General features: G+C 41.7%; 16 protein-coding genes and 6 long non-coding RNA genes across 89 annotated transcripts in view; 11 read left to right on the top strand and 11 right to left on the bottom strand.

Annotated features, from left to right (window-relative positions):
• PIGR (polymeric immunoglobulin receptor) overlaps window positions 1-11015 on the bottom strand; it is a 23599-nt gene extending 12584 nt beyond the window's left edge. The window contains exon 1 of the mRNA XM_083447189.1: window positions 10805-11015. The gene's annotated coding sequence lies outside the window, so the exon portion shown is untranslated. The remainder of the gene's footprint in view (window positions 1-10804) is intronic.
• A 6007-nt stretch (window positions 11016-17022) lies between these two features.
• LOC310679459 (polymeric immunoglobulin receptor-like) lies at window positions 17023-31543 on the bottom strand. Of its 2 annotated transcripts, none has more exons than XM_083444670.1 (9): window positions 31398-31543; window positions 29040-29163; window positions 26698-27039; window positions 25043-25372; window positions 23135-23287; window positions 21839-21950; window positions 19727-19845; window positions 18217-18351; window positions 17023-17310 (listed from the first exon to the last, which is right to left on the bottom strand). In XM_083444670.1, the coding sequence occupies exons 2-9, from the start codon at window positions 29077-29079 to the stop codon at window positions 17234-17236; spliced, it is 1308 nt and encodes a 435-aa protein (XP_083300796.1). In that variant the 5' UTR covers window positions 29080-29163; window positions 31398-31543; the 3' UTR covers window positions 17023-17233. The 2 variants fall into 2 exon arrangements, with proteins under 2 accessions (XP_083300796.1, XP_083300797.1); XM_083444671.1 differs by lacking the exon at window positions 31398-31543 and adding an exon at window positions 30890-31015.
• Window positions 31544-51082: 19539 nt separating this feature from the next.
• On the bottom strand, window positions 51083-68207 carry LOC310679312 (specifically androgen-regulated gene protein). Of its 4 annotated transcripts, none has more exons than XM_083444431.1 (4): window positions 68142-68207; window positions 56745-56901; window positions 54020-54194; window positions 51083-53352 (listed from the first exon to the last, which is right to left on the bottom strand). In XM_083444431.1, the coding sequence occupies exons 2-4, from the start codon at window positions 56856-56858 to the stop codon at window positions 51938-51940; spliced, it is 1704 nt and encodes a 567-aa protein (XP_083300557.1). In that variant the 5' UTR covers window positions 56859-56901; window positions 68142-68207; the 3' UTR covers window positions 51083-51937. The 4 variants fall into 4 exon arrangements, with proteins under 4 accessions (XP_083300557.1, XP_083300555.1, XP_083300556.1 ...); XM_083444429.1 differs by lacking the exon at window positions 68142-68207 and adding an exon at window positions 68036-68141; XM_083444430.1 differs by lacking the exon at window positions 68142-68207 and adding an exon at window positions 67831-67973.
• Window positions 68208-80497: 12290 nt separating this feature from the next.
• YOD1 (YOD1 deubiquitinase) lies at window positions 80498-87388 on the bottom strand (the record flags this gene model as incomplete). The annotated part of the gene is made up of 2 exons (XM_083444566.1): window positions 80498-84988; window positions 87181-87388. The coding sequence occupies 2 exons, from the start codon at window positions 87386-87388 to the stop codon at window positions 84282-84284; spliced, it is 915 nt and encodes a 304-aa protein (XP_083300692.1). The 3' UTR covers window positions 80498-84281.
• A 259-nt stretch (window positions 87389-87647) lies between these two features.
• Window positions 87648-126713, top strand: PFKFB2 (6-phosphofructo-2-kinase/fructose-2,6-biphosphatase 2). 14 transcript variants are annotated; one of them, XR_014512194.1, is made up of 17 exons: window positions 87648-88201; window positions 88973-89117; window positions 92511-92636; window positions 93312-93408; window positions 94088-94154; window positions 95627-95701; window positions 96313-96369; window positions 98193-98317; window positions 100121-100328; window positions 101790-101936; window positions 102499-102603; window positions 104153-104282; window positions 104965-105027; window positions 105964-106034; window positions 110381-110572; window positions 121329-121597; window positions 121693-126713. XR_014512194.1 is itself a non-coding variant. In XM_083444453.1 (17 exons), exons 2-17 carry the CDS (start codon window positions 89018-89020, stop codon window positions 121342-121344), a joined length of 1602 nt encoding a protein of 533 aa, XP_083300579.1. In that variant the 5' UTR covers window positions 88062-88201; window positions 88973-89017; the 3' UTR covers window positions 121345-126713. The 14 variants fall into 14 exon arrangements, 11 of the variants coding, with proteins under 11 accessions (XP_083300582.1, XP_083300580.1, XP_083300574.1 ...); XM_083444453.1 differs by adding an exon at window positions 112267-112289 and having other exon boundaries at window positions 88062-88201; window positions 121329-126713; XM_083444446.1 differs by lacking the exons at window positions 121329-121597; window positions 121693-126713 and adding exons at window positions 112267-112289; window positions 114375-119588 and having other exon boundaries at window positions 88062-88201.
• Window positions 88544-89873, bottom strand: LOC310679444. The gene is made up of 3 exons (XR_014512267.1): window positions 89808-89873; window positions 89325-89361; window positions 88544-88628 (listed from the first exon to the last, which is right to left on the bottom strand). It is a non-coding gene; the product is annotated as an uncharacterized lncRNA (long non-coding RNA).
• Window positions 126714-128020: 1307 nt separating the features above from the next.
• LOC310679331 (membrane cofactor protein-like) lies at window positions 128021-147106 on the top strand. 10 transcript variants are annotated; one of them, XM_083444497.1, is made up of 12 exons: window positions 128021-128388; window positions 129729-129917; window positions 131642-131738; window positions 133225-133310; window positions 135154-135351; window positions 139300-139482; window positions 140235-140300; window positions 141233-141400; window positions 141799-141837; window positions 143296-143325; window positions 144486-144561; window positions 146046-147106. In XM_083444497.1, exons 1-12 carry the CDS (start codon window positions 128301-128303, stop codon window positions 146152-146154), a joined length of 1329 nt encoding a protein of 442 aa, XP_083300623.1. In that variant the 5' UTR covers window positions 128021-128300; the 3' UTR covers window positions 146155-147106. The 10 variants fall into 10 exon arrangements, 8 of the variants coding, with proteins under 8 accessions (XP_083300623.1, XP_083300619.1, XP_083300621.1 ...); XM_083444493.1 differs by having other exon boundaries at window positions 128301-128405; XR_014512202.1 differs by lacking the exon at window positions 128021-128388 and adding an exon at window positions 128424-128965 and having other exon boundaries at window positions 141805-141850; window positions 146046-146064.
• Window positions 147107-148805: 1699 nt separating this feature from the next.
• Window positions 148806-162161, top strand: LOC310679400 (uncharacterized protein). Of its 3 annotated transcripts, XM_083444639.1 has the most exons (7): window positions 148807-149243; window positions 152874-152939; window positions 153803-153862; window positions 154960-154998; window positions 158525-158551; window positions 159427-159502; window positions 161546-162161. In XM_083444639.1, the coding sequence occupies exons 1-7, from the start codon at window positions 149150-149152 to the stop codon at window positions 161619-161621; spliced, it is 438 nt and encodes a 145-aa protein (XP_083300765.1). In that variant the 5' UTR covers window positions 148807-149149; the 3' UTR covers window positions 161622-162161. The 3 variants fall into 3 exon arrangements, with proteins under 3 accessions (XP_083300767.1, XP_083300765.1, XP_083300766.1); XM_083444641.1 differs by lacking the exon at window positions 159427-159502 and having other exon boundaries at window positions 148806-149243; XM_083444640.1 differs by lacking the exons at window positions 148807-149243; window positions 152874-152939; window positions 153803-153862; window positions 154960-154998 and adding an exon at window positions 157772-158282.
• A 3957-nt stretch (window positions 162162-166118) lies between these two features.
• On the top strand, window positions 166119-179880 carry LOC310679357 (membrane cofactor protein-like). 2 transcript variants are annotated; one of them, XM_083444557.1, is made up of 12 exons: window positions 166124-166445; window positions 167216-167435; window positions 168334-168430; window positions 170078-170163; window positions 170632-170829; window positions 172684-172866; window positions 173343-173387; window positions 175576-175614; window positions 175893-175934; window positions 176624-176653; window positions 177560-177635; window positions 178902-179880. In XM_083444557.1, exons 3-12 carry the CDS (start codon window positions 168390-168392, stop codon window positions 178987-178989), a joined length of 828 nt encoding a protein of 275 aa, XP_083300683.1. In that variant the 5' UTR covers window positions 166124-166445; window positions 167216-167435; window positions 168334-168389; the 3' UTR covers window positions 178990-179880. The 2 variants fall into 2 exon arrangements, with proteins under 2 accessions (XP_083300682.1, XP_083300683.1); XM_083444556.1 differs by lacking the exon at window positions 167216-167435 and having other exon boundaries at window positions 166119-166445.
• An 8721-nt stretch (window positions 179881-188601) lies between these two features.
• LOC310679308 (membrane cofactor protein-like) lies at window positions 188602-245855 on the top strand. Of its 14 annotated transcripts, XM_083444407.1 has the most exons (19): window positions 188659-189089; window positions 195564-195752; window positions 196983-197171; window positions 198330-198429; window positions 199593-199678; window positions 200098-200139; window positions 200335-200379; window positions 216912-217097; window positions 221439-221535; window positions 223214-223299; window positions 225009-225206; window positions 227475-227657; window positions 227757-227813; window positions 235926-235991; window positions 236825-236860; window positions 237280-237324; window positions 240646-240675; window positions 241769-241844; window positions 244956-245855. In XM_083444407.1, the coding sequence occupies exons 1-19, from the start codon at window positions 189023-189025 to the stop codon at window positions 245041-245043; spliced, it is 1866 nt and encodes a 621-aa protein (XP_083300533.1). In that variant the 5' UTR covers window positions 188659-189022; the 3' UTR covers window positions 245044-245855. The 14 variants fall into 14 exon arrangements, 13 of the variants coding, with proteins under 13 accessions (XP_083300538.1, XP_083300535.1, XP_083300540.1 ...); XM_083444412.1 differs by lacking the exon at window positions 236825-236860 and having other exon boundaries at window positions 188602-189089; XM_083444414.1 differs by lacking the exon at window positions 241769-241844 and having other exon boundaries at window positions 188655-189089.
• A 753-nt stretch (window positions 245856-246608) lies between these two features.
• On the top strand, window positions 246609-288462 carry CR2 (complement C3d receptor 2). The gene is made up of 31 exons (XM_083444225.1): window positions 246609-247835; window positions 253570-253752; window positions 253955-254054; window positions 255811-255899; window positions 258240-258431; window positions 258708-258890; window positions 260159-260338; window positions 261725-261904; window positions 263210-263404; window positions 263554-263653; window positions 264556-264641; window positions 267356-267541; window positions 269309-269491; window positions 270506-270688; window positions 271524-271703; window positions 273004-273186; window positions 273646-273825; window positions 274739-274921; window positions 276733-276915; window positions 277083-277268; window positions 277721-277927; window positions 278098-278280; window positions 278739-278921; window positions 279089-279274; window positions 279729-279935; window positions 281654-281836; window positions 282598-282777; window positions 283477-283506; window positions 285604-285685; window positions 286525-286619; window positions 288165-288462. The coding sequence occupies exons 1-30, from the start codon at window positions 247763-247765 to the stop codon at window positions 286580-286582; spliced, it is 4707 nt and encodes a 1568-aa protein (XP_083300351.1). The 5' UTR covers window positions 246609-247762; the 3' UTR covers window positions 286583-286619; window positions 288165-288462.
• Window positions 271668-291029, bottom strand: LOC310679436. Its single transcript, XR_014512260.1, has 3 exons — window positions 290882-291029; window positions 274088-274150; window positions 271668-271753 (listed from the first exon to the last, which is right to left on the bottom strand). It is a non-coding gene; the product is annotated as an uncharacterized lncRNA (long non-coding RNA).
• Window positions 291030-291043: 14 nt separating this feature from the next.
• Window positions 291044-319301, top strand: LOC310679303 (membrane cofactor protein-like). Of its 13 annotated transcripts, none has more exons than XM_083444391.1 (14): window positions 291044-291423; window positions 294025-294204; window positions 297768-297959; window positions 299766-299868; window positions 300625-300710; window positions 303288-303479; window positions 304833-305018; window positions 307125-307347; window positions 310991-311178; window positions 312988-313014; window positions 313790-313853; window positions 315815-316010; window positions 317453-317977; window positions 319151-319301. In XM_083444391.1, the coding sequence occupies exons 1-12, from the start codon at window positions 291336-291338 to the stop codon at window positions 316008-316010; spliced, it is 1725 nt and encodes a 574-aa protein (XP_083300517.1). In that variant the 5' UTR covers window positions 291044-291335; the 3' UTR covers window positions 317453-317977; window positions 319151-319301. The 13 variants fall into 13 exon arrangements, with proteins under 13 accessions (XP_083300517.1, XP_083300514.1, XP_083300516.1 ...); XM_083444385.1 differs by having other exon boundaries at window positions 291141-291639; window positions 317872-317977; XM_083444383.1 differs by having other exon boundaries at window positions 291142-291419.
• A 1845-nt stretch (window positions 319302-321146) lies between these two features.
• On the top strand, window positions 321147-359772 carry LOC310679332 (C4b-binding protein alpha chain-like). 5 transcript variants are annotated; one of them, XM_083444500.1, is made up of 10 exons: window positions 321147-322928; window positions 345049-345231; window positions 346956-347138; window positions 348757-348948; window positions 350468-350659; window positions 352521-352547; window positions 353655-353721; window positions 354926-355166; window positions 355326-355388; window positions 359625-359772. In XM_083444500.1, exons 1-9 carry the CDS (start codon window positions 322697-322699, stop codon window positions 355338-355340), a joined length of 1332 nt encoding a protein of 443 aa, XP_083300626.1. In that variant the 5' UTR covers window positions 321147-322696; the 3' UTR covers window positions 355341-355388; window positions 359625-359772. The 5 variants fall into 5 exon arrangements, 4 of the variants coding, with proteins under 4 accessions (XP_083300626.1, XP_083300627.1, XP_083300629.1 ...); XR_014512204.1 differs by having other exon boundaries at window positions 354926-355388; XM_083444501.1 differs by lacking the exon at window positions 354926-355166.
• On the top strand, window positions 356218-400745 carry LOC310679349 (zona pellucida sperm-binding protein 3 receptor-like). Its single transcript, XM_083444540.1, has 15 exons — window positions 356218-356338; window positions 360127-360227; window positions 364797-364991; window positions 367022-367204; window positions 367597-367788; window positions 369763-369954; window positions 372278-372304; window positions 374567-374633; window positions 377957-379812; window positions 380980-382856; window positions 385477-385566; window positions 387063-390314; window positions 390561-390834; window positions 392838-392922; window positions 396572-400745. Exons 2-8 carry the CDS (start codon window positions 360209-360211, stop codon window positions 374629-374631), a joined length of 873 nt encoding a protein of 290 aa, XP_083300666.1. The 5' UTR covers window positions 356218-356338; window positions 360127-360208; the 3' UTR covers window positions 374632-374633; window positions 377957-379812; window positions 380980-382856; window positions 385477-385566; window positions 387063-390314; window positions 390561-390834; window positions 392838-392922; window positions 396572-400745.
• LOC310679409 lies at window positions 391099-421417 on the bottom strand. Of its 5 annotated transcripts, none has more exons than XR_014512220.1 (8): window positions 419920-421417; window positions 417582-417804; window positions 410743-410883; window positions 407519-407657; window positions 396545-396742; window positions 395255-395378; window positions 393710-394006; window positions 391099-393663 (listed from the first exon to the last, which is right to left on the bottom strand). It is a non-coding gene; the product is annotated as an uncharacterized lncRNA (long non-coding RNA). The 5 variants fall into 5 exon arrangements; XR_014512221.1 differs by having other exon boundaries at window positions 391099-392219; window positions 393901-394006; XR_014512222.1 differs by lacking the exon at window positions 396545-396742 and having other exon boundaries at window positions 391099-394006.
• LOC310679403 (uncharacterized protein) lies at window positions 419293-526437 on the top strand (the record flags this gene model as incomplete). Of its 3 annotated transcripts, XM_083444645.1 has the most annotated exons (5): window positions 419336-419392; window positions 488041-488166; window positions 492640-492706; window positions 517990-518128; window positions 525831-526437. In XM_083444645.1, the coding sequence occupies 4 exons, from the start codon at window positions 488103-488105 to the stop codon at window positions 525921-525923; spliced, it is 363 nt and encodes a 120-aa protein (XP_083300771.1). In that variant the 3' UTR covers window positions 525924-526437. The 3 variants fall into 3 exon arrangements, 2 of the variants coding, with proteins under 2 accessions (XP_083300770.1, XP_083300771.1); XM_083444644.1 differs by lacking the exon at window positions 488041-488166 and having other exon boundaries at window positions 419293-419392; XR_014512216.1 differs by lacking the exons at window positions 488041-488166; window positions 492640-492706; window positions 517990-518128; window positions 525831-526437 and adding an exon at window positions 421414-421850 and having other exon boundaries at window positions 419324-419392.
• On the bottom strand, window positions 458469-497771 carry CD34 (CD34 molecule). The gene is made up of 8 exons (XM_083444539.1): window positions 497585-497771; window positions 479628-479774; window positions 478141-478385; window positions 477354-477434; window positions 466784-466919; window positions 464776-464828; window positions 461515-461679; window positions 458469-460609 (listed from the first exon to the last, which is right to left on the bottom strand). Exons 1-8 carry the CDS (start codon window positions 497658-497660, stop codon window positions 460418-460420), a joined length of 1095 nt encoding a protein of 364 aa, XP_083300665.1. The 5' UTR covers window positions 497661-497771; the 3' UTR covers window positions 458469-460417.
• Window positions 526438-529157: 2720 nt separating the features above from the next.
• LOC310679416 lies at window positions 529158-582717 on the bottom strand. Of its 2 annotated transcripts, none has more exons than XR_014512232.1 (3): window positions 582173-582717; window positions 573243-573402; window positions 529158-529967 (listed from the first exon to the last, which is right to left on the bottom strand). It is a non-coding gene; the product is annotated as an uncharacterized lncRNA (long non-coding RNA). The 2 variants fall into 2 exon arrangements; XR_014512233.1 differs by lacking the exon at window positions 529158-529967 and adding an exon at window positions 570866-570918.
• A 7743-nt stretch (window positions 582718-590460) lies between these two features.
• Window positions 590461-977382, bottom strand: PLXNA2 (plexin A2). 2 transcript variants are annotated; one of them, XM_083444223.1, is made up of 32 exons: window positions 976789-977382; window positions 934471-935747; window positions 931155-931337; window positions 822788-822922; window positions 755252-755352; window positions 742635-742758; window positions 741189-741342; window positions 739441-739537; window positions 735890-736004; window positions 717868-718068; window positions 713578-713674; window positions 708124-708323; window positions 690766-690917; window positions 683277-683394; window positions 676418-676554; window positions 671247-671414; window positions 666998-667091; window positions 656784-657023; window positions 655995-656138; window positions 652995-653229; window positions 646523-646665; window positions 643609-643877; window positions 628523-628589; window positions 626013-626159; window positions 624311-624470; window positions 624011-624114; window positions 611017-611116; window positions 607620-607831; window positions 606403-606572; window positions 598494-598706; window positions 597756-597906; window positions 590461-594813 (listed from the first exon to the last, which is right to left on the bottom strand). In XM_083444223.1, the coding sequence occupies exons 2-32, from the start codon at window positions 935656-935658 to the stop codon at window positions 594718-594720; spliced, it is 5715 nt and encodes a 1904-aa protein (XP_083300349.1). In that variant the 5' UTR covers window positions 935659-935747; window positions 976789-977382; the 3' UTR covers window positions 590461-594717. The 2 variants fall into 2 exon arrangements, with proteins under 2 accessions (XP_083300349.1, XP_083300350.1); XM_083444224.1 differs by having other exon boundaries at window positions 607620-607810.
• LOC310679438 lies at window positions 863112-867147 on the top strand. Its single transcript, XR_014512262.1, has 3 exons — window positions 863112-863208; window positions 865543-865627; window positions 867013-867147. It is a non-coding gene; the product is annotated as an uncharacterized lncRNA (long non-coding RNA).
• A 10196-nt stretch (window positions 977383-987578) lies between the features above and the next one.
• On the bottom strand, window positions 987579-1079892 carry LOC310679424. Of its 2 annotated transcripts, none has more exons than XR_014512245.1 (4): window positions 1079823-1079892; window positions 1078724-1078837; window positions 1075166-1075246; window positions 987579-987661 (listed from the first exon to the last, which is right to left on the bottom strand). It is a non-coding gene; the product is annotated as an uncharacterized lncRNA (long non-coding RNA). The 2 variants fall into 2 exon arrangements; XR_014512246.1 differs by lacking the exon at window positions 987579-987661 and adding an exon at window positions 997777-997946.
• Window positions 1079893-1153433: the final 73541 nt, after the last annotated feature.

The raw sequence follows: 1153433 nt of genomic DNA, 5'->3' as shown, positions 1-1153433 counted from the left end.
CCTCCCTCCATAAGTCTTTTAACAAACCAAGAAAACCCACTAATTTCTGCCTGCCCCTCCTTTCCCTGAGAGCAGACATGTAGAGGTTTCCACTGCCAGTGTTTCGCACTGAATTTGAGGCATGGCCTGAGGCAGCCTGAAGCTTCGCTCTGATCTACTGTATTTCCTCAAGGCTTGAAAACAATCGCATGGGAAGAGGCATAGGTTGTGTCTGTGTGAGTGCAATTGTGCAGGGGCGCGCGTGTAGTCATGGCAGCCAAGTCATCTTACCAGCCAGGAAGGGGTGTTTTGCAGCATTCATGCAGGCAGAGACTATAGCGAATGCCAAGTAAGCAGTGTGCAAATAGCCTGAAGAATGTATTCTCTGGGCATCAGGTGATGGACTTTGTTATAAGGGGTAATTCCCAGCAGTGAAAATATTTTATTTCCTCCTTTGCATAAAAGATGCCTTGTTGTTCTTTCTTCCTCTTGCTGTGGTGTTGCTCAATGGCTACTTGTCTTAGGCTATTTATTAACTCCTGGACAATGAAAAAAATGCCCTTTCAGATTCTGAGCCTCCGTTTTCTATAACACTTCCCAGCTAGAGGCTGGTATAAAACCAACAAGATAGCCTTGGCTTTAGAATATTTTAAACCAAGGTCCTCACATTCTCTGGAAGCTTGAAATATTTTCTCAGTTGATTAAATAGGTTTTCTCACAAAAGCCCTCTTACGTGAACATATCATTCTCCAGCTCCTGCATAATATGCAAAGGTAAGCAGGGTCTGGTATGGTTTCTAATTGGATTGGGGATTCCCTCATTGTCCCTCAATGGATTGAGATTCCCACATTGCAGGGAATTGGACTAAGGGGCACTTCCAACTCTACAATTTTATGATTCTATGATGCTATATCCAATTACTTCTTGGCCCTCATTGCTACAGAGGGATTTCTTCAGATACACCATTCTCATTAGTCCATCTTGCCTCAAGGTCCTCTCCCCTCTGCCCTTGTCCTCAAGCCTCATCCTCCCGCACCTACCATTCCCTTGGTTTCCAATTTCCATCATCAGTGTTGGCTCCAGATTGGGGCATGTGTGGGCTTGTGCAAGATGCTTCAATGGCACCTCAAATCTGAGTGGGCCTGCCTCCTTGTCACCACTGCCTTTTGCTCATCCTCCCATTCGGCACCAGAAGCAGAGGCAAGTGGAGACTGTTGCTCATTCTTCTTAATCTTCTTGCTGTCTGCATGGTTGGAGAGGACAAGCGAGAGGACAGGCAACAAAAGAGGAAAAGGAAGAGCAAGACCAGGGAGCTCTGGGAATCAGCAGTGAGGGCCCTAATGTAGGCAGACATTGCCAACCCCTGATGCTGGCCCCAACCTAGAGGTTATGTCAGGTTTTAGTCCTGATCAAACCAACAATGTTCCTTTTCCTCACAAAAATTGAATTGGTTCTCTGACTAGCTGTACTGTTCAGAATTATCTGCACTGTCACACTAGCCTAGACAATCAGTACCGAGGGACAAGCAAAACGCAGTCTAAATCACTGGAATGTGAATAAAATTTGGTTATTTACTGAAGGGAAATGAAGTCGTTTTCTTTAATGTACAAAAATGTTTGTGTCACAATGCTTATGCAGAACACTGTCCAGCATAGCATGGTAAACTGAAAAGGCAACGAAATTTAGTAAAAGTCATTTGCTTGGCCTTGAGGTTTACCAGTAAATGCAAGAATTCTCAGAGATTTTTCATTGTTATCCTAAATTTTAAGACCTATCAGTAAAAGTAAACTTCCATTGATTTAAATTTTGGCGTATCTCATACCAAACATTTTATTAAAGGTACTTATCTCAACAAACATTTGTTTCTGCAAGGGAATAAGAAATATATACGAAAAATCAACATAAATGTGTTGAGTCATTATCACACACATGTAGGCAGTGCTTTTTTTCTTAATAAAAAAAGTTTACGGGTACTCTCATTTTCCTACTCATATGGAAATACTGCGCCTCAATGAGGCCAAACGTAGATTCACAAAATGTTTAGGGGTATGCGTACCCCCAGAAAGAAAAAGCACTGCATGTAGGAATAAAAATAGCAGAATATGGTGCATTTTGTAATTCTGCTTTAAATTTCTAGAACTTGGGATTGCAAAGAATGGTGTATTGTGACAGGACTTCAAACATCAAAAGGAAAATATAAATCAAAGTAACACAAGATCCATCATCATTTCTGGCAGCAGGAAAAAATGAGGCTGCCAGTACAAACAAAATTTGACTAGCAGATTTAAATCACTGGTGCATATCAGGAAGTGGGACGTTGTGGTACAAGCTTAATCCTGAACAGACAGACAGCTATATTTGCATTTCTCTTCTCTCACAGATTGACTGCATAGTGGTTTAGAGTATTTTTAAAACACTTATTACTGTCACTTCATTAGTGACTCATTTCCTTCAAAGGGGGAGTCTAAGTCATAGTAAACTTATCAACAATTATTAATTTTATATAAAATTCTGTATTTTATACTATCTAATCTATCTATCTATTTCTGTGAAGGTGCTGTGAACTATGATTTGCTGGAGATCTTAGAACAGAGCTTTCCAAACCTTTAATGTTGGTGACACACTTTTTAGATATGCACCATTTCGCGACACAGAAATTCAGTTTGACTAGCAAACCAAAGTTAAACTAACCCCTTTCCAGCCCCGGGAGGAGTGCAGGGAGTGTTTGCACAACACACCTACACACTGCAGCTGACACACTAACGTGCCATGACACACAGTTTGGAAAGCTCTGTCTTAGAGTAATCCCACACCACAATGTGTGCTTTATTATAGAAGATAGCATCATCTTATCCAGGGGTCGGCAACCTGCAGCCCATGGGCCACAAGCGGCCCAGAGGGGTCATTTAAATGGCCCATGAGCCACCCCTGAACCGAGCTGCCTGCTTGGTGAGTCCCCATGCGCTGCGCTAAATTGGCGCCGGAAATCACGTCTGCACAGATGCCGGAAATCGCATCTGCTCAGATGCTGGAAATCGCATCTGCGAAGACGCAATCTGGCTCACGGAGCAATCTCCACAGGAGTTAAACAGCCCAGGCGAGGTAAACCTTGCCGACCCCTGATCTTATCAGTCCCAACTATATATGAAGAATAGAGTCTAGTCTTGCCCTCCTCGTTTGCTGTGGAAATCTAGTGTGTGGGTCAAAGAAATAGCATCACTCCTGGGACAAACATTCTAGAACATTCTTGTTTAATGCCCATAAGAGTGGTTATGATCAGTCACAATATGTCCTTTTATGCTTTGTTTGCCTTGGGCAAGATTGAAGTTGATTCCCCGTCCCCTGTTCCCTTTGCCAGGGACTCTGTAATCGAAACAGCTGACTGCCACTTCCTGGTAGTATGTGTGTTTTATTGAAAAGGTTTCTATGCTGCCTTGTAAAGAAAAGCCCTCTTCAGGCAGCTTGTGCAAAAGGGATAAAACAGATGCAACGTAAGTTCAGTAAAATATCATCAAAGTTTAAAAGATTAGTTCCATTTTTTAAAAAAACAACAACAACATCCCTTTCTCATCATTTAAACAGCTAATATGATTGTATTTGCAGGTGGATAGCTCAGTTGGTTAGAATATGGTGCTGATAACACCAAAGTTGCAGGTTTGATCCCCGTACAGGACAGCCGCACATTCCTGCATTGCAGGGAATTCGATTCTATGATCTCAACATGGTCTGTGAAGTACATCTTAAGGCATGGACCAGTTGATACAGGGGCAGCCAGTCCCTAAGATAACCTGGAGTTATCTAGTGTCACAACTGTATATTGCATTTTACAACACATTCAAAATGTTTTATTTGCAGCCGTATAGTTGAGTCTGAGATTCACTAATGCTTGGATAACTGTGGTAAGGTCTGATTGCTCTAGATAGGGCCATGGCTGGTAGAAAGCATTCCTGACTGTCACTTCTACCTGAAATTCCCAAGAATCCAGGAACACACCCAAGCCACAGTCTCAGGAACATTGGTGTGTAGGTGGGTGTGTAACTTTTATAATTTGCACCTTGAAAGTCAGCCAAAATTTGCCTCTCGTAATTTACATTCACATATGCAATGTTTTGAGAAAATCACTTATAGGCCTGTGTCCTAAATTGTTTAAAGACCTAGTGAGGCTCCTGGATTAGATTCTCAGACTTATGTTTGATTCTAAGACTCTATGTAAACTGTCCTTCTCCTGGTATGTAGCTCTGCTAAAGCCACATTAGGGAATGCAATCTCCATGTTTGCTGTGGTGACAAAGGTTGCAGTCGTATTCACACTTCTGATGTGTCATGTGTATATATGTCTCTCTCTATATATATTATTCATACATACATTCCCCAGCCACTCTGGGCAGCTCACATTGAAACAGACTAAAACATCAAACATTAAAAACTTTCTGATACAGGGCTGCCTTCAGATGTCTTTTAAAAGTCAGATAGTTGTTTATTTCCTTGATATCTGAAAGGAGGATGTTCCACAGGGAGGCCGCCACAACCAAGAAGGCCCTCTGCCTGGTTCCCTGTAACTTCATTTCTTGCAGTGAGGGAACCAGCAGAAGACCCCCAGAAGAGGACCTCAGGGCTGACCAATGGGGGTGGAGATGCTCCTTCAGATATGTATGTATATTATAGACAGAGGGATCCCTTAAACCCTAGAAATTATTAAATGCTAGGATTTTGATTATTTCAGATGTGAAGGGAGAAATATAAGCTGCAGAGGGATTCCTGGGCAACCTGGCTAAGCTAGGGCCATTAAGGAACAATAGAGGGTCATTGGCATGCAAGAGAACTATCCTTCCCCCATTCCCTGAGGTGCAAGCAAATGGGGTATGGAAGGTTGCCTGGGTAACTGTGTGTTTGAGGTGACAGGAAAAGAGAAGTTTTGAGCAAGGGTTGCTGGGAGGAGGAAGGAGGAAGAAGGATCCATCTTTAGCAGGCTGCAGAGCTGGCTGGGAGAGATGCCTTGGACAAGCCCCTCTTGAAAGGACCATGTTGTAAGATCTGGACTCCCTCCATGCAGACTGAAGGTGTAAATAGGTGAATAAATCATATTTCTCAAGGCTATGACAGTCTCCGTGGTGTCTCAATTCTCCAAATGACCACAGACCCTGGGAACCCCATAGGCTCTTGCCACTGCTCAGCGGGGAAAGGGGGAAACACCCAATTTGTAACAATATATATGTTTGTACTAGAAGCCAGGAAAGAGATAAGGTAACATTCTTTACCACAACCACCTTATGGCTATTTCCTGTCTTTTCCACTGTGGGTTGCAAAATAATAATAATCATAATCAACCTGATAACAGAACTATAACAGCTTGTTGATTATTGAAACCCAGCTGCAAAGATTAAAACCCAGCACTAAACCCAGACTTGTATTATATGGTGATTCACCCATTATGGCCACCACATGGAAGGGCTTCCATCAGCCTTTCCATGACAGTTCTTAATCACTGCCTCCACTAGACCCTAACCATTCACAGTCAGAGCTAAGCAGTTTCTATAATCTCTTATTTCCCAGCACACAATTAGTTAATATTCACCAGGCAGTTTAGGGGGAAATGAAATACAAATATCATCTGGCTATTATTTTATTGATTTATTGATTTAATATGCTGTAAACCACTTTGAGATTTTTATTAAAAATATAAAGCAGTATAGAAATTTTTTAAAAATACAAAGTCTCAAAAGACCCACAAAAAGTCTTGACTATAAAAAAAAGAAGCCGTGAACTAGCAAGAGACACCCTCAAACCACAATTCACAAAAGCATAGGAGAAAATAATTGTTTTGACCGGGCAACCACCTTCACTCTGAACAATATGACCTCACAATGGGGAATTGCTTGGAAAATGGCCCTGATTTCTGTTATTGAAACTGACTGTGAAAATGGATGATTTCAAAAGGCTTGGCTGTTGCAAAATTAAACCCCTGTAAGATACGCTTTAGAACAAAGGTGGACCAAAGGCCATTGCTAATTCATTACTGAAAGTATCACAGACTAATAAAGTAGTTACAAAGTACTTCTCATTTACAGTCGTGACCCTGAAAATCTGGGCTGATCATAAAGCCTTCTAAAAACAGAATCAGATTTTTTTAGACACCTTTTCTTTAAAAAATGAAACAACTACAGTATTTTCTCGAGTCTAATGCACCATCGAGTCTAATGCACACCTCAATTTTCAGAACCTTGAAACCAAAAAAAGGATTTGCGGGTGAAATGTACCATTCAATCTAATGTGCACCTTAATTTTCGGCACGTAGTTTGGCCCAAAAAAAGTAAGCATTAGAATTGAGTAAATACGGTACATAAGTTATTCCACAAATTTGAAGATTAATTCATCAATTAATTATGGTTCCATTGCCAATCTTACAATCAAACTAAATATCTCAAGAGTTCATCAAGCACAAACCCAATACGTTCCTACAATTTAAAATCCATGTTCCATCCCTTATGAAACTACAGTTCATTTGATCTCTGTCAAAATTGTCCTGGCTGTTAAGGATATCCATTCTACCCCAGATGAGTTATTCTGATAATGTGTTTGATCAAGGGAAAATACAGAGAAAACCTGAATTTCACAGGGGTGAAGCAATACAGCTAACTATCCTTTTCAAAGTTGTTTTAGGTACACTGTACAAGCTGACAAAATTACAATTCTAAGTTTATGGGAAGCTTCGTGAATTATGCAAGCAGCAAGCATTACTGAATATGCTTAAACTCTCCACACTTCTCCCTTGTGAAAGGGAAACTCACGTCTCTCCTCTGCATGCTTGGGGTTTGCATAACGTCCTGTTCACATGTTCTTCACGTGTTATCCACAAGCACACATTTCCAGTTTCAGTACTTCTGCAAAGTCACCCAGTTTTCTACCTCTTATCTGCACTATTATCTACCTCTGTATATACATATAAGATTAATAGTGTCAAGTTGAAGTAATGTGAAAGATATTGTTAACATATAACCAAGTGCCAATTACATGTACACCTGAACGTGCTTCACTGTATATATATAACTAGCACATTGAGCTATAACTGTTAAATCTTCATTTGATAACAGTAGCTTTAATCATTTTATGAAATGGTTATTCTGCAAAATTCTGATGCATACAAAGTGTTTAAAAGAAATCAAGTGGGCCCATACCATTGTGAGCCTTTTTTATATGCACATGTGCTGGTAAGAGACTAACTGTTCAAATGGTGGTTTGCTGGGTGCACTATTCTGTATTACCACCTCTTCCTCCCTCCCTCCCCTCCCCTCCCCCTCAGTTGCTGTTGTTAGAAAGTTAAAATTGGAGGGTGGAGCTGGGATGAGAAAACTTGCCATTTCCCTAACCCTCCCTTCTTTTTCTTCAGAATTTGAGCATTGTGGGGAATGAAGTGGCCCACAGCCAGTCCTGAGATTGGAAAACCAATGTTAGGCAATGTACCACAATATACCACTTTAAAACAGTCACGGCTTCCACAAAAGAATTCTGGGAGCTGTAGCTTCTTAAGTGTGCTGAGTGCTGTTAGAAGACCCCTATTCCCCTTCCAGAGCTATACTTTACAGAGTGGTTTGACAGTCAAGCCTTCTTTTCAGGGATTGTAGCTCTAGGAGGGGAGAAATGGAATTTCTGTATGCTGTCCTCACTGCTGAATTCTACACATTCAACAGTTATGTCTGCATATAATTTATACACATACACTTTCAAATAAAAATGCCTGGGGCAGGAGCTGCTGCTCATATTCTGCCCCTCCTCATGTGTGCCCAATAAACACAGATTAAAGGTCTGAAAGGGGCTAAGGTAAATGCTGCCGCTCCATTTGCTTGCATCACTGCTACTTACCAGGAGGCAGATGGGAAGGGTTGAGGAGGTGGGGAGGTTGGCATGGAATGAATCCCATGATCTTGAGATTAAGAGTCTCATGCTCTAACAACTGAGCTATCGCCATTCAGGAAGTATATTGCATTTATTGAATGCAAGTGTCATAAAGCTTTGCAAAAATGAACTAAAAATCTCAAGTCGCAAACCAGACTCATTACCACTTTTTAGAATAATCATAAGGTGCCCTCTGCTCATCATTTGCATACAGTCATGGTTTTTGCTTCTGAATCATGATAGGAGTCAAAAGTGAGCGTAGAATTGCTTAAGAGTTATTTAAAAAATAATACAGTGACCATCATACAGTGGGCTTTGTTCTTGAGTTAATAATACAACTGCAATGACCTACTTATGGGCACGTTATCTGATTTAAGAACTAATCTAGAAGAATTGGAAGTGTGCTTGAAAGTTCTTAAGGTAGAAGTGAAGTTAATTTCACAAGAAAAGTAATAAAGATGATTCAGAGAACTGCACACCTGCATCTTAACTTCACTTCTATCTCGAGACCTTTCTTAGGCCTTAAAAAGAAACATTTATGAAATATGAAATATGGTTTATAAAGGGGGATAGACCTTATGAACGCTCCTTTATAATAGTCTCATTTATTTATATCTAATTTGATATATATGTTAGGTATGATTTAAGCTGGGTGGTGAATGTACGCAGTTGTGGCCTGGTGAATGTGCACAATGGCTGGTTATTATGCACATTAACCACTCAACTTACATTTTTAAAAACCTGGAGCACAAACATTAAAACACTGATTGCCTGCTGTCACACCACAAGATGTAAAAGGAAGTAATTCAAACTTTAGAAGAGAGGAGAAAACTAGGAATGGTTCCACAGGAAAACATAGCTTCTCTCCTTGCTCTGAGATGTAACACCCTGCCTTCCACAAGGACCTGCCAACCCCTCATTCCAAACTTCTGTAAAAGTACGGTAAATCTGGAGGCAGATTAATTTGATATCCCACTTTTTAAATAAATAAATATGTGGTTTGGGGGCAAAAAGAACTGCAGCAGACCTAGTCTATTTAAAGGTTAACAAAGTTAGTAATACACTATACCTTCCAGATATTGTCCCCAAAGCACTAAAACTCAACTTGTCAGGACAGCTCTCTGAATGAAATTTGTGGACCTCAATTGCAATCCAGTGATAGGAACGTTTCCCCCTTCTTCTGTCAGGACATCAGTCCTGCCATACATTACTACAGCATGTTGGGGAAATTGTGTCTAACAAAAACTCCTTTATGATGACTTGGTGGGTAGGTCTACCTTATGCTAAGGGATTAAATGATTCACTTGTTTTGGGTCCAGTTGATTCCCCCCCCCCTCCAAGTTACATTGGCTGTCAGTAAAGCATGAGACACTTAATCCCAGGGTCATGGGTTCAAGCCCCAAGTAGGGCAAAATATTCCTGCATTGCGGGGGTTGGATTCTATGATTCTATGACTGTGGTCCTGATCTATGTTTTGATTTGACTTACTGAATGGTGCACCAACCTAGCAGTTTGAAAGCACGTCAAAGTTCAAGTAGATAAATAGGTACTGCTCCGGCGGGAAGTTAAACGGCGTTTCCGTGCGCTGCTCTGGTTCGCCAGAAGCGGCTTAGTCATGCTGGCCACATGACCCGGAAGCTGTACGCTGGCTCCCTCGGCCAATAAAGCGAGATGAGCGCCACAACCCTAGAGTCGGTCACGACTGGACCTAATAGTCAGGGGTCCCTTTACCCTTTACCTTTACTGAATGGTGCACCTTTAGCCAAGCACCTTTCTGCAACACATTTATGTTCAGATTAGATGGAGATGATCTTGCTTCACAATAAAGAGGAGAACCAGATGCTCCTTTGGTTGTTTTTCTCACCCAGAGTTGTTACTGAATTTCAATTTGAGCATTTTTAGGTGAATTTGAAGATTCCTGAATTGGCAAAGTATATCAGAAATTTCAAGGGTAGCAAAAATAATGTTGATGACTAGTGCAAGTCCTCAGGCGAATTTCACACATCCTTAGACTGTCGTTGAACTCCATCTATGGCAGAATTTGAGGTGAATTTGGAGGTTTCTACTGAGCAGGGGAATGAATTTCTGATGGATTCCAAAGACACTGTAGTGCTCAGCTGGGCTTTCACCCTAAGACAGCCCATTGCATCAGCCCTGTGTTGGGTGAGATGGTAAATAGGGACTTTGTGTAAGTGGGCAGCTCCTATGAGCAGCACAGACCTGAGTGGTTTGATGTGTGGGTGCTTTTGTGCCTTGTGCCTCATCCTGGTAGCTCTACCAGCTACTCTTTAGGAACAATGTCTGCATAATGCAGCCTCATGCATTGCCTGCTCCCTTCCTGCCACAATCACCAACTGATGTTCTAAGCGGTAGACTTTGGGGCAACAGCAGAGCTCTCTTCAAGTGTCACTCAGTGGCAGCTTCTGAGTGGTGTTTTCAGCCCCTTCACACACACACAATGCCAAAATAATTAACAAAAAATGGATCCATATGGTTTCCATAAATATCTCTATCCAGCAAACAAGGCCTCCATTCTTTAGTACCCATTTAAGAATATACAGCTAGCCTGAATTCATAAGCAGGCTATCAAGGGGACTTACCCCAGGTAAACATGGTTCAGACTCATCAAAGTGTTTATATAAAATGTGTCTGCTGCCTAGTGATTAAAACAGCCTCCACATAAATTGATAAATTTCATGAATTGGAATGACTCCTGAACAAAATGTCCAAAGTAACTGTAGTAAGCATCTCTGGAGCAGTCCTAAATTTCCTTGGTACCTCTATAGATTGACCCTCTAAATATGAAGGCTAATGTCTCAGAGCCTGGAAATCAACATTTTCATTTTTAAAATTTGTTGTTGCTGTTCTGTTGTTGTATAAATGCAGCATTATAATTTCACACTTCTAGAGAATAGTAAAGAATCATTACTCACATTCTGGATTAGTTGTGCAGAGCAGACCACTGGTGCAAAAAGCGCCTTTTCTCTTCTGTTCTATCCTCCTACTATGTCAAAAATCTGACCCTTGAGTCACTTCACTCTTTATGGTTGTTTGTCCCTGGGCTTCCTAAGTACAGCTGGCACAACACACTGGATTTGACAAAAGTGAAAGTGTCATAAGACCTCCTCTTAACTCCAGCCCTGTACATCCATCCACCTGTTGAAACTTCTTAAAGGAATACCATCCCACAAATGTACCATGCCAGTGATTCCCAATTGATGGTCTGTGGACCCCCTTTAGGTCCACAAAACCTACCCAGGGGGTCCATGACACCATTCATGTAACAAAAACTAGCACAGAGATATAAAAAAAATCAAAAATAGGGAGTCTGTGACTTGGCCTTTGAAAAATGGGGGGTCCGCCATATGTAGCTAATTGAGAACCAGTGTACTGTTCAATCATTGTTTATGACACTCTTTGTGTTTTGGAGGCTGCACAATTTTAATGTTCAAAGAGTATACTAATGATTACATTTATTGAGGCACACAAGTGCACTAGTAAATACACTTCATCAGTATACAGATGATACTCAGCTCTACCTCTTGTTTAAACCAGAACCAGTGAGGGCGGTGAATGTCCTGTATCTGGGAGAGGTTGGAGGTTAATGGATTGAAATTGAATTCTGACAAGACAGAAGTACTTTTTCTAGGAGACAGGCAAATGTGGGGGACTCCCTGGTCCTGAATGGGATAATTTTGCTCCTAAAGGATCAGGTGCACAGCCTGGGGGTCAATTACAATACCAAATGCTATGTGGAATGTGATTACCGGTATAAAGCTCAGTCAGTAGAGGATGGAACTCTTAATCTCAGGGTTGTGGCCCTTGTGGTCCCTCCCAACTCTTCAATGCTGTGATTCTATGATACAACTGTCATGGGCAAATATTGGACAGTGGCACCATAAATAAGGACTTCTCATGACATTCGGCACATTTTTAACAGACTGATTGTTTGGTTTAGCAAATTATTTGAGAATCCAAATGCTCTTTCCTTGATTTAAAAAGAAGTTAAACACAAGCAATGTTTCGCCTTTCTCCTACAAGCATCAATTCCTTTGCATTGAGATGGGCAGGTGGAGGTGGCCAGGCGAAGTATAACTTTTCCAAGTTCTGGTAAGGATCATTATAAAATGATATTTCCCATGTTTGCTCATTTGGTAATGCTCTGACCCAGTTTAGATAAATAACACGCAGTTCAGAGCGTACCCTTCCGTGGCTGCATTACGGAACTTCTCCTTTCTCTTTTCTCAAGAAGGCAATAAGGAAACATCCAGAGGGTTCGTCTGAAGTGTTTCAACTATGGCAATACACACTAGTAAAAGGACCCCTCCCTTAATATGTGTGTATGCAATGGTGCACAGGAATGCAAAATTAAGAACAGGGAAAGCTATCTGTGGTGACACAGAGAGTGAGCGGGGGGGGGGGGGGGCACAACACAAATTGCTGAAATTTCAGAGTTTCCAAAAGGAACAGTAAGGAGCAGCAGCAACAAAACTAAAGGCAATTCCAGATGACCCTAAATATTATCCAGGTTGAAGAACGAAGTGGTTAGAGATGTGTAAATATGTCAATTTCAGTTTCTTCTTTTTCCAGTCTGAAGATTAGGGACCCCTGACCGTTAGGTCCAGTAGCGGACGACTCTGGGGATGCGGCGCTCATCTCGCTTTACTGGCCGAGGGAGCCGCCGTACAGTTTCCAGGTCATGTGGCCAGGATGACTAAGCCGCTTCTGGCAAACCAGAGCAACGCATGGAAATGCCATTTACCTTCCCACTGGAGCAGTACCTATTTATCTACTTTGACGTGCTTTCAAACTGCTAGGTTGGCAGGAGCAGGAACTGAACAACAGGAGCTCACCCCGTCGCGGGGATTCGAACCACCAACCTTCTGATTGGCAAGCCCTAGGCTCTGTGATTTAGTCCACAGTGCTACCCACATCCCAGTCTGAAGGTTAGTTCTCCATATCCCAAATTGGTTTGTGGTTGTTATTTTTTAAAGAAAATTCATGGGAAGGACTCACTCTGAAGTTGATGGATCCTCCTTAAGTAGATGTTGGATGGCAATCTGCCATGGATGCTTCACTTGAGCTTCCTGCATTGCAGGGGGTTGGACTAGATGACCCTCAGGGTCCCTTCCAACTCTAGAATTCTATAATTCTATGATTCTTGAAAATACATGAAAATGTCATGAAAATTAATCAGCATTTTAGTACACATTTCTCTTAATATACACACGTTTATGCAATTTTGCCTAAAGTATGTAAATTTGAAAAGCTAAATTTCCCCTACTATAATGCATTTTATAGATTTTTTCCTCTAATATATGCATTTAAATGCACAGTTTACAAAAGTATGTGTATTTTTGTACATATTCCATGGCTGGAGAACTGGACTGAAAAATTTGGGACGGTGTGAAGGATGGTTGTATTTCAAGTCACATTTTGTTTTAGAAAGTGTGAATTAGGTAAATTCATATTTAAATGTGAAATAATTCAACTTTGTTCCCCTACACTAGAAGTGGTGGACCTATTCTTCAGGGTCATGCATTACAATGGGTGGATTCAAAATTTAAAAAATTGTCATTTACAGCAGGACTGGGCAGAAGGCAGAATTTAGCAGTAGATCTTAGTGTTATTAAGTAGATTAGAAAGAATTTTTTGATCCCAGTTGAAGGAAGGAGGGATAGGGGGGACCAGAACTGTGAGTAGGGGGAGTGCTAGTTTGGAAGAATTGTGAGCTCAAAAGAAATTCCTGGGCTCAGAATCCTTAACTTCGAAGATTATGTCATTTGCACCAGGCTCTGCTTGATGTTTGTTGGAGTTCTAGCAAAAGTGAAGCAGATCCTAGAAGCCTGAAATATCCCTACTGCCAGATTTACAGCCATCTGACTAAGGTGGCTCTGGAAACTTGAAGCCTGAACTTCAGCCTCTCTCATTGTTTGATTTTACATACAAAAGCACAAAACCTGATGGACAAGGATTTTCAGTTTGTACTCATCCCCAGAATAAATAAAACAATGTTTCAGCTTACAATAAACACAATCTTCTCTTTTCTGAAGATGGAAGAGGTGCCAACACAGGGAATATGTAGGCTCCTTTTTGATTGTAAAGAGTCACTTCCTATTAATTAGATCTTGTCATTATTAAGGTTTCAAAATATTTGCATCATACATCCAGTGTTGAATGAAAAACACTGTGGTACCTCAGGTTAAAAACTTAATTTGTTCTGGAGGTCTGTTCTTAACCTGAAATAGTTCTTAACCTGAAGCGCCACTTTAGCTAATGGGACCTCCCGCTGCCACTGCACGATTTCTGTTCTCATCCTGAAGCAAAGTTCTTAACCCGAGGTACTATTTCTGGGTTAGCGGAGTCTGTAACCTGAAGCGTCTGTAACCTGAGGCGTCTGTAACCCGAGGTACCACGGTATACAGTGTCAGGTCCAAAGTTGCCGTACTTTATTCTCCCTTGTTTGCATACAGCTTATCTAACTATTGCTTCTCATCTGCGGTTCCATCATGGTTATTGCTGTACAAAACTTCAACATCACAGAAACAAGGAAATGCACTCAAAGGCACCGGCTATTATCTATGTAATGAGTTTGAACCATTACAATGATTTATACATGGTGCTAATTGCTTAATCATCATGAATGAAGCTCAATTGCTGACTGCATTTATTGACAATCATAGCCAAAGTTTTGTAAATAACTCAGATTTTATTATTTGTACAGAAAGGGGTGGCAAACAAATATCTGAAAAATATATGTGCATTGAATATTATTTTTCTCCCCAGCACACTCTGATTACAATGAAATTAATACAACATGGGTTTGATCTAAATGTTCCCTTCATCCAACAGAAGGAGTGACTCCAATCCAATACTGGTTATTTATTTACATTATTACTTACCCCCTCACACATAAGCTGGCGAACAACAATTTTTGTATTTTAAACACTGGAAGATTTTTTTAAAGCAAAAATTTAATCATTTCTTTAAAAGAAAAAAAAAAGCACGTAGCATCAAAAAAACCAGTAGCATCAAAATCCAGCACAAGTTTTTTAAAACAAAAACAAATCCACATTATAACAACAGGAACAGTGTAAAAACAGTTTTCCACGATATTATTCTGGGTCACTGCCTTATTTATTATAGAGTAGGAATAAGTACATGTGAAATTGTTGCAACCTATCAAACAATAGCAATATTTTTAGCAATTTCAGAGAGCACTTGCTGGAAGGGAGGGGATGCTGGCCTATTTGTGGTCTGTTTAATTCTGAAATATGCACTTTAGATGGTCAAATGTTTTAAAATCAGCAAACTTTGGAAAATTGTGACATTCTAGAAAAACACGCTGGTCCATTCCACTTAAGGCCCTAGTCATATCTTACTTTTAGATATATTGAAGTTGTCAGAAGGTGATTTCACCACATTCCTTTCATATGCTGCCTGCTAGTATTTAGTTGCCATCCTGGAGCTAATCCAGCTCCATTGCTTTTATCCATATAAGAACATAGGAAGCTGCCTTATCCTCTGGAACATGGGTAGAGAAACTAAGGCCTGGGAGCTGGAGCGGGCCCAATCGCCTTCTAAATCTGGCCCATGGGCAGTCCGGAAATCAGTGTGTTTTTACATGAGTAGAATGTGTCCTTTTATTTAACATGCATCTCTGGGTTATTTGTGGGGCATAGGGATTCGTTCATTCCCCCTCCCCCAAAAAAATATAGTCCAGCCCCCCACAAGGTCTGAGGGACGGTGGACCGGCCCTCTGCTGAAAAAGTTTGCTGACCCCTGCTGGAGTAAGATCACTGGATTAAAATCATCTACCGGTAACTCATTATTGTCCACTGGAAAGCACTGGCTCCCGGGAGTTTTATTTATTTATTTCATAAAAATTATATACTTATATATAAAAGGATATTTTATATTATTATAAAAACAAAACCTCAAAGCGGTTTTAGACAGGGAGTCTCTCCCAATCATATCTGGAAATGCCAGGGAAATGGCTTGAAATCTGTTTCATGCAAAGCATGCGCTCTGCCACTGAACCACAGCTCTTCTACATCAGCTCTCACTATTTGCATTTGAGCAACAAAGCCACCACATGAAACTCAGTTAACCAAATAATTTTGTGGTCACTTGTGATGGACTGACTGGATGCAAAGGGGGGGGGGGCACCAGCTGGGGGAAAGCCAAAGGAAACGCTCAGGGGAAGAAGGCTCAGAGCTAGGGGAGTGGGGGTGGGATGACAATGGGTGGCTGGAGGCAGAAGAAAGAGCAGAATCGGAGGAGGAGGAAGTATCAGAAGCAGAAGAGGTAACTGGGTTTAATGAGCAGGAAGAAGCTGTGGCAGAGAGCGGTTCAGACTCCAAGGCTGAAGCAGAAGCTGGAGAGGAGGTTGGCCAAAGAGGCAGAGTTGAGACAGGCTGCTGAAGAATCCAGGGAGTCTCCCTTTCCTGCTGCAACCAGCTTTCCTCTGCCCTGGTCTCCTAGAACACAGAGAGAAATGAAAAGAGCAGAGATTGGTTGTGTGCAGGTGTCATTTGTGACTGCTTGGGAAACACCCTGGAAAGGAGGTGTCTTTGAGAGCAGTGGGAAGGTGGGGACCTTCAATTCTCGCAACTGCCTCATCGGAGCAAGACCTGCTGGGAAGAGTTGCTGGGGTCACTAGGCCTGCACTGTTTTGGTTTCTTTGAACAAAGAAACACTGACACCATGTTTTTTATTGCTGACCTATGTTTGACTCTGGCTCCTGACATCACCTCTCTCAATACAAAATTCATACAGTGGTACCTCGGGTTAAGTACAGTGGTACCTCGGGTTACATATGCTTCAGGTTACAGACGCTTCAGGTTACAGACTCCACTAACCCAGAAATAGTACCTCGAGTTAAGAACTTTGCTTCAGGATGAGAACAGAAATTGTGTGGCCTCGGAGCGACGGCAGCGGAAGGCCCCATTAGCTAAAGTGGTGCTTCAGGTTAAGAATAGACCTCCGGAACGAATTAACCCGAGGTACCACTGTGCTTAATTCGTTCCAGAAATCCGTTCTTAACCTGAAACTGTTCTTAACCTGAAGCACCACTTTAGCTAATGGGGCCTCCCATTGCCGCCGTGCCGCCAGACCATGATTTCTGCAAAGACTCATTCTAATTCACAGAATTAGAAGCCTTATAGGTGTCTAGGTCCTGGTGATTACTTTAAAACTAATAAGAGGTGTACCTCACATTGTATTTCTGATATAATTTTATGTCAATATCAGAAGGGGACAATATAATGCAGAATGACTGCTGCTTAGACATAGAATAGATTACATAATGAAAGCTTTCAAAATTCTCTGTTAACTATATGCAACCTCATTTGAAAAGGCAGTCAATCAGTTTCTCTCAAGTCTTCGGGATTTGCCCCATGGCTGAGCAAGGAATATTCATTTTCAACTGGGACCTCAACTAAAAAAGAGAGAGAGAGAGAGAGGAATATTAGGTTATATCATAGAAGCTAAATTATTTGGAACCACTTTTATGTCCTTGTCTCTAAAGTACTTGAACATGGTCCAAAACAGGATGGCTTGACAACCACCAACTCTGCAAAGATTTTTTTAAAAAAAAAACCCACCTCAGCCTCATTTTTGCTATTTTATTCAGTAGTTTCCATGTGATCAATATACCCTGACTCCAGATTTCAACATTCTACAGCCACGAGAAACTTTAATACCATTTGAGCATTAATAGTATCCTATCATAACAACCCCATGCAAAGCAGTAGCTTTAAATTAATGTAAGACACCAAAGAACTGTACTATATTAATCGGTTCAACATAATAAAGCTTGCTGTTCATAGCTTCTTCTTTTTAAAAAAATTTAGTCATCCAGTAATTACATCAGAACCTCCTTATTACAAAAGATATTGAAAATGAGGGCAAAAGGGTTTAAACAGATGGGAGCCATGCACCAGAACTATTAAACTGTGATTTTGCAAGGTTCTAAATCCCACAGGGAATCTCCATGCATAGAGGAGGGAAGACTCTCTGCTTCAAACCGTCACCCTCAGACTCAATAAATAAAACACAATAAAAGGGGGTGTTCCATCACTGCCCCTCACATATTTCTTTGCATGCAGAAACAATGAGAAAGAAAGAAAGAAAGAAAGAAAGAAAGAAAGAAAGAAAGAAAGAAAGAAAGAAAGAAAGAAGGAAGGAAGGAAGGAAGGAAGGAAGGAAGGAAGGAAGGAAGGAAGAAGCCCATTGCACACAATTGTGAAATGGATTGTGGCCAACATTTTGAGAAGGAGGTTAATATTATTGATATTCATCTAAGAAAGGAAATTTAAGTCACAGAAGCAGAAAGAACACATACCTTTGTCAGGGTCTAGGGCAGATTCTTGTTCATCCGCTGAGCCTATTTGCTCTTCCATGGATCGTTCTCCTGAACAATGTTGGCCAGCCAGTGCTATTGCTCCTTCGGGGTTTCTTGCAGGAATGTCATTTGAAGCTTTTGGTAAAAACCCAACAGATAATTACATTTTCATCCATTGACTACTGGGGTAACTTCTGTGGCTAAGAAGACATACCACTAGTCTCAAAATAAATTGATGTTTCAATATGTTATGCAGGTTTACTAGATTTGGCAGTGAGAGTTGTCCCAGAGAAGCCAGTGGGCAAAATAATATTCATGTGCAAATAGCTTGTGCTTTGAACATCTTCAAAGCAATGCTTTGCCCCCACCCATCCTGTCCTGGCAAATGTCACACCACCACCACTGATGGTGCTCTGGGTCCATCACATACCACTATTGCTTCTGACAAAAATCATGGACAACTTGGGCCCTCACCAGATAGGTCGCACTACTTCCTGAAAATAGGAGACCTAAGAAACCAGGAGTGGTGGGTGCACTGCCTTTTCTGAATAGGATCACATTCCCTGTAAGAACCAGGTACACAAGATTTGGGGCAGAGGAGCATTCTTGAAGCCAGTACTGCTCCTTGATAACTAGATAATTCCTCCCCCCCCCCCCAGTTTCTATTGATTTGCCAGCTGCACCCTCTTCTGGAAAAGGGAGAGTTTGCACCTATCATAGATGCCATGGTGGTAACTTCTAGATTAGACTACTGCATAGCAGGTTTGGAAAATTCAGCAGGTCCAATAATATACAACTGCACAATCACTATTTGGGGGTAGTTTTACAGGCCATATTGTGCCAGTACTGAGAGAACTGCCTGCCCATTTGTTTCAGAGCTAAAGTCAAGGTACTGTTGTTAAAGCTCCACATGGCTTGGGACCAGGATACCTTAGAGAATGAATTCTGCTGCGCTAGTGTCCTCAGGAACTGAGGACATTTTGCTGAGAGCTTCCTCCAGGTGCTTGTCCTGGCTGAGAGAAGACCTTTTTGGTAGTGGCTTTAAAACCCAGCTTTAAAACACTGTCACTTATAAGGCCCATGTTGCTACTTTCGCCTCATTTTTCTAAGGTTAAAGTCTTATGCTGCCAGGCCTTCAAGAAACATGTTCTTGCCCTTCTGCTGTTTCCTTATATACCTTGTAGAAATTATGTTTTTAGCACTTAGGTTGCAATCTTATACCTGCTTACCTGGGATTAAGCCTCATTGAGCTCAGTAGGGCTTACTTCTAAGGAAAGAATAGGCTCTTACAGTACTGTTGGTGATTCAAGTGCATTGATATAATGGGTACATGGACAAATGCTCCAGCTTAAATCAGACGCACTTTGGACCAGCAAGATCTAGCCAACCTGCATCCATTGTGAATGAAAACTGAACATGATGCCAGCAAGGGCTGTCTTGTGCCATATTCTGCTGCCCCAACAAGAACCAAATGCACAAAAGCACCAAGAGAATAGACGGCTTTGCTTACCATCCTTCTTTCGCTTCCTTATCTTAAGAAATACAATGATAACAGCTGCAGCCAGAACAAGAAATCCAAGCAAAATTGGTATCACAATTGGAAGTAGATTTAGTTCAGTTTCAGACAATCTAAAAATAGACATAGTACAAAAAAGACCTTTTTGTTTTGGTTTTGGTTTTTGGTTTTTTTGCTTGTCATCATGTGTAAACTTTTACTTCCCCAGTGGCTGGTGAATGTCTGTTACACATCTGTCTCTTTTGGTGCCAGTGCAGGGATCAGGAGCAGCTCATACAAGTTAGCAGCCCAAACATTAGACCACGAAGTTGCCATCATGGGTCAGAGGGAAGACAGGAGCCAAAATCTCAAGTAACAGACCAAGAGGATGTCAACAGGGAAACAGGAATGGCTCAGGAAGCAATTGTGAGAGAGAAGTAGAAGGCCTAAATAGCAATGGCATTCATCTTTTGTACAGGGTGGGGTGGATATTTATTTTACTTTTTCTCCTTATGGTCCAAGCAAAATTATCTTATTGCAAGCATCACAATGAAAAAGATATCAATATCATTTATAAAAAGTGCAGAGTTGATTGGGGTGAAACCTTGGTGCTGGGAGTGCCAGTTTCTTCATCACTCCAATGGTTCTGCTGCCTGCCTGGAAGGTAAGTCAGGCAGACTGTAAAGGACAGGGTGGGGCAACACTCCGGTGAAGATGGAAACCCCCCAAGCCAGATGATAAATTGGTAAATGGTAGCATATCAATAGCAGGTCCCAAGGTAAGGGAAATTGTGAAGAAAAAGCAGGAAATAGTAAGGACAAGAGGCAGAGGAGGAGAAGTTGAGCAGCCCAGGATAAAAGGGAGACAAGAAGATAGGGGAGATTGAATAAGTAGAGGAGAGAGGAAGTAAAGGCAGATCAGAAGGTGGTAGAAGCTGGCAAGCAATGCCTCAAAGGAGCATCACCCAGGGGGATCAAAAGGAGTTCAGGAGTTCACCTTGGTGAGAGAAAGGTGGTGGGGTCCACAGACAGGGCCCTTACCCTACAGATGCCTTAAGCATTACTAGCTAGTTAAAATACTTGGTTAAAAGCATTCTGAGGGCATCTCATGATAACAAGAGTCCCAAACATAGCTCACCAGGTTATTTCTGGAGAGAAGGAGTGCTTTTTTACTTAAAAAAAATACTTAGGGGTTATCTCATTTTCCTACTCATATTGAAATACTGCCCCTCAATGAGACCAAATTTAGATTCACAAAATGTTTAGGGGTATGCATACCCCTGCGTACCCCCAGGAAAAAAGCACTGGAGATAAGAGATAGTCTGGTGTGCTAAAGATCCTTGTTACCTTTAGGACTTGGGGCAAAAGAGTTCAAAGTTACCCTTGTGTTGTGGTGGGAATTGGCATGTTTTGCCCTTTACAATAGAGCCACAGTCACCCTTGGTCTTCAGAGACTTCAATCTAACAGAAGGTGTGGCAAAAAGTCGGTGTAACCACCAATCACACACAGTGAGAGAGAGAGAGAGAGAGAGAGAGAGAGAGAGAGAGAGAGAGAGAGAGAGACGCACAGGACACACAAACATTTACCACTCCCTCCCCACCCTTTTGATGATTGCTCTGATTTCTGCCCAGTCTACAAAATCGCACCCTCCCCACCCATCAGTTCATCAATTGTCTCTACTTTTTCTATAGACTTGCATTTTGTTTGTTTTTTGTTTGAAGTAACATTTGTAGCAGTGTAATAAGTCTTAACACCAGTGAAAGGAGTGCCATCTACTGGCTCATTCTTATTTCTTGCAACGCATAATTCTTTTTCAACGTTTCCTTTCTAAGCATTCGACTGGCTATTCTGGGAAACTGCAGTTCATATATTAAGTGTGCAGAACACTAGCAGCTCTCCCCCATTTACACATGCTAGTATTTTAACTGGAAGATTCAGCACGTTAGTTTGGATCAGTTTCTCATTCTTTCCTTGGCATCAGCTGCTAAACTACCCTCTGGAAGTGCTGGCGCCTATTTTTCAGACTGGTTGGATGACATTTTTTTAAACTTAAATTTTAGGGAAATGGCTGGATGCCACTGAGCATGAGAATGTGCTTAAACTAGACAAGACATTTTCTAACTTTACCTTTCCTTGTAAACTTCATTTGTAGCTGTCACATAACTTTGGGGGTATGTCCAGATTGTTTGTGGCTCATATGTGGTTGCCGTATCATTTACGATATTGAAGAAAACCAATTCTGTTAGGAGGAAAAAGATTCTGTAATTGAGGATCATTGAAAATCAAGATGCTCTTGAATGTTCCTACACCAGGGGTGGCCAGCTTGTAGCCCCACAGATGTTGCTGAACCACAACTCCCATCCGCTGGCCCCGATCATTGATCATGTTGAGTGGGGATTATGGGAACTGTATTTCAGTGCTATTAACTGGAATTCAGAAGGAGTTGTCAGAAGAACAATGGCCAAGGCTTTGCTGGATGAAGCTGAAAGAGGCTGCAGCATGGCAATGTAGGAACTGGGTCCTTCTCACCTTTACCTTTTGACTCCAGGAGGCAGTCGAGTAAGTGGAGGCTCTGCAGCCAGTACCATGGAAGATGCTGCACAGTTGGTACATGGAGAGTTGGCCCTTCTGATGCCAGCAGCATCAGTTCCAGAGATGCTATCAACTCAGAAACTGTACAGTTGTATGAGGCAGCAGCACTGTCCTGTTCCACCTAGCATTGACCAGAAAGAGGGATATCCACCACCTTTATCATGATGCAACAGCTGCCAGTGGTTTCACTTCATCAGGGCCAGCTTTATTAGGCAGAGTGAGACAGCTGCCTCAGGCAGCAGGTGCTAGGAGGCGGCAGCAACCCACTAGCTGTTTCTCTTAAACCCTATTGGCTGTACCCTTCTGGTTGTGTGTGTCCTATCCTGCACCCCCATGATCAACCTAATCCTCTCAGAAGCACTGAGTGATGTTCTGCAGTTGACAGAATTGAAATAACATCCAACTGCAGGCCAAGTTGCCTTCTGTGCATCAAAAGGTGAAGGAACCATCCTGTCTTTTGTCCCATGTAGCAAAATGTATTGGGCCAGACCTTCACATAGCAACCTATCTCACCACCTGGAATCCACTTAGAATTGAGCTTTATGCTATAGTGGGACCCCAGATTGGATGTCTGCATGTGATTCACTGTGCAGGCATAAAGGGCAATGCTACAAAAAGTACCCCTAGGGTGAAGTAATGGTGCCTTATTAAGATAGTAATATATGTTTGAGCTATACCACTTCAGACTACAGGGAATGTGGGGAATCTCACCTGATCACACATTGTGTATCGATCTGCCTATCTATCTATAATCTCCTTTCCCATTTTGCCACCCCATCCCGCCACTGCCCTGCCACCAAAGGCGCCTGCAACCACCAAATCCTCTCTTACCTGGGTTGCGTGGCAGCGCCTGTGAAGTGGCGGTGGCAGCGGGTTCCAGAAAGATCTCATGAGGTGGCAGGGTGGACGTGGGGGTGCCGCCACTTAGAGTTCCACCACCCAAGACAGTTTCCTCAGTCTGCCACATGGGTGGGACAGCCCAGCCTTCCACATTAAAAAGGGAGGTCATGGAGAAAGTTATAGCCTTCCTTCCTTCCTAAAATCTAGTCGCCCATGCACAGGGAATCATTTATACATTCATTTTTAAAATGCACCACCTCCCCAACACACATGCACCCTACCTAAGAGCCAACTCTTCGCCTGACACTTTCATTATACACCTTTAGGCGCCAGGCAAATATGTTCCTTTTTAACTTGGCTGATTTGATTGACATCCTATGCCCTTTTAAAATGTGGGGGTTTGGGGGAGGGGTGTTATTGGGCTATTGTTTTTATTTCAATTATGTATTTTGTGGTTTAATATTTTGATTTTATTCTGTGAACCGCTCTGAGACCTCCGGATATAGGGCGGTATATAAATTCAATAAATAATAATAACTCCTAGGGGCCAAGTTCCCTTCGCCCCTCCTCCCCAATAAAATATTCACCATTCAAAGTAGAGCAGCCAAGGATAAAAGGTGATAAAGTGGTGTGCAAGCACTGCATCTTGTGATCTATTATATGGGGTGGGGCTTACTTGCCCTCCCCTCCCCCCATATCATATTCAAGTGCACCTCTGCACACCTGCCAGGAACCACGTGCTATCATACATGCCTCATGTTCCCATAGAACCCTGATTGAGAAAGCAGAGCACAGGTATCATGGCAACAGCTCACCGGAGGGACAACTTCTCTTAGAAAGGGCCCTTCCTGTTCTAACAGATTTAGCCACACACAGAAAGGCAAGGGATTTTATTCAGTAGCAGCCTCTTTCAACTGAGAGCCCCGTGTGGTGGGTTTACATGAAAAGAGTATATGCTCAGGCAAGGTCTGTGACTCCTCAACTTCCTCTGGGTATATCCACACTGCTCAGGGCAGGAACATTACCAACAGTCAGACACATGGAAGTGGTTTCAAGCCTATAGGATTAGAGCAGTCTTAAACAGTAGGTCTTGGACCACTTTTAGTGCTGCAACCTGCTCAGTGCCTCCTTGCTTGCCTGCCCCAGCCCCTAGCTTTTCGGTTGCACAGATACTGTGGGACTTCTTACCATGAGAGAAGCTTGTGAAAAAGAATTTAGCAATTTCCAAAAATGTATTGGGTACCAGCAGAAAGGGATGTCTCCATATAAGGTCATGTAGAATACGTCAATTGAAGCTAGACTTCACTTAATAAGCTGTGATTAATATGTGATTCCCTATACAGTGGAAGTGTCTAGACTTGACGAGTTTATCAGATGAGCTGCTAAGATAAGGAAAAGCTAAATGTTTTGGCAAGGAATGTTCTTTTGCATTTTACAACCCCTTTAGGCAGGTGGTTTCCAGAAGCATTGTGATTTTGTAATTGCTTTAAAAGAAATGCTTTTAGAAATAATAATACTTGAGGAAACATTTTTGCAAAACTGTGTGTCTAGTTCTGCCAGCACACTCTTTCGTGGGCAGCTTGGTTTTATAGAAGACTTTTAGTGTCACTAATTGGACCAGAAAAGTGACAGCAGAAACAAGCCCTCAGTCAGCCTGGCTTAGAAGTGGAGGTAGAAGGAAAGAAAATTTGAAAAATGAACTTCCTACTGCTTTGGGTTGGGGCTAGCAAGGAGAGGAGCAAGGCATTCTGCATCCCCCAAAACCAATCCCATGCCCAAGGATCACTGAAGCTCTGAAGAGGATTATCTCCCATATTTGCAGAGGGAGTATATGCATACCCACCAGCTCATAGGGCCATTATGACATTTGTGATTTTGTCATTTTACTTCTCTGCTTACCTTCTGTGACCTCCAGTTGTATGATGCTTGAGCTTGCATTGTCATCAGACGTTCCTGTTCCACATTTATACATTCCTGAATCTTCTTTTCTCAGTTTGTTTATGAAGACTTTGAAAGTTTCTGAGCTATTTCCAGCAGTAAAAACAATCCTTCCTTCTTGCTGTTTTCCCTTATTCATGCTAGTATCTGCTATGAGAGAACAGCCAGATCTCCTCATCTTACAAAAGGATCTCCTCATGCTTGACTTGGCAGTTTCCACTGGGCATTGGATCATCACTGACCCTCTCACTTTACCCCAAAGTATTTCAGGTGATTTTGGCATATTTGGACCTGTTTGGAGAAAATAAATCAAAGCATTTATTACTATCTCCCCCCCCCCCCGCCAGTCTTAAACAATTTTTCAAAGAATCATTACTACCTACTACAGCCAATAGTGCATGTATATGAAAATATAAAAAGGTGATTTACTAGAGAAAGAGAAGAAATCAAGGGCACCTCTACCAATATCAATGATATTGGCACATCATTGGTACAATCAGCAGGAGAGGACCGGTTGGTGGTGTTTCTGTTGGATGATGTACAGTTCACACCGACCCATGATAGGGTCTCCTCAGAGGCTGAGTCCCATTTGCTGAATGCCCTCCCTGGTCAAGCATATCTGTCTCTTTCATTATTAACATTGAGGAAGAATTTAAAAATGTTGCAGTTCACCTTGGCATTTGGTGACTGAAAGACGCTGTTCCTTAAGATCATTAGCTGTGAGGATATGTGCCTGTTTTAAAATGTTTAAATTTTTTTAATGTAATTGTATTGTTTTGCTAGTTTGCTGTTTGCCACCCTGGACTCCTTTGTAAGAAAGGACAGGGCAGGAATTAAATTATTAATTATAAAACAACAATCAAGCAGGCGCAAAATGTAAACAGACTTTCTCATTTAAAACATCTAAGCAACCCAAATACATGCAATAGCTGGGCTTGTCCTCATCCACCTAGCAATTTATTGAAAGCCTTGTTTGCCTCTACATTTTTCAGGTGGGTTATTAGCCCTTTGAACAACTGTAAATGGAAAACTGTATCTATAGATAATGGCTCCACATTAGAGTACAGATATGAGAGAGCTTAAAGAGCCATGATTATTGAAGGTTAATAGAGAAAAGTGAGGCAAAAGCAGAACTGGAAAGTGATTGATCTGAATCTCTGATTTCTGCCAAGAAGTCTTTTGAACTAACTTCTTAGCATAGAATTTTACCCAAATATATATTTGTTTTGCTTTTTCTAAACCAGGATATCCCTAATAGCACTTTTGGATTTGGTTTGTTTAGAGAATAGGTGGCAAAGCAACTGCCTTCCAAAGAGTTTTGGAAAAACCTGTTGTGGATACACAAAATACCCATTTAAAAGAAAAACAAAGAAGCAATCCTCAGATCCTTCTCCTCCCTCTACCCCCAAAAACCCCATGCACAGCACCAATACACACAGACTAAAACACAGACCAACAGAGACAAAACACACACCCTACACAGCCAAAAAACGAAAAAGCAGGCAAAATTATCCCATCAAGGCAACTGAAAAAGCAGACCCCAGAAACAAAACAAATTGTTAAAATAGCCCTTCAGTTTTTGAAAAAAGTTGTTTGGATTCCAACAGCTTGCTTACCTTCCCAAATGGTTAGATTCACTCCAGCATAAAAACCATAAGCATTTTTGTTGCCAATGCCACATCTGTAATTACTGGAGTCTGTCTTCACCAGCTGTGTCATTGTCACTTGCAAAATCCCACTTTGAGGGCTATCATGCATTGACACTCTTCCTTCATAGTCTTTGTGAATGAAATTGTTAGTTGAAATGATAGTCTGGCAAGAGTGACGGTTGGTTGACTCCTTGCACCAGTATTTTCTGCCGTGTCTATTGGCTGATGTGGTTTCATAGTAGCACTTGATTGTCACTGATCTTCCAGCATGGCTTATCAGCAGCCTTGGGGCATATAATGTTCCTGAAACTGTTTTAAATAAGGGTACAAAAGCTATCAACACATTATTCAAGCAATAAGACAATTTATATAGGGTCATGGAGCGATTCAAGCCCCCTTTGAACCAGGCTGGGAGTGATTTGAATGGATTGGGAAGAGATGTCGCTCCATGTGAGAAGCTGTTCCCATTGATCCTGCTGACCCTATTAAGGATCGATGGGAATTGTATCTCGCATGTATCATTGCAAGCGGTATGCTGCTACAGTCCTGAGGGTCAAATTTGCCACTGCTACCAGGTATATTTTTAGAATGGGTGGGACACAATGGGGAAGAGCTCAGGACTGCAATGAATGGTATGATTGCTTATTAAAGTGTAATTTAATTCACACTTCATTCACTATCTGAACAAGGAATTAGTATCCCAACAAAGCTTTGGTAATGTTTATATTTTGCTAATTGGTTAATCATTTGAAGCATTGATGGTTCCCAGTAAGGAACATACTCTTACACAATCCTCTGAACAGTGATAACTCCAAGGGTATAGCATGTATCCAAGTTGCAGTTGGGTTACTGGAGACTTACTATGCTTTGTGACACATGATTTATTTACACGTATATACAGGTTGCGCATGGGTGGAGATTCACAGCTTTCACACACTAATAGATACTAGTTCCGTATTTGGTTTTGAGGAAACCCAGGTACTGCACAGCTCCCAAGACATCCTCCAACTCCAACCTTTTCCTCAGACAGTCTTAGTATGACCCCAACTTCAGGTTCAGGCCACACAGACACAGTTGGACGACACCATCGCCAGAGAAGGGGTGGGGGAGAAAGCTAAGCCCTGTTTACCAAATGGCCCCTGACCCTTGCAGTGCACAACAGAGGACACCAATAAGGATGAGATTTGGGTGGATAACTGTTGGTAGTATATTAGGGAACCTCCCAGTCAGGGGATACAGCCCGGGAACCATGCTTGGACTCACCCTTGGAGGTTTCCCCAGCATGTAGGAGTCAAATACTGTAAAATCAGGTCAAAGTCCATCAAAAACTTAGCCAGATCCTCCAGGAAAGTAGAACCAACCACCCTACAAACTTTTCCATTCTACATAAAGCTTCAGCAGGGTTTTGTAGCATCAATTCATTTGGAGCTATCCAAGGTCCTGTTTTTCCTCTGCTCTCTGTATAGAATAACCTTAATCTGATTTGCCAGCTGTAATTTGACTTTCTCTACCCTGGCTAGCCTTGATTTGACTGTACTAGACACTACCTGTGTCCTGTTACCTTCAAGTGGCTATGGAACAAAATATTATTTTTTCAGAAGGGTCTCAAACTATGAGTTCTTATCTGAAGAAGTGTGCATGCACATGAGAGTTTCTACCAAGAACAAACTTAGTTGGTCTCTAAGGTGCTACTCGACTATATATATATATATATATATATTCCTATGTTGACAAATTGCTTATACTTAACCAACTACTGAACAAAGCTAGACCTGTTTGGCAGCCTTGAGCTCTGAAGCAGTCCTTCTACAGACCAGACCTGAACTGTATTACTGTATTAATGTTTTTATTATGTTTTTAGATATGTTGTAAGCCCCCAGAGTGGCTGGGGAAACCTCCTATATAAATCAGGTGCACCTGCAGCAAATTTATTTAATCCTTTCCTCAGACTATGGAAAAGAGACTTAAATATGAACTTTAATATTATTAAGTGTACAGAAAGTTTCCAAGTTACCAATAGAGTAACTCTGGTTGTTGTTATTTTTGTTGTTGTGTTTGCATTTTTTGATTTTATAAATTTAAAGCCAAAGTATATCTTAAGCATATATGAAACTGGCTGCAAAGAGAGTGAAAGAGTGGAGAAATGACAATTTACTAGCTATATTGGACTAAAGATTTGTTCTTGAAGGAGCAAGCAGAAAACACAGAAGTGCCAAAGATAGACCAGAAGGAGGATAGTTGTTATGAACCCCAACCCTGACACAAACTTATCAAACTTATTGAAGATGACACAACTTTTGTCTACTCACCGTGAATGAGAACGAGGAAAAAAATAAAGGTATTCATCATTGTGCTTGATTTCAGATTTATTCAAAATTAAACATCTAAACTGGATGCAAGGAGTAGGACAGGCTCTTAATACCCCTACAAAACCTGGCAGAAATATGAAGGGTTTTTTAAAAAATCATTACATTTATTAAAGATATTGAAGTGTAAAAGAGAAATATATATATATATATATATATATATATATATATATATTCACACACACAATTACATACGTAGTTCAAGAAGGCCGGTCATCTGTGAAATATATCTAGCATTCATATTTGCTGTTACAGGTGAAAAAAATGAAATGTTTTCTGCAGAATAAAGCAGCCCCCCTAAAGTGTTTTCTCCCCCCAAGCCTGCTGACAACTCCCTTTCCCTTTCCCTATTTTGCTTCTTTCTGGAATTTCTGGGTAAATTTGTCAGCAGCAGTGACTCTGAATAAAGATAATGTTCATGTGTGTGGCTGCAAGCTCTGGACAGTTGGAGAACTTCCTCATGCATGTTAAAATCCCCTTTTTAGTTTGTTTGTGTGTTTCATTTTAAGAAGTTGCTGCTTCAAGTGTCTTCACTTGAAGACAGTAGAATTTGTACATTTCACAAGCACACACATCCATGCCCATGATGAAGAAGATAGATGGGGTTGTCAGCTTTCTTGCTTCTGCAAAGGACGTGGGGGATAAAATAGGACCAAAAATGAAATAAGCATTTAGTTCTAACAGTGCATTGTGTCCCCCAAGCTAGGGTCAGAGAATTTAACCAGATCAGCACTGTGTTACCCCAAAATTCAATGGTTAAGTATGACTTCAAAACCAAATGGAGTCACACAGCTCCTTTCGCAGCTTCCTTTCTGGGGCCCAAACTAAACTTGTTTGTTCACATTTTTGCCCCACGAATGTATACATGGATGCATAACATATGGTACCACAAAATAAGTTTTGTGGTATTTTAAAGACTATCAATTTCATCATGGCATTAGCTTTTATGGACTACAAAAAATATTCAGAGCCTATGGGGTCTTATAACACTCAGCAAAACACAAATAAAAAAAAAACATTTTATCAGCTTTGATAGATTAAAAAGAAAATACTCTTGAACATTTGCTTAGTTCTTGCCTTGGCTAGTCACCAACTCTCAGCTCAGTCTCCCTCACGTAACTGTTGTGAAGATACAGAAGGAAGACTAAACTGACTGACAGGCACCATTTTTTTCTTCCTTTAACTAGAGTGATGCATCATTGTACTATAAAGAACCATGGGTGGGGTTTGGGGGGGCTGCAAATTAGTATAGCTCCAAACCTCCAACGAATCTTACTCAGGCCTGATTGTTGTGTATTTTAGATGCATAAATCACAATCCCACTTTTCAGTTCAGCTTACTCCCAGGTTAGTGTGCACAGGTGATGGCAGCAGGGCAGGGCACTCCTATCTGCAGGAACTGCTTTTCCAACACAAATGTGTTATTTCCTTTCAGAAACTCTGGAATTTGTGGTGGAGCTTCAGTTCCTGCCATTTGCTACCCTCTTCCTTTTCCCCAAGTAAGGCTCCCCACTCCCTTGAAATGGGAGAGGAACAGTTGTGCACAATTGTGTGCATGGTTCCTAATCCAACACTGAGAACTTCATGTTCAGTCCCAATTCTTGACTGCCAGCTTCCAGCCAAGACAAACTTCTGACCGCACAGATCTGAGCACTTTAATGCAACAAGTGCACAGAACCCTGCTTGTGCCCAAAGCTCTGTCTTGCTGGATCAGAGTAAAGCTGGGGCCATATATCCACCCATACTTTCATGGGACCTTTCGTTGCCCACAAAAGTTGGAGGAGAAATACTCACAGGAAGATGTGCCCGTTTACTCAGAAATCAGTCTCACCATTCAACAGGCTGACAACACGGTAAGTGTGCCTAGGAATGCAGTTTTGGAAAAAGCTGTTATCATTATTTTAAAGTGATATGCATTCTCAGCAGGTTTTTAGCATATTCCAAATAGTAGCAATTCAAAGTCCTACTTATTCTCAAAAAGATCCTTATATAGTATCCTCCATTCATTCATTAAATGTCACTTTTCCTATTTTTACCATTTGCAAGAATTTATTCAACCAGCCTGTAACCTTCAGTGGAGACAAAAATATCCTGGCAATTAAAACTTCTCATTGTACAGTATGCTATATTGGAAGAACTGGTCAAACCTAGCAAGTTATAAAAGCTGTAATCGCAAAGTCAGCATTTAGCATTAGAGAACAAAACACATTGGATCCAATATAAGCAATGGCTACCTTGACAGGTTTGAAAAAATGTCTTTTTACATTGCTAATTTATCATTCGCAAAATGACTTATCCTTACCTTATGATGAATATTAAGAGCACATTGGTTTTCCAAACTGCAGGTTTGATAATAGCATCACCTACCTGAAAATTTTGGGGTTTTTGAATGAATATTTAAATACGACACATGAAGCTGCAAGTTGATTTCAGTCCTACCTTTTAAAAATTTCTGTTTCACACTCTGCTGTCTTCAATAAGTAGAGTATAAATGAAACAAGCTGTGTGTTAAAAAGAGGAAGCCTCAAGTCTAGTCTAATGCATCTCAGGTCACCGCAGTCAGTAATATAATGAAGTTCTTGATTTAAAAGAAGAGGAAGGATCTATGGTCAGAGTACGAAACAAAAAATTTCCCCTGCTTTCTGGGCACTTAGAATACCAGAGAACAGAACTGTGGCTGATTCACGTAAGCCAGTCCAGGGAGAGTTTCATTCAGTAAATTAGAAACGGTTCATTACCTTGAACTTGAAGTGAACCCCTAAACTGCAAAAAGGAGGCAGTTCAAAATAGGTGGCATAATAATTTGAAGTTCATGTAATTACTTTGTGGGTGATAAGAAAAGGCCTCTCTTTGCTCAAACCCTATAGGAGTCAAGAGAGTGCTTAGACATTCACCTGAACATGGGATGTTTGAATGGGAGGAGAGACAAGACATGCATACAGGCCTCACCTTCAATGTCCCCTGTATGCTTTGGCATGATCCGCTCAGTACCCAACCTTCCCATGTTGAGTGGAGAAGATCTGCAGAGGGCTTTTACTCATGTTCTCTTAAAAACAATTAGAACCTTCTGCACCTACAGGAGCCCTGATAAAACAATGTTCCTAATGCATCTCTCCAGACTTCTCTTTCTGGCCCTCAGGACCCCTTTCCCCTTGCCACACATCTTATCAACCCTGCTCCATAATAATCTTTAACACTTTGACCTGGCAGGAATGTGCATGTCCTTGGACTGTGACCATGCCACTTGCTTGCTTGCTTGCTTGCTTGCTTGCATGGATGGAGGATGGGGAGATAGTGGGGGGGGTGGTATGGAACTATCAGGGTTTTGCGCGGCTGCTGTAAAAAGGTAAAAGTCCTGTCTCTTGCTAACCCACTTTTGCTCCTCGCCCTGCTCACTTTCATAGAATTGTACAGCTGGAAGGGACCCTGAGGATTATTTGCCTGCTTCCAGTCCACAGGGACCTTACCTGTTCTCCAGAAAATCTCAAAGATTGTAGACAGAGGCTCTGAGATTACATGCACAAGTTCCTTCAGTACCCCTAGGCCTCAGGAGAATGTATTTGTGTCAGGAGCTAACTGCACCGAACACATGCTCATAGGTTCTGTCCTGCAGTCAAATAGTCATGCATGTGACACTAGATAGCCCATACAGTGGTACCTCAGGTTAAGAACTTAATTAGTTCTGGAGGTCCGTTCTTAACCTGAAACTGTTCTTAACCTGAGGTACCGCTTTAGCTAATGGGGCCTCCCTCTGCCACCGTGCCACCGCTGCACTATTTCTGTTCTCATCCTGAAGCAAAATTCTTAGCCCAAGGTACTATTTCTGGGTTAGTGGAGTCTGTAACCTGAAGCGTCTGTAACCCAAGGTACCACAGTACATCCGTTTTCTACCTTCAAAACCATCTTTCTTTCTTTTGTCCTTTTGTTCTTTCTTTCGTTTTGGTCATTGTTGTTTATTGGGCTTCATATGTTAACATCTACATATTTCTTTTCATTTCTTAACATCCACATATCAAATTGATAATAAGTATCTATAAAAAGCAACTGTGGTTTGTTAGTTTTAAATGATTTACTGGTAATCAGTTGTACTAGTTGCTAAATTTATACAACTGGCCTATATGCTTAACTGTTTGCCTTGATGCTTTATCAGTGGGGCTGAATCACTTAATCCCTTTAGACTCCTCTTGTGGTTTGGTTTTGTTTTTCTTCATTTTGTCCGACTTTGGAAAGTGTGTTTGCTAGCTCAAAGGTTGGTAGATAAATAATAACCATATTGTGCGATTTGATAGGACCAAGCCTAATTGTTTCTCTGGTAATGTTAATGATTGGTTGATATAAGGCTGCCAAGAAAAATAATAGCGATCTCACTCAGTCTTTGTACCTCCCCTTCCATCACCATGCAAGAACTTCCTGTGTCAGAAGGCGGTGCGAACAAGGTCTTCATCTTATTCTTTATCTTATTTTGCTGCTTCCATCTTGGCAATATTGGTAACTATAAAACTAATGTGATATGTAGACCCATTTTTATCAAGTGTGCCTTTATGGATATTGTACCTGTAATGTACCAGCTCCCAGAAGAAGGGCATTCTAAACTACTAGTAGGTACTAGTAGTAGTAGTAGTACTAGGTACTACTACTACTACCCAGCCTTCTCAACCCAATCCTGGTGTTTTCCCCACACACAATGTGCTTTAATCAGATTGGTATCAGACAACACCTTGCAGCAAGACACTTCAGCACCTCGTAATTTGTGGTAATTGTCTACTATTTTGCTTCTCTTATTACACAGCAAGTGCAGAACAATGCTGCCATCAAGTGGCTCTGGAAAAGCACTGCCATGAATAACAGAGCCCATTTGAAGAGATGCACCCATAGCTTTTTTGTCTTGTTTTTACGGGGAGTGTATGTAAATTTAACACTGCAAGGTAAACATTATTCCAAATACACATAGCCTTAGGTCCAATTCATATGCTACCACTACATTATGGGATTTGTTTCCCTGTGATCTGCATTTTTTAAATCATATTTTGATATTTATTGTCTGTTTTACATATTACATAAAGCTATAAAGCTATTCTTCAGTGTATATCGCCAGCTTGCCCAACTGAACAAATTTAATATCCTTAGAAGCAAACTATTTAGAAGGGTATAAAGCTCTGACAGAACGGATCTGGGTTACAAGCCTAACTAAGTTCTCAGTCTCCATCAATCACCGTCTTGAAACTGAACCTACAGCATTCAAAGTAGAATAATAATGATGAAATGTTATAAGCATATAATGAAATGATATAAGCAAAAATTTATTATCACACTTGCAGGTAATATTCTTTTTTCTTCCTCACTGAGCATAAGACAAAGGCATTGACACCAAACATTATTTTACATTGATATATTGATTGCCTGGCCTTTCTATGGTCTTCCTTAAGGGTATTATGATGGCCTGTGCTCCAATCAATGGTTTTGTTGTGGGCTTTTATGTGAAAAGCATGAAGGAGGTTTTGTGTGTAACTTTCATCTGATTTTTTTATTTAAAAAGTCTGGTTTGTTTGCATGTACACTTCTTTCCCTAGTTTTTCCTATTGGCACAGAGCAGAGTTTCAAGATTTTGTAGCATTCCCAAGTGATTAAATAGCTCTTGCTGTTGTTTAAAGTAAATGTATTATCATCATCATTAATATGAGTGACATGAATTTACACCATGATGTGATTTCAGCTCTTGATTAGTTTAACCATGTGTCCTGGTTCAGACAACATGCTATGCCAAACCTTTGCTTAGCTCAGCACAGCAGTATAAAGGAGCAAAGAGGGGCAAAATGATTAGGTCTTTTCCGGGAGCCCACATACTCACAAGGTCTTGGCTAAGCTGAGCAGGGAGGGGGACTCCAGCCCATGGTCCAGATTTGGCCCACCAGTGCAGATATCACTGGTGAGATTATTTCAGAAATTAAAAAACCATCAGTGAGCATTAACTAAAAGCACATCCAGGCAACCTATTTATAGAGCATTCATTCTTATTCATTTGCAATGACAGTTGGTTTGCTGTTCAACAGTGGAAGGCACACCCTTTGGAGGTTATTGCAGATGGTTGGACTAGATGGCCCTTGAGGTCCCTTCCAACTCTGTAATTCTATGAGGTTATGTAACATTGCAGGAGGCAGTAGAAGACAGGAGTGCCTGGCGTGCTGTGGTCCATGGCGTCACGAAGAGTCGGACACAACTAAACAACTAAACAACAACAACAACATTGTGTCAAGCAATTGTTACTCCATGTTTCCCTGTCACTTTCCTTACCAGAAATAGCCTAATTTTTATTTCTGTTTTGTGGAAGCAGGTTTATTGCACAAGAGCACCAAATCCACTGAAATTCCGTAAGCTAAATTTGCTAGTATATGATCTAATCCCACTCACAGAAAAGCAACAGTTTGGAGGCAGAACTGAAACATTTAATTACTCTTCTAAACAGTTTAACAAAATATCTCCCCAGCAGCAATGGATGTGAGTGAAAGTTTTTTCTAGAATTCTGCACCTGTCTTCTCCTGTCCATTTACACTGTTGCTCTTCAGAATTCCACAGAGTTACTTTAGCAAAATCCTGACTCAAGGATTTTACTTTACCTGTTTCTAAAATATCTCCACTAGATGGACCTCTGACTGTGCTGCTTACTTTCTCCCAGCCAAACAGTAGCTGCTTATCCACATGGTCTGAGCCTGATTGCATGTATCTTACTCCTGACCTGCCACCATTGTGAGTGAGTGCTGATTCTGAAGAAAAGACCCATGCAATTGGCCACTGAGTGCACAACTGTGTTGATTAGCTGATCTCCCAGGTGTCCAAGAGCTGGTCATAGATAAATTGCTTCCATAAGTCTGATAAACATAAGTGCCCCTTATTTTCCAGGGACAATCCCAGATTTACAGAGGCTGTCCCAGTTTCTGATTTGATCCCATAATGTCCCACTTTTCCCTAGGGAAAATATTAACTCTAATATCTCCCAAATCTCTGTCTCCTGAATCTGGACTGCGATGTACCCAAAGAAAAATGCATATGCAATGAAGTGACAAAGATCACTTGGGCAGGGCCAGATTTTCCTTGATGCAGTAACTGTCAGAAGACATTTTGCAATCAAATGACATCAGAAGGAACATAAAGGGACTTTCTGACTGTGGTATCTACCTGGAAGGCAGCACAGATGAAGGCAAGCTAAAATCAAGGAATTGTGAGACTGGCCTGAATAGGCACTTTAATAGGCATCAGGTATAATGACCTGACAGAAGCCAGTTTAAAATGCCTCCACTTAAAGTCTTGTGGTGCTTTTTATCTTCATAAACTAAAGACGAGTCAGCTGTGTCCTACAGCTACAGAAAAGGGGAATGCCACTTTAGACTGCATTAATAGGAGCATAGTTTCTCAGTCACAAGAAGTAATAGTTCCATTTCATTCTGTGCTAGTCAGACCTCATCTGAAGTACTGTGTCTTAAGACAAATTGCAATAGATTCTGAGAAGAGCAACAAAGATTATCGGCATCACAGGAAAAGAATCCCAGTTTGCCTGGGAAAGAGAACCTTGACAGGGAAAGGTGATACCACATACCTGTAGAAGACGACAAAGACTTGTTTTCTGCTACCACAGACAACAGGATCTAATGGGCTTAAGATACAGGACTGTGGTGATCACACAAGGCCCCCGGACGTTTGATGGTCTATTGACCCTGTGCCACCACTGTGATTGCTTTCTTCGCTGCCACCATCCCGTTTCTCACGGGGACACACGGAGTCCAGACAGTTGTTAACATAAACAAATTATCAAGTTTATTTTTACACGCAGGAACAAGCTTATGGTTTCAGTTAGTTTTTCTTGACAGTTTCTTAATCTTAGTTCCTAACAAGTTCAAACTGATTATCCCCAACTATCTGACTCCACCTAACAATTCCTCTCACTCACTCACAATACAACTTGACCAACCCACTGCCTATTCCTCCCTCTTCCTTCTCCAATTCCCAAACCTCAACTAACTTTCAAAACCTCCCACTCTAACTTTTACTCCACCCCTTGCATTCCCAGTGACCAATCACATCACACTCATTTAACCCTTTCCTATGACTCATCCTTGGAGGCAAACACCAAAAGGACTCTAATTGAACATTAAGAAAAATGCTTACTAATAGAACTAATTACCTAGTGACGTGGCTGGGCTCTTCCTCATGATAACTTTTTCGGGAAGAAATGAGACCGTTTTCTGCTGGGGATGCTGTGATCCTGAATTTTTTGCCCTGAGCAGGAGATGATCAACAACAGCAGCCTTCACCAACCTGACGCCAGATGTTGTTGGACTACAACTCCGCTGGTGGGAACTGTAGTCCAGCAGCATCTGGAGGGTGTCAGTTTTGTAAAAGTTAGTCTACAAGCTCCCCTTCAATGTTAGTGTGGGTTTAGTGGGTAAGAGTGGTGGACTCGTAATCTGGGGAACCTGGTTCGCATCCCCGCTCCTCCACATGCAGCTGCTGGGTGACCTTGGGCTAGTCACGCTTCTCTGAAGTGTCTCAGCCTCACTCACTTAACAGAGTGTTTGTTGTGCGGGAGGAAGGGAAAGGAGAATGTTAGCCACTTTGAGACTCCTTAGGGTAGTGATAAAGCGGGATATCAAATCCAAACTCCTCCTCCTCCTCCTCTTCTTCTTCTTCTTCTTCTTCTTCGATTCTGTAATTTCCATTGCTATACCTCTTGTCATCTCTTTCCCTAACAATTCTTCACTGTCATGCTGTTTGAAGTCCTAAAATGCATTGACTTCTCTGCAGTAACACTTAGTTGTTGGCATCTGTCTGTCTTGAAAGACAATGTAGTGTGCCTCTGGGGGTAAAGTCAAGCCGCTGTGTTAGCAGTACCAGGTGAGCTCCCAAGGGTGTATATGGAGGTGAACAGTAACACTGCAGAGAGTGATATAGCTTTATGAAACTTCTGTTAATTGCTGCTCAGCTAAGCAACAACATGTGGAAATTCTTTCTGGCATGTTGTCTCAGAATTGCAGTGAAGTAGCCAAAGTGCCATGGTGTTTTCCATAAGGGCTGTTGCTACTTGAATTTTTCTGCACCATTGTACGAAGTGCCAACTTTGCCAGAAGCATCCTGTAAACGATGATGCAAAATGTATTCATTAGACACAAAGTTGTTTCCTTGGAAATCACCATTACCTAACAGTTAGTTACATAACTACGTTGATGGGATTTTTTAAAAAAACACAGAGCCTGGAAACTAGTAAACAGTCCCTGTGGATAGGGATACAGTGCCCCAAAATATGTAAGGCATTGTAGGCTCCTGGTCAGAGTAACCAACAGAGTCACAGGTGATGAAACTGCATTCTAGTTCTTTTAGATAATTCAAGGCTACATCACAATGTTCTTCTTCACAGAATTTAGGAGTTAGAAGGGACATTGGAGGTAAGCCACTCCAACCCCCTGTTTGATGCAGGAATCTTACAAATTACAACATCATTGAATGGCCATCAATCCTCTGCCGACATAATGCCCACCGAGGAAGAGTCCACCACTTCCCAAGGCAAATTCCCAATTGTCCCACAATTTCTCCTAATGACAACTTCTTCTTTGCCATTTCCACCCATTAGTTCTTGTCCTGCTACCTGGGGGGAAAGAAAACAAGCCTGCTCCATCTTTTGCATGAGACCCCTTCAGATATTTGAAAATAGCTATCATGTCTCCTCTTGACCTTCCATTCTCCAGGCTAAACAGAACAAACCCTTCCCCATTAAGGTTTCTTCCAGACATCTTATAATGCTGGTTGCTCCCCTTTCAACACACACTGTAGTTTGTAAATCCCCTCCTTAAAACCTGGTGGCACCCAGAATGGGGTGCAGCACTCCATTCATGGTCCAGAAGACAAAGACAAGGGTCATGATCCAACCATCATTAGGAACATTTAAGTCCCGTGTAACTCAACAGAATTGCTGAGGATGCACATGCACTTAGCACTCTCAAATAATAATTAGTGGGGCCCCAATGCTTCACTTTGGATGGTGCCCAGCAGGTTATCAGATTACATGCAAAGCCTGATAGTTTGTTTTTTTTAAACTTGAAGGCTGTAGCTAAGGTGTTTCCCATCACACCTGTAAACAGTACATTGCAAGGCAGATGTGGTAACTGGAGGCAGAGCTGTGTTGTTCTCTGCCTTGTGTTTTCTATCAACAAAGCTGCTGCTAAAATTCTGACCTTGATTGCCACTGGTGGTAGAATGAGCTGGCAGGTAGTTATCTGGATCATCAGACGATTTAACAGGGAGTCCTGAAGCGCAACTGGGGAAGAAACAATCATTTGGCTAAAATTCAGAAACTAGAGACATGGGAGGGAATGTGGAACTGAGCTGAGAATGAAGGCAAAGGAATGAGAGTGCATCTGGATAGTTCTGATTTACAGCTGATATGAATTCATATGTAAGATTAGCACACATTCACCAGGTCTTTGACGTCTCATTTATATTACTTCCCCTTACACTGACTACAGTGTTTGCTCATTTCATTTGCAGCTTGAAGAGTTTGTGGCTGGGTGAGTACCTTTCCTGCAGCTGCTCATTCCTCACACTAGTTTTAACTTGCCAACTCAACAGACCAATCAAAGCCCCAAAGCAGAGTCTGCTGGAGGAAAGGGAATGCAAAGTCAGACACGATATGCAGTCATCAGTGTCATTGTTCCCTAACTCTGTTTAGCCCTGTTCACAGAGGTAGGCTCTAGGCAGGGTTTTGTTTTTTAATTTTATTCAAACACTTCTCTTGTGTAACTCAGAATCCTTAGGTGGAAGATAATGGAGCTTATGTCAGCAATGCCCTTTAAGGATTGAGCTGTTGCAATCCAACTGGTTGCTTACGTCTGTGTCCGCCTTTGCTTATTTTATTTTTTTAAAAGTTTGACATGCATTGTTTGGAACTCAGGTAAAGGCACCTTGACAAACAAAATGGTGATCAAAATCCGCAGATTGGTTATTAAAAGAAACAATAGCCAAAATCAGGAACTTCCTATATCTTTATTGATTGAAAACATTTTAAAGCTCCCTTTCAAGATAACATACATGGTTGAAATAAACAGAAACATTTAACAGATACAAGAACAGTATTTTCCAGCAGCAGCAAGGAGTCAAATAAATCTCTATAGTCTCTCCAAATTAAAATCATTTAATGTGGCATTTGACAGCCATCAAATTTGACCCCAGGCAAATTTATGTGAACATTGCTAAATTCAAAATATGAGTAGAGATCAGGGATCTGTGGCATTATTTTTGACTTCCCATGTCGACACTGTACTAGTTAGGGCTCAGTCCCTGGCATCTGTAGGCAACACTGAGGAAAAGGCAGCACTATTCAAAATGCTGGAGAGCCACTGTCACTCAAAGTCAACAAATATTGAGCTAAATGGGCCAGGTGATCTTGGTCTACTGTTCTTAGCAGAAACCCTATGATCCTATGATCTACTCACTTCTTAGCAACCAGGCAGTTCTCCTTTTACCTTCCTCAATGTGTAGAAACCGATCCAAAGGAAACCAAGATGCTGATATCAATGTAACAAGGGAGTGCATTGTAAATAAAGTATAATCAGAACATCTTCAGTACCTGTTTTATATGTTGTGCATAGAAACAAGAAAAGTAATCCTGAAATCTCAGGTTGATGTTTTTGGGAATAAAGTATGACTGTGAACAGTCAGTTTGATCTCTGTGCCCTGTGGGGAGTAACTGCTGCACCATCAGGAATAAACTGGTTCAGACTTGTGATTTCTATATATGGGTGACTTTGGTAAGATTTATCACCCTGCTAAATACACACACAACATTCCATTGCCGATGGCAGATCCAGGATTACTGAAATGCAGTGACATGAAAGATAAGAGCAAATACAGGGCTGTCTTCAAGTTTGCAAACACACACCTCTTACCGTGCAAAGCGTGACAGGTGACACCAGATCTCTGTCTTATTTCTCTGCTCCTCCACACTCTAAAAGTGGGCAAATGGGAGGAACCACCCTGCAAAGAGCAAGGAGAGTGAGGAGCATGGTGTAACACCATGGACAGAGGAATCAGAAATGGTACCACGGATGAAGGATGAAGGTCAGCAGTAGCAGCAAAGGCATGGCAGAGGATTTTTGATTGCTGACCATGCTGAATGGTACCACCAGGCCTGGGTTGTTGATCTGCTTGATCTGGAGATATAGTTGAAACTTCAAATTGTATTTGACCCATGAACACCGATACAGACTATGGAACAATCTTACTGAGCCAGTTCTTAGGGCATTTTCAGACCATTACTATTGTCAGGGGGGATCCAGTCGCATCGCAGCAAATTCAGGTTCTGCAATTAGGAGAAGCAGAAGAAAAAGAAGAAGAAGAGGAGGAGGAAGAAGAGAGTTTGGATTTGATATCCCACTTTATCACTACCCTAAGGAATCTCAAAGCAGCTAACATTCTCCTTTCCCTTCCTCCGCCACAACAAACACTCTGTGAGGTGAGTGGGCCTAAGAGACTTCAAAGAAGTGTGACTAGCCCAAGGTCACTTAGCAGCTGCATGCAGAGGAGTGGGGACGTGAACCCGGTTCCCCAGATTACGAGACTACCACTCTTAACCTCTACACCACACTGGCTTTCTTAGAGTGGATTTGGTGCTACCCTGCCCCTCAAAAGCAAAGTTTTTTTGCAATAAGGAAAGTGATAAGAAAATGCTCTCTCCAGGAACCTCCACACAAACAAATCAGAATGAATGTTCAATAAATAACCAATATTGTCTAACCACCCTGCAAAATTTGCACCAACAAATCAGGATGAGTACTCAATATATAGATGTCATCTGAAAGCAACCCTGGTATGAGGGGCACCGGTGCCTAAGAATATCACCCTCCACTTTGCTCCATATTTATTCTTATGCAAGTGCAGAAGACCTAGTTAATACAAGCAAAAGCACCTGGAACAACTGTGCAATCTCTGTAGTTCTTTCTCTTATAAAGAAGCACTCCACCCTTCTAACAAATACTTCCTTTCTAGGTAGTAAGAGAATTAAGTTGTAAATGTACATGTCACCTTAGGACAGCTTTTAAAACTTGTAATACTCAAGAATATTCCAAAGCAAAGGAAAACACTTATTCAGAGAAAATGAAGGGACAAACTGAAGCAGTGATGTTTAACATTCAACGAAGCTCACATGGTTTCCGAGAGCATTGACAGGTCCCACAAAAGAACAATTAGTGGAAACTATTTCTGATCCTGAGAAGGAAAAGAAAGGGAACAATTTTTAACAATCCTTACACATGAAGTTTTGAAACTAGTTTATGTAATTCAAACAGTATGGAAAATCCTATATGTGATGGTTAAGGTGATTTTTTTATATGGGGGTGAGAATTTTCTCCATTCACTCTTTTTATTCTTTTACATATTTTAAAACTAGTAAAGTCTGTTTTTTTAAAAAATGGGTAGGATACATTCCTGATTTTGCTTTCCCTTAAAAGCTTCATGCAAGTATGATTCAACGGTTTCACTATGTTTCACCATATAGCCTGCTCCACTGTCCAACTTCACAGATGAGTCCTTCATTTGAAGGGCTATCACATGGCAGCCCTCTATTGGAAGGCATTCTCTGTCTGAAGAACAGTCCAAGGGCTCATTCACTACTTGTCCCTTGCTTAGGAAGCACAGGTCTGAGTGACCTTGGTTTTATCGTAGTTAATTTTTAGATGCTCTTTTTAACACAGCTGTCCAAATTTGACCAGCATTCTTCTAAGTCCTTTTTTATTCTGAGATAACAAAACTAAATCATCGGCATAGAACAGAATTGGCACTTTATTCTTCCCAAGGGTGGGGGCGAGAAGGGGTGGGGATGCCATATCAAGGATGAGATTATTTATATAGCAATTAAATAGGAAGGGTGCCAGTATACATCCTTGTTTTACACCTCTGTTAACTGGAATTACCTGTGAGAGGGTGCCTTGAAGGCCCAGTCTCACTTGCATGAGGTTCCCTTGGTGTAGTTGATGGATGAGCCAGAAAAGTCTTTTATTTATATTTGAACGGACCAGTTTGTTTGTTTTTCAACTGTCCCATACTTTCCAGGCACAAGTCTGAACAGTTTTCTGTTTGTCCAGCATTTCCCCCAGGAAAGTCCACTGAAACATCACTCCTCTGAAACCCTAATTGATGATTGCTCCAATTAAGTGGTAAAGAGCAGGTTTCTTCAGGGAAATGTGCAGGACAAGTAGAGGTCTGAAGACAAAGAACCATAAAAAGGGAGACAGGGGCCTTGGGGTTGCCCAAAAATAATTGACATTTCTAGTTCACAGTTCCTGTCATATTTGTTCTGTATACTAAACATAGTCAATCTTCCAAAAAAGGAGTATGTATTAGCTAACTCCGCCATCAACACTTCTTTTCAGACTGATTACAAATAATAAATATTTGGACTTTAAACCAAGGTGTGTATATGTTTCTAGTTCCATGCATTCATGCATACATCGTTACACTTTTTCTTTATGGGGTTCCTTGAAGACTGAATTTTATTATTCCAGGAAATGGACATATAGATGTGTGTGATGTATAAATAGCTATGTAAACCAGCAGAAAATCTAGCCATCACCTCCAATCTTGAAATAAAGGGAGAGGCTAGTCATGACATGTCTTCTCTCATCTCTCCCCCACATATACCTTAGGGTTGCTATTTCCCCCCTGGCAATAGTTCCTGTGCCTTTGACAGCTGTTCAAGTATGGAGGTGAAGTGAAGGAAAAAACATATTTTGCCATGCACTGTGAAAGACATAGAAGCTTGACAGACAAAGAAGTGGCAGTGCTACTTTGTACAAGTCTAAGACTATGTACACATTATGTAGCAGCTTATTTGCATGGTGTTGTCAGAGCTGGCCCACCCAGCCCAGGTGAGGCGACTGCCTCAGGCAGCAGAATCCCCTTGAGCATGTTTTGAACTATGGAAAGGCAGCATAGAAATAAAAGTGTGTGTGTGTGCGTGCGTGCGTGCGTGCGCGCGCGCACACACACACACACACACAGTTTCATTTTAAAATGAACTTTCCAAGCAATAGGAAAATTCGCATTCAAATACCTGTGCATCCATTAAGTCACATTCTCTTAGCCTGGCCCTCATAAAGCTGTTGTGAGACTAAAACACAGTCTGAGTTCCACAAAAGAAAGGTGGAATTTAAATAAATGCCACATTCCTTTACATACTTTTGTAATTTGAAAAGCGGGAAGAAGTGGGAGTAACAATATGCAAACTTACTGAGATAATAAACCCTCACTATTAATTATAGCTGCCTAGAACCAACTATGATGCTGGCTTTTGTCACAACAATGCAAGTTCCAAAACACAAAGAGGTGTCTAAACAAGTTTGTGTGTGGGCAAAGGTGTGTTTGTTTTCGGTATCTGCAGTCCAGCCTAACAACCTGACAGCACCTATGTGAACAATTTCAAGGGTTCAGACTGAAGAATCAGTAGGTACATGAATGTTCAGGAATTCTGTCCACCCACATGACAAGGTTGTGCAGGCCAGTGTTGTGAGGTAAAATAAGACATGTGCACCAGGTTAAAGCTGAGCTCAGCCTAGCCCAGCCCTGCCCATAAAGTGTGTTGGTGGATGAATTCCTCTTTACAAGGGAGGAGACTTCAAATTGTAAATCAAGCCAGCTCATTTCAAAAATATTACTCCAGCAAATGGGAGTAACTTCCCCCAGAGCCAACCTGCCTACACACCTTATTCCCAATATAAATATGTTCTTACAAGGCCTAACCCTTTGATGTATGGTGGTGTTCTCAAATTTTATTCAAACAAACCCCTTTAAAATCTAAGTACGGAAGCTATTTTGGGGGGAGAAAAAGAACTTTGAAAAATGCACCCCCAGATGTAGCTTACATCCAGAACCTAAATGCGCATAATCAAAGGGGGAACAAAACAGAGATTGCAAAGCATTTTACAAATTGTGCATATACCAGCTGAAATTGATTGTTTAGGAGCATCCCTGAAGAAGAATTCTAACATGCATTGGGTTCAAAAAATACTCATTCCTTTCTCTTATTATTGGTGGCTTCCTGATTTTGTTCTCCAGCCATCTTCCCAAAATAATGATCACCTCTGCTCCCTCTGGCAAGCAAATTAAGGGTGTCCAATTATATGAGCTCTATGCAGCTGCAGCGCTCTGTGAAGCACAAGGCATCCATTGTGTTCAGCTGAGCTGTGATATGAACTAGAGAATGCATCCTTAAAATAAAGAAAGTATTTAATCCTTGCTAGCTTCCTTGAGCATCCACTGGAAAGGCAGAACATAGATAGTGAATATCTTCCAAACAGATTTGATATGTTGGAGAGAAATACAGAACAAACAAAAGGAAAACCCCAGGAATGATATCCTGAGGATGTCAGATAAATGTGCTGGCATAAATCTGTTTGTGAAAACAAAGTAAAATATATTAAGCAAAAAAGTTTATGGTAAGCTTTAAGGATAACACACACACACACACACACACACACACACACAGACACCACAATTCACAGAAAATCTGTTACACCAGAGCTGATCCAAGATATTTTGCTGCCTGAAGCAAATGACGAAATCCCTTGCCATTCCCCACTCCATGTACAGCTTCTCACTGGTTCGGTGGCTGAATCTTACTTCAACACTGGCAGTGGAATAGCACCCTCCACTACACGGGTTGCCCCTGCTAGTTTAAGGTGTGCATGACAGGCTGTGTGACACACACAGCTGTGATTCCCAACAGAAAGGGGGAATCTAAAGAGCTCAGGAGGAAAGGCCTGGGAGGCTGCTGCCCCCTCCCCAGTACCTGTAACCTGAGGAGATTGCCTCACTCTGCCTAATAATAAGGATGGCCCCGAGGTGCACCTAAATCTATTTGAAACTAGGAATAACAATGCAAAGCTCTGTGGGACCCCTTGTTTTCAAAATATGCTGTTGAATATCGCACAATTCCCAAAAGCAACTTCAACAGAGAGTATATAAAATACAATATTTTATTTTATTTTATTCCTAACTGTATATACACATGGTCAGAAAATGGTACAGAATTGCTTTTGATAAGGTGGATAGGTTTGTGTGTCTTCACTACATCTTGGGGTGGGGGGAGGAATAAGTATAGTTTGGTAAGAACTCCACACAGGAACTGTATTTTCCAACTAATTCCAGTTGGAAACTTGCTTTTGTCAGTTTTTCTGTCGAAGTTCCAACTCCAAATACTGGCTATTTCTCACACCTGCCACCTGCAGAGCACCTGTCTGAGATCAAATCCCTGCAGGCAAATTGTCCATTCATGAAACAAAGTAACAACAAATCCAGATATTAATACACTAGACATAAATATTCTTTTGTAATCTTACTGACTACTTGTTCACAATTATCAGGCTGAACCCCTCACATCAGTATCAACAAATAAACTAAATGGGTGAAGAATTGCATTTCCCCATTTTCTCAGAAGTCAAAATATTTTGTAATATTCTTCCAAGAGAATTATAGACCTGAAGGAAGATCTGCAAACTGGGCAAGTGTGCATACTACATGGGAACAAAAGTGCACATATAAACAGTTTTTCTCCCTTTTCATTTTGTCATTGTTACTTGCTGCTTAAGTTAAAAAACGTTTATTCCCCACAGTCCTAACAATCCCCCATCTCCTCATAGACTGAAGATTTGTGGGTGGCGGTAGGAGGGTGATGATTAAAATACACTCTAAGGATGGCTGCAGCGCTGGCTCATCCAATAGGCAGACTAAGAACATGCTTAGTGCCACAAAAAAGGTGGAGGAATTCTAAAGAATTTGACATTTGATATCCCCCCCCCCCCAAAAAAAGCACATCATGGGAATGGGCAGAATTTTGTTTGACTTCCCTACTGTTTTATTTTAGAGTTTAGTATTGTTTTATTTTTAATAACATATGAGTGGCACCATAATCTTTGCAGCGCACAGGGCCTCTAAAAGCTTAGTCCAACCCAGGGTGGTTGGAATAAGTTATTTATTTACAAAAAATATTTATATACCGCTGTATCGTAAAAATATGCCACGGTGGTTTGCAATATAAAACCATAAAGGTTAAAGACCAAAAAAACATGAAAAACATATTGCACATCCTACGTTGTTGCAATTTGTGAACTTGAACTTTGAACCAGTACTGACTGCATTGTGTGAAATGGCAATGTCGGAATGGGTTTATCATAAACAAACATTTAAAGCATTACAGTAATCAAAGCAAATAAGGTCAATCAACATACTAAAATGCAAAACTGCATAAAACCTAAAGAACCTGCTTTTAAAATCTCACCAGTTCCAGGCTTGTTGAAATTTTGATTTGACTTGCATACAGTTTTTAAAATGAATGAGACTCAAGCCTCTACGGACTGTTAAATATTGGGTTCAGAACTTTTCGGCACAGCCTGAACCCTGAGCATGGTACATACTTTCCAGTGGCCTTGTACTAGGCATGCGTTGCATAACATCACAGCTGTGCCAAGAACAAAGCCTGCCACATTAAATAGATCCCTTGTAGTAGAAGGCCACATGCATGGGCCTGTCAGGATACAAACTCCAGGATTAAGGAGCTGTCGCTGCTTGCAAAGCTGATCCATCATTCTCCATCTGCCTTTTCCACCACTAAATACGAAAGTATGGCATTCATGTGGAAGAGAAAGAAACTACACACAAATAACTTTCCCAAACTTCATCACCAGATTCATTTTAGAGATTTGCATGTCTGTGAATAGAATCAGCCATCTACCCACACATTACTTGTCTCATCTCCCCTGCAATCTCTTAAACTAAGGGCAGCACCGCTCACAGCTTAAGAGGCTACTATAGCAGGGAAATATGTGTGTGGAGCAGGCATAACTGATTCATTTTAGAGACACTTCCACTTTGGCAGGGACCAGTGCACATTTCCTTTTAGGGCTATGAAAGATCCCCACCCGAAAACCTGGGGAATTCCTGTAGGCCATACTGAGCCAAAAGGCCCTAAGGGTTGACTGCAAACAAGGCAGTCCTATGGTCCAGTTGCAGACGTGTCTGTATGCCACTGATTAATCGTCTGATTACGATTAACATTCATTTACCTTTGCAAGTTCACCTGCTATTTATTTTCAACTATGACATTTCCAATATGATTATTAAAGATGTTCTGCAATTTCTAATCAGCTCTAGTGTCGTAGTACTTTTAAAGTTACTTAAGGCAGTTTAATGGCAGAACGACATGCATATGAAAGAGCTTGAATATACTTTACTGGAAGCACAAGAATAATTGGTTTAAATTAGCATTGTAAACACCAGCAAGCCACTACCAGTCTTTGTACAAAGGATATGTGGCAACTTGCATACATGATTTTGAATTAGGCCATTGTAAACATAGTTCTTTTATTAGCACACAAATGTGATGAACAAACTTCCAAAGTCAGGGCACAATCAAAAACTTCACCCACTGCTGGCATGGCTGTGGGGAGCCACTGCCACATCTTTAACCCAGCTGCTCAAATTGGTCATTGCAGGAGCTGGGGAAGGGGAGAGGGCAATTGGATCTGATCCCTGTGCCAGCTGCCGGGTGGTGCAGAGATCAGGTCTGGAGCAGGCCCAATGCCACTGGGTGATGGCAGTGAGACTACTCAGGATTGTAAGAGATACAAAGGTGTCTTGGTCCTGCCTCTCCCTGCCCTCAGACCCCCTTTTTGGGGCTTTCTGCTTGTGAGCCTCCCACCCACTTGCACATTCAGTTGACCTAAGGGGGAGGTGGATGGATGCTGGAGTGCTTTCTGGACCACTCCATCTATAGCAGATGGCAAGAGGCCAGCTCAGCTGAGCAGAGGGATACATCTATTCAATTCAAAAACCCTTCCAGCCTGTCGTAAAGTGGGGTGGGGGGCAGGTTGGGAATGTTTGAATGGTTTTGCCAATATAATAGTAAATATCAGTTCTGGTTAAGAATAATAGTCAACTGCAAAATTTATAGGAAGCCAAGTGAAACAAAAGTTCCAGCTTACCCTCCAAGCCAAAAAAAAAAAATGTTATGTAAGCAGGAATTAGTTGCATTTTCAAAATCAACAAGACTTCTTTCTACATGTTTAGTTAAGGATTTTGGTGTCAGTTATTTAACAAGAGCCACACCCAAAGTTCCACTCTAAAATGGATTTTTACTTCCTTTAATGTCAGAAACAAATTGGCATGAGAAAGTTTGCACTTTAAAAACAACAACAGGAAGGCATCAAAGTCCAATACAAAAGTTCACCCAACCATTAAAATTGACATAAGTTAAATTAGTATCCTGGGAACACAAGCAATTTTGAGTTGACATTTGGGATACTATTAGGACTGAGTGCTAAAATGTAGATTTGAAGCATATTTAGGGAAGATAGGAGAATGCCCCTGGCAAGTTCCTGTCAGGAATTGCCTCTAACGCCATCCCCCATGAGTCAGTTATAAAACCATTTCACCCATATTTTTGAAGTGATTTTAACAAGTTGACTTTGTCATATGTTCAGACTAGTCATTTTACTTTCTTCACATGTCTTTGTATTTATTCACAGTTGGTTGAGTGAGGTCCTGCCAACTTGCAGTTCAGAGATATATTGAGCTGGACATAAATTTGGCTCCCTGCTGCAAAGTGATGCGAATTGGCTTTGAGGAGACTGCTAATGCCTATAGTCTTGTAGCATCACCAATTTAACAAATGTAGGAGAGTAGAAATCTGTTCATGCAGTCTCTGGTTCTACAGTTCAAAATCCTGGGGCTGGTAGCAGTTGGCAGAGAGAGAACAACTAGTAAAATAAAGCCAAGCTACAGGTCAGACTTTAAATCAGTTAGCCACAGAATAACTTTTAGAGTACAAGTATGCTGTTAGTCTCTTCATGCAACTTCATCTAGAACAGGGATAGTAAACCTTTTTATACCTACTGCCCACTAATGCATCTTTCTTGATGGTAAAATTTCCTTACCGCCCAACATTGATCGATGGAAGGAGGATTGAGCTTGTGCCGTAGAACCCCCTACCGCCCACCTAGAAACCTGAATTGCTCACTAGTGGGTGGTAAGGACCAGGTTGACAACCCCTGATCTAGAACAACAACATACCAACAAAATGAATGGGTTAGGTGTTTTGTGTGCACCTAGTAATATCTGGAGAGTTTCTAATAATTAAAAAAGAATTGTGTTACAATGTTTAGCGTTGAACTAAGATACAGTACATTTTCATTTTCTCTCTAATTTCTTATGGTATTCAACTCCTGAGATGGGAAAGCGTGAGAGAGGGAAAGAAAATGTAAACAGAATTGTTGCACAAGAGCACTTGGATTTTACAAAAGAACACTTTTTTAATCATAGTGGATGATCGGCTCCCAAGCTCTTTCGATGTGTTCCCCACCACCACATAAATACTACAGTTCAGCTAGTTCAAAGCCAAAAATCCATCCTTCCCTTATAGATTGGAGACCTGCCGAGCTGCCAAATACAGTGGTACCTTGGTTTACGAACTTAATCTGTTCCGGAAGTCCGTTCTTAAACCAAAACCATTCTTAAACCAAGGCGCGCTTTCCCTAATGAGGCCTCCCACCACCAGTGCCCTTCCACCATTCAGATTCCGTTCTTAGACTGAGGTAAAGTTTGCAAACCAGGACACAACTTCCGGTTTTGGGGAGTTCATAAACCGAATAGTTCGTAAACAGGGCTGTTCTTAAACTGAGGTACCACTGTACGCTGGGGTTCCTCAACAGATGAGTTGGTGGGAAAGGGTCACTTGCTCTAATACTGTGGTGCTAAATACAGTAGGTTTAACTTCAGCTCATTATTATTAAAGAACCTGTAATGTTTGAGCCACAAACCTTTCCAGAGGTAGCAGTGATTTTATGCAACTATGCTTACTTTCAAGGTTATGGTTAAATTTTGTGTTTCCCACAGACCAGTTCTCCCTACTCCACTTTACTATTTTAACATGTTTTACTAACCAAATAAAATCCAAAGTTTCCTCCATATAAAATAGTTTATTTTTCAATTTTTAATGCAATTTTCCTTCTAGAATACTGCATGATTTTCAATGAGCATACAATTGTAATTTGTTCACATAAGCAGGTACAACAAACTACCATCAACCAGATCAATTCTAGTTCTAGTATTCATTTGCTTTTAATCAAATTCTAGCCAGCCATTTTGAAGACATGTTGGAGGTGAATTGGCAAGTACTTCTTATCATTCATGAACTTGACACTTAAGATTCATATCCGATGCATTCTTGCCAGTTTATTAAATATCTAGCGCATGCGTCATCTCAGTGGATATAAACAGGCCTCCTGATTCCACCAGCTACACTGTGTGCAGCAGATTATCAGGCCCAGAGTTTTAAAAAGGAACCAAAAAACATTATTGCAACTCAATCTTAACTAAAGATTTCTAGCCATATGGCTGTCGTCATGTTACAAGACCTATGAGTTCATAGTTTGGCATAGTAATTACAATTTAGATCTTTGAGAGTTCCCCCTTCCAGTTGACCACATACTTATTACATAGTCATACATTCATACATACATACATACATACATAATCATACTTTTATACACTATATACAACACCCTAATATCCTATAAAGGTGGTGGCAGATGTAAATGGCAGAATTAATCCTCCTCTACAGAAGTGCTAGTTCTCGTGCAGACAGCTGAAGCCAGTGCTGGTTAATCCATCAAGAATGTCTACAGACTAGACAAAACCTTCATCCTATGCTGCAATTCCTCCCATTTTAGCTGAAGAAGCGGAGGGAGCAAGCAAGTATACTCATTATCCACAACTGAACACACAGTTTTTGTACTAATCAAATGATTTGGCTTACTCCTTCAATAGACCAAGTTTTTTCAAAGCCTCCTTTCTATGCTCCTCTGTGGCCCCCTTAGGGGTGATCTTTACACTGACACATGGTGGCCTGGGCAGCTTAGAGGGGGGCTGAAGTGGGTAAGATCGCCGTTTGTCGCTTTTTTCCAACTCAGCATTATGCATTTTGTTTTCCTTCAGATCAACAAAGTCTTTCCCCGTGCCAAGGGAAGCTGGGCGTGGCCGGCTACTGCGAAGAAAGTTTGGAGTGATCTTGTCAAAAAATGACATTTTGCCATGTGAACCACTGTTCTTAATATTCTGGTCCTCGCTCCCAGAAGAGATGCAACTGCTCAAACCGACACCTGAACGCTCCAGTGTTTTGGATTTGACATTGACTTGTTTGACAGCTGCAAGGTTGATATCTATTGGGTAGATTTCTTTCCCACCAACCTGGTTGTGCTGTTCATCAGATTTCTTATCAGAGGTGACATTATCCATATTTACATTCTCCCTGCTGCTTGTCCTGGGAGTTTCTCTTGGAATTGAGTAAGGTGTGGTTTTGATCACATGATCATCGGGATCTTTTTCTTGATCTAGTGGGAGACCCAGTTTCTTAAGAGCTTCTCTCCTGGCTCTCCCCTGTTCATTTTGGATTGAATGAACTTTTTCCATGGAAAAATCACCAGTTGCAGCTCTGGGCCTGCCGTTTGATGGAGCCAGAACCTTTATCTTGTGACTGGGATCCACATTGAGTGACACAGCATTACCTTTGCTGGTTTTAAGGATAATATTGGGAGGCAGTTTCCTGGGTTTGGGGGCAGTGGGAGGACCTTGCTTGAAGTTGGGATCTAGGGCAGGTTCTTCCAGTGTAGGTTTTTGATAATTTTCTTGAGCAACAGTAATTTGTTCAGAAATCTTCTTGCTACTTTTAGGAGAGAGAGGTTTCAGAATGGCTTCTTTCCCAATTGCTACCCCCATCTTATCTAGTGAAAGTTCCGTCTGGGTAGCTGCAGCCCCATATCCCTCCACTACATCAACATTCCTCTTATTTTCATAGTGAGGTGTCCCACTTGGCTCTTGCCCACTTCTAGGATGACTCCTCCGCTGGTCCTGGAAAGGTTCAGGGGGTGGGATGACTATAGACTCCAAGTTAGATGGCCTTAACTGGGAGCTCATTTTAGGCTTGTCATTTGGTATGTCCACTGGCTCGTGCTTAGGAGACCCCCATGAAGTCTGGCATTTCAGAGAATCAGCAACATTAGACCCTGTTGCTTCAGCAAGGGAAACCTTGGGAGCACTTTTTACACTGATGTTCCTTGGAAAGATATGGTGACCTGGATTTGGGGTGACAACAGGAACAGAGCCAGAAAGACATTTTTTGCTCTTTGGTTCAATTTTGTTGCGCTTTCCTAGATTTTCATGATCCAGCTCTACAATATTGGGGGTGGGGATAGAAAGAAACAAAAGAAGGAGAAGTTAGTATTGTTCTTACAATCTTACTATCACAAAACCTCAACAAAGAGAAAGAGGAGAAGAGCAAACCCAAGTCCTTAAATTATTTGCCTTACCACAAAAGGATGAATTAAAAACAAAATACTAACTGTATCAAAGTGATATTTTAACAAATCCCACACATGGTATTTATTAGATTAAAAGCTCAAGGAGTAACAGAGAATATGTCTGTCTGTCTGTCTGTTTGTTTGTTTCTATGGTGGGGATGTGTGCTTGTAACCAAACTGGAACTGGATTTAGAGATTAGGAAATGTCTTTGCTTTTTCCACAGCATAAGTGCATTGCCTTGAACCATAATACTTTAAGTTACCAACCTAAAGCGATAACTCAAGCTCATTATGGCTACTTTTAGTTGTTCAAAGGAGCTAAAATGAATGTGTGCTTTTTAGCATCCAAGCTACTAGATCTACCCCTAAATTTTGTGCTCTTAATAGAACATGCATGTGAAACACTTTTTCCACACGGAATGCTACAGTTCTGAAACTAGTTCTGTGCTTTGTTTCCTCACCACCACGTAGACTGAGCCAGGAATGATGCTTCAGCTGAAACATTCCTGTTAAAGAATCACAAGAGAACTCAGCTTACCTTTAGGAACATCTCTCATAGGCCACGTCCGTGGATGCTTAGAAGACTCAGCTGTCTCTGCCTCATCAGTAGAAACTCCGCTGTCTCCTTCAGTATCCAGAGAATCTAGTGTTTCTTCAAGGAACATAAGACATTCTTTCTCCGCCACTGATAGATAGTCATAGCCACTGTCACTCTTCAAGACAAAAAAAACCAAAAAAAACCCTGAGCAACATGAACAAGGAGACATAAAAGCTCAAAAAGAATTATCCTCATCTCAAATTTATTACCTTCCATAAAGACTTAATTACTGCAGTGAATTTGCAAGAATTTGGTCTGTCAGTAAGCCTACAAAAGAGCACTACCTAATCTTTATAACCAAGGTCAACACCACCATTATTGTTCTCCCTTTTTTGTTCTCCCACTGAGACCACATAACACCGGTCTTGAAAGACCCACATTGGTTCCCAGTATGTTTCTAGGCACAATTGAAAGTGTTGGTGCTGACCTTTAAAACCCTAAATGGCCTCAGTCCAGTATACCTGAAGGAGCGTCCCCACTCCCATCGTTCAGCCCGGACACTGAGATCCAGCGCTGAGGGCCATCTGGCAGTTCCCTCAGTGCGATAAGTGAGGTTACAAGGAACCAGGCAGAGGGTCTTCTCGGTAGTGGCACCCGCCCTGTGGAACACCCACCCACCAGACGTCAAAGGAAAAAACAACTACAAGACTTTTAGGAGACATCTGAAGGCAGCCCTGTTTAAGGTAAAGGTAAAGGGAACCCTGACCATTAGGTCCAGTCGCGGACGACTCTGGGGTTGCGGCGCTCATCTCGCTTTACTGGCCGAGGGAGCCAGCGTACAGCTTCCGGGTCATGTGGCCAGCATGACTAAGCCGCTTCTGGCAAACCAGAGCAGCGCACGGAAACGCCGTTTACCTTCCCACCACAGTGGTACCTATTTATCTACTTGCACTTTGACGTGCTTTCGAACTGCTAGGTGGGCAGGAGCAGGGACTGAACAACGGGAGCTCACCCCATCGCGGGGATTCGAACCACCAACCTTCTGATCAAAATAGACCATGAATTTTCTGCAACCACCACTCCCATTCTCAAAGACTTCAGACAGAAAGACTGAATGTGGCCACAAGATATTTGGGTCAATGGTCCAATGGCCAAAATGAATACATAAATTGCATCTGCAAGATTCCAAGATTCACAGGATTTGTCTGCTTTCAGTAATTTTCAAGCATAGATATTACAAGTTGAGTTCCAATTGTCAATTATTTAATGTCAATGTCCCAGCTGATATACCCAAATGGTAATAAGATAAAAATCTGACGTAGGAAGAGTTGGATTCCCTTGCTTTTTCTAGGATGAGGCCATGTGGGAGTTTTTGCAAGGTACAGGTTTATTACGATGACAAGGTAGAGGCCCCACAATAATTGAACTACCCTGCTCATCGTTATTAATTAAATGCACAAGTTCACTTCTAGTGTGCAACAGAAGGAATGGAAGTTCAATTCAGAACTGTAATTTGCATAGCTGTCAACTTTTCCCTTTTCTTGCAAGGAATCCTATTCGGAATAAGGGAATTTCCCTTTTAAAAAAAAAGGAAATGTTGACAGCTATGGTAATTTGTGGTTAGTAAATCTCTACAAATTACAGTTAGCAAATATCTAGTAAGCTTCAAGTCAGACAGGAAATAGTTTACCTGGTCTCATCACTCACTGGACAGAAATCCACTCCACCCCACAGGTTACAGAATGACAGTGCTAAACTTGGAGTGAAGCTGTGTTAAACTTTAGTGAAACATATCACAGAAGTTTGCATTTACACAAACTTGGCTAAGGCTCACCACAGTGCACTCTCCATCACCATCTCTTCAATATGGCATTATTATTATTCTTCAATGGACTAGGCATTGGGAAACTGCAACTACAGCAGCTCCAAAACATTTCTAGTGGAAGTACCGCCATTCAGTTGTCATTCGAATTTTAATATTCTCAGCAGCTTGACTGAGGGAAACTCCTTCACATAGGTGCTTGGAGAAGCCTCACATCCTAAGGGCAAGTTCATACATTCATGACCATCTCTCAAATATGTAATTTAACACCAAGGGCTCATCCACACAGTGTTTTCTAGGTACATGTTCATGCTTGCAAGCTCTGTGTCTGAGCACTTTAATTTCCGCCCCCCCTCCCGTTGCTTTCTCAAGGAAAACCTGCTATTTATGCTGCATTGAAACAAGTGGCAATTTGGGTTTTCTGTGGATTTCCGTTTGCTTCAATTCAGCGGTAAAGAACAGGTTTTCACAGAGAAAGTGCTGGGGGAAATAGAAAAGGACTCGGTCACTGAGCATGAAAGCACAGACCCCTGCCTAGAAACAGCACACAAGGAAGTGACCTAAGTGACAATCAAGTCAAACACTTGCCTCAAAAATTAGTTGCCCCAAACAATATGCTTATCCCTGTGTATCCCATCAGCCTAATTCACCGTATCAGAGATTATGGTAGTTGTACTGCAACTACAGGTTCCCCATCCCTACAATACAAAGCCCTAGCTTGCACGTAATTCTGATTTTTTAAAATTTTTAGTTTAAAACTTTAGCCCAAGGTTAAGATGGTGCTTTATCTTTTATATTTCTTAAATGTTTTAGCAGTTGGATATTTTATTTAGGGCTATAGACCTGTCTGAACATTCTGAAATTATGTGGAACAGAAAAATAAATTGAATTAAATTAATATACCTTTCCGGACAAGCTGGAGTCGTTGCTGATCATACTGTCACAACTGCCTGCACTGTGAACAGTTGCTCTGGGTTCTGGGTCAGCTGTCCTTATCCACAAATCCTTTTTAGGCATATCACTAGTCAGGCAAGGGAGCAGCAAGTATGACTGAGGAACTCTGGAGAGGAAACATAAGAAGAAGCCATAAACATATATCACAACTTCAGAACATACTCAAAAAACAGATTACTGCTGCAGAAATCCTGCCGGTTGCTGCATATGAATATCATTTTTCAAGGATTTCAACTCATTTATACTTTGCTGCTTTTACACACATGGCAACTTACAACAAGATATAAAGTAATGCCCAAATTCACAAGCCTTGGGATCCAATAAAGTCAGTACACTTGACTTAGTAGTACTTTCCCTTCACCAGGATACATTGCTATAATCAATCAATTCTTGGAAGCAGTGTCCTCAGGGCCACCAACAAACAGGTAGAAGGGGTAGGAGTTTGTGGGTGGCCAACCCCCCCCACCCCAGCTTTCATCCTTTTTTAGTAGCATAAGTATGTCAATCAGACATTTATGAAGAAAATTAGAGCAGAATATGTGACTCAGCAGGCAGCACTGTTGCTAAGGACACTTCATCACTGTTGCTAAGCAACTGGAGGAAGAAATATTGATGCCCAAGCCTGACACTCAAGAGGGGCCCCTCCTAGAGTAGCAGGAAAAATCAGAAGCTAAGAAGAAGAGGATACTGGGGTGTGTTTGTTAAAGCACTTTCCTCATGCCCACATTATTTCATTCATTTCGTGTGCTGCCTTTATAGAATAAAACAAAATGGGCTTGGTTCAGTATATGTTACTTAGAAGTAACTCCCTTGAAATAAATGAGGCTTCCTTCCTACTGAGGAAAAATATATGTGATATTGCAGTTGTTACCCTGCTCTGCTTTTCCACACCCCACAATCACTACTGGTCTGCTTGTCGTCGCTGGGCTGTTCTTTATTAATATACAGTAATAATCTTTGCCTTGGCTTTTGACATCTGAGGTGTGTTTTTAAGACCTACCCTATCGCTGTGACAGTGATCTATGTTAACTTTTAAATTGTTGTAACCTGTTCTGGGACCTGTTGCTGAAGGGCAGCCAATCAAAATAAACAATACTAATACAAAAATACAAAAAGAATCAGCAAATAAAGCAAACAAACAAAATTAAACACCTTACAACTGCAGCGAGTTAAAATTCCTATACACTGTACTTTTAACATAATAGTTTTTTAAAAAAATCAAGGCAAAATGTTTTGCGCACAACTGATAAAAGTTGCAGCCATTTTAAACCCACTTCTGTCTATGCATAGCTCTCACTCACACACCCTACCTTTCAGGAATAAATAAAAATTATTATTTATTACTAGCAACCTTGTGCCCAGCATTGCTTGGGAATTCTAAGGATTGGTTCACATCAGTGTTTAATGTGTATTTGCAGCTCATTTTGTCTCTAATTATTATTATTTTTGCATTATCTATATGATGCCTCCTTATCCAAATGGCAGCCCACACCTTTTCCCACTAAATTTGAATTTTCCTAATCAATGGATAATCCAGTAAAGAAGAAAATACAAGTTAAAATAGTATGTGACCAGACTGTGGATCCAATGAAGTGCATTGTGTGGGCAGGTTGTTTTACATGACTGGTGACATTTCACTGGGTGCTGCCTGCCACACTTCCTACTTCCATTTTGTTTCCATCTGCCCAAAGAAAAGCTGCTGAAGGCACATTCACATTTTAACAGTATTTTTTAAAAAAAACCCCAGTTATTTTGGCCAGAAGTGCTTTTGCTTGAAACAGCTGTATTAAAAATAAAAATAAAACTTGTCCTTTCAGGTACAAGAGGTGGGAAAGGAAATAAAGGCAAGGAAGTGACCGTCTTTCATGCCACTGTCTCCAAATCCTTGCTTGACTTGGAGCCACACACATTACTGAAGGGGCGGCGGCGGCATTCACTGTTTTGTGCACATCTGGTACATCAGAAAACCTGTATACAAAAAATTAAAACGTGCACATGTACAGGTAACAAATATCTGTGCAAATATCCACAACAGACTTCAGGTTTCCTGGACTGGAGCAACACATACATTTAAAAAATAGTGCCTTTTGTACAAATTTGGCACACTGGAAAACCTGTATTTCAGAAATTTATGAAGTGCGTGCATGGGTAAGTAAATACCTGCATACATGCCCACAATGGACCTCAGGTTTCCAGAACCTATGATGAGTTAGGAAGTACTAACTGAGAGGAAGGAACACCAACACAATATTGTGAATACATCCAATCAAACACCACCTACTAGTGCAGACAGAAAATAGTAAGAGGTTTTGAAAGCACTCGTGTGGATGACAACAAACAAGCATGCACATGCAGAAGTTGGCCCATGTCCACATTAACCCCTAAAGTGATCACCAATATAAAACTAGCATATCAGAAAGGTTTTGAAATCAGTGGTTAAAAAATCAGTTCAGTCCACCATCTTGATTCAAAATGCTATCTAAATGTACTTGAACACAGACGAAAACCTGCTCTTTGATCTCAGGAATCATTACGCAAAATGTGGTTACAATATCTTAAGGAGGTGTCCAAATACACAGTGAACAAACATTTTTCCAAACTACATAGTAAGTATTTTTAAGTCATGTCACATATTTCACAAAAAGTGACTCACAATGTTAAAAAACTAGCAGGTAAACAAAGTATAAAAACAAGACTAGCTGGAACTAAACAAGAGTCATACTGCAAGAATAGCTATTAAAAGCAATTTGCTCTTTCGTAAGGTTTTTCTTATAGCACTTCTTGCACATCCATTGCTGTCACAAATCCCAACATCATTTGGAAATGCCATGTTGACAAAATCAGTTTCTCTTTCTGCTTTTTAGCAGATTTTTATACATTGCTGTTTCAGTTCAGAATTGGATCAATCCCTAGCCTTTTTAATGGGTTCTCTTTCTTTATGTAATAAGAAGAGGGGGGGGCGGAGAGACTAGCAAGTCCTGCCCCTTCCAGCACATCCCCCTCCTGTTCTCTGCTGGTTAAGGCTTGCTGCACGTTCTCAAACCCCAACAAGCACTGCAGAAATGGCCCATGCCCACATATATATCTGGCTATAGAGATGGAATCTTACTCTGGATTGTTGAAGACCCTGCTGAAGTCCCCACAGTAGCTACCTCTGAAATGAGTTCTCATCTTGGAGTTTAAGACCACTTCCTCCTGTACACAATTTCTAGCTTGTGTGCCTTAAATGGCAGAAGAGACCATTTCGAGTTACCTCTCTCAGTCAAGAGAGAAGGCATTAGCCGAGACCAGTGCTTCACCAAACTGTAGACATTTTGCTTGCCAGACAGAATAAACTCCTCCTATCTTCATCCATCACCGCATGCTGTTCTAGGTGTTCTCCCAATGCCACGCCCCCACCCCATCCCCAGGCTGACTGGGTTGGGGGTGCGAGTGGAGGGAGGAGAGGAAGAAATCCCTGTTGCACCAGTGCATCTCATTGCTCCCACTAGCGCAGCTATTTCGTTGAATCTATCCCTATGACCGGATGTAATCCTTGTAATGAAAGAAAGGCTCTATGTTTCTCCAAGCCTATAGAAGTTCAGCCTCAGGACAACAGAAGACCTGCATGCATGAAATGCACTACATTAAAGCACCAGCTTTCTTTGCACAGGAGCACATTCCTTCGGAATGACAAGGAGAGCAAAGGATGACATTTCACAATATCATATCCCTTTATTATTACTACTAATGCTGACTCTGCCTATGAACCAGCAAGGCTGCAAAGTCACAGATTAACTTTAAATAATGCAAGGTTGTCACAGGCTCTATGGGCAACCTGCCTATTTACTTAGGGCAGAGGCCAGGGTGTGCATTTCCCTACCTGGCACATACCTCACATTCCTTATGTGAAGGAGAATGCCTTAAAGGGACAGGCCACACACATATGGTAGGACAGGGGTCTTTTAGAAAAGGCCAGTCCAGACAGCCCCTTCCCACGTTCCCGCTTTAAAGCTATAGTGCACAATGAGTGGTGTGGGATGAGTTGGAGGAAATCTAAGCAAGTGTCTTTCACCCCTACTAGGGATGGAGAAATCTGCCAGTTTAAGATTTGCATTTTTCCAGTGTTAAGTTCAGTCCATCATATTTTCACACCTGACTGTGATATTTTTAAAAAATAAAAATCTTAGAAGTATTCATTAGCGTTTTATTCCACATTTTGCCCAATGTGCACACTTTTGTAAGCAATTTTACCTAACGGAATGTATTTTTGTATGTTATTTTCACTATTGTGAGCGTTTTCATGTACATTTCCCCATAATATATGCAAAATTCTGAATCTTTTGAAAGAAAGTTGACTTTTGGTTCACATTTTGTTTTGGTGAAATATAAATTAGGTACAATTATGGAACTGTAGAGTTGGAAGGGACCCCAAGGATCATCTAGTCCAACCCCCTGCAATGCAGGAACATGCAGCTTGTCCCATATGGGGATCAAAGCTGAAACCTTGATGTAATCAGCATCACACTCTAACCAACTAGATTCACATTTAAGCGTACACTGAAATGACTTTCTTCCCCATCCCTCATCCCTACACACATATACGAGAGGTCACTGAAAGAGGCCAGCTGCTCTGGTGCCACTGATATAAAATTAACAGCAACAACATATGTCTGATTCCTTACCCACCTGTCACCATAAGGTTCCAGGGAGGATTACAGCAATTTAAAAATACAATATTAAAAACAATTAAAAACAAATTATAGTCACAATAATAGGGTGGATCCTAATAATATATATCTCATATATATCTCAGGTCACGTACCAGAGGCCAAGGTACAATGGAGACTACACAAGGAATGTGTCAGATACACCTCTGTGGGAAGGGAATTCTAAAACTTTGTGGTGGCACCAAAAGTGCCCTCTCCCAGGCCACCACGCACAAATTTCTGAGGGTGGTGGAACTACCAATGTGAGGCCCAGATGAAAACTGCAGCTGTTTTAAAACAGAGGTTGATACATAGGGGACTAGGTAAAGGTAAAGGTACCCCTCCCGTACGGGCCAGTCTTGCCAGACTCTAGGGTTGTGCGCTCATCTCACTCTAAAGGCCGGGAGCCAGCGCTGTCCGCAGACACTTCCGAGTCACGTGGCCAGCGTGACAAGCTGCATCTGGTGAGCCAGCGCAGCACACGGAACGCCATTTACCTTCCCGCTGGTAAGCGGTCCCTATTTATCTACTTGCACCCAAGGGTGCTTTCAAACTGCTAGGTTGGCAGGCGCTGGGACCGAACGACGGGAGCGCACCCCGCCGCGGGGATCCGAACCGCCGACCTTTCGATCGGCAAGTCCTAGGTGCTGAGGCTTTAACCCACAGTGCCACCCGCATCCCCTTACATAGGGGACTAGTGGGAGATTAAGCTGACTGCAGTGTGTGGAATTAAGGGCATGTCCGGAAATTCTACACCGGTTACAAAAGGCAGTATTGACTACACCCCAGCTAAGCTTCAAAATCGCATTAAAGCTTCAAAATCATATTAAAGGGCAACTGAGGGGGTAGGGGTATGATAGACAGGTGGCATTTACAAATCAGAACATTCATCGGTTCATGTGAAATTTGTGCAAAGTTTGCCTCAAGGTGATACAACATCCGCTGTTTATTGAGCCTTCATTCCAATTTGTTTGCGCAGTTCATAAAACTTCACTTTGAGTTATTGTTGTCCCACACTTCCGAGTGCACGTCCTCATCTTTTTAAATGGCCTTTTTCTTTTATGGTGTGTATAAACACTTCCTTATATACTGCTTTTCCTCCAGGGAGCTTGAGTATGTGGTTTGGCTATACTTTATCCTCACAACAACCCTGTGACGGTAGCCTGTGATAAGATCACCCACCAAGTGTGCTTCATAGCTAAGTGAATGCCTTTCCAGTCCTAGTCATTTAGCTTAACTTATACTAACAAAGACCTGATTGGACAGGAAATAATACAACCATAGAAATACAATGGCTATATTCACATCAACCTCAATACAGCCTCATGGTATCATCCTCTATGTCACATACTGTCTTATTTTTCCCACAGTCTTGAGACTCGAATTCACCACGTGCTGGTATGCTCCCTCTTCTCATATATTGTCTCCTCCTTCACAGTTTGCTGCGACAGAGCCAACTGTGATTATACCTAATCAAAATTGCTTCAAAGCTATGATTTACAAACCTTCACCAAACACATTTAAAGCCTTTTAATCCTAGTTTGGTCCTAATGCAAATCCTACAGAAAAGGAGAAGCACACCTCTGGTTAACCTTGAAGCGCTCTGCCCCATATTGTTTTATGTCAAACAGCCCTGGCCACAGCCCTCATGTTCCACAGCTTCCCCCTCAAAAAGTTTAGAGTTACATACTAAGGCAACTCTACACACTGAAGCCATTCATGTTTCACCCTGATGCTTGACTCGCACCCAATCCCCTCTGCCTTCTGTCCTTCCAAAATAAATAGACATAAGCCCTAGTCCATAGATACTGAGTCTCTTTGTGTGTGAACCTCCAGGCTGATCCGCAAGGTCAGATTTGAATCTTCAAGCTACAGATCCAAGCCATGATCCAACAGCCAAGCTATGTGAGAGGCACCCTACATCTTCTGTTGAAGCAGCTACTGGACTTGCCTAAGACTATGCAACAAAATCAGTGGCAGAAGCCAAGAGTGTCACCCATCTTTTCCCACCACTCCCTCCCCATGCTTCATTCAGTACATGAAGCCATTCTGCCTTGTGAGGATGTGGTCACAAGCTTTCTAACCAGAAAGACATGTTTCCAGCTCCACCCCTCTGCCTGTCACATTCTGTAAAGTCATCCAGCAAGAGATGGGAAGACTACTCCCTCTTAACATGGATAACTAGTATTTAAAGCTCTGCAGCACTGAAAAGCTTCTTTTCAAAATGTAGGCATGTCAGTTCCATTCGTAAGAAGGCGCTAGAGCATCACAGGGTGTGTTCATTCAAATTGCAAAAATCAGCGTGATCAAGGGTGCTATCACGTCAGCGAATCATCTTATATAATAAAAAGGAAACTCTCAAAGATTGCGGTGCACGTGTGCCAATCATAATATTTACAGTTTTCACATGGGAGACTGAATGCCTTCCATTATTCCTCAGCCTTGGCCATGCCCTTGATGCCACATACATAAGCAACGATCTAGAAGGCAGCAGTCCCTGCCTCACTTCCCATCTCATCTTCCTTAGGTTAGGAAGGACCTTTAGGAACTCTGCTTGGGGGAAATAAGCTATCTTGTGTTGTACAAAATCCAGCAACAGGGTTCATTCACATCACGGCACTGTACACAGAGATTAAATCAAGACAAAATCCCACGGCCTCCTATCAAAGACAGCAATTTCTCCACTCGAGTTGCCGTATTTTTCTGTGTATAAGACTAGATTTCCCCCCCTTTAAAATGTGACTCAGCAGGCAGCACTGTTGCTAAAATAATGTCAAAAATTAGGGGGCATCTTATACATGGATACATCTGCCCCCCCATCTGAGTCCCCCAAAATAGGGGGTGTCTTATACATGGGGGAATCTTATAGATGGAAAAATACGGTACTCTTGTGTTCCAGTACACAGTATTTGTGATGAAGTTGGATAAGAGAGTGACTAACAGGTATTTAGCAACACCACCATCATCAGTGCAGAATGTTCAGTATGGACAAAAGGAAAGTTGCTCAGACACAGATACACATACATCTTACCTTTGCTTTAACAGGATGAACACTGTTGTTTTGTGAAACAGTTTTTCTTAGCCATCAATTATACCATTTACTTTCAAGTGTATAAGGAGGCAACCATGACAAGAGAGTTACAGGGCTGGCCCAATACATTTTAGCACCTGAGTGAACTACAAAATGGCGGCACCACCACGCCTTCCCCCAGGGAAGAATGGGTGAGTGAAAGTCTACATCAGGAACAAGGGGGGAAATAAACATCTACATCTGGATCTGCTGCCCCTGTGGATCCTGTCGCCTAAGACAATTGCCTCACCTTGCCTCCTGAGTGGGCCAGTCCTGCAGAGTTATTTCATTAGGAGGATGCCTCGTAGTAAGAAAATGTAAGGGGGGGGGGGGAGAGAGAGACTCTCATCACATTGGATCAACAATGATCACAAAAGAAGATGTGTAAAAAGCAGTCTTCTGACTTCTGTTACTAAGAGGAACAAACATGCGTCCAATATGATATTAAAGGGTTTGGTGCACTGAATAAGCAGCCAAGAAAATGACAACCTAACTTGCCAAAGACTGTATATTACTACTTAAAATTTTGATCCCTAGCATCACAATTAAGCAGCTGAACCTGGAAGGACAGTTGAGTAATCCAGAGCCTAGATATTCAAAAGGCTTTAGAAGCTAACAAAGGTGTAGTTAAAGCTCTAAAATCTGAGATATTAAATATTAACTCACAACCTGAAGCCACAGTTCACTGATAGCGATTATGAACATAGGACACAGCAGTAAAATATTTTCTTGCTGCATTGCCACTTATTCTTAAGGAAATGAAACCAGGGTGTGCCCAATACCTGATATTGTTATGAGTTTGAGGGAGAGGAAATAGGCTGTAGGTGAGATCCTTGTAACCCCTTGTAACCCCTTGATCCAGCAAGTGTTAAAAGATAAGCCAGGCCAGCTAGATGACGTGATAGCCTGGGTGATGGGCCATTAAGGGGAAAACAAAGGAAAGGGGCAATTGAGTTTAGAGTTGAGTTGCAGTGATGTGGGCCAGATTTCAAGCAGCAAGCTGGGAGAAGAGAGAGAGAGAGCGCGCAATGTTTGATGTCTGTTTGAATCCAAGGCTGTGGATATGGGAGAAACAAGATCCTTTTGGGTGTTGATGCTATGATAGGCTCAGGTTGTATACATGTGCAAATAAACCATATATCATAAAGGCACCACAGTCTCCGCTATGCCTCATTCCCAAAAGGAAACATAACCCCTGGGTAAGCACCTAGAATCCCTGTAATCTTGCCCCACTCGGAGATTAGGGTGGTGTGAAACAATATCAACAGCGCATATCATATATGAGCCAACTGAAGGAGGCAGGCATTTTCGATTCTTTACCTTCAGCTACAGTGGAGTCCCTGTAGGCTCTGGGCCCACAAAACATATGTTTACCATCATGTAGTGAAACGGGTACCAACACTGTGGAGGGAGCAGAGGGAATGGGCAACAGCCAGCTCTCAGAAGGGAAGCAATGAGTGAGGCAGCTGTACCCACTACCACCTCAATTTAAAGGGGGTAGGAATATGGATTTGAATCCAAATTGCTTTTTGCAAACTGAGAAGACAAGCCCCATTGGAGTTCCCAATGAGGAACTACCTGCTGGATCCGATCCTAGCTGGACTCCCTGTCAGCATCTATCCCTTCAAGTTCTCAATTGTGCCTTTGTAGCTGCAGCTGTATCTATCCCGCACTGACATCACCTATGACATGGTTTGTGGGGAAGGTCCTCACTGGCCAAACTGGGACTCTCGTGGGCCAAATTATGTCACGGAGCAGACGTTCCCCACTGCTATTTTATATCATAGGTATTAGAAACAAACAGCCCTCGGTACATGTAGTACTGCTGATTACTTTTTAGACAGAGGCAAAATACTTGGGTCTACAAGATCAGATGGTCTCCTCTATAACTAGTTGCTTTTTAAACTATAAGAAGATTAAGTACTAGGTCCTACAATCTGGAAGGTAAAGTCGTTCCACCAAGGGGCATTATAATTATGGTTTATTGTCACAAGTGACGTTAAACGCCAGCTCAGGTCCTTCATTTGATGCTTAGCTGCAAGTGGATTTTAATAGTGTAAAATGAAAGTCTCATCCAAATCCCTCCTCCTTTCTACAATCTTTCTACAACCAACCTATTTATTATATGTGCACTGTTACATTTTGTTTAATGTATATTTTAATTAATGTTATTGTGTATTTTAAGTATAGTAGTAAGCTGCTTAGATTTTGGCATATAAGTGGATACAACAATCAATCAATCAGTCAGATGAAGCAGTGCACATTGTTGGAATTTAGCATGCATCGGGACAAATACCAAGAGTCAATTACTATCTCTTTTCCCTGTTAGATCATTTCATGGTCCCCTCAAGTAGAGGTTACTTTAATTTCTTTTATAGTATTTTCTTGGGGGGTATAGGCTTGCTCCAGTTTTTAATCTAGCACACAGAGCTTAGCTGACCGACTGATACATTGCCCAAGAATACCCTGCAAATGAAACTCAGTGACTCCACTGAAGAAATTAGATTTTGTTTTTAAATAAGCTTTGGTGACATGTATTCTTATGTATTAAAAACCAACAGAATTAAAGAGAGTTGCCAGTTCACTAAAAAAAAAAAAAAATGCTACTTTGAATGCATCTGCATGGACTAATGCTATTCTGCATCCCATTGGCCAAACCACATCAGAATAAGAGACAGAACGTGTCAAACATACATGCACAAGCACCTTGACCCTGGAGACCCATCCACTTCTACCTACACAAAAGACTCTTTAATCATTACCCTTACAGTACCAGAGCTGCACAATCCTAGTTTTCCAGTTTCATATTACAAGCAGGCATAGTTCTGCATGTTTACCTACATTTAACTGATAAGGAGCACATTTCCACCCCCATCTCATGTTAAAAACAATTTCCATCCAAGTCTCTGAAGATTTATTAAAATAATTTAAATGATTGCAAAACTTAAAGTAAGCTTATTTTCCCATAAGTGTGATAATATATATATATATATAGAGAGAGAGAGTATAATGTATAAAATATATAATATATAATATATATAATATATTATAGAGAGAGCGCATTTATGCTTGGTTGCATCTTCCAGATTTTTTGAAAGGAAGCTGCTTTTCTTACTATATATTTTCATTGTTAATAAGCCTGAACAGAAGCCATGAAAGAGACAAACATTTGTCATTCACAGATTTACAGATTAAAAGTCATTTTAAAAGCAACTAAGCTACCAACAGAATTCCCCCTAAAATCTATCAGGAAAGTTTTGCAACATGCATGGATTACCTTCACTAGGAAACTCGAGACTTTCCATAATCCTTCACGAGCCCAAAGATTTCAGTAGGAACAACGGCAAGAAAGATAGCACGAAACAGGGGAAGCGTATAAGCAAGACTGGACAAGCCAGCTATCTGGTCGGCTATTTGTATCTAAATCCAGGAACACTCCTTTTCCGCCTAAGCAAACATAGTTTAGTTAGAGTTTAACTCACCTTTACTAGGAAATAAAAACAATTCCAGCTACTCTGCTATGAAATGACACGACCAAACAGGCTATACCACCTTCTCTGTTCTCTTCTTGACCTCCTACTGACTTACCTAGACAGGTAAATTCCTCCTCTGTCTTCCTCACTCCACCCTTCTTCTGACTCTCAACCAATCATGCATCCTCCTTCAAACTCCTCATTCCAGCTGTTACCAAAAGGAGGGGAAGGCGGGATTACAGAGCTCTCGGCCAACCACTTTTTCTAAACTTTGGCAGCCAGGAATGAAGCAAAACAGGTAAATGTTTATTTTTAATCTGCATTTTCTGAAGATGAATCGTTTTGCAGCTAAAATGTCACAGGTTATATTTCCCATTCAGGGGGAACTGTAGGATATGAGTTTTCTCTTCCTCTGAAAAAGGGGGGTGGCAAAAAAAAAAAATCAGAAGCCCACGCATGGCGTGGGATGCATTGCTTCATTCTTTGAAGCCCCTTGGCTTTCCCGTCTTTGTTAAGGCTGTATTCCTACTGCTTTTCTTCCCCTACCAATTGCTCAAAAATGCAGGCAGAGGACAGTCAATAACTCTGGAGAATGGAGTTGTAGACGTGGGTCACCTTCCATCAGCTATCTGGCTTAGATCCAGCAGTGTGTGTTATTCATTTTTTCTCTTCTACTGTTCTCAGTGTAGCCAAGCTTCCCCTATCTCATTGTTGGCATCCGTCTGTCTCGGGAGACAATGGAGGAGTGTGCCTTTGGGGGTGAATTCAAACCGTTGGGAGAGTTACAGCACCTGCTGCGGCTGTAGAGACCAATGCAGGCGAGACATGTTTTGTTGCAGCTGGGGCAGATGAAGACATCCGGTTGTGCTGCTGCAGATGCACCATGCCATTTCTTCTCTCTGTACTCATTTCTCCTCTGGTGTGTGCTACACACTCACAACCTATCAGTCTCCAAGCGCTATGGTTGTCTGTAAGGAATTCCAACACAGTGGAGTTGTTGTCAGCCTTCATGTCTCACAGACATTTTTATAATGCAGAGTTAATGTGCCAATGGGCCAAGTGCCTGAAGCCAGCTTTCCATAGAGCACGACCTTTACACCTATATGTTAGCATCATCGCTACCCCTTTACAACCATGAAAACTAATGAAAAGAGAAATGGACCTCCCTCTGTGAACAGACTGCAGATGTGGGAACTGAATCTGTGATCCACAGGTACCAGCTGCTAGAATGAGGCAGGGAAAAACGAAGGATACAGAAGTGCATCTGCAGGCCTTAGAGTGGATAGTCATTGCCCAAAACAGACTCAGGCTTATCACCATGTAAATATGCATGGATATGAAGTCTTATTTTCATTTCTGATCCATCAGAAGTTTCTTGGCTGATGCTAGAACTTGTTCAGATAAATGGGTTGCTATTATATGCAGCGACACCTGGCTGTTCCTACACCTAACCCATGAAAGGCTGGCATCGTATAAATGGGAAATACCGTATTTTTCACCCTATAGGACGCACCGTCCCATAAGGCGCACCTAGTTTTTTTTGGGGGGGAAGCCCGAGCTTCCCCCGACCCCCGACCCCAAACAGGCAGCTCTCTGCAAGCCGTGGGAGCCCAGTGCTGGCTTCCGCTGCTTGCTGAGAGGTCCGCGAAGCCTGGACGCGCTGAGCTCAGCGAGCGCAGGCTTCAGCATGCAGGCAACTCTCCGCAAGCAGCGGGAGTCTCCGCTGCTTGCGGAGAGGTGTGCGAAGCCTGCATTCGCCCCATAGGACGCACACACATTTCCCCTTCATTTTTGGAGGGGGAAAAGTGTATCCTATAGGGCGACAAATACAGTAATTGGGAAATTGTAGGCTTGCTCTAGATTAGTTGAATTTAAACTTCCTACCCTCAGGAAACACTTTCTACATCAATCCATCTCCAGAATACCCCTTGTATAGTACAGAAAATTCAAGGACATACCAGTAGTTCCAGTATGCATTCTAAAATACATAGCCATCACTGGAGTCTTACTCCCAAGGAAGAAAGTGTTCATAGGCTCCTAGCATGGGAATAAGTACACCCTATGTACACTTATCCTATGTACACCCTATGTACACTTAAGGACGTGGATGGCGCTGTGGGTTAAACCACAGAGCCTAGGGCTTGCTGATCAGAAGGTTGGCAGGTTCAAATCCCCACGATGGGTGAACTCCCGTTGCTTGGTCCCTGCTCCTGCCAACCTAGCAGTTCAAAAGCACAAAGTGCAAGTAGATAAATAGGTACCGCTCCAGCGGGAAGGTAAACAGTGTTTCCATGCGCTGCTCTGGTTTGCCAGAAGCGGCTTAGTCATGCTGGCCACATGACCCGGAAGCTGTACGCCGGCTCCCTCAGCCAATAAAGCAAGATAAGCGCCACAACCCCAGAGTTGTCCGCGACTGGACCTAATAGTCAGGAGTCCCTTTACCTTTATGTCCACTTGCATGCATATCCTAAGTGAGCAAAAGTGCCTGCTGCTATGCCCTTGGCTGGTGAACCAGTCTCTAGTGATGAGATAGCCGTTTATACATATGAATATGTGGAGCAGAAGCAGGAAACCCAATTGCAGCAACAGTGGCAGAATTCTTGTGGCTTAAGAAAATAGTGGCACCAGTGGGCCTTCAGAATTGGAGTAAAGTGACCAGACTTGCATTCCTATATGCACTTTGCTGAGAGCAAACCCAGTAACCCACTGAACTATGTGGGATTTACCTCTGCATAAACAGTCCTGGTATTGCAAATATTAGGAAACCAAGTATTTCCAACCCAAAATACAAACCAAATGAAGTCTCAATGAAGTCCAGTTTAGCAGTCCTATGATTACGGTAGTTCATAGAGAGACAGAGAGAGAGAGAGAGAGAGAGAGAGAGAGAGAGAGAGAGAGAGAGTTTACAGGTTATTTCTGTTTCTCTTTCTGTCGTTTGCTGTCCCTCCCACACCCCACCCACTTCAGAACACATCAAAGAGAGTAAGAATGGTGGCAATATCAACTTTGCAACCTCCCATCCCACCAACCAATTAATGAATGGAACACAACCTTTCTTTGTCGTGCTCTCAAAGCTGCTGGGCTACTTCAGAGATGGCAGTAAGCTGCCTATATTTTCAGATGCAAAAGTGCCTTTCTTTTGCCTCATACATTTCACTGGGAGGCACCACCTTCATTTGGCATGTCGCTCTTCTGCATAGTTTGTTAGTGACACCTTCAAAAGAGAAACTCATAGCTTTGACTCTAATATGTTCCTACCTATTAATTAGTTCCTTCTAGGATGTGGCTTAAAATATATTAGTTCATCAGATTTATTGTCCTGGGTGATTTAACATGGCGTGCTTTACAAATCGGCAACAGGAAAAGCTGAAGAGGCTGGTTCTTTCACAAATTGCTCATGAATCAAGCTTGCGCTGTGCTTTACAAACATTTCCCCAGCACCAGGCATATACAAGAATTCAACCTGAGCATGAGAGATTTACAATCCAAAAATTATTGTCATCCTTCCATTGGCTGTTTATAAAGATTTATGGACTGCTTAAACACAGAACTCTCTCAGTGGTGTACATAATAAAAATTGTAGATAAAACACAGCTAAAATGTAGCAAATGACCACTATACAAATACTGGGAGCCTACTGTAGTCCAATAATGAGAACAAATTGCCCAGCAGCTATAATTTATTTAATTTTACAGATTAACAAAGATATGAATAGTAGAGTGAAGAAAAGATAAGCTACTTATCAATTCCACATTTACTCTTCTCAATTCCACATTTTTTAGAAAAGGGCAAGAAACTTTAAAACATAAAACAGAGCAAAGGGGAATGGATATTTGAACAAAGAAATGTTGGCAAGATCCCAATAGAAGATTAAGGTCTAATTTTGAAAAATTCTAGGAAAAAGGCAACCAAGTCTCATTGAATTATATATAACTCATTATTTAACAGACAGGTATAAAATATAGTCTACACTAGGGATGCCGTATTTCAAAAAGTAAAGTTTGCTGAGCTTTTAGAAAACCCACCAAAATTGTTGAGCTTTTTAGTAAAAGCTACAAGAATTTTAATCCAGGACGCCATTTTAACCCAGAACATATAGCAGCCCTTGTATATACCAATTTTCAACTATGGGTATAGAATGTATTTTCCAAATTTGTTAAATGAAGCCTAAAAGCAAGAAACTACATAGCAAATAACTCTCGTAACAGCAGTTTCTCAGACCCTCTCATGACAGAGACAGATTTAGGAAAGCTCAGTCGGTTCTACTGCACTGGACATGGGCGTTGCATGCAACACTGCAGGGGTGTTGCAACTACAACATGGTCAATTGAGCAGAATGGAAGGCGAGGGGCAGCGGGCGCTGAATTTTGGCCTTGCACAGCACAATGCTGAAATTCGAAATACCAGACTCCACCCCTGCTCACAAGCATCTTCATGGTTACACAGCTACGCAGCTTCACTCCTCAAGTGGGGCTTCAACTTCTAAGATTTGTTCTCAGCATAGAATTTAATGTGCTGTCTATTAAGTGCTGAACTTTATAGTCTCTTCTTTGTTGAATTCCGGGTGCGTTCACATTAGTGCTTTACAGCACAATGGGCTTTTTAGTGAGTTCCATGGCACTTTGCCACCTAGCTGTTCACATCACACCAGCTTCATTCAGAATTAGGAACAGCTAAAGGACACCATAGGGATGCAGGTGGCGCTGTGGTCTAAACCACTGAGCGTCTTGGGCTTGCCAATCAGAAGGACAGTGGTTCGAATCCCTGCGACTGGGTGAGCTCCCGTTAGTCGGTCCCAGCTCCTGCCAACCTAGCAGTTCGAAAGCACGCCAAAAAGTGCAAGTAAATAGATACCGCTCCGGTGGGAAGGTACCGTAAATGGTGTTTCCGTGCGCTCTGCAACTCGTCGGTGTCCTGTTGTGTCAGAAGCGGTTTAGTCATGCTGGCCACATGACCCAGAAAAACTGTATGCAGACAAACGCCGGCTCCCTTGGCATGTAAAGTGAGATGAGCGCCGCAACCCCAGAGTCGTCTGCAACTGGACTTAACTGTCAGGGGTCCCTTACCTTTTTAAAGGACACCATGCTGGATGTTAGGTATTCAAATTTTTGAAAAAGTAATGGAAACTAGTCCAAATGCAAATGCTGGAGAGAGGAGAGGAGGAGCTGTATTATTAATTTTAAAGATGAACACAAATTTTAATAAATGTTACCATGTGGAAGTTAGGACAAACAGGGGGCCCCTCCTCTGCCCAACACTGTCTACTCTTTCTTTCCACATCACTGAAGTATTATTCTAAGTTGGCACACAAATGTCACCTCTGCATATGCCTAGCATTCCATTTTCTTAATTATTAACTAAAAAGTACTTGATGGAAGGGGAGAGGAAAAACTCAACATTTATTCCAACCCAACCAGTACAACACTCCCTGAAGTAGGTTGTGAAAGTGAATAAAAATCAAACAGCAATTTGCTTCCCGTTAGTCCAGCAAGATAACGTTTGAATGTACCCACATTGCAATACAGTGGTGCCTCGGAAGACGAAATTAATTCATTGTGCGAGTTTTTTCATCTTGTGAATTTTTCGTCTTGCGAAGCACAGTTTCCCATAGGAAATGCATTGACGGTTTCCCATAGAAAGGCATTGACGGTTTTAAGAAAAAGGCACAAGACGTTTTCGTCTTGTGAAGCAAGCCCATAGGGAAATTCGTCTTGCGAAGCAACTCAAAAAACGAAAAACTCTTTCGTCTTGCGAGGCATTCGTCTTGCGAGGCATTCGTCTTGCAAGGTACCACTGTAGTATGGAACAGACTTCCTGACGAGATGGTCCCTAGAGGGCTGTGACCAGCGGGGTTTACTGCACTGCAAAATGAACTACTTTAAGCCACCACTTAACAGGCAATATTTGTCCTGAAGAAGCTCAGAATTTGAGAGATACCAATTTTGGCATCAACAGTTTGATGAGGTAGAAGGACTAGATAACTTTCAGGATGCTCCAAAGGCTGTCATTCATGAGTCACTGTGTTGTGATTAATGGCCAGTGCATGGGCCACTGGACTGGCCTGCTGTTTTTTGTATAAGTTCTGCCTACAGCTGTCTTGCTCGTCCTTTGGAAATATGGAGCTCATAGTGGTAGGTCTTACAGATTGGTTAAAAAAAATTAAAAACATAATGTGTCTAAGGAAAGGATTATGAAATTAAGCTTAACACTAACAATAAGTATTTCCATGTGTCTGGAGATATATCTGTGTGTCACTTGGTTCCTTTCCTTCTATAAAACAGACTATGGTGAACTCCTCAAGACAACAGAAAAGAAGCGGTATGTTTGATCTGAAATGCTGCAGCACAGCTCCAATGGCACAGGACACTTTCTAAAGTGTGTTCTTATTTTGTATTGCCATATTTTTTGCTCTATAAGACTCACTTTTCCCCTCCTAAAAAGTAAGGGGAAATGTGTGTACGTCTTATGGAGCGAATGCAGGCTGCGCAGCTATCCCAGAAGCCAGAACAGCAAGAGGGATTGTTGCTTTTGCTGCACAACGATCTCTCTTGATGTTCTGGCTTCTGGGATTCAGAATATTTTTTTTCTTGTTTTCCTCCTCCAAAAACTAGGTGCGTCTTATGGTCTGGTGCGTCTTATGGAGCGAAAAATACGGCAGTTGATTCAAAATACTTGGTCCTTATATTCTCAGCAATGCAACTCACAATTCCACTCTACCTCTAAAATTATCATTCCGCCTTTCTCTTCAAAATAAATGCCAAGAAAACTAACAAAAGCCATAAAATATAAAAAACTGCAACAGAAAACATCACATGCCACAAATGCCGTTTTGCCCAAAGGTTTCTGAACGAGAAAGAAGAGATTTGGCAGGTCATCTCAGGAAAATTCTGTAAGTCGAGTGCCACAATCACAAAGTGCCTTAACAAATTTACTTGTTATGTAAATTGTACTACTAATACTACTACTAATTTATTTATACCTCACCCATCTGGCTCGCTTTCCCCAGCCACTCTGGGCGGCTCCCGAAAGAATATTAAAAACACAAAACATCAAACAATAAAAACTTCCCTAAACAGGCCTGCCTTTAGATGTCTTCTAAAAGTCATAGTTGTTTATTTCTTGGAACAGGGCTTTTAACTAGAATTCCTGTGGTCAAATGATGGTTTATGAAACAAGACTGCATATGCAGGATCTCCTAAGAGTTTTATCTGAGTTAAGTGATTCTCCAGGTATGGAGCCTTGTTTAACAACATATGAAGTACCTTGCTGGATCTGACTAAGGCCCCCCTGCTCAGCATTGTTAGCAAGAACCCCCACAACCAGAATTCCCATAGTCCACTGGAAAGAGACCAGTAGCCCAGTGTCTGCTTTTCACAGGGTGCTGTCATAATGGATGAGTCATCTTAATATAATTAGCATGTACAGTACAGTGGTAGCTCTAGTTACAAACTTAATTTGTTCCGGAGATCCGTACTTAACCTGAAACTGTTCTTAACTAGAGGCGTGCTTTCACTTATGGGGCCTCTTGCTGCCGCTGTGCCACTGGCACACAATTTCCGTTCTCATCCTGGGGCAAAGTTCTCAACTCGAGGTAACTCTTCCAGGTTAGCGGAGTTTGTAACCTGACGTGTTTGTAACCTGAGGCATTTGTAACTCGAGGTACCACTGTATATTATTAAATACCATATGCATCTAGAGATTTGAAACAGAGAAAATAAACAGACATACAAGAAAAAGAATACAGTTTTAGGACTCAGTCCTGCAATGATACATAATGGTTAAGATTTATCGCCTTAGCTGCTTGTCAAACCAGTATGCAGGTAAATTTTGTTGTGGCCTTTACTCTGGATTTCATCCATGTTTTAACTTTAATTCCAGCAGCAAATTCATTTAAAGAAGCGAAGCGCAGATTGTGGTTACTGAACAAAAATCCACAACTGATTTTGTACATATATTGGTACTCCATCTCATAATGTATCATTTTTAGTAACATGAAAAGTGGGGGGTGGGGGGGGGGGAGAGGAAAGTTCCATTATTCATGATTCAAAGGTATACAACCCCAGGCTGCTAAAATGTGCTATAGTCTGAAAATAGGACTAACACCATTTGAAGTACGAGCATCAAACATTAACCCACAGGGAGCAGCTAGAGCTTTGAAAACAAGTTACACTGCTTTTGTGGAAAAACATTTTAAATTAAAAGGCTTTGTTAATAATGAGCAGAGTGCTGAATCCCACTAGAATGGCAGCAGTCAGACATTCACTGTTAGCTTCCCACAGATTTTATCCAGCCACCAGCTAAAGCAGGGCTAGCCAGCCTAAGGACCATGGGCCACAAGCGGCCCAGGGGGGTTGTTTAACCGGCCCACGAGCCGCCCCCGAACCAAGCCGCCTGCTCAGTGAGTCCCCACGTGCTGTGCTAAGCCAGCACGGTGCAGGGACTCACTTCCAGAAATTGTCTGTGCATGCCCAGATGCCGAAAATCGCGGACATGTGTGCTCGCACACAATCCGGCCCACAGAGGAATCACCGCTGGAGTGAACCGGCCCAGGCGAGGTAAACCTTGCCGACCCCTGAGCTAAAGCAAAGACCTACAGTAGCAGAAGACCCTTTGCACAAGTGAGCACCTTCTTCCAGCTGAGTTAATATACTTCCATGCACAGGTGAGCATAAGCTGTAGAATGGCCTATGCCCAAAGCCCCTCTAGTCTTAAGGAAACAACCAAGAGCTGTTTGTTCTGCATTCAACCGATCTGCATTTAAGCAATTCATGCAATGAGTTGCTTTGCTCTTTTTTATTGTTTTCAATCAGCTGTCATTTCTGTTTGGAGTGCTGAGAGCTACCCTGATGGCTCTAGTAGTGAGCCACATGGCAGTATACAAGTTTTAGAACAATGCACTTCAAAGAAAACTTGACTTTTATTGCCTTTCTTCTGGTGTCAGAAATACTGTACAGTATGAATATGGAGACGCCCTCTGCTGTTGGAAGTCTCCTGCATGTTTGTTAAGCACCACCAAGCATTTCTTTTGGTCTCTAGAAACAAGACTTAGCATTCAAAAGCTTGTGACTAGCTTTAATCAAGCAGAATAGTAAAATCCCAATTAATCTTGCTTAAAATGTAAACGTTTTCAGTTAACCAAGTGTCTAGTAATCATTAAATTTGTAAAGACCAAGCACCAGTACAGTTAATAACCTGGATAGGCGGCTTGATAACTAGCCAAGTGATTACAAGTTTTACACACCAAATTAATGTTTCGATTGACCTTAAAAATATAGTTTTTCGAAAAGTTAAGGGACATTGCCATATTGTAGATTTACAATTTTGTAATTCTTCTAGGGAAGAAAAAAAATGATCCTGTATTTCTGATGTGCAATTGCAACAAGACCAGCTAAAGGAACATTAGAATAAAACATTATTCATTCTCCCACCAGCCACTCTTAAGGGAATAAATGTGGGGGAGAGAGAAAGAATGGCAAGCCGAAGATTGCACAGGCACACCTTCTTCACACTGTACTCTATGACCCAGAAGGAGTCTGTGCTCCTTGCAGCAACAATACAGAGTATTGCTTATTTTGCACTAGAGATCAGTTCCAATCGATTTTTACAAGCTCTCCTTCCCTCACAGACATGCAATGTGCCATGCAAGTGAGATGTACTGTTTAAAAGATATTGATGTATTTTGTTTTCTGACCCAAATCACGGTCATTTCCAGAGCATGAGATTAAAGAAACTGAACAATTCTGTTGTTTTTCAAATGAAGGGAAAGCATCCCTTTTATAAAGCACCATTAACTCCCATACGTTGCTCATGTTTTATAATATTCTAGGAGTGCTTCATAGTTGCTCATCAATGCCTACCGTACAAGTAAGCCATATGGCATCAAATGCATTGATGGCCAAAGCTCAAATGGAAAGCTATTGCACATAGGAGAGCCAAGTTCAATTAATTTAACTGAAGAAGGAAGGGATGAGGTAGTAGGTGACAGGCATGATGTCCGCTCGACACCCTGGAGAGCTGCTGAAACTACGAACAGACAATATTAGGCTAGATGGTTCAACAGTCAAACTCAATAAAATGCAGCTTTATACATTCATTTAACTGACTTAAGTACTTTGGCAATCTAAACACATTTATAGTTCATCAATTTCGCTACAAGAAATAAACTGACATTTATTGGTTTGGTTTGGTTTTTATTATGTATTCTGTGTTTTTATTTTGTCTTTTTATGCTGTGAACTGCCCGGAGATCTACAGATGAAGGGTGGTATACAAATTTAAATAATAGTATTTTTTGGTAGAAGAGGCAAGAGTCACATTTTCAGTAGAGTTTGCAGCAGTCCTTGTACTCTATGCACATGTTCAAATACCAATGTTTATTCAAGATAAAAAGCAGAAAGAAGTACAAGTGATCACAATGTTGAATATGCATGCATAAATATTACAGTTTATTGCTGCTATAACGACTTTAAACTCAAGGGCACATGTTCAACAGAACATACTTTAATGGTATGAAACAGCAAGATGCAGTGCCATTGGGAAATAGTTACCAGGAGTTTTAAAATGTTGTATATCAGAAAAATAATTAATAATGCACTTTCTGCACCACTTAACTCCTAGGCAAAAACACCAAACTTGTAAACTTTGATTGACAAGCTTTTAAAGTGCTGTTAGTTGAGACAGTCATCTCATATAAGAGTGTGCGAAAGGCCACATGCTTAAGAGTAAGTGAAGTTCCTTCATCCTTATGGAAGTTAGTGCTGGTGATAGCTGCCAGATCTGCAAGTCTCAGAACAGAGCTTCAACATATAATCCAGTCAAGTAACATTACAGGTTTGCGTTTCATTAACATTTAGACATTCAATATTTATACCACACCCAGTTCTCAACATTTACTGAAGTGTTCAAGGTTAATGATAGCACTCAGAACATTAATATGGCAGTTGTATGTAGCAGTACATAGAAGCTGGCACAGAACAGAGACTAGGAATAGATGCATCTGTTCATCATTCCAGACTGAAGACGACAGCAGGAAAAACATTTTTCCCTATTATAAAAGGATATAGTATATTGTAACATTAAATAAGAAAGCTACTGGAAGAGACTTATCTTTCTATTGTCCTATGTCAACATAGTCATTTTTAGAAATTCCTATCATGTATTCTTTTCCACCAGAGATTGAATGTGTTCAGTAATGATGCTTTCAACCAATAATTTTCAGAATAACATTTCATATCAACTCCTTCCACAGGACATGGAAATCCTATGAATTAATTGATATTTCTGTATCTATAAGAGGAACGCAGACAGTAGCTTCTAAAGACAATGCAGGTGAAATTTTTTTAAAAAAAAATAATAATCAAAAAACATCACAAAGGAACAGGGAACACTGACTATTTGATAAATACAGTTTTTATTTTTAAAAATGTGTTCTAGGCTGTGACCTAGGCCTCGGATTTACCAGCATACTTGAGTTTTCTGTGCAAAGTAGTTCTGAAGGCAATGGGACATCCTGACAGAAGAACAGCATTTCCTGCAAGAAGGTTTATGTCCTATTTGATTGGTGCTTGGAGGAATGGGGGTATCATCCCTACAAGGAAAATCTTAAGTGTTTAGGACTAGTCTAGAAGAGGCAAAGGGAAACATGAGCGATTTATGAGATTACAAAGCATGGGGGAAGCTGGGAGGGTATTTCCCCCCACTCATTTCATAATAATAGCACTCAGGGTTACCCATTGGTGATTTGTGATTGATTCAGTACAAAAAACCTTAACAGACAACCACTGGAATTTACTACTAAAGCATACGGTAAGGGCTGCTAGCTTAAATGGCTTGGTCTATCAATGGCTGTTTGGCAAAAGTCAAATGGCGCCTCCATGTTCAGAGGCAGCATGACTCTGATAACCAGATGTTAAAGAGAAACGGGAGATAGCCATCATCTTTGTGCCGAGGTTGATTAAAACAGCCAGCGAGATTTAACAGGCTTTCAGTTTAAAAAGTCTGTTTTGAGGCAGTTTGTATAATTTCAAACATTTTGCTCCTCAAATGCATCAATCTTTCATGGTTCTTTGAAGGTACACTGCTCCTGGTTTCAGCAAAATCAACCTGATCTACATTTGAAAATATTTTATCAAAAAGAATTAAAACGCAATGTGCATACATAATACTGATGGTAAAATCCAGGAAGACAAAGTAACACTTTTGCACTTGTTTTCACTTTTTTAAAGATAGGCTGCAGGGGGGTTAAAGTCTACTAGTTCAATATTAACCATTATCAAGCGTTGCCTCCTAAAAAACCACAGCAAAACCATAAAACTGTAGCTTGAGATATACTTCCAAAATTAACATTTACTAGGAAAAGATATACAAAACTAATGACCTAGGGAATCTTTGTCCATGCAAACAATAGGTCACCTTCACACCACTGTTGTGAACATTACTAATTTCTCAACCAGGCAAACTGAGGACAAAATAATAGTCTACCAACAGTTTGAGATAGTCAAGGCTCACTTCAAGAGGTTCTGCCTTTGTCCGACCCCCCTTTCCCCCAGAAAATCCACTCTTTAGTGCTAAGTTGAAGCAAACGTTAATCCACAGAAAACCTGACTGATGTTTGGTTCGATTCAGCAGTGAACAGCAGGTTTTCCTGGGGCAATCAGAAGTGTGGATGAGCCTTAAGTGAACAAATACGGGAATATAAATTTACTCTGAGCTAAAGGACCACAGGGATTCAAGTGAATTTCACGCAAATCAGTACTTTCAGATCACAGCTTTTGTATCTCATTTCAAATACCGTATTTTTTGCTCTATAAGACTCACTTTTTCCCTCCTAAAAAGTAAGAGGAAATGTGTGTGCATCTTATGGAGCGAATAAAGGCTGCACAGCTATCTCAGAAGCCAGAACAGCAAGAGGGATCGCTGCGCAGCAATCCCTCTTGCTGTTCTGGCTTCTGAGATTCAGAATATTGTTTTCCTCCTCCAAAAACTAGGTGCGTCTTATGGTCTGGTGCGTCTTATAGAGCAAAAAAATACGGTACATTCAATTGGAGGTCCTGATTTTAATGCAAACTTCTTCAAAGTACATGGCTTTAGGCCTGGTGTTAGGCCAGCTCAAGTATTTTGTGTAAAATGTGTCACATATTTATTTCCTCTATTCTTCCACACATTTTAGACCTATATGCACAGGCTTGTAAAAAGTTACTGGAAGAGACTTAAAACAGAACTATTTTAAAAAATTAAATTAGTTTCTCAGTGCAATGCTAGGCATATCTACTCAGAAGTAAAACCCATGAGTTCAATTAGACTCACTCCTAGGTATGTGTGTGCTGCACTCTTAGTCAGTCTGACTTGAAAGTCAACATCAGAACCAATATCACTTATTCAAAATCCATCTGTTTCATTAGCTTCACTCTTCATATGCACTACTTAAGACACAATCAAGCAAAGCCGAAAACACATTAATTGGAATTACAGTTGTACCTCGGCTCCCAAACGCCTTGGGAGTCGAACATTCCGGCTTCTGAACGATCGAAAACCAGAAGTGAGTGTTCCAGTTTTCGAACGTTCTTTTGGAAGCCAAATGTCCGACAGGGCTTCCACGGCTTCCGATTGGCTGCAGGAGCTTCCTATCAGAAGCCGCGCTTTGGAAGTCGAATGTTTCGGAAGTCAAACGGACTTCCAGAATGGATTCTGTTCAAGTTCCGAGGTACGACTGTATTTACACCTTTGCCTCCTTCAGCCAAGGAAAAATTGGAAGTGTCTTCCTGAAGCATAGCCCTACTGTACTTGACTTGTCCAATTAAGGCTTCTGTCAAAATATCACAGGACAATTCTATGTAGCATCTGCACTAGCCTGACCCAGCTAGTTAGTTATGAGCTAGGGTGTAATCCTATGCATTTTTCTGGGAGTAAAGCACCACTAGACACAGTCAGACTTCGTGCTGAGTAGCCATGCACAGAATTGTAGTGCAAGCTTTGTTGAAAGCAATGGAAGTATTACATTCTAACTTTTCCCTTTGCTATAAATGGAACTTAACATCACCTGGCCAGAACAAATCTGTTTTCATCAACCATTCTGAGCACCTATAACTGGATGAACACAAACGTTTCAATGTTTCCAAACGGAAATAACGTAGAAGTATAGCAAAATGGCTAAAAAACATATGTAGTGAATGTAAAGAATCCTTCAAAAGGTAAGAGCATAATGTTAAGGTCTAGCACCCCAAACCAACAGCACAGACAGCTGAAAGCACAAACAGCCATGTCAACATCGTAGTGCAACACGTCAGTAGTGCATGTCGGCTGCAATCTCATTCCAATACCAATCAAATATTAGACTCTGGGCGGGATTGATGCCACTGACTCTGTCATGGAATAAGTCTCAACCTGTTTATGTTGGACAACTTTATGCTGTGCTGAAATTGGCATTTATGGCTGATCCCAGCATAATGTAAACCCATAGTAGGCTGCTAGCACTGGCTCCTTGCAACTCCAAGGCTCATGCTACACTCTTGTCTACTGATTCTATCCACATTCCAACCATTTATTTTCCCACTTAACTATGGATGAGTTGGGGGACTTATATAAATATGCAGGCCTTTAATTATAGGAAAATAAGATTCTTAGTCCTAACAAGTGTACCTACTGGATCTAAAAAAAAAAAAATGCCTTGAAAAAGATCCTTGCCTTAAAAAAAATGTTCTAACTTAAACTGAAATTAAATTAGCCCAGGGGTAAATGTGGGTGTTCTGCAATCTATTAATGACCTGGATTCTACTAAAAATAAAAAATGTACATGTAAACCAAACTATTAATTATTCATAATTAAAGAAGACAGAAGCATTCAAGTGATCAAAGTTATTTAGATACCAGGTACAACCCAAATACTGAAGCAGTTTCAAGACCCAACGCCAAGAGCCCATGTACAAAATAGCTTACACTAACCAGTGATACGTTACCCACTTAAAGGCCTCAGCAGCAAGAAGACTGTGGCACTTAACCATGCGATATAATAAGAGTTGGATCACAGTATAGGAGCACTTGCTGTCATATTAATAATGGCAACCACAAATGTATAACTAGCAAGTCACCAAATTGTGGTACTGGATATAGATCAAGAACTACCACTATTGGTGAGAAGCACCAATCCCAATTGACAGATTATATAAACATGCTAACCCCTCAGTTCACATCATAAAGCAGGTACATGTTTGAGGTTCATCTTTCTTGGACATGTTTCAAGAGGAGACAATCAGCAGTTAGCGAAATCCAGCACTGCCATATTTAGAAACCAGAAAAGAGGCAGACTTACTTGGAATTTGGCCCCAAAAGTTCCACATTAAGCAAATAAACATGTGGCAATTTGGGAGGGGGCATGAAATATCCCCCCCCCAAATGCACCTTGAGTATATGATTTATCTGTTGTTTTAAAAAACTTTTATTTGTATTGCTTGGAATGTTGGAATTTCAGTAATTTTGAAGAACGTGCCATGCACGTAATGCACGTAAGCCTCCAAGCAGGCAACAACAGTTTAAAATGTAATTAATGGGCACCAATATATTAAGTACTAAGGAAATGTGGTCTTATTGGTAGCTTTTCACTATCTAAGACAGCTGAAGACTAAACCTCCAAGCTGAAGCCCTTTATCATGACAGCTTCACTTACGCAAACATGGTATGCTTGTTCAGTGATTTGAAATAAACCAACTTTGGGATTCCTATATTGAAGAGGCAACTGTGTAGCTTATCTGCCTTTAGTTAAACAAATACACACATTTTGCATGAACAAAGCTGAGAGACACAAGTAATCTTACCAAATTTGAATGGAAACCAACTTAAACTCTTCAGTAGACTGTATAATCAAAAGCTCTGTAACCAAGCTGACATTTTTATTCCATCAGTGATTCTAAAATCTTATATGCAAGCCTAGCTAGCTACAGGAGTGAGCGCATAATCAGTTGTGTCACAGAGGAATTCCTGCATCAGCTGTTCAGATTCTTTCAAGAGCAGTTGGTATCAATAGTTGCCTCTAGTTCTCTTAGACATGCAAAAGAACACTCCAAGCCAGTTGGAAAATGGCACACATACACGCTTGTAAACTTCTCAAACTAACCACAGCAAACCTGTGCGCATCAGCCATAATTAAATTTAGGTCTTTCAAGCTTATAATGGATTCATCTGATTACATACAGCTTATTTAAAAACCTGGAGGCTTGTTCTTGTTCCGTGAGGTAGTAGATATAACCAACCCCACAGAAAATTCACACTTCTCCAAAGTTGGTGTGCCCAGTCTCCTTGGCATGTTCTCTGGCTTCCACTTGCCCTGTTAATCCTTTCTGACACACCATACATCTCAATGTAAACCGGTTTACGTCAGTAAACTGTCTTTTTCTTCTGGCTTCATCTGCTAACTCCAAAGCCTGTGCAAGGACAATGTCATCAGATGCTGAAAAAATTGTCTGGGGTGGAATATCTGAGTTGGGAATTTTACGCTCAAGTGGATCATAGTGAATACCATCATAAATTAAAAGAACCCGTTTGGCATAGCCAGCATCTTCCCCAAAACGATCAATTCTAACCGTCTGAGTGTCCACTACACAAATTTCACATTGATAGAATTTAGACAAAATGGAAACCTCAATTGCACCTCCCCATGTATCTTCTCTTCTGATCCATTCACAGTATTCCTGGTTAGTTTTTCCTAGTACTGCCTCACTATAGGATTCTGGATCACTTGCTACTATCTGAGCTATAAGATTTCTCATCTCTGGGGCACATCCTGGGTCATAAACCCCACCTTCTACCACATAGTATATACTGGTAAAGAGACATGAGTTATCTGCTGGAACAACCTTCCGAGCAAGCACAGGGAGTGCTTCCCTGACTGAATTAGGAACAGTCCGTTTTGTAACTATGGGTGACTCAGTCTTGGGCTTGGCTGCATCTTCTTCAACTATTAGTGTATCACCTGTCAAGAAAAACAGAACAAAGAAATAAAGGTATAGTTTACTGCAGCAATTAAGAGCATGAACTACAAGTCCCTCCCTACTGAGTCTCAGTCGACCATGAATTAATCTTTCAGATGCCCCCCCCCGACATTATCTAATAGGGTAATAATATTATGTAGGCTGAAATGAGAAAATATATTAAGTACTCTGATACTCAGGTAAAGTATTATAAAAACTGGTCATGAATATGTAGGTAAGATTTAGATTTTACTGCCAGCATGATTTCCTGGTGGCTAAATGCAGAAATCAGAAAACTCAAAATTTCATTGTAGGGCTTCTAGAAATAGCTTTAAAATTTAACAGTCAACAATTTCTGAATGTTTTCTTCAGATGTCAACGGAATTATTGTGCATATAGAACTACAGCTCACTGAGTTTTATGACACATTAAGTGTGTTTTTGGAATTACAACCTATTCCTGAACAAGATTTATACACACAAAAAGAGAAAGAGAGAGAGAGAGCATATTCCCCATTTTAAATAGATGGGAAGCTACACTAATCCTCTTGTGCATCAGGGTAGGCTGAGAATATTCAATACTAATACTAATACTAACAGCAAAAATCTGAAATTTAATTAGTGGGTAGTAACAACCAACACCCAGCCAATTTTAGACAATTATAGGATGTCAAAACATCTGTGTCATTGTTTCAATATTTCCTGTTATGTGATTGAATACATGCTGTGCTTCAGAAATATTTTGCAATGTGTAGTTTCCCTCCAAAGAAATGTTGCACCACTCATCTTTTGATAACTACAATTTGTTAAGAAGACAGCCTAATATTATTGCTGGACAGAACTATTCCTCTTAAGCTGCCAATACTAAAGAGGGCAGGTAAGAGGAGGACATGGAAGACAATTTAACTGCTTTATTCTAAGATATATAGGACGTAAAGCCAGCAGAGGGGAAGAAAGAGCACTCCTGCATTTCTATCCGTTTCCTGTTGTAATCAGAAGCAAAAGTAAAGAAAGGGAAGCAACGTATTTTGGCAATTTTTGGAGTGTGTCTAAACTTCCTCCTCCCTGTACAGTGGTACCTCAGGTTACATACGCTTCAGGTTACAGACTCTGCTAACCCAGAAATAGTGCTTCAGGTTAAGAACTTTGCTTCAGGACAAGAACAGAAATCGTGCTCTGGCGGCGCGGCGGCAGCAGGAGGCCCTATTAGCTAAAGTGGTGCTTCAGGTAAAGAACAGTTTCAGGTTAAGAATGGACCTCCAGAACGAATTAAGTATTTAACCCAAGGTATCACTGTATGTGGACTTGTGGGGGGGCATAGATAGCTTTGGATCCTTGCAGCTTCCTAGAACACCCCCTTTTTGCCCCACCATGTTGGAGCTCCAACACTGTTTGGGCCAAGACACCTAAGGAGGAAGAAACAGAAAAGGAGACTCTGACATCAGGTGTCCTTTCCCAACACTAAAGAGGTAGATCCATTCTATCCTATAGCCTCTGGGACACACTTCCAAGGAACACAGGATTGCATTCTAAAACCATTTGCGAAAACACTCATTCAGCTGCACCAACTGAAATCAGGCTTCTCCCTTCCTTACCAGCTGGCAGAAAAGGAAATGACTGATACCCTCCAGATGTTACTGGACTATGTCTCCATCATCTCTTACCATTGGTCGTGTGGCTGGGGCTGGAGGGAACTGCTTGAAACACCCAAGAGGGCGCCAGGTTGGGGAGGAAGGATAGATACATCCATTCTAACTGGCCAAAAAACTGAACGAAAATCCCAACCTATGTTACTATTACAGGCTGCTTTTAATCAGTGTTGGGCATAATTGGATCCGCTCACCACCTTGGATTTTACCTTTGAAAAGTGTGGTGATGGCAACCAACTTGGAAGCTTTTAAAAAGGGGAACAGACAAATTCGCGGAGCAGAATAAGACCAGTAACACTTGGCTGCGATGCCTACCTACGGTACCCTGTGTTCCCAGTTCCGGTGTAAGATGCCTCTGAATGCCACTTTGCGAGGACGCATATCCCAAGGCTACTCGTGAACTGACCCTTCGTCCAGCTACACAACAGAAGGCTACACTACCACACATCGTACAGGGCCAGGAGGAGTTTCGAGGGACACCCCCCCCCGGCTTCTCAGGAGGAAGCTAAGACACCCCCCCAAAACTTCTCATCTGAAGAGGCCTACCAGAGTGGATGCCGAGCTCCCCGAGGCGCCGCTCCTCGTCGCTGAGGTCGAGGCCGAGCGGGGGGAAACCGAGCAGCAGGCGCTGGGCCTTGACGGGGACCCCGGTGAGGGTAGCGATCGCGGCCTGGAGCTCGCGCAGGCGGGAGTGCGCCGTGAGTCCGGGCAGCGGATAGGAGCCGCTCCGGGCTTTACAGCGCAACCGCAACATCTCGCCGCCTGATGTTCCAGAGTTGTCCCGGCGGCGGCTGCCGGGTTTCAGAGCCCCCCAACAGCAAAATGGCGGCGGCTACCGGCAGCCCTCGCGCCTCCTTCCTCAGACTTCCTATTGGTCCCTTTCCCCCATCGAACCAACGTGCACGGCACCGGGGCAACCAATCAGATTCGGGGGCGAGCTCCCAGCCAAAGATCGCTTGAAAACATCCGGCTTAGGCGACTCCCACGCCATTCCTTCCACGCGCATGCGCGGTAGAGGAGGCTCTGAGCCCGGAGGCTTAAGATGCCTCGTCGCAGCGGCGGCGGCTTTCTGCGCTCCCTTTCCCCCACATTGTTTTGTAACAGGAGCCGCTGCTACGCGGAGCCTCTTTGCACATGCGTTTGCGGCGTGGGTCCCGAACCGTTTGCTGTATTACATTTGGCCCTTTATAAGTGCCACCAGTCCTCTGGATAAGTTTCCTGCCCGCGGTTACGTGTCGGGTTGCTTTTCAAACTCAGTCCGCGAACGTGTGAACGCATTGAGTGCGACGGTAGCACTGCAACACCCAAGAAATAAGATGGATGTACAGGGCTTATGTAATTTCATGCACATCGTTAAATACACCACCACCCTTGAGCAATACCCTTGTGATCATACGCAAGTGTACGATAACCCTCCTTTTGCCACTGTTTTTTTCCGTTTCCCTCTTTCTGCGTTTCTTTGCGTCACTTACTGAATTCGCACCTCGTAGCCGGCGCTGCCGGTTGGCCGTTTTCATTTCCGCATCTTCGCAGAGCCGGCCTCCTTTTCCCTCTCGGCGTCTGGAAGGTAAAATAGGATGCACCTGGATACCTGCTGCTGAGGTTTCGGATGCACTGCAGTGCCCTGGCTTCACTGGCCTTTGGGGGCAGGCAGGAGGGGGGGCGGGCTCTTTCTCAATCTGCATTTCTGCTTTGGAGCTGCCGGACCGGCTCCCGTTCTGTGCTCAAGACGCTGGACTTGCTGTCCCCAGCGACGGCGTGCTAAATTCTGCAGGTGTGTTGGGCCCGGCGGGAGGAAAGGCTCTTTGAGCTTGAGCAAGAGATTTTGAGGCTCCAGCTGCTGAACTGACAGGAGGGCTCTAACTCCAGATATAAATCCTCGTCAACAGTTATTCGCGGCTACATGTCTGGGATCACCGGTGTGTGTTGCTGCTGGCTTTGGGCTGATCACTGTAATGCCCTCTAGCCTAGAAAGGTCTTTAGCAATTGGAATTCTGCAAAAAAGAGAGAAAGAGAAAGATGATGATGTAATTGTCAAATGAAGGATGCTAAGGATTATATACGGTGCAAATACCCATTTCCTGGTAGTAAAGGTCTCTTCAGGGAGAATGAGACCTTTTCCTACTTTCCTTCTTTATGGGGTTTGTGCCATCCTTGAAAATAGTATGATGAGTATCTCTTGACCTTGATTAGCAACTTCAATGTAGCTTCCGCTTTTCCCTGCCCCACTTTAGTCCCTCTTGGAAGGAACATCAGGGACAGATTGCTGTTTGTGCATGTTATTCTTTTACTGCCAGAGAGCTGAGCATTTCATAATACTCCTCCTTTGGTTTTCCAGAAGAAGGCTGGCGATCAAAAGTGACGAAGTGTGTGCCTTGTAGCAATGTCAGGGGATGCAGCTCCAGTACCAGAGCAGGTAAACAGCAACGGTTGCAACCAAGAAAACAAACCTTCAAATCAGCGATTCTCGGAGAAAAAGTGCTGTGAGTATTTGTGATGCTTTGCTTTGCTGGGCAGCACATATATAAATACTGAAACAAAAGTGGTGTGTGGGTGTGGGTGGGTGTGCTCCAACTTTCAAATTTATCACAGTGCTAAATATAGGGATGAATTATTCCCCAGGGCACAACCCTTGATGTTATGAGACCAAGCTAAATTATATATAGCGACAAGCTTTCTTTTAGCCTCACCTGTTTCACAGGGGTTGTTCTGAGGAGAAAAAAAGCTCTGGAAAGAGAAGACGGAGAACCATGTTAATTTGATATGTGAAGTTCTGTGAAAGGCAGAATAAAAATAAAACTGGAATAGAAATACTTTAAAGGAATTGATAATGGGATTAATTTTATATAAATTACTGTCACCCTGACCCACGGCTACTTGTGTCATTTCTGTTAAAGTGACTAAACTACTACCACCTCCCCCACTTTGAATAGCTGTATACTTTTATAATGTCTGCCAAAGGGTTAGTTGTATGCTGTAGGACCCTAGTTTCTAGGAGACTTCCTACAACTGTCACAGAGTCATGAGATAGTTTGCTAATGAAGAATAAACAACCTCAGTACCAGGATCCTTTAACCTATATTCTTAGAACTCTTTATTTGTTTTAGATCCTCTGGGAAGAGGGTGAATAAGTAAATGAATGTGAAGTCCAGTAGGTCAGTAGGGTAACTTACATTCAGTTCCTTCTATGCTGGTAGGGCTTCTTGCAGTCTTGTGATTACAGAAAATATACATGCAACTGCCAGTCTCTCTCTACCACCAGGAAATTGCTTGTCTGCACCCCATTCCAAAATATTTCTCTCTGGCTGTATGACTGTAGTCCCTGCAGTATTCCTGTAATCAGTGCTTTTTTCTGGGGGGACGTATACCCTAAACATTTTGTGAATCTTTGTACTTTTGTTCATTTACTGTTTTTATTTTTCCCTATTTGAACTATAAAATGGTGATTTTCTTGAGTCAAAATTGAGAGTACTCCTAAACATATTTAAAGGGAAAAAAGCACTGCCTGTAATAGCTAGGTTTGTTGCATTGTTCTAGTACAGTAGCCTGCATACAATTTGTTTTTGCTGACATGACAATTTTTTTTAAATTTAAATTTTTGGGCTCTGTCTTGAACCCTATCCCTCAATTTTTTGTAATGGCACTGACTTACTTTATTGGTTGAATCCTATACTACTGTAGTGCACCAGCCTAATCTCTGAGTAGCAAGAGACTGTGGGGCTGCCTGCACTTTACTCAAGGCTTCATTTCCTTGGAATGAAGGTCAGCAGACTGTGGTGCCTTTAGGATACATGGTTTTATTTACACTTATATACAATATGAGTGTAGGATGGAAGGGCTCATATAGCATTAACACCACACCATATCTTGCTTCTCCATTAGGCTTCCAGGGAAGCCGAAAATTCAGCTTCAGATCCAGGACAGAACAGATACGTCTAGCTTCCAGCACCAGCTAAACACACACACACAGCACTCATACCATACTACTGTTCTTCATCCTAAAATGACAGTGGCATCCAGCCAGAGTGGAGAGAATGCCAACCCTCCATCCCTGGACAGCACCATCACTTCGTTGTAGCTATTGCAGTCTAGTTCATTATCTTTGACATGCCAATGAGAGTACTTAAGTGGCCAGCTAAAGCCATTATCTTACATAGAAATTTTGTCTGACCTGTTCAGCAGCCTCTCCTAGATTGTAACCCTCACTGGATACAGGCTCACAGGTCTGGAAGGAATCCAAGGATATAATCCAGACTGACACACAGACACCCAACTCACAACGCTATTCTTTGAAAATTAAGGCCAGACAGACCCATAGTAGGGTTTAGTCATGGTAGACTGACAGTTTGAGCAGACAATCAGTGTAGAGCAGGCTTCCTCAAACTCAGCCCTCCTGGTGTTTTGAGACTACAATTCCCATCATCCCTGACCACTGGTCCTGCTAGCTAGGGATCATGGGAGTTGTAGGCCAAAAAACATCTGGAGGGCCAAGCTTGAGGAAGCCTGGCTGCTTTTTCAGCATAAGTTGCCCAATTCCTTCAACACAAAATTTTGATCTGGAAAATTGTTGTTGTCTGCGGTTTTGTACTTTCAGGACTGTCACACCGAAGCTAAAATGTGATTTAACTCTTGTAGAGATAAGCTATTAAAATTGTTCTTTCTCTCAGACAGACCTAGCTCATCTTTACATGTCTCCTTATTTTTGACACTAGACCCAGTGAACTTCTTTTGCTGATGCCCCACTAAAAACAAAGCAAGTTGCATAAAAATAGAGATTTCTTCATCTGCAACTTCCATCTATTTCAGCCCAGCTTGCAGAATGGGTTGTACCCATTTTTATGTTACAATCTACTTCCTTTAACCTTGGGATAAAAAAGAAATTTTGTTTAGGTTATTGCCAGATTACATTTGAGAGGAGAATTTATCTCATTAGTAAAATTGGTAGGCTTAGGGGTTCCACCTTATTTCAAGAGATCCAGGGAAGCCAGTAATGAAGTAGCTTCAGGTTTCTCTCATATGATATCTGTCAGAGATGGATATGGCCACACACTGGTAAAATGTTCAGTTATGCAATTTAATCCTGGATCCACTACAATAATTGAGAACGTTGGTGTTGACTGAAATGGAGCCAGGATTTCGTGGAGTAGTAGCTACAGCAGCCACCCCCAAACTAGTCCTTCCATAAGCTGGGGCTATAAATGGGGAGAAATTCTATTTAGTTTGCCTTTAAGAATAATGACATCTAGAGAGAATCGTGTTGGGAAGGTTTGTCTGCAGGTTCCACAGACATCTGTTTTGTTAGGCTTTTGATCATTGCGGTACCGAATACAAATCATGTACAGGTATCTGCCATGAACTGCAGACTATTCTTTCACTGAAGAAAAATAATATATTTCTTGATAAGCATCATACGCAGCTCCTGTTCATTTGAGGGCAGCATGAATGTTAGAAAATTCGGCATCTTAGACAAAAAGCAAATAAAAGACTAGTTTAATTTTTTTCAGATCTATATTCATCATGTTCAGAAAGGAAGCTGGCTCCATTGGTGTTCTCAAGAGGGATCGTGACATTTTCTGTTAACCTTGAAAAGCCCACAGCTTAATTGGAAAATATTTTTAACTGAGTGACACGCTCAGTTTGAGGCACATAGTCAGTGGCTATTTTTTGCTTGGTTAGCCTTCTTCGTTAGCAAACACGTGATACAACCATGCCATAGTCCACTGATTGATTATGGGAGCAGAACACGGTGTCCTTGTCTATGGCAGATGTATGGGCAGAAGGAGTTGTGGGAAGCCGTCATTACTTTGGCTTATTGCCAGCATTTTTCTTTTTCAGTCTTGTAGAAGTCACCTATTCTGTCTTTGCTTTCTTTGCAGCATGGGCCTCTTATATGACCAATTCCCCTACTCTGATTGTAATGATTGGCCTCCCTGCAAGAGGCAAGACCTATGTGTCCAAGAAATTAACTCGCTACCTCAACTGGATTGGAGTGCCTACAAAAGGTTTTTTATATTTCTATGCATGAGATGTAATAGTTATTACGCAGTTAAAACAATAAATAGTTTCTGATCAGCTGCGAGTGGCTGGGAAAGCTGGTAGTTAGAAGCTTGCATTAATCCAGTCCTGGTTGATTGATTATGCCTAGATGCGGTTATCTTTTTATTTCTTCCTATAATTGAAAAGTTGTTCTGAACAAGTGCTAAATAACAATGGTATCACAGTATTCTACTTTTTGGCAGTGTCAGTACAAGGAAAAGAAATATGTTTCAGTGGTACTTTAGAAGTCTAATTTCAGCTCTATTTTTTGAAAAAAGTTTCTTATTGCGATCCCCAGAGTCTTTAGGTGATTGAGAATCCCAAACAAGTTGGTGGGCCACTATAAGCATAGTGTTTGTGATTCAGTTTTCCCATTTGGAAAATGGAAATAACCATTTATAGGTATTCATGTAGTACAGCAATATTTGTACTTAGATCACAAACAGATGCATTGATGCCATGTTTTTAATTTCTTAATCTCCTTTTTTAAGTGAGGCCCATGAGGAGGGGAGTGAAGGTAAAATCTGAATGAATAGTGGTATTTCGATGACTGGCATTTAGATACCAGATTTCCATCTGCTATTAGTACTGTAACACTATTTATTATGGAATGTTGACAACTGAATTTCTGTTTTGTGAAGTATTTAACTTAGGAGTCTACCGCCGTGAAGCAGTACAATCGTACAAGTCATATGATTTCTTCAGGCATGATAATGAAGAAGCCATGAGGATTCGAAAGTAAGTTAATGCCAGCATCTCTCAAAATATTGGTGACTGTTAAATAATAACAGATAATCATAATTCAGTATTTATGTTGCTAGTTTTGGAATTCACTAAAATTAACCTCAAACACAGGGAGATGTTATTTTTAAACCTTTGAAGATAGAAAAGCCAAGATATCATTCAACTTTTAGTAAGTTATCCCCATGGGATAGAAATAAATAAAAGGAAGGGCGGAATAGTAGGGTAGAGGGGGGCATGTGAAGAAACTATCCTACTGTACCAGGGGCAGCCCATCCCATTTCGCCACCCCCATATCTGATTCAGTGGGTTGCACTATAAAATAAACAGGGAGAAGCCTATTGCTGTATAACATATTCCACTGACTCACTGCATCCAGTACAGTAGTACCTCGCGTTACAAACACCTCAGGTTACAAACTCCACTAACCTGGAAGAGTTACTTTGAGTTGAGAACTTTGCCCCAGGATGAGAAAGGAAATCATGTGCTGGCAGCACAGCAGCAGCAAGAGGCCCCATTAGTGAAAGCACGCCTGTAGTTAAGAACAGTTTCAGGTTAAGAACGGACCTCCAGAACGAATTAAGTTCGTAACTAGAGGTACCACTGTAGTTTGGTTTGATGTCGTCTTTGGTTTAAACCATCCTACTCGATGATGATGATGTTGATTATCTTGCAGACTATGTGCCTTGGTGGCTCTTGAAGATGTGAAAGTTTATCTCATGGAGGAGTCTGGCCAGATAGCTGTAAGTGCACACAAGATTATTGGCCTTCAGCTGGTGGTTTGGGACCCACTACAGGCGGGACCGAGACACAAGAGCACCACTCCCATCACGTAAATACATACAGGGGAAATTAAGAATTGGCCTCACAATGTATGTCTGGGCTAATGGCGTGTCCAAGATCTCAAGGTGGGCCCTAAATGAATTAGAGTTTATGGCACAAGCCCAGAATACATCTACTCGTATCTAATAACAGGGTGTAATTTCTCATGGCTTTCTCTCCAGGAAAACCCGCTCTTTAGCAGTGAATTGGAACAAACAGCAATTCAGTTTTCCTGTGGAACTGTTTTCAGCAGTAAAGAGTGGGTTTTCATGGGGAAAGTGTTGGGGCAAAAGAAGAAGAAAGAAAAAGCTCTTAGACACATAGAATCATAGAATTGTAGAGTTGGAAGGGATCCCAAAGGTCATTTAGTCTAATCCCCTGCAATGCAGGAATCTCGGCTAGATCATACATGAGAGATTGCCATCCAACCAAATCCAAGGAAAGAAAATCCGCCACGTCTCATGGGAGTCCATTCCACTGTCGAACAGCTCTTACTGTCAGAAAGTTCTTCCTGATGTTCTTGCTTGGACTCCAAGATCATCTGCTAATGGCCTTCTCTGAGTACCTCTCCCATCAGAAACTGATAAATTGAAGTGAAGTTGGTATCAACTACAGAGAGGACTTTTCTTGGCTAGACTGCCCTAGTTATGGAACTTCCCTCTCCATAGGGACTTGTCCAACCCCAACATAATCTTTTAGGTACCAGGCAAAATGTTTTCACTCCCCCAGGCCTTTTAAGCACAGTTTCTGATACTTTATCCGCTGCTTTTATTTGTGGTCAGCGTCAACATGTTCATTGCTTTATTGTTGCATCAAATTTAATGAAGGGCAGTAAACAAATGTTTGAATACATAATTAAGGCTGTCTCCAAATACTGCTTTCTGAAAAGATTGGCATGTGTTGGACTTGTAGGTGTCAAGAGGTGAGAAGTTCCAAAGATTGGAGCCACAGCCGGAAAAAACTTCCTCGTTTGTCCCCGCCAATCTCATTTACTTGGGTAGCAGGGTCCCTACCCCATGTCAATCTATCCTAAGTTTGAGTTTTTATCTCTGTTTATATTTGTTGTGTCACTCTAGGCTCTCAGAGAGGCAGCAGATTAAAATGTAATAAAGATTTTAGTATGTGGTTTGAGTTGTAATTAAGACCTGGAAGTTCTGCTTCATATGTGCAGTGAGATTCTGCCAGCTTATCTATTTAAAAATAATAAGGTGTGGAGTCCAGTAGAGTTCTTTGAGATTTTGTTATGAGACGGACTTGAATTCAATCCATTATTAAATGTTTAGCTGAGATTTAAAGCTGTCTAGGCATGTGTGTATTTGTATGTTATCTGCCTATTCTTCTAATGCTCCGTGGATACCTATGTTTGATGGGCACATTTGTCTATCTCTTTAAGGTCTTTGATGCAACTAACACAACTCGGGAGAGGCGGGACATGATTTTGACCTTTGCTAAAGAAAATTCTTTTAAGGTGATGACTTCATTACAAGCTTGTTCCCAGTTCAAAGTAAAAAATGAGCTTGTCTATCATTGTGTGCTAGAGCAGGGGTGGGTGCGGGTGGGGGGTGTATAATAAGCTCTCAGAGCAGGTTACCTCTCATTTTGGATTCTTTTTAATTGGGAAGGAATTATCTAAATTGCTAAATTAGGACTTACTGATTATTAAATTATTATTACTGAAGTAGAAATTTTAGGGGCCTGATGACAGCTGTAGATACAAAATCTAAATGAAAGTAAAAACCCATTCAGGTGGTGAGCCCATATCAAGCAAAACCAGAGCAAAAGTGGCTGGACCACCCCATTTCTCTTTCTTTCTCTCTTTCATTGTTTATTTCACTTCCTCCCTCTGCCTCTCCTCTTCTGCTACCTTCTTTTCTGCCTCTCTTTGTGACCCTCCCTTTTCTCTCTCCAACCTTCCTCTCTACCCAGTGATCTGACTGCTGGTAGCAGAGAATTCCAGTGGGCGGTGTGAACTAATTGCATACCAAGGCCTTTTGAAATTAGGCTGAGGGGGCTGCAGCCTGTAGAGGACCTGCAATTTAATAAGCATCTTTCCTCCTCCAACCCCCAACCCTTTTGCAGGTGTTTTTTGTGGAGTCTGTCTGTGATGATCCAGAGGTCATTGCTGCCAATATATTGGTGAGTATTTGACATATTCCAGAGGTTGGCCTACTTAGATTTTCTTTGTTACAGAATACTTAACTGGCATTAGTTTGGTGTTGCTAGAGAAAGACCACCATTTTGTGATGTTTTAGACCAGCTCCACATTTCATGCATCATTTGTTCTTCCTGCCGGTTTGCCAGTGTTGTGTGGATATTCATCAAAGAAAAGGCATACTACAGATTGGATGTAGACTTCCTGTGAGAGGAACTCTGTTCAGGGGAATGCTTCTGCCAGGGTAAAGGGTGTAGGCAGCAATTTTCATGGGTTCCTCCTTCCCCCTGCATCTCCCTGGAAATCTGGTCTTGAGGGTTGAATCTGGATTCAGTCCAGTTTGAACACCACTTGAAAAATATCAAACAAAATAATGGCACATACTGAAGAGCTTAGTTCTTAGTTCTCTATGAGAGCTGGGGCTGGCTCATCCATGAGGTAAAGCAAGGCTACCATCTCAGGTGGCAGAATCCATAGGGACAGTAGATCTCGATGTAGATCTTTACATTTTCTCCCTTGTTCTTCCCTGGTGGGGAGGGGGATGCCATTTTGTGGTTCACCTCAGGTGCCAAAATGTCTTGGGCCAGCCCTGATGAGAGCTGTCCAAGGTCATTCAGTGGTTTTGTTTTTTATATTGCAGTATTAGACAGTTCTGTTGCCAACACTGTCTGTTCCAAGACTCTTGTTTCAAGTTCTCAAAGGGCCACTCTATACTGTGGCTGGAGTTCCCTGGTATGTGTCTGCATATGTTTATGGTCACATATTGCCCTTCACATGTTATGTGACCCTGGTCTTAGCCAATTTACATGGTTACTCTGGCAATCAGCACTGCAGTTAGACTTCCTGCTAGCAGCACACCTGCATTTTAGTGTCATGCTTATATGTCAGGTTACACAAGATAATGTGTGTCTTTACAGATTCATCAGTCCAATTTTCAAATGGCATGTGATTTTAATGACAAAAGCTGTCTGCAGTTGTAGAATGTTGAAACCCCTTTCCCTCACCTGGAAAAGGGGGTTCAACACTTGAGGTTATTTCCCCACATGAGGTTATTTTCCCACCAGCCAGGCTGCAATATCTGAAGTAAACCCAGCTGGGAGAAATGGCCCTGCAAATGTAGAGGAGGGATTTTTGGCCTGGCCTTAGAGATCAGTGGAACGGTGGTTTGACCCCATATAAGACACTTTTTTAAGAATTTCCGGGCTTTGTGAGTAAATGAATCCAGAACATCTTAGTGATCATTGGGTTTGCTTATTTCTATTTCAAAAGCAATTTTATCAAGCTTATATGTATCATATACTTCCCCCCTCCATAATTTTACTCCAATGGTGTGGGTGGGTAGGGTGTGTAAGTAATAGCTTTTGGCAATGGCTACTCCCTTATATGCAGAGCTTGAAGAAAATACTGTTGGTTTAGGTATGGTAACTTAAGGCTAATGGATGTATTTACGTAAGTTATGTAAGACTTTGGAAGCTAAAATTAAGTCATCAAATTATTGACCTTGGAACATATTTTTGGCACAAGCTTGCAAACAGCATGCATGGAAAGGTAATAGAAAGGGCAGCCCAGTCTATCTATTCCCAAAGCAAATAATGCACTATTCATTTAGTATTGTCCTTTGTTTCTGTGCCAGGATGAGGCAGACATTTAAACAGTATCTTTTTGTTTGGAAGCTTAGGGATCATGTGTGTTGGAGCTACGCTGCTTCAGGAGCAGCCAGTCAGACACTTGTTTCACTAGTGCTTTTTCTTTTCTTTTTATGTATAAAGTTTGCTTAACTTTTGAAACAACTTTCTTTGTTGATCAGGAAGTGAAGGTTTCCAGCCCTGACTACCCAGAGAGAAACCGAGAGAATGTGATGGATGATTTCCTAAAGCGAATAGAATGCTATAAAGTCACCTATCAGCCTCTTGATCCAGTTAATTATGACAAGTAAGAGGCAGGACTAAGGAGTTGGGAGATTTTCAAGTTGTTGTATGTGTTTGGGGTGGAAATGAAGCCAAGAATAGAACTACATGTGGTGACAATTCAGCATTTCCACAAGGATATTGTATGAGATATCAGAAATTTGTATGTTGCGTGTCGAGGTCCCCAGGTCCACCCCAAATAACTCACACATCACACAGAAATTTTTGTTTAAGATTTTTGGCATAATTTTGGCCACAACTTTATTAAAATACAAATTTGTGAGTGGTTGCGTAGGCATTGGTTGCGACTATCTGCCCCCACCATGGGGAACAGACTGACATTCCGCACGATGCGAAAGTCAGAATGGGGGAATACACTTGGGGGTTACGCGGAGCAGGGAACCTGCCCTCACCCCAAATGCAACCAGGAGCTCATTGCTATGGCCCGAGCCCCCTTGACAGAGTGGACAAGCAATAGCTAGCTCCCAATTCCTTTAATGGAATCCCTTGCAGTAGCAGCATTAGAGGGGCAGGCACAGCCAATCCATGCCCCTCAACCAACCAAACCATAAACCAATGCCTAACCGCGAACCTTACAAGTTGTGACGATTTGCTACGCAGTAGGCAAAAACCAAATGGCCCCAGCCAATCAGCCAGATGGACAAATTCCTACCAGGCCCCCGCTCCAAAGCAGACGACCCCATGACAGACATAGCAAGGTCAAAGCGAACAACCCTAATTCTAGGGAGGGAGGGACGGGCAATCCGATGCACTGGCGAAAAGAGGAAGCCCTAGCCTCGTGCAAGGAGTTTTAGTATTTCTGGCTGTCAATCAATAAATGGCAACATTAACTTCTTCCCAACAACAAGGGAAGCCCCAATCGCATCAGTGGCCAACAATCAATTAGCCCGCCCACAACTTTGGAGTGTCCTGAAGGCCCCCAACGTAACACGTGCTCTCCATGAAGGAGAACACGCTTTCTAAACCAACAAGGGGAGAGGAAGTTCAAATGAGTTGACTTCCTTTTTCCCCACACTTGTTTAGAACATGCGAAAACACTCTTCATAGTAGCAGAAACAGCAATCTCTTATACAAATATCCGTTCTTGCGTCCTGGGAATGTTCTAATATTCCTCTCTGCTTAGAATTTTAAGCACTATCCTTGCATGTTTGAAGTTCTCCATCACTGATAACTGGAAACACTTTGTAAAGAAAAGAAAGGTGGTTTTTTCCTTGTTGTTCTGTACTCTTAAGAGACTAAGCATTCATCACCTTAGCACAAACATGTCTGGTTTGGCTCACAGAGTTGCACTGTCGCTACTGTAAGTGTCAGTGTTGCCAAAGTTCATAACTACCTGGTTTGGAAAATGAATTTATCCAGCTCATAATCGACATCATTTCCTGTAGGTATTTCTCTGCACATATGCAGAAAATCATTTCTGAGCTGAGCAGTGAGTTTTCAACTGCCCTATGCATATTTATGTATTTTTCATCGCCAGCCCTATTTCTTGGTTCAGGCTGGGCTATGTTATACAAAAGCCTCCCAAAAATTATTTTTAAGGCCCTGGCAGATCTCTGATGAAGCTTATAAATTCTGAGCCAATTCCAAATTCAGCTGATGGGAATTCACGCCACACTGTATCCTGTATTTATGCAGCAGTTTGTGATCCCGGTGGATATGCTGTTGTGAATGAGTTCAGTGATCCAACTTTACATGCAGCTCTTAATATGTATACATTCACTTATGGGTTGTGAAACATGTACATATGGAAGAAAATACGTATTGAATTATTATATTGATAATGTTTCTGGTGTTTTCTGAATTCCAGAGACCGTTCTTTCATTAAAGTGATCAACGTAGGGCAGCGCTTCCTTGTCAACAGAGTCCAAGATTACATCCAAAGTAAAATTGTCTATTACCTTATGAATATCCATGTTCAGCCACGCACCATCTATCTCTGTAGACATGGTGAGAGTGAGTGCAACCTGGTTAGCAAGATTGGTGGGGATTCAGGCCTGTCAGCGCGGGGGAAGCAGGTATGGTCTACGCATAAGTTTTGTTGCTCTCTGTATTGGCATTTTAAGAGCTAAGTTGAGCGTCAGATTTTCTGCCAACATTCACCTTCATTTGTGCTAAGCACAGTCACTAGTCACAGTAAGCCACACTTAATGGTTCAATGTGAATGCTCCTTCCTTGCACCAGGAGGAATCAAATAAGGATCCCTTCATTCAATTCATTCAAACCAAGGGTTGTAGTTTGGGAGTGAGACAAATATCAATCCTTCATTTTGGGCATAACTCTTAGCCCAGGGATTTTGATTTGTTTCCTCCTACTGTGAGTGGGGACAAGGTGCAGTTTGCTCGTGCATGTTAAGCCATGGTTTACGGTGCACCATGATGTGCCAATGCAGCCAATAATTGCAAAGAAAAGAATCATAATCCTAAATTTATCACCCTGCTAGGGTTCCTGCTGGTAAAATTGTTCCGTTTATTAAATGGCTTTCTGAGAAAACACCTACAGATGTTTCATTCATTTCTTTGAAACCTCAAAGCAGTTTTCTTCATTATTTAAAAACATGCAGAAGATGGTTAAAATCAACAGTAGCTAAAAAGAGATAAAACACGTATAACTTATACATATCTGAAAGTTACACAACTACAATCGTACCTTGGAAGTTGAATGGAATTCATTCCGGAAGTCCATTTGACTTACAAATCACGGCTTCTGATTGGCTGCAGGAAGCTCCTGCAGCCAATCAGAAGCCTTGGAAGCCCTGTCAGCCGTTCAGGTTCCAAAGAACGTTTGCAAACCAGAACAATAATTTCTGGATTTGCGGCACTTGGGAGCCAAAACGTCCAAGTTCCAGGGCATTCGGGATCCAAGTTACGACTGTATTGCTTGTGTATCAATTTAATCATTTTTTTTGTAAGTCGAAAGCCTTGTTCTTCAATTAATTTTATAGAGTTTTGTGTGATCGTTCATATTGGATAGGTTCCTAAACTTAAGTCAAAAGTATACTTTTTACTTGTCTTCACAGATACATTCTTTCTAGAACAGGAGTGAGGAAATCTTTTCGTATGAAAAGTCAATAGCCCATAGGAAAAGTCAGTTGGTTGTCACAGCCAGTGGTAGACAAAAACCACAACCAAAGCTGGTGGAGTTTGCTGCACTGCAAATCTCTCTTTGTTTTTGTGGAACCCCATTCTTGTGGGCTGCATGAAATTAAGGTTGGCTCTGCTCCTATATAAAAAAATATGGCAAATTCTGTACCAAACTGTGTTTTTACATACTTTTGGGAAAGTGTGCTTTTCCAAGAACTCCCATTATCTGTCTTGATTCTGCATGCCCTTGTAGCTACCTGCCCTAGCATTGTGAGCAGCATCAGACTTCGATTGGTTTTCTCATATTCTTAATAAAAGAAGAGGAATCTTTCCCCAGGACAACAAGCTAAAAACTGCTTAGGCATCTCAATTGTATTGTATTGTATTGTATCCTAGTTTGCACAAGCATTGAAAAAGTTCATCAAGGAGCAGGAGATTGTGGATCTGAAGGTTTGGACTAGCCAATTGAAAAGAACTATCCAGACAGCAGAGGCCCTGGGAGTCCCATATGAGCAGTGGAAGATATTGAACGAGATTGATGCTGTGAGTAAAATTACAGAAAGGCCACACACTGGTGGCGAAGACGGTGGTGGGTGTTGCAAGTGATTTGTTTTGATGTAAGGATAATAATCTAAATAAAACTTTACTTCCTTCCTTCAAGAAATTACAAGTAAGCCAAATTTTTCAAAAAGTATAATTAGTCTAAATTTCAAAAGTTTGAAGCTCAGTCTTGTAAAAGGTTGACACACAAATTCATGAAATGTTCTGCATTTTTGGATGTTACTCATTTTGGCGCATGATGTCCTGAGCTCTGATAGGAGGAAGGGTGCAGTTAAAACGTAACAGACAAACATTTAAATCAAAGGAAGTTCTGGCATACTCAGTAGTGTTTACTCCTAAATTAGTGGGCATGAGATTACAATCTCAATGTCATCGAAATTATGGAACCTCCATGTTTTGAGATAAAACCTTCTATAATCCACTGAAATTATTTTCCCTCTTTTGTAAGTGAATGCAAACTGGTGTCACATATGTTAAAAAGGGGAATTTCTGAATGCAGATAGTTTTTCTTTTTATCTTCTGGAATTAATTCCTATTTTGCTAGGGAGTATGTGAAGAAATGACCTATGAAGGAATTCAGAGGAAGTATCCAGAAGAATTTGCACTTCGGGATCAAGATAAATACCTTTATCGCTACCCTGGAGGAGAGGTATGGAGCTTTTATCATCAATTAATAAAATATTACTGCATTTGACTTTATAGTTTTGAAGGAATAGGCGGTAATCAATGGTAAAACTGCTAATACAACTGCAAAATACAGTAAAACAGGAAACTACAGCAGGGACTCTTACTGAGCTGATTCAGAAGCTAAGACAAACCATTGTATCTCATAATGGGAACAAATCAAAGTGAGCTCCTCTTCACCTCTCTTCCAGAACAGTAGTAAAGAAGAGATCAGAAGCTTGCTTTTGTTTTTGATTAACTGCTTATTGTTGTTTTGTCCACTCTAGCAAAATGTGGGTAATCTTTACTGTACATTCTTTGAACCAAGCCAAATTCAAACCGTGGTTACAGTAGGGATACTACTACTACTACTACTACTAATAATAATAATAATAATAAAATAATTTATATCCTGCTCATCTGGCTGGGTTTCCCCAACCACTCTGGGTGGTTTACAGCATATAAAACACAACAAAACGCCAAACATTAAAAAAACAAGATATCCTATACATTCAACAAACAAACCAATAAATCAAAACCAATAATAATAATAATAATATAGTAATAATAAACAGTTTACAATTATACCCTAATTAAAGTAACAACCAACCCCAACCCAACAAAAATGAAACAGAGGAACCAAATTTAGAACCGTTTAAAACATTTTAGCCAGTTGCCCCAACCCTCCTTGAAGCTGTGCTGATGAAGAGAGAGAGGGGAGCCTGGGAGCCTGATGGTCACTGCAGCTTGTTTCCATAATAGTTTATCATATTGTCTGAACTGGCCCATTATTAGATCTCAATTTTGTAATGTGATTATCTGAATTCATTGTGACTTCCCTAGGTAGCCTCCTTCCACATCATCAAAATTGTGACTTTTTGGGGGGAAATTTAAGTGTTGTTTTTTAAAAAAAAAAATTAAGGCATGCTTTTAAGCTCTACTTAAGTATGGTCGGATAGATTTCAGGCATTATGATTATTCTCATAACTTGGAAGAAAACCTGCTGATCTTTAAAATAGTAATTACTTCTAACTGTGGGTGATTCTGCCATAACTTAGAATTGTCACAAGGGTCCACTTAAGGCATTTGTTGTTTCTAAAGGAAGAGTCAGAAAATAAGTCTTAATTGATTATGGTGATTGATTGATTGATTGATTAACTAACTAACTAACTAACTAACTAACTAATTGTAACAAACTCAGCTAGGGGGCAGATTCAACCACCCAGTTCCCGTAGCGAAAGCCAGAACAAGGACTTCTGCTAGTGTAACAGGGCTTCCTCCCTCTCTCTGTCCCCCCATAGTGCCCCTTCACTTCCCCCAGATCTGCACTGGGGGGTAAGAAGAACCCCAAGAACAGTATATAGGGGAGCAGAGGTGAGATTGTTCCATTAGTGCAAGCATTTCTCCTTAGTACCACATTGAATTCCACTGCTGGTTTTTTTAATATATATATTTCTGATCGCTTTGAAACTTGTGAGATTGTAAAATCAGGTGAGTGCTTTTGTTTCTGGTAAATATTTGTTTTTGTTTCCTAGTCTTACCAAGATTTGGTCCAACGCTTGGAACCTGTGATTATGGAGCTAGAGCGTCAGGGCAATGTTCTAGTTATTTCTCATCAGGCAGTTATGAGATGCTTACTGGCCTATTTCCTTGATAAGAGTGCAGGTAAGGCGCAGAGCTGTTTTTTGTACATCTGCTATTATGAAGCACGTTGTTATCTGGGCGCAAACTGCACATGACCTAAATACATTATTAGGAACCACATCACTATTAAAAACATACTGATGCAAATCACCCAAACGCAATATTTTCTTCAGGGCTTCAGTGAATGGGAACCAGATTTATCATGACATCCGAAGCTCATTCCCCTCACTGCAGTTCCAACATTAACAACTCCTCTGTGCCTATTATCCTATTTCATTGTTCTTAATTTTCATTCTCATTATGACTGTACGCTTTTATTTTAAAAAATGCTTTGGCTCCAGTTCCATACACACACTTCACCTAGGAGTTATTCAGATGGGACTTATTGTAGACAAGTGTAGGATCTTACTTCTTGTAAACCACTTTGTGAGTGATTTATACTGGATATAATTGCACAGACTGGTAGAAATTATCTCTTGCTAATTGGCTTTTGCAAATCTACATCCTCCAAGCATTATAGTCAAGGTACATTCACACGTTTACCACAAAGATCCTTCTGAGTTGAGGCAACAAGGAGAGTTGCATAAAGTACATTTTGGACCATGCTTGGTAGTTTTTAATTCTTATTTTAGTTGAGATTCCTGCATTGAAGGGGGTTTGACTAGAGGATCCCAACTCTATGATTCCACTTCTATTCTTATAGATGAGCTGCCCTACCTGAGGTGCCCTCTTCATACCATCCTTAAACTCACACCAGTTGCTTATGGTAAGTATTTGTTGGTTTATTAATGTGGGCAGGGAGAGAGGAAGCAATGATTCTAGTGCTTACTAGTGCTTACAATGTTAACTTGAGACAAGGTTCAGATTGCACCTGTTTCACAGAGCTAGCAGAAAGTCATTTTACCACCCTGAATCATCTTTTCTCCCACCTCCTATAAATTGAGGGACTGATAGGGTTGTGTTCAGTTGGTGCTCTTTTATCTGCAGAAGTGCCTTTGCCATAGCAGACACACATACAGTCGTACCTTGGATCCCGAACGCCTTATGAATCAAACGTTTTGGCTCCCGAACGTTGTAAACCCGGAAGTGAGTGTTCCAGTTTGCGAACATTCTTTTGGAACCCAAACATCCAACATGGCTTCCGTGGCTTCCGATTGAGTGCAGGAAGCGCCTGCGGCCAATCGGAAGCCATGCCTTGGTTGTTGAACATTTTCGGAAATTGAACGGACTTCCGGAACAGATTCCGTTCGACAACCAAGGTGTGACTGTACTAACAGAAGAGGATGTTCCCCTCCTACAGCTCCCAGCAGCCCCCAAAACCAGCTCCAGAGTGTTGGAGGACCATCTGGAGCAGGTGGAAGGTAGCATGGAAGGAGCTGCAGAGAGAAAGAAGCAAGAATGGTCAAAAACCGCCCCTTCTTCTAGCAAAAAAACAAGAAGCACTAATTGGATTGCACCTATAACCTGTCCTGTGTTGTTGAATTCTTTGGCCAAATAAGAAACAATCCAGACCGAATGTTGAGAAAACTTGGATGCATACAGTGGAGCCCCCGTCTCTTCCTCAGAAGCATCTTTGCATTTCAGTTTTGGAGTTAAAATTAACACTTCAAGATTTCCCCCCTCTGTTTTTATTGCCCCCCCCCCCGTCTAATAATGTAGTAATGCATGATTTTAAGTGTATTCCATTTTCACATTTATGAAGGCTGTAAATTGGAAATGATTTCCCTGAATGTGGAAGCTGTGGACACACACCGGGACAAGCCACCCACAACAGTATGTAAAATATATACCAGCCCTTTCCTGTGTATTCTGTTTTGTTTGTTTCTGAACTGAAAGTTTGACCCACAACTGTTAACTTGACGTACCTAGATTTGAGCTGTCAAATCTCATTAACTTTTTACAACTTAGGCCCAAGTATTTTGGTTTCATTGGGCTATGGGTACAAAACACTTGGAAATCAATGGGAAGCTCCTATTCCACTTCAGATGGGGCCCATTGTGCTTTACTCATGAGGAGGGTAATCTTTTTCTGGCACACTCAGCTCCCCCCACCCTCAGTTCTGAGAAAATACTATCCCCTTCATGTAGTTTTTTTTCAAAATAAGTCATGGACTATATTATCAGATTAGAGCTGAGGGATCAAATTTACAGTGGGAGAATTCTCATATATGTGTGCACGTGTGCCTATTCTCATTTTTTTGAATGCTTTGAAAATACTGTTTAGGGATGAATAAGGTATTTCTTTAGGCTATTATTTTTAAAATGCACAAAGAGCTATCACGATAGTATTTCTTTAAAAACCTCAGATATAAATGTCTGATCTTCAGTTTGAATGCTTTAGAGCTTTAAAGTATATCGTTAATGGTTTTGGGGGTAAAGAAAAACACTGCTGCATTCCAGATATGGTCCATTTTGTTGAGTTGTAAAATATAAAGATGCGGCCTTAGACTTAGTAGCTCAGGCTGCAACCCTGTACTCACTTACCTGGGAGTAAGTTCCACTGAACTCGCTGGTGTTTCCGTCTGAGTAGGCACATCTAGGCTTTGTATTGTTGCTCTTGGCATGCAAGATACGTGAACTGCAAGATACGTGAATCCAGATACGTGAACTGTAAGATGAATCCAGGCAAGTATTTACCAGGTCACAATGTACTCCCTGTGGACATAATCACTTGAAAACCTTTACCTCCCCTGTCTGTCTAACCTGATTGGAAATCTGAGGAAGCAGAAAAAGAAGTAAAATCTCACCTCACCCATGCACCACTCATTATGTAACAGGTGATCTATTGCCTTTTTAAGAGGTTGCCAAAATACAGGATGAGTCCAAATTCTTGCACACACATTGTATGTTCTTGTACTGTATTAAAAGGCTGAAATGTGACCTTTGCATATCAGTTTGTCATAAGTGGAGGGAAATCTTGTAGTGCTTAAGAGCAGTAGACTCGTAATCTGGTGAACTGGGTTCACGTCTCCGCTCCTCCACATGCAGCTGCTGGGTGACCTTGGGCCAGTCAGACTTCTCTGAGGTCTCTCAGCCCCACTCACCTCACAGAGTGTTTGTTGGGGGGGGGAGGGAGGGAAAGGAGAATGTTAGCCGCTTTGAGACTCCTTCAGGTAGTGATAAAGTGGGATATCAAATCCAAACTCCTCTTCTTCTTGAAGTGCCAAAATAGCAGCCAGTATATTTGATATAGTTATTTGGGGAAATAAGGTTACATTATTACAGCTTGAAACACAACCTTGCCTTTTTTTTATTTTGGTTGCTTGATTTACTGTAAGAATGAGATTGCTGCGAGCTTAGTGCCGTTGTACCAACAGATCTAATTCAGGTTGCTAAAAATGGTTTACTCACAATTCAAGATTTATTTATTTTTAAGCATTCAGTTAGGCCTTCTGCTTTCACCTCTGTAATAGCTAGTATGCAATAGATACTGCTTAGCAATCTTATAGCAATGGTTCATTCAGTTCAAAAGCATTAAGTGCTTTGAATATGCAAAATCTGCATGCACCTGGTACTACATTACAGCATGACATATCTATCCTATGAATTTGCTGGTTTGAAGTTTTTATTTTACAAGGAAAATAAGTCCCAGGGCATCGTTAAGACCAAAAAATACTAGGTGGTTTCAATATACTGTGAACCACTGCACTTTTGGGATGTTTTAACTTAGCTTCCCTCAGTTTATACTATGAATAAAATAAATGACCGGAATGTTCTTTTGAATTACAAAGGTATTTTTTCTTCTGTTTCTCTGAAACAAGATGCCCTCTGCTCTGCAGGAAGGCCTTCTACCCCCTACCCTCCATCCTCACCTCTCTTACTCCATCTAGATTTCAAATGATTAGATTTGCTGTTTTTTCTGGGACTCACAGAAAGCAAAACAATTATGAAAACGCTGAAGGGCAGAAAAATACATTTCAGTGTGTAGCCACAGTAGGCTGAAAGTAAGCATGAACCAAGATTTTTTAGGACTTTGTTTAAATCATCTTCGTTTTGATTTCAGGCTTTTTTTTCTTTTTTTTTTTGTCCCATTCTAAGCCAGGGTCAAAAGCCAGGAAAGTGGTGTGCAATACTGTGTCGCTAGTAGGCACTAAATCCATGGAACAGAAGGCAGTATTTATTTGGTTCCTGGGTGGTTACCCATCCAAGCACTGAACAGACCCAGACTTCCTTTGGTGGCTTCATGGGCCTTCAGGCCATTCCCTGGCCAGTATGTTCAGTATGAACATTCGGAACAAGTATTACTGTATTCACAGGAGTTCTCCCTTGATTTCAGGACTAATCAAGGAAACTTCATGAAAGATAGAAAATAAATGAATGAAACTGAACAGCCTGGCATTGTCACTATGTTGACAGATTCACCCAAAGGCAACAGGTGTTATAGTTCAAGTGCAAGGGACAGTGCTGAACTTTTGCTTCTTGCCAGTTCTTCCGTGACATTGCTGTGCTATAAAAGAGACCACGGGCTTAAAGCAGAGGAAGGGTTCGTGAAGACTTATTTCTGTGACTTCCTGAGAGCTCTTAGACTAGCCCAAGAAGGCTTGTGTTGGCCCAGCTCTGCAACCAGGAATTGCAGGGAGCTCTGAATGAGCTCTATTTCAATTGAGCATCACAGAGTGCTGCTTTAGCTGCAGCAACAAAATATTCACTCGAAATGCTGTAGCCAAAAGTAGACCCTGGAAATCAGGCTGCCCTAGTGTCACACTTCCAAACAGCTTACGTAAGAAAAATAGCTGAAGTCATCTGATTGGTGAGCAAGAATTATATCCTGCATGCGGAGACCTTGAGCACGCAGTATTTAATATTTAACCTGCCTGAGCGGTACTGAAGGATTCCCTACCTGGTAAAACTCTACTCATTCATTTGTATTTCCCTTTTCTTCTCTAAGAAAATACAGCTGGGTAGAAATGAACCTTATTTAGGTTTATTTTGCTAATGTTTTACTTACAATATTTATACTGTTTTCATAGGCAATAACAAGGCAGGGTACAAAAAACTAGATGTATATAAAATAAAACAACAGTTCACAGTAACATGGCAGCCTTCTTCCTGCACTTATGAGAAGCACTTGGAGGAAGAGAGAAATGTGCCCGTACTCCTTCACCGCAGGAGAGCACACCATATGAAGCAGAGATATGACTATCAGTGGCATATATATATGCCACGTCAAAAAAGAAGAAAAAACTTCCTCTCTTTTCCAACACATGAAAGAAACAGGACACGAAATTAATTTTGCAGATTCCAAATTGCTCTTTAACATGGAACATCACCACAAGAGAATAATCATGGAAGCCATCGAGATAGAGAAACACCCTCACAACATGAACAAGCGTGACGACACATCCCGCTTGCCAGACATCTGGAAATTAGCCCTCCCCACAAAATCTGACACCAGATCCAGAGGCACACAGAACGCCATCACCAATCAACCACACCAGACCCAAACCCAGACCCTCTCCACAGATAAATTACAGACACCATCCAGTAGCCAAACCAGGGTGGCACCTCCGGATGCTGCACCCCCCTGCAATCCCTACACAGATCTGGCTGGCACAGGCCACAAAACCACAGCTCGCCCCTATACACGAAGCCAAGCCAGAGCACAACCAAATGCAGTACAGCCATCTTCTCAGAAAAACTCTTCACAAAGTTCAAGAGTTCAAGACACGAAGGCTTTAGCAACTAATCCACACCTAATGACCCACCTAAGTGGGATTCAGGAAATCACTCAAGAAATCACTCAAGATATCCCTCAAGTAATTAAGGAACAAAAGAAGAAAAGGCACACTAGCCTGGGAACCTCCTCTCTGCCCAGAACATTGGAGGCTATACACCACACCTCCTCAACAGTATTTATAGGAACTCAAACACTGAGATCCTGCTCTGTTCCAGTAACAAGAAGCCGAAAGCACCAGCCTGAAGATGACGAGTGAGACCTCGTCGAAACGTCGCCTAGACACCCCAACTTTTACACGGGAAGACACCCGAGGACACCAAAACCTGCATATATATATATATATATATGCCTGGCATCAACAATATTCAGTGGCGTTTTAACTGTGGTTTAAAATTCTGTGATTCGATTTCTCACCCCTTATAATATCCTCCATTTTCAATCAGAACAACCATCCCAAGAGCCAAACCCCTGTAAGGATGAGAAGGAACAGCTTTACACCACTAGCCAGTCCGGACACATTAAAACGTCCTCGCAATTACAGTGTTGGGAGCCAGCCTCTCAATCCGGCAGGGTCTCTTCTGTTCCGGGAGGCTCGAGACGGGGCTGATCAACAAAAGCTGCAAGACAGTGTTCAGGTGGTAATATCTCTATCCTAATCTTCTATTCCAATTTCATGCACAGCAAAAATTGTGCAGTATTATTTCACCTGTCACTCCTTACTTCAGAAATTGTCCTTTTCAAGCCAATTCAAAGCTGGTGACTCTTTACGTGAGATTATTGGACAGAACCTACCATCAAAAGTCAGGATTCAAAGAACCTACTGTGCATGATTAAGATGCTTCTGTTCGTGCATTGCTGGGGGGGGGGTTAAATAATTTCCCTTCCAGCTGCAGCCTTTTGCACCACATTTGTTAACCTTCAGGGTGTGACTTTCACAAAAGTGGAGTAGCTCAGGAGGCCTTGATGCAAAGAACTCTGTGTGGCCTTTTAGATTTTGGCCAGAGGGTTCATGTCAGGCCACTCCAAATAGCTATGTACTTTGAAGTATTCTGGTTTGAAAATTATAGGTGGACACTTAAAAGTAATAATGATTTCTGTTGCTGCAAAACTTTCCTTTTTATGAGGAAAATATGTTTCTAGTGCTAAGCAAAAGCCCCTTGAATAAGGCTGTTATCTAAAGTGAGCATTTTAAGACAGATTTGTCAGATCCATAGTAGTTTGTAGCTGAGTTCATGGGCTCTACACAGTATACCCAACATATACATAATTTCTTACAGTGGACAGTCATATTTGCTATACAGTGGTACCTTGGTTGTCAAACGGCTTTACTCTCGAACAAATCGGCTCCCAAACACCACAAAGCTGGAAGTAAGTGTTCCAATTTGCGAGCGTTTTTTGGAAGCCAAACATCTGACACGGCTTCCGATTGCTCCTGCAGCCAATCGGAAGCCGCACCTTGGTTTTCGAACAGTTCTAGCAGTCAAACGGACTCCCAGAATGAATTAAGTTCGATAACCAAGGTACCACTGTACTATATATGCAGCAATTTGCTGCAGTTTTCTTTGACCCATGTATATCCCTCAGATTGGATAGAGTTTTCAGCAGCATTTCCAATATCACTGCAATTTTGCTTGCTGATTTGCATTTTGCTTTTTTGCTTTTTCATCAGCTGCTTATTTCTCAGGCTACAACATAGTGCTCTGTTGCTTAATAAATCAAAGACCCAGTTTCCAGGCCGTATGTCAGACAGTAGTCTCTGCCAGAGCAAGTTCCTGGAGTGAGGCTGTAGATGAAACAGGATTTCAGACTATTTCCAATCTCTTTATTTGATATGGTAGTCCAGGATCTTTTTAAAAAAACAAAAATACCCAGGTTTGTCACTGTAATATATGAGAAGCAGATTGATGGAAGAACAGGAACAACTGGTGCTGAAATCTTGTTCTTTGCAGAGCCTTTCGGCAATGACTTCAGTATAAAAAACAGTAATTGATAGTAGGCCTCACCTCCAACTAATAAGTAGTTCATGCTAAAACTGAAATGTGTTTCTTGGGCATGGTGATAAAAAAAAAATGCAGATGACAATTTGTTCTTGTAGCTTCTGCTCACTTGCTTTGCTTGCAGAGGGAAAGAGCTATATGTAATTATGCTAGGCCAGTAGCCATTTAACAGTCACTGGCTTGCATTTTGCAATAATTTTGGATGCAAGTTAACATTGGTCTTCTTGCCTCGTGAAGACTGCTTTCTATGTGCTGTTCTGCTTTCTTGCTTTTTATATCTTCATTGAACTGCAGCTTGAGCTTTCCTATACTGTTTTTTTCTTTCTTTGCAGCTTCAAGTGGGAAGTGCTTGCCTGTGAGTATCGTTGTGAACAGCTTGCATGTGTAATTGTACGTTTTTGATAAATAAACATTTACCAAGAGATTATTAGAAGTCTGTTTCAAAGGAATGTACATGGAGAGAAAGTACCAAATAAGTCTCCTACAAATTAGAGCCCCTTTACGTTGGGTGGAATATTTTACATCTCATAGATCAATATCCATTTATAGAAAAGTGACTTTTCTTTCAAAATGAGCAAGATGGATGAAGCACAACAAAGAATCAAGTATAAAACCTATATTTAAGTAAGCTTGCTGAAGCTGTACAAGCCTTATCTTATTAGGACCACTACAATTTATCTTTTTCATACTCTGAAGATGTGCTACATTTTAAGCCAAAAATGAAAAACATGACTGCAGGCGTTTGCAAATGAGTTTAAAATATGGATATAAAAGGTTGCCATGTACTGAGTCAGACCACAGGTTTAGCTAGCTTAGTATTGTCTGCTATGGTGTTCACTGATCTCAGGCTGTGTTCCATCCAAGTCCTGCTACTTATGATCCTATTTCAACTAGAGATGCCAGACACTGAACACAGAATAAAATATTATGAATACAAAGCATGAGCTCTGCCATTGAAGTGTGGTCCCTACAAGACTCCATGCTGTTGCACTCATGGGGAAGCCACACTAGTTTGCAGTTACCTATTGAGTCTACAGTTATTTGTAAGTTTCTCTAATGGGATGAATTCTGGGCTAAATTCACAGCAGTGTATTCTAGGCATGCCTTGCATTGCCATGGAGACAGGATAAAAGCAAATGAATGACAAAGCATTTTGACAAAGGCATCTTCTAATCCCTTGATACGCAATCTCCTCTCGAGGCTCAGTTTACAGGAATTTTGTAAATCATATATTTGCTTCCCAATAGCCCTGTAAAATGACACGTCTGCATCTCACAAAAAGTTGGAGATTACTGTTGAGAGGGTAAGGCTGAGAGCTGCTGGTCACATTCCAGTACCAGGAATAGTGGGAAGAAGTTCAGAATAGTGGAAGCAAGCTACCACATTGCAGAAATTGCCAAGTGTGACTTGGTACCTGTAGGTTCTTAGAACCTGTGCACTATTTTGAAGAGAGAGTATCTGTTAAGTAATATGACACACACATTCTCTGGCCATATGAACTAATATAATCCTACCAGGAGTGAGTACAGGAATGAAATCAGGAACATCAGACCATTGGTCCATCAAGCTGATACACCAGTTTTCCACACTGACTGGCAGCAGCTGTCCAGGTTTCAGATGGGAGACACTCCAAGCCCTACCTGAAAATGCAAGGATTGGACCAGGGACCTTCATCCTGCTGCTCCACCACTGAGTTACAGCCCTTCACGCACAAGTAAATATAATGAGGAGGTGTAGGTTATGACCATGAATTAATGAGAGAATGAGAGATAACAGAAGAGTGAATAAATATAAGTGGGAGAAATAAGAAAGGAAATTAAGAACACAGAAGAAGTTCAGAGATAGGTAGGAAGTCACAGAGGCTCCTATATCCCAGTATCTGACTTATACCCATATATAAGCTCTGTCACACTCAGTGAGACTTATTTGTGAGCAAACATGCATAGGACTGTGTTGTAGTGTGAGTCATAAGCCATATGAGAAGCCATATGTGAGTCATAAGCCATATGAGGAGACAGACTTTCTGTCATAGAATGTTGCATGAAAGAATTCATCTGTTAACAGTTTGTGAACATTCTTTGACATCACATTGCTGCAGCCAATTGCTATTGGACATGCTTAACAAATCATCTAGCAATTGTGAATTGGTTATTGCATATTTGCTCTCTCACACACACACTTTGTAAAAGAATCCTCTGTCTTTTCTTGGTAAGGAAGGTAGTCAGATCAGATCTGATTCTGCTCTTGCAGTGCTTGTGTGCTGCAGTCCTCCTGAAATGTCATGCCTTAACAGTGCCAGCTAGATGTGTCTAGCACACCTAGACATTGTCAGTTGTCCCTGAGAAGCAGAATACAAAGAGTTGGAAAATACTATGCTGTCTCTTTCTCACATTATAATGTGAGAGGATATGTCAATGGCATGTTATTTCCCTCTCTACAGGGAGAAATCAGACGCAATCATCTGTGAGCCCCTGGTCTCGCTACCGCCAAGTGAGATTGTCCCATGAAGGAGGCATTTGCTGCAAACCTGCACAGAATGGCCAGTCTCTTAAATTTCCTTCCCCTTCTATTGCTCTGCAACTATGCTGGTCTGCGTTCACCTTTGCAGCATTACTAAATGTAACTGTGGCAAGTCTATCTTTGATATCTTAGCTTTTTCCATTTTGTGTGTGGACCTCACCTGTATTAATATTTGTAAATCTGTGGTTATTTTTGTAACATTCCCCAATAGCTGTGATTGTCCTTTACAATTGTGTGTGTGGAAGTGAGAGAGGGAGGTGGTGTATTTCTGTGTGTGGTATTTTTGCTTTGTGGAGTTAGGTTTCTGCCCTGCATGTGATGGTGATTGTGACAGCTGCCTTGCAACACATGTGGGAGTCACTTTTCCTTGCCATTTATGGAATGCATTTTTTCCTAGAAACCACAATCCATTTGTAGTCCCTAGCTGCTTTATGGGAGTGATTTAATAATAGAGATAATTATTTTGTTAAATATTTGCTGCATATTAGGAAATAGATGCAGGGATATGTGATTCAGGGTCTGGAATGCACTTTCGATACTTGGCACTGTTCCCGTACTTTGCCTTAATGGGAACACTCCCAAAGAAATCTGAAGATTATTTGCCTGCACAATGTGCTTTATTGTTTGCTGAAAATGTTTCAGTTTTGCCCCTGGCTGTCCTGGAAACCTTTTCATAGGGTTCCCATACCCTAGTGCTTGCATTTTCCCATAATTGCAATCTTGTTGGTGTATGTTTTGTAAAATGATAATAGTAATAATAATCTTGGTAAATGCTACATTTGTGAACTTTCAATAATCCACCCCCTGATAAACTTGATTCACTTTGCTGGAGGGAAGGGGAAGGCAACAGGGTGGGTCTCCTCGGTTCAAGGATTGTGAAATGCAGCCAGGTTTTGGAGAATGACTGATTATTTTAAATTGGAAATTTGTTCCATTATTTTTAAACGGCTTGACTAGTAAAGGAATAAGAGGGTGGGGCAGTGATGAGGAAAAATGAGAGCATGAGACTTCTGCCCAGACCAGCCACATAAAGTAAGGATGGGCAAGCTGTAGTCCATCAGATGTTACTGGATTTCAGCTCCTATAACCCCTGGTCCTGCTGGCTCTGAGACTGATGGGAGTTGTAGTAAAAAAAAACCACAGGTTTTGTTTGCCTCCAGACTGTCAGTATTTTGCAGGAGGGCTTCAAGCTCATACTAAAGTTAGGTTTGCACAATTAAAGTGGATTAAAGTTGCCCTGGTGCAACAAATCCACTTAAAAACAACCAAGCCCACAGACTATCTGTGGTTAGAATAATGACAGTGGATGTATCCTGGTTTCTGCTTCCTGATACACATTCAAGATGCATAGACATGCTTTCATCCACTGTACCTGCTTTTTACAGTTTTAAGCACTTGGAAAAAGACTGAACCACTAGGAGTGATGAAACTCTCCTAGAACAAAAGAATTAGTGGACTGCATACTTGAATGATGGTCACTTTCAGAATAAGCCCTCAGAATAAATTATATTCTCCAAATACACAAGCCTATAATTACATAGTAGACATCTAAAACATACAATTCCTGTTATGGTAGATCTACACAAAGCCCTTTAGAGCCTTGGGACAGCCCTAAGAGGCAAAGGTAGGATTGCCATATTTCAAAAAGTGACACAAAATTGTTGAAATCTCATAACAAAAAAAAAGTTAAAACTTTGTTTAAAAACTAAACTTCCAAAATGTACACAGATTTTCTAAGACATTTCTGCATTTTCTGCCCAGACACAGTTTCAAACGGCTGTGTCAGGGAAATTCCAGACATATGGCAACCACAGGCATAGGTGAGGAGTTTGATACCTTACATTTTGATGTATACTGTTAACTTTTAAACCACCACCCTTTAAGGAATTCCCCAGTAAAGGTACTAGACTGTATCTTGATGGCTTTTGCAGGGAGATCTCCACGAACTGCCACTTTACAGTTTAGCCAGTCACGGATATGTACATGGTTAGTATGGAACCCATTACCATACTTATTATTAGTTGTATTTATTAAATTTGCTAGTCGCTTTATCTTGCCCAAGGCAACCCAAAGCAACTTATAAACAAACAGACAATAAACTCCACATAGATACATTAATACAAAGAGTGATGGGAATACATTAAAAACATTTCTGAAAGGCCAGATTGTAAAAGGCCAATAGCCTAGTTATAGCGAAACGTTTTTGCTTCTCACCAAAAGATAAATAATGATGGCACCAGGCAAGCCTCCCTGGGGAGAGCATTCCACAAATGGGGAGCCACTGCAGAAAAGGCTCGTTCTCATGTTGCCACCCTCTGGGCCACTTGTGGAGGGGATACATGAAGGAAGACCTCAGATGATGAGTGCAGGGTTCGGGTCAGTTCATATGGGGAAAGGTGGTCCTTGAGGTATTGCTGTCCTGAGTCATTTAAGGCTTTATAGGTCCAAGCCAGCACTTCAAATTGGGTAGCTGGATGTAATGCTGTCATCACAGTTTTGCATGCTTAATTCCAAATGAATTAAGCCCTGTATAACATATCTAGGTTTTGCTTTCAGAGGCAAAAATGCATTAGCCTGCTCATCTTAGGCTAATGAACACATAAAGGAAGTAAAAGAGTGTGGGGAGCACATACACTTTGGGAATCTAAGCCAAGACACCCACACTTGCACAATTTTTTTACCCCTAGTGCTATACATTCAATTGCTGTTGTCTGTAGCTTAGTGGCCTTACATTATCCTTTTTACTGGTAGCTCATCATACAAAACCAGTTTTCATGTAGACGTTACAAATGGAAAGGTAACTAGTTGCTAGTACTGAAACACCATGTTCAGAATGGACTGGTAGGGGGTTTGTGAATGGCATTCTATCGTCATGTAAGACAAAGCTGTAGCGAAACCAATATAAGCATGCATTGTGATTTTTTTCTGGTTTTTCCTGAGCAGTTATCTCAACACTAATGCAAGCTGAGCAGGCATAGAAGTAGTTTGTGCACAGACACACAAAAGATACCCAGACTACTGTTTCAACTAACTCCCAACTTTGAGAGATGACCTCAAAAAGTGATAATGTAGTTTAGCATCTTATCTAGGACTTTAACAGAGCAACCCCAACCCTGGGTCATCCAGGCCTGGGGGCATTCAGAGTGTCAGAGCCACTACTGCATTCAAAGCAACATCAGCTCCTACCAGTCAGGAAAGGGGAGAGACCAACTTTTTTTAAAAAGGAGCACCACCAGAACAAGCCAGCACCTTTGGCGGGCACAGTGAGGTCTTATGTGGTGGCGGAGCCTCTGGCATCCTAATCGACTCTAGTTCTATGGATCAGGGGTTAGAATTGCTCCCTTAATCTAGAAATTCATATGCTAGACTTCAGCAGTTTAATCTGCAACATATGACCCAAGATTAATTCTTTTAAAAATCCTATGTGATACTTTGTTGTGGTAGGGACGCATAAATGTGCAGGCAACCGGAGAAACACTCACAGCCACTTTGCTCTTCCCCAGTCTTTTGAATGCGGCTCATGGCTAAAGCACATGGTTAGTGGGATGAGAGCTTAACCACTAGGAAATCAGGGCTGTAGAAGATAGTAGACACAATTTTATGACTAGGCTGGTTAAGCTGGGTTCTCCATCAGTCTGCACACCCAAGCCAAAACACATTAGACTTCAATTAGTTCATTTCAGCAAATTCATTTCCTAGCATGTTTGGACATCTCTTTTTTTCCTGTAGTCTCTTGCTCAGAGATCTCTGATGGTTCTTTAAACCTTTATTGGAAGTATGGAATTAGGAGTAAGTTTGATTGATTTATTCTTCATTTGATAATTTGTGGTCAGCATTTTCAGAGATGAATCACCGTCCTGTGTTTCTTAGAACAAATGAATGTGTTTCAAGTTAGAGGGCAATGTGCCTTGTTTTCCTTGGCTCTCTAACGGTGAACTTGAAATAATAGTGAAATCATAATAAATATTATGTGTTTATTTATATGTACACTGTAAGCAATTTGACTTTTACCAAAGCTGCAATAATGCACAAGCTTAAATAATGATCTCCTGTATGTGTAGATATGAATGTTTTGCATATGGTCAAAGGTAACTTTATAAAGATGGCATCAGAGCACTGTGGAGGTTTCTCTCGGTGCATGCACACATACACACACACACGTGTAATTCATTTTGCCCATCTGTTTCTTTTATAAACCTCAAAATTTTCCAAGTGCCAGAACAAGGATGTTATCATATACAAGATGACTTTTTGCTGCAACAACTTTGTTATACATTCAGTAGAAGTTTTTTTAATTGTATAATTGAAGGCTAATGCATATAGAACTGTTTTGCTGTGCAGTTTATGGTTTTGACACATGTCAATAGGCAGGAGCAACTGGATAATCAAGGATGCATTGCTTATGCTGGCTCGAATGCAGAAGGGCTCCATTATTACTGTATTGCCCCATCATTCCAGATTATCGACTAAGCAGGGACATACAAATGAGACCATTATTACACTCCATGGGAATCCAAGTACTAATGCTGTTAATTGTGGCTTAAATTAAGACCAAGGCCTAGAACCACTATTAAGTTGCATTGCCCAGGAAACAACTCAAATTTAGAGATGCACCATGGCTTTATGTGGTGGTGCATTTGTAACTATAGCCATATTTATGTTCGTGTTGATGTCATGTGAATGAAAGCACTCAGGTAGATAATGATGTTTTTCATCCTATATAATTGTAAGTTAAAATACTGCACAATGTTTCATTTCTCTACATAATAGTTTCATTTAGGCAAAAATTTACCGCCCAATTACCTATGACAGATTTATTGGATCTTATATCTCAATCATGTCTGCTCTGTATGCATATCTTCTTGGTTTATTTCATTTAATTTGCAGGTGTGTATATGTGCAATTATGCTGTGTGAATGTATACTTCTAAAAAGCATCAAACTGCCAGTTGTTAACTTTCTGTGCAGAAATAAGTAGAAGTCTTAAAACCAGCAGGTTTTTTTCCATAAAGGTTGGCAGTTTTAGACTGGAAGCCTGAATATCAATATTGTAATGAGACATCTTAAATAATTGTATTAGCAATTGTGAACTTTCTTGTGGAAGAGGTAAATAAAATTTCACCCACTGCAAACCACCATGCTGCAATGCTTTTCTTTCTCATTACTTTGTGCTGGCACTCCTTTCAAAATCAGTAACAATTTATAAAGCTGGAGGCAAAAAATGCACTTTCTCAATTGTGTGGAGCTCAGGCAGATGTAAAGGGTAAGTGGTTGCTTTGCACATTGCGGCTGGAATCCAAACACTCACATCCATGTGCAGGTGGAAAGCACTTCTATGGGGAAGGACCAGCCAGTGGTGGGGCTCCAGACTTTAGAAGAGCTTCTTGGGAGAGCATTGTAAGGGAGAACTTGAAATCACCATGCTTTACGGAAGGTTGACCTTTGGGTCCCACTCTACATCTTATACATACCTGTATAAATGTGACAGATATGTTTGCAAACATTGCACAATCATCAGAGAGCTATGACTAGCCACAGCCACTTTCAGTTTTCAGACTGAAACCTAGCATCTCTTAACCCTGGACAGGTCTTTGAGCATTTAAAAGAAATGTATGAAAGACAAAAATATATATTCTGATGTGAACCATACCCTAAAGCAGCCTTCCCCTAGCTTAGCGTCTTCCAGATGTTTTGCACCACAATTCCCACTAGTCCCAGCACAGGGTTGGAGAAGGCTGCCCTAGAAATAAAAGTTCTTTTTGGTGTCAAGGCCCGAAATACAAAAGAAGGTTTAAGGAACTCTTGAATCAAGCATTGTTTGTTTTTATTCCTGTGTTCATTTCATCAATGTCCATTAAAAAAAATGTGCCAGTGACAGGTCCCTTAAGCTCAACTTTGTGGGTATTTGCAAGTATTTACATTTAATAATCATATATGACCAACTATGAATGCATGAAATACATGTTATAAAGAACGAATTTGCAGATGAAGTTATTGGACACATCCACAAAAGTTGTCTTTGAGCAAGTTTTACTCAAAAGTAAATCCATCTGAGTTGAGTGGGGATCTCTCATAAATGTGTTGTGGACTGCGGCTTTAATTGGTTTGAATGCACTTCAAAATGCAAAATTAACAAATGTGATGAGCAATGCAAAATTATTTTTTGAGCATGTGTGGAATTCATTGCAGTCAGACTTGTTATACTTATTTGAATTCCATATGAACCCTGATTAAAATTATTATATGGAAAGATAATAACACAGGATATAGCTGTGACAAGGACAGACAGTGGACTTCCCTGATTATGTAATAGTCAAAGAGAGGAAAACTCTGTAGAATTCATTTGCAATATTTCTGCAGATCAGTGTGTTTCAAGCCAGATTGATGATTGCAAATGGATTTGTGTGCCTTTTTTAAAAAAAATCATAGTTTGGAAAATGACAAGTTAAAGTTTTTTTAATGTACAATACCAATTAGCCATTTTGGGGAGGAAATAAAGTCATGTGTTACAAGTTAAAGATGGTCAAGGGCTGAGTTAGGCTAGAGTAGCATAACAAACATGCCTACAGATGCTAAGAGAAGGGGTGGTCCTATGAACTTGGCAGCTAGATGAGTATATTGAATGAGGTTTTGAAGGTGGAGATGCCATGAAGACTTAATCATTCTAGAAGTAGAGCACAATTTTGTACTGTTTGTGAAACATTACTTTAATTCCAGTGATTTTATGTGGTCCAACATTATGCATTTAACATGCATTTAATTAATCTTACAGTTAATTAAAAAGTGAACAGAAATATTGAGAATGGCAATGTGGAATTCCTTTAGGATCTAAATGTTCATAGTTTTGACTTTTGCATTTGGTTTCTCCTTTCCAGAGAACAGCTGGCATAGCACTGTAGAAGCATTCCGCTTGTGTGATGGGAAATCGTCACGGAGGCCTCAGAAAATAAGCCACCTGGGACTGCAACCCCTTGCACTTGATCAACATCCTGAGTGTTAAATGTAGCTGTTGTCTCAGGAAACTAAAGCATGGTGGACTACCTAGTTTTCTGGACCAATGACAAGTTCTCTTAATATCTCTAAAAATGGTAGTGCTGAAAATTTGCTTTGTGAAAAATATCACGCTACTCAACATCTAAATCAGGCATAGGCAAACTTGGCCCTCCAGATGTTTTGGGACTACAGCTCCCATCATTCCTAGCTAACAGGACCAGTGGTCAAGGGTGATGGGAATTGTAGTCCCAAAACATCTGGAGGGCCGAGTTTGGTTGTGCCTGATCTAAATACTAGAGCAGGTGTGGGGAACCTTTGGCTTTCCAGATGTTGTTGAACTCCCATCATCCTGATCATTGGCCATGCTTACCAGGGGCTAAGGGGAGTTGTAGTTCAGGAATGTCTGGAGAGCCAGATATTCACCACACCTGCTCTAGAGCAAACTCATTTTGAACCTCTCAAGCTCTGGTGATGCACTTTTAGATCTTCGAGAAATCATGTATCTTTAAGACATATTTGCCATTCAAATTTAAATCACTTTCAAATCTATTTAAATCACCCAGTTCCTGACAAGGTAGCTCTGGGAAATGTAGTTCATGATGGTCACTATGAGCACAGGATGTTGGACAAGATGGGCCTTTGGCCTGATCCAGGAAGCTGTTCTTATGTGTTATGTTTCTTGTCTGCTATCATCACAACCACAACCTGTGTTTTGTCTGCCCAATCTAAATTGCATTTTTAATACTTAGGAAGATTCTTCCTTGTAGAAGAGATCCTGAGAGGAGTCTTCTGCCTACATATGAAGCATGAAGACATGATGAATTTTCTTAAATATGTGACATTGAAACACTGACAGTACTGCCACAAAGCCCAAGCAAAATCTAGTTGTTTTTCTCATTTGGTTCTGTGGGAACTCTGAAATGTTTCTGGAGCTTTTTTTATAGACATTCAATCATGGGGAGATATGATATCTTAGCTTTTCAGTGCCCATTCCAAAAATAGACACAGCTTAATGAAATTGCTAGCATTAAGGTTTCCAAGAGCAAAGGCAAGATTCATTTGACTATGCAAGATCCATTTTCATGGCTTGGAGTAATAGAAATTAACAGATTCTAGAATGACTCTTTCTTGCTAACCATCCTGAAACACCTGTCTTTCACTGTTGGTAGACATACTACTAAAGATGGGCCATTGGCTTGAGAAAGTCAGGCAATTCTTATTAAATACTAATAATTTATTTTAATGTATAACCATTTGAAAATATGCTATGGGTACACTAATTTCACAGTGTTTCAGGTTTACCTATGGGAAATATTAGTTATATCCAATAGCGTCCATCAATGTTGATGAAATGCTCTTCAATCTAATGGAGGTTTCCATCAAGAGAATGGGGAGGAAGGTGATATTTTTTGCCGATTCTCCTTCTCTCCTGCAATCCCAACACTATTCCAAGGAATCCCCCAACCTTCTGTAGCAGATTTTGAGGGTCAGATCCAAGAAAATACTTAATGCAACTCACTGTTGAACTGGAACTTATTCCCACAGGAGGCAGGGATGCCTACCAACTTGGATGGCTTTAGAAGAGGATTCGGCAAATTCATGGGGAGGAGATCAACGACTACTAGGTACAATGGCATTTTCCATCTGCACTGTCAGATGCAGTATGCCTCTAAATGTCAGCTGCTGGAAATGGCGAGTGAGCAGATTGCTGTTCTGCTTGTGTTCTGCCTGCCTTCAGCCATCTGCTTGGCCACTGTGAGAACAGGACACTGGAGTAGATGGGCTAGTGGCCTGATGCAGCAGGCTTTTCTTAAGTCATGGCATAGCTACAGAATGGCCAGGGAGGAGCAAAGTCAGTGGCCACCATCTCTCTCAGAGCCCACACATTCATACCCAGGCATAGTTTGGCATAGCGTAATTTGCAGGGCAGGGCACTGTAGGTTCAGAAGTTCATTCAGGCATTATTGTGTGTCTTTTTTTCTGAATCCTGAACAGAATGGAGAGAAATCTATATGCAGTGAGTTTGAGCTTTCCAAACTGTGTGTCGCGACACATTAGTGTGCCAGTGTGTCGCGCTTCTCTTGGGGCTGGAAAGGGGTTAGTTTAATCTCCAGTTTGCCAGCAAATTACTGTGTCTCAAAATGATGCTTGTCTAAAAAGTGTGTCACCAACATGAAAAGTTTGGAAAGCTCTGTGTTACATAATGGATTAATAGCATATTTTTTATTTCTGCTGATTGAGCCCACTAAAAAGGGTTTAGTGTAATCATTCCTATTATTAATATTATTAATTTATTTATGCTCTGCCTTTTTTCCTGGCGGGTCTCAAGGTGGCTTACAGATAAAAATAAGAATTGCTTTCCTATTCTTATCCTTGTTTACTCAGAAGTACCCTATTCAATAGGAGTTATTCCCAGGTAGGTATGCATAGGATTGCAGACTTACTGTTACTCTTGATGTTTATAAAGAAAATATATAGGGGACAGTCTCACAAAATTAAGCAATTTCCATAGAATATATTTAAGCATACCATAACCACATTCCAATGTGATGCTACCAAAGTACACAGTCCTGCTTACAATTAGGATAAATATGTTGCCATAGAATTAATATACTACCTATTGCCTCTACGCACAATATACTGCTGTATCTTTTGCACAGTTTTATGAGGGAATGTTTTTGATAATGACTCCCTGCTTGCATCAAGAGGTAAATAATAAATATGTTTTAAATGCCAGGACATATGAATGTGACTGCTTATTAATGAGCAGTTTGATCTTCATTGACTAAAATCACTGCTGTAATATAATAATCTTCTTAATGCTGGGGGTTGTTTCTGCCACAAACAGCCTGTCTTGACCAAGATCCTTTCTGGTCAGGGATGTCTGAAATTTCCTTTTGTATATCTAAAACTAGTGTTGTGAGTAATGTGCTGTTGCCTTAGATTCAGAATGCAAATATGTGTTTTAAAAGCACAGACATTAGTAGGTAATCATTCAAGTGCAACCCTATGCTGATTTTGGTTCATTACAATGGTACCCATGCTCAGTGCCTCAATAATAAAACAAATCATTATGACATCTGATAATCATTCAGTAGATACATACTGCAGACCCTCCAAGTGTCCATATTTTCCAGGGACAGTTCCAGATTTACAGAGGCCGTCCCAGTTTCTGATTTGATCCCAGAATGTCCCGCTTTTCCTTAGAACATCCCTATTTTCATCGGAGAAATGTTGGAGGGTATGGAGTGACCCCCGAGACAAGCAGATAAGTAACTCTGCAAGCTTTAGAAGACATCTGACGGCAGCCCTGTATAGGGAGGTTTGTTAATGTTTTATTATGTTTTTATATGTGTTGGAAGCCACCCAGCATGGCTGGGGCAACCCGGTCAGGTAGGGGGGGTATAAACAATAAAATTATTATCATGGAATAGGGTGTCCCTATTTTCATCGGAGAAATATTGGAGGGTATGATACTGTCACCCCATTGCATGACTTACCAAAGCTGTTGTTGTCTTTGTGCCCTTAACTGTACAACTAGGCTGTAGTCTAGTACACATGCTCACGGAAACATCCCATTTTATCTTAAACAGTAGCTTCTAAAATAGGTTGGATAATGAGCATGGCTCAGTCAGAGAACTTGGCACTACCCCAGGCTTCTTGATTGATTCACTTTTCCAGATAGAGAAGGTTCTTTTCTGTCAGAGGAGACCAGTTGACTGAGCACATGGAAAGCTTAACTCTTCCAATGCAGGAATAGATCCTTCCTTTCAGGGAGGAGCCCGGTTATCATCTAGTAGAGTCTCTGGTTATCTAGCCCCTCTGGCCAGCTTTAAAGTGGGCCTACTATTGCTACTACTACTACTACTACTACTACTATAATACTACTACTATTTATAATAATAATAAATTTAATATTTATACCCCGTCTATCTGGCTGGGTTTCCCCGGCCACTCTGGGCATCTCCCAACAGAATATTTAAAAACCGATAAAACATCAAACATTAAAAACTTCCCTAAACAGAACTGCCTTCAGATGTCTTCTAAATGTCAGATAGTTGTTTATTTCCTTGACATCTGATGGGAGGGCATTCCACAGAACAGGCGCCACTACCAAGAAGGCCCTCTGCCTGGTTCCCTGTAACCAAACTTTTTGCAGTGAGGGAACCGCCAGAAGGCCCTCGGAGCTGGACCTCAGTGTCTGGGCTGAACGATGGGGGTGGAGACGCTCCTTCAGGTATACTGGGCTGAGGCCGTTTAGGACTTTAAAGATCAGCACCACCGCTTTGAATTGTGCTTAGAAACGTACTGGGAGCCAATGTCAGAGCAGTGTGCCCTGACACAGAGCAGGGGTTTTGTTTCACAGCAGCCTATAGCAGATGTAACAATATACTGTAGCTTTATATGTGAGAATTCAATTCAATGGGGCTTATTGCCTTCAGCTTGGACTGTTTTAATGCCACTGAGTAGGCAATGCAATCCAAATTCAGGTTTGTAACTGAAATGTTCAGTTTCATCTTCAGACAGATCACCATTGGCTACAATATAAGGCATTCGGTCACACAAATACACACTGGAATGAATGTCACAGTTTGAGTGTTAGGAGTTTGCCACACAGCATTCCATAGATTGCACACCAAATATTATACAATATACTAGTTCCAAACAGACATGAAAGCACAGATGTTGGAGCTGTAGTATATGGGAATGATAAAAAATAGAAAGTAATTGTCAATGGCCCAAAGTAAGTGAGGAGTTGGTTATACATACCACAGTTTTGTCCATATTAGATTAGTAGCTAAATGTGACTTATCTTCTCTTTTTATTACCCAAAGCTCTGCACATAGCAATAATTTTAAAAATGAAATCTGATTGATCTATATGCTTTATGAAAGAGTAATTATTGCACTGTTATGCACTTTAGTAAGTAAATAGAAGCATGCCTTGTCCTTGCATGTTCCTATTAGTAGAACATAGATATGTTTTGTTTTTTAAATACATCTTCAGTTAAGCAGGTCAGAATTAGTTCAGACCCTGAAAAAAGGACATGCATGAGTGTGTGAAATAGACTAAACTGGTAGGTTTAAGTGAAGAACTGGCAAACAACACATTTGCCTTCAAATTCTATATTTGAGGGGGAAATGCCTAGAATTTCTTTCATGTTGCTGTCCAGGTTATATAGTACAATGCTGGAATCTCAAGTTCCAAGGTATTTGCACAATGTTTTTTGATTTGTGAAGTATAATAAAAGCATTCCACTAATGTAACCTTGTTTCTCCCTGTTACTTTCCTGCAATTGTTCATCAAACTGATTTGTTAGAAGGATTCAAGAGCTGCTGCTTTGTTTGCCTTCCATGCCACGCTTCTCCAAACTTGCTCAAATGGAAACACAGGTAGTGGCAGGAGCTGTGAAGCACTGCTTAAATGCTGACAGCAGCTCCATGAAAAGCAGGATGCTGAAGGGAAAGTAGCAGGGAACTAATAAGTGAAAGGGAACAGAGGATGAATGAATCAAAAGAAGAAAAATTTAACAGGAGGAGGAAAAATGAAAGTGAAGGTAGGAGAAAAACCGGATTAGCTGCAAGTAGAACTAGAGGGAAGAGCAATTCTGGATTGTTAAGCCCTGTGGGTGAGCCAGAAAGAGGCATCATAGGATAGCGTAGGTGGGTGAAAGGAACTACACTACCGGCATTATGGCACTAAGGCATTATGACGGGTCTAAGTAGTACGTAACTACACAGGACAGAAAAGGGGTCTTGTTATGGGGGAAAAAATGTCCAAGCCCCAGGGCCGGATTTAGGTCTGATGAGGCCCTAAGCTACTGAAGGTAATGGGGCCCTTTATATGTCCAGCTGTCTTTTGTCAAGAACAAATTGTCACTTTTTTGTGTGTGTTGAATATATGCTATATGGTAATTTATGGACCTAATCTAAAACCATATTTTATTTGCGCATAACAAATAGGAGCCTACACAACACAAAACACTGTTGCTGTATGTTTTATTTTATTGTTTTTATCTCATATTTTGGGAAATGTACATCCATTCCCTTAAAATTTTTGGTGGGGCCCCAAGAAAATGGGGCCCTAAGCTATAGCTTGCTTAGCTTGTACGTAAATCAGGCACTGCCAAGCCCTAGTATTGTGTATGGAACTAAGCATAGGTCCTGGGTGCCTGAGCATCCACAAAATTCCCCATGAAGGGCCGGGGATCCACGAATTTTGGCTCCAGGGCCATTCACGCTGCATGGCACCCACGGCCCCTGGCACCCAGGTTGCCGGGCCATGTTGGCACTCCTGCAACTAAGGCTGCCATTCCATGTTCGGCTACTGTGGAGCGAATTCAGCAATCCATCGCATTCCCTGAGCACATCCAGGACGCCAGAGCGCAAGGCAAGTTGGTTGTTGCAACTGCTAGGAGAGCTCCTGTGAGCAACTTGCTCTGATGAGGGCTAGAATTTTAAGTGGAGAACCGCCAGTCAGCGCTGCTCCTCCCCACACCACCCGCGGGTGACCGCGTCCCAGCGGGGGCTCGCGATCTCTTCCCCCGCTCGATACCGAGCGCACTACGCCGCTCTTCTCGAACGCGCGCCTTTGCCGCCGCCTCTAACCGGCATGCGCGCGGCTCTAGGGCGGTAAGGCCGGGAACCGATAACGGCGGAGACGGCTTCCTCTCTTCGCCCTCCTCCTGGAGTACCTTACCTGAAACCACGCTAGTGCTCACGCCCCTTGGCTGAAAAAAGCGCCGCCGCTCCCTTCCCCTCGAGTTGCTTCCCGGGCCCGCCACGTCGCCTTGCTTTTCCGTTGGGGTGCTTTCTGTTTTTCTGACTCTGGGTTCTCCTTGCTGTGCTGCTGCAATGGCGCCTCTTACAAGTTACTCCAGCGGGCCTTTGTTGTTGGCGTCGCCGCCGCTGCTGCTGTTTCTCTCGTTTTCCAGAGTTCGAGGTGGGGTGGGGTGTGAGGTAGGGTGAGGGGGTTCAATGCATTTCGGTCGTACCCCGCCCTGCTCAGAGTGTTGGCATATCTGTCCGATGAGCTGCCGGCCTCTTGTGTTGTTTTGGAGAGCTAAGCGCAAGGAGGCCACTTTCTGTGTATGGACTGAGAGGCCAGTTACTTCAAAACATGTAAATTTAGGGCATCAAATTGCACTAAAAGTTAAGGGTGTCCTTTTCTTGTTGCCTTCAAAACTTCATAAAACAGCAAACTGTCAAACGCTGAGGGTAAATGTGGTTGTTGCATATAACCTATCTTCAGATATGAGGATTATGCTTTAATTTTTGAAAAGCTGAAGGCCATGGTATGGTGATAATAAATAGTTGTTGGGACCAACCAAAAGGTTACCGGCAAGATTTCAAAGAGCTAGGATATTGGTTGGGGATGTGCCATGAATGCAACCCAGATTGGAGGAAGACAACATGGACTTTGTATGAATCTGCAAAATTATTTATCAGTTTCATCTACTCAAGATCCCTCAAGAATACAACACATTCACACAGGCTCTGCAGGGATATAATTATAAAAGGTAGTTGCTCTAACTAGATGGCCAGTCTGCTCACACAAAGGAATGGATAGAGCTGGCCAATGATGGAAGATTCACATTGCTCCTTGGCCTTCTGAGCTTTTTGCCCCCAAATGGCCCTACGATTTTTATACTTTAAGAATATTGTCTCTTGGTAACATGCCATATTGGTTCATCTTCCAGCCTTACTTTAAGTAAATAGACATAACTGTCCTAAAATATGGTATTATTCCAAGGAAAGTTCGGCAGTGTCATCTTTCTGGGAATGCTCCTTAATCTGCTATTTTAAGTCCTGTTTATTTAAAATAGCCACCATTAATTGGACCTGTTCCCTCTTTGCATCCCTTTGCACAGAGCTCCCTCTGTCTCCTGTTAGTCATTAGATGGTGGTAGCAGGTGTGCCACCCATATGGTTCTCACAAGTCTGTTTAGATGAAAAGGCAACCACTTGCGGTATTTTCCATGTGAGTAGCAGGTGGTAAATAAGGCTTCCATCTGAACCTCACTTACCTACAAGCAAGCCCCTTAAAATCTGAGAGAGCTTACATCTGAAGAGACATAGTTATGATTATAAGTCTTAATGGTGCCAGTCTTATTCCAGCTGTCCTCTGCACATGAACTCCCAGAATCGATTGGAACATGGTCCTATAGATCCCAGTAGAGGAAAATGTCATAAAGATTTATGAATTATCCAGAGTTCTGCACTATATTGAACCTTGTTTTCTCTCCTATAGCTTCAGAACTTCCTCTTAATTTTTATTTCCAGGTGATTGCGCCTACCTGCATGTAGCCAATGCTAGCCTAAGGAGTGGGGATGCAAAAGACAGCTATCCTACTGGGACTGTTTTGCAATACCGTTGTATCCCAGGTTATGAGCCTATGCCTGGAGAGACTCTTTCTGTTACATGTCTTGACACTTCAAAATGGTCAGTAGAAAATCCTAGGTTTTGTCGAGGTAAGTTTCACTTAATTTTCTGAATATCTAAACAGCCACCTTAGATCAGACGAGTTATGTCAGTAACTTGCCTATGAACTGGAGGAGGTCCAAACATTGCAGAAAGTTAGGAAATAATAAATGAGGCTTTTCTTTTGTAGAACATTGGAGACTTAAATCAGGGAAATGGAATATTCTGAGCATCACTCCTCCTAATGATGAACTCAAGTGGTGAATGCCCTTGGGTCTGTAGATACAAGGTGCTTCTAAGAAACAAGAAAGAGCAATAGCATGTTTGAATGAACCCCAAAGTTTGCAGAAGTACCAGATATTTAAAAGGGAACTAAGGGGCCAAAAACAGCCCAGTGAAGCTTCCCTGCCTTAAACCTTAGGCAGGAACTCCAGCTGGTCTTGCTGCACCCCCACACACAGGCATGACGTGGCAGCTCCCATAACCTCTTGGGCAAGAGTGGCGCATTTAGCCTCTGTGCCTCTGAGCCTTCAGACTTCTTCCTGGCTCCAAGCAGAGTATCGCAGCAGTGGTGTGTGCCTTGTGTAGGTGCAATACATCACAGTACATACGCAAGCTTCTTTCTAATCTTAAGAGGCTTTAATGAACAGCATAACTGGGAGATCCAGCAGCCATCCTCCCAGTTCATCAGCCAAGCCACACCTTAGTAGGCTAGACAATACACAGAACTGTTTAACCCTGTAAGTTCTGATTCTCCTCACAGAACATAGCTGATGGGCTGTCCTTCCTGGGAGGTTTTTAAGCAGAGGTTGGATGGCCATCTGTCATGTATGATATAGTTGAGATTCCTGCATTTTAGGGTGTTGATGATCCTTAAGTCACACTATACACTATAATATTGTGAAGGTGAGAGGTACCAACACTGTCACCTCTTCTCCAAAAGTAGGTGAGGAGGATGTATTGGAGGTTCTCACCTTAAATAATGACTAGAAGCTGCCCCAGCCTAATTTTTCTCCACCATGGCAGATGAATAGTATGCTTACAAAACTACTGTACTTAAAAGTACAACTGTCTTAAAATTATTTGAACAAATATACCTTTGTTTTACCTATTGTCATAAATACAGGGGTGTGGGAGTACTATTACAACTTTACAGTAAACAAAATAGAGTTTTTAATGATCTCAGATGTCAGCTTTTTGATACTGGATAGTGTCAGCAGCAACAGTCCAAAAACTTTGAACATCTATATGCCAGAGGCAACAAAGAAATAAGTGTACATAAAGCAAGAAATGGTCTCTCAACTGCTTTCAACTCATGAAGGAAAAAAGAAAGAACACTTAACGTCTGCATCCATCCCTAAAGATCACATTATTGTGAACCACCAGTAAAATTGGATATTGAATTATCCTTTAATGAATATAGTATTTCCAAGGACACTTTCAGACTGTCTCTATATTGTAGGAGGGATTCAATTAAATACCAACAAATCCAGGTAGCACAGTTGACATGTATTTGGTTCTCTTGTGCACCAAATCTGAGTTTTTTTAAAAAATTGGACATTTTGCAGTAAAGAATGTGACAGGGAATTGCACTGGAGATACTGAGATAATTTTTTTGATACAATGTCGTATAACCTCTCCCCAAACAAATCAGGATGACTGCTCAAACAGATCATCTGGAAGTGGCCTTGGTGTCTGTAGTGTACCCTTTTTATTTTATTTTTAAAGAAATCAAGGCTGCATGTGCTAATGCTTGTTTTGATTTTCCTGTTAGGAAGGCGATGTCCTACTATAAATTTAGAGAATGGCAGAATAGTAAAATCAAGAGACTTGCGGCTAGGTGATGAAATAACTCTAGGCTGTAATGAGGGGTGAGTTGTAGGTTGCCTTTTGTACCTACTTGGCTTTGTTTAGAACTCCTGGGAGGGGCTCGTGACAGACATATATTAATTGTTAAAATATTAGGCTAGATTTTTGACATTAATTCTTATCTACTTGTGTTGTTATTATACTCCAAATAAATTAATAAACACAAATAAGCAGCACCTAAGAACAGGTCTACCATTTCTGGTTGATTTGGTAACTGAGCAACGGCAACCTCTGGCTTCTGAGAAATGTGTATTCAGGTCTTTCATTTGGTTATTTCTCAGTGTGTAGAACTGTCTTTCAATGCTGGCATCTGGATGTGTTTCCACTCACTGATGAAATCCCCAGTTCTTTCCCTGCCTCCTTTTACTCCTTGCAGCCCTTAAAGTGCACTGCTGCTTCAAGCAAGTTCACAGTTCTCTGTTCATTTCTCTAAAAATAAAATAAAATAAATATGCTAGAATAACTATATTAGAGGGTTTTCATATGCCCCTCTAACTTCCCGTTCTCTCCAGCAAAATAGACATAATAGTATTTTGCAGAGTTCATGTGATCCACACTTTCTCAACCACAGCTCTGCCCCCTATGATATGGTGTGATAATCATGGATTTTATCTACAATTGTGTTCTACAATCCCTTCTCTCCAGCAAAGTAGACACAATAATATTTTGTGTAATCCACACTCTCTCAGCCAGACACCCTGCGATGTGGTGTAATAATAGTGGATTTTGTTTATAATCGCTTTGGGAAAGTAATTTTCTTAATGGCAATAAACTCAAGTGGGGTGGGATGGCATTTTTAATGACATAAGGTCTGTTGGAAAGATCATGAATTCCTGCCTTTACTGCTCCCCTTTGTTTTTGAGGTCACACACCCCATCATACCTGAATGTCAATCCTGAATTAGATACTTGAATTGTGTTTCAAGTACTTCACCTTGAATTGAGGAAGTCCACTATGATGAAATTTGAAAGCCTAGGTTGCTGCTTACAAAGGCACTATGTCCAAGCTACTGGCATTTTTATGTTGGTATCGCTTTTTCTGGGCACTCTTTAACAAAGAGATAATTCCTGTATCTGGAATTAAATTAAATTGCTAGCTTGTCTTAACCTCGACTGAGAGCACCCACAGAAAGGGCTTTTTCAGTTGCCTGCCCCACCTTTAGAATCCTCTTCTCAGGAAGTTTCCCCTGGTCTCATTTTCACACTGTTTTAGCAGCAAGTGAAGACCGCTTTACCAGGTCTCATTCAGTGTTGTTTGAACTGGATTCAATCCTACTGTTATTATATTCTTGCTGCTGTGTTGTTTGTAACTGCTTTTGAACTGGTGGTGGTTGATTTTATTTTTTTCTGTTTATGTCAACTAGCACAGTGGTGACTCTGTAGGATGGGATATAGTCTAAATAAAGCAAGTGTACTAGATAAGAATTATGCTCTATCTGCACACTTTATGTCCCGTGCATTAAAATACAAAATTTGTCTTTCTCTTTAGGTACAGAATGGTAGGCCAAAATACTCTTCGATGTAGCCTTATAAACAACAACGTTAATTGGCATAGAGACCTTCCACTTTGCCAACGTAAGATGAGCTAGTTTGAATTTATTAAGTGTGAGCTCAATGTGTTACTGTGTTACTTTGTTTATTGCAAAAGTGTAACCAATATACAGAGTTCAAGATATTTTCTGATCATGTACCATATACACACCGTCATGGTTGTTGCCAACTAGCTGACTTCACCTACAGCTTTCCCCAGAGCAGGAAATTGGTGTTCTGAAATAACCCATTTGTTTGCAAAATCACACATAAATGGGAACTGATGGAATTGGTATTAGATCAAGGAGAAGTCGGGTGCATAAGGAAACTGCTGAAGTCATTCAAACCATTGCCATTCCCTACAAATGGATATATTGTTAATCAGGAACCCTACAGAGCCTGTCCATTAAGCCACTTTTCAACGTTTATTGGAACAGAAACGATTTCTTCCGTTTAATTTAGCATTTAAGTTTTAGTGGAAGCATCTTTGCTTCATTGTTCTTATTCAGACAAGAGAATCTAAGGGAGTAAAGCAGTGCAAATAGAACATGTGCATTGCACTAATCCCACATTGTGCTCACTGAGCCACTGGTGAAAGGGGTTAGTTTGGGGAGCACCAGAAGGTCATCATCTCTGTGGTGTTTCATATGGGAGCAGGGGAGAGAATCATGTATACCACCTTGAACTCATTGGAGGAAAGGTGAGATAAAATGAAATGAATTAAAAAATTAAAAATTAATTTGGCTACAGCAGATTCCATAATGCTTCAACATTTTTTACCTATGTTTTTTGGGCTCACCTTTTGGCCTGAGTGCTTAACACTTAACAATGGCCTCTGAGGAGCCTGAATTTGAATCATCTATTGGTTGCCCTATATAACTTGTGGGGACTTACATACTCTTGGAATTAGAGTTTCACCTGTGGGTGGATTGGGGAGCAATTGGGTCAGATCCCCCTGAATAACTGGAAACCTCCTGGAACATATTTGCCTTTTCATCTAAAGCAGTCTCTTCTGGGCCTCTTTACATACCTTTCAAGTGGTTTTCTGCATGCGGAGGTTCCTTCCCCGCTCCCAGTGGGTTTCAGGGGTTCATCCTGTATTACATCATTTAAAAATACTTTTTAATAATTAAAAAAAACTACGGAATTCAGCAAATGTATTTGACCCACAAGCAAATATGGTTAATAAAGTGACTTAGGGCACTCAAATAATCTCATTGCTTTCCCTTGGTATAATAGGGTCCTTGTTTTTGTAACCTTTCCTTGTCTGACCATTCTGTCTATGGTATATACAGTTTTAGTCACTTCCTTTCATGCATTCACATACCTGTGGTTTATCTATTTTTGTTTTATTTCATGTATGAATTTGTTCGACAGCGATATGTAATTGTATATGGACTATGTATATTGTCATTAAATCCCGTTTGATAACCCTGCATTTTGGGGTCAGCCTTTATTATTTCTCTGTGCACAGCTGTGAAGGCAGCCCTGTCTCCATAGGCATGCGTGAGGGAAAATAAAAGCTAATAGTAAGGAAGCTGAGGACAATGGAATCCCCACAAAGGTCTCTTGAGGCCACAGGGTCATTCCCCCCCCCCCCCAGCATTCCTTGCTCTGAAGGCGGCACTGGGGCTTTGACAGCTCCCTCTGTGAAGCTTCAAGGCTCGCTTGCTTCACAGAAGGTTGTAATACCTACACAGCAGTCCACTTTAGTTCAGTGTTTGGGTGACAGCTAAAATGGATGCTCAGGCCTTGAATTATCAGAAGATTACTTCATAAAGTGGAACATCTTTTCCGTGAAAATAACTTTAGTCCAAATACAATGCTAACAGAGATGCTTTTACAGTTGTAGTCCTACTGAACGGTTAATGTTGCTTTTGATCCCCAGGAATCCCCTGTTTCCCCCCTCCTAAGATTGCCAATGGTCAACACAGTCAGCCAACCGATGGACATTATGACTATGGCGCAACAGTGACGTACACTTGTAATGCTTATTACTCACTTATTGGAAGCCCTACTATTACATGTTTAGTGGCTGCAGATGGTGTAAACGGAGAGTGGCGTCCAGCTGCACCTGAATGTAAAGGTGATGGAAACTAATGTTTGGTACCTTTCCTGTACCATGTTAATGTCCTTTGTGAACAGTGGCAGGAAAAAGTAAATCCTTCTTGGAATTTGCTAACTTTGCAGTCTGCTAAGCACTGTGCTGCTGCTGTTCGGCCTGTGAGGCTTTCAGTGGGATTGCAAGTGATTCAGTGTGGGAGATGCCCACACTGCACTGCCTCCTCAACGAGTTGCTTGTTTTAACCTGAGTCATTTTCAGAGGAGCTTATGGTCTGGTCCAATTAAAATAATCACTATTATGTCCCACTGAGAACAAAGGAACCTAGATTTGGTTGTGAGCTATGTATTTGATTAATTTCATTTGGACTTAATCATTGCCTTTAGGTTGTTTTGCTCAGGGTGCTAGGAAGAATAAAAACAATATAAATATAATGTTTCCTGCAATAAATGGAGGAGTATTAAGTAGTAATTGTTATCCTTTATAGATTTAGATTTGTTTGGCTTTCTACATTCAAAGAGCTATCTGTGCAGGAACTTTGATAATGCCTGTCTCTGAAGTAGACCTGTAGAAATTTAGTTGGATTGAAATTATATATTTTAATCGGCTTAATTAGTTATTTAGTTATTTGAAGTCACCAGAAGTGTGTCCACCTATCCATAAAATAAAATAAAATGAATCCCAAACAGGTGTGCTAAGAATTTACTTCCAAACCACCCCTTAATAATAATAATAATAATATCTTTATTGTCATTGCCCCCTTCGGGGACAACGAAATTACTTGACTGCTCCATAAAAACACCAATTAAACAATACAGTATAATACAGCAAGGGAGATTAGATGACTTTCAAAGTCCGGGCTTCCCATTCAGGGCCGAGATTGCTCTGGAGAAGAAGCTGTTCTTAAGACGGCTCGTTCTTGTCTTCATCGTCCTGTATCTCCGTCCCGACGGCAAGAGCTCGAAGAGACAGTGATCAGGATGCGATGGATCTTTTACTATGTCCAGTGCCTTCCTATGGCACCTTGTGGCATAAATCTGCTCTACGGTGGGGAGTGGGCAGCCAACAATGCTCTCTGCTGCCTTAACAACCCTGCACAACCCCATCCTGTCCTGGGTAGTACAGCTTCCGTACCACACACATAAGCCATAAGTGAACACGCTCTCAATGGCACAGTGATAGAAGGCAAGCAGCAATTTCTGCGGAAGATGGTTTTTCCTTAGTATTCTCAAAAAGTACAGTCTCTGCTGCGCCTTCTTCACAAGCCCCCTTGTGTTGACACTCCAGGACAGATCCTCTTGTAATTCAATGCCCAAAAATCTGAACGTTGTTACCCTCTCCACACAGACCCCATCAATCAAAAGTGGCTGGACGTTGCTCTTCTGTCTCCTGAGGTCCACCACAAGTTCCTTTGTCTTCCTTATATTTATGAGCAAGTTGTTAGCTCTGCACCACTCTGTCAGCCTCTCCACCTCATCTCTATAATCCGTTTCACCCTCCCTTTCAGGGATGAGCCCAATCACGGTTGTGTCATCTGCAAATTTGACAACCCTATTACTAGGGTGAGTAGCGACACAATCGTACGTGTAGAGAATATAAAGGAGCGGACTAAGTACGCATCCCTGTGGTGTTCCTGTGTTAGTCTTAAGCATATTAGAGGTATAAGGGCCCAACCGAACCCTCTGGGGGCGGTCTGACAAAAAGTCCAATATCCTCCCACAAAGTGATAACGGAAGCCCCAGATCTTCCAGTTTAGACATCAGACGTTGTGGTAGAATGGTATTAAATGCCAAGCTGAAATCTTAAAAAAGCAGTCAGGCATACCCCCCCCCCCCCGCTGCTCCAAATGTGCAAGGACGGCATGGAGGGCAATCGCCACAGCGTCCTCTGTCATTTCGTTTTATAAGCAAATTGGAATCTGTCCAGTCCCTCTGGTAGGCAGGCAATGACATAATTTCGTACCAGCTTTTCAAAGCACTTCATGATTATAGGTGTGAGTGCTACTGGATGAAAATCATTTAGATCTTCTGGGTTAGATGCCTAGGTGAAGAAATAACACCTTAAAGCAAAATGCAACCAAGAGAGCTATACAAGCTCAGCATCTGGTAGGGACCCAGTTTATTAGAGGAACCATTGCAGTAGGGAAGCCTCTCTAAACCAGAACCACCAGTTAGGAGAACTGCTTCAAAGGCACATTCTACCAAAGCTTTTACAAGATTTTCCAAACACAATACATTATTAGCCAATAACACTCATATGTAAAGAGAGGTCACAGGTCTTGCTCCTATATATTATCTTCTTTCATTCATTATCTTGAGTACCCCCATACTCTGGAGCCTCAGGAATCATATTTCATCCACTTATCGTCCATCTTCCATGACAACCAGACCATTAAAATGTCCTTAACATACCATTCCTGTAGCTTCCCATGTTTTGGAAGACTCACGGTAAGAGCAGCCTATATTCTAAACATCCTAAACATTTGTGCTGATAAACTATGCAAACAATTTTTGAGAGAGAAATATATAGGAAATTTGTAGTTCAGAGGTTCACATAAGGTATCAAGAATACAGGAATTGAACCATTCATTGATACATAGCTTTTACATAGAGAATAAATGCAAAATAAACATGCAGTGGTACCTTGGTTCTCAAACTTAATCCGTTCTGGAAGTCTGTTCCAAAACCAAGGCACGCTTTCCCATAGAAAGTAATGCAATATGGATTAATCCGTTCCAGACTTTTAAAAACAACCCCTAAAACAGCAATTTAACATGAATTTTACTATCTAACGAAACCATTGATCCATAAAATGAAAGCAATAATCAATGTACTGTACTATAAAATAAATAAGGCAGTACAGTGGTACCTCGGGTTACATACGCTTCAGGTTATATACGCTTCAGGTTACAGACTCCGCTAACCCAGAAATAGTGCTTCAGGTTAAGACCTTTGCTTCAGGATGAGAACAGAAATCGTGCTCCAGCGGAAGCGGGAGGCCCCATTAGCTAAAGTGGTGCTTCAGGTTAAGAACAGTTTCAAGTTAAGTACGGACCTCCGGAACAAATTAAGTACTTAACCTGAGGTACCACTGTATTGTAGATGATAAAAAAAAATGTTTTTTTAAAAAATTCTTACCTGCACTGATGATAGTCATTGTTTGGATGGGGGGGGGGGGGTATCCATTTCCACAGTCACACAATCAATCAGTAGCTAAACTGGGTTCCACGCAATCACAAAAACAAATTAACCGAAAAAGCCACAACAAAAACACACAAAAAAAGCGCTTAATTTAATCCGTTTTGGAAGTCCATTTGACTTCCAAAATGTTCGAAAACCAAGGCACAGCTTCTGATTAGTACAGGGGCCCTGGAAACAATAGCTGACAGCCACATCGGACGTTTGGCTTCCGAAAAACGTTCGACAACCATAACACTTCCAGGTTTTCAGCATTTGAGAACCAAGGCGTTTGAGAACCAAGGCTTTTGAGTGCCAAGGTGTTTGAGAACCAAGGTACCACTGCAATTATAACAAGTGGCTAAAGAAAAAATATCTATCACCGGCATGGCTAATTATATCCCCTTTTTGCCAGAGTTGGGAGGTTTACAAGTTTAAAGTCCCTGCTGCTTCTTTAGTGGAACATTGGTCTGGTTTGCATAGAACACTAGCCCATGAGACAACAAACCACAAGTAAAATTCGAATTTTTCCACAGACAAATAAGCAAACCTTTGTTTTATTTTCCGGGCGCTCTTGCTTCCTATCTTTGCAGTTTGGCGACTGTCTGAGGTGGGATGGCTAAACAAGCCACGGTTAAGAAAAGGGTGCTGGGTGCACCTGTAATGCAAATCCACAATTTAAATTTTATATGCTAACATCAGACTGTAGTTTATTGGCAATAGTTAAGTCCTTGTGCAAGCTTTAGCAAGCCATAGTTTAAACAACAAGTATATTTCTAAATGCTGTTCTTTTCAGTGGTCGTATGCCGTAGACCTGACATAAAAAATGGAAGAATAACAACTGCGTATAAGCCTGCATACACCTATGGAGATCGTATAATATCTGCATGTAATCGTGGATACACTCTGGTGGGGAATGACAGTAGTGTATGTGGGGCTAACAATGCCTGGCAACCTCCTATTCCAACATGTGTTAGGCGTAAGTATCTTCCTACACTTAAATGGGTTCCTTGGGAGGAACCACAGGGTATAAATTCAATAAATAAATGTCCATAGAAAAGGGGAGATACGTAGCCACTCCAGCAACATATCTCTATTTCCTCACATCCAGAAACGCAAGAAGGGCTTTTACTCTTGCTAGAAGCTCAGTCTTTCCCTCACCAGTTCTGGAAGGCTTCTATAGAAGAATCCTGTACGCACAGAGACTTTGCGCCTGCCCATTAGGGGAAATAGGAAGCCCTGAACATATATTTTTTTAGATGTCCTTTTTATGTTGAGATCTGTAGAGACACCATTGATCCATTGCTGAGGAGGCTCGCTGATCTTTCAGACAAGTCTAAACTTAATTCTCTCCTCTTAGGCAAAGATCACAAGACAACCTGGCTGGTAGCCAGATTCTGTGCCCAGATTTGTAGGCACAGATCATCCTCTAGAATAAAATAGCTCACTAGGGAAATGCTGAAGTTGCCCTTTGGGTCAATTTTTTTATGGTAGCCCAAATCTCAGTTGTATGGGTGTATGTATATATCTCAATTTTAACTCATGAGTTATTGCTGCAATCTGCTCCGATTGTATATTTTATCTTTATGAACGCTGTTTTTATTGTGTTATGTTACGGGAGCTGGTCTTTGACTGTAATAAAATCTAATCCAATAAATAAATGTCAGAGCTATTGTGTTGCACTTTAAAGCAGATCATCCTTATTTCTTTGCCCCCTCTCTTTTCTGCTAGAATCCACCACCACTGTTGCCACCGTCCGTCCAAATGGAAGTACCAAAAAAACAACTTCTAGCAGACGTGAGTTAGAAAAATGTGACTTAAATATGAGATATTAAAGTCAGGATTATCTTACTCCATGTATGCTAATAGGATATATAAGATTTCATAATGAAACCTCTTGGTGGCAGCATGGATGGGGCTCTGTTGTTTTCCTGACTTCTTGGGTCACAGCCACTTACCAAGAAGGGGGAGGAGTGAGGAGAGGGGATCACTGCATCTGGTGGACCTCACTCCTCCTCCTCCAGTAGCAACCCATGATATTGGTTAGTGATTTCGCCCTTTCACCACCTGCTCCACCTGCCTGGGCCAGTGACTCACTCGTTGTTCCTGCTGGGGCCGCCTGCTGCCAGGGGGCAGGAAGACCAAGGGGCAGAAGGAGTTTTCTCCTTCATCCCCACCCCCTGCCATATTGACCCACAAAAGAAAGCCCAAGTTTTGAAGTGCAATCTTCCTTCTTTTGGTGGTGGCAGCAATGTGGGCATGGCAGTGACTTCTTCCTGGGCCACTTGCTTGCTTTGCTCACTTCACCAGCCTACTCAGACATTTCTCTCTTTTGTTCTCTCCTGTCTTCCGCATCAGTGGTAGCATCAGTAATGGTAATCCTTGACTGCCCACGTGCACTCTGTTACCTGCCCAATGATGGACAAGTACTAGAGGAAAAATGCAGATAAAATGAGATGTTGAAGAAAAGTTGGCCTATAAAAAATTCAAAATATAAGTAACATCAGATTATTATTATTATTATTATTATTATTATTATTATTATTATTATTATTTTAAAAAACTATTTTAACTTTCTAAAGTTGATTCCAGAGACTGAGACCATAGAGGACCTGGTGTCCTGAGACCATATGGCACCCTATACGGACCTTTCTGACTCCTAATTTTGAAAGAACACATAAATGCAGAGCAATCAGCACTTGAAAGTTGATATAAATCTCTTTACACAGCTCGTCCAACCACTGGAGGTGGTGGTGGTGGAGGAGGAGGAGGAGGAGGAGGAGGAGGAGGAGATGAAGGAGGAGGAGGAGGAGGAGGAGAAGATGAAGGAGGAGGAGATGGAGGAGGAGGATATGATGGAGGAGAAGGAGGAGACGATGACCTAAACCCAGAAAACGGTAAACAATTGCTTTTCACTGTTATGAGTTGATGTATTTCAATAAGTGGAGAGTGACCAAGGAGTAAGCTTATGGATAGAACCAGAATGGAGGAAATGGACCCTTGTCAAGAACTGGAGGGGGCGGGGGCTGGTGCTGTGGTGTTTGTTATTGTAATTATCTGTATTTTTAATAGGTCTCTCTCTCTCTCTCTCTCTCTCTCACACACACACACACACACAGAATTTAATTGTTTTTACATGACTTTTTAAAGCTGTTACCATTTTATCTATAAGCTGCCTTGACTCCCTGTCTGGGAAAAAGGCATGATATAAATAAATATAAAAATAACAACCCCCCCCCCTCTTTTGTATAGGACCTACAAACAAACCACTGACAACTCCCCTCTTTTTTTATAGGACCAGGTCCACAGACAACGCTTCCTCCAGACGATATAGGTACAGCGGAAAGGTGGTAGTGACAGCAAATTTATAAGCTTGTTTTTAGATTCGGTATAACACTTCTAATGAGTGTGGTAGCTTTTTAAAAACAGGAAATGGTTTTAAGCTGAGAATGGGAAGTTGCCTTCCACCCAGACAGCTGGTAGCTTGCTAAGTATTGTCAATTCAGACTGGTAGCAAGTCTCCAGGTTTTCAGACAGGGGACATCCTGGGCGCTACCTGGAGATGCTGGGCAGTGAACCTGGGACCTTCCATATATAAATATTCATTCTTATGTATTTATCTGTCTTATCTACCCTTCCTCTGCATTGGGGAGGACTCATTAATCTGATCCACCCCCCTGAGACTTAATGGAATTTGATGGGTTCTTCTGGGGTATTTTGTAGTAGGCAGCCAACAGTCCTCCTGAGACCTTAATCTCACATTGGAATAGGGAAATACAGCGGGCTTTCAACATAATTGCCCCTGTATGCCTTCTCTGGCACTGTTGAGCCCACTTTGCTGCCTGGCTTTCTGCGGTACTTGCAGCAGTGAAGCAGGCTGGATGACAACTAGAGTGCAGGAGATGTAAGGCTCCATATGAAGTTAACCATTCACATGTTGGAGTGTATGGCAGTGAAAGCTACAAAGGCTTATTTTCCTGTCTTGTTATTGGCATGTACAGCCCTGAACAACTTGAAACCAGGGAACACCTTACCTTGTATACTGCTGCCTGGACACTTTGACCCTCAGGAGATACACTCTCAGTAGTGCCATGTTCTGCTGAGGTTCATCTTATGTCTAATAAGACCAGGGGCTTTAGTGTGGCAGCACCTGCCCTTTGGATTGCGCTTCAAGTGAACATCAGGCAGCCGTCTTGTCATTTAGGCAGCTGCTTAAAGCTTGCCTATTCACTCAGCCTTTCCTTGGAAGGTGATTCAGCTGTGTTGCTATATTAACTTTGTCTACAGATTTGTGATACATTTTGTATTTGTTTTATGGGTGTAAGACACTTAAAAATACATTTGTATGCTCAGACTTTTCTGACTAAATATTATTCTACTTAAATTCTATATATATCTCTGACATTGTTTATTGTTTGCTGCTGATTTTATTTTAGTTTGTTTATATTTTAATACCTACTAAAATGTTTAACATGTTTAACATTTTAGTATTGAATTTTATTCTATAAACTGCTTTGGGATGTTTGGAAGGGAAGAGGCTTAAATAAGTAATTAGAATGTGTGTGAATTATTTAAACGTGGGAAACCCATTTCTTGGTTCCAGCGAAATACCTCTAAATTCAGTCTTCCCTTGTGTACTGGAGTAGATTATTTCCAGTTATTAGTTGTACTATATTTTATTCAGTGTGTGACACACAAAAATGCATACAGGCATAGAGAGAGCACACTACGATCTGCCACAATTACATTGCTTCAAATTTTAGCTCACACTTTTTATTTACTTCTTTTCTAGAATCTGACAACACCGCAACAATTATTATCGGTAAGCAATTACAGAGCAAGTTACTTCGCTGCTATTGCACTTTCATGCCTTGTAGTAATGTGTGTTTCCTTTACCTTTTACTCCAGTTTTGGTTTAAATGTTGAAGACTTCTACTTGGAGAATATGTTGATTCTTTTTCAAATATGCTTAGGGTGCAAACTTTTCTCCAAGATCTGCTGTTTATTTATTTATTTGGTGAGGCCAGCTCTGCTTCCTCCACTATCTTTGCTCCTGTAATGTACATAGCTGTCTCCAAATTCAGCACAGACTTCCCCCATGCTGTGACTTCTAATGTTCTTGCACCTGGGTGTTACTGGTGCTTTAAAAACATCCTCAGGAGAAAGGGTGTCTTGAGCTCAAGCGTGCCAACTCCAGGGGGCCTAGTGTTGAGGTGGCTGTGTGTGTGAGACACATCGCAGGGCTAATGGCCAGCTCCTTCAGAGTGCTTGGTCTCCTCCGCTGCACATGCATGACACGCGATATGTGTGACATCACACGCATGCTGGGCCCCCTCAATCTTGGGGGCAACCTGGTGACTCTGCTTCAGCTTCACACACTGCTTGGGTTGGAGTGTTGCTCTTTGATTGTCATTAGGGCCACCAAGTCTGCAGACATCTGTTAGGGGCAGGAAAAACTTGTTGCTGCAATCAATCTCTGAGGACAACTGCACATCTGCCCCAAAAGGGGGTAACTGCAGATGTACAGTGGACTCGCTGCTCAAGGTATATATGTGCCAAGTAACTCATCCACCCGAGTGGCTTTAATGTCCATTGAGCATTACAAGGTAAGAAGAAGAAGAAGAAGAGTTTGAATTTGATATCCCGCCTTTCACTCCCTTTAAGGAGTCTCAAAGCAGTTAACATTCTCCTTTCCCTTCCTCCCCCACAACAAACTGTGAGGTGAGTGGGGCTGAGAGACTTCAAAGAAGTGTGACTGGCCCAAGGTCACCCAGCAGTTGCATGTGGAGGAGTGGAGACGCGAACCCGGTTCCCCAGATTACGTGTCTATCGCTCTTAACCACTACACCACACTGGCTCTCAACAACCTGTCTTGTGACTTCTATTGATACAATTGCTTTTCCTCAACACAAAAATAATTACTTTGTCTTGTTAATTGGTACTATGGCATATCACTGGATTTATTTCTTTTTTCCTTTCAAGGATTGATCCTGGCTGTTTTAGTTGTGCCTTGTCTAATTGCTGCATTTTGGAAATACAGATCATCCATGAAAACTAGGTGAGCCAGCCCAAGAGCAGCTGCCCCTGATTCTCTGTTGCCTTCTTGGTTGCTGAGTGAGCTACCATATGCTTCTTCACTTCACTTTGCCTTCTACTTTGCTCACACTTTCCGCATACATGTGCTTAGTGTTCAGAAAGGGCTTGCACATTTTTTGTTGAACAGTTGCACTAATCTGCTACCACAGAATAAAAGCACAGTAATTTTTCTAGAATGGGTAGTCAGTATTTTATCCCATTTGGTGTTCTGATGTGACAGAAATGTTCTGTCTCCATTTACATCAGCTGTCCATCCTAATGCTGACTTCACAATGACTATTCTGGCCCTGAAAATCTTGAAATCTGCTATTAAATAAAGTTATAAAACATTCTGTATTCTACTGGGGCCACCAAGGGTACTTGCAGTTTGTGGTTATTACTTTCAGAAATAGTAAGCAGAGGCGGAGCTAGCTGCTCCAGGACCCGGAATGGCCTGCAGGGGTGGGGCTAGCCGCCCGCGGAGGTGCGCCTACAGCAGGGAGCGTCCCAGGGGAGTACGCTGGCAGCAGGGCGCGTCCCATGGGGGCGCCACCCATGGCGATGTCACCCCCCTCAGGGATGACACCAGGGGTGGGCTGTACCCACCTTTCTCTGCTACCGATAGTAAGAAAATGGATTTGTTGAATAGTTCTGTCTAAAGGCAGTAATGTTTTGTTTTGATTTTCCCCCTAGAAGAATCTAGGCCAATGCTATAATCATTCTAAACCAACAATTTGCAGCAATAACTTATTCTGCACGTTTCTCTCGCATGGCTTTTCTTTCTTTATTTCTATCCAGGGCTTTCCATTTTTGTTGTAGCATTGTATGCATGATTTTACTGTTTAGATATGATGCATATATCTTCCCATCGCTTTGTGAGTGCTAATTAAGCTGTTTCCATAGATTAATACAGAAATTATTTACTCATTATGAATATCCAGTGCAATAATTTCTGTCCCAGGTAGGTTACATGTCTTTTAAGTCTTCTGTGGGATTCAGATTTGATACCAAAGGATGCTGCTGATTGTTGTGTCAAAGGCAAGAGTTCTGTTTTATGCAGAGGCAATAACAACCCCAGTAGAGAAAAGGGCAGGCTCATCTAAGAGGAATCTGTTAGTAGTTACTATTTTCTATAGTTAGTGTGTTAGTCTCCCACTCTTATATCTGTTTTGCTTATATAATCCTAATTCATGTCATCTGCTTTACTTCTAATATCCTGCAGTTGCCAACAATCAGTGCATTACTTCTGAAACTTCTGAAATTGATTTTCCTGCCCAAGAAGCAACAGCATGGCTACTGTTTCAGTGTGAAAGTTACTTACAATACTTTTAAAATTTGAATAACATGAAGTGGAATGCAGATGTATTTGTGTGTTGCTTTTTTCCTTCCTGACAGGAAAACAAAACAAAATGATATAATGTTTGGAACATAGGTATTAATTTTAAATATTTTATTTTATTTTTACAGAGTACCCGAAGCTCCTTCTAGTCCTGCTCAATTTGACAACTCGGTATCAAAATCTGGATTGGAAGCCAAAGGTTCTCAAGTGAACAAGGTTTCTTCAGTAAACCTGTAATCCTGCACCCTTCCAGTTGATCATTAATTCCTAACAGTTCTAATTTTTATAACAGGAAATGAGAATTCAGGGAAGGACTATGTGAAAAGTCAAAGCCTTTTTCATTAAGAACTGGCCATCCAGCTACTTGAAGCATGAAGCAGTACTGGGCCCCAACACAACTCTCATCATTTGCTCTTACTTTTGCATAGAACTGGGTTCCAGCTTCCCTCGAAGAATGTCTCTCTAAGTGCCGTAATCAAATACAGAGCCAAGCAGAACTGATTGTGTATCTACCCTGGCAAGGTGTTTTACTATTTCTTCAAACCTTGTAAAGATGTAATGGGTTCTGTGTAGGAAATGTGAAATGTTACCATTTGTTTCCTAGAATCTTGTTCATCTCATGAAACGGAGGGGGCAAGTGTAGTTGTTAAAATTTGCCAAACTTTTGACTTCCTCAAGACTTTCTCATGCAGAATTCTAAAAGCTGCCTTGATTTCCTTACAGGATTTTCAAAAGTGTAAACAACAGTAATATATGCCTAATATGATATGTGCCTCTGTGTGTGTGTGTGTGTGTGTGTGTGTGTGTGTGTGTCTACACACACACACACACACACACACATATATATATATATATATATATATATATATGGTCATAGGCAAACAAAAGCTCTGCATCCTTAACCGAAAAATCCAGGAACACTTTTACAACACCTTAATTTCAGTGGGAACAAGTTAAGTAAAATAACTCTCCCATTAAAATCAATTAGAGTGAAAAGTGCAGTGCTTCAGATAGCTGAATTAAAGCTTGCTATATTCATGAAGGTATTTTGTTTGTTAAACACTGTTTTTAAAAATCTAATTGTGCATCTTTATTTATTTAAATTGATTAAATATGTATAGAGAAGAAAAGTTGTTTATCTTAGAATGCGTGCAAATAAATTGAAATGTTGAATAAAAGACATTAAGTATTATCACTAGCTTTTCTACTCCCAATGTGATTATGCAGTACAGCTTGGGTTGATATAGCTAATGCTACATAGCTGTTTCAAATCGCTTTCTGGCTACGCATAGATACACAATGCAGTGAAGATACAGTGGTACCTCGGGTTAAAGACACTTCAGGTTACAGACTCCGCTAACCCAGAATTCGTACCTCAGGTTCAGAACTTTGCTTCAGGATGAGAACAGAAATTGTGTGGCGGCGGCGCAGCAGCAGCAGGAGGCCCCATTAGCTAAAATGGTAACTCAGGTTAAGAACAGTTTCAGGTTAAAAATGGACCTCCAGAACGAATTAAGTTCTTAACCCGAGGTACCACTGTAGATGTTTGTGGGCGGGTATTTAACTTCTCCTTTACAGCACCTAGCCAAGCATTTTGTGCACTCTTTTTTCTTATGCAAAGCCTCACGAGATGGTGCCTTGAACAGAAGTGAGTGTTCTCAGTATCTCAGGTGGGCCCTAGTATCTCAAGTGTTGCTGCTGATCAATGCTAGGTCGGTGAATGGCAAAACAGCCATTGAGGAGTTGATCTGGGATGAGCATACTGGCCTGTCTTGTGTTACAGAGACCTGGTTGGATGAACTGGCAGGTAAGTAACCTCTCAGCTTTGGCCACTAGAATTATCTGTACAGCAGGAGGCAAAATCAGTGCGGTGGGGAAGCAGAGCTGCAACGGTCTGTCATGATTGTATCTCCCCTGACCAGGTGCCCTTTCTCCCAGTTTGTTGGGTTTAATTATATGCATCTGAAGATGGGTGGCTGGGACAAAATAGGGATTCTGCTGCTGTACCCTGGGGCTCATAGTCTCTCATAGTCTCCCTCAGCTAGCCAAGGAGGTCTTGGGGTTGGTGCTGGAGTCCCCCAAGGTTGTGCTAGGGAACTTTCATTCATGCGTAGATAACTCTGTCAGAAGCCCAACTCTGTCCCAAGTAATTTCTGGCCCTACTCATGCATCTGGGTGCACTCTGGACTTGGTATTCTGTGCAGAATTGGATGATGGTGGTCTTAGAGTGCAGGAACATTCTATAGCTCCATTGTCATGGTTGGATCACTACAGAGTTCAGACTCACTGAAACTGGATACATTTCAATTTGTACAGCCTAGAGACATACACAGGATCCTTGGAAATGTGAGAGCTACCACGTGTACCTGTGGTGGGGAACATGTTGTGCACCTTCTGGGATATTTGTCTACCTTTGGTTCCCACTCTGCCCTCAGCTTTCATCTGTGGTTCCTAGAAGCTATCAGCATGTGACATCTACACACCAGGAAATGGCTTCAGCTAGCTGGCTAAACCAGGTGGTTAGGGACTTACCCTGCACCGGAAGCCAGGCTCTGGCAGATTGAGTGGACAAGACTAATAGTGGTCCAGTGATCAATAAAGCAGTTTCTCCACGTGTTGTAGAAGGAACCTGGGTAGGTAGCCCATCTTAGGATGATTAAATCTGAATCTAACTCTCTCGTTGCCTTGTAAGACTTTGGGAGAAGAAAAGGCCTTTTGTAACCCTACACAAATTCAGAACAGAATCCCAAAGATGGTTGGATGGCTCCTTTCGGCAGCTGCTGCAGCTCAGCTGGAGCCAAACGGATTGCTCTACTTCCCACATCAAAGCGGCCGAAAGGGGTCTTGCCACGCGCAGATCCCACGATCTCTCTCCCCCCCCCCCCCGGCGGTGCAGAGAGCAGACCAGGCACCACGCGGCTCTTCTCCCCACGTTTCCCACCCGCCAATCCTGAGCGCGCGCCCTTGCCGCCACCTCCAACCGGCATGCGCGCGGCTCTGGGACGTTAAGGCCGGGAACCGATAACGGCGGAGACGGCTCCCTCTCTTCACCCTCCTCCTGGAGCTCCTGAGCTCAAACCACTAGTGCTCACGCCCCTTGTCTGAAAAAAGCGCCGACGCTCCCTTCCCCTCGAGTTGCTTCCCGGGCCCGCCACGTCGCCTTGCTTTTCCATTGTGGTGCTTTCTGTTTGTTCTGACTTGCCCCAAAGGGTTCTCCTTTTTTGCTGCTGCGATGGCCCCTCTCACCTGCTCCTTTGGCGGGCCTTTTTTGTCGCCGCCGCCGCTGCTGCTCCTGCTGCTGTTTCTCTCGTCGTCCAGAGTTCGAGGTGAGGCGGGGCGTGAGGTAGAATTCCTTTCGGTCATGCCTTGCCTTGCCTAAAAGACGGAAAATCTAGCACCTTAAATGTTGTCTGAGGGCTAAGCAAGGCTTTCTCAGGGATGGGGAGAAGTCCAACTCCTCCCACCACTCAGTGTAGGGCAGTGATGGCCAAACTTGGGCCTCCAACTCTTTGGGACTACAACTCCCATCAATCCTAGCTAACTGGACCAGGGGTCAGGGATGATGGGAATGGTAGTCCCAAAACAGCTGGCAGGTCAAATTTGGCGGCTGCTAGCATTATCTGTCCGATGAGCTGCGGGCCTCTTGTGTTGTTTTGGAGAGCTTAAGCACAAGAAAGCCACTTTCTTTGTATGGACTGAGAGGCCAGTTACTTCAAAACATGTAAATTTAGGGCATCAAAATTCACTAAAAGTTAAGGGTGTCCTTTTCTTGTTGCCTTCAAAACTTCCTAAAAGAGTAAAGTGTGCAGCACTGAGGGTAAATGTGGTTGTTGTATATACCACCTATCTTCAGATATGAGGATTATACTTTAATTCTTGAAAAGCTGAAGGCCGTAATATGGCAAAATATACATTTGTTAGGGCCAACCAAAAGGTCACCAGCAAGGTTTCAAATAAGCTAGGATATTTGTTGGGGATTTGTCATGAATGCAACCCAGGATTGGAGGAAGAAAACATGGACTTCATATGAATCTGCAAAATTATACATTAGTTTCATCTACTCAAGATCCCTCAAGAATACAACACATTCAAAACAGGCTCTGCGGGGATATAGTTATAAAAAGTAGTTGCTCTAACTAGATGGCCAGTCTGCTTACACAGAGGAATGGATAGAACTGACCAGTGCTCCTTCGTTTTCCAAGGTTTTTGCCCCAAAATTGCCTGTTCCTATGATTTTTGTCCTTTGGGTCTGCCTCTTGATAACATGGGATGTTGGATCACCTTCCAGCCTTACTCTGGTGCATTTAAGCAAATGGGTACAACTGTCCTTAGAAATGGTATTCTTCCAAGGAAAGCTGTTCTGCAATGTCATCTTTCTGGGAATGCTCTCTAACTTACTCTGCTGTTTTAAGTCCCGTTTATTTAAGATAGCCACCATTAATTGGACCTGTTCCCTCCTTGCATCCTTTGCACAGAGCTCACATTTATTCAAAATTTATACAGTTATTCAGACAGTTTTGAACTGGTTATATCACAAATAATAATATTGTGTGATAGTTCCATCCATATGTTCCTTCCTTCCATTTTTGGGCATAGATATTTTGGGCAGCTGTGGTAGCATACATAAATAGGTTTTTTTCTGTTCAGTAGGTACTTCTCCACCAATTATACCTTAAAGAAAAGCTGCTGTTTTGTTTTTGTTTTTTGCAAAGTGTGATTAAAAAAATGATAATCAAGGATAGAGATGCAGTTTTGTTCTTCATCACTTCTGGGTTTCTAACACAGCTCAAAGAAGAGTAATGTAACCATCATGGATGTCCTATGAAGCATAATATTCTCAAACAAAATGACATTATTATTATTTTTTATCTTTTCCGCGCTAATGGTGGAAGGCTAGATCTCCCTTTGTCTTGGATATGACGCACTGAGATTTGCCTTTGTGTGCAGAAATTGAAAGTTGCTTCGTTTAGGATTTTGGATTACAACAGGAAAATAAAGAGAAGAAACTTAAAAATATTTCACACAGAAGCACAATGGACCAACCCACTTGCTAAACTAATTCAGATACTGGGGGTGATGAGCCTCCATTACCTTCTTTTTATATACTTTACATTTGCTGTTTATTCTGCAAATCTCCCCTGAAAGACTGATGTTTGAAATGCAAGCGGGATTGAAATAATATCTTGTTATTGCCATTGTTACGGTTTAACTACAAAATTGACTGTGTGAAATTTTGACTTTGATTCTGGCAACATCCTCAATGGAATGATAAAAAGAATTCTTGATGGGAGTTATGGGGTTTCTCTGATGCATCAGCTTGTTAGCAGCTGGAACAAGATCACAGAAGGGAATTTCGGATATCTGACCGGTGTTAATGGTGGAAGGCTAGACCTCCCTTTGTCTTGGATGTGATGCGCTGAGATTTGCTGTTGTGTGAAGAAACCGAAAGTGAGTAGCTGAGGACTTTGGATTACAACAGGAAAATAAAGAATTCACACAGAACTACAATAGACTAATCCACTTGCTAAACTAATTCGGAGGCTGTTAAAAAAAAAAAGAAGGATCAACATTGGAAATGTTTTATTTGGACTATTTGGACTAATTAAGAAATTCAGTATGAGATTAGATCATCACCCCCTGAACTTCAGAGCATGGGAAGCCACCCAAAAGATATAATTTGGCATTGAATATTTGTTTTTTTTCAATTGTATTATAATTTGGAATGTTTTAATGTGGTTTTTATTGGATTGTTAAAATGGAAAATTTAATAAATATTATTTTTTAAAAATAGAATTACATGTAATGGTAGGCAGCTGTTTCCTATGCACTCTTTTATCTTATAGTTTCCCCCCTTATGTTTTGTACTGCCTTGGCTAAATCTCTCCAAAGTAAATCTTTTTATATATGTATGTAAATTTTATATATTTTACACCAAATATGATTAAAACAAAACAACCTGGACATTTTGCAGTAAAGAATGTGATAGGAAATTATCTTTGATACCTTGTCATATAGCCTCTTCCCAAACAAATCAGGATGAATGCTCAAACAAGGCCGGAAATGGCCTTGGTGTCCGATTCTTTTCCTTTTAAAGTATGAAGGCTGCATGTGCTAATGCTTGTTCTGATTTTCCTGTTAGGAAGGCGATGTCCTACAATAAGTTTAGAGAATGGCAGAATAGTAAAATCAAAAGACTTGCAGCTAGGTGATGAAATAACTGTAGGCTGTAAGAAGGGGTGAGTTGTAGGTCACCTTTTGTACCTACTTGTCTTTGTTTATAAAGGTAAAGGACCCCTGACAGTTAAGTCCAGTTGCAGATGACTCTGGGGTTGCGGCGCTCATCTTGCTTTACAGGCTGAGCAAGCTGGTGTTTGTCCGCAGACAGTTTTTCCGGGTCATGTGGCTAGCATGACTAAGCCGCTTCTGGTGCAACGGAACACCGAAACCTGAGCAGCGCATGGAAACGCCATCTACCTTCCTGCTGGAGCGGTACCTATTTATCTACTTGCACCTTTTGGCGTGCTTTCAAACTGTTAGGTTGGCAGAAGCTAGGACCGAGCAACGGGAGCTCACCCCGTTGCAGGGATTCGAACCGCCAAACTTCTGATCAGCAAGCCCAAGAGGCTCAGTGGTTTAGACCAAAGCGCCACCCGCGTCCCTTGGCTTTGTTTAGAACTGAAATAAAAAATGGAAGAGTGACTGTGGTCCAGCCCGTGAACACATACAGTATAACAGTTGTGTAAAGTTTGTATGTGATCCTGCATACACTCTGGTGGGGAGTAGCAGTAGTAAATGTGGGGCTGACAATGCCTGGCAACCTCCTGTTCCAGAATGTGTAAGTATCTTACTACACTTAAATGGGTTCCTTGGGAGGAAGCACAAGGTATAAATTCATAAATAAATGTCAGAGCTATTGTGTTGCAGAATCCTTATTTCTTTGCTCTCTTTTCTGCCAGCTACCACACCAACTGTCCCACCAACTACCACCACCACCAAACCCGGAAACACAACTCTTACCCCAGGTGAGTTAGAAAATGTGACTTTAATATCTCAGATTTAAGTCACGATTATCTTACTCCATGTATGCTAATAGGATATATAAGATTTCATAATGAAACCTCTTGGTGGCAGCATGGATGGGGCTCTGTTGTTTTCCTGACTTCTTGGGTCACAGCCACTTACCAAGAAGGGGGAGGAGTGAGGAGAGGGGATCACTGCATCTGGTGGACCTCACTCCTCCTCCTCCAGTAGCAACCCATGATATTGGTTAGTGATTTCGCCCTTTCACCACCTGCTCCACCTGCCCGGGCCAGTGACTCACTCATTGTTCCTGCTGGGGCCTCCCGCCATATTGTTTTTCTCCTTCATCCCCACCCCCTGCCATATTGACCCACAAAAGAAAGCCTGCAGTTTTGAAGTGCGGTCTTCCTTCTTTTGGTGGTGGCAGCAATGTGGGCATGGCAGTGATTTCTTCTTTGGGCCACTTGCTGGCTTTGCTCACTCCACCAGCCTACTCAGAGTTTTCTCTCCTTCATTCTGTCCCGTCTCCTGCATCCACACTGCTAGTGGCGGCAGCAGTAATGGTCATCCTTGACTGCCCACATGCACTCAGTCACCAGCTGGTTGATGGACAAATCCAATATAGTATTAGAGAGAAAATACAGATAAAATCAGATGTTGAAATAAAGTTGGACTATCAAAAAATTCAAAATATAAATAACAGCAATTTATTTTTCATTAAAAAAACTATTTTAACTTCCTAAAGCTGAGTCCAAAGACAGTGTCCTGAGACCATGTGGCACCTTATATGGACTTTCCTGGTTCTTAATTTTGAGAGAAGGAGTAAGTGCAGTTGTAGTCAGCACTTCAAAATCTCTTTACACAGGTGGTCCAAAACCACCAACTACTGATGACGGAGGAGAGGGCGCCGTAGACCCCGGACCAGGTAAACAATTGCTTTTCACTGTTATTGGTGGATGCATTTCAAGAAGTGGGGGGGGGGGGCAAGAATTGAGTTTATGGATAGAACCAGTGGAGGAAATGGACTCTTGTCAATATTTATAGAGATACGTCAGCAGAGAGAGGATTGATTTTATTAGAAGAATATCATGAGGATACTTGGGTACATGGTAGTGCTGTAGTAATTTTGAGACACTGGAATTATACACCATAAGAGCAACCTGTAACAGAATGTTGTGGTGTGTGGCCTTCCTTCTGAACTGTGCCTATTCAGAATTTAGCAAGCTATTTCCCCCAGTCAGTGCATTCCATTTCCTTTGCCTGATCCCACATTCTGTTTTTGTTTTCAAACTGTCACGCTGTTCAGCTATTCAGCAAGGCCAAAATTGTCTATTTATTGAAATTTCAAACCCTCATAACTCAAAAATAAGATGAGATTTTAAAAAAGATTTAAACTTAGTTTTGATCATTCAATAAGTGTACAAAATATGAAGCAAATTGGATGACATGAGGTAAAAAAGTTGGATCACTTGATATGAAATGACCCTTAAAATATAATTGTGATAGAGGGTCTGGTCTTTATTCTCTTTTCTTTTTCTTCTTCTTTTTCTTAATTTTCTTCATTTGCTTATTCTTACTACTTTCCTATTTGTGGGGCTTTTTGCTGTTTTAGATGCTAGAGAGTCCTTTAGCTCTGCCTGGCTTTCTGTGAATTGTGTAACTTATGGAATGCTACTCTTTGTACTAAGACATGTCTTTTACTGTATAAGAAATTCAAGCAAGCTTTCCAGTTTTCTTTGCTTTCTTTTAAAATTTTCTAAACTGCTTTTCATAAATTCCAGTGCAATGTTTTATGAACTGGTGGGGCTGGTGCTGTGATTTTTTTATTATTATCTCTATTTCAATAGCGCTCTCTCTCTCTCTCTCTCTCTCTCTCAGAGACAGTTATATTAGTGTTAATTGTTTTTACATAACTTTTTTTAGCTGCTACTATTTTATCTGTAAGTTGCCTAGACTCCCTGTCTGGGGGGAAACGCATGACATAAATAAATATAAAAATAACAACCCCCTCTTTTTTTATAGGACCAGGTCCACAGACAACGCTTCCTCCAGACGATCTAGGTACAGTTGAAAAGTGGACGTTACAGCAAATTTATAAACTTGTTTTTAGATTTGGTATTGCACTTCTAATGAATATGGCAGCTTTCTAAAAACAGGAAATGGTTTTGAGCTGAGAATGGGAAGTTGCCTTCCACCCAGACAGTTGGTAGCTTGCTAAGTATTGTCAACTCAGACTGGTAGCAAGTCTCCAGGTTTTCAGACAGCGGACATCCTGGGCGCTACCTGGAGATGCTGGGCAGTGAACCTGGGACCTTCCATATATAAATATTCATTCTTATGTATTTATCTGTCTTGTGAGTACCCTTCCTCTGCATTGGGGAGGACTCATTAATCTGATCCGCCCCCCTGAGACTTAATGGAATTTGATGGATTCCTCTGGGGGATTTTGTAGTAGGCAGCCAACAGTCCTCCTGAGACCTTAATCTCACATTGGAATAGGGAGATACAGCGGGCTTTTGACATGATTGCCCCTGTATGCCTTCTTTGGCACTGTTGAGCCCACTTTGCTCCCTGGTTTTCTGCAGTACTTGCAGCACTGAAGCAGGCTGGAGTGCAAGAGGTGTAAGGCTCCATATGAATTTAACCAGACACATGTTGGAGTGTTTGGCAGTGAAAGCTACAAAGGCTTTTTTTGCTGTTTCCATGGCATCCTTTAATAATTGTTCAGAGCTTTTTGGAGTGTTGTAGGAATAACTGTCATATATTGCAGTTGGAGAATGGCTGAGACAAATTTGCAAAGCATTTTGAGAAAAAAGCCATCTGTATTTTTGCTGCCTTGAATGCTACTATTACTGAAGTACCAAATGAGGTGATCAGTGCCCAGTCTTAACCCAGTTTTATGGGACCAGTTTTATTTTTGTGGCCTGAGGACATGGACCAGATACTTGTAGCTGTCCAACTCACAACCTGATTTATCAACCCTTGCTCATTATGGTTTATTTGAGCTAGCTGAGGGGTACAATAGAGTATGTTCAGGGCCTGGTGAATCCATCTCTGCATAAGCTGGTAATGCAACCCCATTAAGAAAATCCTGGACCTGGTATCACATCTCAGTCATTCCTGGATTCAACTTCAGGTAGTTTGCTCTCATCCAACCCATCACTGCCTCCAGACAATGAGTACTCCTTTTGGCATTATCATTATCATTAGAAGAAAACCCCTTTGGTTGCTAGCAAGCACCTTTCACTAGTTTTGGCTCTATGCTCTTACATGGACAGGATCTTACCTCTGTGGATCGCACATTGGCAACCTCACACCTGGAGTGCTGTCATATGCTTTGTGTGGGCTTGCCCTTGGGATTGCTCTGGAAGTGGCAACTAGTGCCGAACACAACAGCAAGAGTGAAGTAGCCTGTTGTGCAAACGTTATACCTGTGTGAGCAACTTCTTGGATGGCAAGTGGCAAGGGTCTGTAGACACAATCTCTTCGGAGTGTTCCGAACAATGCTATGGCGCTCCCTGGTACTGTGGGGACTTGTGGACTAGGAAACAGGACCGCAAATAACTAGAGATAAATTTCACTCCAAGTCCTCCTGAACACAGGTAACCACACATAATTGTGCCTACTTTCTGCATGTACTGCAAACTCAAGCCACCAACCAACAGAACTCTTCAGGTAGAGGATACTTTGTGACCAACAGTTGACAACATAAAAGATAGGAGAGTGTGGATAATGAGGTAAAGGAATTTATGTATATGCAGTTAAGCAAGAAGTAAAAAGAACTGTCTTGGAGTCCTGGTAACAGGACTACTGTATAAAAATAGGAAATGATGTAATTGAAATGATGTAACTGAAAACTTAAAAAAAAGGAAAGAAATACGATTGTGTTTGATACCATCAAACTTGATATCCTCCTGGATTGGTTCCATAGGATGGGTATGGGGCACAGTTTTACAGTGGCTCCAATCCTATCTCCCAGGCCTGTTCCAAAGAGTAGCACTGGGGAAGTACCCTTCAGCCCCCTGGCACCTGTGGAGTTTTATGGGGCATGATTTTATCCCCAGTGCCTGGCACAGTGGTGGACTCGATGATGGCTAATAAACTGAGCATGAAACCTGGTAAGATGGCAAGTCTGCAGGTGAACAGATCCTGAGACTGGGAAACAGTTCAGTTGCTTGTTCTGAATGGGGTTGGACTCCCTCTAAAGAAGCAGGTATGGAGCTTAGGGTGCTATAGGGGTGCCATTTGTGTAACCAGGGGGCCAAATGGGTTCAGTGGCTAGGAGTGCCCTTCTCTTGACTTCAGCTGGTGTGATAGATACAGTTCTTGGGTAATTTAGTATGGTAGTACAGGCAACATGCTCTGTATGGTGTTTCCTTTTTTAATATTTTTAATAAAGTTTTCTTGGTTTACAAAGGTATGCACAATGTCTCTTTAATATTGGGTTAGAAGCTGTAGCTAGTAAAGAATGCTGCTATAAAGCTGCTGAAGGAGGTCCCATGGACAGTACCTAACATCTGTGCTGAAAGCTGCACTGACTGCCAATATGCTGCTGAGCCAGGTTTAAAGTCTTGTTATTGGCATGTACAGCCCTGAACAATGTGGAACCAGGAAACCCCTTACCTTGTATACTACTGCCTGGACATTTTGACCCTCAGGAGATGCACTCTCAGTAGTGCCATGTCCTCCTGAGGTTCATCTTACGTCCAATAAGACCAGGGACTTTAGTGTGGCAGCGCCTGCCCTTTGGATTCTGCTTCAAGTGAACATCAGGCAGGCTCCAGCTTTCTTGTCATTTAGGCGCTTGCTTAAAGCTTGCCTATTCACTTGTTGCTATATTAACTTTATCTACTGATTTTGAATATATTTTACAATTGTTTTATGGCTGTAAGACACTTAAAGATACATTTGTATGTGTAGGCTTTCCTGACTAGATATTACTCTATTTCAGATTATGTGTATATCTCTGACACTGTTTATTGTTTGCTGTTGATTTTATAAATGTATATTTTAATACTTACATTACTTGATATGTTTCTAACATTTCCATAAACTGCTTTGGGATGATTTGAATTACTAAAGTAAGTGATTTAGAGGAACAAATTTGGAATGTACAGTTGTACCTTATTTTATGACCAGGATCTGTTCCGGAGTCCCGGATGCTAGACAAAAAGTTTGCACGACAAAGCGCCACTCTGCACACACACACACACGGAGCGTTTGCACTTCTGTACATGCACAATTTAGTACTTCTGTGCATGCGCGAGTGGCAAACCCGGAAGTAACCCGGGTTTGCTGCGGACGTTTGACGAAACGGACACTCGACGAGGCAGACTCAAAACGAGGTACCACTATATGTGAAATTTTTAAAAGTGGGAAACCCATTTACTTCGTTCCAGTGAAATTCAGTCTTTCGTTGTGTTCTGGAGTAGATTAACTCCAGTTATTAGTTGTACTATATTTTATTCAGTGTGTGACACACACAAATGCATACATGCATAGAAAGAGAGAGAGCACGCTACGATCTGTAACAATTACGGTACATCGCTTCAAATTTTAGCTCACTTTTTATTTACTTCTTTTCTAGAATCTGACAACACCGCAATTATTGTTGGTAAGTAATTACAGAGCAAGTTACTTCAGTGTACAATCACTGCTATTGTACCTTTCATGCCTTGTGATGTTGATTCTTTTTCAAATATGCTTAGGGTGCAAACTTTTCTCCAAGATCTGCTGTTTATTTATTTATTTGGTGAGGCCAGCTCTGCTTTCTCCACTATCTTTGCTCCTGTAATGTACATAGCTGTCTCCAAATTCAGCACAGACTTCCCCCATGCTGTGACTTTTAATGTTCTTGCACCTGGGTGTTACTGGTGCTTTAAAAAAATCCGCAGGAGTAAGGGTGTTTTGAGCTCAAGCATGCCAACTCCAGGGGGCCTAGTGTTGAGGTGGCTGTGTGTGAGAGACACACATCGCAGGGCTAATGGCCAGCTCCTTCAGAGTGCTTGGTCTCCTCCGCTGCACATGCATGACACGCGATACGTGTGACATCCACACGCATGATGGGCCCCCTCAGTCTTGGGGGCAACCTGGTGACTCTGCTTCAGCTTCACACACTGCTTGGGTTGGAGAGTTGCTCTTTGACTGTCATTAGGGCCACTCAGTCTGCAGAGTTGACATCTGTTAGGGGCAGGAAGAACTCTTTGCTGCAATCAATCTCTGAGGACAACGGCACATCTGCCCCAAAAGGGGGTGACTACAGATGTACAGTGGATTTGCTGCTTGAGGTACGTATGTGTCTAGAGACTTACAATACCCAGTAGCACATGAACTTATCCACCTGAGTGACTTTAATGTCAATAGAGCATTGCAAGGTAACAACCTGTCTTGTGACTTCTATTGATACTATTGCTTTTCCTCAACAGAAAACTAATTACTTTGTCTTATTAATTAGTACTACGGTATATCATTCTCTTTTTTCCCTTCAAGGATGTATCCTGGCTGTTTTAGTTGTGCTTGCTCTAATTGCTGTATTTTGGAAATACCGATCTTCTGTGAAAACTGGGTGAGTCAGCCCAAGAGAAGCTGTCCCTGATTCTCTGTAGCCTTCTTGGTTGCTGAGTGAGCTTCCATACGCTTCTTGACTTCTACTTTGCTCACACTTTCTGCATACATGTGCTTAGTGTTCAGAAAGGGCTTGCACATTTTTTGTTGAACAGTTGCACTAATCTGCTAGAACAGAATAAAAGCTAACTAAAGCAAAGTAATTATTCTAGAATGGCTAGTCAGTATTTTATCCCATTTCCAGCATTGGTGCTCAGATGTGACAGAAATGGTATTTCTCAGTTTACATCATCTGTCTATGCCAATGCTGACTTCACAATGACTATTCTTTCCCTGAAAATCTTGAAATCTACTATTAAATAAAGTTATAAAACATTATTCTCTCTTTTACAAATGTGTACTTGCGGTCTGTGATTTTTGCTTTCAGACATAGTAAGAAAATTGATTTGTTGAACAGTTCTGTCTAAAGGCAGTAATGTTTTGTTTTGGTTTTTTCCCTAGAAGAATCTAGGCCAGTGCTGTAATCTAAACCAACAATTTGCAACAATAACTTATTCTGCACATTTCTCTTGCATGGCTTTTCTTTCTATTTTTTTATCCAGAGCTGTCCATTTTTGTTGTAGCTTTGTATGCATGATTTTACTGTTTTGATATGACGCATATATTTTCCCATAGTTTGTGAACACTAATTAATCTGTTTCCATGAATTAATTCAGTCATTATTTACTCGTTATCAATATTCAGTGCAATGATTTCTGTCACAGTTTGGTTACATGTCTTTTAACACTTTTGTGGGATTCAGATTGGATACCCAAATCATACTTATTGTTTTGTCAAAGGCAAGAGTTTTGTTTGATTCAGAGGCAATAACAACCCCAGTGGAAAGAAGGGCAGGCTCTCTAAGAGGAATCTGTTAGGAGTCACTATTTTTCTAGAGTTAGGCTGTGTGTCTCCCATAGGCCTGGGTGATATATTGATCTCAGGAGTGAACCATAATATCACCTTCACTCAGCAGTATATAGCTTGTGAGACTGCCACCGCTCTTGAGTCCCTCTGCTAGCAGCGCTCGCTGAGTGAAACCACCACTCTGCCCTCATATGGTACAAAGGGAGAAACAAGCTGCATAGTTCCTCCCTCTGCATCTTTAAACTGCTCGGCTGAGGAGTGTGTGGCTGCCCTTGCCTCAGTTGAGCAGTTTGATGGAGCATCTGATCCCACCATTGGCTCACATTATCCAGTGGGGGTGAGGGCTCCGTGAAACTGCTTGGCTGTGGAGCGCAGTTGACGCTCCCCTCAGCTGAGCAGTTAAAGGATCCCCCAGCCCAGCATTGGCTCTTGCAAGCCAGCGACGTGGTGGGGGATCCTTTAACTGCTCGGCTGTGGGACGCATGGTTGCCTCCCCTTGGCTGAGGGGAGGTGGGAGAGAGGCTTCTTCCATCCCGCAACTGAGCAAAGCCCGATGCTGCTGAGGAATCGGTGGTCGCTCAGTTGGGGGGTGGGAGCCCTTCTGCCCCCAACTAAGCAGGGAGCGGAGGCCAGCTGCATTGACCCCAGCCTGTAAGGCGCTAGGGTGAAAGGGCCTCAGCTCCTGCAGTGAGAACTGCCTCAGTTTCACCATACGTCTTGCCGGCTGTGGCAGTGCAGCTTGTTTCATCATCGCAGTGTATCACCAAACTGTGATGTTTGGCTGGTGAGATAGTGAGATGCTGAAAACTTAACATCAGCCAGCCCTAGTCTCCCACTCTTATATCTGTCGTGTTTATATAATCTGTTTCACTTCTAATATCCTGCAGTTGCTAACAATCAGTGCATTACAGCTTTTTCTGTAGCTTCTGGAATTGATTTTCCTGCTCAAGAAGCAACAGCATTGCTACAGCTTCAGTGTGACAGTTACTTGCATTACTTTTAAAAAATGAATAACATGAAGTGGAATGCAGATGTATTTCTGTGTTGCTTTTCTCCTCCCCGACAGGAAAATTAAACAAAATGATGTAATGGTCAAAATATAGGTGTTAATTTTAAATTTTTTATTTTATTTTTACAGAGAACCTGAAGCTCCTGCTGGCCCTGCTGAATTTGACGCGTCAGAATTGGAACCCAAAGGTTCCCAGGTGGAGTAGCCTTCTGCAGTAAGGCTGTGCTCCAGCACCCTTCCAGCTGATTGTTATTTCCTAACGGTTCTCATTTGGAACTGTTACTCTACAACTGGAAATGAGAATTGAAGGAAGAACTATGTGGAAAGCCAAAGCAATTTTCATTAAAAACTGGCCATCCAGGCTATCCAGCTACTTGAAGCATGAAGCAGTACTGGGCCCCAACAAAACTCTCTCCATTTGCTCTTTTTTTTGCATAGAACTGGGTTCCAACTTCCCTTGAAGAATGTCTCTTAAGTGACGCAATCAAATACAGAGCCAAGCAGAACTGATTGTATATTTACCCTGGCAAGGTGCATTATTCTTCCTTCAAACCATGGAAAGATGTAATGGGTTCTGTGTAGGAAATGTGAAATATTACAATTTGTTTCCTAGAATCTTGTCCATCTCACGAAACGGAGGGAGCACGTGTAGCTGTTAAAATTTACCAACCTTTTGACTTTCTCCTGCTTTTCTAATGCAGAATTCTAAAAGCTGCCTTGATTTACTTACAGGATTTTCAAAAGTGTAAACAACAGTAATATATGCCTAATTATATGTGATTGATATATATATGAGTCAAACGCAAACAAAAGCTCTACATCCTTAACCAAAAAAATCAAGAACACTTTTTCAACACCTTAATTTCAGTGGGAACAAGTTAAGTAAAATAACTCTCCCATTAAAATCAGTTAGAGTGAAAAGTGCAGTGCTTCGTATGGTTTGAATTAAAGCTTGCTATATCCATGAAGGTATTTTGTTTGTTATACACTGTTTTAGAATCTAAATTGTTCATATTTATTTAAATTGATTAAATATTATAGAGAAGAAATGTTGTTTATCTTAGAATGTGTGCAAATAAATTGAAATGTTGAATAAAAGCTACTAAGTATTATCACTAGTTTTTCTACTCCCAAGTGATCAAAGCAGCTGATTATACACTGCAGTTTGGGTTGATACAGCTAATGCCACATAGCTGTTTCCAATTGCTTTCTGGCTATGCATGATACATAGAAGCATGATGCAGTGAAGATAGATGTTTGTAGGCAGGTACTTAACTTCTCCATTAGAGCACCTAGCCAGGCATTCTGGGTACTCTTTTATCTTATGCAAAGCCTCACGAGATGGTGCCTTGAACAGAAGTGTGTGTTCTCAGTATCTCAAATGGGCCCAATAGCTCAAGTATTGCTGCTGATCAATGCCAGGTCCATGAATGGTAAAACAACAGCCATCCCAGACTTGATCTGGGATGAGCATACTGACCTGCGTTGTATTACAGAGACCTGGTTGGATGAACTGGCGGGTGAGTAACCTCTCAGCTTTGGCCACTGGAATTATCTGTACAGCAGGAGGCAAGATCAGTGCGGTGAGGAGGCAGAGCTGCAGTGGTTTATCATGATTGCATCTCCCCTGACCAGGTGCCCTTTCTCCCAGTTGGTTGGGTTTGAATTTGTGTATCTGAAGATGGGTGACTGGGACAAAATAGGGATTCTGTTGCTAAAGCCCCAAGGAGGTCTTGGGGTTTGTGCTGGTCTCCTCCAAGCTTGTACTGGTGGACTTTTAACATTCATGCTGAGGCCCCCCTGGTATACATGAGTCTGTCCCAAATAATTTCTGGCCCTACTCATGCATCTGGGCGCACTCTGGATTTGGTTTTCTGTGAAGGATTGGATGATGGTGATCTTAGAGTGGAGAAATTTTCTATAGCTACATTGTCATGGTCAGATCACTACTTGGTGGAGTTGGAGTTCAGACTTGCTGAAACTGGATACATTTCAATTTGTACAGCCCAAAGATGTGGACAGAATCCTTGGAAATGTGAGAGCCACCACATGTGTACTAGATCCTTGCTCTTTCTGGCTCATCAAAAAGTCCAATGGGCGAACTTGCTGGGTGGGTGAAGGGAATGGTCAGTGCCGCCTTACAACAAAGTTCTAACATGCCTAAGGGAGACAGTTAAAAGACCTCTATTGAAAAGGCCGTCCTTGTATTGGATAATTATTGGCCAGTTTCTAATATCGCAGGTGTGGTGGCATCTTGTCTCCAGGAATTTCTGGAAGAGTTACCCAGATCTATTTCAATCAGGTTACAGGCCTGGTCATAGGAGACGGCTTTGATCGCCTTGGTGTGGATTACTTACACCAGGAAGTGGACTGTGGAGCGTGACCCTCTTCAAGATTAATATTGGGAGGGAGAGGCTGTACTGTAATTACTCTAGGGGCCAAGGCAGGGCGGTAGAGGATTGGGGTAATTTGTACATACTTGAACTTTTGTGGGGTATATGGGGTGTTATGGGAGTGTTGATACCTGTGGTGGGGGACATGTTGTGAACCTTCTGAGGTATTTGTCCACCTTTGGTCCCCACTCTGCATTTAGCTCTCACCTGTGGCTCCTGGAAGGTATCAGCATGTGACAACATCCACAATCTAGGAAATGGATTTAGCTGGATGGCTATACCAAGTGAGGGTAGCTGATGAGTCTCAAACCCTCAGTGTGTTAGGGATTTGTCTTGCATGCAAAGATAGGTTCTGGCAGATTGACTGGACAAGATCAGTAGTGGATCCAGTGATCAATAAGGCAGTTTCTGCACCTGCTGTAGAAGGGAAGGTAGCCCATCTGGGAGAAGGAAGTCTCTGATCCTAAACCTCCCCTGCATTGTAGAATGTCTTTAGGAAGAAAAGGCCATTTGTAACTACACAAATCTGGAGTGTAGTCCCTAAGATAGTTGGATGGCTCCTTTCAGCAGCTGCTGCAGCCCAATTGGTGCCCTGCCTTCCTTTGGGCCACATCAGTGAGGCTGAGAAAGGGGTCTTGCTGTCTAGGCCGTAGAAGCTTGCACCCCAGGGAGGTCACCGGTGCTGCTAACACCGCTGTTTGACTTCACCCCTGGAGGCACATGCCATTGTCTCTCGAGACAGATGGGTGCAGACAACAGCAGAACTTGTGTGTATGGGTTTGCAGAGATAGTGCTGGTGGATGTATGGTGGCAGTCAGCACTGCCCAATCCTCTTCTAAGCTAAACTAATGAAGAGTACAGGAGAACTGCAAAACCTTGGCATACCTGCTGCATTGAAACGGCAGTAATTCTTGGCCTATTTGGTATTAATACCAGATGCCCAATGTTGCGTTGTTCACTTAATTCCTATCTGTACTGTACACTTAAAGCAGTATCCTATCACCTTCATCTACCCCAGCTACAACAAAACATGTCTCTACTGCATCATACTCTACAGTCCAAGCAGGCGCTGCAACCTTCCAACAGTTTGACTTCACCACTAAGGCAGATGGATGCCAACAAATAATACATCAAACAGTCATGGGATATGTAGTTGGTAAGGGTGTTGAGACTTTGGGGGCTCTTATTTCCCTCCCAGTGCTAATTTGCATTGAGAGTGTCTTTAAACTACTTTTGTTGTCCACTGACATTATCTTACCATTCTTAATTTGGGAACAGTAGTTGCTTTGGAAAACGATAAGCATTTCTGAATGACATAATCAGTCCAACGAAGCTGATGTTGAAGAATCATTACTTTGACACTGGTGATCTTTGCTTCTTCCTGTATACTGACATTTGTTCGCCTGTCTTCCCAAGTGATACGTAAAATTTTCTGGAAACACCGTGGATGGAATCTTTCAAGGAGGTGGAGATGCCATTTATAAGTGGTCCATGTTTCACAAGCATGCAGTAAAGTTGGTAGTACAATAGTTTTGTAAGCAAGCATTTTGCTTGCTGTGAATGTCTGAGTCCTTAATCGAGAGAAAGCTGCACTCACAGACCTCAGGCAATGCTGGGTTTCGGTATCACTGTTGGCCGTTGTTGAAAGATAACTGCCTCGGTAGGAAAAATTATTGATATTTGCCAACATCATTAAGTTGGATTTGTGGCGCTGTGGGGGGGGGGGGAGTTGTTTTGTGCTTGCTTGTTGGCACAGCACTTTGTTTTTTTTGGGTGTTGAGCAATAGGCCAGGTTTTCCATAAGCTTCTGTTAAGATATTTAGGATGGTTTGGAGGTCATCTCTACATGCTTTGAGCCTACTTTGCTTTGAGCTTTCCATCTGTTTGATATATGGTTTCTACACCGGTGGGGAGTTTCTCTTTTACAGTGTGTAGGGTCACGGTGATGAAAATAATAGGGTTTATTTATTATCTTAGGAAGTGGGATGGGTTGTTAAACCGTTCTGAGAGCAGAATAAAGGGTCTTTTTCTGTGGGAATGAAGTCGGCGCCCTCGAGGTCCCCTAGTCCCAACACCAGGAGGAGCTGGACACACCCCAGCTTGGGCTGCCATGCGCGGAGCCCGTTATCTCTTCTCCTCAGGGGTCCAGAGGGCAAACCCACACCGCGGCTTTTAACCTAAACGACAGGGCGCCTTTCCCCCTGTTATGGTTTCGCCCACATTTTTCACCCGCCAATCCCGAGCGCGCTCTTGCCCGCAACCTCCAACCAGCACGCGCGCGGCAGCCTTGGGGCGTTAGCTAATATCGGGAACCGATAACGGCGGAGGCGGTTCCTCCTGTGGCTCCCCCCCCCCCCGCCTTCCTCTCGGCGGAGCCTCTGAGGCGACGCCGCTGCTCACGCCCCTTGGACGGAAAAGCGCGCCGCCGCCTCTCCCTTCCCGTCGAGTCGTTTCCTGGGCCCGCTCCGTCGCTTTGCTTTTCAACTGCGGAGGGAGCTGCGGCGGCGCTTTCTCTTTCTCTGAGTCCGAGCTCTCTCTCTCTCGTGCGATGGCGCCTCTTCCTGGCTTCCCTGGCGGGGGGCGGTTTCCGTTAGCGCTGCTGCTGCTGCTGTTTTCCTCGCTGTCCAGAGTTCAAGGTGAGGCGGGGGGGGGGGTCTTCGGGATGCCGTCTCCCTCCAGAGCCGAATCATGTCCGAGGGCGAAGCAAGGCTTTCTTGGGGATGGCGAAGGCAATTCCCGCGTCCAGGGCAGGAGGGAACTAGGAGCCTGTCTATGTTTACCTGAAGTTTGCTCTCTTACTATTCTCACGTGTTCGTTCTTATTCTGCTCCGCCTTCTGCTGTGACAGCACTTCAGATATTTGGAAATAGCCTTAACGTCTCCTCTTCCATCTTCCAAGGCTAAGCATCCTCTTTCCTATTGCGCTTCATAAGACCTTTAGCCATAGTTTCTCCCACACAGATTCTTTCTCAAAGTAATGGCTCCATCATGGGGAAGGAGACAATCCTTCAGTTGCTGGTGTTGTTTGTATCTTTCTCCCTCTGTCTCCTGTTAGTCATTAGATGGTGGTAGCAGGTGTGCCACCCATGTGGTTCTCACATGTTTGATTAGATGAAAAGGCAACCACTTATTTTCCATGTGAGTAGCAGGTGGTAGATAAGGCTCCCATCTGAGCCTCACTTATCTGTGAACAAGCCCCTTAAAATTCAAGAGAGCTTACATCTGAAGAGACATAGTTATGATTACTCTATAAGTCTTACTGCTGCCCATCTTGTTCCAGCTGTGCTCTGCAAATGAACTCCCAGAGTCTATTTGAACATGGTCCTATAGATCCCAGTAGAGGAAATGTCATAGAGATTTATGAATGATCTACTACACTCCAATGAACCTTGCCTTCTCTCCTATAGCTTCAGAACTTCCTCTGAATTTTTATTTCCAAGTGATTGCACCCATCCACATGTAGCCAATGCTACCCTAAGGAGCGGGGATCCGATAGACAGTTATCCTGCTGGACTGTTTTGCCCTACCGTTGCATTGCAGGTTATGAGTCTATTCCTGGAGACACTCTTTTTCTTACATGTCTTGACACTTCAAAATGGTCCATAGAAAATCCTAGGTTTTGTCAAGGTAAGTTTCACTTAATTAGCTGAATATCTAAAACTGTTGAACTTCCATCTTAGATCAGATATCTTGTTTGAGGACTGGAAGAGACCCAGAGACTAATAATAATAAAGGAGGCTTTTCTTTTATAGAACATTGGAGACTTAAGTCAGGGAGATGTAATATTCTGAACATCACTCCTCCTAATGATGAACTCAAGTGGTGAATTCCCTTGGGTCTGTAGACACACGGTGCTTTTAAGAAACAAGAAGAGAGCAATAGCATGTTTGGAGTAAATATTACAACATTGTGGTAAACAAAATAGAGTTTTTCATTATCTCAGCTGTCGTCTTTTTGATACTGGATAGTGTCAGCAGTAGCAGTCCAAAAACTTTGGACATCTAAATGCCAGAGGTAACAAAGAAATAAGTGTACATAAAGCAAGAAATGGTCTCTCAACTGCTTTCAACTCACGAAGGAGAAAAGAAAGAACACTAACTTCTGCATCCATCCCTAAATATGACATTATTGTGAACCACCAGTAAAACTGGATATTAAATTATCCTTTAGTGAATATAGTATTTCCAAGGACACTTTCAGACTGTCTCTATATTGCAGGAGGGATTCAATTAAATACCAACAAATTCAGGTAGCACAGTTGAAATGTATTTGGTTCTCTTGTGCACCAAATCTGATTTAAAAAAAAATAATAATAAAAATCTGGACATTTTGCAGTAAAGAATGTGACAGGGAATTGCACAGGAGATACTAAGATAATTTTTTTTTGACACAATGCCATATAACCTCTCCCCAAACAAACAGGTCACCTGGAAGTGGCCTTGGTGTCTGTAGTGTACCCTTTTTATTTTATTTTTAAAGAAATCAAGGCTACATGTGCTAATGCTTGTTTTGATTTTCCTGTTAGGAAGTCGATGTCCTACTATAAATTTAGAGAATGGCAGAATAGTAAAATCAAGCGATATGCGGCTAGGTGATGAAATAACTCTAGGCTGTAATGAGGGGTGAGTTGTAGGTCACCTTTTGTACCTACTTGGCTTTGTTTAGAACTCCTGGGAGGGGCTCGGGACAGACATATATTAATTGTTAAAATATTGGGCTATATTTTTGACATTAATTCTTGTTTAGTCTGTGTTATAATTATAATCATGATTGTCCAGGGAAAGGGTGAGGTGGGTAGTAAATACTCCAAATAAATTAATAAACAATTAAGCAGCAGAGAACAGGTCTACCATTACTAGTTGGTTTAGTAACTGAACAGTGGCAAGCTCTGGCTTCTGAGAAACTTGTATTCAGGTCTTTCATTTGGTTATTTCTCAGTGGGTGAAACTGCTGTCTTTCTATGACTAGACCTCATATCTGGTATGTTTCCACTCACTGATGGAATCCCCAGTTCTTTCCCTGGCTACTTTTACTCCTTGCAGCCCTTAATTAAGTGTGCTGCTGCTTCAAGCAAGCTCACAGTTCTCTGTGCATTTCTCTAAAAATAAAATAAATTAAATATGACAGAATAACGATATTAGACCACACTTGAGGGTTTTCAGATGCCCTCCTAACTTCCCCTTCACTCCAGCAAAATAAACATAATAAAATTTTGCAGAGTTCATGTGACCCACAGCTCTGCCCCCTATGATATGGTGTGATAATCATGGATTTTTTTCTACAATCACTTTGGCAAAGCAATTTTCTAAATCATTATAAACTCAAGTGGGGTGGGATGACATTTTTAATGAAATAAGGTCTGTTGGGAAGATCATGAATTCCTGCCTTTACTGTTCCCCTTTGTTTTTGAGGTGACACACTACTCCCCATCATATCTAAATGTCAATCCTGGATTAGATACCTGAATTGTATTTCAAGTACTTCATCCTGAATTGAGGAAGTCCACTATGATGAAATTTGAAAGCCTAGGTTGCTGCTTACAAAGGCACTATGTCCAAGCTACTGGCGTTTTTATATTGGTGTGACTTTTTCTGGGCACTCTTTAACAAAGAGATAATTCCTGTACCGTGGTACCTTGGGTTACAAATGCTTCGGGTTACAAACTCTGCTAACCCAGAAGTAGTACCTCGGGTTATAACCTTTGCCTCAGGATGAGAACAAAAATTGTGCTCCGGCGGCAGCAGGAGGCCCCATTAGCAAAAGTGTGCCTCGGGTTAAGAATGGTTTCGGGTTCAGAACGGACCTCCGGAATGAATTAAGTTTGTAACCTGAGGTACACTGTATCTGGAATTAAATTAAATAGGTAGCTTGTCTCAACCTAGACTGACAGCCCCCAGAGAAAGGGCTTTTTCAGTTGCACTGCCCCACCTATAGAATCCTCTCCCCAGGAAGTTTCCCCTGGTCTCATTTTCACATTGTTTTAGCAGCAAGTGAAGGCCGCTTTACCAGGTGTCATTCAGCATTGTTTGAACTGGCTTCAATCCTACAGTTATTATATTCTTGCTGCTGTGTTGTTTGTAACTGCTTTTGAACTGGTGGTGGTTGGTTTTATTATTTTTCTGTTTCTGTCAGCTAGCAGAGTGGTGACTCTGTAGGATGGGATATAAATAATCTAAATAAACCAAGTATACTGTATTTAAAAATATGCTGTATTCACATACTTTTTAATGCCCAATTCCCTAAAATAAAAGATTTCTCTTTCCCTTTAGGTACAGATTGATAGGCGAAAAGACTCTTCGATGTGTCCTTGTAGGCGACAAATTGGAGTGGCATACAGGACCTCCATTTTGCCATCGTAAGATGAATTGTTAATTTGAATTTAATTTAATATAAACTCAATGTGCTATTGTGTGATTCTATTTATTGCAGAAGTGTAAGTGTCCTCAACCAATATTCAGAGTTCAGGATGCTTTCTGATCGTGCTGAATATACTCAACCCCCCCCCCCCCCCGCTGAACATTCCTTGCTCTGAAGGCGGCACTGGGGCTTTGACAGCTCCCTCTGTGAAGTTTCAAGTCCAGCTTGCTTCACAGAAGATCCAGTTTGCTTTTGAGGAGGTTGCAATACCTTCACAGCAGTCCACTTTGGTTCAGTGTTTGGGTGACAGTTAAAATGGATGATCAGGCTTTGAATTATCAAAAGATTACTTCATAAAGTGGAACATCATTTAAGTGAAAATAACTTTAGTCCAAATACACTCCTAACAGAGATGCTTTTGCAATTGTAGTCCTGCTGAACTGTTAATGTTTCTTTTGATTCCCAGCAATCCGATGTTACCCCCCTGAAAACATTCCCTTTGGCTCACACAGTGGTCGACCTTTTGAAGAGTTTCATTATGGCTCATCAGTGACATACACTTGTAGAGATGGTTTCTCCCTTATTGGAAGCCCAATTAGTACATGTTCAACTTCTGCAGATGGTACTCGTGGAGAGTGGCGCCCATCTCCGCCTAAATGTAAAGGTGATGGAGATTATGTTTAGTATCTTTGATGTACTATGTTAATGTAATTTGTGTGCAATGGCTAGTGAATGGAATTCTTGTTAGAAGGAGCTAACTTTGCAGTCAGCAGACTGCAAAGCACTGTATTGCTGCTGTTCAACCTGTGAGATAATCAGTGGGAATGCAAATGATTCAGTGTAGGAGATGCAATAATATTGCCCCCTCAATGAGTTGCTTGTTTTAATCTGAGTCAGTTTGAAAGTTTATCCAGGCATATCCAACTCCCAAGAGACTGTGATCTACTCCCAGTATAAAAAAACTGGCAGTGATCTACCCATTGTCATTGGAGGGAGGAGGAGCGTGCGTGGGGTGGGTGGATTGCCCAGAATTGTTGCGCTTTTTTAGGAGGGAAGTGCCCAGAGTTGCTGAGCTTTTTTGGGGAGGATTGCACATAGTTTTTTGTAGCTTTCCCCCCATAACTTTTTGTACATAAGGATCCCATGATCTACCAGGATCAGCTGGCGATCTACTAGTAAATCACGATCTACTGGTTGGACATCCTTGGCCTCTAATCCAACCAAAATAACCACTATTGTGTCCCACTGAGAACAAAGGAAATTAGATTTAGTTCTGAGCAATTTATTTTATTAATTTCATTTGGACTTGGTTTGGCTTTCTACATTCCAAGGGCTCTCTGTGCAGTATCTATACTAAACAAATCTTGCATTCAGATGAAGTAATCAGTATATAATGACCTAACTTTACCCATAGTATACTGGCATAATACTATATGCCATATATCAGCCTTATTAGGAATAGCCTGCATAGATGTGGTGGTTGTTTAAGAAAAATATTCAGTGGGTCACGAATACTTTAGTGAAATAACTTCAGCAGACGGACTGAGGGCAAATGATGCAGTCATCTTTCAGTAACTAAGCAGATCTAGGAAGGCAGGTTCTGAATGTACTAAGTAGATCTACACCATTTAACATCAAAATCTGAAGCATTGGGAAACCTGATCCAAAAATTGTATAGGGCTTTAAATAGTTCTTAGCAATTTCCAGAAAGCTTTCCCTGAAGTGCGACTCAGCCTATTTTAATTTTATACTTGCTGGAATGATGTTATTGTTTCTAGAGGTTAGTGTTTTGTATCTTATCTGATTTTATCTCCTTGTACATCACTTTGATAGTTCCTATCTCTGAAGTGGTTTACAGACTTGTAAAATAAATAATTCAATTTAACTGAGATTGCATGCTTAAATGGATCAGTTAATTACTTTAAGCCAGCAAGAATTGAATCAGTTTTTGTGTGCCCACTTCCAATTTCTCATTTGAAGCTTATGCCCCGCAAACCCCCAAAATGGTGTGGTAAGAATTCACTTCCAGACCACCTCTTAATGGTTCATGCCCACATATGGGAATAACACCTTAAAGAAAATGCAACCAAGAGACCTATACAAGTACAGCATCTGCTAGAGACCCAGTTTATTAGAGGAACTACTGCAATAATGCAGCCTCTCCAAACCAATGGCAGCTTCTCTAAACAAACCACAAGTAAAGTTTGAATTCTCCCACAGACAAATAAGCAAACCTTTGCTTGTTTTTCTGAAGTTTGCTTAGTTTTTTCTTTCTTGCCTTTGCAACTTGGTGAGTGTCTGAAGTGGGATGGACAAACAAGCCACAGTTAAATAAAAAGGTGCTGGCCGCACCTCTAATGCCAATCTACAATTGCAACAAACTGAAGTTTATATGCTAATAACATCAGACTGTAGTTTATTTGCAGTAGATAAACCATAGTTAAGTCCTTGTGCAGAGTTTAATCAGCCATGGTTTAATTAACAGGTAGATTTCTAAATATTGCTCTTCTCTTTTCAGTGGTCCGTTGCCGTGAGCCTGAAATAGAAAATGGAAGAGTGACAACAAAGCCTCAGCGTTTTTACACATATGGAGATCGTGCAGATTTTGAATGTAATCCAGGATACATTATGGTGGGGAGTAGCACTTGTACATGCGGGCCTGACCATGCATGGATTCCTCTTTTTCCAAAATGCTTTAAGGGTAAGTATCTTACTACACCTAATTGGGTTCCTTGGAAGGAAGCATAGGGTATAAATTCAATAAATAAATGTCAGAGCTATTGTGTTGCACTTGTGTTGGAGAACATATTTACTTCTTTGCCCCCTCTGTTTTCTACCACCAATGTTGCCACCATCCATCCAGATGGAGGTCCCCAAAAAACAACTTCTAGCACAGATGAGTTAATAAAAAGCAGGGTGGATTTGATTTAAATGAATGGATTAATGGAATTCATTTACCAAAAAATTTAAACATTGCATATAAAGCCTCATGCTACATAATTAAAAACAAATCCTTATTTCCTGATGAATAGCCTTTGGACTATAATGTTACTTAAATAGAAAACTATCTTTAGAAAGATTTACCCTCCAAAATAGTTTATTTTTTAAAACCCATTTTTAAATTTTTAAATCCATTTTTAATGGATTTTTTAAAAAATCCATTTTTATCCTCCACAGCGGGAGGAGGAGGTGGAGGAGATGACAACCCAGACCCTGGAAATGGTAAACATTTGCTTTTCACTGTTATTGGTAGATGCATTTTAAGAAGTGGGGAGTGAGCAAGAATTGAGTTTATGGATAGAACCAGAGTGGAGGAAATGGACTCTTGTCAATATTTACAGAGATAAGTTAGCAGAGAGAGGATTAATTTTATTAGAAGAATATCGTGAGGAGACTTGGGTACATGGTAGTGCAGTAGTTTTGAGATACTGGAATTACACGCCATAAGAAGAACCTGCAACAGAATGTTGTGGTGTGTGGCCTTCCTTCTGAACTGTGCCTATTCAGAATTTAGCAAGCTATTTCCCCCAGTCAGTGCATTCCATTTCCCTTGTCCCATCCCATGTTCTGTTTTTCTTTTCCAGCTGTCACTCTGTTCAACTGCTGTTTGGTCTGCTCTTTCTTCATTAGTCTATGTTTTGAAGGGGTTGCCTCTTTAGGTTTTCTTTTCCCAAGCATGCAAATCTCCTCATTGTTTCACAGTTGATATTCTGGCTGCAGTTCAATAGGCACTCAACCATCCAAGTTTGCATTTAGGTTAAGGCAAACTAGGTGGTTAAAGTTCAAAGATAGCATGATCTGCCAGCTGATTAGTACCCAGAGAGCTGGCAGGTTGCTGGGGACCCAAAAAGCACTGGTTAACAGGCTAGAAAATAAATATAAATAAATAAATGCAAGCTAGCTAACTTAAAGGAATTACTTGACTTCGAAAGAATACAACTGATAAGATAAACTCTGAACCTTCAGTTTATACTGCCTGTAAATTTCCATCTTGCACATGTTGTGTCTGCTGCAAAAACAAAACTGAATTCTGTCTGTGTGAGAAAGGAATCGGAATCAAATGAAAGGAATTGGAAGACCATCTTTTTCTTTATTTTTCTTCTTAGCTCACTTCTCTATTATCTTTAATTCTTGTTTTCTCTCTGCTAAGTTTATCTATCTAGCTATATGCTTTTTGAAGTTTCCTATCTTGGATTGATGAAGATACACACGGGAAGGTGATGGATGGAAGATGAAGGGCCCTGCTTACGGGGCAGAGGAGAGGATCTCCCAGGGTGGGAGGCTACGGGAAGAGGAATAAAGTCCCACCCACGTGAGAGCTGGGAGGGTTCACCTCTGTGTGTGGAATAAAGGTTAAGGTATAATTGTGATAGAGGACCTGGTATTTCTTTTCTTCTGCTACTTTTCTTTATTATTCATTATCTTCTTATTTTGGTTATTCTTGCTTCTCTCCTATTTATCTTCTTTAGATTAGTTCAGCTTTTATTGTATTTTATGTTGAAAACTCTTAATAAAAAAGGATAGCAAGGGAAACTGAAATGAGAAAATGTCAGTGGGAAAGCTAATGTACAGAAATTGTGGGAACCTGTCTTGTGGTAAAATGTAAGGGAGAAGTGGAAGCATTTGTTCTGTTGTGTCAATAGATGTAAATTTTATAAATAGGACATATGCTCCTTATTCTTTTGTTTTTGTTTTGGTACAAAGTTTTATTGAGAGAAACTAATCTACAAGAAATAACATAAAAGGAACTAAAAATTATGAAAAGAGCAAGAGAACTACACCATCCTTTCTCACCACTGTATCTTAAATATTATCCTATTATCTAATGCTTCTTGGGTATATCAGATACTTTCTGACTGCTTGGTCAGTTTGGTCAACTCCCAAATCCACTAGTGTCTGAAATACTTTTTTTAATGCTGAATTTTCCCATGGAAAAATCACTCAGAAATTTTGAGGAGTAACTGCTCTGAGGGTTTTTCCCTTTCCACTTTAGTTCTTTGTGGGGTTTTTTAGATGCTAGAGAGTCCTTTAGCTCTGTCTGGCTTTCTGCAAATTGTATAACTTATGGAATATTTTTCTTTGTGCAAAGACATCTCTTTTATTGTATAGAAAATCCAGGCAAAGCTTTCCAGTTTACTTTGCTTTATTTTAAAATTTTCTAAACTGCTTTTCATAAATTCCAAAGCAGAACTGGTTGGGCTGGTGCTGTGATGTTTTTTATTGTAATTATCTGTATTTTTATAAGTCAGTCTCTCTCTCTCTCACTCACCCCCCCCCCCCCAGTGTTTAATTGTTTTTATATGACTTTTTTAGCCATTTCCATTTTATCTGTAAACTGCCTTTACTCCCTGTCTGGGAAAAGGCATGATATAAATAAATATAAAAATAACAACCCCCTCTTTTTTTATAGGAGCAGATCCAGAGACAGTGCCTCCTGGAGACAATACAGGTACAGCTGAAAGGTTGTAGTGACAGCAAATTTATAAGCTTTACAGTTTTCTTTGCTTTAATTTAAAATTTCCTATACTACTTTTATGAACTGGTGAGGCTTTTTATTGTAATTATCCTTATTTTTAATAGGTCACACACACAATATTAGTGTTTAATTGTTTTTACATGATTTTTTAAAGCTGTTTCCATTTTATCTGTAAGCTGTCTTGATTCCCTGTCTGGAAAAAAGGTGGGATATAAATAAATATAAGAATAACAACCCCCTCTTTTGTATAGGACCGACGCACAATCCAGAGACGCCTCCTGGAGATGACACAGGTAAAGCTCTATGCTGGAGATACGGCAAGGACAATGCCTACTTGAAACATAAGTTTGTACAGTGTTGTATACGCACTATGCTTTGGGAGGAAGTGCTGGACTGTATAACTATGACTATGCAGAAAAAGCTAAAGCTTTCAGCAAAGAATATTCTTTTGAACTATATACCTATTCTTTTGAACTATATACCTATATGGAAATTAACAACCGGACAATGAAAATGGATTCTATTTGCCCAAATGGTGGCCAAGAGACTGATGAACTAGAAGAATAAAGATAAGATTCCTTTCAATCAATGGATTGACAATATGACAACGCTCGTGACTTATGAATGGACTGCTTATAGACATAGACTTTGTTTGGAAAAAAATGACAACATTTGATCTGAGTTTATACAGAATGTAGGATTAATATCCGCATATTTATTAGGATTGTAACATATCTTATTTATATAAGTATGCTGGGCATATATTACATTGCAACTTTGTATATTTATTCTTTAGACACATTTTTTTTTTTTATCTCACCTTTCCTTTCTTTTCTTTTTTTGTCTGTATTACTTTATTTCTTTATAACTGGAATTCCTTCAATAAAATATGAATACATACAGCAGAGAGAGAGAGCCACAATCTGTCAGAATTAAATTGCTTCAAATTTTAGCTCACACTTTTAATTTTCTTCTATTCTAGAATCTAAAAACATCACAGCAATTGTTATTGGTAAGTAATTACAGAGCAAGTTACTTCAGTGTACAATTGCTGCTATTGTATTTTAATGCCTTGTGCATTTCACTAACCATTTTCTCAAATTTGTGGTTTAAATGTTAAAGACTCCTACTTGGAGGCAAAAAATGATTCTTTATCAAATATTCTTAGGGTACAGACAGGTATACTTTGTCTATTTGTTTATTTGGTGAGGCCAGCTCTGCTTCCTCCCCTATTTTTGCTCCTGTAATGGACATAGCTGTCTCCAAATTCAGCCCAGACTTCCCCCATGCTGTGACTTTTAATGTTCTTGCACCTGGGTGTGACTGGGGCTTTTAAAAAAATCCTCAGGAGTAAGAGTGTCTTGAGCTCAGGCATGCCAACTCCAGGGGGCCTAGTGTTGAGGTGGCTGTGTGTGAGAGACACATCACAGGGCTAATGGCCAGCTCCTTCAGAGTGCTTGGTCTCCTCCACTGCACATGCATGACACGCGATACGTGTGACATCACTCGCATGCTGGGCCCCCCTCAGTCTTGGGGGCAACCTGGTGACTCTGCTTCAGCTTCACACACTGCTTGGGTTGGAGAGTTGCTCTTTGATTGTTATTAGGGTCTCTCAGTCTGCAGAGCTGACATCTGTTAGGGGCAGAATGACTCGTAGCTGCAATCAATCTCTGAGGACAACTGCACATCTGCCCCAAAAGGGGGTAACTTCAGATGTACAGTGGACTCGCTGCTCAAGGTATTTGTCTAGAGACTTTGCCCAGTAACACCTGAGTGGCCTTAATGTCCATTGAGTATTGCAAGGTAACAACTTGTCTTGTGACTTCTATTGATACTATTGCTTTTCCTCAACAGAAAAACAACTACTTTGTCTTATTAATTGGTACTACGGTATATCTTTCTCTTTTTTCCCTTCAAGGATGTCTCTTGGCTCTTGTAGTTGTGCTTGCTCTAGTTGCTGGACTTTGGAAATACAGATCTTACAAGAAAACTGGGTGAGTCAGCCCAAGAGAAGCTGTCCCTGGTTCTCTGTAGCCTTCTTGGTTGCTGAGTGAGCTTCCATATGCTTCTTGACTTCTACTTTGCTCACACTTTCCGCATACATGTGCTTAGTGTTCAGAAAGGGCTTGCACATTTTTTGTTGAACAGTTGCACTAATCTGCTACCACAGATAAAAGCTAACTAAAGCACAGTAATTATTCTAGAATGGCTAGTCAGTATTTTATCCCATTTCCAGCATTGGTGTTCTGATGTGACAGAAATGGTCCTTCTCAGTTTACATCAGCTGTCTTTGCCAATGCTGACTTCACAATGACTATTCTTTCCCTGAAAATCTTGAAGTCTACTATTAAATAAAGTTATAAAACATTATTCTCTCTTTTACAAATGGGTATCACAGTCTGTGGTTTTTGCTTTCAGACACAGTAAGAAAATGGATTTGTTGAACAGTTCTTTCTAAAGGCAGTGATGTTTTGTTTTGGTTTACCCCTAGAATAATCTAGGCCAGTGCTGTAATCTAAACCAACAATTTGCAACAATAACTTATTCTGCACATTTCTCTTTCATGGCTTTTCTTTCTATTTTTTTATACAGGGCTGTCCATTTTTGTTGTAGCTTTGTATGCATGATTTTACTGTTTTGATACCATACATATGTTTTCCCATAGTTTGTGAGCACTAATTAAGCTGTTTCCATGGATTAATTCAGTAATTATTTGCTCATTATGAATATCCAGTGCAATAATTTCTGTCCCAGGAAGGTTACATGTCTTTTAAGTCTTTTGTGGGATTTAGATTTGATACCAAAGCCTGCTGATTGTTTTGTCAAAGGCAAGAGTTATGTTTGATGAAGAGGCAGTAACAACCCCAGTGGACAGAAGGGCAAGCTCTCTAAGAGGAATTTATTAGGAATCACTATTTTTTCTATACTTAGGCTATGTGTCTCCTACCCTTATATCTATTGTACTTATATAATCCTAATTCACTTTATCTGCTTTACTTCTAATATCCTGCAGTTGCTAACAATCTGTGCTGTACTTCTGCTTCTGCAACTTCTGAAATTGATTTTCCTGCTCAAGAAGCAACAGCATGGCCACTGCTTCAGTGTGAAAGTTACTTACATTACTTTTAAAATTTGAATAACATGAAGTGGAATGCAGATGTATTTGTGTGTTGCTTTTTTCCTTCCTGATAGGAAAACAAAACAAAACTTTGTAATGTTTTTAACATAGGTATTAATTTTTAAATATTTTATTTTTACAGAAAACCTGAATCTCCCTCTAGTTCTGCTCAATTTGACATGTCGGCATCAAAATCTGGATTGCAACCCAAAAGTTCCAAATTGCCGTAGCCTTTTGCAGTAAAGCTGTGCTCCAGCACCCTTTCTGTTGATCATTAATTCCTAACAGTTCTAATTTTTATAACTGGAATTGAGGGAAGGACTATGTGAAAAGTCAAAGCAATTCTCATTAAGAATTGGCCATACAGGTGATTCAGCTACTTGAAGCATGAAGCAGTACTGGGCCCCAACACAACTCTCATCCTTTGCTCTTACCTTTGCATAGAACTGGGTTCCAGCTTCCCTTGAAGAATGTCTCTCTAAGTGCCTTAATCAAATACAGAGCCAAGCAGAACTGATTGTGTATCTACACTGGCAAGTTGTTTTACTATTTCTTCAAACCTTGTAAAGATGTAATGGGTTCTGTGTAGGAAATGTGAAATGTTACCATTTGTTTCCTAGAATCTTGTTCATCTCATGAAATGAAGGGGGCAAGTGTAGTTATTAAAATCTACCAACCTTTTGACTTCCTCAAGCCTTTCTCATGCAGAATTTTAAAAGCTGCCTTTATTTCCCTACAGGATTTTCAAAAGTGTAAACAACAGTAATATGTGCCTAATAGAAAATATTTTTTTAAAAAAATCATCATAGGCAAACAAAAGTTCTGTGTACTTAGTCAAAAAAGCAAGGAACACTTTTGAGACACCTTAATTTCTGTAGGAAAAAGTTAAATAAAATAACTCTCCCATTAAAATCAATTAGAGTGAAAACTGCAGTGCTCCCAATGTACTGAATTAAACTTGTTACATTCATGAAGGTATTTTTTTACAGTGCTTTTAGAATCTAAATTGTGCATCTTTATTTATTTAAATTGATTAAATATATTTAGAGAAGAAAAGTTGTTTATCTTCGAATGTGTGCAAATAAATTGAAATGTTGAATAAAAGGCACTAAGTATTATCACTAGCTTTTCTACTCTCAAACTGATTGTGCAGTGTAGCTTGGGTTGATACAGCTATCACCACATAGCAGTTTCAAACTTCTCCTTTACAGCACCTGGCCAAGCATTCTGTGCACTATTCTATCTTATACAAAGCCTCATGGGATGCTTTTATTGAAATATATTTGGAAGCCGAATGTGGCATTACAGTAACTGTAAAATAGGTTTTTACAGTTTCTCTTCCTCAGCTTGTCATGGTGGTCCTTGGGTTGGTGCTTGTTCTTGGGGACTTTGAAGCTCCCCTGTCAGAAGCATGAGTCTGTTCCCTGTTTCTGGTCCTACTCATGCAGCTGGGCACATTCTGGGCTAGGTTTTCTATGCTGGATTGGATGACGGTGATCTTAGAGTGGATAAACTTTCTGTAGTTCCATTTTAATGGTCAGACCACTTCTTGATGGAGTTTAGAATTACTGAAACCTGGAGCCTCTGCAGAGGTGGGGGACTGACTAAGATGATTCGCCCCAGGTGGCTGATGGCTCTTGGGGAGTTTCCTGTTGCCTTGGAAGGTGATTCTGTTGAAGCAGTGGTGGACTTCTGGGACAGAGAAATAACCAAGGTGGTGGGCATGATCGCTCATGAGTATCTTACTGAATGGAGCAAAACTCGCCCCCTGGTTCTCTAGAAACACGTGACGCTGAAACACATGAGACAGCAACTAATGATGTTGGCAGAAAACACAGAATGAGTCCAACCAAACACAGGCTAGAGCCTATTTGAATAACTATTCTGTAGCAGTGAGCACAGCAACGATCGCTTTTTCTCTCTGCGTTGCATCAACAAGGAGCCATCCAGTGGAGCTGTTTTGAGTGGTCAGATATCTTTTACACTCTGACCCATGGGAGAATTTAGAGTACTCAACAGCCTGCCCAGCACTTCACTGACAAAATCACTCAGATCCGTTCTGACTTGGACACTGTAGTTGATATGTGTCAGGTGGATGTAACTTTGGCCTCTGCTTGTCCAGTGTTAATTAATACTTTTCAATTTGTACAGCCTGAGAATGTGGGCAGGATCCTTGGAAATGTGAGAGCTACCACAGATGTACTAGATCCTTGCTCTTCCTGCCTCATCAAAAAAACCAGTGGGGAACTGCCTGGATGTGTGAAGAGAGTGGTCAGTGCCACCTTACAACATGGCAAGGATCCTGCAAGCCTAAGGAGACAGTTAAAAGACCTCTATTGAAAAGGCCCTCCTTGAATCCCACCGTATTGAATAATTATTGGCCAGTTTCTAATATCCCAGGATATGATGGCATCTCAGCTCCAGGAATTTCTGGAGCGGATGGAGTATTTAGATCCATTTCAATCTGGTTACAGACCTAGTTATGGGACAAAGATGCCTTTGGTAGCTTTGATGAATTCCTTATGTCGGGAACTGGACAGAGGTAGTGTGGCTCTATTGGTTCTGCTGGACTTCTTGGCAGCTTTTGATACCATCAACCATGGTATCCTCCTGGGCTGCCTCACTGAGATGGGACAAGGAGACACTGTTTTTCACTGACTCTGTTCCTTCCTGGAGGGACAAACCCAGAAAGTGGTGGTGGAGAACTCATGTTTGGCCTGCAGGGTTCCTCAGGATTCTGTTCTGTCTCCCATGCGATTTATTGTTTACAGGAAACCACTAGGAGAGCTTGTCTAGAGTTTCAGGGTTCATTGTTACAAGTATGCTGATGACACCCAGCTTTAAATCCTTTCTACCTAAATTGAAAAGGGACGCGGGTGGCACTGTGGGTTAAACCACAGAGCCTAGGACTTGCCGATCAGAAGGTCGGTGGTTTGAATGCCCATGACGGGGTGAGCTCCAGTTGCTCGGTCCCAGCTCCTGCCCACCTAGCAGTTCGAAAGCACATCAAATGCAAGTACGTAGATAAATAGGTACCGCTCCAGCGGGAAGGTAAACGGTGTTTCCATGCACTGCTCTGGTTCGCCAGAAGCGGCTTAGTCATGCTGGCCACATGACCTGGAAGCTGTATGCCAGCTCCCTCGGCCAATAAAGCAAGATGAGCGCCGCAACCCCAGAGTTGGCCACGACTGGACCTAATGGTCAGGGGTCCCTTTACCTTTACCTTACCTAAATTGAAAGAAGATGCCTCAGTTCTAAACTGAGGGTGCATGAGGGTGAAGAAATGGAAACTTAATCCAGACAAGACAGATGTGCTCTTGGTCAGTTGCAAAGCAGAACAGGGAATAGGGATTCAGCCTGTGCTGAATGGAATGTAACACTCTCCCTGACTACACAGGTCCACAATTTGGGTGTTCTCTTGCACCCAGCCCTGATGGGTGCTCATGTTCTTCAGTGGCCAGAAGTGTATTTGCACAGTTAAAGCTAGTGTGCCAGCTGTGCCTGTTCCTTGAGATGTTGATTTGACACACCTTAGTTACATCCTGTTTGGATTACTGTAATGTGCTCTACATGGGTTCTCTTGAGTATACACATAAAGAAATGAATCTGACACTGATGAAGCTGTGCTGATCTGAACAGCTAGAGGGGAAAGAGCTGGGAAACACACGGGGAAGCGGGGGACAGACTGTGTTCTAAGGCAGCAATGTGAACACACCCTGAGTTTACCTAACTCAGCCCAACCCAGGATATTAGGTTGATGTCTTGCAATAAATCAATATCATTATTGTTTTATATATGTCTTCCGGGCTCTGTATGCACGAAATTGGTATCTGAAGAAGTGTGCATGCATACGAAAGCTTATACCAAGAACAAACTTAGTTGGTCTCTAAGGTGCTACTGGACAATTTTTTGCTTTTTAAATTTATTTCGACTGTGTCAGACCAACACGGCTACCGACCTGAATCTAGAATCTTGGAAGGTATCTGAAGAAGTGTGCATGCACACGAAAGCTTATACCAAGAACAAACTTAGTTGTTCTCTAAGGTGCTACTGGACAATTTTTTATTTTTTTATTAATTGCTAAAGAAAAAAATATAGCGTATAAAGTGAATCATACCAGTAAATAATTTCATATTCATATATATATTCAGGTACGGAATAAGCTGTCTGCCACCTCATCCACTATGGCAATGTTACTATGAATATTCAAATGCATGTGCACAAGCATGCAAAAGATAAAAGCTGCAACAACCTATTAAATCAATGGCTGCTTTGATCATGCATGTCCTTTTTAAACACATTTTTGTTCTAGTTGCATTTCCTTTTATTTGCCATCTGTTTGGCATGCTTCTCTTCTGGTAAGCTACCCAATCATGAAGAAGTTCTGTACTTGGCAAGAGAGTTTTAATGTGAGATAAGCCGACTTTGCTACTATCAGATGACTCCAGGCATATTTGAGTCTAGAATATAGATTGCATGCATGTGACTAACTGAGCTAATGGCCCCTCCAGACGTCCTTTTCATTACACATTCCTGATGCTATGTGCTTATTCTGCTTTCAGTACAATAAATATTTATTGCTTGTAGCAAATACAATAAAATACACAATAATAAAGGATACGTAAATATACTCCCCAGTGAAAATAAAACCAGAATCAAAATTAAAATCAATTATAAACTTTTTTTGAAGGTAGTTCTTAATTTTAACTGTCTCAAATTAACGAGTTTCCTTTACAAACCATTGATGCTTGGCTCAAAATTCTTGCTTAGATTTTATTCGCTGCAGTTTCAAACAATGCAATTTGATAGACTCATACAGTGTATGTGCTCACATTTATCCGATAACAATACTGTTTTATCCTGCAAAAGCTTTGAGGTGGTCACACTGCTTCATTCCCAATCAGTGCATCTCTCATAGCTCCCAGCTGAAATCCTGTAAATATTTATACCACAAATGTACTGCTTTTGTTGTGCTGTAGCCCTTCTGGACAGCAACAACGGGATAGCATTGGGATAACATCGCAGAAGAATCTATTGCAGGATAAATACACCACTAATGCACTTTTCCACAAGTCAAGAGCAAAGATACATAGAAGACAATGTGTTAAAGCACTAGTCTGGATGGGCCATAACATCTCATTCTTGATCTATAAACATGCACATTATGCATTTTTAAAAACACAAGGCATGAGATTTCCAGCAGACTGACCACAGTTTTTGCAGTGGCAAGAGTAATGCCTCAGATGGAGGGAGTTTCCGTACAATGGTAAATCAGACTTTCAGACTTACATCAGGTTCAAATTCCACTGGGAAGGGAATAGCTTTATTGGGAAGGCTGAAGTTTTGCAGTGAGTTTTCAAGCCTGATATTCAAGCTAAAACAGAACTGTCAGGGGTTGTTTATTCATATATCTTCACCCCTGCCTTCTTAATTCCTGGCAAGAGTCAAACGTATTTTTCTCCCAGCCTGACTCCAATAGTGAAAGTGAGCTGCTCAGGGAGAAAAGTATCTAAAGCAATGGAATGTAAAGAGGAAGAGCAGAGAAGGAAGAGGATTAATGTTTTTTATGTTGACATTGAACTGCAGCCACCCTCTACTCCACCTTGCTGTACACATGAACAGAGCAGACATTTGAAAAACAGATGCAGAGGCCGCCATCAGGTCCACTTTACCTATTGAAGAAACATAGCAAAAGGACAAAAAATAGTGTGGGGTTCAACAAATTAATCCCATCAGCAGAAGCCCCATGCAAGGACTTTGGTTTGGGCAGTGGTGCTTTCTGCCCTCTCTTCCCCTGTATCCATCAAAATGGGCTTGGGGGTGTCACGAGAGCCTCCAGAATAATGCAGCAGGGAGAGGGGGGGTTTTCTGTCTGGCAATCTAAAATTCTTGCCCAGATACAATGACCATTGTAGAGCAACACTGAATTTCTCACAGTATCTTTTAAGGGCATGTGGCATTGCGTCTTTTGTTTACATCAAAAAACTGATAGCAATATTGTCAACACATAGGACTCGGCTACATTCGTCACAATAATACTTTTTGAATGCATTATAAACATGCAACACCAGATGGCACCAGAGAGCAAAAAGGAATTTATATGGATTTTTACATAGGCCTTTTTATCTTTTGTTGTAACGATTTAATTTCTGACTTATTTATAGCATTTTTAACCTGTGTCTAGATCCACCCATAGATGAAATAGTTTCTGACCCAATCGTTTACAGAAATGGATCCAACAGATCTTTATAGAAGACTGCAGATACACAGTTAATCCAGTTAAGAGCTTTCTAAATGTTAATTCACCATTATGAAGAACAAAAACTATGCTCAGTGTCAGCCTGGCCTTTGGTGATACAGCAAGCTCCTTCTTCAGGTAATTTCTAATTTATTTCTGGGGCATGAAATAATTCATGCCATCAAACTGATTTACCAATTGTCAAAGGCAGCAATAAGAATGAATGGGCATGCCTCTTGATCCATTATAATATACAGAGGAATGGAAGAAGATTGCTCCCCCTTCCCTCTGTTATTTGCTCTAGCTTCGAAGCCACTGGTGGTGGCATTAAGAGCCAACTTTAATAATAAAGTACCATAATACAGTAAAGGGAAAGGAACATTTAATAATTTTATTTGCTGACAATACGGTTGTAATGTTATCTGGTCCCTTGGTGGTTCCCATGTAGTATATAGCGCAAATAGTACAAAAAAAGTGGCTAGGATACAAATAAACTAAGCTATAAAAAGAATAAAAAATACTACAGACCTGACAGAAAATGATAGGATTTATATTGAGAGCGGGGCTTGAATCAGAAAGTGCTATTTCTTAAAGGGAGAGGGTGGAAGGGCCATATACATACTTATTGTGAGGCAAACCAGTGGGAGGCAAATTTGGCCTTTGGGTAATAAAGATGAGGAAAACCCCTGGTTGGTACTGAAAAACAATGGTCTAGATGGAATTCCTGTAACAACCGCTTTTTTTCTCATTAAAAACTTGGGGCATGGAACCTAAACTGAGTTTGTAGCCCCTATTAAAAAAACCAGAATTTTTGGAAATTTAATCAAAGGTCAAATATTTAATCATCCCCCCCCCCATCTCCACTTACTTCTCTACCATCCACATTTTATGGTAAAAATCAATCCCAAAGTATCTTGTGATAAATCGCTATGTAGGCTTTATTATTTTTACAATAAAAATAAGGATGTGAACTTTTAGAAGAACAAGTGCATGACGAGTTAGGTCTTTTATTATAAAAGCTTTCATTAAGCAACAAGCAAGCAGAGAGTTGATTAATGCATCTATGAAGATGGTCTCAGCATGAATCCAAAACCTGCACTAAAAACAATATAGAGATGATGCTATACTCCAGTCCAACTCTCTCTTATATGAACCTCCACTTTTCACCACAGTGATGGTGTTGTAAACAAATTAAATGCTCATACCTGTATTTGTCGCCTTTGGTTTGTGTGCCATCTACTGGCAGATTTTTGGGATATGGTACTTCAGGAAATCAATTCACTCTTTAGATAGGACCTCATGCCAATACCTTCCCTAGCATTGTTAGGTTTCTGGGATGGATTATATGAAAAATGAATAGATAAAAGAGTCGGTTGAGTTTTTCTTGATTGAGGCTCAAATAGTTATTGCTAAAAAAAGTGCAATTTGCTTAAGAGGTTTAGTTTATCAAATATGGCCTGTTGCTGGGCTTTTTTCAGGGGGAACTCACAGGAACTCAGTTCTGGCTCCTCTCAGGTGAGCACTATTGCCATTCTAAGAGAATGAGGGAGGTGTTCATGGTGAGTTCCGACACCTCTTTTTCTAGAAAAATAGCACTGTCTGTCGCAATGGAAGAAAAAATTGAACCAAGATTAAGACTGAGATAAAGACAAATATAAAGGAATAGAGCTTTATCTTTTTTGTAAATAATGATAATAATATTCAAACAGTTCCAGCAAAATATGCTAGTATCCTTTCCCTCCTTTAGAATTTATAAGGAAATTTCCCCTAGGTAAATATTAAAAAGAGGAATAGTAATATGCCTTTTGACATATGACAGAATGTGCCATCATCAAACCCTCTGTGATTGCTCTCCTACGTAAGTTTGTATTACTTTGTTACAACATCTCTTATGTATGCAGAGAGATAGAAAAATAGATATTTATAAAATGTTGGAACACAAATGATAATGTTTTTTCTTTTTTGTGTTATAACTTAATTTTTTATAACACTGTGTTTTTAAAATGAAAAATAATCACTATTTTTATAAGAACTTCTTTTTTATACCTCAGAAAGTTGGCAGTAATATTACACTTCAAAAGCACCTAACATTTTCAAAGCACTGTACAAATATTAAAAGAGTACCTCTGCCCTCCCCCTCCACCACACAACAAAAAGAGCGAAAAAAGGATGGGGAGGGAAGAGGAAACACAAGCAAAGAAGCAGGTGCTTCTTCACTGCCAATGTTAAATTGGATAGGTTGGTCTCCCCTTGTGATTGAAAGCTATGTCAAAGCTATAAAGATTTGAAAACAATGTTCATGGAATTGATAAAGAGTACAGTATTGGTTATTTCAATTTTTTCCTAATCTTGTTTAAAATTTTAATAATGAAAAACGTATTATTAGTGGGCTTGTGTTTTTGAGTTTGTCTGCCCTTCATTGCATGGAATCAAATATTTGTTTTTTGAGAATTTGACTATAAATAAACATTCATGTGTGAATATACTTTGAGGGGGTTGGGGGGGGGGGTTCTATGTGATTTCTGCTGATGCTGTGAAGCCCTAGCCTACCATTTGTGTACTTACACGCAGAAAGGCTTCTGCATGCCATTTGGCAAGGGCACACAAGTATCTGATTAATGTGGTTTTGCTTCTGACTGCTAGACCAGAAGACTCAGTATACACTTGACGTTTAAAAAAAGAGTCTGCTTGGAAATGCCCTTAAGATGCATAAATCCTCAATTTGTTTATTAAAACTAAGCACTGGCATTACGTTGCTACCATAGTTTTGACTTTTCTGTGCAAACTGGAAATGGCCCAGCACTGCTGCTAAATCTGACAGTCAGGGAGTATTTTACTGTGCTAACAGAATCATACTATGTTTGGTACCTTAGTGCTGAGATCCGAAAGTCAGCATATTCCATTCTGTCCTGGCTCCATTCATGGCTGCCAGATTTTAGTTGGTGTGGGGCAGTGGTTATTTTGGAAAACCTAGGCTCAAATCATCACTCAAAATAGCACACAGCCACAAACCTCCATGGGTGACTTAAGTCTCAGCTTACCCTACCACACAGACTTGCTGCATTAATGTTTCTTTTGCAGGTAGCAACAACATTTGCCAGCATGGCAACCAACTGTAACTGCTCACAGCACCCAGGATGTGGCAGAAGAACAGGATGTAACCGGAGAAATTTCTTCTATTTGTGAAAAAGAGGAACTCCACGGTTTAACGTAATTGCAATGTTGAGAACACAATAAGAGCCTGCTGTATCGGGCCAATAACCCAGCGACAATTCTGAGGGCCAGCAGCCAGCCAGGCCTGGAGGGCCACATTTGGCCCCTGGCCCGAGGTTCCCTATGTGTAGTAAGCCTTCTGTACATTCCCCAGGGCCTGACACTAATCTAATCTAATCTGAAATACAATATTGTTCAGGCACGAGTGAATATGAGACTCCTGGACTGCAGGGGGTGGACTAGATGACCCTAGTGTCCCTTCCAATTCTGAAGCGAGTTCTACGAGTCTATGTAGTTTTATCTTTGAAAAAAAGACACATGACGGAATTCTCCCACACACGCCTTGCCAAAAAAATAACATCATCACCACCACACCTTAACATTCCGCTTTGGGGCGTAACTAGAAAACCGAGCGAGGCTATAATTCTGGGCTGAGCCTTAAGAGTCTTTAAACTTTCAAATTCCCCAAACGAGTGACTATTTTCATCCTGTGGTAGCCACATCCTTGGCAAGTCTGACAACGAACCGCTGAACTTCCCAGGCTTCACGTCATAGCGGGGAAAGCAAAAACTGTATGAGAGGAGAGAGGACACAACGATTTCCTTGCGCTTTTGCACTTCCCAGCGCGAAGAGGAGGAGGCGGGTTCCCCCTCGCGCGCCGCCGCAACCCCCTGAACCTCCTGCTCTCTCCGCCTCGACGGATTCCTCCCCTCGAGGCTCCTCCCCGCGGACTCTCGCGGCGGCGTTCTTGGAAGCCTTAATCGCTCCCTGGAAGAGGCTCTTCTTGGAGGGCGCGGAAGCCGCGCGCTGCGATGCTCTCGCCGCCCAGCCTTGGCCCGAGGCTCCTCGTGCTTCCTGCACTACTTGCCGGCGTCCTGAGTGAGTAGCTGGAGGGAAAGCGGGAGCGGCGACTCGACAGAGGGGATCCCACCCCCTGCCCCTCGGAGCCACTGGGAGCCAGCTAGGAGCGCCCACCATCCTGCCCAACTTCAAATATTGGTTCTTTATACTGTAGGGAAGGATTTCCTCTACTTGTGTGAGTGTGAGTGTGTGAGTGTGATGGGCGCTCCTAGCTCCCAGTGGCTCAAAGGGGCAGGGAAACTTGGTACACACACCCATACCCACACCCCATATATAAATATATATATACATAAACACCAGTCCCACGCTTCAGCCTTCAGGTGTTGTAGAGCTACAACTCCCATCATCCCTGACCGCTGGTCCTAGTAGCTAGGGAGGATGGGAGTTGTAGTGTAGGGGATTCGAGTTTGAATCATAGAATCATAGAATCATAGAGTTGGAAGAGACCACAAGGGCCATTGAGTCCAACCCCCTGCCAAGCAGGAAACATATTTGCACACACACACACACACTTTTCTGCACCTGTTTAAAAACATTCCTATTTAGACAGACCTACCCAGCTGCTCAGAAAGTTGAGGTAATGTTAATCTGTTTTAGTATTTTAACTTTTGTACATTTTAAAAGTAGGGTTGTAATTTTTTTCTTGCTTTTACTGTCCTTTGTAAACCACTTTGGGTGTTTTTACAATCAAGCAGTGTATAGATTTTATAAAATAAACACACACACACACACGTAGTATAGTATTTCATCATATAGAATCATAGAATGGTAGAGTTGGGAGGAGTCCTGAGGGTCATCCAGTCCATCCTCCTGCAATGTGGGTCTGGGGGGGGGGGAGGTAGTATTTCATCATATATGCCTGTTGTTTTAACTATATAATTGGTAACTGGATTTGAGTAAATCTTACTCAGCAGCATAAGTAGGAATGCCAAGCAGAAACTAACAAGTATTATTCTGAATGATGTTTGAATGAACAAGCACATTTTTAATCTAGAATGGAATACTTTATAGTTAATCCAGTCACTAATAGTATGAATGGAGGGGTGGGGTAGGGAGAAAGAGACCAAAACAACTTCCCAGCCAAGTGGATGTCAAGCCTGTTTCTACCTTTTAACTCCCCTGATATTTCATTCCTTTGTTTTTATTTGATATAATTTGCCTCACCCAAAGAGCACGAAAGAAAGAAAGAAAGAAAGAAAGAAAGAAAGAAAGAAAATAAATACCAAATTGTTTCATAGAACTTATATACTTATAGAACTTAAAGTCACCCTAACTGGAGTGGTACTTCTTGGTAGTATGCTTCTGAAGGTCAGCTGCTGGAAATTGCAGGAGGGGAGCTTGGCCATTGTGAGAACAGGATTCTGGACTAGGTAGAGAAAAGCCTGGTGCAACAGGCTTTTTCTTAAGTTGTTTTGTATATGGTGCAACTCAGGAATAGGTGAAGTCCCATTGACTGGGCCTTCTTAGAATGTGATATTTGAAGATGATGTATTACATTTTCACCAAGTAATTGGTTCTAATAACACAATATCCAAATAATCAGCTTAATCGAAATAATCTGCTGTTTGTGTTGTAAACTGCTTTGAGAGCCTGTTTGGCAGAAAAGTATGGTGGAAATGAAAAAAAAAACCCTGTCAGTAGTTTGTTGTTTAACTCTTGAAGCACATCTAATTTGATGGGAATAAACTACCTCCCGCCTCCCCCCCAACCCCCCCCCCCCAACCACAACCATAGGTATCAGGGCTGAAATAAGTGCTGGGAATCATGATGACAAATTTGCTCTCCTTTCCTCTTGATTACTAGTGTTAGTGACCAAAAAAGAAAGCACATTCCTAAAGCAATTTCTACAATTTCAACTTGTTGTTGTTGCTGTTGTTGTTGTTGTTCTCATCATCATTAATTGCACACCCTCTACCAACAGGTCCCTGGTTAGGTTACAATTTAAAATTCAAAATTTAAAACAGTTAAAACAGTTAACAATCAAAGGAATAGAGTGGGCCCCAGAAACACACATCTCAAAGGTGGAGAGGTTCATCTTCAGCTTTTGCCGAAAGCTGAATAGTGAAGAAGCCAGACACATATCTGTGAGGAGGGAATTCCACAGAGAATACAATCTTCTGGGCTGATCCCCCCCCCCCCCCCCGGAAGTCCGAGGGCTGTGAAACTGCCAAGAGCTTCCCCTCTGCTGATCTTAACACCTGTGAGGTTCTGCAGGGAAGGTCTTTCAGGCTATGTGGGGCCTAAGTTATTTAGGGCTTAAAACACTAAAGTGAGTACTATACAGTGGTACCTCAGGTTACATACGCTTCAGGTTACATACGCTTCAGGTTAAACACTCCGCTAACCCAGAAATAGTGCTTCAGGTTAAAAACTTTGCTTCAGGATGAGAACAGAAATCGGGCTCCGGCGGCACGGCAGCAGCAGGAGGCCCCATTAGCTAAAGTGGTGCTTCAGGTTAAGAACAGTTTCAGGTTAAGAACGGACCTCCGGAACGAATTAAATACTTAACCTGAGGTACCACTGTAAATTGAACCCAGAAATGAACTGGCAGTCAATGCAGCTCTTTTGGAACAGGGCCTATGTGAGGTGATGTTCAGAGGTTATTTTAATACAATCCAGTTTGAGGGAGTACATGGTTCCGGGGCAGTTAGCTTAGCACAGTATTTAAGTGTGCTCTGTACCATTCTGTTCAAAAAGACAGTGAATTATTATTATTATTTAAAATTATTCATCTTTTTTTACCAAGGTAATTCAAAGCAACTTTCAATATATGTACATACAAACACATACATTGAAACCAGCATAAAAGAAAAGAAAAGAAAAAGACCCTAAAGGAAAATCCTATTTTTTAAAAGGCAGGATTAAAACATTCCACCTACTCAAGGCCAAAGATAATTAAAAGGCAAAAGCCTGGTTAAAAATGATTTTATATAATGTTGGTGCCAGAACATTCCACAAACAGGGAGTCACCACTGAAAAGGTCCATTCTCACATTGCCACCCTCCAGATCTTCCAGGTGACGAAAGCCAGGTCCAGAGTGCTTTACAGGGAGAGGTGGTCTTTGAGGTATTGGGGTCCTGAACTGCATAAGGCTTTATAGGTCAAAAGCAGCACTTTGAATTGGGCTTGGAAACTTAACTGGTAACCAGTGTAGTCAGGCCAGGATTGGTGTTATGTGCTCAAGCCATCTTGCCCTATTGAGCAATCTGACTACTGAATTCTGCACCAACTATGATTTCTGAATCACCTTCCATTGCAGTCCTATGTGCAGTGATCTAACGTAGACAACAGAAGATAGGCTGTCCCTGCCCAAATAAGAGTATAGTTGGGCCTGGGCCGCATCTGAAGCTGATGGAGGGGAGGGCACTCTGCACCACCAGGGCCACGACAGTGATGGATCCAGAAGTACTCCCAAACTACTACCTGCTTGTTTGGAGGGAATGTAATGCCATCAAGAGGAGGCTTCCCCCCATCCATCCAGTCTAGGGAACCACCCACAAACTCCATCTTATCTGGATTGAGCTTTGCTAAGCATGGGCATGAGACTGCTCAGCCGGAAATCAGCTTTTTATCAGAAAGCAGTGATAAGTTAATTGCTGAAAAAGCAGTTGCCTCTACAACAGCTGCCACAAAGAACTTGTAGGGACTTTTCAAGTACCAGTGCTGTGTGAATATAAAATGGAAGAATGGTATATTAATGATAAATTAACATGTGCTATTAAGGTAAGGTGGGGAATATACAGGAGAAATGGTTCTGATGAGATATGGAAGGTATTTGTAGAATTTGCACTGTTAAAAAGGAAAGAGGTCAGACTATCACATTTTTATTTTTATTTGTTTATTATTATTACTTTGTTAAAATTAGAAATAAATAAAATTAAATTTAAAAAACAGTTGCATCTACAACAGCTGCCACAAAGAACTTGCAGGGACTTTTCAAGTACCGCTGCTGTGTGCTGGTGGGAAGTATCCAACAAAATAGTTCCATTAGCCCAAGCATTTCTGTTTGCATGGTGTAGTGGAACATCCTCTCCTTTTCCTCTCCCTGTATGCTCCCTAAATATGCTCCAGAAAGGAAGAACCCTAAACTACTTTAGGAGGTGTGCAGGGAGAGAGAAAGGGGAAGTTATATTGCGGAACCAGAAGTCCTTCTGCTACCTGAGTGACTTCATTGGATACTGCCCGTTGACTTAGAGATATTTTTGTTACTGCTGTATGTTTAGTCACATCCTTCCAATGATTCAGCATTGCAAGCTGAAGAAGAACTTTTATAACTGTTGAGGGGAAAGAGTATATGTAATTATGCATACTCAAGCACAGCCCGCTAGTGACATCATCATGTGATTTATATCCTTAAAGAATACTCCTTCAAAAGCTGTGAGAACAAAGTTCTGATATGCCTAATCTGGTGTATTGAAATTTGGCCAAGATGCCTAATGCTTGGATACTGTGTGTGAGAGAGAGCATGTAGAGTAGGGAAGAAGTGGCACTGAGACAGTGTTCTGGTTGGATACAAATGTTTGGCCAATATGAGTAACCTTGGCAATGGCCTCTTGTGTGTCTGCAAAGCTGACAACACTTGTAAACAGTTGGTGGTTAGGAGTGGCTATTTCCACTGTGATAATAGGATGCTGCACTAGATGTCTCACTGAGCTGATCCAGCAAGACAATTTTTAGATTCTTACAGTTTTTGCCAAATGCTGATCCCTGGCCTTTGGCATGCCCTAGTATGCTCTGGAGGGTCTCCTATCCCTACAGACCTGATTTTGAGGGCATGCAGGGGGCTGGAGGTGACAGGAAAATAGAGTTAATTTTGATGTGCACATGGAAGCCTGTTGTGTAGGCAGAGCAGCACTGTTGGATAAATAAGGTTTGTGGTGAGCCCTGTGATGCTTGGCTGGTAATGCTGCAATCATATATGTTAGTGTAATGCTCTTGTCTCCACGTTTCTCCCAGCTGCAGTAACAAAATTACTTATTAAAAAGCTCCGTGGCTTTTCTGTAAATATTGTGAGCACAGGAAACACGATTTTGCTAACTCTTGTTTTCTTTTCTTCTCCTCCCCCTCCCAGCTTTTTTAAAGTTCAATTTCCAAGCATCTTAAATGTGGGTTAAGTGTGGTATTGTGGCAAGAGCTGGTTCCTGGGCACGCTGGTGGTTTGTCATTCTTGTCTCACCACAAGCTGACATGGCATTTTGCTGTCTGAGGCAAAGATCTGGCTAGCTTCCTACATTATTCCATGCCCAAAAGCTCACTGGACTAGCAGCTGATATTCAACAGGTTCCATCACAGCGCCGAGGGAAGTTGGTAGCCTTAGAGGGGCAGAGGCATACATAGGCAGTTCTTTCCTCCAACACTTTTAAGACTGTAAGCCCATTCCATCCCCAGGGCTGAAAGTGCGCACAGAATGGTCACCTGTATACAACGCAGCAGCAATTTTATTTATTTATCAAAAGTATTTGTAATCCACCCTTCACCTAAAGGCCTCTTCAAAATCAAAAACTTCAAAATCAGACTTCACCATAAATCTAAAAAAGCATAAAACAACCCAATACAAAATCCTAAACAAAGACTGAAAAGCAGCAGCACCAACCAAAATACACAAATCCCTTGCACACTTTCCCCCTCCACAAGGACATAGGCGAAGAGCTGTATTGCCATCAAAATGAAAGCAATGTGGTGGTGAGACACCTCAGAAGAGAGGGTAAAGCAGAGAACGCCCCACCATGGGCCCCTGCACCACAGTGCTTATTAGGCATGGGAACTGCCAGCAAGGTTTCCCTGGCAGATCTGGAAACTATGGTAGGTGGGTATGGCAGCAGAATAACATGCGAACAAATGTAATGCTTGCTAAAGTGCATGTCCTGGGCTGGCTGCCATTCTGCCTGCTCACTCAAACAGAGGACTTTCCCAGCACTACTGCCTATGACATATTGGGGGGTGACCAGATGAGAAAACCGGCTAATCCTGCCCAACTCAGAAACAAGCAAGTTTCATTGCCAGTTTAGGAGATTGGAAAAAGCTAAATAAATATAGGTATTGAGGGTGGGAACTAATAAAAACCAAAGGAAGCAGCTATCTCACTTTGCCTAATAGTAAGGTCAGCTTTGCCTGATCTGTTTGGTTTTTTATTCTTAAAGCTATTGCAGGCTAAAATAGAGAATTAGATTGGCTGAGAGTCTTGGGATAAATGACTCTATATTAGTTCATTTCCCCTCTGCTAAATAGGGACTGTCTCAGGTTTGGGAAGATGGATGGGTGAGATACTGGTTGTTAAAAGGTTTGTGCATTTAAGGTGTTTTATAAGTGCTTGATCATCCTTGCAATATACATCTAAAACGAAATAGAGCATTCTGCATGAAAGCTGAATGAAACTGAACAAGGTAATGATGTGTGTTTCTGCCAGTTCTCAAGATAAATCCATAGTAATATTTTTTGAATACAATACCAGCAATGCATTGATTTAAAAGCAATATTTTCTGCCTGTCATAGGTGATTGTGGCCCTCCACCAGTCATTCGCAATGGAGTCCCTCATAAGAATATTGAGGGCGCATCTTTCCCTCCAGGCTCAACGGTAATTTACAAGTGTCTGGGCAACTTTTTTAATGTCTATGGAAAAGTAGATGTTGTAACATGTCTTCCAGATTCAAAGTGGTCACACATAGAACAGTTTTGTGTGGGTAAGTGTTTATTTTTTTAATGTACCTATCCTTGACATATTGTTATGGGGGGGGGGAGAGGGTTATTTTTGGCTTTTTAAATGACTATTCATTTTAGAATCAAGGGTGACATCTTGTTTAATTCATGTATTGATGGATTTTAAGCAAATGTTTTATATCCCATTGTTCTACAGGTTCTCAGGGTGTCTTACAATTGCATTGCTGCCACCGTTTTCCCTGCCTCTGCCACTGACTGCTGCTGCTGTGGCAAACGCAATAGTGGCTCCCACTTTGGCCGTGCCAGCCTCAGCCATGCCGCAGCCTGGCTGGCAGGAGGCTTGCTTGGTCCACCACCAAGCTTGGTGAGCTGGGCTAGGCACTTGGGCTTCTCCCAGTTGTGCACATGTGCAATGTCACAGGTGTGCATCGCACCCCGTGCAAGTGACGTCACAGGCGTGCCCCACGCTTGTGATGTCACAGGTGCGTGGCACGGCACAGAGCCCCTCCAATATTGGGCCCAAAGTGGCTCCTCTTGTCACCCTCCCTCACTTTCAGAGAGGGAGGAAGTTAGGGTTATTTCCTGGACCTAAGTTAGTTGGATACAACCCCTTATTGTGTATGCCCTCCAAAATATTCTGCATGAGGTTTTGCTGGAGCAGATATGCCTGACGTTATGAAATAATTAAACAGAATGTGACATGCAGACCTGGACTCTTTAAAAAGTAGTTAAGCAGTGTCCAAGCTGATCTCTCCCTCACTCTGCACTCCACCTTCCCGGAGGTTTTCTTTTTCCGATAATGATGGATGAAGGTTTCCTCAGAACGTCTGAGGTTTGTTCTCTGACTTCCTCCTAATCAGAGAGGGGGGTTCGGCTGTTAGATTGCGACCTGACTGCCTTAAATAAATGCTGCTGAATATTATTATATTTTATGTACAAAATAAATCAATAAAAATATATTTTTTAAAAAAATGGCAGGTAAAACCACATTTTCCTAAAATTCAGCTAAAACTCCTGGGAGTGACTCTCAGCTCCTCATTGAAATGGCAGAGTAATACCAGCAGCCCACAAATGGCTCAGCAGTCAGGAAGGTATTTATCTGGCAGCAAAATGCCGACAGTTCCAGTTCCCTGCATTTGTCACGCAATGCAGTATTGCAATCAAAAGGTTCAAAAATCAAAAGGAAAAGTCTCTATCTCTGTCAAATCCTTCCCAGCATATTTCCCCATTCTTTTGTCTGCTTTTGTTGCCAGGCAGTTGCATGAGCCCACCAAGGTCCGCATTTGCTCAAGTAAAGAAAGGGCAAAGGAAGGATTACTATATTGCCAACACCACTGTGGCCTATATCTGCCGCCAAGGTTACGACACTATCCCTGAAATAACTCCTGTTATTACTTGTCTTGAGAATTACACTTGGACACAACTCCCAGCTTTTTGTAAAGGTCAGTATCTTGTTGCAGTTAACTTCAAGATCACACAGTTGAAATCTTGTTTTCATCTATAATATGTTCAGAAAAGTATGTTACTGTACTGTCGTACCTCAGAATTCGAACAGAATCCATTCCAGAAGTCCGTTCAACTTCTGAAATGTTCGACTTCCAAAGTGAAGCTTCTGATTGGCTGCAGGAAACTCCTAGCCCTCAGAGCAGGAGAAAATAACCTTGCTTCATCCTTTGTGTGGCATGACAGCCCTTTAGATATTTGAATCCAGCTATCATATCTCCTCTCAGTCTCTTTTCCAGGCTAAACATACCCAACTCCCTGAACTGTTCCTCATAAGACTTGATTTCCTGACCCTTGATAATCTTGGCGACCCTCCTCTGCAAACATTGCAGCTTGTCAGTGTCTTCCTTAAATGTTGGTGCCCCGAACCAGACACAGTACTCCAGGTGTGGTCAGACTGTTACTTCTGTTGATGTAGCCAAGAATACCATTAGCTTTTTTTGCTGCTGCATCACACTGCTGACTCGTGTTAAGCTTGTGGTATACTAGATCCTAGATCTTTTCACATGTAATTTTCAATTAACCACAATATGCTATGTAACAAGGACTCATAATGTAACCTTGACTATGGTTACTTTCAGCAAGGTAGGATAACCTTTGGTTGGTACAAGACACTGCAAACTGCAGGCCAGCTGTTGTGGCGGTGAAGTGTGTGAGCCTGTTTGCTTCAGCATATTCATGCACCACTAAAGCATTGTTTACTGTCTTAATGTGATGTATGGATATAACCACAGACTTGAAATACATTTAATTTGCTTTTGATTTGGCTGGAACAACAACAGCCTTTTAACAATAGCAATTCCATGATCTGTCAAGCAATTGAGCATGCTTAAAGCCATTAATTTCAATGGACTTTTAATATCTAAAAGCATTGTGTATTTTTTGTCACCCACCTCAAACCCTGCATTAGCGTTCTTGTTAATTTCTTCTCACTTAAAAGGCAACTTTTCTAACACTGTAAGGGGCTGCTTCTTGAAAACATAGGCAGATCATAAGCTATCTTAGTTACCCTTTGAACCTGGGGCAGAATTTTTGATGAATCAAATTGTCAATGAATGCCATATAATCCTAATATGCTAATTCTCACCTTTCTGTAGGAAAATCATGTGGTGATCCAGGAAAACCAGAACATGGTGATGCTGTTATTCTAACCAATCTCCTGTATTTGGCAAAAGTAAATTTCACATGTGAAGATGGGTGCGTGTTGACTTGGCTCTGTTAGCAAGTCTTAATTAATACATAAAATTTAATGGGTGAATTCTGGAGAACAAATCTATAGTTTACCTTTTTTTAAAAAAAACCAACAACCAAAAACCTAAGAGTTGAGGCAATCATGCCAATAGTACTTTCTTAAAATAAACTTCAGAGAAGCTAAGCACAGCTCTCTCCCATAAATGTTATGGTAGTAAGTATGATACGTCCCTATTTATTCTGATAGGACGAAGTTTTTCCTCAGTAAACTGTAATAAGCAAACCAAATGTGGTGCATTGCAAAATAAACCAGCTCTGAACTTCCTTGTCAACTATTTCACAAAGGACCTCGCAGGAAGAATGCAATAAAATACATTCCACAAGTGTTGAATATGCTACATTCTTCAAGTGGAAATTAATGCTCTTCTCCACCCACTTTTTAAAAAGTTGCTATTCTGAAGAATTTAAGCACCTAGAGTTTGAGATAGACCAAAGAGAAACTGTTTGTTAATCTAACAGAGTTAAGGGTTCTTGGCCCTGCCTTATTCTTGTGTTGGGTTTATTTTGCAAATTTATTATCAGATGATTAATGCTAAATTGTATAAGATTTACTGTATGACAGCATCAGGTTTTGGGAGACCTTCAGCCAACTTTAATAGGTCTCGTAACTGTCCAGAAGTGGCAGAGCATTGCCTGATGATACAGAGGGTAGCAGAGGGAAGCAGGATATCAGAAGCACTTGCTCTGTGATAAGGAATTCTATGATGAACCATGCATGGGCCCATTTGCACTGTCCATCTAAAGCAGTGTAAGTCCCGGAAACTATGGTTTGTTAAGGATTCTGAGCATTGTTAGGAGACCCCTTTCAAAGAGCTACAATTCACAGAGTGGTTTAATAATCAATTCCTCTTCCTTAGGGAACTCTGGGAACTGTAGCTCACAATAACGTTTATAAACAAAGATAATAGAACCTTCATTTATGGGGAATAATAGGGAAAAACATTTAAACTGCAGTGCAGAGACAATAAAAATCTCTCTGTTAGGATGCACAGCTAACTTCTAATTTTGCTTGATATTGGTAAAGTGCATGCTTCAAAATTAATAGTTATTAAAGGAACCGCTGAAGAATTATGTATAAAGGTGCACCTTGTACTTTTCCTTTTATTTAGGTACACATTAAATGGATCACCTACTACTCAGTGTCAGTGGAAGAATGATCATGTTGAATGGAGCCAGAAGCCTCCAGAATGTCAACGTAAGATTCTCTTGTGACAGATACCAGATTAATTAGAACTGACCACCTTATAATGTGCCACCTAACAGCAACTAAAGTCTCCAAGGGGAGCCAAGGAAAAGCCATTATTCTTCATAGAAGAAAATGACAATAGACTTTCATATCTGCAGTAAGAATATGAGGATGCCAGGAAGTATTGCAGAGGGAAACCCTTCTAGCTGGCATGCTCATCTTCTCTGGTACAGAGTTGTTGTTTATGTATATGGCGTGCGTCTGTATATGCTTGATAACCACAGAGAGTTTTAATTGCATCACTCATGTCATAGGCCATAGAAACTGACAGCCCTCCGTTAAACTAGATTAAGGAGTAGCAAAAGCTTTAAATTGTAATGTTTTATAAGAGTGAGAACTAAATATGCCTGTATGTGCCTCTTATACAGGGCTAATTGAGAAACCCACAGAAGATGGTACAAACACAACAGGTTAGAAACAAATTATTTAATTGCAATAGCTTGTGTGGTCAACACAGAATTTTTTAATTAGGTTTTATTGGGATTATGTTGTTATTTTTGCTTTTTCTGCAGTTTGTTCTAAAAGCTGTTAATTCATTTGAGAGTTTTGATTATTACCATTTAAAGCAAAAACTTTAAATCCATCTGCATGTGCCTCTTATACAGGGCAAGCTGTGCCAACATCAGGAGGCAGTGCTACAAATAATACAGGTTGGAAAACTTTTTTTTCATTTCAATAGCTAGCATTGTAATCGCTTGTGGTACTAGTGGTTAATTCAGAGCTTTTATTAGGATTTCAGAATGTTCTATTCTTTTTGTCTTGTCCTGCAATGTAATTATTTGAATACCTGTTAACTCCTTGGAGAACTTTGATTTTTACCGTGTCCGTAGTGTTGGCATCTGATCTGTCTGTCTGTCTGTCTATCTATCAGATTTAGCATAGTGCGCCCTGCAAACCAGCTCAATATGTGGCTTGTTGCTCAGAAACAAAAAAGAAGCTGTAATGAGGGTTCAAGCATAGGCTAAGCCTTTATACAGAGGTGTACCTAGGGTCCCTTGCAGCGTTGGCGTCCATCCCCAACAAAAACACTTTACAGCTATAGTCACATTAGAAACTACTACATTTTACACAACCCAAGTACTCAAAGCATCCAGAGTGAGGGGAGAAGGGTGAAAAAAATATCATGCCTTTGTGCCGCAGTGTGAGAAGGATGGGAAGCTTCTTCTGCATTTGATCTTGCTGCAACAGCGGTGTCTACGTTTCTTAGAATTTCTGCGCGATGCTGGGCATGAGGCTGCTAGTTGTTAATAATCATGTGATATTGTTTGATTTATTCTGTTTTCGGTTTTTATTAACCTGTCTATTTAATGTCTACTGCGTGCAGCCCTGGGACCCTTGGGTGAATGGTGGAATATAAATTAAATAAAGTAGAAGGCTGAGTTTTACTTTTGGATTCCTCTTAAGAGCTTGATTATGCAACGAGGGCTTTTCTTTTCCTTTTTTAATTTTTTTAAAAGGAGTGGAAGAGTATTTACACAGCTAGTGAGATTACCTTTTCCCACCGTTGGTGATGAATGTAAAGGTATGTAGGGTGCAAGAGAGATTTCATTTGGGTGCTAATGCATTTACCAGTGGGTGCCATATGGCTTCATGCATGGTGCTTTTTCTCCTCAGGGTTCAGCATTGCAAAATAATAGGGCTTTGGGTGATTTGACTATATTAGGAACCAAGTGGAAAGTAGTGCATGTGCATATTCTCAAGATCCCAGGTTTGCTGAATAAAGTGTGGAGCTACTCTTCCAGCCTAGATTAATGAAGGCCAAGTGTACGCCACAACTTTGTCTTGGTGACTAACCCTCTGCTTAGTATACCTTCTGGAACAAAATGAAGGCTTTGGAGTCAAGGTGCTAGGGAAATAATTTGAAATCATAGTATTTTAGTTGCTTTTGTGACTTGTATCGTATATTATTAGGAGTATTTATTCATGTTTCCCATTTGCTACCCTCTTTGCTAAAATTCTTCCACACATCTTTGAATCTACTAGAGTGAAGTTCTTGAGATGAATTAACTAGACTACTGAACATAGATTAAGGTTTTGATGTGTAGTTCACTGGTGTATTCAATGTGTAGTGCTATGTATAACGATTGGGGAACTGCACCTGGTGTTTGGATGTAGTGTTAGGGAATATCCATGCTCAATGCCTCATAAGTTTTCAAAATCTGAGGTTTTATCTACATGTTATTTGGTTCCAATGTGGTTGGTTGGCTGCCCTTGCACTGTGTTCCAATGACAGAAGCAATAATGTGCATTGATTTTGGGGTTTCTTTTACATTGTTTCCTTTACATTGACATATCAGTGAAAGTGGTTTCAAATACAAGCTTTATACCTGTGATCGTATTGTTCAGAGGCTGTAGCTGCATACTAATTTCATTTCCAGCTTATCGTACTTTGTAGTAAGGCTGTGTTACCAAGCACTTTGATACACTTGTTTTCTGTGTTTGCATTTGTGTGTGAGTGTACGTGTGTGTACTACACCAGAGAACGCAACTGGCACATCATTAAATATATTAAAATGCTTTTGGAAGGACAATCTATTGAGGCGCTACAGAGAGTGGTTTTAAAGAGAGATCAATGGTGATAGATGCTCCTTAGTCTAGAATGGGGATTAAATTGGGCTTCTCCATGTGCAGACACCAGATCCTCTGACAAACTGCTGCAATCCTTGTTCTCCCCAGTATCTCTCTCTCTCTCTCTCTCTCTCTCTCTCTCTGTGTGTGTGTGTGTTTGTGTGTGTATATATTACTATATACATAAAAATGGAACACTGTCATCATGGTGTGGCTTACGCCAAAAGGAGGAGGAGAAGGTTAGACAAACCTCTCTCTGGAGTGCCCTCCCCAATTAAACCCGCCTGCAGTGAGGTTAAATGGAGAAGGGAGCCATGTCAGATACTGGTTTGCCAAATGGTTCTCTGAAGCGCCTCCTTTAAAAGGGGGTGGGGCTTAGAGTGAGGGACGGGCACACTATGAGGGTATAAGCAAGGGGGTTGGTCAGGTGTGGGGGAAGTGGGGTTGGCAAATGGTTTGAGTGAGCAGAGGCGGCAACCGAGAGAGAGAGAGAGAGCTTGTATGTGTGTATATGTATATAAGATCTTGTATATAAGATTTATATTATATGTGTGTGTATTCTCTCTAAAGCAACACTGCCCATGTCTACTGCTTTGAATCAGTAAGTCAGGATCAGCTTATAGCAGATTTGGTCCTATAATGAATGATATCTCCTTAAGTAACATGTCGCTGCATTACCTATGGCCTTTGAAAAACATTTCCTTTTTATTTTATTTTATTTTAAGGATCACAACTTCGAACTCTACTTTTTATTTGTAAGTTATCTTATTATGCATTTGTTTGACTCTAATCAGGCATTTCTTTAACTATGATTGAAATACTTTATAAATAGTACTGTAAGTTATTATGTGTTCCTCTGATTTTCTTTTCCCACTAGTGTGAGAAAGTGAAACATTACTGAATAGCGCAGTATGAACACATAAGAGGAAAATCCATAACAAGGAGTCATATGGTAGCCACCGCCAATAAATTATGTCGATACTCCCTCCCTCTCCCAAATTATGTGGCTATTGCGCCATAGTGAAATGGCATCTGAATGTAGTCACTCAAGAATGTAGAGGCAGCATAGAAGCCAACTGCTAGGGGCCATGGGAGTTTCGGCCCCCACAATAAAATATTTGATGGGGCCAGGCCCCTGCAAAGTTGATGTCAATTCCCATTCAAATGGTGTGTGTGCGCACTGCATCATGTGATTAGTTATGCAGGGCAGGGCTTACCTGGGCCCCCACAATATATTATTCAAGTTGGCACCCCTGCAAGGCCATGGTTCCGTCAAAATGTCGATGAGCTGCAGCTTCAGTCATCCCTTACCATTGGCAATGGTGGCTGGGGTTGATGGAAGCCAGAGTCCAATAAGATCTGGAGGGCATCACCTTGACTATCCCGATATAGAATCTCAGACTTTTCATAATATCACAGTGAATAATTTACATTTGTAGCGAAAATCTGTGAATGCATGCACACAAATGCTTTCATCTCTGTAGGGGCTTGAATTGAAAGCAAAGTGTAAACTTTGCCACTTAGTAATGATAATATTCTGGTTATTTTCCTTTTCAATATTATTGTTTTCTATTTAGATTAGGGACTGGGCATTCTAGGTTTGTCCCCACCTTTTTAACAGAGGATAAGTTTGTATGGGACGTGGGTGGCGCTGTGGGTTAAACCACAGAACCTAGGGCTTGCTGATCAAAAGTTTGGCAGTTCGAATCCCCACGACGGGGTGAGCTCCCGTTGCTTGGTCCCTGCTCCTGCCAACCTAGCAGTTTGAAAGCACATCAAAGTGCAAGTAGATAAATAGGTACTGCTCTGGCGGGAAGGTAAATGGCATTTCCGTGCACTGCTCTGGTTCATGACCCGGAAGCTGTACGCCAGCTTCCTCAGCCAGTAAAGCGAGATGAGCAGTGCAACCCCACAGTCATCTGCGACTGGACCTAATGGTCAGGGGTCCCTTTACCTTTAATTTTGTATGTACTTTTAAACCATGGTTTAGCATTACAAGGACACGCTGCAGTGAGCCCAGGCTTGCATGCTCCTCCTCCCCAATTTGTTGCCTGAGATTAGAGCTGCTAATTAAATTAGTGCTATATAGCACTTGCATTGTGGTAATACTTCATTTATAGTTTCCATCACCTTCTTTTCTCCCCCATCTCTCAGCACTTCTGGTTGTGGCATTTCTTCTTATTGTTGGTATTTTTCTCCTAAAGAAAGTTTTTGAAAAGAGAAGAAGGTAAGCTGGTCATAAATTCTTGTTTAGCACAATATTCATATCCAACCCATTGCCAGTTTCTTCTCTGTAGCACCTTTGTTCAGTCATGTCTTGTGTCAGGGTCACATCTGGGGAGGGATGGTGTGTACAACAAAACAAAACTTGACTCCCCCCTTCTTCTGAGCATCCTTACTGTTTCTAGACCTGATGCAGCAAGTGGTCCAAGCTCTTTGCCTTGCTTACCAGGCTCTGGGATGCTTTGTGAAATCTTGTGGGGTCGTCTGAGTTTTCACAAGAACTCACAAGACTCTCCCGGAGCCCAGTAAGCAAGTCTGAGAGCTTAAAAGCTCTTTCCACACCAGGAAAACTATGCACAAAAGGAACTTTTAAGCTCTGCCTTTCATGCATTTGATTTGTTTTATTTCAACTGGCCGTCCTTCAACCACGTAAAGCTGAAATCACACATGTCAAATGCCTGGGAGTTGCAATCGTACTTTTTTTTTAATCTGTTCTTGTGCATTTGTAGACGCTTTAGGGTTTCTTCTTCTTCTTATAAGCATGTAGAAAGCAGGGGGTGGAGAACAGCTTGTAGCCACTCATTGTAATAGTATTCTTAAATCCAACATACTGTACGGGATACATTGGAATACATTCCCTGACCTAGAGATGAGAATAACTCATCCTCTGCAAAAAATAGTGTTTACACAACACAGCAGAGAGGTACGTATTTGAAACCTGGCAAATAAAAGGTTAGGCTGCAATCTAAACACCTTATTTAGGGAGTAAGGACCACTGCCGATTGTGAAACTTTCTTCTGAGTAAGCATGTATAGCGCTGTGCTCTTAGTCATTCTTCTTCTTTATATGCCTGCCTCTTTCTTTTGCTTGTTCAGCCACTTGAATCAAGGAACTTTAAACCATTCAGTCTTATGAAATATGGTCTGCAGAAATAGGAAACAGCACAGCTGACTTTAGCATCAAAAGGTATTATTTTTAAAGTCATTTTAATGTTGAAAATTAAATTAAGTAGCAGTTGTGACTTTGGGAGGGAGAAGGGATTCTCTTTGTTCTCCTGACTCTGGAATCATTCATGATCCTGCACCTCTACCCTTCCCAAAATAGCTATGGGGATTACAGTACAGTATATCTATGCTGCCTTTATACTGGGCAAGCTGGCTGATTCTCATGCAGATTTTCACAAAGAGATATGATTGCTTAACATATGAGGGACGGGTGGCTGAGCAAAGAAGCTTGAAGAGCATAAATTTTTTACACACATTTTCTTGCATGGCGAGTTTTCGTTTGGTAACATTTCAAGCCTCCTGGAGAAGACATTCATAGAATAAATCAAGTCAAGTTCATTAATAGTTCACATATCTTAAAAGAACAAATATTTGATTTCATTCAGCTGAGTTTATTTCATTTAAAAGAAACTAAAAAATATATAAGAAAGCACAATAAAAGTATATTTTTAAAAGATTGGGACAAAATTGAAACCAGTGCCTCTTAATAGTTATGTAAAAAGTTGTTCCTAGATATTTATAACTTGATATACAGACTTCACAACTGATTTAGGGTGCTTCCAGATAAGGCTTGCCGATTGGAGGTCGGCAGTTCAAATCCCCGCAACGGAATGAGCCCATTGTTCTGTCCCAGCTCCTGCCAACCTAGCAGTTTGAAAGCATGCCAGTGCAAGTAGATAAATAGGTACCACTGTGGCAGGAAGGTAAATGGCGTTTCCATGTACTCTGGTTTCCGTCACGGTGTTCCATTGTGCCAGAAGCAGTTTAGTCATGCTGGTCACATGACCCAGAAAGCTGTCTGTGTACAAAGGCAGCTCCCTCGGCCTGAAAGTGAGATGAGCGCCACAACCCCGTAGTCACCTTTGACTGAACTTAACCATCCAGGGGTCCTTGACCTTTTACATTACCTAATATTGTAAAACTGGTCGTGAGATAGCACAAATGGGTTACTGTACTAAAAAAAGTAATCCTTTTTTTCCTGGAAGGGGTAATCCAGGCTAAATGGAGGGAAATGTGTTCTAGCTAGCATTTTTTTTGCCAACCACTAGAAGCACAGAGTTACCTAAGTGTGTTAGATATGACCATTGTTGAATGAATAAATCCCGGTTTCCTCCTATAGAGGGCACAAGCTATCTTTTATGTTCTCTACTTGTACTGCTTTTTAAATATGAGGAACTTAATGTTTCCGTTGGTTCAGCCTGTTTCAGCGAAAAGAAAAGAAAACTTGTTGCCACATAAATAACAAATTTTTCCCACGAGCCGGTTTACATTAAACCTGTTTCTTTGGCGATATAAAAAATTTCTATAGTTGCAGGTTATACATTTATTTACAGAATGCTTTAAAAGACCAAGGCTGCATACACAATCTCCTGTTTGTAGCAAAAAAAATATGTTTTTTTCAATCCGAAATCATTCATACTTATCCTCATAATGTTTTCACTCTAGATTGATTCTATATCTTGCATCCTGCATCTTGCATCTGTACACCGCTAATAAACTAGCAAGCATAACACTGGAAGTAAAAACTTAAGATTAATCTTCATTTTCCTTTTTCTGCATACAATTTGTGGATCATATTATGTTTTCTCTTCTTAGACTGCACTACAGTAGGGAGCTGTTGAGTTGAGGAGAAATGAGAAAAGCAACAGATTACCCCTGTATCAGCTGGTTTTGCATGCAAACGTAGATATTCCCTAGCTAAAAAACATTTCCCTGAACTTTGAAGGCATGTTTGATAAGGCCTACTTACAGTATTAAATGTTGCATAACTTTGACTTAGATTTGCATACTCAAGTCTTTTATTGTCTTGGACAGAATCTAATTGGATGTACTGTATAAATAAAGAACCCATCCTATTTCTTGGCATCTAAGATTTATTTCTATTTTTTTGCACATCTACCATAAGGAACAGCTAAAACATCACAAATTATGGAATAAGCATTTGGGTTCACTAGAACTCTGTCTTCAGGCTTAAATGTTCATTAAAGACAAGAAAAGGGAAAATGTGTGTCATGGGCATATGTCATGAAACATATTTTTTCTCTTCTCTTCTCAATCTTTGGCTGGTTGACCTTACTGAATATCCACCTTGAAGCAGAGTTCTGAGTAATTCAAAGGCTCACTCATTACGTTATTGCAGTAATTTAAGAACTAACAGTAGGTATCCAACATCCACAACAGTGGATTTTTTGGGAAGAGAAGCAAACCAAGACCACCTAAATATCTATATCTCCTCTGATCATACCCCTGATTACTTAAATGTATTTTAAAATTGTGTTCCTGGAAAAGTGCTTATAACGTTTGGCTCTGTTTTCTGCTGCCTTAAGAAAGGAAACAATTGAACATTATATCTCATTAATAGAGTTTATAAGCAATTTTCTTCCAATGAGAATTCTTATTGGGATAGTCTTTGATATAGGTTGACACTAGTTCTCAACAAATCAAATTATATATACAAGGTGGTGGTTGCTGCCCCGTGGTGCTAGGTTTAAGCAATGAAAATGATTCAGTATAAACTGCATCCTATTTAATGGTGTTGTAATGAAAACCCATTAGGCTGCAATCTTATACCCATTTTACCTGGAAGTAAAGCCCACTGTACTTACTTTTGAGTGCATGTGTATAGTTTTGCACTTTGAATCTATATTTAGCTTATCTATATTTGACTTATATTTAACTTAAACGTTGGATCAATTTTATGGGTATATTAAATGGCTAGAGTTGCTAAGTGTTTGCCCAAGATGAGAAACTTTTTTAATACCCTGGACTTTGGGTAATGCTGAAGCTGCTGTACCTCCACCAGTCTTCTTCCACATACCCCAGCTGTGGTGCAAAATTAGTCGTCCTCGCCAAGGTAGGTTGGAGAAGAACAGGGTGGAGGCACAGAGGTTACAGATTTCCTCTGTGCATCAGAGCATATAAAAGCTCAGCCATTGTCTTAACGCAAGAATTGGCAAACCTGCTGGTCACAGTTTTGTTTACAATGAAGTTGCTAGGCATCTGATCTGGTTCTGGCCAAATAGGCATAGCCAGGGCCTGGGTGTGAGGTACATCTGGAACATGCATCCAGGTATCCCTGTTGCCCTAAGAAGCTTTTAAAGGGATCTAGGCTTAACATATCACTTGTTCTGAATGATTCTTGTTCAATGGGCTTCTTTTGTGGTCCAGTTATCCTATAGTCCACTTCTTTTGCCAGAACCTGGTGGTGTATTAACCTTGGTCGTGTATTAACTTGAATTCCCCTGGTACATTCTTGGGCACCGTAGCTAGGGAGAAACCTGGAGGTCTGGATGAGAGAAGGGGCCCACAATCCAGTTGGCCACTAGCTCCTTGTTTATTTTTGCTGTGGCAATTTTGGGTAGCTCTTGAACCACTTTATGGCTTGACACTTCCAATACCTGCACAATACCTGGTATGTGAAGACCCTTGGTAAAGCCCTCCCAAAGGTAACCCACCACTTGCCTTCTGGGAACAAATACAGAAGCAAGTGCAAGGCAGCAGGGTGTACTGGAGAGAGGTCAAGGGAGAACCTGAGGTTTGGGTGAGTGATTACTCCTTTTCTCCCACACCAGTGGAAGGGGCACGGTGCCAGTATCCTTCCTTGGTCCCCCCAGGACCATAGCCCCAGGGTCCTCAAAAGAAGCTGTGGGGGGCAAGAGTACAGGTGCAAGTGGGTTGAGAGTGGAGAGCGAAGCAAAGTTCACACGCGTGCATGACCTTACATTGAGGTCTTTGGCAGGCCTCCTGATTAGACTTTCAGCAAACATGGTGTAAGGGGTCCCGCTTGGAAGCAGGGCTTGCTTGTTTAAAGGCCCTCTGACCTCTCCCTGATATGGGGTCCACCAGCTTAAGCCAGAAAACAGTGTTACGTAGATTCCACCTGGCATGGCGATTGTTGGATGCCCTCTTATGGAAGGCCTTGTCATAGTGGAATAGCCCGCTTGGTGGAATAACCTGAACTCTCCTCTTTTTTTCATACCTCCAAGATATTTTAGATTTCCTTTTCCCAATTCAGGAGGCAACAACGTAAAAAGGTAAATGTAATAACCATTGGCCTCAGCCCTGACAAATTGCTACATGCCAATGGTGGGTGGGACAAGAGGTAAAGGAGATGGAGCAACTGGTGTATCTCTAACATTTTACAATAGGGTACTTTCCGGCCACGCAAAAGTTAGAGGGCATCTCTCTGCCCTCCATCCAAGCAAACGAGGCGTTATCACAGTTCAAGATCACGTTCCAGCCAGGCAAAAGCACTATCAGATTGCGCAGAGCAGAGCTGGGGAGGAAGCATTAGCCTTGGAGAGGGTATGGCCTGGGCTGATTCTTCAGAATAGAAAAGGCATAAGGGCTTCCCTGCTTCAGGTTGGAGTGGGGCCAGGAGGAACTGCACATCATCAGGGGTGGGGTCAAATGCACAGCACCACAACATGTTTATTTAGTTATTTATTGCCCATTCACGCAAGCAAGATATAAAGGGGTGTTTTATCCTCACTTGAGTGTCTTCTCTCCATTGCTTTGCATTTTTGTAGCAAGTAATAAGGCTTCTAACCAGGAAGTAAAGTCACTGTTATTGTTAGCATGGGGACAGCATTACAGTAAAAAGGAAGTTATTGATTTCCACTGAAAGCCAAACAAATATTATAGAAGTGAAGTACTTTACTGCTGAACTTAATGCAGGAGTAAGCAGTTCGAAAAGGCAGGTGTGAATACATCCATTTGTGTTCTTCAATTGCTAATATATTATTAGCTATAGAGTACTCTGTTCAGCAACCACAGGAAGAAGTCAGAAAGCGGAAAGGGTGTGGGAACTGAGTATTTTCATGACATCAGTACTGTGCCCATCCGTACTGAACATTTCACAAAGATAACATCATTTTTTAAAATAGTCTATCCAATAAAAAGAATCAGACTGTTTGTTTTATAAAAGGAAATCACATCCTCTACAGTGCCACGAGGTAGTCTCTCTGAAGTCAGCACTTAAGTCATAAACTATATTTACTTTAAAAATCATTATGGGCTAGTTTATGTGGAAATAGATTAACCATGGGAGGGTTAAATTACTCATTTGTGCCTATGGGCAGCTGACAATAGTGATTTTCCTTAGGCAAAAATCTCCCTAAGTATTATTCTCCAAAAATAATGTGTGTATCTGGTCTGCCCGCTGCACTATTCAGTAACAATAAAGCAGCCTCCCTTCACCCTAATTTCAGCCTTCCTGTGTTTATGCAGGGTTTGTGTGTGCGTGCGTGTGCTGGAGGAGAAAATATATAGTGAACTGAGTGGGGGGAGCTTTTTACATTTTTATTCCGTTTTTCCTTTAAAAACATTATATACAGGATTTGATTTGGGAGCATGGGGAAACTCCCTGAGTTTATAATGGTGTCAACAAATTACTCATTAATCCCATAAGATGCTAGACTTAATTTCATAATGAACAGAACAATTCCTTTCACCATGAGATTTCAGCATTCTAAAAAAGGTGAAGGATTTAGAAAGATGAAAAGCTGCTCTCACCTTATTTAAAATACTTTTGTAGCAATTACCACAACAACACAATGAAATGGTTCTGCTTTGAGGAACTAAAATGTTACGCTCCAGGAAAGAGCAAAATATCTGAAGAATTCTCTTGATTATCCAAAATCTGGATGTCCCAATAGACCTTCAGGGTGATAATTCATTTATTGCTCATTACTTTATCCCACCCTTTTTATTTTATTTTATTTATTTAATTTCTATACTGCTTTATATTTTTAAGAAAAATCTCAAAGCGGTTTACAGCATATTAAATCAAGATCCTTCTTCCAAGATGCTAATATATGGTTATCTCACATTATCTGTAGGTTAGGTTGCGAAAGAGTGACTTAGGTGGGCAGTGCTATGGCAAGGTCTGCCAGGGAAAGCACCTTAGGATGCTACAGATACCTGGCTCAACCAGCATTGAGGCCCCTATGTTGGTTCAGCAGATGATTCACTGGTGTAACTTGTTCAGCTGGCTGCGCTGAAGCCAGTGTAAGTCCCCCCAAAAGGGGTATTCTGAGGCAGGGCCAGAGAGTGGGGACTTAGGCTGTTTACCTTGTTCAGCTCAGTCATGTGACCTGGCAACTTGGCATAGACACTATTTTAAAAGCTTGTTTTCCATGTACAAGGCTTATTATAGGCAAAGCAGCAGCAGCCCCACTGCTAAATGAGATTTGGACCTGGTGTAATGTTACAATGCCTTACCCAAAGGAACTGAATGAGCTTCATGCCGAATGGAGGTTTGAAGCCTGGTATCCCAGAGGAAGTCTTAACATTGGTCCATTAGGCTACACAACAAAGAGGTATTATTTGCTACTCAAAGTAAACTGATAATAAGTTTTATTTCATTAAGTGCTTTGGATCTCAGGGTTAAAAGATAACTAAGTTTTACTCAGACCCATTTAACTAAGTTAATCATGTTCATCATTTTTGGAGTAGGACTGGTATTAAATACAACCCAATGACAATACTTATATTTACTGTTTCATGTTCACAGAGCGAACAAGAACTGTGCATTGTATATATATAGAGAGAGAGCGCCAATGGTTTGGTATGCAGCTGAAGGTATCAGCCTTAGAAAAATGAATGGGTAGAACAGTTTAAGCAGCACCCATGACATAAAGGTAGACTGGTAATTTTTTTCTAGAGATATTTATACTCTTTATTATTTCCTCATGTTGCTTTATAAAACTTATCCCCCATTTCCTCATATTGTGAAAGGCATGAATATATGCAAAGCAGAGAGTGGGTGAGGCTGTAAGACAATTAAAAAAAAATTCCCTGCTTTCATACCTTGCCTTGCTTTGGATGATGCAACAGTTCTTCGGAAAGGGAGTAACAACAATTATTTTGGCAGCATTGCCAAGAATGTGGTTGTCATGCCAGTCCCTATGTCAAGGAATTGAATTTGACCTCATCAGTTATACTGCTTTCTATCCTAAGTAGGCAAATCCAGCTAATCAGATTACCCCTTATCTGTTAGCTAACATAAATGCATAAGAAAGATAAACGCATGAGAAGAACAATGTTGCATTTGTACTTCCTGCTTTTCTCCCACTGCCATAGCAAAATTCTGACCAGTTTCAGAGACATCACTAATGAGAAGCTATGTACTAGAAAATGAAAGCTTACAACAAAAGGCTAAGAAGGGTACTAAAAGCGGTATACAGAGTGTGGAAAGAGGGAATAAAGAATCTTCTGTTATACATACAGGGATTGGCAAGAAACTTGAGATAGACAAAGAGAAGTACACAGGCTCTGGCAGATTGAGAAGATGACACCAATGGTGGGTCCAACAGTCAAGAAGGTGGTTTCTGCATGTGCTTCAGAGGGAAGTGGGGGGCAGATGAGACACATCAACCTCATCAACCATCTAGAAGGAAAACTCTGTTCCTAAACCTCCACTGCCTTATGGAATATATTTGGGAGAAAAAAAGGTTAATAATAATAATAATAATAATAATAATAATTTTTATTTATACCCCGCCCTCCCCAGCCAAGGCCGGGCTCAGGGCGGCTAACAAGCAATAATAAAAACAAGTTGAATGAATACAACTTAAAAACAAGATTAAAATACAACATTAAAATATTGAAACATTAAAATAGTAAAATGTAGCCTCATCGCAGGAGGAGAAAGGAAAAGAAAAAAGAAAGAGGGGGAGGGAATCAAATTGGCTCCAAGCCAAAGGCCAGACGGAACAACTCTGTCTTACAGGCCCTGCGGAAAGAAATCAAATCCTGCAGGGCCCTGGTCTCATGAGGCAGAGCGTTCCACCAGGCCGGAGCCAGAGTTGAAAAGGCCCTGGCTCTGGTTGAAGCTAATCTAACTTCCTTACGGCCCGGGACCACTATGGTGTTGCTATTTATGGACCTCGAGGCTCTCCGTAGGGCATACCCGGAGAGGCAGCCCCATAGGTACAAGGGTCCTAGGCCGTGAAGGGCTTTAAAAGTCAAAAGCAGCACCTTCAATCTGACCCTGTACTCCACCAGCAGCCAATGCAGCTGGAAAAGCACTGGGTGAATATGCTCCCATGGCAGAGACCCCGTGAGGAGTCTCGCTGCAGCATTCTGCACCCGCTGGAGTTTCTGGGACAGCTTCAAGGGCAGCCCCGCGTAGAGCAAATTACAGTAGTCAAGCCTGGAGGTGACTGTCACATGGATCACTGTGGCCAGGTCGGGGCGAGAAAGGTAAGGGACCAACTGTTTACTCTACAACTGTTAAGGAGTAAACACTACAGAAATATGTAGTACAATCCCTAAGACAGTTGGAGGGTGCCTTGTACGTCGCCTTCTGACAACTCCTGCAGCCAAGTTGATACAAAACACTGCTTTCCTTTAGACCATTATCAGCGTGACCAAGATGGGGTCTTATCGTCTAAGCAGCTCAGGACCTCCATACACACTGCCCAGGCTGCCCTGGGGGGTCACTTTGGTGCTGCTAATGCAGCAGACGGCTTCACGCCTGGAGGCACACACCATTGCCTCTTGAGACAGATGGATGCCAGATTGTGTGCATATGTTTGCAGAGGTCGTGCTTGTGGATGGATAGCGGCAGTCAGAATTGCCCAATCCTCTTCTAAGCCAAACTAATGAAGAGAACAGGAGAATTACAAAAGCTTGACATATTTGCTTCATTGAAACCATAGCAGTAGCCGAGCCATACCAGGCCTGGGTGGGCCCTGTAGGGCGACTCTGTTTGGAAATGATACCAGAGGTGCAATGCTCTGGGGTTCACTTAGGTCCTATCTGCACTATACATTTAAAGTAGTATGCCTTCATCTGCCCCAGATGCAAGAAAACATGTCTCTACTGCATCATACTCTACTCCAGCATAGGCAGGCAGTGCAGCCTTCCAGCACTTTGACTTCACCCCCAAGGGCACACTCCTCCATTGTCACCTGAGGCAGATGGATGCCAACAAATAACACTTTAAACAGTCATGGAATATGTAGTTGGGAAGGGTGTTGAGAGTTAGGAGGCTCTTATTCCCCTCCTAGTGCTAATTTCCAGGGTTTCTTGGGAAGTGGGATTGATTGTTAAACCACTCTGAGAATTACAGCTTATGTGAGAATGAATTCGGGTCCCTCGAGGTCCCCCAGTCCCAACACCAGGAGCAGCTGGACACGCCCCAGCTTGGGCTGCCATGCGCGGAGCCCGTTATCTCTTCTCCTCAGGGGTCAGAGAGCAGACTCATCACGCGGCTGTTATCCGAAAGTTAGTTTCCTCTCAGTTATGGTTTCGCTCACATTTTCCACCCGCCAATCCCGAGCGCGCTCTTGCCCGCAACCTCCAACCAGCACGCGCGCGGCAGCCTTGGGGCGTTAGCTAATACCGGGAACCGATAACGGCGGAGGCGGTTCCTCCTGTGGCTCCGCCCCCCCGCCTTCCTCTCGGCGGAGCCACTGAGGCGCCGCCGCTGCTCACGCCCCTTGGCCGGAAAAGCGCGCCGCCGCCTCTCCCTTCCCGTCGAGTCGTTTCCTGGGCCCGCTCCGTCGCTTTGCTTTTCAGCTGCGGAGGGAGCAGCGGCGGCGCTTTCTCTTTCTCTGACTCCGGGCTCTCTCTCTTGTACGATGGCGCCTCTTCCCGGCTTCCCAGGCAGGGGGCGGTTTCCGTTAGCGCTGCTGCTGCTGTTTTCCTCGCTGTCCAGAGTTCAAGGTGAGGCGGGGGGGGCTTCGGGATGCCGTCTCCTTCCAGAGCCGAATCATGTCCGAGGGCGAAGCAAGGCTTTCTTGGGGATGGCGAAGGCAATTCCCGCGTCCAGCGCAGGAGGGAACTAGGAGCCTGTCTATGTTTACCTGAACTTTGCTCTTTTACTATTCCCACGTGTTTGTTCATATTCTGCCTTCTGGAGCAACAAAGATCTGCTCCGCCTTCTGCTGTGACAGCACTTCAGATATTTGGAAACAGCCACCACGTCTCCCCTTAAATCTTCCGTTTTTCCAGGCCATAAGACCTTTAACTATACTGGATGCGGTACTCTTGACATGCTGCTGGGGCATATGAATAATGTGTTGCAATTTTGGACAAGCCCAGAGCTTCCCTGACCTTGCTGTGGGTCCTTTTTGCTTTCTTCTTCCTTTATCTTGTACTGTTTTCAAGAGTCAAAAGCAAATAACAGGGAGCCTCCTTGACTAATGATGTCAGTACTAAGGCAGGCAGCCAGGCAGTGCTAGACACAGAGCCACATAAGATCACTGCATGCAGGGGAGGGCTCTTAATAAAAAAGCGACAGCCTGCCTACCTGATGCAAGAGCTTGTGTCGTAAATTAGCATCCATGGTATTCACAACACACCTTGATTTGAACATTGCAGCATGCTCTATAAGCAAATTGGACATGTGCTGGACATTTGTCTACTATGTGTTTGTTTCCTTTTGCTGTCTCTTTGAATACAATTTTTATTGCATGGACTTGAAGTAGTTGTGAAACAGTGACCTAACATTCCAAATGGCATTGGCAGTTACTACAAAACATGTAAATTTATTTGGTGCATTATATGTCACTAAAATTTAAGGATGTCATTGTTGCTTCCAAAACTTCCTAAGCAGGAATAGCCAAGTATGAAGCGCTGAGGGTAAATATGTTTTTTGTACATCGCCTCACTTCCAATAAGAGGATTGTGCATTAATTCTTGAAAAGCTGAAGGCCATACTTTGGCAATAATATATGTATTTTAGGGTCAACCAAAAGGTCACAGGCAAGGTTTCAAATGAACTAGGATTTTGTGGGGGATTTGTCATGATTGCATCACAGGATTGGAGGAAGAAAACATAGATGTAAGAATTTGCAAAATTAATTAATGTTTTCATCAACTCAAGATCCTTAAAAAAACCCCAATGCTGCAATAGTTAATTGCTTACAGCTCTAGTAAATTTGTTGTGAAGAAAATAGTTATTAATGTATGATGAAATACGTTTCTTTCTTTCTTAAAGCATTTCAGCTAGCTACTGCCTTTTTGAAAAGCATGTAATTCTTTGGCAACCTGACACTAGACTCACAAGCAGTGTGTGCAATGGGATATAAAACATGCTTCAGTGGATAGTCCCCTTCATCTTTCAGGATTTTGGCCCAGTACAGTAAGGCTGCAGTCCTATCCTCACTTACCTTCAAGCAAGCCCCATTGAAGTCAGTAGGGCTTACTTCCAGGTAGCTATGGTTATGATTGCTCTTTAAGTCTTTCTGTTGCCAGTCTTGTTCCAACAGCGCTCTGTAAATGAAATCCAGGAATCTATTAGGACATGGCTCCCATTAGATCCCATTAGAGGAAAATGTTGTAGACATTTCTTTATGAATCATCCAGTGTTCAATGCTACAATGAACTTTGACTTTGCTCCCATAGCTTCTAAGCTTCCTATCAATTTTTATTTCCAGGTGATTGCACCCATCTAAGTGTACCTAATGCAAGTGTAAGGGGTGATGCAAAAGACAGTTATCCTGTTGGGACTGTTTTGCAGTACCGTTGCATTCCAGGTTATGAGCCTATTCCTGGACAGACTCTTTCTGTTACGTGTCTTGCCACTTCAAAATGGTCAACAGAAAATCCAAAGTTTTGTCAAGGTGAGTTTCACTTATTTTGCAGAATATGTAAAACCATCGAACAGCCACCTTAGATCAGAGCAGTGGATTAGAGGAGATCCAGACACTTCAAAAAGTTAGGAAATAATACAGAAGGGTTTTCTATTGTAGTATGTTGAGGGCTTAAATTGGGAAACTAGAATATTCTAAGTATTACTCCTCCCAGTGGTGGACTTAGGTGGTGGATGCCCTTGGGACAGTAGTCACAGCGGTGCTTCTAAGAAACAAGAACAGAGAAATAGCATCCTGGGAGGAACCCCAAAGTTTGCAGAAGTACCAAATAACAACTTTTAAGAAACCAAAGAGGCAAAAATAGCCTGATGAAGATGGAACATGAACTATAATAATAATAATAATAAATTTTATTTATACCCCGCCCTCCCCAGCCAGAGCCGAGCTCAGGGCAGCTAACACCAATAAAATCACAGTAAAAACATAATAGGGGAAAAAGAGGGGGGGGGGAGAGAAAAGAAAAAAACCCAATTTAAAATACAGGTTAAAATGCAATTTAAAATGCAGCCTCATTTTAAAGTAGCTGATAAGGTGGTTATCAGGTGGTTGGCTAACAGCTGAGGGCGGGAACTGAATGGAGAGGATGAATTTGTTTGGTGGAGAAAGGGCCTGACTGGCTGTCTACAAACCTTCTCTTGGAAGGTGACGGAATATCACAGCATTTTGTTGTAGCTGGTCCCATTTGTTCTTTCTAATGCTGTTTCTTTCTAGTCCTTTGCACTGTTGGCCATTATTTATTTTGATTCCAAAGTTCCATGCACAGAAAAGTATTTCCTTGTGTTTAAACTGAACTTGTGTTACGTTAACCATGATATGTCCTTCCTAGTTCTAGAATTAGATGTAATGGTAGGCTCCTGTTCTCTATTCACTGCCACATTCTGCATTCAAATGCATTTTTCTTGCATATCTCTGAAGTATTCCCTTTTAAATTTAACAATGATTACACATAGATGAGGGTTCTGCTTCAAGCAATCCAAATATATAAAAGATGAGATTGTCCCAAAAAAGGCTTAAAACTGGCCTTGAGATGTCAACATGTTTGATATACTGTTCTGATTGTTAAGCCATATTAAATAACTTTAACTAGCTATAACATCTTATTTTCCAAAGCTTTGTTCATGTGACTAATTCTGTTCAAATTTATAAAGTTGCTCAATTAACATACAATTAACCAGTAGGAATTTATTGCTCCTTGTTATGTTCTGAACAACCTCTTACTCACTAGTACCTCATATCTGTTGCTCATTTCCTTCTCTATCTGATCTTAAGTCCCTATCTTGCCCACCTAACACACCTTAATTGGATTTTTGAGGAGGCTGTGTCATGTATTTATAGTATACGACTGTGACGTAAAGCTCAGAAAGACCAGCGTGGTGATGCAGTGCTGCGAAATTCCACCAGGGTGGTGTAGCTTGTAGGGTGCTGGCTGCAGGTGCAGCTTGCCTGAGGGAGGGGGAGTCAGCACTTTGGGAGGGAAAAGGAAAGGCAGTTGAGAGTTGATGTTCTTTGTGTTTTGCTGGATAGGAGCATAACTCCTGAGCTGTGTGAGAGGGATCTGTTCTGAGGATCATATCTGTAGCCAGAGAAGGAAGTCTCTGAGCTTAGTTTGAAAGATAGTGATAAGTGCCTTTTTTAGGAGTATACAGACAAGAGAAAAGCTGGGAAATTGAATAGGGGACAGGAGAAAGAGTTTTTAGGGAACACTCTACTTGGGTCTCCATTCAGTAAGAAGCCTCAGGAATGTGATTTATAAAAGGTTGGGAAACCTTGTCAAAGAACCCAAGTATTAAGACCTAAGCCTGTAACATCTATACAATTAAGTTTAAGGAACTGAAGTGAAATAACTGAAAAAAGCTGTGTGTTTGCCACCTTGTATGGAAGCCTATAACATCCACTAAATTTAATATAAATATAAATAGTCTGCTTCTTGAAAGATTTACTAGTTTTGTTCTGTAAAATAAAACCTTTTTTCCTATTTAATTTCTCCAAGTACCAGAGTTTTCCTCATAAAAGCAAAAAATTAACCAGTAGTTAATAGTTGGTTCACCTCATTGACACAGCCCAAAGCTGTGAGAGACATCAGCAGCAATTCCAGACCTGTGGGAATGCCTGGCCTATAAGGGACTTATATCTGGCTGCTTTAGCACCCATTTCCAGGCCAGGAGATTCAGCAGCAGAGTAGTTGTCAAAACATCTAAGAATGAGGGTAAAACCGATATACCTCTTGGCCCTGTCCTAGTGAGTCTTCTCTGTTTTATTGTGTTTTTATATTAAATATATAGTAAGCTTCCGTGGACAACAATTAGCTGTAAATAAATAGTGAATAGAAATTGTATTAGGCAGCTGCTACAGCAACCTCTTTCCTAAGACGTTTAAACTGGACCTGAAGGTTGAACTATCTTTTTTAGCTGGATGCTTTAGCTGAGATTCCTGCATTGCAGGAGGTTTGACTAGATGACCCTTGGAGTCCCTTCCAACTCTACAATTCTATGATTCTTACGATATCATGATGGTGAGAGGTGTCAGCAACGACAGCTGTTTTCCTTAAGTGGGTGGGAAGGATCTTGTGTATTTAGCATTTTGGAGGTCCTCAACCTAAAATAATGACTAGATGGTGCCCCAGCCTGATTCCCCCCCCCCACCATGGCTGGAGATGTAAAATTTCTGAAAAGTTGAAGGAAGGGGGGGGGAGGGGACTGACATTCTACGCATGAGGTGGACTGACTGGAAAATATGCACAATATTTTCTTATTGGATCTGACTTCATTATTTTAAGAATATAAGTGCACAGTAGCCTAGCAGGCACACAAAACTACTGTACTTAAAAGTACTGTACTTAACTGCCCTGTCATATTCATATGAAGGCTGGTAGATCAATTTAATTAATTAATTAAAGTATAACTGTTAAATTTATTTGAACAAAATACCTTAGTTTTAACCAGTTGAGATAAACACAAGGGTATGGAAGCAGTATTACAACTTTGTAGTCCAAAAAAGAGAATTTTTAATTATCTCAGCTGTCTTCTTTTTTGATACTAGACAGTGTCAGCATTAACAAAACTTAGAACATCTATTTGCCAGAGGTGACAAAAGGATAAGCGTACACTAAGGGAAGAAATGATCTTTCAGCTGCTTTCAACTCATGACGAAGAAAAGAAACAATCCTAAAGGTCGGATGCAGCCAACAGATGACCTTATTATGAAAAACCAATAAAACTGGATACCTGTTAGAGAAGATAGTATTTTCAAGAGCAATTCCAGACTGTCTCTATTTTGCAGGTGGGATCCAATCTAATACCCACAAATTCAGACAGCACAGTGTATTTGGTGTCTTTGTGCAGCAAACCTGCTGCTTTTAAAAAATAGGCTTCTTGCAGTAAAGTGTGTGACAGGAAAATGTACTGAAGATTGTGATATAACAGTTTTTTGACACAATGTTGTATAACCTCTCTACACACAAAAAAAGCATGAATACTCTTAACAGGTCATCTGGAAATGACCATGGTTCATGTAGTGTTGTTGGCATCCATCTGTCTCAAGAGATGTGAGCAGCACCCAAATTACCTCCTACGGATGCAGGCTTGGGTGGTGTGTAAGGATGTGCTGGGGAGCCCACAAGACTTTTGGCCTCTTTTTATGTAAAAAATTTTTTTTACATTTTCCATCCCCCCCAAATTACATTATAACTGATATAATAATTCACCAATCCCAAATTATCCCTCCCCTCCCCCCAACTTCCCTCAACCTCCTTTTTCTAGTTTATTTTCAATATCAAATCCTGCTTATTTCCTTTCCATTCATTTTTTATATTTAATCTTATAATTTATATAAATTTTGTTATTTGTAAATGTTTACTCAAAACCTGCTAATGAGTCCAATTCAGTTTTTAAGTTTCAATTTTCCTTCTTTCTCCTCTAACAACGCTCTATATGTAGGCCAGACTTTTTCCTCTATTTATTTTTTTGACTATTATTATTTCTATTGGCCCACTTTTGGCCTCATTAATGTGGTCGAAAGGAAAGCGGAGCAATTTGTTTGGCACCAGCTTGGCTTCAAGAGGCTTACAAGGCGCCATCCAACCGTCTTTGGGACTCTATATAGGATTTACTCCTTAGCCTTTTCTTCTCCTGAAGATATCCTGCAATGCAGCGGAGCTTTCCTTCTCCTAGCTTTCCTTCTCCTAGATGGGCTACCTTCCAAGGTTGAGGAGCCCCATCTGTCCCTAATCTGTCTATAGGATACCCTTTTTAAAAAAATGAATGAATGAATCAAGGTTTCATGTGCTAATGCTTGTTCTGATTTTTCTTTTAGGAAGGCTATGTCCTGCTATAACTCTTGAGAATGGCAGAATAGTAAAGGCAAAAGACTTGCGATTAGGTGATGAAATAACTCTAGGCTGTAATGAGGGGTAAGTTTTAAGTCAACGTTTGTAACACCTTGCTTTGTTTAAAACTCCTGGGAGGGGTTGGTGACAGACACATATTAACCGCTACAATATTAAGCATTGCTGTACTCTTAAAAATCTGCTCTATCTTATAATTATAATCATGGGTGTCCACAGAGAGGGTATGGAGGGGAGTAAATGCTCCAAATAAATTAATAAAGAGGGAACAGATCTACTGTTTCTGGTTGATTTTACTACCTAAACAGTGGCAATTTGTATTCAGATTTTTCATTTTGTTTCCAGGCAGCCCTCTGTTTATGCACATTCAATATGGGAGCAACTGTGAATATGCACATTGCGCCAAACCTGGAAGTGACCTGCAAAAACATCATAAAGATGTCACTGAAACATCATGGGGTGGAGCAGGGTGTTTGCAGGTTTTTTCCAATGGGTTTTAATTATACATGATTTAACCAGCATGCACAGTGCTTTGGAACGTAACCCCGGTTAAACAGGGCTGCCCATAATTCTCATTTGGCAGAACCGCTGTCTTTCTATGGTTGGATGGCATCTGAATGTCTTTCCAATCACTACTGAAATCCTCAATTCTTTCCCTGTTTCCATTTGCTCCTTGCAGCCCTTAAGTGATTGCACTGCTGCTACAAGCCACTTCACAGCTCACTTCACAGAAAAACAATACGCCAGAATAGCACCATTACCATTAGACTATAATAATAATAATAATAATAATAATAATAATAATAATTAATTAATAATAATTTATTATTAGACTACACTTCAGGGTTGTCATGTATTACTTTAACTTCTCCCTTTCTCCAGCAAAATAGCAAAATAGATATAAGAATATGTTGCAGGGCTTGTTTAACCCACACTTTCACAGTCACAGCCCTGCCCCTTGCAATATGGTAAAATAATGATGGGTTTTATAGATAGTGGTGTTGGTATTGTGATTTTTTTTTTTTTATGGTGATCAAGGGTGGGGACTCGCATAGTTTTAATGAAATAATACATGTTTAAAAGATAATGAATTCCTGCTTTTACTGCTCCCCTTTGTTTTTAAGGTGACATTCCACTCCCCATCATAGCGCAGTGCAAAACCCTCATTAGATACCTGAATTGTATTTCAAGTAGTTCATATTGACCCGAGGAAGTGCACTATATTGAAATTAGAAAGCCCAGGCTCTCTTATGAAAGCACTACAGCCTGTCATCCAAGCTATCAAGGTTTTTATGTTGATATGACTTTATCTGAGCACTCTTTTTTAAAAAAGAAATTCTGTATTGTGAAGTGAAGTGAATTGCTAGGTTGTTTCAATTTAGACTGACAGCAACCAGAGACAAGACTTTTCAGTTGCAGTACCCCATCTATGGAATCCTCTCTTCAGGAAACGTCTCCTGACCATATTTTTGTAACAGAGACTTTTTAATCAGGTTTCATTGAATATTACTTGAACAGATTTTAATACTACTGCTGTTAATATTCGTGCTGCTGTGTTGTTTCTTTTTGCTTTTGAACTGGTGTTGGTTGGTTCCATTATTTTCTTTTTGTGTCAACTAGCAGAATTGTGACACTGTAGGGGAGAGTATAGTCTAAATAAGGTATATGTACTGGCTAAGATATATCCTCTATCTGCACACCTACACCCTCTGCACTAAAATATAAGGTTTCTCTTTCCCTTTAGGTACAGAATAATAGGCCAAAATACTCTTCGATGTTCCCTTATAGACAGCAAAGTTGTTTGGAATAGAGATCTTCCACTTTGCCAACGTAAGATGATTTGTTAATTCTAGCTTATTAAGGTTAATCTCAATGTGTTATAGTGTGGCTCTATTTATTGCAAGTGTGCAAGTGTCCTCAACCGATATGTAAAACTCAGGATACTTTCTGATCATGTTCCAGATACTCACCATAATTGTTGTTTCCAACCAGCTGGCTGTATTTGTAGCTTTCCCCAGAGCAGGAAATTTGTGCAATGAAATAACATATGTTAGTTGACAAAATCACATGTTACTGGGAATTCATGAAATTGGTATTAGAGGAGAGGAGTTAGATGCATAAGATATTAGAGCAGGGAACCTCTGCCATTCCTTGCAAATGGGTATGTTTCATCAAGAACCCTACACAGCCTGTTCATTAAACAACTTTTCAACGTTCCTAGAAACAGAAAGGATTTGTCCCTCTCAATCTAGTATTTAATTTTTAGTGGAAGTAATGGAAGCAACTTTGCTTCATTATCATTATTCAGAGAGGATCTGAGGGAATAAAGCAGTGTCTATAGAACATCCACACATTGGTGAAAGGGGTTAGTTTGAGGACCTCCAGAAGATTCTCTTCTCTGTGGTGATCTTGTATAGGGAGGTAGAGAACCATCCCTGGAGGAAAAGTGGGATAAAAATATAATAATAAGCAGATTAAAGAGGTAAAAAATTATTAGACTTCAACATATTCCATTTTTTTTACCTATTTGTCTTGGGCTCACCTTTTTGCTTGGGTGTTTAAAACTTAACAATGGCCTGTGAGGAGTCTGAATTTGCGTCATTCACTGGTTGCCCCATATCATTTTTGGGGACCTATCTTCTTCTGGAGTTAGTATTCCACATGTGTGTGGATTGAGGAGGAATTGGCCGGATTATGTACCTTGATTACTGGAAGCCTCCTGAAACATCATTTAACTTTTCAGCTGAAACAGTTCCTTCTTGGCAACTTTGCATAGCTTTCGAGTGGCTTTGCTGGGTAGGAATGTTCCCTCCTCCTTCCAGTGGTTTTCAGGGGTTCAGGCTTGGTTATTTCTCTGTGTTCAGCTGTGAAGGCAGCCTTGTCTCCATTGACATACACAGGGAGAAATAAAGGCTGTACCCCTGGTAATAGTGAGGAAGCTGAGGATAGTGGAATCCCTACAGAAGGGGCCACAAGGACCATCCTGGGGAGCGGGGGTTCCCGCTCAACTGTTTTCAGAGGACAGCTTTTATTCCCTGGTTTTACTGTCTCCATAAATTTCCATGAAGAAAATATAGCCCACTGTAAAAATAAAAACTGGGAGGAAGTTTTCTCCATCAAGGAACCTTGGGGCAACAGAGTTTTTGGTTGTGGGTTGGCTTTTTTTTTTGTGTGTGTGTACTATTTATCCCCCCCCCCCCAACAGCTTTCTTGATAACTCTTTTTTCTATAGCAGTCCCTGCTCTGAAGTTGGCATGAGGGCTTTGGTAGCTTCCCCTGTGTATATTTAGGGGCAACCTGCTTCACAGAAGACCCAGTTTGCTTTGGAGGAGGTGGAAATAGCTTCACAACAGCCCACTGTTTCAATGTTTGGCTGTCATCCAAAATGGATGCATATGCCTATAATAAGTATAAATGATTACTTTATAAAATGATAGATCTTTTCAGTGAAAATAAATTTAGTCCAAATATCCCCCCTAATAGGGATGATCTTGCAATTGTAGTCTAACTGAACTGTTAATGTTGCTTCTGCTTCCCAGGAATCCCCTGTTTCCCCCCTCCTGACATTGCCAATGGCGAACACACTGGCAGAGGTTTCCATGAGTTTGACCATGGCACAGCAATAACGTATACCTGTAAGCCTACTTTCTCCCTTATTGGAAGCCCAACCATTATCTGTTCAACTGCTGCAGATGGTATAAATGGAGAGTGGCGTCCAGCTGCACCTGAATGTAAAGGTGATGGAAATTTACGCTTAGTAGCTTCCTTGTGATACGTTAATGTAAATAAAGTTCTTGCTAGAATGAGCTATATTTGTAAGCTGCTGCTGCTATTCAGCCTCTGAGGTTTTCAGTGGGATTGAGATGCAGTATGAGATGTGCAATAGCATTGCCCCCTCAATGAATAGCTTGTTTTAACCTGAGTCATTTTGAGGGAAGCTTATGGCCTGATCCAGTCAAGGATAGCCACTATTAAGTCACATTGAAAACAAAGAAACTTAGATTTAGTTGTGAGTAATTTATTCCATTGAGGGACGCGGGTGGTGCTGTGGGTTAAACCACAGAGTCTAGGGCTTGCTGATCAGAAGGTCGGCGGTTCGAATCCCCGCGACGGGGTGAGCTCCCGTTGCTCGGTCCCTGCTCCTGCCCACCTAGCAGTTCGAAAGCACGTCAAAGTGCAAGTAGATAAATAGGTACCGCTCTGGCGGGAAGGTAAACGGCATTTCCGTGCACTGCTCTGGTTTGCCAGAAGTGGCTTAGTCATGCTGGCCACATGACCCGGAAGCTGTACGCCGGTTCCCTCGGCCAATAAAGCGAGATGAGCGCCGCAACCCTAGAGTTGGTCATGACTGGACCTAATGGTCAGGGGTCCCTTTACCTAATTTATTCCATTAGTTTCATTTGGACTTAAGCATTACTACATTTAGCAGGAATGGGTTGTTGTGCTCAGAGTACAATGAATAATCAAAATAATATAAATTTCCTGCAATACATGGAGGGAAGAGTATTAAGTAGTAATTGCTATTCTTTGCTGGGTTTTCTTCCTTTCTTTTTTTTTTTTTTTTGGCTGTCCACATTCCATGGGCTTTTTGTGTGTTATCTATACTAAACAAAAATGCTTTGAGAAGAAATCAGTAATCACTAAAATATGTAATAACCTAATGTTACCTCTTAATATAGAGGCATAACACTATATGCTGCATTTCAGCTTTATAGAAAATGACTTGCATATGTGAGTTGCTTTTTTAAGAACAATACTCAGTAGGTAGAAATTGTCAAGTATACCTTGGTGAAATCACTTCAGCAGATGGTCTGTGAGCCAATCAATAATGTAGTCACATTGCTGAAACTAAGCAGATTTGGGTCAGATCTGGGTCATTCAGTGCCCAGATGGAAGGAAGGCAGGTTATAAATGTACTAAACAAATAAACACACCCTTTAACATCCAAATCTGAGGCACTGTGTAACCTGGTCCAAAGTTACAGAGGGCTTTAAATAGTTCTTAGCAATTTCTAGACAGACTATTTTATGGAATTGTAATAGTATAATTGCAGGGACAGTGTTAGTGTTTTTAGAGGTTAGTCTTTTGAGTATAATCTGATTTTATCACTTTAACAGTTTCTGTCTTTGAAGCAGTTTATAGACCTGTCAAATAAATAATGTAATATAATGAAGATTATATATTTTTATTCAATCAGTTACAGTGGAACCTCTACTTACGGGCATAATCCGTTCCGGAGGTCTGTCCACTGGTCGAAACGGTACGCTAGAAGAAGCGTATTGTGCGCATGCGCATTTGGCGGTAGCACGCTTCTGCGCATGCGCAGACGGCAGCAGCCACTTCTGTGCACATGCAGGTGGCAGAAGCCGCTTCCGTGCATGCGCGAATTGCAGCAAATCCGGTGTGTACTTCCGGGTTTGCCGCGGATGCAACTTGGAACGTCTATGAGACGAAAGGTATGTAAGTCAAGGTTCCACTGTAGTTGTTTAAATCCACAATAAGTGGACTCCTCTTTTGTGTCCACTTTCAATTTGGAATATGCAGATTCTGTTAAAAAAAAAAACATTTTGCCAAATTTGGGTGGTTCTTGGTTGTTTGCAAGTACAAAGTCCCAGCTGCTTCTTTGGTGGAGACATTGGCCTGGTTTGCATAGAAGCCACTGTTTAACAAGTCATAAGTAATGTGTGAATTATCTCACAGATAATAATGCAAACAATTGCTTACTTTTCCAGTTTGCTTTCTTTTCCAGTCTCTCTTCCATTGTGTCTTTGCAGTTTGGTGAGTGTCTGAGATGGGGTGGCCAAACAAGCCACGGTTAAGAAAAGGGTGCTGCACCCACATGTAATGCCAATCCACAGTTAAAACAAACTGGAGTTTAAACACAAACAACTTCAGACTGTGGTTTGCTGGCAGTAAATGAACCATAGTTAAATCATTGTGCATGGTTTAATAACCCATAGGTTAATTAACAAGTATCTTTTAAAATGCTGCTCATCTCTTTTCAGTTGTCAGCTGCCGTAGACCCTCTATTACGAATGGAGGATTGACAACTACATTTCGACCTACATATGAATATAATAATATTATAATTTATTTTTGTGAACGTGGACACACTCTGGTGGGCAGCGACAGTAGTAAATGTGGGGCTGACAACGAATGGCATCCTCCTCCTCCAAAATGTCTCGAGGGTAAGTATCACAAGGGCTCCTTGGGTGGAAAAGCGGGGTATTGTGTTGCACTTTAATGCAGAACATCCATATTTCTTTGCCTCCTCTCTTTTCTTGCAGGTATTTTCACCACTGTTGTTCCAGGTCATGTTCCAGGAAATACAACTTCTAACACAGGTGAATTAGAAAAAATGGGACTTCAATCTCTCAATTTTCAGTTTGTTTGTTTTTTATCTTGGGTCAACTGCTTCAGCTGCAAAGTGAAGTAAGCCATCCTGCTTGATCAAATCAGGAGTTCAAAAATTTCCAAAGCCTTTATATTTTATGTTTTAATTGAACAATATTTAATTATTAAAATCTTTGTAAGTGGTTTACCAAAAATAGACATTAACTAGGGGCTGTGCCCTTACTTGTGTTGCTCGCCAGCCCCGTGTGCCTACCTTTCAGACACTACCTATCTCCCGCATGCTCCCAGCTCCTTACATTCTGCAGTAGCATCTGGTGAGGCAGTATGGGTGGGGCTTTGTTGCTTTCCTGACTTCTCAAGTCACAGCCACTTGTCAAGATCAGGTAGAGTGAGGCGCAGGTATTGTGTCTGGTGGACCTCTTTGGAGCTTGTTTCTCCAGTAAGCAGCAACCAGCCCGTGATATTGAGAAGTGGCTTTCCCCTTTCACTACCCACTCCACATGCTTGGGTGACCAACTCATTCACTGTGCTAGCTTGAGCTGCCTGCCACCAATGGGCAGAAGGGCAAAAGCCAGAAGCATTTTCTCTCCTTCACCCTCCCCACCTTAGCCCAGAGAAGAAAGTCTGTAGTTTTGAAATGCAGGTTTCCTTCTCTCCAGAGTGGCAGCAATGTGGACCTAGCAGCGGCAACTTCTGGGCAGCTTGCTTGCTTTGCTCACTCCACCAGCCTGTTCAGACATTTCTTTCCGCCCACTGCTAGTGATGAGGGTAGTAATTAATGGTCACGTGCTCTGCTCACTTGAGGCTTTCCCCATCCTGTTTAAACTTGACTGCTCATGTGCACTTGGACACCAGCCCAATGATGTACAAGTACAAATAAAGTGTTATAGAGAAGGTACAGATAAAATCTGATGTTAAAAACAAATTGGCCTATGGAAAATTCAAAATACAGATAAGATCAGCAGTTTAAAAAATATGCATGTTAACTTTCTAAAGCTTATTCCACAGACAATATCATGAGAAAAACCTGTTTGTGTGAATCTCATTAATGGCACCTCATACAGAATTTTCTGACTATTAATTTTGAAAGAAGGCATAAATGCATTAGTAGTCAGCACCTGAGAGTGAAAGTGAAAACTTGAAACTGGTAAACAATTTCTTTTTACTCTCATGGAATTATATTTATTATAGAAATTATGTACTGCTCCTCAAGAGAAATTTATAGGTCTGTTCGTGTGTTTGGTCATAGTGTCTTGAGCTCAAAGTGCAAAGATGCAGAGGGAGATAGAAATGCCTATACAATTTAAATCATTGCTCCACCTATGTGGTTTGGTGTGCTCTGAGTAGCAACAGCTTTTCAAAGGCTTTTTTGGAGTAAATACTTTTCTCAGTCCTGATACACAGTGTCTTTTAGGAGGCTATGATGGGCCTTAAAAACAGACAAAACTGAAGGTTTTGATGCTGTAGGGTCTCAGTAATATGTAGGCTGCCTAGTAGACATTAAAGTTAAAAGCTTGCAGGCAGAAATTTGATTTTAAAATAATAAAATAGAGAATGGGTATATGGCAGGTCCTCTACAATATCGAGTTGTTAGTCTCCAGATGATTTTGGGCTCATAAGTCATATCTTTTATCATGCTACTGCTGATAGAAGTTGAAGGACCACATTTTCCACATTCTTGCTGTAAACTAGCAGTGTAAAACCTCCAGCCCAGGGGCCTAATTAGGCCTGCTAGGCCTCTCCATTGGGTTACAAGACACTGTTGGCCAAGCCACACTCTCCTGCCCTACACTTGGGGCAAGTAAAGATGCAGCTGGGCCAAAAAAGGGTTTGCAACTTTGGAGGTTAACATGCTTCAGGACAAGCTTCTGCTGTTGGGCACCTGCATAGCATCGCTTGTGGCTTTTTGCAAGCCCTGAGAATCAGTTGATCAGCGGTCCTTGCAGAGAGCAGTGTGCATTGCTTTAAAGCCCCAATGATTAGCAAGTTTGACTACCTTTCACACTTAGCCTTTGAGGGGGATAAGGATCTGGCCCACTGATTGGATCCAGTTTCCCACATCTAATGTAAATGAATCCTTGTGAACTGTGCTGGCTTCATTGGTGGTGGTAGTGTAGCCTTTTTAATCCATGGGTAGGAATAATTGTTGCACCCGAGCAGAGACAAAAGGAGCCAAACGACACCAAGGGGTTAATCCAGAGAAAGAGCGTTTTATTCTGCCATCCGGAGGGGCAGAGGCACCTGTGTGATTCAGTTCACAAAAGACAGGCCGCACCGAAAAACATTTTACAAGCAGGTTTTATCCTTTTTTCAAACCCCTTTTTCCCTGTCCCCCTTCACAGATTCTTACATAGAATGTTGCTTTTTTCGTTCCCTGGTTCTGTTCCCGGAAGTATGTTGCAAATCAATGTACCAGGACAAGGTTGCTTCTATCTGGGAACCAAAAGGTTTTCTGTTCTCAGCTCTGGGTTTGTTACAGCGTTTTTGTTACAAAGAGGACTGCTTAGCTTGTGCTTTTTGTCTTAGAGGAAATTGCAGTTTTTAAAATGCGTACGCCGAGGCCTGGCTGGGGGGGGGATTCACAAACAGTTTTTAGGGCTTTCTGGGGTAACCCTAACTGTACCCCTTCATTCCATACCTCTCAATTTTGGACAGCCTTTTTCTCAAAAAGGCTCGTCCCAGGAAGACACAGGCTGATATTCTCGGGTCAGAGCTATAATCTGGGGGCGAAGCATGCGAGAAATCATATTGCGTGTCATTGTATGCAAGCATTGCAGCAAGCAAGGTACAGAAAAGCAAAAAATTAGCAAAATGAAAAGTGGGCCAAGCAGCAGCAAAAACAGGCCTTTTACCCATCCTAGTTTTGGCAACCAGTCAAGCCATGACATGTCCCATCCCTCCCAGGTTTGGGTAGGAATATGGGCCACTGTTTCAAGTCCTGCTGCCAAATTGCGAATGGCCTCACCATGATCAGAGATGTTAAAGCAACAGGCCCCACCTGTGAGATTTAAGGCTGCACAAAAGCCGCCATGTTGCGCCAGGAGAAAGTCCAACGCTAATCGGACTGAGAGAAACGCATTGCGTGTCTCATCCAATTGCGTGGCAATTAGTCTAAGGGCCGTGGCTGTCGTGTTAGCAACAATCTCTACCACTGCCTGGAGTCTGATTATGCGGTTCAAGTTATAGATTGGCCCCCTTGCCCCAGAGATTTTCTCTCCCGATTCCAGGAGGCTGGCGCATAATGGGCCAGTATCCTTTCCAGAGGCCACTGAATTTGGCCCCAATTCTGGGAGCTGCCACCTGCAAGTGTTGCCAGGTCAGCCGAACGCCTCCTTCTAGGGGGTGCAGAGGGTATTTGGTCAGGAATCCACATGGGGGGTATTAAGTAGGCTGGAAAACAGACCCCATACCATCCTCTTGGGAGGGCATGATAGGCCTGTCTGCCACACACCCAGTAAACGTCCTGACCATGGGCAGATATGGTGCTTGTCAGCAAGCGGGCCAGGCATGCAGTCAATTTGGAACCAGAAAAAGTTCCTGTCTTGGACTCAGGCATGTTAGTTGGGGCTGAGAAGGTACGATCACAGTGGGAAGTGCCCACATAGGTCTGAGCGTCAAGGATTCATTCCAAGGCACAGGGAGGAGTGGCATTCCTCCCAGAGCATCTACAGGGGCCAGAGTGCAAACGGCACAATTGGTCCGATTTGCAGAGAACGCAACCATCTCAGCAACCTGAATCCACTTATTATATGTGTGGTGGGCCCCCCACGATTGCAGCAGTTGTCTGGTCACTGTGAGTGGTATTGGCATATCAAAGTTCAAAGGCAGCAGAAATACCAGCACGGGGACCCACAGTCGTATTTGAGCCATTGTATACACGTGGAGGGGCTTAGGTAAGTGCTAGAGAGTGGGCTGGGGTGTAATTACGCTGAAAGAAAAGACTCACTAGACACCCTCCTCTGCAGGGGTGGCGTAAAGCAAACCAGGCCCAGGTACCTTCAATAAAGTTCAGTTATGCAAAAGGAAAGAAAAGAAAATGTGAAAATGTCCTCTTTCAATCCATGCTGGATTCTTGAGCCGTGCAAAACGTCAGCTTCCGGAGTGAGCAGGGCGGTAGTCTGGTGGGCTTTGGACATCTTGGGTCCCTTCCAACAAGGCTGGAGCGATGTCTGGGCGTCTGGGGTGAGTCGAAGGGGCCAGTGCAGATCAGGTGTCACAGATGCTGGTGACTTTAACAGCTGTAGAGAAACAGGACAGCCTCTGGCCGGTTTACCTGTCAAGAGAAGAGAAAAAGAAACACACGGCAGAACGACTGTACATTGACAGATAGCATTTGCACCTAAAGGTATAGGCGTAGCAAACATTAATTCAAAAGGGTATGCTTGGCAGGAAACTTTGCAAGGGGTAAAAGTTCTGTTCCTTGGGTTTAGTTTTGCCAGCTTTTTTTAAAAAAGTCTCATTCGTGTGCTCTAAGTTTCAGAGCTCTCGTGGCCTGTAAGCCATGTTGCAAATTTCAGTTTTCATCTGCCAAGTTTGCTAGTGTCCAATGTGTTCCCTTGCTTCTGGCAAAATTTCAAATTCCTCAGAGTATCAATTCCTATGTTATGCTGCGGCTCCTTTTTCAGAGTAAAATTGCACCTAAAAAGAAAAACTTGACAAAGTTCACAGAAAGCATTCACTTGCTTTTAAGAAAGTCACTTTCCTCAGGTTAGTGCTTGGGGCAAGGGGGTGGGTAACCCTTGGCCTTCTGGGTTTTTTGTGGCTGAACCATAAATCCAGAGAGTGTGGGGTTCAGGGTAGCTGGTTGGTGAGAATGCAGCATTTTCCTCTTGGGATAGCAGCCAAGAGATAACACTCTGAAGCTACCTCCAAGCGCCTGGCACAAGGGAAAAAAAAGCTGATGTCCTGTTACTTGCTTCTAGCTGCAACAGTCTGTTAGCAAGAACAGAGATGAGAAGAAATCATTTTTGAGAAATCTTATTGTTCCCAGCCTGTGGGGGTGGGGTGTGTCGGGCGTGGGGCCTATGGGCATTCCATTTCCCAATGACCCTCTTGCCTGCAGATGGTGCACTGGTTTCTTCCCTAGGCGTCTTCTTTCCCTCCCGTGGACACCCTCTTGCATTTTTGGCTTTCTGGCTGCTTGAAGACAAACCCCTAATTATTTTGGCTGGGTCCTCTTCAAAAGAAGGATTCTGATTTAAAGTGCTTGGAGGTCTGTGGTCCTGGACATCGGATGACTCCAGAGGGTCGTACAGTCGGTGGGGTGGGGCCATCAAAGTGGAGTTTTAGCTACCCCAATTGCAACATCAGTATTGTCCGCTGACCTGAAGGCATTTATCTTGCGGATTTCCTCAATGGTCAGTATTGTAATCCCAGGGTTTTCAATCCCTTGGGTTTAATTGTCTCTTTTTTTTAAAACAGTTCTGTCCTATGCGGCTCTCAAAGCCTTCTGCTCTGTTTCTTTCTGTCTGCCAATTCACATCCTTGCAATTGTGCTGCTTCTAAAACCAAGAAGCCACATCCAGCTCACTCTTTTAAACGGTTCTACATACTGGAACACTCTGTCAGACTGCTTCCTAGTCCATCTTATCTCTTTATCTAGAGTTTTTCTGAAGTCATCATCATCACAAACATCATCACCTTCCTCTTCACCTTCCTTGCTTGCATCAAAAGGGGGTTGGGTAAGGGGAACCTCATTTAGCCCTCGTGCAGTTGCTGCATAGGGTGGAGGGTGCAAATTATTATTCCTTCCTCCTCTTCTTCTGGGACTGGCAAGACTGCTGTTTTTTCAAACTTGTAATTGTACTGAACACAGTTTGACTTGGGCAGTCACAATTCTATTTTTCCGAAGCCATGTGGGATTTTGATCTACATTGGCTTTCCAGATAGAAATATAGGGAATCTGATCTGTGTGGGCCTTGAAAATGTTACTCCATAAAATGTTGACCAAGTTTGGATCAAAGGATCCTCCAGGAGGCCATTCTGGTAAATACGAAGGCCAGTCAACTTCACATAAATGTTGGAGACTGCTTTTTTTGAGTTTACATCCCCACTCTTCTGCTTTCATGGCACTTTTCCAGTTTTCCAGAAAGCTCTGTAGTGGTGTCTCAAGAATTGTTTTACTGCTTTTATTTCCCATGACTCTGGGATCCTGGGGACACTGGGACACTCAGCCCTCCTAACGTTATTTTCTCTCACTCAGTCACAGGCCGGACGTTGCTTTCAACGTCTCACACACTCAAAACATTCACTGGAGTGTCCCCACACGCACATTCAGAAAAACCCATGCACCTCCCCCAATCCCCTTTCCCCCCCAAAAAATAACCACAACTGGCAGCGTTTAGACTTCGACCGGGGCCCAAGAGCACTCTACTGCTTCTTTTGGACACAAAAAGAACCATAACCGGCAGCGCTTAGACTTCGACCGGGGCCCAAGAGCACTCTACTGCTTCTTTTGGACACAAAAAGAACCATAACCGGCAGCGCTTAGACTTCGACCGGGGCCCAAGAGCACTCTACTGCTTCTTTTGGACACAAAAAGAACCATAACCGGCAGCGCTTAGACTTCGACCGGGGCCCAAGAGCACTCTACTGCTTCTTCTGGGCACAAAAAGAACCCTAACCGGCAGCGCTTAGACTTCGACCGGGGCCCAAGAGCACTCTACTGCTTCTTCTGGACACAAAAAGAACCATAACCGGCAGCGCTTAGACTTCGACCGGGGCCCAAGAGCACTCTACTGCTTCTTTTGGACACAAAAAGAACCATAACCGGCAGCGCTTAGACTTCGACCGGGGCCCAAGAGCACTCTACTGCTTCTTTTGGACACAAAAAGAACCATAACCGGCAGCGCTTAGACTTCGACCGGCGCCCTGCAGCACCCTTTTTGCTGCTTTTCTGGGCAATACCAAAACCAGTGGCACTTCTTCTACCCTGCTGGCGGAGTTGATCAGACTCTCTTTTTGCTCCCACCTATCCCTGTGGAGCTTACCTTGTTCCTCGAGGTACCTTCTTTCTGCACGGCCGTTGCTCTTTCTCTCCGTCACTTGTCGCGTGTCCACTCAGGAACGGGTGGCCAGTCCCTCCCACGAAGATGGCAGGATGCGCGCTGGAACTGTTGACCCAGGATCCTGAGCTGCTCGCCTTGCAGTGACGCCCTGGACCTCTTTGTCCCTCGATCTCGGGGAACGTGCTTATTTCCCGGCCAATGCACCAGAAATATGTAGCCTTTTTAATCCACGGGTAGGAATAATTGTTGCACCCGAGCAGAGACAAAAGGAGCCAAACGACACCAAGGGGTTAATCCAGAGAAAGAGCATTTTATTCTGCCATCCGGAGGGCAGAGGCACCTGTGTGATTCAGTTCACAAAAGACAGGCCGCACCGAAAAACATTTTACAAGCAGGTTTTATCCTTTTTTCAAACCCCTTTTTCCCTGTCCCCCTTCACAGATTCTTACATAGAATGTTGCTTTTTTCGTTCCCTGGTTCTGTTCCCGGAAGTATGTTGCAAATCAATGTACCAGGACAAGGTTGCTTCTATCTGGGAACCAAAAGGTTTTCTGTTCTCAGCTCTGGGTTTGTTACAGCGTTTTTGTTACAAAGAGGACTGCTTAGCTTGTGCTTTTTGTCTTAGAGGAAATTGCAGTTTTTAAAATGCGTACGCCGAGGCCTGGCTGGGGGGGGGATTCACAAACAGTTTTTAGGGCTTTCTGGGGTAACCCTAACTGTACCCCTTCAGTAGCAATCTGGAAATTTCTCCCTTTCATTCCACCCCTCCTTCTGCTTGTCAGTGGCTGCTGCCTGGGATGCTTGCTTGCTCCACTCCTCTTACTCCGCTGGACTGCTCAAATGTTTCTCTACTTCATTCTTTCACCCCCACCCACACACTGCTAGTAGTGGTTGCAACAGCAACAGTTGCTTCCTTTGCTTACTTAAAATCTGATTTTAACTTCCTAAAGCTGATTCCAAAGACTGAGACCATTGAGAAGCTGGTGTCCTGAGACCATATGGCACCCCATATGGATTTTTCTGACTCCTGATTTTGAAAGGGCATAAATGGAGAGCTGTCAGTACTTGAATGTTGATATCGGTCTCTTTACACAGCTGGTCCAGGAACGGGGGGAGGAGGAGGAGCAGGAGGAGGAGGTAGCACCCTGGACCCTGGAATTGGTAAATGTTTGCTTTTCACTGTTATTGGTGGGTACATTTTAAAAAGTGGGGAGAGAGCAAGAATTGAGCTTATGGATAGAACCAGAGTGGAGGAAATGGACTCTTGAAAATATTTACTGCTGATAAGTCAGCAGAGAGAGGATTAATTTTATCAGAAGAATATCATGAGGAGACTTGGGTACATGGTAGTGCAGTAGTCGTTTTGAAACACTGGAATTGCACACCATAAGAAGAACCTGCAACAGAATGTTGTGGTTTGTGGCCTTCCTTCTGAAAAGACTGCATGTTCAGAATTTAGCAAGCTATTTCCCTTAATCAGTGCATTCAATTTCCCTTGTCCTGCCCCATGTTATGTTTTTCTTTTCCAGCAGTCACTCTATTCAACAGCTACTTGGCTCCCTCAGTTCTCATTTGTCTATTTTGAAGGGTTTCCTCTTTAGGTTTTGTTTCTCCAAGCATGCCAATATCTCTGTTGTTTCTCAGTGGATGTTCTGACTGCAGTTACAGTCCACACTCAATAATCTGAGTTTGCTTTTAAGAGTGAATAAGGCAAACAGGGTGGTAGGAGTTCAGTGATAGTGCTAGGCAAAGCTGAAATGAAAAAATGTCATTGGGAAAGCTAATGTACAGGAAATTGTGAGAATATGTCTTGTGGAAGAAGTGGAAACATTTGTTCTATTTTATCATTAAATGTAAATTTTATAAAGAGAACAATTGTTCTTTAGGCTTTTAATGCTTCTTAGGAGCTCAGATGCCTTCTGACTGCTTAGTCAAATGTAATCCAACTCCCAAGTTCACTACTTCTTAAAACTGCTGAATTTTCCTTTGGACAGCTTCAACAGCAGACAATCACTCAGGATTTTTTGGGGGTAAATGCTTTGAGTTTTTTCTTCCGTTTAGTTCTTTGTGGGGCCTTTGCTGGTTTGCATGCTAGAAGGTCTCTTAGAAATGCCTGGCTTTATGTGAATTGTGTAATTTATGGAATGTTTTTTTTTGGTGCATCAAGGCATTTCTTTTATTGTGTAGGAAATTCTGGCAAAGCTTTCCAGTTTCGTTCTTTGTGGGGCCTTTGCTGGTTTGCATGCTAGAAGGTCTCTTAGGAATGCCTGGCTTTATGTGAATTGTGTAATTTATGGAATGTTTTTTTTTGGTGCATCAAGGCATTTCTTTTATTGTGTAGGAAATTCTGGCAAAGCTTTCCAGTTTCCTTTGCTTTTCTTTAAAATTTTCTATACTGCTTTTCATGAATTCCAAAGCCAGTGTCTTATAAACTCCCTCTTTTGCATAGGATCTACACACAGTCCAGAGACAAAGCCGCCCAAAGATGACACAGGTAAAACTGAAAGCTGGTGGTGGTAGTGACAGCAAATTAATCAGCTTGTTTTTAGATTAGCTATTGCGCTTCTATTGCAGGGTGTGGCAGCTTTTCTAACACAAGAAATTCTGAGCTGAGAATGGAAACATTCCATTTGAGAAGGCAACGTGACATAGGGGAGGATTTCTAGTCTTGTGAATTATTCCAGGAATGTTTCCTACTCAGTCCTTACCAATCAGCTTGTTAGGCGGTGGCAGAATGAGGAAGGAAGGATTCTGCGTGTTAGACTCCAGTGACACATCTCTGGGGCCTTGGTGTCTCTTCCTTGTAGTTCTGAAGGTGAGGGGAAAGCTCATATTTGCTGCTTAGTATCTGGAGACACTGTTTGGCAAACAAGTACCCATAAGAACATAGGAAGTTGCCTTCTACACAGACAGTTGGTCCATCTAGCTCAGTAATGTCAACACTGCCTGGTAGTTCTCCAGGTTTTCAGACACAGGACATTCTGAGCTCTGCCTAGAGATGCTGGGCATCGAACCTAGATCCTTCTGCATGCAGGACAGGCGTACTACCATTTAACTGTGGCCCTTGCCCTTTAGATTTCTCTCCTTAGTATAATGTGGAAAGGATTAAGCTGGTAAAAATAGTTTGTTTTCTGAAACTGAGCATTTCTCTTGAGGCTTGCATACCATAAAGTTCAACTTGCATATAATCCTCAACTGAATATATCACCATGGTTGGCTTGTTGTCCCATGAATTCCCAGTGCAGTTCTGGAATTAAGTTTGACTTTGATTAAATCCATTATAATTGTTCTCTTCAGTTCTGTAACTCACTGTAGCTAGGCATGATGATGCCTGCACTCCAAAAGCCCAAGCAATGTGTTTCCTAGGTCTTGTGTGCTGTCCTGGTGCAAGTGATTCATGGTCTGTGCCAGTGGGCTTCTTCTCATTATCAAGAAGAGGATTTCTGAGAAGGCTGTAGCATATTAAAAAAAACCCCTGAAATAAGAGAATGTTGTCTTTTAGACAAATGTTGACAAACAATAACAATGGTGTTTCAACAAGCCCTGTGCTTGTTAAAGCAGAGACAGTCTCAAATGTGGTTTTGGACAAGCCCAGGGACTTAAATACCTACGCTAAGGCCCTCTGACTGGGGATTTATGCCATCCAATATATGCCCAGCCATAAGGCTTTCTAAAATGGTCATTAGGTCAATGGGCAGGGCATATATTCAGTTTAGTTTTTGCCTCAGGGTATGAGGGTGGCCTAGGGACGCGGGTGGCGCTGTGGGTTAAACCACAGAGCCTAGGACTTGCCGATCAGAAGGTCGGCGGTTCAAATCCCCGTGACGGGGTGAGCTCCTGTTGCTCGGTCCCTGCTCCTGCCAACCTAGCAGTTCAAAAGCACGTCAAAGTGCAAGTAGATAAATAGCTACCGCTCCAGCGGAAAGGTAAACGGCGTTTCCGTGTGCTGCTCTGGTTCGCCAGAAGCAGCTTAGTCATGCTGGCCACATGACCCAGAAGCTGTAGGCCAGCTCCCTCGGCTAATAAAGCGAGATAAGTGCCGCAACCCCAGAATCGGTCATGACTGGACCTAATAATCAGGGGTCCCTTTACCTTTACTTTATGAGGGTGGCCTGAATATTTGGGGAGCGGGTTCATATTACCCCATTGTCATGGTCACACCATTTTTATATGAGAGTGATGGAACCTGGAGCTTTTTCCTGAATGCTCTGGGGCATTTTGTAGCTGACAGTTCCACCGAAAGCTGACAGTTCCACCGAAGCCATGGTCTCCCAATAGAATGGTGAGATGAAATGGGTGGTGAACATGCTCACCCCCAAATTTCCTCGTCGTGGAACCACGGTGGCTCCTTGGTAGTCTGGGGAACTTTGGGCTATGGAACAAGGTTGATGAAGACTAGAGCACAAGTGGTGCAATTCTTGCTTCAAAGCTAACCAAACACTGCTTAATGGTTGCAGTCACAGAGTCCAGAGAGAAGCATTGGAAGTGTGTTTTTGGGCTTCCTGGCACGTGCGCTACAGGGTGCCACAGGAACCTATTTCGTCCATAATGCTATTCAGTATCTATATGTAGCTGCTGGGAGTGGTCATTAGGGGTTGGAGCAGGCAAGGTGCCAGCACTATACTCATGACGCTCACCTCTGTTTCTCTATAACATCTGAATCAGTACTTTTATGCAATAGTGGGATGGGTGGGGGATAATAAACATATGTTGAATCCTGTCAAGATTCAGTACTGTGAGTGAGTTGTTCCTTTGTCTGAGAAACTGATCAGTTGCCTGCCCTTGATGGGGTAGCATTCTCCCTGAAGGAGCAGGTATGCAATCAGCAAGCGCTTCTGGATCCAGCTTTGTCACTGGAGGGCCGGGTAGCTTCAGGTGTGCTTTTTATCAGCTGTACTCGGTATGGCAGCTGTGACTATTTGTGGCCCTGGTGAGCTTGACCACAGTAGTTCAGGCAGTGGTGAGTTGAAATTGGATTACTGCAATGCACTCTATATGGGTCTTCCCTTGTGCTTGATATGGGAACTACAGTTAGTTCAGAGTGCTGCAGCATGGTTGCTGACAGAAGTGAGACTCTCATCTCTGCTCAGAAATCCTATTTGCTTCCCTAACTTAACCCTTATATGCCTACTCAAACTCTTTAATCTGCGGAACTGACACTGTTACAGGTGCCACATAATATTCATTCCACACCTATAATAAATCTTTTAACATGACAGCACCTATACTTTGGAACTCCCTGCCTATTAACATCAGTCGCTATACACCCTTTGGGGTCTACTTAAAACACTTTTGTTTAAGCAAGATTAATTTAGCATGTTACCTATTTTTAACTGCCTTTTATTGATAATTTTAATGTTGTTTTTTGGTAAGCCACTTGAAGGTTTTATTACCACCAAAATAGTAAATAATAGTATATATATGTTGTGTATAAATTTATGTATATAACTACATAACTGTCTTGTGGCCTAAACTGCTAGTCTCCTCCCCTGCACTGGGGAGGACCCATTAAGCTGGTCTGCCACCCAGGACTTTTCAGTGAGAACCCCATTTCTTGGTTTTCAGCTGGATCAATAGGATTTCTTATTAATTATAATTATTTATCAGCTAGATAAATGCTTCTAATCAGTAATTAGAACATTCAGTCTTCCATTGTCTACTGGAGCAGATTATCTTCAGTTATTAGTTGAACCTTTAATAATACTTTAATGTACTATATTTTATTCAGAGTGTGTGACAGATGCAAATGCAGTGAGAGAGAGCTAGAATCTGTCACCCTCACATAACATCTAACTTTTTTCTTCTTCCATTTTAGCACCTAACCACTCCTCAGGAGTTATTATTGGTAAGTAATTACAGAATGAGGTACAATCCTTCATTGTACCAAATCCTGGAGTTCAGCAACCATTGTACTTTATTGCCTGGTGGAAATGTGTGTGTTCCTTCCTTTTTTTCTCCAGTTTGTGGTTTAAATGTTGAAGACTCCTACTTGAATAAAAAAATTGATTCTTTTGTGAGAATTCTTAGGGTGCAAACAAATATACTTTCTTCCAGGTTCTAGTGTATTTTTATTTATTTATTTCCTCCACTACCTTTGCTCCTGTAATGAACATAGCTGGCTTAAAATCCAGCACAGATTTCCTCTATGTTGTGGCTTTTAATGTTCCAGCTTCTGGGCGTGCTTTAAAAAATTTTCAAGAGAAAAGGTGTTTTGAGCCGGACACATTGCTTGGGTTGAGGAGTCGCTCTCTGATTGTCATTAGGGCCTTTCAGTTGGCACAGCTAACATCTGCTAGGAACAGGAAGAACTTGTTCCTAAAACCAATCTCTGAGGAAGACTGCATATCTGCCCGAAAAGGGGTGAGTGCAGATGTACAGTGGACTTGCTGCTCAAGGTATGTATGTGTCTAGAGACTTGCTGTGTCCTGTAACACTTGAACTCATCCACATGAGTGTCTTCAATGTCCATTGAGCATTACAAGGTAGCAGCTTGTCTGGTGACTTCTTCATACTATTTCATGGGCTAATTAAAGTTGTTTAAATCTTACGTAGTTTAATAAGCCACATATTTCTAGGATTCCTGGCTTCACTACGAAGTCTGATATTGGATTCAAAGTACAAATAGTGGAAACAAATGGAAGTGGTCAAACACTGAAAGCACAGCTTTTTATGTTAGTTCTTCATGTACAAAACAAACTGACAGGTTTTCCTCATTGATTTTAATAGTTTGTCTATCTTTTGTTAAGTCTGCAGTAGGATTTGGGTCCTGTTTGGGGGTTGTTGTCTCAAACCTATTTTGAAGCTACTGATGTGATTACATTTCAGTCTTTATTTAGGACTGGGGCAGTTTTTTCTTGAACAGAAAAAAATAACCTATTACTTTGCCTTGTTAATCATTACTACAGTATATCACTGGATTTCTTCTTCTTCCCTTTAAGGATCTGTGGTGGCTGTTATTTTGGGGATTTGTCTTATTGCTGCAGGTTGGAAATACAGATCTTGCTTTATAAAGGGGTGAGTCAGCTCAGGAGAAGCCATATCTAATTCTTTGTAGCTTCGTTTGTGGCGGTGTGAGCTAATATACGCTTCTTGGCTTCACTTTGCCTTCTGTTCACTTACACTTTCCGTATAAATGTGCTTGGTGTTTAGAAAGGGCTTTAGTATTTTTATTATTTATTTATTTATTTGGTGAACAGTTGCACTAATATGGCAGCACAGAATAAACAGTAACAACTAAAACACAATAATTTTTCTACAACGGCTAGTCAGTATTTTATCCCATTTCCACCATTGGTGTTCTGAAGTGACAGAAATGCTCTGTCTCAATTTACCGAAGCTGTCCATCCTAATGCAGACTTGACAATGAATATTCCGGCACTAAAAATCCTGCAATCTACTATTAAATTAAGTCATCAAACACTCTGCTCTAATCTACAGATGTTGGAACCGTCAAGGGTACTTGCTGTTTGTGATTTTTACTTTCAGACACAGTAAGAAAATGGATTTGTTGAACAATCCCGCCTGAAGCCAGTAGATTTTTTCTGGAAGAATCTAGGCCGGTCCTGTAATCTAAGCCAACAATTTGCAGCAATAATTTATTCTGAACATTTATCTTGCATGACCTTTCTATTTTTGTGTCCAGGACTGTCCATTTTTGTTGTAGCATTGTATACATGATTTTACTATTTTAATATGATGCATGTACGTATGCAGACAAGTTCGCTTAAATTTGTGAACACTAATTAAGGTATTTCTGTAGATTAATACAATAATTATTTATTAGTTTTGAATATTCATTGCAAAAATTTCTGTAACAGATTGTTCACATGTCTTTTAAGTCTTTAAGATATTCTGAGATTCAGTATTGATACTAGAGAATACTGATTTTTTTGTCAAAGGCAAGAGATCTTTTGGATTCAGAGGCAGTAACAATACCAGTGGAGAGAAGTTCGGTGATTTTATTAAGTGACAGGCTAAATACAAAATACTAATCAGTGAAAAAGACTTTCAGCAGAGTAATATAACATAAGCAAGACCAGATATTTCCCCATTCATTTGTCAGGAGCCCCAGGGAGAGACCCTTTCTGGCTAACATGCAGGACCCAGCTGGTCTGGGCCTATGTCAAATCTCAAAACTTATGTTTGCATCTGGGAGATTTATGTACTCTAAATTCTTCGTAGCTGTGTACTTATTGGCATAATGTCCAAAGCCCTCAAACCTGCTTTGGAAGTTGTTATTTAGAAGGCGTGAGGGATACGATAAGCAAGTGGACAAGGCCAGCATAATTAACCTTGGGGTCCTGCTGTAGCTATAATACTTCTGGCAGGCGCGTGACCTTCAGACAGTGACTCCTGCCCCATTCTGCAGACACCTAACCTTGGAATAGTCAAAGCAATAAAGCAAACAATGCAGGCATGGAGGAATGATTGTACCAACCAACCTACCTCCTCAAAATACATCTTCCAGTGTGGGTTTCCCCAACACTGATATAACCTCATACTCATGATTATGGGAAATAAAAATATAATCTATTGTTGGGACTGCCAACTAATTGCACCTTAATGTGCATACCAGTAGAAGGCCTAGGTGTGTAGTTCTGCACAAATACTTGTTAAGGAATTGGGGGGGGGGGACCCATGGCGTTGTGTTGCAATGGGTCTTAGTTTGATTTTTGAGCAACTCAAAAATCATATTATATTTACTTTGAGAATGTTTAAACCCATTAATGGCATCTTACCTGCTTGAAGCTGTTCATGTTTATAGTTTTCTATTGAATATTGAGCATCTCTGCCTCATTTTAAATGTATTGTAAAGTACAATATTGTCAAGCCTTTCCAGTGCTAAATATAGTCATCCTACTATATGTGCTGAATAAGCTTCTCAGTCTTAGTCAAACAACCTAGAGATTATTCTTTGAATAACATGTTTTGTGTTTGAAGATTCTCTTTTTAGAGCGATCTAGTGAGTTTGTGGGAAAGTGTTTTACATTTCTTTCTCATGATTGTTAAATGTCAAACTGTGAGCAGGCATTAATTAAAGCACAGAAATGGGAAGGACATTGGAATGACCTGTGTGGGTCAGGGACACTATTCCGGCTCCTGGGTTCCCTTTTCCCCGTCACCCTCTTTCTTTTCTGTCTCAACTAATCAACCAGTCTAATATTTTCAGCTGCTAGCATGTTTTGTCCTGAAGTCAAGAATGTTTTTATGTAGACGGTAACCTGTATTTTAAAATAGTTAATCGTGGTGTTATATGACAGCAAAGGACTCTTCTTCCACAGTATGTAGCAAATAGTGCACCCTGCCTGGGCACAGACACTTCTTAAACGTCATTTAGCAATAGCTACTCCAGCCGTGAATTATAACTATAGTCACATTTAAGTACTTGAGTGTTACAGGTATGTGAGAGAACCACCAAATACTCTTCACTAGTGGAAATAAAGTGGTAAGTGAGAAGCTTGGTGCATGTACCTGGCCTCCTGGCGGCCAGGTGTATAGTGCTGTTCCTCATCACCAACCACTCCTAGTGGAAGCATTTCAGTGAGAAATTTTATTTTGTAGGTCACATGACATCCACACAGTTATTCCCATCAACTTGTAATCACTTTATGCAGAGAAGTAGACAAAAGTAAATTCATTCTTGTTGGTAAACAAAAGGCAGTGCTCCTTGCTTACAGAAGCTCCATTGCTGACACTTGTCCAAGTTGCCCACATGGACAGTGGTGCCTGTGGAATGTTGATTCAAGGGCAGATTCTACAAGGAATGTTAGAAGTGACCATTTTTCTATACTGTACTTAGGCTGTCTCTCTCTCTCTCTTATATCTGTTGTGTTTATATAATCCTAATTCTCTTTATCTGTTTTACTTCTAATATCCTGCAGTTGTTAACAGTCTGTGTATTACTTCTGCTTCTATAGCTTCCAAAACTAATTTTCTTTCCTAAGAAGTAACAGTATGGCCGCTTCTTCAATGTAAAAGTTGCTTTCAAAATGTCAATAGCATGCAGTGGAATGCTGATGTATTTGTGTGTTGCTTTTTCCTTCCTGACAGGAAGACTAAACAGAATGATATAATGATTCAAACATATCAAAATCAATCAAAAATATTTGTAACTTTTTTTTACAGAAAATCTGACCCTTCTTCTGGCAATGCTGAGTCTTACCGTGCAGTTGCCACTCACACAGAAATTGGATTGGAACCCAAAGCCTCCTGATTGCAGTAGAGCTGTGCTCCAGTAAGCTTCCAGCTGATAATTAATTCCCAACAGTTCTTATTTTGAGAACTGGAAATGAGAATTGAATGAAGATCTGCATGGAAAAAGCCAAAGCAATTTTCATTAAAAACTGGGCATCCAGGTTATTCAGCTACTTGAAGCATGAAGCAGTATTGGGCCCCAAGAAAACTCTGTTCATTTGCACTTATTGTTTTTGCATAGGACTGGGTTGCAACTTCCTTTGCAGAATGTGTTTTAAAGTGCCTCAATCAAATACAGAACCAAGAAGAACTTATTACAGTTTGTTTCCTAGGATCTTGTTCATCACTTGAAGGGGAGGGACAAGTAAAGCTGTTAATATTTACCAAACATTTGACTTCCACAAGCCTTTCTCAGGAAGAATTGTAAAAGTTGTCTTGATTTCCTTACATGATCTTAAAAAGTGTGAACAAAAGTAACACGTGCCTAATTGAAAATACTCGTTTTCTTTTTGATATATTTTCATAGGCAAACAAAAACTCTATGTACTTAACCAAAAAATCAAGGGTCACGTTTACAACAGCTTAATTTCAGTGGAAACAAGTAAAATGATTCTCCTGTTAAGATCAATGTGAGTGAAAAGTGCAGTGCTTCTGATGGTTTGAACTATAGTTTGTTACAGTCATGAAGGTAACTTGTTATATGCTATTTTAAAATTTTATGTTGAATTGTACACTTCTTTTGTTTAAATTGATTAACTATGTAGTATGTATACAGAGAGAAAAATTGTTTCTCTTAGAATGTGTGCAAATAAACTAAAATATTGAATAAAAGGCACTATCATTGGTAGCTTTCTACTCCCAAGAGATAAGAGGAAACTGGTGATGCAGTGCAGCTTGTGTTGATACGGCTAATAGCACATAGCTGTTTCGAATCTGTTTCTCACCATGCAGAGATGCACAATGCAGTGAAAATAGATGTTTGTGGCAAAAACTTCCTGGTAACTTCCTTTACAGCACCCAGACAAGCATTCTGTGCACACGTTTTAACTTTGCGCAAAGTATCATGAGATGGTGCTTTGACTATAAGTATGTGTTCTTAGCATCTCAAAGTGGGCCATGTGCTGTTCAGTGTTGCTCCTTTAATTTTGAGTGTTGGATGTGATGGACATGTGTTAACTGGCTGAGATAAAAGTACATACCTTTTTTTAAAGGTCATTTGGTTATGGTAGCTACAATGAGCAATACTAAACATGGCCTTCCTTGTTATAGTGAGACTTGCATTGTTTGTAACTAATTTATCTATATTCCCTGCTGTGGAAAATGGCATCTGTATAGCGGCTTTGTTAATATGTGCATTAATTGAAATGTAATTGGCAGCTGACTGTAGAAATTTATTTTAAGTTGGCGACTTTTTTATGTAAAAACCCTTAGAACTCAAAGTAGCTAAAGCTTTCCAGATAATTTTGGACCACAACTCCCATCAGCCTCACAAACATGAATATTTAACTTTGAGCTTGCCTGTGGCCACCCAGTCCTTCATGCATCATGCCTGTGCATCATGCCTGTGGCCACCCAGTCCTTCAATAAAAGCAGGAATAATAGTTCTGTTATCCCCTGCAATCACTAAAGTGTTGTGTACCATACTGGGTCTTCTGCAGTGGGTGATTAGCAGGGGATGCAATTATATGTGTACTCTGCAGTTGCATGTTCATTGGTACTGCAAGTCCCTTTCTGTGTTATGTATTTCATACACTGAGAACACTTCTGTGCAGGAAATGCTGTAAAAGGTTGCAGAAGGGAACTGCTTGCTCACATATGCGAGTGTGTGAACACATGCTGGGAAGCCACAACTGGCTAAAGCTTTCCAAACTGGAATGTGGACACAGGAATGGGATAAAGGAAAGGAAAACTCATGTCTGAATCCACTCTCAATTTTCCTTTAATTATTTAATTGTAAATGGCATGTACCATTATTTAAGAACAGTTTCTGTCTGGTGGTGTACTTCTGTTTTGAGTAAGCTCAGCGCCTTACTTGCCAAGCAAATCCCATGAGTAGAATTTGCAGTGCAAAGCAAACAACTGAATTTATGGTAAGCAGTAAAATGCAGTGCTTACTAATCAGCTTGGAAAGTAGGCAAAAATCCCAGCCCCTGGAATCACATAGCTGTTGGTAAGAGGTGCATTTTAAGGTGCCAAATAGTAAAACTTCATCCTAGCAGAACTCATCCTAATCTTCCAATTTCAGTATTTCCCAGGACAATAGGGGTGCTAATTCTAAAAGCCAGTGACTATGCCAGCTTTTTTGCTGTCCAAAGGCAGCAGCTCAGCCTTAATGTAATACAGTTTTTTGTATCTTCTTGGAAGAAATGGAGGCTGAGCTGAGGACAGTTTTCAGCAGTGGCACTATAGTAACTGTAGATATGTTTGGAGGTAGGATGGCCAGAACCAGTGCATAATTTCTCAAAAGAGAATCTCATCAACTTAACCCTTTCTATTTTCTATGTTCAAACTGAAACCAGACTTTGGGCTAATGTCTGCCTGGAGCTTACATAATGCTTTTAAGTGCTGAGAAAGACTGGGAAGCCTTTTATATAGTTCTCTGTCAAGCTTCCTTTGGGTTTTTTCTGTGAAAGCCCCATTTATTTGCCTGCTGCTGCTGCTTCCTCTTCTGCATTTATTTATATATCCCTATTAGGTTCAGCAACTTCTCATTCATTGCTGTGACCTGAGTGAGAGCTATGATGCTTGCATGCATGCTTCCCTTATTATGGGGCTTCATGGGACTTCTGGCCATTACTTTGGAAGATCAAGGTGAGAAGTTGGGAACTGGGACTCTTTATGTCTAGCTTCTGTACTTCTCCTTTCCCATCCTTTTTTGCGGGGAGAGGCTCCCTTTCCCATGGAATGTGGCAAAAGCTGGTGCTGCATGAGTTGGCAATACATTTTTGTTCCGCTTCTGTTGGGAGAAAGGAGCTTAAGGAAGGGTCATCGGCAGTTAAAAGGGATTTCAAGAGGGTAGCTAATGGGGAGGGGAGGAATGGCTCCTAATCCTTGCTTTATATTGTTTGTTGGTTGGTTGGTTGGTTGGTTGGCATCCAACTGTCTCAGAAGACAATGGAGGAGTGTGCCTTTGGCAGTGAAGTCAAACCATTGGAAGGCTACAGTGCCTGTTGTAGCTGTAGAGGCTGATACAGGAGAGACATGTTGTGTTGCAGCTGGGGCAGATGAAGGTGTCCAGTTGTTGTGCTGCTGCAGCAGCAGCTACACCATGGCATTTCTTCTCTCCTAATTCCTCCCAGTGGTCATTCTTCCACCGGTCACTGCTATGGATGCACAACCTGACTGTGTGTCTCCAGCACTGTGGTCATCTGCAAGGGATTCCCACGAGGGGCTGATGTTGCCTGCCTTCATGTCATATTTGTAACAGAGCTGGTCTGCCAACAGGCCTGGTACCTGAAGTCAGCTCCCTGTAGAGCATGTCCTTCAGGTTTCCTGCCATCTTCCATTCCATGTTCATAACTAAGCCAGCATAGATGTCGCTGAGAGAGCAGTGTGAACATACTGTGTCTGTGGGCTTGGAAAAGCACATATTGAGACTCTGTTGTGCAATGTGATGCTTATGCCTAGTGCAAAAGTTCAGTCTGTTTAGGGGGTAGACAGATTTATTGGGTCATGTCCAGCATCTCCTCTTGGCCTCATTCAAATGAAAACTTCTGATTCACTTTATGCATCTTCCAGCCTTTCTAGTCCATTGTGACTGCAAAGTAAAACCTGGGAAACTCAACCCCAGATTGGTATAATTCTGCTTGTAGGAGCATAGGAAGATGCTTTATACTCTATAGTCAGACCAATGGACCCTCTTGCTCAGTATTGTTTACACTGACTGGTAGTGGCTATGCAGATATCAGGCAGGAGTGTGTCTTATCTAACTTTTCCAGGGGTCTGAGAATGGCAATGGTACAGTATGTTTAAACTATGAGAACTGTGGGGACATGGATTACTATATATCAGTGCTATTTTTCTAGAAAAAGAGGTGCCAGAACTCACACTTGCTTTTTTTCTAATGGCATTGTCACCCACTTGAGAGGTGCCGAAACTGAGTTCTGGCTAACCCCCCCCTCCCCCACTTTATATCCTTTTTAAAGTGTATTTTAAGTGCCTTAAGACCTCAGGTTAGAACAAGGTATAAATCTTTCTAGGCAGACCCAAGCCCACAGTGTTAGAAGGAAAAATGAGGGACACACAAGGGAAACACAGCAAGTGAAAGCAATTTTTAGAAATGAAATCACTACATATTTAAAGTTTACTTTCATGTAAACAGCTGCAATAATATGAATAGTATGCTAAAACCAGTTGGCTCATGGTTGAAGGAAAGGGTTTTGTTTATATAAAAGGGAGTTAGATTAGTCTAGTTAGATTAGTCAGGTTTAAGAGCAAGAGCTGACATTCTATGGCTTTTAAAAATAGTAAGAGAGTCTAATGTTTGGATGATCCCCCTCACATGTTCACCAAGTACATGAGGAGAGTGGGACGATGCCTGCTACTGACACATCCCAAATCTAATGCTGTCTGTGGTCAGACCCTTCTGGTTGTATGTGCATGGTACTGTGTCTGTCCATAGGGTTCTTCTGCACAATCAAGAAACCTAGGACAGTCAAGGTTTCTGGTTACATTGAAGAGACATACATGCTTACATTTAGCATTAATGCCAAACACACAGCCAACACAGCATGTAGCCTATAGTAGCACTGGTATTTTAAGGTGTGGCCAGGTTGGTACAATTATGCTTCTTTTATTCTTCTTTTTACAATTGTGCTTCTTCAGTGAATGAATGAAGAGAGTCAGTTGAATATGCCTATAAATCCATTACATAAAATAGCAAGAGGAAGTTTCTGAAGGAAGAAACTGCAAAATATTAAACTTCCTCAGTGGCTTCTTGTAAATAAACAATTTTAAAAAGTCCCATTTGATTACTAACTTTTGTATTAGAAAGTGGGCAGAGCGGGAGAGCTGTCTAATAAAATAATGCACGTAATATATGGCAATCTTATTTAGGATGTTCCTCATTAATCAATGGATTATGTATAAATATTTCACTATGTGTCCTAGACACTATTATTAGCAGTGCATAAGTGGATTTCTTTATTGTGCTATCTGATGTAAAATTGCAATACATATGCTGTCTGATGTAAAGTCTCAATATTTATCTGTTAAGTTTGTTTATCTCCCTCCCTCCCAAAGATGCAAGGACAACTAACAAACAACATATCCAACAATAACAAAAAGATTTCTAAAGACAGTTTTAAAATCTACAATGCCTAAATGTTTTTGTCAGCTTCCAAAGGCCTGAACAATAAAATGTATTTAAATTCTTCCTGAACATGACCAGGGAAGGGAACTGTCTGATCTTTCCTGGGAGAGAATTCTTGTTATTATACCAAAAGAATGGGGTGTTTTGCAGCTCAACTCCCAATCAAGAGACCCAGTATCCTTTAAGTCTATCATCATCATCATCATCATCATCATCATCAATAACAACAGACACTACAGAAATTGCCCAACCCCTTAGCCAAAGACCACCCAAAATCATCATACATGCTTTACAGAAAAAGGTCTACAATAGAAATTTGAGAGTATGACTTGTCTCCTGTTGGTCAAGGTAACTGACAATACCTAATTGTCTCTCCTGGCCCCAATAGGAATTTTCACCTATTTGTAGGTATATGCTATTTTGACAGGTCTGCTCTGTTTTAACAGATACTTGCCAGACTGGTTTTGTAGAGCAGTGGTCCAATAATACAAATATGTTTATCTATTTACAGCAGTGGTTTTCAGCCAGTGTTCCGTGGCACCCTGGGGTGCCTTGAATGATGTTCAGGGGTGCTGTGGACAACACTGGCCTCTGTCCCTCTTACCTTCCCTTCCTCCTCTGAATGGTGCCTCTGGGGCTGGGCAGGGGGTGCTTCCCAGGCCCCTGTGGGGCAATGTGAGGAGGCACCTCTCTTTGGGGCAGGGTGGACAGCTCAGAAATGGCAGCAGTGGCTGCCCGGAGGACTTGGGGGGAGGAGAGGAGGCTGAGGGAATGCTCCACAAGGGAGGGTGTTCAAAAAGCAGTATGGGGCTGCCAGCTATGCAGGCAAGGGGTGACAAAACTTGGCTCCTGAGCACCACAGGGGTGCCGCAGAAAGAATGTAGTTGGTCAAGGGAGCCATGGACCCAAAAAGGTTGAAAACCTCTGGTTTATAGGATTTGAAGGACTTGCAAGTGAAAACAACTCAGCCAGTCTATTGGGAAAGGTGTTTCCAGCATGCTTCCTTCTGCAGCAAAAAATAATAATATTTGGGGTCATTAAGAGAGTAAAGATGGCTTTGGGATTGCTCAGTGAAGTAAAAAAAAATGTCTATTTTTTCAGGAAATATTCCCTAATTTTTGAAGGGCGAATGATTGGTTTTCTGTGGACCGTGTACCTGCTCTGTGTATGCACCTTAAAATTTGTATAACAGTCTGTTAAATAGTTTGTTGTAGCTGGTTTGTTTTTAAAAAAATCTACAATTAGGGGAAATAATTATTGATCTTTCTATTAGCAGTTGTTTTGATCAACATTTTGCCTCTTTGCTGTCATTCCAACTTTCCACAATGCTTTAGATTCATATGCAAGTTTACTTTACTCAAAAGCAAGCTCCACAGTATTCAATGAAACTTAATCCCAGGTAAGTATGTGTAGTATGATAGCCATTGGCCACTAACACCGAAGATGCAAGCAAGTGATAAGTCTATTAATATAAATAATAATTAGTACAATTTTTGGTATTATACAGATTAGTAAGAACTCTCTTCACCATTTGGTGAAATGAAATTACTGGATTCCGATGCAGTGATTGTCAAAAACTACATTTGCCTTGCAGCGCATCCACACGGGAGTTGAAATTTCCAGAAACGTGTGGTTTTTGACAAACCCTAATTGCCAATTGCAACTTCTAGATACCTATTGTGTGGATCAGTTTAATCGTTTGGAAAGTCCCCATGCTAGGTCCATGGGGCATTTTGGTCTCACACTGAACTGTTGCCACATGCTCTTTGAAACCTCCATATGGATCCAAAACTTTTGAAGCATGAAACAAAGGTAACCATTTCTGATGTGATTATGAAAAGCCCGGAGGCAGAAAGTTCATTTGAAGGACCTTTCTTGATGTAGCATTTGTCCCCATTCCCTTAGCCAACCATGCATATTTTAAAAATGTATTAACATTATCCTTCTCTCTCTCTCTCTCTCTCTCTCTCTCTCTCTCTCTCTGTGTGTGTGTGTGTGTGTGTGTGAATGAATGAATGAATGACATCTGAAGCAGTGTATGAAGATTTCGTTTCTAAAATTCATACACACACACACAGAGAGAGAGAATTCACTTCAGTTGTTGCTCCCATGTCCCATCTTAAGTAGAACATCCAATTAATTTCCTCAGATCATCTCTAAATAAAATTAAAGTGCACACACATGTACATATTTATCCCAATATGTCCCAGGCCCTGACTGCTCTACTTCTTTCTTCCTCTCCCAGCCACAGGCCTGAATCCTCTATTGTCCTTTCCCCCAGCCACATTACATACATTTCTTCCTTGGTGATGGTGTAGTAGACATTGCTGCTAATTTGTTGTCTCCTAGTCTCTCCTCTAAGTCCACATGCCTGCATGCTAGCAGCAATCCGTTTAGAACTTTTCTCTCTACAGGCTTTTTCCAGCTAGAACTATCCCCAGAGAGAAGAGGAGGAAGAGTCCTAATTGGTCTCTCTTTGATCTTTGCTGGCAGCATCCAATTAGAGTAATTCTCTATCTCCTCTCCTCTGAGTTTACTGGAAATGAGCTGCCTACAGGTAAAACAGGCCTGAAAAATAGCCTGGTGGCCCAACCTGCCCAGAAGAGACTGGAATGCAGTGCAAAGTTGTTGACTTTTCAGGGTGTAAGGCCTTTGTCTTTGCCTAGCTGTAATTTGCTGGGTTGTTGTCTTTCCCATCATGTTAGGTAGGCCCACAGGTGTCCTGTGGATAACATCAATGCCAGAGGTTATCCTATTGCTCTCCCTCACAGTTCCTCACCATTGGCCTCTGGTGGGGGGAGGGGGGAGCCCAGCCCAAATGGTGAGAGAGGCAATGAGTGGAGATGGCAGTTCCCTTGCTGTCTGTTGTTTCTAAAAGTTGTCAGCACCACAGCAATACCAATACTGACATGGTCCCACCATGTGTGAGGCCTGGGGCAATTGCCACCTGAAAAAGGCCCATGGCAATTAATTATTCCAGAACAGCTAGAAGATAAATACAGAAAGCCTAATGCATTAACATTCTAATACATTTAACTTGTGGCATATCCCACAAGGAATCAGACTCCCACCATTTCTGTACAGCTACTGCCCCAGTTGTTAACTTTTGATGATAAGGAATGGTCATTTCCATGTTACAGGTGAAGGGAATGATATGGTGGTTCAAAACACAAAATTGCACTGGGCAGTGCTTCACATTTCCTTGATTTTCCCCTCTTCTCTTTTTATCATTAGGTGGCTGTGGCCCTCCACCTAGGTTAAACTTTGCTGAGCTAACCGACAAGTATAAGCAAAAGAATTTATTTCCTGTTGGCTCGATTGTGAAATATATGTGCCGCCCAGGCTATACTGGACTGAGGTACTCTATTAAGTGCCTTCAAAGCCAGGAGTGGTCCAAAGTTCTGGAGCGCTGTAAACGTGAGTGTCATAACATTCTTTGAAATACTTGTGAGAATGTGCCGTGTACCAATCTGAATCATCTCCATGGTTTGAATACAAGAGATGTATTGAGGTGTGCAGTTCTGCCCTTGAGAATTTATTAATTTAAAACAAAAAGCAGATGGAAACTTTAGATCAGCATTGTACTTTAAGGCACACTTTGTCTCTTTCTTCCTGCTAGGACAATCTTGTGGACAACCAGGGGAACCAGATAATGGGAAATTGATTGTGCCCCAAGATATTTTATTCGGTTCCACTGTAAATTACACCTGCAATGAAGGGTAAGCATCAGAAAAGCCAAGAAGGGAGAATTCCTCTGCTCCCTCTGGCCTGACTTCCCACTAGGGCTGCTCTATCTCCCGTAGTTGCATAAGCAGAAAGAATCTGGTAAAGCTTTTCCTCTCACTTTTATCTCCCAGACAGGAAAATCTCATTTGACTTATTTCTGTTGGTTCACTGTGCAGTTTTTAAAGGCACCAAACACGTAGAAAAGGAGAGAGCTTGTAACCCTAGAGACTAACGATTTTCTACGCTTAATCCTAGGCCTGTTTGTTCAGAAAGGAATGACGTGCTTAGCAGTCATTTCCTACTTAGGCATATGGTTGGCCACTGAAATAGGTGAATGATGACTCTTTGGTTTGGTCCAGCAGAGCTCTTATGTACTGAGTGTGGTGATATTTTTGTTTTTAAGAATCTGAGCACACAGGGTGGAATTCAATGCCACCCTATGAGGAACGTTCCTATTGTGAAGCATTTCAGTTTGCCAGGCAGATCAATCCCCCCCATGCTCTTCCCCCACTGTTCTGGGGGCAATTTCAGGAGACACACAGGAAGGGAGAGAAAGTCGCATTGCACAAGCAGAAGTCTTTGCACATGCTTCCATGTGCAAAAAATTACTTAATAATTTTTCACACCGCCCTTCATCAAAAGATCTCAGGGTGATTCACAGACTAAAATACAAGATAAAATAATTAAGCCAAAACAGTAGCCCCCCTTATCAGCCAAAGGCCTTGTTGAAGAGGAACGTTTTCACCTGACACCTAAAAATATATAATGAAGGTGCCAGGCGAACCTCCCTAGGGAGAGCTTTCCACAAACAGGGAGCCACTACTGAAAAGGCCCATTTTCGTGTTGCCATCTTCATGTGAAGGAGTTACACGAAGGAGGGCCTCAGATGATGAATGCAATGTCCAGGACCACCACAAAGCAGTGCCACCTATCCCCAACTCAAACAGCTGCTCCAGAAGGATGCTATGGTCAATGGTATCAAAAGCTGCTGAGACGTCGAGGAGAATTAACAGGGAAACATTTCCCCTGTCTCTCTCCCAACAGAGGTCATCATGCAGGGCAACCAAAACAGTTTCTGTGCCAAAACTAGGCCGAAACCCCAACTGAAATAGATCTAGAAAATCAGTTCCCTCCAAGAGCACCTGGATCTGGTCCACAACCACCAGAACCTTGACAAGAACCTTGCTCATGAAGGGGAGCAAGGCAGCTGGCCGGTAGTCAAAGATTTCCAAGTCCAGGGAGGGTTTCTTAAGGAGTGGTTTTACCACTGCCTCCTCCAGGCAGGAACCACCCCCTCTTGTTATGAGGCATTGATCACCTCTCTGGCCCAGCCCCACTAGCTTTTATCAGTGTTGGCTTGTAACCATTTTCAGTCATTCCTTTCAGTGGACAATGTATCATATTTCTTAACATACAAGTAAAATAAATTAGGTAAGTTGCATTATAAATCCATATTACCCCAGGAAGTGTCCTGGGTTGCTTGCTCAATGGATATTAGCTAACTGGGACACTCGACACCAAGAACAATTGAAAGAGAGGTGAACATATTAATTAAATGAATATTGTAAGATATGTTGAGATATCTGCACAATCCTGGCTGACCAGAAATGTGCTTCCCTGTCCTTCAAAAAGCATTTCATTTGTTTGTGGAAAGTTAGTAAGAAGAACGTTCACATTATAAGCACATCAGTTCTATGCATCTCACGAGGCAGAACGAGACAACCCACAGCTACTTTTTTCTTGATACAGGCACAGGTTAATTGGTAGTACTTCCAGCAGAAAGTGTGTCGTATTTGGCCGAAAAGTAGGGTGGACTAATGATGTTCCTCTTTGTCAGCGTAAGTAAAACATATTTTTTACTGCTATGTTTGTAAATAGTATTCTTACGTGGCACCAGAAACGCCTCAAAATCAATTTAGTATGGATGGTAAAGGGTTAATACATTTGCATGCTCTTGTCTAGCAGTATTAGAGGTAAATCAGTGTCAAAATGTTGTTCTTGTTACAGTGGATGCTCAGTTTACAAACGTGATCCATGCAGGATGCACATTCGCAACCCGTGTCTGCGCACACGCGGGTTGTGATTCGGTGCTTCTGCGCATGCACAAAGTGCAATTTAGCGCTTCTGCACATGCGCGACTGCCAAAACCCGGAAGTAACCTGTTCCGGTACTTCTGGGATTCGGCAATCCACAACCCGAAAAAATGCAACCTGAAGCGGCTGTAACCCGAGGTATGACTGTACTTTAATTTCTTACCTGTACTGCACCTTAAGGTTCCAAGGCAGGAAAATACAACATTGGTGGCGCTGTGGTCTAACCACTGAGCCTAGGGCTTGCCGATTGGAAAGTTGGTGGTTCGAATCCCCGCGATGGGGTGAGCTCCTGTTGCTCAGTCCCAGCTCCTGCCAACCTAGCAGTTTGAAAGCACATCAAAGTGCAAGTAGATAAATAGGTACCGCTCCGGCAGGAAGGTAAACAGTGTTTCTGTGCGCTGCTCTGGTTCGCCGAAAGTGGCTTAGTCATGCTGGCCACATGAACCGGAAGCATGAACCGGCTCCCTTGGCCAATAAAGCGAGATGAGCACCGCAACCCCAGAGCCGTCCGCAACTGGACTTAACAGTCAGGGGTCCTTTTACCTTTACCTAAAACAAATTATGGCATAGAAGCTTTGTTTCACGAAGCGCGGTATAACTCACTCTTTGGGATAACCTCTGAGACACTGCTGAAATAAGCAAATAAACATAGGAATAGACAATGGTTCAATATTGGTCACATTCAGTATAAGAAGAAGTGAAGCGGACTCCTGTATCTTCAAGCTATTTTGCGAACCTACTGATGTGAGGGAGGGCCTTACCTGTAGCCAGGGCTGCCAACTTGAATAAAATAGGGGGGGGGGCAAGTAAGCCCCACCCTGCATAATTGTTCATATGGTGTGGCACACACACACACCATTTGAATGGCAATTCTCATCAACTTTGGGGGGATGAGCAGCCCCCTCAGATATTTTATGGGGGTGGGCAAAGGGTCCTCAGCCCTGAGTTTGCTCCTGTGCCTGTAACTATTGTTACTTACCTGTTAGCCAGAATGGCACAATGCAATTTTGCCCATCTCTTGTCACATGGATGCTGTCCAGATAAATGTTTATTTGTTATAAAATAACTAAAAAAAATGGGTCCTGATTCACTACAACTAACTTCTAAAGAAGAGGTTCCCTGAAGTGAATTAGACTGACATGAGTACAGTTATGCAAATATAATACAGTTAAATTTCTGTAGATGTACTTTTTAGATTTTCATTATAGGGGAAAGGTTAAAATACTGTGAACGAAAGAACTTTGCATGGATGTGTCAGGAAGAAGTAGGCTGCCTTACTTACATGAAATTAATATAATTTTCAAACAAAAGATGAAATTAATGATTGCCAGATGTAACTGGCAGGTATGATGTACTATTTCTGCAGCGTCACACAAGCCTTCTATGCCTGCTTAGTGTCTAGTATCCAGAAAATAATTCCCAATGTGCCACCCTCTGTCTTCTCTGAGTATTCTAGTTAATGAGGTCCATGCCAAATTGTGCAGTAACTTCTCAAAATTATGTGAATGTAAAATGAAAGAGATGATTGCAGTCATAAATTTCTCAGAATAATCTTATTTTTGCTGATATTTTTGTAGCCTTTTGAACATGCTGACATATCTTCCTGCTCTTTTTTAAAACACTATAATATTCTTTTTCAAATATGGTGTTAGACATCTGCTGTTCTTATTCTTTGTTATCCCTGACAATAAGACTATATTTCTTGTCTTTGTGGCTAGTAGGCACTAGCAGACTTAATTTTCACAATATTAACAACCAAAACACATGGTTCACATTTTTATTATTATTCTTACACTGACAAAACCATCAGACATTCTTACAAAAGAAATTCAATATAACAATTCACAAATACAAAAATAAGCATTCAAAAATACAATTGCTGTAGGGCATTAAAAAACTTTCAGATTTCTAATTTACAAAGATAATAACTGAACACCACTCCATTTCCTCAAATTAAATGAAAGCACTAGTGTATCCTTAGGTAGGGAGACGCTTAGATGCAAAATGAACTAAGACACAATAAATATAAAAAAAACCCCACTAAAATATTTGTCTTTGGCATGTATCTTCTGCTTCTGTTTCTAGGTATTCCATGCTTTCCACCACCAAATGTTCCCCATGGCAAGCACAGTGGCAGGTCCATGAATGACTTCTCCTATGGGACAGCTGTAACATACACCTGTGAAAAAGGCCACCCCCTTGTGGGAAATGCCACTATTTACTGTACTACTAAGGATGGATTAAATGGAATTTGGAGTGGCCGTGCATATTGTGGAGGTGTGGTTTTCCAGTGTTACTCTTTGTTCTTCTATTGTTTATATGGAAAGGTCCAATTTGTGTTAATTCCTAAACATGATGATTTGGCAATGTGGCAAACATTTTCTTCTGATAGCTCTAACAGAATAACTATTAGGTATCAATACTTCTAAATTTTCAAAACCAACCCACCTGTCCATGATGCAGCAGATAAAGGCACAGATGCACTGAGTGAGGGTCTATTCTTTTACTTTGTCCTTTGTAGCTCTATGTTTATTAAACACATCTTCTTTTCAGTGGCTCACTGTCCAGCTCCTCAAATTGAAAATGGAAGAATAGTAACTGGTTATTCCGCCACCTACACATATAACCAAAGGGTGACATTAGACTGCAATGCTGGCCACAAAATAGCTGGCTCAAGAGAGATCCATTGCCAAGTGGATGGCACATGGGACCCTCCAGTACCTCACTGTGAACAGGGCAAGTATCACTTTGAAGCTCTTTCGTATGAGACTCCTCACCCGCAAACAGACTTCCCTTTCAGGCAGCTTCTGACTGTGTTTCTAATATGAGGGCTTTGACCTGAGCCGCAATAGAAGGAAATGCCTTTTTGAACTATAATAAGCAGAAATTTCCCATGACTCTTTCTTGTTTCTGTTCCTCCTAAAGTTTATGTTCCTAGTAATCAAAGAAGCAACATACAAATCACTAGAAGCAACCCACAAATCACGTGCTGTAAAATGTTTGACTGTTTCCACTAATAATTGTTTGAGAAAACCATCTAGTGCTTTAGTGTAGTGTTCCATAAATTAATTTTTCAGTCATTAATATGTAGGAAACATAGTTAATACCTTGCAGTGGAATCTTACACATGCTTACTCAGAAGTAAGAGCCATTGAGTTCTGTTAAATTTACTACTACGTAAGTGTGATAAGATTGCAGCCTTCATGTTGAATAGATTGCTTTGTTGGCACCCATCTGTCTTGGGAGACAATGGAACAGTGTGTCTTCGCAAGTAAAGTCAAACATTTGGAGAGTTACAGCACCTGCTGTGGCTGTAGAGACCAATATGGGAGATACATGTTTTGCTGCAGCTGGGGCAGATCATAGAATTGTAGAGTTGGAAGGGAACCTGAGGATCATCTAGTTCAACCCGCTGCAATGCAGGAATATGCAGCTGCTCCATATGGAGACTGAACCTGCAACCTTGGTGTTATCAGTACCATGCTCTAACCAACCGAGCTATCCAGGCCCACATTAAATAACTGGCAGCAGTGGGATAAAGGTGTCCAGTTGTGCTGCTGCAGGTGCACCATGGCAGTGCTGCTCTCTGCACTCCTCCCAGTGGTCATTTTTTCTCTGGTAACTGCTATGGATACATGACCTGACTGCCTGTCTCCAGACACTGTGGTTGGATGCAAGGAATTCCTACACAGCGAGGTTGATATTGCCAGCCTTCATGTCACAGTTGCAGACATCTTTGTAACACAGAGCTGGTCTGTCAATAGGCTTCGTGCTTGAAGCTAGCTCCCCGTAGAGCACGTTCTTGGGGATCTTGCCATCTTCCATTCTATGGACATGTACAAACCAATACACTTCCCAATTGTCAGGAAAGTGTTAAGAGGTTGTCTATGATCCTAGAAAGTTAAAATGTTGAATTTTACATCAAGGTTTTATATTTTTTGCAATACACCTTTCTCTCAGGTCTCACATATTGTAGAATTTAATAATGGCTTTTTCCTTCGCAGTCACTGGTTGTGAAAATCCAGAAATCCAGAATGGAAAAATAACAAGATCTAGAGGGCAAGTTAAACCCAAAGAGACAATTACATTTGAATGTGACCCTGGCTATATCCTGAAAGGCAACCATACAATTCAGTGCCAATTTGACAGCACATGGGATTCTCCTGTGCCCATTTGTGTTAGGGGTAGGTACTAGTATATGTTTCATTTGCTTCTAATCGTCAGGAACACTTTCCTTTTGTTTGGATCTCCTTTGACAGTTTCAGATATGGACCAAAAAGAACGAAAGTCTCATCTGAGCTTGTGCACATTAACGACTCTCTACAAATCAATACCATACAGGGGTGTGTAAGTACTTAAATCATTCCACTGAATAAAGATAGCCAAATTGGTGCCCTTCATGTGTTGCTGGACTACAGTTCTCATCAGCCCCAGTCAGCATGGCCAATAGTAAAAGATTATGGGAGTTATAGTCCACAACAACTGAAGTGCACCAAGTTGGCTATGCCTGAAATAGAGTGTGATTGAGGAAATAAGCCTTTGGGGGTTTATTGATTGGACTGAAACCTGAAATAGGAATCATAACAAATAATGACAGACCATTGCAATTGCATGACCAAAAAGAAGTGCAAGAGATATGTATCATGTTTCATTTGAATTAGCATATGCTTTGTAAAAAGCATAAATATAATAATGATAGGTAAAGGTAAAGGTACCCCTGCCCGTACGGGCCAGTCTTGACAGACTCTAGGGTTGTGCGCCCATCTCACTCAAGAGGCCGGGGGCCAGCGCTGTCCGAAGACACTTCCGGGTCACGTGGCCAGCGTGACAAGCTGCATCTGGCGAGCCAGCACAGCACACGGAACGCCGTTTACCTTCCCGCCAGTAAGCGGTCCCTATTTATCTACTTGCACCCGGGAGTGCTTTCGAACTGCTAGGTTGGCAGGCGCTGGGACTGAACAACGGGAGCGCACCCCGCTGCGGGGATTCGAACCGCCGACCTCTTGATCGGCAAGCCCTAGGCGCTGAGGCTTTAACCCACAGCGCCACCCACGTCCCAATAATAATGATACCAGAGGCAATAAAAGTTAATGGGGGGGGGGGGCTCCTTTCATGTTAAGTTAGGCCAACCTTTACTCATGCCATGATCTACGGTAATAAACCAATGAAAAAGTTCAGATTGACACACACTTATTAACAGTATTTATTATTTTTTCGCTTCATAAAATTTATACACTGCTTGATTGTAAAAAGCAATAATTTCAAAGTAGTTTACAAAAATAAAACCAAGGAAATTTTACAACTTTAAAACAAACAAAAGTTAAAATAGTAAAATAGATTAAAATTATTTCAACTTTCTAAGCATCAGGGTAGGCTTGCCCAAAACAAGAATGCTTTTAGCAGATGCCAAAAAGAATGAAGTGAAGGCACCTGCTTGATATCAATAGGCAGGGAGTTCCCAAGTGTAGGTGCTGCCACACTAAATGACTGAGTTCTTACAAATGTGGAATTTACACTCAAGGATGTTTGTAATGTGTTTTTCCATTGTAACCACCTTTTTTCCCTTTCAGTGATTCAGTGCCAGCCACCCCCACATGTTCAAAATGGGATGTACAACCAGGAAGCAGCAGTGTTTACTAATGGAATGTCTGTGAAATACACATGTGAGCCTGGCTATGGTCTAATTGGAGAGGGGACTATTTACTGCACAGCATCTGGGACATGGTCTTCCCCTGCCCCTCGCTGTGAAGGTACATCTTTTGACCATAAGATTGTCCATATTGGCTCTAGCAGGGCAAGCTACAAAGCAATGTTTACACCATTTCTTCCATTCAGCCTGGAAAATTTGGTTCCAGGCAAATAATTAAAGTAGTGCTGCTTCCTATAACGAATGCACACACTTAGAGAATTGTCACACAGAATTCAGTTCTGTGCAAGTTAATGGAACTTCTGAAGGGTTCCTTAGAAGAGACAAAGAGTGATACCGCAAGGGACCCCTGACCATTAGGTCCAGTCATGACCGACTCTGGGGTTGCGGTGCTCATCTCGCTTTATTGGCCAAGGGAGCCGGTGTACAGCTTCCGGGTCATGTGGCCAGCATGACTAAGCCGCTTCTGGTGAACCAGAGCAGCACACGGAAACGCTGTTTACCTTCCCTCTGGAGCGGTACCTATTTATCTACTTGCACTTTGACGTGCTTTCGATCTGCTAGGTGGGCAGGAGCAGGGACCGAGCAACGGGAGCTCACCCCGTCACGGGGATTCGAACCTCTGACCTTCTTATTGGCAAGCCCTAGGCTCTGTGGTTTAATACTGCAAGGTACTGTAGTTCTATTCGTGCAAGGCCTTTTGGTTGTGCGGTAGAACTGCCCCTTCTCCCCCTCCCTCTGTGCATACCCTAAACCTGTTCTAGGGTTCCCTCATGCCTTCCATAGCAGATTTGGAGAAGGCACAGGGAAAAGAGAGGGGTGGGAAGTTTCGTTGCACAAGCAGAATGCAATTACTTTGCTGGCTGCTGCCCAAAGTCAAACTGGCAACTGCTGAAGGAAGGCCCTTCTTATAATAGTGAAGGCACTACCACCTTCCAAGAAACAGAAGAAATAAAACAGCTTGAATGTTCTTTAATCTGCTTGAGTAAGGAACTGGACATCACATCTTGTTCCCACTGATGAAATTGCTTCTCTCATTTTTGTCTTGTGCATATTATTTCCTGCTTGATACAATTATCTTATTTTATGTTTCACATACATATAAACGCATAAAATAAATAATTTTTAACTTTTTATATGGTTTTATGTATGTATAATTGTTGTAAACTGCATTGATTTCCCCCCCTGAATAGCAATATATGGATATTTTTAAATAAAATTCAAATGAATGAGTAATTACAGTACAGGTGAGAAAAGAGTGGTGAGGACCACTGCTATATTATAGTTGGAGGAACTGGAGATTAGTTTAAAGTTAGAACCACACTATTACACTTTGTAGACCTTCACAATAACTACTGGCCTCATTTCCCCCTCTCTTCCTCCCCACTTCCTCCCTCCATCTCATCAGGAGGTAGCTGTGCACCCCCACCCAGTTTACAATTTGCTGAACTTCTCAATGAGTATAAAGAAAATAATTCCTTTCCCGTTGGCTCAGTTGTGAAATACATGTGCCGTCCAGGCTATGCTAAGCATCCCGGATTGAAGGCCTCTCTTATGTGCATTAGAAATCAGGAATGGTCAGGAGTTCAGGAGTTCTGCAAAAGTGAGTCTCTTACCATCCTTGTATTGATTGTTATATTAATATAAGTGGTTTGATTAAGTTGCGCCATTCTTCCTTTGTGCTTTAATTAAATTTGTTTTAAAACAAATTACAGAGAGAAATTCTGTATGGCTTGCTTTTTTTTCTGACAGGAAAATCATGTGGATATCCAGGAGAACCAGATAATGGGAGGCTGATTGTAACAAAAGATCTTTTATTTGGTTCTACTATAAATTACACCTGCGAGGAAGGGTAAGCATTAGGAAATCAATAAGGTTACTTTTTCTGGTAGGGCTCCTCTTCCTTTAACAATTTAAGAACAAGTCATTGGTGTTAACTTTCCCCCCTCACCTAATCTCCTATGCAGGAAAAGGTTCATAAATCAATTTCTTATTGTAATGCAGCTTTTGAAGAAACAGGACCCCTGCGACAACAGATTTAGCCAGTCCCAGGCACTAACTTGTCTTGCAGCCTAATACTAATCTGCTGAGGGGAGTGCCTGTAGGATTGGAGACAGAACCACAGATAGAGGGAGATATCAGCATGCTTGGAATTGCAGGGTTTGCAGAAGAGAGAATTCAGGTCTGAATAGAATATATTTTACTGTGATAATTGCTCAATATACAGCTTTGGTATCGGTTGTGAATGAGTACACATGTTAGGAATTCACTCTTCAAAGAAACAGAAAAGGGTGCTTGTAGCTTTAAAGAAGTTTTCTTTAATAGTTAGGAGTGACATTCTAGGCTGATTGGTTACAGCTGGGGATGAAAATAAAAAGAGGAAGTTGCAGGTTACAACATCCTGTACGAGAAAAGAGTACCCACAGGCTGTGAGTTTATACCATGGTGAAAAGATGTATGTTAATAGTTTTGTATATAGTTTGAACTAAAATGCCAAGAAATAAAGGTAACTCTTGACTGAGTATTTTGCACAAGTCTTGTAGTCTCTTGTTGTCCGCCGCCAGGAAGAAACTCTGCTACAAGCTGTTTAAAGCGATTTTATTGAGGAACCACTACACTAGCAGCAATCGCAGTAGAAGTGTGTGGGCCGTGACCTCTAATAACACAGTGCATACATTTTGTAATATGCATTTAATTCTGTGCATCCTGGGATAAAGAAGTTGACAATCCGTAATTGCTTCTATCTCAATTCAGGTACAGGCTAGTTGGTCTATCTTCCAGACAGTGTGTGATATCTGGCCTAAAAGCAGTATGGACTGGTGAAACTGCTATTTGTCAGCGTAAGTAGAACACATGTTAACATACAGTGGTACCTCAGGTTACAAACACTTCAGGTTACAGACTCCGCTAACCCAGAAATAGTACCTTGGGTTAAGAACTTTGCTTCAGGATGAGAACAGAAATCGCACGGCAGCAGCAGGAGGCCCCATTAGCTAAAGTGGTACCTCAGGTTAAGAACAGTTTCAGGTTAAGAACGGACCTCCAGAACGAATTAAGTTCTTAACCAGAGGTACCACTGTGTATCATTTTTCCAGAGGGCAACTGAGAAGTTCCACCAGGACTTAATAACTTTTACTCCACTTGAGCCTAAATCAGTCAATGCAAGTTCACTTTCTGGACACTGCTGTGCAATTACATAATGGACATAATGGAAAGCTATTGGCCACTGAACATACTTACATGCTTCCAGCTTCTACCCATATCACTCCACAACTTAAACAGTGGCATCAGACATATATCAGAGTATAAAACCTACCCAATGAAATGGGGGAGAAAACAGATTGACAAGGTAAATAGATTGACAAGGCAAGGCTGGCACCGAGGGAAAATCTACTATAGGATAGACCTAGAAGAGAACATCACTTGTCACATGCAACATCCAGCTAAAGACACTGAAATGTATAATCAATTACCTACAACCCGTCCTGAACAATAACACTTCCCTCTCGTAGGCTTACATATCTCACAGCCTTGGGCTCATATCTGCTTACAGACAGCCCCCAAACCTAAATGACAGGCCACATAACAAAGACACTGACACAGGGACCAGATCTTATGACAGATCCATTTGTCAACTGCATGCCACTGTCATTGCTTGCAGTACCTAATATGGCTATTTGCAATATCACAGATTCATTCACCTGCTGCACCCTGCTGCCAGCGCCATGGCGATGCCCTCAAAGCAGTGGCACCAACATCTGGTGAGATCTTGCCAAAGTCTCATTGGATCTTAGGATCTCTTGAGATTTTGGCAAGATCTTGCCCCAGACCAGTGCCACTGCCAGTGCTGCTTCCCCAGAGACAGCGGGGTGGGTGGCAGAAGTGAGGCAGTTGCAGCATTAGATACAAATCTGTTTGTCCTCATCAGTGGGCCAGGCCTACATTTAAATCTCCACTCCCTCCCTCCTGATAGGATGACACACCACCCAGCTCTGAATGGCTTCTGGGCCCCCATGAGGCTGATTCTAAGCCCGTCCACCACAAGGGTTGACTATTAGCTATGTAAAAATAGCATCATTGACACAAAAATATTGACAATTAGTGAATAACTAGTAGGTGTGGTTCACTTCTACAGCTCTTCCAGTCTTTTGTGCCTTAGGCAGCATCCGATATTTGCAATATTGCAAATAGCCTTTGGATATTTGAGTCAATGCCAGTCAGCCCAACTCTTGAGAACCATTGCAGCAACCCTTCAAAAACCATATGGTTGTTGGAAAATTAAAGAGATTCTTGTAATCAAATAATATAATAATATAATAATATAATAATATATTATATATTATATATATTTCAATCAAATATGTGAAAATAATTTTGTTTGCCCCTATTTTTATAGGATTTTGAGCAGCTTACATATCTTTGTGCTTTTACTATTTCACCAGATTCCAGATAAATTAAATTTTAATTTTTACAAGTAACACTTAATTTAAAAGGACGTAACTATTCGCACTCATATAAATGTGTCCTTTTGACTTTTGTGCTAGTTGGCACTGAAAGACCAGTTGTCCACAATCAATCACATGGTTCAAGAGGCCTGAATTCAGAATAATCTAGTTAAGATAGCATATTCGAATTTTCCTATATCTAACCTAATCGCTGTCAGTCACCTGGCAAAATTACATAGCGCAGGAAGTCTGGCAAGGGATATTTACAGTATCATGTTGAAAGTATAAATGAAGGGGTTGGGGGACTGTAAGATATATTGTTGCCACCTAGTGGCCAAAAGGCAAAAGTATTTCTTGAGAAAAAGTTGGAACTGAACAGGTTCACGGCTTGCGCTCTTGGGAGTGGTTCCAAGATGGATGCCAGACTAACAGAAACTGGTGTAACCTACATACATTATCAGTATCACAATCACATGGCAAAGTTATAAAGCACAGGAATGCTGTGGCAAGAGTATCAGAATATAGTATCAGGTTATCAATGAAATCATGAGAATAATGGAATACCATTATGGAATATCTTACACCTTACACTAGGTAAGGTAAAGGTAAATGACCCCTGGGCAGTTAAGTCCAGTCAAAAACGACTGTGGGGTGTGGCAGTCATTTCGTTTTTCAGGCCGAGGGAGCCAGCATTTGTCCGCAGACAGCTTTCCAGGTCATGTGGCCAGCATGACTAAACCGCTTCTGACACAACAGGACACTGACAAGTGCCAGAGCGCATGGAAACGTCATTTACCTTCCTGCCGGAGCAGTACCTATTTATCTACTTGCACTTTTTGGCATGCTTTCGAACTGCTAGGTTGGCAGAAGCTGGGACAGAGCAACAGGAGCTCACCTCATTGTGGGGATTTGAACTGCCAACCTTCCAATCGGCTTGTATTATTTTCTTCCTTTTAACTATTGGCTGTATTCAAGGGATAATAATAGTTTAGCAGTCATTAATATTACATACGCTGTTAACTTCATCTGTTGGCTCCAGTAGTAGCCATCAGAAATAGAAAACAGAATACATCATTTATGCTATATGTTTGTCTTCTACCTTTCTCTAGCTATTTCGTGTTCTCCACCACCAGATGTTCCCCATGGCAAGCACAGTGGCATAGATGACTACTTCTATGGGACAGCTGTATCATACACCTGTGAAAAAAGCCACCCCCTTGTCGGAAATGCCACTATTTACTGTACTACCAAGGATGGAGTAAGTGGTGTTTGGAGTGGCCGTGCATATTGTGGAGGTGTGTTTTTAAATATTCTCCATGCCATTTTGTTAATTGCAGGAAGTTGTGTGCAGGAATAAGCATGAACATTTGGCAAAATCACAGCAGTCATTACTCTATTACTTCCCAACAAGAAGAATCATTAGCTATATGTATTCCTAAAAAAATGCAAAGGCAAGGGTGGGGGATTCATATTGGGGCAAAGCAAAATGTCCCCAAGTATTGTACAAGCTGCAATGCCTACCTGCAACTATAATTAGGACTGCTGGGATGAAAAGACATACAATGGTTGATTCCAACATAACAACCCCATTTCTGAAAATACAAAATCCAGTTGTTAATCAGATCTGCATTCCTCCTTAGGTGAAACATGCAGTTCTTTGGTAGGATGAATAGGGAAGTGGAGAAGAAACTCCTGCTTAATGTCTGGAAAGAGAAGGCAGGAATCCTAACTCCATCACTGTCTCCATTGACACCACTCACCTTCCACCCACTAGTTCTCCTACTTTTCTCTTGCTTTTTCTAATTGAAAAGTCTTTTATCAGATCCCCAAAACTAATCTTCCACAACACATATGCTTCTATACTTTGTAGAGATAAGGTATCCTGCCCGCCTTGTTGCATAGCTGTTCTGTTAGGATTTTTAATATGTTTCAACTGAGAAAATAAACACTCAGCTGAGCAGTCTGTGATGATTTGTGACCATTAATATTAAAATATACGAAAGCAAATGTCTGCATTTGGAAAGGCAGACTCAACATTGTCTTCTACAATTGTTTTATAAAGTTCAGCATGACTGAAACTTGTTTTTACATTTTTGGTTGCACTGAACTTACGATGCACATATGAGTGAAACTGCTGAAGCTCAGCTGAGAAATTAATAAACTGATGAGTTCATAGTGATGCACATATAATTTCATCGTAAGTTGACACATCAATTGTCTCCCAAATCTATGTGGTTATTATTTTGCCATCCCCAACCCCCCCCCCCCAAGAAAAGCTGTGGAGATAACAACAATTCTCACCAAGGCCTTTAAAAATCTCCAAATGTGAAGGAACACCTTCAAATTACATGAGCCTCAGTGAACCGAGTGGCAGTTTACCAGTTACCAGATTCTAATTTTGTGATTTTCCCAAGAATAATGTTTGTGTGGGCAGGGTGGTCCCTCCCCCTACCTGGCCTGATCACCTTGGCAACGCCTCCCCAGGCAGGATTGGGCAAGTGGCTGAGGTAGGCAGAGACCTCCAGGTATCCCACCTGGGGAAGGCGAAGCCAAGCCTGTGCTAATGGTGCCACATAGGGTCCAGGGGGCTGCACACGACCACGCAAAGGGCGCCCCCCATTTAATGTGGGGAGCAGTCATTACTCTCTATTGTTACTAATTCATTGTTACTAATTTATTGTCATTATTTGTGTGTGTCCGTGTGCATTTATTTTTCACTTATTGTGGGAAACTTTTTTGTGGAACCTGGTTCAGCTGCGCCATATGGTCCATGTTAAATCCGGCAATGGAATTTTTTTGTGGCGCCCCCTTTCCCTTGATGCCCTAAGTACGTGCTTATTTTGCTTAAAGTGTAATCCAGCCCTGAGTGTGGGGAGAGACTTGAGGGTCAAATAGAGGAGCAGGGTGGGCTACATTTGGGCCCTGAGCCTGAGGTTCCTATTCTATCAGCCCATAATCCACATGTCTATAATACTGCCAGCTAAACACACAGATATGCAGAGAACAGGTACATTCCTTTTTACCTTCAGTACTGTATGCTTGTCGAAACTTTGTCTTTTCAGTGACTCGGTGTCCACCCCCTCAAGTAAGGAATGGAAGGATAGTAACTGGTTATTCAGACACCTACACGTATAACCATAGGGTGACTTTAGACTGCAATGCTGGCTACAAAATATCTGGAACAAGAGAGATTCATTGCCAAGTAGATGGTACATGGGACCCTCCTCTACCTCACTGTGAACTGGGCAAGTATAAATAAGAAGCATCCATATATATGCAAGCATGAATATGAGCCGGATACATACATGCTTGTAACTTCAATATTCAGGGAGCATTTGTAATTCTTTAGTTATAGAAGGGAGCAGGAATATCTGCAGTAAATGTTCACACAAGTAGTAATATTGCTATACTTGCAGACAGATTGCCAGATCTCATGCGTATGGCATAGACAGCAGGACATGCACGAAAGACATGGATTCAAATCTTCAATCCTATCAACTTCACTAGTTGTCCTTGGGCCAGTCACTGACTATAATTGGACTTAAGACAAAATCATGGTTTAACAGGGGCTAGTCTCCCCTCAGGCTTATGCACCCCCAAAGCTATGCAAATGAAATTGGAGGTGTCAGTTTTAGAGTAACTGCAGTTTAGCATTCCATCCAAATTCTAAACAGTGGTTAAGGTGAACTATGGTAAATTAAAACAGGGCAGCTCCTTAAACTAAAGCTGGCTTATTTTCACTAACTATGGCTAAGGCAATTTATTGTAGGTTGTGTCCAGTGGTAGTCCTAATCCAAGTAAATGGATAGTACTGTAATACACACAAGTTAGTAGTGTCCATTAATTTCAAAGGGTCTACTCAGAATAGGACTAGCATTGGATACAAATCTGTTTGTCCGTAACATGCCTTGTGTTCCTTGAATGACAGGTCGAATGCTCTCCCCAGGGAGGCTCACCTGGCACCTTTGTTACAGATCCTTAGGTGCCTGGCAAAAACATTGCTGTTCTCCTAGGCCTTTGGCTAATTCAGCAATCTATGTTCTTTAAAACTGTTCATGGCTTTTTTGTTTGTTTTTCTTTGTTATGTATTTTTGATTTTTAATATTGTAAACTGCCCTGTGATCCTCAGATGAAGGGTGGTATAGAAATTTAATAAATAAATGCATAAAAATATTTTAAATTTTTAAAATACATTTTCAGTTAAATGTGACATTAATATGCTATTGTGAATGTTCTCTCCTATTTCATTTTTCTTTTAGTATCACAGTGCCCCTTGCCTCTGGATATACCCAATGGAAATCACAATGGTTTTCCTGGGGAAGTGTTTACTTCTCAGAAGTCTGTAACTTATTCCTGTGATCCTGGTTACTCACTTGTTGGAAAGGCATCTATTTCCTGCACAGCTTCTGGAGAGTGGAGCAGTCCTCTGCCACGTTGTGAAAGTATTTAAGATGACATTTTGTACAATCTCAGCAACAGAGGATATAAGTGCTTTTTATCATCTGTACTGGTGTTAACACTGGTCTTTGTTCCTTACTGTCACCTGCACTTCTGCTAAAATTGGTGATCCTTTTCGTTTTCATTTGAACAAGATTTATACTTTCTGAAGGAAGCCTTCTTGCCTCTAATAGTTTCCTTGACTCTGCTGTTTAACCATGCTGGCATCCTCTTTCCTTGGTGGTACTTTTCCTGATCTGCTGTTTAGATTCTAGTGAGTTTCTATTACTGTAGTTTTTGAATAACTTTCCCCTCCCCAGCATTCTGGGAAGATTGCAACTTTTCCATTCAACTTCCTTTTTTTAATCCCCTCATTTCTTTGGTTGAGTTCCTCATCTGAAGTACAGTAGACTTTAATTGTGTTGGACTTGCTTGGCAATTGCTTGCTTACATAGACAGTATCGCCACTCACAGGGATTGGATCAGAGTTTGCCCTTTTAGGAACTTCTAGCTTGTATTATCTCCAGTACTAATTTACTCTTGGGGCCTGCAGCTTACCACCCACAGCAATTCAGAGAAGAAGTCCACCGCTCTTGGGATTTCTGGTATGTCAGCCTCACTGAAACTTCACATTAGTAGAAAAACAGAACCATCTGCACTGCCCTAAATCTGGCACTGTGTTCAACTTTATGTCCTCTGTGATATACAGAGCAGCATCACCTCCAGCCACTAGTATAAGATAGTCTGCATTTGGAAGATGTAATCTGATACACAATCCCAGATGTTGTGACAGTTTTCATTTTTTAACTCCTTGATATACTTTACCCTCTCTTTTAACAGTGCAGTGCCCCCCACCTCAAGTGGTCGCTCACGGGAAATACAGCAGTCAGGAAGCAAAAGGTTTTACTAATGGGGGGTTTGTAGAATACACTTGCGATCCTGGATACAGCATTATAGGAGATGCCAGAATTTTTTGTACAGCATCTGGGTCTTGGAACTCCTCAGCGCCTAACTGCAAAGGTGAGTCAGCCTTTTTATTTCAAGCAGCATATGCAAATCATACGACGAGTCTGAAAACATTGGTAGGAAAGATATTTCATACATGACGCACTATATGTTTAAAAAAATAGTTCGCAGTGGAAGGAAATAAGAAAGTATAGCTAATTTATGACTTTATATGTCTACAAGTAGTGATTTGCTTTCTATAATAAACATTTGTCTCTTGGGGGAGCAGCTTCAGCAATCAGCTAATTGAATACAAAATTCAATGAAATGTGACAGATTTAGATGTATTTTCCTTGCTCCTACATTTCTTGAGAAGTCTCAGACTGCTCAAAGTTCTCCTAGCATGCTGGGGAAATGAAGTCTACCTCGTAGAAGCCTCTCTTTCCACTGTGTAAGCTACCAGAGAGATCAGAATTTGCATTTATGCTGAGGTGCAGGTCCATGGTGTTTTAGTATATAAAGGTAAACAGCATTGTTTGTAAGTATGGAATATGAACCCCCAAGCATAGACTTCCTCTGTACAGAGAAGCTGGAAGTTGCCTTGATGTTCAGCAGCAGTTCCAGTTGTTCCGACAGGACTGAGAATAATTCAGAAATATGTATGCAGAAATTGGGGGGGGGGCAGCCTTGTTTTCTGTCCACTGTAGCTGCTAATGTTGGTGATTTGCAAATAATGGGTTAGGGTTTTGTGAGCTCTGTGTATTCTTGTTGAATGACTGAAGTGTAGCCACGTCATTAACCCTCTTATCGTGTGTTGCATGCTTTTTCCCATCAGAAAATATCCTTCATATTTCGTATCAAAACTGTATATATTTCTCTCCCCCCCCCCCCCCCCACTGACATGTTTTATTGTTGCTTTGTTGGTATTGGTCCATTAAGTCACTGTTTGTTGGGGTGGGTGCTTTTGTGAGTATGCATTGCTGTTGTCCTTTTGCAAACCCACTATTCTTGTTGTTCTCTTACCATCCCTGTGGCTGTTTGAAGGGCAGTACCTAAAAAATTTCAAATTCTGCACTTCTGATTTCCATAGGGATGGCTGAAGTTTAAGTGGACAGCTATGGATGCATGCAACAACTACTGTTGTATGCACAACAAAGATCAAAAACACAAAGGGAAATAACAAGCACACAGCTAAAGTTGTTTAATACAGTAATGTTTGAAAACTGAAGTGAAGGCATTTTAAACCAAATTTAACCACACTATGCTATGATCTAAAGTAGGAAGCTGACTTCATATGTATGTTATTGTTGGATGTATCGCCTGTCTGTCTTGCTGAGGAACAAGATATTCTTCCCTTGTTGTTGTTGTTTTCCAGAGATACATTGCCCCTCACCTCCCAAGGTCCAGCATGGAAAGTACAGGGCTCTGGGATCAGAACAATATACCAGTGGAAAAATTGTAAAATACAGCTGTGAGCCTGGTTATGTGCTAATAGGAAGGGCAACTATATATTGCACAGCATCCGGTGTGTGGAGTCTCCCTGTCCCACGCTGTGAATGCAAGTATTCTGCTACACTGGATTTTCATTTTGGCTTTGTATAGGCTAACCAGTCAAAACAGATTTAAAATGCAAGTGAATGTTCATACAAGTACCTTATTTCTGCACTGAAAATTATAGCTCCAGTTAAGTCCTTAAGGGAAGGGCACCTCAAATATTGTGTGTGAGCCACATATATACAGCTCTGTTAATGGAACAAGGCCTGACCAATGGAGTGACCACTCTTTTCTTTTTTTGGGTCTCATTTCCTTGCTATTCCTAGGCAGTCCAAGCTGAGACTTTCTAACTCCAAAATGTATGTTGCACTATCTTGCTATTGATCCATAAAGAGCCTTATATAATAATATAAATTTTGAGCTTTACATTAAACGTATTAAGAAAACGGTTCTACAATATACTCCTTATTGCAGCTGACATACAATGTGTAGTCTACTAGCTACTTTATATTTTCCTTTGCAGTCACTGGCTGTGTAAGTCCAAAAATTCAGAATGGAAGAATAACAAGATCTAAAGGGCAAGTTAAGCCCACAGAGACAATTACATTTGAATGTGACCCTGGCTATATCCTGAAAGGCAACCATACAATTCAGTGCCAGTTTGACAGCACATGGGATTCTCCCACACCCATCTGTGTAAGGGGTAGGTACTAAGAACAACTTTGACTGGATTTCATTTTTCTGTGATAAGCAAAAAGCTTAGTTAAATCTGTTGAAGTCCTCCTTGGGAGTTTCCAGATATGAGCCACAAAACATACAAACTTATCTAACAAACTTATCTAACTTGACACACTCCCACAAAAGAAATCCCACTTACTTCCCTCCCAAATTAGGAATATGGGAAGCTGCCTTATATGGAGTCACACATTTGTGTTTCGGGGGGGGGGGGGCATTTCCATCCTTACCTGGAGAAGCCAGGGATCTTCTTCATGAAAGAAATGTTCTACAGTTCAGCTAAGGGCCTTCCCCTAAACACAAGAGGGGAAAACTCAGCAAGTTCTGTTTTTAATTGATTGAACTGAATTTTGAAATAGAAATCCAACCAATAATGATAGGCAATATCACTAGTAAAGGAAGGGAGATGCACTCAACCCTGGTTGGACAGAGACTGTGGGTGAGGGGTTCCTAGATCTGGGAACAACCACTAGTTGCTTCAGATGTCTTGTCTTTGCCCAGGCTTAACCTGACCCACAAGTTCGGAACCAACTTTCTGTGTTTTAATCCCCATATTCCTGTTCGCTGGCACTGGTGGCCTTTTTCACAGGGCACAGTACATGCTGCCTTAAAGGCAATAGTTCACACGAGTTCACACAATGGTGCCCTTTTAAAACAATGTCAGCACCTCTGAACCAGGAATACTCTCTCTGAACCTGGATCTCTGTGGACCTTTAATGGCTGACAGGAAGAGCTTCTGTATCATGGGACTTGGAAGAATCTAGCGTACTAGCTTAGCTCATTCCTATCTGCACATAGGAAGCAGTTATGATTCCTTGAGGTAAATGTTTTATTTATTTATTTTTACTTTTTTCTATCTTCCACTTTTGCTCTCTTGTCAGAAACTCGGTGTCAGCCACCTGCAAAGATTGAAAATGGGAATCACAGCCACCATGAATTATCAGTGTTTACTAGTGGAATGTCTGTGAATTACAGGTGCAAACCTGGCTACTTTCTTACTGGAGGGGCAACTGTTCACTGTACAGCATCTGGTACATGGTCTTCCTCTGCTCCTCACTGCAAAAGTAAGATTCTTGGCCATAGGTTTTATTGGGATGGCTCTAGGGGTGAAGGCTACAAAATTTAGAACTAGTGTTCACTCATGATTCTTCCTTTCTACACTGAAAACCATTGATTCAGACTCATTCTTATAGTAATGCTGCCTCAAACTGGAAGCACATATTTTGGAACTTTATCACACAGAGTTTTGTTTTGCATAGGATAATGGAGAGTGTGAGCTGTCTGTTAGGAAAGTCAAAGTCAGATTGGGAATTGGTGACATAACATGCTACCCAGAGCGTAGCACACAATGGTGCCCTTATAAAGAACCTCTGGAACAGAAATACTCGTTCTGAACCTGGATCTGCATGGCAGACATGGGTTGGAACAATAGTCCATAATAGTAGGAGAAGAGGGCTGGTACTCCTGTGATCTCAAACCATGATTAATGGGAAAATATGTCGCTTATGCTAGCTACAAAAACTAGAATCTACTATAATGAAGGAGTTGAAATACTCGGATCAAGAATTGGAAGGGTTTCTGCTTGCTTTGAGATAAGCTTGATGCTCATATAGTTTTGCTTTAGAATTGCAGTGTCCCCCTCCTCTGCCTATTCCAAATGGTGATCACAATGGCCATGGAGAAGCTCATTTTGCTACAGGAAGATACATCAATTACACCTGTGACCGTGGCTACTTGTTACGTGGCAAGGCTTCTAGTCAGTGTACAGCCTCTAGAGCTTGGTGTCAACCTTTACCCCAGTGTGAAGATTGGTATTTCCCTGCCTGCCCTTGTTGGCTAAAAACACAGAGCAAGTGATACTTGGGAATTCTCAGTTAGCATCATTATATCGACTTCTGGTTTTCTTTTCTTTTTGCAGTTATGCGTTGTCCACCGCCACCAAGCATTGCGCATGGAAAGAATATAGGAGAAGACCTCACCTATGGAAGTTCTGTAATATACATTTGTGATGCTGGTTATTCCCTCGAAGGAGAGCATCTGGTTACCTGTATTTTAGAAGGCTCCAACTCTGTGAACTGGACTAAACTTCCAAAATGCAAAGGTTATTTTCATTCAGTTGTATTTAGCTTTTCCAGATGAATAACAGTGCCACTATTAAAATATAGTAAAATAATAAAATGATTATAAAAAAGAGATAAAGCACTTAAAATGATAAAACACTCTTTTCCTTTCAGAAATTCAATGCCGGCCACCCCCAAGTATCCAAAATGGGATTCACAGCAATGAGGGATCATCAGTGTTCACCAATGGAATGTTTGTGAAATACACCTGTGAGCCTGGCTACTCACTTACTGGAGAGGGAACTATTTCTTGCACAACCTCTGGCACATGGAGTGCTCCTGCCCCGCACTGTGAAGGTATGTGTCTTGCTCATAGGCACTAGTGGCTTTTTTTCAGCAGGGACATAACATGCTACCCAGAGCGTAGCACACAATGGTGCCCTTATAAAGAACCTCTGGACCAGAAATACTTGTTCTGAACCTGGATCTACATGGCAGACATGGGTTGGAACAACAGTCCATAATAGTAGGAGAAGAGGGCTGGTACTCCTGTGATCTCAAACCATGATTAATGGGAGAATATGTCGCTTATGCTAGCTACAAAAACTAGAATCTACTATAGTGAAGGATTTGTAATACTCGGATGAGGAACTGGGAGGGTTTCTACTTGCTTTGAGATAAGCTTGATGCTGATATAGTTTTGCTTTAGAATTGCAGTGTCCCCCTCCTCTGCCTATTCCAAATGGTGATCACAGTGGCCATGGAGAAGCTCATTTTGCTACAGGAGGATACGTTTTCTGGTTTTCTTTTTGCAGTAATGCGTTGTCCACCACCACCAAGCATTGCGCATGGAAAGAATATAGGAGAAGACCTCACCTATGGGAGTTCTGTAATATACATTTGTGATGCCGGTTATTCCCTCGAAGGAGAGTATCTGGTTACCTGTATTTTAGAAGGCTCCAACTCTGTGAACTGGACTAAACTTCCAAAATGCAAAGGTTATTTTCATTCAGTTGTACAACCACTGACCCTGGTCCATAGATGTGCACATGACTCTGTGCAATTTTGTAGCCCTTGTAGTTAATGCACGTCTGCCTAAAGCGCAGTTGTCCTGGCTTAGGTCTTAGCTCTGATGATAGTTCTGCATTGAAACATTTCTCCACAGGGTGCCCTGCACCTCAAGCGATTGCCAATGGGGAACGTGACTCTGAAAGTCTGGAAGATTTTCCTTACGGCTCCTCTGTGACGTATCGTTGTGACCCTGACTACTTTCTTACTGGAGCTGCGACAATACACTGTCTGTCTTCTGGAACATGGGATCAATCTGTTCCTCATTGTAAAAGCAGACAACGTAGGTGGCAATATATTTAGCTTTTCCAGATGAATAACAGTGCTACCATCAAAATATAATAAAATGATTATAAAAAGGGATAAAGCACTTAAAATGATAAACAAGCAAAACCATTTGATATGGAGCAGAACAGTTCTAATTCTGAATAAAAAAGTTATGGGACCCACAAAATACAATATTTTTAAATGTCAAAGGGTAAAGAAGTGCATTTTCAGTATGTGGCGAAAGCTATACATTAAAGATATTAGGCAAACATTTCTGGGGAGTGTTTCTCTCTAGCCATGCTCAAACCCCTCCCCCCAATATTGTCACAATTACTTGCCCCCACATCTATTTGTAATGGAAATGAGAAAACAAGTGCACTGAATTAGGTCAATCGAGATACTATCTGCATATAGGAAACTATTATGATTCCTTGAGTTGAAGAATCTTTCTTATTCATTTTCTGCCAGATTCCACTTCTATTCCTCTGTCAGAGATTCAGTGCCAGCAACCCACAAAAATCGAAAATGGGGATCACAGCCACCAGGAATTGTCAGTGTTTACCAGTGGAATGTCTGTGAATTACACATGTGAGCCTGGCTACTCTCTACATGGAGAGACAACAGTTTATTGCACCCCATCTGGCAAATGGTCTGCCCCTGCTCCTCACTGCAAAAGTAGGTTTCTGGATTGCAGTACACGAGATATAGGGTGGCACAGTATTCTTTACAAGCCGATGGAGAAGAGATCCAAACTGTATACATGTAGAAAACATGAAGTACACTAAGATGATGGGAGAATAACTTTGAATGGTCTTGACATTGTAACTACACTCTTTTCCTTTCAGAAATTCAATGCCGGCCACCCCCAAGTATCCAAAATGGGATTCACAGCAATGAGGGATCATCAGTGTTCACCAATGGAATGTTTGTGAAATACACCTGTGAGCCTGGCTACTCACTTACTGGAGAGGGAACTATTTCTTGCACAACCTCTGGCACATGGAGTGCTCCTGCCCCGCACTGTGAAGGTATGTGTCTTGCTCATAGGCACTAGTGGCTTTTTTTCAGCAGGGACATAACATGCTACCCAGAGCGTAGCACACAATGGTGCCCTTATAAAGAACCTCTGGACCAGAAATACTTGTTCTGAACCTGGATCTACATGGCAGACATGGGTTGGAACAACAGTCCATAATAGTAGGAGAAGAGGGCTGGTACTCCTGTGATCTCAAACCATGATTAATGGGAGAATATGTCGCTTATGCTAGCTACAAAAACTAGAATCTACTATAGTGAAGGATTTGTAATACTCGGATGAGGAACTGGGAGGGTTTCTACTTGCTTTGAGATAAGCTTGATGCTGATATAGTTTTGCTTTAGAATTGCAGTGTCCCCCTCCTCTGCCTATTCCAAATGGTGATCACAGTGGCCATGGAGAAGCTCATTTTGCTACAGGAGGATACGTTTTCTGGTTTTCTTTTTGCAGTAATGCGTTGTCCACCACCACCAAGCATTGCGCATGGAAAGAATATAGGAGAAGACCTCACCTATGGGAGTTCTGTAATATACATTTGTGATGCCGGTTATTCCCTCGAAGGAGAGTATCTGGTTACCTGTATTTTAGAAGGCTCCAACTCTGTGAACTGGACTAAACTTCCAAAATGCAAAGGTTATTTTCATTCAGTTGTACAACCACTGACCCTGGTCCATAGATGTGCACATGATGCTGTACAATTTTGTAGCCCTTGTAGTTAATGCACGTCTGCCTAAAGCGCAGTTGTCCTGGCTTAGGTCTTAGCTCTGATGATAGTTCTGCATTGAAACATTTCTCCACAGGGTGCCCTGCACCTCAAGCGATTGCCAATGGGGAACGTGACTCTGAAAGTCTGGAAGATTTTCCTTACGGCTCCTCTGTGACGTATCGTTGTGACCCTGACTACTTTCTTACTGGAGCTGCGACAATACACTGTCTGTCTTCTGGAACATGGGATCAATCTGTTCCTCATTGTAAAAGCAGACAACGTAGGTGGCAATATATTTAGCTTTTCCAGATGAATAACAGTGCTACCATCAAAATATAATAAAATGATTATAAAAAGGGATAAAGCACTTAAAATGATAAAACAAGCAAAACAATTTGATACGGAGCAGAACAGCTCTAATTCTGAATAAAAAATGTTATGGGACCCACAAAATACAATATTTTTAAATGTCAAAGGGTAAAGAAGTGCATTTTCAGCATGTGGCGAAAGCTATACATTAAAGATATTAAGCAAACATTTGTGGGGAGAGTTTCTCTCTATCCACGCTCAAACCCCTCCCCCCAATATTGTCACAATTACTTGCCCCCACATCTATTTGTAATGGAAATGAGAAAACAAGTGTACTGAATTAGGTCATTTGAGATACTATTTGCATATAGGAAACTATTATGATTCCTTGAGTTGAAGAATCTTTCTTATTTATTTTCTGCTAGATTCCACTTCTATTCCTCTGTCAGAGATTCAGTGCCAGCCTCCCACAAAAATCCAAAATGGGGATCACAGCCACCAGGAATTGTCAGTGTTTACCAGTGGAATGTCTGTGAATTACACATGTGAGCCTGGCTACTCTCTGCATGGAGAGACAACAGTTTATTGCACCCCATCTGGCAAATGGTCTGCCCCTGCTCCTCACTGCAAAAGTAGGTTTCTGGATTTCAGTATCTTTCCGAATGGTTCAAAGAGTGCAAGCATCTAAATTTTGTTTCGCTCTTTACCTGTTCATTGGAAAAATTTTGATTCAGACACATTCTTACGTCAATGCTTCCTGAAACTGGAAGGACATATTTTGGAACTGTATCACACAGAGTTTTGTTTTGCATAGGATAACTGAGGGTGTGAGCTGTCCGTTAGGAAAGAGAAAGCCAGAATGGCAAGTGGTGAAAGCAACTGCTTGCTTTATCAGTGGAAGTCCCGCCAAGACCAGTGTGTTGGACAATGCCTCCACAAGAGTTCAGCCAGATTAACAAAGGTTACATCTTGGGAGGCTGCTGTATGATTTAATGCCCTTCTGAAAATGTTTATGGGTCCTGGAACAATTTATGCAATGCCAGGGGTGCCTGTGACTGAAACCCTAAATTACTAACGTCAATACTCAGAACATATTATTGACTGTACTGCCGTGGGTGCTGGTACTAAATTAAAGCATGTTTAATTTAAGCATAATTTAATTTAATTAAAGCAACAGCTATCCTTCTGATTTTTCAGGCCTATTATGTTAGGCTTCTCCACTTAATTATTTATTAAAAGTATAAAAATAATTACTAGTACAGCTATTGAATACACAAGAAAAGGAAAAATTTTAAAGGCTCACACCGAACTACTGCACAATTTAAAGACTGGACTCCTTACTTAGTTACTATATTCTGAAATTATTTTATTATGTATATTACCAACCAAAGAGTTTATTGTATTAACCAAAGGCCATTGCAATTTGCCAAACAGCAAACCATAACATACAGCATACAACAATTACATAATGCAGGGCATCAAGGATTTCAAGGAAGGTAGTAGGAGTTCATACCTAGCTTAACTTCTGTTAGACCTCTGAATCCCCAGTGCAACTTATTGCAATATTGTCTAGCTCTCGCTCTCTAAATCTTTCTTGAACCCAGAGCGTAAGGTATCACTTTATGTGTCACAAATCTGTTAGCATCACACAAAAGAAAGTGAACCATTTTTGCCATAGGAAACCTGCTTCCAGGAATTCCAGCAAGAGTTTCAGTAATCGGTCTCTTGGATCCCTGTACAAAAAGCAGATTAACAAGTAATGAGTGATGCCTTCCACCTGTGCTTGGCCACAGACTGTCGTCATATGGGAACCCCCCCCCCCAAGACCACCATGGGCATCACCTGGAACTTGAGCTCCATTTTTTAAGGCAGTAGGCATGAGTTTGGGCAAATACCATGCTCCGAAATGTTCCATTCATTTTCCCAAATGAGAACCATGGCAAGAATTTGGTGTTATGTACTGAAGTTATCACCCTGGGCCTGCAGAGGGATACTGTAGATTGTTTTCACTCAGGTCCACATATGCAAATAAGGGATTGAAAGTGACATTCAGTGATTGGATAGTTACAGAAAGCTGTTACGTTGTAGTGGAGCTCTATATAAGCAGGCTGGCTGAACCCTTCAGTTCAGTTCTGTTCTGGCCCGTGAATAAACAAGTGCTGTTTGAAGAATTGCTGTGTCATCTGATATGTTCACCCACAACTTAACTTTTGGAATTCCTGATTAAATGTAAATCCCTTCTGGATTCTGTCCAGAAGGTTATGTATAATAGTGTTGTAGATATTTTCTCCCTCACTGGCTGACTGACTGACTAGTGCAGAGGAACATGATTTTCTATTTCTCTTTTCAGTGATACAGTGCCCCTCGCCTCCAAATGTCCAGCATGGAAATTACAGTGCACCAGAATCAATACAATATACCAATGGAAAATCTGTAAATTACAGCTGTCAACCTGGTTATGTACTAATAGGGGAGGCAACACTGAATTGCACAGCATCTGGTGTGTGGAGTCTTCCTGTCCCACACTGTGAAGGTAAGTGTGTATATAATTCCTCCACAGCCATAAAGGACCCTAGCTGCCACTGCTGGCCAGCAGTATTTATCCAGTTTATCAAACTGTCTTCCTTTTCTGAGGTCCTCTCAGAAAAGCTGCTATTGCAACTCTAATTACAAGAACAAGCCTGATGAGCATTCCAGGTAGCTACTTCTCCAAATCCCAAATTATTTCCAGATTAAGTTCCTACTGCCAAAATAAGGAGGGTTTGAAATTTGCAGGCCCCAATACTGTAAGACGCATGATCAGTGTTTTGTACTCCAATATGCTTTAAAAGAAGATGGCTATAGATGACTTGGACAAGTGAGCCAAGCCATGCACTCTAGAGGAAGAGAAAAAAAGGGTTTTCTACAGTTTTTCTAAACTCACAATATATTACAGTGGTACCTCGGTTTACAAACTTAATCCGTTCCAGAAGTCCGTTATTAAACCGAAACCATTCTTAAACTGAAGCATGCTTTCCCTAATGAGGCCTCCTGCCGCCAGTGCCCTTCCACCGTTCGGCTTCCGTTCTTAGACCGAAGTAAAGTTCTCAAACAGGGACACTATTTCCAGTTTTGTGAAGTTCGTAAACTGAATCGTTCTTAAACCAGACTGTTCTTAAACTGAGGTACCACTGAATTAAGTTTATCAGTCACAGGAGCCAAAGTAAATTATCAAAAAGTATTTGTAAATTTTAGATAATTCCCATCATCACCTCTTTTTCCTGATATGCCATTTTCATTATCTTTGAATTTCAGCAGTAGGCTGTATCCTCCCACAGATTTCTGGTGGCAAGAAGGAAAACTCAGAAATTGTGATTCAGATTGGAGCTAATGTGACTCTGGAATGTGAGGATGGTTATGCCTTGAAAGGCAGTTCTCGTGTTCAGTGTCAGCCTGATTTTACATGGGATCCTCCTGTGCCAGTTTGTAATCAAGGTGAGCAACGGAAAGGAAGGGTTTCTGTAGATGACGAATTTGAATTTCGTTGAAGTTTGTATTGATGGAAAGATTTGTATTGCCATCCAGCAAGTGAATTTAGAAAATACCATCAAAAGCTAATGGCATTATTCCACAATAAAGCCCTGTCTTGATTTCCTCTGGGCACCACAAGTGGCACATACATCAAGAATATACTTCATGTCTGGAGAGAATGGGAGGGCTGGTAGGCCTGAAACACATCTGTTCTCCTTTACTGAGCTACTGCACAGTCCACAGCTAAAAAGGCTAGAGGCAAAATGATACCAAGCTGCCGGGGAGGGGCAGAAGGATAGTATATTTCCTATAGTATTTCTTACTGATTTGGTAGACTTGTTAAACTTGCCAAAGTCTGATCATGCTTGATTTGATCATTAGTGACATAATAATAGTGAATTGGCATATTAAGAGACCATTGATCAATTGACTGGCATATGGACATTTATTAAGTTTCCTAAGGTGAATATATTTCCTCAGTAATAAAAAAACCTATGCATTGCTTGACAATTACTAGTGCCATTGTTACATCCCCCAACATATTTACTTTAAGTTTTATGTGATAGATAAAGCAGTTTCTTAATTATAAAACTATATGCTTAGAAAGCTTTCACTCAATGTTTCTTGATCAGCTCATTCCTTATGTTTAATTTTGCACTTTAGGTTTTTATATCTCCGTAGCCACAGGCATTGGTAAGTAACTTCCAGAGAATTCCATCTGATTCTTTATAAATGTAGGATGCTACAACTCCACAAAACATACATAGAATGGCTTGAGCCTATTAGTGCCAGTGATGGCTGATGGCTCATTGGGACTGGTAGGGTGAAAGGCAGAGAGGCCAACAGTAGGTGGAGTCAGAGCCAATGAGAGGCTGAACCCCGTTTTGTCCTCATCCTCCTCACTACTGAATTCTATGAACATGGAGGAGGAGGAGGCTGATAACTGCTGCCACCTCCTGTAAGAACGCAGGCAGACAGGGGCCAGCTAAGGGTAGACTGAGATTGGTGGGGCAATACCCCATTTTCCTTAATGGTCCAGCCTTTGCTAATTTTCTGTCTCATAGTTTAGCACATATTTTCCAGAATCATCTATACTAATAACAAACTCAGGTGCTGCATTGTGACAGCAATGGAGGCAATGCAGGATTACTGAGAAACGAGAAGAGGTGGTAGCAGCATGCTTGGCTGGCAAAACATCAAGATAGCAGGTAGAAAAGAAACATTTAGGAGAGTACACTAATATGGGGTGCACTATTACTTACATTTGAGAGATATGGGATGGGGGATTTTTGGTTTGTTTTTGTTCTTATTTTCATTATGCAATTTGTGTTTTTAATATTGTAATTTTATGTTGTGAACCACCCTGAGATCTACAGATGAAGGGTGGTATACAATTTTAACAACAGCAGCAGCAATGATGATGGACTGGCATCTGAAGCAGTGTATTTGGAAGGGGACAACTCCACTTCCACTACCACAGGAATGTTGTGTCCCTATTCCCTCTCATTGTTATATATTACTTCAAATACAAATGTATTAAGTATTTTAAATGTATTTTATTCTACTCTAGCAACAGGCTCAGAGAAGTATTTTATCCTCACAATAACTCAGTGAGGTACTGAGAAGTATTTTATCCTCACAATAACTCAGTGAGGTACTTTAACATGACAGAGTAATTTGACTGAAGTTACTCAAACCTGAAGTTCCCTTTCCAAATCCAACCCTCTTAACACCCCATTCCCTACTATGCTGGCTCTCAGATAAGAAATACAGAAGATATGCAAAGATCACCACCACCATGTCTTACACATTTGAGTACAATTATAAGAGCTGTTTTAGGTTTCCATTAAAAACAACCTGGAGGAAGCTTAGATGGCCACTTTTATTATTCAGCTATTTTGTCAGGAACAGAGTCAAAACATGCCATGACTCAAGAGCAGGTATGTTGCATTGGATTGCCTTATCTCCCTTTCAATCTAATCCTAAATGGTTATATTCAGTATTCTAGGTAAACTAGGATTTCAACTTGTTTAAAAATATGTAATTTAATCTAGAATTTAAATGAACATTTCTCAAAACCCAAAAACATTTGTGTAAATATCAAAATTTACGAGAGTGCACTCATTCATATTCATAAATCTCATATATAGCTCAGGATTCAAGAAACTGTAATTAGCTCATAAGGTAAAGGTAAAGGGACCCCTGACCATTAGGTCCAGTTGTGACCGACTCTAGGGTTGCGGTGCTTCATCTTGCTTCTGGGTCATGTGGCCAGTGTGACTAAGCCGCTTCTGGCGAACCAGAGCAGTGCATAGAAACGCCGTTTACCTTCACGCCGGTGCAGTACCTATTTATCTACTAGCACTTTGATGTGCTTTCGAACTGCTAGGTTGGCAGGAGCAGGGACCAAGCAACGGGAGCTCACCCCATCGTGGGGATTCGAACCGCTGACCTTCTGATCGGCAAGTCCTAGGCTCTGTGGTTTAACCCACAGCGCCACCCGCGTCCTTGGAATTAGCTCATAGCTGTCTTCAAATAAAGGTTGCAGAATTATTGACTATGAAATTAGAAAGATGTTTTGTCATGGATATAAAAATGAAAACCATGCCGATTAATGGGTTAATTTTTAGAATGTTTCTTTTGGATTCTGTAGTGTAAATGATTTCTGATGAATTATTGTAGTATTTTTATTAAAGAACTTTTTGTTTGTTTTCCAAAATATTATGGTTTTATAATGTTACTATTAGGAATTACGGGATACAAACATTATTCATTCTTTGGTTTCAACAGGCTCTCTGGTTGGCGCCTTGCTGCTTTTGGTTATTGCTGGTGTTTTCTGTGTAATTGTAATTGTTTTGAAGCGGAACAAAGCGTAAGACACATTATTTTTATGACTTATTTGTATTACTTGGTACTAAGTTACACACATTTGCAGACCAATCCGTCTCCCAAGCCCTGCACAAAAGTACAAGCGGTGTCTTTTAGCTCTACCAAGACAAAAGCCATAGCCTTTTACACAAATGCAAATGCATCATTTGCCTTCTGTTTTGGGAGAATGGCCATGGGGTGATATCAGCCATCCTTTACCGTAGGCATCCCCAACCTTCAGCCCTCCAGATGTTTTGGACTACAATTCCCATCATCCCTGACCACTGGTCCTGTTAGCTAGGGATCATGGGAGTTGTAGGCCAAAACACCTGGAGGGCCACAGGTTGGGGATGCCTGCTGTACCTGGTGCCCTCCATGTGTTTTGGGCAATAACTTGCATCAACCCACCTGCTTCATCAGATTGTTCATTTCTTTTGCACTGTAATGAAAGGAACATTGGCTATCTCTTTAAAATTTTCTTTTTCTGTAAGATATGTTTTTAAATAGAACCCCCATTTACAGGGCATGCCAAGATTGCACACTTCTGTAAATTTACACTGATCTTTCAGTAGTTTGAAGAATTAGTTATCTTGGCAAACAGCCACATCTCCATGTTGGGAAAGATAATGGGGTTAGAAGAATCTGAGGAAAGGATAATCTGTGCGGCAAAAATCACCTCCCTCCCTCCTGCCCCATCTCCAGCTGGATTGTCCTGTGAACAGAGTTCCACTCACAGGAACTCTAGATCCCAGGCATTGTTTTAAAAACCATTTTAGTTTATTTATTTGAATCCTGAACTCTTCTACTTGATTCTTTAATACTGTTTTCTTCCTATTTCCTAAGTAAATATACGCCTGCAAGCAACAGAATATATGAAAGTCCAGACCTTCAAGTAGCATGATCCAACTCTGAAAAAGGCTTCGTTTTTGCAGTAATAGGTAATACTTTGATTTAGATAATTTTGTCCACATTCAAAATGTCCCAGTTGAATGTTAAAAAGGAGACCCTGAGTCCAATGCTAAAAAAAAAGGGTGGGGAAACTATGATCCTCTAGATATTGCTGTATTACACTTCCATCTTCCCTGACCATTGACTAAGACAACTGGGGCTGATGGAATTCAACATCCTCTGGAAGGCCACAGGTTCCTCACAACAGCTGAATCCCTTCTCTCCCCCAGCCCCCGATAAAGGTAAAGGTAAAGGAACCCTGACCATTAGGTCCAGTCGTGACCGACTCTGGGGTTCCGCGCTCATCTCGCTCTATAGGCCGAGGGAGCCGGCGTTTGTCTGCAGACAGCTTCCGGGTCATGTGGCCAGCATGACTAAGCCACTTCTGGTGAAGCAGAGCAGCACACGGAAACGCCGTTTACCTTCCCACCGGAGCGGTACCTATTTATCTACTTGCACTTTGACGTGCTTTCGAACTGCTAGGTTGGCAGGAGCAGAGACCGAACAACAGGAGCTCACCCCGTCACGGGGATTCGAACCGCCGACCTTCTGATCGGCAAGTCCTAGGCTCTGTGGTTTAACCCACAGTGCCACCCGTGTCCCATCCCCCGATAATACGCCTTTATTTCTTATATATGCATGTAATGCATGCAGTAATAGATAACTAGCTATGGATTACAAGATGTACCAATATCTGAATCTTCTGATATTGCCCCCCGTTCTAAAGATAACTGTATGCAGCAAGATAAAATGTATGTATGTATGTATGTATGTATGTATGTATGTATATGTATGTATTTATTTTCTTGCATTCATATCCTTCCTTTTGTCCTTCATGGAATCCTAAGGTGGCATACACATGGTTGCAAGATGGTCACCTGTTGAGGCATTGACAATACTCAGCAGGGCCATCTTAAGTATATCTGGTGCCGTGGTGCAAAAATCCCTCTAGCGCCCCCCCCCCCAGTTTCCCAGAGTTGCCAACCTTTATACGGCGCTGCCGGCAGCTTTGCGGGCAGCGGCTGGAGGGCGGCTCCTCCAGCAGGCAAGAGGCGGAGGCTCTGGTCATGGCGCTGCTTCAGCGAAGCGGGCGAGGGCAGCGAGCTGATGCTGGGAGGCGCTGCACCCATCCTCCGCCTCTTCTCTGGTGCCCGTGCCACTGTGGCCACGGCAGGCGGAGGCTCCAGGTCTGGCGCCCTCCAGAACTTGGCACCCTGTACCACTTGCCTCTATGGGCAAGACGCCTCTGCTACTCAGACCTGCTAAATAGTGGCCCCATGTCCCTTCAGACCTGGGACTCTTTGTTTGGATTACCCATCATCATTCCTTGCTACTGTTCATGTGGCACTTACTCCAGGATTTAGGAGGTCTCTCACTGAGAAGGAATTCTGAACCAACCAGATTTAGCTTCATGAATACATTAGCAGTTAGAATCATCAAGGTGAACATGTGCCTGGATGAAATAGTGCAAATTCACTGTACATAAAAGGAACATTTACTGACTACTGCTACTGTTTTTCTCACCTAAATTACAGGTGAAAGTAACTGGATGAACAGATGCCGACAAATATACCTGCTTCTTTGGACCACTTGACACAATCACTGCTTGGAAAGTGAAAACAAATATTTTGCCACATGCAGAAGAGGAACACATTCATGTTTCAGTTTTTGCACTGCCCCTTTCAGATAGAAATAATCGCTGTGGTTTTGATATGTTAACTTTTTTTGTATTTTCAAAATATATAATATTACTTGTAAGCTACCTTGTAGGATTAATATTCTGAAAGATCAGAAATAAATAATTGTTATAAATAAAATTAAATTTAAAAATTATGTATTTTGTTCTTAATTCACAGCCAACTTGCATTTGACATAATTGACTTATTGCAGCAGGTACTGAAATTCTTTGACAGTTGTGGCTGTTTTCATTAAACAGCTGCATAAATGGAGCCAACGCCTGCAAGAGAAGTTTGGCTTGGAAACGTTTCAGAGATATCACTGGTCTACTCAATGAATTCATTCTACAGATGTGGACAGTACACCATCCTATATGTATACCTTCAAATCATCCACAGCTTTAACCCTGGCATTGAAAACAAGTTTCATGAGTGAAACAAATATTGCAGTCTTATGTTAACTTACTTGATATTGATATGCATTGAACTGAGTGGGTTTTGCTTCTGGGTAAACAGATTTACCCAGAAACTAGTGGAGTAGCATTTCAGTTTCCCAATGCATTCTGTAGCAAACCTGAAAAACTATAATACACCAGCAAAAAAAATGGAGACTCTAAATAAAGCTACCATGCTGAATAATATTAGAAACCTGGTCGTCAGATCCTATAAATTCATAGCTCTTTATAAAAAAGATCCTTTAGTTTTCAACTACTTACTGCCCTCTGCCTATTTGCCATTAGTTGGGGGTAGGTCATACCAATCACACTAGCTCTCACTTATTTGGATGCAATATTCTTGTGTGCTCTATGTGGTGCATTAACTTTGTTTCTGTCAGCTTTTGGCCTAACTGGTTCTCTCCCCACCACTCTCTTCTCTTTGTACTAGTGAGGCATCTGATCAAAGATCTGTATTTTAAAATAAGCTTAAAAATATATTTGTAGATGCTTGCTCCAAATGCTTGCTCCAAATGCTTGCTCCAGGCCAGGCAGAAACCACCTGGCTGAGAGTCTTTTTGTTTATTCTCCTGAACAAGGGCCCCTCATTGATTTGTTGCAGTACCTCAAAGTTGTAAAAAGGAGCAAAAGCTGGGAACAAAGGTCATACAATTTACAGAATACAATCCAAGCTGCAAAAACATTAATTAGAGTTGGTAAATAATGCCTCCCATCAAACATCTTCTCAAGGTTTAAGGTATCCTGAGAAGGTTAAAAGGCAAAGAGCTAAAAGCAACAACAGCTGCTGCCTGGTGAGGAAGAGAAACTGCTCTGAGGTTGTTTTTGGTCATTTTAGAAACTTGATTTTTAATAAGTTCTTCCCTTCTAAAAATCAATCTATATATATGTACTGACTTTAATGTAACTATACAAAAGAATGTAGAAAGTAAGAGATGTTAGATTCTTATGTTAGATTCTTATTTCATTGATGGTGTGTGAGAAGGTGAACCCAAGACCTCTGTTTATATGACAAAATTTGAAACCATGAGCCATCTGTTTTAGCCATTTGCCCCTGTTGCCAAGGGCAGAAGAGCAAAGAGCAGAAGAGCAAAGGGCATAGGGTGATCTGATATTTAAGACGCCTTGTCAAGGCAAATGTAAGATATTGATAGAAGGAAATATAGCTCTTTGTCTCCCATAAAAGGTAATAGGAAATGGGTGTATCATTTATGATTGGTTCTAGCAAACAGCCAATAGGAATTTCAACCAGGCTGATTGGACAGAGGCAGCCAAAGGAGGAGTAAGGAGGCTGGGCTGAGGGAATATAAGTGCTGGCCACCAGGGCTGGGGTGGTGCAGAGCTTTTGGTAAATATACCACTGTGCCAATCATTTATTTGTCTGACAAATAAATTATTATTTTAATTTCTCTATTGCTGCGTTGAATATTTCATTCCAGCTAAGCGTTAACCACAAGCAGGGTGCTACACTAGGGTATGTGTGGCCCACCAAAGCTTATGCCACAAAATATGTGTTAGTCATAAAAATGCCACAGGATTCCTTAGATGTATTTTGTAAATAAACTTGTAACAAAAGATGAACTGCAATACTCATTGATTAAAATAGCCTGATAGGGCCTGTGGCTAGCACATAAAAATTCTTATAAAAAGTTATTATTATTTTTTTTTTAAAAAAAGCCTGCAAACACACCGTTTGCTGCTCCAAGAACATAAAAGTTGTGCCCCAGTCTGTCCACCAGACCATGTTATAGAACTACAACTCCCATGATTCCTGATTAATGGCCATGCTGGTCAGGGCTGATGGGAGGTCTCACCCCACACCATCAGGAAGGCCAAGGCTTCCTTTCAACTGTCACCTTATTTTCCTTGCTGCCGCTACCTGATGCCTTTCGTTTCTCAACCTGTCTAATACTTAGGGTTGCCATATGTCCAGAACCCCCCGGAAATAGCCAGTATTCTGTCCTTGTGAATGGCCTGCGGGCGGAAATCGCTGAAATGTCCATGAAAATCCGGAGATAATGCAGCCCATATCGGTAGTGTAGATCTGGGCGATTTTCACACACACCAAAAAATCGCCCAAAAAAGCTAAACAACTTGGCCAAAAAAAAAAAAAAGCTCAACCACCTTTGTGTCCGGATTTTCTCGCCTTCACTGTAGCCTGGGAAACAGGTGGGCGGAGCAAAGGGGGCACAACCCTTAGCCAAGCCGCCCACCTCTCCTATCCCACCCAATCGTAGCGCGCTCTCGGGCGGGGGCGGCGCCTCCTGCCGCGCCCAACTCCGAGCACGAGCTCAACCGTTTTGCACACGCTGGACCTCGCCTCCCTCCCGCCTGCCCGCATGCGCAGTCCTGATACCCGGCATTCGACGGCCACTTATAAAATATGTAACAAGGGACCCGGAAACCTACTTCCTCTCTAAGGCTGTAAGTGGGAAGGCCGGTAGCGCGAGCTGAGGGCAGCGTTCGGCGCGCGCCTCGCCACTGCCACGCGGCTCCTGTCCAACGTTCTTTCCCGCCTCCTCCTCCTCCCCGCACGCGCAATGAGGGGCTCTCCGCGCCGCCGCCTCAGCTCAGCGTTATGCTGCGGCTGTTGTGGGGGCTGCTACGGACTTGCCGGCTCTTGGCGATGTCGATGCTGCTGTTGCTACTGCCTCAGGAACTGGTGGGTGAGTACGAGGAAGGCAGGCGAGTGACGACGGAGCCTCTAGCGGCCTCTCTCCCTTGGCTTTGCCTCCCCTCACGCCCGCTGGTGCTTCGAGAGGCTTCGCAAAGCGGGGCAGGATGTGGGTTAGAGGCCGCCGGCGAGGAGGCGTCGAGTCCTGGCTCCTCAGCCGCGCGGCAGTTGCGCGCCTCTCCCGCCCAGGATTCGCAGCGGGCGGCAGGTGAGATACGAGGCCGCCGCAGGGACCTCCCTCGCGGCGGCACGAAGGGATAGGCGCTGTTCAGGCACATATAAAATAACTTATTAAATACTACTCCGTGTGATCACTACCGATTTAAAGTTGGAACGAGCCTGCGTCTGCCTTGTTTTATTTTATTCGCTTTTACCCTATTGTACGCATTTGTTTTATGTGCTTCCTATTTTGTTTCGTTGGTGCTGGTCGTTTGATTGCAACCATAAAGATTTGATTTGATTCAGATCGATGTCCTCTGGGGCAGGCATTCCAGCTGAGAGGCAGAACTCGCTCCATGCGCTCTTCTGTGACCAGCCAGCTCCACCAGGCCTCCTCTCTCTCCTCACTGGCATCTGGGGGTCGCTATTCCAGCAAGATAGGAAGCAGGGCTGCTTTGTTGGCAGCCCAGCTCCATCGGGCACCACCTGCCCCAGAACTGTTTTCGCTGGTCAGTTATACGGACCTGCCCACGTGACACTGATACAAAAACCTGCACAAACACTATGCAATAGAACGAAAGATCATTATACCCCTATCTATCTCCCCTGTGTCTCCTCTCTTCCCCGCCCCCCCACCGCATAATGCATGCGACAACAGTGTCTCATACCGAAGGTAAATGAATTGTGAAAAAGATTCTATGAATTGAAAGTGGAGAGGTACAGAAAGAGGTACAGTGGTACCTCGGGTTACATACGCTTCAGGTTACATACGCTTCAGGTTACAGACTGCTAACCCAGAAGTATTACCTCTGGTTAAGAACTTTGCTTCAGAATAAGAACAGAAATTGTGCTCCAGCAGCGCGGTGGCAGCAGAAGGCCCTATTAGCTAAAGTGGTGCTTCAGATTAAGAACAGTTTCAGGTTTAAAACGGACCTCCGGAACGAATTAAGTACTTAACCCGAGGTACCACTGTATGTACTTTTCTTTCTTTCTTTCACAATAAAATCTTTAAGAAAAACTAATTTTAAAAAGATTATAGGAACATCTCTCCCTGAGTTTTGATTTTGATTTTCCTCTTCCTTTCCTGGCCCTTTTTCCTTGTGTGATGTCCTTTTTTAGACCAGTATAGTATGTGAAGAGAAGATGAGTCTTTTCACAAAGACCAATTTTTGCTATACTTGTCAGTTGCTTGAGGCTCAGGTGGTGTTGGTGGCGTGGAGTGCCTTCCATCAGCTTTGGTGGCCCAGCTGTATCCCTATCTCAACAGGGATAGCCTGCTCTGGTAACCTCTAGGTTAGATTATTGCATTGCATTATACAGTACATGGGGTTTAACTCTGAAGACCGTTCAGAAACTTCATTTGGTGCAGAATCAGCTGCCAGTTTGCTCGCCAGGGAAATATGGTTTGAGCATATAACACCAATGCTGGCCATGGCAACTGAAATTTTAACTGATGGCATGTGATTCCCTTTAAATGTGTATAGATGGTTTAAAATGTTTTAGAGATGTTTTTATTTAATTTTTAATCATACTATTGTAGCATTAGATGCTTACTACCCTGGGCTGCTTTGGGAGGAAATACAGTTTTTAAAAAAGCAAATAAATGTGTGAAAAATGCACAAAAATCTGTTTTGATGAGGTGGGATCTAGTAATTAGACCTAGTTTTCTAGCATGCATACAGTGTATGGGTTGAACACTGCCTTCTGTTCTTTATGTTTGTGTTTTCCTGTGTGATTTATTTGATCCTCCTTTTTCTCTTTCCTTTGCTGCCCCTCCACATATACAGTTTGGTGTCAAGTCATATTCTTCATTGATTTACCACAATGTAGATATAGAGATCTTCTCCTTAGTTAACTTGGCAAAAACCTCTGGTCTTCCGTGTAAGGGAAAGCCTGGGCAAAATACATCTTTAAAAGATGTTTGAAGCATCTGATGGTTGCTACTTCTCGTATGACAGGAGGAAGAACATTTCATAGCACAAGGGCAATAGCGGAGAAATCTGATTTTATTGGTATTTGTCACTCCACCCAGTTTTGCCTCTGGCCCTGCCTGCTACTAGAATGTGTTCTTGAAAGGTTTTTCAAAAGGGAATGTGGCCCTAGAGCTAAATACGGTTCCCTACCCCTGCCCTTAAGGGGCATTCAGGCCAGAATTTTGAGCTTGGAAATGTATAAGAATTTATAAGATAGCATCAGTGCTAGTATCACGAGTTTGCACAAGAGAAGATTCAGGAAGGCTGAGTTTTAAATTTCAAAGAGTACATGAGTATTTTCAATTGTTCTTTCATATCTTAGTTATAATAATTTGCTTTTTTTAAAGATACTTTTATTACTTATGTTTTATTACATTAACTATCAGAACAAATATGGTGAAATAGTGAACAATGTTTTTAGTTCAAAAGACTTAACATCTTTAACTATTGTGTTTTTAAAGGGGACCGAAAATGGTGTAAAATCGAGGAGTTACCAGTGTTTTCCTTTTCTGAGATCATCCATGAAGTACCTGGTAATGCTGTATATGAATGCAAAAAAGGTTTTACAAGATTACCTTCAAAACCAAATATGACTTATTGCATTGATGGAAACTGGACGCCATTGGAAGACCCCTGTGGTGGTGTGTTGTTCTTATTGTTGTTCATATAAAGTGGCTGTAATATTATAGACTCAAGAAAAGTTGAGCATCTTCTATTTTGTGGTTGTGATTATAACTATAGTTACCTAGAAGTGAGCTCTACTAAAATGGAGATGACATCAAACTGGGAGAGGTAGCTAATACCACAGAAGATAGAATCACAATTCCATAATAACTTAACAGATTAGAGATCTGGGCCAAAACTAACAAAATGAGTTTCAGTAGAGACATATGTAAGGTTCTACACTTAGCCAGGAATAATGCTCAAATATAAGATGAGGGATACTTGGCTTGCCAGCAGTACATGTGAAAAGGATCTAGGGGTATTAATAGACCATAGGGTTAATGAGTCAACAGTGCGATGCATCAGCAAAAAAGCTAATGCTGATCTTGGCTGCAGAAGTATAGTGTCAAGATCAGGGAAGTCATAGTATCACTCTATTTTGCCTTGGTCAGACCGCACCTGCAGAACTTTGTTCAGTCATGGGCACCACAGCTGAAGAAGGATATTTACAAGCTGGAACATGTGCAGTTGAAGGCAACCAAGATGACCAAGGGTCTGGAATCACAGTCTTATGAGGAATGGTTGAGGGAGTTAGTTAGGCTTAGTATGGAAAAGAGACTGGAAGGTGATAGGACAGACATCTTCAAATATCTAAAGGGCTGTCACATGGAAGATGTTTTAGAATGTTTACTAGAATCCAGTAAGCCTCATGACCCTGCACAGGTACTGTTGGTGGCGACTGATGCATGCAACCAGAAAAAATAGCAAGTTATGGTTTATCTGGGATACAAGGAAGACTAGGTCGAATTTCATGAAATCTGGGTGGACCTTGTAAGTGCTTGGATCTGTTCCAGAATAAAGAAAGGCCCCTGTTTTTTTCTAATAAAATTTTGTTAAGACTTTTTCATAATAAAATACAATGAAAAGCAAATTAATCTAGATAAAGAAGAGAAAAGAAAATACAGAGTCAGCTCTCAAAGTTAGATCTTAACCCTTTTCTCACACAGAAAAAGGTGAGAGCTGGGAGTTTACCTTTCTTCCCCCAGTCTCAGCCTGGGAGACCTTCCCTTCCCTCTCTCTCTCGCAGGGTCCTTCACCAAGCTATGATTTTCCATCCTTTAAAAAAAAACACAACTTCAATTTCCACTTCTTCCATTCTTTCTCCATGAGTTGGTAGCTTTCCCCTGTAAATTCACTACAAATCATATGTAGAATCCTTTCTCTTCAACTCTATCCCTGCCAGCTCAGGATGTCTCTTAGTCTCTCCATCCATGACTTCATTCCACTCCTCCAACATCATAATTCTGCCTTTTGGCTGTTTTATCCCTCTAGACACTTTTGTGAAGGACTTCTCCATTTCATCATCTACTGCCTCCAACTTTCATTTCACTCTCCTGTTCTGGCAACATTTTATTGGTATTGTTCTCCAAAGCTTCTGTGTCTTTAATTCCATTTTCCATTTCATCCTCCTGTGGTCCATTTCCATTCATCATTTCATGTATCTCAACTCTGATCTATTTTAATTGCTCATCCACTAATTACTGTAATATGCCAACAGTCAATGGGGTGTCCAACAATGCATTTGCCATACAGAATGGTCTTAGTTGTATTAACAGCTCAGTCTCTACCTTAAGATCTCCACAGTCTCTACCTTAGGAGCTTCAGTCTCCCGTCTTCACAGGATTCCTTATTGGGCCGTATTCTTTTCCCACAGTGACATAGAAAAAATACTTTTCAGTTTGAAGTCAGCACCATTGATCAAACAGAGAGTTTAAAATAAAAAAGTAAAATAAAATAAAGATTTCTAGCAATTGGGATACCATTTGGCTATCTAACATTTTCTTAGTTGCAAATAATTAAAACATGCTTTTCGTTTTGCTTTCTGTCTTTTGGTAATCATCTCTTCTTCAGCCAGCAGTTAGCTCACAATCCAGATGTAAATTTCAAATGGCAGACTGATAACATCTCAGCCGTAATTTAAGCTGCTTGGTCCCGGCATGGAAAGCTGCTTTTTCAGAGCACCTGAGGTTAATCCCTTGTTCATTCTCTTTTCCCAGAGCGAATTTGACTGCCAAGATTTACAGCTTGGCTATCAACAATTACAACGAGCTGTTGACTGGAGGTGTTCACCATTGACTGAGTTCACCATTTCCTTCCCCAGACATCTGGGAAAGCTTCTGTTATTGATGATCTAGCATAGCAAAAATTGGATCAGACATGTTATGTGGAGTTTCATACTTCATCTCAAACAGCAGGATATGTTCTGCTGATGCCATTTTGTTCTGCATTTGTAGGCTTTGTTAGCACAGTTCAAGTGTTGAATAAGTTTCTTCTGGACCTCTTAAAGGTGTGGCAGGAAGCCTCCAGCAGTAGGCACTGAAGATGAAGCAGGGGTCGCTGAATGTGGTCTGGATCATGGGTTTATTGTTCTTGGCAAATTCCACAAATGGCCAGAGCATTGGATTACTTGACAGAAAGGCAGTATATTCAGACAGTCAAAACCAAAAACAAACAAGATGAGGGCTTTGGGCTTGAGGGGATGGCATGGCAAGGGAGCTAAGTGATGAAGGTATTGGAGCTATCCTATTGCTTGCCACTTGGCTGATGGTCATGCTATTTTTTTCCACAGCAGTCAGATCAACAGCTGCAGCCTATTTCCCCCCCCCCCATTAAGATAAATGGAATATACTTTCCTTATGCCAGTTCTGTCATCTAGATTTTCCCAGTTTCAAGCAGAAAATTGCACATTTAAGCTGTATTCCTGTATGCACTTACCTGGCTGTTTATTTCTGAGTAAATATCAGCACCAGTTGGCAGAGTGACAGCAGTTACCTGACCTTCCATCACCAGCATTGCTGCACTAAATCAGGAGTGGGAGGAGGGTGGTGCACTACAAATGCACCGACAACCAATCTGGTGCTTGTAGTGGTGTTTTCACCATGCTGACCCCACTATTGTGGCTGGTAAACATGCATAGATTGTGGTCTTAATCTTTCAGTTCATTGAACTCCATAGATAATAATAATAATAATAATAATAATAATAATAATAATAATAATAAAGTTTATTTATATCCCGCCCTCCCCAGCCGAAGCCGGGCTCAGGGTGGCTAATAACAATAAGATTGCTGTGTCTGCTTGGTTTTTGTGTGTGTACAGTCATACTTCAGGATAAATATGCTTCAGGATAAGTATTTTCAGGTTGCGCTCCGCGGCAACCCAGAAGTAACGGAGCACGTTACTTCCGGGTTTCGCCACTCGCGCAGGCGCAGACAGTCAAAATGGCGTCACATGCATGCGCAGAAGTGGCAACCCGCACACGCGCAGTCGCGTCTTACGTTCTGTTCAGGATGCAAACGCGGCTCCGGAACGGATCCCGTTCGTATCCCGAGGTACCACTGTATATACATGTGATAAAACAGGAAAGCGGGCAGGATGTAGGCAGTCTGTTAACAGTGGTGAATCTTCTAACATTCTGACGTTTGTATTATTCTAGTTTCTAACATGGTGTCATAAGTTGTTATATTGCTTTTTGTTTGCAGAAGTCTGCCCCTTTCCACCAAAGCAAACTAGAGCTAAACTAAAAGATAAGTTTGGAACTTCAGTATTGTTTCCTGTTGGGATGGTAGTACACTATGTATGTAAGGCAGGATTTGAACAAGTTCCTGGTATCTTGAATACTATTACCTGTGGTAAAAATATGACGTGGTCACCGCTTGCAAAGTTCTGTAGAGGTAAACCTTCTTTTGCTTTTGATTTATTGTAATGATTTGCAGGTATTTATGAACAAAAACCGGACTTTGTTTTTAAAAAGATAAAGTCCCCAGAACATGCAGGTCCTTGGACATTATTAAGATGAAAGGTTTTTTGGTTTTGGCCACAAAGACATATTGGTGGTTTGGTGAACAGGGAAATAAAAAGTAGCCATATGACTCAGTTTGAAACATGTTTGAGCTAGGGAATGTAAATGCTGCAGCTGTTTTACTTGATACATTTACATTTAACCCTTCCTTCAAAGAGCTCAGAATATCATATAGGTATTTTTCTTCAGACATGGTTTTCTTCATCTTCATCTTCTATTTTATCCTACAAATCCTGTAGATTTAGGTTAGGCTGAGAGACAGTGACTGTCCTTAAGTCACCCAGTGAGCTTCATGTCTGAAAGGAGATTTGAACTTTGACCTGCCTACTCCTACCTCAACACTCCAACCCCTACAGCACACTTGCTATACAAATAACTGCTTTTACAGTAACAAGGCAAGTGCTATTTCTGACAAAAAACTAACTACATAACCACCTTAATCTGTGCTGAGTTTTGCATGATGAGGCAGCCAGGCAAGAGAAGAATAAATATCTTGATTTTGAATTTGTCAAGAATAGCAAGTTGCAGTCTTGTAGAGATGAAAGAAGCAAACATCCCAGATTTTATGCAAAGTTTTTAAAATACCTAACGCTAAGTAATTTTGTGGCATCTGTTACAACTATGCTGTAACCCTATGGCAGGATATTTCACACAGAGCATCCTCTTCACAACATGCAGCACCTCCTCCACCCAGGTGATAGTGCAGTACTATCACTTTTTTTATTTGTACTAATCTTCTGTGGAAGATTAAATCAATACAGTGGTGCCCCGCAAGACAAATGCCTCGCAAGATGGAAAACCCGCAAGACGAAAGGGTTTTCCGTTTGCAGAGGCGCTTCGCAAGACGAATTTCCCTATGGGCTTGCTTCGCAAGACGAAAAATGATGAAAAATTTTGATTTTTTTTTCCCGCTCCAAAACCCCTTTTCCTGAAGCGCTAAGCTGCTAAAAGCATTTTAGCAGCAAAACCGCTAATCCCCCAAGCCTTAAAAAGCCGTTTTTAGCCCTGAAATTGTCAATAGCGCTAATAGCGCTAATCTGTCAATGGGCTTGCTTCGCAAGACGAAAAAACCACAAGACGAAAAGACCCGCAGAACGGATTCTTTTCGTCTTGCGAGGCACCACTGTATGAGTGATGCCCACTTCCACTGGAAAGGCATCCAGAAACAAAATTCTTATTCAAGATGTGCAAGAGATTGGTTTGTTTACTCATTGCATTTGCTGATCTATGCTTTCATAAGATTTTAAGATGGTGAACGTCAGCAGTTGAAGTTCAGTTGATGGTTCAAAGAGCAGTGAGGGGCTGTTTGAACAGTTTTGTTAAAATATGTGAACGAAAATGTAAAATAACAAAGTATGGCACTTTGAAGATCTCTCGCATGGTGATCATTGACATTACAGTATTTTTTATGTGTAGTTAATGATCCTGGCAAATATATTCGGAATAATACTTGGTTTTAAAAAGGATATTTGCTAGGATTGTGAACTGCAGACAGAAGAGATCTTGTATGTTACTACGTTGTTTTATGCATTATCTTAGATATAGTTTGCTTTCCTTCATGTTTTTAATGCAATTTGTCAAAACTGTTCTCCTTTTATTAATGGCAGACCTGTCAAAAATATTGTTTCTTTGTTTTTTTCTGGTTTTGTATGTTTAATTCAAGAATGTTTCTTTTCAGGAAAAGCTTGTGAGCCACCAACACCAGTAAAAGATGGAAGTATTTTCTCATTTAATTCAGAATACACCTTTGGAGCAAGAATTTTATATATGTGTATTCAAGGGTAAGGAAACACCATTAAAGGCCACCAATAACATTTCCAATATACTTTTGCTCTTAATTGTTTTTTCAGAAACTAGTAAAATTGGCAGTACTTTTTAACTGAAGATGCAGTTAAGTTTAGGAGGAGAATCTAAATATATTATTATTATTATTATTATTATTATTATTATTATTTATTATCATAATCATTATAAATTTCATTATTATGTATACCATGCCTTTTACCCTGGGAAGGGACAAGGTGGCTTGCAGATAAAAATAAAAACAATTAAAAAAGGGAGAAAATAGAGTTTCATACATACACACAGAATAAAACATTACTGAAAAACATCTAGGATACATTCAAAGCAGCATAATTAACAGGAAACTTAAATATAATCCTAAAAATTTCAAAATAATACATTATGAAAGAGGTTGACTACAGAATGCACATTTAACACAGCAAAGTTAACAATTTTTTATCTTAAACATTTTAGAAGAAAACATTAGTAAAAAGAAGTTCAATATAAAATACACTTTTAAAACAGCATAATTAGCAAGAGATTAAAAAACTACCGTAAGCATAGAAGACATGAAGAATCAGGGCTAGATCGAGCAGTACCTCCCAGCTTCAATCTTGATATTTTAAGGGCAGTATGACCTTGTCTAGATTGGAGTAGACCTGAACAGCACCGCTCTATGAACTGCCTTCCAACTGTACTTCTGATTTGTATGGATTGAGCATCACTTGGTTGGATTTTTTATCTTGTGCATTCAGATACACAATGATTGGGAGACGTTGGAACAGATGTCTGGCAAAGGGAAGTGATGTTCACTGGGATAATCCACCTCCACTTTGTGTGCGTAAGTAGCGTAAATTATTTACAAATTTGGAGTGATACTTTTTGTGATTAACAGCACAGTTGTTTTCTTGGGAATCTGTTTCACTGTGTTCAGTGGAGGTTTGTACCCAGGTAGGATATAGAGGATTGCACCTGAAGGCTGCATTCCTATGAACACTTCCTTAGGAGAAAGCCCTATATTGAAATCAGTGGGACAATTGGGCTATGAATTTGCCTTAAAATTTAGTAAGCATGGTCATTAAAATAAGCAAATTAGTTAGTTCCTATTCTGTGCTTGTTTCACAGCTATTCATAAGTCTGTTCTGTCTCATTTCTATAGTAACCTGCTAATTAAAAATAGCCACATGGAAATACATATTGAAGCATGTATATTCTCACAAAAAGATGCATTACTTTTTCTGTTTTTTTATATTTTTGTTAATTTTAATAAAATTACAACATAGATTATCCATAAAAAGCTCATATTAAACAGATAAGAAAAGAAGAGAAATACAGGGACGAATCATACATTTCAAAACATATTTTATCCTAAAGTTGTGTTTTCATGTGTTTTTTTTAATCAAAAATCACATCTGAAATTTTGGAGTGCAAAATCTGAAGGACAACTTTATTCTGATTCCTTGCATTAGTCTGCAAGTTGTGAATCCAGCAAGTTAGGAACTGGAATTTGCAAAGAATGAATTCCTCAAGCATTTTCAAAATGTAGTACGTTATGCATAAAATACAAATAAAGAAAATAAAAAATGTTAGTTATAGGGTTTACAGTTTTGTTATTTAAAATGCTATTGTAGATGTCTAAATGAGATTTCTAAGTTTAGACTAATCAACCTATATCTAAATTACACGGAACGTTGAGCACCCAGAGGTCATTGAATCCCGCCCTGCTTCTTGTTGATAATTTTCTGGTTTGCACTTTCTTAAGCTATTTTAAACAACACGAACCTTTAGGTAATGTTAATTCAGCCACGAGTAAAGAAATAATGTCTCGTCAATTGTAAATGGCTTTTGTCATTACAAGCGTTTAACTGACAGAGACTATGGTAACGATTTTTTTATTTCATAAAATTTACACAGCTTGATTGTAAAACAAAAAACTCTCAAAGTGGCTATGGCAGATCCCAGTCTAGAAAATTTCACAAAAGAATTTGCTAAAAACGTCTAAGAATAGGTTAAATCAGATAAGAGGGAGAACTTTGTGAGATTATATATACAGATACACCCAAAGGCATACAGAAGGCATTTGAAGAAGGTAAGTGCTGCTGGCTGTACAGACGACTCCCCACCTACACAAGGGTTACGTTCCAGCGCCCCACAAATTACTTTCTTCTTTAGTCCACATTTTTGGGCCTATACAGGCACCCCCCTGTATAGGATTGATTGATTGACAAGACAAAGGGCCCTGCTCCATTATTGTTGCTAGTGTAAGGAAAAAGGACACACTTAACGTTGTTATCTTAAAACTTTGTTGAGAGTATGTACAACATGTCATGTAGCATTCGGTTGAGACGAGAATTAGATTGGGGCCTGGTGGGTAGGGAACACAAAGGAGGTTATGTTCCAGAATGCATCATGGCTTACATCAGCCACCAGTCCATCAAGGTTCTGGTGTCATGAGTTATCGTAGTATCTTCCCTGTGTTTCCATAAGGAATAAGATTCAGATTGCATGTAAAGTTTAGTGTACATTGTTAGTAGGGTCACATATAGAGATCTAAATAGATATTCCTCAACAGTAATAGCATTCTTCATTCATGAAAAAGTATAAAACAGAATGTTTGCATGTGCAGGTATTTGGATATAGAAAACTCAACTGGTCTGGAATCTGCTCAGTGCTTGGACAGTATATGTACTTACCCTATTCGTGCTACCTTGAGTTCCATGATGATAAAAGGCAGATTATCAGTGTAACTTAAAATGTGGTATAATAACAAAGGTTAGGTTTAAATACACTTAAATGTGCACATTTATCTTGAGCTTACTCTTCAAGTGGCTATGCATCGCGTTGTGCAGTAAGGAACATTAGCTGCAGAAAATTAATGGGGCAGTTCTGACCATTATTCTATGAAGCTGGGAAGGAGCGCTGGATCCAAGCATCTTCCCCTCTCCCTCTTCTCCTCCTTCCCTGGCTGTGCATCAATTTCAGTATGAAGATCCTGGCTTTATTAAGGCAGAGTTCTCTGTTAACATAAGAAGCAGGAACTTCTGATTTACTTTCTATTAATCTAACAGGAAAATAAGCCAGGATCTTGAGTGTATTTCAGTACTTCCAATAAGTCTTCCTGTCTGCACAGAACTGCAGATGTGTTCCTGTATGTGCAACTCCCCAGAGAATGACTCAGAGAATCACAACCAATGGTAATTCCCTGCTGCCAAAATGTGAGCCTCTCTTCTTATGATTTTGTTCATTTTTGGTAAAATAAAAAATAAATTAAACTGAGAAATCCAATAGGCATTTAAAATATATCACTTCTAAATAAATATATTTAAAATAGTAGTTGTTACACGGTATGTTTTGGATTTTTCAACAGTATACTGTTGACAGTTCTATCATTTTGCTGAATTATTCAGTTTTCTTTTAGGAGCTGTATGTAAAGACCCTCCAGACATTCCTGGTGGATCCCACAACGGAACTGCATCTCTTTATCCTTATGGAACAGCGCTCAAATACAGCTGCAAGGAGACTCTCTCACTCATTGGAGAACCTATTATATACTGTGATGTTGATAAAACTAATAAACCACTGTGGAGCAGTAAACCCCCGAGATGCCAAGGTTATTTTTTATATATATACCAGTTTTTCCTTCATGATGATTATAAAAAACAAAACCTGTTCACTTGTCAGGAAGTTCTGCTGTATTGTTGCATCCCTTTCCCATCTTACATTTTTTTAAGAATTTGAGATAAAAGTCAAAATGTCCAGACTTCATTTTGTCTACTTTTTAGTGTGTAAAAAGCCTTCTGGCACGACTTATACAGTTTTAACCAATGAATGAAATCATAGCAATTATTGATATTTAGGAAAAGGCTAAAGCATTTAGCCTTCCTGGTTCATTAATTGTTAGAAAAGTGATTGCTGAATCACAGAAAACAAGGATTTTACCCAGGATTTTAGTGTACAGGAGTGTGTCTATTCCACATACCCCTTGCAGTAAAATAAAGTCAGGTGTTTTTTCATACAGAATGGGTGACATCATCCCCATTTGTAAAGCCTACCCAATTATCATTGTACATTCAGTGGCTGGATGCATTCCCACTAGAGAAAAGTAAACTGGTCAAATTAACATGGATTTTTCTTCTCTGGATAGAGGTAGGATGTTATAACACTTTTCATAAAAGGCTGTTTTTTCTCCTCACTTTCTGAGATAGAATCTTTTAGTCAGGTTATAGACTAGTGAGAAGTACAGTAAAGCACTACTTCATATTAAAAACATAACAATGCTTCATTTTTAATTATCTGTTTAATATTGGGTTATGGTTTAGTCCCTGTTAGTCTAAAAGCAGGAAAGATAACTCTTGCCCATTAACAAAGTGAATAATTTCCACCAGTATGTACTTCTATTGGTATGGCACAGAGGAATTTGCTGTGCTTCAGAGAGGGCTTTATTTTCCTTCTTAAAGAAAGTTTGAAAATGTTGTGTGGATTGTGTAATAATGTCTTTCATCTCTCTTGATTCACACACATGCTGCGGTATAGCCACAGCTACATGGCAGTGCTTGTTGGAGAGATAATTTTCCCATAAACTGTTTGATTGCTAGGAATACTGTATGTGTAAGTGCTAATTGGAGGGAATATATTTGGATCCTTCTAAGGATTAGTTCAGCAGATGGGACTAATTTTGGAGACCTTTGATTTGCAGCAACCATTACTAAAATAATGTGTATTCCTCAAACAGAAAACACCTGTTGGAAGGGGCCTTAAGATAGCAGGAGCTTTTTTTCATCATGTGTTCTATGCAGTCTCCCAGAAAAGCATTTATAGTCTCATTTTCAAAGATCTAGATTGATGACGGAATATATTATTTTTTAGTAAAGTTCAGCAGAAAAAATAACTTGTAATAACGTAGAAATGTAAGGATTCTGTTTTCAAAGGGATTTTGATTTTTAATATTACTTTCTGCTTTCAGTGATTATATGTGCGGATCCAGTACTTCAGGATGGAATAAAGAAGATAAGTGAGTTTAAAGATTCCTATAACTTTGGCGGCAATATTACATTTGAATGTAAAATTGGATACTTCATGATCGGAAGTTATTTCATTCGATGTGAGGCGAACAATACTTGGATCCCTAAAGTGCCATACTGCAAAAAGGGTAAGAATTCTTTAAAAAGAAAAATATTAGCATTTATGTTTCTGCATTCAACAAGAAGAAGCCATTTAAAATGGCATTTATGCCTAGGGTGTGCACATTCCCAAATGTAGGCATGCAAAGAAGTACTGTATGTTGAAACAGATAGCTTAAAGAGAGCTTACTTAGCCTCACTAGTCCCACAGATGTATGTTAGTTATTTGTAACAAAAGCCAAAGTCATATGAACTCAAATGAAAGATATCAGAAATAATAATTATTAGAACTTGAACATATGAGAACATGTGTAGATATGTGTACAAAGCATACAAAATTACAAAATACAAATAGATTTTCAAAGCTGTGGCCACTGTTTATAAAACAAAGAAATTCTACAAACAATACAGATTATAAACTGACAAGATTTCCAGGATTAAATCTCATTTCATATTTCATCAAAATCAGAATGGAGAATCAATCATAGATGGTCCTCTGTTTTGTAAGACCTCAGCCAAATTTTGACCAGCAGCAACATACTGGTATACTTACTCCTTGCTCAGGAGTCTAAATTCTTCCCTCTTGGATTGCAGTTTTGAATTTGAATGTTCAGGTTCCATTATCTTAGGAAGTTTTTCAGAATTCATTTTTTTATATTGGAATCCCATTTTTATTACAGTCCTTTGTAATATTCAACTATTTGGTTGAATCCAAATGGTTTAGAGCTTATAGAAGAAACAAAGGAGATGTCATATTATTGTGACTTTATAAATGTAAATATTATAACATTGTTAAACACCACAGCAGTGCCAGAGTCCAGGGAGTACCAGACACTTATCTAGGGTCTGTGTTTCCTTTTGGAAAATGAAGCACAGTGGAGCCTAGGGTGTCTTTATGATATTTGGTTTATTTACACAAATATACAACCTGAGTCTACGATATAAGGGTGCCCCAGGCTAACACCTCAAAAAGAAATTAAATGACTTTATTAGCTCTTGACACGTGTTGATCTCCCAGGCTTTAGAAATGTCTAATATACAATCTAGGAAGTTTGCCTGACATAATTAGCTTTTCATAAATGCTCATTTCAAAGGGTTCTAACATACATCTTAGACTTGTTCTAAGATTACATTCTTGATTACATTCTAACACTAGGGGGTCTGATACACAGTTTTAACATGCAAGCCTTAATTAAATTATAGCACCTAGCAACCTATAACAATATTATTAAACAAATGTTAACATTTTGCACGGTGTTTTTATGAAAGTAAGATAGAAAAAAAGTGAGGTACTAAAGGGGATCTATGGCTGTCATCTATGAAGGTAGTTCCCCATCTGTTACTTTGTCTTTTCTTACATATATTTGGGAACCCTCTCCTTTGATTTTTGTTAGTCATTTATGCCCAAAAAGAAAGAAGCTGCCTGATAAAGTTTCTTAGCCTGGTTGCCTCTGAGCTGTGCTTACCACAACCAGTCAAGTGGCTATTTTACAAGCTTGCCCAATGTGTGACTGCTCAGAAAATGCTCAGAGAACAGAAGTTACTTTTGGTGATATCACAAGAATGGGATTTGCATGACTTGGCCATGAAGCAATTACCGTATTTTTTGCTCCATAGGGCGCACCGGACCATAGGGCACACCTAGTTTTTAAGGGGGGGAAATAAAGGCTCCAATAAAGGGGAAATACTGGGCTCCAAAGGCTTGTAGATAGCTGCCTGAAGCCCGGGTAGCGCAGCGGGAGTTGGCGCTGCGCTCCCTGGGCTTCAGGCTTCAGGCTGCTGTCCGCAAACCTTCGGAGCCTGGCGGGAACTCCCGGATAGCTGCCTGGAGAGCGAGAGGGGTCGGTGCGCACCGACCCCTGTCGCTCTCCAGGCTTCAGCGAAAGCCTGCATTCGCTCCATAGGACGCACACACATTTCCCCTTCATTTTTGGAGGGGAAAAAGTGTGTCCTATAGAGCGAAAAATAGAGTAGTAGTAAACTGCATTTTGTGATTTACTTTCATAGATTACTCAAAATTCAGGTAGGTGATATTATGGTAATACCTTGAATCTTACCACAAACTTATAAAAGCAAGGCTAAAATTTTGTAGACATTATTTTATATATTTTGTGGTTTTATTTTTCTTGTTATAGTTTCTCAAGATATTTGTGGTGCTCCAGTAATTCTAAAAGGAAGTGTGTATCCACCACAACCTTATTATAACCTTGGAAGTATCATTTCTGTGCAGTGTGATAAAAAGTATTCTTTTCCTGATGAAACCATGGAGATGAAAGCACAGTGCAAAGGCTACAATCAGTGGGATCCCCCTGTACAACTTTGTTTCTGTATGTACAAATCCAGCTCTGTGGTATTGACGTCTGTTGATAAAGAAGACAAAAACTTAAAAACCCTACTAGGTAGACAAGTTTACTTACCTTAGATGGTCAGGCAGCATTGCAGCCTGGTCAGCGATCCAGCAGTCGGCTGGGGAGGACTGTGGGCCTGCCTGCAGATTAGCCTTTGGCTGGCAGGCCGAACCCAGGGATTCCCAGGGATGGGGGCAACCAACCAATGGGCTTTGCTTGGGTCTGCCCCCGGGGAATAAATTTAGATAAGCCCAGCAAAGGCCCATCTAGTCCAGCATTCTGTTCACACAATGGCCTACCAAATTCCTATGGGAAGCCCTCACCCAGCACATAGTGCAATTGCACTCTCCTATTCATGACCCCCAGCAATTGGTATTGAGAAGCATATTGCCGCTGATATATAACAATTATGACTATATCATATAGACCTTGATAGCCTTATTCTCCATCAGATTATCCAATCCCTTTTCAAAATTGTCCAATTGTCCAATTGTCCAAAATTGCTTCCATAGCTACATTTTGTAGTAATGAATTACATAGTTTAACTGTGTTGCATGAAGAGCTTTGTTTTGTCAGTCCTGAATCTCCTATTCAGATTGATTTGATGACCTTGGACTCTAGTATACTATGAGAAGGGGAGAAAAATATTCCCCTATCCATTTTTCCTCACACCATGCATCACTTTATATACCTCTATAATGACCCCCCCTTATCTTTTTTTCCTAATCAAAATGCCCTAAATATTATACCCTTTCCACAAAGAGTTGCTCCAGTCCATTCATAAATTTCCTTTTCCTTTTCTGCATCATTTCCAATTCTACAATACTGCTTTTTGCATTGCAGTAAGCAGAGCTGTACACAATATTCAAAGTGTTGTTGCACCATAGGCATGCAATTGGCAGTTTCATTTTTCATCCTTTTTTCTAATCCTCATCACAGAGTTTGCCTTTTCACAGCAACTGTAGGTTAGATGATACTCTGCTTCTAATACCATGCTCAAGACAGATACTATTTCCCAATTGTCTAAATCAGAGATAGGCAACCTGGACCCAAACCTTATCTGAACACCTCCTGAAGCTATTCATTTCTTATACGCCACCATTCTTTCTTTTTTCCTGGGCTTTAAATCCCTTCCCCTTAATATGTAGTTTCAGAACAACTAGAAGGAGTATATTTTATTTGATGAAGAATAAAATCCTTTTCCTGTTTATATTGCTTGAGAAAAAGATGTCCCACATCCAGCTGTCAGAGAACAAATTGGCAGGCTTCTGCTTTGTGTGTGTATAGCATACTAAAGGAAGAAAGGGTTTATTTTCACTGGTTTTATAAAACCATAACTGTATCAATCAGTTGTGCTGAATTTTAAAAAACTTAAATATAAGAACATCCTGCTAGAGCAGGTGAAAGACCCCCCCCAGCATCATATTCTTACAGTGACCAACCAGATGCCTATGGGAAGCATGCAAGCCAGGACACCCGCCCCTTGTGTGCTTTCCAACAACTAGTATTCAGAAGTATACAGTCTGACCATGGAGACAGATCATATCCATCATGGCTAATAGCAGCTGATAATTTTATCTTTCATTAATTTGTCTAAATCTCTTTCAAAGCCATCCAAGCTGATGGTCAGCACTGCCTCTTGGGGGGGGGGGCAGACGAGTTCCATAGTTTATATGTTACATAAATAAGGTTCTGAATACTCCAGCATTCAGCTTCACTGGAACAGCTTCTAAGTGTTATAAGTTCTAGTGTTATCAAAAAGGGAGAAAAACTACTCCTTCTAGGTATACAGTTACATTCTACGTATATATACATGTTTATGCATGCATGCATTTTTTCATAACATTTATATACCACCCAATTTAGCATTCTTTGGGCAGTGAAAATATAATGGGTGGTAGTCAACTAGTTTTTATACTAATGTAAAGAGATTTCACCCATCTCCTCCCATGTATGGCTTGCACCATTCCTATATCTCCAAAGGGATAGTGAAACCCACTGAAGAGATTTTGGAGGAACAGGAGAACTGTCAATTGCACAAGGATAAATCCTTGCACTGATGGAACATTCACCTTAGTGCTGCATTGACTACAACCCATTATAGTGAATGATTTAATAGTTTGCTTTCCCCTGCTAATGTTCTAATATTAAAACATTATCTCCTTAATAAAATGAAATAGTGAATGATATATTTTAATCCACAGGCTTTTTCTCTAATATAGAGTGCATCTCATCTCATTCACTTCTGGGTTTCTTTGCAGGGAAGCTACTACCTGGGCTCCTTTCAGGAGAAAAGGAGGGTTATAAATTTGTTAAATAAATAATAAATGATAGTGCTACTGTACTAATATTAACATAGTGCTGCTTCATTTGACAGTATTGTGCTAAATGTTTATGGAAGAGGCAATGCATTAATGCACTAATTGATGGATTTAAATGTACATTGTTTTACTTTATTTGCAAAGCAAAGACTAGAAACAATGGGAGAAAGTAAAAATAATAGTTATTTCAAGTAACAAAATGCCCAGTGTAGCGTCAACTATAAACTGTAACTGATGAATCCTCTCATTCCTTGTAATGCAGGATTGGGATGAAGCTAAAATGATGGTGTTTAGGCCATGGTTGCAAAGCTGAATGCTGTGTGTCTTACTCAATAGCTAGCTTGTGAATTGTTGGGACAAGTAAAGAGAGGGCGATGCTGGGTCTCTCTCTCTCTCCCCCCCCCCCCCAAACCATTTACCTCTCCTAAGGATCCACAAACTAGTACAGTGGTACCTCTGGTTGCGGATGGGATCCGTTCCGGAACTCCGGTCAGATCCCGAGGTTTCTGCAACCAGAGGGACTGCTTCTGTGCATGCATGCACGCGTGGTGAAACCCGGAAAAATACTTCCAGGTTCATTGCATATGTATCCTGAAGGATACGTAACCCGAGGTGAACATAAGTAGAGGTACCACTGTAATCAATATTTTGATGCATCACACACACACAGCTTTGCAACCATGGCCTAAGAGTCTAGTCACACCACTGGAGGAAGCAGCAACACAGCTAATCTGGTGATGAATCAAAAATCTCAACACCCTGGCTCAGATAGCATCAGGGCTTTTTCCCCCAGCCGGAACTCACCAGAACTCAGTTCCAGCACCTCTCAGGTGGGCACCATTGCCTTTCAAAGAGAACGAAGAAGGTGCTTGTGGTGTGTTCTGGCACCTCTTTTTCTAGAAAAATAGCACTAGATAGCATATTGATGCATAACAAAGGAGTAAAAAAAGCCACCCTTGTAACTTTTGCCTCATGCAGTCGTGAAAGAAAATTTGTAAGATTTATGCAAGGTGTCTATTGTGTTCATTTTTTTCTGGAGTAGCTCCCCTAAGAACTCTGCATGGAATTACCTCTGTTGCCATCCTGGAAACAATTATGCCCCTTCCTGCCCCTTTTCACAGATACTAGTTTTGGGGAAACAGACAGACCTGCTCTTACAGAAGGGAGAAATTGTGGAGGAGAGGGTCAATTTGAGTGGAGCCTGCTTGGCAGCTTTTTATCTAAGCAACAAAAAGGGGTAGGGGGTCAGCTCTCCTACAATTTTATAATCTTATTTCTATGTGGACTTTTGTGTTACTTTATTGTTTATGATCATTATTTGCTTTCAGTTAGATTATCCCCAGACATTGCTAAACTCCATATCCCTAAAGGAATAATAAAACAAGGGAAAAAAGAATACTATTACCCTGGAGATGAAGTTATTATTGAGTGCTATGCTGGCTATTCTTTGAAAGGATCATCTAGGATTAAATACATTGGTGGAAAAAAATGGTTGCCTAATATTCCACGTTGTTATCTGAGTAAGTATTAATCCTTGTGAAAATGTAACATGCCAAGTATTTTTCCATTGATATGAGTCTGCCTTCTTTTAAATATATGCTTTCATAGAGGTACAGAATCTATAGACAGTTTATCTCACAATAGTGCATCAAAATTTAAAGGATTAGCTTGGCCCTCTTTGTGGTCACTTCAGAGTCTCCTCTACTACTTGATATAATGATCTAGGAAGAAGGTTGTTTATTCTGAGAGACTGGAGAATACATTTCTTTCACCATTCCCTCATAGGTGAACCTACCCCATCACGTCCCTGCCCAACTAGCTTTTTTACTTTTTTGTAATACTTTTTTTTATTGAAAAGCAAACAAAACAAAACAAAACAAACAAAATTAGTCATTGGTTTTAATCCTTATGGCCCATTACATACAAGTATATTTTCATCATATAAACATGTATTGAAGAAGATGGCCAATGAACCTCTCCAGAAGGAGCTGTGAGATACCGTAGGTTTGAGCACTTCTGTTTGGGAGCTAGTAAAAGAAATAAACTGAAACCAATCTGTTTCAAGCATGGCGTTTGTAGTTTCCCTTCAAGCTAGCTAACACTTTTGTATGATCTTGTCCATTAGCGCCAGATGCCACACTCTGTCACACCATTTACGAAATGAACAGCCTTCTGTGTCCTTCTACACATGCACAGTAGTCAGAAGATTACAAACAAGTGACTTAGATAACAGATATTTGTTTCACCTTTGAAAAAGAGAAAGCAAAGCTATGCCCGTGAGATAGCTCATTTGGTAGAACATACTGTAAGACTCTTAATCTCAGGATTGCGGATTTGAGCCCCACATTGGGCAAAAAGATTCCTGCATTGCAGAGGGTTGGACTAGATGACCCTTGTGGCCCCTTCCAAGTCTTTAATTCTATGGATCTAAGAGCCGCTTTCATTTCAACCTTCTAGTGTAGCAGTTCAGATATGATCATGAACACAAATCACCAAAAACTTGTACCTTTGAGCGCTCACACCAAAGATGCATTAAGGTCTCCAATATTTGGTTACCTCTCCAATATACAGGTGGAATGGAGTTGTCAGTGTAATGTAGGCATACTGGAGTCCAGTGCCATCTATGAATAAGTTTCAGTGTTGATTCTTTAATTTTAGTGGGAATAGTTTTAAAAAGAGGTGTGTGCCCATTCACCCTCTGTGATACTCACGTTGAGATCTGATTCCTAGAGTGATTTATCTACCATGTTTAAACTGAAAAATCAAGTATTTTATATGTATCTGTTGCTATCCCCTTCACATTTCTAGAACCAATTCCACACAGCTTCTTAAAACAGACTAAGGTATTTTGGTGCATCATGAGTTTAAAACCATTGTTTTATTATTACATTTCTTTCCTACCTTTCCTCTAAGCAGCTTGAGGATGTGAGTATAGCTCTGTTTTCATGAAATGTGAGGATTTGTAAGTACTTATTTTTAAAATCAGACTTGCAGCTTTAGTATTGTAAAAGGAAATTCTAACCCTAGCAAAAAGGGAAAAAAGAAAAAAGAGATTTGGAATTAAAGAGTCAAATAAAGTCAATGATTATTCTTTTAAACCTGTATGGTTTCTAGATTAGTATAGGAGAAAGTTTAAAATGGCCAAGTCATATATGAGAGTACGTGCAGTAAGCGAAGCATATCAACCAGTTGTGATATGAAATCCACCTTGAGCTGCAGTGCTTTCTTATGAGACTGCCAGTCTGAATGAGTAGACTTTCGAGAAATAGTCTTACAATGTTCTTTTCTGAGAAGTTTGCTTATTAGAACCATTTCCCCTTCTTTTCTAGGTATTTTCCTGAGATTACTTATAGCTGGTATGTAATTTATTGAAAATGAATGGGAGAAACAGGAAGATGTATTAAACATATTTGAATACCAGTGCTTTGTACAATTTCAGATGCTTTTTACCAATAGCAAAAAATACTGGGTCAGAGATAAGCATTTTGAAGTTTCACTTTTTGGAGAGAGTTAAGTCCATGCTTAATTCTCCTTATTAAATTAAGTCCCCTGGTTTTCAAAAGGGAAAATTAAGCATGGATTAAAAATCAGCTCATGCCCCTAGAAGTTTCTCCCATATTTTTCTTTGCTAGACAGGATTTACTTTTTGTTGAATTGACTCTGAACATTGTGCACACCATTGGTGCTTTGTAAATTTTCCACATTTTATCAGTTTAGCACTGGTGCTCAAATATTTGCTCATCAATTGATGAATCTCATCCTTGGGTCCAAAATCTACAAGTACATTGTCACACACACACACACACACACACACACACACACAGTATTTACTGGTAATAATTTAAAATGATTTCTGGTACTAAATAGCAGTGTAGGCAGTGAATCACCAACCTTTACTCCATCATACTGATTGGTGTTTTTTTGTCTTGGAGTAACTTATGATCACCTAATGACAAATCATTGCATTTTATTGTTAACATTCAAGAGGTATTATTATGCTTTGAGTAACATTTGAAGGACATTTTCAAAACTGGTTTTGATTTATGCATGAGTTTTCTTGGCCTCTCATGAGCCTTTTTTAATACGATAGTATGGTGTATTTTTCTTGTGTGTGTTTTTTCCCCCTTTTAGGGTGCCTATTACCTGTATTGATTGTTGGAACCAAAATGGTTTATCAGAATTTTTACTTAAAAAGGTAAAACATCTCTTATTACTAAACTCCTCTTTTATTTTCTGTTTTCTGTTTCTAATTTTTTATTGAATTTTCAATTTTACATCTCAAAACAAAATTTTTCATACTATTTTATCTCCAATGACTTCCCTCCTCCTTCCATGGTTCATTTTGCTTGTCTATCATTCCTGCATATTTTACTTTAACCATTTTAATCAGTTCTCCACTCTTAAATCACTCAAATATTCATTACACTGTTGAATTTATCTTAATGTTGCCAGTGTTTTCAGCTGTATACAATTACTTCCATATACTCAATAAATATTTTCCACTCTTCTTTGAATACATGTTCTTCTTGCTCTCTTACTCTATGTGTTAAACCTGCTAGTTCTGTGTATTCTAACATCTTAAGTTGCCAATCCTCCTTGCCTGGGACCTCTGTCGCTTTCTATTTTGGGGCTAACAAAACTTAAGCTGCCATTGTTGCATACATTAATTTTTTCTGGCACTTAGGAATTTCTGTCTGAACTATTCCCAACAGGAAGGACTCCGATCTTTTTGGGGAAAGTTATTTTAAACCTTTTTTCAACTCACTGTAGATCATCTCCCAATATTATTTTACCTTTTTACATGTCCACCACATATGAAAAAATGTTCCCTCCATTTCTTTACATTTCCAGAACATATCTGATTCTGCTCTATACATCTTAATCAAGCTGTTCGGAGTTACAGTGAGGGGGGAAAGTATTTGATCCCCTGCTAAATTTTCCCATTTGCCCTCTGACAAAGAAATGACCAGTCCATAATTTTAATGGTAGGTTTTTTGTAGCTGTGAGAGACAGAATAACAACAGGAAAATCCCAAAAAGGGAAGATAGTTCATCTCTCCTATGCTACCCTTGTGTATCTAAGATGACTGGGGAGCAGTCCAGTGCCTTTAAGGGAAGCCCACCATCCCATACTGTACTGTCTCATGTTGTGGCCTTCCTAGAAGCCCACAACCTTTTCTTATGACACAATACACACAATCAATTCCTTAAAGGACGCAGCTTTCAAGATCTAATAATAGATATTGAACTGGTTCCACCTTCTATACAGGTTTGACATAAAGAGACATCATGCTGGATGCCATACTTGCCTTTTGATTACAATTTCATGTTTTCCAACCCATGTGGTCATGCTCCAGATTTATACTTGTGTACTGCATTATATATTGGACTACGATTAAGCCAATTCAGAAACAGCAATTAGTTCAATCTGGGGCTGCAAAATTGCTAACTGGGATTAAGTGTTGTGGTCACAAACTGCATTACCTCCAGATTCAATTGCTAGTACTTATTTTAAAGCCTTTCATGGCTTCTGTTAAAGCTTGTTGTCTCCAGATACCTGAAACATCATTATGTCTGCCTGTCCATATGCTAACATCTCCAGCAGAGCCCCATCACTGGGTCTTGAGATCTAATAGTGAAAAAACAATCTACTGGCTATTGTGATTAACTGTGCAATCCTGTACATGTCTACTCAGAAGTAAATCCCATTGAGTCCAATGGGACCTGCTCTTAGATAAATGGGCAGGGGGTTACAGTGAAAAGAAGGCCTTGTGCATCCACAAAGCACTTCCATGAGGGAGAAGGAAGCCTATTTTCTGTAACTACTTTTCAAAGATAAATGCAGCATCTTTTAAAATTAAAAATAGTATTCTGTCTGCAACGATATTGTGGTTTTTATATTATGGTGTGGTGGATTGGGTTGGTTTTAGTTCCAATCCATTCCCACCAATTTATATAGAATGATATAGGTTTTGCACCTTGTTTGGTACCTTGCTGCAGTTTTGGTCACCTCACAGTAGTGATATACTTCCATACAGATGACCCTGAGACATGGAACAAGTATATAGGTGGAGATCTCCATTGAGCCTAGAGAGGTGGAGAGGCCTAGACTGGTGAGCTAAAAGAGTGGGTTGACCATACTTCCATTCTCTGACAGGGCAAGAACAGAGAGCAGAGAGATGCAGCAGAGCACAACAGCTACCAAAGAACTTAGTTTGCTGCCAAAGAGTAAAGTAGCAGTGGCCAGTCCTAACCTACTCAGCAATGACCTTTCACGTGAAACATCCAAGAGGATAGCAGTACAAGGAAAATTGGGCCATCCCCGCAGCTTGAGAAGCAAATCAGTGTACTAGGTAGACTCAGCTTATTTCTGCCCTTTCTTTTCCTTCCCTTTCTTTTACCTTTAATACCCCTATCACCCTTTACTTATGTGTTAAATGAGAGAGGCAGTATTCTGTTTAGGGTGGTCAGCAAAGGCCACCGCATCATCAGTATTAGTAGGCTTCCATAGTGCTGCATCCCATAATCCCCTCATCTCTATGAACTCAGCATATGGTCTCTGGAAGATATGTGCTCCTACATATATATTATTAATGAGAAAAAGCAATAAAGGGACATAAGATGCAACAGCACATTCAAAAACTGCAAGATACCGAATTTAGGGCCATATTTATCTTAAAAATCAAATAATAATTGTATCTGTGATCTGATCTACTTCCCATCTTTTAACATGTGTCTGAATTTAAATTGTGTTAAAGCTAAAATTCTTTTTGCTAATCTTTAGCTAATGCTGCATTTCTGCACTCACATTCAGTAAATAAACGTGCAAAGAAATACAGGTACCTCGCCGGTTACATTCCTGAGTACCACATGTTTATATGAAATGACGTATAGTGGGGAACACCATATAAAAAGCCTGTAAACACCCTCTAGACTCCACCACAATCGCTCCTTCCTAACCTCCTTTCTCAAACTACAGCTCTCTACAGGCCTCAAAGGTTGGTGCAAAGGCACCTGGGATTGCTTGCCATCTCCCCACTCTTTCTTGCACCATTTTTGCACTTTTCCCACTCTTTTCTGGCTGTTTCTGCCCTTTTTGTGGTTTAAATCTTTTTATTTAATTATTTCCTGGCATTGCATGTATACGTGGTTGGGCATGAGTGAAATGTGCATAAATGGGGTGATGCTTGTGTGGTATGACAGTTCACACAGTAAACTGCAATGTCCCGCAAACCTGTGCCTATAATATACACAGTTACAGGAAAGTGTCTATTTCAGATTCCACTTTTCAACATTTTAGTAATGAATGTGAAAATTCTATAAACACAACTATAAGTTAAAGAGTAGATATTTGCTTCAAGTAGAAGAATATGGGCCAGACTAAAACCTATATGCAGGTGCTTATTAGCACAGTCCTAATGGCTACTTCAGAAAGGGATTATTGAGAAGCAAGAAGAGTGCTCCTTTGCTCACCGCTGCTCTGATTTAAAATGGCCCCCAAAGTATGCGCTGGGGCCAGAGATACGTTGCAGAGAAGCAGAAGGCTTAAGCAGTCTTCTCTGAAAAGCTGAAATGGGTTGCTAACATGGTGCCCTTCAGATTGTTGGACTACAACTACTGTCATTTATGACCAGGGATGGCCTATCCCATTTCACCACCTGGGACAAAAACAGAATGTGCTTTTCTGTGCCCCTTGCCACCCCCTCCCCACTTCTGCTGCACACTGTAATGCTCCCGCCCCACCCCCGCTTGTGCTGAACTCATTCCACAAGGCTTTGTCGCTTTTCTTTTCCAGGGGTGAGGAAGAAAAGTGAAGCGACACACCAGAATGCCCTCCACTCTCACCAACCTCAGCAAAAGTGGGAGCAAGTTTGCAAGGGCTTGATGCTTGGGGACTGGGGAGAGAAGCTGCAATGCAGCATGCTGGAGTACTCCCGACAAGGGCTGTTCTGCCAGTGTTGGGACGCCACCTCTTGTGCTTCTTCCACCTGACACAGCCACTTCACCCTGCCTCATGGGCAGGCCAGCTCTATTTATGACTACTGCCTGTGCTGCCTGGGACTTATGGAAGCTCTAGTCCAACAACATCAGGAGGGCACTATGTTGGATTCTCCTGATCTAAAACAATAAGATTTCACTGTAAATTATGTTTCAGTTCTCCTATAAATTACTATGAATGACATCATATGTGCTTACTGTATTTATATTTTGAAGTTAAAGTTGCTCCAAAGAACTCACTTCGCCATCTTGGCCTCGCAACAGCCCTGGGAGATAGCTGAAAAATAGATGCTTGCCCAAATCTGCCAAATGATCTTCATTGGTAAGCAAGAAAATATTTCTAGATACTGGAAAATCTACCAATTCCTGGCAAACTTCCAACCTCAATTAAATATTTTTTGATACTTTAATTCACCTGATACTTAAAATGAGGAACAACTCCACAAAAATATTTCATAAAATTGAAAAATTTATGTTCTTTGCTTACAGTCCTAGATAGGGACAGAAGAACTTCATTTGTGGTTCAAACTGAGATCCATTAAGTGTGGCATTTTGTTATTAGAAGCAGCCAGCTCACAACCACAGTTTTAGAATGGTAGGCATCCCTTATTGCTTGTCCTCAGCATCTGTACTTAGAGTTCTTCGTAGTCTCTATACAGTCCATTGTGTGGGTTCTGTGCCCAGAGCGGTATTAAGAACCTTCTAGAGCAGGTGCCTTTTAGATGCTTTGGACTGCAAGTCCCTATTCCATGACCCTTGGTTGTGCTGGCTAGGGCTGATCAGAGTTGGCATCAAAGAGTCAGGAGGAGACCAGTTTGGGGGAAGGTTTGGCTCTTAAAAAGATTTTGGTATGTCTGCCTCCATTCCACATGATGTATTCTCAAGCAGTATGCTCCCATCCCCCTCAGTTCCTTCTTGGCCACTGCAGTGGTTGCATCTTTGAAACTTTATCACCCTTCCCCCATTCCTCTTTATAAAAAACCAAACTTTATTCTGTTTTATTTTCTCTTCTCTCTATACAGTACTTTCCCTTTCAAATTTTGTATTTTATTTCATCTCTAGGATCTCTCTAGACCAGTACTATTTTTCTAGAAAAAACGGTGCTGGAATTCACCACGAACACCTCCCTCGTTCTCTTAGAATGGCAATGGCACCCACGTGAGAGGTTCCAGAACTGAGTTCTGTTGAGTTCTGGCTATAAAAACCCCTGCTCTAAACTATCTGAGACATCTTAGTGCTCCTCCAGAACCTGCCCCCTTTAAATTTTGTAATTTTTTTTTGCCATGCACGTAAAGCTGAATGCACACAAGTTGCTGGCTTACTGTGTATGCCCAGACAGATGTTTTAGTTGTCTGGCTGTTTTAAATGACAGGTAAATCATAATGGGTTTGTTGATGTTCAGCTGCTTCTTTCAAAGACTTTGCATTTTAGAAAGTTACAAACGTCACTGTATAATGATATTTCGTATTTGAGATTGGTTTTCTTTTCTTTTCAGGCACTTGATTAAACGAGCACTTCCTAAAAGCTACAAGGGATAAATTGTAAATTTCTGAAGATAATTATACACTTACATGAATCAAAGACTTTAAAGTTGAATTTGTATTATATATTAATTTACAAGAAATAAAGCATATACATGAATATAAGATCATAAATCTCATTTTTAAAAATAGATTCTGTACCTAGTGGCGACTGGTACTCATGGAACAGTAGGCAGGGAAATCAACACTAGGTGGAGTTGGAGCCAATGATAGGCACAGCCAACTATTTCTAGTCCCGCCCCCCAATCTCACCATTGAATTCTGCATTTGGGCTTGATGGGGCATGTGACCCTCACCTGTCCTAAGAGCTACTCCTGCTGAGGAATCACACACCTCCTCCCAGAGGTAATGCACCCCACCTGGCCAGCTAATGAGCTGAGCTGTGTGCCCTTGTCTGTCTCAGCCTCCTGGAGTGTACCTGCTCCTCTTCCTTACGCCTCAGAGCCCACCATGTTCATGGAGATGGGGGCTGCTTTGGCTCTGCTCCTCTGGTTCCTGTGCTGTGACTCCCATCACATCGCTGACCTCTGTCACCCCGTGAGTACTTTCTATGCCCCCAACCTCTCCTCCACCCCCAGCTTGCCCTGGTGTGTACCAGTCACAACAATACCCCTTGCCAGGATCTTCTTTCTCCTCCCCATTGTCCTGCCAATTCATGACATGTTATTTGAAAAGAATTAGTACCCAAACCTCACATATTCAGACATATTCAGATACAATATATAAACAGCTAAACCTGTGTGTGCTACTTTTAACAAATGAGCAGTCTTAAATAAGCTTTGGGGTTTTTGCATGTGGCCGGTCTATGGCAGCTGTTTCTCAAGAAACCATTGGGGTGGTTGTGTGTGGAGAGATTAGATACAGTGGTACCTCGGTTTATGAACTTAATCTGTTCCGGAAGTCCGTTCTCAAACCGAAACTGTTCTTAAACCGAGGTGCGCTTTCCCTAATGAGGTCTCCCGCCGACGGTGCCCTTCCACCGTTCGGATTCCGTTCTTACACCGAGGTAAAGTTCGCAAACCAGGACACTACTTCTGGTTTTGTGAAGTTTATAAATCGAATTGTTTGTGAATAGGGCTGTTCTTAAACCGAAGTACCACTGTAATAGCATTTTTGCCTTCCTTGTTTGCCTTTTTCGATGTTTCAGAGGGTTTTCCCAGGTTTTTTCATCATTTTGGGATCATATTTCCATGGTTGGGAACACACTAACAATTTCCTCATAGCAATCAATGGAAATCGTCAACTCATGTAAATGCTTGCCTAACAAACAATTCATGAGAAAACATAGTGTTCGGATATCAAGACCTGCATGCAGTTGCTTAGATACACTTCCATGCTACGTGCTTAAAAGTCATGTGTTGCCATCTGGTTGGATAGTAAACGTAATCCTCAAATTGAAACTTTAAAATTATTATTTAAGTAACACCATCAATGTTTATGATACTTTACTGAGTAACAAGTAAAAAAGGACAGGTCCTGGAAGCCTCCAAAATCTGAGCGTGCTGAAGAAAACAAAGGTTCAGATATAGGGAAATTCAGGCAAATTCAGATGTAACTATCCCAGCTAAATAAATCATAGTTTGTTAAATTTAGAATGTGCATAATACCTGCACACTTCCCTACTTCAGCTTTGCTTTGTTGCACACTGACTTTGGTTGTCAAATCATACTTTGTTAAAGCCACAATTTCCTGTTATATCTGGGAGAGGTAGTAATTAAAAGTGGATAGCAACAGTCAGCCAGCCAGCCACTAATTATTCATCATTGCATCAAATATTTATGAAGACAGTAATATGGATTTAGGGACTTTCTTTAAAGAAGCCCACATCTGCTTCTGTTGTTACATAGTCCTGTTTACAGCTGCTCCTAGTACAACTGTATTTCCTGCAAACTCTGTACTTTCTGTTGATTCTACTGTTCTCTAGAGAACAAGCTTTGAGTCAAGTCTGTGTTGCTTCTACTACATAAACATCCCATAGGCTAACAGCACACTGTCTCTTTTTTTATTCCAACTGTGCTTACATTCAAATGAGGAAAGCCTTGGCTGGGAGAGAGGAAAGCAGTTTGTGTTGATTTATCTGAGAAATTATTTCTGCGGGATATGGGAGAAATGCAGCACTTTGACAATCCTGGTTGTTGTATATGGCTATGGTGTAATAGATTTCTGTTGCAATACATAACAATTATGGATTTAAAAAATTAACTAATCTGGTACACAGGCTGAGACCCTATCTGCCCATGGACTGTTGCCAGAGTGGTGCATGCTCTAGTTATCTCTTGTTTGGACTGCTGCAATGCGTTCTATGTGGGGCTACCTTTGAAGATGACCCGGAAACTACAACTAATCCAGAATGCGGCAGCTAGACTGGTGACTGGGAGCAGCTACCGAGACCACATAACACCGGTCTTGAAAGACCTACATTGGCTCCCAGTACGTTTCTGGGCCTTCTTGGTAGTGGCACCCTCCCTGTGGAACACCCTCCCACCAGATGTCAAAGAGAAAAACAACTACTGTACCAGACTTTTAGAAAACATCTGAAGGCAGCCCTGTTTAGGGAAGGTTTTAATGTTTGACAGACTATTGCATTTTAATATTTTGTTGGAAGCTGCCCATAGTAGCTGGGGAAACCCAGACAGATGGGTGGGGTATAAATAATTTATTTTTATTATTTGTATTATTATTATTATTATTATTAATTATTTAACAAATGCTTTAAATTAATAAATCATCACTGGATGGTTCTAAATTATTCCTCCCCAGCCACTCTCTCAAAGCTACACCCTGTCTTTCTATTTATATTCCAAGTGCCTAATAATCTGGTTAAAACATATTTAGTTTGTATTGAAAATCAGTAAAATGTCAACCTTGAAAGACTGATAAAACAAAAGACAATGTCAGGTTCAATATATCAAATAGAAGAGCCGAAGCAGCAATAACCAAAAGACAAATACTTGTTCAAATAGAGATGGCTCTCCAGTAGCCCAAGTGTCTCCCCCTAAACACCCCCAAAAGATGGGTCCTGGCAGATTTCTGCAACAGATATGAAGGGATACAGCTGTCAGTTACATATTTGACTAGTCATAAGCCACAAGCAACACCCCACAATACTGGGATAATAATACCGGACTGCATTATAAAGTTATCATAAACCACATTTTCTCAGCCACGTCTAGACCCTCTCTTCAGCCTGTCACATGACGTAGTAAAACTCTGCATTGCACTATGATTTTTTTTTTAAGAAATTGATTTTTAAAACCTTAAAAAGCAGCAGGAACCATATTTTCCCCACTCAATAATACTTCGATGTGAGAGAGCATGATTTCTACACTTTCTTCAAAGTAACGGAAAAGTCCACCAACATATCACAGATGCGATACAATCCTGGATTTTCCCCGCTGTCTTTCGCAAGCAAGCTGTCATCTTCCACTGAGGTGGGGAGGAATAAAACGTAGCGAAAAAGTACAGTCTGCAAAGGATCCATCCCGCACTCTAGGTGGGAAATGCTAAAGGGGAAAAACAGGGAACGCGAGCTGAACAGCGACCATCGCGCGTCGCTCCCCGCAAGGCGGCTCTTCACCGAACGCTTTGACGCCACTCGCCAGCGCAGTCGTGAGCCTGCCTTCTCTTCGCCGTCGCCGCTCAGCGTTATGCAACGGCCGTCCTGGGGGCTTCTGCTGACCCGCCGGTTCTTGGGGATGTCGATGCTGTTGCTGCTGCCTCAGGGACTGGTGGGTGAGTACGAGGAAGGCAGGCGAGTGATGACGGAGCCTCTAGCGGCCTCTAGCGACCGCTGAGCCTCCCTTTCTCCCCGCCACCTGTCCCTTCCCCTCCCGCCCGCTCGCCTTCCCCCCTCTCTCCTCGAGCTTAGAGAGGCTTCGCAAAACGCGGCGCGCGAGTGGGCGGGTCTTTAGAGGCGCCTGAGGTAAACGCGGATGTCCCCCCGCAGCCCGCCAGGTGGCGCCGAGGTGTCCGTCCTCCTCATCCGCGAGGCGGTTGCTCGCCGCCCGCCGCGTCCCACTCAGCTGCCTCCGTCGGCAGAGCCAATTGGGCTGCCCAACATCGCAAGGGGGCTTTCTCTGCCAGGCGGCCTTTCTTACTCCCGAGGAAGCACGCATGGGGAAGATCTTGGTGCCTCCCAGAGGGGTCTTTTAGGGCGATTGACACAATAATAGTGCATTAGCGGTGGGGTTGTTCTACTTTATTCTGTGGTGCTTCACTAACTCATTATATATAGATATAGATATAGATATATACATATATACATATATATATATATATATATATATACACACACACACATATACTATATATATATATATATATATATATACACGCACACACACACACACACATATACTATATATATATATATATATATACACACACGCACACACACACATATACTATATATATATATATATATATATACACACGCACACACACACACATATACTATATATATATATACACACACACACACACACACACACACACACAACCGAGCTAGCTGCAACGCATAGGTCAGTTAGTTAACTTTTTATTTATTTATTTACTTACTTGATGCGGGGGCAGCTGTAGAATGAAGAACCTAAGATTACTATCAGTACATAAAATCATATGGACAAGACAAAACAAACTGTGCAGGGTCTTTATACCTAGTTGCTAAGCGCTTTGAGAGCACCTGGTGATCCACCAGAATTCAGGATTTCAGGGCTTTCCGGCGGAGGGAATACCACCAGTAGCATTCCACCTGCCAGTACAATTCAGTGGACAAAGGGGGAGATCTTTGCTGGCAGAGTGACACAAGTGGCACACTGTCAGCAAAAGGAGCCACCAGAAATGTCTTCACTCAATCTACACACACACCAACCTGGCATAGGGTGATTGTGGATTGCAGCCCATAAATTGCAAAGCCTATAAATTCTACACGGGATATTTGGCAACATGAGAAATAAAACTACCCCAACAAAAAAATGAGATTCATGTTTCCATTAAATCACATCTAAAATAAGACTTTCTATTCTTGACATGGCACAGATACCAAAGTGCATCTGGCTGCAGCCTTTGTTATTTTGTAAGTGAATCAGATAATCTCAGATTAATGGTGTGTGAGCCTTTCCTGGTCATCTCTAAAAAGGTGCTTTTTTTCTGGTGGTACACAATGGTACGTAGTACCACCACCTTTGGGGGGGGGGGGAGACAGGAGGTCTCTCAGACCCCTGTCAGAGTATCACACCTCATTCACTAATCTGGGTAAATGCAAGGCGCGAGCCTGTGTCCTGGCAGAATGTTGGATTCATTCCTGGCTAATTTATGGGTTCATTCTTTTATGATAGTGTATGTATGTGCTTCATGCCTACCTGTTATTGCATTTTACTATTAGGAGGGCCCAAGATCTGTATGTATGTATTTTACTGCTTGTCAACTGCTACAGAGGTTTTAGCTTGAGAAGTGTTATAGAGAGTAAAGAGACATGTTCTTTATTTTCTGTGGGAAAACTCCAGTTGAAAAGAGTTAGCTGGAGCATTTTTTTAAAGGGATCAGATTAAGATGGTTTTGTCCTAGACCTGCGGCAGATGTAAAAAAAAAAAAAATCTGTGTCAAAGGTGGATTGACGACTCCTTGGGAAGGATGAGGATCCTGGGTTCCTCCATTCCACTGACAAGCTGCCAAAGAGATCTGAAACTGTGCTAGACTGAGAGCTGGTAATTAATTTCTTCTCACTGGAGAAAACCTCCCCACCCCACCTCAGAAAAACTAGTTGCTAAGGACGGCACAAACCAACAAGGCTTAGGACCACCACCACAAACCTTGCAGAGCTTGTCATAGGCTGGGAGGCCTGGGATGTTTGTGACATGACAGTGTAAGTGTGGCAGGCCCCTGGCAGGGCCTTCCAGCCTGATTAGCCCCCGAGGCCTGGGGCAAGTGTGCCCAGTTGCCCCCCTTGCATGGGCCTGGCTTAGGAAACTGTGATAGATCTACCACCATAAGGATTGCTCTGCTCATTTCCTTCAAAAGGCATTCCAGTAGGAACATTTTATTTGAAATTAACAAGAACTGTGTAAGAACATCAGAGCTAGTTTCACTGGAGCTTGCAGAAGAGAAGATTAAGGATATTGAGTCCTCAGTGTGAAAGGTGTCTGCTAATACACACTGTTTAATGAACTCAACTTAAAACACTTTCACTGCATTGTCAGTGTTCTTCTTTTATTATTGTTTGTTATAATTATCCCATATTTAGTTTTTTAGAACAAATATAGTGAAACTGTAAACAGGATTTTTACTTCCAAAGGCTTATGTGTCATATTAATCTTTGTCTTTTTATGTGAACCCAGAGACCTGTGATGTTGGCGATTTACCAATATTTCCCTTTTCTGAGGTCAGTTTATTTATATCTGACCAAATCTCAGTATATGGATGCAAAGAAGGTGCTGTAAGAGTGCATGATAAAACTAACACAACTACATGTATTAACGGTTCCTGGACACCGTTGTCAGACCCCTGTCATGGTATGTGTTGCTCTAAACGTGTTCGTTTATTTTGGTGATTTCTAAAAAGTTACTCTAATGCTTTAAACATAAGAAATATAAAGCTGCTCTTAATTTGTGGTTGTGATCGTACCCACACTTACTTAGAAATAAACTCTAATGAAATAAGAAGTAGATTGCTGGAAGAAATATCAACAACCTCAGATATGCAGATGTCACAACCTTGATGGCAGAAAGTGAGGAGGAATTAAAGAACCCTTTGAGGGTGAAAGAGGAGAGCGCAAAATAATGTCTGAAGCTCAACATCAACAAAACTAAGATCATGGCCACTGGTACCATTACCTCCTGGCAAACAGAAGGGGAAGAAATGGAGGCAGTGAGAGATTTTGCTTTCTTGGGTTCCATGATCACTGCAGATGGTGACAGCAGTCACAAAATTAATAGACGCCTGCTTCTTGGGAGAAAAGAAATGACAAACCTAGATAGCATCTTAAAAAGCAGAGACATCACCTTGCCAACAAAGGTCCGTATAGTTAAAGCTATGGTTTTCCCAGTAGTGATGTATGGAAGTGAGAGCTGGACCATAAAGAAGGCTGATTGCCGAAGAATTGATACTTTTGAATTATGGTGCTCTTGAGAGTCCCATGGACTGCAAGAAGATCAAACCTATCCATTCTTAAGGAAATCAGCCCTGAGTGCTCACTGGAAGGACAGATCGTGAAGCTGAGGCTCCAATACTTTGGCCACCTCATGAGAAGAGAAGACTCCCTGGAAAAGACCCTGATGTTGGGAAAGATTGAGGGCACAAGGAGAAGACAGTGGACGAGATGGTTGGACAGTGTTCTCGAAGCTACCAGCATGAGTTTGACCAAACTGCAGGAGGCAGTGGAAGACAGAAGTGCCTGGCATGCTCTGGTTCATGGGGTCACGAAGAGTCGGACACGACTAAACGACTAAACAACAACAACAACAACAAAGACAGCAGGTGACAGAAATGGTGGCCAACTCATGCCTGGTGCCTGCAGGACCCCTTTTTTGTGGGGAATATTTGTACTCAAGATGGCTTTGTTTGTCATAAGTAATAAACCTTAAGGTTTTCTTGTGCTCTCAACATGCACTCCAGACTATTTCTCTCTGCACATCAGTGCAGCGTATTTACCAGACTCCCAACAGTTCTATCCAAGTTTTGCCTGTTTGCTAAATTGTTCAATAATTTTCTAGGAATTTCTTGTGCAGTTCCTCCAAGTAGTCTTGATGGCTCTCACAATGGGACTGGGACTTATCCTTAAGAAATAGTGATAAAATACCATTGCAATGAGACATTATTGGTCATTGCAGCACCTTCCATTTCTTGTGATATTGTTGCTAATAACAGGAAAGCACAGTGGAGAGGGGAATTCCCTCTACCCACATGTGGAGGTTGATTTTCTTTTCATAACAATTATATCTGCAGTGATGCTATTAAAAAAGCCTACTGACTTGCTAGGAAGCTGTGTGCTGCTATGTCCAGATCAGTGATAGGATTTTATAAGTACATGTGTTGTGTATGTTTCCTACTTCCCTGAGTGCTCCAGTGTTTTGTCAAGTTTGTCTTCCTTTTGAAGGAGAAATCACTGGAGAAAAATGTATATTTGAAAATAAGCCAAACATTAAAAGAACAAATAGAATAATGTTGGAGGAAAACAGAATATGCACTTATAGCAGGCCACTGGAATTGCTGCCCCTGCCATGATATCTGTCAGCACTCCTGATTCATAACGATGCTAGCTAGCTAAGCTAGTTGTCAATGACAATCACATAAGCAGAATTATTTGACTCTTCATGTTTTCCTATTAACTGTTTGATTGCTAGGAATCTGATTTCCCAATAGTGCAAAAGCTAATTTAAGGAAAGATAATGTTGAACCCTCACAGGAGATGGATTTATTTTATCAACCAATAATCTTGCACAACCATTACAAAAGTATTCCTCAAACAGGAAAGCACTCGTCTGAAAAGCTGTTCCTCTTCAGAAATGTGCTTCATGCAGTAAACAATGTATTCAGGGGGCAAAGACAAGCTGCTGGTGGGCCTGGGGAAATGGTGTGGGGTTAAACCTCCACTCTCTCATCCACATTGCAATCCTAATCTGAATTGAAGCTTAGTGAGACTGCTTTTCCTGCAGAAAGTGGCCAGTTCTAAGACCACTTAAAAGAAAAGTGTGCTTGTCATAACATGCATTTGACCCTTAGTGGCTGTTCCTTTAGGTGATTATACTAAAGTTGCACAATTATAAATGGTGAACAAATTATAGTAACCCAATACATAAAGTGAGTCTAAACATTTCTTTTTTAATGATAATATATATTACTCCAGCTATTGGGTTAGCCAATGGTAAACATAGCCCTTGGACCAAAAAGGGGTTGGCCACTCCTGATCTAGATTAATGATTTAGGAGAGAATAATTTTTAATAAGTTTCATCAGAAAATACCCCATTCTCAAGAGAGCAGAAATGTAAATATTCTAGTTTGTAAGGAGTTCTGCTTTTTAATTTTACTTTTCACTTTCAGTTATGTGTGCCAATCCAGTAGTTCCGGATGGAATAAAATTAAGTGGATTTAGAGATTCCTATACCTATGGCAGCAATATTACATTTGAATGTAAAATTGGATACTTCTTAATCGGCAGTTATTTTATTCGCTGTGAGGAGAACGGTTCTTGGGTCCCTGAAGTGCCATCCTGCAAAAAGAGTAAGGCTTTGAAAAAAGCACTGGATTAGAATATAATTTTGTTATTCCACAATAAAAAGCCATTTAAACATAGGGAACTGGCATGTTTAAAAAGGAGTAAAGAATGTTGGCCACCAAGGTGCATTTTTGTGTTATATCTCACAAAGTTCAGAGAACCAATTGAGCTTTAATTGCTTAAACATTAGTATAATAATGGTTCACTAATGCAGAAGAAGGGGCAGCCCAAATTTGAAAACACATTTGTTAGTTTTGCATGTGTCTACTCCAGTGGGGAGGACAGAAAGTAAAATCATAGTAGGAAGTAGTGTCTGGAGTTCACCAGTGCTAGGAGGAGAAAATTAAGGAATCCAAGGCAGAAGGTAATCAAAAGGTGGAATGCATAAAGGCTGCTGTATGGAGCTGCAAGTTCAGCTCAGCCAAGTTACAAGCAGCAAAGGCAAGGTTGGGGCTGTGTGTGCGCAATCGTAGGACTGCTAGAGTGGCAGCGAAAGCCTCATTGGTGCGCCTGTGCAGCTCTGAGTTTGCTGCTGCCCTAGTGCTAGCCAGGTAAGCAAGAATGATGCTGGTGTTCAGCATCCGCCCCATCACATGAACTGTTGCTAGACTTATAGAAGTCAGTTGGCCAATAACCTGATATAGTGGGCCCACCATCCGTTTGTTGATACTATACCAAACTTCAAGCAGTGTGATCAACAGAGTCTGCTGCACGGCTCTAGCAGAGTCATCGAGCAGAATGTCAGGTTCTTCTTGTTTTCCAGTAGTCAGCCTTTTCTGGAGTTCCCAGTTCAGAAAACTCTTTGCCCGGACAGTTCAATTCAAATTATACAAACTGTTCAATGTCTCATGACACAAGACAAAAATAAACACACTAGCTACATAAAATCTAAGAGATGCTGCTGCATCATGAACTAATCTACTATAATTCAGTTCTTGTGGTTTTAGAAATAAATCTTGTAAAGACCCAAGTTTATAGAGATCCCCTAGCACTTTACCATGCTAGCTCACCATGCTATGTTATCGCCATATAGCTGGTTACCTTCAGCTTGGCTGCTGATAACTCACATTCAGCCAATTCTGGTGAATCCAACCTTGGCTTTATACCCACCCCAGCAGGTATAAACATTCCTTAGAGAAATGGAGAGTGGATGATTCCCCACTCCTGGCCTAGGACCTATACCTTCCCAAATGGTCTAGGACCTACATCTTCCCAAGTGCAGTATTTTAAAGAAGTCCATTGAAATCTAGCTTACACAGAGATTTTGTAGCTTCACTCATCACATAGATGTTAGTCATTTGTTTTTGAAAGGGTAACTCTTATCCCGTTTGCCTAATAGCATTTGTTTTACAAGCATGCCCAATGTGTGACTGCACAGAAAACATTTCAAGAACAAAAGTTTAAGAATAATTTAACTTTTCTTCTGTTGTGTTCAAAAGAAAAGGGTTTGCATGACTTGGCCATCACGTAATTGGTGTTAAATTGTTTTGTGCCTTCTTACAGAGCTCAAAAACAGGGCCGTCTTAAGCATATACAGTCCCAGGGTGCAAAGACCCGCCCGGCGCTCCTAGGTTGCCCAGAGTTGTCAACTCTGTTGTTTACCTTTGAACGGTTGCGGGATGCAGGGACTCAAAGTGCCAACCAACAGGGGTGCCAGCACTCCACGCACAGGGGCGTACGAAGTGGGGGGGGGGGTTTCCATGCTGGGGGAAACAAAATGTCAGGTGGCACAGTCACCACGCTGTCTGCCTGCTGCCTCCCCTCCTCTGTTGCATGGCGGCTGTTTTGGCTGCACATGCAGCACCTGGAGCACTGTGTAACGTGGGCGCTGCACGGCGCATCCTATTGCATGCACCAAGCTGTGAATTCCTTTGCTGGCTTTTCCGCTGTCTGCGATTGCTCCCAGCGCTTCCCAACATGGGGGGGGGGCAGTGCAGAACGACAGGGAATGCAAGCGGCAGTGAAGGAAAGATCTCTGGATGGGATCCGCATGCTCCTATTCATCAGGATTTGTTGCTGCCGTCGGTGTAGGGATATTGCGGAGCGGGGAGTGGGGTCCGGAGGGAGCACACTCCCCGCTCCGCGATATCCCTACAGTCGGCGCGGAGCAGATCGCGTCCGGAGATGTTTCCTCTGCTGCCACTTGCATTCCCCATTGTTCTGCACTGGCACCTCATGCTGGGCGGTGCTGGGAGTGTGTGGCAACAGTGGAAAAGCCAGCAAAGGAACCTGCAACTCTGCACATGCAATAGGATGTGTCGTGCAGCGGCCATGTTACATGGCACTCTGGGCGTGGCACTGAAACAGTTAGCTGCCATGCAGCTGGGGCAGGAACTGACAGCTCAGCGGCGCAGAGCCCATCGGAGCGCCGCAGGCTCTTCTGTTGCAGGCAGCTCGGAGTGAGTTCGGGGGCAAGCGTTGGAGTCCAGGGAAGAGTCCGGCTGTCGGCAGCTCTTCCCCGGACTCCAACTCTCAGCCCCAGACTTTTGGCCTGGTGCCCCTGAGAGCCCGGCACCTGGGTGCCATGTACCCCTAGCGCCAACGGTTAAGATGGCCTGCTCAAAAATCCAGGTACCTGACACAATGGCAGCATCTTGAATCTTGTGACAGATTGTATATTATTAGTCTTGCATTTATATCTTCCAGTTTTATTTTTCTCGTTATAGTTTATCCGGAAAATTGTGGTGCTCCAGTAATGCCCAAAGGGAGCGTGTATCCATTGCAATCTGAATACAAAATTGAAGATACCATCACAGTTTACTGCCATCCAAACCACTCTTTTTTGGATGAAACCACAAAGATGACTGTAAAATGCAAAGGCTACAATCAGTGGGATCCTCCTATACAACTATGTTTCTGTATGTATATAAATCAATATATAAATGTTCCTTTTAAAGCCATCTTCAAAACAGATATTTCCCCATTATCTAAATTACAGATGGGCAGACACACCCACACCATTATATGTGGTCTTGACATCTTCTGAAGCTGCTTCATTCTTCCATCAGTTTTTTGTTTACTTTTTTTTGTTCATTATTACATTTATATTCCACCTCTCTTCCGTAGAGATCAGGGTGGTATACATAGGTCTGTGTCTCCCAATTTTATCTGCACATCAGCAGCGGGATGCTGTTCAGGCCGAGAGACAGTAAATGGCCCAAAGTCACCTAGGTAGCTTCATGGCTTACTGTGGATTTGAACCTGGTTCTTGTCCCACCCCCCACCCCGCCCCAAGTACAATTTGACAGACTTCTGTCACGTGTATTTACACGAATGCTTTCACTTGCTTTTCAGAACATTGGCTGCATTGATATATTTTAATCCCAATTACAGTTGATATTTTTATTTTAGTGGTATGCCAACTGCTGTGTGCACCTCATCATATCCTGTCCCTGATTAGAGATTCAGTTCTGGGTCCCTTTGCATGAAAGTTAGTGCTGAATGTGGCTTACATGAATGTGGCTGGCCATGGGATTGCCCAACTTCCATATATGAGCTTTCTTCTTGCCAATACCTATAACTTTAGTCTTTGCAGTAATAATAGGTGCTGTTTCATACAAAACTTAGTTGCTCAGTAACTTCCATATTCCAATTAATGTGGTGGAGATAACTGCAGTAGCATCAGCTTGCAGAAGGCCTGAAATTGAAGTATTCCAAACCACTCAGTTCTTGTACAATGTTTTTAATATAAAAACAAATCATTAGTGAAAAAATCCATTGGAGTGATAGAGCAAAAGCTGCAACTTTGGAATCCTTTAATTTTGCACAATGCAAGAATGGGATGGGGTTAGAACCATGACAAATAGGCCAGGGTTGCAGAGTTGACCAGTGGAAGAAGTAAAAGAGAAGGTACAATACTGTGGCTGTGAACTGGATTGCACCCTCTCTTAACCTTTTCCAGGGATCTACAAACTAGCTATCAATATCTAATAGGATGCATCACACCAAGCTTTGCAAACATGACCTAAAAATCTTCCTTTTAGCCCCATCCCTGGAGAAAGAAGTAACAATGCCACCTGGATTATGAATGAATGTTCACTTAGAACAGAGAGACAGAGCTGGGTGTCATCTGCTTATTGTTGACACTTTACTCCAGATCTCCTAATGGCAGCTCCCAGACACTTCTGACAGATGTAAAATAGCACAATATTATACATAATATCAGGAAGTTTTCTTAACTTTTTTTGTATAGAACATTCTGCATTTTACAAAATCAAGTTGCACAAGTATGATTTTTTCCCCTATTTTGTGTGCAGTTTAGTACTGCTTTATATTATTTTTAATAGTTTTTTTTTGTTTTTAGCTAGAACATCACCAGACACTACTGAACTCTCTATCCGTAATGGAAGAATAATCTATGGGGAGAAAGAATACTACAACATTGGAGATGAAGTTACTATTCAATGTGATATTGGCTATATTTTGATCGGATCACCTAAGATTAATTACATCGGTGGGAAGCAATGGTTGCCTAATATTCCAACTTGTGCTCTGAGTAAGCATGATATTTCTGAAAATACTGTTATAAATGCTAAATCTCTGACCGGTGAGAGATTTGGGGGTGCAAATGCATACCTCTAAGATGGTGGTACCTGCAAAAACATATATGGTTTTATTTACACATGCATGCATACTTGTCATCGGTTAACTGGAACTGTGTTAACATTCTGGTCTCTGCCCATGGGTACAGCATCCATCTCATCTCCAAGCTTAGACATATCAGGGTGCTTCTCAAGAAGGATACCGACCCCCGTCTTGCAGCTTTTGAGCAGGATACAGGAGACAACAATGATATCCATATCTAGCAAGGTATAGAGGGACCTCCACCTTAACTTTAAATGGCCAAAGCCTTTTCACAGGCAGCCAAGCTGAACTGTGGTAGTAGCTGAAGGTACAGTCCATGCCTATCCATGTAGACCTGTAGGAAGACATCAGCTACAGTTTAAAGGTGAATGCCTGAATGGTGAAGTTGAGGGGGCACATGAAAAAATCACTGACAAGCACCACTAGGCAAGGGAAGACTGGACCAGCCTCTGGCTTGTCAGCAAGGGCAGGACATCCGGAAGATATCTATACCATGTTTTCTCCCAACAACACAGACATTGACATCCATAAAGTGGCCCTTGGTGTTCACAACCTCTTGAAGAACCATGCTGTAGAAGTACTTTTGGTTGTAGAACTCTGGACTGCAACCCTCTAGAGCAAAATGTGGATATGGAATGAATCCTGGGCACCACTAGTCCATGGGTAGTCAAGCTTCCAGAAGTCTTTGAGAATTTTTATTCTGCCTCTTACTTTTATAACATCTTTCAGGTAATATTTGTTTAGTACCTAGTCAGTCTCTCTGAAGATCTTGCAAGCTGAATTTACCCACCCCAAAGGTGATATTCAGGGGCAAACAACCTTCTCTGAAGGCTATATTGTAAATTGTCAGCGCTAGGCACTTCTGAACAGGCACTGCTCTTTGCATCCCAATTTCCTGGTGCTGGATCACAAGGTGTTATCTCTTTAGTCAGAATGTAGAATTTTGACGTGGTCATTTGAAACATGACATAGAAACTAGTGTTGTCCCTGTTGTTGGGATACTGCCAGGGAGACAAAGGCCATCATACTCCCACGTCGACTCCGGACGATCCATCAACCTCCCGTAGAAACACAGTATCAGACAATTAGCAACACAAGCCTCTGAAACATCTGTCCACATTCCAAGGACTGGTGCACGCCCTTTCGCAGAGTTCGCACAACGAAAGATGCACTCAGGAGAGCATTATTTACAACTTTATTCAGCGTCGGTCAGAACAAAGAAAAACATGACTAACTGATTGCCTGCGTGTCAAGGCACACAGAGAGAAACAACAGCTATATACAAAACAGAAACTTCCTGTGAACAGGAAATACGCAGGCTGTGACTCACAACAGCCTGTCCCCTTTTAAGGTGGAACGGAAATATCCTAACAGTCCCAACCGTTACCATCCAGCATGGATAGCCAGATCAGGAATGTCTACTGCATTGGGCTAAATTCTGTGTTCAGATGGTTACTCATTAATGATGCAGCAGCCATGGTGACACATTTTGCACTCAGTTAAAACTGATGCTTTTAGGGTATTGACACATGTATATTTGTATGCATGGATATTTAGTTTAAATGACAATTTAATATCCAGTTATATGTGGAATTGGGTCTTGATAGTGGCTGAATTGTCCACTCACAAACCCCAAGACCCAATAAAATTATCAGAAATGGTATTTACAGACTAAAACACATTCAGAGTGGTAACGGTTGAGGTGCAACTATTTACAGATATTTGAAGAAATGCTTTATACTTCACAGCACACCTTCATGAAGGCTCTTTTAAGAAAATGGAACTGGGCATTTGTCTCTTAACCAGGGTCTACCCACAATTAAAATTTAAAAATGATGAGTCAACATACAAATACAAATTAACCAACCTCATTCAACAATCAAAACCTGCTTCCTTGCTTTCTTCAGTTTCAGAGCAAGAAATCCACCTGAGGCCCATGTCAAGCAGCTGCTTCTTACCCCACTTCCACATTTCAATTTTGATATTTATACCCCGCCCATCTGACTGGGTTGCCTCTGCTACTGTGGGCGCCTCCCAACATATATTAAAACATAATAAAACATTAGACGTTAAAAGGCTTCTTTATACAGGCCTGCATTCAGATGTCTTCTAAAAGTTACATAGTTACTCATCTCCTTGACATCTGAAGGGAGGGCATTCCACAGGATGGGTGCCACTACTAAGAAGGCAAAAACCTGCTACTGTGCACACATATTCAAGAAGTCCCTCAAGTAGCTGCCTGCCAACTGCTCCATGTGATTGGCAGACAGCAAAGCAAACAAGAGTTTCTGCACTTCCTCTCCCACCCCAACATACATTCTCAAAAGCTTCTGAAGTAGTTGTCTGATATAGCTGACAGGCAACAAAACAAATTAAGTTTCCGGTTTATGAGAATCTAAATGGTTTGCATAATCCTCAAGTATTTCATTTTAAAAAGATATTTGCAACTTTAGTATTTTAAAAGGAAGTTCTTACCACAGCAAAAAACAATTATGATTTGAGATTGAGTCATGTAAACTCAACATCTATTCTTTTAAACCCATGTGGTTTCTTAATATAGTATTAATTTTTGAAGTGCCCATCGAGTATACCGTATTTTTCGCCCTATACGGTGCACCGGCCCATAGGGCGCACCTAGGTTTTTTGGGGGGGGGGGGAATAAAGAGGGGGGAAAAAAATCCCCCCGAGCTTCCCCCGACCCCAGCCCTCAGAACAAGCTGCTATCCTGAGATGGAGCACACCCCGGGCTTCGGGGAGCTCTCCGCAAGCCTGGGGAGCCCAGCGGGAGTTCCCGCCAGGCTCCCCAGGCTTGCAGATATCTGCCCGAAGCCTGGGGCGTGCTGCTCAGTGCGCCCCAGGCTTCGGGATGCAGGCTGCTATCTGCAAGCCTTGGGAGCCCGCGGGAACTCTCCCCCAGGCTCCCAAGGCTTGCAGATAGCTTCCTGAAGCCTGGAGAGCGAGAGGGGTCGGTGCGCACTGACCCCTCTCACTCTCCAGGCCTAAGCAAAAGCCTGCATTCACCCCATAGGACGCACACACATTTCCCCTTCATTTTTGGAGGGGGAAAAGTGCGTCCTATAGGGCGAAAAATACGGTATATGGTGTGTGTGTATGTGTGTGTGAAAATGATTTAAGTAAACATATCCACCAGCTCTGATACAAAATCCACCTTGAGCTGCAGTACTTCAGTTTATAAGCCATTTCAGATGTGGCTGCCAGTCCGAATGAGCAGCCTTTCTATAATTAGTCTTACAAGGTATTATTTTGAGACGTTTGCTTATTAGAACCATTTCCCCCTCTTTTCTAGGTGTTTTCCTGAGACTACTTATAGCTGGTATGTAATTTCTTGAAAATGAATGGGGGAAACATGGCGATGCATTATAGTTTTTTACATACCGATATTTTATACAATTTAATATGCAAAAAATATGAAATGGTATAAAACATTGCTATGTGAAAAATGGCAATAATATTATGGGGTCATAGAAAGCTAGGCACTATGCAGCCAGAGATAAGTATTTTGAAGTTTCATTGTAGAGATTTAAGAAATTGGGCCTTAAAAGTGCTTAAAGTCAGTTGATGATTCTAGATGTTTTCCCTATTTTTTTTCCTAAATGGGAGTTTCTTTTTGTTGCACTGACTCTGGATTATTCAAGGACTGTTTGTGTGTGTTTACATACAAACACACACACATTTTATTCCAAACATTTACAAAGCACCAGTAGTGTGCACAATTTTTCATATTTCCAAAGCTTGGCATCAATGCTCAAATCTTTGCTCATCATTTGTCTGTGGGTTGAGATACATCTTTAAACTCAGTGGAGTTTACTTCCAAGTACAGTTCATATTTCCCCCCTATGGAAGCAATCCAAATAAATTTGCTGGCAAGTTTTACCTTAACATTCCAAGAGGTAGAATCATTTTCATAATAATCCTGTCTGTGAAACTGTAATTTTAGAATTTTGGCATCATAGTTATTTCAGATAGGTTCCCATAACAAAACAACAAAGACAACAAATCACCCGTCTTTACACCCTAATAATAAGTGGTTTGGTCTTAGAATGACTTGTGACCACCAAAATGACAGTTTAACGTATTTTATTGTTAAGTACATTCAAGTGTGAAATGTTTATTAGTAATATTTGCAGAGCATTTTCTATGCTGTTTTTAATTATGCATCAGTTTTATTGACCTTTTGTGGGGGTTTTTTACTAGAATGGTGGTGTGTGTTTCTTCTTCTTTTTTAGCAAGCATATTACCTGTATTGATCCTGACACTTAAATGGGCTTATAGGAAATGTTCACAATCAAGGTAAAAGTTTTCTTATCACCAAACTCCTATTTTCCTTTCTGTTTTGCATTTCTAAGGTCCCCAACATTTTATCTAAATAAATATACTCTCCTTGTAGATAATAAATTGATATTCTCACAACCTTGCTATGGGGGCTGTTTTGAAATTTTAAAGGAAATGCAATATACTTTTTTTATTAAACCAGAGCTACCAAATATTGTTAACAAAAATGTATTAATTTTCCCTTTTTTGCTGAATATCCAGACAAGGTCAAGTTACAGTATCTGAATGCTTCATCTACCTAGGCATTGGTGTTCACTCTGTTCTGAATGGGGTTGCCCAGCCCACACATGAGGCATGGTGAAGCCAATTGGTGCCAATGCTGGTGCTGTTTTTCCACCGGCAGGAGGTCAGGCAGCACTTCTTATTGCACCTCAAGTGGCGAAATGGGACACATGGCTCCTGGTTGCAGGCTGGGGTTGCCCCTTGTTTCAGCATTGTCACTGGTTGTTCCTTTTGTTAAGTTGTGGGCAAACATATCAGACGACACAGCGATTCTTCCAAAGCAGCTCTTTATTTGTAAGCTGGAACAGAACTGAACTGAGGAGCTCAGTCAGCCTGCTTATATAGAGCTACAGAACAATGTAACTGTTGCCATTTTCTAAAACTATCCAATCACTGAACGTCACTTTCGATCCTTCATTTGCATACAAACTATCCAATCACTGAATGTCACTTTCGATCCTTCATTTGCATAACTATCTACAGTATCCCCCTGCTGGCCCAGGGTGAGAACTTCAGTACATAACACCTTTGGAGTGTGGAAACTTTGGTCCTCCAAATGTTTATAGACTTCAAGTCCTATCAGGCCCAGCTAGAATAGCTAGCAGTTTCTCACCCTACAGTGCTTCAGAAACTGCAATGCCTCCAAGCCCATTTCTACACACAATTCCAAATTGTTTTAAGCTTGTTCACATCTTGGGACCAGGTACAAAAGGATGATCCTGTCTGTACATGGTCCTGTCCATACACAAATTTCTGAAGTGGAGGCGTTTTTCTGAGTTTCATCACTATCTGAGGTCTCATGGATACTGGAGAAAGGATTTTCTCCAGAATGAAGGCTTAGCTGACGTGTTCATTGATATAATTTTGATGCCAGGTGATTTAAAAAATAATAATCCCAAGACTTAATCAAATTTACTCTGCCACTTCTGTTCTCCGACAGGCTACCAAAAGAGAACAACGTGGCATATGAATGAAGTCACAGAAGTCACTAATGTTGTCACTTGGGCAGTAGCAGGAAATAAAGGAGAGGCAGAAACAGAGCAAGAATACCAGATAGAAAGCAGACGTCTGGAGGAAAACCAAACCAGTCTTCTCCAGTGGGTAGTTTTCAGTAACAGAGCCAAGGGACAGTGTATGAGGCAGATTTCACATAATATTCACAACATGAAGAGCCAATCAGTGGAGGCAACTGGGTAGAATCATTTTATTATTCTCTTTCTTTTCCTTCTCCTTCTTTTGACCCATCTTTCCTTCCCCTTTTTTGGCCCTTTACTTACATGTTACAGGACAGTCAGAACTCTGTTGAGGAGCTCAGCAAAAACCACTGTACCAACTGTACAGGTAGGCTCTCATAGTGCTGCATCCCACAGTAAACCTTTGTGTGAACTGCCCCTTTCTCCTGCTGATTGAGCATAATATTCCTGACAGGTATATACTACAACATGTAGTTTTATGAAGAAAGCAACAAAGGCACATACTATGCAATAGTCCCTTCTGAAATTGCAAGATTTTGAATCTAGGGCAATAATCACCTTAAAAATAAAATAACAGTATCAGTGAAACACTGTTCAGTTTGATCTACTTTTCTTCCTTTAAAATGTGTCCACCTATTGTTTCTTTAAAACCTACTTTTTTAATCTTTTGCTAATAGTGCCTTATTCTTGTCATTTAGTAAAAACACACATGCAAGGAAGTATGACAGTTCACAAATTACAGTATCTTTTAAACCTAATTTACTCAGGTAAAGGTAAGTGCCTGGTTCAGATTCTATGGAAACTTAGATGCAGTTGCACATAGTTAAATCCTCACCAACATTATTTAAAAGAAAAAGACTACTTCAGAAGGGGTATTTTAGGAGAAGGAAGGAAAGAAGTGGATTCCCTTGCGCACTAATTCTTTAAAACAGGCCTAAAAAGTGAACACGTGTGAAATAGGAACAGATATGAAGCTGAGAAGCAGCAGGCTTTGGGGAAAGTTAAGCACCCTTTAACTCTTTTTTTATGCAAATCGAAAGCTGAGGTTGCTGACATAGTTCCCTTGGTTTACATATTGTCTACATTTTTTTATATTCACCTCTTTCTTAAATTTAGGAATTCCTTCATGCAAATATATCATAAAGCTGAATAATTTGCATTCTTCACTTACAGTCTCTGATAAGGACATAAAAACTGCATTCCTGAGATCCCTGAACTCCAGCATTTTATCTCTAGGAGCAGCTGGCTCAGAAACATAGTATGATGATCTTATCCATTCCCATTTTTGTCCACAGTATCTGTACTCAAGAATTCTTTGTGATCTCTGTGCAGTCCTTCATATGGGTTCTGTGTCTGCATAGGGTAGCATTTGGAACCTTCTAGGATAGGTTCCCCTAACTTCATGCCCCTCAAATACTTTGGGACTGCAAATCCCATAATCCCTGAGGATTGGTCATGCTCGCTAGATCTGATTGCAGTTGAGATGCAGTTGAGATTTCCCTTCAGCTCACCTTATCAAACAGTATGCCCTGTTTTCCCTCAGCTCCTTCTTAACCACTGTAGTGGCCCCATGTTTGAAACAAGAGGAAAGATACATCTTGGTTGTTAGGAAGAAAGGAAGGGCAAAGGGAGAATCTAGTAGGTATTTTGGAGATTCTAAGGATTATTAGAAAATCTGGCAGAAGCTGAAAAGAGCACTAAAGGGGAGAAAACAGCAGCTCATTATGACCCCAGCCTTGTGTCCAATAACTCACTCAACAATCACATTTCAGACTTGACTTAGCACTCACTGTGATTTTACTCATTGCAGGAAGGCAGGTGCAGACTGGTTTACCTCAAAGAAATGGCTTAGAAGGGTTGCTGCACATTTTGCCTTATAGCTTTCCTCCTGTTAGGGCCAGAGACTTATTCTTTTTAAGCGAAAGCTCAGAGTTTGGGTCCCATTGCAGGCTTGGGCCCTGGTGCAACTGTATGATGATAAATATGGCCATGTGGTTGGCATCTGTCTGTCTAGGGAGAAAATGGAAGAGTGTGCCTTCAGGGGTGAGGTCAAACCATTGGAATTACCATGCCTGCTGTGGCTGTATGTCTCCCTCATTGTTTTTGCTGCGTTAGCAGCACCAAAGTAACCTCTCTGGGGTGCCAGCAAAGGCATACCTAGGGGTTAGTTATGTTGGCTCCCATGAAGGGCGCAGGCCCAGCAGAGTGCAAAAACTGTGCCTCTTCATTCTGAGTCGGAGTGGGTAGGAGCCTCCCCACCCACCCACTTCTGGGGCCACTCCTCTGCTGCTCTGGGCGGCCATCATCTATTTGCCAAGGTGCAAGGGACGAGGGCCAGAGAACCAATATAATTCCTTGCCAAGAGAGTCTGTGAATGTCTTTGGTCACAAGCCAGGGCAATGTGAATGGAGGTCCAGGGCTGCCCAGACATGACCCCCTCTTGGCCATGTATTTTACAACTAATTATCATCATCATCATTTTTTATTTGTATGCCTCCTTTCCACAGTTAAAAATAATGCTCAAGGCGGCTTACAACATGACAAGATTTACATAATTACAAAAGCCATAAACAATAAATAAACCACATCAAAAAAATAACACAACCAAATGGAAAACAATTTCGACATATATCAAAATCTAAAACTAAGAATACAGCATTAGTATCACAGTTTAAAATGACATAGGTAAAAAATAACAGCAATTTAAACAAAACAAAGTGGAGCCCTCTCTGCCCAGCAGCAGCAGCGGCGGCAGCAGCCCTTTATAGAGCTCATCAGTGCCCACCCTAGGCCAGGTGGTGAGTGGCAGGACTGGGGCCCTCAGGCGCTCAGCAAAGAAGTCTGCAACTAATTATCGGCGACTGCATCAAATATGTGTGCAGGCAGCCATAATTCTGCAAATGTTGCTCACAGGATTGTAATAGATTTAGGGGTATGCTGTGAGGTAGCACATAGCTATCTTTATAGTAACTTGCTCCTGTATGGTTGAATCATCTATTGAACTACATTCATCTGCTTCATGTTCTTCTTATTTCTTGTTGCTTCTACTGTTACACAGAAAACAACTGTAATGAACCAAATAATTTCATAGCATACATCCAAGAGTTCACAGCGGAATAGGTATGGGAAATGGCACCACTTTTAACAATCCCTGTTGTACATGTGTGGCTATGGTTGCAAAAACAAATTAGTAAATACATAATAAATAAACCTACACTGGGTGTAAGCGTTATTCTTCCTCAGCCTCTCTCCCACAATATGTATAGCCTGCTTTTCTAGTTACAGTATAGTCAGTCTGCCTAACTAAGACACTCATAAAACAGATATTCCATTATATCTCAAAATTGAGATAGAATTTCAATTTTGAAATGCTCAAGGTTTCTAAGTGTCTCAATACCAAAATGAATGGAGCCTGGCAAATGTGACCAAGGAATATATTTTACTATTCCGGGATAAGAAGACAACACTAGGGAGAAGCAACATTGGAATAACAACCTTGGATTACTTCGGATGTCCTGTCATAACCTGCCGCCTGTCAGCCAGAGAGGTTTGCCTCCTGCCCCACAAACAGCGCGATAAAATTATGCATTGTGTTTGCACTGGTAAGGAATTATTTAAAATGTTTCAAAACTCTGTAAAAAAAACACACCAACAAAACCAAGACAACCACGTTTCCCACACACAACGATGCTTCAATGTGAGAATCTTTGCTTCTATTTTTTTCCAGAGCCACGGCAAAACCCAAGAACTGGAAGCCTGTTTCCTCTCTAACGCCAAGCAGAAATGCCGGTAGCACGAGCGGAGCAGCGTTCGGCGCGCGCCTCCCTGCGGCCACGCAGCTCCCTCCCAACGTCCTTCCCCGCTCCCCACCTCGCATGCGCAGCTGAGGTACTCGGCTTTCGCCGCCGCTTTCTCAGCTCGGCGTTATGCTGCGGCTGTTGGGGCTTCTGCGGACTCGCCGGCTCTTGGGTTTGTCGATGCTGTTGCTGCTGCCTCAGGGACTGGTGGGTGAGTACGAGGAAGGCAGGCGAGTGACGACGGAGCCTCTAGCGGCCTCTAGCGACCGCTGAGTCTCCCTTTCTCCCCGCCACCTGCCCCTTCGCCTCCCGCCCGCTCGCCTTCCCCCCTCTCTCCTCGAGCTTAGAGAGGCTTCGCAAAACGCGGCGCGCGAGTGGGCGGGTCTTTAGAGGCGCCTGAGGTAAACGCGGATGTCCCCCCGCAGCCCGCCAGGTGGCGCCGAGGTGTCCGTCCTCCTCAGCTGCGAGGCGTTGCGCGCCGCCCGCCGCGTCCCACTCAGCTGCCTCCGTCGGCAGAGCCAATTGGCCTGCCCAACATCGCACGGGGGCTTTCTCTGCCAGGCGGCCTTTCTTACTCCCGAGGAAGCACGCATGGGGAAGACCTTGGTGCCTCCCAGAGGGGTCTTTTAGGGCGATTGACACAATAATAGTGCATTAGCGGTGGGGCTGTTCTACTTTATTCTGTGGATCAATCCGAAGAAGTATTTCTTTGATGTTCGCCAATTTGCTAACCATCCCCCAACTATCTAAAGGGCTGTCACATGGAAGATGGAGCAAGCTTGTTTTCTTCTAATCCAGAGGGTAGAACCCGACCCAGTGGGTTCCAGTTACGAGAAAGGAGATTCCGACTAAACATCAGGAATAAGTTTCTGTTCAACAGTGGAACTGGAGGCTTTTAAGCAGAGGTTGGACAACTGTCTGCCATGTATGATCTAGTTGGGTTCCTGCAGTGCAGGGGGTTGGACTAGATGACCCTCACGGTCCTTCCAACTCTACAATCTATGATTCTATGTGGCAGGGGGTTTCAGCAGGAAGTTACAGGTATGCATATTGGTTAGAAGAGAAAGATTATGACTGGCTGAAAACTTTGCAGGCTCAAGCAGTGTTGAAATGTGATGAACATCAATGGTCACGAGTATGCAAGGCACCCCTGTAGCTTTTAACATGGAGTTGACCATTTTTTGCATGATTGCAAAACTTGTGTAAGAAAAGCTTTGCTGAGTTAAGCAACACCACTTTGATTTTTTAAAATAAATATATTGTTGTATATAAAATCATCTGAACAACAACAAGTCCCCTTCCAATTCTGGTTTCTCAGTGGCCATCTAAATAGCTTTGGGAGCTCAGTAGCTTTGGGAGCTCAAAAACAGTGAAGTAACACTCTTTGCTGGTGATATCCAGCAGGTGATTTTGTGAGCCATACGCTTCAGATAGTGGAAATATTATACCCATTACTAGCCTTGTTAAGGTTAAGGTACTTGTTAACCTTGCTCATTTTGTATCCATTCACAGCTACAGTATCCTGTTTATTTATTTTGATGTTGAAATGCCAGTTCGTCAGTGAAGCATTGCTACAATCCACATATAATTATATTCCTAAATAATATTCCATGTCTTCATTATTTATTTAAATCTGAATGGAGTCTGTTTGATTATCAGTGCATTCAAAAAATAAGTTCTGTGGAAATGATATGAATTGCATCTCAATACCAATACTTGCAATAGTAGTCCAGTAATCCAATTTCAGATTGGATGATATATGTAATGTAGCTGGCTTCTAGTTTTCAGTCTAATATTCCATACATTCCCTTGGACTACAATTCTATGCATAGCAACATTAGACTAAGTTTCAGAGAAACAGAGTGAGGCTTATTTTTAAAGTAAACATGGATTGTGTTGTTGGTCACAGAACCCTGTTTTGATATTATAGCCTTGGACCTACATTGTAAATGGTGATGTTTCTACATCAAATGTGTATAGCAACATATGTGAGAAGTGCATGCTCATCTGTTTAGCATTGTTTCATTGAGGCTGGAAATAGTAATTAGTCATGACTTCCCAGCATACATATATGGGTTGAAACAGAAATGTTTTATATTTGTAATAGGTTGGTGGGATACATTTCGGTTCAAAACTTTGTGGAAGTTTTATTGTGTTTGGACTTTGGTTTTATTTTTGCTTTCATATATGATCTATTCATTTACTTTAAATATTTGACCTTCTCTTTTTCTCTCTCTTGTTTGCTGTGCCTCACTTGTCCATGGCCAAATCTTTGCTGTTTGTTTTACCACATTGCAGATATACATACCTGGTAGCACCAGCACATGTCTCCTCCTCCCCGCTATTAGGACTGCTTTGCCCTTCTCCTTTGGGGGACATTCCAGCAGGAACTCTTCATTTGAAATGAAGAAAATGTGTATTGTATAAGGGAGCATCAGTGCTAGTTTTGCTGGAGTTCACACAGGAGGAGGTCCAAGGAGACTGAGGTTTAAACTGAAGGTGTCTGCTAATACACAGTAGTTCATGCACTCATTTTGAAACACTTTCATATGGGTATTATGAAGTGTTACATGTTCATTTCTGTTAGTTATTACCCCCCCAATATTTGTTCTGTTGTTGACATGACAAAATATTAAATATAGCAAAGTGGTGAATAACATTTTCAGTTCCAATGTTTTCTGTAACATTTTTAACTATTGTCTTTTTAAAGTGTGTGGAGAGGCCTGCAACATGGATGACTTACCAAACTTTACATTTTCTGAGGTGTATGAAGAACTTATTGGCTTTGCTGTAATATACCAATGCAAAGATGGTGCTGTAAGATTGCCTGGTAAAAGCACCGTCACTTACTGTCGTGATGGTTCCTGGACAGAGTTGGAAGAGCCATGTAAATGTATGTGCTGCTTAATTATTAATTAAAAAAACCTGGTTATTTCTAAAAGCTAACTCTAATTTTTCAGGCTTCTATGTGACAATCCTGGCTGGTATAAGCCAGAGTTCCCTATTAACATCTGAACCAGGAAATTCATTCTAGGAAAATAAATGAGAAAATGGAGTGAAGTTTACTGCCTCATTCTTGAAGCTCTGTAGTCTGTGTTCCCAAATATTCCCAAATCCATGACTCCACATGTAACCTATTAAAGAATCACAATTTCTGGTCATTACCCAACGCTGCCAATTTTGAGTCTGTTTTATTATGGTTGTTCCCATTTGGTGTGGAACACAAAATTCCACAATTTATTTGTGGAATCTAGTAAGTTGCTCCCATTCCTTGAGATGCCTGTTTTGTCTACAGTGACACATACCTTAGTTATATCCCATTTGGATTACCGAAACATGTTCCACGTGGGGCTGTCTTTGAAAAGTGCTCAGAAACTTCCAACTGGCTCAAAGAGCTGCAGCCAGATTGTTGATCAGGGTTGGTTATAGAGAGCATTCAACTCCCTGTCACAACAGCTGCATGGCTACTGCTCTGTTTCCAGGAAGAATTAATAGTGCTGATTATGACATATAAAGCCCTATACAGCTTAAGTCCAAGCTATCTGAAAGACCTTATTTCCTCATATAAATACGCCTGGTTTTGAAATTTTATGGGGAGGCCCTTTCTCAGTCCTGCCACCCTCACAGGCATGCTTGGTAGGGATGCAGGCGAGGGGCTTCTTGGTGGATGCTCCCAGGCTTCAGAACTGCTTCTGTAGGGAAACTAGACTGGCTCCCTCCTTGTTGTCTTGGCAGGTGAATACTTTTTGGGAACTGACTGCTTTTAATAAAAAGTCTGGGGCTGTGTTGTTTTTTATTGTAATTATTTGTATGGTTTAAAAAGAAATGTTAATGTGTTTAAAGCAACAATAGTTGCTTTAAACAACAATATTTTGGATTTTTCTATGTTGTCTGGTAATAGTTTCATTTATTTGCTAACTTGTTCATTTTTAAAAATAAATTTCCTGTGCAGTCCCTCCAGACATTCTTGGTGGATCTCACAACAGGACTGGAATAGTGATACAATACCATTGCAATGATACTTTCTTGCTTATTGGAACACCTTCCATTTTTTGTGATATTGTTGCTAATGATGGTAAAGCACTGTGGAGAGGGAAACCCCCCAAATGCACAGGTCATTTTTATAGCAGTTTTTCTTTCATTGATGATTTGTTTATTGTCAAATATACAAGTAGACCAGAGGTGGAGGGAAACAGAATGCACATTCTTAATAGGGCATTGGAATTGCTGTTCACCTGCTGCCCACCAATGTATCTCTCTCATTACTCCTGATTCAAAGAGATGCTAGCTAGTTAGGTGTCAACGGCAATCACATAAGCAGAATTAATTGACATTTCTCGTTTTCCCTATAACTGTTTGATTGCTGGGAATATGTATTTTTTCAGCTGTGCAAGTGCTAATTACAGGGGGAAATAATCTGGATCCCTGGCAGGAGATGGACTAATTTTCACAACCACTAATTTTCACTGCACAGACACTACAAAAGTATTATTCAAACAGGAAAACAGGAGAGTATTTTTAAAAATAAGCTTCATCAGAAAATATCCCATCTTTAAGGAAATAGAAATGCACAGATTCAATTTTTTAAGGAGTTTTGCTTTTTAATCTTACTTTCAGTGGTTATGTGTGAAAATCCACGAGTTCAAAATGGAATAGAATTAAGTGGATTAAGAGATTCCTATACTTATGGCAACAGTGTTACACTTGAATGTAAAACTGGATACTTCATGATTGGAAATCATTACATTCTCTGTGAGAAGAACGGTACTTGGGTCCCTAAAGTGCCATCCTGCAAAAAAAGTAAGACTTTGAAAAAAATCACAGGATTTACATTTATGTTTTATGATTCAACAATTAGAAGCTGTTTAAACTTGGAGAAATGCTGTGTTATAAAAGAGTAAATAATGTATCATGTAGAGTTTTAAGCTGAAGTGTGTATATTGACATTCTTCTCTATTATGTCTCATGTAGGGATCTTGGCCAAGTTCAGAGAACACTACAGTGGTGCCCCACAAGACGAAATTAATTCGTTCTACGAGTTTTTTCGTCTTGCAAAGCACCAATGTGTATTGACGGTTTCCCATAGGAATGCATTGGCGGTTTAAAAAAAAAGGTGCAAGACGTTTTGTCTTGTGAAGCAAGCCCATAGGGAAATCCGTCTTGTGAAGCACCTCAGAAAATGGAAAACTCTTTCGTCTTGCGAGTTGTTCGTCTTCCGAGGCATTCGTCTTGCGGGGCACTACTGTATTGTAAAAATGGTGCACTAATGCAGAAGGAGAGGCAGCCCAAAATCAAAAATATTTATTCAACACATTTATTTCTGGTGTCATTCAAGCACTGGGTTGGGTGATAACCCTTGTCCAGGACAAGGCAGGAGTGAAAAGGTTTCAGGGAAGTGGGATGCTCCTAGCACCAGTTTTTCACTCCTGCCTGGTAGTGAAGCAGTCAGCTATCTTCACTCCCACATTACTTCTACTTTCAGCCAGCAGCTCTTATCCTTCTACCTATTTTCCTTACATCTTCTCTGTTGTTAGCCAGTATTTACCTTTAATCTTCATATTTGCATTAGTTTTACTTCATTTCCTTTGAACTCCAGATAAGGTCACTGAACAAAGCTGCAAGTTCAGTCAGTGAGGTTACAGACAGTAGCAGTTCATGTGACTGAGTGGAACTGCCCTCCTGGTGCTGGTGTCACTGCTGATTACCTGGACGGGTTTCAAGCAGGGCAATGTTGGGGCTTTGTGTGCAGTGGTCGGAGTCCTGGACAGGGGGCGACAGGGGTGGGGAGAGGGGAGATAATTTCATCAGGCAAGCAGAAATTATCATTATCAGGCAAGCAGAAATGTGCTGACAGAGTGAACTCCTTAGCACCAGTTTGAATTCCAGCCAATATGGATTAGACAGCCAAGGAGGATGACATGAGAATGTTTCCTTCTTTCAAAGTTCTGGAACCTTCCCATGTGCATGCCTAGTATGAGCACATTCTGAAATCAGCCTTGCACATGAATCTATTAAAATGTCTACCTTAAAAGAGAGTATATGTAGCCTCAGCGGTCACACAGATGTAGGTTATTCATTTGTGTCTGAAAAGATCACGCTTCTTCACCTGATTGCATGTGAGCTTTGCTTACTCATCATCACAACTGATCAAGTGGTTATTTTATAAGTCTGCTCCATATATGACTGCTCAAAAAACACTTAAGAGAATTTTCAGAAAAATTATCTTGCGTACTATGGAACAAGGTTACTTGGTTTGGCCATGAAGGAATCAGTAGTAAACTGTGTTTTGCGCTCAAAAATCCAGATACATAATATTCTGATTACAACTTGACTCTTGCCACAAACTTATATAAAAGCAAGGCTAATATTATACAGACAATAATTTTTATCTTCTGCAGTTTTATTGTTCTTGTTACAGTTACTCCACATATTTGTGGTGCCCCAGTAGTGTCCAAAGGATATGTACATCCATTGCTATCTGAATACAATGTTGGAGATGTCATTGATGTGTACTGCAATCAAAACTACTCTTTCATTGATGAAACCACAAAGATGAGTGTGCAATGCCAAGGCTACAATCAGTGGGATCCTTCTATACTACTGTGTTTGGGTATGTATAGAACCAGTTTGAGAAGCACACAAATATGTTCCTTCCTCAGTTGCTCCATACCCAAGATAGATGTTGCCCATTATTGTAAATCACTGATGGTCAATCTTCACCCCCATCTACAGCCCTGTGAGGCTGTTCTTAAAAAAAAAAAAAGTAGATAAAATGAGCATAATTATTTTAAGTGATGCAGTACCTAGTCTGCTATCAAGTAAACATTTCCTTTGGGATTTGAGCAGTGAGCTACATCCCTTCCCCTTGTATAATCGTATTGGGGCAAATACCTATAGTCTCTGAATCCTCTCATTCCTCATAATGCAGGACTGGAATGGGACTAGAACAATGGCTTTTTAGGTCATGTTGGAAAGCAGAGTGCTGTGTATATTACTAGATAACTACCTTGTTGAGGTTTTTGGGTGAAGTTAAGATAAGGTGCAATCATATTGCTTTAAAGTTGGCTATCCCAAGTTTCTAATAAGACACGTCACACTCAGCTTTTCAAACATGGCCTTCCTCCCAGGAGGAAGAGGCAAGAGGGCCACTCTGATGATGAAACAGATTCAGTCCCTTGCCTCAGACAGCAAATTTGGGATTCACTGAGCCTAGGGCTTGCCGATCAGACGGTCGGCAGATCGAATCCCCATGATGGGGTGAGCTCCCGTTGCTCGGTCCCAACTCCTGCCAACCTAGCAGTTCGAAAGCACATCAAAGTGCAAGTAGATAAATAGTTACCACTCCAGCAGGAAGGTAAACGATATTTCTGTGTACTGCTCTGGTTTTGCCAGAAGCGGTTTAGTTATGCTGGCCACACGAGCGTGAAAAACTGTCTGTGGACAAACGTCTGCTCCCTCAGCCAGTAAAGCGAGATGAGCTCTGCAACCCCAGAGTCGTTCACGACTGGACTTAACTGTCAGGGGTCCTTTACCTTTAATTTAGAGGGGTGAAAATGTTGGGACCTTCCAAAGCTACCCTTGCAACTTTTGCCTCATGCAGTAGTGAGAAAATCTGCAAAATCCATGCATTATGAGCATGTTTTCTGGAGTAGCTGATCCAAAAGCCTACATGCCATTATGGCTGGTGTCATCTTGGAAACAATTAAGCTTCTTCCTTCCCCTGCTAAAAGCTACCATTTTGGGAAAACAGTCTGAATACATCTGTGAGAAGGGAGAGAGCATAGAGGAGGGTGCCTGCTAGAGTGGATCCTGTTTGAATAATTTTACATCATGAACAAGACAGGCTAAGGTCAGCTCTCCTATTAAATTTGAAGATATTTGTATACACTCTTATGCTTAAACCCTTAGTATATTCCAAATCTATATACATCAGAGAGGTTTTTTAACCTTTTGGTGTAGAACATTATGCATCTTGCACAAGTTGCACAAGTATGATTTTTTTTTTTGTTTTGGAACGCTTTGGTTTTGGAACAGACTTCCAGAATGGATGAAGTTTGAGAACCAAGGTACCACTGTACAAAGAAACAAAGCATTGCTTTATCATTTATAACAGTTATTTGTGTTTTCAGCAAAAACATCACCAGACACTTCTGAATTCTATATCTATAATGGAAGAATAACGAAAGGGGTGAAACAATACTATACCCCTGGAGATGAAATTTCTATTCAATGTAATGCTGGGTATACTTTGTTCGGGCCATCTACAATTACTTACATTGGTGGGAGTAAATGGTCACCTTATATTCCAGTTTGTAAACTGAGTAAGTATAATATTTGTGAAAATGCCAAGAGATGTTGGGGGTGCCAGTGCTTACGTCAGGTTTGGTTTCATTGGAATGAAAGTCACTGGAGACTTTTAATTATGCATATATACTAACTGAGCATAAGGAAATAAGGCTCACAACATCAGCACTCTAACCAATACTGGTTATCCATTAGGTTTCTAGAGAGGGAACCATACTGTGAGAGAGGTAAAACGCAGAGTCTCCCAAGGACCAGTATTGTAACCAGTGCTTTTAAACTTCTTCATAAACGGTCTAGCATTACGACGGAGCAGTGAGGTAACCAGGTTTGCTAGTGATACTAATTTTTTCAGGGTTGTTAAAACAAAGAGAGATTGCGAAGAGCTTCAACAGGACCTCTTCAAACTGAGCAACTGGGTGGTAAAATGGCAAATGCAATTCAATGTAAACAAGTATAAAGTCATGCCTGCTGGGACAAAAAAAATCTCACCTATATGCTCTTGGGGTCTGAACTGGAGGTCACTGGAGCAAAACCTTGGGGTCATAGTAAATAGCTCAGTGAAGATGTGGACCCAGTATGTGGCAGCCATAAAAAAGGCTAATTCCATTCTAGGAAGCATTAGGAAAGGAATTGAAAATAAAACTACCAGGATCATAATGGCAACATAGAAATATTTGGTGCAACCACATTTGGCATACTGTGTACAGTTCCAGTCACCTTACTTCAAAAAATATTGTAGAATTGGAAAAGGTTCAGAAGAAGGCAACCAAAATGATCAAGTGGAAGGAGCGACTCCCTTATGAAGTAAGGTTGCAACATTTTGGGACTTTTTAATTTAGAGTGAAGGCAAGTAAGAGACAACATGGTAGAATTTTATAAAAATTGACATGGAGAAATTGGATAGAGAGAAGTTTTTTCTCATTTCTCTCATAACCCTAGAACTCTTAGGCTGAATGCTTGAGGATTCAGGACAGATAATAGAAAATACCTACTTCTTTACACAGTGTTTAGTTAAACTATGAAATTCACTCCCCTAGGCGGTGATGGCCACCAACTTGAATAGTTTTAAAAGTGGATTAGACAAATTTATGGAGGAGAGGTCTACTGGTGGCGAGACTATTATATGCACAAAGATGGAAAGATTAATCATTATCAACAATGGAAGAATGGTTTTTAAAATTTAACTAGGGGTGCCATATATCCAGAATTTCCCAGATTGCCGGGATTTGGCCTTCAGAAACAACTTTTGGGTCACTTTCTGAAATATGGCAACCCTAAATTAATGGACCCAGCTGAGATGGCAAAATTGACATGTTTAATCAGATAAAGGTCATTGTTGACATTTACTAAATACTGGAAAGCTCTCATAGACTTTTTGCATGAAAAATAAAAATAAATAATGGATGGGGGGGTTGAAGATAAGGTTTGTTGATAGAAAGCGGTTTTGTTTGGTGTTGTATTGGAATAGATGAAGTGATTATTGTTTATATATAGCGGACAGATGAAGAATGGGAAGTTCTTTAATCTCTGAACTTTATCTTTTCTATTTCCTATTGAAAACTCTTTTCTATTTATTTTTTCTTATTTCTCTATCTTTTTACTTTTTTATCATGCTTTTATCTTAATGTTGGACAAAAAAGATATTTGAGATCAGGTTTTGTATTTCTCTTTATAAACTCTAATGAAATTTATTTTTAAAAAATGAATATCAGATGCTGGAAACCACAGGAAGGGTGAGTGCTCTTGTGCTCAAATCCACCTCTTGTGATATGAGATCTATATTGAGCTCCAGTACTTCCTTTTATAATTCATTTCTGATGTGGCTAAGTCTAAATAAGTAACCTGTCACTAATTAGTCTTTCCTCTCCTCTTTTCTAGGTATTTTCCTCAGATTGCTTATAGCTGGTATGTAATTTATTGAATATGAATGGGGAAAATAAAAAGATTCATTATAAATGTTTGCATGCCAAGGTTTTATACCAGTTCATAGATTTTTTCACAATAGCAAAATAGAAAGTGTGGCACTCTCCAGCCAGAAATACACATTTTAAAGTTTATTTTATAAGAGAGATATAAGCCTATGCTTAACTATCACCAGCTGTGTTCACAGTCCTCCACATTTCAGAAGTTTTTCACCAGTGCTCAAATCTTTGGTCATCATTATCTAAACACAAACCTGCAAGTAACTTGTAGGTTTTGTTTTGTTTCTTTTTGAGTTACAGTTTTAAACTGCTTAGAGAGAAAATTAGTATTTTGCACACACACACCCCAGGAACAAATAAAGTTGTGTAGAGGGCTTTTCCCCCAGCCAGAACTCACCAGAACTCAGTCCTGGCACCTCTCAGGTGGGTGCCATGGCCATTCTAAGAGAACAAGGGAGGTGCTCATGGTGAGTTCTGGCACTTCTCTTCCTAGAGAAATAGCACTGGTTGTATGCCTTTAGACTCTAGATTTTGCAGAATACTGCAGCTGCACACTGGAACTGTATGTTTGTGCAGTTAACATGGATTAAACGGCTCAACAAATACACTTTAAAAAACAATCAGACTTTTATTTGGAAAGTAACTGGGAAATGCATTGAAAGGTAGGTGTGTGATACATGGATGACTAGTGGGAAGACATTTAAACACCCCGCAAGCAAATCAGGATAAATGATCATTCTTGCAAAACTTCTCCAAAAACAAATCAGAACAATTGCTCAATGAAGACTGGATTTGTAAGTATTCTGCAAGCAAATCTGCTGAGTGATGAATTAATGACCCATTAATTTTTCTTAGAGTTAACATTGGTAGGATGATTCACATAAAAGTCCTGCCTCTCACCAATCTTTGCCACTAATAGTCTAGTGATCACCAAATGTCACATTGTTGTTAACAGTATTCAATAATGAAGTACTGTTCTTTATGCCTCAGGTAACACTGGATAAAATTTCCAAAATGGCTGTTTTTAATTGTACATCAGTTTTCTTGGACTTTCATGAGCCTTTTTTCTTGTGTTCTTTTTCTTTTTTAGCATGCATAATGCCTGTAGTAGTCGTGGCAAGTAAAATGGTTCATAGGAAATGTTGTTCACAAGAAAGGTAATTTTTTTCTTAATATCAAACTCCCCTTTTCCTGTTTCTTTTACATTTCTAAGGTCTACCTTATACATTAACTACACAGAAATTATCTCCATGTAGAGGAAACACGGGACGTGGGTGGCGCTGTGGGTAAAACCTCAGCGCCTAGGACTTGCCGATCGCATGGTCGGCGGTTCAAATCCCTGCGGCGGGGTGCGCTCCCGTCGTTCGGTCCCAGCGCCTGCCAACCTAGCGGTTTGAAAGCACCCCTGGGTGCAAGTAGATAAATAGGGACCGCTTACCAGCGGGAAGGTAAACGGCGTTCTGTGTGCTGCGCTGGCTCGCCAGATGCAGCTTGTCATGCTGGCCACATGACCCGGAAGTGTCTGCGGACAGCGCTGGCTCCTGGCCTCTAGAGTGAGATGAGCGCACAACCCTAGAGTCTGTCAAGACTGGCCCGTACGGGCAGGGGTACCTTTACCTTTTAGAGGAAACACTCCATGCTGTATCATCTGAACTACAGTGCAAATTTTGTTTTTCCTATGAATGACCTGACTGGGTTGCTGATCTGAGATATGGGTATATGGGTGTTCAAATAGTAAAATGCTACTATTTGTTGTACTTGAGGATATATATATTTCTATTATGGTTTGTTTCACTATAATTGAAAATCAAGAAAATGTATTTTTAAAAAATAGTAACACTTAAGGGCCACATATAACACATAGCATCTTACTGATATATCAGCATACACTGTCAAATGTGAAACCATATATTTAGCTTGCTGAGAGCATACCTTTAGGGAAACTGTTGTATAAAGTAGCTTCCCGATATGCAAAATGGTGGCAATTCAGAACCTCAAATAATTTAAAATGTGGCTGCTGGATTGCTAACTGGGATTATGTATTATACCAGTGTTTCAACAACTGCAGTGCCTGTGCCTCCAAGCCTGTTTCTAGGCTTGTTCTTCATGGGACAATGTACCTGAAGGATTATCCTGTCTATATATGTGCCTGTCTATACCTAATATATTATGTACAGGCAGTTTTCTTCATTTCCCAATCAGCTGAAATGTGCATAATGAGGAAAGGGCCTTCTCTGGAATGAGAGCTCAGCTGGCACATGCAGTGATACAATTTCAGTACCATGTGATTTTTTTTTTCAGTACCATGTGAATTTTCCAAAAAAATTTAATCAGATTTACCCTGACACCTCCATTCCCCAGCAGCCTAATGGTAAAGAGAGAGCAAGAGAGATCAGCAACCAAAGAAGGTATTTTGTTGCCAAATACCTTGGAAGAGTCAATGGCAAAATTTGAGCTAGAACACCAGAAAGAAAATGGAAGGCAGCAGGAGAGGCTAGTAAGTTTTAGTGAGCTTCCCATTAATATAACCAAGGAAACAACAGATGAAGCAAACCCAACATCATCTCTGCATGAGGAGGGACCAATCAGTGAAAGCAACTGGGTAGATTCTGCTTATTTTCTCTTTCTTTTTCTTCTTGTTCTTTTGACCCTGAATACCCCTATACATGTTAAAAGACAGAGACAGTCCTCTGCTGAGATGCTCAGCAAAGGCCACTGCACCAAATGAACAAGTAGAATTTCATAGTGCTGTATCCCACAGGAACCCTCTGTGTGAGTCTCCTTTTTCTCTTGTGGACTGCGCGTAAGACCCTTGACACTACAGGTAAGTGTTACTATGTGTATTTTTATGGCGCATATCATGCAGTAGCCCATTTGAAATGGCAAGATTTTGACTCTATAGCCATAATCATTCTAAAAAATAAAACTATAATTGTATCAGTGAAATGTATGACTTGGTTTTTTTAACACCAGAATCGTTTTTGTTAATTTTTTTCTAATGTTATATCTTTTTATTGTCATTCAGTAAATAAGCACATATGGAAGTATGACAATTCACTAATTACAATGTTCCTCAAACCTACACCTGTAATTTACACAGTTACAGGTAGGTATCTCTTTCAGATTCCACTTTTCAATGTTTAAGTAATGAATATGGAAATTCTGTAAGTGTAGTAATATATAAACAAAAGAGTAGGCATTAGCTTGAGTAGAGGTCTGTGGGAAAAATTTAAACTTAGATGCAGATGCATATACTGCAATCCCAACAGCTACTTTTTGGAAGAAAAAAGCCACCTCAGAAGGGGGAAATTTAGAACAAAGATGGTTGCTTTGCCCACCACTGTTTTGCTCTAAATCAGTCTTCAGAGTTGAACACAAGTGGGATGGGAGCAGAGATATGGAGCAGAGAAGCAGCAGGCTTTGGAAGAGGTAAGCTCTTCTCTGCTCTAGATCCCTCACTCTGCAAGCTGCTTTTGCTTTAAAAACAATTGCAAAACTGGAATTACCACTGTAATTTAATTACACACACCTGTATGTGGACACCGTCCCTCTCCCTTTTGTTTTCTCACAAGGTTATAAATACTGTATTGGCTTAGACAATAAATGAAAGCTTATGTTAAGCTTCTCAACACCTGAAAATATAAAACTGGGATGGCAGACACAGTGTCCTCTGGCTGTTCTTTGACTACAATTTTCTGAAGGTGCTCCAAGGAATCCAATGAGGCATTTTGTGAAGTAGGGTGCCTGCTCAAGGGTGCCATGCGATCTTCATTGGTAAGCAAAAAAATATTACTAGATACTGGAAAATCTACTAAGTATTGACAAACCTCTAACCACTATTATTACTATTACTATTATTATTATTATACTCATCTGTTTCTTAAATTGTTGAATTATACAAACATTTCATAAAACTGAATAATTTGCATTCTTTGTTTAGTCTCAGATAAGAACATAAGAACTGCATTCCTAGGTAAAACTGAAATCCTTGAAGTCTGGCCCTTTTCTCTAGGAGCAACTGGCTCATAAGCACAGTATAAGGATGATAGCTTTCCCCTATTGCTTGTCCCAAGCATCTGTACTCAGGAGTCTTCTATGGTCTCTGTACAGTCCTTCATATGGGTTCTGTGCCTGCACAGAGCAGCATCTGCAACTTTCTAGAGCAGGTTTTCCCTTAGTGCCCTCTAGATGCTTTGGACAGCAAGTCCCATAATCCCTGAGCATTGTTCAAGCCGGCTAGGACTGATGTGAGTTGCAGTAGAAAGCATCTAGAGGACACTAATGTGCAGAAGGGTGTTCATGCAGAAGGCACTTAAAACATTTAGGTGGCAGGTCTGCTTCTAGCCCTTAATATATATCCTCAAGTGGTATGCCCCTGTCTTCCTGCTTGGTTCATTATTGACCACTGCATTGGTCCCATCTTTGAAAAGTACCCCCCCCCCCCCCGTTTTATTTTATCTCTATGCAGTTCTTTTCCTTTCAAATGTTGCATTTCATTTTACCTCAGTGTTCTCTCCATGCTTTCTTAGCATACCTCAGTGTTGGTTCTCAAAGTACGTAAGCCGAAGCAGCAAACTTTGTCATTCAGATAGTCATAATTGTTTGCTTCTTGGCTTTGAAAAGGGGCAGGTGTTGGACACTTGCCCCATTGTGTCAATTTTATGAGACCAGCATACCAAAATACATCCACTGCCTTTGGCTTACTTTGCAAGAGCAAACTCACTCTGCTGGAGTCACTCAATCCCCACACCCACAAAAACTGGCTATGCAATTCAGCCCAAACTCTGCGGTTTTTATTGCTGTTGAATCAAGTTCACCTTCACAGGCCTCTCCAATATAATACAGTTGCAAGCACTGTAACAGTCCCCTTGAGCCTTACTATTCACTTTGGGACCCAGGCCATTGACAACTTCTACATCCCTTGAGTCTGGTCTTACTACTTTCATATTAACACTAGTTTCAGTTCCAGACCATGCCAGGGAGGCAGCTCCTTTGACTGCGAGGCAGTGCACCTACTGAGACTAACTGCCATATTTTCAGAATGCAAGCAAGGGGGGGAAAGTATCAGGGAAATAGACCAATGACTTGGGTTCTGTTGGATTTATACATAATAAAAACCTCTGTTCATTATTCTTCTGCTGCCTGGGCTACTGTCCCTCTCAGCCAATATGGCTGTCCCTGCAGCAACTATTTGCACATTGGAGCAACATATGAGAGAGAGCTTGTCAGCTAGTTTCCATGCATGTGGTTTAACTATTGCTCCCCTTGATGTACAATTCCATTTGGCTCAGACAAATGAGAAGGGATGTAAGGTGGATGTAATGGTTTGAAAGTTTTAACCTAATGCCACATTCTTACTCTGCAGTGCATGCCTGTGTATCTCAGCATCAACATTATCTCTGGGAGAAATCCTCTCTCTTCTTCAAGCATCTCCTAGATGACAGAGGAGGGCTCACACAACTAACATGAGGCTAGTTGCCTTGCAAAGCAAGAAATCTACACCTTTAATCATATGATGGACTGTGACTCCAGAGCCATGTAAGGCTCTGTCATTCTCCATTTTCATAGTTGGCTTTAGAGGAGGATTTAAAAGCTCATCTGCAATGGGGCAGTAGAAACAGAGTTCAGGGTACAAAGGCTTGTACCCTTCAAATAATTTTCCCATTGCCAAGAAAGATACCTCTAGCAGATGCATGGCACTTTGGGCTTTCGCTTCCTTCATAAACCCCCAAAAGTTCTAGATTGCTATTTTTTCCAGCACCCTCCCATTTCTCCTTATCAAGTCAGGCTTTATTTCAACAGACCAAAAAGATGTCTGCTTTCATATCTCAATTCAACCAAAGCATTTGTGTTTCCTTCCAGACCATTGCTTTCAGTTGAGAGTTTTGGTGCTTGGCTCTTAGCCACACAGCTCACAGAATTTTCACAAAATGCAACACAATAATTGCTGCACATCTTGGTCAACAAGGCATTTCCAGCATAGCACCAGCCATCAGCATATACTGCATTCCCATGTGAGGTCCTCAGAAATCATGTTCCACAAGCCAGAGCTTCACTTGATGCCAATGTGTCACTTGAAGTTTATAGGTGCTCACTTATGTTTCATAGCTAGTTTCACCTGTTTGCCCTCTGGCGAGCTCAGACCCCATTGCTTTAACTGTCAGTCCCAAATAACTGTTGGGTATGCTTAGGCTCCGCTCTGGTGGGAAGCTAAACGGCGTTTCCGTGCGCTGCTCTGGTTCCCCAGAAGCGGCTTAGTCATGCTGGCCACATGACCCGGAAGCTGTACGCCGGCTCCCTCAGCCTGTAAAGCGAGATGAGCGCCACAACCCCAGAGTCAGCCACGACTGGACCTAATGGTCAGGGGTCCCTTTACCTTAGGGACACGGGTGGTGCTGTGGGTAAAAGCCTCAGTGCCTAGGACTTGCCGATCGAAAGGTCGGCGGTTCGAATCCCCGCGGCGGGGTGTGCTCCCGTTGCTCGGTCCCAGCGCCTGCCAACCTAGCAGTTAGAAAGCACCCCCAGGTGCAAGTAGATAAATAGGGACCGCTTACTAGCGGGAAGGTAAATGGTGTTCCGTGTGCTGCGCTGGCTCGCCAAATGCAGCTTGTCACGCTGGCCACGTGACCTGGAAGTGTCTGCGGACAGCGCTGGCTCCCGGCCTCTAGAGTGAGATGAGCGCACAACCCTAGAGTCTGTCAAGACTGGCCCGTACGGGCAGGGGTACCTTTACCTTTTTACCTATGCTTAGGCTAGAGAAGAGACATGGTAACAGGTGGCATGATAAAACCCTGTTACATAGATGATGCATTATCAACAAGTTCAAGGTTCAAGGAAATTTTGACTAAACATTTGGAAGAATTTCCTGATTTTGCAAATAGCTTTATTCCCATATGCCCATATATTTTAGTAGTTCTGCTGTTATAAACATAAGCACATCAGCACAGCTCATTATTATTTAGCTGTGCTACACTCAGCTGCTTCTTTTAAAGTCACTTTTCATTTTAGAAACTTACCAGTGTTGTTGTATAATATTTATATTGGTTTATTTTCTTTTTAGGCTTACATTGACCACTTCCTTAAAGCTACAAGGGATAAACTGTAAATTCTGAAGAGTATTTTGTACTTATGTGAATCAAATACTTTGATGTTGAATTTGTGTTGTATATATTATTTTGCAAGAAATAAAGCATATACATGAATACAAATCTCAACATTTTAAAATGCTTATTAGACACTGTGCCACTTTGAGCCTTTTTTGCTTACATTCAATGGGTGCAAATATCAATAGGTTTATCAGAATTCTTCAATATGTAAAATATAGTGGGTAAACTAGATAGACTGTAATCTATAGTGAAATGAAATTGTATTCAGTTTCAACCCATTTTATACATAAGAACAAAGTATTTGCCTTGCTGCATTGGCCATCATTGCCTTTTATAGGAGTGAGTTTTATAGTTAAACTCTGCGCTGTGTGGATATGTAATATAGCTGCTAGGCAGAGAACAAGACCAGTAAAAAAAACTGAGCAGGAGAAACTGCAGCTGACTAATCTGCTTCAGGTGTGGACTTTCCTGAATAATATTAGCAGCAGTAGCAACAAATGGCTGGTTCCCTACCCCTGAGAACTTGCAAAATTTGATAATGATGAAGACAACAAAAGGTAAAAATGGATGAGTGTGAGTAATGTGCTGTGTGTTGGCAAGTAGATGAGTGTGAGGTTTATGAGTAATGATTAGTTTGTATTTCAGGATATATTTCAACTCTAACTTAATCATGATAAATTACAGTAAAGTAATAAAAAATGTTTTTATTGTTTTTTAAATACAGTAGTTTTTTAAAGTTAGTTCTGACTTAGGCTTGGGCAAATTTAAATGCAACTATCCCAGCTAAATAAAGTACAAGTTGGCAGTTTTAGAACAAGGATTATACTTGCACACTCCCTACTTACTTCAATTTTCTTTTATTGTATGGTGTTTTTTGTGCTAAGACTATGTTTTGTTAAAGCCCGTTTCCTGTTACATCTAAACTAGGAAACAGAAGCATACTAGATTGAAAGTAGATTGCAACAGACTACAACCAATTAATGGCCATTGCATCAAAGATATGTGCAGGCAGTATTCATTCTACATGAGATGTTCACAATATTGTCATGGATTCTGTAAAGAACCACACATCTCTCTCTATAGGTACTTGCTCCTCTGTAGCAGAATAGTACAACTGTGTATGTTCCCTTCAGACTGTCTTTGTTACTTCTGCTGTTCCTTAGAGAACAGCTGCAATGAAGTAAAGAAGCCACTGTCAAGCCCATTAATCTCTACCCATCCCCTCCTACCTTCTCTTCCTTCCTGGAAAAATACAATTGTCTTCTATGTTGCTTCCTTTACAGTTCTTATGGGATCTTAAAACATCCCATATGCTGGTAGCACATGCTCTCTGCCTTTTGCTTTTATTTGGCACCTCCATTTTACATGTTAGATGAATAAAAGTAATAGTGTTTGCATTCAGTTGAGGAAAGGCTTCAGATGGGGAGGTGACAGAAGCAATTTGTGTTTATTTACTTGTAGAAATTCATACACTAGAAATACCATACGGCCAACAGTTCACAGGCAGTGGAGTGGTGGGACAATCCTAATAGTTGTGCATGGTTGGCTGTGGTGTAGTATGTTCATGTTAGAATATGTAACAACTCTGGATTACAAAATAAACTAGTATAAAAATGCTTTAAATAAAGCTACACTGAAGGATTGTTCTAAATTATTCATAAGCCTCTCACAATATTTCTAGTATCCTTTTCCCTTTATAGACATAGCATTTAATAATTGGTTAAAAATACTTATAAAAGATTCAGTTAAATCTCTGTTTTACTGAAAATCAGTAAAATCTCACTCTTGCAAGCATGGATAGAACTAAAATTAGAATAAATGAAAGTTTCAATGTGTCAGCTGGAAGGTACAAGGTAGCCGATTTCTACAAGGAAGGTGCTCCCTCTATACAGGGACATGAACCGCCGTGAATGATCAGCTACTTTATCCATACTGGCTAGTGCAGCTGTCGCGGGCCTGGAGAGGCAGGAGACGTAATAAGGAAGTACCAGCTCCAAAGGAGCTATTAAATAGGTCGTATGGGAGCCACCTGTTAGTCTATTTCAGGTGATGTTAACGCGCGGGGTGGATGCGACCCGTAGAAACGTAGAGCGCGCGCGCACGCCTCGCCACCGACGCGCAGCTCCTTCCCAACGTTCTCCCCCAACCCTCGCATGCGCAGTTGGCTGGTCGCCAGCTTCTCAGGCCAGCGCTATGCAACGGCCGCCGTGGGGGCTTCTGCGGGCTCTCTGGTTAACGGGGGTATCGATACTACGACTCCCTCTGTGGTCCCTGCCTCAGGATAGCGCGGGTGAGTACGAGGGAGGGAGGCGACGACAGCGCCTCTAGCGGCCGCTGAGCCTCCCTTTGCCCCTTTCGCTCGCCTTCCCGCCGCCTCCCCTCGTGCTGCGAGAGGCTTCACGAAGCGCGGCGCGCGAGTGGGCGGGTCTTTCCAGGCGCCTGAGGTAAACGCGGATGTCTCCCCCCGCCTACCGCCAGGTGGCGCCGAGGTGTCCTTTCTTGCTCAGCTGCGAGGCCCCGCCCCCCTCCGCTGAAAGCAGAACAAATTGGGTTCCACATCCTCAGGCGACTGTCTCTGCCAGGCTGCCATTTTGCCCAGCCAGCTGCGTTTACTTCGGCGCGCGTGGGGAAGATATTGAGGAATAGTTTGGTTGCCTGGGGGCGGGGAGAGTGTTTTGGCATGTAAAAAGACTGCATTGGTGGTTTGTTTGTTTTTTTTAAAGCGGTGTTTGGTAAGCACCAATAGCTGCCAGCTGTGCAATTTACAAAACGTGTAGTTAGACTGTTGTGGAAATATAAAGTATTGTGGACTAGAGGGTAGTTAGTTCATCATATTATTTACTTAAACAGGTTTCTCTGTGTTTTAGCAACTACAACAATCCCCAAAGAACCTAGAATATGCTCTTCGAAATAGATACTTACCCTCGGCTCATTTTGTGTTCATGCTCAATTATTCCATATTTTCATACCAGTTTGTCACTGGCATATTGCCACAAACTATGAATGCAATAAGTTATCAGAGACAATGTCTGGCAAATCACCTAATTCACATGCCTCTCGTCAGTGAGGAAATTGATAAATTTGCTGAACCTTAATTCTTGGCAGAATTTGAGTTTCAACAGATACCAAGACAGTTGAAGTCTCCCATGACTACTGTGTATCTCCTTTTTGAATATTTTGTAATCTGCTCTAGGAAGGCATCATTCCAAGTCTTCAGTCTGGCTTGGCAATTTATAGTAGACACTCACAGTAAGGTCCCTGATTATTATTATTTATCCATATACTCAATCTGCCTTCCATGCACGTGGATATTATTAGGATAGGTTACAAAGGCAGGGATCTTATGGTTCAAATACTTCCTACTCCTTCCTCTCAAGTTTCCTTTTCCAGATTGCAATTCCCTTTCCCTGATACCATGCAAAGTACCTGCACCCATGAGCCTCTTTCCCCAGTTTACGCTGCAGCAGCTGTGGCGTGCAAAGCCAAATGTGCTTGAGCTGCCTGAGCCAAAACAACAAATAAATACCCCCCTCAAAAATGGACATTTCCTTTAAAATATAAAAATCCCTTCAGATGGGCATGTTGCCCCCCCAAAAAGAGAACATGTCCAGGATTTCCCAGACGTATGACAACCCTATGGCATAGGAGCTTGTATGCCTGGCGCACTTTATACCTGCTTCCTGATGAATTAGCTCTTGTCTCCACATGGGAGACTCTGCAAAGGTAGTAAAATCAGGGTACAGTGGTACCTCGGGATGCGAATGGGATCCGTTTCGGAGCCCCATTCACATCCTGAACTCAACGTAAGACGCGTCTGCAAGTGCGCGAGTCACGTTTTGCCGCTTCCGTGCATGCACATGACGTCATTTTGAGTGTCTGCGCATGCGCGAGTGGTGAAACCTGTAAGTAACGCGCTCCGTTACTTCCGGGTTGCCGCAGGGCGCAACTCGAATGTGCTCAACCCGAAGCACATTCAACCCAATGACTGTATTGTGAATTTCCAGAGCTGAGACAAAATGACCATCCAGTTCATAAGTAGCCAGGTCCAGATTTCAGTTATTTATGGGGGGGTTGGGGGGCCCGGTTGGGGTTGGGAACAAAGCGTTTGGGATGAGATGTACTTACCATGGCAGTAGTAGAGGCTTCCTTCTCTCTTTTTTTATCCCTTTTGACTTTAACACTTATGAAATGTTGCCTGTTGTGGCAGCATCTTTTTGTTAACCATTTAAAAATGCTGCCTGTTGTGAGGGAGCAACCAGAACAGAGTTCTGTCTGCTGTATCCCCACTACCCTACCCTCTAAATGCTTCAGCAAGCACCATTTCTTTCTATATAAAAATGAGGTTTAAAAATGGCACTGAAGCTGGGAAAGATTTTTGAAGGGAAATAACTAATGTTCTCTGTAGCTGCACAGGAATTGGAGAGCATTCCTCCAGGCAGTCATTCTCCTCCTAGAAGGCACTGTGACAATGTCACACAGTGCTACAACTTGCATCATCTTGCATCTTTTTTGGAGGAGAATACTGTAATAGCCAGTAGAAAGCCTCTCCAAGAAAGAGTGCCTTTGCAGAGAGGCAAGAGTGCTTTTAAAATGGGATGGGGGCATTAAAAGGTAAAAACTCCCTCCCTGAAACAGGGATAGTTGTTTCCATTTGGGGACTGAACTACTGTTCCCTGAACTAGTTTTGCTCAGCCCTAAAACCAGGGAGTGAGCTCCCTCTCTCATCATTTTAGAGGTTTCCAGAAGATTCTATCTCTGTGGGTAAATTTCCATATGTATGACTCCGCAAATAACTATTTAAAGAGAAATAATTATTGGTTTCCCCCAATTTTGGTCTAATATTACAATTTTGCCTCCATTATACAAAATAAAATAGAAATTTACTTGTCATCTGGGCAGCACAGGACCTGTATACACACTGCCCTGGGGAGGTCACTTCAGTGTTGTTAACACACTAGTTTGACTTTGCCCTTGGAGGCACACTCCATTGCCTCTCAAGATAGATGGATGTCAACCAACAATATGCTTAAATAAATTTTAATATTTTAAAGCATCAAGAATTGAATAACCAAAATATAATACCATTATAGCATTATGAATATGAACTTTTTCTGATATGTTTCTAGGTTTCTTCTGTAGAGCTCCTCCAAACATTTCTAATGGATCTCACAGTGGGACTGGAGCCCCTTTTTATGCTCTTGGAACAGTGATAACATACACTTGCCATGATAATTTCTCTCTTATTGGAGCACACTCTATTTCCTGTGGCATGGATGGTGATACTAAAGGAGTGTGGAAGGGAAAGCCCCCAAAATGCAAAGGTTGCATTTTCTTTTACTCTTCATTCATGATATATTATGATTCATAATATATTAAAAGGGAACTTTATTCTAGATAGCTGTATACTTGTCCTCTTGTCCCTCCCTTTATTTGGCTTTGAATTGATATTAAGCTTCATTGTTCATGTTCAGAATCCCTAAGTTGTTTAATTATATTTTATGTGTGGAATGATTGACAGAGGTGCTTTTGTTATCCTTTTATGTTGGTGCTCTATCTCAGTAAACATTGCATTTCAGTTTTGTGCTATAAAGAAGTGAATGGGGAAGCCCCAATGTTTACAGGCAGTGAGGCTATATACCATGCTCCCAGTTCATGGATGTAGCCAGGATTTTTGTTGGGGGGGGGGAGAGAACATCAGTTTGCTAAGTATTTTCATTGATTGTTATTTATTATGGGGGGCAGCTGCCCCCCTGTGCCCCCTGCTATGCCCGTGCCCGTGCCCCAGTTCTAGGTTTTGTATAAACTGGCTATCTTAGTGGTCCTGATTTTGGTTAATGTGCATTAGCAGATTATTAGCTCTACAGGCCATTCCTTCTCTGCTACTTTTCAGAGAGAATGTGGTTTTGTTTCTAGGTTCCAATTTCAAACCAACCCATCCCTTTCCACTTCCAGCATTACCCCCTCCACCAAGGTGATGCCCTGGACTGGAAAATAAATTTAGCTTCCCTTTTGCACTGTTAAATCCAGTGCCACTTAGCTCAAAATGTTAATCAAAACACTGACTAAACCCCACCACTCAGGAATCTAGAGGGGGTCAGGGCACACAGAAACTTTGTGGAGTCAGGGTACCCACAGTGACAGTTTTACATGTCACCCTAACCTCTGCTGAATGCGTGCAAGATTCTAGGGTTTGGGGCACTTGACCACAGTTTGTGTTCCTTCAGAATGAGGCACAGCAGAGACTTTATTTTACACATATTTACCACCTGGGTTTTGATGGAGAGAGAGTTCACAACATTTAAATCTCAAGAGGGGCTTATCCTTCCCAGCCGCACAGCATTGGATTCAGTGCCATCCCCATGTGTCTCTGTAAAAACCTGGTCCAGCCAGCCTGCATGGCTGCACAAACCAGACCAGTATCAGCCTTTTGTTTCTTCAAGATGCACTCCCAGCAAGCCATTGCCAGGCTGGTCTCATGAGGAAGCTAGCCAGTATTATTTCCTAGCTTTGGCTAAATTAATGAATTTATGAGTTTGCTCAAATCACAACCCTTCACTGACTCACTTATCAGGTTATACACACAAAGGGGGCTGGAGATAGATTGGATGCACAATCATGGCATGGGGAGTGGGGTTCACGCTGTGCTTCCTTATATGACTAAAGCTGTGAATGACTAAAGCTGTGAATAAAGCCATTTCTCTGCAAAATCTAAACATTTGAGAGATCCATTCATCATGCTTTGTGGTCTAATGGTCAGTGGATGGATCGGCCTTCCATAGTATCTGTTTAGCATTTCTGTACTGGATCTGTCACTTGGAGCTAATAAATTGTTAACCTTGGAGAGGTTTCTAGAAGATCCCACCTGTGATCTCCTTAATGGATTATTTCCTATATATATTCAGGTAGGCAGCCATGTTGGTCTCTGACGCAGTCAAAATAATTTTTTTTTTAAATTGTCCATTAGCACCTTAGAGACCAACTAAGTTTGTTCTGGGTATAAGCTTTCGTGCACATGTTCCTATATATATATGTACTGTAATTGTTTGGAATACCAATTTAAACACTAGATACAGATCAGCAATTCTAATACAAGTGACACCACGTTTTAGTTTTATTTATTTTAAACATCCAGGGCAGTTAGTAACAGCTTTTGTAGAGAACGTGTGACATAGAAGATATAGGGCACAGAGTAACATATAGCCAGACAGTGAGTATCAGGTTTTTGGTTTTTTTTTAGAAAACTAACTTTTTAATAAGGCTTCAGCAGAATATACTGACATTTGAGAAAATAAACTATATGCAATGTTCTATTTCTTAGTTTTTGTTTTTTAATATTCCTGTCTGCTTATAGTGGTGAAATGTAAAGATCCAGTAGTTGAACATGGATTAATATTAAGCGGATTTGGACATTCGTATACATATGGCAACACTATTATATTTGAATGCAAAACTGGATATTTTCTGATGGGAAATTATTTGATTAAATGCGGAGCGAACAGTAGCTGGTATCCTGCGCTGCCTTCATGTAAAGAAAGTAAGAATATCAAAGCATTCAAATAGCAATTATGCTTCCTCAGTCAGTGATAAAAGATGGTTTACTAAATGTGGACATGTGCTTTTCACTTTATAAATTCAACATCAGAAGGGACAGCTCCCAAATTCTCTCCTACTTTTATCCTGTTGAATAGCATTAACAAAGTATGTGTGACTGTTGAATGGTTAAAAGAATATTTGACATCCTGGCGGAATGCACTTTGAGGAATGTGTGTTATTTATAAAGGGCCAGTTCTTCTTTCAGTTTCCCTCTTGTAAGTTCTCATCTTTAATTAGCTAAAACAAGTTTGTTTGTTTACATTTATATTTGATCTTCCCTCATGGAACACAATGTTTATTTTTACAATTTTTGTGGGGACTTTTTTGTTGCAGTTGATCCAGGTTTATGCGGTGCCCCATTAATTCCAAGTGGGACTGTGCGTCCATTGCGACATCAGTATAAGATTGGAACAAGTGTTGTTGTAACCTGTAATAAGCAGTATTCTTTTCCTGATGAAACCATGGAGATGAATGTAGCATGCCAAGGCTACAATTCCTGGTATCCTCCTGTGCAAGCATGTTTCTGTAGGTATAAATATAGCTTTGGGGTATTTAGTGATTTCTGTGTTTATTTACCACAAAATTAATACCTCATCATAGGGCTACTACTTTAATATCTACCTATGTTTGTGCTCACATATAATGCAAGAGGAGCTACACTGATTAATTGCTAGCTGGATTCAAAAGGCATTGCTTTGCCTTACGTTCAAAGGATAGTCTAGGGGAAACGTAGAACTAATCAGAACAATTGTTTAAAGTGGTATGGTGTCTGCCTACTGTCAAGGAAATGTATTGCATGGGATTAAAGCAGAGAGTTGCATCCTTTCCTTTTGAATTAACTAATCTGGGAGTATACGCAGCACAACATTGCTCAAAAACAGTCAGTTGGGATTGTTGTTTTGCTCATTATTGTATGTACTACAATTCCAGAAACTGAAAGAATGGGAGAGACATCAAATCAGATCAGTATATAAAAAGAAATAGGACTCAATGAACTTTGTTACTGACAACTTAATGGTAGAGGAAGGATGATGGCTAATTTTGAGCCATAAAACCTTACATTGCTCAGAACCTCAATACCTTGGGGCTTTCGTCACCTCATATGAACTTTCATGGACTCTGTAGTTATAATCAGAGACCTCCTCAGTGTACCCACCTCTGGGGGAGGTGTGGGAGGTGGCAACACAAGAATGGGCATTTTAAGTGGTCACTCCTCCTTTGTGGAATTGTAGCACTAATGTTTATCCAGGCTGTTAGTTAAATGGAATCATGCTGCAGGGATCAAGATCATATTTGGCCTGATTGTAGTTGTAATTTTTAGTTGGCTGTGATAGGTTTTATCATTTTTACATTTTTTTTAATCACTTTTTAGATCAAATCTGGCTTTTTGTATTTTCTTGCTGTATTTGTTTTTAAATGTGAATCTTGAATCTACTTTGAGACATTGTGGAAAGTGCCAAATAATATATATATATATATATATATATATATATATATATATATATATGATTTTTGTATACAAACCAAGAATTAAGAATTTACAACACTATACAGGTGAAACTCGAAAAATTAGAATATCGTGGAAAAGTTCATTTATTTCAGTAATTCAGCTTAATAGGTGAAACTCGAAAAATTAGAATATCGTGGAAAAGTTCATTTATTTCAGTAATTCAGCTTAAAAGGTGAAACTAATATATGAGATAGACTCATGACATGCAAAAAGAAATATGTAAAGCCTTTATTTGTTATAATTGTGATCATTATGGCGTACAGCTGATGAAATAGCTCAGTTGGTTAGAGCATGGTGCTGACAATGCCAAGGTTGCAGGTTCGATCCCCGCAAGGGACAGCTGCCTATTCCTGTATTGCAGGGGGTTGGACTAGATGATCCTCAGGGTCCCTTCCAACTCTATGATTCTACGAGACATAAATTCTACGAGACAAAACCCCAAATTAACAATCTCAGAAAATTAGAATATTAAATGAAATCAGCAAAACAAGGATTGCAAATAGAGCAATATTGGACCACTGAGAAGTAGAAGCATGCATATCTCTCTTTGCATGTCATGAGTCTATCTCATATATTAGTTTCACCTTTTAAGTTGAATTGCTGAAATAAACGAACTTTTAAACGATATTCTAATTTTTTTAGTTTCACCTGTACATTGCAATGTTTTCTTAATGTTTTGGTGACAAACACTTTTCATGTTGCAAATTAAATTGTGCCTTTTTTACGAAGTCAGACTATAGGGCCATTTAAGTCAGTATTACCCATACTGACATGCAGCAGCTCTCCAGTATTTTGGGCAGGGGGCATTCCCAGCCCTAGATAGCATAGATTAAACATGGGATCTTTTGCATACAAAGTAAGTGTGCTACCACTGAGCTACAGCCCTTCCAACCACAACAACACTTTGTTAAGCTAAAATATGAAATATTTGGAAAATAATGTGTGCTTTAGTGTTGCTTTGTTTTGTTTATAATAGTTTGTGTTTTCAGTTAGAACTTCGCCAGACATTTATTACCTGTCTATCCGTAATGCAAGAATAATCCGGGGGAGGAAAACCAGCTATGAGCCTGGAGATACAGTTACTATTCGATGTTCTGCTGGCTATACATTAGCAGGGCCATCTGAGATTCGCTACATTGGTGGGAAGCAATGGTCACCTAAACTTCCATCTTGTTACCTGAGTACGTATGAAGTTGTAGATATATAGCAACACTTATCTGACACTGCTGTCACTTTTCAGGTGTCACTCTTGCTTTTCCTCATACAGGAGATTTTCTTTCTATTACTAGCTTGAGTTTGATGCATATAGGCAGTTCACCTGGCAGTAGGCCACTGGGAGCACTCTCTGTAATAATTAAGAGTCCCTGTGAGTGAGCTAGGAAAGAGGATAGGTGGCTAGGGAAGCTGTTCCTGACACCAGTGGATAATCTAAAGCAGGAATAGGGCTTCCACGTGTTACTGGACTACTACAACTCGTAACAAATCCTAACAAACTTTGAAGGTCCATAGGTTCCCCATTCCTGATCTGAAGTAAAGTAAATTTCCATTCTACCAACTCTTTAAGAAGTGTAATATTTAAAACCAATTAGAAGCAAATAGTATTCTCCTACCTTTCATTTTATAAGCCACATTGAAAAAGAAACTAGACTATTATAAACAGAAACGAATGGCCAGATGGGGAAGGAACTACTACATTCATGAGCTTACACTGTCATAAACCTAGTTTGTGTTTCATTTTGTGGATAAAATTGCTATTGTACTTGGATGTCAGAGTTTGAAAAAAAGGATGGATGGATTTGCAATGATATCTAGTCATGTATTCCAACCTTAAGATGTAGAGAAGCTTCTTGGAGGCTTGAGACTTACCACCTGTTCACTGGATCCTGGGTTCTTTTTGGATATTAAGGACTGAGGTGACCATGTACATCTTTGGAGTAATGAATTGGACCAAGGTGGAGAGCCTTTAGCTTGCTGGCCAAACTTGGTCCACCAGGGTTCCAAATTTGGTCTGCAGCAGCATTACCTCCCCCCCCCCCCGGCAATAAGAAAATATGCCTACCCATCTCACACTTTACATTGTATGTGATGTCAGTTTTGAGGCAGGTACTTAAAGTCAGTTCCCAGTTGTTCCTTTACTTGAGTAAGATGTGGTCTCACCACCCACCTTGCTCAAGGAGGAGGAAGTGTTATTTCAGCAAGCATCAAACAGAGAATAAGACATATATAGCAGCAGCAGCAGCAGCCCCATTGCTAGCCCTGTCTCACTGGAAGGTGCCTTTTCAATTAAAGGCCCCCAGCCTGTTCTGTCAGTCTTCTACTCCAGTGGAGCAGGGGAGACCCTGGTCTCAACTGGGGCCTCTGTGATGGAGTCCTTAGAGTCTGAAGATGGCAACACTGTATCCTCAAATTGGAGTGGCACTGGCACAACAGACGTATCTGATGGAAGTACTTCTAGGATTGGTCCCGCAGGTCTTTCCCCTTCTGCTTCAGAGTTCTTGCCCTCATCCATTGAAGACAAGGAATCCAGCTCCAGCGTTGTGACATAGTTTTGCCTGGTGTACTAGTTACTTACCTTCCTGGAAAAGATAGCTCTGGCCATGGTGACACATACCTTGGTCACTTACAGGTGTAGGGCTGCCCTTGAAAAGTTTTCGGAAACTGCAGCTGCTGCAAAACATAGTTGGCAGGCATGTGCTTTTAGACCATAGTATGCTGGTTTTACATCAGTTGCAATGATTTCAGATTTGTTTCCATACTCAACTTATGGTGCTGGTTTTACCTTTATAGCTCTAAAGTGTTTTGAGACTAAAATATTTGAAAGACAGCCTCCTCCAATACAAACCTGAATATAGGTTGCCTCTTTGGAGTCCTCTTGCCCCACCACTTAGAGTTTCTCTGTGGCAACACCCCGTCTCTGAAATTCCCTCCTGAAATATGAGTGGCATCCCTGATAGATTTCAGGTGCGAATTAAACACATTTAATTCTCCTGGCCTTCAGTGGTAACTAATTAAGATAGTTGTAATCACCTGGTTCTGCTTTTATCCTTTGCTGTTAATTCTATTGAAATGTTCTTATAGTGATTGTACATTGTTTTGACTTACAGAAATATTTTTACAATGCTTTAAAAGGTGGAATAGATACCTTTGAAACCATGTAATTGGTGCCACTTGGTGCTTTCCTCGTGGGGCTAATAACTGAGCTAGTAATTTTCATCAGGACAGTACCAGAGGGGGAAAGGGTTACACCCCACACAAGTGGACAAAAAAATACCCCCATGCCTCCTTTTTAAGAACAAGACCCAATAACGTGACACATTTAGCATCACATCTACTCTGGCCCTGAAATACGTCCACCAGCTGTAGTGTGAAATTAATAGTAATTGGCAGTGCTTCAGCTAAAATTTATTTCTGATGTGACTGCCAGTGCGAATGAGCATTTCTTTTAATTAGTATTAAAGTTTTGTGAGAAGCTCACTTATCAGAATCATTTCCCCTCTCTTCTAGGTTTTGTCTTCGTACTGCTTATAGCTGGTATGTAATTTATTGAAACTGAATAAGAAATACCTGAAAATGTATTTTCAAATTTCTTAAGCAAGGACCAGAGTGTTGCAGAGTCTACACACTTTTACAATAGGAAAGCTGAGCACTATTCAACAGATGTTAAGCATTTTTAACTTTCACATTTCAACTACTGATTACTTTGTCTAGAGGAACAAATGCAAACAGGCACTGGCATTTTTTTGCTGATGAGGGAAAGAGCAAATGGTTGCAAAGGCAGCAATATGGGGTGTAGTAGAAATGAACTTGAGGTGAAGGTTCCATCATTCCAATAAAGTTCTGCCATAAAATTGGTTTAATTTAATCTGTCAATTCAGCATAAAATTCAAACCATGGCCATTAGAATAACGCAATAAAAACATAACCTCTTACTTAAAAAATGGTCTGCATCAGAAATGTTTTCAAAGCCTGCATCTCCCATGGTAGAGAGTTTTGTATCCTTGGGCCCTCTGTCATAAATTCTCTGTGTTCTGCCCACCAACCTACCTGACTCCGCTGGTGAGCATTCAAATAGGGCTTCTGTAACTGTCAATAGATGTTCAAGGTGGAGAAAGCTTGTGGCTCAGTGGGAAAGATCTTCATTTCCTCCCACTCCGTGGGCTAACTTTGACGGTGGCTGCTTCCAATTACCTGTCAAAGTTGACCTGCAGGCTGGTGGGGAGGGGATGAGTATGCATTACTATTTTTTTCCCCACAGGGAAAGAACTTGCAAAATAGTGCCCAGTAGGACTGAATCCTACCTCTGCAACAAACAGTTGATTAACAAGTGGGTGTGGTTTGGGGGAAATGGCCTCACAAACCAAATCAGACCTGATAGACCAAGATTGGTCCACATGCTGGAGGTTTCCCATGCCTGGCATAGGCAGTCCAATAAGTGACTCGACCACAAAACATTTAGTGTTGTAAAAGTCAAAACCCACACTTTATTTGGGCTCAGAAGCAAATAGGTCCAATGGGTTGAGTTCAAATGTTGCTGGCACATCAGTCAAAATTGATGAAACATACTCTTAGGCACTTCTGTTCCCTGCGCTTCCATAAATAACACTAAGTCTAGGAGGACCCCCAAGTTACAAACTTGGACTTTCAGAATGAATTTAAATATCTCCAGATCCAGTTGAATACCTCTTTTCAAAACAATAGACACTCACAGAATCTCAATCCTGTCTTAATCTTCAGTTTATCTGCTGTGCTCCCCCCCAAAACTGCTTTCAGAGACCTGTTCAAATGTTCCACAATCCAGCCATGCAAAAAAACAGTGATTTCTTACAAGTATATCTCACCATCCAGCAAAGACAGAGGTATCATTTCAAGCAGGCAATGGCACTAGAATGTAGGGCTGTGACCTGGCAGATAAGGCCTCAAGGGTCACGCTTGGCCCTGGGGTCTCAAGTTCCAGACTCCACTATAGAAGTGAGGCAATGAATAGGGCACTCTTTTCTAATCCACTGTGACAAGAAAAGGCAATTTGGAAGGCATATGTGAAACACTCACTTGGCCTGATGGATATTTCATGAGCATCCCTTTGAACTGGCCTTCAGAACAGAAATTTAGTAAAACTCTTATTAAGGACCACCCTGGGATTGATTGCCTTTTCTAAAAAATGAAATAGATGTACACTATTGACTAGATTGTATTTGCTGGATTGATGACATTATGTCACTATATATTGGCTGATATTTTCCTATTTTGAATAAATTCTGCCTAATCTGAGTTAACACATGAAACTGTATTATAATAAATTCTTCTTTAAGAAGCAGAACTCGTTTGTAAAACTCAGGGTGTGGGCAATGTTTCCCTGATTCAATTATTAGAATCAACATTGCCTCTTTCCAAAATCTGAATAATAGTCTCAGTTGTATTGCCTCATGGATGGTTTTCCAATCATTTATTGAAGCAAACTACAATATTATTCAACGTTAGTTCAGGAGCTTTATTGTTGTACAGAATATTCATTCTTGTTTTTAATTCCTTTGCTGTATTTTTTCCATCCAGAAGAAACGATACAAGGAAGTTTTATGGTTTTTACCATATGGTTACAAAATTATGGGGAATTCACACAATATTGTCTATGAAGTAGTATCTCTGGAAATCATGGCAAAGCAGCTATTTCAAATGGTTCCGTATATTTGAAAATAAATGTGGTGAAATCACCATGTGCATTCTGTTCTTTACTATCTCAAAGTAAACCAGTGAATGGGTTCTTAAGGTGACTTTTCCCTTTTTTTTTTTTTAAAGCATGTTTGCTTATTTTCTTATGGCTGCCAGCCCAATCGGTTTACGCGGCCTTGTGTTCCGGATAAAGGTAAGACTTTACCAACCTCTTACTCTCCTTTCTTCTTTGCCCCTCTAAGGACCACCACACACATTATGTACACAGAAAAGGGCGCCTGGGGGACCACTTCTCTTATCTGAGAAAGTGTGTATGCATCCAGTGGCTTTTAAGCACTTTCTTTTGGGGATAAAGCCTTATAGCTCCCAGAAAGCCCACACCTAAATGTGGTGCAGGTCCTCCAAAGTAGCATAAGGCACTGCTAATGAAAAAAAGTAAGGCAGCCCACTCCTGTGCATGTAAGAGCTTGGTGATTCAATCACTTCAGTTAGTTGATGACTGAATAATCCTTTAGGTGATTTAACTGATGAAATCTGAGGAGCATACATGCTTACTTTTCCAGGGTCTTTTTACTTTTCCTATACAGTGGTACCTCGGGTTAAGTACTAAATTCGTTCCAGAGGTCCGTTCTTAACCTGAAACTGTTCTTAACCTGAAGCACCACTTTAGCTAATGGGGCCTCCTGCTGCTGCCGCGCCGCCGGAGCACGATCTCTGTTCTTATCCTGAAGCAAAGTTCTTAACCTGAAGCACTATTTCTGGGTTAGTTGAGTCTGTAACCTGAAGCATATGTAACCTGAGGTACCACTCTACAGTGGTTATGAACTTAATTCATTCCGGAGGTCCGTTCTTAACCTGAAACCATTCTTAACCTGAAGTACCACTTTAGCTAATGGGGCCTCCTGCTGCCACCACGCTGCCAGCACATGATTTCTGTTGTCATCCTGGGGCAAAGTTATTAACCCGAGGTACTGCTTCCGGGTTAGTGGAATTTGTAACACGAAGTGTTCGTAACTCGAGGTGTTTGTAACCCAAGGTACCACTGTATTAAGCTTGTGGGCCCTTGATATTTTAGCTCCCACAATATTAAATGCCAGAGAAAGCTACAGATTCAAGAAACAACAAAAAAAATTATAATGCTGAAACAAATGTTGTTAATCTTTAACATTTAACCTATTGTTTGTTAAAACAAGGCTTTATTCTAGTTATTCAGCATAAACACATGCAGGAGATCTAATTGCATGATAAAATTTTTATCAGACAAGCCTTATAGCCTCCCTCCAGCCCACCTAGTTGGGTTACATTTATAATATAGTAAGCATTATTTTGAGAGTTCTGCAAGCCTCTATTTCAGTGTTTATTTGACCTTAAAATGTATGTATAGTTATGAATGTGAAAATCATTATCATACATAAATAAAATTAAATAAATACATTTAAAATTAAATTCCTACAATACTAATACTTAAATGGAAGACTCTGGGCTGAACTAAGTATTTGCATGTGAAGCATGTAATTAAATCTAACAGCTGTTTTAAAATAAAATATTTTGGAATGGGGCAATATAAAGAAAAAAAGGAGACGCTGAACCCTTCCTACTACTTCTCTGCCCTAAATAAAAACTGGAATCTGAACTCTCTATGGGGTAGAGGCAGGGATTTGAGGTAGGAAAGCAGCAGAACTGATAAGAGTTAAGCACCTCTCCCCATGTCTGCTCTAAATTGTTCCATCCCAAACCACTATAACCATGGTTTAATTACATGCACCTGCCAGTAGAACTATCACAGTTTATGTTGTTGGTTAGCTTTATTCATTTATTTATTTCATTTATATTCCACCTTTCATTCAAGTAGTTCATGGTGCAGTACATGGTTTCCCCTCTCTCCATTTTATCCCCTCAACAGCCCTATGAGGTACCGTATTTTTTGCTCTATAAGACTCACTTTTTCCCTCCTGAAAAGTAAGGGGAAATGTGTGTGTGTCTTATGGAGCAAATGCAGGCTGCACAGCTATCCCAGAAGCCAGAACAGCAAGAGGGATCGCTGCTTTCACTGCGCAGCAATCCCTCTTGCTGTTCTGGCTTCTGGGATTCAGAATATTTTTTCCTTGTTTTCCTCCTCCAAAAACTAGGTGCATCTAATGGTCTGGTGCGTCTTACAGAGTGAAAAATATGGCAATTAATGTGGGAATGTTAAGGATAGTGGGAAAGGATATATTGAATAAGTATTATCCTTCTTCACTCACACTAGTGAGTGATGTAGCAGAGCAATTTCCCCTCAATATAGCTGGAAGCTAGTTTGCAGATTTGCTTGAATCCCTTAGTTAAGATTATTTCCTGGTGTCCCCTTTAATCCCTCTTACAAGAATAAAGACACAAGAGTCTTTCTGAGTAAAGTAACAAAAAGTTTACTCACATTTCAGTTCATGATAAGTGCAAAATTACATTAAGATAACAAAATAGCTGCCGGAGAGCAGCATGGCAGCAAAAGATCAGCAAGCAAGAGAGCAAGAAAGGACTGAGGAAATGGCTGCGTGACTCAGCCAGCGCCATGTCCATCTTCCAGGTCACATGCAGGGGGAGGATGCTCCAGATCAGTGGAACAGGAAGTTACACTTACTGGATGTCCCCCTGCCTGTGCCCACTCTAGGGAAATAAGGAATGTTGCACTTAACTGTACCAATGGATTACATCCCACAATTAGATACTGGAATATCTATTCTGCTATTTCTATAGAATCTTTCACAGTACAAAGTTATACAGTGGTACCTCTGGTTACAGACAGGATCCATTCTGGAGGCCTGGCCATATCCCGAAAAGTCCGTAACCAGAGGCGCCCTTCTGTACATGCATGCAGCGCGATTCAGTGCTTGTGTGCATGCTCGTGCAGCGAAACCTGGAAATATACACTTCCGGGTTTGCCGTGTTCACAACCCAAAGTTTACGTATCCGGAGGGATACATAAACAGAGGTACAACTGTATTCTGTGTCTTTACTCGAGTTCTCAGAGTTAGAAGCTTTGAAGTTACTCCAGGAATCTGAGAGAGTGTTAGCCTTGCAACAGTTACCCTGGGTATGTCTTTTGGCTGAAAGGCGGCATATAAATTAACAGTAACATAACATCCCTGAGAAATAGGATACCTAAGAGTCAGGAGCTTGCCCAGTGTCATTATCATAGAACTGTAAGGTTGTAAAGGACCCTGAAGATAATCTAGTTCAGCCCCTTGATCCTACAACCATGGCGTTATCAGCACGATGCTCTAACCAACTGAACTATCCTTGTTCTAGCAGGGCTTGTAGGTTGAATCATGCTCTAAGTTACTAACTCAGTTGCTCTGGAAAAAACCCCAAAGTAGAACTTTTGGCAAAAATAGTACTAATGTGGCAAAATTATTTTACTCGCCCTTAAAAGTGTACTGCTTTGTTGTTACTTTCCTCAAGCTAAAGTATAGGACTTGCAGTTAATTGTAGGAGCAATACGAAGCTTAAAATCTTATTTTCTTTTTTCATTTACTCTAGCTATTCTAAAACAACTGCTAAGACGATACACCAAGTATACTAGAATACCAAAGATGCTTAAGCTCTCCTGAATCTTCATACCTCTTTGGAAAAGTGACTTGTGTAATGACAAATGCTGCTGTGGCAGCACCTTGTGGAATTCTATATGAACAAACTGCTGCAATCCCCAACAGCCTCTAAGGATGGAACTAAATGTTAAAAGAAATCCAGGTTATCTCTGAAAATGCCGCATCTGTTCTGACTTTTATTCTTTCTTCTCCTTAATGTCTAGTCATTGCAACTTACCCCATGCAATCATGTCATTACACGGTGTATATGCTCAACTGCACTGTCACTGTCTTCTGCTGTTAGAGAAATGTATAGCATAAAGATGTTGAACACATCATTAAATTCTGTAGAGCAGAAGAAACCCAAACCAGGGCTGTATCCACTTTGAGACTGCTTCACTGTCAGTCTCCGTTGTCATGAAAAGGGGTTACCTTGAATTAATTAAAAACCTCTTACAATCCAATATATCAAAATACAGTAGTAGTCCTTCTGTTGTAAACAGAATGTCATTACTATTCAAGATGGTTTTCCAGAGCAACACTCGGCTGCTTTTTTCAAAATCTCTTTGGATTTTAGAAGTTCACAAATGCCATTCTGGGGTAAGACTTCATGTTTGAGATGCACTTGGTTTATACTGACCACTGCTTTAAATCTGAATTGTATAAATTGATGAAGATAATTTTGTACTTTTGTGAATCAAAGATTTTATATTGTAGGAAATATCATGCATATGTATCACTGTGATATGTTAAATCTCTGCTTTATAAATGGTGTGTAGATAGTGTGTGTCCCTGTACCTTTTTAGGCAGTTACTAGTCCTTGACTAAAATGATACTGTGTGAGAATCTTGCAAGAGTAGTCTGCACCACAAATGAAATCCTAATATACTAACGTAAGTTTTCAGCCATATACAAAAAACCAACAATACATACCACAGATCACCAGGAAATCCTCAGCTTCAACGATGTAATTTTCAATCTCCTACAGATGAAAGTTAATTCTAATTCCTTTAGAAAAAAATTTCATCGGATTCCACCTAGAACAAAGTGCACTACTCTTCCAGGATAGTTGCCTGCATTAATTCTTCCAACTTAACCCATTTTCCTTTAAAGGAAATTACTCCCTAGTACATAATTCTCTGCTGAATTATGCTGAGGCATATTATATGACATTAAAATTTCAAAACATTTACACACAAAATGTCTGGAATGCTATTATAACCCCACTGGCCCAAAGATATGATACACTTCCCCCAGATCTCATCTGTATATTAACTGGGGCAGCCTTCGCCTGCTCCCTTAAAGGAACAATGCCACATTTGTGCCATATGATTTTTAAATAACATGAATACCTGTATTTTTAAAAATCCTAAGTAGAAACAGACTCTATAAAACTAATCTTCTTGCAGAAATACTGTTATTTAAACCATTAGGAATAACTGTCTGACATATAATATGCTTCTCGTTGAGAAAGTATAAATTGCTAAAAACCTCAAGGGCATATGTTGATTTGCTCCTGTTCCTTTTAAATGTTTTCATTTTTGCTTTCTTTCACCATAACCTAATTGAGCTCTTTACTTTAAGTCACTTGGAGACATTTGGGTGACAAGTGACTAATAAAATTAATAAATAATATATATTTTAAAAATCACATTTTCATATTACAGTACTGTCCTTTGGTCTGTAGTCTTTGCTAGTTACTAGATTTTTCGTTTAATTTTATAGCTGATTTGCAGAGGAGCAAAAGGCCCACCCCCCTGTCCCTGCAAATAAGCTGCAACTTATTCTACAATTCTATGATTCTATAAGGTGTTGTTGTTGTTTAGTCGTTTAGTCGTGTCCGACTCTTCGTGACCCCATGGACCAGAGCACGCCAGGCACTTCTGTCTTCTACTGCCTCCCGCAGTTTGGTCAAATTCATGCTGGTAGCCTCGAGAACACTATCCAACCATCTCGTCCTCTGTCGTCCCCTTCTCCTTGTGCCCTCCATCTTTCCCAACATCAGGGTCTTTTCCAGGGAGTCTTCTCTTCTCATGAGGTGGCCAAAGTACTGGAGCCTCAGCTTCACGATCTGTCCTTCCAGTGAGCGCTCAGGGCTGATTTCCTTAAGAATGGAGAGGTTTGATCTTCTTGCAGTCCATGGGACTCTCAAGAGTCTCCTCCAGCACCATAATTCAAAAGCATCAATTCTTCGGCGATCAGCCTTCTTTATGGTCCAGCTTTCACTTCCATACATTACTACTGGGAAAACCATAGCTTTTACTATACGGACCTTTGTTGGCAAGGTGATGTCTCTACTTTTTAAGATGCTGTCTAGATTTGTCATTGCTTTTCTTCCAAGAAGCAGGCGTCTTTTAATTTCGTGGCTGCTGTCACCATCTGCAGTGATCATGGAGCCCAAGAAAGTAAAATCTCTCACTGCCTCCATTTCTTCCCCTTCTATTTGACAGGAGGTGATGGGACCAGTGGCCATGATCTTCGTTTTTTTGATGTTGAGCTTCAGACCATATTTTGCGCTCTCCTTTTTCACCCTCATTAAAAGGTTCTTTAATTCCTCCTCAATTTCTGCCATCAAGGTTGTGTCATCTGCATATCTGAGGTTGTTGATATTTCCTCCGGCAATCTTAATTCCGGCTAGGGATTCATCGAGCCCAGCCTTTCGCATGATGAATTCTGCATATAAGTTAAATAAGCAGGGAGACAATATACAGCCTTGTTGTACTCCTTTCCCAGTTTTGAACCAATCAGTTGTTCCATATCCAGTTCTAACTGTAGCTTCTTGTCCCACATAGAGATTTCTCAGGAGACAGATGAGGTGATCAGGCACTCCCATTTCTTTAAGAACTTGCCATAGTTTGCTGTGGTTGACACAGTCAAAGGCTTTTGCATAGTCAATGAAGCAGAAGTAGATGTCTTTCTGGAACTCTCTAGCTTTCTCCATAATCCAGCGCATGTTTGCAATTTGGTCTCTCTAAGGTGCAGTCATATAAAAAACTGTCCACCGAAACACTGTCACAAGGCTAAAATCAAAACTTTCTTTACACAACCCTACACATGGCAGGGACCCATTATACCCAGAGATTACCATGTGTAGTCAATTTAAATTTTGGAGAGTAATAGCACATGTACAAACATGTTGGTGGACAAGGATTTGAAGCTATAAGGAAAATAAACTTGTAGATATGTGGGAAGGAAGAATTATTAGATCAGGGAAGCTACTTATCAGAAGGAAGGGTAATTATTGGAATCGGAAGGCAATGAAGGATAAAACCCTGTCTACTGAACACCCAGTAGAGTTGGAAAAATAAACGAAAGAAAGATTGCATTCAAAAAGACTCCCCAGAAGCCAAAATAAAGGCTTCTGGATAATTATTTGCTGCTATCTAGTGGTCAGCTACATGCAGTGAAAGCTACTATCCATAACACATCATTTTAATCTCTAACCCATAGAGATCAAGCTTAGATGAATCATAGAATCTTAGAATTGGAAAGTTGGGTCCTCAAGGGTCATCTAGTCCAACCCCCTGCGATGCAGGAATCTTTTGCCCATTGTGAAGCTCCAACCCAGACCCTGAGATTAAGTCTCATGTTCTACAAATTGATCTATCCCACTTTCATCTATTTATACGAAAGTTGTGCCTTTCCAGCTATATCAATATTTGACTGCAAATTTAATTATTAGTATTAGTAGTAAGCATTTTTACCTACTCTTCAGCTAAAAAGGCTTCCAAAGTGAAACAGCAACATGCATATGGCATGTATAATAGTGAAGCAGGGTCTATTGCTACGATTTGAATTTGAATATGTTGGCTAATTCTAACGATTTACATCTGTCAGTGATGTTTGGGGGATATGGGCAACAGGTGGCCTGCCTTTGTAGGTCCAGTTGGGCTTTGGAGCCTTTCCAGTGAACAGACAGATCTCTATGCATGAATACCCTTTTAATTTTATTTCTGTTTTTTGGTGTACTCTCGTCTTCAATAAGGAACTTTATCAAAAGCATTTTGAAAGCCCGGTCAGTGTGTATTAGATTCTCATCATGAAAATGCATCTCACATCTTTAAACATGGTTTTAGCAGATCGACAACTCTAGTAAGTAGAACCACTGTGGCCTCCATCCCCTACCCCATTGGTGAATTGCTGAAAACATAGAGGAAAAACTATGTGTGCATGTTTCTCGCTTTCAGGTTTTAGGTATTCTTTTATTCTGGGTGGGGTGGGGAGGGGCTCTCTGCTAATCCAAGCCTTGATCACTCTTTCAAAAGTTATTGGAGGAAGAAATTTGGAGGAAAGAACAATAGTAAAAGCAGCAGAAAACACAAAATTGCTTTGTTTGCGGGGGTGCAGTAAGGAGGGTTGGGTCGGGTTAGGAGTTGAACTGTGATTATTTTGATGTCTACCTTATGTTCATATCTGAGCTCATTAGTAAACCAATGCTGATGTGGAAAATCTGTTTATTTTTATGTTTTTTAAATAACACTATTGTTTTTCTATTAAGTGCAGTAAACTCCATCTGGAATGCAAATGGAAGAAAATTAAATCTCTGTCCTGTTCCTCTCCTCTTCTATCTGTTGGGTCTATTTTATTGCCCTGCCACTGTCACAGTAGAATCTTGGATTCTGAAGTTAAAAAATCACGGCTCCGCGTGAACCCGGAAATACCTTCTCAAGGCAGTGAAGTCCACTCTGCTCTTTATTATCTCTGTGGCGGACCGCGCTGACGTTTCCCGTCTCTGCGTCCCTCAGCTGCCGCCAGGAGGAGCGGCGGGGCGTCGTCAGGTTTTTCTCGCCTTTCCTTGGGATGAGAGCTTCGAGTGGCTGGACTGAAGGGTTCCTGCATTCTGCCGTCTACAGGTCTGTTGCAAGCTATTTTCTGTCACCCTCTCCCCGCCCCATGCTGGTTGTGAAACACTGGATTGCATCACGGAACTCCCTACATTGTAAGGACAATAATGCTAGATTGCATTACATGGCTGCCATTATTATTAGTAGTAGTAGTTGTAGATTTATTTATTTAGTTATTTATTTTCCGCCTTTTTCCCTGGTGGGACTCAATGTGCCTTGCAACTAAAATACGAAACAGCTGAAAGCATATATTCCTGCAGTAGGAATTTTAAACAATAAGATTATTGTGGGTCACCTTCTAAATTAATTTGAGTGGGTCTCCCTTTGAGTAGAACTGGTCTCTCTGACCCCCTTTTGCAAGTCAGGAATAACAATACTTGCCACCTACACGGCAGGGTTGTTGTGAAACACACTCAAGACTCATCCACAAAATCTACTGAAGGAAGCATTTGCAGCACAGATTTTTCTCTTTTTCTCACATTAAGACCTTTCAGTATGAACTGTCTTTGCTTGAAGAGAGGGTAGAAAATGCCTCTGCTAAATCACTGCAAGAAAATAGTCCTGGGCTTCTTAGTTTCTGCTTTTCAGCAGCTATCAGTATTCCAACTCTTACCTTCTAATAGCAAGAGTTCTATTAAAACACCTAAGAAACAACAACCCCAAGAAGAAAATCCAAAGTTTCCTCTGCACATCTTAGTATGCCAAGTGGAGTAATATGCAATATCTCATGCATTTTGGTATGTTTTCATCCCACCTCCTTGCAGCTGTTGCTTCCATTTACCATTTTGTGTTAAATAGTGTGAAGCAGAATTGCTGTGCAAATTTAAATCAAGTTGAATTGTGTCAACAGCTGTTGGCTGTACTGTACTAATCTAGGCTCCTCCTTAAAAAAAATATAGCCAGAATGCTCTGAATATGAGATTTGAGAGAACACAGATCACTCTCAAAAGTTCAGGGGTGGTGGCCTGGGAGAGGGCATTCTTTATGGCAGCCTCCAAGTTGTGGAATTTCACACCCCTGGTGGGTCTGGCTTCCTCACTAGATTCCTGGCCTTTAACGACTGACATTGTGTGTTTTCAGGCCCTTCCTATTCTTGTGATTATAATCTGTTTCAGCTGTTTTTAATTTGTTGTAACCTGCTCAGACCTTCTGATGAATGGTGGGTAGTACATCTGGTGGTGGTGGTAGTAGTAGTAGTAGTAATAGTAATAATAATAATAATATCAATAGCAGCCTTGAATTGGGCAAAGAAGGCTTGGATTTCAGGCCTAAAAACAAGTCAGGTGAAGCCATGCAGATACCAACCAAAAGAGCCATTCAGCAGCAAGGAACAGCAGTTCACCATCCATATATTTTTTGGCTTCAAGACCATATCTTGCTCTTCAAATGATAGCTGGGATCCCAGTGTAACACCTGTCAAAGCAACTCCCCATGCCCCCAGCATCCAATTAAATTTAAAAATAAAAGGAAGTTACTAATATACATGTTTTTGTTGTTTATATGAAGGGAGTAAGCTCCTTTTTTAGGGGGGAAATTTACTGGGGGGTTTCTCTGTTGCAAGGGGAGTGTACAGTCATGGGAACAGCTTTATTTCTGTTAAATAAATCATGACATGGTGTAATATGTCAAGTTGTTCATCTGAGGTTGTATTTACCTAATTTTAAGAACCTGCTAAGGAGTTGATTGTTATTATACCATTATGTAAAACCACAGAATCCAAAGAGGGGGCGCTTTCTTTTTCCCAAGACTGTATGTGTTTAGCCTTTTTTTTAAAAAAGGGGGGGCGGATTCTAAGCATCTTATTTTTCTTCTATGAAATGCGGGTTCTTGTGATCATGAGCTTCTTAGATTTTCTTAGACACCCCAAGAGTGTTGAGATCCATAGATCAGAAATAGACAATAGCAGTTTAACACCATTCTGAAATCATGGAAATAATCCACTAACCACACCTTCAAATTTGCCTGACTGGCTTTTGTTAGGTAGAGTAGGAAGAACAGCTTGGACCCTAGACTATCAGGAGTCAAGGAAATGCTGCTCTTTTCCCCCCAGACAGGGCATAGTCAGTGGTAGGAGGGTAGCTTACCTGGCAGGTAAGAATGGATTGAAAATGGACTTGGGTAGGTTTGTCTGTTTCTTCTGTTCTGGAGGCTGTTATGTTGTTCTCTACTTTCCGTGTTTTTTCTGTTGGACACTTTTCTAAGTAAGCTACACAGCAAGGGACCTATACTCTGTAGACCCGTGACCATGTCCCAGCACTGAGGGAGGGTGCTCTCTCCCAGTCAGGGCATGGCAGATACCTGATTTGCGTAAGTCCTGTTTTCTGAAGTGGGAAGAGAAACCCAGACAACCCTTACCACTGTAGAAAAGGAACTCATCACTGGTAAGACCAACCCCCCTTTTTTTGTCTGGTTCCCAACTTCCACCTAGTAGAACACCTGCCATTGCAACTCAAGAGATACCTGCTGAGACTGAGAACCATTTTTTAAAGTACATCATGCCGCATAAATAGAAAAAAAGCTGGAAAAGCTGTTTGCCTGCTGTCATGGCTAGTTAAAAACAAATTTTAGTGAAAATATTGCAGATTCCAACAAAATTCTAGAATTCATTTCCCCAAGGACTACATTTCAGGTTAACAGTTCTGACTGGAGAGGTGCTGTTATCAGGTTTCTGTTTAATAATGAACTGAGGATGATACCAAAGAAGGCTGCAGAACCACAGGTGTGTGCAAAGTTCAATAAATTGTTAACACTTGAATGTGAAAGCTTCTGAAAACACAAATAGCATTTTTGGGAAAGTGGGCCTTGGATTCAGTTCCGATAGCACTAATTTGTTTTTCAGATTAAAATTGTATCCCTCCCCCCAGCAGCTATTGCAAAAAAGAAAAAAAGGAAGTGTATTTTTGTAGTAGAAACTAAGGAAATGTGCACACAGATTGGAATGAAACAACAAATTCAGTTTTGTATTATTTTGCAATAGAATTCATTTGCTTTAATAGGCACCATCATTCTCAATGTGATTTTACATTCCAGAAAAAAATATAAAGAATAATAAAATGGAGTTTGGGGAATGGATGGTGTTGCAAAACTGAATGATTTGTAAACAAGCCCACATTTTTACAAAAGTAAAACAGCAGTGCCATATAGTGTTAGTTTATATCACAGGTTTAAACATTTCTGCTGATTTCATCTTGCCTTTTCTGCACATAGCAGAATTTACAAACTAATTTTTTTATTTGCTTAACAAAATTTATATACTGCTTCATTGTTGTGAAAAGAGAGAGGAAGAAACCTCTTAAGTTTTTTTTCTATTTTAAAACACCTCAAAAATTACCATATTACATCGGACCAAATGTCTTTCTTGTACAAAGGTCTCTCTGGCTCAATCTGCACATTACATTTTAAACCATAGTTAAAAAGAGTATGGTTTAATGTAAAGCTGCAGAGTGCTGGTATATGCTACTCCAAAGTCCCCATGCTCCTGTCGTACAGCAGATGAGCCAGGGTCTGCATTGTGTTTGTTTAGCTCCAAACAATTACCAGGGTTTGTTCTTAGCTTATTGCTCATGATTTGTTTAGAGACAAACCAACCACAAGTCCAGCTCTGGACAGGACAACACAAGCTTATTTTTTTCTATGACGTAGCTGGGGGGGGGGAGTGCTGTGGGAACTTTGAGCAATGGGAACATTGAGGTGACATTAAGCCTCTGTCTGCAGCAGATTAAAGTAAGCAAACAAATACTTTATGTTTGTAAATGTTTTCTATTATAACATAGGGCAATTTTCAGTAAAAACCAACAACTCAACGAAAGTGTAACAAAAAGAAGAGTTAAAAATACAGCAGTAAAGTTAAACAGGAAAAGCCTGGGTAAATAAAAATGTTAACTGACATTCCACAAAGTGGAGGTTTGATGGGCCTCTTTAGGGCATTATAGTTGTTTTATTTTCAATTCTATTCCTTAGAAATATTACCAAATGGAATATAAAAAATGATTTGGCTGAGTGAGCAGCCTTAACTTTGTGTCTGCTGCCTGTCAGCAGTAGTGCATGATTCAAAATACTGGTGCTATTTTGGTTTTACACAGTACATTTCCATACTATTTTTTACTGCTAAGAATTTCGACAACATTCATTCAAAGCTTTTGTATTCCCATGTTGTCTCCCCCCCCCCCAAGTATTTGTTTGTCATGGTTTTTTTAAAAAAGAATTCTCTTGCAGTTGCTGCATAGTTGTTTCTGGTACAAACTGACTACAGTGCTTCTCTCATTTGATGCAGAGGAATGGTCAGTGACATATCTAGTCCACCATCATGTACCGTATTGGCCTGAATATAAGCCACACGTTTTTCCAATTTCAGACCCTGAGCAGTTAAAAGTGTCGCTTAGATTCGCAACTTTTTACCATACGCTGCCTAGTTGCTTGGCGGTGGGGGTGGGGGGAGTGGCACGCCCACCTCCCAGGTAGCTGACAGCGCACACTCCCTAGATGTTTGGCAGTGGGGGGAGCGGCGTGCTCACCTTCCAGGTGGTTGGTGGCACACACTCCCTAGCTGCTTGGGGGGGGGGAGGAGTGGTGTGCCCGCCTCCCAGCTGGGGGGGGGGGGAACGTGTCAGGCCAACCAGCTAGGGAGCGTGCGGCATATATGCGGGCCAATATGGTATTACCTGCCTCAAGCCATTTTCTTCAAAGTCTATCCAATCTGTGAGTGAAACTGGCTTTTCCAGCATTAAATATATATCTATTATGCATATAATAATGGAAATGATATTGAAGGGAGGGGGTGCATGAAACGAGGTAGTCAAAACAAGGTGGAAATAATAATAAGCCTCAAGGAATAATCTAGCCCCAATGTTTGCGTATTAACATTTTTTACAGTTCTAGTAATAGGGCTGGATTAGCAGAACACTTTGAAGTCTACAGCCAGAATAACAGTGCTATCATCTCCAACCACTCCAGCTAGAGGATTTAGACAGTGAAGCCCACAGATATCTATTGCAATGGAACTTACAGATAGTTACTGCAATATCTGCCCACACAAGAGACACAAAACCAATAGTCATATCATTGTTTCAAAGGCATCTCTTCATAGAGCTTTTTCAGCTGAGAGCATCTTTAAACCACACTCTGCATATGCATTGCAGTTGCTTTTCCCCCTACATCATAACCGATTTCAAATGGTGCTAGACAAAAACTAAGACTCTGAACACCAAGAGAAATCGGTCAGCCTGTGTAAGAGATGTTTTTTCCAGTTCCATATTGGCTGTTAAGAGTACTTGCAAGTTGTTCAGATCATAGCCTATCAAACTTTGAACAATGGTCGTATTAGTCAATGCATCTTATTAGTCAATGCAATACTAGGTATTTACTTTGAAAGAGTTTGGAAGAAGCTGGCCTAAAAAAGATAGTTATAGTACTACTGCTCAATAAATGTTATGTTCCTAATTATATGACTTATCACCATCAACATTCAAATAGCCAAAAGTAAAATATAATTTTCCCACATTACTATTGGTACTTAAGCATGCACTAATCTGAAGCAAAAAGAAGGATGTTATATTCAAAATTTCCTCACTTTTATATTTTTATGGAATAACCATTGAAGTTGCATGCAACAGTGTTTTTAGTGTGAAAGCTGATGGAATTCAAATAACTATGGCAGGAAAATGAAAGGTGGTGAAATTAATGCAAATAAAATAATGTAAATTAACAGAATCCTTTCTAGATTAGAAAAGTGGCAGTGGTCCTGAATAGCACGGACCAATGTAGATTGAACAGAGAAATGGCAAAAGTTAGCCATATTTTATGGAGTATAACTGTAATGCTGCAATCTGACAGCTAGCCAGAAGTTGGCTGAGGGTTCTTCAGAGTGTGCAAGAGTCCCCAGTACACCTGTGGAAAGCTCTGCATAGATGTACTGCTTTTGATGGGGTGGGAAAGGGTTGACCAGGTGTCTCTGGATCCCAACCCCCTTCATAGGAGGTTCCACCATAGACTGCTTCCCCCAAGCCCAATTGCTTTGCATGTCTCACTAAGTGCAGTGGGCTCTCCATTTGCAGCTTTCACTGCTGCATGCAAGCAGTAGAATGGCATCCATTCTGTACTACAATGCATCTTCTTGTACTCTAGGTAACGTAAGCTACATCTTTAAACATGATCTCTTACTGAGACACAGAGAAAGACATGTGAATGTTACCAAATTAAATCTGGTGACCACTGTGCTCTTGCTTCCTGTTCTTCTCTGGATCCAGTGCTGTAATTCTTGCTCCTAGAACACTGATTTCAAATGGTGCTAGATACAAAGATGGGAAAATCTAAGCCACCATGTGAAACCAGCTTCCAGAGGAAGACACACTCTTGTGCTGGTACCATCTTCAGAATCCAAGCACTGTAAAGAAAGTTGCTCTTCAAGTTTCCTAGAAGGAAATGCCTATTCATTTTCTTCTTTACCTATTTATATAGTAAGAAAAGGAGATCTGTTATTTTACATAGTTTAATGTTAATGGATGCTATGTTTCTTACTTGCATTAAACCTTATCTTGTGAACTTAACAGTCTGGCCATTTTAGCTAATCATGTACAACCCACTGAAGTCAATGGAGCAAGTAAGCTACATCACAATTAAGTCCTCATTACTACCCCGTTTGAGGAGAGGCAAGGAAAGTCCCAAGTAATTCCCCCGTTTTTGGAACACTTGATTTCCTCCACCCTCTTCCCCTACCGTACCAAATGTCTTGTGATCCTTTCACTGGTTTTACCCTTTGCCATATCTACTGATACTTATTTTTTGCAGTTTTTTTATGAGGGGTGTTCTTCTTACTTTTTATTGCTGGTGATATTTTACCTAATCTTAGTCCCTGCTCAATCTCATTTTCTAATACTATTTCTGTCCAATGATACTCACTGACATATTTTGGCTTTAACTGCCATTCAGCAGTAAATGAAACAATTATTTTACACAGTTTTAATCCCAGTTTCTGTCATTGTTTGCTCTTACTGAGACAGGTAACTCTTCATTTGAGTTACTTCTACCACTCTTTAGTTAATCTGCTTGCCCTTTCCCCACTCATTTCATGTTACAAAGCATGGTCGTGCTTGTAGTTACTCCCCCCCCCCCTTCTTACCAGTTTCATATTCTCTCCCCACTCCCCCCGCCTCTCATTTCTTTGTGCATCTCAAAGTTTGTGGTACTCATATCTTTCCATATTCTATTCTCTGCATTACTCTTGTTCTTTAGCTCATAGCTAATTCCTTCCCTTCTTATTCTTGGACCTTTTAATTCTCATATTGATTATTTTGCTTATTCTTCTCTTCACCATTCTCTGTATCTTCTTGATACAAATGTTCTTAATTACTCCAAAAGTGGCAAATTACTCTGCCGGTCAGGGCGGAAATTCTTACATCTTGCCATGCTACTTCAGGAAGCCAGTTTTGTTGGGTGTGACTGGCCTGCCTCCTCCTCTTATAACATACAGTGGTGCCTCGCAAGACGAAATTAATCCGTTCCGCGAGTCTCTTCGTCTTGCGAAGCACGGCTATTAACGGCTTAGCGGCTTTAAGAAAAAGGAAAAAAACTCGCAAGAACTCGCAAGACGTTTCGTCTTGCGAAGCAAGCCCATAGGGAAATTCGTCTTGCAGAACGACTCAAAAAACGGAAAACTCTTTCGTCTAGCGAGTTTTTCGTCTTGCGAGGCATTCGTCTTGTGGTGTACCACTGTAGTGCTAGCCACTGAAGCCCAAGAGGCAAGAAATTATGCAGCTTCAAGCAGAAAGGGTTGAGGCTTTTCCCCAATTAACTGCCCTATCATATTCTGTTCTCATTTTACAGGGTCAGGAGACTTGAGAGAACCAGGTACAAGACTTGCAGAGATCATCGAGGGCCTGAGAACATGCTGTCCCTTGGGGCTCTCCCTTTATCCTTTGACCCTGGGAAAGAACAGCTTGTGAAGGACAGATAGAAACCAGGGCACACAGAGAAACCAATGAGGGAACAGGTATCCACCCTTTGTCTTTATTTCTTGCTAAACTGCTGTTCTCCCGCAGTTTTTGTAATCTTCATTGTATGCTCCAATTAATACAGATGTTTAGATCCTGAACCTTCCTGGCACCTGCCATAAAGGTTGGTGGACCCCCAATATTTTTGTTTTGCACCAGCGTGTCTGGCAGCAGTCCTGGCCCTCTTGCTCTCTCCTGGAGTGAGCCACCAGCACCCAACCACACACTAGTATATAGTTTGTTGATGAAACTTCAAGGATTCATTGTTCATTACTGTTGTGTTTTGTCACCACTTTATTTCTTCTTTTGTTTCTTCTACTTATTTTCAACCTACTTTGTGTTCTCAGTTCTCCTGAATTCACAACCCATCCTCTTCACCCTCTCCTGCCTTGGTTTCTTTCAACATCATAGATTGTTTTTAACATGTTGGGATGCCTCAAGAGGCAATTCTAAAAGGCAGCCTATAAATACATAAAATAAATATATCTCCTCCTGTTTATTTCTCTTAAACCATCGTTTTAATCTTTTGGATTGGTCCTTAAGCATCTATCATTTCTTCTGTTTTAAAAAATAATGTTTGGATCCCATCTTTCTATTTCTCTTAAATTCCTTTGAAAGCTGCCTGAGGTTGTTCATTCTTATGTAAAATCTAACTTATGATCATTTTTAGTTTGCTTTCTGTCCTCATTTTACAGTAACTGCCCTGCATGTAAATCCACAGCATCTTACACTACCCTCCCCCCCCATTCTTATTCCTGGATCTTGTGGAGTTGATCCTGTAGGTCATGCCTTGCTTTAGTAATCTCTTCACTCATTCACTTTTATCGCTTCTGTTCTTTCTTGACGTCACTATTTTTCCTGTTGCTCCTACTGTTTAATTTTACGTTGTAAGTCCCTGAGCCAGGATCCTTTCTTGTTGTTACTCTTTAAAGTGCTATGTATACTGACTGCACTGCATAATAATAGTAAAAATGAAACAATACTACCTTAACAATATTTACAACTATGCTGAATCCCTAAAAATGTATTTAGTTTATTTATGATTACTGGGATTTTACTTGGTTTCCCAATTTCTTTGGTCCAGCCATTAATGCCTATCTTGAGTTCTTCAGGTTACTACTTCTTTCCTCTCATTTGGACCGTCTTTCTCCTTTGTTTGCACAGTCTCTCTCTCCTTTACAAAATTAAGTTTCCTTTATTTATGTTTATGTGTCTCCATGATCTTAGACACCTCTCATCTCTGTGTATTCCTTCTCAGTCTATTGAAATATTACTTTTCTTCTTGATTTTCATTTCTCATGCACTATTTATTTTATTCTTTTTATCTCTCTGCTGCAAATGCCAGAAATGTTCATTCACCATCCACAATTGGCTTGCTCTGTTCCTGCATTAGAAGTTAGTAAAAAATGATAATAATTATTGAATAACAGAGTTATATTTACAGTTGCTTTTCCTTTGTGCATTGTGTTTTGATTGAAAGCTAGCAAAAATCAATATTGCTGCAATAAAATCTCTTCCAGATAAGGGGATTAAGACATCCAGTGTGGAAGTCCTGTTACCCAGGCTGTGAGTAGCTATTTAGCTGCAATCCAAATCTAAAACGGTTTACCTTCCTGCCAGAGCAATACCTATTTATCTACTTGCACTTTGACGTGCTTTCGAACTGCTAGGTGGGCGTTTCTGTGCGCTGTTCTGGTTCGCCAGAAGCGGCTTAGTCATGCTGGCCACATGACCCGGAAGCTGTCTGAGGACAAACGTCGGCTCCCTCGGCCAATAAAGCAAGATGAGCGCCACAACCCCAGAGTCGGTCACGACTGGACCTCATGGTCAGGGGTCCCTTTACCTTTTAAATCTAAAACCAAAGTGGGTCCCTAGCAACCTCTTTTCTTTTGGAAAACAGACCGGTTCAATACATAACTATAATACTTCCTTATTGGGCTGCAAAGCATCTGTATTTAAAGAGCAAGTCATTGATTTTTATACCGACACTTTTTTCTTGCAGGTGCCATGTCAGCAGATTTATATTGGAGTTTTTGCTGAGGTGCAATCAGCACAGAGGGAAGTGGCCTGACCTTCCTACTCTACAGGTATGGGCTTATTTTGTCCAGCATCTGCATCACCCCATTGGATCCAGCCTCTGTAGTACAGACAGCTGGTTTTACCATGATGGATGCATTAAAATTAGATGTAGCTAGTTCTGGATTTGAGATGAGGCAGGCTTCATCATCAAACATTCACTATGCTTGGCTGCAGGATACTTGGGCTACTTACACACTAGCAGCTTAAAACACAGCAAGGTCATTTCCTCACTGCATTTCAAGTTGTGTTACTTATTTGCTTTGCCACTCCTGCAACTGCCCCATTGGTTGTCTCCAATATACACACCTCACCTTAACTACAAAGCAAACGTGGCATAACTTCTCCTTTTGGGCTGAAGCTGGTTTGAGGCTAAACACATCAAACAGTATTTCTCAGGAAAGTACACCATTAGAAAATGGTGGCGATATTGCCTTCCCTTTGCTAGTCTAACTTCACCTAGCCTTGGCATGGAGTAGTTTGCTTGGCTAAATGCATTTTACTTATAGATAGGACCAGCAACAAAGTGAAAGTGCTGACTATCAAATGGAGAGCTGACATGTGATTTATTTCTCATGCAATCAACTTGGTATGCTTTCCTGTGGCTGAGCAGAAGGATTCAGTGGGGTAGCCAGGGGTGGTTCTGCCTGGCTTGTTAGAAGCAGCAGTGGCATGGCGCAATAAAATTTTGGCTAGCTGAGCTGCCTGGACTGGTGCCACAGCCACTGCATGTAGCTCATCTTTTGTGCTTTCTGCATACAAGTCAGGCATAGCCATTCTTCCATATCTTTTGTGCACACAGACATATTTAGATTTCCCCTTTGAATGTCAGGTTACAGCTTATTCACATGGAGTACTTTAGGTTTTAGGAGAGTATCAGATAAATCACTTAAGTTGCTAACTTCATTCAATCAATGCAGAATTATGAAGGGACCCTTCTGAACCAGCTGTAATGTGGCGATTTGAAAAAGAGGTTTCAGCATTGTTACCAGTGTTAACTTTCTGTTGATCCCATTGTTGTTCTTGATTGTATCAGTTTCTTGATGGTCTCTTATAAATTGACCACAGGCTCATACGTCAATTTTTGTAGGGCACCTAGTGACAGTAATACACACAGTAAAACTTAAAAAGTTGTGAAGAATTTAAATGTTTTGTAACCAGCTCCTCCTACTTTTTCATCTGATGAAGCACCTTCCACTCTCCACATTCTAATGGAGTACCGTATTTTTCGCTCTATAAGACGCACTTTTTCCCTCCTAAAAAGTAAGGGGAAATATGTGTGCGTCTTATGGAGCGAATGCAGGCTGCGCAGCTATCCCAAAGCCAGAATAGCTAGAGGGAGTGCTGCACAGCTGTTCTAGTTTCTGGCTTAGCCGCGTGAAGCCTCCGCAGGGCATGGGGGAGCCTTCATCCCCATGCCCTGCGGAGGCTTCGCAGGGCTATTCCTGGCTTTTGCGGGAGAAGGGACAGGGCGCAAAGCTCTGTCCCTTCCCCTACCTCCCAGAAAAGCCCCCAAGAGCCGTGCCCCCTTTAAAGAGCTGCATAGAGCATGTGTGTGGCTCTTGGGGGGCTTTTCCCTGAAGCGGGAGAAAGGCAGCCCGTCAGTGACAGGCTGCCCTTCTCCCTCCTTGGGGAAAAGCATGCAAGCGCCACACACACGCTCCTCGCGGCTCATGAAAGGGAGAGCTGAGCAGAGCCTGGGAAGCACACAGGCTCTGCTCAGCGCTCCCGTTAAATAATTTTTTTATTCCATTCCCCCTCTAAAAACTAGGTGCATCTTATGGTCAGGTACATCTTATGGAGCGAAAAATACGCTATTTCTGTTATCTACCCTGTCATTTTAGTTAAATTAAATTTATTTAGGCTGCAATCTACAAGCTGCTTATCCTCGCATGGCTGCAAACATACTATTGTTAATTTGGAATTGGGGGAACTGATTTGTCCAACTGATGTTGGACTACAACTCCCATCATACATGACCATTGGCCTTGCAGGCTAGGGATGATGGGAGTTGCAGTGTAGCAATATCAGGAGGCCACAAGTTAGGCTGCAGTCCAACCCTCACTTACTCCAAGCTGGGGGGCGGGGCTGGATTGAGCAGAGGCATTTCTACGCTTGCTTCTATCAGTTGAACCACCTTACTGTCAGCTGCCACAAGTGTACCACTGCCGACCCCCTCCTCCTTCCACCTGCCACATGTAAGCAGAAGGCTCATTAGCGTTATCTCTGCCAGCAGAGTCCTGCAAATTGCCCTAAAATGGGCAATTCCAGGGGTAGGGCTGAGCCATCCTGTTTCAATTGTTTGTGGATGGCATTGTGTGTGAGCTGCAGTTTTATACTTACTAACAATGAAGGTAGCCATCCTTGTATCAGTACAAGCATTCGGTATTTCAGCTAGTTGAAACTTGAGGAGCAAAACTAACTTGACAGCTTTCCACTCAAGCTGCAACAGCAAGGTATAGCCAACCTATGGAGTAAGGAAGAATAATGCCTATTATGATTTTTTGATAACACCATCAGTATAAATTGCACTTTACAGTTCAACATAACCCAAACAGAGAATTCTCTGCCTCAGAGACAAATCTTTAAACAGCTATATGTATGCATTTGAGAACCCTATCCTATCAGATTTCCCAGATCATGTACATGAAAATTTAAGGATGTGTGTACACAAGTGTATGACATCTATATTACTTGTTGCTACTGCAGGAAACGCTAGTGCAACAACATTTTTTCCTGCAGCAGTCATATATGGAATTTAAAAACAGCTAATATTTTAACTACCTAGAGATAATATGGGATATCTCAGACTGAACATTCATGAGAGACAGTATAGAGCAGGCTTCCTCAACCTCGGCCCTCCAGATATTTTGAGACTACAACTCCCACCATCCCTGACCACTGGTCCTGCTAGCCAGGGATCATGGGAGTTGTAGGCCAAAAACATCTGGAGGGCCGAGGCTGAGGAAGCCTGGTATAGAGGTTACTTTAAAATATAAAGAAGCCAAGCCGAGTGAAAAATAATCTGGATGCTCTGGTGATTAGTAAACTCAGACAAAGTAAAAAGAGCCAACTTCTCTTTTAATAGCATGACAAAAGATGAAATACTCTATATGGAAGGTTTTCAAAGTAAAAACAGGAGGAGGAAGGCAAATTATTGGATATTATACAAATCTCAAGACAAGTGCCCTTTTCCTACTAGGGTGTTAAGGACAGTAGAGATTACATGGCTTTAAACTTGTTAGCATGAAACATCTCCCTTTGGCATAGATAAAAGCTTTTATCAAGCTCCTTATCAGCACTGGAGGTTGTATAAAAGGTGCTTGGAGGCTATATTTAAAACCACCAATCTTCAGACAGATGGCATTTTTAAAGAACCAAACAATTTCCATGAAGCAATGTTTTAATTTCACCTTGCAAACTACAGTTATTAGCAAATAGCGTTCGTTCTTTCTTTTTAATACTCATAGCAAGTTGCCAGCTCTTTCACTCTCTCCCCCGCCCTCCACCAAGTCCTTTTAAGGACAAGTAAAATGTCAACATGAACCAGGCGATGGTGCCTTCCTGGACTCCTACCACATATGCAAATTATCATGCTGCCACGTAAGATGTTTTGTAACAGCTATGTAGTACCTCATTTTTCCTCTTTAATTGAAATAGGACCAGCTGGAGAGATTATGAAACACAAGGACTCTGTGCTCTATTCTTGTGTTTGTGGCTGAAATGCCGTAATAAGGCATTGGAAAAAGAAATGAAGTGAAAGCTTATCGTAAGCATCCACATTTTCCTTCTGAGGACTTCCAGTGCAGCACTCCTAGAGGAAACTACTCTCTGGCAAGTGTGGAAAACACAGAATAATAAATGAAGAGGTTGTTTATAATTAACATAGTACTGGTAAGAGCACCCAAACCCATCAAGTGGCTGGTTGGTTCTTAAGTTATCTAGAATGGTTACAGCTTTCCTTTGGCTGCTTTCCATACAGTTCTGGGAAGGCCAGTCACAGGAAAACCACATGGGAGGGGTGAATGATGCAGTTACTTCCTGTGCTCTTCCCTTCACCTCTCCTGAGTCTGGCTGCTGTAGTGTAGGGAGATAAGCATGCCATATGTCCCTCCCCCACAAATGGATATTTTGCTTTTAATTTTATACTCTGTTTCGACAAATTGCACCCTAAGTTGTGTACAAACACCTGACAGAAAGTACAGTTGACTTGCAACCTTGCACATTTAACTTGTGCAATTATAGCTTTACATGTTTGGCAGCTTGGCAGCATGCAATCGCACAAATTAAAGACTCCCATGCAAGGCAGAGAGCTTGAAAGCTCTTTCTACACCACATTTTCCCACTGCAGAAAACTTTAAGCTCTCTGCCTTGCTTCCCAGGCTCTGGAAAAGTCTCACCAGGACTCTGGGCTTAAAAACTCTCTGCCTTGCATGGGGGGCAAGATCCGCTCAGTGCGCCAGCTCCAGAAAGGTAGGAATGGTCACCAGTGCTTTTTTTCTGGGGGTACTCAAGGGTCCACCATACCGGCATCTTTTTTCTAGAAGGAAAACACTGATGGTCACACATGTTCAGTTGTGGGGTTGTTCTGGCTATAAGCAATTTCGCAGAGTCCCTGGAACCTAACCCTCATGCAAGTTGTCTATATTAAAAATGACTACACACTGCTTATAATATAACATCGTTAACCAAAATATTTGTAGACCAACTAGGAAATAGGCACAAATGAATACAATCTAGAGACACTGCTTTTCCTTCTCCAGTGGATCACTTAGCAGCTGCTGAGAGCTGTGATACCAGCCTGTTTCCTGGACCAGGTGCTTCTTAAGCTGATTCAGCAAGACACATTCGTAAGAAAGAATGCCCATTAAAGATCTCTTAATACACATTAGTTGTGCATTGACTGTTAAGGACTACTGAAGATACACTCTTGCTTCATAGATTTAAAATGTGTTGTTGGACCATAGGGATTCTAGGATTAAAAAAAAGAACAAGACTGAAAAAAGCTTATCCTCAGGCATCATTCCACTGAGGAAAAGAAGCAGCCAATAGCTAACAATAAGTGATCTATATAGTTTTTGTCTAATAATTGCATCAGTCAGTTGACCAAGATGGCTCTTAATAACTTCATTTATGGACAGGAGGAGACTTGTTTGCTAGGTCCAAGAGAATAAGCTTATTCAACCCCTTCACTGCTGTTCTTCCACCTATAATGTACTAAACATGCCATAGGACGTTATTCACAGGCTTCTACCTGTAGGTCAGCTCACATTCTTTCCTGTTCACAGCAAGATAATTAACACTGGGCTATTTTACCTTTGCCTAGAGCTAAATAACATTTCATACTCAACAGGTACTCAACAGGTACATAGTTTACTGGTGACTCAACAACTGAAACGCCTTTCCTTTCACAACAAAACGTTTCATAATAATTGGCTAAAATGTGTTAGACATTTCAGAGTTAACCTAGCATTCCTGAAATGGTGGTCCAGGAGCTGATTACAGAGGATTTGCTAATATGACAACAGGGAGCAATGCAGCTTAAGGGCAAAACTGTGCATCTCTGAAGCTCAGGAATCCCACAGTAGGACCCTTTTGATTTTATTGATAGGTGATATTTGCTAGAGAGATACTTCTTGTGTACCATAGTCATAACTATTGTACATATTCAAATCTATGTTTTCAGTTCCATTGAATTCAATGAGAAAACTTGTTTCCTTAGAGATCTTTTTAATACAACATAAATGGAAACTAGCAGAACTAGAATGAAGGTATCACTCACTTGCATTTTCTTAAATTTTAAATCCCACCGTTTTTACATCATGGATCCCAAAGTGGCACACATACAGTTCCCAGGAGCTTTCCCATCCAGGTACCAGATACACCCAGATCTGCTCTGTTTCAGCAAAGTGGTGGCCTCACGTCCCTTCAGACCATACCCTGGGACATATGCATAGTTGGTCTTCCTAAGCTCAGTCTAAATGAAAGGGTAGGAGGTCGGGAGCCACAAAAATCACCTTATTCAAGGCCACAGAAATGAATGAAGGAGTGTGGAGTTATCTTTTATCGTTTTCTTGCTGCAGAGGCTGCACTACTATTGTTCTCATTGCAGAGAACTAAACAACAACAAAGAAGCATGCATGATTTTTTCCTCTTTGCCCTAATATTATTTACCCCCATCTGTTTTCTCTCTTACACTCTCCAACAGTGATTCCAACTAGAGGCAGGCAGCACAAATTGACAATAAAGGGCAAAGAAAATATACAGTCATACCTCGTTTTGTGGCTGGGATCTGTTCCAGAGCCCTGGCCGCTAGCCAAAAAGGACGCAGGGCAAAGCGCCACGTCTGTGTACGTGCGCAGAGTGGTTCGCACTTCTGTGCATAGCACGATTTAGCGCTTCTGCGCATGTGTGAGCAGCAAACCCAGAAGTAACCCGTTCTGGTACTTCCGGGTTTGTCGCAGACATTTGCCGGAATGGATGCTAGACAAGGCGGATGTTTGTGGAGGTATTACTGTACCTATAGAAGGATTGTGGAAGCCTTACAATTAATTGTTCACACTCCACACAGCCGAAATATACCCACCCCGATTGCCCCAAACTTCCACTGCTCCTCCCCACCCCATTGATCCCTTCTTCCCCAGCCAGGCCCTTGACGCATAAGCTCCAGAGACAATGAACTCACCACCACCAGCAGCACCACCATTTCCAGGTCTCTGCCACTTAAGGGACAGCTCTCACCTAGCCCTTCATTTCCTCCTTCCTGGCACTGAGGGGCGGGGGCAGCACTGGATTTAAGGCAGTGTGACTGGTTTGCTTGCACTGGGCATCAAGCTGAAGGACAACCTTTTCAAAGCCCAGTAAGCACTTCCCCAGCTTTGAGGTGGTGACATGAGTGCTCTGACAGGATCTTAGAGCCCTCCCACCTCCTTTCCACAGCTGGGAAAGCACTAACTAGGTTTTGGGAAGGAGACACAAGGACTCAAAGACCCTGTCAGAGCCCTCATACTTCCTCCCTAGAGCTGCTCCTGCCCAAGGAGTCGCTTCCTGTTCCCTGCCTTGCCAGGGGCTGCCAAAAAACGCCTTGCAGGCCAGCAGAGCATTGGACCACTCTTCTATAAAGAGTAAAATATTACTTTGCTCAAATGGCTGCATATGGAGATTCTTTTTTAAAAGTTCACTCAGTTCTGACAAAAAGGACACATCGGCTATTAAGAAGTTAGATGATTCATACATTTTCGGATTGCTAGATGTATTATTGAAAGGAACCTGAATCAACACGAATCCATTTTGTTTCCTTCAGGAAAGCCTGCCAAATTCTGGTCAGCCAGTGCTGAGAAGAGATATTCTACTGTTTCACTAGCTATTCCTCCTAAATCAAACAAGAGGTAGTCAAGCATGCCGGAAAAGCAAGATAATCATTCCACACAAGCCAATGAGCCATCACAGTAAGATTCTACTCTGCTGTGAGAACAAACAAATGGTTCCATGATGCTATTCCACATGCAGCCATTTGAGCAAAGTAACATGTTGCCAATGTATTAATTCTGGTGAGGTCCAGAAAAACATAATCTCAGTTGTGTTGGAGACAATCATGTACACACTGTGTTAAAGAAAAAGAGATATCACCCAGCTGTTTCGATGCACTCTCTCTTTTCAGTTACTCTTGAAGTACAAGGACACAGACCATGATAATATGCGAAATGGGTGTTCCTGGATGTGACATCATTCTGCCTAACAATTCAAGTGGCAAATGCAGATAGAAACATAGCCACTAAAATACAAGATGAAGGTATCCTCATACTTGGGAATACCCTGCGCTTTGCAGAATCCCCCCCCAAAAAAACAACCAACCAACCAACCCCTCCCCCCAAAACCAATACAACCAACCCTGTTGAAAAATGTAATCGGGCAAGCTCCCACCGCCCCTGTCAATAAGGACTGAATATGCTCACTCTAGCCATGGAGTGTAGAGTGAGAGTTAGAAAATATGAAATGGGTGTGGCACCAGATGCGTTAGCTTGCAGAATCCTGGGAGATGGCATGGCTGGTTGGTGAAACCCTCTACAGGGGCAGCTGCACTAGAAAGTGAGGCTACAATCCAATGTTTTCTTGCTGGTACCACTTGTCATCTTTTGAAATTGAGGCTGAACACTCACTGCATTTCTAGTGCTGGGTTTTTAACACATGTTCACACCACATTATCCATAACATATATATCCTGTACTTTGTTCTAGGATGCTAATGTTTGATGCTTTGTTTCTCAAACCAGCTTCACAACCATGCGAGCCCTTAAGCTGATATGAACAGTTGCGCCAGGGGGGCTGGGTGGGAAGAGCTGTGAAACACAGTGAAAAATAACACTTCTGTGCTCTAAGGCAGTAATGTGAACACATCCTAATTCTCTGTTCTGATTCTATTAAGCTCTGTCTGTAATTAAGCACCCAAGCCCAATTTTCTATGGTTCTGACTGGTCATTGTCTAATCCATGCTCTGTTTACCTGAGCTTTATGTCGCAACTTCTACCACACTTCCTACCCTCACTCTCTCCTTTGCTCTTTCATCTTTCCTGTGGCACAGCTGTCAGGCTACATCCCTGTCTTCTAATCATTAGCAAGAATGTACAATAGGAGCTGAAATAAGCAGTCACTCCAACAATGTGCTATAGAAATACAGTATGGGACTGAGGTATCAGCTCTTCCAGCTCCTCCTTCTAGCTTTCAGGCATGCCTGAAATTTCTCACTGAAGAGCTCTAGGATTCTCTTCATACTATCCTGCTATTCAACCCATCATCCATTTGTCTACGATTCAAGATACCCATTCTGCAGCACAGCTACATACATTGTTTGAAATAGATGTACTAATAAACACACATGACAGCCTAACTTCAGAAACCAGATTAGCAAGAAACTCCAGCCAATTCTGGCTACTTTACCACAACATTATTATACTGCCCAAGCAGTCTAAAGGATTGTTTCCCTGTGGTGACTCTTTGGAAAACTGGCTACTATTAGTGCAAGGAAAAACTCAACAATTCCCCAGACATCCTCAGCAAAACATCTGCTGGGTTTCTTCAAAGCTTCTACAATAGATTAGTTCAAGCAACGGCACTAGCTGCCTATATACTACTGGGCTGGGTTCGAGGTGTTGTTTCTAGTTTACAAAACTCTAAACAACTTGGAACCATGTTTCTTAAAATACTACCGCTCTTCTGCTCCGGCCCAGCCACAACATTCCCTGCAAAAGATGACCTGGTAGTCCAAAGAGTTCCTGAAATTAAGATGTCCACCTGCAGTACAGTTTTCAGTGCTGTGGTCCCTTTAATGTGGAATATATACAATTAAAGAGATAAAGAATGCTCCAGCAATCCAGTCTTTCAGATGCATGCTTAAGGCTTGCAGCCAATGTAGTGCTAAGTAACCATCCCATCAACACAAGCATTTCTGCTTGTGCAACAGGACTTGCCCACTCTCCCAGCACGCTCCACAAATCCATTCTGGGGCAAATGTGGGAGGGCGAGGGGTGTATGTGGGAGTGAAGAAGTCTCTTTGTGCAAGTGGAAATCCTGCTGGGGCAGCCATTTAGCACAATATAGAAACAAGCCTTAAGACACTTAGATTTACCTACTCCCTTTCAGAATGAAATTTTAAATTATTTTTCAGTGATACATCCTATAGCATTGAACATTTTAAATATTAGTTTCGATGCATACCTTACATTCTGTTTTTCTGTACACTGATCTGATAATAGTATAATGTGAGGAGACTATATATTTCTATAAATAAACAAACAAATAAATAAAATAAATAAATAAAATAAAAGTATCAACAAGCTTCACCCCCATCTTCCCTTGATCCACAGGCCATGAACAAATGCAAAAAACATTGTCATCCATGTAAGTCCTATTCGCCACCTTGATAGATTACTTGGGCTGATTAAAAAGTTATAGTCTCTTTGCGGGGCAGTGATGTTTGAATTATTCCTATGTAGTATCAATGGCAAGACAAATAATATTTTTGATGATGTGTGTGTCATTCTTAGTACCTCAGTGATATATTTTAGGGACATGATGGCCCAGTGCCAGATTCCCCCACCAGCCTTTATTGCTCAAAGAGAATTGGCAGAGGTGGCATTTTGGTTGCACTATGTATGATGAGAATCCAGGATTATTACGGGAAATGTCACAGGGCATATATAAATAGGCCAAGATTTAGCAACTCCCGATTCAAGTCTTGGCTCCATCAGAAGCTTCCTATGACCTGCTGGGCAAGTAATATGCATCCAGCTATGTAACCATTCTGGCTAAGGTACATTCTATAGGGTTTACTCTCTGCTCCCATCCCATTAATTCCTATAATAGTCAGATATGAAAGTAAGAGGTGACAATTTCTCATTTTACTCTGGGCAGAGAAATCATATTGATGTGACCTGTACACCCCATATAGACAACAGTATCTATAAACATTTCCACCCTGATTACTACAATCTGGCTTTCTAATATAGTTTACGGGATCTGACTCTCCACCCCCAATGTAGCTACTAATTATACTTATTTTTTAAAAAGCTAAGATTTGAACACAAGTTACGAACAACAGGCTAGTGAATGAGTGGATTGTGATTATATTCTTATGGATATGAATCAGGACTACAAATAGATTTAAGATATGGTATTTAACCAAGTGCATTCGGCAGAGCAATCTAAAGTCAGTAATTTTAATATGGACATTCCATATATTTCTAGCCATTTCATTTATAATAAATTTAAAAAATTGAGTAACCCATTAATCAAGCAATTAAACGTTGCAGCTGTAATTATAATACAATTTTCACATTGAACTTACCAACTACTAAGTGATAATTTGCTTTCTGTTTTGATATTTAAAATGCAAATATTATTATGGAAACTTTAACTGGCCAGAGCTTCCATCTTTCAAAGATTAAAAGAGCCCTCTGTCTTTTAGCAGTTTCTCTAGTTTTGCTTCCTCTTTTGTCTGTACACATCTATCATGCAGGGCCGTGCAAGCTGCTGCAAAATCTCGTGCGAGCATCCCAAAACCAGCATACTGAGCAGGCCTGAAGCAAAGCAGATAGCCTAAAAAAACTCTTTTCGTGCTAGATCTGCTATGGTTACCTGGAATGAAAAGAGCTTTTAAGCTCTCTGCCTTGCTTGAGCGGGCAAGGCCTGCTTGATGTGCAGGCTCTGAGAGTATGAAGGAATCTCTCTTTCTCCAAAACACCCACTAGCTGTGGGGTGGCTCCAAGAGCTTCAGTATATGCAATTTTCGTGTATACACAGAACGCTTGGAACTGAACATAAGATGCATTTGTACTGTACTTGTATAATTTATTCATACAGTAGATTTTTGCAGCCTTCTCACTAGTCTTCCAAAAATACCGTATTGGCCTGAATATAAGCCTCACTTTCCCCCCAAATTCTGACCATGAAAAGTTAAAGTGCGGCTCATATTCGCGACCTTACAGTATGCAGCCAGGGGCACGGGGCAAACAGCGCCAGGAGCTCATCAAAGCAGCGCCTGCCCCACGCGTAGTCCCCTTTCCCCCAAGGCCGGGAAGGGAGAGAGCGAGGAAGGAGAAAGGCTGCCAGAAATGCAGCGCGGCTCCCCCCCTCAGTATGCAGCCAGGAAGGGAGCGGCTTATATTCGGGTATTTTTTCTTTTCCCTCCTCCAGTTTTAAAGGTGCGGCTTATATTTCGGCTAATACGGTACTACTTTAATTTTAAGTGTATTTTTATAAGATGAAGCAATGTAAAATAATTAACTGCAATATCCAGAACATAAAGCTCTCAAAGTAAATGGAAGCAAATTAGAACCAATGGAACAAGATTCACAGTGAATGAGAATGGAAGTCTTGACCTGTAACACAATGTACAAGTCTGCTTCCACTTCTGCTCAGAGACAAGCTGCTTGCACCATTTAAAAGGAGGTCACAACTATTTATTCAATAGTTTGCTGGTAAGTAATTTTTACCCAAAATCAATGTCTCTTATGATACTCAGCTCCTAATCAGAGAGCTCTTTATAAACTTCATCCATCTCTGTTTTTGCAACATTTATGGGCTCGAATGAATACTGCACTGTTATTGTTCAAATCAGCTACTGATGCAGACAAAGGCTGTATTCACATGGTAGTTCTATTCTGTTTTCCTGACGTTTCCGTAATTGTTAATTTCCACATTATATTTGAGCTTTCACACAACAGAAAATAAATACCTATGTGAATGCTGTCAAAGAAGCTCACAAAGTAAAGAAACTTTCCCTCAGAGTTGCCGTTGGAGTTGGCATTGAAACGCCTCTCCTGCTTTCCCTTCTTTTACTGTACAATTTCCCACTTACATTTCAACCTTGTAAGGCACAAAGTCTGATATCACTCTAGGAGATGGTAAGATTAGAAATGGGCTCCTGCACTTCTCATAGATGAGCCTGTTTTAGCCCTTTTCAGAATCAAAGCCCAAGAAACCCATTCTGTTCATACGCTTAACCTTCATGCACTAAACAAACTCCCACTATCTATTCCATCTCTGAAACTGTATACAGCAGGCTGACTCAATAACATCTCCACAGAGGTGGATTTTGGTTCTGTTGCACTGAGCACTGAGCCTAGGGGGCACTGTAGGTTGTCACAACTATAATGCAGTGAATTGAGCAGAACGGGAGGTGAGGGGGGGCATGCACTGAATTTTGGCCTTGCACAAGGCGCCACTGAAATCTCAAAGACCCAAGTCCTCTCCTGATCTCCAGGTTCACTGGATCAGTTCAGGGCGCAAGCTAAATAACGCCAAGCTGAAATGTAGGCTGAAAAGAGATGTGACGTGCCAAAAGAAAGAGCAACTGAGACATAAAAGACTTCCCATTGCCCCCATTTTAGTTTGAAATTTAAGCTTGACATTTTTTAAGCTGTAACAATGTTTTTTAGCAGCATAATCATATGCAGAAGTCTCACCAGGTTCTATGGGAATTACATCCCAAATAAGTGTACACTGCATAGTAGCATTAACACACACAACCCTTCAAAGAAGTTTAGTCATCTATCAATTATATTAAATGTCTCTTACATCATAGCAAAATAAGGGTAAGAACTGTTGCATGCAGCACAATCCTAGACAGGTCTACTTAGAAGCAATTTACACCTAATATAGTAAGATTTCTTCCCAGTTAAATATGCTAAAAGACATAAAGATAAGTCAACTCATTTTGTTTAAGAATGAACTGCTAAGTGTAAACTCAGTTGACCTTGTATACCAGGTAGGATAGGTGGTAACTACAGGACACTAAAAAAGAAGAGCGCATTCTAAATGTTCAAATGTGCCCCATCCCCACCCCTGCTCGATGTTTAGAACAACTCAGCAAGCTGTAGAAATTAAATCAAAGCCTATTTGAGAACAAAACATTCTCAACTGACAAACTCATGCCATTGTGAACTATAGTAGCCTGAGCACTAGCCTGCATGCAAGGGATTTCCTATATACAGTGAGGTAAGTTGCACTGTCTCTCTGAGCCTTCACTATCCTTCTGTAAAATGTTGATAAAATGTCCCTTACAGCTAGTGGCTACTTATGTAAGTGTGCGCACTTACACTACATAAAGTTTATCCAGCTAAATACTTCATAAAACTCTACCACAAAAACTTTGCTGAAGTTAAAACTAAATTTGGGCCATTGATGCTATGAGGAGCTCTGTTCCACAAACTCTTGGTTCCAGGAATCTCACTCTTTTAAATAAGAAAGTATTACTTGCCTCCCCCTTACATAAAATGCATATTTATATATTGGCCAGATTCAGATAATCAGCACTAAAAAGGCTATGCAAATAATTAATCTTATGTGATGTATCCAAAGCATACATGTTCTAAGTAAATTGAGGTTTCATACCACATGCCTTGGTTATACTTGGCTTAAACGATTGCTTGTTCTTTCCAAGTGGAAAATTAGTTGCCCAAGTTTGCTTTATGTCAAGATAGGGATAGCAAATGTTAAAATTTATTTTACAGGGCACATGCTACTTTTCCAGGTATGGAAAAAAAGGTATTAAATGTAATATTAAGTCAACTAAAGCAGAAGGTGATAAGACTTTCCCTTTCCATCAGTTGGTTTTACAAAGCTATCTGAAATCCATTCAGCTCTGGAATTAGTTTAATACTCCCTAAGTATATGTGGAAATGTAAGGACAGCTTGACCAGCATCTTTTGTTCTCCCAAGTCACCACTATAAAATACAGCAGAGAAGCCCTACTATCCCAATTTTACTGAGGTTTCATATTTCCAAAAGTACAAAAGGGTTCTGTAGCAAAGCAAGGAACTGAACTTCAGAGTTTCATGTCCTAATAAAGTATTTAACCATGAAGCACTTCCGTTCTTTAAATCAGTGGTATCTATGCCAATGTTCTCTTTTCCCAATGCCTAACGGAGGAACGCTTCAATTGTATCCTGTTGTTGAATGTGCCACAGGAGACCGGCAAATATGTTAGGTAAGGTTACTTGTCTGTAAGACCCAGTTCTTGAGAACTTGACAGCTGTTATATAAGGACCCTGGTTTAAAATTATCAGCCATTAATCACTGCCCCCATTTTCAGTATCTCAGCGCCACAAACCTTGGAGCAATGTTTTTGTTTCCTCCCCTGGAGGCCGACTTGTCACTCTCTGTAATTCAAGTCCGTCTGTAATTCAATACCTTCTTAAGATGAGAAGGGTTGAAAATTGTAGAGGCTCTCCAGAAACAACCAGTACCTCCTTGAAAAGTTAGGCCAATGGTCAGAAACAGCAAAGGGGAAAAAATAGTAAAATAAAAACGGAATCTCACATTTTTGGCTATCACTCTAAATGGAGAGAACCAGGAAACAAAGGAGACAGGGAGCAACTTCCAGTCTGCTGGTGGGTAGGTAAGATGGAAGAACTGTCCCAGCAGGTAATACTGAAGACATCTGCAGCTGGGGGTTTAAAGAGATTTTTGCAGACATCCATAATGAAGGGTCTAGTGCTTCTACAGCTTAAGTTCATAAACCTCACTTCTGTAGCTGGGATTTTTGTAAATACTCTGCTGATCCAATGTAGAAAGGATGACCCTGTGGGGTGGAGATGTACCCTGGGATTCAACAGGCACTGCAGAAGAAACAGGCAACTACACCAAAGCCTGACCAATCCACTGGTTTCAAACTACTTGCCAATCGCTTCTGTTCCCTTCTCTTTTCCGTCTCTGAGGCCTGAGCACACCATTATAGTCATAGCTACATACAGTTCTACTGTACCCAGCAACCATTTTCTCTACATCAACTAGTTAACTATGCTAGGCTGCATATTTCTTTCAGGGCCAATTCTGACTGATGGTTAGCTTTATCACATATGTTTGTATTTTTTAAGTGGCATCCCCTCTTAAAAATTTGCCATGAACCTTTTAAAACATGTACCACCAGACTGATACGGCACAAGCCAGTCTTACCTAAAACACAAGCCAACTCTGTGCTAGAAGCAGCAACATTCTAAAACAGAAACGAGGTAGTAAGCCCGGTGAATTATTCATAAAAACAGCATAATTAAACTGGAGGTGGAGAAAAGGGAGAGGAAAAGAGGTTGTAGCAGTGTAACAAAGAACATTCCAACTTTCCACGGTAACCAGAGAAGGAGAGTCTTCTGCTTCCTTCTGCCCCTTTTCACCATCACACATTTTAAAGACTTGCTGGTGAGACAATTGCTACAACCAAGTTACAGTCCTGTGCACACTTTCATGGGAATAAGCCCTGTTAAGTACAATGGGTCTTCCCTTTGAGTAAGTATGCATAGAGTTGTGCTGTAAATAAGTTCAGACTTTTACTTAGGCAGGTGCACAATCATACAGAAAATAAGAACGTGAAGTTCTTTAGTCATTTATGGGACACAAGTTGAGTTACAGATTCTCCAAGCACAGGGTGTGTGTGTGTGTGAGAGAGAGAGAGAGAGAGAGAGAGAGAGAGAGAGAGAGAGAGAGATTGGCTGTTTGCCGGTTGTTTCAGGCATCAGCATTCAGCACTATCCAAAATATTTCTTATTATTATTAATTAAATTTGTGTATGCTCCAAAATTGTTAAAAACGAGATCCACGCATATAGACTAAAAAGCAAGCCTTGCGTTCACAATTTGTCTTTTACAGATAGCCAGTGCTTAGGGAAAGGGGAGAGAGCTTGACTGGGATCACAATGTGTAGGTAGCTTTAACCATTTCTCCTGCTACCGTTCTGAGCCATGTTGCTTCTCTTGTAGCTATTTACATGGGAGTAAAGGCTCCCAGTGGAGTGAATGGAGCTCCACCCATGCAAACACTAGGCCCAGTTTCTATTGGGACTGTGGGGGGGGGGGTTAACACAATGTGGCACTCAAGAGCAAACCATATGAATAATGTAACACAGGAAAAGCCAACATGGTGCCCTACAGTTATTGCTTGATTCCAACTCCCATGAGTCCCAGTCAGCATGGCCAAGGGTAAGGGATGTTGGGAGTTGATGTCCAACATCATCCGAAGGACACCACACGTAATGTGTCATTTGGCCCAAAGGCAAGTAACTCAAAACGTTCTTTCTCAAAGCACTCCGCAGTCTCTTTACTTTTCTGGAGCCTTAGCCAACACAACAATTTGAAAAACTGCTCTTCATCTGCAAGAGTAAGGATAATTGTTCAATTTGATCTAAAGATTAATCATTTATATACTGAGCCTAAGAAACTCTGGCAACGTGACCAAGATAGAGAGGGTCAATGAAGAATGACTTCACGGGAAAGCTAATTTTATGTGGGGAAGGGCCTAGATCAGTGGCAGAGCACATGCTTTCCATTCAAAAGGTCCTAGGTCCAACTATTGGTATCTCTAGATAGGGATGGGAAAGACTCCTGCCAGAAATTCTGCTCACCTGGATCGTGGGCGGCAGCTGTGGCGTGGCTTGCTGCCACCGCCAGGCTCCTTTCTCTGCTTCCAGCAGCTGACATGACCTCTCCCCGCTGACTGAGGGTGTGGGGTAAAAATTTGAATTTAGCCTGCCTGTGAAACGGACCAATTACGGGCAGGCTCAGGAGGCTGTCACAGTGGGGGGTGGAGCTGGATGAAGACTCCTGCAGGGTTCTGGTCCTATTCCCAGACATAAAGTAGGCCTGCCTCCTTACCCTTTACCGCAGTTGAACTTTTCCAACCAGAAGTGAACCCATCGGTTCCAAAAGTTACGTTCCCAGCTATGTAAAGGCCACTGGATGGGAACTGGAGCTTTTATAGGAATTATTCCAAGTGGATAATAAATTTGGGGAGGAAACTCGAAGGGACCTGCTATACAACCAGGAGCCAAGTATTTTCTTTTCCGCATTATCTGTGGCCTAGTTCAATCCAAGAAGTGGTCCCGAGATTCCTTTCCTTCTGCTCACACGACACCCCAGTGGTGGGCTCCCTGGTCAGCTGCAGTCAGAAAGTGCAGATAGTACTGAGCTAAATAGACCAATGGTCTGTCTTAGTATAACAGAGTGTCCTATGTCCCCATTTTATATTTTTATTTTAAAAATTATATCCCACTTTTTTTAGGGAAAAAATCAAGTATGTTTTCACTGGGTAATGACCATCAAGTATGTGCCCAGAGATGGTAGTTGCAAGGAATAATATGGGTATCAATAAAGAAGGGAGCTAATAACTGTAAACAAATTAAAAGAGTTACAGCCGATAATGCCATCTCATTTGTTCATACTTTCTATGTTGAATTCTTTTCTTCAACGATTCTATTTGGGTCCATAAGAATTTGCATCATACTCTGAAAAAGCAAGATCTTAAAATAGCAGAAAACCAGAAGCTTATGTGCACTCCTGTGCCTTACCACATCAGGTTTTGATGGGACGAAGGAATGGCAAGCGTCATCTACCAGACGAGACAAGAATTCCTGCTATTAGGCATCATTCTCTCCAAACTTTGTGGTCTGTTGTGCATCTGATATAAGACTGTTCATGAGGTAAGAATTCTGGGAAAATAAAGCAAAAGGAAATTGGCATCAACAGAAGAAACAGCACACAAGTAAAAAACCAACTCCCCACGTTTATGTTTCCTTATTTAAAACTGTAGTGTTTATCACATTCTTGAACGTCTGACTCGTGATTTTAAAACTCCCCCTCTCTCATCAAAGGGCCATATTTCCGCGAAGTAATAGAAATTACCGTCAGTTGAAGTCAATGAGAACAATGTTGTCAAACAGCTTCTGATAAGAAAGGGTTGGGCTTTTTACAAAAGTTAAGCCATGTTGCTCAGCTACTTCTAATGATTGGGCGGGGGGAGAAAATGTAGCACATCCTTAAGTGTTTTATTTACTCCCACTGCACCAATTAAGGGACCATAGGGGTGGCAGTCATGAATACCTGCTGCATTGCAGAGAGTGGTGCTGGTAAAAGGGCTCAACTGCAGCCCAGTGCCTCATTTTCAGAAGCAAAAGAAAGGACGTCCTTTGCAAGGCCTCTCCTGCCTTGCAAAAGCCACCATGAACTATGGTAGCATTTGGAAAAAGGTCCTGTACAATAGAATTTATACCCCAATAGACAAGCCAGTTGGAGCAAGCCAAAATGGAAAAGCTAACCCCCCCCCCCAATTAAAATGTGTGGTGACAGACAACATGATTGACAATGTTAAAAAACAAAACATTACTTAGGGAGAAAGAAGTTATGCTTTATCTCATTCTGATAATACTGAACTTGATGGCACTATGTCTTTCAGTTTGGTGGTGAAAAGGGGACTTCCCAGATGTGCAGAAATGCATTTGGAAAATGTTTGAAAAATTACGAACATCACCTCCCCAGGCCAGAAGGCGGCTGAGCATAATCAGTTAGCATCCAGCAGCTGCAGAACATCACAAACGTTAGTTATATTGAGGAGGTGGGTGAGGAGGAACTAGGGAGGTGGGGGATTGGCCTGCTTGATGCTCTAACATCTTATATTGTTCTGAAGGTGAGAATTAGGGTGGCAAGAATGCATGCTGCAAAACAGAATAATAATAATAATAGGTAGGGAAGATTTCAAAAGGTGAGAAAGAAAGATGGCATCCTTTTTCTCCCTCCCCTCCCCTCGCTGTCTTTTGTGGGCTTTGAAACAGTGTCACAAGACTCTTCCCCCCCCCTCCCCGGAACTGCGAGGTGTTGGCAGTGCCCCACCACATTTTGCATTTGGATCCCCACTTGTCTTATTATGATACCAACTAGGAAAATTCTGATGAAAATGGAAATACAGTGGTACCTCAGGATGCGAACGGGATCTGTTCCGGAGCCCCGTTCGCATCCTGAAGCGAACGCAACCCGCGTTTGCGTGTGCCATGTTTCACCGCTTCCACGCATGCGTGCGACATCATTTTGACCGTCTGTGCATGCGCGCGTGGCGAAACCCGGAAGTAACGTGCTCTGTTACTTCTGGGTCGCCTCGGAGCGCAACCCGAAAATATTTAAGTTGAAGCACATTTATCCCAAGGTATGACTGTAGCAGAAATTGCCCATTTATTTATCATGCCTAGAATGGAAATCAATCCAGCAAATAAGATCAGTATTGCTGTTGCTTTCTGGCCACCAATGATATGTTCCGCCCCTCAATCCCATTTGTATTGCGTTTCCTTTGCATTGAAACAAATGGGATGGAAGAACGTAATGACGTGATTTATGTAGATTACGTAGTTAATTACGTACATTAGGCAGATTACGTAACTTCGCCACAGCAAACAGCAAAACAAATAGTGTAGTCTTTGGCAGAAGACAAACAGCAGCACAACGGAAATAGTGACGCATGCGACGAAAACAGGGCAGAACAGAAAGAGGTGCCTTCTTCCATCCCTAACAGGAATTTTAAAAACACAGACTAGGACAATGTTCCAACTGAACCATGTTCTACAACAGATGCAGTTTCCCTCTTCAAAGATCTCATTAAATCACCTATGAAAGTTAACACACAGCTGGCTCTTTACCTCATGCTAGCCAGCTTCTCTCACAACCGAAGCTTGCAAATCCACTTTAAATCCTAGTTTCAAATCCTGGTGAAGATGAACACCCTGGTTAGCATTAATTATGGCTACTGCTGGTGCACAGTGTTGGTTTCAGCTTTTTTGGCAGTGGCGAGGCACTGTGCCTGATCTGCACTGGGTGGAGGCAGCTGCTTCCTCACTTTGCTCTTACCAGGCCTTGCATGCTTGGGAAATGCACAGAAACAGCAAGCAGGAAGAGGAAGAATAGGGAGGCACTGCGAGCCAACAGTGGGCCTTGCTGGGATGTGGCCCTCATCAGATGCCCAATCACCTTGACCTCTGATACTAGCCCTGCTGGTGCACACAGCATGCCACTCCCTACCCTCGCGGTCCAGTGCAAAGAAAACTATCCCTTTTAGAAATTCGTCACAGATTTTGAAACATCCATGGAATACATTTTTGAAATTTTGGCTGCAGGGTGAATGAGGGTGAAGTGGGAGAAGCCCTGGTGATCCAACACTACACGCCACAGCAATCAGATCTGCCTCTGACTGTCGCACTGAAATCCTCACTGTATCAAAGCAGTGGGAGTTAAAAGAAAGTTACTCTTCTTTACCCCATACCACAGGGCACAAGCACAAAAGGAGGTAGAACGACCTAGAGTGGTACAGTCCATTTGGGGAGTTACCATTACCAGTGTAAGGAGGTCAATGATACCATGTGGTTTCCACTCCCCTTCTACTCTGTAGCACAGATGTACTTCCTTACACATCACCCACAATCCTGTTTAAAAATATGTACATGCAACATATGAAGGAAGCCAACTGTGAGAAAAAGGTCAAAACTGGTTAGCCAGGATCTAAAGAGCTACTTTAGGTACACACAAGGACTTGAACATGCCTTGTGAGGTCTTCTTCTTCTTCTTCTTCTTCTTCTTCTTCTAGCAACCCCTTACTCTGTTTCAAGAACTGTCCTCCATGTGGAATACAAGGTCTTCTTTACATGAATCAGAAGGCTGCAGTTATCTCTCACGCACACAGAATTCGTTCTTTGGAGCCCGGCTGTTATTTTTATTTTTAAAAATTATAAAAGAAGTCTGATTTATTTACTTATTAATCAATCGAAAGCTAAACACTTGGGTCACAAAAAAATCCCCTTCGTTGTTTTGTCTCACACTGACACCATGAACAATGAATTATTTCAGCCTCAATCCATGATCTGCAACACCAAGAGGGCCTCTGACTCTGTCAAAAGCATCATCTGCAAGACGGGATAAGGGTATATCTGCCCCAAGTTCAAACACACTTCAACACAAGGGGGGAATGAATGGCTTCATGAACTGAGCCCTGACCACGTAATCCTCGGCTACAGTCATAAATGTCTGGACCAGAGCCACAGCCACATATGGATACGCCCTAACTGAGTTAAGGCAACAGTCTACATCACAGGGCCACCTATGAAGCACATGTAATATTTTTACCTGTTCTTGAGACATGAACAGACTTTCATTCCACCTGTGAATAAATACTAGGAGCGTTTAATCTAACTCCCTAAACAAATAAGGAAGGCATTAAGAGAACAAGCAATATTATTCCAGTTATATTAGTCAAAGGCCACACCAATCAACCTTTACACTTCCTGCTTGCCATTCAATTTAGCAGTAGATCTGAAATTATCTGGAGCCAAATAAGTGGCCATGGGTAGCCTGACAAGATTCCCCAAAACAATGACACTCAGGAGATGTTGTGACGCATTTAGATTAGACATGTTCAACTGCTAGTTCTCTACAGGGTCAGATTTTAACATGCAGACCACAGACTACAGAGGACATCTTACCACCACCAACCATAAAAAGGCAGCAGAAGCAATATATCAGGTCCTTAGATTTGCAAAAACTGTGAAAAATAGTAGCAGCAAGTACATGGGAAGATAAAGTCTGCCAGACCAGAGAGTCCGTCTGCTTCTTTGGAAGGGCAAGGAAAGTACCAAAACAAAAGTGCGGGCTACTGCATTTTCTCTTCCTCTCTCTCTCTCTCTCTCTGTGTGTTATCTGTATACATATATACTGCTGCTACTATGGCAGAAACTACCAATAATGCTATGATAATGGCAGCCACAGAGAAAAGCACAACTTAAGATGCACTGCCGTCTTGACAAGAAAACAGGTATCAATGCAAATACTTCCACACCCGCATACATTTGTGAAAGAGTGAAGAGTTTTTCTACCTGGAGGTAATTGCTCAATATTTTGGGGACCTGACATCAAAACATCCATTTATTCCACAACAATGTTTTCTATATGGTTTTCTAAGTATTATCTTGCTGGTTTTTTTTTAATGAGATTGTTTCCATCCAAATGTAAGCCTAGAAATCCTTCCTTATTTACTATTCTGTGTGCTACATTATTGCTATTCCCTGCGCTATATTATTGTCAGTTCAAACTACAAGCAGGCTAATGAACTACCCAGAGAGTTCCCATTATCCCCTAGTGGGTCTCATCCCACCACCTGGGCTTCATTGTTGTACAAGTCATACCAAGCAGGGTGTTCCAATGTGACTCAAGTAAATAATTTGGGATAGATCATTACATATGAATACACCTGAAGTGGAATTCATGCCCCTTCTAAATTTAGTATCCCATCTCTCAGGCAAGTAAACATACAGTGCTGCAAAAGAAAGTTCAAGAGACTGCAGGATGCAGCTATGCAACACGATGGAGTGAATCATTAGAATACTCCCAATTAACTTAGTTTCAAGCAATTATAGGTGTGTTTTTTTTTTGGTAAAATACGTATCTGATTCTGACCATAATTTAGGGTTTCACATTGCTTTTGAATTCATATTTGAGTTCAGACTGTTGCAGAAGGAATGGCTGGTAACAAAATAAAGATGTTGGTTCTGGGCGTATGTCTCAGAACCACAAGTAAAACATAATCTGGAGATCTGGAATACGCTAGTGGTAGATGGTGATGCAGCAAAATGGCCACCCAAGCAGCTGCGTGGCATTGCCCCTGCTCAGGCAAGCAATTCGGTGAGGGGAAGCAGTCGTGCTAATAGAGATTTCTTTAAAAAAATCAGGCTACTTTTAATTTTTTTAAAAAAAATGGCAACAAACCTAACCTATTCAGAAACACAATTCTCCATTGCCATCTTTAATACAGGGACACTTGTACTTTATATGTGGCCCTCTTAATAAACAGTTTCAAGTTCATTCTTTTCCATTATCATCACAACCACAACAGAAACCCAACCTTCTTTTTCTTACCCTTGACAAGGTTGGGGAGGGAGGTGGAAATAGTCGACAAAGGCCACACCCAAACCACTGCAAAACACTCCCGAGCGCTGGATTAAAAAATTGCAAAGTGGAACTGTGTTGTTTTTTATTTTTGCAAGGGAGGGGCTCAAAGGGTCGGGGAAAAGCAAGTTCTATAATCACAAGGGTAGGGTTGTTGTTTTTTTACGTGCTCTCTTAAGAAACCGAGAGAGAGAAAAGCGATAGAGTAAACGAAATTTTCAAGAAGACTTTATTCTCCTCATAGCATCAGCAAAGCTCCCGACACAAAACCCAATACTGTTTTGATATGACGTGGAAATTAACAGCAGCAGTGCTGCAAGCACTGAATCTACTCTGCCAGCAACAAAATGGCCAGAAGTGCAGTTGCCGCCATCTATATTCTTCTGCTGTTAGCTGCGGTGAAAGCAACACATGCAGACACCACAAACAGTTTTGAGTAATGACGTGTAGTTTTAATACAGAAGTTTTAAAAATGTGTTTCTTCCTCACACCCACTTTTGTTTGCACCTTCTGCCTTCTCAAAGAACAGCAAAATACAGATGCATCACAATGGACCACTACCAAAAATAACACCATTCAGAATCATGTCCAGCTGTTTGCTTACATAGCACCAATTAAAAAATGCATAGGAGTTGTTACACTGCCCTGATATGTTCTATCATGTCTCAGTGTACTTCACAAAAACTGTGGAGTCTTATTGCAATGGAACAATCCCAGGCCTATGAGGGAGAATTATGGTCTCGGTAAAGACTTGGAAGTATTCCTTGTTAAAGAAATACAGTTTGAAACATTGATCAGAATCAGTTCTTGCCATGCCCACTTTGCAGAAAAGAAAACGGAAGCAAGCAGAAAGAAACAAATTAGCCCAAGGTCACAAAGCTCAGCCGAGAACAGCAAATTTTCAGACTTCGAAGTAAACCACATAAGCTTCCAAACTACTTTCAGCCAAGGCTCACCTGCCTCCAGTGTCCCTGTATGAATATCTCCGGACACAAAAGATGGACAGTCTTGCTTTCCTCATCAACCTACAGAAATATTACGCCTCTCTCACTCCTTGTAGCTTTCAGGTCCATAGATTCCCTTGCAGGAGCAGCCACCGATCACTGAAGAAAGTGGTTTAAAAAAACAAGCCCCCTAATCCAGATTCACAAAAAACAACAAACACCAACATATCTGAACGTGGTAAGAAAAATAGCAAATCTATCTCCATGCTCAGTCCTAAACATTCAGAAAAGTGTTTTAGGGAATAAAGAAAAGAGAGGAGTTTGTTCCATTCGTATGCCTCATTTATGAATCCAGTTCACTCCCCAAAATACTAAGGAACGCCATTATGGATATGTAACCCCTAGTGGTCATGTCTAGAAGACACAAGAGGTGTTTGTTTAGATGGCGTCGGTCAAAATGAATTTAACCCAGCACTCTCCCAACCTACCCAGCTGCATTATAGTCTCCAAGTCCTGCCAGGAACAAGCATGATCTCAGCACCAAGTCGGTCCCTTCCCAGGAGCGGCCATCGCAGTTGTGCCTCCTGTTGCCCTCCTCTGCGGAACTAGCACTGCAGGATGCAAGACTGCCTCTGGAGGAGACAGCTCTGCAGAGCAAGGGCTCACACTGGGGGCGAGGGGGAGGGAAAGAGAGAGAGAGAAGTGGTGCACCTACAATGAAAGAATTTCAAATTAGGCATAACACTTGGCAAATCAGAAAGGAAAAATGAAGGTGTGCATGAGGGGATAATATAGGAGGGGTGTATTTGCTGTGTCTCCTTGCCTTCCTCCTTCCACGCATCATGTCTGCCTCCAGAAATGGCTTCCTGATTATCTTTCTCCTTCCCCTCCGCCTCTTGCTCCTTTGAGCTAGCAAATGTGAATAGAAGACTATGCATATTCACCTTTCTTGGGGCTTTTAAAGCCTACTGGTGAGAATACATCTTTTAACAACACTTGAGAAGACAGAGTACTTTAAAAGAAATTAAGATGGAGAATCAAAATGCATCTGATCTGGTTCCAAAGCCAGCAAACTGCTGCCGAACGACTGTCTGTACTTGACTCTCTCTATGCCGGTGAGTCACCAACACAAATCCTTTTACCATCGTAAACCCTTCAATTCATTGGAGCATTTTATGAGAAAACGCCACAAGAAACTCACCCTCTCATGTTATGTGATAATGCTAGTTACTCTGGATTTCATGGCAGGTTCCAAAGAGAAGAGAAGATAGACCCCATCCTCCAGAACAGAATAAATGGTTGACTGGGATTGGCTAGGGGATAGTCCAGAATGGAAAATCTGATTCATGAAATGGTTAAAGCAAGCACTACGTCTACCTATATGCCGGATCCTCACCCCCCCCACTCCGCTCCCCGGCTCGATCTGGTGGTTTGTTCTTCTTGACCGTCCACCTATCGTTCTCCAGCCATCTTAGAACTCTCCATCCCCTCCTTTTAAAACAAAACAAAATGACAGAAAGCAAGCCTCATATATCTTACCACTATGTTCTGTTGCCATTCAATCCCATCACAGCACTGACTTTGAGGTTACACTGACGTAACCTAGGACACATTTCAGTTTTGGTTCAGTCCAGGTTTTTACATATATACCAGTGGCAGGCACTCTCACTGCCCCAAATAGTTTACAATACATGTAAATAGCTCTGCCTAGTTAGAATTTTTCCACTCACAGACAGAGATAGCCACCCACCAAAGTCTCTTTTTTGTTGTCTCTTCTGAAGCCTATAATAATGTCACGTCATCGTGGCTTGTCTCACAGCAGCCGGAAACACGCCTGTTACTGATGCAACTCGAGTCACAGAATATTTGTTTTTCCTTCTGCGTCACTTGAACCAGTAATAAACTAAACTAATCCACAATACTCAAGTTCCTGCTTTTTTGCTTTTCTCTTTAAATGACCAGCCTTGAGAACACAGACACATTCCAAAATGCCTGATTTAAGGAAAAGGAGGGGTGGAGAGAAGCAAACAGCCAACATTTTAAGTCACAAATTGTTCAGACCCCCTTTTAAAGCAAGCGGAATGGAACATTTAGATTTGATATCCTGGCCCCAGCCAATCTGAGGCAGCTTTTCACCTGCCACTGCCTCTCCCTCCAATGGAAATGTGTGTTTAGAATAAGAGCCCTCCCCAGCCAATCATGTGTAGGCTCAGGCACTCAGTTAATGATGCAGCAGTACAGGGAAGACTATCACATGTGAGCTGGAAGACTGCCAACATGGAGACACGGAGAGAGCAAGGTAAACAACTTTCCAACGCCAAAATGATGACATTTAATTCCTAAACGCTATCTTCCCTTCTTAACTCAGTCCCTTTCAGCTGGCCTGGAGATTCACAGGGTACCTGTTCCCCCTGATGCTTTTTAAACCCAGTAACATGCTAGGCAAAGATCACTGCGTCATCATTCGCCACTTTCTGAACTATGCAGATACAGTCCCTCAGATTTAAAAATCCAGAGACTGTCTTTTTAACCCCTCTGCCAACTCCTTGATGTTAACCTCTGAAAAACTACTGTTCTCTCTTCCTTCCCCAAATCTGCATTACAGCTACGCAGTGACATTTTACAACCTGTGCCTTCATTCCATTGGTGTGACGCAGGACACAGCCAACAGTATCTAGCCACAGAAAAATAACATGGGGTGTAAGAGTTCTGGGGGTGGAGAGTTTGGGGACAGAAAGAAACCCCAACAAATACCCACATACACACACAACATAAATGAGACAGTCGGTTCAACTCCCCCACCCCAAATCCCAATCCGATACGTACGTAAGGAAAAAGAGGAACCACGAATTCTGTTCATCTACACCTGTGCAGTCCTCAACCCTCTGTTTGCGCCGCCGCAGGATAGAACATTCCAGAATTTTCCTCCCATTAACCCTTCCTATGTATGCCCCCCCTTGCGGGATTAACTGCGTTGCATCTTTCCGGTATCATCAGTGGACAAAATCTGCTGGTACCAAACAAGCTTCAAAATAGCGGTTCTTTTTTAAAAAAAAATGCTGTATGGGTAAAGGAAGCATGCTTCCCAATGTTGTTATCACTTCTCTTTCATGAGCTCTCTCTCTCTCTTGCTGCAGCAGGGCTGTTGCTAGTAGACCTATCGACAGAGCTTGCTTTCCCTCTCTCTCTCTCTCCCCCTCTGAGCTGTGTGACGCAGCTCAAAATTCTCCAGGCTGCTCCTTGTGTTTTAACGGCAGAACTGCAGCTTTCCCCAGAGAGCCGATGCCAGCAGTACCAGGGCCGGACAAACCAAGAGAAAGTCACTCCCCGGCTCAGCACCCATATCTCTGCGCTCCCTCCTCTTCTTGGTTTCTTTGCTTCATTTCCAAGCTTCCCCTTTCTCATGTTCGCATCGTCAGCTTCATGTGGCTCTCCCACAGTTACACTTGCTAGCTTAACTCTATTTAGGGTTGGCAAGCATCTCCTGAAGAGGCACAGCTTAAAAACAGAGCAAAGTTTCGTGTCATTAACCCCCACCAGCTCATTCCCATTTATAAAGCAACACAAAGCAGATGTTTTTCAATCCTCGAGAAAAGCTAGTGCACATCCCAGTGACACATGCAATATAATTTTTGATTTAACTCAAAGGGCAGCAAAGGCACTGCAGTTTGGAAAAGACAGTTGCTTTTAGGCACACATCCGAGCACATGCTTTTAACTGTTTCATTTCTGGAAATGTCTGAAAACTTCAAGCCTTCCACACTCCACTCAAATACATTTTATAAATTTGTTAATTTGGGGGGGGGGGGGCAGGTAAAAAAGCAACCTGTTTCTCTGGATGCATGAAACTCTGCAGCTCTGCAGGCCTAGGTCACCAGCAGTGTTAGCCTCAGGAGAGGGTTTTTCTTACAGCAGCTAATCACTTCAGCATGGTGAGAGGAGCAAATGGTTTTCCCTCCAAAATGTTCCAGGGGTGTGAGTTCCCCTGGCAGTAAGCTGTGTGTTAACCCTTTCGGCCCCACAGATAAGTTTATTGGAGTTCAAATGGCCTGTCTCAGCTGTGAGAGGAAACCATTAGGAGCACCAAGGCATGACAAAAGGACCATTTGGGGAGCGATTCTTGAAAATCAGAATATGAAAGACGGAATATTTTGCTTTGTTGGGGTAATTCTGAAAGACTAGATAAAAGAAAGGCTCTGGTGAGCACCTCAAAACAGAAACATGCCAGCCTTAAATTTGTACTGGAAGGCTGACTGCACAATTTCGATGTTCTAGCAGAGCTGAAGAATCCAGTGATTCTCCCCCTCCCTCTTCTTTACAGAGTTATTTTAGAGTTATTCACTGCCTGAAAGTGACATCTGTTGTGCACAGATGCATGCAAGAACAATCGCAAAACTTCCAAATGCTAAAACAGTCCACACAGAGATGCAGAGCTCAAAATGTATGCAGAGGCAAGGCAAAGGAGTAGTGCTGGACAACAATAAAGTACAAGGCACTTCCAAGACTCCCAAGAGTTCTGAGTGAACTTCCTGGATGTCTTTGATTCAGCAGCATTTCTTTCAACTCTTTCCCTTCGAAGCTTTTGTCTTGTTGTTTTGATATGCAGAATTATTTGATTCATATTCAGATGAGTTAAATAGGATGCTAAATGGTGACTAAATGGGTTTGGGCAAGGGAGAGGGGGTTTCTGTTTAGGTATTTGGGAGGTATTTGGCTAGGAAACATTACCAAAATAAAAATAAAAATGACTATTTTTAAGTACTAGTAAGGCAGTAAGAGGGACGCGGGTGGCGCTGTGGTCTAAACCACTGAGCCTCTTGGGCTTGCCGATCAGAAGGTCGGCAGTTTGAATCCCTGCGACTGGGTGAGCTCCCGTTGTTCAGTCCCAGCTCCTTCCAACCTAGCAGTTCGAAAGCACACCAGTGCAAGTACATAAATAGGTACTGCTGCAGTGGGAAGGTAAACGGCGTTTCCGTGCGCTGCTCTGGTTTTGCCAGAAGCGGCTTAGTCATGCTGGCCACATGACCCAGAAAAACTGTCTGCGGACAAATGTCAGCTCTCTCGGCCAGTAAAGCGAGATGAGTGCCGCAACCCCAGAGTCATTCGCGACTGGACTTAACTGTCAGGGGTCCTTTACCGTTTTAAGACAGTACAACAGCAGTAAGAATTTGAAAGGCAACATTGTTCCTGCTGTGAAGAGACTGTGCTTAGCTTTCTTTGCTTGGAAAAGCCAGAACTGTACACAAGATGCCTGCAGGGTTTGAATCCCGTAACCTGAAAACTGGTGTGGACCCATTTGAAGCTCATTTCACAGTTAGCAGCTTTCCCCAGGGATTGGAGCAGCAAGAACTTCCTGGACACTCCATTTGAGGAAGGCTACAGCACATCAGAGGATGCTTCACAATACGACTGCCTGCCTTCACATGTGTTACGAGTACAAACTGTTCCCAAAATTGAACCATGCCCACATATTTCTTTATTTATAACTAGAATGCAACCTGTAATGTACAAATTACAGGGTAAAAGGCACTACAGTGTTCCCTTGAGCTGTAACATGGGAGAATGCCAGCAACAGCATTGGTGAACGATATTTACAAAAAAAAGATGTTTAAGCAGACATGCAATGTCTGTCACTCACCCAGATTATTTTGAGCATCCAAGTGAGGGCAGGTTCATGCTGGAAGTATACATCAGTTTACTGCTAAACCTACAACTGGATGTGTCCCTGTGACTAAAGTTCACATTTGACCAGCAGTAGTTTGGTATTAAATTACTGCTCAAAGAGCCAGAAATAGTTTATCGCTGTTTCCGTCGAGAAGCCTCAAAAAAGAGACAGTGCAGACAGTTGTGGGGTATGGCTGCTTTTGTTCTACTGAGCAAAAATAGTAGGGTGGTGTTTTAAAAGGCAATCTCTTCTGTACAACCCTTAAAAGAAAAAGGCCTACTTTTCTTCCCAGCATGGGGGCAAAGCCAAGAGGAACAGCAGTAGTCTAATGCCAACACTGCAAGCATTTAAAAAGTACTTTACTGCTGGAGTTAAATGAGGAAAACAAGCTCCAGCTTTCAAGATGGCAATGGGGGATTGGTCAGGTCCTTGTTAAAGCCATAAAATCTCTTACTGAATATTGGGGGCGGGGGGGGGGAGCACGAAAGTTGTATCCCTCAAATTGTTAAAAACTTTATCTTCAACACTACTAAACAGGGACTAAAATTATGAGTCTTATTTTGTGTGCAGCCACAAGAATTAGTAGCGTTGGAAGGGATAGAGGGCACACGATAGAAAGAACCATTAGTTATGAGGAAAGACAGAATAAATGCATTACGTTTTGACCCTGTACAAATAGTGAAACTAGCATTACTAGCAGAACGACCAAACCACAACAAGGAAACCACATGCTAAAACAGATGCTCTTTGCTGCATGATCCACTTTGAAATCAGGTATGGAACAGGCTTCTTCCTCATTGACTACAAAGCAGAACTGGTTCATATGCAGCTAGCTCACCAAGCAGCAAATCAGGTGAAGAAGGAACTTATGTCACCAAGATCCAGCTGCTGGAATGGGTATTATGTGGCACCTGTAGTAGTGCCAATTCCACTGATTGAAGCAATCAAATGGGCACATGCGGGGTCAGGCAATCTTGTAGGTAAACTGGTCCTAAGTTATTAAGGGCTTTGCATACGAATAACAGCACCTTGAACCTGGCCCAGGGTATGAGCTTACCCTGGCACTGAAATCATCTTCAGAAGCTCTTTTGCACACCATTCCATTCCCAAGTCTGCTGGGACGTGAGACACATTGAACAGAGCTTTTTCTACAGAAGCAATGAATTTTTGGAATTTGGGAGGTCCACTTGACCCTGCCCTGCTAGCTTTCTACAGGCTCAAAGAAATCTAACGGGGGGTTAAGGCTCCCCCATTTTCCTAAAGGTCCTCGGTGAGGAGTCATCTCTCCCACCCACCAGCCATTTCCTCGTGATACTAAATAGGGAGCTGCAAAGCTCTGGTACTTCCAAGACCAGGTTCTGCTTCAGGCTGAAGTGGAGGCGCTCTCCTCTAAAACAGTTAGAGCACTAAAGGGATTTCAGACTGAATGTTGTCTTCAGTCCACACCACTAAAAGTGACACTTTAAGACAGTCAGACAAATGCTGACTTAATGAGATACAAACTCCAAAGTACTTTGATCTACCTTTCACATTAAGCATTTTTCTAAGGCCTGGTCCCTATTATTCAATTATTCCCTATTATTCCCTCAAGTTATCTGGCAGTATTGAATTCATTTTCAGTATGTTGACAGTGAGTTTTACAAAGCATGCATATTGGATTGCTGTAAAAATGCTTGCACACTTATTTTAGCAAGTACAAGTAACTGCACACAGAGGAACAAACAGCGATAAAACTGAGGAGTGGAACTAAACAGCAGGCATTAATATAGGGAACACAAAGTCCTAGCATTGATGAGACAATGCAGCACCCTATGCCTCCATTTTAAAGAGACAATTATGCAATCACACGCAAGGAATTAATTGAGGGTTTCAATCGTGTTCTGTGGCATCATAGGATATTACTGCTCTACATTTCATTTTAACCATAAAACATACACCATCTGAAATCACCTTTAATATTAGTATGATGGGTGTGACAGCATCAGAAACGGAAGCCTCTTTAAAGATACCAGGGTGGGCAGTGATACGATATCTAGTACCGTTACTCTCTGCAGGTGGGGCAAATGACAGGAAGCTGATCGCCTCTGTAAGCAGGAGAGCTGGCGAACCTCTGAAGCCAAGAAGCCAGTAATGCTGAAGAGAATTATTTCCATGATTAGCTGCTAAGAATAGAGACCACAGGGATGCCTTGTAACATGAAGGTACACTTGACAACATAACTGGAAGTTGCAGGGATTGCACTGGTAGCCCATAAATAGCCTTTCTCTTCGCTTGACATTCTGTGCTTCATTAGTCATGGAATAAATACAAGAGAAAAGCACAAGAAAAACAAAAATACAAGATCAAGACACAAGCACATGCTATGAGGCATGTTCCCAGGGAAGCTTGGGAGACACAGGGTAATAGTGTTATGTATAGTAATGTGATAAATCCAAGGGATGCATATAACCTCTTCATGTCCAATTCATGTTTATTCAGATAGAAGTCCCAGTGTGTACAGCGCACAGGATCATGGCCTTAGCATAAGCTACATGTCCAAGAAGTAATAATTCAGAAAAGAAGGTACAATATGCAGTAGGGTTCTTTGGCGCTACTTCACTTACTCCTTGTGTAGGCAGCATGCAATTCCTTATATTGTCCACATAAAGAGGTGGGGGGAAGCAATGCAAATTGGGGGGACGGAGAGACGAGAATTATTTGTACAGTTTTTACCATTGTTTTTACCATATTTCTGAAACCTGCAGAATAAATTATGTTTTGAAATCCATTTTCTAGTACATTAAAATTCTGTTTATTTCCTCTTAAAACCATTGCTTCAAGTAAACAACCCCTCACCCCAATTCTCAACATGCACGCATTCCTTGCAGTTGCATGGCAAGACATATAGCCTCAAAGGGGAATGAATGTTCAGTCAATCTTACCGTGGGATTTAACAACACGGGGTGATCTGACATGGTGGGGTTAGGGGAGAAATTTGACTCAATTTAAAGGTGAATTACCCAATCCACACTTTCCAAAGAGAATATGCAAACCAAATCCTAGCCATCCTTCAAAATTCAGCTACTCTGAATTTTGTAGTATAGTTCTCCGACCAAGTAATGTGCACAGAAATGCATAATGCAAAATGTGCATAACAATAATAGTGGAAATAATGTAACAAAATGTGTTATATTATGGTAAACTGCCTTGCAAAAATGTTTGTATTATGGAAAATTACATCCAATATTGTAAATATGAAAATGCCTATGAATTCATGAGGATTTTTTGTACATTGAAAAAAATGCAATCTAATGTGGAAATGTGAAGAACAGAAAAATTGGAGCAATGAGCAACTGAGAGAAACCCAAACTGACAGATTGGCCCATCCCTAGATGGGGCTAAACTACTGCAAGGACAAAGATGCAATGAGAATATTAAGCACTTTTCGCCCTAGAATGAAAAACACTGGAGTACCTTTATGGTTTGTATTGATCTTAAATAAAAAATTTACTAGCTGATTTTTAGATGGTACCGCATATCACAAAGATTAATCCAAATATTTACAAATAGCTGTTTGAGTAATCACATGAATCTCATAAGTAATCTCATATTTTGGGCATGCCCTAAAATCAAGGTCCAGATAGTAAGTAAACTAAAAATAATGACTGTTTATGAACTGCCTATGGACCATTAATTATGCTTTTGGGTTATGTAAAAGCTGCTATGTCCCCTGGTGGCAAATCAATGATCACTTATTTGCCAACAGCAACCCTGGTAACTATCAGTTATAAGATTAATCCACCCTTTATTGGGGATTGGCTAACTAAGAGTCTGGTACTTGGCTTACATGGTCAAACTAACTTTATAATAAATACTAACTTACTAACTAACTAACTAACTAACTAGAGCTTTATTAAAAGAAGCCAACAATATAATTCATTCATAAATAACTGGTGTTCAATAACAAATAAGTAAATTAAAGAAGTACGAGATGCGGTCGAATCATACATTGTCTTAGGAGCAATCTAAGCACCTGGGGGCAAGGCAAGGGGAGACCTTAACCTCTTATTTCTTTCTTTACCTTTTTTTGCACTTTAGTGGCTATTTTACTTTACTTCATGGAGAATTTAGATAAGTAAGCAAAAGAGGATGTCTTTCCATGCTTAACATTTATATATAGATTATCCTGGAGTATCTTGTTATCGAATTTACTTGATTGAGAACTCTTTTAACATGTACTATATATATTTATGCTGAATACACTGTTACATATAGTTGTAATAAAACAAGAATTGGGTTGTTGTTTTTTTAAAAGAAAAAAAGGAAAGTAACGTGCCTCACAAGGACGCCTAGGAGCCATACATATATAAAAGGAAGATTCTTTTTCTAGATTATCAATTCTTGCAAAAAGTAGGGCCTGTGACTACCTATTGTTGGAAGATTCAGAAAGAAGAAAAGAAAGTACTTATTCATTTAGCACATAGTTAAAACTATGGAATTTTCTCCCACAATGTGATGGCCACTAGTTTGGATGGCTTTTGGAGAGGATTAGACATTTTCGAGGAGGATAAAGCTATCAATAGCTGTTAGCCACAATGGCTATGTTCTACCTCCACTGTCAAAAGGATTTGTGCCTCTGAACACCAGTTCCTGGGAATTGGAGGCAGGCAGAACGCTGTTGCACTCATGTCCAGCTTGCAGACTTCCACAGGCATCTGGTTGGCCTCTGTGAGAACAGGATGTTGGACCAGATGGGCCATTGGCCTGATTCATCAGGTTCATCTTATGTTCTTAGCTCTCCACTCATCTCAAATCAGCTTTGTACATATACAACAAGCCTAGTATAATGAACTAATCTGCCACAATGTATTTAAGTAAAAAAACCAAACAAACCCCCAACCCCCACAGTATACAGTATATACTCAGCCTAAAACGGGCTTGACCTAGACATTATGATGCCTGATGACACTACACATCTTTTCTAAATTTCCCCTATGCTGCTCAGCATCTGTTCCTTACACACCTTGCTTTCCCTTTCTCCTGGTTAATCCAGAGTAGGTTAAAGAGCACATCCTGGGTTTATCTCACCAACCAGATGCACTATCCATTCTTGGAATCTGGAAAATGGCCAGGCTACAAAGGCCATAACTTGAGCACAAGCATCCAGATTCACAGATTAACTAAGCAGGAAACACAATGACACTTAAAAAGAATATCAAAGAACAATCATGATCATGTACTTGTCTGTTATGCTTTCACCCTAAATAAACACAGGTGACAACTCTAGAATTAGCAAATTACAGAAATCTCTTAGTTTGAAAGTACTAGAGTGTCCAACATATTTGAAGTTATTGCTAGATAATCAAGGTTGTGTGAGTTTTGTTTTGTTTCTTAAATCATTTGGTTAATTTCTGTTCAGAACTTCCCAATGCCCTTAAGGAGCTGCTGTAAACGTATTGCTTAATATCCCTGTTAAGTAAAGAGTTTAAAGAATTAAAGGCCTGGTGTTTTGTTTTGTTTTAAAAGCAAAGTTCAAAGGAAAGGGGAAGTTGATGTAGCAGCAGATACAGAGAATTAAGTCAGAGTTATGTAACACCTCTGCTGGGACACGGACAGGACAGCAGACGGCTTGCTTCACGGGCTAAAAATAGAATAATCCCAATTACAGCCACACTTCTACTTTTTCAAGGTTTCCTGTTTCATGAGCCCACAGAAAGCTCATGAATGGACAGGGTAGGAAGATAAAAGTGTTTGTCCCTAGAGCTCACTTGATTTTGTATTTTAACTGAAGGAACACAAGTTTCTGACAGAGCTATACAATGGAATAACATATTGTCTCTTTCCAAAGTCACCTTTCTAGGCTATGAGATTCTGGATCTAAGCAGATCAGATGAAAAACTTTCAAATTCGGTCCTCTCAAACAGCACAATAAGGGCACAAAATGCCGCATACTAGGAAATGAAGGACTCAGATGATGATCTTCTGTTTGGTAGTCAAACAATTGTAAGCAGAAAATAAATATAGTTTTCCAAACAACTCAGAATTACACTTGGCCCTCTACTCCCCCAAACTGTGTGGATAAGCAAAAGTTATGCTTTTGTTCTGGAGAAATGGAACACCAACAGTATGTGTTGGGAGGGAGGGTATGATTTTCTTTATTTATTAATGAAATATAATACTGTGTTTGGCCGTTTGTCTTTAGGAAACTGAGATTATGCAATTATTAATGGATAAAATCCTAACTCACTGGATTATTTTTTTCTGCAAGTGGGTATGGAGGGCCCAGATTATGTGTGTGTTTATGTTGATGACGTGTGTGTGTGTGTGTTGATGACCTGAAAACAGATTGTGGACAATTAATTATGGTTAATAAATTCTGATCATGAAGTTACACATAAAAAAATAATTTAATTATAAGAGGTTAAATGAAATAATTTAATTATATAATGTTAAGCGTCTATATTATCCCAAGTGATGTTATTGTTATCTGGAAGGACTTAACTATTCAGCAACTTAACTAATGAAGAATAGTTATTTAAATTCAGTAACTTTATTGGAAAGGGGCTTTAATGCTTATGTTGGAAGAGCAGAGGAGTAATTAGCATTTCTACTGGGATTTAAAAGATTACAACATATAATTTTCTCCCCCACATTTTGTTTTTACAAATGTTATTGAAAAATTTGAAAATAATTACCAAACATAAAGTGCTGCCTTCCAAGACAAATACATGTACAGTTGTTAAGTCTTGTATGCAGTCATCCACATGGCGGCAAAACAAACTTGGAAAATCTTTTACATCGTAGTTTTAGCTCACATGCACAGGGTATACCCCAATATAAAGCTGCTGTGACTGAGACAGAAGAGATTGCTGCACTATTATTAATAAATGATATAAATAAATACCCTGGAGCCAAACCTATCTTTATTTGTTATTCCTCTTATCACCCTCTGATGGTGAAATAATTTGTAGGGTGGAAAAATAAAATCTGTTGGGATTCACTTAGCGATTGGACCAGCCTTTCTGAAGTTGAGCCCCCAGATGTTGGTGAACTACAATTCCCATCATCCTTAGCTAGCAGGACCAGTGGTCAAGGATGATGGGAGTTGTAGTCCAACAACATCTGGAGACCCAAGGTTGAGAAATGCTGGATCAGACTATGAACAGTTAAATGGGAAGGATAACTTAGCTGCTCAGAGTGGCTGGGGCAACCCAGTCAGATGGGAGGGTATAAATTAAAAAATATTATGAAAAAGTTTTATTTCACACTATGGTGTGTGAGTTCTTGATTAAATATGTGTTTGACTGCACCCATCTGGCAATTCCTTGAATTTTGAACCTTATAAAAGGGATTCTTAAATTTTGTACCCCTAGAGCCCAACTAAGACAGTCAGAAATTAATGAGGCCCACCAATCACAAAATGGTGGTGTAGGAGCAGGTCCTGTCACAAAATCATGCCAGACTGAGGCAGAGTTTGACATGATCAGCTGGAAATTACTGAGCTCTGGGCAGGGGTACTGTGACAGCCTTTCTATTTTAGGCAGAATTTGCAGATCCGGAGGCTCTACATGGAGAAGGCTTTTTCTTTTACACTTTTCCCTTCCCATCCCCCATGTCTTGCAAATCATTAGCTCCCTCTGGTAATTTCTTCTTCCATCTCCCCTTCATACTCATTTTATACTTTATTCTCATACCACACCCCCACCCAAACTGCCAGCTCCCTTTATCTCTCCTCCCTGAGGGACATTCACTTATTTCTCCTCATAACAACTTTCCTCTCTTATACTCTTCTCTTTCCCCCGTTTATGTATTACAATCATTGTCATCTTATTCCAGTTTCCTTCAAAACCTCCTCTAGCACATTTTCCCCTCAAAGGAGGGACACGCTCCTTTCCTCATCCCAACGGCATTTCTCTGTCTCCTAGCCACCTTTGTTGTGCATACAATGAGTTGCTGGTGCTGGCATTGGTTCAGCCAAACGGCTATGGCATGTTAGAGGGTTGGACAAGCAAATAAGGAGATACTGGTCTGGCTGTGGCATTGAGGCCCATCTCAAAATAACCCATGGCCCACTTTTGGGTCCCAGCCAGAGTCAGTGCCTTATAGGTCAAGCAACCATCAGCCAATAAAGTCTAGCTTCCAAGAAGAGCAATGGTTGTAAACAAACACTCTATTACACAAACCTCAGTTAACAGCACTAGATATTTATGATGGATTTATGATTTCCAAGGCTATGCTTCCCCTGTAGTATACCTTTTCCTCTTCAAACATTCCCCCCGTGGTAGCCATGCTATGTAATGCTCTGTCCCCATCACAGCCATTTTGTGTTATACCACGCCTCCATGGCAGCTAGTTTGGGATTGGTGCCCACTGCACTTTTTCAAAATTCAGAATTTGTCCACCGCTTCAAAAAGGTTGGCAACCACTGATCCAGATGATTATGTAATTTCATATAACCTGGATTTCCCCAAGGACAGTTATTCTAAGGTTACCTGATTTTTTCCAATGAATCCGGGGACACTTTTCAACTTCAATGGATTTTGTATAGGGACTGATTTGTAAATCCGGGGACTGTCCCCGGAAAACAGGGACGTCTGGTAACCTTAAGTTATTCCTGTAGTGCTAATAATATTTTCCCCCTTTTGGTTTATTTTCTGCTGCTGTACTTCTGCCTTTGATTTTATGTCTGAATTTGTTTGTAATTTTGTTATGGCCCGTGGCTGAAACAAATAAACATAATTAAACAATGATAAAAATGCAACTGTTAATGTTATATTAATGGTTACTTTAAAATGTCTTCTATTTTACTTTTATTACTGCAAAGCTAAACTCATTTTTGACATACTGATTTTAGATTAACTAATTAATCGGAAAGATGTTGAAATCCAATGAGTAGTTATTAAGAAATGTGTAGCACGTAAATAATCTAATCCTTGCTTGATTTCTCACTGCCTCAATTAGTTTTTATTTATACGTGTTTAAAATTCTATTGTGATCTTGCTTTGTGGTGAATCACATTATCAAGACCACCCATAAGATACCTGAACTCCCTCCAGGGAGAGCTTGTTATACTGGGATACAGATCTCAAAGTCTGAGGGCATGTACATATTAGAAGCTTGAAACACAGTGAGGTTGTTTCTCCCCACTGTTTACATTGCTGTACACACCATTACTGATTACTTGATTTGTTTCCCTACAGCTATAACCCTCTGTCCCAGAACCCCTTTTCAATGAAGTTGTCCTTTGCACATGCACGGTAACCTGTGCTCTTCCAAAAGGCCACAAATAGTTAAAGTTATAGAGGAAAGTTTTTGCCTGGAGAGAGCATTCCACAAATAGGGAGAAACTGTAGAAAAGGTTTGTTCTTGTGTTGCCACCTTCCGGACCTCTCGTGGAGGAGGCACACAAAAATGTACACACCTTAACCAGGGCGTACATTTTCAAATCAGCTGGAAGCTAGTTTGGGAGAAAACATTATCAATCAGCACTACTTCTCAGGAAACTACGGCATACAGATGGATTGTGGCCAATGTCATGTGGCTTCAAAAACTAGCAGTGGAATTGCACGGGAGTAAATGGCAAGGTGTACACAGCTGAACACTAAAGCAGCAGAGGCTTGGCTTTAAGAATTTAAGTACTTCAGTTGGTCAGTCCAGACCCTTTTTGTTTTTGTTTAAAGCTGACCCCAGTTCTGTTCTACTGCAAACTGTTATATGATTAATTCTAAATAGTAATTTTCAGAAAGCTAACCTATAAATGATGTACTGGATATGGAGTCAGATACAGAGGCAATGACACGTTATCTGTGCTGGTGTAGAGGGACGTGAGATACTGAGCTTTGTGCATCGATGTCCTGAGTTAACCCAAAGTCCTAGTTTCTATAGGTAACCGTAGCAACCTGAATTCTCATAGCAAGGGGCCTGTTTAGCTGATTACAACACACACGTCACCTAAAATCATATCCTTAATCATCAGCTGTCGTTCTTACATATATTATATCAGTGTCTTGTGTTCACAAGGACAAACCTAGATGTTTCTGCTTTATAAAATTGATCAATTAAAGCAGAAAATTAAATAGAGGTGGGGTGGGGGGAGAAACAGAAATGAGGATACCATAGCAATATGGATTCCTAGCAATATGACTGGTTACTTGGCAACCAGAAAGAGGTGTGTCAAGAAAATTGGTTACAATTATACAAGAAACAGAAGAAACAGTTCTGGAAGCTCACAGAATAGGCTTGAAAGTAGAGCTTTAAGAAGAGTATTTGATTTAGTCACTAGGAACAGCAGTGACTATCAGCAGTAAAAATACTGCTGAGTAAAAAAAGTGATATAGACTGCCTGCTTGCCATTCCAAATGATGTTATATGACTGCATTATCAGTGTTAAAAAAAGGACCTGCAATTGCTTCTTTTTCCACCACCCAGGTAGCAAAAGCAATAGAACACCCTTCAAGGCCAGACATGTCGGTTTTAATTAGTTTATCACTTTTTATCATTAGTTTTGGTCTTACTAAGTATATTTTCATTCAAAAACTCAGAGGCATCAATACAATATTGCTGTGGTCAGGACAAATAAATATGCTTAACTCGTTAACAGTGCACTTCTATCCATGCATATTAAAAGTAAGCTACATCCAGTTCTATAGGGATCACTCTCGGGCATGCGTACATAGGATTATAGCCTAAGACGTCACATGGTACATTTCTGCGATATATACCCCTATATGATGTAGACCATCAGCATTGTTTGGATTCAGTGTGCCTTTTCAATGTAAGATGCAGATTAAGCACTTGGGGAGGGGAATAAATGTGCTACATATAAACATTCAACTTTTTGTAGTGCTGCAGATGCATTTTGCTAGGATGCTGCTCACCACATAAACAGATGCATCCCTTGAAAAGTTAACTGCACTTATTTTTGGTAATACACACATAATCATGCATGCAGAAAGCAGCTCTATCAATATTTCTGCTAATGTGTGGTACCTTTTGAGTATAGCACGAGAATAAGGCACACAGTTAACCCCTCCAGGGACTTTACAACTCTCCACATGGTGGAAAGTATTGGAAAGAAATAAGCCTAATGTAGCATGGAAACTCTTCCTACCATAAGCCTGGCACTAGATCATACTTCGAATTTACGATTTTACTCCTGAAAGACAGGCGGTTTCAACTGAAGCACAAGCACAGAGACCTAATAATCCTTCAGACACAGGGCACTAAGTTTCCTTCTGAGAAGCACTGTATGTGATGAGGCAAAAGGAATATTCTGCTGAAGTCATAGTAAGGCTACAGATACATGACATATTTCTTTCTCCCCACTCACCACATAAAGACTGGCAATGCAGGTGCACATGCTACACATCCTTCGACATGAGCATCAAGACCAAGTAATTTCCCCCAGAGCTGAGTTTTGGAAGCAACAGAATTAAACACCCCAATTGCAGTGGTTCTGGGCAAGGGAAGGCATGGGGTAGGAATGGGGTTGGGGCAGGCCAGGTAAGGGCACATGGTACAGGCAGTGAGTGACTGTGCCATGCACCAGCCCCTCCTCCAACCTGGGGAATTGCAAATGTCCTATCAACCAGCTCTCAGGTCTGCCGCTGCTGTTGCTGAATGCCAGGTTGGTTCTGAGTAAGGCCTCCATCATCCAGGATCTGACAGTGGATGAGGCTGATTTGGTCTGTATCAGAGAGATCTGGGTGGGCGAACAGGGTGATGTTGGTTTCACCCAACTGTGCTCACCTGGCTGGGTATTTGGTGCAGCAGCAGGGCAGACCTGAGGGTCGGGGAGGGGAAATTGTTGTACAGTGGTACCTTGGATTAAGAACTTAATTCGTTCTGGAGGTCTGTTCTTAACCTGAAACTGTTCTTAACCTGAAGCACCACTTCAGCTAATGGGGTCTCCTGCTGCTGCTGCGCTGCCATTGCACGATTTCTGTTCTCATCCTGAAGCAAAGTTCTTAACCTGAGGTAATATTTCTGGGTTAGCGGAGTCTGTAACCTGAAGCGTATGTAACCCAAGGTACCACTGTAGTCTAGAAAGATTCCATCTCTCTCTCCAGGCTCTCTGTCCAATTGGGAGGCGGGAGCGATCTAGAGTGTGTGTTCCTGGCACTGGGATACTGCATGGGCTGTCAATTAATTTTCAGGCACAATTCAAACTGTTGGTTTTGACCTATAAAGCCTCAAATGGCTCAGGACCACAATACCATAGATTCTGGTGTATAAGACGAGTTTTTAACCCCGGAAAAGAGGTTAAAAAGTTAGGGGTCGTCTTATATGCCAGGTATGGCTGCAGTGGGTGGCGGGCTCTGTTCTGCGCTGGAAGGAAGCTGCCCAGCGATGCCAAGCCAGCTTCACGGAGGCCACTGCTCACTGCTGCGGCGGTGGCAGCTTTGCTGGGCAGCAGCAGTGGGCAGCGGGCTCCGCTCCGCACCAGGAGGAAGCCGCCCAGTGAAGCCGGCTTAGCTTTGTTGGGCAGCTTCCTTCCGGTGCGGAGCCCGCCGTCCAATTGCCTATTACGCCAGAATCTATGGTACTTCAAGGACTGCCTCTCCCCATATGAAATGACCCAGACCCTGCAATCATCATCTGAGGCTCTTTGTCGTGTGCCTCCTCCACAAGAGGTCTGGAGGGTACCAACACAAGAATGGGCATTTTGCGGTGGTTTGTGGAATGTTCTCCCCAGGGAGGCTCACCTGGCACCTTCATTACACACCTTTAGGCATCAAGCGAAAACATTTCTCTATTAACCAGGCCTTTGAATGATTAACCTTATATGGCATTTTAAATATGTTTGTGGGGGGGTTATTGGTTTTTGTTTTATTATGCTATTTGTGTTCTTATTTTTTATTATTCTGTTGTGAACTGCCCTTGGATCCTAGAATGAAAGGTGGTATACAAATTTAGTAAATACAGTGGTGCCTCGCAAGACGAAAAGAATCCGTTCCGTGAGTCTCTTCGTCTAGCGGTTTTTTCGTCTTGCGAAGCAAGCCCATTAGAGGATTAGCGCTATTAGCGGTTTAGCGGCTATTAGCGGCTGTTAAAGGCTTAACGGATTAGCGGATTAGCTGCTAAAAGGCTATTAGCAGCTTAGTGCCTTAGAAAAAGGGGGTGGGGAGCGAAAAAAAACCCCCAGGAATCGCAAGGCATTTTCGTCTTGCGAAGCAAGCCCATAGCAAATTCGTCCTGCGAAACACCTCCAAAACGGAAAACCCTTTCGTCTAGCGGGTTTTCCGTCTTGCAAGGCATTCGTCTTGCGGGGCACCACTGTAAAATAAATAATGATAATAATAATACAGTTAAACACTATTGGGCAGGTGGAGAAAGAAATGAAACTCATTTCAGAACTGAAACTACAACCTTCCAATATCTCATGGGAAAAATAATACTTGACTTTCTTATTGCCATGGTAACATCCTCCCCCCCCCCCAAGTGCTTTTCACATGATTTGTTTTTGATTCCTCTGGCTTTGTTATTTGTCCTGGAACAAAATGGCCAAGGCTGAAGTGCTGGTAGCCGTGGGACCGGAGATAGAAATCAACTAAGCAAGTGTTTGCTTTGTTTTGAGCAGCTGGTTTCACGCAAGACCACTTCTCTCTTTATTAAATGTCAGTGTATCCTACTGCCAACCTGAATGCATATATTTTTATACCGAAAAGTTATGGTGATGGGGGCCTATGGCAAAATTTACTGTTTCTGATTTGAGGAAATGTAATAATCCAAACCTGAGGTAGCCAAGCTATCCACATAATCTTATTTATTTATAATAACAAATATCTAGCTCGTTTCCACAAAAGCAATAAACATACAGTACTATACAACAATAATATTCAATAAAATTTCCTAAAAACTAGATAAAACCAAGCAAAATTATATCAAGGCTTCTGGAACCGCTGTGCACAAAGTTGGAGATTTGGGCAGGTGCCATGCAAGACAACAGTTTAAAGGTGTAGGACCCAAAATATTAAAATCCTGGTCAGCCTTATTGCCAGCCTCTACTTCCGTTAAACACTGAAAAGCTGACCATACTGAAAAGAACTCTTTGATAAATAAAGTACAGTCATACCTTGGTTCTCGAATGCCTTGGTACTCAGGACAATTTGACTCCCGAACACTGTAAACCCGGAATTGTATGTTTCGATTTGCATACGTTTTTCAGAAGCCGAACATCCGACACAGTTTCCGCGGCTTCCGATTGAGTGCAGGAAGTTCCTGCAGCCAATTGGAAGCTGCGCCCTGGTTTTCAAACCGTTTCTGGAGTCAAATGGACTCCTGGAATGGATTAAGTTTGACAACCAAGGTACGACTGTACAGTATAAAGAAAAGTGAACGCTAACTGCACTGACTATCATTTGCTTCTGGTTCTTATAAGTCAGCAGTCACCAACCCAGTGTGCCCACGAGGGCTTCCAATGGTGCCCCAGGCAAGTGCCTCAGACTCTTAGCTTTCATTTTAAAAAAGTAAGCCTCTAGCACTCCTAGAAAGAAAATTACAGGGCAAAATTTGCAAGTACCTTTTAAGCAATTTCTGTGAAATGAGGGTGGTGTAGCTACCTTGTATATTTTTCCTGGTCCTGAGGAACGCTCGCTGTTGTTATTAGACAGCAGCAGCATCCGTTCTGTACATTGGCACAATAGTGATATGGTGATTTTCAGAACCACCTACAGTACTTCAGAAATATAGCTCTTCAATGTGACCAACAGTACTGTTAGGAAATCATTCTGAAAATCTAGCACACACAGTGATATATAGAGGTTTACTAGCTTCATAAATGATTAAAGAGCTCCTGTTTTTAAAATTAGGGTTCCTTGCAGACAACTAGCCTACTCTCTTATTAAAAGTAGTGTGAATAGGAAACAATCACTCTCAAAAATAGCAAGTCAGAAACATTCAGAGAATCAAAACATGTCCCTTAACTAAGTCACTATTACCTTTAGTTTTTTTTTGTTTGCAATGTTTCATACTCTTATAATGTGGCTTAATGTTGTTTTAATTTGGAACTTGCTAACTGGCTTAATGCTGCCTCTCCCAAAATCAGTGAGTTTTATCAGTGATAAAATATGGGTAGATTGTATCCTAAATATCTGCAATATTAAATATTTTATAAGACTTCTACTATTTTATTAGTTTGATGAGGTTTAATTACTAAAAATTATAACAATGAAATTGTATATAATGTATCCTTTCCTATAATCAGGAAACTCAACTATGTGACATAACGGCAAATAGGAATAAACCACTGTCAAAATGACAGAAACTAGATTTAGAATACAAGATAGATTCTGTTTATACAAATAGTAACTCAAAATACGGCTTAGTGATGGAACCATCTATTCAGTTCCCCCACAGAAAAAACCCCCCAAATATTAAGAAAATAAAGCTTTCAGAGGCACCTGAAGTCTGTTGTCTATAAAAACAAGGTGCCTTGTTTAATCGTCATTAAATGAAGCCTTCATACAATAAGAGCTCATATCACAACCAACAACATGGTTTCCTTAGTAGCACTAAAGGTCTTCTGCTCTTAATACTGCTGACTAACATCACCTTTCTTCTAGAATTTGTCTCCATTCCGCAAGACTGACTCTGGCACTTGTCAGCAGCATTTATGGAGATATAAGTGACCCAGATGACTTCGGGTTTCTGTTGAAAACACCCCCACCCTAAAGTCATCAAAATAAACTGAAAGACACGGTAACCAAACTAACTTCCCGTATTAGATTCTGTGCTATAATCAACTGCAGCCACCAGGACCAAATATTTATATTTTCTATATACGTGATACCATGCTGCTACACTGCATTTTCCTAATCTTGTGCAAGTTAAAGAACGTGTTGGGGGGTGGATTCTGAGTGGTCTGCTAGGCACTGAACAAAAAAACACCCCTAATACTTTGCCAAGATGCTTTATAAAAGTATTTATTCCCTGGTATTGCCAACATATCAGCTCTTCTGACGCTAGGGGGGGGTGCATCTTCAGATAAATGCAAGTTTTCGTCTTCTTCAATAATTTCCCTCAAACTCACAATTTCTGTAGCGAGGGGGAAAAGCAACTTTTTGAAAGCAGCTTACTTTTGCCAATGCCGGTTTCAGCTGGCCTACAAGCAGCTCTAGAAAGCTCAAAGCCATGTGGCCTTGGTTAAAAGCTCATGTCCACGGAAAGCACCCTCTAAATCTCTAACAAGAAAGAAGAATGGAAAAAACAAACACACCACAGACTCCTTACACCTCCCAAAGAATTCTGTTTTACTGGAAAGCTTGCTTATGCCTCATGTTATCAACAAGCACACGATAAACCACAGAACAATTGCAGGTTTCTTTGTCTACACTTTGCAGTCCCCCGGAAATTTGATCCTAAAATCTTTAGGGCAGGAAATGTTTTGCCTAGAGGCTGACTTAGGAGTATGCCCCACTGAATTTACTACTCCTACCAAACATGCCCAGGCCATGCAACTCTTAAGATCCTCCGCTGCATAGCTGTCAAAATGCTTTTTAAAGCACTCCCAGAAACTCAGGGTACTAAGGAAAGGGACCATTGCTGTAGAAACAGAACTTTGGAACTGCAGCCGCTGCAGTTGCGCAGCAAGACTGCCCGCCCTTCTTTCTCTCCCCATAGCAATACAGAAGTGCGACTTTTATCCGGCAACCCCGCTCGGCAAGCGTCGAAAGTGCGCCTGAGAGCCCAGCATGGAGGTTCCTGGCGAGGTGGGCGGTGCTTGCGCGCCTCTTGAACCGGTTACACCATTTGCATCATCGTCGGCGCTGTCATTGCCTCGGCAACGGCGGCAGCGGACGGAACAGAATGTTTCCCTCCGAGTTGCAGAGCGCTCTTCATTTTCTCCCGCAACAGGACGGCAGCAGGAGCGGTTCCCTGCTTTTCAGAGCGGCTCCACCACGCGGCCGCCCGTCTTAAGTGGGTCACTTGCCGCTCACGCTAGTTTCGGAAAAACAATAGAACAAAATAGACCCCCCCCCCACTTTCTCGCATCAAAAAAGGCCACAGATATATTCCAAAAGCGAGACCTGGAAACGGCTAAACATAAAAAGGCCTTCGCACAGAATGTCCTTGTGCTGGAACAGCAGCTTGAAACCCTTCAAGTCACATCACGTGGAAGGTTTTCCTCGTCAACCAGGAAGGCTGCAAGCAAAATTAAAGTGAAGATCTTCAAAATCATCACAGGGCGAGTCAAAACTACCAGCAGCTGGTCTTCTAACCTTCTTAAAAGGCTCCTAACAACGCACTGGATCGACGACCTTACCTCCTTGCGTGGCGTTCATTTGTTTTTCATCTTGAACTGTTCAGGGCATATTTCGCAAGGTCAACCACGTCGCCTCTTCCAACATACTGCAGATTCCTGGAGCGTCATTCCAGTAGACCTCTCCTTTCCTCCGCCTACATGCAGTTTTAAGTTACAGGTCCCCCTTGTAATTATCAAATCTACTTCCTTGCGTGCCAGTTCATCGCAAGCCTCCGGTAATGAGATTTTGCACAAACCTTACCCGGCGACTCCATCCAAACGAGGCGCAGGCATATGTTTTGTTTACGCGCCTCTCCTGGCTTCTTCGCTGGCTCCCTCCACTGTTCCGCAATGCAAACTGCGTCAGATGACGATCAAGGTCTCCTTTTTCTATGCCGCCTACTTGCTGTATTCATTTCTGTCTTGTCTTTTTAAAGCATGTCCATGCGTGGAGGCGAAGATGTACCGCTCTTCAGCAAGTACACTCCGACCCCGCTAAGCACAAGAACTTCCTGCCTCCCACCATTCTGAGTGTGCTTGTTTCAGGAATGAAAAAGTGCTGCAAAAGCAACCCAGCTCTGCTATTGGCTCAGCACGGTACACCTCCGTATACTTATTGGCTGAACGGAGAAAGCGATCAGTTCTAAGTGGGCTTAGAAACTGAACAAACTCAGATATTGTAATATTCGCACAGGAATCATAGAATTGTATCAAGTTCTAATCAGATTGCATTATATAGTATTATATTATTATTGTTACATACCACACAGAATTTTCCAAGTGCTTCTCAGATATTAAAATATTAGTCTCTGCCCACAAGAAGACAATTTAATATACACAATACAAAAGTAAAAATGTAGGGGGTGGGAGAGAGGAAAGCAGTTGGAGTTACAAATATTTAAAGAGCAGATGGAAGAAACTAATCCAATGAAATAGCTGGTTTTCCTCACCCAGTTCCAAAGATTATGCATTTCAGAATCATGACTCTGCAACTTTTGTACTGCACAATTCTTTGCAATTCTAACCATGCCAGTGGTAAACCTATTTAATTCAGTGGGGCTTGCTGTCAGGTAAGTGGGGTCGGGATTGCAGCCGCACAGTAATGCCTAGTTCTCACTGAAGGTGAGGGTCATAACTGAATGTGGGAAACGGAATACTCTGCACCAGCCATAAAACAAAAAATGATATATTCCTGCAGAGAGAAAACTAGCAAGATATAGAGCAGGTGGATAAAACTTCTCTCCAGCATTGTGTCTTATGAGGAATTATTATTTTTTAAAATGAAATAGCATTCAGTCCCACCTGGTGGTTCAAATTGGTGCAGCCTTGAGACAGGTTTCCTTCACAGTACATCTGTTTGTATTCAGTGGGGCCTACTCCCAGAAAAATGAATAGGATTTCATTTTTAAGCTTAACCACACTCAAAATAGGAGCTACATATTTCCTGTGTGGAGAGGGGTTTTATTTATTCTTTGAAGAATAAGAAAAAAAAGTTGAAAGAAAAGCATTGATGATAAAGGTAGACTCTACCTCCAGCATTTTGAAGAAGGGGACCTTTAACTTTAAGAGCAGGGTGTTAGTAACAGGATGCCATATTAAAGCAGGTGTAGGGAACCTTTGGGTGTTCAGATGTTCCTGATCTACAACTCCCATCAACCTCAGTAAGCATACAAATCTATTAAATAAATAAATAAATTTTCCCAATCCCCGTGAATAGCTCCTCCTACATATCATGCTGTTCTCAGAATTCTACATAAGGAACATTTTGTGCTTGAGCAGAAATCCTCAGATACAAGCATCAACATGTTATGTTTATTATGCAGGACAGATATATATATATTTATTGTGTATGCCTGATGTTGTCAGATGGATTCATTTTGATATTTTAAATAGTGTGCTTGGTGTTCCTTGTTCCTAGTATTTTCAACTTCATAATAAAATAAACTTTCACAACTAAAAAACAACAAAAGGTAGCAGGATGATCCCCCCCAGCCTCTTTTTTCACAAGTGTTTTTTTCTGTGTTTTCTGTGTTTTTTCCTAAGTACAGTATGTATAAATCTGCCCAGAGATTATGGTACTTTAATGGTGCCCAAATTATGGCATTTATATCCTAAGCAGGTGCGCTTAGCACCTATGTCATATCTGGGTGCCAGACAAAGTCCATTTTGTTCTCAGGCTTTTAATGCTATTTGAATTGGTCTTTTTTAAGATATCTGATTTTTTTCTTTTTTACTGGCTCCATTTTTATGATTTATACACATCTGATTGTATGTAGTTTTTTTTTATTCAGGTTTTTGTTTTCTTTTATTCAGTTTAGTTCATATGTATTGGTTATAACCATAGGTCATTACAATATGAAGGAGGGGGAGATAGACAGGCTATGAGAAATAAATGTGGTATGAAATACAACAAAACCTAATAATTAAAATCTGGTTGCCAATCCAATGAATAAAATATTACTACAGGTTGTCTCTAATGTTGGTTCTACTCAAAGCAGACCTGTTAAAATTAAAAGATCTATGTTAGTCATATTAATTACTTTTATTGTGTCTTCTCTGAGTAGAACTAACATTCAAGACAACCTTAAATTTTAATCAGTTATGTATCTAGATATAAAGTCCCACCATACCACTTTTAGTAAGAAAACTATTAGCCACAATAAAGCTGACAAAAATACAATTAACATGATTGAAATAATTAAGATTCTCCAGTAGTAGCTCATTTTGTTCATTAATTAAAAAATAATAATTTATATGTTTTGATATATTATTCAATTGTGAGCTGTCTTGAAAGAAAAGATGGCACTGGTTTTTTGCCATTTACAGTATTTAGCTCTCGTTGGAGGAAATGGGGATAATGGAAAGGAAATGGGGTGGAGAGAGGCAGAAAAATCTGCAGAACTCTACTGCCCTCATTTCCACTCAACAGGTAATTGGAAAAGCTGGATTAATAGCCTCTGTATCCCCCTCCCGCCCCAAGTTTTAGGACTGCAGCCATAAATACAATAAGAGCACAATATCCATAGACACCATACATAACAATTACAATATTGTTACGTTATAACATATAGGCAGTTCGACAATTACTAGTACATCTAAGCATATAAAACAGGTCAATTAACAATATCCAACAGTGATAATATCACTGTTATATCAACATTAAGCAATTTACTGTGTAGTTCATATACTTCAGTAGTTCTCCATGACTCTGTACGTCAGGCACGTCCAACTCCCAAGAGACTGCGATCTACTCACAGTATAAAAAGACTAGCTATGATCTACCCATTGTCATTGCCAGGAGTTGTTGAGCTTTTTTTAGGAGAGATTTGACAAAAGGAACACTAAGGCAATCACTAACTTGATACCACAATCGACCTGTTGGGACATGCCTGCTATATAACATCACCCCACTGCAAAAACTTCATGTACACAAGATTCTCGGGTTCCATCTCCCATCATGCAAATACCTCTGTATTATAGGTCTCCCATTTTGGTCTCATGCAATAATGAGAAAATACAACTCGCATCAGTCCCAGCCAGCACACCCAGCTATGTTCCCACCATTGCAAAAAAAATTTCTAAAGGTTATTTGCTTGCTAAAATAATTATTCATATGATTAACAGAAACAACAACCACTCTAAATTGGCAACATCCCTTTAGCATGCAGAAGAGCTGATAAACCATGTTATGACCCAGCCATAAATTATATCACACAACAAGGGGAAAATGTCTGAATGATTTTTCCTGTAATAGGCCATTAAGAACATTGTACGACTAATTAATCTATTAATTAGACACCTTATCATCCTTCCACATGATAGCATGTTGCCAAATAAAAAACTGCCTCTGGGCCAAAAAGAGACTAGGAAAGGAAAGAAGATACAAAGAAAAAGGAAATGTTGGAATTTTAAAAGAGAAATGCAAGGAAAGGAAATGGGTGGGGGAGAGGGAGAAGTGAAGTAACACTCTCAATTTTATGATCCCTGTAAACAAATAAAGTATTTATTTATTAACTTTATCCATATGCTGCCTTAAAAACAGAACTAACTATAGCATGGAGAGCATTGATCAGGAAGTCAGAATAAAGCTAGCATCTCCTACGTTTCTTCCCAGTTCTCTCTTATGAGCAGCCTAATCTCCACAACGGAAGGATAGTTTTTCCCTTTAAAGAACCTAGGAAACTTATGCCAGAGCATTTGTCCTGCATTATTTGGTGTTATTCTCTCCAGGGTCCCAGGCAAGAAATTTTACAAATACCTACTCCTGATCCTTTTTAACTGGAGATGCCAGAGACTGAAACTGACACGTTCTGCATGCAAAGCATGTGCTCTACTGTCTCTCCTCAATGTGGCTGCTGCTTTCCAAAGCTCCTCTAAACCCATGTGCCTGATGCAAGTCCAATTCCCACCTTCTCTGCTCATCTCAATAACGGAGGGTTGAAAGACTGGAAATAAGGTATTTGAAGAAGTGTGCATGCACATGAAAGCTCATACCAGTAACTAACTTAGTTGGTCTCTAAGGTGCTACTGGAAGGATTTTTTTTTTATTTTGTTTGGAAATAAGATGCTAGTTCTCAATACTTAAGTCTGCTTCCAGGTGGTTTTTTAGATTATCGTTACAGTGCTATAACACTTTCCATTATCCAATATTTTGCTATTATTTTAATAAAAATGCACACTGTGATGCAATCAATAATCATACCCATGTTGGGGAAAAGATTCCTGCATTGCATGGGGTTGGACTAAGTGACCCTCATTGTCCCTTTCAACTCTACATTCTATGATCTAGGGAAATACCTTCCCTTTGACATTCTCTTTCTGCAAACTTTCTCCTTTCCATATCTCTTAGGCCTGAGGGCCAAATGTGACCTCCAGGTCTAGCCGACTCTAGGGACCAGCCCAGGATGCCGCTCCCCCAAGGCCACTTCCCACAGGCAACACCCCTCCTTGGCCCGGCGCCACATAGCCCTCCAGTTCTTTTGCCTGGTTGCAATGTGTCTTTGAACTGTAACAATGCCTCTTGCTTGCCAGGCTGGAGAGATGCACATGTGGAAACTGCTGGGATTTGCGTGGTTGGGCTGTGGCTTACAATACAAATATAAAAGGGACATCTGTTGGCCCACTTAACACTGGCATGCAGCTCCTATGAAGGAACGCAGTCCTTAGGTTGTTTAAAGAAGATAGCAAAAGGGGGTTCAGTTATACTATCTCAAAATTCCAAAAGGAAATTGTGGTGGGAAACACCAAATTACTGAAGAAAGCATATAACATTTTGTTATATGGAGAGACTTTAGATGAGATGGTAAAATCGGCACAAATAAAATGGGCTCAGGATGTTGGGCATAATATACTGTTGGAGGAATGGGAAAGATTATGGAAAACAAATTTAAAGTTTACAGATTGTATATTATTAAGAGAAAATTAATTGAAAATGATATATACCGTAGATGGTATATCACACCAGAAAAAATTGCAAAAATGTATAAAACAGGATCTTAAGATATGTTGGAGATGCAAAGAGAAAGATGGTACTTTTTTCACGTAAGGTGGAAATGCAAGAATGTTAAAGAATATTGGGAAATGATATATAATGAATTGAAAAAAATGTTGAAAAAAACCTTTGTTAAAAAAACCAGAATCTTTCCTGCTCGGAATTTTAGATCATGATATAAGAGAGGGAAATTGGAGATTGTTTATGTATGCGACAACAGCTGCAAGAATTTTATTAGCACAAGTATGGAAAACAGAGAAAACGCCAATAAAGAAAGAATGGCAAGCCAAGCTTATGGACTATGCGGAACTGGCTAAGCTGACAGAGAGGATACATGAGAGAAACAACATCGATTTCAAAAAGGAGTGGGAGCCATTTATAAACTATATAAAAAGACAGTATAAAGATTTGGACCCATTGGCAGGTTTTGACTAAACTTTCACAACTATACAAGAGGTAAAGCCAGCAGGGTATAGAATTTGTTTAATAAATCAATACGGAAATACGGGGGAAGCCAAAGAGGGGAAAGGGGAGAAATATGGATATATAAATTGTTCAATTAAGATTTGTGGAATATTTGTTGTTATAATTTGAAAATTCAGTAAAAATTATTTTTTTAAAAAGAAAGAATAAGGCAATCCAGCAAGTAAACTGGTCCCAGACAGTTTATGATGTCTTTTGTGTGAAGTTTGACTGTAACACTTTTCAGCAAGAGTGCTACAAATTCCCAGTTCCGGGTATTTTCTCCCACTCTGTGAGGGCTTCTAAATACCTTGGAATGTGACTCTTAAGCAAGAAAATGTGTATGCACATACTAGGAAAAATGCACTATTACTACTACTACAATATATGTATGCTCCCAGAGCAGCATATTAAACAGTATATTAAAACAACAGTACATAGCACAATAAAACACCATGAATGAGTCAGGAAGCAAAACAGCAATATCACTGCTTGTAAACCACTTATAGGTTTTGTTACAATTAAGCTTTATATAATTTTTGTTAAATAAAACGAATAAAGGGGGGGAGTTTAAGAAAAGCCTTCTGAAACTAGTGTGCTCTCACCAACCCCTATTTATTTATTCATACATACATACATACCCCGCCCATCTGGCTGGGCTTCCCCAGCCATTCTGGGTGGCTTCCAACAAAATATTAAAATACAATAGCCCATCAAACATTAAAAGTTCCCTAAAGTATATTCCATATACTTCTGGGTTGAAACCCCAAACAGACAGTGATAAATACTCAGTAAGGTTACCTCTTCTAGAAGAATATGGGTGTTCTTATCAGTCTCCATTCTAACTATTCCAGGTGAGTTAACTGCTAATTCCATGTAGTTAACTGCTAATTGCCAAGGTCAGTAGGATTCAAAGACGGTTTCATAATTAAGAATCTTGCTATCCACTCCTTCAATGGGGTAGGCAACACAAAGCAACTTATAACCAACCAACCAGACAAAAAAAGACTCTCTGACACATTAAAACCAAGGGGAAAAAGAAATACATTACAAACATCCTACCCACTGCTAAATGTAAAGGGACCCCTGACCATTAGGTCCAGTCGCTGACAACTCTGGGGTTGCAGCGCTCATCTTGCTTTATTGGCCAAGGGAGCCGGTGTACAGCTTCCGGGTCATGTGGCCAGCATGACTAAGCCGCTTCTAGCAAACCAGAGCAGAACACGGAAACGTGGTTTACCTTTCCACCAGAGTAGTACCTATTTATCTACTTGCACCGGACGTGCTTTTGAACTGCTAGGCTGGCAGGAGCAGGGACCGAGCAACGGGAGCTCACCCCGTTGCGGGGATTCGAACAGCTGACCTTCTGATTGGCAAGCCCTAGGCTCTGTGGTTTAACCCACAGCACCACCCATGTCCCCTACCCACTGCTCAAAGGTCACATATAGTTAAAGGTCAAGGGACTGGCTATGGAGTAAAGTTTTTGCCTGGTGCCTAAAGATATATAATAATAGTGCCAGGCGAGCCTCCCTAGAGAGAGCATCCCACAAATTTAAGTAACAATTCACTACCATATATAAGTTTTATTGATGATGATGATGAACAAGGTTGACAGAGTCTTGCTGTATGTATGCTATTAGCAGTCAAAAAGGGAAAAGGCTGAGGAAGCACATCATGAGGCAAATTTTTCCAAGCACTTTGTCAGGCGAAATCAACTGTAGCTTATACAGCCAGTCACGTCTAGCACAGCCCATGAAGACTTTCAGTTTAGTTCCTGACACTGATTCGGCATCCAAGTTTTACCAAGTCACAATGGGCTACAACTGAGGGTTCCATAGGTTCACCAACTGGGTGGCCATACAACCCTTTTAACAGCTCATTTGAATGGCATTGAACAGATGCAAGGTTGATTGGGAGGTAAACCTTTTTCACCACCAATACTGTCATGGTATACACCTTCAATTCTAAGACTTGTTGAGATTGGATTTATTTTGACCTGGGCCTAAGAGAGTTCTCAGTTATTTACTTAGATTAATTATGTAATACATTTCTGCCCTGCTTCTTAGCAGCTCACAAAATTAACTTGAGGCTACGCTTACTTACCTAGGACTTGGTGGGGCTTACTTCTGAATAGACATTGTAGGATTGCAATGTAAAACAGTGCAAAACAATTGAAACAAAACACAATGATATTTGGGGGGGGGGAAGAGGTGCTAAAACAACAACAAAAGGAGAAAAACTAAAATAAGTGCTCAAAGCATATGAGCATATACAACCGCGTAATATATGCAACATTAAAAGGCCTGGGTAAAGAATACAGTGGTACCTCGCAAGACGAATGCCTCGGAAGATGAAAAACTCGCAAGACGAAAGAGTTTTTCGTTTTCTGAGTTGCTTCGCAAGATGGATTTCCCTATGGGCTTGCTTCGCAAGACGAAACGTCTTGCGCCTTTTTTTTAAAACCGCCAATGCATTCCTATGGGAAACCGTCAATACACAGTGGTGCTTCGCAAGACGAAAAAACTCGCAGAACGAAAAAACTCGCAGAACCAATTAATTTCATCTTGCGAGGCACCACTGTATTTTTGCACTGAGTGCATGGCCCGGGCGAGGACATACCAGAGTGGGTGTGCCACAACAGGGAAGTCTGGCTCCTCTGTCACAACCTACTTCACTTCAGGAGGAAGGGGTACTTGGAGTAGGGCCTCCCCTGCTTACTGCCTAAATGGTCATGAGATCCTAACAGCCCTACGGGATCATAAACTGGTGATATAATATGTGTATGTAACTTAGCTGATCCTCCAAGCTGTTAGAGTTTGACGCCCTGAGCATAATGTGTTAGCTATCATAGAGACAGCTGGAGAGGGTACACTAATGGAAGCTGATGCATCAGCCAATTTCTTCGTGTTAGTGCACTCTGTGTAGAATTTAAGTTATGGTTTTGCTCCTTCTGAAATTCCTGAGGCCAAAAAACTGAGAGAAGAGTAAACAAAAGAAAACTGCCGCCAAAGGTTTAACTTTGGATAAATGGTGGTCAAAATTATGGTTTGTGGCATCTATGGGATTTAAAATTCGCTATCTAAGAGTACTTAGAGGTAAACCCAGAAAGGATTTTTTAAATCAAAAAACCCACCTAGTGTGATTTCATAGCCTATACAAATAAACCAAACATAGGAAGACAAACATCAAGACAATATAAATTGATCTGGCAAAAGCTTCGAAACAGTCTAAACGATTATTTCAGATTGATACGTTTCTTTTTATTCACTCCTTAGTCAATCACTGTCTAAGTGAAATATTGGATCTCCTTTGTGTGAGGATAACATCTGTAAAATAAAATAAGGTGTAGTTTATAAGGCTAAACTATGTAACGCACTGTTTCCACTCTTGCTCCCAAGGAGCTGCTAACTCTGTTGCTGGCTGCAGTCAGGCTCTAAATTGCCAAACCCTGGAAGTCTGCATTGGGTCCTTCTAGAGACAGATAGTTTGAGAACAAGGCTGACCCACACATAAGGTGGGGTGAAGCAGCCATCTTGGGCAATGGAAGCCCCCAAGGTGGTACCGCCACAGGCACTCTGCCTGCCACAGAGTCTCCACCACTGGTGGAAAAATGGCACTGGCACTGATTTCCAGTGAGATCTCACCAGAACCTGCCACCGCCACTGCCCAACCTAGGCAAGGGTGGTGCGGTGCAGAAGGACAGCACTTTCTGTTTCCCTTCAAGTGGCAAAACAGGTGCATTGCCCCCTATTTGAAAGGGTGTGGGACACTGCCTTGTCTGAGCATTTAACCCACCATAGGAGGGTTCTAAGAGGAGTTAAGAAGCAAGCCTTTTTGATGTTGTTTGATCTCTGTTCATATAACTCATAGTAAAAAATAATAATGTGCTGCATAGGCCCCCAACAACACATCTCTCTATGTGGCAAGGCAATACATATATTGATATGTAACTCTTACAAAATGTTCATTTGAAGAATCTGTTTTATTGTAATGTCTGCAAAAGTTTACTTAACCTTTTGTTTATTTTATTCTCACTGAAATAATATGCTCCACACAATTGTTCTTTGCTTTCTTATTGTTTTTGAAAATTTGATATACACTTAAAAAAACTGTTCCTTCGCTGTCCTTAGTTTTTACAGTTGTATCTTCCATCATAATTCCTTTAAAAACTGATTTAACATAAAAGCAAATGAACATTCATGCAAGTAATTTAGCATATTCCCTCATCTTTCAAATGTTTAAATATCAATGTGTGCAGCAGATGGCAGCATTGTACCACATAGCAGCTTCAAATCCTACTGGTTTTCCTTTACCAGACAATTAACCGCCAAGCATACCTCTAGAAAAAATGATGCTGACTATGAGTGACTAAGTCTGATATTCTACTAAATATCTATTTGTTAGTGAAAACATATCAATCCATTTTCCTTGTTTCCAGCGAACAAGTTATTATGAGGAGGGGGCTTTTCTGTGCCAGTACAGTATGGGAAAAGAAAACCCATGGAGAGAATGTATTAAAGATCAATTGATACCTTAATCTTTAAGCAAATATGACTATTCCAAAATTAGATCAGGGATGAATATTGAGCAATATGGCAATTCTATGGCATTGTGGTCAGACTGCAATTCTGCATTCAAATTTCCTTTCAGCCATTAAACACACTGTGACTTTGGTCCAGTCACCATCTCACAGTCTAACCCACCACACATGGCTGTTATGGGGTAAGATGAGTAAAGAATGATGTATGCCACCTTTTTGCTCCTTGGGGAAAACATGGGCTATATCTAATAACAAAATAAATTTTGCACCAGGGACTCTCGATACATTTTGGACACTAAAGCTATGTTAGATTATTGCTCTTCTAGATGGATGTTTCTTCCAAGGCTGAGAAGATGGCATTATAATAGTAGCATATTTTCAGAGAAAGTGTAAGAATGAGAGGATGTCATGAGCTAAGTAAGGTCAAAGCACTGAATAAGATCACATGAACTGTTCAAGATGGCTAGGGTACTTGTGAACTGGCCAAGAAAAGGTAATGGCTGCTTAGCCTATTCCTGTGCCTCTCGCAAGTAATTTGATCTGCAGAAATAAGCAAGTGAAGCATCCCATGGCATGGAGATAAACACTACCTGTCAATGGCTGCAGATCAAATTGCTCATGAAGTGACAGCAACAAGGGCCTGTTTAGAAGTTGGTAATGCTGCATGTAACACATTTTATGGTAATGTTTCTCAAACCTGTCTAACAACAAGCTGCTTTCTGTCTTTAGGGCAGTGCTTCCTGTTTTTCTCGCTTATTTTTCTAGTCTTAATTTAATTTTCAAAAACAACCTAAATTTTAAAGCAAAAGAAATATTATTTTCCTGACATGCTGCTCTTGATCCTGACTTTTACTCCAAGATCAAAATGAAGTGTGCTCTTCCAATTTTTCAGGCTACAGGCAGAGCAGTTTCTGCTAGAAGAATAAGGAATGCAATTTAATTAAAACTCCTGTGCTAGATTAAATGGGATACTTCTTACAAGGTGTCTAAGGGGCCTTAGATTTACAAAAGTATATTGGAGAGAAGAGAAACAGAAACATTGCTTTGGTTTTTAAAAAAATAGAAAAACAGAGAGATTCTAAATTAGGGTTGCCAAATGATGAGAAAACAATATCCTGGGCTGCTCCAATGCTTTTTAAAGCAGCCTGATCAGTAGAAATCAGAAGCTGACGTTTTCATAGTCCTGGAACTACACATTATCCCCAGATAATATCTGCAAACTGCAGTTAAAAACACAGAAGAAACCTTCCCCCCAAGTGTGCAAAATACATGAGTCAGCTGTGAAATAAAAAGCTGCAATACTGACAGTACAACTACATGTCTACTCAAAATCCCAAGGCAGAGAAACACATTTTGCAAGACACCAAGAAATACTGAAAGCCACAGTGTTCACCCCAAGATCGTTCTTTGTTGTTCTACTGTTAGAGCCTTATGGCTGCAGAGAGATCACAGGATTCACCCACAGCATTACTGTCAGCACAACCTACCCTTTGATATACACAGCTTCTGTGAGGTAGACACAGTGCCTTTGGTCTGTGAACAGAGTGAGCTGTGAGGATTAGATAATTCACTGCCCTGCAGGAGCTAGTTCTTCTGAAGTACCGTACTTGGGTGAAAAGGAAAGTTCAGGGTAGGCCCAAGGCAACTGCCTTTAAGTTCTGTGTTCAGGCTGCAATGCATCACTTCAGCAAGAAAAGGAAGGAACAGACCACCACAATCTTATGAACTTGTTGGTTCAATGTAAAGCAGTAAGAAGACTAATCTACCATGTTCGCCAACTCAGATCCAGAGGTCAAAACCTAGGACTCTGTCGTATCTTCCCCAGGAATCCCAACTGCCTAGGTGACTCTCTCTGCAGTTGGCTGCTTTTGTGAAGTGGTACTCACTTGAATAAAATATGGGGGGGGGCAGGTAAGCCCCACCCCACATAATCTCAAGACATGGCAGGCACATACCATTTGAATGGCAATGCCTATCAACTTTGGGGGGGCCTACCCCCTCAAATATTTTATGGGGGGAGGTTGAAGAGACCTTGGCCTCAAGGAGTTGGCTACTATGCCTGGAAAAATCACAGTGAGCTATTGATATAATTTTGGCCCCCAATAAAAACCTCATTGCTAAGCTAACATGAAGTTGTCAACACATCACAGATACAGAAATTTACAATTTATAAGGTGGTGAGTGGAAGTTTGAAGCTGCCCCCATTTCCTCTTGGTTGTCAGTAACTGAATAAAGTTTGTGAGTCTGCCATTGTCTTAGGATGGAATTCAATGTCATACTATCAGCACAAGCATTTCTGCTTGCCAGGTGGATTGATCTCTTCTCTCTTCTTCCTGTGTGCTGTTTCTAGGATTCTCCTGAACTCCCAAGCCAATGGGGGGGGGGGGGGGCAAGGACACATGGGAGAAGGAGGGGAAACCTCAATGTGCTAGTGGGGCCCCATTGTACTTGCAGGAGCCAGCACAGCTTTCTAGTTGAATCTGCCCCCCAACATTTTTATGTGGATTCCTTGACTTGCAACTTGCACAAATACTTTCAGTTCAACTGATCCAAGTCTAATAATAATTTTCTTGTCTGTATATGTCAGGGAAACATCTTGAATTCAACCATGCACTTTATCATACCACAGATGTGGTTCTAAAGATACAGCTCTTTATAGCAGAGCCAAGCTGTGCAAAGGAAAACAAAATCACATGCGTAAAAAAAAAGGTCCCCCACCCTGTTTAGCTTTCTTTCTTTCAATATGTAAAGAATGGAGGCAGGCAGGCAGCAACTTACTGTACAATCTATACCGTACCTTTAAAGAACATTCAAAACACATTCTTTCCCTCAAAGTATTCTGAGCACTCTAGTTTGTTAAGTGTTGCTGGGAACTGTAACTCTGAGAGTAAGCTACAGTGCCCAGAATTCTTTGAGGGTGTGCTTCAAAGGTATACTTTAAAAGTATACAGTGGTACTTCGGGTTAAGTACTTAATTCGTTCCGGAGGTCCGTTCTTAACCCGAAACTGTTCTTAACCTGAAGCACCACTTTAGCTAATGGGGCCTCCTGCTGCCGCGCTGCCGGAGCACAATTTCTGTTCTCATCCTGAAGCAAAGTTCTTAATCGGAGGTACTATTTCTGGCTTAGCGGAGTTTGTAACCTAAAGCGTATGTAGCCCGAGGTACCACTGTAGTTTGCACACAGCCTTCACCATGTCTACTCAGAAGTCCTATTGAATTCAATATTGTTTAGTGGGATTAGGATTGCAGCTTTAGTACCTCTTTTCCTCAAACTGAACATAAGGCAGGAAAAGGACTTTGGTATTCATCATTTCTGGCTCTAATATTGTAATTAGCCTCCCCCCCCCAATTGTGCACCACACTATAATACATAATATTGACCCTTGAGTATAGACTATGTTTTGTTAACTTTTAGGGCTGCTGTGTCCTCACAACCTCCAGATATGCAGTAAAGTCGCAGTTAAACTAGCAAAAAGGCAGCTATTCAAAGGCAAAGGAGCCTCACCAAAGGGGGGAAAAGAACTTGCAGCCCTGTATAAATCTAATATTGAGGGAAACTGAAAATAAGGCTGCAAACCTAAGCATGCTTACAGTGAAATCCTAACCCCTGATCTATGTTGCTGGGGGGATCAGGTGGAGGTGACTCTCTATTGAGATCTTTGGGTTTGTACTTGGCAAGGAGGGCTCTGACTCTGTGGATACTACTGCTAGGCCAGCTTGGCAGAATGCTGCCACTTACCTGCATTTGTGATCTGCCAGAATACTAGTGAAGAGAATAAAATTCTCACAGCAAATAAGTATGTGTAGGAGAGAAGGACATGGTGAAATTAAAAACTTATATTTTTGCTATCAGTAACCCATACATTTATAAAGTCCTTTAAGGAATTTAAGCTGCATTCGTAGCCACACTTACTAGGGCTAAGTCCCACTGAATTCTAGTGTGGCTTGTGAGTAAACAATAGGATTGGAACGCACTTCTGCTTTCGGGGGGGGGGGGGGAGTAAGATAAAGATAGAATGACATTTGCAGCATAATGAGTTGATCTTATGGAAACACTAGCAACGTGTTTATGCTTTCTTATGAGACTCCCAGTGTGTCTGTTCACACCAGCAGGGTGGAGTGTTTGTGGCCTGCCAGAAACTACAGCTTCTTAATGTTTTACACTGGAAATGGTCCCTTAAACTGTGTTATTAACAAGAACTCACAGACACAGTTATTCAGTTACACCCAGCTGGGAAAATCCTAACAGCCTTCAATCCCACCAAGAGGAAGGATTATTAAGAGTTTCCAAAGAAGTAATAAAAAAAACCATTGGTGTTAAGAGTAGAATTTGAGTTAGACACTTGTAATTGGTTATAAAGTCTAAAGCCCTATGCAGGTGTTGGTAATTTATTTCGAACCTTGGCCCAGTCCAGGGGAGTTGTGAATCTGACCATTCCCGGTTTCTCTTTGAAGTTCTAGAGCAGGTCAATGTGTTCACTGACTCGTGTAGAAATCTAATTGGCTAACTTAAATTCTTCAGACAATTCCAATTGTAATTGAATGAAAATGCTCACTGAACTGCCATGTATCACATTTCCCCGTAAAAACAAAGTCATTATTTAAAGAAAATTATCTTTGAAATAATGGGAGGTTTATCCATTTTCTGCAAGGTGGGTTCATGACCAACCTGTAGCTCACAGCAACTAGATAACAGAGGAGATAGAAACTCAATTTGGAGCTGACTAGCTGGTCCAGAAAATGAGCAAAATCCCATTGATTTTGGAACCATCAGCCTAAGGGAACATGACTGCACACATTTTCACTATGCGTTGTAACAGTCCTTCAAGAAAGCCATTATTAGCCTCACAACATTTCTCACAATGCATCAGACATAAAATGTAAGTTATGAACATTGGCCTATTTAGCTGTGGTTGGCAAGAGATTCATCAGGGACTCTATAGAAATCTTTCTCCCAGCCCATGCTACTTATAATCCTCAAACTGGAGATGGGATGAATCTCACAGAGCAGCCAGATACAAAAGACGACAAGGATTTCTGCATCACCAGTAGTAGTACAGAGGAGGAATTTCAACATGCACAGAGGAGGAATCCCCTGTCCTCTTTTGCATCTGGCAATCATAGAACCTATACCCTGCGTTTTTTACCTCTGCCACTTAAATAATTGCACAGCACAGGATAGTGTAGTTCAATGAAACAATTCTCCCTGCAATAGGTGGCATATTATTCTTTCCACGAGGTACTAGGCTTTAGCAGTTCTAATAGTAAGAAGCCACCTACAGATCCAAATAAGATGAAGTATTAAGATTACTTCCATTACTTTCTTATAGCAGAGAAACTGTTAAGAAATTAGGGAGGGAGAAACTCTTATCACCTTCAGAACTTTCAAAGCAAAAGATTAAGGAGGAATTTCTGCAAGGAAGAAATGCATGTAGATTGATAAGGAAGGAGTAATAGCACCTTCAGCTTTGTTCAAGCCAAGCCTGACTGTGTTTACACACTTGGGGGAAACTTCCTGTAGCTCTGAGCACTGCCTTTCCGGACTGGAATTCTCTCATGTTCTGCACCTCTGCTGGAAAAATGCACTGTATTTCCTTTGGGTTCAGACTGTTTGGGAACAGCATTTGCTTTCTTTTGTCACCACAGATCAGGCTATATTTATTTTTTTCTGAGCTGAGAAATTTGCCTGAGGCAGAGCAGAGGTATGTCAAAAGGTTCACTAAAATGAACAGCAAAATTAAGTTCTAGGAAATGAATTTATTTCCTGATTCTTACTTTAGTTGTAGGCACAGTCTTAATTTATGACATGTGATAGTTTGTTCAATTGCAACTCCTAAAGGCCTCCAAGAAGAATATCATCTTATATAAAACTACCCGCATTAGTAATGTGAGTAGTTAGCAGGCAGATGCTTCCAGCAGCAAAAACTGGTGGAGGAAGAGGGGAGCTACACCAGCAGAAGAATCTCCTCACCTCTACTCCACTTAAAACTACAGAGGGAAAAGGAAAGGGCTGCCCTCATGCTGCCCCCAAAAGTTGAGAGCAGGCACAGGTTCTCAGCTGGGCTGGGAGTTCCCTGTCAGTCACTGCACTGCTCTCCTCAGGATCCTTTAAACCCAGTGTGTGGAACCTACTGAGCGCCAGATGTTGCTGAATTCCAACCCTCCCAAGGCCCAGCAAGCATGGTTGATGGCCAAGGATGATGGGAATTGGAATTCAGTAACATCTGGAAGGTCAAAGGTTCTGAAGAGAAATGCTTCTCGACATTTAAATAATTGTGTGTGTGTGTGTGTGTGTGTGTGTGTGTGTGTAGGTTTATGTGCAGAAAACTTGGGAGAAGGGTGCCCTCCTTTCTTCTTCACCTGGAACCTCAGCTGAAGCTGGGTGCTTCCTGGCTTTAGCAGAGATAGTGGGAGGAGTCGCAGCAAAAAAATACTTTCCATTTGGCTTAGACTGTCTCCTTTTACCTGAATGCCATAGAAAGAAGCTGTACTGCAATAGTTCCTGCACCACTAATGTAATGTGAGAAAGGGAGCCTGACACAACTCAGGGTCCATTCCCATGATTGCCTCAGCCCAGACAGTGCTATACTGATTTTTAGTCACAATGCCATAAATTAAGGCCAAGATCAAGTGACTACCATCTGGCTCTGGCACTCAATCTATCCCTACTAACAGAAAGCTTTCATTGTATCTGTGCGAAATCTCTGAACTATGAATTGGGAAGGCCTGGCCTCAGCAGTCTTATTTGTTTTAATCTGTAAAGTGAGAATGAAAATCCTTCCTTTACAGCACAGGTGGGGAAACCTTTTTCAGCTCAAGGGCCCGTGTTCTCTTCTGGTCTGAGGAGAGTTCTGAGGGCCTTATAGAAAGGCCTAGAAGGCTGCAGTTGGGCCTCAGGCCTGAAGTTCCCCACCCCTACTTTACAGACAATGCATTTGTTTTGAATACTTAAAAGTTATTACACAAATTCAATTTACTCCCGACACCTTCTGTCTCATGATTCAGTATAAAACATAATCAAAGCGGCTAAATGCTAAGTATTTCAAATCCTTTTGTCAGTTGAGAGACTTGGGAGTGTGCTGGTCTGCAGTCACAAAGCTGCCTCAGGCCACATACACAATAAACCCATTTGCAACACAAAAATGTACCTTTTCTCAATCCGGAATTGTTCCTGTTCCTGCTCCTCCTCAACATGCTGCTTTCAATTCAGATTGGTTATAGAAAATGGCTGGCCACAAAAGTGGGTGTGGTTAATTGATACACATCTGAAAACCCTCCCATAGATTAGGTCATTATCCACATGCCCCAGGTGTTTGCAGTCTTAATATACACCCACCCACTGTATCAATGTATGTGGAACTAAGTAAGAGGATGTCAGCAGGAGAAACTTAATAAAACAGAGGGAAGGCACAGGTTAAGGGAACAGCTACCAGGAAGTGATTCAGTATAGAGAGCAGGTGTGTCAGAGAGAGTTAGGAGTCAAAGAAAGCTTGTTTAAATAAAGTTCTTTGTTTTACAGTACACCTGCCTTAATGTAATAAATGTAAAATACCAGTTAATTATGACCTGGGCTGGCTCTACCATTAGGCAGAGCAAGGCAACCACCTCAGGTGACAGATAATGGGGGGTGGCAGTGGCAGTAGCCTACCTGGTTGTTGCTCCTTTAGCTTACTGTAGTGTTCTCCCGAATGAGGGACTGGATGTTAGGCCACTCAGAATCGTAGCTCAGTGTGGGGAATAGAGGTCTTCTAACAACTGTTAATGCCCTTAATAAACTGCAGTTCTTGGCATTCTTTGTGGGAAGCCGTGACTGTTTAAAGTGCTACAGTACTGCTTAAAATGTGTTGTGAAGATGGGGCCTAAGTCACTGGACACATTATCCCTTAACTATTTGGTCCAATATCCAAGCATCATTCATATTAGAATTTCCTGTATTATCCCTATTGATAATCTGTAAGTTTAAATGTAAAATAATAATGATCATACTGACTGGGTTGGGGGAAGAAAAGGTAATTCATTTCAAAGCCTATTCATATTTTGTACTGTATGGTACAACATACAAAAATAATAATACAGAGTCAACAAAACCCAGAATGGCATTTAACATGGGGGATAGGAATAATAAAACACAACATAAGGAAACAGCTTCCTACTATTCTTTTTTTTGGGGGGGGGGGAGGCAAATATATAGAGCAAAACAAATATATAGAAAGAGAGACACCAGATGTGATTAAGGCAAAGATTTACATTTGCAAACATATTCTCATTTGTTTGTTTGGAAACAGGGTTCAAAGGATCCAAACAGTCAGTTTACTTCATTTACAACACAAGTCATATACAAGTTTTCTTAGAATTAAGCCCCATTAAGTTCAATACAGCTTATTTCCACATAAGTCTGCAGGCTTAAGAGAACTGACAGTACAATCAATTTAACTGTAACTGATTTGTCCCATTAATTTCAACAGGACTAGCTTCATTAGGATTGAGGACAATGTTTTTAAGACTTGTTCTGTGCTTTATAGCAGGGGAACCTGTGGCCCTCAAGTGTTGTTGGACTACAATGGTGCAACAATAAAACTGCTAACACATTTGCAAAGCCACACAGGGTCTTCTATGGTTTTAAATTAGATGGGTGACCATGTGTTGAGATTCCTGCATGGCAGGGGGTTAACCCTTGGGATCCCTTACAATTCTATGAAAATCCACAATCCCTGGCTATCAGCCATGCCGACTTGAGCTGATGGTGGCTGGAGCCCAACAGTATCTTGGGGGACACTGATTAGCCACCCGTGATTCCTAGCCAATATCATTTGCTTTATGTCATTGCTTCTGTTTACATGTTATTCTAGGAATAATGGAGACAGAATCTCCTAGCTGAAATATTTCGCTGACATGAGCAACTTTTGTAGTTTTGGGCCAGTTGCCTAGCTGAATATGGAACTGCCCTTCAATATTTTAGAATGTTTTTCACCTGAAAAACCATCTGGTTTTCTGCTGAAAGCAAGTCTATTGAAGTGTTTAATGTTGTTTGGTGATTGCCAAATGGTACTTCAGAAGGCTTGCGGGGTTGGCTGCTGAGTTCCTGTCAGTATGTGTTAAGGGCATTGTATCACATAGTAGAAAGGCTGGAGTGAGATGTCTGAGCTGGGTCTGGATGTGGGAATGACAAATGGTACCTACCAAAGAAGTAAGAATGTTGGCGGGTTTCCTGAGGTTTGATGCACACAATTTGTTTAACTCTCAGGTTGCCTTTTCAGTGATTTAGTATAGTGACTTGGACCAATAAATACAGCTTACATGCATCCAAATGGCATTTTTTTGTATCTTGAAAAAAAGGAAATGTGGGTTGAGGCAAAATACAGCCATGTGTTTGAGCATTCACCGGTTCTCTTGTGTTGAAAAGGGTCATAAGAAAAGGGTCATCATGTGAATCAGTACTCAGAATTGTTGACCTAGGTGGTTAAATGCCTTATTGTTCATTATTTTTTATTATTCTCACTGTGAAGAGATCCTTCCTCCCCCTAATCAGCACTGGAGCTGATAATCAAATTCCTAACTATGATAAATCTACTCTAAATTTCTAGAGAAGCACCCCTATCCTTTCCCCAGATAGATGGTTGTAAGGGACAGTCACATCTCATTTTGGTATGAGAGAGAGCAAAAAAAATATACTATGAACAAGCCAAATCCCATTGAAGCAGCTTGCTAACTTCATGTACAAACGAAAGCTTGTACAAACGAAAGTGTGTACAGACGAAAGCTTGTACACACCACTAAGTCCTGTGGCAGCTCATTAAAAATGTATGCTTTGGAATGGGATTTTTGAATTCTTTGTAAAAATAAAAGGATTATGATTCCATTTATGGCACCCTTGCACTCTAGCTCCTCTATATTTCCACTCTGGTCTTTCAAGCCATGTTAATAAGACTTTTGGCCATATCCTTTTCACAGTTCAGTGTCAGCCACAACATGGGGCTTGGTTGAATGTCCATTTTTTGAAGTTGGTTGACCAGTCCCATTTTCCCGAGCCCCTCCATTGAAGTTTGGTTTATCCTGCAGGTCAGACTGTTCATGAGAGGCCACAGAAACCACAGTGTTGCCATGGCTACCATTTTCTGTGTAATATGGATCTTCACCCTAAATGGAGGAGGCAGTAAATAATAACAAAATGCAGAGTTAGATAATTGAATTAAGTGGACAACAAATTGGTTTAGATTTCACACCGAAAAGAAACATTTGATCTTTAACTCAGGCATTTCCGCTATTGGGAAAAATATTGCTCCCTCTTGCATTGCCTCCTTCTAGAGCTCCTTTGCCTTAAAAAAAAAGGGGGGGGGGGGTTCAGGCTTGTTTATACATGCAAACAAGTATAATACAAATTTCAGCTCTTGGTTTGCTGAGTTTGTGTACCAATATACGAACATCTCAAAATATTAAACTGTAAACACAGCTGTAATTACAATTGAGTATAACTGGTAAGGTTAGAAGTTGGATGTTGGCAGTACAATACAAGCTATAAGAGGGAACCATAAACAGGAAGGCAACCCATGTATCAAAGAATAATATTATTTCTCATGTCCGTTATTGTCATTAAACTTTTTTGGTTCAATGGTAGGAGACAACTTTTTTGAAACAACCACACTTCCCCGCCACCCCCAGTCAGTGGCGTAGCGTGGGGGGTGCAGGGGGGGCTGGCCGCACCGGGCGCAACATCTGGGGATTAGGTTTAGGGGGCGCAAATCCACGGGTTAGGGGGCGCAAATTACTTGCCTTGCCTCGGGTGCTGACAACCCACGCTACGCCACTGTCCCCAGTCTAACAAGATATGTTCATTGATAGAGAATAGCTAACTTGTAGAAAAGTAAGCTCACTGGATCTTTTTCACTATCACTCGCCTCTCTTTAAACTCCTGAAATAGACAGCTAACTACTTGAAATTCTTAGCCAGCAAGCGGTCTCTACAAAGCTTCCACCATTCTTCCTTTCTCACTCCTGCTGAACTTAGAGATCTCTCTACTTGTTTTGCTAGCTGTAAGCACTAACCAGCCTCTCTCCCATGGGGCTCCATCTCTGTCGTTTCATAAGGAAGTATGCAGCCAATCCCAGAAATGCCAGCAGCAAACCAGAGGTGACCAAGGCAATAAGTGTCTTCCGGGAATAGTCCTTGTGACTCGAAATGTCCTCCTGTTTGTGGAGCTTTATCCCTAGCTGAAAAAATACAGAACAGAGCCAAAAATAACATAAACAGGAAGCATATTACATTCAGAGGCTCTCCCATTTACACCCAAAATTCTCAGTTCGGTTTCTTTTTTTCAATTTCAAGTAGGGTTGGGAGGGGAAAGGTGAAACATAAAATTTACAGACACATTTACTATCTCAGTCTCGCTGCAAGGTACTTACAGTAGAACTTACTTTCACATATAAGATTAAACCATAGCCTAGGTACCGTTTTTGAAAATTCTTCCCTGAAAAAATGGAAGTATTGATGCAGCCCCTAGTGAAAACCAGTGGAACACTTCTATGGGGCATCTTAAATTGCTACAACTTTTAATATAATATTATCCACCCTTGGGTTTATTTTCCTCTTGAAGGAAATTTCTTCAACTGACTACACAGGGGCGGCGGGTGCCAGTTCACCACTTGAGGAGAAACAGGAAGTGCCTCCCTGCCCTGTCCACCCTGCTGCCTCCACCACCAGCACATCAGTGGTGCTGGTACTGGTGCCAATTTTGGGTGAGATGATTCCATTGAGCCCTCACCAGAAACCAGTGCTACTTCTCTGCCAATGGTGGAGGCAGTGGGGCAGGTGGGGCACTCATGGGGATGCCCTTTAAGGGGCTTCTACCACCTGCAGTAGCAGCAGCCTCACCCTGCCTAATACGTGGGCCGCCCTGTGAATACACATGCACAGATTTTTCAACATGCTTAAAGCATCAATCGAGCTTTGAAAACGAGTCCTAGCTTGTAGAGATTTCTCCTAAAATACACATTTTTTAATGCAATTTTACCTGATATACAGATGTTTGCATTACATTTTCCCTAACACTATACATTTTTATATGTTGTTTTCACTAATATATGTTTTACATTAGTATGTAGCGCTTTTTTTCTGGGAGTACTCAAGGTTACACAGTACCAGCACATATTTTTCCCCCCCTAGAAGAAAAGCACTGGTTAAATGTGTGGCACTTACTGTAACAACTTCATGGTGAGTACGGGCACCTTTTCTCCAGAAGAAAAGCACAGCTAGTATGTGTATTTTTGTGCACATTACGCGATCAAGAACTGCACTGCTAAACTCAGAGAAGTGTGAATTTTGAAGGATGGTTGTGTTTTGGTTCGCATTTTATTTTGGAAAAGTGCAAATTGGGTAAGTTTGCCTTTAAATGCAGACCAAATAGAATTTCTCTCCTATCAACCAGCATGGAAATCACACTGCCCTGATGCTCCTGTATATTAGCATATGGGAAATGATTCAATTCCCCTTTTCGGTGCTATGAATTGTCCCTACAATCAAGTTTTTATTATTATTAATAGTAGTAATAATATTTATACCCCACCCATCTGGCCCGGCTTCCCCAGCCACTCTGGGTGGGACCCTGAAGTGCATAAGACCCTTATGTCTCACATTTTACTGCTTCCTGCATCACATCTAATTTTCAGCTATCTCCAAAATTAATTTTTCACCTAGTGGTTTTTCCCTGAGATTTACTGCATGACAGCTGTGGCAGCAATGTGCACATTTAGCTTTTCAGTGCTATTTTTATAGGTGCCTAGAGTCCAGCTTTACAAGCAGAGACCGGCCTCACTAGAGAATAGTGAGGATTAATTAATTAATGTATTATTACACTTTGAAGATGTAAAGTGCCAAAATGTGCAATGAATTACTACTGGAGACCTTTATTAAAACTATAATAGGACTGTAGGTCTAGCAATATAATTGGCCAAACCCCTGCAGCATAAAAACTTGACTGGGCTCAGAAGTGATGACTGCACAAAGGTGATGACTTTATAAAGCCTTCTCAGTGGTTGATCCCAAACTTTGGAACTCCCTTCCTAGAGAAGCTAAATAGGCTCCCTCCTTCTTATATTTCTGCCAGCAAAGTGAAGACTGTTTTATTCCAGTGGGCTTTTGGGAACTGACTGTTTTTAAGGAAAAGACTTTTGTTTACTCAATTTTATAGATCTGTTTTCATGTCATGTTAATTCTATTATAGTTTAATTGCTTTTTAACTGTTATCCTATATGCTTTTAGATTTTCATGTTTGTTTTAATTTTTGTGCACTGCCTTAAGGCCTGGTTTTGGGGGAAAGGTTTAATATAAATAATAATAAAGAAGAAGAAACAACTTGTGGCATATCTCTCTCAATATGTTGTTATATGCTCTGTTTAGACAGAACAATGTTGCTCTTCTTCTTTGGCGATCACTCGTAGCTGAGTAAGATTGTTTTCTATAAACACCGTTTGTGAGTCCATAACTGACTATGGAGGCCAATTCTGGATCCACACGTCCTTCCACAGAATTTATATAAGCAAATCATATGCAGACATTTTATATATATGTGTGTGTATGTGTGTTTGTGTGTGTGTGTGTGTACGAGTGAGAAATAGATAGAGTGCTTTTTTCTAAAACAATGTTTAGAGGTACTCTCATTTTGACTCAAGAAAATCACCAATGTATAGTTCAAATCAGGAAAAGTAAATACAGTAAATGGACAAAAGTACAAAGACTCACAAAATGTTTAGGAGTATGCATACCCCCTTGGTCCCCCCCCCCAAAAAAAAGCACTGGAGAAATGGATAGATAGATGGATGTTGGTTAAGATACTTTGAATGCTGAGCCAGTGGCAACATGCTGTGGCTAGACTTGATGGGGGCAGTGCTTACAAAGTGGCAGGAGTGACCCACATGTTACTGGGCCTAGTTCAAAGTTAAAAGGATTTAAAGCAGTATCATAACCACTTTAAACAGTCATTGCTTCCCTCCAAGAATCCTGGGAACTGTAGTTTGTTAAGCATGTTGAAAGTGGCTCGGAGACCCCTATTCCCCTCACTGAGCCACAAATTAGCAGAGTGGTTTAACAGTCATTCCATCTTTTCATGGAAGTCTGGAAATTGTAGGGAAAGGGGCTCTCCTAACATCTTAATGAGACAGTTGGACATTCATATGATTTCTATGACAGAGAGTTACTAGCACTCACATATTTTGTCCAGATTTTAACATATTTTAGATGTTGCGGTTTCTTATTGTACCTAACTCATCTCCCCCACATTCTTAATTTATTACCTACCCCTCATTTATTACCTGTTCCAAAAATGCTGCCTTCTGGTGAAGAACTGTTTCTAATGCACTTGGACCTGTTGATTTCAAAACAAACAAAAGTTAGATCAATCACACAATAAAATTTGTGTCCATTTGTTACCTTTCTTTGGTATTCATTGTTGTAAAACTGGAAGAGACTATGAGGAGAACAAGCATTTTCGCATACATGCACCGGATTGCTCATGCTGAGGAAACGTGTTTGTATTGTAGATGAGCATTCTGGGCAACACTAAATATTTTATATTATAAAATATATTATAAAAACAGGGTCTGGTCCATAGGCTGAACCTCCAGCCTTATCTGCCTGGCTCTCAGGACTTCCCCCAGGCCACACCCCTCATTGGCTTTGCATTATCCACGTGTGCCTTTGCCTGGCCGCAATATATACTTGAATTGTGCTAATGTCTTTTGTTTATCTGGGTGAAGATTGGAGAGAGAGGTGTGTTTGTATAGAATCCTCTGGCTTTTGCATGGCTGGTACAACTGGCCCTGCCTTGGAGAAGAGGGACACAGCCGCCTCAGGTGGAAGACACTAACAGGTATGGAGCTGTTACAGGTAGGTAGCCATGTTGGTCTGCCATAGTCGAAACAAAATAAAGAAATTTTAAAAATTCCTTCCAGTAGTACCTTTGGAAAGCTCTGGGTTCCTGCCACAAATGCAGCCAGGAAAGTGATAGGTCACACTCAAAGGCTGAACGCAAGCAGGGGGAAACATAGTTTTTCTTCTTCTTGGTGTTGTTAGTTAGCTTACATTTTGCAGGTTATGAATTGATTATCATTTACCAATGAAGTTGGGGGTAAGTAGAAATAAGCAAACAAAACACTGAACCTGCCAGAGAAAACTTTACTATAGTTGGACAGTCTGGAATCAGAGGCACGAGAGCAGTGCGATGGCTGGGAAAACCTATTCTCCTTCACCTGAAGAAAGCAGCAAGAGGAGAGGCTTTTAGGGCTTTGGGAAGAAGGCATGAGGGCTCTGCCAGGGTCCAAGAGTCCACCCACCTTCTTGCCAAAGTCTAGTAAGTGCTAAGTAGACTTTGGGAAGGAGCCCTCATGCTTCCTTCCCAATGCTGCAGCTGCCCCAGGAGGTGCTTCTGTGGCCCCTGTCCAGTGGCTGGGGGAACATGGGGTACCCCAGGATCAAGTCAGAAGCTGTGATGGCTTTAGGAATTCTGGGCTCATTCCAGAAAAATCAGGACACTTGGAGGGTATGTATCCTGTTGCTAGTTTTGAAGTAAATTTCAACTGCTACTTTGGTTGACTTTTGTACCTCCATCTTGTCATTTGTCTCAGACAGCAAAATGTCTTGGGCCAGACCTTGTGAGTGGAATGTACCCTACAGTACAGAATGTAGCCTACAGTACAGCCTACAGCTCTGCCGTCTTTTGGCTCTGGCCTTACCCACCACTGTCATGTGCTCCCTTCAAGGTTGCCCATGATGAAATGTGGCCCTTGGGCTGAAAAAGTTTCCCCATTCCTGTATTATAGCAACTGCAGCAAGAACTGCTTTAAATCTCAGGAGTAAAAATGCCCACCATCTTTTTGGGCGTGGGTACAATTCATAACAAAGTTTCAATAAATAACAACTGGAAGGGAAGAAACAACATAAAATTCACAGCCAGATGCCCATCACACACAGCTGTAGATTAGTACTATAGTGTTTGTTTTATGTTTTTCAAGCATGAGATATTGGATGGGATATTCTTGTGACTGTGGAATTCCATACCTTGATTTGGAGGATCTTACGTTTTAAGGAACAGATGATGCATTGAGAACGAATAGTGATTACTGATGAAAGCTGAGATACAATTTTGCTTTCCATACCCCACCACCCTCCCAAGTGTGAAGTAATGAAAACAGACAAAAGAACTCATTGAAACATAAATTATCTAACTACAACAAACCGCTCACTCCCTGACATATATACACAATCTCGGTAAAACCATATCTTGCTCTATACATAAGTTTTACACCAATTTACTCAACTGACCTTTATTTGCTGCCTCAACCAGCAGTATGCAGTTGCGCTTCACTTCTGATTCTGACAGTTTGATATCGCATTGAGGTGGGTTTTCTTCACAAAACACATTTGTTAGGTCCATTCCTTTTTGTTTTTTGAACTGGTGCTGCAAAAAGCCAGAAAAGAAAAGTCAAACAAACAGATGTTAAACAAATGTTCTCTTCAGCATTAGTTTATCCTATACCAATATCAATTAGCCAAGTAGGCTGCCACTGGCTTCTGTAGAACTCAAAAGCTTTCCAAAGAAACAGAATACAATGTCAGTGGCAGTTGCTTGTGGACCTCATGAGCAAAGGACTCCATGGGGTGGGTGGACCAGTCCCACAAAGGTCAAGTTCCTTGCTATAGCCCGCATAGATACAGATTCCCTCTTCTAGTTAATTGGTATAATTTGCCCAAAGTGGCCATTGGAATGTTTTATGATGGTGCATTGGTACTAGGGTGTGGATGTTTCATCATTACATTATTAATGGCAAGTGAGAACAGAGCTACAGGGCTTAGGAAAACTAAGCTCTGGACTAAGCTTCGTTTTAGCTGTGCCAATGAAAGTCGTACTTTGCCCTGTGACAGCTACACGGGATGAACAGAATCAGGAGCACAGTTGTTAAACAATAAAAGATAAACTAACAAAAAGAGGGAACATGAACCAAAATATTTGTCAACAATTTCACATCTGTACGCATTGATGGCAAATAAATAATAATAATTTTCCATAAAAGCAATTTTAAAGTTGATGACTTTTATAATCAATATGTGCCATTATAATCAAAAACATTTTAATATTACATAGTGACCAAGTGGAACCTACTTAGGATTATTTTCTGTAAGGTTTTAAAGGGAAAGAAGCCAAGGCAGCTCTTATTGTTTTGAAATCATAAGCGCTACCTCTTTTTTCATTGTCACCAGGCAGGAGAAGAGGGAAATAACAAAGAAACACTTGGCCTTCCTGTTTTGGAAATGCCGTATTTCAGATGGCTCTTTCACTGCGGGTTTCACAATGGATAAAATCTTCCCACACAGAGATTGAAATAAGGTGATCCCTCTTCCAAACAATTGTGGCGCTTGAGGGGGAGGAGACTGAGGAGAAAGTTAGGGTCTTGCAGCTTTTTCCTCCTTTTGGTCAATCTGTGCGTCAAACAGGATGGAGCTTCTGGAATTCAGTATATACATGTCTTGTGGGTCAGGGTCAGGGCCAGACTCTGGTGAAACAGAGCTAAAAATAAATATTCTGAAGTCACACAAAGTTCTAGAATAGGCAGGTTTGGTGCATCAGAAACCTGAGAGTGAGAGTTAAGTATTTCAGTCAAGTGTTATGTTTTCTATGTTTTATGTAAATTCAGCCAAGGTAAGCAGCAACAAGCCATCAGTGGTCAGAAATCTAGGGCCCCAACCATGGATCCATTTATGAAACTCTGCAATTCTCAGATGATAGCTCCATGTGCAGGCAGAAAGTTAGAGTCAGTAAATGTTCCACCAGAAGCTTTTAATTTATATATGGCTAGAGTACATTAAAAAAGGTACCCCCTGCCCGTACGGGCCAGTCATGTCCGACTCTAGGGTTGTGCGCTCATCTCGCTTAAGAGGCCGGGAGCCAGCGCTGTCCGAAGACAGTTCCGGGTCATGTGGCCAGCATGACGAAGCGGCATCTGGCAAGCCAGCACCAGTGCCGCACACGGAAACGTCGTTTACCTTCCCGCTAGTAAGCAGTACCTATTTATCTACTTGCACTTAGGGGTGCTTTCGAACTGCTAGGTGGGCAGGAGCTGGGACCGAAGACGAGAGCTCACCCCGCCGCGGGGATTCGAACCGCCGACCATACAATCGGCAAGTCCTGGGCACTGAGGTTTTACCCACAGCGCCACCCGCGTCCCCAGAGTACATTACAATGATGCAAAATATGGTGTATATATATATATATATTATGGCATACAGGCAGCAACCATTTTTTGCGTGTTTGTGTGGGGGGTCACTTTTCTGACCCTCATGAGCATTGGCGGAGTGCGCATAAGCATGCACCATTCCACCCTGTTTTCAAGCCACTTTGGGTTGGCAGAGTCGAGCATGTGCGTGATTGCTTGTCAATCAGATGCACATAAAATAGTCACTGCCTGTTATATGTTTGTGTTTCTATAACTGCTGTAAGTCACTTGAAGACAAGTCATTTGGTACCAAGCAGCTAACAAGTCTAACAAATAACAGAATAATAATGAGTGAATGTTGAATGTTATCACTTAGATAACATACACAAAGATGTTATCTAATTGATCTTTATGGTTGTATCAAATGGTAGTCCTATTCAGAGCAGACTTATTCATATTGTTACAAAGGTTATGCGCCACCCTCGATCTTTGTTGAGAGGTACAGTGGTACCTCAGGTTACAAACACTTCGGGTTACAAACGCTTCAGGTTACAGACTCTGCTAACCTGGAAGTAGTACCTCGGGTTAAGAACTTTACTTCAGGATGAGAACATAAATCGTGCAGCGGCGGTGCGGTGGTAGCAGGAGGCCCCATTAGCTAAAGTGGTGCTTCAGGTTAAGAACAGTTTCAGGTTAAGAACGGACCTCCGGAACGAATTAAGTTCTTAACCTGAGGTACCACTGTAGTAAGATTCCAGGGACTCCAGGGTTGTGTTCCCACTGGGAATTAAGATGTGGATGAGACTGTTGGGTCTTTAAGAAATATGGTTTATTAACACATAATCACAACTTGTGCAGAGAGTGCAGAGTTTACAGCATTCACATCTCAGGAGCAGCTGGTCTTTCACAGGAGCTCAGCATTGCATTCAGAGGCTTTCTGAGTGTCACACATCAGCCTCCCACATGGAGTTCTCACCACTTCCTGCTTCTCCTTCCCAGAAGTCCCATGCCAAGTAACTCCTCCCTTTCTCTCTACTTGCCCCCCCCTGCTATTCCAAGCCTTTGAAGGGTCACAATTTTCCTGCAACCGATGTCATCGCTCAGTGTAAACTTGGCAACCTCCATTGGCAGAGACCCAAGGATTTCTCTATGATGGGCCATCAGCACCTTTTGCCATCTATCCCAGGTGATGCCTTGGCATAGAAATGGAGTTTCGCCTGTTATTTTTTCACTGAATTGGCATCTTCCCTTCAATACAGTGGAATCTTGGGTTGTGGACGTAATCCATGACGGAGGCACGTCCACAACTCGTAGCGTTCGCATCCTGAAGCGCCATGTCTGCGTAGGCGCCAGCACGATTTGGCGCTTCTGCACATGTGCGAAGGGCGAAACCCAGAAGTAACCCGTTTCAGTACTTCCAGGTTTCCCGCAGTCCGCAACCCAAAAACACGTAACCTGAAGCGGCCGTAACATGAGGTATGACTGTACTCAAAAAATCAATTAAATCCTACCCCTTTATTACTTTCTAACATTCACTAACTCTAGCAGTTATGGGTGCCCTTGCACCCTCAAACTCTGTAGCCCCAGATCTGTAACAATTTTAATGAGCATTGCTAGCTTAGGTTGATTAATTTCAATAGGTCTACTCCGAGTAAGACTTGGTTGGATAAAACCCTTTGTTGTTGTTGTTACGCCCATATTGCAGGTGGGGAGCTGAAGTTGAGTAAGATTGGCTTGCCGGAGGCCACTGAATGAACTAGTGATAGATGCAAAATTTTAATTCAAGACTTCCTGGCTCAGCTTGCTCAGTCTTTTACCCATTATGATATAATAGCCTTTGTGGTTTTCATTATTCTCCTGTCATTTTTTATATATGTAACTTTATTCCCATCATGCCTTCACAGCATGGTTTGGGGCAAATGATTCCTAAGAGAACAACAAACTTAATGCTCCCAAGTGTACATCAGGGAAAACATCTGTTTTTGAAGGGATTATGTCATTTGGCAAATGCTCTTTGCCCGTTTTCCCGGTTATGTTCAAGATCCAGATTTCAATCTCCAACCAAAACATGAGATTGTTAATATTTGCCCATTATAGAGAGAACTGGAATCCACAACAAAAGATTACAGCATTTTCTTGAGATAAGGTTGGATTCATGGGAAACTTTTATTAGAACTTGGCCTATCAAATTAACTCGACTTGTACACTCTTGCCACTGGCTGTTTTATTCTGTTCTATCAACGGTTTACACTGAGCTGAATAGAATTGGTAGCAGCTGCAATCACAATGCCTAGTGGTATTTTCTGTAGATGCATGGTTCAAACACTATCACTCACATGAATAATATTGCTTTGTTTGCACAAGTAACATAGTTTTTTTGTGTCAAGACCATCTGACTTGGAGTAATCTGTATCACACAAACTTTACCCAAGAGAACCTCGACACATTCCCAACTGGCAGCCAGACAGTCAACTGATTCCTCCCTCAAACAATAGAAATGATACAGCTGAAATAAACAACCTCCCTGGCCTGATAAATCACACTTGATCAGGCTGTGATCATTACAAATTTGATCTTGAATTTTCCAGTCCTATGAAGGTTTAAAGTGCCTGGTTTCTATAGGACGTCATAATCCCCAGGGGTGCACAAGATTTTCTGGGCTTGGTATGCTGTGGATTAGGCTTTCCATCTCACAAGAGATCACACATTGTTTTGTATGATTTGTTTCTTATGCATATTTATGCAAATTTGTATTCTCTTTTGCAGGTGAGGGTGGCGGGTCCTCCAAATAATTTGGAGGCCACATAGAAGTAATAAGATATCTGACCAACTGATCCAATCTGATTGACATATAAAATCTTTTCCACAACTGTATCTCCATTTTAGAATAAGCTTAGCTTGTTGAATGTCTGCCTGCAAATCCACGTGTTGCTGTTATAGCCCCCACCCTCAACTGCATTTCCCTTTAGAAGGGGGAAGACCGGGGGGGGGGGACTTCATTGCTTGAGTGCAAGTCCTTGCATGGGGCTTTCTCTGATAGGGCTTGCTAGGTGAATCCTGCCCCCTTCCCCACTCAGGGTAGCAATCACTCCTCTACCAGGGAATATGAACAACAGCTTCAAAATGAACCAGAAAGCTCCTTCAGAATGACCCAGGCAGTCATTCTTTTGTATGAATTTCAAGAAAAACTAGAGTCACGCACACACTCACCTCAAGGAAAAACTCAAAATTACTTCAAAATGAACTAGGAAGTTCCTTCTCCACTGTCTGGAGAAGATGTTTCCTGATTCATTCCATCTGCCCTGAGGCACTCAGCTCTGAATTGTTCTATAGCATGTGCCAATCAATCATAGCTATGGCTTGCTTAACTCATTGGCTAAAAAAATCCTCCAAACTGGGAGCAAGCTTGTTTCTCAGAAAGCAGTTGGAGAGAATGGTATGTTTGGCTTTGTAACTGTCATTCTATAAGACTATAGACCAGGCACCCCCAAACGCGGCCCTCCAGATGTTTTGGGATTACAACTCTCACCATCCCTAGCTAACAGGACCAGTGGTCAGGGATGATGGGAATTGTAGTCCCAAAACATCTGGAGGGCCGAGCTTGGGAATGCCTGCCATAGACTTTGCTTAAAATTGAAAGGTCAAAGTCTTGCTTGGGCATGGGCCCAGTACAGCAAAATACCCCCACTCCCGCAACACAGTGGTCCTGATCTTTCTCTGGAATCAGACTCCTGCTGATATTCGTTTATAGGACTAGAAGTCAGGGTCACCCAATGGTGCTGACTGGCAAAAGGTTCACCCAACATATAATTTAGTAGTCATCACCTCTTCAGACCAAGGACCCACATTTAACCCCAACCTACTACTTGAGACCCATGTCTCTCTCTCTCTTCACTACATATCTCCATCTTCCCTCTCCACCATGATCTGTCTTCATGCCTCCAGCTTTCTGCTTTACACTCTCTTTCCAACTTCTCCTTAAAATGTAGTTGTGACAAGAGCAAGAGGAGTAAAAATACAAATTATTAGAATCATCGCTGCCACTGTCGTTTGTAACTTGATGTTTTGTTTTTGCAAATTTCATTAAAGAAAACAAATGTAGTTGTGACCTACCTAAATTTTGGTGAAACTGCAAATTATGTAATTAACTTGTGCAACTCAACATCACAAGGCATAGCGATGGCCACTAGTTCAAGCCTGGTCTATATGCAGCTGAATTAAGTGACAGAGTAGCATTTTTCTACTTTAAGTTACAGGGGATTGGTGTATGTGTGTGTCATTTTTTAATGCTTCCCCATGTTACAAAGGAACAAAACAGCAAGCAAACAAACAAACATCCATCTTCTTTAAACAAACAAACACTCCAGCACATCAGGAAGAAAGACTCTAGCCCAGCTGTCTCCCACTTGCTAGATTTCTAATTGAAAGGATCTTTTTAGATAGGCAGGTTCCAAGCCCAAGTATCAGACCTGTTAAAATATATATGCAGCAAACTTCACTATTACTACAAATGGCTTTTTTGGGGGGGGGGACGACGACATTATTTGTCACAGAATACTTTATGCCTGGGAAATTGGAAGTAAAAATAAAACCTAGTCAAACTGTTCCCATAAACATTAGTTTGATAGGTTTGAGGAAAAACACTCCTCTGCAGTGTTTTTCCTTTGCTGTGGAAAGAACTCTTGAAAGAATGTCAGAGTTTCCTCTGTACAGAACAGAGATATAAAGCAGTTTACTGGGAAAGGGCAACAGGAAAACAGAGAAGTACCTCAGCCTATTCTATCTACGCACAACTCAGATGCAGTTATCAGTTTTCTCAGAAATAGCAGCTCAGACTAGCAATGGGCAAATCTGTCACTTTTGGTTTATCTGAGTTCCCATTTTTCCATACTTAAGATCAGTTCTCCACATTACAACATCACTTTGTGAAAAATACTTTTAGAAGTCCTCATGAATCTGTTATAGAATTTTAGGACAATTTCCCCCCTACATACACATTTTTGTATGCAGCTTTGCCTAATATGAACAGTTTTGTGAAACAGTTTCCCATAATATAATATATTTGCTTATGTTATTTCCACTAATGCATGTATTTCACCCTAGTAAATGCATTTTTGCACACATAACTTGGTTGGAAAATTTCATTACAAAATTCAGAAAAGTGGGAATTCAAAGGATGGCTGAGAGCAATGTCAATTTTTATGAATACAATAAATCTGGAACTTTTCCTAATGAGATTGATTCTGCATAATATTTGTTGTTATTGATTAAAAACATTGTTATGCCACAATAACCAGAGATGGCAAGAGCCTGTATTGACTATCGGGGATAACCTAGGGATGTGGAGGTATGTTTCCAGTTGCTGACAAAAGCAACTAGCAGTTGGTGCCTGCCTAATCTCAGGTGCCACCACAGTGAAAGACCTTCTATGCACCACTCTGAAGGTCATAGTATAGTTAACAGGGCCTACTCTACTCTTCACAGTAGCTTCAGAAGTTTGTATTCATGTTTGTGTTGAGTACTTGTTAGGAGCACCCCTAACAGGGCATCCCTCAGGCCAGAGAGCTGTTGCTATTGCATGAATGGTATAGTTTCATATGCCTGTCTCTGACGTTTGAATACAAAGTTTACTCTTAAACTTTTCCATTTCCAGCTGGATAATCCAATAAATTTAGGATGTTAATGGATGTTAATGTTAAAATTACAAGAAAGGAAATTCCAACTAAACATCAGGAAGAACTTTCTGGCAGTAAGAGCTGTTTGACAGTGGAACAGACTCCCACAAGAGACAGTGTATTCTCCCTCCTTGGAGGTTTCTAAGCAGAGGTTCTATGGCCATCTGTCATGTATAATCTAGATAGATTCCTGCATTGCAGGGGGGTTGGACTAGATGACCCTTGGGATTCATTCCAACTCTACAATTCTATGATTTGTTGATCCCCATCTTCACCTTCTTAATTGTGCAAATTATAAAGCTCCTCGTTGACATGTATTTCATTATTAATTATCAATTAACCATCAATTTGACCATTATATGAACTCTGTGTTCTGAAACATTAGCCTGAGCACATTCAGACCTATTAATTATGTTATTAAAAGCACTTAGAAGCCATAACCGGTATCAGTATTGCTAGTGATTTAAAGGTTAAGGGAATGTGCACAACTATATAAAAAGATGAGATAAATCATTTGGGGCAGAATTGGAATCTTTACTCAAAGTGCAACTTCAATACAAAGAATCAAAGCTTAGTAGCCAGATCTAATGGCAGTGCCATTAATTTCAATATATAAATTATGGCAGTATTACAGGGCTGCAATGCTGCCTGACTGGCTAAAAAGGTAACACAGATATTTAGGATAAAGTTTTACATGATAATAATCAGCCCTAAAAATTTACACACCACTGAACACCAAAGCGGTACAGCAAACAGATAAATTAGAGTATAGCTAGCCTGAATTTTGTGATCATGAAACAAAATGTACTGTATTACATCTACACATATGCATGCGATTCGTTTTTCTGCTGATATTTCATCCACTAGGTGGCTCCAGCATTAAACTGTAAAGTCCCTGAGGAGTTTGTTTCAACAGATGTTCAGCATAGTTCTCCTTGAAATGCTTCCAGTATATGTAAACAGGCATAAATTCAAGTTTGTGTGTGTGTGCTTTACAGGACAGAAGCCAATAACACAGTAAGATTAAGAATCCCATCCCAATGCCACTTTCTATTGCTATGGAGCAGCAGGAGTTTATTCCACAGCAGCTGGTTCCTCTAAATAAGGGTGAATAAGCTGTGGCCCTACAGATGTTGTTAAACTCCAAAGCAATTATTTTACTTTGACTGCAACATCAAACTCTAGTTTTGGGGGGCCTGGGATAAGGTGCCCTCACTGATCCACCCTCTTTGAGGACACCCCCCTTGTCCTAGCCAGTCACTCCTCGTTTTCTTGCCCTTTAATTCTGGATCCAGTCAGCATAACTATGCAGAGAAGGACTACGAGTGATCGCCAAAGAAGAAGAAGAAGCAGAGAAGGACTGAAAGGCAAGGGGAGGGTGCTGTTCCATCTCTTCATTCATTACTGCAAGCACACTCAGAGAGCGAAAGTGGTGTCAGGCTTCAAGCGGACACCGAGGAACCTCTGCTTTAGCTCTGTCTTCCCTGATCTTAGAAGCCATCTGAGCCTCCTTGCCCACTAAAATATGTGGGGAAGCCCTTGCTTAGATTTCCCTTAATCTTGAAGGGTCAGAATGCTTGGGAATATAGCAGACCCCTTTTTGTTGCATCCACCGTACTCTCGGATAATTTATCTAGTAAGACTCACCAGCACCTTAACAAATATAAATGAAATTGTTCCTTTTAAGACTCGATTAAGACTGCATTCCTAACACACTGATTTGGAATGGGGAATAAATCCCACTTAACTCAGTGGAATTTAGTTCTGAATACACATGGATAAGAATTAGATGTAGGGCTATTTATTTCAAAAGAAGAAGTTTAGATTATTATCATTATCATTATTATTTAAATGACCCCCCCAATTTATTATTTGTTAGCTCATTTGAGTATAGAATGTGGGGTATAAATTTTAATTAAGAATAACGTTCACCTGTCTGTTTTTCTGCAATTGCTTTTCTGCACTCCTTAATCCTTCTCCAAAACATTCTTTGCTTTATTTCTCCTTCTCTGGACATGTGAACGAAACTTCCATCCTAAGCAGGCTTAGTTGGAGGACATCTCATTTAACATGGTGGTACTTAGTACTGAGTAAATATGCATAGGATTTCACAAGACTGCAATTCTTTGCATTCTTTGCATAGTGGCACGTATTTCAAAGTAAACATGTATAGGATTGTGATGTAAACCAGCCCCTTCTCTGTACATCCCAGCCTCCACCTTGCACCACGCAGCAGTCCCAACTGAGATATATTTTTTTTTGGCAGAAAGTATCCTCTGTCCGACCAAAAGAAAACACTGGCAACAACTTCTAGTTTAATTATATTTTTATATGTGTTGGAAGCCACCCAGAGTAGCTGGGGCAAGCCAGCCAGATAGGTGGGGTCCAAATAATAAAATAATAATAATAATAATTATTATTATTATTATTATTATTATTATTATTATTATTATTATTATTATTATTGCTAAGTAACAGGGGAACACATTTCTCCCACTGTCAAACCCTCATGTTACTTTACCTCATGGTAAAGCAAAATTTAATAAGAAGTAAGTACTTAAAAAAAGAGAGGCTAAATACAGTGGCCTGGGAGATAGAAGATGGATTAAGCCAGGTGAATTAAAGGCAAGAAGATGACATTGGATTGTCTTAAAACACACACAAAAAAACCCTTTAACTGGATTTTATCTGTTTATATTGTATCCTGTTAAGTCACAGTTAAGTCATTTATATTGTATTCTGTTAAGTCACAGATTTAAAGTTAAGTTGCTTTTTCATAAAGTGACTAACAAATAATAAGAATGGTAGTAGTAGAAGGAAGGAAGGTACTCAGAGAAGGAACTCAGATCACCCATGAAAACTAAACTGCACAAATATTCATTCAAAACATAAAACAAAGGAGGATGGGCACCACTTTTTCCTTTTTCCAAGTTGGGACAGGCACCAGGCTCTTCCCAAAAGCCTTTTTCCACCCTGCCAATTCTTTAAGGTCTGGTTGTTACTTACACAAGAGTATTCCTCCTTGATTTCCAAGCATATCACTTCAGTGGTCTTAACGTTCTTGATATTGAGGCAAGTGATGTTAACCTGACAAAAAGAAAGAGAAGAAGCACTGTCATTGTGGCAGGAGGAGTGGGTACATAATCATGCTCAGCGCAGGGGTAGAGAATCTTTTTGGCCCGGAGGGCCAGATCCTTATTCCCCCCCCCCCCCCCATCCTGTGGGGCAACTTTGATAGCTTGGTGGGAGAAGTTGATCTGCAGAGTGGTGGGAGCACCCAGTGGGATTGGACTCTTTGCTCACCAGCTGATGAATGGACAGTTCAGTCCTGCTCTCTCCAGGGGTCTGCTTTGCCAGTGTCTTCCCCACAGGAAATGCACTGATGAAGCAGCACCCCACAGGATTGAATGCTGCTGCCCTACCCACTGGCAGTTGGGTTTTGGGTAAAAGGACTTGTGGGCCAAATATGTACCTTCTGGTGGGCTAACATGAGCTAAGTAGCTGGAAGCTGTCCATCCTTGGGTTTAGTATTAGGCAATGTTTGCATTCCACTAGAGGTGTTCCAGATGGACAAACCATCCAATCAACCTCCTATTTTTGAAACTGTCATCCTAGTGGTTTACTTGGAGTTGATAGAGAAACAGAATATAGAGTTGCAATTTGCAGACGCTTTCCAATAGGACTGAAACAATGAATTGGTGAGTTAATGGGATTAGCTTTGAATATAGAAATCAGATTGTCATACTATTTCATTGCACCCAAAGCAGCAATCTAAATCCTTCATGCTTCTTACCATCGCACTACGGTCACCAGCTTCAGTTGCAGTAGGTGTACCGGTATTTGAAAACGTATGTTTTGGCAGCTCTGTAGAAGTAGATGTCAGAAGTGGTGTTGAAGTTGTGTTTTGAGTTGTCTCATTTCTGGAACTGCCCTGTGTTGTAGATGCTTGCACTGTTGTATTTGAAGTGGGTTTTGCAGCGAGTGTTTCAGGGGTGGTGACATTTGTACCATTTGTTGCCTCAGTTGAAAATATTTGATCTGCAAGGAAGAACACACAGACACACTTGGAATGCCTGAAAAGTTCTAAAACCAAACCATGTCTCTGCATTTACTGGAACCTGTCTTGATAAATGGCATCAGGATTGTGTCATGTCTCCAGAAGCACAGCAGATTTACTTCCGGATGACATAAATATGGGAAATAGCGCAAGGGGAAAGCGTCAAAACACTTCCTATCCTAACTCCTGGGAGCACTTTGCCAATCCAACCCCACCCTGCTGCTTGAAACTAAAAGCAAAAACAATCCCCAAAACAAAACATGGGATATAATGCCATGGCTCTCCCTTTATTTTATCTAGTTTGGTCCTGTTGTCAACTTGGGTACAGTAGGTGAGGAGGGACCAATTTACCCAAGTGCCTGGCTGATCCTTAATAATAATAATAATAATAATAATAATAATAATAATAATTTTATTATTTATATCCCACCCACCCATCTGGCTGGGTTTCCCCAGGCACATCCTTAAAAACAACAACACCCCAGTTAACTTAATTAGTGCTAAAGCACTTCAAGAGTGATGCCCAATTACTGCCAATGAAATGTCACAACCCAAAGTGTTTACTGCTTGTTCTGGATCAGACATACAGATTGGCCAAAATAAAGGTGGCTAGAAAAGCCATTTTTAGTAGTATTATAACAGTATAAAGTTGGCTCATTTATTTAAGCAGAAGTACACTTTTTTATTTTTATTTTTAAATATACAGCCAGAAAAGTGCTTTCGCACTAATTAATATATTGATTATAAAAACAAAAAAGCACAAGGACATAAAATTTAACACTCACTAAAAGATGCACTGAAAGTGTGCTGAATGGCTGATTTGTCAAGGCAAATGTGGAAAGTATGCCTCTTAGATGGAAGAACAGTGCTGAGAATCAGCCATAGTCCTGCCACCATATGCTGCACCACACCTTTCCCGTCCTCTTCTTGGTAAGCAGCCATGACCTGCAGTGTTGGGAAGCTGAGAGAGCCCCACCCACGCTGCCCTACTTGGCCACTTTACTGTCCTGTCCCATCCCACCCCCACCCTCCAATACATCGGACTTTCTCTGGTCTGAGAAAATATGAGAGAAGCAATGGGAAAACACAGGAGGACAATAATTTGATGGTGCAATTGTGTGGACATCCCATAAGAAAGGGAATAAATGATGCAGGGAGATTCCATACTAAATGCCTAGTAAAGAATCATCCTAAGTATCAAGCCAATACCAGTGCCTTTTTACCTGTTGATTTAGTAGTTGAGATGGAGAAGTTCCCAGATGGCAATTCTGTTGTGTTGCTGCTTGTCAATGGCTGTGTTGTATTGCTGGGTATTACTGCAGAACTCTCTGAAGCTGGTGCAATAGTTGATATGGCTTCATCACCAGCAGCTTAATCATATGGAAAAGTAAGGAAAAGGATTTATAGCTCAACAGCACTGTAGGTCATTGAGTCTCTGGTGGGGCTCAGAATAGAAGTGCCGCAAAGAAGGCAGCCTTGTTCCTAGCTGCATGTTCATTATTTAATGCACTACAGGTGTGGAAGAGCCATCACAGTCCAGACACCACAGAAAGAGGTTTCTTGTCACCAAAATGGAGAGAGTTAGCATTGTTCCCAACAAAAATCAAAGTTTCCTGTGCTCCTTTTATAGTTTGGCACCACATGAAACTGAAACAGACTATTGTTATTCTAATTTATTTTATATATAGAATCATAGAATTGTAGAGCTGGAAGGGACCACGAGGGCCATCGAGTCCAACTCTCTGCAATGCAGCAATATTTTGCCCAACATGGGGCACAAACCCACGACCCTGAGATTAAGAATCTCGTGCTCTACAAACTGAGTCACCCTTATGTCCATGCGAATCAAACTTTACCAAGAACGGGATTGATAGGTTCCAACCCTAGGGACTTACAATCTAAAATAAACACAGGCAAAGAACAGGGGTGGGGGTGGGGAGAATGGAGGCACAGGTAAAAACATACTATTGTTTCAATTACTCATACTGTGGCTTAGTTACAATAGGTTATTGACTGTTTCAAAGGCTCCCTGTAAAAAAGTAGGTTTAAAAGTAGAGTTTGAAGGCAGAAAGACAGGTAGTCATTTGGTGGCATTCTGGAAGGCAGTTCCTTTTATAAGGACCAGGAAGAGAGAAAGGGCATAATCACTTCAGGGTGTGAGAGAACTCTGGATAGTTGAAAATGATGAAGCTGGGTGGGCAAAGGTTGCAGGAAGGGATGTGATGGAATATAAGATTGAATAGATAAGAGAGGCAAAGCTATGGGGGGTTATGAAGTTAAGGACAAGCAACTTCTGCAGTATCTGTAAGGAGACAGGAAACCAATGTAGAGATGGAAGGAGAAGTGTCCATGTCATACTGTCCAAGTGATGAGAGAGCTGAATAATTCCGCCAGCCAAGTGGATCAAGGGAAGATGAGAGACAAGAAGTAGTCAAGGCAGGCGAGAGATGACAAGGCCAGGACTTTGCCATAACCTGTCAACATCTTGGTTAAAAAAGGGGCTGCCTTGTTTTTCTTTTAGGCAATTTATTAATAGTGAAACTAATTACAAACACTACTAGCAGAGGCCATTCAAACTTGGCATGTTTGATGGAGACAATGCTGTTTTCTTCCTTAAGTAAGCCTTTTTGAACTACCTTTTCTTTCAACATGAGGACAGGTTTGTCTCAGAGGCAGGGACCCCCAGACCTTGGAACACAGGCAGCAAGAAAATAAGTTTAAAATCTCCTTCCTTCTCCCTCCTTGTATTTTGCAAAAGCTGCATTTTTGTTCCTTTTAAAATATGACAATTCCATGTTCCAACTAGTGAATGGTGATTCTGACTTCTTGTACTATACATTGCTTTTATAAATTCAACAGTAATTATTTTATTATTATTTTTGTTCTATTTGTTAAATTTCTATACTGCCCTTCATCCAAAGATATAAAAATACATACCATAACAACAAGCAAAAAGAATAACCCCACCACCCAAAAGACTATAAGCAAAGGCCTTGGATATTTATTATTTCATTTAATATAGCAGTAGAGAAGAGAAAACAGTTAAATGCATTTTAGTTTGAATATGAGCAGTAGTTTTGAGGGGAATTTTAATTCTGTCCCCCCAAGCCACCCTGTTCTCTCTTCAGGTCAAAAGGTTAGAACAAGAACAATAAATCAATTATTTCCCAGTGTTTCAGTAAGTTGTTTATTTATACCCACCAGCCTTATTAAAAGAACAGTCTGTTGTGCAAGAGGATACACTCTCTCTGCCAAGAATTCTGGATTATCTTAAAACTAATCTAGAACAAATATTCAGAGCCAAGCGCCTGAAACAGCATGATTGATGTATTAGATGACACTACCCAGGATGTGTGTATTTCATATGGTTGCAGGCTCACCATACCTGAGTTGGTCCAAGACCCTTCAGTGCCTTAGTGGGCACATACCCCCCGCCTCACATCAAGGTGCATAGTACCCAAGGGCTGTCAAGTTATTTTGGCATCTAAGGCAGAAAATTCCACAAGCTCCTCTCATTGGACACTAAAAATACAATTATGATAAATTAAATAATTACTGCTTTGCTGCCCTTTTGAGACACCAAAAATAATCTACCTGAGACTTATTTATAGCAGAACAAAGTTGGCACCTCTATGCTGTTTAGTGCTACCATACTTCAGCTATTGAACAAAGGGAATGATACCCTTTGCTGAGCATCCTACACCATTTCAGAGTAGATTCTTTGGGCCAAACTAGATTTGACAGCAGAAGGTCCATGAGCACGTCTTCTGCAGTTGTTAAGGATGTATGTGTATATGTATGTGTATTCTTGATGTTACTTATCAGAGGCTGAAAACAAGACTAAGTGGTTCAGTGTGACCTTTGAGATGCTAGGCAAATAGAAACAAGACAAAAAGGGATGTTGGGATCTGAGGAAGCAGATGTGTGCAAACACTGACACTGACACAGTTGGCCAAACATGACTGTTAAACCCCAGACAGTCCTTCTGAAACCTGTCTTCAAGGCTAGACAACTACACACAGGGCTTTTGGCACTAAAAACAGCCCTATAAGAACCCCACCACCCAAGAAGCAAAGAACTGTGGCAGCACCTGGCAGAGGAGGGCAACGGAGCAATTGTTGAGTGGAAGAAGAACAGCATGCCAAAGAGATTGACCAAGATGTGGCTAGGGCCATGGGGCAGTCACCATTGACTCCAGAACTGTGTAAAGATTGAACATATCTGACAGCAAATCAGAGGTCAACAGGCAAAGCAGTGTGTGCACCGCCAGAATCTCTGGCCTCATTTATATCGGCTATATTAAAGGTTGGCCACCTTTAATCGTGTGCTTGCATAAGTACGGTATCTATCCTGAACCTAAGCCATTTAGGCCTTTAAAGATAATCGTCAACACTTGGGATTGTGCTTGGAAGCACCACCTAGAGGCCTCTCATAAGCAAGCACCCACCTTTATTCTCTCTGCTTCATTCTGGACCAATTGCAATTTCTGAAGACTCTTCAAATGGAGTCTCATGTAGAGTACACTGCAATAATCCAATCCAGATGTTTCACCTTGGCTGAAGGAGAAAGGCTTAAAGTCTCGTCTCCCAGCTATGTAACTCCTAATATGAATCAGGCCCACCTGCAGTTGCATTTTTTCTTTTAAAAAACAGTTGGAGATCCAATCACAAATCTCTTGCCATCTCATCTAACTGCGCCCTGTAAAACAATATTATTATGTGCTACATGTTCAAGGACAAATAGACTTGCACAAAGTAACAGCTATCCTTTCCCTCAGGGCTTTCCTCCAGCAAAAATGATATGCGTAGCTAATAGGAGGATTTTCTCCAAGGACAGCTGCTGTATTTTCTTTGGGCATCAATGACTTGTCTATCATGAGACCATAAGACTCTGAGAATGGGCAATTTGTTTCGGCCTGAGTTTGGTCAAAACTAGCATAGGTATAGCCATAAATCAGCAGAAGTATCCATCGGCAAGCACAATTACGGGACCAGTGTCCTTTATTGCCATCAGGACTTATTTAAACATTGTGTGAGGGATGCGGAAATGATCTATTTTTCATGAAAACTGGCTCCCCCAGCTGCCAAACCAGGAGAGTAGCAGAAGTGGCAGCTGCAGTAATTATTATTATTCTTTATTAAATTTGTATACTACCTTTCAAGTTTCCAGGGCAGTTCACAACATACAAATACAAAATGAGAACACAAAATACAAAATAAAACAAAAACAAGCCAATAACCTCACTCCCACAAACACATTAAAAAAGCAATAGAGTGTTAGTTAGCCAAAGGCCTGATTATAGAGAAACATTTTCAACTGACGCTTAAAGAAATATAATGAAGGTGCCAGGCGAGCCTCCCTGGAGAGAACATTCCACATGGGGAGCCACCACAGAAAAGGCCCATTCTTGTGTTGCCATCCTCCAGATCTATTGTGGAAGAAGAAGTGCCTCAGATGATGATCATAGGGTCCAGGTCGGTTCCTATGGGGAGATGCGGTCCTTAAGGTACTGCAGTCCTGAGCCGTTTAAAACATTATAGGTCAAAACCAGTACTTTGAATTGGGAGCAGAAACTAATTGGCAACCAGTGCAGTTGGGTCAGGATCAAACCATCCTACTTCAGTGAGCAACCTAGCTGCCAAATTCTGCACCAGCTAAAATTTCCTAATCATCTTCAGAGGCAGCCCTATGTATAATGCATTGCAGTAATTGAATCTAGAGATTGTTGTTGTTGTTTAGTCGTTTAGTCGTGTCCGACTCTTCGTGACCCCATGGACCAGAGCACCCCAGACACTCATGTCTTCATCTAGAGATTACCACAGCATAGATGACAGAAGTTAGGCTTTCCCAGCCCAGATGGGGGCACAGCTGCACCACCACCTGAAGTTGATGGAAGGCACTCCATGCTACCAAGGCCACCTGAGCCTCAAGTGACAGCAATGAATTCAGAAGTACCCCCAAACTACAAGTGTAACCCCATCCATCTGCTCTACGGAACCACCCACTGACAGTTCCTCAGTCTTATCTGAATTGAGCTTCAGTTTGTTGGCTCTCATCCAGTCCATTACCAAGACAAGACAATAGTTCAGCACATCTACTGCCACACCTGCAGATGTAAAGGAAAAGTAGAGCCAGGGCTTTTTTCAGATGGAACTCACTGAAACTCAGTTCCAGCACCTCTCAGGTGGGCACCATTGCCATTACAACAGAATAGGGAAAGTGTTCATGTTGAGTTCTGGCACCTTCTTTTCTAGAAAAATAGCACTGAATATAGCTGTCATCAGCACACTGCCGACTACACACTCCAAATTTCAAGTTAACCCCACTCAGCAATTTCATGTAGAAGTAAAACAGCACAGGGGATAAAATTGAACCCTGAGGAACCCCAAATTGAAGGCTCCACAGAGCCAAAGAGCACTCCCCAAACATCACTCTCTGGAAACGTCCATCCAAATAGGACTAGAATCACCACAGATTGGGAGCACTCACACTCAATTCGGACAGCCACTCCAGAAGGATACCATGGTCAATGGTATCAAAAGCTGCTGAGAGGCTGAGGATAATTAACAGGGACACATTTTCCCATTTCTCTCCCAACAGTGATCATCATGCAGGGTGACCAAAGCAGTTTCTGCACCAAAACCAGACCTACACCACATTTGAAATTGATCTAGAAAATCTGTTTCCTTTGAGACCACCTGAATCTGATCCATGTCTACCCGCTCAATAATCTTGTCCAAAAAGGGGAGACTGGCAACTGATCAGTAGTTAGCTAGATTTCCCAAATCCAGAGAGGGTTTCTTAGGAGTGGTTTGAGAGCTGCCTCCTTCAAGCAGGCAGGGACCACTCCTCTTGCAAGGAGGCACTGATCACTTCCCTGGCCCAGCCAGCTGTCCCCTCTCTGCTAGTTTTTATCAGCCACAAGGGGCAAGGGTCCAGAGCAAGTGGTCAGCTTGACTGGTTGAAGCACCTTGTCCACATCCTCAAGCAAGCCTTACCAAATGAAACTCATCCGAAATAGCAAATCTAGAAAGTGCTATGGACTCTCCTTCAGATTCATCTACCGTAACAGTCAAGATTTCCTTAAGAATGGATGCGTTTGATCTTCTTGCAGTCCATGGGACTCTCAAGAGTCTGCTGGTGCTGGAGAAGACTCTTGAGAGTCCCATGGACTGCAAGAAGATCAAACGCATCCATTCTTAAGGAAATCAGCCCTGAGCGCTCACTGGAAGGACAGATCGTGAAGCTGAGGCTCCAATACTTTGGCCATCTCATGAGAAGAGAAGACTCCCTGGAAAAGACCCTGATGTTGGGAAAGATGGAGGGCACAAGGAGAAGGGGACGACAGAGGATGAGATGGTTAGACAGTGTTCTCGAAGCTACGAACATGAACCTGACCAAACTGCGGGTGGCAGTGGAAGACAGGAGTGCCTGGCGTGCTCTGGTCCATGGGGTCACGAAGAGTCGGACACGACTAAACGACTAAACAACAACAACAACAACAGTCAAGATCCTGGTGGATGCAATCAATTTTATCCTCAAAATGCTTTGCAAACAACTTACAGCAAGCTACCATCAGTTTTGTCACCTCCTTCGGGTCAGACTGTAAGAGGCCCCACACAACCTGAAAAAGTTCTGCCAGATGGCACAACGAGGATGCAATGGAGGTAGCAAAGTATGCCACAAGGTGGGCTCGGTGACGAGCCCTCACCAGTATTTGATTGCATTCGAACAGAGTTTTCCTCCACTCACGTTCAAACCGCCTCCTAACTTGTTTTCTTGCCTTAAGTTCTGGAATATACCAGGGAGCCAAGTGGGCTCCAGGAAGCAGGAAAGGGCACTTAGAGGCGCTCGTGTCAATGGCCCAAATCATTTGGATGTTTTAGAGTTCGGCCAGGGCTTCAACAGGAGTGCCCATCATAGATGGAAAATCCCCCAGAGTCATCAGGAAACTCATTGGGTCCATCAGCCTCTGAGAGCAGTAATGGGACTTAGGCCTTCTATAGGAGATGTCGAAGAGAAGAAGGCCATGTTTTGCAGTGTCCTCAAGATGAGAAAAACATGCCAAGCATGTTACAAATGCCATGCTGAAACCTGGCACCCACCTCTGACTATGTTTAGTTTTACGTTTTAAATAGTAGCAAGAGAACTGTATCCTGTCTTAAATAACAGAGTATAAGAAAGCCTCAAACAAAAAAGCATATTGAGGGAAAGGAACTATTTAAAATAGCTCTTGCCGATGGCACAAGTACAGTTTATTTTGTGTGAAGCAGGTCTTTAATCACAAGGGAGGCCTGTGATGTAGTGACTAAAGAAGGATCTGCGCATTCTATTCCTGACTTTGCTAAGAGAGGAGGATGAGCCTTCTATGGATGCTTGCATGCTTCCTTCTCGAAGTGGTGGAAACATGTAGGGGTCAATTAGCTACCTGTCATTCACCATGGATTGAAGATAAAGAATGCAAAGCAAACACAATACAAATGTGTGTGTGTGTGGGGGGGGATAATCAATTACATAGTGTTATGTACCATTTGTGGCCTGAAAACAACAGTGGATATTTATCTTATTAGCTGGGATGCTCTCCTTTCCAAACATGGGATAGATAAGAGAACAATGGCAATTGACCAGTTTCTGTTGGAATTTTCTGACATCCCCACTTGAAGGCGCCCCAGAAGCTGCAGTTAGCACCACACACCACTGTCACACTGGGCAGCATTGGGGGATCTTCTTATCACACAGATCCTTAAAACTTTGGACTGGTTGCCAGTGAACTACCAGGTCCCATTCAAGGCCCTTGTAGTTGTGTATAAAGCTCTGAACAAATTAGAATCCTAGTACCTGAAGGAGTGTTTCCAATACCATCTGCCCTGCTAGTTGTTTCCTCCATGAGAGCCCTGGAGGGTGGCGATATGGGAATGCGCCTTTTCTTTGCTGGCTCCCCACTTGTGGAATGCTCTCCCCAGGAAGCCTTGCCTGGTGCCTTCATTGCATGTCTTTAGGTGCCAGGCAAAAACATTCCTCTTCTTCCAGGCCCTCAGCTAATTAAGCAATCTATGTCCTTTTAAACTGTGGGGTGTTTGTTATTATGTTTATGTTCATTGTTATGGCATGTATTTTTGTGTTTTTATATTGTAAACTGCTCTATGATCTTCAGATGAAGGGCATCACAGAAATTTACTAAATAATAATAATAATCAGCAGAGGTTGATTGCTGGTTGGGGCCATAGGACAGATCCTTCTCAGTGGCGCTGTCCCATTTACGGAACTTCCTCCCCTGTAAGATATAGCTGACCCTCACAGTAAACATGTTTAGGTGCATTTAAAAACTTCATCCAGGCATTTCGAATGTAAATGCCGATTCTGTAGACTCTGCTGCTGTTTCTAATGACTCCCTGATTTTTATGTTAAAGGCTTCTTTTTTTATTACTGTTTCAAAAATATTTAATTGCCTTTATTGTAATTTGCCCTGTGTTTCCTAAGGAAGGAAGAGCAGGATATAAGAATGATGGCATAAATAGATAAACTCCCATTCTCCCTGACCACTGGTCATGCCTGCTGAGGCTGATGGGTTTTGGAGTTCAACACCATCCAGAAAACCACACGTAAACCACCCTGCTTTGGCGTTTCCTATTGTAGAACACTTTAACAGCAACAAGCAAGGAGGATAGTCTTTCTTCCACTCTGAATCCCAAAGGAGGATGACAGCATATAACATTAAGAACAATACTGGAACAGCTGTGCACACAGCAGCCATAACTCCATGTGAGTAAAGGGAGTTCCTCGTTTGTTACTTAACAGAAGCCAAAGCTGATGTAAAAAAAATCAAAAACAACCACTTGGAAAATTACACAGAATCAACTGAATAAATTAATTTAAATTGAATCGAACCCACGACCCTGAGATTAAGAGTCTCATGCTCTACCAACTGATTTTAAGTTAATAGTAGGGTCAACAGCACTAAACGTAGAACTGTCTATTCAGAAAAGAGTCCCATTGAGTTCAGTGGGATGTACCCAAAGATAAATGGACTCAGGGTTGCAGCATAAATCAGATAAATGTCTCTTAATACAGCTAAACTCACGGAGATGAAACCATTCATTCCCAGTCTGCTCAAGGACTGAGATAAACATCAGAAGCCATTCTCTCTTTTCTATTGCTTGGAGGTTAGACGTGAGAGACAGGACCTTTTATGTGGTGGCATCTTTATCGTGCAACATCCTTTCTGGGTAGATCCACCAGGCTTCTTCTTTCCATTCATTCAGATGGGCAGTTAAGACCTACTTGTTCCACTGGGCAGGATATAAATAAATAAATTAAACCCATCCAAATACTCAAGGTTCACAAACTGCTTTCCAACCTGATCATTATCTCTTTCATGCACTTGCCTTATCCACTATTTTGGTTAACATAATAGAAATTTTTAAAAACCCCGGAAGGGGGTCTTTACTGCTAAAAGCTCTGAAATTTTAGCTACAGATATATAGTTATATCTGTACAGTTTGTAAAACCTTTTAGAAATCCTTAAGTTGCTTATCCTGATGGCCCAAGTTCATGAAAAAAGAATTGTTTATCCATTAAAAGCCATCCCTTTAGTAATGAGCATTAAAACCTCAATGAAGAATAAAAAAAGATTACTTAGTTCCATGAGATGAAGGTGCCTGGATGGAAATTGAATTACAGGAAAAGAGATAAGATTTAAATGGGTAGCATTTTAAATAAACTCTAATAGTAATATTTTGTCTCCTTATAAACAGAGCAGGCAGATCTATCTAAATATAAGGGTACAGGGTGAACAGCCAACCAGGCAGTACTTCTCACCCATGTTTCATTGTAAGGAGGGACTGGATTATCTTCATTTGCAAAACATGTTGGCTATCATTAGATGTACATATTCAGATTTCAAGACAATGTTCAACATGCTGCACAGTAAAGATTCGAAAACCTCTGTATTCTACTAGTAACTCCTTAATTATGCACCACACTTTGAGAACAGTAGAAAAGGGATGTTTGAATCAACTTGCAAAGCTGATTAACTGGCAATCCAAATTGCTCCACCAATATAATTCTTTGTTCACGAAAAAGGACTTACAATGCATTCTGCAGCCTGATTACAAAAAAATAAAAAAAATAGTTGCTACATTTTGTTTCCCCAAGAACAAGTTAGATCAAATCAAGAACAGGAGACAAGATTTTTGTGGCAAAGGATAAATAGAGTAATCAGCGTCATATACCGCTTTCATAAGCCTTCATGAGTGTGTGCCATTGTTTACATGGACATTAGCAAAAAGTCTTACTTCATTACAATGGCATAGTTCCTAACACTTGGCCTCCCCAAGTGCCACAACCACCCAAACAAAAACTCCTGAATTTTTCCAGATGTTTTAGAAATCACCTCAACATTTTGGCAAATATTTTCTCCACCTCAAATACTGTAAAACAAGGTCCTAATTATTTCTTATTTATTTATTCCTTCCCTGCCACAACCACCCCCAAATTTTCCAACTTTTACACTTCATGTAGATACTTCATACTAAGAAACTTCAAATTGTTCTGTATCGTTAGAGCCCAAAGGTTCCTTAACAGCGCACATGGGCATGGAACTTGCCTCAATTGTCACAATTTTATGCACAGCTTGTTTTCATTAGTTTTGGAAACTCTGTACGAATTTATTAGTACCGAGAGTTTGCACTGCATTGCTGAAGCCAAGTGGACACAATAAACATAAAACCACTGGTGTTTGAAGCAGCTACATGTTACAGTTTGCATTAAAAAAAAACCCCTTTGTTTATATCAACTAGTTGTTGGAGAGGAATGACATTTTGCCAAGTTTAATATTATTTGCATTCTGCAAACTTTAGCAAAATATCATTTGCTCCAAGTATCGGTCCCCTTAGGCTTTCCAAAGACAATTAATTGAGAACTATTTGTCCCAAATCAAATCAAATAGTCCCCAAGCAACATAAACACATCTTTAAAATGATTTGTCCTCACACAGTCAAACGGAAGTTCTACATCATTACCTACACTACTCAAATATCTGTCTCCACAGAAACAAATGGAAAGACCTTAACCTTTATTGGGTGAAACTGTGTTAGCTGTGAGGCTAACAAAGGGAGTTTGTATATTTAGCTTCCTCTGTATAATCAATCGTGAGCACACTATTTTTCATACTCCCTGAGAGTGTAATGTAACAGGTAATTCTAGACATGCCTGCTCAGAGGTAAGATCCACTGAGTGCTGCAGGTCTTATTCCCAGGTAAGTAGGTGTAGGATTACAGCTTTAATTGATGTTGTAATTTAAATAAAAAGAGCAAACTTTACCAAAAGACTATAATGCACCCATAAATATACTCTTCCATCACAATGTTCACGGCAAGTACACCATGGGACTTCTGAATAATACTGATATACTTTACAACAGCCTTGACAAACCTGCTACCCTCCAGATGTTTTTGGACTACAATTCCCATCAGCTGTTGGCCATGCTGGCTAAGGATGATGGGAGTTGTAGCCCCAAATATCAGGAGGGCACCAAGTTGGCAAAGGCTACCTTACTGGGTTGTTGTTAGGATTGTTGAGATAATTATAACTTTGAACACCAAAAAATAACCCCACTATAGAAATAATAAATTTCATTACTACTGTTGTTAACCATGCTGTTCTTTAAACTATGCACTCTGTTGGTTTTACAAATAAAGAATAATACTGCTTAATGAGCTTTACATAACATCATTCATCCTCTTCATATAGCTACCCCACTGTTCAGACAGGGCCAGTGTATTTTGTATATTGCTCCCCCACTCAGCGCACCAGTGTAAGAAGTACAGGCTGGTTGCTGAATCTCTCTCTCCCTAACACACACACACACACACACACACACACACACAGACACCCTTGTTGGCTTTCCACATGTGTTATTCTGATTCAAGCACAGAAACCTGTTAACAATTGTTAAGTAAATATTGCTTTATTAATTGGCTACCACATCTTAGGTGTTCCCATCACCACTGTTTGTGGTTATAGAAAAATTATAGCCCAGGCACATATATAGGCAACAGCTCTCCTTACATGGCAGCCATTTAGGAAACTGCCCTGTCAGGAAGAAGAGGAAAAGAAGTAGCAAGGGGAACTATCACCACAGATGTCTCCACCTGCTGTGGCTCCAGCAGCTGGAACTGGGTTCCTCATGCACACAGCAGGCAACACACACACTACTCTCTCTCTCTCAATCAGTGAAAGTTGTCTACCTCCTCTCAACCTGACTTTTGTTTCTGCTGTAGATGGCAGGAAGGAGTCTAAGTAAGGTTAAGAGAATTTGAATAACGTACATTTGTCAAAGAGCAGAATTTGAAGGGAAAGGGAGGGACAAGTGCTCATGGAGAGAAATGACATTTTTTTGTTGTCATTTCTCTTTGGTCCGCTCAAAACTTCCATACCCAGTATCTATAATATGAGTCATTTTGGGGTAGTGAGAAATAAGATGGGTGATGAAATTGGTGTAAGCTGCCCAGCAGGGCCAGCTCCCAAGACTGGGTGCCTGTTGCAGAGCAATAAATGGCACCCTTCCCCCCAAATTAAGATACACAGTACCCAAGGCCATTCAAGTTGTTTTAGAATCTGAGGTAAAAAGTACCACAAACACATCTTCTTCCTCCCTGGTAGTAAAAATACAATAACACTAATTTAAATAACTAACAACTTGCTGCCTTTTCATGACATCCAAAAACTGCTGTTCGAGGCAACTGTCATGCTCTGGCTAATGGTAGGGCCATCCCTGCTGCCCAGAGCCCATGAAACAGCATGTGATCTGTGTAAGTGTATTCACCAATAAAGGCATACTGTCATGCTAAATCCACGGTGAAGATATAAGGCATTCATATGAACTTTCAGGTTTCATGCCATAAAGTTCAAAATGTTCACTGTTTTGTAACGACACCAAAAATTGGCAAAGAAGCTGCATGATATACTGCTTTAAATAAATTACATACATGCACAAAAGGGGGAATAAATATGGTTTACTGTCTCACAGTCTCTACTGCATGGATATACTTTTGGGAATTACACTTGTATCTGATGACACATGGGGAAATATGAGTAATATTATAAACATGTATGTCTCTGAGAGAGATTCCATAGACTTTTGAATCAATTTCTGAGACATGCTGAACACAAGTCTTCGCTCAGTAACACTTTGCTCAGTTAAGTCTCACTTAATGATTTTATGTGTCTTCTCAGATCTTCCAGATGGTGAACTTGCAACTTTAAAAAGTAACATGAAAAGCAGCCGCAGCCCTCTTAAATGGTATGTCCACTTGTTTGATTGCCCAATTATAACTGGATATTATAATGATAGATTGAATGAGATTAAAAATGAAAATGGGAGGTAGTGGTAAGCACCTTTATTAGTACTCAGAATGCAAAAGAATATCATATTGATCCCATAGCATGCTAGCAGTGATAATGCTCAGATCCAGAATTTCATATCTTGGATGAAATGGGAAATAACTGAAACCGAGAGGCCAGGATTACAAATTCCATCAGTATTTATATTTTATTCTTCCAGCAGTTATAATGAGCACCACCTTTGGGGACTCTGAGCTACATTACTCATGAATCTCTAGCTTTGCTCCTCTCCTGCCATGTGGCAGGAATTCAAAGGGTGGAGTCCCTTTCCCTCTGGAAATATCCGATAAAAGTCTATGCTTTCCCCCTCCTGAACCCTTTTTCCTATTCCATATGGCCCAGACAGGATTTGGGTGTGGGCTTTTGCAGTCACGAACAATGCCAAAAAAGGGCGAAGAGAATGTGGGAAGGAGAGAGGATGACAGCTTAAGCCATTACATCATTGCAAGCATGCTCACCTAATCAACACTCAGACAAAACTGATAAAAGAGATTTTTGCTTGGCTGCTAGCCTGCTATTTCAATAGCTTATTCTTCAGACAATGGATTAAATTATATGAATATCTGGGTTCTATAATCTTTGTAAACTTTGAAACCTGACTGAAATAATTTGAATGTAATTGCTTGAATATTTCACTTCAGCTCAGGTAATTTGTCTTTTAGTTGTTTATTAACTATTTGAATTTAAATCTGTAATGATTAATCACATTATGAATTTTCTCTTCTAGACTGCACTTAAGTCTAACTGAATGAACACACCATCTCATAGGTACACATTTCAAATAAAATTAATTTGTAAATGTCAAAATGAAATTTAGCATCCAAACTGTATAATTATTAATTTGTAGGGAATGTCAGGTTCAGGCTACTTGAATATTCCATTACTCATGCCAAAGGAAACTTTTCTTGAACCGTTAATTTAATATTTAAGCATTTTTTATAAGGCCAAAAGCAACATCAAAAACATTATCTTGACATGAAAAGCAGAAGCTGGCTTGTATATTGATATAGTTTTCTAAATAACATAATTAACAATCAGCTGTGATTGCAACATTCTTATTTAAAACAGATTGACCACAAACATGGTGGTCATCAGGACTGAAATCTGGAATGTCAGATCCACTTCAAGGGGTAAAGCTTCCTACATAGCATGGACAGACAACATGGCACCCTCCAGATGTTGTTAGATACCCTGCAAGATGGCTAATAGTCAGGGATGATGGGAGTTGGAGTTCAATAATATAAGGAGGGCACTGTGTTACTACTCCTGTATATAAAAATCACATTTGCAAATCATATTTAGACATGGTTGAGATTGCCACATATGGCATGGTAGTAGTCTTCTCGGTAGTGGCGCCCGCCCTGTGGAACGCTATCCAATCAGACGTAAAGGAAATAAACAACTATCTGACTTTTAGAAGGCATCTGAAGGCAGCCCTGTTTAGGGATGTTTTATTTTATTTTTAATATTTTGTTGGAAGCCGCCCAAGAGTGGCTGGGAAAACCCAGGCAGATGAGCAGGATATAAATAATAAATTATTGTTGTTACATGCTTTTTGCAATAGTGAAGTTGTTTCCATGTAGGAGTTTTCTCTTGCTTCAGACATTATGTAGTGGCAAACATATATTTGTTTCTTAGCATACACACATGGAGGGGGGGGGGCTATAGGCAATCCTAGCTCCCTAGTAGCATATAATAGGCATGTCTATAAAAATATGTTTGTTGCATTCATACTTTACATTTTAACATGTGCACATAAAACAGTGTAACTTTGTTAACAGTGTGTGTGAACTATGAAATCACAGTGAAAATCAAGTTAAATAAAGAAACAAATAAAGTTACAATAAGATGCTCTCAGAACATAAGCCATCTTTTTTGGTAATTGGGAAAACTGACCTTATTTTCATATAAATCAGTGGGAGTTGAGAAACTAGCATCTCACAATAGATGTCTTGCAGAACCTTGCAGGATCAGATCAATGTATCACTTGATGCCTCTGAATGTCATCACGTGTACCACTATCTATGCAGAACAAAAAACCTAAAAGCTGCTTCACAATCGTGTAGGCTATGGTTACATTTCTGTTTGCTGTGGTAAACATGTAATGTGTGAAAGGGAGTTGTGTATGACCTAAGAGCTGTGGGCATGCAGAGAACATGTGCTGGAAAAATGTGACTGGCTTAGGTTTACCAGTTCAAGTCTACAGTGCATTTGGATGTGTATAATTCATTTTTGCACTTAATATTTTTACCCACACATACCTCAAGGTAGCCTGGGAAAACACAACTGATGCTGAAAATTAGGAACAGGAAATAGACATAAAAGTGGTTGACCTTTGTGCCAAGAAAATAACATACTATCCACATGCAAACAAAGTGTTGTTTACCTCCTCCCACAGTACTAAATTTCCCAGCACCCTTAACAAACTGCAGCTACCAGGATTCTTGTGGGGGTGGGGTGCTTTAAATGTATGTTGTGTACACAGCCAGTGGACCAAGGGGGGATGGGACATTTCCTCAACTACCAAGTGTCACCTCACAATACTGTCACCGTAGGAGGTCCCATTAGCTAAAGTGGTGCTTCAGGTTAAGAACAGTTTCAGGTTAAGTACGGACCTCCGGAACGAATTAAGTACTTAACCCGAGGTACCACTGTACCACCCTATGTCTGAAGATCTCAGGGCGGTTCACAGCATAAAAATACAAAATAAAAACAATTACATCTCAGAGAAATGCATGGTTTTAGCTGATAGTTTTCTGAAGCATATTCAGTTTGATTAGTATATTTCTGAAAGTTAGTAATAGTGTACTGTACGTTCTAAGGTGATGGAGCTTTTGGCATGGGATTTACTTGCATGCCATGATAGAACACAAATTAAACCCAATTGTTTTTCATGTTTTAGAGAGGGAAATCTAGCACGTTCACAGCCCAAGATATGGTGACTACTAGCTTTACTTACCAAAACAAAAACAAAAACCATGTTTCCCTAATAGAAAATGCAAGCTCACTGATGAGGATATATCTAGGCAGCTAAGCAAGCTTCGTATGCCTGCATTCCACCACTGCTTTAACTATGACATAATGCTTTTCATGCATACATTTCTAGGCAATATGCCCAAGAAGATAAAGTATTATTGCAGAAGATGAAGCCAAGACACACAGGCGTAAAATTACCTTGAAAATATTTGCCAAGTGTAGACAGGAGCCAAAAACAGAACCCTATGTGCATCTTCAAAATGCAAATTCATGTGTTGGAAAGCATCTCTAATTGCGATGGAAATCCAGCTCTAGTTGTACATAACTAATGGACCTGGATGCACCTTCTCATTCACATTAGAAGCCTTTCAATGTAGTATGAATGAGAGTCACAATAGAGAGATGCATGCCGATTCCTATCTTTATTCAACATTGGATAAATGTGCTTACATGATTTTCTCCCTAGCTGGTTCAAGTAATTGTGTGGAGTGAAGCCTACTTTTAAAGGGAATAGAGTATCATATTGCTTTTTCAATTACTAGATAAAATTAGATAAAATTTCAAAAGGGTTTAATAAAGTTCAACACTGAACTTGCAGAGACTGCAGCAGTAGCAATTCCACATGTATTTTTTTAAAAAAACCTATATCTGGATGTTAGAAAGCCAGCTACAAGACAATTTTCACACATGACACTGAAAAAGAAGACCATATTATATTTATTTGTTTACAAAGTTAATTGCAGCCACACAAATTAGGCCTTACTTTGCTTTTTCCTTTCAAAATCTATGATTTTTAAACCTGAATGGTTTAAAACAGGAGTGCAATTAATTGCATAGCCACCAAAGTGATGTCCCTGAAACATGCTGTGACCAGCTGCAGACACACATCTCTCCTGCTCACTTGATGTACACGGGCAGCAAATACAACTGCCATATGAACTGTGACTTGGCCAGTAGATGTAAGAAGGAAAAACAAAACCCCGCAAAATAAATAAACAGGCCGTGCCAGCTTCAGAGCAGGATAAGCACGATCCTTTGGGGAGTACTAAAAAGTGCAATAAACATTAAAAAGACAGGAATACAGCCCAGTGACTTGTCTAAGGAGGGTCTTATGGTCTAGTGGATAAAGAGAAATTAAAGTAGTCTGGCTGCAAAAGTGTGCAAAATACTCAGTTGTGCTATACATACACTATGCAGTACCTTCAACTTAGAAAATAGTAACATAACATTCCCTAATCATTACTTTTTTAAGTTGTACAAATAAAATGCATAAGCATTCAAAAATAGTAACAGTAATTACCAAAAGTAGTCAGTTGTGCCAACCACTATAGGCTAGCAGGCTACAAACAGATGCGCTCAGCTACACAGTCTAGGATTTTATGTTTAATAAAAATAATGTATGTTAGTTTCTGGGATACTGAAGCCTTGCTAACAATCACTGGAGATGTCTGGTATGGAGAATTGCAAAACCATGAATAAAATGTGTGCATCTGATATCCTTCTGTATGCCACTTCTGCACATGGGCAACTATACAACTATAAAACCTGCAAAAATTCTATATGCCACTAATTAGAGTATTTCAGTTGTGTGCACTATTCCTTTACATGCTGTGCATTCTGTTTACCAGTTTGCTTCTAATGTTATTAGCATCTAGCTATCTAACAGATATTACAAGAGATAAACTTCCATCAGTATTCAATAACTATGGCACAGGCAGAACAAGATTCATTCTTCATTTTCTGTCTGCAAGTAACACAGCAGTTGTAAGGTTGGGTCCACCCCCCCATACCGAATACTCACCCAGCAGGCTCAAAGCACAGAACACTGTCCAGAATAAATGCCTTTCCTTCAGTACTTTAAAACTCCACTGTAACATTATTTCCAACGGTGAACTGTTAAGCAGTGCCTATGAGTAAAAGTGAGGTCAGTACTGAGTTCGATAGGATTCCCTTCTAAAAGATGTTTCCAAACCTCTGATCTCATAGCTTTATATAGTTCTCACATTTGTTAAACTTCCGCCCTACAATATTACATCAGTTTAACTCTTTCCTGGAAACTGCTTTCTATCACTGTGGACAGGACATTCCCAGAATTTAAAACTGTGTAAAAATGTCACAGAAAGCTTTTTGAAGGTAATCTAATATGAACACTACATAAGCAGAGAATGTAAATGCACATTTCATGTGTTATAACAGCAACATGGTGCATGTCAGAATTTTAAAAACTGCAAACAGATCACAAATCATTGGAGGGAACTTGGGAAAAACCTTACAAGAATCCAGTTCTGGCTCCTAGTACTACAAAATAAGCAATGGTAGAGTGAAGGGAAAAAAATGAATAACTTAATGTGAATTAACATCAAGTTAACCCAGGAGGGGACATTGCCTGTAACTGGAAACATTCTGAAATGTAAGCAAGCATGATTTTCAAAACCAATGAAATTAGTCCTTGTTTTATTTGGGTGTCACTGCAAGTAACAAGAAGCTTAATTGTCACTGGATTTCTCTAACTTAAATGAGATAAATCACACTAAAAACATTTTGCTTGCCCTTCTTTTAATTACTTCACACATACAAGTGTTAACGTTAACTCATACTTGTTTTAAGTTCCACAGGATTCTACCATACAACAAAGCCACAATTCCACCTAAACTAGAGAGCAGTGGATTTACATATGAAGCTGCCTTATACATTGGCACAATTAACCCAGGAATGCCTCCTATTACTAGCATTAGCTGCCCAAAGTCTGCCTCACAGAGAGGTCTTAGATATCTCCTGCTAAATCTTTATTTTCACCCGAGATGCTAGGAGTTCAACCAGGAACTTTCTGCATGCAGAGTATATGCTGAAGAAGTGTGCATGCACACGAAAGCTCATAGCAATAACAAACGTTGTTGTTGTTTAGTCGTTTAGTCGTGTCCGACTCTTCGTGACCCCATGGACCAGAGCACGCCAGGCACTTCTGCCTTCATAACAAACTTAGTTGGTCTCTAAGGTGCTACTGGAAGGAATTTTTTTATTTGTTTCAACTACGGCAGACCAACAAGGCTACCTACCTGTAACTAGAGTATATGCTGGACCACTAAGCTTTGGCCCTATGCTCTGATCTCTATCAATGCAGCAGAACCTCTGATGTGAAACTACATGCATTCATCTTGCATGTATATGGGCTTGTACACACGACCAGAACCCTGGAAAAAACAGGGTCCTTGACTATGCAGAGAGTCTAGATGCATAAAGCTTATGTGCACATGGGCGCTATGCAGAGGTTCTGCTGAATGCACAGAAGTCAGAGGTAGAACCAGAAGAGCTTATATTGCATATGTCTTTCCTCACACCTCTGTGGTCCATCTTCTGTTCCACACTTTATTCTCCCACGCCATCATTTTATGTTAGCAGGCTTCATAGTTTACATTGAAATTCAGTGTGGCACTCCCCCTACCCAATAAGTATAAGTAGCAGTCAATGTTGGAGAGCAGCATCAGAGCAAACTACAGCATTGTAACCATCTAGGCACAGATGGGTTCTGTTAGACAGGGAAAGGGAGGGGGAATCTAGACAAGCAGCCATTTTTGGTAGCAACCACATGTTAAGTGTAAGACAGGTGGGGAACTTCTGATATTATTGGACTCCCAATTCCCATCAGCCCCAGCTGGCACAGTCAATTATCAGAGATGATGGGAGTTGTAGTCCAGTGACATATGGAAGGCCAAAGTTTCTGACCTGTGTAACTTCTAGTTTGGCTCTTCCAATACAATGCACCCCCATATCCAGGACACTATCTTCCAGATCAACCCTCCTGCACAAATCACAGCAATTTTTTTTCTGGCACAGCACCCAAAAATGAATGTTTTGGGGTGCTACACAAAATCGCTGCTCCCCCAAAATGCTTTTTCAGGGCAGCAATCTTGGGCAGCACCCCAAAATGTGTGCTTTTGGGTGCCATGCCTGGAAAAAGTGCAGCCCAAAATCGTGCCAAATCTTTGACCACTGTCCTTTTGTGGGGGGAAAAAATGAGATGTCCCGTTTTTTCTGGGGCAGTTGACAGGTATGAGGTAGTTCTGATCTTTGCTAAAGATACATCACTGCTGCCCATTGGCGGAGGAATGGGGGCGTGCGCGGGGAGCGCACCGCCCCCAGCACTATCAGGGAGCGGGGTACCATCGTGACTGCCCCCCCGGACACATGCTGTGCGCCCCCCCCACTGCGCTAGGTGCCATGCCCCCGCGGGCGGCGTGCCACACCCCCGGGATGTGCACCAGCCACGCCCCTGCCTGCTCTCCGCCCCTAGTATAATGCCCAGTAAATTGAAAATACACCTATGTTACCACAGAGATTCTGATTTTAGCATTTCTGGCCAAATGCAAAAACAAATATTTTATTGAAAGACCATCTTTCTACTGCTGTTAAGGGTAAAGGACCCCGGCTGGTTAAGTCCAGTCGAATTCAACTATGGGGTGTGGTGCTCAACTCTGCTTTCAGGCTGAGGGAGCCGGCATTTGTCTGCAGATAGCTTTCCAGGTCATGTGGCCAACATGACTAAACCACTTCTGGTGCAACGGGACACCGCAACAGAAACCACAGTGTACGGAAACACTGTTTACCTTCCCACTGCAGTGGTACCTACTGTGGTTATCTACTATTTTCTACTGCTGTAGATTAATGTGAATACTCTTCCCAATCTCTGGGAGGTTTATATTTGAACTTGGGGGTGAGGTGGGGTACACAAGTTTAATTTATGTGATTCAAAATTACTTGGGGGGGCACTGTAAATTTTTTTTTTTTACAATAAACCATAGTAATAATAATTACATGAACCTGAAAAGTATGAGCAGAATTTCCCATACTTAGTAGGCCATCCTATATTTTTCAACCTAGAAATTAATTTTCATAGAGACTCCCCAATGAAAATTAGAATACACTTTCCTGCAACTGAGAAAACATCATTATCATGGATATACGGTTATAACCATGAAGATAAACTCACTTATTTTATGGAAACATGATAAGCAAGGAAATTCCTTAGTAGATTATTTTTTAATTTATATTCATTTACTGGCATAATAGCTTTTATTTTTAGCTTAGGACCGGAAACTATTACTGCAGGGGAAACATCTGTTGTTATAATATTTTGTTTCAGTTTATATATATAGAGAGAGAGAGAGAGAGAAAGAATGATTTATACTCTTTTTTTCTTTTAGCTGGCACAGCTCAGTGACAGGTATAAATATCCCAAATTAAGGAGGACAGAGTGAAAGATAATTAAAAAATAACAAGTGAAGCTAGTGTCTTCAAGATGGGTTTAAGGTGCACACATTTCAAATCCTTGTCAAGTGTGTTTAAAAAATGCCAGGTCTTATCCCAGTTTTTGAAAGAAGAATCATGCTTCATTATTTTATTAAGGTAAGAGAAGAGGCAAAATTGCTACAATTAAACCTCAAGCTCATCAGATATGACAATGATGTCTCTAGGTCACTGTATAATGAAGAAAATTAATGTGGATCAGAAGCAAAATATTCTTGAAATGTTCAGGTTGTTTGATTACTGGGACATTGAGCTGTTCTTCCACTGGGGGCTTGTGCCTAAATAAATAAGCCCCTGTCTCATCCCTAAACATAAGTACTCCACTGCATTACTTCATCTACTTTCCTTACCCCTATTTTAGCCATTCACTAAAAGAGAGTTGCAGGAGGGAGAGATCTAACACAGAGGTCGGCAACCTAAGGCCCATGGGCCAGTTCCAGCCCATGAGCTTCCTGGAACCGGCCCACAGCCGTTCCGTGGATCGGCGTGGGGATTTTGTGCTCCCCCCCTCCGTGGTGCCATTTCTTTTCTCATTGCAGGGACCAACTTCCGGGTCGGAAGAGTGCCAGAGATAGCACGTGTGCATGCACAGGTGCGCACAGGCATGTATGCTCCAGCCCACCAAGAGGTCTACGGGGAGTGGATCGGCCCGGCCTCAAAAAACGTCACCAGGCCCTGATCTAACATATATTTAAGTTGTTCAGTTGTATTCCATGCATAGAAGCAGGGCTTTTTTCAGCTGGAACTAGCTGGAACTCAGTTCCGACACCTCTCAGGTGGGTGCCACTGCCATTATAAGAGAACAGCAAAGATCCCCCGTGTTGCAAACAGAAAAATCTGGCAATCTAAAAGCAACATGACGGGCTAATAATTTGATTACAACACTTTATTATAGCTACTAAATTGTATCTTCATTCAGAGTCAAATGGCATACAACATATACAAGGTAACACCAAAATAAGTATAAATTCCCAACCTCTTATTTCAGCGTGTTCACTGCTAAATATATGAATAAGTTGTGAATATAACCAGGTGCATCCGTGTTGTGGTTGGGACTTTATACCTATTTTGGAAGGCATGTTGCCTCAGGCTTGAATCGTTCTCTGTTTGATACACCATTGAAAAAAATTCCCTACTTTGGGAAATTCTCTGAAGTCACATTAGTTGGTGTTACCTTGTATATATTGTATGCCACTTGACTCTGAATGAAGGTACGATTTAGTAGCTATATAAAGTGTTGTAATCAAATTATTAGCCTGTCGTGTTACTTTTAGGTTGCCACATTATAAGAGAACAATCAGTTCATGGTGAGTTCTGGCACCTCTTTTTCGATAAAAATAGCACTGCGTAGAAGCTATGCATAAAGGATCCCATAGGACTATCTGCACTTGGGTGCAAATGTCCAGGGGTTGGGACTAGTTCCTTGCATAATGTCACAGGCAGAACCCGCACCATGGTCCTATTGTTCTTTTCTTCACACATATTTTGTATGCATGGAGAACAACTGAACAGGGTTTTACCTAACCAGTTAAATTCTCATTACTATTGAGTGTACTTTTCAAGTAGGTGACATAGGATTACAATCACAAAATCACTGGACTGAAATATATGAAAGCCATGTTAGTCAGCTCCTTGTCCTATGACTCACACCTTCCATTTAGGTTAACACCACACTAATTCACTGACTATCTGTGGTGATAGTTAAACCTTCATCCTCAATGCATTTCCTAAAATCATTAGTCCTGGCACTAGTTTGCGGTGACAGTGAAAGTTAGACAGCTGCCACATAATTTGCACTCCTTGTCTCTGACCCAGATGGCTCAATATACTGCAGGCAGGCAGTATATTTCCAATTTTTTTTTTGCATTATTTTGGACAGTTTCTTACTAAGCAATTTTAAAACCCCCTTAACAGTTTTCGTTTTGCTTGTTTGCTTAGAATCATGGAAAGGACCTTAAAACATCATCTACTCCAAATCTCTGCCAATGCAAGAAACCAGATCCCTGCATTGGCTGATATTTGGAAAGCAGAGTTTACTCACAACCTTGCTTTCTGGTTTCTCTATGGCTCAACAAAGTTAGCTTATTTTCAATAACAGCAAATGGATCATTTTTAAATAATTGAATATAGTATACATCAATTATCCATGTGACAAATTGTGGCAACTCTCCCCCCCCCCCACAATTTTTGCCCATATGATGAGAAAATTAGAATGCATTTTTTTCTCTTAGTAAGAATGCTATGATTCTATAACATACAAGTCCATTTCTGAGAGGAATGTTGTGCAGGGTAAACTTCAGGAAGCAGAGCCTGTATGACATTTTTATGCTACTCCCCCCTCCCCACCTGTTTTAATAAATATCCCAGTGTATTATACAAGCAAGAGTTGATTAATGCAAAGGTTCAGAATCAGGTTTTAGTTTCAGTATAAGGGCTGTGTCCTGGAACACACAAAGTAATACTAAAGAAAAAAACAATCTGAGCATGCACAGAGTGCCTTTCTCTGACTGCTGGGTAGTCACAGTCTATCTCCACACATTCAGGATTAAGGAACAGAGTGTTCAGACCAGAAGGGCTTGGGCATCTTACTTTTCAGAAATTCAGCACTTCAAACAAATTATACGTAAGGTCAGAAGTCTGAGATGGGACCACAGTTCTTCTACAAGGAAGTTTTCACACACACAAAACCCAGATTGTGCAAAAACATGAAGTCATGTTGACTTTTAAGTTCATACATACCAGCAAAATAAAAATATGATATCATCATCGCCATAACGTATCTCCTTGACAGCCACATCATTAATCCCATTGATTTGGTAAATGTCAAGTGCAGTTTCCTGCAGCTAACACACCCTCTGCTTTGGTACTCACACCAAACTGCTCCTGGAGCTGCCCCACATATTCATTCATTGATATTTGCATGGAACATGTTGACATTACATAGCCAATATTATAAAAACACCCCATGGTGTATACCACCCACATCATAAATTCAAGGCACTGTTTCTGCCCTAAGAATTTAATAGTCTTCCTGTTTTTGTACTTAAAAGCAGGGAGCGGGGCATGAGTAAGAGCATAAGATCCCTCATTCCCACAGCCTCTTAACTTACACAACTAACATGTTAATGATCTCTGGTACATGCCAATTGTAGGTTTGCCCTCCACAGAATTAATTGTCACCTACTCACATCAGGTTTCCCAAATAAAACACAAAGCCAGCTATGGCCCATTAATTTAAGACTCGTCTAGTAGCAAAACACTATAGTCATAGGGGTCAGCCAAGAGGACCATATCTGTGAATCACTGAAAGCCATTTTGGTGTTAATCCATATGCCCTTCCTGTTTGGCTCTGCAGAGCGCTTAGGACAATAAAAACTTCACCCTGTGATTGGTGGTTTTTAGGTATTTTCAAACATAAATTTTATTATACTCTAATACGGTTTTGAAATATAGCTAAATAAGAAAGATAAGGTTTGTTTATAACTATGAAAGCTTCTAGACTACCTAGGAAAATGTCAGATTGTTAAAAACAACAACAGGGGCAGGTACAATAAGTGGGCATGGCAAGTGTATGGAACTGGTTTTCTACACAGTGCACACACATCTCTTGCCATCTTCTGTCAAGACAAGCACAAGGTATTCTCACCGTTCAAGAACACATTCCATTCAAGGAGGGCAGAGAACAGGAAGAGGTGGGGTCTGTGGAGGGATTATAGCCTAGGGAGAGTCTCAAGGGCCAGATAGAGAGGCATGAAGGGCTTCATTTGGCCCCTATCACCCATTTGGCCCTACCACCCTTGACCCTAAGTCAATGCTGGCTGATGCTGACACCATGTTGGCGGGCGGGCACCACTTTGACTAATCCTGCTTAAATCATTTAGAATTGCATTACCTACCTCTCCCCTTCAATGAAAGGCCATTTATTCCTATGGAAAAATCAGTTAGGCAATGAGCCCAGGTAGATATTTTGTTTCTATGGGATCTTAGGTCAATATCTGCTTGGAAATCTCAGCTCTTGCTAAGATTCTTACCCATACTAGTTTATTTTAAAAGATCCAGCTGTCTGGCTGCTGTTATTAACCCACAGGTAGTGTGGAAAAGCCAGGGAATTATCTTGTAATTGCTGTCGTGTTTGTAGAGTTGCAACTCGGGCTTATTGTAAATTCTCCTTGAGAAATTATTACATGTTTTTGCTGAGGGAAAAATCAATCTGTTTTCAGAAAAACAAGCAGATTTTAGGAAAGGCGTTTGCACAGGCAAGTTTTAGGGAAGGATGATAATTGACCTTTCACATTTAATTGCTACCCACTGTTTACTGAGAAAGGTTTTCAGACTTCATTGATTGGAGAGGAATGTTTGTTCCTCATAAATGCAGGCCGTCTCTGGAAGAAATAAGCTGCCACTGGTATTGATCCCCAGGCTGTTGCTGCCGTCACAAAGTTTTCATGTTCATAATGAGTCTAGCTCTGAGATGGGATAAAGATGAAATAGCCAAATCTGCCAGTAAAAAAGATCAAGAATGTTTGAGAACATTCCCCTGAGTTTCTCCACAGATTTGTAGCATTTCTCCAAACCGTCACATCAGGTGTTTTTCGTCCATAATGAGTGCAGTTCATTGAATTCTGGGCTGTTTCAATGGGCCTTTCCACTTATGACAGTTCTGTCCCCATATTATATAAAAGGAACTGGTGAACTTTGCCTGAGGACATGCTCTCCACAATGGGAAAGTCTTTTTTTAAAAAAAACAAAAGAGACATGAAATTGAGCAAAGAATGAATGCTCAATATATCCTCTCTCTTTTTTAAGGAAAATATTAACAGAAAAATGTTTTCAAGTGACAGGTAAAAATGCTGTCACTACTAGCTAATTACAACACAGAAGAGAACACTGCTGTAAGGTATCATTTAGAGCTACCATGATGCAATGAGTAGAGGTTAGGACTTAGGGCAGAGTTCAAATCCTTACTCAGCCATGAGGTTTACTGGATGATGTTGACCAAGCCACTGTCTCAGCCTAATCCACCTCACCATGGTTGTGAAGACAACATGGAAGAATATATATATGCCTTATGAGCTCTTTGTAGAAAAGATGGGGTGAAAAATTAAATTAAAAAATTGCCTACTTTGTTCACAACTCTGCCTCCCACCCACATCCATTGTCTTTGTTTGTTTATTTCAATTTATAGGCAGCTTTTTAAACCCGGAAGTTTCCAGAGCAGTGTTTAGTGAAAGTTAAAACAATTATATTAACAAAATTATATCAGCCACAATGTGGTAGTAATAGAACAGATAAAACCAACAGGAGACAGCATAAAATAAATGTTATCAGAACTGTACAAAGACTATCATTAACAGTTGTTTGAAAAGGCCTCCTGTTGTCTTTCCGAAGGAATCATTTGGCTTGTTTCTCATGGTGTAGCTCTGACTAGTGGCATTCATTCATTCATTCATTCACTCATTCTCTGCCTTTTTTCCTGATGGGACTCAAGGCGGTAAAAACAAGAATCGCTAAAACACAGAAAAAACTATACTTAAAAACCAATTAAACATTAATAGAATTGAAATTATATGCATATAAAATATGTTTAAAACATACAAATAGCTTTATGATAAAAACATCATTGCACCAGCCCTTTCGTTAAAAGCAGTCCATTTCCTACCTTGTTCTTTACACTAGGAAGGGTGAAGCACATAAACCTGAGGAATCACATCTCTCCTGATATTGTCAAAAGATTTAACATATAAACCCACTGGGAACCACTTTGATGGATAAAAATTTCTCAAACATAAATGTGTAAATAAGCATTACAAATTCAAGAATTAAATAACCTCTTTAGTGTATAGCCAATAATAATATGGACTGAATTCTTTAGCATTTTTTGCTGTGTGTCTGCATCTTCCCAGACCAGACACAGGTGAAGAGGCCACAGAAAGCCTATATGCAAAAGGACAGAGTACAAGCCATTAAACAAGAGCAATGTGGCACATGGTGCTTTTATCAGTTGCCAAACATGCAACTGATAATTTTTGTCTTTCATAGTTTGGTTGTAAATTATTCTTTTACTGAAGGAAAACATTTCAAATAAGTAGGACCTTTCCAGTTATTCTCTAAAACTTCAAAGCTATTCATGTGCTTCACAGTTAGGAAACTGGGATTTTTGTGTAGAACCAAAAACAGTAGCATTTTTGTAGGTTTTATTTAAGAGTTGTTGCATTAAGCGCCTTTCAGCTTGGTCTTTAAAAGCAGTTTAAATTAAAATGAAGCATTGCAATAATACAGCAAAAACAAGTCTCCTAGCTTAGGTTTAGAAGATTTTTCTCATGGTATCAATGCATCACAGGAGTAAATAATGCTAAGCAACACATGCCCTCAGACGAGTCCATGTTGGTTGCTTATGCATATGCACAGCACACAGAGAAAAGTGGCACCAGCATCTTATCCTCACGGGGACAGCAGGAAAGATAGAAAGCTAAACCAGGAACCCACTAGCTTCCTGTCCAAATTCGCTCCACCCCATTTCAAAAGCATTTCTTTCCTGTAATGCTACAAAGCAGCTAAATAAAGGCACCACTAAATGTTAGGAACTCTGGATCTGAGAACATTCATTTTGTTTTAATTTTACTCTATAAATGATCAGTGGTGTGGTTCTTTTTAATTTTAGTTTTTGCCCATTTTTTGATGGACCAATCATTAAAGAAAAGATTATATGAGAACAAGGTTAAAGTATCTGAAGAAGGTATCTGAAAGTATCTGAAGAAGTGTGCATGCACACGAAAGCTTATACCCATAACAAACTTAGTTGGTCTCTAAGGTGCTACTGGACAATTTTTTAAATTTATTTCGACTGCATCAGACCAACACAGCCACCTACCTGAAGGTTAAGGTTTGGTTTTCTTTAAAATTGCATTAGATAGGCAACCAGATGCCCTCTAGATTTTTTGTTGGACTACAATTCCCATCATTCTTGCTCATCAGCTACTATGGCTAGGGCTGATGGGAGCTGAAGTTCAACAATATCTGGTGTTGGAATTGAGCACCACATTGCTACCACTGTTTGAAAGGATAAAAAGATCCATATGTCACCTTGGTATGGATTTGATTATCTCTCTTTGTCAAATAGAATAATTCATTGGAAGAGTTACTTACTTTTAAGTGAAAATTGTTTGTCAGGTGATTATTGTTTTCATTCCTATAGACCTACGCTTTAAATTTAAGTTTTTGCAACACAGTTTTATAAGTTTTTCGTTTTCATCCAAATATGCTAGAGGTCTTTTCCCACATACTGTTTTATATTTTCGGTTGCTGGTTTTTTTACAGCACTGGGCAGGAGGCTAAGAAACCTTTCACAGTACATCAAGCAAAAGCTATAATTCCCAGGCAATACTCTCCATGTGTAGGAGCTCCTGGGATCACTTCAAAACAAAATATGTGAGAGCAAAATATTATGTTGGAATCGGCTTTAGATTCTTTGTATGGTGGGGTGGGTGGAGGAAAGGAACTGTATGGGAACAGAAGATTTTTATAACTGGAAGGATCCAAATTCTGACATTTTCCCTCATCAACCACAAATCACTTGCCAGCTCCCTGCACTCACAACACTCATACACAATTTCTTCCAGCTCTCAGCTTCTCATGATGGCCTCTCAGGTTCCCACGTATCTTCTCCCTGCTGCATTCAGTGGTAGAGCATCTGCTTTGCATGCAGAAGGCCCCAGGTCTAATCCTGGCATCTCCAGGTACGGCTGGGAAAGACTCCTGTCTGAAACATTGGCTAGCCAGGGCTCACCAGAGAAGACCAGGTGTGGGGAACCTTTGGAACTCTGGATGTGCCTGGATTATAACTCCCATGGTCCATGCTCCCATGCTGATGGGAGCTGTAGTTCAGCAACACCTGGAAGTCCACTGGCTCCCCCCACCTGATGTTGACAGCACTGAGAAAGGTGGACCAATTGTCTCAACTCAGTATAAGGCAGCTTCCCATGTTTCACAAGGTTAGAAAACTTGTAAGTTGCTCAGTCACTCCTTTCTGAGGCTATGAAGGAACATTTGAGGAAGATTTTCTTATTGTACAGTCGGGATTCACACCACACATACATCTGTTATACATTATTCACTTACTGCAGTTGCTGTCAGAAAGCTCTTTGTCTTTTGGGCAATCCATGCAATGGGGAATAATGTCTGAATGTCTCTTCTGAGTGTTTTAGTTTAAATGCCCTGAATATTCACTTAGAATATCAGCAGCTAGCATTCATGTTCCATGTGTTTAAATTTGTACACATGTAACAAACATGGATCACCCAGAAAGGAAACCATCTTATGAACGGCCAGAAGTTAACGTCTTAGAGAGCCTGGCTACATGTTACACTCACCACATGCTTGTTGAGAGTATGGAAGGGTTCATCATCAATAAGCAAAGAAAGATGATGGTGATAGAAAGCACACTTACATGCAGTCAAGGAGCTCTCTGTGCACTTTCTAATTTTCTAGCAACTTTCCTACCAGCTCCTAGAGGATATTGGTCAGTGGCTGCTTCTATATAGGTGGCTCGTAGCCACCTATGTAAATATGGATTACAGGTGGGGACAGACTACAGGCTGGTATTTTGAAGACAATGATGTGTGGCCATTGCAAACAACAACAACAACAAAACTTACATGTGCTGATTCCACAATAAATTGCTGTCTGGAAGCACTGGCAGTGAACAAATTATGTCAGTTCTAGAGAAAACGAGTTGTGTGGAAGCAATCTCAGCCAAAGGGTAACTGCTGTTAAATAAACAGCATTAGAACCTTATCTTACTTTCACTTAGCTTCTTTACCCTAGAGGCAGAAAATACCTTTTTTAAGATAAAGAAAGAAAGAAAACCAGAACATTTGCCCTGCATCCCATTCCAGCGATCAAAGTAATACTGATCTTCCTTTAAAAAAAGAAAAAGAGAAGAAAAAAGAAATGTCAAGCCTGTCTCAGCCCAAACAAAGTCTTATTGCCTTCTTTACTCCCCAAGGCCGCAGCAAGAAGGAACTCTCTTTCACAAGGGAGAGCAAACAGGAGTAAACAAATTGGCCCACTATAACCAAGTTGTGTTTGTTTTGCACAGCTGCAGTCAGGGTAAAAGTTTGCTCTATTGCTGCACCTGTTTCCATATGTGTCTGAAACGCTGTGTGTGTGAGAGAGAGATGCAGAGAGAGATGCAATTTGCATCTGTGTTCTCAGCAGCTTCCAGTTTTAAAGAGATGGTAGACCAAAGTTGAAATTCCCCCAAGGACCACAATCTGCCCACCGGATGTATGTTGTTTGAGCCTGTTTGAAACCAACCCTTATCAAATCATGTCACACACTTTCTCTTTCCTTTCCTAAACTGCCTGTTTGAGAGATTGCTGTAGGATCATCAGATATTTTGTCTGGGCCTTTTGTTTTTTTGCGGTCTTTCTCAAATGTTTGTCCACTGATTCACTCAGAGTTAAAGGGAAATGTTTTCACATTGTAAGGACTGGAGCTATTCCACACAACTTTAATGTTACGTCTCTTCTCTGGATTCTCTATCTAACAACTATGTAATATATCTACATCCAGATATCTGAGCATATTGGTTTCCTGAGCACATGTGTTCCATAGCAGTGAAATCTTTCCAGATTGCAGCAACTTTATTATAGACCAATCAGGGGGTTGCCAGTTTGTACAGTAATCTTTCTTTCTTTCTTTCTTTCTTTCTTTCTTTCTTTCTTATTTATTTATTTTCAAACCATGCTAAACCACTTTTCACCCAAATGGATTCCAAGGTAGTATGCAATAAAAAACAACAACAATAAATAAATAGAAAACATAACCACTGCAAAACAATAAAAATTCACAGACAGCAGCTGTAAGCCAAAAAAGCGAACTGAAGACAAAAGTAATCACTCTAAAATGTGTGGGTAAACAAGAAACTCTTAACCTGCTGCCAAAAATATACTCTTATTTATTCTGTTTCAGAATTTATGACCTGCTCTACAGAGAATAGCAGAGAATAGCCAAGTGGTGTACAGAAAATGAATATAAAAACATAATAAAGATCTTCATAATGCATGCTAAAAGCATGTGCTTCAATCACAACAAGCTTTACTATGGGATTGTGTGGTGCCATCAACAAATCTTTAATTCACAGATCTACGTAAGTGTCTGGGTGGGATGTGGGGAGAGGCAACTTCTCATGCCACTGCCTGTCGAGCCAAAGTCACAGTACCACCACAGAAAAGGCTCCTTGTGCTTGTTTAAGACACTTTACCAATGGTAGCACTTGCCTCAGTTGAAGACTGTATTGCACAAGGATCACATTCTTTAGGTAATTTGCTTACAAACTTTAAAGTTAAGCATCACCACCTTGAATTGGGCCCAGAAGCAAATCACCACCTAGTGTAATTCTTTAAGAATTGGTGTAATCTGGACTCTGGATAATTGCCATAGAATTGTAGTGTTGGAAGGGACCCCAGGGATCATCTAGTCTGGCCCCCTGCAAAGCTGTCCCATACGGGGATCAAACCTGCAACGCTGGCATTAGCAGCAGCACACTCTAACCAACTTGTTCTGGAGTATTCAGAAACTGGCCACCCCTGTTTTTATATAACTAGCATTCTTTTCCAGGAAACACCCAACACTCACTGGTTTCATTTACAACAAGCAGCCTAATTTGCTGTCATCTTTGTCGCTGTGCTGCAACGAACAGCTAAAGCAACATCTGCTCCCTGGAAAGTGAGGCACAGTTGTAACAGAAGCGTCAATCAAAGCTAAGGCAAAAGCCATTTAAATGCAAAGGTGAATTCCACAAACCAGATGTCAGTTCCTGTCTGGAGCACCGAGAATAATGACCACGTCACCCACATCTTTTCTCTTCCTGGCTGCCCCTCTCAGTCACTCCTGTTCATGCTGCCCAGTTTCCTGGCATTCTCTCTCATTTCATTGAAGTGTGGGCTTGAACGGAATAAAATAGCAGGCCCATCCGGACTATAGCTACTGACCTTGACTCGCCTTTCCTTTTTTAAAAAAGGCATTAAAAATAGTGCATTCTACCAAAAATAGGATAAGAAAGCAACCTATAGGCCTTTAGGATACAGACACTTGGAAGTTTATTCTTCACTAGTGTGAGTGGAGATACTGTAATTCAAATGTAACTTTCTCGATAACTTTAATTTACTTATTAATAAGTAATAAGTGTTATTTATTAGTAGACATCTGCTTAACATGCTATAGTGAAAGTTTCTTCCACTCAACAAGAAGACAGCCACCCTAGCCAAAGTATGTCCCCTTACTAAGAGGTGAGATGCCTTGGTTTTGTTTAACCCTCCAGGGGCCTCAATGTGTTCACCACTCATCCAACTGGTGCCTCCACTGAATGCCGTAACATGACCGGGGGGGGGGGGGATGGGGACCTATGAGCCAAAACAGCATCACACGAAAGGCATAAGAAGTAGGCAAAAAATTAATAATTGCCTAATAATTGCCACCAAGATCCCAACAAGGTCCCACCAAGAGAATTTCTATATCCAGCCCCCATGAAAAGCAATCGACCATAGCCCCCACTATCAACCAAAGGATGGATGAGTACCTGAAAGTGGGGGTGATAGCATAGGGCTGCTCTGTAAAGGTCAAGACTCTACCCCTATAGTCTCATCCAGGATGTGGACACAGCATGCTTCCTTCTCACATGCTCATTCTACCCCTAATTGGAAGTGGGGGGCAAACTCACCCCCAGTGGCTATATTAAGATATACAACCATGCAGTGGGCAGTTGCATATTGCAGAAACTGCAATACACAACATGGCTCTTCCTTTGTAATTAGCATCTGTTGAAATCAATGGCATTAAAGTAATTGGGTATTTGTATAGTGATCCCATTGTTCCCAGTATGGTGACATGAGCTATCTTGCTTCCAGCAGACAGAGAAATTCCCTCTGAAGCAGAGGATTCAATTCTTAACTATTATGGTCTGATATTGCCCACAACTGAAGGCTGGTGAAGGAGTGGTTGCTCCTCTTGGTGGTATATTCATTCCTGTTTGCCTCTGGTAAATACTTCTTGCAAGGTTCAACAACCTGTTTTACTGGAGGCAGCAGATAGACAAATAACAACAACAACAATAATGACAGGGATGACATTTGCAGTTTTGAGTGAGTGCCATGCATGCCACCGGTTCTGGTCACTTCTATCCTCCTCCTATGAGATCTGCCTCCACTCAAAAGACAGAAGGAGAACAAGCACATGGACACATACTGGACTTTTCCTAGGGATGTGGGAATCTGAGTGGAGTCTTTAAAAGCACATAGAGCTGAAAATGGCAGTGGGAATCTGTTTCACTATTCCAACTTTGTTCTTCAGCTCCATGTACTTTCCAAAGTAACCATCTCATAACTTACAGTACAATCCTATACATGTTTACTCAGAAGATAAGCTGAATTCATTGGGGCTTCAGGCATAGGCAGGGACGTCTTACCCATAGAGGCTAGTGGCATGGGGCACCAGGGCACCAACTTCTGGAGGGCGCCAGGGAAGAGGCAGAGGCTGGACGTGGCGCCTCCCAGCATCAGCTCGCTGCCCTCACCCGCCTCCACCATGCCACACTGAAGTAGCGCCGCGCCGCATCCGAAGCCTCCGTCTGCTGTGGCCACCACGGCACAAAGTGGCCAGCTGAGCCGGGAGGTGCCGCGTCCAGCCTCCGTCTCTTCCCCCACTGGAGGAGCCGCCCTCCAGCTGCTGCCTGCCTCCTCCAGCCCTGCTGGAAGTGCTGTCCTCCCTAAAAAACTCCGGGAAATGGGGGTTGGGGGGTGCGCCAGAGGGAGCTTTGCACCTCGGTGCTGGATATGCTTAAGACGGCCCTGGGCATAGGATTGCATCCTTAGTTGTGCATTTGTTTGTGTAAAAACAGCTTGTTCCGTTTTTCCATAATCTACTGCCAGGCAATTTCAGCACCACTCATAATTTTTTAATAAAAAAAACTAGTATGTTTTATGTTAGACGCTCCAGTGTAGGCCAAATCTATTTTGCTGTTTTCAGTACAAACATGGACTGAAATAATCAAGGCTGAATATTCATGCTACAGTTGCCTGGACCTATACCTGTAAGGGGCCCGGAGTCTGAGCTTTCTTTTTCCTTTTTAAAGTAAATTTCTAGCCTAGCCCCCTTGGAAGGGGGAGGGAAGAAGTGACTTGGTGGGCTCCTTTCCATCTTTCTTGTTCTTGCCTATGTGTTGGTTGTGTTGTGTTGAGAGGCAGATTTCGCTGCTTTGCCAAGAAGCAGAGGAGAAAGGAAAAAGATGCAGCATAGTGATTTTCCGCTTGCTTCATAATCTGCTCCTTGTTTTTCATTTCTTTTCTGTAGTACATGAAAGATTATGTCATTATAAACATGTTAGTCTTCAAGATACCACAAAACGTTTATTGTGGTAACTTATTTCATGTGTTCCCTTTTTTGGAAAGGGGAGTGGTCCTGTTTTGGAAACTGCACCAGGCCCCCAGTCACCTTAATCTGGCCTTGGAGATGCTCAAATCTTTGTACAAAGTAATCTGATTCTATAAACACTAAGCAATGGTTGGTAGGTAATAGGGTGCTAAGAGCTTGCAGGCGGCTTAACTGATTTCCCATGCTTTTGTGTTGAATACTAATTCAAATAGACTAGGATTTTGTCCAAATATTTAAAAGTCTATTTAGTTTCACACTAAATGATGCAATGGACATATGGTTAGGAATTTATCTGCCAGAAAACATGTTTTCTATAAGTTCCTTTGCTAAATACTGCAAGACAGATGGTGCATAATAGTTTTGGCCCAATCTTTTCCCCACACGAAGAAAGGGTCATTTCTTTGGAGACATTCCTTATTATACTCCCAAGGCCTCAAGAGTTAGCAGCTTTCAAATGGATATTGTAAAGAACAGTGAAAAAGAGATTAGAAAGACCATTTTTCAAAATATTTCTCATGTAATTCTTATGTGAATTAGGTAAAAGCAGCTTATTGTACAAAAACGAATAAGAGAAGGTAGGTAAAAGCTTGGTACACTGCTCCTTACATTTCAATGAATATAGTTTTCTAAAGATTTGTTTTAAGACTAAAACTGACTACAGCAAGACTTGAAGGAGAGGGATGACCAGCCAGCAAGAACTGCCTGAAAGAAACTGAGAAAGGAGGTGTGAATTGCTCAACTTTGCAGTAATGTTCTTTCAAACACACAAAATGCTCCCAGCAGTGTGGGAAGAAAAAGGGTTGTAGAAGGAAAGGATTGGTGGTGGCGACTTCCCACTTGCGCTGGAACAAAGGAAGCTGTATCTGAACTCAAGCTAAATCCCTTGCAACATTATCCATAAAAATCTTAGGCAGCAACAACAGTCCTTGCTTCCCACACAAACGTGACACTTCGTTTCGATTCACTCCATAAGAAAGTTAAGTACGTATACATACAAACATAACTATTAGCTATGACATCCGGAACTAAGGAGCAAGAAGGTTACCACCTCTCTCAAATGGTTACAGTACAGTACTTCCACACTGCCTAGAATGCAGAAAGTTGGTATAAATGTAACTCCAAACGCTATAGGCATATATAATACCCAAAGGCAGGGATATAGGTACATATCACTCTGTTGATATGTATGTCTCTATCTCAGTATTGGTTACACTGACTCAGTGATGGACCGTAAGGAAATGCAGCACCCATTCTCCTCTCTCTGCTGGGGCCACTGGGCTGGGTGCGAGGAAGCAGCAGGTCCGTCACACTCTGCAGCATCACTCCACCCACGGGTCAGGCTTGACACAGGGATGGAGCTGCCACAGCCGGCAGCCTTTCTCCGCTGCTGTGGAGCTGCGCACGGTGCAGCCCAGCCAAGGAGAGGGTGGCAGCTCTCTGCCACCAACTCTTCACTCTGCCCCTGGGTCAGAAGCGGAGCTAAAGCAGAGTGGTGCTGAAGCGGAGCTGCGGCTGGATGCGAAAAAGCTGCCTTGACAGCTCCCTTGCATGCCAAAGCCAGGATCTGATGGGAGTCTGTTATGGGGGTGCCTGGTCGTTTCCCCCCTCCAGAAAATGCTCCAAGGACAACGGCAACCCCACACTATACCTCTGCACTGACTGGCAGCCACTCTCCAGGCTGGGATCTACATCAGCCCGACTGACTACTAGAAGGCCCTGAAAACAGGTTCCCAAAGCAGAGGACATGGACATCCCCCAAACAGTTAAGCCGCTCCCGTACTAGCTAGAAAACTGGAATGTTGTGCTCAATTTGCCTGAGATAACCCAATTATCAGGAGTCAGAGAAATCATGTCTGCTTTTCAATTAGCACAGTAGATGTGGACATCTTCCAAATAGTTAAGCAGTTCCTATACTATGCGGGTGGCGCTATGGGTTAAACCACAGAGCCCAGGACTTGCCAATCAGAAGGTTGGCAGTTCGAATCCCCACAACGGGGTGAGCTCCCATTGTTTGGTCCCTGCTCCTGCCAACCTTGCAGTTCGAAAGCATGTCAAAGTGCAAGTAGATAAATAGGAACCGCTCCAGCGGGAACGTAAACGGCATTTCCGTGCGCTGCTCTGGTTTGGCCACATGACCCGGAAGCTGTACGCCGGCTCCCTCGGCCAATAAAGCGAGATGAGCGCCGCAACCCTAGAATTGGTCATGACTGGACCTAATAGTCAGGGGTCCCTTTACCTTTATATTATGCTTCTTGTTCTTTGTAAAGCACCATGTATTTGTTGGGTTCTCTGTGGCTTGTTATTTTGGTATTATTTGATATTCTTGACACCACACACATAGGTTTACGGTATAGAAATGAACAAACAAACAAAACCAAATGAATGGTGCATAAGGAAGCTATTGTATAAATAAATTAATAATATCAATTGTAGGTATTATAGGAGACACAGGACTCACTACTAAATGAATTATGGTTTGTGTTCATTCATCAGAGATGTGCTAACAATCTTATCTTCAGGGAGGTTGATATTGAAACATCGTCAGAATGGGGGTAATTATGAAGGAGATTACTTGTCCCAACAATTCACAAATTACGACCTCAGCTGCTACAGTTCCATCAAAGTGCAAAGTGTAACATTCCTGTTGATATGTTAAAAACTGGGGGTGGGGGTGGGGAGAAGAACCCTAAATATTCCCCATTGCCAAGGGTTTCAAAAGAAGGCTGCTGTATTGGCTTAATCTGAAGCACCTTAAATTTAACCAGAACTTAAATGCTCCATTTAATCAGATGGACTTCAAGGCTATGCAGCACAATTCTAAACATGTTTACTCAGAAGTAGGTTCCCCTGAGATCAACAAAACTTTTTCCTTTGCATGTGTATCTAGGTTTGCATTTTAAAATCATCTTAAATATTTGAGGAAAATAGTTCTAAAGATAGACCCGTTGAGCACTTCTCACATGATGTGGCTGGTGTGTGTGTGTAAGAAACTAATCTGTCTCAGAGTTCTGCTGACTCCGGAAGCCCCAGTTGGTAGCCTGGGAGAAGGAGATAAGCATCTGTTTGGGAGGCAGGGAACCTCTGGTGATTAGCTATTGTTCAGAGGTTCACTTCCTGTTGCTTCTGAGAACTAAAGGCCAGTTTTGGCCATATATAAAGGCATCTTGAAGCAATTGCCTTTGTGTGCAAATGCACAAAGGGAGTGTATCTTATTGTCTGGAGTCTTACCCCTCCGCTACTCCTTGGTTTTAAAAACAATATTGTGAAAGGGAGAAAATATAAGTAAACATTTCAGGGGCATTTACTTAAATAATATGGGAAATTGCAGGCTGTATTTGTGTGTCACCATCCCTGCCCTGTGTTGATTCACTGATTCGATATTTAGTGCATAACCACAAACAAGCATTATATGACTGTCTCACGAGTAGGAAACTGTAATTGAAGGAACAATGGCTGTCCCCTCTTTCACAGGAACTCTAACCCAGCTGCAACTTTGAAGTCATCATTGTTATGGGGTGAGCAGATTTCAGGCATGCAGGATCTTTTTTTAAAAAAACAACAACAACAACCAAGAACACCAAGATCCATCAAGGAGAATCAGGTGCCAAAGGTATGCACATAGAATTAAAGAATTCTGAGCCCAGGAATTTGTTTTGAGTACCAAAACCAAACTACTACCGATTGAACCCTTCTTTCCACTTCCTTTATTTCAGCAGCATAATTTAGTGGGTAGGGGGTCATAATAGATCAGACTGGCAGAGGATTTCTTGCTTTAGGCCTTAAGATTTGTAATTCTAAAATTTATAATATTTGGCAAAAATAAAAGCAAACAAAATAACAGCAAACAAAAACCAAATCTACAAATATGTTTTCTTGCTGTAAGGGAAATGAAAAGTTTTGAAGATTTCCACAATTATTTATTCCCTGCTAGCAAAATTAAGACATGTACTGTAATCTGTTTGCATTGTTCGCATTTAATTTCCACTGGACTGAAAGCTGAAAATTAAAATTTAATAAATGCCTGGATATACAAATGTATGAAAACAAGTATACCCTATTTCACTTGACATAGGACGCTTGCTGAAGCAAATCTCATCACTCAGAGACTGACAGCTGAATGTGTGAAGTACCTCAATTGAAAAATACCGTTTGAGGTCATGACAGGTAAAATGAAAGATCTATTTGTGCCATTTGGCATTTTCGCACATGCAAGTCATCATGATGTTTCAGTCAGTGATGAATGTCTATGTGTGAAGTTACCTTCAGATGCCATACCAGAAATGTTAGGAAACTTGTTCATCCGGTATGTAGCAGGTAGTGTTCATTTAAGTACTTGCAGTCTCCCTCAGAGACATTCTAAATTTCAGGAAACTCAGTGTAAAGATGTGAAGGCCTGGAAACACCCTCCCCCATCTGTCCGTCCCCTTCCTGGGCCTTCACATCTCTAGGTTGATTCCTTCCCCCAGCCCTGCTTGCTTAGGCTTTATACAAGAGGAAGAAGCCTACAGTGATCCTAATCTCGCTTGAGAGACTAGCTATTCCCTGGGGGTAAATACAGCAAGGGGAGTGAAATTCTTTAAGGATACAGCTGAATTGTCTGACAAGACAGACCCCTGAGAATGTGTGAAGGGGGAGAATTAATTGCTTGACTTCCCTGTGAGCATTTCAAACCATCTAACCAGTCCTGACATTTACAGGGTAAGGGATGCCAGCCACCTGTTTTTAGTGGGTGGAAGGAAAGAAGATACAGAAAAAGCTTCAGAGCATCCAGTTATTTTAGATGCCTCTGTTCAAAACCACCTGACTGTGCTGCTTTGTACTTCACCCCATCCCACACACCCTTCCAGCTGATTCATGCAACAAGTAGAGTCAGAAGCAGTATTTGCTTTTAAACTGATGGTGGGTGTGGGGGAGGGAACGCATGAAGACAAACCCATGGAACTATGCACTGTAGTTCACACTGAATATTGCGGTTCGGGCTACAATACTGTCCAGAAGTATTAAGGCTTCTGTTGTAGGCTGGAGCATGGGCTGAAGCTGAGAAGGTACAACAACCTTGTAGAATCATCTGTTGCTTTTAACTCCCCCGTTGCAGGATAGATTGAGAGAGTTGTATCCACCAGCGCTGCAGTATACTGTTGCACTCATGTTGCAGCGTTGGAGAGCTGTGATGAGAGAGAATAGCATACAGAGGTCTTGCCAAGTAATCCATTGCTAACATTGCAGTTCAGAGGTGAAACTCTGGCTAGCTGATCGCAGGCAAAAGTTCCCTATATCTTTCAGGCTGCAGTAAAGGGCAACCTATTAATATTGCCTCCTGCCAGGCAAATCAAGCACTCATTTGCATGCAGAAGCCTTGTGCTCCATTGACTTGCATGGTGACTGGTCTGCATTTTTAAATGTTCTAAACAAGCAAGCAAGCTTTGCACATGGACTCAAGTTAGATCAAGGATTAGCCTTTGATGCTAATTTTTGTTTTTTCCAACCCCAGGCTCACACCCAGGGATACAATGCAACAGTTTGTTGAGGAGCCCCCTTGTTTATATGTCAAATATACTACTTCCTGGGACACTGGCAAATAAAAAAGGACAAGGCAGGAAGAGCAGAGAGGTCAGATTTAGTCAAAGTCTGTCCACAAAGGTCAGTGCTAAAGGAACAAAGAGGTGTGCTCTTTTTTCTGAAGGTACAGTGACAAAAAAGAACAGGAAACAGGAAGACAGAGATTAACTGGTCAGGTTCCCTAATAATTTATCAGTACATTTGGAAGGTGTCAGGGAGTCCCATTAACTTGGCTGGTTTCACTGACTGCTCTCCAATGCCTCACTGTCCAAAGTACTTAACTATAATAAACAGCATCACAACAAAACACCAATAAAAATCATTAAAGCATAAGCTTCATAATTTAGCATACAGTTTAGCCTCTCCATACTTGATGTGCAGATTGCTGATTGCGATTTATTCCACCCATTTATGGATGTCACATGAAGGCGTGCACTAGATTTATTACGGCGATATTTCATCCATCAACAGTTTGACTGGCAAAAATGGGCAGTTATTACCAGAGATAGATGTTGGGTGCTTAATTTAACCTTAATTTTCAATAAATGGCTTGTTTGCCACTCCATATATTTTAAAGATTATTTTAAAAATTGGCAATGTTCATCAAGATTTAAACCACAGCATATTGACAAGTATCTTGCAGTTACAAGCATCAGATTTTGATGCAAATGTTATTGATAACATGCAACTATTAGATAAAGCTCTAAATGCCACAAGCTGCAGCACAGGGAAGGGCAGCTCTGGATTAGAATAAGAGGAAATGATGCCCCAGTCTTGGGTGTGGTGGAGCTATGACGGGTCCAGGACTAGGATAACAAAAAGTGAACCAGAGCATGTGAAGCCTTGGTAAAACCATAAAATAGTAAAAACATGGCCATAAATTAGGACATGCCTTGGGTGATGGTTTGGGAGGGGTGAATGTTAACAGTATCAAGATGGCTTGTGCCTTATTTTCATGATTGTTCAATTCCCATCAGGCAAAAGGATCCATTACATTCAAAAATAAATGATCATTATTTCCACCAGGCATTTTTGTCCCTTGGCTGAACAGACCTATCTGTGTAAACACACAGTTAACAGCTGTCACAATGAACTGTATTAAGTGGTTCAGGTGGTTTGATAGGTAGTTAGATTCCCTTTCCCCTTCTTCATACCACTTTGTCATTATTTTACTCCTTGCTGAAATGCTTTATTCCCTCCCATAATATCTTTTTATCTATTGACTTTTTTTAATGAATGGTGCAGGAACTGGGGATCAATACATATCCCCTAAAGATGTGCTGCTGTAAATACAAACCCACTGCCTTACCTATTTCCCCTTTTATAAGCTCTCCACATATGGTTGTCTGCCCCAGTGCCAAAATCTCCTACCTATTTTTAGTATCCATAAATATACCGGTAATTGTGTGACGCTACTGAAACTGGTGGCTATCATTTATATACCAACAAAACAGAGGCCTATAGAAATGTATTTTGACCAATGAATTTCCATGGGCTGCATTCAGCTAAATCGTCGCATTAGCAGAAGCCAGTGCAATTATTCCTACGAGTGTGGTGGGCTTCTCCTTTCCCTCCCCAAGTCCTCTTGGGAGTGCCAGCTGAACCCTGAAAATAGCGTGGGGAGAGGGGAGGAGGTGGTAGCTTGTTTTGTTGGGCAAACAGAAATGCTTATGCAGACAGAATGATCTTCTTAGTGCTACCAAGAGAATAGTGAACTTGAACTCACTAAATTGAAGAAGGGAACATTTTACTATTCACCCAGGCTTCATTTTCAGAACACAAGTTATTTCAGCCTTTTATACTTAGGGATGGATGAATCTATATATTTCTAATCCACATATTTTCCAGTGAATTTCACTTGTATTCCTTCAAAAGTCCTTTAGGTCCTATTTCTGAATGTATCTGATTAAAAAAAAAAATGGCATGAGAATTCCTAAACATCTATTTAATTATGCATTTTATCACAAATACTATTTTAAATATGTACTTTATCTCACTGAATGCACTTCTAAGTGTATTTTATCATAAAATATGTATTTTAATGCATTTTGGTGTTTTTTTGTTTTTTGTTTTGTTTCTTGCCAAGAACTGTATCATAACATTGGGAATGGTGTGAAATCCAAAGGACAATTATGTTCTGATCCACACATTAGTGCAGGAGGCGAGAATCAAGTTATTTTGCATTATAATTCTGCAAGTGTCTCAATTTATATCCATAGTTTTAGAATATGGATTACATGGCACAATGTTTCCCCCTTGTGGTAGGTGTTGCTATGGCTTTCAGTTTTCACAATAATATAAAAGTGCATCATTTATTAAATTTTACTTCCCTCCTTTCCTATGAAAATTATAGATGCCACTAGAAAACACACTATTGGCATCACCACAATACAAACACAGCAGTAACAACCAGTTCATCGATGAGGTTAATTTTGTGCTAGTCTTCTTCAGTCTTATGCTCTTTCCTTGAAGTCTTTTGTGATTAATGAGATTATCACATAGGCTTTCCTTAATAGATAATGGGGAAATCCTATTTTACATAATGAAGTGAGAGGAAGAAAGGAGAGGAAAATTATTTAGCTCCTGGTTATACTGAGAGTAAAACAGGTACTTTGTCCTTTTCCTGATTTATATCTGGTCAGCAATATTACCCCTATTATTTATTTAGTAGATTTATATCATGCCTTCCTTCCTTCTATCCTGGAGGTCAAGGCAGCATACATGGGGTTCCCAGATAGCTTCCTATCCAAGTACTGACCAGGCAGAAGCCTGTTTACTATCAGCAAGACAGCTGTATCATGTGCCCTCATGCCTGTTGCTACTGTTATTTAGCACTTCTCTTCTGGAGCAGCAGCAATGTGCTGAATTCTGTGCAGAGCTCTTTGAGAGCAGTTGCTGTGACAGCAATACTATGCAGTCTGGGCTACTTTCATTGGGACTGCAGCCATAATGGTGAAAATTGCTGAGAGGAACAGAGCAAAAATTCACAATGGTAAATAAGCTCATTTTAAAGCTTGAATTGATTCAGACTGTTGTGTTTTGATGGTGGTGGTGAGCTTCCTTGATTCCATCCTGGGCTCAAAAAATAGTTTGTTTTGAAGTGATTGTCAGTCAGCCATTTAGATCACAATATAACCCCTTTCAGATCTTCAGATCTTCTGTGGTGAGTGTGCATGGGGAGGGGGACTGTGTACATTACTCCTGGCTGAGTCGTAAGCCCCCAAATTCCCAGCTTTATTTTTAATCAGTGTAAGTTTCCAACACAGGTGGAAACAGAGATTTGAGGCAAAATGTGCAGCCACTATGATCCTCATTTGTTCTCTGAAGAAAAATCGCCTACTCCATACCTGTGCCCTGTTCTTTCCCCATGAGATTGTGGAAGCCATTTTGGATGCCACACTGTCACACTGCACTCTCACTTTGAAAAAAAAATGCTTCTTTTCAGGGTGACATCAAGGTGTGGGTCATGTGATTCTCCCGGGAGTGCATCATGGAAGATGTGCACCACAGTTCTGAGTTTCCATAAGTTTGGACGGTATGCTTTTAGCCAATGAATGAAGTCATGACAAAGGTTGACATTTGGGTAAGCAGACAGACCCAATTAGACAACGAGAAGGCTTGAGTAGGGTGCCCATTGTCTGTGCTCCTTTCCTATAAAAGTTAGTCGTAGATGCCACAGGAAAGCCCAATATTAGCATGGCCACAACTCAAAACACAGCAGGAGTTTTGGACTACAGCTCTCATTATTCTCTTCTAGTTTATCTAATGGACAAAGATGATGGAAATTGTATAGCAGCAACATCTGGGGACTCAAGGTTGAAGAATAGTCTAGGCTAACCATCTGCAACCTGGTGTCCTCCAGATGTTGTGGATTTCGACTCCCATCAGGTCCTGCCAGCATGACCAACAATCAGGGACATGGAAGTATGAACAGCATACAGTGGTACCTCGGGTTACAAACACTTTGGGTTACAAACATTTCGCTTTACAAACTTCGCTAACCCGGAAATAGTACCTCTGGTTGAAAACTCTGCCCCAGGATGAGAACAGAAATTGTGTGCAGGCGGTGCAGTGGCAGCAGGAGGCCCCATTAGTGAAAGCACACCTCAGGTTACGAATTGTTTCGGGATAAGAATGGACCTCCAAAACGAATTAAGTTTGTAACCAGAGGTACCACTGTACTCTTTTGTATATATGTACATATGTATGTATGTACATGCACGCACACATGCACGTATACACACACACACACGCGCGCGCGCGCGCGCACACACACACACACACACAACACATACCAGACTTCTTCCTGGGACCTGAAATTGTGGCTGCTGCACCAGTTCTGTACTGTGTTGGTTCCATAGCTGTCAACTTTCATATTTGAAAATAAGGGATCAGCAGCCTCACCTGTCCCAGGGAGAGTCTATGGGATATCTAACAATCTGGGATAGCAGTGGGAAGCAGCGGGAAACAGCGCTGGAATAAGGGAATTTCCTGCAAAAAAAGGGAAGGTTGGCAGCTATGGTTTGTTCTGGCTAACATGGGTCTGATGGTTGGAGAGCACTTTGGCAACAGAGACAATTTGGACCAATAGGAAATAGAGCAACAAACAGGAAGAGCTAGTCCATCCAGCATGTCATCTCCTTGTCCCACCATCTTTGACCCAGGTCCAATCTGACCCTGCAATGGTGGCAGGTGGCATCATTGTCATTATTCTGCTGGTGCCACTGCAGCTGCCATGAGCAGTGAAGAAGAGAGTACTAAGGCATTCACCAGACTTTGCTCTCACCACCACCACTACTCTGCCATGTGGCCCATGGGAAGCTCCAAGGCAGGGAAGTAATCAGGAGTGGCAAAGGAAGAATTTGCATTTTTCCTCCCACTGTTGGAAACATACAGTGCTATGGGCCAATCCCTGGTGTGCCTGCAAGTGTTCTGTATCCATGCACAGAATAATAAAACAAATATTAATTTTAAACAAATGCATTCACTTAATTAAACAAATGAAATTAATTATTAATTTTAAATACCCAATCTTTCCTTCCTGCCTTCAGGTGCTTTTTGTGAGGGAGAGACTAGAAAACAAAATTTCAGCTACATGCCCTTCTACATGAGCAAACATTAAAGAAGAATAGCCTGTTTTCCAGTTGCAGGCAAATTTAAGATTCTGATAGTCTAGCCAATAAGCGGAACATAGTGAATTCTGTAACTTAAATGTTAATGACCACTAGAATGTGCTTCATCATTGGGCTTCAGGCTTTTTTTTAGCCTGATGCTGCTGGTAAGACAGTTCCTGAAGTCTACTTTGTATAATTCCTAACTTGATTGGCCTTTGCAGCAGGGCTAGTTGGCTTATTAAGAACACACTAATTGAAGAATTCTTGTCATCCATCAACTGACTGTCTCAGAGGGTAGGCCACTGATCAGTGGGTTAACTAGGATCTATTGAACACAGCTTAGCATTGTTAAATCAGTGAACAGTTTATTATTAAACCACAGAATAGCCACAGAACAGTATGGCAGACAGTAGCAGACAAGGGGAAAGAGGGATGATTAAGAAGAGAGTACTAATACATTGAAAAGTAGGAAAGCCACCCACACCACTGAGCAGCCTTCAATGACTGCCAACTTGAGAGCTTTTAAAGAGGTGTTAGAACTCTGGTAAACCTAAAGTCAGAATAAGAAAAGTTGGAAGAAATAAGTCTCACAGTCCTCTGTTATTATAGTGCTGTACTGGTTTGTTCTCTCTTTTCCAGGGTGTAGATTGGTGCTGCAGGCCTGCATGCGACCGGAGAGAGGACAACATCAGCATCATGCATTGTCTGGGGAGAGAGATCTTCAAGATTTAAGGACAAGGGACAGGGATCTGTTAAAAAGGGCAAATGCCTTAAAGGAAATCCGAAGCACATTAAGGCTTCAGAGCCATGTCTATGGAAAAACCTCACAACTTTAACTGAAAAAATACCATGTCTACCCAAAGAAGCTCATCATGGTGTACAGTATCTAAGGAACATCTCTGCAACATTAAAAAAACAACAATTTGCTTCAAACTGTTTTTAATATTGCATTTTAAAATTACCATAACACAAGAGAACAAAAGTGATAAACTGCTAATTAAGGGACAAACTGTAGGGGGTGCTAGAATCCCAGCTAAGATAGCCTAGGCGCATTCCATTGTTAGTGATGTGATGATTATCAAAGCTATTTGTGAAAGCATATGTTAGTCATAGCAATCTCCTTGGTAATAGAGATCTGGAGGATTTAGAGCCTGCTCTGTGCTGAGAAAGTGAAATGGTGCTCTCTTTTCTTAATTTGTCTGCCGCGATTGGCATTGCTGTGTGACAGGTACAAGGAGGGCAAGAATGAATTTCCAGATCATAGGTAGTTGCCTTATACCAGGTTAGACTGTTTGTCTAACTAGCCCAATATAGTTGTTGTTGTTGTTGTTGTTGTTGTTGTTATATAGTTGACTCTGACAGGTGGCAGGAGGTCTCTGAGGTCTTGGGCAGAGGTCTTTTCGTATCAATTCCTATGCTGTTTGATCCTTCCAACTTAGGGTGGGGAATCTGTGGCCTCCAGAGGTTTTGAATTACATATTCCATCATACCTGACCACTGGCCATTAAGAATTCAACAATATCTGGAGATGTCAAGGTGTTTTCCAGGTGCCCAGTCTTAGAATCACAGAATCATAGAATCATAGAATCATAGAGTTGGAAGAGACCACAAGGGCCATCGAGTCCAACCCCCTGCCAAGCAGGAAACACCATCAGAGTCTTGTTGGCACTCTGAGCATGCCTCTTAACCCAGTGACTCTTCTGTTTTCCTCCATAGGTGGCTGTGCAAAGAATAATAGAAATGTAAAGTTGGAAGGGACCCTGAGGGCCATCTAGTTCAACCCCTTGCAATGCGGGAAATCTTAATTAAAGCATCCAAGACAGACGACCATCCAACCTCTGCTTAAAAACCTCCAATGAAGGAAAGTCCACAACCTCCCAAGAGTGTCTGTTCCACTGTTGAACAGCTCTTAGTGTCAGAAAGTTCTTCTTGATGTTTAGTCGGAATCTATTTTCTTGTAACTTGAATTCATTGGTTCGGGTCCTACCCTCCAGAGCAGAAGAAAACAAGATTGCTCCATCTTCCATGTGACAGCCCTTTAGATATTTGAAGGTGGCTATCATGTATTTCCTCTTTTCCAGGTTTTTCCAGGCTCAACATTCCTTTAACAGTTCCTCATAAGGCTTGGTCTCCAAACCATTGATCATCTTGGTTTCCCTCCTCTGCACATGCTCCAGCTTGTCAATATCCTTATTAAATTGTGGTGCCCAGAACTGGTTGCTTAGCATGCCAACCGATTGTTTTGGAAAGCACTTCCTTAGCCAACTATGGTCTCCAAATGGGTCACATTTTGTCCCAGGTAACCCATCAGAAAACACAGTTCTTCTGAGGGGAATCATGTTGTCCAACATGTTCAGTTTGTTCCAGCTGCTCCATGCCGTATTTCAGGACAAGTCTCATAGAATCATAAAACTGTAGCGCTAGAAAGGATCCTAAGGATCATCTATTCCAACCCCCTGCAATGCAGGAATATGCAGCTATCCCATATGGGGCTCAAACCTGCAACCTTGGTGTTACCAGCACCACACTCTAATCAACTGAGCTATCCAGAGGCCCTTTGTTATGTAAGTACTTAGAGCTCCTCCTCATTGGAACTTAAAGTCAATTAACTTCAGCTGGTTTGGGACAAACAGCTTACATTACATTTCCAGCAAGAACAACATAAATATGTAACCAAATAACTCCATATGATATAACAAAACACACACGCACAGTGTTACTCCACACAGATTACATAGTCAAGGGGAGGAATGCTTTAAGATCCAATTTTACCTTGGGGTATTGGTGCTCACTAAGAAGTAGATTGGCATCTGTACAGCATTAGTACAAAATGTTTCCTTCTTCATCTCCTTTATTTACTTCATGGCATGTTTTCAAGAAAAGTCTCACAAATCTTTGGTTATGTTTTCCATCCTATCACTGGCAGGAGACATGAAAAAAGCTGATAGCCCTGCCAAAATGTATAGCCCACTGTGGTCTGTGCTCTGTAGTCTTAAAAGACCACCCAGAGCATTCTGGGACACTATCCAAAAATTTATGTCTAGCTGGAAGTGTTTTTGACAGCAAATTCTCATTTTCAGTTGTACAGAAGCGTTCTGCACATTTGATTTAGCACTGTGGTGGCAAACCAGGGGCGCTGTGGTCTTGTTATAAAAATCCTGTCATTCTTGTTGATGCACTTACCCTATTGTAGAGCAATGAGATGAGGTTCAGCTTGGGAGTGCCCACTTCAACACTATGGAGCTTGTTGTGCTCCTTGGTTTTCCTCAGAGCTACAAACAATGATGTAGGCTGGAGGATGGCTAGACTAGAAGTGGTGCAAGATCAAGTGTGAAATCAATGGAACAGTGTTTAAAACATGCCACCATGCCTAAGATATAGCAACAAGGGCAGCAAAAAAGACCTAAATTGCTGTCTCTGTTGCACCCTCAAATAGTCAGTGAATGGGATGTTGGAACCCCAGGCCTGCTGTGATACGTTCACAGGTTCAGGTGCTGGTAATCATATTTAGGGGACCCGGGTGGCGCTGTGGGTAAAAGCCTCAGCGCCTAGGGCTCGCCGATCGAAAGGTCGGCGGTTCGAATCCCCGTGGCGGGGTGCGCTCCCGTCGTTCGGTCCCAGCACCTGCCAACCTAGCAGTTCGAAAGCACTCCCGGGTGCAAGCAGATAAATAGGGACTGCTTACTAGCGGGAAGGTAAACGGCATTTCCGTGTGCGGCTCTGGCTCGCCAGAGCAGCAATGTCACGCTGGCCACGTGACCCGGAAGTGTCTCTGGACAGCGCTGGCCCCCGGCTTCTTAAGTGAGATGGGCGCACAACCCTAGAGTCTGTCAAGACTGGCCTGTATGGGCAGGGGTACCTTTACCTTTACCTAATCATATTTAGACTACTGTAATGTGCCCTGTATGAGGTTTCTCTTCTGGCTGGTCCTGCAGCTTGTGCAGAATACTTCAGCCGGAGTAGTGAGTGCTAACCCTTACCAAATATATATCATGGCAATGGGGTACAAGCCATAGTAGTAGTAGTAGTAGTAGTAGTAGTAGTAATGTGCATATGGTGCCTACCCTATGGATCATATTTGTGGCATCTCAAGCTGTGGGGCAGGACCACAGTTCAGAGGCAGATCTTTGGGTTTCCTACCCCAGAATAGACCATAAAGGACAATTGGTATAAAGCAGCTTCCTTCCAATTTCATTCTGGATATAGGATTGTATCGAAATCTGTTGCTGCACCCACATCACCCTTTCCAAATCAAGATGCAAGTGCGCAAAAGGGACTCTTCCAAAAAGACAATTCATTTTCCTCCCCTTTCACATTTGCAAAGCTAAAGCTGTGAAGTCCTTCCCTTCCTCTTACTTTCCTGAATGCTTTCCTGAACATGGATTGTTGGGAACACTAGCATCTCTAGTAATGTGAATAGAGGAGCAGTAAATTTGCATCCCAGCTCTCTTAAAAAACACAAAAAACCTGCATGCTGGAGTGCCCTTGTTAAATTCATATAAAAAGGACACATGAACATTAACTGCAACACAAAACAAACTGTGATATAACCACAACCTGAGCAATAACCATGTCAATATTGCATGATTACCTTTGCCACCATTTTATTATGGGGCCAAAAGCACCCCTAAGAATTTATATCACTTGCTCAATAGCTCACCTACTACACTGTCCTTTGCCTGCAAGTCTCTCAGGCCGTCACTGAATAAAAAACATTCTCTTGAATAACCTTGTGAAAGTCAAGGGGCACACGATTCTCTTGCATCTGATGAAGAGCTGCAAAGAAAGAGTACAGTCTCTTCATTTAGCTTGTAAAAGCTGCAGACTGGAAGAGAGTTTAATTTAATATGGTGTGTGCATTAAGAAAGAAAGAGGCTGAAAAACTGAACACTTGAGTGTGCTGGTGCTTGTAACTGATCGTTAGGCCTAATTGGATAGTCTGACATAGTCAGAAAAGTAACATTAACTAGGATTAGGGGGAGAAAAACACCCCTCAGAATCCATCATTCAAAAGGGGAAGATCCCCTCCAGCTGTAGTTTATTTAAAGTAAGCACAGTCTAAAGCAGTGGCAATATCATTCAACAGGAAAGAGAGTGTGGCTCTTCTACAAGAGATTTACTGTTTAGAACAGCTTCGCTGTGAAGTCACTAACATTTAGAGCACAACAAATCGGTGTTTATGTAGCTACACCACAATGAATGACAGTCTTTATGAACCTTGCAAGCAAAACTTAGTAGAGGCTGACAGTACTTGAAAGGAGAGAAATGTAGAGTTACTGGCACCGGCAGCTCAATAGGAGGCCCACCGTATTGCATGTCAGTGCCAGGCTCAGCCCAGAGGCATACAAAATAGGTGGCATCTTTTCCTTCTGTGCATAGATTCTGTTGGCCAATGTTTGTGTTGGCTTGGTGTTTCAAAAGCCTATGAACTCTTACAAATATTATTCAAATAAAACATATAAAATGTACATATTGTGACTTCCTAACCAATATGTCAACAACTGTCGTAAAAAGATACACAGCCATTACAATTACGGGACTATCTTCCATTCTGCAAATCCTTCTCAGTATACATGGCTTTTGCTGTCAAGAGAATAGGGATGACAAGGTATTATATATCTATTTCACTAGACCGATTCCTGCTGGAATAGCAACGTACAAGTTTCAGAGGGGTAGTTGTTGATAGTTTTGTTGCAACAAATGCAAAAGTTCTTATGCAATCTTAAACACTAACTGGTTTATTATGGCATAAGCATTAAAGGACTAGAGTCCACTTCATTGGATGCATGGAAGGTTATGACAAATTGGCAGATATATAAATGGGCATTGATGTAAAAGATATAAAATTTTAATAGTGAGGCCAGAAGTTAGGGATAAAATGCTAAATGTATGAAAATAAATACTGTAGTGATGATTTACAAAGCAGTGTTGATAATAACATAAGCTTCCTGGTACTGGCACTGATAAGACAAATAACCATATTGCTAAGACAATTAAATCCATTATCTCGATTCAGGCCACATGTGATGAATCAAGCTTCTACATAACAACTCATCTACAAGTTTGTTTTTGTAGACTCATAGACAGAAGGCCTCATCAGGTATTTGGATTAGGTGCTAACACACAATGGGGGCTGTGGGAATGAATGAGCATGCTGGCTGTAGCCATCCATCAGCCTACATGAATTGAGAACGCTTTAATTATGCCTGATTTGTGCAACATGGAAGCTTGTATATTTCTTGCAGAGTTTGGAATGACATTACAGTGGTGCCTCGCAAGACAAAATTAATTCGTTCCGCGAGTCTCTTCGTCTAGCGTTTTTTTCGTCTTGCGAAGCAACCCTATTAGCGGCTTAGCGGCTTAGCGCTATTAGCGGTTTAGCGGCTATTAGCGGCTTAAGGGATTAGCGGATTAGCTGCTAAAAGGCTATTAGCGGTTTAGCGGCTTAGAAAAAGGGGGTGGGGAGCGGAAAAAAATCTCAAGACTTGCAAGACATTTTTGTCTTGCAAAGCAAGCCCATAGGGAAATTCGTCCTGCGAAGTGCATTGAAAAACGGAAAACCCTTTCGTCTAGCGGGTTTTCTGTCTTGCGGGGCACCACTGTACTTTCATAACTGACTACTTTATAGCCTGAATCTAATCTGTGACAATGGTAAATGAAGTGTTGTTAGTTGACACCATTTATGAGTGCAGCTACAACTGTCTATTGCTGCAACTTGTATTGCACAAGGGGCATAAACTGCCTAGGTACAGCTACATGGTTTAAGCCCTTGCACAGTATATAAAAGGGTGCACGGCATGACATTTGTAGGTGACAGGATTGGCAATGTTATCTGACATCTTTTCTGGGACACTAGAACCAGAACCTCTCCTTGGCACAACACAAGTACTAAAAATTATGACATTCCCAAAATATTACCTTAAACAGTATTGCTACTCTACTTTTCTGAGCAGTAAGCAGTTGCAGGGGTTCAATGTGTACATGGGTTTAATTTCCTTTGGAAGGAAGTCACTGGAATATTTGAATTTATTTACAAATCTACAGCTAGGCATAGGTGGATGCAAAACCTAGAGCACTCCAACAAACAGCCAAAGTAAACTCACTGTCCCAGCCAGCCCAAATGCTGTTAGTTTAGGGACCAAACTAATCTCTCTGTCTCCAGGTTTTTCTCAATCTCTCTATTTCAAGCCATAAGCCAGCAGCCTCAGGAAGGTATGACCAGAGTTGGCCAGCAGGTTTAATCAGCTTTAATAAATCCTTCTGGCACAGCTAGCTCTCTCGAGTCCAAACCCCAAAATGTATACCATTTATAGTACAGTACAGTCAATGCAATGCATTGGGACGTGGGTGGCGCTGTGGGTTAAACCACAGAGCCTAGGACTTGCCAATCAGAAGGTCAGCATTTCGAATCCCCGCGGCAGGGTGAGCTCCCGTTGCTCAGTCCCTGCTCCTGCCCACCTAGCAGTTCAAAAGCACGTCAAAGTGCAAATAGATAAATAGGTACCGCTCTGGTGGGAAGGTAAACAGCATTTCCGTGTGCTGCTCTGGTTCGCCAGAAGAGGCTTAGTCATGCTGGCCACATGACCTGGAAGCTGTACACTGGCTCCCTTGGCCAATAAAGCAAGATGAGCGCTGCAACCCCAGAGTCGGCCACAACTGGACCTAATGGACAGGGGTCCCTTTACCTTTACAGTCAATGCATAGCCCCATAGCAACACATTACATATGTTAATGCTATGCACCCAAATACCACAACAAACAGCAGCTGTGCAATACACTATGCACAAAGCTTTATATAGACACCACATCATTTGTTCTTCCAACAAATTAGCAGCTTGTATACTGCCCCCCTTCTACCACTTAGACATCCACACAGAATATGTATCACGTAAAGGAAACTGGACTTCCAAACACAAGGGATGGAGAGCAGTCTATAGACAACACAAGAAAACCACTTGAACAGAATAACAGCTGCTCACCCATTGATTATAACATTCTTGACTCACTGGTGTTGTTTATCCCTAGTAATGTCTGTCACCTGAAGTACAGTCAACTCATTTGAACTATCTTTCTTCTCTAGAAGCAGAAGGGGGGAAAATCAATCTGTCCCTTCTACTTCGATTACAGAAGTGAGAAATAAAAGACCTTCCAAACCATCAGATGACCCTATATATTTTACTGATGTGTTTATATATTAGTGGCAGTTGGCAAGGCTGCGGACTGCCAAGCACCTTCTGATGACACATAATAAGCACAGGTGTGGGGGGAGGCTTGAATGAATGAATGAATGAATAAAACTTTATTTGCATAGCCAACAGGCCATAGCATCAAAAGACAAACACCAACAGAAGTACATTACAAATATAGTTAAAATCTTGTGACCTATTAAAACCCTAGGTAAATTAATAATCTCAGTACTTAAAACTTGGCAGAAGTAATAAAATAATAGTAATAAAACATAATGATAATAATCATAAAAACCCAGGCGAAGAATCCGGGTGACCACACTGATATCATTCAGATACCAGCTCTCAATCTCATTGCTCTCTCGATAAATTTGGCAACCTTCTCTGTTGTCGAGCTGTTCTGGTCGGCTAGAAGTGAGCACAATTTGGCTTCGCAAGAGCGGCCGGGGATGGCAGATAGGAGCGGCGTGATGGTCTCGTCCCTGAGATCTTTATATAGGGAGCAAGACAAGAGAACGTATGACGCCGTCTCTACATAGCCAGCTCCACAGGGGCAGAGCCGGTTCTCATATGGAATTTTTTGATATCTACCTTCAAGAACAGCTGACGGTAACATATTTAGTCTGGCCAATGTAAAGGCCCGCCTAAGTTTTGGAATGGTTAAGGTAGACAAATAAGGTGCCCGAAAATCAAAATGGGAGGGGGGCAGATAAGCATACCAAGCACTAAATTTCTTAATATAGGCCAGATTATTCTGCTGCTCAATATCCTTCAAGCGCTGATCGATAATGGTTTTTGCCTTGGGGAGACCCACTTTCAGGAGATGCTGTGCTTGTAGGCCACATGTAAGTAGTTTTTGATGCACTACTTTGGACCACCGACTTCTATGAGCGTCTCGTGCTACTAGAGGTAATAGTCCGGATGGGTTTAAATTTAAACGAAGCCAATAGTTGAATGTTCTTATCCAGGTCCGGGTCTCGACGGAGAGGAGGCCGGTCTCCAGCCGTAGGGCCGCATTTGGTACGCATGATGGAACGGCTAGAATCTGTCTTAGGAATTTAGACTGGACCGTTTCGAGTGTGCGGCAATGATTTCCCGTCCAGATTTGGGCCCCGTAGAGTAGTTGTGCCAAGGGTTTTGCTTGAAAGACCTCCAAAGCTGCTGGAATATGTCTGCCCCCCTTCGTAAAGTAAAAGCGAGACAGTATTTTGACGCTTTGAGATGCTTTTTCCCTAGCATATTTATGGTGGGCCTCCCAGGCCCCTGTTGACTGGAAAACTACTCCGAGGTATTTGAAAATTTTGACCTGTTCTATTGGCTGATTGTCCATCTCCCATCTGTGATGTCTGTGTCTCCTAGCGAAGACCATGACTTTAGTTTTTTGGTGATTAACCACCAATTGATCTCGGGGGGAGGCTTGCATGTGTATGTGCACACACATACTCACAAAGGCCTGTGGTGAATAATAGAACAAAAAGCTCCTAGAAACTCCACAAATCAAAGTGCACAAAAAAATAAACGAAGTAGTTAAATATCTCATTAGAAGGGCAAAAGATAGGAAGGGGGTGTTGCAAGAGGGTTTAAACAAAACTTCAGAGGGAGAGGGAGAGAGAGAGAGAGAGAGAGAGAGAGAAGATTTTAAAGTTTTAATGCATTTAAAAAAAAAATTAATTAATTCAGTTTATAAGCCAGCCAATAACAATAGTTCTCTGGGTATAAGTTGTTGGTTATTGTTCCATTTTTCCTTATTCTGGTTGTGAACTCTCTCATATTCCTCTGTCTCCCTTTGACCAAGGCATGCTCTCTTTCAACCTGTCCCACTTAACATTTCTTTCCTTTGTTATTAGCCCAGTCAGACAAAATTTCCAGACAGTTCCATTGATACTGGTACTCAGTTATTTGCTGCTCTCTTTTCTTCCCTTGCTTCCCAAGCACAAGGTTGTTTAGGTGGTGGCAGCGGCAGCAATGACTATACTCTCCTTCATTCTGTGTTGCACCATGCTCGCACACCAGCCATGTTGTATTATGCCATGTTCCCATGGCAGCCATTTTGTAACTGGTACCAACAACATTTTCTCAGTATTCAAAATGTGCCCACTGCTCTAAAAGGATTGGCAACCCCTGCCTTGGTACAGTGTTCAAAGCACGTAAACCAAGCATTTGTCATTTTTTTCTCTGTCATTTTTTTCTGTGGTATGCAATCCTGATTTTATCACCAGTCTTCCCAACATGCTTGCCTTCCAACTTCACACACTTTGCTTCACTGAACTAGACAAAGTATTTTTCTAACTAACAAGTGCAAATACTTACTAAAAAACTGGTTGTACGATGAGATACACAAAATACACAAAACACCTTTCCCTTGTTTAGACCTCAGGATAAATGAAAACTGCTTAGCTAGAGACAAAATGGACTACAATGAATTGTCATCAGTAAGCAAAGTGCAAAAATCAATGGCAGCTAACTGTTAAAAGGTGGAAAGTGGCAGAATGAATTTAGCCTTTTTTGGTGTAAAAATTATCATGAAACCCCGGTGCAAAAGGACCATGTCAGCTGCATCTTATATAGTCATTTGCGTAGTCATTTTATACATAAAATTTTCTTCCTTGGAATCTTTTGAATCATTCTCCAGGCTACTATCTTCCAGGTTAAGTGAGGCCACCACAGGAGGTCAAATATTTTATTGTAACAGGATATGGAATTCACAAATGCCGGAATAATTTTGCAATAAAACAAAATGTTCAGGGCTTGTGTACTATAATGAGACATATGAAGAACCATTAACTTGTCCCTTTCATCTGACTGCCATCTATCTTGATGTCCCATGGCCTTGAGGTTAACTGTATTTGCAGTGGGTGAGAATAATAGACACATTACGAATACTCGAGGTAGGATAAGACTCCCCAGCATAATGAAGAATTAATGATTCCTAATTTGTCTAGAGATACAGGATGGATGTCAGATCTGATGGATGCTTGCTGGGTGAAACAAGTTTGTCCTTTCTTTGCTCATGGTTGACATCTTTTCAGCAGCTAAACATTAAAGTCATACTTGTGCCAAACACTCGCAGTAATACTGGATATATTTTATTGACATTCTGCCTTCCGTACAGGTTATGACAATTAATAGGTATCGGCAAGGAATAGTTTCCAACAGAGAAAAGGTTAATTGTTTTGCTACATAATCTAACTCCAGGGAATCTTTCACTCTGCTGGAAAAGCCACCTCTCATGATGCAACAGAAGAGAAGCCAGATGCTTCTTATTTGATAGGACTGACCCTTATTCTAGATCCCTGCAGCTCCTTAAACAAATGACCTTCCTGAAAGAACACTGCGGCTCTAGTGGAGTCAGCGTCAAAGATTTCTAAATTCTCTTATTTTTGAAATAGTGTACTCACAATCTTGGTATCCTGGATATGACAATATAGACTGGTTGAGACCATTCCCATTTATCCATTTATTTATTTCCACCCTGATGCTTTGCAAAATGGTGATATGTAAGTACTTTTCTAAATGAACTAAAAATAGCTGCACTGGTTGCCAGATTGTTTCTGGGCCCAATTCAAGGTGCTGATGTTAGCGTTCAAAACCTATAATCACTCAGGCCCCAAATACCCACAAGACTGCCTCCTTCCCTACTGACCCTCTTGAGTGCTGAAAGGGGGCCATCTTGGTAGTTCCTCTGCTCTCAGAGGATCGAGAGATGGCAGCCCAGGAGAGGGCATTCTCTGTGGTGCACCCTAAGCTGTGGGACTCCTTCCCCACAGAGGGGCATCTGGCACCTTCATTATAAAGCTTCAGGAGAATGCTGAAGATGTACTCCTTTACCCTGGCTTTTGACATCTGAGGTGTATGTTTTTAGGACCCACCTTATTTGTATGATTGCAAATTGTTTTAAATTGATTTTAATATTGTTTTAATTTTTTTAATGCTATAATCTACCCTAGGACATTAGAATGAAGGACAGGTAATCAAAAAAGAAAAAACTCAACAACAATCCACTTTTCCTCCCTCTTTAATGCAGATGCACTATTTCCATGTTGTTTTTTCATTTTCTTTTGCAGAAACAGTAAATGTGGGTTAAATGGAAAAATAAGATCGGACAGCATTTCAATGAGGCTAATATTGTGTGGACACTGTAGAAAACTTCCATGCATGAGCGGCACTACATCCACAAAACACTGCTCTGTGGAAGCACCCATTGCAAATTAAAAGTACTGTACTGCAGTCTTATTGTGCCCTTTATTATCAGTGGGTTTTTTTAAGTAGTCAGCATGCTGCGTAAACAGGAACTCTTCTCTTTTCAGCATATATCCCTTCCGTCCTTGAGGGCCATATGACACAACAAGCTCAGTAGCATGTAGCTTATCCCTGGGAAAGTCTTTCCCCCTTGTTCTTTTTGCTTTAAAAATGCAGCTATGGACTCTACAAACCAAAAGAGAAGAACAGCATGGGGTGAAACGTGCTGTTTCCTCAGTCAAAATCAAAACTGCTTTTTGCACTACATAGGTAGAGATACACACCCCAGCAAAAAGCAGCTGGGGAGATTTCAGCAGAAAAATAGCACAAGGGAAAGAAAAATAGCACCTGGGTTTCCACTGCTCTTTGCAGCTTCGACGGCTGCAATTCATAAAACAAAACAAAGAAACCAACTATGAATCAGGTGCCGCTTTATTTAAGTCACTGGCTTAAATGCTTCCTTGCTTTCTGTTTTTATTGTAAAAGGAGGGGGAAAGGTCAAAACATTCTGGTTGTTCACATGAAAAAAATAATACTTTGATTTTCCAGGAAACTGCAAAAGATGAAAATAATAAGAAAAGAAACAAATAAGCTGGGGGGGACGGACGACATCTCTGGCAGCTTCTCCCCTTGCTTGCTCCATTTGCCCCCAAACACCCACCTGACCATGTTAGCCTGTTCATTTTCATGTACGACCTGGTGTTACAATGAGTACAAGCATGGATGTGGTACGCTCTGCTGCACAGAGACCCGGAGCCCATTTCCACTAACCTTGACCTGTTGTAAGCCATCAACCTCCAGTGAGACTTGCCTCTGCTACACGCTGTTGCTACAGAGAGAATGGGGAGGGGGAAACCCACAAAGCATGTTTATTCTTCCAAGGGGACTTACGGATGGCTTGCCCCTATGCCACTCTAAATAGAAAGCACCATCCATTCAATTGCATTGGCTTCCTCCTCCTCTCCCCCCACCATCTTCTTTCAGGTACATTGCTTCTCTTCAGCAACAACTACACATGCCCTGTTAGGGTTGCATGCTGATCAATTAAAATTACTTCTGCTGAAATACTTCTGAAGCCAGTTGTCTCTGTGCAAAGCAGGAAAACAGTGGCTATAGGTGCACAATTTACCAAAGCTTACAGGGCAAACGGAAGCATAGGAAGCTGGAGTAAATTATGCTGGCGTAAGTAAAGCCAGCATAAAGTACACCAGATCCAGAGCTCAGTCAGGAGGCTCAGGAAGGGGGGATGCCAGTTGAACTGGCTGCAGGCACCCATATCAGGTGCGTACAAACTGTGAGGCTGGCTATAGATAACTCATGGGAAGTGGCACAGCAAAGGAATCGAAGCAAACAGGAGATGGAGTATCCCCCATGTCCACAGCGATGCTCACCACAGTGGCAGCCAATCACTATGCATCACAAATCCCAGGCACACCAACCGCACACCCCTGGTGGTGGGAATGGACAGACAAGTGGGAGGCCAGGCAGGCAGGCACTGTTGGAAAATTCCATTCCACCTTTAGTTGCAGACATGGAACTGTTGCATGTCACATGTCTGTTTACATACCAGCACAGTCTGCTGGGAACTTCCGTTGTGCGTATAGCTTTTGCTTCTCTCTGTCTCTCTGAGACAAAGAGAGAGACAACATGTTTCTTTGTCCTGATTTATGATTAATAAATCTGTAGTTGTAGTATGCTTCCACAAGCCTCACGCCTATTCTGTGTACGCAGTTCGTTCGGCTGATATAGTGTGCCCTGGCTTTGAAGCCCGGGTCACTGATTTACGTCAGAGCAGAGGCCGATGGGTCTTTGCAGAGGGGCGGCTGGAAGGAGACGACCCAGCTGGGGATAGCCAGCTGGCCTTGTGACCCTCTGCATACCGACAACAGGCACTACATTGGCATTACTTGTGCTTGCTGTATGCAAGGCCTGCCTGGGAGCTGACAGCCCGGTGCTGAAGGGGAGCCTCTCCGCCATGCAGTCCCACCACCTGCTCCTGCCACAATAAGGTGCTGGCATCATGTTCAACTTTGGCCAGTCTCCGTTGGGCCACTAAGGCTGGGGGCATTCTCTTCCCAGGCTCCTGTGGGACAGTGTGAGCAGGCACCTCTCTTTGGAGCAGGTAGCACAGCTCAGAGGCTGGGGCAGTGGTGGCTGCTGCCCAGAGGATTCCCAAGGGAAAGGGAGGGGGGAGGAAGCTGAGGAACACTCCACAAGGGAGGGTATTCGAAAAAGGGTGATAGGCTGCCAGCTCTGTAGGCAAGGGGTGGCATAACTGGGCCCCTGAGCCCCGCAGGGGTGCTGCAGAAAGAATGTAGTTGGTCAAGGGAGCTGTGGACTCAAAAAGGTCAAAAGCCTCTGCCCTAAGCACATGCTTGTTTTGCTTAATGGTTAATCCACCCCTGCTGCAAGGAATGCAAAGCACATGGGGAAATGTCAAATGGCAGCCCCCTAAAATATTTTATTGGGTACTCCCAAGGGACCTCGGTTGGCTCCTGTGACCCTTAGGGACCCTTCTAACTCTATGATTCTATGATTCGTACACTGAATCAGAAAAAATGATTAATATGCTTTGCTGCTATTAGACTGTTTATTTGTTGCACAAAGATCAGAGTACTATCATTACTGGGGATGAAAACTTAAGATGGAGCAGGGTATGCAGCATATTGACAACTAGGACTGTCCTAGATGTCAGGGGATTTTCTGTTTTGCACATCACAAACTCTTGGAAGCAGAAGGAGAAAAGGGCTCTCTCACCTTCAAAAGATACAGACGAGTGAAATGTCAAAGGGTAGCCTAGAAGGGCAGCAAATTTTAATACCAGAAGAAACAAAGGGTACTAAAGTTATATGCTTCCATATTTAGAGAAAGAAAGAACAGAAGGAAGGAAGGAAGACATCCCTATATCCGGTGTGTGATTCTGGCTTCCAGTAAATTCAATAAGAAATGTTAATAGCAAGCAAGGAATAAGAAGACTGTGGCAGAACTCTCTGCAGCAGCTGCTTGTGCACACACTGCCCCGGCTGCTTCCATTCATCTCCTTACTTCTCTCTTCCCCACTGGCTGAAGCACACAATGGATCAACTACTTTGCAGTTGAATCTGGGGGCAGGGGGGAATGCTGAGATCTCTCCTTAGTAAAAAGTGAAAGCAAATTAAATTAAGACTGCACAGTCTTGCAAACTTGGGAAATAAAATCAAATTTCCCAAATCAGATAAAAACAAAATCAAGAGGGCAATTAAATGTTCTGTTCCAAACTGAAGAAGGTATAATAGGTTTGCTGTTTTAAAGTGAACATGGCATGCCAGGATACAAACTTGGACAACTCCACTCTTGTCAAATAGTTCATTTTAAAACTGGAAGCTACAAGAAACATTTTGAACAGCTTGCAACAACATTGTCAATAGCTTTTGAAATGAATAGATGAATAAGGTGTAAAGAAAATTATCATTGCTGTTATTCAGCCAAATAGCGCACATTAGAATAAAAAAACCCTGGTTCAACTCAGTCCATTAAAAACCATTAATCCAATACATCAAAATATTCCTCTTCTTTCTTGCATAGATGCAAACAAAAAAAATATTTAATGGTTAAAACTAGATCACTTTTACAGTGCAATCCTACTATGCATGCTTACTCAGAAATAATGTCCACAATTTTCAATGGATTTTATTCCCAGGTGAGTATCCATAGGATTATGGCATTCAAATAGAGCATTTTCTCTCTCTTGCCTGAGGAAGGAGCTTGAATGCAAAGCACTATGAATCAAAGCTCCTTCCTCCATCCCCCTTGGCTGCAGGACCAGTTTTGTGACAGGGAGCTATCTAGTGCAGTGGTTTTCAACCAGTGTGTCATGGCACCCTGGGGTTCCTTGAAGGATGGTCAGGGGTCACACGGGCAACACTGACCTCTGTCCCTCTTTCCTTCCCTCCCTCCTCTGATACCCTCTTGCATCTTTGCCTCTCAAAGGCTTGCACACAGCTGTTTGTTGCAGAGGCCCTGGCTACAAGCTCCACAGGCGAATGATGCCCCTGGGGCTGGTCAGGGGGTGCTGGCTGCCAGGAGCTGAGGGGCCTCAGAGTAAGCAAGCAAGGGGATGAGGCAGCCAAGCCAGCTAGTCCACCAGTCCTTGCTGTTGGGAATGGACAGACAAGTTTGAGGGCCCTGTGGGGCAGGGGGGAGGGCACATCACTTTGGGACGGGGGGAGGGGGAGGACACCTCAGAGACCAGGGATTGCAGCAGCAGCTGCCCGGAGGACTCCCAAGGAGAGCAGAGAGGAGAGGAGGCTGAGGGAGCACTCCACAAGGGGGTGGTGTTTGAAAAGGGTAAGAGGCTGCCAGCTCTGCAGGCAAGGGGTGAGATAACAGGGCTCCCGAGTCCCGTAGGGGTGCCACAGAAATAATGTAACTGGTAAAGGGAGCCGTGGACTCAGAAAGGTTGAAAACCTCTGTCCTAGCAAGGGCCCTTTCAGATAGCTGTGCTGCAAAACTGGGTTATATTCAGTGCTCCCCCCAAAAAAAAAATGTTTAGGGGTACTCTCATTTTCCTGCTCATATTGAAATACTGCCCCTCAATGAAGCCAAACTTAGATTCACAAAATGTTTAGGGGTATGTGTACCTCTGCTTCCCCACAGAAAAAAGCACTGTTATATTCAATAATTTTTATGCACATTAAACCCATTGAAACCAATGGACCTAAGTTGGTCATGGCCATTGATGCCAATGGGTTTATTCTGGGTAAAGGTTAGTTGAATACAGCCTTTTATCTTCTGTCCTTTTCTAATAGGCTGATCATATAACAAGAATGCCAAATAAAAGAAAGACTGGTAAACAGAACAATAGACTCAACCCTTTCAAGGTGGAAAATAATTCATTTGACCATGGCTATTGTTACATGTCCTGTGACCTCTGAGCAATGAGGGGTTTCAGAGGTCCCTCCATGTACCTTGGGTTTTGGTTTCCTTGGAACAGAAGTCACTAGAGTTTGGTGACATTTCTCTGTTATAAGGTTTCTTCATATATATATCAAGACAGAAGGCTCACAGCATTAACATTCCAACAGATCCTGCTTCTCCATTAGGTTTCTACAGGGGCATAGCACAGCCATAGCTGTCAGTTTTGCACATAAAGCAATTCTGTCTCTTTCCAGCTCCACTCCGAAGAAGAGGAGTTTGGATTTGATATCCTGCTTTATCACTACCCGAAGGAGTCTCAAAGCAGCTAACATTCTCCTTTCCCTTCCTCCCCCACAACAAACACACTGCGAGGTGAGTGGGGCTGAGAGACTTCAAAGAAATGTGACTAGCCCAAGGTCACCCAGCAGCTGCATGTGGAGACGCAAACCCGGTTCACCACACTGGCTCTACCAATCTATTGACTACCAATCTATTGTACTCTTTCATATGGACACACCTTGATGACGTTACCTACAGCCAGAAAATTTAGAAGATATGTCCCCTTCCATGAGGTTTTCCAACTATTAGTTTCTGTAACAACTAACCACCTGTATTTCACCAAGTCTTCTGTAAGGCAAAGGTTCATTATTTCAATTCAGGTGTATCTATCAGGCCAAGCCTGTCCATCCAGGTTACCTCCTTAGAGTTATTCTTCTGTAGAATGCAATCATATAGGTGTAAAATCACAAGCTTGGAGAGGACCCCCCCAAAAACAATTTAGTCCAACTCAAAAATTAAAACACTATTAGGAGACTTACGTATTCCTTTCTCTCTCTCTCTTTGGCAAAGAAGACTGATATGCATGACAGAGACTGGGAAAAATCAGCTTCAGCAGGAGCCAAAAATTATCTTGGATTTTCAAATACTGGCAGATATATATGCTCTAATGTTTAAAATTTGGTCAGTGGGATCTCTATGGTAAAAACAGAACTGGCAGCAGTTCATTTTTGTGCAGTGTGATAAAGTGCACTTTTAAACTAAAAAGTCTCAAATACATTTGCTGATCTCACCACTGAGCAACCATAGTCAGCCCCTGTAAGGCCACACACTATGAATGATTTACAGTAGTTGTTTAAGCAAAAGCCATAAGAAAGTAACAGAACAAAGGTTGATATTCAACTAATAGTGCAATGCTTACCATGCCTACTGAGGAATAAGTCCTATTGAACTCAAAGGTGTTTACTCCCAGGTAAATGAGATTAGGATTTCAGCCTTAGTCATATGGCCCTCTAATTTTACCATTAATGCTGCTGCAGTCTTTTGGACATTTACCTAGGAGTGAAGCCCATTAAATCCCTTGCGTGATGGGATAAGGATCTGCTGCACCATCTGGATCCAGTTCCTCATTTCTGGGCTAAAGCATTATTTACATTCTTCTAAGTTCCTTAGGAAAGAACAGACTTTTTAAATAATGGTTTTGTGGCGCCTTGTTGAATTACTTTGAAAACTATGAAGATCAGGAAAGGCTGAAGAAACTTGGATGTGTTTCTGGAAAGGGGGAAAGACGGTTGGTTACAAGGCACCCATAATTTCTGCTATTGGGGAATGGTTGCCTTTGCCTGAAGAAGGAGGTTCCACTCCAGTCTTGGGAAAGGCAAAAGTGGAGCCTTTGCTATTGCTGGGATTCAAGAACAGCATGTTCAAGGCAAGGACTCTGTATAACCTTTAAAAATACCCTTCTTGTGAATCTATTGTCTCTGACCTTTTTGTCCCCCTTTCAGGTTATTGCTTGCAAATTACAGAAGACAGCAAGATCTTTTCTTGGGTGCGAAACCTACTGAAATTGCAGGGTTAACATTTAGGAAATCAGAGCTAAAGCATTAATAATTCACTGCCCGCTGTCATGTATATGTATATATATTCATACAATCAGTGTTTAGTTTTAAAATAATAATAATATCTGATCAGTTATGTAGATGAGTGGTATGTGCCAGTGTTAACTGTGATCAGGATTAATCTGCCCACAAAGTCTGTCAGCATTTCAATACAATGGAAACCCTGGAGATTTACAAGGCTGCTAAGATCTTATGTTTTATTGGAACAATGTATAAACCTGACGCTTTCGTTGTTCAGCAGGTTTTTAGGAATTCACTGTTCTCCTGAAAGTTCCAAATATGAATAATGCCAAACGACACCATGGGAAAAGAGTTTCAATACCACAGGGGAATGGGAGGAAAAATATTGAAATCTGCTCATAGCGCAGAAGAATGGACAGGAAATTATTGCAGGAGTTCCACAATAAAGAAATTAGGGGTGACTTCAGAGATTACAGCTAGTCAAAGATGATACCTTCCCAAACCTATTCTTCCCTCGAGGCCTTTGGCTTAACTCCTCACTCCCAACCAAAAAGTAGGGATGGGGGAGGACATGCCAGTGTAGTGAGGAACAGAATCAAGGCATGAACAGAGATATTTCCTTCAATCTATCTTGATGGGATTCCCTATTTAGCAGTCATCAGAGATTTGTAATATGAAAAGACCAGAACCTGTACCTTCATGTGTAACAAAATTAGCCCAGAGATGAAATGGTAATTCATGGCATGTGGTTTGTTTCTAAAACTGATGATTCTACTAGCATTACTAAAAATGAGTTTGTCTGATTGTCTCCTATACCTTGTTTTCTTTTCCCTTCCTCACTTCCCCAGCCCACACACTCTTCTTTCCCCTTCCATCTACCAATTCAATTTTGTGAAACTCTTGTCTCTTCTGACATTCATCATCCCTGTCCATTCTTGATGGAGGGTGCCATGATGTCATGTCTGCAGTCTTTCCTTACTGTAAGAAAACATAAATTATTTTCTCTTTTCAATGTCATGGGCCCTGATGTGGACTTGAGTTTCTCTACCTCAAAATATATATTTTATACCTCAGTCAATTCTTACTCTGATTTACGAGTTATCAGATGGCACGTGTGTTTTTTTAATGAGCTCAGACTAAGCTGTATGCATGTTGATCCCCACCTTAAGTTGTGTCCATTGGACATGAGACATTTTGTGTCTGTCATTAAAGCAGTGAGTGGCCCAAGGCCACCCACTGAGTTTCATGTCTGAGTGGGGATTTGCATCTCGACCTCCCAGGTCCTAGTGCAATACTCTAACCACGACAACATGCTGGAATCGGGCATTTTCCAATTTATCACCCACACTCTTCACCACACTAGTTCTCAGTACAGAGGTGAGAGCTGCAACATGTTACACGAGGACAAATGTAACCCCCCCCTTTAAAGTTAGCAAGAATTCCTTTAAAACAATTAATCAAGTTGCCTGTTTATGAGTTCAGTACTCACTACTTTTGCCTTTGTTTTTGTTTGCATGTTTTAAGCAAGCTCTCCTACTGAATGCCCTCCCCCTTTCCTTTTTCTCTTGTCACCGTCTAAACCTGGCAGCTGTGAAATATTAATTGTCTCGTTTGAGGCCTGTCATAGCTGTCAGAAAACATCAAGCTGGCATTCACTGGGAGCAAAGCCATTTCAAAACACAATGCTGAGATCACCTTTTGCATCAGGGGAGAAATGTGGCTTTGTTTGTTTAGAGAACCTTCAATTCTCCCTTCATGTCCTTCTGCAGCTGAACCTGATCTGGGAAAAACATATGAACGAGAGGGGGCATTCAATCAGGGCTCTCATCAAAAAGCCATATAGTGCCAATTCCGATGCTGTGGTAGGAAGCAGCCCCAGAAGGCTTCCCCTTCCAGGCACCTATCAGGGAGCAAAGGGTCCTATTTATTCTGTTCTGCTCTCTCCAGCCACCTTGCTGCAAGCACAGCCTAGCATTACAATGACGGCTGATGAGCCCTGACTGTTACAGAGATTGTCAAGAACCAGGTACAAGGGATGCCAATGAGATCTTTCTGGGCAAAGTCAAGAGTGATGGGAACAGCTTGCTGATCCAACCTAACCTTGTTGTGATGCCAAATGACATTGGTATGTCAGAGATGTGTCATCTGGGAAAAGCACCAAGGCAGAATAGCATAGCTCATGAAACCCCTATGGACTGCAACTCTCCCTTTGCGCTTTCAGACCTATGTGGGATGTAGTTAAGCCCAAACCTGTTAATATTCACCCTCTTCACACATTACTTGGGCAAACTGATAACAAAGGTGTTGAAGTGCTGCATGTTTCATCCTGTCTCTGTGGTCATGTGGCTTCTCTTAGCCCCTCCTGTGTTGCGGGTTCACTTCTGAATCAGGGAGCATTTTCTATCCATGCAGGCACCCTTCATGATATAGAACTAGGGTGGCCACCTGTCCTATCTTACAGATGACAGTCCTCTATTTTGAAGGGCTGTCAAAAGACAGTTCTCTGTTTGAAAGTGTCTTCCATTTGTGGACTCTTCAATCTAAGTCTGGTTTAAATATAAAGGAGAGCAGGAGCCTTGAATATGTCCATCAACAGCCAGCAGCACCTGTTCAGCAGACTGAACAAGCCAACAAGCCACCCAGTGTCTTCCGCACTATGGCAAAGTGAATGCTGCAGACATGCTGAATATTATACCTCTGGAGATCAAGTGGAAAGGATTTTCTCCCATGGAGTAAGGGAATAATAGCCCTGAATACTTCATTGGACCGTGCAGAATGGAAGATAACTGTGTGCCTTTGCTGGGGGGTTGTCACAACTGGTCCTCAAGTGGCAGGGCTGCAGGAATCTCCAGCTCAGTTGAAGGAAAACAAGTCACCAATGGCTTATTTTAAATATGTTGTGGATGGGGGGATAATTGGGTAGTGGTGGTTGTTTTTGCTATTAATTTTGTATTTTTTATATTGTAAAATTTATGTTGTGAACCACCCTGAGTTCTAGGGGTTTACGGCAGTATGTATGTGTGTGTGTATGTATGCATGTATGTATGTATAAATCCCAATTTTGCCTTCTCTGAATTTTGTATTGAATTATTATTTTAATACTTTTAAAGGATGCAATGGACTTGGTCCCAACTCCTTCCAACCTTTAACTCTTAGCCTATGGTTTCCTTCATCCAACAATGTGTACCAACAGTAAGTTTCATTCAACATCTAGTGAGGTGAAAATCATTGGAAAAGAATTTTATGACAATTTGGGGGGCAGGGTTTCCTTTTTTAGGCTCTGCTTGAACTGGGAAAACCTGGTTCAGTCCCATAGTGTGACCCTCAAAAGTGGTTAATATATGTTTAGGAAAGTAAACAGCATGCCAACCTCTGGCACAGAGCATTAGCTGAATGTGTGTGAGAGGAAAATAAGGAAGCAGTTGATAAGGATTCTGAGAAGGTCAATTGACTGCAAAGTCTGACATAAGTCAGGTCAGAGACAAGATGATTGCTGTTTGATGACTCCTTCTTTCTGCTTCCCAGAGCAGTTATCAGATCTTCCCATCTTCAGTTATCAAATTCACTATGCGAAATTAGAACTTGCCTACCTATTGAGCACTACAACAGCCTCTGGAGCAGGGGAAGAGAACATCTGGCCATTCAGATGTTGTTGGTTCCATCAGCCCCAGCTAACATGGTCAATGGACAATGGAAGTTGTAGACCAGCAACATCTGGAGGGCAACAAGTTAGGCACCCCTGTATTAGAAGCTCAACGACAAAACTGATAATAGCCGTGAATGAACTGGTCATAGTGTAAGAAGTTTCCCAAGCAGAGAGAAACGATGTATGCTTTGGTGTGAGAGCAATTATATTTACCAAAAGTCCCTATTTCTCTTGATTGCACTCATTCTCCCTCTTCCTTCATTTGTAAAAAGCAAACTGGGCACCACCACAACATTGAGGTTATGTGAGTAAAGTAAGTTAAGCATAATGTGATGTTCAGATGTTGCAGCACTGTAGCAATGAGAACTACACAAATACCTAGAGAGAGCCGAATGCCCCAGATATTAGCCAAATACTCTTCCTGTTGCAAATCTTTAGGGTTTTATCCCTCACTGGTAATGAACATTAGAAACGTGCAGTTCTGCAGAAGTGTGTGCATCTGCTATAATCCCTTCTGTTATTTGATCATGAGCCTGGAGCATATTTATGCCACATGAGTCTTCTTAGTCTCACCTGCTTTCAAGGATAATTAAAACCTAAATCTGCATTGATAGAGTTGCTTGATTCTTTTAGGTCTTATTTAGAACCAGATGACAATCAGAGAGCTTGTTTGTTTTTCAGAGCCTTTTCATATGTAACATTTCCCCTATACTAAGATAATCTTCATGCAGAAAAAAGTATTACCTTCTCACATGAAGCACAGCACAAAAGCTCATTTTGTCACAATTTTATAGGGTGGCACTGTTTTCTTGCATGACACTTTCCTTATAATCACATGTAGAGATGATGGACTCCTGCTTTGTCAAGAGCCCAGCCACTTCCTGATATTTTTTTTAATCAAAGGATAGTTTTGGTAACTTTTAAAGCCTCACTACCACAAGGGTGCAACCAGTTGCTCCAATTCCTCCCACAGCATAACTGTCCAGCTTGTGGGTGGCATGGGGGCAACAATCAGGCAATAATGACTTGGTTGATTGCATAGGCCTTTAAACATTATGGTAACATTATGAGATGAACCCACAGAAAACCAGCTCACATGTGTCTCCCAAAAGCTCCAGGCAGAATGGCTAACAAACAGGGTGATAGGAACCATAGCACAGCAACATCTAGAGCATCACAGATTCCCCATCTCTGACCTAAGTGTGTCTCAAAAATGCAGAAATGCCCCTGGGATCAGCAATGCCTGAGAATAAGAAAACTATTCATTTCCCAATGCAAGAGGGGATGCACTAGACCACAAGTTTGGATTAATTCATCCAAAATAATCACTAACCACACTTTCCACATTCACAACCACTGATGCTGATCTGAATCCTCCAGAAACATGCACTGCAATAATAGAAAAATGCAATGTTAGTTGAATATTCCTACTCCTTCTCTTGGAAGGTATTGTGGCAGATTTTTATTGCCCAGGCAAAGGTTTCGATTTTGGGGGGAAATGTTTTTTTTAGCATCATCAACAATAAAGAAAAAACAACACATCTCACATCCAGTTTAGTGAAAACTCACTTCCTGTGAAGAACCCTTACCCAAGAAATTGAACATTTCTGTTACAAAAAAAAATCTGCTAATCAGAAGACTATCAGGATCAGAAATGTTTGGACCCACAAATGTGCTGTTTGGGAAGTATCTTAGGTTGAATGAGGTTATGTTTACACAGACAAACATAGAAATCAGGATCTGCTTATTCTCCGCACCCCTCTACCACAGCTTGAGACCAACTTTCCCATACTTTAACAACCCATTTTACAGAAATAATGATCAGAGAACTGAACACTAATTCAGTAAGATATCTTGTTCCTCCCCTGTCTTGCTCTGTGGCACAAGAAAGACTGAAATTTGGTGTAGGAACTCTATAATGGAACTCTGTAAAACGGGGAACATTAAAAATGCATAAGAAACGAGATTTTTCACAGTTCTATGCTGCTATGAGGAATGAAGAAAATATATCCTGAGGGTGGTTTAATACACACATCTCTGAACATTTTTAGCTTCAGCAAGGAAAAAGAAATGAGCAGATTTCAGTGCAACAAAAATGGTGGAGAGCCTCCAGGAATGGGGAGATTCCCCAACATGAGATGGGTCTCCATGGACATTCTAGCTCTTTTGTGATGCATGCCATCCAGATGTTTTTGTTGGAAGAGAATTTCCTTGTGCTAGGCAACTAGTAACCCCTCCTTCTGGCAGACTTTGTTGCTGGAGAGACCAGTGAAAAGAGTGAGGAGATTGTCTCTCATAGGGTTTTTATTATTTAGAGATGTGAAATATTCAGTATCCCAACATTATCTTGGGGAGTGGGGGAGAGAATGGTTGCCTTGGTAACCACGGGAGTTGTGAAGGAATTGTATTTTTATAAGTCATAAGGCTACACACAGGACACATTTATCCCACTGTGTTTTTGGAACTCAGAGGCTTTATGAGTTATTAGTAGAACTATTGCAATCAGGAATCCTGGCTTTTCCCTCTGTGCTGGGGATACCAACTGATCAGGAAAAACAACGCACATTGAGTTTGTCTAGTTGCTTTTGATTCACTTTTAGGTCAGTTGCCAGAAATGAAAGCGTTTTTTGGGGGGGTATTCCCCATCCCCATACCATGTTTTAAAGCTGCACATTTTAGGAGAAGGGGCAGTGTATGTGCTGGACTTTGCACTTTGTAATCCTGGCTCTCTTTTGTGCCTCCCCCCAAAAACTTTGGGTCAGTGCCATTTGGATCTGGTGATTTGTTGTTTTTGAAATTGTTAATAAAGTTAAATAATCATCTCTTGTCACTGCTATTTGTCTTATTACTTCAGAGGCTTCAGACTCCCTTCTGAGGAAAAAAATCTGTTCAGGCACAGGTATCTCTGTCTTCTGTCTTACATCTTCCACAGTGAAAGCAGGTGCAAATAAGTCATTCAGTTTTTCTGCCATCTTCTCATCCTTATTTAGCACATTTTCAACTCCCTTGTCATTCTGCAGTCCAGCTACCTCTCTAGTTGCTTTCCTGCTTCTATCAAAGTCCTTTGTGAAGTGATTCCTAAGTATCTGAGAGCCAGCTGGTTGTTGAGCACTTGAGAAACACAGCACAAGGGGCTTTGCCAAAACTATGAATGCCAGCACCAAGCATTGAGCTGGCCAATCTGCTTTCTGCAGGGATCGACTTTGTAATCCTGTCCCTGTGGGGAACTTGGTTGCACAGCTGATCTAGCCATATCTCTCCCTGTCCTACAACCGACATCACATATTTAGAGATTACTGTGATTAAGTAGAATACAAATTGTTGAAATAAATACATGTTGGAATAAAGTGGTCTAACCAACCAAATTCGGGCCTGTGCTGTGTCAGCTGTGGTCCATGGATCAGAGGCATCTCCCACCATAGGTGCCAACTCCCTGGGGCCCACACCCACAAAATTCCCCACAAAGGGGCCGGGCACCCACAAATTTTGATGCCAAGGCCATGCATGCTCAAGGGGCCAAGTTGGCACTCTTGCCTCCCCCCCTTGCTCTACAAGGAAGCAATAATGCTTGAATAGTGCTAAGGACATGTGGTATCTGTGAAAATGATAGTATCAAGTTTTCAGAGTGATGCGATGCAGGCACTTGACAGAAAAATAAACATAGCAAATAAACACATTGCCACTTCTGTGTCTAAACTAGCTTAATCCTATTGACTTAACCAGTCCACAAAACGTGTAACATCTCTGATGCATTTGAGCTTAGCACAGTGATAAACATTAAGGTGTAATTCAGTTTCTGCATCAGTAAGATGGAAATATATTGGAAAGTGGTTAAATATAATTCTGGTGATTTTCACATTAGCAAATGCTACCAGAAGGTAAAATGAAACAATTCTAATTATGTAAACTTTACTGCTAAAAGTGGGTTGACATCGATGTAAAATAAATTCACTACATACAGTAGTAAGTAACTAGAGGCAATCTCTAGCTTATTAACAATATCTCATAGTGAAATTTAGAAGTTCCTTAAATTATGTCCACAATATACGTCTGTTGAGCGCGCGTGTGCACACACACACATATATATATACACATACTGTATACACACACACTATCTATTTGTCTAGGTATCTGCATGCTCTGGGCATTATACACAGATTACAGTATAAAGGCATTCACTCTTCCCCTGTTAACTGAGATTCAATACATTTTTCTTGGACCGAAGTCTAGAGAAACCTTGAAGACTTCTCTACAGAGAAATCCAAAAGAAAATGGCATATGCCAAATTAGAAGTGGAAACTGCAAAAAGTCTATATTGTTATGAGTTGGGGTGGCGTGTTGGGAAGTAGGCTGTAGGCGAGATCCTTCAAGCCCCTGGATCCAGCAAGTGTTAAAAGATAAGCCAGGCTAGTTTCCTGTGTTGAAGTGATAGCCTGGCTGTTGGGAAACAAAGGAAATGGGTTCAGTGTGAGATCCCTCCCACAACTCAGAGATACGGTAGTGAGGACAAAGCTTGAGTTTAGAGTTGAAAGTGGCAGTGATGTGACCTAGAGGTAAAGCAGCAAAGGAGACAGACAGAGAGAGACAGAGCAGTGTTTGAGAACAATGTATGGTTTCTGTTTGAGTCCAAGGCTGTGGTTATGGGAAAAACAAGAAACGTGAACCAGAAGTACACAAGATACTTGCGAGGTAATTGTCTGAGGTGCAGACATTGAGTTTGATGGCTGTCTGTGGGACTGCTAACATGGGCCATGTGGGGCCTTCCCCCACTATCGCTCTGCTTGGAATACAAGCTCCCCTATCGCTCGTGCAAATTGCCATTTAATGAGGCTTACAGCACATCCTATATCATGGGGTGATGAAGGATGTGCATGGAGGGGGCTGTCTGGGAAGAAAGTGGTATTTAAATCCCAAAGCACTCAAACAATGCGGTAAAATGAAGCAAGTGACTATGAGGGCTTCAGGATACCGCACACAGTACTTTTTGCTGATCATAAAACCTATCTTCAGAAAGCTTTTCCTTTCATTTCAGAGCTGATGTTCCATCTGATCCTTATAGATGCTCCAGCTCAGAGGCTATTTCCTCCCAAATCGTTATTTCACAGACATTCATTTTTACAAAGCCTCTTCCCACTGTCCAGGCTTCAGTAGCAATGGTATCACCTCACAGTTCGCTGTGTGACAAAAGGCATTTAGTTTTTTGCTACTTCACACTTAAAAAACCTTGGACCCTCACATTTCAACCTTCCCTTTTCAATGCTATTCCCCTCTCTCCTTCTGCCACCGCTCTGCTTAGCAGGTGTGAAATATTAATTGCTACACTGGGGACTGGGCGTTCAGTCTGTGCATCTAACTGAAATATAATTCTCCCTTGCAAATATAATTATTTGAGGGTTGGGGGAGAGAACGGCATTTTTTTGAAAAATAACTTCCCGCCTGCCTCTTAATTAAGAGCCATGCTTTGCTTCATACTGAGATATTTTGGCTAATTATGAGAAGGGGGGGCACAATTTGTCACCTCTTTTGTTTTCGTTCCACCATGTCTCTCAGTGACAGCATCACCAAGATGTGATGTACTGCTCAGCTGACAGTTCCAGATGCTCTCTTGCAAATCAGGAGAAAACCATTACTAAAATAATAAAACTAAAAAAAACAACTTACACATTTCTTTAACACAAAAATTAACATTTGCTTCCTCCATGAAAAACCCATGAATAATGTTAAGCACAGCATCTAAACTTCTTTCAAAATATGCAATTCCTCCTGGGTTTCATTTAGAGAACCTGTGACCATTATTGGGGGAGGAAAATGAAGTCTGTTGCAGAAGTTTGGCAACCTGAGAATCTCAGCGGTCTTAAAAAAACAAATGTTTCTAGCCCTCATCATTCTCTCCTTTGGTTTTTAGTGTGAAAGAAAATAGTCCTACTAATGCAAATTCTACAGCAGCCTGCAATACACTTCTGATTACTATGCTGGCTGGGGCTGATGGTAGTTGGACACCACCACCTGGAAGGCACTAGGATCACCAGCTTACGGGTTTGTGGCTAGCCTGGCCAGTTTTGAACTTCTGGGTTGGTTGCCAGACAAGGGAAGGTTCACTGGATTACCTTCTGCATTGATTTCCCAGTGTGTACAGAATTTAAATTAGTTACCTTATGGCTAGGATTCCATTTCCCAAAAGCAAGGACAGGAAGGAACTTGGCTGATTCATAGGGTTACTTGCTCACTCACAGCCTTTGTCTACAGTGGGGTGGTTAGTAGCAGCAGTAGTATTGGCGGTAAGGAAGCATTAGAATTTCTGGGCCAGATATGAGACTTATGGGAAGTGCCAGGCAATCTTGGAGTGAGGATTGTTCGTGGGACACTAATGGTTTCCATTTATGAGTGATTTTTAAAAAAACCCTGCAGCCATATTCCCAGCATAGAAGCCAACTCCTAGGGGTCAAGGGGTCTTTGGCCCCTCACAATAAAATATTTCAGGGGGCCAGGCCTCCCCAAAGTTGATGGGCATTAACGTTCAAATTGTGTGCATGCACCACACCATGCAGGGTTTAAGTTGGCACCTCGGTTCCCAGGGTTGTCTCACCTATCCTAACTACTTGGTGTCATATTAAGCAAGTATGAACTTTAAAATGTATAGAGCGCTAAGTTTTAATTTATATATTTTTAAACTGTTGCTATATCTGTATTGTCCCTGTTATACCTAATTGCAAATTAAAATGTATCCCTATCGTGTTTTATGACTTCCTTGATATTATATGTGGGCTGGAACTGGTCTGTGACCGAAATAATAAAATTCACATTCACAACGTATAGAACAGAAGAACTGACTGTGAAAGCAGTCACTAAATGTTACTCTGAAGACAGACACCAAATTCCAAGTTAACATCATCAGAACCTGCTGAGTTACTTTCAGACTAGTAGAAGCTTGTATATAATCAACGAGGAGGTTTACACTAGACAAGAAATCTAACCCTTTGGTGGTACATTTTCTCCCAAATAAGTACTGAATCAGTCCTTCCTAGCAGTTTCAGGCTCTGGCAATAAACAAAATGGATAGGCAGAGAACTAGAGGAAGGCTTGATCTGAAGGATCCAATACCTTCCTGGTCCTCCAACATGCCCCCAAACCCAGAAAAAAAGTACATCATCCCAGTTTCTGTCATAAATAAATCCCATTCATTTCCCTCCTAATGTTTTTAATGGGAGGGAAATAGTTTTTGAAAAACAAAAGTAAAAATGGAGAAAGGAGGTCAAGAGAGCTTCTCTGCTCTTACTTCCGGGCAGCAAATGAAATCAGCTCTGGTGGCTCTGGCCCTTCCTGAAGCATTGACCCATGAAGTTTATACTGAGAGAATGGTACTCTGCCCCCATGACCTTTTGCTTATGGGGTACTGCAGGGTTCCATTTTGTCACCCATGCTTTTTGAAATCTACATGAAGCCATTGGTCCGAAGCGCCACCCAATATGCTGAAATCACTCAGCTCCCACCTCCAATACGATCCCAGGGAGGGGTGGAAAGCTTGAACCATTGTCCGAAGACAGTACTGGAATGGGTGGTGAGGGAAAAGAAAGCTGAAGCTTAATCCAGCCACGACGGAAATATGGTTAGTGGGAAATTATGCAATAAAAGATGAGGATATACAAGCCATTCTGGATGGAGATACAGTCACACCGTAAAGGACCAAGTTTGTGGTTTGGGGACTCTGCAGAACCCAGTGATAACTTTATATGCTCAAGGGGCACTGGTGACCAGTAGTGCCTTCTATTCACGTTGGCTGATTTTCTCCCTATCTGGAGAAAGGAGACCTGGCTTCAGTTACACATGTTCTGGTGACATCCAGATTGGAATACAGCAATGATCTCTATTTGAGGCTACTCTTAAAGACAACTCAGAAGATTCAATTGGTTCAAAATGCATCTGCCAGGATGGTAAAAGTTGGTAAGATAAAATAGTTATCCTTTGCCAGTTACAATATCAATTTGATTACAGTTTCAAGTTAGGGTGCTGCTTGGTTCTGAAAGCTTCATTGTTCTCTATGTCTAGGATCCCAAGATAAGGGCATTTACAGAAGGAACATTTCCTGTCATAGGCACCAACTCCCTGGGGCCCTGGGTGCCCAAGCACCCACAAAATTCCCCGTGAAGTGTCCGGGCATCTATAAATTTTTGTGCCAGGGCCATGCATGCTGAATGGCACCCACAATTCTGGAAACCCATGGTTGTGGGGCCAAGTTGGCACTCCTGTTCCTTCCTTCCCACAGCAGTCCACCCCATACATTCCCTCTGACCCCCCCCCAAAGGTTGCAGATAGATATAGAGTAGAGAAATGGATAGCAAACTCTACTTCCTTGAACTTCAGTTACGTGTGCTTAGGATGCAGGCTATGCATTTAAAGCATGCTTTGAAAATCCTTTTATTTAGGATAGTTCTTATTGGTAGTAAATTTGCATGTGCTGAGCCATCTTCACTTATTTTGTTATGTTGTGAGTCTGTTAATATCAATTATATGATGTTTTATTGTTTTACAATATATGGTGTGAAAATATATGGACAAACTACTTGGAGTGGTCAACATTTTATTATAAAATATTTGTACATGGTTTCATATCAAGGCAGCCTTCTAGCCACTCCCTTCTAGCTACTGTAAAGTGTTGTGTAAAAAGGTAAAGGTAAAGGTACCCCTGCCCGTACGGGCCAGTCTTGACAGACTCTAGGGTTGTGCGCCCATCTCACTCAAGAGGCCAAGGGCCAGCGCTGTCCGAAGACACTTCCGGGTCACGTGGCCAGCGTGACATCGCTGCTCTGGCGAGCCAGAGCCGCACACGGAAACGCTGTTTACCTTCCCGCTAGTAAGCGGTCCCTATTTATCTACTTGCACCCAAGAGTGCTTTCGAACTGCTAGGTTGGCAGGCGCTGGGACCGAACAACGGGAGCGCACCCCGCCGCGGGGATTCGAACCGCCGACCTTTCGATCGGCAAGCCCTAGGCGCTGAGGCTTTAACCCACAGCGCCACCCGCGTCCCTTAAAGTGTTGTGTAGTTTCCCCTAAAAATAGCTAGTAAAAGGTCACTATCAATGAGAGTGCACTGGATAATGTCACATATCTGTTGAAGTCAGAGCAGCCATCCATAAAAAACTTGAGAATGGCTTTTTGTTTTGTTTTTTAACTTCTAGAGAAACAGAATCTCAGCTGGATCTCAGTAAAGCTGCAGGCAAACAGTGATATAAAAATCTATGTATTGAAAAACAAGGTGACGGACATTAGTTTAAGGTCTGATGCTTCCTTTCTCCCAGTGGTGAGATTTACATGTAGTAGAAGATGGACTCCAGCCTTGTACTCTTGCCTATTCTCTCTTGTGCCACATACAGCCCTTCTTCATTTCATAAATCTAATTGTTATTTCTGTGTTTGTGAATAAAAAAAAAGGATTAGCAACAATGCTTTGCATTAAGGTGCCATTTCGTAAAAGGCTTTATAATTATTTATGAAATTATCCCACATTTCATAGTTTGCCTGATAACAATTCAAACTGATGTATTAAACAGGCACAGTAATTATTTTAACAATATTAAATGTCTCTCTCTGTCAAATAATCATTTCATAAATATGAAGAAAGCATTTCTAAGTGGCACAATCATTTAAGACGTTACCGGATTAGTGACACAAAAATCCTGTATCCTTTTTCTTCAAGACAGATGGAGCTCCTTATCTGGTGGTGAGCTCCCTATGTCTTGAAAAATGAAAATGAATTTTTAAATTAAAAAAAATTATATATTATAGAGGCAATTTTGGCAGCGAACCGGAAAAATAGAAAGGAAGATAAAAGGAGGTATTTCTTTATCCAGGAATAAATTGTGCAAACCTTGTTCTATTACAGACGGTCCCCCAGGGTCCAAAGAAATAATTCATTTTCTGTCATCTGTTTAAGACTCACAGTTCAGACTGGGTGTATTAGCTTGAGGTGTCTGAGTCAAAAACAAGCCGCCAGCCCCCCCAAACCCATGAATTTAAATAGTCCCATTCTTTGGGTGAAACACAAATGTTAATGCCACTTTTAGCCCGAGGATACTCTAGTGCAGATGTTCACAACCTGGGAAGATATAGACTTTCAGGGTTTCAAAACACTCTTTCCCATGTTCTCTATGCCGTGCAGTAAAAAACAAGAGCGTCCCAATAGCATTCCCTCATCAATACAGTTATTAGAGAAAACATTATTATTTAAAGGCTACTGATGTCTTAACATTTTTTAGCAGTGGAAAAAGAGGTTCAGAACTCATCATGAACACCTCCTTCATTCCATTAGAATGGTAATGGCACCCACCTGAGAGGTGTCGTAACTGAATCCCGGTGACTTCTAGCTGAAAAAAAGCCCTGGATGATTACCAGATGCTTCCAGTGGGGTACTGACCGTTGATGTAGCATAGGAACATAGTATGCTGCCTTATATTCAGGACTGGCTCCAGGTTTGAGGGGGTGCTTGGCATTGTGCCCTCTGGTGGAACCTACTTCTGCTCATGCCTCCCATATTGGGAGTGTTGGGACCATTTGAAGCTACCATTTGCATTTCTTTCAAATGTACCAGAGCACCCCTCCTCCTCTTCCTGCTTGGCGTTTTCTTACTTTCATTTTGTTTTGAAATGCTCAATCAAAATGCTTTGCATACATGATCAAGTTGCAATTTATTCATTAAGAAATGAACTGGGCTTCACCCAAAGGCCATGGGACAGTTTACAACACAAGAACTTAAAAACAATTATCTCAATGCAGCTCATAATACAAGCATCAAAATCAAACTACTCATAAATTGTTATAGTCACAGTCCCTGCCATCACAGTCCCTATCTACCAGAAGCAGTGCATTTTACTTACTTTCTAGATGAAAACAATGGTGTGGCTAGGCACACCTCATTGGGCAAAGCATTCAACAGATGTGGAGTTACCACCAAAAAGGTCCTTCCACCAGTTCTCGTTCTGCATGAGGACCACCAGTCAAGCTTCCTCTGACTTTAAGGTGTGGGCACCTTGTACTTAACAACGAACCTGTAATGTACTTAACTACAAACTCATAAGCTAAGTCAGTATTATTATCCCCCATATTGCAGACTAGGGGACTGAGGCTGAGACAGAGTACCTTACTTAAGGCCCGTGATGTTGGGAAAGACTGATGGCATAAGGAGAAGGGGATGACAGAGGACGAGATGGTTGGACAGTGTTCTCAAAGCTACCAACATGAGTTTGACCAAACTGTGGGAGGCAGTGGAAGACAGGACTGCCTGGCGTGCTCTGGCCCATGGGGTCATGAAGAGTTGGACATGACTAAATGACTAAACAACAATAGCTTTACAGCTGATATCCTGATCTTTAGCTCAGGTTTTAATAACCAGCTCTATAACATTTGGGGAATTTAAACAGTGGCCCCAAAGAGTGACACTATGTTGGGGTACTCTGGGGCATTGTACAGAGATTAAATGGTGGCTGAAAACAACCCCATCACTCACTGGAGTACTGGAAAAGGGGACCATTGGGCAGGTGTCAACAGTGGGTTCTGTGAAGGATCCAGGTACCTAGCATCTGCCCAAGAATGACAGTTACTGAAACTTGAATCATATCATTGGTCTGTCAAGCTCAGTATTATCTGCGCTGATTGGCAGGAGCTCTCCAGAGTTTCAGGCAGGATTGCAAAGCATGGACTAGCACAGGGGTAGGCAACCTAAGGCCCGTGGGCTGGATGCAGCCAATTGCCTTCTCAATCCGGCCTGTGGATGGTCTGGGAATCAGTGTGTTTTTACATGAGTAGAATGTGTCCTTTTATTTAAAATGCATCTCTGGGTTATTTGTGGGGCCTGCCTGGTGTTTTTACATGAATAGAATGTATGCTTTTATTTAAAATGCATCTCTGGGTTATTTGTGGGGCATAGGAATTCGTTCATTCCCCCCCCAAAAAATATAGTCCGGTCCACCACATGGTCTGAGGGATGGTAGACCAGCCCACGTCTGAAAAAGGTTGCTGACACCTGGACTAGCACAACACCCAAGTAGAATTACAACATCACAGCAGCCAATCTGCAACAGAACACATACTGCAGTCCAAATATTGCCTGCCATTTCTGTCTTATGAGACATAAAAATCTTTCTGAAATATTGAAGATGTAGTTCATTATAAAGGGAGAAGTGACCCTTTATTTTCATTAAGTGGCATGAGTGTAGAAAAATGTCAGTGTAATGGTGTTAGGTAGAACAATTATTTTATCTTGATCGGGTACCATAAAGTTAAGCACTTTGATAGCCACCCAGGTTTTTGATGGTTCTTCCCCCTTTGTTTTACAGAGTAATGAATCTTTGTTGCGAGTATGAAGACTTCTTTTTGTTCTTTCCCCAACTGAGACTATTTCCATGCTGTAACAGAAGTTGGGTCTGGCAACACAGTTACCTAACGTTGGTTCCAAATAGTTTCTGGGGGGAATTGCTACAATCTTCCTTTAATATTGATTAAAAACACTTGACTCTGTTGTTGAATATGAAAGCCATCACAGAGAAAATAAAATACTTCCAATGCTCTATAAAAGTAACAAACCCCAACAACATCAAACCTGTGCTGGTTGAACACTCTCCTACCGTTTTACAAGTAAGATGATGTCTTCACAGAAGTACACACTGAAAACATACAATTAACATCCAGCCAACAGACAAAACTCCTTCTGCCAAATGATCCAAATAAACTAGTCTGAGTTACAGACTTTCAACTATTTGCTTCGTGCATATGGCACAATTGGAATCTGGATTGCGTTAATCGGAACTGTGTTGGACTTCTATCATGTACAGATGTGCTGCTTGGTGGCAGGGGTAACCAGGGACTTCCTGTAAGCACATATTGCACAAACCTTTTGTGGGGGGCTATGCCCTTTTAATTCTGGTATTTATCCTAGGTGAAAAACTCTGTGTAATCATTACTACTCAGATAGTTTCTTCCCTCAAACTAATCTCTTGACTGCTGCTCTCTGCCCCTGACTCCACATACTGCCCTTATACCTGAAACATTTGAGCTGCAACTGAACTTGCTTCAGGCTGGGCCATTGGCTCTAACCCTACACTCCCTCTGGCCTGGTCCGCACACCACACCCAAATACTAGCATTCTTTTTGTCCACACTTGACAAAGCTATTTTAAAGTGACTGTCATTATAAGGCATAGTGTATCATAGCTTGCCTTTTGATAAGAAGAAATATTATCTAGCAATTAGATTATCTAATGACCAATCTAATTAATAGTTTTGAGGGGAATCTTTTGTCTAATAGGGACTAAAATTCATCTATCTATGCTGTTTAAACCTTGAAACTTAAATTACTGCAACACATATTATATATTCCTGTGCCTGAAAATTGTTTAGCACATAATGAAGATACAGCATTGATTGTTCATTGTATGAGTGTGTGATCAACATGAATAGAGAACTGGGACATGTAGAAGAAAAGCAGCCTATAAATAAAGATCAATGAAATATTGTTCACATTTTACAGATGGGAAGGGGAGGTGTGATCTGGTGACCATTCCCAGGTCACACATAAATAGAAGCTACAGATGTGCTATCCACTATGGTTCCCAAGCCCTTTCCACGTGTTCATTTTCTGATAGAAGTAAACATCTGAGAGAGGATGTGGGGAAAAGTTTAGTGTCTCCACTTACTGTCACCATTCCAGTTGTCCTCCACAAATGGGAGGGCAAACTTATTGTGCTGGTGGCGCCTCCTGTACTTGTGGAAAAGCCAAGGTTCTGAAATGCATGGGGAGTCTATACAATTATAGGAAGCTCTCCATTTCAGAAGGCCACCCTCCAACTTGTGCAGGGTGCTGGATTGGAGTTAGCATGTTTGCTCTTGGGGGCTCCCTGTGCATTTATTTAACACGAATGAACACTTCAAGAGAGCTTTGGTTGATTTCGTGTGTGTGTGTGTGTGTGTGTGTGTGTGTACACACCCACCCACCCACACCCACACCATTAGTAAACTCCAGTGTTGCAATTTCTTTCTTTACAGTGAACAGGATCCAACTACACCAGATGAGGTTAACAAGAGTCATAAACCTAACTATGCTTTTCACAGGAATATATCATTAATCTAGCTAAGATGATATTATATCAAACTTTAGGAATGATAGCATGAATCACAAATGTTGCACCTTTTTTGCAGGTTTCTTTTTTAATGATGGGAAAGAAGCAAGCCTCTTACAGGACAATAGATTTGCAAGCAGAGTTAGAGTTATCATCCCTTATTATCTTGTGTCAATAGAAAACCTTTTTATGATGCTGTTCCTGCTCTCCTTTGGGTATGTGTGCATGCCACTTTGCCCATATTATATGTCATCATGAGGCACTTTGCAAGAATGACAGAACTTTTGTCTGGGGGAAATTTAAGCTCTAAGTGCTTCATAAATGACTGTGCCACTCATCTCAAATGTTACCACTTTTAAGAGACCTTTTCTTTCCAATTTGTGAAATATTATTGTAAGCCTTTCCCATTGTTCACTTTTTTAAAAGTGATATCCATCCATTAGATACTTTCCCATTCTGTGTGAAATATTATTGCAAGTTCTTCCTAACATCATTGGAATGTTATTCACCTTAATGCTTTTTGCCTTCCTACCTCTGCTTAAGACATACACCTTCTTTCTTGCATACTTCATGCTGCAATATTGCCCTATTATGAGTGCAAGGTTCTTATATTTGGTTCATCCTGTCAACAAATTGCAAAGCCCCTTACACAATGTAATAAATACAGAAACAAACAGTATTACTCTACAACAATTTAGGCCAGGAGAGGGGAACATGGTTTTCCAGATCAGAGGGGCCAGTTTATGAGGGCAATTTGTCTTGGGGAGGGGGGAATGCCATGCGCGTCATGTTGTGACATCCCAATGTCACACGCGTGATGTCAGGACGTTGGGAGTAGCCGGGGTGGAGACAAATGTAGCGGTTGTGTGCCTTCATTGGCTGGTGGCTCCTTCTTCACTTCCTCCTGATGCCCCCTCCAGCAGGAGACTGCTTCAACCCTCCTTCCCCTCCACAGTAGGAAGAGGAGAAGGAACCAGCCACTGGAGCCGTACCACAGTTGGCGCCATGCTTCACCTCTGGAATATGGAGTGAGGGCAGCTCCAACCCCAAAAATATAGGGAGGGCCAAAAGGGCTCAGTCCCTTTGAGCTGGTACACTTGCTGCAATACAGCTCCCATCCTACCTGACCATTGGCCATGCTGGTTGCGGCTGGTGAGAGTTGGAGTCCAACAAGATCTGGATGGCCACAGGTTCCCCACCCTGCCCTAATTCAGGGCCATGGATCAACATCAGATAATCCACTTTTAGGGTATCTACCCAGGCTTGGATTAAGAAAAATAAGCATGTGCTTAGGGTATCAAGGGAAGTGAGGCACCACAGAAATTTTCCATTGCAAGTCCATTTGCAACAAAAAATGTAAAAACATGGTATCTCCATGTAGGGCTGGGAGAGACGCCATCTGAAATTTTGATAAGCTGCTGCTAGCCAGTGTAGATAATACTGAGCTACATGCACTAATGGCCTGACTCAGTATAAAACAGGTTCCCAAGCATAAAATACAGTAGCTGAACAAATAAGGAATGATGAAGACTGATACTCAAAACACGTATCAAGTTTATCACATTTCATTCCTTATTTGTTCAGCTATTTTTTGTTCTGCACCTGTGTGGTTTTCCACAGTTTCTATTTTTTTACCAAAATCAATCCTACATTCATCTCAGGTGATGTTAAAAAGCAAGTCACACAGTTTTTCTCAAACAAACAAACCTGAGTCGTTATCAATCTTTTGTCCAAATTCTGAACTTGGATCAAGCTTGCTTAGCTTGCATTATGAGGAAGGATGGCTACAATCTCCAAGGGAGAGGAGGTCTTGTGGGTTGCCCCAGCACCACAGAAGTAGTTGCTAACTTTGCCAAAATGAGCATTTATCCCTCCTTCTGCTGTCTCAGCAGAGGCTTCTTGTAAAGTCATGGCTAACATCCAGAGAAGCTTTCACTGGGTGCAGGGCTGAGTTTATCTGTCACAATTGTGAAACATTTATGCCTAGAACTGGCCATTTACAAGCAGATCTGCTCAAATATTGATACCACAGCAGAATGACATTTGGTTGTGCCCAGAGTATCTGGGCAAATATAAGGCCAGGCTCCAATGTTTTGAGAGCAGTGTGCCTTCCTAATGGCATTTCAGAGCCTGTCAATAAGTTATGCATGGGATTTGTAAACATGCAGAGTCACAATAAACCAATCTTATTAGTAAAAGGAATAAGCTGTTAGGGTTTCAGAATAAAGACATGTGCCTTACACTATCACTCCCCCTGTGTATTAAAGCTATTATCCCTTTCTCATTAATGGGTGTCTGTTTTTAATGAACCAATTATCACAACGCTTAACACAGGTCCTGTTTAAATGAGGAAACTGACAAAAGAATACGGTGCATCTGAGTATAACTAAACTGTGCATGCTGAGTCAATAATATATTTTTAAATAGGTAAGTTTAGATCCAAACTGTTTATTTAGTTCTCTCCCAAACCTATGACTTACCAGTGAGTAAATACCATTGAACAGCTTAGGCTCACACCTTTATTAACAGCTCAGTCAACTGCATGTTTACTCAAAGGTGAGCCCCACTGTGTCTATAGGGCTTATTCCCATCACAAGTAATTGTGCACAGGATTTCAAACTTAGGTAGGACGACTTACTTCCAACCGAAAATACATAGAATCAGTTTGCACAACAACCACACTTCTAAAGCCGCCCGTAGTGTCTGGGGCAACCCAGTCAGATGGGCAGCATATAAATAATAAACTTATTTATTATTGTTGTTGTTGTTGTTAAAGTCTGAATCCTACACACACACACACACACACGGCAGTAAATCTCACTGAATTCAATGGAATTTACTTCTGACTGAGTATTTGTGGATCAGGTCTGAATCAGGCATGCGATAAGCAACCTGTGCTTTTCCAGGCATCCACCCTATCTTTTCACTAGGCTAATTCTGCCTTGTGAACAACTCTTAAGATATCCTTTTAAAAACAGATCTCCTGTCCAAACACATTTTGAGATCAGATCACATACTTGTGTAGCTCAATCTTATCCATGTGTGCTAAATTCCAACCCCTTCCAGTGGGACTTGTCGAAGCTCTTAAGCCAAAATGAAATTACACACAAACAGATGCCACTATGGATCTTTAACCTACTTTGCTCTTAAATATAAAGCATGGGTACATGGAGGCAAAACAAATAATGATTTTATAAACATGCTGAGAAATATTTTATGCCTGTATATGAGTTGAGAGGCAACAGGTGAATATTTTAAGAGCTTGGCTGACCAGATTTTTGCCTCTTCTTTGACTTGTCTGAAGCCTAGCGTGGCTCAAAGTTCTTGAGAGTTTGAGCTCTATTGCTGTTAATTAACAGTGTTAAAAAGGTTCAAGAACGCTTTTATAAAACAGAATAGCCAATATACTTTTTTTTTTAAAAAAAGTGTAATCTGTTTCAGGCAATGATCATCTATACGGCACTTCTAATGTGGTGTGTGAAATTCAAATATCCGTATTAAGGAGATGAACTCTCTCTCTATATATATATATATTCAAACTGTTTTTAATAGTGCTACTGATTTTAATAGTGCAGAAATAATCATTGGTGGAATGCATAAATTATCTCCATAATCACCATGTGTACAAATTGTAGTGTATTAATCACTACAGTGCGCCAATTAGTTCTCCCCCCCTCCAACCTGCAAAGGAGAATCCCTATTGCCAATCAACCCCATTGCTAGTGAATTAGCAATTCCTGTTCGCTACCCTCTGTTTCTATTCAGGATTTGTTTGGTAGTGGGATTGGGCAGTGCTCTGCAAAATGGCAGTAATTAACTCAGCTGCATTATGCAGCAAGCTGAGAAAATCCCTATCATTTTCTAGAATGGGGGCGTTTGCAGGAGGAGTCTTCTTGTGGCAGCCCTTTTCGTATTGTAATTGTGATAACAGATGCTGAAGGAGAGCTAATTTTCCCTCCAGTCCCGGGTTTCTCTCTGCTTGTTACCACCTGTGAGGACAGCCACTTTCACCCTTCAAAAGCTAGTGTTTAATAAGCCTCTCTCAGTGGCATGTATCAATTATTACTCAAGTACCTTGGCTCAGTCTGGGTAACTGTAAAAGCTATTGAGTTAAAGAAATAATGAGTGGAAAGCCAACCCTCGCCATGGGGCATCCACAACAAACCAGGGGCTCTGTTGTTAAGTGAAATTCGCCTTTTTCACGCTGGGCTTTCAGATCTGAGACCTGTAGATGGTTCCCCCCTCTCAGCCATCTGCAGCATTTCAGATGGTTTCTTTATAAAATGTGTGGTGAGAAGGAAATTAAAAGCCCAACTGTATGTAAATAGGAACCTGAGCAAATGCACTCGGCAGCTCTGGGGAACGAGCAGCTGTGATTTGCCAAGCCAACCAGAAAATTAAAAAGATTGTTTTACAAACAGGGAGAGGAGGTGTGTCGGAACATGAAACTCTGGGAGCACACACAGCTTACTGAAGGCGGCTTTGTGGGGATTTCCTGTGATTTAAACTTGGTTTCTCAGCCTCTTGGCATGAGCCAGACCAAAGCAGGACAAGATTTACCTGGGCTTATCCCCTTGAAGCAGCCCTTGTTTGGCCATGAGTGATGCTTTGCCAACTGCTTTTACTGACATACCTTCATGGTTTTGGGTCTTGGGCAACAATGGTCACCAGGTTGGGGAGATCTCAACTGTTACCTGGCAGGTTCTGCCTGGATTCCTCAATTTCTTAACAGAATAACGTTGTAGCATAATCAACAGGGAGTGGATGGAGACAGTTCCATCGGGGTGCTCCTCCTCACTTATTAAGTGGGTGGTTAATAAGTCTTTAGGACATGAAATCATTTTAGTACAGCTTTCTGTATAGGTAGCTATAAATCTAGTAGTAGATGTACTCACTGCTGTAATATCATTCCTTTATGCTGTTATTCAGTTTTACAGGTAAAAAACTGAGTCACAGAAAGTTGTATGATTTTCCACGATGGGCAGAGCAATACTGACACATACACCCCCAAACTGGTGCTGCTGTGTTTTGGAAGTTTTTCCCATACCTGCTAGTGAGGAGCAAGGCTCAGCTATCACAGAATGCCCCACATTGCCTGCCAACAAAATGGGCTGTTGCCAAACTATTGCCAGCAGTTTTTAGACTGGAAGACTAAGGCCCCTATATGAGGGCAGGGCAGAGCTGGGCCAGCCAAGGATCCACTGGATCCTAGATCTATCCAGCAACTTGGAGCTAGTGCAACTAGTTCAGCGCTGTTTGTACTTGGGATCCATCACCACCCTGCCCAGTAATTATTCAATTCTTCTTCTTCCCTACTTCAGAATTATAGGGCACTTACATCCTGGTGGCTCCTAATGCTATCCAATTCCTTCTCTCCCACTGTAACTTACATGCAGAATTGTAGCTGTACAAACTGAAAAATACTGCATTTTGTGTGGTATACATCCTACTGTATTTCTTATACAGGGCATGGCATGGCTCTATAGACGGGAAAAGAGAATTCACCCGAGCACCCCATTTTAATAATTTTTCTCCCCCCCCCCACATCAAAATTTTTAATCATTAAGAAAAGAAGCACAGCATGATTGATGTGATTACTTCAATAATGTTATAAATTTGGATAAAATGGCACCAATATATTTTCATCTTACATTATTCTGTGAACTTTTTAATAGTTTCTAAATATAAAATTGCCCCCCCCCAAAATAAATTACAAGATTGAATAAAAAAACCTGTATTTTTAACTAACAAGGTAACCAGAAGGTGCATGAAAAAATGGATGCAGGTGATAGGCTCATCCACCTTTTACATCACTGTACAAGTCAAAAGCACATCATCAGGTATTTACACACTTTTAATTAAAAAGTTGGATTTTCTGTGGTTTGACAAAAGATGGAAGAATAGGAGGGCACTGATGACAGTATCACAAAGACCTCTTAAAATTGAGTGAACATAGTGCAACTATGGAAAATGTGTGGTGTGGAAAGATCCTTGCTGGTATTAAGACAAGGAGCAGGAATGAGAAAGGAATGTGGTTTTGGCTCCTTATCCTTAGGAAAGCATTTGGGGAACTAAGTCAAACTAACCAAAGCTGATATCAACACCAACTGGATACAAACAATACTATTTTAGGTAGTACAATATTTCAGCTAATATTCATACGAAAGAGATTATTCATATGAAAGGGAAGACTGCTGAACAAATTCTTTGACAGAATATTTTGTGCACTTTCTTTAGCCTTGAGGAGTGCTGTGTTTCCACATCCCCAACCTAAAGTCTTCTCACATTTCCTTCCTGGGTTTCTCTCTGCTGCTCATTTGCCCTTGCAGATAACAGAGATGATGCTCCTTCTTCTCTGTGTGCAGCAGCCTCTTCCGACTTACACCTGCCTGCCAAAGGCTAAAGTGCCATTTGAGAGTACTTGTAAAATATGCATTGGGATCCCTGACCTAGGCTATAAACTCCTGTACTGCCTGAGGCAATGCCTCTGTGGTGAGCTCAGGCCGACTGTGGGTTCTTGCTGTAAAAATCAAATGACTCTGTCAAAGGGATGTTTAAAAACCTCATTCAGGAGCACTCCCCACTCAGTGCCCCCCTCCCCAAACATCCCTTTGGAGAAGCTGAACATGGCTTAAAAAAGAAAAAAGTGAACCTAAGCATTTTATATGTTCCCTTCAAAGCCAAATCTAATTGAGATCTAAAAAGGGAGAAAATGCTTTCCTCTTTCTTTCAGAAACCAGGAGCTGGACTGGAATTGCAATTTGGAGAGCATTAAGCAACAGCCTCACCTGAAAAAAAGGGAAGGTGGTTTCTCACAGGCAGCTTAAATAGCCTTTGTGGTGTGTGGATTATTTTTTTAAAAATGTGAATGCCTAATAGAGACCTTTGTAATTCTAATACATAGAGCAATTTTGATAAATTTTGAAGTGCAAGGGCTCATAGTGATAGTCCCTGCAGCCACACCCCTAAGGGGATGTCCATAGCCATGCTCTAAGAAGAGTCCAAAAATGCAAATAGCTGTGCATCCAGCCCCACCCCCCAGAGCAGTAGTACATAGTTCAATACTCAATTTATTAGGATCAGCATGACTGAAATGCTCTGCATAGTTTCCTGGAAGTAAGCTGAATTTAACTCAGTGACACTTACTTCTGGTTGCAGAGGTTCAGCTTGTAAAACACATTGAGCTTTAAGGAAATAACATCAACCAGCTGAAATGCAACTCTAGATTTTAATTAAAAAAAAAACAATCTTGCAAAGAAGTGTTATGATGCAAACTGCTAGCATGAGGTAGGAACCCCATCAAAGAAAAGGATAGTTGTATCTAGCCTCTGCTTGAACATTTTCCTTCTTGTTTGATTTTCTGTATGCTAATCTGCCTTAAAAGGTAAAAAAAGAGAAAAGGACCCCTGGTCAGTTAAGCCCAGTCAAAGGCCACTATGGGGTGTGGTGCTCATCTCGCTTTCAGGCCGAGGGAGGCGCTGTTTGTCCACAGACAGCTTTCTGGGTCATGTGGCCAGCATGACTAAACTGCTTCTGGCACAACAGAACACTGTGATGGAAGCCAGAGCACACGGAAACACTGTTTACCTTCCCTCCTCCGCAGTACCTATTTATTTACTTGCATTGGCATGCTTTTGAACTGCTAGGTTGCCAGAAGCTGGGACAGAGCAACAGAGCTCACCGGTTTGAAACAACCACGAAACAACCATGAAAGCCTCATTATCACCTCAATTCACTTGCCAGAGCAGGAAGAGTTTGTCAATTACTCTGGCACTCTGGCAGACTGCTCTGGGGGAAAAAATGTTCCCATATCTACATGTAACCCCTCTACTACAAAACTGGACCAAAATGAGTATTTTCAAAAGTTTTTTAAGTCTTCTATTTTATGGTGCAGCACCCAGTCAGACACTTGTTTCACAAAAAGTTTGAAAAGGCTTCTAGTCCAGCACCCTATTTTCACAGGGGCCAACCAGCTGCCTTGGGAAGCCCACAAGCAGGACATGAGTGAAACAGCATCACCCCCACTTGTAATTCTCAGCAACAAGTATTCGGAGGCAACTGCCTGCGATGGCAGAACAGGGTTTGTTGATCATAGAACTGTAGAGTTGCAAGGGACCCTTTTGAGGATAGTGAAGGGAAGGACTCGTTCCTTATGTAAGATACTGTAAAAATGTAAAGGAAAAGCTCATGGCAATGTTTTCCCCCATAGACTTGAGAATCTGGAATACAGAGTATTTTTATTATAATTAACAGAATAATTAAGATCTTGTGCTATGGAAGTTGATTAGTACAGAGCACAATCCACAACAATTCTCTAGAAGGATGGAGCTTTCTCAGTCATGGCCACCTATCTCCTTGCCTTGTGCCAGCCTTATTAATCTTTCAATGCCCAGTTAAAGGGGATGGTGACTTTTGGTGGCTTTTAAATGATATTGCTGCTCTATATCTCTTGTGCTGTCTTCTGCTATTTATTGTTTTATTTTGTGCATGAATTCTATGTGGTATGAATGATACTGCTGCTTTAGGAATGTTATCAAACTGAGAGGATAAAAGAGCTCTAAGCAAGCAAGCAAGCAAGCAAGCACAGGTCTCATTGACTTCAATGAGAGAAGACAAGAGCAATTAAAACTTTACCCAATTAATCTATGAGTTAAAATCAGCTGACGCAACCATGAAAATACCAAGAAACAGCTGCCATTGATTTTTTTAAAAATCCATGTTTCACATCCAGATAGTGGGACTTACATTTGACTTTATTCCCATTAAAACAGAAATGATATGCTGTAATTCAGGAAACACTGAAATTCAAAACAAACAAAACAAAAGGCCCTGCTTACCATGTGTATATAATTACTTGATTCTGAACAGACTCATTTAATACATATGGTTGACCAAAATAGCAAATGTTGTATAAGAAGCTTACAAAAATAACAATTACGATCTCCCCCAACATTAACCCTCTGAGCTTGCCCATGTAGTTAGGGAAGACAATTTTCAAGAGCAGTAAGGGTGAAATGGTAGCCATAAGACTTCAGTAATCAAATGTAAAAACAATAGCTCAATTCATCAATACAATGACAAACTAAAGGAGATGTCTGTCTTAATTATCAAATGGAGCCATGAATTTAATTCTAATGTAATTGTTTAAGCTTGGGTAGGTGTCCCATCCCTTCTTAGTTACAGATATTTTGCTTCAAATTGACTTGGTGAACAACTGAGACTAGATTCCACCACTGGAAATAAGTATAAGGGCACAGTAAATGTTGATGGACTTTTGTTTTATTAGATAATAATAATTTTCATTACTGTGTGAAAAGGGATAAGGAACATTAAAACAAAAACAAAAAACACATCACATTTGTGAATGTTCCCAATTTTCATATATGCTTGTACAAAGAGAGCACACTTACAGTAACCCATTACATATTTACTTGGAAGGAAGTCCCACTCCCTTCAATGGGACTTACTCCCAGGTATGTGTTTGCTGCTTCACTGTAGGAGAGCTATCCCTTGCCACAATTCAATTACAGTAGGCTGCAGTGCTCTTGAGAAGAGTAGTTGGGGGAAAAGTGGCTCTCCCTAACCTTTCATGGTTCAGGAGTCAAACACGACAACAAATCATGGTAGCTACTCTGGCTTATTCAGCCTACTCTTCCATTCATTAAGGATCTAGCTTCAATTCTTAATGAACAACCTTCAGCTCTGCTTCCCAAAGCGAGAACCCAATGTGCAATTCTCAGCTGCGAAACACTGGGTGCATGACTTCAAATAAGCATTCTGGCCCTAGACTGACCTAGCATTTGTTGACGGAAGAATATTAAGCCCCAGATCCATAGAAGTACATGAAAGAGCCACATGTGGAGTGGTGCATTTTGTCATCAGTTCTACCTAGCCACACTAAAAAATGATGCTTGGCTCTGCTCAGAAGGAGCACCCACAATGCAAATGGGGAGACCTATAGAAATGTGGTTCTGTTGGATAGAGGAGGACTGTTCCAGGGATATAGTCAGCCAGGGGTTGGACAGACCGAAGGATGAAACAGGCAAGAGGTTAAGCTGCTTCAGTAGTAAAAGGCTGCAAGAGCTGCTGCAGAAGCAAGGAACTAGACTAGGGAGCCAGGCGCTAACAAAGGATGTTGCGCTCAACCTCTCCTTAATGCTGTCTGCTGCAGCTCAAATATAAGCTCATATATCTTATCTGAAATGTCATTTCAAGAGAAAGAATGATGGAAAGAAAAGGAAAAGGGAAGAAATTGCTCATTGTAGCCTGTGTATGAGTGATGATGGAGGACTTAGTAGTGTGCGTGGGCTGAATAGAGCTGTGAGGGGGGTTTGGTTTGTGGATCTGGGGAGGAGAATGGCTACGGAGAAGGTATTGCAACTCCCCTTCCGCTGACAACTGTGCCTTTCAACCTGTAAGTGTAAAGTACAGGAATATGCACAAGGGGGAAAAGGAGAGAAATGTGAATGATTTGGCACACAACCTGCACACTGCATCATTTGGAGAAACAAATAAACAAAGCAAGATATTTTAATGGTAGAACTGTTAGGTAATATTTAGGGATGTCAGAGATTTCTGGCAGAATTTGCTGGTTTGCTTATTTGTCCTATGCCAGAAATGGAAATCAATCCAGTGAATACAATTCGTACAACTGACACATAATTGATGATCCCACCCATTTGCATTGTGTTTCCTTTGCACTGAAATGAATGGTGTAGAATAACATAATTACAATGTAATTGATTGCATAGCACAAGCTGATGAATGACATTTTTGTCAGAAGTCAAATTGCAGTGCAACAGAAACAGCACTGCTTGTGCTGAACATGAGTTGAAATAGAAAGCAATGCCTTCTCACAACTCTAGGGACATATTAGGCAGCAATTCCATTGCTGTTCCCAAAGAGACAGGATCAGAATGAGACAGCTGCCTCAGGCAGCAGATGACAAATCCCTGGCTGTTCCTTCTGATCATCCCCAACCATTCCTCTGTATTGGAGGACAGAGCTATGCATGCCACACAACTTGACCTGAGTCACTTAAACAAGTTTGCTGCAGAAATAATCAGTGCATGTGGTGGTGCCACAGAGATACCCTCCTGACACAAGCATCACTGCCACTTACCTGAATGGTGCAGGGTGAAGGCCATGTTGAGGCAGCAAGGGCTCAGGTTCAGTGTAATGCAGTGTCATCAGTGTTGAAGTACGATTTAGCTGCCAGTCTGGTTGGGGAGAAAGTGCCCTCCTGTCTTTAACCTTAGGCAGCAAAATGTATTGAACCAGTCCTGAAAGGAAAGTCAAATAATAGTGGTTTTTTTCAGAGAGCTGGAGGCAATTTGAAAGAGGGATTGCTGCTCGTGGTAAGTACAGTCATCTCCCTTATGCCTCTGATAACAAGTTTGGCAGGTCTTGTATTGCTTAAAAAAAAATCCCAATCTGTTTGATCAGATGTGACAGTGGAACAAAAGAAATGTGTGCATGCACCATGAGATGTGAATCCACTTGCAGGCAGCTCTCTTAAACACACTGTTTCCCGTTTAAGTTTCACATCAATGTACTACACTGAATTCTGCCCAGATTTACAACTCTGCATTTTTTGGGGTGAAACCACTTTATTTGAATACTTTTTCAAACACAAAAGAGCAATACATTAAGCAACATTCTATTAACCACTCATTTCAAACATAGCCACCAATTTTCACTCACACATTTTCTGTTCAGAGTTACCAGAGATCACTGAATGCATTACACACAAGATATTACAAATTTGTAACACCTCCTCTGCAGTTTTAATTCCATGTCTGTAGCATTCGTTTTCAATGTCTGGTTAATGCATCAGGACATCACCCTGACTGACACAGGGGAGTGCTGTAAAGAATAACCCCCCTTCTAGGGCATATTTCTAACCAATAAAATAAAGAGAGAAGCAACCTTCACTTAGAACACAGCTGGAACTTTACTACTCCCAGCAATGGAGAGGAACACCTCTCCATTAAACTAGCCCCGACCATGCAAACACATTATTCAGAAAATAATCATTCTGGTCTTCCTGCTAGGCAGACCTGAATATGCACACTACCTCCCCTTCCCTAACTCCTGGAAAGACTTGCAAGACTGAAAGGGAATTCATGCAGAGTAAGTAGGCTTTTCCTCTTTTATTGCAAAATAATCCCTTCAAATTCTGGGGAAGTATTTCTATTGATATTGTCTTAGAGCACAGTGTTTCCTGGGTGACAGATTTCACATTAAGCAACCAAACACCATAATCTTCTGCCACTAAAGTTCTGTCAATGCAAGGCCCCTTGACGTGCCTAGGAAAGTGGGAACATCCACACCATGCCTGATACATGAGCAGGACCCTGAGAAACAAGATTACAGTGGGTCCTTCTGAGGTCCAAATGAAAACTTTATCAATGAGAAGAATGTGCTGAAATTTCATAGTTTGGCACCTGAAATACATATCAATGGTCACTGAAGAGGAGTTAACTTTTAGAGGTGAATGAAAGTGCTTGTTCCATTTATATGAGTATCATTCATATTTCTGATACCCCACTGAAAGTTTGTGGCACACAAATGTGCAATTCTCAAAGAAGCTCCTGGTATACATGTCCTCAAAGTTGCTTCTGGGTCCTGAAGATTGTGTAGTCTTTAACCCTTTCACCACAGCCATAACATATTTATGTAGTATTTGCTGATTTTAGTGAAATTGATTTGACTTAAGATCATAACCTTAAACTGATGAAGAATAGACCTGTCTGAGAATCTACTCAAAGTGTAGGAGCTGAGTTTAATGAGTGCTATGATCATGGAGTTTGGCAATGATCAGGACACAGAAAAAGAGTGCCATTATCTGATGAGCTGGGCCACATTGCCTCTTCAGCCGGTGATCAGGGTCATGTGAACCTGAGGCTGGCTGGTAGGAGTCCAGTGAATCAGATGTGACAACCCACAGAACCACACCAGGGACTCTCAAGGGCACATTACCCTGGCCTACCATACTACTATGCAAGTCCAATGGCATAGTGGGAGGCCCTGAAGCACAGGAAAAGTCACCACCTTCAAGCTAGAGGGCTGACCCTTTAAGGACTGTCCAACAAAGAGGGTGTAGCATAAGAGGTTGACTGGAGGCAGACGCTCAAAAGGCCTCAGTTCACTTTTATCTCTTGTTGATAAAAATTATTGCTATTATCTCATATAACATTTAGGAAACATCTAAAGGCAGCCCTGTATAGGGAAGCTTTAATGTTTTCTTATGTTTTTATATATGCTGGAAGCTGCCCAGAGTGGCTGGGGCAACCCAGTCAGAGGGATGGGGTACAAATAAATTATTATTAAATTATTATTAGCAGCTCTCTGTTGGTGCTGCAACACTTGCCTCTCTCCATGTGCTCCTCTATGGGACCAGAACAGGACATTTGGTGAGATTCATTGTGGTAGTCCTTATCTAGCAAGAGTAGGTCCAATATAAGCTGAAGTATTCTGGGTTGGTGCTGGTAACTGGACTCTGATTTGACTTTTCAGGGAGAGAATGCCTGATCACCTTACTTGCATTAGCACCTTACTTATCAGCATGCCACACACAAAGTCACACTATTTGTTCATCTTGACCAATATTGTCTGTTCCAACTGAGGCAGATCTCAGGCAAAAAACTTTTCTGCCACCTGATCTTCTTAACTAGAGATTGAACCAGGGAGTTCTGCAGGCAAAGCATCTGCTCTGCTTCTGAGATCTGGCTCTGACTTAAATTTAAGTCTCCCATATTCAAAGCCAGCTTTATGCATTATATGAGAGTTGCTGCCTATGAGATATGTGATCTGAATTTCCCTAAAATTACGTGTGTGATTACAGAGATGGCTAAAGATTATGCAATTGCAAATTCTTTTAAATTAGTTACAGGCAATTAGAATTTCATCAGGGTGATGAGAAGTGGAGTCTCTATCAGTAGGAGCATCCTACAAGGGCAGAATTAAAGGTCAACACATGGGAAAGTCAGCATGCCAGAAATACTTAATGCTCCAAATGGCCCATCCTCCAGTGGGAAATGGGAGGTCATAAAGGCCCAATTTGGAAATGGGGAGCAGCAATTTTTTGCTGACCTTTTTGATACTTAAATTCACCATTGGGTCCTAGTACACCACTGGCAAGATGTGCATAATTAGTGGAATACTGCACTCAGATGAAGACAATAGAGCTGGTTTTTTCCTTTTAGAACCACTGTGGGATAAGCAAAAGCACATTCCCATCACCTTACTCTCTTGCTAATGATGTCCTCGGTGCATCCTAGCTGCAGAATGAGTCTGGAATTTCCCACAAGGGAATGCAAATAATCAGATTCCATAAATAAGCCATTTTGGGTTGGGTTGGGGAGTTCACTCATTAGGCCTCAGGAGGGGCTTATATGCCGGCCCAAAAGCTAAACTCATTATTAGGAGAATAAAATATTCAACTTGTGAATCTTTCTCCAAGCAGAAGAAAGAAAGCTCTGAAGATCTATGTGGTACAGAGTACTATGGACTACATTGATCTGCCTGCCACTAGAAATGCCACTGGTAAATTTAAATTTCAAATGATCCATCTATACGTGTTAACTCAAAGGAATACTTATTGGAATAAAAGGCACTGGGTTTGGGGGGTTTATTATTGTCAATTTAAAACAACCATCTGTGATTAAAACCAATTACGTGACACCCTCCAGCAAAGTGTTGTAGAGATGGAAAGATGTTGGAATTTCAACAACTGCAGGTCAAAATTAATGTAGTGATTATGTTTGATGATTAAAAATGCCACATCTATTAGCTTATCTTGAAAGGCAGGCAGGAAGAAACTGAGAAATGTTCCTGATACGATGCAGCTTAAAAGGACAGAGAAAAGGCTAAACAAAAGCTGTGACTGGCAATGAACAATGGAGATACCTATGGGAAAATTCCAGAAGAGTAGCCATGTGAAACCGAATGTAGCGAAAACAGCAGAGTTGTGTGTCATCTTAAGGAAGAACATGTTTTTGTGGCATGAGCTTTCTTCACTAGATCCTACGATTCTACAATAACATGAAGTAAAAGGGAGAAAAAATAATTTGAGCATCCCTTCTCCTGGCTTTCTGATGGCAGTTCCAGGATATCCTGAGTCTTGGTCTCAGTACTCACCATGCACAACACTGATCATTGCACCAAAACAAACAACTGACTTTCGGTGGAGCTGTCATGTCAACACTGTGCCCAAATGGCCAACCAGACATTTTAATGCTTATAAACACTCATATTTTACCAGGCATGCAAGAACCTATATTTTTGAAAGAGCTCAAAGACATAGGAGAGAAAAATAGTTACATGTAGATTACAAACCTTACAACCACTTTCACTGTAGCCTAAGATTGACACTGGGCAACAATTTTTTACTTTTTGAATGTTGTCTAGATTTCTACAACTGATTTAGGGTATTTTTGCACTGCTGAATCAGAAAATGGCATCCGTTTCTCTCCATCAGGTCAGGTTTTTGAGCTATGTTGATTTGAAAAAAATCAGATCTTGTGACAAAATCGATTACATTTTTGTGGCATTATCAGCTGATTTTTGTCAACACATATCATCCTAAATATGTTTTTAAGAGAAAAAAATGTTTTTCCAACAACATATATTTATTACCTGATAGAAACATTGATTACTGTAAACTGAATGGTGGGCATTGATAAAGGTAAGTATACGTAAATTGCATGTTGCTTCACCATTTTTCAAACTTCAGGGCTTGAACTTCCGTTTCTTGGAACTCCTGGAACGCTCAGTGGCAGGGAGGTATCTCTTCAGAGTCCAACAGTAGTCAGCCATCATGACTGCGTCCCAGCGACCCTGATACCTGGTCTCTATCTCTTTCATGTCCTGATGGAATCTCTCCCCCTGCTCGTCACTCATTAAACCCAGGTTCTCAGGAAACCGGTCCATATGTGAAAATAGGTAGTGCATCTTGACACTCATGTTGCAGCCCAGGTTTCTGAAAGCAGTCAGCATGTTGTTGACAAGCTCTGCGTAGTTTCTGGCCTTATTGTTGCTGAGAAAGTTCTTCACTACCAGAACAAATGCCTTCCACGCTTCCAGTTCCACTTCGTTCATTGAGTTTCTGAACTCTGGATCTCTGATGAGCTGACGGATCTGAGGACCGTCAAAGATGCCAGCTTTCAACTTCTCCATGGTAAATCCTGGAAAAGCCTGGCGCAAGTAAGTGAAGCAGTCACCATCCTTGTCCAGAGCCTTGGTGAACTGCTTGATTAAGCCAAGCTTGATGTGCAGCGGTGGGAAGAGTATTCTGTTTCTGTCCACCAGAGGGTCGTTGATGATGTTCCTTTCTTTGCAAGGCACCAATTCCTCCCGCACAGGCCAGTCCTTCTTCGTGTAATGCTGAGCACGGTCCCTACTATCCCACATGCACAGAAAACATGGGTACTTGGTGAAGCCAGACTGTTGTCCCAACAAAAAGTTCACCATCTTCAGGTCAACACAAATAAACCACTTATGCTGATCATAACCAATTTTCTCCAGCACATACTTCACCGCTTTATAGTTCTCCTTCAGTGTAGTCGAGTGAGCCAGGGGTATAGAGGCAAACTGGTTGCGTAGCAGAACACATTTCAGTGATTGCTTGCTGCTGTCAGTGAACAGTCTCCAATCTTTGGGTTCATACTGTGGCACTCCAAGCTTGAGCAGAAGCTGCGCAATATCTCCACAGTACACCAAGTCCTTCTCTTCCGAGAAAAAACGGAGGTACTCTTGATGCCTGTTGCGGAAGAAGCTGATGCGAGCACTGTCAGAGAGGAGTTTTTCCCCCTTCAATCTGGATGCCAACAGTTCGGCAGAGTCCTTTGACAAGCTGAGGTCGCGAACTAGATCATTCAACTCCTTTTGGGAAAATGGATGTGGAGCATCATCTTCAAGAACCACTTCTTCTTCTTCATGTCCTTCAACACTGGAGGCATATTCGTCACTAATGTCAGGAAGGAAGTTCTCCAAAGATAGGCACTGTAATTTCATCACAATGAGCTACAGGAGAATAAAATGAGCAATTTCTGAGGGAGTTTGGAGAGGGGAACAGAGAAGGGAAAGAGCTGCAGTGAAACAGGGTTTAGTTTGAGAGATAGGGCTTGATTTGAGATGGGAGATGATCATTAGGATAGGGTTTGTCCGAGGGAGAATTTGTTCTGATTTGAGTTGAACTAAGTAAAGCAATGAGAGTGAAGTAACGGAAACCGAGCTGAGCATTTTACCACCTATTCTAGAAACCTGAACATCTTCTTGAAGTGTAACAACTCATTTTTAGCAAGGGAAGTTTATGAAAAGCTGAGCATATACTATTGTGTTTAAGCATGTGACAACTTTATATTTAAAATAATAACTTCTACCTGAAAGAATGCATCTTCTGACCCAACTTTGTTTCATGAACCCCTTTGGTAAATAAAACTTTTCTTGTTTGCTGAACTCCTGATGGAGACTCCCTGAATCAAAGTTTCCCTTGCACAAGAACCCCCCTCCTCCCAAGACAGCCTGTGGTAAATTGTAGAAATTTATTTAATTGGCGTACTGTGTGGTGGGTCTGCTACATATTAATTGGTGGCAGTTAGTCCATGCTTTCTTTATCTAAACAAAATCCAGGAAGGAGACAGACAGCACTGGGGATGAGGGAGCTTGCAAAGGGGTTAGGGAGCAATCAAAGGAGTTGTCCTTTGGATGACTGTTTCTCATGAAAGGTTTACAAAATCAAATTCTGAAATGCCATCCTCACCTAGATTTTCATCTAGGTGGTTCATAAGAAAGAAAGTGAAGGAAGAAGGTGGGAAAGGAAAAGCAAAGCTGACAATTAAAACCATCTTTTCTAAATGCTGGATTCCTCAGAGTTCTTGTGTGAGCTTGTCTTTATAACTATATGATAACTGTGAAACATTAAAGCAAGCATCGTGATCCTGTTCAGGCAGGATTAAACATGCTCCTTAAATATGAGGAAAGGGCTAGTTTCCACAGGTTGCATTTTGAAGTTCCTTCAGAAGCTCTTCTGGATGCAGGTCCTGGGCTCGCCATGTTCGACAGGAGAGGTTGATAGGGTGAGGGCTTTGAGAAGAGCACACTATCTGCATTTTATATTAACTTTCCTAAGCATCATTTGACCTTGTCAGTGCAGATAAAGCCCTGTGAAGTGCACACTAGACAAAATGTAATTTTAATTAAGTATAGTTATATCCGGCCAAGGTGGCATGGAATACAAATGACCCTGCCACCACGGAATCCTCCTTATTCCCATTAAAATTTCTTTTGTAACCCACAAGGCCAAAAGAGACAATGGCCTCCCTGAGGAAGGATTTGGAGAAGGAATTCTTCATCTTCTGGTATCTGATTGCCTGCACTACTGAGATGCCCCTGAAACTCACAGCCGTATCTTAGTTTCTCCAGAGCACTGAATTGCAGGAGCTTCTGTTCTGTTCCCTTCTCATCACTTATTTGGCTCGTTGAGAAAGACACTTCATATCCTGATTTGTTTTGGCCATGGTACAGCGAGCAGCACAGAGTATACCCCTTGTGTAACAATATATTGTACACACCTGCTGTGGTGTTTGTGGAGGCAGGCCAAAAGCATCCTGCATGAATGTAAAATCTGACAAAGTTCTCAGAAAATTAATTTGTCATCACCAGATGACTTTTTGTTCCGCATCTGAAATGTCATTGGAACGACCACACTAAAGAGGTACTAAGAACGGTATATGTTCATAAGAAGAATGAAAAGACTACCTTGATAAAAATATATACTCAGCTTTCCACAGTTCACCATTAACAATATTCAGAAGTAATGAATGGAAGACTAAAAGATACATTAAGTATCACATGAGCATTCTCTGTACGATTGTTCCCCTTGGCAATAACAGAGCCCAGAAATTGCCAAAAACACTGGTGTTTAAATGCAAAGGCTTCTGGTTCCTGAAAACATGGTATGGTTGCAAATTAGAGATTGACAAACCTTCCAGACATGCTTAATGTGAATCATGTTCCTTCTTCATACAGTACAAGGTGCTAATTCAGTACAAGGTGCTAATTCACATCATTTGAATGAACCTTTATGACTAATAATGCTTGTGTTCAATTTTGTGGCTCCTGAATTTTCTCCACTTTGGATTTTAAGCCCATCCCTCCCTCTCCGCCTTATGAACTGCTCAGTTGTGCAGCTTGCTTCAATGACTCTAGCAGGTGTGGTGCAGTTCTGCTCTCCCCAAACCATTTAAGATCGCTCAGTCTCCCCAGTCATTAATTCTCTATCAATGGAGGAGAAACCACCAAGAGCTCAGGAAAGCCTGCTATTTTGTGCCTTCAAGATCCATCTGGATCAACACACTCTTAAAAATTGACTGTTTCCACACAGTCCTTTGTCCCTTAAATGACTGTCAACACGGCTCCTTGTAAGGAGACCAGAAGCCTGTTTGTAAGAAGCTGTAACAGAATATTCAGTATAAACTTAAAATGAAACATGTTTCTTTTTCATGTACCATTCTGTTTTAACCTTTGTTCTCCTGTTTTGTTTTTAAATTCTTAATACACTTATTCCAGTCTCTCATATACTTAGGCAATTGTTTCGTGGTACATATGTATGAGTGGCGCTCGACAGAGAAAAGCAAGCTACTTTGATCTCTGGGGAGGGACACATTACGCTGGAGGCCATCTTGATTCCCCTTGTATTTCCCCTTGTATTCCCCTTGTATCCGCCGCCACAAAAACAAGCAGGTTGCCCCTGCGACCTAGCCAGGGGCCCAGCAGGCCGCCCTTGCGGCCTAGTCAGGGGCTGTGCCACCCACTCGGGCTGGCAGAGGCAGGGGAGCCATGCCCCCCTGCTGCAAAAACAAGCAGGCCACCCCTGCGGCCTAGCTGGGGGCCTAGCAGGCCGCCCCTGCAGCCTAGCCGGCAAAAGCTGAAAAGGCCACTAAAGTGCGGCCTAGTGAAAGAAAGAAGGCCGCAAAACTGCAGCCTACCCTGGTAGAGGGGACAAGGCCCCCCCCATCCAGGCAAAACGCGAAGAGGCCGGTTACTTACCTCAGTCCGGCTGCCTGGACACGCTCCTGATGATCCTGATCTTGGAAGGAAGAACAGCCTTTTTTGGCTTGGGCAACTGAGACAGCCTCTTTTCTTCTCGCCTTGGGCCCACCCCTGGCCAGCCGTCCATTGTCCTCCCTGGCTGAGGGTGGGTCAAAGGCCGGCTCAAGCAGGTGGGCGGCACCTGCCCAGGTGAGCCCCGCTTGGTGCCGCAAACCCCGCCCACATGTGGGGAAGGGAGGGTGGATACTGTCTCGGATCTTTGGGAAGCACTCCCATCCAGGGTTAGAGGAAGCACAATGGGTGTGGTGGCAAGTTGGTACAGACTGACCTACCCAGTCTAGCAATTATGGAAGGAAAGGAATATCAGGTCTCCCACCCTTCTGTTACAGCAGGTAGATCCCCTCTCATCCTCCAGTGGCGGTGTGTTGGAGCATGGACGTTCAAGGGCTGACACACTGCCACTTATTTCATAGCAGCAACAATGATAGCATCTCCAGGGTGCTATTTGCCAGTCACCTGCATGTCAAATCAACAAGTTTTTCTCAGAGAGAATCACACCAAATAAGCTAAGCTAAAGAAGAGGTAAACTGCAGTAGCATACATAGCTAGGGGTGAAGCTACAATTTTCATTTTGAAAAATTTCAAAATCCATCGGAGTGCCTCTTCAGGCTGACTGCTAAGAAAGAGGAGTGAGGAAAAGGCTAGCTTGGTGTTTTTAAGACATGGTGAATCCATTAGTCAAAAAACATTTAGTTTTGCTGAGTGTTAAAAAGGCTGTGGCTAAAGAGTGCTTTAGAATTCATCGCTTCATCACTGTCCCCCCAAACACATTGCAACAATGCTGGAGGTTCTGGGCACCCACCAGCCCTTCTCCTTGTTACACTGGCAGAGGGGGGCAGTTGCCACTGCAGTAGGCCGGGGTAGGTGGGTGTTGAAGGGTTTAACAATTGCAAATTGTAGCAAAAGAAAGAAAGAAAACTTTTTGGTGCACTTTCAGTTGTAAATCACTGCTTCCAATCCAAATCAGTCTGGGAGAATTTACCCATCACTATGCTGGACTGCTGTGAGGCTGTAAGTTTATTTTCTAAATGAAGTCATTTCTACATTCTGAAAATTGGACAGTATCCCCTAATAAAGCAATGTTCTGATCCATTAACTCTCTGCTGTTCGCCACACTGGAACTTGATGAGGAGCTTTTATTGGCAGTCTCTCAAAATATATTAAAAAATCTGAGCTTCATTTTGAGATGAGTGAACAACCCCCCCTTCCACCTTTGTCCTGGATTAGCATATTTCCTTTCTGCCCTCCCCAAAGGGTCTCCATTTCTCTGTCTCTTCTCATCACCCAGAGTAATTTGGGGCTGTTAGAGAAAGCTCATTGCTGTAATTGCAACCAGATTGGTCATTAAAGTTGACAGACAGCTGTTGGGAAAGTCGCTCATTGATTCCTGCCACTCAGAAGCAGCTCCCAGTGCCTGCTCAAAGGACAAGCTGGGAAAGGCAGTGCATTCTTTCTACCTCAAGGAACAATAGTTTCTGGGGGGAGAACGTGCTCAGAACTCATGCCTTCATATGTAAACAAGGTTCACATGCAGCTTTGCTAAATCAAGCCAGACTAGTCAGCAAACGAAAGATTCCCCTGGAGCTCTCTCTTATGGTACAAAGTTGGTAATGCATTTTTGAAAGATTATGCTTTATCCTTGCAGCTGAGAGAACAGCTTACCTCCCAGGATCTTTAGGAAAACAGGAATACCATACACTGTGCATAGGTTCTCAGTTCCTGGTTGAGATTGCTTTTCTGAAGCGGAACTCCCTAGCTCCTTCTGTCCATTTAATAATATGAAAACTGATAGGCTGAGCCCTCCCTTCCATTTGTTTGCAGTGACACAGATTTGAAACCAGTTCACACCACCACAAAAATAGCTCACAATGACTAGACTGAGATGAATGTTTGCTCACCTTTAATCTGAGGCTTTATGTTAGGCGTTGCAACCCCATGCACATTCACCTGGCAGCAATTCCCGCTGAGTAAGTAGGACTTTCTTCTGAACAGGCATGCCTGAGATTGTATAGTTAAATATCCACACTGGAAGCCGGGGTTTTTTTTTTGAAAGGGGTTTCAGCAACCACAGGAAGTTTCCTGATATAAGTATTTGTTCACTGTCTTTAAAAGTTATAAAACTTTCCCCTGGGGAAATCTAACTGAATTGTCACTACAGGATTTGGACCAGGCACCTCTTTCACAGGGGAGCAGAATAATGTTGCTGTACCAGCTCAGTTCCAATTGTATTTTCAAAAGTGTGGCCAGATACAAGAGGGGGGAGGAGGCTCCTATACCTAGAATAGCTGAGTTGAAGGGACTTTCAGCAGGTGTAGCTTGCATCATTAATAAGCAACACCTGCTGCAATTACCTCTTCCAAACAACTATTACAGGTGCAGGAACCCTCTCCTTTTTTGCACTTATTTTCAAGGCACCCCCGAACTCTTATGGTTGACAGTTCCTTCCTCCACCCTTTCAATTTTCATGAGAAAATTGTGTGTGTGTGTGTGTACACATGCGCGTGCGCGCACGCACACACACACACACACACACAGCTTTTCCCCCATGGGGTACTCAAGGGTACAGAGTACCAGCCCCTCTTTTTTTGGTTGTTAAAAAGTGTGACACTTACAGTAACAACTTCATGGTGAGTACCGGGTCCTCTGTGATTCAAGAGCAGGGCTGTAGCCAGCATTTCTTGCTTGGTAGATCAACGACAAAATGAATGAGAAATCAGTTATTTCCTGTGAATTAACACAAAGCTTTATGTGCCCATATTGAGTATTTCTCAATAGTATGACTTTTTTTTAAGAAAACAGTTATTGCTGGGGAAAATGTTTCTTTGTTAAGGAAAAAAAACCAGTACATGTAGCTAGATGGCAGTGTTTAACCTTCTTCTTCTTCTTCTTCAGCCTCTTGAGTTTTAAGTGCTTGGCATGTTGCAAAAATAAATTGGAGATTAAATATTTCGTTTCGCATCTCCCGTTACTGATTTATTACTGGTGCAACACAGCAAGTAAATATCCCTCACTGGTTTAGCAAGTGCAAGCAGTAGTAAATCCTACCTATCCCAAGCCAAGCTCGCTCAGGAACAAGATACAGATATTTTTATCCAGTAAACTTTATTTATATATAACAACAGTACAAAGTGAGTCCTTGGATTGCAAAATAGGAGTGTTTCATATTTACAATAGGTACACAATAATATATTAGAATAACAAAAACCTTTTTTCCCCTTGGAACATTTTTTTAAATACTTCAGCTTTCTTACATTCCCCCCCACAACACTTGTAAAAACAACAAAAACCAGACAACCATCTTAAAAAAAAATATAATACAGAACTCCAGTGTGTCAAGTATAAAGGAGGAGGAAGAGGATGAGAAAATGTTTAGGGTAGTGTAGAGTGGGTACATGTAGGCTATGCAGTCCAACAGCCTTACCAGACTGCTGCAGCAATTCAGTTCCAGGAATGGGACAAATTAAATAGAAGCCCTTTCTCATGCCACCTCAAATCTTCCTTACAGTACTCAACTGGATCATTATTAGAAATCCCACCAGATTAATTCCACAAGATTTGGGTCCTCTCTATTATTATTTTTGATATTAGTGCAGTTACAGAACGAAACATCAAATGAGAATATAGATTCCTTGTAGCACAACACTGGAAAGGAATCCACCGAGCATGGCATCGTCAGGGCCCCCATCCATTTTAACAAGGCTTGGTAGGAGCCGCTTGGTGGATTCGGCCGCCAGTGCTGTCTGAACATACTTGGTTGTAAATAACCCCCATCCTGCTGTCAGGCACAATGAAAGCTTATGGACAAGACCTATATCATGCTCACAATAAATCTAGAAAGTGTTTTGAACATTTCAAAACAAAAGCACCATTTCAGAAACTGTTTGTGCAAAGTACGGTCCCTGTAAACCTTCCAATATCTTGTTCCAAGATCACTGGGACATTATCTAAGCAGAATGTTGACAGCAAATTTTGAAATGCCAACTATTTTTACTTTTCAGAAATGGTACTAAATTTTGGAGAATTAAAACTGACAGGTACCAAAGTTCCCTTTTTACTTATGAACAAGTTGTCAAATGTATTTTGGTATCTCCCCCGCCCCAATTTTATAGTATCCTATTAAAAAAGCGTCAATTTTAGGCCAACAACATGGTTTTAAAAAAACAACCATATGAAAAGTTGGTTTTAAAATGTTACTGACTTCTCTGAAGCACCACATGCCTTGTAACAAGACAAAACAAAAGATATGGAAGGTTTAAAGTGTCCACACTTCTGCTTGTTTATTGGTATAAATGTATTTTTCAGACTCAGACCCTCATCAGGTTTCATCTGTGAAGGGGGGAAATACACAGACAAGAAGGCAAAACACAGACAACATAAAAGAGAAATTCTGGTCAAAAACAATAGACAAACACAGACACCTAAGCATTAACCACATTGAAAACAAACTGTGTTTCAGTTACGTGACCTGATTGATTCCATATGTTGAAAAACAATGGCAGTCTCAAATGACTAGATGAGATGAATTGCGTTATGTTCTTCAAATTTTCCTGATGCTGTGTTTGTTGCTAATAGGAACTGAACACAGCATCTAAGCAGATTCTCTCCCTGCCTGCATCTGAGGTAAGGATACAGATGTACCACAGAGCCTTGAAATGTTATGGGGGGAACTCTCTACATTGATTCCTTATGAAATCCCTTCAAGATGGTCACCAGATCTGAAAATTGTTTACAGCAGGGCTGTGGAAGCTGTGGCCCTCCAGAGGTTGTTGAACTACCTCTCCCGTCATCTCTGACCATCAGCCATGCTGGCTGTGGCTGAAGTTCAACAATTGCTAGGGGGGTCACTTGTTCACCATCCCTGGCTTACAGATGCACAAATGATTACACAGGGTTCTGGAGTTCATTTGTATCCTCAATTTGTCTGGAAACACTGCTTTTGGTTCCCAGGATGGCTTTAGGACAGGGGTTAGAAAACTTTTTTCAGCAGGGGGCCGGTCCACTGTCCATCAGACCTTGTGGGGGGCCAGACTATATTTTTTGGTGGGGGGGGAATGAATGTATTCCTATGCCCCATAAATAACCCAGAGATGCATTTTAAATAAAAACACACATTCTACTCATGTAAAAACACCAGGCAGGCTCCACACATAACTCAGAGATGCATTTTAAATAAAACAACACATTCTACTCATGTAAAAACACGTTGATTCCCAGACCATCTGTGGGCCGGATTTAGAAGGCAATTGGGCCGGATCCAGCCCCTGGGCCTTAGTTTGCCTACCCATGCTTTAGGAGGAAGAATGAGTGCACTTTCTTTTTTGCACTTCTGATGTAATGTATCAAGAGAAAATTTGCAATCTCTTTCTGGTGAGATACCTGATTCCCAGCTCATTCTTCTCACTCTGAGAGAACTGAGGGAAAAGGTCCCCATTTCCAAGTGACATAAGAAGTCCAAAAAGAGAAAGAACGGCTGACTCATGCTTCTTCTCATTTCCTAGCATTGTGAGACACTGCTAGTTATATATACTAAGTGAAGATGGACATTTGGAGGGGGGGGGGGGAGGAAAGTCACAGAAGATCTCAAGAATATTTCAAAACACTACAAAATCCTTCAGAGACATATTTTACTGGAATTCCACAGAACCATTTTTTAAATTCCGATGAAGTCTTTCAAAAGGAAATACATTCAAAAGGTGTTTCAATTTTAAAACATTTTTTTTTAAAAAAAAAAATCTTCTAAAACTGAATGACCTGCATTTAGATTGTGGCCTTTCCTCAGCACATTGGTTTATGGGCTATGATTTCTTTCAGAAACTCCTCTAAGAGTAGGCTAATGTATCGAACTCAAATTAATATCCCTGTCTACAAAGGTAAGGTGCCTTATCTGCATTACACTGGCAAGGTATGAGGTTGATTGGTAGTCATCACACACAGATACAAAATGAGGGAGATCTGTTTATTGTTGATAGTTTTGGAAAATTCAGTTAGTATCTTGAAAAATGAGGCATGTCTCTTGAATATTTTTCACTTAGCTCCCACTGCTGTGCTCACTGGATGGGATCTTGGACAGATGGGTAACAGTTAATGGGAACCAGAACTAACTGGGGGAAGAGAGAGAAGTTATCTCTGGAAACACATTTATTATTTAGAAGATCAGACTGCTGACTAGCAAGTAAACATATACAGTTAGCATCTCTGTGTATTGTTACTGGCTTGTGGTTTATAGTACAAATGGAATGCTGAAATCTGATAAACTCTAGCTCTGCTGGAGTTTAAATGGCTCTTTCATGTTGGGTATTTATTCTTCTCCAACTGCTCCTACTGCTGTGTCCTTTTTCACCAGGGTTGAGTCTCCACTCAGCCTCTCTCTCCTCCCCCAAAGCTTAATCAGGTCAGGCTATTTTTGTTTCATTTTGCCTGTTGAACTGACTCCCATTGACAGGTGACTGTAGATAATACTGGGGCCTAAAAGGAGGGCTGAAGGGGAAGTCACAGCACCTGGCGATGCTAATGGGAACTGCTCTCATTCTTACGCAAGTTGAAATAAGAGTTCTCTCAAACTGGAGCCTTCTGGGGATGTTCTCAATCCTTCATCCAGGTGTAGAGCATGGCAAGCAAGAGCAACAAAACACATGCCACTATGCCTTTCCATTATTGCAACATTTGCACACTGGAGGCATCCTATGACGTTGTCTATCTCTAACTGGAATGGTTGCAGATGAGTTCCATTCATCCACACACTACACAGCTTAGGTGAACAAACAGGGCTACTTGGAGAAGAACTGAAGCACAGTACCAGCAGCTCTTGTGTTTGGATGGGAGGAAAAGTTTAAGAGAAGAGACATTGCACTGAGATGCACAAATGATATATCAAAACTTTGGCCCCTTTGTTGGGCTGATGAAATTTTGGGGCAGTTCATCTAGACTATGATGACAAATGATTTCACTTAAACTGAAGTAAACTCAAATGAGTAAGTGGGACCATTCTAGCAAAGTATCTGCTGCTAAAGGGGTCTGGGAGCCCTTCTACCACTTTGGCAGAGGGCAGAAATGAGCTGCCCTGGCAGGCATTCTTGTGATCCAAAATATTGTTAACAGCAAGGAATGGGAGGACACTTTGATAAAAAGTCCTACCTTATGATGTCAGCCCATGACAATGATACTGAGTCTAGAAAACATGGAGGTACGACAGATAGGGAAAGAGACTATTTTGGAAGGAGATTTACAACTGAGCTTAGATGGGGCTGCACTCCCTTTTAAGTCCACACTAAATAGGCACTAAATAGGGAAGCTTAGGTGGCTGAGGTGGGTAGGTATGCTCTTGCCAGCTTAGGGTAGCTGTTGGCACAGCAGCCCATCTAGACATGTGTACTAGTTGCATCTGTGTTGTTTGTAGGATTGGATTTGCAGAGAGTTCAGAAACTTCAGCTACTGCAAAATGTAACTACTCAAGTTCTGGTGGAAGCCAGGTGGTCAATTCAGGTGACACATGGCAACAGCTGAACTGGCCGCCTGTGCATTTCTGATCCCAATTTAAAGTGCTGTTTTTAATTTTTAAAGCATTAAAAAAGTTTGGGGCTGAGTCAACTAAAGGACCACCTTCATTCATAACAGCCTGCCTACATGTTATGATCACCAACCACCCTTCTTAGGAGAGAGCCTCTTCTGCAGTGGCCCCGCACTGCTGGTATACATCGCCACTGGGAAGACTTTATTGTTACAGGCTTTTTGGAGCACATTAAAGACCTGGCTTTTACATGAGATATTTCCTTTGGCTGTTCCATGGTTCAGTAGCTGGTTCAATATGTGTAATTTTGGGTCAGATGGGTATTGTTGCTGTTTTTTAACTACTGCTGGCCTTTATTATGTATTTTCAGACTGTGACTGAACTGTATTCGATTTTACCTTGTATTTGATTTTACCTTGTTTTTATCACTTTGAGAGGGTTTCCATCTTTTAAGGTGACCTAAACCTGTTTTAAAGAAATTAAATTATAAACATTTTTGCAACACAAATTGTTAATTTAGCCAGAGGCTCTTCTAAGAACAGCTGTAGCACTTTAGCTGTTTACCCCTTCTACCACACTCCAAATGATCATGGAACCTATTACTGACAGAAGGGTCCATTGCTTTGGCAAGTGAAGCGGATGCAGAATTTTAGTGCTGGGAGGGGGGGGGGAAACCCCCACTACAGCAGGGGCAGGCAAGTGTGCTAACTAGATGGAATTTTATTTTTTAAAAACGAAGGCCTTCAAAGGAAAGAAGCATTTGATTAGCACATCACTACCCCTTGCAGTGGGCTCTTTGATGGCTCTGGATAGCACTCATCAATGGAAGATTAAATGGAATTATTCAAACGGCCGTGCTAGGCACAGAAATTCCAGAAATGACGTCTCTGGCTTTGATGTGAAAACACCTGAAACAGAGCAGGCTGGGACTCAAACATCAGGGGAAGGAGTCACTGACACAGATAGGGAATGTCACCTAAGGCAAATGCAACGGCTTTTAAATGCTCAAACCCTGCTGTCCAAAGAAAACACTATTTGAATCTTACCCCACCATACTTAAGCCATCCATGAATCAGGCTATGAAGCAGCCACAACTGGACTGTTTGGTAGCCGTTTGGTTCCCATATTTATTTAATTGTGGAGCAGAAATTTGAGAACGACTTGTACTCCCAGTTCAGCTTTAGATAAATTTCAGCCAGCCAGAGGGCAGAAAATACTAGAAGAAATGATACCACACAGGAGATCCCTTCCAGCCTTAAAAACTGTGTGTGGTGATCATCAGTATACAATGGAAAAGTGTAACTGTAGGAAGCAATGCTTATAGTTAGGGGGCACTTGCAGACAGTGTCTGAATCAGCATGCCTGACACCTGCTAACAACAAAAGGATCAAGCCAATTGATGTGCATTTTGCCACTAGATGGCTACACAACCTAAACCAGCAACTCTAGTGTTACCCACCCCTTCTAGATAGTACCTCTGGGTGAGTTACCTCTTCCTCTACTTTGACTAAATACTCAAGAAACTGCAGCCTCGGTTTGGAAAGATGAAGGTACACCCATACAGAACATCTGTAAAAAGTGAAAACCAATAAAAATGAAAGTGCACTGAAGGAGACCTGACATGATCTAATTGTGAAGTACCTGTAATTGGGTGAAGTAGAAATTCTTTTAACAAAAATTGGCTGTTAAACATTAACAATTAAGTTCAGGAACAGAGGAGACAAATCTGCTCTTGCAGTCAAACTCACACTGCCAGACAGTACAGAGGTAACGCTCTGGAAACCAAGCTGCCCTTCTTCTGAGATGCCTCCATTCATTTGGCTCCTGGTCCCTGTTCCTGCCAAGTCAATGTAAATCAGAGCTTTCTGGCTGCAAAGCTTTGGCTGCTGTGAATGTCAAAGGCTTTGGCTTATTGCACAAGGTCAGTCATTAGTATTTCTTTCAGGCTATTAATAGGGCCCAGGGAAACTTATGAAAGTGAATTATCAGGGGGAAAGTGGGCTTGGCACAGCTTTTAATGAATTATAATTAAAGCAGCAAGTTGCTCCTTTCCTTTATCCTTTTGCTGGCAGCATTCAGGATAATGATTAGAAAGTAAAAATTGGGGATTCTCACAGAGTAAGGAATTTAATGTGCAACCCACTCACCCTCAGCCTTCGGTGGAAGCAGCTCCATCTCTCACTATAGGAAATAGGGGTAGTGGCATGGCTGCCCAAGCCATTTAGTGGCAAGAAGTGTCTGCTCTACCAGAGAAGTTGCTCCTTCCTCATATGGTGAACAGGATCTTAATAATGTATGAGCCTGCTCATGAAAGGACTCCACTCAATAAACAGGAAAGAGGGCTGAGGTGGTCCCTCCCCTGATACTGCAAGCCTCCCTGACCCAGTGAGTATGGACAACTGAAGAGAGAAAGCCTACAAACGGACAGCTCTATGCCTGTGCACTTCCACGCAATTTAGAAACCCATTCATGTAGAATTCCATATCTTGTGGAAGCCTATGCACATAGAGCTCTAGAAACATAGGCCCCCCTATTCAGATGTTCATGCTCAACGTGGGGGCAGGGAGGTGCACAATGTCATGGGTAGGGCCACCAGCACTTCCTAATTGCATGGAGCTCCCTTCATGCATATAATTGTACCTTCCAGTGCTTCTGAAATCTAAATCCTGCTTTGGACTGATGTGGCAAGGATAGGCCCAGGAGATAGCTGAGATATATAGGTGCTATAGAAGTGAGTTAGGAGCAAAAGCCTTTGGGGTGGGGGTGGGATTCACCTAATGACTCCTCCTGTCAGTGGAAGCACTGCACAATGACTTCCACTTGTGCAACATGGCTTTAACCCTCTCCTCCCCATGCTTGCCACTATCCTCCCCAAAATTGATTCAGTGTGTATGTATGTGTGTGTCCCAGAACAGTGTGCAGGGGGAAGAGAGCAAATTTTCACCTTAGCACAATATTGAATTCCTCCCTTGTTTTTCCTGATTCTGAGAATTCCCTTCATCAAACAGCTATACAAAGTTACTAAATGGTTACTTCATGACAACTCCTCCCCAAACACCTTTAGGTTTTCCAGTACAGTACTGGTGCCCTGGCAACCTATAACAGACAGGCGATAGTATCCACTGAATCCATCAAGAGCAGCTGTTTTAAGTCCTAGACATTTAATTGTCTTATGCTGAAAATGCTATACAGTTTGAGAAGTGGTGGCCCAGTCAGAATGGTCATACAAGCTGGTGTCACAACCAGCTTCTTCCTAGACCTCACTTGAGGGAACCATTCTACTTCTCTCAAATCCGACTCAGATTCCAGTCACGGGATCTGAAACAGTGTGGTCGATAATCCTGCCTTCCATTAGGCCTAATTGTCTTGCCCCAGTCACCCTTCTTAGCTGCAGCCTGCACAAATATCAATATTTATTACAGAGAGAAATATTTACAGCATCCCACCTGCTACTTGGCACTCTCGAAAGGGACAAGAAAGCTTTGGTCTTTTTCTTTTTTAAAAAAGGAACAACAACAACAACTCACAGACACCAGCCTTCAACTGATCACTAAGAAATGGGCTGTTAGGGTCAGCTAAGAAACCTAACCCAAGACAGGACACATGGACAAAGACAAAGACAGCAGCCATTAATAGGCATGTAGAGTGTGCCATTTCCTTTTGTCTCCCCTCCCACTAGACATAGAAGTCTTATGCTCGACCTTTGCATGACCTTGCATATGGTGTGAGGAAAAAAAATGCAAATGCCATTTGTCCTGATTGCATAAGCACCAGTGAATCCAATGTGGGAAAGCAATAAATATGTTGCCTCACTAGGTCTACGCTGTTCAAGTATTACTTGCTGTAAACATTTTTTCCTTTACTGCAAGAAATCACATAGTGACTAGGAAAACAACGACCCAAAAGCTAACCAACCCACACCCCAAGCAACTAAGAAAGCCAATTAGTTTTTACACAAATTGCACCTGCAGAAGCCCACAATGCACCAGTTTCAGTTTAAACCACTCACAATTTCCTTAGCTTCAAAACGGACAGGACATTCCTTAGGAACACAGTTGTCAAATACACAGAGACAGGGAGGAATCTCTTCAACAGGGAGAAGGTTTGTATCAACGCAGTAGAGGAATGAAGGACTTTCATAAAATCATATGCCCCTCCAACGGTAAATAAGGAGTATTAAAAAAATATCTGTACTCTATAAATACACAGCTGAAGATGAATTTCAAGACAGATGGGCTGAAGGACTGGATGGCTTTTCCACTCAGGTACATTTCTGCTAAGTGCCTCTTGCAGATACAGACTGCTGGACTTTCTTTCCCCAGCTGCACTATTTGAAAGGTTTGGTGCAAATTTGTGCTTGCGGGGCTTTCTGTAAGTTCCCAGGCAGAGGCATAAATGGAGTTTTTCAAACATTCCCAAAGGCGTTAAAATCCACTTGCGAACCATCCATCTGAGCCACAGACAACGGGGATCTCATGAGATGGGAGGGGCAGTGTATGCAGCGGAATTTTTTCAATGGGATATTTGATGTGGCCACTGTGGTTTTTGTTACATTTCATTTTTTTTTCTTCTCTCTTTCCTTTTTCTTTAAAAAACAAAACAAAACTTTAAATAGCATTTTTGTTATCTCCTAATATACATCAAACAACTTTCATGCAAAGCAGCAGTCATGGAGGAATCTAGGCTTCCCAGAACCTTTCTAGGTGTACAACTTGAGGAACTGAACTTCTTGGCAAACCCAACTGGTTTCTTTTTTAGATGCGCCATTGTTACTGGTTTTCTCCTGTCCTTTTGGCTGAAATCTGATGATTGAATTTTGAGCTACGTATCTGGGCTAACATCTCTTCCTCGGTGCAGGTTGTCACAGTACTTTAGGTGTGTTCCCAGCAGCCTCCTTGCTGGTTTTACTCAGTTCCCAGAAGTTTTTGAGGCAACTACTTCCATCTCTTTGTTCCAGGAGTTCCTGCTCCTTTCTTCAGCTCTCCATAGACATGGCACCAATAAGCTGTTCTACTTTGTATGCCAAGCGCTGCCGGCGCGCCTGCTCATCCTGCTCCAGAGCCCCGATGATCTAGAACCAAAATAAATGCCAATGTGTTAGAGCAGAACTAATAATAAAAAACAGCCAATATAGTGAGTCAGATTAAATGGAGAGAGGGATGGAAAAAAGGAAAGATGGAAACAAAGAAATAGTTTTAGAAAATCTAGGTGATTTTGGTAGCTATATATATTCTGCTAAGAAAACTGTGTTGATTCTATTCTGTGGATTACACATGAAACCAAAAGTGGAGTTCTGCTGGACCAGAAGTCCAGCACCTTGATTTCACAGTGGCCAACCAGATACATACACAGGAGTGATGTTCTGACATTTCAGTCTAGCTTTGTTAGTAGTTACAATATATATACACCTATTACTTTTTTTAGAGAGCTTGGAAGATGCATGAGGGTAGATGACCAACCTAATCCTAGCCTTTAGCTGTATTTCCCCCCAAGAAAAAGGTTAAGGGTAAAATGACTGCAAAGCAGAGTGCCACTGCCTTCACCAGCCCATACGCATTTTTGTGTTATCACAGTGGTGCACATTACCAGCAAAAAACACAATCATATTCTGGATGCTACATTTCCTGTATCATTTAACAAGAAAGTAATGAGGTTCTCATCCCTAATCGGCAAATGGCTGCTGCACAGTACCACGCGCTTATACATGCAATTAAATGACAAAAGCCTTGCTTTTAATGGTTGTAATTGCAAAATAGGCTTTTCTTGCACTGCAAATTAAAGGGTTGAACAGATGGTGGGAACTTGGTTTCAAGTGATGCATCCATCAGAAGAGCCCATGCTGCCAGCAACACTTTGCAAAATAGATTGTGTTTGAGTTGTGCCATACTATTCATTTCTGGGGGGAAAGGGATGGTGGGACAGCACCGTAGGTCAGAATGCTTTTTTGAAAGCATTTGGAGAGCAGTTCGGCTTTTCAAGCAGCTTTTTTAAAATAAACATTTAAACCACAACTCTGCTTTCTCTGACGACTGTGATGTAATTACATAATGATGAAGAGTAGTCACTAATTCAATTCTTTTTGAAATAAATTTCAATAATGGTAGATAGTGGATAGAATCACAAATGAGGCAACCTGACAAAGATAACTAGAAATTAGCACAAGGTCTCAAATAACACTTCAGAGGGTGTTTTTTTAGGTTTTTACCCCACATTTCACAATAAAGCTATTTTACAACACATATTTTAAATCTACAATACTATAGGGATTTACAAGCTCGTTTATAGAAATTTAGAGATGACTGCTTTTAGATTTCAAGATTAAAAACTAGCCCATGTTATATTGGTGCCTGTGATTAGGGACTTCTTGGTTTTGGCATTCTGCTTATGGAATTCAGGAAGAGTCCTTTACTTTTCTCTCTTTTTGACACCATTCATTTTATTTCCCCAGGCTTTTAATGGTTTAGTTTTTAAACCATTAGGATGCGATACATAAAAACTAGGAGCATGCATGGTTTGGGTTCTTTTGGTTCCAAGTTACACTAAGAATATGTTTATGATATATCGGACCAGAATCTCAAGAACTGGACATGTACCTTCAGAGACAAAATGCCACAACGGCAAGCTGTTTTTTAAACTCGGGTGTTTCAAACACATCTTTTGATATGGGATAAGGGTGTGCGTGTGTCTGCTGTTCAAATACAGCTGAAGGGCTTTTGACCAGGACCAATTTCTTTTCTTAAGTACCGTATTTTTCACCCTATAGGACGCACTTTTCCCCCTCCAAAAACGAAGGGGAAATGTGTGTGCGTCCTATGGGGCGAATGCAGGCTTTCGCTGAAGCCTGGAGAGCGAGGGGGGTCGGTGCGCACCGACCCCTCTCGCTCTCCAGGCTTCAGGAAGCTATCTGCTAGCCATGGGAGACCCAGCTCTAGCGGAGGCTAGCGGAGACCTTGCCGGCACCCAGAAGCTTGGGGCACGCTGAGCTCAGCACGCCCCAAGCTTCGGGATTAGCGCTCCGCTCTGCTAGCTGTGGGAAAGCTGCGCGGCGCTGCGCGGCTCTCCCACGGCCAGCAGAGACCTGGCCAGCACCCAGAAGCTTGGGGCACGCTGAGCTCCGCACGCCCCAAGCTTCGGGATTAGCGCAGCGCACCTGGGGGGGGGGAATTAATTTTCCCCCCTTTATTTCCCCCCCAAAAACTAGGTGTGTCCTATGGGCCGGTGCGTCCTATGGGGCGAAAAATACGGTATCTTCACTAGAGTTCCCATATTTCAAAAAGTAATTTTGGAGCTATTATTAAGGAAAGTCAGCAAAAACGACACTGCCGACATAGATTGCCAGATTTTCCTGGACATTTTTACGATTTCTGCCTGGACACTGCTTCCAACTGCAGTATTCTAAGTATGTCCGGGAAATTCTGGACGTAGCGCAACCCTATCTTCACTGATCATTTCTGAGCATCATTCTATATGCTTGTGCTAACCTTTAAAGCCCTTCATGGCTTGGGACAAGGTACAAGCCTGACTGTGAACATAGACTTCACCAGCTGAGTTGAAAGCAACTAGGGAGAGGGCCTTCTTAGCTGTGGTGCCCTGTTTATGAAATGTTACTACTAATATTTAATATTGTAATTTGTTAAGGCTGCAATCCAAAATATTTTCTTTTCGGTGTTGGTGTGTGTGTGAAATCCAAAGATGGTTCAACTGCTTAGTCCTATGTGCTGCAGGACAGAAGTGTGAGCAGGCTCCTTAGAACTTCAGTCAAATGTATTTATATCCTTCCTCAAGCCCTTTCTGCTCAGCATGGAAAGACCAGGAATGATGCTGGTGGGGTTGTAGTGGGGGTGTTGAAGGGGCAGCATTTATATCTTTGTGCCCCCTACATGATTCCACTATGCCCCCTCCACTGAATAGTAACTGAATAGGCCTTGTGTGTCTTATCCATCATGTTATGGCAACAACACTCATGAGACAAATGGTTCCTTGGGCCCCTCCAGGGAAGAAATGTTTCCTCACCTCCTCACTGTATTTGCTGACATAGGAATAGATTTCATTGAGTGCACTCAGCATGTTGAAATCAATAGAGTGCAGGCGTGACTGTTCTGCGAGGTAGGCATTCATATCTTGGTCACTGATGGCTGGGAGTTTTGCAATGTCTGCATAATACCTGCAAAAGAAATGGAAAGGAATACATGAGAATGGTGTACTTTGGAAACAGAGAGGAATGTGTATATTGCTAGACAGCTAGGTCTTGTAGGGTATATAAAGAAGCTTAAAGTAAGTTGCATTTTTTCAAATAATGGATATGTTGCCACATGCCATGTTAACAGCATTACATAAAAACCAGCAACTGCTTATTTCTGAAAAAACAGCAACCCTGTATTACTTAGTAATGGAAAACGAAACAAGCAACTCCACTTGTAGAAATACTTTTGGAGCTTGAGAAGGGAGAAGAACAACTGTTGATCAAAGAGTGAAAGCTCAGTCAAAAACTAAAACAGCACTAGAATGAATTGAAAGAAAAAGAGGAAAGTACATTAGGAAGCAAAACAAGAACGTGACACTGTGGTTAATACTACAACACTTCCAGTATGTGCAAATAGATATTTGATGACACAAGAAGACAAGACTTTTCTGTCTGTGCTAACCCAATGCAGCAGTTCTCAGTGAAAGTACCACAGTAACTGCATACTTGGGAGAAATTTGGAGGAAGCAGCTCACGACATAGTAGGCATTCATTGATTCCCCACTTACCTCTCTACCCAGCTTTTATAGCTGGGTATGTCCTTAGCATAGAGCAGCTTGTTGGAGGGGGAGTCCTTGCCCAGACGGTGCTCTGAGGTGGAACAAGAATCCATAAAGGTCTGGGCCACGACTGAGAGGCAGGCATCTGTGATACTTCCCTTATGGATGTCAAAGACGAACTGTGGATTTTTAATTACATTCACCCAGAAACGGAGGGGAAGGCTGTAGAAACATAAGCACACATTACAAGTTCAAGGAAGAGAATAACATATCTTCTCTCACCAAATTTTTCTCTTTCTTTCTTTCTTTCTTTCTTTCTTTCTTTCTTTCTTTCTTTCTTTCTTTTTTCCTTCCTCCCTCCCTCCCTCACAAAATAGCATGCAATGCCCACAAAAAATTAAGAGTATATGTTTAGCAAGAAAGGCTCCAAGCAGTACAGAAAAAGAATCAGAGCCAGATTACAATGGGAACTAAACTGCAGCCAAATTCAAAATCTTTTTCCTGTAAGATGTTAGGAAAAGTACACAAAATCAAATTTGAGCGATTTTCTTGTTGAACTCTGTTTTTGGTTTTTTGTGTGCTGAACACTCACTAGAGTGATTATGTCTTCTAGCCAGTTCTGTTCAAATCCTGTTCTATGGCTACTCTCCAAATGGGTATGTGTTTGCATTTAATATGTTAATAGGTTCCTGTTGCATATATTGTGCCAATAGGCTCGTCCTATGTACCTAGAGCCAACTCACAATAAGTTTTTTTTTAGAGAGTGTCAGCCCTTCTCTTTAATTTTTAATTAATCTGAAGAGAGCCAGTGTTGTGTTCATTTACTTGCTTGTCTCTTTTGCTCAAAAAGGCCAACATTATCCTCTGAGAAAAAACAAAAACTCTGTGTTCCTATTATTTTTTTAAATGAGTATCTGTTTCAAACTCCAGGTAACCATCCCTCAGAAAGAGAACTATACATTTTGATTGCAGAAATGTTCTTTACAGAAGTTTGTGAATAATGGCTGGTCCTAAGCATGTCAACAGCTATTTTCATCCATTGCTGGAGAAAATTAGTGATATTGCCATACTTGATAATTCCTTGGTTTAGAAAGTAAACTTGGTGACTTATAATTCTTGCCTTGAATACAGCTGCAGGTGGTGTGGTAGGGCAGAGGTGCTCACCCAATCTCTCGGCAGATGAGTCGCTGCTGCTTACCAGGAGAGGTGAGGTGGTGGTGAAGTGCAAATGCACTGGCTGAGCCAACCCTGTGCTCCTGCCAGTGTGTTTGCACTATGCTACCCTCTCTGCTGCCTTGCCCCTCTTGGTAAGCAGCAGTGACTCACCTGCTGAGAGGTCAGGTAAGCACCTTCGTTTCACCATGCTGCCCACTACTGCTTAACCACTGAGTATTTCTAGGGAATGGGTTTTTAATTTAGCTCAGTATTCAGTCTCTCAGATTCAATCTTAAGCAAGGGATGGCCTCAGATCTTGGAGAGCCACTTCAAGTCAGAATAGATCGGGCTATTTCCTATGTTTCTATGCCAGGAGGGAAAACTGAGTTGCTTCTTTCCCTCTGGCAGACCACAAGAAATGCTTTCCCCAGGGAATTCCCCTGGTGCCAAACTTGTCATCATTTCAGATGTCAGGAAGATGTTTATGTTTTCCTGGAGATTTAGGCTGCAATTATATGCTTTGGTGCTGAGAAATCTGTTTTTAATAATGTTTATGCAATTTTTATTTTTTTACTTGGGTTCAAAATCACTTCAAGATTTTTTAAAGTGGGAAATGAAGTATAAATTGAATAAGCCTAAACCTGTCAGCAGGTAAGGTTGGGTGTGGGGGGAAAGTGTAGTGATCCTGAGTATCTATGAGAGGTTTAGGGACAGGCTAGATTCTGCCATGCTTCTGATAATATCAATGCAGACTTAAGAGCATATGCCCAATTTTGGGTCATAGTTGGGCTTGAAAATGTGTTATTTTCCAGTTTTTAAAAAGAGTTCGGTTTGACAAACACAATCATAAAATGTACTAGAGGGATCATGAATCTCCAGGGGAAATTACTGCCCACTGTGGGCTTGATTCCCTCCTGAATACCTGTCCAGGGAGATTTTGCCTCTGGGCTTCTGTTCTATAGTGAATAGATCAGTTGTGTTAAAGACATAAGAAATAAAAACATGAGCTGAACCAGGAATAAGTCACAAACAGCACTGCTGTTCTTGAGGAAACTTGACTGGCTGATAAACTCCTGCACACTGCATTTTACTAATACACAGGGGCTAATTCCTTACATCTTTCCTTAAATTGTGTCAGCAGTGGAACATGACCACAGGCAAGTTTCTTTTGACTGTGTTCATGATGAGGTGCAACACTGAGACATGTTTCTGACAAATCTCTAGAACCCCTTCTCCCAATTGTTCATGCAGCTCAAGACTTGCAGCGTCAGTTTCACACTACAAAGTCACAGGGCACTTTTAGCCATTTTCTTACTGCTTTGCCAGATGCCTGCCACAAAATGCAGAGGATGACTGCCTGTTGCCCTGTCCTCTTGGACAGCGAGTTAGAGGCTTTCCTTCTAAATCCTAGGCATCTGCAATATATGATTCACTTTCCTCTGTGGCAGGATCAAAACAAAGCTGCCACTTCCTGCTAGCTTTTGAGCATGTGACAGGGAATCCTGCTTTAATAAAGATGAACTACTGTGTGCACCCAATGCTAAGCTAGATTGTTTCTCTGCTGTTCCAACTTGGATTCTGTCCAATAAGCATTTCCCAGTCTGCAAAAGAGTGTAATTCCCAACAAATTGCCAACCTTGTTCTTTCAGTAACTTTCAGTTACTTCACTCAACACTTCTCCTGACTGACCTTCACAGCACCAGTAAAACACCTCAATCTTCAAAACACTATAATGCTTAAATCTTTCTTTCTTCGGGACAATCAGGGGATAAGAGTAACCCCTCCTTCAGTGGAGCGACAACACCCAGGAAAGAAAAAAGATGGTGCTCTAGCACTAAATAGTCTGGGCAGCTTGGGTCAACTGCCAAAATCTGCTGCTAATGCCGGGCATGGTCCTAAATCTCAGTGAGTTTGATTCCCCATTTGTAAAAACAGCACTGCTTCCCCCTGCCAGATAGCACTATTTGCCAGGCTGTATATGTGCTGTGGGAATGAATGAATCCAAAAGAGGCATAAGAGAATCCCATAGAAAAGGTGCAAGGCATCTTAAGTTTTTTTTTCTTGGAAGGCCTGGGACAACATACTTTTCTTTCTAGATCAATTATGATACCCTCTGCATTAAATTCAATCTGCACATTTATTTGATTTCAGTAATTACTAGCCAGCTCCAAATGTAGCAGATGTACTGGGGGGGGGGGGGCGGGTGATACTAGGAAGGACTAGATAGATTTAGAAAGAGGCAAGTTCTGTCTCACATAAGCAAGTTGCTGCTGGCAGTGTGGTGGCAGTGAGGATTGGAAAAAACCCCTCAATTTATCATTCAGCAGCTGCCAAAAAGCAGGTCAAAAAGGGGAACTTGCCCACTCCAGAAATGCTTCCTGCAAGCCTCTGCAATCTGGCAGGCATACAAATTAAAACCATGAAATAAATATTAAGTTCTTGCTTTCCTTTTCCTGAGTCCAGCTGTGGCAGGATCTGAGTGCTCGGGAAAGGGCAACAGGTCAATCGCAGGATACCAACTTTGCATGTAGAAAATCCAAGGCCCAACTAAGATGATTTGAAGAATTCTGTCTTCACAAATTGCTGTACCAAATTGCCCTGACCAAATGACCTCTTGGACTAATGTGTGGATTGGAACCTAGCTATGCAATACACTGTGCACTTCTCTAAATGTTGTGCTACAGTTCTTAGTGGATTAAGCATACCAAAATAAGTTGTTTTTTTTTAACCAAAATAAAATTTTGAGATAAATCAAAACAATGTGTTTTGAGAGAAATTGCACAGATTAATGCAGAGATGGAATGGGACTACTGTATGGTTAAAAAAGATGCAAAAATGACATGAGCTGGAAAGAGATTAATCTATCCCTAGGTTCGATCCTTGGTATTTCCAGTTAAAATATCTCAGATGGCAGGGAGGGAGTGGACACTTTTGCTGAGCTAAATGGACCAATGATCTGACTTAGTGTAAGGCAGCTTTGTGTGTTTGCATGATCACAGTTGAAAGGGGAAGATTTGGATGCCGGTTGGAATTTGGACACAGGAGTGTCTGTCTCTCCTTTCAAGATCCCCCCCCCCCCCAGCTGCTGTATGCAGAGATCAGCTACGGTTGAGGATCTCTCCGTACTAAAGGCTCATGGGGTCTGGCAGCCACAGGGGGTGGAAATCTCTACTCATCAGCACCACTTGGTAGCATTAAGATGTGTCATTTTATTCCAGATTCCAACATTTTATCCTAATAACTCATTCCTCTAAAGCTTCTGTTAAATTGTTTTTAGCTCCCTACTGCCTTAGCAGGGAATCTGGCTTTGGCAGACAGGATGATTAGAGGCTTTTCAAACCACAAGGGATTGAAGAACACACACACAACACACACATTGTCTGGGGGTTCATGCTTGGTATACGTATGAGCTTTTATTCTCCTTCCAATGGTAAATTTCTAACACAGGGAATTCTTAATCCTAAAATAAAAGCCAAGAGAAAGATGTAAAAGCAGCAATTGTTCTGAAAGTGTGGAATAAACTGATGCTTGAATCAGTTGTACTTGATTGAAGCATGACCTCCTCTCAGACACCTTATCTCGTAAGCAAGATTTTGGGTGAAACTCATCAAACACACTTGGGAAGTGGGTACTTGACCAGTCACATCTGTTAGATGCTCAAACTAAGTTGGGAGTTCCCTAACTGGTCCATGGACCACATTCAGGTGATCTGTAGTGCGTCTGTAAAAATACAATTGCACATTACAATGGCTACAAAAGGCAGAAAAAATTATTAAGTGGCCCTCCAAGACCCTCAGCAATTTTCAAGTGGTTCGTGTGCAATAAAAGGGTTTGGAAACCACTGAACTAAGTAGTTGTTACAACTAAGGTAAGCAACAACTATCCTTTCAGGTTGTTTATGTTCTGCTTCCAATAGCCCCTTTGAGACTTTTCTTTCATCTCCTAAAAGTTCATTTTTAAGGTTTTGGGGGTTTGGACAGACAAACTGCAGAGTGGGGAAGCTCTCAAACATGCATGTTAATAATAACAGGCTTCCCCCTTGGGATCTCACCAGCAACCAAGTAATTGTTATGCTAATGTTTAGTTTGTCTACTTAGATCTTGCAGTGCATCTATGGAAACCAATAAAAATTTATTTACAAAATAGTTACAGCCTGCCCCACCCTACCACAAGTACAGGGGTGTGATAAGGGTTTAAAATGAGACTTATGAAATTCATGAACATTTGGCAGAGTCTTAGGAACGTAAGAAGCTGCCTTATATGGATTCAGACCCTTTGGTCCATAGAGTTGAGGTCTGTCTATAGTCTACTGTACACTGGCTGGCAGTGGCTCTCTGCGATTTCAGATACGGATCTCCTCTAACCCTACCTGGAGATTGAACCTGAGACCTCCTGCATGCAAAGCAGATGCTCTTCCACTCAGCTCCGGTCCTTCCCTGGTCTTAGCTACAACTGCACTTTTAGGTTGACTTCATGTTGGCTTCCCCTCCTCAGCTCCTGTCCAGCCTTTTCCAAAACCTGTCACCTTTTCTCAGTGATAAAGTGGAGAACGCTGCCTTTGCCCTTTAGGCACCTCTCTGCAAATTCAGCAAACACGGATTGTGTTTCTGGCTCTGCTGACTGAGAGAGCATCACTCAATCAGCTCTAGATGTGATAACACTATCAAGTAATGGAATAATTAATAAGGCTGGAATAATTAAAGAGAGACAGGTAGGAATCAATCCCAAGCCTCTGTCCTGAAAATAAATGGCTATATACTGAGCGACATTGAGGTCAAATTATTCCACACTTTCCTAATGCAAATCTTGTGCTTTCTTTGAAGTGATAGGGTTTTATCATTGTCAAGAACAAAATAGTGAATCTGGTGAAGCAGGGCCCTCTGCTGGATGGAGTAGAACTAAGTGTGTCCTTTATTGTACCTTTAGTCCTGAAAGCCTCAGAAGTCTATTTTCATTACTTCAAACATTGAAAATCATTCCTGATTCAGCTACTTCTCCATATTGGTTGTTGAGCAAATGGTCACTACAGCTTCAGATGAACTAGGCTACTATCAGCTTAGGTTTTTGCCAGTGTGGCCATCAACCAGAATATGGGTTGTGGCTATGCGAGTACTGACAGGCCAGCAGACCACAAATTGAAATTGTATTTCTTTTTGGTAGCTTTGGTGCTGATCTGATAGGGAGGCTGACAGGTTTTTATGTGACTGCTCTTTAAGCAAATCTGATCATTCTGTGCTAGAGAAATAGTTTTAAACACAGTAAATTCTGCACAAGACACCAAGGACGTAATTTGTATTGTTGTCCGAGGGAAGCAGATGGTGCTACAACTATAAAGCTGCATAAAATATTAGAAAAAAAGAGCTGAACAGGGAAAGAATCAGCAACTCTACTTAAATACTTCCAGTAAGAATAAGTACCTAGTTAGAAATGGAACTGAGCACAATGAAATCCACTTTCTTTTTCAGGAGTAACCAAATAAGAATTTTCAAGAGAACTATTTCTTTTGTTTGTTTCAAGCTTGAAAGGCTTTTAGACAATGAACGGACTTTAATCTGAGTCTCTGAATTTGCCTTCCCTTGGCTGAGACCTGCTCCACTGCACTATGAATTTGAACAAGGCAATTCAATACAGTTTAGATTTGCCCAGAAATGCCCAGCTACATCCAGCAGAGCATATTCTGCCTTGGTTTTATCTTTTGATTATCTCCAACTCATACCAGAGGTGGTTTGCAGCTTCCCTGGTGGCTATTTGCTGTGATACAAAGTCCTTTCCCTTTCCTTTTTTCCCTCATTCCTTTCAAGAAGCACAGCTACACTCCTCTTGCTCACATATATTACCTGCTTCTCCTAGAGTGGGGGAGGGGGGCAGGCCTCAGGCCTGGGGCCTCTGGGCCTTTCTATCTGGTCTTCAGAACTGTCCCCAGACCACACCCCTCACTGGCCCTGCTTCACACCTGAATTTTTAAAGGATTTTAAAAATATATATATATATTAATCCATCTTGCCATATATCTGGGTTTTCCCAGACATTTTTCTGATTTGCTGAAAATCCACCTGGACGCCATTTTTCAGCCGAATTCCCAGATGTGTCCAGGAAAACCCAGACATATGGCAGCCCTAGTAAGAGATTATGATTTTAAATTAAGGAGGAAGGGGACTGCTTTGTGGAAGACTCTGCTATATAGACTTCTTCTGTGGCACCATGTAAGCTTCTGCAAGGCACCGTTGGTGCTGTGCTGGAATAGCTTTTGTTGGGTCATTGGAACTCTTTTGTTGGGTCATTGGCTGGGCTAGAGCATCGGTGACTCAAATCAGGACTGAGCTTACACATATGCATGATGGATTATAGGAATGAACAGGACTCAGGGAGGGTAGCAAAGCAGCATGAAATGGCTGAGTCAGGAGCAGAGCTACACTGTTAAACCTACATGGATGTTTCAGGCATCTCAAATCAATGGTCGGTATTCAGCTAAATAGATCTGCTGGCAGAAGGATTTCTCCTTGTGAAAAATGTATGCCTAAGGCCCCACGAAATGCAACAAAACATGCTAGTTCACAAGTAAAAAAATGGCTCCGTCTACTTTTAGAGCAATATGGAGAATCAGAAACTGTGTTTGCCTTCAGAAAGCAAGCTGGACATGCTCTGTGATAGGCTCAGGAGGCCTCCAACTGAATGAGACAAACCCTGCTCTGACCACAAGGGCTTACACATTCCTGTATCTCTGCAATTTTTGTCCACACTCATAAACTTTGACCCCTCTCACCAGTTGCTCTTCCATGTGTGCCTCACGTCAGTGTCGTGGATGCCGTGCTTATCCGCTTGCTCATCCAAGAAATCAAACATATATTTGATGGCCAGTGGGAGAGCGCTGCCTCGGTGCACAGTGCTGAACAAGGTCTCGAACAAGTCATCCACAAACTTTTGCAGCGTACCCTGATGGGAGCAGAGACCAGAGTGTGAGGGTATTTGGCCACAAATCATCAGCAGAGACAGTTGCAGGACAGTATTATGATAGGCAGGGCTGAGCTGAACCAGCCTCAGTAATTTCACAGACTCATTTACAGACTGTAAAGCTGCACTTGTTATTATTAACTGATAGTTATTTAAAATATATGTGTCACTCAGGCTTCATTGTTACAAACAATCCCAGAATGTGGCAAATAAAAATATTAAAAGGCAGCACGAAAAATTATATATATTACCCAGACTGGTGTTTAATTGCAGGTGTATTCTACAGCATGTTATTGATACAATAATAGTGCATTATATGTGGTTTGGCATTATAGGTGCTTCCCCATTGCTGTCTGCAACAAAAGCAGGATAAAAGCAAACCAGAATATATGCAATATAAAAAGTTACAGGTTTTCAGCATGAAGTTACAGGATAGACACTGATTGGAAATGAAGCAATGTGATCATTCCAAAACTTTTGCAAAAAGTATTGGAAGTGAGATCAAGTGCGACTGCCCCAATAGCATGAAGAACGCAAATCGTTGTCAGTGTGCAGTATAAAGGATGTCTGGAAAACCCCACAACCTCAACAACCACTAAAATAGTAAATCACCACAAGCGTCAGCTTTAATACCTAGCAAATGCTTGAGCAAACAAGTGTATCTTCAGGGGAAGAATAATAATATTAACTCACTTGTGTCTTACGATTGCACTGATGAAAAAGAGATACAGGATCAAAACTATGGTGCTGGACCAGCCAGTCAAGTATTAATAAAATATGGGACCCTGGGGTGACATTTAAGGTGCAAGAAGCTTTAAGGTGCAAGAGGGTTGCTTTTTCACCTGTTCATCAGCAACCCAAAAGCATAATGAGAACAATGGTCTCATTTTCACAAAGCTCTACAGGTGGCCAGTTAATATGCTGCTTCCCAAACAGATTTTGATGTTTCTTTGTTAACATTATTGGTTAATATACCACAGTTTTGCATGGATGGTGCTTTGGGAGCTTTGCAACAGAAATTGATATTACCTTTGTAGCAAGCAGCCTTGTCAGGTAGATCTCTGACACCATCTTACTGCCCCGATCACCTTCCTTCTGGTCACCGTGGTCATGGTTCTTGACTAAGTGCCAGACTTTCACCCCACTCTCTAGGTCTGGGGTAATCATGGGAGCCCTGGAACGGAGACTGTCTGGGCTGCCTGTGTACCGAAATGTGGAATCTGGGCAGGAGGAAAAAGAAGCTGGTGATGCACAAAAGGGAAACAGGCTTGGTTATATCTCTGTCTTACTTCGTCCATAATTTTCTAACAGTGAAGGCAAATTTAGTGGCTTATTTAAAGAGCAGTGAAAATGTGAACACACTATCAAGCCACAGTCTTTCACAAACAGTCTGCCATTCTATTGCAAAATACGCCAGATATTTTCTGTACTTTATGATGGATATGGGCACCATTATGTGCAACCACACTTGACCTTGGATAAAAGAACTGATTAGGTGAAACACGGTGGCCATCCAGTTAGAACTGAAAACAAAACCTTCTAAACCTAAGTAATCTTGGCTACTATAGCTACAACACACAGTAGACACTTAAGGTAAGATGACAAATTGTGCAGTATCTGCCCATGCCATGTGAGGAGTCTACTATTATTCACCAGGGGATTGGAACAGGGTTTTGTTTTGTTTTGGCAGTAGATGAAAGCTAGACTAGCCACTGTCCATCTGTTTGATATTTCTTATGCCTTGTTTTTAAGCAAATCCTTGTTTTGCTATGACCAGCTCAGGCTAGTTTCTTAATTTGCTGTTCTTCCCTTCTGGGTGACAGTAGGATTAAAGGGATCCCCATAAATTAGGAGGCGACTGAGTGAATCATTACAAAATTTTCTGAAGCTTCACTCTTGATTAATGCTCAGATAAATATGAATATTCCTGTGGATGTAATTAAGGGGTGAGAGCACTGAATCATTCTATTTTTAGATCTAGCTTTGCACCAATACATAATGCAAATGCAGAGAGAGTAAATAGGGCTTCATTTGCATGCCATCTGTGCAATCAGAGATATCAATATCAATATTAGCAACAACTGTGGAGACTTAGTGTGCAAATGCTCTAATGGCAACTTCTGACTCTGAATAGTTCAATATTGATATTGCTTGAATACAGCTTGAGTTCTATCCTCCAAATCAGGGGTCCTTGCCCAGAAGAACTCTCAAAAGGGTTTTATACTGTGGTCTAAACCACTGAGCCTCTTGGGCTTGCCGATTGGAAGGTCAGCGGTTCGAATCTCCACAATGGAGTGAGCTCCTGTTGCTCTGTCCCAGCTCCTGCCAACCTGGCAGTTCGAAAGCATGCCAGTGCAAGTAGATAAATAGGTACCACTGTGGCAGGAAGGTAAACGGCATTTCCGTGAGCTCTGGTTTCCATCGCAGTGTTCTGTTGCGCCAGAAGCGGTTTAGTCATGCTGGCCACATGACCCGGAAAGCTGTCTGTGGACAAATGCCGGCTCCCTCGGCCTGAAAGCGAGATGAGCACTGCAACCCCATAGTCGCCTTTGACTGGACTTAAGCATCCAGGGGTCCTTTACCTACCTTTTACCTTTACACACCATAACTTTAAAGCATATTCAAAGCATTCCCCCCTCAAAGAACTCTGGGCACTGTTAAGGGTTGCTGGGAATTGTAACTCTGTAGAGGGTAAACTACAGGGCCCAGAATTCTTTGAGGGAAAGAATGTGCCTTACAGGTATAGTGTGGATGCAGACCCAGTTAATTGCAAGCAGAGATAAGTTGTTGCAGATAGTTGTAATGGTGCTGTCTCTACAAAGTATTCCCTTCATAGTTTTCCTTTGGTGTTTTGAAATAAATATTTTGAAATTTTGGTGAATAGAGGTGGACAGTACTTATACCTTTTCCTCACAAACCAGCCAGCAGAATGAAAGAGCTGAAAATCCATTTCACCTGTAACTTCAGCAAAACATCTTAGCCTTTTTGTTACAGGAAAATGTACAGCAATTATTTCATTCAACACAAACTTTTGCCAGAAACAGATGGCAAAAATAAATAAGTCCAAATTCTCAAATTTGTTATTGAATTTTAATCCCAGTTTGATTCTTTGATAAAACAATTGTGCCCTCCACAATCAGGACTTGATTCCCTCCCAACATTCCTTTTATAATTACCATACAGAAATTAGGAGAATAAATGATACCAAGTAACAAAACAATATAATAAAGCCCAAATTATAATTATCTTGCAAGAAAAAGATAACCAATAACAAATTATAATTTATTCAACTTTTCTAAAAATGGATAGGCATGCAGCTCATTTTACTGCAAAATGTAGTTCTTTGGTATCTTGCAAACAAAACAACAGCATATCTGGGTTAATGACTAAGTGCACACTTGAGAGCAAACTATAATCAATACAGCTCTTTGAGGATACACAAGTTTCCACTTTAGGGCTGAGTCAAAATTACCCACTGATTTCTTCCCCAAACCAAAACATGAGAATAATAGACACAGCCATTTCCCAAACAGCTACGGTATAGTCACAAATTACATTTTAGGTGTACAGTACCACCCTGGTGCCCTCTAGATGTTTTTGACCACATCTCCCAGCAGCCCAACCCATGGCCATGGCAAATGGCCAGGGATGATGCTCAGAACATCCAGAGGACAGAAGGGTCGGGAATGCTGAATTGCACAAGTTTTGGTGCACACATCAAAAGGATAACATCTGAATAGGTCCTTTGCCGGCCGGTCTAATTTCTTACCAAATTGGTTAATTTTGTGATAATTTCAGTAGGGACATCTGAGAACCCTGGATATTTGAAATTAGCACCCATTCCAACAAATTTCAAATAGAGAATTGAAGAAACAGCAGCTCTGTAGGAGTAACTGCTTTAAGAGAATGCTTCTAGTTCTGGTGTACACACAGATAGTTCCATTTCATAGGCACAACAACTCATAATTCAGGGCTCTCCCACACTTCCATTGTCCCGTGCCTAGAAAGCACAGGTCCCAGCAGTTTTGCATTTGCCCTGCAGCTTTCCCCTGCAAAACACGCTATTTACAGCTATATCAGAACAAACAGCAATCCATAGAAAATCCAATTGACATTTGGTCTGATTCAGCAGTAAACTCTGGTTTTCCTGGGAGACAGTGGCAAGGCAAACAGAGGTGTGGACAAGCCCTCAAAGACAGAAAGGGGCAGTCCTGGTATGTGATGTGATCTATGTGTGCATCAAAGCTTTGGACTGCACCCAGGGATTGCCCAGGGATTTTTTGTATACAAAAAATAAAAAGATACCATGTTCCATGCCTCAGAGCCAGAGGCAAGAACTCTAATAAGCTTGCTGGCACAATTACCTGATTAGACCACTAATCTGGAAATTCAAGGAAAGTTTACATCACATCACTTTGCTTCTTACCATATCTGCTAATTGAGGTCCGTGATATGCTGGCAGAGGCGGGAATGTTGTAGGATGAGGTCTGCTTGGGAACGAGGGCCACTACAGAGCGATCAGACACCTGTTGGGAGAAAGGAGCACAAAAGATAAGCAAGCAATGGAATATTGTAAAGAAATTCTGCCCTAAAAGATGTTCACAGAGTCCAGATAGCTAAGAACACTGAAAGTTTGGAAGAAACATACGGAACGGCACATGGTGCCAGAGGACCAATGAGAAAACAAAGGATATATTTCCCTTGTTGGTTTGTTCTATCCCTGAAGAAAATGACTGAGAATCGAGCTGAGGAAACATATTGAGGGCATTCTTGGTCATTTGATTTAGGATTACATTTACTCCAATAAAAATTGAGATTCCCAAGAATTGTAGCAACCCAATTAAAGCAATAACGCACTGGGAATAAAACAGCTATAATAATGTTATGGACCATAAAACATTCATATTAAACCATTTTTTATTTTAACCATTTTTATGAACTTTAAAAGTTTGATTTACAGCAGAACAAGTCATAAAATCATCTTTCAAGATCTTAAATTGTCAGTCCCACAAATGCACCAAAAAGGAGGGGTGAATTAAATTTGGGGAAGTCAAACCATAAATGAACATTAACACTAACGAGATTTTGTTATAGCAGGTTTTAGTGGTAGCATTTAATTTTACCCTCCCTATAAATCTGAGAGTCATACAGTTTTTAACTTATCTTCATTAACAGACCTTTACATCTCTGAGATTTGTATTAACAGCCTCCTAGTGTGGAACAGTTGTGGGAATTTAAATGGCAAGCAATTCAAACTGGGAATGCTCTCTTGACTTGTGCCTGACTTATATGAGTTTGGATAGGCCTATACCCTTTCAAATCACCCCACTGCTGGTGTTAAATCATTAAAAAGCTGTTCATTTTGAAGGTGCTCAACTGGGCTTGCCAGGAGCACATGTGAAAAGGATCTAGGGGGTCTCAGTAGACCACAAGCTTAATATGAGTCAACAGTGTGATCAAGCAGCAAAAAAAGCTAATGCTATTCTAGGTTGCATCAATAGAAGTATGGTCTCCAGATCAAAGGAAGTAATAGTGCCACTCTATCCTGCCTTGGTCAAACCCCACCTGGAATAGTGTGTCCAGTTTGGGGCACCACAATTTAAGATGGATATTGACAAACTGGAATGTGTGTAGGGGAGGGCAACCAAGATGGTTTGGAAACCAAGGCTTATCAGCGGTCAGCAAACCTTTTCAGCAGGGAGCTGGTCCACTGTCCCTCAGACCTTGTAGGGGGCTGGACTATATTTTTTTGGGGGGAAAGAATGAACGAATTCCTATGCCCCACAAGCAACCCAGAGATGCATTTTAAATAAAAGCACACATTCTACTCATGTAAAAACACCAGGCAGGCCCCACAAATAACCCAGAGATGCATTTTAAAATAAAAGGACACATTCTAATGTAAAAGCATGCTGATTCCCGGACCGTCTGCGGTCTGGATTTAGAAGGTGATTGGGCCTTAGTTTGCCTACCCATGCTTATAAGGAACAGCTGAGGGAGTTGGGCATGTGCAGCCTGGTAAAGAGGAGACTGAGTGGAGCTATGATAATCATCTTCAAATATCTAAAGGGCTATCAAATGGAAGAAGAAGCAACCTTGTTTTCTCCCTCTCAGGAAAGAGATTCTGACTAAACATCAGAACGAACTTTCTGACAATGAGAGCTGTTCAACAGTGAACAGACGTCCTCGGGAGGTGGTGGACTCTCCTTCATTGGAAGTTTTAAAGCAGAGGTTGGATGGCCATCTGTCATGGATGCTTTAGTTGAGATTCCTGAATTGCTGGGGGTTGAACTAGATGACCCTTGGGTTCCCTTCCAACTCTATAATTCAGCCAATAGAGTGCTGAATTGCAGATGTGATGTCAATGATATATCTTTGTTTAAACAGTAAGACTAGGCAGACTCACATTTTGAAATGCTGCATATTGGTCTTGACACCAGCCTTGCTCTTACCTACAAGGGTCTCAGTCCTATTATATTTATTTTTAGATGCAATTATAATCATTCTGTTTTATGAATCTTTTATAATTTTGTGCATGGTTTTAAAAAATCTATTTACATTTTTATTGCGTTATTCCTTTGTAAACTGCCCTGAGGTGGTAGAAAAATACTTATAATAAAGAAATAAACCAGACTCAAGGATGTCACAGCCCTCTTTTAATTATTATTTATGTATCTAGAATACGGCATGTAAGGGTGCCTTGCATTATTTTAGCTTATTTGTCTCAACAACAACTAAATATTCTGATCTGAATTTAACAACCCTCGGTCTAAACCCAACACCTTGCTTCATTCACAGGGATGTTGTGAGAATTCATAAAATTGTGAGTTTAGGCTGTAATCCTATACATACTACCTGAGAGAAAGCTCCACTGAACTCAACAGGGCTTACTTTTGAGTAGACACACATAGGATTGTGTAGTCAAAGCGCTACATCAGTGATAAGCATTAGAGTACCCAGCAAAAGGCAAACGATTACTAATGTATGGAGGCCCATGAAGCCCTTCATTACAGAAGTTATTCTAAATGTTATTTTTTCCTTCTATTAATAATAGGGCCTAGCATGATATGCAGCAAGAATAATGTATTTATATTTGGCAAGCACAACACTTTGTGCCTCTGTTATTTCTCCTCCTCCACATCCTTTCACCCAATTTATAAGTCTCTAGAAGGAACAATCAACAATCATATTATTTTCTTATGATGTTATTAGCTGCCACTTCGGTTTAATTCCAGCAGCTGAAATACAAAAGGCAGTTCACATACAAAAGAAATCACTCCCAGGCTTCTGGGTTTGCAGAGTTTCTTCAGGGCTGTTGTTAACCAAAAGAAAAAGAAAAAATCCAGATACAACACACATGCACACACGTACTCTCACTTCAAACAGGGTTTGACAAATACTTCAAATTCTTAGCCACCAGTGTCAAAGTACTAAATTCCTGGGTAACCAAACACCTAGTGGTTTTGCAGCTCTGAGTCCATCCAAGGCTTCGGTGGAATGCTTGTTCTTGTCAGCTAAAGTAATATCTGATGCACATGCTCCAGCCCACTTCACACATATCCATCCAAACATAAAATCTGGTGAAGAAGGAGAAACTGATGGATGTCTTTCAGTTTTCATCCATCTCTTTGTAGAACCTGTATACTTAATTCAGTGCGATGACATCAGTGGCAGCTGGTGTACATATTTTACAACAGAGTGTTGCGCTTTCCACCTGAGCCATGTAACATCAGAATGCTATGGCAGGAATGGGTATCCCAAACCGTTCCTAACAGTACCTCTTTAATAGATGATATATGATTCATTTTGCCATGTGAATTGACATGCATGGGCCCTACCTGCCAGTTCTATACATGCACCGTATGTAGCGAAGGCTCTAGGATAACTCAGTTGGTAGAGCGTGAGACTCTTAATCTCGTGAACGTGAGTTTGAGCCCCACGTTGGGTGAAAGATTTCTGCATTGTAGGGGATTGGACTAGATTATCCTTGTAGCGCCCTCCAGCTCTACAATTCTATGATTCTTCCAAGCTCATTAGCTCATTTAGTTTCAGAACTGTCCAAACAATGCAAGCAAAAGGCACTAGTTATTCAGTGGAGAAGTTTCTTCCTAGTCCTTTTAAAAATCCTACTAGGTTAAGAAACAATAAAAATAACTGGGGAATACATTTTCCATTCACGTGCATGAAATGATGAGAGTGAGCTACTGGATAAGGCATCTGGGTTTTGTTTTCTGTTTTGCTTATTCTTCCCTATCCTTAATATTTAATTGGAAATAAGTCTCTAATCCTTAGTGCTTTCAGCTTTCCATTGACTTGGTTTGCCGCCTTGGAATTAACCTTACACATGCAATTATACATTGTTCAATGTTAAATTGAGGGCAAGCCATTTTTCTTGTAATAGGATGCATTTGTGAAAGCTATATTTCCCCCTTTCAATCTTCTTGAATCTTTCAATCTGTTTTCAGAGCACTTACATTTTCAGTTTTATTTATTGCAATTGGTAATAAATGGTGTACATTTCAAGGGACTGCTAATCTGAAGTTAACGACATGCTGCAATATGCTGGCCCTTGGAAACAGTAAATGGAGATTTTGTAGCTTTCCACTGACCTGAACTGTACAGTTCTACAGTGCCTGAACTGTATTTGCTTTGTGTTTCGGCTGCATCTCTATTTGGAGAGCTGCTGCACTAGAGGAGTCCCGTATTGCTTCGTGAGTCACTTATACAACACATGCAAATATCTAGGGATGCAAATGTGTGGACAGTTATGTTCTTCAACACCTTTGGAGGTTCTGTGGCTGCATTAAAAATCCACAAAAGCAAAGCTAACCTATGTTGCCCTCTGGTTAAACTCCCATCCGCCCAATATAATTCAAACTGGATAGGGCAGCTCTGAAGTAACTCCTTAAGTTAGAGCTCTCAAAATTCAATCTGATATTGTATTTCAGCATCACTATCACGACCTGCACCTAGCATTTGCATATGTGAAAGGAATGATCTGTGAGCTGAACTTTGCTTCTACAGAAGGACTGTAGCTAGGAGCCTGGCTTATTGCCTACTGTGGGAACCAGCCTAGGCCATATGAAGAGCTTAGACAGCCTGATTGTCCTGATAATGGGGATGCTGCAGCCATTCTTCCTGGGCTTGTTCTTTAGGAGGCAGCCCATATCTAGGGAGTACAGTATTAAGCAGGGTAGCCATGCCTACTTCCAAGAGGAACAGGGAGCAACTAGGACAGACATTCCTCTTAAGCGTCTGTAAACAGGAGGCTATGGGCAAGATTTTAAACTCTCGATCTCATATTTGAGGCCACAGGGTTTACTGTAAATGCACTGTTATGTTTTTCAAGGTTAGGCTCAGAGATGCTGGGTGGTGGCCCCAAGCCTCACAGTAGCCTAGTATATTGCTATAGCAGGAAGGAAAGGGAAAACTACAAAATACAGTGGTACCTCAGGTTACATACGCTTCAGGTTACATACACTTCAGGTTACAGATTCCACTAACCCAGAAATAGTACCTCGGGTTAAGAACTTTGCTTCACGATGAGAACAGAAATTGTGCTCCAGTGGTGCGGCAGCAGCAGGAGGCCCCATTAGCTAAAGTGGTGTTTCAGGTTAAGAACGGACCTCCGGAACGAATTAAGTACTTAACCCGAGGTACCACTGTATATGTATGAATGCTTGTTTTCAGATTATATCTTGTCATTTCACCTATGCTCAGGATGAGAACAAACAATAAATCCCAACAGAAGGAAATATCAAGTTAACTATTAAAATCAACACATGTAACCTCCCCCCCCCATAAAACAACAAGGTAAATCAGCCTTTTAAAAGCACCTCCAAAATGCATGCTGAAAAGAAGTTTTGGCCAGGTGCCTAAAGGTACAAACAGATCTAGTGTCCAAGTTCCCCTGGGGAGGAAATTCTATAATACAGGTGCTACAATTGAGAAGGGTCTGCTATATGTCTCTTCTGATTAGGAAAGAGCGCAGAACAAAACCCTCATCTTAAGACCTTAATGTTGTATGTTTTTGGATGCCTGATCCACCAAAGTTGCTCTTATGTTCATGTGTGTTATCAAGGTTGTGGGCTTTTAAGATTAAAAGTAACTATTCTAATTGTATTCCGATTGGGAGCCACCACAGACTTCCAGTAGACATGTAATGTGCTTTCACTGTCTCTCAGTCACCAGCAAGGTAGACTGAAGTTTCTGAATAGTTTTCAAAGGCTGACCCACATAGATTGTGCTACTGCACTCTAATGTGGAGGTTACCAAGCTATGCATCATGGTGATCTTTTCCTAGTGGCCACAGCTGGCAAATCAACTTAAAATGATAAAAGGCACTCCTGGTCACAGCTGTCACCTGAGATTCCAGAAGCAATACTTGGTCCAGCAGCACCCTAAGACTGTGCACCTGGTCCTTCAAAAGAATAGCATCAATTTTCTACAAATGTGTGTCACTTTTAAATGGTATGGGGCACTCAGTTATTGCAGGAAAATGAATTGTCCTCAGTTCAGGACTGAATAATAAACTGTGGACACCTGATGACTGCCCTGTTTAGAACACACCTGCATTCATTGCATTGTCCGGTCCTGAAGCTTCTGTAATTTTGATAACTAAAAGGAACATTATTACTGAAAGTGAAAAGAAAATTTGTTAGGAATGAACTCAAAATTGTGACTAGCATTTGTAGAGTGTCACTTTGATAAGAATTCTGTCGCAGAAAGGCCAGCTGCTCTATGCGGCTTAAGCAATCTCTAGTTGGGTTGCTAAATGATCTGGTATACGCTAAAAAAGGATTGTGCACATTTGGCAGCAAATTATTGCTTTTTCATACTCATGAAATAGAAACAGCTATTACTGTCAGTTGGGGCAATGGGCTGATTAATGTAAAGGACAAACCAGGAGCACAGCAAAATGCTAGCATCCCTGAAATGCATGCCTTAGGCAACTGCTACTGAATACATGCATACGACAGCACACATGCCCCCACAACAGAGGTTGATTTAGCACAGTGAAAGAACAAAAGAACGGGGCATTTAAACCCTTACATGATCCTGGCAGAGCGGGTGATAGCCCCAGCTATTTATTAATGCTGAGACTTTCCACATTACCAAAGGGATTTGGATACTAGTTGATTCCCAATCATTTTAAATGGAGGCTGGGCCGGGATTTTCAAAGTGAAGGGAATTTGTGCTTTTTAGTTATTTAGCTGCTTGTGAAAATCCCCACTTCTCCATTCCCTTTAATAACAGCTGAGGTGGCTTTGCAGAAATCTTAGCCTGCATTTGTACTATATTATACCAGTCTGCAAACCTACGACCACAAGCCTGCATTTTGATCTGTAGGCAAAATGTTGGTTTTAGACAGGGCAGAAAGCTGCTCAAGCCCTGCTTAGCCATGAAGCTCCATGGGTGGCTGTGGGCAAGTCATGATCTCTCAGCTTTACCTGCTCTGCAGAGCAGCCATGAGGATAAAACAGGAGAGAGCTGTAAAGCACTCTGCACCTTGAAAAATGCTGCTGACATAACTCCTTCCAACAGTATGAATTTAATTCATGAAAAAGCTTCAAACAAGGAAGGGTTTGTCTGTATGAAGAATCCTGGAAGTAGCCCAGCACACCTGCATCTGACTTATATAATGTCATGGATACAATTGCTTCTCATGTTTTTATTTTCACAAATTACATGTGGGAATACACTCCTGTGTGTGTAGACCCTGTACCACTGGCAAGAACTCTTCAACCACACTTCCACAGTAACACAAACAGGCAAAAGGATTTTCTGTGCAATTTGCCACAATTGCCATCATGCTATTGGCTCATGATGATGCACCTGCACTGTCACAGGAGTTGCCGTGCCCTTCTGCTCCAGCCAAAATTTACAATGGATTCTTCCTTCTCCAGCCAAAATGGGACGTGACAAAACAGAAGCACAGGGCATTACAGATGCATTACAGTCCAGGGTGACTTCCTTGGTAATCCCACAGTAGCCTATGAGGTATATTAATTCCTCACATACTGCACTGCAGTCAAGGATACTGGCCTGGGTTAACAATCTGTATTATAACTGGAACAAGTGGCACCACCCTGTTTAAAGGCCTTTCTAAGTTACTAGTTTGTTGCAGAAAAACATGCACTCTGCAATTGTTTTAGGGGATCCAAACATCTTCTCTCTTGCCAGCCTCCCTAAATGTTATTGCAAGGAAATAACATTTTTGTGACAATAATTGCCATTGTTTTATCCCCGCGGTTGTCCCCCACAGCCCCCTGCAAGCACCTCTATGGTGAGTGAGACATGACTGTAGCTGTGTGATTGCTATATGGGCACCAACTGGAAAGTTTTTATGAACACCTCAACAGCTATCTTATGAAGACTGGACATAGTACGACTGATGCTATGTCATATGGACCTGCCCACTTCTCAAGATCTACAGGGAGAGTCCTCCCCCCATCTGCTCTTTATTTTACTGAGAACCGTGGCAGTCCTGGGCCAGTTAAGTGCTGCTGGCTTTAAAGCTTGGTTTTGTGAGCAGATAGGTTGTCAAGAGGGCCTCCTTCAAGCCTATAACAATAACAATGAAAGCAATTGAAGGAGGCTAGATTTCTAAAGTGAAATGTTTTAAAAGTGTTTTCTTCTTTGTACAGCATATAGAGAAGTGGTTACGGTGCGCAAGGGGAATCCTTTGAAAGGCTTCAAGAAGCAATATTTATTCTGAGCTGAAAGTTCAAGAGAAACAGACAGGCTGAAATAGGTTAATCAGCAATCTTACATCCAAGGACTCTAGGGTTGGAGGGAATCAGAAGGATTGTAATGGGTGCAAATCAGATAACATTTTCTTTCCAAGCAAAACTCTGGTTTGTCTAACTACTGAAGCTTCACTTTTCACTGTTTTCCAGAATTCCTTACTACTTCCCACTCCATCCTTCCCAACTCTGCACCCTCCCCCCTTTTACCTAGTGCTTTCTCCTTCTATGGAGCAACCTCTCTTCTTTAGTTGTTTTTCCATTCTGGAATCCTGAGATCTTCCGATTAACATATATGGTATGAATCTCTATGATAGACCACTGATAGTACAGCTGTTCCAACTCTCTACTCCTCTTGAGTCTCAGTTGGGGGCAGGGAGGGAAGCAGGTTTTTCATTTTAAGTCCATTTTTCCTCTTGGAAGGCTGGAGGAGCTAATAATTAGCATAGTGGGGGAACTGTGTGCACAGATGTGTGTGTGTGTGTTCAGTTTAAAACAGAGCCACAATATGTATAATATGGTCACAATATATGTTTTATCATATTTTGTCAGTGCCTTATCAGGTGTAGTGACTCTTGGTTTGTTTCTGGCCCAGTTCAGAGTGTTGTCCTTTATATCTAAATAGCTTGGGGCCAGGCCACTTAAAAGATTAGCTTTTCCATCTGTGTATATCTACTGAGAATTTAAGATCCTCTTCAAAGGTCCTGCTCAAATGAGGTCCTGCTACTATGGACAGGACATTCTTGGTGGTGGCAACCTGACTGTAGAATAGCCTCCTTAGAGCGGCTTGCTTGACAATTTCTTTATGGTCTTTTTAGCAACAGATGTAATTTCTTTAATTGCCCAAGTCTTTAAAATAATTTGTGATTTTAAAATTTGGGCTCAGTGACTGATATATAATTGGCCTTATTTCTTTCTTAGTGGGTTTAAGTATTTATGATGCTATTTATTTGTTTTGCTCTTTCATTTTTATTAATCAGTGTGACTCTTTTATTTCTTATAAGCTGCCCAAGAACCTATGCTATTGGGTGGTCTATAAAAATACAGTAACTAAGAAGGACAGTACATGGGGTTGTATATCTTTTATCCAGATATTGGTTTGGCCTCAGAAACTTTATCAGGACCCTTCAGAGAATTTTCACTCCATAAACATCTGGATATTTTTTAAAAAACCTAATTGGAAAATGCATAAAGCCAGAGGACAGCCACCTGTTAGCAAGCTCCTTTCCTTTCCCACAGGAAAATGTAAAGCAGCTGCAACATGATCAGTCAGCCCCTTCTTCCAATCCTTCCCTCACCTGTCAAATATTCCTAACCACTGGCTTACTGGTGGTGAGGTAACCCTATCTCAGCAAGGGTTAAATCTGCTCTCAGTCTAGTGCACTCTCTATTTCACCCTAATCAGCACCTGCAATTGAAAATTCATTGAATTCCTCTGCCATGCAATCCTTGTCTGGACAATGTCATTTGCACACATTACAAGGCTGAATCCTTTGGGGAAATGGGGTTATCAAGCAGTGAATTGCAAGGGTTGCAGAGGTTGCCAGAAGCTGCATCTAGGAGACTAGCTCGTTTATTTGCTGACTGAAGATAAATAAATGGTTTATGCATGTGACACCAACAGTATATGTGGCCCCCAAAATCCCTGTAGTAGACACAAACCCTCCTGCTCAAACAGCAGGCAAGAATATGTTACCATTCCTAAAACAGGCAACTTAGGTTGCAATGCAAACTACACTTACAAAGGAATGTTTAATTTAACAAAGTTGGGGTTACCTCTGAATAAACATGCTTAAGATTGCACAGGATTCACCTGGGTGCTTTTTGACCATCTCAAAGAGACAGTAATTTATTCACTTGGCTCATACTGAAATCCATGCAGACCCAGAAAGGATTCAACATGCATTTAGCTTCCTGGACATACAGATTTAGAAAAACTATTTTTTAAGTTTGCTAAATATAGTAAAGTGGTATACAGTGGTACCTTGGGTTAAGTACTTAATTCGTTCCAGAGGTCCGTTCTTAACCTGAAACTGTTCTTAACCTGAAGCACCACTTTAGCTAATAGGGCCTCCTGCTGCTGCCGCGCTGCTGGAGCACGATTTCTGTTCTCATCCTGAAGCAAAGTTCTTAACCCGAGGTAATATTTCTGGGTTAGTGGAGTCTGTAACCTGAAGCGTATGGAACCTGAAGTGTATGTAACCCAAGGTACCACTGTACACTTGTCATGCCTTTTCAATTAACCAGTGTAGCATTTGCAAGCACATAACTGATATACACAAATGAATGATACATATTTACAGTAAAAGAAGAGTGTTGGGAACCTAATTTCTGAAAAAAATCCACGTGCCTGCTGTGTGTCCACTTGTCTTGTTTCTAAGAGGCTAGCGGAGTACAGAGCATTATGAGGGATACAATCTAATAATATTAAGAACTAGGAAAGGGAAAAGCAACGTGGCAGTTCAGGGGTGTACCTTTGTGAGTAAAATGGAAATGCTTTGCAATTTAAGGGGTGTTTGTGTGATTATTATGGAGCTGACCCTACCCCCCCAAATCACATAGCTTTCTCTCTCTGTCTCCAAAGTCAACGTACTGAGCATGGACATCTGCAACAGGGAATGTTTATGTGCATAGACAACAGTGTGCATAGGCTTCAATGTGAACCTTGTGTGGTTAGGGCTCTACTTCTGAGGAAATCTATACAAAAGGAGGTCTGCATGTATAGGTTTTCCTCCTGCAGATGTCCAGTCAAATCAGTGTAGACAGCAGCTCAGTCGGTAGAGCATGATACTCTTAATCTTAAGGTCATGGGCTCAAGCCCCACACTGGGCAAAAGGATTCCCTTGTGGTCCCTTCCAACTGTACAATTCTATGAATCTATGAAATCATGGGTGGATGGGTGGAGCTAGGCAGAACAAGCAAGTGATGCAACTTGGTAATTACAGGAGGACCCTTCATACATCTAACATGTGGAGGGGCTTTATGTTGAGGAAATACATGCAGTCAAACAGTATTTCTGATATTCAGTTTCAAGCAGTATTATGTTTTTATTGGGAAGAACAACACAGTTTTACTTTTTCTCTCTTTTATTTCTATTCTTGTGGGCATGTGGACATAACCACAGGATAAGAGCTGAATTGTCCTGAGTACCCCTCCCTCCTGACAAGCCAATGGAGATGATGGCATTTGTGACATGGACAGGAGCAAATTACTGTACCCACCACCAGTCTTACTGCAAAGGAAAGCCACCACATGGCTGTGTAATGGACTAAATTTAAGGCAAACTGAAAAGGACTTCTGAAGGAGCAAGTGCTGAGGAAATTTGTTCTGTTTTAGGATATTCAGTAATACCTCCACGAACATCTGTCTAGTCTAGCGTCCATTCCGGCGAACATCCATGGCAAACCCGGAAGTACCGGAATGGGTTACTTCTGGGTCTGCATGTGCAGAAGCATTAAATTGCCCATGCACAGAAGCGCAAACTGCTCCGCACGCGCGTGGAGACGCGGCGCTTTGCCCTGCATCCTTTTTGGCTAGTGGCCGGGGCTCCAGAACAGATCCCGGCTGCAAAACAAAGTACGACTGTACTGTACACAGAAAAATCAAACAACTCATAGAATTCATGGCCACGAGGGATTAACAATATCCTTTGAAATGATCTGAAAAATGTAGATCTGATAAAAATCACACGACCTTCCTACCTTAAATGCCAAGCATCTGGCTGAGCAAGAGTCAATCTCCCACCCTTTTTGATGAATAATTAGAAAAGTTACTAAGTAGGAGGTTTCATTGTAAAGGAATGGAAGTGTCAATTGAAACAAATGACAAAGCAGATAGGATTACTAGGACAGCACATATGCCCTTAGGAATGCTGTCCCACCACCTAGGGCTAATACAGTTCCATTCCAATACACACATTTCTTGTGTATCACTCCAGACTCAGATAAGCGGATGGACTTGGTGATCTGCAGTGCAACATAATTAACCAGTTTCTGGCTTATGCAGCCTTTGCAAGTTTCATCAACACTGAATTTGCATGGCATGACAAATTATTTCCTCAATTATTTGCTCAAAAGTCACAGATTGGCTCTGTGGCAGAGCAGGGAACTGAGCCCAGATCTTCACAGTATGGAGACAGTGACATATGAAATGGGCCAGTCTCTCTAAATTGAGCTGTAGCAGAGCTTTGTATGTGTGAATTGGTGGAAAACCAATTGCCCATGCAGCCTGATATCTCGGGACATTTGTTCTGACTATCGCTCTACCCAGCTGCATGATCTGCAGCCCGTGGCAGATTTCACCCCCACACTCCTCTGTCACATTCCAGCCCTCCGCTTCTGACAGGGCAGCTACTACACTGGCCTCGGTATCCTTAGCGCTGGGAGCTCAGCTCCTCTGCATATGCTGTCTGTCTTGTGAACATGGCTGGCATTTTTAATTTAGTCAATTTTCAGCTCTGCTTGTTCCTGTGAGATGTGTGTCAGGGCTGTTTTCCCTTTTAATACGTGAACACATTGAGCCGTTCTGATTTATCATAAGAATGTGACTCTCTCTGCCTGTCTTGTTAGAGGAGATACTGAGGAATTAAATTTCTGTGGGTTTTTTTTTTTTTTTTTGCTTTGTCTTCCGCTCAGCTGATTTCTGTGGGCTGAATTCTAGGCTTTAGTTGCTTACCTGATAATGAATCAAGGTGTTTAGCCGCTTCCAATCACCCTCAATCTTGGTGGTGATATCTTCATCCTGAAGGACCACACGTGCTATTCGGCCTTGCCGCCACTCTGCAGGAGAAGGAAGACAATGTTAGACAATCAAGGACAGAGGCACAGTCATCTCATTGGTAGGATGGTTCTCTGCAATGCTGAACCTCCAAGAAAAGAAGAATGGATTAAATTATTCTTCTATTGATTCCTGTGTAACTGCTGTTCCTACCCCATTTCCATAAGTAGCTCTTTCCCAAACCAAGTATGTTCCTACCCAAGTCCATGTCAACAGCTCGTGGCCTTTGTGAGTATGGGACATTTTTATACACTGCATCCAGAATCTTCTCTTTGACCTGAGTGATGGTGTCACAGTTCAGCACTTTCACAGGAATCTCAGGACTGTTCTCATTGTCTGGATTCACACAGTTCAAGATCTAGAGAAGAGAAAAGAATGGGACTATTAAGATGAACTCAGAAAAGCTAAGAAGAAATCATCTGCATATTACAGGAATTCTCAACCTAAGTTGGAGGTATAAAAATGCCTGTTCACAATTAAGTCCTATTTAGGCAGGGAAGCTAAATTGATAAAAAATAATAATTTTCCATTTCACAGAAAGCATGTGGAGACCTAGATCTGTAAGTATGCAGAGACATAGTCTACATAATTAGACAATTACTGTAGCTCTCTCTGTCCCTTGGGAAGGTGGATAAAATTTGTGCATGGATGATGCCCACGGGTGATGTACATAATGCTTTGGAAAGCCTGGTTCATCCCTTCAGATTACGGATGGATGGCTTGCTCTTTGTCCGGTTTAAGCGTGTTTTATTTTTAGATACTAACAGATTAACTCTGTCCTGTTTCTGCAGTTTAATGTGCAGGTTTTTGGGTTTTTTTTTAACACAAATCTACACAGATGTAGTTAAAAACAGAACCTAATGAGGTGGTCTAGAGCAGGAGTGCCCAAACGTTTTTCAAAGAGGGCCAGTTTTGATGAAGTGAACGTGCATGAGGGCTGACTGAAGTTGCTGAGCTTTTTAAAGGATTTTACCCCAGGACATGGGGCCCGGATTAAATCGACCGGTGGGCCATATTAGCCCCCCGAAATGGACTTTGGACATGCCTAGTCTAGGGGCTTTACAATCTTTTCCCTCATTTCTCCAACAGGACCTAGCCACCTGGAACAGCATGCTAGGAAGTGTGTCTGGCTCCACACAGGCAGCAAACAAGGTGGCAAATGCCTCCTGGCAATATTGGTGTTGGGATATGATGCCCTGCCTAGGGATATTGTCTGAGGGAAAATGTGATTGTCACTTTGAACCCATGGTATTCACTATGTCCCCCCCCCCCCATACATTTGTCCAATGTCCTTCCCAGGGACAATGTATACATTGGTCCAAGAGTTTTGTACAGGTGACTCCACACTGGGATGTGATTCCCCCCTCCCATATTCCTTCCCCATTTGTAATTCAACTGTACATACTATACTATACTATATTATACTATACTATACTACAGGGTGAGTCCTTTAAAAGAGGCCCCGTGGATACAGAGTACACATATTCCACGGGGCCTCTTTTAAAAAACTCACCTGTATCATGGAACATCAGCCACAATTCTGAAAATGAGGGTTGGAACTAGCTGAGATGGCTAACTGCCTATTTCCACCCTATGTGGAATCTTTAAGCATTTTCCCTACCATTAAAAACAATGGGCTGCTATTATGTTTGTATTACTATTCACTAAGGTGCCTGGGCTTCACATCTTTTCTCAGGAAGTTTCTCTGCTTGGATATGGACCCAGAGTTTCCACAATAAGAATCACCATGAAAACATTCTATTATATAAAGCACCTGGGACAGGAAAAAATTGCCACCTAACTTCCCCATTCAATCTATGTCCAGCCCTGGGGATTATGTTCCCCATGATGGCTGATGGCTGGTGCAACCAAAAATTGTTCAGAGAAGGCGCCCACTCACTAGAGTTTTGTACTCAATCTGCTGCCGGATCAGCTTGTCCTCACTCAGGGAATAACGTGCCTCCCCCGTAATGGCATCAATTGGGCCTTTCTCCATCTGTTGCTTGATGGCACAGTACAACATGAAGAGTGGCTCTCCAGCACATTCCTGTTTGACACAGAACACAAGAGAACTTGCACACTGATAAAGATAGAACTTGTCAAAGGCAGAGAAACCATGGCAAACAAGTATAATTTAAAAGCAGCTACACAACCCTCCTGATTTTTAAATTCATTGAGCTTCACAAGCAATGTTGGCTGATTTGAGTTTGCATGGTTTTGGTTTCTAAAGATTACAGGATGTGTTGCAAAAATATGTAACCAGAAAGGATGTGTCCTTGTTTTATGCACCATTTAGTAAGGAAAAAGCAAACATTAGCTTTTACACCTAACATCTATACCGGTCAGTTTCATTATAGGTGTTATATGATGTCAAGTGACTGACAACGGGGTGATCTGCCCATCTGTCAAAATGACCCCTGGAGGGTTGGCCACATTTGGAGCCAAGACTCCAGCTAGATCCAATTCCCTGCCCTAGAGGTAAGTTCATAATATTGCTCAATTTACTGGGGATGTACATCACTAAATAGTGTTCAAAACATGTGTGCTTTCAATTTGGTCAGCAGCATTAATAGTAAAGCAATAAAATAAAGCATTAAATATGAAACATTCACAACTAAAGTATCTAAATAAACCAGAAATTCAAGAAAAAGAAGTCACATAATATCTCCCTTGTTACATTCAATCAGCTACAAAGACACTTTTCTTTTTATGTTATTACAAAAATTCACCCACTCCTCTCTGATCCCTTGGCTAAAACTCTGATTCATTCTGTGGTAATCTCCAGCCTTGACTACTGCAACATTTTCATCTCTGGCTCCCCCCTTTTATACCTAAGTTTTCTCACATTGCTCCAAAACTCTGCTGCCAAAATTATTACTCTGTCTCAACCCACATGATGCGGAAGCTCAGGAAAGCTCAGTCAGTAAAGCATGAGACTCTTAATCTCAAGGTCGTTGGTTCAAGCCCCACGTTGGGCAAAATATTCCTGCATTACAGTGGGTTGGACTAGATGACCCTCCTGGTCCCTTCCAACTCTATAATTCTACAATTCCATGACACCACTCTTCAAATCCATCCACTAGATGTGCAACTGCATTTGCCCATATTCAACCCTTTGTATTATTGCCTCCCCCCACCCCACTTTATTTTCGATTGCAAGCTCCTGAAGAGCAGGGACCTCACTATTTTTACCTATAGGACTCTGGAAGTCATCAAGTATATAGATGGTGCTGTGTAAACAATAATTACGATCAGTGCTATTTTTCTAGTAAAAGAGGTGCTGGAGCTCACCAAGAACTTCTCCCTTGTTCTCTTAGAATGGCAATGGCACCCATCTGAGAAGTGCCAGAACTGAGCTCCAGTGAGCTTCAGCTGGGTAAAAAGCCCTGATCACAATCATCAAATGTATAAAAAGGGGAATAACTGTCTATTGGACTGCATTATAAAACACCACAAGATCAAACAGGCGCCAACAGGTATTTGTAGCCATCTGAAGTAGCCATAAACTGTATTCAATGTCTAAAATAAAATATGAATATCCAGCTCTTGATAATGCATTAGATACAGTACAGGAGAATGGGGAACTGAACTGCATTGGCTTGAGACCAGTAGAATATTTCTTCTTCCTACCCTTTTCACTTTTTATCTGTTGTATCTGTGCCTCGATTTCCCTCTGTTGAGTACACATGTGTGACATTTCAGATTTGTAATGTAATCTAGAAAGTCATGTGCTAAAGGAACCAGTATAGAACACACCTGTACTACAATCATAAATCATTCTGACTTCCCCCATGTAAGTCTAGGGAAAATGCTGAGAATTATTTTGCAGAATTATGGCCTTTTCCAACAGTAACAGTTCCCAGAATGCATAGCAGAGTGTAGTGAGGGCAAAAAACCATTCACAGATTAGAGAACCAAAGCTGCATTTGTACACAGGACTGGGCGGTCTCTACACTTTCCTCCTATTACTCCCTGTCTCACTCCCTGTCTCTGGGTTTAACTTCCTCCAGCCACTTGAAGAGTTAAGACAAAGGTTACATGCAGATTAGACAATGTCTGGTCCTTATTGAGCTTTTGTTTTGATTTGTTTGCCAGGAGGTGATACAACAATGAGAATTCATCCTGATTTGCTTTTGTGGTGATTTTACATCTTCCTATTAATTATTTGTCCATCCCACACTTCTAGCGCATTTCCCCATCACTTTCCTAACTACATAAAGTCTGTTTTGTGTGTGCGCTAGGGTTACAAAGCACTTTAATCCACTTTAATTATGGAAACCTACATTTCTGGCATAAGCTTGCATCCTTACTGCAAAATACTGATGCTCTGGAGGTGACCACAGAAAACAAGAACTTGAAAAGAACATAACAAAGAAATTGGATTCAGGGTAGAAGCAGCTGACACTTTACCTTTAAGAATTTGTGGAGAAGGAAAGCAAACCAATTAGTCAACATCTTCTCAGCCACTGACTCAGTCCTGGGAAGAGATTAGAAGGAGTTTTATTAAGCCCACATTAAAATTAAAAAAATGAATAGATCATCATAATTTAATTTGTATGTTGCCTTTAGATGGCTAGAGCCATGCTGAAGGCTGCTTGAAACATGAAAAGATTTACACAATTGCAAACATAACAAAAGTAGTCATAAATAAAATACACCAAAAAGCACACAACCATAACTGAAAAATTCCAACAAGTCCCACAGAAATCATTATAAGATCAAAAAATTAAGATACAAAATATTAATTTCAACAACAGCAGCAACAACCAAACCACCTAAACAATACCCCAACCCAAAAGTAAGGACTAGTTTAACTTCTCCCTCCCTCATAAATTAAGCACAGTATCTTTTTATGTGAACAGCCCTGAGACCTCCGGGTATAGGGAAGTATATAAATTCAATCAATCAATCAATTAAAAATATATGATTGCAAAGACTCCTCCCTTTACCATCTTTTTCTTCGCAGAACCAGGGGATTAGTGCCAGGGCACCAATGCAATAGAAAAATAAAGTTAATGTAATTGTATAGCAGATTTCAAACAATGTGGCATTTCATCACACAATATAATTGTGTATCCGTCTGTATTTTTTTATTTTTAGAATATTTTCTGCTTTTTGATGAAATAATGGACAAAAGCCACAGCAGAAGACAATACGCTAAGTAACAGAAATCCATCTGCTGCAAGAAAAATAGTTCAAACAAAGATAAACATAAACTCCACAATGTACTCTGAGGGCAAAACTAAACGTGAACTACAGTAGGGATCTATTGCAATACTCATTGCTGCATATGCTATGTGCTAATATCTATCAAGCTGTGAACTACAAAGTTTCAGTGTTCCTTTCAGTGGAACATGCAGCCTTATCTTACTACAAAGCAAGTTGGAACCCCAATTTATTGTGAGAAAGGCTGCTGCCTTGGTCACAACTAACAATTGCTGGGTGAGGGACACTCTGTTTTCCTAATACTGTACCTGCTATGTGAGCAACAGCACCCAAAGAGTTAAATAGCCCTTTTAAGTTTGGAAGTAGAAAAATGGTATGCTGAGCTTTTTAAGGCCACCACACCTCTCCTGACTGCATCAGAAATGGTGCATTTTTCAAGGCTAATCTTAGAAACAGCAAGTATGCATTCATTTGTCCCAGCAGCAGATAATGTTCTTGGGGCTCACTATACAGAGAATGTGTGTCCTAATCCCTGTGGAATTCGAAGTTCTGTCATTGGGTGGCCTTTGGGTAAGACATACTCTCCCAACCTAGCTTACCTGACAAGAATTGTTGTGGGGCTAAAACAGCCTTCCCCAACCTGTTGCGTCCTGGATATTCCACACTATGACAACTATTGGCCCAAGCCAGCGCAACTGATGGATGTTGTATAACCCAAAGCATCTTGTGGTCAATAGGTTGGGGAAGGCTGAACTGAAATGCTACAGGGAGCTCCTCAGTGGAAGGGTGGGAGCCAATGGAATACCTATAGTAATAGTAATTGTTAGGAAATGTCAGTTTCCCGCCTTCAGGGTGTCTGGAAATGTGATTGCAATGCATTCCAGCAGAAAGTGTGTGTGTGGGGGGGGGGAGTTGAAGGAACAAGAAAAATTGACTTTAATGCTATCGTTTATGAATGCTGGAAGGTCCCACTCTTGATTTTTGATCAATTGGAATTGGAAAGTCAATCTGAAGCTTTTGTCCCTTGCTCTGCCCCTCCCACATTTTCAGCAAGAAGTAAATGCAGATTGCTCATGAACTGAAAGTAACAAAGCCCAGCTGACAGCCCATCACAGCAGCCCCTCTGAAGGGGATGCCTGGTGGAGCTGTAACTCCTCACACTTGGTGCAAATTATACCCTGTAGCTCAGTAAATCACTGGAATTTGTGGCTGGTGGCAATCAAGGACAGCAGAGTGACAATGGCAGGGGAAATTGCAGCTTTTCTCAAGGGCCACACCCAGCACTAGCTCCTCACATTGTGTCCAAGATTATCTCTAATTTAAATACAATGGTTCTTAATGATAGTTTTTAATGCTGGCACGGCAGGATTGCCGATTCCTCTTTAAAAGTGATACAGCCTCTGTTCCTGGGAAATGGGGAAGATTTTGAAAGATGCATCAATGAAAGGAGTAGAGTTCCTGTTCTCACTACGTGCTGAGCCAGGGTGTTCATAGAGCAGCTGTAGACGAACTACTTAATTTATTACCAGCTGTGCCAGCCGAAAACATGCTGCAAATGAATCTTTTTCAAGGCAGGATGATATCCTTTATAAGTGGAACGTCTATAGACTTTCTTCCATAGGACACTGATCAGTGGCAATGTTTAACCATCTGACTTTCCCACCAGCAACGAACAGCGCTGCTATGCATCATTCAGCTGCACGCTGTCCTAAAATTATATGCTAGGGTGCATCTTTCTCAAATGACAATGAAGTATACAGTGCTTTAGTAAGAATCCGTTTTTGGCAGAGTAACTGGTCACCAGAGATCCAGTAAACACTTTTTCCTACCTTACAACTGGTACAGACATTTTTCAAATAGTTTCAGGCATGACTCTTTGCTACTTGATGAGTGAAGGTGATATTCTAGAGATTTTTCTTTATATAGAAAAAGGAGGGGCTATTGCTCAGCAGTGCTGAATACTGCATTCCTGCTGACATCTCTGTTTAGAAGATTTCAGGTAGGAGGGCTTGGAAAATATGTGACAAAGCTCACTTCAAATATTTTTCTTGACAGTGTGGTTAATCTTCCTAGTTTACTAATGTTAGGGAATCTCCCATGTTGTACGGATCAAAGTTTAAATAATATCTGGTTCTGCTGTACTTATACAAGCCAACAAATTCTGGGGTATGGAAACTTATTCCTATAAGCAGAGCAGATTGCTCAAATTCTATCTGTCTCTCAATCCAAACACACACACACACACACACACACAGAGAGAGAGAGAGAGAGAGAGAGAGAGGATTAAGAGAAAGAAAGAAAGAAAGAAAGAAAGAAAGAAAGAGAGCTAGAATTGGGTTTTCATAGAATACCAACTATTTTAGGAAAGGAAGTATGCTGTGGATAGAGTGGTAGAAGTCAGCATAGAACTAGGAACAGAAATTCGTCTAAAGCAATCATGATTACAAACTTGGTTTTGAAAAAAATGAAAACCAAGAATCAGAGTCCACATTCTGTGTCAGATTCCATGTAAAGACTATATTGTCATATACTATATGAAATTGTAGGTCAATATGTTTTTATGTATCCTGTCTGCTCTTCATTCCATTCATTCCAGGAATAGTGCTGATATGGAATATGTTATTGTTTCTCTTTGCCAACAATTCACAGAGCCTCAGAACAAATATTAACTATAGCTTTGCAGCTCCATCTATTTTTTGTTTTTTTTACTCCATAGACAGATACATGTATAAAATGCGTAGGGAACTGTGAAGACAAAAGATTTCCACACACAAATAGTTGTTATTTGATGAGAGGAAAGTACCTTGCTAATGCCTTCTTTTTAAAAAAAATATGCTTCTGACAATGAGAAAAAATAATAGTTAACTTCTATAAAACACCTTGAATAAACAAGCAGTCAACAGTAAACAAATATACCAGTCCATTGAAAAAACTAAAAAATATGTATCCAGATCATTAGGCAAATGCTCTAAAAAGCCATACAGAGAGAAAGTTGTAACAATCCTGATAATGGCTGCTTACTGTCCTATTTGCGGTGAGTGGCAGCTGTGACCCAGTGTGGTTCTCTCACCTTGCCTCGCTTTGTCTTGCAGCCTCCCTGGCCACCACAGAAACTCTCGGGTTCCTGCCAAAAGCTGGAGTCAAATGAGCCAATCTGTGGTGTCCAGGGTGTGCGGCCTGGTGAGTGGACCTGAGGGAGGCAGGCTTCCCTCAGATCCGCCGGCCATCTATTTAGCCCGGCCAACCCTGCACGTGGCAGTCCGGTTGACCAGGAGCGTCACACATCCTGCCCCCTCCTTTCATTAGTAGCTGCTTTCTGCTAACTCATCCCTTTCAGCTAGATGGGCTTTGCTGTGGTCTGTTAACAGTTGCCATATTTGGGGCCAGGAAGGAATATTCCCTGTGTGGCAGGTTTTGCTTGCCCCATAGCACTAATCACAACTTTGGCAGTTTAGCTTTAGGTCTTGGGCGGAATCCTATAGTATTTCATCCAAGCAGGGGTGGGTGGGGGTGAAGTGGTGACTTATCCCCCTCCTTTTCTCTCTGTAGCGGCGCTAACAGCATACCCCATTAGAGGAGTCTGGAGGGAAGTCTCTGTCCAAAGAGTCAGTTGTGTGGGCTAGTGGGCCATAGAGCTCCCCTCAGCATTTGGGAGCCATCCACGTAAACCTGTGTTTTGCGATGGATCCACCCCCAAACCCCTCATGCCTCAGTCCTCCCAGCAGGGTGGGGCTAAGAGGGATATATGCTTAATGCCTATGCCAAGGCTTCCTACATCTGAAATCAATAAAGATGTGGCCATTTCAAATCCCAGACAGTTGTCATGTCCACTTATTAACCCTCTTTACTGATTGGGCACGCCAGAATGGGGGCTCTGTGACTAGACACGCAACAGTTCAAACGATTAGGTCCCAAACAAGCAAATAATCTGCATCTTTATCCCAACTGTTTGTTCAACAATTTTGAGTTTGAACAGAGGCCCAGGGGGAGGGGAAGTTTTAAGCTTTCTCCAATTTGATCATATCACGTCTCATCTTGTGTCTTTACACTGTTTGTTTTTTTGTTTTTTGTTTGTATAGAATTCAGTTTAAACTTGTTTTGGCACTTAACATATTCCCCCTGTTACTTCTTTATGATTGCTGTTGCTCCTAATATTTTTTCTTCATCCTTCTTGTTAGGTATGATGTTTCTCATCCTATTGTTTATCTTAACCACGTTTCACCCTTAGACTGAATTCAGACTAGCTCAGAACAGAGCCGCGGCAATCAAAGGGACTTGAGATAATTGTGACTTCAGTGGGTGATTTCAACAAGTCTGCTCTAAGCATAACAATGTCTGGATCCAGAGCCCACCTTTATAGAAACCTTTATTGGACCAGGTGTGCAGCCTGATTCTGTTTATGTGTTGAATCAGCGCTAAAAGTAAATCCCACTATGTTCAATGGGGTTTGCTTACAAGTAAGTGTTCAGAGGACTGTAGCCTTAGACTGAAAGTCACTATAACAAACAATAAATATCAGGTATGATCTAAATAACTGTGAAACTAACTGTGTGAACCCAAGGGGGCTTTTCTCACAGCCCCACTCCCTGACCATGATGCATGGTAATTTGCTTTTCCAGCTGAAGGGCATCTCATAAAGCAATTTGTGAAACTGCATGCGAGTCAGCTGTTCAAAGGGGGGAAAGGCCATAGGTTTGACTGGGCTAGATAGAGAAGGATCTTTGGATACTGGCTGTTTAAAAAATAAAAATAAAATCATTACTATAGTTTTGTTGCCACTGTAATGATTTTGAATGTCATCACTGAAAAAGGAACACCCAAATCTGTGCTAATTTCCTGAGTTCCAGCAAAAAATATATAGACATTCTTCACCCATTACGCTGAGCTCCCACAGTAAGTTTCTAATCTTCTGCATATCATTTTGCCACCCACATCTTACTGTGTTCAGCAATCTCTGAAATCTGGCCTGTGCTGGAGGTCCCACAAGCACTCCCTTAATGCTTTCTTGCCATGTTCTGGAGGGACCTCTGCTGTTCTCTCATCTGCTAAAGAGGACCTTCTGATCTGGAAGCACTGCATTGACCCACACAGCAGGTATGCTTTTTGCTCCACAGACTCAGAAAATACTGCTATAGATCTGCCTCTAAAAATATTAAATAAGCTCTCAAAGATTAAAGCAGCATGGGACCATCCCCAGACTCAAAGAAAATCCTTTTCATATTGACCACATAACGACAGCAAATCACACTCCAGAGATGAGCCAGCTTAAAAAAAAGTTGGGGCGTGGGGAAGGAAGCCTGACGCCAGAAACCAAAGCCCTTTGGCTGTCTAGAAGCAAGGGGAATAAAACTAAGCCAATCAAAGAGGTTTAGGAGATTCCCTGAAAAATCAATGTGTATTTTATTAATTTTTCTTGGGTTTGTCTGGGACTCTGAACTGCCTGTCTGATTCTTGTTCTGAGTACAAGCATAGCAATTTCATTTAGTATCAACTTTCCCCAGATTCCTGAAAAGGAAGGTGTAATGAGAGACAGAGGGGGAAGGGGGGTGGGGAAGGGGGGAAACAAACGCCAGCTAGAAAGTGCTTCCATCCCAGATCTCAAAAATAAAATAAAATAATCTCCCACTTTGTGGCTGCTCATTCATTATTAACTTAGAACAAAATGTTCCATCTCACAATATTTTGCATACTAAATAAAACTCAAGGAGTCTGCCGATCCACAGGGCTGGAACAGGCCTTTATTTGTAGCTTTCTGTCTGAAATGTTTGATCTTCACACAGTGGAGTAGGCTTTTAAGTTGTTTTGCTGTTCCCTCTGGTTCCCTCCTTGCATCTTTCCCTTGCCTTATGAATAACTGCTACTTCTCATTAACCCTTCTGAAGCTGCTGCTGCGGTTTCATCAGACCTCATGGTTCCTCCTCTCAACCTCAGCAGCATGTCATCTATCAAAGTCAACAACAGAGCAGGAGCAAGGGGAAGAGCGGAATAGCACTCCCGGCATTGCATTTCTGGGACAGAAGAGGTGAAATGCAACACACTGTGCGCTGAAGTGCAGGAGAAGGTGACTGTCTTAAATGCACAGCTGGAAAGCATTCTGCATAGTGAGACCTTTGGGGATCGCTTGGGGTTGCAATATTCAGGTCTCACCTGCCCTCCGCATGGACTTTATGTTTAGAAAACTACTCTGACTTTCATAACTACACTCCATTGATTTTTTTCCCCACAGAAGACCAGAATTCTTTGCAAAAGAAAAAGGTGGCATGTGAATATCTGAGGTTCTCTATATGCTAGATCTAACCCTGAACTCTAATATTCACACTGTTTTCTTAAATTTGAAAGCCTGCAACTGTAGATTGCATGTGAAACAGCAGAAGGTGGAATGTTCACTTTTGCATGGGCCGTGTCCAGAAAGTGGTGTTGGGGGATGAGTGTTCAGACCCCTGGGCTCTCACTTGTGGGTTGCCTCAGGGTTCTGTCCTCTCCCCCATGCTTTTTAATATCTACATGAAGCCGCTGGGAGAGATCATCAGGGGGTTTGGGCTGGGTGTTCATCAGTATGTAGATGATACCCAGCTCTGCCTCTCTTTCAAATCAGAACCAGTGAAGGCGGTGAAGGTCCTGTGTGAGTGCCTGGAGGCAGTTGGAGGATGGATGGCAGCTAACAAATTGAGGTTGAATCCTGACAAGACAGAGATACTGTTTTTGGGGGGCAGGTAGGTCCTGAATAGGGTAAATGTGCCCCTGAAGGACTAGGTGCACAGCCTGGGAGTCATTTTGGACTCACAGCTGTCCATGGAGGCGCAGGTCAATTCTGTGTCCAGGACAGCTGTCTACCAGCTCCATCTGGTACACAGGCTGAGACCCTACCTGCCCGCAGACTGTCTCACCAGAGTGGTGCATGCTCTAGTTATCTCCTGCTTGGGCTACTGCAATGTGCTCTATGTGGGGCTACCTTTGAAGGTGACTTGGAAACTGCAATTAATCCAGAATGCGGCAGCTAGACTGGTGACTGGGAGTGGCTGCTGGGAACATATAACACCAGTCTTGAAAGATCTACATTGGCTCCCAGTACGTTTCTGAGCACAATTCAAAGTGTTGGTGCTGTCTTTTAAAGCCCTAAATGGCCTCGGTCCTGTATACCTGAAGGAGCATCTCCATCCCATCGTTCAGCCTGGACACTGAGATCCAGTACTGAGGGCCTTCTGGCGGTTCCCTCATTGTGAGAAGTGAGGTTACAGGGGACAAGGCAGAGGGGCTTCTCGGTAGTGGCACCTGCCCTGTGGAACGCCCTCCCAGCAGATGTCAAGGAAATAAGCAACTATCATACTTTTAAAAGACATCTGAAGGCAGCCCTGTTTAGGAAAGTTTTTAATGTTTAATGCTGTATTGTGTTTTTAATATTTGATTGGGGGCCGCCCAGAGTGGCTCGGGAAACCCAGACACATGGGCAGGGTACAAATAAATAAATAATAATCTGTTTGAAGTCCAACAAAGAGATCAATTTTTCTCCTTGGAGCCTCATGAACATTCCTAGTACAAGGCACACAGAATCTTCATATGAGCAGAGCAAACCAAATCTCCAGCAGGAGCAACACAGTGAAATGGAGAAGTGTACTGCATCTGGAGCCTAACTGCTCACACTGTCCAGGTCAGAAGGTGGCTAGGCTTTTTTTATTCCTTTTTTGCTATGCCAGGGCCAGGGTAGTGTAGCAGAGGGGCTCTGATTGGGCTACTCTCCAGGAAACAGACCTACGCATTGCTGGCCATGCTTCATCCCTGCAGTGCCCCATTTCAGGCTTTACACTGGCAGTGGAGACAGCTCCCCACCTGCCAGCTAGCAGAACGCTACTCCTAATCTTAACTCTCTTTAGGGGTTAGAATGGCAGCCTTCACCTTTAGCAAACAATGCTATGTTTTTCATTTGGGTTTCTGTCTGGTCAGGTGTTTCAGAGTCCGGGGTGTGGTAACAAATCTCCATTAAAGATATATTTTAGAAATCTGAACTTGTGTTCATAGAGTCATAGACTTGTAGGAATCTTTTGCCCAATATGGGACTCGAGTCCATGAGGTTAAGAGTCTCATTCTCTAACAACGGCGCTATTGCAAAAAGAGAATAGGGTTTCACAAATTTCTGTGTGAAACTTGAGGGGTTGATTGGAAATCATGTAGGATTGACCTCCTGTTCCTCAATCTAACTACATCAAAATTGATACCTATTCTGCAGCTGATTTTGATGAGAGCTCACAAGAAGTTTAAGCCTGTACAGAATCCTAATTTGCATAAGGCAATGTCTCGCATGAACTGGAGCTTTTTCATGCATCCTAGGGCAAACTACACTGTATGATTAATGCTGGAAAAAGTGCATCACACAGAGCTACAATTCCCAGAGTTTCCTATGAAGAGGGATTGATTATTAAACCACTCTGGGAACTGAGAGTTCTGTGAGAGGAATGGGAGTCTCTTAACAACTCTCAGCACCCTTAACAAACTACGGTTGCTAGGATTTTTTGGGGGGAAGCTATGTCTGCTTAAAGTGTAATCACAGTGCTTTAAATACATGGTATGAATATGGTCATACTTTAAAGTATTTGAAGTGGGGAGTAAAAACAACCATTTGTGTCATCATAGTGTGTAGCTCCACCTCTGCTTTTGAAGGGTCTCTTCATAGGGATACCTGAAAAGGACCCAGCTGCTTATAGAAATTGAGCCATACCTATCAAGTAAGCCTAGAACAGTATGGCTGTCTATAATTTCTGATAACTACTCCTGACATGTTTCTGTAACTTAAAAAAATAAAACTGCACCAGCCATGCAATACAGTACTTGATTTCTGCCCATTCAAACTCTAAGACACAGAGCAACCAGTAATATGGGAAACCTCAGGCTAAGGGGCCAAACACGCCTTGTTTACATGGATGAAGGCTAGAAAGGGGTGTGTGAGTATGTGTAGAAACTAGTTTACTGTACAAAAGTAATATTTACATACATTGCCCCACCCACTTTTGCCTTAAGCCCTGCCCATCACTGGCATGTGGCCCCTGTAAGATTGCCCAGAAAAGAAAGTGTCCTTCAGGCTGCAAAAAGCTTCCTGTGCTAGCTCTATACTGCTCAACAGGATCCTGTGCTGGGCTGTGGACTACTGCTCTGTCCCAGTTTAGTAGTTCTTATTTTACTTTGAGTAGCATTAGTGTTATCTGAGGGTTGACTTTCCCAGCATCTGACTCTGCCACAAGAAAGGCTGTCAGGGATTTCTTTCTAAGCCTTCTTCAGGCAGAGAAACATCTGCTTCTGACTTAATTCTTTTCCCTTTTCAGCTCCAAGACGCCTTCACAGCTCATAACTGGATGCACTGAAGACTCTGGGTTTGGCATGGAAAAAGTCAAATAAAACATGTCATGTACACTTTAGGCAGGCAAGAGAAGACAAGAGCAGTAGGACAGCTTGCCACACACAGCCTCTGTGGGCTTGTTCTTGCCTCGTGCTCTGTCTCTCTGGGAATGAAGCTATGAAGCTGCCAGGCTAGCTCTGATGTGGTGCACTGGATTACGAAGAAAACCTGCTGGTGGCGGTGGCAGGACGCAAGGAAATGCTGAGATCATCAGCCTTATATTTTTAGAGAACAGTGAAAAGTCATTATTAACAGCTCTGCCAGAAGAATTCAGCCTTCTGTCCTTTTCTGCAGCTGCAAAAATTATTGGGGGCTGGGGAATGACAGAGCACTTCAATTTCTGAGCTGAGTTACTCCTTTTATGACTATGTTCCACTCCACTATCAGAAATAGGGTTTCCCTCCATGCAAGCAAAGATTCTCAGGTTGCTGAATTCATACTATTATTACTATTACGGTAGTTACACTACACCAATAGCTAGAATAACTTTTGTTGGCAGTCCCATTCATGACTCTGAAGATCACACCTCTTTTTTATTCATAGATAGGAACAAGAACAGGATTGTATTGGAGCAGTGTTGTAACATACCTATTCCAAGCACCAAGGCAGTCCAGCATTGCAGTCTATGAGCTAAAATTACCCCTGTCTGTCTGGTTATTTATGCCTTTTCAATTTCTGTAATGTCTGAGCAGGGCCAGAGTAAGGAGCCAAACAAGAAGTTAGGTAACATGCAATATAGTTAGACAATTCAGAGACACAAGAGAAAGGAAATTCTGCCCCTGGCATTGTTCCAAAACTACCACTTTGCTGAACACTGGATGGCATTTAAAATGCAAACATATATGAACCACAAGGCCTTCTCACTCTGCATAGAAATGGGAGGAGAGAATTAGATATATTCTGCTGCAAATACTCTCTTGTGTTACCCAAACTCTAGTTTGTTAAACTTTTAACTGCAACCTTTAGTCCAAAATATCTTCTGCAAAGAAAGAACCGTGCCAAGTTTTAGAAAAGGCAGGAACAGAGCTCTCACTCTTCATAGTGCTCTTTTTATTTCTGTCATAACACTGAGTAAATAGAACTCAAAGAGGCTAGGATACATATCTGATGTAAAAATGCAATGCAACATGACATTCATTACATCTTGCCCTCATGGAATAGCTGCCATTCAGAAAATGGGCATGCATCTGCACAAAATCATGGGGAAATGCCTTTTCCTCCTTTTCAACCTATGAGTTAACTTTCCCTGGCATAACCTGTACCTAATAATGTATTTGAACACAACAAATCTTATTTTGGGGGGCTGTTATGTGGAATATCATTCAGACAGAAGGCTGTAAGATTACTGCTGACTGCGAAAATTAGCCCATGTACTACTGTTCTGTGAGAAACAGGCCAAAGAAACATAACACCGAGTGGCTTTGTCATAAGGACTATGTCACTTCAAAGATTCAGATAAATTAGGTGTATTGAATCCTTGACCTGAATCTCCCCTCAGATTAATCTCCTGTCCATACCTAACTCCTGAGGGAACATGTTTTCCTGTATACTTGCCCTTCATCTTGTTTCCCTCCTTTTGACAGCTACTCTCTTGCTCGACCAAATAGAAGATGAAATAGGCTGGAGAAAGGTGGAGGTTGCAATTGAGGTGGAGGTTGGAAAGGCAGGGAGTGTGTCTGATACCTAAGGACCTGTGTAACCTCATGACAGTGGTGAGAATGATGGTTTTTAACCCCTCCTCTGTGGAAAGAGGTCAGAATTTTGGAAAGCACAGATCCCATCTGGTAGACTCTGGAATTCTACCCTCATCCATCTATCAAAGTGAACCCCTTTAAGACTCAGCAGCCAGTTCACCACAAAGTCCCAGTTGTGCTATACAGGGCTGGTGGCATGAAGAAAAATGCTATTCTCTACCAGGGGCCATGAGCAGCCAATTCATTTCCCTTTCCTGTCTCCAGTAACATGAGGTTAACTCTATCGTATGATTTCACGGGTGGCTGCGCAAGGTCTTAAACTGGATATAAGAGAATGATTGCCTCTAGTGCTTTTCTTTGACATACTTTCTGCTCCTTTCTTCCCTTCCTTTCATTAGCATAGATGAGGCCTAACTGTATGCAGCTATCCAATGAACTTTGTAGGGTTTGTACCCTAGATACCGTCTTCCTAGCAAGTAAAATGGGACTGGTTATAAGCAGAGGGATGGAATGTTCAGACTTTAGAGAAAGCCATCACTACCAAGAGTGATGGCAAAATGAGAAGCTAGCATTGGTTTCCAGGCTCTGATGCTCTCTGTGTCAGTCAAAGTGTGCCCATGCAGGAATAAAATAGAAGATATTGCTACAAAAGGTAGGTACCATTATGCAGAATTTGTGCAACTTTATTTGGTGTGCTATGCTCCACCTACAGTGACCTTACTATTTCCTTTTTCTGTCATAGAATCATAGAATCATAGAGTTGGAAGAGACCACAAGGGCCATCGAGTCCAACCCCCTGCCAAGCAGGAAACATTTGGATTAAAATAGATATGCACGGTTTGGAACAGTTGCCCAGTGGCTTGAAGACATATTGAAAACGATGCCTCTCAGACCCGGCAATTACTCTATATGGACACAACTTAATTGGTGGATCTGATTTCCTGTCTATTCACAATAGCTAGCTTGGAGGAGGGGTGAGAGAATCTGTACCAACATACCAGGTAGGCTAAAAATGGTGTGCCTGGGAATAAAAACCTGACATCTGGAAAATGTAGAGTAACATGGCTAATGTCCCTGTAGGTCAGGGTCAGGCTGCTGAAGCTGAGTAATGCATTTAAACTGTCAAGTTGTCAAAACCTCTGCTGCATATTCTTACTTATTACTGTCACCTAGGGTCACCCCATGTGGAGTTGCTCCTTGACAACACTGAGACCTCCAGGCACTCCTGGTGCAGGTCAGGTGAAAAGCTTAGGCAAGGATCCCTGGCTCAGTTTCTGAGACATTAAAGGCAACATGAAAAAGTAATTAATAAAAAAATGAGAAAGTCACATGGAGTCTTGGTGTGTCGTACTACAATGAGAATTCCCTGCTCTTTACTGCCTGAAACTCTGTCCTCAGATTTTTCAGAACAAGGACTCTTTACAGAAGTGTCTCTGAACGTACAGCAAATTTCTAAGACTCACTGGTCTAGCACAAGTTTTGTGCTAGTGCAGCATCACTAAACTTGACATTACATAGGAACTGAGGTGCTACAGAAGATAAATCAGCAGATAAATTTAATAGAAGACAGACTAGTCAGATACAACTGACATGTTTTTTGCCCTCTGTTACTTGCCTTCCTGGTGCCCCTAAGCAGGAAACTGGCCCATAGCATTAACTGTAGCCAGGAGGCTAACATTTCAGTTTTGCTATCATAACTAGGACTGAATGATGATGCTCCTCCATGACTTCCTCTTAGCCAGTTGTGTTATCCTTTGCTACTCTTGTAGCTACTGCCACTTTGCTCCAGACTTGCCTACTCTAAAATCTTACACTTATGGCAGAGGTTCCACCCTCCTTGCTTGTGCTTGGTTGATACAAAAGCAAATAGAGTCATCCACATAACATGTTAGTTTTCTCAGCAGTCATTGGGAAAGAGGAACAACGACAGGAAGCTGGGATATCAAACATTCTAATGGAGACACCAGATTTTCTAGGGCAAAACCAGAATTGTACAGCAAAGGCTTTTGCAAGAGGTCTTTAAGCACATGGTATTGTATAGGGACGCGGGTGTATATTGTATATTGTATAGGGACGCGGGTGGCGCTGTGGGTAAAAGCCTCAGCGCCTAGGGCTTGCCGATCGAAAGGTCGGCGGTTCGAATCCCCGCGGCAGGGTGCGCTCCCGTTGCTCGGTCCCAGCGCCTGCCAACCTAGCAGTTCGAAAGCACTCCCGGGTGCAAGTAGATAAATAGGGACCGCTTACTGGCGGGAAGGTAAACGGCGTTTCCGTGTGCTGCGCTGGCTCGCCAGATGCGGCTTTGTCACACTGGCCACGTGACCCAGAAGTGTCTCCGGACAGCGCTGGCCCCCGGCCTCTTGAGTGAGATGGGCGCACAACCCTAGAGTCTGTCAAGACTGGCCCATACGGGCAGGGGTACCTTTACCTTTTTATTGTATAATACCACGACCGACTCTGGGGTTGCGGCGCTCATCTCGCTTTATTGGCCGAGGGAGCCGGCATACAGCTTCTGGGTCATGTGGCCAGCATGACTAAGCCACTTCTGGCGAACCAGAGCAGTGCACGGAAACACCGTTTACCTTCCCGCCGGAGCGGTACCTATTTATCTACTTGCACTTTGACGTGCTTTCGAACTGCTAGGTTGGCAGGAGCAGGGACCGAGCAATGGGAGCTCACCCCGTCATGGGGATTCGAACCGCCGACCTTCTGATCGGCAAGTCCTAGGCTCTGTGGTTTAACCCACAGTGCATGTCCCTGTATGGTATTGTATAAACACCAACAATTGGGAAACACTTGCCTGTGAGCGCACCAATTGGAGAACAGCCTTTACCAAAGGTGTCATGGCTTTGAAGACACTCAAACTTAGGACACAAGGGAGAAACGTGCTAAGAGGAAGGCACGCTTGACAAATCCACACCATGATCAACTCCCACCCAGAAACCAATGTCCCCACTGTGGAAGGACGTGTGGATCCAGAATTAGCCTCCATAGTCACTTACAGACTCATTGTTAAAACCGTGTTTATGGAAGACAAATCTTACTTGGCTACGAGTGATGGCCAAAGAAGAAGACTGTTCAGAGGTTGTCTGGTGGGTGAATTTGGTGATTTCAGGAACATTAGGGAGCATTCACTTTTCCAGCCCCCACGCCCTTCACATTAGCACACCTGGACTATTGCATTCTTGAACCACAGCCTTTCCAAAAAAGGTAACAACATCTATCAAACCACCTTCTCTCTTCACTTTTACCTGCGCAGGAGAAGCTTGGGATGATTCTTGTTCTCCAGGTTCTTCTCAATCAAATCAGACAGCAACTGCTTCAGGACATCAGTGGCATATTCTAGCTTTCCCTGAAGTCCTGTCATGATGAGGGAAGCCACATTGCCACGGTCACGCATGGAGAAACTTCGCTGCATCTCCAGGGTACGGATAAATGTCAGAAGAAAGACCTTGTTATTGATCAGGTGGGCAAATAGCTTCAAGGCCTTTTCAACATTCTGCTGTCCATTTCCTTGCACCTGTAAAATGGGAAGTGTGTCTTCAGGGATCAGTTTAAAGAGTAATGCCTCCTATTTCCAGCCTGACTTCAACTTTCCAAAAGCTCAGAGTGTAGCCCTACAAAGTACATTAATCAATCAATCAATCAATCAATCAATCGAAGTTTATTGTTCTAGCCAAAGGCCATGACAAACCTGCAGCAACAGTACCAGTGCAGACCATACATGAATAATATGAGCCACCATCCATGAAAGGTTACCAGAGAAACCAACAAACTTAAATCCAGCTTGATTTTAAATTAAACTTCTGAATCAGGACAACAATTTACAGTGATTTTATCTAACTCCTTTTTCCTGCTTTTTTTTTTGGGGGGGGTAGCCAATGCATACAGGGCCACTCTGTGTGTTACAAATATATTATTGTCACTCAGAAGAAACTGAACTATTTCTGCTGGGGTGTACCTGCTTGCTTGTGTGAGCAAAGGTTTCAGAAAGTGATCTCTTGTCTCTCTATATATGGGGCGAGCTAGCAGATAAAGTGTGATGTCTCCCACCTAAGGATGACCACAAAGCTGGTCCGTGTACAGGACCTTATTGCTAAGAAGTACATTATATTGTCTGTGCACTGAGGTTAAAAGCCCACTAAGTGGCTCGTGAATTGTGCATCGGTTGCACAAAAGTGACACTCCCACTGGCAAATTAATTACTAATTTAGGCAACTGCTTTATTGTGAAATGGCAGTAAAACAACAAAAAACATTCAGGTTTCCCACTAGTCCTGTTTGTAAGTAATTCATTATGAGTCAAAATGATAAAGCACTGAGCATAATTCTTCTCCAAAGTTTTCAGTGACTTATGTGTTCAAGTTGCTCACGTTATGTAACTAAGCAGCTGTGTAATTGGCAGAACATTCATCACTACTATAGCTTTTTTGGGAAATGGTAAATAAAAGAAGTAGCCAGCATCAATATTTGCTTGCTATTTTGTGATATAAATAGAGAAAGCAAGGCACGACTGATTACTTAAACACCCATTTCCACGGGTGCAATACCAGTGGCTCGGCTAATTGCCCCAAAGTCTGTGAGACAGGAAAGTTGGGGGGTAAAACTTGTCTTTATCTGACTGCAAGTTATTTCAATTTATAATATAAATTAAACATCTTGAAAAAAATAAAATCATATAGGTTGAAAGAGGTCCTGCCATTCACCTCATATAACCCTCCCATATGTAGACCAATGTTTTACAGCAATAAATAATTAAAAAGTGCATGAATGGGTTACGCTTTAGTTAGGCTTAATTTGCAATCAATCAAATATAGCTTTGTTCATGGCCTTTTCATACTAGTCTATAACTGCTCTCTCACTAGGGACAAAGACATTTGCATACAAGCTGTTTAGGCTTAGTAGTAAAATAAGAAGTGTTGTGCAAGCCTGTCAGAACCCATGAGACTTGTACTACAGCACATTTTTGCCATTGGGCTTGGTCAATTTTCTTTTCATTGTAAAAACACACTTGAAAAATAAAACCTGGTGTATATTTCTTTCACTTAACTTAGGTCTGATCCTCCAAGCCCAGGTCTTCAAAATACTACCACTTGAGCTACGAACAGTAGCTACCAGGCTTGTTTTAATTAGAGCCCCAGAGAAGGACTTCGTATATTGATCAATAAGTTACCGTAAACAGCTATCGGCAGGGTACTGCAGAAGTATAGTAGGACAGCAAAGCTGTTAATCTACTCTATATGCAGACATTGAATTTTTTCTGCCATCATGTGTAACCTTTTTGCAAACTGGGGGTAGGAAGAGGCAGCCTGCAGAGCTCCTTACATTCTACAGCAGAATCTTGACTGACAAGGCAAAGGGGACATGGAAATGTTTGTACAGGATCCAGCAGCAGGAAAAATGAAATGCAAACAGCTTCACAGGACTATTGAGGCATGGGCATTTCCATGTTATTACTCTCACAAAGGCAGCATATGCGACTAATGCACAGAAATGCAACTGATGGCAATGCTCCTTCTTTTATTTTTCCATGGTCAAATGCCAGCAGCAGCATTTTCATACTGAATAATGGGTTCCATCTGCTCCTGCACTTGCTTTATCTATATAAAAAGTAACTCAAAATTGGGATGGCTGGCAACACAATTTTTCAGCGGACAAAGCCGAAGGGATGTGCCCAAGGTCCAAGAGCTCTGCCAAGCGGAGGAAGAGATGTAGAAAATTTGAGAAGTTGTTGGGTTTTGTTCTTTGCAAAACAGGAGAGTTGTTTTCCTTGGGGCACAAGCAGAGTGTAATTTTCCCCAGACACCCCAACTCTCTGGTTTTCTTTCAACAAACAGAGAATTCAAGAAACCTTTAAATAGCTGCTGGTCATGGGGCTTTAGCAACTGGGGGTGTGGGGAATAGTAGGACTGAAGCCACACAGAAGAAATCAAGAGGAAGCAAACTGCGTGTAAACTACACAAAACACAAGCCTTTTGTTATAGCGAACTTGAGTGTTCAATGTGCTTAGCCCAGCACTTCTAATAAGATTCAGCGTGGGAGGCAGAAAGGTGCTTTCACAGCTGTGTAGGTTTCAATCTAGCTTCCTAGTGGGAACCTGGGAAGCAACAACGCTTGCTACCTGATGAAACAGAGAGACAGGGAGAATGTGCTGCTATTCCATTACCTCTAGTTCACGCAGCACAGGGTGGTCCTCTATGCCAGGGAAGAGGACCCTCATGGCATATGTGCGATAGTCAAGGTACGGGATCCCTGAGCGGTCCAGGTCGCTGGTTAACTCGTTGATGTCTGTCTGCAGCTCTGCAAAAGCTATTAGAGAAAGGGAGGGAGAAAGACAAGACAATCAGAAGTGAGCGCTGGAAATGCAGGCTGCAGTACAAGCAATCAAGGACTGCAAATGAGCCAGCTCAGGGAAGCTCGTTTACTCTAGACCTCTCTGTGTCACTCAGACATGCCCTCAAGCTGGGAGCCACTTCCCCAGCATGAGAGAGAGGAAGAGAAGCACAATGCAAAGAACAGATGCTGAGAACAAAACAGGCTTGCTAATTTGTATGCTGTTCACACCTTGTATGTAAGCACTGAAAATGCCTTGAAAGGCACTAGATAAAAATAAAGATCCTATTTTTAAATCACTGTACTGTGCAGCTTCTCTTTCACAGTCACTCACTCTATCTACACCTCACCCTAAATGTTTTTGGGTTTTTTTTTTGCTGTGGCTAGCACATGGATTCCTTCCCCATGCTCTGCAGCTTAAATGGCATTAGCCAGTGCCCAGGAAGAAAACAATGCTTTCAAGTGGGGCTAGAGAACTGCAGGTGTAAAGGACTGCAACAGGCTTCATGCAATGGGCTTTTGATGTGCATAGGGAAAGAGCACGAAAACTCTAAATGCTGGCAGCAGTGCAACATGTTTCATGGCAGTGTGCATGTACAATATATCCAGTCCTTCCTCCCCCCCCTCCTTTTTCAAGGAGGAAGGACTGCAGAAACATTCTGCACATATGGCAGCATCACCTGTCATGCCTCCAACACATTAAGTGTTGGCATGGCGGCACTGTGTGAATGTGGATGCTCTCCTAAGACACACACACACAGGAGAAGCTTGTTCTGGTGAATGTAAACTGGCCCTAAGATGCAAACATAATTGCATACTTGTTTGTAAAAAATACCAGTGCTGATTAGGGGGTGTTTCTTTGTCCTCGTTAAAATCTGCTATGGTAAAAGACAGCAGACTTCCCTGCTGAACAAGTTAATGTTATTTACATTTCTTCACAAATGAGAACTTCGCTGGTGCGTTGGGTGTCATGTAAGGGATAGTTCTGTATTTGAAGGTATAAAAGATTAAGATCTATAAGGAGAATGAGCAGGGACCTTGAACTTCCTCATCAGGGAGTCCCTGGGTCACAGTTTTTACTATGGTGAGATATATCTTATTTCTATATAAATTATCATAATTTCCCCCCTAAATCTGCATCTAAATATGTAAATTAGCACTCTTGTTCTCTTTTTTAGCAATGCAAAATTGATCACCCTACTAGTGTTTCCCTGTCATGTGACAAAGGGATAGCATAACTTTCAGAACTGCAGGGTTCTTTTGCTGGGGGCGGGGGGAGAGAATCCTACCTTGTGAAAATTGCATATTAACCTTTGGTGAATAATTTCTGGAGCATTCAGTTCCAATTTGCAGTGAGACAAGAATATACAATAGGAAAACACTACAATATACCCTGTAGGTGGAATTTTGTTAGGAGGGGGTTTAAGGGGACAAGCAATTGTTGCAGAATAACCACGCCAGGTAGTTTAACATATTAATATTTTTAGCTGTATTAAAGAATTAGTGAAATAAAATATTTTTGAAAAAAATTATAGATAAGGGCCTGATGCTTGTCATTGTTTGTGCTCACTTGCCACAAGACTGGAAGGCAGGAGTAACATTGTTTCCCAGTGATCAATTGGCTAAAATACTGCCTGCATTCTGTTCATTATATCACCAAAAGTAAAGACTAACTCCACCACCACCGCCCTGCCCCATAAAAGTTCAGGATGGGACCTAACTAAAACCCTGAGAGGTCTAGATACCCAGAACTTGCCCACCCACACTTGGCTATTGTCTTCCACTACACTTTGGTCAGTGCAGAATGGCTCAAAACAGCTTGCTCTTGCTTGGTGAGATAAGCTTACATTCAAATTAGTTTCTATAACCCTGCTTGGGAGACCACACTGGGGTTGTCTTGCTTGTGGAAACCTGAATGAGAAGCTAGATGACATGGTAAAATATGAAGATGATTGCATTAATGTGTTTTCAAATCTCCAAGATCTCAGAAATGTTTTAGAGGACCTTTAGGAGCTATGCAATCCTAAACCATTTCCCTCAGAAGCATGCCCCATTGAGTTCAATTGGACTTATTCCCAGGTAAGTGGGTATAGGATTTCAACCCTATTGACTTATCTGAGAAAATTTACTGGTGTTTCCTTTTATGGGACTGACATTTATATGGCAACTCTGTAAAAATCATTCTATTGCTCACCGATGACTACTGCTGAGAAGAGTTAGTTTTTGATCTGCAGCAGCACTGTCTGAAAATAAATGTCTTGATTCTTAATTAGACTTCAGTCTAACAAGAGTGTTCTGCTTCTTTGTCCTTTTAGCTTTGAAATGTGTTTCATTTGAAAAAGAAAACATCCCAAACCAACAAATTGCACATCTCAAACAGTCACCTTTGAGTGCTACATTCCCAGAGTTATATGTACCCTGCTGAGTAACCACAATAAGTCTCTTCATGCATACATGAATCTGCTGCTCACCTGAAAGAGTCATAATGAACACTTGTAATGGCTCAAACTTTTTTTTATAAAAAAAGTCTCTACAGTGAATGTTTGAAAAAGTTTGGTCCCCCCGCAAAGCACCTTCCACCAATGTCTCGCCTGCTTTGCCCAAGACAGGGTGGCAGAAGAACAGGGAAGTGATGGCACTCACTAGCTTGCCTTTGAACTGTTCACAATCATGGCTCAGAAATGAACTCTCAGAAATGGGCTCTCAAAAGCTCACTTCAAAGGATAAATGGGCTTTCAGTACGCCCAAAAGCGTTCAAATCCTTTTCTAAACTACAAATCCCAAGATGGCACCACTATGGAAGCCCTGATGCATCGTGGAGCCTATCACAGAATCAAAGAATCATAAAATGTTAGAGTTGGAAGGGACCCTGGGATCATCTAGTTCAATCTCATGCAATGCAGCAATATGCAGCTGTCCCATACAGGGATTGATCCTGCAACTTTGGCGTTATCAGCACCACACTCTAACTGAGCTATTCTGGCTGTATTGGTTTGAGAAGAGGACCCATCTCTCTTGCCATTCAGAACATTACAGCATGGAATGTGTTCATCTCTATTTCCCAATGGAAAATATTTAAACAGTATTTAAAAAGCAGTCAAGAGTGAGAAAGTTGTCTTCTTCTTATTCGTCTTCTTTTAAAAAATCCCTTTCAATGTTTGCTTTGGGGTGAAGCAGGAATACTAGATAGGAAATGATTTTTTATTATTATTGTGCAAAATACAGGCAAGAAACTCCACATCTACTTCCAGACTTTGGCCTTTCCCCCTCCACTGGGTGGCCTGCGCTCCTATTCAGTGTTCTGAAGTGTAAAAATGTGTGAATTCACTCACTAACTCTGTCAGTCACCGAGGGCTGTAAATTATTTTTCTGCCTGGTTCTAACTCACTCCATGTAACACTTGGATCATTGCAAGGTTTCTGGCTTTCCTAACATCCACATAAAATGCCTTCAGGAAAGGGTCAGCAGACAGCAAGGCCTAATGACCTGCCACCAACAAGCTCTGTACATGTTGCTTAAATAGGATCAAGGGCTAATCCTGTTCTCCACACATTAGTCAGGCAATGGATGTCTCTGCATCCAATACACTCGTTACTGTCTTCCCTCGCATACAGACTTCACGGGAGAGCTCTGAGCCTCTCCGTCTGCAAAAGAGGGCATTTTATGAGTGGGTGTGTTTAAGGGAGATTGACCAAATGTTTATTTGACAGCTGTACGTGAGCTTAGGCCCTGTTAAATTCACACCAGATCAAAGGCAACAGGGTAAGCAGGAGGCAGTTACCACGGAAACAAGACTTTGGTACTGTTCAGTACTGGAGATGTATTCAGTCAACAGGGAAAAGTTATGTTAGGCAAAACAGATGTGCTAAGAAATATGTGTGTATATATGAAAATGACAATGTTTTGTGTGAAATGGCTCGTCCTAGTGTCTGCAGGGTTCTTCCATCCTGATTTGATGAATGTTCTTGGAAATAAGCCCCACAGTCTTCAGTGGACTTTGATCCAAGGGAAGTGAGCGGAGAATGCAGACCTAATGCGTGATTATGGCAGTCTATCATCTTCCATAACAATGTTGTTACAGCCATGATTATGATCCTCAGACACTTACTTTGGAGTAAAGTCTGTACATAGTGCAAGGGTAGGAAAAAGTTAATGATTCTTTTGTCTGAGTCTGTCTAATCCTAACACATAGTGGATTGCTAAGATTATGAGTACATTACTTTGTGTTTCCTTGTGGTCTTGTCTCTCTTTCTGTGTTCATCAGTTGAGCAGTCCTTGTTCCAGGAAAGCTCAATTTAAACAAAGTTATGTTGTGAGCTAGTGGAATTTTTAGCACTGTGGCCTTATGGGGACAGGTCTTTTCTCTGTCCTGGTCATTTCAGACACTGGTGCTTTGCTGCATTTGTGTCCCTTCAATTGAAGCTTGAATGTCATGTGTATTGGCAAAATGATACGCTTTCCCCAAAGATTTATACAGTTTACACAAGAGAAAGGTTAAATTAGCCTTGGGAGTCAGTAACACCAAGGCAGGAAGTATGCTATGGCAATAACTCTTACCAAGAGGACAAAAGATAATATAAAATTAATGTTCATGGCTTTTTGTCAATGACCTATGTAGCTGATAATGGAAAATAAGTTAAGGTCTGACACTTGCAGCGACTCTCCACTCCTACCTACTGGGCACACACAGGTAGGAATGGAGAGTTGCTGCAAGTGTCAGACCTTAACTTATTTCCCATCATCAGCTACATAGGTCATTGACAAAAAGCTGCTAATATTGTGTCCAGTAAGCCAAACTGAGCATAGTTTCATCCGATTCTGTGGGATCAGTTCCAGTGATTGAGACCTGAGGAAATGATTAAGATGCTTCTGGTTGTCCATCCCACTGCTTGCCCTTTTGACCCTTGCACATCCTGGATCGTTCATACAAGTTTGTGGGGTGCTGACTGGCAGTTCAGCTGCAGGCACTTATGGAGGAAGCAAATTATCTGGACCCATTTTAGTCTGGGTTCAGGTCTGGGTTTGGCACAGAATCATCCTGGTGGTTGTAACAGATGACCTCCTTCAAGGGACAGGTAGGGGAGTGCAACCCTACTGCTACTATTGGATCTCAGTAGCTTTTGATACCATCAACCCATGGTATCTTCATGGACCATCTCTGGGGGTAGGGAGCCAGAGGCACCATTTACAGTCGTTCTGCTCTTATTTGCATTGCCACTACCAGAGACTAGCATTGATAGACCACATATTGTGCACTGCTTTTCCCCAATGCTATTTAACATCTATATGAAGTCATTGGGAGGATATATGGGGCACTATGAAACTCATCTCTACTTTTCTATTAAATATGAGTCAGAAGAAGCCATGCATAAGCTGAACTAGCACCTGGATGTACTGGTGGAATGGATAAGGAAGAGTAGACTGAAGATGGAACGTGCTAGGAAGGAGCATTGTGGGTAAGTTGTTCCCAGGTCTGAGGACTGGGGAGTCTGGCTGTTCTAGATGGGACTGCACTCCCTCTGAAAGAACACAGTTTAGGGGTTCACTTGGAACCATATTTGTCCATGGACTCCCAGGTGTCCTCTGTGGCAAAGAATGCCCATCCACAGCCACAGCTGGTGCATCAACTGAGCCATTTTTGGATTTCAGTTATTTGACTGCAGCATGTATTAATAAAGCAAGTTTTAAGGCTCTGTACATATAAAGCCAGAAATCATTCTGAACCAGGTTACCTGGGAAATTGTTTTCCCCTTCATTGCTCAGTAAGGACAATTAAGATTAGCAAATGGAACCCAGTTACGGTAGTTTTGCCATAGGCTGGTGATTACTGGCTTGTGGTAACATGTCTCAGTTCTTGGTTCCTATGTTCTACCTGGTTTTCTGTCCAGCCAAGACAGGCTCAAGCTGCTGCTGGCCAGGCAAGTTGATACCATCAGTTTGAGACCATGAAACAGATGCCTTAGTCATTTGTTAATGGACTTCACATATTATCAATAACCTGAGGAGAAGGGATCTAGATCAAGAATCTACAGCTTTCAATAGTCTTCTGGAACTGATCTCCATGATGCACTTTCCTTCATTCACAAATTATGCCACTGTCAGTGCAACAAGGGAAACTCATTTTCACTGATAAGGAACTTCTCTGGATCCCTCTGATGCCTCTGTCAAATTATGCTAGGCAGTGCTGCGAATATACTTTTTGTGAAAGACACATACACAAGCCCTTGCTTAAGTAGACCTTTTCTCATGTGTCATTAGACATTGCCAGATTAGTGGGGGAGAATACCTGAGGTAGTACTACTGACCTTCTTTGCATTCAAGGGCCACCCGAGATTCTAGGTTGTCCATCTGCATCTGTAGCCTCTTGAGGGTTAGGTCGTTTTCACGAGATTTGCGCTTGTAGGCAATGAGGACAATAATGACGATGATGAGAAGAAGGCTGCCTCCTGCTGCAATGCTGACAATAGCTGGCAAGGTCAGGAGGCTGTCCGAGATCACATTCACTGAGCCAGGGGAGAAGATGATGCCACCTACATGCACCTAGTCAAGCAAAAGACATTGGACATAGTCATCAAACTTTATTGCAGTGCTCTCATGTAGAGTGGTCTAGGGAGAAGATACCTAGGGAGGTCATGCCAACTGTTGTGCAAAGCATCAAACAGCTTCAACAACCTGCTTCTGAGGAAGACCTCAGGGCTGACCTTGCCTGTCCCACCACCTCCACTCCTGGCAGAGAAGCAGTGCCTGCATTGGTGCCAATTTCAGGAGAGAGCTCACCAAAATCACATAGGAACTTGTGGACCTTGCAACATCTTACTTGAAATCAGTGGTGATGCCAACACAACTTCTCTGCTGGTGGTTCAGGCACCAGAAGCAGTGGCAGGACGGCACCTCCCATTTCAACTTGAGCATCAAAACAGGGTGGGCCACCCCCAGAAAGACCCTGAGAATTTCTATTACAGGCTCTAAATGTGTCTCTCTGCTTATCTGCATAGGAGCTGATCTACGGAAAGAAACTTCTATTTTTGCTCCAGTAGTCATCTTCGCAGGATTTTTCTTTAGAAATGTGTGTCATCAAGGACTAGTACCTGACAGTGGTCCCCTGCCCATTTCAGACCTGCTCTGGGAATAATTCCCAAAGAGCCAACTATGCCTTCAGAGGGCACATAGTCTAAAGTTTGGTCTGCCAAATCACAGACACCGCTTGCATGGTCTTGTCTATCTACACAGAGAAAGGGCACAGCCTACTTGAAACACAGAAAAGGCTTCAAGTTGCGATAAATGCGTCATCCCGGCACTATCTCTGGCTTTGTTCTGATTATCTGATGGCTCCATTTGACTTTCATTTCACAAGCTTTCAGCTTCCTTTTGTAAACCATGGACATTAGAGACAGAATGACAATTTCATTGACCAAGAAGTTTAAAGAGGAAGTAGGAAAGAAGAGAGGAAAAACAAAAGAGATGGAATGGCGGGGGCCTAGGGTAAATCATGGGATTGTGGCAGAATAAACAGATAGACAGTTAAGGATGGACTAAGTTTTGCAGAACATGCCATGGCCTCTGATAACTGCAGATACTAATGGGAATGGGCTATGTTACAGTGCTATTTCAACAGGGAGCTGTTATGACTTGGCACCAGATAGTATAAGACACAAAGCAGATAAGGTTTTACTAGATCCCAGCAAAATAAACTTGGAAGATCGTTAGGCAGGTTTGAGTAAAGGACCAACTTCTTTTGGGGATTTGAAATGTAAGCATACCAGCTTCACTGGTTTGTCCTCCAAATACAATAAATAAGAGTCCCAAGAGAAGCTTGCCTTATTCAATAAACACACCTTTCCCCTGCATTTCAGTTCAATCCTTTTCAGTGGGTAAACCTGAGAAAATTATCTGGAACCAAAGCATCATGTAAGCACTGCCAAAACTCTTCAGAGGTTGCCTGTTTGATCATTAACTGTATTATATTATACACCAGTGACAGTATTTTGAATGGGGCATTATCATACAACTGTAATTTCCCTTGTGCTCCCTGGCTCATTCATTTTAGGTGAAAAGATTACCGTAGCTTAAAAAGGAGGTAACACACTAGCACTTTGCTACCATATCTATTAAAGCTGAGACTAGCTGGAAGAAAAACATCTACTTCTAATCCTATCACCTTGTTTCAAGAAACCAGTTACTAAAACAAGTGTGTAAAAATTCTCATAGAATTATGCATCACTTTTTCATCTGAGTGGAGCAAAATTACAAACAACAATTAGTTTGTGTCCACACTATTGTCCTTGTACCATTTTTAAAATAGTTATTTGTCTGCCATCATTGTGCCTTATTTGTTACGGGATGTATCTGGCGCAGACGTGTCCTTAGAGCATAAAGCTGAATAAATGGTTTTCATCAATAAACCTGACAGACAAGGTAATCCTGTCTTCAGCTATAGCTTATGCTAGCATGAGCTGAGACGAGGGGTTTGCTTCCCACTGTGTTGGGAGCCCAACACACCCACTTACATGTTTGCAAAACCTCTTGTTGCAATAAAGCAAGGTAGGCTCAAAAGTGTGATGGCACTTTTTATTTTTCAACAGCTATGGGGTTTCAGACTTATCAGGTAGAAGGTCAGAGCTAAATATGATTTATCCATTGCTGCTATATATTACCATGCAAAATTCACACTGATCCAGTGTGTGCTTGTGTAATGTGTGTGTGGCTAAAAAAAAAAAGGGTTCTACAAATACACAACCTCCTGTCTACATAGGAAGAACCCTATTGGATCAATCAACAGATCCATCTAGTCCAGCATCCTATTCCCACAATGGCCAACCAGAGGCCTATAATGGCAGGACCAGAGTGCAACAGTACTCTTCCCACTGGTCATTCCCAGTATGCAGAGTCACACTGTCCCTGGCAGTGCAATAGAACACAGCCATCATGGTGAATAGTCATTGATATCCCTTTCCTCCACAGTCTATTCCCTGCAGCAATAACTTCTACAAGGTGTTATATATTTACATGTATAAGTTAAAATGTTTTATTGTAGTGTGTTATCAAATTCATTCATTTATTTAGAAAAATATCCATGTCATCCTTCAATAAAATTCATAGGAGCATTCAAAGACATGCACCTGCATTTCCTGTATCTCTGAAAAATCTGGGACATTCACATCAAAGGATTGCGCCCTACCTTAGCTCCATGTCAAAAGCCAGAACAGTAGATGGAGCAGAAAGGGATACTACTTCCAAATCATCACTAAGAGAGGAAAATCAAAATCAGAAGATGGGTAGACAAAAGTATTCTTCTTGGACCTCACCATAACTTTGTGTTGCCCGGTGAGATTTGGCGGTTCACACAGCAGTTGGGTCTCAGAGACGGTGACAGCACAAGGAGTCTCTCCAATCAGAACAGTGTAATTCAGCTTTGCTCCACCAGTGGCAGGGGGACACAGATTTTTACCCTGTGGGAAGTAAGTGAGAGAAGGTTCTATGAAGATCCTAGTAAATGCCTTGGTTTCTTCTTGATCAGCTTTTCAGCACAAAATCAACAATTACGACATATTGTGTGCTATGTACTTTTAAGGATATGCTGTAACAAAGTCCGTGTATAATTATTTTCCAATAGCTATTAGTGATAATGGTATATGTATCGATAATCAACTGCACAGTTTAATGAGAGCTAACTCCTAGTATGGAAAGGTACATGATGAAAGTGTGTGTCTGCTGCATTTAAGCTTGAACCTTCCTCCACTTCCCAAAATTCAGGGTAGCATCCAACAGCATCCTTGTGCAAACTAAATAGTTCTTCTGCTTGCCGAAGTCTTTGATCTAGTGGAGGCCAACATCAAAGTGTTGTTGGATGGTGCAGGGGGAATCATCAAATATTGTCTGCTTTCCTCTTCCGTTAGTGGAAACCTTTGTTGGACATTACAATTTTAGATGCACAATTAAAAAATCCAATGTGTGCACCTAAAAATGTAAAGTGTTAAGTGGTCCTAATGCAATAAATACATAGGGAGATTTGTCAAATGAGGGCAAGATTTGAAATGTGGTGTTCCAATGAGTTTGGGTTTGTGTTCTTATCAGGGCTGTGTTCATCATCTTACCTTCAAGATTATGGGTGAGCCTGGCTTCTGATCCAGCACCCCAGTGGCACTCAGAAGTTCAAAGGTAGGGTTTGGGTAGTAGATAAACTTGGTGTCATTGTAAATCAGCAAGGACTGAACATTGTTAAAGATGAATCCAAACTCATCAGGTCGCTCAACAGCATCCAAACCAGGTCGGTACTCCAGAGTGAGGGAGGGAGCCAGGCAAGTTAGGGTGGTTGAATTCACAACTTTGCATACCTGGAAGCAGATAACCAAGGATTTTATGCTTTGAATAAAACCTTTCTGTCTTTGGGAAGTGCCCAAATATTTCATGTATCTCTGTTGATGTCACTGGAGTTGGACACAAACAAAACATCAGAACTTGTTCCAATCCATGTGCTACTTGCACCAACTGTCTACAGACAAGACTCAATTTGGTGTGTTTGTCTGACTCTGTACATGAAAGAGGAGCATTTTCTCTTCTGCATTTATTCACTAGGAGATTTTTTAAAATGTCCTTGCAAGTCACAGATAACTAATAGAGATATATGACACTGGGAGATTTGGCATAGCTGTAGTGTGCTGGAAATAATGGAATATGCTACCTAAGTACAGAAATAAATACAGGGACACATGAAGATGTTTTCTCACTGTATTTGCAGACTACAAGAAACAGCTCACAAGCTCTCTTCCATGTTTTAACATCACACTAATCTGACTATAGATTTCACTTTTACAAGCATGTGTAACCACAGGCATTGAGTAGAAAAGTGGTTTCCACGACACATATCTGGTTCACATCTCTCTCTTCCCTATTTTACTATGCAGAAAGATTTAACAATATAGCACTATATCAATTTAGTTCTCATTGCACAAAGTTATAATCCCCTGCCCCAACAGTTTCAAAATTAAAATTTGTGTAATAAAGTCAACTGACTGCAGTGAAGTTTTGTAAAAGTGTGGGACTCTTTTCTATTTCACATGCTGATTAATCCTCAAGAAAGAGAAACAAACAAAAGGAAAACAAAAATAAACCAAATTTTTTTAAATTATTGGTATTTATGTGAAAACTCCAGATTCTAAAACTCATTGTCCCCCTCCCTAATTCTTACATAAAGAAAAATTCAGAAAAGCCTGGGGCAATACCAAGGAACTTTGATAAGTGTACTGAACATAAAATAAAATCTGCAGCAAACTAACAATTTGTTAATCAAAAACTGGGCATCTATTCAGGTTCAGGTTCATTTTAACAGATGGTTACAGAAGAATACCAGAAAGAAATGTGAAGAACTCTTGAGTCGTTCAATCAAACCTGTTTGGAATATTATTTATTCATCACCTGCTCACATTATAATATAATAGCGGTGTATAGAAAACTAAAGATAAGTATAAAACTTGCAGCAAAAGTAATAGAGTTAAAATAACAAATAACACTAGAAGACGAGCAGTGGAAAATCATTAAGAATTTCATTCAGTATAGTCTTGGGTAAATAAAAAAGTACTGAGTATGCATGTAAAAGAGTAGAATCAAAAAGAGGAAAGGTAGAAGCTAAAACCTGGCTGTTGACAGGCATTCTTAAAGCAGGAGCCCTGCCATATGTACCAACTGGGCAGAAGGAGGCTAGGCATCCTGGAGCTGGTGCAGCAATCCAGCCCTTATCAGGCCCACTGCCATTGGGCCAGCTTGAGATCCAGTGGACCCTGGGGCAGGTCAGCCCAGCCTCTGACTGCCTCATTTCTGGTCTTTTCACTAAATCTTGCTAGCTGGATCACGTTTGTGTCAACGGAGTGTGGGTGGAGGCCACCAGAGGTGAACTGATGGGCACATTTGCCCAATACCCCCTTCTAACCTGGTGAAAAGGAGGTTTGGGTTGTACCCTCAATTGTTGGAGCAACCTCATCACAATAGTAATGAATTGCACATTAAAGGGGCCACAACACTGAAAGACCTGCTACTGGTGGATGTAAGGCAAATGGTATTTCTCCTTAGGTTCTCTAACATGGAATGCAGCAAATGTATCACGAGCTCAGATCTGCATGTTATATTCTCCCTTTGTCCTCAGCCAATCACTAGGCCAGCAGACAGCACTTGAAACTGAAAACAGTAGCAGAACGTAAGTTCTGAACCAGACCTCTACCCCCTGCTCCATATACACACACACTACTTCCATGCTGTGCTATTGTCTGCCACATATGCCTTTCAGCTAAACTTGTAATTAATGTCTGGTTCTGGTGACAAATCTAAGCAATTTCCCCAGGCCAGCTGTACAGAACAATCAGTGGGTCACAAGGGATTTGAGGTAAAATGAAGGTTATGTCCCACTGGTAAAAAGTTGGCAGTCCAGTTCCCTTTTCCCCCTGGGAAGCAGAGCATGGCTACTACTCCTGGAGTCTATAAGCAACTTTTCTAAGCATGATTCAAGGTAGACTTACATCTTTGGTTTGTTTTTTTAAAAACTAATGGTGCATTAAAGCACACGTGCCTCAGACCTGTAGACTCATCTAATCCAATAGTCTTCTTTCTTTCTTTCTTTCTTTCTTTCTTTCTTTCTTTCTTTCATCACTCGTAGCCAAGTAAGATTGTCTTACATAAACATGGTTTTAATCCAGACAGGGGAAAAGGGAGGCAGACTATGTTTAGGGCACCTTTTCTAGCCCCTCCCTCCTCCTTTTCGGGAAGAGCAGAGTGGATCCTAAAAAGGGCTGCTCAGTCATGGATACAGCTGCCGAGCTGCTCAACTGCCTCATTCCTTGAGTCAGAACAAGTGAATCTATCCACCCATGTGCCAGTTCTTGACTAGGGGCTTCCAGATTTGTTGATCCTGCCCCTGTTACCATTTGCTGATCGCCATGGGACTTTTGGGGTTTGGGTTTGGGATGGGTTTTTGGAAGACGCCTGTGTGTGAATTTGCTTTATGTGTGTAGATCAGTGCATGCTGACCAATGCACAGTCTTCACAGTAGGGCTCTGTTCTGATAGCATGAGTAGTCACAACGAACCAGTAGATTCCTATCTGTTGCAGCCTTCATCCACCTTCACAGCCATTGTAACATACTGTTTGTTATCATCCGCCTGTTCTGCCATTGAGGACTTCTTGGGTCATTCTTCGTCTAGCTCCTTCCCTTTGACCTTACCACCTTGGGTGACCCTGCTGGGAGTACGAGATTCCCGATGGCTTTGCTCACAAGGGTCATAGGAACGTGCAAACCCAACAAGGTGATGATCCAGTGAGTGAGAATCCAACAGTAATGGCAGAGCCTGGTCTACAAATGAGAGCTTTGCCATGAGGAATCCACAACAGCCACATTTTTGTCTGGGATGCTAACCTTTTCCTATGCTGGCTTTCACTGAAGCCATCATGTCAATCTGCCTGAAGAGCTCCAGAGCAGTGAGAAAGTGTGTGGCAGTAGTACTTGGAACCCACCTGCATGTATTGTATGCAGCTGGAATGCTGAAAAGACAAGAGCATTCCAAGTCACCCCCTAGCACCTGAACCTTTAATTGTATCTAAAAATAGTGTTATGAGTTGCAGGGCAGGGGTAGGTTGTATGCCTGAGCCCTGTTCAAATTCCTGAATCCAGAACAGATTCAATTCCTTGAATAGCCAGTCTAGCTTCCTGGTGAGTTAATGGCCCTCTAAGTATGGGTCATTAAGGTAACAAAGGAAGTGGCTCTGTGTCAGACAGAACATGAAAAATAAGTCATGTTCTGAAAAATAAGTCATGTCAGACTAACCTGATCTCATTTTTTGACAGAATTACAAGCCTGGTAGATGAAGGGAACGCAGTGGATGTAGTCTACCTTGATTTCAGCAAGGCATTTGACAAGGTGCCCCATGATATTCTTGTAAAGAAGCTGGTAAAATGCGGTCTTGACCATGCTACCACTCAGTGGATTTGTAACTGGCTGACTGACCGGACCCAAAGGGTGCTCATCAATGGTTCCTCTTCATACTGGAGAAGAGTGACTAGTGGGGTGCCACAGGGTTCTGTATTGGGCCCGGTCTTATTCAACATCTTTATCAACGACTTGGATGATGGACTCAAGGGCATCCTGATCAAATTTGCAGATGACACCAAACTGGGAGGGGTGGCTAACACCCCAGAAGACAGGATCACACTTCAAAACGACCTTGACAGATTAGAGAACTGGGCCAAAACAAACAAGATGAATTTTAACAGGGAGAAATGTAAAGTATTGCACTTGGGCAAAAAAAATGAGAGGCACAAATACAAGATGGGTGCCACCTGGCTTGAGAGCAGTACATGTGAAAAGGATCTAGGAGTCTTGGTTGACCACAAACTTAACATGAGCCAACAGTGCGACGCGGCAGCTAAAAAAGCCAATGCAATTCTGGGCTGCATCAATAGGAGTATAGCATCTAGATCAAGGGAAGTTATAGTGCCACTGTATTCTGCTCTGGTCAGACCTCACCTGGAGTACTGTGTCCAGTTCTGGGCACCACAGTTCAAGAAGGACACTGACAAACTAGAACGTGTACAGAGGAGGGCAACCAAAATGGTCAAAGGCCTGGAAACAATGCCTTATGAGGATCGGCTAAGGGAGCTGGGCATGTTTAGCCTGGAGAAAAGGAGGTTAAGGGGTGATATGATAGCCATGTTCAAATATATAAAAGGATGTCACATAGAGGAGGGAGAAAGGTTGTTTTCTGCTGCTCCAGAGAAGCGGACACGGAGCAATGGATACAAACTACAAGAAAGAAGATTCCACCTAAACATTAGGAAGAACTTCCTGACAGTAAGAGCTGTCCGACAGTGGAATTTGCTGCCAAGGAGTGTGGTGGAGTCTCCTTCTTTGGAGGTCTTTAAGCAGAGGCTTGACAACCATATGTCAGGAGTGCTCTGATGGTGTTTCCTGCTTGGCAGGGGGTTGGACTCGATGGCCCTTGTGGTCTCTTCCAACTCTATGATTCTATGATTCTATGATTCTATGAAATGGATGGGCCTCCCTCAACTCACTGGTAGTTAGAAAGACAAAGGCCAGAGTTGTGTGTGTGTGTGTGTGTGTGTGTGTGTGTGGTAGAAGCTACAAGCAAGGTTGCAGATTAGGCAGCTTGGAGACTGAACCATGTCTGATTTCTACTGGAATCCAAGGCTGTGGCCATAGGAGAAACAAAAACCCCTTGGGGTGTCAGTGCTTTAAGCCCCTCCATCATAGGCCTAGGTTGTATATGTGTGTAAACAAACCATATATCATAAAGACACCACAGTCTCTAATGTTCTTCATTCCACAGAAACGGAACCCTAGGTAAGCATCTGGAAGTTTAGGCCATCTGATATTGATATATATATATATATATATAACAATCAATTAAATATTTGTATATCATTTTGCTGAAATTATACAATGGGGAAAGGCAGGGGGAGAAGGAAAGGTAGTTGGACCAAGGAACATGCCCATTCCACTTTCCTGTTCAGCTTCAGAAGTATCCCTACTGAGCACTTTTTCTGACCCTTGATAACATCCCTAATGAGAACAAATGAGAAGGAAGAAGAAAGCTCTGCCAGCAAACATGAGACCATTTCAGAGTATTGCTCTATAGCTACCATTTAGAATCGTACGAATCTCAGCAGCAACACTGCGCTCACTTAAGTGCACTTTAATTTCATTTATATTAATGGATTTGAGAGCAAATAACTGTAAGCACAACTGCAGTCATCAGTTTTACAATTTCAAGTCTTGACATTTGTGGGGAACTGCCTCAGCAGTGCGTTTTAAAAGGTAAGTAATCAAAAGCTACATTTTCACAGATTTATGTGGTTTTCCTTCCTGAAAAATGGCAGGCATCATAAAAGCACACAGCTCATCAGCACAGTATCCCACCAATACGTATCTACATGCCCTTCATCAATGTGACATCTTGCTTAGACTTCCTCATGACCTCAGTAGTCAATATGCAATCCTGTATGAGAATCTTTTTATTGGCTGTGAACTCTGAGTACTGCCAGTAACATGCACACAGACAAAGTCATGTTGCCATGTAGTAAAATTCAGCTGTTTTATTGAAGAACAGCTCCTGAAAGTCACTTAAAGGCATCAGTAAATTTGCTTTCTTTATGGTGTTCTAAGCTCCTTGCAAAACAACAATATTCAAAAACATAAAACATCCCGCAGCACCACAATTCATTGAGGTATAAGGTGTGTGCATCTGACATATCATTAATGAATTTCTGGTGCTGGCCAATGCTGGAACAGTTGTACACAGTCTTTGCAACTCTACAACTGGAATCAAATATTAGTCTTGAGTTGGGAACATCTGAGGGACCCAAACAAGTATTTAATTGTGAAAACTGAATGGCTGTGCATCTAAACCAAAGTGTGTTCACTGTTCCAAGTTTCACACCAACTTGTACCAGTCCTCAATAAATAATCTGAACAGTCATAAATCACAAGGATTCAAAGGGAACAAAATCTTAAAGCCAGATTAAAAACAATTAACACGGTTGAGACCAGACTGAGGCCAGACTATCGCAGTCCAGGTAGCGTTGCCGGGAGCAATGGTTTGGGTTTATCAGTACTCAAGGCAACACTAATAGTCTTACTCTAGTACTCAGAGAAATAAAAAAACACAAAGAGAAAGATGAATCTAGATGAAAACATAATGACCCACATCTCTTGGGATCTTTTGTTGTCATTTTGTATTTTTATGTTGTGATCTTCGGATGAAGGGGGGTATACAAATTTTATAAATAAATAAATATGGTAAAAATGCATTAGTGACATGGCCTATAGACACTGGCACAGAACAGAAGCAGGGCAGGGAAAAGCTCATTATCAACTGAAGGAAAGGAAGAATATATATTTAAAAGTTTCCTGATATGGAAACATGTCACCTGAACATAAATACACAGGAACGTTCCTTATATCAACTCCAGCCATTGATTCACCAGCTTCAGAATTGTCTATGCCAGGGCGGGGGGAGGCAGGGGGTAGCCTATGGCTCTTCAGATGTTGTTGGGACTCCAACTCCCATCAGCCCCAGCCAGAACGGCCAACAGTCAGGGCTGATGGGCACTATAATCCAACATCCAAAGGGCACCATGTTGGCTACCGTAAGTTCACACTGTTATTGGCTCTTCCAGCTCGAGTTTTCCCCAGCCCCTCCTGGAGATGTCAGGGATTGAAACAGAGCTGTGTGTATGCCAAGCATGTCTGCTACTGAGTGAGCTCTGCCCCTTTCTTCTGTGAATTCTGATTACCCTGGCAGCTGTTGCAATATCTGAATTACAGAGTCAAGGGAGATCACAATTTACATTCTATACCCAAAGATAAAATGGATTACAACCCTATTTATTGGCTTTAACTATTCATGGTGGTTTATAAAGTGAGGGACAAATGGTTTGAAAGGCCATATAGAGCTAATAAAAAGAGAGAGAAGGAAAGGAAAGGAAAGAATGTCATATTTACTTAAGGTTTCAAGTTCCTAAAGTTCCGTAGTCAGTAAGGTACAGGAGGCAAATTGCTCCTCTCCTCCACTACAAACATGTATATCCGGGTATTCTGCACAAGCACAGAATCTCAATGTGGCAACAAAGACTAACCATGAGTACCATCTGGGAAGCATGAAGGCCATTTGGGTTGGAATGCTGTACTCACAACAGCATTGTGCATAAACCAATTTCTTGCACTCCTTCCTTCTCTGCGGGTCTTCTTGCTTCAATTGTGTTGTGTAAGTACCATGCACAGCTGCATATGTAATTTCTTAATTTTCTCATAAGATGTAGAGAAACATCTGGACCAGCAGCTGCAGAAATCTTTACTGCATTTTGTCTTGGCTCATAGGTGCACATTTTTTGGCAATGGAACAGTAACACAAACCATGTTTAAAAATTAAACCTGCTTTGAACAAAAGCACCTCAAGAGTACCTTGTGGGGGGGGGGGGCTGAGCTAGGACGGCAACTTCTTTGGATGCTATGAAAGGGAAGGAGCTCACAATAACTTGCAGTGGTACAATTATTATCATTTTAGAGGTATGACTGAAAGCGGACCTCTAGGTGTGGACCCTTAGTTACTGAACTCACAGCGGGCATCCTCAGAGCAAGGAGAAACTATGGGGAACTGCAAACATGAACTACATTTGCAAGGCCCATGGGCTATCTTTCACACTGACCTGGGGCAGGGCAAATGTGTGTGCTTAAAAAGGCTCTTCATCTCTTGTTTTTATGAGGCTCTGATAGTTTCACAATGGCCCCCAGGGTAGCCTCTTTTCATAAAGCAGGTGCTCAGGAGGGGTGGACTCAGCGGAGACACCACTTCCATTGTGTCTCTTTCAAACCCTCTCTGCATGTTTACTTAGCGCACCTCTCCCTTCTGCTGAGGGTTTTGTGTGTGTGTTGGATGATATATAGTGGGGCCTCACTAATGACACCAGCCCATATGTCTCCATTGTCCTCTGCTTAATGCAGTTTCTCCAAATGACAGGGCTTTGTGGGGCAAAGTAGGAATGAGCCCTCTGTGATAATGACTCCCTGCCCTAAAAAAGTAGGTTCACCTGATGTCCCCTAAGATGTGACTGCACAAGGGGGTCACACATACAGTTTAACTCCACAATGGTGATGTAGGGTATACTCTTCAGATATTATAAAAAGGTACTATGTAGAGTGAGCTATTCTGCACAAACACAATTCTTTTCTGGATGCACTGCACTGCCCACACAGACCTCACAATTCCAGATGAAGAAGAATCCAACATTTAGCTTAGGCACTGCATGGCCAAGTGAGTGGATCTTATCCTGGAAAAAGTCATTATGCACAGGCATGTGCCTTCCAGGTAGTTGTCTATGCAAAACTTCTAGTGCCTCTGTGAAACCAGTGAAAAAGTAGCCACATGCAAATATGAATCTCATGGTAGTGAATTACAGTATTTCCTTCCACTGTACAAAGTTGTCTTTTATTCCATTTCTATCCCACTGAGCTCTTAAGTTACCTCACAACTACCCTGTGAGGTAGGGAAAGCTGGGCAATTGTGACTTGCTCAAAACTATTCAGGGAATTTAACAGCTGAGTATCATTCTGAATTTCCCTCTCTCGTAGTGAAATCAAACATTATAGCCACTATGACAGACTGCTGTGAGACTGAACCATTAATGTTCACAAATTGAACTTGTAAATTTGTAGGGTTTAGATGCATGAATCCGCAAGGGCCGATGGACAAGTTAAGTCAGTACTAGTTGCTAATGGGTAAAAAAACCCCCACCAAATGAAATAGACTTCATTTGATTATCCATCTCCTAATAAAATGTCAAAGGTTATCACAGTTAATAGCCTATCCTATTGATCCCTTTTATTACAACAGAAAGCTGTGCGAATGCATCAACTGTCTGGACTCTTTGGAATCTTGTTACTTACATCTGAGAAGTGTTACTTACACCTGACTGTTGAAGTGTTATTTTTAAAATCCAGTTTTAACAAATAAATCATCTAAATGATAAACAACAGCAGTTGAAACCTTTTGATACAGAGATGCTTTTATTTAAATGGCTTTAAAGATTTAAAGTAGTGTTAGTTTCAGGGTAAATGTAAAATGAGACAGTAATTGGAAGGTTTCCCTTGTACTTTTGGAGCTCATGGGAAATAATTGTTTTGTTGACTGTATGTTTGAAAAAAATTTGCTTATGTGTGTTTGGAAAAAGATCTGCAGAAGCTATGGGTTGTATCCAATCGAGTCATGTTCAGATCAGACCTACTGAAATTAACGGACAAGTTAGTAATGGCTTCCCTGATTATTACTAAGTATTTATATTACATTTTACCTTATAGTCAAATGACTTACATTAAAATAAGGTATGTTCCAAAGGGAGTTTAAGATGGTGCATCATCTAGATTTCACTTCACAATACTTTTCTTCTCATGTAGAGAAGTGATGTTCATGAGAGTGAAATATGCTTGAAATTCTCCCACTGAATGTAGACAACTGAGGCTGAAATCCTGTGCACAGTTGCTTGGGAATAATTGCTACTGAACTCTACAGGATCAGGTTGTTCAGTTTTCCTGTTCAAAGGGCTTCTATGCACATGACCGCTTGTGATTCATGTTTCTATGTCTTGGACTGTAAGTGTAAATTTGAAACTTTTTGCAAGCAAGCAGGCAAGCAAGCTAGTAAAAAAACCTCTGTAGAAATAGAATTTATGATGACATGGCCATGTCCACAAAGAACCATGCAATGAGTGGATTAAGGCAAGATGAAACCATTGGCAAGAGCAACTACTTACATTGACAGACTCTTTGCCATTGTACTTCACACGGATCCTGGGCTCTTGTATGACATCCAGGTTGGACCCTGTGACAGTCAGAGGTGTGTGGCCGCTGTGGGGAAGCAGATGACATTGGTTAATAAGGTTTGGCAAGGGAGACTGGGGCAGAGCCCATTGCCCATGTTTCTGGCAAATACAAATGCTTGTTGAACTCAGCAATATGTTTTCTCCAGGCTGTATAGGAACTAGGTGACAAATCGGATTAATATACCATCACCCTGACTCTGGCTAGAGCTGTCTTGCAAGTTAATTGGATTTTCTAGTATCATCTGTCCCCCTAGTGGGCAGTCACCTCTCCCCGTAACATTTCTTCGGGTTGGCAGGAGGAAAAATATAAAGATCCAGGACTAAATAAATAACAACAATGAATTTGTTAGAGTGCTTAATGGTTTATACAGTGATGCATGCTCCGAAGAAAGAGAAGTGTCATATTATATAGCGCTTGCAGTGAACAAGTTGCTGTTTTGCTAGCCTTCCTTCCTCTGTAATTCCCAGCAAAATTATTACACACAGGACAAAAATTTACATGGAAGAAATGGTTGTCAAATAAGTGAAAAGAGGACTATGATGGCCAAAGCAAGTGACAGCAAAGCTGCTCATCAAGGAACTTGAGACCATTTCCTCAGCTGAAACACTCAGCACAGCTTAGCACAGCTCAGCTCATTTGAAAATCAACCAGTAAATTTCTTTTTAACCTCCGCAGTAGCAGAGATGTCAGGGAGGAGCAGGGAATTATGGTTGTTCCACATTAGAAGTTAAAAAAAGACCCACAGCCAATCCAGCCTGCTACAAACACTGACCTTATGCAGAGCTTCTTTGACAACAGCCCTGCTGTATTTGAGAAAACCAGCCCCTCAAAATTCCTACGCAACTTATGAGTGCCTTCACAATCACACTTAGCCCAGTCTGAGTCTATGACTTGGCAGTCTACTGAATCACTTCTGTGCAATAAATGTTATCTTCAGTTTCTCCTGCAATGAATTTATAGTGTACCAGAGATCTGCTCAGCTCCAGTCACTCAAATTCTTCTCCCTCCCTTCACCCTATTCCTGGCCTTAGGCTGATGAGAAGGTTGGCCACTACTCGCCAAGTCTTTATTTTGTCTTCCCTACATCCAAAAAGCCAAAGTTTGATACGATCTAGGGGGGCTCATTATAGTATTCTTATAAGGTTAGAGGAGGTTGGGGAACTGGTCAGGCAAGTTTCTTTGAAGATGAAGACCAGCTGGCCACTTTAGTACCCTGCCCTGATGAGCTTTTCAAAGCGATGAGCTGGGTTGCAATAACTGAATCTAGGTGAGAAACAGCCAAAAAGGGGGGTGGGGGTGGGGCTGGACTGGAAAGTTGCTGTGTTCAGTGAGTTGGAAGCTGGAGGGGAGATGCCGCAAGAGCTGATGATAGAGACATGTCTTGCTCTGTGCTGGATTGAAAGCTGTGACTAATAGAGAAGCAATATATTATGGGGTGAAACGCTCTAAGCCCCTCCATCCGATGCTCCGGCTGTGTATATGTGTAAGTAAGACCACATATCTTCAAGCACAGTTCCTCTGCCACTGAGTGCACAGAACTAGTTTCCCTAAGGTGCTAGAAGTGGAAGTTTTAAAAAGTTCTCATACTGATTTCCCCGCCAGTATGATGTACACAATGTTCCCAGTGATGTCTAGAGTCAAGGCAGAATCTCCTCTTAAGATTTCACTTCTGCTCATTTATGTAGGGAACATTTCCATCTCCCCAGATGTCCAGTTTTGTTTTCAGTGTGAAACTAGTGTATAAACATTTTATCCTTTGCGTGCAGTTCTACAAAAGCTAAAAAAAGGTACAGCAGTGAAGAAACTGACCCAGCATTTTAGACCCAGCATTTAGTCTATCAGCTCCTGCACTTTAGAGTGCTCCTGGAATGTGTAGCTGTGCATCTTTAGGCAACTGGTATGTTTTGATCAGCTTTTTTTTTTTCCTTGACTCTCTGGTGCTCTTAAGAAGGAGGCCTTAATGAGCAATTGTGCCCTTCTTCAGCAGATGGGAGCGATCACGGGGCTCCATTTGCTCTCCCAGAATCTTGTCACAGATTGCCATGGTTGTAATTGCCTCAGTAATTACAATTGAGTTAATAACTCTTATTTTCCAACTCAGGGAACAGGGATGTTCTAACTGCCTAGCAATGATGAATGCAGGTCTGTGGATGGGAAACATACTATTCCAGATAGTTTGTACTTTTGCATTATGAACAGGAATGAAGTGGGATTCCCCTGCCCCACCAGAGAGACTTCTGAGCTTCTGCAACTACACAGGAACATAGGAAGCTAATTTATACAGAACTACTGTTCAGAGGCCCAGCAATCATAGTGCATTGCTCTGAGGGGCCTAATTCATCAATATGCCCAGGTCATTTGAGTCCAGAAAATCCACAAGAATGGATGTCCCAAGCTTCTTGGAAGATTAGACCTCATCCATAAATCTGCAGTATTTACACAGGTGGAATAAATCCCCAAGGAGCCTGAGAAGCTGGGTGTTGACAATAGCGAGTAAAGCAATAGAAGGGAATTATAGATAATAGCCCTTTTTCTTCACATAAGGGATTTGGCTTTGCTGAACTGAGTCATAGACCATGTTTTCTTTGCCCTGTGTGTTTTTAAATTAGTGTTTTTAAAGTTAGTGTTGATTCTAGAGTCATCACCAATAAGTTTTGAAGGGCTGAGAGGGATAGGAAGCGGGAGAATCTGCAGAAAGTGACACACAGTTTAGGCTTTCATAATTCCTTAAAACTTTAGCTGTACTTAAAAAAACCCACACAAGTTGAATGGACTCTTGCACTGTCATGTCTATCAAATATATTTATAGAATTTGCATCTGCAAAGAGGTATCTTCAACAAGAAACTAATTCAATCAGATTTTTCCCTTCTTGGTTTATAGAAAGAGGCATTTAGAGAGGAACTTGGAATGAATTAAAAACAAAACAACCACCCCCCCCATCATTATTTCAGTATAGCAATTATGAGCAACTGTTTCAATTGTTTTCAAACGATGAAACACTTTCAGCAGATACTAAAGATGCTTAATGGGTTTTGCAAAAAAATTATTTTAAGATTACTAATATCTATCCCTTTTATTAAAGACATTTGTGGAGATGAGTATTATGTGTGCCTTTTATATCTGCTCTAGAGAAGAAGCCAATATAATGACAATTCTTTCCCACTCCTCCACACCTAATATTTGTTTTATTTGTTCTTTTTGGGCTTGGAACAGGCAATAGCCTGGCCAGAGGCACAATCTGATGAAAACGCTAGCACCAAGACTGAGAAGATCACTGCTCATCACCCATAGTATGCATGCTATCAGCTGTGTAGCCAAGTATGCTACTTTGAACTATGATACCCCAGGATACCAGAGTGAATCTGCAATTTCAACCTATTTCAAGTCCCAATTACACACCTAAAGCAAGGAATCAAAATGGTATTGTCACATGAAACATAGTCTGACTCACAATCATCTCTGTTTTTTAATTGCTACATGAGGTTGGACAACTCTCTCACTGAGCACCTTCCTCAAAGAATGGTTGAATTCTCATAGAACTGAAGCATGATGCAAAAGGAGACATTTCAATACATTTTGACTCACTTGAAGCCCCACTGACTCCCAAAACATTGCAGTCCTTGCAAAAACTGTAGCTTTGAACCAGGGCCTTCTTAAGCATATCCTGCGCCGTGGTGCAAAGATCCCTCCAGCCCCCAGGCCCCCCCATTTCCCAGAGTTGTCGAGCTTTTCCCAAGCCTCTGTGGGGATTGCTCTTCTCCTGCGGAGGCTTGGGAAAGAAGCTGCATGCCCGACAGCCATATAGTTGGCGGGCACAGCTTCCATCCTAAGCCTCTGCGGGGATTGCTCTCCTCCTGTGGAGGCTTGGGAGGCAAGCTGCACACTCGCCACCCATATGGTTCATGGGGCACAGCTGGCGGGTGTGCAGGGAAAGGGGGAGGCTGCCAGCAAAGCCGCACAGCTCCCCCATTCACTGGGGCACCCCTGAGAGGCCAGCGCCCTGGGGCAATGCGCCAGTAAGCCCAATAGGAAAGACGGCTCTGCTTTGAAGCAATCCTTCCAAAACTACAACCAGCTTTGATAACTTTCACCACTGTTGGGAAGCTGGGGGATTAGCCATGTCCTGATTCTAACCATTTGCTCTCCTGGTGCTCCTGCTGTTAAAAGACTCCAGTTACCTGGCAATGCTCCACTCAGGATCAATACGTTGAACTCTGGGGTCATCAATGTACTCAAACTGCAACATGCTCTCTAACTGGGCCCGGTCCACACTGACTGAGACATGGACAGAGCCAAGGCCATGAGTGGAAGGTGCCGACACACACACAATTTCGTTTATGGACCTCCTGTAAAAGAGAAGAGAGAAGTGGAACCTTTAACAAATAGGAAGGCAATCAAGGGGCAGCTAACAACAAGCACTCAGGATGACCCACAGATAAAATAAATTCATTGGGCTTACTCTACCAAAAACAAATGGGTGACAACCTTTGTGGAGAGATGTAGTGCCTACCTAACAGATATGGTAGCTACCTGAAGGCACAAGACAAATAATGCTGCAGTACAAGGACTAACCAACTGAAGGCATTACAACTTTTTGCATTCAAATGATACAACTCATTGTAATATTAAGACTGGAACTTGCTCAGAGTTTTAAATCTGCTGTGGTGTTTCAAGTGTTCCAAGCATGTGGTAGAGTCCTATCTATTCAGCATCAGGTTGCATGTGGGTCCTTCCTGAATTAAAAGCACCCTTGGGTGAAAACCATTTTTCATGGAGGTTAGGCAAAAGACTGACTAATGTGTATGTGTGTGAAAGAAGCTGGGATGGAAGGTTTGCATGCCACTGTACTCCTGACAGTTTGTTTCTCAACGGAAACAGCCTTGGATGGGTGTAGGTTTGAGAAAAGAAATGGGCAGGGAAGGGTTAATTAAGGGCGCTTCCAGACTGTCACTATATTTAGGTGGGAGTCAATCACATCCTGACAAATTCCAGGCTGCGCAATTAAAGCTGATTTCGAGCTTTTGCAAAACAAACCTGCTTCCTCAAAAAGATTGAACTTTTAATGATAAGGAAAGTGATGGGGACAATGAACAGGCAAGTGTGGGATAGCACTTGCTTGATGCCACATCATCTAATCTGCCTGCAAACAAATCAAGATGAATTAAATAGCCTATGTTGCCTAATCTTTCCATGAACAAATCAGGCGAAAAACTCATTAAATAGGTTGTCTAGAAGTGACCACTTTCTGCTGTGAGTCTGCCCAAAATCAACCCCAGCAAAAGATATGGAGAACCTGTACATTTCCTCTAAGGATGGGAAAGCAGCTAGAAGAGAGGAGTGATTCTAAGCTAGCAAATGTCAGAAAAAGAGATAGTTAAATGAGAAGAATTGCATGCTGCAGTGAGTATATGCCCCAGAAATACAATCCTGATGTGTAAATGTGCAAACATACAATTAGAATTCTGAAGGTTCTTGGCCTTCTTAAGAAAAGCTGTAATAAACATGATTAACCATAATATATTAATAGTAATACTGCTTGGGTCAAGTGTGATGTTGGCACACAAAGGCAGCAGGAAGATTCAGTACAAGGTATGAGCTTCAAGTTAGACTGCAGTGATAAAAACATAGGTCATGTTGGAGCTGGGTCAATAGTTTCAGCCCAACTTTGGGGGGGGGGCAATTTGGAAAGAGGGAGGTTGAAAAGAAACTGCCCTCAAAAACTGGGGTGGATAGGAGAAATCTCATGAATACTTCAGAGGGATGGAGCTTGGCTTACTTTACTTAAAAGTGAGGTGGTGACAGCAGCAAGTGTATGATGTGATAGGACTTCCTTATCCTGCCATGGGCATTCTGGCCAGTCCAAGCCAGGAAATGAGACAGGAGCAGCTATGTAAGACTTTTCAGACTTAAAAAAAAGCAAGAGGAAGAAATATTACCACCTCATTTTTAAGTAAAGTAAGCCAAACTCTCCCCTTCCAATGCAAAAAAGGTTCAAAGAGTTCTCATGCTTCCCCTTCCAACAGCCAGTAAGCATTCTGTTTTAAGGATTATACAACTCAAATTTATATGTGTGTATCATGAGCCCCACTTCCCTTTTGGGACAGGCCATGGCTTGGCAGTCTCAGACTGAGGAGGAGGCGACAGAAGTGGGGGAATTGTGGGGACCGGGTATGGAGGATGCAGGTTCTCCCATTTCCACCTTTTCTGCTGAGTGTAGAGCCTCATTAGGAAGAACCCATTAGGGATGGCTGAGCCAGAGGTGGCAGGGACTGAACAGGAGTCAGAAGAATGAGTGCATTTCTCTTGCCAAGCACTGTGCACTACTTCAACTGATGGGAACAGATTCACTCGCCCAGACAGAACGCATTCTCGCAAGGCAAAAGAGTCTTATGAGAAACCTTGCCACACCTCGTCTATAAAAACTTGACAGGAGGGGTGTGAGGACTTGTTGGGACATCTTTGTTGTTTCTGCTCAGTTCTAAGTTTCTAGCCTGGCTCCTGAATTATTGAGTAAAGATCTCTAATGTGCAGTTAAGAGCCTCTGTTGATGTGTTTTTGGCAAGAGTCAGTGCATTCTCTCTCTCTCTCTCTCTCTGTGTGTGTGTGTGTGTGTGTATGAGAGAGAGAGAGAGAGAGAGACAGACAGACAGACAGACAGACAGACAGAAGACAACAGAAGAGGAAGGAGGAAGAAAGGGTAACAAGAGAGAGAGAAGGAATGGAAGATGCAAAGTAAAAAAGGAAGACTAAGTAGAGTTGTAGAAACAGCTACAATTATTTATCTTGGGCTTCAGAAAAAGTCAACTCTGCTTAGAGCTGAATGATTCCTAGCTATTCTCTGTCATGTCCTAGCTATTCCCTGCCACCAGTGGCCTCATGTGAGTACAGGCATTTTAGCATGCTAGAGACCAGACTTCAGAGAAGCCTGCTTAGCCCTTGTGTGAGATCCAAAGCGACACATCACTGCTGGCAAAGAATTACTGCAAGCTCCCTGTGATCAGTTAATTAGCTTTCTGCGCTATTACCATGTCGTCATGGTGAATCTCCCCACTCCTCCGATCAGAGGCAGGAGAATAGAGGGAAGCTGTAATTATAGTGAATCTCATTAGAAACTGCTTCATCTAATCAGTCTCCCTGCACATCATGAGTACATGCCAAGTTCATCACCTACAAACCGTGCAATAAAAAAGAGAGAAGGGGGTGGGAAGAAACAGGCCATGTTATGACCTTGTATGGAAAGGCTGGAGTAAACAGCATACTGCTGGATTCTCAGCAGTGTTAGTTTACAGGTTATATGGAGTAATTAGATCAGTGAATTAGGAGCAATGCCTAAATATAACCATTTATTTATATGGATTATTATGCTGGACCAAGTCTGGCCTTGGAAGCTAGATTTCAACAGCACACTGAAATAAAATATTCTACAAAAATTCTACCTACAGACCATTATAAAATAATAATTTTGATTACCAGGAAAACTATTCCCTCTAGCCTTGGTAGCAGAGTTGTAAAGGTTTACTGGCAGCTATGCCCTTGAAACCTTAAGCTGTTCAAACGGGACATTCAACATTCCAGAGCCCTGGATGGCCAGAAAATTAAAAGAATGTATTCCTTCTACTTCTTGTAGAAGGGCACGAGGTACCGGCACCTCTTTTTGTTGTTGTTAAAAAGTGTGGCACTTACTGCAACAACTTCATGGTGAGTACTGGCACCTATTTTTCTAGGAAAAAAGCATTGGCTACGTCCCAGCACTAGTTTCCAAGAGAGCTTCTACACAAGTCAAGACTTAAAAAGACATCGGAGAACCAAAGTCTGTGAAGAAGAAATCTCATCTACTGATATGAAATAAAATAGGTGGTAAAGTTTAACTAAGCATATTCTGTTTTCCTTTTTATCTGTTCCAAAGGTATAAATGAACCCTTTATTGAATGAGATGAGGAAATACTAAGTCCATTAAATCCTACTCACTCATTAACATGCTGTCCCTAATCTACTGCTTCCCAGTCCAGGCATAAAATGGGTGCTCAGCTGTTTTATCTCTTCAGAGGCTGCAGAAAGCAGCAATTCCCATATATTATGCCTCCATAACACAGCTTGGGAAAAGCTGGTTTTATAGCAGGTGAAAGGAGAAAGCAGAACAGGCAAGTGGCATTGTACTTCCTCATGTCACCAAGTTCCCTCTATCTTACAAACAAGCAACAGATACAAGTGGGGAAAATAGACCAAAAGGTGGAACTTAGCTTTCCACATCCCTTCTTGAACAATGCACATACATTTCCTACTCCTCTGAGCAACTATTTTATCACTTTTACTGCAGTTACATTTATATCCTACATTTCTTCCATCACGGAACTCAAGGCTCTGTGCACACGTACTGACTGGCAGTCCCTGTCTAGTGTTTTGCCAGCCCTGCCTGGAGATACCAGGGACTGAATCTGGGGCCATTTGTGTGCCACACACATGCTGTTCCACTGAGCTGGAGCACCGTATGACTTCAGACTAGGCCCCGAGAGCACTTTTACTGTGAACATATGAACATGCCCCCCATACTAGGACATTTCAGGTGGGGATGGAGTGCCATTGAGTATAAGAGCCTTTGTGACTAGCCCAAATTCCATAGCTCTTCATAAAGCCTGGAAAGAATGTTTTTCGTATTATGAAATATTTGGAACAGTTGATAAAAAGCTACACTAGTACTACAATGCAGAAAGGCATATGTCAACAGATGCTTATTAATGATTACTGTAGCTCATATGAATGGTGCATAAATCAGGGTGTATCTATCAATGTACTGTATGTTTTTAAAATGACAAATAATATAGTATGCATTTTTCCATAAAGAGTAAAAGTGGTGAAATATGGAATTCATCCCAGAAATAAAAACAGGTATTTGTTGGTGACAGCTCAAGTTTCAATATGAAAAGAGTAACACTTTATCCTTAGTCTCTGTCAATTAGAACTTTCCCCACCATTCTGGCAACTGCCAATCTTCTGCTACATCTACAATCAGGATACCAAAGTGGAAAGAGATGCCTATAGTTCTTTCAGGATTGCATTTACTCATGAGACGAGGGGGGTGGAGATACTTTAAAGGGATTTTTACAACAGCAGAACATGCTTGGGATCTGCAGAAGGGGCAGGATTTTACTATATGAAAATAAAGCAATGGATAAAATGAATAAACATTAAACGGGCTCATTGCTATGCAATGCTCATTATTGTCAGTGACAGGGTAGCTTAAGGTGATTAAGAAGATATTGGGCATATTATAGCTGGAGTAGCTGAAACGCTGCCCATGGAAGCACAATTACAATAACACACACTGATATCCATGGACCAGCCCCCTTACCCATAAAACTCGCAGGTCTGGTTACCCAGCAACACCGATACACTGCTGCCAGCCCCCAGAAAATGGCCAGCGATGGTCACCATAGTCCCTCCTGACTCTGGTCCACGGCTAGGACTCAAGGTGCTCACTGCAGGGTTCTTGGAAAGAAAGAAAAGAACAAGATAATCTGCTATGGTGTGATGCTGTTGCATATAAGACTACAGCACTAAGTTGCATTTCTATGTGAAGGTAGGTCCTTTGGTTGAAGACATGAAATACATGACCAAATACAGCTAGCAGGAAGAGTTTGTATTTCTTTCTTTCTGCCCCTCCCCTCAAGTTTCTTTAATGACTCCCCCAATTTGGTGCTTGGATGTGGGAAACTGCTATCCATACTTCTGCTTGTCCTGTGCCTCAAAAGCACAGATCTGAGTGGTTTTCCCTTGCTCTAATCCTTTCCCCACTCTTTAGTGCTAAATTGGAGCAAACATCAATCCAGAGAAAACCAAAATTGCTGTTTGCTCTGACTGAGTGCGAAAGAAGGGTTTTCCCTGGGGGAAAGCAGTGGGACAAAAGGAAGTGTGGATAAACCCTGAGGCTCAAAACATCACAAAACAATAAAAGTTGCTTAGCTTGGGCCTAGGCACTATTGTGAAGCCTAGCCATGTCACAGGATTTTCGTGAGGAAAAAACACTGCTCTGGACTCCTTGGACAAAAGCAATGGAAGACATAGTAACAATAAAATAAAACCATCAATGTCACAGATCACAAAAATATACATAAACATAGAAGTTTTATGAACTGTTAGGATTTGAAATGAAACTATTTTAGAGACTGCATTTCTCCCCATGCAGAACTAAAAGAATTAACGTGTCAATCAACGTGTTCATAATTAGTGACTGCTGCTTATTCTTACTAAATAAATCTGAATAAATCAGGTACAGTTTTGTTTTTAGTCCATGGATATAACCAAATTGTTTAGCTAGTCCTTTCCCTACAATGACTCATATCCGCTGTTGGGCAATATCCCTTCTGAATTCCCTGAACAGTACCATCTTTGTTCAATAACAGACAGTACAGTGAACATGACACACTTCATACTACATATAGTATGACAGACTCTCATGGTATTTCCCAGAAGGCAGCATCCAAACTGCCATATAAAATCAACTCAGTGGTCAAACTCATCCAGTGCCCTGGCTCTGAAAAGTGACCTACACTGAATGTTTCAGATATGCTTTCCCCAGCTTTGGGGGATTGGAAGGCATTCAAAGAGGCTATATAAGGAACAATCAGAGGGATAGGTTTTATCCAGATATGAGACTTACATCTGGGCCTGAGTTTTATGCTACATAATGATGCTCTAATGACAGCATTGTAGTCTAGGTAGGTGATTGAACTCAGTATAAATAAGTGCTTATTCCAGTTCCTGCCTAGCCTACTGAATGGCTCTTCTGTGTCATGATTTCTCTCCTCTATACAATGTAGATAATGATGCTGACTTCTAGAGCAAAATGCTCTGAAATCTATCAATGAAAAGCACAGCATCGTTAATATTAAATAGCACTTAACACAGGGTGGTTACAGCCTTGAACTCCTAAGAAATGTAAAATGCACAATTCTATGCAATTTTAGATAACAATGGACAGGATGGCTATTGCAGAAACTGGCAGACTTTAGGTCTCACACGGTCTCCAAGGTGTCTTAGTTTGTTAGGCTATTTTGTTTCAGTTTTGAAGATTCTGGCCCTCATGATATATCAAGCCAAAATAAGGAAAAGGCTCAAAATTATGAGGAACAGTAATAAGAAGCTCAAATTATTTTTGCTTGTTATGATTTCAAAGACAGAGCAAGGTTTTTAAGGGTATCTCCCCAGAATATAAATACTGTAAATTAAATGTAAGAGACCTAACATGCTGCAGTTCTCCATTCTTGAAGCTAATGTGCAAATTAGATTAATCCTGCATAATGAAGTATTCAAATTAGTTATGACTCTCACAGTATCCTCTGGTGCTAAACAAAGTCGCCTTTCCTTGAGCCAACAGTCCCCCATGTTTTGGCTAGCAGCCAATTTTTTCACTGTGATTCCCCATGTATTTTCTGATACACTTACCAATTATTATGCTGGGATAACAAGCTCTGTCTACATAAACAAGGAATTTCAGGGTGTTTCAGTCAGACACCCTTACTGACTCTCTTAAATCACTGTTTTCCTCTATGAATTGTGAACATCCCACCTAGAGTCACAACCCTGCTGTTGTTTACGTAATGGTTTGTCCAAGGATGAAAGGGGGAGGACGACAGAATTTATCTGGCATGGGGTGATTGACTCCTATTTTGCTTCAGTTGATTACTCACCTCTTGAATCAGACTCAGAAGACTGTCAACCCAATATAACTGATGCCTTATGGCCAAATAAAATGTGAAAATTGCAGCTACATTTGCTACTTTACGTCTAACCTGCTCACACATACATGTATAAGGTGGGAAGGGTATCTAACTGTCACATCAAAAAGGAACACTGGTGTGGAGAGCTAAACTTTCTCTCCTCTGGCCCTTTGATCAAGCTCCTTTTTCTCCTGCCAGATTTAATACCAGAGAAGAGGAAGACTTAGGCAAAAGAACACAAATGCTGGACTAACTACATGGAATCAAGGCAGGGCAAGGAGAAGACAGTGGTCGTAATTCTGCTCCCCTTACCTACACATTGCCTTTAATGTTCAAATTATACATTCTCTGCTTTATACATGAATGGGAAAGACATGTGAACAAGCAAATGGGGCAGCTGCCATCATATCTAGTTTGGCCGTAAAACATACAAGCAAAATCTGTTTAGTGTCAAGTATAGGAAGAGAGTGTTGAAGCTGAGCCCCACCTTCTGCAATCTCTCCATCTCATTACAATATTTAAGTACCACTGACTTGCCTTTATGAAGCCTGTGCCAACAGAGAAGCAAAAAAAATATATATCCAGGCAACAGGAGAAGGCTTCTTCCATTCATAAAAAGGCCTTGCAATGCAAAGGATGATAACTTACAACATATGTTGATCAAGTTGCTGCAAGGTGTTACATGGAGCTTCATCTTCACAACTGCCTTCACTCATGCACTGGCTATTACTTTACGTGGCCCTAGACTGTTGGCCTTCTGTTCAGTAAAATAATTGTTCTTCAACAACAAGCAGTTTGACATGGACCAATACAATGAATGCTCTGTGCCTCTGGCACTAGCGGTGTGACTTCTTCTGATGCTGAAGGGTTTGAATACAAAAGGCAGTTCTAAGCTGGGCGAGGAAGTCCTATGGTCGGCTTGCCAGATCAAACTCAGCAGAGTATGTTACACAATATCATTACGTCTATTAGACTATTTAGAGACCTTACATAAGAAACTGTGAATGGTCTCAGCTCCCTTTCTAATAAATTGATGAAGGTGAAACCTGCCTCCACTGAGGCACTATTTGCATAGCTGTCAACGTTTCCCCTTTTTAAAGGGAAATTTCCTTATTCTGAATAGGATTCCTCGCAAGAAAAGGGAAAAGTTGACAGCTATGACTATTTGCTATGATACAACATCCTTTCCCTTTCCTTTCCCCCCTTCTCATTCCTTTCAAGAAGCACAGCCACCCTACACTCCTCTTGCTCACATATATTGCCTGCTTCTCCTAGAGTGGGGGAGGGGGGCAGGCCTCAGGCCTGGGGCCTCTGGGTCTTTCTATCTGGCCCTCAGAACTCTCCCCAGACCACACTCCTCACTGGCCCTGCTTCACACCTGAAGTGTTTCTGCTTGACTTGGATGAGTCCATGAATTCTGATAATGCTTTTTGATTACCTGGAGGATTCAGAGGAGTGTGTAAGTGCATGTAGCCTAGGTTACATAGGCTTAAAAAATCAGATTACTAGTCTATACCCTGCAACTGTCCTAGAAAAACTGGGACATCCTGTTTTTTCCTGTGAGAGCACAGCGGCCATTTTGGGCACTGCTCTGGATTCATTTTGGGATGTTTGGAAGCACTTACTCTCTATATAAAAAAAGCAGCTTCATGCAAGCCCTATATGGTTACTCTGGAGAAAATGAAATAATTATCACTATGGATCAGGAGTAGGCAACCTAAGGCCTGGGTGCCGGATGAAGTCCAATCACCTCTATCTGGCCCGCGGACGGTCTGGGAATCAGCGTATTTTTACATGAGTAGAATGTGTGCTTTTATTTAAAATGCATCTCTGGGTTATTTGTGGGGCATTGGAATTCATTCATATTTCTCCCCCCAAAATATAGTCCGGCCCACCACATAGTCTGAGGGACAATGGCCAGCCCACGGCTGAAAAAGGTTGCTGACCCCTGCTATGTATGGTTTTCAACTAAGGCTTACTAAGAAGAGACCCATTAAAATTAAGTTACATGACTAAGTTAGGTCCATTAACGAGGTCTACTCTGAGTAAAACTTCTATGTTTATCAACAAGCAAGGCCTCTCAGTTCAAAAATATGCCTGAAAGTATCTTCAAAATCAGGCCTTAAGCTCTTTAAACAACTTTGTCCTTAGCCTCTGAGGCAGAGGCATTAAAGTTATGGCTTGGTTCATCTCTAGCACCCATGGGTACATATTTCTTTAGGCTTTAGCAGGATTTCTTTAGGCTTAAGGAAGACTGTGTGCTTCCTCAATGAAGGGCTCTCCCCCATCACATTACATATAGTTTTCTTGATGCAGCACCAAATGCACCAAGATGTCACCAAAGCAATTTCACCACTGCCTTGGTGTTTTAGTAATAAAATTAGAAGGCATAATAAAATAAAATATAAAAATAATTAAATGTTTTCTGCTAACTCTGATCTCTTGACTCCTTGTCTTCTGCAAGCTGTTCATGTGCCACCATTAAAGTAATATTTTGCCACCACTAAATTAAGTTTCCATTCTAGTATGTTGCTCATAACAGTGATGGGAAGGCAGGTGCTAACTGACTCATCTATCAATTACTATACAAATTGTGGACAATTGGTAAGCACTAGCATGCAGTCAACACAAAATCAATGAGGCTGGATAAAATGCCTTGTTTAGGCAAAAGGGGGAATGCAGAAAAGCCCCAGGTGTGACTTGCAATCATATGAACAAAATGGTTGATAATTAAATAACAGAAGAGTGCAATGATCGCTTCAGGAATGGAAGGCTGCAATGAGGAACTCTGGATTAAGCAGATAAATGGAACCTCTATTGAATTAGCATCCATTTGCTACCTAAATGGAGAAATACCATTGTAAATCAAGCAAAGATGCAAAAGAAAGTGGGGGAGGATTGAGGAGAGAGATAGAAGAGACAGAAATCTTTACTTTTCAGCGTAAGCAGTACAAGAAAACCTTGTTTTTGGCAGCTACACAACACTATTCCATAGTGTTCTGAATGCATGTGTAACATAATAGAAAGAGGCAACTCCATAGATTAATTCTATTAATTTAATTCCAGAGTAATAAGTGTTCTCATTATTCTTTCCATTGTGAAAGTAGGGTGTGGGGAGAGATAGAATTATGCATCTTCGGCAGGATGACAAAGAGGGAGGGAGATATCAAAAGCATTGCAAACTCACATTGCAAAGACACACTTTGGCACAGAAGATACGTGTAAGCGGTAAGAGTCAGCCTTACTTTTGGGTGAGGATATAACATGGTTTTACAAGGCACTAGTGTAAGCATAATACATACACTGTTATGTGTGTAACAATATAAGCATAACACAGAAACTGATAATAAGCAGTCTAGGGGCAATGAGAGATTTAAGTTTGACAAAACATTTGGCCCACAAATTAATTACTAGATACAACCAAAGTTATTAAGACTGGTTGATGTTAGGGCCCCACATTACCTTTAGTTTGTTAATTTGTGTTTTAATGGTTGGATTATTAATTTTCCTTTTTATTTGTAAACCACTTTAAGCAGGTTTAAGTCAGGCTTAACAGAGGGCTTCATGGACACAGTATTAGTCTAGATCAGAACTGAGTTTCCTTTATACAATGTGGACTGTAATGTTTAAGTACTAAATCCCAATTTTAGTTAATGTCTTTTTATTGTATATGATGTCCCCCCCTCCATGTGCTGATCACTAGAAAACACTTCTCCACAGCCCTCTCACACAACAGACTTTACATTTCTTAACAACTTATCACATAGATCAAGATATCACATGAAGCTGCAATTTGGGGACAGTCACTGGCACTGCAATGGAGCCACATTTAATTTATTGTGATATGCTTTCAAATACTACTTTACTAAACTGAGACCAAGCTGAGAAGAAGTTGAGGAAGACATATCCAAGTTAATAAGATGACAGTAATGCAAAAGCAAATGATCAATCATATCCTGATAGCAGACCCTCCAAGTGTCCCTATTTTCCAGGGACATCCCTGATTTAGAGAAGCCATCTGATCTGCCCCAGGAATGTCCCACTTTTCCTTAGGGCGTCCCTATTTTCATTGCAGAAATGTTGGAGGGTATGGAGTTATCTGACCCCTGAGCCGCCTGAAGGCAATCCTGTATAGGAAAGTTTTTAAAAAAATGTTTAATGTTTTATTATGTTTTCATATATGTTGGAAGCTGCCCAGAGTGGCTGGGGCAACCCAGTAAAATGTGTGGGCTATAAATAGTAAAATTATAATTATGGAATGGGACATCCCTGTTTTCATTGGAGAAATTTTGGAGGGTATGTGATAGCTAGTATGCTAAACATGATTACAGTTTATCAACTAAACATTTGCTTGAACATCAACAAAGCATGGATAATAAACCATTTATATACCTTTGGAAAAATTCTGTATCCCCAGTAAATATTAATTTGTAAGAGGTGGAAATGACTCTTTTTTGTATTTGGTAAGAAGTTGACTGCCCTGGTACTTACCACAAATGTGTAATGCTGTGCAGACTTGGCCACAAATTCTGACTTGCACTCTCCAATGCAGAGAAGTGCAGGGCCGGAACTGATGTCAGGCTCAGCCTGTCCCATCTCGCACACAATTCTGAAAATGTAAAATCCATAGTGAGTCCTACAAAAAGAAAGGAAGTTGTACCTAGCTGCGTTCCCAGCCCCATCATTTTCAACCTTGATTCTCTCATCTTCTGAATGAGCTAATGATAGAGTCTTTCCTTTTTCCTTTTGCCATGCAGTAATTCAAAGGGGAGAAAGTCAAAATTAGTTACAATTATTGCAAGCTGTAAACTTGAGTGCTAAGCAAAGCACAAATGGCAAATATATTAGCCTATAGAAGAGAAAGTGTGAAGTCCTTGAATTAAAAGATGAGTTCATTAACGGAATGGCTCTCATTGCAGGTCACAGTTTAATGAACAACAGGCACACATACACCAATGGGGTACGATAAACTCTGCAAGTTGATCACAAGAGAATGCTCCGATAGTGATGAGAGCATGAGGCAAGTGGAACATAACATTGGCACAATGATATAATATTCACAGATAAAACAGCTACTCTTCTCTCTCCACATGTTCAATCAATGCACGAAGGAGATAATTGTGACTGCTGGTCCCACTTTTCATACAACAGGCATTATGCAAAAATGGACCCTGTGCACAACTGTACATGCAATCAAGTACCATTCTTATTCCCCCCTCCAAAAAACCAGAGATTGGGGTGGGATGGGGACTAGAATATATGCAGGGATGTGGTGTGGGACCAGCCACAATGACTGCTTGAATGGAGTGAATGCATTGAAGGCACTGCTAGATTTACGTATAAGCTAAACAAGCTATAGCTTAAGGCCCCACTCTCTTGCCCCCCCCCCCCAAATTTCACTATTTATATATTTCTTCTTAATTGTATTTCAGTTCAATTACTTTGATAAAATACATATTTTGTTATGTGCAAATGGCTTTAGATACCTATTAGGTCCATAAATTACCATATAGCATATATTCAACACAAAAAATAGCAACAATTTGTTGTTGACAAAGGACAGCAGGACATATAAAGGGCCCCATTACCTTCAGGAGCTTAGGGCAGGCATAGGCAAACTCAGTCCTCCATATGTTTTGGGACTAAAACTCCCGTCATCCCTAGCTAACAGGACCAGTGGTAAGGGATGATGGGAGTTGTAGTCCCAAAACATCTGGAGGGTCAAGTTTGCCTATGTCTGGCTTAGGGCCTCATCAAACCTAAATCCGGCCCTGATTGAAGGGGAGCATAACAGACAACTAGTACATGTATGTCTCTTTCTGTCTCCTTTATATTTTCATTGCCATTATTTTGGCTGTCCATTATCAGGCTGAAACAGGATGAGACACTCCTTAAAATAGGGCTGCTGACAAAATCTGAGCTTGTATTGGAAATGAGGGTGAGTTGGGATTCAAAGTAATGTAAAAGGGTGGTAACCCACAGTGAAGAATGTATCACATGTTGTGCCATACAACTGAGTGGGTGGATCTACAGCTAAAGTGGGGGTGGTTATACTACCAGATATACCAGATTTGTGGGGGGGGGGGGGAGAGAGAAAGACCCACTTGATTTCTTGCAACACCTCTGCTTGCTGTACTGATGGCAGCTCATTCTGTGAAAGCACAATAACAACAGCACCCTATACCATCCTACCATTTTCTGCAGCCTTAGTCAAATCTCCTTCCACAAAGAAACTTAAATAAACCACAAAGAGACACTTTAGACAGAATCTTTGAAAGAGGCTTAACATTAAACACGTAAATGCTACCAAATGTGAGATCCGCTATCGCTGCACATCACAGCAACACAAGCTCCTCAAAGAGTTGTTGCCCTTGGAGAATCATAGCAGTTGTCCTGTATTCCTAAATCCTTTGTATGGTCTTCTCTATCATCATCTTAATCATGGATTATGTGCGTGCCTCTCTCTTTCACTCTGATCAAAATAGAGCTTCTTCCTTCTCCAAGCTTACGCACTAAACTCAGTGGGATTCATTTTGGTCACAGTATATAAACAGAATAAAAACCTACTGGAGGTAAAGAATCTCCCGCAAATTCCCCTTCTTCTCAAGTATATTTGAATGCTGATTTAATTTGACTTCAGTAAATAACGATGTGTTTTAAAACTGTATTATCAGCATCATTTTTGTGTGAATTAGATATATTAAGGACACTTCTGTGATTGTTTAACCTCCATTTACCTTGCAACCTATCCTAAATTCACCATGCCACACCCTACAGAGCTTCTGAAATCTAGTTGAGCATGCATCTGGTAAATGAGCTGATTTAGATGATTTGACAAAAACTTTGTGATGGGTTAGCAGGATTGCACCCGCCCCTGGTATGTCTGTCTCTCCTCCAAATTTATAGCTGCCCAGATTTAGATTGCAAATTTTGCATGGTTGTTTTCTGTATTTAATGTAGGTTAACCATCGTGTGGTTTGGGCCTACACATGTTTGATTTTTCAAACATAACCCCTATGCAAACATCACATCCATCCAAGAATGCAGGTTTGATCCCCGTATAGGACAGCTACATATTTGTGCATTGCAGGGGGTTGGACTAGATGATCCTCAAGGTCCCTTCCAACTCTACAATTCTATGATTTCTATGTACCCATAGACAAGACAGGTACTTCTGGGAAAATGCATTATATAATGCACTTGATGAAAATATACAAACAGTGTAGTTTCTCACAGTTTTTCAAAACCCTATCCAAATTTACTCTGAAGTAAAGGTACTTTGAACATTCCACTGGTCTCAAAACCACATAAGAAAGCATTGCTCTAAATTTTGCTACCTTTGGTGTCTCTGAAAAAACACAACTTGTGTTTTCCATGGAGTGAGATTCCATTCCTTTTAGCAGCCTTTAGTTAAAGCTACCTTTTCATTCTTCCGTTTCAAAGGCAGAATTTATACCTTTGAATAATAATGCACAGTTATGACACCCACAGGCAAGTAAGAAATTAAAAATGGGATATTAATTGCTATGGTCAACCTAATCCGAAATGGAAATCCTAATCCAGGCCAAAACTACAGGTATCATGTTAAAAAAACTGACGCTCTTAGAAGAGCTATAGGGAGCCGATTACTAGGTTAAGTGGCCCTTTAACCAATATTAACCTAATTGCCGGCTGATAGATAGCATGCCTAGAACATGGCAAATCATTACAGTCCCAGGATTCATTCTGCTCACAGAACCCTTAAGAGCGCCCTTTTATCAGGATTCCTATTGAAAAGGCAGCCAACACTTGCTGTTATCTGCCCAGGATAAATGTTTTAATGATGTTAACAATCTTTGAAAGCTTGAGAGCTCTAATTAGAATTGCGATTATAAAATCAGGGTTTCATGCCACCATCAAAAGAGGATAATTTCAATAATCCCCCATCCCTTCTCCTAAAAATAAAACAGAATATTACAGTTTATAACGTGTAATGGCTGTGCAAACCCATTCCTACTACAGCTTATGATGGCATTAGTACACGGCCTCAAGCTATTACTGTAATAATAATGTTACTTTGCTCTTCTATAGAATCTTTTATCCCAGGATCTAAAGGTACTTTTCAAGCACTAGGCCACCCACGCCACCACAGGCAAGAACAATAGATAAATATAGCTATGCTGATTTTCGAGAGGAGGCAACTAAGGCACTTAGTAATTTAGTGATTTGCCCAAGGTGAGTTAGAGCTAGGAGCAGAATCTCCTGGTGCAACCATTTGAATGCACTGCCTTCACCAAAGCAGGAATGAATTTTTTTTTGTCCTGCACTGTACAACATTTGCTAGCACTGTCAAATCCATTGCTTCCACCCACATCACTTTAATCTTCAGGGAGCATGCCACCAGAGAACAAGACTAAGAAGGTCTCCTCGGCCCACCCCCTTCATATATCCTACAATCATTAGCATCTACTTTAATACAGAATTGTTGCAGCATAGAGTTTCTTCTCTTAAGCTGCAGCTTTGTCAGTGGGAAATTACATTTAAATGCTTCCATGTATTTTTCAAAAGGCAGCAGCTCCCAGTAAATAAAAATCTTGCGGAGCAGAATGAGAGCGAAACTTCCCACCCAGAAATGCTACTTTTCTATTTGCAGCAGGTTATGTGGAGAATAAGGATAAGGATAAGGATAAGGGACGTGGGTGGCACTGCGGGTTAAACCTCAGAGCCTAGGACTTGCCGATCAGAAGGTTGGCGGTTCGAATCCTCGCAACGGGGTGAGCTCCCGTTGCTCGGTCCCAGCTCCTGCCCACCTAGCAGTTCAAAAGCACATCAAGTGCAAGTAGATAAATAGGTACCTCTCCGGCGGGAAGGTAAACAGTGTTTCTGTGTGCTGCTCTGGTTCGCCAGAAGCGGCTTAGTCATGCTGGCCATATGACCCGGAAACTGTACACCAGCTCCCTCGGCCAATAAAGCGAGATGAGTGCCGCAACCCCAGAGTCGGTCACAACTGGACCTAATGGTCAGAGGTCCCTTTACCTTTATGTGGAGAAACAATAAAAAGGCATCTCCTACCTGCAGTCGAAAGTAGTGGTCTACTCTACTACCTCATCCTGCTTTGTATATAGGCCAGGTGTCAAATCTTAACAGGAGTTTATTCCAAAGTATGAACACTGATAGCAGTAACCTATAGGGAGCAAGATTGTCTGAAGAATCTTCCTAAACCTCATTGAACTTGATTACTCAAAGGAGAAGTCAAGCTGAGAATATTACCCCGTGCTTTGCTCTGTGCCTTTACCAAGAAAGAGCTTTATCTTGCTTAGTAGTTCTGTACTATTATTAATTTCCATAGGGGTAACTATCTTAGTCTGTTGCAGGGAAAAACAAGAAAAAGCCAGTGGCAAAGACTAACAAATAACAAATAAACTTTCATGGACTACATTCCACTTGAGACATGGAATGTTATCCTGAGTTACAGGAAAATATAAACGTTTAGGGACAGTAGTGGGATTGTAAACAGTGAGATTAGAAAGAAATTAAATGCAGAAAGTACAGATGATGACAATTATGTTATTAACAATGGCTATTCACACAAAGAGGACTTTCTGTAACTGACCTTAAAGTTACAATCCTGAACAATGGAACATCAAACGGAGACTTGTCATATGAAACTGCCAAATTACAAAGCATCAAGATGTTCAATACTATCACCTGCGGACTGAATCGGGACAAAGGTAGGCTGTTGTTTTTATAATCACACTACATGTGCCAATTGGATTGCCAATGTCTGTTATCAACAACTGTTTTTGTGTGAATGGCCACTGTAAACAATTAGCATTATCTGAATTTTTCTGCATTTTGTTTCCTTCTGACCTCAGTGTTTACATACAAATGCCCAACCATGTGTGCATATTTCTGTAATTTAGGGTATTATGTCACATACAGTAGCTGATGAAGCAGGCTGTGTCAATGAAGGTTATGCCATAATAAATGTGTCCATTTTAAAGGTGCCACAGTAATCATCCTTGTTGTTCTTTCCTGCCACAGACTGCCCCTCTGGAAATTCTTAAAGCTTCTAGTCAGTGGGTGAAAACAATGCTTAATGTTTTCTTTCTTACCTTATGCTGCATGGATGAGCATTTACTGACATGCTCCTCCTTTCAGTATACTGACTCCCCCCCGCCCAAAGAACACTCCACAAAAACAAACAAATAAGCAGCTAACACGAGGACATGTGTCACTGGGAAAGGGTTGTTTGCCCATCCTTTGTTACATGCCTATTTTCTAATTTTCAGCTGACATTTTTCTTAGTGAAATAAATGAATTGACTCCAGCAGAGGCCTATTCGGATTAAACTGCTGTCACTGCCTCACACGCTTAACAAATGGCTGCCTGCATCCGGCAGCACGGCAGGACGCATTCCAATTGGAACCGGGAGGAGGCTGAGTGCAAACTGCAAGGTGCTCATCAGGAAAGTTGCTTAGCAAAGCAGGAGCCCAGGCTTGGAAGGAACCAAAATGCTTAATAAAAGTTTTAAAGGGTTGTTTAATCCGCAAGATAGAAAGAAAGAAAATCCAGCCTCTCGGTTCTTAGTTGGTGCAAGACAGCCCTAGATCTTTGGAGCGCTGCTGATTTATACTCACCGAGAATCTCGCCTGACAGGTATGGGGCTTTCCTTTGTGCAGTGCTGTGGAACGCGAAAGGAGGAAATGACAGGAATATAGAACTGTGTGAGGTGTTATGCGGGAAGGTGACCCCAGAAATCATCTCAGCGCTGAGGCAGGGTTAATTAAGCATAAACTATTAACTGGAGTTGTTGCCCTCCTCACCGCCACACACAATATGCTGTTTAGGTCATGATGGCCTTAAGAAAAGCTGTATGGTTTTGCATCAGAATGTCTAGGAAGAATCTATTTGCACCCTGAGAAAAAGCCCGTGGGACCATACAACCTCAAAATGCACGTGGATGAAGGTTTTGAAACAGGACCCCTTTCTAACCATAATAATAATTTCCTCAGCCACTCTGGGCGGCTCCCAACCAAATATTAAAATACAACCATGATTCCTTCATCTGCATGCTGTTGACATGCAGAGTTTTATATGCAGAAAAGAAGTTAACTTTTGTTAAGATAACCTATACTTGGAGCACAATTTTAGTTGAAAGGTATTCACACTGAGACTTTGTATAAAATATGAAAGCACATTCCTGATAGGAATTATGTTGTCCTATATAGTTGGAGAAGCCATGCTTGCCCCTTTGTTCACAGAAGATGGACTTGGAATGAGGTGGTGGTGGAGAGAGTCTAATAATTTCAACCAGGTGAAAACTGTCACTTAACTTCACAATAGCCATGTCTTATTGGTGATGCACTTGACATAATGAGATGTTCACATTCACCACCCCCTCGCCCCCACATGGTCACAAGGGAAAAGTACACAAGTGCTACTGGGGTGAATTAGACTCCATATGAATTCAAATGGCGAAGTCATTAAAGACACCAGATACTATTTCTATGAAGAGCGCAGGTTGGTACTTTCTCCTGTGTTATAAACAATAATCCTTAATACAATTTCATATTTTACATTACACTGGAGTAATTGCCAAATACATCTTTAAAAACCCCCACCAACCCACAACTTGTGATTTAATTGGGGTCTATTTGATCCCAATATATGAGAAGTGCTTTTTACACATGTAAGAGGGTTACATTGGGTCCTGCACATTACATTACTATTACATTTATTACAATCCTAAAGCAGCAAATGTCACAGCTTATACACTTTCCCCGCTAATGCCTCACCCAGGCTTACAGCTTTATTCTCTTCAGATAACCAATTAGGATTCCAACTTTAAAATATAATCACCTGCCATGTTGTTCCTCCTAGCATAAGTATACTCAGTTGTACTTTCCCCCTTTGTTGCAAGGGGTAACAGCATTTATGCTAAATGCTGTAAACGATTTTTAGCTCGCATAAAGGTTCAGGTGGCGCCATGTCAACTCACTGTTCAGCAATAATGTACTGCTCCTCCAATGGTGTACATTCCACACCAGCCACTTGTACGTTGTGGGCGATCTCAGAGAAATCCAGGCCCAGGTTAACACCACGAATTGTAACTCGTGTTCCTCCCTCTGGTGGGCCTGACACTGTTAGGATCTGGTGAGGGAAGCAGAGCACAGGGTCAACAATAAAAACAAACTACCGGTATATCTCACAGAAAGCCAAAAGCTGTATGGCCACACAAAAAGGGACTGGAGCTGCATGTGTTTGTGTAGAAAGCCTAGCTTTAAAAAACAAAACAAAAACAACCCCCCACCATCTATTGTGAATACTGTTTCAACAACTTTGAGCACACTACAGTACTTCTATACCCCAGTGACCCATCTAGAAAATGAGCATACAATTTAGGAGCATAAGGTGGCTAAAGTAATGTATGAAACCAGAGAGCAGGGGCTGGGGGAATCAATTTGTCATTAATTATCCTTGTCAATATACTGTTGTTAGTTTGTGGTACACAAACCACCATCTTCTTAGGATTATGAAATCTGTTTTTGTTTTTTTAATGATGCTAAACATTCAAAAATTATCTCCCCACCAAAATAATTTTGGTGTGGTATACCAGAAAGCTTAGTGAGGGGAAGAAAAAGGTTATAGACTAGGTATCATTATGCAGGTAAAAACAATTCTCCCTCCCAGGTCACCCCCACCCAGAAGAATGCACCCCCTGTTTGGTATAGATATGTGCAAAATCACTGTTAAAAAGATGCATGAAATTGCCTTTTAAGATTTGGACAGAGCTGCTTTTGTCCAAATGTAAAGGAGGATCACTGCAGGGAGATTAGTGCCTATTTAATGAGTTACTAAGCAAAGATACCTGGAAATGAAGCATTAACTGGAACAGAATATTCAGTGAAGTGTAAGTTGTTCAAGACATCTGCAGTGTTTCCAGGTATGAGTAATGAGGAAATCTGCCCATCTGAATATACTCAGTGAACATTACAGTAGCAGAAACAACTTAATGGCCTGTGACTGTGAAAAGTCTAAATACACAGCTGAGTTATACTTTTATGAGGACCAATGTAAATGCCACAAAATGGTGAGCAAACACTCAAGTTCTCCAGAGCTCTTCATCGGGCTAACATTAAGCAAAATAGAGGGAACGGGGAGGAGAGCTGGCTTGGTGTTGAAGCATGAAGCCTAGCCTACATTTAGCCTTAAGGCAGCTTGTAAGAGGACGCTGCAGACTGACTGCACAATCTAAACCTTGGGATTGAGAGAGTTTGGATTTGGTGGATCTTGGGCTCTTCCAACTGGGTCTCAACTAGTGTAAGCCCCTCATCCCAGCTCAGCAGGGGTTTAGTTGGCTGAGCCAGGGTTGTTCCCCCCAAAGGGGAAAGGGGTGGGGGGTGGGATAGGGTAAGGAGAGACACCTCTTCAAAACCCCTTGGCAGCTTCCTCACATGACCTAACAGCTTAACGTTGGCTTTCTATAGCTAGGCTTGCTCTGTTAATTGGATTATATGCTGCTAGGATCCAGGCAGGCATTACTAAGGGCTGTTGGGTCAAAGAAGCAAATAATGGTTGATTTCCCATTTTGAAAATGTAAAATCTAGCAGTTATCCAAATTTGTCTCCAGTTCTAAGCAAAACACACAGATTCCTTGTGAAGGTAAATAAAGGGGGAAATGTTCACCTTACAATTTTAGCTTGTGTACTAGATACAAAGTCCATAAAAGTCAATTAGGTGGCATTAGCTAGTGGTCTGGGGGTATAGAACCCTGAAAAGTTAATACAACATTTTTGTTGGTTCTATGAAGATATTTCCTGATTGTAGAATTAGATTCCCCGCCTCGCAACAGACCAGTTTGAATCTCTCTACTTTGTGTGTATCTTGAAGAATCCTGAATTGCATTGGTCAAAAGTAGGATCCTAAAACTGATTATTTAGGCCAATTTATTTCTGTAAAAGTTAGTGGATCTCCAGTAAGTTCATCAATGGAAAATAAATTCTATGTATGTTAAACTATTATTCCCTGATAATAACATATTCACCCAATAAGAGATAACAAAACTAATAAAAATTGAGGTGTCATTCCCAAACTCCAAATATATATGATGCTAACTCACAAAGCAAAGTACTAACATCTTACAGCCCTTTATTGACATCTAGTTCCTAGTATATTATGTTTTTACAGTATAGTGCTCCTAATTCTTGTGATATAGTTCCACATTTGAATTTTCTCCCACATTTGTAGAGGTGATAAAGTTATTTTATTAAGAAGGGAAAACTGAGATTCTCACATTTTCAGCATGTAGTATTAAAGAAAACAACAACTGAAGAACTGAACAGGTTCCCAGAAATTTCTATAATTTTCCACTGCCTCTACTGCTTGGCAAATTTTGTGGCTGTCATCTTATGAACTAGGAATAGGCCAGATTTTGAGGCACTTTCTGCAAATAGTTGTGCTTCCTTTTGCAAAGGGGCGTGAAGAATCACCCCAAAAGTTGAGAGTGTTTCACTGGGATGCATGTGTGGTGTTTATTTGTTTTACAAATGGACCATAAAACAGACTATAGCTAACCCCCTCCAGCACAGTATTTGGTATCATCTTAGGATACATCTGCAGCACTCGTGTGACTGTCTGGTTAAGGTGTGTGTGTGTGTGTGTGTGTGTGTGAGAGAGAGAGAGAGAGAGAGAGAGAGAGAGAGAATCTTTATTCCTTCCAGACCATCATGTATTTGTCCATTGCAGCAGTACTGTATAATCAAGAAGCAGTAAACACACATGTGATATGAGGAAGAGAAGACCCAGTGAATATAAGATTATTACTTCTCTCTGTCTCTCTAATGCCATCTATCTGCATGGTGCCGTATAGAGCAGCACAGGCAAAATAAAAATAAAAATGGATGGGTAGGGATCTCTGCCCTAAGGAGGTTACAATAAATTTTAACGGCAGGGGAGATAACAAAGAGAGGGAAAGGAAGGGAGGAAATGAGAAAGCAAGAGCTTTCCATATGATCTCATGCAGCAACTGTTAAGGTAGAAACTTAAGAATTAAGGTGTTATTTTACTCTGTTGTACTTTATATGGCTATGTAATATATAATATGACCCCGCACCAATGGACTGTAACTCCAGTATAAGTTTAAATATAATAATTCAACAGCTGTGCCAATTGCCACCTGTTTCTTGCACAGCTGTGGGAGGCCAGATGTGAAAGTTAAATTCATACCAATGTGAGATATTCACAACATATCCTTAGAAAGTGTCACTAGCAATCCAATCATTCCTTTTAGCCTTTGTTGTTGCATTTCCTCTTGCAATTTTCACATGCGCTCTAAACACTGCAAACCCACAAATTCTGTTCGGCTAAGAAGGCTGTGTCGTTTACCGTAATCACTCCTAGCCCAGCATCTACATCTCAGCTTCTGAATCATGCCCTGACAACCTACAGGCGTGGGAGGCAACCTCCGTACCTACTATGGTGGAACACAAGAAAGCTGGTGGGAGGCTACAGCTGGTTGTTAGTGGCAGAAATGTCTGCTGGGAGGTTTAGGACTGGCTTTTTATAGACTTTTATAAAAGCTACTAACCTTAAAAGGCTTGACAGTTACTTTGGAGAACTTCATTAAGCTCCGCTTTGGACAGGCACTGAATGTTAAATACCACATTTTATTAGGGAGCAAAGCATTCACACCTCCTTAAATGTCTTTTTGAAATACTAAAAGGGGGAGTTTACTTCATGACCTGTCTATTTATAGTACACATCTGCCACAAGCACTTCAGCTCCTAGTCTAGGAAAAGGTACCCTCTACAACGGGGGTGGGCGGACCTCAGCCATGTCAGATTCACTAGGACCGTAAGATCTACCCAGCAGAGCCAGATGTAAAGGATATATAGTCAGAATGAAACATCAGGTTGTCTCTAAGCACATTCTGAGCTGAAGAAATTGCTTTTGGTTCAAGAACCGAACAGAGGTCCCAGCCTTTCACACAAAAGTATGCCCGCAGACGCCTAATTTAGGTGGGGAGAGTCAATTTGTTGTTCCTGTTGATAAAGCAATTGGGAGTCAGGAACCCTGATCTACTGCAAAGCACCCAGAGATTTACCAGTAGATCCTGATCTCCCTTCTGCCCACCACTGATCTACAACCACCAACCATCTCTAATACACCATTGCCTAAACTTCAGTGCCCTGTGCTCAAATTACAACCTGAGTACCACTGTGTACTCATTCTCCACTCCCACTACAAGTTGGTCTTCTAGCTCACATATGAGTGCCATGGGCTACATGCAGCCTTTGGCCAACTTCTGTGAGGTATGCAGGACCTCTTCCCACTGCTTAGCTCTAGGAGCAGTGGAGAGGTGCTCCTATGGTAACACTCATCAGCTGTTCCTATCACACCATGTGCTTTCTCCCTCTTGCTGTCCACCTGATTGGTGCTGGGAATAACTGAGGAGTGTTCTGAGGGGATCTAGACACTCCCAATGACTTCTCTGAATGCAAGCCTTCCTCACTCATTTCTTGCCCTCAGTCAAATCACAGCCAAACTCAATTCTTTCCTCTCTCACTTACATTTCTTAATTTTTCTCACTTCACTTCTGCTCCTTTATTCCACAAGTCTAAAATCATATTATTTTAATGCAAAACACATCCCAAGATATAGTTGACTGTGCAGGTACCATTATGTATAGGGCTGCATTGTGTTCTAAAAAACACTCCTTTCTTTCTCTTGCCTCTGCTTTAGTTCCTATCCTCCCCTCTGCATTAAGCCCTGGGACTAAAAGCTTTAATCTCTTCACTGTGTAGCGTCTGTTACACTCCCGCTTTCTGTAACTAGCACTCTGCAGTGTGTCTTGTATCATTTTCCTTTGCAAAGCACCATGTGTCTACAAAGGACACGATACAAAAATCAAATTGCATTATATTATACTAAGCACCGTTGAAGGCCTGCTGCTGCTAATGTTTACAAGTCACCCGTACACTATGGTTCACGGTTCTTGACAGTTATTTCCCTTACATCCGTATGTTATTTTAAAAATGCATTTGCTGCAGCATTTGCATCACAAACTGAGGTGCTTTGCCCCTCCCATAAACATCCAAAGCTTACACACACACACACACACACACACACACTTATTTAGATACTGGGAACGTTTCTTATCTGACTTGAGTCAACAAAACCTTACTACAATGTCAAACAACGCAGTGTGGCTTTTCTGTTTTCCAAATGTTTTGACCTGGAAAATACCCGAACCAGACTTCCCATTCGACCTAGATTTTAGTGGCCGCTAATTGAACAGTTTTGAAGGAACTGTGTCACAATGCAGCCGCGGGGTTAGAACAGATGCATTCAATTAATTACAGCTGGGGAAATTCAGTAATAATCACAGAAGGCAGCAAATACTTAAAGGGTCCAGTTATATAGACCTCTCTAGACATAACAAGACCAGGCCAAAGTCCAGCCAGCTGCCATGTCTCTGGTATCCAAACTAGAAGCATTTTTTTTATAAAGAAAAAGAGTAGCTTTCAGATCCTATTTGTATGTAGATTCAAGGTAAATTATATGAGTTGGGGCCAACTTCAGGTTTCTTTTGGCATTACCAAGCTGACATAAAAACAGCCACACAGTTGCTATCCTTTTACTATAATCCTCTACCTATAATATTAATTAATTTATTTCATTTATTTATATTTTACCTTTCAGGATACAAATTCTTCCAAGGAACACCAAACTACAGCTCTAAAAGCCACAATAAGTAAGATCAACATATAAAAATTCATCAGGATCCTTCTCACTGGGCAGATGGTTGTAGAATGGCTCTGTGGTTTGGGAAGGGGAAAGTCCAATTGAAGCAGGCTCTGAGGTGGTCTTTGCCTCTTCTTTTTCTCTGAAATCCTTCCCACAGGACAACTGGTAAAATGGGGTGGGAGAGCAGCAGGCTCCGAGGTGATCTTTGTGACATGGTTATGGCCTACTCACAGCTTCTCTCTTCAAAAACTGACAGTTTGCTCAGCTTCCATTCCCTAGAGGCAAAAAGACCATTGTAGCTCCTTCTAAGTCCCAATATACAAGCTGGGTTTCTGGGAAATTGAGCAGCTCCTGCAGTAGTTAACACCCTGACAGTTGCACCTACCAACTTCTAAAAGGCAAGAACAGCACATTTCCATCTGACAGGTGGCTCTGTCCAGCCAATCCATCAGAACCCAACTTGAGTCAAGAGCCCTTAAGAATTAAATGTTGCCAACATTTCTTTGCCCCTTGCCCTCCAAAATGCTGCACTGCTTTTGAGGAGAAACCTAAATTTGTGTAGGCATACCTTTCATAGACTACATCTTAATTTTCTTAAAGCACCTTTCTGCCCCTTCATGTGGCTAATCCATTTGGATTATTGCGTGCATCAGTGCGATTTGACAGAGAAAACCAACCGATTTTGGAGTTGCATGACAATGGGATATTCTCTTAGCCTCCCCACAAAAGTATTTGCTTTGTTCCCTTGGTGTTCAGAACAAACATAAGGGGAGTATGGTGGAAGGCCTACCTAAGCCCCCCCTTTCACAGCTGGCTTACGCAGATTGGCAGTCGTAACAGAAGAGGAAGAGTATAGCCTTCCTTTTACTACAACCTTTGCCTCTTTCCCTCTCCCTCCTGGAATCCTTCCAACAGGACAGGCCTGAGAGGGTGGAGAAGGGAACGTCTAGCTGGAACTGGCTCTGAGGAGGAAGCCTTTACTGGCTCCCTCTGGCTCCTGGAATTCTTCCCACACATCAGAAGTTGGTATAGCAGCAGCCTATCACACAAAAATTTAGCAGGCGACGCTTTTCCTAGAACAGAGATAAATGATGGAAAAAACTAAAATTCTGTGTGTCAGGCTGCTAAAGGCACAAGATCAGTGGTGTCAGAAGATGTTAATTAAATATGTCATAGAAATGCTTGCTTTGGGTGAGGGGAGGGGTGTTATTAGCATCAGCAACCAAATTACAGCCAGATCATTGTAATTATCATCTATATTTCACTTTTCAGCTCTGATCCAGCAAAGCATGTGCGCAGCAGTCAGAGATGTGCACACAGAGCCCTTTTAAAAAGCTGCAGCTGTACTGATGATCGGTGGGTAAGGGGGAGAGAACGGAATTGAATCCAGTCCCCAGGTAGCAGATCACTGGGATCCTAGCTTAAAAAAGAAAAAGAAAAAAAGATTGTGTGCAGTAGCTATGAATACTAGATTGAGCTGGGAAATCACATGAATAGCACCCTGCTGCATATACAATTCCCTATCCAGATAGGGATATATATATGCAGAGCCTTTGTCTATTAATGCATAGTCCCTACTTAGCTGGTGTGTTAATACACAAGATGCTTAGTAATCCTTACTGCATTCATCGTTGCAACAAAGAGGAAAGGAAGGAGGGTGTTTCTAGGACAAACCTCCAACTCCTGGAATTTGCTACTTGTGAGTTCTAATCCCAACTCTGCCAGCATGTCACAATGCTCCAGCTGCTTCTGATATTTAAAGCCCTTTACAATCACTGGATAAAAGAAGCCACGCAAGGCAAAGTATTATATTATCATTATGAAGGTGTCAGTCAGGAGCAGTATCTATGGGGACGAACATATATTAGGAAACGTCCTCCAATGGTTCTCCTCAAATCCTGTCATCCAAGCTCCAAAATATTAATTATCCATCACAAGGCTTTGCTGATAATAGGAACAACCTTATTTGCCTGCCCAGAAACTGAAACAGGAGTTCTTTTAAAAACATTTCTCCTATAGGACAGGTGCAGAAGAAGAGCTGAAAAGCAAGACTACATAGGCACACATGTGTTATAAGTCAGACCATTCTCCACTCTAATGGGCAGCAGCTCTTCAGGGTTTCAGACAGGAGTCACCCCCAGCTCTAGCTGGATATTCTAGGGACTGAACCTGAAACCTTCTATATGCAGCCTTTGCCCATGACTCCATTATGCTCCTGTACCTCTTAGTTGGGACGTGGGTGGTGCTGGGACGCGGGTGGTGCTGTGGGTTAAACCACAGAGCCTAGGACTTGCCGATCAAAAGGTCGGTGGTTCGAATCCCTGCGACGGGGTGAGCTCCCGTTGCTTGGTCCCTGCTCCTCCCCACCTAACAGTTCAAAAGCACGTCAAAGTGCAAGTAAATAAATAGGTCCAGCAGGAAGGTAAACAGTGTTTCTGTGCACTGCTCTGGTTCGCCAGAAGTGGCTTAGTCATGCTGTCCACATGACTCGGAAGCTGTACGCCGGCTCCCTTGGCCAATAAAGCGAGATGAGCGCCGCAACCCCAGAGTCGGTCACGACTGGACCTAATGGTCAGGGGTCCCTTTACCTTTACCTCTTAGTTACCTCCCATCATCATTAATTTAGCTCACTCCTGTGGTCTGCTGTGCAAAACTAACAACTGGATAGCACTGGATAAATGGGCCAGTACAGCCTTGCAGGTCACAATGTTGCACTGATACAATACAAGAAACAGCAACTAAGCAGAAACTCAATTTCTGCAGCACAATTAGACTGCAAAGGGGGTAATATTCCAACATGTGGGTACCAGGACCACATAAACAAGCAGCACCTCTTCAGCAAAACAAACATAACTGACACACAGCTGCCATTGCATGTACCACATTAACACAGACACCATCCTACTGACATTCACAAGTCCATACTCTGCAAAAGGATGAGAACAGGTGTTGTGTGTGTGATATTTTTAGAATTTTGTTTTGAGCATATTATAATATATTCCAAGGTCTCGCAACAGCAAGCAAGAGAGGAAAGAGAGGATAAATAAAATCAATTAATCACAGGTGGGGAAAAATGAGCCCATCAAGTCCTGTAATAAAAGCCATCTTGAACATAATAGCACCGTATCTGACAAAAGAGGGGAGGGGAGAGTAGCAAAGTTGTGGCCTTTCAAAGCTATACGAATAACATACGCTTTTTGTTGCATGGTTATATTTGTAGCTGGCTCCATCCCAGTAGATGAGCCCAGCAGGGGCTCAGCACATCTACAGAGCTAGTTCATCAGCCTGGCATGATCACTCCTTGTCTCTGTCTTAGCTGATAGTACATTCCAAACCTAATTGTTATCTCAGCAGAGCAACTCCATTATTCAGCCTGACACTCCTCCCCGCACAACCCCCGTTAGCTGTTTGTTGCAGTGATGTTATATTAATGAGGCCTGCAAATAAATGAATAGGAGATCAGAGCACTGCTTGTTCATAAGGAAGCTGATTTTTTATTTATTTAATCACTGATGCTGCGGGCAGCAGGGGAAGATTTATGCTGTCAGGGGGGACATGGGATAGATCCCAACGATGCAGTGTGGATGGAAAAGATTTCATGCTAACATGTACACTATTATTGATTTTTTTCTTTTATGTCAACAAGTAAATATCCCCCTAATCTCCACTCCCAATTGGCTCATTACCGTTTTAAAAAGCTTACATCTCCTTGATCTGTTTCCAGTGTTTCTCAAACTTGGACCTCCAAGCATGTTGTTGGACTAAAACTCCCATCATCCTTGGCTAGCAGCACCAGTGGTCAGGGATGATGGGAGTTGTAGTCCAACATTCTCTGGAGACCCACATTTGAGAAGCACTTCATGGAAATAATAGTAATCTTCCTTTGATGAAATTTCACCCTCTTCCTCTATTTCCCAGAAAGTTCACTTGCAGTCCTATACATTTTTGAGGGCTGGTACAGCACTCCTGGATAGCTCAGTCAGTAGAGCATGGAACTCTTCATCTCAGAGTTGTGGGTTCAAGCCCCAGGTTGGGCAAAACGGTTTTCAAAGCATGGTTTCAGAACCTGGGTTAAATGGGAATCCTGGGTAGCTTTAACCATATCTAATGATACTGCTAAGTAACGCTTAACTGACGTTAGACTAGGAGTTCAAATTAGTGCTCCAGAATGCAGAGGGTAGGGAGAGATTTTGCAATCCTATGGTTAAGAAACGAAATGCTACATGCGTACTGGTGCTCAGGAGTATGTTCTTAGTTCAATGGTATGAACTCATCAAGTATCTATGCCTGCACATAGATAGGCTGCATAAACTGGCTGATTCAAACTTAAGTAGCCTCACTGTTTTTCACTCATGGAAATCATTGATACATATTACTATCTACCATGGACATTGAGAGTTGATGAAGAGGAGTGGCCTAAGATTTTCCTAACTCTAATTTGAATTCCTGTTAACAAAGATGAGTTGTGTTCATTTCCTCCTAGACAATCAAACCAATTATACCATTCTTTCATAACTAATGGGTCTTATGCTCCCCCCCCCAAACAAGGGCTAAACCATTATGCTTTTCTCTTCCACAACAGTCCTATAGGCAATCTGAAATCATTGTAACACCTAGTAGAATCCAGTACAATTCACAAAACAATCTTATACATGTCTGCTTGGTAGCAAGTTATATTGCTATCAGTAGGTTGAAACCAAGTTATTGTGAGAACTGAACAATTTCCACATGTGCAACAGAACTTTGCATCCCACCTCTACTCATTGTAAACCCCACAATCATGTACACAAGCACACCCACCCAACAGATCTGGTCTGGAGGTTTGTGGGAACTATCAGGGAAGGTTTGTGGTGTGAGGGATATGCAGAAGAAGAGGAAGTTCTGGTGTAAGTACAGAAGGTGTTTGACTTGTGGAATGGCTTTGCTGGATGCAACCCTATGGGCCTTACTCTCAGGTAAGTGTTGATGAAGCATGTTTCTCAGTAGACACATACAGCCTGCACTATTAGCCTGCACATTCTGTCTTATGACCATGACTAAACTGAGAACAGTCAACATCAAACCAGATTTTTCTATCCTCACTTTCTCTGTTTGGATTAACATCCTGTCTGATTAAGAATTCCAGAGAATTAATTAAAGTCCCAATAAAGATATTGTAGATTTTGAAATTTAACTCAAGGATGATATTGGAGAAACAACTTGGCCAGCATTTGCTGTGAGATGTTTCTTTGTTGAGTCAAGGAATTGCTTTTGCCTTCTGGTTCGCTTGAGGAAAGGAAGTGAAGTGAAATCTCTGATTTCTGAAAATGTTACATCTGTCTGAATGTTTCATTTGGAAGGGGAAATTGTTCTCCGATCCCTTTTCTTGCTCCTGGTGACTTGCAACCCCCCAGGTCTTTGCACACAGCACAGAGATTTTTGTGAGAAGAACAACTTTAAAATGCTGAGAAGGCAAGTTTGTTTATTTATAGAAGGGCTCAAGGTTTTGATTAAAAATAAAAAATGGAAACTAAACCCCTTGGGATGAAAATAAAATGCACTGAGCCCATCAGGTTGGCAGAAAGGGCGGGTCTTAGTGTCACACAGAATCAAGCTGAAAGAGAGGAACATTGCTTGGTTTCTAATGGCTGTAGAAAGGAGATGAAAAGTTCAGTCTTGGGCAAAGAGCCAGCATAATGTCTGCACTTTGCTTAAATACTATTGAAAATGAAAGGCTGTGGCTAACAAAGCACCAAAAACCTAGTGAATATGGGATACCAAAGTTAGCTAAATACATTTTCACACATGCTTGCATGTTGTACTTTCAGAGCAACAATGGGGGTGGGGCAGGGAGCTTTATTTAGTCCCTGATTATGTAGAGGGGAAGATCTGCAGTACTATTTTTCAATAATCACTTACAAACACAATATTCATTTTAATAGTGGGATGAGCTTCATAATGGTGTGAATGTTTGCCCATTTGTTTTGCCATGGATTTAAAAAACCCACTGGTTACGCTTCTTGTGTTAGTCAGCCATAAAAGTAAATTAACATAATTGCCTGGGTTTTTGCATAATTGCAATTTATATATAACATTTCTATCCTACTCTGTGCCTCTGTTAATACTCTATTTATTATTGCTATAATTGTATTGATACTTTATTTTTCTTTAATTATAACCTTCTTTGAGAACAACTGTTGAAAAGCTATACATTTGCCAAACAAACAAACAAACAAACAAACAAGAACATAGAGAAACAAAGACTGAACCACTTTGCTTATGAAACTAACAACCATCTGAAGTAAACACTAGGAGCCAGGAAGTCCTAAGTCATCAGTTGCTACTTATCACTCCCCGCCCTCCCAGAGCTCCCGAGGAAGCTTAACAGCAACAAAATTGATACCAGGACTTAGTGTGGTATTTCTCTGGAAATGCATTTGATCTATATCCAACACCCATTTTGGTCTATCTAATACTCATTTTCTCCACAAAGTATCCTTTTCATTTAAAATCAGTTATTTCAATTATCCTAGATTATTCCTCCTGCCATTTTAGTATCCTTGGCATGTGTGTCTCAGTTCCATGTACACATTTGAGTTTTCGCAACCATTCCCTCTTCGGTCTCCACCTCAAGCAATGGCAAAAGATGTACTATAGATCAACTTCCCTACCCTGGGGCCCTTCAGATGTTTTGAACTACAACTCCCATCATCCCTGACCTTTGGCCATGTTGGCTAAGAGTGATGGCAGCTGTAGTCCAAAACAAGGCTGCTGCAGATGTTGCAGGATCTCACTCAACAAATGAGCTGATAGGACTTTTGAGTGTTGACTGGTGTCTCTGTGTGACATATAAACAGTATGTGCTTTCACAAGAGCACTCAAGTTGGGATTTGGGGATGATTGAGTGAAGTTAATTGAGACTCATTTACTTAGAATAAATAGGTACCATTTCTTGTCAAAAAGTAATAAACTGAAGCACTAGGAGTTGTTTTTTTTAACTAACAACCCATAAAGAGGGCGAGGAGTGATTCAAGGGAGCTTAATGAGGAATGTGGGAAAAGTGGTGAAAAGAATATTCTGTTCAAGTAGCCATTCCAGCCATTTGTTCAGCCACTGCTCTGCAGAATGAGCGAAAAGGAAACATCTTGCAGTACTTACTGAGCACTCCACAGCCAATTGTTCTTTGCAATTGTTCTAGGAATCCTAAGGTCAGGAATCCTATACAGTGGTGCCCCGCAAGACGAATGCCTCGCAAGACGGAAAACCCGCTAGACAAAAGGGTTTTCCGTTTTGGAGGTGCTTCGCAGGACAAATTTCTCTATGGGCTTGCTTCGCAAGACGAAAATGTCTTGCGATTCCTGGGGTTGTTTTCCGCCCCCACCCCCTTTTTCTAAGGCACTAAGCTGCTAATAGCCTTTTAGCAGCTAATCCGCTAACCCCTTAAGCCGCTAATAGCCGCTAAACCGCTAATAGCGCTAATCCGCTAATGGGCTTGCTTCGCAAGACGAAAAAAACGCTAGACGAAGAGACTCACAGAATGGATTCTTTTCGTCTTGCGAGGCACCACTGTATATATATATATAACAAATGTTCATAAATGTACAAGGCAAACACATGTGCATATGTATAGTGTCTGAAACAGTACAGGAGAGCAATCCTGAAGCCATTTTGACTCTCCCAAACTGACCTCAAATATTCCTCTGCAAGGAGGAAGGAAATGGCGAAAGCTTTCCAGTTGTCTTTGGACTGTAGGGGCATTACACCTCCCTTTGCAAATACAGTCTGCCAAGTATCTGTTAAGCTGAGCAAGCTATCAATTTATGTAAGATATTTGGTAAGTAAAGTATTTACCATCAGAAAAGAATGGCCAGACTGCCCAGGTTGAGCAATGGTTGACCATTATCAGGTATCCTGACAGACAGGTTTTCTGCTGTAGACTGCCCCCCCCCCATGTATGTATGTATGTATGTTTTGGGGGGTGGTCTTCAGCTACAGGGAAGGGAATTTCAAAAAGTCTATGTAAGACCTTGCACACCATTGTTCTGGGTTCCTCTCCTTCCACCCTGCATGGGGGGAGTGGGGGACCTTGTTGCAACAGTTTAATAAAGATCATGCTTACTAGCTGCTTTGCTTCTCAGTATTCTCTGTTTGGCCTCTGTTATTTTTTCCTACCGATAGAGAACCTACTTAAGGACTCTATATGGGCTCTTGGATACCCCATATAGGAAAGGGAGCAGTATCTTTCTTATAACACAATGGTGCTGCAAGCCCCCGTCTTAAATTAGTCTTGTTGGTTTGCATAAACTCTCAGTTCCTCAGCTCTGAAGTCTCTCTCTTTCGCTTCATTGGCTTTTAAGAGATTGGCACGAAAGAGCTTGCCTTCTAACCTGTTCCTGCACACTATGTGGCCACTGTGTTGCCACAAGGAAGGGCTACCATAATAACCATGTTGATAATTACAAAGATAAGTACATAGATGCTGGGATAGCTCAGTCGGTAGATTCTTAATTTCAGGGTCGTGGGTTTGAGCTCCACATTGGGCAAAAGATTCCTGCATGGCAGGGCGTTGGACTAGATGAGCCTTGTGGTCTCTTCCAACTCTACAAGTCTATGATTCCCTGTTTGAAACAAGGAGACATCATTATCTATGTCAGGAATGGGGAACCTTTTTACCCCCAGGATGGCCTTCTCTTGTGGACAACTCTCTGGGGGGTCACAAGGCAGATGGGACAAAGGACAAAACATGTGTGGAGCCATGGATGTGACTCATATGTTTGTGCAGCAGACTAAATCCAGTTGTGTTAAATCAGAGATTTTTATATACATATCCTTCATCCAGGCAATCAAAAGGCCATAGATTGTTTAATTAGCCAAAGGCCTAGGAAAAGAGGAATACGTTTGCCTGGCGCCTATAGATCTCTGGGGAGAACATTCCACATGGGGCCACTGCAGATAAGGCCTATTCTTGTGTTGCCCTCTGGACTTCTCATGGAGGGGGCACACAAAGAAGGACCTCAGATGATGATTGCAGGGTCTGGGTCAGTTCACATGGGGACAGGCAATCCTTGAGGAATTGCAATCCTGAGCCATTTAAGGCTTTATATGTCAAAGCCAGCAAATTGAATTGGGCCTGGAAACTAACTGGCAGCCAGTGAAGTCAGGGCAGGATTGGTGTTATATTCTCACCATCTTGTCCCCATAAGCAACCTAGCTGCTGAACCAGCTGAAGTTTCTGAACTGCCTTCAGCAAATCTAACCTACGGGTTACCAGTTAACCCCCTTCCTCATGGTGGATCCACTCCACATCAATTAATATATTTAATTTTATTAATACTATATAAGTATTAAATGGTATTAATAGTAAGAATCATAGGTAATCAATATATGAATTAAAACACACATAGCATTTTATAAACAAGGATTTCCCACATCACATCTGTTTTGGCCTTCTGCCTCTGCTTCTTCAAGCTACTTCCTTCCCGATGCATTTGCCATTTGTGGCAAGATGAACAACCATAAAGCACTATACAATATGCGTAAGTTGCCCTTAAATAATTTCCTGTTGATTAAAATGAGGACCCTGTAAAAGACACAATGGATTTCACCAAACTAATGAAAAGCAAACCTCCTCCAAAATGCATGAATATTTAATAAAATCTAAACTGCCCAAGTATGTTTTATGAGCTGAGAAAAATCTAAAGCATGTTTTGGAAAGGGGAGGGGGACTAACGTCACTCTCGAGTACAGTGCAAAATTCTAAAATTGCCACCAACAAGCCAGTCTTCATTATATTTTCTCCCTGAAATTTGGCCGAACTTAATCCCTGATGAAGTAAATTCTCTGGCAAAATTCTCTATGGCAAATTTCTGGACTTTATAACACTGGCACTAAAGAACCAAGTTACTACTCCTGCAGTTCTGCAATGAGGCCGATACTGAATCTGGCTCTCTATTTATAGCATTTTTACAGAGCTTTTTAGCTAAAGAGGCTCCCAGAGTGACTTACAAAGATCAACAGTAAGACAGTCCCTGCCAAAATCTTTTTCTGTAACAAACTCAGCCTTCTACATAAGCATCTGCCTAGTAGCCACAGACAAGGTACTGAATACAGGCTAGCACATGTAATTCTATGCAGGCAAGTGAGCAGGCTTGAAGAGGCGGCTGAACATGCAGTGATCTGCTAGAGGAGGGTCAGAGCTCTCGGTGCCTGCTTCATCAGCCCCCCACAGGCTAGTAAAGTTGTTTGCAGGCTAGTAATTTTTATGGCCCTGTTTACAAGGCTGAACTAATTCTATATAATCTCTGGTCAGAAGTTAAGTAGAGATTATTCTGCCTCTGTTATACACCAAATTTGAATTAACTAGAACATTAAGAATACTTATTTGACAGGGCATATATATATATATATATATATATATTACTTTGGTCTTTAACTGGGTGATGCTTTTATAGCTACAAGTTCTGGCACTGCTCTAAGGCTTTCTCTGGTAAGTTACACAATTCTGAAATTTTGAAGTAGCATTGGTATAAATATCAAGGTAATGAATAAAGGAAGCTCAGTGTCTGGAATCAACAAGCAGAGGACCAGTGATTATCTCAGTCTGTAGTTTCACTACTGAAAGCTACTGCTAAACATTGTCAGTTTCTACCAATGACAGCATCAGAGAGAACAAAGTTTTCATAAGACTATTGCCCCCTGCACTGGCCTGCAATCCAGAGAAATCAATTACGGACTAATTACTTCCTTGTTTTAATTAGTGTGCCTGCCGAAGGGCAGGGAGGACACCCTCATACTGATGTCTGAGCCTGACAACCGAGAGTGGGTGATCAAGGCCAGTAAAAGTGCATGTTGGCTGTGAAGCATAGATGCTGCACAATTAATTTAATAGGAAATCACAAACCACTTTATTTTCCACTTTTATGTAACAAGGAGAACATGTTATATCGGGACAAACCAGGTGGAACCGGGAACAGGTAATTCCTAAGCGTATGGAAGTGAAACAGTGGAATTAAGTGGTGGTTCTGCCAAGTTTTTTGGGGGATAGAGGAGGGGTGGGATCAATATGCCCTCTGTGGAGTCCCCAGATCATCACTTGCTAAGTGGTGGTGGGAGGAGGAGACACACTGATCAGGCAGGCGGAGAAGAAGCAGACAAATAGGTCTCTTTTCTGTAGAGCTTATTCATTTACTTATTTTGGGGGTTTACTTCCCTTACTTTAAAAGTATCTCCGCATGGCTAATCATCAAATACAGGAAATGGATTTTAAAAAATCCATGAAAATGTAACATCAGCCTAAAATTCCATGGTACAGCTAAAACAGGTTTAAACTGGCAATAAAATAGATGGAAAGACCTGACAGAATTAAAAGGTCTTTGCCCTGTGCTGAAAGGATATCAAACGAGGCATCAGGTAAGTGTCTCTGGAAAGGGCATTTCAGAGCCAGGGTGTCACCACTGAAAAAGCCTCTTCCTGATGATTATACATTATTGAAACATGCATATTAAGGTAGTTGTAATATACAAAAAAAAGTGGGGGGGGGGGGGTTGGCTTAAAAATAGAAAGATAAATCAAGTAAACAAGCAAAGAAGTGAATGGAATAGGAAGAAAATCCAATTGATTTAAATATCTTTACCTCAGTGATTCGTGGGTTGGAGCATTTGACATTCCTGCTTGACCAGTCGAGCCACCTTCCCCATCCACCAATAGGAGAGGGGCAGTGCTGACGCAGAGTACACCTCCCTTCTCCAGTGCACCAGCCACACTCAAATTTCTGATCTGCTTTCAGGCACAACCCACAACTTTCCCGCTGGGCTGCACATTTGTACAGGTGAACTGTGGAGACAGAGATTGGGATCATGAGCAGAGAGTGGCAGACAGCCCACACCTGACAGATCAAATGAGATACACCTGCTCACATTGCTGGAAGGTGTGAACTGATGCTTGTACTGACCCAGATACAAATCTGCCCACCAGGTGAAATGGCCATCTTAGGCCTTTTACTGGGTACCCTCATCTGCTGTTTGATGGGTGACTACTGAAAATAGGGCCTTTTCTGTGGCTGTGCCCTGACTTTGCAAAGAGAGTTATGTATCATCCCAAACCCCCTTCACTGCTAACTTTACATGAAAGATTGGAAAAGGGCTTGTTTAGCTGAATGTGCTTAGAAGCCTTTCTGTGACCCGGAAATCTACATTTTCAGGATTCCCAGATGTGAGGAGGCTTCTAATCATGTTCAGACCCTGAGGTGGGGCTGCCCAGCCCCCAACACACTTTTTGCTCTCGTGCATGCGGACTGAATACCTGAAGAGGAGTTGCATGGCTTGAAGGTATAGTTCAGACCAATGGAGACTTTCGGAACAGGACAGCCTGCATGCAAGGTGTGTTCATCAGCATTTGGAGGCTTAGTAGTAGAGTTTTTCCATCCCTGTACTACAAAATGTAAATGTCTTTTCTGGGTACTAAAGTACTTGGGGCTGGCAAAATGCAACCGAGCTAAGAAACTGAAGCCATCTCTGTCAGGAGCTTATTTGGCTGGGTAGGCACTGAACCCTGGTCAAAGTGAAGGTAAGAGCTTACAACCAGCTGCTTTAGTCCCTGTCCATATCTCAATATATCTCTGGGTTCTCATTATAACACAAAACAAAACAAAAACAAAATCCACATTTCCTACTCTTTAAACAAGGGCAGGAGTTAGGAACCTTTTTGTGTGTGTGTCAAGTACCACATTTTTTCAGTGGGTATCTGCCAGTGGTGGAAAGGGCCAGGACGAGTGGTGGATAGAAGTGAGACCAGAAGAGGTCAGGGCACACCCTTCGCTATATATCTCTGTGTCCCCCCCTCCCATTTTCTTTCTGCTTGCCATCTTCTCAGCACCACAGGCTACCCACCTCTACTTTAAACATAAAACAATTTTCAGAGGGGTAGATATTTTAGCCTGTTGTAGCAAAAACAGCTAAGAGACTTGTGGCACCTTAAATACGAACAATTCATTACAACATAAATTTATAAACTTTTTTGGACTCTGAATATATTAGTAGTTAATATGCCAGAATACTTGGGATTTTTTTAAATGTATGCATACATAATCCTTAAAAGAAAAGAAAAGAATTCATATCACAGAAGTCATATGAGAGAATGTTTTGATAATAAAATTAAAGCTATTAGGTAAATTTGCTTTGTAAAAGGAGCAGGTCCATTATCACCTACTTCTCCAAATATCTTAATCACTTTCACACTGTCCAAACTACAACTTCAGTGTGTGTGTGTGTATGTGTGAAGTCACCTGTTGTTTCTATTTGCTGCTTTGGCCTCATATTCTCTTGTTTGAGCAAGGGAGAATGAAGCATCCTGACTTTGAAAATGATCACCAGTGCAACTATTTTTGCCTAGGCAGACAGAACTAATTGTTCTATGCTTAAGAACAGTTTACGCTGATCCTTTACTGTTGGTTCCCCTGATACTTGGATATTCCAGCAGTAATTTAATACCAAACCAACTACTGGTAAAGTGTAAACCTAATAGTGATAGTGTGTTCAGATATAGTTAGAGGCAAACCACTAACATGAATGCAGCTTTCATACTTGCAATCTGAATTGAGGGATCAGTCAAACTTTACTCATGACTCTGATTTTCAGGATTAGTAGGTTTTAGTTACGATACTAAACCTCTGTTTAAAGACGGGCACTCATATTATTGATTTTACTCTCTATCTCCCAACCTTTTACAAAACATTTTAATTTGGATACCCATGCTCCATATACAATATTCTGACGCATCTGAAGAGTATTTTGCTCCTCCTCCCCCAAACGTTCAGAGCAATATCTTATATCGTTAAGGTTTGCTAGACTAAGGACATACAAACTGTGGATCAAGATCACTTTTGAAAAGATTGCTGAGTAAACTCCTCCTCCTTATTGATTTAGTGGTTCCAGATACTAATATCTCCAGATATTAGTAAATAGTACTAGCCAGCATGAAACCGAAAGCATAACTGAAGTACTTTGGGCAAGGTCAAGCAAGATTTGTACTTGCATACAAGAGTTTGGACAATGGGGACATATAAACCCTTCTCCTTCCTGTTGAACCTTTCTGCAGATGTTCTTAGATACTATTTCTTCCATGCTTGATTTGGACGACAGCCTTCAAAACCTCTTTGTTTAGTTTCCTCCACTGATTTCAACCAAGAAAGACTTCATTGAAAACAATGTCTCCATTCCCAGGGAGCCTGGCAAGACTCACAATATATCAGGTTCCACAGTAAACTTCAAAAGCATTTGAAAGCAAAATATAGCTCAGAGGGGAACAAATGGGAACCCATTTAATGGATGTCCTTGCTGCTGTAAAAACCAGATTCTTTAATGGGTATTCATTTCATGGACCAAGCCTGCTGTTTTCACAGGGCTTGTTTGGGTCATATAATAACTGACCCTGGCATCATGTGTATTTTTCTAGACACGTCACCTGTAGCAGCAATTACCATTAAGCATCCTTCCTTCTTTAATGTGCAGAGTCAACCAACTAAGGCTGCCATCCTAGACCAATTCAGCTGACTCCTTTCAATCATCTAGAGTCACATATAATTATGTACTGAATGGGTCAATCCAATTGCTAATCCATGTTTAGAAGTCTTCAAGTCTTTCAAATATGGATTGGTTCAGGATCTGAAGATGTGATGGGACAATTATATCAAGTCTTCTTCTTTCCACAATGGGGATCTCATGCCTGAAATATTGTGTTTGTGTGTGTGTGTGTGTGTGTGTGTGTGTGTGAAGCCGTACCTTGGTTTTTGAACAGAATGCATTCCGGAAGTTCGTTCGACTTCCGAAACATTCAGAAACCACGGCGCGGCTTCCGATTGGCTGCAGGAGCATCCTGCAGCCAATTGGAAGTTGCACTGGACATTCAGCTTCCAAGGCAAAGTTCACAAACCGGAACGGCAATTTCCGGGTTTGCGATGTTTGAGTTCCAAGTTGTTTGTGAACAAAACTGTTCGAAAACCAAGGTACAACTGTACCATAATCAAAAAAATCATGTCCTAATAGAAACTTATGTCAATTTAAAAAAGGGGGGGGTGAGTACTTTTCTTGTGAGTTCATCTGTCACTTGAAAGTGCTGTGAATCACTAGTTTGATTCATACCTTGGAGCTAGCACGTTGCTCCTTTGATCTTCCCTGGATCTTTTTGTTGCTGCACTGTGCTAAGCAATGTTTGGTTTGGTTTAGCATGCCATCCGAACCAGGGCTTCATAACTGAAGCAGTAAACTTCCCCATGTCATAAATCCTGGTCTGACTATCAACTGAGCCCAAATATTCTGCAAAGTCTGGGCTTGGCTTGTAATAGATTTTCTGTCAGTTGGTTCTCCAACTGTTTTTGGACTACAACTCCCATCATCCGTAGCTAGCAGGACTTGTGGTCAGGGATGATGGGAATTGTAGTCCAAAAACAGCTGGAGACCCAAGTTTGGGAAACCCTGGTCTAGGACACTTTTCCCCTCCAGAGTACACAGGAGTTGTAGTTCCCAATGCCTTCCAGTTGATAAATTCTGAAGGCATTATAAACTAGGTCTCCTATGAATAGATTCTTGCAAAACGTGGACATCATGAGCAGTGATACCTTCTTCTAACAACCCTCAACGCTTCAGAAAACAGCAACTATTTGTCTCCAGCCTGACACCTTTATAACGTCAACATTAAGCAGAATGGATTCTGTGAGAGTTAGAATCAGAGCCATAGGAGGTTAAGGACGTCACACCTCAAGTGAGTCATGGAGGCTGGCAAATCTCATTTAACCCAACAGGTAGGTCATAAATAGTGCAATAGATGGCAACATGGTATTGCAAAAAACAAGCATACAACCTTGTAAGCCTATTACCCTCAGACCTCTCCAACACTGATTGTAAAGCCTTATAACCCGCTTACATCCAGATGTCTCGAGGATTGAGCTTAGAGCTCAACTTATGTTCTATGGCAGGCTGAGAGATTCATTTTTTTCAGGCTGTTAATGCCAGATTCACGCCTCCCCCCCATCCCCCCAAGCCTTTAAGAAGAAATAATGTAAAAGGAATCTTAAGGCAGCTGCACATTTCCATCTCAGTTATGTTTATGCCAGTTTGGGCTTAAATGATAATCCTGATACCCTTTGTAATCAAGTTCCTCCTTGTTTCCTGAAAGCAGCCAGAGAGGCCCTGCCTTGCACTTAGGACATGGAATAGATTTTCCTTGGTTACTCTCAGACAACCTGCTTATTGGGAATTCATCCTGATTTGCACAGTTTGCAGGAAAGCTAGACAACATTGCAACAAGCAAGGGTTATTCCATTCTTTCCAGTGCACTTTCCATTTTTTCTGGTGTGTGGGGAGGTCAATTTGTTCTGCAAGAGCATCAAATCATCTTTAATTGGGCAACCTCCAACATCAGGTATGTGATTGACTCCCACCTGAAAATAGCAACCATGTGGAACATGGGGAATTCATAGAATGACTTGCCTATTGTCACTGGGGCAGTAACAAAAGCCTTTTTGTTTTTTGGAAATCTAACAGTATGGATAACATTTGCAGTATGGGCATTGGCGGTTTTATGTATTTTTGTTTTTTTAAAAAATATTTGTAGTTTAGGATGTAATATTGTATACAGCTTTGAACAGCAGAAAATTGTTTCCCATAAATTATCTGAAATATATAGTTTCATAAAGTCTGTGTAGTTCTTAATCTATTTTCCCTCTCACCACTGAAATGTGGCACACACTCATCCCATTTGGATTGTTTCAAGGAATGACATTTCCCGCAGCAAATTTACAGTCATCCTTGGAGAGGTCTAAGGATAAGAACATTATAATGCTGCATATATATATATATATATATATATATATATATATATATGATCTTGCACACCCGCCCCCTTTGTCAAGAGTCTGGTCTTCCAGAGTTTAAGAAATTGCAAATACAACCATATTGCTCTTAGTGAAACAGAATTTATTTTAAAGCATCAAATGAACTGAATTGGATGAAAATAAAATTTCAAAAATTCCCACAATACATATTAATGAAAATGAAAATATATCAAAATAAACTAAGAATATATTATTTACCTTTCAAATCCTCTGGGTTGTCAATAATGAAGTTTCCATTCCAAACCACAGCAAAATCTACTGCTAAGTTACTTATGTCCATGCCATCATAGAGATACTAAGGAATAAAGAAATGAAATACAAATATGAAGGCTTTGTGTGAAAATAAAAGGAAGAGCCATTAGAATGGACAAATATTGTTTAGAGATTTTTGACTATACATGACTTAGGAATGGGTGGCAAGAGTTGAATTGCAGCATATATTTCCATTATCTGCATGGAGAGACACTTCTGCTTGCCATAGAAGCATAATTAAATCAGCTGATGGGCCCAGAGAGAGGTAATAGATTAATTATCCAATTCATGCAGACTGTTCTCACCACTCAGCCCTTGGTTTGCCAATAAAGCCCCATCACCAAGAATTAATGAAATGAAAAAGAGAATCCTACACTCCAATAGGAGGCCACATTAGGCTCTACTATATGCAAACATGCCAGAGTAGTTTATGGAACTTACTTGGAAAATATATTCTAATTGGCATTGGCATAGCGATGCTTTAGGCAGTACAAAGGAAAATACATATGACTATAGTTTAGAAAAAGTTTTTATCCAAAGGTCAGTGGCTCAAAGCTTGCTGGGTTGATATGAACTGCAGTCTTCTCTCTTCTTCAACTACCACCACCGTATATACTGTTAGATAATCACTCAAATGCTTGTTGTCACCAGCTCTGCTTCAAAACATCACTGTTTACACCTTTCACCCTTAAAAACTCTCTATTCTAAACTCTGAAAACCAATCTTTCCATCTTTCTGTACCAAAAAGCAAAGCTGGGCTGAATTTCAACCCATCACCACAGTTTACAACAATACTAATAGCAAATTCATTTTCTGAGTGCTGATCCTTATGTATTTAAGTGGCACTATCCATGAAGTAGAGGAAGGTTATCAGCAGGCTCAGGAAAATCCTGAGGTTTGCAGAAGAAAAGAATGAAAAAACTTGGGGGGGGGGGACCTTAAGGTGTCACAAAAACAAAACAAAACAGCCCAATGAAAACCAACCATGCTCAGTGTCCATAAAATGCTGAGTGCCTGTTGGAGGTGGTAGGAAGGAAACCTGAGGAGGGGAGGATTGCAATGGAGCATCATAAAAGACAGGATGGCTAGCTGGCTGGAGCCAAGAGCATTCCATACTGCAAAATTTGTTGTGTAGGGTTGCCATATTTCAAAAAGTGAAAATCTGAACACAAAAGTTGTTAAGCTTTATTTTTTTAATTTTTGAGCTATTTTTACAGTAAAAATGACACTGCTGACATGGGTTGGCAGACATCTGGATTTTCCCGGACATTTCCCCAATTTCCGCCCAGACAATGCTTTTGACTGCAGTATTTGTGTATGGCTGGGAACCTCCAGACATATGGCAACCCTGTAGTGTTGCGGCCCCCATTTTTCAAGAAAAGTAATGGCTTTCAAGAGCTGGAATTCTCATGCCTAACTGATAGAGGACTAGAATCGGGGCTGTCCAGTGCCTCTACAGGTTGCCTGTGTGGAAGAACAAAATCTATAATTCAGCTAGCCTGTCCTTCCCTTCCCCTTTCAAAAAAGGTCTATGCCTCAAATTAAGTTTTTCAGTGAGAAGGTTAGGCTCATTATCTAGAAAAAGCTGTGCATTTTGTAATATGTTCACAATGAAGCAAGTGTCTCTTTGATTTTACAGACACGGTACTTTTGAACTGCACAGTTAGGGCCAAAAATGCCACAGGGAAAAGGAGCCCCAGGTCGGGAAAAAGCAGCAGTACCATCCATGGCAGAAGTCAAAAAGTATGAACAGTAAGCGTGTAAGTAGACTTTTCCTCCCCTCTCCTGTTCTTTGTGACTCCCAGAGAGCACTACAAGAGTCCAGTCTTAGCACACAGATCTGACTGCCTCTGCAATTAAAGTGGCATTCTAAGCAGGCAAGTGAGACACAGCCATCCAGCTTGCTACTGTAGGTGCCACAAAGCCTACTCCCTTTTAACTTGAGCGAGTAGTGGTTCTGTACAATTTCACAGCATAGGTACCTACTACTGACTGCAGTGAAAAGACGTGAGCCTGCTCATCCCATGTAATGTTCTATAAGCTTTCAGTTTCCTTACCTGAAAGTGATATAGGAAATACATAGCATTTGTAGAAATCGTATATGTGAGTGGGATTTGGGCACTTACAATAATATAAAGGAACCAGCTGGATTAGTCCCACGTTTGTTTGTCTGTTTGTTTGCTTTTGAAGGCTGCAAAGTTGTTTTTCTGTGCCACAGTGACGGCAGTTTTTACGGGGCTTGGGAATGCAATAAAGGCTAATTGCCCTGACTGGTGTGATTGATTCCAACATTATTCTTGTCAGCTTGGACACTCCTGTGGGACAAAGAACTCCCGTTTCGCAGCAAGAAGCATTGCAGCCACCTCCTTGACTATGCTTATTTAAGGGAGGCTGTTTTATCTTCCTTCCCTCTCCTCATCCCAGTTCCTTCTTTCTCTTCTCCCAGCAACAGGCAGCTTTCCAGTATTACACATTCTATCAAGCTACTGCAGCTTGGAATTTGACAGCTCCCTGATAAGAGACCTGCAATTCTCTTTATCTCTCCTGTGTGAATTAGCTTTGCCTTAACACCTTTGTCACATCCCCGCCCCAGCTCCCCCTTTCCTGACCCCCCACAGTCACAGACGGGGAAGCTGACAGATAAAAGATCTTCTCTGGGGCCAGGATTCTAATTAAACACCTCACTTGCCTGTAGCACATTCCCGTCTGGAATTCAGGATTAGCTTAACCCCTGGTTCTTTTGTTTCATCTCCCAGAATAATGCTTCCCAATGCCTTTTATTCTACCATCTACATTTTCCTCATTTGTAGCTTTGCCTCATTTGTAGCTTTGCCTTCTAGGGTGGCAGCCTCTTCAGTACCTTGAACATGAGTAAACATACGTGAGCAAGATATTCCTGCAGTTATCAAGCACCATAAAAGAAATTTCTCATTTCCAAAAGAGATTCTGAGTGTGCTCTATTCAAAGGGATTGGACAGAAAGGCTAGCATTGTGCTGTGTAACAGCCTGCTGTGGCATTAAGGAATGGGCAGTCATGATGAATGGATGCAAGCGGTAAATGCTCCATGCATGGTGCTTTGTATAAGCACTCCCGGGAGATCTCTTAGTTTCTAAATATTTGTCTAATTGTCAGGCAAAAAAAGAAAGAAAAGAAAATTCCTTCCAAATAACAGGTTTTTACTATTACAGCAGACCTAGCTACAAAACCTGAACTATATCAGTACCCCAGACCCTTTCAAGAGGGCAGTGGGAAGGATGCAAAAGTCTTGGGGGCAAGTTTCCCTAGTGAATGAATAATAATAATATTATTATAATAATTTATTATTTATACCCTGCCCATCTGGCTGGGCTTCCCCAGTCACTCTGGGCGGCTTCCAACAAAATATTAAAATACAGTAATGCATTAAACATTAACAGCACTATTCTGAGGTAATCTATGAAGCTTCTTCATATAGTTTATTGATTGTTGAAATAATGTTGAAACTGAGGACACAGCCTCTGTATATACATAGATGTTTTACAATGTATCAATGTCAGATTTATCAACATATAAATTCAGAATAACCTAGTGACAGGAATGCCAGCTTGGCCCCATGACTGTGGGTGCCTTGGACCATGGGTGCCATGCAGTGTGCATGTCCCTGGCACCAACATTTGTGGGTGCCCAGCCCCTTCATGGGGAATTTTGTGGGTGCTCGGGCACTCAGAGCCCCAGGGAGTTGGCACCTATGCCTAGTGTGCGGAAGCCGCTCAGCAAGCTACAGGGATCATGAGTTAAACAGCCAAGTGATGGGATGGTAAGTATCACTCATTTATTCAATTAAAGCAACTCAGACTAATAAGATCACTCAAGGGTCACTGTGTGCTAGAAGCCAAATCCTGTAATACCATATAACTCAGGAGCTAAACGCTAGGGTAGGAAGCCTGTAGAAACCTAGTTTTCAGTGCTCCCCTAGCAGAGGGAGACTTTTTAGTTCTCCCAGGCAATTGGGAATTAGTTGGACATTTTTGCTGTTGCTTTTATGTAGTTTTAAACTACTACCATCTACTCTTTTGATTTTATATTCTACTTCCTATCTTAAAAAAAATTCTGTAAAGCCACTTTGTACTGTTTTTTTTTTTTGAAAGGGAGTCTAGAAATATTGTAAATAAATAAATCCCCAACTCCTTTTATGCGCAACCTTTTCTATTCCAGCTATTCCTTTTTTTATTATTCCTCATCCTCCATCAACTTACAGAACTATTCTGGCACTGGACACTTGAACTGTTGAAGCGCAGAGCAGGCACCCGATAGACTACCCCTTGGATGTTGAGGACACACTCATAGCCACGCTGGCCGGACTGAGGCTGAGGTAAATTTCTAGCCTTCAGGGTGATGGGCTTCACTTCACCAACAGGGATCAAAATCTCTTCTGTACGGAACAGCTGTGGGCAATCCTGGAAAACATATTTGAAAACAGCAATGTATTAGGCAACTGCGGGCACATGGTACTCTGAATACAGTTGCTTCCTGAAGACACACATACGGACTCTGGGGAATTGCATGTCTATAATGTAAATGCAGATACAATTATGGTTCGGCTATTTCCCAGAAATCTGTTGTAGACACAACACATAAATAAGGGATGAGGAACCTCAGGTGGAGGGGACAAATGTGGCTTTCTCTAGGCCACCCCCTCATCAGCCTTGCTTTACACCCTTCTTTTTTTTGCCTGGTTGGAACATAGCTTGAATGTCTTGCTGGCCTAGATGGGTGATACAGGGAGATGTGTGAGTTTGAAGAAACCAGCCTACTATACAATGGTAGAATTCACTTTCGTTGTTCTGCCTATTTTCACCCCCAGCCCCACTCACCATGGGCATTGAACCCTGGAAGGTTTCCCAGCAAGAAATGTAGCCTTTGAGCTGAAAAAATGGTTGCAATAAGGGTTAAGCTTAAAACCTTGACTTTAAATTCAAGGATTCTGAGGGGAGGTGGTGGGAGGGAAGACAGTTCACAAAATGTTTTTCACTGCCATGTCTTTTGTGGGCTTAGCAGTACAGGCAAAGGCCTGTCCAGTAGACCACAGAGAAAGTGACAGCAGGAAGCATGGACTTTATTCTGATCCCAAAGTATCTTCATCTAGTCATTTTGCTAGTCATCTACTCTTTTCAGGGCCTGCAGGGGTAAAATGGCAGCTATCGGGACTCTTGGTGTCACCACTGCAGCCAGTGATAAATTCACTTCACCCTCTTTCATGCCACTCTCCCAGCCACGCAATGGCCAAAATCCTGCTCCCAATAGTGTAGCATACAAAGGCATCGGGAGAGGCATTTTGGCTCAGTTGTAATTGTAACTGGAGCAGGTGGAAGAATTACCTTAAAAAAACAAAAAAACCCAAGAGAGATAGAACGCATTTTTAAAAATGAAAACATCCATTTCAGCTAAAAACTTTGGATTATTTTCATACTTTTCCTTTGTAATATTTTTGCCAGCCTTTGCTTTCTAGCAACTGAAATGTAACGGAAACCCAGGGTTCTTTTGTTCGGTAAAATCAAATATATAAATAAAGTTAATAGCCACAGTTTCTCAGGTACTTAGAATGAAGGGTATTCATTTTGAAATGGACAAAAAGGAAATAACTAAATCTTGCTGGGAACATGGTTCTTCTAGCTGAGACGAATCTTTGACCTGATCCAGAAGGGCTTACATTTTTACCTATATGACAGCAGCAGGGAATCTTTGATCAGCCGAAAGGCCACAATCCCTCATAGGTAACCTTCTGGCGCTCTCATCCCAGTAGTGGACAAGGCCAGGGGCAAAAAGCAGACACAGCAATGGGTGTGTCTCCTACTTTGTATAGTCAGCCACAGTCTAGCTATGAAAAAAACAAAGGTTATACATGCAAACAGACAACCATGTATGCATCCTTCTTCCAGAAAAGCCAGAGGTGTTCAAAGACACATTCCAACTAAGTTAAGAGCGCTCGAGGAGGGCATGGATGAGGGCTGGTGAAGGTCTTAGGAGATTCCTGAGGGCATTTAGTACAGCACCCTGTTTTAAACAGAGGTCAGCTAGATGCTTTTGAGAAACCTATAACAAGGTAACAAGCTCTGTCCCCTCATACAACTCATATTAAGAAATATCACTTTTTTCCTTGTGAAGAACAAATTTGTCTATAGCAACCACCCACATCTATCCTTTTTTTAATGGTCTTGTGAATTTAAGCCCAAACTCTTCTGGGGCAATCTCTCTTGATGCCCTAGAACAACTTCTTATTAAGCACGGGAATAAACAAACCAGCCTGTCAACAAAGAAAACATCTCTGATTTAGACAGACAACTTATCAATCAGATAGCTAGGAAGGAATACAGCTCCTGGAAGATGATTTAGTGAATAAAAATTATGAGCAACAGACAAGTCAAAACTCCCCATTTGCTTTCTCAACCAAATTGGAGCTGCTCTAAAAATGACTGCACCTAGAAAAGAAATCAGGAAAACAGTTTCAAAGGGTCTTTTTCAAATAAGGATTTTTTCTATTTAGGGCTTAAACAAGTAGGGCTTTTCAAACTGACAAATATAAACTTTTGACAAATATGTTGGCTTAGCATATTAATCTGCTTTGAGAACTTCCTTTCTGATTTGTAATAATTTGTTTCATTTGTCTGGCTTCACAAACAAGAAAGCTAAAATATATAATTCATAGCACTCACAACTTTCAAAATAAATCACTCATCCAGTTACATACTGTGCCCTGAAGCATGATTTGTTAACAGCAAATGACAACACTTATATTTGCTAATTATGAAATGGAAAATTTGGGCTTCCAACATAACCATTTATGTAATACTCTGTTTCCTGGTGTCACAATCATTTTCCATTAAGAAACTTTTTTTTTTTTTTTAAATTAAACATTAAGGAGTTTGAGCTCAACCACGGAGAAGAGAGAAATCTCTCCACTCACATTTTGAATGGCTTGTAAAAAAAGGGGTCACAAGACACTGGGAACAGCATAAGTGTGTTTCTTCTTCCTGTGCTGTCCATGTCTCACCCTTGACTCTGTCCTCTTTTGGCCATTCCACATCAATTTTCACTAGTGCCATTGTGTGTTCACACTAGCTCCATACTTTAAAGCGATAAAATATCAAACATTAAAAACTTCCCTAAACAGGGCTGCCTTCAGATGTCTTCTAAAAGTCAAATAGTTGTTTATTTCCTTGACATCTGATGAGAGGGCGTTCCACAGGCACCACCGCTGATAAGGCCCTCTGCCTGGTTCCCTATAGCATCACTTCTCACAGTGAGGGAACCGCCAGAAGGCCCTTGGAGCTGGACCTCAGTGTCCGGGCTGAACGATGGGGGTGGAGATGCTTCTTCATATATCTTTTGCAGGCTCAATTCCCAGCATCTCCAGGTAGGGCTGGATACATCTGCTGTCTGAAATCCCAGAAAGCTGAGGGCAGGTCAGTGCAGATAATATTCAACTATATGGAGCAGTGGCTGATTCAGTATAAAGCATGTGTCTGTGTTCTCATGACCTCGTTTACTAAAGATTCCAACTTTTTGACTAGCTCAGGTGTGGATAAACGGGAAACAGATGCTTTCCTCTTTGGGAAAGCCAGAAGCTTTGTCCTGCTGCTTCATAAACTTTTTATAGGACCTCTGGTATATATTTTATTTTGTTTTTTCAAAAGGGATTTTGGGCAGATTAGTAGTAAGAAATAATTTTCAAATCCAGTTGGGGGGGAAACCACGTTGTCGCCAGGGGGGAAATGACCTTACTTTCAAGGCAGTGACTTTATGAACTGAAAGAAAATGTTTATGGCTCAAAGCATCTATGCTGAGTTCCCTCAGCCATGCTTCTGAAGAAGCTCATCTTACACAGGTGGAGTGGTACAACAGACCCGGATCTACCATTTACCTTTCCTTGGGTACTGCTGAAATCATGCTCACTGCTCACCATTACAAATAGAGATATTCTTAAGGAAGTCAAAGGATTAAAATAATTTTAGACACATGTAAACTAAGGATCAGTTGACACAATCAAGTTATTTGTGGATTTTTATTAGTGTTTTTTATTAAATTTTTATTAAAGGCTCTCTTGGAGGCTTTCTCCTCATTTCACAAATATTCAGTGCCTCTACTTTGTCATGAGGTGTACTATAATGTTGTTTGCACAGCTAACAGAACCAAAGCAGCATCTAGTAAGTAAGTAAACATTAACTCATGCAGCAGACTAAGAGACGCTCCGTAAAATATAGCCCTTATTTTATATCTTAAGGAAAATAGTTTCATGGGGCTTCTTGGTACCCATTTTATACAAATCAGTAACCATGGTAGGGAACACATGCAAAGCAATTTTCAATATACGTGATCAAACCTCACATGTGATACTGATGACAGTAACAAATATACAACCATTTGCTTTTTAAAAATTTATTTTGGTTGCAACACTTTAATAATGTCGAAAGCAGACAGAAGCTATGTGACTTACATTAGTGGATGGCATGATGGGGGAGCACTGCTCTTCTGAGCCATGGTTGGTTATGTTACTGCCGTTTACTGGGAGGCATATGGAGAGGGTGATGAAGTCATGGTGCAAACACACCAGCAGGAGCACCAGACCAGCTCCTGTGGTGCATTTGCACCATGCTGATGATCCTACCCTATCCTAACTGACTGAAGTTCAGATGAGCAGCAACACCTGACCCCGCTGTCCACTACTTGTGACTAAATTCACATCCTAACTATCCATCTTACTTCCCCAGATATCCTGTCAACTGTAAAGTTCCATCCTAGCTGCACATACTAAAAACTGGTTCTTCATGAGGGAGTCACTCTTGGTGGTAATGTCTGTATGAGCCTCATAACCAACCACCACTTTTGAAGATAGGCCCAGGCTCTCCTTGTATTACATGCCTGATGATGACCACGTCCAAATTCTCCACCTCCCGGGCCCAGATTGCAATTTTGTCTCCATTGGTTGGTGACTGCTCCACAGTCGTCTTCACAGTAGTCAGTGGAAGCATTTTAAGTATCATGACAATGTGATATTGTGACACGGTGACCAAAGACACTGTGGTGTGGCTGTTAATGTTGCTGTATTCTCTAGTTTCCGGTGACACTGTTGTCTTTTCTGCTTTGCTGATAAGAGTTCAAATTATAATTGTACTACAAAAGCAGGACCTACGTACCTGTTCCAGAAAAGTGGAACAGCGAGGGATTCTTGAAATTGACACATTTCAAAATAAAAAAAAAAAATTCTATCCGAAAGACTACAGATGAAGACAAAGGAAAGACAGAAACAGACTTCAGTACTAATCGGCTATCATGCACTTTTGTTGGTGGTGCTAGTCTACTGCCAGCATTGATTTTATTTCATTCATTTTGTTTTTAAGACTGCGGTCCTCAAAACATCATGAGATGAGATAGGCACCAAAATTACAGGTGTATAATTATGATCTTTTCAAGATTCAAAACATGACATTTAAGATGATTGGCTGTTTTGTTGAAATATAACAACGATTGTAATATAAAAACCCTGTAGGCAAGTCATTGTATAGCCTCAGAGTTTACGTCTTGAAAAAGAACTCTGTTATATGGCCCACTATTCTCCAGGATTAGTCTTTTAATAGATCTGAAGCGTGCTGGAAAAACAGCTTTTTCCTATGGCAAAGTGCGTGACAGCTCCCTTTCCTTTTCACCCTCAAACCAAATCTGTTGACTGTAGGGTTGGAAATGCTGCTGGCAAAAAGGATTTCTATTATTGTTACATACAAGGAGGCTATAATGGAGTTTTTCTCGTAGCAAAGGTTTCATTGGGCGAAAAATGTCACATCGGAACTATAGTGAAAGTAAAGATTCAGACAGCATGTATGCTCCACTCCAGGGAGAAGAGAGTAACTGTAGGACCTTTCTCCTGTTTGACAGCTTCAGTGATTGCATTAATAAAGGCATCCAAGATGTGGAAGGATATGCTACAGGATGCAACATCACCAACTGCACAGGGCACTTGTGAATACTGCATTGCTACTGGCCATTTTTACTGAATTTGTCAGATGAGTGAATGAAGTCACAGAACCTGTAGGGGCTTGTGCATAGCACTGGGTTTCCTTAGGAGAGACATATATTACGGAGAGCACTCATGAGTGTTTCTATAGTGCTCTGCGATGGCTTGCTGCATATTGGATTCTTCTTCTTCTTCTTCTTTTTTTTTTTTGCTTTATGGAGATTTGTTTTAAGGTTGCCGAATTCACACATGTATATTATGCAAGGGCTTAGGTAAACAGAACTGATGTGCCAGGGTGTTAATACAAAGAAAGAAAGAAAGAAAGAAAGAAAGAAAGAAAGAAAGAAAGAAAGAAAGAATTCTGCATGCCATGAGAGACCATCTGCTCTATTCCCCTTTTTGACTTTCCAGTTAAAATAAAATGCTTGGCCACATGAATCATTATCCTTTTCATTGGCAACAGATGATAATACTTTAAAAGTTGATGTGATGTGCTGTCTGAAGGGGGATGCAAACAAATAACATACATCACTGGACTTTGTATGAAAGTTGGGCATCTGTTCCAAAAGGATACTAGCATATTATCCAGTTAGAAAATAAGTAGAGTTGCATCAACTCCTGGGATAGCTCAGTCGGTAGAACATCAGACTCTTAATCTCAGGGGTGTGGGTTTGAGCCCCTTGTTGGGCAAAAGCTTCCTGCATTGTAGGGGGTTGAACTAAATGACCCTTGGGTCCCTTCCAACTCTACAATTCTATGATTCTTTGAAATTGGTGTCCCTCTGCTGACCAAAGTCTTATTGATTCAGAGCAGCCTACCACCAGTGGACGAGGGACTGAAGCAATCTTCATCAATTCCCTCTTTCCACTGCAACTCCCTTGTTCTGAAGGGTGCAATCCTTTGACACAGTTTGGCTTAGCATGTTATCCAGACTCCGGCAAACCATGAGCCTGACTTTGAATGAAACGCTAAGACAAACCATGGCTTAGCTCACTGCAGTTCCGCAGCCACAATCTCCTCTCTGGATCTCACACCCTCGGACACTGACGTTAAACCATGATTTGAATTAGAAGTACATGCCAGCTGAGCCAATATGTTGCAAGTTTTCTAAAGAACGTATCAAGAAGATCATCATGGGGTATTTGAAAACATATTTTATCACAGTCACTAATGTTTGAGAATGACTTTCTAAGCAAAGAAGATTTGGAACCCAAGGGACAGGAACAAGCTCCTTATTTACAGGCTGTCTTCTCTCAAGCATCTTTGGAAGCATTAGCTAATTCTGCACATTGATAAACACTAACAGAATTGGCATGTGATCTAAAACTCTGCTCTCCCTGTTCATTGTGGATGGCTTCATTGATTTTGCTAACATAATTGCTAATTTAACTGGTTGAATTCAAAGAATAATGCGATCCTTTGGAAACTTGGCATTAAAAAGCCAAAATCCAATAGAAGCCAAAGAATTTAGCTGCTGTAATCTCATATTCCTTTAAGAAATCCAACTGGTTATTGCATGTTGTTTTCTGGCCTTTGCTTTGCAAACAGACAAGCTCAGTTTTACCATGATGATTAAACATAACAAATAATTTAAAATGCAGTTCATGTCAGCCAATTTCTTTTGAGTAAATATGTCCCTTTGCACCTGTAACCTCAGCTTTATCTCATTTATGCCTTTGATGCTTGTCAATATTTTGCCCTAAAATGTGAGTCACCCTCTTGTGCTCCTTTCCCAAACACAGTGTTGGTAACTTCTCTTATCTTGTTGCAAATCTCCCCATTGCCAAGTTACTGAAACTCCACAGCCTACATTTTTAAAAAAATCAATCAGATTCACAGCAGGCTTTTTTAAACAAACAAAGAAACAAACAAACAAACAAACACAAAACAAAACGAAAACTCTTACACTACAGAACTGCAGGAGGAAGGACAAAATCATGGAAAGTGTGTAGAAAAGCCCAATTTGTAAAAGGGAAGGATCCCAATATAATGAAGGTGTATGTGTGTACAAGTGAAACTATATAGAGGTACCTTGGTTCTCAAACTTAATCCATTCCAGGAGTCAAACGGACTCCTGAAACCGTTCAACAACCAAGGTGTGGCTTCTGAATGGCTGCAGGAACTTCCTGCACTCAAGCAGAAGCTGCAGAAGCTGTGTCGGAAGTTCGGCTTCCGAAAAACATTCATAAACCAGAACACTTACTTTTGGGTTTGTGGCGTTCGGGAGTCAATTTGTTTGACTACTAAGCCATTTGGAAACCAAGGTACCACTGTAGTGATCATTAGGAGATCACAGGAGCTCAGTCAAACACATAGTAGTAGGTTTGATGGCTCAGGTCTGACCTGGTATAAAGCAGCATCTTCTTTCCAGTGCAAACAAACCCAGGCCATTCTGGCTTGTATCCAACAAAGTTGTAACACAAGCAAATGAACTTTCCCTCCTAATCTGCTCCCAGTGTACTCCGCCTCCTCCTGCAAAAAATATCTGCTTGGGGTTTCCCCCCAGCCCTCCAGGATAGATTGGAAGTGTTGTGAAGGGGTGGGCAGGGGTAGGAGAGAGAGGGAATGTTCCACTGCCAGTAAATTTTAAAATCTATTTTCCCCCCTTGAGGTTGAAATCCCTCTCCCTCAAAAAATAAAAAATAAAAAATACCACACACACAACAGAACTCTAGGCACAAATCTAATCAACAATAAATCATTTCCCTGACAAGCTCAGGAGAACTGGGAAAAGTTGATACTGGCTTCTTTATCCTTCTTTATAGGGAAAAAGGAGAGGAAAAATTCATTATGGAAACAAAGAGTATGACATTCTTTTTGTCACCTCTTGATGATAGCTAACAATGTAATTTGTTGACTGCTACTGGCTTAAGTTAACAGCCAGCCTAGGATAATGAAAATCAGATAATGAAAGTTCAGGGAACACAAAGTTCTTATTTTAATCCCCACCTGAAGCAGGTTTCCACCTGGGGAAATGAATAAATTTCATACGCAGAGGAAAAGTTCAGCAAAATAATTTCTACAAAATATATCTAAGATCTTGGCAGGAAAAAAAATAGATGAGCAGTCAATCAGACTACAAAGCTACAATTTGGAATGCATATTTTGTAGTGGTACATATAATCTCCATGGCGTCAGATCTATGGACAGGTTTTCCCGTATTTCTCTGGATGCCATCTACATAATATTCCAGAAACGGTTTCTTTAAAGAAACCGTTGACGTATTTTTGCTACTCTTGGACCTTAATGAACAGCCCTCCCCCCCCAATTGATCTAGGAAGCTGGCAATAAACACTGACCTCCCACTCTACATTGAGCAAGTGATATCTGGTTTTATGTCTGATCTCCTTCCCCTCCTATCTTGATATCTAGTCTTCTGAATCTGCTCTGGTATGTTTTACACTTTTCTCTGAGGTTTCCTAAATGGCATTAGTGGCAATTATGGTAAGTAGTCCAATAGCTGAAATTGCAAAGCATTTGGCACCACAGCTTAGCTCTTTGACAAGCTGCTTTATTTTATATGTCTCCATCCAATCTTTCTTTGAACGATTAATGAGGAACTGAGCTATGTTGCAAAAACACTGCCCTATGTATCAGCAAACTCAGCTCGAAATGCTATATAAATAAACCTTGTAGCAGGACTTTGTAGCAGGACTTTGTAGCAGGACCTTGTAGCAGGAGCGGAGGAAGGGGGGTGCGGGCCGCTCTGGGTGTCACCACTGAGTGACAAAATATTGGGCGGCATTCACCACAGGGCCTGCAGCGTGCAGGCTCTGCGCTTCCCAAATGGTTTGCCTACTGCCTCCCCCCCCCAGCTGTAGGGCGGCTGAGTGGGAAGAGGCAGGCAGACTCCAGAGGCCCCGTGGTGCACCCCGTCCCTATGGGCAGCTAGCGCTGCCCCTGAGCGCTGCCCCAGGGGCCCGACTGGCTTCCTCTGCCATTGCCTTCTAGATTAGGTGGTTTGCTAAATTTGAGCTGCTAGGTATTTCTGAAGTCTTTTGAATGGAGCTTGCTTAAAAACGACGAGGTCAGCATTTCTATCAAGGCAAAACAATAAGCGCTTAAAGCTACATTTGAACCTTAAAGACTGACAGACATGGAGCATAAGGATTTTGTTTTCAGCATACCTCCAGGATTGCATTCTGAATTGATGTTGCTTTCTCTCTGAGGACATGAATCCCCCACCCCAAAACCCAAACAATGTTTTGGTAGACCACAAAAGAAAATCGCACTTCAATTGCACTGTGTGAAACTACATAAGACATTTCCCAAGAGGGATGTGCAGATGAGAACTAAATCAATGTTTTGGTTTCATGTATTACATTATTTAATTTTGCCCTAACATGAAAAAAGTAGTATAAACCCAATTTACATGATAGAAAATGTGTTAAAAGAAGAGATTTTTGCATTTCCAGAAATATGGTCTCTTCAAGAATTGCAATTCAACAAAACATGCCGTATATTTCATGCTAAAGGCACATTCATGAATTAGATTACAAATTGCATGTGTTGTGAAGTGAAATGTTAATTAGCTCTGTTAAATGAGACAGATATTCAGGACGTTTAGGTTTTGTGCTGTACATCCTAGATCTCCAACCTATTTGCATTTGTGAGTACAATAGGAAATTTTAGAAAGTATCATTTGCACTGCCACAAAATGGCTGATGTAAAACTACAAGTCCTACCTAGTTTAATTGTACATACACACTTCCCTTGTTCTAGAGAAGACTCTTTTTGGAATTACATGTTTTGTTCTAACACTATGTCTGATTAGCTCCAGAAAAATCTCACAATATCTGGACAATATTTATAGAGAAGTTATGGCCCCAAAGCCTAGCAGTGAAGATGACACTAAGGAAAGGCTGTCATTCTACCAGCTAAGGAACCAGACTGGATCCATGGCTCTGAGTCTAATGCTGGTGATGAGGAAAGCACTGAACCTGGGAATGGCAGGCAGGTACTAGTGAACCAGATGTCATAGCATCAGGGCTGTCATAACACAGAACTGGAGCCAAGACCCTCACAGACACCTTCCCCTAGGAGAAGGGAACTGAGTGCCTCCTATAGGATCCTACCAGTCGAACAGCTGCAAGTGCACCAGGCAGTGGCGGCCCTTGGCATCTCAAATTGCAGTGGCGCCCTGTGCAACACCAGAATCTGGTGCCCCCATCTCTAACTTTCCATCGGATAGAATAGTTGCAGTGCAAGCTGCAGTATTCCAGAAGCTCTATGCCCAGTGTGAACAAACTGGTCATGCTCCCCTAGATCTGCCTTTGACAACTTACTTGCCATGCTGCTTTGCCCCATGGGCTCCTTTGCAGGATCAGTACTGGGTGATATGAATTCAACCTCAATCCCTGCCCACATTGCAAAGGTTCTGCAGCCAGGGTAGGGACAGGATCTCTGCCTCCTGCACAAAGTGTATTCTATCCTTGCCACCTCAACAAACTCTCTCTTCTGTCTCTCTGCCATCCCACCCTACAATGTGTACACTTGCTCCCTTTCTATGGGAGCAAAAGGGATTTCATGGACTTGGTGGGCAATGAATCCACATTCACAAGAAAGAACTTAGACATGACTTCAGTTCAGAAGTAGGGGATTTCTTGTTTCAGCAAAGTATGAAGCTACAAACCATCAAAACCCATAATGCACGTAGCTGGATTTTGAAGTCTTTCCATTTCAGCCACAGAGCTACAATCTGCCTTTCAATCTTGAAGAAATGTAAAACATGTTTTGGTGGTTCAGTTCTACCCAGGAAGGAAAAAGGAATGCTGAACAGAAAAACAACACAAAAATCGCAAATGCATGCACAGGTCTTTTCATGTACATGGTTCCATGTACTGCCTAATAAATAGAGGGAAACATGCACATGAAAAGCCTTGTGGATGCATTTGCGATTTTTGTGTTGTTTTTCTGTGTTGTTTAACATAAACATGTGCCCATGTTAATGTTTTGTTCATATGCAAAATCTATCAGCAAACACTCATGAATAAGTCAGTTAACTCTCTACAAGACTTTGGACTCCAACCTCTAGTAAATAAATCTAGGCATTTAAAGATCAGGCAGATGCTTCAGTTTTTGTTGCTGCTGCTGACAATGACTATAATTACAAGAAACTTCAAAACAGGCTGAAAACACGATCAGGAATGGGGATTAGCCAGGTGATAATATTACCTAAACATTTCCACTAAAAGGAAACAGAACACACCTCCAGTTTAACCTTCCAGAGCCTGTGAATGTTCCACCTGCCTGATTCAGTGCCACACCTGTGGAAGCAACATTATCTGTACAAACGGAACACCAAAGCAGAATGGTGATGTTCAAATTTGGGAGAACAATTGAATTTATTTTTTCCTATCTTCCCACTGGGATGAGACTACGGGAAATATATAAATATATTCTCTGTCATCTGAAGATTTCCCCCATTTAAACTATTTTACTACCATAAATCTCACCCAAGTACAGCTTTATGACAACTTTCTTTTTCTTACATAAATTGTTCATGCTATAGGGCTCATTTGAAAGTGACATCCAAGGTGAAGGTCCTTTCTTATAAGCCCTTTTCATCAGACAAATCCCTTGCTTTTATGGGTGCAAAAATGTTCCATGTTCCTTTTCTTTTAATCTTAGTTAACTCCATTTCTCAAAATATTAATAAGAACAAGTATACACTAGTTTACACTAGTATACAAGTATTTAATGTTGTAGTGCATTTTTTTCAATCCCTGAAGAAAAGCAAATGGAAACTACATCCTAGAAGTCTTGTTTGACCACCTATGGATTGCTATGACAGTGGCCCAAGTTCATTTCTTCTAGTCTCCATTAAATGGCATGTCTGCTCTCTGCTTAAATGTAGATCTGTTGGCATCAAGGGTTTCCTTGATTCCAATGACTCTGTTACAATAAAATGATTTCCCCCCCTAAGTGCTATCACTGAAAACAATGTGGGGATCTTAGATTCAAGCTGGGTTCACTGCTGTTCAATTTATCAACAGAGATGGCAAGTCTCTAGGCCACACTCCAATCTCAAACTGCGTCTTCACTTGATGCTGAGCTTCATGCTAACTTTGAATTCATGGTGAGAATACACTGCTTCTATTTTCACTTTCCAAGCCAGTGTTTGTATATTCACAGTAGTCCACCTTCCCTACATTTTAATTTTTATTTCTCTGGTGTTTCATTTAACTGTGGGAGAATCGCCTGAACAGAAGACATTCATAGGCAAAAAAATATAATTGGGTTGCTGCCCATGTGCAGGAATTAAATAACAACCAAGAAATTGGATGAAACATTAAGACATGCATGATATCATTGCTATCCTATGTTGGGTCATAAAAGACTTGGATATATTATTTGAAGGAATGCTTTTCCTTATATCACCCTGATGTCTTATAGTTCCATCAGGGACACGGGTGGCGCTGTAACCTAAACCACTGAGCCTCTTGGGTTTGTCAATCGGAAGGTTCACAGTTTGAATTCATGTGACAGGGTAAGCTTCCGTTGCTTTGTCCCAGCTTCTGCCAACCTAACAGTTTGAAAGCATACCAGTGCGAGTAGATAAATAGGTACCGCTGCGACGGGAAGGTAAACAACATTTCTGTGCACTCTGGCCCTCATCACGGTCCTCCGTGCACCAGTAACCGTTTAGTCATGATGGCCACATGACTTGGAAAGCTGTCTGTGGACAAATGCCAGCTCCCTCGGTCTGAAAATTGAGACGAAAACTGCACCCCATTGTTGCCTTTGACTGGACTTAACAGTCCAGGGGTCCTTTACTTTACCTTACCTTACAGTCCCACCACATAAGATAGAACCTTTTCTGTGGTGGTACATTGGCTGGGAAATTTCTTCCACAAGATATAGCTGCTGCTGACATTGCTTATTTTGGGGCGCTGCCTAAAAACATATTTTCACCAAGGCTTTCGTAGGGAACTGTTTAGTTAGTTCAATTATGCATTAATATTTATCCTAATGTCTCTATATAATAAAAATGTTAATGTCATCACACAAGCCGCCATTGGAGGTTTTGGAGTGCCTCAACACAATCCTGGATTTGCATGAAATCAGGGTTGGAGAGAAGGCAAAAGACAAGGCAGCTTGCACAACAGCAGTGGCCATGGCTTAGGAGCAAGAAGGGATGGACAATGAGAGGGGGAAGTGGTTTAAAACAATGGCAGGAGTTAAAAGGTCAGTAAAAGAGGGAGCTGAGAGGGAAATGGTGGATTTAAACAAAGTCAGAGGTTTGAGTAAAATACTATGGGATTTTTGACGGCTCTGTATCCTTTATCTCTTACATGAAGTAGCTGGAATGGAAGAGGGAGATTTGAGTACAGCAAATAGAGAGGAACACTGAAAAGGGGGAAAAAACTGGCTGCTTCAAACAATGGCAGAAATTTGAGTAAAGTGGGGGTGCAGCAACACTGAGAAGAAAATAGGGGGTGTTAAATTTTCTCTTGTGGCTATTTTATATTGCCATTTGTTCTTAAATTCTTCAACTTTATATTGTAAGCTGCCTTGCGGATGCTTGATGGAAAGGTAGGCTAGAAATGTTTCTGTCAACAAATATTGTGACAACTGATTCACACAAGATGAATTATACTGTTGTCAGTGAATCCCTCAGACAAATTATGTATTTCACTTCCTTGATGCCATGGCGGGTTGGTTTGCACAGGCATAAGTGCACTGTTGTTTAACTGTGCTAAAGATTAATTCTGCCAAAGTGCAAACAGTAAAAGAAGCCAAGCAGTGCAAATTTACTTGAGTGATTGTAAACTATAGTTCTGCCTCCGAGCATTAACAGGGAACAAAGTGGTGAAACATGAAAGTGCCACTTTTTCAGTCATTTTGCAAAGTATAACCTTACTTTAAAGGCTTCAGGTTGCCTTCACACTGGCACAAACAAGCAATTGCTAGCAACATGTCATGGTTCTTACCATTGGTTAACATCTGACAAAGGGTGTGATTTTAACCTTTCAGAACAGATGTGTTAACTAATGCATTAAAATGGTTGTGGAGGCAGGATGCTGCACTTACATCCTGATACTGAGCTGCAATCGGCAAGTATCCATGTGGGAGACTGTGCATATAATTCTTTCTTTGACAGAAAGTAGTTTGATTGAAATATTATCATTTTTGCTTTGCTTCCAAAGGGCAATGCATCTTCTGTTAACAACGTCTATTTGTGTGTGAATATTCTGCTAATATATTAAGGCAGATGTAAGAACAGCTTTGCTAACAGGATGGTGCTGAAAATAGAAACCTTACAGAGACCCCCCCCCCCTCCATATTACTATCTACAAAGTGGCTTTTGCAACAGAATAACTGGATTACACTTTTGTTCTGACAAACAGCATTTTATTTTCTTCAGAGAGACTAAGCAAATTAGACTGCTGAGATAGTTGGGTCAGTGTAAGCACATAAGCATGTGGAGCAAAGAGGAACAGTGTTTCATTTGTGTCATCATGGCTATGCTGAGCAAAGAGGAACAGCATAACAGCATAGTTTGCTCAACATAAGCTAACGAAAGAGTGCTTAACAGAAGTTCTGCCAGCTATAAAGGACAGGCAGGAAGTGACAGGCAGAATTTCCAAGCACCTTGGTTTCCCCAAACTAGGTCCTAGAAATGTATTTTCAATAGGTAACAAAAATTAGCATGCTTCTGCAGCCCTCAGGACTTTCCACATTGACAGACTTTTAGGATACTTTAGCACAATGTGAAAATGGCCCTTTGGAATGTCTTGCTCAAAACCATGAAGAGGTTTTGCAATAGCAATTAGAAAAGACACAGAGCCAGAATTCCCTCTGGATTTGGATTTCCAGCTGTGCCACTCATTCGCTTCCTTTTCCTGGTCTAGACAAATCCTGTTTCTCTCCCTCCCTCCCACTGGGGGTAGTAAGAGAAACCTACAAAAGAGGGGAACTTTGACATCACTGCCTTCAAAGTGCAGAAACCAAATTCCAAAGTTGAGCAAAGGGAATGCAGGCAACCTCACCAGATAGGAAGGAAAATCCATCCTCACTAGAGCACAGGAAAAATAAAAGATAACAGCTCCCTCTTGCCAGTTTGGAAAGATGCTTCTTCCTTTGTATCAAGCTATTTAAAGCTTTTGCTTTGTCTCCAGAGTTGAGAACCCCTCGAGTGTCTTCTCTCACTTCTGATGAAACACTTAAAAGTTCAAACAGTATAAGCCACCTGGTGTCACTTTTGGTTAAAGGCAGAAGCGAGGCAGTGGCGGCTTCCAATCATATATGCCTGTCTGTTGCCAAGCCCTGCTCATGTATATACATATATTATGTCTAGTTTTATGTTACCTATTTCCTGGCATCTTCTCTAACCTGGAAGGCACACATGTTGTTTCAGCTTGATGCTTTTTTTGTTGATGCAGCATGGAGCATCATTACTTGATAAGAAGAAAGGAAACTTGATGGTCCCTTTTATTGCTGAACATTTTTTCCCTCTTCAATCTCATTTCCTTGCTGGTCAGGCTCCATCTTTATGAGGCTGAATGACAACCACTTATTCCTGTTTGCAATGTCAAATATATGTGAGGTTTTCAACCAAAATGTAGACGCTCTCCACCTCCAATGTTTTAAAAGTGCTGATGGTTTAATGCTCTTAATGTCAGAAGGAAAATGAAAGTGTTCCCTTGATCTCATGGATAGTGTCCTGTCCCACATTCCTCCCCCAAAATACTCACTCTTCTCAGCTAGAAGGCTATAGCACTTCTTCAGCACAGCCCTCAAATTATCTCCATCCATATCAAGACCTGAACATCATTACTCTAATAACAAAACCTACAAAATGAGCCCTTTCAGGTTCAACTGCTTTCGGCCAGAGAATGACCAACAACTCAAAAGGTCATGCAGCTGCCAAATCTCAATGAGACACTTTCCCTAATAAACAGAACCACCTGTGAATCTCAGGTCCAGCATCAGGACCTGACATCCTTTGGCAGCTGACAGGGCCTCAGATCTCTAGCAAAACCCAACACTAATGCTTAGACCCTCTCAGTATGTCGGGATTAAGGGATAAACTAGGAAGTAGAACTGAAGAGTAAGCCAGAAGTCAGGACTGAAGAGCAACTAAATAATAAAGGGACAATCAAATGCTCAGGAAGATCTTGTTGCTTGGGAAAAACCAATGGGAATAAGAAGGTGCCTCGGGCTGATAGGACCTGTGCTTCGGGGTGTTCATGTTTGTGATTACCTAGTTTCAGCCTAGAGACAAACAGCAGATATCCATAACATGAATCCACACCACTACAGTCGTACCATGGGTCCCGAATGCCTTGGTACTTGGACATTTTGGCTCCTGAACGCCGCAAACCCAGAAGTGAGTGTTCCGGTTTGTGAACGTTCTTTGGAACGCTAACACCTGATGGGGCGTCTGTGGCTTCCAATTGGCTGCAGGAGCTTTCTGCAGCAAATCAGAAGCCATGCTTTGATTTCCAAACATTTTGGAAGTCAAACGGACTTCTGGAATGGATTCTGTTCAACTTCCAAGATACGACTGTTCACAAGTATGTTTATATTTACAGATAGGTTAGTACATTTGGGTTAACATCAATCACAATTCAAGTAAAAACATTGATAAGAAACAATGTACCTAAAATTTCTCTCCATTGCTCACAGAAGATGAAGCATACAACAGTTTTACCTTCTCTCTAAACTACTCTGCACCAATTACTCTGTAAAGCCTGTTATTGCCAGTTCTGTGACTGAGCTATCATGTCAGAAGTACACATTGTAAACATATATGCACTGCATGGTTGTGACAATTCATGTAAAGTGGTGGAATCCTGCCAGCTATGAATGGATAAACCCCATTTATTTCTCTGAGATTTATGCTTGAATAAGCAGATGGTACATTGCCGCCTAAAGTTACAGAACCCAATTTTTGCTAGAATAGAAGATGATAGGGATCATTATCTTTTGCATCAATCAAATAGGTGCTATTTACCATGCTTCCAATAGAGAGAATTTTTCACAAGCCTTCTGCTTATAAATATACATCCATCTTTGACTTGAGTCATGCTATGCACCTGAGTAGTCCCACACTTTCCATTTACTTTTAGCCCGCCTACCCCTGGTGCTGAAATGAGCTCATCAACCAAACTACTCACCTTTACTTTTCACCTTGGGAAATCTTGAGACTTTTTTTCAGGGGTGGGGATTGAAGGAGGGGGGAAAGAGTCAGGCACCATCATGAAGATAACATCTAAGAACTGCACTCAAAGGTGCTGCCTAGTCTTTAAATCCAATATTCATACCTCAGAGACATTGATCCTCCCCTCTTGAAACGAACACGTTGTGGGATCATGAGTGCAGAGGTTTCGATATTTACACCAGTGGCAACGAAAAGCACTGTTCACACAAGACAGGCACCTGCCAAGAAAGGAATAAAGGACCTCTAGGTTTCAGTCTGGGCAAGTGTGTTTATTATTGACAAATGTATAATTATTACCGAAGAGCCAGTTAATGATACTATTGACATATCAACAAAATTTATGGATGACAGAAAGCTCATTAAACATTTACACACTTGGTTAACATAATTAACCCTTAAATATGATTTACTAGGTGAATATTTATTACATTCTTGTGTCCATGATATTGCCAGTTTTGTGCCTTTTTCATTTTTAATGTCAGCCTTGACTGCCAAATGTCTTTCTTCCTTGCTTCTAGCAAGTGTCAAAATTTAAAATCAACAGATGGGCAGTGGGATTGCAGAATAATGTGAAATTATCTAAATAAAACTTAAGAATTAAGAAAAATTAATGTTTCTGCACTGCAGGCCTATGCTGACAGGCCTACGCCAATGATAGGACGCAATAGTAATACAGTGGTAGCTCAGTTTAAGAACAGTCCTGTTTACAAACGATTCGGTTTATGAACTCCGCAAAACCGGAAGCAGTGTCCCAGTTTGCAAACTTTACCTCAGTCTAAGATCTGAATCCGAACAGTGGAAGGGCACCGACGGTGGGAGGCCTCATTACGGAAAGCAAGCCTCGGTTTAAGAACAGTTTCGGTTTAAGAATGGACTTCTGTAACGGATTAAGTTCGTAAACCAAGGTACCACTGTACTTAGCATTTATATTGCACTTTCGAAGTGTTCAAAGTGCTTCACATACATAATCTCAGTAAACATTACAACAACCCAGTAAGGTAGGTTAGTATTATTAGCTCCATACTGCAGTGCAGGACTGAGTCAGAGGGAATAGCGACTTGCCTAAGGCATCCTAGAGTGTTCAACCTCTGATCCATGACTGATCCATGTAAGGTAAATTGCAATTTCAAGGCTAGCCTTCATGTGAAAGCTACTGCTGCACGTAGAAGAAGGAAAACCATGCCAAAATAATTTGAGTCAAATTATTTTTGGCCCACAATGACTATCTTCCCTTCCCTTAACTTTGCAGAGCTTAGGTTTGCATAACTCAACTGGTCAATGCAAAATTAAGAGTGGTCAATTTCACTGTTTGTGTACTGAAGGTTTTTCTCTACGGTTGTAGTATCAGAGCTGAAAATTTACAATGTGGCCAAATGGTTTGGAATACAATTAAGTATTCACACAGAGGAAAAAAATAATTCTGTCCCAGGTCTCTGCTGGTGGCAGATTGGTATAAATTTGCCTTCTGTCTTGAGAGTTACAGGTTTCATGTAGCTCCAGATGGGCATTGTGCTGGCAAGCCACTTACCTGGAAAGTTTCTGTCTATAACTGGTATGTGACAGCACGAGCAATAGTTTAATGCCATCTAGTGGGTCAGCTAGAGCTCAAGCAAAGACAGCTATGATTGCTTCAGAATCTGCCCAGGGCTTTGGTTAGCCTCTGCAATGCATGCAATTTTTCTTTGCCTGTCACTGAGATGGTGTTTTTATCCAATTTTTGCCTTGGGATATTTTGAGAGCAGCTGCTCCCAAAGGGACAAACTTCTAAACAGCATTTGAATCATGAGCATTTCTGCTTCTAGCGCACAGAAGAGCCATTTCTTCTATTTCTAATAATAAACAACGTGGGAGAAAAGGGAGAAGTTTATATTTTCAGAGGCCAACAGCATCTGTGTGGTGTAAGAGTTCAATTCCTCATGCTAATTTCCCCATTTCATGGCACTGAATCCGTTGGTTCTGTTTTCCCATAGCAAGCAATGGCAATGGAACAGACAATCAGAGGTTGTTTCTTTTAGGCCAGTATGGACAGGCAGATATTTTTAATGTCAGCATGATCTAGTAGTCTCTCTGTTACCACTGAGAAAACTAATTTAATCTAAAAAGCTAATATGAGTTATGAGGAATTTCACCACCTCACAAACAGAAGATACTTCAATGCCAAGCTAGGGAGTGTGGGCAGCTCCCTCCACCCCACCCCTTACTGTGCTAAAACACACATTAACCATCTTCTCCCATCTTATATTCTCAATTGTAATTGCCTTTTGATTCCTCTGTAATGACCTTAATAGCTAAGGAAGCTTATTCTAATCATACAAATGCAAATCTGAGTGGGGTAGGAATATTAAGCAGTATGAGCATATTTAATTACTCATTTATTTGACCCATTTCTCTCCCCCTTTCTCAGATTGGCAGGGATCTGTGTGGCGCCTGCTTTTCAGCTCCCATTTCCAGGATCAAAATGCAGCTTTCTTCACTTAGTACATCAGTTCTAAGATGAAGGGTTGGCTATTCCCATTGTCAAACATGAACATGCCTGTTTCCAGTGCCAGCAGCTCCATTAGGGCAAATGGGGCTCTGCCTCACTAACCTCACTGTGTTGTCAGCCATCCCTTACCTGCCTGCTTTCTCACTTACAACCACTGGCTGTCAGCTTCCTTTTCCTTAGTCTCAGTGGTGCCCTAGGAGAATGGGGGCAAAACTCTGCTTGCCATTGGCTCTTTCTCTACCTGCTGTTGGCCTCTTTGCCTTCCGCTGGAGCAGTCTGGAATTTCAGTTTGGATTTCCCCCCTCATGACTCCCACCTCTCTCCCAGTTTAGGACAGCTCTTGTTTCATAGAATTCCTGCTTCCCTGCCAGCTTGACCACTTTCCCCACAATTAGTTATGCTAAGTTTATGGCATCACTTTGGACGCCTGGATGACAAGCCTAGCTTGCTCTAATATCACTGGTGAGCAATCATTCTGGTGAACCGCTCACCTCTTTTGGGGAGAGATGGATTAACATCAAGCTTGTGGGTTACAGTAATTAAGGAAAGCAAGACTTGGGTTCAGGATCTTCAAAACCAACAGCTAGTATATAAGGGCTTAACATGAGACGTATCAATAGTTGCACAAGCAGAATACCACAAAATTTGATTTATTGGTTTTATTTATTTTGTCTGTTTACAGAACCGCCTCCCTCACAAAAATGCTTGAGGCAGCTTATAATGATTTACACCTTCATGCTATGAGAATGTTATATTGGCCTGTCATTAGTATCTAATCATTTCTATACTTCCATTAGTGACAAGATAATCAAGTTGTGCTTATAATATATGGGTGCAACTAAAAATAAATAAATAGTTTTCCTGACACACTCGAGAAATAATTGTTCTGCCTAGTGTAGATGGTGGTGGATATTGTTGCCAGGGCACCTTTATCCATCTTATCTTGGTCTTCAAGTCTAATGTTTGACACAGGCTGCAATCTTATACTCACCTACCTAGGAGTAAGCTCCACAGAACCCAATGGGGCTTGTTTCTGAATAGATAGAGATATAGGTCTGCACAGACAGAGACTTTTCCTGTGCTGAGAAACCTTTATAGTACAGACCTAGCATTATTGCTAAAGCCTTCAGGTTCTGATAGATAAGGAAGAACAAGAAAGGGTGTCTTACAGCTGGTGGGCACTGCAGTTGTAGAACTTGAACTCTGTGCTGACAAACATCTTGCCTGTCTCTCTGGATTTCAGAAGCAGCTCTATCCCAAACCAATCTGGAGAAAGAAAGAGTAGATAATTGAAACATAATGATATAATATTTCAGATTCCTCATATAGCATTCAGTATCTTTGGGGCATCTTTTCTCCATTTTGCTGGACTTGAGTTGAAAGCAAGTTTGCTTCCCCACAACTCCAGTGAGATCCTTGCAACTTTTTCTTTCTAACTTGGATGTGGCAAACATAATTCAGAGCTTCAAAGCCAAACAGAAGGCTTTTATCTTCAGCTGTGACAGTGTGCAGTGACCTGCCTCCTGCTCTAAAAGGATACTGGGTCACATCCCACTGGTGCTTTACCACTGGATCCCTAATGCCTTCCAGATACTGATAAATGACACTCTTCTGAACAATAAAACCTTAAAACGACTGAACTGTGCATACCTAAGAAACCACTTCTTCTCTTGTGTCCTGTCACCATCTCTCAAGGCCTGATACTCACATGGGGAAGGGCTGTGGCTAATTCGTAGAGCATCTGTGTTGCATGCAGTGGGTCCCTGGCATTTCCAGAAAGGTCTGGGGATGTGTGTTGTTTTGTCTGAAACCCTGGAGTGCCACCGATAGTCAGTGGGGACAATACTGAACTAGATGGACCAATGATCTGACTTGGTATAAGGCAGCCTTCCTATCCACTAGGGCTATGTGAAAAGCAGAGGGCCATGCAGAAGAATACCAGGCTGCACCTTTTCTACAAGGATAATGCTGACAAGACAGGTTGCACTGCTGCATGGTCCAGGGGCTTCTCATGTTATCCCAATGCTGTAAGAAGTGCCATTGATGCTGAAACTCCCACAACATTGGGATAACACAAATACTGTGCCTAAGACTGACAGGTCATGCTTTCCTGATTATTTCACATACGTTCCAGGTACTTATTAGAAGGATATGAACAAAGGTGTGCATAATGCTTCCAATACTTTATGGAAATGTATTCCTCTGATGGCTCCAAAGTCAGCATTAAAGGGGGAGGAGATGAAATCATCAGAAAAATGAATATGCTAGTTGAACTGCAACAGGAGTTTGTGCTGAGCCCTGTTCAGAACTTTCAGGGCTGCCTGGATTTATGTGCATATTCATTAAGTGTTTTCTGCATATAAAACAGATAAGAAGAAAGTATGGATATTTGGAAATCAGCCAATGAGAAAACAAGTTTGAAACAATGAGCTGTTTGGTAACTGTGTATGTCAGAGAGAGTTTGACAGCCATGGCATTAGCAAAGCAACAGCCCAAAAATTAGAAGACTTCTCCACCCACTCATGGTGACTGAGTCATACTTCAGAGTGTGAGTAACACCCACACTACCTCCTTTCTGGCCCGCCTCAGATAACAAAAGACTGAGACCCCTAATGATGCGGAGCCCGGAAAGCAGATGGCTTGGAGACTGACTTTTAAATTTGTGTGGTACATAAATTTGGGTAGAATTACACTACTGGGAAGCCAGGTTTGTGGATGATATCTCTTTCTTGCCTGCTCTTGGGAAAAATAACTTTATCCACACATCACTGCAGGGGAAGGCAGGAGTGCAGGCCTAAATCTAAATCTAGTCAAGCCCACCAGCCGTCCAGCTCCTGTCCTTTTGTGCCACAAATTCCTGCAGTGTGTACGATGGGTTGCCCGCCTATATTGTACCTCAAATCATAAGCCAGCTCACCTTGGTCCACAGGTATGGCAGGAACATCTTTTGATGCTGGTGAAATGCATACAATTTGGTTGCCCAAAACTTGGCCTTCAACTTCAGTGAGGTTTCCAAATACACAAGTGATACCAGTCGACAGGTCAGGCGCATCTCTCACCAGCAAGCTGAGCTACAACAAAACAAAACAAAACCAAAAAGCAGAAAGGGAAAGAGATCACCACCTGTCATTGCATAAGAGAGAAGGGAAAGGGAAAGTGGGGCATTTATTCTCTTTCTTTCTCAAAGAGATGAGAAGCAAAGATGCAGGCTGCTCTTCAACTGTTTCCAAAATCACTAGTTAGCATCTAGTTGCTCCACAGACCTGAAGAGTCATAATACCAGCAGGTAGAGGTGGAATTGACTATTTTCTCACAGCCTAACAGTTCAAAACTTTTAATAAAATCGCAATCACCTCAGGTTCCAACCAGGGAAACTTTTGTGCACTTGCCATTTGAAAATATAATGAGGTTATATTTTCCATTCAAAATGAGTGATTGATCAGCCAATCATATCTGCTTAGGGCCTATTCCCATTAACCGCTCAGGTCCCAGTGTACAACAAGCACATTTTTGTTGGCCAACCACTGGTGACACACAGCAAGGTTATAGAACAGATGCCAATGCTACACACAGAACTCAGCAAGGATTGGTTCTTTATCCACCAGTGGGAACACTCCAGAAGCCAAACTCACAGTGGCCTGTAAAAAGACAATTATCACTGAGTTGCATGTGGCTGCTTCAGAGCTATAGCACCAGCAGCTGAACATGAACAGAGAATGATTTGAACTGCAGCTTCCACCCTCTGAGAGGGTTATGGAGTAGCCTTTATAACTCTGTAACTGGCAATACTAAGCATGATTTTAAAATCAATGTCATAGCTGATGTAGGGTTTCTTTTTCTTTTTTGCCATACAGAGTAAGTAACCTTACAGCGTCCATCTTCTCACAATTCTAATTTGAAAAGATATTAGAGCTTTGCACTGCTCACCCCACTGCTTTGAGGGTGGAGATTGCAAAAGGACTTCTTCTTCTTGGCTACTATGCAGCCTTTGCCAATGTGTGGTGGCTGGAGGTTGATGGGAGTTCTATTCTAAAACACCTGGTGGGGATGGACTAGGTTGGCAAAGGCTGCTCTAGGAAGTATGAAGCAAAATCATTCTTGTGCCATTTTCTTTGATGACACATCATGCTGCATATAATGATACTGTATTTTGAGAGTTGTTGTTGTTGTTGTTGTTGTTGTTGTTGTATGTATGCATTTTTGAGGTTTTATATTCTAAATCACCCTGTGAACTTCAGGTGAAGAGCAGTATGGAAATTTAATAGCTAATTAATTAATAATACTCTAGCAGTACTTCAGAGAATAAAGAAAGGAAATGCTCTTTAAACAAGCAACCACCCACCCACCCACCATGGCTACCTACCGGAAGGCTGTGCTCAGAAACCGGGATGCTGCTAGGTTGCACAATGATGCTCATGCATTGCTTGATGCTGGCTGCAAATCGATATGGTTCATCTGCCCTCTCACACTTGTCCCTCCGGGAACACCTGATATGAAAAGTACAGGGTAAGCAGATAAGCAAGATTCTCAAAATTTGGCCATATAGCCTTGTATTTGGCCAGTTCCAGCCATTCCCAGCCACACAGCAATAAGATATTGAAAAACATTTTGCATACACTGACCATACACCTACATTTACATAATTTGAATGTCTGTGTGTAGGAGGCCTAGTCCTATTGAAATGCCTTTCACCGGTCTACTGTGGGAGGAAAATAGTTTTTTGTTTTTTAGTTTAATGCACCACCTCCGTATTAATTAACGGACTTCATCACTGGTTCTGAAAGCCCACGTAACGTTCACTTTCTCCAATTCACTCACGATTTAAACCCATCGGTCGCATCCTGCGTCAGTCTTCCCAATAGCTAGAAAAAGCATTATCAGTCAAGGCACAGATGCCTCAGCTACGGGGAATCCAAGTCTGGAATATCAGGAAGTGAAAATCAGCTGAAACCAGAATAATCTGTTGAATAAAGAGCAGGGTTGGCCAGTAAAGGGGCTTGTAGGCTATCTGGTCAATAAAGCAATTTTATTTGGCTCCCATTGACCCTAACAGATTTTAATCAAGGTTGTGATTATAACCAAAATTGTTTTCAAAATGAGAGATAAGAGATATTCAACAGTTCGTGTTATAGCTGCATTTGCCTTTTATATATAATGTCCTAGGCATGCCTGAATGCTTGTGCTTCATAATCATGAAGCTTTTACTGCTACAGGGTGCTGATTTTACTATAGAGTCTGATCATTAGTAGACTGGCCTGTGTGTGTCGCTGGACCATTCTATGGAGAAAAGAGCCACCTGAATAGAGAAACTGCCCAGCCCTGTTTTAGAAAAACCCCATATTCTAATTTATTTGGGCTTTGTTGCCTGGGGCTGAGAGTGGGCTAAAGAACACTTGCTATTTTTTGCTAATTTTTCATACACAGTTAAAAACACTATCTTGCCCATGAATATCAATGTCATGATAAATGTCTGAAAGAGGCTCAGGTGATGGTGAGCAAAGAGCAGTACTAGCCAACACTGTGCCCTCCAGATGTTGTTAAACTACAACTCCCATCAGCACCAGATAGGCCTTAGCACCTTCAGCTGAAAGCAGATATTATTATTTTTAGATAAAGTTCCCATTTTAAATTTTTTCAAAAAGTCAGTTCACAGATGATAGTCCAGTCATGTATCCATAGCAGTGACCGGAGGATAAATGACCACTGGGAGGAGCGCAAAGAGAAGAAACACCATGTTGCATCTCCAGCAGGAGAACTGAACACCTTCATCTGCCTCAGCTGCGACAAAACATGTCTCTCCTTCATCAATTTCTACAACCACACCAAGAGCTGCAACTGTCCAACAGCTTGACCTCACTCCCAAAGGCGCACTCCTCCACTGTCTCCTGAGACAGACAGATGCCAGCAATGGAAACCTCTGAGGATACAATCTTTAAACAAAACAAGAACCAATCAAACAAAAAGAGTCTCTTGGTTAAAATCTAAAACTGAAGGAGACATGGATTTTGTATGCTAAGCAGTTGGAAACGGAGCCTCAGTTATGGAAAGTGAATAGCTAACACTATGCTTGTGGCCCTTTTCTCTTTTTTTTCTAAACATTAGAAAATGCAGCCACTCAGACTTAAAGAACAGAATGCCAGAGGAAGGCAAGAGCAGCGTGACACCTATGCTTTAGTTAAAAACAAAACCTGTGGCTAATTAATCTCCTTCCCAGAGAGGTGAAGGGGCTTGAAGCTTGAATTCCTCTCCCTCACACTGGAGACACTAGAGTTAAGGCCTGTTATCATGCCTGAGTCTCCCAGGCTCTCTCCTCCCCCCAACGCTCCTCTTTGAACAGAAGCCATTACGTGTCACAAGCTGAGTTATGAGCACTGCAGCTGGCATGTGTTGGACACCTGGCTCATCACCAAAGCCATTTCATCTGAGAAGGCCCCCAGAGCGGGCTGAAACTCTTGAGCTCCTATCAAAATGAAGAAAAATGGAGAGAAAAGGCTAATCGTCCCTCCATCTTTCCATTTTCTTCATCACGAGAGGCTAAGAGGTCATTGAGCACACTAAGAAACAGCTTTGAGAAAGTGAGAAGAAGGAGTGCTACTAAAGAAGCACCACGGATGCTGTAGTTCTGCCTGCAGTGCTATTCAGGGTAAATAACAAGGCACATGATGAGGATGGGGCAGGAGGCCCAGAACAAAAGGTGGCATTCATGGTTCATGGCCTTGTCTGGAAGAGGAAAGTAAAACAAATTTATCTGGAGGGGAATGGGGTCTGTTTTCATGCTCATTGCCCAGTTTCTTTTGAAGGAATAGAGGAAGAAAAAAGAATTTTTCTAGGAAATTGGGGTGTAAGCTAACCATGCACTTTTCTTTTCTTTTACTTGGTTTATTTGAATTATCTGGTACATTTCAACCCCCACAGGTGAATGTGGCACAGTGAACCTTGATGGTGCCTGTTCTCACCTGTTGCAAGACACTTCTACATTTTCAGAGCTACAGACTGCTCTACTACTAGTGTTCAAGGAAGACGAATAAGATGATCTTCAGACACACACCCCTTGCAACAATATGCATTTTATTTTTTTAAACACACACATATACACACATTCTGCCTGAGTTGCCAGTTTGCTCCTTCTGCTAGGGAGACAGTTTTCATACAACAGTTCTTTAAGAAAGTAGATGTGTGTCTATCTTCTAGCCATTTTGATTAAATGTTTTGCATTGTGTGTTAGACAAACACATGGGAACTAGTACTACATATGAATTCCACCGGGTATAATGTTTTAGTATAAAATCAGTATGGCAGGGGTAGCCAGTATAGTGCCATCCAGATGTGACCAATAGCAACTATATTCCCAAACATCTGGAAATGCTGAAAGACTCTGGAGCCCCACACCAGAACTTTATGCCCTTCTATAGACTCCTTCTTCAAACTACTGTTAGAAGCATTTTGTTACTGTAACTTAGGAGCAGCCAATGTGGTGCTCTCCATATGTTACTGAACTTATGATCACATCATTTATAACTATTGGTCATGCTGGCTGGGGATGATAGAAGTTGTAGTCCAACCTCTGGAGGCCTCCATGTTGGCTATCATTGTAAGTAGAGCAAGAGGATTTAGTTTTTCTCTTTCTATTGAGACCAGATGTAATGAAAAGCAAGCACATAGCAAAAAAACAAAACAAAAAAAAAACCAGTTTCAATGCACATTGCAAAAGAACCAGTTTCAATGTTTTCCTTTTGTGATGGCTGGATTCAAGCTAGCGTAAAATGTCTACATAAGCAGACATGCTGACTGCTTAACAAAGAGTCTTAAGCTTTCTGTGACAAACTTCCTCCAGATGAGGTGACAAGAACAGCTCACAAAACCAGGAATCTTCACTGAAAAACCATTTACTTCTCAATAGCCCTCCCCCCTGCAGTGGGGTGGGGGAGTACTAACCATTTTCCCTTTGCAAACAGCCACAGTGATACCTGGCAATTGATACCGCTATTTTCTCCCTGCACCCTTCTCCTTTACTTGAATATAATGGACCAAAATATGAATGCTGCCAAAGAAAAGAATTATTGTGTTTTAAGTGAATCGGCAAGATTGCTCTAAAGTGAGCTCTTGACTGGAGCCTTTATCTCATTGACTTGCTGGAATGGCTCTTTTTTATCATACTATTTATGGCAACAGACCTAACAGAGATAAATAGGTCTGGAGACAATAACATAGTAGCAAACAGCAGCATATGGAGGAGCCCTGCAGGTTATAGATCCTACTGGACCAAGGAGACTCTTTAGCAGTCTCCTTGTGGGCTCTACCTGCCACCAGAACAACAGGGTGGCTAAAGAAGGAGGAAGAGGAGGAGGAGGAATAAGATCTTCCGTTCTTTTCAGTTTAACACGGAGACACTGTCATTTAGTAGGCACACCAGCTGCTGGATACTTTGCACACAAGACAACAGTCTTTCCTTCCATTTTAACAATATTTTTTTAAAAATAGATTTTATGGAGAAGCCAAGGCTTTCTGAAGTATGGCATGAAGAGATGCTGCTGAATACTGCTCAAAGCAAAAGCCAAGGAAGAAAGGTTGAGATGAGGTGAACAGTGTTTCTCACAGGGCTCGGAACATCTTTGTTACCACCAACTTTCACCCTTGATTTGATGCTGGTGGATCTTGCGGTGGTGAAATGTTAGGGGAAGATAAAATCAAGATCACCATTCATCTCTAACTGAAAGCACCCAGAGTAGTTTTCCTGACAGAGGTTTTGTGCATTAAAAAGCTGTGTGACTCAACAAAGCAGTTTTCAGTATCACTTCAATGTCCATAATAGGAAGAAAAGTAGCAATCTTGAATAGGACTTGCACACAGGTTCTATAAAATATTTGGGAACCGATCTTCTTTAAGGTGGACTCTCATTCGTCAGCTCAATTGTCACTTATCAGACATGCTGTAGGAGTAGCTGTGCATTTTCTGCATCTGCAGAAGTTGAACTAGATTATCTTCAAGGGACCTTCCAATTCTATGATTCCATGAACCATCTTCTTTGTAGCAGAACTCCTGTGCCACACTATCTTCTGGTTCCTGCTTCAGAACCGACTCCATTCTCTGCAGCTTATTAAAACAGCTTATTTTAGTTAAGCTGTTTTTAGGCCCCTTTCCTCACTCAACTTCCTGGCTTTAGCACCCCTCGTTTCTAACAGCAGCAAGCAGGCCCCTGGGGACAGTGTGAAGGTTGTTCCATATTCCAACATGCTCTCTTTTCACCAGCTTCCCCCTATCGTCACCCACCACCAACTTGTCTATAAGTGTGTAGAATAACGAGTTCTTCTCCAAATCCTAAAAATTAGCTATTTTGCATTTGTACAGAAATGGAAATGAACACTGTGCATGTGTCCAGGGCATGGAAGAAGCAAAGTGCACTCATGCATGCACTGCTGAATCAGATGTGAACTTTGAGAGCCCCAGCTGAAGAGGAGGTGGCTCATAATTCACAGATTGGGAATACTGAGTGACCTATAAATCTGCCTGACTTCGTCATCCAAGGGAGCATGGCAAGGAGCCTCAAGCTCCTTGGCCATAAAATGATATCACCATCCCAAATGTCCATATTCTTATCTGCCTTTATCAGCCACCTAAAAAATGCAATGTGAACAACACTGCCTTGACCTCCAACCTCTTCAGTGCAGATCATTGAGGCAACTGACCCATCTGACAGAGGGAACATAACAATTAGAAGCAAGAGCTGACAACTAAAATACAAACACTCATGTGCTAAAAGCCTCCAAGCAAATAGGAGAGCAGCTCTGGGAACAGTAAGATTAACACAGTTATTCATAAGGTTCAGACTAGGGCTTAAAAAATAATCAGTGCTCAAAGAAGACATTTTTGAGGCAGGAAAATTCTAAGGAGAGGCTGATAAAATATGATTAGACTGAACAGAGCCACTGCAGCATGTTCTGTATAAACTTGCAACTCCATGCTGCATTTAGCTGCCTTGGGACCAGTAGATTTTTATTCTGATCTGTAAACCTACAAAGTGTCACATCTTGCCTTGCATTTCAATTGTTACCTAAGATGGGATTTTGGGGTTATATTAAGAATAGCGGCATGTCAGAACTGGGAATAAGGGTCCCAGAGGCTGAAATGTTCCTTTGCCACTGACTGGCTCTGTGGTGTTAGTAAGTCATCACAATTATTGCAATGGTGCTTCATCAATTCTTGTCCCAGCTGTGTTCTGTTTCTGGTGATAGATGCCTGCAAAAACTTATTGCATCATAAAAACTTACTGCAACCAAATCAAAATGAATGCCCAGGAAACAACTAACATTCTATAACCTCCCCACTAACTTTGTGCAAATAAATCATGATGAATGCTCAATAAACAGGTCATCTGGAAGCAACCTTAGAAGTATCAGTGACTAAAGGATCCTGACCCTTCCTTGAGACTCCTGTTTGCTTCAAGTACACCACAGCTGGCTGAGAAACACTGTTCCAAAGGAGACAACTAAGGAGACAACTAAGACAACTTTGTCACCTCTGACAAAGCTGATTGATGTCAAGTCTATTGAGAAAGTAGGAGCAAGCGGGATGTTATCCAGTGGTTGCTTTCAAAACAAGCAAGACCTGAGTCTGTCTAAAAACTCTGCCCTTTAATGGGAGAAGCTATTGCCACTCTGTGTTTACTCAGAGGGAGATTCTTTCAGAAGATTACGGATGAATGCTAGCTTTAAAAACAGGTTTTCTTGCTCAGTAGTGGGGCTCTGCCTGACTCAAATTAAGTACAGTGGTACCTCGGGTTACAAACACTTCAGGTTACAAACACTTCAGGTTACAAACTCCGCTAACCCGGAAGTAGTACCTCAGGTTAAGAACTTTGCCCCAGGATGAGAACGGAAATCGCACACCAGCGGCATGGTGGCAATGGGAGGCCCCATTAGCGAAAGTGTGCCTCAGGTTAAGAACGGTTTCGGGTTAAGAATGGACCTCTGGAATGAATTAAGTTCATAACCTGAGGTACCACCATACTGTACTTTCTCTGGAGATGAGTATTCTTGCTTGCAGTTTCTGTTCTGTCTTCATGAATCACAAGTGTTTTTGTATCTGTGTAGGTGGGACCATCGGCTGTGGGGAGGACTGCAGGGCCTGCTCCCTTCCAGGGCCTTTTCCAGCTGGCCCAGGGGGCGTGGCCCAGGCCCTCTCTCCCAGCTATAAAGGGACTCCTGCTGTGGTGAGGCCTCGGACCATCGGCTGTGGGGAGGACTGCAGGGCTTGCTCCCTTCCAAGGCCTTTTCCAACTGGCCCAGGGGGCGTGGCCCAGGCCCTCTCTCCCAGCTATAAAGGGACTCCTGCTGCGGTGAGGCCTCGGACCATCGGCTGGGTGAAGACTGCAGGGTCTGCTCTGTTCCAGGGCCTTTTCAAACTGGCCCAGGGGGTGTGGCCCAGGCCCTCTCTCCCAGCTATAAAGGGACTCCTGCTGCGGTGAGGCCTCGGACCATCGGCTGGGTGAAGACTGCAGGGTCTGCTCCCTTCCAGGGCCTTTTCCAACTGGCCCAGGCCCTTATTTGGAACAAACTTTTGGGGAAGTTGGGAAGTGTTCTTCCACTGCTTCCCTGTTCCTCCCCGCTGCACCAAGGATTCCCTGTCCGAGCTGCTTCAGGTCGTGGCGGATGTTCTCCTGGAGACACCTAGTTTGGTTGTCCTAGGGATTTTAACATCCATGCCGACATGACCTTACAAGGGGCCACTCGGGACTTCGTGGCCTCCATGGGGCTGTCCCTGAATAAGTTTGGTCCAACTCATAGTCATGGACATGCTTTAGACCTGGTATTCACCTTTAGTGACGGGGGTGATCTGACACTAAGTAATAGTGAAACAAAAGAAGTGCCATAGTCAGATCACTTCCTGGTGCAACTGGCCTTCTCCGCGACCTTTCCCCTCTGCAGGGAGGTGGGACCAATTCGGATGGTCCGCCCCCGCCACTTAATGGATCCAAATGGTTTCCAGAGAGTGGTAGGGGATGCTTTATCCCATGTTGATGGCCTTTCAGCTGATTCCCTGGTGGCCCGCTGGAATGTGGAGTTAACCAGGGCTATTGACTGTCTGGCTCCGAAGCGCCCTCTCCGATTGCATGGAGCCCGAACAGCCCCGTGGTTTTCTTCGGAGCTGAGGGCGATGAAACAATCGTTGAGACGGCTAGAGCGTCGGTGGCAGAAAACTCACTCCGAATCTGATCGGACACAGGTTAGAGCTCAACGTCGAGCCTACCAAGTGGCGATAGCGACGGCGAAGAAGACTAGGGACAAAGGTGAGAGTTGTTTCCTAGTTCTGCTGGATCTCTCAGCGGCCTTTGATAGAATCGACCATAACATCCTTCTGGACCGTCTAGAGGGGCTGGGAGCTGGGGGCACTATTATACAGTGGTTTCGCTCCTTCCTCCTGGGCCGTGTTCAGAAAGTGGTGGTGGGGGATGAGTGTTCAGACCCCTGGGCCCTCACTTGTGGGGTGCCTCAGGGTTCCGTCCTCTCCCCCATGCTTTTTAACATCTATATGAAGCCGCTGAGAGAGATCATCAGGGGGTTTGGACTGGGTGTCCATCAATATGCAGATGATACCCAGCTCTACCTCTCTTTCAAATCAGAACCAGTGAAGGCGGTGAAGGTCCTGTGTGAGTGCCTGGAGGCAGTTGGAGGATGGATGGCGGCTAATGGATTGAAGTTGAATCCGGACAAGACAGAAGCACTGTTTTTGGGGGACAGGGGGCAGGCTGGTGTGGAGGACTCCCTGGTCCTGAATAGGGTAACTGTGCCCCTGAAGGACCAGGTGCGCAGCCTGGGAGTCTTTTTGGACTCACAGCTGTCCATGGAGGCGCAGGTCAATTCTGTATCCAGGGCAGCTGTCTACCAACTCCACCTGGTACGCAGGCTGAGACCCTACCTGCCCGCGGACTGTCTCGCCAGAGTGGTGCATGCTCTAGTTATCTCCCGCTTGGACTACTGCAATGCGCTTTACGTGGAGCTACCTTTGAAGGTGACTCGGAAACTACAACTAATCCAGAATGTGGCAGCTAGATTGGTGACTGGGGGTGGCCGCCGAGACCACATAACACTGGTCTTGAAAGACCTACATTGGCTCCCAGTACGTTTCTGAGCACAATTCAAAGTGCTGGTGTTGACCTTTAAAGCTCTAAACGGCCTCGGCCCAGTATACCTGAAGGAGCGTCTGCACCCCCATCGTTTTGCCTGGACGCTGAGGTCCAGCGCCGAGGGCCTTCTGACGGTTCCCTCATTGCGAGAAGCAAAGCTACAGGGAACCAGGCAGAGGGCCTTCTCGGTAGTGGCGCCCTCCCTGTGGAACGCCCTCCCATCAGATGTCAAAGCGATAAACAACTACCTGACATTCAGAAGACATCTTAAGGCAGCCCTGTTCAGGGAAGTTTTTAATGTGTGATATTTTAGTGTATTTTTGGTTTCTATGGAAGCCGCCCAGAGTGGCTAGGGAAACCCAGCCAGATGGGCGGGGTACAAATAATAAATTATTATTATTATTATAACTTGACAGCAGCTGCAGATATCATGCCTAAGTGGGAAAAGCAGATATGCCACCAACTCTCACACTTGCTTTTCATGCTTCAAGTGAGGGGCAGGGGACATTTCTTTGTGGCAAATGTGCAGGTTCCAGATATAGGGGCATTGCAGTGAAGGTGTGCTTGTTTCCCTTTGAATGTTACACCAGATGCATGAAAAATAGATGTATGAATCAGTCTTGCATATCCCCTTTTCTTCTTTGGCCAAATGTTGGAAGCTACTTTCCATACATTGCTGACTGTCTGCCCATTAATCCTCAAGAAGGCACTGTCAGACAGCTCTCTGAGATCTCTTTCAGAACAGGCACTGGTCTATTTTCTGTTGCTGGCCTCCCTCATCTCCCAAATGACTCCTGACCTCTCTATTGTGGACACATTGGGGGGGGGGGGAGAGAAATATAGGCAATATTATGCTAGAAAAGACCTTATGCCATGGCTTGAACAGCTTAATCAAAAGAGACTGCAATTAGCTAGGTATTCCCTGTTTGTCTGAACAACACAAAGCAGTGAACCTGCCACACTTTCTGGTCAAAGAACAAGAATCCATCTGGAGGAGCAAAGGGTCTAAGGTTCAACTCCCAGCAAAACATGTTTTGCAGTGATTAGAAGGATTTTGCAGGAGTTACTGGTTCAACATCTGTGGTCTGTGCAAGGTATAATGCATGAGGTCAGGCTAACTAATCTATTAATCTTTTGTTCTGGTCTTGGAACATAAGAGTCTGAACCACACAGTCTCAAACCTTTTCATACTGAGCCTCTGCAGGTCAAGAAAAAAAGAACAGCAGACAGCACAATCCTATGCATGCCTACTCAGAAGCAAGTCTCGCTGCCTTCATAAAGTTTACTTCCTGGCAAATGTGTTTAGGATTATAGGCAGAACCTCTGCAAATGTAGCAAAGCTGGTCACTAAGATTACCCTAGCCTATGTAGTGGTAGGATGGACCTATGACACTGTTGGACTTCAGCTTCTCATCAGCCCTAGCCAGAATGGTCAATGGTAAGGGATAATGGAAATTGCAGTCCAACCACATATGGAAGTCACCACCCTGGCTAACATTGTTTTAAGGTACCCACCCACTACACAAAACTCTGGAGAAGAAAGGGCTTACACAAAGAGGTAGTTCCCAGTAGATTGCACCAGTAGAGAAGAAAGGAGGGAGGACAGAAAATAAGAGAGTTTGGATTTGATATCCCACTTTATCACTACCCGACGGAGTCTCAAAGCGGCTAACATTCTCCTTTCCCTTTCACAACAAACACTCTGTGAGGTGATTGAGGCTGAGAGACTTCAGAGACTTGTGACTGGCCCAAGGTCACCAAGCAGCTGCATGTGGAGGAGCGGGGAATCAAACCTGGTTCAACAGATTACGAGTCTACCACTCTTAACCACTACACCACACTGGCTCTCAATCAATATACACCCAGAGCTGATCAGAATGCACAAAACATTGCTCTAAAATAGCTTAAGCCCTAACAGCAGCCCCTGCCACTGCCCTAACAACAACCCTAGTGAGTTTAGCCTCAAACTTGAAAATCAGGCCAATAGGAATGTTGCAGGGTTAGATGTGGGGAATTTGCAGAAATAATATATTCATGTTATGTACAATGTTGAAGGTGTATGGCAATTAACATGTAATGTGAATTAACTGAAAATAATTAAAAAATTATTAAGGGGAGGGGGAAAGGAATGTTTCAGAATGTGATCCCAAGATGCTTCAGTTTAAAACAATGTAGGTTTCTTCCTTCAGAGAGGCTTCTGAGCACCTATGTACTTATGTATACAGCTTCCACTTGCCAAATCTAGGCTCTTAATCAACTTTTACACCTTTAAAAGTTGCAGAGAGAGGGAGGGAGGGAGAACCACCCTTTCTGTCCGCAGCTTCCCCAGTTCCGGTAGAACTGTGATGTAGAAAGCTTTTGTTGAGAGGCTGTATGAAACTGGATGCTTAGTATTTTGGAAAACCCAGTGCTTATTTTCATGCCTAAACAGAAGCTGCACTTTATGGAAAACCCATCTGCATTTGCTTTACTTTGACTTCAAAATGGCATGAGGAGCAGGTTAAAGACAAAACTGTTTGTTGTCGTTTTTTAATGTCGCAACGAGCCTTGGAAGTTAAATGCCTTCTGACAAAGTGGTATAGAAATTAGCCTGCTATATGCAGGTCTCTGATCCAATCAGGATATTTCATCAGAGCCTTCCTCTGCTCTCTCCCTGTCACTCTCTCAACACCTGCTGCATGGGCATTTTGCCAGCTGCTATTGTGTGGGTACCCTTTGCCTCCACCCCAACTGCTAAACATTTAATGGGAGTGCTGGCAACAGGCCCAAGGGGTTTTTTGGACTCCTTTCTAAAAGTGAACTCCAGGCCTCTCCCTCCTTCAGACTTTGGGCACCCCTTCCGCTTGAGGCAGCATTGCCATTGTGGGAGAGAAAAAGATGCCAAACACCTCAATAATTCAGAGGCACAGCTTCCTAAGCTTTCCCCAGGATGTTGCCTAGAAAACCTTTATCCTTTGTCCCAGCAGACACCGACAAGCTCAGTGGAGAATAGCTAGGCTAGGAAGCCTGGACAATTTCATTACTTTGCAGGGTTTAAGCCAGAGACTGAAGTGTACAGCCTTTCTGAAATTTCTAAGTGGTATTTAAACAGTGATTCTGTTAGGTTACAATGTAAGGGAAGTGATTGATGCCAGGAAAGGCTGTTGGCAGGTGTGCGGTAGCTTGTTTTGTAGAAAAGAAATAGAAGCAAGGAGAAAACAAAGTACAGGAGAGACATTGCAATAAGATTGAACTGACAATCTTGGGCTAAAATAAGCAGGTTTTAGAGGAGATTGTAGCTGTTTCTGGAGTTTGATATAAGAAAATGTCTAATGAATGCATCACATTAATGGTAAAAAACACGTGTCTATGTAACTTGGAAGCTGAAAATGATTACTACTATTATTTGAAAGCATAAGTTTCATATCATTTCTTTTCTATCTCATTTATTTGGCCAGATTTAACAGCCACATCACAATACCGATGTAAATGAAAATGGGATTATTGTGCTGATGTGACTGCCTGTGAAAATGCAAATGATTCTGCTCATAGTGTTTTTGAAAACAGTGCAAGATTTAGGGATCACTCAGATGCCTAAAATATGTGTGTATACAAGATTTAGTGTCCTGAAGGAACATTCCATGTTGCCTTACTCTTTTGCATTAATTTCTCTCTTACAAAAAACAGTATTCTCTAAAAGCTGAAAGATTTTTATCATATGAATTAAGAAAGAAAGAAAACAACAACCCTTAACTGGTATAGTGATGGTGGCTTTTAGAACTGCATTAATTAAGTAATAATGGCATCACATATGGAAGGAATTAAGAGGTATTTGAGTTGATCTTAAGATAATAATCACCAGTTAATGCTGAACTTACGTATGGTGCAGAGCACACCAACCACAGTGAGGGTCTCCTGAACTCAGACATTCTCCACAGGTTGTGTACTGTTCACATGATTCAACGGGAACCTGAGACACCTAGAAAGAAAGGGAATAAAGCAAACATTCACTCGTCTTGTTTGCACAATAAATCAAGAAAACAAGCTATGCACTGCTGAACTTTCTGCAGTGAGTGAGCACATAAATTTTAAAATTGAAACACGTAACATTCTTAGAAATGTAAGTAAATAGATTGCCGCTTCCCACCCCTGCTTTCATTCTAATGTGGGCCCAGTATGTGATGGATGCATCTCTGTGGGTGATGATTAGCTGCAGCCCTTAAGAAAGCAAGTGTGCCTGCTCCTGAAAAAAAGGGGGGGAGTGGCACCCTGAGCCAAGGGTGCTAGGGACCCTTAGCTACACCTCTGTTTAAGATACTAGTATCCTTGTGCCAATATGCCTACTGATAGCAAAGTACTTCTGAACTGATACACAGGGCCTGGCTGAATGAAATCCTCAGAGCACCGCTAGTCAACTGATTTTGATTTCTTCTCATAATATTGCAGGTTGCAACAGTTTAGAATAGACACTTCAGAGCTGGCCCACGACATTTTTCTGCATGCGATGGAACAGTAAATACCATTCCCTACAAGTCAAATTGCACAGTATCCAAGACTGGCCAAGTTATTTTTTTCACAGGAGCTAGTAAAAATACAACAATAGTAAGTTAAATAACTAACATTTTGCTACCCTTTCATGACACCGAAAATTAGTTGATTGAGGCGGCCACTTCAGTCTGCCAAATGGCAAGGCCACTTCTGTTTCACCCTTTCCAAGCTTATTTTACCCACTGATGCCATTCAACAGGGGCTTAGAGTTTCCTCAGAGTCCATCAGCAGAGCTTTCTATCTGAACAATTTATCTGACTGAAGCAAGGCAGGGAAAAGTCAAAAGAATAAAATGGAAACCCTCAATCTTGACAAGCAGAGGAAAGCAATAGGATTCAAAATATTGATTATTAATTGTTGTTGTTGCTTAGTTGTTTATTCGTGTCTGACTCTTCGTGACCCCATGGACCAGAGCACGCCAGGCACTCCTGTCTTCTACTGCCTCCCGCAGTTTGGTTAAACTCAAGCTGGTAGCTTCGAGAACACTGTCCAGCCATCTCATCCTCTGTCCTCCCCTTCTCCTTGTGCCCTCCATCTTTCCCAACATCAGGATCTTTTCAAGGGAGTCTTCTCTACTCATGAGGTGGCCAAAGTATTGGAACCTCAGCTTCAGGATCTGTCCTTCCAGTGAGCACTCAGGGCTGATTTCCTTCCTTTTATTTACTATCTTTTCCATGTACAATGTACAGACAGGCTGACAGAAAGTGATTTGCCAAAGACCAAGTAACGAATCCGTGACTAAGGAGAATTCCTGGTTTCCTCAACCCACATCAGATTTCCCCCTCAAAGGATCCCATTAACTCCTGGACATTCATATCCGTGGCAGACTGTGGGGTCTCAAATTTCAGTGGCGCCCTGTATGACACCAAAATTTGGTGCCCCTCCACCTCTTGAGCTCAATTCCAAATAATAGTTGTGGTGTTCCCTGCAGCACCCCTGAGGCTCTGTACCCAGTGCAACCAAACTCATTGCACTCCCTTAAATCTGCCTTTGTTCATCTACAGCCATTCCCATGGAAGAAGTGTAATAAGGTGTTGAGTGGTGTTGAATTTTCATCTTCCTAACTGAAAAAGATGGCGCGGGTGGCACTGTGGGTTAAACCACAGAGCCTAGGACTTGCCGATCAGAAGGTCGGTGGTTCGAATCCCCGCAACGGGGTGAGCTCCTGTCACTCGGTCCCTGCTCCTGCCAACCTAGCAGTTTGAAAGCACGTCAAAGTGCAAGTAAATAGGTACTGCTCCAGCGGGAAGGTAAATAGCATTTCCGTGGGCTGCTCTGGTTCGCCAGAAGCGGCTTAGTTATGCTGGCCACATGACCCAGAAGCTGTATGCCGGCTCCCTCGGCCAATAAAGCGAGATGAGCGCCACAACCCTAGAGTCGGCCACGACTGGACCTAATGGTCAGGGGTCCCTTTACCTTTACCTTTAACTGAAGAAGAATCAAAAGCCAGGGGGAATAATTCATTAGTGGGGAGGGCACATTAGGCAGCAGTACAGTTCCGTAGAGTGGCACATTTCAGGCAGCACATGAAGCACCAGAAGAGCCATGCATATCACTCTATGAAGCCTAGCAACAAGGTAGCCCATGCAGCAAGAACTGCTACAGCTTTTGTGTTTGAAAATGTAATTATGATAGAAGGGTAAATTCAAAGGAAGAAGTGGCAGAACAGGATGGAAAGCTGGCAACCAAGTCTGGCCAGTCAGTGCCACAAGCTGGAATAAATCAAATACCCATTTTATAGATGAGGGCTGCTGCATTTGTGTCTTTATGGGGCCTGTAAACATTTCTCTGAACAAAACAACAAACATCATGATTACTCCTTTCAACTGCATCAGCACAAGGATAGCTGTACATCAACCAACAACCTCCTCGCTGCCTGCTGGTACTTTGTGTAACTGCAGAGAAGCCTAGCAGGGCCAGAGAGCAGGGTACAGCCTGTGCTGACAGATGGCCCAGCAGTCCAAGCTGAACACATCAAGGATCGATTCCTGGCTTGAGCAAGGGAAACCTGTCTGCTAATGCCTCAAGCAACACTTCTCCTGGCACAGCTCCGGATCAAAAAGCTGTTCTCACAAATGTCTAACCACATGAATTACAGCAGACGTGGGTGTGACCAGGAGATGGCTGTGTATTCCACATGGATCTGAGAAAATGCACTCTGCGTTGCCTTGTTTTCAGGCAAGACTCCCTCCAGGGAAGGGTCATAGCAAGATGTGGATTAAAAGAGCCATGCACTCATTGATAATGTAGTGTTGGGAAAGATGCTAGAAGAGGAAGATTAAAGGATCAAGGGATTCAGCAACTCCCTTACAAGGGAAGATTGCAATGTCTGTAGGTGAATGGGGGGGGGGGGAGTGTCATGATAGAAGTTTGTAAAATATTACAAGGTGTTAAGAAAGGGATCTTTAAATGTTCTCTTCCTCTCTCATAATACTGGAACCCTGGCCATCCAATGATGCTGAATGCTGGAAGAGTCAAGACAGACAAAAGTAGATACCTCTTCACATGGTTAAACCTATAGAATTTGCTTGCCCAATATATGGCAATGGCTGCCAACCTGGATGGTTTTAAAAGGGTACTGAACAAACTCATGGAAGATAAGTTATCAATGGCTACTGGTCACCATACATATATCCTACATCCAGCAACATGCTTCTGGACATACTACTGGGGAAGCACATAGAAGATGATGATTATTTGAATTTATATACCACCCTTTAACCAAAGATCCAGATGCCTTTTTCCTTCATGTCCTGGCTTAACCGCATCTTTTTCTGTTCATTTATCAACTGATTGCAGTTCTTAGGCTAATTAATTCGATTGGGGACTCAAATATTATGTATATATGTGGAAGACACATTTCTACTTGGATGGTACGTTTGTTGAACTACTTGAACTTGATATAGGGAAAATGAAGTTCTGCAAAGGAAGATGAGTAAGTTACAGGTACTTTTTGTGTATTTCTGGCACCATATACACAATGCTAATAATAAAGAGAAAGAAACAGGTAAGGAGCTAGGAAGAATGTAAAAGAAAATGAGCTTCTGGGGGTTTTGATTGGAAGTGAACAGAAAATTAAAGTTTTATGCCCCTCCCACTCTCAAAAAGCTTTGTGCTCCAGTAGGTTTGAGGAGATTTTTTTTTTTTTTAAATTCCTGCTCCAGTTCTCCTCTTCATGCATAAGCAAAGCCTGCTGTATCTGTTACACTCACCAATGGGCTCTCATTCTGCCTTACTATCCAAATATAGTTCTTGTGCCGAGTTAACTAAAGGAAAGAATCCAGACTCTTTTTCCCCTCTTAATTTTTCTGGCCCTTGTGAGTGATGTCGGCAACTGGCTAAGAATTAAAACAACTGTCTGCGTTGCATTTGCTCCGTTCGTCAAAACACTGCCCAGCTCCCAGCAGCTGGAGAGTCAGAAGCTGAAAGGAATCAGTGTGCCTTGGAACAAAGGCCACTTTCACGCCAAATACTGTTGATACAGTGGGAACTCAGTTCCTCTCTACATTTGAAATCAATAAGGCCCCTTTTTTCTTGTTTCCTGGGCCCTACTTAACAGATTTCTCCAGAGGAAAAAAATGGATGTGTGTAAGTGAGTAAAACGAAAAGGGTATGAAGTCAGATGCAGCTCAAGTCCCCTTGGAACAAGCAAGCAGGTGTAGCTATCATAAGATTCTTGGATCTTATTCCATAGTCTGACCCTATTCTCAAGTTAAATGAAAGGTGACATTAAGTCACTTGCTAGGTGAAACAATGCTCTTGTTCGATATTTGGCAGTCGGGCAAAAATATATGCACTGATAAAGTAGATAGAGCTCAGTAGTGACAAAAATGTAGGTGGTATTTTGCAGGAGGCAAGGAAAAGAAGCTTACTATGGTAGGATTGCCGCATTAAAGTTCTCCATATTTGGAAAACATAATCTGCATATTGTGAAAGTAATTTACTAATTCTGTAGACTTTACACTTAATTTTAATGAAAATGTAATTATTTGTCTTTGTTTTAAGTATCTAAACATGCAGCACATCAGCATGCAAGTAAATAAGATGTCTGCATGCAACTGAGTGGAGGATTGGGGTGGGAAGAGGATCACAGGGCAGTTTACAATATACAAACACAAGAATACATACCATAGTAATATAGAGTAACATAGAGTAACACAGTAACTCCTCTCCTCTTTTTAAAGGAAGTAGTTATGATCTGTAATTTTTTCTTATCTTTCTGCCACTTTGTGTACTCACAGGCATCTCACTGTCAAAAAGTTTCTCTGAAGTCTCTCTGGCACTTTTCAGTTACAAGAATTCCATTTGATCTGTCTTGAGACTCTCGCTTGTCTATATTTGATATAGGTATGCCTGCATTCTCAGTTGTTTCATCCATCACCGGCTCAAGACTTGTAATGCTCTGCAGATCTCTTCTGTTGCTCTTGTAGACAGCTGAACCATCAGTCTGAACCAAATATTATCTTGGGGTCATATGTTGCTCAGTCACTTTTGCAGGTTTCTACACACCATTCTGACAGACGGTAACTGGGTCCTTTTGGAGTTTCATGAGGCAAAGTAGTTTCTGGTTTTTCTTGCAGGTTTGACATCTGATACCTGTCTGTTCCAGTTCTCCTGAGAACCTATGCCTGGCTAATCCTTCTTTTATGTACCCCAGTTTGAAGATGGTTGTCATGTATGATATTCAGTACTCATATTAAGTCTTGAGGCCATTCTCTTATTCTAAAAAAGTGATTCTATCATGTATACAATTACTCAAAATAAATTTCAATAAGCAAGGGTATCTTCTGAAAACAGAATGTTGGCCTAGACAGGCCTTTAAGTTGATCCAGAAGGGCTTTTCTTACATAAGAAATGCAGAAGTGTTAAGTAGAGTTGATTTGTTTCACACCTCAGTCTCCTGCGGCATCTTTTTACAAAGCAGATATTACATGAGATGGCTACCATACCCAATCTCTAAAAATAGCACCATCAGCTACTAATAGCAAACTCATTATCTGTGTGTCAATCCTTATGTAGCAGAAACAGCCGGCCCTGTGCTGAAAATTTCTCGGTAAGAACAGAAATCACATTAAAAAATTATCAAAGTGGAGAGAAAAATTTGGTGAAATTCTCATGAGTGGGACACAGGGTTTCTGTAGTGCTTACCTTAATTATGAGGTGATGGATGCATGTTTGTGAGTGTCCCTTCATTCAACAAAACATCTTGTCAATAGTCTGTACCAGGGGTAGGCAACATAAGACTCAGGGGTCAGATGCGACCCAATCGCCTTCTAAATCTAGCCTACAGACAGTCTGGGAATCAACGTTTTTTTACATGAGTAGAATGTATCCTTTTATTTCAAATGCATCTCTGGGTTATTTGTGGGGCATAGGAATTCGTTCATTTCCCCCCCAAAAAATACAGTCCGGCCCACCACATGGTCTGAGGGAGGGTGGACCAACCCATGGCTGAAAAAGGTTGGTGACCCCTGGTTTGTACTCTGCAGCCTTCCCCAGTGCCTATGTTTCTGTTAATGCCCAGGGGCAGACATAATTGAGTAGCTCTTCCCACATAAGGAAGTTTGGGTTGCTGGAGAGGTTGCAGAGTAAAAACATTGACTGGAATAAAACACACACTATCCCTGACCACTTTGCAGTATTAAGGTAAGCTTAAAACCACACAATTGCAGAAATCCTAAAGAAATTGTAAAGTGCCTTGAGAATGAAGCATAAAAAATGCATGCCTCTTTCACAGGGGAATAAAACTTTCAAGAAATTGGAGGGCAAATTCCCACATGGCACTAAAAATACCATCACCCACATACAAGAGGAAAGGGAAACAGTGTGTGTGTGTAACTCAAAGATTCGCAGCAGTACAACCCTGCCCCACCCCCCCTCCAAAAAACCTGTAACTGCCAAAAAATAAATTGAATGTATAGTCTGGAACGTTTGTGTCATCCAGCTGAATTTGCCAATATCCACTACTGGCATCAAAGACTATAAATAGTTCTGCTAACTGACTGGTGATTTCTTGTACAGTAGGCAACAGAACGGTTTCTTTTAGAATAGCTTTGCTCTTATCTCAAGCCCATATATATTCTTATCTTTTTTTGCCAGACTTGCCCACAGATCACTGTTGGAGTGACCCACTTTGTAGGATCTTCTACTTTAGTTTTCCCATATAATTACTTTTATTTTGAATTTTATGTCTTCTTATGATTGGAATCTTCTGAGGTGCTTGAATGACAAGTGCTACCTGTGAATTGATTTTTATTGTGCTCCCATTTCCCCCACCAAACGCTTGGAGTCTTTCCCCAGATATAAAATATCTAAACTGATATTTGCATGTTTAAGTGGCTGAGCTTGTATGCTTCATATTTTTCTCTAAGACATTGGATAGTATCCAGCTAAAGCAGCAATCCTAACCATGTCTATTCAGATAGAAGCCCCAATGAATTCAATGAGGCTCACACCCAGGTAAGCAGAGTTAGAATCGCAGCTACATCATGCTTGGAGTACATCCATTAGAACCAGTGAAGTCAGTCATAATTAACTAAATACCATTTATTTCCATGGATCCCCTCTGAGTATGACATAGTCATCTACCACCCATTGCACTAGTTTCTGCCTCTGTGTCAGTTTAAAAATGCACTGCTCTGTTATAATTTACTGGAAGAACTGCATGAAACCACTGATCTTGCAAAGCTAAAGAATTCAGGGTACCAGTGGGTTTCCATCTAAACCCACACATTAAACACAATTCAGGCAATGAATCACTACAGAAGCTGGACTCTTGGGAAATTATTTGTGAACCTGCAATGAAGTCTTTCTTACAGGTAGTAAAAGGTCCCACTCTCAAATGGTGTGTTCAGATAACATTTGTATTCATGCAATGGACAGCCCTTCTAACCAGGTACACACATCAAAAACGGATGTGACTGCTATCATTATTAACTTGCCCATTTTGCCCCCCCCCACAGATGTTTGTGTACATTTCCAATCCCGTTTAAACTATGCTGTTCTATGTGGTGTGCTTCATTTCCACTCCTGAATGTGTTTATTACCTACTTTACAATTTCTTAGAATTTCTCTCTTCCCAGCTCCTTTTCTTTGGGAATTTGATTGTCATGCTTGAAAGGAATGTTGCATTGGCACAAGGACTTACAAAATCAGGTGGGGTGGTGAAAGAGGTGGGATTAAGTTCTCTGAGGTTTCCAAAGGAATGAAAAACAACCAGAAAGAAAGAACTTAATCCCATCTCCAATCTGGAATCTGCCTCCCTCCCTGTGCCTCCTCAGCAAGAACACGCGGATTGGACACCTGTTTTTGCAAACATCATCTCTGAAAATGAGCAGACAGGCTGCAAAGAAAACAGAAACTGGACACACAAGAGGACTGTTTGTGGAACACAGAGCGAGCCTACACAAAATCTGCAGCCCCCATTCTCGGAAATTGTTCTGAAAGCAGAAAGAAGAGCAGCTCCATGATTCAAATCACCCTCCCTTCTCTCTGAAGTTGTCACCCCGACGGCTGCTGAATCTCAGCGTCGGAATTCTTCTCACTCGGCAACATCATGCTCACCGACATCCTACAGTGTTTTAATTAAGGCGATTGTCATGGGACACTATGCAAGAGGTGGATTTTTCTTTCTTCAGAGAGCAGGAAAGCAAGTCTCTGAGCCCGTCACATGAAACGCCTGCCAAAGGCCACTGGGGGCTTTATAACCCAGGCTTTTTGACATGACGGAACACTTTGCAGTCCTGTCACGCCTTTCATCAAGGATCTCAAAGCACAATAAATTAGATCTTGCAAACCTTGCTGGGAGAATGTTAGGCATGCAGTGTTTGTGGACAAAGCCAGTTGACAGAGAGGTTATAACTAGGATGCGGTTGGACAAGCTATCCTGGGAAGGAGCATAGCACTGGAACTGAATTAATCAGCTAACAAAGCACTGCCCAGTTCCCTTCTTGCAGTGTCTTTGAGGTTCACAGGCCTCATGAACATATGTGTTTGTTCAATGCTGTAGAACTTGAGGATCCTCTCACATGTTGTGTTTAAAAGACGGGCAAGTCATTAGTGTGACACATTAGAGCTAAAGATCCATTATCTTAACAGTGGAATTAATAAGTACGTCATTTCCTGTGTCCAGATCTGTTTCTAGAATTTTGTCCTATATGCATTTCCTCTCCAAGATGTTAGGCTTTATATTACCTGAGTATAGCTCCTCAGGATGGTTCATACATGGCTCCAGCAAGTAGAATGCATACATAGTGACTATGTGCCTTGCTAATGCGCGCGCACGTGCACACACACACACACACACACACACACTCCACAGAACCTTTAATGTGCCCCAGGGCATGCATGCATAAGTGGTTGCAACCATTATCTGAGGCTCTTCTTTGTGTGCCCCCTCCAAGAGAGCTCTGGAGGGTAGCAACACAAGAACAGGCCTTTTCTGCATGGTTCTTCACTTGTGGAAAGCTCTCCCTAGGGAGGTTCACCTGGTCCCCTCGTTACATATTTTTAGGCACCAGACAAAAGCATTGCTGTTCTCTCTGCCCTTCGGTTAATGAAACAATCTATGGCCTTTTAAACTGGGGGGGGGGGTATTGATTTTGTTTGTTAGAATGGTATGTATTTTCATGTTTTTATATTGTAAACAGCCCTGTGGTCCTTGGATGAAAGGTGGTATAGAAACAACAACAACAAACAACAACAACAACCAGTGTTTTTTGGGGGTACTCAGAGGTACACAGTAACAGCACTCCCCCCACACTCCAAAATGTTAAAAGTGTGGCACTTACTGCAACAACTTCAAGCTAAGTACCAGCACCTTAAAAAAAGCACTGATGATGATAATGATAATACTCTCAGCAATCCATATTGATTCCTTTGCCTTTATAGGACATGTCAGCCACTCAGTGCCATGTCCTGTGCACATTAACAGCGCTATGCTGAAACCAGCTGTGTGCAAGTGTGATACTTTTGAATGTGTAGCCTGAAAAAGGTTGCCTGTCCTGCCTTTTAAGAAAGACCATCAAAGGTTAATGGGGGTGTATAAGGCTGCCATATGTCTGGATTTTTCCAGACATTACCAGGATTTCAAAGGCGGAATTTCCGAAAGGTGGCAGTTTCGGGTTTGTCTAAAAAAGGCTCATCAACTTTTGCTTTTTGTAAAGAAGAAAAAGAAGAAGAAGAAGAAGAAGAAAGGTACAGGACCCCTGGACAGTTAAGTCCAGTTAAAGGCAACTAGGGGGTGTGGCACTCATCTCGCTTTCAGACCAAGGGAGCCAGCGTTTGTCTGCAGCTTTCTGGGCCATGTGGTCAGCATGACTAAACCGCTTCTGGTGCACGGAACACCATGATGAGAGCCAGAGCACATGTAAATGCTGTTTACCCTCCCGCCACAGCGGTACCTATTTATCTACTTGCACTGTTATGCATTCAAACTGCTAGGTTGGCAAAAGCTGGGACGGAGCAATGGGAACTCACCCTGTTGCATGGATTTGAACCACCAACCTTACAATCGGCAAGCCCAAGAGGCTCAGTGGTTTAGACCACAGTGCCACCCACATGGCAGCCCTAGTGGTACATACAGTGCAAGCACATGTCTCTTTATGTTATAACTAAAGTGTTTTGAATAGATTGAGAGTAAGAAAAAAAATCTAGATTAAAACCTAATGTGGTACTGTTCTCAGTATGTACACATTCTGCCTCCTGAACACTCTGTGATATTAAGAAATATGGTTCTTTTAGACTCCACACCTATGCCACAAACAAGCATGGCAGGTGCTTCTCTTTTGTTTTCTGCCAGACATATGTTTAGCTCCGCCATTTCCTGATAGCCACATCTTTGTCAGGGAGAAGGTGAGTTACTGTTGAAGATCTCCATCAAAGAATAGCTGAAATGGATTCATTTTAACAACCAAGAACTGTTCCCTTCTTGATTTTGTTTGTCTGTGTTTGCTCTTGTAATTCACAATTTAAATATGTCCTCCTATTTCCATTCTGCCTCTCACACACAATTTAGTTGATTGAGGACAGAACTGCCACTGAATTTGCATATTATCTCACCACTCTGGGCTCTGAAACTTTTAACAGCACTAAAGGCAGAAAAAGAGTGTGTGTGTTCTTGCTCTTTACAAAGGCAGAAAATGAAAGCACACTTGTTTGTGTCTTAATTGTTTTTTATACTGTTTGCTGCCGTTGTAATTATCGTTCTGAGATCAAAGTGCTCTTGCATGTGGAATGCCACACGAGGCAGAAACAAACAAAAAAGAAAAGTGTGACTGAAATACAAGACTGTAGGGTGAATGATATGTATCATTGTTGACTTAAGGCAATGAAATCAGGAAGTCTAAGAAGAATCTCAAACCAGTGCAAAAGGGAAAATGTGGAAAACAGAATAGCAGAAACCCAAAATAACTTGAAAGAGCTGCCGTGAAAATTATCTGCAACATCCTTCCACCTGCAACAGGAGATGCAAGTATTGGGGGTTGGGCAGAGTGTTGCAACCTTTTTAAAAATCTCAAATAAACATATTGAATTTATTTCATTGCCACAAGAGGTGCTTCCAAGGCATTGCTCTCTTTGGTTAGGATTCAAGTAAATTCAGATTGCACCATTTAAAATTAATCAGGTGCTCTTCTGCAAAAAGCCCACTTCTCCCCCAAATTAAATTATTTTGTAGTAAGGAAAATGAAGGTAAAATGAACTGGAAAGTGTGGGTTTAAAATTACTTGACGCAACAAACAAACATATCAGAATAAATGCTCGATAAATAGCCAGTGGCGTCTAACAACCCCCCAAAAATTATGCAAAGAAATCAGCATGAATGACCAATAAGCAGGTCATCTGGGAGTGAGCAACATCAAAATAAACTTTTTTGAAAAAAGAAATACTTACAATTGTAGAAGTTTTGTTTGTAAGTTTTAATGAATATGTTTTAAAAAGGTAAAGGTAAAGGGCCCCTGACAGTTAAGTCCAGTCACAGATGACGGGGGGGGGGGGTTGTGGAGCTCATCTCACTTTACAGGCCAAGGGAGCCGATGTTTGTCCGCAGACAGTTTTTCCAGGTCATCTGGCCAACAAGACTAAGCTGCTTCTGGACAAACCAGAGAAACACGGAAACGCCGTTTACCTTCCCGCCAGAGCAGTACCTATTTATCTACTTGCACTTTTTGACTTGCATTCGAATGAAATTACAAGTATTTTATATAATATCTACAAGAGGTAACACATTACAAGTATTTACACTTTTAAGAGCAGGCTCTGCCTATATAGCAACACTTCGCAAGGATCCTCCTGCAGAATCCACTTTACTGTCAATACTTTTTACATAATGGCAGTTCACACATTCAGCTGCAAGGTATCAAATCTAGTGGTTTGACTGTTGGACTGGAGATGTGAGAAAGCCTCTCTCATATGTGAAGCTCATTCTCTCTCAGCCTAGCTTATCTTGAATAGCTTTCGTGAGGCTAAAATGCCACTTTGACCTCACTGAAAGAAGTCTGCAAGAATAAATGTGACCGGTACACACATGTGAGAATCAGCACTTAGTACTAGATCAATCTTCTTTTCAAAAAGTATTCCTACAATATGGTAGTAATGTGTTGCAGATGCAGAGGGGCCTGGCATACCCACACCTTTCTTGGATTAAGTAGGTTTCCAGTACATGTGTACAAACAAGGTGTGAAAGTTGTGAATGTGCACAGACTGGTTCTTATGACCAACTGAACATTCACGAACAACCTGACATCCCACCCCTTCTTATCCCCGTTCTCTCCTACGAACCCTATACAACTTTTCCAAGAGGAAAGAAAATTTAAAAAGGTAAGAGATAAAGAATGCTGCAAAGCAACAGAAGAGAAGGAAACAGGGAGAAGCATCACATCAAACATTAAAGCTATTAATAAAACACAACACAAATATATAAACTAGCTTAGATGAGAAATGTTAATAGTAAGTTAGCCTTGAGCTCATAAAGAAAAACCTCCTCCAACAACCCTATCTAGTGTTACCCCCATTAGCAACATATTTTCCTAGTACATAACTGTCTGAGTCCCTGGCAATCAGAAATACTTTTGGCACAGGAAAAGGTTCCCGACAAGTAGAGCAAGAAGTCTCAAGATCTCTCTGCTATGCTTTGATGGACTCCTCTCATTAGTGTGCCCATATCTACTTGCTCCTGCCTAAGGTTCTAAAGCTCTCTAACAGAAATGGACAACAGATTGACAGGATTTGCGGGGCGAAGATCATACAGCAGAAACCTAGGGGCAGAGAGGACAGAAGCATGAGTGTGTGTGTGTGGCGAGGGGTGAGAATATTTCCACATATCTCCTCCACCTTCACATTTATACCACGAGTGGTAAATTCAAGGGAAAAAGCAGGTCTCTTTCCCTGTAATGGGATATATGTGCAGAGCTGTCTTTGCAAAGTAGCAGGGAAGGGGATTGACTTGCAGCTGTCTACAGTGGGTCCCAGAGAAAGAAAGACGAGAGGATGAGGAAAGACGCAGCATTCCCATCTGTGTACAGTTTGAAATGTTCTAAATTGCTACACCAGCTGCACTTCCACCTTCCCATTCCATATCCCCCTGCTCTTCTGCTATCCCTTTTAATTACATAAAATCACATGCATCACACAAACATAGTAGGATCTGTCCCTATGCCCCAGACTGCTCTCACTCGAACACAATGGACACAGGAGTCAGTCTCACAACTCCTCCAGACTTGGGGAATCAGGGCAGCCCTGCAGTAGGCTGCGTGGTATTTTTTGAGCCAGTGTCAACTGGTGAGCTTCATGGATGAAAGGAGAATTCCTGTTTTCTCAGGTCATATGGGACACCATACTGTCTCTTGTGAGCTAACAGTGTCATGTAACTTGAGCATGGCTTAGCTTTTGGTCCTCATCTGCAGCTTCTGGGAGGTTATGATCAACTGCTAAAAAGCCAATACATGCCAATTTCAGCACACAGGGTCAGCAGTCATATGACTTGCTGTACTGAGCTCATGGCAGCCCAGCTGCCACATGACTGTCTGAACCAATGACAGAATAGCTTGAAGTCAGCTGGGTAAACAGTAACTTGTATCTGCAACAACCTCAATGAAACATGTCATCTCAGCATGACTACATATTAAATTATTAGTATAATATATTCTACATACTGTATTTCATTATTCTTTTTTAAAGCCGATGAATAAGTATATATGAAAGGAATGAGTACAAAAAATGATGGTCAAATAATGTATACCAGTATAATAATTTACACCGTTTTCATTTTAAGCCATTTCAAAATCAAGTCTTAATATTATTTCTCACACGTACCAGGATACCAGCATTTACCTGGTACTACTTCCACTTTTTTTTACAGAAACCTCAAGACACACCAACCTTTTTGTTTGTTTGTTTGACATAGCTGCTCTGGGGCTCACTTTTCACTTCCCTAATTACAGAACTTCCTACCCAGTAATTAAATGATAAAGACTCATTACTGTTTTCCTTGATTGCCTGATTGGCTCTGTTTTACAAAACCTATGGGGACATTCCGCAACCCCCTTATGTTTAGATCTGCTTCTTTCCTTGACTAGCCATAAGAGCCATAAAACAAATACGCCAAGCAATATGGTCCTAGAAATCATTAATTAAATAATAAAAAATTGCTCCTTGTGTGAGCAGGGATGATTGGTGCAATCCTGAATACCTTTCTCCCCTCCTTATGCCTCCATTCCCGCCTTTGTGATTGCTACCAAAACAAGCTGCTGACCTCTCTGACTAGGAGCCAACCCATGGGGCATCCCGTCAGCGGCACACTGCCTTGGAGACCCGTCGTGGTGAGAGGAGTTCAAACAGAAAATCTATTTTTAATGACTTTGGGGAGTTCTGGGGAGATGCTGAGTAATTCAATGTAATTAAAGCTATCTATCACTCAGTGAGCAGGAGCTGAAAGTTGATGAACTTTTCAGTGATATTTTCTTTCATTCATTAAACACACACACACAACTATGTGCTCTGTTAGGAGTCATAAAATTGGGACATATCTGTATCTGTATATACAACTTATCAGTTTGTAGCAGTTATAAAGCATGAGCTTAGAGAAAATAAACGTAAGAGCACCATGTCTCCTTTTCAGCCTTATAAAAGTTCAGCTAAACCAGACAAAGAGAGTGCAGCCTGTTTCTAAGCATTGAGCTAAAAGACATTTCACGACATTTAAGATTTATACCTATAATTAAATATAGGAGGTAGTGTGGTTCAATAGAAAGAAACTGGGAGGCCTGACTTCAAGCCATTATCCCTCACTCAACTTTAGTTCCTCATTTCTAGGAACACTTTTAGAAAGTTGTTCCCTGCAATGACAGTATCATCAACCAAGAACTGCAAAAGGAAGCATCTCAAAGAAGAGTTTTGTAGATTTTTATAGCCAGGGGGTCTAGACATTTTGAGTGGCCTTGGTATCCTCAGGGAACTTGCCCTTTGAGACTTAGTACAACTGCAGGAACATAGCCTTACTCCTCCACTTCCAATTTCCAGCTGGATAGGAGGGGAGGAGACTCATCCCCTGAGTTTGGAAGTGCCCAAATCACCCTCAAGACCTGCGGAGGACAAGTTCTGCATTCCTTCCAGAGCTGGGGAGTGGGTGCGAGTCACTCCGCTGCTCCTCAACTCTAATCTGAGAAATAGCTAAAGAAGAGAGGCTGGTCCATTTGTGCTAGGTCCAGTGCTATGCCAGGGTGAGCCTCTGTCTGTCTGTAGCCTGATGGGTATCAAACTCACTAGGGGTCTCAACAGATTTGAATATGTCTTTGATAGTGCTGAGCTAAACAACACAATGGTTGATTCCACTTTACTGACCCTGCCGTCCATCTAGACTAGCAGTGATGACTGTCAAATTGCAGGTGACTACTGCTATAATTTAGAGTGCAGATAACTTAATGCTGGATCATTGGTTTGGGCCACCACTTTATATTTCTGGCTGAAACATATTAGGTGCCTGTGAATGACACTCCCCCTTTGAAAAAAAATTCTGTTCATTTACGTAGGCCATTGTAACAGAAGAACGTATGCAATGTAGGCTATGTTGTGTGTGTTTCTGGATCAGTATTTGACCACAAAAAAGATGGCATCAAGCTACAGGGGTTCATCTGTCTTGCTCTGATGGGTCTTCATGGAATTAAGGCTGCTGGGCCCCAAATGGCAGTTATTTTAGTTTTGCATCCAACACTCTTTTGACTGGTCCTTAAAGGTCAACGTTTCCACATAGCTGACAGTAATTGTATGATTGCCTACCTTGACATTATGGCAGTTGCTAGATATGCATATTTATGCTAACCTCACTTGGTTCAAACCAAAGGTGGATTAATTTTAAAATATAACACATGATTCTTGTTTTGACAATTCCACTGTGGCTCATTAGAATTAAAAAGGTATTCCATTTTTTCCCCTGGGCCATCATGGAGTGCAATAGAAACAGGATATTCGTGGTGTGGTGCTATACCTTCCAGATTTCCTTGGAAATGAGTTATCTTCATTTTTAGACCATATCTGATTACCATAGCTGAAATCCATGAATGGGGTTGTTAGGAGAGGTTTGCGGAAAGCAAACAAACTTCAGTTCCCTGATAAAATTGTTGGAGTATTTCTGATTCCTTCCCAATATATGGATCACAAAAGCTGCACAGTAAACACAATACCAGACGGTGTTTCTAGTTTGTACTAGAAACTGGGCTTTTAGTGTTTTAGCCCCAGTCTTCTGCAATCATCTGCCAGCTGAAATTAGACAGGTGCCTAGCATCCTGATATTTAGGTGGCTACTGGGCATTTTTGTTTAAGAAGGCTTCCCCTGAAGCGTGACCCTGTCTTTTTATGGAATGATAATTGTATAATTAGAGCAGTGATTTTATTTGTTTGTAGAGTTTGTAACTTTTGTATTTCACCTAATTTTATCTTATTGTACACAGGTTCGTTAACCTCATCTTTGGCAAAGGTTAATATATTTGCAAAATAAATAAATTGGTATATAGACTATTTCGAATTATATACAGTGCTGTAATTTTTATGCAATACACAGTATCTGACTATGTTGCAACATGAAACCAGTTGTGTGGCTTAAAGTGTCTGTATATTGGGGATAGAGTGCAGATGGCAGTGGTCCTATGAAACTATGTGAAACATCAAACCACATCTCTGATCACCCCTGGAAAATAATACACGAACTTTTAAAGCATTCCACATCATGAAGGATGTTGATTTGAGTTTCCAGAAGGCAAAGAGGCAGATGCATAGCTAACTCCACTGGGTCAAAGAATCAAAGGCATCTGGACCCATTCTTTCACAAAGTATGACGTTTTATGGCCTCAAACACAATCTGCCTTTCAAATAGATTCCCCACCATGTACTAACACCTGCAGGTACATTTCAGAGCATCTGTTGACTTTCTTTATATCTAGCTGGTTCATTGCTATATTGACTCATTTCAAAATTTGCAGATAGTGGACAGATAGTGTGAAGTTTGATGGTGCAACAAAAAGAAGAGCATTTGGCTTTAGGACAACACAAACATAATCTGAAAATAATTCAATGTGTATTGTTTTTAATCTGTACAACTGGAGATCAAAACACTATCCCCAAGCATGAAAGAAATGACCTAAGGTTACACAGCAGGACAAGAGGCTGAGTCAAAACTGGATCTCATATTTTAAGTCAACTGGTCCCAGTGGCCTGGGCAATTTTCTGAAATCAAATCCACAGATGACCCTTATAAGCTGCAGCGTCATCAAAGGGTAAATACTAAATCTGAAGCAAAAAAATTCCTACATTCGTTTATTATTTGTACCTACAACAGCTCTTTACCTAGTGGTCTCAGGGAGGGAAACAAAGTTACCACAATTAAAACAGGCACAACTTACATTAAAACCATAACATAAGACTACAAAGCAAAAGCAAAGAACAGCAATGCAGAAGCAAGGAAGACATCCACTCGGCTAAATACCCAGGTCTAAAGAGGTACATCTTGACAACCAATTGTCAAAAAGCATGCAATGATGTCACAGGATACACCTTAGAGGGGAGGGCATTCCCTAGCCTTGGAACCACCACAGCTAAATCCCTCTCACACTTTGCCACAACTTGAACCACAGAGATCGGCAACACTGCCAACAGGGCCTTTCCTGCTGAACTAAACACCCAGGCAGGTCATTGTGAAGGGAGGTACTCCTTCAGACATAACTAAAAATGGATTACTAAAACCAAAAATTGCCTCCTTAGCACACACATTCAATTTCTCTGATGAAACTAGTTCTACTTTGCTCAAAGAGCACCTTAAGAACATGAAAAGAGATCTGCTGGATTAGACCAAGGATGCATCTAAGTCCAGCATCTTTTTTTCCAAGAGTGGACAGTATGTTTCTGGAAAAACCAAATAAGGGCAAGGGCCTAACTGTTCTCACCCTACAGCATTCAGAGAAATGTTGCCTATAAATATGTGAGTCTCATCTAGCTATCTCGGCTAATAAAAGACTTACCGTTCATAAATTTGTCTGATCCCATTTTAATAAATAGGATTTAAAACTTGTGGCCATCATCACATCTTGTGGCAGTGAATGCCATAAATTAATTCAACTCCCGTATCTTAGTTCTTTCATCTTAGGGCAACTCTGCCCAGGCTGTTCCCCGAAGGGAAAATATGAAACAGAACAGAATGCTTAAGGAAAACCAAGTAAGCATTCTGGTTGGAGCAAATGAATGCTGAGGGGAAACCAAAGACTGCCTGTGGCTTGCCACAACTCCAGTGAATCATCAGAGTTCCTTGAGGAGCTCTAGTGAAACATGCTGAAATAACAGTGAACTTGGGGGAGGCTATCTTTTCTTTTCTCAGATGAAATGAGGGGAAAATGTGAGTTTTCTATGCAAACAAGAACCATTCAAATCCATATTAGGAAAATGGCTTTATTAGGCCAACCAAAATGTCACAAAATAGTATGGGACTTTTGCATCCTCCAAGATTTCTATTTCTATTCCATATATATATAACACACCACCTGTAATTAATCTGCACTTTGTGCAGATTAATCTATACATTGATTGCCTACTTTCCCCCCTACCAAGTATTCTGGTTTTCCCCTACGAAGGAGCCTGTTTGTGTTCACCTAAGGATGGAAACACATCTGGGTAACAGCTTTTCTTTTTGTATTTTCAGAGGTGTGGAATCAGCCATTGTCCTTTCTCTTTCCCAACAGGCCTAGGTCCAGTCTGATACCTGCCTTTTTCATGTATGGAGATTGGCTTTATCCACGACACTTTTACCAATGCAGCTCCCGGATGATTGTCCCCACCTTTTCCCAATCACTTCTGTCCATAATTTAAAATTACAATGAAGCTTTCAGAGGATACTGCAAAAGTCTGTTTCATTATCCAGCATGTGTTTGACAAGGCAGAGTGTTGAACCCTGAGGATCACTTGAATTCATTTCTGTTTTGCTGCATTTGAATCTGAGCTGAGGGAAACTGGAGAGAGCCTCTTCATTTATTCATGTCACCAAAAGTATCCTGTGCTTTAGGGATAGAATTAGTGGATGGAATTTTCTCTTTAGGGATGGAATTAGTGGGTGGAATTCTCTGAAAATTTTAATTTTGAGGTTATCTGCACAGATAATTTTTTTTTCAAATTCCCATCGCGCTCCTTTTATTAATAAGTGAGGTTATTTTTTGCTAGTTCCTCTAAAAATGTGAACAATGCTTCTGCATTATACACATTCTTATAAATATAATATTATATGCACATATGCACTTTAGGTTTCCTAAGTAACTAGTGCATAAACAGGTACACACAACAATGCATATAAATCTATACAAATACTTTTTGTATTATTACTTAAACAATTAGGCTGCAGTTACTGTATATAGTAAGTACCACATGAGGCTTGACTTTCATATACAGTGGAACCTTGTGTTACGTACCGTCCTCCTTATGAATGCTTCGGGTTATGAGCTCCGCTAACCTGGAACTAAATGCTCTCAGTTGCGAACTTTGCCCCGGGATGTGAGCGGAAGTCGCACTCCGGCGGTGCAGGAGCAGCAGGAGGTGCCATTAGCAAAACACGCCTCATGTTAAGAACGGTTTCTGGTTACAAATGGACCTCTGGAACGAATTAAGTTCGTAACCAGAGGTACCACTGTATGTATTGTGCAAACAGTATATGTATTTTTGTGTATAAGGCTGCATATGATTAGTTTAGAATTTTATGACAATGGACCAGCAGCACAGTCATAACCAGGTATTCAAGCAAGAGGTGGTCTGATGTGACCATAGTTTTATTGAGTAGGAACGACCAAATTCCGTGTATGAATCTGCTAAAAATGGATTCCCATCTATCTGAAATGTACAGCAAAACAAAAAATATTCCAGCATCTTAATGAAATTTCCAGGTGTGACTAGCTAACACTGCATATGTTGCAGATCTCCAGGTACAGAATCTATGTGGACTGTAAGATGTCATCTACAGAAGTTACATGAGCAGATTCTGTATGTTTGGAGGCAGTGGTCAGCATAAGACATGTCAAGAGTCCACCAGAAAATAAGAAACTATCCTCCCACCTTCATTGTTCAAAGAATATATTTGTGATATTAGATAAAGATGCCAAACCTGCAGAAGAGGGTAAAAGGAGCAGAGAGGATAGCTGATAAATAACTTTGTGCTTCAAGTGAGCATTTATTCCCCTCCTTACCAACAACTTTGGGCTAAACTCAGGAAGGAAAATGATAGTCCTGCAGTAGGTTAGAACTACTGAAGTGAGCACTGCAAAACCTGAAATCAGTGCTGGATTCTAGGGATGGTTAGGGATAGCAGGACAGTTTGGAAGCTCAGGGTGTTCTGCTCTTCAGATTCCCCCAATGGGTGGATGGAGTGGGGGCACGGGCCACATGAGATGACAGGGCCAGCAGCATCAGCATGTGGAGGATCCTCACAGGAAGCATGTACTATATGTGGGCAGGGACATGTATGCTGCTTGGAGTGCCTTATAAGTAGCAGGGGAATGCTTAAAAAAATAATAGTAGTAGTCTCTTGCTCAATACAGGATTCTTAGTCTTTTACTAACAACAAGGCATGATACTTCAAGAACACACAAGCGCGCGCGCGCACACACACACACACACATTCATCAAGGGATCCTTTACTTCTGCAAAAGCACAGGAAGGACAGAGAGACAAATGACAGTAGGCTGGTGATGGTTCAGTGGGAAAGAAAAGCTGAAAGAAAAAGTCACACAGAATAATTCTGTGATGGTAAGTGGAATGAAAAGAAAAAGGAAATTTGGGAAGCGATGAGGGGCATGGAGAAGTGGACAGGAGTCTGTGAGGCAGGGAGAAGTGGACAGGAGTCTGTGAGGCAGGGGGAGAATTTCACATCGCTCATTTGGAACTTACAGGTCAAATATTTGGCTGCAGTTTATCATTATTATTTCCACCCTGGCTGAAAACTTGGTGCATGGCTCATATATGCTCTAGCTGGCTAAAATTTCATATAAATATCAAATAAGAGTCAACATTTCCTCAGCAATTCCCATTGTGCCACCCATGGCCTCATTTTCAGAAAAGCTCCATAAACTGAACAAACTCTGGCCTTATATAAACACATGGCTCCTTCCAGACACATCACTCAGACAACCTGAATAAGCTGCTGAAATCTTTATAGTATCCTGGCTCTGCCACAGGCGTTGCTGTTTAAGCTATCCTGCGCATGTACATGTCACAGATAAAGCCAGTGCAGAACTAACAGCTGTGCTAGGGTGAAGAAATGAGAGAGCTTGAGCCCCAGATGCAGTGATTTAGGACTGCACGGTTCAAGGTCATAAAGCCTCTGTTGATTTTGAATCGGGTCAGGACAGAGTAATGGCACATCATCCACAGTGGCCAATTCTACACAATCTTTTCAACATGAACACGAGGCTCTCGAATATATGCATGCAGTAAGAAACCTTTTCACTTCCCTGAAAAGGGGAGACAGAGTTCCTCCTCTTCCAAAAAGGCTGTAATAGCTAGGGACAAGAGACTAAAGCAAGACTTTAGTAAACTATTTCAAAATAAATCCTTTCTTTGCAAATCACCTACTATTGGAACCGCAAGAACCGCAAAGCTTATTTTCATCTTCCAATGCCCCCCCTACATATCCCCCCCAATCATAGTAGTGACCTTTCTTTGTTTAGGAAAACACCCTGTCTGACTCAGCCCACGCTCCTGTGAGAATCTTGTGGAGATATATAATTTGAGTAAAAGGAGATCGCTGATTACAGATTGCAAAGTGCTTGCATCACAATGGGCAATGTTATACAGCAGAGGAATACAAATAATAAAAAGTAAAATAAAACAATGCAAGTCTCTAAAATTATAAACCTGCCCAATATAACATAGAGGAAACTTTGCTGAAGAAGGAAAGACTCGTGCTCAAACAAGCCATGGCTCAATCATATTCAGTAATAAGTCAGTGGCTTGCACACTTTCCTCCTCCTGTGTGTGGCTTTTTTCTGGGGCTACTCAAGGGTATGCCTTACTGACAACTTTTTTCGAATGTTAAAAGTGTGACACTTACTGTAATAACTTCATGGTGAGTACTAGCACCCCTTTTCCTTAAAAAAGCACTGCTTGTTACTGCTAACCATGGTTTGCCCTGACATCTGAATTAGTCTGGTGAGTATCTGCCCTTCAAGCCAGAACCAGAAACCAAGGTTTGAAGTGAGTTTCTGATTTTGGTTTGGAAGTCAAATGCGAACCATAGTCTGGATGTCAAAAGGCTAATAAAGGTAGGCAAGAGAGACGGAAGTTCAATGCAAGGGGGAACGAGGGACAATGAGGATGGAGGTCCTCAAGGAACTCTTGATGATTCACTGTGTCATGAGGCCTGATAACCACAATTCCGTTACGTGTAAAATGTCAGTTTGTTTCTTAAACTTTTCTGGGTCAAAAGCCAAAAGAGAAAATGCCAAGTATTTATACTGAAGCAAAATGGCCCCTCTTAAAAGTTGAAAACATTTCACTTTGTTCTGAAAGACCGAAATGTTCATTTTAATTTCTTTTTTCAACTTATTAAGGCATCATTGACATTTTGTTGAGATGGGAGAAACATTGATGCTTTGAGTTTCAGACACAATCAAAGACAAAAAAGGGGGGCAGAGGGAATATCCAATCTGACCTATTCTAATGTCCCACCTGAACTGTCTTTTTCAAAGCATGCAGTGCCTTAACCTTTGCAAATAAGTTTTTCTCTTAAAACCTGGTAATAGATTCAGAGTCATGCACTGCATCCATATACCATCAGGTACCCGCCAATCTTATCCATCAGACCTCAAAGGAAAATAATTATTATGGGAAAGGGGGAAATGTGTGAAGAAAATTCTCAGCCCAGGTAGAGAACTATCCAATGCAACTGGAATTAGATTTCACATTGGATAACAACATTACCCATGGCTGTTATTCCTCCTACCATGTAACCTGCAAAACAATGCCTTACAGTCATTTAAAGACAGAAACTTAATTAAGGGGAATAATTATTGGGCAGGTGTCCCTCCCACTCTAGGTATAAGTGGCAAAAATAGGATTTTAAATAATTTTGGAGTTATAACCGACGTAATTAGGTGTTCAGTGAGCACTTAACAATCAAGCTATGCTTATTAAAATTACTGTTTTAATCAGAATGTTGCCAGAGAATCTTTAATAGCACAATGGTTTGATTCCCTGGAACTCTAATTAGGCCCAGACTCCTCACCACCTGGGGAATGTAATCCTGCCTTGGTGCTATAGGTAATGAATTATTATCCCCCCCACAACCAATCCCTGTGGGACAAAAGGATTGATGCTGCTTTGTCATGACCTCACCAAACATTCCTTTGCAGACCACAGCTAGAGGTAGTGAGCGGTGGCTGCAGAAGAGTCTGAAAAAAACAAAAAAGGAATGTTGGGAAAAGCTGTTCTGAAATATTAAAGAATCTCACTCTATTGCCTCCAGGAGTGGGAAGGAATCAAAGATCAGGTGTTTACTTTAGTTTGAAGAATTGGTTTCTTTGGTCAGACGGCAAAGGTCACCCCAAGACAAGCGATTCTGTAATGCCGTTGTCTCCTGATGTAACTAGGGAGAATCTCTGGCTGCTTTGTACTAACTCCTTTAATGCTTCTCCTCTGTGCTTCATATAGCTCTAGGCAGGGAACTCTGTACTTTTCTTAATTCCATCTTCTAGCATTTTTGGCCTTGTGCCACTAATAGCTGCTGTTTCAAGCCAGAATTCAGCACCTCACTTTAAGCAGAAGGGCACCAAGATCATACACCTGTGGCTGAGAGCGCATTTGAACATGCACTTAACATGCTAAACTGTGCAGTTATTCATATGCATGATATTATTTTCAGTAACACATTTAGAACACACACACACACAGAGAGAGGATTCTAGCACATTAACATCCACCCTCTGCAAAGCAGTTAGGTTAGCGTCTGTATTCCCAAAATATATATGCCAATTAAATTTTGTGTGCAGTTCTGTTTTACATGGGTTTTATTGCACTTGTCTAGTAACAACTGTTCTCAAAACGTTTTGCAACATCTTCTTCATCACCATGTCTGCACACAGTAAGCCACATGAAGGTTACTGGGAAGGAAACTGCCAACGTGATCTGGGTCCACCCACACTGGATGTATATCCTTCTTCAAGCATTAATGCCCACACAGCAGCATTCAGTGAGAAAGCTGCACTAGATGTAATTACCAGGTCATAGACTAATAGAACTGTAGCTTTGGAAGAGACCACAAGGGTCATCAAGTCCAACCCCTTGCAATGCAGGAATCTTTTGGCCAACATCTGGTTCGAACCCACAACCCTCATGCTCTGCCAACTGAGCTATAAGGTCAGTAGGCATTGTCTCACTCCCCAATATTTGTAGGGGAGCAATCAAGATAGGAGCACTGTTGGATGGCCCTTGCCCAGGAGAAGTCCTTGAGGCACTGGATTGATTCCAACACTGTGCATGCAGAGTTCCACTTGCACAAAGGAACTACCTTTTATTCATTCTGCCCCTGCTCCCATCTACTCCTGGGGGTGCACAGGGACCGCAGGGGAGGGGGATATTCTGTTGTGCGGGTAGAAGTCTGCTGCATGAGCAGAATGGCAGTGCTGGATACAACCCAATATCAATGTGTTCATAATTTATCTGGGCTTCAGAGCTTAATGATGGAAAAATCACCCCAGATGTTTTTTGATTGGGCTTCAGTTTACTTTCATTTGGAACCCATGGAAATCATTGTGATAGCACATCTATGCATCGTGGCCTAGTTTCTTTTGTCTTGCCCATTTATAATGCACATGTCTTCTGGTTCTGAGATTTGCATACAACTTCTGCTTTTAGGTCATCTGCATCTCCAAGCAAATAGGCTCTACATTTGCATACCACCCACCTACAGGGATCTTTAGGCATTTTATAAACAAGGGTGAAAATATTCAAAACCGGGGGGGGGGGGGGGTTGGGGGGTTGGAGCATTTTCAGCAAGTCTAACGTTCTATATGAAGCATACCTTCTGGAAACACCAACAATAAAAGGAAGTCTATCTAATCATTCAGAATTTGCAGTGCTTTTTTCTGGGGGGGATGCAGGGGTACGCATACCCCTAAACATTTTGTGAAAATTTGTACTTTTGTCCATTAGCTGTATTTATTTTCCCCAATTTGAACTATAAAATAGTGATTTTCTTGAGTCAAAATGAGAGTACCCCTAAACATTTTTTAAGAAATAAAGCACTGAGTATTTGTACTTAGTACCTAGCATTATATATGTATTTATGTTCACATAATAAATAAAGGGAGTAATTTTGTAAAAGAGATGTGCAATAAGTCAGTGAAGACTAACTGCAGTTCAAAAAGAAACCAAAAATACAAAAAAAGTGTAGGAAGAATCTGTACGGTACTTTGTGTCTCAACCAAGAATGCTGGAAGGAGAGAGTATTTTTGGCCACCACAGTTCCACTAAGGCCCAGGCTACCTGCAAGAATTCTTCTCATCAACATTAACAGATTTAGAAAGTGCTCTGCTTGAAAACACATGGATTGTTTCAGAAGACAAAACAGATTCAAAATTACTGTGGCAAGAGATCAGCTGAAGTCCCCAATGACTTGTTAATAGTCATCAAATAAGTGTGACTGTTCTGGTATACACTCGCACAGAGGATGTAGGCGAGTATGGGGAACTAGCAAACACCCAGCTAGTAACCCAGAGAGCCACATGAGAAGGATATCATGGTTAATGTTATGAAAATCAGCCAACAGATCCAGGAAACCAACAGTTTCACTTCCTTTCTGGCTTTCCCAATAAAAGTCATTCATCAAGGTGACCAAGGCTGATTCTGTACCAAAATCAGGCCTGAATCAAGGCTGTAATGTGTTTCCTCAAGGTGTGCTTGGAGGAAATGCATTTCCTTTCCTAAGGAAATGGCATTTGCAACTGGACATTAATTGTTGCAGACCTCCAGATCCAGTGGAGGCGTTTGAGTAGTGGTCACATACACCCCTCATTTAAAAATGGAAAAGTAATAATACCTCTTCACTGCCACACGATAGGCACAGGAATATGTGCTCTAGCCCATGTTAAGTCATCTTCATGGTGAGCTTCATGCCATTTGCTCTCCAACCATTGTCCAATTTACCTCATCATCCAAAGCTTCCTGGAAATCCAGAGGGCATTTTGTACTCTACAATGTCAGAGAAGGCACCTGGGAGGGATTCCATCAATGACCCTTTTTGTCCCACCATTCCACAGTGAGACCAGAATCTCAAAAGAATCCCCAGCTCTACTCAACTCCCTCAAAACATTCAGGATACCATCAGCTTCCTTAATTCTCTGGTGATGGACAATCTTAATGCATCTTCCACCCTTACAGGAAGGCAAAGCTGCCACTACTCCAGACCTTACCAGAAAATGGTCTGACCTTGTCAACAGGCTTTTAGAGGGCCACCTTCACCATGCAGCCATTACAAGACTATGCTGAGCGGTTTTTCACCATGATAGATCATCACGACTGTGTTCCATATCACTGAACTTTCCAGAAGCTCAGTTAAAGGGAGCTGAGCTCCTCTGGCCCATTGCCTTTAATTACAAAGGCCGATCCATTCACAAGAGACCCGCTGTTTCTAAGTACCATATGTTAGGAAGCAGGGAATCCCTCCCCCCTGCCTGCGGCTGCCAGAAACCCCTAAGTTCAGTTGTGCTGTTAAAAAAGGATTAGGACAGGCCATGATTAAACCGGGGAGTTTAAAATGACAAACAAGCCTCTAAATGGGATTAGAGCCTTAATGAAAGCAGTAATGAATGAAAGAAGCACCGGAATATTACCCATAAATATCCAACAGATAGATTAGATCCCTGGATACTGCATTAGCAGACTCTATAAAATTATTTCAATTACTCTTCATCGATAAATAACAAGGCCATATTCCATGTAGAAGCAAATTCTTCTCTGCTGCTGTTTGGAGCCATTAAAAGAGATGTGGAGTTTTTTAATCTCATGAAAAGTGAGAAAGAGGCAACACACAAAGATGTTGAGAAATGCTGCAGAATATGACAAACATGTATTAGCAGTGTATATTTTAGAGCATATTCTTGCAGCTGCTTGGTTTCTCCTATCCCATTTCTGATAGCATTCTAAGGCTGGAGAAATACAATTATTTGTTTCTTTAAGAGAGTTGAAGATAGAGGCTGCATTCAGAATTGGAGTTTATTGTGTTAGCTTTACTGGTTATCCCTGCTTGCACAATGGAAATTCACTTCCAGCCTCGGAGCGTATACCTGGAGCGTCTCCTCCCCCATTGTTGAACCTGGACATTGAGGCCCTCCTCTGAGGGTCTTCTACTAGTTTGCTCACTGCGGGAAGTGACCTTACAGGGAACCAGGCAGAGGACCTTCCCCATAGTGGCACCCTCCCTGTGGAATGCCCTCCCTTCGGATGTCAAGGAAATAAACAACTCTCTGATTTTTACAAGACATCTGGAGGCAGCCCAGTTTAGGGAGGTTTTTAAGGACTGATGTTTTTATTAAGTTTTTAGATATGTTGTAAGCCACCCAGAGTGGCTGGGGAAACCTAGCCAGATGTGTAGGGTATTAATAATAAAATTATTATTATTAAATTATTCTTCAGTGGGACTTCTTGTATCTCTTCTCCACCCGCTCAGCTGCTTCCAATTTTGTCCAGTTGTGTGAGTGGATAGCTGCTCGTTCTACGTTGGATCTCACTCCTAGCATTTGGACTGGCTAGTCCATATTATCTGCCAACCAGAGGGGCGGATGCTGCATGTCTCTATTTCCTACCATGGTTAGAGAGAGTTATTAGACCTGCCTGTGTACACAGTGTCCTCCTATGTAGCTCACCAAACCGGGGTCAAGCATGGAGACACACTGCAGGCTTTGAGACTCCTAGTTACACGCTCCAGCATTCCTGACACAGTACTTCCTTCAGAAAAGTCCAAAAGCAGGCATCTCTATAGAATGCTACTGAAAGAACAGAGGCACCATGAGTGAAACTGGGGAAGTGGGATGCATGTTCATGGAAAATATATATTAACTTCCCACTGTCTCTGATTTTCCCACTCTAGCCAAATGTTCAGGAAGGCAGAAGAGTCTCATGAACTATCATTCCTGCAGCTGAGGGGACAGATGACCTTTCCAATTCAGTACCTTTATAAATCTTAAGTAATGAAACTTCTTACAAAAGAAATGAGTAAGCTCAGGTTAAATAATTTTCCGCAAGAGATTTATGCTCAGCGCTTGGAGCATACAGACAGAAGGGTGGATCATATAATAGACCTTCCACATTCTTTTTCTTAAAACTACAGTAACTCTTAAACCAATGGTTGAATGACAGGAGCCCTGGAAACAGCAACTAGTTTGCCAAAACAAGGGGGTGGGTGGGTCAAAGAAGTTAAGCTGTATCTGTCCTCCCCCACCCTTCATTATTATGACATGATTAACTCAGCCTTAACAGTAAGAACACACTTTAATATGGTATGTTCCCCACATTCCCAAGCAGTGAGAGGTGTCTGGGGCAACAGTGTCACCTAGCTTTGGTTTCTTTTGGATGAAACCTTTTTTCTTTGTAGAGTTTGTTTGGTTTACAAATGCAGCATAAGTAGAAGCAAACAGCCTCTACAAGGCAGCAGACCTACCACTGTACTCTAAAGATCCAGAAAGAGATATTCTGCACCCCAAGGTGCTTCTCGGGTCAGCCAACACTCTGTTCTCACTTTGCCCCCATCTATTTGAAATTGATTTGCACATTAATTTGGGGGAAAGGAAGGGACGCGGGTGGCGCTGTGGGTTAAACCACAGAGCCTAGGACTTGCTGATCAGAAGGTTGGCGGTTCGAATCCCTGTGACGGGGTGAGCTCCCGTTGCTCGGTCCCTGCTCCTGCCAACCTAGCAGTTCGAAAGCACATCAAAGTGCAAGTAGATAAATAGGTACCGCTCCGGCGGGAAGGTAAACGGCATTTCCGTGCGCTGCTCTGGTTTGCCAGAAGCGGCTTAGTCATGCTGGCCACATGGCCCAGAAGCTGTATGCCAGCTCCCTCGGCCAATAAAGTGGGATGAGCGCCGCAACCCCAGAGTTGGCCACGACTGGACCTAATGGTCAGGCGTCACTTTACCTTCACCTTTACCTTGGGGGAAAGGAGGGTCACCAAGGTTTCAGGAGACCATCTCTCAACAAGAGACATCAATTCACCATTCCTGGCTGTTAACCTAACTGAGGGACATTTGGCCAGGAGTGGGAAAATATCATGTTGTTATGGCAACAACAACATTAACAGCATCCCATCAAGACTTGACTCTTCAAAAATCCCATTCTCCTCTTGAGACTGGACAGCTCTCATTCGCACAAGCTAGCTAGTCAAGTACATTTAAGTTCCTGGCTTCTCCTTTATTCTGCTGCACACAGCAGAGCAAGTACTAGTGTTTGTGGTTTAGAAGTGCCCCAGGGAACTAGGGGAAAGAACATACAAGAAGCTCCCATTAGCCTACTTAAAAATAGAAACAGCTGTCTGAGCCACAGGAGGTTTGGTCAAGGAGTTCAGCCGTGAGCCAGTCAAATAAGGTTAGTGTATTGGTCTCACACAGCACACAGTGTTATTGTTTAGATCACTCATTATTTTCTCTTATTAATAGTTTATTAGGGTTTTATTCTGAGGAAATGTTTTTCTACTTAGAAGAGATACTAATACAACAATACTTTTTGCAAGTTTAAAGGATTCTAGATAAATAGGTTTGGCTTTCTCTTATATTTGATAAAACAACTAGCGAAAAACTAAAACTATAAAAACTTTTGAGAAATCCAATTCCTGAAAGCTTCTCAAACAGAAAAAAAATCCATGTATCTCTGTCTTGTGTTACTTGTTCAACTTTCAACCTTGAAGCCCAATCAAGAGAAACTGCAATATTTTGCATGTACCAAGGAAAACTGTATGAACTAATTCTGCCATAAGGAATGTAGGATATCAAATAATATATGTTTAAAGTTCAGGAATAAACATTGATCCTGAAAAGGCTCTATTGAATAGGCTCTATGAATAGAAACAATACTTTATTTTTTATAAAATAATATTATTATTTTGCTATAACTGCTAACTAGGGATTTCCTTTCCATGGGACAGAACTGGCCAAGAATAAGCATAATAATTAGCTGTTGGCAATATGCACAAGCAAAATGTTTAATACATTGTAAATGCTGTAAAACATGTAACATAATGAAATATGTTAAAAAGCATAAGTTAAATTGCATTCTTATTTCTAGAGGCTGGAAAAAGCCTTTGATAGGCTAGAGAGCTTTTATTTTTTGGTGAATCCTTTAAAAAATGGATTATCTACTTAATGCTTCAGCCTTGATAAACAGCTCTGTTTCTGAATCCAAATTAAACCAGGGTATGATAAAGATATATTCATTCTCTGTAATTTTGTTTGCAATAGTCATTATATGTGTGTGTGTGTGTGTGTGTGTGAAATAATTTTGCATGTTTTAAAAACTATTACACAATATCTACCGTAATCATGTTTAATATTTAACCATTAGGAAATATCAATACTATAAAACTGAATGTACTATATTACCAAACAGTTTTATTTCAAAATATTCTAGTTAGTTTGATGTGAAGAAAATATGTTCTCTAAGTGGCAGAAATAAATAGGTTCATAAAGAATATGAAAAATCCCATGTATTAATAGTAAAATCATCATTACTTAATAACCGTTCAATAAAATAGTTAAAACTGCTAAATCTGACCATGGGAAGGAAAGAGCACATAGGGTGGCCCTACATTCAGCAATGCTGGCTTTTAGCCTCCCGCTGCTGATAGAGTGATGGGAACATGACTCTCTCAGCACCAACCTTCCCCTTCTGCCTGCTAGGCAGGTGGGCAGGAGGTCCTCTAGGGCAGGCATCCCCAACCTGCAGTCCTCCAGATGTTTTGGCCTACAACTCCCATGATCCCTAGATAACAGGACCAGTGGTCAGGGATGATGGGAATTGTAGTCCAAAACATCTGGAGGACCGAAGGTTGGGGATGCCTGCTCTAGGGGAATGCAATGAGGCGTTTATTAAAAACTGTTATAAAAAACATACAGCCTCTTACTTAACTCTTATGAATATTAGCAAGCATCGTAATGTGCCAGATGGAGTAAAGATTGCCCGGTGAAATTCCTGATGCACCCACCTTACTCTTAAAGAAATCATTCTTTTCAGCTGAAATGGCTCTGTGATGGTACCTTACATCTCCCCTAGCTTCCCTAAATTTTATCAAAGGGTCAGGGGAAACCTACCAAATCTCATGGGCTGTAATTTTTAGCGTTGCAGTGGAAGGAGGAAACGGTCTAAAACAGGGAATCTTGTGTGTGTAACGCAAGATTCCTCTGTCCAATTCCAGTCAAATTCTCCCTCTCATAGCAGAGCCCATAATGTTCAAGCAAGTTCTGCTACCCTTTTGATAGTGATTTTGGGGAAGAATGCAGGGAATGAGGAGGGAAAGGAAATAGCAGTTTTGTTAGCTCCCTTCCACTTTCACAACATTGTATGCAACTGTTGACATTGGGCATGAGCCTTCACTATATGGTTTTAGTTGTCTCCTGAACACTTTTTAGAAAGCCTATCCAGACATACAGTTTAGTTATCTACATCTGCTTTCAAAGTTTTACTGACTTATTTTTGTGTTTTATTATCTTTGGACATTTGGTTTTTTAAAAAAAGTTTTGTGGGTTTTAGCTGTGCTTTACCAATATTTTTATTGTGTGTACCATGTATGACCTTTAAGATTAAGCTGTCTAGAAAGCTTTCTAAATGAATAAAAATATAGAGTTATACCAGGCAAAAAGCTGCATTTCTCAGGACACTATGGGGCTTGTTTACACTGGTCAGGCATACCAAAGATCAACAGAACATTAAAATGTGGGAGATATTTGGAGCTTTGTGGCAAGTGATATTGCAACAAAATACACATTGCTAATATGAATTATGATTATTTGAATTTGATTAAACAATCTTAATGGCTCTTTATTGGAGTATTAATCTCTCTCTCTCTCCATATATATATATATATATATTATATGTTACCGTGATTAACAAAAACAGGGTTTTTAAATTTATGTTGCAAAACCTTTTTGGCTTCTCTGATAAAAATCAAATGATGGTGGAAATCAGAGCAGGAAACAGTATAATTTCCTTTTTATCGCAGCAGCTGATGAAAGGGGAAGCCAAAAAGTTTTGCCACATAAATAAAATATTATGCTTTGTTAATCACAATAATGTATATATTATTTTAATGAATAACTAAATTCTAGCTGGGATCCAGAGCCAGCTTACACGAAGTGCTGTTTGATGCTTTTATACTATATACATTTTTATAAATACGATAAATTATCTGCCAAATGAAATAATGACAAATAAAACTAGCAAGGTAAAAATAGCCACTAAAAGATGCGGCAAAACTGGGAGTGTCAGAAAATGTCCTATAGCCCTATAAATAAGTCGGGTATGTAGCTAAGCCTCAAGAGTTTGAAAAGAGGCAATAGGTAAAATGTAAAGAAAAACCCCTTCTGTAATAACTGCCTAACTCAGCCAGTATCCAACCTAAGCTCATTCCAGTTCTCTTTTGCTGGTTTTCTTCTCTTCTGTAGACAGCAGGGGCACAGGAAGCAGTGAAGCACCGACTTCCCTCCCTTAACCTCCCCTTCAAAGCTGGATGAAAACTCAGTGCTGCAGAGAGGTTTCTCCATAGGACAATCAGCCAGGGATGAGGTTAATAGGCCTGCCCCATGTGTGACCTCCCCTTTCTCACTCCGAAACCTCTAATTACCAGCCAAGGGAAGAAAGGAAATCCTACGGAGTGGACCCACCCTGCCAAGTCGAGCTCTTCTCTCACTGATCGATTGGCAGCCACCTGCTGGATTGAAGGAAGGAATTTCCCTTCAGGTATAGCAAAGGGAGACCACGAATCCTGCTTTTCATCTCTTACTGGGCAGCTAATCAAGGCCAAGCTGGCGCTTGAAGGTAGGAGCAAAGCAGCAAGTGTCCTCAGTAGCTCGTACAGGGCATAAATAAATAACACTGCTAATGGGAGGGGAGGAAAAAATGGTTAAGAAGAAATGGAGTAAATCAGGAATTGGCAAATGAACCTCCATACTTATCTGTTTCTTTTCTCAAGAGAAAAATGCAGGCAGCAGGAAAGCAGGGTATGAAAAATGAGAAGCATATGTATCCAAGACAAAAGGGAGCAAGGGTTTGTTGTGCACTAAGGGAACCTGGCAGCTTTTCTCACATTCTCTTCGCATGTCCAGAAATTGGTATCAAGTCGGTTATTTACCTGCCTTGTTGCAGAGACCATACCTATGAACAATTGCACCTGTAAATGAAACCTGAAAAATAAGTTCCCCTTCACGTTATTTGCCTTCGGTTCACCATCTTTTCAGTGATGCTTCCAAAAATGAATTCACTATATTATGGGTTTTCTCCAATCAATTTGAGCCCACTTGAGCCTAATTTGGGCAAAAGGGTATAAAACGTATAGCCCCAATTTGTATATTACTTTTTAAAAATACATAATTAGGGTGTGGGATTTGTGTTCTCATTTTGTTTTGCTGAAAGCTACCCATTACCAATGGTCAATATGGCTGATAATTTTACTGGGCTATCAAAAAAGGTCACATTGTTCATTAACTCCATCTGGTAATTACCATCCCTTCTGGCCCATAAGACATATGTAGCATTGAAGGCACAAAACTACATTTCATAATCCGAAAGGTGGTAACGTGTACAAGTAGCAAAAGGTTAAGAAAATGTACCGTATCTAAAAGAAAATGTAGTCTGGCTAAAGCCTTGGTCTCTCTGTGTCTCACACATGCACACACAACACTGAGAAGCACAGGATGGAGATAGGGAGAGGAAGAAAGCAATCCCTAAAATCCGTAGCACACGGATATCATAAATGAATTACTTTCACTTGCTTTCCAAATCAGTATCTGCTGTAATCTCCCCGCCCCCCACTCCTTTTTATCAAGAATAACTGCATCAAACCCTGGAGGTTTACTTCTGAATAGACCTGCGTAGGATTGGGAATTCTAATCTGATGGTAATTTTAAAAAATGAAGTAGCGTGGTCTTTATTCAAGATTATTTAATCCAGAAAACTTTTGTTTCTGGTTTTGCCTCTTAGTGGCTCTCTGGCTTTGCCTACCACTGGTGTGTGTCTACAAAAGCATTCTGTAGCCCTCAAAAGGAAAAACTGCCCACCCCAATACATATGTATCCTACAGAAATGCCCAAGGCATGCATACACATGATAATTATAGCACTGAATACAATTTCCATGCCATTTCCCAGTGACACTTTGAATGGCAATGCTATATGAGTTTACACTGCTAGAGAATTTAGAACTTGGCCATCCATCCTTTGGGTTGATTGCACCCCTGACATACTTCTATTGTAGAGAACTGTTTGGTGTCATTTTCTAACTACCTTCTATCACCCTTCCTGTTTGAGCACTCACGCTTTTTTTTGTCTGTTGTTCCGCCCAGTTCTATATATCAGCTTGTCTAGCTGTCAAAAGCAATTTAGGAACCTGACCGCCATTGTGAAAAATGAACCTTTGTCAGATATCCATGCAGAAAACTGTAGCATTGCAGTAGCTGGTTACTGCACAGAAGCTGCTTGGGAAGGAAGACTGCTGGATGTTTAATTACATTCCACGGGAGATGAATGTTGTTGAAAATGCCCCAAACAGATCTCTGAAAAAGTGAAATCTCAGCTGAGAAATACAGGGACTGTGTTACACCAAAGAGAAGTGTTTGTGAACAAACCTAGGTGCCTTTTTCAACACCTATACAAGTTTCTGAAGCAAACACGGGGGGACTGCATCTACTTTTCTGTCCTAGATGCTGCTGCAATACCCTTGTGGTTCCAAGGCCCTTTCTTTTAAAAGGGTTGGTAATCAGGGTTTGGCAGCAAATTGTGTTATCCTTCTTGCATCAGTGTGAGAATAATTTGTAATCTAATCCCCAGCCTCCCCATGATTTAGGCCTTTGAGAAGAACTTCTATGTGTAATTATAAAGAAGAGTGATATATTAGTGCCATGAATGAAATAAAATTAAAATAACTGGGGAATTGCCACAGGTTCTGCAAGATCTTTGCACTTGGTTTCTCTCAAATGTTGGAGAACCCAAGAACTAGCTTGTTTGTAGCTAGATAGCTAAGGACATCTCCACACTGAGCAGTGTCTACGAGCAAAAGACACAGGGATTGACAGGTGACTTCACTGGAAGAAAAAAGCTGTGCCAATTTAATTGCCTTATGGATGGATCCAAATAATATACCCATTAAGAACAATTCATTGGTAACCACCTTCAGGAATGATTTACCAAAAGCAGTCACTTGGTTTGCTGCTCTTTCCAGAGAGAATTAAAGAAGCTTCACTGAGTATGGTTGGAATGAATGTGGCAGAAGCAACAGCTATTAACACAGCACTTATGCCTATCAACACATGCTCAATGATAGAGGACTTGGAAGTGCCATGTGACAACCTTTCCTCTCTGCCCAACATATAAGCATTCACAGCTAGGTTTGATTGTTTTGAGGTGAACCTGGGGTGGTTCATTTACTTTAACACTTAGTAGGATTATACAGAGGTGTAGGAGGTAGCTCACTCTGGGATACTTTGGTCAACTGTATGGGCTCTTCTTTGACAACATTGCCCCATGAAAACATTGTGTTTTTAACTTTTCAGATTGGCAGAAAATACTCACATTAATAATAGAAATGTTGATTTGCCAATTTGTTATTCTGGCAAAGGGCAGCACACAATACAGTTTTCACCCCTGCAGCATCTCCAAGGTTATTCAGGCTTCATGAAACCAGCTGTGCATTGCAGACCCCCCATGCAGTGCAGTACACACAATTAATTAGTTTCATTATACAATTAATATGATTTCGTTCTAGAAAGTGACTGAAACTAAAGCCAGAAACAAATAGTGTTGAGTTTTAGAACAAGCCATGCTTGTGTTTTGCTGAGCTGTTGGGGGTATATGGACAATGGAAAGCTGGTTGGCTCTGTTTTAGACCAAAGATTTATAGTGAAATATCAGTACTAAAAATTGAACTGAAACAATTGGATTTTTTTTCCTACTAATTGTGGTTTATTTTTAAAAAGCAGTTCACCTTCTGTTTGTATTTCTGAATGTTTCTGCATTTCTGTATGTTTCTACAAAAAGTTTACTTTTAAAAACCCCTCTACCGTGGTATCTCGGTTTACGAACTTAATCCGTTTCAGAGGTCCGTTCTTAAACCGAAACCCTTCCTCACAGCTCTGAAAGGAAGTCTTCCTTTTACCCACAATGCAGTGAGCTGTAAGTCAAGGAAAAACTTTACACCTATTTCTGCAGAAAGTTTCAAACCACTCAGAAGCTCCCTGAGGTCTTCCCAACATGAAATAAAATTAAACTACTCATTCTATTCCCGCCAGACCTTTATTTCAAGCAAGGCTCCCTACATGATTTATTGCAGTTGAAGAAAAAGAAATTATATCAGGAATCTAACAGTGACAGAGAGAAGCCTTTCAGAATATCTGGCTGATGTCTAGTACAATTACCATACTCTGAAGGGCTATGTCCACTAAAGAGCCCAGGCTTAAGCTGCATTCCCTGAAGGTCCAGGAAGAGGGTAAGGGGCAACTGATGTTCCTCAAGCCCTATTCATATTCTGCCAGTAATTTATGGTACTTGAAAAGTTTTTTGTTGTTAATTGTTAAACGCAGTTTCACTTTTAAGAAGCTGAAAGAAGAGAAGCTCTGATGCAAGTATCAGGCACCTTTAATAAACACGACACAAGTTAAAATTGACAGTTCAGATTCAATCAGTAATCCATCTTTCTTTAGAAATTTCATAAAACACTGACCCCTCCCTACTAATCCCTTATTTATTTTCTAAGGCTGGTATCTGACTAGGATACTCTGAGTAGACCTATTGGCTATGATAAATCCACCTATTTCAGTGGATCTATTCAGAAAATGATTTAGTCCAATATCACTCTTAGTCTAATATTTCCCCCTGTAGGCACTCCTGCAAGCAACTATCAGTTGGAGAAATTATAAAACTCTTTCATCTTGTTTCCTGATTATTTGCTTTGAAGCTCACAAATTTTGAGCTGTAGTCTGACATTTCAGGTCCACTTGGACTCAGCATGGCAGGTTTCTGTTACACCAGCTAAGTATAACATAAGCTACCTGCAATAGTATTCTGAAACACTGATAGGAAAACTAGCTTTCATTTTGTCAGTAGGTCACACCTATGTCAACCTTGCCTTTTCTTCTTCCAGGGCTGCAATTTCTTCCTGACGGTTTTTGGATGCTGAACGAAAGCTCATCCCTGACTTCAAATTCTACTTGCTTCAACGTGTTTGTCCCATGAAGTCTGTTTGGCTCTGTGTCATCCCATTTTATCAGCTCCCCCAGTAATCAGCTCCGGAAATAATTTGTTGTTTGCCTTCTCTGATGTTTCCCTCTTTTGTGCATATCGAAACGACAAAGCAATCAGACCCTCAAAGTCCAATTGAAAAATAATTGGAATCCAAAGTGGCACTAAATGTTATTTTCTAAATAAAACACATTCAATTACAGAACATGCAACTGTGGAACATTAAGAAAGATTAGTTAGCGTTTTAAAAAATGTATTAAATGTTCAAAGCCTTCATTATACGCAAAGGACAACGAACTCTCATTGGGCCAGGCAGGAGATGAAGAGAATGCAAAACAATGCAAACTCCATGTCCTATAAGCAAAATGGAAAGCTCTTTCTACACTGCATCTGTATCTTGTCCACCACATGCATTTTTGATTGGTTACACATGGAGTTTATAAGTCATAATCTTTTGCCCGTACATTACAGTCAGGTGTCACCAGTTTTATCTCCTTTATTTACTTTTAATTAGCCACAAACAATCACCTTTATTTTTTAAACATGGCAGCTTTGTATAGGATTACTGTAAAGGTGTTCTGGAAATGTATAGAATTTACTGAACTGAAAAATTTAGAAATGGCTGCAATATTTAATAAATTGGAAACACCCGTTTGGATAAGATCCTTCTGGCTTAAGTACACGGTCTCTGGCACAATCCACTTCCAGTAGTGTTCGCTCCAGGTTTGAGGGCACAGTACCATTGGCCACCCCTATATACGTATGCGCACTGCCTGCCTTTCTGCGCAAAGGGGTGTGGGGAGCAGCAGTGGCAGATTAGCCATCCCCAACAGGGCACTGGGAAGTGGGTAAAAAGATTACTCCTTCACCAGTCCATGCAGTGGTCTGTGCGCCTCTCAGCAGTACAAGCCTAATGGGAATTTTTTTGCTCCTTGCTCCACAGCACTGAAAGGTGCACGGGCCAGCTGCACCGATTTTAATCGCTCCCCAATGCCAGGGACATTGGGGAGGATTGAAAGAGTGGCGTTTCCATTCACTGGAGATGCCTGCTGCCCACTTCTCCACAAGCGGCAAGCGCCCGAGTTCTAGTTGCTTTGGAAGAAATGCACAGGAGCAAAAAGTATTAAGAGTATGATTTCTAGGATCTATTCTTATTATTAAAATCATACATGCTATTAAGTTTATGCCAGGGTAGATTCAGACAACCATTCTGTTACTTGCTAACCCCACCTCCCTTTGTATTTTAAGGAACCACATAGATAATGCTGAAAACCATTTCTGCAAGGTGGTAGTAAAGGTGTGATATTAACCCCAAGGTTCCCAGAGCAATGGAGTGGACATGTCTTCTGCAAGACTCGGTTGCTGCAATCGTGGAAACATTATATGATTGGCTTACTGAAGCAGAAAGCATAGTACATCACCTTATGTCCCACCATATAGATGCTACTATGTACAATAATTTCTCAGTCACTTCCATATGGGCTCCTCCAATAGCTCTCCTACAAATAAATTTGGTCAGTATGGGTACTATTCTGTTCCAAGTGAAGCATAATATCTACCTATCTATTCCACATACTGAATTGAAAAAGTCCTGGTTATTCCTTAAATGCTTGTTACAATAAATGTAGCCATACTGTTTAACTTTTTTTATTTGCTTTTCAATGTATTATTGTACTGCTATAAGCCACCCTGGGACCTTACTGTGAATGACAGGCAGGAAATCAAACAAACAAATACGCTTCAAAAAATTACTGCTTTCATTTTTTCTTGTATTAAAATGTATGTTTATGTTGTAAACCACCTGGGTTTAAAGGTGATATATTAATATTTTAATAAATAACTATTGTTATATGCCGTTAGCGTATGATACTTAGCCCAGTTCATCACACAGTGGTTGTTGTTTTTTTTAAAAAATGGCATTCTAAAAATGGTATCCATGATATGTGACAAGGTAATAATAACGAGAGCAGGTTATTAAGTTGGTTGTCTAAATCAACTGCCTAAATCTATTTTGGAATGACAGAGAATGCAATCATGGTGGGTGCTGAATGAACTGGGCAGGATGTCATTCTGAAGGTGTGCCTGATCTAGAGATCAATATTCATAGTCAGACAAAGGTCAAGTTTAAATAGCCAGTGGATAAGACAAAGCATGGCAGAATGTGGGAAGCTAATTCACGAAACAGGAACATGGTGTGTGCACCAGTGAGGAATTGTTCTTTGATTGCTTAGCATGGGCTAGAGCTGTCAGATTCCCACACCTCCTCAGCTGGTAGTTGAAGGAGGAAGTGCTGATTTGGCTTATCAGACACCACAGCTCCTTCAGCCACTGGGGGTACTTCACTGGCATAAGCAGAAAACACAGCAATCATTATTCAAGTCCCCCTGCCTGTCTGATTTTTGACAGATTTCCTTCTAGGATTACAGATACCTGTTTTTTATTATTATTTAAGCCTCTAGTACTAGTTTTAACTCTTGTATTGCAGTCCTTAGAACTAACGAAACAACTAAAGACACAGAGTAACTCCATATACTCAGTAGTAAGGTTATTTATTGCCTCTTATTGCCTTTTCACAGCAATCAGACAGGATGATATGATGACCATCATTTAGAGCCTGGTGTTGCATCAGTAAGTAAGGATACAACTCACAATCACAGGAACTCCAAAGCCACTCCAAATAGTGGCTAGAAATAGTGGCCTGGGGTTTCCCAACTCTATCAAAGCTGAAATCTCCAGAGAAAGGCACTGGTGCCTGTGTGTGGTCTGGATCTGAAAATGAGCCTTTGTGCTCACAACTGTTTATTGGGATTTATTCTAATAAGTCAAACAATGCAACAGATGCACACATAAACTTCAGCACACATAATGGACTCTGAACAAGAAAGAATCAAGATAATCCTGTTTCACACAATAGGAGCTGCCACGTCAGTACTTAGCAGCAAAGTGAGGGTCTAAGCAAACACAACTCTGGACGGGAGCCAATTCCACTCCATGGACAGTCCCAGCCAACAGAGAAAATGTAAAATTAAACACATAGATCTGGGAGACGGTGCTTCAATGATTTGCTTTAGGGGCCCATTCCTTCAATTTATACACAGAAAAAAGCTGACCAACAAAAAATGCAAGCACTGCAGAGCTTAATTGACTTATTTTGTTAGCCATTTTCACATCCTGCTTGGTATGTTGTGGATTTATTTATTTATTTTTATTTTTCAGACAAACAAACTGTAATTTTCACGGAAGCATACATGAAAAAATTACTGCCCTGAGGCTCATATTCAAGAACAATGGCACCATCTCATCTACTTCAGCTAATACAATCATGTGTAGAGGCAAAACCATGAGAAAAGTGAGAACAGACTGCAAGTAACTGCGATGGATTCACCTCAACCTCTGTTATATAAGACTTAAGGGTGGGAAGCTGAATCCCTCTCTCCCAGGGTTTCATTATCCAAGAATAGTTTTCTATCTAGATTTATACATTCTTGCCTGGAGCCTACAGTTCTCACTCCTTATATCCTGAGACAGTAACAATAGAGAGCAAAAGGAGATGCTGCCTTTTTTTTCTGGAGACACCAATAATTCAAACGCATTATGCCACTGCCATCAATGTGATTACACACAGACTGCACAATGAAATAAAGCCCGGCCTTCTATAGAATTACAGCTTGATTTCAGCTGACCCTCAGAGTTACAGGAAGCCACTCCATCTCAAAGCCAGGCCATTACAGAAGAGTGTAAAATCACAAATCAACTTTGGGGAGGCTAAATGACATTTGCCATTCTCCTTGTGTTATACACAGTCTGAGCATAGTTGAGATGTATTGTTCGTACACGCAGCCTGCGCTTAATAGTCATTTCACACAAGATCAATTCCCCACTTGGAAGTCAGTTCCATGTAAGAAATTGCATGACTCACACATGGAAAGCATCTCAGGGCCAACCTAGAGACTACTTTTATTGTGTGGTTAGCAACCATGACTGTGTTTATTTTTTTAAATAATCCTTCCTAGGTGTGGGACTGCTCATACTTAGTGAGATTGCAGTGCATGGGGAGACCAGGGGAGACAGCAATTGATGCCAGTGGGCAACAGCTTCAGGACTCCCCTAGGAAAGGTATTCAATTCTGCTTACACCCCAAATGTAGAAAACAGCAGCCTGCAAACAACCCTTTGGACAGGGCCAAAGTCAAGGCCAAGCATGGGCGTAATAGTGTACTGATTCAATGGCAACAGCCAATCTACTCCTTAGCCCATAACTCCAGGCCCCCACACCAGGAAAAGGGTACTAATTATTCCAGTCAATGTTAATAGGACAGTGCACACAAGACTGAAAAGAGAACGGGATTAGGTGGAAGTTAATTGATCTGATACATACAGGATTAAAGGCAGATAAGGAGTCTGCACATTTTCTAATATTCATTGTGCATAAGGGCAGCTGTCCAATAGAATATATTTCCCATCGTTCCAAGCATATCTGGATGCTTGCTGCTTGAATCCTGAGACCTAGAGTGTCATGAACTGGCTGGATGCAGAGGAGCAGTGGGAGGTACCTGTTGGGGAACCTCAAGGCAACCCCCAAGGGAAGAAGGCTCTGAGTCAGGGGATTGGAGGTGGGGCGACAATTAGTGATCAGAGGGAGAACAGGGAGCAGACTGGGAGGAGGAGGTGTTGGAAACTGAAAAAGTAATAGGATTATGTGAGCAAAAAAAAAAAAAAAAAGGCTGTGGCAGAGAGCAGTCCAGAACCAGAGGCAGAATAGGAGGTTAGGGAAGCTGGGGGCCAAGAGGCAGAGATGAGTTAGGCTGGTAAGGAAGCCAAGCTGTCTCCTGCTCCTGTTGTAATCAGCTCCACTCCCTGCTGGTCTCCCAGAACCCAAAGAGGTATGCTGAGGGAGAAGCAAAGACAGGCAAGGGCAAAACAGAGCCTCAGATTGCTTGAGAAAGAACTGGGGGAAGAGAATCCTTAGGGAGCTGTAGGAAGACAGGGGCCTTCAGTCATCACAACTGCCTCATAGGGGCAAGTTCTACTGGGAAGCATTACTGTGCTGACTAGGCCTGGTTCTGGACTGCATTGTTTCTTTGAATAAAGAGTTAACTTCACTGAAACCATGTGAGTTATTGCTGACCTGCTCCTGGCGCCCTCCCCTATCATACTGCTGCCAAGAGCCTTCCTTGCCTCCCTCCACAAACCTCTAGGGGCTAGCAGGGCAAAACAAAGCATTTTGAAGGGGACTTGGACTCCTTTATTTCCAAGTGGGCATGCATGTAGTATGTGCCTAGTTTTGTGTATCCTATCTGAAATGGACCTAGGAATGGACCACAGAAATCCATTTGAAACTCACCCACTCCCAACTTCAACTCTGCCCCATTACTAAATGCTAGTATAATCCAAATGCAGCAACAGCGATTCTATGGTTGCTTCCTAAAACAACCACAGTAAATTTATTTATTTAAAATAGCTCTAAGCCACCATTCACTGCAAGTGATCTCAGGGCAGGGTACAAGGAATAATTTAAATTCATTATCAATAGCATGAATAGTTAGACCAGATAAAACTGATCAATAAAATAGGTAAAGGGACCCCTGACCATTAGGTCCAGTCGTGACCAACTCTGGGGTTGCGGTGCTTATATCACTTTATTGGCCAAGGGAGCCGGCATACAGCTTCTGGGTCATGTGGCCAGTATGACTAAGCCACTTCTGTCAAACCAGAGCAGCGCATGGAAATGCCATTTACCTTCCCGCCGGAGCGGTACCTATTTATCTACTTGCACTTTGACGTGCTTTCGAAGTGCTACGTTGGCAGGAGCAGGGGCCGAGCAACGGGAGCTTACCCCTTTGCGGGGATTCGAACCGCCGACCTTCCGATCGGCAAGCCCTAGGCTCTGTGGTTTAACCCACAGCACCACCCATGTCCCAGATCAATAAAATAAGTGCCTATAAAACAAGACAACTACATTTTGATGCCCGGTCTAAACATTAACCTCCTGCAAATGCCAGAATGAACAAACCTGTTTCAGCTTGCCTTGCAGATTTCAGGGATGAGAATATCTCATAGGGCAGGTTTCCAAAAAAGTCCCACACATAGGAATGTAAGAAACTGCCTTGTAGTTAGGCCTCTGGTCCATCTAGCTCAGTACTGCCTGCACTGACTGGCAGTGGCTTTCAAGAGTTTAATACAAAAGTCCTTCCCACCCAACTTGGAGATGCATCTGGGACCTTTGGCATACAAAATATGGAGCTCTCCCACGTAATGAACACCAATCCCATTCCAATAATGAAGGCATTTTGAGAAGTGCCCAGCCTGTTCAAGGAAGCTTATGCAGTATGAGAAAAGTGCCCTCTCAATAGTATATCAATGATAGTGTTATCAGCACTATCATCATCACACATTTTTCATTCATCGCTTTGTATTTGGGTAGGTTCTGAAATTACAGCCCGACCTTTTCCAAATCCTAAAAATAATCCCCTTTATTCCTTTTAAATTATAGCATCAGCATAGTTTCCAGAACTGTATCAGATCATATGTATTTATACTGAAAGAACTGAGAAACCACACGCTTGTACTTGGCTTGATTTTCATTAAAAGGAAACATTTATACTGAATAAAGAAACAGAAGACCACAGAGCAAGAAAAATATAAACAGCTAAAAAGATTGGATTGGCAAACTCTGTCCAAAATATATTCACCCATACCTTTGATGGCGACATTATCAGTAGGGCCTTATTATCACCTTTCAGAATGTACATAAACCAGCCCAATTTCAAAGTCTGTGTGACTTAACATGAAATAATGTATTTTGACTTCCTCTTATGCCTGCCAATCTTCCACCCCCTCTTTTGTGACACACACCATTGCCTTGGTGTCAGTAACATACATAAGAAATAATATTTTCTTTCTGCTGAAGACCATGTAAAGCAGCCTTTATGCTCCAGCTCCCAGCTTACTCTGAAATGCTGGTAGTGACTCCTCCGCAGTTGAGTGCCCTGACAAATTCCCTTTTGGGCTGGCAATCCTCAGAGTTGGAAGATAACCATAATCTGATGCATAATCTCTTTCCTGCTGTCTTCTGGATGTACAAAAATAGCCCAATTTTGTCCAACAAGGAGAGACGAGCAATCACGGCAGGAAGATTGGATTTTAGATGGTAGCCTTGCCCAATTGCATAACCTTTCATGAGCACAGCAGAATCAAATTTGCTGGTACGAAATGGTTCATGCTGTGTGGGGGTTACTACTAAGTGAGGACAGCACTGCCAGATTTATCCTGAGAATGAATGTGTTGCCAAGAATATAGATCATTGCATACATCTTTGCAAAATATGAGCTGTGCAAGACTATCTCTATATCTTGAGGAGGAGCTTTGATAAAGACATGACATTGAAGTGATGGAGAGAGGTAGTGCTTTCTGAGCAATTCAGACAGCACAGCAGAAGGTTGAGGTAGGGAGAGGGATGGGTGGAAGAAGAGAGCAATGAAGGTTTCACCAGACAATATTTCATTTGAAAGTCTAACCTCATTATACCTGAAAAATGGGATAAAACCCCCCCATTTCCAATCCTCTTGTTAGGAATTCTGCTTAATAATTTAACCTCAGTTTCTTACTATTCCCCACTTTATTCACACTCTCCCATGTCCTACCAGGCCAACACAGGTATATAGCTCATAAAAAGGGACTTCGGCTACATCCGAACCCCATTTTCCTGGAAGTAAACTCCACTGAACTCAACAGAACTTGCTTTTCAGTAGATAGGACTGTACTCTTAGACATTAACAACTATGTTCCATCAGCCTACATCCCAACCTTCTTCTAATGTACTCTATGTGTGGCTTCTCTGAGTCCTCATCTGGAGGCTTCAGCTGGTGCAAAATGCTGCAGCTAAACTGCTGGTGGGGCCAATCTTATTGCTAACACATCTTAGAATCATAGAATCGTAGAATCATAGAGTTGGAAGAGACCACAAGGGCCATCGAGTCCAACCCCCTGCCAAGCAGGAAACACCATCAGAGCACTCCTGACATATGGTTGTCAAACCTCTGCTTAAAGACCTCCAAAGAAGGAGACTCCACCACACTCCTTGGCAGCAAATTCCACTGTCGAACAGCTCTTACTGTCAGGAAGTTCTTCCTAATGTTTAGGTGGAATCTTCTTTCTTGTAGTTTGGATCCATTGCTCCGTGTCCGCTTCTCTTGAGCAGCAGAAAACAACCTTTCTCCCTCCTCTATGTGACAGCCTTTTATATATTTGAACATGGCTATCATATCACCCCTTAACCTCCTCTTCTCCAGGCTAAACATGCCCAACTCCCTTAGCCATTCCTCATAAGGCATCTTATTGCAGTTCTTATGGCAATGTGGACAAAGGCAATGGTTTCGAAAGAAATAAATTACCGTGTATTACCTGTTGGTAAAGCCCTATGGAACTCAATGAGACTTACTGAGTAGACATGGATGGGATTGCAGTCTCTGGCTGCAATCCTAAACACACCTACTGAGAAGTAAGTTCCAATTAATAAAATGGGGCTTACGTTTGACTAAATACCCACAGAATTGTGCTTAGTTGTTTTTTTCCAGTGATTTGTGTGTCTTTTGCCAGTCTCATATCAGGCTGGAAGAAATCAGAATGTTCTACAATGTATTAAATTGTCATTGAAATCTCCAGGCAATGCTACAGATATCCATAGACAGGGTGCTAATCCTAAATGTATCACAGATAGAGGGAATTTATACAATTTCTAAACTGTCTTGCAATGATTACATATTCACTACTGCCTCACTCACCACCAGAAGAGCATTTTCCTTTCAAAGCAACAGTATTAGCATAGAACACTCCAACTGATGCTGTGTTTGTCTGAGCTAATAAATCTCTTAAATTGGGAGAAGGAAGATTAGGAATTTGAATTTTATCCAAAAAGGCTTAAATCATCTGCTCAGTGAGAATTTTCTCAGAGGTTTGCCCCTGGGGACTGAAAGAGGATTTCCAGAAACCCTTTCCATCTACAACATTCAGTCTGGGATTTACACAATGACAGCAAATGGTTCTCAAAATTACTTCTGTGTTGGACTTCTTCATATATAAATTGTGCGTGCATTTAAAAACAACAACAGCCAGCCATGGTTCCAATCAGAAAGCAATCGTAGCATGCTGCAAAGGTATCATAATCCATCATTTGTCATGCTAAACACAGAAATATTATGCCCAACTCTCTGAGCAGAGCTCCTGTTGTCTGTAGAAAATGCAGTATGCTAGAATGACATTGTTCGTTTTAGACAATGACTACTACTCTCTCAACATCTGGGCACATCCTCTGACAGTCCTTCCAACACATAACTTATAAGTCAAAATTCTAAAGCACGCCATAGATTAGTTATGTGTTCACAGCGAGGTATCACTTCACTTTCTCAACGTGGGGCCCTCTAAATGTTGTTGGACTACAACTCCCACCAGCCCTACCCAGAATGGAATGCTGGCTGGGACTGATGGGAGTTGTAGTCCAACAGCATATGCAGGGCACCAGACTGGTGACGGCTGATGGTATCATTATACATTTGTGAAATAGTTGGCTGCTATTCTTACTATAAAAGGAGAAAATGACTTTCAAAGCCTATTAGTGGCAAACTGTGTACTACTACTTCACCCTCCCTCCCTCCTTCCTCCTTTCCCAACTGAATCTGAAATCTAAAATTGTGTGCCTAAGGCCCAGCAAGATTCTCACGGTGCTACTATTCTTGTCCTATCAGACACCTTCTGATGAACACTACATTCCACTCTCAGCAGGGACACTAGCAACTTGGCAGATTTAAAGTTGCAGGCTTAGCAGTGGGCACTGTTGATGCTGGCATCCTGCCCTCCTCACTTCCTTACTCCTATGAGCTTTGAGGTAGAGGGGAAGCCAGAATGTTTAGTCTGCCTGGCACATTCCTGGATTGCTAAAATAAATAGAAGATTATTAATGGAGCTGCTTTTCCTCAGCAACGTCGCCAGGAGATGCCAAAGTTATCAAGTGCCTCCTGAAGAATGTCGGGAGCTCTGTGGGGTACGGTCCAGAGTGACTCTTTATATAAGCAAACTCTCCCCCCCCTGCTTTGGAGGGAACATAGATCTCGACTGCTAACCCAGGTTTTAGCTGCAGAAGTTTTGTAGCCTCAATTCAGAAGACTTCCCAAAACAATAGCTGGCTTGGTGTAAAAGAAATAAGACTGAGCTGCAGACATAAATCTTTTCTCTGCCACCAACTCCCCAAATAGTTTTGGTTAAGTCACTCAGTGGCTGCATTCGAATGTAACAATAAGCCAAAGTTTTTGGCTGATCGTGGTTTAGGGATGAGAAGTGTACTGCTGCATGTTGCCCAATAACACTGTAGGTCCCAGTTTGCTCTTCTGTGGGATAAACAACTTCACTTTCTGTTATGAACAGGGATTGTGGTTTGTGGCTTCCTAAAAAATGGACTACAGCAGGCAGAGCAGTCCAATCCCCTGGCCTCCACCAGCAGCAGAGCTCCACTGGCAAGCAGTGCCCCCAATGCATTTGCCCAAGTGGTGAGTGCAATTATCAGCAGTATCCCTGCTGAAAGGAGTCAAAAGAAACTACTGAAACAGGCTGTTTGGGGGTGGGTAAGGGGCAGAGCAGGATGCTAAGCCAACCTTGTTGCCATCACATGGTGGCATAGGGTTCAATCTAGGACTCTTTGCCATACTGGCCTGGTAGCGGTGGGGCTATGAATGTGTCAGTGGCTACGCCGCTCTATTAAGCCCAATTGTGGTTGTCCAGGGGGTTACATTGCATTTGAAGGTTGGCCAATTATCTTTTTAGGCAGCATCAAACCATGATCCCTGGTGTGGTTGTAATGGGAAGCCAAGGTTTCCTGGTTTGTTTATTATGCTTGAGCCATATGAGGAGCAAAGTGAGAGTGATCAGCCAGCATGCATCAGTTACAATAAACCAAAAAGTCTGGCTCATCATTATGCACAAACAGTCATTTACTGTGGTACCTTAGGTTAAGAACTTGATTCGTTCCAGAGGTCCGTTCTTCACCTGAAACTGTTTTTAACCTGAGGTACCACTTTAGCTAAGGGGGCCTCCCGCTGCTGCTGCGCCGCCGCACGATTTCTGTTCTCATCCTGAAGTAAAGTTCTTAACCCGAGGTACTATTTCTGGGTTAGCGGAGTCTGTAACCTGAAGCGTCTGTAACCTGAAGCGTCTGTAACCCGAGGTACTACTGTACTCTTCTTTCCTTTTGAAAGATAGAGATAGTAAGACCACACTGTCTTTCCAGAATGTATGCATACATATGACAATTACAGTAATGATGTAAAATTAATCTCAGATAAGATGTGATGACCGACCTCAATCTACTTCAAGAAGACGTTTTTACCTAAAACATGAAATCTGAATGTATTTCAAAATCTTCTCAAGGATGCAATTTGAAGTGCCTTTTCTAGTAGCCACTAAATCTTTACATGTCCTTTGTCCCTTGGAATTGAAATCATTAACAGATATACAGAGAGCAAAGAACTGCTTTTTAAAAAAATATATGTTTTTTCTCTCCATCTGCTTGATCTCATCTCACTAATTCTACACCAAATGCTAGAGTTTTACATGGCATTTGGGACTTTCACAGCATCTAGAATGGCATTTTGGGGGAAAGCCAGTAATAGCAACATGTATTAGCAGTATGTAAAGGAAATGCCCTCCTCTCAGTAGTGAAGGAAAGAATGTCCAGGCCAGAGGTGATCCTTTGGTTTCCATGAACTTGCAGGTGGTTCTGCATATGACAACTTTCCATGCATCCCTGCTGAGTCTTCATGGATCAGCTTGATGAGTCTCAGCAACCAGGAGAGGGTCTGTGTGCCTCTTACATTCACTCCCTGCAAACTTCATAATAATAAAGTGATACACTATACCGTATCCCTTTTCCCATTTCACCCTTCACTGGATCATTTTATGCATCTATTCCCATTGCTAATTCAAACTAATTAAAATATAAAATGGAATAATTTGTGCAATTTCAAAGCTCCCTTCTCCATATTGTGAGTTATGTTTCTTTTCTGTTAGCGCCCAGCGTGAACAATTCCCCTTCCTCACCGGCTGACTAGCCGCCAAACTCATTTACTGAAAAGCCTCTAACAGTACAGTACTGAAAAGGAATAGGAAAGGAAGTCCTGATAGAGAGAACAAGGAGTCTGAGGTTTGCTTTTAAATTTCATAGTTGAGCACTTTTTGAATTGGGCAATGGGACATTTCAGCTTTGTCCTTTAAGTAATTACCTGACTTGAGAATATAGTTTCCTACCTTGTTATTCTTATTCTTATGAAAAGGGAGGGAGAGTGACAGTAAAAATGGATCTGTTTATCACTTTCTAAACTAGCAGCTGCTAGTCACTGTGTGTTTTCATATATCCCAGTCGGGAAATATGTCCTCTAGGCCTCCACATTTGGCCCACCAGGTCATTTTGGTCAAGCCACACCCTTACACTTAACAAGGCTGCTATTAATTCAGGTTACCATGGAATGTGTAACTAAAGTTTTAAAATGTTCAATTTCAAAAATAAGAATAAACAGAGCAATACTACTGTTGTTTCCTGCTCCCCTCCCATACATCACAAGCACAGCACCATTCAAGCCGTGTCATGGTCAGAGTGTTGGACTATAGCCTGGGAGATTAGGGTTCACATCCCCACTCAGCCATGAAGCTTACTGGGTGACTTTGAGCTTGTCGCTGGCTCTCAGCCTAACCTACCTCAGAGAGTTGTTGTGAGGATCACAGGAAAAGGAGTTGAGCCCTACACTTATCTTGCAGGAAAGATGGAATATAAACACATTAAATAGGAAAATAAATTAAATTCAAATCGAAGAAGAAAGCTGTTAAGGGGAAAAAACCCTTCCTTAAAAAAACGTAAGTTCTGTATGCTAATATTTTCAGTTTGCTTCCCACTTCTGCTCCTAAGAAATTATATTCATATGCAGAAATCAATAGGGTGTTGCAAATTCAGTATTTATGGTCTTCAACGAAAGGGACTTCCTGCTTACTACTGTTTCCAGGTCCCACGACTTGAGATGGAAACTTTCCCTTGCATTTAAACCAGGGGTAGGCAACCTAAGGCCTGGGGGCTGGATGCGGCCCAATCGCCTTCTAAATCTGGCCTGCGGACGGTCCAGGAATCAGTGTATTTTTACATGAGTAGAATGTGTCCTTTTATTTAAAATGCATCTCTGGGTTATATATCTCTGGGATACCCAGCTTTACCTCTCTTTCAAATCAGAACCAGTGAAGGCGGTGAAGGTCCTGTGTGAGTGCCTAGAGGCGGTTGGAGGATGGATGGCGGCTAATGGATTGAAGTTGAATCCTGACAAGACAGAAGTAATGTTTTTGGGGGACAGGGGGCGGGCTGGTGTGGAGGACTCCCTGGTCCTGAATAGGGTAACTGTGCCCCTGAAGGACCAGGTGCGCAGCCTGAGAGTCATTTTGGACTCACAGCTGTCCATGGAGGCGCAGGTCAATTCTGTATCCAGGGCAGCTGTCTACCAACTCCACCTGGTACGCAGGCTGAGACCCTACCTGCCCGCGGACTGTCTCGCCAGAGTGGTGCATGCTCTGGTTATCTCCCGCTTGGACTACTGCAATGCGCTCTACGTGGGGCTACCTTTGAAGGTGACTCGGAAACTACAACTAATCCAGAATGCGGCAGCTAGACTGGTGACTGGGGGCGGCCGCCGAGACCATATAACACCGGTCTTGAAAGACTTACATTGGCTCCCAGTACGTTTCCGAGCACAATTCAAAGTGCTGGTGTTGACCTTTAAAGCCCTAAACGGCCTCGGCCCAGTATACCTGAAGGAGTGTCTCCACCCCCATCGTTCTGCCCGGACACTGAGGTCCAGCTCTGAGGGCCTTCTGGCGGTGCCCTCATTGCGAGAAGCAAAGCTACAGGGAACCAGGCAGAGGGCCTTCTCGGTAGTGGCGCCCGCCCTGTGGAACGCCCTCCCATCAGATGTCAAAGCGATAAATAACTACCTGACATTTAGAAGACATCTTAAGGCAGCCCTGTTCAGGGAAGTTTTTAATCTGTGATATTTTACTGTATTTTTTGTTTCTATGGAAGCCGCCCAGAGTGGCTGGGGAAACCTAGCCAGATGGGCGGGGTACAAATAATAAATTATTAATTATTATTATTATTATTATTTGTGGGGCATAGGAATTCGTTCTCCCCCCCCCCAAAAAAAAAAATATAGTCTGGCCCACCACATTGTCTGAGGGATGGTGGACTGGCCCACAGCTGAAAAAGGTTGCTGATTTAAACAAAGAACTGCCCCAATCCTCTAGGAAATAGGGAAGTGAGTGGGTTGATTGTGAAAGCAAAAAATGTGCCCAGGTGAAGAGAAATAAAGAACCCTCATCCTACTTGCTGCTATTAGCACTCCACAACCTCTCATCCTAGTTTCTTTTTCCCTGAACCAGAACAGACAATAGGCATGGTCCTGGCTGAAAGAAATGCATCTAGGGAGAGGGGATGTAAGCCACAGAAGTCTAAAGAGTTACAAATTATTCAGCCACCCCCTTTGCCAACTCCATCAAGCTTTTCCCTCCATCAGCTGTTACCAGGCAGCAGCCAGTTCTAACAGGTTACAGCACAGGGAGGGAAGGGAAGCAGTGTTGCCATCTTCTCGGTTGCTGGTCAGCACCATCTGCTTCCCACATCAACTGTCACCTGACATTCGCCATTTCACCAGCCTATAGCAGAGGGGAAGAGGGGAAGCAGCGCTTCTCCACTGGATCTGCTGAGAGACCAGACATCTTTGGCTCCTCTCCTTGAACATTTCCCTTCCAGCTAGTTGTTACCGTAAGTAAACTTTGTAAGGGGATCTGTGGTCCTGAGTTTGCACCTCCCTTTCAAATGGCTTTTCCTTTTGTTTTGTGTATTTTGTCTACCTGAGGGCATGAAACTCTCTTCTTATTTATCTTGTAAGCTGCTCTGAGAGCCCTTTGCAGCCAAGCAGCAGGGTAAAAATACTTCAAATTATAAACAAATAAAAGTGGGCACCCAACTGTCTTTTCAGAGTAGTTTTGTGTTTAAACATGTGGAACTGCTGCTGTTAGGGTTTGACTTGGTTCTTAGAGGAATGACAACAGCAGCTGTAAGTTAAATGTATGAGGTTGCATTAAAAGTGCCTTGTTCTGATTTTGCCAGAGAAAAGGGGAGAAGTAAATCAAAGCAGTCACAGTACAGTGGTACCTTTGGTTGCGAATGGGATCCGTTCCGGAGGCCCGTTTGCAACATGAAAAGAGTGCAACCTGCAGCGGTGTGCCTGTGCACGCGCGGGTTGCAATTTGCCACTTCTGCGCATGAGCAAGCAGCGAAACCCAGAAGTAATGCTTTCCGGTACTTCCGGGTTGCCGCGGGACGTAACCTGAAAGAATGTAACATGAAGCGGACGTAACATGAGGTATGACTGTATACCAAATCCCAGACATGCATCCATCCTATACATTTAAAGCACATGGTTTTTGCCAAAGAATCAAGGGAACTGCAGTTTACCCACCAGAGAGCTACAATTCCCAGCACTCATATCAAACTACTGTTCCCATGATTCTTTGGGGAAAGCTATGTGCTTTAAATGTATGGTGTGGGTGTGACTCAGGTGGTTGTAGGGGGAAAACATGGATTTTAAGTATTACCCATTGTGAAAAGCCAAAGCCATTTCGCCATTACTTCTGCATTGGCATTGGTAGAAACTATGCTTCCTTTATGAGAAAGCTAGAAACATTTCAGTGTGGTGACTGCTGATCGGACAATTAAACAACAGGAATGTGATAAAAATGGGAAAGGAAATGAACATCAAGGCAAGTTCATGCTGGGAACCTTGGGGCTCAGATAGGCAGGTGGGAAAGGATTAAGTGGGGAATTAAAAGTGAGTAATTCTAAACAACATTAAAAAGAGAGACTGAAATGCTGCATAAAGCATTGCACTTTCTGAAAAGCCAGTGCACTCAGAGCAAAGACATTAATAGTAATTTCTGCTAGAATAAATTCATGTTGGATTTTCTTCATTCAAAAGGAGAAAACCAGCTTTAACCTCTCATCCCCTCAATCACGTGTAGTTTGCAAATTATGTGATAATATTAAACACAGACAAACACACAGCCATGCGGTTTGAAAGACAGACACAGAGCTTACAGTAATACTTTGCGGAATGGCCCCTGTTGAATAGACAATAATGTCCATGGGATATTGTGATTGTGTGCATGCGTGTGCAAATTGAGTGACAATTCAGAAATGTCCTAAGATTGACTTAGGCAAGGACAAGTGCTAGCACTCTTAAAATCGGACAAATTATCTGCTAGCAGAGAAAAATGAAGCAGTATGTTATCCCACCTGCTTATGCTCTTTTTTTAGATCAATTAAAAGTAATTAAAACGTCTTGCTTGTCAGGTAGCTTCTCTTAAATGACCTCAGACTAATTTTAGCCAGATTTCTCTATTACGTTTAAGTGATTACAGGAAAAAGAGAACCTGGAAGTTTAATCTAAAAGTCGAATGCCTTAATGAGAGGGGAAAGGGCAGTAATGAGCCAACAGGAGCATCCTTCTTTGCCAATCCCTCTCTAACCAAGGACTTCCTCAACAAGAAGCCATACCAGCCCAGTTTTCATCCCTATAAGGCAGCAGCAGCATCCTTGTAGTCACTGATCTGTATCTTGAAACTGACAGTGGAAATTATATCCTGCTAAGCCTATTCGATTTTTTAGTCCTCTTCGATACACTTGATCATGAGGTGACATGAAAGTAGGACTTGACAGGAGTTAGGACTGACTGCTCTTGAGTGGATCCGCTCACACAGTAAGATCTGTCCTCGTGCTTCCTAGGGGGATCCATCTTGTTCACACTTTGGCCTACTATGCATAGTGGGTACAGCTTTTTTTTCTTTTTTAAATGAACTCAGTGTCTTCCGTGAAGCTGGAAAGACCTTCTTAGAGGACTAGGTCCCTTCTAAAGAGCAGGAGTGACTGCATGGCAACCTCATCACACTGGGAAACCTGGTCCACTACTGCCCCAAAGCTTTTTATCGGGGTAATGTAGTTCTCAAGCCACCCCTATCATAGACTTTCCTTAAGCTTAATTTCCTGTAGTTTAATTTCTTATAAACTAGTGTTATGGGGAACCTGTGGCCCTCCAGATATTGTTGGACACCAGCTCTCATCAACTGCAGCCAGAATAGCCAGTGGCCAGGAATTATGGGAGTTGTAGTCCAGCTGGTATCAGTCAGAAGACTCCATGATATCTTCCTGGATATCTGCTTTGGCCTCTTCTACATTTGTGTGAACAGTAGTGGAGTGGAGTGGTGCCATGGCACTAGCCTCCCAACACTGGTGCTGCTGCTGTTTACTGGGGTGGGGGTGGATGGGCAGGGTTAGGAAGGTGAGATGGACTGCTGCTTTTAAGGGATCCATTAATTCTACTCAAAACTATTTAAACGCTGCAGGTGGGTATGCTCAGAATCTGAAAATGTTCATTTTAATTTCCACTCAAGGGGAAACATTTGTAAATGCAGGTTTCTGACCCAATTACAATTCTTTTTTTTCTTTTGCACGTCTACACAAAGTGCAGATTTATTTAAATTCTGAAGTGTGTGTACATGACCAGTAAGTGCCTTAACATCTTGCCTTAACACAGAACTTGGCAAGATTGGAAAAGGTATATATAGGTATTTCATTTTTTTTTAAAGTATGCCATGAATTCCATTAAGATGAGAGAGCCTATAGCTTCAGCTCTCAATACATAAGCCAAACCGTTACTTTTTTAAAGCCTGTTCCAACTGCAATCAATCTCAACCTTATGTATTCCACCCATCCAGCATAATCATTATCAGAAGAGATATCTCACCAGAATGGGTGTAAACATTGAGCAAAATATATTTGATTAACTTAACAACAACAGAGCTCCCTGGTTTCAGTGCAGCAACTATATTCAGGATCATGTATAGAAAACCATCTGGAAAAGCAGTTTAACTTCAAATTTAAAATGGTTTGCGTTTTAACCTCCTCATTTTATTTCCCAGCTCTTTCCATCCTAATGCATTTTTGCTGGTTCATCTCACTTCTTTTCAGGACACTAGGAACATTTATGGCCTTCCTGATCAATTGATGGCCCTTCTTTACTTTTTGTACCCTTCAACCCAATCCTAAATGCTTGTAAATCATCTGGGCATCTAGCATTTACTCCTTGTCCAACCCCCCCAACCCCAACCCCATGCCGGACTCACCAGCCAGAAAATCCAGCTGAAACACAAAGCTGTTTTCATGGGACTTACACATTTTAGGGTTATAGGGCACTGAGTTTCATTACAATTTACTTCCAGAGGCTCCTGTGCCTCTGTGGCTCCCGACACTAAAACATTTGCTAGGCAATTACTTCACAACCAGCAAAGGGTGCTTTGAGAGGTGACAAAAAATAGATACACATATGACAACAGCTTTCTTTACAAGAAATTCTGATAGTGTGGTGTGGAACAGTAGTGTAGCAGTCGGCCAATAATAAAATTAAGAACATTTGTCCTAGGAAATATGGTCTGGAGCATTTCCTAGGTAAGAGGTACAAGCTGTCCAAATTTCAGAAGAAGATGAGTTAGAGCAGTTTAGAAATTGGAGGCAGGTGGTACGGTACATCATGCAGAGTCAAGGCCAAGTCACACAGTAGGGCTCTAACTCCACACAGACAGCAGAAAGCAATAGGCTCCACCTCTGGTCATATGAGCACTCATGGGCACATCTACAAGATGCACACACAAGGCAATTGCAGCTCAATGGATCTTGTATAAATCTAATAGCATCCACTTGCAAGATAGCAATGATTCTCCTCTCCCTTTAGCCCAGGTGTCCAGCAGACTTCCACTGGAGGGCAGGGGAAGTTTGATTTTAATTCAGGTCTTTCAAGTGGCTTCTCACATGGAGGCCATAAAGGAAGAAACGTGGTCTGCCAAGAATAAGCAAACTGGAGCAGTAGTGCTCAAGAAAATAAAATTTAACAACTAGTGTTCTGGGAGATACTGACAACAACTTGCCCTGAGTACTGTACATTCATCCTCAGACTAGCACTAAATCTTGAAAATGCACAACACATCCTGTATTTTCAGAAACCCCTGAAGAGCGGAGCAGCAACATTAGTCAATTAACTGAACCGATTAATTGATTAAGCATTTTGTGTTGTGTTTAATAAAAGTGTTGCAAGAAATAAGCTCCAAGGAACAGCATTATTTGCCTTGAAGGAAAAGAAAAAGGATTGTGTGTGTGATGTGGGAGAAAATCTGGGCCCAGAGAGGCACTGAAATTCAGTTGTTGGTTTGCAGTTTAGTATCAGAATGATTTTGGACCATGCAGTAAATAAGATACAATAATCAACCAACATTTACAGTAGTGGCAAGTCTAATGCGACAGAGCCACCAAGCCACCTTCTTGACATTGGTTCAGCCTACTTGGATCTGCTGGATTAAACAGGAGGAAGTATAAATGGCTATTGGCAACAACAGCTAACATAAGCAGAGGGAGTGTATCTCTGAATACTAGCAGCAAGACTGCAAACAATGTAAGGGTAAAATAATATATTGGACTCTGCAGATGATATAGTGAGCTGGTGATGTTATTTCATCACACTTTTAATTTATCTTTATCATTCTTTTTATGCATAAACATATTCAGTCCGATAATCCACCAGTTAATTGACTAAAACTCATTTGAAATGAACCAAGATTTATTATTGAAGTGAATGACAGTCCTAGTAAAGAAAAAAATATTTATTTGCTATATTTTCAGATTGAGACTGAAGCACTCCTTTGCAAATGTATAGTGTTTCCCCTGTATCTTTAAATATTTCCAAATTTTGGGAACACACTTTTAATCTCTTTGCAGCCCTGCCAATTATTGGAATGGTCTTGCTGACAAACATAGCCAGAATTGTAGGTGTTCACATCATTCAAGAAGAAACCAACCCTCCCAGCATTAATGTAACAGAGTCAAAAAACTCCTTTGTCTTTCCCATAACTTTCCCTTTCTTACTTTTCAAAACAGCAAGAAGACTATGAAGTCAACATCAATGTAAGTTGCTGTGAGACTTTGTGACAGGGCACCAGGTGCAAGTTCTAATTACAGGCTCTTGGAACTCGCATTCCTATGGAGCTTTTCTGTATAGAGTTGGCAGGATTTTATTTTTATTAGTAAATGTCAATTCCCACATTCCTGCACACATCACTGAAACAGATCCCTTGATAACAATTGAAATTTACTGATAGACAAAATGATGAATGCTACACAAACATATTCGCAAGCGTTCCCAGAATAGAAAAACTAGCAAGAAAAGTTTAGATTGTTTTTGGAGGATTTCAGGGGATTTGGATTGCTTTTAAAACCCATTTACCGTCTTTACTACACACCCAAGTGTGTCTTGATTCCATCTTTTCTGATGAAAAATATTGGAATTTGGGGGGGGGGCATGGTGAGAGGACTCACTGGAATCTGTTTTAATACAAGGTTTTATAATACAGTCGTACGTCACATGCTTTTATTATTCAAAATATTTATTGGCTGACTTCCTGAGCAAAGTACATACAACACAGCTTTAATGATGAAAAACATCCACGGTACAACAGTAATACAAAATAAAAATACAAATTTATTTCTACAAGTATCCCAGCACTAAAAGCTAACTGGGCCAGCAATATATTTAGTTATGCATGGTCTGTAGGTGCGTCTCCATTAGCCTCTGCAGAAAGAGAGGAATTTGTGATGGTGATCTGCTACGCCATGGTCTATGCGCAGGTGGGCAGAAAGCTCTGAAAGGGCTGATGCAGGGCAATATGCCATTAGTTTTGGATCCACGAGAACCAAATCCTCAGAAATCCTCCAAGGACCCTGATTCTCCACCCACCCCTCCAATCTAAACTGCACTCTTAATCTTCAGCCCTTATAGCAATTAAAACAATTAATGACACATCTCATAATTGTCTGCAATTATGAAACTTTAAACGGATAGAAACGGATACAATGCTTACAGTTCTTCTTAATACTATTATGCATTACAAGGGCAATATATTTTCTCCGTGCTAGCTTGAGTGACCCCTCCACCCCATTTTCTTAACTCTGATCAGGTCAACCTTAAAATAGCCTCATTATTTTGGCTCTGTCATCTTGCAGTGTTTGGGTGATCTTAGTGTTCGGCAATCGCCGATTTTAAATTTGCCTAAATTTAAATGAATTCACATGTGCAAATTCAGACACAACAGTAGGCTTGGTGTCGAGGCAGCTCCCCCCGTGGACGAAGTGGCAATCCTATGTAGATGTTGATTAGTATGCCTAGCTTCACTCAGGAGGGTAAAGAGATACCCTCCAGCTGTACTGGAATAAATTGCACACCAAACTTTGGTATTGGGTAATGAGCAGAAAACCCATCTATTCCCTCATGTCTTCCCTTTCACAACTTCTTGGAATGACTCCCCCATAGCAAATGCTAATTACCTGGTCCAATGAAAACTTCCTGGGATTGGCCTGAGGGGATCTATCGCTTTCACAAACCTTGGCAATTTATGTAAAGTTTTTTCATGGCAATAAGGTTTCCTTGAACTGAACTATGTATGTAACCTTTCTGTGGCTCTTCTCTGGCTGCAGTTAAAAGAAGAACGCCCCTCCACCCTTTTAATTCAAATAACCTTCAAGAGTCAATGTTCCCACCTCTTCCATACAGAGTTCACCTGCCTCCCCTAGGCTTGGTGTAAGAAGGCCTATCATTTATACAGGCAGGGGCCCAGCCTTCCCTCTGCTTTGACTGTCTTGCCCTTCTCCCTGCAACGTGAGGAGAATCTTTAGGGCATGGCATTAATCTTCTCCCACCTCCCGCCGAGTGACAGGCATGAGTGCAGCTCTGTTCATAATATTCTGCATAAGGGTCTCTGAACTACATCAAGCCAGTGTAAAAATGTCACATAAGCCATGAGAAATCATTTCAGGTGCTCTATTGTTCACTTATTCTCTCTCTTTCAAGAATTATTTCCACAGGTGAAGCCAAGGAATGAGAACAACCTATGTTTCCTAAATAAAGCATTAGGCAGGATTTGGGAACAGCAAGGTCCCAAGTTTACAACAGTCTCTTTGAGCTACTCAAGCAATGGAAAAGAGCTATCGTGCAGTGTGAACAAGCCATGCTCAAAGAATGAAGTGATGTAAGGAGGCTTTATGTGGAAAGGAGGGTTACGGGTAAGGTATACAGAAGAGGGACGCGGGTGGCGCTGTGGGTAAAAGCCTCAGCGCCTAGGGCTTGCCGATCGAAAGGTCAGCGGTTTGAATCCCCGTGGCGGGGTGCGCTCCCGTTGTTCGGTCCCAGCGCCTGCCAACCTAGCAGTTCGAAAGCACTCTCGGGTGCAAGTAGATAAATAGGGACCGCTTACTAGCGGGAAGGTTAACGGCGTTTCCGTGTGCAGCTCTGGCTCGCCAGAGCAGCGATGTCACGCTGGCCACGTGACCCGGAAGTGTCTTCGGACAGCGCTGGCCCTTGGCCTCTTTGAGTGAGATGGGCGCACAACCCTAGAGTCTGTCAAGACTGGCCCGTACGGGCAGGGGTACCTTTACCTTTATACAGAAGAGGAACTGGGTGCATAGAAAGTAGTTGTTCAAATGACAGATCAGTGATCCATCACAAAAACTCTAAAGGTGGTGGTGGTGAGGCATTAAACCACAGCAGAACTAGTATTAATACATGGTTTCCCACAGTCGCCAGAGAAATCCTCAAGTGTCCTAAGAATGAGGCAGAAAAGTTTAAGCCTCTTTCACAGTGGACAAAAACCTCCAAAAAACCAGAGGCAAATTTTGGTACAGCACTAGTATACTCAGAAGGAAGTCCACTTAATATCAGTGGGATTTGCTTCCCAATATGGGGGTTGGGGACCACAGCAGGATGAATCTGCCTCCACTGTGTGAGCTGGTGGCAATCCCTGGACATTTACAAGTGTTCTGCTGTTGTTTTCTCTTTAACCCCTCAAACTGTTGTGTAATCACTGAGCGTGACTCCAGGTGCAACATGCCCAATTGTGTATCCTCAGGGCTCATTAATTTCTGCAGAAGCAAGCAAAAAATAAAAATAAAAATAAATCACTAGCAGAAATAGCAGCAAGGACCCAGGATTCAGCGCTGTATTTTCTTTAGAAAGCACACACATAAAAACATGCTAATTGAATTTGGATGTTTTTGAGAAACGCAAGGCAGCTCATGCTGGGAAGCGAGCTAAAAATGGCTCCTCACAAATTCTCTCAGTGCAGATGTGCCAGTGGGCCTCAGTTTTGCCTGCAACAGTCACTGCAATTTCTAGCTTCTCTGACACAGCATATCACCCTGTGTCAGCGATCTTCATCCTGAGTTGCAGAATCACCTGCTGCTATTCCACATATGCAGAAGCACAAACGGCTTTGCTTCTCTGTCAGAGACAATTTATAGCACATTATTTTAAGTATGGATGCTGTGAAACAACTTTCAAAATAGCACAGATATAAAATGGTACTCCATTTTTTCATGTAGCCCTCCAAACCTGCGCAGGATTCCTAGGGATATATATAGTGACCACATGTGGAGAAAATACTGTTCCGTAGCACACTTCAGGCATTGCCCCTCACACAATTGCCATAATGTGACGAGAGTCATGCTGTACTCCTTGTCCCTGTAGAATGCAATGAGATACACTCATGTGGGAGAAAATAAAAGGGTGCAGTAGAAGTTTAGCCTGTGACCCCAGCCTCTGAGAATCAACCGTGTCCTATTTGCCTCGCTGCACCTTGCTGCAACTACATTGTCTTATCCTAGGTGCCAATCATTGTAATTCCAGCGCTTGACAAAATTTTGGGAACTGTGCTTGGTTGACAGATAGAGCACATGGCTTATCCTGACACATTTCAAGCTAAAATTGTTTCTCTTCATATGATTGATTTAGTATTATCTCTTAACAGTTGGAGAGGCTTGCTCACAGCTCACGTCAAGCTAAGACAATGGCACCAAGTGAGAAAGATCTGCAAGGAAAGATGCATTTGTTTGAAAATACACCGAGAGCTCAGGAACTTTGGCCAACTGAATCTCCCAGGTATTTTCAGACACTCCTCTGTCCTCCACATATTGCAATGCTCAATGAGGAAAAGAGCATTTCTGTCTCATAGCATGCAAAGTAGCCCATAAGATCAGATCACAATAGTACAGAGCAGTTGTGTTAAGCTTCTGAGTTAAAAGCAACAAGAGCATTTTCTCTTATTCAGGACAAATAGCCTAGAAATAGGATATCTGTTAAACAGATGTGACAAATTATTGACAGACAGATATTACGTTCAATAGACCAAAGCTGAAAACATTACAGATTCAGTTTCAAATGCTGTACAAAAGGAAAATAATAGAGATAAAAAGTTATATGGTGACATCAGCAACCTATGATTACTGCTTAAGGGCAGTTTCCCAGAGAATAAAGGTCAAACCATCAATTTCACCAGCTGATTCCTTTTTTTGAATTTTCTATTTTACATATACAAGCGAAATGAAAACATAAACATAAAATCCCCTTTGACTTCACTCCCCCCCCCCATTGTGGATCTTAATATAATTATTTCCTCCTTTGCATCTCTTTCATAACTCTATTCTCATAAATCATTTATCATTCCATAGTTCAATTTTTTACTACAAGTTTTCTGTCAATCCTACCAATAGATTGTAAACTTTCCCCATTCGTTATTAAAGTCCACCTCTTCCTGGTTTCTAACTCTTCCTGTAAGTTTTGCCATCTCAGCATAGTTCATCAATTTTATCTGCCACTCTTCCTTGGTCAGAGTTGTAGCATCTTTCCATTTCTGGCTAACAGAATCTGTGCAGCCGTGGTCGCATACATAAATAGTTTAATCTGGTCCTTCAGGATCTCTGGACCTTTAATACCTAAGAGAAAAGCATCTTTTTTCTTAGGAAAAGTTATGGTACTCTTAAGAAAATAACTGATTCCTAGTCTGCTCTACTAGTTTTGCGGATACACACACGCATACCACCAAAGAAAGTCAAGGAATATAATCTGCTAATAAATAACTTAATATGGTGAATAGGCCCAAAACAGAGGGAGGGTCTTTGATTGCAAATGGCAGAATAGAAATCATAGGAAAGAAAGACATGGACCACACTTTTCTCCCTTACATCACTGCATGGACAGAATTTCAAAGCCAGTGAAGTACTAGGATATCTCCCTGACAAAACTTGTGAAGGCAGAAGAACTTTATTCAGCTTTCTTTGCTTCTCTTTTTGCAGACTCTAGTGAAGTTTCAAAGTCTCTTCAAAATTTCGTATTTGATTCCAGCTGCTTTTGCAGATAGAATTTGGTGGTCTTTTTTTTACTTTCCTCTATTTTTGTCCCCAATGAAATAACCTATGCTTTTTTCCCCCTGCTAGTCATTAAAAAGCACTCTGCACAAAAAATGTTTCACTTTCTTAAGATCTCTGTGAGAAGAGTCTCTTCTCTTAACTGGGAACAGTGGTACAGAAACAATCACGAACAGGTTAACAACAAAGGAGACATGTAAAACACTTCACCATTGAGTAAAACACAGTTCTTAATGGAATTGCACTTTAGGTATTTTTCATTATTTAGTAACTCCCCCCCAATTCACAATTAAGAGAATTAGCAGCTCTGATGAATATTTAGGCCCTCTCACCCCATAACAGATGAGTTGTAGACATCCCTGCTCCATCTCTATTGGGAAACTTTGTGTGTGGTTCAGTTTCTTTGAATTCTTCCTGCCAAGCTAGAGATAAGGCATCCTTGCAAAAATGATCAGCCAGTTTAAATTTACAATGGGACATTATAGTTGAGGAAGCACAACTCTTGCACCTCACAGCTGGGCCCACCTCCATTTGCTGCTTTGACAAAAAATAGAATAGAAGAAGTCATGTTGATCCATTAGAAGAAGGAGGGAAAAAATCTAAGATGCAGTATCATAATACATTTATTAGGAGCAACTGAAGGTCATGAAGTGCTGAGCTAGCTTTTGTGATTCACTGAACTCTTCCTACAGCTGCATGTTAAACAAACAAGAAGGGGGAAGAAGCAAGAAAGATGTTGGTAAAGGGCTTAGAGCACAACCATCTGTAATATGAGTTGTAAGAAGATGATGATTCACGAAGCTGTCTGGGGTACACTGTACTCTGTGTTTATAGCTCCAAGGCAGGGGTGGCTAACTCTTTTCACTTAATAATCACACAGCAGGATTATCATCTCTGATGGCCATGTGTCTGACTTTTCAGAGGACAGTCTTCTGTTTGTAGGCCTGTCAGAGGACAGTCATCTCATTTGAAGGGTTGTTCAGTCCATGCCTTGTTTACAGATAAAGAACCATAAGATGAGAGGGCATGTTGCACATCAAGAGTCAGCACCTGGGCAGTGCAGATCACCTGGCCACAGTCTTCCCCACAATGCAGAGATGCAACGTGTTTCTATTTAAATAATAATTTCCAAATTTACATCTGTACACATTAACCCATGCAAATCTAAAGCAGTTCTGTGTTCCTGTCACAGACCGCTGCTCCTGCTAAAGAAGTTGATAGTTAACTCTTTATTGACAAGAGAAGCAGCTCCCACGGTGCTCCGGATACACACACACACACACACACACATTTTCTAACCTCTAGGCAGCTGTCCACAGGTTACAGCAACAGTGGGGCCCCTCCCCTCCCCCAGCTTATATACCGTCTTCTGAGGGGTTGCATGACTGCAACCTGAGACTTTGCCTGCATGGACGTTGTTGCTGCTTTTCCCTTTTCAAGCCCCTCCTGGTCCTAGAAGACAGCGAGGTTGGAGAAAGTAAAGAGTGGACTGGCCCTTCCCTTGTCTGAATAGTTTCTTCTTCCTCCGTGACATCCTGCACACCTTCCATCTCAAACTGCCCTGACTCTTCTTCCTCTCCCTGACTTGGCTCCTGCCATGCAGGCAGCACTGAGTCCCATAAATCATTAGCCCCCACTCCTGGGTCACACTCCTGACCCCCTGCCTCCACCCCACACTTTTTGGAGCCCTGCCAGTCCATGCCTTTTCTTCTCTGCCTTTTGATGATGCATAAATGCCAACCTACTGCTAGCTATGGACTATCGGTCATTTGAATATGGCCCAAGGGGTCTACTTTGAGTAGAACTACATTGAATACAACCCTATGAGTCTTTTTTTGTTCAATATGCGCTAATGTAGAAAATTCAAAAACTGGAAAATCAAGTCCATTATACTGCCTTCTGAAAATCCATTTCCAAAGAGTTAAATTTTACAAATAAAAATGTAGTACAAACCAGACTCCTTGAGATGATACCCTCATCTACTGCCATACACACAGCACTAGACAAATTATTCATCATTACAGAGCCATGAATGATAGCCACTAAAATGCTTAACTGAATCAATGAACCCAAGAGCAGGGCTTCATGGCTGGGACCTCTTGCATTTTCTCATCCCCGACAGGAGTGGAATGCAGTTGATCTGTTACAGTCGAGGTTCTGGATTATTTACATGGTGTTGGCTCCCTTAAGCAACAGACTCTAGTGGACTGCAAAGGCAATAAATTTCCATCATAATCATTTTGGTGTTGCCGGGTACAATCTGGTTCCTTTTTTCAGAAGCACAGTTTATCACACTCATAAACAGGTTCAGAGCAAGGACCATGAAGACAGTAAATATCAGGGAATCGAACAGCTGACACAACCTGGGAAGCAGTGACTCAGCTACCGGCTCACTGTTTAAAATTTGGTTTAGAGGGAGTTTGTCACTCTCCTGTTTCCTCTCTAGTGAAATGAGTTTTGAACATCAAGAAAGTTCAGAGCAAACCATCAATTTCATACAATTGCATGCTCACATTAAATACCATCCAAGTGGAATTGTGCTGTCTTAAGTGCATGCTCACCAGCTGAAGTGTTGTGTGGATCACCACCCACATCTATTCCCAATGGCTGTAGGGTAAATGTGATAAATGAGAAGTACTGACAAAACAGCCTGGGGCAACTGAGATATGTACATTGTGAATTCACTGCAGAGGGATCACTATGAAGTAGAGAAAATTATAAGCGACACTCATGGAGGACAACACAGATAAATTGTGCTTGTTCATAAGAAAGAGGAAAACCCGTGAAGGTAACAGTGGTATCACACTAAGAGAAACCGCCTATCTAGATTGCATCTATTGATACAGCCTAGTTCCAGTAGAATTCATGCACATGTTGCCACGGTCTTCAATCAAATGGTGACTATTTCCAGTTTGGGTAAAGTCTTAGACTGAACCTTTCAGACTGAATTGAAAAATTATTGAACAACCTAGTGAGTAGTGAATGGATAAAGTCTGAGCCCCATCACAGAACCTGTTTGCAACTACTCAGAGACAATTTCTTTCCCCGCATCAGCCCATTCCAAGATAGCACAGATGTAGCACTAAATGACCAATCCAAACCCTCCTTACATTGGGCTGAAGGTGGGTTTGAAACGAGCAGAGGTGTCCTTCCAACCAGCTCCCCTTGTGCCAACCTCCCCCATCTACCTGCCTACCATGCTGCTGGGTAGAAGGCACATTTGGCTGGATCGCTGTTGGATGCCGCACAAAGCCATATCAGTGGGGAATTGGGGTATGGATTGCTCTAATACCAGGTATAGGTAAGTTAAAGGTAAAGGACCCCTGGATGGTTAAGTCCAGTCAAATTCAACTATGGGGTGCAGTGCTTATCTCCACTTTCAGGCCAAGGGAGCCGGTATTTGTCCGCAGACAGCTTTTTTCGGGTCATGTGGCCAGCATGAATAAACTGCTTCTGGTGCACAGAACACCTTGACAAATGCCAAAGCGCACAGAAACATTGTTTACCTTTGCCCCATAGCAGTACCTATTTATCTACTCATGCAGGTATGCTTTCAAGCTGCTGGGTTGGCAGGAGCTGGGACAAAGCAATGGGAGCTCACCCTGTCATTCAGTTTCGAACTGCTGACCTTACGACCGGCAAGCCCAAGAGGCTCAGTAGGTTAGACCACAGTGCCACCCATGTCCCTTTAAGACCAGGTGTATAACTGCATTGTGTGGGTGAAATTTAAAGCAAAAGATTGAATGTATTGGTTATATCTAGACATTTTAAAGACCAGGGCCAATGAGTTCTTAAAGGTTTAGAGGTGGATCAGAGAATCATTCAAACTTATTGTAAAGCTGATCATTTGGTCAAGGGACTGTATCTGAATTTCCTACATTTCTAAAGAAAAAGTACCAAAGTCTCAAAATACTTTCAATCTAAACATGCTTTGTATGTTACACTAACAACATTCAGAAGTGCCATCCAGAATCCTTGCCACTGCTATATTTTCTAACACTAAAGAAGGGAAGGTCAGGATATGGCTGGGCAGAAGACACATGTAACAAAACTGTATCCTGCACATACCTGAACACTATCCACCTGCCACGCATTTTATCTCCAATCACAATATTGTGATTTCATAGCCTCTTGCACACACAAACACAACCTTGAAATCTAGAAGAATAAAACAACAAAGGGCAATTCTATGTAAAAGTAGCCTACTGCCAAACACAAGGAGAGGAATGAATGGAAGTGGCTTCTGCTAGGGATCGGATTTGATAGCAGAATGAAGTCCAAATCCCCGAACCATATTTCATTCATAGTGGCACTGTCCAATTTCCATATCTTAGAGACAATAGTGTGCTGATGAGAAGGAAAACTCCTCCTCCCCTGGTGCACTGACAGTTGTCTCTGGCCAGACTCAGATAAAAATAAAGCTACCTTTGGCACTATCCATACCTGAAGCAAATTTTAAGAGCCCTTTGGAATATGCAAGGCTTTCCCATTGCAGAGGGGCTAAGCTTAAAGCCTACTGTGGTTTTAAAGAGCAAGGCTTACCTGTCTTTCTGACATGACATAGAGGTAATTATGATCTGTGGAGAAGGCCATGTCACGAAGGATATGACTCCCGTCCTTGAAAACTGGCACCATTTCATATTGAATGCCACCATGAGGAGGCCCATCTGCTCGGATCTGGAATAAAGACATACTGCAGGTTAAATCACTGTCATTAAATGTGAGGGAGAAATACAGGCAGATCCTAACCAAGTGGCTATACGATGGAAAGTAAATGCATGGCTGGTTTGATACCCAGCACATCCAAATGGAAGCATATTATAAGAGTGCTGTGAAGAATTCACAAACGACATTTGGAATGCATTTTAGGTATTCAGTGGTTAAATTGCACACAGAATGGAAAGGAAAACAGAGGAGAGTCCCTGCTCCAATCTCCACAAGTCCATTGACCTTGTGTGCACAGAGCATAAATGAATACTTGGATGCTTATAGGCTTTCTTCATGACTGGGTCCCCCACTATTCAGGTTCCAGTTGTGTCTATGCAGATACAACTTGAATGCATGCAAGCCCTTTGTCAGGGATGGGAAACCTTTGGCTCTGCAGGTATTGGAATTCAGCTAGTCCCAGCCAGCATGGCCAATGGTCAGGGATGATGGGAGCTGTAGTTTAGAAGCATCTGGAGGGCCACAGATTTCCTGTCCCAGCTTTATGTGTACATAATAAATGAATATATGGAAGCTGAATGATTTTGCTCATTCCCACCCCACTATGTGTTGATTCTTCATACAATTTCACGAAGTGAAAAAAACAAGTGTGTCACTTCTAAATGTCAGCAGAACACAGGCTTGACCTGAATGCATTGTTTGATCATGCATTCCTTTGAAACAGAATATAGACATTCAAACACAGTTCTTCATTTAATTTGTGAGCAACAGGCCACATAACAGAGGTACGAATACAGGAACCAGACCCTGCAGCATACCCAGATGCCAACTCTGTCCCTTTGTCTACACTGACAACACTATTACAGGTCTGAATAATGTCATACACAACATCAGCTCATCTTCCAATGTGAAATATGTATATCTGTATCTCGATATAACTCTATATACCTGTCAACAATGCCCTCCTGTGTTCAACATAGGAGAAATAGACCAGTTGCTACACTAAATAACAAACAGAAACAAATCTAATATCAGCAAAAGCAATATTAATAAAAACAGTGGGAGAACATTTCAACCTTTCAGAACGCTCTGGAACAAATAGTTCCACACTGGAACAAAGGAATTTCAAAGCAAAACTACAACGTGAAACTGCTGAATTACAATTCATCAAGAGGTTCTCACTTGTGGACTGAATCAGCAAAATTTAATTTTATCACGCTATGTGTGTTAATTGGCTTAACAATGCCAGAATGTTTGTATTATTTATACAACTTTGTGTGAGAGAGAATGGCAACTGTTACCATCAGTACTTAATTTGTATTTTATTCCCTCTGCAAATACCCCCTCTCATCTGATGCAGGACCTGATTCAGTAGTTCAGAATGGACACCAATCTGATCCAGATCGATTCAGACCTGAATTCAAATTGTGTTTCTCCCATTCACTTGCACTGGGAAACCAAAACAGCCATAACCTTCTTGCATTTCCCCCCACATAAGTGAATGCAATTTGAAGTCACGATAGTCACTTATGAGGGGAATAACTCTTTGTTAGCCACAGTTAAAGTATTGCTTTTTTCAGTTACCGTTATTGGAGAGTGTTGGGCAAGATTCTGGCCTGGATTGGAAGCTATAGCTGTCAGGGAGGACAGAGGGGCCTGGAGGACTGTATTTGGGGCCCAGGCCTAGGGCTTTCTACCCTTAATGTACCTTCACTGTGAGAGGATGGAAAAGTAGACAATGTAGGTGGGGCTCTAATCACCGATTCCCAGGTTATTTTTCATTATTCCTTTGTACATTTGCTCCAAATTTGAAAACAACACTTTAGTGCACCTTTACCTATCCCCCCTTTTTTTCTGAAAAAACCCAACTATTAATTTCTGACTTATAAGCATTGGAAAGAGGACCCTAACTGCCACCCATGCATGTTTGTGCCTATCGCCTTCCAAGGTGACAACCACATCTTCCAAAGCAATAAAGTGTTTCAAAAGCCCCAAATTCTAGCATCAAAACATAAAAGTAAATAAAACAATATTTTTATTACATAAGAGCAAAAACCTTCCATCAGTTATACATGGCGTACACTGAGTGGCATAGCAGCCCACAGTCTGAGCTAGCAATTACATATATAATTGCAGCTTGGGCTGGTAATAGAAACTTGAACAATGACTTTTCAAATTTAGTTAGCGGAAGCCTACAACCCATTGTTTTAATGATTCTCATTGAAGAGGTAAACCTGTGTCTGGGCTATCACCACCTTGGGCTATAGGTATCAGCAGCATAGCAGCCAACTCCTAGGGGCCTAGGTTCCTTTGTCGTCCCCCCCATTGAATATTTGAGGGGGCTGCCCCCCTCCCCAAGTTGATGGGCATGTGTGTGCACTGTGTCTTGTGAGCAATTATTTGGGCCAGGGCTTACAAGCCACCCTCACCCCCAATATTTTATTTTAGTTGGCAGACCATAGAATAATAGAGTTGGAAAGGAAGTTGAGGATCATCTAATCCAGCCCCCTGCAATGCAGGAATATGCAGCTGTCCCTTACGGGGATCAAACCTGCAACCGTGGCGGGATCAGCACTATGCTCTAACTAACTGAGCTATCCGGTAGGTAGGACTAAGCAGAATCACAGTATTGAATGTTCATCCACACAAAAATAGAACATCAGGGAAAAATATTCTAGCATAGGTCTCCCCTCTAACACTTAAAGGGTTTTTTTTGGGGGGGGGGGTGTTAAATGAAGGAGTATTCAAGCATGTGAGCCCCACATAAAGTATGAAACAGTACAACCCTGACATGGGTTTACCAACCAGCAACACCTGGGCATTTACCTAAAATCAGTAATGAAAATGTGATTTAGATCAGCCCTGTGAGGCTGCCCAGCTTGTGCAGAAGATTTTGAGGTGTTGTTACAAGCAGCAAATTGTGAGCTATTTCATTTATTATGTCTTTTTTAAAACCATTGTGAGGAGTGCCATTTGGATTTGTCAACTTTGGGCACTAGAATGAAATACCTAAAAACAAGTTTGAAATTTTTATCCAATACGGGTCACCTCCTGAAATTTGCCGACTCCAATAAATGAAAATATAGTCCTTGGCTGATAAACAAATGAAGCAGAAGGGTATTTGGCTTGTTCTGTACGAAGGCCTCCTGGCCTGTTGGTGTGGGTGATATTTTAGGCTTCATTATACAAATCCCTCCTGCTGCAAGAAAACTCTGCTTGGATTATAACAGACCCCTATGCACACAGCAGGAACAGAACTGTTTTGAGTACTCCCGGGTCTCTTTTCCAATGTTAATCATTTATGGCCTTTGGGGAAAGAGGGGGGGAGGGATAAACAAACAAATTACATTGTCTTTTCCCTACCAGGATTTGCATATTTGAGTAGCCATTTGATTACAACATGGTGTCTACATAACACCAAGCTGCAAACATTGGCAACCATCAGGCTGGGAGATTAGACCAGCCATGTGAACCAAGGGCTCCATGAAGCCGCCTGATGGGCCAGTGGCACTCACTGACAGAGATTCTGTTACTTGCTGGCCAGAAAACCGCTGTGTGCGAAGGGGCGCTTCAAAGCACTTGCATGAGATTCCATGCTAGGAGGATGGGGACAGAGACTGAGCTGTTGCGAGGGGGGAGAGCTTGTCACAAAGGAGCCATCTGCTGCAGCCTCCTGCCTGGCTGTCGCTCATTGTCCCATCTTGCTGTTCAGTGACTCAATTTCTAATTGTCAAGCTATGTTTGAAGCATGAAAAGAAAATGTTAGCGATGGCTGAGCTTCTGGGAAAGGTGGGAGAGAAGTCGAGAAGGGCCGAGGAGAGAATCAGAACATTTACAGAACACTTTCCTTTCCCCCCAAAAATGACAATCATAATAATTTATAATGTTGGTTTAGCTCCTAAAGGAAAATAAGTGTGCCGTGTTGCATGATGGGTAAGACAAGACAAAACTAATTCCAAAAGCCCCATCTCTGCTCAACATCTCTGCCACATTTAAGAAAGCAGATTGCTGCTCTGTCGCCAAGCCCAGCTCTCCCAGCAACCTCCTTCTCCACCCATCATTAAACCAGCTGTTTAAAACAGTTGCCAAGACAACAGCCTCCAAAGTCCTTCCATTAAAATGTCTGATTGTAATTTAATTAATCCTCGCAGGCCAGTAGGCAATGTGTTTCTAGGCCTGGCGTGGTGGCATTTCTTGATCACTGAGACATGACTGAGTTGGAGTTTCTGGCAAGGACGCATTGCCTTTTCTTTCCATGAGCAGATAATCAACAAATCCTTCATAAAATGGGATATCCTCATCTCATTCAGGTCAGAAGAAATGCCCTGAGTGGACTATGGTGCTAGGGAGGCAGTTCAATGCCCTCCTATGCCACAAATTCTCTGTATGACTTTGGCTGTGTCAGCTAGTCTTGCTGTTGGATTCAGGCACTTGTCTTTAACGCTAGGTACATAATAAATGGTAGAGGGGAAAATAAGCACATTCCTGTGCATTTTCTTATGACTATCAAATAAAAAAACTTAGGTGTTACACATGAAGAAGAGAAAGAGGGTTAACATGCTAGTTTCACCCTCCTTTGTCATTGTACTGGTCACCATCTAACTCACAGAAGGTGACAATCTGAGGAGAGCTTTGAAGGCTCCCCGTGCATTTTAGAACCCTGCATTATTAGGGTTCTAAAATGTAGCTGGTACATCCATGGCTTTAGAGTGACACCTTGTAACAGCAATAGAGGTGGCAGAACCAGCATGCTCATTCCTGCTGTCCCCCTCACATGTTTGTTAACAAAGCATGCTTCCTAAAGCAATTGCAAGCATTTACATGGTTTCCATTGATCCAAACTAGAATGTGCAGTTTTTTAAAATGCCAGTGTGGAAACTATGCATTATTTAGGGTTTCTAGAGCCATAAGCTATTCTTACATTTTAAAGGAGGCCTTAGATGCGTTAGATGTTGCTGGACTCCAACTCCGATCATCCCTGCCCACATTCTTTCAGGGGCTGATGGCATGGAGTCCAAAAACATCTGGAGGGCCACAGCATGACCACTTTGGCTTCAGATGGACAACTGTTGCACAGTGGCATCTTGAGACAGGTACCTTCCCTTTTTGTCTACATTAACTCACTTTCATAGCAATACATTTTTAAAACCTTTCCCCCAAAGGTCTCCGTTAATGATTTATTGGGGCCATGCAGATTCTGAAAGAGCTAGAGCTAATTAATAAGTGACCAGTTGAATCTCAGAAATTCCATGGGAAAAGGCATATCTGCAGGTAGAAACTCACAGAACAGTTCATGAAACAGAGGATGGAGAAGAAGCCTACACTAGGACTCAGCTGTGATGCTGAGGAGTCTCCTGGGATGGAAGAAGCTTGTTTTCTCAATCAATGCTGATGTGTGTTTGCAAATACTGGTTGAAAGGAGCCTAACAGCATAATCTGCAAGTCCAAATATTAGCACCAGCTCAGAGCATTCAAGGCCAGCAAAACATTTGCATGTGACCAAGCAGAATGCATTCCAATTTGGAAATTTCAGTTCTTTAAAGGCAAGGTGGAGATTTGTCTCGCTAATGCTCCTACAATGTAGACTGCAGGCATAAGCTCTGCATTATCTTAAGAGATTAGTAAAATGCCATATTGTGCCATGTATATGTTGCAGCATAGCACCCCTGGTGATAGTGTCTGATCCATTCAAGTCTCTGACACAACACAGAGGCCCCCACTCGCCTATTGTACTGATTCTTCTCAGTATTTTACTCACCATCACAACTGTCATTGTAACTAAGCTATGATGGGTCGGCATCTCCTTCCAGTTCCTCTCCGCAGGCTCTCATTAAAGGGCGTTAAAAACTCTTTGTGGGAACTTTCCATGATTAAATTACCTGTCTTTTTTCATTATGAATTCTTCAGCGAGACAGAATTTCATGACAAACTGTTAGGTGCCGGAAAAATAGCTGTATAAGTGCCTGCACACTGAGCTTCATATCATGAAGGCAGCAAGGTTTATTCCTCTTAATTCCCAGAGAACCATGGCTACATTTCCCATGTCTTCAGACATACAGAAAGGGAATATCCAATCTGGCATTTTGAAGAACTGCTTCCAGTACCTTCTGTGCCCCTCACTCCAGGAGACCCCTGCCCCACTAACTGTCTTAGCCCAACCAGAAGGGTAGGCCTGAAAACTGATCATGAAAAATGGGGACTATATTTCAAAATGAGCAAGGGCTGAAAGGCCAGCAACATTGGTTCCACCCTGGCCTATGTTGCTGGCTTATCATGGCTTATTGTTCACCAGCAACATGCTCGTGGACATGACCCCATTGCTCTAACTTTGCTGCTCATTTGGTGTAAGCAGGAGAAACCAAGCAAGAATTTGCAGTTCAGTTTGGCTTTTCATGAAGTGTGAATCTGGGGTCATGGCTTGTTGCTCCCTAATATACCAGGATTCTTAAGCCACCTCTTTCTCCCAAGAAGGAAGAGTAATGCAGCTGCTGTGAAGCTAGCTTAGCAGCTCTGTCCCACCTGGCAAGCTGCTTCTGTCAAGCTGCTGTTTATCTGGGCAGGTGACACCCCTACTTAATTCAGACCTTTTCGAGGGTGTTATCTCATCTCCTGCCTCACCCACCCATCAGAGTTCTTTGCAGGCTATACAGTTCAGGCATCAGTGTGTAGATGGTGCAAACAAATGAGCCAAGCTATAAACATACCCTCTCTTCCAGAAGTTGCAGTCCAGTACGATATACAATAAAATCCCCAACCTCATTAGCCAGATCCTTTGGGTACGTGCCCCCAGAAATGTTATGGTGCTGAAACACCTGCATGTTTTTAGCTGTAATGATTTCTGATATAGCTGAAGAAAGTGAAGGGATCCCTAGATCCCATAACTGGGGCCGGGGGGGGGGAGCGGGGAGAGAGAGAGGGAAATCTTATGACTACAGAATGCCATGCTCATAACAAAATGAGAAAAGAGAGTCAAAAGGCATATTTCATAAATTTATTCCACTATTGTGAAGCTATAAGGATCGCTGGATCCTGGGCTCTTTGGCATCTACGTGGTGGCAGTCACTTAATTTAACATTTCTCTTTGCTGCTACCTTTGGCATCTGCTAAGGCTTCTATGTAAATAGCTTCACTATCACAAAATACAGCAAAAACACCCAGCCTCTCAAAAGGCTGCTGTTCAGCTTCCACACCTCATCCTGTGTTCTGATACATTAAGGAGCAATACTGGTGTGATTTAGTGCCCTGTCTTCTGGGTGGGAAGCTTCCCCTTTGAAATTAAAGTGAAATACTAATCCTATTAAAAATCTTCCCCTTAAATCATAGATATGTCCATGAGGAAATTAATGATGACTCTTTACACGCATATTCAATTCAAATCAGCGTATCCAATTAACCGTGTTACCTGCAGGCCCCCTCATCTCAGCATCTCTGTCACACTTCCTCTATTTAGCCCTAAATTATTGTGGAATAGAGTAATTCGTAGTGGACATCATCTCCATTTGTTGTTGTGAGGGCATCAGTAAATGGGTTCATTTTCTAAAGGCTCTGTGAGAATCTGCTGTACGTGAGAGAGTATGACACGAGGCACAGCTCCTTCCAAAGCAAAAGGAAAGCCATAAACACAAAGCCAAGAAGCCATTTCACCTCATTAGAAATTAAACACACTAGTCAGGTTACCTCTTTTCCAGTGTTCCAAATGGGATAGAAAATAAACCAGCCTCATAATAAAGGCTTGTATCGACTAAATTGTGATGGGCTGCTACGTAGACATGGTAGTAATAAACACCATCATCCATTTTAGACTGCAAATGGGCAGTGAAAGCTAAGAAGCTTAGTTGATGGCAAAACATTTCCTACCATGTGGATGCAACAAAGCTTTACTTGCTGGATTTCTACGACACATGTACATATTACAGGTACAAGAGCCCTGCTTTTTTTTTGGGGGGGGGGGGTGTAGAGACATACTGGCAGCTGTACTCGTTGGTACAATAAAAGGCATCACAATGACTAGCCTGTAGGCCTTAAGATGTTGCTGGACTAACAGCTTCTATCATCCCCGACCACTGGGCACCCTAGCAGACGCTGATGTGAGTTGAAGTCAAACAATATTTGGAGGGTCTCAGGTTCCAAAGGAAATGCAACTGCCACGCTTACATCACCATCTCACCCTTTCCCTCCTACCTGCTAATGTCTTCCATAAGAACACAATTCGGGAGAAACTTTGACACACTTCACCAGACCCAGTTTCCAGTGCCAGCTCCCTCTCATCTAGGAGCTGTGAAAAAGCAAGCCCCTATTCATACTCAGAGTGCCTTCCATTTACTACCAAGTAACTGCACCATAAATCTAGCCTTGGGAAATTGTTTCCAAGTCAGAGCGTGCAGTGTCTTGCTTTTCCTTCCTGTTTTAGAATTAAGCTTCACCTAACTGGTGGGAAATACAATGTTTTGAGCAGCAAAAGCTCTGTTTTATTAAAACACAAGCAGATGTGGTTGTAATATTAGCAGAAGACAAGAAACAAACAGATGTATGAAACCTGGCAGACCTCCATGTATAAAATATAAGGCACTGGTGTGGTGACCCTAGCACTGAAATAGCTTTTTGAAGGCACAACAATCAGGAACATTAACATGTGATTTGGGGCTGCAACTAAGGACAGACAATTGAGCTGGGACTGCAAATCCAGCTTGACATCCCAGGCTTTTTCTCACACTCCTGGGCATAAGATAAACAAAGCAGCAACACAGCATGAGGCCAGGCAAGCCTGTCTGCTTTGATTTTCAGGCCTAACCATTCTTTGACATATGCCTTCCTTCTTACTCCCATTTTTTCCTGTTTATTGTTTAAGGCACATGCTCTTTGCAAATATACATATCCAATGATTCCACCACTTCCCACCCCCCCTTCCCAGCTGTAGTAAGTGGTAATTAGAGAGTTAAATATTGCCTCTGTTATTATGGGTTGGGGCTAAGACCCCACCCCTTTAACTTATTCTTGTGGTCACTTTCATTTACTTTTCATTTTCCTATGTAGTTGTCTGTGTTACTCTGTTCATCAATAAACAGCCTCTTGTCCTGGGTCTACAACAAGGCTGGCCTACCCATGAGGCAAGGTGAAGCAACTGCCTCAGGTGGCAGGATGCACAGGGGCAGCAGATCCAGCCTCCAAGGAATGCATCCCCCATTGCTATGGCAGTGGCCATGGTGGCAGTAACAGCTGTGGCACACTCCTTGGAGGTTGGATTAGCAGTCCTCCCTCTGCCTTCCCCTATAGCAACCTTTTGGTGAATAGAAGGTGCTCCTGGTCTCCTCCCCTCCTTGTTCCAGATGTAGATCTTCACTCACCCTTCCTCCTTGGCAGGGGCGGGGGAACACCGCCACCATGCTGTGGTTCATGTCAGGTGCCAAAGTGTCTTGGCAGGCTCTGGCCTACAAAGTGAGGAAGCTTGCCTTAACTCTTTAGTATAGTATGTAGTCTGTAATGATCATCAAACTGCAGTTTGCACGGCTGCCAATTGGCAGCCATGCCTCCTGCAATACGACAACAGAGCAGCACATAGGTGTCCCAGCAGGAAGGCAAGTGAATGGCAAAGCAGTATGATGGCAGGTGGACCAGGCGAGTTGCAGAGGAACAGCTGGGACAGGCCAAGGTGGGCCACCAGCAACTGTCCTGCCCTGCTGCTTCTGCTGCCCATCTCACACTGATGCCGCTGCTTTAGCTTCATCATCTGACCCCCCTCCCCGTGGGGGAGAGCATGTAAGCCCCATCCTGCATTACTGATCACATGACATGGTGCATGCACACCATTTGAATAGCAATGCCCTCAACTTTGGTGGGCCCGTCCCCCGCAAATATTTTATTGGCGGAGTGAAGAGATGGCTCCTGTGTTCATGTCTGTGTGAAAAAAACACATGCATGTTCTGTGAATCACTAGAGGAGCTTCAAGCCATAGAGAATGTGAAAGGAGGAGAGCTGGGACTTAGATCTGAGAAGCTGGAGAGTGAACTAATGAGGCAGAATTGGGAGTGCAGCACCACATTCAATGCTGAGAAGAAAAAGAAAAAGAGCCACAGGGTTTATTTTCATAAGGCTTTATGACCCAAATTATTTATAGATTCAAGTCTTTTGTAAGTTCAACACTCGTGTCAAAATGTTTGGCTGTGTATTTCTTTTTCTCTCTCTGGCACACACGCACTCACACCCAGGCTTCCCAAGCCCTATTGATGGAAATGTTAACTAAATGTTCAAAGTCTCGACTCAGCAGCCTGAAGCTCCCTAGAGGAAGGCTCATAGTTTGACCCTAAATGCCAAGATAATTGTAAGGGAGGGCAGAAAACTTTAAACTATCTCTCCATGCAGCTGCCTTGCCTGCTAATGCTGTACTGTACTGGAAATGGTTGGGGACAGCTTTCTTATGCTGTATGCACAGTGCTTGTTGTTATTGTTAAAAATAAATAAACAAGGTGCTAGTATTTATGTCTTGTAAAATGCCTCTCCCACCTCTCCCCTCCTCCCGTGTCCCTCCCCACTTTTCTATTGAACTTGTGGTGAGCTTTTAAGAGTTGATAATAAAAATAAAACATACACAAAGCCAAATGTTTTATTTTTAATAGATTTTACTAGTTTGATTTATCAAGAACTAAAAATTAAGATTGATGCCAAAGGCACCAGTCACAAAATGACTACTATAGGATGTGTGGCATCGGACAAAATCATTGATGTTTGCCCCTGCCTCATCTCCCATGTGTATCATAGGAGGTCACTGCTGTATCCTGCTGGTCCTGGTTGTGGCAACCTCACAATATTGATTTGCTCTGCACATACAATGATGCTGTTGCTGCCTAATAACAGGGAACATTCCGTGGTGCCAAGGTAAATATACAAGTTGGCTGGCCACACTCTCACTTGCACACACACACACACACAGTGCATACATGTGCTCATTGTACACATAGACTACAGATGCACATGCAACTCCTCCCCCCACATCGCACACAGATATATCCTTTGTCCAACTTCACCTCCCCACCACAGACCTCACATACATGCCTCTTGTTCTCTTACATGCACACAGACAATATCTTGAGCTCTCTCCCCACTTCCATCACACACACACCACAAATATATCTCTTCTGCGCTCACACAAAGCACAGCTCTCTCAATCACACACAGAGAGAAGCCAATCATAGGGCAAAGGAGGCACCCACCAGGCCTGAGCATGTGGGGATAACTCTGCTACCCCTCCCGACCACTGTCCCCACCCTCCATCTAGTCCCGGCATGAGATGAAGAAGTCACCCACCACTGACGGCCTGAGTGTGCAGGGATAACCCTGCCACTCCTGCCTTCCATCTCCAAGATACACACACAGTGTGTGTGTGTGTGTGTGTGTGTGTGTGTGTATGCCCTAGCATTGGGCAAAATAGGTAGCAACCTCTGGCTAGCAGGCAGCAGTGGCATCCTGAACAAAGGTGCCAGTACCCTATTCTGGAGTGTTCTGCCAGAAAAAAATCAGTGCACACACAAACACACTTTTAAATAAAGTATTATGATGATCATTTGCTATCTTGTCCTGAGAAAATCTTGACTCAGCTCTTTGCTCAAACATAGGCATGCTTTGTTACAAGAGTAGGTAAACCAGGACCAATTTGCAAGACAAAAGTGGCATGGTGAGAATACATGAGCCTAGTGTAATCTGGGCTAAACTGTGACTATATGTGATGCTCCATGCTAGAGCTGTCATGGCTTCCTGCAGTGATTGCTACTCTGTGTATGTTCGTTTTATTGGTGCTTTGTGAATTTGCATGAGATGTAGGTTTTTTTCATGTTGCTGTACTTTGAGTCTTATCTGCTGATACATATTTAAATAAACACACACACCTCCATGTTGCCTCCTCCAGAAACATTCAGAGGCACTGCAGACGTTCTTGGTACAATGGCTGCAAACCCATGTGCTGAGGCCCTGCATCGGATTTTAGACTGCAAGTCCCTTAGGACAGAAACCTGTATAAATAATAATATTTATACTGGGGGGTAGAACAGTCTCTTCACAGAGGCTGCGAATGTGTGAAATTTAAATTGGCTCTGAGGTTCAATTTACTACGTGATGTTCTTACTTCCCATATAAATGCCGGTGAAATTAGTGTGAGTTTTGTTTGGCAAATTACAAATTAAAGTGATAATCTGGATTTCACTGTCGCCTGTATTGCAGGTCAGTCTCCTTGAGATTTCAGAGTATCGGCATGGTATACAAAATCCGATATAACCAATTTGCTTCTAACTAGATAAAAAGCACTGGCAGAGATGTTGGACTGTTAAAAAATTCTAAACAGGGCTGGTAAAACTATACCTTTTGGAGTCTTCCTAATAATACCTTTGTGATTTGGGGCTGTTCTTAAAAAAAGTACTTTGGGTATTTGGGACTACAAATCCCACCATCCTTGACTATTAGCCATTTTCACTGGGGCCAATCAAAATTGTAGCTCAAACATCTGGAGGGAACCAGGTTGTGGAAACCTGTATGTTGCTGGCAGAACCATGATTACATGTGTGCATTTTCAGACACAAGAAACCTGCTGGCATAGAACATATGTGTGTGTTTGTTTGTGTGTGTGTGTGTGTGTAAGAAACATAATGACTGAATACTTGAAATTCTAAGTATCCCAACCTTTGTGTGCTGAGAATTTGTGGCACACAAATGGTACATGTGGCAGTCCAATAATTCTCTCATTTCTCTCCTTTTGTAAAACAGGGACACAACATTCCTTTTGTTCTGTCTTAGGAAAATAGATCAGCGCACCGTGTTCCATAAAAACTGAAAGGGCATGGATTGCTTTAAGCCTCTTCCCATTGCTTTGGCCAAATCCCTTCAAGGGCACTTTGGTGTGGGCAAAGATTGAAACAAAGTGACCCCTCCTGAGTCCAGACATGGGCACACAGACAGGCAGATGCCACATACAGCTTTTATTCTAGCAAGAGCCCATGGTTCCCTTTTGGCACCAGAGAGCCTGAACAGTTGCAGCTCTGGGAAGGGACTAAAACTTGGAGACGGATCCAGCATATGCAGTGCTCCTTACTTTGGGTATGAAAACATTTTCATTAAACAGAAGCTGGAAACTGAAACTGAGTCAGTCCAAAAAATGTCTTTTCATTCCACCCAATAAACACATGCATGCAAGTGCCTGTACACACAAGTGTGCATTTTGCTTCATATGCTGCTAGGCTGTTACTCTGCGGTTCATTAGAGAAAATTATTATGTACCGTTTGTTACAGGAAATTGTCAGGGCACACAATACTTTGCATAACAAACAGCTTGCTGCCCCAAAGGGATGGGGTTTGCATGTTTGCTGTGGTGGAGCTGCTTATGAATTGCTGAAGCTCAGTGGGCAGATTTCTTAACCCAGGACTGCTGCAAAATCAACAGAACTGCATATGCAAGTGGATTACCACAGGGTCTACTGATCACCAGCTCTAGACTCCTCAGTGAGTAAGGAGGTTTTAGATTAGTTTTCCCCTTTTTCTCTCTCCTTACTGTAAAGATGCTGAGATTGCTGGCAATTTTTCAGAGTTAATAATCTAGTTACAAAATGAGATAAATACATATCCAACACAGTGGGACAACCTCCAATATTCTTAATTTGGCATGTCAGTGAAATAACCCACAAGTATAGGAACAAAACAAAGTTGGCACTTTTAAAATAGTCTTTTATGGTCTTTTGTGTTTGTGTTACATAGACTTTTTTAAAATTGTGAATCCCTTTGAAAGTATCCTATCTGAAAAGCGGCGGATTAAACAATCTATGGCCTTTGAAACTATTTTTTTGTTTTTGTTTGTTACTATGAGATGTATTTTTGTGTTTTTATATTGTAAACTGCCCTGTGATCGCAGCGCACAGAGCACCAGTATGGAATGTAGTCACAGCTGTGTGAGGGATCAGATGTGCATATGATGCACATCAGTGTCCCTACAAAAGTGCTGTCTAAAGGGACTCAAAGACACAAGCAAAACAGAATGCTTATTCCTACCAATCTCTGCATCCCAGATAGTGCTCTTTCATAATGAAAAAGGCTCTCTTGAAAAAAAGAAAAAGAAAAATACTAATGTGCCTAATGATTACCAGCTTGTGGTACCACAGAGCTGGGTTTTTCACTGGTGGCACCAGTGTTGTGGAATGCTCTCCCTGTTGAAACAGGTGAGGCCCCATTGTTACTGGCGTTCCACTGGTGCTTGAAGACACACCTGTGTGATCAAGGGCTTGCCTACACTTCTGCTTGTCCTGCTCCTTTCCTCTGGGGAAACCCGCCGTTTGCTTCTGAATCAGAACAAATGTCAGTTGGGTTTTCTGTGGTGGGGTAAACGGAAAACCGTTGGTGGGCTAAACAAAAAACCATTCAGACCCATGCCTAGATAGCATGGGATAAGACAGGGGTAGTCATCCTTTTTATACCTACTGCCCACTAATGCATCTTCCTTGATGGTAAAATTTCCTTACCGCCCACCAGTGCTCGATGGAAGGAGGATTCAGCTTGTGCCGTAGAACCCCCTACCGCCCACCTAGAATCCTGAAATGCCCACTAGTGGGCAGTAGGGACCAGGTTGACAACCCCTGGGGTAAGTGGACATATGGATAAGCCCAACCCTTCTCCTGATCTCAACTTAAACTTCCTGTTTCCATTGCTGTTTTAACTGCTGTGCTGTGCTGAGCTCTGTGGAGGGGAGGGCACAACTGTAATAAATAAATATATCAATGCAAAACAGTTGATCCTAGAGCAAGAAATTAATCTAGATCTGTCTCATGCACTGTAGTGGAAATGGAAAATTTATGCATGGGAGGTCATCAGGCTGCTGTGCATGGCTGTAAGAGCAGTGCAGGCTCAGTAAGGAAGTTAGAGGTAAAGTCCACATCAGAGAGATTTTGAGCACAAAAGAAAGCAATGAATGTATCCTCTCACAGCTGCAAATATACAACCAGCTGTGGAACTAACTTTGCCTTTCAGTCAATATTTCTAGAGCAAAATGTAATATTCAAGCTATTCGCTTCAAGCTCTACATAATTGAAGCAACGAAAAAGGGAAGAATTTGTCTCGTTAAATATTTTACGAATGCTTTACTGACTGGTGCCATTCCCATGGTTTCTGCCTTGTGGCAGAAATAAGAACTTCAGAAACAAAGAGGATTCCTTGCTACCATTAAATGTCTAGCCCAATGCAATATATAAGGAAGGGGGTAAGGAACCATTTTCAGCCTGAGTACCGCATTTTTCTCTAAGCAGCTTTCCAGGGTCATGTTCCAGTGGTGGGTGAAGCCAGAGGCACAAATGGACTGAGCCAACCTTTCGTGCAGTACACTTGTTTCTACACACACTCAGACACCCCTCCCCTTCCTCCATCCAGGCAAAACAAACAAGGCTTAGATCTGACATGCTGGCCCCCCCTCTGGATCTTATACTTTGCCTTGTGTTATCCCGCAAGGGCTCACCCTCACCCACAATTCATGATACTTTTATTGATAACTTAAATGAACTGCTTTTATATATGCTGTGTTTTTATAAATGCTGTAATTATTATTATTATTATTATTATTATTATTATTATTATTATTAGTTTGTGGGTGCTAGACACCTTAAAGCCCTGGGTCCAGTAGGTGCTAGAATTTAATTAAGGTGTTGAGTGTCAAAAGCTAACTACGTTAAGCTAGTCTCCTGTGTGCGGTGACAGCTAGACCCTGTGTATTAGGCTGTGTACTAGACACTTGTAAATCCTCTGGAATCAGCATCTGTTAAAAGCTAATTAAACCAGACTTGCCACCTGTGTGAGGTGATAGCCAGGGGAATGCACCATTAAGAGCAACAGAAGAACAAAGGAACTATGTGAGATGGCAATGAGGTGGGTTCCCTTTCACTCTACAGATAAAGCCAAGGGTTAGAGACCTAGGGGAAAGAATGCAATGCTAGCCAGAAGCTAAAGAAAAGCTGCAGGCAGGAAAGGCAGAGTCACAGCTGGTTTCTGTTTGAATCCATAGCTATGGGAGAAACAATACCTTCTTTGGGTGCCGATGTTGGGAACCACTTCGTAGTAGATTGAGGTTGTATATATGTGTAAATAAACCATATATCATAAAGACACCACAGTTTCTGCTGTGACTCATTTCCAAAAGGAAATACAGTCCCTGGGTAAGCACCAGGAAACCCTGGGATCTTACACTGCCCTGGAGATTGGGGTGACATGTGACACTGGGGTCATAAGTTTCCAGAAGGAGGGCCTGTGAGTGAGGTGTGCCTGAGTCAAAATGGAGGGGGGGGGGAAACAACACTGTCCTGAACCGCAGGCCTACCTGGCAGCAAGTCAGTATGCCAAGTCCAAAGTTTAAAGTCCAGGGGTCAATCCACACAAGCAAAGTCCAAAATCCAAAGGAAGCTCAGTCTAGGGCCAATCTAAGTAACCCGTCTGAAGTCCAGCAGTCAGAATACAGTCCTGTGGAGGTCCAGGAGAATCCAAGCCAAGCCAACAAGGGCAGTTGAGCAGGCCCAGCACCTCGGCTCTGCTTCCTTTGTGTACTTTGCATGCTGATTGCAGCATCTGGGCTTGATGAGGCAGATGAGGCTCACCTGCTCCAAGCCTACTCCAGCTGTGGAATCACACCCCTTCTCCCAGAGCTAGTGAGCCCCACCTGGCCAGCTAGGGAGCTGGGCTGTGGGCCTTTGCCTACCTCAGCCTCCTATAGTGCCCCTCCCTCTGCTCCCTGTGCCTCAGAACCCACCATGTTCATGGAGACAGGGGCCCCTCTGGCTCTGCTAATGGGTCCTGCTGCTCTGGTTCCAGTGCACTGACCCCAATCCCCTCACCACCCTTCATCACGCTGGGAGTACTTCCTTCCCCATCCCTGGGTGTATCCCAGTCCCAGCTACACCCCTTGCTGGGATCCTCCTCCTCCTCTCTCTCCTCCCTGTCATCCTACCAGTTCATGACAAATTCTCATTGAGCAGCTTGGGAGAATGGAGCAACGGCAGAGCCAGTGGTTTGGGCAGATGCTCAATAGCAGCAGTGATGGATGGAGCAGCAGAACCAGCAGTTTGATAAAAATGAACCAGTAGCTGGCAAATGGGGAGCCACAGTTAACTGATTTCTTTAGTCCCTGGGAGTCTGCTGTGGAAAATGGGGGAACAGGAGGAATTTGAGGTGTGTGTGAGCATGCAAGAAGAGCAGCTGATGCCTGCTGAACAGGTGCCTGTGGAGGTGTCAGAAAAGGGTGCAGCAGGAGGCATTGGAGGTATGTGAGAACACACAGGAAAAGCTCAAGGATTGCATGTGCCTGCCGGAAAATTGGCTGAATTGGGTGAGATAAAAACCCTCCAATGATTTTGTTCATTGAGACCCCAATATGGTCTTGTGGGGTGAGGACCCTTCCCTATATTGGGTGTAGCCCTTAAGCAGGCTCCAGCAGCCAGGGCCACTCAAGGTACCATGGGTTTGGGGGACAAGAGCCACTGGGAGGGTTACCTGCCATTTTTGGAGCCCATGAAATGTTCAAAAGGTGTTAGGAGTAAGAAGAGAATGGTCTTCCTGGCCATCAATTTGGGTGGGCTGGACTAGCTAGTCCTGAAAAAGGTGCCTCCAAATAAGACTTGCAGCAGGAGTGACACACACACACACACACACACACACACACACACACACACGGGAAAGGTAAGGACGTGCTCTAATCAGCTGCCATAGCATATTTAATTTATTTCTGCCTGAGAATACTTGTTGAGAACTAAACCAGCAGTTCAGGAAGATCATTTCGTTTGAAAGATTTTTTATTTGAAAAGCTGTCATCCTGCACCTTGTCATATCCCTGCTCGCAGGAGAGGAACTTTAATAATGTGCCACCTCCATGCAAATGAGCTACTAATTAATTAAGTACTATTCTTCTGGGGATAGATTCATTAGAATCAAATTTGGGGAGCTGGGCAGACAAGGTTGGTTTTTCTTTTATCATGATCTGGTATTTTATTTTCCCCACGAGTCTGGACACTAGAGATTCAATTGATCGAAATGGCATGACCTCCCTTCTTTTAAGACAAAGTACAGTAGGTGGAGCCAAACTCATAATTCAGTCCCTTTGCCTTAACTGCGGGCCAATTACTTTGAACGTAAGTGTGTACAGGATTGCAGCCTTAGGCTGCCTTGCACAACAGCAAGAGCAACACTCTTCTTCCTTCCGTTGTACAGTAACAACTAAAAGCAGCCCAGACATTCAAAGCTCATAGTGCATGCACAGAATAACATATCCAATGACAAATTCTGAGTAGTGCTGTGCAAAAAACCCAAAATCTAATAGAACATCGCTTGCAGTTCTGCATAACTCTCTACAACTAATGTTAGCTTCTGTGGAAGGACCAATAGCAGGGAAATTTGTACCTTTAAAGCAGGAACTTTTAAAACCTGTTGAGACCAATCCTTATGTTGCCAATACCATTAGCAATGCATAGAGGGAGGCAGCTGCCACAGACAGCAAATGCTGAGGGAGAGGGGAGTGTGTAACAGCAGAAATGTATTGGAGGATAGAGCTGTGTGGGCCACATGAGTCCCTAAGCTAGACTTCTGCTATGGGGAGGACACTGTCCTATCACTAATGTTGAAATAAGATTGCCAGTTTGAACAAGTCCTATATAAAGGATGGGCGACACCACCTGTCTTTTGCTTCAGGCAGCAGTGTTTCTTGGGATAGTCCTGCCTTTATAAAGAAGCATGGGAGTGATTCGGTGAAATGTATTGTTATTGATAACAGCAGAACCACAAGAAAGCTCTTTTATCACATCTAGATTGGTGTTTGGCTTTCCCTTTTTTTGCTAGGAAGTTCTACAGAAAGCCCTGTTAGTATTGTCCATTCATGCCTCTCCATGCCCATCGACATGACTAATCCCCTGACCTTCAGTGCCGATTTTTCTCCCAGAAGATAACTGTTTCACAGTAACAGGTTTCACAGCTGACAGGACAGCACACAGCCTAAACTAGCTGAGTTTGGTTGAATGACCAGGAAACATGGAATAAATAGCCGTTCACAGCACTGTTTGACAATAGCTCAAGTGTGAATCATTTGCTCGGGGCAATTCATCTCCATAGGAAATTGTAAGACAAGTTATCATCAAGGATAAAAACGTAAATTGGGGGATCCTTCCATGCCAGATGAAGCTAGCTCAGAATTTCACAGACTGTTCTGGAGTGCTGTGTTTTCCCCTGTATCATAACTGGTAAATTGTAGCAAGATAATCTTGATGCACACGCGTACAAGACTACAATGCACAAGCATGCACAATGGCTGATCTCAATAGTATCTTTTCTGTTGACTTTCATGGGATAAAGATTTCTCTTTCTGTTCTTAGCACAGCATTGGAATGAATACATTCCATAATATCGTCAGAGATCTATGAAATACCATTGAATGATTGTTGTGAACCTATGAACACAATGCATTTTTAAATGGTTCCTGCTGGACTGCAAGCCATTATACGGTTCCTTTGAAATGCTAAATTTGTTTTCTTGTGTTTGGAGTTTTTTTTGTAAAAGTGTTGCAGAGGCATCCAAGTGGAAACTGCTGATGCAGCCAGACTCCCTGTGGTTAAGGATCTAAATTAAACGTAATAGCTGGAAATCTTACTAATATTATTATAATTAATAGTTGCTCAGAAGTTTTTCCTAATTGATAATTATCCAATCTTGAATACCCATAAATTCCTGGGAAATCTCTTGGTGTGGTAGCACCTACTCTTCCCCTCCAGTTGCAGAGGAGCTTGCTAACTCCTGTGAGTGGCTTTGTTTCAAGGCCAAAAGAAATCGAGGAAGCCTTGCATGAGCCAATCATTGGTGCAAGGGAGTCAAGATGGACAAAACCTTCTTGGTAGTGGTGCCCTCGCTGTGGAACACCCTCCCTTTAGATGTCAAGGAGATAAAGAATTACACAACTTTTAGAAGACATCTGAAGGCAGCCCTGTATTGGGAGGTTTTTAATGCTTGCTGTTTCTATTTTGTTTTTAGATATGCTCTAAGTTGCCCAGAGTGGCTGGGGAAACCCAGCTAGATGGACATGGTATTAATAAAAATAACCTAATAATAATACACTGGCTGTTGATGGAAACCTGCCATTTACAGTGCAGAAGATTACTGGCTGTTCCATGTTAGGAATATTTTCTATCTTTTAAAATGTGTGTGTGTGTGTGTGCATTTTGCCTACAATTTGCAAATACTAGACCTGCCCCTTTCAGTTTCCAGAGGGGTAGCCATTCTGGTCTGCTGCAACACACCCAACAGAGTCTTCTAGCATCTTAATCATTGATAAATGTATTATAGTGAAAGCTTTCATCCCAAGATGCAACTGCTGAAGAAATCTCCAGTCCACAAAAGCTTATGCTATCATAAACGTGTTAGTCTTTAAGGTGCCTCAAGACTCTTTGTTATTTATCATATTGTAACTGAGGCTCACGCTCAGAAATGCCATTCTGGATACCATTTTTTTAATGGCCTGTAAATACATTGGCTTAGGTGTCATGGCATACCTCAGGTCTCAACTGGGGATAGGTCGTAGCAGTAGAACTGTGAGTCAGTGACTTGATTCACTTCTAACACTAAGCCAAACCATGGCTTAGAAAAAACACATGAACACGAAGGTTGGCAGCAAGGAGATCATGGGTCTTTTGCTCTTCCTCTGGTCCTACTGCTGCTTTCTTGCTGTGAGCTATGTACGCTGTACCTGGGCTTGTGGTTTGTCTCATTTCAGACAAACTATGATATGTAAAAAAGAGTATCTTCTTGGTTTACCACAAGCTCAGGTTCAGATGACACACTAAGCCAAGTCATGACATAATTCACAGCAGCAGAACTGGAAGAGGAGCAAAGAGACAGCAATCCAGCAAGTTTGTAACTGTATGGATTAGTGATGTGCTGTGAAACTGAGCATCATGAACAAACCTGGGATGTATAAGTAGTAGTTGGGGACCAATCTTTATTACAGGTTCAATGGATGAAAGCATTTGTGCCCCAGAGGCTGGCAAGAGGAACTGGTGGGACTCAATTGTTTGAACCTGCAGTCATTTTGGATAAATAATGAAATCTGCCACAGGTCTCAACAGTGCTCTAGGCAGTCCCATATGCTTGTTGCTTCATGCCAGGGTGACTTTTAACATTCACATATGAAGCTGGCTTATACAGGAGCCAGCTATTAGTTGAAGTCTGCTTGAATGGACAATGGCTCTCCAGGGGTGAAGGCAATGGTCTCTCCAAGTCTTGCCTGTTTGATATCTGTTTGTTAGCTCAGGATGCTTTGGCAAACTGAACCTGATTTTGTGTTGGTAAAATGCTCATTGCTTTCCTTAAGCACTTAAGAACATTTTCTGGAATGTTTAATCTTGTTGTAAACAAGCTGCAACATGTATCCTCTGGACAGGCAGTTAGAAACGTAAAGAACATTTTAATTAGGCATCTCCCCAAAGCAAAGTAGGGGCCAAGCAGGGAGAGTGATTTATTGGGACAGGTACCAGTTGGAATGTATGCCATCATCTTGCAAATGAGATTATGCCAAGCAGCTTTCACACTGAAGCCTAACTCTGGAAACTTCTGATACCACACCTTACTTTGTATCCATACACAGGTTTCTGTCTTCATGCACATGGTTTTCTGGAAGATCATGTGTCTCCCCTACCCTATATTTTATAGCAACACATAAAGGGACTCAAACTTGCTGTGATTAAGATGTAGCTGGCAAGAGCCTTGAAAAAAAAAAGAACAAATTCAGACATTTGGCCTTTTTTGGGTTTATAAAATAGCATTTTGTTAATTGCATAAATTTAGCTTATGTGTAAAAAGCCAAACATAATTATTTACTTAGATCATTCTTCCAACCAATAATGTTTTCTGCCTGTGTCTCAGCTGGGCAGAGGCTGTCAGCAGTATGCCTCTTTGGAAATTGGACAGTCAGGCTAGGAGCTGAAACCCAAGTCACAGAAAATCCCTCCCTTATCAAAGAAATGAACTCTTTGAAGTAGATGATGTCGCAAACCCATGTGGGTAAGGAACTATCTTTTGAAGTTTGCATATAACAATTGGCAATTAGTAGAAAACTTACACAGGGAAAGAAGGCTGCATGTTACAAGTCCCACTAGTATACTTAGGCAGTGCAGCTATTGAGATATTGATTCAGAATTGGCAACAGGAAAGCTTAGATTTGATGCAAAAGGAAGGGAGAGAAGAGGTGAGAGTTGCTCCTACACATATTCAGGAACAAAGTACAGGAGGGTCTGGAAAGCTCAACTGTATTGCATCCATTCTGGTTTACAATATTAATATACAGTGGTACCTCGGGTGACAGACGCTTCAGGTTACAGACGCTTCAGGTTACAGACAGGTTACAGACGCTTCAGGTAACAGACTCCGCTAACCCAGAAATAGTACCTCAGGTTAAGAACTTTGCTTCAGGATGAGAACAGAAATCGTGCTCCAACGGCGTAGTGGCAGTGGGAGGCCCCATTAGCTAAAGTGGTACCTCAGGTTAAGAACAGTTTCAGGTTAAGAACGGACCTCCAGAATAAATTAAGTTCTTAACCCAAGGTACCGTACCACTGTACAAGTACAGACACTTTCATCTTTCTGTCACACAAGTATATGTCTCTCAAGCATATTCCTTGAAGGGTAGAACCTATCAGAAAGTTTGTTCCTCCAGAAGGATCTGGGACCCCAAGGAAGCAGAAACAGATTCCCATAAAGTGTTGCAATTCAGCATTGCAGAGGATTTGGCAACATATGTGAATTAAGGAAACTAATCCAGCTGCCTGCTGTCTCTGCCTACCACTCCCATCTCTGGATGGAGTCCTAGATTCCTAGATCATAGGGAGAGGAGATGTGTATTCCCAGATGGAAGCCTTATGGGTTCCAGATTAAGTTCCAAAGTGCAAAATGGCAATAAGCAGCTGGGTTGGATTTTTAGCCTAGTAGATGCCTGCTCCTGGAGAATGACATAAAGCAGTTCAGTGGAAAAGAACAGGAAGCCAGGAAGCTGGGACAGAGCAATTGAAGTTCACCAGTGCCAATCAGATTCGAACTGCGGACCTTCTGACTGGCAAGCCCAAGAGACTTAGTTGTTTAGACCACAGATGCTTCATGTGTATTGTTAGGAAGGAGATGAGGTAGTGATTCAACACTTAGAATCCTGAGGCAAACTTAAGAACTGCTAGAATCTTTGAATTCCCAAACAATTGTTTGTGCCTCTTAAGGTAATCTGTCTCCCTTGTTGAGAATCATGCGACTGTAGCAAATTAACAAGAAACTGGGCACAGAGTTCTGCGCAGAGAAGAGCACAACACACTTGGGGGCGAGGCTGGACAGCTCTCATCTTCTACTTGTCTTCACCATCACATTGAGACTGTCCTTAAGTGGAAACAGGGCCAAGTCTTCTCTCATCCATGAACACAAAATGAGCAGTTGGTTCTAATGATGCAGTACAGTGCTAGTGAGAATCCTGCGCAGGATTTTCTGAATATGCAGTTCTCATGAGCTGCTGGGCTGAGCTTATACAGCTTGCATCCCTTATATTCTTCCTTGAAGGAAGCCAGTGTAAGTAATGCAGCCAAAGGACAGAACTGGGTCAGGATAACAATAGGCAAGCAGTACTAACACAGGAGGCTAGAGGAGAAAAGCAATTAGGATGGGCTCCTGTGGTCCAGGTTTCAGATGTCCAGTGTCAGGAGGTCAGGTTCAAAGCCTGCTCAGGCAGGATAATATGATTAAACCTGATGGCTTTTCTGCTCATGACCTCCAGGGCAGTGACCCGGAGTGCCAAGCTTTAGATGGTGCAGTCATCAGCACTAGGAATTACAGCAAGCTTTTGGGAGTTCCTCACAGTTCCATGAAGGAAACAGTAAAAACTCTGCAGAATCTTCTCTGTGAGAAAACGGAGGTAGGTGCCTGCTTTGGTAGATGCCATTCTGACCATCTCAAATTGTATGAATATTAAAATATGCCATAGGCAAGCCTACTCTGGCTGTACTGCCTGGGGCTGTATGTGGGTTGTAGTCCAAAACATTTAGAGGGCACCTGGTTGGGAAAGATTGCCGAAGACTCAACTGAAAAATCACCCTTCCCAGAAATCAAATTCATTGTACCTGGCATCTCTGAACCCCTGTCTTCAGCTGTTGTTTCTTCTAACTTTTTCCTCTCTCTCTTGAACTTCCCTAGCATATTTTGCGAACCACCCTGTGATCTTTGGATGAAGGCTGGTATGGAAATTTAATAAATAATAATGAAATGATAATAATAGCATATATCAAGCCAGACGTGTCCTTCATTCTTTTTTCCTGTCCTTAGTAGTTGTGGTTCTGATCCTGCAGAAAGCTTCCCCCTCACATCTTTTTGAAATGACCAGATGCAAAGGACGGCAATGCTCCTGTACATTTAAGAGCAATAGCTGTAGGTGCAGTTTCTCTCACCCTTAAATAACAAGTATCAGGTTTGTTTATTTGCTTTCTTACATTTATATTCTGCGTTTCTTCCACCATGGAACTCAAGATGGCGTATGCTTGTTTCTCAGGGTGGCCCTTCATCCAGGCACTGACCAGACCCAGACCTGCTTAGCTTCAGCAAGCTGCCAGCCTTGTGTGCCTTCAGAAGAGGGCTATAAAAACCCCCTCTCCTTTACATGACTCTTAAACAGGCAAAAGTTCTATTCTTCACATTTCATAATCTTACCTGACCCACCAGTGGATAAACACAAGGATGTTCCTTTAGCCTCCTTACAGCCTCTAGACTATTAACTGCACTACATTTTTCATGTAATTAAACAGAAAACTCTAATCCAGCGTAATTAGCTCCCTCATTGCCAACGTCAGGCAGAAAAACACTGTTTTAATAGTCTTTCAGGTCTATTTGGCTAGGAAAATACAAGTGTGTGGTTCAGTGGTTTTCACAAAGAAACAGCCCACCACCAATTCTCTTCCCCTCCCCTCCCTACTATCCTTGTAGATTTGTTTTCCTAGACAACACCAAATGATTTCCTGAGTGTAATAGGCCTGACATCTCTCAAAATACTGCATGGCTCGTCTCATCCAGACAAAAAGGCTGCTACCGCATCCCTGTTGGGGTAGCAAGAAAACTGGCAGACCAAGTACCGGTAGTAGCAGTTGCCAGTTTGGGCAACTTTCCCCCCATCTGCACTTCTAACTTTGCAAACCAACACACACACACATCAGGAGAGAACAACATCAGTTTTCTCAGGCCAATTCCCTCCCCACCCTGCAAACATGTCTGCCTAAAGCTGGGCTCCAGAATCTACATTTAGGCCTGTGAATAAAAGTGGCTGGCTTCCCAGAGCTTCAAAGCTAAGGCAGCTCTGACTGATTTCAGATGGTAAGAGTGACAGATGCTCCACACTTTGGAGAATTTAGCCACTTTAATTGGAAGCCCAGCTGTGAATTTTGGAACCCTGGTTTTTAAAACAGGCAGGCTTGAGGGGTGGGGGTGGGGGTGGGGAGGAGTGTCAGCTGAGAAAAGAGAAAATGCAATCACAACATCATACTGGCATTCAAAAAATCTCGTGTGTTCTTCCAAGTTGAAAAGGGTGCAAATGAAGTTGTAGATGGGACACATTTTAAAGGTCAAAATCACATACACATTGGCTACTTCAGAAAAAAACTATGAGTCTTCTAAAGAGGGCCAGACCCAGAACATTTGGAATTGTATCCAGCTAAGATTTGATGTAAGGGATGCGGGTGGTGCTGTGGGTTAAACCACAGAGCCTAGGACTTGCTGATCAGAAGGTCGGAGGTTCGAATCCCCACGACAGGGTGAGCTCCCATTGCTCAGTCCCTGCTCCTGCCAACCTAGCAGTTTGAAAGCACAAAGTGCAAGTAGATAAATAGGTACCGCTCCGGCGGGAAGGTAAACGGTGTTTCTGTGTGCTGCTCTGGTTCGCCAGAAGCGGTTTAATCATGCTGGCCACATGACCCGGAAGCTGTACGCTGGCTCCCTCGGGCAATAAAGCTAGATGAGCGCTGCAACCCCAGAGTCGGTCACAACTGGACCTAATGGTCAGGGGTCCCTTTACCTTTACCTTTTAAGATTTGGTGTTAGTTATGTTCATTAATTTCAGTGAGTTTATTCTGAGTAGGACTTGAATTGGATACAATTCTTGAATACCTAAGGGCAGGGAGACACTCCTTCCCTATTTCATGTATAAAAGCCCTTTCAACTGGCAGTTGTATCTTATTTTAACACTGGCAATGAGATTGTAACCTCTTAACATGCAAAAGGCCACAAACTAGTTATGGGGACATGACCAGTCATGTGGCACAGTTTTGCCACACCAACAAAGGGGAATGGCTGGGAGGGGGGCGGGGTAATGAAGATGAATTGCCACTATTACCCTCACCCCAGCATCTACTGCCTGAGGCAGTCGTCTCACTCCAGCTAATGGTAGAGCTGGCCCTGCTTCTAACCATTTGTTTCATCAGCTTAACACTCAATATACTTGGGGAATTGGTAGAGAAAAATTGCATCTGGGAGCATTCTATTTAAACATGCATTAATTCAAACTTCTGCAGGGACAGAAGAAAACAAAATACTATAATCAGCTCCATCTGCCATAATTGATTCTTGGGAACCCATAATTCACACAATCATAGAATTATTGAACTGGAATGGACTTTATGTCATTTTGCCAAATCCTGTTCTGAGCAGGGTCATCCATTCACAACATTCTTAAGCAACTCTTTTTGCATTGCGTAGATTAGAAGATTCCACAAATATAAGTTTGAGGATCTCCTTGATAGATGGGTCCTTGGTGATGAAAGAAAGAAAGAAAGAAAGAAAGAAAGAAAGAAAGAAAGACAAATATGATCCTTAGCTATGTTATAATGAAGAGGACATCTGCTGAATGTCCAAACATTCATTCATTCATTCATTCATTCATTCATTCATTCATATAAAAGGCTAAGGATCAGTCTTTTTGAACAGTCCAAGTGTAGATCCCCTGGCCCCTTGGCCCTGCAGATAAGGCTTTCCCTTCTACCTCTTCTATTTCACATTATTTGTGACTATTTGTTGAACATGTGATGGGAGCAAGAGAACTCTGCTCACAGCCTGATCCATGGCTTCATGATCTTGGTTAAGGAAAGGGCCATAGCTTAGTGACAGAGCATCTGTTTTGCATGGGAAAAGGTCAGAGGTTCAATCATCAGCATCTCCAGGTGTGACTGGGAGAAACTCCTGCCTGAAACCCTGGAAAGCCACCATCTGTCAATGTAGGTAATAACCCAAAAGACTGAAGGCACCTTCCTGTGGACCACCATCTCTACCAATTAAACTGGTGGGGGCAGTAGAAGGACATTGAACCTAATATGCAGGTTGGAAGGGGTGTAGTAGATGAGGTGGCCACTGGGTGTCTTTGTGTGTCCAATGATACAGTCATCAGGGTTGTCAAAGGGCTCAGATCCTGGAAAAGATCAACCAATTTTTATTCTTTTGAGACCTATTTCGGATATCTGAAACGGAAGATTTGAAATGAGCCTGGGAGAAAATGGACTGGAGTTTCTTGGACTGGAGTATCCATCTTCCAGAAGGAATATTACATGAACACAAAGAAGGTGCTAATAAGTGAGTCATGCAAAATGCACACGGAAATAAATGTTCTCTCCTCATGGCTCATCCCTTGGGTGCCTGGGGGAAAATGCAATTTCTTAACCCTATGGCATTCAATTAGCTCCCAAGTCTTCCCACAAGACAAACTTTTCATAGCTCTTTAGCACAATTCCCCATAGTGCAGTAGGCCATCTTCAAGTCATGGCTATATTGGATTTCCTACAAAAGATAAAGGTTCTTCTGATGTAGGAACCCCATCCCTTTCATTAACAGCCAAATTGTGTCGCTCTAAGTTTGTGCAAGTTAACCCCAGTGGTGTATTCTTTCAAATACAAAAGACCCTAACCAGATTCATTTTCAAAGTACTGTCTCTTAATTCTGATGGATGACCCCTTCTGAAAAGCAGGCTGTTAGGTTAATCATACAAGTAGAGGAAAATAAATCTTCTTGCTTTGATAGGTACATGTGTGAGCTTATGGGCCTAAAATTCTCATTGACAAACATTTTCTTCCTCCTTAACATATTGAAGTCTGCAGAAACTGCAGCCAGAAACATTCATTGTACTAAACCCTGCAACAATCAGTTATAGGAAAAGAATGCACTCCTTTTTTTTTTTTACACAAAAGTTCCTCTTACAGTGAAGTCCTATGTGATGTACCAGCTGACACCCATCATTGCACTGAACAAGGTAAACCAATCCCCTGCCTCAAAGTTCAGTTTTCCCACACAAGGGAGGCATCAGGAACAAGGCATTGATTGCAACTGGAGCTTTCTGGCTTGATGACAGAACTTCAATAATAGGGCATTAGCCTGCAACAACAAATATGTAACAACTCCTCCCATGCCATCAATGCATCAGAAATAAACTCAAACATGCCATCCCAGAGGAGTTTGGACAGATCAGCTTGTAAGGCAAGCTGTCCCAGGTGTAAGATGTTGAAGCTTGGATAACATTGGAGTGTGTCAGTTTCCCTGATCTGCAGTTGTCAGGCAGAAACTAAGCTGTGCATGCCTGCAGGACACAAAAGGGTAGCCTGAGCCTGGGTTCATCTGTTTAGTTTATCCTGCCTGCTGTTGTCAGCATCAGCTGATAGTGTCAGAGCAAGGTCCATATTTAATGCAACTGGCTAATGTTTACCATTACTAATATTCTATCAGTGTACATTATGCTTTAGAGAGGAGTCTGCAATTGAAAACAGACAGTGGAGAAGACAACAAAGAGAAGGGAGAAGATACACAAAACCCTCTGCAAGGACAGCATACAGAATCAAAAGTCAATATAAAAATCATGAAACAAAAGAGCAGCATATCAAAACTCAGTATAAAAATACAACAGAATGGCTCAAACCCCCTTCCAACTAATAATAATAATAATAATAATCATTAAAAACAGCTCATCATATATGCTAGAATGATGGTGGGGTAGGGGGCGGAATGAAGTTATAAACTGTCATATATCTGAAAACATGGCTGGTTAAGGGCAACCAGTCTCAAGTACATAACTCCCCTGGTCTATAATGCCAGAGCAGTTTGAACTTTTCATGAGTGACACAATATATCCAGGCCCCAGCTGCCTATGTTCCTAGATGGGAGAGCAGAAAGAGCCATGGAGGCAGGAGGGAATTGGGGGGGGGGGGCACATAGCTTTTTTCTGCAAATGTTGCCAGATGCGTATAAATGGTGAGATTAGGGCTCCTCATGCGTGCAAGTATTTCACAGCATCTACATGTTAGCTGCATCAAAATGCCAGCCCATGTTCTTCCCCCATTTTAATCCGGAATTGCAAACTCCAATAACTAAGTTGCAAACTAGCTAGCTGAACCATCCATTTGCCCGTCTGGAGGCTCCCTGAAACACGAACAATGGTAACATAGGTTGTGTACACACTAAACCTTTTTTTAGAAAAAGAGGTGCTAGAACTCACCATGGAACACATCCCTCATTCACTTAGAATGGCTATGGCGCCCACGTAAGAGGTACCGGAACTGAGTTCTAGCTGAAAAAAAGCCCTGCCTTTATTGTACATTCACATAGAAAGCTCAGGACAAGTGGAAAACCCATGCTTTCTAGGCATAGGACATGTGGAAGTGCTTTCTATGCTTTCTAGGCATAGGACATGTGGAAGTGTGAGCTTATCCATGCTTCCTCTTGTCCCACTGCTTCCCAACCCAGAAAGCTGCTCTTTAGTGCTCAATTGAAGCAAACAGCAATTTGGGTTTTCTATGGATTGATGTTTGCTATGAATTAGAGCTAAAGAGTAGGTTTTTCCTGGCAAAGGAGAGGGGCAAGTGGAAAACTGCTTGGACCTGTCCATTTTAGGCATGGGACAAGTGGAAATGTGGATGAGCCCTCAATCAGCTGGGTTCATACCAAACAGCGACAGAAGGCATTAAAAGCTCTATCCAAACAAACTGCATGATTTTCATTAAATCTCACTGCAGATTTTTTCAGGCTGGAAATGTATTCAGTGAAATTTATGACATGACAAGATAGGATCCTATCCCTAGAACAAAAAAAATCATATAAATGCTCCTAAATATACAATAAAACAGGGTTTAAATACATTACCGCCCCCCAAACTGGCTTATTCCTAATTTCTAAAAGCCAGCCCAAGCAGCTGGTTCTTAAATAACTTCTGAAAGATACTCAGTCAAAGAAAGTGTTTCCAAGTAGAGTAGTGGGATTTTGTAACTGTATAGGCAGCCACCAAGAGATCCCCCTCTGTTTGAGGATACATGACACCTTTGATGCACAACCATTTACATTTCCTTGGAATTGTAAACCTTCGTAGTTTAGTGTAATTTGACGAATGTACAGAGGACAGACTTTGCCTTTGCCTGCACTTGCCAAAAGAAAAAGGGAAAATGCAAGGGGAGGGAGAACAAATGCAAAATGGTCCAGAGCAAGCTGCTTCCCAGCAGACTGGGGTATTTCAGGAGCAGACAGTAGAGGAAGCTTACAAGCGAGTCATTCTCTCCACAGCCCAAACGAAAACTTGATAAATTTCACCTCTTTCTTCTCTAGCCACAAGTGCCATGCTAAGCTAAACACACTATGGAGGAATTGAATTGCTAATGAATTCCAGCTGGGATATCAAGTTTACGCATTGTGGTTGCTGCAAGGGTGGGTTGTTTCAGAAGGGTGAGGTTTTTGAGGGTGGCTGTTTTTTTGTTCCTTTGCCATTATTCCACCTTTTATTCAGCTGCTGGGAAATCATTCCTGCCCCCCAAAACCACCATGGAATGCCAATGCAACATGAGTCTGCCCCTTGGCTGGTTTGTGGTCTCTCAGCCTCAGAGCCATCCTTGCAAAGTTGCCTCCCCACTCCTTATCTCACATGTCTGGCAGAAAATGACACACAGTTGTAAAGCTTGTAGAAGGTGGATTCCATCCACGACCACAACTTTTCTACTAGTTTGCCGGGGGTGGTGGTAGTCGGTGGCAGGAGATTCCCTTTGTTGCCTCTGAATCATAAAGGTCTGGGGCTGCAGATTAGTCAGAGAAAGCCAGACCACTAGCCAGATGGCTGGAGGCTGAGGTAGAGTGGATAAAGCTTGGGTAACTGGCTATGACCTCTCTCTCTCTCCCGCGTATTGTGCTGCCACTTGGCAGGTGATAAAGCAGCAAGCACAATCAAATCAGTTCAATAATTTTTCAACAGCCTTTTTTACAACATCTAGAGGATGGTGGAGATGTCTCAAATGCACAACCGGGAGTTGACTTGTGCTTGATTTATGAGCCAAGTGGAGCTGTATCTAAAGTCAAGTCCTGGGGACGACAAAACAACAGATTGTGGCTGCTTTTCAAATCACACTTCAAAAGCCATAAGGTTAGCGGCTGCCACACAACTATCTTGACATGCGACTATTTAAACATTAAATAGCTAGCAGTTGCTGAGAACTGTCTCTGGATTCCAGGGACAAGCATTCACTTGATCTGTTGAGATATACCCGGCGGTGGAAGGTGATGAGTCTACTGGGTTTCTCTCTCTTTAAAAGGTTAGCAAGGGCAATAAGCCCCCTTAATTATAGACATTGTATCAGGAAGCAAGTGAAGTTCTGTGCTAGGATCTGAAGGAAGCCTTTTAAAGGAGGGGAGTGGGAAAGGAGCACAAGTTCTTGTATTTGCATTAGAAATGCCTCTCTATCCAGCACATGAACAAAAACCCTACAAGATGAATTGTACTTGCCACATTGCGTAATATATGGTTGTGTTAATATCTTCCTTTGTATTGACCTCAGCAACTTTTGACCTCTTTCCACAGTGCTTATGGGCATTTTACTATATTATTATTTTAGGTAGGGGGAAAGGGGAAGGAGAAGGAGGAGGGATGTTTAGTTTGTAATTTTCCCTTTTCAATTAAAAGAAGAAAATAGAAACACCCGGCTATCTTTTGCAAACTTTTACAAAACTCCAGCACTGCCTTTTGAGTTTAAATGCCAAAGATATAACCTGGGGCATTCTGAAAGCAAAGAACGTGCTTTACAACTGAGCGAGTTATGCCTTGTCCCCAGCTATGATTCCTCTTAAATGGCAAAATACACCCACAAGCCTCTTTGAAACTGATTTATACTAATAACTCAATTTACATTAAGTTAATGCATTAATTTACATTAATTTACGTTAAGTTAATTTACATTAACTTAAAGCTGTCAATTACATTTTTTTTTCATAAGGTTGATACCATGTGAGGAGAATAGATAAGGCTATGATTTTTATTGAACTAATTATCTCTAGAATGTGAGTGAGGAACCATATCAGCCACAGTTGGGAGACAAGTCAGTTTAAGCCAGAAACATTTGTATCATAGAAATTCTATATGCAACACAACTAGACTTGCTTAAATTATATATTATGCAGTGTAACAGAAGGGAAGGGGTGGTGGCAAAGATCCTGGTTTTACTCTCTGCCTCCCTTCCATTCACAACAGCCAGTCAAGGTCTCTCAAAGTGATCTCTTAAGTTGCCACCACATGCCCCTGAGCAACCTCCCACCCTAGGTGAGAGGCGCTTCCAGGGAACCAGCAGACCCTACACTTCTTGCACTTATCCAGAGATGTATTTATAGTGCCTGTACCACCACCCACTTGCTCCAAAGAGAAACTATTTAACATATTAACTCACATTCAGACATGAGGAAGACAGTGCTACTGCAGCTCAGGGGCACATGTTCCTAGAAAGGCACCTCCACCACCACCCCAACGCTCTTTGGGACACCACTTTGCCCTCCCTTACCCAGGGAATCAAGGTGTGTCAGGGTTACTGAAACTTAACTGGTGAAGCTCCCCTCCTCTCCCAAACATTGAGACTGCAATCCTGTATGCATTACCTGAGAATATGTCTAATTGGATACAGTGGGACTTACTGCTGAGTAAACTTGCATAGGATTGGGTAGTAAGTGATAGGGAAGTTTCAGGAGCAGTGGGACAGGAGTATAAGTGGGACACAGATTCCTACAGATTCTGAATCATAAACCAGTATCCCCTTTCAGTGGGTAGAGGCAGGGAGGAGGAAGAAGAGAATTGCCCCATAATCAACAGAACCTGTTGTTGCCCAATGTTGCTCAAGTCAAGACAGTCCATCCCATCCTGCTCCATTTTTACGTGCTTCTTCTACCATCACCCCTGTTGCCAGAAAGGGGAAGAGGAAGAAGAGGAAAAGATCCTGTCTGACCTGCCAGGGAGTAGTGGGGAGAACTAAGTCCTGGGACCCCAAAGAAGGGACACGTGTGGGGTCCCTGGAAAGGGCTCCTGCACCCTTAGCCGACAGCTCTGACTTCATTCATTAGGGTGATTTAGAGCAGCCAAGCTACATTAGCACATTTCACAGAAATTGTGTGGGAGAGGGGTTCACATACAGGCTTATGACATTTCTCCTAGAGCACATGCAAACTTTTTTTTAAAAAAAGTCCAGGCCCTCTGCTGGTGTGGCAAATGCTGCCTCCTTAAATTCACCACCCTGGAGAATTGCCTCCCGTTTTCCCTCCCATAAATGCATCACTGCACTTAACAGGAACGCGGAACCAGCATCCAGCTGCCTATCCCACCTGCAGCCTGCTCAGTCCCAACTCAAGTAGTATGTGCCCGGCAACTTGGCACATGGGAGATTACATTAACACACCCAAGACTCCAACAGCCAAATTATGTGAAGTTTATTTTTATTAATAATAATAAAGGAAGAAGAGGACAACTGGAACAAGCAAAACACTGTGTCAAAAATATATATTACAAGAACCTCTTTAGTTCAAGCCTAACTATCCTAACATTCACTATTGCCTTCTAGTCTCCTAATGAGCAAAACAGGTTAGATAGGAATATATGAAGCTGCCTTACACCGAGTCAGACCATTGGTCCATCTAGTTCAGTGTCTACACTGAGGTGCCAGGGATTGAACCTGGGACCTTCAGCTTGCAAGGCAGATGCCCCACCAGTGAGCTACAGTCAGTTGCAGGTTTTCTGATGGTCAGTGAGGGACCAAGCTATATGGTCACAGCCCATTTTTAAGGGTTTGGTACCCATGTTGGTTTTGACTGCCTGCTGTTTCCAGCCAATCACAAGTCCTCTAAAGTTTGCCAGGTGAGGAGCTGGAGAAGATTGCTAGCACTGGTGCAAATGGCTACTGGATTTCTTTCTCTGCTAGATTAGTAAACTGTTGATTTGAGAAGAGGTGTGACTTCTTCACTAAAGAAGAATTGCAGGCAGGAGACCAGGCTTTGCTATATGCACAACCTAAAGAGGGTTGTGCACGTGTGGTAAGCCCATTTTAAGACATAGCTGTTCACTGCCATTTATCAGTTATTTGCTAACTAGCTATTAACCTTTTTTCTCTGTGTGCTATCTAATAGCAATAAATCAAATTAACGAAGCAAATCACTATTATATGGATTGATTTAAAAAATGATCAATAGTGAGATATGGTAGCTCCAAGGAAATTTGAACTGGAGGATCATGGAACTGCACCTTCTCCAGTTTTTTGCTGCCATCCATAAGGAGCTCAGAAGCTAAAATAGATGGGAGAAGTTTTATTCACAAATGACATGCATTTATAGAAACTTCCCAAAGGGGAGAGATGTTGGAGAAAGCAGAACATCATTGTTGCCCACACTAGGACTGTGGCTGGATACTAGGAAATTAATTTTAGCCCTATCTTATGCTCCCTTCTTTTACTTTGCACTGCACACAAGGTCATTCGCTACTGAATCCATTGCTTTCTTTTCCCACTTTCATCTCTGTATTTCCTGCCATGTTGCTCCTTTATACATGGAATAGCACTCCCTTAAACTACTCTGCAATATGTGTCTCCTTCCATCTTTAAGTGCCTTTGTCTAGACTGATTTGTCATGCGTGGGTGTGGGAAGCACGGCCAAAAATTGTTGTATGGGGGTGGGGGCAGCAAGGCTGGGCTTTGGAAAGGAGGTACAAGATTCTGGCAGAGTCCAAGAGCCCTCCCACCACCTCCCCAAAGCTGGGGAAGTGCTAATTAAGCTTTGGGAAGGTCTCTAGTACCCTGTCAGAGCCCTTAAGCTTTGGTAAGGCAGTGTGGGAGCTGAGGGGGGGGGGTGTCAAATGTTGCTGAGGGCTGCCCTACCCTACACTATCCTAACCTCCCTTGACTAGCACTTCCAGTAATACTTTGTCCCCACAAATTCATCACTCACAAATGCCTCCCCCAACCTCTAAATCAGTGGTGGGGAACATGTGATGCTCCAGATTTGGACTCCCCACTCCTGTTGACCCCATCCAGCATGGTCAATGGTGATACACAGCATTAGACATCCGTATGTTTGATGAATGCATGGAAGTAAGAGTGGCACTATGTTAAGGTGCGCACCAACATGTTAATCTGATTTCCCCCATATAAGTTACTGAAGTTTTATGCTTGTTTTTTAAAAAATAAAAATCCATCCCATAAGCCACCCCCCTTCAGCATATTTGCAATTTTGATCAGGGTTGGCCTGGAATATTAACTGAAGGAACCCGTTCCACCCCAGACAACCTCTTTTCCAATTTGAATGCCCTACTAATACTTGTTGTCAGGACATCCAGATTGGTTAGTGCTGTTTCTCGTAAGATTCATCCTTTAGCTTCTCCATGTTTTGTTTTTAAAAGCCCACACAGATTCATAACAACAATGCTTTGCTGCCATGTCACATTTCATTAGGCATGTTGTGGTTTGCATTCAGCTTCTGAGAATGCGGTTGGTGAGCAAAACTGCAGGATTCCAGCTCCTCTGGTGTACTGCAGAAGTCTCTAAGGGAAAGAACTGAGGCCTACAAAGGACTTGTAGACAAATTACATAGTGGGGTTCAGTGTCTTGTGGTTTTGAATGCAGACAAAGCATGGGGTAGCAAATCTTTTGCTATGCCATAGTGTGCACAAGCCATTATGAGTGTTTATCATGTTGATTCTACTAAAAAGCAGCTGTGCATTATACTTCAAATTAGAAAAGAAAATCCATTTTTATTGTGTTTGTGGAACAGCAGAAACAATATGAGCCACTGCAGTGTTTCGCTAGGAACCATTTATTGTGACAAAAATTATTGAAAGATTCAAAATCGTCAACAGGTACAGTTGGAATAATCAAGCACTTAGTTTATTTTTCAGCCTAGCTCATTCAGTGTGTACTTTAGATGACAATGTAGCAACTAACCAATAGTGCCATCAGGGCAGGACTTTGGGGAAGAAGTCCAGGGACTCAGCAGAATGAGCATGAAGCAAGCAAGGTAATTCACAGGACCATTAAAAGAGAGCCAGTCTACTGTTACCTAATGACACTGCTTTAACCAACTATTGTCTGAAAGCAGTATAAATACTATTTGAATCCTCAAACTCAATAGTGCTTACCTGAAGCTCCTGCCATAAAGCACTAGTGCTGAAAACTAAAGCAAGACACACTAGATTTGATATACGGAGAGGTAGCCAGTGTAGTATCTTTCAGATGTTGTTGGACTACAACTTCCATCAGCCCCAGCCAGCATGACCAATGGTGAGATGTGATCTGAGCTGTAGACCAGCAACCTCTGGAGATCATCACATTGGGCACCTCTATTGCCAAGGACACTGCTTGCATGGCTACTTGTAGTATTAGCAGCAGTGCCGGCAGAGGGTACACCTGCCAGAACCTTTTGAGTTCACTCACTGTGGGGAAGCAGGTGGTCTCATGCATTTCAGAGCCACACAGTACAAAACTCTACATCATAAATGTATGAAGAAGCTTCATGCAGAGGGGAAGTTGAACCTGGTTTTCTTGGCCCACAAATACAAACAACTAGAAGGTTAAGTGTAAACTTGCCCAATTTCTTTTTTTCTTCCAGAAAGGCAAAACTGCTGGCTGCTTAGGTTTTTTTGAGTTCATCCCAGGTGTCTGAGGAGCAAGGGGTTGCTACTTTTCTTTTAAATTACCACAACCACTACAAAACCCCAGAGAAAACACCTCAATCAATGAAGCGGCGCTGATGGGAATTTTGTTGAACTTGATGTGCACCTCAGATTAACATCTAGGGGGAGAATACCAACTCAAGGCCGTGTGGGTTTCCAAAGGAATGGTGACAAACTGAGCGCTTGACTGAACCAAGCAGACGGCTCTGCCGCTATTAGCAAGCTACTCTGGGCAATGATTTCAAATGAAAGTCTGTATTTTATTAATTATGAGTCTGCTTTGCTGCTGAACTCTTTAATGAGTTCCCCAGCTGTATCAATCCATAGCCATTAAGTCTAAATAGCTTGTGTGCGTGCACGGATAACAGTTAGGCTAAAATGCATTCATCACCAAGAAATTAAGCATGTAGGTTTACAAGAATGCACAGCTCATCAGCTGCACATGAAGCCATTTTTGCCTTGTGATAACATTTCTGAGGATTTAAACTTTCATTTTTGTAGAATAAGGAAAGCTTAGGACCCACACGGTTGTCAAGGAAAGGTTTGAGAATGTTAACTACAATGCTTGTGCTGCAGGCTAAGTTGGAGGAAGACACAGTGCCTTATTTTAAAGCAGAAAAACCGGCATCATTATGAGGTGGGGCTTGTGCATGGAGGAAGGGCATGCACATTCTAAGGACTGGGTGGGTGGGGGGAGAGTTCAGCTTTGTGCCAGTTGTATAACTGGTCTGAATATGACATAGAAGTAAGAAGGGTGACGGGTAAGGCTAATCCCTCATTTTCTACTGGGAGAAAGCATGGTTACCACAAGCTGTCCTTTGAAAGACCCTTCAAAGGATAGAGTGGTCATTGTAATCTGCTGTATCTCCTATCGGAACATTGCAGGATAACTAATTCAAGAAAAGACAAAGATTAACATAGCATTAGGAAATAAGGCATTGCCAAATTCATGCTTAGCTTGGAAATGTGCATTTCTTACACTAAAAATAGCATTTTTGGTTCTGACTAGGGATGGCTGGATCCGTCCATTTTCAGTCCATGCCAGTTTCACGTGTGTTCATTCATAGGTTTGTTCCCTCCCATTTCTGCACCTATCTGCAATTTTGAATTTTGTATTTAAATTAATATTTGGATGTGTGTTTCCCCACTCAATCCCATGTATGCATTTCTAACATATTTCATCCTAAAATATACATTTCAAAGCATTTCAGGATGTTTCTTGAGTTGCAAACTGTATCTCAAAACTTAGAGAAATGGAAAGGACAACTCAGTTCTGATCCACACATTCATCTAGTGGGTGCAGTTTGCAGAAGAATGTGTAGAACTTGAATTCCTCCAGCATTCCTATTTCTGACTAGAAAGCCTCTAAATCAAGCATGAGTGATGCTTGTCCTAAATAAATCAATCACATCCTGCAACTGATGATTGCAGAACACCCTATCTATGAACCGCCTTACTCTTTCAGCTGTGCATCTCTTTCTTGGGTGGATACTTAGCCCTCAAACCAAGACCAACAGTGCTTTTAGACAATGACAATAGTCATTCTCCACCTGGTGGTTTGAAAACGAATTACAGGATGGGAATTAAGAGTCAAGAGAGGATGTGGTGACCTGACAAATCCATCAGGATTGTTAATTTCTACAAAGCAAGGTCCATCTGGTGACTCTGCCGGGTTCCGCCATCCTTCAAGCAGGTTGGCAGGAAATGCAAATAGCTAGCTCTATCACTGCTGGGTTTCAACTTAGTGCATTGCCAGTGGCTGTCAAGTAGATAAGATGAGAAAAGGAGCAAGGATCATTTGTATTGTTGCAAATGCTTCTAGTCTCATTTACAAACCCACCTATCCCAGCCAATTCTGCTAGTTCTATTGATAAATCCCTCAAACCTTAGGCTTTCTGCCTCTGTATTCACTTCTCTGGCAACTGCAACATATGATTTTGGGTATTCATCTTTTCCCAACCACATAGACAAATTAGCAAGATCTACTTCCATACAGCTGAAGATTTATTCATCTGTGAAGCAACAAAGTCTGTTGATTTTGATGGACATGGTGAAATGCATGGCTGTGTTTACAAACAGTTTAGTATGAGAACAGGCAAAGTTGTTCATCTCAGAGATGGTGTTAGAAGACATTTAAAGCTTTTCTTGGCTTTGGTATATTTGTTTTACAGCTGAGATTTCAGCCAGAACAGCCATCAACCCAGGGCTCTTCTTGTGTGCAACACTTTTATAGTGATGCAGAGAATGAAACTCCCTTGTCCTAAACTTTTGCACATAGACTATACAACACCAACAGAATTGCTTTTACCATCGGATTTGTCAAGCAGGGAAATAAGTATCCTACATCTCCAGGGCCATCAGCCCAACCATTTCCACCAGTGGGTGATTCACTTAAGAAAATAAAGTAGCTAATTATTTAACAACCTCCCTGTAATCCTAGCAGCACTAATGGGTTCTGCTGTCTTACCGCTGCTCTCGTTTAAAGCTTGTAAAGCTAAGCAAGAGAGGCAGGAGGTTAAAAATATCACCTTCCAAGCAAAACAGCATCATGTTTGGATCTTCTCAGAGAAATTAAAGCAACAAAAGGGCCGTGAACTTGCTCGTAGTGTAACCAAGAGACACACTCCTCTCGCTGCTGTACGTGTCCATCTGGCAAAGACATACTTTCGATTTTAGCAAGAGCAATGACGAGTGGACAACAAGGGTGATGTGCACATGGCAAAGAGGCCGGAAGAAATGAAAGCTGCATGGCAGGCAACACATTCGTTCATCTTATGAATACTGTACATCTATTCATATCTGAAATTATACAACTGCTACTGGTGCATGCGCCTGCCGTACACAGCATGAAATTAAAATTCCTCCTCAGTATCACATTGCAAGCTAGAGTTGTTCCACAGAGCCGACAGAAAATGTATCCATTGGCTTCCTCAGCACCGGGATTGGAAGCCAGTGGGGTGAGGGAGACAGGTCTATCGCCTGAGGTAAAAATATTCCATTTCCAAAATAAATCCCGTAGAAATATTGCTAGCCTAGAGCATATCTCTTGGTATTAATTTCACAGTATGGATTCATGCATAACTTCCGCACTGCTCCCCTCCCTCTCTTTCTCCTTCCCTCCCTCCCTCCCTCCCTCCCTCCCTCCCTCCACGCTCACTCTTTTCCCTCTTATCTTTCCAGAACAAACACAATGTGAAAGCTAATTCTAGTAGCCTTCCAGCCCAGAGTCCACCCAATGTCAGTGGTCCTGCTGGAAATGTACTATGCAAGGGAAGTATGAAGAGAACAAAGGGACACTAACTGAAGGAACTGGGGACAAGTGAGGGCTTTTGTGTGCTTCATGCTGCAGTAGTTCAAATGGAGACATGTGCTGTGACACACTCTACACAAGGGTCTCTACATTCATTTTGATTAGATTCAATTCAAACATTACCCCAGATACATAGTTGGTGCCAAGGACTCTATCTGCAGGCCTACCTCTCCATATGATTAGCTATTTATGTGTGGCAAACCAGGCCATGTATGCAAGCAAAGTTAGCTGAATAGGAAAGACTTAAGAACATAAACAGAAGGCTGCTGGATCAGGCCAGTCTAGTCTAGCATCCTGTTCTCACAGTGGCCAGCCAGATTCTATGGGAAATCTGCAAGCAGCACTCTCTTGTGGTTTCCAGCAACTGGAATACAGAAGCATACTGCCTCCATCAGTAGAAATAGAACATAGCCATTAATAGCTTTATCCCCCATGAATTTGTGTGATCCTCTTTAAAAACCATCTACTTCACCCATGTAGTTGGTCTAGCCCACATGGGCAGCAGTTCACCTGGTGTGGTACACCTGCAGTTATGTTAACCATGCTGAATTGAACCACACACTACTTGACCCTCATTTATTTCAACCAAAATAGCCCCCTTTGTTGGGAAATCACTGCTATAGATCACTGTTCCATTTTTACAGATGAGGAACTGAGGCTGAAAAGATAATGACATGCCCAAAGCTATCTGGCTTTGGCACAATGAATCATAGAATCATAGAATCATAGAGTTGGAAGAGACCACAAGGGTCATCGAGTCCAACCCCCTGCCAAGCAGGAAACAATGTGAACCTCCTTCTCTGGCCTGACACAGTCTAGACGTTTGGAACTCCAAAATCTCATCAGCCCCAGCCAGCATGGCCAATGATCAGGCTGATGGAAGCTGTAGTTCAAAACTGTACTGCAGCTCCAGAAATGTAAAGGAAGTTACTGTATCTTATATCTCAGAGTATTCGGCCCACTTGGCCCAACAGAGTCAAATCTGGCTAACTGCAACTCTCCAGCTCTCGATGTAATTTATTATTATTATTCAATTTATACACTGCCGTATACCCAGGGGTCTCAGGGCAGTTCACAAACAAGACCACAACATATAAAATCAAACAAAAACAATAACCTAATAAAAAATGCCAAAAAGAGCCACATTCTAAAAGGGCATTGGATGTCAATAAGATCAGCCAAAGGCCTGGTTTAAAAAGGAACATGTTTGCCTGGTGCCTAAAGGTGTATAATGAAGGCGCCAGGCAAACCACCTTGGGGAGAGCATTCCATAGATGGGGAGCCACTGCAGAGAAAGCCTGTTCTCATGTTGCCACCCTCCGAACCTCTCAATATCAATTTTAAACTAGGAATGACATCGTCTTCATCATCTTCATCATCTACATTTATATATTCACCCTATAACAGAGGTTCTCATGGCAGCTTACAAAGCAATAAATAATAAATGCAACATTAAAATACAGTTTAAACCGACAAAACTATTAAAAAATTACTTAAACACCAAGGCACAATTTATAACAATTTAAAATTGAGAGGTCCAGAATGTGAAGCTTGTTGTTTAAAAGCCTTGCATGAATAGCTGCAGTGGGTATTGTAGTCATACCAGTGTGACTGCTGCTTACCTGGATTGTTGGGGCAGCAGTGAAGCTGGGGCATGTAGTTCCATCATCAAAAACACTGTGGTTAACCAGATGCTTGTGCCAGCTCAGCTGTATGGTGGTGTGACTTTGCTATCATCCCACCCCAGTCCTGTCCAGGTAAGCAGCAGTGATATGTATGTTGGGAGAGTGGCTTTCTGGCTCCATCCCACATGTCCCACTACTGGCAAAAAGAAAGGTGTTCACCTAGTGCTGAAAAGACCACACAGTCTTTTCCATAGCTGATTCCATAGCTGGAGTGCCACTACTAAAGAAGCCTCACTTCATTTGTCAGGGGAATCCAGAGCAGGGAAGAGATATCAAGGCTCAGGTAGGCACATGTAGGAGAATATATTCTTTCAGCTAACCTTATACATGTGTTCCATCACTGAACTACACCCCAGTCCTTAGTTCTTTGAATCTTAAGAATTCCTGGTTAAATCTTAGGTGTTAGCCTAGGCTGCTTCATTATGTAGTATGATTATGTGCCTGAAACATGCCAGCAAATTAAAAATGTGCTGATTTGTGATTGCCGGTATTTGCCGAAAATCTAAAGTGATAAATGGCATAAGGTATAAAGAAAATGTGTTTGAGGCTTCCAGTAGAGTGCCAGGAAACCAATCCAGAAAGATGAGGCTAGAAATGAAATTGTCTCCCCTTGTGATTGAATTTTCTTTCCTAATGCTTAATTATTTTCACACATTAGAGCGACAGGTCTGTCAACTTGCAGAAAGTAGACTTTGAGGACCCCCATCATAGTCGGCTGAATTAGGCCTTAAGAGGAATCCCTGGTGAGTGAGAATTGAATCTACTTGAGAACTCAAAAGCATGCACTCTATGTTGTGCCATTTTGATTGATCTAATAACGGTCTTACGTTAATTTGGAAGTTGAAATCTTCTTGAGTAAAATATCTTTTTTTTCTGATGGAGGAACTGAGACATCTGTGCACACCTTTTAAGTGTAAAAATATCTCAAAAATACTAGATGCTAGACAATCTGGTTTTAGCTAGTCCTGGCACCAGGAGCAGGAATGCTCAAATAAATGCCCGTGCCTCGTATAATATGATCCTTGTGGTGGGTAAGAACAGCCTCTTGGGGGGGCATGGTGGTCCTTGGGAACTTTGAAAGAGTTGAGAGCAGAGATAAAGATGGAATCTCTGACCACAGCACCTTCCTTTCTTAGGAGAGCCTTAGACAAATCTGAGGATGGAAAGTGAACAGCTGCAGAGTTCTGGATTGCTCTGTGTAGAGTTTTTGCTCAGAAACAAACATCACTATATACCATTAAGCCACAGCTACAGCTATAGTGGCTTTTACCTACTGTTAGTAGGCTTTCTGCCTCTACGGTACTGGGTTAGAAAGAAAGAAATGGACAGTGCCTCTTTCTCCTCTTAGTAGAGAAGGTTTCTAGATGCAGAACTTAGAATCAGTACAGTACTGTCAAACTGGACAAACCATCTTTGTGCCTTTAAGAGAATGAGGTGTGTGGGGGTCTATATTCATGTTAGGATTCACACTAGCAAGTCAAGATTGCACAAAAAGGATGAGATTGTGTATATGATCACATATGGATATGTAGCTGGGTGTTCTAATGCACACAATCACATAGAAAATGATTCACAAACAAACACAATAAATGGAAATCTGTGCAAGTGGAAGCTATGTATGTGTCACCTCTGAAATTACAGGATTTTTCCATGTAAAATGGAAACACAGGCCAAGTGAAATGCGGGGCAGAGCCAACCAGTGGAGGAATTACAAAATGGAATGGGGAAAAATAATTGTCCACCTGTACATATGACTTGTACCGGTTACAGCGTCCTTCTGTGTGGCCTGGCCTCTGTTGGGTTAGAAGCCATAAGCAGCTCCAAGAAAAGCTGTTTCAAGAGTGTTTCTGGCCCAGGTGAAAACAGAATTTGCCAACATTCTCATAAGGAAGGCTGTTGTACTGCTACAGCTTGCCCAGATTTATTCATTGTAGGTTTGAAAAAAAGAGTCAAACTCACTAGTGTTAATTCAAACCATATTTTCTGAGTTCATACTAAAAGAACATTAGTGACCAGCAAAGGCGTTAACAAGGACAAGGTGCTACCTGTCTTGTATACAGTAAAATGGGAAAAGGAAAGCCACTCATTTTGTAGTCCAATTATTTCATATCCCAATTCTATTTTGCAGATTTTGTGAAAACCATCTTCTAAAAGGCAAACATCTGAAAGGAGCTGGGAAGAAAGAAGATAATGTTCCACCTCTGTTTACAACAGTACAAATATACAGTACAATCCTTCTTCTCTATCTGCTTTGCAAATATATGGTTCATGCCCTGGTAATTTCTCACTCTGACTACTGCAGTCTTCTTCTCTTTGGTCTCCCATTTTCTCACCTCAGCCTCCTTGCTTCTGGGGGCTTTTTAGTACAGTGGTATCTCGGGTTAAGAACTTAATTCGTTCTGGAGGTCCGTTCTTAACCTGAAACTGTTTTTAACCTGAGGTACCACTTTAGCTAATGGGGCCTTCTGCTGCCGCTGTGTCACCGCCACACAATTTCTGTTCTCATTCTGAAGCAAAGTTCTTAACCCAAGGTACTGTTTCTGGGTTAGCGGAGTCTGTAACCTGAAGCATCTGTAACCCAAGGTACCACTGTATCCACTTTGCTGTAATTCTTTTGCTACACGTTCTTTTTATCCTGCTACTTTTTCTTTTCTTATTCATGCTTCCCTTCCTCTGGTGAACTACCCAGAGAACATTTTGTAAATTGGTGGCATGCAAATACCATAAATAGCAATGATGGAAGCATTTCATTGGATACTGCGCACCTCCATGGCAGAAATCCTGCCTCTACTCTCCATGAGCCACCTGCACCCTCCCCAAATCAGAGGAAACCCTGGAGCAAGGAGAAACCCAGAACAGATTTAGATGGTGCACAGGGAGAAGAAGGTCCATTGTGCAGCCAACAGAGAATAAAGCATGGTAATCAAATAAATGCCCAACATATGACAGAAACTCTAGTGTAAAAAACCTTCCATTTCTGTAAGGCATATAGTTGGTGGTGATTTTAGTGAAGTTTATAGGGTTCTTTTCCTTGTTTTTTTTAAACAGCTGTTCTCATGGTTCTATCTTTTGTCTCTGGATGATCACTAGATCAGGGAAAACAGTGTATGAAGGAGAAGAATCATATTTCTGACACAGGAAAAAAGAACCGCTGCACATTTTCTTTATCTCTACAGTTGTGCTTCCATGCTGAATTAAAAAACCAAAAGAACCCACATAGAAACAATTCTCCTTTTCTAAAAAGGCTGAAATTTGTGTAATTTCAGGGTAGTGATGATTTGAGACAGGACAGAGAAGAGAAATACCCTGCTAGTTTGCAAAAAAAACAAAAAACAAAACCCCAACCCTGCCACAAAACATGTCACATAGTGTGCAATGCTTAAGAATGTTAGCTTATTATATATGCAGAGAAACAGTGGGGAAAATCTATATTGTACTGTAAAACGATAGAGGATTAATCCCTCTAGGTAACAGAATCCCTCATAAATAGCAAATGGGGGAGATATCCATAGTATTATACTTTATCACACTTTCTGTCAAAATATCCCCCGCAGGGAGTCTTTCACATGATGATATCACCAGTAGAGTCTTACTCGAGGAAGATGATTTTTAACCAGACAGCAGAAAACCATCAATATATTTCTTAGTGAGATGAGTATGTAAGTAGACACCTTATAGTTATATCTAGTCGGTTATTCCTCTTCCTTATGGAGTGTAGCTACTTTATTTTTATGAGTCTATATACCACAGTACATACTACACCGTTTATTGTTAATAATACAAGACTGACTTATATTGACATAGCACTTCCTATTCTTTATAGATTTAAAGGACCGAAATCAGTTAGCCCATAATGTGCTGCTACCCCAAGGGCAATAAGTGGCAGCTGTTTAAGCAAACAAGCTGCACAGAGCAGACGCTGGGGAGGGACTTTAGAGTGTCATCCTATGGAGTTGGAAAAGCACTTGATGCCATAAACATACCCTATGTGCCCTTGGTGGGGGATGGGTGGGAAATCAGCATAAAATATCAAAAAAGTGCCACCATGCAAGCAGAGATAGATTAAAAAGCATTCACCTGCACCAAAATACTAGGGGTGGACTGCCCTCTGTTGCAATTCTGCCAGCCTATCCCCTCCTCAAATGCCTGATGAGCTTGCACAGGTAATTCTAATTCCTTAAGGATCTGATTGCAGTCTGCCTCTCAGAAAGATAAATACTGTGCAGTCTTCTGATGGTTGCTAAGGCAATTTAAGTCTCTGAAAAAATGTAGGCAATCCTATGCTGAATAATAGGTCTAAATGTTTGAGGTCATACATGGAGTTCTTATGTGCCCTTGGCCTGCACCTCATCAGTTTGCATTAGTGTAGCTACGTGATCACTTATTCCAGCACAGATAAGGCCTTGTCCTTTTGCCCGGAAACATTTCAAAGGAATACAACTTCATAGTGATTGCAGTTTCAGTCATCTCCCATATAACATATAAGAACTCAACCCAGCAAAACCAAATCACTGTATCTGAGCATTACTGAAAGTTCTAGATAAACTAGTTCCAGTGATTTAAATAAGAAAACAAATCTCCCTCCTATCCCCCCCCCCCCATTCTGTAGCACAGAGCCCTTATTTGAAAACAGATGACGCAAGTAGCTGGCATGCCCCATTAAGCTCAGCCATGGGTCTTTCTGCCTTGGTAAATTTGGCTTCGTGGCTGATCCTGCAAGGCACTCACCTGGAAGGGAGAGGGTCTGCTTATTATCTCTTCTGATTCCTTGATGCTCCAAATCAGTGACCCCTAACCTGTCACTCTGCATTTGCCCTAGATGCTTTACACATGGCAGGGTCAAAGCCATTACAATTGATCTCAGCCAAGTCCCCACACTTAATCTTTTCATTGCACTGCAGAGGGTTAGGCATTTTCTTTATCAATAGCTGCATCATCTTCTTCTTCTTTCTCAGGCTGACAAAGCTTTTGATGCAGGGGTTAAGGTGCTTGTTCCCTACTGGGGCCAAATCTGAAGGATCGATGAGCATAGAAGGCAAGGGGAAATGTGCAAGTGCCAACTTTTGCATTTATCCTAATCACTTGTTTATTCTGAGAATCTGTGCTCCCCAAATTCTGGAAACTCCCATCTTCATTTCAAAACAAAATTTAGCCTTTGTTTGGGCAGCAGCCAGCTTGGAAGCCTGCTTAAATTTTGAGGCAGTTGGATGGTGGTGGGGTTTAAGCAAAATTTAAGCTTCTTTTTCCCCCACCACCATTACAGTGGCAGACTTCCAGAAATTATGAAATAGTAGCCACCTTTCACCTCTCCCAAATGCCCTTGGGAATAATGCTACAATTCATTTTGGTGATGTGTGTATATGAGAGAGAGAGTTCACGCAGATCTTATCAGTGGCAGCAGCACACCACGTGACACCACTGGCTGGTGAGCATCAGTCCCCCACCCTCCTAAATGCCTCTGGGAATGACACTTAATAGTAAGTAAAGGACCCCTGGATGGTTAAGTTCAAACAAAGGTGACTATGGGGTGCGGCACTCATCTCACTTTTCAGGCCAAAGGAGCTGGCATTTGTCCACAGACAGCTTTCCGGCCAGCATAACTAAACCGCTTCTGGTGCAACGGTACACTGCAACAAGTGCCAGAGTGCACGGAAATGCTGTTTACCTTCCTGCTGCAGCAGTACTTACTTATCTACTTGCACTGGCGTGCTTTTGAACTGCTAGGTTGGCAGAGCAACTAGAGCTCACCCCGTCGCAGGGATTTGAACCACTGACCTTCCTAACAGCAAGTCCAAGAGGCTCAGTGGTTTAGACCACAGTGCTACCCTGGCTGGTGAGCATCAGTCCCTTGCCCTCCTAAATGCCTCTGGGAATGACACTTCATAAGAACAGAGGAAGAGTCTTTTGGATCAGAACAAAGCCCCATGTAGACCAGCATCCTGTGTTATCACAGTGGCCAACCAGCCACCTATAGGAAGCTCACAACCAGAAAGCACTCTCCCCATATGATTCTCAGCAACTGGTATACAGAAGCTTGTAGCCACTTAGAAGTAACTTGATTGTCCACTCAATCTGCTGTCCAGTTGCTAACTGCTGACAGCCAACTTCAAGAGTCTGCACTCCTTTCTTGTAGTTATCTTTAAACTGGATATCAAGAGGATGTCTTCAAATAGAGGGCTGTCCTCTGTAAAGCAAGACACATGGCTACCCTAAAACCAGTGGCCTTTCCCTATTACGGATTATATGTCTAATTTAACAGTTTAACCCTAATATCTGAAGTCCCATTGAACTTAAGCACAGTAAATATGTTAGGTCGCTTTTTTTGATCACCTGTTCTTCACAAAAGCAACATGCCAGAGAAAGATAACCTTCAAGACTGTGGTCAGTTGGCCCCCAGAACTATGTGCTATGTGCTATGTGCTAAGGGGAAAGGATGTTATTTCAGTGAGAAATGCTGTAAAGAACAAACCTGTCATTCGAGCCACAGTTTTAGAACCACTTGCATTTTTGTGTCACCTTTCACACCCTGGACGTTTCTGCTTATGCGTGTGTGAAGGCTGCTCAGATTCTACACAGGTAAACAGTCTGGGGCTTGGGCTTGTGTATACTCCTGGGGCTGTATCCTGACATGCTGTTGAAATGATCTATGGTATGCCCTTGCTTATACATCCCCAACTCCCCTCACTCTGTCAAGTGCATGACTTTGAGGACTATCCATTCCAGTCCTATAATTCAGCGATTTTGTGCACCAGAGTAGTGTTGTCGTACAAGAAAAAAGGAAAAGCAGCAACATATCCTTTAGAAGATCTGTATCATTACAACACTTCCCATTTTAATACTTCTCCCTCTCTCTCTGGCCCTCACACATATAGTGCCCCAAAAGCAGAGCCATGAGTTGATTTTCTGTAAGCAAGCCATCAGTTGGGTCCAGACAACCACTCTATGACCAATGTACTGTCACCTGAATGGGGGTTTTTGAGAATTACTAAGACATCAGTCAAAACTGTGATCAATCTGATGGTACAAACTTACTCTGACAAGGCACTAGGGAAAGAGCTCACCATATCCTACAAATAGTGTTAATTATTTACATTCCTGGACTTTTTCAATTATCTCTCAAACAGCGAGGGATTGCATTCTGTTCTTCAGAGATATTGATTGCCCAGAGAAGAGAAGAAGAGCATTTAGCTCAGTGCACCATTTGTTTCTGCAAGGGTTTATTGACATAGGAACATTATAGGAGATTCAAGGCTTGATCAGACCCTCCGTCATCCTAGCTTAGTATCATGCCTCATATTAAGTCTCTTGTGCTGGTAAAATCACATGCCATGGACTCTATGCATCAGCAAGACTTGGAATATTCTGCTCATATAAGGATCTCTTCCCCAATCCATTTTTTCCCTTATGTTTACTAATATTTTTTTTTTGGGGGGGTAAATAAAACACATAGATAATTCCACATTTAGACCTCCATGGAGCTTGAAGGTTTCAAGTGTTCAGACTGTACAACCTCAAGCCAAAGTACTACCTAACTGGTCCTTAACTACATCCTACATCATAAAGTCCCAGAGCATTCTCACCTAGGTAAGTCTATCTGCCTGTGTTAAGAGAGCCAAAACCTGTCTCAGAGATATCACACAAGACAGGTAGCACATGCAGAAGATGGGAAAAGGAGATCCAAAAGTATGGACGTTCCATGCTGTGGTGTTACAGAGCTCTCCTGGGCATATGCTTTTCTATTCAGTTTGATGGATCAATACAGACCTTTGTTGGACAGAAGTGCAATGCAATATGATCAGTAATGTAATGAAATGATCAATAACCACACCTCCCTGAACCAGATCTGTACAGTTTTGGAAACAATGTATGAATGCTTCCCCAATGGTTCAGGATCAAAGTTGACTTGGGTTATACCCATTCAGGTTTAGAGCACCATATTTGTTTGGTTTCAAAGAGCTCACAACTCACAATGAAAGCTATGGTAACAAAGGTTCCTTTCACAAAGGGACACTTATGAGTCCCCCTTTATACACACAAGCACGCTTGCGTAATTTTACACCAGAATGCATAATTTATGAATGCTCAAAAGTTAACATTTCATACTTTCAGAAATGCCACCACAATCATTCTCTAGTGTAAAGAGGTCATGCCCCAAGAAGGATTGTCTTTATGCTGTTTCGCTTGAGGCAAAAATAGCAATCAGTAATTGATAATGCACATTTTAAAGAATGTATCTATTCAGAGGAGCATGAAAATACATTCCCGCCAGATCATTGGAATTACATAGTCACATATCCAGGTATCAGCATTCTAAGCAAAAATAGTTGTTTCTCCTGTTATACCCACTTAACCATATCCACAACTCTTTTTTTTTAATCCCTTCCTTCCTGGAAGAGGCAGGAGGAAAGAGATTCTTACCATCATTATGACACATTGGTTAGTTTTGTGGTTTCAATTTTTGATTTTAGTATCATTTGTACTTGTTTTAATTATGATATTTTTGTAACCTATCAGTGAAGGGCAGGTGATAAGGAAGATTAATTAATTAAATAGATTGTTCAATCAATCAAGCTCTAACTGCGCAATCCTCTTCATGCTTGCTATGTTCAATAGGGCTTGCTTCCTAGTGTGTTTAGGACTGTAGCTTGTAGGTCATTTGCTAGCCATCTAAACCCTATGAAAACTATCAGTGTGTTGATATTAACACAAGGACCTGCAGGGTTAATCACAATGAATGCAATTCACACCAAAGAGCTTGATGTGCTCCTCTTGACAAGATGAAAAAGTGCCACTGAATCTGTTTCTTAAAACTACTCATTCTATCCTTAGAGAAGCGCAGCTACTGGCCCTATGTGAAAATAGTCACAAATTTATCATTGGGTGTGGAACAGAGGTCAGGGAAGGAGCAGGCAACTAACTAACCTGACCATAACTCAGCTCTGTAGTCCATCTACAGTTTCAGATGTCCCCGATGGAGACAGGTAATATAGTATATATTTAAATGAATTCATTACAGATTTTTTTTATTAAAAAAATGTAACTCCAGTCCACCTTACATTGCCTGCTATCTTTGTTCCCAGGAGTGACTATAATAGACTTGGGTTTTGTTATATAATTAAATGCTAATACATGTAGCCTTTGCTTAGCACCATTTCTGTATTTGCTTCTGTTAATTAGGATGTGAACCTAAGAATCTCCCAATAGCATTTTAAACATGCTTCCAGGCTTCTTCATTTTAAACATTGGTTTGGATAGCAAAATCTCAGGTCCCCTAGCATCTTCTACTGCAGCCACCTTCTTTAATATGCAAGGAGATTCTCCAATATGTACACTTCTCACACATACCCCTGTTTCTTAGATGTGTGTCTATATAGCTCACTCCACAAGAGCTCCATCCCACCCTTTGGACCAAGTACTGGCACAGATGGATTTTTAACATGGCATTACGCTAACAAAAAATATATCAATCAATTCATTAAAATAAAACCCATTATCCACATGCAAACTAACCCCCAAATACTGGGAATGTAATGCTTGCAATAGAACAGAAACACCACTGCTACTACTGCTATTTATCACCAATAATCTTCAGGGAAAGGGCTATAGCATGCATAAAGTCTCAGGCATCTCCAAGTTGGGGACAGGGAGAACCCTGTCTGAACTCCTGTAGAGTTGTTGCTAGACTGTGTATACCAGCCTTTGCCTACCTGGTACTCTCCAGATGTGTTGGACTACAACTCACATTAGGACTGGCTGGGGCTAATGGGTGCTGTGGTCCAAAACATATGGAAAGCAGATGTATACAACACTGAGCCAGATAATCTGACTCAGCATAATGTAACTTCCTGAGTTCCCATACAGTGCTTCATCATGCCCCGGGCAACATTCAAGTGGTAGAGCTAGTCATACTTTTATATGAGGTTTATAGACCACTTTTGAGGTCATGTTCCCACCAAAGCAGTTTACAACAACAATCTGAACAACTTAAAACCACACTGTGAGGTTGAAACAATCCACGGCACTTCAAAGAAACCACTGCACCTACTGAAAATAAAAATATGAAAGACAAATGGCAGAGGAGGGGGGGAAATCAACCAAAAGCCTGAGCAAAAATATATGAGGCAAAGCCTCATAGGGGTTGCAACAGGTCTTATCGGGAAGGGAAGGGAAGGGAGTTTCATTCAGGGCAAATGCAGCAGCATCAAGAGAATGATGGATTCAATGTCTGGGCACAGGTACTTATGGGAGAATGTGTTTCATCAGACACAGGTCCTGAGCTATATAGAGCTTGTCATGTTAGCAGAAGTACCTTGAACTTGGCCTGGTAGCATATAGATAGCCAATAAAACACTTTTAGAACTGGGGGACATGTACCTAGTAGCCTGCTGTTGTTGGCACCCACCAATCTTGAGAGATAACTGAGTGCACTTCTGGGGGTGAAGTCAAACCACTGCATTAGCAGCATTGAAGTGACCTCTCTAGTGTGCAAGCCTAGCCAGTGTGTATGGAGGTCCTGGGCTGCCCAGAGAACAAGACCCCACTCTTGGCCTCAGTGATATGGTCCAAAGGAAAGGAAAGCAATATGGCATCAGCTTGGCTGCAGGAGTTGCTGGAAGGAGGCATACAAGACGCCATCCAATTGCCTCTGCAAGACTGAAATAGTTCAGTCTTGAGGGTCATATTTTACCAGTCTCCAGGAGCACACCATCTTCTGGATCCCCCAGCTAAGGAAGTAGGTCAGCTGCCCAGTCCAAACCTCATTAGGAAGTAGTCCTAGATGTCTCCGCACTGAGTCATTACTCCAAACACCCACACATAAATAATGTATTACATAAAGCAATAATAATAATAATAATAATAATAATAATAATAATAATAATAATATATTATTTGTACCCCGCCCATCTGGCTGGGTTTCCCCAGCCACTCTGGGCGGCTTCCATAGAAACTAAAAATACAGTAAAATTCTGCAATCTAATGTGGAATTAGGCATATGTAAGTCCACCGATTCAGCACCTAATTCTGTATACAATCAGGCCCTGATATCTGTGACACTGAACTGAGCATCTCCCAAAGGAAATGATAAATTACCTGTTAAATTTCATAAAGCACCTATTTTTTTTTTTAAAATGCATTCCCTTAATGCGTCTCCAAAACATTTAGGATACCCAGTTTAGAAAAGCTAAACTGTCTATTTTACTTTCTTTGCCATGCTGAAGTGTACACATATATAATTTAATATAATATGCCAAGCATGGATTCTCCTTTGCATTTCTTACCAGAAACGTATGGATTGCTTTTCATTTTGAACACCTGGGAGCTAATTAAATTCCACACATGAACCTTGGCTTCTCACTACTAGACCAGATGATTGGCCCATTAGGATTGGTATATTTTTAGGCAGATTGTAAATGAAAATAAATAATAATTGGCACCCCATCTTTGATACTTTGAAGAAAATGAATAAATCACTATGCAAACTGCACAATTCACATAGAATATGCATAATCAGTGAATGAGCTGCACCATGGCACCAAGAGAGGGTCTTCTCCTGCTCAGTGCAATCAGCACTGAATTACATTGTATAGCACGGAGTCCCTTGTCTACCCTCCTCATCTTAATCTATTTATTTTGGACAGTCCTCAACAGAATCCTTGGAGGCTAGATGTATTACAATGAAGAAATCAAAACGTAGGCTTGCTGCTCTCCAAAGCACTAAATTATTTTTCCACCTAGATTAAAGCAATAGAGAATAGGGGTTGAATGGCCATGTTTGTCACTTAACACAAACCGGCATCAAAACTACCCAAATGACATTTTCCAGCCAAGAGCAGCTCAATAATACCTCATCCCACTCCTAAGGATTATGGACCAGTCCTATGAGCAACCTCAACAGCATTTTGGTGCAAGCAATCAGGTGCAAGCAATGAGCCCAAATTATATATAACCCTCTCATAAAATATCAGGATGAGATCTATCTATCTATCTATCATCTATCTATCTATCATCTATCTATCTATCTAGCCATCCACATGCAGGAACCATTGCTGAACCACTGCTCTGTAATAATAAAGGATAGAATAATGCCACGGTGCAGGAGATGGACAGCTCAGGATGGATAGAGCAGCTGGAAACTGCCACAAAGATGGCCATCCACACTGCAGCAGCTGAAACCTAATCAAGTTAAAAATCCAAGAGCTATTATATTATTCCTATAATACATCAAATTGCACATAAGCCAGGAGGTACATGTGACATGCCAGCAAACTTTCCATAATTATATGGATCTTTTGTAAAAGGATCTTGCTAACAAGAGCACTGTAGAAAGTGACGGTAATAATAGTGGGACAAAGCTTTATACCCACAGCCATGCACAAGCCATACCTGGATATGCTAAGCCATTCCATAACTGTCAGTGTGCCCTACATCTGATCCTCATATACACATGTGTCTTACCCCTTCATAAGACATAGGTTATTGTACAGAGATCATTTACTTGCAGGACCAATCTTGGGAAGAACAAACTGGAACTTCTGAAGCAGCTCTGATTACCTACTACTTTACATCTCTTTCTTCCCCCTTACCACTTCAACAAATGGAAAAATAAAAAATAAAACAGACTGAAGAGAATGAAAACAAAATGTAGACAGAGAGTGGGAAATTATAAACAGACATTTATGACCTCACCAGCATTTTCGTCTGAGGAAATTTGCTTAGCTTTTAATTCTGAGCAAGCAACATTCAGAATATTTTCCACAAAATGCAGCAAGAGTACAATTTGGGGTAGATCACTATAGTACTATGTAAATAAGCAATGACCCATACACTAAAACAGAAGAAGGATCTGTAAACTCTGTGCAACTGCTGTAGCTTTCTGAGTTTATTTATAGACTGATGAGTTAAGGATGCCTTGGGCTACAGCTGCACCTTCATGACACATCCTCCCACTACACATATGGTCAATTTTCAGTATTATGAGCAATAAGAGAACCCCAGTAATTATTGCATTGGCTAAACTGCAGCAGCTTCCTAGTCAACTAAAAAGGAGCAACAATTACAGCACATATATTGTACATGTAAGGGAGATAGTTATGTGATTCTGTTTACAAAGAGAGAAAATAAGTCACCAGAAGCACAGCTGTGCTGGCAGTCTATGTCTGTGTTCAAAATAGGAAAGAATAGTTGTGCAGATGTGGGTGATGGGGCAGCCAGGGTAGGACCATCAATTTAAAAGGAAAATAATCAAGCACAATACAAAAGCCGTTAAGTCGGGGAAGGCAAAGCCATCCATCCTGGTTAAATTAACATGCTACCCGTTCCTAAAATAACTCATTGCTTATTTTTTAAAAATAATTTACACAGTTTAAAATTAGATGGAATGTTTGTGGATTGTAATTCTCCTCACTGCTGAGCCTTAACAAAAGCCAGAAGAAAAGAGAGAACTTGTCTGAAAAAAGAACACTCTGGTTGAATATCCATCTGCCTCAGGCTGCAGCACAGCTGGGGAACAGCTGGGAAGGCAAAACCACAACATCTACATATCCCCCAGTCACATGAGAGTGGCAAGACATGAAGCAGAGTTCTGTGGTTGTCAACTTGGGCACCGAACCCTGGAACTTATTGTCACAGATGCAACCAAGTCAAATAAATTTCAGCAAGGGACTGCTGATCCACTTTGAGGGAGGGATTTGCTTTGCATGCAGAATATTCCAGCATCTTCTGGTAGATTTGGGAACATTTCCTGACTGAAACACTGGAGAACCACTTCCAGTTAATGCAGACAACATGGAGGTATATGGACCAATGGTCTGATTCAGTACAAAGTGTCTTCTTTTGTTCCTATTCACTTGATTGAGGATTATCTTGAACCATAATAGACCATGCCATCAAATTTTGGACAAAAATGCTTCATGTGTGAGATCAATTAATATTTATTCCTACTACTATTACTTTTCCTTTATGAATTCCCAGAGGGGTAACCATGTTAGTCTCTTGCAGCAAAAACAGCTAAGAGTCTTGTTGCAGCTTTAAGACTGGGAATTATGAAACAAGCTTTCATAGGCCTTTGGACTATTGATGGCTGTTTCTTCTGATTGGGTTCTTGCCCCGCTTACAAATGTTATTACAATCATTTCCTCAATGCTAAGTAAATTAACACCAATCTGCTACTCTTAAAGGTGTGCTCATTTAACATACTGTACTCTAATTAAGCCACTGCAGTGTAGTGCTTATCTTGAACGAGGACCTGGGAGACCAGGGTTCAAGTCCCCACTCAACCATGATGCTCACTGGGTGAGCTTGGGCCAGTCACTATTATCCTAACATACCTCACAGGGTTGTTGTGAGGAAGAAATGGAGGGGAGAACCATATGTTCCACTTTGAAAGGTGGGACTGGGATATAAATGTAACTGTTGTTGGAAAGAGAACTTGGAGTTGTGAAAGATAGCTAAATGGAAATGGGCAATATTGCGAGGAAAAGCTGTTGCAGAAGCCGCCTGCTTAGGTACTTCAAGATGGAGTAAGGAGTTCAAAATGGAGTCAGGAAGACTTGGGCCAATATTCTTAGTGATCCACACTTTAACAGATCCTCATGCAGACAACCAGCTACTATTCTCATTTTAACAATGCTAGTCTGAGGGGGCAGTAACTTGTGTAAATAAATGTGGAACTTCAACCCAGATCTTCCTGGTCTATGCTGAACTATCCGTCACTCCATATTAGTAGTTCAGAGAATATGGCAAAATTTTAGGCGGAATGGAGCAAACTATACCATATCTTTCTTCAAAAGCATTGTGCTGTCACTGTCACAGATTGTCCTCTAAGCCTATATATGCTACAAATGTATATTAGCTTTATATAACTTCTGCTGCCATAGCTTTCCCCAAATACCTAATGGTGAGGTATTGAGAATTTTATGCTAAGAGGTTTCTAGCCCCTTCCGCATGCCGCAGAACAGTCCCCATGATTCTCTAGAAAGAGGAAACAATCATGAAGGCAATTTAAGTCTGTAGTGTCTGACTTGAAGAGGGATGCATTCAGATGCATTCAGTCACTTAGAGTCAACATGCCGGGGACTACACTTCATGGTGTTCCCTGTCCACCCACACAATTGATAATGGGAACCAGGGAACCAAATCAGCAGTAAATACAGCTGGACACATTGTTAGAACTCTTGAATCTATGTAGCGGAATCATTATGTAGAAAGATGATTCCGATAACATTTTAAAAAAATATTTTTAAAACTGTGCAAATGCAAGGATGGAAATAGATTCCAGAATGCAACCGGTTTGTTTCCATCTTCAGACATTTGTACCTCTGGGGGCACCTGTAGTTATAGATTTCTGTCAAGGTCAATTTACTCAGACATCACCTTGCCTCAACTCACATGCCCCTTAGAAATAGCAAAAAAGGACTGCAGTGCCCAAAGGTTGGGCCAGGACAGATCAGAGTGCAGGCTGTCCAGAGGAGGAGGAGCGTGTGACTTACACAGGGTAATTCATTTGGAAAGTTTACAAGAAGCACCAGACAAGAAGGCTCCAGTGACACAGACACAAATCTCTCAGCTGAGATGGAACGGAGCCTCAGCATTCTCTTGAAATGGCAGCTGCTTAGTTACCAAATCTGTGATTTCATATCAAGAGTTCGGATGCAGTCACATTTCTGTCAAATGTTGGTCTCTGCTAACTCACAGGCATCCATGGATGGGTTCCAAAAATGGCTTGAATGCAGCAGTGTGATTTACAGTGGTTTATTTAGATGGTGGTAATTAATTCCAGTGGGATACATTTGCTGCTATTTGCATTGCACCAGCAATCATAATCACCCAGTCGGACTTTACCATGCAGCCACATTTCTGCTGAGGTGGCAACCACGTGGCCCATGAGGAATCTGGATTCCACAATTATTAAAGGTACAGGAACCCTCTCCTGTATTGCACCCTGTCATCCTGTCTGCATACATGTTATGAAACACCTTGTGCTCTCTGTGGGTTTAATAGCAGTTGATAGAGTTTATTAGTAAGGACAGGGTTTGAAATGTAACTATTGTCAAAGTGGTTGGGAACAGTGACCATGGTGCTATCCAGTACTATATATATGTAAATTGACAATCGTCAAGACAATTGAACACAGTCACATTTGATTTCGAAAGAGCAAATTTCCCCAAAATGAGGGCAATGGTAAAATGATGGGTCAATTCTCTCGAGAAAAAAAAAATGCTTGGGAGTTGTTTAAACCCACCATATTAGAAGCTCAGCTGGAATGTATACAGGAGATCAGGAAAGGTACCACCAGGGCGAAGAGGGCTCATGGAAAGTAAGGGTATCAAAGGCTATTAGCCATAATGGCTATTTTCTACACCCACTGATGGTAGTATGCCTCTGAATGCCAGTTGCTAGGAATTGCTGGTTGACAAGAGTGCTGTTGTGCTCATGTCCTGCTTCCAGATTTCCCTAGATGGGCCTTTGGCCTGATCCAGCAAGGCTTGTTGTATGTTCCTATGTTCTGGGAATGTTCTGAAACATGAGGGCATTGTCAATTTCTTAGGGAAGCCAGCTCCATATGTTTAAATTGCAGCTCCAACGTTAGATATAAATGCAGTACATATCAGCAAAGAGTATACAGAAAATAAGAAAGTACTTGGGAACAATCATAACATAATGATGCAAGTCATTCTCCTAACACATTACCCACCACTTGCCCTTTCTAATGCTACAGGGACACCGGATTTGGTTCTGCTTTGAACATTGGGTGGGAGGCGACACTGAGATATTTTTAGCCCAAGTGGTTAATCAAGCCTAGACTTGTTCATGGATTTTTACTGCCTCTCTTCTTTGTTATTTGATTGGGTTGGAGTCAGGAACTCCTCTCTGGGGCCCAAGGAGTAATAAGTCACATCACTTGCATTCCTTGTACAGTCTGCTCCTTAGTTAGATGTGCCAAAAAAGCCTGGCATCAATTATCATAAGACACCTGTTGTCTGCACTGAGGGGTGGGTGGGAAAGAAGTGGAATAAATGCTGGCATCTATGGGTTGCTATAATTCCTCACCTGTGAGGAGGGCACGCCTTTTATAAAGGAGGAAGCCTCCATAACTCAGAGGAGACACACCACTGACTTACGAAGGTTTCTTTCTTTCTTTCTTTCTTTCTTTCTTTCTTTCTTTCTTTCTTTCTTGGGCTTTATTTGTGGCAGTTTTAATTTTCCACCCTAAAGAGAGTCAGTATGCTATTTTGGGTGCATTAACCCCCCAAATGCTGGCAGTTTCCAGTCAGCCAGTCACATAAGTGCTGGAGGGAACATGGAGATGGATTATTAGATAGACTTGCTACACGTCAGCAGTCTGCAAAGGGAAGATAGGGATGGATTGCAGTCTGAGAAAGAGGGAAAACTGATAAAGCAAAGAAGCAAGAGACCTGGGAAGAAACAGTTTGCAGAGAAGGAGGTAGGAGTCCAGGGGAAACCACCAAAGAGGAATTCAAACAAATAGCCAGCACGTGTAGACACAAAGTCAGAAAAGCTAAAGCACAGAATGAACTCAGGCTTGCTAGAGAGGTTAAAAGCAACAAAAAAGGCTTCTATGGGTATGTTCGTAGCAAAAGGAAGAACAAAGAAACAGTGGGGTCACTCAGAGGAGAAGATGGTGAAATGCAAACAGGGGACACAGAAAGGGCTGAACTCCTCAATGCCTTCTTTGCCTCAGTCTTCTCCGATAAAGAAAACAATGCCCGACCTGAAGAATTTGGAGGAAATGATTCAGCAGAGAAAACACAGCCCAGAATAACTAAGGAGATAGTACAAGAATACTTGGCTAGTTTAGATGTATTCAAGTCTCCAGGGCCAGATGAACTGCATCCAAGAGTATTAAAAGAACTGGCAGATGTGATCTCAGAACCACTGGCAGTCATCTTTGAGAATTCCTGGAGAACAGGCGAAGTCCCGGCAGACTGGAGGAGGGCAAATGTTGTCCCTATTTTCAAAAAGGGGAAAAGAGAGGACCCAAATAATTACCGCCCAGTCAGTCTAACATCAATACCAGGGAAGATTCTGGAGCAGATCATTAAGCAAACAATCTGTGAGCACCTAGAAAGGAATGCTGTGATCACCAATAGTCAGCATGGATTTCTGAAAAATAAGTCATGTCAGACTAACCTGATCTCATTTTTTGACAGAATTACAAGCCTGGTAGATGAAGGGAACGCAGTGGATGTAGTCTACCTTGATTTCAGCAAGGCATTTGACAAGGTGCCCCATGATATTCTTGTAAAGAAGCTGGTAAAATGCGGTCTTGACTATGCTACCACTCAGTGGATTTGTAACTGGCTGACTGACCGGACCCAAAGGGTGCTCATCAATGGTTCCTCTTCATCCTGGAGAAGAGTGACTAGTGGGGTGCCGCAGGGTTCTGTCTTGGGCCCGGTCTTATTCAACATCTTTATCAACGACTTGGATGATGGACTCAAGGGCATCCTGATCAAATTTGCAGATGACACCAAACTGGGAGGGGTGGCTAACACCCCAGAAGACAGGATCACACTTCAAAACGACCTTGACAGATTAGAGAACTGGGCCAAAACAAACAAGATGAATTTTAACAGGGAGAAATGTAAAGTATTGCACTTGGGCAAAAAAAATGAGAGGCACAAATACAAGATGGGTGACACCTGGCTTGAGAGCAGTACATGTGAAAAGGATCTAGGAGTCTTGGTTGACCACAAACTTAACATGAGCCAACAGTGTGACGCGGCAGCTAAAAAAGCCAATGCAATTCTGGGCTGCATCAATAGGACTATAGCATCTAGATCAAGGGAAGTTATAGTGCCACTGTATTCTGCTCTGGTCAGACCTCACCTGGAGTACTGTGTCCAGTTCTGGGCACCACAGTTCAAGAAGGACACTGACAAACTGGAACGTGTACAGAGGAGGGCAACCAAAATGGTCAAAGGCCTGGAAAAAATGCCTTATGAGGATCGGCTAAGGGAGCTGGGCATGTTTAGCCTGGAGAAGAGGAGGTTAAGGGGTGATATGATAGCCATGTTCAAATATATAAAAGGATGTCACATAGAGGAGGGAGAAAGGTTGTTTTCTGCTGCTCCAGAGAAGCGGACACGGAGCAATGGATACAAACTACAAGAAAGAAGATTCCACCTAAACATTAGGAAGAACTTCCTGACAGTAAGAGCTGTTCGACAGTGGAATTTGCTGCCAAGGAGTGTGGTGGAGTCTCCTTCTTTGGAGGTCTTTAAGCAGAGGCTTGACAACCATATGTCAGGAGTGCTCTGATGGTGTTTCCTGCTTGGCAGGGGGTTGGACTCGATGACCCTTGTGGTCTCTTCCAACTCTATGATTCTATGATTCTATGATTCTAATTTGGGCACAAGCACCCAGGTTCAGCCCATGCATTTGGGCTGTACCCAGTAATTTGGGCACAAGCACCCAGGTTCAGCCCATGCATAATATCACAGATCCTTTGTGTGTGACCTTGACCCGACTCGGCCTTTCTTAACCTAGTGGTGCCTTCCAGAAGTTTTTGACTGCTACTCCCATCAGCCACAGCTATCATACCCAATGGTCAGGGACGATGGGAATTGTAGCTCACAACATCTGGAGGGCACTAGGTTGGGAAATATTGAGCGAGGTTTGAGCTAAGCATGTCAGAAGTTTCCCCACAGGGTTCATATTCTATTTCTTCATGCAAGATGAGCTGGGGGGGGGGGAGGACTGGGCTGCAGCAAACACAATGGAAATGGGAACTCCCACTGCTGTGCGGAATAACTTGAATCTCCATATTTGAAACTTACATCACCTGCCTCTAGAGGAAAAATGCTAGTGAATCATGGAAAGACTGGTAAGCACCCACAGGAGGTCCCCCTCCCAGACATACCAAAGCCTCTTGGGAATACAGTGCAGCGCTCATCAGTGATTCACCTTTTCCTCTTCTACCTCCTCACGAACCTCTCCCCTCCCCACCTTCTTCCTTACAGCTGCCATTCTTTTCCTAGCTTCCCCCATTCTGATGGGTGCTGACAGGTAAATTGTTCTCTCAGACAGCACCACCAGATTGCCAGAGGCTGATTGTCAAATGATTTTCCTTCCCCTAATAACATGGAGGTTCTCTCTTTCTCTCCCTCCCCCCTCCTCCCCACTCTATTCTATTTTCCATATCCCTCTCCCTACCCTCCAAAATTCCACTTACAGCTCTGTCTTGCTTCTTGGTCAAATTCAGGAAAGGAACTTTAATGAAAGTTGAAGTGTCTTGGAGCAATTATTAGTATCCTGAGAGATGTGGCAATGAGGTGGGCAGATTAGTTTAGAAAACAGCAGAGAGCAGCTGATGTGTTTCAGTGTTTATTCTAATCCGAAAGAAGTTCAGGATGGATGATAAAACCTCCGTCACCCACAACACACAGCATTCACTGAAGAAGTAGGCTCTTAGGAGACACAATGCAAGACTAAAATCAATTTGATTATGCATCTGTAGGTCGTCTTTCAGTTTAAAAGAAAGAAAGAATGCAAGGTGACTTACAAACTTCTAAAACCAACAAGCAATACTGCGACAAATAAGAACACTAAACCATTCAAACTCAACAGCACAGCATCTACTTTGCATGCAGAACATCCAATCCATGGCATCTCCAGGTAGGACTGGTAGAGACTGGAACCTTGGGAAAGCTTCTGCCAGTTAAGGTAGACAATACTGAAGTGGATGGACCAATGACCAGATTTTGTATAAGGAAACTTCCTATTTTCCAACAAGAGAAACAAAAAACAGAACAAAACAAAACACCATACTAAGGAAAAATGTTTGTGCTCATCACCTGCTTAAAGTTTGGTTCGCTTTAAAATGCAGGCCAAATGAATTTCTCCTCTACCTCCGCTTGGGACTAAAACACACAAATGACTGTGAATTTGCCTCCATTTGATATTTGAAATAATATCGGATTAGGGCGGATGGGTTACAATAAAATCTATGGTAGCTGTTTTTACCTGCATATACTATATAGGGAATTCCCACCCACTAGGGTGACCAGATGCCAGACATGTGGCAGCAGGCTTAAAATTAAGACAAAATTAAGACTAATAAATATATTTGCCATGTGCTGAAAGGACAGCAAGGTAGGTAGGTGCCTGGTGGTCCTCTGGAGACAGCATTCCGTAATTGGGGCACCATAAGTGAAAAGACCCTCTTTTCCCCTTGCTTCAGACATAACAGCAGGCATATACAAAGAAAGGGGATCCTACAAGTATTCCAGTCCTAAATTGTAAGCCTTAAAGGTAAAAAACCCTGTCACTTTAAATTGGACCTGAAAAGGGATTGAGAGACAGCAATTGGCATAGCACTAGTGTAATATGACCATAATGTCCTGTCAAAGTTAGTAATCTACAACATAATTCTAACCATGTCCACTCAGAAGTAAGTCCTATTGAATTTGATGCGGCTTACACCCAGGTAAGTGATGTTAAGATTGCAGCCCCAGTCACCACATTCTGAACTAACTGCAGTTTCCAGATAGTCATCAAAGGCAGAACTATGTAGACTGTACTAAAGTAGTATAACTTGGAGGTTAATACGGCATCGATCAACAAGACTTTTGTTTTGGTTTAACTGAAGGCAATTTACATAACCATATTTTCTGGTTTCTCATGCAGTAATTCCAACTGTAATACAGTAGACAAATTATGTAAAATGAGTTAGCACGCCAGTCTTCATGAATAAAGTCTTTGTTTCATGCAAAGAAAGTGCCTGTTGCGGTTGAGAAAAAACTGGCATCTGATAATGTCTTGATGTAAGATGGTTGTTTGACTTTGCCAGTATTTGTTTCCTGACTATTAATGGAACGTTATTGATTCCTTTTCCTCCTACCCTCAAATTGGATCCCCAAACCTTTATATCCCCATCCAGAAGACAGCATAGCAGTCTTGGGTACAACTATAGCAAAGATCAGTATCCCAGCATGAGCCTTTTGTGTGAAGCCAATTTTGCAATGTGCTATTTCTCATGCAAATGAAATTAAACTGTGCCCTGCCAAGTTCTGTATAGATTATTAGAATTAGGAGACCTGACCACAGAAGAATTAGTGAAACAAGCAGCACAATTTTCTGGCTGTGTGATGTTCCAGAGATGCCTAGAGCATTTAATATGAGATCTGGAGAAGCAAAAGCCTACAAAATGCACACCTGCTGTTTATCTGTTTCTAGGTCCATGTTCTTCTTATGGAATCAGTGCTTCTTGAGCAACCTTAAGCCCGTTGCCATCTGGACCTTACTTCCAAATATCCCTCAAAAGACTCGCTGTCCTCTTTTGCTCTTTGTACAAGTCAGATAGAGACAGAGAAAAGTGGAAATGGGAGAACACAGTGCCCACATATGTAGACTAAATTATAGGCATGGGAGTTGCCAATTCCAGCCCCTGTGTTACTCAGTTCTGATCATGTTGTTTTATTGCAGAAGTGTGGCACAAGCCATATGTCTACTTTAGAAATGTGTTGCTGTCCAAAAGTCTTAAAGTTGTGGGTTTCTATGCCTGCAGGGAGGAAAGGGGCTCTACCACAGACATAACAGGCTTCTACTGTGATAAACACATTCCATTTTACAAAAAAAGAGAGGTTGAACTTTGTTAGCAGGTGATGTGAAATACCTTTGCCTGAGACTAGAGAGACATTGACAGTTAGAGTAGACAATATTGGGTTTAATGAACAAATAGTCTGACCTGGTAGAAGGCAGCTTCCTATGTTTTTGGCATCTTCGGACTTAGTTCTGATTAAACATTCGTAGGATAGCACAGTATGTTGCTGGGGATATGTGGATTTGCTCAAATGTGACTTATGCAATGCCCTACATGTCAGAATTTCTCTTACGGCTCTTGAAAAGTGGGTGGGAAAGACAACATCATTGTGGCTAACAAATGGTGCCATAAAAGGAATGTCCCAGTATCACTTGTGAATTTCAGAGGCTTCTTTCTTTGCACAAGAATAGATAATTGACATATCCACAACATTAATTGGAACAGAGTCTTAAGTACACAGCATATTCTTGTTGCAATGCAAAGTTTAAAGTATTCATTGAAGGGATGGCATTAACTGCTCTACTAATAAAACTACCGGGCTTGGGAAAAGGTGGCAAAATGTTTCCCATTATGTGCTTTGTGCAGGAAAGTCCAGGGGGCAGGGAAAGGTCATGATTTCCCTTTCGGTATGTCAGAGAATCCTCAAGGCAGAGTTGAATTAGATCTCTCATAAGCAACATCTCAAAAAGCACAAATCTTCTCTGAGAGAAGACTAACTGTATACACACACATATGCAGAATCCAAAATCGCAGGCAATGAGGATTCTTGAGGAATTTGATCTCTGTGAATTTTAATATAAACTCATCTGATCTGCACCTCCTGAATTAATGTGCAGATCAGAACATAGTTATCTGATTCAGTGATCCACTCAGATAACCTATCAAAATACATTTTGAGATACATTTTAAAATGCTTTTAAAATATGTTTAGAAGCAGATTTGCATTTTTTAAAAAAATAAAAAGTAGATTAATTGCAAATGAGTGGAGCGGACTTATGGATAGATCCACAAAGAGTCCAGAAATAGTTTGATCCATCTCTTACAGGGACTTGATAATAATAATAGACAGTTTAGCAGGTAGGTTTACTCTGTCAAGTATATGTTGGAACTTCAAGTATCTTTCTTTTTTAGCACACAACACAGTTTTCAAATTACGTCATGACAAATCTTTTTTAAAAAACATGTCCAAGTGACTGTTTTGACAGTCCTTGTTGGCCAGTGTTGAACACAGAACTTCTATGAAAAGGATTATGTTTCATTTAGTCATCAGAGAAATCTATAATGAGGCTTACAAATCTGGAGGGGAGGGGAAGTGTGATGGCAACAGAACCTACCAGGTGTGCTGTGGAATCTTCGGGAAGCAGTTGGGATTTTAGTCTTATGTGTCATTCAACAAATTTCATTGTTCTTTTCATTGCCTGCTTATGGTTCAGTTCTTCCAAAACACACAGTGATAGTCAGGTTTCCCTAGAAATCCCTATCACACAGTGTCTGAAAATGCTTATACCTGTCTCTTTGAAGGCTACATTTAGCAAGAATTATCACAGAATTATTATGGCAAATGAGAGGTTTCATGGTACTGCAAGCTTCAGAACATTTGGTTAAGTGTGTGTGTGTGTGCGCGCGCTCGTGCGCCAATAAAAACACTAGCAGCTGAACAGCATGGACCAGCTGCATGAGAAGGTGTGGGTAAAGGGAGGATTAGATTAATCCTTTCAGTATCAGCCTGACCCTTTAAAAATGGAAGGAATGGGCATGAAGGTTCACTGTCATGAAGTAAAGCCAAGGGGATCAACTAACAGCAGCATCTGCTAGTCCAAGCCAGTTCAGCTGTAATCTTCACCATTCCAGCTGGGGCCACAGACTAGAAACTGCCAGAAAACATTCATTCATAAGACACAGCAACCCATGCACTGGAATCATGTGCTCAGGAGCAGTTCCAGGTCGGTGGGAAATTGAAAGGCAGGCAATTTGCTTCGCAGAAAGACACAGCAAAAGGTTTCAAAGATGGAGGAAAGAAATATTTCAATGCACTCGCCTGTTAGCCCCAATCAAGTGGCAACAATGTGAAGCTCATTTCTGTTTCCCTGAACCAACTGAATCAGGTGAAGCATATGCAGGTCTCAAAGTAATGCATGGATGTAGTCGTTGGCTGGATGAGGACTAACCAGTTGAAGATGAATCCTGACAAGACAGGAGTTCTATGGGTAGGCAGTTACTGCATCTAAGAATTGGGAAGCTTGCCTATTCTGATTCAGGTTGCATTGCATTTGAAACAAGGGGTGCAAAGTCTGAGGGTGCTCCTAGAGCCATCATTATCATTGGGTACCCAAACAGCCGCCACAGTAAGGGCGCATGACTCTAGCTGCTTTGCCAACTACAGGTGTTGCTGGACAATGAAAATCTTATCACAGTGATCCACACAAGTAGCCCCAGGACACGGGGTAAAGTTTCCACAGCCAGAATGAGTAACTCAGCTTCATTACTGCAGTACTCCAGCTATATTTGAACTAATCTGGAGCTCTAGGTCACTCTTCCAGGCATTATCAGTTATGCTATCTGGTAGTCCTCCCATTACTTTTGGGTAGCAAAACTGCATTGGGGGAGGAGAGAAAAGTTAACAGTACCACCAACCGGGTGAACAAAGACCTCTGGTAGTTTTCACCCTCTGCTTCCCAGGAGAGCAGCACCTTGGCCCCATCCGTCATCCACAGAAGGCACAGCTTCTGGGAATTTGCTTTCCCCCTCCCTGCCAGAAAGTACACTCTGCTCCAGCTGCCAACTGGCCTAGCACTAGCCCCTTCCATCATCCAGAGACCTACAGGCCATTGGTAAACGTGTGTATGTGCTGTCTTTTGTTTTTGTTTTGTGTTATTTCCAGTTGCTCATAAGTTACTTTGTGAATCATTGGATTGGAAGGTAGGAAATAGAGTTGTAGAAGTCCATAAAATAGTATTGACCTGGGGAGAGAGGGAGAATTTGATTGCTTTTCACCCATGGTCCTTATTACTAGTATTGCTTATTCATATTGTTATCATGGTATTTGTGCCATCTTTTTTGCTTTTTTCCAGTCATGCCTCCTTATCATGCTACACAAGTAATTGAAAAAGAGTAAGCATGCAGGTAGATGCCACGAGTATATCTTATAGCATTAATTAATACTTCCCAGTGTTGTGACATCCCGACAATGTTATCACAAAAGAGAACGTGAATCTGTTACAAGCCCCATCCCCTGAATGCAGGTCTTGGGCTGAAGTTCTAGAGGGCAACAGTTGAGTAGCTGCCTGGTCAACTAAAATGGAAACCATCACATGGACATCTGCCCATACTAGGGACTCAACTGAGACCCAGGGGCTCATTCTTCACAGCCCAGTGAACATCAAGCTGACAGTAATGACTTTTGACAACTACTGACCTGGGCAAGGGTCAAACCAGTGACCCAAAACAGAGTAGTTTCTCTAGCCTTTCACCAACCCCCAGGAGCTGCGCACAATTTGCCTTTGCTTCTTAAAAGACAACCCTACAAAGACACCCTAAACAGGTCCTGAACTGCAGCTTGGTAGTAACCTTATCAGCATGCACTCCAGATAAAGGCTCCTTTCTCCCTGGGAGGAATCAAAGCCTTATTGATACGTGAATTATGAATGAAACCTTAAGCTTTTAAACTTTTAACCTATGTGGTTCTAAGAAAAAGTTTCCACAATGGATCTAGGGGGCAGGTCTTGTGAAGAAGGCTCTTACCGGCTCCTGTGAAGTTGTTTACTCTAGTTCTAAGCTTCAGGATATAGAGCCCTCAAGCTGGACTAAAAACTCTGGTCTATGAAGCCGAAAAGAAAAGAAATCCTTCACTTGAAAACTCACTGAATTTAATTGGAGCTCATTGTGCCCGGTTTCTAGAGTTTTTTTAAATAATCAAGCAGGATTATCATAACTCCTTATCTGATATTCATTGAACATTTAATAATCCCTTTCCCACTTGACTCTTGAAAATATCTATGGCACTAAGACCAATGTAGCTTTATGAATCATAAGAGAGATATGATAGTTTTCTTCAAGCTTGGCATTAGCACCCAGTGTCTTTAGATAGCTGCCAAGGCCCAAGGGTTGTTGCCTGCTCTTCTTTGACCTACCTGCCCTCCCCTTTTTCCTACAATTAAATTCTACATTGCATGATGATTGGCTGGGAGCCATCCAGCATTTAAAATGTTCTCCAGTGCTCCAGAGTGATGCTATGATAAAAACATGGTATTCTATAAAATGTTAAATGGTGGATGGCTTGGAATTGGATAACAACCTATCGAGGTTTTTTGCTGCTGTGGACCCCTTGTATGGATAACACAAAATTACATAGGAACATAGCAAGAGCCTGCTGAATCAGACCAATGTCCCATCTAGTACAGCATCCTATTCTCACAGTGCCAGCATCCCATTCTCACAGTGGCCAATCAGATGCCTCTGCAAAGCCAGCAAGCAGAAAATGAGCACAACAACAGTTTCCTCACCTGAGATTCTCAGCAACTAGTATTCAAAGCCAAACTCCAACAGTGCAGGTAGAAGCTAGCCATTATGCTTAGTAGGAAACTGAGATCTAACAAGCAATCAACTGGTTGTTGGGACTTGCACGGGATTGTGCATAGAGCTTTGCAAGCATTAATGAGCAACTCATCATCAGGGCTTGCAATGGGCTGTGCAGTGCACTATGAAAAAATAGGGTCATGTGGCATCAGGCGACTGATATGTGGGTGGTCCAACCTCTTGTTAAACTTGGCTCACAGGTTGGGAGTGGGTGAGATAAGGATCTGGCCCACTGGCTGGATCCAGCTACTCACTCCTGGTGTAGACTCTGTTTGCATGATAAAGAGTTCTGCAAAAAGCAGGGCTCTCTCTCACATACACTGTTTGTACACATCATAGTCTCTGCAGCATGTGGACAGTCCAAGTATCACTACAGAACCTGAGCTTGGAAAGTACACATTACAACACAGAAGAAATGTAACTTAAATGGAAATAAAAGTCTTTGAGTAGAATGGCTATTCAGCTAAAACAGAGCTTACACCAAAAATCGTAAGGGTGTAATATTTTAAGTGTGAGAGGCAGCCATATTTGACATGATGACCTTCTTGGAAGAAATACGACATACTGAATAGGTTTGTGGCATGCAATAATATAGCAGGATTGAGGAGCAATAGCACAAATGGACAGCAGTAGATAACAAGGGGCATGAGTATGCTACACTGGATTGTCAGTTTCACTCTTAAATTTCAAAATGGACTATTTTCTTGTTCTCTACAATCACATCTAAATACATATTTAGAAAATAAATATCTGTTTTCCATACTGAGTCATGCATATCAGCTCTGCAATCACTTTCAACAAGTCAAAGCTCTTGTATACCTGCAGAGCTCTTAGCCTCTGGTATTAGGTATAAATTCCATTCACCACCAGTAACTTGTACACATAGTGAGAAAACAGAGATAGCAGCATATGTTGAGGGATAGGTGCTGGATGGTGGTTGCTATCTTTTCACCTAGGGTGCAATGCAAGCTGCTCCATTGAGTGCTAATAATGCTCTTCATTGTCACATAGAGAAAGGAGAAAGGGTGGGGGGAATCAATTACCTATAAATTCTAAATAGAGATGATGCAAGTTGGAAGGAATAAATAAATAAATAAATCAGCAGATTCCCCCAGCCAGAGAGTGCCTAAGGCAGCTTTGACTAATTTTAGTTTCCCTGTTGACTCCTGTTCTGTTTGGTTCGTTGACTGCTCATGCCTTTTAGCTGCTGATGGCTTTACTGCAACCCGGAAACTCATGTGGGATGGCCTAAAGCATACAATATACCAAAATGTTTTAAATAAAAGAAATGATATTGTGATGATGGAAGATATGGATGGTGGAAAATCTTGTTTTTGTTGAGATCTCCCTATGTAGGTGGGCAGAGAAGCTTCCGTGGAGATTGGAAGCTTGCCCAATCCAGCTGGTAGAGGAAGTGGCACCTGAAATGAGGGCATGTGAGCAGTGGACTTGGGCTCATCCAGACTTCCTTTTGTGCTGCATTTCTGGAAGAGGTATATTCTTTAAAGCTCCATGTCTAGCAACTCTTCTTTTTGTCCTAGTGCTTTCCCCACAAAAACCAACTCTTTACTGCTGAACCAGAGCAAATGGCAATCTGTGGAAAGCCCGGTTTGCTGTTTGTTCCCCATCAGTGTTAAAGAGCAGGTTTTCCTGTGGAAATTGGCAGGGCAAAAATAAAAATGCTTGGACACAGAGCTTTAAAATGCCAACCTGTGCCTAGAAAGCATGTTGAAAGGTCCACCCCTCATTAATTTGTTTACTCCCCTTTTAAAGTCATGCATTTCAGTGGCTATCTCCATATCCTGAATCAGCAAACTACATCATTTAGTTATTATGCAGTTCATTAAGAGCTGCTTGTTTTGTCTGTCCTGAATCTATTGAGTCAGTTTCACTAGGTGCCCAGAGAGGGAGAAGAAGGCCTACTTTCTCTACATCACTCATCATTTCTTTTTATCCCCCAAAAGCAACCTCTATCATCTCCCCTTAGATATATGTTTTCTAAACTAAAAAGTGTCTTCCTGCATATGAAATGTACTCCATTCCTTTGGTCTTTTCTGTTGCTCTATTTGGTATGCTTTCCAGCACCATGGTATGTTTAAACTCTGCACAGCTTTCCAGTTGTGCCATTATGATACTGTTTTCTCTTCAGTCCCTTTTCTAATGATCTCCGACATTTGCCTTTTCCAGAACTGTATACTGAGTTGAGGTTTCCCCTAAGCTGTCACTCAAAGATATCTTTCTTGGCTAGTCACTGCCAGGCTCAGAGATTCCCAAGTATCTCCTAGCCATCAGCTTCCATTTGCCACCTGTTCTGGGATAACTACAGTGTGCCCAGCAAAGGAAATGCATCCTTTGAAACAGTATGTATAGGTTGGCAAAAGAACAGGACTGTCAAATTATGTAAGGCACGCATAGATGAGAGCATTTTAACAGGTGCGGCTTTTTCTACTACTGAACCACTATAGTGTACGTGCAAAAATTCTCTCTTTTCAGCAGCCAGGAAGACATGCAGATCTTGTTCTGTACTGAATCGGAAGAGCCTGCCTAGTTTCCAAAAACACATCTCCTTTTCTCCTTGTTACTTTGTGCCAGGAGAAAATCCCAAGGAGATGTGTGCTATCAGGGATGCAGCCCCAGTATTTATTCTGCAGGGAGAAAGAAAATGCAGCAGTTTTATAGAAGTCTCTCCTATACAGTGGAATTTATTTAAATTACTAATGAAGGAATAAATCTGGGAGAGGGAGACATTTACTGCATTCTTATTCACACAGGGCTTTTGTGTACATGGGGTGAAGAGGGGGAGGCGAAGCTTTGTGCGATACTAAACCCTGCTTTGCCAGTATAATGAATACTGCAAGATTCTATTAAAGGAAGAGCCTACCTGTCAGGGAGGAAATTGAATGCTCCCTACGACGGTGTGCATTCCAGGAGCATCGCCTCAATCAGGATAGCACCTGTCAGAAAGAAGCCTTCTTGTGGCAGCAGGATGGCACAGAGACACTTGTTTTCACAGTACTAAAGACATACACAGACAGCTTGGTGCCAACTCAAATCTGCAGAGGCCCAGAGTGCTTGGGGTCCTGCTGCTCTCTCCCTGGGCAAGGTTCCCAGAATTGAGATGAGCTGATTGCACCTGAGATGACTGAGGGATGGGTGTTTGCAAAGAGGAGCCTACTGCTTGCTGTGTCAAAGTATGTCAACACATTGAACAACCGCTCAAATCAAATCTGATCTCCATGCTTTTAAGAAGGAACTGAGCTTGGGAAGCAGGATATGGCCAGCACTGGGAGAGCTATGCCTTTCCCCCACACATATTGTGCATCTTCAAGTAACCTACAGAGGCACTGCTAAACTAGCACCCTACCCCTATTGTGCATATTTATTTAATGCCTGTGATTTCTGCACTGTGCACAGCTGGAATACAGCATAGTGCATTGAGTGAAGAGTGATTACAAGCTGCACTATGCATTTTACAGCACTACAAAGTATGTCCAGACCCAAATTTGGATCTAGGTCATAGAAATAACTTCTCATGATTTTGTGCATAAGAGATTAACCAGGGACTGTAACACTACCCCCCCCCCATCCCTGATATTATAGCAGCCTGGTGCATTTTGTAGTCTGCTGCACTACGAATGGTGATAATCTACATAGGTAAGCTTCTTTTGAACTGGATTTGCACAGACCTTTGATTCTCTTGCTCATTTACAGTTTTCCTATGCCATGCTCACAATCAGCCTGTGGCAGTGTCAGATCTTGAGGTCTCAAATTTCAGCAGTGCCCAGAGCAGTGCCCAAATCCAGTGCCACTCTGCCTCTCGTGCTTCACTGTAAATAATAATTGCAGCATCCCAGCAGTGCCTCTGGGCAGAGCAGAGGCTCTGTGCGCAGTGCGTCTGAACCAGTTGTGCTCCCCTACATCTACCCCTACCTGTGGGAATAGGGAACTGTGAAATTGTCAAAGGTCGAAGGGCAATAAAATGAACAAACTTTTCCTTTACTGCAGGTGTGGAGACTTCTTGTTTTTGTTTTTTTACTACTTAAGGCAGTAATAGGTCTCTCTCTCTCTCTCTGTGTAGCAACACGCAAAATTATGTAACGGTAGAGTCTGATCTACATTCTGCCCACCCCTACTTTACACCAAGTGATGCTGAGTTAACTGCAGAACTATTCAACAGTGCAGATAATAAAACAAAATCAGGGCATGGTCTGACCCTAAGAGGAAATAATGCAGTCACCTTGCTAAAGCTAAACAGGTCTGTGTTAGGTTGGTGTATGGATTGGAGACCACTTGTACACCACCTTGAGCCCTACAATGGAAAAAGGTGGGATATAAACATACTAAAGAAAGAATAAAAGAAAATGTGCATGAGATCAGGAACACATTAAATAGATAAATATGTTGTAAATCACAGCTACATGAAATTAACTGAAAAAATCCTGCTATAAAGAATTAGTTTGAATGTGCTTCAGTCCCCATCTGTCCATTATGGATAAGGACACATATGCCCAACCTTAGAAGGGTGTTATAAGGATAAATACAGATTGTGACATATTCAGGCACTATGGTAACCTTCATATTATTATTATTAATTTAAAGCATATGTAAGCAGCATGACATCTGTGTGCTCGGGTATGAATAAATACAAGAGGCAAATTCCAAAAGCTGCTGCCACCATGAAATTCCCTGCTGCAATGCAATCTATTCTTATACTGAATGCTATTCCAGGTGGTAGACTCTCCTTTCTTGGAGGTTTTTAAGCAGAGGTTGTATTTAGGAGAGTGTGATCGTTTTGCCCACACTGGGTGGTGAGCCAAGAGGGTGCCCCAGGAAGGGCCACAACAGTGACTTAGAATGGAAGGTGAGAGGCGGGTGTGTGTGTGTGTGTGTGTGCGCGCGCGCGCGCTGAATTCTAGTGTTGCACAGGGTGCTGCAGCAATCTGAAAGCCCAAAGTCTGACACTATTGGATGGCCAACTGTCATGGATACTTTAGTTGAGTTTCCTGCATTGCAGGGGGTTGGACTAGATGACCATCAGTGATTCTGTTAAGTAGCTCCCTTTCGTATAAATGGGACTTTTGCTGGAGAGCTCTGGGTGAATTTTGCCCTCTGTTAATAAGCTAAGAGCAGATTTCTCAAAGTTCTACTGGTCAACAGCAGCAACGTTTTAACCATAGCAATTGCAAACATACTGCAAGAAGCAAGAGCAATGCTCTCATATCACTCAAGGAACACATGACGGGTGTTTCTCTCTGCAGGGTGGAAGGCATTAGCATTGTTAGCAGTAGCTCTCCCACGTGTTAAAGCCATTAAGACTGTAGAGAGAGAGTTGAGATGAAAGAAGGATGGGGGAATAGCTCTGCCCATGAGCTGTCAGCAGAGGAACTCATCCAGACCCATGGAGGGAAAGTGATAGATTTGTGGCCCCTCTCTGACCCGAGGTTCTGGTGACATATCTAGATAAACAATGAGTTTTCTGGCATCTGTGAAACTGTTCTCCCGTTAGGGCTAGGGCGGGGAGATGATGTCAACAGGGTGAGAGTCTCTGTTTCAGGTTAGATTCGGCAACAGCAGAGCACATTTTTCTATACCATGTAGAGAGGTACACATTATGTCTTCATAATCATTCCTGCCAGCTTCTTGTAATCTGTGAAGGAGCCCGTGTACACAACATGCATTTCTCTTTCTCACAAACACCCTGCCACAAAAAGACCCTTGTATACTGGATAAGGTTGCACCCCTAGCCCTACTTGCCTAGGAGTGAGCTCAATTGAATTCAATAGTTCTTACTTCTGGGGAGACATGGTTAGGATTGTGCTATAAATGGTAACATCTGCAAATGTGCTTCCAGCAGAGAGTGCATGCTATTCTCTCTTCCTTGCCTGCCTGCTGCTTTGGGATGATATTAACACTTACATGGTCACCTATCTCTGAAATGACAAGTCCGTTGCATATTTGGATTATTTCAGGGCTCTTTTTTTCATGCCCCAACCTGCTTGAACTTTGATAAAGCTATTGATTGTGCAGCCTATGCAGTTGCTATCTTGAAATAAGTGATAATAAAACCTTGCTACTGTGTATGTGTGTGTGTGTGGGGGGGTTGTTAGGGAAAATTCAGCAATATAGCAAACAGGAAGAAAAAATTTATTTTGCAAAAAACTGTGTTTTTTTGGGGGTTTAGATCTCCATCTTTGCATATGCCAAAGAAAGCTAGGAATTATATGGAAGCAACAACACAGTAGAAAGAAAGTGAAAACTGGGTAGTGTTGATTTGAAGCAAGAACTCAGCTGTATGTTTTACATTTCAGGACATTAAATGTACCAGTGTGTGTGTGTGTGTGTGTGTGTGTGTACACTGTCTGCTGGAGAATTGCCCACTGGTTCCACAGCACACATGTAGCTTTGCTTGCAAACTCAGCCCACCCTCAGCATTATTGCCCTTTGTTCCATACTGCTGGTGTTTTCAAATAGCTCTTCAGCTTGACCCCGCACCACCCCAATGCCCCTATCATGGAAAGGTCATCTCTGAAATTTCGAGGTCACCAGGGACAAACGTAGTAGAGTCAGAGGGGAAGAATTTAATCCCAGCTCCAAGTGTCTGTGGGAACAGTACAGATCCCACCTGGCAATAGAGATGCAAGGACTCTCCACTAGGGCTTGGATTACATTGAGGTGGGCGGGCAGAAGATCCTTTACACTTTACAATGGTTCTTTCAAGTTGATATTTTAAAAATGCTAAAGCGGGGACAGGATCAGGCTAGAGCTGGAGTTGAGGTGGGAGAATACTGAGGATTGGCAGGTCTGTGTGTGTACTGTTAAAATAAATAAATACTTCAAGTAAAGGTTAAATGTATGCAAAGTAAGTAAGTAAGTACTCATAAGACCACTAAAATAATTGCTACTTAAGCATTATTTTAGTATTTTAGAGTTATTTTAGTTCCTAAAAAGTGAAATTGAGGGAGCTTTAAAACTGCCCACCCTCTAGCTGCTAAGTAGCATCGCAGTAGCATCAACATCCCAGATGGATCATTCAAATAGGCATAAAGCAACTAGTGCATAGTGAAAGCCGAGCTATCTTCCTCTGCCTTCCACAACTTGCTTCTGCGGCTGATGTTTATGACAGCTACAACTGTCAGATTTATTAAGTTTCTCCACAGGCAGGGTGAACATTAGAATTCTGTGCTTTGCATGGGCCACACGGGTGCTCTCCTCCTTCTCTCTCTGTGTCTGGCGCCATCAAAGCCCCAGTCGGCTTTGACCCCAAGCACAAGGGAATGAGCAGAAACCCAGCATGCTGTTTATCTATCACTGTTTAATAGACTTACAGCTTGGCTGGCCTGGCCCCAACTAAAATTCCCTGCAAAGCTCAGTTCATATGAGCAGCAATAGTTTTTTGGGGGAGGGCTCAGCAGTCACTGAAACCAGTTAAGGAAGAAGCAACAGCTGGGGTAGCTCTCTAACCCAACTCATAAAAAAATTCTCAGCATCATATGCCAGAGGGCAGCAAGAAATGAGAATTTGCATCTGCTTGGTCACACATTGCTCTATTTACTAAAAAGAAACAGTCCCCTTTTCTACTTAGCCTGTGTCTATAACAGAGGTGGGGGAACCTCAGGCCCTCCAGGCTCCTTGGGACTCTCCTCTGGCCAGACTCCCTCTCCTCAGGCCATACCCCTCGCTAGCTGTGCCTTGCACCTTCCTTGAATGTATCTGCCTAGCTGGGATGTTCCTTAAGCTCTGATAATCCCCCTGGTTGCCTTGAAGTGATACATGGCAGGTGGATGTGGGTGTGAGAAATCTCTGGCTTTTGCTGGAATGCAGTTTATAGTACACAGGTAAGAGTCACATCCATTTCCCCACCCACTTTTGCTCCTCATTCCACCCACCACTGGCATGCAGCCCCTGGAGTTTTTGTATGAAGGAAAGCAGCCTTTGGACTGAGAAACAATTCCCTGGTCTGTGCTATCTTTTGTTTACTTCTTCATTTCAGTTATTTATAATCCACCCCTCATCTGAGGGTCCCAGACCCCGGTGCACACACACATTATCAACATAATACTTGGAACTAAACATATGTGTTCACATGACAGCAGAAGCAAAGTAGAAGTACTCCCAGGCCTCAACACACCACACCTTCCAGGCCTTATAAAGGTCTAGAAAAAGCGGAGCATCTTCACAAGATGGAGGAATGAAAACAATATTGGTGCATGATGCATCTTAATTGTAACGTAAGTGGGGTGTCACCACCGAGAAGTCCTGTTATAGAAATCACTGCTCCTGCTGTGGTGTGGTGTTATAAACACAAGAAAATCTGCAGTATTTTGTGGAGGTTGGTGGGGGGCAGCTCCATCTAATGGCTTTGCATCTAATGAGATTTTTCTGTAGCCATTTGGTTCACATCAAGCAATGAGGGAAAGACCTGTGATCTTCATACTCCTACGCAGCTGCCACACCTACTCTGGCTTCAAGAAACCAATAAAAGAGCTGCCCCAAGTTTCACAGCAAATTAGTAGATAATAATATTGCTTTTTTGTTGTTAGCACTGCGTACATTTATCTCAGGAATCCTTACAGCAAATTGAAAAGGTAAGTCAATATTATTGAGAGGCAGGGAGTATTGAGGCTGAGCAAATACTGGCTTGCCGAAAGCTACATAGACATTAAAGATTTTAACTGGCTGCAATCCTTTACACACTTACCTAGGAATAAATCTCATGGAAGTCAACTGGGCTTACTTCTGAGGTCCCATGAGGAATGGATTGCATTGCATGGCAAGGGGATCCCCTAGCTCAGACTGTGCACCAATCCCCTTCTCATTGCACCTATTCATTTAGGAATAGGACTAGCACAAACTGGATCTTATAAATTCCCATCTGATGTTACATTATTCTGTGATGGACTACTCCATACACTGATTGCAGTGTAACAGTAACCACCTTGGTTTATTACATTTCTTCACATCTTATTAAATTATTCCTTTCTTGTCTGTAAGTAGCAGAGAGAGAGAGAGAGAGAGAGAGAGAGAGAATATGTGTGTGCTTGTTGGTAAACGCCTTTCCATATTTTAAAGTCTGAAGCATCTTGATGACCATCTAGTAGGATCAACTAAGTAACAAGACACAAACTTTTCCATGCACTTCTTGCAGTGAGCTCAGAAAGTCTGGATGTAGCACATTTCAAACACGTTCACAGCAGATGCTTGTCAAGTCCTGCTTACTCATCACTTGGCTAAGCAAGCCATATTTCATCTTCAGTAGCTAATTCCAGCCCTTTCAACATTTTTACTGCTTGCTTGAATCCTCTCCAACTTAGGAACATCTCACTGATTCTGAGGGGTCTGGAAATGAATATGGTAATAAAAATGTGCCTTGTATTAGAGAATGCACTCCTCCTATCTTCCCCGTAGCGTGAACTTTCCAGGTGCAGCTAAAATGGCAGTACATTTTATTTTTTGTTAATAATCCACAATAGTGACCCTACAAGCTAAAATGTTCCTAGACACTGTGTTTTTGGAGAAAACATCTTCAACAAAACCTTGTTAACAAATCCTTGTTTGCCAAGGTAACATGACTGCTGCAAGAGCTGCAGGCAGAGGTATAGGAAGGGGTGTGTGGCGGGTGCGGACCACCCCGGGTGTCATCGCTGAGGGGGGTGACATTTGGCATGCCACCCACCCACGACTCCCAAGCCTACCCCAAACCGTTGATGGGGGGGGGGGAGTGGCAAAACAATTCCACACCGGGTACCACATGACCTTGCTATGCCTCTGGCTGCAGGTCCGATGACCTTTCCTTTGCCTCTTTCCTGTAAATGGCCTCAAGGATGTTCTGGTCTCTGAACCCAGCTGAGAGGGCAAAATGGGCTATAATATCCAGGCCTCTGTAACTAGCCCTGGGCCACAGACATACACCCACCAGGCCACAGGCCTTACTGACTCTGCTTCACCTGGTTGGAATGATGTCTGTTCCTTTCCAGGATGGAGAAAGGTGTGTGTCTGGTCACAGCCACTTTTTTCACACACCAACCACTGGTAAGTAGCCCCAGAAGGTTACTCAAGAGGAAATTTGGGCTGGAAAATGTTCCCACCTCTCTAGAAGCAGCCAGAAAGTATTTGCTTGGGATAATCTGAAGGTCTAGGAAGATTCAAACCCCTTAAGGCCAAATTAGCCAGCAACTTGGCCCTGCATCAACAGTATAGGCTTCACTCTCCTTTCTTCAGCAAGCTTTACAGCCTCTTCTTTATGAAACACTACCCTCTTCTTCCTCCCTCTCCCTCTTATGGAATTTCTCACAGTCTCTTGCCCTGTAACTAGACCTTTCCCTGTAATCCTTTCTCCTCCTCCTGATTTGGCCAACTTGTGATTGGGGCTTCCATCTCTCTACACCATTTACACAAATATCTCAGATAAATAGGGAAAGGAATGCGAACCCAACTTAAAATGCATTTGTGCTGTGGAGGCAGAAAAGTTTAAGAAAAGAATACTATTTATCAACATTTTCTAGCATGTGTCAGCTGCTCTTTAATGTTCCTCGAGAAATAACACACACAGATATCATGAAACCTGTTTTGCAGCAGCCCTGATCACAGCTTCTTAACGATCCCAGCTGCTATGTGAGACAAAGGGTTTTTATAGTTACACCTGCTTGCTGGGATTCATAAATAGCCACTGCTTGCATCTCTCTAAATCAACCTATTAGCTGTGTTGCAGCTTCTTCCTGCTCTTTCTGCAACACAGTTTAAAAAATACAATGCCCTACCTCATCTCACTGGGCAATTCAACCAGAGGGGAAGATGCACAACTAGGGACTTAAAGGAACTGTGCCCTTTTCTCTCTGCCACAAACCTCCTGCATGATTTCTCTATACATCCTCAGAGTGAGCGAACAACATCTTAAGGGCAAAATGATTTATAAGCATCCAATGAATTGTGCCTTTGCTGTGTGGCTCCACAGTGAAGTGGAAGGCTACAAAACAGTTATGTCACCTCATTTTGATCATTGCATCCCTTCCACCCATCCCCTAGCAACCATATGGTGGGGAGAAATGCCTACAATGGGGAAGGATATTGGATGCACATGATCTAGAAGCCCTCACTGCCTCCTGTGTGATCAGAGCCCAGATCATGGGATAGGAGGCAGCTATATGCATTTGGCAGGCTTCCCCACTGCAGACATTCCTGCAACTTGTGGGCACTGAGGGTGGAGACACAACAGTGGGGTTGGAGCCAACTAGAGTGACTTTGCTCTTTTGTTATGCCATTGTTAACAGAGAGGGGGAGGATGCCTGAACACATACCCTCCAACATTTCTCCAATGAAAACAGGGATATCCCATTTCATAATGACAATCTTACTATTTATACCCCACACACCTTACTGGGTTACCCCAGCCACTCTGAGCAGCTTCCAACACATATAAAACATATATATAACATTTTTAAAAAAACTTCTCTATATAAGATTGCCTTCAGACGGCTCAGGGGTTGGATAACTCCATACCCTCCAACATTTCTCCAATGAAAACGAGGACATCCTAAAGAAAAGTGGGACATTCTGGGATCAAATCAGAAATTGGGGCAGCATCTCTAAATTAGGGATGTCCCTGGAAAATAGGGACACTTGGAGGGTCTGTGAACGGGGTTCTGATCTGTGGAATATTCAGCATAAGGGCCATGGATCCCAGCCTCAGGCTTAGCTAAAGCTGCTGTCTGATGCTAGGATGAAAATTCATATCAAGTCTCCTGAGCTCTTGGTATTCCAAGGAGGAGAGCTCAGAATGCCAGGTCAGCATATAGATTGTCAACGGCCTACCTGTCTGCAAGTTGAAATAGTGATTGAAGGCTATACTCTGCTTGCTGTTTCTTACTCTCTCTTTAATAAGAAAACTTGGCAGGTCTTTTCCTAGCTGAGTAAATGGAAAGCATCATCTTTCCCCCCTGACATTGGAACACAGAAAGATGCAAGCAACACATCACTTTTAGCTAAAGCTTGCGGTTGACCTTTCCATAGGAGCTCCTGGAGCTCATCCTTCATCTAGAACTCTGCCAGCACTATTGTCTTGAACATGGTTACTTAGAAGTCCGTGATGACCCCCTCCTTTTTTTTTTTTAACCCTTGGGGCACTAATCTGCTTTCCGCACCAGATACACAACTGCATATAACACTGTGAAATCGAACTACACAGACAAACTTTGATTTCTGCCATCATATTATCACCAATATATCTAACCATGATAAAAGAAATCACTGCTAAAGTGTTCCAGGGACCTCTGTTTCACACCCCTACTTTCCCCACACAATGATGATGAGTGTGTTCAAGAAAACAGCATGTCAAGGAAAGATAAAGTGCTGCAAAAAATAACAAGCTTATACACTCTGCTGTTGGAGGCAATGATTTCTAATACTGAAAGGAAAACTTGAATCAGTTGGAGCCTAGGAGGAAGACCACTTCTTCTTAACTAACCCTACATCCGAAAAGCTTAGCCAAGCAGATTTCAAGCATCTGATCCAATTGTTTTGCCTGTTGGGGAACTCCAGTATGCTTGGCATGGATGAAACAACCACAGGTTGGAAAGAATTTCCAGGCACTTTCTATATTATATTCTTAGTTCATGTGAAGCATCTGCCAAGACATCTTAGCTTCACTGTTGGTCCACACAAGATGACAGCATGCTAAAGTGTACATTTAAAAATGGGCACACAAAACACAGCTATGTTCCTAAGTACATACGTCTGACGAATTGTAAATTGGCTCCTAGCCAACTAGGTGAATTTTGGGAAATTTGGAACAAATGTGGCTAGATCTTTAGATCCTTGTTGGTATCAGCAGTCTCCAAATCTGTGATAACTCTCATATGTGAAAGGTAACCCCAGTGCTCCAAGGACATGGAAAGGGGATAAGAACAGAACTTCTGATCCATTATCACACTTCATTCCCAAGTAGCAGCATCCATCAGCTTAATTCTTCCATTCTGAATAGCTTCTTAAAGCTGAGCTAAACTTCTTGTTACAAAGAATGGCCAGGCTTGATTTGAAGGTGGGGGAAGAGGTGGGGTTCGTAGAGAGATGAAAGATCTGGTGGCAGAAAGAACTGCTAATTCCTTTATTGCTGGGACAGTGACAAAAATCTTGCAAAAGTAAAAGAAAAGCTTTATCCGCTTTCACGGTAATTATATTCCCATCACGCATTGCAAATCCGGACCCCCTTGGAAAGCTAAGCAAGCCCTAATCCAGTCCGGGGATCTTAACAGATGCAATTTTATCCGGGTCTCTCCCGCCTTCAGGTCCCCTCTGTGCCCTTATCAGCTGCCCAAATCAAAGCTGCTCTCTATTTTTAACCTACCCTTTGGATTAATGGGAGCCTTTTATCAGTTATGATTTAAAATAAAGAGAGTGAAAAAGAAAAGAGAACTCAAGCAGCTACCCATCCGGAAGACTATTTCTCACTTGCTGAATTCCTTTTTTTGCATTCTAATGAAAACAGAGGTATTTCCCGCTGTGTTTTGTTCATACTTTGCTTTACTATTGTTAAAGTAAAATAAAATAAAAAGCCAGGCTAGTTTATTTAAAAACCAAGATTTTAAAATAGATTTTTGGAGGAAGGAAGATCTGAATTGCATATCATACGCTTAATGCCACAGCAGCCAAAGCAAATTCTGCAGAGCAAGGGGCCAAGGAAGCCCAGAGACCACTAGACATAATTTAAAGCCATAAATAGTCCCAAATAGAGTAATTCACTGGCTGAGGCCACAGAACTAAGGGGTAAGGGGTAAGGTGGCAAGGAGGTAGATTGAAGGCAAAGGTAGGAAGATTGCCAGTCAAGACTAGTTGTTTTGGCCAAGGCAAAGACCCAGGCTTGCCCTTAAAGTATATATATGTCATTCCAGATCAGGGCGAATCAATGGATTGTTTAAGGCTGGAACAACTCTAGAGTTTGGAGAAGATGATACTGTCCTTTTCCTCTCTGCTCTACAGTCTCAAGTGGTTCACTATAAAGGGCACCTGCATGCAGACCAAAAATTTATTGAGTGAGTCCCAGCTGGCCCTGATTTAAATTATTTAACTGCACCAGTTTAGCTACCTGACTGATTGTATTTTGATAAATTCATGGCAGAAGGCTAGAAAACAATGTGAACAGGATAGGTATTCCAAGCCTATACATTGCTTTCTTTCCTACTTCAGGATGCAAATAGATTGTAGTACCCTCTGGTTTCTGCAAATGTGACATCTTTAGAAATCATACATGATTCCAAGCCCCTTATAATTGTATTGCAGATGCTTCCCACTCTTTACCTGTCAAACAGTGTCACAGAAGAGGGGAAAACTGTTCATGGCAAAGTGATTACAGGATAGGAGTCTGTAATGCCAGGGTAACTATGTGCATCTTCTGTGAGCATTCAAAATTCACCAGGAATATCCCAAGCTATAATGCTACATGTGAACAAGTCATGTCAAAATTTCTCTTGGATAGACAAGCAGCTGCTTCCTCTGAAGTTACATCTGGTAATGGCATGATCTTCCCCAGAGATGTTCAATTGGAAGATTAGGATGTCAGCTTTCCAAGAATTAAAAAGGTGCAGAAAGCCTTCCGTCTTCTATGAGCTGGGCAGACCCAACACACTTTGGTATCAGCTGTAGGGGTGGAAAGGAATTTTCCCTCCTCCCTTCTGCCTTTTGGTCTTTTCATGTTGAAATAGACTCCATCTGTCCCCTCCTGTTCAGACATAACAGGAACAGAGTTTAAAGAGTGTAAATCTCCTTGTGCTCACTTTATTTCTTATGAGCATAATTAGGACAGTAGTGTTGACAATGATGGGGAATTGCTCTCCCCAGGGGCTCTGAATTCCAGCCAGCAGTCTGTTAAACAAAAGAAACGCCTGCTGATCAGGAGCTCTGCACTGATATAATGCTTCCCTGTCCCCATAGCCATGATGGTGAGTGCTGCAAAGCTGTCTACAAGCTGGAAAGGAATGGGACCCTCTACTAGGGTGGTGGATCAAGATAGACATCCTTCTTTATAGCCAGTTAAGTCTCAAAACTATCACTTCTTGGAAAAAACAACAACAATCCCACACAGACCAGTGCATCCTGCTGCCCTTATAGAAAACCATTTTTGTGCCAGCTAAATAAAGCACACAGATTCCTAGTAAATGCAATTCATTGGCCTAAAACATCAAGGCTCTTCTTATATTCTAAGGGCAAATTCTCACAGTGGCCAGCAAGATGTCCATGGGAAGCCTGAAAGCAGAACCTGAATACAACAGCGCCCTCTCAACCTGTGATTCCCAGCAAATTGTATTTAAAGGCATATTGCCTCCAGCACTGGAGGCAAAACACAGCCATTGTTGCTAGTAGCCATTAAGAGCCTTATCTTGCATGAAATGTCTAGTACTCTTTCAAAGTCATACAAGCTGGTGACCATCACCACCTCTTGTAGGAATGAATTCCACTCCTTTTAAGTATGCAATGTGTGAAAAAGTACTTTCACTTGCCTGTTCATTTCATGGATTGGTTAAAATGAAGGACGGACCATTCCCAGACTTCTATAATGGCGTTTTGTCATTTGTGGCACGTTAATTTTCACTATCACTTGCTAAGATAGCAGGAACCTGAAAGTCAGGTCCAATTCACATTACCGATCCATAGCGGTCACTTGTTTCATTCTACCTGTGGCAGTTCTCTCTTTCTGTGCTGAGTACATTGTGCAAACAAATTAAAGGAACCAAAGTTGGTATTTCCATGCCACTGCGACCCACATTGATGTAGTTTGTGATGGCATGTTAAACATGCAGAATCTTGTTGGAGTAAAAGCATCACACAATTAACACACAGGCTATGGGTTCAGAACCTCCACTGGTTGAATAAACAAGCTGGCACTATGTATGAAATAGTTCTCACTACCCTGTTAGATGATGCATTCAGTTGTGGACAGGTGTGTATGGGAGAGCCAAATAGAACTCACTTGTGTTTGTGCAGCCCCCACTTAAATCCATTCCCTGGTGCAATGGAGTGGTGTGGTGTCATTCTGCAGCCTTGACAGGATAATGCAGTGAATGCAGTCTGAGATCCTGGTTATGCTGTGTAATGTTTTGCCTTCAGGTCATGAACTTCACAGGGTGGGAAGTATCCATATGAAGTGGCCTGTTACTCACTTGCTGAATTGGAGAAAAGGTTGTGACATTTGTTCTATAATCTATTTGCTTTACCAAAACTTGCCTCCCATAATGTGCCAATAAACTAAAATGTCAGTGAACAAAGGCCTGAATGGTCCCCAAAAGATTACTCATTTATGTACACAGGTTATGCACACAGGCTAGCTCCTTCTACAGAAAGCAGCAAATTTAGCACTTTTTTATTTATTTAAGTAGGATGCAGGAAAGAGACCCAATGTAGACCCAATGTAAGCATCCCGTAAGTCAGCTGGAAGCTGCTGGCTGAGGCTCAAACTTGTGTTCTGGTAACCCAAGAGATGTTTTACAATACAAAAAAGTCATTTGTAATGGGCAGTTTGGAGTGGAGAAATGGGTGTGGTGGATGTGCTTCATTGTTTCCCAGTATAGCCAACATGAAGCCTTCTAGATATTGCTGGACTACAGCTCCCATCATCCCTGACTATTGGCCATGATGGCTGGAGCTAATGGGAACTGGAGTCCAATAATATCTGACGAGCACCATGTGGGCTACCCCCGTCCTATTCCCACATGACATTACCTGGCTCCACATTGCTCATTCCCTAGCTTTTCCCCTGTGGATTTTCAAATGCACAATTTTCAGATGGAAAGCTTTTGGTGAAAAGGAGACTTGGAGCAAGGGAAATAGACAGAAAAAAGGGTTATGTCCCAATCAGCCCCACCAAAAAAAGCTCCCAATGAACATGTTTACTGTCAAACACGACACGTCAACTGCCAAGCAGCTGAAGGAAGACTAGAAAATTCTTTGAAAGAACAATTTCAAATGGCATGCATATTTGTGGTATGAAAAGGTCAAAGTGCACAAAGCATTTAAAAACCATATTGTCAGGAACACATTGTTTAATGTCTGGATAAGATATAAAGACCTACTTGAAAATAAAACCCCAAGGTGGTTGTCACCGATGGAAGCGAAAAAGCTCAATATGGAGGCCAAATGGCCGAAATATTGGGAAATTTTGGAACAAGAGGGAGATAAATTGAAATTGCAGAGTTTCGAGAAATTAAAAAACAAAGTGCGAGACTGGCTTCATTATTATCAGATAATGGAGGCATATAAATTGGACAAGAAAATCGGCTTCCAGGTGGAAAAATCAAAATTGGAAACGGAATTGTTAGAACCCAAAACTAAGATCTTGTCAAAAATGTATAACTTGCTGTTGGAATGGAATACTCAGGATGAAATGGTAAAATCTGCTATGATTAAATGGGCACAAGATATTGGACATAACATTATGATGGCTGACTGGGAACAGTTATGGACCACAGGTATGAAGTTTACGGCATGTAATGCCTTAAGAGAGAATATTATGAAAATGATATACAGGTGGTACATGACACCAGTCAAGCTTGCAAAAATCTATCATTTGCCCAATAATAAATGTTGGAAATGTAGAGAAACTGAAGGTACATTCTTTCACCTTTGGTGGACGTGCCCAAGGATTAAGGCGTTCTGGGAGATGATCTATAATGAAATGAAAAAGGTATTTAAGTATACCTTCCCGAAGAAACCAGAGGCCTTTCTCCTGGGCATGGTCGGCCATTTGGTGTTAAAGAAGGACAGAACTTTTTTCATGTACGCTACAACAGCAGCAAGAATACTCATCGCGAAGTATTGGAAGACACAAGAACTACCCACCTTGGAAGAATGGCAGATGAAGGTGATGGACTATATGGAATTGGCGGAAATGACCGGCAGAATCCGAAACCAGGGAGAAGAGTTGGTGGAGGAAGATTGGAAGAAATTTAAAGACTATTTACAGAAATATTATAAAATTAATGAATGTTAGAATGATGTTGGATTGAGGTTAAGGGGTTTTTCGTAACAACGGTACGAAGGAATATGTAAAAATGGAATGTTAACAGATGAAAACTTAAAGGCATAATATATTAAGACCAAGATAAGGATAAGGTAGAGGGAAAGGATTTGCTGAATAAATAAATTGAATTGGAATACAAAGAGGGGAGGTGTGGGGAGGTCCGGGAAACAAGCAAATGCAAGATATATTATGAAAATTGAATTGTTTTTAATTGTTTTTCTTTATCACTTTTGTATTTTTCTTTTTTCTTCTGTGAAAATCTTAATAAAATATTATATAAAATAATAATAATAATAATAAAGAACAATTTGTTTTAGATTTTTGCTATACTAGTTGATCTTAGATGCCGAAGGTGCAAATCAGCTCATAAGTTAACATACACAACTGTTTTCAATAAGCTGATAGGTTTGGGTGAACCAAGTCCATGCTAAGATGAACAATTCTTAACTATAACCAGTCAAAATGTTATGTTGTTACTATGCACATGCCTTATAGAATGCTGAGGGTGGCATAAATTAAAGCCTGTAGGCAGCATGTTAATGAAGTCCGATATACAATAATTAAGGTAGCGTCTCTCTCAAGCAATAGGATGTCTACATATATTTTAAATGCACACCACTTTCATCCATGTGCCTTTTTGATGCAAACACCCATACCTGAACAAATAACTGAGCCAGTGTGGTGTAGTGGTTAGAGTGTTGGACTAAGACCTGGCAGACCAGGGTTCAAATCCCAACTCAGCCACAAAGCTCACTGGATGACCTTGGGCCAGTCACTGCCTCTCAGCCTAACCTACCTCATGGAGTTGTTGTGAGGATAAAATGGGGACAGGGAGGACCATGTATGCCACATTTTTTCTTCTTCTTTTCTTAAATTAATGATAACAATAATGAACTAGAATGGCGACAGGGATAAAAAGTAGGCATTGTGATAATTGCATAGGATGCATTTGACTCATACGCTAATTATTCTGAACTTGCCGTCATGTCGTGTTGTTATTCTGGGCTGCTGTTTCTCAGCATTTTGTTTGCTGATCTGCATGTTGGAAGAATCTTACTTCCTCATTTAGCAAATTATTCATTCAGACTGTTTTTTTCCCTTTAAACCATCTATGTTTATGGAATGAAACTAGTGGGCTTCAATCACCCTTTGCTCATTGACTACAAGATTAACCAGCTGAATACTAAGTGAGCTTTTAAGTCTAACTTTAGGCCTGCTGGATTTTGTAAGAAAGTGCCTCGTTCATTTATTATCATGAACACTTTGCATCTGATATTATTTATTTATAGAACACCACTATCTAGAGGCCTTAAATGGGGTCAGGCCCCCATTTGTGAGAGGTGTTACAGTTAAAGACAGGCTCTGAACAAAGCATGCTATTATCTAGAGTGGAAAAAGGCAGGCAGAATGGATGATCAGCATCTTTATTTTGCCAGCCATGGCAATAGCTTTCCACACCACACAAACAGTAGCACTGGAGAGAGCACTGTGCTCCCAATTAAGAAAAAGTGCCCAAGGGGTTAAAAAAACAAACTTCACCTGTGCTCCCCCACCGCATCCCAGATCTGGTGGCTCCTATTTATAGTCTAAACCATGCATAGTTTGGACCCCAGGAACAGAAAGGAGTAAGTTTACATCATCATCAATTAATTTATTATTCACAACATTAAAAAAACACATTTTTAGTCTCCAAAAATAAAATAGCAGATCATATACATTTTATTGTGCATTTTAATTACACATGATTTTAAAAATACTTAAACCACTTAGAAATTAAGAAGAAGAGGAGGAAGAAGAAGAGGAGGAGGAAGACACCACACTATACAGCTGCAAGTAAAATGTTTTAAGTGTGTTTTAAGTGCAATATACAATGTGACACTAGATGGCGATGATGAGCCTTATGGAAAATTCAATGTATTTTTAAAACGCTTTTAAAAAAGCATTTTCAGAACGTTTTTTGTATATGTGTAGATTCCACCTAGCTGTCTTTTGAGCTTCCAATTTTAGTGTATAATTGAACTATGGAGTATAATTCTGAAGCAATCCAACAATTCAAGGGTCTGGAACATTTCCTTAGCAGGGAGAAAATGCTGTACCAATGTGGGAACAAGGAAAAATTATGGGCAGATTGCAACGCATAATAATCTCAATGAAGACCACAATGTACTCTGGAAGGTGCTATGCAGAAAAGCCAAAGTACCAGCCTGGCATTTGACCAACCCTAATGGCTGGCAGGCAGCTCTACTGATACTAAAATCATAGAGCAATGGCTATGTTTTAAAAGCTTCAGCATAGACATTCCAGGATTTGGGCCGGCTAGGATGTACCGGATTAAGACAGTAATTAATGTGGGATGGGGATCTCCTGCATCCTTTTTTTGACAGCAGATCCTATATTTATGCTGTTCCATTCATTCTCTAACACAGAAGCAGTAATGTCTATAGCACAATGTCTATATGCCTGCACCTTCCTGCCTCTAGGATAGTTTGTATCACAAACCATGTTTTATCACTCTTGGTTTATTACCTAGCTCAGGCCTCAGAAAGATGGCATCTGCCTTTCTAGGCATCTATTTCCAGAAATGCAAAGGGCAGTAATCAAAAAGGGGGGAAGGAACTATGTATCATGAGGGATGCAATAGACTTGCCATAAAATAAAGTTTGGCTGCATCCAGCTTGTGCCCATTTAATATGGCCATAAATACCCGGCAGAGGCTTATATGATGAATTTGCATGCTCAATACATGTAATAATTTTGACTATGGCCTTTTATATTTTCCTACATGCTGCTGGAGCAGCACTAGCTGGCAGCATTCAGGAACGATAACAATAATCCACAGCACACTTGATCAGAAACCAAAACAGCAATTTAGGGAGGCATGCTGTGTTCCAGAATAGCTTTGAAACCGAGACTTGCCCACAGCTACTTCTGTCTTATATTTGCAGGGATTGTGCTCAGCTTTTACACCTCTGTCACTATCATAGTCTGTGTGTGTGTGTGTGTGTGTGCGCGCACACACACACACACACACACACAAGCACACATAAACCATTAAGTTGATAATCAGGTTTGGTGGTGGTGGTGGTGGTGGTGGGGAAACTGCAGCATATTATCAGGATCTTTGCAAATTCATCATGCTCCACTCCTCCAACAATGAGAATAGGATGGCAAGGTCAAGAATAATTTTTAAAAACCAAACCTTCCACTTTGGACCTGCACAAGCCTGCCTCTCTGAATTGACAGATAAGGTCAGAGAAAGCCAACATGGTAGATCTTCCAGGTACTATTGGATGCAAGTCCCAGCAGCCCCAATGAGTGTGGCCAACATCTAAAGGGCACACATTGGCTACCCTGGGCAAGGGCTTTGAAACAACAGGCTTTAGTTTACCTACACAGATACACACAGTTCATCTCCAAACATGAGGTAAGTGTGCACGGTCACTACTAATAATGATGCAAAGGGTGAGGGCCACCCTCTACTTTTTCAAGTCCCAGTGGGAATTCAGCAGTCTTATTTCAGCATGGTTTGTCTGAGAGTTTGCCTTTGACAAAAAAAGAAAATATGGATCTTGAATTGGACACCAGGCTTTCATCCTTGAGTCCCTGATGGATTTGCTGGTTGGTAGAAACAGACAGAGCAGAAACCTGTGCTTACCAATCAAACCTTAAACATTTATAGTAGAAACTCATATAGAGAAGAGACTGTTTCTTCCCTCTCTGTTCCTCCATGATTTCTTTGTACATCTGTCTTGAGCATAACATCATAACAGCTGTGCCCTAACTTCACACAAGAAGTGCAAGTAAAACTATATGCTGCCTTGTTACGTGCCCTCTAGAATTGGAGTGAGCTTCCTTAGACCTTTCAGAGGTTGCTGGGTGAGGAATAATGGGTGTTGTAGTCACAACAACTTCTTTAGGACCACAGGTTTGCCTTCTTTCTTATTGACTTCATACTAACCCGGAAATATGGGAAGGAAGCAGGTACTTTGATACAACAGACACCTTTCCTACAGTTTCAAAGTATTGAACAGGTTGCACAGTCTGTGGTGGTCTTGCATTTGCTGTCACACACACTGTGGATGAGCCAGGACAGGCAGTGGATCATAATGGGATAAAGTCATAAGCAATCTAGATGCTTAGTGAATGTACACCTGTCCCACATCAAAACCACAGTGCTGATGTGGCTTGGGAGAGGCAGGCAGGGGGAGAAATGATGTTTTACATTTGTATTATGTTGGGAAATGTTATGTTGATATTTGCAACATGCTGATGTTGCAAACCTCCCTCTAAACCTCAGGAATAATATTCGGAATTAGGAAATACTGTAGCTATGCTACTCCCTGCCACCCGCCACCCAATTAGTACAATTATATCATTTAAAGGAAGCAAGACCCCATGAGTGATTCAAAAGGCATTCTCTAATGGGAACCTTTAAGGATAGCTAAGCTTGAGATAACAGTATTATTTACCTGTGTAGAACAAATGTTTTATGTTTGCCTATGAAATGTTCAGTATTGCCTATAATTGAAGACATGGTGTTAGACTAAAGGATAAATTCTCTCTCCTTTTAAAAAATTGCATACTGATCCTTTCTCAGCCTCCACTTCTTAGGTTTTTAAAAGACAGACACACAGCTAATTCTACACTAACACATCCATCAGAGGTGCATTTTGCATGCAGGCATGTGTAAAAAATTTTTTTTAAAAGAAGGGATGGAACTCATTCAATCTGGCAATCAATTTCCTAAGGTCTAGGGAAATGTTCAACATGCTTTGCACTTCTGTAGGCTTTGCTCCAAATGCTGTCTATCTGGTGCGTATTGTGAACTTTCACAGGCAAAAATAAAACTCTGTTCCAATAAGAACATATGGAAGGAAAGGAAATTTGTCTTCAGCAAAAGCAGCGTGAATATGTAGAGAGGCACCAGGGGGGCGGGAAGGAGGATAATTTAAACATTATGAAGAACACCTTGGCAACCATTCCTTTAATTACATTAGTGCTAATCAATTTTCATTGTGATGGGATGCCTGCACGTTGGCAAAATGAGCTGCTAGCTAAAAGATGTGGAAACACCAGCTTTGTTCCATCACACAATGTGCTTGATTCAGGAGAATTGTGTGGGATACATGAACAGGTGTAACATGGCACAAGTTTAGAGGGGCAGCAAAAAGGAACTTGAGAAAATATGTTCTACTTCAGAATGAGCTTTTAAGTAAATTTATAGTTATGTTGTCCAGTTATGACCACGCAAGAGAAGAAAGTAGCAGAAATAGTGAAGAACTAGTAGAAGCTGTCTTGTTTAATCCATGCTATTCAAACATCCCTGATATCAAAACTTACACAAGCAGTAAAAAGGTGGTCCACTGACAAAATCATAGCAGAATCCCTATGCCAACAGCTACTGGTCCTCAGTTAGTTTGCACATGGGAAATTGCAGAGTCAGTTTAGGTAAAGATCACATTATTGAAATATCTACAAGAACATTTCCCTAGATTTTCAATAAATGTATTGCTTTCTAAATTGTCCATAGGCTATAAAAACTTTAAGAAGAGACCTAGCAAATATCACCAAGCAATGGTCCTGTGAAGCTGTGTGAACCAGTCTTCCCCACTGGTTCCCTGTCTTGCCAAAGGCTAGGTGCTTCTTTTAAAATGAGCTTCAGAAGCAATACAAAATACACAAGTGAGTGAGAGGATTAAAGATTTTATTCTAAAACAGCAAGCAATGTATACATACCAAGCAAGCACTTCAATCTGCCACTTGGAAGCCCTCAAGAAGTGGCGAAGCGACTCCCCCAGGTAGCCTCAGTTTGAACGGCCCTGCAACCGATCAGTCCGTGCACGAGCTTTAAAGAAACTCTGCCCAAACTGTCCAATTTTATAGATAGCCTGTGTGGCTTCCAAGACTGGTTACGTGCAGATCATCCATTAGCCAACCCCCTCCCAATGCCTCACTTTCTCAAAACAATGTCCAACATCAAAGAAGGTACCCAGCATTATCCTCCACAACTGATTAAGGCAGCTGTGTGTGGGGCTTTACCTCCTCCCAACATTCTCATGGCATTAAAGACTGTTCTCACACAATCAGAAAACTTAACAAGAGTGAGGGAGGGGGGAGGAACAGAGGCAGGAAGGGCTCCGTGTTAGATCACTAACTTCTCGATACAATTTTGTCTTCCAGATGCATTTCCCATACATTACCCTACTAGGGTTCTGAGCTTGTGTGCTCCAGTGCAGAGTGTACAATAATCCTATTGGTTTTTAAAAATGACAAATGTGCAGCACTGCTACTGCTTTTGGAGCAAGGCCATATTTTATATGGGTGCAGCATATAAAACTATCATTAGGGTTATAGGATAGTGCTGCTTTTGGTTATCTGCAAAGGTGTTAAAAGTACTGGGAGGTTTCTGTTATCCACATTTTGCTAAATTAATCTGTTTTTTGCACATCTTTCTCATTCTATTTTAGTTATCACTATTGTCTGTTACGATTAAAATACAGTGATTCATCTTTACGCTTGAATTCCTTTGCCAACTCAAACATTTTTTAATAAGTCTTGTAATATTTATTCTATTTTTAAATGTTTCTGTTCCAAGTTTTAATGGGCACAATCAAGCTCCATTAAAAACTATGACACCATTGCTATTAAATTCAATGGGATGTGAATTAAGCCCATAATTTTGTGAGTCAAGGAGTTAAAAACAAACAAACTCATTTTCAGCTTACATTATCATGAGGAAATACTTGAAAATGTGGCCTATATCGTGGCTAGCCTCAAGAATACCAGAAACCAGAAAATCAGTTGAAAAAGAATCACAGTTCACTTGTTAAATCCATTTTGTGATTTTGGAACACATGCTGGCGATTTCTGATTGTCTAGTTCACTCCCCCCACCCCTAACAGAACAGGATTGGTATAAAATACAGTTAGTACAGACAACGTAGGTAGAATAGCCCAAGCCATGGGCAATGTATATTTTCCAAGTAAATTCTGTAAAATGTATTGGCATTCATGTGGCAGTTTATTGCACATTTTTCATGGTAACTGCTATTGGATTTGCCCGTACCATAAGAGAGTTCACAATCCTCAACAGTAATTCTATATTTAAAATGATTTAAAGCATATGTCAGCCAAAGTTAAGCACTTTCCATTCCAATTGATTTCAATGGGAGAGTTAAGCACATGCTTAAATCTCAGCTGCTGCAATCAATGTGACTATAGGGCTTAGATTGTATTTCTGTAGTGTTAGATGGTGGGCACAAATATTTTGGTGTAGCAAAAGGGCCAATTCCTTCAACCATTCCCAACTATGGGGAATATTCTGCTCAGTCTTGCTGAGGGTGAGCCTAAAATGATGTTTGGAGAAAGCAATCTGGAAACGAAAACAAGGATGGGGGACTTGACGTCTATTCACTCTGTATCTCATCAAGACTGAGAATCAGAACCAGGAAATAAGGATGGAGGGAGGGAGGGAGGTCTTTCAGTACCTCGGACAGTTCCCTAGAAGCAGACAACTTGTTAAGATGAGTACTCAGTATTTCTTGCCTATTTCTCTCAGGTCCTGCTACATTATTGAGGAATGCAGCTTTCTAAAGGGAAAGCGCTCCTGTTTGAAGCCTAGCACTCTGTCAGCTCTCTGTTATGTCTCACAGGGCATTTTGTTTGTGACAGAGTATGTGATCAGTGGGGACAAGGATGCTGGCCTGCCACAGTTCACCCCCACCTAGTTGCTGAACCTGAAGATTACTGTGGGAAGTAGAACCCTCTAGCAGATTTCTATATTCCAGTGGCCATGAAACCTTTGATCTGGACATCCCTGCTCTAGGACTGGAGGTCCCCACAGCAGATGCCTGGGTTCCTGACCAGCATCCAGACTTTCTCATCGCCCCTCAGGCCTATAGAATCATCAACAACAGAATAAATCACACCCAGGTAAGCGGCATAAAAAATCAGCACATTCAAGTGAAAGTCGTGACATTTGAAGCTAGCCAGTCAGGAGAGCCAGGCAAATGTGATCCCTTACTACTATTATTTAACTGTGTGGAGTATAAAGTCATTGTCCATTGCCTGCTTGGCTTATGAATATAGATAGCATTATGCACGGTGCATTGAAATATTCAATAGGTACATAAAGCTAACTGCACAGAGTCTTGGAGTTTTAATAATACAAATGTCTCAACAGAATCACATTTTAAAGGCTGCACATATGGAAGAATTACCTCAAGCAAACAACAAGGAAAGGTAATCAAAAACAAGAGCATAAAAGGCTTCCCTATCCAGCAAGGAACAGTGCCTCTCTTTCTTAGCAATGACTCGCACACCTTATCCTTTTTGTTCAACTCCCCATTGTCTTAAACTTGCAATCCTAACACCACTTACCTAGGACTAAGCCTCATTGAATTCCATAGCACTTACGTCTGGGTAGTTATGGTTAGGATTGCACTCTTAGTATTATTTCCTCCATTTCCAGAATTGCAGCACAACTTTGTTCAGCCACTTAGTGTTGCAAAGAATGTGGAGAAAGAGCATTCATGAGTTCCTCATAGCAATCCTATCTGCTCAAATCTGTCCAATACTAATCTGAGGCCAGTAGAGGAAAACAATCAACCTGGGACATGGGGAGAACGAAGTTTGCTTTCCTCCCCTCAGGGAGGGTGTTCCAGGTACTACCTGCTGGGACACATGCTGGTGAGGAGCTAGAATAGAGCGACCAGTAACACTTGAAACAGCTGAGGATGCCTCCCTTAAAATGTCATGATTTTGCAGTGCATAGTGGAATGTAAGGTTTGTGCAATGAAAGTATTGTAGATTAAAGTGCAAAATCTTCCTAGAACAACAAATCCACTTTCAAAAAGAAGAATTTCTGTACTTTGGAAAATGATCAAAAAATGCATTGAGAAGTGTGGGATGGATGGATGACTACCAGTAAGATGTATAAGTATCCAACAAGCAAATGAGCATAAATTCAGGATGAATGCTCACTGCTGTTTAAGAGAATGAACATATAATACTTGCCCAATAAAGCCTGGAAACACTCTAACTCTGTATTAGTAAATCAGGATGAATGCTCAAAAAGCAGGTCTTTTGGAGGGGTCCTAAATTTGTTTGGTCTTTCTCACTCTCCAGATATTTGTTTGAGAACTGCTGAGCCAGGGTTCCATGAGTCTTTGGCTCCCAGCTGCATGAGTCTTTGGCTTGAGCCCCTTGTGGTTGAAATATTCCAAGACTCCAAATAATACGTGAATTTACAGAGAAACGGGAAAACCTCTATCCATAGTCCATTACATGAGAGAGAGCTAGTGTGGTACAGTGGTAACAGAGTGCCAGAGTATGAACAGATTTAAATTTGCCACTAAGCCAGGAAACTCCATGGAGAAATAGAAATAAAAATGAAATAAAAAATAAATCACGTGCAGGACTTGCTAGGATTATTATCACAAATGGGTGAAAGGACAACAATTATGCAACATAAAGCAAAATAAAAGGGGAGGAGAAAGAAAACAAAGATTTACAATAGGAAATAAACAATACTGTGGCTGACCAAATTGCTAATTTCTCACAGGAGAAATACATGATTTTACTAACACACACAAAAACCACAGTTCTGCTAATTCTCTTGGCAAATTGGCCATATTTCATACAGCATATAATTGATTATTTCATTGCCCACAATGCATATTTCATGGCACAATGTCCAAGAATGAGGTAACTTCTCAGTTAAACAAAATATTTACTAGTGTCTGGAAAAGAGCCTGACTGAATCAATTTTAGTGAACTATGGCTGTCTAGGATTTCACTGGATTCTAAATACTGTGAATGGAAAATAAATCCAGATTTGTTTTGTTTTTGTTTTTTAAAAAAGAAGCATGCAAATTAGTCAGCTTTGCATGATTTAGCATTTGCAACATATTGGTTATAGCAAAATTATGTTGTTCTGTGACTAGGGAAGAACTAGGGTTGGCATGCAAGATTTGCGATGTGCAATTTGAAGGACTGTGAAAAGTGGCAATATACTGCTGAAATGATCATTGATATAATCAGCATCAAATGCTGTGAACAGTTAAATGTCTTAAGGATAATAATAACTATAACTATTATTTATACAGTCATCAGTGTGCATGCACATAATTATTTGTTTCATTATTCATTTTAATTCTACCTTTCTTCCAAGAAGCTCAAGGTGGCAAAACATTTTATTTTCACAATGTTGAGAGGTAGGTTAGGCAGATAGGCAGTGATTGACCCAAGATCACCCAGTGAACTTCATGACTCCAGCTGGGATAAAAGCTCACAGCTCTTTAAAAAGATCCAGTGGCACCTGGTCTGTCTTTGAGCAGAATGCAAAGTTCTGGTTCTTACCCGTAAAGAATACAGTTTTACCGTGTTGTAGATGCAAGGTAACTGAAATAACATTAGTTCACCTACCACCTGTAAAATGGACAACTGCTTTCATGGACTTGCATCTGATGGACTATAGTCCACAAAAGCTTACATCTTATTAAATTTGTTCATCTCTGACCTGTTGTTTTTTAAACAAAGGATTTGAAAAACCTGAAAGCTTAAGACCTTTTGAATCAAGAGGACATGACTGTTCACATGGAATAACTGACAAAACATTTAGACTTATCTAATACACAATACCTGTCCATTCCTACTGATACAAAAACAACTAGAATTGTGCCATGGTATGAATTCTTTGCTAACAAGAAGGGGGGGAAACCCATTGGCAAAGCTACAGTCTTTGTTTGTTTGTTTTTTTCTAGGGTGTTTCTGTGGCCCCTGACCACATGCTGTTGCAGTGTGTGGCTCTAAGTTATCCTAGCAAACTCATTTTTCTTATAGTAGCAGGTATAAACGGCATGATGGCAAAATTATACACACACTTCTCCATGCCTGACAGCACTCTGGCCTTCATTTATTCTCAATCACACAAACACTGTCCTCCACTGACAAGCTGGATGAAGGGCACTTCACTGATTTATTAGCTATAATATGACACACCACTTCTTGGCATGAAAGACAAGATTGATTTTTCACCCATGAACCAGGCAATCTACCCTAGTCATTCCATCTGCCCTGCTGTGACACGACAGGGGACACGACCCCAATGTCAGGAATGCAAAACATGTGTGGATCAGTGTGGTGGTGGTTTGGGCTGGGATGGATGTAAAAACTACATCTTAATGGAAGGTTAACTGAAACATAATCTGCAAAGCTGAAACGAGCATTAGTTCACCTACCACCTGTAAACCGGTAATACGCTTTTCATTCAATAAATTCTTTCTAACAGGTTGGGATGGAAGGAAAAGACCTAGTAACCCAGATGCATTTGCTGCTAGTCTCAGATGAGCACCAAGGAGCGCATCAGTTTAAGTACAGGTTTCCCTTCATTACCTTCAGCTGCAGCCAGAAGAAAGCATTTCCCAGAAGAATATCTACATGCTATAATACTCCAACAATAGGATTCTTTATTCTAATGAAGGCCATCACATTGCACTTTAGGCAAGGATATATCAAACAAGAGGATATGGTTAGAAAGCATTAGAGCTAACTAAATGTCATTTGAAACCCAGATACAGCAGGATTAAATTAGTTAGGCTCAGATTGTGCCCAGTCCCTTAAATATTTGTTCCCATGACTCATGCTAGCAAAAGTGCAACTTTTAAAGCTGACCTTTACTGATGGGATAGAATCAACTCAGGCATTTGGTGCTTTTAGTAAAGCAAAGCATTATTCTCCAGACAGAGGGACATTATACCTCTAAATGCATAAGCAGCAACACATTTTCTTATTTTTAAAAGAATATATCTTGGCATCATGCCATTAAAGCAACCAGCTCATTGGAATTCAGATTTTGGCATCAAATATTTTATCCTTCACAAAACTTCATCAGATGGCAGCTGTGCAGCTATAAGACTGTTTGTAAGATCACTACAGACTGTTCACATGGAATTAATAGGAACCATGCAAGATCTCCACAGTGGCTTGTTACATGTCTAACAACAGGACAATAACTTGTCCCTTTATTTCCCCAAAGCTCCCCCCCCCCAACACATTGTTCCATCCAAGATTCATCCAATATCTATGGAAAACCTCTGCAGGCTGTTTCTGTTATCCATGGAATACCTTCTGTAAATTTGTGCATATAATCCCCTCCCCACCTACACCCCCCAAGCTGTTTCCCTGCACTTCTCTTCTTCCTTTGTGCATCCAGCTACTGCTCTTGGAAAATCCAGCACTAAATGTGCATTATCAATCTAGACCCCCTGCAAAAGCTGCAAAAAGCAGTAGTTAAACTGACAGCTTTTATTTTCTGCTACAATGAGAAGCGCCTTCAATGTATTATTATTAATTATTATTATTATTATTATTATTATTATTATTATTATTATTATTATTATTATTAAAATTTGTGTACTACCCTTCACATGAAGATCACAGGGCATCTCACAACATAAAAATACAAAATGATAACACAAGATACATAATAAAAACTAAAACTAAACTAAACCTAACCAAACCAATAACACCTCCCCTTCCACAAACACCTTTAAAAGGACATAGAATATTTCTGATTTGATCCTTGAATGTCCCACTTTTCCTTAGGCTGTCCCTATTTTCTTTGGAGAAATGTTGGAGGATATGGTAAGGTGTCCCTATTTGCATTGGATAGATTTTGCAGGGTAAGAGGTTATCTGACCCCTGAGCTGTCTGAAGGCTATCTGAAGGCAATTACCGTGTTTTTATATATGTTGGAAGCTGCTCAGAGTAGCTGGGGCAACCCAGTAAGATGAGTGGGGTATAAATAGTAAAATTATCGTTATGGAATGGGATGTCCCTATTTTCATCAGAGAAATGTTGGACTTGCAGGGTGGAAACCAAGAGGAAATAGCTTAGTACAGAGTTGAAAGAAGTAAAAAGAGAGGAAAGCTTCAAGCTGGCTGGTACACAAACAGATTTTTTTTTTTTTTGAGATAAAATGTCCCGTGTGTTTCTTTTTTTCTTTCTTTTAAATCAACATCACAAAAATTTCTGCTGGAGCCTAATTTATTTTGCCCTTATCTACTGAAACAACTTTCTCACGATTTTTTTTCTCCTCTAGAGAGTAATCTCAGGTTTTGAATCACTGAGCAAAAAACTCCAAGCCTTTTTTGACTTGTCCAAAATTGCCAAAGTTTTCTAGTGGCAGAATTTACTCAGAAGTCCATTATTGTTTCACCTGCATAGAAACTAATGCAAATCTATCAGGCTGCAAAGGATTTGTTTTGTTTTAAATTCACCATGGGTACCATTTTCTAGAGTGCATAAGTGGTTTAAGGGTTCTAAATCTTAGTAAAAAGCCCCTGGGACTTAAATAAGTGCTTCCCATCACTTTTGAACCTAAGAGTTGGCCACTTTTGCATTTATGCCATGTGTAAAATTCAGTTGAAACTGTCTTATTTAAGTGTGCATGTGGAGACATGCCAGAGAACTACTGCAGCCCACAGTAAGAGATCCTGAAAAAGTAATACACCAATAGTGTCATATTGTCCTGTTCCAAACATCACAACAAAACCTCTATCCCCTTGCCAGATACTTAGCTTTTGTCCACCTCATTCCTTGCTTCAGGATAGCCAAATATCCTCCTGGCATTTGACATGGATAAAATTTGGCCTGGTCCCTGGAGGGTCCAGCATTCTCTAGACTTGTCACAAAAATAAAGCTCCCCCATAGGCTGGTTGTAAACTGTAAATAAACTGCCGACACTGGCCTTGCCCAGCTTCCAAAAGCCCAGCTCGCCGGGCCCTCTGGGGCTCATAAAACAACAAAACAAACAGCAAGCTCACTAGCAGGAGTCTGGGAAGCGAGCCAATCTCATTATAGGGGAAGCAGCATTAAGCTCTCGCTCTTTTAAAGCAGACAAACCCCCCTCCTTTCCAAAAGTCAGTTATAGCTGTGACTGGCTGGAATAAAGTAGTGTGGGGAATGGGGGGGGGCAGGGAGAAGGGGCTTTGTAGACAAAGAGGGGACAGCACCCAATGGCAGGTCTCTAAGTGTATGTGTACAGAGCTTTGCAATTTGCAGCAGAAATGAAGTATTTCCAAGTGTCCAGAACGGTCAGGCTTGAATCACCATGACAGAATTTCAATTTGCAAAAGGAGTCTGGGTTGACCATAACCCACTGCTAGCTTTTCAATCTTAAACAGAGCTCTCCTTAGCTTTATGGAAAAGCAAGAGGTGCTCCAATGCCAGGAAGTTAATAAATATGTTCAGTTTGATTTTACACAGCAAAGTAGCTGCTGGAAATAAAGGTTTGCAACCACCCAGAATGATTCACAGAGGGAAAATGAGCAAAGAATTTCTGTGCCTTTTTTTTTTTTTTTTTTGGCTACCATAAGATGCCTTCCAGAAAAGTGGTCCATTGCACACATCAGGGCTTTACAAATTTTGGTTGGCTTTGTCGCAGAGCCCAGATGTGTGATTTGCCATCAATCCTGCCTCTTCTTCTTGAATGAAGGGCCAGCATCCTGTCTGTGATGGCACACTGAGTTTTGGAAATGATCCAGGTGCTGCGAAAGCCCGGCATGACTGCAGGGGCAAGGCCCTGCACTTCTCTTTACTCCACGCTGATGTGTAAGGGGATGAGGGCTCATCCGTATCATGATCACCTTGGGCAGTTGCTCTGAGCTGAGGCAAGGGGGTTATGTTGCCCGCGCTCAGCTTAAGGATTCCCCATAGTGATCACAGCAAATGAATTTATTTGTGGAGTCCTGGCATGGATGCAGCACTCCTCTCCAGTCCCCAACCTTAAGCATAGCTGGGGAGCTAGAGACTATTTCGATTATAGGCTATGTAACAGTATTATCTGCTCCTGGGACATTTTAAGATTGCCATAACCAGCACGTTTATGGATTACACTCAAATGCATACAGTATTTGGTTACGATATGCACAGCCTGTGCTGTTGTCAATCTCTCTCTCTCTCTCTCTCTCTCTCTCTCTCTGTGTGTGTGTGTGTGTGTGTACACACACACACACACACACATAATTTCACTTAGGTCCCACCTTTACCTAAATGAACTCAAGGTGGTATGCATGGCTCGCCCCACTCCTTATTTTATTCTCACAACAACCCTTTGAGGTAGGTTAGGCCGAAAGACAATGATTAGCTCAAGATTACCCATTGAGCTTCTTGGCTGAGTGATGATTTGAACCCTGGTCTCTCGGTCTAACAGTCTAATCATATATTCCTGACTGTTAAGCTGTAATATGTTGTACTTGAGGTTAAGAGTATTCACTCAGTAGTTGCAAAAGCAATATAGAGACCCAGCAGGTTTATGATGTAGCCAGAAATAAGGAATCTCTTCAGCTCTTCTGTGGTACTGGGGTCCTTGCAACACTGAAATCCTCAGAGAAAAAGAGACAGACTAGTCCAAAGAGTTTCACAGGAATGGGCTAATTAGCTAATAGGAAATAGCACACCACCAAAGGAATGTAATGTTTCCAATAATGAATCCTCAGAGGACATGCAGATAAATTTAGAAAAATGATACATTCAGCATCCTGGCTTTTTTCTAGCAGGGAAATCCCCACAGGGCAAAAAGAAAGGGAGGGAAAATCATTCATCTGGAGACTTCGAGTAATAGCTATGAGGTGGCTTGCTATACAATCAGGATTCCTGGCTTTTCACCCCCATTGGCTCAGACTGGTAATCAAAGTGGTGACCCTGTAAATTGTGTTTAGATTTTACAATGCACTTCTCCTCCACAATGCTTTAAGGCAGGCAGACAATTGTGTTACTGGCAGGAAACTGAGGTAGGGAGCATTCCATCCCCTGAATGCTATGGCAAAGTGTTATTGCTTTCAATAGCAGGTTAGTGTCCCATCCATTGTTAACAGCCTGTCTTTTTTCCCCTGTGTAAACACAATTTCCTGAAAGCCTTCTAGATTTTCCAAAATTGCTGCTAGCAACCCTGGAGGAAACTCCCCCCCACCTGCCTGCAGAGTAACCAATGTCTTATGAAGGGCAATGAATAAAGCGGTCACAGCCCTAAGATCAGAGACACATGAAGGTCATTAATATCAATAAAACACAAAGTTGGAATAAGATATGCTCAGCCAAAACAAACTTTACCAACACTGTCTGATTTTTCTAGGATGCCCTTTGCAATTCTTCCCAACTAGCTCCCTCTTCATCTGATGAATTATTTAATTTATTACATTTATCTCCTGTCCTTCCTCCAAGGAGCTCAAGGTGGTCTTCATGGTTCTTCCCCTTATACCAACCCCGTAAAGCAGGCTGGCTGACTAGTCCTAGTCCAAGATGATAACCTTTCCACTTTTTCTATAACAAAGATAAAATCAACTAGCATAATAGCCCTGAGATCTACTTTTCTGACTTACTGGGGCACCTCCCTCTGCCCACAGTTTTCAGACTGATTACCCACAACAAACTAGTGGAGAGTATGTGATTTCATTTAGAAAGGTGGTAAGAGATGCCTCCCCCTCCTTTCAATTTTCTTTTTTTACATGATTGTCAACTGCCCTGTAAAATCAGATTGATATACAGAGGGTGTCGTCTCCCCCTCCCCATGAACAAAGTAATAATCCAAAGTAGAAACACTACAGGCTGGTAATTCACCTTTTTTCAAGCTCCTATCATGGTGACTGATATATTAAATTTGAAATTCTCCCTTGAATAAAATGAGAGGAAGGAAATGCCTAAATCATGGGTAGGCAAATTAGGGCCTGGGGGCCGGATCCAGCCCAATTGCCTTCTCAATCCGGCCCTTGGACGGTCCGGGAATCAGCATGTTTTTATACAAGTAGAATGTGTGCTTTTATTTAAAATGCATCTCTGGATTATTTGTGCGGCACAGGAATTCATTCTTCTTCTTTTTTCAAAATATAGTTCGGCTCCCACAAGGTCTGAGGGACGGTGGACTGGCCCCCTGCTGAAAAAAATTGCTGACCCCTGGCCTAAATGGTAGTTGTATCTGGTGTTCTTGAATGGAGATTAGCCACCACTAAGCAGCAGCCAAGGTGACCAGGGTCCACTTCACAGAATAGAGGAATCTTGTCTTTTACAAGGTCAGAGTGTTTGTCTGGCTTGCCCAGTACTGTCCACTCTGGCCAGCAACAGTTCTCCAATGTCTCAGGCAGAAAGGTCTACCTGATCGCTTAAAGAACAACACATACGCTGCTCCTGAACTATGAATCCTCCCCCTTGGTGGTACTTAGTGACTGTGTTGTCTTACTACCCTCGCCTCACCAGCTGCCATTACTAAAAGCACACAGAGCTTTCAGCCCAACAACGGAGCTGCTGCTGTCCCACTTAACACTCAGATGTTCAATTCGCTTCCATGTGATGGATTGGTTGGAGGATCCATGTGATGGATTGGTTGGAGAAAAGAGTAAGGCAGGTCAATCTGTAAGCGTACCAGTAAGGCTGGCAAGTTTGCAATGAACCAATGCAGCTGACCCAACTTCTCTGAGGTGAGTCCACTCACTCTGGGATAGATTGCCCACTATGTATGAATGTGACTAAGGATGCCTTTAGTGCACCACTTCCCACCCTACAGAATGTTGATAGTTCCGCTGTCTTATCTACTGCACAGTATCAAAAACTGGAAGGTATGTAAAGCACGATGCACCAGTAAAGCTAAAACCATTATGGAGTAAGAACAGCCAGGTTCTGGGACGCATCAACTAATCCTCTGTGATGACTCTTTGTCAACCCAATCCCTCTTGTTGGATGGCTGGCAATTTTAGTGGAATAGTAAAACGAAGCAACTTCAGATCAGGCACGCATGATGGAGAATTCTGTTACATAATAATAGTATTAAACAGCACTACAAATAATATCATCTTTTAAACGCCATGAAGGATTAGTTTCAGTATATGTTTGGGATAAATTAACCAGAGATTTAATCTAAATTCCCAGCAAATGTTTGCAGACCTCTGGAAACACAGGAGGCATAAACACAAAAACCCATTCCCTCTCTTTTTTCTACTCTGTGACTGCAGTAAAGCCAAACACCATATATAGATCTACTCTGCATCAGAATTGTAGATGTTTAAAAGGCCTCCACTACATAAATGCCATCGGGGATTAAACCAACCCGGAAAGAGCATTCCTTTAGTAATCCTACATAATTAATGGGACACAATTCTACTTGGTATATTAAACAGCTAACATGCAAGCACAAGCTGCTTGCTTTAAGTGCCTTTAAAGCTAGGCCTTCCCCAGCAACTAATGCAGTACAACGCACTCACCACCCACTGTCTACTCATCTAGGGTATCTTTGCAATATGTTATCCTGGAATGTGGGGTTCAAAGCTACAGATGAATTGGGGGGGGGGGATAGTTTATATAGTGGGTTAGGCCAATAGCTCACAGAGTACAATGCTGCTAGTGGTCTATTGGAGTCTGCACCAAGTGCAGTACTGGAAGCAAAGGAAGCAATTATAGAGTGATAAACCATTTCCTGCCCTGGATTTTAAGCAGCCAGGTACTACACATGAATACTGAGAAGTGTCGTACCACCTTCAACAAAGCTTACCCACAGATAAATGTGCATAGGATTGCGGCCTAATTAACACTTACTTATGAGTAAACATGAATACATAATTATATGGGAACAAGACCCATTGATCATGGTAGAACTTACTCCTTATCATTTATTAATATATTTTTATCTTGCCTTTCCTCCAAGTTGCTCAAGGTAGTGCAAATGGTTCTTCTATCCCAATTTTATCCTCTCAATAAACAATCCTATGAAGTAAGTTAGGCTGAGAGATGGTGACCAGCCCAAGGTTATCCAGTGCCATTGCAGGTTCGGAGTAAATGTGCATAGGATTGCCCTACCCTGAATGGCCAGTTTATAATTTTATCATTTGTCAGTATGAGATTGCTCCCATGTACCACTTGTCTGGAATGCTTTGTTAAATTCCACCCTTGGATAAGAACCTAGGTGACCACAGTTCAAATACCCACCCAGCCATAAAGCCATTCTGGGTGAGCTTGAAGCAGTGGCCATATCTCAGCCTAACCTACTGGTTCCTGTGAGAATAAAATGGGGAAGGGAGAGAATCATACGTGCCACCCTGAACTCTTCGGCAGAATGGTGGGCTATTTTGTTCATATAATATAATAAAAATGTTGCCCCACTGGTATATTGTACTATGTTGCATTTTTATGCACAGGTACCAGGCTGCTTTCTGTCCATTCAAAATTAAAACTGGTACCTGCCCAGGACAGGTCAAAATCACCAGCTTTGTTATCATTCAATGGAAAGGAATGGATCAATGTATTTGGAGACTGCTGACACTAATTTAGCAATGAGCTTTGACATGGATATATGGAATGGAAAGTCCAACTTAATCACTGACTCCTAAGTTCCACAAAACAAGGCTTTTCTTTAAGGGCAAAAGGAATTTGGAATATTTCTTTGCCTCAGGCAAGTAGCCTTTCCTCTGTGATGCAAACAGGAAGGAATGTTATCTAATGAAGTCAATCTATCACACAAAGGTCAGTAGGAAGGGTGGAAGGTGAGAGGCAAGACTACATTCAGAAAAGCAAAGCTTACCTCAGGCTATGGGCTGCCCAAGAGGCTACCACTGCCAGTTAACCCGCTCCCTTCTCAACAGAGAGAAGAGATATTGTCCAGTCCAAGCAGGACTTTTACTAGCAAACAGTAGGAGTGCTATCAAGAGTGCCTGCTCACCAGGCTTTGGTAAACATACAGATAGTATTCCAAAAGAGATTAAAGATCAGTTCTCAGTGCAAATCTGTGGCCATGAATAAATGGATGAGCCTCAAATACAGTGCAACACATTAATTCTTGGTAGTGGCATAACTGTGAAACTACCCAAGTGTGATTTTAATATTGAATACCTTAAAACACCAGGTGTTTTGCATGCTGTGCCAAATTCTTTCAGACTTAAAAGCCAGCTAACTGATGTCAATGCACAGGTTTGCACTATTTCCCTCCTCCATTTACTACTGGAGCTTCCTACTGTAGCAAATATCCCCCTTTTCTTCCAGGACATCCAACCACACTCATTGAGGAAGCCAGCCACACTGCACAGCCCACCTTAGTATTATACAATTCCTTCCACTGCTGTCTGAAGCACCACACATGCTTAGGCTATGGGAGAGGAGAAGCATGACACTGTGTTCCTGACAACTTCTGAAGGTAGAACCAGCTTGATAGGACATGACGCTTATCAGTGCTGTGATGGGTCAATAAGCACTCTTCAATGAATACAGTCAGCAAGGAGACAACTAGAGAAGGTACTGGGAGGAGGAGGTGCCACAATGAACTGAGCAAACATGACACATGAATCCTGTCCCACTAAGGTCTTTGATCACAAGAACCTTCGGGGTGACTTGAGAAGAGCAGAATCGAATCCCACGAACATTTATATTCCAGAAGTCTATGTTGACAGTGAAAAAAAAGCCAGCAAGAGGACGTAAATGATGGGCACCATCTAGTACTGTTAAAATCCATGTTCACTGCTCTGCTCTACCATCACTAAACAGACACTCTGGAAAGGATGCCCTTTCACTCGCTCCAACTGAAGACAGTTTTTGGACAGTTTCTTGCTTCCTAAGCAACCAGTAAAGAATCACATTTCTTCAAGAAACAAGTGCAAACAATTTTGGATGCCTTGCATATTGTCTAAGGCAATCCTTATGAACTGAACATCTAAACATCCAGATGTGCCTCTTACAGCTACATGGAACTGTGGGAGAAAGTGGTTATTAAGCAGACCATGCAGTCTCAGGTATATTGAATTGCATCCCCCCAGGAGAATGATAAAATCTACTTTTTTCCCTTTGTAAAGCAATGAGACCCCCACAAGAATCTGTGCATGTGTGAGAGTCTTTAGATTTCTAGTGGCTTTTATATCTCTGTAGTGCTTTTAATGGCTGGGCTTTGACTTTAGAGCATAACTGACAGCAAATACAAATTACACTTACCTGTCTGATGGTTTCAAGTGTACCCTTTTTATTTTCAAATTACATTTCTACTTATCAGTAAACCGGCCTCTACAGCTATTGGAAGCCAGCTATACTCTCCAGCAAAAGACAGAGAAAAGAAGAGATATGGTCTGAGCTCCCCAGAGCCAAAAGAACAAACTTACTTTCTTCAGCTTGCCACTCTTGGTGCCCACAAACACCACACTGTAGCCATTGTAGACATATGAAGTGACAGAAGTCATCCGATCACGGCTGGATGTGTAAAGAGTCACCCCTTCTACTGGTATGGAACCTCCTAGTGGCTGGTTAATGTCCAACCCACAGAAGTTGTCATCTATTGGGACTGGCTGAAAGGGAGAAGGCATTTTGGTGAGTGTGGATGACAGACAAGAAAGTGGAGACAAAGCAATCTTCATAAGGCTAAGCCTCCCTAAGCAACACCTGACAACATCTAGCGTATAACAAATCTTTGTTCAGCTGGGCCCAAGGCAGCATTCCAAAATCTGAGACTAGATCCTTTTTAGATCTCTTATAAGACTTGCCTAGAAGATTCAGTTCATGGTGGCATCCTCAGAACATGTTTTACAAAACCCTTTGCAGAAGTACACTTGTGTACATGTGCATATGCACACAACTGCATATATCATTTCCATTGGTGTCTCAATTACATTTTGCAGACTTTGGACCTAAGGAAAAAAAGATTCCTTATACTGAGTCAGACCATTGGCCTGTTTAGCTCAGCATTGTCTACAGTGGCTGGCATAGCTCTCCAAAATTTCAGAGAGGCAATATCCCCAGCCCTAAACCAATGCAGATGCTCTACCTCTGAGCTATAGTTTTTCCCCAAGGAAAGGTTTGATCACTCACATTCCACTGTGTTTCATAAGTTCCCTACCTTCATTGAGAAGAGGAGGCCTTGCACACACCTTGAAACATCAGAACAACAGGGGTGAGAACCCGTGGTTCTCGAGATGTTGAAAGACTACAACTCCCATGTTCCCTGAACATTGGCTATGTTGACAGGAGCTGATGGGAGATATAATCCAACAACACCTGGACGTTCTCCACAGGTTCCCCACCTAGCTCTAAACTAACCCTCAAAGCTTTGTTCTCACTAGCTGCTAGTGTATATAGACCTAAGCAAAATGCTATTCAAAGTCCTTAGGATGCATTGCTTCCTGAAATGCACCCCACCCTCATTCCCCTATTCTATCACCTGTTAGCATTTTTACTTCCACAGTTCAGTAGACCCAGGAAGCCAGCCAAGCAGAGAGCTAACTCCTAAGCCATTTTGTCAACCCTGAATTGAATTTAGTACCATCCTTAGTACACTGGACTTTCCTCATTCAGACACAGAGCTCTTCATTCTGCTCTTCCTCTGCAAATGACATGGCAGAGGGGTGATGGCTGAAATTGGCTATATCATTTTCCCCACTTGTCAAAAGAAAGAAAGAAAGAAAAAGATTCAGCTGTTAGTAGTATAGGATCAAAAACAGCTAGAGAAAGTACAGGTCTCTTTACTCTGAAGGGAGAAAAGAAACTGATTTTCTCTATGTGTTGGGTCCCTTCTCTCATGCAGTCATCTCCATACAATCCAGCTTTAATGGCAAGAATTAACAGTTTGCTTTTAAGAGAGCTTTCCCACAAAGCACCTGGTGAACTGCAATCAGCTCCAGGAGGCCAAGCACTTTTGGGAACCCTTACGTTTTTGGGATTGGGGCCGGGGCTCCCCATGCCTAAAAACCACAGAGGCGCCTTCTCTTCCTCCTGCCATGGAGGGGAAGGAAGGTCGAAACAGCCTCCCACCAGTGGTGGTGCCAGGAGGAGCCATCAGTCAGTGAACAGTGCAGTTACTGCATTTGGCTCCTCCTCTGGCTCCTCCCAACATCCTGACATCACATGTACAATGTTGGGATGTCGCTTGTGCAACTTTGCGCCCCCTTCCCCATCGGCCTCATAAGCTGGCACTTCTGTCTATCATTTCCCTTCCCCCATATAAATCAGGAGCATGGCCCATTCCAAGGGCCACATTGCCTTCTGAGCAATCTTTTTTTGGTTGGGGGAGGCACATGTCAGAAAATAGGCAAATGTGGATAGAACAACCAGTGTAAATCTTACCTCTATATAGTACCCTTGTATCTACAAAGAGTCACAAACCTCTTACTATCCAGGCAAGCAAGAAGAATTATGAGAATTTAAGGACACTTTCCAGCCAGGCAAAAATGCTAAAGGGGTGGTTCAAAGCAGTGGTGGTCAGAGCAATGGCCTGGGGAGGGTCCTAAGGGCCAGACAAAGCAGCTTGGAGGGCTGCAACTGGCCCTCCAGGTTTGAGGTTCCTCACCTCTGCAATAAATATTAAGACACCCCCCTTGAGCATTTTTGAAAACGAAGATCCTGAATAACAAGTGAATGCTACATAGCATCTTCTGTCTATGATGAGTGTGACCAAACAGGGTGACTATCTAGCTGCAGTGAAATTAAGGAACCTTGTCTTAAAAATGTTTTAATTACCCTGGCACAACCAGCTGCATGAATGTACACCTTAAATGGGATGTTTCTTAACAACCCAATTTTTTTTATTTGCCACAATAAGCTACAGAATAAATTGATTTTTCTCTGTCTTGGATCTTCTGCACTTACCCAAGTGGGCCAGCTACATTAATCAATATCCAAGAAGACCAAAATGTGCAACTGAAATTGGCCATTAATCTTTCAGGCTTGTTTGCATGAAACCTTCCTGCTCAGGGAGGAAGGTGCTTCTTTGCTGCACTTTCAGGTTTGGCTTCAAACCAGATTTCAAGAAGAAATGGAATCTACCAAATCAGCTACATCTTAGTCTTGCCTTCCATTACTATAACAGAAGAACAACTCTTGGCCATAAAAGAATTTGACTTTCCATTGTGATTAATGAATGGATTCTATTTCTCAGTTTGATACTTGGGGAGCAATGGCAGAAATATCTCGATAATACCTCTGCTTTATGCAGGAATGCTGATAAATGGCAAATGTTTTTTAAAAAGATTTTCCATAACTAGTTATCCCTCCCAATGGCCTGCTGAGGCTGATACATCATTATTGGTGTTCTTATTTTCCATACGAGTATGAGAAAACAGAACTTGCTCAAGGTCGTAGAGGAAGCCTATGATATGAACCTACTTGAACCAAAATAATCATTATATATATATATATTAATGTTGTATTTTAATCTTGTTTTTAAGTTGTATTCATTCAACTTGCTTTTATTATTGCTTGTTAGCCGCCCTGAACCCGGCCTTGGCTGGGGAGGGCCAGGTATAAATAAAAATTATTATTATTATATTATTATCAATTAGAAGGCAACAATTCTTTAAGAGATGTTCTCCAAGTTCCTATGAAGGATATCAGAAACCAGTTTTTACACTGGTAAAATATTGCTCACTACAGTATTTTCTATATCTTCTTCTGCAGGAAATCTAGGTGAAATACTGTGAACATTCTTACCGCCTTGGTACACTGAACATCTTTCCCAAGCAGCCAGTTGAGTTCCAAGTTGCCTTCCCCTTGGTAGCAAGACTGTAAGCGCTCCTTAATTTGGGCATTGATAGCACGGATGGGAAAGATGCAAAGAGCTGAGTCATCAGGGGGCTGGTGATACTGCTTTTGTCCCTTGGAGAAAATGGCAAAAAGGACATCATCCTGGGCAGTGATATTGAGGGACCTGGCCAGCACCTCCCCGGGCTTGGAAAGGTAGGCTGCCTGTAGGAGGCGATATTCCACATCACCTTTGACACAACCAAATGGCAGAGAAACATAGGAGTGGAACTTGGGGTCATCCTTGCAGAGACGCACAATTCGAGATGTGTAGAAGAGATCGCTAGCTGAGTTGATGGAGACACCCTCAGGAGTCTCTGGCTGGACAGTCAGAAAATAGACAAAGTTGCCGCTGGAAAATCCATAGATATAAAAGATGTCAAAATGTGAGACCAAGGCCAGTGTGTCTGAAGGGATTTTTATGAGTGATGAAACAAAGTCACTGTGAAGTTCATAATCCAACATAGCTGATGACTCTGGGTCACGTGGCAGCTTCCGGCTGGAGAGAGTGGGGAAATAATCCTGCTTGCCATCTACTGCTGTACCAATGAAAAGCTTCCCATCCTCACCCTCAGAGCGAACTATAACTCCATACATAGTGCCAGTTTTGTTAACACTGGAAAGATAGTGCTCCTTCTTGTGAGATGGTTCCACCAGGATGAAGAGATCATCCAATCGCAGCAGCTTGCAGACTCCTTGGTAGAGGCTCCCACAGGCCAATAGCCTATTTTCTGTGTAATCAATTATCAGCAGCTTGTTCACATTGTTAGTCAGTGTTAGGATCTCAGTGCAGGGCTGCACTATGAGTGGTGGGTAGCAGGACTTGTTGTCCTCCTCTGGTCCTGTCTTGTGAGCAACCAAGATGGTCAAGTTTCCAGACAGCTTGTAAACCCGATTGATGGCTCCCACATAGACTGCTCCAGTGGCCTGATGGACAGTCAGATGGTTGAAAGTCCAATCACGGTTCTCAGAGTGGAAGGTATTATAGACAGGAGTGCTAGTGGCATTCCATGAAAATAAAAACAGGCAAAGAAACACCAAGGCCACCGATGAGTCTTCGGAGTCCCATATCCGAGGCCAGATCTTTCTCTGTTCCATCCTGTGGTGGAGAGTGAGGAGGAAAGGGAGTGTGAACCTCAAAACTCCCTGTGTGTCTCTCTTGCCACCGCAGTGTTTCTCACATGATTCTACAGAAAAAAACAAAACAAAACAAAAAACAGAGGGGGGGAGATTAGACCTAAAATATCATGTAGAAAGAATTTAAACACTCCTCTACCCACTCACTAAAACTCCTTGAGATCAAAAGAGGACATCTCTAAACCCATGAACAGCGTTCCCATTTGGGTAAACACTGCAGGCTTTAGCACTCTGTTCCGCCTCTGTGCATTAATTGTTACGCAGTTTAACTGCTCATAATATGCTCTGAGTCATGAGTTCATTCAGCTGCAGGAGGGAATAATCAATCTCAGCCCAAAGACAAGTATTTTGCAGACAGTTCACCTACCCAGGCATTAGATCTAAGAACCTTGGCTGGGAGGGGGGCTTATGACAAGGTGTTGAATTGACAGGTGAATAAGAAGGGTTTCCTCTCTGTGAAATCCATGAGGGTTACAATGTAATTAAAGAGAAAGAAATATCAGGAAGAGATGGCTTACATGTCTGCAGCACCTCCTGTTTGTTTCTACATTCCTCACATGCACAGGCATTGTGGTGCCTTAGGCTGTGTCTGCACCTTCTGTAATTGGCAAGCCCACAGAGGGCTGGCTCCATGCCTGCTTGCATAATCTGCATCAAGTGGCCTCAGCCACTCACCAATATGCAACCATGCTGGGAATTTTGACCCCTGGCTGAAGACAAAAGTCCCAGGAGACCTGAATTCAACTTACTGCAGTGTGAGCTTTCATTTATAACCTTAGTGAATGCCTGATGGTTCACTTCATAGATACCACTGGGGTCTGCTCTGAGGTGGAAAGTGATGCTCGTGAGGAAAATCTGCTTTGTAAGGTACAATGTGTTGCCATGTCTCTCCTCTTGCATGCAGGGGCAGCAGGGAAAAGTGCAGACAGAGCCTTGGGCTACTAGAAAGTGATACCAGAGCATTTTCATGTCTGTTCATTGTGCAAGGCAAGAAGTGAGAAGAGAACTGTGTTGATCAAGGAGACTGGTGCAAAATTATTATTTGGCATATCGTTTTCTGCAGAGGAAGAAGTGCAAAGTTTGCACATCTATTGAAAATGTCTAGTTAGTAAGAGCATGGATTGAACAAGCCATGCATCTGAGCACCATATTTCTTTAGCTACTAGGTTCAGCTGAAGTAAAGTTACGTAGAAGATAACCATGTAACCTTTACTCTCCCCATGGCTGCCGCTACATATTTTCTTTGGCCTTCTCCCACACAGGCACAATCATACAGACATTATGTGACGAAGCTGCTTCTTCCAAGACATAGCATTGGTTGACACAGCTTGGTACCATCTACTCTTCCTGGAACTAGCTTTTCAGGTTATCAGGTGGGCATCTTTCCTTGCCATCCTGTCTGGGCTCTTTCAATTGGAGATGCTTGGAACTGGATATGGGACCTTTCACATTCCGCTCCTTTCCCATAAATGGGCCATATTGAAAGAAACACTGAAGTTGCCGCTCAACAAAACCAAAGCCTTTTCCCTCTTACCATGCTCATTCTTTTTTTGCCTCTCTCCCACTTTACTGCCCCACCTTTGATAATAGTAAAGGTAAAGGGACCCCTGACCATTAGGTCCAGTCATGACTGACTCTGGGGTTGCGGCGCTCATCTCGCTTTATTGGCCGAGGGAGCCTGCATACAGCTTCCGGCTCATGTGGCCAGCATGACAAAGCCACTTCTGGTGAACCAGAACAGCACACAGAAATGCCGTTTACCTTCCCGCCAGAGTGGTACCTATTTATCCACTTGCACTTTGACATGCTTTCAAACTGCTAGGTTGGCAGGAGCAGGGACCGAGCAACAGGAGCTCACCCCGTCGTGGGGATTCGAATCGGCGACCTTCTGATTGGCAAGTCCTAGGCTCTGTGGTTTAACCCACAGCGCCACCCATGTCCCACCTGGGCTTAAATTGAAAGCAGTTGCAGACTGTGTCCAGTTGCTATCTGCCATTCCCTGACCATCCCATTCACTCCCTAGGCCAGGTGAAATGCCCATCTAGAACGAGGATGAAGTATTTTGTCACTATGCATCACTGGGGCACCCCTTTCAGGGCTTCATCCAATTATTCCATATGATATATGCTGTATTTGTGATGTTCTATTATGTTCTATCACATTAATGTTATTTATTGTTTGTAAGCCGCTTTGGGATTCATTTGAATGAAAAGCGGAATAGAAATATAATCAATCAAATCCAGCCCAATAGTTGAGCCCACTGGTGTGTGTGTTTTAAGCTCCTTAATATACTCCCCTCTTCTTACTTGCTTTTTCTGTCTTTAATGCTTCAGAAACATAAGACTGAATAACACTGAACCAGGCAAGTCAGGGAGCTTAAATCAAATGTTGGGGATGAACTTCTGAGAGATACTGAAGGAGCCTCTGTAAAAAGAAAGGTTTTCCTGCCACTAGTCAGATATGAGTGAAGTGCTTTGTTTGAAAGCTATTTGCTCCTCTTGTAAACAGTATCCTAGGGTTTCTGTCAGTGACAACCTGCGTAGCATTGAACACTGCGCTGAAGCCTTGTGGAATCTCCCAATTCTGCCACCTCCTCTCTTTTCAGCTAGCTGACACTCACCCTGACTAGGAGCAGCTCAACCCCTGCTCTTTGTTATCACAGCAGGGCAGCCTTTGATTGGTTCTGGCAGGCAGCAGCTGTACGCTCTTTTCAATACCGGCTTCTGTCCCTTTTTTGATCTGTACGTTGCCCATCAGCTGTGCATAGTACCTGTCTGAAAGAACATTCATTGCAAGGGGGTTGAGTTCAGCAGCTGCAATTCTCCTTTCCAACAAAAGCACTCAATGGACTCAGACAAGGCAAAGTGCTGTTTACACAAAGTCTGCAATTGCTGTGGCTCTCATTCAAGTAGTTTTGGACACCCACTTACCACACTGAAGCCCTTGGATTTTGGTGTACACAGTGCTCAAAGTATCTATTTCAGGTAACCTAAAGGAGGAGCCATGCTATATGTTGTGATTGGAAGCATCAGTATTATGCCAGTGTTTGTGCAGCAGATATGTGATGGATGGAAGTAATGCATTCATCTTTTAGCACACATATTGGTGCATATTGGAAAGGGGGGGCTAATCAGATTTTTGGAGCATGAGCATTTAAAGATGCATATACACCAAGGATGAGAAACCTTTTTTTCTATTGTGGATCCACAGGGAAATTCATCCTAGGGCTGGAGATGATGGTTGGTGAGCCTTCCCTTCTCTCTCTCTTTTGGCCATCTCCTGCTCTGAATCAAGATTCTTCATTAATAGGGATGTGTTTTGGATTTGGACAAATCCCCAAAGAGTTCGTCCACACTTCTCTTTGTCCAGTGCCTAGAAAGCACGGGTCTGAGTGGTTTTCTGGTTTTCCTGCACTTTCTAGGCATGGGTCTGAATGGTTTTGCATTTGCCCTGCAGCTTTTTCCTGGAAAACATGCTCTTTACTGCTGAATTGGAACAAATGGCAATCTATGGAAAGCCAATCATCATTTGTTCCAATTCAGTGGTAAAGAGTGGGGTTTCCTGCAAGAAAGCAGCAGAGCAAATGGAAGTGTGGGTGAGCCAAAAGCAGGGGATTTTTTTGGGGACAGAATCAGCACTTGTCTGACCTGAAGAACATTCTCTTCAAAATGCCCAAACTGAAGGGAGGAGCTCCACACTAATCTGGGGGCATTTCTCTGCAAGCTTGCCATACAAAGAAAACATCAGAATAGGGAGTGTAGGAGGTCTTTTGTGACTACAGGTCTAGTTCCTAATCAGAGGTACTGATTTCATCAGAGCTGCCCAATCACAGAGCTTTGGAAGAAAAGATGTTGAAGTAATTTATTCCATTGTTCTTGTATGCTTTGTGTATTTTGTGAGCTCTGCTAGTGGCGCTTGCTTTGAAAATGCTGCCTATGCAAGTCCTTCTGCCTCTGCTGCATGCCCACACATCTACTCCCATCAAATCAGTTTTAGGATGGTTTCAGCCTGGTAACAAGCTTTTTGCCAGTGTTTGCCAAGTAATGCTTAAATCCAGATGCTGCAAATCATTGGCTTGTTTGAAACAGGCTGGTGGTGGGGATACACTATGTCTGCTACCTTCATTGTAGAGCTTTCATCATATGCTGAATATGGGCCTCTTTACCAGGGTGCCTTTTCTAATTGATTTTTAAAATTACCCTTTGGGAGGAAAAGCAGGGCATAACTTTAATTAATAAATAAGTAATATCAGATTTTTATATTGTTGCAACCTGTCCCAGAAACATATGGTGATATATGGGTAAGAAAATAATAACTGTAGTAATAGTAATACACTTTTCAATCAGCAATGATGTGCCTAGATGGTTGGATGAGTTAATAGAACTAACACTGTGTGGACTGAAATAAGCAAGCTGTTTGGCAAAGGGCTAGAGTAGGACCTTTAAGAGATCCTTTCTGCTGCCCACCTGCCTCTCCTTCCCTTTCATTCAAACACAGGCAACTGTCAAGTAGAATTAGGAGTCATAAGGTTGGGATTTCCTTAGGAAATAGGAGGCTTGCCTTAGAAAAGCACTGGTTATGTGATGCAGGCTTACATCAGAGAGCCTTTTATCCACCCTTCCGGGATATGAAGTTATTACAAGCCAGCTGTCTCTGTGTGTTTTCCTTCTCTGAAATAACCACCCCCTTCCTCAAGCTACACCATGAGGATGAAAAAAGAGAGAGACAAAATGCTTTATGCTTCATAATCCCCTTTTCACCTAAGAACTCCCTACTTACCTGAAACACTGTGGAATACAGCTACACAATGCTATTTACAGGATGATTTCTGCTAAGTGAGAACCAGAACTTCTTTTAACTTAATCCTGTGAAAACGCTTTAACCAAACTGCTCCAAAAAGCTTGTTATCCAAGTGCCAGTTCCAATACAATCTGAGGGCTCCTTTTTTAATGGAATAAAGTAAGTTCTGGCTACACTGAATTGTATAGACAGAGAGCATAAGAAATGAGAAGCTTTTGTTCTATAATTATTGCCACCATAAACCTAGGAGTCCTCAATACATGTAATATTTCATCCAAACAAAGCAGTTCTTTTTTTCTCCCCCAATATCCCCCCCTTTTTTTAGTAAATTACCCAGAATTATCTCTCCTCAGATTCTAAATCCTATGTGCATTATATTTTGCAGGTGAGGAAATACTTGCTAAGAATATATACGTATACATACTAAAAGTTCTCTTAGTGCCATCAGTTACAGTATACAAATATCTCTGTTTTTATCGAATTTAAATCCATACACAACAGGAAGGTATCACCATGTTTGGCAGTACCTCCAGGATTGCAGAAGTACATAAAATGGGAGGGGGGGGTTAGAATCCTAAGGTACAATAACCCCAGAACAGTCTAATTACGACTGAGTGTGCTCAGTGGTCCTGACATGCTTACTGATTGCTCTAGAGAAATTGAAAACCAGTAGCAGACCCTCCAAGTTTCCCTGTTTTTACATATGTTAGAAGCTGCCCAGAGTGGCTTGGACAACCCAGTAAGAGGTGTGGGGTATAAATAGTAAAATTATCATTCTGGAATGGGACATCCCTAATTTCATGGGAGAAATGTTGGAGGGTATGCAGTAGACAGGGGGAATGAACAGAATATAGAGGGCATGCCTGGCTGGACTGGAACCCTGGACAGGAGCATCCCATTCTGTCATATTTTGCTGCATGTCAAACTGTTGGGTTCCATAAAATGTGCTTTTCTGTTTCAGGAGCCAAAAATAACATTTAAACTTCAAAGGAGGAGCATAATTTTTGCTGCTGTAACTCAGGTAGCCCTGGTACTGCTTTTCTGAAGGTGGGAGAGCCAGTCAATAGGCATGTGGTGGTACAAAGGGAGAGGAAGGTTGGTGCCAATTCAAAAATACAACAGGCCGTTCTCCTCTTGCAGAAAATCTCTAACTATTCACTAAAATGAAACATTATTCTTAGAATCATAGACTTATAGAACTGTAGTCATCTAGTCTAACCCCCTGAAATGCAGGAATCACAGTTACCGTAAATCTCACCAGAGAGCTCTGCTCATCCAGCTTTCTATAGCCAACAGGGGACAAGCAGATATCTTTAGAACCACAAATTCAAGACATGAAAATGATGACCATCCCTATCATTTGTGTCTATTATCTGGTACTTAGAGGTATACTGGGGCTGTATATGGATGTTCCATTTAGCTGTCATCCTCAATAGTCCTTACATAGGAACATAATATGAGCCTTGATGGATCAGGCCAAAGGCCTATCTAGCCCAGCATCCAGTTTCCTACAATTACTTGTTATCAGCTTCACTGAATGATCTTGGGTTCTAGTATTTTGAGAAAGCTAATCTGCTAATGTCATATAGAAGAAGGGGGGAGTGTATGTCCATTGTCTCTACACTGATAACCCCCTTTTACATTCAGTTACCTTGTTTTCTAGATTAAAAGCCATAAAGGCTTTATCCTTCTTTCTAAGAAATACACTGTATATTTTCTAGCTGTAAGTTATGGTTTTTAATAATGTGGGATTTGAGCCTTTTGACCCTTCAGTTTAGATATTAAGCACAACAGAATGCCTGATACAGATGGGCCCCTTTAGAACAGCACTAGTTACTTTATTTAGCCTCCTTAGAAAGATGGAGTGAGTCAACCCAACCGGAATCTGATTGCTCCCTGCAGAACCAACTAAGCCTCATTCAAACCTGTAGCTTTAAGCTGCCCCTCAGGCTAAAAACACAGCAGAGATGAACTGAAGGTACAATACAGGAAGCCACAATACAGGTTTAGTGCTTCAAGATAAAAATTGCCTTCTGTAAGAACCTGATTTTCATGACTTAGCAGTTCTGATGCAAAGTAGGTTAAGAAGCAGCATAAGGGAGAGACTGTCAACTTTGGGGAAGCAGCAAGTAAATTAGGTCATTTAAGGAAGTGGTAGTGAAGATGTGTGTTTCCTATTAGTCTGAGAACAAATAAAGTTGGAAGGATGGTATCACGGATTTATCCAACTATTTAAACGTCTGTCACAGAGGCCTAGTCCAAACTGAGGTAAATAAACCTATGTTTGGGTTGTATAATTTCACGTTGTAGGTGTAGGCCTATATGACTTAAAGCACAAACAAAAATAACATTTCAGGAAGAAAGCTAGGCAAGAATATCTTGCCATCTCAGTGCGAACTAGCCATAGGGTTTCTGGACGCATGGGCAAAACCAGGGACAAGGAGGTTCTTGGGAAAGTTTTTGTGTCACCCCTACTGCAGGCTTACCTGGCGGCAGTGACAGATGGCTGGGAGGCCACTATTTTAAATTTCCCACAATTCCTTGCAGTGATACTATGTCATGCACTTTGGGATTGTTGGCAGCCATCTGTCTTGAGAGACAGTGGAGTATGCCTCCAGGGGCGAAGTCAAACTGCTGTGTTAGCAGCACCAAAATGACTTCCCTGGAGTGCAAGCCTGGGCAGTGTGTATGGAGGAATTGGGCTGCCCACTCTGACAACAAGACCTTAAAGATTTAAAATGGTGGCTTCCCAAACCCAGCTGCCCAGTTCAGGAAGTCTAGGGCAGACATCAGCATGGGCCTTGGCAGCTGACACCAGACCAGGGCAAACTCTGTGTCAGATGTTTGCATGGAAATGGAATATTAATACTCCCCACCCCCACTTGTTCCACTTGGTCTCTCCTGTCCTTTCTAACAAGACTTGAAGAGTAGAGAACTAGTGTAATGTTGTAGTGCTGGGAATGAAGAAATTGTTGATTCAAAAAAACCACCCACATATTAAATCAGGCAACCCACCATTCACTCAGTCTCATTTTCTTTCTGAAATATGTGAATAATAAGTGACCCACCTTTGTGGTAAGTGTGCCTAAAATTGCCTTTTGAAATGCTTTAAATACTTTAAAGTTCTAGATGGATAGCTGAGTAATATTATCATATACTGTTTCCTTAGAGATTTAGTAGATTTCAGAAACTTCTTCTGGATTGCTTAGCTATATAATTTAATCAAGCCTTTCCCCTTTCAGTTCACTCACTTTTAAATCAGATATACCACTTTCTGAACATACAAGGCTGAAATCCACAAGTGAGTATGATCAACTCAACTGCTGCTGAAAATATAAATACAGTGGTACCTCAGGTTAAGTACTTAATTCATTCCTGAGGTCCGTACTTAACCTGAAACTGTTCTTAACCTGAAGCACCACTTTAGCTGATGGGGCCTCCTGCTGCTGCCGTGCCACCGGAGCACGATTTCTGTTCTCATCCTGAAGCAAAGTTCTTAACTTGAAGCACTATTTTTGGGTTAGCGGAGTCTGTAACCTGAAGCGTATGTAACCTGAAGCGTATGTAACCTGAAGCGTATGTAACCTGAAGCATATGTAACCTGAGGTACCACTGTACCACAATTTGCAGAATTCCTAAAGACATCACATTCTTCTAGCATGTTATCTGAAAACACTACCTTAAGGAACCTGCATCTGAACTCTAGGTTTCACAGTAATATACATATTATCATTCCTTTGCATTTTGTTGAGTTGTTTTTTTTTAAAGCAGATGTTCTTGTCAGCTTTCACAAACATATATAAGCTGTGTAGTCCAGCAAAGAGATTCTCTCCTGCACTAGAATTAATTCTGCTCCTGTTATTAAATACTGTATGTCATAAAACGATGCCAGATGTAAAGGGCTCATGAAGTTAATGTTTAGTGATGTTGAGATTAATCTGCAGAGGTTCATTCAACACCTTTATAGATATCTCTGACAATGAAAGAGCCTACAGATTTTCTTCCATTGCTGAAACCTTACTGCAACCACTAAAGTTGAACCTCCGTCTGACACTAAGACCCCAGGAGACAAAGAAATCCTTTGAGGCTTAATGCAAGTGAACAGTGTAGGAGGGTAGAATTTTATTTTACACAAGAGGAATTGCTGAATAAATATGCGAACAGTTGGAGCAACCTGTGGTTAAGAGCACAAGTTATATACTAGACATCCCTTGCTCTAATTTCAGCTCAAGCATGATTTCATTGAGTGGCCTTGGCAAGCAACAATCACCATATTCAGACATAACACTAAATCATGCATGTGCATGATCAGCAGTAAGCATCAGGCTTGGGATTAGGGAAATACTCTGCCACTCTCTGACAACACTGAGTCCCATGCATGGCTGGATTTTTCTGCCTAGTACGAGTTCACCCATCTACAGCCTCCTTTTGAAAAAGTAGTCTTGGAATCACTGTCTTGGAATCTCTGGCCCCTTTTCAGTTGACACCCTGGTCTTTTGTTTTCTTTAAAGTACAACTGCCTTTGAGCCTCTGCATTTTGTGTGCCTTTGAGAGCAGTCTTGCTGGCAGACACTCTGTCTCACTGACTCTTGAAACTCACAGTTGGGTGCCTGCCTTTGTGCCCTATTACCCCAAACTTCTGTCCAATAGAAACCCCACTGTGGCTTGGGAACATCAGATGTTCCCACTCTTTGAATTTAATCTACCATTGAAAACTCCTTTTCCTCCATTTTCCTCAGAGGACTAAGGATAAGAAACAAGCCCTGTTTCTCTCTCTGCTACTTCAGCTCATCTTCTTCCCCTCCCTTACAACCCGCCCCCTTCTCCATTTGCTCCAACTCATAAATTGATGCTTCTTTTGCTTTTCTTCTAACAAAACACGCTTTTCTTAGTAAAAAGAAAGTCTGGGCTCTGTTTCTTCTACTGAGAAACCTTATGGTGATGCTCCACTATCTGGATCATAGGTCCTAAATTACAGAAGGTAGTTCACTGTGGTTTGGCTAAGGTACTGATTTGCTGAGCCAGTTCTACTGGATTGTTAATATCCTTGCAATAGGGTTGGTAAGGTATGGCTGGCTGGCTGGCTGGCTGGCCATGTCCTACTTCCAGTGTCAAAGATAGCATGCTTCTAAATACCAGCTGCTGGAAATCACAGGAGGGCAGAATGGTGTTGTATTCAAGTCCTGTTTATTGGCTTCCCATAGGGCTCTGGATGGCCATAGTGAGATCAGGATGCTGGGCTAGGTGGGCTACTGGTTTGATTCAGCAAGCTTTCCTTACGTTCTTGGAAGTGCAGCAGCAAATGTCATTCGTGTGCAACTGAAGGGTTAATTCAATGTTAAGCCAACTACCCAAGGGTGTGTGTGTGTCTCTCTCTGTGTGTAGTTGCTAACACTTAGGATCTTAGAAAAGGGTTCCCTAATGGGTCAAAGAAAAAGTGTACAAGCTGTCCAGTCTTACTGTTCTTGTTTCCCATTTAAAAAATAATTTAAGATGCTGCAAGCAAGCCACATCAAAATCAAGAGCTGATCAGGGTGGATAGGCAAGCACCATAGAACAGTTTCAATTTAAGTTTGCTAACATTTCTTCCAAACAGGGAAGCTGAAGACACAAGTGTTTTTCAAAAGTAACTAAGACGCTCCTGGGGTACAGTGACACGATGGAGGAGGGGGGAGGTGAGGGAAAGGGCAATTATAACAGGCAGCCAGTTCAGCTAAGTGATGACTCCTTCTCTTCTTGGAGGCCTTTTCATTTGCAGCCATTGTATCTGTCTCAGTGTTAATGAAAGGCAAATAACAGTTCCTATTATGAGGAGGAAGATTGCAGCAGTGGAGCTGGAGAGTTACCATGAGGCGAACATGAATTAAAGAGTGGAAACAGAATGGGACTGGAACGCAAGGTTACCAGCTCACCTTTCAGCTCAACCTCACTCACATATTTCCTCTCATTAATTTCCCAAGTGAAGTTTTACAAAATAAAACTCTCCCTCCTTCTTACAGGAGTAAGATCATTTCCAAAGGGCAAAATCAAGTGGCTCAGGTGCTCCTGCTCTAAGGAAGACACTTGAGGCTGCTAACTGCTTTTCAAGTGTACAAAAGGAGCATGATAACCTGTAATAAACACCACTGACTGGAACAGAGAACCAAAGTATCTAAGTAGATTTGTTCTCTGATAAAATGGCAAAATGACAGCACAGCGTGAAAGCAGATACCAAGGAGTGTGTGTGTGTGTGTGTGAGAGAGAGAGAGAGAGAGAGAGAAAGAGAGAGAGAGAGAGAGAGAGAGAGAGAGAGAGAGAGAGAGACAGACAGACAGACACTATAGGAAAAATACATGGCAGGACATTTGCTCTTACTCTGCTCTTCTAGGGTGTAGTAAAAAAATATGACTGTATACCAGGGATGGAGAGGCTGTGGCCCTCTAGATGCTGTTGGACTCTTAACTCCTATCATTGATCAATGTTCAGGAATGGTGAGATTTGTGGTCCAAGCATCTGGGAGGAACCAGATTAGGGAAAGCTGCAATGAGTCTTCCGTTGTCATTATTCCCAGAAGGAAAGCTTCTGGGTTTGGGGAAAATGTTCTTCTAAATGTTTTAAGTTCATTATACACCATCTCCCAAAATTATTTTATTATTCTACAAGACCACCATGAATAGTAAAATGTGCTGGTTGGTTGTTTGCACTTCCAACATAAGTCACTTTTGGATCTAGACTTTTTGGCTAGTTTGCTTGGTGTCAAGTACCGCCTGTGGATCATTTTTAAGGAGTTCTCCTTAAAAACCAGCAGTGAATTTGAAGTTTATTTTCCACAATTGTTCCCACAGATTCAAATCAATATTATGACCTACATCTTGTGCCCATTTGATCATATAGGATTTCACAAATTCTTCTTTCGGGAAACAAACCTATTCTCTTTAATTTTCACTTACTGATATATTAGCAAAATTTATACCTCATCTTTGGAAGAGAAGACTCCCTGGAAAAGACCCTGATGTTGGGAAAGATGGAGGGCACAAGGAGAAGGGGACGACAGAGGACGAGATGGTTGGATAGTGTTCTCGAAGCTACCAGCATGAGTTTGACTAAACTGCAGGAGGCAATGGAAGCCAGAAGTGCCTGGTGTGCTCTGGTCCATGGGATCATGAAGAGTCGGACACGATTAAACAACAACATACCTCATCTTTCTTTAACTATAAATATGCAAGGTGGCCAAAAACAAATAAACAGATACTCCATCATAAAAGCAAATAGCTATTTCCATATTCTGATACAATGGCAGTAGCTGCATAAAAGCTTTAGATCCAGAAGAGTTTTAGCTCTTGATCTGCACCCCTACACCTACTTATCCTGAAATAAGCCCCACTGAACTCAATGGGAGGTACTACTGAACAGCCATGTGCAGGATTAGGTTACTGCATCTTCCTCCTAAGCTTGAATTCAGCTTCCACATGTCTTAGCCCATTGCAAATTTCCTACACTACAGCACCCTAACATGCTCTCACTCTCCATTTGTCTTATTGTGTAAACAAGGATAATACAAGCAAGTTAACTCAAATCATTTATACTGCCTGTCCACTCTGTGGGGTGGCTTATGGGGGAAGAAGAGAGCAGCGTAATTTATGTAGCCTATAAATGCAATTTTAAAAGCAATTTGGACCCATTTGGTAAAGGAAGTTGAGAGGGAGTAAATGCAGCAGTGCAATCGAATACAGGCAGCTGAAAGGCCTCAATTAGTCTGAAAGGCGTTATCTGGTATTTAAATAATTATTAGATTGAAGGCATAATCACAGGGTTTGAGCTGATTTTTTCGCCACTGTCATCTTAATGGAGACCATAGTATTATTATTCAAATGCCTGTGATTCTCATTGAAGGAAAAGCGGGAGCGGGTGTTTGAAAGGGGGGGGGGGGGTTGTAGAAGTGTCATTTAATCTCCATGTGATGGCAGGAGGCATGATTAGTCTTTTCTCTCATTTTTGCTGTTAGTAGTAGACAGATGCTATGGACTACCATCAGTCTTGTATGCAGACAATTAGAAAATCTCCTGCAAAAATAACAACGGGAACAAGAGAAACATTTAGATGTGCTTTAGCTGTGCACACTTCATTAAACCAGAGTTTGCTTTCTTTGGGAAAATAGGATACATTTCGCTTTCTAGGGTGTAATTTATCGGTAAATCCCTTTTATTCCTTTGGAAGCTCCTACTGCTGGGTTTCTTCCTAGTCCCCTTGTGATAGGTGACTCCAACCCCTGAACCTCTTATATCAGCCTTCTCCAAACTGGTGCTCCAAATAAGGTCCAGGTGGTATGGTATGAACTGTTTGGCAGCAGAACAGAATGCTAGGAAGCTGGTGGATTCTCCTTCATTAAATATTTTTAAGCCGAGACTGTAACGCCATCTATCAGGAAAGCCTTTTTCCTACATCAGCAAAAGGTTGGATCAGATGACCTTTGAGCACATTTCCAAACCTTATGATTGTATGACCCTTAATTGTTCTACATGTTCTAAACCATTTACAAGCAGGTTTAATTGCCCCCACCCCCTTTTTTAGTCACAGCTCATTATACCCTTGAGAATTTGGGTTGAGTTAGGAGTGATGGGCTTTCCATTCATCACACATACATGACCCGTCATGATATTAAAACAATCAATCACAGGGACCGAATAATGACATTATGGTGACTTTGTCATAGCAGCCATCACTTCACTTTGAGTTAAAATTTTCAAAACACAACAGCAAAATAAGGAATCATGAAGGTGAATTTGAAGCTTGTAAGGCAGCAGTATGGAACCTGTTGTGACTCAGATGGGAGGAACCTATAGCTCTCCAGATGTTCTTAGCCATGATGACGGGCTGATGGCAGCTGGGAGTCCAAACATCTGGAGGGCTGGCCACAGATCTGCCTCCCATGTTATAAACCGTGATCAACACAGACACAGTGTGACGATGACCTAATTGAGAACTGGCATTCTAAGACTAATCCCATCATATTTGATAATTGGGTGCTTTTTAGATTGTCCTTCACATATCACCTATGCTTGGAAAACAAATGTGCAAGAATTCATCAGAGAGAGAAAGCACATGTGCAGGGCAACCCTAAGCGAGTTTGTTCAGAAGCAAATCCAAAAGGAGAATTTAAGACATAGGGTCATTTCCCAAAGCCTATATGTAGCCATTCTTATTCCAAAAGTCCCCCAATCGCTATCACATTCAAAGTCCCCACCATCTTATCCATGTTGAAAATAAAACCTGTTTTAAAAAGGGTATTTTCATATTTGCATTAATTGAAAATAGCACCTCAAATCTACAAACACGACCTGCAGCCAAATATTGCCCCTAAAGGGATTGCTGGTGTTCAAGCTTCCTGAAAATGACATAAAAGTCTCAAGAACTCCAAGCTATTTTACATTCTCATATGTGAAGAAACAAGTTTCCTTGCATTGTTGTTCTAATCTAAACTTGGAATTTCAGCTGAATGCCTAGAAATCTACAGTGTAGTCCTATCCATGTCTGGCCAGAAGTAACTGCCACCCAATGGGGCTTGCTCCCTGGGTATATAAAATTGCTGTTTTGTTACTGAAGTTAATGAATGCATAGAGGAGCTCTTACGTTTTCCCTGGAAGCTCTGCAGTCTTGCCTTAGCTAAAAGCCAAGATTTTGGAAAATGTCAGCAGGGAAGGAAACATGTGGTAATATCAATGTAAAAAGTAAACCGAAGGAAAGCAAACCACCAGGAGGTAGAAAAGAAGCAACATCGAGGGCCTCAATATCACATATCTGTAACAAGGTAGAGGTGGTGGGGTTGGTTTCTCTGAGTGCAGATGATACTTCTGCCTCACCAACTTTGCAATGTCAAAGCAAGATTCATTATGGGCTTGCAAAGAACAGGGGGAGGCACTGTTTCACCCTACTGACCACAGTTATATGTCACCAGCCTGTCACAAATTCCCTAGAATTCCATATATTGTAACAAGGGTCACCAAAAGGGCAGATCTTACAAGCTTCAATGACTTCGGCTTTTAAAAAAAAATATCTATGAGCAATCCTATTGAACCAGCCTCAACCCATCCCTCTATTTATCAAACCACACTATCTGTTCCCGTGCACTCTGGCTTGTTAGTGGCTCAAATGGATAGAAAGGGCTTAGCTGATGGGTGGCGAGGAAGATAAGCAGAAGGGGCTATAGCTCAATGGTAGAGCATATGCTTTCCATGTAGCAGGTCTAGGTTCAATCCCTGACGTCTTCAGTTAAAGTCTGGCGATCCAACTTTTCATACCAATTGGGCTGAAAGAGTACTTGAACATGGAACCTGTGGGCCACACATTGCCTTGTCATGCATGGGGGTGGGGTGCAAGGTCAAAATATGACACCCCCTAACCCTCACACTGCTTTCCCATAGCCAGCAGGCATAAAGCTCTGGCAGGGTCCTAGAACCCATTGTCCTGCTAGAACAAGTGTGAATTTGCCTTGACCTGTGCTCTGCATTGGGGTACAAGACACTGCCTCTAGAACGGCTCAACTTTGCTAGAGAGCTGCATTATAAGAAATCCAAAATGCCAGAGACAAATGTTTGAAGTTTCTTTGTTCCAGCAACTCACTCAAACACGAAACTAAACATAAACTCTGCCCTGCTCCAAAAACTCCAACCTCACCCTTTCCCCCCTATTCCTCCCCAATTATTTTCATGTATTAAATTACAGGTTCCAATATGCAATGCACCTATAACAATCCCACAGCAGAAGGCAGAGGGGACATGAAAACTGGCACCAGACTATTCTGCCAGCTGAGAGCTGGCATAGCAATGGGGCCTGCAGACTGGGTGGCTCACTGTTTCCCAGCTCGGGTTTTGATTGTTCTGCCAAACACACATTTATTTCCTTGACTGCAATTTCTGTGTTTATGCTGTATAATCAACCTAACTTCTTGGGCAGGTATACTTGTGTGCTGTGATCCAATGGTATTTATTATCTCACCCACATTTAATGCTGCAGTCTTTTTGACCAAGTTACTTCCACCAATAACACTTTGAGAGAGTTGGCCAGTTAGAGGCTGAAAGCTGGAAAAGTTACTAGCTAGATCTCTAAACCAAAGTAACTGCTCCCCACATTAATTGTTTTAATCTCTGCTGTAGGTGGTGGCAGAATCTCTATTTTATTGTATGAAGTGCATTTAGTTCCAGTGGTAAAGCTGAATTAACTAGATCACCATCAAATATATTTTACCAGTAACCCCCTGAGGTGCCAGCATACGAAGCAGAATAAAGACTCTGGTCACTTGCAGACAACCTGTTTATAGAGCATTAATTCTGATTTGTTTGCAGGGAAGTTATATAACATTGCATCAAGCAATTGTTATCCTGCACTTTCCAGGGCATTTTCCCATTACTCGTCTTACTTCAGAAAGTCATCGTTTTGGCGGGGTGTATTGTGAAGTTGGTTTGTTTCACAAATGTGCCAAATCAACTTTAATTGCTGATATACAATTAAATTCCACACACAAAAACAGAACAATCTGAACCCAACCTCTCTAAACTTTGGACCTTGGGATGTCACACAACTTAACCCTACTGGGTTTTACAAAGGCAGCTGGTAGGCTAGAACCAATGAAATCAGAGCAGATGAATTAGTCCCAGGTGAATTGCACTGCAAAGCCAGCAGAACAGAATTGAGAAGTGATTCCTAACACAGCTAAATGCAGAGTAAGTCAAGTGAATGAGGGAGAAATGAGCACATAAAGCTATTGCTAGTCGACTGAGGTGGGGAGAGGGAGGGTGTAGCTTAGGATACATAGGAGAAAAATACATCTTGTCTGTCACAGTATGGCATGGTCATTTGCTCCCATCTGTTAAGGCAGCCATGATAATAAGATCCAGACATGGCTGCAGCAGCAGCCAAGATAGGTAGGAGCTTTCTTCCCAAGCCATAAGGCAAATGAAATATACCCACTGCCTTGCTTGTTACTTGTCTACCTCTTTTTATAAGGCTTGAGACAAAGGGTGCAGTTCATCCAGGCTGCGCCAATGCTGCATCCACATACAAAGAGAGAGAAACAGTGGGCATAATCCAGCCCCACATAATCATGTAGGGGGTCCCATTGATTTCAATTACCATTCAGCAAAGACTTGTTTACTACTCCAATTGAAACTAATGATATAACAAAGTGCTTCCGTTAGGTTGGTTTGGGCCCTGTTTGCTGATTTTCATATGACTGTTCATTGAAATGTATGCATGCTTAAATGTTTCCCTTAGTTAGCATTGAATGTGAGCAATAAATATGAGTAAAACTAATAGGAAAAAGAGAAAGGTGACGGAAATACACAGTTGGCACCAGCGGTTGTCATCACCCGGTACCTGCTTAGGTCCATATCCTACGGGGGGGGGGGGATGTACTGTTGACCCCAGTGCCCTCTTACCCAGCTCCTCCTCCTCGAAATTGCTGCCTGCTCAACTATCCTCTCTAAGTGTCCAAATAGTATCAAGAGCAAGAAGGACTGTCAGTTTTCACTTGTCTTGGTTTCTCCTTCTGGGCAATGCTGCAGATTGGACTCACAAGGAGAGGGCTAAAGGGGCTGTGGTGAAAGTGGCAAGGAGGACACGGTGTCACGGAGACCCCCTCCCCACTAAGGGAATCTTGTTCAAAGCTCCTCCTCAAGTTTTGGAGCCAACAATGGACAATCCTACCTTCTTGCCAAAGTTCCAGGGGATTAGAACTAGCTGTGTTGCGGGTGGACAATAAAACTACTGGTATGACCATATCCAGTGGCTGTGTGCTCACCATACTGGGAGCTGTAGTCTACAGGGTTATAATTCCCAGCACCCTTAACTACAGTCCCCGTGATACTTTGGGGGTATCAGGTGCTATGTTTTAAATGTATGTTGTATACACAGTACCAGTAGTGGGAATGGAAATGTTGCACATCTAAAACATGTCAGTGTCCAGGACCTGTTGGCCCACCCATCTTCCTCCTGCCCTTTATGTACGCACAGGGATAATATTTCTGCAATATTGTATTCACAAATCTGAGAAATAGCTAGGAGGGCCAAGTACAGTATTCCGATAATTGCTTCCTGCCAAATTTGGAGGGAGGAGGGGGGGTTCAAGAGGAGGAGAGCTGGAGGGAAAGAATAAAACCCAGCTGTGAAAAGGCATTTCCCTGATAACAAACATAATCACATGAATTATGGACTTAATTCTCGCTTATTGTCCCAGTTTCAGATATTGTTTATCCAACAAGTGTACCGGATGAGCCTTCTCTCTTTCCTCCCCCACCCGCTACCCCATATCTCTGCCTCACACACGTCAGATTGTCTGGGGAAAAAGAGGAAGCATAACTGTGGGCAAATTGCAAGTTATGACAGCATTTAGCTGCAGACAGTGGTTTGGAAGAATAGTGATTTTCAGCCAAAGTGGAGGGCGGGGGGTGGAATCTATCTCCAGTTTTGCCACTGACTAACTAAATAACTCTGTGAGTGAGTTACTTCCCTTCTCTGTGATTCAGCTTCCTTGATATGGAAAAGAATGAAAATGCTTTGAGATGCAGACAAGAAGTGGTATGTGTGCTACACCAGAGATCTTCACCACCTGATCCCATGTGGGATCTGCCTGAAACCCAGTATTGGACCAAAAGCCCAGCTTTGTATAAGTCAAACCATTAGTTCATCTCACCCAGTACTGTCAGCACTGATTGGCAGAAGCTTTCCAGGGTTTCAGTCAGGGGTCTTCTCCTATCTTGGCCTGGAGATGCTGGGGATTGAACTTGGGACCTTCTGTTTGCAGAGCATCTACCGAGCTACATCCCTTCCTGCTATCCAAAAGGAATTGCCAAGAGCATTGTCTAGGACAGAGAGGCACCCACACACATAGGCATTACAGTATTTTCTTCCAGGGCTGGGATGATGTGCCATCTGGCACCAAGGAGCCCTATCGTGAAAATAATGGAGAGGACTCACTACCACAGATTTCATTAAATCACAGAACTCATCGCTGGAAAGAGTTCCATGACTCAGAATGACTACTTGTATCTTTCTGAGCCACAGGTTCCCATCCAAACACATTAGTGTGACTTGGGACTTAAGGTTATAATCTCAGTCTAGTGATCTGGATATATACAATATTTAGCACAGTGGGGAATTTATGTAAACAATAATTTGAAGAAAGGCACAACCAGCTCCATCAACTCTAGCCCAATAGTAATTATATATGCTGCTTCATGCCCGTTGAGATCCTTTGAGCTTCATCTGAGAAACCAGACTGAAATTTCAGCCTTGAATCCCATGCATGGCTTTCATCTCAAAATTATCAGCCCTCGATGGATAAATAGATAAGCTCTATTCAGACTCACCTGGAAAGAGCATCACATAATTTTGGAGTCAAGCTTGTGCTGGGACAAATCTCAGAAGAGTGGAACATTCATGCTGGGAAAATCAGGTATGTTCTCTTTTTCTCAATCACTTATTTGCAAATACTGTGAAGCTGGATAGCCAATCGGTTTCCAGAAATACTAAGCCAACAACCTTCATGTGTGAGGATCGTGTGGAACCAAACCCAGAGAAAGAGAGAGAGAGCAAGAGTGAATTTGCTACATTTCCCTGTAAGCTATAAAATCCAAGAAAATACCTATATCCTGATGTGGCAAGCACACATTTGTGATTACTGTAATCAAAATAAGACTTGTTCTCTTATATGTGTCTCTCCCGTATGTGTATTGGCTGGATGGGGTTTGGAAGAGGAATTTAACCCATACTAAAAGTGGTTCTGTGTCCAAGGTTTCTAGATCTGAGCTCTGGCTGAAACTAACACCCTGGAGCACCTCTTTATTCCCTGTATGCTATTTCCCATGTTTCTGCTACAGTTATTCCTGAGTGAAATGGCAATCCCTTGTTCTGATTAGTTAGAGACAACTCCCAACTCTAGACTGGGAAAGAACAGTATTCAGTGCTTGTGTAACAGATGAATGCATCTAATGGATGTAACCTACAGTACTGGCCTGCTAATGGCCATTAAAACAACATTTGTGTTTAAAAGGGTACCTTGAAATCTTTTCAGTGTTCCATTCCACCTTTGGATGGCATGAACTGTATGAAATTTGTATTGGATAGTTTTGGCCCATGAATTGAAATTTCAAGATCCTGTTTTTAAACCTGTTGGGTTTTGTGTTAACTTCAAATAGTATTTTGTTGGATTCTATATTTTATGATTTTCTGTAAGCCACCTTTGGGGGCTATGCCTGAAAACATTTAAATAAACAAATAAGAAAATGTCTCAGGTTTAACTTCCATTTTATTTAAAAGAGCAGAATCCTGCATAACAGACCTGGGCTGGGAGAAACACAACCCTCTGCTTTATCCATGGGAGGCCACTGCCAGTCATAATAAACATTACTGAGCTAGAGGGAACATTGACCTAATTCAGTGTAACTCGGCCCCACTTCTCATCCTTACTAAAACCAAAGCAATGTAGGAGAGTTAAAATGGTTGCAACTGAAGCATAGGCTTAGGAGAAACAGTTTTTATATAGTGAATTTTCATGCTTCACCACAAACCGAATTTTTGAAATTTAAATCTCACATCCTGTTAAGGTTGTGGGTTTCTTCCCCACCCCTTATTGGAGTTGTATATCATATTTGCTGTTGGATCAGAATAACTGATGTCATACTCTTCACTGGTGTTGGTAACACAGCATGTGCATTAGGTTTATACAACTCCTTGATAGGGCTGAAACCAGCTGCAAGGTTTCTCTAGGCCAACGAAGGGGTAGAATCTGGATAATGGGCTGCTGCTTTGTGCTAATGGGACAGTTCATACTGTTCCTGAATGTAGCACAATCCTAATGTCACTTACTATATAACAGACATTGCAGAGCCCATATGACAACAGTACTGCATCCTCAATGAATGCAACACCTTTGTGAAGACCCTCAGTGCTTCAGACATGAAGCCCTTTGGCTGATCTGATGGGGTAGGTAGAAAAAGTGCATAGGAAAGGAACAGGAGCATGAGGTAGAATAACCTTGTCCAAGGTTATGGAGAAGCTCTGTATCAAAAATTGACTTCAAATGAATTGAATTTAAGACTTCAGTGTCAAAGTTCAGCACACTAGCTGCCTGCATGCCACAAAGCACAGCACAGAAGCAAGTGCAAGAGGATCTTTGTCCCCCCCCCCCCCCGTCTGTATGCTGGAAAAACTCCTTGCAGCAGATAAACCCACCCAGCACCAAATTAAATGACTCCCCAGGCACCCCATTAAAACAACACAAGCCCTTGGCCGTGCCAGCCCTTTAAAAGAGAGTGGCGTTCATAATCCTCAGTGCTCCCCATGGTGGCTTCACAGAAGCCACAGTGCTGTTACATAAGTAAACCCGGAAATTGTATATTTGTTTAAATTAGGTTCTGAAATTCCGAATCCCCGACTGTGCAGCTATAGATTTCACTCTGCTGCCGGCATTGATATTATTAGGAACAAGCAGCAGCAAAAGCCCGCACATACACAAGCCCTGAAATATTCTCTCTAGTTACTGGATAAATAATTCTATTCCAGGTGTGGGATTATCTTCAGAGCTTGTGAGCAGTAAGCGCCAAGCAAAATCAACAGGAATGTAAACCCTTGCTGTCAACATTCTGGATCTTACTATTCTCAGAGAAACAAAGACAGTACCCCAACATATCAACAAGGAAGGTAAGAAGAAAATAGAAACCCTCCCCCATACTAGAGTATCACATGCATGCAAACAGCAGAGGCTCATATGTATGCTTACAATGAACTAGAGCAACTAAACAGACCTCTTGTTTATTCTAGTGATATGTGAATAAAATGTAATGTTGAAAACCATTTGGAAGGGCTTTGTATGCAGCAGTGTAGAAACCAATTAGTGTAGATAGACCTGAGTTTTATTTGGGCCAATGCTAACCATTTAGTAATTTTGTACTAACATGATTTTTAAAAAATAGGAAATGTTAATTTCCATTTATGTAGGTTTTATCTCATCTTGACGGGTTCGTATTGGTGTGTTAGATCAGAGACAGAAAATGGAAACATCTCTCATAAACAGATGAAGCTAGCATATGGCGTTGTATACTTCTGGGTACATGCATGATCTGACTTTGTGGCTAAACTAAGTCACGTCACTCTGTTCTCTGTGGTCTGTTTGAGTATAGGGAGGGGGAATGTAGAGCAAATGCTTTGTATACAGAAGGTCCCAGGTTTGATCCTTGGTCTCTCAAGAGACAATGTCTTAATAGGACATGGTGGAAAGAAAGAACTCTGCCTGAAACCCCAAAGAATTGCTGCACTATGCTAACTAAACTACCAGGTTAGATAGACAAATAGTATGGCACTGTTAGAGGCAACTTCCTATATTTCCCATGAAGCTGACTGTCCATTTAGCTCAGTATACGCTACTCAAACTTATCTATTCTGAAGGAAATCAGCCCTGAGTGCTCACTGGAAGGACAGATCCTGAAGCTGAGACTCCAATACTTTGGCCACCTCATGAGAAGAGAAGACTCTCTGGAAAAGACCCTGATGTTGGGAAAGATTGAGGGCACAAGGAGAAGGGGACGGCAGAGGACAAGATGGTTGGACAGTGTTCTCGAAGCTACCAGCATGAGTTTGACCAAACTGCGGGAGGCAGTGGAAGACAGGAGTGCCTGGAGTGCTCTGGTCCATGGGGTCACGAATAGTTGGACACGACTAAATGACTAAACAACAACAAATGCTACTCTGAATGACAGCATCTTAGGCTGAGACTCACAGCTCTGCTATTTAAGGCCTTTTAGCTGGAGATGCTGGGATTGAACCTGGGCATCCCACATGTGAAACTTGTGCTCTGCTTGCAAGCACAGGAGCTGAAACCTATATACCTTTTAAGATTTGTACTTGCTCTTCTGTGAGTAAACTATGAGCAAGTTACTCAATTACATTCTAGTTTCCTGTTGGTCAGTAATGATATGATAATTAATTGGCATGGTAACTAAGCAACAGGGAAGGGAACATGTGGACCTCCAGATCTTGCTGGACTCCCAGCAGCCCCAGCATCTGACCTTGCAAGGGACAACCATTTCTGGAGCCACCATCCCTGGTATAGAGCCCATACACTCAATGACGCATAGTCCTTTGCCCTGATTTCTGAGGTCTGGCATTGGGATGGATACTCTGATCAAGGATAAATGTCAAGGATCTGTTACTAGGCACTGTGTAGAGTCACATGATCCATCAGGCAGACGTAATCATGCTATTCTGAACACTTTGAGATTTGAATCTGCAGCCATTCTACTGGGAGCTGAAGTGGAGGCAGGTGGGAATGCTTCCATGCTTGGCAGTATGGGTGTCTTGTACTCAGATCATTGGTAATGGCAACACCCCCGACTGAAGTGTTTTCTATGCATCTGTTTCCCAAGAAGCAGAGGGCTGATGAGCATATCTGCATCCACAACAGGGCACAATATGACCTCTTCAATAATAATTTAATGTAAATGTGTACCTGGGAAAGTGACTTTCTTCCCACTCAGTTCTCAGCCCTGCTTTTCCATTTCAGAGCAGTGGCAGATCACTGATTAATTCAAGCTTCTTTAATAACCTCTCTGTTTGGATGAAACAAGCTGTCTTGTTTTCTTTTATTCTTAACACTGATTCTTGCTTCTTTGCTAAGGATGTTCCTGTCATTAAAAAAAACAAAACCATTTTCTCTTCCCCAGCCATGCTAACAGGGTGGAGGATGCAGCTGATGAGAGTTCCACACGATAGTGATTGCCATGAGAAATGGGCTGGATGTAGACAGGGAGGACCAGCCAGTGTGATGGTATAATGAGGCCCTTAAGCATCATTCAGCTCTGAGAGGATTGGCAGCCTGGAATGAAGTCTCATTTTCTTCCCTCTTGCCAGATGTCACTTATCTTGCAAGATTTTGGTGTAGAAGGTTCTATATAAAGATGGTCATTGCCATGCTTGCCTAACACTATGTTTTACTCTCTAACCTCATAGTAGTATAGATACAACTTGCTGTGATGGTGGGTATCATAAGAACATGAGAACCCTGTGGGAACAGGCCAAAAGCCCATTTTGTCAAACAGTCTGTTCCCACAGTGGCCAAGTAGGTGCCTATGAGAAGCCCACAAGCAGGACATGAGCACAACAACCTTTCTTGCACATCTTTCCCAGCAACTGGCATTCAGAGGCATACTGACATTGTACAGATATCATGACTAGTAGCCTATGATAGCTTTATCCTCCATGAATTTGTCTCATCTATTTAAAACTGTCCAAGTTGGAAGCCTAGTTACATCTTCAGTCAGATACCTAGACTAAACTCAATATATATATTGACCAAGGTCAAAATGCAGAGCTAGGTAGTGGGGAAAGGCTAAACTATAAAATACTGGTGTAGACCTAGCTTTCAGTTCAAGCTCAGTGTAGGCTCAGCTTTAGGTCTAAAGAGAATGCTACTACTCCCAGAACACTATTCCTCCTTAAATTCAGCCACTTATTTCCCTTGGTGTGCCACAGCAAGAACTTGGCTTGGCTTGTGACACTGGTGCAAAGCAAACAGGGAATGGCTCAGGGTTCAACTAACCTGGTGTGCTAGCAGAAGCCAGTGCATGGGCTCCTGCTAATGCAATGAGGCTTCCTCTGCTCTTCTCCCACACACCCCATGTTTCCCTCAAATCCACTCTGGAGAGTCACAAGAACCCCCAGAAGAGTACATGAAAGGAGATGAGGCTGCTCATTCCACCTGGCAGTCTGATGGAATCACCAGAAGAGGGTGATGTTGAATTCCTCCTATGGTAGGATTGCCATAGGTCAGGAATTTCCCGGAAATAGACACGATTCAGCTGTCTGGGCAGAAATCACTGATTTTTCACTTTTTGAAATGTGGCAACCTTGTCCCATGGTGTTACACCAGCAGCTCCTTGTATGTTCACTTTTGCTGTGCAGTGACTCATAGAATGAGATCTTAAGGAACTTTTTAATTGCAATAGTGAGTAAACAACAGACACCCCCCCATGGTATCTGACACTGTGGTGAACCAAGTAAAATGCATCCGCAGCAATGTGCACACAGTGCAAAAATGAACAAGTGCTGTCCCAGCATTCAAATGTCAGGATACCGATCTGGGCCCAGCTTTTCCTCCCTCTCAGTGTAATGCAAGGGTCTGTGACCTTTTATTTTTGCAATCCTTCTTCTCTGGTGTTTGTCCCTTGACACAAGCCAAGCACTTCATTTCTACCTGGCAGCAATATACTGTTTCTGGTTCCAGTACAGAAAAAGGAAATGCAATTACACATGAGGGACTTAGGGAGACCTACTGTGACAAAATTTGACACTCTTGCTCAATTAAATACAAAACCTTCCTGATTTTCAAATTAGAACCAGCATTTTTGTAGGTGGAATACCAGTAAATAACTCGAAATACATTTTATGCAAAGCAATGAAAATGAAAGCCCTAACTTATGGTTAACACTGTAAGGGCCTTTGTTGGAGCAGGATATGGTCCAACGGTGCATGATGCAACAAGCCTGTGAAACTAAGCAAGACTGGATCTGTCAATGCCTGGATGCAACCCCACACATGTTGTCCAGAGAGCCATTATGGGAAAAAGGGGTGATAATAAATATTGAATGCCTTTCCTTGGTTCCATGATCTCTTTGCCACATTTTAGTGTGACTAAGAAATGGATGGGGAGTATGCCAGTGTTTCTTAAATTTGGGCTCCATTCTAAATAAACTGTAGTTTAATGTGACATCTGAACTGGGCCAGTGCCTCTTGATGTGCATCCTTACATTCTCAGAGAACAGCTCCCACGTGTTTTCTGGTGAGCAATGTCTACTGAATTCAGGCTCCACACAGGTGGAGCAGCTCTCTGAAAGGGCTAAAAATACAGGCCTGCAACAAGGTTTCTCCTGCCTAGTCAAAGGGAAATGGGGGTAGAGTGGGGAAAGAATCCAGAGGTTGGGTTGTAATTAAAGGGACAGCATACACTTTATTCCCTGTGCTTGAAGACGACAGAGCTGCCATTTAGTCCCACAGGCTAAAGTAAAACATTGTTCTTGTCTCACAGTTCAGACTCTGACATTGGATGGTCTGGGATCTGCTAAGTGGGACCACTATTTCCTACATTTGTCTCAAAGAAAGCAAGTGTGGGAATGTTAGCTCCATTTCAGTCTTTTGTCAGTTTCTAAGCTGCTTTGGCTTGTAGAGCCACTGAGTCATTTCCTTCCTACATCTAGCCCTAGAAACTGAATCCAGGATAGCCTGGGATGCTGATAAATCTTTCTGAACCTGCATATTTGTTCATGGGGCTGTTCTTCACAGGAACACAGGAAAACCTGCCTCATTCCAAAATGCCTAGAACACTTCTCCCATCCTGTTGCTTAGTCAAAACTCACTTGCTTTTAGAGCCAACAGTCCACATTATGTAATTTTGCTAAACTTTGCCAGTACATGAAGAATGTGTGTGTGTGTGTGTGTGTACGCGCGCGCGTCTGTGCTGCCTCCACTACCACAGCTCAAACAACAGTAGTGATGGTCCTGTGTCAGTGTTTGGCATATTTATCTGGAGAATTCTATTTTTAATGCAAGCCTACCCAGGCGTTTAGTATTTTTGAAGAGTTATAAAATCCCCAGCGTTGCACAGACAAAAATAATAACCATCATAATAAAGTTTAGATAGGAAAAACTGATCCACAAGAAGAAAGGTAGTTTGATAATGAGACAATTTAGCATGTTGTTATCTACAGTTGGTGCTTATCACAGAACTGAGAAGGAATCGTTTGGGGATGACCGCATCTATGAGTCAGTATTTTGTGAGTTTTCTTATTTCAATTTTTCATCATTAAAAACAAATTTAAACAAACAGAGGAAGGAACTAGTGTCAGATGTGTTAGAGGATGTTTGTTTTCAAACATACAGTCATTTACTGGCTAAATTAATGCTGACGCAAAAACATTCTAGTATGCAGTAGTTAATTGTTACAGAGAAAACTTCTGGCACAAAAACCTGCCTAGAAGCTATACATTCTGATCTGAGAAACCTCTAATTCCTGAACTATGGTTACTCAATGATGATGAAAGTACACCACATGTGCCGAGAGATAACTTCCTTTATTATTAGATGCTATGTGGGAGCTATGAGTAGCCTGAGAACACTTTATGGTGTAGCATTGCTGAAACTAAACAAGTGTGGACCTGGTCATGTTTTTGACAGCAAAGCACTGCACATCCCACCTAAGATGTGTCCATCTAAAAGTAGGATGCACATTTGTTTGTTTATTTTTAATCATGACCTTACATGTTCCCTGGCTTTCAAAACCAATTCAAGAACTTAGCCCTTGCTTAAATTAAAATATCTGCTGTTGTTGGGGCTCAAGTTCTAAAAAAAAAGTGCTAGTGACTGCAAAGCTATGGAAGACTTGAACAATTAAAGTTCTGAAAACTGGTGGGGAGAGGAGAGTTTTCTGCTTATCACTACTGATGTCATAGTCACTATGCAGAAGCTGTCTTCAGCACTTATATATATGTTCTGCAGCCCAGCTCAACCTCACTTGCACAACCTGATTCTGTGCAATAGAAGAATTGTTGTTCCTTAGTAACAAAATACTATGTTTTCAGTGCTGAGAAAATGCAGGGAACAAAAATGTGTAACAAACGACTGATGTCCACATCTCTTATGGTGCTGTAATTTATGGCATCTTTATTCTGCTCTTCCTTCAGAAATCTCAGTTGTGGCTCACACTGGCAGGCAGCCTCCCACCCCTGGCAAGAACCAGTCAAAGACCTGCTTAAACTTCAACAACACAGCAGCATAATACACCCTCAAATCAAGCCCTAGGAGTCCTTTATGTCTATTCTCTGCTGCACACAGATGTGGTAGTTTCTAGCTTCTGTGGGCTGCACAGGCCAATTTCTCCTAATGGAGACAAAATTTCCAAAGTACCTGGCAGAGCTTTTTGAAGATGTGGCTACTAAATGTCAATTAGAGTTAAATTATAAGGGCCCCTTAAATCTGAAAACCAGAGTACTATAATCTTTTTAAAACCAACTAAAGCCTAGATTCCTTTTCAAAGGTGGGCTGGGGGTTGGGAAGACAAAATTACCGTACCAACTATTGCCTCTTGAAAACCAGATGAAGAGTGGTAAAATTTAGGCCAAAAAATAAAATAAAAATCAATCGGGATTTCTAAACTTAAAAAGAAAAGAAAGAAACTTCGCACTGGTCCACTATCCCTATGGCATATTCTACTTATTTATCCATTTTTGAACAAATACTGAAAAAGGCTTTGGAGTCCTTAAACAGCAGCTGTCTTTGCATCTTCCCAAAAATTTGTTCTGGTGCTTTGCAGCCTGGGCTGCCACAATGTGTGACCACCTCCAAGTCAGAGAATTTATGTGGTGGAACTGATGCACTAGAATTGCCCATGCCGTGTGATTTCTATGCTTTGAAAGGCTGCATTGCACAATCCCTTCTATCAGAACATTATTACACAGAGAGCAGCCAAGCAAATAAGAACTCCTAGGCTTCCTCTTTAACTGGGTTCGCAGGCTCTCTGCCATTGCTACACAGCTTTAAAGCTGACATGGACCAGTCTTGGCATCTATCAGCCCAGGCAGATTGTAGCAGCACTCTGAGCTTTGCAAGCTTCATGTTTCCAGAGGCTCCCAGGTTGATTCTAGATCGAGGGTAATGGCTGGAAAAAAAAGGCCTTCCGCAATATTAAGTCTACCATTGCAATGATATCAAAGGTGCAGCCAAAGTATGTACAGGATTCCCTAGCTCAGGCTCTTTCCACTGAAACATTTGGTAATGAGGATGAAAGTTGTGAGTACTGGGGTGGGGGGATTTATGGAATAATTGTGAGTCCTCTAGTGGTGATTACCATAAACCACATTTAGCACTTTCCAAAAGTTTGACTTGAAGGATACCCTCAGGGATGCACCTGGACTTTTGTGTGATGAGGAATGTGCTGGTGAACTTGTCTAGGACAGCACAATGTTGTCCATTTGGACACTTCACCCTGTGTGTTGCATGAAGGCCATAAATATGATCCAGGCTGTATCAGGGGCAAGGCTCAAAGCAAATATAATTATGGCACTGACTTCCTGGAGCAGTGTTCTTGGGTCCTTGGAATACAAACTTGTTGTTGCACTACAAATCCTATCATCTTCAACCAGCTTAGCTAATGGCCAGGGATTATGGGAGTTGTAGTTCAACAACAACTGGGGACTCAAGGTTCAAGAGGGTAACAAGAGGGTTATCCTAGGGTAACATGACATTCTTCCCTTTTGCAGTGATTAGCACTGTGTGATGCACTAAGTCAAGTTCAGCTCCCTGTCTACACATTACAACCCACTATGGGCTTTGATATATCTCCTGGTTTTGCTTTTCAGTTGAGACTTCAAAAAACAGGGCATTTGGCTTGGTGGGTCACAAGTTGTGCAGGCCTACAACACAGCAATTTTTAATGGATCATTTATGCCAGTTAAAGGGAGCGTGCTTTGGCTGCTGTCCCCTTGCCTCTGCATGGCAATGATGATGCCACTGACATCAAGGTCTCATTAGCAACCCGGTACACCTGCACTAGAGCCATTAAAACATGCCCTGCATTTCTCCGGCACTCTATGTCTAAGTGCGGTAGGTTATCTGAACAGCACTAAAATGCATTAAAGAAAAGATGGGGCTGTTCACACTGTTAAAAGAAAACATTACAGCTGAACAGGAGCAGGGAGGAATGGATTGAAGAGGGTGAGCTGTTCATCATAATTCAATGCTTGTTTACTCATAAGTACATCCTCACTGTGTTTATTGAGGTTTACTCGCAGTTAAGTGTGCATAAGATTGCAACCTTAGTGATAATCACACCGAGGCTGAATGACAGACTTTCTTTCCATACATCTGTCCTTGGGGAACATGCAAAAGACCACCACCGAAGGACATATATAGCAATCTTAGGTCCTCTAAACTGCTACAGTCCATTCCATTCATGAACTGTATAGAGGTGGCAGTATTTTTGCTCCTGATGCTGGCTAAATAAATTTCCCTTCAATTTACTCTCCTCTGAGAATAGTAGCTACTGCTCTGGGATTCAACAGCATTTTAAAGAAGTCTGCTATGGGGACCAGATGCCATTAATTCCCAGAGACACTCACACAGGGCTTCAGAGGCTAATTATTCTGGATGTAGATACATCCCATACTTAGCACGGTGAGGTTTGGAACAAAATAGTAAATCTGTTGCTGCATGCCTAGACCCTGTGCGACCATGTCTTTCTGAGCCTTCCACTTTTAGGGCAAAGATCAAAGTAGAGTGGTAGGAATAAATGTTGAGGTGCTAACCTGGCTGCCTTTTGGTTAACCACAGGGCTGACCTATGAGAAGTGGAAGACTTTGTTTGGTAAACCTCATTGACCCGATGTCACTTTCAGGTCAAGTTCATCTAACCGTAACAGATCAGATCAATGAGATCTACTGAATGTGTTTCCACTTCCCATGGGCGAAGCTCTGGGTTCATTTGGAAAGTGGTAGAATTGACAGGTATGGATCTTTTCCTTCACTCTCTTAATGTGTCTCCCCCTTCCCCCACTCGGATGCCACACAGACTATCCATTTACATAGCACTGAACAACTTTAGGTGAAAAAGAAGGATTTCCAACTTTAGAGGGACCCGCATTTTCCAGTTTATTTTCAACGTTCATATTTCACTTTTCAAACAATATCCCCCAAAGCAGTTAATGCCAATTTAAAAAGAGGGGGGAGCTGCCATCAGGCTTAGAAAGACAAGGCAGATAAGGAAAGGGGACTTAGGGAGAAAGGTAGAAGAGGAAGATCAGTTCAGGTGTTACTTACTGAAGAGGCAAGGCAAACCTCTACTGGATTTTATAGGATTCCCTGATTACAAATAAGGTAACTGACCAGTAATGAAATATACAGTCTCAAGCAAGCATGCAAACCTCTCCCAGAGGCATTTGTTCCTAAAGAGATCACCTCTGGAAATAACCCGAATAATTTTTTCCAAGGTGAGTCAGCAGTGTCTTACTAAAGCCTGTACATAACAGTGGTCAGCTTCCTTGAAAGCCTCTATATGTAGAACAGTTTGTGACTAAGCACTGCTCCCTAGAAGTTTCCTGTTTTTCTCAGCTTCCTGAAAACTGGTAAAGAGCAGTGGGAGTTTGGCTGCCTTATGCTGCTTGGTGCTTTAAGGGAGAAACATAAAAACTGGCTTCCCAGCAGCTGATAAGAACCGGTGCAATGTTGCAGCTAAGCGTGTGAGTAGGGAAGTCATTGGTTGAAAACTCATCTCAGCTATGAACTTACTCAGTGGTTTTAGGCAAACCAATCTCTCTTGTAGACTCAGCACCCACCAATCTGTGCTGGGTATCATAATATCTACTCTACATGATTGTTGAGGGGTTTACTGTGATCATAACAGAACCTGTTTATATCCAAGTCAGGGTTTATGAGGGAGAGAACAGTCACAATCACAGGAGGAATGGGCCTGGGTAAGTGTGGAGTATCATGTTCCAGAACATGGGTGTAGGATCCAAGCAAATTTCATGGAAGCAGCTCAGGTGCAAGCAGTAAAGGAGGTCTCAGCTAGGACCTTGTGAATCCCTGATCTTGCTACAAAAGCTCCCTATATTTCCACTATCATTGTCGTGTTTTTCTCTCTGTTTTGGATGGTTCCTTAATCTGCTCTCCCTAGTGACCCACCATCAGCTCCCACATTTCAGCCTTGCTTCTGCATAGTACTTGTCCTCCATCCTAATCTACATTTCCTATCCAATCACCCACCTGCTGCCCTTCATGAGTGGAACATTTTAACTCTTGCTGCAGGTGTTAACACATTCAGTAGTCTTGCCTGAATCCTTTGTTTCTTTTTCTTATAGTCTCATCTTAGTCCAGTTATCATCAGCCCTGATTCCACACCACAAAGCCCTTTACATCACCATTCTTTAACTTTGCATCCCCGAATGTTGCTGGACTTCAACTCCCATCATCCCCAATCAATTTAGCCCACACATCAGAGGGTACAAAGTTGAAGAGCATAGCCTTACACTGTTGGAAGAACTATGCCTTGCACTATCACTAAGATGCATTTTTATCCCCATGAGTATGGTGGCTGGAACAGTCATTTTCACATGTGTTCATTCATAAATTCATTCCATTTCTGCATTAATAAGAGATGTTTTTTAAATCTATACAAAAACAATAAATGCATATTTTCTCACAAAATACACATTTCTAAACATATTTTCTCTTAAAGTATACATTTCTAAATGTATTTGCCCCGAAAATATGCATTTTAATGTACAGTTTGGTTTTTTTTTTTTTAAGTCAAGGGCTGCATCTCAAAATTTGGATAAATATAAAATCTGTAAGGTAAATTGCATTCCAGTCTGCACATTAGTCCAGGAGGTGCAGATCAGGTGAATTTGTATCGAAACTTGCAAAGAACAAAGCCCTCCTGCATACCTGTGAATGACACAGGAAGCCCCCAGAAGCTCAGGACCAAGGCACCCCAATGTGAACATTGCTGATATTTTAAAAGCCCCATCTACTCTAGCTTTCAAATATTTATTGCAAAGAGCAGAGAGACAGGGTGAGAAAACAACACTATCACAAAATTACAGTGATTTTCCCAAGAGCCAACTTTGAGTATTTGATAACCTCAGACCTCAGCTGCCTTTAGCAAGCTTGGGGAGTACAGACTGCCTCACTCCAGTAGTGCTTTGATGTTGCAAAAATAAAATAAATGTTTATCTCACACTCGCCCAGCCTCCCGGTCACTCCAGGCAACTAGGAAGGAGACTTTCCTTTCCTGTTTGGATTTTGGCTTCAAAATAACTGAAGTATTCCTCAAAATTTGGAACACTTCTTCCCTTTACCCACCCCTGAGGAAATTGGTGCTGGGGGAATAAAATTTGCTTTGGCCTGGAGGAGCTGTTCTCCCTCCTGCTGCCACGTTGATGGATTCATTAGGGAGTGATAAGAAAGGCGAAGCTGGAGGAGGAATGGGAGGTGAGAGGTCACCGTAATATTTATCCAGATGTCACCTTTCACTTTCTTGAAGTTTACTTCAAAGGAGAAGAAGGCCTGCCTGCCTGCCTGTGAGGGGAAAACCACACTTGTTACTACAATGATGCTCTCCCTCACACTTTCTGTCTATAGCTGTGTTGCTCAAATTTGGGTCCCCAGCTGTTGTTGGACTACAGCTCTCATCATCCCTAGCTAGTAGGATCAGTTGTCAGGGTTGATGGGAGTTGTATTCCAACAAAAGCTAGGGACCCAAGTTTGAGAAACACTGGTCTATGGGTTCAAATCAGTGGTGCAAATGCTAGGAAAACTGGCAGAAATGAATTGTTCGAAACTCAGCATAAGGACAAGAAGAGCAGATGCACAGAAAATGCTACCTCAGGGTGGGCTGAGGAAAACTACTGTATAAAACTGGACACAACAAATGTACGTAGGGTTTTCTGCCAGAGAAGAGGAGGGTGGATGATTCTATATACTGGTGATATAGATTGGGCAAAAAGGGTGTTAGGTGTCATGAAAGAACTAAGAGATACTGGTCAGAAGACACTAGAAAGAGAAACTATACCTAGACACAGTGATAGAGTGAGGGCCTATAGTTCAGTCTTTGGGGCAGGTGGTCACTGTGAGGTCAGAAAAAAAGAAGTCTGTCAGCAGAGAGAACAATCACAATCTGTTCTCTTTTCAGGTTTCCAGCCCAGAGCTACCATTAGGGAAAAATGGATAGCCAAAATCAGGCAAAGGATGTGGTGGGGATTGCTGCATACAATTGCTGTCCAATTGTAAGATGATTACAAGCAAAGTGTGTATATACACACACACACACAGGGTCAAACCTCGGTTTTCGAACATCTCGGCTGCCAAAAACCCAGAAGTGAATGCTTCCGTTTCCTTGGTTTTATAAAACATTTTGGAAGTCGAACAGACTTCTGGAATGGATTATGTTAGAAAACCGAGGTTCCACTGTATATATAAAGTTACAATAGAATGGATAAGTCAACTTGTTTGTTTAGGAAAAGCTGTTACTGCTTCTTCTCCCCTCTCCTCAGGGCAAGATGCTCCTGTGGTGGCAGTTGGGGTGTGTGGAGGGAGAGGCCACTATGGGAGCTGAATGGTGACAAAGCTTCTTTCTGTCTTCTCCAGTCCCTTCAACTTCCAGTCCAATGGGATTCATTCAGCTTGTGGAATTGGGCAGAAGGGGCAGCACTGTCTTTTCATTGCCTCAGGCAGTAAATTGTTTTGACTAGTCTTGCTCCATCCCCACCGATAAACAGAAACTCCAACTAATATGGAGGTGAGAACCTGTTATAAGTTATATCTCAAGTGTTTATTTTTAAATTTTGTTTTACAGGGAAAGAGTGTGCCTATTAACTCTTCTCTTGGGTGACACTCTACCTCAGCAAAAAGAAGTAATGCAACAAGGCCTATACCAACTGCCATCTGGCTTCCAGAGTTCTCATTCTCACTGGTCATTAACCATTTGTGCAACATTATGAAGAATATTGGGTTGATTTTGCTTTCTTTCCTGGCCTTATCCCGGAAAGTTCACATGTAAAGGAGTCACTGAGGACTTCAGAGGTACTGAACACATGAAGCACCCGAACAGCATGAAATCATTGGTGGCAGGTGGAGAAAGGGCTGATGAATGCATGTGCTTCAAGAAAGATAAAGAACTGTTTTGGCCTTTGCTTTTTCCAAATGTCTAACAAATAGCAAAGGGGTTGCTATTTAATAATATGAAACATACACAGGATCTAAGGAGAGCAGCATTTGAACTCAGGTCCCCTGTGCAACCCATCTATTGAAACACACAAGCTGCTGACAGCATTCCACTGTTTCACTTCCACCATAGTTCACATTCACTCCAGTGTGCCTTATTGAGCAGCATCGTGCATGTGCCAAAACTTCACAGACCTCTCAACCTTCTGTGATCCTCCAAGTGTGGCTAATTGTCTCCAGATTGCACTGTTGGGGTCCCTGAGATCCCACTGTTCAAGGTTCCCCCAGCCAGCCCATTCCAACCCACGAAGAAAGCGGCCGACAAACAACACACCAGGCCATTTCTAAGATATGGACATTCTGAGCCAAGTGCCTTTTCTTTTCCCACTGCAGCAAGTCAGCAGTATTAGGCAGGAGGGAACCGGCAGCACACCTCATTTGCTTCTCCGCTCCCTTGGAGAACTGCCTCTGTGTGTGAGCATTGGATTGATGGCTTGTCTGACTTGGGCTCGCTATCGCTCTGCCTTTTAAGATGATCTGGCCTTTTTATAATGTTACTCCAATGCCTTTTATCTCCAGCCCTGAATGTAATTTTAGCCACAGCAAAGCAGGATTAAACTTTCATAACACGATACATTTATCTCTCTTTTCATATTTCCAGCCTCCACCTGCCACCCCCCTTCTGCCACCTCCACCCCCCAGTTCAATTTCAGCCCAAAGAGAAGCGTAGATTAAACTCAGAAACACGAGCTGGGCTCGATCAGATTGGAATGAGGGAGGCCAACGCTTTCCCAGAACCCCTCTGCTGGCATGCACCATCCCACAGAGATGCCAGCAGTATCCCCGTTTGCCAACAGAGTCAGGCCGCACTATATTCTCCCAGCCAATGAAGCACAAGGATGGGACCTAATTCAGGCAAAACAGCAAGCAGCGGAGCAGACATGGTGCAAGGTATATTGGATAAGAGAGAGAAAGGGAACGAAAGAGAGAGACCTCACAATTGACATCGGTTTTCTGGCTTGCTGCATTTTTATATTTCTGAGAGTCCTCCTAATGCTGTTTTACTAACATCTGTGGCTGTTCTCAGAGCTACATTCCAGCCACAGCAGGGGCGATAGAAAGATGGAACCATGCTGAGAAGATTCTGAAAGCAGGTCTCTCTCCCTGATAAAACGAGGGGAGAAAACATCAACCTGGTTCATGACCAGGAATGCTTTTCAAGTACTCAACTGCTCTTGCTCCCCCCCCCCATACTGCTACTGCCATTCACAGCTAGGACTTCGCAGGCCAGATGTATATCACATTTTAAGCACACAACTGCACAGGCATGCCTTGCTTTACCATATGATATACAGAAGAAAAAGACTGGGTGGTTTTTAGCAGATTCTGAACAGTGGCATGATCATAGCAGAGTGTCCCGCTCCCGGCACCACTACCACCCACCCACTGCTCTATACAAAAGCTCCTTTCCAGTATATCAACCTTTATCTGCAGGAGCCCCCCTCTAGTGGGGAAAAGTGGCACTGCAGGTTTCACAAACCATTCATGTGAAAATCGAAAAGATGAAAGTCACTGGAGAAAACTTTGGGATGTCTTGAGCACAGAGAAAAGGAAAAGGCAGGCGCATTTAAATAAACAAGAAGCTCAACAGAAAATCCAGAGCATTCTTAATCAGTGGCTCTGGTTTTTTTTGCCAAGCTCAGGAGTCCTTGGCTTGCGGCGCCCTGGAGTTTATTAGTGCAGCGTTGGGTCTTATGTCAAAATGGTATCAAGGAGAAGATGGATTGCAGGTCTGGCAGGAGCCATCTGCTTTAGAGAAGGAACCTTATTTTAAATAAATAAATAAATAAACAAATCCCACCCCACAACTAACTCCTGCTCATGCCAAAGTGGTTTGACAGGGAGATTTCTTTTTTCTTTTTCTTCCTTCTTTCCTCCCCCCCTTCCCTCCTTAACACTTCTGGATCTGAAAACGATGACAGAAAGAAGAAAAATTGGAAGCACTTGCCTCACCTCCCCATCATTAACATACATTTGACCTTGGAGCAAAACTGATACGCTGGGCAGAGACGGAATGATTCTGCACACAAACAACTCTCCTTATTTGTCTATGTGTCCTCAGATCCATCTCTGGGAGACAAGAGGGTGAAGGGCCTCCATTGAAGAGACTGGGGAGGGTTCAACTGTTTCAGAAAACTTCCCTGCAAAATGTTTGGCAGAGAAGAAGTCTTTGGATCATACGTCAGCACCCTCCCTCTCATCACACTTCATAGGCTATATATAGCACAGGGGGGTGTAACCTGTGGTCCCTTCCAGACATTGCCAAACTCCAGTTCCCATCATCCCTAACCATGGGGCTGGTGGAGCTTGGGGAAACATCTTACAGTTTATTTTTTTAGCTGCATTGGATGAACTTGCCCATAAAACACGTTAGGCAGCAGCCTGTACCTGCCAAGTAGAATACACTGCCTTGATCCTCTTTCTGTTCTGATGTTATTATCATCGAAGCTTTCCAGAAATCTCTTTTCAAAGGACAAAGAACTTTCTTTCCTTTGCCTCAGCCTCTGAGGCTTTAAGTTTCACAGGCACTAATTTGGGGTCATGTAGGGGAGGGCTGGGAATACAAACCACATCAAGACAGTGCCCTGTTCTATGAAGGGATCCCTCACTGAGAGGAGCGGTGGGCCTAACTTGACCATCTACAGGGCTCTTATTGGATAGGATGGACACTGTCATCAATAATGGTGGAACTCTGAGAAGCAGCCCCCTCTTCCTCTATTCATCCTTCTCTTCCTTTTGTAAGCGCCCTGGCCTGCCAGCCAAGCTGGTTAAGAGATTAACACTCTTAAAACCACATTTACTCTAATTAGCCATGAAATCTTTGTAACTAAGTGAAAAAATGTTTCCCTTGAGGGAGTTTTGTCCATTCACCACTGTTTGAATTGGGAGAAGGGGTGGGGGTGGGGAGGGAGAATACCAGGAGGGAGCAAAATAAAATAAAATAAAATAAAATAAGATCAGATCTAATGAATTAATAACAGAATGCCCAAGGGGGTAAGCAGGCTTTGGCTATCAAATACAGGCACCTGGGATGAAGGAAGGAGAGGGAAATGAGGGTGTGTGGGGGGGCTTCTTTTGTAGGCTTCCCCCTCCTTCCCAGGCCTGGCTAAATGGATGGTTGTGAATTATTTCTAGTTAACAGACTGTAACACAATGCGTGGGTCTCTTTATGATTTGGTTAGTAGCTTGGCTAGCAATTCCTGGTTTTCCCATTTGTAGTGATGGACAGAAGTACATTGTACCCCCCGGCTACGCGTGTAGACAGCTGTGCGCAGCTACACGAAGAGACAGCTGGGTGAGGGGGTAAAGCGTAAGAATGAAGGGCCCCGTGCTGAATTGTTTAAATATGATTTTTACCGAGGCAGAAAGGGGAGGGGTGGTGCTGAAAGGTTTGCAAAGAGGAAGGGGGAAGGGGGAGAGAACCTCGCCGCAACTTAGAGCCATAAATATTTCATATCAGCAGAATAAGGACGATTATATTCCTGCCAGCGCCTTTCTTGTGTATTTTAAACATGTCACCGCCTTCCACTCTCTCTCTCCCTCTGTTTGTGTGTTTCTTGTAACGTGCCCATGAAATAAAGATTAGCTGAATAATCAAGAGTGTTTGGAAATGGGGGAAAGGGCCTGTCTCAAGAGCACCCACTGGCTCAGGTTGGGAGAGAGGCGGGGAGCTATTATTATTATTATTATTATTATTATTATTATTATTATTATTATTATTATTATTACTGCTGCTACCATTATTCTTTTATGGATGCCTGACAGGCAAAGGAATAAAATGTTCCAGGGACTGAATGGAAATATCAGAAGAGAGAAAGCAGGAGGACACATCCCTACTAGTTCAGTTGCTTAGAATTAGATGGGCAGGTAGACTGGCAAAATGGTGTTTGCAAAAAGAGTGAACTTTTAGCACACATTGATCCAGGACAAGAGTTAAAGTGTGAGTGGAAACAGCAGAGTAATACTTTATTTTTGCCAGTGGAGGATGACAGCCTTTTGGATGCTACTGAGGAGATAGTTCTCTTTGGGAACAGTTGTGAAAGTGGGCAGAAACAGACAGTCATGTGTACCTGCAGTTATGAAGTTCTGGGTTGCGGGGCGGGGGGGGGGGATCACTCACATGAATAACTTTCCTTGGTGCACCAGAATACTACAGGGAGTTTTGGCTAAACATGCAAATTACTTGCACCATGGCTTTGTGGAGTTTTGCATGTTGGCATCCAAATGACTTCCCTAGAGTTGTTTGCAACTTTCTCAGTGCAAGTCCCAAAACACTGCAATGGAACATGAGGGATGCCTATAGCCTGAAAGCAGCAAAAAAAAACTTTTGAAGCCTTCAAGAAACCTTGCAACCAAGCAGAAAGTTCTTCATTGCTCCTTTCAGCACAGGGGGTTTCAGATTACAGGAGACACCTTTGAAAAACCCTGTGGTCCCTGTGTCTCCACCACAAAACCCATTCCAAATGCCATTTCCATTTTGCTGCACTGCAAGCCAATTTGTCCTGTGTTAAATGTAATTTTGCCAAACAGAGAGAGCCAAAGGCAGGGAAACATTTATTCTGTACCATCAGAGTGATTGGAACTGCTGGATTTGTTTGTTTAAATTTTGTATTCTAGGAAATTCATATTCTTCAGCTGAGGAGTTCAGAAGATTACAGGGTTAAAGAGAAGTATCAGGCAGGGTTAGATCAGGGATGAGGGGTGTGTGTGTCAAGAGAGAAAGGAAGTGTCTATTACATTTCTGGAATTTGTTCAGATTCTGAAACAGAATCTGTTACCTCTTTCCACAGCACAAACCTCTTTTAAGTTGTGCTGGGATGGGGTGACTCAACAAATAAATACACTGAAAATAGTGATTCAGGGAATGGCGAATAAATAGGGGTTGCCTTCATCTTCTTGCAGTGGGTCCATAGGAGGAAGGAATCACTTTTTTGCTACTATGTTCCATTTCAAGACCCACACTGCACGAAACTTTCAACTGTATATTACTTCCCAAGTCTACACAGGTTGTTTTCATTCAGTTTTAACAGAATGATACCAAAACACTGTGTTATAAAAAGTCTGCAGGTTCATGGAGGGAGGGAGGAGCTGGCCAAGGGGGATACCAAGGAAATGAAGTGTTGAAGGTATTGACGTTGCAGGATTTGAATGGCGTTTGGTCTTTGCTGAATAGTTATATCAGTCTCCTGACCATAGAAAAAAGTAGGTCATTGACTTAACTTGGTGGAACGATGTAATCAATGAGGCAGCCCAGTCAATGAGAGCTCATAACCCACAATCAGTCAGAGCTGCTAAAGTGACCCATTTTACTGACAAGTTACACAAATCCTGGGAGAACGCTTGTAAACACAAGGGGGGGGGGGCATTCACAGGGTAAGTTCCAATGCTGACCATACTCAGAGTAGACGTGTTGAAATGATTGGGCATAACTTTAGTCCATTGGTTTCAATGGTCTACTAATTGGATGTATCCCTTATTATTCCCTCCTCACCTGCAGAATTCCCAAACCAAAGCAGATCCTATCACTTTCCTTACCATGCAAACTCCTTCTCTGTTCACTGTGGTTCCGTGGACTTCATCATCTAACTGGGAGTTATTGTGACAGCACTTAACAACCCACAGTCTCTAGAAACACGAAGTTTTGTAGCGAGCCACACTGCAAAAGAGGGTCCCAGAGAGGCTGGTACCCGCATTATAAGGAGGAATGCAACAGACAGAAAAGCTTCAGCGGTGGGATATTCTATTAAGCAAGCAACTTTGGGTTTGGGGGGGGGGGGGAGATCACCATCTCTGCAGGGTTTGAACCATGGGTACAAAGTCATACCAACCGCCCCCCCCCCCAAGCTGCTGGGACACTGGGAGAGACGTTTCCAAAGGGAAATCGAAACCACTTCCAAGTCTCTCTCGGTGGGAACTTTTCTTCGGGAGGGTGAACCTGTTTGCTTCTTCCAGCGCACTTGCCTCCGCCAAACGCGGAGCGGGCTTCCGGAAGGAGCAGCAGAATCCCGAAGAGATCGAGCCCGTTTGGAAGCAGCGATCCCAGAGATCTGGGGAGCGACCTCCTGCCGCCATCGACGGCCCGAGGGGAGTGGGCTCCAGAGACGCACCTGTCTTGCGTCCTCACGGCTAGAAAGGCAAACCCCCGAGCCACCCTTCCCGCCAAGGGAGAAGCGCCTGGACGGCTTGCAATCCTCTACATGCAGCAACACCCCGCTTCCAACCTGGGAGCGAGTCCCGCGGAAGTCCACGGGGAGCGGGCACGGCGACTAGGATCGCGCTGTCAAGAGAGGCGACACTTCTCCCCCCCCCCCTCCGCCGCGACGGCGGGAAAGTGGCTGGTGAGCCACCACCACCATCATATTTAACATAAACCCGGCGAGAATCGATAAGGAAAGCAGACTGCCCTGCTGCGCTCCAGAGCGAGCCGAGCGGGGCGGGAACCAGGTGCTGGCGGGCAAGGCGCGGGCTCCGCGGTGGGCAGCCTTCGCGGACTTACCCAGGCTCCAGAAGGACTCTTTCGCCTCGCCGCTCCCCGGGCGCTCCCCGTCGCCCTCTCCCTCCTCGGAATTACGGCGAGGTAATCCACACACAGCCCGGCTTCATGAAACCCCCGGCGAGCCTGGCATGGATCTGTATTCCGAAAGTCGCGCGGCGGCTCCTCCTGCCTGACGGAGCCGCTGCCTGCCGCCCCTCCGGCACTCAGTCCGCGCGTCAGTCAGTCAGTCAGTCAGTCAGTCATTCCGCGGCAGCAGCCCGGCGCGCGCCTCGCCCGCTTGTTGTGCCCGAGATGCGGTGCCCGAGGCTGCTTCCCGCTCGTCTGGCTGGCGGGGCTTGGCCACCTCAGGGATCCGTTCGGACTCCGGGCTGGCATCAGCGAGCCCCGGCAGGCTTCCCCTTGGCGGCGGCTGGCTGGCTGGCTGGCTGGCTGGCTAGGGCTGCCTTGCCTCGCCTGCCTCACGCTGTCATTTCCTTCATGGATGTGGCTCGGCGTTTCCCTCTCGCTCCCGCCCACCCTCTCTCTCTCCCTCACGCTCGCTCACTCCGCGCGCTTCGCTCTCGCTCGCTTTCTGCCAGTACCACAGGAGCTAGACTGGCACGGCGCTCCTTCTCCCTCCCTCCCTCCTCTCTCCATCACCAGCAGCCTGCCCGCGAAAGCCGGCCTCCTTGCATTACCATGGAGCTCATTAACATACAGGCACCGGGGATTAACCCTTCCCCGGCCAGCGCCCACAGATCCCAGGCCTGCCCCAATTTGCTGCAGTCTTTGGAACTCCCCCCACGCCCGCTTCTCTCTCCCTCTTCCTGTCTCCTCGGCAACGTCAGAGCAAAGCAAAATCAAGGAATCCGTCGGAGGGAGGGGGGAGATTTTGGCTGGATCGGGAAGGAACGGGGATGATTTTTTGGGGGGTGGGCGTGTGTGGAAGCAGGTATATGTTTTGGAATAGATCCGCAGCCGGGGTTGTCGCCCCCCCCCCATTCATCCACAGCAAGGATGCTACCTGTCAAGGGGGTGGGTGGGGGTCCTCGCTGGCTCCTAAGGGAAGGGAGTGGAGGGGCGGGGGAGGGAGCAGAAAGCCAAACTCCAGCGGAAAAGCAACAGAATTCAGAGCTCAAGAGGAAGAATCGGGGTGGTTGGCACCGGCTCTTGCGTCCGAGGCTAGCGGGCGAAAGAGGGGACGGCAAGGCAGCCTGAAGAAGGGGAAGTGGGCTCAGGGGGCTCAATCCCAGAGCCGCGCGAGCTGGGCCAGGTAAAAACAAGCGCACAGGTGCGTTGCCACAGGTGGGACATCATCCTGGGGATGGAGGGAGGGGATGGGGACCTCCCTCTCTCCTTCACTCTTCTCCTTGTCCCCCCACCCATACCACCAAAAGGTTTGCAGCAAGTGCCCCCGGGAGGCGGGCTCCCAAGTAAGTGACCGCAGGATCGCAGCCTTCAAATAAAAAGGAAAAAAAAGGGTGGTCCTAGCTCTTCCTTCCGGCCTGTTGCACATTATGCTGAAAGTCTCTCGGGAGAGAGTTTTGCGATTATGGAATGTAGGGTTCAGGGTTTCCGTATAGGCGAGTGTCAAGCTAAGCTATGACAGCGTGTCATATTCGATGTGTATCAATTCAGGAAATTCCTGTGCGGAAATCAGGAAACACAGACACACCTGGGAGTGCAAAGGTGCGGCGGGTAGGTGCAATATAACACGGGGAAATAGTATTTTCCCACCAGATTTCTAGGCAGGGGAAGCAGAGAAATGAACAGGGCAAGGTGATGCATGCTTACTCAGAAGTAAGCCTCCCTCCCTAATAAAGTGGGCACAGGAGTGCCGCAGAAGAAAGCTAACACATTTTAACTACAGACGTTTGTCCGTTTCCTTCAAAATATTGCTAGAAATCCATCTTTCTATACAGGAAATGTAGGTAGTGATTGGTCTAGTACTATGACAAGTGCTGCAAGCCTTTTCAGTGGTGGCCCCTCTCCCACCAAGAACTCCCACCCTCCTGAGGCCCCCTTTCTTAACTGTAAAGTTGATAGCTTTAGGGTGGTTAAGACCCACCTTTTTCAGAGGACGTTTGGAGGAGGAGACAACTCAATTAGTTGTTACTGCTGCTATTAATAAATCGCAATGTAGCGAATTATTGTTGAGTTGCTGTATGGAATATTTTAAGGGCTGTGTTATTTTATGGAGTTTTATGTATTGTTTTTATCTTAGTTGACTTTGTCTTAAAGGGCCCAGTGGCTTGTGCAGCAGGCAGGTTATAAATAATCTAAGTAAGTAAGTAATTATCTAGGAAGAGGGGATTCTTATTCTTTTAAAAGAAAGGCAGGATCTAAATATATTCACTAACAATCTCTGAACATGGGAATTGGGAGTGGGCAGTGAGGAATCTGCTGGTATACCCCAAAAGACATTTTGATTGCAGATGACTCTTCAGTGATCTTTTTGGTTGGAAATGGGAAGAAATGTAACATACGCAAGGCAAATCATCACTGGAACTACAGTGGCACCTCGGGTTAAGAACTTAATTCGTTCTTGGGCCTTCCGCTGCCACTGCACCGCCACTGCGAGATTTCTGTTCTCATCCTGAAACAAAGTTCTTAACCCGAGGTACTATTTCTGGGGTAGCGGAGTCTGTAACCTGAAGCATCTGTAATCTGAAGCATCTCTAACCCGAGGTACCACTGTACCTGCCTAGGAAATTTGTGCTGTATCTTTTCCTTCACTGAGTGAGCAATCGGTTGGAACAGAACAGCTGCAGGAATGCCTTGAATCTGTGTAGGACTGTGCATGTGCAAGAGTGTGCAAGAGAGGTCAGCCCCCAGTCTTGCACCATTACCCCAATGAAAAGCACATCCAAATTACACATATTGCTGTGGGGAGGGGGAACCATACAACAAAACATGATGCGATCTGAAGTTTTCACACTACAGTTTTCCTGCACCATAATTGTGGAAGCTGATTCCATATTGGGTATACAGTGGTATCTCGGGTTACATACGCTTCAGGTTACAGACTCCGCTAACCCAGAAATAGTACCTCGGGTTAAGAACTTTGCTTCAGGATGAGAACAGAAATTGCGCAGTGGCAGCACAGCAGCAGCAGCAGCAGCAGGAGGAGGCCCCATTAGCTAAAGTGGTGCTTCAGGTTAAGAACAGTTTCAGGTTAAGAATGGACTTCCGGAACGAATTAAGTACATAACCAGAGGTACCACTGTAGTTACCCACTCCTTCCATGTACAGAAGCCAACAGGCTGGCAGCTGTGTCTTACCTCACCTCTGGTGATAGGACAGTGCACCTGAGGATAGTAGGCTGGCTTAGGGGATGCAAGTCAAGTTGTGTGGCATACAAAGCTCCACCCTCTCTTAAGACTTTACTGCTGTCCCCCACTTCGCAGCATCTGCTGCCTGGTGCTTCTACTGAAGGGACCTCCATGTATTCAGTGGTCCTTTTGTACACAATGTGATCAAATGACACATGCACGCAGTGTGCAGAGAGATGCTTTGTGTGTACCACTTGCACTTGTGTAGATTTTGTGCATAAGATCACATGAAGGCTGAGAGGAGGAGCTAGAAGTTAAGACCCTGCTTCCTCTTCTATGCATTCATGTATTCTGTGAACTGCCATGAGACCTCCGGGTATAGGGCAGTATATTATTATTATTATTATTATTATTATTATTATTATTATTATTGAAGAAGAATTCAGTACCAGATGTCATGCTGTCTGAACAATGTTTGCCCAAAGGGGCTGAATCATATCCTTGGTGTTCAGATCCTGCCTACTGTGTTCTTCTTGTCCAAGCCAAGCTATGAAGGGGGTTCTATTTCCTTGTCTCCAGCCTTTGTCTGACATAGTTCCATATATATGTATGTCCCAGGATTTGGGCTGAAGAGGAGCGCCTTCATCATTTTGGCTTTTGTGTCAAATCTTAAAGCTGACACTAAGTTCTGATACAATAATGGCTATGTTCATCGGGCTGGATGATAAACTAAAGTTGAAACTCAACAAGATGGAGGGGTTGTGGGTTGGTGGTTCTTGTGTTGAGGAATTGGGTAGATAGCCTGCAGTGGATGGGGCTCATGGATCCAGCATGTTTCTGCAGACCGAAGTAGCTATTTCCAGCTATGACTAGTTTGCCAGCTATGGTTGTTTTGGGACCTGGACTACCAAGACTCTGTAATCCATGCTCTGCTAACTCCCTCATCTGATTGCTTTAATGTAAGGCTTCCCTTGACATTTTTGGTGCCAGTTAAAGACGGAGCTCCACATTAGGGATGGAATATTCTGTCAATTTCAGTTCTCTCGGTTTCTCATTTTCCCCGGTCTTAAATTCAGTTATCCACATTTTGCAGCAATTTGCATTTTTTTAAACAGCAAATCCTCCAGACAATCTATCAGTGTTTTAGTGTAAATTTCCCCCCAATAAACACATTTTTCATGCAGTTTCCCCATATGCATTTTTGTATGTTATTTTCACCAATATCTTCATTGTTAATGCAGTCTTTCCCCTAATATGTAGTATGCATTTTTGTACACATCCCTTGGTAGGAGGACTGCATCACAAAATCTGGATAACTGCAAATTTTCAAGAACACTTGTGTTTCAGTTCACATACTGTTTTGGAAATTTGATAGATCCAACTATAAGTGCATACTGAATCAAATTTCTCCTCTCTTCCTACTCTTCACCCAGGCCTTTGGTGAAAATTTCTTTTACAAGTCCAGCAGTAAATTGATGAGGGTTGTCCTCTGCACTGATCATATGGTTTGTTTTAAGCTGTTTTAAAATTGTTAGTTAAGAATTCATTGTTTTAATGAATTGATGCCTGTGCTGTAAATTGCTCTGGGATCATAATTGATGAAGGGCAGTTTAGAAATTGAATTAGAAATAAAATAATGAATGGTGAAGTATGCTTTGTTAATCATCATCATAATTTTTATCTCAGCCTTCTGCCAAGCAGCTCGGAGAAGCATCCCTGGGGGTTATTCTGCTGATCCTCACAACAACCTTGTGAGGTAGAATAGACTGAGATGGTGGATTGACTCAGCTTTATGAGTGACCAGGGAAGTAAACTTGGGTACTTCTGGTTCAAACATACCATTCTATCCACTACATCACACTGGCTCTCTCAAAATTCCTGGCATTGAGTCATCACAAATTATCTGCTTAGCCAGAAGCTTTGGGCTCAATTAGAGGGAGATTTAAAGACTAGAGCAAGTCCAGCAAACATTCAGTATGAATCCCAACAGTCCTGTTATTTATTATAGTTATAAAAAGGCTGTAGTACAGGGTCTGTCATGGCAGCCTCCATGCCAGAACAAGAGAATAATGTCTCCTTGCTCCAATGCTGCTTGCACCCAGGTCTATGCTGCACATTGGTAGAGCAGCTGACATTAGTATTGGTTGACACACTTTTTTTTTTACTCAGAATAGTTCTACTGTTCTTTCCATGTCAGAAGACAGGGGAGCACTGTTTTTATTTAAAATGGGCTACATGAGCACAAACCCTCTCCACATGCTTAGGCAGTGTGTGTGTGTGTGTGTGTGTGTGTGTGTGTGTGTGTAACACTCACCCTTTAAATAATTTAAAAACCAAATCTTTTTAATGCTTTCATAAAGCTGAGCATGCTCGAGAAGATGTTACAGGTACTGTCCAGTAGGTGCTGATATTCCAAACAGTACCACCTTTTACAACTGATATTTAAGCTGGGGAAAACATTGCATTTTCTCAGTGGCAAAATAGTACAGTGTAGAGGTTTGTGCTTTTTTTAAACCATCCTTCATCGGATGATGCCAGGGCAGGTGGAAGTCCTAGCACAGGGCTTTTGCTGATGGGAATGGTTGGATGAATCCCACCTAGAGGGTTCTAACTAAGAAATACACTGTAAAAAAAGACTTAAGACAACAGAGTTGAGAGAAAGCAGAAAGTGTTTTAACAGTACAATTCTCTGCCCACCAAGTTCAATGAGACTTTACTCCTTCACAAGTAGGTGTGCATGGTATTGCAGCCTAAAATAAAAACTAAAAATGTCAAAGAACACCTAAAAGGTCTGGGAGAACAAGGATGTTTTTATCTCATGCCTTAAAGGCTGCAAGGAAAATGCCAAGCAAATCTCCTTGGGGAGTGAGTTCTGTAAACAGTGCCACAGCAAAAAGAGATAGGCCCTTTTTCAGGTTACCACCTGTCTCACCTCTGAGGGCAGTGGCACCTAGAGCAGTGTCAGAAAGATGACATTTGCATGGGAGAAAGGATACTTTGTCCCAAAGCAGGGGTAGACCATCCCATTTTGGCTCCTGATGCAAAATGGAGATGTGCCGCCACCGCCAAAGCTTCATTTACCAGGGTCATGAGGCTGTGGCAGCGACTTCTGGACTCCCCAAGGATCTCATGAGATTTCATGGGGCTCTCACAATATCACCATGGAACCTGGAAACCATTGCTGCAGCCACTTCTCTGGTGGTGGCAGGGACACCCATGGTGGCACCCCTTGGATTCTGCTGCCTGAGGCAGCTGCCTCAGTCTGCCATCCAGGCAGGCCGCGTCCAAAACCATAAGAGCTTTATGTTGGCTGGAACTGATTGGCATCCAATGCCATCTGGAGGACCACCGATTCTCTGTTGCTGCCTTATGTGGTGCTCTTTCCCCACAGAAAACATCTATAGTACTCTACAGTCTCCTACTGTTTGAGATTGGCAGCATAAGCATGGGAGAAGTGCCACCAGTGCTTAGTTCATCATTTGTGGCAAGGAACATTGCTGTGGGCCACACTGCATTTGTCCCCCACCCCCATATGAAGCAGCTGCAAATGTTCCTGGCAGAGCACTATAGTGTGCAGTCTGAAGAATGGAAGTTGTTCCTGGAGAAGACAGGCACCATTTTCTCGCAGGCTACCCATACCAACAACAGAAAACCAGTAGTGTGGGCTACTTAGTTGCAAAGCACTGTGCATGGATTTTTGCAAGCTACTGATCGACAGTGCCTAGAAATCTCCTTTCAGCCCAGGAAACATCAGTGCCTCACATCTAATGTAAATTGTGGGGCAGGTGGACATGCCTTGGCCAAAACGATCTTATGGGCCAATTAGTCTGGTGGGTCTAATTAGGCCAGTGGGATGGAGGTTCCCCATTGCTGAGCTATGGGATCAAGGAGTAAGCCTCTGCCGCATGCAGATGTACACACCCAGCAGGAGCATATGCAACCTCTCAAATAAGTGCTTTGTATGCTTAGCCCGACATCTCTGTGGCTCTTGCCCTATTTCCCCAAGGCATGACAATGATTTGGCTATGTGGTGAACCCACTCATCTGTCACTCTTACAGCCAGCACTTTCAAATGTTTCTTTTTAAAAAACCAACCTGGTTGAAAAAAATAACTCCAACATGGGATGCATGAATCAGTTATGAGATGCAGTCAAGACAGGACTTGCTTCAATAAAGCTTTAAAACGATGTCCTCAAGCTATCACACACAACCACTAAATTATCAGTCCGCAGTAAAAACTTTTAGTTGCTACCAACGTAAGCTGCATTTGAGCAGGTGATTACAAGTTAATGGTTCTAAAACCACTTATGATCTGGTGAGCTATACTCCTTGCTGAGTTGCTATCCTATACATCAGAAATAAGCCCCATTCAGTTCAATAGCCCTCACTTGTTTGTGAGTGTAGGGTTGCCTCCTTTATTTCCTATGAAACATGATTCCTTGACATTTTTATTTTGAGGAAAGGCTGCATTCTGCCCCCTCCAAAATAAAACCTTTTAAGTGACTCACCTTAAAAAAAAACTCTTATCCTTGAAAAAGTTAAAGACAATTTTGTCAAAAAAGAGGCACTTTTTTTGTCAAAAAAGAGGCACAAAAAAGAGACCTCCCTTCCAATTGCATTTCAGTGAGGACATTGTGCAGCACAACTGTATTTTCTTTTCTTTTCTTTTTTTAAAAATCCTAGCCAAATTTTCTCCCAGTTTGTATATCCCTTTTCTACAGGGTCATCCACCGAAACTGATTTCCAATAGGTTAACCACAAACAAAAGGAAGTATCTCTTCCCTCTCAACACATAATTAACTTAGAGAATTCATTACCACAACACGGTCCTAGTCATTAGTTTAGTTGGCTTTTTAGAGAGATTAGACAAATTAATGGAGGATAAGTCTATCAATGGAGGATAAGTCTGGATGAATTTTGGGTCTGCTCCAACAAGGCATTTCTCAAGGTTCTTAAGTGGTGCTATCAGGTATGGTGTACAAAGGTATGACTGTTCGGTTTAAGCACTCTAGTGACACCTTAAACATCATCAGATTTATTATGGCATAAGATTTCATGGACTAGGATTGAGTTTTATCCACACACGTACACACTTAACAGTGGTGTCAAATGGCTATGAAATGCAAATACAGCAAATACACTTGGTTTCACTGTTTTACATTTTCCTCTATAGCTGTGTATGTACCCAGCATAGTATAGAGGCAATAATGTTGTACTGTGTCTGGGAGAGACCAGGTTCTAATCTCTACACAGCCATGAAGCCCACTGGTGACCTTGAGACTGTCACCATTTCTTACCTTTTTGCTACAACAGACTAACAGTTACCCCTCTGGAAGTTGTTCAGTGTGGTAGTGCAGAAACATTGCAATACAGTGGATGCTTGGGTTGTGAACGTGATCTGTGCAGGATGAACGTTTGCAACCCGCAGTGTTCACAACCTGCAGCTGTGTGTCTGCGCACGCGTGTGTTGCGATTCAGCACTTCTGCACATGTGCAAAGTGCGATTTAGCGCTTCTGCGCATGTGTGACTGCAGAAACCTGGAAGTAACCCGTTCCAGTACTTCCATGTTTCGGGGGTCCATAACCCTAAAAAACACAACCTGAAGCGCCTGTAACTCAAGGTATGACTGTACCACGAAATTGGGAAAGGTCGTCCTTCTCCTCTCCATTGGACATCCAAGACTCACCACTCACAGGAGAGTTAGGCTGTGCAGACATTCTGACAGTCTGTATGCTCAATAGTGCCAATGGTAGGCCTTTCAAGTCTATGAATCTACTGCTTCCCTGGGCCAAGACAGTCACTATTCAGGACATTTTCACAAGTGAAAGTCAAAGTGCCTTTTAGGGTTTCTTATGCAGTTTGTGTACACATTTGTGAAGCTTTGCAACCCATGCACAAGTTTTCAGAGTGTGCGAAGGTTCAGGGGTGGACTTCAGTCTTTCAAATTTCAGTGGCACCCTGTGTGAGCCCAAAATTCAGTGTCTTCTCTCCTCTTTCCTTCTGTTCTGCGCAGTTCACTATGTTTTAGTTGGCAGTGCCCTGCAGCATCCCCTGGCTTGGTGCCCAGTGTGGTGGAACAAGTCACGCTACCCTACATCAAGTTACATTCTCATTTCAATCTTCATGAGCTTTTGGTATCACCTCTGAACAGATGCCCTCTGCCTCAAGTGCAATATTGGTTTCCCATCCACCATGAATACCACTATATTTCTAAAACTAGGCCAAGTGTGGAAAATTCCTCAGCATGACTAGCTATAAGGCACTAAAGGAGATGTCTCCCTTGTGAAGAAAGGCAATGTGAATCAGATAGGACAGTGCTGATATCATTATCAAAGGTTTGGCAGTGATAAGCAAAGTGATTTTTAAGGCACTCCCTCGAATACCAATATGCTACTGTGGCTACTTGGTGCACGCCTATAATTGATACCACCAACTGCTTGGAGACTTGAATTTCCCCATCACAATTTTATTGAATTTAGTTCTTCAAGCAGTCTCCCTCCTGATGATAATATTATTTTATCATCATCACCACCATCACCTATTTATATAGCACATTTGGAATGTGCTAAGAACTTTCCTTCCTATATATTGGGGGGGGGGGAATAATGTTAAAGTTTGAGGCCCACATTCTATTATGTGAAGCTGCTCAGGAGCCACAGGCCAGTGGTGGGCGGGGCCAGAGGAAGAAATGGGTGGAGCAAGAGATATAAATTTTACCTTTTTTCAGTACAGTCATACCTCGGGCTGCGAACGTGATCCATGCAGGAGGCATGTTTGCAACCTGCAGCGTTCGCAGCCTGAAGTGCTGTGTCTGTGCACACATGTGATGCGATTCGGCATTTCTGCGCATGCACATGATGTCATTTTGCGCTTCTGCGCATGAGCGAGCACCAAAACCCAGAAGTAACCCATTCTGGTACTTCCTGGTCTGGTGCGGTCCGCAACCCAAAAATGCACAACCCACAGCATTTGTAACCCAAGGTATGACTGTAGTTCCTTCACAACCACACTCTTCCCTATCCTCTGCCTAGGCAAGCAAGAAACATGATCAGAGTTCAAGGACATATTCAAACCAGGCAAAAACAGTCCAAGCAGAGCTGGTGTGGCTTGGGAGGCTGTGTGATCTGTGGAGTATCCCAAGGGCCAGGTGGAGAGGCCTGGAAGGAGGGCTGCACTTGGTCTGTAGGCCTGAGGGTCCCCAACTCTGCTATACATTACTGCAGTAATTCTAACAAAGGCTGTATGTCAGGCCACTATCATTATCCCCATATGGAGTCTGACAGAATTAGTGGCTTGCCTACGGCTATCCAATGAGTTTGTAACTTAAGCAATATGGTACTCCAGTGCTGTAAACACTGGCGTACACTGGCTACATCATGTCAAATGTTAGCTGGCCTTCAGGTGATAGCCAAAGCAGCAAATGTTGGTCAGTCGTCTGAAGTGCAACATGTATTTATGTTCTATTCAGAAATGTATAAGGGCATTTTTTTCTTATATAGATGTTATTTGGTGGTGAAGTCCTCTTACCTGTATGCAACTCTTCTAAGGGGAAGAGTGGGATGAGATAAGGTGCAGCGGCAGCAAGGAACAAAGGAGATCTTCACCGGATAGAAAACAGTGTCTGTGAGGAGGAAGGAAGGCAGGGCAAATTATGAACACATGCATGCACGCATATAGGCTGATGGAATGAGACATGGGCAGCACTAGAGTTCAGCAGGGTCAGGCAAGTGCTGGGTCCTGCTTCTGGCTTCATCAGACACCCAGAGCAAATTGAAGGACTCAATTTTCCCAGAGTCCTCTGGGGGAGGACAACGATGGAGGAACCCACCCAGATCACTCTGAGCTTCCCTTAAGGGAAATTAATGATTGACATCTTGCCCAAGGATTGGTCTATTGCGTAAGGAATTCCAAAGTCCTGGAGCCCAGTCCTGGGAAGAAGCCATTTTAAGGGGGTTTAAGCAATTGTCCTTGTGGAGTCAACACTTTGGGCTTTCCTTACATACTCATGTCACACTCCTGCTTTTAACCTAAAACCCTGGGACTCTATACAGTTGCATTACAAAATCTGGGGTTTTTTTTTGGGGGGGGTAGAGTTTTTTCTCTCTACGTGTCAAATCACAGCCAAATCACATCAAAAAAAGACAATAAAAATAAAAAGATTGCTTTGTTCCATTAAGCTTAAAGTCTTAATGTAAGGTGAGAAACAACAGAAAGCAGACGTACATTTCGGAAATACAGCAAGCCTTCTCCCCCTCCAAAGTGGGTCAGATGACCACTCTAGAGCCAGCCTGTGCCCTGTGGAGTGGCCTTTTCTAAATGAGATTAGGCTAATGTAATGTGCTTGTACAGGGGTTACTACTTTAGGCCCTGAAGAAGTTAAAGCTGGTGGGGCATTCAGCAGCTTGCTGAGTAAGCAGCATGTCTCTCTGACAGCGTGCTACATTCTCCACACTTGCAACCTGCTTATTGTTTCCAGGCAGAGTTATAGGGTGCATTCACACTTACTGTAGGTGGCAAGGCAGCAGGTCAGACTGAAATAATCCCATGCAATCTCCGCTGATGGAGCCGACCTGCATCCCTTCCAGCCAGACCAAAGGAAACATGGCAGCATTGACAGAGAGACCCTGTGCAACAGGAAGGGTTTCTGAAGCCGCCAGTGACCTTGTGGGGCACTTAAGTGCCAGAGGAGAGCTGAGCACTTGTGAATGTCTGTCCTTGTAATGATCATAGTAATTTCAAGTGATTGGGAGTAGACCGTGCTGCCTCATTGCAAATGTCAAAAGTGATATTAATATGGCACTAAACAAAGGCCAGCTAACTTTGCAGGAACCTGATTCCAGATGCATCGCCGAGCCGTGGAAGCAAACAAAAATGCCTCCCAGAACTCGAGAGATTTGACTGATGTAAATAAATCTCTCATCTCGGAAAGCACAAAGAACACAAATTATGACAAAAGGCGAGCCATATGTGCAGGAGCAGCTGAGGTTTTTAGCCAACCAAGCCCGAGGGAAAGCGCAATAGGCAGTTCTCTCTTTGATGGCCTCCTCCTAACAGCCCACAATTCTTGAATATGCTTGTAGCAGAGAGCAGGTGCCAACGGCTGCGGTTTTGACATTCAGGTCAACTCTTGCCGCTAACTACGTGGAAAGTGCCCTGCCCAGGTGATTCTGCGCTACAGAGCCATTCTATTATTTTGGTGGATATGGAATAAGCCACGGCATAAACATGAATAAAGAAGCTGCTTTTATTTTTGCCACGACAATGAACACAGAGCCTCTAGTTTTCTTGACACAGTCTTGGGGAAGATGTGAGTTCTGCTGTAAAGGTGCATTAGACTCCCTCTAGTGGTAGGTTGCATGCCTGCAGCAATAAAAAGGAGCACTATCCATACACTGAATGGGATCTAAACTGGTAAGAAGAAGAAGAAGAGTTTGGATTTGATATCCCGCCTTTCACTCCCTTTAAGGAGTCTCAAAGCGGCTAACATTCTCCTTTCCCTTCCTCCCCCACAACAAACACTCTGTGAGGTGAGTGGGGCTGAGAGACTGTGACTGGCCCAAGGTCACCCAGCAGCTGCATGTGGAGGAGCGGAGACGCGAACCCGGTTACCCAGATTACGTGACTACCGCTCTTAACCACTACACCACACTGGCTCGAGTCTCACTCTCCCAAGTAAGCCCCTGTCTCTTCTTATAACAGAAGGGACAGCCTGGATCCATCATCAACATCAGAGTTCAGCAAGCTTTTTCAGCAGGGGGCCGGTCCACTGTCCCTCAGACCTTGTGGGGGGCCGGACTATATTTTTTGGGGGGAGAAATGAACGAATTCCTATGCCCCACAAATAACTCAGAGATGCATTTTAAATAAAAGGACACATTCTACTCGTGTAAAAACACGCTGATTCCCGGACCGTCCGTGGGCCAGATTTAGAAGGCGATTGGGCCGGATCCAGCCCCTGGGCCTTAGTTTGCCTATCCATGATCAACATCTTCGTACTTGTCCCATTTTGTAAAGGAGCAGGATTCTGTTTCTTCCTGTTAGGCTCAAAATTGCAGAGTGGTCAAATTGCCTGTTAGCCACTTGAAAGCTCACTACTGGTATGTGTGTGTGGCAGCTATCTGTAACATTTGAGCATCTGGTTATGTTGCTAGCAAACTACCCACCCCACCACTTCTGAACACACCCAGGACTGGTGGTAGCTTGGTGATCGTGGTAGCATTGAGCTTTCCACATGTTAAGCTAAACTTTTAAGCAGCTATTGTGTGGATCCCATTCATTAATTTCCAGCCTCATTTCCTGGCCATGAAAGGTTGCTTGGAAGAGAAGAGGGTGAAAAATGAAGTAAAACAGCCAGACTCTTTTTCTAATTTTGCTCCTCAGAAGAGCTTAAGTATATAGATGCAAATGCAGTCCTTTTGTTTGCAAATTGAATCCTTTATGCTATACAAAGCCCCCACGCTTATTTGAATGGTGCACAAATTTCTCATCCTTTCACTGTATTTGTTGCATAGCTCATAAACATTACCCTAAATGTAAAAACTGTGCTATTAAGTCTAAATTGTGTTTAATATTTGTCTTGTTTGTCTCTGTTTGCTTTGCTGTTCTGTTGCCAATATGTTCAGGATGCAAATTGAAGTGACTTCAATGAAATAGGAGGAAGTGCATAAAACGGCAGAAGAAGTGTATAAATATCTGCTCTCTCTTGGTGCTAAAATGTGGGGAAATAGCATGAAATAATTATGATTCCTTTGGAAAGCCATGCTTTTAAAAACAGACCAATGATTCTCTAACATGTAGATATGAAGTCTCCATTGCTATGTTTTCAGGGCCCAAGTCAAGGGCTATAGAAGGGACATCAACAAAGACCATGCAAAAGAAATGCAAAAGAACTGAATAAATCCTCTGACATATGTTCTGGCTCCGTGTTATGAGAGACAGTGCACAAGTGCCCACCTGTCCCTTGTAGCTAAAAGTTCTGTAAAGACCTAGAGAGAAGCAGAAGCCACCAGGTGGTACTGCACATGTATGCAAATACGTTTATCTGATGTTGCTGTTAACCTTTTTTTGTTTTAAGCGCTAATGATTTTTTTACATTGTTCTGAGGCATGTGTGTGGAAGGCAATTAATAAATAATAAATGCACACATGTGAACACTAAGGCCCTGCACTTGCATGTAAATGTATGCACATGAACACTAAGACACACAGCCTGCCATTCCAAACACACTGTAACACAATGAGGTGTTGTTTAGAATAGCCAAAGCGGCCTCAAGCAGTTTTATTCCCATCACCTATAAACCAAAACTGGGTTGAGGACCATTTATGAGGAGCACGTTTGAGGTGCAGCAAAACTAAGCAGGTCTGAAGGACCAAAACCCAGTGTCGGATTTACATATAAGCTAAACAAGCTATAGCTTAGGGCCCCACTCTCTTGGGCCCCCCCAAAATATGTAAAGGAAAAAAATTCAACAATTAGTTTGATAAAATACATACTTTGTTATGTGCAAATGGCTTTAGATACCTATTAGGTCCATAAATTACCATATAGCATATATCCAACACAAAAAACAGTGACAATTTGTTGTTGACAAAGGACAGCTGGACATATAAAGGGCGCCATTACCTTCGGTAGCTTAGGGCCTCATCAAACCTAAATCTGGCCCTGCTGAAACCAGAACCCAAGAAAAAGAGCTCTGAGCCAAGCAGGATAAAGGTGTCTCCAAAATGCTCCCTGCAGCGAAAGAACATCTCCATCTTATACTGACATGTACTCTATTCTAGACCTCCACTGAAAAACCTTCTATAGTTAAGTACGATCTATATCTATATACCACTAATGCATGTTTTCCTTCTGCAGTAAGATAGTTAGAGCATCTCCAATATTTCCCTTTTTGCATGACTGTCTGCATCCTACATCCTGCCTGTTATATATTGATTGTAAATGGTTCCTCCCACCTCTTCCTTGGGCTCACAGAAAGCTGGTTGATCTAGCCTGGGCTTCCGAGAAGGCAGCTTGGCAGCCTATTTCACAGCCTGCTGGATGTTATGAGCTAGAATGCAGGCAGGAAGAAAACAGCTCAGGTGGGCTGCAATATTAAACCGGGATTGCTTATATGCAAAGCAATGAATGCTGCAGCTTGCCTAATCAGGTTTCAAGGCTATTTGGCACTCGTCTTCAATCTGAACATGAACATGCTTTTACCCCAAACAGAGAAGATTTATATAATTTGAGGTGACCACCACCCACCCCCCAGAGAAAGCATTAGTACTCAAAACACTTTTCGGTACAAATTGGCACTCGTTCGGTGCCAATATTTATTGCTTGTTGTTCATGCACGTACGGTTGGGAAATAAAGAGGGAGAGTCGTTTGGCTTCTGCAGTTCTGATACAAATGTGCATGCAGGTCTCTCTGTGTATAGCTCTGTCAAGTATGAGCAATTGTGCCGATCAGCTGTTTGGTGGGAAGGAGGTGTGGGAGGGTGTTATAGAGTGCTTTTTTATTTTAGCTGATATTGATTGGATTTTTGAAATCTCCAGGAGAGCTTTTGGTTTCTTCTAACATAGCTTTTGATGTTGTGTGAGCCACCTTGAGGGCTCGATAGTGGAAAGGCAGGATGCAAATGTTTAAAATAAATAAAACAGGACGCAAATGAGTGAGCGAGAAAAGCAAAATACTTTTGGCTCTCTTTCACACACTCCTCTGCCTGCTGTGTGCTGGAAGGGGCAATTGTTAGCTTGCCTGAGGCGAGTTCTCATCTCAGGAGAGAATAAGGTTAAACATTTGTTTATTGAGAGGCCTGATCCTGGGTTGCAATCCCCCTCCTCATCCCATCACCAGTGACAGAAAAAGAAGTATCTCTGTTGCATATCCAGTCAAATACATATGCATGAGAAATTCAAAATCCCAGATCTGAACACTTTGCAGTGACATCTGGGGTCAAACAAGCCTAATGGCCCAGAGCTATTTTCTCTACACCCCATAGACAGCTTTTTAAAAAATGGCAGCAGCACAGACAAATTGCCTAATTCACATGGTGTACTGTTGTCTGCTATATGGAGCAATTTAATGCAATCTCCAAATTGTGCCTGTAAGATCTAAACTTTGCACCTGTTGTCTTCCCTTATATTCCCAGTTCTCTTTCTCTCACACACGTGGATACCTCTTTATCACCAAGTAGTTTGGAGGTTTGGGGTTACATCTGTATTGTGGTATACACAGAATCAGTAAAAGCATTTACTGAAAAGAACCAGGGCGGTACATCCTCAAACAGATCTCTCTTGTTTCAACGCTCAAATTTTGTCAAGCCATCCAGTCGATTCAAACAAATAAAAAACAGGTGAATCCAGCTCCATCATTCTGAAATGGAACCATTGTAATTATGTGTCCAAGGCTTTACTGGCTCCGTAAAAAAATAAATGCCACTCACAAGAACAGTATGGAGCAAATAAGAGGGAAAATGCTGCAGGGTATGCTGCAGGCTATATACACCTTAGACGTTGGTTCTGCTTGTAAAAGCAAGTGTTAAAAAGGAACACTTGGGCATCTGGACATCTAATTTTCCCTGTGATCTTTGTGATAAGAATTGCAAGGTTCAAATGGACAGATGCCATATTTTTGACTAATACTGAGTAGTGGACAATGTGGTGGGGTAACAGTGTCCACCTGACCTCCTGACAACTGAGTTGCACTTCACAAGTAAAAATAAACTCACATTTTCTCTCTATAAAAATGTATATCCATATTTTTGGGGTGGGCATCCTTTGTGAAGCAGCCTCAGGTGCAAATGCCAATACATTTTGCTCTGTCAAAAGCTTGCCTATACATAGCTAGGATAGCACAAGGGGGCAGGGTGGGAGCGATAAACCATGTTATCACAGTGTGTGTGTGTGTGTGTGTGTGTGTGTTTGAAGAAGAGGAAATGGTACATTGGAAGGATCTGCAGGCCTGGAGAGGCAAATGGCTAAACAAGATGCATATTCTCTGTGTTCTTAAGCGGCATTGCTGATCAAAGAAAGAGTTCACAAGCACACAGGCCAGAATGGGAAAGAACCACCTCTCCTTCTCCTCTGACTCCCAACTCCATGGTCTGTACATGATAAAGCAATCTAGCCACAGGAGTGCAAGGTGAAGTGATCAAACTGCAGAATAAAGGAAACTCTATCTGACCAGTGAGTCGCATTAAAAGTTCTGATGATAGCATGACATATTAGGGATATAACACAAAAAATTATTCGTGCTCTAGACAATAATGTTCCCAGATTAATTCCATGGCATAAAAAGGACATTTAAGATTGGAGAGAAGTCCTGCAAGCCATGGTGGCCATTCACAAGCTAATTAAATTATGGGAAACGTATGAGTCAAGTCACCTGCTATATCCAATTACATCTTCCCCCCACTTTTTTCAGCTTATGAAAGCGTGTGATAAGATGATAGTGTCGTATGTGAACTGACAATCTTCAGAGATTTTCTAAGAAGCTTTCATGATTTCAAAAGTGGTGTGTGTGTGTGTGGAGATTAAACAATGAAGTCGTAGCAGCTGGACATTCCAATTTGCCAGCAGGACTGTAGCTAGGGGGTGGTGTGGGCCCCCACCAGGAGCGCAGGTGATCCCCCCCCCCGCAAAATCAGCTGAAAATATGTCCATAAATATAAATATTGATTATCGCCTCATAAGATATGGTTTTAAATAGAGGGTGAATTGAAAGGGTAGGGGGGTGTTAGAGGAGAGGTGGAAAGAACAGCTAATTTGTCCATGGCTAGGGGGTGCAATCTGGACGGTTCTGCCGGGGCACAAGATCACCTAGCTACAGCTCTGTTTGCCAGTGCACCCATTCCTCTGTTTGTCATTGAGATCATTTTGTGAGCTGAATCAGGAGAAAAGTTGTGTGAGAATCCCTTACACACATCATGCCCATCTGTGTTTGTATCTGGTTTTTATTAAGCATGGGTGTCCCCTTCGTTCCGATACTTCTCCCTGTGTTACTATGCCTCTATGTGCATGTGTTTTTATGTGTAAGCAAATATACAACTGCATGAATTTGAGAATTTCTGACTGCTTGACCATGCTGATACATGTGTATATAAAATACACACAATGCCCATTGTTAAGGCAGCTCAGCCAGATGTTGTACTGGCTGGGGTCCTTGGGTAATGGGCAATGGCAGATGATTACTCTGGGTAGCCTGCCCAGGTGCCACTGATGAGGAACTTGCCTACATCACTCTCAATAATCAGGAGGTCTGTTCCATTTAAGGAAGTCCAAGATGAGCCTGTCGCGCTGGAGTGGCGACTTGTGGCTACACTTGGTGTAGAGGCTGACCAGAAGCCCAGCAGGGTCTCCACGCACAGGATGCTTTTGCTACACTGCAGTTTACCCACTAGCAGCTGCTCCAGCTTTTTCAGCTACATCTTGGCCAACATGGTGGCAGAGGAGGTGGTGGCCACTGAGCAGAGCATAAATTACATCATTGTTGTCTTTCTTCATGAACTTTTATAAACATCTCTTGTAGTGCACTTACTTCCATACCCACCAACATCCCACTGATCAAAATCAGGATGCTCATTTTTGGTCCTGAGTGCTCACTGAAGTTAGGTGACTTATGTGAGACCCAAAAACTGAGTGTCTTTTGGTCTGGGACTCTGGCATCATCCAGGTGACTTGCCAGAGCGCTGGAGCAAAAAATGGGACATTCCAGGAACTACTCAGAAGTCGTGGTGGTTTCTGTAATTCCAGGATGTTCCACTCAAATCAAGAATGTTGAGTGGTAAGTACTCCCTCTGATTATATTTGCTGTTCCAGAACTCAGCCCCTGTCATTTTTTGGAACACTCCCTCATTGTCTGGAGCTTGACAGTTGCTGAGATGCGACAGCCAGCAATGTGGGAACTTTGTGCATGATCTTCAACATCAACTTCATTGAACTGGTCATGTTGTTTGGATGCCTGATTATTGTCTCCCAAAGCAACTACTCTACTCCCAAAAAGCAACAACAAAAGAGGTTTAAAGACGCTCTCAAAGCAAATCTGAAAAAATGTTGTATAAGCACTGATAACTGGGAAACACTGGCCTGAGAGTGCTCCAACTGGAGAACAGCCTTTACCAAAGGTGTCATGGACTTTGAAGAAGCACAAAATCAGGGCAAAAAGGAGAAACAAGCTAAGAGGAAGGCATGTCTGGAAAACCCTCACTGTGATCAACTCCCTCCCAGAAACCTATGTCCCCACTGTGGAAGGATGGGTGGATTCATAATTGGCCTCCACAGTCACTTATGGACTCACTGTTAAGACCATTTTCATGGAAGACAATCTTACTCAGCTAGAGTGATGGCCAGAGAAGGAGAAGGAGAAGGAGGAGGGGGAGGAGGAGAAGGAGGAGAAGGAGAAGGAGGAGGAGAAGGAGGAGGAGAAGAACATGTCAAAATCAAAGCTCACAACTATCTGGATCACCTCTCACTTTGAACATTTTTCTACTTCGTGGCAAATCACAACCTGCATGCACATCAATGCTGTGACAGAGTTCAGTGGTGTCACCATTATCACCACAATAGTTAGGCAATAAGGCAAATGTTTGTACTGTACTTCACAAGGGAAAACATATAATATTTCCCTATCTTGATATATTTTCCAGTGAATCAAGTGACCCTTCTCTCTTACACAAAGCCATTTTGGATATTGTCCAAGAAACCAGCTGGGTGCCTGGTTAGGATTTCTTGAATGCTTCGCTAGAAATCACAGGAAAAGAAAACAGCACCATCTATAGCTTCCTTGGTGTACCAGGCAGACCTACAATGGAAAACTGTGCTCACAGGCATTGCGCCACTTTGAAGCAACATTCAAGAGAGCTAATAATAATTTAACCTTAATCACTGCTATAGGAGAATCATAGGCAATTATATCAAAATTATTAGTTCTACTCAGTTATTACCTTCAATGGTGAATGGAAACATCAAACAGGAAAATCTGTGCATGCAAAACAGAGAAAAAATTGAGGGGAGCCTTTACTTTATAATTCTCCTGCCCCTTCTTTTGCAAAAATGGCATTAAGCTATTTCACATTCATTTTGCTCTTTCTAGATTAATCCTTGGAAGATGGAAGATGATCTTGCTTTGCCTCACCCGTTTGTTGTCATTCCCCTCTAAGATCCTGGCAAATGTGAGATTTTCTTCTCTTCCCCCGCACCCTGCCATTTCAATGAAGGGAAAAATTAACAGGGATCCCACCCACCCCCATTTAAATATGTTTTCATTCAGTGCAGTGACAGAAGAACAGAATGCCTGAGACTCTTGAGTTACAGGATGTCTTGTTACTGTCAAAAACACAATTGCCAACAGTTTCTGCTCAGATACCAAAAATTGAAGGCTCAGATAATATGCTGTTTTGAACCTGCTTTCATAAGCTACTTAAGAATGTCTCCAAAGGACTAAGGCGGAATACATTGGAAAACGATAGAATTATCCTAGAATTCTGCAATATCCTAAATAGTGTTTTCTGAGACACTGAAAGAATAGGATGAATGTTATGCCAGATATTTTTTTGCAAATGTGAATTCTAATTTGCATTATTTGTTCTCCACAATTAAAAGTGAGGTAACGGTTTAGCAGATGGAACATTTTCATTTGGCATGTTCTCCTTGCTGTGCCAGTAACTCATACCAAGACATTTGTTTGTATCTTTTAATGCATGGGTTTCCATTGTGCAGAAAGGTACTAAATATACATGTCAGAGATTTTTTTTTATTAAAAAAGTATGCTATAAAGAGAAAACTATAATATTATACAAAAGAGAATATGCAGTCATATTACAGGACAAATGGTCAGATCTCCTATACATCATCATGCTAATGCAGATATATCTCTCTCTCTTTTTCAGGTTCTCTCTTTATCAGAGTTCAAAGATCAATGTCACCTGAGGGGGGCAAAAAGGATACCAGCTATGAATGTGAAATCACCTATGAAATGATTTCTAGCCTGCCAAATCTTGAGTTTTGGGATGGATAAAACCAGGTGGGGTATTGCTTTTGTTTGTTACAACATTATGCATTTTTGTGTTTTTGTATTTTAAACTTCCCTGTGATCCTCAGATGAAGAGTGATATAATAATAATAATAATAATAAGAAGAAGAAGAAGAAGAAGAAGAAGAAGAAGAAGAAGAAGAAGAAGGAATAGCATATCAGCTCTGGGGTGTTGGACAGGGCTAGCTTTGGGCAAATTAAGGCAACTGTCACACTTCACTGCAGAGGGAATATCAATGGAGGCGGCCCCTTGGTTGCTCCACCAAAGCCCCCCAACTACTCTCTTCTGTGGGAGGACAGGCCAATGTATGCCACCTGGCCTGGCCTGATGTCTTAGGTGCAATGCAATGGAGGACACCATCCCATCACCAGTCTGCTAATCTATATGTGGAATGGGGGAGAAGGTGCCAATATGTATTGAGCTGGCTTCGGTCTTAGATGCTAAGATTTGAGCTATAAGTGAAACAAATTATTTATTGCATTTTGTTACCATTTTGTCACAGAACAACAGCACCCTATACCCCCTTCCATGTTCACATATTCACCAAATGTGTAGAAGGGGGAAGCAGGATTCTGCCTTTTATCCATGGCTATGAACTCCATGGGGACGCGGGTGGCACTGTGGGTTAAACCACAGAGCCTAGGACTTGCCAATCAGGAGGTCGGTGGTTCGAATCCCTGCGACGGGGTGAGCTCCCGTTGCTCAGTCCCTGCTCCTGCCAACCTAGCAGTTCAAAAGCACGTCAAAGTGCAAGTAGATAAATAGGTACCGCTCTGGTGGGAAGGTAAACAGCATTTCCGTGCACTGCTCTGGTTTGCCAGAAGTGGCTTAGCCATGTTGACCACATGATCCGGAAGCTGTACGCCGGCTCCCTCGGCCAATAAAGCGAGATGAGCGCCGCAACCCCAGAGTCGGTCATGACTGGACCGAATGGTTAGGGGTCTCTTTATCTCTACCTTTTTATGAACTCCATATGCTCATTCAAAGCAGCAAAAAGAACCTATACATGTACAAGTTGTATATCAGCAGGCAATTTCTATCAGATCATGCACATTGCCAAAGTAAGACACCTGATACAGAGCCTACATGTACCTTTGTGTTGTATGTTGGCTGTGTTCAGCCTTTCCACCAAACCCATGGATGCCCGTGGGCAGGGGCAGTGGGCATAACCCCACTTCATCCATGCATTCATGATTGATTGTGGTCTGAACAAGATTTATGTATTATGCAGCTATTCTAATAAATTTAAATACTATCTTTCCCACTTTCCATACAGACCCGAAGACCAAAGACAGATCTTGTCCATTTCCAAAGTCATGCCCCATCCCCTCGGAGCTCCAGGCTGCCAAATCCCAATGGACTGGGGCTACTGATTCATCCATGCCCCTCTCTTGTCCCTTGCCAAGCTTCTCTTCTTGATGCTGGAGTTTGTAGCTACATTTCTCCTCCATCAGCCATTCCTAGTAACAGGCCTCCAAAAGCCAGTTGACAACCACTATTTGTTGATGCCTGAAGCACATTAAGCCTCATGATCGTCATCATGATCAGGATCATTATTGCTGCTTTAGTTCAGTAATACTCATTGACCATCATCATATTGTTAATTCCAGTAAGTCCAATCAGTGCAGCTTCCAGCTTGGCTAGGTACTGAACTTAACACAGCAAGGAAGCTGCATGCCAGGTTTCACTGCAGTTACACAGACGTCCACTTCATTCCCAGCCTGGAAAATAGTCTAGTAATGTGACCATTATGTGTCACAGGCCCTCATAACTCTTTTCATTAATACCCTTCTGCATCCTTGCTAGTTACACTCCTGGGCCTTGCAAACAATCCTGAGAGGACAATGCCAACACTACAGTGCTCTATATTTCCCCATTGCCATTTGCTGTTCTTAAAGGCAGGTCAGGGCTTTGCATCTACTCTGTTTCCTTGTGGAAATCCCTGTTTGGGAAGGAAGGTAGTAATTTAAATGCATATGCTCACATAAATACATACACACATAGAGTGAGTGAATACTTTATTGTGCTTTGACATGTTTTCTCTGCTAAGGTGCTGCTAGATGGGCAGTCTGCACTACACATCATGCAAGTCACAGTGGCACAAAAGCCTCATAATGCTTTTTAGTTTTGACCTAGACTCTAGAGTTTCATTTCTCCATAGAATATTGAGAGTTTTACACAAGTAGCTCATTCAAAATACTTGCATCTTTTCTAGGTTGACTGTGATTACTGTTCTGGACACAAGAAGAGCATGTTGGCTGATGTCAGTGGCCCATCTAGTCCAGCATCCTGTTCTCACAGTGGCCAACCAGATGCCTGTGGGAAGCCTACAAGCAAGATATGGGCACAACAGCACTCTGCCCACTGGCATTCACAGGGATGCAGCCTCTGACAGTGGAAGTAGAACATCTGGGGCTGACATCAGGGATCAGCCTTGTTGAGAACCTGCCAAGTCTCTCTCTCTGTCCCCACTCCCTCCACCAAACAGGGACCCCACAGCCAAGCCCTGGAGCTTTCTGGCCATACTGCTTGTTGATCAAGTCTTCCTGAGCACCCAAACTGCTGCAACAATAAGTAGATGGAACAACAGCCTCCATTTCCCTTCTGCAATCCCTCTGTGTCATTGCATAAACTGAGCCTGGAGGGGAAGGGGAAGTGACTAGGCAGTAGTGACAGTGACCATGCCCAGTCTGAAGTCAGCGTTGTGATTACTGACTGTAGCGAGGATGTGCTATATGTGCTGAAATGTGGACCAATAATACTATGTGCTAGCAAACAGGACTGAGTGAAACCACCAGCTGGGATCCCTCCCTACATCATAGGAAATAAAATAATTTTCTGGTGAGTGAGATGAAATAGGAATTCTGGTACTACCACCTCTTCATTGAGTGAGAAGTGGTGGAGAGAGCCATATGCTGTTTCATAGTCAAAGTCTTGTAATCTGCCATGTTTATGGTGAGCAACAGTTCCTTTTAGGGGAGCTGTTTGGCAGATGAATGAGTGAAGTCCCTCTGTGTGTTTCATATGTAGACACTTCTTATAGGGCCTGTTAAAGAAGCTGGTTAAAGAAGCCTGTTAAAGAAGCTTGTAAAGAAGCTGGTAAAATGCGGTCTTGACTATGCTACCACTCAGTGGATTTGTAACTGGCTGACTGACCGGACCCAAAGGGTGCTCATCAATGGTTCCTCTTCATCCTGGAGAAGAGTGACTAGTGGGGTGCCACAGGGTTCTGTCTTGGGCCCGGTCTTATTCAACATCTTTATCAACGACTTGGATGATGGACTCAAGGGCATCCTGATCAAATTTGCAGATGACACCAAACTGGGAGGGGTGGCTAACACCCCAGAAGACAGGATCACACTTCAAAACGACCTTGACAGATTAGAGAACTGGGCCAAAACAAACAAGATGAATTTTAACAGGGAGAAATGTAAAGTATTGCACTTGGGCAAAAAAAATGAGAGGCACAAATACAAGATGGGTGACACCTGGCTTGAGAGCAGTACATGTGAAAAGGATCTAGGAGTCTTGGTTGACCACAAACTTAACATGAGCCAACAGTGTGACGCGGCAGCTAAAAAAGCCAATGCAATTCTGGGCTGCATCAATAGGAGTATAGCATCTAGATCAAGGGAAGTTATAGTGCCACTGTATTCTGCTCTGGTCAGACCTCACCTGGAGTACTGTGTCCAGTTCTGGGCACCTCAGTTCAAGAAGGACACTGACAAACTAGAACGTGTACAGAGGAGGGCAACCAAAATGGTCAAAGGCCTGGAACAATGCCTTATGAGGATCGGCTAAGGGAGCTGGGCATGTTTAGCCTGGAGAAGAGGAGGTTAAGGGGTGATATGATAGCCATGTTCAAATATATAAAAGGATGTCACATAGAGGAGGGAGAAAGGTTGTTTTCTGCTGCTCCAGAGAAGCGGACACGGAGCAATGGATCCAAACTACAAGAAAGAAGATTCCACCTAAACATTAGGAAGAACTTCCTGACAGTAAGAGCTGTTCGACAGTGGAATTTGTTGCCAAGGAGTGTGGTGGAGTCTCCTTCTTTGGAGGTCTTTAAGCAGAGGCTTGACAACCATATGTCAGGAGTGCTCTGATGGTGTTTCCTGCTTGGCAGGGGGTTGGACTCGATGACCCTTGTGGTCTCTTCCAACTCTATGATTCTATGATTCTATGATTCTATGATTCTATGATTCTATGATTCTAACAACTCTGTAGTTAACTAAAAGGCTGGCCCCTGTATTTTAATGTAAATATACACACATTATATTTGTACATTGATTATCATGGAAGTTAGGCTAAAGCAAATATTGCGCAGGCTGCAAAACAACCACCCAGTTCTACTGGGCCAGGTAACAAACCCAGGAAAAAGCACACACCTTCATTATCAGCAAAAGACTTTCCTGTTTTCCCCGAGCAACCAGTCATTCCCTTTGAGATGTTGCTGCTGTGAAATTGCTAGATGCTTAAAAAATAAAATATAATACCCCCAGAAGTCTATTACAGATAGCTGCAATTCTGTTTTGCTTCTTCCTCTCTGCTAATTTGGGCATATTTATTCTTTTTTTGTACCCATCTTTTCTATAAAATGCACACCCAAATATAAAACAAGAACTACTTAGAACAATAGATTGTTTGCAACATTAATCATACCTAGAGTAGACCAATTGAAATTAATGGGCATTACCAACAGGTTCATTTAAATTGGTCTTCTGTGAGTTGAATTTAATTGCACAGCCCAATGCAAACATCAAAACCATAGTTATAAAATTGACAAAGCAAACTGTAAAACAATCTTTAATAAGCAAGTATTATGCATTAAAATCCTTTTTGAAATGCTGACATTTCAAAGATCAATGAACCTCACTAGGAAAATCATTCCAAAACTTTGGTGCCATCACTTAAAAGGCCTTCCTCCTTGTACCCATTCCCTGGCGCTCTGCCAAACCCTCTCAGTAGTGAGGCCATTTCAGACTTTGGGGCCATCACTGAAACGGGCCTCCGCTTTTAACCTGGCAGTTGAATCTCTGGCAAAGCTGGGATTCTGAAACTGATCTCAGGGCTTGAGTGGGTACATATAAAAGAAGGGTGATTCTTGAGATATGTCAGGTCTAGACAATGCACATATGCATAAATCTTAATTTTTCTGGCTTCTCTATGGAATCTTGTCTAAAATAAAGCAACTGAATGAAAGTTGTACAGCCGTACATGAATGGAGAACATAAAGGACTGTAATTTGCTGAACATTTGTCCAATGGACTGTATCTGATCAGAATGAGCCATTATGGGCTATTAAGTCAATTATTGATTAACTAACTAAGACGTTTCCACATAGTCCTTGAGGAGAAACAGACAAGCAGAGTTATTCTAGTTCTTTTAAGGCTTCATCATCTTCTAATAGTCAGATCAGGCATTCGGCTTTGAACTTGTACAGCTGTCAGAATATGTATGTGTGCGTGGGCTGGGGTGCTAGTGTCAGAGTTGCCAGATGTCCTTTATTTTAAAGCAACACCCCTTATTTCAGAAAGTGACAGCTTCATTGAGAATAATGGATGTCCCTCCTTTAAAAGCACTATAGCTCTTATAACCCTTATTGGAGCATATTAGGCAGGGACATCTGCGTTTTCTCAATGCATGCATACATACAAAAAAAAGGAAAAGGGGGAAAAGACCCTTGTCCATAATTCATACATGACAGCATATTGAATATGCTTTTTCCTATAAGGAAGCAGTGTTCAGGTTTTGTCATGGCTCACTTAGCTACTGTTCTTAGACGCCTATATGGGGAGATATTTTGAACACTTCATGAAAAAGATCTCTGTGCAACGCAGCATCTTCATGAAAACAAGCTCCTAAGTTCTAAATAGCTTTCCCAAGCTGGAATACTCCAGATCTTTTGGACTGCAACCCCATCATCCCCAGTTAGCATGCTGATGGGCGCTAAAGTCCCAAACATCTGGAGGGCACCAGGTTGGGGAAGAATGGCCAAAAGAGAGATTTTGAGGCAAACTCAAGAACAAGAGATAAATGGCTGCCTACTTTCTCCCCACAAAGCTGTGAAGATATATCAGCTAGTACATGCACAGGCAAACTCGGCCCTCCAGATGTTTTGGAACTACAGCTCCCATCATCCCTGACCACTGGTCCTGTTAGCTGGGGATGGTGAGAGTTGTAGTCCCAAAACATCTGGAGGCCTGAGTTTGCCTATGCCTGAGCTATGAGCTCTCAGTCAGGAGTTTCAGACATCATTATTCTGAAGGGGCAGGGATAAAAGCTCTTGTAGTGCATACAGTTCCATTGCTTGCAATGATCACGTTCCCTTTTTATGGTGTTGAAGCTGGTTAAAAGTTCTCAATCTTTTATTTGAAAGTTGAAAATGCAGCTCAATCAGAAAACTTAAAATAGAACTAAAGCATATAGTATGTCCCTAAACACCAAAGTTGTTGGCATCTGTCTGTCTTCAGAGACAATGGAAGAGTATACCTTTGGGGGTAAAGTCTATCCACTGAAGAGTAACAGTACCTGCTGTGGCTGTAGAGACCAACACAGGAGAGATATGTTTTACTGCATGTTGGGGAGGTGAAGGTTTTGCTGCTACAGGTGCACTATAGAGTTTTTTCTCTCTGAACTCCTCCAAGTGGTCATTCCTTCTGTGGCCACTGCTGTGGATACACAACTTGTCCGTCTGTCTCCAGGCATGGTGGTCATCCACAAGGGATTCCCACACTATGGGGTTAATGTTGCCAGCTTTCGTGTCACTCTTGCAGACATCTAACAGGCCTAGTGCCAAACCCCAAAGTAAGCTTTGGAATACCCCGTAATATAATATATCTTAATGACCAGGCAACTGTCTCCTTCATGAACCACAATAGTTTTCTTCATTCATAATTTTCATGTTTTCACAGTGCTCATGAAAGCATGATGCCCATAACAAATAAGGAATTTGGGGTGTGAACCCTGCAGTAAGCTTTGGCCCACCACTGATCCTACATCCAAACATAAAAAAAATGTCCATCTAGCTCAGTATTGTCTACACTGAGTGGCATCATTTATCTTGGTTTTCTGAACTTTGCTGCTGTTTAAATCTCTGGGGCGGCGGGGTGTGTGTGTTTTCAAACTGGCTTTCAAACAGTCCCGTTCTGTGCTTTGAAGTCTCAACATTTCAGGCTTCAAAGCACTCTGCCACCTGACATCAGGTGAGGGACAAGATGGAGACCTGCTCACCTGTCAAATTTGACCATTGGGGTAGGGAGATATGTCCTGCCAGCCAGAAGGCATTCCTTGCCCCTCTAGTAAAAGGTATTTCTTGGCAGACAGTGGGAAGGGCATGATGTTGACTACAGAGAAAATGTGGGGGGAAAGATAAGCATGGGGTGCGAATGAAAATAAAACTAAGGTAGCAAGACTCATTCTCCAGAAAAATTCAGTTCTCGTGAATAGAAAGAGGAAGGAATATTGATACACACACACACAAATTTACATAATAAGGAAATACAGAAAGATATAACAAGACTGAAATGAAGTGTTGTGAGATCGGTGGAAGTCTTTGTTTTATCAACTTTGGTTATGTAACGATAAATATGGTGTTGGGAAAATGTCTGTTTTTCTTCTTTCTTCTTTGTCTTTTTTCTTTTTGTTTTCTTTCATTCTTAGTTTCATGTTTTAATCTGTAAGATTTGGAATTGTTTCTTTCTTGTTTTGGCATATTGTTATATTTTGTTGTTAATATTAAAAATATTTAAAAAGAAAAAGAAAAATTCAGTTCTCAAATATTAGTTATATCTCCTGTTGGCTTAACATTCTACAGCCTGTTGGGTAGATATTTAATAGTCATAAATACATTCTTTAAAAACCTGAAGGAGAATCTCTCTGTTTTTATCTTTTGTTGTACAAATTCTAACAAAGGGCACAATCCACCTGAGTTTTCTTTCTGATTTAAATGAACAGGAGCTGCATAAGGACACAGCAGAATATTAGGAAAATGTGCAGGTGGGTTGTGTCCAGAAGCTTAAGGGTATGGATTTCTGCTGGAAAAGCACATTCTTTCAAATTATAATATAACCTGAAACCATCATTTCTATTAGGCATCTGCTTTCTAAAAGCTGCCCTTTGATTTGGTGTGCATATGTGGTAGTAGGCAGCTGAAGTAGAAAACATCAAAAACAGATACCACATTCCAGCTTATGCGATTGAATTATTATTTCTCACTTTACCCCTGCCACCAAGCTAACATTAAAAAAAGGAGAGAGACGTCCACTAAGACATCCCATATGCAAAAGGGTCTGCTGTGAGTAGAAAAGAAATGATCACTGAAAGAGATTTATTGTGCGAGGTGGTGATTATTGAAGAAAGGTCTGTTGGGTTTAATTGATGTATTGGGTTATTGTACGATAAAGGTACCTAGGGAGTTTGAGCATTGTGGCCAAATGTATTAAGGAGAGCTCACTGCCGATTCCTTTCTTTAGTTGAATACTCAGTGAGGGGCCCCTGGATATTGGGGGGATTAGTTCTGCAGCAAAGGATGGAAAACTCAGCCATTTGAAATATTTTATTTCACCAGGACACCAATTAAACATTGCTCTTTCTGGGGGTCTAGAGGAAAAACGTAATAGCAATGTAGTGCGGGGAAAATGGTCCCTATGGAGCTCTGGCCATACAGCTGGTCTTTTCGCTTTTTTTTCTTGCAAAGCACCAAGAAAAATTATAATGAAATAAAAGGGCATTTTAAAAGCAGGCTTGGGGATCTGAGCATTTCTCTTCTTGGTCTTTCTTTCTGTTTCAAAATGCTCTTTCCAAAGGTAATGCTGCTGCTTCACTCATTGGCACTGCAGGCCTTGAGGTAGAAGTGGTGAATTTGCAGCTTCTATCCCTTTTGTTTCAAAAGACTCTGAATCAGCTCCTGAACAAAGATGGTGTTTATTTGGACTCATACATTCTTCATACGTACAAATAATTGTTCACATTAATATTCCACTCCAGCAGTGAAATAAGCACCTCAGAGACAGTACTCATGAAAGAGGACAGCAGCTACTTCTGCTAACAGGGTCAGCTCCAAGACTGGAGGTGAAGGAGGGTTTCAGCAGGAACCCACCAATAACCATGCCTATAACAGCACAATGGACTTGGGCTGTCCCTGACCTTTCTAGAAGGTACAGAGAAACATGGAGTGTGATGATGTTATGAAAAGATTCTTGTGAGATTCTAAAGGTTAATAATTAAATGGTAGCAAATATTTTCTTGAGTTGGAATTCACTACATTAAATGCATGAAATGTTATCTGCAGCTGGAAATCTATCTATCTATCTATCTGTCCACAAGCCCACAGCCACACCACATGTGGAATACTTTAGGAATAGCCAACATGGTGCCCTACAGATGCTGTGGACTACATCTCCCATCTGCCCTAGCCACCATGCTTAATGGTAAAGGATTGTTGGAGTTGCAGTCCAAAAGATCTGGAGGGCAAGATATGGTTGCCCTGCTCTACTTGATCATCTAAGATGTTCAAAAGACTTTAAACTTGACAGCACTCTAAGAATCTGACTGAAACACCTTTCCTTCTATTTGTTCATGTTTATTTATTTGTACATTTATATATTGCCTTTCCATAAAAAACAGCCAAGGTAGCAAACAGACAAAATATCTACAAGAAGATAACCAAGATCTATCCATCTCTCCCCAATGAGCTATATCACCTATACAAAAATTAAGTAAGTAAGAAAAGACTAAGGAGAACAATAGCCTACAAGCAAATCTTTTAAAATGTCACAAGCGTCTTGTTTAGTTTTTGTTGCAAAAGACTAATACTTCATTAGTTATTCCTTTGGAAACTGATGCCATCATGTCACATAGTGTCATATTGCAGAAGGAATGGAGGCAGAGGATATATGGGACTGCTGTTTGCCGTGTAATTTACAGTCTCCTCTTCTGCCCTAAGACCTAACATACTTGTTTCTGAAAAGTCAAACATTTTGGCATTTGGTAACAAAAACAAATCACAACAAATGTCTTGGCTTTCAAATGTTTCCAAGCAAAAAAACAGACACGACACAATTCTTTTAGCCAAACATTTTCATAAATAAATCAATTCTCTAAAGTTTAGAGAACACTTACAAATGATTTTGTGATGCTATCTGGGGATAATCAACCGTCTTTAGACTTGATGTCATCTAAGGAAACTGACTGACCACATTCTGCAGCTTTCTGTTTAGCTATATTCCTGTTCATTAGAAAACAGGATGTGCAACTGCAATCTCTGTCATAGAAACTACTGAAAACAAATGACTTCGTGCTTATCTGCACTGGTTATTTACCATGTCAGTTTAAGGCATCTGTGATGTTGATCTGAACTGAAAGAGTAAATCTAGATGTTGCATGCAGATGCATGTAATATTGCCCCAGTGGCCCCTTTTAAACAGGAAAGACAACCATAACTGGAAGAGTGCTTGGTATCAGAAAAGAGGGGAGGAGGGGAGAAAAGCAGGTTAGCTTTCCCCTAACTCCGTATCTACTTCAATGTTTCTGCCTTCCACATGGTTTCAATGCATATTTGCCCAAATAGAACACAGGAGTCTGGAAGGGGAAGGGAAATCGTCTGGAGGTAATTTGGAGTGGGAAAATAATGGATGACGAAAGGGTTAGGTGTCCCCTACTTCTCCCAATTTCAATTGTTCCCCTGGAAGCAGATTTTCTTCTTTACCCTACTCTGTCTGAAGATGCACAAAGCAGCTTAGAAGAAAGCATTACGGTACAAATATTGAGAGCTGCCTTATACTGAATCAGACCTTTGGTCTAATCTAGCTCCATACACTGACTGACAGGAGCTCTCTAAGACAGGGATTTCTCTACCAGCTCTACTTGGAGATGATAGGGATTTAATCTGGGACCTTAGGCAAGCAAATCCGAAGTTCACCACCGAGCTACAGCCCTTCTCCTCTATGGCCTTCCCTTGCTCATTCTTGGTGAGTCGGTGATGAAGGACACAGATCAGCCATTTGGCTGGTGTGTCCCTAAATGTCTTGTGTCTTCAGTCTGGTGGGAGGTGGGTGAGCAAGACAACTTCATATGTTTTACAGTCTTAGTTATGAGAAATAATAAAAAGGCGTCTATCATAAACGGACTAGGCAATACTTGTGATTTGTACAGATCTTGCCGAAGGGTTTCTTCAAAGTGGGAAGCACTTGTGAGCATAACAGAAATCAAGCCTGCATCCATATATCCTGAAGGATAATCTAGATGTTCCAGGCTTAGTAAATGTGTGAAAACATAAGATGTTTCTCTAATGAGGAGCAATTGAACTGGCACACTAAGCCATGCAATCAAAATCACAGGAGAAATTTAATCTGCAATGGAAATATGTTCTTAGGGTAAATGCACAGCAGATTTATCAGGAGCATAGTATATTTTGGAATGAAATTTTGGACCAGGATCTGGAGCTGCTGGAATGATAATATTTAAACAAATTCTAGGTTTACTTTTAGCACAAAGAGAAAAAAACCCCAGAGGAATGCAGCAGAAAGGAAACTAAAACATCAAAAGCAGCAAAAGATCTAGAAGTAGGAAAGGATGATGAGAGAGAAAGACTGGGCAGGCAGCTTCCACAATTTAAATGAACAAAGCCCAAGGTTCAAATTCAGAGACAGAGTTAAGGAAAACAGAGGAGAGGGTGTCAGGTTAAGCGTTGACTGAATGAAAACAGCTGCATTTGGCCAATTCTCCTGGACAGAGTTCCAAACACGATCAGAGAACTTGTTTGGAATTCAAGCAAAAATCATTGGGTTGTATCCAATGATGGCTTTGCACTAGTGGAAAATGCTTCTTCTTGCATATTGTGACCCCCCATGTCAGGGAACTGCCATCGGCTCAGGGGCGAGAGGGGAAAAGCTGGATGGATTACAGAGAGCCCCCAAAGATCGTTGGAAGCAGCACCTCCTCAGCGGAGGAGAGTAACCACGTCTCCAGTGGAGAGGAGCTGCAGGGCTCGGAGGAGGCGAAGAGGTGCCAGGACACCTTGCCTGAGCAAAGAGGGGAGGAGAGAGGTCCTCCGTTACCCATGCCCTCCTTGCGCAGTAGGCTTCCGCGCCGAGAGGGGAAGCGCAGACGGGGCGTCAAGAAACTACTCTGCTGGGGAAGGTTTAAGGACCGCCCACTCTCAGATTCTGCCAGGGAATGAGCGAGCCACGGAATAGTGGCGCTCTGCATGGTGAAGGTTTTTTTGGCACCAATAACAAGGCTTCACAACAGACCAGGGAGGCATTTGCCTGATTGCTCTCGAGCAACCCCCTGACACACTTACACCCAATTTGCACCATATCCTATATTCCTTCAGAGTCTCAGAAGCAGATATTGTGTGTCTGTGCATGCGTGCAATACTAAGGACTGGCAAAAACTGGGTGACCTGCCATGTATGAGCAGAATGATTTCCACTAGTGCAAAGCCACCGCTGGCTGAAACCCATTAATTTTGTCTTTGCTCCAACAAAATTAGCTTGTCTGAGCTAAAACAAACTACATATACTTTCCCCCATAGAAAGAGAATTATTCTTACATTAAAAGCTTGTGCAATAATTGCATTAAATGCTGTGAGAAACTCACATGGCAGCAAAGGCAGTTACATTAATTAAAAGAAATATGTAGATCTTTTATCTTTGCTGGTTGAAATGTTTAGACTGAGTGTGAAATATTAGACAGTACTGAAAGTTTTTATTGCACCTCTTCCATTTACAGTCAGATGACTGGCAGCATTAAAAAGTTTCAAAAGGCCTCTGGCTGAGTATGTATTTTCCCACAGCCTCAGTTATGGCCGCTTAGGGCTATAGCTGAGATTTTTAGCTTCAGGCTTTCCAGGTCATAGCTGAACACTGCTGCCTTGCTCTTTCCATTCTGTAATGATCATGATCTTCATGACAGTGGGGCAATTCTTGGTGCAAAGTGATGCTTGATATAATAAACACTAATCAAACCTGTCGGTAGGGATAGGTGAATCTGTCAGTTTCAGTTTCTCTCATTTTTCCAATTTGCAGTTCAGTTCTCCACCTATCCACATCAGGTTACAATTTATTTTATTTTATTTAAAGAAACCCTTGCAAAAATTCATTAGCCCCCAAATACATATTTTTGCAAGCAATTTTACCTAAAATAATGCATTTTGTATGCTATTTCTTTACTAATATATTGATTTTTGCCCACATTGCTTGGTTGGAGAACTGTAGTGGAAATTCAGAAAAGGAGGACAAGGAAACATGAATTAGGTAGAGTCACCTGTCAATAATTTGGTGCCCAGTGTACAGATTGGTAAAAGAGCACACAGCTTTAAAAATAAAGGAAGAGAAAAGCGTGTTTACTGTGTTACAGTGACTGGCACTGTGCAACATTCCATGTGCTCCTCAAGCTGTGTGACCTGTAGGGCATTTGGCTAAGCAGCCTACCCACCTATTTCAATCATTTTTTTATAAAAAACCAACTGGATCAAAGTTAGGCATTTACCTCTCTCCCCCCCCCCCATGCACACATGATTAAATCCTATGAGTAAAATTTGTGGGTTTCTGCCAAGTTCCATTTCCAGACCATCTCAGTATTTAGATAAGGAATAAGGTTTTAGCAAGAATATTTTCCTTGGCAAATATTAGCTGGCTCTGGCACCCAATGAGCTAGCAACACTGGCCCCGATGAAGAGAGAGGACTGCTTTTAATTACAAATATTTGGAGATTTTTCTGTTGTTGTTGCATGCCTTTTGATGTTATCTGGACCGGGAAGAACAAATTTGGACTGGCAACAGGGGAAACCAAAGAGTTGCCTGCCAATACTTTCAAATCTCTGAACAATTTTAGTGCAGGAAATTCTTGGGTTACCAGCTCCTCAAATTCCAAGGTGTATAAATAATGCTGTTGTGGCTAAAATTGCTTCATAAGAAGAAAAGCAAGTGCAGTGTATTGGTGTAAGCTAACCTCCATTAATTCCCCCTTAATTTAAGTTTCCCTTAATTTGTGGGAGTCATAGCTCAGTGGGTTGAAGCTCAATCTCCAGTTCTTGGCCTACACACACACACACACACACACACACACAGCCACAGGAACAGAAGAGATAAAAAACTAGGGAAAATATTATATTATTGTTGATTTTATATATTATAAAATCAATAATAGCAATAATATACAGCAATAATATACAGTAACAAATATTTAGAGTATTAGCATATTGTCATTCACCTAGAAGTGCTTTAACTTTTTGTCTGAATTGCTGGGATTTCTACAGTGTCCAAGAAAAGTTCCTTTTCTAACTGTTGCAGTTCCTGGTAGTCCACACAATATTAAAATGTGTATTTTGTGTCATTATTTTGCTAGCTCAAAATAATGGGAAGTCTGATACAGTGGTACCTCGGGTTACATACGCTTCAGGTTACAGATGCTTCAGGTTACAGACTCCGCTAACCCAGAAATAGTGCTTCAGGTTAAGAACTTTGCTTCAGGATAAGAACAGAAATCGTGCTCCGGCGGTGCAGCAGCAGCAGGAGGCCCCATTAGCTAAAGTGGTGCTTCAGGTTAAGAACAGTTTCAGGTTAAGTACGGACCTCCGGAACGAATTAAGTACTTAACCCGAGGTACCACTGTACTATTAATTTAAGACTTCATCATTCTAAGATGTCAGATATATCATTTAAGGCATTTTATAAATTCTTCTAAGTCTTTTTCTAAAGAGCTAGTTATATTGCTTCCCATCCAATCATCACATTGTATCCAACTCCAAAACCATCTAGCACCACTCGTCCAAACCCACCATGAATAACTGCTACACTGCCTAATGTACTACTATAATATGGTTTATGTTCTTGTAGGCTTGATCAGGAATACATCCACCTCTGCGCTGGACAAGGTACTTCAGGGCAAGTCACTGGTGATCAAATCCTTGGCCTGATAAATAACTTGCATGTTTATTCATTCTATCATGTTCCAGAACAGCAGGATGTATAAACTTCCCTTCTCCTGTTTCAAACTTTCTAGCAAGTTTTTTTCACTATTTCTGTCCTCTTCTTCATTCAATAGTGGCTTCTGAGCAGCTAAATATCTATTGATAGTATCTTCCAGTTTTGGAATATGCGATCTGGGCAGGCTGGGCTGGAAGTGCTTGGTAGGAATGGGGCTCCAGTGCACAAAAGGACGGTCCATTTCCTGTTCCAACTTGATGCCCTCTGGTTGCCCCACGGTCTTCCAATACGGCTGGCTCCTGGCCACGCTCAGCAGGGCCATGGCACCCCACTGAGGCTTCATTGCTCTGAGTGAGGGGGCAATGGAAGGGGCCGGTTGGGGGGGGGCAAGCAGGCACCAACAGATATTAATTGGCATGTGCTTCTCAGAATAATCTAAGCTGTTTCATTGCTGAAATAAACTGCTTTAAGAGCGCCAGGCTCTAGTTCAAAGCTTTCCTGAACTGGGGAAATGGGCTGTATGCCTTCAACAGGATCCCCGGTTCATTTCCCACCCCCAATTCACCTTCTTTGATCCTGGCTTGCACTGTCCCTTTGGTACACTCCATTACCACGCATGACTACCCAAGGATGCCACAACTGAACAGCTGAAATTTGAAGGGCACAGCTCAATTATGGATTCCAATTTTGAGCATGGTCAAAACTCTGTCGAGTGCTCTACAGTGCTCTACAGTTCCTTCACGGTGGGGCTGGACCTCCTCAAAAATCCCAGTGTACTCATCGTTGGGTGACATCCAAACAGGAAAAAGGGAAAACAAAGTAATTGTGACAACAGTTGCGCAACATTTCAGTTCAACAAGGGTAGTGACACAGCTGAACTGCACTGTAGATAAATGAAGTGTTTGGATGCTGTGGCAAAGTGGCTCTTGTGTTCTTTCTTGGTATACAGAAGAACACTCCGGTAATTGTTATATAAGAGAATCCATTTATCTTTGCACTGGCGAACTTCTGTCTATTTCTGGTCTTTGCAAGCAGAATGAAAGAAATCAGCATTATTATTCTTTGTTTCATCATGATTAATAATCAAGCATGGACCACTTCACTTTCCTTCTGGGGGAAGAAAGGCTAAGAAAAATGTCACAACTCATTAAAAGAAATCTGAATGTGCTTCAGAAACTGCAACCATTTGTTACCTAACAAAGGCACTAGCAAAGGAACTCTTTGATGTTAAGGGAGGACGATTTATCCTCATGGGCCAATGAGCATCCAAATATTTACAAGCTGTTCTTAGCCGACTGATTGCAGCAAAGGCCTGATGCTATTGTGCATGGTGGGGGGTGGGGGGAGGGGAGCTGCAGAGCAGAGAGGTACTTCAAACCCAGAGCAGGGGTCTGTTCATTAGCAGAGATTATTTCAGAGGCATCTCCCCCTCTTCCCCCCTCTTTAGTCACTTGTTTTCTTTTATGATAATTTTGTGCCAGCTTAAAGTTGAAATCCTTGATCTGCAATATCTTTAGCTTTAATTTCTCTCTCTCTCTTAGCAGGGAAATGAATTCAAATCATTTGCATTTATTGCCAAGAATATACCACTTTGTCTGTAGCCCTTTAGTCTGACTGAATTGCTTTTCTGCTTCATGAGACACATAGCACGGGGGCAGAGCATGCCCCTTTGGCTGCCTGCTTTAGTGAGAAATAACACACTTTGCCTTGCAATATATATTTTTTTAAATAGTATTTATCATATCGATCACATACAAAGACAGATCACATAAGCAAAATTATATTACAGAATGCTATGATCTGATGCTCCGAATGGACCAGATCAATCACCTGGCAGGCAGCACAGGGGGAAAAAAAGGATTTCTCTCTCTCAATGATTTCCAAAGTTGATTTTCTTTACAGACTTCTCATCAGCTGAAGCACCCTGGAGAGTAAGCTTGCACATTCAGAAATCTCTCTCCCCACCTGCACCATCTGATCCTATAGTAGATAGGGGTCTATGTGTAAAAACTAAAGCCCAGGACCATATTCCTTTACTCCTGATTAACTATGTTTCAGATTTGTAAAAGAACAGTGTCCAGAATTTTCTCAAAGCATCAAAATACTTGGCTGTAAAGATGCTGGTATCTGAATAGTGTACAATTCTGAACAGTGACATTCTACAGCACAGCAAATTGCTCCTTGCGTCTGAGTTATCTGCTGCTTAGTACAGAGGTAGAGAACCTGCAGCCCTCCAGATGTTGTTGTACTCAAACATGTATTCAGGGATGAGGGTAGTTGCAGTCCAGCAACAGCGATGATGGGAATTGTATTCCTGTAACACCTAGAGGGCTGTAGGTTCTCAAACTTGGGTCTCGGCCCAGTATGCCTGAAGGAGCGTCTCCACAAACATCATTCAACCCAGGCACTGAGGTCCAGCTCTGAGGACCTTCTGGCAGTTCCCTCACTGCGGGAAGTGAAGTTACAGGGAACCAGGCAGAGGGCTTTCTCGGTGGTGGCACCCTCCCTGTGGAATGCCCTCCCATCAGATGTCAAACAGATTAACAACTATACAACTTTCAGAACTCATCGGAAGACAGCCCTGTATAGGGACGTTTTTAATGTTTGATGTCTCACTGTGTTTTTATATTCTGTTGGAACCTGCCAGAGTGGCTGGGGAAACCCAGTCAGATGGACAGGGTATAAAAACAACAACAACAACCACTGGACAACTTACACCACATTTACAATTTGCCTCTGGCAGACAGATATGACCACACAGGCTTTTAATGAGTACTCTGTGGCTTCATTACACCCACACACCCACACCTTCGAACCATAAATGATTTACAGAACAATCTACCCAGAAGTAAGTTTCAGTGAGTTCAGTGGGACTTACTCCCAGGGAAGTGTAAATAAGATTGCAGCCTTAGTTTTGCCCTATTAAAAGCATCCTGCAATAGTTTGTCTTTCTCCATTTTTAGATGTGAACATATTTAAATAAAGTAATGGAGAGTAAAGTCACAGGTATCTGATGCCTCCAAAACCATTCAGATATTTCAATCTCTATAAAGCTCTGAAAATGGTTTCCAAATTAGATCAAACTTCTTTGGATAATTTTCTTTGTTGTAAGCAACTTTTGCTTAATTGACCGAATCTAGTAGGTCTTTAAGTTATTGATCCACATAAGGAAAGTAGAAAGATTTTCTACCTTTGGCTACCAGAACAGCTGTCAATAGTAACCATAGTTACGATTGAGCATTAGGAAAACAATCTAGAATAAGAAATGAGAAACATAAAATAGGATCATGTTAATATTTACATCAGACATAGGCAGACTCGGCCCACCATATGTTTTTGGCCTACAACTCGCATCATCCCTAGCTAACAGGACCAGTGGTCAGGGATGATGGGAGTTGTAGGTCAAAAACATCTGGAGGGCCGATTTTGCCTATGCCTGATCTACATCTTCCCACAAGCAGTGGGCCATTCTATAATGTGTACTAAAGTTGCTGGTGACCTCTCACAGTGCTAAAAATTATTTTGTGTTACTAATCCAATTTCAAAAATTAATTAGAACTTGCCATACTTACAAAATAATACTTTCTTGAATGAGTTGTGGATATAAATCTATTGAAGTAGATGTAATAGATTTAATTGCAACTTTTCTTTATGAATGTGTAATAGCCAAGACTCCTGGATCCATTCCACTGAACTCTAGCTGCTCTCAATACAGTCACTTAAGCTATCCAATATGTTTTTACATAATACAATTTCTGGTTTAACAATTTGCCCTGAGAAAACATATTTTGCCAAGGCACTATATAAAATCTTCCCATATCTTTTGAACATATAGCTAAAAGCAGGTATTCTCTGTGTTTCAGCTGTAGACAGTATCCCAGCTAAATTCCCGAGATGACAGAACCCTGTCTACAACCCAGTCTTCTGATAACCCCCCCTTAATAAAGGCAGATTTTGAGAAAGTCATGTTGATCTTGTTATGTGCTGTCTGCTTTCCTGTGTGTGTGCAAGTTCCAGAGCTCTGAAGTTTTTTTGGAGGTGGGAGTACTGGAGACTTGTGGTACTTTTGTAATATTTGATTTATTTAAAAATAAATATAAGGCAAGCAGCATGCTATTTCTAGTCGCTGTCAGTTATGAATGTATACATGATTATGCCAGTTTCATCCTGTTTCTGCATTAATTTGTGTTGTTTTCTTTTAAAAAAATCTGTATGACATTTTATATTTAGATACACGCATATATGTGTGTGTGTGTGTATAATCACAAAATATATACTTCATTGTGTATTTTTTCTCAATGTAGGAATTTCTAAATGTATTTTCTCCTAAAATATACATTTTGAATAAATTTGGGTGTGTTTTCTGAGCTGAGAAATGTATTGCAAAACTCAGAGAAGCGCAAAATCCAAAGGAGAATTACATTCTGGTCTGTGCATTAGTCCAGAAGGTGCAGATTAGGTTGGTTCACTTAAAAATGTGGAAAGAACAAAATTCTTCTCCTTTCCAAAGACCTACCAAGCAGCCTATATGCTACTTCCCACCATATCCCCAGAGAGAAAGATGTGCACTCTTCAGGTGCTATGCCTTTAAGTTACAGCTCTCTCTTCCTTCTGTGTTTCTCTGTCCCAAAATGGTATTTCCTTCATATATGCAGTATTTCTATCACATGGCAGGACAGTCTCGAACAAATATATGCTCTCCCAAGCCCACATTCCCAGCATGTTCACATTCCTGTCTCAGCGACATCTACACTGGTTTGGTCATGTCCACATAATGGATAATGGCCAAATCCCCAAGGACATGCTCTATGGGGAGCTGGCTTCTGGCACTAGGCCCATTGACAGCTGAACACTGTGTTATGAAGGCTGGCAACATTAAATCTGCTGTGTTGGAATCCCTTGGAGAAAACACAGTGCTTGGAGACAGATAGATTATGCATGCCTAGCAGAGATCAGAGGAGAAATGACTGCAGGGAGGAGTGCAGAGAGAAGAAATACCATGGTGCATCTGCAGCAGCACAACCGGATGTCTTCATCTGCCCCAGCTGCAACAAAACATGTCTCTCCTGTATTGGTTTCTACAGCCACAGCATGCGCTGTAACCTTCCAACAGTTTTGACTTCACCCCCAAAGGCACATTCCTCCATTGTCTCCCAAGACAAACGGATGCCAGACAACAGAGTTTACATCATCCATCTCCAGTTAGCTTGAGGGATGTGTGTGTCACCTTCAAGTTCTGATAGCTGGAGATACCTCTGAAGCATTTTAATTGGGAGAGGCTATTTCTTAATCATTAGCTCCCATTAAAGTAACATCTACCAATTATTCTGGGCCGTTCTTATTTTTCCCCAATCGCATGCCATGCTTCAGCATTACTTTCAGACAAACTGCAGATGTGTGGGACATTACTACCCTGAACTGTCTGTGTATTATATGGGAATGTATGTCTTGCTTGCATGTCTTGTCACAACCTGTAGGGGGAATGTAGAGATAACTTGAAAGTCCTTGCAAGTGCCCTGAGGCTCTAAACATCAAGACAAAGGCGTGCACCATTGCTGATATACAGAACTGCACATCTCTCATTTGAAGGTGGGAGATTTAAAATCATCAGATTTCCTGAAACCCAAAGGAGGGGTCTATAATTGACAGGGGGAATCTATACTACCAGTTGTCATTCTGGAAACTATTAGATCAATAATTTCAACAAGTGTGACAACCGAAGTTTTGAAGATGGTGAGGAGGACTTCAAGGTACAAAGGGTTTACTTGCAGGTAAGGAACCCAGGTAAGTTAGGGTCTGTACAGACCAAGGATAGAGAATTCTGTTTGCCCAATTTTGGTTTGTTTTGCTCCAAAGGAAATATTTTGGATTTCTCATTTTGGGGCATTTATTTTTCATTCTTTCTAGTGTTTGCATGTCTTACATTCCATTTTATTTCCATCTCTGTAAACTAATTTATTGTTTCATAAAACAGTATGGTCTTAGCTTAACGTAAGCACTCTCACGCCTCAATACCCTAACCTGCAGCTACCTAAGGAGGCTTAAGGAACAACCTGGCAAACAATCTCTTATCTGGTGGCAACAAGTACCTCAAATGGGGGACACAGCTGAGGGGACACAGCAGAGGGACACAGTGTGCTGTGGCCAGTCTCTCTTCCCCAGAAGGCACAGGACCCAGAGGGTGGCTGGGACCTGCCCATCACACAAGCCCATAGTGATAATCACAAAAAGTATTCAGACAGCAGCCTCATGAATTTTACTATCAACAGAGATATGTCTATAGCCTGAGCAGTTTATAGGATTTTTATCCTTTTAAAACCAAATAGAAATATGTGCCTCCTGCATAGAATCAAGCAATTGATTAGTTTTTTCAGCTTTGCTCTTAACTTTAAGTAGCAAGATCCAAATTTATTTTTCAGTACTTTGTACCACTCGGATGAAAATCCATTTAGCCCTGGAGCTTTTCCTGATTTCAAATTGTCTATCAAAGTTTCAGATTCAGGCCATTTCAAGGGTGATACTAGCAGAGCTATATGATCAATGAGAGAGAGAGACATTTGCTGCAATTCTTTTAAAAATATATATACATTCAATATTATCAGGAGATGGATTAATGTATGCTTTCTACATACCAGATTTTGTTTTAATTGAACAATGTTCTCTTGAACCTTTTGGGGAAAGTGCCATCTGTGTCTTTAATTGCTGGGATTTTTGTAGAACACTATATATATGAAATGCTAGGAGTTTTCTGTCTCAATCTGTAGATTCCCAGTGCTGTCACTAAAAGCTCAGCATGAGATGACTATCTCTACTTCATATGATAAAGTCACTGTACCATGTTTCTATGAGAGTATACTGCTTAGAATTTAATTAACGTGTGTTGTTTGGCCTCATAGTTTTTTTAAAAAACTTTTTTATTCCCTATGAGAGGCATAAAGAATAATACGTGTTTTTAAATAACAACTATAGCAACTATCATCATCATCTTGAGAAACCTGGCAGTCACTACAACTTTAATTTTTTTACATGCCCCATTACAACTTAGATAAATAAACACGTAAGAGGAGTGTTTTCAGAAATCACCTAGTAAAATGTTGAGAATTCATAACTTTATTTGGGTGTTTGCTCCATATTCAGGCATTCCTTGTGCAACCATGGTTCTCAATCATAGGGACAGTCTATGTGTGCAGAAAATTCTGCCCTTTAAATATGTTCTTCCTAATGCATGGTCAGCAGAGGGCCAGGGGAGGTGGGGGGTGGTGATGGTGGGGTCAAAGGACTCTCCATTTAAGGATTGTCTTCTTTCTGTTTGGGGCAAGGTCTGAGAGTGGTCTGAGAGTGTAAGAATTCAGTTTAAACAAAGCAGGTGTTGGAAGTTGTCCTCATGACCTGTCCAGGGTCCTGAAAGACCTGTATTTGGCCACTCTTGTTTGCTGGTTTGTTAATATTGGGAACCTGTGGGTTTCTGGATGTTGTTGGATTACAACTCCCATAATCCCCAGACAGAACTGCCAACGGTGAAGAATATAACAACATCAGAAGGGCCACAGGTTCCCATCCCTGGATCAGAATCTCCCTATTTGTTCCCTGTTTTCTCTTTCAGACCCAGACTATTTGCTAGATCTGTTTCCTTCCAACCCATCTGGAAGCTGGATAGCAGCAGGGTTGGGGATCAAGGAAAAGAAACCCTGAAATGGACTGAGTTGCGCAACATAGTATCAAGAAAGGAAGCTGTGTGTGTCACAAACTGGGCTTAAATGTTGTCAGCTGCCCTTGAAATCCCATACAGTGGTACCTTGGGTTAAGTACTTAATTCGTTCCGGAGGTCCGTTCTTAACCTGAAACTGTTCTTAACCTGAAGCACCACTTTAGTTAATGGGGCCTGCTGCTGCTGCCATGCCGCTGCTGCGCGATTTCTGTTCTCATCCTGAAGCAAAGTTCTTAACCCGAGCTACTATTTCTGGGTTAGCGGAGTCTGTAACCTGAAGCATATGTAACCCGAGGTACCACTGTACTTTGTTCTTATGATTTTTTTTCTGAGTATCTGGTGTTGTATGTACTGTGTACTGAATGTCAGCTGCATAGGAAATGGAATATATGACACCCCAAGAAACTGTACCTGGGGGTCTTCTGCATGAAGAATAGCTGCTTTACCACTGAGCTCCCCTCCTTTGTAAGAACTTTGCTGCCTATTCCCATAGCATATTTTATGGAAGGTTTCAGAACTGCAAATTCTCTACATGGATTAAAGCATTCTTATAAAGACAGTGCAGTTCATCTGTGCCCAGGCTGAAGCACTGTTCGTATTCCATAGTATTTTTCTCCATCCCCAAAAATGAAGTCTAGGGGAACTCAACAACAACAACAACAACTCAACAGGAAAAAATTGGAGGAGGTGGAACTTGCAAAGCTGTGAAAGATTAAAATGGAAAAGAAGAGTTTGTGTAAAGTTTTTGTTTTTGCAACCCACACACAGTGAGAGCAAGACAGTTGGTTTCTCCCACACATGCTCTGTCATTGTGCTGCCAAAGGAACATGGTGACATATTGCTATCTGCTCCATTTCCACCTAGCAACAGTATCCAAGGTACAACTTAACACATCAGTGTAAGCACCACTAGTGACCAGGTCATAAAACATCCTGAGCATTTTTAAAGCAATTTCACTATTTATGATACAAGTGAGAGGCAGGGAGTGGAAAAAAGAAGAACAAAGGGATTAGAGAAAGTGATTATTTCCTTCTGGGCTATTCAGTTCCATTTGAATGGACACTTCAGTATGTTCTATGCAAGGCGCTATGGAAAGCTTCCATGTAGTTCCATCCTATTTAATGGAATTGTTCTGTTCAAATTTTAAGGTTAAATATTCACTAAATGCTTGCAGAAATCTAGGCAAGAGTGTTTTCTGACACTTTCCATCTATTCTAAAAATATCACACAATTACCTGTCTTTATTCATAGATATCGTGCAGCCAAAAGTCGTGTGCTTTAAAAAAATTTAAAATACACAGATTAACAAAAATACATAAAATTCATCAATTTGATAATTACTTCTGTCTGAGAGGAGACATCACAACAGTATAATGGGGGATGAGAAGGAGGGGGTGCAACAGCTGAGTGAGAAGGAACAAGAGTGCAAAGTGAAAGAGAAATCCTCATAATAGAGTTATCTGTATCCTTCTGTCTGTATTCATGTAAACATGTGTATCTGTTATGACAATGTCAGTATATCAGTCAACAACAATAATAATAATAATAATAATAATAATAATAATAATAATAATAATATTTAAGGTCATTTTCCTCAAGAGTTGGCTTACATTGTTTTGCACATTATTACAATGCTGCCTAGACACTGTTGTGCAGGGATTTGGCAAGATAGCACATTTCCTATACCAAATCTGCATACCATGGGTTATCTAGAAGGATTTCAGCATCTTTCTTCCTGCTCTTTGCACAAACAATTTCATGCAGCCATGAAATACACAAGAATCTTCCCTATAAAACCCAAGGAACCTTCCTAGTAGCAGAAATCAGCAATGAGTATGAGGCAGAATTGATCCATACTCCACCTTGCTGCCCTCAAAATCCCTGGTGAAATATAGTATGTGACACCCTCAAGCCGGCTGATTGCCCAGAAGACAAGACATTATTCTGTAAATATATTTCCATATTAAAGTGTAATGTCAAGTTCAGCAAATAAAAGACAGTTTCCATTAGAGCATCAACTTCAGAGCATGCACCAGCAATGAGCAACAGCTTGTGGATGAATGCTGATCATACAGGTACAAAATTGATATATAGACTGATTTTTAATTAAGAATGGAGTAAAACGTTCGGGGGAAGGGAGCTCCATTCATAGTACAATTGAGTGTGGTGAACTTTTTTTAAAAAAAGAACAATGAAATATTTCAGTTTTCCACAGGAACACTATCCTGCAAAGTTGTTTTGAACTTTCTACCCCTTCCTAATTCTATAACTGCATAAATGTTCCGTTCTTCTAGGATCTAGTCAGTAATCAGGAGAAACAGAAATTCATTGAGGGATGGGGGAAAGTGATATTTTGGAATATGCTTCTTAGCCTAAAGGGCATGTCCCGAAACACCAAATGGCTGAGCTCATCAAGAGGGCAATGAAAAGATTAAAACTGCCCTTCCACAACCAACTAGCTGCTGTTTTGTCATTGTTGCCAGCTGCTGTTGTGTAGTCAAGTGGAAATAACCCAGGGAACTTTCCACATGGTGTCTAGCCAAAGAGAAAAATGAGTCAGTCGGCTAGAGAAAAACTAGTTGAACCAAAGGGAGGATGGAGAAATCTTTGGAGAGAGCTGTATCAGCAGCGCTCAAGTCTTCTGTAGTAACTTTCACCCCAGGATCCTGAAGCACGTAGCTCCTCTGTGATGAAATAATTCCCCAGATAAATTCTGTACACTAAAGTCAGATCCAGACAGCTGATTTTCTGAACATTCATCCTGATTTGTTTGCAGGAAGGCTAGATGACATTGCATCAAGCATTGTCACATGCTTTCCACTGCATTTTCCCATCACTTCTCTGGTCATAAAAGTCTGTGCAAGAGTTCTAAAACAGCCTTAATTGTCCTACTTGAATTTGCTAGTATATGATTGAATCCCACCCCGAAATAGCAACAGTCCGGAAGGGCCATGAATGCCTGTCCTTTCTCCACCAATTCCTCTCTTCCCCTGGATGCTGTGAATATATTGCAAATTCAACTGCCTTCTACAGCACTGTGATTGTTTTTCTGGTCCCAGTAGGTCAGGTACATTTACAAATGAGTTTTTCAGCTACAGTAGGTTGAGAAGCTCTGGCTTCTGCATTCATGATACTTATCATGTTAATGTGAAAGATGTCATTGCCAATCATCATCCTCAAGAAAAATGAACCATCTACACTTGGGAAGCAGATTGAGAATGAAGGCCTACACCTGTGTAAACTAAACAAAATTTAGCCATTGGACTATGTGCTCATCTGTCCCAATCTGGACCATTCCCATTTCCCCACCTTCGATGTAAATTGTCTAAATGTGATGAACACCAATAAATCCCTTGAAATGATTCCTGTCATTGTTAGTCCAGGAGTGATGCATATATGTTACTGTTTCAGGGTAAGAATCATGCACATGGGATGCATGTGCAATCTTCAGATGTTACAACTTGAAACAGGGGTGCAAGATGTCACACAACTGTGTCCATCGCATGTTAAGTTTGTATAATCTGTTGTGAATGGACCAACAGGAAAGAAGATGCTTTAAATTAGTCTTCAGCAACCTGGTGCCCTCCTGATGTTTTGAGGTAAACTCTCATCAGCCACAGCAAGCATGGCCAATAGTCAGGGCTGAGGGGAATTGTAGTTCAGCAAGATCTAGAAGGTAATATGTGGACATAGGTTGCCCTAAGCATTTGAAACACAGGAATTTCAAATGCACTTATTTAACCAAAAACCTCCAGTGTGGCTGCTGGACTTTCCAAATCAATTCTGTGGCAGTAAGCAAATTCTCTAGAAGTTCTAGGAACAGCACTATACCACAGATTTGAGTCACAGCCAATCTGGAAGTTAATTTCATGCTACATATCATATTATTATTATTATTATTACTACTACTACAAATATTTATGTACTGTCATTCATCATCCTAATCTCTAGATGGTGTACCAATGGTATCAAGACAACACATTAAGATCCAGAATTGCAATTCATTAAAATACAAAATTACAAGAACAACAATCCACCGCAGAAAACAAATCAATAAAAATGATCTGCACTAAAAGCCTGGTATTAAAAGTCAGCAAAGTCAGCTTGATTGAACAAATGAATCTTTAAAAGATGCCAAAGACTGCACTGTCCTACCTGGGGTGAGAGCGAGGAGAGGGAAAGTTTCCAAAGGCTGGGCATCATAGGAGAAATATGAACCATTGTGTTTCAATGGAAGGATGAGAAGATGGGGTTACGAACCCATGAGTATCTAAAGCTATCAGCGCAATGCTGTAGTTCCAAGAATCAAATGTTGCCCTCCATAAGGATAGTGTTTGAGCACTTTGTTCAAAGCACCATTTAAGTGACAAAATGCAATATATATCTTGTTATGTATTGAAGTTCTCACCCTGGCCACCAGGAGTATCGTGTATATAGTTTTCACTCAGGTTCACGTCAGTTACTTTAGGCAGGAACCCCTGGGTTGTTGTTGCTACAATGTTGACAGTCGGCTGCCTATAAAAGCAGGCCGGCTGAGCTGTTTGCAGTTCAGTTCTGTTCCAGCTTACAAATAAAGAGCTGCTTTGGAGAAATCGCTGCGTTGTCTGCTATGTCTACCCACTATTTAACATATCTATCCCATGGTGAGGACCAGACAGTGCCTGAAGTTTATATTCTTTTATCTGAGACTGGAGTGAGCCCCATGATCTGAGTTGGCTTGGGGCTGTCATGGCAGTTGCTGCCGGATGAGGAAGAAGAGGAGGAAGATGCTGAGGATGCTCTCTGTGGGAAGCAGCCCAAAATGAAGGATGCCCCCCAACTCTTTCACCTTTAGAGGTTGGGGGAAGGGGAAGCAGTTTCACTGGTTCTCTGTCCTGCCCCATCCATGGAATGGATAGATTCCCTGGCAATGGGTTAGGGTGTTGACCAGCCAAGAGGGGAGGCTGGATAGCTGGAGGGGCTGACCTCCATCCCATCACCGTGGAATGGACAGTCAGAGGGCAGAGCTGTATCCCATCACCAACAACTTTATGCCACCTCCTCAGTCGAACCTCCATTAAGGAAGAGTGTGTCTCCAAGTGCAAATGTCTCAGAGAGAGGGGGGGGTCTCACTCATGAACACACCACTTCTCATCTTTAAAAGCTGGCAGGAGGGGCATGACAATTTCTTGAAACATCTTCACAGCTTTTGTCTGGCCTTGGACCCATGATGTCTCGTTTCAGACTCATTGTGTCTGAGGTGATCTGTATCTATACCATAACCTATACTGTTGTGAGCCTTGAATAAAGCTTTCTTTCTTACTCACCTGACAGAGACCTGAGTGCATCCTTTATGGGTAGAAGTAACTTGCTTCTCTTTTGTGAAAGTTAATTGGGGAAAAATATCAATTTACACCAAATGCTACATTAAAAAAATGAATAAGGAATGCAGCTAGTAATTTTGCTAACACAGTTAAACAGCTGTTTGTAAAACTATTTCAAGTGGCTCAGTTTGTAAACATGTGCATTTTCCACTATGAAGAAATATTCATGTGACACTCCCAAGGCTGATGGATCCATTTCCTTAATGAAATGCACACTGTTGATCTTACAAAGTCTAATTGCTTAAAGAATGAGTGTCAGATTTCTTTATTCTACTTGTGGCGCTGAAAGCATTCCAAGTTGCATGACAAGCAAAGAGGTTAATGGGGCTGTTATTAAAAAGATGTTTGTAGCCAAGTTACATTAACAAACGGAGGCAAGAGCTGGCGCTTCTTTCTTGGGAAAGTGTCTAGAATAACTGAGAAGGGGTTGCTGTTTTGGGGGCAGTCTATATTTGTGGGGCAGGCCTGTTTATTTAGCATCAATCTTGATTTGTTTGTGCAAAGCTCATACGGAGGTTATACAATACCCACTGTTTCTTGAGTATTCACCCTGATTTGTTTGCACAGAAGTTATAAAACTTCTTATTGATTGAGTTTTATGGTACACTTTCTACTACATTTCCCCATCACTTTCCTTACAGCAAAACGTCCATTTTTTTTTACAAATAGTCTTGTTGTGCCACAGCACTTTAATCCAGTTATAGTTTGGAAAGGACCTGTGCTCCTTTATTCCTTAGACTGCAATATTCTAAATAAAAGGATATTGGCAGCAAAACTAGGGTCTCTCCAAAAGATCTCAGAGCCCTTTTACTTTATAGTAAGTGAGACTGAGGGACACTGACTGGCTGGCAGTTAAAGAAAAGGAAGCCTTAAGGTCTATAGAGGTGGGTGATTGTAAACAAGAAGAGACGTCTGGGTTTGGAAATGGCAGTTAATTCTCTGCTTTCAGTTTCTGCAAATTGATTATCAAGGGAATTTGTGCCTCACCCTTCCCTTTTATTGCTCATGTTTCAAGGTTTGGCAAGTTCCTTGTCTTAAATGAATGCAAACTGCTTGCAGAGGACTGAGAAAGCAACCGGATGATTATTTTCGTAGAGAGAGGAGGACAACAGCCAATCTCATTAGTGGAACAAGCTCAGAGCTCAGTAGCTAGCTTTCAGCCCAATGCTAACTTTGTTTACTCATTGATTTCAAGGAGGCTTACTTCCAAGTCATTATGCTTAGGACTTTATGTAGCCTTGCAGGCTGATCCTATGCAGGGATTTGTGTGTTGTTACATATTAAAAATGCAAACAACAGCAGACCAAATTAAGCTGCAGACTCAGGGAGGTCTCCTTTCCCTATGTTCAGGGACAGAACCAGTATCACAGAAAAGATCTACACCTCACCTTTAAAGCATACCTAGAAATTAACATGGGTGAAATCTCCCTTTACTTTCCATTGTGAATGAGAGGGAGTTCCCCTTTTCCCCAAACTTCAGAAGCTGCACATCTTTGTCCTAAAACTTTTGGAAGGCTTTATGTTTTGTGGCAAAGGTCTGCTTGTGATGATGTAAAAACACTTGGGGAGGGTTCAAAGTTGGGCTGGTGAGGGATGCAGCAGGTTAGACGGTGTGTGTTGCTTGAGGACAGTCACAAAGGCCAGAAAGAGAGTTCTGAAGGACCACATATGGCCCCTGGACCAGAGGGTCCCCACCCCTAGTGTCAAAACTGAACTAGATGGACCAATGGCCTAACTTTGTATAAGGCAGCTTCCTATGTTCCAAGTGTTTATATGTAGTTGTATATAAATCTAAGGCAAGAAACAGATATATGGAAATAGAACAAGTGGAGCAGGAAGGAGGAGACAGATCCATGTATCGTGCAGCTGAATGTTCTCTTAGCAAGTGAGGAGGAGGTTTCACAAATGATGATGTGGGTTGGCAAGAGCAAATGTCTCAGACATGGATTTAGTGAGAAACAAAAACCAAAAGGACAGGATCGGGCAGGATCACAGAAAGACTTGAATGTAAAGACAATATTTTTTTCTGGATGTGAAAGGTCAAGGATAGCCTATGGAGATAACTGAAGAAAGGTTTGGTAGCTTCTACGAAGCAGAAAATGTGAGTAATCCTAGCAGGAGAACTTTGAGCAAAGGTAAAGACAGCCAAAGCATAATAAAGAAGGTTAAATTGTAATATATCAGTGTTAGGAATTTGACGGCACTGAAGAACCATTAATAAGCATGATATTTCACTCCTGAAATAAACCCCACATATTCATTGCTATGGATAACAGATAGCAAGTCTGCAAAGATTTTCATCATACCTGGGGAGAAGAGCATGGAATCAGGTTTACAACTGAACTGCTCAAGCCTTGTTTAACATCAGGAGTCAGGTGTGGAGACACAAAGAAGGGCCTTTTCCATGGTAGGGCCCTGAATCTGGAATGATCACGCCATAGAGGTGCATCTGGCAGCAAAGAACCTGACAGCATTCCACCTGCATGATCAGCTAGTGGAAGGGGGAAGTTGGTGCCAATGGAGGCATGCAAGTGTCAGCAGGAGGGCTCAGCCAGCAGTGCTGAATGGAGGTGTTGCCCAGTCCAGCCCTCTCCCCTGACAGCCTGGCATAAGGGTGATTTGGATTGCTGTAATTTACAGCCTATACCAGATGTGTGGATATTGGCCCATGATCATTGTATGGGTGAATGTGGGTGTACATGCATATGTATAAGTGACTGTAGAAACGATCATGTTAATATCCAAAGCACACATGTGTAGGAGAATATGAATAAATCTAGGATGAAGTTGTCTTGCAAACCACAAAGTTGCAAAGTAGTGCCATTTGTCTTTTTGTCTGATCATTAGCAGAAAAGCAATTCCTTCGAAATAGAGGAAATTGACATTCGCTCTTTGAAGTGAATGAAATGTCTCTCTGCCCACTTTTAGAGCCCCCTAAACATGACAGGAACAAGCTTGAAGATGGAGAAAACATGCAGGGAAGATAGAGGTGACAGTGGTGCAAATATGGGCACACCATGGAAAAGCAGATGGGGAAGGGAAATGCTGGCTCCTGAAGTAGCTTGCATAGACATGCTTCATTCCTTGCAGAGACTCTGCAATAAAAATGCTAACATGTACACTGACTAGTGAAGCACCATTCACTCATTCTGAAAGTGTATCCATTGGATGACCTTGCCCATGACCTCTGCAAATTCAGTGGAAGGTGTTGAAGGGTGCTGCATAAGTAAAAATGTTGATATGGGAACAACTGAGCCTGCTCCGGATGCTAATACTTGATTAATACTGAGACTTAATCAATCAAGTACGTTTGCACAAATTTGCATATGCTAATTGTTTTTCTTAAGGAAGAGGGCATATAACCTGAATTATATGAAAACGGATCTGAAAGTGGTACTCAGATCCCACAGGAGAGATGCGATGGAACGTGAACCAAGTGAGCCAAGTGAATTCCATAAGCAGGGATATAGGAATCTGTGCTGACCTTTTGCACATTGCTGTCACTTGACCTCAGTGAATCAGTGCATATTGTACATTGCACAAGTGTATATCTATAACATCTTATCATCTGTGGAGTGGAGGGGATGTGGAAACTGATGGTACAAGTGTTCCTCAGTTCAGACATATTGGATACTGGTCACAGATATAATGAAGAACTTGATTGAGATGCACCCAATCACTCAACTTTTTTCTATATCTGATCTGTAGATAAAAATCCTTCACAAGAGATTCTTATTTATGATGCTGACATAGAGTTTGTATGAAAATAGCCAAACACTGGAAATGGCACTTGCTAGATTCCCATAATATGGCAAATTTTTTTAGCTTATGCAATTGATAGAGTGGGTTACATAGTTCTGGAGGGTTTTTTTCACCATGACGCTAGCACTACAAAATCCTAAAAAGGAATAGGTGCATGCAACATGAACACAATGACTTATACTTGAGTTTTCTGTTAAATATGCTTTTTGTTATGAAAAAATGCAATACAATTTATGGTGGGGTTTTTTTTTTTTAAAGGAGAGCAAGCATAGGCTTGTTTTAGATGATGTATGTCTCAGCAGACATAATCTTAGAAGACACAGTCCCTCCTGAGCGATATAAATTAATTATGGACAGCTCTTTAATCAAAATCATAATGTTTTTAATCAATTAATTGAACCAATTTATCAACTAAAAGGTCCAGCCCTCACTAGTATGTATGTGCCATGCAATAATGTTTCATTTTGCAAAAATCACATATCATTCTTAAAATGTACAGTGAGGGAATACAAAAAGTGTATACACATCCCCAATGAAATTGTTTTTAGCCCAAACTGGTGGTTTATGAAACCTGGATGCAATTAGTGCAATCCTACACTTGTCTATTCAACTCCATTGAGTTCAAATAGACTGTCAGGTATGTGTAAAGGGTTGTACTGCAAGACTATAAAGTTAAGCACACATACTAAGAGGTAAGCCCCACTGAGCTCAATTTGACTTACTTTTGAGTAAATAAGCTTAGGTTTGCCCTGCATCTCTCTATTGTGCGAAATACCAGATATTCTGATAACATATATTACTTGTTACTGAGGGGCAGATGCACTGCAAATGTTGAATTTGCAAACATAAATTCATAACCGAAAATGTGTTCAGTTTATAAAATTCACTAACAGATTTCAAATTTATGCCACAGTTTAATGCCACTGTAACCTGAAATAAGATTTGCAGAAGTGGTCCTCTGGAGCTAGACAGTGAAAATTCATAGTACAAGTAATCTTGTTTGGAAAATCCAGTATTATATCTGCTGCATACTGAAAGCTTTTGAAAGTGTGCCTTTTATTAAGGTGTCTTGATGCTGACCTCTGTTCTTTGATATAATTTGGTTTTACAGATCCAAGTGGAGAAAATACGAATTTGATGGAGAGTTCTTTCCTGACTTTCAGTGTTGAACTTTTTTCCTGTTTCCTTTTTAAGCATCCCTCACCTCCAAAGACTTTGTGTGGGAAATGTCAAACCTTTGAAAAGTGTAAAAATTATTAGAAGGACCTCAGTGTGGTGCGTATCATCAGGGAGAGATCATGTTGCAAGTTGAAAACTGCTCATTTCTCTAGTCTTTTCATGTCAAAGATGTGAGAATCTGGTCAGAATGCTCATAAAACATATGATATCCCATACACAAGGCATGCTACAGCATCAAATAAAAGATTTAGCAGGTGAGGCCCACACAAGAAATGCATATTGCAAAGTTGTTTTTCTTTCATATTTTCCACTGGGCTAATAGGATCCAAAATGCTCAGTCTGTAGCACTTCCTAATAAGCATTCATTAAATGACATTCAGATGCTGTTAAGGGCTTTAAAAATCTAAAAAATGTCCCATTACTGGATGAAAAAAAATTCTTTAGAACAATGCATAGGTCATTAAAAGAAATGGTTCCATAGCAGCAATTATACACGGAAGGAGAGTCCACGTTGTTCCCACCATGATATACTTTACTTAAAATGAGCTGCAGTGTGTAGGGTCCGAATCTGATTAGAGAAGTGGTGTTTGGGGCTTTGGCATCTGAAGGGGTTAACCCTCCTGTAACAACTTCCTAATCTACATCCCTTTCACTCCTGGTGCTATTAGTCCTGCAGAGAGAGAAAATAGGAGTCTTTATTTAAAAACCACTTTTGTGGAGGGATATAGTTACAATGGAATTGTCCCTAGGAAACGCAACAAACCTGTTGCACCTGGAACTGGGTGTAGAGAGTGCAGCTGAATGGGACACAGCTGTGGGCAGCCTGAGGAAGTACCATCGACCTGGCGCCTGCCCATAAGAAGTACAGTAAGTCTAGAGTAAGAGACTAGGGAGATGTCCACTGTTCCCAGGAACTCTTCTCAAGGTGAGTCTTTTGTGGGTAAGCTGAGAGTTTGTTTGAACCCTAGCTGAGAATCCAGAGGCTGGGAGGGAAGGTATGTCAGAAGGAAAAGGATATATATATATATAACTTTGTATCAATGTAGCATTTTTATATGTAGCTGTGCATTTTTGTAATATTTTGTTCAAGTTGAATGTTGTTGCTTCAGTTTTTTGTACCACAAATGGAAAGCCATCAAAGCTTTGATAGATTACATAATTTCTAAACAGCTTAATATATTAAATAACACATATATCAAAGTTTTGATCGCTTTCCATTTGTGATGCAGTCTTGTGGGCTGCTGGCCTAGTGGAGCATCATGTGACACAGTCACATGGTCACCGATTTAAATGACCCTCACATTACTCAGCCATAAGGTAAGCTGATGCCTAGGAGCAGAGGGGCCAAGTGCCATCCGATATTGGGAGGGGGGTTGCTCATTACGTACGTGTGGGGTCACACATGTGTGACATCACATGCTTTGGGAGGAGGCCATGAGGTCCTCCCTCGATGTGGGGAGGCCCAGAGGGGCCTGCTGCTGCCACAGTGAGGTTCGGCCCCTCAAGGTTGTGGGTGCTCAGCCCCATCTCCACATACTTGGGGGGCAGCTGAAGTGACCTCAGCTCCACAGGGTTGGCGCCTATGCATAGAAGCATTTTGTGAATGTTTAAGGCCAGATGTAAACAATCCTGAGCCAGGGAATCTTCTTCTGCTTGCTGGCTTTGATTCTGAAGTGGGTATCTTTGTTCAGCAAGAGGGCCACATTCCTTTTGTGGGGAACTAGTGATGGCTTGGGTCAAAGAGAAAAGTGGATGAAGAAATGGATGTAACTCCTACCACTCTAGAGTGGGCTACATTCCAGCCTTGCCAAAATAAGAGGCTTCAATTTAAAAATATGCATTTGGTTTACCTCTGTAGCAGCCCAGGTATTCCTGCCCTGAATGTGTTTCTGAGGATTTGTTTAGCTTCTCATTTGGATAAGCTGGACATGGTAGCACCGGCACTGATGAGAAAACACTGATGAATGGGTTGCAGGCTCACAGGACATTCTAGGAAAGGTTTGAAAGTGGCACTGAACAATCAGTTGAACTGTTGCAGAGAAATCTCTGAGACTAAGTTAAATGCAAAGCTCCTTTCCTCTTCCTGATAATATCTTGGGCATTGCTGCACCAGTGACAACAGCACCAGTAAATGCCATTGTGCTAACGCCAATTCTTTTCGATTTCTGACACACGAGCTGATGAGTGGCTGTTTCTTTCAAGCACTGTGCAGATCATGTCAGAGTTTGATTGTGCTGCGGTGTTGAGCGTGGACAGGACCCTGCCGCCTCCTCTAGCTGTTCAGTGTCATCTCTGTACATGCAAGTCCTGGCCTCTGTACAAAAACTGGCAGCTCATTAATGAGCATCAAAGTGCAGCAAGCCCCTGAGGTTCTCTGGGGAACTTTTTTATTATGGACTTTTTCACATGATTCCACCCTGCCCCTCCCCCAGCAAAGTTGTAGGGATCCTGACAGACCCTTTCCTGAAGGTAGCATTGCAGTTGAGGGCATTTTACATCAATTTTTTAGAAAAGCAAACTGTGATATTTCGGTGCTGTGGAAAGTGTGATCGCCCCATTAGCCTGCCCATTGTGACTGCTGTAGAAGGTGATTGCTTGCATTTTTAAACATTGTTTCCCCACCTTTCCTTAAATAAACTCAAACAAGTGTTTGCGGTGCATTAGGATGAAAGCTAGCAATTGTCCCAAGGTAAGATTCATGACTGAGTGGGATTTGAACCTGGATCTCCCTGGTCCTGCTCCCAACTTTCTAACCCATACACAACACAGGAGAGTGCCTGTGACTTCAGCAACTTGTGGTGGCTAAATTCCTCCACCTTGGAACACATGCATGATTTTGTAAGTTTTAAACGTGAGCTAATCTCATGTACGTAAGTTTTTAAAAGGCTCCTTGTTAAGGAAGCTAAGTAAACACAAGTAGTATTCAAAATCTGGCTAAGTTTTCTTTTGATAACAGGATTGATTTCACATATTTATGTATATCCAATTCTAGAGTCAATTTTTGCAGCTGGGGTGTTGATCACCATAGTCTCTATTTCAGCCTGATGCCAACACAGGCTATGAAGATATCTGTTTTGCAGGATCTGCATGGGGAAAGTCTGATATGATTGTTCTGCAAATATGTTTGCATTTAGGGCAGGGAAATCTCCAGACGGATGTTTACAAGTGGGAAACAAAAGGTTGATTGGAAATGGCCTTTAAGGTAGATATTATTATTTCTGTGTAAGAAGCAACTATAGAGGAACTAGTACTAAATCAGGTCTGCTTCAGGAGTCTTTAGATGGTCATTCTAGTGCTGGTTGAGGATGGTGTACACAGTGCAGAGAAAAGTGGATTAAAAAAATAAATAAGGCTGCAATCCTAGTCTCACTTTCTTGGGAGTAAGCTTGTGAGTAAACATGCATACTATCATGCCGTACATGCAGTGGTGTATTCTAGCTCTGGGACATTTTTCAGAATAAGACTGCCAGAATACCAAGATGCCAGGGTAACTGATGGAACATAATATTGTTTGTGACATATTAGCAGAGAGGAAGTCACATTCTGTGACCACCAGCTGACTAAGGGCTTATCCACACTTCCTCTTGTGCTGCTCTTTTCTCCTAGGGAAAACCACTGTTTAGCGAGCAATCAGAACAAATGGCAATTTTGGTTTTCAACGGATTGCCATTTGTTCTGATTTAGAGATAAAGAGCAGGTTTTCCCTGGGAAAGAAGTGGGGCAAAGGGAAAACCCCTCAGACCCATACTTAGGAAGTGTGGGTAGAGCCGCAAAGTGGAAAACCATGTGGACCCATGCTTTCTATGCAGTGTTGGAAACTCCCACTGTTCTAGGCATGTTTTGTGACAGAGATTTCATTAATGCAAGCAGTTTCTAAGCTCTGGGCACAGTACTGCACCTAAGATTTCAGATTAAAACTGTCACTGCTTCCTCACTTCCAGGCACTCTCTGAAGACTGGGGAAGGGACCTTCAGGAGAATATTAGGGGTGGGTGGGAAGGGGAAGTATGACTTTGTTTTTTGCAGTCTTCAGATGAGGACTAGACCATGCGGAAAATGATTTTAGCTGCAGTTCATGTTCAGCTTTGTATTCTTGTTATAAAAAAGCGTGCCTAGACACTCTGTTGCGGCACCCATAACCTAAGTTTAAGGTGCCATTTGGCGCCTAGCTTTCATATCTCAGTTTCTAACACTGTTTCCAGGCACAGGACAAGCAGAAATATGGATGAGCCCTAAATTGGGTGTTATGACACGCTCTGCTGCTTTCTGAGTGTGTGCATTTATATATTATTTAGGTAGGGATTGGTGAACCTGTCATTTTTTATTTCTTTCATTTCCCCACATTTCCACACCAGTTTGCTTAAAAAACAACAGCGTCCTTGTAAAATAAAACATTAGTGTTAGCGGGAATTTCTGCCAATGTACATATATCTGTATGCTGTTTTGCCTAAAACACACATTTTTGCAAACCCATTTCCCCATATATGATACATTTTTGTTGGTTAAATTCACTATTGTTTGCAGTTTATGCACAATTTATCACAGTGTATGCATTTTTGGTAAACATTACTTGGCTATAGAACTGCATTGCAAAATTTCAGAACAGTGTGAATTTCAAATTATAGCTGTGTTTCAGTTTGCATGTTGTCTAAGGTGTGGTTCTTTTGATATACCACAGCTGTTCATTCTTTTCCTTCAACAGCATATTTCTATTCAGTTACTATTCAAGCTGTATCAGATTGTTTAGATTTATGCCTGCATTTTGGCATTTGTTAAATAAAAATAAAAACCAAACTCTACAGAAATTCTAGGAGAAGGAAGAGCTTCCTAACGGGAATTGCACAAAGTTGAATGCCAATATAACTAAGGCCAAAAGCGAAATAAATTGAAATATGCCACAAGCACTGGCCTAGACACCCCCTCAAAGTACTTTCATGAGAGGGGAAGACACAGATTGTAAAGCACTTTCAACATTACAGCAGCTACATAGATGATAAATGAAATGAAAGAGAAAAGAAATTAGAATTAGATGTTTAAAAACAACATGCTCCAGAGGCTATTTGGCTCAGACAAGAGGATAACTGTCAAATTCTTAATGCTGGGACAGATGCTAGTTGCTCTGGCCCATTGGAATGGCTTATATAAACAGGCATGCTATTCTTGGCTTGTCTATTTGGCTATCCGCCACACCCAGACTGAGCTCCTGGGCATGAAGTCTGGTTAAAGTCACAGATTTAGGGACCAGCTTGATTGAGAGGAGCAGGCAGGAGGGGAGTTTTGGGCCTGCCATCCCAGCAGTCCATCTGCACTCCTTTCTGTGCAGATTGAAGCTCATTGCTGTGTTTGACTTTCATGGCAACTGAGTTCGCTTTTGAATTCTCCTGAAATTTGGGTTGGAACCTTAAACAGAACACACACCCCCCTCAACTTTTGCACGGCTTGAAAAGTGTCAATGACATCTTTGGAAAGAGCAAGGCATGCCATATTGATATCTGCAGCTCCACAATCTTGGTAGGTCTTGAAGATGGCATATAAAGGAGTCTGCTCCTCATGCTGTTTTACAAAATGGCAGTCATTTGCTCATTGACTTCTGCAGTGCTATTTTTTCAAGCGCCTGCCTGAGAGGTGCTGGAACTGAGTTCCTGTCAGTTCCCACTGAAAAAAAGTCCTGGACTTTTGAGTATAAACTTATTAATAGCTAACCATCTCATTCACCTCCTCACTCTGACTATATCCCAGAGGACAATGGCTGTGTGTGTGGGGGTGTGTGTGATATAGATCACCCATGTGGGGCAATTAATAAAAGACTTGACTGGATCCTTGGATCCAAAGTGTGGGTCTAAACACACTCTCCTGCAAGAGAGAGCCCCCAGCAGAGTATTAAAATAACAGAATCATGCAGCATGGTGAAGCATGGGAATAAAAGGCTATTAGACTTGTTCTATAGGCTATAAATAACTTGTTCTAGCCACTTACAGTGCTGCCCTCCTCTACCCCTCTGTTTAGTAAGTTTAAATGCTATGCTTACAAACTCTGTAGTTCTGTGGTCTCAATCTCTCCATGCATTAACTGGTCCATAAGCTTGCTTGTTATATTTGACTGAAGTTTCCCACAAAGGCATCATGCCTTATCCTGTCATGGTAGATAGAAGAAAAGTATCTAAGGTGGAAGAAAGCCGGAGTACTGTTTTATGACAGGCAGCCCTTGAACCATTGGTTCATCTAGGTCAGTATTATCTACACTGACTGATGGGGGCATCTGGCTGACAACACGTGGCACCATTTCAGAACCAGAAGAATCTTTATTTGCATCTGCCACTAGCCATAGCAATAAAATAAAATACAATGTACTGAAGAGAGGGGTAAAAACTTACCGTAACTATACAAAATACATTCTGGAGGTTTACATCAATTGGCTAAGATCAAGTGTGACACCACTGTTAAAGCATAAGCACAGGCTGCCAATGAACTACTGAGCCAGGTTCAAGGTATTGCAATAATTTACAAGACCCTGAACGACCCAGGTTCAGGATAAAACCTTATATCCTAACTTGATCACTGTAATAATTTGCAGGAGTGCCATTGGTAGTCTCCTGAGTAAGTGAGGCTCATCTGACATAACACAAAACAGAGCCTTTAGTACACACATGGCCAAACTTAGCCCTCCAGCTGTTTTGGGACAATAACCCCCATCATCCCTGACCACTGGTCCTGTTAGCTAGGGATGGTGGGAGTTGTAGTCCCAAAACAGCTGGAGGGCTAAGTTTGGCCATGCCTGCTTTAGTGTGATTGGCTCAGTCCTGTGAAATGCTCTTCCAATGGAGAATCAGCAGGTACCTTGTGTTTTAACCTTTAAATATCTGCAGAAAATCTATATATGCCGCCAGGCTTATGTAGGCAATTAAGAAACTATCTTTACATAATAGTCGGTATCTGATTTAGTGTTTGCTCCAGATGGAGGAAGGGGTGATCTGGAGATGGAAGTGGGGGTGGATGTTACGTCGTTGTAGCAGTCAGATCACTTCCTGGCAGAAGTTTGGATTTATAGCTCTGATCTTCCCCTGCAGGATCTGTGTTGGGCAGATTAAGATGGTCTGCCCCTGGAGAGTAATGGAATCCTGAATGCCATGAGGGGGTTTCCAGTAGATAGAACTGGTGAACCTGTTGAAGTGCTTATCACACTTGTTGTTGAGGTGGTTGTCCCTGAGCATCATCTCTGGTATCGTGAAACCTGTTCTGCACCTTATTACGCCAGTGCACTAAGCACAATGAAACAGGCCAGACAGCGAGAGCACAAGTGGCAAAACACAGGCTGTGAAGCCAACTGGGCATGAGTAAAACAACATAACTATGCCTCCTGTGTGGTGGTGTGCTAAAAAAAAATTTAAGCACTGATGTAGAAATATTATATATCTACCACAGGATGCTTCTATGCATTTTTATATATTTCTAATAAAAATAGGTTTTCTAAAGGAAACCAGTTGACTATATGCCTGGAAAATCCTGTAATTATTGCCCCAAGGTAAATGAATATAGATAAAATCCTGAATATTTACATAAACTGCATCTTCTGTTTTGATATTATGAATCTGGCAATTCTGGTCCATCTGATGACCAGCAAGGAATTTCTACTGATGTCAAACTACCAATGGGATTGTTTAATAAAACACTAAGTGTTTTATTAAACAATATTATTCATTTTTAATGTAAAAAAATGTAAGTACCATCACAAAAAATACATTTAATTTTCTTGCACTCCGAGACTTCTCTGTTTGATTTCAATATATTTTCCCTTTGGACTGCTCATTTTGGTGCTTCAAAAGTTATCTGAAAGTTACCTAATTTGCATATTTTTTATTTTGCTCATTGAGCTTTGATCTGCTGACTTGACCTCAGTGGGTTCTTGGAGAGAAGAAGCTCTCAATGCAATTTGAAGGGAAGGAACTTATTTATTTATCACAGAAGAACCCTGGGCGGCAAACAACAAGAGATAAAACAATAAAAATATATTTAAAATGTTTTTAAAATATTTCCAGTACTGATGCAGACTGGGAAAGATCTCAGCTTAGACTGCTTGCTGTAGGTTCTGAAAGGATAACAGATATATTCAAAGGGGAGGAACTTCAAAAGGGAAGGTTCCACAACACCAAAAGCCTGATTCCTACATTGTGTAGAACAAACCTCCTGATAAGATGGTATCTGCAGGAGGTGCTCACCTAAAAAGCACTGAGACTGATTGCATATATAAGAGGTGAGATGATGTTCCAAGTGAGATGATCATTTGATTTTATAAGCATATAAGGGGTGAGACAATCATTCAGCTATAGCTTAAATGATAGCCTTTCCTAATGGGAACATCTCACAAACTCCAAAGGAGCCCAGGGTGGAGAAAATGTCAATACTAAAATACAATTAGAACTTCAAAAAACCCAGTAAAAGCAACCACCTAAAAACAGGTAAATCAAACTTCAGCACCAGTTATGTAACAGTGTCCTCCACTGTACCTAAGGAGACCAGCTAGCTGAGGTGGCTCAGGGCAGGTCACATGGCGCACACAGTTCTGTCCTCCAGCACTGTTGCCATTCTTTTCCCAGCATTAGCTGACTGAGGCAGTTGCTGCCCTTTGCCTAATGGTAGGGCTGCACTGTCAGTGATCAAGTGCAGAGATAAACTTCTGTAATATGCCAAGTTCCTCCCTTTAGCCCTGGCTAATTCTGCCTATGGGATGTGGGCAGCACTGTGGTCTAAACTGAGCCTAGGGCTTGCCGATCGGAAGGTTGGCAGTTCGAATCCCCGTGACAGGGTGAGCTCCCATTGTTCTGTCCCTGCTCCTGCCCACCTAGCAGTTCGAAAGCACATCAAGTGCAAGTAGATAAATGGGTACCACTCTGGCAGGAAGGTAAACGGTGTTTCTGTGCGCTGCTCTGGTTCTCCAGAAGCAACTTAGTCATGCTGGCCACATGACCCGGAAGCTGTCTGCAGACAAACACCGGCTCCCTCGGCCAGTAAAGCGAGATGAGCGCAGCAAACCCCAGAGTCATCCACGACTGGACTTCATGGTCAGGGGTCCCTTTACCTTTAATTCTGCATATGCCCAACATTAAAAGCATCCCATTTTTACACTCCACAAGCTTCTGTGCTTCAGAATCCTTCTCACGGATGATGTGGGGTGGAAAAGATTTCTGGTGCTATATTTTTCCACACAACATATTCTACTTATAAAAGTCCATTGTTTCTTCAATTTATTAGTAACATAAATGAATGGTTGCGTGCTGAGGCCCCCCAAAACACCCCTACCCCAATAACTCACACATCACACATAATTTTTGTTTAAGGTTTCTTGGCATAATTTTGGCCACAACTTTATTCAACATACAAATTGTGAGTGGTTGCTTAGGCATTGGTTATGACTATCTGTCCGTCCCCCCCGCCCCCCGCCTTGGGGGACAGCACTGACTCCCGGATTCCAGCGAAAGCCAGTGTGGAGGAACAAGATCAGGGATAACTGGAGCTGCGACACAGACCCTCAGCTTCTCCCCGCATGATCCTAGGGGCTTACGCGGCCCAAACCCGATTCCAGGGGTTTGGACGAAAGGATGGTAAGCCCCTGAATTCCTTTAATGGAATTCCCGTGCAGCAGCAGCACTGGAGGGGCAGGCACAGCCAATCCATACCCCTCCACCAACCAATTTAAACCAATGCCTAACCGCCAACCTTACAAGTTGTGACAATTTGCTACACAGTAGGCGAAAACCAAATGGCACACACTAATCAGCCAAATGGAAAAAATCCTACCAGGCCCCCGCACCAATGCGGACGACCCCTTGACAGGCATAGCAAGGTCAAGGCGCAAGCCCAAACAAGGGAGGGCGGGCGGGTGATCCGATGCCCACAGCGAAAGAGAAAGCAGCTTGCTGTGGGCCTTACTTAAATATCCTCTGATCCCACCCCCAAATTGGCAACATACAAATTGCCCCAGCAACAACATCACCAATCCACGCCAGGCCCCTTCCTTCGATCCTGCCTGGCAACTACAGGGTGCTTTGTCTGGCCCCAGCCGCAACACGTGCTCTTCTTTAATGAGAACACGCTTTAGAACATTAGTTAAATCTGGCAGTTTCAAAGTTGTACTGTTTTCCAAATACCTATCCATGGGAGGTTATAATATAATCACCTCTCTCAAACACATACAGGCTCCTTTTATTTGTAAAGAGGAGAGGAGTAAATTAAAACAAAAAGTAGACATAAAACAAACCAAAAATGAAGTTAAAATTTATCCAGACTGGCTGCAAGTTACATCAAAACTGAAGCACAATCATGTTTTATTCAAACTGATATATTTGTAGGTAAAAAACAAAATCAATATTCCTGTGATTGCACAAATTAAACAAGATTAAGTGAGATTTATTGATCCCCCCCCTCAAATATTTCAGTTCAACTACTTTTGACAATTGGGAAAAATGTGAGATGTTTATGCAGTATGTTCAAATAAAATGGTATACTTTTAATGATGTGCTTATTTTATAGAAGGGAATTAAACATGCTTTCTCAGATCCCTGTTGCTGGTTGTTGTTAAGCTTTGCGATTTTTTTTGGCTCATGAGTACAAACCTCAGACTACAGGGCAGCCAACAGTGCTGCCCAACCTCAGGGTAGGTTGCTTCTGAAACTCTGGTGCAAGGTTCCATTCTGCCCCTGCTGCCCTTTCCCTCCTGTCTTTCTTTGGCCTTGAAGAGGAAGGGACTTTTAGCCCAGCTGACTGGAAATCCCACCTTTTCCTCTGGCCCTCCTAGATGCTTCTCCCACCCCACAGCATGCTCTGTGTTTTGTATACATTGCAGAATGGTGCAACTGCTCTATCATCAGGGGGGTAGGAGCTGGTGCACAGCACAACATATTGGGTGAGCAGCTACCAGACCACACAGTGTTAGGGTTTGGCAGTGGGGCAGTACTGGCTGGCACCTGCCTTTGTTAAGAATGGTGCAGCACAGATCAGTGAAACTTGCTATATATTAATGATCTTGACTGGATATGCCCTTTCCCAAGGTCACAGCCAACAAGTGTGTAAGAAAAACGTTCTGGGGAAGGCATTAGTTTTATATGCACAGATGCAAATATATGACTAGAATCTCCATTTGATCAAACCAAATTTATGAGTAAAGAGGCCGATCATGGTCATCTTGACAAACTATAATTATGGAAGCCATTTGCCTTCCCCGTTAATCTCAAGCAGACATTCAGTGGTGTATCATGCATCACTATTTTTGTAACTCACATTTCTAGCCGATAACAAGATACTTTATCATAAAGTGGTGAAAGAGGAAGTGAGCGAGAGAATACATTTCTCACTCATGTAATGAGTTAGATTAATCTATTATCTTTTCAGTTCAGGGACTTCAGCTGAAACCTACTCCAGTTCAGCTTGATCAGGAAAGTTTGCAACCTGGCCATTACTGCAGAAATTAATCTAAGTCCTTGACAACATGGTTAATTATTAATTATATTTAATGGTCCACAAAGCCAAAGAGGATGTATGCAGGTAAGGGACACTGAATCTCTGTATTGCAAATGAATATGACTCATCTAAAGAAAAACAACAACAGTACTGCTAATGGAGATGTTATAGTCTTCTCTGCTGCTAATCCATGTTCAAAATGCTGTTCAGTTTGTCTTCCTGTTCTCTACCCAGATAATGAATTGTCATTTGCCCCCAGTAATATCTGCCACATATTTTGCAGTCAGAATTTGCAAATGTGCATTGTAATGTGAAGGCTTTTAGTCTGGACATAGTGCTAGCTTCTGGAGATTCAGGTTGCAATCCTAAATAGTGGAGGGAGAATTGAGGATTATTGAACCACCATATCCAGTGCCCTGGCAGGCTTCTTCCAGCAGAATAGAAGGGTGCATCAAAGGTAACCAACATGGTGCTCTCCAGGTATTGCTGGACTGCTACTCCCATCAGCACTAGACAGCTTGGACTTTGGTCGGGGATGATGGGAACACCAGCTCCAAAACCAAAACTGCTGCAGTCTCAGCATGACTTGGGAAATGCTGGGGGACTAGGAAGGTTATGGATTCTTCAGGTCCATGCCTTCTTCTAATCCTCTTCTGCATTTCCTCTGCTACATTTTCTTCCTGACATGTTACCAATGTGCCAGAAATGGAAGGAGCAATCATATATTCCTGTGGCCCCCCAAACCACAGCTGCTGCTTCTTCAGCCAGTTAAGAGTCTCTCTCCCTCTCTCTCTCTCCCCTCCATCTCTCTGAGAAGAATTCAAGGCCTTGCAGTGTTGGCTCCAGATTTTGGAGGACCCTTCAGCGGAACACCCTCTGTGAGTTCCCTGGTCCCTGCCTCACTGAGCCTAGCTCCTCAATGTCATCATCAGTAACTACTGCCCCTGCTCCTTTTCTCAATCATTGCTACCATCTACTTGCTATCCAGGCAGACAGCCGATGAGTAAGCTATTGCTCCTGTTCATCACCACCATACCAATGCTGACTCTTAAGGAGGTTAGTGAACGAACCACTGCTGCCCAGCTAATGAGTAGACCTTGAGGCAGCGGCCACCTCCACACTGTACATCAAAAGAACTATCATTCTGCTCTAAACAATCATGGTTTCCCCAGAGAAGTATAATTTGCTGAGACTTGTTAGGAGACTCTTATTCCCCTCGCAGAGCTCCCAATTTCCATTGTTTCTTGGGAAGAGGGACTTTGATAATTGTAGCTCTATGAGGGGAATGGGGTGTATGACTCCTAAGAACTCTCGGCACCAAACAACAAACTACAGTTCCCAAGATGCTTTAAATGCTTCATAATGCTTTAAATGTGGAAGTAGCCAGAGACACCGTTCTCTTTAACCCTATGAATGCTACATGATGGTACAATTCTCTGGCCCAACAGGACACAGTGACAGTTGTTGTTGTTTTAATTGAAATTCTGATCAATAATTCATCCTAAAATGCTTTCCCTTCACGGTGTACACACTTTTACTGATCTTTTCGAGAACACTGTGGTATGTATATTTAATTGGTTAAGTGTGGAAGAGCTTCCGTCTTTCAAGGTGAAAAAGCTTAAAAGCACAGAGGTCAAAGCACTGGAAACACGGTGAGAACTCAGTCCCACACGCCAAAATAAAAGAAGCAAATGTCATGGCGAAATGCGTGGTGAAATCAATTTAGCCTGTCTAAAATAACAACTGTGTTTTGAAAGAGGAAAAGGTTAAATAGATAAAGCAGGACTGGTATAAGCTTTTGTAAATGGCAGCTTTTTTTTGGTAGGAGTTCACGGCCATTCTCCTGGTGTGCTAGTCTCTACCGTCATCCTTGTTTCAAACATGACCTTCTGGGTTGGGAGTCTTCTTTCTGCAGAAAGCATTCTAGGTAGCAAAGCAAAAAAGCATAAAATCGATGCTTTCACTGCTGGCACTTGTTACAGGGGAGGTTATGTATGTGGGTGTATTTATCAGGACAAATAGCTGAATCATACAGAGTTGCCAAATAGGTTAACATAGACTGTATTACTGTGAAGAATGATAGCTAGGAATAAACACTCAGGGATGCGAAAGATCAAATGGCTACAGCGTGATTACTTAAATGTGATGTCAGTATAAGTAGGGATGTGCCAGCTAACTGGGCAAACAACTTCTCAGACTTTGTCAGTATGGGCTACTTGTGACTGATCCTATGAAAGTTGTAAGGCTAGGGCAGGAATCCTAACCCCACTTACTTTGAGTAGGCCCACTGAATACAGGGAGACTTACTCCTGAGTAGACATGGTTAGGCTTGCACTGTAAAAAGGAAGCAACATAATTTGGCAAAATTAGGATGTTCTATTCTTGATTTCAGTGTGATGTGAGTTAATATACAGAGGTGGGATCTGGTGACACTTACCTGTTAAGTGTATGAGCTATCAGCTGGAATTTCCCATTTTACATCACTGTTGCCATTCTCTGGCAAGACAATTTTTCAAACTCAACCTCCACATCACCAATATATTGGACTACCTTAGAAGGGTGTTGCAAGGTGAACTGAGTGTGTGAGATGTTTTTAGCACTGAAAGTGCCATATAGGTGTTTATTATATTGTATACCCATGCCAACTATGAACCCTGACTCTAATATAGTAGCCCCGTATTAGAGGTCCAGTTAAAAAGTCCTGAAGCTCTATATTGTAAACTCCAGGGCCAGACAATGTAGTTGCTGGACTCCAGCTTCTATCCCCCATTCCCAATGTAGCTAATGGTGAAGGATGATGGGAGTTGATCCCAACAACCCTGGTATGTAACAGACAGAGGAGGAGCCTGAGCGCGCTGCCTCTGTTGTCTTTTCTTTTTCAACAAGCCTTTTAATTGGAGACTTTTCCCCAGTAGGTATATTGGACTGAAATGATTAAAAAAACAAAAACTACTGATCTTATATATGCAATTGTGTGTGTGTGTGTGTGTGTGTGTGTGATTTTTATTGTGAAATCATTTCAAGATACTGCACAGGAAGCAATTCATTAAATGAATAAATAAGAATTATAATAACAACACATTGGAGAGACCAAAATATTAAAAGATCATAAGCAAGTCACTCTGGAGTGTTGCATAGTTTAACAGGCCTGAGTAAAACAACAACTCCATATAAAATTTAAAATGATTTGAATTTCACATGTACGCTAAGCATATTTAGTCTGGTTGGCAAAGAACTGTAATCTTTTTTGAGTGTTTGATTCAATTTAGAGTGGGAAGAAAATAATCATCTAATGTTTTTTTCTATTCCTTTATTGGATGAATATTTTTGTAAAAGCCTCTTCAGTGAGATGTTTCATGGTGAGACAAACCCTGAGCTTTCACTTTCCCCAGGAATTTGCTGTATCTGTTGTACAGTTGAACATTCACACACCAGGTTAATCTAATTTTACTGAGGATGAGCAGCAGAAATCTGGGACTGGAATAAGAAATGATACTGAGAAAAATAGCTTCAGCTGAGAATTTGAACCTTTCCTTGGCACATCTTAATAAAGAAAGGAAGCCATAGGCAACATAAGTTACTTGAGGTAAGGTGAGGCAGGTCTCTTGGGATAGGTGTGACCATCACCAGGGTATCGTACAGATCTGACACATTGATCAGAATCCATGAAGAATCTCTCCCACATAAATCCAGCATTGAAAACAACAGGAGCAGAGCAGTGCTCCTGTGCAAGAACTCAGTAGTGTTCTCATATTAGTGTCCTTACCCTGCTCAGTTCAGTGAAGCTGTTGTCAGAGGAATCTCCAGTTTGTGCTATTTGGATTTTCTGCCTCAGTCACCATAACGCCTTGTCTGGCATGACACATGTCTACTAGTAGATCTAAGTGGAGCACTCTGTTTCAATAATATTGTTAGATGCTTAACAAATCTCTGCACAGTTGGAAGTCTGGGGGTTCCACATTAGGCTTTCTTTGGATGGGAAAAGGCTGGAAACTTCTGTCATCTTTGTACTTTTTGCTTTACTAACAAACAGCAGGCACCCTTTCAAAGCAGTGGATCTACTGGTTTTGTTTATTTACTATATTTTATCCCACTTTTCAGACAATTAATGCCTCCCAAAGCAGCTCACATACTAATATTTCCATTCTTCAGCTGAGAGGTTTGCAAAACCACATGGCAAAGTAGCCCTAGCTAACATCTTTAGATGGGGAAATTATCAAGACTCAATTAGACCTGTTGACAGTAATGCTTCAGCGCTATTTCCCGTCAGGCTTCCCTCAAACTGACAGTCACCCTCTTCGATTCAGAAGTTATTACTCATTACAAGCATCACCATCAAATGGGTCAGTATGATAATGGGCTGCAATGAATGGAAGGGAATTAGACTCCTTGGCTCTCACTGCTTGTTGATCTTGTATTCAGTTTCTTGGAAGAGAAATCAGTTTTGGAATTTTTTTTTTCTGTGTGTGTGTGTGTCTGTTTGCTTTGGTGCTTATTTTGTTCTGTAAGCAATTACAAAGGCAGCTGCAGCCTGTAAAACATTTCAAAAACCAGCTGCCTTTTAAAAACTTCCTTGTCTAGGGACCACTATGCTCCTTCCCAGCACACAATATAGTGAAGCCACATGGAACAACAGGGTTCATTTATCTGAGACTAGAATCTGATACTCGACTTTTCTTCACTTGAGAAGTCTCAAAGGGAGAAGGAATTGGTGGTCGTGATGTTATGTTTATTTTTTGCTAACAGAATTAGAATATTGTGCATGCATGTACTAAAAAGTAAGGATGCTGATCTGCACAATTGTTTCCAGACAGCGCGGCATCTATCTTTAGACCGACACTTTCCCTTATGCACAGAGTAACAGTTTTCTTCAGGAAAATAGCTTGTCGTGTCACACTTGCATTCCTAGTAACATGCTGGTTTGTGCAGGTTGGTAACATTTGTTGTAGCCTTACAGATGTTATGTGTTTACAGTATTTGTAAAACAGCTCGAAGCCCTTCAAATTTTGAAGTAAGATTCTTGGGGAAGTAAGTTGAAACTCAGTGGCAGAGAACATGCAAAAGTCCCAGATTCAATCTCAGGGTAAGGGTAGGAAATGTTCCTGATTGAAACTCTGGGAGCCTCTGCCAGTCAGTGTAACCAACACTGAACTAGATAGACAAAGGGTCTGATTCAGTAAAAGGCAGCTTCCTGTCTGGATCACACCAGATCTCATGGAAGCCAAATCTCTCCATGGCAGATACAATGGGCTTATGCCTGAGCAATTCTGATCTTGAGCAATGCTCTCATATTTTGTTTCCAACACACTGGCACTTACAGCTGAGTGCCATTGAACATATGCAGAATTCCTTTCCATGGTTAAAGAAGTCTTTTAAAAATAATATGGTATTAGTTATATTGAACATACCACCCCATGAATTTTCTGTCAGTGTAAGGATTTCTGTTTGTGCAATGGAATGATCTTCCCTTTGGAATCTGTGGATTCTCTCAAGATTCTAGAACATATCCAAGGAGGGCGCAGGGTACGCATGGAATCTCCCACAGAATCTGAGGAGGGTGCAGGATATGCATGGAAGGAGGAAAAGGTGAAAGTCTCATTGTACAAGTAAAAATCCTTGTGTTGACAAGACTATTAAGTTGAATGGTTAAAGTGCCCATGAGCATGTGCAAAGTACCTTTAAAAAAAGAACCCCATCTCTGCTGTTCAAATATTGGGAAATTATTTTATTTATCTAGGTAGAACCTGAAGACTTTTTGGTGTGTGTGTGTGTGTGATATGTGAGTTTTCTCAGTTGTGATAACTCCACCATTATAGCCATTCTCTTTCTACCTCCATGCTATTTCCTTGTACCACAAACTGATCTCTTAAGATTCCTCGTCATCTCTTATGGAAGCAGACCAGTCTGAAAAAGTCCCTAACAGTATGTCATAGAATTAATGGTGAAAGAAGTAATTCAAAAGTCTTCGGAGCATTTCTCCCTTACAGTATTCTGTGATACTTGATCCTCACTCATCAACAGAGTTGAACATAATCCCAAACCATGTAGTATAAGTGTGTGCAAAATCTCAATGCACTAATAATTCATAGATCTCAAGCCAAAAGCATTTTGAAAAATATAGAGAGAGTATTTGCAAATGCCTGTCAATTATGCTGAGGTTTTTCTCTGGGATAATTCAGTTTCAGAATCATGTAGGTTGGGTGAGGAGGGGCCATCTTAACTGGCTGCAGAAAAAAACAAAGCCAATTTTGAGGGGTGCACAGGAGGAAGAAAAGGGCAGAAAGCCCCATTGTGCAAACAGAAGTCATTGCACAGGGTTTCTGTTTATAGCCAGGGAAAATAGCATCTTCAGCATATAATGAAGGCTATACAATGAAGGTGCCAGATGCCCCTTTGTGGGGAGGGAATTCCACAGCTTAGGGGCTACCACAGAGAATGCCCTCTCCCCGGCCAATTCTGAGGATGCTGGAACTATCAAGAAGGCCTCCTCTGCTGATCTCAACACCTGAAAGGATCTGTAGAAAAAGAGGTGGTATTCCAGATACTTAGATACTATGCATTTATATTTCAAACATTTCTTTGTATTTTAAATATTAACCTAAACAACAAAATATTCTCATGCCTATTTTAGGAACTGATGGTACTAGCTCCCAGGGCTGGACTTTTCCTCTTCTGCTTTCCCCCAGGACACACATGTCTTAAAACAGCCCCAGGAAAGGTCGTGGTAGGACTGTTCTCTGTTGATGGTCCTTTCAGGAGCTGGTGGTTATGTGCTCCTTGACCTGAGCTGAGGTGTGGATTTTGTCCAATGCCCTTTTTACTGGAATATATACAGATGTGTGTGTGTGTGTGTGTGTGTGTGTATGAATATAAAGTATTCCAAAAAATGAACACACACACACACACACACACACACACACACACACACACACAGCTTAGGAGCTACCACAGAGAATGCCCTCTCCCCGGCCAATTCTGAGGATGCTGGAACTATCAAGAAGGCCTCCTCTGCTGATCTCAACAATATATATATATTTATCCCCCTCTTCCCCTCATTCTCTCTTGCTTTGTCTATATGCCACATTCAGTTGTTTTATTGCATTGTGGCTTCCTGAACATTCATTTATTGCTAAAGACTCTGCACAGACAAGTTGAGTTCTTGCTCCCACCTGTTTCTAGGCAAGTTAGACATGAAGGTACATTGTGCAACCCAACAATATTCTTTCTAAATATCAAGTAAATTGTGCTAACGTAGCATAGCCTGTTTTCTTACCAAGACCTTTCTATTTTATGACTATTGAAGAAAATTCAATAAGCAGATTATTATAACAACAAAAGAAGCTGTGTAGGAAGAAACCTTGGGTTTTGTTACAGATGTCTGTAGATGCATAAATTGAATGCCAGATTAAATTACTAATGCAGAAGAGAAGCACGAAGTAGTGGCTGGTGTAGCAGAACTGCTTTATTGTTCTTTAGAAATGTTCCAATGTGATGAGAGAGATGAAAAAAAAAAATCAAGTGCATTTCTTCCCCATTTCAGTTCAAAGAGGACAGCAGGGAAGTATTTTTTCTGGTAAATTCTGAAATCCTGAATATTTTCTAATTTCATAAATACAACCAACCAAAACATTCACAACCTAGGAAAACCATTTTCTAGCCAGTCCCTGGAGGAAATAATGCACCTGTGTTTTGTTGTTTATTAATTTATTTTCTTTATTTCCTGCCTTTCTGCCAATAGGCAGAACAGAGGGCTCCTCCAGACAACCATTTTATTGAGCATTCATCTGAATTTTTTGCATAAATCTTATATGGAGGTCAGGTTGTAGCTGGTCTTTGTGGGCATTAGTTCTGATGTGTTTGCATACCCAGGCACATGATGCCCGCAGCCTGGTGAGGGGCCAACCACAGAAATAAGATACAGGACATTGGTACTGGGTTGAAAGAGGCCACAACAAGTAGGTTTTGGCCAAGGCCAAAATGATATGTGTCTGGCATAAAGCAGCCTGTCTGTTGGTTGATAAATAGGATGAGGTTCACCCTAACTCTGTGTGGGGGGAGGGGTCATCCCCTGACATACACCAGGTGGTATGATCATGCCAGGGCCACAATTGGGAAAGGTGCTCATTGCCCTCCTGTCATGTGGACTCCCGGACAAAGATACCCCTTCCTGACCCCTCTTTAATGAGGTACCTGATCAGCTAAGGACCCAACCCAATGCCTTATCTGCCCAAAGTTGTGACGTTTGCTATGAGGTAGGCAAAAACCAGCAGGCCAGCCAATTTGTTTGCAAGAAATATTCCTCCCTAGTCTCGAATACACCGACCAAATAATACCATTGCAAGGTCCTCACATTGCCCTGCCTAATCACCTTTGGGCAGAAAACATATAGACTGGGTGGGTAGTATATCCTATGAAAAGATATGGTTCCGGGTTAGGGTTAGGGTCAGAGGAAGGAAGGCAGGAAGGAAAAGAAATATGGATCCCTTAGCATCATGTATTGGTTCCTCTCTTTAGATTTACTGTGAAAATATAAGTGGAATTAGGAGTTTAGAAGTATAAGAGAAATTGTTTAGATTTAATTAGCGTAAGGTGCATTATTTTGTTATATGTACAATTTTTTGTATAAAATATAGCTGTTGTTCAGTTATATGTCTTGCTTGGAGTGATATGATATTTTTAAGATTAACATGGTATATAGTCTTTATTGGGATTTATATTTTTGCTGTTGCACATTTATTGCTAATTTAGGTATGATATCAAATGTGGGATAATATATGTGCATATTAACAATTCACTTGTTATGTATAACAAAGAACCTTCCCATTTTATTTACTTTATCTCATTGAATATGTGTTATATTTTTATTTTCTATTTGCATTAATATAATTAAAATGTACTGTTGCAGTGTTATATATAGCAAATATATACTCTTAACATGGAGAGGTTTTTCTGAATTATTTAGCACATTTATTTTTCATCCTAGCATTACTGTACACTGTTTTCTATAAAAGACTCGCTCGCTTGTCTTAAATATATTGCTTGTTTTTTTGTTGTTTTTGTTTTAATATTGCACAGGCACATCCATTCACACTGAGAGCCAGTGTGGTGTAGTGGTTAAGACTTGTAATCTGGTGAACCGGGTTTGATTCCCCGCTCCTCCACATGCAGCTGCTGGGTGACCTTGGGCTAGTCACACTTCTCTGAAGTCTCTCAGCCTCACTCACCTCACAGAGTGTTTGTTGTGGGGGAGGAAGGGAAAGGAGATTGTTAGCCACTTTGAGACTCCTTAGGGTAGTGATAAAGCAGGATATCAAATCCAAACTCTTTTTCACTCAGATATATATTTGTATTAGGCTATTTTTTTAAAGCATCATACCTAATTGAAACTTCTCATGGTTTGGCTAACAATTGAATACAATACCCGAATATTTCTTATCACTGTTCTTTATTCAAACCACTAAATGACCAGATTATTATTGTTGTTGTTGTTGTTGTTGTTGTTGTTATTATTATTATTCCGCCTATCTGACTGGATTGCTCCAGCCACTCTGTGCAGCTTCCAACAATTATAAAACACTAAAACATCAAACATTAAAAACCTCCCTCTGCAGGGCTGCCTTCAGATGTCTTCTAAAAGTCAGATAGTTGTTTAGTGCAAGGTTGCTGGGAATTCTCCATTCTGCAAAATACTAATGGGCCCCATCTGTACTATACATTTAAAGCAATATTATATCACTCTAAACAGTCATAGCTTTCCCCCAAAGAATCCTGGGAACTGTAGTTTAAGGCTGCTGAGAGTTGTCAGGACACCCCTTTCCCCTCACAGAGCTTCAATTCACAGCGTTCCCAGGAAAGATGGATGGATTGATAAACTACTTTGGGGTACATTCTGGAGGAAATGTCTACACCAGTGACCTCCATGCTGACCTCCTTGATGCCTTCACCCTCTTCCTCACAGGAGGCAACAGTGCCCTATCTGCTGGGAAAATAGCATTGCAGCTTCCACCCACCCCGCAACCTACTTATGAGATCCTGTGTGTTTTGTAAATAAGGTATATATATAAAAATATATATATAAATCCTAGTAATAACTGGCCCTTTTGCAGTTTTGGCAGCCAAAACTACACAGCTATGGATCCCTCCTTCCCTGGAGTTTTGCTAATCACATTATATGGAAGTAGTATAATGCCACATACATGAGATTATGTTCTTCTACTTAGTGTTCATTAAAACAGAATTCATGAGCATTGCTTTTTCACTTAGTGCTTATCATGTGGGTTAGAACCTGCATTTTCCTTAATCACACACTAAAAAGCTGGAAATCTTATCCGTTCTTCAATCACTCTTTCAGCTACTCTGTGATTATAAGAGAAAAATGGACACAGCAATTCTATGGATCTTTTGGACAGGGTTTGGATAGGGCAGGCAAATTACCTTTGCCCCCACTTTTTGCTTTAGGATCTTAACCAAAGGGATGCGGAATCCATTTTAAGTGGACCTCAAGCTGCATTTATTTGTGCCCAGCAGCTGGGAGCTTGTGAGTCTTTTTCATTTCATCATACTCAGTTGGAGATCACTTTAACTGCTTTGAGGCATTTGAGATAAGCATAATATAAATTTTAAACCTTACATGCTTTGAACCTTTAAGATAAAGTTAATGTTAATGTAAGTACAGTAAAAGCAGTACAATCCTATACTCAACTTTGAAGCAAGCCACATTGAATTCAATGGAGCTTATTTCCAGATACAATGGTACCTCAGGTTACAGACGCTTCAGGTTACAGACTCTGCTAACCCAGAAATAATACCTCGGGTTAAGAACTTGGCTTCGGGATGAGAAAAGAAATCGTGCAGCAGCGGCGTGGCGGCGGCGGGAGGCCCCATTAGCTAAAGTGGTGCTTCAGGTTAAGAACAGTTTCAGGTTAAGAACAGACCTCCAGAACGAATTAAGTTCTTAACCCAAGGTACCACTGTACTGTATATGCACATAAGATTGCAGTCTAAATAAATGAAGATATTATTGTGCAAGACAGAGATAGAAAACAAGTTTCTTTTTATAGCAACTATGTTACAGCAGCAAATGCATTTAGTAATTTTGATTAAGTGTTCAGTTTTAATTATTTACAGTAATGCTTGGTAGAATGTTGGTAAATGTCCTGCTGTATTTTATATAAAAGCGATGATATCTGAGCTACAGCTGGATACACTTTCATTCTAGTGAATTGTGGAAAGAGACATTACTTTGTTGTATTTCTGGGTACTGAAAAAAGTGTGAACATGTGATATTTTTACCGCACACCAAGGAAGAGTCTCACCTCTGCTGAACTTGTATAATTTACACTCAGCTTAACTGTTTCATACTCAATAGCATCCAGTAATGGATGCATCTGCAAATGTGCCCAGATCTTTAATAAGGAAGTCTTATTTACATTATGTTCTATATCTCATCCATCTTCCAAGCCGATCAAATTGGCACACATGTTGTCCCCTACTATCCACAAAACTACCCTGAGAAGAAAGTTGGGCCAAGAGTCTGATGATTTCATGGTGAATAACTTTTTTAAAAAAAATGTTTCAAAAAATGTTCAAATGTTTTCTTGCTGTCCCATGATAGCCTAAACAAAAAGTGCATGTCTTCCAGCTGCCATACAATGCATGTGTTGTGGCTGTCATATGAAAGCTGCTTTAAATTGTTTGACATGACAACTGTCACCATGTGGCAGTCCTTTGTGTTTGGGCAATCTATTTCTGTGGTGCCCACCACACAAATAGGACTCTTTTCTTCATGCTACTACAAATGGGAAATGGCAAGAAGGAAGAGTCTGTCATGGTGGGAGAGTCGCCTGAGTGGTGCTGTGAACCACTGCATGAGAACTTGAGGGAGATCCACATATTCAATATACTTGGCCATAGTCAAGTGCTCTTGTCCTAAGACATGTTTCAAGATGATGTGTTATCTTTAGCTTTCATCTCCATGCTTCAGTACCTACTTGAGCGCTGTCTGAAAAGTCAGATGAGCATAGGACTTCATGAACACCAGCAGGTGCATATGTATATAATATCAGCAGTATATTATTGAGAGAGGAAGAGAGGAAAGGAAGGAGGGACTGAATCAGGCAGAAGTCAAGGGTGCTTCTTTTGCTGGATGATTGAGCACTAGTTGAAATCAAACTGAGCTGACAAACCGAGTTTTTTCTTTTGAGAAGAACCCAACCCTCTGAACCTCATCCAACGCAACACATTCAGGCAGTGAGACCCTTCTTCTGTTCTCGCTCCCCCCTTTCCAAACTATCTCCATTTAATTTGCAAGCTGATTTCATGATGGAGCAGAAATGCCAATCAACTGTACAGCCATCAGCAGGAGAGCATCACCAATCTGCATTAGCCAGCTGGGCTGCTTTCCAGAGCATCATCTACAACACATGAATTATTACCAAAACATTACTGCTGTCAGCACATTCCTCTCCATACAACTTCCTATTATTATTTTTTTGGCGGACAACCCTGAAATTTTAAACAGCTCAATCTTGCTAAACTAATGCAACTGCCATGTGCCTTCAGGATGAACTTTCCATAAAACCAACAATAATCCTACTTGAGGAGTGTAAAGAAACATACACAATCTTGTGATTTCCCTCCCTTTGTTTTTTACTTTTGGTCTTTGTGTGATTCCAGCTTCCATAATTTGCCATGGCAGCCTTTTTCTTTTAAGAGGATTCTTTACTTTCCAGCAATAGCAGTGTATAAATTAGACTCATATATAACATAGCTGATAAAAAAGTGTGCTGGTTGCTTTCATGTAAAACCAGCTCCTGCTTTAGTTCATTCAAAGCACCGCAAACATCTTAGATGAAAAGATAATGTAGACAAAGGATTTGTTTAAACACTATTTCAGATTTCTTCAATATATTGCAAAATGCTACCTTGATAGTTTCAGCCTCCAAAGCAAGACAGTACGGACTAAGTAAAGGAGCCTTAGAACTCAAGGAGACACACACTTGCATAGCTCAATCACATATACATGTTAAAAAGGTAAAGGTACCCCTGCCCGTACGGGCCAGTCCTGACAGACTCTAGGGTTGTGCGCCCACCTCACTCAAGAGGCCTGGGGCCAGCGCTGTCTGGAGACACTTCCAGGTCACGTGGCCAGCGTGACAAGCTGCTTCTGGCGAGCCAGAGCCGCACATGGAAATGCCGTTTACCTTCCCGCTAGTAAGCGGTCCCTATTTATCTACTTGCACTCAGGAGTGCTTTCGAACTGCTAGGTTGGCAGGCGCTGGGACCGAACGACGGGAGCGCACCCCGCCGCAGGGATTCGAACCGCTGACCTTTCGATCGGCAAGTCCTAGGTGCTGAGGCTTTAACCCACAGCGCCACCCGCGTCCCACCATGTTACTTTAGGCTTAAACCTCCAAGTCCATGTATGCTTTCTTGGGAATAAGTATCATGGGATCCAGTGAGATTTTCTAAGTAAACATGCATTGGTGCTTTTGACCATTTTAGAGCTGTTTGAAATCTCTTCCTTCATCTATAATGAGGGACGTTTGAGGAAAAGCAGAATAGATAAGTGATAGGGGGAGGGAATTTAAATTGGATTTTACATACTAATTGTGGTAAACTTAGATTACCTAGTTTTAAATGAAACCTGGATTTAATACAAACATAATCTTGCAAAAGTGAATCTGTGACCACCTATTTAATACATTACATTAAAAGCTGTTTTTCTACGAAAGGAAAGCAGCATGGCAAAAACACCTGCCTTTTGAGGTCAAACATTGTGAATACAGTATATAGACACTGGAGTTTTTATACATCCCTACTCTCTGCGGTAGGTTGATATTATTTGTCATTTTGATCATAATGGTGGACAAATATGTGGCAAATCATCGGGGCACTAGGATGCAGCTCCTGTCTTCAGGAGATGGCATTCTGTCTTTCACCAGGATCATCTGGTGGTCATTCCTGTACGATCTCATTCAATGGTGGCAGGTGAAGTGGGCTTCTGCTGCTGCTCTGCTCCCCAGCTGCAGTGGAGAGCCATTGGTAGTAGTGGTATGGGGTGGGGTGGGGCAAGGGCAGGGGTGACGTACCCTCTTAGCCAGGTAGGCAGCACAGCGGGAAAACCACATTATTATTATTATTCATACCCCACCCATCTGGTTGGGTTTCCCCAACCACTCTGGGTGGCTTCCAACAAAATATTAAAAATACAATAAAACATCAAAATTAAGAACTTCCCTAAACAGGGCTGCCTTCAGATGTCTTCTAAAAGTCATCTTTTAGATTTATTTCCTTGACATCTGATGGAAGGGCGTTCCACAGGTCTGGCGGCACTCATGAGAAGGCCCTCTGCCCTTATGCTGCAACTGGTCTCATTTTATTTTGTGCCTTACAGCTATTTGGGCTAGGGAATTTATCTAGTTTCAAATTATATTTACCATTCAAACATTTTAGTCTCAAGATGGCCACTGATCTATCCTGTAACTATCCTTCCTCCTAGAAATACCCATGCTTTTTTTTTGGAAAACTGTGGGAAGTTGGAACTGATTTTTCAGATAAATAATATTATGCATCTTGGTTCTCTTTTTCCTAAATTCATTATGTTTTGTGAATGCACTAAGGAGAGAGGTATTTTTCTATGGTTTGTTTTACAAGACTGAAACATATTTCTCAGGTTCTTTGACAAATGCTAGCGAATATTTAAGAACATGATCTATAGGAGCAGCTGCTTAAATGCCACGTTGCAACGTGTGTGTTGCACCCTGTGGAGGAGTGCTCCTGGCCCTCAAGAGGCTTTTGGATCAAATTCTTGACATTTCAGCAATTGGCTGGCTTGAAAAAGTTTTCTTTGTAAGAGGGAAATGGTATTAGCAACACATGCTCTATTGTTTTATGATGCTGTGCCAAAAGGATTTTCAGTTACCCATTCAGTTACAAATCACATTTGCACAGAATAAAAAAGAATCTGCTACTGAAAGTTGTATGTGTTCTTACAGAGAGATCAGTGACAAATGAAAAAGGTGTGTGGAGGGGCGGTGGAGACCAAGGAAATGATAGCAGAATCAATACATTTAAAAATTGGACGTGGCTGGTTTGAAAATATGTTGCATTATGAAGTGAAATGCATCTATCTAAGCAGCAGGGCAAAATTAGATATGCAACACACAGCTGACCAGAATGAAGCCTCTCTCCCATGTGGCTCAGAGCCTAAGGGGAAATGTTACCATTGATGCCACTGGGAGCTTTCCTCCAAAGGTTCCTAGCTGTGCCAGGGTAGTGTTAGGGACATTCAAATTGTTTTGGGAACCAGCAAATGGCAAGACTGACCCCACCACACTCCCTTATATTTTTGTGCTTCCTCCTTGCTGTGTGTCTCACACAATATTCTTGACTGCAGAAAACCAGGGGTGGATCTACATATAGGAAAAAAACCCCTGTAAGTCTGAAATCAAATTGTTATAACAAAAGAAAAACAAACACTAAGGAAAATCGCTTAGAATTTCTTTTGCTCTCTGGTGCCACCTGGTGTTGCATGTTTATAACCCATTCAAAGCACTGTTTCTTGGCTAATGTAGCTGAATCCCAGGTCTTGACTGGAGAGGCAGCCATTCAATGCAGTGGAAAATGAGCATGTATGTAAGTTGAAAGGTATATTGGGAACTGTAGTCTATTTGATAGCTGACATGTTTTTCCTCCACAAAGATTTATCTGTTACGTACTATGGGACTCTGTGACTCCATGGATTGATAATATCACAGTTTCAGAATGGGTGAACCAAAAATAAAACTAGAGCTTGCTGACATTCTTGTTGAATAATAGTCAAACACAAGGAGAAGAATGTTATGTTATATTATCTGTCATAAACTGTTCGCAGATGGTATCCTTCCTATAATTAAATGTTACAAAGGAATGAGTAGTTGAATTGGCATGTTTTGAGATGTATAAGGAGCTCTCTGCATTGACATTTAATGTATTGTAAGAATTGGTACACTGGGTAAGACCACAGGTCCCTCTGGTGAAGAGGTGTAGTGCTTGCAGCCCTCCACATGTTAGGATTCCTCGATCCAAGACAGCATAGTCAACGTCAGGGCTGATGGGAGTTGTAGTCCAACAACATCTGGAGGGCCACAGATTCATCATTCCATATCTAGTTCAACATTGTCTTGTAACTGTGGCTAGGCAGACTCTTCTCAGCTGCAGGCCATGACAATGACAACCATACCCTGTTGATTGTCCCTGTCACATGGCAATCAAAGGCAAGTTCCCAGAAGATGTGTAAAGTAGAGGTTGCATTTTTTATCTAACGACTAGAGTTTTTAACCCAATGACTTTTTAAAAATCCACCACATAACAAAGCAATGAATTCCGTAAGATATTTTATTCCATGTGAGAATTTTGTTGGTTGGTTAGTCCTGAAACCGCTATCAATAAGTTCAATTGGTTCTAGTGTTGCGAGGGAGTGGGGAAAATAATTTCTTTCTAGTCAAGCAGTGGGGAAACTCTGGCCCATTGGCTTCTGTATTTGGCCTGTGACGCCATTTTGAAGAAGCCCATACCCAACTGCCCTACACCTAATGTCATATATGATTTCAAGTGTGGAGCAAGTAAAGGCCACAAGGGCCTGATCATTTGCATAGGCCTGACAATCAGCACATTGACTTTGCCCACATAGTTTGATTTCAAACCATGAAGGCAAAAATACGTCATCTGACATTGTGGCACCAAATGTGGCCTGCAGGGGGAGATAAACATTTAGCCATTTTCTCTACATTTCCATTTAGACGAACAATGTCTCATTTGAGTCTGTTTCTCAGCTCTTATGAAGTTATACCCTCTTCTAAACTTTCTGCCTCTTGACCTAGCCAGACACCTTTTTCTATTTGACACCATTTTGATGGGGCTGTCCAACACTGAAGAAGACATATCCTACTTGGAACGTAGATCTTAACTCAAGTAGATAAAGTTAGATCTCACAGCCATATGTGTTTTCAGTTTTGTAAGCTTAAGGCAATGTGGGATAGTAGCTAGATGGCTGGGGGTGGCTGTGGGAACCCCAGGTTGCCGCTCACGCCCAAACTAAATGTGGCAGTAGTTTTGTCTTTTTCAATGTGGATCTGCATCAAGCAACAAATGGGAAAATATAATTTTAAGAGCCACCCCTCCACCCTGTCAGTAATTTCATTTCCTTACCTGTGTCACTTATTCCCTTGATGTCACTTTTCTTTGAGTCTAATTTTAATATCCACACAATGAACCTCTTTTGCTCCTAAAATTGGATTCTGACCTGCCATTGACTCATGTGCTTTGGTCTGCAACTATTAAGCTTGCAGAATAGCTTAGGGCAAATCAGTCTTTCAGCTTAACCTACCTCACAGGGTTGTTACGTAAGCCAAACATGGTGCCTGTTTGAGAAGAGTTGAGTACAAAAGGAACAAATAAATAAGTATATTTATCTGGGAATACCACCTATTGAATCCCATGATACAATAGTGAATACAGTATGTGGAGGATTAGGGTATGGCAGGGACCTAAGTATCTGAGAGACATCTGGGGGGCGGGGAAACTCTTGCTGCCATATTCTGTGACTGCTCTCTTGTGTACAACCATCCCTGGGACTCAATATTTTATTAATGCAATGGAAAGAAATGCCTGCAGCTAAAAAACAAACAGGGAGGTTTTGCTGAGTTTGGAAGACATAATAAAGGTCATACTTCTAAATTACATGAAACCAATAAAGACTGCACTTAGAGCTAAGAAGACAATTATGCTGATTACACATCTTCCAGCCATTAAATACAGATTTGTTTAGCTTTCATAAAATTATAGTGGAGAATTGTCTATTTAATTTATTGCTAGAATATGATAAATGTATACCTTTTTAATGAGGATTTAATTGTACACCTAAATGACCAGTGTAGTTTTATTATTTATTAAACAGAAATTATTCTTTAAAGCTTTCCAAACTTTGTATCATAGGAATACTTCCATTAATATAAAATATTTAATTTCCTTCCTACTAAGGCCTTGATAAATGTTCTTTCAATTAATTTGAAATTAAAAATATATGAAGTAGAGAAGACATATTTTTTCCTAAAGGTACAAAGTTCTTTACTGTTTTAGTGGATACATATTAGTCTTACTGCTCTTACTTGAAGCATTGGAGCAACATAAAAACATTTTTTTGCACATTTCACAAAAGTTTTTTTAAATAAATAAATATAATATAATAGCAAGTGTGATATATATTGGTTAGAGTGTTGAACTTCGCTGTGAAAAATCCAACACCTTTATAGTTTTCTCATCTTATATAAGCCTTGGGCAAGCTAGCATTTCTCAACCCAACCAGCCTTACTGGGCTGCAAAGATATTTGATTGGCCACTTTGGGTGATGGGATGTTGGACTGTATCTGATCCAGCAGAGCTCTTCTTATAGGCATGGGTGTCTGCAGGATTTCTTCCAGCAGGGGTGGCAAAGTAAAAACACTGAGAGAGAACAGGCTACATAGTTTCTCACCAAAAAAAAGCTAAGAATAGTGGCTGTACACTTTTCCTATCTCATGTTCTACAAATGCGAGGAACCTTCTCCCTCTCTTAAAAAATCTGGGAAAGCTGGAAATTATGGTTCATCCTGGGGATGGAGGCAATGGGCCCCTTGTTTCCCTCTGGGGCCTTAGCTAAGGCCGAGTTATCTGACTTGTATTCTGCCATTATAAGAAGAAACCTGGGAGGTAGATGGCATTTGTTGTCAGCTGGGCACTTGTAATGTGGAACAGATGAGGGAGTTAAATATGATTAGCCTGGAGAAGAGAAGACTTAGAGTGAAATGATAAAAAGGTAAAGGTACCCCTGCCCGTACGGGTCAGTCTTGACAGACTCTAGGGTTGTGCGCCCATCTCACTCAAAGAGGCCGGGGGCCAGCGCTGTCCGAAGACACTTCCGGGTCACGTGGCCAGCGTGACATCGCCGCTCTGGCAAGTCAGAGCTGCACACGGAAACGCCGTTTACCTTCCCGCTAGTAAGCGGTCCCTATTTATCTACTTGCACCCGGGAGTGCTTTCGAACTGCTAGGTTGGCAGGCACTGGGACCGAACAACGGGAGCGCACCCCACCACGGGGATTCGAACCGCCGACCTTTCGATCGGCAAGCCCTAGGCGCTGAGGCTTTAACCCACAGCGCCACCCGCGTCCCATAGAGTGAAATGATAGCTGTCTTCAAATTTCTAAAGGGCTGTCACATGGAAGATTGGGCAAGCTTGTTTTCTGCTGCTCCAGAGGGGAGAACCCAAACCAATGCGTTTAAAAGAAAGGAGATTCCAATTAAACATAGGAACAACTTTCTGGTGGTAAGAGTTGTTGGACTATGGAATGCATTACCACAAAAAGTGATCGTCTCTCCTTCATTGGAAGTTTTTAAACAGAGGTTGGATGGCCATCTGTCAGGGATTACTTAGCTGTGATTCCTGCATTGCAGGGGTTTGGATTAGATGACCCTGGGAGTCCCTTTCAACTCTACAGTTCTATGATTCTGTAACGTCAGTATCATAGACTCCATGTGTCTACTCCAGCGAACAGACATATCTGAGACTTAGGTTCACCCATCTGCCATCTAACTCCAAGGCAGTGATGGAGCTGGAACTAGTCAGAACATAGGATGCCATTTCATACCTATGTTGCCTGAATAATGTGTCCCTTAACAGCTGCAGTTTCCTGGCGTTTTGAGGTATCAACACACATGGGGGTTACTAGGTTGGGGAAGGCTGCATGAAAAATCATCTGATGCTGAAGGCTCTCTTCAGAAGTACATTAATACATCAGGATGAAGAAAAAGGGATGAGACTGAAGCCTATTGTCAAGATGCTGCCCTCCTACATATTCATTATCCAGTTGTTATACATTACACAGTTGTTTTATATTGTTTAAAATATTGTGTAGTATTGTGCTTTAATATTTATGGTGTGTTTTAATTGTTGCAACCTGGGGAGTTAGATGGTGAAGGGCAGGTAATAAGGCATAATCATCATCATCTCCTTTCCCGGAGGACAGATCAGAGTAATGCAGTGCAATCTTATATATGTCTACTCAGAAATCAGCCACACTGAATTCAAAGGAACACTCCTCGGTAAATGTAATTAGGATTGCAGCCTGTCATTAAGTGGATTTATATAACATAACATTTGAGTGGCCTTGCTTTGCTGAATACTCATACAGAAAATGTGCAAATCCAGTTTTGTTGTTCCAACAGAACTAAAATCCTTTCATGGTTAAAAACAACAACAACCCTATTTATTTTAATAGAAACAGTGTCCTAACCTTCAGACTGATCAGCGGGAATGAAGTAAGCAGGTGCATACCTCTGCTACACAGGTGTTTGAATTTGTTGGAAGTCTCCCAGCCAACTGAAGACTGGATTGCATTGTGGGATTTTATTTTTATTTTTTTTAAGATTGTCATTTCGTGTGAGAATGCATTAGGCAGCAAATCCATTCACAAACTCTTAAACTCTCCTGCTGCAAATCCTGCTGTGTAATGCAAGTGGCAGGTGCTGAGTCTCTGATGTTTTCCTTTAAAAACTGTGATGTAACTGATGGTGCCGCTCAGTGCTTTTTCTCAGCCAGAACTTGCCAGAACTCAGTTCCAACACCTCTCAGGTGGGTGCCATTGGAATTATAAGAGAACAAGGGAGGCACTTATGGTGAGTTCTGGCACCTCTTTTTCTAGAAAAATAGCACTGGTGTCACTCAAGAACCTCAGACCTAAGGGCGAAATTAGGCCCTCTAGCTCTCTCTCTCTGGCCCTCAGGACTCTCCCCATGGCATGCCTCTACCCCAAGTCACACCCTCACTCCCCAGGCCACACCCCTATGTCGACCTGTTTTATCCTCTTCATCCAGGTTGTTGTTGTTGTTGTTTTTTTTTTTTTTTGCCTAATTGGAATGTGTCAATGAACTGTAATAGCACCTCTAGCATGCCTGGTTGGAGAAAATAACTTGTAGATGACTTTTGGGTGGCTGGACTGCAGTCTGCTGTACTAAGACGAGAGCCACATTCATTACCTGACCCACCACTGGCATGCAGTCCCTGCAAAGTCTGTTTGTCTGTTCTATCTATATCTATCTACTCATAAAAGTATTTATTTAACACCAGCTCAAGAAATATCATGGTGGTGTGCAGCAATATGAAGACATTAGAAGCAGAATAAAATATTGTCCATGGAGGAAAGTGGCCCTGAAAAAGTGTTCCCTACCCCGATAAAAGGTACCTTATCACACAGAGCATAGTTAAACGATAGAACTTGGTCCCACTGAAGGCAGAAGGCCACCAACTTGAAAGACTTTAAAAGAGCATTAGACAAATTCATAGTGGTTAAAGCTATCAACAGCTTACTAGTCATGATGGCTATGCTCTGCCTCTACCAGTTTCTGGAAACTGCAGGAGAAAATGCTCTTGCGCAGGGCTCTTGTTTGTGGGTTTCCCACAGACATCTGGTTGGCCACTGTGAGATGTTGGACTAGATGGGCCATTGGCCTGATCTAGCAGGCTGTTCTGATATGTACTGGGAACACCAGAGCACATTCATCCTCTTCCCACTCTTTCTATGATCAGTATGAAGATGGGCTCTAAGCTAGCCTACTTTTCTTCTAGCTTCTCCATGCATGTTCTGATATGAGGTGGCAACCCAAGTGAATCACAGTTGAATTTCAGAGTTGAGTCCACAGAAAAACTGAAGTTGGTGGGTGTGAAGATGTTTAAGAGGTTATATCTGAATGGTTGTCACAAATATGATGGAGTAAATTTGGTTCCTGTTGCTCCAGAGGGTTGAGCCTGAATGACATGAAAAACCAGTTAGACTAAGCATCAGGATAGTCTTCCTGATGGCATGAGCTGCTCAGTAGTGGAACAGATTCCTTCACATGGTGGTGATCCCTCCTTAATTAAAGGTTTTTAAGAAGAAGTTGGATAGAAACATAGGAAACCATCTTAAACTTAGTCAGACCATTGGCCCATCTAGCTCAGTGTCATCTTCTACACTGACTGGCAGGGTCTCTCCAGAATTTCAGACAGGATTCTCTCTCAGTCCTACCTGAAGAATTTGGAGATTAAACCTGGGACCTTCCGCATGGAAAGTAGATGCTCTACCACTGAACAAGTAGTTGATTTCCTGTATTGGCACAGTTGGACTAAACAGGCTCTTCCAACTCTTTGATTCTATAACTCTATTATTTGTGGGGTGGGGGTGACTCTGCAAAAGAACATCGTTTCTGTCTTTGCTTCCCACCCCTGAGCTCAGTAGGATACCCAGAGGCACAGTTTTCACTACTGTCCAATTTAGAGATGACAAGAAGCCCACGCTATCAATGTCTTCTTGATCACACTGCAAAATATCACATCATTTTAGCTATTCTTGGAGTCAGCAATAGCTATTATATGAACCATCAGATTTAGAACATGCTTGTACTTAATGTTTCCAGAATGTCATCGTCAATTTGAGACATCAAATTGGAAGTACTGCTGTGTTGAAAATTTCTCCCACATTATTTTGACCATTCTCAATCAATAAGTGAAAAAAGAAATTGCATTTGAAATTATCAAAGGGAAAAGAAAATGCTGATGAAATTCTCATGGGTGGGGTTGCACTTATCTTACGTTTGAGATGGTTGAGGAGTTTCTCCTTCCTTCCATTCTCCAAATCATCTCATCCATGATCTGCAATCTGCAGACCCTTCTGGCGCCCGTATACCACTCAGGGCAGTTAAAAACCATTTAAATTCACAATGAAATAATAATATAGCTCTAGAACAATTCATCATTTGAAGCTGAGTTGTGGGAGGCTCAGGACAAAAGCAAAAGCAATTACTCCTTCACATAGTGCATAGTTAACTTGTGGAATTCCTGCCACAAGATGTGATGATAGCCACTAGGTCAGATGGCTTTTTAAACAGAATTAGAAACATTAATGAACAATATTGCTATCAATGGCTAATAGTGATGACTTTATGTTAGCTATAGGATCAGTGTCAGGATGCTTGTGAATACCAGTTGCTATGGATAAAAGAACAGGAGGGAGCTATGCCCTCATAACAACATAGTAAAACCAGGCTGGATCAGACCAAAATCATATTCTCACAGTATCCAACCTGATAACTAAAGGAAGTCCTTGGTCACCTTCATATCCTGTTTATGGGCTTCCTATGGGCATGTGGTTGGCCACTGTAGGACTAGATAGGACTGGAAAACCTAAGAACATATAAAGGGCAAAAGGCATATATTTAATATAGGGTTTTTTAAATAGTAAGAACCCTGTTTCTGCTGTTTGGATGTGTGCTAAAATGCTTGCAAAACTGCTAATGGCAGCATGCTGAAATATTGACTATCCTAGACCAAATAACTACTGTAGTAGTTTCAGCTTTCTTCCTTTTACTATAAAGAGGTATTACCAACACATGCAATAGCTATCCTCAGGCTGGTGAGAAACTGATTTTTTGTTGGGCCAACTGTGTGGGCAGCTGAGAATCCCACCCCCACCCCAATAAAGGGATTTGTTTAGAGTTTGTTGGAAGAAGCTTTCTCCCCCCCCTTCCCCCACAATCCCTACTACCCAGCTGGCATAACTTTGATGGTTGAGCGGGTTTTTGTTTGATAATGAAAGGGACCAACTGGTAAGTGAAGTCCAAGTCGTCAGAAGCTGGCTTTGTCTACAGCCATTAGCAGTTTCACAGAAGCTTTACAGAGAGAAATTTCCGTGACTCCCAGTGCTCAGAATGGAAGAGGCAATGGCATTCCTGGGATGGCTTTGCTGCTAGACAGCCGGACCAGGTGGAGCCACAGCCCTGCCTGCCAATCAAATCATTGAGCAGCTTCACACATCACATTGTCCCACTCTCACTGCCAGATGGACTCCTCTGTTCTTGTAGCACCACCTTCTGACCTTCACACCCACCCAGCTCTCCAGTCTCTGAAATGAGTGCAAACTGCAAGCCATTACAAGTAGATGTCAAATATAAGCATTTTTCCTCTATAGAAGAGTAAGGCAAGTGTTATTTGATATTGTCATCAAACCGTACACATGTCGTTGGACCGATAAATCCTGCCATGGACTGCTCCTTGGATATGAAATCTGGGGAGATGAAATAATGTTTTGTGGTATTGGGGGTTTGGGGTTGGGGGGGAATTGCCATTATCTCCTATGCAGTCTTGCCACTTCATTAGGTTTCCCCTAGGATTTATGTCCACCTGTCAGGGATGCTGTGGTTGCAACTTGAAATGCAGACCCTGCACTGAGCAGTGGGGTTGGATTATGTGACCTGCAAGGTCCCTCCAGCTCTATGGTTCTATGATTCTAAATAATGTAGAAATCTGTGTGCCAGTGCCCTCGTTATCCTCAACACAATAGTCCCCCCCCACCCCACATTGCATGATGGTTTCTGCTAAAACCAGTTTTGCTGGTTTCTGTTATTCTTCAGGCTGAACCCATCTTCTCAAATGGGAGCTGAAGAGTGGCATAACTCAACAATGGAGTGTATGGCTGTTGGTGACACCTATTGGTTAGTGTCCATGTCATCATTTGGAACCAAGGAATGAACACACACAAACCAGGTCTACATCAGTTTTACAACTGCTTGTAAAAAAATCATATTTTTAAAGAGGATTTAACACATGTGATATGTATACATAAATGTATTTTTAAAAAAACTTTACACAGGCATACCATAACCCATAACCTTCTACACTACATGCCTATCTTGGAGGTGAAGGGAAAAACCCAGGCTCAGCATCTCATTCTGCCCATTTATCTCCTCCTTCTTTGTGCACCCACTTCTTTTCAATACACAAACAGGATACTAACTGTACAGTACTGTGCCTATCTGGATGTTGTCTTCTTTTTTAACACTGATTTTCTGCTATGCTACTGAACATCTCATCCAATAGCCATTATTTTACTGTCAGGCAAACAACTTGGATGATCCATCTTTCTTCTCAGACAATATTACATCCCCCTCCCCAACAAGTGACTCTGAATTATAATATCCCTTATTTATCACCATGCTTTTTAAAGCAATGATGTTAAGGCTCTTATCCTTTATCTTTCTTTTCTTTTGGTGTGTTATGAATGTCACATTTTATTTATCAAGATTGGCCTGTGATTCCTCTGTAGACACTGCAAAGAATGGCTTTATGATTTCCAATCTGCCAAGACAGAATCTCTGTAGAACACTACTCTCCGCACTTATTCAAGAGACAGAACATACCAACTTTCTGTTTTGTTTTGTACTTTAAAAAACCAGGCAAAATAAGCTGCTGAAAGTGGACTGATTCCACACCTCCACTAGCGAAATTACCACAGGCCTATCCACTATACTTACAAAATATATAACCATTGGATTTTCTTTAAAGAATACACAATATGATGATGATGCTGTTTCTTACCCACCACAAGGTCCCAGAACAGTTTAAGTACACTTAGGCAACAATGATTGAAGGTCACAACTTTTGGATCTAGCAGTTCCCTGCAGTTTTCCACTAAATGTGATCCATGATGCTTTTAAATACGCTTTGCAACCCAAACCTAAGTTTAAAGTTACTTTAGTAGCTTTAAATATTTAACTAAATTCAAAAGAGATTTTTTAGATATGGTAGGGCAGGCAATCTCGTAGGCCATTTTGCCCAGAATGCCTTCCTCTGGAATACCTTCAGCCTATCCTCAGAGCAAGAGCTGGAGTTCAAGATGTGGCCAGCACTCATCAGCAAAGCAACAAACAAGGGATGGCAGATGAGAAAACAGAGGCTATGGCAGTGGCAGAGAGTAGAAGGCTCAAGGGAGTCATATACCATTTGGATAGCTGGCACTTGGATAACTGCTTGGGCTGGTGCTGCAAGGAAGTGGGGGGAGGGTGTCTGGGCATGCAAATATGCCACCCCCACCACCCAAGGCAATTACCTCATTTTGTCTCACAATAGAGTCACCCCTGGCTCCTCCCCTATGCAGACAGGATACCAGAAGATGGTCATTGTAGATTTTTAAGGGGATATTTAATGAGACCTTTCACAAGCACCATAGGAGGTAATGGTTGTTGCCATGCTAGAGACCCCTATCCTAGATTAAATACAGTCATACCTCGGGTTGAATGTGCTTTGGGTTGAGCGCATTTGAGTTGCACTCTGCGGCAACCGGGAAGTAATGGAGCGTGTTACTTTTGGGTTTCACTGCTCGCGCATGCGCAGACGCTCAAAATGATGTCACGTGCATGCGTGGAAGCGGCAAAACATGACACGCGCAGACGCGCCGTCACGGCTTACGTTGCGTTCAGGATGTGAACGGGGCTCCAGAACGGATCCCGTTTGCATCCCGAGGTACCGCTGCCCCATAAAGCACAAGGGGGAAAGCTTCTGAATGTGTGAATTGAGTTTACAGGAGAGCAACTTGTGCAGGACAGTTTGTAATGGTATCTGCTTTGGTTTTGCCATGCATTATTTTAAGCCACATAAGCAAAAAGATTGGATAGATCTTTATAAGATGGTATTTTCCTTTCTTGACATTTAAAGGGCTCAATTAGCCACTTGAGGCTGCAATACACAGTTCATTTAGTCCTAATGAGACATTAGGTGGCTTTTGAGGAACCAGTGATATAGTTTACCACTATCAATGGTTATTATTTCAGGACCAAAGTCAATGTGGCAATACAGCCATGTTTATTGCTCATGTACCTTCTGTGTTGACATATAAAGCAAGGAGAGGGCTTTATTTTAACATGAAAATTGGCCCACAGGCAAAAGGAGAGACCACTCCTACTTTTGCTTCATTGCCCCAGGCACCCAGGGCTGTATGAGTATTATTATGTAATCCTCATATCAATGGAAGGATTTCTGCTTGCACAACAGGACTCCTTAAACCTGTTCTGGGGTTCCCTCAGTGCACTGGAGCAGATTTGGGGAGGATGCTGGGAAGGCACAGTGGGGTGGAGGAGACGGAGGAAGTCCCATTGCATAAGTGGAAATCCTTGGGAAACAGGACAGGTTAGCTGCCTATCACCTATTGTTCTTAACCCAGCTGAGATACCAAAAGGAAGCCAAGCTCGGCAGCAAAATACTTGAAGCAACAGAACAATGGAACAATAATTCTGGGAAGGCTCACTTGTGAAGCCTTTTTCACACACACCCCATCTTGCTTTATACATGGAGGAAGCCCCACAATACATGTGGATGGATCTTTCCTGTCCAGTTTGACCCTCAGGTTCCCTGCAAATTCAAGCAAATGATTCCACCAAATGTATTCATTTTAGAGATTGGAGTTTAGTGGGGGTTTTTTTTTGCAAGAATGGCATGCACAGATCAAACGTTTCTCAATTGAAAGCCTCCCTTTGTATGAGCTTGGTCCAAGGCATCATGTTTCATTGTTACAGCTATGTAGTGCCGGGCAAGAACGGGTGAACAGCCCACAATAATAGGGTTTGTATGATATAAAACTAATTTGAAAAATAGCCCATTAACATTAATACAAATTTGGTATTCTGATCTATTTCTGAATCCATTACAGATGATTCTGTGGTCATAGATATCGGAAACAGAATATACGCAATAGGATTACCATTGATACTGAACATATAATGCTGTTTTTGAAGATGAGAATTATTTAATTCCAAAAAATTGTCTCCAATTAGGGACAAAGGAGAGGCTAGTCATGTGGTAGTGGGCTAGAAGGAAGAAGAGGAGGAGAGACAGAGTGGGTGAGGTAGGGCTGGCAGATAAGCTACTTAATACTTTTCTTACCAGACAAGGTCCACTCAACATCGCACCACCTTGCAGCAGCTTTTCTTCATACATAGGAAAAGATTAATAATACATATTTTCATCTCTTGCCCATGGATAGGAAATTAGCTGAGGTATGATTTTGAGTGGATGAGTTTTAAGTGGCTGGCAAGGAAAGGGTAGAGGAATACAGGCAACTTTCTTATACCAAGTCTAACACGGCCAGTTTGAATTCATGAGGGAAAAGGGCCTTTTCAATGGCAGCCCCCGGCTATGAAATGTTCTTTTTCGGGAGGCCTGTATGGTGCCCACATTGCTGTCTTTGGTGTATCAGGTTAAGACTTTTATGTTTTACCAGGCCTTTTAAGTCCCTATGGTATCCATTGGTGAATTTAATATTTATGTATTTGGTAGCTGTTTTAGTTTTACATTTGTTTTTTGGGTTTTCTGATGACATTCTCTTAGGTTTATTGTGGTTTTATTGTTTTTGTTCTCCTTTTATTTGTAGAATGCTTAGAGAATTGATTTTATGAGGCATCTCATAAATATACTAAATAAGTAAAATAAAATAAAATAATTCAAAGCATGTGCTCTACCACTGAGCTGTAGTCATTTCCTGAAGTGGATTATGCAGCACACTTTCTCCCTTTCTGGAGATCCCCTATCCAGCCCTCTGCTAAAGGTTTCAGCCTCCCAGAGCCAGTGGGGATGGGGAAAGAGCCGCAGAACCACATGTTGTGTGTAATTCTGTTGCAGCTTAATTAAATAGAGGAATTTTAATTTGGGGACAAAAAGATGCCAGTGAAAATATAGTGTGATTCTCTCAGGTTACATATCCCTTCAACATTTCACAGATAAAAGTGGGCACCTTCGTGCCATTATTACATCCCTCCTCTCACACACAGGACTGCTGCACTTGTGCCCTCTTCATTCTTATACAGAAGGCTCTTCTCTGCTTGCTATACACTGTATCCCTTTATTCCATAATAGTTTGTTATATATAGTCAGCATCTTGGTCAATGGGCAGCTAGTGCAGAATGCAGCAGCGCGATTGTTGCCTGGCATGGGCCATAGATTGCATATAACACTTCTGCTGAAAGATCTGCACTGGCTGCCAGTATGCTACTCAGCCAAATTTAAGGGGCAATAACTAAATAATTGCACAACTAGAACAACTCCCCCTTTCTTAATTATTTGATTTATTGAATTTTCATTTTTTTACACATTTTTCTATAGACATTACATTGAACTCCCCTTGTGACATCCCATCCATTCTTCCATGATGTTATGTAGAACAACTTTCCCTGGTGCAACAGAACCCCCCCCCCTCGCCTTCTCCTCCGCTCAATGTGTGCCCTGCACCACCCCAAAAGCTGCTCCAGATTTGCCCAGGCCTCTTCATTTATTTGTTTGTTCAGCTTAAATCATTTTTAACTGCAAAGTGGGGTTTTAGGCAGCAGCTGCATTTTTACCAGCTATATTTTTATCTTGTATTTTCTATGTTGTATTATTGGCATGCTGCATTTTGTATTTCAAACTGGACACTAATAATCAGATACACTGAGAATCCTGCTGAAGGGTAAAAAGGTAAGGTAAAGGTACCCCTGCCCGTACGGGCCAGTCTTGACAGACTGTAGGGTTGTGCGCCCATCTCACTCAAGAGGCCGGGGGCCAGCGCTGTCCGAAGACACTTCCGGGTCACATGGCCAGCGTGACATCACTGCTCTGGCGAGCCAGAGCCGCACACGGAAACGCCATTTACCTTCCTGCCAGTAAGCGGTCCCTATTTATCTACTTGCACCCGGCAGTGCTTTCGAACTGCTAGGTTGGCAGGCGCTGGGACCGAACAACGGAAGCGCACCCCGCCGTGGGGATTCGAACCGCCGACCTTTCGATCGGCAAGTCCTAGGCACTGAGGCTTTTGCCCACAGCGCCACCCGCGTCCTGCTGAAGGGTAGGATCTAAATATTCAAAACATATTAAAATAAATCTGATTTTGGAGACAGGATGGGAATGAATTTTCTTTCTCAGCACTCATTGGGGGACTATGCATTGCTGAGGTAAATGGAACCCATGTTCTTCCAAACTGAACAAACACAACATTTGTTTGACTCGCTGGCAGGAAGAAGGAACACCCAGAATGAAGTTTTGCATGGTGAACTGGAAAGATCAATAGAGCATCAGTTTTGTCTTTTGCACAGGAATAACTTTCACCCTTTTTGTCCTTCATCGTCATTCTAATAAGCATACAAGATATTTTGAAAAGCATCTAATTGCAAGCTAGATCAATTGCCTTTTGCTGTATTGCACAGCGCGGTGATTAAAGAACCCCCTGCTGTGTGTGTAAGTGTTCACTAAGTCTTGGAAAGGTTGCCTCCACCCACCTTCCCCCTGGTTAGACAGACAGAAAAAAATGCTTGGAAACAGAATCCATCTGGCTAAGTTTAAGAGCCCACCCCCTGCCTAAGTTTAAGAGCCCCCTTACTCAGAGAAGAAATGAAATTAGGATTTCTTTCCTGGGGTCATGTGCATGTGCAAGTAGGGATACCATGCTGGTTCTGTTTACATTCAGAAACATCCTAAGTCATGCAAATGCCCATCAAAGCTCCATCTGAGACTCCATTAAACATTTGGGCTGTCAGCCAGAACATGGCTGCATCAAAAGACGGCATGAATGATTACAGACGCATTTAGGGAGCATTAACAGAATCATTTTGTCTGCCGTAGTGTTTGGGTGCATTTGAAATACAAAGGAGGAATAAAATGAAGAATTTTCTGCTTGTAAGTCATGGTGATGTATTAACGGCAGAGCAAGCTCTCTCACATTCGCCAGAGCCCATTTGGCACAAAGTGGTAGTCTATGTCCACTTCTGGCAATGGAGGCAAACTCATTTATCACTGTATATCTTATATGTTCTTCTGTATAATATATCTTTTAAAAACAGCATGGGAAGATAGGCTCCAATCAAGAGACGGGCTCCAACCACAAGCCTCTGGGCAGTATATTCTTCACTGAATGACCCATTCAGGATACTTTAAATCAGTCTATGAACTCATCATCATGACAGCCTGATCAGAATTACATAGGTAGCAAAGACGGGTGGAATCCAAAGTGTTTCAGTGCAGATACTGAGTAATGGTGATAGCTTATTGGTGCTGTCCAGTGAAAGCAACTTTTGCCCCATGGTGCCCCCAACCTTTCAGGGGCTTGGTTGGAAAAAGTGCAGGATCTGCCACTGCAGCAGAGAACGGAAAAGCTTCTGCATGCAAAATACATGGCGTTTTGGAACCTAGTCAGTGATTCTTTCCATCATAACGTTTGAAAGATCACAATTCAAATAACAGGGGCCCTGTCATATCCTCTCTACAGAGGCATAGACTGAAAGGCTGTAGCCTACTTGCAGAAACTGAAATTACAAAGCTGAAATTTAAAACTTTAACTGGTGTCTTAGCATCCCTCCTCTTTATTTAAACAGTAACCCACAACCTTCTATTTACAGACAGATTTTTACACCATATGGGAGCTTAATAAAATATGCCAACATTTCTTGGCTGCTGGAGGACCCATAAGTATTCTTGACTTTCTGTAATTTCTTTTCTAGTTTTGCCTGAATAAAATATTCCCTCTGTCAAAGTCTATCCCACAGCCTTGTATTTGTTGCGAGCAACATATGCACCTTAGACCCTTCTAATCCTAGATACATTTTATGGGCCAAAAAATTGCTAGAGTTGCTGTTGCCTTTCAATCCTATTCAGTTGGTGCCCCCTCCATATCTTTACGCTGCGCAGAGGAGAAAATGAGACCACAATTGCTGGTCCTGCCAGCCAACATCCACACATTTTACGGAATATTATAAGAAGTGTGACATGTGCACCTATATGCACATAGGTTCTTTACATATGTTCTCTGAAACAGAGATATCACAGTGCTAGTGTCCAGCAGGGAATGTGATATCAGAAGCAGGGCCAGTTGGCATGGTCTTGCTCCCTCCTCCCACTATACATGTGGTTAACAGGTGTAGCACAACACTGGGATAGTTAGTGAGCTCGTGAATGGGGAGGGTTGGGGATTGTCTCTGTTCTCCCAGGGTCTTGATGCCTGCACAGTCATCCGATTGTCTGTATGGAGCTTGCACATTAATGCATGAAGTTCAGGACCAGGAGCAGATGCTGCAGTTCTAAATTCCTTCCCCCTCTCCATGCACTCACCTACTGCCAATGATTTTCTTTATTAGCTGAAGAGATTTCTAAGAACGATTGCCAACATTAATTTATTGGATGGAAACATTAATCCTTGTACATGTAGCCACTCAGGATAGAGGGACAAAGGAACATTTGTGTTTGAGAACACATGCATGCTTATCGCTCACATGATTGCACTCACACAGACACACTATTCTATCATAATAAGAAACCAAACTGGATGTCATCAACAGATGGTCAAATGTTTTGAAATGTATAGCATCAGTCTCGGTCATCCTAGCATCTTTTTTCCTGGCAGAAACTCTGTGCCTTCACAGCAGGCAGAAATTTTACAGATGCAGTATCACTGTATCACAGTGCCAGAGAATATTGTACCTATTGTCTTTTTGCTTCTACCTACTGCATTCTTGAAATGTAAAAGGCACAGTGCCCCCTTTGAGCGGCGGGGAAGGTGGCATTTCGTATAACATATGGAGGCTATACCAGCAATTTGATAACTGTAATAGTAAGACAACTTGGTTTTATTTTATCCTCTGTTCACACATGACTCAGCCTGGCATCCATCTCAGAAAACAGCTTGAGCCCTGAAGTATGCTCTGTCTTAAACTTTTCAGAATAAACAAATCTGCCCTTTGGCTAGTAGGTGGCAACAACATGAATATATCTTATAGTTTCCCACCACCAGCTTCAACCCAAACAAGAAAATACAGATTTTCCAGAAAACAATTGCATTTGGTGAGTATTCAGAGAAAGAGAATCCCTCAATTACCTGCAACAGGACCTTCCTGTGTAATCTCATTATGCAGGCTTGACACGAAGATGAAATCATCATTATGAAGATTTTCTTGGCCTAATTATAACGGAAGACAGCAAAAGAGTCAAGGAGATGGGCTCCAACATATGCAGGGCCAAAGCTTTTACCATTACATTTGTTGCATTTATACCCCCCCCCCCTTTTCTCCAAGAAACTCAAGGTGATATGAACACCTCTCCCCCATTTCTGCCTCACAACAGTCCTGTGAAGTAAGTTATGCTGAGAAATAGTGACTGGCTCAAGGTTACTCAGTATACTTCATGTATGAATGAGGATTAGAACCCTGGTTTCCCTGGTCCTTCTCCAGCACTCTAACCAGTACAGCACACTGGCTCTCAAAAGTTGCACTTGGCATCAGAAACATATGAACATAGGAAGCTGCCTTATACTGAGTCAGACTACTGGTCAATATAGCTCAGTATGTCTGCACTGACTGGCAGGGGATTTCCAGAGTTCCAGGCAGGAAATTTTTCCCAGCCCAGATTGTAGATGCCAAGGATTGAACCTGGGGCCTTCTGAATGCAAAGCAGATGCTCTACCACTGACCTGGTTTCATATTATAAAACCAGCATCTTGAACTGATCTTAGCAGAAAACAATCCTGGTGCAGAAGTTAACTAGAAGCATCTAAATCTTCAACAGTATATTGCATCTTTGCAATCTCCTGGCAAGTGCTCAAAATAAATGCAGTTTGAGGAGGTATTTTTCCTTGTTAGGGATTCCCCAAAGGAACAATTGGCATTTTGTTTTGTTTGTCCTGGGGGTAAGACACACAAAAGATTTCTCAGAATTTGCCACAAAGCTTCTGTAATTAGTTGTCTTGATGGCCTTCCAGGTCCATGGCTAACCACAAAAGAAGGCTGAGAGGGATCCTAATAAGGGCTCTGAAAAATCCTGCTCTTTGCGGGCTGAAGATATCCCTTTTCTGCTGTGATGAAAAAGGCCTCTTGTCCAGCGCTCTCCAACAATCTGCCTTTAATGGGGTTACGATTGCAGAGGAAAAGCATTTTATATGGAACCAGGTTTACATTATCCTTGCTATTGGAGATCTAGCTTGCAAGGCTGTTCAAATCCTTTAATCCATAAATAGGATTGGAGCCAGAGCTGGGCTGCCTTCCAAAACTGTAATCTCCAGTATATGAATTATTACAAAAAGATTAGGGTGTTTCTCAAGTAATAACATTTCAAATAAATCAGCTTTCATGGAGAAACAGCAAACTAATATTAGAAATAACAATATAAAGACATATAAAGCTACTCGCTAGTGTATCTCACGTAACTGCGCAAGATTCCTATTTTCATCCATAGTTTTCTCTATTGCGCCTCTTGCCACCTCCTGTTTTTTTGAGGCAAATAAAAACAAATGTTTCCCTTTCCTTTTTCCCTATTCATAAACAACAGAATTGGTGGTTGTTGCTTTTTTAAAACAAGCACTACAATGGACCGAGGAGGGTGTTCTTTGATAAGCTATGCTGATCTGCATTCCTCTACAGTTTACTCATCCCAGAATAGACAGGCATCTCCAGCAAGAGCAATCCTAACAGCTTACTGCTGCTGGCACTCAAGGGTGTGCCAGACTGACCATATTGGCAGCCCAGACATTCATGATGGATGGGGGGGGGGGCAGGGAGATTGAGCCCAATGCAGGCCAGCCTCAGGTGTGAGAGCAGTCTAGGATCCAATGAATCCTGGGCTTTCTGCAAGCAGGGATACCACTAGTAGGCCTTCTGCCCACATGTATGTTCAGCAGATGTCAGCAGGCTGGCTTAGTGGCCTGGGTGTGTTTGTTTATGGTAGCCCATAAAAATAGCTCAAAAATGGCAATTTGCGATTTTGCCAAAAAAGCGCTACAACGTTGGCTGCCTGAGGTGACCACCTTACTTGGCCTAACAGTCTGGCTAGTCCTGTCAGGTTCTTATTCACGTTTCTTAGTTACCGTATTTTTCGCCCTATAAGACGCACTTTTTCCCCTCCAAAAATGAAGGGGAAATCTGGGTGCGTCTTATGGGGCGAATGCAGGCATCGCGGACCTCTCCGCCAGCAGCGGGAGCGCTCCCGCTGCTGGCGGAGGGGTGCCTGCATGCCGAAGCCTGCGCGCGCTGAGCTCAGCGCGCCCAGGCTTCGCGGACCTCTCCGCTAGCAGCGGGAACGCTCCCGCTGCTGGCGGAGAGGTGCCTGCATGCCGAAGCCTGCGCGCGCTGAGCTCAGCGCGCCCAGGCTTCGCGGACCTCTCCGCTAGCAGCGGGAACGCTCCCGCTGCTGGCGGAGACGTGCCTGCATGCCGAAGCCTGCGCGCGCTGAGCTCAGCGCGCCCAGGCTTCGCGGACCTCTCCGCTAGCAGCGGGAACGCTCCCGCTGCTGGCGGAGACGTGCCTGCATGCCGAAGCCTGCGCGCGCTGAGCTCAGCGCGTCCAGGCTTCGCGGACCTCTCCGCTAGCAGCGGGAACGCTCCCGCTGCTGGCGGAGACGTGCCTGCATGCCGAAGCCTGCGCGCGCTGAGCTCAGCGCGCCCAGGCTTCGCGGACCTCTCCGCTAGCAGCGGGAACGCTCCCGCTGCTGGCGGAGACGTGCCTGCATGCCGAAGCCTGCGCGCGCTGAGCTCAGCGCGTCCAGGCTTCGCGGACCTCTCCGCTAGCAGCGGGAACGCTCCCGCTGCTGGCGGAGAGGTGCCTGCATGCCGAAGCCTGCGCGCGCTGAGCTCAGCGCGCCCAGGCTTCGCGGACCTCTCCGCTAGCAGCGGGAACGCTCCCGCTGCTGGCGGAGACGTGCCTGCATGCCGAAGCCTGCGCGCGCTGAGCTCAGCGCGCCCAGGCTTCGCGGACCTCTCCGCTAGCAGCGGGAACGCTCCCGCTGCTGGCGGAGACGTGCCTGCATGCCGAAGCCTGCGCGCGCTGAGCTCAGCGCGCCCAGGCTTCGCGGACCTCTCCGCTAGCAGCGGGAACGCTCCCGCTGCTGGCGGAGACGTGCCTGCATGCCGAAGCCTGCGCGCGCTGAGCTCAGCGCGTCCAGGCTTCGCGGACCTCTCCGCTAGCAGCGGGAACGCTCCCGCTGCTGGCGGAGACGTGCCTGCATGCCGAAGCCTGCGCGCGCTGAGCTCAGCGCGCCCAGGCTTCGCGGACCTCTCCGCTAGCAGCGGGAACGCTCCCGCTGCTGGCGGAGAGGTGCCTGCATGCCGAAGCCTGCGCGCGCTGAGCTCAGCGCGCCCAGGCTTCGCGGACCTCTCCGCTAGCAGCGGGAGCCAGCACTGGGCTCCCACGGCTTGCAGAGAGCTGCCTGTTTGGGGGCTGGGGTCGGGGGAAGCTCGGGCTTCCCCAACCCCGCGCCTGGGGGGGAAATAATTTTTTTCCTTTATTTCCCCCCCAAAAAACTAGGTGCGTCTTATGGGACGGTGCGTCCTATAGGGCGAAAAGCTAGTGGGAACTGTGCCATACCTGAGAGGTACAGGGTGGGTAGCAAAATTCTCCCTACTACAACAGGAAGTAAATTAAATGCCATATAACACACATTAAATCACCTTGAGCTTGTTGGAGGAAAGGTGGAATAAAATAATAACGAACTCAGTCCCTTGTTCAGATGTGTATGGCCACCGATGCCTCTTCCAATTTTCTGTGGAGTAACTCAGATGAGCCTGTTGTGAGTCAAACCATATAAGGAAGAAGATGTGGCTTTATAAAGTACTGCACAACCCAAGTGCTTAGAAGTAATACTCATATTTCTGCTGCAGGAAGCAATTCCTCTCAACCCGAAGAGACATCTAATTCAAGAATGGCTGTTAACTTTTGACTGTTGCTTAGAGCAGGAATAAAGATTCGTGTTGTGGTACTCCTTTGACCAGAATGCAAGCAAATGCTGGCACACAATGGCTGTTTTCATCTTATTTGTTGCTTATGTAATCTTTTGCCATGTACCTTAATACACTCAAGAATAATATTTACCTCAGAAAGTAAGGCCTATGGGTCCAAGACCTCAAGGGGCCTACATTTAGTGTTCTTTTGTGCATTAGTGTTTGAAAAATAAACAAAGGCCTAAGTGGCACAAGCCAATTCCTTATTTATATTGTGGTGTTTAGTGGGCAGCTGTGGAGATCTATATTGAATTTTTGTGGAGAAGTATGCTGACCTCTTCCTTTAAACATGCGTTTGTTTAAAACAACACAGTTCTAAAGCAGGATGGTTTCGGGGTTTTTTTTTTTTTTTTTGCATAATTCAAGTTTCAATCAATAACAGTAGAAGTCAAAATGCAGCCTGTGCTATTCCTGAAATTACGTCATTTCTCTATCATATTCCAATCAGTTTTCTCCTTGTGCCCCCCCCCAACTGAATAACCAGGCCTGGCATAATCAATGCCATGTTTGGCAGCTGCCTTCAACCCAGCACTGCTGCTGTAGCTGTGTTGCACCTCACCTTTCCTGGTGTTCTGATGAGGGCTGAGCAGCAAACCTTGTACTGTGCAAAAAATAAAATAAAAAAATTCCACATTTCCCCAAAATTCCAAACCATTCCCTATCAATTAATAAGAAAATAATCTGAATTCAAAATTTATTACAGAGGAGAGAAAAATCAAGAGAAATTATCACATGTCAGGTGCAGGGCTTTGTGTTGGTCTTAGCTTACCTTTCAAGTTGGTTGATGGCTTTTTTGTGACTGTTCTTTCATTTCACAAATAATCTCTGGTCCGCATTCTATAGTCTTCACAGATGCCCCTCTGTGGCACCCAGTACACACCCACCCTGGTCATGCTTGCTCCTCAGCCACACCCCTGACTGGTCCTGAATGCTTTCACAAGGCTTTAATGTTTCCTGGAATACTAATAATGCTTCTTGCTTGCATGGATGGAGGACAAAGAGGTGTGGGGCGTGTGTAGAAACTTGCCTACTATACAACGGCAAAATTACAGTTGCTCTGCCGATTTTTGCCTCTGACCCGAAACAGCACAAGCATGTAACCCCCACACCCCATCCCGAGGGTTGCTCTGAAGAGAATGCAGGTTTGCCTGCCCCTCCCCCACTCTTGTGCCTGAAAACTTTAATAAATATCTGTGATTTTTCTAAGTGTACTGCTAGTGCTGCAAGTCACCGCCGCCACTCTTCTGGTATCCACACACAAACACACCTCATATACATTTCCAAAAACGGTAAAACTTCATTCTCACAAGATTGTTTTCTCAGAGAATTGACCCCCCCCCCAGCATAGAATAGACGTTTAAACTCCCATATGCCCTGTACTTCCTCTCTCTCTCTGTTTTCTAGCCAGGAGAAATGCAAACAGGTTCTAATCACATGAAATACAGCTCTCCTTCCTGACCTATAATTACAATTGCTGCTTGCTAAGGTGGAGAACAACATCCTAGTTAAAGGCTCTGTCAGCATGTCCATTACGCAGCTGGGGTTATTTTGCCTTGGAATCTATGTCTCAGCCATTTCAAATCAAGCTGAAACTTCAAGTTGCCCAGCTGTCAGCCCACAGAGGAATAATTGTGATAGCTACAGAATTTAATAAAATAAGCGGATGCTTACAACTACTCTTTTGAAAATAAAATACATGGATATCCCCCTCCCTCAAATTATATGTTATATTTTAACAATTATGTGCTTTTAAACTTTAATTACCCTGCCATACACATAATGCCTTAACAATACTGTGGGTGATATCCAATATTAGTCATACTTAAAGGGTCTTCAAAGGATCTGCTCTGAGTTGATTTAGCTTGCTACCACCCAGTAACTTCACAGTAAATTCTCCTAATTAAAGCTAGCCCCTAACATGAGGAAGCCACAACATTGTTTGGAACGGTAGGTATTGTACTAAACTTTGAGGGCATATACACTGGTCAGCTAGACATAGGGTGGGGGTGGTGATGCACACAGAACTGAGCCTGTTGCCTCTACCTCTGACAAAGTCCAAAACATTTTGCTGCCTGAGGTGCTCCCCACTCCATGTCGGGGAAAAATGTTAACAATCTCTTACATATTGTTTTGCAGAACACTGAGTTAGATTATATCCCAGACACAGGGCTGCAGCCTAAATGGTTTAGTAATTTGTAGCCATTTCATGACACCCAGTATCAGCTGTGTCAGGCAGTTGCATCATTCTGTCTAATGGTAGGGCCAGCTCTTCAAGCCCTGATCTCTTAGCACGTATTGCTGTTCTGTGCATGGTCTACTTGTATACAAGCTGTATGTAAGCTGTAAATGCATTGGCACTGTACATGTGTTCTCTACCCTGAAAAAAATATGCAGGAAACAGAACTTAGGGGGGAAACCTAAGTGTACAGCTTGTTCACACAAAGGTTCCACACAGGACAATGGATCACTCTCAGGTTCCTGTTCACTCCTCCATTTGTTGATATCCTCACATTCAGCCAAAAATAGATGATTCTGTGGTGAGCCAGTGTTCTCCTTACATTTTGATAAATAGCAGGTGCATGGCGGGGGTGGCAGGATTCAAAGCAGGACAATTAAAAAGACAATTTAATCATCGTGTTTGATATTTACGTTAATTACAGCAACAAATTAGCTAACTTATTGTACAACATTGGAAGTAACTTTTTTAAAATTATAATGAGTTTTTATTATATCTTTTAGCAATATTTGGCAAGTGTTTCTATACATGTGAATGATTCACTAGACAAGTCCCCCGCTTTGGCGTTTATCCTGGAACATTAAGTTCAGCCTACATATTTATTTATTTATTATGTCATTTTGAAAAGTCAGGTGTGATGAATTAGGTAGCAGGCCACCTAGTCAGCACTGTGGCTTTGTGGGATATTCAACAATATTTCACTGTAGTCAAATAATAGGTGTTCAATAAGCCAGTCGATTGACAACATTTGACCATTCAATTGACCTGTGTGCCAACCTTAACCCCAATTAAAGCCCACCAGCAAATTTCTCCCAACTACCATGGAACTAATTCATTTTCTCATTCCTAAGCAATTGGCCTTCTAGTATCCTTTGGATAGTGTGGGAGCTCTGCCTCCCCCACTGCCTGAGCTTATTACAGTCCATTGCTGCATAACAGTGGCTGAAGAAGGCTTCATTTTAAAAGATGAAAACTCAGGGAAGAATGAGAGTGTCTGCATGTCCTGAATCTAAAGAGATGCAAGCTTTAAAGGTCTAGTGAACTTGGGAGGCAAGCGTTTGGGATTCACTATATGACCTTGTGCAAGTATTGCTGCTGGACTGTCAACCTAGTGAAATGTTTTGTCTTTAACTTTACAGTAAGGATGCTGAGCCATGGAGTGGGCAGTAGTCTTCAGTTACCACCACTGAGTACTGTCCAAGGGAGAGGGATAACATGCCCTTAGTGGAGAGAGGCATATGCTTGCAACCCAACTGGCAGCAAGTTGTCAGCACTGTGTCTGCATATGGCTATTAAATGCCTAGCAATGCTCTTCATATCCTCATGATGTCATCACCCTGCGCCCACATAGGCACTGCATTCACTAGCTCCTGTGCAATGCAAACAGAGTCTTTCTGTCTTGGTTACTGCCTCATTCACCTTTACAGCAGAGGACTGTGGGAGGTGGCTTCACCTTGGTTGCTTTTCAGTGGGGGAAGCTTCATATTCCATGTCCCTGACTCTGGGCTGATAGGTAAAAATGGTTGTCTATGTTGCCACTTACCATTTCTGGATGGTGCTCCAGTAATGACCATTCCGGGATAGGTTGGCCACTGTGATCCATACATGTGCCCACTACTCCCCTCCCCCTAGAAAAATAGGTGCTGGTACTCACCATGAAGTTGTTACAGTAAGTGCCACACTTTTTAACAACAACAACAAAAAAAAAGAGGTGCCATTACTGTGTACCCTTGAGTACCCCCTGAAAAAAGCATCAAAACACTGCATGTACCATTGCAATGTGCTCTTTGTGAGACTGACTTTAAAGTAGGTCTGGAAGCTGCAGTTTGTGCAGAATGCTATGACTCAGTTGCTTACTGGGGCTTCCTACAACACACATAAGACCTATGCTAAAAAAGCTGCACTGGCTGCCAATGTACTACCAAGCCAATCTTAAGGTTATTTTGTTTGTTTATAAAGCCATAAAGAAAAGGGGACCAAGATATGTAAGATAATGCCTTTTTCCCGTACAACTCTGCCAGGGCACTAAGATATGCAGAGGAGCCTCTGTTAACCACAATACACAGCCTACAGAGGTTTGCCTTATGATGGTATGGAAAAGAGTCTTCACTGTGGTGGCACCTATATTACGGAATGACCTCGCTGGAGATGAAGCAAATTCTAACTAGGGGGTGCTTATCTATTTGCCCAGACTGTAAATGCCAGTTTTTAGCACCTTGAATTAGTATTTTATTAGTTTGTTTTATTGGATATGTTTTATTCCTTCCTTGCTTCAGGAGGAAGGGCAGGAAAAAATAGAACTGGAAATGTAAAAAGGTATAGTACATTGGTGTTGGATGTAAATTGTCTTGGTTGTCTGGAGTGAAATCGTTTTAGAAATTGAAGTCTTATTTTAAAAATACACCACCACTTCATACGATATAACATGGTAGTGTACATAAAACACCATAAAAACAAGAGCCTTCTCACTTTGTAGTGCCTACCTAGACCCATTGTACTTTACCAATTGCCATTATTTCAGGGGCAACTATGGCTTATTCTTTGTTCAAGTGTAGCAGCTGAACACTGCAGGCGGCATTTCATCCATTGTCTACTGTACATAAAGTCAAAAGCAGCTGCTCTTGTGTGGAGCTATCAGTCAAAACAGGACAGGGCCTGCATGTTAACAGCATTCTAATGGAAGTCTTTCTTCAGTTCAAGTATAAAGCACATGTCTTCTCCTCAGCCCTTGCTCACATGACATGGCGTCCTTGTCAGTGAGTAATGGGAAAAGAACCATTAAAACACCCATCCACCCCTATACCTGAACAGTTGGGAGTCCATCACACTCAATGTAGTTAGGGGCCTTTTCATTGTTATTCTGCTTTTAAGAGAGGGCAGTATGCTATAGTGGCTTTTTCAAAATGAGCAAGGGACATTGGCAACTATTCTTCAGTATTATTGTTCTTCTTCCCTAAGCTTGTATTGACTTTATGGTCATTATGCATCACATGTATATTATCTTATCAAATGTTCTTTATGACTGGTAGTACCATGTGTCAAGGACTAGTAACAAGTGGACTTGTTGTGCTGCTACACCCCTTCTCCAGTTGGAAGTAAATACACCTAGATCAGAGGTGGAGCTGGGTGATGATGGGTGCCTATGCTTCTTCAGCCAGCATATAATGAAGCCAATAGACTGGGAGGACAAAAGTGGCAGCAGCATTAGTTCTGGTTAAAGGCTTCATATTGTCCTTTGCTTCAGCGTCATAGGTAATAATGCAATTTGGCAGTGTGGGAGACAGTAAGGAGACAACTGGATAGTAGGGGGAAACTTTGACTCTCTCTCTCTTGTGCGTGTGTGTGTCCCCTCTATCTATATCAACTGCTGTGTGTTGTTGACCAATATTGGATCACAGGAGATGGGAAAGGAAAGTTTAAACCTTTTCCCTTGTCATGGTCCTGGCACAAATCAGGCCCCTGAAGCGGATAGTTTTTTTTTTTTATTGGGTGGAAAGCCTTCATTGTCACAATGGATTGTGTCATTGATCCATGTCAGCAAGGAAAACCAATCCAGAAGAAATCTGGTAGTTCTGGCTTATTTGAATTGGAACCACAAGATTCACTCTTCTCCCCCCCCCCCCCAAATGAAATGGGTCTGAGAAGGGCATCCTGGACAGAAGTATCTATACTGAGTTCTCATCGCCACTCTGCTCTTCCAAAGGACTATAGTGACATCTATTAATCCCCTAGGGGGGTTACAATATTTTGATGTTTTCTATGTGGTTTACTTTTTAGAATATCTGCTGTGCAGGATTGTTTTGCTGTCTGTATGATTTCAGAAGCAGCATGAGTGCATTATGTTATTTTCCCCCCATAGGTTTCCCAGACATTTGCATCAATTTGCTACAGCCTAACTGTGATAATCCATAATGTGCTGCAGATAATGTGCTTTTGTTGGATATTCCTTTAACCTTGTTGAAAAGTGAAATCTGTACCTCTGAGTAAAAATGTTACCAGGTTCTGAATCAAAACAGTTTGATCCATCTCTAAAACCTTCACCTGCAGTACAAAGATGGAAGTGGAGGGGGCAATTGACCGTCATTGCACTTGGTTTACACTGTCAATGCAAATAACAATTTCCTGCTGAATTTTACTGACATTTTAAACATCTATTATTACATGCTGTTCTGCCTAAATTAAATAAAAGCCACCTTGCCAGATTGCCTTTTTAAAACTCTGCTTTGTTTCTATCCTATTTAAAATTCTCACCAAGTCAGAGGGGAATTTTATGCAAATTGTTACACTCTGGGTAGTGCTCAGAGCAAATAATAATAATAACAACATCTGACAAAGTTTATTGTACTAAGTAGAAGGTTGAGAAATCACTTAACCTACTGTACTTGGAAGATTGGGCAACCCTGCTGAAAGAAAGAAAATAGCACCACTCAATGATAACTTGCAACTATTCATTGGGATGTCGGCATACTTTTCAAAAACAACCAAAAATATTCCCACATCTACTGCAGTTCAGTTTTAATAAGTAAATGCTTTCCATAATGTAACCATCTCATTACATTCAATATAAAAACTATGCTTTATAAACTGGAAAAAAATTAACTCAGCAGGCTGCATTTTACAATTTAGACTTTTTTGTCCAGTAACCTAGACTATCATTTTAAGTTAAAGGTGGATATAAAGCAATAAGTTCCAGCTTTAAATATTGTGCACCAGAATTTTGGGTAGGTTGTAATTAGGAAGACTTTAAAAAAGCTTATTGCTGAATTCTAGAAGCCTAAGTGCTTACACAGTCCCTTTTTAAAAAAAACAGTTCAGAGCTTGTGACTTTGTGAAGAAATGCCACTGAAAGAAATAGATGTGAAGCTTTGAGGACCTCACCCAAATCCTGTATTTCATTTGGCAGGGCCCAGCTTGAGCCAAGGCTCTTTCACATACACAACTGACCTGATTTAGTTCTATTTACAGTATGCTGGTGCTGAACAATAATGATGCCTACATCACGGTAGAATCCTTACAAATTTCTTTGAGTTTTTGAGAGACAAGAATACTAGTATTTCATTTTATAACTGAAAAACAAATTTAGAATCAGTAAACTTTCTTGGTTAATTGTGTCTGCTTCTAGACAATTATGTGTAATGTGATTCTATCTATTTTACTCACTCATAAATCCTACCAAATGGAATAAAATGTACATAACTGTGCCATGCAGTTTGATTCTATCCTCATTTACTTTACCTTTACTTAGGGGATGGGCAAATATGTCAAATTTGATTTCTCTGAGTTTCTAATTTTTCCAGTCATAAATTCAGTTCTTCATATTTCTGCATCAGTTTGCATTTTTATCTATATCTATCTATATCTATATCTATATCATCTATATCTAATCATCTATATCTATATCTATATCTATATCTATATCTATATCTATATCTATATCCTCTCCTCATGAAAATTCATCCTCCAGCAAATAATCTCCTGGCATACACATTTTCTATGCAGTTTTGCTTAAAACACACATCTTTGCAAAGCAGTTTCCCATAATACAATGTATTTCCTATATTGTTTTCACTAATATATGCTTTTACAGTTTCATCTATAATTTTTTTGTAAACATTACCAAGTTGCAGAACTGCATTTCAAAATTCAGAAATGTACAAGTTGCAAAGGAAGGCTACTCTGTCTTCTTTCATAAAGTGTGAATTAGGTGTTTGCCTTTAAATATGAACTGAATTTAATTTATCTCCCCCCCCCACCGCCCACAAGTATGTCCCATTGAATTCAGGTATTCAGCATGGATTGCAGCCAGAGTCTTTTAAAAACATTTTGTTGGTGCGAGTCCCACAATTTCCCTTAGATTCCCTCCTTCCAATGCCCAATGCTTTCCTCCTGAAATATTAATAAGCTCAACCTTGAACTTGTTTAGTACAACTCATTCTATGTATCTGAATTGCTTTCATGCCCCTTCTCCACTCAGTTTTTGAAGACTGGACTTGCTAAATTCTATCAGTCACTCTTGATAAATGTCAAAATGCTATTACTGACTTCACATGAATACTTTTCTCCATACTTCAAATCGATTTCAGCTTTGGCTCCATCTTTCCTAAATATTTCCATCCAAGCTTGGCCACTGGCAAATAGAGATAAACAACCATTTTTTATTGACAAGACTTCTGTTACGGAATCCCACAAAACATTTCCTGTTTCCCCCCAAATACCATTGTGGTGTTGAGGTGTGTTACCCCAAAAGCATGTCTAAGCTTCTTTTTTTCTTGAATTAGTGCCTTAGCAGGATATAAGATGCAATACAGAAAGATAAACAGTGGCTTCTAGTCCATTTCAGACACAATTTAAAGTTCAGATTTTTGCATATAAAGCCCAGGGATGAAGATTAGGCTCAGGTTTGGATTCCTCCACCTTGTGAAATAGGATGAGTACTGACTAGCAACAAGGCCTTTTCAGTTGTGGCACCTTAGCTTTGAAATGCCTTCTTTAGAGAAGTTGCACTGTCTTGTTTCTGTTTTCTTTTCAGTGCCAAGTAGAAACTTATTTGTACTTGACCAGGCCTTGTAGTGTTCAGCTATGCTAATGTACAGAAAGTCTGCGGCTCGATCCATCCTGCAAAATACTGAGAGTCTGGAGGCAATCATTGTAGAGCACAGTACTCATATAAACAAAGTCATTTATAAAATATTTATATATTGCTATTCATAGAAACAGAATCAGAGGAGTTTACAACAGTTAAGACTATAAAGCCATACAACAAAAATCATATACAGTATATATATGTATTAAAAGCAGAGATCAGCTAACTATTGTGGAATTAAAAAGCGTTCAGCAGCAGCAGTAATAAAAAATAGAAACTCAGCGCAACTTCAGATAAAAGCAAGTCAAAATAAGCAGCTTAGATAAATAAATGATTTTTTATAAATACAAGGTTTGCAGGGTTTTGATGATCTCTCTGTCTCTTAGTGAACTCTGCCACCCACACTGCCTGCAATTCTGCTGGTAGGGGATCAGATCTGGGCCAGCTCAGTAGCACCATGTATCTCACATTAGTATATCTGAGGCTTGGCAAAGCCTCAACAAAGACATACCTTAGCAATGAATCCACTAAACTCCTTCTTCTTTGTCATGCTCTTGAGTTCCTTATAAACTATCCTTACTCAAAGGTTTCACAGGTGGAGTTTAGGGCAAAGTTACTTTTGAATCTATTTCACTGTAGCATAAGAGTGCTTAGCACAAAATATGTTGAGCTGCAAAATATTGTCCATTACAGCAACATCTGTTGTTTGTGCCATATTCACGGCCAAACTTCTGAATTCCTCTGTCGGAAAGAGCTGCTCTGTTAAACTAACATCTGTGAATGTTGCATTGACGGCAAGTTTAGTATGATTTTTCACACTTTTTTCAGAGTGCAGGTGATCTTGCTGTGATGTGTACTTAGGTACTTATGCAAAAATTGGATGCAGCAGCAACTGTTTCATTTTCTAAACAGACTTAATTCGTGTTGGAAATTTGCTTCTTTGTGCATGTTTCAGGAGAACTAAAACATCAGCTCAAATTGTCCCTGAAAAAATAACCATTGCATCCCTTTGGAGATTCTACTGGTTTCTAGCTACTTAACCAGTATTATCAAAGTAGCTGAAGAGAAGTGATAGTAATATATGATGGTTGTGAGCTCAGCAGTTTGTTGTTTTTATTGTTAGTGATTTAATTCTAATGGTAGGTGGAGATGAATGCCAAAAGGAGGGAGCAGTCGTTTATTGGGGGAGGGAGCCTGCAGGAAAACAGCATAGCAGTGTTTATAAAAATCAAGAGTATCCCAGTCTTGTCTAAAGATACCAATGTCTGTTCTCCAAAAGTAATATGGATTCACATAAATGCACTAAAGTGGGGACTACCCTTAAAAAAGCCTAGAATAACATATTGGTTTTCATCAGCTCTTCCTGGAAAGAGGGATGGGGGGAGATAACACACACAGAGAGGGAGAGAGAGAATAAAGCTGCTACAGCTACATTGACATTTGTTGGTTATTTTTACACTAGGCTTAATGGAGCTAGTGTGGACATTTTTATGGACGAAACCGTAAAATCGTGTATACATTGAGGTTAGAACCATACGAACGCATTACAAAATATACTTATAAGGAATACATACATAAGAGAGTTTACTTCATCTGTTCATATAAATGAGGTCACACAACCTTGTGGTTAGATGAAATGCAGGATTAAATGTGGAATGTCTCCCATTAACATCAGTGCTCAAGTTCCATATTTACTTGAAAGGATTCTGGAAAAGGAGCATGGCTAACCAGTAACGCTCTCTCTCTCCCCCCTCCCTGCGGTCATAAAATCCCATTCATTTCATTGCTAATTCTTCCAACACTTTCCTTTTTCCTTTCACTGTATTTCCTCACTGCCCACAGGCAGTGAGAATGTCCAGGAGAGAGAGAAAAGGTCTTTTACTATATATGGCAACAAAACAAAGGCCAGAATCTTTTTAAAAAACCAAAACAAACAGGGGAAGAGGATTTTGATCTCTTCCTCTCTCCAGATGTAGAATAAAGAAACAAAGCCAGGTTCAGCTGCTGCTGTTTTATCCCCCTCTACTGGTGATCAGAAGCACCAAGCCTTAAGTTTCAAGCTGCCTAGGCACTTACGTGTATGATCTCTGTCCCCCTCCTTCAGCTATTGTATATCTGCATCCCAATAGGAGAAATACCATCTTTAATGTCCCTAAATTTTGTTTAAAAGGTACTCAAGGCACAGAGGGGCTAAGCAATTGCCTAATGCCTATGCAAAGCAACACCAGAGTCCCAGGAGACCAATTTTTCACTGGGATTTAGATGAATATAAACATCCAGCAAGGTCAGTCAGCTGTCATAGGCTCATGTATGTTTGGTGGTCCCCCAAGCTAAGACCCAGACCCAGAAGAGTCTGTAATTTGCCTTTCCTCTTGCTCTCTCCAGGCACAGGGAAGATTGACAGAGAAGGTGGATTAAGACAGGATGTGCACTCTTCCTAGATGAGGACCCCAATGGATCTCATCAAAGCACCCTACTTTAGTCACTTCCCTTCCTGTGGGCACACTCTGTGTTCAAGAGACCAGAGGGGATGTTGGCTGATGTTTGAAAGGAATTTCCAAAGGGCATCTAGTCACAGCCTTTGCTGATGTATGAAATTCCCTTGTACAGCATCCCTGTGGAATCCTGGGTGGATTGTCTACAAAGGGTTGCATGCATTCTTTGCAGGAGTCCTACTCAGGGATCTATGTGGGTACTACAAAATATGGTAGAGGATACCAACATTGCATAGGGTGGTCAGATGGAAAAGGCGGTAAGACCTTTTAAAGGCTTTGCAGAAGAAGGTGTAGCTTGCATGACACCTGCTGAAATTCCCTCTTCATCACCACAATTCCAGGTGCTGTGGTCTTGCCATTCTTTGCATCTTGTCACTCTGCTTCTAAAGAAATAGGAGCATTCTCGAGTTTGCAGCCTGGCAATCCAGCCACAAGTCCACCCTGTATGAAGTTCTCTTATAGTAATGAGGCCATCTATAGTCAGGCTTGACACTGACTGCTTTGTTTGGCAGAGGCTGTCTAGAATTCCAGGTGGAGATTTTCTCAGCTGCTTTCCAAGAGCCTTCATATGGAGGTGTTGGGGACTGAACCTCTAAGCTGTGAATCCCCAGCCCCAAGATATTAGACAAGGGCTTAGAAAAGGGACTTCAGCAGGGCCAGCTTCTCTTCCCGTTGCAGCATTGTGATAGGATGAAGCTGGCAATCTTGCTCTGGAAAATGACCATCTTTAGGAATAAAAGAGTCAGCAATCTTGCAGCCTTATAGCCAAAGTAGTAAAATAAAACACAGCCAAATGCTTTGCTTGACAGGGAACCAGACATGGGATAATAGAAATGACAATGAAAATAAAACAGCACAATTAGCGGAATATTATCCAAACAGGAGGTAATCTTGGTGGATTCCTTTGTTAGATGCAGGCAATTCCCAGGAGCTGTTTAAAGAACCGGATGTTCAAGAGTCCTTGCCTTGTAGCTGTGCTATAATAATTCAGATGCATCTGTGTGTGCAAAGAAAAACGCACACATCCAGACATCAAAGCAGCCTAAGGAGTGCTGCTATAAAAAGCATGCCAGTGGCAAATGAAACATAAATGCCCATTTCGTGCCTAAAATGCCTGCGAGCGTCTAATACCATTTTATGACCATTTTCGATGGAACAGCTCTTGATGGTTATAGCAGAGAAGTTTATTCAGAAGTACTTCACTGGAGTGTCCTTTTTGTTAACAGTATAGCACCCATGAACAACTATTAGAATCATCAGGGGCATTTTATCTACTAATGCCATTGTATATCACGAACCCGCAGGAAAATAAAACTAGCTCAGTTCATAGCACTTGGCAGCACATATATCTCAGCCAACATTGGATGTCTTAGGACTGGCCATAAATTAGAACCTGAAGCCTAAATGAAGTGCACTTCCTTTCAGATTTCCACATGGAACTTCAAGTCCTGCTTTGGCCATTGCTTTCCCATATGTTCTGTCCACTGCATGATAACTATAGAATAATCTGAGACCCTATTTACACAAGGAAGCTTCATTTGACTGACTCAGACCATTGGTCCACCAAGTCCAGAACTGTATTCCAAGATATGGTAGTGATGTAGTGAACAGAGTGTTAGACTAAGACCTAGAAAACCAGGGTTCAAATCCCCACTGAGCTTACTAGGTGACTTTAGGGCAGTCACACTTTATGTCTAAAATGCCTCATGGAATATTTGTGAAAATAAAATGGGGGTGGTGGCGAAAGGAAAAACAATGTACAACATCACCTTAAGCTACTTGAAGGAAAGGTGGAATATAAATGCAATATAAATGCAAACAATTAATTAATCAATCAATCATCTATAAACTTCCAAGCTTCTCTACCTGATATTCTTTAGTTAGAGATTCAAAGAGTGAACCTTGCAGGAAAAAAATGTGCAAAATGCACTTTACCACTGTGCAAATACAGAGACCTTTCTCTAAAGGGAATGGAGAGGAAAGAAAGAGAATCTATTGATTCCCCTTCTGCTCCCTGATGGCAGCAGAGTCTATTTGATTTGGGAAAGGAATAAGACACCATCCCCAAGAAACATTTTAATCTGACAAGCACCTGCCTGAAAATAATCCTGAACTGCTAATGCTTATAAATGCCAGTGACACTTCATCTTAGTTTACTTCCATGTAACTTTAGAACAGGGGTGTCAGGTGTGCTTGGGTTGTCCTGAGTGTTCTCAGGTACTTGAGAGCACTTGACCTTCCAGTTGCCTACACGAAACCCCATTTGTTCGTGCATCTATGCACTTTTGCCAATATGAGTGTGCAGAGGTCTGAAAGTTGAAAGGGAGGAGGTAACAATAGTCACCACATACTTCTTCCTGCTAGGAACAGTGTATTATGTTGTTGTTGTTTAGTTGTGTCCGACTCTTTGTGACCCCATGGACCAGAGCATGCCAGGCACACAGCTTTGATCATAGTGGTGGTTCAACAGTTGCATCTGAGAAGATGAAGCTCAGAGCCTAAAAACCTATTTTGCATCAGTTGTTTGCCAACAGGAACCACACTTACCTTGGATTGCTGTTGTTGTTTAGTCATTTAGTCATGTCCGACACTTCATGATCCCATGGATCAGAGCACACCAGGCACTCCTGTCTTCCACTGCCTCCCGCAGTTTGGTCAAACTCATGCTGGTAGCTTCGAGAACACTGTCCAACCATCTTGTCCTCTGTCGTCCCCTTCTCCTTGTGCCCTCAATTTTTCCCAACATTAGGGTCTTTTCCAGGGAGTCTTCTCTTCTCATGAGGTGCCCAAAGTATTGGAGCCTCAGCTTCAGGATCTGTCCTTCCAGTAAGCACTCAGGGCTGTTTTCCTTCAGAATGGATAGGTTTGATCTTCTTGCAGTCCATGGGACTCTCAAGAGTCTCCTCCAGCACCATCATTCAAAAGCACCAATTCTTCGATGATCAGCCTTCTTTATGGTCCAGCTCTCACTTCCATACATCACTACTGGGAAAACCATGGCTTTAACTATACGGACCTTTGTTGGCAAGGTGATGTCTCTGCTTTTTAAGATGCTGTCTAGGTTTGTCATTGCTTTTCTCCCAAGAAGCAGGCGTCTTTTAATTTTGTGACTGCTGTCACCATCTGCAGTGATCATGGAGCCCAAGAAAGCAAAATCTCTCACTGCCTCCATTTCTTCCCCTTTTTATGTGCCAGGAGGTGATGTGTTATATAAATAAATAAATAAAAAGGTACAACACGGCTGGCATTTGTGACAGTTACAGCCACTGGAGCAATCTTCTCCCTCCACCCCCAGCACATATTTACAGGTTGACAACACCCCTAGTTCAGCATTAGCTGAGTAGGAAAAGGAAGATGGCAAGAAAGCATGAAGGATCCAGAGGATCTGTGGTGGCAGAGGAATAAGAAGGAGCAAGGATGACATGGTCCCAGTCTCAAGCATGGAGTCAGTCAGTGTAGACGATACTGAGGTTAATGAACCAGTGGCATGTCTTGATAAAAGGCAGCCTCCTATGTTCTCTACATTCTCAGGACCAGGCTTCTGAAACTGAGCCTGAGCCCATCAGGCCAGAGCTCACCCAAGTGTTGAACCAGAGTTAGGAACCTCACATGCACCTTCCCCTGAGCCTGAGGAACCAAGAGCCTCTTGCACTCTCACACCTGCTCAATGGTGTAGGGAACATTCCAGGAGGTCAAAGAATGCAGAAGAAGTGTCCATCTCCAGACCAGGCATTTAGCTTTCTAAAAGTCTCCATTCTTTGAGTAAGGGTAGATTGGAGACGGATTACAATCTCAGTCAATCTGAAAATCTTTTTCAGAGTTGCTCTTCTGGCACTATCTATGGCATTCATGGAGGATACTAGCCATGATGGCTATATTCTACCTCCATTGTTGGAGGCATGATGCCTCTGAATACCAGTTGCTAGGAATCCCACAGTCGTTTACGATGGACCTAATGGTCAGGGGTCCCTTTACCTTTACGAATCACATGTGAAGAATGTGCTGTTGTACTCAGCTTCTGGGGCAAGGAAACCAAGAGACTGATGAGAGGAGGAAGCAGGGTCTAAATGAGAGGAAGGTAGGGCAAAGCCTGATGGAAGCTCAAATAGAGAAGACAGAGACTATTCAATTATAGTCACCTTTAGGACAACATTTTCATAGACATTTACAGTATACCATATGGTGGGCATCTTGCTAACCTTAATTGTACCTTAGGGGCAATTTAATTATCACAATGGTCCAATAACTGATGCTCTTACAATCTAGGTATATAAAATATGATAACAAAAATATAGAAGTGGAAAATTGGATTCTGGGTTAGCAATTGTGTGAGGCCAAGAAGTGGTCCCAATTAATTAGCATGAAACATATACAAGAGTGTGATCTTGCATATCATTATCATCATCATTAGCCACTGACCCCTTGCCAAAAAAGGTTGACTCATTTTGAATTCATGAAATTAAGCAATAATTGAAAAATTCCGAGAGTCCTTTGTTCCTATTTTCACTGCAGCTCTGAGTTTATAGAATATCCTGTTTGCTTCCATCTCCTCCTCTATCAGAAATGCTTCAAAGGTGATCTTCTGCAACTTGGCACCCTTGATTGCTCACGGAGGAATATATTTTACAATTTCAAGTTGTGCTCAATGTTAATTGGAATTTTGCACACAGTGCAAATGATGAATGACTCCTTCAATAATGTTTTGTTGACCAACACATGTACTATGTGTCAGGTGTCATAAAAGTAAGAGAAGTGCCATATGCAGCACAAAAATATCTCATTATTAATAACAGCTGCTACAATAATTTTCATCCCCCAAACATAGATGATGAGTCCCATGAATTGCTAATCCACCCACTCAAGTTATTGCTCCATCTGGTCAGTTTCGAATCAGCGACCAGCACATATTCCAATCTCAAGCTGTCTCATGGTAGAATGATACGAGTTAATGTTTGCAGATATATCCTGAATCCTTTGGCAGTAGAAATGTTTAAAAACCTTTCTCTCGGCTTTTTAGGGAACCAGTGTGTCACATACCTTTCTAAATATCTGTATTCTAGTTCAGCTTCTCTTCCTGTGCCTGGGACTCTGACAGGCCAACAAAGGTTACCCATGGGCACTGGGCTCCTTGTTACTCACTTACATGATGATGACAGCTTTTGTTGTTATTAGTTCCTTGCTTTGTGTGCTTTTGTTTTGTTTTGTTTTTGCTGGCCGCTTTGGGTACAGATCTGCAAAGTACAGCATAAATAAATTAATAAAAATCTGTTATCCATGATTTTTGTTGAATAAGATAAGCATCACACCTGTTGTCTGTGGAGAAAGTGAGAGTATACATCAGATTGATGGCACGCTCCCTTGTTTACCAAAGGGCCATCCATGCACAGAAGTGGATTTCCAACAGGCATTCCAAGCTGAAAGAGGAACGACAGGCACAAATGCTGCTGCTGGAAGGGTTCCTCTTTCTGATGAAACTGCTAGGATTGTGTATGGATTCCTTTTCAGAAATCTGTCTGGGTGGGAGTAAGGAATGCCTGAATTTCAGACCGCTCTCTAGCTGAACACCTGATCAGTCCAATCTCTCCATTTTGAAGAAGGCTCCTTGGGCATGCAGTTGGATCGGGGTCTTCCTGTTTGGTTATTGATTCTTTGTGAGTAATCTGGAAATGACTCCGACATTTTTTCCCCTTTGAGACTAAACTCAGACAATGATAAGTTACAGGTTTTGTCAGCATCTTGGCTGTGATGGCTGAAAACTCTTTGGAGTTTGATTCCCCTCCCTGAACTCTGTTGAGTGTAATCCAGTTCATCAAGGCCAATGGCAGCCTTGCCCCATACTCATTAATCAGGGCATTCTTTTGCCACTAATGAAAGGCCAGACACCATTGACAGAAGCACTTTGATCTCCTCTGCCAACTTCCCTGAGCGAGAAACAACCTAATTTTCATCTGTTCTGATATTTTTCTTTCCATTAGTATCTTGGCCAGAGATAATCTGGCCAGGTGTTTGCTTCTTCTCTTTTATATCCTCTCAGTGAATCAAACAAATCAAAGAAATTCAGCCCTTTCATTCTATCCTGTGGGGCTGATGTAAACTCTCTTTCTCTCTCTTTTTTGCAGCACCATTTGGAAAGTTTTATTCCCCCCTTATGAATCACAGATGATGCAGTGAAAAAGTTTATTTACAGATCCAGCTCGTTAGTTTTCATTGTTGGCCAAGTTTCTTTGGTGGGTTTTTTGTAGATGTTTTTATACTTCTGCAAACTTTGGAGTTACCCCATGCATATAGACAACACCCTCTTGAGCCTCGATAGTGCTGTTTTGGCTTCTTAGGCATCATTTTCACTTTGCTATTAGTGCTGCTATATATGATAAGCTGGGTTTTTCTTCTTCTTCTTTTTTCTGAGGTACCATTCAGCTTTCCAGTAAATGTCCACTTAATCATTTATGACTGAGGGGACATCACTGGTTGTTATGGTATTGCCAGAGAATGAAGGGGAGGAGCAGAGACAGGCAGAGGAAGGGGGGCAGGAAGTGGCGATTGAGGAAAGAGGGGAAAGCCAGGAGGCGGAACGGCTCACAGATGTTGAACCAGAGCCTCAACACCGCACAGGAAGTTCTGTCAAAGACAGTGAAACAATGCCTATTCCGTCTGCCAAAGAAAGGAGAGTGTTAAAGAGGAGGGGGCAGAGGTATCACGTGAAACTTCCCTGCCTCTTCTGTTGGAGAAGGGGTTGGCATAATTCACTCCCAGAATCTGAGCGGGAGGATTCGGATGCATGATTGTAATGCGCTGCTTGTACATATGTAAAATAAAGACTGTATATATGTATCTCTGAGTGAGCAGAGGCATTTCTTGCGAAGAGCATTCACAAGCCATCACACTGGTGCAGATTTATTTATTTATTTATTTACAGTATTTATTGCCAACTCTCCACTGCATATTTTCAGCCCCAGAGGCAGGGAGCAAAGTAATAAAGATGAAGAGGGAGGGAGGGAGGGAGGGATAGAGAAAAGCAATATACAAAAATTACAAAATCATATCAGCAGGACCAATAAACAGCAAATTAACGATTTTTTAAGGAAAACAAACAAAATCACAATGAAGATAAAAACCAAAATTTTCCATTTAATCAAATGCCTAGAAAAATAATAATAATGGGATATTCAAACAGATTAACCAACAATTGTTTTAGCAACTATTCCTACCCCATTTTTCACTCATGACAACCCATTCACTTGCCTTTGGCCTCTCACCCAAAGGAGGAGGTCACTCTTGGCCAATAGATTCTGGCTGTGTGATTTTTGTGCAACTTAACACCTTTCACCCCTGTTCTCCTGCCGATCCAGGCTCTAACGCCTGAGTCATTGTCCACAAGCATCCACAGCAAGAACCTTCCCCCCTTTGTCTATGGTACCATAGTAGCAACAAAGCAAAACACAAGCGCAAAAGAAAAAGGTGTCAATAAGTGACAACTGGTGTTGCTCTCCCCTTCGCAGTCCAGACAAAACTCATGGGCTTCCATGAGAGTAAGGCAGATAGGGAAGAATGTGCAGGTGGCTTTGAATCTCTGGGTCCCAGTGCATTCTCTAGCCCAGCCTTTTCCAATCTTGGGCTCCCAGATGTTGGTGGACTACCACTCCCATCATTCTTTACTGGATGATGGGAGTTGTAGCCCAGCAATACCTGGGAACCCAAGGTTGAGAAAGGGAAGGGCAGAGGACTGAAAGAAGCAGGGGCCAAAGAAAAGAAGGGTGTGTCAAAAGCCATTGGGAGTAGGAGAGAAGAGGTAGGTCTTGTCCATCTACTCAGCAATAGGCCCCTTGCCACCATTTTGTGGGTACCTTGCTTGCTTTGTATATTGATTCAACAGCAGCTAGCCAAATCGTCTAATTGATTTGAGAACAATCACATTTCAATAAACTTTAAGGAATTTATGACTAAAATAACAATAGGAACAGACATTTCAGCAATGAAACATTCTTCCAACAGGGAAATGGAATACATTCAGTTGAGTAGATTGATGTTAGCTGAATTAGATGCCAGTGTATTTTAGGCTCCCCCTTTGTGTGTGTGTACAAAGCAATGCTCTTTCCGAACTCACCAGCACTGTTCCATTATGTGCCTCCATTTATTAAAGACAGAGGATGGCTGAATCTGCTTTTTCTTACTTGACAGTCATACATTTAATTTCATCAAATAATTGAGTCTCTCCCGCCCCCCTTTAATACATGTTTCTGTGCTTCATTCCTTTTGGCTTCATAAACCAGCTCAGTTACAGTGCAACTCTGCATGGCAATTCCCTGTTCAAAAGACCCCCCAATTCAAAATACTGTGTGGTGCTGTGGGAGTTTATGTATTACATACTCATCAAAGATGGAGTTAAAATGTATGATTTCCCAGAATCACATTTAATCTGTTCCGTTTAATGCATTTGTGGCCATGAAGACATTTGCTAAATTACTTGTAATTAATTGTGCTTACTATTATTAAAAACAAGATATCTCGATTCAGATTCTAAACTTAGAAGACCAGGCAAGGGACAGGAAAATCCATAAAGGGCTTCCCACCCCCAAAACAGTTGCCTTCCTTGCATGCAGAGATGACTCATTTCCAAGCAGACTTTTCTCCTTCCCCCACAAACACAAAACAACATTCCCATTGACATTACAAATAAATGTGTTTTCCTGTTGATTTATATTTGGGAATGGGATGGAGAAGTGCAAGAACACTGCTTCCCCCCTGCTTCCATCTTGTCAGCACAAGGCTCACCTGGTGCCATCATTGTATGTCTTTAGGCACCAAGCAAAAACATTCCTATTTACCCAGATAAATAAAGAGGCAGACAGTGTACATGGCAGTGTGGGTGGTGAATGCGGTCTCAGTGGTCTCCGTTATGATAGCACTGGTGGTAGTAGTGGCGGCAGTGGCAGGACAGGGCAGCACTTCCTGTTTTGCCTCAAGTGGTAAACGGGACCTACCACCCCTGCCTGCTACCATTGTTTTTAGAAACCTATATTTCACCAACTTGATGTTATAGCCAAAAGTATGCAAACTGTCATGGATTTAGAGCTCAAAGAAATGATATAACTTACAGTAGTGATAAGGCATAATTTTGTGGAATTCATGAGATACCATTTCTAATATCTTTTGTTCTTAGACTTTGCTGTATATGGAGGCTCTGGGCCCTGGATATTCTTGTTAAGCGAAGGTTTCTGTATTTGTTTTCATGATCCCTGAGTGTCCTGGCAAACACTAGTCCAGATTGTTGTCCAGACACATCGCAGTGACATTTATTCTGCCTTCTTCTATATCTTAGTTGGGTGAATAAATCCCTGTTATAAGTTCATCAGCACACTGTAAGTCACAGAGACCACAGGCTAAACATTCTGCTCCTTCTGTTCCCCAGCTTCCTTTTTACCATAAAGATTTTAATCCATCTGAAGGGTCAGTTATGGAAGCCAGAACAAACAAAATAACTTGAACATCTGTGGAAGTAAGATGACTAAAAAACAGCCAAAGGTTGATTTGGAGCACTTGTAGACAGTTTAATGAGTGAAATGTGCATGTAATCACCTTGATGAACATTTAGAATCCATATGGCAAGAGTGGGGAACCTATGACCTTACAGCTATCATTAGACTACCATTTTGATCAGCTCTGAGCATTGGGCATATTGGCTGGGGCTGATGTGATCTGGAGTCAAACAACATCTGGAGGGCCACAGCTTCAACGTATATTATTGCCAGTACATTTGGGCCAGTAAAATCACAGAGCAACTCATTCCTGTAAGTACTTTCCTCTTACTTTCCAGTATACCCTATTGCTCTTGGCAGCAACATCTGTCAGAACACTTAGTCCTCTCCCACCCATTGTGACTCCCATGAGGTCTCCCAGAGGGATCCTTCAGAAAAATCCTGTAATGATATGAAGCATCTGAAAGCCTAATCCATCTATCGCTCATCATCCCCAGGCTGCCTATGTATTTCCCCAAGCATTTTGCTCACACATTGATTGCAGAAGTGAGATGATAGGCCAAATCATCTGGATCCCAGTCTAGGGCTGGCTCAGTGGGTGGAGGGCTTCCCCTTGGTGTTTTCTTCCTGACTAATTGAAATATGTGTTTTCCTGCATGTGATGGCACACTCGATTAGCAGAAGAACTGCTTAAGAGAGCACAGTTCTCTCCTCAATACCAGGCAAAGCTCTGTCAGTCTAATGACTATCTTATTATCTTTTGCTAAGTTCATTATTGAACTCTAACTGTTCCTTATTATAATTTATTCACTGATAATGTCTTGGAGCCAGAGAACTATATAATTAGTGACACAGATAGGTTCCTGCTGAGTTGATGTCACACAGTGTTGGATTTAGGGACTGTAATGCTTACAGGATTTGTTAACTTCTATTAACAATGTTTTAGAGATTTTTGTCTCTGATATGTCATTAATAGTTTTTGCATATGTCCCACCTTTGAAAATGGGCACAGATTTTGAGAAAGTGATTGAACATCAAATAAAGAATTTCATAAATGTGTGTGCCAACTTTCATTCAGGTATCTCTATGCTCAAGAGAGAGAGAGAGAACATTCTGGCACAATCTGTGTTGTTTCTGGACATCTATAAAACAAGTGTAGAGGGATGAGCTTTGTTTGAATGTGAAACATAGAATAGTATCCTGAACATGCACGGCATCTTCTATGCTGATACTGATTCTATCTACAAGGCATGTCCCACACTGTTGTCTGCTTTGCATCTTTCCAAGGAACTTTGAAAATGGGTGCAGAGGTTCAAAGTAATTGCCTCCACTAAAATGTGGGAAATAGCCCCATATTTCTAGGCAAAATGAGAAATGCCTTCTCTATCTTTGACCACCAGAGTTTGAATTTTGAACACATAATATTGTTCTGAATGTGCAGATCAACTTTTAGTCTGATGTTTCAGAGTTCAGACCAATAACTAATGGTCTTGTATTTTACATTTTCCCTTTATAGATGGAGACAGGTGATATGGTAGAGGCCTGAATGGACTGATGGATCACAGCAAATGGGTTTCCTGGTTTATAGGGTAGGGTTGATTAAAAAAAAATTCAGATTGGTTTTGAAATTAGAAAAGCTGAACTAATTTTGAAACTTTGGGGAAATATTCTCAGCCAGTGCAATATAGGCAGGCAGGGGGTGTGGGAATCTCACTGACCAGTAATGAATGAAAAGATAGAAGAACCACCAGTGCATTAAAAGAACCAATCCAAACAACCACTTACATGTACCTCTGACTAAATGACTGAGCACTACATAGAATACTAATAGCCAAAGAAGGGGAAGACGTTTCCAATTCTGAACAGAATTATGAGACACTTCTCATTTCACTATATGTAATTGCCATCAAGCCAGGAGCCACAGGCACATTAAACTTTACAGTCCATGACCCGCCAAGGTCTTGACTTAAAAATTATTTGTGCTCTGCTCTAATTGTTCACTTATGTTCTCTCAGTTGAGATGTTAGAATGAATGCTATTTATTGTGCAGGAAGTGATTTTTTCCAACTTAAAGACAAAGCTTAAGCCATATAGCATTTTAGAGCAATTAGCAATGGAATAGACATGAAAAGAGAATACACTTGTAAGAAACCATTTTGACAAGCATTAGTAAATAAGAATGCTGAAAGACTTGAAGAAAATTTATTTCTTCATCTGAAGAACTATTCTTCTAAAGTCTATTCTTAGAATAAACTAAAGTCTTCAGGATTAATATTCACATGTATCTTCCAAAGGAACTCTAGTTACTTTGTATAACTCTAGTTATACAATTTAACTCTCACATTCCTTTCTTCATATTTTTGCTTCAGTCACATGGATGTAGTCCACCCAATTCCATGATGTGCAGGAATTTTACACCACTAATTAGTTTGTTTTCACAAAGAAATAATAATTAATTTAAAATATATATCTCACCAGTGGTAAGCTCTATCCCAAAAAATGAATTCTGAAGCTCATGGGTTTCTCTCTGATTCTTAGGCAAAAATCTAATGTGTGAAAACCCATTGTCTGCAAAGATGTAGATGGATTTTACATTCTACATACAGGTAAATAAACAGCTGAACTAACTGTCATTTTAAGAAAAAGTTGGTTATGTTACAATATTTATGCTACAAAACTACATTGATAGTTTTATTGCTTTAAGTCGATATTCTCATTGATACATTTATTGATGACAGGGATGGATAACTGATTCTGCTGTTTAAGCCACATTATAAATATTTGCAAATGGTGGTGATGATGATGAATTTATACCCTACTTTTCTGCAAAAACTCACAAGCCAGAACAGTAACAAATACGAGACCAAGAGCAGTTAAAAACAAGCAACAGCTTTAAAACAGTCACACAGTAAAATACGGCCAGCTTATTTTTGTAATTATGAGGATGTACACACACCTTCAATCTCTTCATTTATTTGCTAAAGAAAACCAGTATTCTAAAAAGCTGTAGCAAAGACCTTTAGAGCTTCAGGTTGTGCCCTCTCTTTTACAAGATGATTCAAGAAATACTGCCCTAATAGGAGGAACCACAGTGAAGGTCCAGGTCAAAATTATTTATAGAAGGGATGGAGACCTGTGTTCTCCAGGTGTTATTGTTCTACAACTCCCATCATCCCATGCTGGCTGGAGCTGATTTTCAACATATGGACGACATTTGGTTCCTCATTGCTGCTTTGAAGGAAACTGGGTTGTTTTCAGTGGAAGTGGCGTGGGATATTTTGTTGCACATAAGGATGATAGTTTTTGACTGCTGTCATTTACCAATGCTACAGTGTCTGAGCAAACTCTCTTATTTTCAAATATTCCTTTATAAAGATAAGCACATAAAATGTGCATAATGTATTTCTCACTTATAATAACATGGCACACCAGGGTATTTCTTTTCCCAGAATATCACAATGAATTGTAAAAAGGTCAATCTGTTTTCCTCTAGCCGGAGAGAAAATGAATACATGGAGAAAATTGCCTTAGATGTTGTTTCCTTGACCACCTTCCTACGGATGGGTAGTGTGCATATCTCCAAGCTAAAGTGGCCTGACATCTGATCTAGCTGCAGTATTTTATCAGGAGAGACTGATGCTGGAAAGCTGACCGATAGTGCTAATCTGAGCATTGCTGGCTTTCCATTCTCTCCTCTGTCCAATATTTTTACTTGCCTTTTGAAGATATTTATTTATTTATTTCTGAAATCTGGTTGAAGACAGTTCAGTGCTGCATTGGCTCTGTCAGTGACTTTGTCAGTGACTGCTTCCTAGTATCCTCACAATGTCAGGAAGCGGCAGTAGGATGGTGGGTGGGTAGAACTGCAGTTTAGACAAGGCTTCCGTACAGCAAAAAGTGAGTTGGGAAAAGCTTTGTTGTGTTAGCCTTTTGGTGAAAGCTTCTGTGTTGTAGCAGTCTCTGCTATTTTTCCTTAACGTTTTTTGAATCATCAACAACAACCCACCCTTCCCTATCTATCCAGACCTCTCCTACTACATCCCACGCTTCCTTCCCTTCCCTTTTAGCTCCCATGCGGCAACCACTGCAGTTATGCAACCTGCCTTCTCTTCTGTTCCCCTAATTGACCCTGCCGTCCTGCAAACCCAGGATTGTTATAAGGCACTACAAAGTCTCCAATAGGGGGCTGTGTGATGACAGTCCTACATTTTCATATAGTTAGGAAGATAGACATAAAATATAGGAATGTATTTTTATGCCAGCCCTCTTCAGACAACCCAACTGCATGAGGAACAAAGGGACATCAGGGAAAGCAAGGGTGCTTTCTGCTCTGTTACCACTGTCCCCATGACGGGGGCCCCTATGAGTTGGGGGTGATTTAGAACTGTAGAAGATATTACATGTCACTTTTACAAAGGCTGGCCCTACCATAAGGCAAACTGAAACAGCTGCCTCAGGCTGCAGGTGCTAGGGAGCGGGCAGAGCAAAAGCCCTCTATTCCCCCAGGATCCTAAAGCTAGCCTGCTACCCACAGGTGTAGTGAAGGGCAGTGTTGAGGTATGATTCTATTGCCAATTGGATTCTGTACATGGAATGGGAGGGGAAGATCTTGCCCTTTGCCTCAGGCAGCAAAAAGCCAGCCCCAGCTACTATGCTTAAAGAGGGCTTTTGTGTTTTTTAAAAAAATATGAGTTGTTTTTCTTATAACATTGAAAGCCATTCTGTAGTGAAAAGTAACAGCAATTTTCTGAGCAAATGAATATTATTCACCCTAAGATCCCTTGGTGGGTTACAGCATTAAAACATAATATTAAAAACAATATTACATACAATAAACATACATCACAAGAGTAATGTCATAGCTGTAAATCCTCAATATTGTTTCTTGTGGATTTCTAGTTTGACATTATCCAAGATGGAGAGAGTGAGGGAAGAAGGAAGGGAGATTTTGCAGGTGAGTGGGAAAGAAATATAGCAGTTTCACTGTCAAAGATGTGATTGTGCCTCATTAAATAACTTATGAGTCAAACCTGAACTCTGGATTTTGAGCTCAGGTCAAAATAAGCTGTGGGAAGGCTACTTATTAATTTACCATTATGGCTCAACCATTTTGACCTTGGTTGTCACAATTCTTGGCTATGCCATCTTTGGCTCATAGTTGCCATTCCTTGATCTTTCCTATGAGGACTATATTAATGGATTTCTGTTCTTAGTAGCTTGCAGTGTTGTGCTGCTTTTGCCCAACTGTATGATTATTATTTTTTTTTTGCTATGTAACATTGAAATGTTTGTTTTTAAATATGCAAAGCATTTGATTTCATTTAGTCTGTGTTACAGCATTTTCAGGTGATATTTCTCACTGTGGCTATTACTAGTCACACTGTGTGTGGCACAGTAACTGTGCTTATCTGTAACATCACAGTGTGAGCTAGGGAGACTGTGAACAGGATTGGTTGGAAACTGCCATGTCTGTGGCGCTATAGTAATGGAGATCAAGAGACTGAGATAAACTCCATGTCTCTTTCCCCCCTTTAAGGCAGAATATGAGAATCATTACTGGATAAATTCCTCCTATTCCCCTTCTCCTGCTGCCAACCTTCCTTCTGCCCCATGGGTCATTAGATGACATAACACTCACATTGGCAAACTATATTATCCAAAGAGAGGGGCTTAGAAATTGAAATGCTTACATGGTCATGAACCCTGTCTGCTGTTAAAAATAAATCCCTTTATCTCTGCCGCATTCTCGGGCTTGCATTCTTGTACTTTTCCCCGTGGAAAGTCCTTTAAAGTGCTGTGGACTCCAAGCTGAACAAGATCGAATGTGACTTTTTAAAAATAAAATGCCTGGTCTTATCCGCTCCCCTCTTCGGGACGACAATGGGAGATAAATTCGCTCTGCAGGAACCTTTTGTGGACCGTGCTGCTGAGGCAATTTGCAGTTTGCTATGGAAAAAGGCATCTTACGCTACATTTATCCCCCCCCTGCCGCTGGCTACAATTCAACCCACTTCGAGCCACTGAGCAGAGGTGCTGAGCTGAACTCCTGCATCCCCCATAATAATGGGTGGGCAGGGAAGCAAGAGACAAATATGTAGCCTGTTCCAGGAAGACTCAACTTGAGGGTGGAGGGAAAGGCCCACAGGGAGGGCAAGAGGAGAGCAGGGAAGAGCAATTGCAAAACACTTGAATAAAACATTTTTTTAAATGAGGTCATTTCATTTGTCTCTGATGGTTCTAAATAAGCATATGTGGCTTTTGTGCATTCAGAGCTGGGGCAAGGCTGATGGAAGTGGGTGCAGCCAATGCAAATGAAAAGCTGTTACTGAAAGTAATAAGCAGGAACTACTCAGGAGGACCTGTGGAGAAAGGGCCAAGGCCATGCAATCAAGGAGAACCCAGTTTTATACAGAGGGAATGAGACACAAAGACTTGGAGGGATAGGAAACAGGAGAAGGATGAATCCAACACATACCGGAAAATTAATACTTGACAAATTTGGTAGTTTTATACTATGTCCCAAATCAGGGTCATCTGAGAATGAAGCACAACATTGCAAAATGAACTGGGGCATCAGATGCAATGATTTCTTATGGGTACAGATAGGAGCTCCCCACCTGCTAAGATCTTGTGGCACTGATTTCAGTGCAACCCATGAATCCAAAAAAAATTGCATTCATTAAAATGAAGTTACTATAGCAGTCCATGGGCATATGAATCCTATGCCTACATAGATCGGTGACAACGCAACTGTAATTTAAAACAATGTCATGGGATAGCATTTCAAACACATCATTCCACAGTTAATCATCCTGTGAGAACATATCACTTCTTCAGGGTACATTACTTCATCAGATGAATGATACAGGTGAAATCCTTCCTCTAGGCTGATGCCTCAAAACACATAGCACAACTGCTAATGCTGCATCCTAATTACACCCCATGGACGCCCCATTTTTAGCAAACTCAAGCTAAAAGCTGTCTGTTCCTCTGCCTTAGCTTCGTCACATTCACCCAATGACAGAACACTCAACTTAGAATCAACCCTGCAGGTAAATTGCCCATTCAGGAAAACATCCCTAGTTGGTAGCATCTGTTGAGGAAACATCAATCATCCCTGGTTATTAGCAAGCAATCTGCTTAGAAAAGGATGGTAACCCAGCTATGGTAACAAGAAATATGGAAAGCATGTATGAGACAAAGTATGTATTCTGGGTGTGGGGCATAGGGCTACTAATCCGTGTGTGTGTGTGTGTGTGTGTGTAACGGCTCCATGCATGTAACAGAACTCCTGAATTCCTTCTTCTAAAGACAGTGCTGCATGGTTGTCTGCAAAATTCAGGGGCATCTCTAGAAGTGACCTGAAACTGAATGTGAAGAAGAAAACAGCTGATAAACCTTTGTGCATGTTTCCAAGCCTTTGCATGCACCTCAAGGGGCTTTCTCGGCTGCACATAAACTCCTATAGCAAACAGCCAAACACCTTTCATTGTTCACCTTAGTGTCAAACCAGCCTAGGGTTATTGTCCCCATGACTGGACAGGCCTTAGCTTTAGAAAAGGGCATATTTTGCTTTGTGTTGCTCAATCTACAACCTGAATTTCAATTGAGAAACACAGCTGTGCCCTCCTGCAAGATAACAAAAAATTGCAGTAAAACTGTCACAAGCTGCTGCAGGGGACTATTCAATAATGCCGTATCTTTTTATAAGGGATACTTAAAAAAATAGAGTAGGAAATGGTTGCCAATATCTCAGATTCAGGAAAAACAAACACACAAACAAACAAAAAACAAAGGAGGAGTGGTGGTGGAGAATGGCTTTCATTAAATACAGCTTGCAGGCAAACACGGCTTTATACTAAAGACCTATCTGCTCATGACTCTGTGCTTTGTTGAAGCTCTTTGGTGCCCGGTTTAGGCTAACAAGCATCTGTTGCAGAGACCTCCTGAGCATGTTAATTGTATGGATTCTTCACACAGAGACAAGAAACACTTTCGTCTTATTTTCCAGCATTTTACATCTCTGTGGATTAAGAAAAGAAAAAGCCTAATATTGTGCTCCCAACTGTGGCTGTTTGCTGTGATCGCTGCTTTTGGTCTTTTATGACCATTTTCAATGTCCCTGTTTGACACCTGTCATTATCATTCTGTCACACTATTGGCTATCTTCTCTCATAGCTAGGTCAAAATTATTTTTTTATTGTTATTTCCTGAAGCAGCCGGCCACAGGCTGAATAATAATAATTTAGGTTGTAACCTGAGGTTAATTATGGTTTTTCTGATTGGATATGTACTATAGCTTACTAAGAGTTTTTGTCTTGACTGCTGGCAGCTCACGAAGTGGACCTTTGTCTTAAACTTTAAATGAATAATTTAATTAATTAATTAATTAAATTAATTAATTTCTAGACACTTTGAATCTTTAAAAATCTTGAAGCAGTATACAAAAATAACACAAAAACAGCACAGTCCAAACACAAGATCCAGTGGGATGAGAGAGTTTGGATTCAGTGGATGCTTAGGTTTCTCAGCTGAGCTGGGGCTCAGCCAGGCCTATGCCAACATAAATTTCTTGCCCACAGTTGAACTGCAGATGCGACAACGTGAGTCCCTTACCTGGTTCTGCTGGCATAATTTATGTAGGCATAAATTCCGCAAAAGGGGCTTTCCAGGGGTGGAGTGGGCTTGAATAAGGATAGACTTGCACCTCTTTCAAATTCTGCTTAAATTGGCCATGTTATCTAGGGCCCAAATCTCAAAACTTGGGCCCACACCCCTAGAGGCTCCAGAACCGAGTTTGGAATATGGGCAACTTATGCCATTGAACTGGTTTCCACAAACACACAGGAAGGTAACTGAATTCCTTTTACTTCTCACTAGTAAACACACAAACACACAAACATTTTTGAAGTGCCTAGCAACCCCCCTCCCCACATCTACTTGTCTGCAGTTTGGTGGTTTTGTCTTCTATTTTCAGACCAAATGCCCACAGAGCACTAGGGGACATTAAACATTTCCTTTTTTAAACAAAAAACACCAACCTAACACTGTAAAAATCTATGAAATGATCTGTAGGCTGGGCATTATGTTTTAGGTAAATTCATATGGCAGGCAGCCACTGCAGATGGAAGCTGAGAATTGCTCCCACTGAAAAGCAACATTGTCACTGACCCACTGCTAAAACAGCCTGAGGCAGCAAAGGCAGCAAAGTCAGGTTGTACCAGTGAGGGACACTTCTAAGCCCCTTGGGACCTTGCCAAGTGCCCATCCTGGTTGACTGCTGGTGCTGGGCTTATGTATTGAATGTACCCTGTTTACTCTATGTGGTGTTAAAAGGCAAGAGTATCACTTAAAAGGAGGATTTTATTTTTCACAGCCTGCTGTGTGATGGGCTACAATGTTTCAGCAGACATGAACATATCAAGCTCGTGTGCCTTTCACTTGAACAATCTTGATTCCACTAGGGGTTTAACAACTAAAGCTAAAGGAATGGCAGCTCCTCATACTAGCTCCACTCTTTATTTTTGCTGCTGCTCTACTTGCAACCCCTGAAATCAACAGCTCTTGGCATTATCTGCTCTTCTAATGCAGGGATTGGGAAGCTGCTGGACTACAGGGCCCATCATTCCTGACTACTGGCTGGGGCTGATAGCATGGAGTCCAACAATGTCTGGAAGATCACAGGTTCCCCATCTCTGTTTTACTACCTTAGTCTACAGTTAACATCAAGCCTGTCCAGTTACTCAATAATCCACTTGTCACGTGTGTACTTGAGTTATTTGACAAATACAATATTCATTCATTCCCTTTGTCCCAAGGATTCAATTTTTTAAAATTACGTATCCAATTTTGCAACTGACTACTACTTTTTTTTAATAGAAAAACTTGTTCATGAGAAGAGTAGGAAGCAATGGATATAATTAGACTTGAATCCACTCTCAGAGTCATTCATTCCAATATATATTCCAAGTTTTCATCTGTCTGGGTTCTGCAAAACAGTTACATAATGTTGCCCTGCCTTTAATCCCTGTAGCACAGGAATATATTTTGAAATGTAAACTGGTAATCACAAATATCATGGATTTTACCAGTGTGAAAACAGATATGGACAACATAAAGTGCCAGGAACCTTGTAGAGCCAATGCATAATTGGGTAGCTTCAGCTTCAAAATTGTATCTTATCTAGCCTTAGAAGGATACAAGGGAAGAAGGCCAGAGTGGCGACAGGAATACAGATAAGGAGATTGAGGAAGTTTCCAATAAAGGAGCAGCTCATCTACTTGCAGGTATTGCTATAGGAAAGGTCAGGAAAGGAAGTACCTGAAAGAAGTGAGCTGGGGGAAAAACCCCAAATACATCTTGATGTTTGTAAATGGGGATCACTTTAAGACCCAAGGTAAATCTTCTTTTGCATTGGATTGTACAGCTATATAGCTCTATGAGACTGAACTGTCAGAGAACCAACTGGAGATAACAAAAAATATATAATTGATTTATGTTCAGCCCCTGTGTTGCATTGGAGATGGAATTGCTTGGATTTTTTAGCAATAAAGAACAGCTTTTGCTATTATAACACCATAGATCATGAAACAGCCTGTCATGGCTGGAAGCGACTGTGCTGTCATATGAAGAAAATAGTCCAAACCTCAAGTTCTCAATGGCAAAAGCTGCTTTAAAACTGTGAGAGTATCCTAATTGGGTTTTCATATAAGGAGCTGGGATCCAGTCAAAGGTCATAAAGCTGTTTCAACTCTTCTTTGATAGAAAGGTCAGTTAAGTGGCTGGTGCACCAGTACAACCTAGAATTGGTGAGGTTTCCATGACTTACACTATTATATTGAAACCACCAAATACTTTTTCCCCAAGGAAAGAAAGCCTAATGGGTTGGGTGGAAAGCAAACTTCATCTTGAGGTTTATCAAGGCTCAGCTGAACCTGGACCATATTTAAAACGAATCTCAATGATTCCAGCGGAGGAACAGCTCATATTTTTGAACTCACATTTTTGCCCCGTGTTTACTTACAGACATTTCCAGGGCATAATCACATGATATTACATTGACCCTAGGGTTTAAGATGGGAGTAGCCTTAGGCATTGCAGGGAGTACAGGAGGCCGATGTCAGAACTTCAAGAATGCATGGATTTGGTTTTACATTTATCTGTTTTTCGCTATTTGTTGTGACCTGCACCATTATCATATGTGATGCAGGGTGGGATACATATATACACACATATGTACGCACAGTCATTAATAAAATTAAAAACTAGGCTGGCTGAGAACTGGAACTTGCCTGTGCACCTGTTAAGTTTTGAACAAGCAGAGAGTAGCAGGTAAAGCTGTCTGAAGCTTTCAATTACCAGGTGTGGAGAAGGGAAACATAACTTAAGGCTATGAGCTCAGTTACATGGGGCCACTGGAACCCCTGATCCATGTCTAGGAGAAACTCACAGTATTTCAACAGGGGATCAACTTGTAGATGTCTGGACTTATGAAACATCTATGAAAGCTGAGAGAGGCTTGTCTTTCATCATTAATTGTTCAGGGACTCACTGTCCACCTTATGAGAAACAGTGGAAAACCCTGACCCCGGTAAGCAAAGCCTTGGTGCAAATATACTTGTATTTTGTGATGGCTGCCTCTGTGTAGATATGAAATTCTTTCTTCAGGTACCTCAGCTAAACTTCCATTGCCGAGAAGCCATTCTGCCTGCCAAATCCACTTCAATTACAAGTCTCTTCCTGGGGTCTTGCCTCTCCTAAAAATGTTACTGGTCTCTCAGAATGATTACCTAGATAGATAAGATTACTCAGTACTTGTATGTAAGGCTTTGAGCTGCTCTGTTTGCCAGCCTATTTGATTTACAGTAGGCTTTGAAAGAAAACTTTCTGATGGATATTTGTTTTTCAGTTGCTTTTATGCCTTTTCTAGGCAGGCACATGCAGATGTAAAAAGAGAAGCATATGCAGGCTTGAAAGGAGCAGATGCTACACAATCAAGGGTAATTTAAAAGAAAAAGAGAAGGTGGTGGAAGGACAAATAGCAGCCACCGTTAAGATCTGTCTTTCTTGTTTTATGCTGTTGTGTTTGCGTCTCCAAGTCCCATAGTGAATACTTTGGCTAGATTCCAAATCAATGCCACCAAATGCCACTTCTTTTTCCAGATGTCATCGTTTCAATACTGTTGCTCCTGGCTCCTTGCCCTGAATGGGATATCACCCTCCCAACCTGCTTGCTCTATGCTACACATTGAATGGGATACGTTGCTTTCAAAAATGGCATATTCAGTTCCATTGGCGTGTTATCCACGTAAAATGCTTATTTTGGACACACATTCAGGAATGTCTTCTTGAAACCATATGATAAACTAAGGAGCTAGTGGTTACCTACAGAAATTCCTTGCAAGATAATGAGACAGACAGACCCACAGCACAGTGAAGTGTGTTCACTCATCCACAGTGGTGCATACGGGGCAGGTTTTTGGCTTAGGAGACCAGATGAGCAGGAAGATGCACAAATGAACCAGGGCTAATTTACCACATTTTGAACTCTGTGAGCTGATACACGTTACCATTTCCCACCCCCTTTATTCATGTATGCAGAGATGCATGTGCTCAACTGACACATGCATTTTGGGACCATAGGTCAAATTACCCTTATACACTTTTAGCTGGGGGCATTAGCAATCAGACAACAAAACAAAGGCTAGAAACAAAGAATATGTGATTTATTGCAAGATAGAAACAATGGTTATAAAAAAGTGGTAATAAAAGTAAAATAATTAAGTGGTGACTATATATACCTCTATGGGACGCGGGTGGCGCTGTGGGTTAAAGCCTCAGTGCCTAGGGCTTGCCGATCAAGAGGTCGGTGGTTCGAATCCCCGCGGCGGGGTGCGCTCCCGTTGTTCGGTCCCAGCGCCTGCCAACCTAGCAGTTCGAAAGCACTCTCGGGTGCAAGTAGATAAATAGGGACCGCTTACTAGTGGGAAGGTAAACGGCGTTTCCGTGTGCGGCTCTGGCTCGCCAGAGCAGCGATGTCACACTGGCCACGTGACCCGGAAGTGTCTTCGGACAGAGCTGGCCCTCGGCCTCTTTGAGTGAGATGGGCGCACAACCCTAGAGTCTGTCAAGACTGGCCCGTACGGGCAGGGGTACCTTTACCTTTACCTTTACATATACCTCTAGTATTACAAGCACAATATAGGGTACAATGGGGGAAAGGGTGATTATGTGATACATAAGAGAAGTCAGTGCTGGTGGAATGCATTAAAAACTTTTTGATGTTAATTTTGCATAGGTTTGTCTCTGTGTTTTGTTTAGGGAATCAGAACAATAGATGGCAGTTGTCTCTCCCAGCCTTGCCCACAGGATGCTCATAGATGTTAAGCACAGCTTGGGTATCTCAAATCATATTTATAAAATTGACAAATCTGCAGTTAAATTGCATGAATCTGATAACTGCTGAAGACTTAAGGTCCAAAAATCATATGATAATAAATCAATGGGTCAGCATCCCAAGTAGATTTGGACTTGTAGATCACCTTACTGAAAAGGCTGGGAACCACTGATCTATGGGATACATCAGATTTGAGATACTGTGTCAGACATGCAACAATGTCAAAGGTTGAGAAACATAGCAAAAGGTGGTGTTGAGCCATAGTGCTTTGAATTGGTTGGCAAATTATTCTGTGTCCACAATATGTAGGTGAGATGTGGGTGTTGGTATCCATACTTGATACAAGTGGTGTTATCAAGTGGGATATTGGAAGTCTAGTAAGGATTTGTTGGGTGGTTTACACTGGAATCAACAACGTTGCACTTACTGAAGCATCAAATTTCGCCATCTTCCAGTAAAAAGCAAAAAAAGAGAGTAATCTTGCTGTAATTCAGCACAATACTAATCAATTGTGACAGGACTTAGAGAATATTTTCATGGTGCCAATTACTTAAAGGGCATAGATGCCATAGCACGATTAAAGTAATAGCCAAGACAGCTCTCTAGGACATCGTGAAACAGTGTACTAAATGTTGTTCAACTTGTTCAACGAAATAAAAGATTGGATCATTAACCTTACCAATGTCAATGTGTTGTCACTATCAAATTCAGCTAAATGAGTGTCCAAGGTAATAGTTAAGAGCACATTTCACACCAAGGAATGCATTAATATATTACTGGCTACTAATAAAGAGAAAGAAAGAGACTCTTTGATGTAGTGAGAAGAATACAAAATGAATGCTAAAACTATGATATAGGAGAGCGCTCATACTGATCAGAAACAGGTACACAAATACAAGTTATAGGAGAAGCTCCAAGGTGCATATACGTATCTCTCCCTGTCCAGTTCTCCTTGTCTAGTTGAGGATTGGCAGCAATGACTTCTTGGGAAATATTCAGTCTGGCTTGTTGCATTGGTTGTGTTACATTATATTGGACGCAGAATCAGGTGAACCATTCTTTAGTGGCACTGGACTGGATGAATAACAGGGACAAGTGGGAGAAGACATACCCTGGGGTCTTGGGGGTGACACTTCAAAGCCTCATCATCAGCATCAGTTGATTTATTCTCCAGTTGTATGATGAGATCACAGTATGAGTTTATGCTGTGACTGACCAGAGATTCATTCCACTCCCAATGTTATCCCAGCACTAGGGATGGGATAGAGCTATTGGTCAGCAGTCAAGCTGCCCAATGAATGAATCTCTGTCCTGTGCAATGCCAATCCCTGTGAGCTGTAGACATGTAATTCCACTTCAGTCTACTGTGTAGTTATTTGCTCCTGTTCCTCACTCCACACTGTGGGCACAATACAGAAACTCTGTGTTAGAGAGAATGAATATGGAACAGAAAGAAATATATGAATACATGCAGGGACATGACCAAATCTGCTACAGTACCTACCACAAATACTTTCAAGCTATTTTAGCTGCTTATGACTTTACTAAACTCTGAAATTGAAGAAAATTCAGTAGTAAGTAATAGAATATTAAGAACACTGGAATGCAAGCTTTCTTATTCAGAAATCTGCTGTATATGTCAAAGTATTCTGTTGGTCTTATACCCATTTGTTGTAATGTGACTTGGTCCATGTAGAACTTTGAGGACTGAGCTGTCAGCCTAATTATTTTTTTTCAAAGACAAGGTTAAGATGTTATTTGATCTCCATAGGGAGGAGATTTTTGAATGCAGACGTCTCTTAACTAGAAGATGAAGGAGCAAACCTCATTCTTTTGAAGTCAACGGCAAGGCATTTTGTCTTCAATGTGAAGAGAATTGCAACTATATGTATAAAAGATGGTTAGAAGCCAAGCTGGAACAATTCTAATTAAAAATGATAGCTGAGTTCACCAGCCTTCACTTTGATTTTTAATTTATTTTGATTTGAATTGTGAGGATCCAGTGATGTCATCAGATAATTATATCACCATGTAATATGGCACTTCATTGTCAGTGTGTTATATCATTCACTGTGTTATTTTATCTCAGATTAGGCAGTGGCACTCAGGAATGCAAGCACTTCATGTGTCAATTTCTCATGTACCATTATATTGGTTGACCATTTATGTTTCAGCACAGGCATATAAGAACAGCATGTAATCTTTTTACAGGTGTCATATCTGGACTAAAATCATGCAATTTCTGAACAGCAAGCTAGAGTTAAGGTACCTTGAAAACCTTAGACTAGGCTTCCTCAACCTCGGCCCTCCAGATGTTTTGAGACTACAGTTCCCATCATCTCTGACCACTGGTCCTGCTAGCTAGGCATCATGGGAGTTGTAGGCCAAAAACATCTGGAGGGCCAAGCTTGAGGAAGCCTGCCTTAGATGTTTTTCACATTTTCAGACAGAATTTCTGTAAAAAATGTTCATCATATCATGAGATGTTCCTTAATTGTGCACACATAGCATGATAGGAAGTTTGGTTAATAACATACATGTGCCAATATTTTCAAAACAGACTTTGCTCTTCTACAAACCTCCCTCACTAATACTTTAATGAAAAAGTAGTTCCACAAAAGTCCAGTTATTTACCTAAACTAAAATGGCAATGGCATTGTTGCTGAAAGTCTAGCTCTGCATCACTGCCATATCATGTTGACTGATCCTGGTTGAACCAATTCTAGAAGAGAGCTGCCTTCTTCCAGACTAGAGCCTGCAGGGCCAAACTGCCCAAGCACACAAAAAGTCCATACAAAAAATCATACTGTAGAGTTGGAAGGGACCCCAAGGTTCATCTAGTCCAAACCCCCTGCAATGCATGGATCTCAACTAAATAATCCCTGACAGATGGGTATCCATCCACTGTTTAAAAATCTCAGATGAAGAAGAGTCCACCACCTTGTGAGGCAATCTGTTCTGCTGTCCAATAACTCTTACAGTCAGAAAGTTCTTCCTTGTTAGGAATCTCTTTTCTTGTAATTTGAATCCATTGGTTCAGGTCCTACTCTCCAGAGCAGGAGAAAACAAGCTTGCTCCATCTTCCATGTGACAGCTCTTTAGATATTTGAAGATGGCTATCATATCACCTCTCAGTATTCTCTTCTCTGGGTTAAGCATACCCAAATCTCTAAACTACAGTGATACCTCGGGTTAAGAACTTAATTCGTTCTGGAGGTCCGTTCTTAACCTGAAACTGTTCTTAACCTGAGGTACCACTTTAGCTCATGGGGTCTCCCGCTGCCGCTGTGCCGCCGCCACACAATTTCTGTTCTCATCCTGAAGCAAAGTTCTTAACCCGAGGTATTGTTTGTGGGTTAGCGGAGTCTGTAACCTGAAGCGTCTGCAATCTGAAGTGTCTGCAACCCGAGGTGCCACTGTATTCCTCATAAGGCTTGGTTCCCAGACAATTTGCAGATGATCAGAACCGTGGACAGCTCACTTGTTAGTTGATCAGTTAAGCTGTATGCAAGCTATTGAGGAATACTAGCATGTGAACCACTTGTACAAGTAGTCCAGTATTGAGGTAAAATGAATTCAATTAAAAAGAAAGGGGTTAGATCAGTGTAGTTTTAGTGGTGTTAGCTGGACAATATGAACCTAATAGTCCTGATTCATAGATTATACAGGAGTGGGTTGTGTACCTGCTTCTGCTAGGGCAAGAGTCACTCTCCCCTAACTGAGCAGAGACCTAACCTCATTCAGGAAGGGAGTGACGGTTCAGGGATATATTCACCCTTCGAAAGAGTCTCATCTCTAAAAGCACCATTCCAACAATCAGTCCTGCAAGCACCATGTTTGGAGGCATGTGAACAGTGCAGAAATATTGCATGTGAATATCTGAGAGTGGAATGTGGTGTTGCTGCTCCTTGGAGAAAAGAGGGGGAAGGGCTGTAGCTCAGTGCTAGAGCATTTTCTTTGCATGTGGAAGGTCTCAGGTTCAATCCACAGCATCTCCAGGTAGGACTTGGAAAGTCTTCCTTTCTGAAACCTTGGAGAGCCACTGCCAATCAATGCAAGCAATACTGAGCTAGGCAGGTTGTTAGTTTGATGGAAGATGAGGCAGCTTTCTGTATCCCTCCTTCCTTTATGGAAGTGAATGCCAATTTGCCTATCTAACCTGAAATGCTTGCAATCCCATTTTCATTATATACTAATGCAGAAAGGAAGTACCTAGATATGAGTGATGCCAAAATACTAAAAATATGAGGACAATATGTGCATGACCTGCTTTATTCTTAATTTCTTGATTAATAGTTTAAATGGCACAATTTAAAACTGATAATTCTTTTCAGAGAGTCTGTGTGAGCTCAGGTGATGCCAGATGTGTCTGTCATAGGGAAGGTTAAATACTTACAGTGCTTGATAATTACCTAATCACCGTTACTATCTCACATTAATTCTACCCCAGGAACTGGTTCATTATGACTGGCCTATATTATTCTAGTATGAGTTGGGATGAAACCCCCTGTTGCTTGCACTGATTTAAAATAATAATAATGCTCCCATTTACTACAATCTGAAATGGAAATGAACAGACCAGATATTCTGTAACTGAACAGGCACAGCAGCCAGTAGATGGGGTTGCCCCCTCCTTTTCTTTCTGGAAGGACTCTCATGCTTTTAATAGCTGAATGATAGGCAGAAATTGAACATGTCACAGTGATGTGAACATTTTCCTGTTGAATCTCTGACTTTTCCACAGCTGTTGATGGCTTGTGAATCAGAATAAAGGTGGAACCTTGCTTTTTCTCAAGATAAGAGGTTGATGGTGTTTTCAGTTATTTAGAATAGTTAACAATATTTTTTAGGAATTCAGTGTAGAAAAATGGTGAATAAAGAATTTGACCTGTTGTCAGTTCTGGGCAGACTTTTAAGGGCTGCTTCACATATACATGTGCCCTGGACTGGCTGGATGCAACCCCTAGGGAAGAAGCTCAGAGCCAGAGGGGGTAGGATGACAATGAGTGGTCAGAGGGAGAAGAAGGAGCAGACTGGGCGGGGGGGGGGGGAGGTGCTGGAAGCTGAAGAGACACCAGGGTTAGTGAGCAGGAAGACACTGGGGCAGAGAGCAGTTCTGCTTCAGAGGCTAGAGGGGCAGGGCAGGAGACAGTTCCTGCAAATAAGCAATTTAGATGGTGTGGTTGCAGCTCAATGTCAGAGTGCATTATTTGCATATAGAAGACCCCAGCTTTAGTTCATGCCACCATTTTTTGGTAAGTCACTTTGAGTTTCATTTTGGAAAAAAGCAACTAATAAATATAGTAAATATCATAATTAATAATAGTATTTAGATAGGTCTGGGAAAGATGTCTGAGATTTTGAAGAGCTGCTCCCTGTGAGTGTAAATATTGCACCAATGGATTGATTTCCGGGCACTCGGGGAAAACATTGTTTCCTTTTCTTTGCAACCCAAACCTTGCTGGAGGAGAAGATGTTTAGGTCTGGATGCATTATTTGAAAACTTAGTATGGACCTAGCACAATCAAATGCAATTACTGAACTCATTGTGCTAAGCAGACTGCCATTTATGCCCTGGATGGGATAATGAAGCAAGCCCTGTTTCCTGAGCTCAGGGATCTCTCCACACATTGTATGATAATGGGGTCACATTTTAGCTTCCCTAGCAGAACCAGCCATGCCATGTTGATTGTAAAAGTTTATGAAGAGTTCCATTAGGATGACTTTAAAAGGATGCTGCAAAAAGAAGGAAAGAAAGAAAGAAAGAAAGAAAGAAAGAGCAGCAGTGTGTAAGTTCAGGATATTAATCTTGGCATGCTAAATACTATGCAGAGTGTGCTAATGCCTTTTCAGAGCCAAAGCAGCAGAAGGACATCAGAAGAGTAGCACACACAAAAAAGATTTACTCTGCCAACTTTCAAGCACCTGAGATAAGTGACCCACTTCAAAGATCCCGTCAAGGCTTTAGATGATTCATGGAGAAGCTTCTCATTTTGGAGCACAACCATCCAATCAGAAGAAATCTGGCAGGTTTGTGTCAGAGGGCAGAAAGCAAGATACAATTTCTGTGCTCTGGAGTCAGTCCATGTTGGATACCTCTATCAAGGAGCATTATTTTCCAATTAAAAGTTAAGTCCTTCACTTGGATTAAACAGCACCAGCCTTTAGGCGAGGAGAGAGCTTATGTCACTTCCCCAGCTCTGACTGCCATAACATTTTTTAGCTTGCTATACAGTTGGAGTGTATGGTTATTGCTACGTTCCAGTACATTTAACACCTCCTAAATGTGAGTAAATGAAAAATCACATTTACTACTCTGTTTTGCAAGCAAAATGTACTTATGCCCCCTTTTTTGTATACTGCAGTTTTAAAAGCAGTTTTGTTTTAAAATTCTGTATTTCCATTACTAATTCTGCTTCCTCCCTGTATAGTGGGGACTGGAGGGGGAAAAATGCAGCAGTACATTAAAATGAATTATTATTTAGGTTCAAAGCATTGCCTAAAGAAGGAATGTCCTAATCAACATAGGGAAAATAAGAGCAGGGAAATAGAGTTCTCAGAGGATATTTGTATTTGTGCCTGCTTATGGGTGGAAAACAGAAAGATCAATTTCCAGCCTATAGTTGCACTTCTATACATACTTATGTGGGATTAAAATCCTTTAAATTCTATGGAACTTACACCTGTGAGACTTGCTCAGCCTACAGAGATCAGGACACAGGTTACTAAGGCTCTTTTTGACACTGCAAATAAAAACCTCTTGGTAAAACCCATCCTACCCCAAATGTTACTTCTAACACTGATTACCTTCACACACTAACGACCAACAACACAGAAAGCAAGTCAGCAGGACTGAAGCAGGGTCTGTATTGCAGATCCAGGAAGCAAAGGCAGTCTACTACGCACCTTATCAAACAAGGCAGTCTTTCAGGATACAAAATTCCAGTTTTTTCTTGTCATCAGTGATGGTGGAAATGAGCGGTCTGGATGTGCATGTGGGGGTTGTAGCTAGCAGTGCTTTTGCCCAGCTTAGATTGGTGGGCCAATTGCACACATCACTAGAGAAAGCAAACCTAGCACTACTGAAATATGCCGTAGTTGTGTATGTATTATTTAGAATACTTATATGCACTTTTTAGCCCCAAGGGGTTCTCAGAAGGGTTCTTACAAAAGATTCTCAAAATAGAATCACACTCAGACCTATTACAGAAATAGAAAGTATATGGTGTAGGGTCTTATGATATTTTTCTGCTAATCTGTTTATTTTCCCCCATGACTTTTATTGTATATTTTGTTTCTTTTGTGATATTGCTTTGTGGATTTCTATCTTAGCCAGCTTGGGCATTTCTACACCATCTTAAAGAGAGAGCCATCTGACTACCAGAAAGACCTCATGAATTCAGAGCTAGGTGATTCAGACCAAAAACCTATCTTGTCTGGCATCCTGTTTCCATGGTGGTCAACCAGATGTCTATCAATGTGTACAAGCAGGGCAAAAATGCAATAACATGCTCCCCTCCATGACCACAGCAGCTGGTATTTGGCGATATACTGCCTGTGATACTGAAGACAATATAGTCATCATGACTAGTCACCACTGATACATGTATCCTCGATGAATTCATCTAATCCTCTTTTAAGGCCATATGAATCAGTGGACACCACTGCATTTTGTGTCAGTGGATTCTATTGTTTAACCGTGTGAAGTGCTTCATTTTGTCTGTCCTGAATCTCTCAATTTTCAGTTCTGCTGGATTATTCTGGGTTTTAGAATCATGAGAGAGAGACAAGAGCTCTGTTTTCTCCACACTATGCATGATTTTATACATCTCTGTCATGTTCACTGAGAACTTGTTACAGATGGAGAATTGATAAGTAGAGGCCCCTTTGGACTTAGCCTGCTATTCTACTGTAGACTACCAGAATAATGCTCCAGTCCTTCTGAGAAGAGATGGAACTGTTAGGGAAGCTGATAGAAGAATCTTGATTGTAAATTTCCCTAGTTACTTTCTCTCTGATTTTTCACTGATTATAATAATCTTCTAATGTTGACATATAGGACAATTGGATCACAACCCTTCTTTAATAAGGTTTATGGTCTGTAGATGTGCAATAAATTAAAAAGTTTATTCTTGGGATTTTTGCAGAATCTCCTTAAAATTCATTTGATAGCTCTGGCACACATTTAAGGAGCCATTGCTAACTTTTCACCAAATAATTCAAATCAAAATGCAAAAAGAAGTACCTGAACTGCATCTCCACAATCCCTTTTCTGAAAAAATTCATTTGCTCATTCACTTCCTTCATACCAACAACCTAAAGACCTTTCTTCCCTAGACCCTCTGTGTGAAGTTTCCAACCCCATTTTCCTTTATCTTTCCTAAATTTCCTGCTTTTACCTCCTCCATGTATCCATCTTCATTCTCTACTTTCTGTTCTGCCATTCTTCCTTAATCCATTCTGTCACTTATCTCATTCCAAGACATCATGGTGCCTCCAGTCTCTGGCTAATTGGCTCTTTAATTTCTCTCACAAAAATGCTGTTTTCTCAACAAGCTATTGCTCACATCTTATTCTCTCTGTAGCTCAAATGCTCATTGACATTTGATGACATCACAGCAATTGAGGACTCAGGATTGACAGAAAGAGGGCAGGGGACACCACTTTAAAAGCTTACTTTAACTAATTATACTGCCAAAAACCAAGATGAATACAGCATTGCATCAACATCTAATGAAACCAAAACAAGGTTTTCCATTCCTTTCACTGGATCTGGTCAAATTCATGTGCATCATGCAAAGGGCAGTCTTTGAACACTGAATGAAACAGCTTCAGAAAACCAAAGCAACTATTGATTTTTCCCCCCACTCCTGATGTGAACTGGCTAATAATAATAATAATAATAATAATAATAATAATAATAATAATTTATTTATACCCTGCCTATCTGGCTGGGTTTCACCAGCCACTCTGGGTGGCTCCTAACAGAATATTAAAAATAGAACCAAACATTAAAAACTTCCCTAAACAGGATAAATTGTAGGGTTATGTACTTAGCTTGGGGCAGGGGGTTGAATAATGAGGCACAGTGGGTGGTTCAGGGATCTTTTACCCCTGTCTGAGTCAAAGCAGGATGTCAATACTCCCCCCAAGTCAGATCAGGCCTCATACAACGCCTTGTGCCACTCTCTTTTCCTGTGCTTTCCTGTTCTGTGCACTGCTCTGTATTTTCCATATCTCTTCTGTTTCTCTAGGCCCATGGGCTTTGCAAGAAGTGAGGCTGTCTAAAATGCTAGCAGAGCATTGTTACTGTCTTTTGTGTGTGTCAATGAATACAATCACAGGATTATTTTTAAAGTTAAAAGCTTCATTTAAGGTGTTTTTTTTTTAAAGGGCTGTTCCTTTGCTTCAACAACAAAAGCTCATCAGAACATTAGGATAGCTTCAAATTGTAAGACCTATTGGAGGAAACAAACAAGCACCAGAAAAGCCAATATGAAGCTGCAAAACTTTAGAAATCTGCAGACAGGAAAACATACCACATAACCACCCCTCAATTATTTTAAGGTAAAGAATAACAGGAGACAAACCCCTGCTTCCCCTCTGGTTAAGGAGGAAATCTCATACACACCCCTCCCACGGCCCTGGAACTATTCTTCTGCAAGTTGGTAGTCTTAATACCCTATGGAGGGACACCCTTAACAAACTACAAGTCCCAGTTCCCATAACTATTAACGTGGGATAAGAGGCTCATAAATGGATGGTGCGAATATGACCTTTGTAGAGAATGCTCACCAGATGTGGGACAGGATTCTATCTAATGGATGGGGTTGTATTAGAGGTATTAGAGTTCCCTCTTTCTTTAGTACTGGGGCACATGTAGCTGCTTCCTTACATACCCAAGAGCTGCCACTTTGCAGTTTTGCAGCTGTGACTACTCTGGACTTACTGGTTGCACCCCTATTTTGGGTCGTCTGCTGTTTTCCCCGAATAGGCAAAAGATGAAGGGCAATTGGCTAAGAATAAAAAATGAAGACCAGCTTGTAATTACTATGGAGATGCATTTACTGGCATAATTGAGGCAATCTTCCTCCCTCCTTTCTGCAAAGTGCACTTCAACATCCAAGCACTTAAGAAATGCATCACAACAAAACTGCTTACAAATGAGGATTTGGGGAAAACAATCCCTCTCAATAGGGTTTTCAAGATGGTAACAGGACACTGAAATTCAAAATCCCTGGGCAAATAATTACGTAATCAGTTTTACACTTTACAGTCTAATGTAGCATTTTTATTCTACGATGAAGTTTCAGCACACAGATGGGTCTGGGACTTTGGTGTTACTCAAAGACCTCCAGACGAAGGCACAGAAAGGGAAATGATAATTAATAATAATAATAATAATAATAATAATACAACAAATCATAAGTATAAACTAAATTGCATTTACTCATCAGTGGCATAGAAAGAAGCTCAAAATGAGAGGTACAAAAATTAATTTTTATCAAAGCTTTTTTCTTTTTGGCAGAAAGTTGTATAAATCTGTAAAGCCCTAAATTCCCTGAGCTCAACTCAGTTGATACAGTGTAAACAAGTTAGTGGGGTCTCTCATAACTAGAAGTGCGAGCTGAGGACCATTTTGCCACCAAAGGTGAAGGACAAAATAGTGTCCTTTCCTATTTTTCCATGCAGGCAGTTGAGGAGTCTGGAACTTCAATCTTCAACACTAGTAACAGCACAGCATCTTCCACTGTGCCTGAATGCAGTAGGCTATCTTAGGAGGGGCAAGACAGATCCTGGGACACAGACAGCCCTGTATGCCCAGACTGCATATTACCCCTCCGCATCTATCACCTGAAGTGGCCACCTAACTCTCCCTAACAATGGGGCTTGCTCTGCTGATAGACCAAAGCAGACACAATGTAGGGGGAGATCTATCCCTGGATCTCCCAAAATGTTTTTGTTTTAAAACAGGTATGGATGGGTGGTTTTGATTGGAACAGCAATACTGGAGAAGAAGATGCTAAATTCTTTCTTCCTATGCTCCCCACTCCCACCTGCTGCTATTAGTCTTGTTTGGTAGTTTTTTTAAAAAAAACACTGTGATTTGGGCATATTTATTTATTTATTTATTTATGTTTAGACCTATAAGAAAAATCCCCCCTAAGACAAAATTCCCTCTAAGACTGCATAGAAAAAAGCAATAACAAAAAAACAGTTAACAACATTATAACATGAGTATTAAAAAAGAGAGACAAGGACAATAATAAAAAAGCTGTCATGGAGCAAAAGAGACATTCCAAATTAGACAGCCAGTTTAGCATAAAATATGAGCAGAGCCGCGAGAACAACTTAATAAAACCCTACCCTACCTTACCTCAAATACTCTAGTTAACCCTATTTAAAAGCAATCTGAAACAAATGTTTTCAATGCCCAACTACAAGAAAGGAGGGAGCCAAATATAACTCCCAAGTGAGAGAGGTGGAACCACTGTCAAAATACCCCAACCGTTGTGCCAGTTAAAAAACTAAACATTGTCACAAATGTTCTGATGCTCTGAGTAAAATTGTTGTCCTTTGCAGTACTACAATTTTGTAGAAGAAGAAAAATCCTGTGATGATCTCCAGCATCATACCCTGTTACCATCTTGAGAGTGGCTTCTTAAGGTTGCCATCTGTGTCCCAATTGTGGCTTCAAGGGAACACAAAGATGTGTTGATTTATTTAAAGCATCTTTATCCTGCTCTTCAGCTGAAAAGGTTCCCAGAACTGTTTACCTCAGATCAATGATACACAAGACAGTTCCTGATTTCAGGTGCACTGTCTAAAAGACATCTCAGAAAATGGGGGAAAATGAAAAACTGGAAAGAGGAAAGCAAATGCAGGCACCAGTTTTTAAATCTCCAAGGGTGGCATCCAGCAGCAGTCTAATTCAGCGTAGATCTATTGAAGTTAATGGACATGACTAACTTAGGTACATTGATTTCAATGGGTTTTCTCTGAGTAGAGCTTTGGCCACATTTACATCATACATGTAAAGCACTATGAGCATGGCTTCACCCCAAATCCTGAGAACTATAGGGTTGTTAGGAGGCCCCTGTTCCCCTCACAAATTGTAGGTGTGAGAGGGAAGCCATGCCACCCTACAGTAATAGCATAGTGCTTTAAATGTATGGCATGAATGTGGCCTCAGCTGAATGCAATCCAAAGTTCTTAGACTCACTACTTTGCCGTGGTTCCAATCTCTCCCTCTCCTTCAGCCAGGTGGAATAGGCTGCTGCTAGATGAAGGAGGGAGCAAGTCCACAGATGGATTCTCAGTAGCTGCACGCCTCACCTGTGGAGATTTATGCTTTTATGTGCAGTGACACACCTATGTTTAACACCAGGATGGAATGCAGTGGGCTAAAAATAAAATCCAATGCATCCAAAAGTATAAAGGAAAATTATGTGACAGAATGTACCCAGGTGGGCATACATAAGCAAGACAGTCCCTGTGGATGTTCTTATCTTGGAGTGGATTGATTCAAGCGTAAATTAAAGAGCCAGTCTGTAAAGTAGGTTTCTGACAGGATGGTTCCTGTGGTTTGACTGTAAGGACTGCAGAACTTCAGTGCTCTCTATGCGGGATTTAAGAGGGACTACTTAATTTCCTTGTGCAGAGAGTAAGCTAGGTCCCAGAGAAGTGAACTGGTCTGCCAAAGGTCAATCTGGCAGGCAGCTTTAACATTAAATCACGAATGGCTTACTAAATGCTCTAGTGAATTATGTCTTTCTTCTTTTCCAAACTTAACAGCCACTTCATGTATCCCCCCATTACACTAAATAAATCTAAGGTTCGTCATCTTCTGTTGTGTCAGCTACAATCTTGCTAATAAATGTTGCCAGGCGAACTCTTTTGGCAACTCATTCATTACAGTACATTAACGATCCTCAAAAGCTGTGAGCCCACGAGGGTGACGAATATACAGCTCAGTAAATGAAAAGATACCCCCCCCCCCGATTGTCAAACAAAAATGTAACTGTCAAAGAAACCTAACACTCTAAGGTTACAGTCTAAACCTACACTTGAGCAAGGTTCACTGGACAAGGAGGAAATGTCTAGTGCTGACTCACTGGCACTAAATGAACACAAAGTTGGTCCTTGTAAACACTCCACTGCAGGAGAAATGGATGCCATCTCTGCAAATACTGCTTCTTAATAGCACATTTCTAGGGTGGCGCTGTGGGCTAAAGCCTCAGCGCCTAGGGCTTGCCGATCGAAAGGTCAGCGGTTCGAATCCCCGCGGCGGGGTGCACTCCCACTGTTCAGTCCCAGCGCCTGCCAACCTAGCAGTTCGAAAGCACCCCTGGGTGCAAGTAGATAAATAGGGACCGCTTACTAGCGGGAAGGTAAACGGCGTTTCCGTGTGCGGCTCTGGCTCGCCAGAGCAGCGATGTCATGCTGGCCACGTGACCCGGAAGTGTCTCCGGACAGCGCTGGCCCCCGGCCTCTTGAGTGAGATGGGCGCACAACCCTAGAATCTGTCAAGACTGGCCCGTATGGGCAGGGGTACCTTTACCTTTTATACATGTCTACTCAGAAGTAAGGCACATTGAGCTCAATATAAGATTTCAGTCTTTGTCAACTATGTGACTATGAAATATGCAGGAGTCTGGTCCTCTTTCCCCCCTGAAAATTCAATTGTCCCCTTTTTTGTCACAACAAAACCGATTAAAAAATAAAATAAAACGGAAGGAAGGAAGGGCTTTTGAAAGATGGAGGAGTTAAGAAGAGAAGGAGAGAGAAGAGGATTTCTTTCTTTCTTTCTTTCTTTCTTTCTTTCTTTCTTTCTTTCCTTCTTTAGGCCTGGGAACAACAACAAGCCGAAATCTCTTATCCCCTCCCCCTTCCTTGGGAGATTTTCATTTGACTTTCATGCCATCTCCACGCATGCAGCCCTTCCTTCTCAGACAGGCAATGCAGTCAGAGTCCAAAATGGCTGATTCAGCACGGAATCATTTACGCAGGAATGATGAAAACTGTCATTTATTTCCCTGCCTGGTAATTTGCGGCAAAGGGAGCAGGAATTGGGCAAAGGGCCAACTGACAAGCCCTGTGGGCTTGAAGTGAAATTGTTTCTGGACAAAGAAACACCCCACCACCACCACCAAGTCTGAAAAATGACCCACCAGCTACTGTGTGCATAGAGACGAAGTACATAAATGAGAAAGAAAGGAGGAAAGGCAACACAGTTTTCTGGGACATAAGCAGTCACATTTGCAATGTAAACTGGCTAGAGCACCCTTTGGTTGGGGGGATTCTGTATGAGACAGTGGTCTCGTGCTGGATCAATTATTTGACTCTGATGAGCGCGATGTGTTTGCGCAGCATAGTGCCACACGTCTCCTACCAAGTCAAAGTAATTACCCAGCACTGCCTAAAGCTGTGATGATAGATTTAAATACAGAATGGCAAGTCTTGCATGGTGACCTTCCCCTCCCCCACCCAGCTTATCCTGTTTGCTGCTGTGCTCACTAGTGCTTCTGTTCACATGCTCAGCCAAGCCATTGTAGAAACTGACTTCTGCTGGACATGTACAAAGTGAGACAATCAGATCATAGCCACTGGCTGGGTGAAGGAACTGGTGGCAGCAGTCTCAGTGGAACTGCATTGCAGTTAATGGTGTTATAAAATAACCCAGTTGTTATAATAAAGATCTAGAATAATCCCATGCTTTCGCCCTTCCTATTCACTTACTGAATGCAAGGACCAAGGACATCACAAAAGTGGTTATGGAGCATGCATCTTCAGAATAAAAGGACTGAATCAAACCTCAGAAATTTTTGAACATAATGCAGTCACAAACTATCTCAAATGCCCTTTGTGAAGGAGATTCAAGTGTTTATTTTAATAATTTGTTCCATTTTTCCTAACAGGTGTTTTGGTTATTGCTTTCTTGCCCCCCCCCCCTTATATTATCTTAACCATTGCCTCTTATCTCAAGAAGGAACATGTTTCTCATTTTCTGTCTTGTGGCATCCTTTTAGTGTTTGAATCTTCCTCTCCATTAGAAACAATGCAAAATGCAGGAAGTGACTCCAGGAGCAATATTGTGGATGAAACAATGCTAATTTATTTTTTAAAGTATGGGATGGAAATATGGAAATACATTTGGATAAAAAATGTCCAACTTAATCAGTAACAGATGATCTAGATTTTAATATAATTCAGGAGGCATGTAGGAGAATACAAGGGATGTACAGTGATAGAGATTTAACTGTGGGGTCCTCACATCTTGTGAGAGCAAAACTAAATTGATAGGATAAAATTAACTTGGTTTGAAAGTATTCATATTTCTTCTTCTTTTTCTAAAAATCAATACATCATTACGATCACAAATACGTTTTGAAAAACTGATTACTCTTCCATTTTCAGTTTGGGAAAATCTATGGAAGTTTACACCCATGGCAACTTCCCTTTTGGAGTGAACAGCAGCTGCATGTGGAGCATGGAAGGTAGGAATAATAATAATAATAATAATAATAATAATATAATTTATTATTTCTACCCCGCCCATCTGGCTGGTTTCCCCAGCCACTCTGGGCGGCTTCCAACAGAAGGTTTCGGTTCTCTATGCTTCTCATTTTTCCAGTCTCAAAATAAGTTCTCTACAGTTCTTAATTCACAATTTTCTTTTTTATGCATCCTCATGAAAATTCTTCAGCATTTTAATATGACTTTCTCCTAATAAAGACCTTTTTTGCATTCAGGTTTCACTAATGAACACATTTTTGTAAGCATTTTCTCATAGTATAATGCATTTTTGTTAACTATTTTCAGTAATATATTGATTTTTATGCACACTTTCCTCTAATAGATGCATTTTTGTACACTATGTTTGCCTTTAGAGAACTGCTTTGCAGACTTTTGATAAGTGTGAATTTTGGAGGAAGGCTGTGTTTCAGTTCTCATATTGTTTCATAAAGTGTAAGATTTGACATTAAATGTGAATTGAATCACCCCCATCTCTAGTGGAAGAACATCTGGATTTGAACTGGAGTAAAAAGTTAAAACCTCTTTCTTTCAAACTGGGAACCCCTCTCCCTGCAATTGTTACTCAGTAAAGAGAAAGCAAGCACACCGGAGCCAATCGTGCAAATAATGTCATATGGTGACATTTCGATGCAACATAACTTATCATATTCTGCTGCAATTGGAAGATGAGATCTAACTGAACAAGGAAACATTTTTTCCAGCTATTGCTGAAAAAAATCAAAAGAGAATTGGTGCTGCTATAAATATTGTGAAACACCATTAGTAGTTTGACTCAACTCTCTTTTGCTTCTAGCAATATTTTCAGGTGTTATGATAACTCACTCTCTTGCTTCCTGTGATTTTTGGGATGGGTGATCTGTCTACTCCAGGTCCATTTACTTTTGCATGTTTTTATTCCGAATTCTGTTCTATTTCTGCATTAGCCTGGTGATCTTCCAAAAGCAGCCACTCTTAAAATGCATAATTAAATCATACTAAAATGTGTATTTTCCTTCAAGGTACATATTTAAGCATCTATTTTCTCTCAAAACACATATTTAAATGTGCATGTTATCTCAATAGTGAGATGTGTATCCCCATCCATACTCAAAATACTTTATATGTTTATTTCAATGCATATAAATACTGTCAGGAGAAGCACTGCAGCATTTGGAAAGGTGTGAAATCCGGCTGTTAGCTAAGCTTTGACACACATGGTGAAGGTGCCCACCAAATTCTCTCAAAGCACAGATAAGGCTGAAGAGGTGTCAGCCCGTATTTTGTAGAGGTTAGCCCTGTGGATCCAGATTGTTCAATTATTCTGTTATGAAAAAAGGCTTGCTTGGTGCATTCGTTACATATATTTAGGCGCCAGGCAAAAACATTCCCCTTCTCTCAGGCCTTTAAAAATGTTTGTTTGAGGGTATTGTTTTCGTTCATTACTATGTTATGCATTTTGTGTTTTTATATTATAAATCACCCTGTTATCCTCTGATGAAGGGCAGTCTAGAAGTTTAAGAAATAAAATACAAAGGAAAAAGACGAGGCTCATGAATCTGTGCCTAGAAAGTGTGGGTCAAGCAGACGAACTCTTGGGCCCATGCTTTCTAGACACAGGAAAACAGAAATGTGAACAAGCCCTTGTACTATGTATAGGCCTTAGAACATTCCTGCCTTTTCCTTGACACTGTGGTTTCTCTCCTTCCCCACTTCCCTGTGTTAACAGCTGTCATAATTTTGTCTATGCCTCAACACAGCTTTATAGTCCATTGTTACCCCACTTTCTGCAGAAATATCCTCCACCTTACTGGCACCCATCCCCCTTCACTAAACAAGAAGAGGGCTTTACATCCACTTCGTCTCATTCTATCAGCTGATTCTCCTCAAGGGTCACTTGTCTTCTCCATTGTTATTTGCAATTTATCTGATTCCCAAACCTGACATTATTGCTCACTGTGATATACAGTTGCTTGTCTATTGCTTACCATGTGCAAGTATATTATTCTGCATCAACAATTCTTTTGTGTGTGTATATGTGCTGGTCTCCCAAGTTTAGAGCAGCATTCGCTGAATTACAGAATTTGATGTCTGCAAATCATCTCCCTATCCACAGAGATAAGACAGGGTTCATTATAGCAAGCTCTACTGCAAGAATTTAGGTCAAATGGTCTTGTCCTTGCACACTGCATCCCTTTGGTATTGTGTTTATCATACCCAAATTCTGCACTCCTTCGTTGAAAATGAAATTGCCTTTGAACACATAAGAAACAACAATTCTGGTAAAATCCTCAAGGCAGCCAACAAACTATCTTGGCCTTTCCCACCTGATTCTCATCTTGCTCTCAGAGTAGAACAACATTAGGCTCAGCCTGCAATTAGATTAGTTGCTATAGTGTGTGTGTTTGTGTGTAAAATAGCTCTTGTAGATGCCTAGACGATTCCACAAAAGTTGATGTAATGCATGGTTTTTGCAAGTCTTTTAATATGGCCATTCCAAATAACAAATTCATATGGCAGGTATTTTTCGCAAGCTGTGATTTTGCTGACATGGTGGCCCCAATGTGTCTCCTGGTTACTCCTTCCTCTTTCTTCCCTTTATTACTGTTGAGATCAATGGCATATATGAGATTGCAAATTCAGAGCCTATGCATCTTGGGCTAGCTGCCACATCCTGACTTGAAGGAGCCTCTTACTCCTATTCCGCAGAATCTTATTAGCGGTAATGGCATGGCCATGGCATGTGAGCAATGCTCTCTCTCTCTCTCTCTGTGTGTGTGTGTGTTTCACACTTAAAAATTAGAAGAAAGGGAGAACATAATTTGTTTATTCACCAGTCAAGGCACAAGTAAAATACAATCTACTTAAATAGAAGCATAAATTCTGGATTTAGGACTTGATTATGGCGTACGAGTATGGTCTTTATCCCGATAAGTCATTTCAGAAAGACTTAGTAGTTGCATTTGAGAGATACCATAGTTAATATTCTATGTTTTATATCGGGGTGGCCAACTCCCAAGAGACTGCAGTCTACTCATGGAGTAAAAGACTGGCAGTGATCTACCTCCTTTTGGGGAGTTCAGGTCAAAGTTATTGAGCTTTTTTTAGGGGAGCCAAACTTGTAGCTTCTTTGGGGGGAGTCAGTGATCTATTGGTGATCTACTACAGACGTCCAGTGATCTACCTGTTGAACGTGACTGCTTTATATAACCTAGTTAATATACTGCTTTATATAATATACTGCTTTATATAAACTAGTATGTTTCAGTTTATTCTTTTATATACAAAAGGAAGACTTTTCTTAGGATGTCAGAGCATCTATGGTCTAACTAGAGGTACTCCTACCAGCTTCTAAACCTATAGATACATGTGTGTGTGTGTATATAGCTACATCTAGTTCTGCCTTTCCTGAAGCAGTTCAACTAACAATCTGGTGCAAGTCATTTTGTCATTTGCAGCAGAAGAGCTTCCTGTTTCTCTTCTCCCCCATAAGGCAATAACCTCCTGTTGCTGCTTTAAAGTGCTTGTTGAGGGAACATAAGAGGATGCCTTAAACCAAGTCAGACCATTGGGCAGCCCTGGGGTGGTGGATGGGTATGTGTGATTCAACTCTCCTGATCCACCACCACAGCCAAGTCTTGGTTCGTGGTACAACCATCCCTGGAATTTTTATCATATAAAAATACAACAGCAACAAAAATAAGAACAGTATGAAGTAGAATGAAGACAGTAAGAAGTAGAAAGCTTAAGCCAATTCCAGCAGAATGTGAAAACTTAGGCCCCCAAAGACTTCCTAAAAAGGAAGCATTTTCACTATGTGGCAAAAGCCATTGACAAAGTGGGTTTCAACCAAACATATTTTAGTGAATGAAGGGACACTCTGGAGTGACTCCATTATGGATCTTAATAAATGGGCACATTTATCTGGGAGAATTGTAGCTGTTGTCAATTATAGGCATGCTTTTAAAACAATGCCTAAGTACATAAGAGCTATTTGATTGGTCTGTTGAAATGTTTTATCTTCAGTGGTTTTAAGTGACAGATTTGATAGAATTCCCTCTAAAGTTAGATGCTGCCCATGTAACCAGAGAGAGGTTAAAGCAGTCTTCATGGGTTTTTTTTTGTTTTTTTAACAATTAGGTCTTTTACAGACCCTAATTAAAGGTACATAAATATGCTCATCTTGTGTCTTTTCCTCATCAGGTTCTGCACTGGGACTCTGTGCTAGCAGATGCTGGAATCTCTCATTCTTCTACCTGTTTTCTTCCAGATGTGCTAAGCAGCACCTCAATAGCTTTTTTAAAAAGCATTATTACCCTTCCAAACCAGATATATGCCCATGTGGGTGTTTCATTGGTGGGCAGGCGGAAATGTGGGTCAGAGAACTCTTGGTGCTGGCTGGCCATCTGACTTGAAGTTGAGGAGCTGAATGTAATTATTGCCGCCTGTATTGTTCTTTACATCATATGTGACAGCAAAAACAATGCCTTCAATGCTGCTTCAGAATCCTATTCAACCCTGATCAAGCACTGTTTAGATTGCCTGCAAAGGCACAGGAAGTTAACTGAGCATCCTTGCTGCCATAGTTCCACCACTTAGAAACTTTGGTAATTAAATGGTATATAAACAGCTTCAATAAATGAAATAATAAATAAGGGGCAACTACTAGATCCCAATTGGGGTGTTGCTGTCAAGATTTTACCCTCCTCTTTTGTTTGCATTTCTGGAAGGACGCAGAGGTTGCTGGCCACTCCTCTGCTGGGTGGATTGGAAGGGACAATTGGAAGACATTAGGACAACAGTCGTGGTTCCCAACATGGGGCACATGCCCCACAGGGGTGCAATTTGATTTTTAAGGGGGACAATTCGAGAATAAGTTATTAACAGTGAATGGCCTTTTAGGCTTCCTCCATGTGAATAGGAGTTCACTTTCTGAATAATAAGAATTATATGTCACCGGGGAGGGGGGAGGGGACATCAGTATTTTAGAGATTCTTAGGTGGGGCATGGCCAAAAAAAGGTTGGGAACCACTGGACCAGAGCATTCCCTGGACATTCACAAAAGTTGCATAAAAGGCACAACACCAGAAAGTACCGCCAAGGTGTTGGTAGGAGAGTGGGAACAGAAACAGACAGAGAAAATAAGATATTCAGGAAGAGTGTATCAGAGCCCCTCCCCTATCTCTCCTCTTCCTGCATGTCCTCACAACCTCCTTAAATCTGCTCCAGAAGGTTGGGGGAAACCCCAGGACTGGGGAGAGGTATGGCATGTGCAGGAGAGGGAGGGGAAATGCCATCGTGCAGCCCAAAGTCATTACGCTAGTGGAGATATTTTGTTGAATGCCAGCCATGACACTGAAGAAGAAAAGATTCTCAGAGGGGTGGTCCCAAAACAAAGTGTACAGCATCCCAAAGGCTGCACTGGTTGAGTCTGGGGACTGCAGACTCCCCACCACTGGCTTAGGTTATGTGAGATGCAATCTTGAGTTTGTGGGTTTTGCTTCTCCCACCAGAGTGCAGTTTTTCCAGTCAGATCTACACATGCCAATTAAATTGTGCAGCTTCAACAAAGTCCCTTCTCAGCAGGCAACCTTCAACTCAAGACCAATTCCCAGCTGAATGTGATTGGTGAATGAGCCAAGTTAAAAATTTCCTGAGAAGAAAAGGAAGATGTGTGGCTTAGAAGCACAATGGCACAAAGAACAAACAGCAATTGACCCTTAACTATAGTGTTGCAAGCATGAAGCAGCAATAACAGTTACATGAATAACTGTTTATTCCATTCTGGCAAAACAAGCAAATAAACTGCCGACGGTGGTTCGAAACTTCATACAGTGTAATATTCCTTTAATGGAATGCTTTTAGAGAAGAGCAATAAAAATAAATTGAAAAGTGCTTTTGTACGGGATACAGCACCATAAGCACCATCTGAGCAAACAGGATAACACAAAGCTTAACTTAGCATCTCCTCTTTTATTACTCAGAGTCGACAGGCCTTATAATAGTATAAATTCACTTTAAAATGGACTTTTAAAAACAGCCTTCTGGGTTAATTCTGAGCAGTATAATTACAGGTCTTTTAATGATTCAGAACACAACTTGCTCGAGAGCAGTCTTAGTGATGAGAACAGAATTTCTCCGGAGTAAATGTCCTGTGAATTGCAGCCTTTGGTTTGAGACCAATTAGCTAGCTTCTGCCAGCTTTCAATGGACTATTTCTCCCCACTTCCCGCCATCGCTGTGCAAACTCAATTTCACAGTGAATTTATCTACATGCAGTAGTAAAACTAAGTGGTTTCCAGGGCTGGAAATAGCCATATTTGTTTTCTTATTCTTTAAGTACATAGAAGCTATTGGGGAGAAATGCAAAACAAAGCCGCTTTGCAGCAACCCACAGTAAATGTTGCTTTAGTTGGGGGAAAGAGTTCAGAAATCAGACAGTATTTTTGAATGGTCCTGCAACATTTTTTATAAAACCAACACCGTGGATAGCAAGAGTTTAAACTGAATTAGCAAGAACTTCCAGTTGAGACCCTGTGAAAAACGAGGTTCCATTTCAATTCCCCAGTGCTGTATGGTTTTTTTTATATATAAAGAAGAACCTTCCAAGTTTAGAAGTAGTAATAGCAGCTGCTGCCCCATTTTTTGAGAGATTTAAAGGCAGGCCAGATAGAGCAGTAGGAAAGTGGGCTTCATTCTCTGTAGAAATGATAGCAGGGGGATAGAGAGGATGGACTTATAGTTCAATCTGGTACTGACAAGACAAGAGTTGAAAGGCAGATCAGGAAATAGGGATTCAAGCTGTGCTGGACTGGATTACACACCCTCTCAAAACTCAGGTTTGCAGCTTAGGTGTGACTCCTGGCAAGGAGTGCATTTGCACATTTATAACACCAGCGTACCAGGGATGCGGGTGGCGCTGTGGGTTAAACCACAGAGCCTAGGACTTGCCAATCAGAAGGTCGGCAGTTTGAATCCCCGCGACGGGGTGAGCTCCCGTTGCTCAGTCCCTGCTCCTGCCAACCGAGCAGTTCAAAAGCACGTCAAAGTGCAAGTAAATAAATAAGTACCACTCCGGTGGGAAGGTAATCAGCATTTCTGTGCGCTACTCTGGTTCGCCAGAAGCGACTTAGTCATGCTAGCCACATGACCTGGAAGCTGTATGCCAGCTCCCTCGGCCAATAAAGCGAGATGATTGCCACAACCCCAGAGTCGGTCACGACTGGACCTAATGGTCAGGGGTTCCGTTACCATTATTAACACCAGTGTACCAGCTGTGCCCATTCCTGGAGATGTCTGATCTGGCCACGGTGATACATGCCTTTGTTAATACATGCCTATGTGTGGCTAACTTTGAAAAGTGTTTAGAAACTTCAGTGGGTCCAAGATACTGAAGCCAGATTGTTGACTGGAGCAGGTTACTCATTGTTACAGCAGCTCCACTAGCTATTGGGTCATTCCTGGTCACAATTCAAAGTGCTGGTTATGACTAAAATGACTAGGGTCCAGGTTATCTGAAGACCGTATCTCCCAATACAGTGGTACCTCTGGTTACATACTTAATTCATTCCGGAGGTCCGTTCTTAACCTGAAACTGTTCTTAACCTGAAGCACCACTTTAGCTAATGGGGCCTCCCACTGCCGCTGCGCCGCCGCCATGCAATTTCTGTTCTCATCCTGAGGCAAAGTTCTTAACCTGAGGTACTATTTATGGGTTAGTGGAGTCTGTAAGCTGAAGCTTATGTAACCTGAAGCATCTGAACCCAAGGTACCACTGTTTCAATTCGTGCTATGGGGGAAAGCCAGAATAAAAAAGAAACAAACGCACAAATAAATCAATACATAAGTTGCAAATGTCCATTGAAACTGAAAATACAAAGAAAGGCTCATTTTATAAAACATGTACTTTGCTTCTGGAAAAGAAATAGGTTTAGAGGCCTGCCTTAACCTTGACTTCTCATAACTTCTCTTTCTGTATTTGCAATATAAATGTTTTCTGTTGTTATGAACTCACATGTCTTTATTTTCTCAGTGCTTTTCTTTAGTATCTCATGGAACAAATGAAATCCTCTTACACTATGCCGGGTTGCTTGCTGTTAGGTGCTAATATATTGCCACGGCTCATGATACCTTTATGCATCCAATAAAATGTATGAAATCCAGCACTTCATGTTCTGTTCCCATTAACAAATGGTGTGAGCCTTGTAGGTGGTTGCATAATTACTTGCTAAGGTTAAGAGGCCTCTTTCTTCTTTATGTTTTGACATTTCTATTCCAAAAAGTTGGATTTGATTTTGTAGGTGGCATGTGGGCAGCATAAGAGTGGTTTTTTGGCAGCTTTGAAAGAGGCTAATGCATCTCAACTAAAAATTTAACAGTGATATAATGAAAACAACCAATTTCTAATAGTTAACTGGCTTTAGGATTTGCAGCAATTCACAGAAGAAACAGAGCAGTGAGGCTGAATGCATGAGAGATTCAGGTAGATATTTTGGACACTAACATTTCATGCTTTTTTTTTTAAAAAAGAAAACATTTCTTTCCCTAGTACTGACAAGGTTTACGGGTAACGGGACCCCAATACAAATTTTCACTGCTCAAAAAATCTAATTTTGATAATGAGCTGGGGACCTTTACCATGACATTCTTACCCTGTTAGTAATTAATAAGAAGGCATATTATGAACTGATGTCCTGCTTCTATATACCCGCATAGTAAGTCTTTCTGATACTAGGTTGGTAAGTCAACTATTCACTGTTGGTACATAGTCAGAATTTGATTTCTTTAACCCCTTGCTCAGTCTGAGAAATTATCCTTTCTAACAGCTGGATGCCAATCCAGTCTTAGATTTCAGTGCTGATTCGCATCATCCATTCTTGTGATTCCCACTTGTACTGAAAGTCTACACAATCACTTAATAGCATCAGGCTCCAGTTTCACATGGGGAGGAGGTGTGGCAGAAGAGTAGAAGATGCACACCACAGAAACAGATCTCTGCTCTAGCATAGCATCTCTGGATGGGACTCTTGCCATGGCCAAGGCCACTGGAGCTGCTGTCACCTCCTTCTCTTCTGTATTCTTGCAATTAATCAGGTGCCAGTGCAGTGTGACTTACGATGAACATGAGCCTGAACAACATTTGGTGGAAAGGCAACATTTGCTAGATGCTGTCCTCCTTAGCTTCAGTAAAGAAGTGGCCTTATGAACTTGCAGACCACGGAAGGGAACCTCTGACCAAGGGCCAAATGCAGTCCTTCCAGCCTCCCTAACTAGTTCTTAGGACTCTCCCCATGCCACTTACCCTTCTGAGGAATACATCATACCCAACACGCTTTGCACCCTCCTTGATATTTTTTTGGGCCTGGCTGGGATGTGTCCTTACTTGCCTGAATAGAAGATCAAGAAGGATCTGTTGCTCTAGCTCCCTTTTCCTCTTGCCCCACCCACCACTGGCATGTGGCTGCCCATAGGCTGCCCAGAAGGGATCGTGGCCCTCAGGGCAGAAAAAAGCTTTTCCCACCCCCGATTCAGATCCTGGGAATGGGTTACACAGTGCTAATATTGTTTTATGTGTTATGTTTCTATCATGTAAGCTGCCTCGAAAAAATTGTATTCAGAAAGGTGGCCTATAAATATTTTAAAATATATATTTTTAAAAAAAATTCCAATGACATCATATTTTGGGGCTGGTATGTGTGTTTGAGAGTGCAAGTTACAGTGAGAGTTATAGTTGATGATGTTTCTATGCCTGAAATGCTTTCAAGTCTAGCACGCTGAATAAGAATCCTCCTTTTATTCAAATAAAATCTTTTGTGAAGGAAAAAAAATGGTTCTATCAAAGTAAATACGCCCGGGGATGTTCCTGAATCAAACATCTCGCTTTGTCCTTGTGATGGGTAAGAGTTGAGAGCAGGGAAAGAGCAAGTTGTCAGAGTTATGAGAATCCCTGCAGTATAGCAAGAAAAAAGAGAGAGCTTAAGACATTTACAGCCAAGAGCCTGACTGCTTCTCCAATATTGCTTTTAATCGGGCGTGCAGGCACAGTGATAGGGTCTTTAATATGTGACAAACATCTGATCTGTTCTCCATTCTTCAGGCCTGTCCCGTTTCCTTTCTTGTTCCAGGGGGATGATTACAGAGCACTTTGTCAATAATCCAGCAAACCTTTCATACAGTAGATCAATCGGAGGTTGTTTTGTCCTAACCAAACTCAGCATTATGGTCAGTGCATGTCAAAGGGGTTTAAAATTCTCATTACATAATGTATAAGGGATAAGATTCCTGTAAGAACATAAGTAGGGCCATCTGGGACAACCAAGTAGCCCACCTAGTACAGCATCCTGTTCTCACTGTGGCCAACTAGATGCCCATGGGAAACCTACATGCAGAACACAAGCACAACAGCAACTGATATTCGGAAGTATTACTGACTATCTCTGTGGTCTTTCGAAAAGCCCTCCTAGCATTCCTGATCAATGACAATAAATCTAAAAGCCGGTTTGGTGTCCTTGTTCTTAGTATTGGCACCACTGTCAAAATATTAAATATATAGTCTGCCCTACTATACAGATAAGGAGGAATGCAATCCCCAGCTATCTCTGACAATGACATGTGCTCAAAGAGTGGAAACCATGGAATCAATAAGCCCATCTTTATTGTATTAACCCCTAATGAGGAAGATGAATTCACAAATTTTGCCCATTATTGTCCTGCTGCAGTCCTGTTCTGGTGCAAAACAGAAAATAAGGAAGGAGAGATTATAGATATTTAGGGAGGCATTAACAGAGCTCAGAGAAGCAGCCCCCACTCCTGCAATCACAGTAGTTCTGGGTGAGGGAGGTATGGTTTTGGGGTGGGGCAGGCCTGGTAAGGAGCACATGGCACAGTCAGTTAGTGAATATGCTGTGTGCCAGCCCTCCCTCAAACCTGGGTTGTCCTATCAACCAGCTCTCGGGTCTGTGGTTGCTACTGTTGAATGCCAGGTCATCTTTGAATAAGACCTCCTTCATCCATGTTTTGATTGTGGGTGAGGAGGCTGATGTGTTCTGTATCACTGAGATCTGGGTGGGTGTGCCCACCTGTAAAGCTATCCTAAAACCATTAGACAGTGCTTTTTTTCTAGGGATACTCAAAGGTACCAGCACTTTTTTAAAAATAGAAGAAAAGCACTGCCATTAACTATCCTACACTATATTATCAACAATTCAAAATTTGCCCATGCAACTGCACTGTATGCAACATTACAAGTTTTGGACTTAATATACATGAATTTTCCTACATGTGCAGGAGACAGAAGGACTTCTATCCATCAGCTCAAGAGCTCTGACTCCTAGAGGACTTGAGAAGGGAGCTGAGCCCTGAACCCTTCTAAAATAAGAATTCATCACATAGGATGAGACATACTGAGTATTTTTAGCTATTAGTAGAGCCATCGGAAGCAGGCATGTGGCAAGAGTTTAGTTTTTTTGTGTCGCAAACTTGTGTCACATTGAACATGAAGTAACACAATTACCAAAGATAAAGACCATGTGACAGATGGGAGCCTATCAAATGTTTGTGAAAGTTGATGCTCCTTATAAGGCCTTGTATAGCTTTGCTTGGGGACGTCAGCCTGTATAAAACACCTGTTAACAAGGTGGTTCAGTGTTCCTTTCTCTATGGATGCTGCCAATTGCTGAAATTAAAAAATGTATCTGAATAAGGCCCCATCTGCACTGTACATTCAAAGCAGTATCATACCACTTTAAACATGCATGGTTTCTCCCAAAGAATCCTGGGAACTGCAGTTTGTTAAGGGTGCTGTGTGCTGTTAAAGGTAAAGGGACCTCTGACCATCAGGTCCAGTCGTGACTGACTCTGGGGTTGCGGCGCTCATCTCGCTTTATTGGCCAAGGGAGCCGGCGTACAGCTTCCGGGTCATGTGGCCAGTATGACTAAGCCGCTTCTGGCAAACCAGAGCAGTGCACGGAAACGCCGTTTACCTTCCCGCCGGAGTGGTACCTATTTATTTACTTGCACTTTGACGTGCTTTCGAACTGCTAGGTTGGCAGGAGCAGGGACTGGGCAATGGGAGCTCACCCCGTCATGGGGATTTGAATCACCGACCTTCTGATCGGCAAGTCCTAGGCTCTGTGGTTTAACCCACAACACCACCCGCGTCCCTCTGTGTCCTGTTGGGAGACCCCTATTTCCCACACAGAGCTACAATTCTCAGAGTGGTTTAATAATTGATCCATCTTCTGAGGGAACTCTGGGGAGGCTGGACCAAAAGAGGTCAGAGGGTCAGAGGGTCAGAGTGCACAGTGAGTTACCTGTTTGTGATCTAAGTCTCTCTCTACCCCCTAAGCAGGCACATAACTGCCAATGTTGTTTTCTGATTGATGCACTTATTGAACCTTATCTGATGGAATAATGCCCCCTCTGTAAATGGACAACACATACAATACTATTCCTAGCCAGCACATTTTAGGAGCTGATTTCAAAAAATGATTCAAAAATAAAAAGGAAACAATTTATCTCTGTGGTGCTCAAAAGCAATCAGAGTCAGCTCATGAGCTGTTGCCCTCCATTTCTTTGGAACAGAATAATACCCTCCAGACTGAAACTACACTATACATTCCAGACTGATCAATATATCCAGCTTCCTGGATCCATGTTATGTCCAAGGTAATATTTGAGCTTTCGTGCGAGCTGATATTACGTATGATTGATGGAATGTTTATTGTTTTTAATCCATTTGGCTGCTTGTTTTATTGAATATTTTATTATTGTATATTATACTGAAAAGCTTTTATGTTTGAGCCACTTCGGTAGCCTCAGTTGGAAAGCTGGCTTAAAGTATATATCCAGAAAGATATAAAAAGAAATAAGCAGAATTGTAGCAAATTGTTGTAATAGCGCGATTCAGACAACCCATCTCAGCTGCTAAGAGTCTCTACACAGATGCAGTGTGCCTGCTCGTGCCCTTACAATCCTAGACATATCTACTCACAAGTAATTCACATTGAGTTCAACAGAACTGTCTTCAAGGTAATGTAAAGCAAGGATAAAGAACTTGTGGCTCTCCAGATGTTTTTGGACTTCATTTCTCATCAGCCCCAGCCAGCATAGTCAAGGGTCAGGAGATGATGTGAGTTGTAGTCCACAATATCTGGAGACCACAGGTTATCCTCCTCCTCCTGGAGGGTAGGATTGCAATGGATTTGATTGCTTTCTTTCCTTGGTTTCATCTGCAATAGCTAAAGAGAGTTACATTAGTCCCAACGCTCTCATCACCTCTGAGCAGGGAATCAGAGGCTTTCACTAGCTATCATTGGATCATGCTAACTACTTGGAGCTCTCCGCAGGCAAAACCTATACTGTATGGGGCTTGGGCTTCCCCTTCCCACCTACTTGTCCATGGATTTCACCAAGTGGACAGTAATGAACGTGGCTACAGAATCTCTTCTGTGGTCATTATGCCTTGATCTTCTGCAGCTGGTTCTCTACCATAGCGATCCTTGTCAAGCAATCTTACATCTACAGGCTAGGTTTGAGTGAATCTGCCAATTTAACTTTCTCCCCATTTCTCTTTTTTTTTTTTCAAATAAGTTCAGTTGTCTGCATTTCCACACTAGTTTGCCATTTTAAAATGTCATCATGAAAATTCACCAGCACTTTAGTGTGACTTTCTCTTAATATACACATTTTGTAGGCAAATTTTCCTACAAAACAGATTTTGGCAAAGCAGCATCCCCCCAGAATGCATTTTGTGTATTATTTTCACTAATATATGCATTTATATGTAGACTTTACCCTAGTAATGTGTTTATGTACGCATTACTTAGCTGGAACTGCATTACAAAATTCAGAGAAGTGAACATTTCAAAGGATGGCTGGGTTCCGATTGCATAGTGTTTCAGACAGTGCAAATTAGGTAAAGTCACCTTGAATTGTTAACTGAATTTGATTTTGCTCTCAGCAGAGGTGATAGCTGGTGTAGTACAAAGCAGCTTGCACACTACTTGGGCCTGTTTCTTTCCGCCATTTGATTTGTCCTGTTGGCCAACCCTTCAGAATGTGCACATTTAAAAAAAATTCTCACAAATATTCAAGGATGTTCCCACCCTTGGAGATCAGGAAGATGGTCAATTTTTGAACTAAGCACCAAAGACAAGATTTGGAAAGCTTCACAGCCTTGAAAGCAAAGAAGTGGTGCAATCCATGATTCCAGTGTGGAATGAAGAAGAGCAAAGCTACGCCTTCTTTTTGTAGTGTTTGTAGGTTTCCCCACTGTTCCTTGGGACTCTAAGAGGCCTTGTATCACCCTAGCTCACACAAAATAATGTGGGCCAGAAAGAGGGACACTTCTGCTGCCAAATCCAGGAGGAAATGATTCTGGATATATCAACCAGGTGTTCATACAGTAGAATAGGATGGCTATCCTGAGAATTCCCCATTGAGTCTTGAGTCAAGAAGACTTGTGGAGCCTGAGCTATGCAGCTTCCATATCCCTTGTTTTTATCCTTTCTCACCTCCTGGAAGCATGCTCCCTCCAGTCAGTACATATTTAAATAGGGGTACTTGGCTGAGTTGCAGTGCTAATAATATTAACAAAATACAGCCAGCTATATTAAACTGTTGCCACCTAATGGTTGAATCATCAAAAAGAATTGTTTCATTCCTGAAAAACTACTTAGCACGGTCTCCATTTTGAACTCAGTTTCATATGCAAGGATCCGATATGCAAGAAATCTTGAAGCTTTTAGATGCTATTATACTGACACATACTATAAATACAAAGAAAAATGTCCTAATAAACTTGGAGGGAAATAGCCAGTTCAATTGTTTTTCCTAAGCTATTATCTTAAAAGCAGATTCAGACATAAATATACTATCCAAACCAAAATGGAAGTCTATGTTTGCAGTAATTGCACCCCAATAAAAATTATATATGTGTGTGTGTGTATTCCTCATTCAGCCCTTACAGTTCTCCTTGTATCAATCTTTTACATTCCCCATATTATTCAGTTGAATATTTAATAGTTCTTTCAGGTACAGATTCACTAACCACATTATCAACTCTGCAGAAAAAGTGCACACACACCCAAATGGGTTAAAGAGATTTGTGCCTGCCTTGGACAGAAACAGTGACATATCCCTCTAGACTCCTTGCTTGGAAAACACAATTAAGTGAACTAGAGTGGGGCCTCTGGAAAGAAAATTGGCTGGATAGAAACGTGCAGAATCCAGACATTCAATGGGCAAAAATCAATTGTTCCCATCCCATTGGGATATGACACTTTGGGGGAAAGTTTGCTTTTCTATCACTCCACTGTGTAGAGATATGTGTGTACAGTAATTCCTAAGCCAATCAATACACATCTCAGAATGAAAGATTGAAGCCGTCAAATGCAGAAACATCCCAGAGATGAGAAATGCCCAGGCAGGTTTTTCTTGGCCAGCTGTCAGTTCTCATCCCCTGACTCCTTATTCTGACAAACTGTGGCTTTGCTATACAGTATTTAAAGTGGACACAGGCTTGCTATAATGTTTTGCCAGACCAGATGTGGCCACGAGCTGCATCTAAAGAATGGTGTTTCCTTAATGCCTGATGGCTCAGAATTGAACGGATGACCCCAGCTTAGCTATGCCTTCCTTGTTACAAGATCAATTCCAATGTCACAGATTTGATGTTTAGTTAATTGCTTGATAGGTTGTCTTTTATTTATTTTGCAGGGCTTAAAATTAAAATTGCAGTAAGCTGTAGGACAGGCAAAATAAATGAACCAGATAAAGGGTAATATAAAATATCTAAATAAGAAGTAATGTAATGATCACAGGAAAGGAACTTTTCAGCCCAGTCCTGCTATATACACTACTGATTTTGTATGCATACCCTAAGCTGGATGGGGAATCACATTTGCAAATGGGTGGCATAGGGCCTCTGCAATTAGCCAGCTGGTAGCTAATTGTCCTTTTGAAGTGGTGGCTGGTGCCCATTGGGCAGAAGTTAGGGAGGCCAACAGTAGGTGGAGCCAGAGACAATGACAAGCAGAGATGATGGAATGATAGAGAGAACTAATTCCAGGTTTGTCTCCATTTTCCTTCCTGCTGAGTTGTACAAAGGCAAAACTGAGGCTAAAGAGGAGGAAACTGATAACCAAGGCACCCCCTAGACTGGTTGTAAGAAGGCAGATAGGAGATGACTTGAGGCAGGCTGAAGTTAGGGACAGTGTGCCATTTGCCCTAATAAACCAGCTTCTACTGGTCTATTAGCTTTGAAAAAGCTGGAAGGCAATCAGTTGTTCAGGAAGGAAGGAATGTGTTATGCCTGGGCGATATATCAATATGAGGAGCAGACTGTGATGTCAGCTTCACTCAGTGGTATATAGCTGGTGAAACCGCCACCGCTCCTGAGTCCCTCTGCTACCAACTTCCTTCGGCGAGTGTTGCTAGCACAGGGACTCAGGAGTTGTGGGGTTTCATCAGTGATATACCACTATGTGAAACCGCCACCCCACTCTGCCCTCATACTGCATCAGCGAGGTGCCGATACAGCTTGTCCCATAGTACAAACTGAGATGAATTACACCCTGATGCTGTGTGCTGAACTGAGGAAGTGGGGCAAAAGTGAAGCATCTATACGGTGCTTCTCAAGCATTATATTCTAGTATTTCTTGATTTTTACCGTCAAACTGGTATTGGGTGCCCATTTTAAAGGAACGCACATCACCAAGAAATAGCACAAGACACTCAATGATCAAAGGCAAAACTGTAAGTCATTTCTTTCCCTTGCAAATGTTTCATCAAATTTGCCCCAAATCCTATAGCTTCTTATCCCTTCTTCTTGTGCCCTAGAACCATCTTTCATCTGCCGAAGATCCTAGTTTTTGCAGACTCTCCCATTGGTAAGCTCTTTCTTAAGAGTTTGGACCTTCACACTCATATCTCATCCAAAGGATATATTCCTCTAGCCATATTATATGTTATGAAGCATCAGCTTTATATATTTATATTTGAGAAAATCAATTATACCATATCAATGTGCCCCATGCCTTTTCGGCCACCAACTTTTATCCTTCCAGATCAGATGTGCACGATCAGAAAAAAAAATAAAAAATCATTCTGAAGGTTAAAACCTAGTCTTTTCTCTTTCCCCTCATCATCTTTTATGAAATTAAAGGAATCATTTGTTCTCTCCCCCTGCCCAACCCCCCCGTGAGTTGACACCCTGGAATCTGGAAAGTCACCACTATGGATGGGAACATTGCCAAGGGAATATATATACACACTCACACTGACATCATATAACTTTTCTCCTCTGCTAAATGTTAGGGCTGAGGTTGTCAGAACAAGAGGGAAACATAAAACAGAGAGCATAGTGAGAAACTGCTGCATTGGCATGAAAAGAAGTTTTGTGTGCGTGCTTAAGTGGTGGATAAAACAGTAAGATGATGGCATTTTAGAGGCAGTTCTTTCAGATATATATATATATATATATATATATATGAATTATCCAGTCTTATGCTTAGATGAAAATATTCTTTTTCAAAAAGGGGGGGGGATCCCAGGGCAGTCTTTCACCATCCACAGAGAGAAGTCAACCATTCAGCCATAATGGCATTATTAAGCAAGGAACATTCCAAGCTTAAAATGCTCTGCTTGAAGCATACTTTTGGTGAACTAGAGGCAATGATAATGAGTCAAAGAAATACATGGAAACTGGAAACTTCAGAAAATGAGGCATACAAAGAGATACATACTTTGTCTATGTGTGCTCAATGTGTGCATTAGTGGCACTAAGAAATAGGAATATCTCTGAAGTCTGGATTCTTTTCCTCAATCTTTTTATAATGGGGTTAGCACCATAGCATTGAAGTTATTTGCAGCTCATCTGCAACCATATTTTGAAACACCGTTTTCTGACTCTAACTTTCAGAATCGGAGCCATCTGTTATCTGGAGAGAAGAAATACGAAGTTATAGATACCTGAGCCCTTCCATGTCATTAGCTGGAAATCTTTTTTTAGCTAAAGAAGAACAGGATGCTGGGCTAGAAGGGCCATTGGCCTAATGCAGCAGGCTTGTTTTATGTTCTTAGGAAGCGGCAAAGATGAAAGAAGCATTTTCACAACTTTGGGAGTAACCTCAGGGGCAAATGAGACATAAAATGTAAGGCTGGCTATTTTTGCCACAAGGCAAAAGAGAGAAGACCCTATTGTCAACCTTTCAGGGCTGTCAAGCTAGAGTAGCTGTCATGGGCACCACATGCACACTGCAACTATTCCCATACCACCACATACACATACTGTCTGCCCCCCACCCACCAGCAATTAGGCTTGAAAAAAGCATTTTCACTTCCCCAACCCAAATCTAACGAGGGGTGATCTTCTTAGAGGGTACATCTGGGGAGGTAAGATTTAACTTTTGCTTCCAGGCTGCAATATTCAGGAAGACTCCCAGCCTCACACAACAACAATTAGGCTTGAAAAGAAAGCTTTCTGCTGGGGTATTTTTTCAAAATAAAATAATAAAAAATGAGGATAAGAGTTCGCTTTTTATTTTATTCTTTTGGAGTGCATCAAAGTTATGAATCTGAGCAATCCATTTGGAACTTCCCAAGGGGCTGAGTTGTGAGGACAAAGATCTATGCATGACTAGATAGTACAAAGCTAGAGAGTTAAGGTCACAACTTGGGCAAACTTTATCATTTTCCCATGACATGAGGGAGCTTCTTGAATTCAAGACTCTTCTTCCACCAAATGCAAGAACTGCAAATGATGGGATACATTCTGTGTTGCAAATCATGGGGTGCATGTGTATGTCTCTGTGTGTTTGCTTCTCACGTACTGAAGCCAATGTGAGAAAACCAGCCAACACATATGCTTAAATATATGCAATTGATTCAACACAGATACAAAAGGCATGCCCTCATGTAATGATGGTGACTCAAGGAAAGTGATCCATGATGAGTGTTTGTATCTCATGAGGTTCCATGAGGAACACCAAGCAAGGAGCAAAAGACCAGAGCAGTGGACATTCTATAAAATGACTGTAATTTCCTGGGTTAAAATTAAATTTCTTTGGTTGCATGAAAAGTCTCATGCTTCATTTTCATGGTTTACAGCATTAACAATTACACTACATATGAACATCCCTCTATCACATCCATCAGTTTTACCAGCCATTGAACTATGCTCCCAGGCTAACTAGATACTTAATACACCCCAATTGTTATATGTTGGATGTATACAATGAATACAGTTGGCTTCAGTGGGCCTTGCAGAAGGCAAAAGTGGATGAAGAAGCTGCCTCTTCGTATCCAAAAGGCTTTTCATGAAAGGATTGCTTTGATCTTGAATCAAATCTACATGTGAAGGGAGCCCAAAGGGCAGAACTGCTTAATTTGCCTTAGCTTGTACTCTCCTCCTTCTAAGGATAATAAATACAGACATAGCAAAGAAAAGACACATATAAATTGCTGGCATCAAAGAGTCCCTCTTTAATGCCATTCAGATAATGTCATAGCACTCGGTCTTCCTAAATTTAAATTATTAGCAATGACCAAGCTCTGCTCCCTCTTGATGCATCACTTAACCCCATAATCAGAAAATCTATTCCATTCTCTGCCTTAGATTGATGATGTCACATTACACTTGTTTTTTTCCACCAGACAGAGCAATCATGCTAGAGTGAACCAATCCTGAATGTGGCGGCAAAATGCCTATAAAGGGTGTGATTAATATCGCTGATTCCTTGGTTAAGCCACATACTGCATTTCAGAGCCTACTTTATTTGGGATGCATTAAGATGTCACTAATGGATATTTCCCCCACAGAATGATTTTGTTCTTATCCTTAATAGGATAGCTCACTGCAGATGCTCGAAGGTGTATATATTTTCTTTCTTTTTCAAACTATAAGCGATCTCCCACTTTTATGCATGTATCTTCTTTACAATAAGAAATGACACAGAACAAACAAAAGGAATCAATGCTTTCACACCCTCCGGTTGTACAAATATAAAGTACTTGCTTTTTTTCACTAAAGCAGCAACTAGGAAAAATTAGCCTTATGTGGTAAGGAGGTTTGAAGAGCAACACTCCTTCCTTGTAAAATGTGTACAGCCTGTGAATACTTTGTGACTTCCACATCTGCTGGGTCTAAATGGGGAGAGGAGCAGATCAACATCAAAAGTACACATATTGCAAGCAATAGGTCAGTATCTTATTTGGACAATGAATTGCAGGCAGTGGTTCTTTCAGTGTTATCTTGCTTTCCCATCTCTCTTCACACTGTGGTATGCTTCATTTTGGATTTGTAGGCCCAATCTCAAGTCTCCTCTCAAGCTGTGTTCTTTGTTTGCTCCTCCTCCTTGGTTCTTTCTTCCAAGTTCCACTTACACCAAAACTCACTTTCTCTCCACTTGCCTGGGTGCATTCTGATGCTGACTTCCCTTTTCTCTGATCCTCCTGTTCCTCTGTTGCCTTTTCTTGGTTCCTCCCAAACATCCTCCTCCATTATTCTTGCATTTCTCTGTCTTCTGTCCTCTTTTCCATTCTCAGCTGGCCTCTTCCCTTCTCTGTTTCCACAGTCCTCTCTCTATAAAATCACAAGGCCACCAGAAACTGGCAGTTGAGTTCATACTTCATCCCACATTAGGGTCCTAAATCTCCAATTGCATTGTGCATAAATGGATAAATGGTTTGAACAACATTGGCTTCATATGGTTACTTTTGGTGCACCAGTTCCAATGGAGCCAGTGCCATCCCCAGGGCCACGCTCAGAGCCTTGCAGATGTAAACAACATACAGTTCAGCCCTGAATTCAGTGTGTTGAGATGAGATATTAATATACCCATATGGATGCACAAGGGGAAGAGAGGGCAGACTGTTCCATCAGGCAAGCAGAAATTCTTGTTCTGATAAAAATATGTGCTTAGAACTACATTGAATTCCTCTCTCTGCTCCCAACTTATCATACTCTTCCTTGACTCCACCTGCCTTGCTTGGAGAACTGATATTTTTGAAATCAGCAGCTGATTGTTGCCATTCCCATATGTGAGGGAGCCATGAGACTTTTCTTTCCCTGGATGAGCTTAGAATCCTCTGACACCTTTTTATTAAAATTATTATCTATCATTCCCTAGAACAAAATGGCTGGATCTCACTTTAATGCACTACAGTTCTGCAAAAAGGGTTAGAGGTCTCCAGACAAGTTACTGGAATTGCTTGAAAGGTATTTTCAAAGCACTGAATGAGTTGTCACCTATGGAGCTTGCCTTCTGCTAAATCCAAAAGAAGCTCAACAGAATTGGTGGGAGACAAAATTAACTCAGCACCATCCAATATACCAACCACTGAGTACATCTTCTTAAAGATAGTTAAGGATTTTCCTGGTAGGCTGCAGAAGAGGTAAAATAAAGGAAGGAGGGAGGGACATAAAATGCCTTGCTAAAAAAACAGAACAGAACTACCATAACAAACTATCCTGCTGAATAAATGTTTATTTTCCCCTGAGTCCCAAAAAAGTATTTTGTGGAAACCAGTTTTAATTTGCTTTGGAAAAGTAAAATCACAATTTAATCCCCAGAAGCCCAAAATCAAAGAAATTGTTTAGTATAATTTTATGTTAACCATGATGATAAAGGCTGCTCCGAGCTGCCAAAGTACAGTCTGAAACTTGGTGGACTCATCTTCAAGAGTATCCGATCCATACATGACATAGATTTTGCACATATACGATAGTTAATCATGTGTACAAGCCCTTTTATTGTTACTGGTGTATCTGTTTCATGGATAGTAGGTAGAAGGCAGCTGTGCTTAATTTATATTGTAGATTGAGTGACAATTTTCCTGTGAAAAAGGGCCCACTGTACAGAAGACAATCAGGTTCTGTTTTGCTGCGAGTGGCTATAAATCAGTCATGCAACCAGATTTATTGACAACATGTGCATTTATCTATGCAAGTAAAGATCTATTGAGTGTTCCACAAATTCTGAGGAAAATGTTCTGAAAATCTAGGTGTCAGACATTCAGGAATGTATGGACTATTCATTATTATTCCATATTTTAAAGAAGCTAGTAGGGAGGTGACTTGCTCTCCTATAACATTTATTTACATAAAATGGAAGTATGAATATAAATAGGCATGGGATTAATATATGCATGTTTATAAAGGGCCTGAAATAACAAGATTTGACATTGTTGAGCTAAATGGAATCTTCTTTCTGCAATGCTCTCAGTGGTCAACACTAGGTTTCTGAAGCCACTGAATATTCGAGTTCAAACATCTGTGGGACTGAATGTTAAATCCAGGATACTTTCCATAAGCTCTCGTTCTTTATCTTAACGGAGTATCCCTAGGCAATGAAATTGCATGCTAATGAATCCAGTTGTTGGGTTGGGAACCTCCATTTGCATCACATATCTTACAAGTTTCCATATATGTGTGGCAGCCTGCTTGAGCGAATAACATTATGCAAAAGCAGCGATAGCTATGACACCAAATATTATTTTTTAATCAGCTTGGAAGCCCTGTGTTCACCCCATTCCCCACTTTCATTGTCACTCTCACCCAGCATTTCTATTCTAATGGATTCATTTTGAGAAGATAAATTTCCAATGGGTAATATCCATCATTGGAAGGACTGAAATGCACTCTAACAATGCAAACATTAAAGCAGAGCAAAGATCATTGGTCCGGCAATTTTTCACGTGTGTCTCTGTTTCATATAGATTGATGATGCTACTGCATTTATCAGCTAGATTCCTGTCGTACGTGGAGGCTGTTTTACAGCCCCCGACTTAACCTTGCTAGCATTGCTGTATCGCAATATCTTGAGTATCCCTTAACAGTTTATAGGGCTCTTTCAACAGCGCAGTGTGTAATGACATTCCAAACTCATACGTACATTTATATGAATTCTATCTTTCTGCATTCCCAGTGCGGGAGGGAAAAAGAACTGTTTTCTTTATTATTTTCTCTCCCCCCTTCTTTTTATTTTTTAAAAAAGCAATCTTGGTTATAAAGTCTGACTCAAATCAGCAGTGACCTTTGTTCAACAGTTACTGAGTTATAACACCCACACACCCACACACCATCCATTTAGATATTGGTAGGGGAAAGAAAGTTTATTGATTTTCTTAGTTTGTTAAACCCCTTGGGCTTTTTACAGGTATTTGTCTTTGCAGGGAGGGATGGTGCAAAATGGGTGAGTTTATTCTTTATTCCCAGATAAAATTAAAATTCTGGTTCAAAATTGATGAGGCGCCTGTTCGATGCAACATTGAATTTTGCTGGCTCAGTCGGTCTCTTGGATAGCAGACAGAACGTTTGTTTAAATTAAAGCATTGCTTGTCCAATCTCCCCAGAATATAAAAAGGGGGGGGGGGGACCCACCTTTACAGAAGGAAATCAAGCTTTTTAACTCTTCATTGTAAGTGGGAATACAATGTCAAGGACAAATTCACTGCCTCCTTGTATGTACATTTGTTGGGAAATGGGAACAAATAAATGAGCTGTTTTGAAATTCAATAACAAATCTTGAAAACAGTTACCAGAGATCTCTTTTGTCCTGGCTCCTCGAGCCCTTTCTTATCTTGGAGGTGTTTCATGTTTTCTACTCCTAATGGATTGGATGTTAAATCTCTTCTGTCCCCATTCCTTCCATTTATGTCCCATGTCTGTAAAGTGTCCAGGGCTGTGGAGGCTCAGAGAATGAGATCTTTGTGAATTTCCACACTTCACTGACAAATGTGTGGCTTGGAACTTAGCTATTCAACAAATTTTGCACCTTTTTAGAATGTTGCAATGTCATTCATGACAGTTTAAAGATATCCAAATACGTATCTGTCAGAGCTGGCTCCAGGTCCCAGCTCACAGAGGACCAACGCTCACCGGTAGTAATGTACAAAAGTCTTTATTGAAGTACAGTTTCCATTTTCAATCTGCAGCGCCCCAGCTCTACGTCTAGGGTTAGATCGGCGAAGCTCCATCTGAATCTCCGCCCCTTGTACACCAGTTTAAGATTCTAGCCTTACTCCACCTCTTCCGTCTCTCCTTTCTCCTCTGGGTCCTGCTACCCCCCGGAGTCCCTTCCTTCCTGGATTCTTCTGACGCTGATGTTGACCCCCCTGACTCCTCCCACTCTTTTCGGCGGGCTTTGGGACCTGGCTCCCTATCCGGGCTGCCAACTGCGCCGCCCTCCTGTACATTTGAACTTGGCGCGCGCGCCCAGCCTTCAACCTTCCTCTCAACCGTTTCCTCGCTCCCCGATGGAGGCGTGGCCAATCCTGCCTCATGTCCTCCCGCTGTCAGTGCACCGCCTGATCCCGATGCCTGGGACTCCTCCCCCCTACTGCACTCTGGTGTGGACGCTGGTCCTGATTTCCAACTGCTGCTCTCTGAGTCCCCTCTGGCCCCTTCTTCCTGAAGTGCCCCCCTGGGCACTCCCCTTGCCCTGACCATGGGAGCCCCTTTCTGTGAATCTTCCGATTCGCTGGAAAGACTCAGAGACCTCGGACCGCTGTCATCGCTAACATTTCCTTCGGACTCCTCCCCCTCGCTCTCTATTTCCTCCCTTTCCTGTGCCTCTGCTCCTGAACCCCTGACAGTATCTAAACATTACTTTGAGTAGATCTTTTAAACAGAAAAAAATAACAAATTAGCACAGAATGAAATGAAATAGAACGGTGCGTTTT

Source organism: Podarcis tiliguerta, assembly GCF_965153285.1.
Source record: "Podarcis tiliguerta genome assembly, chromosome: 6".
NCBI lineage: Eukaryota > Metazoa > Chordata > Lepidosauria > Squamata > Lacertidae > Podarcis > Podarcis tiliguerta.
The sequence above is the reverse complement of the archived record's forward strand: the minus strand, read 5'-3'. Positions and strand labels throughout refer to the sequence as shown.

Bases quoted from the DNA above. Each gene is read 5' to 3' on its own strand.
- LOC310679308 (XM_083444407.1), top strand. From the start codon at position 189,023: ATGCTCTCGCCGCCCAGCCTTGGCCCGAGGCTCCTCGTGCTTCCTGCA. The intron at 199,679-200,097 runs GTAAGATTCTCT...CCTCTTATACAG, and splicing joins GAAGCCTCCAGAATGTCAAC to GGCTAATTGAGAAACCCACA. The intron at 217,098-221,438 runs GTGAGTTTCACT...TTTTTCTTTTAG, and splicing joins AAATCCAAAGTTTTGTCAAG to GAAGGCTATGTCCTGCTATA.
- LOC310679400 (XM_083444639.1), top strand. From the start codon at position 149,150: ATGGCCCCTCTCACCTGCTCCTTTGGCGGGCCTTTTTTGTCGCCGCCG. The intron at 154,999-158,524 runs GTACAGTTGAAA...CTTCTTTTCTAG, and splicing joins GCTTCCTCCAGACGATCTAG to AATCTGACAACACCGCAATT. The intron at 158,552-159,426 runs GTAAGTAATTAC...TTTCCCTTCAAG, and splicing joins CAACACCGCAATTATTGTTG to GATGTATCCTGGCTGTTTTA.
- PLXNA2 (XM_083444223.1), bottom strand. From the start codon at position 935,658: ATGGAACAGAGAAAGATCTGGCCTCGGATATGGGACTCCGAAGACTCA. The intron at 646,666-652,994 runs GTCAGTAGTACT...TTTCTCTAATAG, and splicing joins GGCCCTTGAATGCAAAGAAG to CTTTTGCAGAGCTGCAGACA. The intron at 626,160-628,522 runs GTAAAGTGTCAG...TGTGTCAAACAG, and splicing joins TTCTCCACAAATTCTTAAAG to GAATGTGCTGGAGAGCCACT.
- LOC310679303 (XM_083444385.1), top strand. From the start codon at position 291,336: ATGCTGCGGCTGTTGTGGGGGCTGCTACGGACTTGCCGGCTCTTGGCG. The intron at 299,869-300,624 runs GTAAGGAAACAC...TTGTGCATTCAG, and splicing joins TTATATATGTGTATTCAAGG to ATACACAATGATTGGGAGAC. The intron at 305,019-307,124 runs GTAAGAATTCTT...TTCTTGTTATAG, and splicing joins AGTGCCATACTGCAAAAAGG to TTTCTCAAGATATTTGTGGT.
- LOC310679459 (XM_083444670.1), bottom strand. From the start codon at position 29,079: ATGATGAATACCTTTATTTTTTTCCTCGTTCTCATTCACG. The intron at 23,288-25,042 runs GTAAGCAGAGAA...TTAATGTGGAAG, and splicing joins ACAACTGGAGGTCACAGAAG to GCTGGGCTGTCCCACCCATG. The intron at 19,846-21,838 runs GTAAAGTTAGAA...GTCTATTTTTAG, and splicing joins AATGAAGTTTACAAGGAAAG to ATTGTCTGAAACTGAACTAA.
- LOC310679357 (XM_083444556.1), top strand. From the start codon at position 166,358: ATGGCGCCTCTTCCTGGCTTCCCTGGCGGGGGGCGGTTTCCGTTAGCG. The intron at 170,830-172,683 runs GTGATGGAGATT...TTCTCTTTTCAG, and splicing joins ATCTCCGCCTAAATGTAAAG to TGGTCCGTTGCCGTGAGCCT. The intron at 175,935-176,623 runs GTAAAGCTCTAT...CTTCTATTCTAG, and splicing joins GCCTCCTGGAGATGACACAG to AATCTAAAAACATCACAGCA.
- CR2 (XM_083444225.1), top strand. From the start codon at position 247,763: ATGATGCTTGCATGCATGCTTCCCTTATTATGGGGCTTCATGGGACTT. The intron at 271,704-273,003 runs GTGAGTCAGCCT...GTTGTTTTCCAG, and splicing joins CTCAGCGCCTAACTGCAAAG to AGATACATTGCCCCTCACCT. The intron at 274,922-276,732 runs GTAAGATTCTTG...TTCTTTTTGCAG, and splicing joins CTCTGCTCCTCACTGCAAAA to TAATGCGTTGTCCACCACCA.
- PFKFB2 (XM_083444446.1), top strand. From the start codon at position 89,018: ATGTCAGGGGATGCAGCTCCAGTACCAGAGCAGGTAAACAGCAACGGT. The intron at 98,318-100,120 runs GTAAGAGGCAGG...TCTGAATTCCAG, and splicing joins GATCCAGTTAATTATGACAA to AGACCGTTCTTTCATTAAAG. The intron at 100,329-101,789 runs GTATGGTCTACG...ATTGTATCCTAG, and splicing joins TGTCAGCGCGGGGGAAGCAG to TTTGCACAAGCATTGAAAAA.
- LOC310679332 (XM_083444500.1), top strand. From the start codon at position 322,697: ATGCTAAAGGGGAAAAACAGGGAACGCGAGCTGAACAGCGACCATCGC. The intron at 348,949-350,467 runs GTATGTATAGAA...TTGTGTTTTCAG, and splicing joins TTCTATACTACTGTGTTTGG to CAAAAACATCACCAGACACT. The intron at 350,660-352,520 runs GTAAGTATAATA...CCTCTTTTCTAG, and splicing joins TATTCCAGTTTGTAAACTGA to GTATTTTCCTCAGATTGCTT.
- LOC310679349 (XM_083444540.1), top strand. The intron at 367,205-367,596 runs GTAAGAATATCA...TTTTTGTTGCAG, and splicing joins GCTGCCTTCATGTAAAGAAA to TTGATCCAGGTTTATGCGGT. The intron at 372,305-374,566 runs GTATGTAATTTA...TTTTTTTTAAAG, and splicing joins CTTCGTACTGCTTATAGCTG to CATGTTTGCTTATTTTCTTA.
- LOC310679312 (XM_083444428.1), bottom strand. From the start codon at position 57,060: ATGTGTGTAAAAGCAGCAAA. The intron at 56,902-57,040 runs GTATAAATGAGT...TTTCCTCTCCAG, and splicing joins ATGTGTGTAAAAGCAGCAAA to AGTTCCTCAGTCATACTTGC. The intron at 53,353-54,019 runs GTAAGCTGAGTT...CCAATATTGTAG, and splicing joins TATGAGAGATGTTCCTAAAG to AGCTGGATCATGAAAATCTA.
- CD34 (XM_083444539.1), bottom strand. From the start codon at position 497,660: ATGTTACAGTGGAGTTTTAAAGTACTGAAGGAAAGGCATTTATTCTGG. The intron at 479,775-497,584 runs GTGAGTATTCGG...CATATGATTAAG, and splicing joins CTGTGCTTTGAGCCTGCTGG to CTGCTGGTGATGAAGCCATA. The intron at 478,386-479,627 runs GTAAAAAGGCAC...TCTTCCTTGCAG, and splicing joins CTCAACTACTAAATCAACAG to ATCAAATATTTTCAACTGAG.
- LOC310679331 (XM_083444492.1), top strand. From the start codon at position 128,743: ATGGTGATAATAAATAGTTGTTGGGACCAACCAAAAGGTTACCGGCAA. The intron at 141,838-143,295 runs GTACAGCGGAAA...CTTCTTTTCTAG, and splicing joins GCTTCCTCCAGACGATATAG to AATCTGACAACACCGCAACA. The intron at 144,562-146,045 runs GTGAGCCAGCCC...TTATTTTTACAG, and splicing joins AGATCATCCATGAAAACTAG to AGTACCCGAAGCTCCTTCTA.